Source organism: Vicugna pacos, chromosome 2 (assembly GCF_048564905.1).
Source record: "Vicugna pacos chromosome 2, VicPac4, whole genome shotgun sequence".
NCBI lineage: Eukaryota > Metazoa > Chordata > Mammalia > Artiodactyla > Camelidae > Vicugna > Vicugna pacos.
This window is the reverse complement of record NC_132988.1, coordinates 54,418,930-55,407,451: the sequence shown is the minus strand read 5'-3', so window position 1 is coordinate 55,407,451 and position 988,522 is coordinate 54,418,930. Positions and strand designations below refer to the sequence as shown.

The 988,522-nt window shown below is 37.1% G+C and overlaps 3 protein-coding genes and 1 long non-coding RNA gene across 11 annotated transcripts; 2 read left to right on the top strand and 2 right to left on the bottom strand.

Moving 5' to 3' along the window:
* The first annotated feature begins 33,850 nt into the window (after positions 1 to 33,850).
* PDLIM5 (PDZ and LIM domain 5) lies at positions 33,851 to 217,468 on the top strand. Of its 3 annotated transcripts, none has more exons than XM_006208955.4 (13): positions 33,851 to 33,967; positions 37,268 to 37,405; positions 89,892 to 90,043; positions 134,165 to 134,207; positions 136,161 to 136,252; positions 145,089 to 145,261; positions 145,621 to 145,657; positions 172,813 to 173,000; positions 194,036 to 194,210; positions 207,668 to 207,848; positions 210,635 to 210,755; positions 212,674 to 212,789; positions 214,213 to 217,468. In XM_006208955.4, exons 2-13 carry the CDS (start codon positions 37,310 to 37,312, stop codon positions 214,300 to 214,302), a joined length of 1,464 nt encoding a protein of 487 aa, XP_006209017.1. In that variant the 5' UTR covers positions 33,851 to 33,967; positions 37,268 to 37,309; the 3' UTR covers positions 214,303 to 217,468. The 3 variants fall into 3 exon arrangements, with proteins under 3 accessions (XP_006209017.1, XP_006209013.1, XP_072796464.1); XM_006208951.4 differs by having other exon boundaries at positions 135,834 to 136,252; XM_072940363.1 differs by having other exon boundaries at positions 33,936 to 34,007; positions 135,834 to 136,252.
* A 7,398-nt stretch (positions 217,469 to 224,866) lies between these two features.
* BMPR1B (bone morphogenetic protein receptor type 1B) lies at positions 224,867 to 636,660 on the top strand. 5 transcript variants are annotated; one of them, XM_072940342.1, is made up of 13 exons: positions 224,867 to 224,902; positions 442,081 to 442,182; positions 493,066 to 493,160; positions 588,563 to 588,722; positions 598,726 to 598,828; positions 599,380 to 599,482; positions 610,691 to 610,787; positions 611,887 to 612,025; positions 617,414 to 617,606; positions 618,403 to 618,700; positions 627,861 to 628,036; positions 631,276 to 631,406; positions 632,858 to 636,660. In XM_072940342.1, the coding sequence occupies exons 4-13, from the start codon at positions 588,580 to 588,582 to the stop codon at positions 632,981 to 632,983; spliced, it is 1,509 nt and encodes a 502-aa protein (XP_072796443.1). In that variant the 5' UTR covers positions 224,867 to 224,902; positions 442,081 to 442,182; positions 493,066 to 493,160; positions 588,563 to 588,579; the 3' UTR covers positions 632,984 to 636,660. The 5 variants fall into 5 exon arrangements, with proteins under 5 accessions (XP_072796443.1, XP_072796426.1, XP_072796436.1 ...); XM_072940325.1 differs by lacking the exon at positions 224,867 to 224,902 and adding an exon at positions 288,923 to 289,044; XM_072940335.1 differs by lacking the exon at positions 224,867 to 224,902 and adding an exon at positions 378,675 to 378,794.
* Positions 283,504 to 288,919, bottom strand: LOC140686410 (uncharacterized). The gene is made up of 3 exons (XR_012060207.1): positions 288,702 to 288,919; positions 287,135 to 287,204; positions 283,504 to 283,605 (listed from the first exon to the last, which is right to left on the bottom strand). It is a non-coding gene; the product is annotated as an uncharacterized lncRNA (long non-coding RNA).
* A 7,924-nt stretch (positions 636,661 to 644,584) lies between the features above and the next one.
* Positions 644,585 to 984,531, bottom strand: UNC5C (unc-5 netrin receptor C). 2 transcript variants are annotated; one of them, XM_072940307.1, is made up of 17 exons: positions 984,060 to 984,531; positions 796,530 to 796,751; positions 769,101 to 769,244; positions 752,522 to 752,625; positions 713,202 to 713,382; positions 709,737 to 709,904; positions 706,895 to 707,059; positions 687,811 to 687,867; positions 685,443 to 685,634; positions 684,441 to 684,785; positions 681,550 to 681,637; positions 671,587 to 671,755; positions 667,884 to 668,117; positions 654,386 to 654,535; positions 652,400 to 652,564; positions 647,137 to 647,315; positions 644,585 to 646,410 (listed from the first exon to the last, which is right to left on the bottom strand). In XM_072940307.1, exons 1-17 carry the CDS (start codon positions 984,181 to 984,183, stop codon positions 646,245 to 646,247), a joined length of 2,853 nt encoding a protein of 950 aa, XP_072796408.1. In that variant the 5' UTR covers positions 984,184 to 984,531; the 3' UTR covers positions 644,585 to 646,244. The 2 variants fall into 2 exon arrangements, with proteins under 2 accessions (XP_072796408.1, XP_072796413.1); XM_072940312.1 differs by lacking the exons at positions 644,585 to 646,410; positions 647,137 to 647,315; positions 652,400 to 652,564 and adding an exon at positions 652,852 to 653,108.
* Positions 984,532 to 988,522: the final 3,991 nt, after the last annotated feature.

Genomic DNA, 988,522 nt, shown 5'->3' with positions numbered 1-988,522 from the left:
ATTGTTAATAAGACCTCAAGAAAAGAATGACATGTAATGGCTCACAAAGAATGGATAAGAATTAGATGCATAGAGAGAAATTTATGGTCAGAGGATTCCAAGTGGGTAAATGAGGGATATAACTTTTAAAAGTTATGGAACTGGCAAAGAACATGATATATATGTGGGATAGTGAAGGAACAAACTTAACAAGTTAAATAGTAGTAGAGTAGATGGCCAATCAGAAATAATAGAAAATAAGATCAAATAGATGTAATCAGTGTAAACTATGAATGGGGGCATTGAAAGTTCAGGCATAGTGTAGAATTGTTGTAGTTCCACGCCATTAACAGTATTTTAAGAGGAATTATTTAGTAACAGCATTAAGATGGAAGATGTCAGGGGTGAGCTGTAAAAACCAGATATACATTTATTACAGTAATCCAAATTAAGCAATAACATTGAGAATAAAGAGACTGGGACAAATCTAGGAGACATATTAAGTGAGAAGAAAGAAAGATACAAATTTGAGATATGTTTTATGAAGGGAACTGTGGAATTTTTAAACTATAGACTTAGACTCATTATCTATTTCCTCTCCCATTCCTCTTCCTTCTACCTCATAGTATTTACATATGTTTTAAAAGAACTAAAGTATCATCTTTAGTATTTTGTCCCAGTTTGTTTAGCTGTTCTCCATACAACTTCCAAAATTTCCTATTTCTGAACACTCTGTGATTTGTCGACACCATTAAACTCTGACTCCCAGAATAGAGCACAGTATCTCAAATGTACCTGCCTCAGACAGAGTACAGTACTGATCTGTATAGCATACTTGTATTAATGCAGCTGATGTCTACATTAGATATTTTTCCTGTGTTATCACATGATCAGTTTATATTTATTCTATAAAATCAACCAAGTTCCTCAGAAATTTTATATGAGTGCATTCAAAGTCAGGTTATCTTCTAAATATTTTTTTCCAAATATTTTTACAAGTCTGGTCCAAAAATATTCCTAAATTTTTAAAAACATTTTTATGCCTATGCCCTAAAAGAGACTCATTCTAGACATGGGCAAACTTTTTAAAAATCTTTAGGAATAATTTTCAATCTATAAGAGTACCTTTTATCAATATTATCTGAATGCCATTATACGGTCCTGTAACATGTGGGTCCACAATCAAATGTAATATTTAGTACAAATTATATTCTCTTACTTTCATAATAATAATTTACTTATTCTAACATGGTTATAGAAACAATTCAAAAACCTCCATTTCTGTTCTTAACATACAACTTTATCCCTAGAGAGCAAGGAATCTAAAATCATGAGGTGTAAGTCCACTGGAAAGCCAGACATTTTCTGGACACTCATGTACAAGACAATGTGCTCACTGCTAAATATAGCATTAGAGTGACAATTAGTCCTATAATGTCATTTTATTGGAAAAGGAGTGAAAACTATCGGCTTCCCAGTTTTTCATCTTCTTACAAGCAAGGTACAACTAAATATGCCAGTTTAAGAACAGGTGTAAACAAGGGACGCAGAAAGGACCGAGCCCTCATCCTCCCCCTTCACACACACCTATTCCAATTTTTAAACATTGGCATCCTCCAGCATTATAAGTTTCTTTTTTAAATTTTGCTAAACACTGAAAATCATCTCAATGACAAGTGAGTCAAGCATGTAAGATCAAAGAATTGTTTTTCTAGTAAATAAAACATTATTACTCTTTGGCCTTTATAGTAAAAAAAAAAATCTTGTTTGTACATATCCTCTCCTATATTAAAAGTTTCTTCAGGGATGAGAACTAGCTCTTACTTCTTTTGTGAATAGCTGCATGTGGGTAGTTTCATAATAGATATTCAACAAGTATTTTTTTTTTGTTAAATGTAAAAATCTATGTGATAGCAACAAGCAAAACCCACCTATACATATGAATGTATATGAGTGTGCCTTTAAACCAGGGAGATCAAATCTCTCGGGATATGAAGATGAAAGCGACAATGATGGCAAACTCTTTCTTATTTTGTTATTATTTTATTTTTTCTTTTCTTTTTAATTTTTTTTGTGATACTCCGATTAAATAAGATGAAAAAGGAAACTTCTCAGGGAAATGTCTAGGGCACTTGAGGAGAGAGAGGAGAGGGGGATGGGGGAGAGAGAGAGAGAGAAGTTGTTGGGGGAGAGAGAAAAAGAGAGAGAGATTGAGAACCACTAGAGGGCGGTAGCCACCTCACTTGGCACTAGTTTCACTCAAGCATAACCTTTTATCCCTGTAGCGGTTTAATATTTCTTCCAGGTAATACTTTATCATTTTCTTCCTCTTACAGCAATATCCATTATGTAGCTTTACTAACTTTAAAATACCAGTGGTTTAGAGATACAATACCTGGAAATATGAGATCCAATAGAACATTTTATATCTGTTGTTTTTATTATGATTTTGGTCCAATAACTTAGAAATAAAGGTGACACCTTGGATTTGGGAGAGAAATCATTTCTCACCCCAAACATTATTCTTACAAGTAAAATTTAGTCTGTGGCCTGTTGAATGCTAGTTAAGTTGGCTTCTTCTCAAGACATGCTTTGCCCTTTATCCTAGCACACAGGCAGCTGCAGCAAGAAAGCCCCTTTGCCAAAAATACCTCTCCACCTGCCTGTCACTCTACCTGGAATCCATTAAGACAGTGGTTCCCAACCTTTTCCAACTGAGGGCACTTTACAAGCAAAATTTCATAGCCCCCCATGTGACAGCTCTCAAACTCAAGGTCAGTAGATTAAATACACACACACACAAAATAAAGACAATACTGTGAAAAATATTATGTCAACAACACATTTTAATGAATTAATATTGTATTAGCCACAATAGTATACATTTAAGAGATAGCAGCACAAATGCACAAAATACATTATTTAAATAAAATCAGTCAGCAGAGGCTTTTTGCCTAAGAAAGTTCACAAACTCCTTTGAAATAAACACATAGGCTACCCCTTACCTAAAGCATAAGATCTGGGGTCTGAAAGAAGAGAATCATTGAATTTATTGTTATCCCACTAAACTGACACTTCTAAGATGGAAACATCATATTTTCTAGTTAGATTTTTTTAAACCTCACCAACTCTTGGAAATGGAAAATCTTTCTACACACAATTAAGAAATGCCACAATTCCTGGCATTCATCAGTTAAGACACTTGACGTAAGTGTGTATGTAACTCCCTACACATGTTCTCCCTGTGAAAATTTGTTAAGGTTAAAGTTTTTTTTAAAAATCAATGGAAGTTTGATCTCTCAAAGACATCAGTTCCAAATACAGTTTGTTTGTATGACCTGAGCAACTTCCTCTGGTGTCCTACTGAGTACACAACCTGCTTTCTGAGTTCAACTGTCCTGTGAGTTTTGACATCATAGGTGAAATATCTCCTGGCACTGGGGAAGGAGTGCCGGGCATCACGCAGCTAGCTCTGCAGAGAGCCGAGGCGCCATGGCTCCTATTAGCTGACAGTGAGACGCCACCACTCAGTCCTGGCAAAAGCCAAACCACAACTTTTACGAAAGCAACTCACGGCACACTCTGCTCCTGCTTCTCATTGGAATCTATCAACAAAGGAAATTTTAATAAAATCAAATACATAGTCACACATCCATGCTTATTTAATTATCATGAGGGAAATGAACCAAATATAATAAAGATCATATATGGTACTTAACTGAAAAAAGCAAACTCGAAAGACTGTATTCAATTCCTACATCAAATAAGAAGCCTTCACATAATATGAGAGAACTTAATTATATGTTTCTATGCCTCAAGGTTATTTTACTGTAAAATAGAAGTGATTATTCCTCCTCTTGTCAAATATAGAAGAGGGGTCTGAGTTAAAAGCTAAGACAGAGAGACAGATGCTTGTTCATAACCTATGGCAGTGTTTTTCACCCTTTTCAGAAGTCCTCTTTGGGCCATCATAAGTCCACAATCTTTCACATGTGGCAGTGGTCCTCAGTCAGACAATTCTGGGGAGCATAGGCATTTGTGAGCCCTTGGCAATAGACAGGATCCTCTGGAATTCAAGACCCACAGGCTGGGAAATGCTGATCTGGGCTAAGCTTCATTTCTGAGGTACAAAATTACGCAATTAACAAGGGTCAGCTAGAGCTGAAATACAAGTCTTTTCAATCTTTGTCTCATACAATTTCCACCATCCCAGAATATTAGAGGAAAGTAGGGGCATGGAAGAAGACTCCTACCCTCATTCAGGAAACTGTATTTTCAGGCAAATCTATCAGCTAAGTGCCAAGAGCACTACTATAATTTCTCTCTGGAAACTCGGAAGGGGGCTCAGGAAACTTATAAATAGAATGGTTACAAGTGGTTTGATGCCAGCCTTCAGACATAAATAACATTTAGCAGGTGTCAAACCAAGGCCTGCTTCTATCTGATATTTTCGTCAGTGACCTGGATAAGACATTGGCAACCTCGAGAGCCAAATTCTCTCAAAAGAATTTTACATTTTAGGAAGCCTTCTAGTGTCTCCTTCTCTTCTCCCATCGTCACGGTCCACTGCATTCCCACAGCTCCACTGATCTCACCTAGGGGTTAGATTATTTAATTAGTTACCACTAAGCTATGAGCAACTAATGTAATTGCTCTTCCAAATGCCTGGGGACCTTTAATTTTTTTTAACGAGTTTATTCATCCAGAAGAATACCATGTAAGGCACGGAGGTAAGCATCTCTGTGCTGCTGACCGACTAGAACATTTCTTCTTGCCAAATATAAGCATAACTCCTCTAAATGTATTAACATTTTTGGAAAAAATTCTTGAAGATTTCAAAACTACTACACCTTCTCTTGCTGAGCCTGAACATAACCTCCAAAGCCTTCTCAGTATGATTCTCCAGGCGAGACTAGCAAGTGATCAGTGATGACTGACTGGCATGTGCAAGGGAACTCACCTGCCATTTCTGATCTATGTGATGTGAGAATATTCCTGGTTGGAGGTAGGGGATGGTATTTAATAACCTCTCAAAAACACCCCTCCCTATAGCTCATTTTATATTAAAAAAAAATTTTTTTTGGTTCTCTGTCCACATCTTGTTACTTATAAATCATGCTGAAGCTTGAAGAAAAATAAGACAGAAGTAGCTTTGGTTTGTATCAAAGAGAAAATGGATTCCTTCTTCAGCGTCACTTAGATTTAAAAATTATTTCTGGAGAGAACCAAAAAACCTGCAGTGGTGTGAAATTACGTAAGGTACGTTTTACCCATATGTAGTGTATTTACTACTATCTTTTTTTTTTCTTCCTTTTTTTTCTAGTAAAAATGACACCACTTTGGGGGTAAAAAAAGTCCACAAACAAGAGTTTACAAATGAGGCTACTTAGAAGCAGCCACAAGTATCTGACAGGTCACGAAATAAACTGTCTCATACAGGCTTTGCTGTTAAAAATACTCCAGTGATGTATTTTTACAGGCAGCCGAGTGAAAATGTCCATAAATAGCTTTAGGAAGTTTAGCCAAGAACCTAAGTTGCCAGTAAAAATATTAAATTGATCATCATTAGAAATACTTTAAATTTAGTTAACACTCAAAAGGCAAGAATAATAAGAAACTGAATTATTGCAGTGTTTAAGTTTGTAGCATTATCTTGTCTGTTATATTGTATTTTTCTAATTTTTTCCATTGTTTTTTTCCCTATTTCCACATCCTATGATTTTCTTCATCCCAAATTTTATTTTTATTCATCGCTGATTTAACTGTTTTATTTCTTTTCTGTTCTGAAATATGGATTTTTTTTTAACCTTCTCCCAGAAACTTTCCCTTCTGCATTTCAAGACTTCACTGCCAGTCAATTTCTTTTTAAGGAAAAAGCACTTAAATGGGTGTGGTGGGTTGGGAGAGAAAACTTCACCTGACACTGACAAACCATATCAATAAGATGCCTTTCATCCTAACATCCTGGAGTGTCAACTGTCGGCACTCAACCATGAACTATGACTTGGCAGCTATGATCTTTAATCCTCTAACTCAGATTGGTGAAGTTTCACAGTGTTTTCCCTTGAGAACAGCCAGTGCTGAGCTGGCACAGTCCAAGCAAGCACAGATCTTTGATGAGCACTGCACTCAAGTCCATGTAAGGAATGTGGTCCTTGGTCATGGCAGCTCCTCCTCATTCAGCAGCAACCATGAGAGTGAGGAGGGAGCCTTCTCCCACACCAGTCTGAGAAAAAGCTACGAAGAACCATTTCAGACATTTCTGACAACATTTCAGAAAGACAGTCTGATTCAAGAAGAACAGGGCTAGAATCAGGATCAGGGCTTAACTTGAATCATCTTCCTAGTCCTTTCCATTTTTTTAAATTACTTTTTATTAAATTTTGTTTGTTTGTTTTTTGGGTTTTTTTTCAGTAGAGGAAGTAATTAGGTTTATTTGTTTTTTTAGTGGCGGTATTGGGGATTGAATCCAGGATCTCATGCATGCTAGGCCCTCTACCACTGAGCTATACCTTCCCCCATTTTTGATTTTTAAAAACTATCTCATTTGGATTTTCTTTAGACACAGACACTGTTTCCCCATGTCTAAAAGTATACATTCTTATCCTCACTAACAATTTTTTTCCATATTAAACTTACACGTTCTCTCTTTCGTTCCAATTGTCTGTGCCTCCACCCTGACAGTTCTTTACTAGTTACTACAATAGGGGTAATCTTAGCTAGCAGTTCCAGACAATACATTAAATTTTAATGTAAAAACATCCTTCTCAAAATTCTTCCAACAAATGACCCGTGTCATTTCTTCTGAATGCCACCGAAAGCTACAACAGAGGTTAAGTGTTGACAAAAGGCCCCTTTTCCTGTTTTCCTCACAGTTATTGAAGTTTCAAATTCTCACGGGGAATTTCAATGTAAACAAGAAAGAATTTGCACTGATTTTCATAACATGTTCCTTGAAACCTTGGAGCCTTGTAAACATCTCTAGGGTTATGTAGAGGGATGCAGAATGATCACAGCTGGATTTAATTTATTTTCCACTTTTTTCCCCTAACTTAACAAGATTGAGGTTCAGGGACATGGAAAATTAGCCTTATGATTTGGAAACACTGCTCAAATGACATATGCTTGGTGGAAGACCATTTCACGACTCACTGCCAATTATTTTGGGACACATTCGGTCTCTTAGAGTGAGACATGCTAGTCTTCCAAACAGAGTGAGGAAAAGTTACTGGTTTGCTTTTTGGCAAAGCTCATTCATTTCACACAGATGACAAGACTGAAACCAGTGAGGCTCCTCAGTGTTGCTTTTGTTCTTTATGTTTGCCTTTGGCAAGTATACCACAGGTTAATTTTAATTAATCCTTTGGAATTTTAATTTCCACAGCACTGTCACATATAAACTTAAATGCACCACCAGTCGATTAGAAAATGGTACTATCGGGTGTGAACGCTGCTTGTTCCACACACAAAACGTGTCTGGCAAACAATACTGGGAACTGAGCCAAGAAATGTCATGTCTCTCACTTTATCCTTCCACAATAAGTCTCCATCCCCAAATGCTTTCCCCTGTTCCATCCTCCAACTAATCCACCCACTCCGAATCTTTCCTGTTTACACTGTGAAGGAATGGTATTTAAAAAAACACCCCTTAGCAAAAGTACCCAACAGAGCCTTGCACATAGCGACGTGTAATAAATCTCATTTTGAAAATCTTTTAAAGTAGATATTCCTTTATGAATTTCATAGATCAGGGAAAGAAAGGACTCAAAGCTAAACCTAGCAACAGACTCTCCATTATAAAATTGCTAATGTCAAAGAGTTTTGGAACCTGAGTGCAAGATTTAAACTCTCGACGATTTTACCTTAATTAACACACAAGTTACTCAATCTTCTAATGTACTGAGTCTTTATCAGCACTTCAGAAAAGTTGGTCTTGATTTGGCAGAATCTTTGACTTTCCTTAGTTTATGAAATTGATCCTCACCCTCCAACCAACCTAGATTATTCATCTTTGTAGGAGACATTATTAGGCAGGAGCAAAAGTTTATTACTGAAATATAAATAAAAAATATTTACTCACAGGTGTCAATCGTTTCCTTTATATAAAAAAACTACCGTCAACTAAGAAGTCCAGAAATATCTCCCTGTGACAGTAGATGCAAAAGGTCAACTTAGAGTTGATTTTACTTTCTTCCCTTTGTGGGAAGTTTAGAAACCATCATATCTTTTTTAAAAAGTCTTCACATAGCTCTTCATAAATCAGGAATTGTTCTGAGTCTCTTTAGAGGCATTACAATGATGCAGCTGAATAGTTTTCACTTTCTCTCTACTGAGGGAGTGATTTTGAACCTGTGATTTCAGCAAACATTTTTGAAAAATACTCAAACACGTTGTTTTCTATCTCCTACATAACTCCAATTCAGCAAGATATCCCCATCGCTGAGTCAAGCTGACCTTGGCAAACACAAACTGTTGTTTCTGTGTTAGTCTCTACCGAATCTACCACCATATTTGACAGTTTTGTCACTGTCCCGCTATTACCCCATTTTAAGACCTCAAAGTCACTGTTGACTGCCTGTAGTTATATTTTGCCTCCCTTACCTTTGTGGTTACCAGAGCCTGCTGGATCTCTTTATAGGCATCTCTTTGATTCACACCAGTTTCCACTCAGAGCAGTTACTTTTACAAGCCTTTGTAGTTCACCACTTGACTGTTACAATCTCTTGCCCCTCGGCTTCTCTCCCCTTTAATCATCTTAAATGCTACTTGTCTTATAGTAATACGTAAGAAAACAATTTTATACAATCATATTAAGTAATTAGCATCAACTAACCTTTGTTCTTAACTCTCTGACACTCAGCACACCTGGGGCCAAGGCTTGGCTGGTGAGGTCTGAGCAGTTTTCTCCCAGCCCAGGCTGTTGGCTCTAGAGAGAGGCCACAGAGAAGAGGAAGATCATTTCTGGGGTCACACCAGAGCCGGTTCACTCAATAACACCAATCAGTGACAATGCCAGGTCAGGGGGGAGTCCAGCCACTAGCCTGCTCAAAGAAATGGGGGGACGAATGCAAGTAGAGCAAGGCCCCAAAACCTGAGCTCAGGTTTCAGCAAAATCAGAGTAGGATGAAACACAGGGTGAGCCAAAAAGCAGGAAACGAGAGGATGCAGTGTAAAAGAGCAGCCAGCCTCCCCACATTATCACCCTGCATTTTCCGGGTCCTCCAGACCTCATCTGCTACCACCCACTCACCCAGGACACAGCCCTGAGAACTCTGTTTCCCCCACCTTCTTCCTTCCTCCCTTTCCCTTCTCTTCACTATCTTGATCTACCAGCTTGTCTGCCTTTTTTTTTTTTTAAGATTTCTGTTGGCTTTTCTTATTCTTCTGACTCTACATAAACAAAATGCAATATTCAGTTTTGCAAACAGTTCTTCTCTTCTGAGATGGAGGGGAAGAGAGAAGGCTGGGAACCGTTGTTCGTCTCTAGCACAGTGAGAATTCTTGTCCCCGTTGTACTATAATAATGTCTAGAATTGTGCTCTATTTTTTTCAAGTCCTGTATATTAATTTACTTCAGTTGAGCTACAGATTCTTTGAGAAATTGGAACATGTCTTTCTCTCCTTACTTTTCTTTGTATTCTCTTGATGGCAGTTACTAGCCACAGCCATTTAGTGTTGGTTAATCACCATACATATAAGATATATTTGTGCTATGAATGTGTCAAAATGTTTTTAGGAGAGTTTTATTAAACGTGCTACTGAACACTTAACAGGAAAAACTGTTGGAGCAAGTGAAAAAGTATGGATATGAGTACTTTTTAATACTGTATGAAACTGAAACAGTTAAGTAGAAAACAAAAATACATGAAGCAGCGATTTTTAAGAAGAATTTCATTTCCATGAATTTTGTGTAATATAGAATATCATTGGTGAATTCCTATTATGTGCTAGTTATTCGTCTAGGTGCTTTACATATATAATATTTCATTTCATTTGCTCTTCACAACAATAATAACAGTATGAAGTAAGGACTGTTATTATTCCTAATTTGCTAATCAAAAATTAGAAGCACATAGCGTCAGCTTGTCCAGGGTCACCCAGGGAATAAGTTATGGAGACAGGAGACTAACACAAGCATTTTAATCCTTAGCCCATGTTATAACTTCCCCATGCATGGCCACTACAATGCAGAGGACACATGAGTGGAGAAAGTGTCACCAGTGACTCCGGTCATCACACTTGTGGTGATTTAATTTTATGTTTCCACTCAACTGGGCCACAAGGTGCCCAGATATTTGGTCAAACATTATTTTGAGTGTTTCTGTGAGACTATTGTTGGATGAGATTAACATTTAAATAGACTGGGCCTCATCCAATCACCTGAAGGCTTGAATAGAACAAAAAGGCTGCCCCTGCCCCTGAGAAAGAGAGAATTCCTCCTGTCTGACCGGACATTGGCTCTTCCTGTGCCCCCAGTCTGCTGGCTTGTGAACTGAACTATACCACTGGCTCCCCTGCATCTCCAGATTGCTGATATAGCCTGAAGATCTTGAGACTTGCCAGACTCCAAAATCGCATGAGCCAATTCCTTATAATAAACACACACATACACACACACCCCTACTAGCTCTGTTTCTTTGAAGAACCCTGATACACTAATACAATACTTCATCTATGTGCTTCCATGAAGAACTGAGTTTCTTTTCTGAGATCCTTGGATTTTCTCATGAGGAAACTTTCATTATCACTCCCTTAAAATGTAAAGACATTATCTATGTTATCTTATGTTGTAACTTAATGCTTGAGATTAAAGGTCTTAGATGTTCACAGGAAAAATGACCCATGAACTTTAATTTTCAAGTGGTCAACTTAAATAGGAGCTCAGCAGTGTATGTTCATAATTCAATTTAGTTACATAATTAAAACTCTAGAAACCCAATTTTAGTACTGATCTGTTGCTACCTCAGTCTACTAAAATGTAGAAATAATTTAGGGTCTTTAGCTGTTAAGGTATAGTGATCCATTTTAAAAGGAAAAATTCTTTTTTTATTTACTATATTCTTCTTCTAAAATAGTTAATCTGTTTATCTGTATCTTGAGTTTGCTCTTAGCCCCAAATGGAAATATCGCACTCACTTTTTTCTTCTTGAGGAAGTCCCAGCTGTTCCCACTACTTTGCAGTTTTTATTTGTAGGTTTGATTGCCACATGAGTTTTGTGGTTAATTTTTCAGATTAGAAATCTTTTACTTGGGAGTTGTGCAATCATGCAAATAATTGATCAAATATATAATCTCAGGTTGAAATAGCATCTGCAGTTTCAACAACCTATGATTTTCTTTAGGCAGTTATTTCAAGGTAATCAGTTCCTCCTACTGATAAGCAAGTTTTGACATGGAACTTGTTCTTACATGGTTAGCATTTTGAACTCTAAATAAAAGACCAGTTATTTCCTTTACTTTATGGCCCATTAAACTTTGCTGTTTGGAACATGAAGACTAGGTAAATCCCAATCAAAAAAATTTAAAAGGTGGGGTGTAGTAGCTCAGTGGTAGAGCACATGCTTGGCGTGCAGGTGGGTTCTATCCCCAGTACCTCCATTCAAAAAAAGAATTAAAAATGGAACTCATCAGGAATATATACTAATATATTTATGGTTTCCTAAAGTTTCTATTCCTCTAATACAGTAATATTCATAAACTAGAAACCTCATTACCCCTGCTGACTCTCATCTTTGTGTTTTTAAAATAAAATTAAATTAAAGCTTTCTCTTAGGTTTTGGAATACTTAGATCCTCTTCTCCCCACATAACAGAAGGAGTTCAGAATGAAGGGACTGCTTGACGATACAGAGGTTAAAACAACTAGAATCAGTCAATAGAATTGTTTTAATCACTTCAATGTCTGAAAAGGTAGACCAAAATAAAATCCTGTTTCTATGCTGCTAAACAGCAACATTTTATGCAGTTGGTTGGGCCCACCCTGGACTGGTGAGTTTCTCAATCTTGTACTCACCTATCCGAACTACCTTATAAAATTATAAACACAAATAACTGATTAATTGATAGTTGAAAATAGATGATCTCTAGCCTAATGAAAATGTAATTATTAAAACATTTTAAATCTCCTACTTAACTGCTGATTTATTTGAATGATTGCCCAATTATTTGGGGGAAGGGATATCAACATAAATTAGGATAAACTCTTATTCAACTTTGCTAGTTATTGTGCACAGCAAAGGGCTTCAAATCATGTAATTTTCTGTTGTTACTAGCTGATTAATTTAGTATTTCAGTCTCTCCATATGGAAGTTACAGGAAATTTGTGTTCAGTATCAAGGATACAATCCTCAGTGTGCTCTTATTTTCTTTCAGTAACATTTTCAAGATGTGAATCCTTTATAATTCATTCATATTCTCTCTCTCCGTTTCTCCCTCCAGCCTCCTTCCTCCTACTCCCTGGAAAAAAAAAAAACTCGCATCCTGAACTTAACCTTATCTTCAGAGCATATCTTTTCAAAAACTGCATTTCCTTCAGGTGCAATTTATTTACTTTATAACCTATGTAACTAAGTTGTTTTTCATTCGCAAGTCCCAAGGAGTAGTTAGATAAAAACTTTAGCGCAACATTTAAAAAGACTTATTTGCATGTATCTGCCTGCCAAGGAAACGGCTGTCACTTTTCTTCCAAGTTGTTTTTTGCGGTGTTTGGTATAAGTAAGAAAGTGGCTTAAATAATTACTATAGTTCATTAGCTTAGAATTGGAGGCCTCCTCCAGTCACAGAGGAATGGACCCAGTCTTGAAAATGAAACCAGTCTTTTACTGTGTGATTAATAGGAAGAGTCATATGCTTGATATTAAAAAATATTTTTAAAATGTGGGACTGGAGGCCTAGACTCAGAGTTGCAAAGCTCAACTGGAGAGAGAGTTTAGAAAAATGTTAGGACAGTTTAATTTGGAGTTTGGAAAGCATTCCGTAGGATTTTAATCTTAAATACTAGGCACTTTGGCAGACCATTTGTGAGATAATACACATGAGCAGCAGTAAAACTTAAAGGTGAAGGCACAGAAAACACTTCCTCACTCTGGTTATCTCTTCTCTGACAAGATTAGGTGGGCCTTTGGGGGCTTAAGTTATCCTCGGCGTTGAACCACAAGTCAGACTGCAAACCACAGGACTATGAATATATCTGAATTTTCCTCTTTATTTTAAAATTGATAGTACCTAGGGGTTTTATGGAAAGGAGGGTTTTATTTCTTTATTAATGATCCATCTAAAATTAACCCCATTATTATCTTCAGGAAGAAATGATTAATACAAAATTTTAAACTACAATTACTCCTTGGTGATGGTATATCTGAGGTATACAATAAAACACTTTTTAAGCCAGACAAATCCTCCCCAAATCAGAGGCTTTACCATAATAATTTTTGTTTTTCTTTTCTTGCTCACATAAAGTCAAAACAGGGATTTTTGATAAGCAGACAGCTTTACTGCAAGCGGTAATTCAGTTCTCTCCTTTGTGTGGCTTTGCCGTCTTCCCTATGTGACGTTCAAGGACACCCCGATAGATGGAAAAGCACAGTGGGTTGTGAATTGGAGGTTTGCATGGCCCGGGCCTGGTGGTGGCGCTTAGCTCTTCTGCTCCTTTTCCACTGGCAAACATTCAGTCACACTATTACATGTACCTCCAGGGAAGGCTGGGAAGTAGTCTAGCTATGTGATCAGAAAAAAAGAAAAGAGACCAAGTTTGGTGCTATGGCTTGGTGTTCTGGAGGTGAACACTATGGAAATATAAGCAGCTATTCAGTGAGAAAAACTATTAACCATGTGCGCAGTTATCTTTAAACCTCTTTATTTATTCTTGTTAATGCTCTCCTGTCTTACATCATTTAATTTTTGCTTTTTAGATACTGAGAGGGAACCACAAACTAATTTCAAAATAACGAAATGCTCAAGGCCCATATATATGTGTGTGTGCAGGCTTGTATGTTTGTTTGTCAGTTTCATAGGTAGTATAAAGGCGTTTTGTGTTTTGATCATTGCAGGTTTTTCTTTCCCACAAGGCTTGTAAATGTATTCAATTACTTTTGAGCAATAAAAGGATTAATGGGTTTTATGCTTCTGAATATAATGGAGTAATAGGGACCAAATTTACTTTGCGTCTTAAGTAACAACTGGACACTCTGTATGAAACAATGCCTTTCAAAATTGGACAGTTGGCAATGCAACACTGTCATCCCTGATAGAAGAAAACAAAAAAGTTGATCCTTATAACTGCCCCAGCCTAATGTCTGGAGGCAGTTTCCAAGGCAAAGTACAAGGAGTGAAACCCAAGGAGAACCCAGAGTTCTCAATGCATTGGAGAAACAAAGATCAGAGTTCTGGGAGGTCAAGGCAATTAAATTTACAAGACAGGAGTCAGCTGCACAGAGGAAGAGAGAGCTCCAGAGATATGCAGAAGGTTCTCCTGAACTTTTTGGCTGATTATTGATCTGCACATGCGTGAGAAGAAACCACTTACTCATGGCTTAGGAAAGAACCATCAGAAAGCAGTAAACCAAATAATTCCTGGGATTCAGACAGAGCTGGGAATAGTTTGTGTTCCCACTATGCAGAGCAGAAAAACCTTTTAATATACAGACATTAGATAGAGTGATCAGAATGATAACACCTTAGGAGTGGAGATTACTTAGAATCCAGACTAAAGGCTGCTCTGGACATGTCCTAACAAAGCTTTAAAGCAAACTTGAAAGGATTAAACTAATTCCAAGTAATTTAACTATGTCTCAGAACAAATTTCTATACTATTTAAAAGAATACAACAAAATACAGCAGCCATCAATGAAAAATTCTCAGTGTTCACTCAGCATCCAAGCAAAAATTACTAGGCATGCAAAGCAGCAGAAAAATAGAACCCGTTAACTAAGAGAAAATTCGATCAAAGGAAACAGACCCAGAATGACAGAGATGATAGAATTAGGAGATAAGAACTTTAAAACATACCTGCTGTGTGTTCAAGGAGGTAAAGGAAAACCTGAACATGATGCAGAGAGAAATGGAAGCTCTTTTAAAAGATCCACATGAAATGTCTAGAGATTAAATATATAATATCTGAATAGAAATTATACTAAGTGTGATTAAAAGCAGACTAGACACTGCAGAAAAGATCTGTGAACTTAAAGACACAGCGATAGAAACTGTCTCAAATGACAAACATGGAGGAAAAAAATTCAGAAAATAATGAACTGAGCGTCATTGGCAGGAAGGACAGTATCAAGCATTCTGACTTACGTGTGTGTGAGGTCCCAGAGTGGGAAGAGAAGCACAATAAAAAAACTGAAGAAGCAAAGCAAAGCTGAGGACTTTCCAAAGTTAATTAAAAATATGAACCCATGGATCAAAGAACATCAACAAAAGCCAAGCAAAATAAACATGAAGAAAACCAGCCCAAAGCACATCGTAAATGAATTGCTGGAAAGTACTGATGAATGCAAAAATCTTAGAAAGGAAAAAAAAAGTACAGGGGAACAAACCTAAGGACAACAGAAACGTGTTGTCAGAAACTATGCAGACCAGAAGACAGGGAACAACATCTTTAAAGGAGAAAAAAAAACCCTGCCAACCTGGAATTGATATTCAGTGAAAATCTCTTTCAGAAACGAAGGTGAAATATAAGCAAATAAAAGCTGAAAATTCATCATCAGCAGACCTACCCTACAAAAAATGTTACTGGAAGAACAAAAGTAAAATGATACCAGATGGAAAGTTGGAAGTACAGATGCCCAGACATGGTTCAAAGATGGGAAATTATGAAAGACATTTTCCTTCTATTTTAAATCCCTTTAAAAGACTATTGACTGTTTAGAGCAAAAATGATAATAGTGCACTGTAGAGTGTATAATATATGTAGAAGTAAGGTGTATGACAAAAATAGCACAAAGGAGGAGGGGAAATGAAGGAATATTGTTTTAAGTTTCTCACATATGAAGTGGTATATTATTTGAATGAACACTGTGAAACGTTATTTAAAAACACACATATTATAGATCCTTTGAGCAACCATGAAAAATAAAACATAGAGCTAAAGCTAATAAACCAATAGTGGAGACAAAATAGAATACTAAAGATAACTAATCCAAAAGAATGCAAGAAAAGCCGGGGGGGGGGGGGAAGGGCTGGAAACAAATGAGACAAATAGAAAAAAATCCTACTTCTTGGTATCAACTCAAATGAAATGAAACGTATGTCCACGCAAAAATGTGTAAGCCCCCTTTTATAAGTTTATATAAGCTAAACACCTCAATATACCCACGACTGGTGAATGAATGACTAGAATATGGTGTGTCCATATAATAAAACACTTTACAGCAATAAAAAGGAACAAACTACTTAAATGTGCAAAGATAGGAATAAATCTCAAGCTATTATGCTAAGGGAAAGAAGCCATCCACAAAAAAACTACACACTACATGATTCTACGAATATGAATTTCTAGAAAAGGCATAAGTACAGCCACAGAAAGCAGATCAGTGGTTGCCGAAAGCTGGCGGGTCAGGAAGAGGGCTGACTACACTGGGGCAGTGGAGGAACTTGTAGGGGGTGATGGAGTTGTTCTGTATCTTGATTGTGATGGTGGTTAGACAACTGCCTACATTTGTCAAGGCTCGTTGAATTGTATACTTGAAATTACCCCTCAGTAAAGCTGACATTAACATGAATTAATGATTTGACAGTCACATTTTAAAAATAGCCAGTTGACATTACAAGTGAGCTGGTGCATGCCCTTGAAATAAGACCCCACTGTGGAAAGAAGGGTAGCTCATTGGAAGAATGTGAGCGGGAAAGTTCAGTAGAATCACCCATGTTCCAGGAATCCTGTATCTGAGTGTATTAATAGAGACCCTAATCCCTTCTCTATAGGAATCCGTTAAAATGTCCCTGAGAGCTTTGGCTACTGTCTTATCTAAACAGAAAGAGTGACTTCATGACAGCTACTATACTAACTGATTTCATGTCGAAAGCATCAGGTAATATGGCAAGTTGGAATACCCCCGTATTTGCTACCTAGCTCCAAAGAGCAAACAAACAGGCCTCATTTGACTAATCGAGGCCAACTGGTTTGGTCTTAAGCAGTCCCCGGATTAGGACAGATGACAAATGGTTTTGAGATAGATGTGTTTAAACCATTTTGGAGCCCGAGGCTGGGCATATCAGACTACACGTGGAGCAGCATAAGGCGTAGCTGGGGAAAGAAAGCAAACTTTAAACTAAGCAAGTTGACATTAATGTCAAATGTCAACCTAGAAGGGAGAACTGACTATGCACCTGTCTGCTTCTAGGGCTCATTAAAGAGTTTAGAGGTTGGATAATTTTAAAAACCTCTCCAAGTAGATAAATGCAATTGACTTTTTCATTCTGTTTACTGTAGAGTCTTTCGTTTAACTACTTAATTGTTATTAATTTATTGATATATTAAAAATTTTTTAAGTAAAAGTAATACATGAACAAGATTTTTTAAAAGTCCTGAATGAGCACAGAAATGTATTTTTTTAAATGAAAGCATCTCTTCCCAATGCCCATGCCTATTCCTTTCTAGAAACATGTCTCCTGACTTGTATAAATGTGATCTTTACACGATGCCACTTAAGATTTTGAGATTTCTTATTTCTAATGCTTATACATTTTTATGTTATCAAGCATCACTGGTTTTCCCTGGAAAACCTTTGCTCTCCTGTTCACCTTGACCCCTCTCCGTATCTCAGTTAACAGCATCCTCATTCATATGCTCAAGGCAAAAATATTGGGATCATTCTTGATTCCTCTTTATCTTAAAAATTACGCTCCATATTTAAGCCACCAGAAAATATCTTCAGATCCACTCCTAAATTACTGCAGGATTCCACAGCTTCCTACCATGTCTACCACAACCACACCTAGTTTCAAGCCACCGTCTTCTCCTAACTGGTTTCCCTGATTTCACTTTTACCTCTTACAGTCTGGGTAGCTTTATGGAAATACATCCTGCCCCTATTTAAAAATCGTCCAATGACTTGCTGGGCACTGGAAAAAAAAACCAGACTTCTTCGTGGGCCACAAAGCCTGACATCTGGGCTTTGGCTACTCCTCTGATCTCGTATCAGTCCCTGCCTTTTCTAGTTCATTTCGCTCCCGTAAAACCTGCCTCCTTAATAGAATAGCATTTCTTTCTCAAGATCTTTTTTGTTTGTTTGTTTTGCTTTTTATTCTACCTGAAATGCTCTTCCTCAGGTATTTGTGTGGCTCACTCTTTTATATCCCTCAGCAGTCTCCTTAAATGTCACCCCCTCTAAAAGCTCTTACCTTAAAATATCACCCCAGCCCATCACACCAGTACTCACTTATCCTTCCCCTGCTTTATCAGGCTTTGTGGCATTTATCACCACTTGAAATACTGTACGTACCTCTTTTATTCCTATCAGACACACTAAAGTGTTAACTCCATGAGGGCAGAGACTTAGTTTACTTATCACAATAGCTACATCTCTACGTGGAAGGGCATCTATCATAGAGAAGACACTCAGTGAATGTTTTCTGAGTGAACCTTCAGCATTTTAGCTGTCTAGATAGTTTAATGAGGTACTTCTTGCTTCATTAAACTGTAGTCGTTTCTGTGATCTCCAAACACAGATCCATTAGAAGTACCTGTTGTTTTTCTTTATCAGAGTTGCAAAAAAAAAAAAAAGAGCTAGTAAAAAATAATTGAACTAAGTCCATACTGGTTTTTAATATATTACCCATAATCAAACACATTAGACTGGGTGATTAATCATGTGCTTGAATCTTTGCCTCAAGGTAGATAAAGAATAAAAAGAAAATAGTGTCAATGTTTGTATATTTCAGAGACTAGTGTTTGATCTATTCTTTTCAGACCCACAATCTCATTCCTCAAGACATCTTGACAGATGTCTTCCAGTGTAGGTTGGGTCCATCAGAATTAATTACACATTCATTTGCTCCAGACACTGTCCGGGGCTTTCACAAGTCTCCAGGGCTGCAGTGTTCTATTTTAAGCTGAATCACTCTGATCCAGTTAGTTCTGGAATACTGCCAAAGCTAGGGACATCTTCAGAGGCCTTTTTAAAATTGCAGGGTGGAACTGTGCTCTCTAAGAGTTTGTATTCTTTATGATGGGAATGATCTTTCTTAACTTTGGACACCATTGTTAGTAGATGGTTTCATTCTATTTACACCTAAAGAATACACACCACAGCTAAGAAAGGAAAACTTGAACCCCAATTTAAACAAATGAGATATGAGATTCAAAGCACCCCCGAGATGCTCTCCCAAGATTTAATCCATTACTCTAGTCCCATCATTCCTTTGGCAAGATGGTATCTGATAATCAAGAAAAACAGTCAATTAAGGGAAAGTTTTTACTCTGTTCATGGTTTCCAGTGAAATATAGATGAAATTAAAATAAATTCAGGACTTCAGCCTAAAATATCTCTAAGGCTATCTTAATGAAAAATGTCTTGATTTGGATGTTACTTATAGGTTTTACACATTCAAGTAGTCCTCATCTAATAAGGAATACAATGTCTCAAATATGCTAGTAACTTAATCTAGTCATCAGATATTGATTTAAATCCATAATATTTCGAAACTTAAATATGAAGGGACCAGGACAGAAAGAATGGATTTACCAAAAGCTGGGTTGTAAACTTATCTTGAGCTTAAAATATAATAAAATTGGTCTAAAGTGGCAATGGTGATATACTGGTGGGAAGCAAGGGTGACCCATTTGAAAATTTATTTATATTATGACCCATAATAGGCTTAAAAGTGAATAAAAAAATACCAGACTATTTTCCAGATGCAGTTGTTTCATTTGTGGAATTGTCAGTTGATCCATGTAATAATAGGCTAAGTTGCATTGTACTTTCTTAGTCTTCTCATTTGCACTGAGATCAGCTTGGATGTCCTCTTTAATCAACATCTTTCTCCTCGTAGTGACCTATGTAAACTGTTCTTTAAACAGGAAAATGTTTTGAGGTTTTGCTGAAACTGTAACAAAACTGAGGGCTTCTCCCTGAGCTAAGCATGCAATAGGCACTCAGAAAATTTGATTTTCTTTCATTTTATAGACCATGTTGTCTACTTCCTGTAATGATGCTTGCATTCAGGTTTGGATTCTGTATTGCAATGTCTTATAGTTGCTAGACAGGACCATGACATAGACAGAACATATAGAAAAGCCTTCATCTTTGAGTATCTGTTACTGTAAATATAGCTTTCATGAAGAATTTGTTTATAACTTTCAAAGGAAATAAAAGGAAAAATTACTCAGTGAGTAATGGAATGGTAGAGTTATAATTAAAAGATTCTTGGCAATGTTATTTTGAAGAACAGAAATAATTCCATACAAAAAAAGAGAAAGAATTCCATACAAAAACCCCTTCATACTTGGCCAAGTAAGTAGCTACTGTCCACTATGTAACCCATTACCTCTCTTTCAACCTGTACTGTTCTTCATTTCTCAAAGGACCTCACAGTTTATAGAGCTCAAGCAATGGGTACCACTTGGAATTCTTGGGCAGGCCTCAAAAAGGGAATCAGTTTGAAGGATAAAGAAAAGTTTGGTTTAGTTGATCCATGATTGTATTTTTGTTGTTTATTTTGGCACCTACTGGCAAATGTGAAAATGGCTTCTTCTTCTATGTAAGTAATGGTATTTGCCATATAAACTAATTTTATACACTAAGCACCATTGATATATTTTAGTCTATTATTGTTCAAAAATACACAATGTTTTCCTTGGTTCCTAACTGCCCTCTTGGCTCTCCCTATAACCTCATTCCCTATTATTATTTCCTTCCCCATTTTCCTTTGCATTCTAGGGGAAAACAACAGTAAAAATATTTATCTCTGAATAAATTCAGATACCATTTTATTCATTTGTCTGTTTCGAGGGGTTTTGACTTTATCTGTTTATCAAAGAAATGGATGGAGGGCATTAATTATGGAATCACATATACCTGAATTGGAATCCCACCTCTACTGTTTACAAGCATTGCTACCTTAGATAAGTGAATCAACCTCTCTGAGCCTCAAATTGCTTATCTATAAGATGGAGAAAATCATAGCACCAGAAAGTAATATGAGTCTGAGAAATAAATGATAATGAGTATAAAAGTGATTGGCACAAGCCCCGCATATTGTAATACATGGTAAATGCTAGCTGGCAGTTATTCTATTATTCACAGTGATTCCTATTCTTTTCTCCCTTACCAACATTCTATTGTAAAAACCTTCAAATATACAGAAATATGCAAAGAATTGTACAATGAACACCTATGCATGTTCCACCTAGCTACAACTAGTATTTTACTACACTTGCTTTATCACATACCTATTCACTTCTCCAGCCCTCTACCCATCTAGCAATCCATCTATTCTACTAACTATTGTGTAACAAACTCTCTAAACCAAGTGGCTAAAATAATAGCCATTTTGTTTTGTTCATGGAGTCTGTGAGTTACGGGTTCAGACAGGGTATAGTGGGATTGGCTTGTCATCACTCGACCATGTCTGGGGCCTCAGCTGGAAAGACTTGATGACTGGAATCATCTGGAAACACCTTCACTCACATGTCAGGGGTGGCCAACATCAGAAACCATTTTAAATATGTAGGTAATACATGGACACGGGAATGAAAAGTTTGGAATCTTTTAGGCTTACAGATATAAAAGCCAAAGTGCTCCACTTGGGATCAGTTAACTGGGAATCAAAGTGAAAGACTCTGTCACTGAGTGATTATTAGGGAAAGCTGGCGTTTCCCTCTCCCACCACTCCCCAAGGCTGGTGTAACATTAATGAAAAAGCAGAAGTATGGTTACTCTTTGGAGAAAAAAAAAAGGCATAATAATTTGCTTTGCATTTTTATTTCCTAAATTCTTGTATCAGCCAAACTTCAACCACTAGTTGGGTAACTTTGGACAAGTTACTTAATCTTTCTAAACTTCTGTGTCCTCAAAAGAAGGGTGATTTAAAGTGGTCGCTAACTCAGGGTTGTTGTAAGAATACGCACGTCAAACACCTAACCTAGAATATCGTACACAGAAGGCGCGGAAATAAAGAGGGCTGTCATTATTTGTTAGTCTTCTTAAGCTAGATAAGCAAAAACTTAGTTCAGTTTTACTGAGAAACACATCTATTTACTTATTATATAAATATTTATTGAATACTATGTGCCAATCACTGTGATAGATGCTGGGGATATATTAGTGAACAAGACAAATTCTGCCCTTGTGGTGCTTGTGGTCTGGAAGGCAACAGTGACATTAAACAATAATTACTCAAATTACTGTGGAACTGCTATCGTAACAAGGGCTGTGAAGGGAAAGTGCAGGTGCTTTAGAAGTATAAACGCAGTGTGTAGGGGTGAATAACTTGCTCTAAAGAGTCAGAGAAGGCTGCTCCAGGAAAGTGACATTTAAAATAAGATCTAGAGTCAACAGGACAGATTTGTGGGGGTGGCATTGATGGAATGTAGTGAGGTCGTTCAAGCGTATAAATAAAACCACAAAAATGGTCTCTATTCAGCTGAAGGCAGTTTTACTTAAAAATGATAGAAGAAAATTTCCTAAGGGTCCTTACAGTTTGAAAGTATTATTATAGGGAACTCATAGATTGTTAGACTCAATATGAATATTAAGAACATTTTATTTAGTAAAATACGTTCAAAAGGATTAATTTGTTACACAGTCAGATGTTGCCTATTTAAAAAGCTAGAATTAAAAAACTCCATCTTACTAAACTTCAGGCTTCTAAGATGCAATGTACAACATGGAAATGGATAAGGTTTTATTTGCTTTGAGGAGTTCTTTATTTGTTTTTATTTTTAGGCATCGTGAAGTGGAAAGAACATTGAATCTGACGTCAGGAGGTCTGGGTTCTATTTCTGACTGTTATTTGCTCACTGGGGAGCCATAAGCAGGGCATTTAAACTAGAAGCTTCCTTTTTTGTAAAAGGGAATATTACTTACAAAAGCCCTGCATTACAGAAGCTTAGCAGAAGGAGCACTGTTAGTTTAGGAGATGACATGGCGGTATGGATTGGGGTCAAAAGGTTCCTGAAACCTCATTCTTCTTTCACCTAAACATCTGTTGGCTCCTCTCTTCTGGCTTTATGACAATAAAGGATCAGGTATCTCATTACCTTAAGATTGAAAGGAAAGAGAGAGAGAGGAGAAAAGATCAACAGCTTTTGGTAACAGTAATGGAACAAATAACTAATAGGAGCAAAAGTTAACTGAAGTGTAAAGAGGACACAATGGGAATTGAAAATTTATCACTGCAGCTGCTTGGGGGTCTTTTATCTTCTGAGTGGTGCTCGGGGTCCTGCTGCCAGACATAATTGCACTACTACGAAAAACAACCAAACTATTCCTATTCTCTCAGATTTTTTTCTTCTCCATCTTGTCCTTTTTCCTAAGCAACTTTCTGCCTTACTCCATCCTGTACTTTCTTTTTCAGTTTCCTTGTCTCCTCTCCCAGGCTTCTTTGCTTTTTCTCCTGTACTCTTGTCCCTACTCCTTCTATTTTCCCCTTTTTATTGCTTCATCCTATAAGAACACAGTCATTAATTAAAACCCCCTGTAGCAAAACTGCACTCCAATGAAACCCTTAAAAATTATGATTGGTCTTTATAACTACACAGTACAATGGCAAATATGTCAAACAAATAACATCCAAAGGAACATCATTCCTCATGTCACCAGTACTACTTGCAAAGTTCCAGTTGCAAGATAGGATCCTACCACTCACATGGTGGCACTTACAAATTTGTTTAAGGAGAAAAAAATGTGAAATATAAGGACGCATTTATGCTCAGTGTGTAGGTCAGTCTGAGGGCTAAACATATCATGCTTTGATATTTATTGTCAGATAATGTTATTGTCATTTTGCAGGTGGACTCTTCAAAGAAATTGTCAATCCAATTCAAGTAGTAGTTAGAATTATATACGTAAGAAAACAAACACAGGGAAATAAATCTGAAGGCAAAAAAAAAAAAAAAAAAGAATAGGTTGTCTTAGATTTTGTGGAACTCACCAGGGAATTTTTTTAACTTCAAAACTAGGAAGTGTATTATTTTTGGTGAAATTATGTACACCCAGTATTATATCTGCATATAATATAATCAGATGTCATTACTTCAGAGATGTTACTGATAATGCTACAGCCCAGGAAATTCCTCAGCATCCCCATCATTTGGGGATACTACATGGTCTACCAGCCAACCAACTTGGGACAGCCTATGTAGAGAAGGAAACTGCTCTTTATAAATGCCAGAATCAGAATGTGCTGGCAATCCTTACAGGAACAATGGAGTGCTCTCCAATATTATTCTTTGGATTGGAATTGACTTTTAAGAATTCATGTCAGTAGGCAGGCTATTTGATCTAGTCAAATTCTTATGGATTGGCTAGGGTTGAGTTGGAAAGGAAGCCACTTAGGACACATAAAAAAGTCCAGAAACCTCTGGCTCTGTTGACTAAAATGTCTCATTTGTTACTCAATGTGAGAGAGAGAGGGAGAGAGAGAGCGCGCGCGCTAATGAAACAAATTCTAATCGTATTATCTGAGAGCTCTTGAAATTGTTTCAATTCTCAACCCTTTGTTAAGGAAATGCTAACACAGTAATAATAAACTGGTAGCATGTGCATGCACAAAGGAGAAACAAAGAGTATGTTTAATTAATTTTCTAGAGAAACAAATATTAATAGAATCAACAAGCTCACAAAAAGATGAAAAAACTTTTTTTTTTTTTTTGGTGTTCAGGTTGAAAATTTAAGCGGGACTTTGATTCTTTGGGAAGACATCTCATAGAGATTGGGTTATAAGCTAGTCTTTCTTTAACAATCTCAGAAAAAAAGCCCAGAGTCCTTTCTCTGAAAGCTGGAAAAACAGGAAAAATCTATATTTCTGTTTTGCCAGTATTCAAATCTAAATGACCTGAGGGGTGGCAGACAGCACATCTAGGAGTCAATAGTTTCTGAGCAGACTGCTTCCCAAACTTTAGCAAGGGGCCTCGGAGTTTCCCTCCAAATGGAAGATGTTCATTTAAAATGCTACTCAGGTAGGTAAGCTACAAGCTTAGAAATTGGACATCTTCATAGTGAAGTGTCTTAGTAATGGAGAAAAAATGGAAATTAGGAACTTTAACAAGGAGGAGTTTGAAAGTAAGCCCTTTTTAGTTCTCTCCCACCCTGGCCTGGGAAAGGTGTGTTCTGCACATCGGAAGTGACCTACTTAAGTAGTCGCCCAACAAGGGAAAAGTCCATCTGGTTACTGCAATAGGGTGAGGTTCTCCTTAACTTCATCCACCTCATTTTACTCTGATTCTATTCTTGATGAGCAAACTTCTGACCTAAACTTTATTTTTCAGTTAGACTTTTCTGGAAGTGAAATGACCTGAACCTTCTAGATTGCTTCACAATTATCCTTCACTATAAATTAGTAAATTGAACTTCTGGATTTTTCATCAGCTTCTAGTGAGATTTGGTATTAGCATGAAGGTGTCTCTGAGAGTTTGTCCATTCTGTAGTTGGACTAATAAAAGTGAATTTCTGAACATGCTCAATTTTCACTGATGGAGACCTCACAAAGATTTATTTGTCCTGAGAGTTTCAATCAGAAAAAACTCTGCCAATTCTTTTCTTCTTTTTTCAACCAACTTTTTAAGTGCAATATGAATGAACTAAAACCCACATTTCTTCATTTAAAATGAAAAATAATTTATGAAATCTTGTCATGTATAAGACTTACTTTTGTTTAAAACTACGTATACAACTTTAAAATTATATTATTGATGGTAATCATTGAAGCTTTCTATTTTGTGTATATTTGAAAATTCTACAATAAAAAGTAAAGCAGAAACAAACAAAAAGACCCATCAGGAGTTTTAAAATTCATCTTCAAAGAACTTTCTAAAATTTCAGTAATATGATTTGTTCACTGCCTGGATTTTCAGTGCATTTGTCTCCACAACAAGCAAAACTTGAGCTCAAGCTACCCAGGCAATGCTATCAGGTGACGACCAGCTCTCCCTCTCCCTGTGTGCTGTTTCTTTGCCAGGAGCCACTATATTTGGATCTATGTGTAACAGTTGACACTTTGGCTCAAGTGGTAATGAACCAACTCATGTCTTTTCTATGAGGGGGTGATACTTGTTTGTCCCGTGGATCATATTGAAATATCTGTGAAATAGATAGGATTTTGATTTTCCTAGGAGTGTTTCTGCTTTCTTTTAAAATAACTAGAAGTTCTTGTACTCTAAGGTCTCTGTCCCCTTGTATGCCAACGGGATCTCTTGTTCAAAATTTACATATGTTTTTGTCTTTGGGACAGAAGCACTTAAGTGTTTAAGAGGCTAAGTTCCAAAATGATAATTCTGACTTAATCATATATAACTCAAATATTATATTATACTATATTATATTGTATAAAAGTAGTATAAATTTTAAAATACACATTTAATAGTATAAGTAATACATTTTATAAGTAATATAAAATTATACTAATATAACAACAAGGCTGCAAGAATTTTTCAAAGAATCTGACCAGACAGATACAAAGAAAACTAGGGCTGCCCTCAGTTTTTTCCCCTAAAGATTAAATCCTACATAGAAAGACTTATCAGCCTAATACATCTCATTAAAGGAGACATTCAACTGATATTAATTTGGAAAATGTGCCTTGTTTATCTCACTGTGGTATTCTTTTTGCCTATGTTTTCATAGTAGTTTTTGTCAAATTACTTTAATAATATAGTGTGTTGAATGTGTTTAAAAAATTACCAAATTTTCTTTTGACATTTACTGTAGCTTTGATTAAGACTGCTCTACTAAGGTTGACTAAGATGTATCTATATCAAGTACGTTGGTTAAATTAAAAAGAAAATAAAATTAGGTATTTTAAAATATCTGATGGTTTGAATTTATCCGAATGAAATTTGTGAATATTTTTCAGATTTAATTTGGATGTTTGACTTTGCACAGATGGAACAACCATACGCATGTTCTCAAATTTTGCTTCCTAGAAGAAATTCATAGAGAAAAGCAAACATCCTGTGGAGACTTTAATTTGATTTTTTTCATTCTTTTTCACATACTGAAAGATATGTTATTATTAAGAGGCCCTTTTCTGTAGGGAAAGCTATAAATCTTAATAGAAATAATGGTTGCAGCTTAAACTATTTGAAGAAAATTTTCTTTATGATCAGGTTTAGCGATTTACCTCTTAATCCTGAAATGACTTTTATTATGATTAATCTTTTTATCTTATTGTAGATTTTTCACCTAATACTCATTTATGCAAAGACATAAAAATTGTCAAGTTTACATCCTAAATTAGACTCACATCAGGCTGAATCAGACTGGCTTGAAAGAAATTTTCAGAGATACAAACATCCATAATATACTCTGTGAAAGCACTCACTTATTTTAATTAAGTACATGTGCTCTATAGTCAAATTATTTGGGCTCAATATCTAGCTCTGCCTATACCAGCCAGCTATACAACTGTGAGTAAGTCATATTAACTCTATTCTTTCATTTCCTCATCTGAGAATACTAGTACCTAACTCCTATGGTTGCTGTGAGGATGAGATAAATCAATACATGCAAAGGATTCAGAAGATTATCTAGCTATTAGTGTTTATAAGTAAGAGTTATTATTTATAATCCTAATTTTTCCCAAAGATATTTGTTATGTGTATATGCCACTGTATAGAACAATATATGCGAAATAATGTTATGTTAATATATATAAAAATGCTACTCTTAATTTTTCATCTATAATAAAAGTAAAATGTTTTCAGAGAAAATTTGAGAAGTACAAAAAACAAATAGAAGTAAAATAAAATTATTTCACTACCCAGAGGCAACCATTGATAGTATTTCTATATAGACTTTTCAAAATTCTGAAATGTTAAGATTCAATGCCTAAAGTAATAATATTTAAGTAAAAATGAATTAATTTTATTATTTGTCTATAGCAAAACTGCAGTTATTTTGTTAAAACTTTTAAATCTTGAGAAGAAGCAGGCATCAAATTTGGCTACAGAATAGTTTAAAAATATGTTGTCATATGAAAGAATCAGATTATGAAAATATTTAAAGATTGTAGTTTCACATCTCATAGATTTTTTTTTTTTGCAATGTCCTGTTTACTTTCTTCATCAGTTAACCACATAGCTTGCAGAAAATGGCTTTGAGGAATTTTCTAGAATTAGTTTTATGAAGTTAAATGCCAGTAGATATGGAAATATTACATACTGGGAGAATTTGATGTGTAAACTGGATATTTTCAGTGGAATTAAGAATAGTTTTGGTTTTTGTTATTGATCCATATCCATTCCTTCATATTATTCTTTATCTTAAAAATAATTCTATGCTTTAATCAGATTTTTGATGAATTGATTCATCATTCTTAGCACAGCATCCCTTACATTTTGGCTAGGAGTGACATGTGTTAATGCATTCCACTATGACTAAACATGTGGATACCTTCCAATGAAAATATTAGTTTCTTTGCTTTTCCCAGAGTATGTAAACGGATTTTAAAAATACTTAGCAGAGGTACTGTCTTTGGGTAGACAGATTTTACTGTAAATAAAGTTTATTATGATTAGATTTCCCCAAGGATCTTGCCAATCCAAAATACCACTTGCTTAAATGACCTTATTTGCACGCTAGTCTTATTAATAATTATGTCCTCATAGCTCCACCACTGATGGAGAGATACATGGAAAAGCATGAGAAATTCTAAACCCAGACAATGTGGAAAAACTACTTAATGAATCAGTAGAAATTACATCAGTGGTTTGGGACAAAACATACTTAAAGAAATTCAGATTTAAAAACCAATTAAATTAAAATCAAGTTTGGGTTAATGTCAGTTTATAGTATTATGATGATTTAGTCAATTCATGTAGTTTTTAAAAAACAAATATGTGTTGCTTTATTCTCATGATAGATATTAAATATTCTCTAAAAATCTGAAATTTAGAAAATTATTAAGGAAAAAAATTAACAGCCTCATAATCCTGTCTCCCAAAGATAACCACAGTATATACTTTCCTATATATACACAGGCAAGGTTTTGATTTAAGAAGTATTTTATCGATTTGTGACTCAGAATAATTGCAACTGTTACTAACTCTCTTACTGGTTAAACAGTGGACAATATAGAAAGAAAATATTTATTTCCAGATTCTAAGTGACAGTGGGTTATAATACAACACTTTAATGGGAATACTTCTAAAAAACTGAAAATGCCTAATTAAAAAATTTATCAATTTAAAAATCCAAAGAGCAAAATCTAATATTTTCCACTAAATAAATTTGCTTTTAAAATCACTTATATCAACAGAATATGGGGCACGGTAAGTGCTCATTAAATAAGCATGTACAGCATTTTAATGATTAATCCAAGGTGGTGAGGATAAAAAGAACCCAATAACGTATCGGTCAGGGTCCTAAGAAGAAACAGATGGTACCTTCAAAGGTATCTAATTGAAAATAATTTAATAAAGGGACTCTGTATAAAGATGTAGGCACAGCATATTCTCTCAGAATGACCCAATATCTTTTATAAATAAGATCTTTCTAAGTGAGCAATCTCACAGTGAGCATTCTAAATCTTTTTTCTTCACATTCTCTTAAACTCATTAGGTACAAAAATGCAAGACATTAAAATAAGTACACGGAAAGCTGACAATTTTTAAATTTATCTCTTTTTGGTTTTGGCTTCTTAACTTTTTTTACATGAAGGCAAACTTGGAAACTAAGGAAAATGGATAAGACTTCTTCCCAGCCTGCCCTGCCTCCCAGGCTGGGGAGATTAATTTCTTGGCACCACCACAATTGGGAAGTTGTGCCCCAGGCCTACTTCTTACTTTCTTGACTTTCTTGAAGTAACATTTTTCTTCTTACACCAAACTTTTTCAGTGATTGACCTACATGTTTTGTTTCCATCTCATCTCTAAAAATCACATATTCTCTATCCTTTCAACCACCCACCAGACTCCTCAAAGAAACGACTTTATTTGAGCAAAACATCAGACTGGCTAAAGCTGGCTCTCATTGAAAGGAATATTCTCTTCTGAATTCTCAAACTTGGAGCTCCCGAGTACTTTTTCAGTGACCAGACTATCTACCCTTCTTATTGATACCCCTCACTTACCAACTGGCTTTTTTGCTTACCGAACATTGCCAGGGAAATGCATAGTCCCTTCAAAATTTGCCACTCTTCCTTCAGTATCAGTCGGTTATCAATACTACCCCCCAAACCCAGACTTGAAACTTTGAAACTAGTTTTTAAAAGTTTAAACTTCTTTTTAACTTCTTCCTCAATCATGTACTTATTCAGTTACCTAAGCTTCATGCACCTGTTCTTAGAGTCTTTCTCATCCTTTAATTCCTTTCCGCTCTGTACCTGGTTTAGCTCTGGCCCCTCTCTCAGGGTTCCCTAGTAAGCTTTAGAATGACAGTATGCCTTTCTCCTTAGGTTACTAAATGTTTCTTTAGGTGTTAGAATAGTTAATCTTCCTCTCCATTCCAGATTTTAAAAATTAAATACTCATACTTATGAGTGGTTTATTTGTCTTTCAGGATTAGGACTTAAAAGGTAAATTGACTTAGAGCAATATAGAAACTTTTAAAAGACTGGCACTTTATAGTTTATTGGGTGCAACTGTAAAAACTCATCATAGCCATGCCATCTTGTAATTTAAAGTTTCTGTTATTTTTGAAGTACTGCAACAGGATTCTGAGTCATCCATCGGATAATAAAATGTTAGAACAAACATTTATACATATAGGTAAATACTCTGTTTAGAGGGAATATTCCTAAAAACTCTTCCTGCTAAATCAGTTAATCTTTTGATCTACTTTTTTTTTCTACTTCAGCTTTTTGTGCATTTTTTGATAAAGTGATGAGGTTTTCTTTGTGGCTAGTGCCTCATTGCTTAGCCCATAGAGTTAATGAGGTTAAGGACATTGGTCTGATTTCCCAATGGTTCAGTTATCTTCTGCTTAGTCTGTAGTCACAGACTGTCCTTTAAACCATGGCCAACCATTTCATAAATGTTAGTCATGAGGGAGACGGAGAAGGGGAGTCAGAATGGCTCAGTGTCAATTCATTCTAAAACAAGTTAAGGCACATACCCACCAGAAGTTGTTCAAGAGTTTCATCTTCTCTTATATAGAAGTAACTCAGCTTTTATTTAATTTCCATAATTTGGTGCAGATTGCACCTCTGTGGTCCTCAATAGTGTTAATTGCTAGAGATTTCCATTTCCTTTCTCTGGTCTTTAAGCTGGATGGCTTATTGAATTTACTGAGACAGTGTGTTGAGATGAAAAGGACAGAGTTTTTGGAGTCAGATCGTCTGCTCTACTTCTATTATTAATTAGTTGTGTGCCTTTAGTTAAGTGTCTTACTCTCCAAGTTTGTTTTGTCCTTTGAAAGAATACCTACTTTATATGGTTGTAAGAATTAAATAACATACCTAAGTCAAGAACTTAGTACATGTATAATGAATGTTAATGTTCCCTATTTGTCTTGTGTGATACATAAATAAAGCTAATCAATTGGTTAGGAAAGTTTCATATGGCTACCATGTATTTAACATTTTCTTGATGCCAAACATGCTACACAGTGCTTTATATATACATATGTGTGTGTGTGTGTGTGTGTGTGTGTGTGTGTGTGTGTGTGTGTACATGAAATTTCTACTTCTTATGATAACCTCAAAAATTATTTATCATTATCATTTCCTTTAAGATGAGGAAACTGAGATAAATTGCTGCTGTCTGGGATGCACGCTTCTCATCCAAGCATAGTACACAGTAAACTGAGGATTTTGGAATACTTCTAGGAAAGTGGTTTTTAAGTATTGCAGTTGAATGATTCTCTGGAGGGGGATATTTATTAAAAGGGTGGGATCCTGGGCCCACCTGCAAGGATCCTGGGTCTGGGTGGTGACCAGGAAACTGCAGTTTTAACAAGCTGTCTGTGCCATTTTGACGCAGTTAGTTCTTTGGAGGACACTTGGATAAACATTAACCTGTGCATCATACTTTAATTTGGTTCACTTCCCCTATACCCCAGGCTTTAAACTGTGGTAGGAGGAAGAGGATTCTGAGGCAGGCTAGCACCTGCAGGCGAACATTGAATTTGCATAGGTAAGCAACACTCCCCTCACTCTCAACTCTTCTTCATCATCTCAAGATGTTTACCCTCCAGTGATACCTTCATACACTGCCTGCAGTTCTTGATGTCATTAGTTCATTCAGGCTCAGTATCAGTAGCAAACTGGAGGAAGAGCAGAAATGAGACCCTTACAGGGTAATTCTAGCCATCGCCTGGGGGAATTGTCACAAGCTGTAATCTCTTGTAAACTCAATTTCCTTGATGGGATGACATTTGTCTTATAAAGTTATTGTAAGGATTACTAAGCTATCTAGCCCGTAGTAGGTATTTGTAAATGGTAGCTATTATTATTATTTATTGTAATATATATTGAAGCACTCTCCAAATCAGCTCACACTAGCAAACCCTTTCCTCCAACATAATCTTTTGGAGAATGTGATGAAAACTATGGACTAGCACTATCCAATGAAAATATAATGCCAGTCAACATAGATAACTTAAAACGTCTTAGTATCCACATAAAAAAAGCTGAATTAATTTTAATTATATGTTTAACCAAATATTAAAAAATCTCATTTCATTATGTAATCAATAGAAAATTATTAATGACATATTTTGCTTTATGTTTTTCATACTTAGTCTGCAAAATCCAGTGTGCAGCTTCACATTTCCATCATAGCTCCGTTTGGGCACTAAATTCAGTGGTAAAGTGAAATGTAGTTCAACCCAAACAAGAAAGTTGTGTTTAACAGAAGCATGTTTACCTGCTTCAGTTTTTAAATTTAAATTAAACTTATATAAAACAAAAAATTCAGGGCCACAGTCACAGTAGCCACATTTCAGACGTTCAATAGCAACATGTGACTAGAGGCTACTGTTTTGGACACAGCAATTTTGGACATTCTCTAGAATTTTGTTTGCACTTCTAGGGGATTCAGGGACCTCCATTAAGTTGATCCTTGCTTTACACGTGCCTTGGTTAGAAATGGTCCTTTTTACCTTTTAGAAGCCAATTCACAGTTTAAAAGAAGCCAACAAGTTACTTTCTGTATATTGACCGAACATTATTCAAATTTGCTTCTGAATAAATTGCTTGGGCTAAATGAAGCAACTTCACAGAAATGGGAAAGTGGACTATTGATCTGGACTTAGAAAAAATAAGCTGAGATTATAGTGGTTGAACCACTTTCGGCCGCTGCTCTTTATCACAGTCTTCTGGATTGATCAGAGGATTTAACTTCTACATATTAAAGTTACGGATTTTCATTTTTCCTGAGAAGTAAACTTCAGGGTCTTCACTTCCCAGGGCACATAAAGCTCTCTCAAAAAACCAGGCAGTAGCCGCTGAACTTGCATAGATAGAGTTTTACCCAAAGCCCTCTTCTATTTTTAGCCAAAGCAACTGCTTGCCAGTTCAAAGTTTCTGGAGAGAGAAATGCGTCCACTACAAAACATACAGGCGGAGCGGACCTTTGGCAGGTACTGCTCAAAATCCCCTAAGACTACTACCCCCGAACTCAGTAGTGCAACAGCTTTTCCGCGGCGGCATCAGCTCTCCCCAGCAACCCAGCGCCCTGGGCTCAGCCGCAGCCTTCTCCCAGCGCGGAGCTGCCCTGCCCGGCCCGGCCCGAGGGCGTGGCCGCGAGCGGAGGGGGCGTCCCTGTCCTGGGGGCGGGGCCGGTGGGGGAGCCGGGAGGCGGAAGTTCCCGCGGGCCGTGGGGACGGCGCACGCACCGCGAGTCACTTGTCAGCGCTCGTCTGAGGCGGAGGCTTCGCCGCACCGGACCTGAGGTGAGCGGCCGCCCGCCGGGGATGCGCGTCTCCGTCCCCGGTAGGGAGGAGGGAAAGAAGGGGAAGCGCGGTGCGCGGAGCGCTCGGAGGGAAGCCCCGCTAGGGGAAAGGAGGGGGGCGCGCCCAGCGCCGGGAGGCTTCTCAGGTGTTTGCTGGACGCGAACCGGCGGAGGTGGGAGAGCTGCGTGGGAAGAGGAGCGCTCGGGAAAGGGCGGCGTGGGCGTGGGAGTGGGCGCCGGGCCAGAGCGGGCCCTGGAAGTCTCCGGAGCCCGGGCCGCCCGGGACGAGCAGGCACTTGGGAGCTGGGCGCCCGGCGTGGCGAGCGCGGCGCGGAGGGGCCCTCGCACCCCCGCACCGAGCTGCGATGCGGCTGCGGGGCGTCGCCGGGCACCCACCTAGGCGTCCGGTCCTCCCACATCGTGCGCCAGTCCCCGCGGGTGTAGGGAGGAGCGGGGCTTAACAGGAGTGGCGTGTTGATTTTTTATTTGCTCTCACGCTACTGAGAAGCATGTTATTTCCCTGCGAATATTTAGGATTGTGTAACTTGTTAGGGGAAAACTTAACGTGCGTCCAGAAATAAAGCTTGTTTAAAAAAAACCTGTCGTGAACGCCAGGTTTATTAATACTTGCGTACTTGTTGGGGTTTTTGTGAGACTGTGCCTCCAGTTCGTTTGACAATAAGTGGAAAAAGGAAGGGCGTATGGACAGGGAAGGGCGTATGGACAGGGCAGGGCTTGGAAAGAAAATTCGTGGCTGCTCTGGGCAAGGCAGGTCTAGGGTGTGATCGCCAGATCCTATCCCAAGTCCGCCTTCTTGACCACGAGGACGTTGGGACCCGCCTGCCTCGGAAACAGCCGGCTCGGGAACCTTATTTGGCAAACAGGGCTAGGCGTGAACCTCTGCTGGAAAGCTGTCTGCTCGGCTGCTTTCATCCTGTGCCTGTGGCCTTAGTTCTTCCACTCTACCTCCACAGTCTCTCAGTCTGGGGAAAAAGCAGTATCTCAAGATACTGCTTGCCTTTCAGACCCTTCTTGTTACTCTGAGCAGTTCATCACGAGTTCTCCTTTTCCTCATCCTACCCACCGGACAAGCTAGGATAGAAGTGTGGGAAATACCCACCTTCCTTCCCGAGTCCTAGAGCGAAGACATGGTTTGGACTTTCCCTAAAAGAAAATCCAGCACTCTACAGAAGTTCCAACTTTTTCTACGTGTTGGAAAGCAGAAAAGCTGCTCACTATTTCCTGCCTGACTGGTATTTTAGGAATAGTTTGGCACTAATAACCAGATGGAGGAGACCTGGAAAAAGCCAATAATATTACCATTGCTTAGGGATCAGAATATTTTAAGTCACATAAAGCTAGCAAAGAGAGAATACAGAAAGGGAAACGACAGAGACTAGAAATGAACTGACACTGGTTCTGTGGTGTAGCTGTGACCTTGCCAGTGCTAGAACTTTTAGTAACAAATGGAAGAAGTCAGGAAGGGAACCCCCAAGTAAAGGGAAGTTGCAGGTACGTGGGTTGATATAGGAATTAAATACATTTTCTTGTAGGGAACAATGGGGTTAGAGGAAGTTGAGCCTAACATTCACATTCTTCTCTTAACAAGTTAAAGATTAAAAAAGGAGGGGCAGGCTGCCTGTGAAATATCTACTGACTTTACACACTTTTTGATTTGTGTTGTGTGCCATTATCGAAACAGTCTTTCTCTACAAGTCCTCTGAAAGTCTTTTATTATAGGGAGAAAGTTAAATCATGTGTGGCTCCTTATTACCTCCTTACTGTTTGTTTTTCACATCTAAAAGTTTGACCTCTGATTTCGCCTTTTTGTCTTTTTAGTGCCTGTTACATCAGTGCTAAAGTCACGTATTATTGCCTGGTAGTTTAGTGTGCTACTGTGCCAGTGGAGAAGCCCATTTTGTTTCTTGGTAGATGCAGTGCAGATTTTCAGTGATTTAATTTTCTTTAAGAACTAGACTAATTTGAAAGTTTTGCCTCATTTTCCCTATGTGAGAAGATGGAATCTGTTTGCTTTTAATATACCTAGTGGTTCAGATATCTACATCTGCCGCTGTTAATATGACATGGTGGAGTTGAAATTTTGAATGTGTTGAAAAAATGGAGTAATATTTTAAGATAGGTAATAGAAGGTGACAATTTGGTTGAACAGCACAGATTTCCAAGAAAGTGTGTCTTAAACAGCTTTTTTTTTAATGTGGCTTTAAAATTATTAAATTATACATCTGTTATATTATTAATATTCTTAAAGAGGGAAATACTAGGTTTCTTAGTATTACATTTTAGAAAATCTCTATTCCTCCCAATTTCTCCCATTCACACATAACCACCATAACAACCAATACCAAACTCTGAGTCATGCTTTTTTTCTTTAGTTTTTTATTATGTAAAAGTACTATCATGAGAGTCATTATGAGCATGCTTCCAGCAAAACAGAAAAAAGAAAGCACTGAAGCTTCTTCTGAAGCTCTAATTCTCTTTCATGCTTTGAGTTTAACCGTATATTTCTACCACATTTAGTCAGTCTTTTTCTCTGCGATAAATGCTCACTCTGCTTTGCCTGATGGGGTGTGTATGTTAAACAGAAAGCAGATTCTGACTAAAACATCACTGCTAGAGTATTGTCCATCATACTCTGTCTGAAGAAAAAGTAATTAATTTTAAGTGTGGCAAATACCATATCTCTGTAAGAGGAAATACAAGTTGTAGTTTATAATTGGAGAGAATACTTTTGTACATTAAAAAGCAACTTCTCATTTTAAAGAGTTTAGTGTTTGCAAAGCATGAATGAGAGTCTACAGATTTGCAGTTCTTTTCATATGTTAGAATAACTTAGAATTTAAGTGAGTGAAATTGAAGGACTCTTGCCAACTGTAGGCAAAAAAGGATGGGAAAATCATTTTGAATTACACCTGAAATAAAATTTTGGGTTTTTAAAATATAATACGATGTGTTGTAAAGCACTTTGGATTAAAGTTTGTATGCGAAAAGCCACAAATTTATTATAGCAAGTTGTAAAGCTGATTGAGTGTCTAGAAATGTACTCTGATATGGAATTTTTAGGCTATGGAAATTGGCTTGAGTTTAGAAATTGTATAGTAGCTCATGGATTCCATTTCTTAGACTGAAATGAAAACTTAATTATAGACTTATTCTGCATTTCTCCTCTGCCTCCCAAAACAAAATACTGAACTAATTTAGTTAGGTTTATAGTAAATCCATTTAAATATGTAATATGTCTTCAAATAAACATTTTTGTTAACCATCTAATTTTCTTTCACAGTTTCTTTCATTTTTGGGGATTGGACTTGGAGCCACTAGAACTATGAGCAACTACAGTGTGTCCTTGGTTGGCCCAGCTCCTTGGGGTTTCCGGCTGCAAGGGGGCAAGGATTTCAACATGCCTCTGACAATCTCCAGTGTAAGCAAACTACTGATTTTATTACAGATGTTCATTCAGTGCATAGTCCTGGAAAATTCAGGACTGAGTTGTTGAATTCTCTGGATGACCCATGCTCTGCTTAATAGAATTGCTCATGGAATTTGATCTCAGCAAACTTAGTTATCTAAAATAAAGAAGGGGCTAGGGAGGGAATTTAGCAAGGATAGTTGATTTCGATTAAGCTTGTTTTCTCCTTTCTTAATAATGAAATGGAAAGCTTTTAACTAGGGACAGAATCCAAATTTTTGAACTGTCACTAACACTGGGAATTCTCCAGACCTTAGTTTCTTCATATGTAATTGAAGTTTGCACTATGGGATTTTTACTGTCCCTTTCAGCTCCTAAAAGCTGTTGATTAGAAAGTATTGATCAATATTGAATAAAATGGCTGTTTTCGGTGTTATTTCCTTATCTCACTCTCTGGTGAAGGTGAGAGCCTAAAGTAAAATGGCCAAAGACTACTTACCTTTGAAGAGGAAATGAAGGGCTTGGATGCCAACTAGATAGCCTTGGAATAATTGAGATTGTTTACCTCATTATGGATTTAGTTCGAATGTATTCTACATGTGTATTTTAAGGATATGTTTTCTTGATGATACTGATGAGGGGAGTAATTACAGCTTTCATTTATTGAGGCTTGACTGTGTATCAGGTGCTTTTTCACTTTCATGTCTAGTAGGTAATTATTGCTGTTAATTACTTGTATAACATTCCAGACGCGTTTTTTTGTATATTCAGATAAATATGATTATCTATTCCCCTTTTACTTACATGGTAGCATATTATACACAAGTTCTACACAGTGCTTTTTTCTCAACAGTTTACCATGGAGAACTTTACCTGTTAATATATGTTTTATTTTTAGCAGCTGTATAGCGTTCTTTTGTAGGGAAGTAACCTTTCTTTAAGCAATCCCCTATTGAAGGGCATATATATTCTTTCTAGTATTGCTATTATAAGTAATGCTGCAGTGGATATAATATACATAATTACATATATAATTTTTGATAGGTTGTGCCAAGTTACACTTTTGTACAGTACATGAAAATCCCTATTCCCCCTACTAGCAAACTTCTGGATTTTTGCCAGGTTCTTTACCTGCACCCTTTCATTTAGTTCTCACACCAGCCTGTGAAGTAGTGGTGTTATTCTCATTGTATGGAACTGTGCTGTGAGCTCACATGGCTGGTGTGGAAGGGCTGGCTTCGAAGCATTATACTGTGCTGCCTCCCTAATAATAAGCTTTGTCTTAAATTAGGTAGATTGTTTCTCAGGTTAGGTATTCAGAAGATTATCTTTTGTTTTAGTTGTATATGTATAAATATATACAAACATATACAGATATACACACTACACTTCTTACAGTATATATATATCCACCTTGATTTTGAAAGATTAAAAATAAGTTTGTAACAATTACATATCTCTATTAAAATGCTTCAAATCCCAATTCACTAGTGAAGTTTTCCTTGTTTCTGGCTGTGGATTTTTAAATACCTTTATCACCGAATTCCATCTTGATTCCAGTTACTCAGATTTTTACAAGGAAACACATATATGTAATCCAGCCTGCAAGTTTTAAGGCTTCGTGGCTGGGTGAAAATGTAAATGTAAAGCATCCATGTAAAAATGTGTCTTGTGATTTATTCTTCTTGGAGGGAAGCAGTGTTTTTCTTCCCCTACTAATAAAGAGCTAATACGAAGAAAGGAACAATGTTTGAACATTGTTTTCACATTCTGTTAGCATTCTTCTATATTAAATTTGACTATCCTAGTTTATGATAATAGACTAAAGAAAAGTATTGTTTAAATACTTCCATTTTTGCTGGAAAAAAGTCCAGAAACAAATTGACACCTAAATGAAACAGACTTAATCATCACTTTGTTGTATGATTATAGAAGTGCAAATGGATTATGTACATTTTGTGGTGCCATGCCTTTAAAAGAGTTTTCTGTGCTTCAGTTCCCTGGCCAACAATTTGAGCTCCATGTTGTGATGCTGATACAACAGAACACTGTGTACATACATAGGCGCCCTCCCCTGGCACAGAAGAAATGCTTTCCTTGTGTAGACAGAGTGCTAATTAAAGGATTTTGGATGTACTGATTAGAAGAGACTACGGTAACAAAGCTGCTGAGTTATTTCTGTTCTCTTACAAAAGTCTCTGCCATCTCCGGTGACCTTGTTGGGTCTTGTGCAGCGGGGCATGCAGTTCGTTCTGGACTGGGGAGGATGGGAACGGGAGGAGGAGGAGAGGGAGTGTTGGCTCGACTGAGCTGCTAGGCTGTTGGCCTTTCATTGTAGTTATTTTTAACCCCTTGTGTGGTTCAGCTTAAACATGCCTGGTAACATTCCCTAATAAAGATGTGTGCCTAATAACCAATTTATATTGTGGTAGTAAGATTGTTAATGTTATACCTCATCTTAATTAGTTATCTAGTTATATTTATTCTGCCTTAATTATCTAAAATTGTTGTAATATATTTCAGTGATCACCAGATGATTTAATTAATATTATCAAGAAGCAATTAAAACCTGAAAGCATGCCTGAAAAAATGTAATTTAGTGATTCTCTTATTTTAATAATGTGTATAAAATTCTTAACAAGGTCTGGCATGGTATTCTCTCAGTTGTTATTTTTTACAATTGTATGAAATTCAAAAGAAAATTATTTAGAGACTTGAAACATCAAATCCCCCAAAATTATAGGGAACATAGTAGTTATATGTATTTTTTAATTTACAGTCTGTTGGAATTGAAAAAGAAAAAAAATTGCAAGTTTGTACTTAGCTAGGAGCCTGTATCTTTATTATATATAGCGTTCAGAAGTACACAATTTTTCCTCTGGTCAGGTATTATTATGTTGAACTCCAAAGGGCTGTTTATGTTCCCTTATAATACCGGAATGCAGAGATATCAAATGTATTTGAGATGAATAAGCCATTGGTTGGGACTTGAACTTTCTGTTTTCTTGAGATTTTGTTGTTACCAGCCTATGAATATATTGAATATGACTTTATTTCTAAAGCATACGAACTATAAAATTTTAACATTACACTCAGATTTGTTCCCAGTCTCTTTTGTGTGAGTTTTGCATACTTTTTTTAGTATGTGGATTTCTAAGATAAGATTGGTAATTCTTGCAGACTTTTTGAAAAGATCCTCAGATAGCTGTAACTGTCTGGTCACATGTTATTGTCTTCAGTTTCCTAACCTTAAAATGGAATACTGTCTACTGGAGTTTGCAGGCTATCTTTTCATGACCCTGTATTTATGGAATTGCCTTGAAGCCATGGAATGTGGGAATGGGTTTCATTGTAGCAGTGTGGGTTTGTTGGTCTTTGCCAATACATTTTATAAGAAATAGGAGACGTTGCACAATTCAAGGTCATATTTTGGCAAGTTGATGCTCCTCACGATGGAATTACACAAAGAATACTGTGTCTTTGAAGTATAGCATCCTAAAGTTGAAATATTCTGTCTGCTGTGTGTTATTTTCTGATGTATGATATTAGAGTTCTTCCCTTAACTATCAATATTTGGATTTCCTGAAGGTAGTCTCCCAATTCTCCATAAACACATCTATGGTATTTCTTTAGCAGATAAAATAAGGTCAGACATTTTAATAACCAAATAATAAAGATTTTGATTCTCAAGAGTTAGGGGAGGACCAGTTGTTACCAGGTCAGACAAGATTGGAATTCAACTTGAAAAGCAGAAGAAATGTTCCATTTCCTGGAGTCTGGAGCCCTGTTGAAGAGTATAACATAGAACAGAGAAAACACTTGAAACACATGAAAACACTTTGCTATAAATTCTTTTATTCAATAGTTTAAGGACTATTTCCTAGAAGCCACTGAAGAAGAGACAGAGTAATGAGTACAAAGGTTGGGGAGAAAAGAAATGCAGTACTTGACAATGTCGTAAGACCTGTCACAAGACAATATTTAATGGAATGACAGAGATACAGATAAGTGTTTCTCATTTTCAGAGGGCATAGACCTTTTGTGTTTGTCAGGGATGGAGAGTTGGCTTCCTACAGGAGAAATTAATTAAACTGGTCCTTGAAGGATGAAATTTGAACACCTCAAAGTCAACATTTCTCTGTGCTGGTTTTCAGTGCAAAGTGAAGACAGAGACTTTTCTTGCCATTGCTTGACTCTGAGTGAAGCTGTGAATATAGCTGAGTGATAGGCCAGCTGCAGAGTTTCCCTCCTAGAGGAGGGGAGAAAGAGACTTTCAGTTCTCAAGCTGAAATGGGAGAACCATCCTACCTTGAATAAATGGGCCCATTGTTAATTTTAAGCTGTTGAGTATTTTCTTTTACATTCCCTCCAGCCCAGCTACCCTGTCTTCATGCCAAGTTAGAAGGTTAATAATTTAGTTTGTTCAACTACATAATGTATATTTCACATGGATGTTCACTCTCTGCTTTTAAAATGTTAATTAGCCTTTTGTGTCTTTCCCCACATGGCAGTTTTCTATCATTTGTGGTCAGAAGGCTCAAGAATCTCAAGATAATCTTGAAGGTGTTTTTCTAGTCTGTTATGAAAAGCTTTTTCAGTATATTTTATGGTAAATTAATAGTTTTAGAATAAGGGGGCTTTTTTTGTTTTTTTTTGTTTTTTTTTTTTAAAGTTTTTAATGGATATTGGGCATTTTGGAAAGTTATTTGTTAAAATAAGAGGAATTTTACTGGTGTGTGAGGGTTTTTGTATCTGACAGAGGAAACAATATTGTAGAGATTGGATGAAATAAGAACAGTACTTTAGACCTAAGTAAAGGAGATTTTCATACAACCTATTTATCTACTCATGACATTTACTTACTTAACAGAGAGTACTGAAGCCTGTAGATGTATTTTCAGTTATTTTTTTTTTAGAACTTTCAATGTAAAGAGCTTGTCTTTATGATGGTTGTTGGTCAGGCTACAGTGTGGATGTACAGTTAACCAGATGTCTTTGTCCAAAACATCCTGTTTACTGTAGTTCTTGCCCAGATTCTCATGTACTGCACTACCAGTCACGGCCATTTCCCCCAGTTACAACTGCATGGAGGAGAAATTTGATATGAGTTAGTTAATCTAGAAGCAAACATTGCTCTAGGTAAAAAGGGGTTGTTTCTTTGGGGTTTTATAAGGGATACTTATGTTTCAGCCTTAGTAAGTGAGATTCTAGGTCTTCAGTTAAATTTTTGAGATGTAGAAATGTTGAGTATGTAACATAAAATTTGACAAAACAAGAACCTAGCATGCGAAATATTAATATATGTATGGATTTGCAAATAAATGATATAATGGGAATGAAAAAATGTTCATTTGAAAAAGTAATGGCTGTGATCATGTGATCCCTAATTTAGGTATTCTAAGTGCAGAGCTACTTCTGGGAGTTCAGGTTTGGTTTTTTAATTACATAGTGGGAAAATCACTTTTATAGCATGGATACTCTGTTTTTATTGATTTTTTTAAGGTAATAAAATACTTAGGTTTGGACAGAGCAGACAGTATTGAATGAGTGTTTAAAGATAGTTTGGAAAAACTTTTTATGATATCATTAAAACGAAATCTGTCAAATTTTCACTTCCCCCGTCTTCCGTCACCTTCTTATTTTTTCTTTCTTGTTGCATAAGTGGATTTATCTATCTATCCTTTTGTAAATACTCAGGTGTCTTTCACAGCTGAGATTGTTGCCCATTTTGTGTGATAATTACTGGAACAAAGTTCATCAACCTCATTGGCATTTAGTACTTCCCAGCAGGGCTTAGCATTTGTGACACATGTCCCTGTCCAGCCTCAATGGAAGAGAGTAAAATGATCTGGGAAAGTTGATAGAGGGAATGATCAAGAACAAATTAGAGGGAAGAAGAAAAGAAAGAGGCAATTTAAAAAAGGAAACAGTTAATTACTGGGTCAGATTTGGTGCTTGGGAAATTTTAAGGCTTCATCCTCCACTCTCTTTTAAAAAAGTTTGGTTAATTTGTACTTTTCTTTAGGCGAGACATTGACGTGAGTTGAAAGCCAGAAGATTCACTAGGGTTTAGAGGAAGGAGTCTCCTGTAGCCCTGCTAATCACTTCCTCTGGCTGGAAGCAACCAGTATTAGCAGTTTCTTGTGTGTACTTCCAGGGATAATCTATACAGATGTGTGAAAATACAGACATATCCTCACCAACCTCCTTTTCAACACAATATCTTTAAAAATATACTTTTTTCTTTTTTTTTTGCATTTTGTTTTTTTCACTTAACCCCACATCGGTGAATATATCTTCATTCTTTTTTAACAGGTGCACTGTGTTTGGATTTATTGTAATTTATTTAACCAGCTTCTATTGATGGACAATTAGGTTGTTTCTATCTTTTTCTTTCAGTAACACTGTAGTGTAATTTTTACATGTATATGGCATTTATATGAGCACATCTGTCAGACAGATTCCTAGAAACGGCATTGCTGAGTCAAAGGTCATATGCTCTTGTGATTTTGATTGATGTTGCTGAATATGTCTAGAGACTCTCCTGCCCACAGCAGGAGAGCCAGTTTCCTCATACCTGTGCTAGCACGTGTTTCAGCAGACTTAGATCTTTTCCAATCAGATGGACCTATTTCCATCTTTCTCTTTTTTGTAAAGGCTTAATCACAAGTATTCTACAGAGGATTCTCTGTGTTTTTAAGTGGTTCATTTTTGTCCATTTTGCATGAGAATAGACGAAATAAAAATGTGCTGACCTTCTTTAAATGGTTTCATAACTTTGGGGAGGGTAGTATTATTTGAATTTTTTCATTTAGAGCTTTGATTAATGATTATCCTCCATCATTTGTTTCCTATTTCCAAACGGATTTCCTCTCTCTGTTAATGTATTACTTCCAATTACATGGTGAAAGTTTTTTTGGTTTTTTTGGAGCAGTTTTTGGCATAGTGCCCTGTCATGGACTTTCTGAAAAATTAAGTAAATTACATTTAACAAATTTAAGGTTGTTACCTTTGGAGTTTCTCCAGTAGCCTGATACAGTGTGTAATTTTGAATCCTACTCTTCTCCAGCTCCCCTTAGATGATGTGACAAGGAGCCTGACCATAATGAGGTGTTTGTCCTGGTCCTTGGACGTAGTAAAATTCACTCTTAGGAGCCTCACTGTGCTTTCATATCAACCTTTATTAGCCAGTGGAGTGTAACAAGTCACAACGGTTTATAGTGTTTCATAGCTTAGTGAGTCTGGCATTGTGAAGGCATACTAATGTGTGGAATGATGTATTTCTTCATTTTACCTGGGTGTAAGCAGCAGAGAGTGTACGTGTTGGTAACCTTGGTGACAAAAAGAGGATGCCAGGGTGTTTGTATTTTATGTGCTTAAAGAGGAGGGAAGGAGGAATTTCCCTTTAGCATGTTGCTATAAAAATATTTTTAAATTTTTATTATTTTTTAAATTGAAGTACAGTCAGTTACAATGTGTCAATTTCCAGTGTACAGCACAGTGTCCCAGTCATGCATATACATACGTATATTCATTTTCATATTCTTTTTCATTAAAGGTTATTACAGAATATCAAACATAGTTCCCTGTGCTATACAGAAGAAACTTTTATGTTGCTATAAAATTTTAAATATGATGAGAGGAGTTTGGAACTAGATAACGATTTGTACCATTTGTTATTTGAATTGTTTACTTGTTAAACATTTTTTCCTAGGATTCAAAAACTGATTTAACAGTGACCACTCTTCTTCATGATAATCATCTTGGGTGAATTTTGATCTACCAAAAGGGGAAGCGGTTTTTTAAGGACAGTAATAATGGAATCCCATTTACCATTGATTCCATCAGGGGTTTAAGTATTGTGATTTGGTTCCGTTGAGGATCCAGTTATTAGTGCAGTATTTCTCTTATGATTTCTGAGATATTAACTTCTAGAGATGCTAAAATTAAAAAATTTAGTAAGTTTGTATAATGCTAGCCAGAGGAGATTGCAGATATTTCTGAAAGTGTTTTTTCTTCTTGAGAAAAGGTACTGGAGGACAAATGTCCATTAGAAAACAGAAGCTTTATTCCCTAACTAGCAGCTCTTAGAGATGTTCTGGAGAAAGAAGTTTGTGTATAAATAGAAGCATTGTTCCACATGAAGTTTTCTTGACTTTGGACATTCTCTTGAAGTATCTCCATGCTGCTGACTTCCACATATTTTACAAATGTTTCTTTTGACCTTTTCATACTAGGCATTTCTGTTTATATGTGCGTTTATTCATTCTGGAAGAGTCTAGCTAGTTACTATCTAATTGTCGATGATACTTTGACAGTTTAGCAGACAAAGGCATTTCCAAACTTCTTCAATGGCTTATTCTCGCCTAGACTGGTTCCTCATCCTCACTCAGGCTGGCACCTTGCCCAGGCAGGAATTCTAAAACCCTGCATTTAATACATTTGAGAACTGTACTGTTTGAGAACTGTAGGGCTTCATGTTACTTATTGCTTAACTCCCCTGCCTGCCATTCAGGCTGCACATCAGCGGGCCCACTCAGTAACACCGAGTTTATGGTCCAAGATGCCTGTCATGAACCCTGAAGTCCTTGGTCCCTTAGAAGCATACTTTTTTTTTTTTAAATGGAAGTACTGGGGATTGAACCCAGCACCTTGTGCATGCTAAGCACACACTCTACCACTGAGCTGTACCCTCCCCCTGAAGCCCTTGGTCTCTTCATTCTTCACACACAATATGTTTGTTTATTATCCCTAAAGCCCTACCCATCCATCAAGGCACATTCATATACTAGGTGCTCTTTGAAATGTCTGACTGTTCCATCCCACTTGAGTCTCTTTTCTTTCCTATATTAAATAAAAATAATGAAAATGCACTAACATTTATTGAGCCCTTGTCATTGTCTAGGCCCTACTCTAGGTGCTTTGCACATGTTTGATTACTTAATCTGCATAATAACCCTCTGAGGAAGTATGATTTAAAATCTCTGATGTACAGATGAAGAAACAGACAGAGAAGTTAAATAACAAGGCCAGAGCTACACAGCTGGTAATTAGATAAGCGTAGGATTTGATACCAGTCAAACTGAGTGGTAATGCTTTTAACCAGTATACTCTATTTTCTAGGAATAGATGACAGCTTTCACTACCAACAACTAAGTTTGTGTGTGTGTTTCTTAAAGAGAGTATGCATGCTATAGAATCAGGCTTATATAAATGGGAGTAGCTGAGATTATTAAGAAAAAATATGACTAGTTTCTAAACTAATCATCAACATCAGTGAGATTTTAAAAATGTAGCTTCTAGGCCGCAGACTTTGAATTCAGGATGTTTAGGGATTCTCTCATGCTTTTTCGATGTTTCTCATGTACCATTGAATTCCATTTGTACACTAATGTTTAGAAACCGCATGTAGGTTTGTTTTCTTAAAAATATTTTTATTATGGATCTTTTGTTATTTAGATCATTTCAGCAAAAAGATTAAGGCTAAATTACAATGGAACTGCTGTTGACTAAATAATGTGACAGATCTACTTTTCTTCAGCTACTGGTCGTTTTGCTTTTTTTCAGAGTTCAGTCACCATTGGTCAAATAGTTTTTGGAAATAAATGTCAGCTTTAATAATATGTGATATCAGTCACTAGTTCTGTTTATGATGCTGTATCTTTGTGACCAAAGATTTAGAGGACCTTGAAGTTGGGACATTGCTTATAATATTTTAATACTACAAAATATAATAATGAATGTTGAACTTACTAAAGATTTCTGGAGGAATCTTTGGCCAGACTTGGTTTTGTTCTGCACCTCATTGTTAAGCTAAAGTGGTAACATTTAAGTTAACAGGAACTGGTTACAGTTTTATTAAGGCTCTGGGCCAGAGATCAGTTCAGATACTAGGTTTCATAGCAGTACAGTTTAAGTACATATAAATAGGTCATATACTTTGTTAAATCATGAGCCTCTCTCACCAGGAAAAATCACCCCTATAACCCTGGATCTTATTTACTCAAGATCATACTAAAATTTCCAGTACATCTTTAGTTAACTGTTGACTGATGATCATAATGATGACAGGGGACAAATGGGAAGCTGGGTTGCAGTCAGTTGTAGTTGGTTCTTCTAGAATTGATTGATAGTTATCATTAACTGATGAAATATTTTGGTTTTCTTTGTTAGTGTTAGTCAGGAGATGCCCTAGAGGTTACTTAATTTTAATAGCCCTTGGGCTCCCAAGGGCTTCCTGTGTGTCAGCCTGAATTTGTTTTCTCTGTATTTGACTCAGCGGTTCTACTTCTGTCCTTTAGTGTCACGCTTAACAAATGATAGCTGTCGCTCATATTACACTCTTTCAAATAGGTGACTGACTTATATTCCCCTTTGAGTCTGGTAGATGTTCTGTTGGAAGTCATTTCTTCAAATGTTTCTCTTCTAATAGTTTGCTTCTCTTCACGCCCCTGAGTATTTGCCTTTAAAAGGAATTCAGGTTTTAAATGTTTCTTTGTGTATGACTCGCAGAACTGAGCTTCACACCTCAGATATATTAAGAGCAATGCTGAAAAAAAAACAAAGAACGATGCTGGGGGAAGGATACAGCTCAGTGGTAGAGCACATGCCTAGCATGCATGAAGTCCTTGGTTCAATCCCCATTAATTTCATTTTAAAAAAATGATGAAAATAAATGTAATTGCCCCACCCCCCCAAAGAAAGAGCAATGGAGAAGTATAGTTATTACGTAAGGAAACTGATTTTTGTGACTGGGTAGGGCAGGGTTTAGAACTGCCCCAGACAGTGAACTTGATAGAATTTTCAGTTTTCTCTGTATACTTTAGTACTGTTTGGAATTTTTACAATGTGTGTGTCTTTTGTTTAAAAAGTGAAAGAAAATTAAATCTGGCCTATGTTTTGTACGTGTGCAAACTTGGGCTTGTCTGGACATAAATGGAGGTTAGGAGAGCCTGAGAGGGGCAGGTGTTTGTGTATGTGCGTGCTGTTTGCATGAAAGATCAAGGAACTTCGTGGGAAGGAATTCAGGAAACACATAATTGAGGTGTATTCAAGCTTTAGTTCTTGGAGATTTTATTATTATTATCATCTATTATCTTTTAAGAGAGATGAATAAATTCTTGGTAGAGCAGAGCACGTCCTTGGTATTGTCTCCTCGTGATGCCCTTCTGAATGAGTCATGCCAGAGCTCTTCCAGGAGAAGGTGTTAGTTAACACATATTTGTTGACCTCTTACTGTGTACTAGGCTTGGCTATAGAGAGTGGTTCTCTATTTTCTGACCTAAAGGCACATGGAATATGATGTAGAATATAAGAAGGAACTTGGAAGCAGGTGAGGACATCTATGTAGTAATCAAACCTTGGAAAAGACCACAACAGTATGTGTGTTGACCACACAGCCTATGTCAGGATGGTATGGAACTTCTAGACTAGGATCTGTGGAATCCATAGAGACACAGAACAGGCTCCAGTAGACAGAATTTGCTATATCTACATCTGGGCATGGAGCCATTTGCTCAGTATCATTATTGAGCATGTACTGTATGCCCAGTACTGGTCACGGGACTGAAAATATAGAAAACAAAGTTCTTATTGTTATGGACCTTATATTCCAGTAAGAGGGGCTGTTAATTCACAAGTGTATAAATAAATAAGCAGTGTAATTTTAATAAGGTGCTGTGGTGGGGAAGGGCATCTGGGTTAAGCGTTTACTTAAGTTGGGCAGTCAAGACAGGCCCTACTGATTGAGGGCAACAGGATAGGAAGCCAGTACTCGGAAGGGAAAGAACAGCACTGCGGGCACAGAGAACTGTAAGTGCAAAGGGCGAGAGACAGGAGAGAGCTTGGTGTGTTTAAGGAACAGAAAAGGAGGCCAGTGCGGCAGGAGTGCAGTGAGCAAGGAGGAAAGTGGAGTGAGATGAGGGAGGGGAGGTCAGCCTAGTGTCCGAAGGAGAGCTAAGGAGGTTTAAGGTGTAGAGGAGGACGACATTGAGGGTGATGGTGGGACAGCTGGGGATTTGAGAGGAATTCTGATTCCTCTGGGTCAGAACTGAGCTAGGGACAGTGGATTACTATTACTATGATTTTACCATATCTGCAAGCTGATGTATTTTGAAACTGGTTTTGAAAGAAATTTCAGGGGAAGAATTCCAAAAATTTTTTGAGCAAAGGAATAACCATAGCCTTCTAAGGTGGCTACCTGGAAGTAAGATACTTATTTTAATATGTTTGTTTGGAAAAGTTATTTACAAGTTATAACACAGAAATGATTATTTTCTCATTGTTATTTGCACACTGATTACAGTTTTTCTATTTTGTGTTTTAAAAAATTTTTAAATTATCACTGTTAAGGAGCAGCTTGTTTCCCAGATGGCTTCTGTTTTCATTTCCTTGTGATGTTATGACCTTTTCTACTTTAGTAAGGAAATGTTGCACACACATTCAGGAGTTGTTTACAAATTATACTGGTATACTTTTGTTAGAGTCTGTCTGAAAGATAAAGTGAGTGTTAGGTCAGATATGTTGAACTGAAAAAGATTTTAACAGTGTCTATTTTTAAAAAGAATGTTTTAGCCTTTTGGTTGGCTAATGCGCCCAATGCCAAAAGTTATGTTTTGTAGTCCTTTTATTATTTCAAGTGGAGAGAGTTTATAAGATTTAATGTTTTTCATTTCTGAGCCTTTCAGAGAGGTCACTTGAGCAGGATTAACATCTAATAAGAGAAGGCTAACAGTTGACATTTCATTAAATTCAGATTTTCATGTCTTCAATACATTGTTAATGGATAAAAGTGTTATCAATATCATGTAGCTGTAGGTCCGGAATAATAGATCATAATGCCTTAGCAAATGATGTAACTTCATACTTAAAGTCAACTTTTTATAAATTCAGGAAAAGAATGAGTTTTCCAATGAGTTTTGGGGTATATTTGCAAAATAATACTTTACAGTCAACTTATAAATATCTGTATTACATTAAGTATGACAAAATAATATACCAGTGTAAAAGAAATGTTACTTTAGATACAGTTTTCTTAATGATTTTAAGATTTAAAGTAATGTAATAGTAATTGATTTCCAGCCTTAAAAAAAAAACACTACTGGCAGATGTGATGATACCATGACAAGTGGTCAAATGTCTCTGAACATTTTATTACCAAAGCTAACACAGTAGTCTTGTATCTTTTATTGATTTTTTTTTTACCATGATCCTTTAAGGTTTATGTTTTCTGCCAACATACCATTTTAAGATGATATTTCTAGTGGACAGGATTCTATGTGCTGTTTAGTGTAGTTATTACAAGTGCAGGCTCTGGAGCACAATGCCTGGGTGTGAATCCTGGCTCTGTAATTCACCAACTGTATACATTTGGACAAATTACTTGACTCTGCCCCAGGTCCGGAACTCTCAAGTAGGGGAAAAATAATATTTACATCATAGGATTCTTGAATTAAATAAATTAACACCTGTAAAGCACCTGACACATAGTAAGTACTCAGCCAAGGTTACCTAATAATAATAAAGATTATCCTATAGTAATAAATATTTCCTAGTAATATCTAGTTGAAGTAGTTTTGACACATTGAAATAGTATTTCTCTGTCCATCACTTTTTAGATAAGTTCATCTTCCAAATCAATCCTGATTTTCTTTTTCATAGGTTTTTATAGAAAATTCTTTAGAAGCATCCTTCTCAGTACACACACACACACACACACGTACAGACACAATGTACACACACTGCAGTTTAAATTATTTCCTGAAACATCTTTCATAAAAGTACATAATAAGTATTTTTTTTTTGGATGAATAGGCCGTTTCCTTCTTCCATGTGTGATAGTCTGGCAGGAACTCTCAAAGAGATCTGAAAGGAGGGCTGACACCGGTAAAACCTCCAATTAGACATTCTTCTGTTAGTGATTGTCATTCACTGTGATTTTTGTTTTTTAATTCTTTGAAAGAGAAATCATAAGCTATATTCCTGTGAGAGACAGTTGTTCTAGGGAACACTTTTTGCCTCCAGAGAAGGATAAATTTGGTTGTAAGAGGAAGTATGTAAGTGGAATGTAGACTAGACAAGTTGAGCAGTGTGTCTGCCAGTGGCACCATCTCTTTCTAGGAGTTCTTGCACTTCATCAGCCTTTGTGTGTAGATCTCTGTGCTCCTTACCTTGCTCTTCTGTTCCCGGGCCATAGCCAGCTGACCCTGGGATGAGTGCCTGACCCAAGTGTAGCCATCTGTAGACAAAGTTAGGAGATCTGTATGTGGATATACTACTTATAAACTTTATGGATTTTAGGAAATATAAAATTTAACTACTCTGAAGTTTACTCATAAATGTAAATCATTGCTGTCATTCATTGACTTATTTACTTCCTCCACAGTGTTTATTGAACATTGTTACATGTGAGGCACTGTCCTAGGCACTAGGGATACAGTGTTGTGAATAAAACAGAGCCTGTGCTCTCCCAGACCTGTGCTTTAGGGAAGTGAAGAAGAGACAATAAATAAATAAAAATAGTTGGTGATAAGTAGTAGGGGGCAAAAACAAAGACATATAGGGAAGGGGAGTGGTGGTTGAACAGGGGTTACTGATTTATAGAAGGTGAGCAAAAAGACCTCATAGATAAGGTGACATTGAACAGAGGCTGGAGTGAAGTGGGAAGAAGAACATTTTGGGCAAAAGGTGAAGACCCTGAGATGAACGTTTGCTTGGCACATTTCAGAGACAGCAAGACTCCAGTGGGAGGAGTAGGCTGAGAGGGAGAGGAGTGGGAGATGATTTCAGAGAGTTGAGGGTAGGTATTTCCTAAGATGAGTTGTAATAAAATCTACAGCAGGTTAGTTGATAGGATGGAGGCATTTTGCCTTTAGATTGAAATGAGACCTTGTCAACAAAGTGAGAGTTTGGTTTGATTTGATCTGGTTTGTTTTGGAACACAGTACGCAGTACTGTGGTGCACAGCAAATATTTTCTCTGAAGTCTGAGAAGTCTGCTGATAGAAGTGTTATTTTATTCAGGACTGATACCAATTTTCAATAGTATTTGGGGTTTAAAAGGCTGTAAACATTGGCATTTGTATCCTTAGTGCTGTTGTTTTTATGTAGGAAGAGTAATTAATTATAAATGAGAAATCGGGTCAGATTTAATATGTAGTGAAAGTAACTTTCGTGGAGTGGTGACTACTCATTCATTTCATTGCCATCACCCTTACAAGAATATTTACTTTGAAAGATAAGGTAAAACAAAAAATTATTTTTGTCTTTTCTCCAAGATTTTGGTTTTACCCTTATTTTTCAGCTTCATAATGGAGATTGAGAAATTTTTGTATCTGTTGGGTAATCATTAAAGTAACATGCAGATTTTTAAAGACATATTAGTCTGTAAAATGATTCAGTCTATTTAGGGATTTGTCAAGTAGTATTTGAAATCACCTTTTAAGTTTTACTTTTAGAAACATTTCCTGAGACGCTTTGATCTCTTTACAGTGGATGATCATTAAAACATTTCATTTACACCTGGCAGGAATGACCTTTTGAAGTCAGTTAGCTTTTCAGGTGGACTGGTAATCATTGTCCAATTGTCTTGGCTTCTGTTACAGTCACCAGACTGTTTCTGTTGAAATTTTAAATAAAAATAGTTAAGTATTTTCTTGGGGAAGGGCAGTTTCCAAAGTGCTTTTATTTTATTATCACCATTAATCTTCATTCTCTTCAAGACTTAAGCTTTATTATTGCTAGACAATTATCTAAGTTATCCTAATTAAAAATTTTGTAATCAGCTGTATTACCTTTTGTGTTAGTGAAGCCCTGTCCTTTCTTTTATTTGAAAGATGGGCAAGAAATGTTAGAAATTTTCTTGTCAAAGGAGATTGCTGTAGAGGACAGATTTATTGTAATGAAGAGCCACTTTCTAATCTAATGGTAAAGCTCCACATGTGATACAGATGATTTGTTTTTCTAGAGTTGGTAACAATTTAAGACTGATTTTTCAGTGATTTTGTGAAGCAAATGTTTTCTTCAGGAAAATTTGGAAGTGAATTTAGCAGGCTGTTTAAATAAGTTGATATTGTGCTTGTCTGGTTTTGATAGTTCAGGTTTCTGCAACTGCAATAGACTAGTTTCATGGTTAAATTTGGCTTTCACCAGAAATAATGATTATAATTTGCATTGATGTTAATTTTATTTTAACCTCAGTAAAGTTATAGTCTTTCTTTAAAGAGGAAAATAAAAATAAAAACTGATAGTAGAAAAGTAGAATGGTGGTCAAAGGGGCTGAAGGAAGAGGGAGGGGGGTTGATTAATGGGTATAGGCTTTTAGTTTTGCAACATGAAAAAGTTCTGGAGTTCTGTTGTACAGCATTGTGAGTATGTTTGCCACTACAGGACTGTGCAAATTGATGTGACTTTTATTTGATCAACAGAAAATGACCCGTTTATAAGCCCTTGCTATTTCTTCTAAGTATTATAAATATATATTCTAAAAAAAAGCATTTTTTCCCCTTGATGTGCCAAAGCAATAGTAATAGTATTTAGACAACAATGAGTAGACAGCAAATTATTGCTAACTTTTACTTGAAATTATGGGAAGTAAAATTTAACTTCAGGGATTGATGTAGTTATGGTAATATGATTTCTTAACTAAATTGACCAGATTTACCAGGGAATATCCTCTATATTTAAAGACAGTGGAAAGTTTGTGAGAATTGGCAAACCACCTCCCAGTTCAGTAACTCGAAGGCAGCTCAATTCCACCTTCTCTTTAAATAGATATATATGCAACAAATATTATATATATAGCTATATATATATACAATATATATAACAATATATATATAGCTCCTAGGTCTTTTAAACCATCAAGTAACTCTTAAAGTTGCATCATACCTAAACTAAAACAAAATATGTCATAAATACGTCTACATACCTCATGAGTAGGAATGTGCTTGACAAGTTATTATTAACTGATCAACACTCTGAAGCTTGATTCTTCATATGTTGGTGTTACATGCATACAGAGCTTACACATACATGAGGACATCAGGGTTGTGTTTTACTTCTGACTGTCTGGAATCGTTCCCCTTGTTTTCTTTATAGTTTTGTAGCACACATTATTTCTGTTTGGAAGTTATTTGTAATTCCGATATTTTGAGTGTTTTAGCTTGGGTGGATAAGAGTGTCACTTTGTATTTTAGGTAACTCAAACCTCTTCCACTTTTTTCTACCTAAAAATATAGTCTGTAGAATTGTTGTGAAGAATTGAGGAGTTGCTCTCTGTCATTGTCTTTTTTTGGTAAATAGTAATTTATAACAATCTAATTCTCAAGAGGAAAAAATTTTGTTTACTTTTTATTACAAAAGTTATAAATACACATTCTAGTTGAAGATGCATAGGAAACAATGACAACAAAAACAAAACAAAATACTCCACCAAACCTGAAATCCAGCTACCCAGAAAACTGGGCATTTTCTTGAGTAACCTTAGAAACAGACACTTTACCAACATTCTTCAGATAACAATTCATCTAGAATCTTCTTCCATCACCAGTATATAAAGACTTTTATTAATTTCTTTTTTGGTTGTATCTTGTTCTACTGTGTTGGCTTCATATTTAAATATTTTGAGTTTATTTGTTGATAGTATAGAGGAAGTGTAACAAATATAGATAGAGAGGTAGAGTGTGCAAGAGTATGGACTCTGTAGTGAGTCATTGTGTGGTCACATCTCAGTACCTACACTTTCTTGCTGTGTGACCTTGAGCAAGTTACAAAACTCTGGGTCTCTGCTGTCTCATTTGTAAAATGAGATTATTAATAGTGTGCTTGTATAGTAGAGTTATTGTGAAGACTAATTGACTTCATATTCTTCAAGTATGTGGAATACCTGGCAAAGAGTGTGTGTAATATAATACAAACTATTTTTGTTGTTACTATGGATGTTGTGGTTGTTCAGTTTTAGGTAGATTTCAAATGATTTTAGATGTTTAGCCTAAGCATCCACCTGTGTCCTTTTGCCAGTTCCCCATCTCTTCAAGTTTGTGCATGATATTATGATGTGTCTGTTGGATGGAAATGGAATGAGGGGAGGGTGGTAGAAAGGAGGTTTTGGGTTTCAGAGACCTGGACAGAATTACTGTTGGCAGTTATCCATGCTTTTCTGGCCATATTGTCTTTGGCATATCTTGGGTGGCCTTTGACTAGAGCTGTTCTAAGTAGAGCCAGCCCTCCTTGATACATCTTGGAATCTAGGGAATAGTTTTAAAGGTTCTTAACCGAGGGCCAATAAAAGGCAATTTAAGTTAATACAAGTTAGTGAATTTTGGCATGTAGTCTAGCCTGGAGATACACTCTGTAACCTTACTGAAGATTTTTGTTGTGTTTAACTACTCTTAAAGCATTAAAAGTGGCATATGTTATGTGAGAGAGACTCTTTTTGACTTCTCCACATGTATAGTTTTTTTTTTTAATTGAAATTTGTGGGAAAAGAATGAAACTATGACTTTCAGTTTTTCACATTAAGTTTTTTTTTAATGGCCTGCAAAAAATGAAATGTAATGAAACAAAAAAAATTTTAAGAAGATTTGGCCTATGGTTACATGGATTTATAAAATTTTATTTTAGTATCGTCTTCTATGAACCTCCTTAAAAATCAATGAAAAGTTATTAATCAAGTGACTGTATCTTCTACTTGCCATGGCTTCATTTTTTATAGGTATACATTTAAAATAATATTTGATTTCTGATTACTAATTTTTATGTATATTTCACATTTGACAGCAAGTCAGGCACATAAGTTAAAAAAACTTACTGTGACCAATAGAATATGGTTTAGTGTAGTATTACAACTGTACAGTCGATCTCCATATCTGAGGATTCCGTTTCTGCACATTCTGCACCTACAGATTCAACCACCTGTGAATTGAAAGTATTCTGGAAAAAACTTCCAGAAAATTCCAAAAAGCAAAACTTAAATTTGCCATACTGGCAACTATTTACATAGTGTTTACATTGTATTTACAGCTATTTACATAGCATTTATATTAAACATTGTAAGTAATCTAGAGATGATTTAAAGTTTATGAAGGATGTGCATAGGTTATGGGCAGATACTGTGCCATTTTATATATAGGACTTGAGTGTTCTCAGATTTTGGTATCCTCAGGGGGTCCTGGAGCCTAATCCCGCCCTGGCGCTCCCCCACCCGCCAGTACTGAGGGATGACCGTACCAAGTGACTGTGAAGCTCAGTCTGGCTGTCCGGCTAGAAGTGTTAGACTGTGAGCAGGAACGTTAGGGCACTCGTTGAGATTTCTAAAGACGGTGATGTCTTTTATTGTAAAGCACACTCAAATCACTATTTCACTTCATTTTCTTTCTTTTCTTTTCTTTTCTTTTCTTTTCTTTTCTTTTCTTTTCTTTTCTTTTCTTTTCTTTTCTTTTCTTTTTTCTTTTCTTTTCTTTTCTTTTCTTTTTTTTTTTTTAACATTTTCTTACTCAGTTTCTTTCCCATTATTGGTCAGTTCAAATGGCCCTTTAAGGGAATTTGATGTAGAGATCTTTGTATATTGGATTGTTTTCAGGGCAAGCCATGATGAGAAGCTAAACTGTTCTTAGATTACTCTATCTTATATTAAGATATGGATAAGATATAGATAAAATATTCTATTATATCTTGTGATGTTTTTCACATACAGCCTATTTATTCTTAACCTGTATTGTCATCATTTTATGGTATTTCTCTTTGCTTTGATTCTGAGTTTTTCATTTTGGCTGAAATATTCTGGCAAAAGTTGTTGTAAGTCTAATTTTCAAGCTTCTGAATAAAACTTTCCACTGCCTTTCACCAACTTTTTAATTTTCTTGTTCTTAGAGAAAATGCCACTAGGAGGAGGGAGAAGAAGGGAAAAATTGAGAGTTTGAGGGGAGGCTAGAGCTAAAGCTCATTTAATGGTGGGTTACTAAGTCTGCAACCACCTTTTTATTTAATTCACTCTTCAAAACATTTTTAAAAAACACTACTTCTTTTACTTACTGTCATGACTTTTTTTGGTAAATGTGGGCCACAGAGGATATATATTAGTATTACGATTATTAGTGTTAAGTGATTCTGGATCACGGGTAATTTATACATCTCAACTTTCTGTTTTACTGTTTTTTATTACCTCCCTAAAAAGTAAGGTCCAGTAAGCATTCCTTTGAATTACCAACTTCTTCTATTGAAATCTCCTAATAAGGTCTTGATTTTAGGAACTGAATGAGTCAGGGTCCAATTAGGAAAATAAAAACACTCTAGGTGTTTTAAATAGGAAATTTTAGTAGATGAAATTGATAAAACAGTTTTTGGTAAAGCAGAGAAACCAAACAGGGTCTGGCAGGGCATTCTCGAGATGAGCAACAGCAGGACACCATTGTCATCTTTAGGACCCAGAGAGGCAGTGGGAAAATGTAGTGTTACCAGAGCCTGGGCATTGGGGCTGGCTGGTGGGAGCTAAAACCACAGAGAGGGCACGGGCCCTGAGCTGGAACCACGGAGCCTGGGGCTGAACGACTGGAGTTGGAACCATAGAGCAGATATAGAAATGGGAGAAATACCAAGGCTTCTCTCCGGCCCTCCAAGCCTCTGCCATTGCCTCTTACTGGTGGGATCTATCCAGAAGCCAGAGCAAAGGAGCCTTGCCATATACAGAGGGGGCAAAGGAGGGTGGGGAATTGATTTGACAACAAGTAGACAAATGATCAGTGGAGGTAATACAAAAAAAATGTTGTTTTTTCCCCCCTTGGAAACTACTATTACTAGTGCTTTTCGTATTCTAAGGCACTCCTCTTCCTCCATGGCTCAGGTTCCTCGTACTGTAAGATGGTAATAATTATGATGTGTATGGTCCCAATTTTCAGGAACCACTTACGTTTATTAGTAGTAAACTTTTATTACATTTGCTGCACATTTTCCTGCCAATCTCTTCTCATTTTTATTGTTTATATATGAGACACAGAAGTTTATCATTTTCATTTGTTCAAATCTTTTCCTTTTTCCTTTGTATGTCTTCAAAGATTAGAAAGTCAGTCCTCTTGAGATATTTAATAAATATTCTGTCCTGTCATCTGCTTTTTCTAGCTTTTCAACATTTTTAAACTCTGTAATCCATCTGGAATTAATTTTGGTGTGGGGTTGATATATTATTTTAATGTCAGTTAAGACAGTTTATTCATTTTTAAAGATTACCTATATTTTGAGAGTCTTGATCTTTTTTCCCTTTTAATTGCCTTATCTATGCTGGCTTTCTTTACATTTGGTAGATCCTTATCTTTAGTTATATTCCAGATTTTATTTGAAGTGTCATCTCTGCAAATTTTTAAATTTATTGACTATGAAGTATATTTCTACTTTTAATAATATTTGAAGTTACTATCCAAAGGCAGTCTACCACCTCTTTAAATTAAAAAATCTAGGATGTCATGTTGAGATTTGGGTTGATTTTAGAAATTTTTGATGTTAACTAACAAATAAGTACAATTATGATATTGATGCATACATCTCTATTAATTGTTTTTTATGTACAAGTCCATAAAGGACTGTCGTGATCTTCATTTTTTGCTTAGTTTAGTCATGGGAGAGTAAAGTGACTTTCTTGAATAGTGAGTATCTAATGTGTTTTGAATGTGGCTTTTTCAAATCTGTTGCTGTAATCATATTAATCTGGTAAATGTCGTATGGAACATTGTCTAAATTTAGTAGACAGGGAAGTAAAAGTCAAAATGTAAAGAGAAAGTAAGAGTAGATTACTTTAAAATTAACTCCTTACCTTTTTCCTTGATGTATTTATTGACTTGAGGTGAGGATGTTGGAACTCTGAAAATATCTAAATAGAGCATCACTTATTTTATTTGCTTCTGAAATGTAATATATTGTTATGAAATATTATGTAGCGACAGAATGGTTAACTTAGCATTTAAAAAGAAATTGGGTTATAAGGCAGGGTGAATGAGGAAAAGATGTGTTTAAAATGCATTATTTATCAGAAAAGATTCTGAAAAATTAGCCCCTTATATTTAGTTTTGAAGCAAGAGATTTTTGCCTTCAGTTCTTTATAGTCACAATTTAAAATTTCCGTGTAATTGGTATTAATTAAAAACTTAATACAAACAATACAGATTTTTAATGTGGACATTATCAGCATTATAAAAATAGAATAATATGAGCCCACTGTATCCATCACTGAGGTTCAACTAAGTATGTAGTCAATTTTGCTTTATCTGTATTCTCATTGATATCCCCTTCCATGTTCTTTTGAAGCAAATCCTAGTTATATTGTCCAAATATTTCAGTATGTATTTCAAAATTTTAAGAACGCTTTTAAAAACATAATCCACAGTACCTTTATCACACCTGAAAAACTGACAATTTCCCAGTATCAGCAGAATTCTAATTTTCCTGATTGCCATTCATAAGTATATATGTGTCTATATAATAATTATTACTTTTTTTAGCAATCTGAATCAGTATCCAGATAAGGCCCATTCTTTGGGATTGGTTTATATGTTTCTTAAATCCATTATAATGTGTAAATTCCTCTTCCATAGTTTTTTTCCCTTAGATTTTTATATTAAAAGAACTGAGTAATTTGTCTTATATAAAACTTTTTTTGAGAGATAACTGTATTGTAGAAAAATAGAGCAGATTCAACATATTTTCCAGATTTGTCATTTGTGTACTATGTTCATGATTTTTGTCATATCCCAGATTTACTTAACTATTTTCATGATTATGATCCTGCTTTTAAACCAAAATTCATACTGTATTCTCATTCTGATCACTCACATTTATGGGATGATGGTTTTTGATGTCTTTATTATATTTTAAAATACTTATTAAGATAAATGTAACTATTAAGATAAATCTCTTCATCCATGTACCATCTAAAATCATTTTGAATACCACACCTTAGGAAACACTATTTTAATATTACTGTCTCTTCTCCTTATTTTCTTTACTCACTTTCTGTGTTGAAATCTAATCAGTTACACCAAGAGGGACCAATCTGAAACCTTAGATACATTTCCTGCATGTGTCCTGAATCAAGGTACATTCTGTGCAAAGTATGGTTTTACTGGCATCCTGCTAGTGCAGTGTGTTACCAATCTGAGATCATGGTCTAGCCAGTTCAGCATTTTTATCTTTCAAGTTCAAATTCCATTGCGTGTGACCTGTAATTTTACAGAGGAAGGAAAAAATCCAGGAACCTACTTCTGGCTTCTCAATGAAATCTTCAGTTTATTATTGGTAAGTGGAGTTAGGTGATGGCTGAAAACATTTTTCTTTCTCTTGAATAGGATTTAACTTCTAGGGAAAGTTAAATTTGAATATTATAAATTAAAAAGAAAACAGTGATAATTTTTTTTAACTTTCTAAAAATTTGTGGAAAAGGCATTACAATAAAATAAGTTGTTTGAATATATGAACTTTGAGGAAACTCTTTATTTTTGTCTTTTTGACTCTGGTCAAATTGTATTTCTCTCTTGTTCATCCATCTTTGCTAGTTTTCCAGTTTATTTGTCTTAGGCTTATCCATTTTGTCCTGTTAGAGTTCTAAGATTATAATCTCAATATGTCTCCTTTTGGTTATATATTATTATTATGCTAGAACTATGTTATCAAATGATTTGATAAAATATTCTGTAAATAAAAGCATTAGTTTCACACTGCATGGCCAGTGTAATATATACACAGCTGGGAAACTGTGTGGTTACAGTGAGTGAACTAGTGCATGCCGCTTACGCCTAAGGAATATTGTCATCTCCAGTGGCTCTTCTAGCTCTTAAAAAACATAAATCTGTGTGGTAAAAGGCCAGTAGATTATAAATCTGGGCTTAGGATGAGAGGAGGTCTCAAAGTCTTCCTCAAGATCAGGAAGGCAGAACTGGGGAGTCAGTGTGCTTCTCCAGATCCCTTGGATTCACCCCGTAGATGAGTCCTATGCATCCATGATATTCGTTGTATTTCTTATGCTCCAGCCACTTAGTGTGGATCTGTAGGTTACTACCTATAAGTAACTAGCTTAGTCCTAGCATTTCTTTCCTTAAGATAGTCTTTACATTTCTTTTATTTTGGTATTTGAAATATAATCAAATAATAAAGAATACTATTAGATAAGGATCCTTTAGCTTTTGATACATTAGATAAGGTTTTATATGTAGCTTCTAGATAAGATGCTTTACTTAGAGCATTAAGACTCTAGGAGATAAAAGAAAGATCTTTGTGAGTAGGAAATGTTGGTTGTTAGACCTCATGGTAAGCTCTCTGGACAGAAATGGTGAAGATGACTTTTCTCATAAGAAATTTTTGGGTGATAAACACTACGGTTTGCCTGTCTAGTACTTTTCATCACTACCACTACCCGACTTTCTTTGGGGTGGCAGCTCGCCTGGCTAGGAGATTTGCCTTTGTAGACTCATTGCACTGCAGTCTAAGTGGATGTCTGCCAGGGTGTGTTTCTGTTTGCCCGAGTGAGGTGCCCCTCATTCCCTATTGCTTTTCTTCTCCTTGTCAGGAAAGTGGATGTGGTGCTTGGACTTTCTTGCTCTCATTTGTGACAATTAAAAAGTAGGTGAAATCTGTGTATTTGGGTGGCTGAGGAAAAAGAATAAAGGAGCCTGGGGGCGGTGATGTCATTGTGGGGCTTCCTTGGACTGCCTACCTTTACACTTCTCTTTACATGAAGAAAATAACAATTTCTTTTCTATTAAAACACTGTAGAAGGATATTCTGGTATGTGCAGCTGAATATAATCCTAACTTTGCTGCCTAAGAAACATTATGTTTTAGCCTCACACCAGAGCTTTGTTACTAAATGCTATTAGTACCCCCCCCCCCCATACTGATTTAGTCAGTGAACTTCAACTAGTATAGAACTTGACTAGCTGGGATGGAGAGGCTATGAGAAAAAAGCATACTTTCAATGTAATTTCAGTGTAATATATCATCAAGAATCATGTGATTCAAGACCATTCTCCCCCTGAACACTAAGTTGAAGAAAACTTTGAGTCCAGATAAGTTCTTGCAGATTGGTTTCTAAAAGTTGTTTGTAGCTTTCTCCCTCTTGCAGCCTGGCCATTCCTTAATGATTCCGCCACCAAGACGAATGGCACATGCGCGTATCCAGAAAGCCCCTGTCTTTTCCCTTGCTGATTTTAGCCTGCCTGTACTCCTTTAAACATTCTTTAGGAATAGAGACTCTATTGTTTTTACTGGTCCCATGCTGCAGATGTTCAGGAATTGCTTCATCGACTGTGCATAACACAGGAGTTATTTCTGCAGGGTGGGAGTGTTCAGACTTTCCTTTGAGTACTTGTGGATGGCTGTATGTGTATCTCAAGAAACTACAGAGGGTGTGGGGGAGTCTCTAGAACAGAGTTTCTTGTCCCACCTGGGTCAGAATTAGCTGGAGCTCTTAAAAATACACATGCCTCCTCCTCACTTAAGATTTACTGAATTAGAATCTGGAGCAGTAGAAAGTGCGAATCTGTGTTTTTAACAAGCAGTGCAAGTGATTCAAGGACGCAGATACTTGAGAAATACTGTTTTTGAGCCTTCTTAGATTCCCCCAGCCTCCTATACAGGGCCCTCAAGTTGCGTGTTTGTATTAAGGTGCTGACTGAACCCGTTCCGCTGGTGAGTGCATCCTTCACTGTGGGCATTTGTTGTTGATGCGGATGCCAGTTAGCTTGCTGAGTGCTGGCTCTGTGTGTGAATCAACTTGTAGATCGGTTTTACCTGAGTATTTAATGTGTGAGGAAAGTTCTTTGTCTTGCAGTAATTGATACTATTCTTGAATTGAAACAGTTTTTATCTGCAAATAGCCAGGGAGCTGTTTTTCCTTTAATGGTGCTTATCCGACTGGCAAGATTCATATTCATTCAGGTTTTCAGAAACTCCTATTACCTTCATTTTATTGAGGAAATCCTTGTTTTCTTTTCTTTCAGAGGTGCTAATTTTTCAGTCACTCCTAAAGTCTTTTAGAAATGGGAATATAATTTTAAAAAATCTCCATCATCCTTAAAATAACTTGCTTTTACCTTTGAATAGTTTTGAAAAATGTGATGTCACTTCTAAATTGTATCTTTGCCGTTAAATGTGTACTATAAGTAGCCCTTAAAAAATATCTTGGGTTTTTTTTTGTTGGTGGTGGTGTTGCAAAAATTTCACTTCTGAATCCAATATATAAGCAAGCAAGCCTTTCTTTGAACCTGAATTTATACATTTATAACATAGAACACTTGCATATTTTTAAGTGTTTGTACTTTTTGAGTCAGTTCTTAAGCCATGACAAGTTCAACTTAGCTAGTAGGTGTTTTTGAGGCCTCCTGGTTGAGCATGTGTTTTACCTTCTGCCTTACTGCCTCCTCCTTTATTGGGCTGTTTCAGTCATAAAATGCTTTGCCCTTTACTAAAGCAAATGCCATAAAGGATTTGCCTTAGGGCCAATTATTTCTCCATGACTTAAGGTGGAGTAAGAATACTAAGGAAGTGAAGTAAACAGAGAGTACAGCTCATGTCCTTTTATGGAAAGTAGTTTTGCAGGAAGAATTACTTTGTTCACCGCCCTTTGAGAGTGAGGCAGTTCAGAAGATGTCCCGTTAGGAATGATCATAAACGTGTGTTTTCTTCTGTTGATGAAATGCAAGTAGCCTAGAAGATTTGGCAGCTCTTCCGTCTCAGATAGCGTGTGGGCTCTTTTTAGTTGTGTGGGAGCAGAATGGATGGTTGAGACAAGTAGCAATCCTAGCAGCTGTGAACCAGGCACTTGTCAGTCTGGGACACTCTGTCCTCGGTTCTAGAATTTTACAGGCTGATTGGGAATGTTTGATCATATTAGGTTACATAACATGCAGTTCCTATGGACACATATGCATGTATATTATACATACCTTAGATAGACATCTATATGAATGATAAATACCATATAAATGGTGAAGTCATTCTAGAGTTGATTATCTGGTAGTTAAAATTTGTTGCTTTTTTGGTTTTGGTCATTATATGAGCCTTACTAATTAGGTGTAGGATGTCAAGAATATTTTATAAGAATATCTGGTGACATCTTTTAAAACAAATATTTTTATTGAAAAATTAAAGCTTAATGACACTTGTAAAATATTTGAATAGTTTAACAATAAACAGAGTATAAAGTAAAATTTCCCCAGCCTTTTCTAGTCTTCCTTCTTCTAGATACACTCTTTCTACCGTTTTACTCCTTATTTCTATGTTCTAATGTGCATCACTCTCCCCCACTAATACATGTCGTTCTGTAGTTTTCCTTTTGTTCTTTGATTGTATCATGGATATATATCCAGACCAGTACATATAAGTATTAGTGATGTACATAATTTACATGTCAGTGTTTTTGAAGTAATTATTTTTATATCCATATTTTTTAAAGGAATGTTTGCTTATTTTTTGCCAACACATATCTTTATGTGGCTGTTAATAACAGAAAAAATTAAATATAAGGTATAGGTAACCTTGTGTTATAACAAGTGTTATGATAAGTTATATGCAAATTTCCAATTAAAATTAATAAACAATTTAAAATGACCTGAACATCTTGTCAACAGTGACTATAAAATATTGTAAACTCTGTTAATGAATATTTTTCCATATATTTGATTCTGTGTAAAATATTTGAATGATTTTGGATAGTGTTTTAAGTCTTTGAAATGTTGACATCTGTGAATATGCTTTCCATTAGCTTTTCTCAAAATTAAAAATACGTAACTTATACAATGTCATGTCAATTATACCTCTAAAAATGTTTATTTAAAGATTTATATATAAAGTAGCTAGAATTATGGTCCCATATACTATATATTATTTAATAATAGTACTTAAAATTCTTGACCATGTCCTTCCTTAACAGTGGATAAAAAATTGGTGAGATGACCCAAAGGGGTAGCTGATCAAAACTAATTTATTCTGTATATTGCATGTATTATCTTTCTAGAATTTCCCTTTAGTTTGATATTTACAATCCTATTTTATGTAGCCTGATATTAAAATAAGTCAGTGTGTCTGATAATTGTGTAAATGGTAAATGGCAGCAGAAGCCAATTTAGGATTGAAAAAAAATTTTGTGGCTGATCTGCTAATTGTATGACCCAAATGTGAAAAACTGAGAGATGATTCAAAAAGTGATGATTCAAGAAGGTAAATGATTCTTTTAGAGTAGCGTTTTAATGAATAGCCAGTGTTGTAGTGTTAAGTAATTCAGTAAATTAATTTGGGTTGTACCCAGAAGGTAGGAGTGGATTCTTAATATACCTTTCAATTCTGTGTCTGGTTCTTTTTGTCTTATATGTGAATTTGAGTTTTGTAGTATAATATTAAGTGACTGTATACTATGGTTTTTTTATACAACTTTATCTGTCAGAAGTCTTTATTCTCCATCTCTGTCACAAAGCAGCATTTCTCTATCCCCAGTGGAAATTTTTACGTGATAGTGTGAACCTTGTTTGTGTTCGCTAACAGAGATCGTTGGTATATTGATTTAGGAGTGTGGTCACTTTTTCATTGTAAAGAATGCAGTGATCTACCCTCACCCCCACCCCCCAAAAAAATGAAGAAAAGAAAAGAATACAGTGATCATTACTTTATTCAGAATCAAAGCCAGAAACTGATTTTGGTTATGGACAGGCATCTAGCATTTGCACTTGAGATGGGAAACTTAATGCTCTTCCAAGCTTTTGAGCTGTTCAGGTGTTTGAGTAAATCATTTCCTTCCATAACTTCTTAACTCTGACATTGATTATCCTTATCTGATATTTTAGAATTAATACGATCATATTAAAGAATCTTTTACTGTTGCTAGTTCATACTTAAATCCTGGAACAATTTCCTTTTCTTTTTGGACCCAGAACACATTGAATATTGAATAAACTTCAGAATTTATCTTCAGTGATTGGCTACCTTGTGAAATACATCACTTGCGTATTGTATTATTCCTCTCTGTCTTCGTAAATTTTCAGCAACAGCTAAGACTCATAATCTGTACAACTGAGATGTATAAACTGTGCTTTATTTTTTCAGAACATTGGTAAGATGAATGTCCATTTCATCATCTATCTTATTTAAGTTAGAGATTTCTTATGCCAGAAACAGGGTAAGGAATGTAATTTTTATAATAAACTATTTAGTTTTAAGAGTTGCTTTTTTCCCCATTTCTCATTAGTTAAGAGATAATTGGACCAAATTAAATTTATGAATCAGAATCTCCTATATGTGTTTTGTAGATTAAAAAACACTAGATTTTTACTATAGTACAATGTTTTGGAATTAGTAGTAGAAGTTTATTTTTTGTGTGTGTGAACTACAAACAGTATTTTAATACATCTTTGAGTTTCCATGATGGAAGTGTAAAAGAAAAAATACCTTATAATCCCATTATGATTAATATACTACCAAGAAAAATATTTTCTGTGCATATAAATGTTTATTTTTAAAATACAGAAGTGGAATCATTTTTATATGTTTTATAGCTTAGGTTTTTAGCTTTATTGATGTTTAATACATGTGCAATATACTGCTCATATTTAAAATGTACACTTTGATAACTTTGGACAGATCTGTACACCCACAAAACTATCATCACAATCAAGAGAGTGAACATAATCGATCACCCCCAGAAGTTTCCTGGGAGCTCTTGTAGTCGCTTTCCCTTCACTTTCCCCTTCTCATCCCATACAACCACTGATCTGCTTTGTATCACTATAGATTAGTTTGCATTTCCTAGAATTTTATATAAGTGAAACTATGCAGTATGAACTCTTTTTTTTTTTTTTTTGCCCCCCTTGGGTCTGAGCTTTTTTCATTCAGTGTAATTAGAACAATTAGTTTGGGATTCATCCATGCTGTAGCTAACAGAAGTTCATTTCCTTGTATTACTGAGTAGTGTTCCTTTGTGTAGTTTGTTTATTTACCTGTTGATGGACATTTGGGTTATTTCCCATTTGAGGCTGTTACTTTCTAAAGAAAGCTGCAGTGCAGCTTCACATACAAGGCTTTGTAAGGATGTGTGCTCTTGTTTTTCTCGGTTAAGTACTTAGGAGTGAAATGGCTGAAGTATATGGAAGGTATATGCTTAACTTTTTGAGAAATTGCAAGTTTTCCTAAGTGGTTATATTGTTTTACGTTTCCATTAGCAGTGTATGAGAGTTGTTTCTTCACATCCTCATCAATACTTGCTATGATCAATATTTTTAATTTTAGTCATTCTAAATCGTATGCATAGTATTTTTTTTAAATCAAGATGAATTATTAGAGTCTTCAACATGTGATGCACTGTTCAAGTTTTTTTTTTATTGAAATGAATGCTATTTGTGTACAAATTTCTGTGTGGGCTTATGCTTTCATTGCTTTGGATATGTACCTGTGAGTGGGATTACTGGGTCATATGGTAATTCTGTGTTTATTAACCATTTTAGGAAGTTTGAGACCGTTTTCCAGAGCAGCTGCACCATTTTAATTTTCATCAGCTGTGTTATGAGGCTTCTACTTCACCCCGCTCTTGTCCATACTTGTTACTGTCTGTAGTCATCTTGGTATGAAGTGGTGTCGTTGTTGTTTTGGTTTGCGTATTCCTGATAGCTAATGCTATTGAGCATCTTTTTATGTACTCTTTGGACATTTGCATACCTAATTTTATGGAGAAATGTGTATTTGAATCCTTTGCTCATTTTAAATGTGGGGTTTTTATCTTTTTATTATTGAGTAGTAGGAGTTTTTTAAAAACAATACATGTTTATGAGGCAAGTCTGTTATCAAATATATGATTTGCAGATATTTTCCCTATTCTGTGGGCTGTCTTTTCACTTAACCTTGATGCACAAGTTTTTAATTTTGATGAAGTCCAGTTTATCTATTTTTTCTTTTGTTATGCTTTCAGCGTCGCATCTAAGAAGGCTTTGACAATCCCAGAGTCCTGAAAATTTATTCCAATATTTTCTTCCAAGAGTTTTATAGTTTTAGCTGTTACATTTAAGTTGATAATCCATTTTGAGTTAATTTTTCCATATGGTATGAGGAAGAGGTCCAATTTCATTCTTTTGCATATGGATATATATGTGGAAAACCATCTTTGGTATTAATTTATATTTCCCTAATGACCACTGATGTTCAGTATCTTTTCTTTTTCTATTAAATTTTTTTCCAACTTTACCGAAATGTAATTGACATATTAACATTGTATAAGTTTAAAATGTGCAACATATATTAAAGTATACATGTATACATTGTGAAATGACCACCACGATAAGGTTAGTTAACACACCCATCACCTTACATAATTGTAAATTTTTTTGTGATGAGAACATTTAAGTTCTAGCAACTTCCAGTTATATAATACCGTATTGTTAACTGCAGTCACCATGCTGTGCATTAGATCCCCAGAACCTATTCATCTTATGACTGGATTAAGCGTCATTTGTTTGTTTTATTGCCATCTGCGTATTTTCTTTAGTGATATATGTTCTCCTACTTTTTCACTTAACAGCATTCCATGGACTGAAATTTAAGTATGTAGATCATTTATTAATTAGAAAAAGATCTAATTCTGTGGTCCTTTAATCACTGAATAATATTTAATTTCATGAATATGTTATGATTTTTTTAAACTTTGTACATAAAAATGGTTGTTTACTAGTATAAAACCTGTTGCCCTAAACATCCTGCACTCTTATTTGACAGAAATAAGTACTTAGAGGTCTAATTACTGGAGCCAAAAGTTTATGTGTTTTTAAGATTTTCGATAATTATTGCCAAGTTACCCTCAAGGAAGATTATACTCCAACAGTGGGAACATTTGAGAGGGTCAGAAAAACCTTTAGAAGCATGCATAGACCAGGGGATATAGTCATCTGCCTTCTCATTCACATTCTAGATCTTGACAAGGTCACACTATTTCTTGACAAACTTTCATGTCTCTAAGGGCATTGTAGGTTTTTTTCTCCCTCTGATACATATTTCTTACATATTGTTAAGACTTTTATAGCTACATTTCTTGGTGCTTTTCTGCTCTATATATCTGGAAAGTCCCACACATCTTTTAAGGCTGAAGCCAATGTGACCCTCCTCAATGAAATCTTTCTCAGTTTCAACTCCAGAGTATAAGTTTATTCTAAGCATACACTACATTTTACATATTCATCTTTGAATTCTAGAACCTACCACTGTGCCTGGCATATGTAAGTATTTTTTTTTCTCAATACTGACTGGTTAAATTATGCTTGGATCAAATCAGATTTCTTATCTATATTATATTCTACAGTATATCTTTTGTATTAATGCTAATTTCAACTTGAAAAGCTTATCGATGTGAGTATATCCCTAACTACTAGCATTATGCAAGAAATCCTAGTTGTATCTGAGAATGTAAATGTCATCAAAACACACATTAAAGTAACTTTTTGTTTGTTTCAGAATTTTATAATCTCAAATGACACAACTGTATAAGCCTGGCCTGGTTTCACTGTTTAGAATTATAGAGTAGAATATTTTGTTAAACTTTAGCTTAAGATTTTCTTAAGATTTTCCATTAAGTTGCAGTAATCTCCAAGTATGGTTCAGTTAAGGTTGTGTTGTAAGTTGACCTTAACAACATCTTCTGTTAGGTAGCATGCCAAAATTAAAATGGAGCTTAGTTATTTTACAAAAAGGTTTGGCATTGTAGATATTTGTCTGTCTCCTCTGGCTTACAGATTTGTCCATCAAGCTGTGAAGACCTAAATTTCATATAACCAACTGTCTAGGACATTAAAAAAAAATGAAACTTTTGAATGTTAAATTAAAATTATTGAGTAAATGTATTACTTGCTTTGTATGTAAAAACAGAAATGACTGTTCTATTGCCAGTATTAGAATTCTTGTAGAAGTCTTATTGAATTGATGAATATATAAGAGGACATTTTTATGAAGATCAGTACAAGCTGTTTTCCAAAGAAAGTCTGGGGAAATGTTTTTGCGACTTGAACAGCACTAATGCAGCAAGTTGAGTTATTTGGGGGCTGCTCTGGCCAGCACACTGATGCCCAGAAAAGGCATGGGCTGATGGCTTGCCAGATGCACATTAGACCCAGTAAAGGAGAAACCAAACTGACTGACTACTCACTGCCAATTTCAGTTTCCATTTGACTTAATCCAAACTACATTATAGATAGATAACAGCCTACAAATTCAATTAGTTCCAGAAAAACCAGATTTATCTAAAATTGTATGTCTCATTTTTGTATGGTTCCTCTATAAGTTCTCATTGATGGTAGTAGATAAAAAGGCATTAAAGTTTGAGTCTTTCTGATTTCAGAAGATTTATGCCCAGCAGATGTGACACTTTCAGACTCACACCAAATGAGTGAGCTGTGATTTAAGAATTGCTTAAGACTATCCTCTGGTGTAGATTCCTTTTTTTGAAGACTGCTTTATACATGATTCTTTTTTTTTCCTCCTTATGTATATGATTCTTTGACATATGTATTATTTCCCTCAAAGGAAGGTATTGGCAATGGCTTTAATTGAATTAATGCTTTCTGTGATGCTTCTTTGTTCCTCGTTATGTTGCTGAGTGTTTTTGGGACATGTCTTAATAATCATGTATTTACTTTACTGTCAATGAAATCTTTCTGCTTAGTATTGTAGAGTTGAGAAGATAATTTATTTTTTTTTCTCCTAATAGTAGTGACTGCCGTTTATGTAAAGAAGTGAAAATAATTATTCAGACACCCAATACCAGTATCCCAGTAGAGGTAAAAAAATTGAAGGAGTGGTTTATACCCAGTGAACTATACAAAACATGTTATGATCATGATAGAAATATGGTTACCAATTATATAGTACAGAATTCATTTTGGAAAGGTAAATTGTGCCCAGGTGTTAAGATACCTTCTTTTTTTTTTTTTTTTTACATTTTTTATTGATTCATAATCATTTTACAGTGTTGTGTCAAATTCCAGTGTTCAGCACAGTTTTTCAGTCATTCATGGACATATACACACTCATTGTCACATTTTTTTCTCTGTGATTTATCATAACATTTTGTGTATATTTCCCTGTGCTATACAGTGTAATCTTGTTTATCTATTCTACAATTTTGAAATCCCAGTCTATCCCTTCCCACCCTCTACCCCGCCCCCCCCCCCCCCCCCCCCCCCGGTAACCACAAGTCTGTATTCTCTGTCCATGAGTATTTCTGTCCTGTATTTATGCTTTGTTTTTGTTTGTTTGTTTGTTTTTGTTTTTTAGATTCCACATATGAGCGATCTCATATGGTATTTTTCTTTCTCTTTCTGGCTTACTTCACTTAGAATGACATTCTCTAGGAGCATCCATGTTGCTGCAAATGGAAGATACCTTCTTGAGTACTTTGACATTCCTATTAGATAAGGTGGGAAAACATCTTAGTGAATTATTCTAGAGTTCAGGTTTAAATCTTATTTGTAGGGTGGCTTATCTTGTCTGCATATCGTCACAAAGATTTATGTAGAGATAATGAAACAGTTTCATTTAATAAAGTGGGATCCTATTTTGTATTAATTCTGTATATTATTGCTACATAGCAGAACGTGCATCTAGTGCACCATCATCCAGTTTCAAATCATAGATTTTGGACCACTCTTCACCACCAGCACTTTTGTCTTTGAGTGTATAGCTACATGCTGTGAGAGAGTTTTAACTTGCCAGATAGGCTGAGAGGAAAAACAACATTCATTGTTATATCTGTTCTTGGAGAATCCTTCTTGGAAAACTATTTTGCCACTGCTTAGCTAAACCTAGATGTTCAGCCAGGAGTCCAAATGAGGAGTGACCTGGGCTTTGAGGTCAGGGCTAAGCACGGAGAAGCCAAGTGTGTGGGCTTTAAAAAAACAGGCTCATTTGGATTTTACCTGCAGAGAGATATTAGAGTTATATTTATTCCTCTCTCAAATTCAGTGGCTAAATTTAAAATTGAGTACCCCCATGAGTGATTTCAGAGGTCTTTTGTCGTGGCAAAAAATGAAAATTAAATATATTTAACAGAGATGTTTTTGTGTTTTCATATATTTCATTGATTTTTTATATGTTTTGCTGTTGTAATGGTGTATTCCCAGCTCAGGATCTTCACATATACTGGTCTTTTTGAAATTCTTCTGCCTGGCTACCCCTGGACTGTCTGAGTCACCTGGTTGACTCCTAGACTGTTTGAAATACCCATATTATTTACTCTTACAACACCTTGCATTAAAAAAAGGTAGTACACTTATGAGAATTATATTTAAGTACTATAGTTATGCTAATTATTTATTTAGTGTCTGCTTTCTATACTAACTTCACAAAGGCATTTTTCTTGCTCACTGCTGTATTGTCTATTTCCCATTGTCTCCTTGGTTAATGGGTATGTACGGAATGAATGAATACATGCATGCATCCATTGTATTCTTTTAATATAAAAGCCTTGTATGTAGTAAAGAATCTAAACATGGTACTACTTTGGCAATGGTGTCTATTCACATCTGAAAGTATAATTTTTTTCAAAGTATAATTTTTTTCTGAAAGTTACTGTGGTTACTGTGCTTGTCAGCAAAAGCAGCTCCTTTTAGAGCATCTAATACCTTGTAAGAGTACTTGAAAAGTTGTGAATTTTATTTAAAAAAATTTGTTTAGATACAGGTACTGGAGATTGAACCTAGGACGTTGTGCATGCTAAATATGTTTACCACTGAGCTATACCCACCACCTGTGAATTTTATTAACAACCGAGAATTCTTCATCAATTTTTAGCCAAAGGGACATGTGTAGACACAGTTAACATTTTAATAGCTCTTCCAAACTAGGGGATCAATACCTGTAATAGCCAGTCTCAGGAAATTTTACATAAGTTATGCATAGATTTCTGTTTTTACACTTCAGTTCCTTACGCAGAATTGAAGGCTGAATAAAGAGAGGACGAACACCAAGAATGTATGCAGGGATAAAAAGGCAGAAATGATGTTTTGAATATTCTGGCTTTTATGTGTTATAAAATAAGTTATAGCAACTGAAATGTATTTGTTTTTTAAAATTTCATTTACTTGTGCTAATTTTAAACATACAGAGTATAAAGAAGAAAAATTTTAAAGTTGCCTGTAGTCATGTTGTCTAATCCCTCTGGTAATTCCTGTTGACACTTAAAAATAAGTATTTTTCTGATTTTCTAAAAAAATTTTTTCTAACTCTTTCAAATGTCAGGACATTTTAGGCACGGCAACTGGTCTTTGATGTTCTAATACGGTGTTATTAAAAGTGCTGTCAGTTTGTGATAACATAAGTTCAGAAATTGAGTGTATTTAGACATTTTAATGTCAGTTTGACCCAGTAATTTTATGTCTGTTGAATGTAATAATAGAAATTTGGGGGTTGTATTTTATACATTTTTTAAAAATAAATTTTTCAGATAATTTGTTTTTTGTTGTATTTTTATTAAAATATTGGTCTGAAACAGATAGGAGATTTTTAAGAACTGGCTCTTTGCAGATGCTTTGAGGAGCTGTGCTTTATGTTATTTCATAGATCAATCATATTTCATCAATCAGTCTTATTCCTCTCTCACCAGTCTCTCCTCAGAGAGGCTTCTGTTGTCAGTGATCAAGGGAATCCCTGGGGAAGATCCTTCTATCAAAATAAAAATGTTGGGAGGAAATGGGGTAATACGCTATCTTGGAAAGCAGAAACTGGGCAGGCTGACTAAAGGAGTAAGATTAATTCAGTAGGAGAACTGCAGGGATTTTAAAGTGAAGAGAGGAAATTGGAGGAGACAAGGCAAGTGACTGTCTTTTCTGCCACTTTCCCTCTCTTCCTCTTTTTCTGCCTTTTCCTTCCTGCCCCCTGATCTCCTTCTACTTCTTCAGTCTCTCTTCCTTTTTGGTCTGGATGGTTGGAAATTTTGACTGAGGAATTTTTTTTTAAAGCTTGTGTGATGTATGAATACCTGTTTTTGGATACCTGAGAGTTAATCAGGTAGCAGTTTAGAGCTAAGCTTTAAGGGAAAGAGATTTCTCTCCTGCTTTATCCAGCCTAGTTTATCAAAGTAGGAGGGACAGATAGATGGGATTTAGGGAGTAAACTGTGCAAGAGTAAAACATGTGCTTTTGGCTGGAGTGTGCAGTGTGTTATCTCTGGAGGGAGAGTGGCAGGTGATATGCCGGGTGGGAGGGCAGCCCAGCTGGTGATCACAAGATGGACTTTGGAATCGCACTGCCTCGGTTCCAGCCTCAGTAATGTGACCTCCTGACTGTAAGTGACCTTAGACTAGTAACTTAACCTCTCTTTGCCTCAGTCTCCTCACTTATAAATTCGGAGTACTAGTACTTTATACCGTCTTTGTGAGGTTAAATGAATGAAAACCTGTGAAACATCTAACTCTCCAGCATTGCTTCCCCTTTCTTCCTCCTTTTCTGTATTATTAGCATAAAGCCTGTACCAGGCAGCCTGTTGAAATAGATATCTTTGTGGATGTTGCCGCTGGTGTGAGTACTAGCCAAATATTTGCAGGATGGACACATACTGAGGTTTCTTCCTTTCTGGTTTGCCATTTTGAAAGTTTTGTTGTTCATTTTTAAATCAGCAGACAGAAGTTTGTGATAGTGCCTTTTTTTTTTTAATTGGAGCTATTAGATGTTGGGTATTTCTTAAATTATTTCCAGTATCTGAATGGAACCAGTAGTCACAGAACAGGCCTAGAAAGATAGATTGTTGGAGTGGCCAGACACCATAGATTATACATTCCAAACTACTCTTCCTCCCCCACCACGTATTTTCTTAAACAGCTGAACAAGCTCAGGACAGATGAGTTCTTTTACGGGTGTAATTAGTTTTGAAAATAACTTCCTTGAACATTAATTTAGTATTAAGTTGTTACTACAAGAGATTCCTTAATCTCTCTTTAGCCAGTAGAATTTTTAATTGAGTAATATGGATATTTTTCACTGACCTCTCCCGAAATTATACTGTTTTATAATAGCTTTTCATTGTGTGGGAGGGTATTTTTGATGGTTCAACTTCACATTGGCATAAAAATAGCTGTAATATTGTTCAGGTGAATTTATTTTCGAGATCTGCAAGGTTTCTCTCCTAAGGTGTTTGTATCTGTCACTTGGCTGCCTGAAGAAATTCTTTTTCTTACCAATTAAACCACCCAATCTCTGATGATATTTCTGTTTTAAAAGGTCCAAACATCTGATGACCTGCACCAGCTTTGATATGGGAGACTTGTTTTTTTTATCTGTCAAAGCACTGGAGAAAAGTCATTGAACGCCAGACTCCAGACCACTTGGATTTCTACAATCCTTTTGTGTTTTCACTCTGTTTTGCTTGTTCCAAAATGGCAGGTTGTGATTTTGGCTGTCTAACATCGTTCCTTAATATGAGAGTTTATATTTATTATATACAGAATGATGGGGAAATTGATTGTGTTTAGCTGCCTTTTATTTCTGTTGGGAGTTACTGTTATGTCTTTATGGGACAACGTCAGTATCTTGTGTAGAGATGATTTATGTTTCCCTGAATAATCAGTTCTTTCTGGCCTAGGAGACTTCCTACTGTCTTGTTTGTTCCATTTGTCAGTGTCATCACAGCTTAGCAGAATGTTATTTTAGTTCTTTTCGAAATCATTTTGAAGTTATGCTTACTATTTAATAACATAAATTCAGTTTCTCTGAACTCTAGCTAGATTGAAACTCATATTTCATTTTGTAGCATTTGCCGTGGTAAAACAAAAAATGTTTACAATCTGATTGAAACGACTGATGTGTAATGAACATCAGAACGTCATGGTTGTATTACTCTTACAGAGAAAGACCATTTATAATGTGTGACTAAAATTGTGTAATGGTCTCTTGCATCAGGTCATGTACTCCCCAATTATTGATTGTGTACTTACTCTGTTTCTCATTTTCAAATCTGTATATCTCCTGTCCAGTACCCTTGGCATGTGGCTGTCTGCCTTCTGCTTAGACATACCCAGGAATAGGAATCTCATTACTTTGCAAGGAAATCATTTTATTTCTGGAATGTTCTGAATGTTTTCCAGCCTGTATCTGTGCTGAGAATTGAAATCTTTCTTTCGGGAACTGGTACCCTTGGACTCTTGTTCCTGCCTAGAGGGTTTATTAGATTCCTGGGTTCAAACTCCGACTTTCTAAATCAGAATCTCTCGTAATGATCTCCATGACCTGTACTTTTAGAAGGTGCGCAGAGAGGTTATGATCAGCAGAGTGTGGGAATCACTGCTTTGTAAAACACAGTAATTCTAGTTCACTACTATATCATAAAGTCAGTTTTTTCAATACCATCCATTTTTCCTAAGTACTTCCTGGTATAACTTCTGGATCTTCTATTGTGACCATGGTGGCTTGTCTGGTACTGAATACGTATAATATTTCTTATATGGTCTAAACACACAGAATACGGTAGGACTGACACTTCCCCTAAAGTCGGTAGTGCTTTTTGTTGTTGTTGTTGTGCACCGTAAGATATATATTACTGCTTAAAAATATTTAAACAAACCCCAGAACATCCTGTTAACTCAAAGGAATAGTGAAGCCTTCTAAAGTCTCTCTGGTTTTATTTTTGTGAACTCTTTGTCAAGCCTTCCAAAGTCTCTTGAATTTGAGTTTCTCTTTGAATTTTTTGCTTTTGAGTCTAAATACTGGGCTATAGATTTATTCCTGTACATTTTGTGTGTCTTCAAGTTAATAAAAAGCTTTTTTTTTTCTACAGCCCAGCATACTACTCTCTTTCCTACTCTGTTGTTTTCTTTTAACATTTATGAATTGGTATACATACCCCCTAAGTCTATAAAAAGTTGTTGGAAACAAATATTGAATCAGTTCTAAGAAACGGAGCTTGTGTTGTTGATTCTTTTTTTAATTGAAGTATAGTTGACTTACGATATTACATTAGTTTCTGGCGTACAACATAGTGATTTGATATTTTTACATATGCACCATAAAAATGATTGGAATATTATTGACTGCATTCCCTATGCTATGCATTACATCCCCATGATTTGTGTATTTTATAACTGGTATTTTGCCCCTCTTAATTCCCTTCACCTATTTCACTAATCCTTCCACACCCCCGCCCCTCTGGCAATGCCTAGTTTGCTCTCGATATTTATGACTCTATTTTGTCATATTTGTTCATTCGTTTGGTTTTTTATATTCTACATATAAGTGAAAGCATCCAGTATTTGTCTTTCTCTGTTTGATTTACTTCACTTAACATAGTACCCTCTTGATCAATCTGTGTTGTTACAAATGGCGAGTGATATTCTATTGTATGTGTACACTACATCTTTATCTGTTCATCTGTTGATGGACATTTAGGTGGCTCCCATATCTTGGCTACTGTAAATAATGCTACAGTGAACGTAGGGGTGCATGTATCTTTTCAAATTAGTGTTTTCATTTTCTTTGGATAAATACTCAAAAATGGAATTACTGGATTGTATAGTAGTTCTATGTTTAATTTTTTGAGGAACCTCCATACTGTTTTGTGTAGTGGCTGCACCAATATGCATTCCCACCAACAATGCACAAAGGTTCCCTTTTCCCCACATCCTCGCTAATACTTGTCTTTCTCAAACTATTTCAAAAAAAAGTACTGATTTTTTATGGTTGCAGAGTAATTATCAAGTGAAAATCAAGAAAGATTTCTATTCACTTAATCAAATACCTAAATAGAGTTTTAGATTTGGAGTGAAGAAAATAAATATACTAATTTCAGCTAGGGCTGGGTCATGTCTGCCAGTTTTTTGAGTTTTTTGTGTATTTTACATTGCTCTAAAGAATAAAGTTTTTGATTTGTCAATCACTTTGGTAGGGAAAAATGCCTCGTATCCCCTTTTTCCTCCCTGTTTCTTCCAAACAAAACAAAATGTAACAAAACAACACTTTTTGAAAAAAAACTTTACTCTTGAAGCTTGCCATAACCCTTCAGAGAATTCTCAGTAAAAATTTATGTTTCTGTTCTATTGGTTTTGTTCCAGAACAGGTTTTAGTCCGTGAAGTGTGCCTGTGATTAAAGAATCTGTTGCAAGGAATATGTTTCTTACCTGAGTGTTTCTGAGCCATTAGACATGACATGTGAGCTTGTTGGTCTCTAGTTTATGTCTGTAATGTTGAACAGTGTAGCTGGAGAACTTACAGATGAGTTAAAGGCTTTTGCTCCTGAAATAGGAGTTCTAGCTCAAATAATTTTGTACTATGGTATGCTATTTTTCCATCTTGCTTGGAAGTTGAGGAAATGGCTTATAATGATGGCAGCAGAGAATAATAACTAAGCTAACCAGGGGGTTGCCTGATAGATGTTCTTGGAAATGTATTCTTAATGTTTAACTTTTTGAAAAGATGTTTGCATACACCAAAGAAATGTTAAGGCAAAATGTTAATGTGTGAGATGAAAGAGCAAATGTAGCATTTTTCATTTGTTATCTGATCTTTGTCATTTTATATGTGGAAGGGGAAGGTTTTGTAAAAAGAGAAAGTAAAAAAGTGTCTAACATAGTGCCTGGCATATAGTGAATACTCAAAAATGGTAGTTATTATCTGTTAATTACACATGCTTTTAACAATTAAAAAGTATAACTCTGGTATCTTCCCTTTCCTGCTCCCTCCCCTACACTTATACGTGAGTGCACGCACACGCGCGCGTGCACACACACACACACACAAGAAATACTTTATGTGCTGGTATATATCATATGCTTGTTAACCATTTTCTGAAAGAATGGGATTTATATCAACTACTTTAATATAACTCAAAAACTTTAAAGTAAAATGTTTATCTTTTATCATTCAGTAATGATCAATAGTTGGTAGTAGTGATATTTTTGATTTACACAAGAAAAGCACCATATAGAGACTAGATTTACCTGTGACTTCTGCTAGTAAATTCTTGGAGTTTTTTTTGTTGTTGTTGTTGTTGTTGTTCTTAACAGTAATGACCTTGATCTTATCCCTATATTTAAGTGACCCTGGGCTCTTACTCTGAAGGGAAGAGGTGATTTGATTCGTCAAAGGACTGATATAATAGGTGGGAAGCAGGGTGAAGATGAAACCGCAGACAATATGCTTTAGACATATTCTATCAGGCAAACCAAAATCTTAGCCTCCTCCACTTGCTCACTCCCGCCTCTGTGCAGACTTTGCACAACTGGGAACAGTGACATTGCTTAATAGACTCTCCCTAACTACTGTCAGCACCTTGTCCCCTGCCAAGTCCCATGTTACCCAGAGCTCAGATACAGATGGCGCAGCAGTCGCACTGCAACAAGAATCCTTCAGTCTTGCTCTTAGTTTAAAAAAGGAAAGAAAAAATAGTGGCACTGACGTAAGAACATTTCCTTTCCATTTCCAGCTGCTGTCTGTGATCATGCATTTGCTTTCTGTGGACAGAGTAAAACATCTAGGGGTAAATCAATGTCTTGTGACGAGAGACCAGAGTGCTAGAAGCGATCCACCAACATTTGGCACTATTGATAAAAGCCAAATGTGCGGGCTGGATTATTGACCTAGAAAAAGGAACCTGCGACGGCAAGAAAAGGCACAGGAGACCCATCAAGGGGGTATTGGTGGTAGTTCTGACCTAAACAAAGAGAGCTGGAAGGAAAGGTTTCCTAGGATTTTTTTTTTCTCAACAAATCCCAATTGGGATAAATAAAATAATTCCATATACAGAAAAGTTAACTCTTTGGGCCCAAGTGTTGATGAATCTTAATTTTGAAAGGCTACAGATGTACAAAGGAAGCTGAAGCCATACTTCTAGAGACAGGAATGGAGTGAAGACTTACTCATCTTCTTTAAGGGGTGAGAGAAAGTGTGTGGTAGAAAAAGCACTGAAAAGAACCAGGAGTAGACGAGCATGGATTTCTTGGAAACAGTGTGGCATCCAGGAGTGATAGTTGTATAATGTAAGTAATCTGCTCTAAGCAATAAAAATTTTAAGGAGACCACACGAGTTACTGTGGAAGCAACTTGTAAACTTAGATTCTTCTGAAGTTATTTATTGTCACATACTGTGCCCTTTTACTGTGTGGCTTTTGGCATGCTGACCAGCCTGGGCTGTTAGTTTCCCTGTCACTTTCTCCCTAACATGTGAACACAGTCAACTACTTGCCATTCTGTGGAAATGGTAGTACTTTCATATCATCATGTCTTTCATGTGCTTTTTGGTTTGCCTGGAGCTCATACATCCCTTCTGTTTTGATCCTGCAAATTCCGACCCGTATTTCAGCACTCAGGGCAATCGTCATTGTCTTTGGGAAACTTCTCCATGCCACTGAGGTATATTAGTCATTCCAGCCTTTGTGTTATTGGTAACTTTGATACGTTTTTATATTACTCTTTATTGTTCCAGAGTATCCTTACCTTTGCTTGTCCCTCTGCCCAGAATGCCTTCCCCCTAGATACTTGCATGGTTCTTTCTCTTACTTCATTCTGGTTTCTATTCATATGTTACCTTCCCTGATGTCCTTACTTTAAAGAGCATTTCACTTCACACTTTCTATCATTTGCTTTATTTTTCTTCTGTAATTCTAATTACTGCCTGACATTTAATTACTTATCTGTGTGTTTATATGTTGATTGTCTCTTACCAGTTGACTGAATTAAAGTTCCATGAGGGAATGGACTCCTTTTGTTCCTTCTTGTATTCCCATACCTAGAGTAGCCTGGTGCGTAATAGGCACCTGGGGAGTATTGGTTAAATGATGAAATCAATGAGTAGTTGCCTTCCCCATTAGCCTCATAATTTATTCTTATAGTCATAGTGCATCTGGTCCATAGGTACTCACTCAGTAAACATATGATGAAAGAGTGAAGGCATAATTCAGCATTAAATGCCAGAGGGCTCAGTTGGTACCAGCGGAAAGGAGATTCTTGTTGTTGAGGCTAATTCATTCTAAAAGAAAAACTCATTTGGGATCTGAAAAAAGTCTGTAAGCCAGATTCTCCTCTTCTAATTAGCTCTGAAAATCCAGCCTTTTACATTTCTAATGTTGATGCAGTTTCAGGTTTTTGAAAAGCACCCATGTTTGCCTTTTCAGTATTTTGTAATAGAGAAATAAAAATAATGTATGTGAAGTAATTGTAGAAGAATACAAAATTTATTTTAGTGCCTGAGTAGTGACTGGATCCTAATTGTATTGACTTTAGACTAATGAGAGATTGTAAAGTCTGTGTAAATATTTATTATGGTTTTGAGTTGAAAGGTATCCTGGAACATTTGAGCCAACTTTCTTGTACTGCTGAGTAGATGAGGCCAGAGATGTAAATGACTTGCCCAAGGTCACAGAATTTGTTAGTGGTAGAGGTAGAATTACCCTCAGGTTTCTTTTATAAAACTAAGGATTGCGAGGGTGTAGGTAACGGACACGCTCATACACAGTTTGCAGACTTGTAAATGGCTGCAGATATTCTTGCTGGCAGTGTAGTGTCATAGATCAAACATTTAAATGTGTATACCTTTTTAGAAACAGTTCCTAAAGAAAACGTCAAATATGTGTGCCAAAATAAATGTACGATATCATTAGTCATTTTGTTTAACATAAGACCAAAAAAATTGGAAATGAATTATTAAATAATAGCCCATTTATTAAGTAAGCACCTGTAATTTCTAGTGTGACAACTCATTAAAAGTTTATTTTGTATTATGTTTCAGTCCTTATACAATGGTTCTAAAGAGAAATAGAAGATTCAGTCATTGCCTCAAAGGAGCATCCTTGCTGGCCCACAGACCAGCAAACTGTCAGTTACAGTTTGAGATGCAATGAGGATAGAAATGAAAAATAAGTATCTAGAAACTTCTGTGGTTCTACAGAGTAATTTTATGTTGGTTGAATCTGATGATAAAAAATTTGGTCTTATATTTTGATTTATTTATTTATTTTTATTTTTTTTTGGTGGGAAGGTAATTAGGTTTATTTGTTTATTTTAACGGAAGTACTGGGGATTGAACCCAGGACCTAATACATACTAAGCATGCACTCTACCGCTGAGCTGTACCCTCCCCCTTGGTCTTATATTTTGAATGGTTTCTTTACTTCTTTTTTTCCCCAGTAATTTGTCTTTATTGTAGATTACAGAAGAATCGGTAAAGGCAGATTGGGGGAAAAAATCTTTGTGCAGAGATAGTGCCTTCAACCACAGATGGTTTGAGGAACACTGCTTTCTGGAGAGCTGCATATACCTGGGAAAAGTTAAATAGTAGAAAAGAGTAGATGAGGGAATTTCTTAGAATTCGGTATTGAATGTAGTGCCTTGTTGGAATAGACCCTTAAATATTAGTGATTTTATGCTATGAACATTTTAAAAGTTTAAAAGTGAGTCACCATTTTTTTAAGCTACACTTATCTACCATTAGCATGTGAAATCATGATTCTGCACCACTTTGGATAAGTATTAATTCTGTTTTAAATTCTTAAATTTTCTTGATGCTAAAGGAGTTTTTCTTTTTTTCTAAACGTCTTTAGCTTGTGGGTTTTGAAAGGCTTGTGATTTGTTTCCCATCATTGAACTATGCTGGCACTAGTGGTTTAGGAACCACACTTTGAGAAACACTATTCTAAGGTTTCATTAAATCATTAGGTCTTAACATTTTTTTGGTCATAGATGCCTTTGAGAATTTGGGGAAAGCTATGGACAGACTCAATGGAAAATACATGTATATTTGCATACAGTTTGCTTACAATTTCAGAGAGGATGTAATCTTATCACTGAGAAGAACCTCACAAGAAGGAGAGGTTGAAATGTGTGAATTTCAGTGCTAATCTGTTCGTAGGTAAACTGGATGTGACCAATGCATTTTGAACCTTTGTAACTTTCTGTGACATTTCTTACCATCTTCCTTATTATTATAGAGTGGACTACATTGAAACACTGATTTCTCTGTAAGTAGCAAATTTGATTTTGAGATGTTTGTGAATGTTCTCTTTTTTTTTTTTAACAAACCACTATACCTTTCACATTTCTGGTAGAATTATCTTCACACATTAACTACAGAACACATTAAATCTTTGGGCTTAAACACATGGATTAACTATAAAATGAAAATGTTATGTGGCATCTTAATAGTGAATTACAGTTTAAAAAGGAGTGTTTATTTTATTAGGACACTGGTAGAGAAGAATAAAGATGTTATTTCAATTAAGAGAGACCCATCAAGAAATCCATTTAAATTAGAATAGGCATTTTAGCAGAACAAACATATGTCTGTACTAGGTAGCTCAGTGACTACATAAGAAAAGAGGCATAATCACCCTCTTCCGTTTGGTTTTATAAGGCATAATGACACATACTTTGAGGTATTCTCTTCATTGCTACCATATAAGGTGTATTTTCAGACTTTTGGGTAAAGCTGATTACAGTTTGACTCATAAGCTAAAAAATAAGGCACATAGTTAAAGTAACCAGTGCTCATATGAATCAGAATTTTACCAACATACAGAGACATCAGTGATTGCTGGGTTTTTTTCACCATTCTAAACTACAGAAAGCCAAGTCATTTTCTTTCACAGAAAAAGATGTTAAAATGAATTCAAAGTAGCCTCATTTTAAAGGAGCACGTTCACATTAGACATCCAGGCCTGAGACTGACATTTTGTATGTAGTTGAGGTGTATTATTGGCTGGTCGAGGCACTAACATATAACCATAATAACCATATACAGTGCAAGACAGAGCACCTTTAATGCAGGGCAGACTGATAAGCACTGGAGTGGTAGTAAGTAAGTTGAGATGTGGAAAAAAGCTTTAAAGGATATGGCTGAAAAAAAATAGTTCTTCTTAGATGTTCTTCTGCTCGCGTTACTGGCTAAAAACTGACCATTTTTATTTATTTGTGATATTTCTTAGTGATCGAGTAACATTCATCGCTGGGCAGGAAAAAGCAAGTTCTGTGAGTCCTTTCTTTTGGAGTAACGCTCAGATAGTTTTAGGCATTTTTGGGGGGGTAGTAGTGCAAAAAATCACATTATATTATTGTTATTATTATTGTTGTTGTTGTTGTTGTTATTATTATTATTATTTTGTTTTTGTTTCCCATACAGTATTCTGGGAAATATGTGGGAGATAAACAGCTAGATATCTGGATTCAAATTTTTTATTCTACAGTAGGTACTACTAGTAGGTACTAAAATATGTTTTAAATCAAAATTAAAGATGGTCTATTAATTAGGTATTTTTTAAAAATAAGATTTGTCTCTGTGCTTTCCTCTGCCTCAAGAAGATCCTGTTGGTCAAATTGGTATAGTGTTTTTAGAAATGTATTTTTCCAAATTTTGGTAATGGCACTGTTAGAAAAACAATAGCTTTTATTTTCCCATGGTTTAGTTCCCATGGTTTTCGGACATGGGAAATTTCTGTTAGTGTCTCTTTCTGTAGCTGTCATATTTATGTGTTCCTTTTTTACATTTACTAAGCCTGATGGCATTCCTGTCATACCCATGGTGTCAGGGTCACACATTTCCAAACATTCCACATTTGTTGAAAGTATGCAGAAGGGTGAAAACTGGCATGTTGGCAGTGGCTCATTATATAGGTACCTGTCTCCTGTGTGTTACCCATAGCATGTAATAATGTAATTACTGAAGTGCATTTCTTTTGAAACAGCATAAATTGTTCTCAGTAAGCATCTACTAAAGTGTTATCTATATTATAAAATGATCTCTGTAATATTCTTAGGCACATATATTTTCAATAAATCATTTCTGTTGCTAGCACCTATTTCCTGAGGTTTGTAACTAATGGCTTATTTCCAAGGAAAAACAAATAGAGGTTTTAGTGTGCATATTGAGAATTCCCTATGGTTTGGAAGGATACATTTCATTAGAGAATTCTAAGACAGTGTTGGAGTCACTGCTATGGCTAAACATTTTGCCTCTTTATGAAAAAGTTTCGGGCAATATAGCAGCTGTATTAGATGTTCATTTTATAGAGAAATCTTAAACAGACTTATTTAAAATGATATCTGCCATATTGGGTACTAACTTTTAAAAGCGAAAGCTCTATGATGCTTTCATTGATTTTGTTTGTTTTTTTTTGCTGTGAATTCAATGATTGGTTTGCTTCTGTGATGTATTCTTAAGGTGTAATAGCTTTGGGGAAGGATTAGTGTAAGAGGTATGTCTGTAACTCCTTATGAATCCCAAGAGGTGTGCTTCTTTGTGGATAAGACAGGTTTTCTCTTTAGTGCATCTTTGAGATCCTTGTCTAAGTGGTATGCCATCTTGAGATATTAATATTTTATTTTCAGTGCAGTTTTATAAAGACATAGAGCTACTTTCCTTTTTTGTTAAAAAGTTTCAATAAATACTTTTGGAACCACACATTTGTATGGAGGCTAAGTGTTTGGGAGAAGTTTAGCTATAAATTTTATTGGAGTACATTAAGTTAATGACATGTTTAATGACATATATAAGTATTACTGTAAATTAATTAGCTCTAAATTATAGTTATTAATTATAGTCATTTAGGTTATTTTAGTTATTCAAATCAAAGTATGAGATCGTCTTGCTTCTATAATTAGTTACTATTTTGATGTTTTGCTCAGTTTACATACTATTTTGTGCATGTGCACAGTGATGTACAACACACCCAGAGATGAGGCCTGGACCCTGTACCTGGGACATCTTATGACCCTTTCTTCCCTCATGGCCTTGGTTCCCTATTCTACCCTCTATCCCAGTCCCCTCCTTTGTTCCCTTTGCTGTGTGTTCTCTTGTTATCTTTCCTTCTTGTCCTTTCCTGACCCTCAACTCAAGGCTTCTTCACCCAGTATCACCTTATTGATTCTTACCGTTTGGCCTTTTGGTACAGTGGCAACACGTAACTGCCCTGGGAAGTGGACGTGTGAGGCTGCCATCCTGTGGGAATGGAGTTGGGGAAGTTCAGACTTGAAAAGTGGTCAGCCGGGAAGGAGGACTTGGGAGCTGGGGTTGATTGTGTGCATACCAAGCTCTTTTGATAAGTGAGGAGAAGGTTTAGGCTCAGAGAAGCAGAGGGAGAAGAGGGGTATATGGTCTTCCTTTAAGGAGGGAAGGGAAAAGCCAAGTCAGACCGGTCAGTTTGGAAGTTGTCTTCTCTGCCCTATATGTCCTTGCAGGAGACATCCAGCCTGTGAGAACTGATGGTGTAGAGTGATAATACCAATGACACTGAACATTTACTGTGCATTGTATGGTATGTGTTGTGCCGGTGTTTTATTTAATCTGCTCAACAGCTCTGTGAGGCAGATGGAGTCCTAGTCCCTATTTTCAAGGAGAGAGAGTTGAAGCCTAGAGAGGCCTAGTAAATTCACGGCACACAATTGATAGAGGGCAGAGCATAACGTGAAGTCACGTTTGTCTAACTTCCAAGCCTTCATTCGAAACTGTGTTCTTTCTTGCTGTGTGTGTGTAAGCAAGTTATTTAATCCCTTTGAAGATTTCTTCCCATCTGTAGAGCAGCGTAAAGCTAACTGATAGTGGTAAAGGGTGGTAACAGGCCTCCCAGGATCCCTCACGTACTCTTGGTGCTCAGTAGATAGTCCTAATAACTTTTTCTGTGTCATTTCTTTCTCAGGGAAGAAAAAGACTATGTGAGAGGAGATACTCATCTGAAATAACTGGAGAAAATTTACCTTTGGGTATTTCCTAGTCAAAGTAAGATGGGGGAAGCCCAAGTCTATGATGCCATTTTCTCTTACATCCTCTCCGACGTCTCTCTGTTTGTCTGTCTCACACACACACACACACTCACTCACATACACACAGTCTGCGCATCCACTTACTGAAGACTGGACTTCCTTTTCAAGAGAAAACGTCTTACAATCCGTAATTACAGATTAAAGGGTTAATATGCATCCATAGGGGTGAATTTTAGTCCCAAGGGCAGGTGATTGATATTAGATCCTTTCTTATCTAAGTTAATGGGGTGGCTCAGTAAAGATACCATTCTTTTGAAGAGCATACATTTTCCTTGTTTACCTTCATTTCTGCATCAGTAAACAGAAGCTCAGAGGTAGTTCCAACAACTGCAGCCATGCCTGCTTGCAGCTTAAGTGAGACCACAAAGCAGTGTTTTTAAAGAAGCATACAGGCAGCTACAATTAAGTATATGAAAAATTGGACAGTAGTACTGAAAAATATATTTAAAGATCAAAGGAGAAGCATTTGCTTGTGATTAGTTTGATTTATACTGAACCTGACCCAGGAGCCTCCCGTGACTGCTTCCTTCCTACACATTGTGCATTTATGAAATACACACACTTACAGCTGTCATATAATATATAAAGATTTGCTGATGACAGAAAGTTATTACTGCTTCAAACAAATGCAGGCTGTTTAGACTTGCAAAAACGAAGGAGAAATGAACTATACAAATAATGAGTGACCTTGTAATCTTTCCTTTGCTGCTCACAACTCATAATAGTGCACATCCTACCCAATTAAGGGGGAAAATTTATCTTTCTATTGAGTGGATGGCTGGAGGAAGTGGTTCTGGGGATAAATGAAGCTCATTGGACTATTTAGGGAGATGCCGTCTTTAACAAGTTTTAAATTTGTTTCTATGCATTGGACCTTTCCCACTGGTGTTAGTTTAGGCTTTTCCTGTTCTCTAGTTTAAATCAAGTGAGTAGAAAGCCTGAGAATTGAGTAATAAAGATGATTAAAGATTTAGAAAAGATGTTAATGTCAAAAACCCAAGACAATTAATATTACAAAGCTCAGGGGAAAAATAACTACACAAAAAGGAGTTTGACGATTTAAATAACAAGAGAGATTTTTCATATGGTGATGGGCATTTTGTTTACATTTCTGACAATTGATTGAGTAAAGGTTGAGAGGTTGAGAGTAAATAGAGTTAAGTTCTTCCTAACTGCCTGTTAGATAAAGTAACCAAGGGGAATTGTTACTTCTTTGGAGATCCTAGGAAAAATATATTAGCTGACTATGCAAAATGGATTTACTTTGTTGTGTTGGAAATATCGTTTAATTTTTGACCTAACTTAGGTCAGTTCAGCCTCATGATTAACTGAAGATTCTCATTTTCAGATTAGAATCTGTTTTTCTCTCTTTGGTGAATTAAGTTTGTTTCTATTAGAATACAGAATTTAGAATGTTAAACTGTTGGATGGACTTAGGACTAGATTACAGGATCATGGGATCAAGAGGAAAATAATTAAGATAGAACTTTATTACATATATTTTAAAATACTGTGTAGGAAGATATATTTATTAAAATATGAAAGTAATGTGTGTGTGTTTGGGAGTAAAGAAAAAGTCTTTAAAAAATAATACCTACATTAAAACATTTTGGTAAAAATGTACTTATCTTAAAAGTTAACTATTTTTAAGAGCACAATTCATTATTTGCATTAAGTATCTTTACCATGTTGTACAACCGTTACACTATCCATTTCCAGAATTTTTTTCATCATCCTAAATAAAAATTCTGTATAAAATCTTTGGTTTTAAGTGTTAGAGAAATATCAGTTATTTTCTTTCTTTTTTGGGCCTAGTTTCGCCTGTCTTCCTACAACCCGGTATTCAGTGTGAGCCACTTGTCCTTGTTGAATTCTGAGCTTGTCATTTGAATTAGAATGAATTAGAACTAGATTTCTTTTGATTTGTACTTGTTCCATGTTTCTGAGTATCTATTAAAATTACATCTATTAAAATTACTTGTTCCATGTTTCTGAGTATCTATTAAAATTAAAATGATGTAATTTTGTAATTTGTTTCCTTCTTTTGGAGCAATGAAATAGATACATGTTGAAGTTTAAGGGAGATCAAACTAAATGTTAATATGTAGAAAATTTCATAGAGAAGGAAAGAAAGATTGGGGATTAAAGACTGTGGTACACAAAGAAGTCTGACTGTCTCAGATACAACTGGTTCCCTTCCGCTCTTGCTAAGTGCCTGGAGCAGGAAGCACATCCAGCGTAGTAGATACCTGGGGCTGTGATCTGAAAGAGTTCAGTTCCCCAAACATTGGATATGAATTGGATGCGACATGAAGGACGTTCAGGATGTTCAGTACATCCTCCTTCTGTATTATTCTTTGTGCTCAAACGAAAATACAGTTGTTTAAAGAGTTTTAAAAATTATTTTAAAAAGAATATTAAATACCCTATTCAGATTATCTTCTTTTTTCCTGCTCAAATGTAATTTTCTTGGCTACTTCTCTTCCGCATTTGTAACAGTCATGCACTCCTGTTACACAGTAGAGAAATGAAGAAATTATCAGAGCTCCTTTCTCAATTATTGTAGATTTTTAGAAAGCAAATAAGAATTTAAGACAATAAATGTTAAAGTCATTTGAATTTTTATTGACCTGTTAACCAAGATAATTTGTGTTACTTTAATAGTATATTAATATACCTTTATGTCTGTATAACAGAAGTATGATTTTCATCTGTGTTTATTCTTTGTTTTTTAGAGAGTGACAGTCCTAATGAAATCTATTTTTTACAGCTGAAAGACGGCGGCAAAGCATCCCAGGCAAATGTAAGAATAGGTGATGTGGTTCTCAGCATTGACGGAATAAGTGCTCATGGAATGACTCATCTTGAAGCCCAGAACAAGATTAAGGGTTGTACAGGCTCTTTGAATATGACCCTGCAAAGGTAAATTGCTTTTTGTTTGGCTCTCAGAGAGAAAACAACACTGAGGAATGTGTTTTCGTGCGTCTGATTCATGGTGTTAACTAAAAAGCAGTTTCTACTGCCATTGTTTCAGGTAGATAAATAAAAAATATAATGGCTTTTAAATTGGGTAATTGAGCAGTGTAAGAATTGGTGATAGCTTTGGATTATACAGCATGTATTCACATACACACAAAAATTGTGTGTATTGTTTCAGGGAATTTAAGAATTCCTGAAATTTCTCAATGGATTGCAGGCTGGGAATTCTTATAGCATAAAACTCTTGGCCTTAATATTCTGGGCAATATACTAGAGGGTATTTTTTTAAGGTATGATTTTTTTTTAATGTCTTTTGCCCCTTTTTCTCCTGGGTAGAAAAATAAAATTTTAATATATGCATTTGAAGTCCAGATTTTCTGAATTTAGTTTGGCTTCAGTTTTAAAATAGCTAATCATCACATTGATTATACTATATCAGGTCTTTTCAGTATCCCAACATATGAACTATATTGATAGCACCTGGATTTCTTGTTAAAAATACTGATAGGAATTAGAATATCTGGAAGTAAGGGCCAAGAATTACATTTTGATAAATTGTCTGTGGTTATTATGAAATATAAAGATTGAACCACTATGGTGTCTTGGGTTGAGGGGAAGGGAGGAGAAAGAGGGAATAGAGGGAGCATGACTGAATGATGGCTCTGAACCTTTAAGTTTATAAGGAGGGTAGCTATCATTTACCAGGTGGTTATGGAGGATTTTAAGCAAGACTTGCTTTTTATAATTACAGAAGTGTTCTCTGTTCTATATGCTTTGGAAAGCACTATTTTCCTCTGAAACATCTTATAGTCTTCCATAAATTATTGTGTGTGTTATAAATCTTTAAGGGAGGAGTAATATATATGGTACTTTCCAAACATTTTTAGCTATGAAACCTTTTTTTCTTGGAGTCTCTCCTGGGACTGTTTAGAGGATATAAACAAAATAAATTATATGTACTTGTCCGGAGGAGTATCAGTTGGGTCTTAGGACAGAATAGGAAATATTTTTGTGAACTTAGACTTACAGATTTACTTTGATGTATCGTGACTTTCTGACCAGTTCCCCTTTGGAGAAATTTGTGTGTGTATGGTGAGTATGTGTGAGTGTGTATATGTGTGTGTGTGTGAAATTTCTTTCAATGGACCATTGAATCAAAGATCATGTATATTTAAGTTTGGAAAGATATTAGCTATACATTGTATTATTTTTTACTGTTTGTTTATAAATTGAAGTATAGTCAGGCTAAAATGTTGTGTCAATTTCTGGTGTATAGCATAACGTTTCAGTCATCCATATACATACATATATTCCTTTTTGTATTCTTTTTCATTATAGGTTACTACAAGATATTGAATAGTGTTCCCTGTGCAATGCAGAAGAAACTTGTTGTTTTATCTATTTTATATATAGTAATTAGTATCTGCAATAGCTATATATTTTAATACATATAAAAGTAATCAATGAGAAAAAAATAACCTTGCTAAAAAGTTCCATTTTGATAGTATCCTTTCATTCTATATATTGAGACATGTAACACAAAAATTGTTACTAGTTAAATGAAGGTAGTCATTTTTGTTGATAGGCATTTTTGCTAAGTATGAATTCTGAAAGGGATCCAAGAAGTCAAGAAGCTTAACTTGTCTAAGATATCAGCAAAACAAACACAGATGATGTTGAGCTGTTTCTGAAATTCGAAAGGGAAAGTTTATGTAGGGTGTAAGCTTTTTTTCTGGGCTGTGTGTCATTTCTTTCATAGTAGCTTACTTGTTTTCACATTGTGCTCCTTATTTTATGATCCAGGACTCAGTATCTTATTTTCTATTGAAAACACTTCTGGGTTCCTAAAGAGTAGATGAAAACCAGATGTTACCCTGTTTGGATGCATTTCTAATTTAAGTAATCTGCTACTGACTCGAGAAGTGTCTTTGAAGCTACTTAAATACAAAATTATAAACATTTGGAGATACTACTTTATCTTGTCTTTATATTTCTGAATATGGATACTCAAGAGACCCAAAATATGAGGGAGAATTTTAGAGTCCTGTTGTCATTTATTGTTACTCTTCTCCAGTTCTTGAACACTTCTTTTGTTAGGTGATGTCAGCCTGAAAGAGAACTGCATTTGTGAGAATTCATGGTATAACATAGACGTTGCTACTGAAGAAATGCTTTTTGCTTTTTATGGAAAAGATAAAACTTTGAACAATTATCTTCAATTCTTCCCTATACTAAGGCCATTCTCTTCTTAAGTCCTCTCTCTTTCTCGTATCAAAGCAAATATTTTTACTCCCACTCATTTCTGAGTTTGAACAACAGCATCCTTAATTGGCCTCCAGTCACCTTACCCTCTTTATCCCACCTCTCACCAACCAGACTGTTCAGCATTCTCCTTCCAAACTGAGTGAACTACAACAGGACTTTCTCTGTGTAACTTTTTCTTCATATACATGTGGTTTTCTTCATGAATAACTAGTACTTTCCTTCATAGACTTGTCTTAGTCCAGTTTCCCGAGAAGCAGGACCTGAGATGGGATTCACATACAATTGATAGATCAACAGAGGTCTTTCAAATGTTACTTTCAAGGGAGTGAGTGAAGCAGGATTGGGAAGAAGAAACTGAGATGAGCAGGATTGTGGTTTCAGGGGATGTTTCGCCTTAGCTTCACCCAGGAGGGAACTTGGCAACAAAATTGTACCATTGAGTCTGTCTTACCTCGAGGCAAAGGAACTGGGCTTTTGTCCCCCTTCCTACATTCCTTAGTCTTTGGCTACCAGCTATTCTGGAAATACATGTGTGTATGCACGCATGCACACGCGCATGTGCAGGGGAAGGCTAGGAGGTAGCTTCTGCTGCTTCCACAGCAGAAGTTGCTGGTGTGAACCATTAGCAGCAATACAGGGAGCACCTTGAGGATGGATGTGCCAAGCCAGTAGAAGAGTTCTAGGGGACCCAGACTGGGTACCCATAGTATGTGCTGTGAGATTCCATCCAGACTGGAGTCCCTTGCTCGGAGGAGCAGACTCTCTGCGACCAAGGCCCACTCAGATTGTTCTCCACAGATTATCGCTGCTCATCAGTGGACACCATATTTCTGTTTAAGATATCTTACTGTCTCTCACATGCCTTTTTGTCCTCTTATGAAAATCTGCTTCATCTGGAATGCCTACCCACCTCTTCACTGCCAGTTCATGCCTCCATTCCGCAAACTCCTCATCATCTACCCATACTCTTTCCTTACCCATTTTCCCCCTTTGAACTCTTATGACAAGTTTATACTATTCAGCTCAGCATTTAATTATACACTAGGTATAACTAGGAATAATAAGGCAGATTCCATGAGTCATATACAAATAAACCTAATTAGTTAATAATCATACCTAATACTGCCTATGTAGTTAACTAATTACTTCATGTACATTAGCTCTGTTTCACCAACTAGACTCCTTGAAAGCAAAGACCATGTTTTTTTGTACTATTTATATTTGACAACATCTTGTATAGTCTTGTGTTTTTAGTGTCCAATAAATGTTTGATGGGCACCAGCATTATTTCTCAGACTTGGCATCACTGATTTATTCCACAAATATTTTTTGAGCTATTACTGTGCCAGGCACTGTTGTAGGTGCTGGGGACACAACAGTGAACAAAACAGACAAAATCCCTGCCCTCCTGGTGCTGACCTTTTAGTGAGCAGAAACAGATAATACACAAGTAAGTAAAAACGTATGGGATGTCACATGGTGATAAGTGCTATGGGGAAAAATAAATCATCTAAGGGCCATAGAGAATGCAGGGGTAGGAGACAGCAATTTAAGGTAGAGTGGTCAGGAAAGACTCAGTGAGAAGGTTGCTGGATCCCCGGGTCCCAAGTGTCCCAGGCGGAGGAAAGAGCTGGTGCAGTGGCCCCGTTGGGAAGACCAGTGTGCCTGGAGCAGAGTGAGTGAAGGCAGAGGGGTAAGAAGTGAGGTCAGAGAGGGAGGGAGCAGGGAGTGGGTAGGGAAGGGACAGAACTTGTAGAGCCTTGTGGGGCACTGTAATGTTTGTAATAAAATTTAAGTTTTCCTGGGCCTATAAAAAGTCGTGAGAACACCTTGGAGCGTTGTAGCTGCTTGGCCAGATCTGCGGTAGGATTTGGGAGAGAAAAGACATCATTATTGGAAAGAGGGGCTAAAGGAGGAGCATGCCAAGCTGCTCCCCAGTCTTTCTTTCTCATAGGATTAATCTCAGTTTAAAAATTATTTAGGTTTCATCATTTTTATTATTCATTTTTTTTTGTATATTCATTTTTTATTGAAGTATAGTCTTGCTAGCGGTGCACTGCCTTTTCCTTCTAGTAGAAGTGCTGGGTGATTACCACTTCTGCTCATCTCCACCCAGGAATCCCCAGGGGGAGACTATAAGAGAAAACCCATCCTTGTTTTTGAAATGAAAGTTACCAGCAATTTTGTTTTGTGAAATTGTTTTGGTATTAAGTACTATTGTTATATGTCTGTTCGTTAAATATGTATATTTAATTGATCTCCTCTTTAAGCCCAACCTCAATATCCTAAAGTAGGATTTAAATAAGAAAAAGTTAGATAAAGAAACTTGCTTGAGTAGGGTTATTTTGTACTGTTTTTTCTATCTAGTCTAATTTGGGGCTATGTAATAAAGCAAACACACTCTCTCATTGATATCCTAAAAATATAAGACTTGTCTCATTGAATCCTAGTATCTAATGAATATAGAAGTGTGGAAGTTTTCATTTTGATTTGTCTTTTATCCTTGGAAAGGATGGGAAAGCATTTTTTTTTCCCCTGAAACTGGCACTGATTCTAAGTATACTACAACTGGACACTGAAAAATTCTATTTGAAATTATTTTTCCTTTTGGGAGAATTAGGCAGATAGCAGTGTGCTTATTTTTAAATATCATTTGCATTTTGCCTATGCTTTTGATCCAAGTCAAAGTGGATCATTTAAAAAGTTGCATTATTTCAGCTAATAAGAGAAGAAAACTACTTTCTAAAGCTTTGATGTCTTGTAGCTCTATTAATTATCTTAGAGTTGAACCTGTGAATAAGATTTTTAACTTTCATTTTATTTCAGTAATTCTCTGAATAACATAGATAAACCTGCTACTAACTTACTGTATGAATTGGGGTAAGTCACTAAACTTCCAGGCCTTCATTTTCCTGACTGTAAAACGAGGTTAGGACTAATTTCTTAGTTGCCTTGAATTCTGGTTCTCTTGTTGTGGTTTTTCAGCTGTAAATGGATAAGTTCCCTAGAGCTTGCTGTTAGATCAAACTAACTTAAGTCTGCTTGTTTTGGCTTTGAGAATCAGGAAATTTGACTTTTTCCATTGGAGTTATCTTAAACTGTGCCAGGTTAGCAGAGTGACTTGTACTACTCTGCTGACTTTAAGGTGAAAGGTAGGTCAGAATGATATTCAAACAGCACTTAATCATTAAAAAATACTTTATGTTATAATCTGTCCTTATTTAATATTTTTAAAATAATCCTCTCAGAATCACAGGGACTATGTATAATTTTTCTAATCTTTCTTGTTTTTTTCATTATTGGTAGTGGCATGTCTGTGTTTTTTTTTTTTTTTTTGGTTCCTTAAACTTCATTTAGTGTATAACTTGTTATGATTGGAAGTGAAAGATACAGAAGGATTGAGTTTTGAAAAATATTGATGTACTCTCTTTCAGCCTCCTGCTTCTTCCTCATCCTTGAAGCTACAAAAAAAAATTGTCAGAGGTCCAGTAACTACAACTAATGAATGACAGAGTGAAATAATTTAATAGGCACTTTGAGTTACAAGAAAAAAGAAAAAGTAGCTGTTGTACCAGACTGAAGCTATTAGGCGTCTTTTGTTTCATTTTAATGGATTGCTTAACATCCTATGACTGTTAACTTTAATGGGTTCAACTCTGCTCTTTTTTCACTAGTATAGAGGCAAGATTTCAGAAAGTTTTTATTTTTTTAATCGGAGGTTTTGGTTCTCTATCTGGGATGTTTCTTTTCATGTGAATTAAAAGACATTTAGTTTGATTATCTTTTCTTTTAATTGGAGTTTCACATTATCCCACCTCTGGTTCCTTTTTTCCCTTTGGTATTTCACATGCTTTTTGAATGTCTTTTCTGCAATTTAGGTTTTATTGGTTTTTCTTGTTTGTTTTTTGCTTGTTTGTGTTGGTTTTAATCTTATTTTTTAATTCTTTGTTTGGAGGATAACTTTTTCAGAAGGACTGTCTGATTAATCTACCCTCCTCCTCATCATTAAAATTAGAAGTGCTGCTTAGGAAGAAAGTGGAAGAGGACAAGCACACATTGACATCTCTTTAGCGCAAGTCTTTTTTTTTTTAATAAGAGTGTAGTTGATTTATAATGTGTTAGTTCCTGGTATACAGCATAGTGGTTCAGTTGTATGTATATATGTGTGTGTGTCTGTGTGTGTATTTATATTCAAACAGCACTTTTTCATATTCTTTTTCCTTATAGGTTACTACAAGATATTGAATATAGTTCCCTGTGGTATACAGTAGAAACTTGTTGTTTATCTATTTTATATATACTAGTTAGTATCTGCAAATCTCGAACTCCCAATTTATCTCTTCCTTCCCCCTTCCCCCTCTGGTAACCAGAAGTCTGTTTTCTGTGTCTGTAAGTCTGTTTCTGTTTCATAAATAAGTTAATTTGTGTTTTTTGGATTCCACATATAAGTGATATCATATAATATTTGTCTTTCTCTGTCTGACTTACTTCACTTAGTATGATAATCTCTAGGTCCATTTGTGTTGCAGCAAATGGCATTATTTCATTCTTTTTTATGGCTGAGTAGTTTTTATGCAGGTCTTTTCACATATCTCACTTAATCCTTTTATCAGTCCATTGAGGAAGCAGTTAACATACCCATTTTCCAGATGATTATTTTATGGCTTTGAGAGTTTATGTGACTTGCCTAACAAACCCAGATCAGTTCAAAGACTGCCCTCCCCTCTTCCTTTGCTGTAACAAGGGCCTTAGTGACTATAGACTCCTAATAAAATTTGGTAAGACAGGATAGTAATTTAATAGGGGTTACTCCTTGATTCTTTTACTTTTAAGCAACAGCATCTCTTTTCATTTTCACTCTCACCTTTCAGTATTCCATAATAAATATTATACCTAAATTATTTTCTGTGTGCTTCGTAGACCTTATATATTAGAATAAAAGTAAAAGAAAATAAGGAGGCTCAATAGATGAGTGGGCTGCTAGGTAGAAGCCTTCATTTGGATACTGTCTTGTATATATGGTTGCTTGTCCTAAATCAAAATGTCATTTTTAATTCCCCCCCCGAAGTTTATAAGCTTGTTGACTATAGTATTTGCTAGCTTATTTCTATATTAAAGTTTGAAAACTTTTTTCTTCAGATGACTCTGTCTGTGCATTCCATGAGTAACTAAGGATTCACAAATTTTAAAAAAGTATGTTTTTAAGACTTCTTGCTCAATATGACACTGACTGGAAAAAATGCTGAAACTGCCTATCAGCAGACCTACAAGGGAATTATTTATCTTTTATCTCTTCTTCTTCAATTCACTAGGGATAAAGACTGTTGAAAACGGATTTGAAGACTCAAATTAGTGCATCATTTTTGATAGTCTGTAGCAACCTGGCAATAACAGATTTGGTAAATATGGGTTTGTCAGAGTATATTTTGCATTTTGAAATTCTTGCCTTTGAACTTTACAGCTTGAAAGTGCTTTTTTTTTTTTTAACATTAGAGTCTTATTGATTTATCTGAAGGAAAAAATATTTCATTCTGTAATCCTTTGAGTTAAAATAATCCTAGAGAATAATACATTTAAAGACCTGTTTAATTTTGAAGCTTTAATGTAAATTCTTAATATGTAGAATATTTTTGTATGTGTTTAATTTTTAAATAGGCCATGAAATAGAGATAGAAAGGAGGAGATTGGTAGTAAAACTGGCTTTGAAATTAGGACAACTTGGTACAAACCTTGGTTCCACCACTTTCTAGCTGTGTGAGCGTAGGCACGTTATATAACTGAGTTTGTTAGCCATTTTTAAGTGGGCAAAGTAATAACTCCCTTCTAGGGCTATTATAAAGGTTAGATGAAATAATAAATGTAAAAAACCTAGGACATAATGTAGATAAGTTTTCTCTCCTTTCTTCCTGTTTCTCTCTTCAGTATAAGTGAGTGTTAATACAGTGTCCATTGTAAAGTTACTTCCAGGAGATTGTATTTATTTTGTTTCTTAGCAACAAAATGGGTGTGACTGGAGGGAAATAGGGAGAAAATGAGAGGGCCGTCTGGTAGGTGGTTATCTTCGAAAGTCAGAAAGATGATGATTCAAGTGTTAGAAGAAAGGATTGTTTATAGTCAAGTGAGTGGTTTTTGATCATACAATTGTAATTAAAGCTTTTTTAAAGCATGCAGTGGATACAGATATTATGCTTAGTGCTAGCTAACTACTGCCTTCGTTCAAGAACTATCTCAACCAGTAATTTATGGCAGAGAAGAGAAACCGGTATGCACCTAGTCTTGTTTATTCTGCTAATTCCTCTTGTTCTCCATAGAGGAACAATGCAGATATAGTTCTCTCTTACTCTGGGTTAAGCCAGAAAGACAAACAACAAAAAAAGTTTTTTCTGTCACTCTCCTGTCCAAATTCATGTGTATTCCCTTTAATTTCCTGTGTGACATTAATATCAAGTTAAATTTCTAACTGTTGGATTGTGTTTTTATGATGCTTTTAGAAATAATTTTCTCTTGTAGCCTTTTATCAACACTATCATTACTTAAGTTTAATTGGAAAATCTCATAATGTTCCAAATTTTTGAAAATTGGACTTCTTCAGATTTACCTTATGACCAGGTGCCATAAGGGGTGGATATAAAGAGAGTGATTTATTTATTTATTTTTAATTTAAAAAAAAAACCTTTTTTGGGGGGTGGGTGATTAGGTTTATTATTTATTTTTAGTGAAGGTGCTAGGGATTGAAACAGGACCTCGTGCATGCTAAGCGCCCACTCTACCACTGCTCTACCCTTCCCCACTAAGAGAGTAATTTATGATTGGGATATTTATTGAGATAGGGAGAGACAGAAACTGCTACAGAGGTTCAAAGAGGGGAAGATCCTTTTCAGATGGAAAGGCTTCTTATAGGTGCTGAATCTCGGGCTCAGCTTTGATGAGAAGACTGTCTCAGTTGGAGACGGCCAGTCCTCAAGGGTCTGTTCAGACGAGCATGTTAACCATCAAAAGTGGAGATAAGAATGAAAGGAAAGTTAGTTTTGAATAATGCTTTGCAGAGTCTTAGGCACTGAGATGTTGAAAGTTTTGATCAGAAAAGTGACATTTTCAGGAAAGTGTTTAATGAGACTGCTTGGAGGAAGGTAGACACCAGAGGCAGGGAGACTAGTCTGACAAGTATTGCGGCAACGTGGGGCTTGAGGGCCTGAAATGGAAAGCAGAGGAGAAATGGGAGGAATTAGAATCTGTGAACAGTAATTCGAAAGGCCACAGTAGTGGTGTGAATATGAGGAAAGAGCCAAAGAAGGCTCATGTTTTCAGCCTGCTGGACCCGGGCTCCATTCTCCTGTCACCTTCTCCCGGCTCCTTGACTCCCTGGAGCCATGGTTCTGCTCTGCTTTACACTTGAGTGTCTCACAGATTCCTCAAACTCAGTATGGTCAGAAACTGAGCTCTCCACCTTGTCTCACCAGTTTGCATCTCCAGCTGCACTTATCTTGTTGAAGCGCCCACCACCCACCCTGTTACCCAGATGAGGAGGACTCATTCCTTGTCTGAACCTCCCACATTCATCTCTAACCACCTGTTAGTACACTTTGTATGTATCTCAAACCAGACTATGAATAGAATAGAATAAAGTAGCCAGGCCTCAGGGTATGGAGGTGGGGAAGCGTAGCTCCCAGTGATAATGGGAGTAATGTGTAAGATCCATTTGTTGGACAAATGCTAATCGGACATTTACTGTGCTGGTTATTGGGGATGGAAAGGAAGCCCTCACACCTGCCCTCAAGGAGCGCACACTGTGGAGCCCTGGTTTCTAACCTTAAATAAGGACCTTGTTTTAATATCAAACATTTCCTGGGCAACCCTTTGCCCACTACATTAAGATAATAATTGTATTTTAAGAAACTGCAGACTTCATACCTATTGTACTGCACTTTTAAATGAGGAAGATTTTTTATATTTACGTACAAGAATTTACATTTATTTAAAAATCCAAACATATACATGATCTAAGCAGACTTTAAACAGTGTTTAGTGTAGAAATGAATTCATGAATCATTTGTGACTGCTTCGAACTGTGTGCTTGTTACCTCCAGCTGCTTCAAGCATCCTTCACAAATTGGGAACCACTGGCCAAGAAACATTTTAAGCCATCTGAAAGTAGATCCATAGGTAAGATGAGACAGAGGAGAGAGAGTTTGAGGGTGGTCAGGGAAACAAGAAAGAAAGGCAGAGATCGCAGGGCAGCAATTGAAGAATGAGAGTAACCTGGGAAGATTCTCCTGGTCACATCTGCTTGTTAGTGGATTAAAAAGACCATGGTTCTACAACATTAGATTCTACCAAATTTACCTTCATTATCATTTTAAGAAAAAGCCTAATTTCAGAGTTTAAAACGAGAGGCATATGTCGTATTTCCTAGTATAAAATGGAATATCTGAGGAAGATGTAACATGCACGCTGAGTTAAATGGCCAGAATATCACACCCTGCTTTTGAAAGGAAGAAATAATACTCTGTTTTTACATACTCCAGTGCCTATCACTCCAGGGGATGTAGAAATAACTCAATAAATAGTCACTGCCCTGAGTTGTAGAGACTGTTACTTTAAAAAATACGGTAATTTTTGCTATGTTTGCCTGATACGTTTAGAAATAATTAAGAAGTTATTAGTGAGATTGAGTGACAAACTGGTCATTCTTGAGTGTTTGATGGCAGTAATCTCCTCGGAATTTCAAATAAACCTTGTGTCCATAGCATTGAGAGCTTTTGAAAGAATTGAAATTCAAGTCATTCCCAACTGTTTCCAGTAACTGTTGTTGCTATTAAGGTCTCAAAGCCTGAAATAGCTTGGGCTTTATGTGATTTGGAAAGTAAACGGGAGTGATTGACTGTGCAGAACACAAGCGGCAAAGTATTTATACTGTTGAAGTTTGCAGCTTATTTCTTCTTTCACATATCTTAAAGGCTGTATTTTCATAATAAACCAGCTTTATAAATAGATTTCTAAATGGTACTAGTCCCAATAATTTCTTTTATCAAGTACTATCGCTATTAACAATCTTTCTTTGAAATTTAAAACGTATAAAAATAGCCTCTCATTCATCTATTTTTTGTATATATGAATTTTAATTTCTTGTGTTATATACAGCAAGAGTTCCTTTTTGCATTACAATAAAAACCATAGGTGATAGTCTTGAATTCAGTGACCTCTTAAAATTGAGTCTGCCTTTATCTTGACTGTTTTGGCTGACATTTATAGTATTGTTTTCCTGTGTAATTCACCCTATTACAATGAATATGAGGGACTTTCCAGATTCTTTTGTTTTACTGGAATTTTGTTACATGGACCGTGCTTTGAAATAATGGATTATTTATTAGTTCAGAATGTTTTTGTTATCCTGAGGATATGTTTGGTTACTAAATTATTCTTAAAACTATGAAAAGTATTTTTGTATTTGAAAGATAAGCTGGTTAATTGCCTCCTTCAAACTAGGATTTTAATCTTTTTGACACACTGAAATATAGAGCAATATCTCTTTTCCAGATTTTATGGATTCTATAGTGTTTGTGTAGATTTCTTTTTCTAATGAGAAACCTGTTTGTTTTAGTAAGGCAAAGAATTATCTCCAAGGCATCAAAGTGAATTTGTCCTTAATTGAAACTTTGCTGTGATGTTTTTGATTTTTACATGTAACTATTTACAGCTGAAATAATTTTATAATTATGCAGAAGAGAGTCCATTTTTTTTATACCTTTAAAGAGCTTATACTGGTTATAGCAATATTCATGTTTCCAAGGACTTTAGATAACAGTTTTTCTTCTCAGATATCTGATGGGAAAAGTGTCAAAATTGCTAGGGATGGAATTTCAATCTTGTTTTTTTTAGCACACAGTAGGAAATTAGTAAGTAAAGCATATTAAAGAAAAAGAAACTAGAATTTTAAATTCTTGTTCCAGCAATACACTGAGCCTGGAGCTTTATATACTTCAGTTGTTGAATCTTCACAGCTGTTCGACAGTCTCCCTCTGCTTTACAAAAAAGTGAAGCAAGTGCTTCAGAGTCACACAACTTGTAACTAAGGCAGAAGTCAAGCTCAGATCTGTTTCCCTCTTACTATAATGATTTTTCGATAACATCACACTGTCTCTTGAAACAAAGGAATTTTAAATAAATTTTTATTGTACAGTCATCCTAATACCTGTTGTCTAGAAGTTCATTTTGCTTTTCCAATACACCACAATAAGAATTTTTGCCATCAAATTTGTTCCATAGGAGGCACAGAAAGAGGTAAATTGTGGAGACATTTGTTTGATATTTCAGTAAATTTGAAATTCTGTGAAAAATACTAGCAATGAGTTAATGCTCTTTGAAAAATTTGCTTTTGTAGAAGCTCACAAAATATTCTAGCAGTAATATTACCTCACTCATTCCTCTAGCAGCTCCAATTCTCCAAATAAATTAAAGCAGCTTTAGTATCTTCATCTGTGAAGCATTTTTTCAGTTGAATTAAAATGCATGGTTAAGTTCAAGTATAGAGAACAGGTGTCATAAATTCATAGCATTTTAGGGTTTGAAGCAACGCCAGCCATCAACCTGTATAGTACTTAGTCCAACTACATTGTTTGTCTCTGGACTTAAAATTTTCTTTTTGATCTATGTAAAAAGTACCTACTGTGACCACTCTGACAGTCGTGACACTGGATTGAAGTTGTGCAGCAGAGGAGAAGGATAGGTGTCAGCCTGTGAGCTTAACCTTCTCATCCCGCATGTCTTTCACCCTGCTCTACTCTTCTCCATCTGTTTTGTGGTCTAATTACAATGTTCTTTTAGATGTCTTATCATATACCGAGAGTGGGAAATATGTTGGATTTAATGGTAGATTGGTTTATAGGAAATACCAAAACTGTTACAGAAACAACATGTTTCCTGTTTTCTCTCATCTTTTCTCCTACTTTCTTTTAAGTTGTTCATTTTCCTGCATTTCTTTTTTTCTTTAGAGCCTTCATTTGACTGTAAGGTGTCAAAATATCTTCCCCAAATTATACATCTAGAACTTGAATAAACCATATATAATTGATTTACAAAAATAAGGAAAATGTTTATGTTACTTTCAGCTAACATAGAGACCTTAAAAATACTGAAGTGCAGCCACCCCCAAAACACACACACACACACACACGTGGGACAAATGGTGATGGCAGAAAGGAACAGAGTAGCTTTGTTCAGTCACCAGAAGTTTGAAATTCTGAAAAGAATTTTTTAGACTAAAGGCAGGGAGAGAGTTTGCCAGAACACCAGAGAAGAGAGATCCTAGTTCAGAGTGATTCCATGATTAAAATAGAAGGCAGGGTAAAAGTTAGTACAAGAAATACTCAGTTTTGCCAGAAATCAAATGAGATGAACCATGCTAAGGGTTAAAAGGACTATAAAAAGTTTAGCAAGATGTGAATGAGTAACAAGTGAACCAAGTTCTTGTGACTTATACCATGCATATGTATGTGTGTATAATCCATTACTCATACCCTCAAATTTGTTTGTAGTGTAGAAAACTGTAGGTGTACTTTGGGCTGCTGACTGAATTTATTGGCTGAAGAGGACCTTCATGGAGAATGGAAAAATGTAGGGAAGATTGGGGCCACTGAGGCCATGACGGATGAAAGAGAAAGCACCCTCTTTTTCTTCTTCCCTTTCTCCCTTTCTTCTGAAGGCATGTGTTTAACTACAGTTAAGTACATGGGCAGTGACTATGCTAGGATCAGAAATAGATAAAGAAATAAATGCATCTCTTAGTTCAGGAAGCTCCAAATGGGAAGAAACGGGCATTTTTATAATACAGGTGGATGACAGAGTGTGGGTGTGTACACGTAGCATCTGGAGCACAGAGGAAGGAGCAGAAGGAGGTGAAGAAGATGTCCCATGCGATCATGCGTGAGCCGAAGCTTGACTATAGACAAGGCCTTGCCAGGTGGTCAACAGTGGGAAGAAAGAGGGCATTTTAGGTGGAGAGCCCAGCTTAATGAAAGCCACACTGTATTCTGAGAACTTGTCAATAGTTCACTAGGGCTGAAATGTAGTTCTTGAGAGAACAGGACCAATAGGAGATGGTTAGAGGGTTAAGAGGGTTTAGATTCTTTATAAAAGATTCTCAGCTACCATAAATAAAATTTTGAATCTTGGTTCTTAGTTCATGGGAAACTAGAAAAGTTGTTTGGCAATACAGTAATATCGGGTTTAAAAATAAGAGTTAATATTTATTGAGCAGGTACTGGTTTTCAGGCATTCTTTTTAATGCTTTCCATATAAGTCACTGAATCCTTTTGAAAACTCTGTGAGGCATGGATGTTATTATTTTTCTTCTATCAGAAATAAGGAAATGGAGGGAAACAGTGCCTCAGGTCAGCTGTGGGATCCTGAGCCCGGGCACTGGGGCTGCGTGTAACACGTGTAATGTGTGTAGGGCCAGGAAGGAAGGGAGGAGACCAGTTAGGAGACCGTTTCCTGAGTGTAGCTGGGAGCTGGTGAAGGCTGGGGCTAGATGGGGGTCGGGCAGAAGGGTAAGAGGTCTGATGGCGAGGATCGAAAGTTCCAAAACTGATTGAGTAACTTTCTGGTGAGCAACTTCGCGGATTCAGGTCTTACTGCCTCCTCTATTGCTTCTCTCTCGTGTTTAGAACCCTGTTCTGTTCCTTCCATTTAGTTTGTCTCTCTTTGCTCCCATTAGTAACACTTATTTACTTGTTCTTTTAACAAGTATTTGTCAGGTTTGTAGTTGGTGTGAGGCTCCAGGAATTACTGTGCAGTTACAGAGAAGAGAAAAAAAGACAACAGCCCCTGCCTTGCATGGGTACTTGATGTAGTGTGACAGGTGAGATAGCGCACAACCTGTAATTCAGGTTGGGGTGAGAGAGGCCATCAGAATGATGCAGACGCCTGGGAAAGCCGTGTTCCTTTGACTGTTTACTTCATCTTTCATTTATATTTCTCAAGAGATTTCAGAGTCATCTGGGCCGGCGAGGTCTTCAGTCCCTTGATTTCTTAAAGGTCAGAGCTGGGACCCTCATAGGGCCATTATATATTTATTCTATTTTTAGGGGTGTAGAATATGTACTGTCCCCTAACATGAACAATCATACACCTCTTCCAAATTTCCCAACATTTTGGCCTTAAGGAAAAAAAAGGCTCATTAATATAAAACCTCATTCACATCTGCTAAGGGCAGAGGCCGTGCCCCTCTTGTTTACCATAGTATGTCCTGACCTTTCCTGTGTAGAGTTGCCCCATGGTTTGTGTTAAAATATTTGCTGAATTGAATACTGCATCAGAGGGTAAAAGTTTCCCAAAAATGCTTTTGCCAAGAACTTGGAAATGAGAGCACACAAGAGTACAGAAATGAGTGAGACTAATGAGCACGAGTTTGTGACACTAAATAAAACTATACTAAATTGTAGTCACAGATTGGCAAGGACATTTTGTGGAGCAGCCCCATGTGCCATACTCCTCCCTGGGGAAGCCATAACTCTAATGTCTCCATTTTTCCATCTTGATTATCCACCCAGCTCCTTCTTTGGCCCATCACCAGCTGGGAAGGGAGGTCATTCATTCTTTCTGCTCCTTCTGTTGTTGTGAGGACAGAGCTTCCCAGACATCTTCTCTGCCCACTGGGACAGGGGCTGATGGAGGGTACAACTTCTGTCCCTCCAAATCAGCCCCTCCCCTGGTTGCTGGAGTTTGTGCCTGATTGGTCCTAACTTGACGTTCAGTGGGCCACATTTAACAGTGAGTGGAGGGAACTTGTGCTGTGACAAAGTCATAGTCTCCAAGTTCTGCTTGTTCACCTTCTGGCCTCAGGTGTGACAGGTACCCTAGGCAGAGGAGTAGCCTGCTCTTCTCTACTTTTTGATATGAAATGGAATCAAGGAGGTGGAGTTTAAGACAGGAGTACCCTCTTTGCTTCAACTGGGATCAGAAGCTCCGTATTTTGGGCCTTAATAGGGACTTGCATTTATAAAGGGTTTACATTTACTTCTCCTTTGTCAACCAGTCTTTGGTAGGACAGAGCCCTGCAGAGAAGGAGGTGTCAGTGATACACTTACCTTCTAGGTGAGAAGTGGTTTGGGCCCATCTGATCAGTACATTTCATGGACTGCTTAAGTGGCTGATATGTCTCTTTGGCTTAGAAGACAAAATCATTGTATTTCAGTAGCAATACATTGACTGAAATAGTATTTCACTTGGGCGATGAGTATTTTTCCCTTTCTTTGTTAAACCATTCACTCTGTAATTCCATCTATTTCCAGTGAGCTTAAACCCCTTTTTTTCATCTATTTAATGGATTGGGAGTGATTGGTACTTTTTCAAGGCTACTAGTAAATTTAGCCTAAGTTAGTCAAATAAATGAGAAAATCATTTAAAAATTGTTTTTCCTAGAAACAAACCTTAATGATTACAGTTGATAATTTAAAAAATAGGGGGGCAGGGTATAGCTCAGTGGTACAGTGTGTGCTTAGCCTGCACAAGGTTCTGAGTTCAATTCCCAGCACCTCCATTAAAAATAAATATAAAATAAGTAAATAAACCTAGTTGTTCATCCCTCTAAAAATATATGTATTTACTGGGCTACCAACTACATTTTGGCAGTTATTTTTGCAGTGAGGAAAGAAATATGTGACATTTTCCACCCTGAAAAAAATTAAAAAACAGACATTTATATGTAGAATGTCTGTGTATTCACAGTAATTACTAATACTTATTATATATCTACAGATTAAGGTGCTTTGAATATGCTATCTCATCAAATCTTTTCAACACTCTTTTGGTACTGTATTTTACAGTTTCCGGTAGCTTATGTAGCAGATTACCACAAATTAAATGGCTTAAAACAGATATTTTTTTCTGTCACAGTTTTGGAGACCAGAAGTCTGAAATCAGTGGCAGAAGGGCTGCAGTCCCTCTGGAAGCTCTAGGGGAGAATCCTTCCTTGCCTCTTCCAGCTTCAAGTGGCTGTCAGCATTCCTTACGGCTACGATCAGTTCAGTCCCTGCCTTCATGGCCACTTTATCTCCTCCTCTTCCTATCTTCTCCTCTTCTGTCTGTTACAAGTAGATTTGTCCTTGGATACAGAGTCTACTCGGGTAATCCAGGATGAGCTCATTGAAAAAGGTCTCTAACTTAATTATATCTGCAAAGACCCCTTTTCCAAATAGGTAACATTCACAGTGTCTGGGTATTAGGACATGGACATATCTTTTTGAGGACCACCATTCAACTCACTTTAGGTACATGCTTTTATTACTCCAGTTTTCTGTGGAGACCCTGAGTAAGGGGTGAATCTGTTATGGCTAGGAGCTGTGCCTCTCCCCCACTGCACTGAGATGCCGTGCTAATTTATTTTGCTCTGTTTGTAGCCCATCTGTTTTGAGGCATTATCTGTATGGTATCTAGTCCTTTATTTAATTAGGAATGAATTCACACCTGGTAAATTTTTTCTACTTGTTGCATAGTGTCTGTTTTGGGAAGTATATGTGTAAAATTCACAGATGAATTCTCTCGATAAAGTCTGGAGTTACCTTGCCATGGTTAACTCCAGCACAGAAAAGGCAGCATAGACTGGTTTTCCTGGTTCAGTGGAGACCAGTCAGAAACATCCAGACATCAGAGTTCTAATCCTGACTTTATCACTTAGTAGCTCTAGGACTATGAGCAAGTTACTTCAGTTCTTAAAACCTCTGTTTATTTACCCATAAATTAGGAATCCCTCTTTTATAGAATAGTTAGATTAGTTGAGAAACTTAAACCTGAGCATTTAATAAGTAGTTTGCCTAAATTATATAAATATTTGAAATATATAATTGCAATGCCTGTGAATTTCTTTAGGCTTATTTAGACCTCTTTACTAGTAAGTTACACTTTTAAAACAATTCTCTATACCACAAATGATGGAGCTTGCTCCTTTAAATAAAAAAAAATAAATTTAATACATCAGCATCTTTCATTATCCATGTACATATATATATTTTTAAAAGCCCAAATAATATTTGCTTTGCCTGTTTGTGGTAGCTCCATCAGCACATTTTGGTTTCATTGTTTATGTATGTTTAAAAAAAATTGTTTTCCTCTTATCCAGTGCCTGACACACATACCAAAAAGGGGAAAATTATAAGAAAGAATGTTGCTCAGATCACATTATTGAATTATTGTGCTCTCAGCATTTTCTTCCTAAGGAGACATTCTTGTCAAGGTTGGAGGTCATTGTTTCTTTTTAAGAGCACTATGTTCCAATTCTAAATAGTATTTCCTTGATGGGAAACATGACCATCTTTCATTTTCTTGTCATTTTTAGTAGATGTTTGTTGTGAATACTGGATACTGGATAAAACAAACTGCCCCAGTCTAGTTGTTCTTACGTGTTCTTGTTTGTTTTTCACAGTTGCATAAGCCTATTTGATAAGGTCATAATGCTTGGATATATTTTTCATTTATTTTTCTGATGAAAGAACTGATTTTTTTTTCAGTATTGCCTTTTCCTCTCCTATTAAATTCCTGACAACTGACGAATTTTCAAAACTATATGTTTTAGGAAACATTATTTTCGTGAAATATGTCTTCCTTCTTGCTATTTTATAAAAACTCTTAGACTGTAGTCTTAACATAATCTATCTTGCGTAGGAGGTGTTATTTAGATAATGAAAAAAAGCCTGTGAAGTTATAGGCCCAAATGAGTAGTATCTGTAAAATTTGTTATCCACTTTTGTGCAGATGGTACAATGATGGATGCATAATTTTGACCATTAGCATTTATGATACTTGCTTCAGGAAGAGTGTATTATCACAGAGCTGAATGTAGTGATGGATTTTTCAAACTAGTCTAATCCAGTATTTTAATTAGTAATGATATTGCATTGCTAATACTGCCCCTGCTATTAATTTTTCCCTGCAGTAGAAAATGGTTTTTTGTTCCTGCCATGACCCATTTAAATATCCTCACCCCACCATGTTATGACACATTAAAATATCCTCTCCCCACCACGTCCATATATACATCTGTGTGCATACAGCCACATTTCTACTCAAAGCAAAATAGTTTCATATTTAAGTTACAGTGTAGAAAAAGAAGGTAAACTTTACTTAGAGAAGTGTATGTAAGTAACAGTTTTCCTCTTTGTATTTACTTTTTTTTTTTATATCAAACAAAAGCTACAGGCATACTTTGGATATATTGTGGGCTCAATTCAGGACCACCTCAATAGAGTGAGTATTGCAGTAAACTGAGACACATGACATTTTTGGTTTCTTGGGGTGTGTAAAAGTTATGTTTACACTATAAAAGGTAGTCTGTTAAGTGTGCAGTGGCATTATGTCGAAAAAACAATGCACATACCTTAATTAAAAAATATTTTATTGCTGAAATATGCTAACCATCATTTGAGCTTTCAGCAAGTCATAGTGGTAACATCAAAGATCGCTGATTACAGATCACCATGACAAATATAATATAATAAAAAAGTTCGAAATTTTGTGAGAATTAACAAAAGGTGGTGTGGAGACTCGAAGGGAGTAAATACTAGTGCAAAAAATGGGCCATTATTCTGCCTGCCACACTTTGCCTTTTTATTTGTATTGTTTGTTTTCTGAGGGGGAGGTAATTAGGTTTCTTCATTGATTTCCGCTTGGAGGAGGTACTGGGGATTGAACCCGGGACCTCTTGGATGCTGAGCATGCGCTCTATCACTTGAGCTATACCCTCCCCCCTACTTTGCCTTTTTAAAGTGTTCAGTTATGTGTACTGAGCTGATTGTGATTATGTAGATTGCACGAGATAGTCGGTCTGAGTGACTTACTTTATCACTGTCCACTAGCTTGGTTAGCAGGCCTTGTTTGTGGCTCACTGGAAGTTTTGGTTGGTGACTGTGCTTCTGCAAGCACAGCAGAGCTTTTCTGTACCAGCGTCACTAAGGGCTGTTACTGGGATACAAATCAGTGTTCTGACACCCCTTCTCACTCCTGGGAGGTATAGTGCCATTAAATACTCTTTCAGTTGTTCACCCCTTTTATTACGGAAAAGCCCTTTCCCGTCCTTATCACCATGTCTCTTACCATCACCACAGTTGGTGTTTCTGACTTCTGGTCACTTAGGGTGGTCACTGATCTTTATCAGATTCTAGTCTTGCTCTGGTCTTTTTGCTGTCTGCTGTACCCTTTATTCTTCACATTTTTTTTCTTTTTTTTTCTTTCTTTTTTTTTTTTTTTTGCTGCTGTTGTTTTTTAAGATGAAGAAATGAGAGTTTGGGTAACTTGCACAGGGTTACTACTCATCAATGGCTGATTCAGGATTTGAACCGGAGGTTACTTAATCCAGGAGAGCCCATGCTTACCTCTCCACTGAATCGCTGTCCAACATTTATTCCAAACCCTGAGCCTTTTCTTGGAAATCCGTCTGTCATGACATTTTAATTTAGAGGGTTTTGCAACTAGAAGGGAGAACCTTTCATGGAACATGATTTCATTTACCAGGAAGATAGGAGTAAGATGGGCTGATACTCTCACTCTCCCTTACGTTCAAGAGCTAATACAGGAAATATGAGGGATAATGTCTGTGTTTCAGTAGATTCAGTAGAAATAGTTCATGTCCACCCATTTCTCAACTTAGGAGGAGATAAGGAACTGGGCTATTTTTGTGACATTCTTCTAAGGAAGATAAGAGAGGAAATAAAGGCGTGAACCAAAAGACATCAGATATAAAGTGCCTGTTTATTCCCTGTGAGTCACTGACTTATTCTGCTTTGAAAACATGTTAGGAATTCATCTAATCTTCTTCAGGGCACACCCACTTCCCTCTAAGCCTTAGTAGAGTTCAGAGATAAATTGGTCTTTCTCAGCTCACTTCTGCTATGCAGTCACCTTGCCAACGGTGATTTGATGTCCTGCGGCTGGCCAGACTTCCTATTCTGTCTCAGTTTCTTCCGTATATAAATGAGTACCTGACTAACAAATATTTTCCAATCCTAAACCTTCCTTTGCCGAGGCAATATTTCTGTGAGCTGAAAGAGCCATCTAAGGTACTAAGTACATATTGATGGTCACTTTGTCGTTTAATTCATGTTTTGCTTTACTTGACTACTCTTCTTAGCTTCCTACATCCTCGGTTTCCACAAATGATTATTTGCCGAAAACAGTCATTTTATGCATATTTACTCTCTGTCCTGAAGTTTAGGACACTGTATGCAGAGTTAATTTTCCTTTGTTTGCATGCTGGTGCTCAGTTTGGGCCAAATAGTGCCTGAAGCTTCTTCTTACTCTTGTTTACAGTGAGGAGACTCTATACAGAGTATATAGTTCATTGCTAAATGACTTCCATACTCCTTAACTGCTTCCTTCCCTCCTCCCTCCCTTTCTATCTTAATGTACGCATTCTCATTCTCTTGTTAGATTGCCTGTTTGTATCCCTTCCCAAAAAAGGCCCTCAAAAGACATGAGCTGGAACTTATATTTTCACATATTTATATTTCTTTAGCTTTGAATTTTTCTTTTAGAAGAAGAGAATGTATAAAAAATATTCTGTATATTGGAAATTATACTAGAAATTGGATTCATCATTAGAGACCATACTAGAAACAGGGATTCATGCTCTTTGCGTCTATTGTCAGCTTTTTCAGAAAGATCTAGAAATGTTTTATGCCTCATTGATTAAACCATAAGAATATCTGGTGTAACTTAAAGAGATTTGGCGTCCAAATGGTCCAAAATATTCAAGTCGCTATTTTTGAAAGTAACTACTGCCTCCAACAAAAATATTTTGAAAATATATATGAGATAATTTGGAGCTGAGAAAATTAAGTTAAAACCTGAGAAAATTTCTTTGCTATAGCAAATTATTACCTTCTGGATCTCCTGGATAAATGAATTATTCTTTTTAGCTGAAGGAGAGTACTTGGTGCAATGGAAAGAATATGGGCTTCAGTGTCAGACAGAGGTGAAGTTTATCCAGATAACATTTACCTGACCTCTGTATTAGAAAGTGCATGTTTGACATTCCTGAGAGTTCAGAATCTTTTTTTTAAGCAGCATTTATTGTAAGGTGCCAAAGATGCAGTTGTAGGTGGCAGCATGGTGTAATGAAAAATTTTTGATTTGGGTGTTAGTTCAAGATTTGAGTCTCTGCTCTGCCATTTCCTAATCCTGAGGACCTTAGGAAATTTTTGGTTTTTCTTCTTTTTTTAAAAACCACAAAATTTTGTTAATTACCTTTTTGATTGAGTAGTGTACTCATATTGTTCAAACTCCAAAAGTTACAAAGCTTTTGCTGTAAAAATTCTTTTTCCTTCCTCCTGTCCCTCAGTCAACTAGTTGTCTTCCATAGAGCAACCAGTAGGAGACAATTAAATATACTTTGATGTATATGTATATTGAAACACTTTGCAGCAGTATTTTTGCAGAGATATTTTATGCATGTAAGAGCAATGCACATGTATGTTTCCTAAAGATGATAGATACTATGCATACTGTTTGATAACTTCCCTTTTTAACTTAACTTTTTAAAACTTCAGTTGATTTAAAGGATCTTTCTATATCAGTAATTAAAACTTGTTCATTTTAAAAATAGGTATGTAATGTTTCACTATATGGATCAGAATCTGTTGCACTTGTTTCCTATTGATGGACTTTTAGTTTGCTCTTAACAATGTCTTAATGGTTTACTTTAAAAGTGCTTCATTTCATACATGTGTGAGTGTATCTGTGGAATAAATATCTAGAAATGGAAGCGGCAGGTCAGAGAGTATATCCATTTTTTGTCTTTCGAAGAAAGCAGACCTTAAAGGTATCTGAGTGCTGTTTGGATAAAATACTGTGTGCACTCTGTTAACATTGCTTCTCTTTGTCCCTCCTGAAGCACATATAGATACTGGGGACCCTGGGTCAGCTGAATGCAACTTGAGTCCAGCTTTTTTGACATGTGTTGAATGTCAGCATTGTTGTCATGGCTTTTAATTTGCTTCTGCCCATAAAGAATAGGCCCTTTGGAGATGAAGTGGCTGCCCTTCTCCAGAAGTAGTTTGTGTTCCAGAGAAAGAAGCAACCATTTCCAAAATATTTCCTTCCTCAAAAAATGTAATTCTTCACAATTATATTATGCCTTTGAAATGTCATCATATCATGTCAAGACTGAAAACGCTATCTTTGATTTTTAAAGATCACTAGCAGAGTAGAAAGCAGGCATGTTCTTGCTCACCTACTCTTCTGTCTCACTTGCAGTGTCATGGAGTGAGGGAGACTGTCCTTGTTGAGTGTAAGACTGTAAGCTGACCTTTATTTTTTCCAGTGCTTGCAACTTTTCCTTAGGCTTCAGAAGATGCATCTTCTCCTCTTCTGACGTATGATCATATCATAAAAATCTTGAGGGCTTTTCTTTTTTCTTTTTTTTTTTTTACTTTTTAGTTTGAACTGAATTCTGGATATTAGGCACATTAATCTTTTGTAATAGTCTGAGAGTTTTGTTTTTCACTAGTGTGATAGATCAGTTCTTGAATGAACTTTTCTAACGACATTCATTGTCTGAGGTACACCTTGCTCCTGGGTGCATAGGAAGATGGTAAAAATGAGGACAAGGACTATGTACTAGAACACCGTCACGTAAGTAATAATAGCTAAATCATTGTTATGACTTACATCTGTTAGCTCATACAGTACTCACAGCATCTTTCCTGTGCAGTAAATGATATTCAATACTTGATTTTGAACAAAATAAAGCACAGAAGGGTGAAGTAACTTGCCTGAGGTCACCCCTTTAGTCAGTGGCAGCTCCGTACTTTGAACCCAGCCTGGCTCTCCCTCTGTCATATCCTACCCTTAGTTAAACAGACGTCTCTTTAGTGTGACATTTTGGTGCTCTTAGGGACTGCTGAAATCTAAATAACTGTCAGCTTAGCTCCCTCCTGTCGCCTGTCTCTGCCTACCCCTTCCTTCACACCAAGCATGCACAGCCAGCGCAAATGCCCTATGGCCAAAGTGCCACTGTGGTACTAAATTTAGATTGTACTTTAGCTCACTGTTCTATTTTCTGGTTCTTTTCTCTTCTCTGAAGTCAGTATCATATGAAAGCTATAAACCTAGTAGAGCACCCTGTCTTTTGGCACTGTGAATTGAGCACTTTTCTCAGCCATGTTTACTTGCTCTGGGCGTCAGAGGTGGCTTCTTTATTATTGAAGAAAGGAGTTTTTTGCCAACTACTTTACATGTATTAAACATCCCTGGGCCAAGTTATCTAAAACTATTAGGAAAATGGAGGTTGGTAAATCGTAGCATGGTCAGAAAGCTTGGAGTCTGGAATACCATGATTCTAAAAGCCTTCAGTAAATCTTCAGGAACATAAATCTTCAGTAAAATGATAATAATACCAGTGTCTCATGTTTGTAGAATGGTTTCCAGAATATAAAGCTTCTGTTTATGTATTTTCTTGTTGAAATCATTGATACAACATCCGGCATATACACAAATATACACATATTAATTACATAATAATGTAATATAAATATATATTGATTCAGTAGGATTGTCATCTGAATACATTTTCTTAGTTTGCTTATTTATAAGGATTGATCCAAGACATCTCACAAATATTTTTTCTAATCTATGACTGCATCTGAAGTATTTTTCTATATAAAATACTTTTTATTCTCACTTTCTGAATTTAAAACTAAGACATTTCAGAAAGATTTATGCATTATCTATTTAGTAGAAACCTTTCAGTTACTTTCTAATATGTAAAGACTAAATGAATCACAGAAGATGAGGAATTTAAAAGACTTGTTAGCAAGTGTTTAACATGTGCTGCTGTCCTTGTAAAATTATTTTAAGCTCTATCTGTTGTCACACACTGCAGGATGAAGGAAACAATGTGGCTTTGGCTGGAGCTTATCACTTCTCAGAATAACTTTGGTGTATTATCTTTAGTGGCATTTTTAGCTTCATTGGCCCACTTCAAAATATCCATCAGAGACACTAGAGATTGACTTAAGCTTTGATGATTTGCAGTTCCATATATGTCTAATTTTGGAACCCTGAAAGTTTGGAATTTGAAAACTCTTAACTTTGAAATTCTGCAGTATCCAACAGCAGTTCTGTCTACTTGAGGGGCAAAGGGAATAGTTCTGATATTTATAATTAATGATGTTTTTATTATTTCTCTTATTAAAAATTACCCATCATAGTATTTTGACATTTTATTTGCACAAGCATTACTAGAAAGAAGTCCATGAAAATAGTGTGTGACTTTCTTGAAAATACACTGCACCTGAACTATGAGGTCAAAGTCCTTATCAGAATAAAATTAAATAGAGAAAGAACCAAGAGAACGAGAAATGCCAAAACGAACAAACAAACAAAAAGAATAGAAGCTTGAACTTAACATGTCTATTTAAAAATTCAAATGGAAGAGCAAACATTCAAGAAGAGTTTGGAAAATTTGAAGAACAAGGTGAGAGGATTGTTGTACAGTATATCACAATGTAAAGCCAAGGGCAGTATGGAATTGTTGATATGAGGCTGCAGAATCATTTTAATGGTTCTGCTGGAAAAGGTCCTTGTCATCTCAGCATTTTCTGGCTCAGTTAAATTCACAGTTGTTGTTGCTCCTATCCACCCACCCCCACCCCACGCCCCACCCAGTGAAGCTATTTAGTTTATAAATTAGCGTTTATTTTACTAAATTTATTGTATACCTCTTTTATGCCAATCATTCTGCCAGTTGCTAAGGATAGAAAAATTGGTAATCTGAGTGAAAACTGCTGGATTTACTGTTTTCACGGGGCCCCATAAACTGCTTATACTAAACCTGGATGGTAATGAATGTATGAGCATGCAGTAAATCAAGGAGCAAGCCTTAAATTCTCTAAAATCAAGGTCCCAAAACTTTTTTGAGCTTATAAAGCTTGGAAGCTTGGAGTGGCTTACTGGGTTCATCCCCAGAGATTTTGATTTTAGAGTTAAATCTCTCTTACTCCACAGCCCACGTATGTAACCACTGTTCCTTATTGCTTGTTTATTCCATCTCCCCCAATAAATGTTAAGATCCTTGAAGGAAGGATTCATTTCTTCAGCTCTGAGATGTCTCCTACAATACCCATAACAGCCCTAATACACAAGAGATGCTAAAATATGCATACACATGAGGAGTTAAATCCAGGCAACGTAATGGTTTACCTAACTCGCCTTTCTGTGCAGTGTATATAGGAATAAAGGAAAAACTGAAAACAACTGAGGTCTCTCACTATGTGTCATATACTGGGCAGCTCAGAGGGAAAGGTCTTCCTCTGCAGCTGAATATACAAGTTGTTCTTTTGTATTCTTATATGAATGTGTAAGTTGTTCTCTAAGAGGAAATGGAGGAGTGGAAGAAGCTTCCTTTCTTTTTGCTTTAGGAAATGACACTCATTCTCTGCAGAAGGATTGACTGACTTTTTGCCTATGTATGAACGGATTATTTCTTTTATGTTAAATAGGCGAAGATATTGTATAGTAAAGTTTGCTTAAGATAAGATTTTTGGCTCTGCCTAGTGAGTTTAAAGCTTGCTTTATCACTTCTCAGTAGCTACCCATTAGCTAACAAGAGTGTACTTTTCTAGCTAAGTTGACCTGTGGACACAGACGTGTGTTGACCGCTGTTGTAAGATGCATTTTGATTATTGTTTTTTTATAAATCATCACAGTTAAGTATTTTCAGAATGTGAGGCACTCTGTCTCCTTTATAAGTCATATATTCCATTTAGTGACAACTGTTTGACAGTGTAATATATACTATAGTGTAATTTTAAAATATCCACAAGTTGTCAGGTTGAGTGGCTGAGAGATTTGTTTAAAGAAATGTGGGCAACATTCTTGTGGTTGGAAAAAATTGGGAGAAAATGAAAATATTGTTAAAAGATATTTTTAAAGCTAATTTTGTGAAATGTATTATATCTTAAATATAGTCTTTTTAAAATAAAAATGAGAACAGACCAAATTCTAACTGTAAATATCTTTTAAATAGGAGTACTTGAAAAGACGGTATTAAAATTAACTTCTGATTATGCATTCTGTGACCTCAATAGAGCATTTGTTGACTGAGAGAAATAGATATAAAAATCTCAAACATAGCAAAGTTTACTCATGGTAAAATCTCATTTTAATGTATACCAGTATTATTTAAGTCAAAAAAAGAAATTTTCCGTGAGATACACACACACTCACACACACATACATACATATATGTATATATATGAGAGAATATAGAGAAGGGAAAGGTTTTTCCCCTAAGATTTTGCTTCATAAAATAGTGGTATTTGATATTGGCTAAAAAATGATTGATGTAGTTTCATACAGTGGCAGTAGAAAAAAAGGCACATTAGGTAAACATCAGGCACCTCTGTGACGTGGTCATAGAGCCTGGAAAGAGCAGGGCAAGATCGGGTAGCTAGGTCGTCTGGTTTGATTAGTGCTTCTGGAGCAGAAGGGAAGGGGCTAGAAATGTTGAGAAGATCTGTATGTTTTGTAGATACGGGTCTCCTTTGTTTTCTTAGTAAATCTAATTTTCTTATATGGTATTTGAAATTACTAGGCATAAATTCTCTCCTATATTATATTCCTAATGTTTCTACCTTATTTTACACTTTGGATCATCAAATATACTTCTTAAAAGTTAACTTTATTTGTATCAAAATATCTTATGCAACTAGTATAAGAAACTAAAAGGCTTATTTTAAAAAACTCCCCAGCCATCCCTTTTTTTGCACCTCCGTTTACCTGGTATCTTCCATCGCAGGCAACCAGTTATTTCCCCTGGTATTTACCTTTGTATTCTTAAATAATAGTCATTTGCTAAGCCTCAGTTCATCAATTTTAGTTGTTAATCACTGACTTCTTTTGGTAGGTGAGATTTTACCTTACTTATAGCCCTACACTTCTCCTGCAACCTTTCTTGTTAATATGATCATTTGGGGAGGATTATTTAACAGTAAATTTTTAAAATCTGTATTCAGTCTTTTCATTCTTAGGACAATACAAACACTCAGTGCTGAGCCAAAGTTTGGGATAATTCAGTGTACCAGAATTCAGTAAGAGGATTGACAGTGTCTCACAGAGAGCACTTCAGTGTATTGTGGGCCCTAGTGAAGTGTGTGAGCCACGGCCCCCCTCACTCTGTACATGAGCTTAGTGTGCTGAGCACATGATCCTGGAACCCAGCTCTCCTTGCCAGATTGCAGGCTTTTCATGTCTATAGATATGGAAAGAGAAATTCAGCATTTCAGAGAAGACATATAGATATGGCACTGGAGGATGAATAGATTGCATAAGCTTGTGGGAGATGTAAAAAAGTATTTTCTAAAAACACATTTTGTAACAATACTCTTTTTCCACATTCTTCGTATATTATTTATTGATACTGTTCCACAGTGTTATCTGCACAGATAATGTCTTTGCTATCACATTGTCTTTGCTGGGAATCAGACATTCATCTTTCCTTTTGTTGTTGGACTTCTCGTTTTTTTAATTGTCTTTATAGAGTTTTCATCATTTTACTACTTAGAGCTAGTTCATTGTTTTTCTGTGTCCATTTTTGTGAATACGTGCCATAATCCCTTTTAGAGGCCATCTTCCGTCAAGAGATTACAAAATCATTTGCGTTTGCGAGACTTTCGACTTAATGCTATTATGTTCCTTGTTCTCATCTTTAAGCACTTTTAAGGAAATATTTAGTGACTTCTTTCTACTTGGAAAACAATTACACCTTTACTGAAGAACATTTGGAAGATACAGAAAATAAGAAACTCATGTGTCATCCAGAGATGACAAACATATTTTGGTATATGCTCTTCTAATCTGACTATACACTTTCTCTGTCTCTCTCTCTCTCTCTCTCTGTCTGTCTGTCTCTCTCTCTTTCGACACATACTTCAGGGATATAGAGGTGAACAAAATAGGCAGGGTACCTCTCATCCTGAATCTGCTACACAAGCTAATAAAGGAGATAGTCAACATATAATAATATAGTAATTTAATTTTATTTTGACAAATGCATATGGCATAAGAACACAGTTTCTTTTTAATTTGAGGTATAGTTGATTTACAGTATTATATTAGTTTTGGGTATACAGCATGGTGATTCAGAGAATACAAAAACAGTTTCAAGGAAGAGTATAGTGTTATCAAATTTATAAGCAGATTTTGTCATGTAAAAAACCTTATTATCATAATATATATTAATTGCCTCAGTAACATGCCATATTATATATAGTAAATTTGTCAAATGTTGTATCTCATTAGGAGATAGTGGTGGCCTAGTAGAATTAAATACTAGTGTGAAGAATCCTTCTTCTTTCAACTTTATCTTTCGTATGTAAACTTTTTCAGTGGAATCTTTTATTTCCACCATTGCTGCAGTGCCAGAGTAGTGAGATAGACTGCTTATACTGTTTGCCTGTGAAAGCACCAAATGATGATTATAATGTTAAGTAGATTCATTTTATAAATACATGAAATGCTGTATAAATTATAGGCTATTTTATATGTTGACTACAAGATATAGGTGTAGGGCTAGTTAAGTTACATGTATTACATCATCATTACCCCATTACAGAACAACCCTGTGAGATAAATGGTGACCTTTTTTACAGATGAGGAAACTAATTCTGAGAAGTTAATTAACTTGAACTAACTTACTGTTGTGAAGATACTAAGTCTTGCTTGGCTGCAAATAAAATTCATGCTTTTAATTTTCTTGATATTATGCTCTCTTTTGTAATGGTGAGATAGATGAGTAGGAATTATTATACCCACTTTTCAAATGAGAAAACAGGCATAGACAAGGCTAATATTTCAAGTATAGTAGAAAGAGAAATGAAATAGTTGTCAACCTATTCTTTCTCAACTTAGGTTTTCCTGTCTATATATAAAAGGATTCCTTTGTATCCAACTCTATCCTATGACAATGGTACCAGGAGGCCAGTGGAATGCCTTCTGATTTTTCTGCTTGTACTTGTAATTCAACTAGAGAAGCTGTACTTTTATTTGTTTACATATTAGACCTTGTAACACATTCACGTATAACCAAGGATTACATTACTAACCTAATTTGGGAATAAAAATTTGTGGACTTTCAGTTTTGATTTGCTGCTTTGCTTTTATTCTAGGTGAGACCATAAATAAATTAGTTCTCTATTATATTTTTCTATAAAATAAACTGTCAGAGTCTTTTTGATAGTAAAAAATTTAATGAGAATTAGTTTATGTAAGTGGATATTGATCTTGAGGAATGTTTTTAATAATACTGTATGTTGGGTTTCCTCTCCCAAGTAGTTATGATAATTTTTTTTGTCTAAAGCATTTCATCTATAGCAGTGATATTTGAATATATGTATAGATATTTATGCTCAGTATTGTTGGTGAACTAAATGAATTTATAGTATAGAATGAGGAATTTTGATTAGACTAGTAGGAAATTGTGATAGTTTGACATTGACTAAGTTACTGTTTATCTATCAGGAAGCCTGTAAACAATAATGATTTTTTCTGTGATTTTGATGATGTGATTTTTTAAAATCTGTACTTGTTTTAATTTTTTAATTTTTTATTTTTTTATTGAGTTATAGTCATTTTACAATGTTATGTGATGATGTGATTTTGATGATGATATTATGAAAAGTCAGTCTAGATGACCTGTTAAGATCTATGTGTTTCTTTGATTTCTTAAGCCTTTACTGAGAATTTTGTCAATTTTCAAAAACTGGCCTGAGTATCCAATTTTATCAAACATAGGGTATACAAATATCTGGGATTCAACAAATATTTTTGATGATTCTGAAATGAAGTTTGTAATTATCTCAGCTGGACCTCCTATCTAGTGCTATTTTCATAAGTCTGCTCTACCTCTACAAATGTTCCTTCTGAGTAACTGGTTTCTTACAACCATACCCATTAGTATTCTAGCACATTTAACTGCTAGCCTCTTTCTTCAGAACTAACTTAAGACACATAATTCAACAAGAAGCACAGGGAGTCATGCCGCATCTTGTTTGCATAGGAGCAGCACCAAAGCATGAGCCTCTGCCAGTGTTTGCTGTAGGGTAGATTCCCCTAGAAAACAGGAGATCAGTGAGATGCTACATTGCCCTTTTATGTGACAGACAGCTGAAAACAAGGCCATGTGTGAAAGCCAAACTCTTAGATGTTCTGCATGTCAAAACGGGAACAAAAATTATAATGCAAGTTTTATTTCCTTAAATATGGATCCCAACATTAGTTGAGGTATGCAGCTCTTCCACAGCCTTGGGTGTGGCCCATGAATATAGCTGCTAACTCTGATCTGTAATTTTTGTATTTTATTGCCGTGTATGACTGGGCCTTTGGGTTATAACCATTGATGTGAATGAAAGAGAAGGAAAGATTGTTGGATATAACGTAACGTGCGTATTTTTGGCTTTGGTATTTGTGTCATCATAGAAGTTCATAGAACTTCAGGACTTGGAAGCACTTTTGGAGAAAGTTTAATATGCTGGATTTCTTCATAGGGATTGGGAATAGAGCTTGTTCTCTAACCAGTCTGTGATAGTTTCTTATCTCTTCAGACTCCATTGCCAATCACTGTGATGGTTTCAGAGGCATCCAAGGCCCACACTGTCCCCCATACATTACCTCTGCAGGCAGTTGCGCGTGATTGTCTGCCTGCCATGTGAGCCTGGTTGTTGTCCTTGCACATTGGATTCAGGGAAGTGCCAGAGGGAAATTCAGAAAAGAAGAGTCATTGACCTCACCTTTTCCTCCGTCTAACTTTTCATAAACAAATGTTGCCATCACCAAGCCCTGCATTATTGTTAGTTGAAAGAACTGTTCAGAAAACAAGTAGACCTTAGTTTCGCTCTGGGGATTTAGCAGTGACTCTGTGTATTATGGATGATTTGTAACTGGGTTGCCTCTCCCATTTCCTATTGTGGCTGATACTCCCCCAAAACTCCATTATTATGGTAGCCAAGAACTGACGTTTTCTGAAATGGACCAGTGAAGTGGCTTTTACAAAACTATATTGTGTTTAATGTTAGGCTTGTCTAACTTAGAAAAGCCTTGAGCCTGGGAGATTATAACTGCCATTTATGTTCAGTTTTCATGCCATGGAGAATGATAAATATCATAGCTGACACTTTAATAGTGTGTATTTACGTGGCAAGCACTATTCTAAGCACTTTACATTTTTTCCTTTAGTTTTCACAATAACCCTACAAGATGGATAAGCATTGTTGTTATTATTATCTTACATGTGAAGAAACTGGGAGAGAGTGCTTAAGTAGCTTGTCCTAAGTTCAACAACTAGTAAATGGAGGAACTAGTGTTAACTTGAAAACTGGGTTTGCCTCTTGGTGGATGTTGAGCCAAAAGACATAACCAGGCCAAAGATCAGAAGAAAGGATTTATTACTTGCAGCAAGTGAAGAGAATACCGGGGATCTTTCCCAAAGCAGTGTCTCCCTGAACAGCAAAATTAGGACCTTTCAAGCTAAGGGCACATGCATATTCATGAGGGGATGAACAGAAGAGAATTCAACATAGAATTGAGGCAGCAGTTGACAGAGGCCAAGCTTTAGTTGATTGAAGTCATGAGAAACAGATAAGATCAACATCATCATTCCTTAGGTTCTGACCAGTCTGGGGTCTCAGCATGTAGTTATCATCCTCCACCTTCATTCCTGCAGAACCAATGATATGTATCAGATTATTATGTCTATCCCTTGAGGAGGAACTAGGACTCTATTTTATTTCTTGACTGCTTTTCTTTTGTTCCTGCATTCCTTCACTTCCTTTAAGATCATTAATTAGTGGGATCCATTCAAAGACAAGCATTGTGGCCAGGCTTACATCACAAAGTGGCTTAAGCCAAAAAGTGGCTTCTCTTATGTCAAGAAAGCCATTCCTGGTCCCCTTTCTCCAGGGACTCCCTATCCTATCTGCTACACTAGGATTAGAATCTGGGAAATCTGCTTCTCAGCTCTGTGAGATACTGGACATTCTAGGGGCTACACTGCTTATCAAAGTCACCAGGCTAAGACTTAGGTGAAGTTTTAAAATTTACCTGTGGTTTTCTTTCTTTGAGGCCAGTGTTAGTATCGGGTTTATTTGCCAGTTTGTCCTGAGTCTCTTACACCTTGTCATAAGTAATACATACCTAAGAGAAATAAAAGAATTAGTTAATACAGACAGGTTTTCAGAAAGAAAAAGTTAACACTGTATGATATAGGCTATATTATAGAGGTGTTCGTATTCCCCTGAGCTTGAAGGGTCCTTGTGGCCAGTTGGTCTCACTTTCTCCTATGAAAGGATCCCTGCAACAGCATTACAGCCCCTACGTGAACCTCACCACTGGACAGCCCTTTCCAGTTAGACAAGTCTAATTAAGGGAAAGTCCTTTTAATTAAAAGCTCGTGGTTGGTATTCGGCAAGAACATTTTAGAAAAGCAGCCAAAAGAGTTAAGTATCAGAATAGCTATGGAAGAAAAGAATCATTGTTATCTTGAAAGGAATCAAGAACTTTGTTTTCAAAGTTACATAAGTGCTTTTTCATTTATTGTAAATAGTTTTTTTTTTTTTTAAGATCACTGTTTAGCGCACATTGTGGCTTGTTTATGAACTGGTTCTATTCTTTGGTGAGATCTCAGGTCCTTCTGTGACTCTTTGAAAAGGGGAAGTAAATGACAGGAATCTCCTGTTTGTATTCTCTAGAGATTTTTTTAAGGGCTGCTTGGTGCTAGCGTCAGGGAAATATCAGATTAGAGAATGTTTTGCTCTCACTGAAGAATCGAATACATTTCAGGTTATCTCTTAAGAGTTAAGTGTTAGTGTTTGGCTTCTCTAATGTTTATACATTTTCAAGTAAGGACTTACTAGAGGATGTCGTTGTTGGAGCAGTACATATAGTAACTTATGGTCAGCACTTCTGTTCTCAGTGATTATAATTCTGTCAAAAGCAAATTTGGTGAGATAGAGCTTTACAGGCATGTCCTAGCCAGAACCTTGTGTTAATTATTGTTGTTGCTAGGCCTGTTTATTTTGTGCCTTTGAGGATATTATTGAGTGCAGTACTTTTTTCACAAGTCAGAACTAGCTTAATATTTTGTGAATGGGCTATTTCAGTTCAATGAACATTTTTTGTGTGTGTGTGACCACTGTTAGGCAAATGTCATGTTTATTATATGACCTCTAAAGCTTCCAAACTCTTCTGAGTTCTCTGCCCTTGAGTCAAGATTAGTGTTTATCAAGCTGAAGCTTATTATGCATTCAGTTTACTGAGTCAGGACCAGCATCTTCCCTAACCCCCCTTTTTTTGTTTTATAAATAATATAGACTAGAACAGACTGTATTATAATGGATTGCATGTGAAAATATGTGTTTTTATTGGTTCATATTTGTATCATGCAGGTCATGTTATAAAATGTATTTCTGACAGTGTATTGTGATGAAAAGTTTGAGAACAGTGGTCTATGTCGGTGCTCCTCAGTTTGCAGCCTCTGGACACTGGTGCCATTTTGGACTGTTGGTTCCTGGTCTGTCATGAGATAGGTACAGAAATTGGGGATAGGCATTTAGAAATTTTCGTAGCAATTTGACATTGCCATGGTTTTTAAGCTTTTGATCAGCGGATTTGTCCCATTGAAAGATACAGACCAATTTGGGTGTTGTGAATGTGCATGGTTATGTTTCAAGTTGTGTAATGTTAAGAAGCGCTTATTCTAGGGTCATCTTTCTAAATATTAGATTCACACCACAGTGGAGGGAACTAATTCTCTTAGGATAATATGCTTACCTTTTGGTAAAATAGGCAGAATGCATTTCTAATTTGCTAGTTTCAGATTTTCTTTTCTGTAATGACAGAGGTATTAGAGGACATAATTTATAATGTTTTATATTGTTCTTTGTTTACAAAAAAAACCTTGGGAAGCTTTGGATTTCTAACATAGCTTTAATTTTACAAATAAATTAATTAAATTATCAGTCAGAAATAAATTAATTAAATTATCAGTCAGAAATAAAAGCAATACCGTCTTTTTATAAATAAGTTTTAGTTTCTGTAAACAGAAATAATGTTTCTCAATAAATAAAAGAAACAGTTGAATATGTTTCAGTCCTTCCTCTATGATAGTGTAAATGTGGTTAATCACAAATAATGTAAGAACTTTAAAAAAAATGAACAAATACTTGAATACTTACTGGTTTAAAATTTTTCTTTTTCATATTTAGATATTATTATCATATAGAATACTTTGAACTAATTTAATAAGATTCAGTGATGAGGTTGTTGGACAAGATTCTACTTCTGAACTGATAAATGAACTTTATGGCTCATCTTAAAGTTATTAAACAGGGATAAACCTGGCTTATCTGTGGCTAAAATAGTCACATTTGATCGTTAATTTTTGAATTCCTAGACTCTGAGTACCACTAGATTTTTTTAAAAAACTCAAACCCACCCTCAAATTATTTTTAAGTGTTAAATAAATGGAAAAACCTAAGTTTAGACTATAAAGAATGAGAAGTTTTCATTTCTGTGCTTTTCACAAGACAGCAGACTGACTTTGCTTTCCTAATAAGGCTGTGCTAAATGTTGGAATGCTTGTCCCCTTGAATTTTATTGAAATACCTAAAAATACCCACTTTACCAAAAAAGTTTGCAACTTAATGTGTTTAGCCTAGACAAGAATAGAAAGATGTATCTGAAAGAAATTAGAGGCAAAATTGTGCCTCCAGTATTAGCGTAGGACAGAGAGCGTGTAAGAGTGAACCTCAAACAGAATTATCTTATACTTTGGGTGTTTCAAGAACAAATAAGATATTTCGCTGTCTTCCATTTGTATTGTTTGTCTTGGTATATTTAAGATTTGGGACAATTTGTAGTCCATCTCTTCCTCTTTATAGTAAGTAGGCTCATACAGTTTATACGTATGTATGGGCTAATTTATTGTTCGACACTATATTTAGATTTACTCTTCTTTAATTTGATTTAACTTTCTTACAAAATGAAGTACTGTGTTTAGGAATACATTTCTGTCCCAATTAGAGGAGTGAAAGACAAGGTCCTGATAGTGGCATGAAGTAGCTTATATGCTCTGGCTCCCAGTTAGCTCTCCGGCTTCATCTCTCATTGTCCTCCCAGCTTTCAGTCCCATTCTAGCCCCACTGGAACATTCTTGCCTCCAAGACTTCACACTTGCTATTTGGTCTGCCTGGAATGTTCTACTTCAAGTCTCTGCTCAGCTCTCATCTTTTAGAGGCTTTCTCTGACTCCTTTATATAAAATAATGTATCCCTGCCCCTGTTTGCTTTATTATACTCCACTGCACTCATTACCATGTGACATACTTTGCTTGTTTGTTTTTAGTCCGCCTCTTCCAAATAGAATGTAAGCACCTTCAAGATAGGGATTCTTGTCTGTATTATTCATTACTGTTGCCCCACCTCCTATGGCAGAGTCTGCTATGTTAGGGGCTCAACAAATATTTGTGTAATTAATTAGTAAATTAATGGAATAAATTAATTTAAGGAAAAGCTATAGCCCAGGTGTTGCACTCAAACTTGAAGTGACATATAATACATATACATAGGTATAATACATATTGGTCAGGAAAGAGAAGGTGCTTGGTTAAAATAATTTAAGGTAATAGAGAAGCCCATACTAATTATAACACACCTGGAGGGTTAACAGAAGTTAGATTCTGACCATAAGGGTGTGTTTGTTTGTTTGCTTGTTTATAAAAGTATAAGCTGATTCACAAGTAACTGAACACTATAAAAATGTATTATTCCGTGACTAGGTGTATATGAATATATGTAGCTAAACCAAATTTTAAAGGATACATCATGGTTATTTCTGTAATCTCACATGCTCAGTGTCCACCTCTGTATCACAGGGCGTACATCAGACCAGCAGTCTTATTCTCTGGATTATTGGCAGCATATAACCATTGATAGTTGTAATGGGGATTATGATGCGAGTTCCTTTATTTTCTCAAGATCACCAGTGAGGAGATACAAACACAAGGTTCTTGGCACGTACCCAGAAGAAGATCACATAATGTGGTATCTTGGGATCTGCATGGCCACTGACTTCAGAAGCTGGTTGCTGCTTTGATCAAAACACCCACTTTAGCACCATAGGTGCCCTATCCTGCTGAAAAATAAAGTTATTAGGGAATTCCTGTTATTATGGGAAAAATATTTCTCTTCTCTGGAAACATAAGGAAGAATGAACTGAAGGCACTTACTTCTTTGTTTTTGCATGTTTATAAACCTTTTAACTGAGAATTTTCTGAGGAACTTAAACTCTTATTTATGGGGTAGTTCAAGTTGTAAAATATGTGCTTTCTATAGATCGAGAATCAAATAGGTAGATAGATATCTGCTTAGATCTCTGTATATCTGTGTGTTAACTACAAACATATGCATATATGTATGCATTACCATGAGCAACTCCTGATTTTACATAAGTTAAACCAAAAATGACATTCTATAAATAACATGATTAAAAAAGAGTAGTTATTAGTTAATAGAAAGTTAATAGTTATTCGTTGTTTGAAAGCGTTTCTCGCTGAAGTTTTTTGCCAGAGTTATTTCTGTGACTTTCACTTTGATATTACTCCAAGAAGGCAGCGTGTTAGAGTTGCATTTAAAGCATCTTGGGTTCAAGTCTTGGCGCTGCCATTTTCAAATTCTAAGTTGTGGTCAAATTATTTAACCTATTTGAGCATCTGCTTCCTGTAGTTAAAATGCAAAAAATACTCCTTTCCCAGGAAGAATAAATGAGATAATTTATGTAATGGGTCAAGCAAAATTATTGGCATTTGGTATGTACTCAATAAGTGGTATCTTCTCATTAATTTCTAGTTTGTTGTTGTTTTCCCTTGAAACTTACCCTGGCAGATAATTTGATTATAACAGTATATAATCAGAAATGGAGAATAATAAATTTAGCCTAATGCTCCCTTCTCTCCCTGCACCCTCCTTTTTTTCCCTCCTTGAAATTAGTGTAACCATGTGGGCCAGGGAAGCTCAGCATAAGTCCTTCCTTCCTCCCTCCCTCTCCCGCTCGTTCCTGCTCTCTCCTGCTTGATTTCCAACTGGTCGCTGAAAATTTCTTCTCAAGCCCCATCAGAACTCCTGTAACTACCTGAAGAGGATCTTTACAACAGAAGCCCTTTCCCCTTTACCTAGGGAAGTAATTATCTACCAGTAACTGCCTATTCTGGATTTGTCAGAGCCACACCCAATTTCAGGACGACCTCAAGCAGAGGGAGTCCCAGGTGCTCAGATGGACTAGAACAATTCCCTTGCTTCTTTTTACCTTCTTTCTCTGGCTCTTCAAAGTCTGTCCAGCTTTGAGTTATTTCTTCCTCTCTAGAGAAAAAAAATAGACTTTATTTAGTTCCCATGGTAAGACAGAGAAAATCAAAGAGAGGGAAAGAAAATGAGACTGTATGTATGAATGCATGTGTGTGTGTGGTGAGTATAATCTTTTATAAGTTAAAAGGTTAGTTATGCTGAGATAGAATTATTTTGTACTTTTGTTTATAGATAATATAATCTTTACATGTTCTCAGATCATTTAGAAAAAAACCACTGATGCATTGCTTTAAGTGATTTAAATATTTAGGGTTTGAGTTTTTAGGAAAGTCGACTGACTGAAAGTAAAGTTAAATATGGGAAAATTGTTTAAAGACACATCCCTCTGCACACTCGAGTGCTCCTTTTTCCCTTCTGGAGTTGCTTTGTTATTGCAAATTGACAACTTTGCAATTAAAGTGATTAATGATGTATCCCAGTGTTTATGGGTCCTGAGGTCACTGAGCCCAAAGATGGCTGTGCTGTGGGAAACTTAGATGGAGCTCATCTCACGGAAGATGAACTAAAAATCCTCCTCTTTTCTGTATGATTGTTTATGAGTTTAAGTATATTAGATATGGTTGAAGGCGTCACCAAGACATAATGAGTAATGTGAGTAACTTTTATCAGTCCAGTTTTGTTGCATAATTCCTCATTCTTAAACACTAATGTGAACATTCATTGGCTACTTAATTAATTAAAAACATGTTACATTATAAAACAGTATTGAGAAGAATTCATTGAGTGTTCATGTGATGCAGTTTTTTATGATTCCCTTGAATCTAATCCTTAATAACGCTGTTGCGTATTTATGGCTTTGTTTTTCCTGCACGTTATTCTAACCAGGGCATCACAATTCTAGTTTCTAACACAATCCCTTATAACTTAGATTATAAATATAATCCTTTCAGCTGTTCAGCCGAAAGTACTGAAACTGGTTGTAAAGCATCACAGATTTTTATTTTGGATACTGCTCTTATAAAAATCAATCAACTTTCAAAATAGATTGTTGTAGCCACATTGATGGTTTTGTTCTCTGAATTTCATGAGGCGAGGGCAGTGCTGGGCCAAGGCACTAGTCTCTCACCGTCGTGCTTTCTCCTGTACAGTGGCTCCACACTCAGGGAAGGGAGAACAGTAAGCAGATTGTTGAGCCCATGGCACCGAGCCATTGCCAGGATCTCTGCTGGCTTGAAACACGTACTTCACAAAAGTGACTTGTGATGATCACTGTGGTTGAAAGGCAGATATATTATCCCATTGCATATTTCCCAGGATTTGAAGAGAAAAATGTCAGAATGATTTTTAATAACTATACATCACTTTAAAAACTGTTTAAGTCTTTACAAAATTATTTGCTTTTATGTAATCTGTGACATTTCTAAAGTAAAGGAGCAGAGGCTCAATATAATATTGTTCTAAAAAAAGAAAGGCAACTATAAAAATTTTAACTTTGAAAACTATTTTTGTTTATTCATTTTTCCTTATTTGTTTCCCTTTTCTCCTCCAGGAATATAGAAAATGTATATTTCACTTTGGTGAAGGAAATGAGATTTTCCCCCTAAAACATTAAGTTAGGCTCAGAGTCTTTGGGTATCTTACGTAACAAAGTTCAGGAAAGCACTAGTTTGCTAAGAAAGGTATTCTGTGTAACAAAAGTTTCTGAGGATTTTATGGATTGTAATGTTTCTTGCCCTTAATTTTAGCCGCCTGGAGGAGACTTAAGTAAGTTTTTCAGACTGGCAGAGATTTACTGTCTTTACTGTTTCTTCAAAACATTTCCCGAGGGTTTTTCCCCTTCCTAACTCCAGTCCTGTGAAAGGTTTCCTAAGAAAATGAAGATTCTAAAAATGAATTCCAAAAATGAATATTCTACGCTTCAAATGGGTGTGGACCACAGTATTTTCTTTTTTAGACATTTAAAGGCTTTGAGTAGTCCTGTGGCTAAAATGCTTATGTAACTTTAACTTCAAGTTTTCTAGATATCTTTGATAACAGAACCTTTGTTTTTTTTTGGTTTTGTGTTTTGGGAAGTAGTTTTCTCCAAAGCATGCTTTGAGAAATAGTCTTAATTTTTTAAAAGTGGCACATGTACAGTGCATAAAATATGGAAAACACACAAAAGAGAAAAAATAAATATTCATAGAGAGCCTCTGCTAAAATGTTGATGTGTTTCCATCCACTTTTTTCCATGCATTGATCATGCTGCATATGCTATTTTATATTTTCCTTTTTTCACTTAACATTATACAATCAGAAGCATATTATCGTATAGTCAGAATTTTTTCTAAAAGTGGTTTTAATCATTGCAAAGTGTTTCATCATGTGGTTATATTACAGTTAACCATTTTCTCATTTGTATATTTAATCACTTGTTTCCTGTTTTTCACTATTACGAGTTTTACTATAGGGAATGAATATCTTTATACATAAAGTCCTTTCATTATTTCAGATTATTTCTATGATAGATTCCCAGATGTTGATTTAATAAGTCAAAGGGCATGAGCTTTCTTCAAGGCTTTTTACAAATAAATGCCAAATTATTTTCCGAAAGAATGGTAATAATACATAGTTCTTCAAGCAACATATCGAGTATTCTTACAAGCATTATGTATTAACATTTTTTAAAACTACACATTTGAAAACGAAAGATGATGTATCTTTTATTTTGTTGTCCTGTGATAATTAGTTAAGTTTGATTTAAAAAAAATTAGTGTTAACTGCTATTCATTAGTTTTCAGATTTCATTTGCCATGTATTTTATATCTCCCAAACCATGATGGTATCATAAGAATATGTAATCACACTTAAGTATAAATCTTATGTACCCTACTGATCTTTTAAAATGTGACTAATGTATGTTATAGATTTTATTTACATATTCTGCATGTTAAAAATGTTTTTCCAAATATTTTTAATGTGGACAGGTCGACTTCTTCTGTTTATCCCCCAAAACAAAATAACACATTAAAATGAAGGCTATTTTTAACAAAAGAGTTCAACAATTACATGGCTTAAACTATGAGCGCCTATAAATATTGAGGTCAGATGTGTACCTGATTGACATATCATAGAGTAACTCTAAGGGATCTTCTGTGTTTTAATGATTCTGTGACTCATTTGGTAGTTATTTAAATGTTTAAACCAACAGAACTAATTTTTTTTTGCATCTAATGTCAACTCTTTCATTTGACATTTAACTATAAGCCAGTCTTTTTTTTCCTCTGCAAAATGAAGCTTGTGTTTTCACTGTGTAACGGACTCAATCCTGGGATTTTGAGTGCATTGTTGCCTGTCTTGTCTTTGACTGCATTTCTTAGTTTAGGTCATTGCACTTGTGAGCTTTATCAGAAGGCAAGCAGGGCAAACATTCATAATTCAGTTTTACATTTTTTGGTGAATTCAAAATTTCAAGATGTATTTTTGTAGAACTTTCAATCCATAAAATATGTGAAGACTGATTGTTATTCTGTGCACTCCAAACACACTAAGAGGTCAGACTCCAAAGTTAATGAAAACTAACCATTCTGGGACTTTTGTTGTTGTTGCTAACACTGTCTAAATAAGAACTAACACCTAGAAAAAATGAAGGAGTTTGTCTTCATAGACACAGGATATATGCGTTTTACTCTGAAAACCTAGTGACCGTTTAAACATCATCTTTTTTATTAATCGGTTTTGTATTGCTAAAAGAGCCCCACGCACCTGGAAGTGTCCAGATAAAAAAGGGTATTGTCCTCTCAATTATGGCAAATTTTCAACAATGTCCTGTGTGGTATTAATAAGTAGATCCTTTGTGATTACATCTTACTGTGAAATTTCAGTGAAAGGAGGATTCCACTTTTCTGTACTTAAACTTGTTTCCTTTGTTTGTTATAATAACTCTATAAGCTAAAAGAGAGATTGTTTGAGAGTGCACATGGAAAGTTGTGCAACTGCACAGTATTATTCTGCACTGCAGTAACTGAATGTTAGCATCTATTGTGGCCTCTCATTAGGTTAGCCAGTTATTCAGTCAGTGCTTGCCCTGGCTAACCAAATTAGTTGTTACTGGAAAATTCAGTTGCTGCTAAAAAATGTCGATCAGAGTTCAGTACTAGGTTATGATTATAGAGACCAAATATCCTGTGTTTGCATCTCTGTAAGTAAAAGCATCTCATGGTTGCAGCTTAAAATGATCACATTATTTACCTGCTGTGGTTACATTTTTTGAATTCTGCACTTGCTGTCTAATTCTCAGGCTCGTGTTGTGTAAGAGTCAGGCTGCTTCTGGCATTGTTAAACATAGCATATACTTTAATACTGGGGAAATAGCCTTTAAATCATTCAAAGTTTTCTGATCATTTGGTTACTATCCTTGACTATAGCCAGTGTATTGTAATAAGTAAGAACTGTTGGCTTTAGCCCCAGTCTGGTAAGTAATTTACTTTAACTCTGAAGTTCCTCATATGAAAAGTGGGAAAAATGATAGTTGCTACTTTGGTTAGTTGTCATGATTATAAGAGATAATTGCTCTGAATCAGTTATTGTTACTATCAGTCCATGCTAAATAAAGGGACAGTAATATACAAAAAAGCATATATTAAAAATAATAAATTTGAGTGTATATGTGCATGACTGGAACATTATGCTGTACACTGGAAATTTATTGTAACTGACTATACTTCAATTAAAATATAGTAATAAATTTGAATTTGGGAATAGTTCTGTGCATGTTTTTTTATCCTTCTTTCCTTGTTCTCTCCCTCCCACGCTCATTACTGATGACCTGTTTCAGGTCAGACACAGGGCTGATATAGAGACACAAATGGGGCATGGTCATTGCTATCACTGAAAGTTTAGTCTAGTGGAAGAGCTTACAGTTTGGTTTTAGTAGAACAGATACATTAATTTACACTTAAGAATATAAATACAAAATAAATGCTCATTTTGTGACCCAGCTCACCCAGAATTGATTCAGTATTTTCACAAAGAGACCCAATGCCCTGTGGGCATCTTCATAGGGCATTGAAAAAGCAGAAAAGACAGATACCATTGGAGATAGAGATGCAGATGATTTGTTTCAAGAACCACTCAAGGGTCAGAAAGTCATGTTTATTTTTCTTTACCCTGTTTGGTAGGGAATAGCCTTAATTTAAAAATTAAACACTGGTACATTAGCACACAGGATTGGTGTTTGTCTTTCCTTATTTGAGTGTGTAGAGAACTAATGAATGCCTAGTGTGTGAGGTATTGGGTCTTGCAGCATTTAGTTGCATGAACCAGTTAGTAGACTGTGAATGGTCAAAACCATGAATTACAAAACCATAAATTTTGATGATCTGGTATATTAAGGTATATAGTAATAAAATTCCATTAATAAGAAGTTTGTAACAATTTATGTTTTTTTTTTTTCCTTTCTTTCTTTTTCTCCTCTCAGAGCATCTGCTATACCCAAGCCAGAGCCGGTTCCTGTTCAAAAGGTGCGTTTCTAGTCTAGCATCACTGAGGTACCATTTGATTGTCCCTCTTGAACCGCTGTGGCTTCCATCCCTATCTCAGGCCATACTGACAGTTTATAGTTTCAGTACAGTTTTCCTCACAGTTTTCCTTTAAAGACAACTGGGAAAGTGGAAATCAATCCATACAGAATTATCATCTGTAACTATGCCTAAATTATTTAAATATATTTCCTAGGTTGTATATTCTCAGTAACTTATATCCAAATTTCTTATATTCACTTTTGATTTGTCTGGCTTTATTTACATATTCTAAAGAGAATAAATAAGTGGTTACCAAAAATGAATATTACAATAAGCCTTTAATAACATTTTATTAATAGTGTTAATAATTTTTAAATTACATTTGCAGAGTATTCTTGGATTAGGTTATTGGTAGGTACCCCTTTTTCCCTCGTATATATCCTCAAATTGTTCCAAACCATTTTTCATATGCATCTGGTTTATGCTTTTTGGGGTTTCCCCCTTAATTTTACTTTTGCCTTTCCATTGAATTACTTATATTGATACACTGAGGCATTAAGCTACTTTATCCTCTCAATTACCTTATTATTTCTGTAAGATTAATTTAGATTATCTTTTTTCCCCCTCAAATTAACTGTAATAGAGCCACCATTGTATACTTTTTAAAGAATTTGATTGGTTTTCTTTTGGGATGGTAGAAACTGATTTTTGAATATCACGGAAGCTTAAGTTGTATTTTTAAACTTTACACTTGCTTTGGGATAGGGGTTTGCAAATGCAAATTCTGTTAATTTTAGGAGGACTTGATTTTTCTTACTAGTTATTTTTTGTTTGGCTGATAGCAGTGAAGAAACATCTGAGATCTTTGGTGTTTCCTTCATGTAACTATTAACTACTAAATATTTATTTTGGAAAGGGAAGAATTTTATTCCATCTTTAGTGATATTTCAAAACAAGAGAGAGAAATGAGATTTCAGGAAAAGAAAAGGATTGATTTTGTTTTGTTCATTTGTTTGCTTTTTTTGTTGAGTTTTTTTTAAGAAGAAATTTCTTGATTCAAAATAACTAATTAGAATGTGCAGATTTCTGAGTTAGATGAAAATGAACATTCCTTCTTTTTTTTAAATTCAAGAGTTAGAAATATGCTGCTACTTCTGCATGAATCAAATAATTGTACTCTGGAGAGTAATTAAGCATGTTTGAAAGATGAAATTATAATTGAGACTCTGGATATTTTAAAATAAACATTTTGGTTAGTGATGTTTTGTTTATTGTAGGATATTTAAAACATTTTCCTTTGGAATATGTCTGAATTGGGACTTATGTTGGCCTTTTGGCTTTTTGATAACTTTCCTGCTCTATTTCCTAAATATTTTGAACTCCTTTCATTTTTATATAAAAAATATATATATGCACTCAATATGTGCATATGTGTTATGCTTGTTGGGACCAGTTAGCATGCATGCTACGTTATATCAACTCATTGTTTTTATCTGGAAACATGTGAAGTTTGGCCTGCTAACATTGTGTTTGTGTTTTAAAAAATGAGCTGTGTGTTCTTTTCAGTGGATCTATTTTGCATGTATTTGGTGTGTTTTTGTGTATGTTTATTTTTATTTTACATAGGGAGAACCCAAAGAAGTAGTTAAACCTGTGCCCATTACATCTCCTGCTGTGTCCAAAGTCACTTCCACAGCCAACATGGCCTACAATAAGGCACCACGGCCCTTTGGTTCTGTGTCTTCACCAAAAGTCACATCCATCCCATCACCATCGTCCGCCTTCACCCCAGCCCATGCGACCACTTCATCACATGCTTCCCCTTCACCTGTGGCCGCTGTCACTCCTCCCCCATTTGCTGCACCTGGACTGCATGCTAATGCCAACCTTAGTGCTGACCAGCGTTCGTCTGCACTGAGCGCTGGTAAACCTGCAGTTAATGTCCCACGGCAGCCCACAGTCACCAGCGTGTGTTCCGAGACTGCTCAGGAGCTAGCAGAGGGACAGAGAAGAGGATCCCAGGGTGACAGTACACAGCAAAATGGGTAGGTGGCCAAGGGTGCTTTCTGCTTTTGTCAAAACTCTTCTTTCAGGCAATTTCCAGGCAACATCCCCCCCAAATCAGCTGTTCTTTGAAGGAAGGGAGATGAAGTTTTGTATGCTTCATTAGCATGTAGCTTTATGTTATATACGTATAGCACTTTCTGCAAGGCAATTATAGGTTAATCCAAACCTAATTATGCATTTTGACATGTTATGAACCCTGTCACCTACTCTGTAACTCTTTTTTTCCAACTCTTGACACAGCGAGGAGCAGCTGGCACTTATAATGCAGAGCAATTCTTGGATCTTTCTTCCTCAATTTTTCCATCCTTTTATTAGCCACCAAAGGTTTAAACAGAATGGTTGCAGTTACATCAGCTTATGTATCTCATGCTAAAGAGAGAGGAAATGAGAAGTTTGTAGGAAGCTTTTTTCTAGGGAGTAGTCTTAAGACAGAAAACAAATTAGCTTTGACTCATGTCTGTGTGTGATGCACTAGCCTAGGTCAGATAGCTGAACAGTATTCTTTTCAGATAAACTTATACTAGAATTTAGTCTTTATAAGCAAGCAGTAATGAGAGACAGTAACATTAAGGGATGCTTAAAAAGCAGAAGCAAATTGGAGAGTATTTTCATTATAAAGATTTTTCTAAAATAAATAGGTTTAAAGCAATGGATACTAAATATATAAGGTTAGCAGAACTTTTTGAAAATCTATCCCTTATAGTTTTCCCCTTTTGGTGGTATAGGTTTTAGAAAAGATGGTTGAAGTCTGCTTTCAATAGCCTCCATTTATAGATGGTCATTTTATTCTTTTTGGAATTCAGTGACCATACTTTAAGCCAAAATCATTTTGGTAAAATCATTTTGATCAGATTTATTGTGACAAAAATGTCTTTTTAAAAGGAAAACAAAAGGAAATAATCTACATACGTGCTTGTTTTTACCAATGCTGGTTCCCAGGAAAATATAATTAAAATAATTGTGTGGAGAGGTTCTTTCTGAGCTAATCCCTTCTGAATGTTAATTCATGTAATGAAGGGGCTGTGCTTTCATAGCGCTGCTGTCATGGCAACCTGGGGGCTTTGAAAAAGAAGGTGGCAGGGGTCCAGGCGGCTGCTGAGAACAAGGAGCAGGTCTGGAAGGACAGATACTGGATCCTACATGTGGTTTTGTGGTTGTGGGTGGCTTTTTAAAGTTGTACTCTATATATTGAGGAAAATTATGTCCTTCAAAGAATGTTATTTCTCCTTTCATGGGAGGAAGAGAAATAGTATGTAGTGTTGAGGTATGTGTGGCTCTGTTTTTTATTTTTTTAGTATGTCTATTTGAAGACAGTAGATTTTAGAATAATCAAAGTAGGTATCCTGAAAAGCCAGATGCTACCTGTCAAAGGCTAGCCTCATGGAAAACTAAAAGCAGAAGTTTACCATGTTTGTGAAGTTCCAGGTGCAGTAGGAAAAAGTCCTTTGAAGGACATGTTGGCGTTAAAAATCTTTTCTCCTTGCTAACACTTCTTGAAATTTTATAAGAAGGATTTCTTCGTGGAAAATTACAGAGATAAAGCCAAATTGAGGTTACAGAAAACTCTACATGGAAAATAGGTGAAAATACCAAGCTTAAATTTTGTGTTTTATGAATACAGCTTTGGTGATTAAACTTGATTTAAAGATTATTATTTTCAGGCTGATGCTGTAGACAGCGGTGTAGTTACAGGGCCTTTACAGTGGCTTCTTAATCAGTCGACATGTGATCATTGAGCACATGCCTGGTGCCCAGCACTGTTCAAGATTCTGGAGAAGAGGGATTGTTACATGGTTTGCATCATTAACAAGCAAGTAACTGCTTTGTATTTGCAAACTGATTGCATTTGAGAATAGCTTAATTTCAAACGTTGTCCAGACATAAGCACAGTGAAAACTTTTACTGTGAAAACAAAATGTGCTGTCTAAGACAGATTTGCAGTGCTCTCTCCACATTTAGATCAGAGAGATCCAAAATAATATTTACTGTTTTACTAGTCAGTGATGTGTCATTTTGATGAGCAGGTGTTTTGTGGTATTGATGAATGTATTTCCTCCATCAGGTGTCAAATTGTTTCCCTGAAATCACTGTCAGGCTTTTTACTAATTCTGTGATTATTAAATTTTCTGTATTTTTATAGTGTTACAAAAGATCTGCAACAGAACTCTTTCATAGTTGAGAATTGTTACTTTTCATTAATTACTTTTCATTTTAAAAATATTATATGGCAGTAACCAAAAATTAGGCGTTTAGAGGATGTAAAAAGTTAAATGCGTAAGTTATCTGTTTCTTCAAAGCAGAAAGACTTTTAGTCTTTAAGTGATTTGATAGGCATCCCACTTAAATTTATATAGGATTAATAAGCATAAGACAAACAAGTGCTTATTAATTATACATCAACCTGAGAAATAGTTATACATCCTAATAGTATGAAATCTAATAATAATGTTGATATTTTAAAACTATCTCTTAATAATACTATGTTAGCAATCTTGTTCCTTCTTATAAATCATAATGAACAAGGGACAAGGGACTTTTAAGAAATTTTTAGTTTTTCTTCAACATATACCAATTACTAGTCTTAGTTTACTGTTTTCTTTACTACCTTACTCAGAGCAGAATGGAACTTTACATTCCAGACTGGAAGGGAAACTATTTTGCATCAGGTAGTATAAGTGATATCCCTTTTCCCTTTTCATGTGCCCTTGCATTATAATGTGCCACTGCTTTCAAGAGGTAAGTCTTTCAGGTATCCTTCATTAATTTTAATTTCACTGGACTGCAGTTTCTTCTAACAGTTCCTATGTGGTATTTTGAAAAATCTGGCCTTGGAATATGCAAAATATGTTATGGTAGTAATGTTTTTACATGCTTTTCTCTTTGCAGAAAACAAAAGTGACAAAGTTAGTATCCACATTACTGGAGAGGAAATATGGTGATTTATATAATGAATAAACAGCATGAATGCCCGATTTTTGCAAAATTAAGTTAAATTTTGCAAAACAGCTATAATTTAGAATAACCACATTTAGTTTTTTCAAAAAGTTTGGTTTGCATTGCTATGTTGTAGTGAATTGCTTTATGGTAATTAATAGTAATGTTTAACTTTTGTCATAAAATATATGTGGGGTTTGCTGTGTAATGGTTTAAAAGAGGTAATGTTTGGGATAATTTGTATCAGTCAAGATTGTTAGAAAACAAAGGTAGAAGAGAGAGCATAAATATACGTACCACTAGTGAACAGCCTATATAAAACTGAGTTGATTTCCAAATTTATATTAAAACCCATTGTTTCTCAGGTAAAGTCTCAGAGAACTTTTTTGATTTTTCTGACAATGTTGTTGAAAGGTTTAGAACTTTAATATATAGTCGTGTGTCACTGGAAGATAGAAAGTCTATACACCTTTGAAATTAGTTAAGAGACAATTACTAGCTTGTTAAATGTCACAGGTAGTTGGGAGAGACACTGGAAATTACTGTGGTATAACTTCTAAACCTTGCTTTTGTGTCTGTTGGTATTGACAGTAAACTGGTGATTACTTGCTTTAAAAATAGATTAAAATCATATTAGGTAAGAACTTTAATTTTGTGTTACATTACTATAGATAGAATTGGAAATGTGGAATATCTATCTTAGACACACTGAAGGGAATTAACTATTGAATTATTAAAGCAACTTTATCCCAGTGTGGCTGTGGTCTCAGTAATTGAGTAGTTTCATGTTATAGACACATAGGAATATTGCACCCAATGCACTAGAGGAACATTCCCCAAACCCTGATTTATTGTTTTCTATTTAAAGTTAGTCTTACACACAAGGACTTCTGCTAGTTACTAGGTTCCAGTGTTAACAATTTATTAACAGTTTGACTTGTAAGGGGGAAAAATGGGTCTTGGAAAAATAAATTTAAGCATTTAGGTTAAATACATATATATTTTTTAATTCTTCAAAGATTCATTACTTTATTATTATTATGCATTGTGCTAGATGTTTTTAAATGCACTATGTGATTGAATTCTCATTTAAACTTTGAACCTTGAGAGGGTACTTAAATTTCTCAAGTCATGTAGCTTGCAATTGAGCTAAGATTCAAGCCTAGGTTTTTTGAAGCCAGATTTTGGTGTGCCTTGCTCTGTATCACTTGTTTGTGACCTAGGCTTATTTCTGTTACTTTGAATAAGTATTTATTTTTAATGGTTATAGACTAAATTGAGTGAATTGAGGCTACATGAGTGAATAATGTGCATAAACTATAGTTGGGTTTGGTAGTGTTTCTTTTACATTGTGCAGTTGGAGGATCTGTTCTAACAACAAACCTGTATTGGCATATTTTTCAGAGGGCCTTCAGATATGAAAACATGTGCCCTTACAAGAGGTCTGAAAGATGCAGCAATTGTCATTCATTTCACTGTTGAGGAAAAAGAGGCTTCTGGAGATTGCACCTTGTCTGGGCACAGGGGAAGTGGGCAGCATAGCCAGGGTGAAAAACCATGTCATCTGACTGTCCTGATGACACATATGCCACTGTGGTGTATGATGGGATGTTCCACTTGGGCACATTTTCTAAAATTCATGAAAGTATCTGTTCAACATATTAAAATTGGCATCTTTAGGCTTTAGCCAATCAACCCTCTGCTGGCTACCACCCACCACACTGTAGAATATTTCCTCCTCAACTTCATGTGGACGTAAAACTTTTCCCCTAAACTTTAAAATGTCTGAATATATATTTAAAATTGTATTCTGGTCAGAAGAGGTTATTTTGAAAAACTATTTCTCTGCGCAGAGGAGAAAATGCTTTGCATTATGGCTTAGAGAAGAATAAATACCCATAAATTACTGAGATTAACTTAATCCTGCGTCTCACCCCATCTCAGCAAAACTCAGCCCTCTATTGAGTTTTGAAACTAACTTTGACATGTGGAAATATGGCTTCTTAGTATTCAGATTGGTAGACAGTTTTTCTCGCTATGTTTATAATCAGTTATTACTGTGACTAAAGTTTATTGCAGTAAGATTGATTCAGCATTGTGTTGAGAAACTATATAGAGCTTATACTTGAGTCTTCTATGCATAATGGAATGTGAATATATTTGTTTTTAACAATTCTGCACTTAATAGGCTTTGAGAATGAATTCTGTTTTCACTCTTTAGATGTTATTAACCTAGTTCTTTTACCATATCATATCAGCTATGCCTTTCTGGGCAATGATTAGATTGCTGATCATACAGAACAGTGGAGTTCCTACAAATCAGTTCTGAACGTCCTGAAATCTGCCTTGTTAAGAGGGCAGTAGTAATGATGAATAGGGAAGAGTCTGAAAATTGAGTAACAGCCCATTATTTGTGACCTGCCACTTCATGTATTTTTCATCATAATCACTACATTTTAAAAAATAAGAGAAGATTTTCAAATAGGATATCATTCCTTTATAATATATGATTCAGGATAATTTATGTGAGAAGATTACACTTGCTGTTAATGTATACTGCTTATATTATGTGAGACTAAAAGATTTTCTCTTAGTCTGTTCTGATTTTAAAAGTGATTCTAAAATGATCTGTTTTTACATCTTATGTCTACTTTATATTTTAATCTCTGCCTTTTGTTAGGAACACAATAGGAATTTGGATTCACTCTAAAATTAATTTTATAAAAATCTAGAAAAATTTTAAATAGTGGATCTTTATCTCTTGGTATTAGTAACTTGAGACTTGAACTAGCATTCATATATAAAATATTTTTCGTTGATTTTGGAAGCCAAAAAAAAAACCCCCAGAAAACTGTTGTCCAAATAATAACAGTGTAACAGAATTTTGACTAACACTTGTTCATTTTTGTTTGTCTCTGTTTACGTGATTATTTTGAAGCATGATGTTTGGTGTAGCATCTTCATGTAAATTAATTGTTTTGAATTTTGCTATTTCATTTTTCTTTTTCTTCTCCTTTTTTTTTTTTTTTTGGTCTCATCTTTGTTTTCCATCATCCTGGGGACATCAATGTCTTCTCTACTCTATCACGTCTTTTTGTGTGTGTATTATTCCTCCTTCAGTAACCCTGGCACTGTGTAAGTATCTAATCAATGATTTCTTTTCTAATTTTCAACATTGTCTCTCTGTAACCTTCCATCTGGCTTTCAACTTAACACCATCAGCAAATTTTGTTAGTATCTTCTCATTGCATAAAATGTTCAAATATGTTAAGGAGCCTAGGAAACTTGTTTTTCACGCCAGAGAACTTTATAAGAATTAGTGTGTGTATTTTAGAAAACCCACACTTATGCAGTGGAAAATCTTAGTAAGCTAAACCTTCAGGAAGATAGATCAGCACTATGGACAGTATATACGGGAGTTAAAGATGTAGTTGGGGCCTCCCTTGTTAAGTATTTTTTTTAATATGAATAAACTTGCTAATTTTGAATGTCTATATTTTGAAATAAATTATTTGCTCTTGATAGTTAAATTTATATTCTATCCCAAATACATTCAAAAAATAAAATTGTTGAGATTATTCTTTTCTTTAATCATAGTCATCAGAGTTTGGAGTTTCAAAGCCAGTAGATGTTTAGAAACTTTCTATCACTTGACACAATCTGAAACTGTGGTGAATGTCACAAAGAGTCTAGGATGTACTATACTTTTTGCAAGTGTGTCGTGGCTAAAAAGTATTTTTTAGTAGTGTCATTTTATTAATCTTAGTCTTAGCTTGACATAAAACTTTTCGTTTTGTATTTTTATAGTCCAAACCTTTTGTAGAGAATAAAGTAGTCTTATACCTGAAATTGGCACCTTTTAAGAGTAAGCAATACTTACTGACTATTTAAAATTATAATAAATTTAGTAGCTTAACGTTTTTCAAGTAATTGCATAAGATAAACTGTTGTCTGTTTAGGAATGGCCAAAGACAGTGTATTTATGATATAATCTATGTTTATTATTTTATAATTTTTAAAAATTATGTCTACTTTAAGAAGATTAAGAGGTTTTGTTTAATATTAGTTAAACGTGTTTTTGATAATTCACTTCTAGAATATTAAAATTTTATCATAAATCATAATAATTTTAACTACTATTGTAATATGCTATTAAATATACCACTAAATGGTATTAAAACACTATTATTAGTATTGTAAGTAAATACTATTGATCTGTTCTATATATATATAGATGACCTATAGTCTTAGAACATGCATTGCAAATAATTTTTCTAGTAATCGTTAAGGAACACATTATGTGATCATTACTTTGTGTTAGCTACTGTGTGGAAAGCACTTTACATACTTTAACCTGTCTTATTTATTCCTCAAAACGACCTTTTAAGGTAGATGGAATCCCCATTTCTCAAATGGGAAAAATTGGGGCTTGGAGAAATTAAATGACTTGCACAAAACACGCACTGAGTGAAGGATGTATGTTTAGAACTATTATCTGACTCCAAAGCCAGTCTTAATGTTAATTCTATCATGTTCTTCACTGGACAAAAACTCTTCTAGTGTATTGAGACAGTTTTGATACTGTCCCTGTTAAAATGACAGCAGTCACGTGGCATCCTGAAAGCACTGTGATTTTCTAGCAGAGTTACACCTAGCAGGTGTTGTCATCCACATCTGACACTCTTTGGCCACTTTATCTGCTTAGGTCTTGTGCCAGTTGTCTGCTAGTCCAGACTCAGGTTCCTTTTTGTCTTTTGAAACTAAACTCATAGCCTCTAAAAGTTTGCATTATACTATTTGTGGGGGAGAGGGTTGAGAAGGGAAGGAGTACTTATTAAGTTACCTAGATCTTGGGTTAAAGTGTTAAAGTCATGTACACTGTGAATTCCTTAATGTTTATACTTTATTAATAGAAAACTTAGTGTTCTTAGCAAGCTCAAAGTTTTTGAACTCTGTAGTTTACAAATCCCTTTCACATACATTATTTCATCTAATCCTGAGAACAGTGTTACTTTATATGTGATATTCTTGTCTTATAAATGAAAAAACTGAGGCTTAGTGAGGTTGACTTGTCCAAAAATCACATATCTGAAAAGTCATAGACCCAGATTCATATCTTGGTCTTTTAATAAATATTTCATCGGTTTCTGATACACCACAGCTCTTCCTCAGTGTGCTGATCCTTCACGCAGCTTTATTTAGGATGAGGGATATTTGTACACATCAATGAGAAAACCATAGAAAATAACAGTTCTGACCTTTTTCAAAATTGTTATTGGAATTGCCGGTTTGCCCTGTACTAAACCACTCCTGGTTCCTGGACCTAGTGAGGAAATGGTCATTTAATTTTGTGAAAGCCAACACATTTTAGCAGCATGTGGGTATTTAACGGTGGTTATGAATATAATCCATATCTGTTTTGTTAGCCATAGGATGAACAATACAAGTAATTTTGAATTGTTTGATTTTAATTACTGTGGACTTTTCAGTTTCTTGTTATTTTCCTTCTTTTCTTATTCTTTTCTTTTCCTTTTCTTCATGTTGGAAATCTCTCTTCTGGGCCTTCTTCTGTCAATTAAAAGGAAAATCCCACCTAAACGGTAACCTTTCTGTTAAATAGATACTTATACTATTATTTTGTATTAGCATATAAGTACCTTTTTTTTTTTTTTACTAGTTAAGAAACCTAGTCTGCTTTATTTTAGAAGGGTTGTTTTTTTTTTTTAGAAAAATTGATGCTGAGGATACTTGAAAAAGCAAAATATGTTAAAGGAACATTGAGGATAAAATGTATAAATTATAAACAACACAGAAGAGGGTATTTTATCTTTAACATAATTTAAATTTTTTTAATCCTGTTTTTTTCCTTCTTAACCCTAGCCCACCAAGAAAACACATTGTGGAGCGCTATACAGAGTTTTACCACATACCTACTCACAGTGATGCCAGCAAGAAGAGACTGATTGAGGATACTGAAGACTGGCGTCCACGGACTGGAACGACTCAGTCTCGCTCTTTCCGAATCCTCGCCCAGATCACTGGGACTGAACATCGTAAGTGAATAACTAGGCTTCTAATAGATAAATATTCTTTGCCACGGAGGGTAGCATTTAGGGTGATGGACAATTACTGGAGAATAGTAATTTTCCTGAGACAGTCTGCTTTTAAATTATGCCATGCCTAATGGTATTGAAAATGAGAAACCAGCCCAAGAGGGTTATTATGGAAAGTGTAGAAGTAGTGTAGTTGTAGTACTGACTGTAGTCTGTAGCCAAGGACAACACGATGGGGGTCTTTTTAGTGGCTCTGTGCAACTTGACCATTTGGTATTAACTGATAACAGGTAATTGCTTAAGTGATTTTAAAGTTAAAAAAGGCAAACTAACATTGGATATTGCTTATTATGTTTCAGTGAAAGAATCTGAAAGTGATAATACAAAGAAGGCAAAGTAAGTAGTCCATTTTTTGGTAAATTGAATGCTTTTTCTCGTGAATGGTTGCAATTTGTTCTTTTCACCTTTTTGGTGTAATGGTATGGCATTTTGTCTTTGCAGCTGGAAACTAAGCTTAACTTTGGTGCCTTTTATGGGACTTACATGTACAACTTACAGATTTTTAAATTAGTAGATATTGTCGGATTTTGTGTCTAAGGCTTATTTTTCTTTAGTACTGCAGGAAGTGGGCAGAAGGGTATATTTGGGGGGTGCTTTGCTAACACTGCAGGTCTCTGTGAATGGGTTCGTGTGTTGTCTTGCAGTCTCTTTATTTGGGAATAAAAATTGAAGTTTCCATGAGGGTTCTGTAGATTAATTTCTGTATTTCTGAAAATGCTCTACCCTTAAAATCTTTGCTGTTAAAGCAGCTCTGTGAAATTCAGCTTTTATAAAGGCATGTTTTTTGCATGATGAACTAAGTGTAGAAACTTTTCCTTTCTCTTTCTTATGACTCTTCTATCACTTTCTTTTTCTTTCTTTCTTTTCTTTTTTTTTTTTTTGTTTTATTTCCACAGGGAAAAGATACCCCTTCACGTCTTTAGTCCCAAATACACAAAATTACGTGACTGGCACCATGAAGTTTCAGCACGTGCTCTTAACGTACAGTGATTTCTGAGCCTTGCTCCCCCAAGCAGTCAGCACATACCTTTCATTCACTTTTTTCTTCTCCTCCACCTTCATAGCAAAATCTGTATTAAGTTTGCCGTATGAAAGAAAAAGTAGAACCTTTTCTATACTTTCCTAACCATTTACTGCTGTCATGAAAACAAAGAGGATGAACGTGTTTTGTGCTAGTTAGTAGCTCAAAAATGTTAAACCAAGAGAGCAAATTAAGGAATTAGGTATGTTCAATGGATTTACATCTTTTTTATTGTTACTACGATAGTAGCCTTGGAAAAGGAACTCTGTTTGTAAGTGGACTTTGGTTGGTTCTTTGAAGCAGAGGTAGATGAGCAAATAATGTCCTTGTCTCATTTGGAAAATACTTCCTTTATGTTATTTCATTTCCCAAGGTTACTTTTAAGTTCATTATTACATAATGTTCAAAGTAGGTTGTCAACTGTTCTAAATAAGCAAATATGAGGAGGCAAGATAAAACAGAAAGGACTTTATTAGAATGGAATTCATTATAGATTTGGGTATTTTTTAAAGCAGACACTATTGAGAATGGCCATATGAGAGCAGGGAGTCTAGATTTGGCTCCTAAAATAAGGAAAGAAGAGAATTCTGTCCCTACTGGCAATGGGGAATATCATGTTCTTTTGGTTTGAGTACTTTTAAAAATCCTATTTTCTACCAAAGGAAGTAGGTCTAAACTGGTGGATTTGTTTAGGGTATAGACAACTTCTAAGTATTAACTAGTAAGATATAGAAAAGATAGCTTTGCTTTGTTTCTAAATCAGAGGAAATGAACATAAAATAAATTGCAGTATGAATGATTCTTTATGCAACATCAGAGATATTTTACTTAGTGATATAAACTATTGTGCATTGCTGCTATTCCTGAGAAGCTCTGTTTTAGGCAATACATGCAAGCTAAATATCTGACCAGAATGCTTTCTGTCTTGTAATATAATGTATTATATATTAGATTAAATTCAATGATAAATGCATTTTGAAGTTTGGAAAAGTATTGTAATAAAGTTGCCTTTAACTTAGCTTTGTACTTGTTTTCTGTTTCCTTAAAGCTAGTAACAAGCTATCCAAGACTTTATAGTATCACTTGGATAAAATAAATGATTTTCTTGACATTTAATTTGGAAAACATTTTTAATTTTGTGAGGATGCTAAAATGTGAGTGTGGAATATGACGAACATCCATATTCAGTTCTTTTTCCTACCTTGTTACATTATTTTACATGACGTTGTATGTAACACATGAGATCAGTCAGACTAGAACACGACATAGAATTAGTCTTTGTGTGAAAATTATTGCTGAAGCATCTTTGCCTGCATTCAAGGTTCCATTTTTATTTTTCCAGGTTTTCTTTGCTTTAATGTCATGGTAGAATAGGAAAACTGCCTGGTGATTTGGAGAAACTAACATTAATTGCAGTTAGTGAATACTGTTTAAAATTTGGCATGCCAAATGCATTTATAAAAGAATTCTAGGATTTAACTATGTTCATTTTTCTATGCTTAATACTATATTAAGATGTCTTTCTTTTAATTGCATCAGTTCTTCAGATACTGCTTACGATTTTATGACCCTTACATCAGTCTCAGTTTACAATTGTGTCTCCAGCCTCTGTAAGAAGATCTGCTTTCTTAGACCAGGTTTTCCAACACCTAATAATTCTTCACTTGGTCTCAAAAGATGATGCTTGAAAAAAGACAGAATCAAATTCTCATGAAAATAAATGGTCTGGGTAGAGTAAACATCGTATTTACACCAAGAACCAAATTTCTAGAATAACTTCAGAGCTGAGAGAAAGAACTGCTAAGAGAGTTTTAGGTAAGTGAAGACAACGTATGTATGTAGAACTTTGTAAGTTGAAATAGGTGCAGTTGAAAATAAGAGTTTAATACCTTGCCTAATTAGAAGTAAAAATATTTAGTGTCTCATTGTCTCATCGAAAGCATAGACTTAGATAAATGGTAGTGGAACGGTCCATACTTGAGTACGAGGGTAAATGTTCAGCCAGGATTGCAAAGGACGTTCCGTTTAAACCTCCCTGTCAGAGGTGAAATTCCTCTGCTTTGTTAATCTCCTGGGACATCTTATATTCCAGGCTTAAAGGCTAGCCAAAAACTGTAAAAGCTTCTTGCAGAAGTATTGTTGCAAGTCTGGCTTCCTAATTTATAGATTGTTTTTGTTTGTCTCTCTTATACAGACTTTCTTTATCACAGACTTGTTTTTCACGTAAAATTGGAAAGTTACTCCTAAGAGTTTCCAACATTTTTTTTCTTAATAATGTTTTACCAGCCAGAAGATAATGTCTCCCACACAATCTTTTTATTACCTTGATAAACAGTTATTTGTGGAACCAGAAATGTACTCATTTTGCACATTATTATGCCCTTAAGGAAGATACAGATAAAATAATACCCTAGAGGGCTTGTTTAATAAAAACTGTGATGTTAGGAAAGAGAGTAACAGTCCCTTTTTTTATTCACATTTTTTCCCAGAAATACAGGGTGGATTGATTTCCCCAGACAAATAATTGTGCAATTGTTGTGTTGCTGATGGGTCTTTAAAATCATATAAATCATAAATATTCATTTTTGTCTGTATTCATTCTTTTGCATGAATAATTACCAAATGCTTAAATTCCAGGGACTGATACGTGCTAGAGATTCAGAAGTGGATAGCAGTTGATATATAGACAAGATCATCTGAGATAACTCTGTTACCCAGATAATAAAACCAGTTAATACAAAGGAAATTTGGCCCAGACAGGGTAGGCTTACTTAGATTTTGTGGACCTCTGAGGCGATGACCTCAGTGCCATCACCTGAGAGAGTAAACGGGGTCAACCATGCGATGACGTGGGACGAGTGCTCAAGGCAGAGGAAACAAGGCTGGGAACCCTGAGGTGGAAAGGAGCCCAGCAGGTACACAGAACAGAAGGGACCATGTGGCCAGAATGTGGTAGGTGAGGGGAAGCTCAATCCAAAGACAGAATACTTGTGCATTCAGGCAAATAACGTATGTTCCCCATACTGTCCACAGCATTTTAAATGGGAAGTTGTCTAATTATTATGTCTAACCACGTCCAAGTAAAATTAGAAAATGAAAAGCCAGAAAGTATAATCAATTTGCTAAATAAAGTCTACCCACCGAGTTAGTGTGTGCTCTGGGCATAATGATCGGCTTAGTGCTTTTCTAGTTGAGACCCATGGAAGACCTAGAACAGGGGGGCATTAACATAGGATATGTTGGTAACATATTTGTAGGGAACAGAATGCCCCTTAAACACGTGAAGTCACTCAAAAGCAAAACTTCCATATGTAGAAATGGAACATATAATGCTCTGCTTATAATTTTGGGATGAACTTGACAATTTAGTCCTCTCTGTGAAAACCTGTCTTGGTTTTCACGTATCACCTGAGCTTCAGACACCCCCTTCTCCAAGGCCACAGCCTTTGTGGCACCATCCATGGGTGATGAACTGATCTGGGAGGGCAGGGAAAGCCTGGCCCCTTCAGCACAGGTCAGGCCAACCCAGGCGGGCCATGCTGGCTCTGTGAGCTCCCACCTTGTACCTCAGTTGCCTCCATTCTCTTCAGTGTGGTCCTTGTCTTCGCCTTCTCATCATTCTCTCTGTCCTGGACCTTCTTCTCCCTTCTCCTTACATTTTCAAACCAGATCTCAGATACCATTTAATGAAATCATTAAAGTGAAAGGATCAATTTAGGGCAGGCTGAAACATGTATGGAAGTCAAAAGAAAGATACACTGACTCTTCCTTGCCTCCAGTAAAGATGTCTTATTTGTTGATTCCATCAGAAGCACCCTGGGAGGAATGAGGAGGTAAAGATGTTTCTGTTATAAATAACTTTTATTTCCTATCTTGGTGTTTATAGGATTTTGTTTTTTAGCCTTGAAATAAAGCAATTTTACTGGCCAAAAAAATATCAAATATTATCAGGGCTGTATGAATGAATCAATTAAGTAAGAGCTTCAAAACAGAAAATTAAGTTTAATTTTGAATAAATGTGATAAGATCTTGTCACTGGTAAGCAGCACTTCATATACTATTATTATTTTGTATGTTATAATTTTCTATATGCAACTTTTTAGAAGCACATGTACTAGCCTTTTGATCAGCCACTTAATGCGTTTTATTTAACACCTCCGCTGTTTCCTTTATATTCTAAAAGTTTTCTCTAGTTCTCTGCCAGGGAAGATGCTGCTTCTGAGTGGCCTTTGGGAATGTGAAGGGGGTGGTATAGATCTCACAAGGTCAGGAGGGTGCCACTCTGGGCCAAGGATACTCAGTGTCTTGTCCTGCTCGGAATTGTCCCACAGGATCAAGAGTCATCTGCCCGAAATGCCAGTGGTGCTTCCCTGAGAATGATTGGGTGGAGCACAAATGCTCCCTCCTCTGAGATTTTCTTGTTCCTCCTACAGCTTCAGCCACACAGTCTCACCCATGGTATACCACCCCACCCTCCACAGTGGAAATAATCTCACTTCTGAAGTAACAACTGTGTCATTTTTATCACTCTTTGGTGCCTCCTTTTCTAATATGTGTTATGGATATTTGTCTACATGTCCTAAGTCTCCCAACTAGAGGATGAGCTTTTCAAACACAAGACTCATAGTATAGTACACATTGGGAGGTAAAGGCATTCTAGTAGTCATGGTATTTCTTCCTGGACATTTATACATAAGTGTGTATGTAAATATACATATTTAAGTATTTAAATACAGTTGCTCCTTGAACGACATGGGAGGTTAGAGGTGCCACCCCCCTGTGCAGTCAGAAATCCACATCTAGCTTTACAGTCAGCCCTCCCTTTCTGGGGTTCTGCATTTGTGAATTCAACCAAGTGCGGATCATGTAATACCGTAGTATGTATTTAGTGGGAAAAAATCCACGTATAAGGGGACCAGTGCAGTTCAAATCCACGTTGTTCAAGGGCCAACTGTATATAAATATACAAATTCAGTTAAAAGATTGTAAGCTTCATCTCTGGTGAACCGCTCCCCAAATTATAAATAAACTGTATTAGTCACCTGAGGCTGCCGTAACAAGATGCCTAGACTTGGTGACTTAAACAACAGAAATTTATTTTCTCACAGTTGTAGAAGCTGAAAGTCCAAGAGCAAGGTGCCAGCAGGGTAGGTTTTGGGTGAGGCCTCTTTGGCTTGCAGGTGGCCACTTTCTGGCTGGGCTGTGTCCTCACACAGCCTTTCCCTATGGACTTGTGAAAAGGAAGAGCTCTGGTATCTGTCCCTTCCTCTCCTTTAAGGACACCAGTCTTCTTGGATTAGGACTTCAGCCTTGTGACCTCATTTAACCTTAATTACCTCTCTAGAGGCCCTGTCTCAAAATACTGTCATATTAGGAGTTAGGGCTCCAACATCTGAGTTTGGTAGGGTGGGAGCACACAGTTCAGTCCATACCACACTCGTGCTGCCTTTCTGTACTAATGTTTATTTTGATAGGTTAGCATTTAAGAAAAAGTTACTCTTAAATAGAATCACTGACTTGGACCCAGTTGGAAGTATTATTGTTACCTCTGTTGTGGTGCCTTCTTTTCTAATTTGCATGACAGGTATTTATCCCTGGGTCCTCTGTCCCTAACTAGAGGATGAGCTCTTTGAACACAGGTTTTTGTCTTCTCCCCTCCCCTGGCCCCCGGATTTGGCTCTGATTAGCACTAACTAGTGGTACTAATTGTATGGAATTGCATACTGCTCCAGTTCCCTAATTGTTCAATTGTAGGGAAATTGTTTACAACATGGTATATGTAATTTTTAATTGAATACAAAATTCAACATAAGGTCGAAATTTCATAAAAATATCAAGGCATTAATATCCTTACTGAGGGTAAAGTGGAACCATCCCTAAACTGCTTGAGAAGAGAATTATAGTTGTGCTCTGGACAATCAAATTGGCAAAACTTGATGCTTTTCCTGTTATATTATCTGTTAAATAGTCATTGGAGATACTTTTTTTAATTAAATGAACATTTGTTCCTTTATCCATCTTCCTTTGTGTTTTTGGTCTATTTCAACATGAATAGCTCACTCACTCCTGTGAGGGACGCTACCTGACTGATTTTAGAAATAGGCTATCAAATGCTTAGTGCTGATTGCAAAAACCAACCAAAATTTTATCATTACTAAGGGAATGTTTAAAGTTAAGAGTCTAATTAAAACATTTATTAAAAAGAAGCAGCCACCATATTATTAGTTAGCTATTAATACTGAAACCTAATAATAATTTCTGGCCTACCAATATAGAGAGTTATGGGAGGCCATAGAAAATTTCATTTAAAGGTAATTCTTTTAAAAACTTTTATACCCAAAATACATCATTGTGTCAAGTACCACAGTATTTTCAATTAAAGGGAGATTTTCTTAATCTCACTACTTTGTTAGTTTCTACTATATAGTAAGATATTTAATAGGTGATTTTAAATTTTTTATGGTTGTATAGGTCTGTATAAATAAGCATAAAGTAACATTTTAGTTCAGCAAAAAGATATTTAAAAGTACCATGATCAAAACATACTTTTGTAAGTCTTTTCTTTCTCTTGCTCAAGGAATGCTATGTTCTGATTTTTCACACGTTATGGTTAGGAATTATAATATATGATCCCGTTTCCCAATTTTCAGAGACTTAAAATATACTCACCAAGGGAGAAATGATTTCCCCTCCCTTTAGTTGAAAAACAGTTCAAACTCCAGGCGCCAGTTACATTACACAAAACTGAAGCAGTTATGGGGGGAAAATATCCTCCTCTAGGCTGTCCCATAGCACTAAATAATGTCCACATGATTTCCAGCTGAGGGCCATCAGAACAGATGCTAAGTCACTTCTTGAACAGAAACTTAGGACCTTTGTATATTCACTGAAAACTTAGAAAGCAGATAATACAGAAATATTTCCAAGCATGCTCTTTTTACCGCAAGGTTTCAAAATGTTTTCGCTGGTTCACAGACATTCACATGGTCCACATAAAACAGATTAAGGAGTAGCAATGAGTTTTTCTTTCCTGTGCATGTCTTCATTATTGTTGTTTCACCGTATACTGGACTCTTGTTGCATCTCCGTATGAAGACACACGTCATTTAAGTTAATCTAAAACCATTCCTTATAAGCGATGCAAAGAGATCAGGGATCACTCCTAGGCTCATATTCTCACATATTTTCATGAGGTAAGAATTAACAGTCAGATTTCCCCCAAAACACAGAACACCAGTGCTTTCACAGCATAGTCTAATTTTTAAAAAATAAAAACATTAACAGCTGGACAGAACCGTTTAGCCAATACTATCATATGGATTCCTGCAAAGCATTTTGTCAACCTGGAAAAAAGACCACAGATTCAAATAATGGGTATATAACCAAGCAGTAATTTTTTGTTTGTTGCAAAATATGGAATATTTGTAATTTATCTGCTTTCATTTTCTACTGGGGGATTGATTATACTGTCCTATGCAAATACTGGTTTGGTGACTATAATATAAAGGCTGCCATCTATTGAACATAAGTAATTACTACACTTGAGTTCCTTGTGAGAAAAGTACTTGTAAAGTTACTAAAGCAAGAAACATAGTTCCCGTCTACTCTATTTTCACACACAAATTGTTTGATTCTCTGTTTAATTATGGAAGTACTTGAGTACTTTTCCCAAATTAAGCTGAGAATACTACCATATAAAAAGATTTTCTTCATAAAAATCAATATTCATAATAAACAAAAATTGACTTTAAGTTCTCTAGGCATTTTATCAGATGAACAATGTTTCTCTTATGATACTTTTGGGATAAATTCTTTTCACTTCACCTTTAGAGAGGTAAATTTCACAAAATTATTTTATTGAACTCAACTAAAGAAAATAAAAGGAACTTCTTTTCTTGACTAAAGCTCAGTATTGAAGACACTTCCTGCAACTTTTTTTTATTCTAAAGAAATTACAACTTAAAAAGATTAATTAGGGGTATTGTTAATAGGCAGTCTTCACCATGATGGCGGCTTAATTTTCTAGCTTTTGCCACTATTCAGTTTTACATATTTCAGTCACATTGAAAGTTTCAGAAGCCCAGGTTTTTCTACCTTTATGTGAAGATTTTTATTATGATGGTATAGTTTTATAAAAGAACACTGCATCAGTATATTATATAATATAAAACATGACAGGTATGGATATTTAGACATCTTAATTTTCTTCTTAGTCAAAGAACTCTATTTTCAAATTACATTAATCATAAAAGCAGTCTCAGCACTCAATAGGTGTTCATCTCCCAGATGCATCTAATTAATTACTTCTGAAGAATAGGTATTAATTTCTTGTAACAGAAGAATGTGTTAAAGCTAGGATGACGGCTCAGCAGTATTTGAGCTAGTGGTACACGTGTGTTTTATCTTTTCACATACTTTATTTGTACCAATATCCTAGTAATTCATAGGTAGGAAAAAATGTTTGAGGATAAATTTCTGAGACATTTTAATGGCTTAGGGCAGTTGTATATCACTGTTTACATAATGGTGAATTTGAGGTTTTAATACAAAGAAGCAAGACTTGTAAACAAACTTGATGGGCTCAGACTTACCGTTAACTTACAGTAATGGAATCAAATATCTCTTGTCAAAATCAACAGATCTCTTAGCAATGATATTAGGAGGGATATTAAAGCAGTACCACGTGCTTGTTAGGTAAATGTATATACACGCAAATACAGAAATCATTTCACTGTGAAAAATAAAACAACCAGTCAACATTAATTCAAGAGATGAAAAAGTAAAAAAGGGGAGTATTATCAGGAATTCTTATTAAAATAATAAATGCTGGTTGTTGAAAAATATAAAAAAAGCAAACAAAAGTTACTCAAACCTGGAGGTGAATGCCGAAAAGGTTTTGGTTTATTTACGTTCTGTAGGAAATTGAAGCCTCAGGTAGAAAGTTGTTCTAAATGAGCTCTCTGTAGTCTCTTTTTCTTGATGATTTATAGCCTGAGTATTTAGAGAACTTAACAGATGAGATTTGCCAAGTAACACAATTTTTATTTTTTTTAATCTTGGTGAATGAAAAATAAAGTAGAAGACTGGGGACAGGTAAATAAATAATAAATGGGGACAAGTGCTGATTTTCAAAACAGAAAAAGGTCAACTTCCAAATTATAAACTAATTTGAGCTTGAGCTCACCTGAAAAAAGTCTAGAAGACTTTTTTTTAGGTTCATTATGACGTATTTAATTAATTAATTTTTATTGAAGTATATTTGATTACAACGTTGTGTTTCTGGTGTACAGTCTAGTGATTCATATATATATATATATATATACACATACATATTTATATTTATATATTCTTTTTCACAATAGGTTATTACTAGAAGGAGTTATTAAAAGCCAGTTAGTGAGCATTGAGAAAAGGAAGGCAGAATTGCCAAAACCCAGAATTAAGTTTTCAAGAAACCAGTCACACCTAACTTAACACATTTTGGATGGACTGGGGGAAATCTTAATTTTAACAAGTCATCAAAGAAAGGCTCTTAAGATCCCTTTGAATTTAAAAATAAAATGAGGCCAATGATTCATAACAGGTTGAAGGAGTTTAACCAATGAATATTATTTGAAGATCAGTCAGTGACTTAGATGAGGCCCTCTACAGCTTGCTGCCTAAATTTATGGGTAACATGAGGCAGTGAGGGATAGCATTCATCTGTCATAAAAAGATCCTCCTTCAAAAATATATCAAAAGTGTAGGCAAATGGACCAAATCTAGTTTTTTTTTTTAAAGAAAGAAATGTAGTATGGTTATGTGCAATTTGGATCAAATCATTTGGTCTTCTGGGACATATTTGGGGTAAAGGGGTGGGATAAGGTTAGCAAAAACAAATATTTGAAACACTAGGGATTTTAGAAGAAAATGAGCCTAATACAAGTGTGTCATGTCATTTGACTTCTAAAATTATAAGGCAAGTTAATAGTTCTATTCTGTGCTAGTAAACTCTCATGTGGCATATTATGTTTAATCTTTGGCATTAATCTCCAAGAATTATTTAGATAATCCCAAGAAAGTCAACTGAAAAATCATGAGATATTTAAGCTTTCTTTGGGTCAGAGGCAGTTATATAATTCTTTTCAGCTGATAATGTGAGCTAGTTCCTTGACCAAGATCCACAACTGTGTCTTCTCCCACAAAGATTCTCCCTTAGTTTCGGGCCTCATAGATGAGCAGTGGTCCCTGCTCGTGTTTATTACATATTGTATATAATAAATAAATCAAACAATGTTTATGAAGTACTTACGTGTGCCACTCAGTGTTCTAGGTGGGTGCTTGGTTTGTGTCAGAGGCAAAGTGCTGTCATGCACTTACGATCTAGTGGAGCAGATGTGCAAATAGTATAGTTTTGTATTACAGTGTATTCTATAAAGAAATAATATGGGGCAATAGGACTAGTGTAAGGAGGGAAGGGAGGAGTAAAGTCATTAGACAGTAGTTAGGGGAAAAGAAGATTTGAGCTGAAACAGGAATAATTCAAAGGAGATATTAACCATGCAGATGTGCAGGAGATACCCTCTCCAGGCTGTGGGAATAGCAAGTGCAAAGGCCCTGAGAGAGGAATCAGCTTGGTGTGTTAAAGGAATGGAAAGAAGGCCACTATGACTGGAGCAGAGTAAATAAAGGAGAGAGTGGTAAGTGACTGAGTGAAGAAGTTGTCAAGGGCAAGATCATTTATTGCCTTGTAGGTCGTGTTAAAGGATTTAGATTCTTATTTCAATTAAATAGGAAGCCAAATAAAGGATTTTAATCATGTGAGTAACATCTGATGTATCTTTTTAAAAGATCACTCTGAGTACCATGGAAAATTGATTGTAAGGGAAAAATAATGAAAGCAGGAGACTATGTGTATTTCCCTATTTCAGGCAAGAGATGGTAGCTCTTTAGGCCATGAAGGTCCTAATAGAGATGTAGATGATTGGACGGGTTTATGTTTTAGGGGAAGAACTGAGAGGCGTGTGGAAATATTGATGGGGGAAGAGGAGTAGTGTGATGGATAATGGAAAATTGCTGAGTCTGTGAATTTGGTAAGAATTAATTCAGTTGTAAGAGTCAGTGAAATTGATGACTCAGTTCAGTACAGTAGAAAAGCTATTCGAATCAAGAGGAAGAGGAGTGGTTGAGTTAGGGAAAAAGGTGCTTAAAATCCAGATTTTAGGCATGTTATACTTGTTGATGAAAAAGTAAAAGTTGTGAATTCTGGAGTGCATGGCTGGGGTCTTCCAGGCCTAACACTTAATTGGTTGTAGAGGGATTACCACTGAAGTGAAGAAGTCAGAGAATTTAGCAGTCTCCTCATTCAGTGATTCAGCATGATAACACTGAGGTCATCAAGAAGTATTGTTGGAATGGGGTAAGGAGGAGCCAGTGAGCGGGGGGCTAAAGTAACAGTGTGAGGTGGGGGCAAGACAGTGAGTGGATAGACAGCCAGTGCTACAGGCTGATGACTTGGGCCTCAAAGGACTTGGCATTTTGGAGGATCGAAGATGAGTGCTGATGTTAGGAACAGAAATGAGGACACCTGCTCCATCTCCAGCTTTATAAGCATGCGATATGAGAGAAAGGGGACCCCTGTTTGAAAGGACTACAAGGGAGGTGTAGAATGATAGAGAGTCTGTGAGGGCTGAGAGGGGCAGGAAGTGGATCCCATTAGGAGATACATAGAACGGTGAAGAAGGAAGAGCTTGGGAGATGATGGATGACTGAGGGGTTTGTACTTCTGGTTGTGGCAGGTAAACAGGGATGGAAAATCTGATGGGACAGGTCCTCATGGTCTGTTAGTCTGTTAGAGGACAGTGGACCCTGGAATGTAAGCTCCATGAGAGTAGGACATTAAAGTGGGCATTATGCCTGGTGTCAAGGGGGAATTCAAATGATATTTTGTGGTTGTTGAATGAATGAGGGGATGCAATGAGTGACTGTGTGGGAGCGCTCAGGATGCATGACCCAGAATATTTAGCCAGGGAGCATGTGGCCCTTGGCTTCTGTCCTCTGATGCTGGAAGGCCACTCTGGCTGGAGTCGGGGGCACTGTGGTGGCTTTTTCAAGATACCTGACTTCTCCCAGGACTTACAGTGGGTGGCTGTTGAACGGGAGGTATTCACACAGATTCATTTGTATTTTGAAATAGGTAATGGATTGACTCAACACTGCTTATTGATTAATACATCCTTTTAATCTGAATTTAAAAAAAATCACTGTCATTAATTCTTTTTATATTAGGATTACATTAATATTTACAAAATGGCAGATTTTTTTCCCCCTGTATAAGAAACTCTCCCTAACTAGTAGAAATTGTTGAAATCATTGAGAGGAATGATCCAGTGATGAAACTGATGATGCAAAATGAGAGCAGCTAAGGTTAGTGGTAAGTACCCTGCTGTGACTGAGGGAGTCAGACTTTTATCAGGGGATTGTTACAAATGATTTTTAAGTTAAAATCTTTATATTATATTGGTATTTTTTATAGACACAGCATAAAAATATGCTCATTCTTTACCTATCTTTTCTTTGGACCTCATATTACATTTTCTCTACAGAGAGCAAGGAATAGTATAGATAACTAGAGAGTTCACATAATAATAATACCGGACATTTAATAATGGCAAAATCCATTAGGGAAAGGCAAGAAGAGCAGAGAAGGGCATCAAGTTAAGGCAGAGTTTGAAAGGTGCTGAAGAAAATGGGATATAATGACAAAGAGCAAATTCTTCCCTCAGTGCAAACAAATTCCAGTTCCTTCAGAGGCCTGCTTTTATGTTTCCCTCTTTCCCTTGCTTCAGTAAATCGGAACGCTCCAAGAAAAATAATTTCTTTGAGTCAGTCCTTTTTCCTCGCTCTCACGAAAAATAAACCTCATTTTGGGTGGTATTATAATATATTTCATCATCTTCTTTTCTCCTCTGACAGTCAGTCCCCTCTGCCCTTCCACATGCAAATCAAGGATGCCCCTACTTGCTGATTTTTAAATTCTCTTCAAGATGCCATTTATAATAAATAGAGAATTAGCTGACTTAAATAATGCTTTTAGATTGCTACAGGAGCAAAGGCTGTTGAAATTAATTAATAAACTTAACTTGTGATTAAGACTGTCAGACATTTCCAGCTGAGGTTTAGTTGATTTAATTTTCCAGAAGGGGGATCACAGTTACAAGTGAACACACTCACCAAATTTATTGTCAGGAAGCCAGCAGAAGATACCCATTTTTCCTGACAGCAAGCAGTTTCCTTGACTGAAGTAAATGGCTTTGCTGTGCCTGTGAACCTCAGAAGTGCACAATGCAGCTGTGGTCCGGGTATATTCCACTCTCTGCTTACGATTGTTTGTGAGTGTTTGCTTTGTGGAAGGTTGAAAATACCAAGGACAGTTTATTGTCATTTTCCTCCTTTACCTGTTATAAAATACATATTTTAAGGTTTCTGAATCTCTTCTTTTACTAAAAACTTGCCATGTGGTGTTACAATAAGTCATTCTGTTTGATTATTTTGTGATATTTATTTAGAGAGTGAGGAGACATTGAAATTTGTAGCTGGAGACAAAGTTTTCATACTGCAAAATAATTTTATGCATTCCTTTTCAAGGTTAGCCTTTGTGAAGAGTTTATTCTTGTGTAGTTTGCATGTCATTCCACCAAAATATGGATGAGCCAAATTAACATTTGTAATTTTATTACTAATGGTGTGCTTTAACATCCTGCAGCCAGGAATGGCCAGTGAAATAGTACGAAACACAGGCAGGTGTATAGGGTCAGGGCACCGAAGACGGAAGAAAAGGAGTTGTCAGTTGAGTCCTATGCCGAGACTAAAATTAGCAGTGCGCTCAAAAGACAGAACATGTGATTCCACCTAAGTGAGGTATCTACAGTGGTCAAATTCATAGAAAGTAGAATGGTGGTTACCAGGGGCTGGGGGAGGAAGGAGAGGGGAGTTGTTATTTACTGGGTGTAGCGTTTCGGATTTGTAAGATGAGAGAGTTCTGGAGATCTGTTTCACAGCAGTGACTGTGTCACACTACTGAACTGGCCACTTAAAAATGGTTACAATGGTAAATTTTATGTTGTGTTTTTTACCACCATAAAAAGAAAATGAGGAATGCAAATTGTCAATCAGATTTAGCCACAGAGAGGTCATTTGTGACCTCGGCAGGAAGATGGTTTTGTAGAGGTTGGGGAATGAGCCCCACTCGCGGCGGTGGAAGAGGAGCAGGCAGATGAGAAAGTGGAGACTTCGGGAGTAAAGTGTTATTTCCCAGAGTTTAGCTATTAAGGTGAGTGGGAAAACAGAAGGCGAAGGCACTTTGTTGTTGTTGTCGTCGTTTTAAGAGAAACAGTAGCATTTTTGAATGGGGATGCGAAGCCTGCAGTGGAGAAGGAGAAATGGAAAATGCAGGAGAAATAGAGGGGGACTAATCGAGGCTCCTGAGAAAAAGGGAGGAGCTGGAGTACACATGGTAAGGATGTTGCTGTTTGACAGTTGTCAGGACTGGGATTTAGAAGGAGAGTTCCTCTTACCAGTCCAGTGGGATGGTCAGGCTGGTACAGTAGTAAGATGGGCAGATTGCTAACACACGTCCCCAGTGCAGAGATTATGCAAAGAAAGGCACAGTTACCCGGAGAGATAATGCACAGATAGCTGTTTGTTCATTTTTCCTGAGAAAAACAGGCCAAAAAGATGAAAGGCCAGCTCTCCAGACATATCTGGGAAGGAGGAAGTCTTCATACCTCTCACTGGTGAGAAAAAAAAAAAAACTCACTTAAGTAACAGACAAAGCAGAAAGTCTGGCTGCTTCTGAGGTGCTGTTAATCGGAGCTTCCTCCAACCCTGAAAGGAATAAATATTAGGGAATGACAGGATGAGAATAGATACTGATGTCTGTTCCATATTCAATGAGATAGTTTAAGATTTTTTTCAAGCCTGGTATTTTTAGAGTTTGGCCAAGCAAAGAAATAAGTAATCAGTGTGTGTAATACATGGGAAGCCTCCCAAGTACATTGTTTGGAAACTTGGAAATCTGGCTTTAAAAGGTATTTCATGAGTTATATGAATGTATTGTCAAGCGGCATTCATTTTTCTAATCAGCCTAGTTCATGGAGGTGTTGGAAATCTCAACCTCTCTAACTCTTGTATCTTACCTGTCCTCATACATTAAGATATAGGCATTAATAATTCTTTATAACTGTATTTTATTTTTTCTAGGACATTGATCATTTATATTTTAAAGGATATTTTAAAAGATATTTTTGGAGTTTTAGTCATTTCTTTGAGGTTGATCACGTGTCAGTTCTTAAAACAGTAATACCAGTCTCACTTGACTTGGGAAACAGTCTTTAGAAAGTAGAAATACATTCTGAGAAATGTATCTATATTGTGAGTGAGTTCTGTATTTGAGAACAGTACATTTCTTTCATGCATTTATCCATCAAATACTTATTTTTTGTTTACTGTATGTTAAGCACTTTGTTACACTTCATTTATACCGGTAAACATAGCAGTCCCTAACCTCAGGGAGCTTCTGATTTGGCAAAGGAGTCCAGATTTAAACAAATAACTACACAAACTGTATAATTATAGTAAGAACAAATTCTGTGAAGAAGAAGTACAGGGTGTTACGAAAGCATATGACATGGGCAACCTTTAGGGGATTTGGGAAACCAGGGAGGACTCCCTGAGGAGGTGACGTTTAAACTAAGGCCAGAAGGATACTCAAGAATTAGTGTAGTGAAGGTGTGGCAGAGCGGTGGGTATAGAAAGTGAGAGCGAAGAGACTACACAGAAGCCTTGAGGTGGGAAGAAGCTTGGCCTTTTAAGAAGAGATGGAAGACCAGTTGGGACTATAGCAAGCCAGACAGAAGGCTCCGTCAGTTGAGGCTAGCAATAGGTAGCCCACAATCACAGCTGTCCTTAGAGCAGTGCTGAAAGCATCTAAACAACAGACAGGTTCAGATTTGTGTTTTCAAAGTTTCACTCTAGTAGCTGCTTGGAGATCTTATTCTCTGGAACAGGGGTCAGCCAACCTTTATTGTAAAAAGCCAGATAGTAACTAGATTTTGTGAGTCATATGGTCTGTTGCAACTACTCAGTTCTTTGTTTGGTGAAAGTGGCCACAGGCATATGTAAGTGGAACCTGGCTATGTTCAGTAAACCTTTATTTATGGATGCTGCAATTTGAATTTCATATAGTTTATATGTGTCATGAAATCTTCTTTTCATTTTTTGAAAACAATTTACAAGTATAAAAGCCATTCTTAGTTTCCAGGCCATAAAAAGATGGGAGACAGGTTGAACTTGACCTGAGAGCCATGGTTTGCTGAGCCCTGTTATATGACTTAATGTTTCTTATTCTTTTAACTTTTTCTGCTCTACTTCTTAAAGGATGTTTTGGTTCTATTATGACATTTTTCTTAACACTCTGGTAGAGGTATGGCCAGTGTTAAAGAAAAAGTGGGAATATAACCTCTTCTTTTCTGTTTCTTTATCTTAGTGTTAATTTTTCCACTTGAAAATCAGTATAATGACTGACCCATTCTATCTTTATCTACAGGCTTTTTAAAAAATGGGTAATTTTATACTTTCCTTATTTATTTTTTTCTTCCCAAAGTGTTATACTTGGTGCTTTCTTCTTTCAAACCTCACCCTGAATTTTTCATCCTTTCTTTATCTGGTAATACTTCTTCTAAAGTAAAATCCTGGCATTCAAAATTAAATATGGTAAAGACATCAGAAGGAAAAAATGAAAAATATTCAAACAACACAGTTGCATGCAAACATTTGTTGTGTGACTGGGTGAAATACTTTGTGTTACATCAAGATAAACAACATCCATATAATCTCAGATGTGCAAACACACCATTCTGACTTGAAAGGAGATTCCTAGTTGCTTTCATGTGGTGCACTGCTCAGCCCCACAAGATGTTAGAAAGCATTATGTAATGGAACTCGTACAGACAGACTTGGTTCAAATTCCACCTGACCCTTTAGGTATATGATATTGGGCGACTTGATTTCTTTGAGCTTGAGTTTTCCTGAAGCATGCAAAATACATAGGAAATTCCCATCCACCCTTCTTCCTCTGTGAGCATATCCGTTATCACATGAAGGTCACTATGTTGAAAAAATTGGGGGGTAAAACAGCCTATGTTTGGTGATGGTGTTGGTTTTAACTTTATGTAGATATGAAACTTAAAAAAAAAAAAAGAAACCTAACAGTATTCCAAAATGGAACCAGTGTACTTTTAAGGTAGTATAAATGATAAATGTCTGTGCTTTTCATTAATATTTCCTTTGCCTTGTTTATTTTACTTCTGAAAACTCAGGTTTGACAGTTCTCTGGAAGACCTACCTAAGAGTGGACCTCACCCACCTGCAACTCCTCAGGTTTCACATATTGGTAGCCACGTAGCTACACTTTCTAAAGTAACCACATATTCTAGGTAGAGTTTTCTTCCTCTTGGTATGTCTAAATTTTAATGCTGGCAGTGAAACTAAATACTAAAACTGTTTGACTAAAAAGGAAAGAGTGATCATAGATTACAGAACTGACATCGCTAATATATAGACAAGAAAGCTTGGCACTCAGCCTTGGAACACTGCTTTCTACTGCTTTTATATTTTTTACTTTTTGTTTAGATTCTAAGTTCTCATTTAGAGTCAGGAAATCTGTTCCTTTTATATATTCCCTGTGATTTGGAAAGTCAACTTTCCTGAGCTTGTTAGAAGTCTACCTTACTGAATTAGAGCATTTACCTCTAAAACAGGAGCAATAGAGATTGTATGTTCCAGGTGCCCAGACATAGTCTAAAGGTACTCAGGTTAATTCTTGTAAGATTTTACTAGACCCTGCTGACACCCAGTCCTTTTATATTATTGTGATACAATGTGATGAAAGAAATTCATCACACTTTCCTTTTCTTCTGGCAGAAGGATAATTTAGCTGATTTTTTTTTTTAGCTGACCTGCTTATAGACTGATATGTCTCATTATTATGCATCATTACTCCCCTCAAGTAGTAGCTGTTACCTCAGAGGTGGAGAGTAATTGAGAAACTCAAAGTTGAATCACTTGATAACTTTATTCTTCTGCTTTGCATGACACTCATTCCCCTGCTCTGCCACTGATAGCATCTTTCTTTTCTCTTTGTCAGCCTCATTCTTTCTTTTCTAGCCGTTCACAGCAGGCGACATAACCTTCCTTTTTTTCTCTGCTTATGGGAATTCACACTTCATGTTTGGATTTATTTTCTACTTAGTTGTTGACAAATCAATCTTCAAATGAATGTTGTTACATGATACTGATTCAAGCAGGACTAGAGACAGTGAACTTAAATACATTAAAAAATGTTTGTATGTTCATAAAATCAGTGTTATGGAGGATTATACATCATTAGACTTAGCAAAAAGTTATACTTAAAAGTTTAACAATTCTGTGTGTGTATATATATATATATTTAATGGCTTGCCACTGGTTTTTTTTTTTAATGTCTTCTAATGATTTGTAAAACTGTAGCCAGTGGAACTAGGAATCATGGATTATCAAATTCTTCTAAAAGGGAGAAGAGAAGTGTGTCAACCCTCACAGTTTTAGACATCTGAGCTCTCGTTAGCTGGGGTTGAATTTGATGCATAATTACTTTGTGCTAGAGGTGGCTTTTGTCAACAGATTTTGGAGAAAGTGATCAGAGTTTAGTGAGGATATTCACTAAGAACTTGTGCTTATAAATGAAGAAAAGAGACACTGGTTTCACCTTGTGCATTTTAGACCTCCCTTTTACTTAATAAAAAAGAAATGCTCAATTCCAATTTCATAACCAAATTTGAAAAGTCATGTAGTCCTAATGATGAAATGTTAATTCCTGTCCAGATGTTTGACCTTTTCTAAAAGACTAAAGGAAAAGAATTATTATTTTAAATAATAAGAATTCTGAAGGTAAAATTTAGTACCAGCATTTTTGAATCTTTACAGAGCTAACTGAAAACAGAAATACAGAACATGAGCAGAGAAGGTGATGTTGAAGTCATATTCACTGTAACTGCTGTTAATATTTTACACAGACGCCTGCCCCCCCAAATAGCTTTACTCTCAATATTTTAAAGTTATTTCTTGTCCGTATTAATATGTATTGCTGCTTCTGAATAGGCAGCTGGTTGTATCTGCTTCTCCTGAAAACACGAGTCTCATTAAAATGTCAGGTCCTGGGAGTATATCATCTCTACAGTAAAACTCCTTATGTAGAGACTTTTTGGAAAAATTGACATAACCTTCCTTTTTTCTCTGCTTATGGGAATTCACACTTCATGTTTGGATTTATTTTCTACTTAGCTGTTGACGAATCAATCTTCAAATGAATGTTGTTACATGATACTGATTCAAGTAGGACTAGAGACAGAGAACTTAAATACATTAAGAAATGTTTCTGTGTTCATAAAATCAGTTTTATGGAAGATTACACATCAGATTTTAATTTCCGAGAGAAATCACAGTGACAGGAAATAAAGGACCAGAACTCCTTTTACACGTGTGACATGTAGGAAGGTTGCTTTCTTACCTGTATTGTGCTACCTCTTCTCACTTTCCTTTTTGTTCCTCTCCTGTTTTTCTCTACTGATCAATTTAAGCAGCTCCACAAGAAAGGTGGCGTCAAGTTCTTTGGAAGGTTTTCGAAACTTGTCTGCCTTGCCTTCTCCTGCCAGATACAGTGCTGCCGTTCTGAGCAGCGCGGCCGCCACTGTGTCTGCTGTTCTCGCTGCGAAAACCAGGTAGAACTACGTGTACAACGTGCGTCTGCCGTGAATCCAGTGCTTTCCACTGTCTTACAGCTCACCTCCAAGAAAACGTGCCCATTTCAAAGGGTCACAGCTCTATTACAAGATCTTAATTGTACAGGGATATGTCATCTAGGCTGTGAATATATCCTACGATATTTATTACTGATTTTTCTCTAAATCGTTCTTTTATCTCTTTCCATTGCTACCGTTTATCTGTGATACTTCTCATTGCATGGATTATTGCATGTTGTGTGCCTATCGGCTTCTGGGTTTCTATCATTTTTAATTTTTATATCTGGAACAGAATCAAGCATAAATAGGTATTTTAAGTTTCTGTTGGTTTTATCAGCTCCCACAAACTGGTTGTGTTTGAGGGTGATCTAGAGTGGGTGATCTAACACTCCTTCCTCCCATAAAAAGAATACAGCCTTTTTATTGTTATGGGTTTTGTTTTTACATAATTTCTAGTAGTCTTTATAGCTTTAAATGCTTTCCAAAAGATTGCCCTGATCAATTTTGGTGAAAATTTAATCAATTATATATGTGTTTTTTAATATATGTTTAAATCTCTGGTTTGTTGTTTTTTTTTTTGATGGAGGTACTGGGGATTGAACCTAGGACCGCCTGCATGCTAAGCATGCACTCTACCACTGTGCTATATCCACCCTCAATTCTGTATTAAAGAGTAAAATAGTATAACGGACTCTTCTCTTCATCCTTTCTACTGCTTTGTTCTCTGTCTCTGTCCCTCTCTATATCTTTCAAGATGTTTCAAATCACAAGCTATAAAAATTACATAATTCCTGCTATTGGTAGTGTGATTTTTCAACCTAAAACTCTTTCTAAATGCTCACCAGGCTCTCCAGTCCTGAAAAATATCACTCACTCCTGGATGCACTTTGCATCAGTCCTGTTTCCAAGCCTTTAGCTTTTTCGTATCTCCAGCCCTCGAGGAAATCAGCTGGTTCTGTCCATGTTAAGAAGACCAGGTACTGGGGGAGCGGACATCACAGGGGTGGTTTGCTATGAAAGGTCTAACACTGACACCACCGTATTAACAGCTGAGATAAGAAAATTCTAGAGCTGATTTGTGTCCAGTTTAAATTAACTGTAATTCCAATGCAATGATAACGTACAAGCATGCTATTTTGTATGATTATTAACGTGCCTTTTAATCCTTTGTGACATCTTTTATTAGCACACTTGATGTTTGGTTTGAAATTATGCGTAATTGTGCAAGTATTTGAGTTCCAATGGAACCCTGTTTTTAAATCGCATGGATGGAGCCATATGAGAATGCTTAAATGTTTAATAAAACATGCCTTTATACTTTTTGAAAAAGATGAACAAGAATAATGAAATAATTGGTTTTGATTGGCTACTACCTTATAGTTCTGAAATATGAAGGTTTTACTTGGGCAAACAACTTAATTTTCACCATATCTGGGAAATACTAGAACACAAAAACCGATTTTTCTCCTAAACTGAACAATTACACCAGAATTATTAGGTATAATGTAAAAATGAAAATATCTCAAGTGCTTACTAAAAGTGTAACCTTAGTGAAATAACTACAAAATTATTTACAACAGAACATAAAATTAATGGCAGAGTACAGAACTGTGACTATAATCAGTAAAAGCCAGATATGACATAGGCTGTCTGTTGATCGAATGTTTGTCCTACCCACTGTTACAGATGTTCTCAATATGCTTAATTACAGGCATGCCGCAGAGAGATTAGGGGTTTGATTCCAGACCATGGTAATAAAGATCGCAATAAAGCAAGTCACAAATTTTTTGGTGTCTCAGTGCATAAAATTATGTTTACACTATACTGTCTTCTGTTACATGTACAGTAGCATATGTCTAAAAAACTGATGCACATACCTTAATTTAAAATATTTTATTGCTTAAAAATGCTAACCATGATCTGAGCCTTCCAAGAATCATAATCTTTTTGCAATAGTGACATCAAAGATCACTGATCCCAGATCACAGTAACAAGTATATTAATAATGAAAAAGTCTGGACTATTTTGAGGATTACCAGAATGTAACACAGAGACACAGAGTAAGCAAGCAGCAGATGCTTTTGGAAAAATGGTGCCTATAGACTTGCTTGATGCAAGATTGCTACAAACCTTCAATTTGTAAAATGCAGTATGTGCAAAGCACTGTAAAACAGAGTGCAATAAAATTATATGATAACTTTTAAGGGAGGTGTTTAAACAGGGGGAAGAGAGATCATTGTACATTTCCCTCTAAGAAAATAAAACCTGAAATCATATTTGTGGCATTGTGATTGTTAAATGAGCAGGAATAGTACATTGTCGGAGCTGAGTCTGTACAAAGGCAGGTTACTGATCACACTTGGAATAAAAAGACCCTTTGAGAACCGAATGGAATGCTCTAAATTCTCTCTCCAGAAGAGCGTCTATTGCATTTCTTTTTAGCAAAATGGCCTACGGTGTGTTTTGATTGACATTCAATAAGATAGGATGGGGGAAAATACTGGTTATGAGAAAATACCCCTTTCTCCACTTTACTGCTCCCTTCTCCATGCTTTTTCAGCTGATAACTTTATATTCCAGTGAGTTATCTTGTCCTCACCGTTTAACAGAAAAAGAACAACATAAAATCCTTGCATACCTTGTTTGATTGGAGAATTTTAATGTTTTTCATTTACCATTGTAAAACCGAGGATAATTGTGTAACTTTTTGACCTGTAGTTGTTACATGTAAGGCAGTGTGTCTTGCAGCAGGGTGAGCTACTCTAAAAGAAATGGATCCTAGATAGTTTTTGCTTCAACTCAGGCGTCTTATTGTTGAAATGAACTTTTTGTTTAAAAAAAAAAAAAGTAGGCCTGCAGTTATAGACTGACTGAATATTTATCTATGGACCCATTTCTAGAGCAAGTGTTAGTAGTCATTTTCGTTACCTTTTATTAACAGCAGTGGGCACAAACTAAATATATTTTGATATTTGGAAAAGGAAAATGGTTCTCGGCAAGGTAAGCTAGTTGTCATCTTGCACAGCAGGGACACGGTTTCCTGAGGAGACCTTGCTGCCTCAGTGGGAAGAGTACCAAAAAGAGCAGTTGGGCTAATGTCAGAGGTATTTTATCTCTGATTTTTGCTTTTGTATGACAGTAATCTTTAAAATTATGATGAAGTGTAGTATAATACCAGACTTGCTTCTCTCCATTGTAGTATATTTAGCATGTCGAGTTTTGATACGGAAAGTCTAAGTTAAAGAATTTTGCTTAGGAAAATACAGAAAATTTTCTTGTAAACAGAATTCTGGAAGGAAGGCGTCTCATGACTGTTCTGTTTTTCTAGGTCCTTTTATAGAGTTTTGACAGAAGAATTCTATTAAAACTATAAGTTGCTTATGGTTCTGACCTTCCAGAAATATTCCTCTCCTGCCACTTAAGAATCTGTGTATTAGTGTATCAATTTTTGTGAAACTTTGGCTAAAAAACTGTTTAAATATTGACGTAATTAAATCTGTAGTGTACAGCTGCCTTTTAAAAAATGTAAACATGAAATTGGAATAAATTTACTTCAAGATTATTCTTTGAGCAGGATTTTTCCTTTGAAAATAGACTTGAAATTTCCAATTGTTCCCAACTGCAACTGAAATATATTTGCTGTAGTAGTTAAACAAATGTGGGAAAAGAATGTAAACTCAGGATAACTCAGGTTGCTTACACTGAAATTTAACTTGTTTTTCCTTATTTTTTCCCCATTAGTTCAGTTTTGAAAAGAAACCTTTGCTCTATCAGTATATGTTTCTCCATTTTCAGTTTTTGAAATATGAAACAGAAACTTCGGTAATCTTGAGATAGAAGACTTATTAATTTAACATTTCATTTTAGTGCTTATTTGGCACATTATTGAAAATGACCATATTTGATTCTTAGCTTCTGTGATGTTAACCAAGGGTATTTATGGATTTGCTCTGGTTTCCTCATTAGCATCTTTTAGAAAGCATTTTAATTTTGTTCAGAATTTAGGTATACCTCAAACAATTTAAATTTAGGGAAAATATATATTAGTCATGATTTCAGAAATAAGTAATCATGGTATGTTAATAAATTAGTCATCAGTTTGAAATATTTTGCAATTATTGATTATTGATAACATTTATTCCCAGATATAAAATTGTATAGCTAGTAGTTTTATTAATTCTTTCATTTTTAGTACACTATACATAGTTTAATATATTTTCTTTAAATAATAGCAAATGGTTAAATATTCAGGAAAACAATGTTTTTCATTTTTAGAGTCCTAGGCGTAATATATTCTGATATATGATTGCCTAAGTAAAGCTCAATATTCTCCCATTACTCCATTATATATTTTAAGTTAATAGAGCTGTATTTCTCCAGAGATTATTTAACTCTGCCAGTCAATCCTGAATATAAATGTAATTGGAAGAACTTCCTTGCTTATAACTTAAATTTTTATAGGTTCTTTATAATTTACTGCACACCCTTTGTATCTAAGGAGAACTCTTACTTAAGTCTCATGGAACTCTTATGAGCAAAGTAGTATCCCCATTTAAAGTTTAGGTAATGGAGGCTTAGAGAAGTAAAATAATCTGTCCATCACAAATCTTTTAAAAGGCACTAACTATAATCCTTAAACTCTGCTTCCATTAATATTATTTATTGTGCCATCTTTATTGATAACTGTGTTCAGCATTGCTATTGAGTAAGCAATCTTTCACTTTTTATTTATGATAAAATTATTAAAGTACTTAATTTTTTCATTGTATGTTTTAACATCAAACAGGTTTTAGTTTTTCATCAAACTGCTTTCTGCTTAGAAATGATGAAAGAAGGTGATAGCTCTTCTGCACCTGAATTTGAGAGAACAATAATAGAGGATAATATTTCCAGAAAATGAAAATAGCTCCCATACTATTTTTTAAAACTGTTTTCGTGCAGAGGTGCACTAAAAGCACCCCTAGGTTTGGTGAATCACTGGACGACTCACAGAACTCGGTCTGTAGTCATGCTCATGACTAAGAGTTATTGCAATGAAAGTACAAAGCATGATCAGCAAGGGGGAAAGGTGCGTGGGACCAAATCTAAAGAAAGGAGGTTCAAATTTCTAGAGGTCCTGTCGCAGTGATGTCACATAGGACACGTAGATTCCTCCAGCAATGAGTTAGGACAAGACAGGCAAAGCGTTGTCAGCCAGAGAAGCTCATTAAAAGCCAAGTACCTGAGACAGACTTAATTGGGGATCCTTACGAAGGCATGCTGGGCCTCGTTCATACCAGAACTGGAGACTCACAGGAGGAAAGCAGGTGTTTACCGCATTGTTCATATTGTTTAGGCACAATGAGCCACTGTATCTTTTAGAGGAAGTTTTATATGACTCTAGGGAACTGTTTACCAGCCAGGTTCCCACATGTCAGGCAAAGGGCAACCTTGCAAGCCAGCCTTTCCTAAGGAGAGGCGGCCTCAGACCTGCTTTGTTCGGTGTTATCTGGGATTCAGGAGGCACTGGGGAAATTAGGTGTTCTTGGTCATTTGATAGTTATAGTGGGCATGATTGCACTGAAAATTTTGTTGAGATAATCTCAAAGTAAATGGTATAATTAAGGGTATTTATTTTACTGAAGTCATTAATATAGTATTTACTGAAGTATTAATGTAGTATGTCTTTATTAAATGATTCCTCCAGCTATTGGTTTCAGTTATTGAAGGAATTGAGTTTCTGTGCATGGAATTATTTAGCAACCAGACCTCAATTTCTATGGAAAAGTTAGTAGGATGTGTTATTGTTGTTGTCATTGTTATACTTCACTTGAGAGAAACTGCTAGAGTATTGCATCATTCCAAAGAGCATATTTTATAATTTGAACTACCTGATATTACTTTGTTTGAAATGATGATATATAGTTAAGAATAATAGATGTCTGGGATAATAAAAGCCTTATGATCGTCTAAATCAATCTGGAACCAGTACAGATAAGACCTCCTGTTAAGCAAATACCTGACTGAGAGAGGACCATGGCAGACTTGTTCCTCGTTTTCCTGTCGTAGGAACACAGAGCACTGGGTGTTGTCTCTCTTTTTACCACTGTCTGGCCAATGCGGATGGAGCACAGTGTCTGGCATGTAGGAGATGCTTGAGTATTTATTGAATGAATGAGTGACTGAGTGGGTACGTGAGTGAAAAGAGTGACTGGTAAGATGTCAGGAAACTTAGTTCATAAATTACCAGAGGAACGTGGGAAAGAGGAAAGCAACATCTGTGCCATTTGGTAGAACTTATCAGGGTTTCTCCAATGATTAACTGTTTTCATCTAGATGACTCTTCTGAAGGAATAGGAAATTAGCTTATTATTTAAAAGGATTGGCTGTACAAGTTTTTCAGTGCCTAATTTCTCCTGGTAGACCTTTTAAAGAGAATTTCCAAAGTATTGAACAACTGCAGTCTGATTCCTTTCCTTTTCTTTTTTCCTGTTTTAAAGAGAGGCAGCCCCTCAATCATGGTACTAGAGTTTTTCTTTTTCAAAATATCCATTAATTAATTAATTAATATATTTGTTCTCCTTCAAGATTTAATCGATTGAGAAAAGAAGGAATCATTGCTAAGTTAGATTGCTACCACTTCGCCAAAAACGTTTCCTTCCTTTTCTCCCCAGCATCACACACGAGCTGTCTCAGCAGTCGGCTCCGCCAGCGGCTGCAGCGCCAGAGGGGCCGGGGAGCCCAGCCTCCGCCAGGGCCGGGGTTGCCGGGGTGGCCGGGCTCACTACTGCCGCCGCCTTCAAGCCTCTGGGATCCACCAGTGGGATCAAGTCACCAAGCTGGCAGCGGCCAAACCAAGCAGGTATGCCGGAGAAGTTGCTTGATTTTGCTTTTCTTAAGTGTAATTATGAAAATGTGTTTGGGATATATGATCGAATACACTGGTGAAACCTAGTCTCAGCTATCTACAGTTTAAAAATTACGAGTAATAGTTATAGCTGTGTTTCTCTCTGAAGTGTCTCTTAAACATTCTCGGTGTGTGTTTGATGCAACTGCCGTTTGCTATTTGTGACTACAGAATTGGGCATGGCCTGGTTTCCCAGATTATTCAGGAAGCATGGGTTGAATTGTAAATCTAGTGTCTTACTAACGAACTATATTGTTGGAAAGGTGTAGCCTTGGAACTACAGCATTTTAGTTTTGATCATATATACGAAATAATAACAACAGAGACATTTGTTGCTATCTAGACAGTTACTGAAGAAAAGGACTTTTACTTTTTGTCCTCTGAAGATTCACGAGGCAGAAGCGGAGGAAGGACACAGTAGGTACTAGAAAGAGAGCATTTCTAGCATGGTAGGAGGGAACAGCTTGGGCTTCATTTGGAGATCTGAGTTTTTATTCACTTCTGCAGATAAACAGCTTTAAATAAAGTCACTTAACCTCTTCACACTCAGTTTTCAGATGTGCAAAATGAAAAGAAACTAAATATTTCTCCCAACACAAATGAAGGTTATGATTCTAGGACTAAAGTACCTCTTCACAGGAAGATGAGACCGTCCTTAAATGTTGCTGATCCTTCCCTCAGCCTTCATCTCTTCTTACTCTCTGTGCTCTCCCTGGATGATGTGTCACCCAGATTCCTTTTACTACCCTGCCCCTGATGATCTGCAGGCCTCTCTCTCCTGAACCCCGCATTCTCAAACTTGTTGACCTGCCTGCTGTCCCAGGTGGCTCCGTAAATGCAGCACATCCAAAAATAGCATCACCCATCCCTGGCACCCAGGCACCACAGCTAGAAAGTAAGGTTGAGACCCTCACCGCCGGCCCCATGTTCTCACAGTAACTAACACCTAGTGGTTCCTCTTCTTAGTACTTCTCACGTTTCTTCTCTGTGTGGTCAGAGCCATTGCTTTGGTACAGGCCCTTGTCGCTGAGAACAGCTTCTAACTGATCTCCCAATCTCCTCCTCACCCCATCGATTTGTCCCCCGTTACAGATGATCTTTCTTTGCCCATGTCACTCTCCTGCCACACATGCTGTGCTGTGTTTCCCCCATTAAGACCGTATCCACTCTGACCTCTGCTACCTTTTCAGTCTCATCTCCTGCTGCTCCCAATTTATAATCTGTGCTGAGGTCTTCCTGAAGTATCTTCAGTTACTGAGACATGCCATGTTACCTTATTTTTGAAAGTTCTGGTTCCTCTGCAAAGAAGGCACTTTTTTTCCCCCTCATCTAATCCCCTGTGTAATTCCAGTCCTTCCTTATCAGTTTTGGGATGAGTATTGAGTGACTGCACAAGGGGCTGATTTGAAAAATATGATAGCTTTAAAAAAAAAGACCGTTTAATATTATTTAAGAATTTTTTAAGTTATAAGAGTGGAAAGAGGGGATTTTTAATTAATTTCATTAAGAATCCATCTTTGTTTTGTATTTTCCGTAGTGTTTAAATATATTAACACTACATTTATTGTAAGTCAGTTATCTTTAGAAAATTACTGATTATTTATATAGTTAAAATTTATTTCATAGTGTCATTTTGTATAGTTTCTAATTACCATTGCTAATTTTGCAAAGAAGCTACAAGTTTTGTGTTACGAGAGAAGGAAAAAAAGCCATTGCATATGATCTTGACTGTTTTAAAGAAAAGACTTTTATTACTTTTGAACCCTTAAAATATTTAGACTAATATCATTAGAGATTTCTGCACTATTGACTTAGCAAGATCTATTCTCTTGAAAAAAAATGCTGATGGCTCAGCCCTACACATTTTAAATTATTTCCATTTCCTTAAAGCTTAGCTATGACAATGGAGAGTTGCTGTAATTATTTTGTATGTGATTAGAATACAGAAAGCAACTTTCATAAAATTTTTTTTGGTATGGTAATTGAAAGGGAACAGGAAAATGTTTCCTAAAAAAGCAAGGAAAAAATTAAATTTCAGAGGTAGAAACTGAAGGAAGGGTACAAAGTATATGTGCTGTGAAGGGCAGAAAGTATATGTACTGCTTTTGGAAATTCCGAAACTGGTCAAAATACTGCTCTGCCTATTAGAGTGAAAAGATGTGGAACTCCTGGAGAATACACTACAGCAAAATTACCACGAGAGGGCGACAGAATCCTTGTTTCTCTTGGTCTAATTTAGTTTGTTAACAATAATCAAAGCAGGCAAATAATATAGATATAAAACTATAATCATGATTCACTTGGTTAATATGTAAAATATTAATCTTTTTACAGAAGATATAACTGAATTTAGTTGAGAAAAATTACAACAGTACGGAAAATTATACAGTGTATATAACATTATAAAGCATTAATTATTATTAAAAGAAAATGTTTTGCAGTTGTGAAGTTTTAGTTGAACACATCATGATGCTAAGCTCAAATCAAAAAATATTTGCAGAACTCTTGCTGTTTGTCTTGCTCTAGGTTCTACAGACTGACAATGAGTTTATGTTCTGTAAAAGTTACTTATTTTATGCTATTTTGTAAAAATTGTAAAATGAATACAAAATCCCCAGCCACCCAAATTCTATGATTTTACTCTACCTAACATTACACCATATTTCAACAAAACAAAACAAAACAAAAACCTCAGAATCTACTTAGTCTTTGATAAATAGTTTCAGGGGCTTCCTAATGCAAATGAAAAAGTTCTTCTGATTTAGAAGGTGGTAGCTGTTTCATGATGGGTTCTTAACGTTCTTCACAACTCACCTGTGAAAACGACAGTGCTAACCAAAGAGTGCAAAAGCTAGAAAGGCCAGTCGCCGCACTAGTGTGGACTCAGATCAGACACTGAACAGGTGGCGTTTTTTTTCTCATGCTGAGAACTTCAAGCTTCTTTCTCTTGATAGTTCACAGCTGTGCTCTAGTGTGGGCAAAAAAAGGGAAAAAAGAAAAGATTTTATTACCTCCCTCACCTACCCACCAACACCAAAGAGATCATTTTAAAATAATTCCTGCAGTTGGATGGGAAGGATGGGAGCAGAATCAGCAAAATGCCGTCTATGACCCACTTAATTGATCGTGAAACAGTTTAATGGACACAGCCAGTCTTTTCATAAAAAGTGAAACAGAGCAGAAAATATGAGAGTATTTTACTATATGAAGTATATTAACATATTCAGGGTATGTATCACATTATGAAAATGTGGTTTTAGTTTATGTATGTATATATACATGAATATGTATATAAGTGTCTATATATGCACACATACAAACACCTGTATTTTGAATCTTTCTTTTTTTATAGTTAAGAAACAGTTTGAAAGACACTTATTTAAATAAGTATTTTAGTTATACTTTTGTCTATTGGGTGATGACTGATTTAGTTTTGAAATGATAACCAAAAAACACAAAATCAAAAACAAAAGGCTACACTGAAAGGGCTAATTGGAATTTTAAGACCTACAAGTGCATTCTGAACCTGTCATGGGTTTCTGTTACCTCCATTGAAGTTCTGACTTTAAATCTGAGATCATTTCACTTGTGGTATCATATAGCCCGTGTTACCCAGAAGTCTTTCAAGAGCACGGTAATGCAACACCAGTTGACAAATAGGGACTAGGTGTGTATGTCACAGCATGATAGTTTAGACTGGATTATCTTCTTTTTCTCAGGAGTGTAGTTTAACATACACTGCCACACATACACAGCTTGCCAGAGACGGAGGGCTAAATATTTGAGGATGCAAAATGTTAAAAAGTTCATAGCCTGCATGAAAGTATCAAGATGCAAAAGAAGTGAGAATCCATGCTTGAGCTTTACGTAAGCTAGCCATATTACTTCCTACTTGCACCTTGTCTTTGGTAATAACTTCCATAATTCCAATGCAGTAGTCCCCTTTAGAAATGTTTACTGGAGCTAGTAAATTACATAAAAGGCAAGATTCTTCTTCTTATTTTTCGAAATTGAGGATTTGTACTTCTTTACACTTATATTTTAACTCACTATATTTGTACGTCTGACAGGCTTTTTAACACTTGAAATCTTCAAATTGTATATAATAAGTGGTTAGATAGATATTTTTAAAACCCTTGTGAATTTAACGGTATAAATTTAAAAATATGTTCCTGTGTTTCTGTAGGTGACCTAATCTGCAATATAATATTTTTCCTAGATTTGGTTTAGGTTACCAGATTAGGTAAGTTTAGTTTATTTGATGCAAGTATATATATATAAAATATTACTGTCTTACCAAATATAGTCAGGTGTTTTTCACAAATTCAGTCTTAAAGTCATGAAGAGCCATTACATGTTGAAAGCACATAAGTTTTCTAACTTTAATTATATACACAATGAGAATGACCAGTTCGTTAGAATATAAGCAGAGCTTTGCTGGATCAGGCCTACCGTTCATGGAACCCAGTTTGTTGACTAGAGAGGCCCTGAAGAATAGAAACCCCTGCCCTCTGGGGCAGCGACCTCAGAAGGCTGCAGATGTTGCCTGGATGGGGGATGCTGGGACTTCAGTTTCTTTACTAAAATAAGGGTGTAAAAAGCTCCCTGTAGTATGGTTGTGGAGCTCGAATGATACAACATATATTGAAGTGCCTGGTACATAGAAGATACTCAAGAAAGGCGGTGTGTCTAGCCCTTTATTCTTTTTAATGATAGTGTTAGTAACTTACACTGTTACCATCCAATACAACAGTTCTCCTCATGTGACTTCCCTGCTTGAAGATGTTGTGGGCCCTCTGCTGCCCACATGTTAAATGTTTGGCTTCTTAACTGGGCTTACAGTCCTTTCACAGCCATGTGCCAGCTTCCTCTCCAGCCTCACTCACTTTGTATTATCTTTCCTCGTGGTCCCTCCAGTCCTGGCACGCTCAAGTTTGTGAGTTTATACCGTTCCTCGGGCGCACATGTCTGTACTTTGTACAAGGGGCTTCTTTTACTTGAACTGCTTTCCCACCCTTGTACCCCTGAGAAATTTCTCTCCACTCCTTAATACCGGATGTCATCTCTTCTGTGACCCTTTCTTGAGTCCTCTGAGTAGTTGCCTATTCTTTCTGTATGTTCCTACAAAATTTTGATGATGGCTTTACTGTAACATTCATCCTGTTCATTTTGGTTGTTTACATATGTGTATTTTACCTGTGTTTTTAGAACCCCTTAAGGACAGGGACCAAGTTTTACTGTCTTTGTTTTACGGCACTGAACCAATAGCTGGCACCGTTTACAGGCCCTCATTCTGTAAATGCCAGTGCTAGGTTTGTTTGTCTTATTTTGGACATCCTCAGACGATTTGAGGAATTCTCCAGACATTGTTTTTCCCTCCTACCAGACTTGAAATCCCCACGGCAGTCACTGAACAGGGTGGGCGTGCTGTCTGCCAGGGGCCACCATTAAAAACCGTACATACCGATAAAGGAGAAGGGGCTTTCACTGTCCTTGGAGATTAAATTCCCAGAAGGCTTAAAAGTTGCGAACATAAACAATACTGTAACTAGTACTATATTATTATTTTCCAGTAATTAAAAAAAATTAATAATAGATCTGAAGCCATCTGGTAGGAAGTTTTTTCTCAAAAAATATGGAAATTTACAGCATATAAGGAACCAAGAAGTGGAATGCAGAGGAAATATTAGGAATAGTTCACCAGCCTTGTCATGGTGGACATATTAACTGGGATGCAAAGCACCAGTAAGTAACAGAAATCAATTTAAAAAAAATACAGAATTAAATCTGATTATAAGGTCCAGGTCAGAAGGCCTGGGTCAGTGGGAACCAGAGAAAAAGACCAATAAAGTTCCAGTGATACAGTCTTGAGGTAGCATGTGTATTGTCTATAGTGGAGTCATAGTTTATGCAAGAACAAAGTGTTCATGTTTGTACGTAAAGTAAAATCATATGCAGTCAAGGCCCCCTTGAATATTTTCAGGAAGAGGCCAAGTTGGAGAGGGAACAACATATGTGGAAGCTCTCAGAGAACTTGGCTCCTCGGCGGAAGGGCAAGTGGTTTAGTATGTTCAGGACAGTAGAGTGGCTGGAAAGAAGGTTGGATGGATTAGTGGGGGTCTGCTCAGAAAAGGCTTTGAAAGTAAAAAAGAGTGTGGATAGATGCAGAAAGGAAGCTATGGTAAGATTTGTAAGTTGGACCGTGACACAATCAGATTGGCATTATTGACAGATCATTACTGCATTAATGTGTTTAAAAGGTTATCATGACTTCAGTGTAGAGACTAAGACTGGAGTCCTAGAGACGACTGATGCGTTTGTTGAGGTAATCCTGTTCAGGGGTGATGATAATGAGTATTACCCTGGGCATTGACAGTGGGAGCAGAGAGAATTCCAACAGCAAGAGAATGCAAAGTACTTACACTTTAACCTGCCTGGGAGGCAGGTTCTAACCACTGCTCCCCTGGGGAGTGTTGTCCGTTGTGGAGTATTCATGTATCCTCTGTTAGAACCCTGGTAGAGGATTGCATTTGGCTTAAAGAAACTATACTTTGTTTTAATTCAGACTATGGCTCAAAAATTGATTGTATCTTTAAGTTTATGTAATGTGTGTAGTTATAAAGTAAAAATCTGAGTGGATTGCATCTTGTACTTGAGAAATATGTGTAAGTTTGCTTTTCTAACACAACTAGTCTATTTTTGCCGCATTTCCTCAGGTGAGTGCATTTATTTCCTCTAAATCAGTATGTGCTAAATGTTGACTCTTTTTCATTTCTTAATAGTTGCAAATACAAGGTTGGTTGCTTTGGCATGATCTGCACTGCATTGCTTGCCTTTGCAGGAAGCACTTGTACTACACGTTGTCATGGAAATAAATATCATGAGATGGAAAAGGGGTTTCTTCTGAGACAAAAGAAGAAAAACTCTATAGAGCCCCATTGGTCAAAAATTAAATACTTATGTTATTTGTGTGTAGTTCAGAAAGCTTTAAGTCCATGCATAGACTTTACTTTTTTTTTTCACTAATTACGGATTATTTCTTCCCACTTTTAAAAATATGTCGATTTTGAGAGCATTTGTAATGATTCTTAAATGTGTTAACATTGTAAGTTTTTAATAAATAACACAGTTTGTTGCTCAGAAAAAGCATTGAGCTATACAGTACTGGCTAATGTTCTGATCACCATTTTTCTTTAGAAAACAGTATGACTTTATTTCATAGAGCCATTGAAAATAAGCTGTGTTATGTGTTCTTTCTTTGTCATGTAGTGGTGTCTAGCCATGCTGAAATGTTTCCTTTTTCTGTTTTCTTTGCAGTTCTTGTAGCATGTTAGAATAATGCCACCTTCATTCTTTGTTTAATTACACACAACTCCGTCTATTCTGTCCCCTGATGTTGGCAAGAAATTATTGGATTTCTTGTTTTTACTTTATTAAATGTGTCCACGGAGGTAGACATTCTACAGAGAAAAGTAAAGGTATTTACTGAATATTATGGTGATATACCCAGTACACGAGCAGTATTTTATCATTTAATATGAGATATTCTTAACCTCCTTTACTCCATATGTAACAAATATTTCCCTATATTCTACTTAAGGCATCGTTCCCTTCACGTGTATCAGGTACAAGTTTCTTCTGCTGTCTGAAAGCAGAGGTTCTTACGAAACCTTTTGTAAGGCAAAGTCATGGAAAGCAAAGAAGCAATTACCTTTTTTCATAAAAGTAAAAATCCTCTTTAGATTTCTTTCGGTTTAGTGAAAATGAGCACTAATGAAGTCTTTCATAAAAGCAAAGTGGCACAAAACAAACTTCCTGAAAGCGGGGAATATCTGTAATATGTATACAGGCTTCTTATTAGTGAATTGCTTATTTTTTTGTGAAGCAATTTTAATATATGTAGTAAAAGCAAGAGCTTATCGTTGTCAATGAGATTTGCAAACATCAGTATTTCTTTTTTGAAAGATGAATTGTGTTTTGAAAAAGCACAGTGCAAGTAAGCACTTGGAATCATTTGCAAATCTTTTAGGGACACAATAAATTTCTTTTGGTCAAGTGAAAAAGGGAAAAAGAAAAAAGCCTACTTTCAAAATGAATATTCAGTTAATTTTAGCTCTGTTGTATTGTCTTGGGGAGTACTCACTGGGCCATTTGGAACGCAAGAATATAGTTGGTAGCCTTGAGAGGAGCAGACATCCTCTTTTAACAGTAAAATAGTGGATATCATTGATTAGTAGTAATAATCATGTTTTTATAATTTTTCAGTTCTTTAAAGTATCCTTTTATTCAGAATATACAAAAAGGTAATATCATTAAAATTTTAAATGGGCATCATTTTCCCAATGAGGTAATTCAGAGTCAAAGAGGTGTCAAAAAATTTGCTCAGGATCCTGTAGTGATTTGAACCCAGTTATTTTGACTAAATGGTGCAGTTTTCTGTATCACAAGATCACATCAGTGAATATATTTAGGAAGAACTAGCTCTCTTAGGGATAGCCTAGAAAGAGCAGATAGACTAGGTAACTTGCAATTAGTGAGATCTGTTTCAAGTAACATTTTCATTGCTTCTAAACTGTAGTTTTTAAATTTATCTAAGATTCTAGTTAACATGACCCTTTACCATACCCTGTTCCTGGTGTATGCTACATTTTAGAAATTTAAAAAAAAAAAAAAGCTTTTTTATTCATTATGGACAGAGCTTTGGAGAGATCTGATGCAGTCTGTTTTTTTCAAGGAAGACTTGGATGTGTTTGTGAGATCTGATTAGATCGAAGACTGAATGATGTGCATCTCAGTTATAAGTGGATATAAATTCTATATTTTATTTGAGGTCTAAAGGAGATAGGGGTGAGAAAGGAAATTACTGTTTCTACAACCATCCCAAATTTCATTGTAGGCTTTACGCTGCAGTAATAAATCGAGATAAGTAGATTTGCTTAGCTAAGATGGATAGATTTATTGGTTCCATTTTTAAATTTTGATATGAATAAGTAAACTGCTACCAGTTGCGTATGTTTCATCTCTTCTAATAATGTTTTATTGCCATCTGCTCCCCTGCATTTTGACATCATTAAACTAAACAGTTCACTTGCTGTAAAGGCTTAACTGGTGCTGTCCATTGTCAAAACCATGGTGTGAAGCATGTAAATATCCCCTGTCTCTTTATGTAACAAATATATTTTTGTTTAGAATTATGACTCTCATACAGGAAAAAATCAAAGTAACAGCCATTAACTGCCCTCTTTTTTTTTTAAATTTTAAATGTCCTCTGATTGGAATTGACCCCCTTGCTGGAAGCTTCCCAGGGTGATGCAGGTGCGCTGTTTTGAAAGCTCCTCTTCCTCCCCATTCTCCTCTCATCCTGAGATCAAAATATTAAGTCATTTTTAAGGGAAGATACTTGGATTTATTCACATATGCTTTTCATACAGAATTATTACATCTTATTAATTAATGCATATGATTCAAACCAGCGGCCCTTGGCCACCTCTGCTGCACCACCTATCTTTGTAAATAAAGTTTTACTGGAGCACGGACATGCTCATTTGTTTACATGTTGTCTGTGACTCCTTTCATGCTTCAGTGGGAGAGTTGAGTAGTTGCAACGTAAACTATATGGCCCACAAAACTTAAAATATTTAGCCATTTGCAGGAAAAAAAATAACCAACTCTAGGTTTAAACCACAGGTGAAAGAAAAACCATGCCTGATAATTCTGCACAGCAGCTGTACACTTTACTGGGGGTCTTAGGCACCCTCGTCCGACACTAATCCTAAGGCCCTGAGTTGCCTATTTGTTTGTGAACATCACCCATAAGAAGGGAAATTCTTTGGGAGCAGGTATCTTATTCTTCTTTCATACCAGAAGATTTCCTAGAGCTGAAACATTAAATGTGCTCACTAGGTAGCTGTTGAATGAGTGGATATTTTCTTTTTTTTAGCCATGTAGGATCTGGTGTCAGAGTGTAGTAATGATTGACAGTGATGAAGCATTTCTTCCACATTCAAGGAACTGTAAGCAAACACTGCTTATACCACCTTATTTAACCCTCTCACACTTTGAGGTCGTTATTTTTGCTATTTTACAGATGAGGGAAGCTGAGACCCAAAGCGATGACATTTGTGAGTTCACACAACTAGAACTGATAATTTTTTCTTTTTTTTTCTTTTGTGGGGGAGGTAATTAGGTTTACGTATTTATTTTTTTAGGGGAGGTACTGGGGATTGAACCCAGGACCGCCTGCATGCTAAGCATGCACGCTACCGCTTGAGCTACACCCTCTCTCCTCACACAACTAGAAATGAAAAGAATGAGGAGTCCGCAAGTATCTTAACATTAGTCATTATGCTAGAGATACTGCTTTCTCCAGCATAGAATAGCTGAGCAGTGTTCTCTGCTTCTAAAAGATGTGAAATTCAGATATAACTTTGGATAATGATAATAAGGTTTTGTTTATCTTAAAGATCTAGTGACTAATTGAGAGAGAGAGAGCTTAGAGAATTAGTAGTAGTAATAGAAGCATAAGAAATATCCCCGGTTTTAAATTTTCCAGTGACTTATATTCATCATTAGAGACATGTTTGGTGTTGTCTGACACGGGGAACTCTTCTTAAATTTTCCTTCCCTTTCTGCTTCAGTTGTTCTGCTTCCATTAAAAGAATGAGCACTATTTATATGAGCATTCGAATCTGAGGTACCTTTCTCCTTTATTTCTGAGACTAGATTGCTTTCCCACTTACATACATAGATGAAAATTGGTGGGGAAATGGTAGAAACCAAGCCCATTTTGGTTTTATATTACTTTAGAAATAGGATATGTGAGAACTCTAGATACAATGTGAATATAAATAATTTTAATGCATGGTTTTCTCATTCAAATATAAGCTAAATTCTACAGATTTAATATTTTAAATAAATTCTTAGCTTATAGAATCTATTTGAGTTTACATATTGGTGATCCTCTTTAGTATTCTTGAGGTCATGAATCATAACTCAGATTTGTGGGGTTTTTTTTTAATATTATTTTGTTTCTTTTTGTTGTTTCTTTTTCTTTATCCCCTGCTTCTCTCTTAGCATAAAGCACATTGAGCACCCATAATTAGAGCGTGGATTTGTCTTCCCATTATAAAATTAGAAATTGAAACAGTGATATGGAGATTTATAAAACTCTATAAATGATAAATAATTTGTTGATTTTTAATTGAATGTTGGCAAAACTAGAAATTTTAAAATCTCTTATCTTTATTTGCAAGGTACAGAATGAGTTTCTTTTTACTTGTAACTCTGACCCAATGGAAATGTTCTGTGTAAAGTCAGTTAGTAGGGAGAAGAAGGCAAATTTCTGTATCCCGAATTTTGATGATGTGTGATGCAACAAATTAAAAAAGAAGAGAAAACCTAATCCAAGTCCCCACACTCGCTTTAATTAAGATACTCGAGATCCAGTTTAATCTAGGTTCTTAAGAGTTGAAAGGCTGGCTGCTGATGGAAGAAACTAACCTCCTGAAGTTGCGGAAATATCTGATACTTGGCCTTGGGCGCACCTGTTCCAATTCTTTATGGCATACATACCAGCATTCTCCACTGCTGAGAGAGATGATAGTAGTTTAATCTGTCCAATTTTGCTTTTAATCACTGAATTAAAAAAAAAGTTTGATTCCACTTGATAAAATTTGCACAAACCTCTCTAGAATGTACTTTCTTCTGATCCTGGATCTTGGCTCAACTTTAAACCTTTTCTATTTCTACTGGATGTGATTTCATGCCTGGATTATGAAGAGTAGACGGTTGTTTATGCTTTCAACATAAGGAGCTTGACAGACAAAATGCGCAGATTCTCTGCTTCTCATGGCCACCATCTGTTTGAAATGATTGGGGAAGGGGTGGAGAAGAAAGCACTTGATGCCCACGATAATGTGCAAGTGTGTAGCCATCGCTGCTGCCCAATTTAGTATGTGCAAAATTTCTACCATAGCTTCGTGAACATATTCTTTGGGATGTTGAATTACAAGACTTTATCTCCCCAAGAGTACCAGAGCGTCACTTTGATGTAGCCCAGTTGTTTATATGAGGACAGCACTAGCCTCAGTGTTTATAACCAGAACACCCCTGCTAGGAGAGCCAGTTGTTTTCCACTCCAGGAAACCTCCCATATGATTTCTTTCTGTCTTGTGCAGGCTGTAAACGTTTTTCTTTTTCCTTTTGAAGGAGAATATTAGTATTCTTGATATCAGCCTTATTTCTGACTTAGTAAGAATGAAATATTACAGAATTTTTAAAACATAGTTTATGGTTATCTGTAGATTTACTGCCATAACTTTCTCTGTTACTTTCTGTTAATTCTAGTGTAGTAGGTGAACTGTTTACATCAATATAGCTTATACAACAAAATGGATTCAACACTCCAATGCTTCCAGCCTGTTTGTCCTTAGCAGAAGTACTAGATCTGTAATTATACTTCGTTTCTGAAGCAGTTTATATAATGGCTGAGAAGTATGGGCAGTCAGGTTGAGGGAAAGAAAGTTAGATCTCTGTAGAAAATGAATCTTTTACAGAATAAATGAAGGGCTTAAAAGTGATAATCTAAGACGTTAGACATACCAGAGCAAATTAAAAAATAATGCTTTCATACATTATTCCTAAATTTATCCCAGCAGACTTATTAAGGAAGTTAAAATAACAGAAATTAATCATCTCAGTTATCACTATCCTCTCCTTCTAAACTCATCTAGAAGTTAGTACTTCCGGATTTAGATCACATTTGAGAACATCTGCCTTCATGTTTTCATGGGTCAAAGGAGTACCTCGCAAAGAGCTTGGCACACAAAAAGCGCATAATAAATATTTGATAAATTAATCTTTAGGGACATAGGCACTGGAGTAGACAGAAATGATTTTGGATCCCATATTCTCCACTCTGCTTCTTTGGCTTCCATGACATACTCTTCTGTTTTTTCTCCTACTTCCCTCTCTGTTCCCAAAGTATTTCTGTTATTTTGCTTTATGCCTTAGGAGTTCTTCTATTTCATACTACTCTTTCTCTGAACAACTTCATTAATTTTCACAGCCATCAATATGCTGATGACTCTTGAATCGGTTCTTCTAGCTCAGCTCTTTTTCCTGAGTTCATATATCCACTAGACTATCTGTACTTAAATAAAACACAAGCACCTCCAACTCAAAAAAAAAAAAAAGGTTTGAGCTGTTTGAGAGAAAGGACAGTACATGTTTGGTTCTCTCTTCTGTACCCATGCATAACATAGTGCCTGCCGCACTGCAGACTCTCAGTATACACTTGACGGAATGAATATCTGTAATTAAACTCATTATCTTTCCATCATTCTAGCACTAATCCCACTATAACATAATTGACTGTTTACTAGTCTATAACCTTTAGACTTCGGAGGGCAGAAATCATGTCTGTCTTGTTCATAGTGGTAAAGTCTAGCCCAATGTTTGGTACACAGCAGTTGTTCAAAAAACATTTGCTGCATTTTGTTGCTCTACATGTCCTTAGACAAATCACTTATCCTTTCTGAACTTTGTATTCCTAACCCCATCAAATAGTAATAATAATACCTTGTATTATTGTTGAGAAGATGAAAGTTCAGGTTAGTATGTGTAAAATTTCTCTTCAACTTTTTACTATTAAAAAAGGTTCAGATACACACACACACACATAACTGGAGAGTTGGTTTCTTCTACATGCATATTGTAAGGGGTGGGAAGCTGGAGGGATTCATAGACTAAAAAATTGAAGAGACATGCACCAGATATAATATATGGACCTTCCTTATCTGGGACCTGATTAATATTGTGTTGGGGTATGTGTGGAAGGCAGAATAATGCCCCTCCCCAAAGATGTCCATGTCCTAATACCCAGAACCTGTGAATATGTTACATTACGCGTCAAAGGGGAATTAAGGATGCAGATGGAATTATGATTGTTTAATCAGCTGACCTTAAAATAGGCATATTATTCTGGCGAGCCCAGTGTAATCCCAAAGGCTTTTAAAAGTGGAAGAGGGAAGCAAAGAGAGAATACTGTAGTGTGAGAAGGCCTCAACCTGCTGGCTTTGAGATGGAGGAAGAAGGCCATGAAGCATGGAATTTGGGCAGCTCTAGAAGCTGGAAAAAGCAAGGAAATGGATTTTGCCTAGAGGTTTCAGGGAGGAACATAGCCCTGCCGGCACCTTAATTTGGCCCAGTAATATCTGTGAAGGAGATTGTAAAATAATACACTTATGCTATTTTTAAGTCAGTTAAGCTTTTAGTAATTGGTTATAGCAGCAAGAGAAACTAATGCAGAGAATAATCAGAAATAAACTGGAAAATTGGTTATTTGATGATGTTAAGGAAGTTTTTATTTGAGGTGTGATAATGGTACTATGGGTAGGTTTTTAAAGAGTACTCTTAGAAATGATACTGAAATACTATGGATTAAATGACAGATCCTGAATTTGCCTCAAAATAATTCAGAGATGGCAGTGGGGTGAGTAGGGTATTGACAAAACATGATCAGTTAGTTATCAGGCGAAGAGTTGTTAAAGCTTGATTTTTCCCTTTTATTAAATTTTACTGGGTTTTAAAATAATGAATTGTTCCCTTAGCATCTTGTGAAGATGATTAATGTGGTTTTGTAAAAATTCCAGAATCATTGTGATCCCATGTAAACTTACATGAAAAAAGTATTTCAATCCTTTGTAGTTGTTATTATTATTATTTAAGCTGTCTCATCTGCGTCTTCAAGTCCATTTGATACCTCTGTAGTTCTTTCACAGCATTCTTGCTTTCTCATTTGACAAGATATTCTAGATTTTCCATGTTCATTTTTTTTTTTTTGTCCCAATCATAGAATCAGCAGTTTCTCTAAGAAGTCTGGTTCCTTTCAGTGGGAGGACAATAATTCTGCTACCAGAGTCATTCATTCTCTAAACAAAGGTTTCCTAAACAATATGCCAGGAAGTGTTCTAGGTGCTAGAGATATAGCAGTGAACAAAATAAGCAGTGTCCCTGACCTCAAGGTATGCAGAAACAGATAATAAAAAGCAGTAAGAAAAACATAAAATGTATTAGATAGGGATGATAAACCAGTTAAGGAGTATAAACAATGCTGGTTTGTGGGGAGGGGGTTGCTGTTTTATACAGGATGGTCAGAGCCACATTGATAAAATGGCCTCTGAGCAGAGAACTGGAAGGAATCAAAGAAACAAGCCATGCAAACAGCTGAAGGAGAGATTTACAGGCAGAGGGAATAGGAAGTGCAAAGGCTCTGAATCATACTGGCCACTTAGAGAAATAGTAAGGAAGACAGTGGGCCCCATAGGTAGGGAGGAGAGGAAAAGAGACACATCAGGTCAGAGAGGTAGCAGGAGTCAGATTCTATAGGACCTTTGGTTTAGTTCTGAGTTGGAAGGGAGCTGTTGGAGGATTTTGAGCCTCAGAGGAGTAACATGATCTGATTTGGTTTTCCTGGCCTTTATGTTGTTGGCAAGACTAGAAGCAAGACCTTTAGGCAGTCACTAACAACAAGCCAAACAAAGATGATGGTGGCTTGGACCAGGACGTACTATAGACGTGGTAAGAAGTCATCAGTTTACGTATTTCTTATGTTGTCATGGGCAGTTCATCTTCCAGCACCAGCTTGCCCTCCTGTTGAATGGTATGTTCAGCAATTCGAAAGCACCACATCTAGCAAGGGTAACCTACCTTGGAAGACACTAACCACAGCGGTTTGTTTTGGGGGATGTTATCCCCCTAGCCGCAATTGACTTATGTTAAGTTTCCAAGTAAGATTTGACATAATATAGTATTTTTTCCACCTAATATATGTATCAGTAATATGAATATTTTTCACTGGCAATTGAATAATTTGACTTGAACCAGAAGAGTTTAACTGATGAATTTCATGCCTATTTTAGTGCAGCCTGGTGGGGTTTAATGTATCTATTATAATCTTCACTATGCTCTTTTAAAGAATATTGGTTTAGAGTTAATAGCTTTTTTCTCAACACGAAATAAAGCAAAAATATCATATAACCTACCTTATTCTTAATACAGTTAGAAAACATCTGTTTTCAGAGAATTCGCACATTGTACTACCTGGAGTTTTATTGGTCCTAATTTGTGTTTTCTCTTTGGAAACTTTTTATTTATATAAACAGGTGCCTTTTAGTTAGCTTATCTATTTTTGAAGCATATAGTAAATAATTAGGTAATTTCTAATTCCTTATATATTACACAGTATTTTGTACTATTATATATAATATATAATATTGTAATATTTTATGTAAATCCCCAGTAATACACTATGTGGCCCAGTGAGAAGTTACTTGGATAAACTTGATAATCATCACTTGTTTAGAGCCCTAACAATGGTTAGAAAAGAAAATTAAATTTCAGAATAAGATCGCTTAAAACTTGTATTAACTAATTTGCAAAATACATAACGCAAACTTAAATCATCTGCTTAGGGGGAAATGCAATTAAGATCTTTCTAGAGTAAAGAATTTTCATTTTACCTTTTAAAGTGATATATCACAAACATTTCCCATGACAGAAAGTACATGTTCTACTAAATTAATGAATATTTTTTGGTTCAGTTTTTCAGAATTCTGTATCTCCAATTTATAGTTTGTAGTCCAAAAGAGATGACTTCATTTCTTTGTAGTAAATTAAATTTCATGGTTAGTAAGTCCGTGGTCTGTTTGCTTTTTTAAAAAGTATTGCCCCTTAGAATTCTCAGATCGCAATGACAAATATTTTTTAAATTAACAACTCAACATATTGTGGGTTGGTTATATTTTACTTGATTAACTTGACAACTTGATGTATTATATACCGAGAAAGTATTCTAGTATGCTGCTAGGTTTTTCCAGTAATTTGTGTTTACTTATTTAATGATAGCCATTGTATTCTTAAGTGTGACTATCATAGTGCTGAAAACAAAAGCACAGGATAAGTATGAATGTATGTCATTCCAAACATTTAGAAGACTTATAGATAACCATTTTAAAGTTAATAAAAGATATCTCACTAACACTGTTAGTTTGGAGAATAACTATCGGCTTTAAATTTCAAGATGAGTTTTGTGGTGCCGAAATGTATTTGATACAAAAGAAAAAAATTAATTTTTAAGCACAGCCCCATTGGGGTAGAGATCAGTCATAAAAGAAGCCAAATTTAATGGAAATTGTTCAAGAGTAAGATTACAAAGGAAAACTTGAGTCAAAAACTAACCTCCCCCTGATGTTCTCATTGTGACATTTTGCTGACTCACTCATTATTCAGTTTGAATAAGTCACTTAAATTTTTGTGACTGAGATTCCTAGATTATGAATGGGGCAAATTCAGTGTTCCCATTTAATAGTTCTATTAGAACTTAAAAGAAAAATCTGTTTTTATTACAGATAAGTAGATTGAGATCTTTAAACTGCTATCTCTAAAGATTTTATATCTTTTTTCCTATGTAAAAGTGGTATTTATGGCAGGTTCAGTAAATGCGAAGTAGTTCAGCTTCTGTACTCCCCATGGAGAATTGTTTTGGTCTCTGTGGTAGTGTAGTTCTCTACAGAATTATAAAGGAAGCAGGGCTCATCTCATGTGCTTCCTCTCTTCCAAAGTGTCACCTTCTTACACCTCTCTCTCCCCAGTCATATGAGCAGAGGCCAGGGGGCTGGCACTCGACAACTCACAAGTTGCCCTCTCCTGTGCTAGAGTAATGAGAAATCCAGTGTGGAGAAATGAAACATCACTCTATTCATATGGGAAAGAACTGTTCCTTTGAAATGGTCAGGGCTTGGTAATACAAGGCTTGTGTAGCATTGTGTGTGGGCCAATGTACTAGCAACACAGCAACAAAACAGAGGTGTGAGAATTTCTGTCCTTTTCAGAGTTGCTAAAATGGGGCTGTAACAGAAAGCAAGGCTTTTCTTCCCAAGGAAGGAACAACAGTGAGCTTAGAACCTTTATATACATGTCTAAGATACAGTCACATGTTTCATGTTTAAGAATGGCTTCTCATGTTAAATGAGTTAGTTCCCCATGTATCTTCTCCTGGAGGCATGGGCCAGATGGATTATGTCCCATTTTACAATGACTGATGGAGAATTACTACACTCTTTTATTGCTAAAAATGTCTCAGTGACTCAGTACTTTAGGGCTTATGCATAGATAATATGATAAAATAAAGGCATATGGTAGATGAAAGAGTCTGACTCTCTTTGAGGGCTGATTTTCAGATTTTTCAATTGGTAACTTTCCCACTGTTTGAAATCCTGAACCTGATCCCCATTTAAAAAATATCTAAATTGTGTTCTTTGAAAAGGCGAAATGAAAGTGATTTGGAACCTTCCCTTTTTCATTTGCTTAATTAAATATTAATTTTTTGCCTTCTGTTTTTAAGCCAGTTTTCTGGTAATGGGTAGAAAGAAGTGTTGTAGAAGGAAATTCATTTTACAGAGTTTATCATTGACTTAGGAAGGAAAAGATATTATAGGATATTGATAAATAGCAAATACATAGGTGGGGGTGTTAAATATGTTAAGAGGAACAAGAGAACACTTCTGGCTGAGATGGTCAGGGAATACTGGGGAAGAAAATGGAACTTCCATGAGCCTCACAGAATGTGGGAAAACCGTGAGTAGCAGTGGACATTTCATTAGCTGTGTGGGTGATAGGAGAGGACCCAGCACAGCACGTTCAGGAGACAGTGAGTAGACAATACAGTAGTGTCAGTCAGTCACAAAGACAAACATATGGTATCATTTATATATGGAATCTAAAAAAATGATACAATGAACTTATTTACAAAAACAGAAAGAAACTTACAGACTTAGAAAACGAACTTATGGTTACCAGGAGGAGAAGAGGGGAAGGAAAGGATAAATTGGGAGTTTGGGGTTGGCTGATACAAACTACTATGTACAGAATAGATAAACAGCAGGGTCATACTGTATAGCACAGGGAACTGTATTCAATGGCTTGTAGCAACCTGTAATGGAAAAGAATATGCATGTATATATGTATAACTGAATCACTATGCTGTACACCAGAAAGTAATACAACATTGTAATTTTTTTAAATGTAAAAAATAGAAATGAAAGAAATTTAAAACAAGACATTGAAGGAGAGAGTTGTGCTGTGCAGATCAGTAAGGTAACAAGGATGAGAGTATATACAAAGTGAGAATTATGTAATTTTCTTTCTCATTTCTATAAGAGAAAGTGTGAATCTAAGAGAGTGAAACATGTTCTCAGTCCAGTTGACTCAACTTCAAACATGGACACTCGTAGAGCTCCCTGGCCTGCAAAGTGCCATTTCACAGCTCAGGTGCCAGGTAGAGCAATGGAGGAGATGTGCTAAGTGTTTATAAATGCCAGGTGTCTGGCTCTGTAATGGCACATCATTGCAAATAGGCTTTATTCTGGTGAAGGAGAATTATCCTTCAATTATCCTAATTAATCTTATCCAATTCCAATCACACCTTTAATAAGAATCCTGACAATACACACACACACACACACACACACACACACACACACACACACAACCACACACACGTATATCCACACACTGTTAATTTATATTATTTATATGCTTTTCTTAAAAGTTATTCCTTTTAAATATTTTGAGTATATGCCTTTTCTCTTGCACTACATTTTAATTGCCTTTGGGTAAGGCGCAGGCCTTCATTTGGTTTCAGTTCCTCAGTTTTTGCAGATGTTCATTTATGTATAGATTCCAGTTTACTCATTTATTCATTCCAGACACTGTATCAGTTGCTAGAGTTAGGAATAGATATAGTCCCTGCCCTCAAGGAACTCACTCACTGTTTAGGGAAGAAAAGACACGCATGCATGTAGTAGAAGCAATAATAAAGTCATTCACAGAAAATTATGGGAACATGGAAGCAACATTAATCTAGATTATGTGGGTGGGGCAGTGGGGAGAGGTAGTTCCGAGAGGATTTTTGGAGCAGTTGACTCCTGAGGTGCGTCTTAATGAGTAGGGGTTACTGGGTAAATAGGAAGAAGGGTAAAGAAATGACAGCGAAGACAACCTGTGAATAGATAGACCCCTCCACAGGGGAAAATGAGGCAGTGCGGTATTCGCTGTAGCAGAAAGAGAAAGGCAGATAGAGGTGAAAGATGAGGCTGTGGGGCAGGCAGAGACCACTAGAGGAACCTGTATGCTTAAGAAGCGTGGACTGAAAAAGTAAATAAAATTTTTAAAAAAGCATGGACTACACTCAGTGGTCAGAGAAGAGGGAGATTCTTGAAATGGTTTATTAAGAGTCATGATCAGATAAGATTTCAGTCCTAGGTGGCACTGGGAGCATGAATTTAAGGAGGACAAGACATTTTGGTGGCTAGTCCAGGTGGGAGACATTCAGGACATAAACCAGGACAGTTTTGTAGGGATGGAGATAAGGGGGCAAAATTAAAGAACTCTTTGTGATATAAAATCAGCAGGACCCATTATAACCACAGAGGGGCAAGGAGGGCCGTAGGACGTATATGACTGGGTGACTGAGTTCAGAGTCTACTTAGACAACATAGGAAGAGAGAGAAGAGAGTGAATTCACTTTTGCTTTTATCTTCAACACATTGAAATCTTTAATGTGTCTGTGATAATATTCTGAGTTAAGTCTAGTTAATGGTTAGCCGAGTTGTCTGGATGGCTGGAAATACCTCGCCGCCAGTATTCAGCTTGCCCACACCCCGTCCTGGAAGCAGAGGTGACCCTGCTTTTCCTGCACCACCCTCTGCGTTCATCTGTCATAACTTCTTCCCTGTGTTGTAATCCTTGAATTTCTTTCCTGTTTTGCTCTGTGTTCTCAGCCCAATGTTGGGTACATAACCTCTCCGTAAGTGTGGGTGAATGAGCTAAGAAATGAAGAGATTATTTTTAAAATAATATTATTATTTGATTCTCAGGGAAAGTTTAAATCTGGCTTCTTCTCATTCTGATTCTTCTGTTTTAACTACTAGCACCTTCCACCGGAAGAGTCTCAAACAGTGGGACACCCACAGGCGCCGTGGCACCAGCCAGCTCCGCCGGAGGGCAGCCCCAGCCCAGCGATGAGGACACTTTAGTGCAAAGAGCCGAGCACATTCCCGCAGGCAAACGAACTCCCATGTGTGCCCACTGTAACCAGGTCATCAGGTTGGTTATTTGATTTTTAAATTTTCTTGAAAGGACTTGATACCAATGTTGATTTTTTTTTAATATTCTGAAAGAGTAGACATTTTATTAGTGAAAATGTTCTTGCTGTATTTCTATGTAATAGTTATTGAAGTAGACAGGTATGAATATGTGTATTTGTTAGAAACTATTTTAATGAAAAGTAATTCTGAGCTCTGTGAAAATAAAACTAAAAATACCGATTTAGTCAGTTACTCATTCCTATCAGAACTAAGGAGAAATAATGATTAATGTGGCTTCTCAGAGAATAATAAAATATTAAGACTCAAAGGGACCCTGAAGATCATTTATCTGAACAAAAATAAGTATTTTACAAATTATAAAAGTAAAAACTTTCATTTAGATGGAAAATAACTAGTTATATAAAATAAAGAATTTTAAGCCCTAGAGAGAAAAGAAGATTGGATTTTTTGGAATACCTAAGCACTGAGAGGATATCATTACCTGCAGATCTGTTCATAAATGTTTTACATTTTAGATTAGGTCATAACCTGCTTTAACATTTTTTTTATCCAATTGTATTTTATTGTTTCTTAAATTCTAAAAAGCAAGACAGGCTAAGTAGTGAGTATGCTACACTGGCACTTACTAAATCTCTGAGCATTTCTGAATAAATGGCTTCTAAAATGCTGTGAGGTTGAGGTGTGAATGTTAATTCAGGGATCCCACCACAGGACCTTGTTGCCTCTGTGAGTTGCCGTGTTGGCTGTAACAGATCAAGGCTTGAAATGACTGCTCAAGCTTTCTCCTCATTTTTAACTTACCCTATTTTGAAATAACTAAAACAGTGGTTTTCTGAAGTTCAATAAGGTGTTAAGCCTTAACTTGCATTTTCCCATCCTCTCTTACATAATCATTGCTTGGGATAATATTTCTGGTTACTGCTTAAAATGGTCCACAAGAGGTCTCAGTATCTTATTTAAGAGCCAAATATAAATTGGTCTTCTTTTTAACCCACTGTTAAATAATAAATGTGTGAAGAACACAGCACAGGGTACATGATTTTTTTTAAAACAGCTTTTGTATTTTAAAGGTAGTCTATGTTCATTGTGACATTTCCAAAATGCAGAAAGCAAAAATTAAAGTTCATACATAAGTCCATCTCCCAAGATAACCATTATGAGTATTTTATAGTTCACACTTTCAAACCCACACACTTACGGACAAATTTTTTTTTTTTACAGATATAGAATCATAATGATATTCTGTAAACTTTTATTTTTCGCTTAGTTTGTATTTTCTGCAGTGAGTACCTGCTTTGTAAGAATTAGTCAGCAGCAGTGGGAGTAGTGACAGTGGTTGTGGGGAGAAGGAAGCAATCAGTAGAGGTTTCCAAAGTCCAGCAGAGTCTGCAGCACACAAAAGGCATCAGTGGCTGTTTGACCTAAATGGATCATACATGACTCAGCACTGGCTTATCCTTCGGGCCATAATACCAGTTTGGTTAGTCTTTTTTTTTTTTAAGTTTCTACTATAGGGTCTTACAGAAATATTTAACTATTATAAAATCTAGTGTGGTACTGCTTTGTCCCAATAAATAAAGTAGTGTTTTTAATTACTAACTGTATTTAGGGTTATATTTTTAGGGTTGGTATTATTAAAAAGAAGTTTTGACTTATAACATTGTTTCTGTAAGTTATGGTACTTTGATTAACCTATACTGGTATATGGGGATACTGTGTTCTGGATAAAAACATCCTTTATGGGGACAGGAGTCACTGCTGTTTGTGTGCTGTTGTAAGCAATAATTACTGGATGGGTTAACAAAATGTCACACCGTATCAGTTGCTGATACGTGTAATCTGCTGATTCATGTGGTTTGATGATCAGATTCTGTGATATCCTGTAATATGTTGTGATACCATGACTGCCAGAACATCTGAAAAAGTTACTATGGAGAAAATGGGAAGGGCAAAATAGAAATTACGCTCCCCATCTTTAAGTGCCTGGGTTTCAGTTTTTAAAATGCTAGACCAGGATGTAATTTTAATGTGCAATCTTCTGCCAAGTGAAATAAATATAATTGCGTTAATAACATGAATAGCCCTCACTTACTACCCCCCTCATCTGTTAAATTTTACATTGGTCTGGATTGTCCCAGCACTTGTTATCAGTTAAGCACTAAAGCTTCATTTACTAGGGTTGTTAATAAGAACAAGGATTAGCTCATGTCAGGATCCTATAACAGTAATTAACATAACACATTTGCTTGGTGCTCAAATGCTAAAGCAGCTTGAATAGATTGCGGTTATTTCCGAGACCTAGTCAAAGCATAATTTCAGTTCTTGGCCTCAGTGTCAGTATCACTTACCAAAGCAACGAGGCGTTGGATCAAGTGACATTCTCTTGGACACCTGTTTTAAAAACAAGCTGCAGTTGCAGGCTTGATACTTTCAGTATAGGATATTGTAATCTGGCAGACTCTGAGAAGTTTAAGATTATTTTATAATTTATACTATTTGTTTTCCACAGTGTGATTTATATTATTTGTTTGTAATTTCTATTGTTTTGTTTTATAGTTATCTTCTAAATATTTCAAATTTTCAAAATTATTTTTTTAAGTAAAGGCAAACTAAGGCAAATTTCATGTTTTATTTCATTGTTGTTTCTTTTTAAGCAAAGTTTTTGGAAAAATTTCAGCAACCTGAGTCACTGAATGTTAGCACTGAACTGGTTATCTCCCACAGAACATATTTTTAGCTTAAAACTGCAGAGATCGTTTTACTTTGATCTGATGTTTAAACTTTTTTGGTTTATTTGAACCTTGAGAAGATTATGAATGTTTTGCCTAAGTTGTATTATTTAGGCAATACTCTGATTAGTTAGTTGCCTTTTACAGATGGATACATTTTAGGAAATTCTATTGAAGCTTAGATTAAGTTTGCTATAGAAGATTTCCAATCCATTTATGATAGGAGTACCTTTCTTCAACTCTTACACTCGTGAATAGACTGACTGTTGGAGTGCTGATATAATAGGGAAACAGAGAATCAGGCTACTAACGTAGCCAATGCCACATTTTCGTTTCTCTGGTAGAATGGGCTTATGAAAACACTAGCTTATTTCTGGACTGTGTATCTAGTGGCATTAAAATCTATTGACTACTTGTATTAGATGGAGTTAAATAGACCATTCACATTTAGCTTCTTAGCATTTTGGTGAAAGAAGTAAGGAATTTATGGTGCTTGAATTTCTGCTTAGATATGGAATGCTTCACACACACACACACAATACTGTTGTTCTGTCTTTCCCTGCAGTACAGCACCAGAACAGTCACATTCAGACAACCCACTGTGTGTTCCAGTGAGAGAGAGGATTTTAATATTGTTGATTTGTTTCTTGCTGACTTATTTTCAAGCTTATAAGGAGGGCCATTTCAGCTACCCCAAGGAAAAGCCAGCAGAGTTTTTTTGCCTGTCTGACAATCCATTTCTATCTCTGAACACTCCTTTATTAATAAATGGGTTTTATTTATTTCCTCTTCTGGTTAAGATTTTATTTGAAAATAAAAGGTTTCTTGGCTTAATGTGTTAGTCCTTCAGTTTAAGGAAACAGTCTAAGACATAGACCAAGATTTTAGATCTACTGGAGTGAAAAATTGGAAAGAACAAAATATTCAGCTCTATATGATGTAATAGTATGGCACCATTAAGATCCAGTTTTCAGATAATAATTATTTAATGTATTCCTAGCATGTCCCAAATACTGTTTAGAATTTTATGTAGATTCTCAGTAAATTCTCATAACCTTGTGAGACAGTTACTACAGTTGCCTCAGCTTCACAGATGAGAAAACTGAGGAACAGAAAAGTTACATATTTGCTGAAGTTACATAAATAGTAAATTCAGTAAAGCTGAATTTGAGCCCAAATCTAACTTTAAATTTTATTCATGATTTTAACTTCCACATCTTAGGAAAATGTTATAGTATTATATTAAGATAAAAAAAGAAATATAGAACTCTAAATAAAGTGTGATTCTAATTTTGTATAAGTAAAATATTTACCTATATATTAATATATAATAAACATAAATATTATGAATATATACTGCTGTATTAAATCGGGGTGGCGGGGGGACCAGCTTAAGCAGACCTGCCTTAACTTAAGAGTGTGGCAGTGTACTCTTCTTCGTAACGTTAGAGTGTGTAAATGAGAAAGAAGGGAGTAAATAATAAATAGGCTGAACAGGTAAAATTTCTTACCTCCCTGCCAAATGACTTTGTACCACATACTTGCATTCTTAGATTCATGGAAGTGACCCAGGAGTAGGGAGGTTCACTTTTCCAATTTCTCATCTAATGTAGAAATAGTCATTCTATAAGCAATGCTCATCGAGTATTTTATGTATCATCTCCACTAGGTACCAGTGATACAGAAATCAAAGGCATACTCCCTTCCCTTAAGGAGGTTACTGTAATGAACTGAATTGTGTCCCAGTGAAATTCATACATTGAAATCCTAATCCCCAGGACCTCAGAATATGACTGTATTTGGAGACAGAGCCTTCATGAGGTGAAATGAGATCATTAGGGTGGGCCCTAATCCATTATGACTGGTTTCCATATAAGAAGAGATTAGGACACAGACACACACAGAGGGAATACCAGGTGGAGATGGCCATCTACAAGCCAAACAGATAGGCCTCAGAAGAAATTAACCCCAATGACACCTTGATCTTAGACTTCTAACCTCCAAAATTGTGAAAAAGTTAATTCCTGTGGTTTAAGCCACCCTATCTGTGGTACTTTGTTAAGGCAGTTCTACCCAGCTAACACAGTTACACTCTAGTGAAAAATACAGAGAAGCAAATCAACAGCCATGTCATTGTAAGTCTAGTAGAAATACATCCAGAATCCTATTGGTGAAAGAGGAAGGGTGGGGATTATCTAGCTTTAACAACCAATTACTTTTATTTGAAAGAAATTGCAGGCAATGAAGTTCAGTAGTGTACTTAGAAGATGGTACTTTTATACAATAAATATTTGTCAAAAACTTATAAAGTGTTGGCTAATGCTAAGGTGGTAATCATATTGCAATATATAAGTATATCAAACCAACACATCACATGCCTTAAACTTACACAATGTTATATGTCAATTATATCCCAATTTTTAGAAAATACATTAAAAAGAAAACTTAAGTGCAAGTTGCCATACTAGCACCATGGTATATAAATGTTAAAAGACAGTCCCTGATTTCATGTACTTTATCATCTGATAAAGAAGCTAAAGACCTGGCACAGATAATCATAATGTAGTTGTGTAAGTGTCACAAGAGGTACATAGTTCCCTTACAGTAATATAAGTAATATGTACATATTGCCCATTTATCCATAGTAAGGAGTCCTGAATCATAGTACTTGGGAAAAGTCATGAGGTATCTGTAAGTATCTAAATTATCACAGTTATAAAATTGAAAAATTAATCTTGCCTTAGGAAAATTTTTAGTAATGGGAATTCATCTTGGTGATTTCAATATTTGTATATATATGATCTTTCTAATATCCAGGTCTCTCAGTTCCCTAACATCTTCTGCTTTAGTGATCCATGCTTCAGTCACCAATTTTCAGTCATATCCTAGACCTGGTCTTTACTATTAACTACAGTTTCTCCATAACCTCATTTCTACACATCCCACTGTACTTCAAGAACCACCACCTATATTCCACTCTGTCTCTATTACCTCAACTCCAGCAATCCTTTGACCATCCCCTGGCCCCACCTAACAACCTTTAATTCATTGATCCAAATACCTTTTAACTGTCCCTCAAGTCCTAATAGCCTCACTTTCTTTTTTTCCAAAATCAGTCATTATAATCAATGATCACCCCCTTACATACACCCTCAATTCCTTTGCCCATCTGTCATTTCATCATATTCATTTAACTAAAGCACTAGCCTGAATAAAATCAACTCTTAGTCATCTCTGTGCCTGCACCTGAGCAGATGGATATGGTTGGAGAAAAACCCACAACCATACTAACCAGTGTTTAAATTCATGACTATTAATCTCAAGTATGTTCTTAATAGTGACAAAAGTCAGCTGTATTTCTCTAGTACATTTACTTCTGCACTCTCTCCAAAAGCCATTTCATATCTTCTCCTTTCTCCTTAAACCTCTAATACGTCTTCCCCATCCTCACGATCAGCTGATGACCTTGATTCCTCTTTCACTCCTTCATGTAGGAAAGGGAACAAAAAAGGCATGCAATACAGAGAAAACAAATAATAAAATAGCACTCATAAATCCTACCCAATCAGTAATTACATGTAAATAAATTAAACACTCTAAAAGAAAAGGGCAGAGCAGATAAAAATCATGATATGACTATATGCTGCCTATAACAGATATTTTAGATTATAAGACACAAATAGGTTGAAAGTAAAAGTATAGAAAAAAGATACATTGTATAAATATAACCAAAAGAAAGCTGAAGTAACTATACTGATATCAGATAAAATAGGTATAAAGAAAAAAGTTGTAATTTGAGACAAAGAAGGACATTTTATAGTGATAAAGAGTTCAGTCTGTCAAGAAGGTAGAACAATTTATAAACATGTTTTCATCTAACAACAGAGCCCCAAAATATGTGAAGCAAAAACTGGCAGAGTACAAGGGAATAGTACAGATAATTCAACAATAATAGTTGAAAATTTCAGTACATCATTTTCAATAATTGATACAGTGACTGCCTAGAAAGTCAACAAGAATTAGAAGCCTTCCACAACACTATATACTAGGTAGATTTAACAGACATCTGTAGAATATTCTATCTAGGAACAAGAGAATGAAAATATAAACATATATATATATATATAATTTTTTTTCATCTTAAATGCACATGAAACGTTCTCCAGGACAGACCAAGTATTAAGGCATAAAACAAGATTCAATAAATGTAAAAAGATTGAGGTCATACAAAGTATGTTCTCTGATCAGAATGGAATGAAATTAGAAATTGATAACAGAAGAAAATGTGGGAATTTCACAAATACATGGAAATTAAACAATACACACCTAAATAACCAGTGAGTCAGAGAAGACATCAAAAAAGGAAACTAGAAAATACTTTGAAATGAATGAAAATAAAAACATACCAAAACTTATTAAATGCAGCTAAAGCAGTGCTTAGAGGGGATTTATAGCAACAAATATTTAGATAAAGAAGAACAAAGCTCTGAAACCAGTAACAGAATCTTTCATCCTAAGATGCTAGACAAAGAAGAGCAAACTAAACCTACAGCAAGCAGGAAAAAGGAAAGAATAAAGATTTCACTGGAAATTAATGAAATAGAGATTCTTTTTTCAATAGAGAAAATCAGTGAAAACAAAAGTTGTTTCTTTGAAAAGATCAACACAATTGACAAATGCTTAATTTAACTACCAAGAAAACAAAGGAGACTCAAATGACTAGTTTCTATGCGTTATGTATGAGTCTGGCCATGGGTTAGTTGAGTCCTTGCTCAGAATCTCACCAGGCTGAATTCATGGTGTCATCTGGAGATCAGGGTCCTCTTCCAGATTCATTTAGGTTATTGACCAAACTTAGTTCCTCACAGCTGTGTCTGAGGCCCTCAGCCAGCTCCCAGAGTCCACCCCATCCTTCAGTAGTTCACAGTATGACTGCTTTCTTTCTCAGGACCAGCAGGAGAACATCTGCTGTTGCTTTTTGCCTATTTTAAGGACTTACCTAGTTAGGCCAGGGCCAACCTAGGATAATATCTCTGAATTAACTCAGTGTCAACGGATTAAGGAGCTCAGTTACCTTTGTATTATCCTCTTACCATAAAAAGTAATCTAATCCCAGGAGTGATATTCCATCATATTCACAGGTCCCACCTGTACCTCAGGGGAGCGAATTATACAAGCCTCGTACACCAAAGGGTCGGTATCTTGGGGGCTGTATTAGAATTTTACCTTCCATGCGGCCTTTCCCAGTCTTCTTCCCTTTCTAGGTTAGGTGTTAGCTTTGTTCTCACAGTTGCTCAGACCTTATGTGATCTATCAGCACATCCTTTTGGCTTTAAGTTCTAAATACATCCACAATCTAAACACTTCTCTTTCTGCTACCGTCCTGATCCACATCACTGTCATTCTTGGGATAATATAGTTGTTTTTTTAACTAATATTTCTGCTTTGGCCCTTGCCCTATACCTGTGTGTTATCAACACAGAACAGTGGCTAGAGTAATTCTGAGAAAACACAAATCAGATCATTGTCACTCCTTTGCTTGAAACCCGGTAATGGCTCTGCTTTTGGTAGAAGCCAGAATCCTCCTAATGGCCTAAAGCCCTATACAGTCACCCCCGCCTCATTATCTCGCTGTCCTTATTGCTTGCCAGTTTCCCCCTTGTTTCTTCTACTCCATACACACTGGCCTTGCTGTTTCTCAGACACCCTGGACTCCTTCATCAGGCCCCTTGCATTTGCTGCTTCCTTTGTTTGGATTTTCTTCCTCTAGATATTTGCATAGTTCCCCTTCACCTTCTTCTGGTCCTTCCTTCTTCATCTTATTTGTTGTCTCTATCCCCATCCTAGAATGTCAGTTCCATGTGAGCAGGGGTTTTTTCCGGCTTTGTTTCCTGCCAACTTCCTTGCTCCTGGAAGAGTGCCTGCCACATATCACTGACCAGCTGATGAATTAACTTTTTAAAAACATTTGGAAGAATGTGTGATAGTAGTCTTGCCGAGATGAAATTATAGCCTACTTACTTGTCTTATTATATAAAATCACGTTTCTCTAGCTTTTCTGGTTTTATAATAATTTTAGTATAAAGCATGGACTGTAATTGTCTCTAATAAACTTCTAAAAATTATCAATTTACATTACCTTTTTTAGAACTTATTCTTTTTGTTCACTATTATGTTTGAGCTCATTTTACGTGTGCATTTGTTCTTGAGGAACAAATCATTTATGTCTTTAAAATAAAAAGCTATGGTTGGCCTCATAACCTTTTAAATGTAGTATTTTAAAGGGCTGCGAATTGAAATTATACACAATGAAAGTAGAACTATATTTTTTTACGTTCTAAACTGGAAAGTTTTGAGCGTAATCTGCTGGAAATAAAGAATTAAGGACATCAAAAATATGGTATTTCTGAATTTTCTGAATGATTGTTAATATTTCTGATTTTGACCTTTATAAATCTTAAATCTTTGTCACTGTGTGTTTCCTTCTCCTTTACTTTCTTCTCTTCCTGCGTGTGTCTGTGTATATATTTGTGATCTTCTGTTTCACTCTATTCTTCTGGCTATATTGTTCTTAGACTGCTCAGGCTAAGCCTTTCCTAAAAGTTGACCATGATGAAAAACTGGCTAATACATTTTTGTTATTTATTATATCTAGTTAAGTAGAATACCAGCTTTCATATTTATTTTGAGCATGTTATTGTTTATGTGGCTTTGTTTTTAACTTTTGTTGATTAACTTCTTTTGATTGTTTTTAGTTTCTTTTTTGATTTTCACTTCTATTGGTGCAGTAACTTTTGGTTGAATAAAAATTTTTGATCTGTAGTGGCTGAGCCTTGGAGGATTCCAGCTTCACAGTTCATCATCCTCATAATCTCGGAGAAGTTGGCTAACTTCTCCGCTGTTTTTTTCGTCTGTTGGTAGAGTTCATTTCTATCACCGAGGGTTATTGTAAGAATTAAATAACAAAAGGAGGCAAGAAGTAAGCATTTGATTCTGAAGCGAAATCCCTCTTAACCTGTGCCTGTTGAAATTTGCATTTCCTTTTACCTTTCCGAATAAGCTTTTCTTTTGCTCTGAATTCTTTCCTTAGCATCCTTCGCTTGCTTTCCTTCCAATTTTTTTTTGTTTTCTTTTTGGCATAAATGTCATGGAAGGTGGACAGGGTAAAAGGTTTCATGCTGTGACTCTTCTGTCTCAGCCAGTCAGGGCTTCAGCTCTGGCCCCCGCCCTTCCCTTGTCAGTCAGCAGGTATTTAGTGATGGCGGCTCAAGGGGCGCGGGGCCCTCAGAGAGCCAGCCGACAGCCAAGGGCGTCACTCCTCTGTGCAGTTACCCGAGCCTGTTGTTCACTTCACGGACCAAAACCCAGTCTACGAGGAACAAGAGCTTCTTCAGTGTTAATCCTGTGTTAACGAATTTGTTTTAATTAGTCCCTTGCCTACACAGAAGAGAGTACTTTGTTGTAGCTAAGAGATTTTATTGTTTCATCTATAGACATTACTTCAAGGGCATGGATGTGGAAGATGCTCTTTCAGCTCAGCAAGGAATATCAGGTTGTGCAGGAGCACAGGTCATTGTCACCTCACTTTGTAAAGATGCAGAGGGAGTTTCTTTACTGTCATTAAGATCTTTCATTATTCAACTTTGATAAACTAAGTAAATATCTGAAAATTTCTTCCTTCCCTTCCCTTCCCTTTCCTTTCCTTTCCTTTCCTTTCCTTTCCTTTCCTTTCCTTTCCTTTCCTTTCCTTTCCTTTCCTTTCCTTTCCTTTCCTTTCCTTTCCTTTCCTTTCCTTTCCTTTCCTTTCCTTTCCTTTCCTTTCCTTTCCTTTCCTTTCCTTTCCTTTCCTTTCCTTTCCTTTCCTTTCCTTTCCTTTCCTTTCCTTTCCTTTCCTTTCCTTTCCTTTCCTTTCCTTTCCTTTCCTTTCCTTTCCTTTCCTTTCCTTTCCTTTCCTTTCCTTTCCTTTCCTTTCCTTTCCTTTCCTTTCCTTTCCTTTCCTTTCCTTTCCTTTCTTACTCTATTCCAGAAAGCTTTCAAAAAGACTTTTAAGAATACATGAAATATATGAAAACCTTTTGATTACAAAAAGGAGAAAAAGAAGGATGAGAAACATGGGTGGGGCTATTAAAAATGAAGACTGGAGAAAATTTTGTCATTGAGACTGGATGATAATGACATACATACTTGCTGTGGTTAGACTGGATTTGGCTTTAAGCCTTTCAGCAGTCTGCAAAAAAAAAAAAAAAGAAAATGTTTTAAATTACAGTGAGATAATAAAAAGAATAAATCTCTTGCTCAGAAGAAGCAAAACCATTCTTGTTACAAAAACCTGAAAGGAGTTTCTCCCGGGAATCCATGTCATAACGGCCCTGTGTGATCCGACAGAGGTGCTCTCAGCAGCACCTTGCAGGAGACTCGGGGATTTTGTGGAGCTGTTGTCCGTGCAAACTGATGATGTCACCCTTAGCACCAGTCAATCTGTGGATTGGTCAGGCCCAGTCTGCTCTGATTCCGGGTTCTCTGCTGGTCAGAGTTGATCTCAACACTTATTTTAGAAAAGTCTAGACAATGGATTATATGTTCCTTAGTCAGCTGTTCTTAAACATCTTTTTTTTTTCCCCTCAGATGAACTTTGTTAAATATTTGGTAGCACTGATAGACAAGTTTCAAGAGGAAAGCTCTTCCTTCCAAGTACATGCTAATACTTAGGCTTGAACAGGATGCAGAACTTGAGGTTGGATTGGCTTCTTTTCCAAACTGAGTCATCAAATACAGATGCTGGTCTCAAGGGGCCATCCAGCCTTCTGGACGAGCTGAAGATGTGCCCTAATAAATTTACCCTCGGAGACTGTCCAGACCAATGGTAGCATAAAACCCTACAATTCTGTGTTATGGTTGCAGTAAGTTTACCCTGGTAGATTTTTCAAGCGCACATCACAAAGACATCCACCTGGTGGAAAAGCTCAGTGCATTCATAAAACTTTGTCTAGCTTTGAGCATTATATGATTCCTTGGTTTATTTCTTAGGATAAACTGCTTGCCAAATACATACTGAGAAAATGAAGTGAAGTGTTAAGTAGGACTGTCATTTATAAACCAGTTAAAAATTGAGGGACAACCTACCAAAAGTAACACATTTGGTTACAGAATAAGTGATCTGTAGCACTTTTTTTTTTCTGACAGGAAATAGTTAACAAAGGCATTCCTTGTTAGTAGTGACAAAAATAGTATCCTAAAGTTTAAAAAAATAATAATAATAAACTACTTGTCTCCAAAGCTAAGAGCTGCATGCACTAGCTTATATAAAATGGCACCATATTAATAATAAGAAACAAGTTAATAAAAAGTGGGGCTAGGAGATATCCCCTTATGCCCCCAGAACACATTTTAATCATTCTTCAAGAGCCTTACTACTTTCTTGACTCCTACAGAATTAGGTGCTGGTTCTGAATAAACTTTAATGTATTTGTGAAGAATTCCCCAATGGGAACCAAGATTTATGTTATTGTCAAAGGCTAAAAACTGTTTCGACTGTGTCATGCTCATTACGGTGACCTTTCCCATTAATAATCTGCCTAAAGGCCAGGTATCTTGTGCTTACTAAGAATTAATTAGGATGATAATTGATGGTGATGAGATCAGAGGCAAAATATCAGTTGACTAGGGCAGAATACTAGAAATCAGGAAATTCAGCTTCTGGCCTTCATTCAATCAGTGATTTTATGATACATGTCATCTCTTTTGACATTCTGTATCTCAGCTTCTCCATCTGCTAAACTGAGTTCATAATAACTGCCCTGGTCTATCTCACAGGAATGTCTCATGGACAAATTAGATAACTGTAAAAGTGCCTCGGAGGTAAAGCCACTCTGTGAATAAGAATTAGTGTGAGGTAGCTACTGAAAAGTATGTTGCAGAGGCTGGGGTGGTTAATCTCCCCAGGCCTCATGACTAGATAAAGCTTCTTAATGGATTCCTGTCAAGCAAACCAAACCCACCTTATCAGTTCCTGGCTGTATAGTATTTAATGGAAAAAAATCTCCTTTACAGACATTTCTTACCTTGATACAAATGTACGTTAAAAATCAGTCATGTTTCAATTAAATAAACCCTTTCTAAGTAGCTTCAAATAATCTCTAATATCCAGTTTATAATTTCTGTAGTCATTTTAGAGGGTAAGGATTTGCTATGTTTAATGAAGTTGAGAAGTACTATATGAAATAATACATGGGGAAGAGAAATTGACTCATGTTTTCTCAGGTAATACTTATTACTGTTTTTAAGACTGACATTACCAAATTGAGATTTTTTTTTCTTTTGTTTGTTTTATAGAAATGTCAAACTCATTTCTGCCTAAACCTTTCATTTTTTTCCTGGTTACTTCATAATCTGTCACATTTAACCTTCTCATTCTCAATCATACTCATAACGCAGACAGACTCACTCACTGCAGCTCAAAATCATAACCACCAAATCCCTTGAAGACAAAAAAACAAGGGGCAGGGATGGCCTTTCCTGAAGAAATCCCTTCAGTGCTCTTACTCCTCTTCCCTGTTGTCTTCACGTCAATGTGCAAAGAGTTCCTATGTAAATTTATAGCACCCAAGTGTTTAGTCCTTGAGAAGAAGAATTGAGCAAGTATTTAATTATTTGCATAAAGAGGTCCTATCCGGGCTAACTAGAAACTTCTATTCCTAACTCAACTTCATCTCTTTTCTTCCTGCAGGGGACCATTCCTAGTGGCACTGGGGAAATCTTGGCACCCAGAAGAATTTAACTGTGCTCACTGCAAAAATACAATGGCCTACATTGGATTTGTAGAGGAACAGGGTGCCTTGTATTGTGAGCTCTGCTATGAGAAATTCTTTGCTCCTGAATGTGGTCGATGCCAAAGGAAGATCCTTGGAGTAAGTACTGGAAACCTTTTCATTCTGAGTGAGTTTTAAAGCAGAACAGTTTTTTGGTATGAGACCCTTCCATCCTTTTTACTTTTTATTTTCTTCTTGCTTGATCTCCTCTTTGCTTTCATCACTATTTATTTTTGTAAAGCAAATCTAAATAGGCCTCTGTAGGAGTATATCGGACTCATGGGGTTAAGTTGTCTTTGGTTTTGTCTTACTGAGTACTGGCTTGTCTGGTTAAAGTCTAGCTACGCTGTGGGGGAAAAATAATTTACTGTGGGTGTGCTACCTCAACAGGACCCTGTTTGCTCAGGAATGAAGAGGTCGCACAGGACCACACACGTCTGAGTTCTCAGAACCGACACCTTCCCTGTTTTAAATTAAATTCCATCGCTTTTATAAGAGCAGCATTTCCCCATTTGTCAGGGTTCAAGCACAGGGCACAGGTCTCGTGAAATATATAAAACATGAAGCTTATAAATGGTATATTTTTCTTGAATGCATATAATGTTTAAAAATATAACCTCAGTTTTATGAGAGTATACATGTGATAGAAAAATAATCAAACCACCTTTTTTTTTTTTTACAAAAGAGTAATTTAGCAGTCAGATACATAATAAATAATGATGAATGAATGAATGAATGTACTACTCTGGAATACCCAATTTGCAGTTGTGAAGTAAGGGTAAGGCATTTCCTATGGGTGACCAGGAGTTAGAATTTTACTTTTAGAAGCAGCCAAGGTCCTGGACTCATAGAAAACTCATACAACTCATACAAACTTTGGAAATGACATTGCTGAGTTCTGTTTCAATATGAAAATATAGTAATGAAACTCTAATTCATATTAATTCAGAGAAGAGTTAGTATGAGTTATTGAGCAGTCTTAATTTTAGAATACATCTTTAAATGGGCCTAAAATTTTGAGGGCACTTAAAAATTATAAATATACTACATGGAATATGTCTATATTATTAATTTGTACAATATGTGGACAACAAAAGAGAAGAATGATTCAGGCTGTACCTTTCCAAATGACAAAGAATTAATAGGTAGAATACATTAATACTGTTTTAGTAGATAAATGTATTCTGTGGATTCTAGAATAATTAATAAAACAAAGTCAGGTAAGAATCTAAGCACCAAATGAGGTTCTTGGAAATAGAAATCTTAAACTCGCTGCTACAGACATGGGCCAGAACATCACTAAAGGGAGAGATACTCTGGATTGTGTTTTAGTTGTCTGATAGCCTACTGAAGAAGGAATAGTAATCTGTCTCCAGGATAGGGAGCTGACTATATCTAGAAGCCTTGGGAAATGATTTGGTTGAATGTATATTTCTTGTATGTGCTTATTGTGATCTCTTTGGGTCTAACTAACTGCCATTTCTTCCTCTTGTCTTTTATTAGTGAACTGTGGCATTTTCTATGGCTAATAATTTATTCTATATCCCTTTATTTTATTTTGACAGTGTTTTTAATTACAAAAAATATTTCACTCTTTAACAATTAGAAAATACAAAAAATAGAAGAGGGGTATAGCTAAAGTGGTAGAGCCCGTGCTTATCATGCACGAGGTCCTGGGTTCATTCCCTAGTATTTCCGTTAAAAATAAATTAAATAAACCCAATTACCCCCCCTAAATGTGTGTGTGTGTGTATATATATATATATACATATATATATATATATATTAAAGAAAATACAAAAAATACAAAGAATAAAATTAAAATGACCTGTATGTTTACCAATTCCAGAGAGTTCCTGTTAACCTTAGTATGTGCTTTCTTCCAATGTGCTTCTTATAAGTAATCCATTTATAAAATTGTAATTATGCTTTATGTATATGGCACCCTCTTTTTTGTGATAAATATTGTGGAAAAAGTAAATTCCTCTGTTATTACCTATTCTTCAAAAATGATTTTTAATGGCTGTATCTCTTCCTCTCACTTCAAAGAAATGATTCCTTGCAAACCACCTTCCCCAGACTTCTCTTACTGCTTAAAATCTGGCCCAAGTCTTTGATACTTCGTACATGTAAAGCACAGGGCCACTGTTGACTAGAATCCATGCTTTATGGTTCAAATTTTAGACACTCATTTGAATGTGTGCTTAGTACAGTCATAGCTGATTTCCAAAATCCTAAGCATGTGTTAAACATGATTGGATTACACTGTTGCAGTTATTGCTTCCATCATGCACCAAAGTATAGGTTTGTTTTAGTTTTTAAATGTTTTGCCCTTCCTCCCTGACATTTTCAAGATAATACTGTGAAACCTTTACAAGTTAATGTTTCCTGACACCCTTTGAGAGAAAACAGAATGTATTGTAGCAAGCACTTATAAAATGTTTTTATTCACTGCATGCATAATGTTTAACATAGTAAATCATTCTTTAAATAAGTTTGTTGGTGTGTATTTGTGAAAAATGCTTATTTTATATAGAGCATCAGTTTAGATGATTCGTGAGTCTGTTCTTAAATATCTCTAGTTCCTTAGAGGAAAAGCTTAGGGAAAGACAAAGCATGTATGTCCACTTTGGGTCAGTTTAAAAGGGCTATATTGGTGGTGGGAGGGTGTAGCTCAACGACAGAGTGCATGCTTGACATGCACGAGGTCCTCGGTTCAATTCCAGTACTGCCATTAAATAAATAAATAAATAAGTAAAACAAATAAAATGAATAAACCTGATTACCTCCCTACCCAAAAAGTAAATAAATAAAAGGGCTGTGTTGGTACAGTTAGTACAATAAGCGTTCATCTTTCTTTACATCCAATTACTTTTTTCTGACAGGAAGTCATCAATGCTTTGAAACAAACTTGGCATGTTTCCTGTTTTGTGTGCGTGGCCTGTGGAAAACCTATTCGTAATAATGTTTTTCACTTGGAGGATGGTGAACCCTACTGTGAGACTGGTAAGATCCTGAAGACATTAGTTTCTTAAGTTTTGAATGAAGATAAAACATTAATCCTTTTATTGCTATAAAGTTGAAAGGAAATACTAGCAAAAGAGTTGTACTGATTGTTTTAGGAGCACTTAACATTACTCTAAATGTATAGCAAATGTGACTGTCAAAACAGATATTCCCCACTTCATTAAGAGAAGTGAGCATGTAAGCAATTACTTAGAGAACTATTTTTCTTGAATCACCAATAACTTATGGGTATTAATCCTACCAAATCGTGTAGCTTAAAGCCACCTCTTACACTCCACTAGTGAATTTTGAGTGGTTATAAACATGAGAAGTGTTCAGGTTTTGAATATGATATTGATGTGCTCTTTAAGGCAACTGCCTTGACAATAAATTGGAAATCCTTTGTTCCTTTTACTGAATGGGAAGGTAATCCTGGTTTGGTTTGCTCCCTTGGTGAACTTATTTTTAAAAATCCAGGCTCTAAGGACCAGTCTACTACATTTGTCCTATTACCTGAACTCTGAACACTTCCTTTTCCTTTCCAAAGGCTGTAAGTGAACGTTCATAACACTTATTTATCATTACCCTTACCTAGATATTACTACCACACATGCATGTTTCAAAACATAAAATATTATGCCCTTACTGTGCCTCCACTCAGTACCACTGCATTGCTACAATGGGCTTTATTGCTGCTCTACCTCGAAATTCAAAGGATGGTGCTGGAAGAAGGGAGTCTTCCACAGTGGTCAACTTACAGCAGCAGTCCGCTTCTCATTTGAGGCTGGTCAGCATGACTTGACTCTTCTTTGCCCAACCTAATTAGTAAACCCTAACCATTCTCCCCCAAGTGTGTATTGAACTCATGCTTGTCTCTCACCTCAGCTGCCATCACTAAATCCAATTCACTCTAACCCTTCACCTGGACATTGTCACTGCCAGCTAAAATGGTTTATCTTCTTTTCCCCAACCCTCAAATAGTTATGATAATATTTGTTTAAATGTGAATCAGAATGTGCTTAATACCTTCATGGTTTGCATTAGAGTGAACACTATGCTTCTCACTAGAGCTGGCTTTGGGGCCCAATTCCTGGAAATCCTCACCCTTTCCCCAAAACAGTTGGAACAGTCTTCCTACTTGTTAGCATATGAAACTACCCAGCCCATAAAAACTAAAACCCCCGTACCCTGGGGCTGCCTGTCTTGCCTTCTGAGATGGGCCACACTCGGTCTGTGGAGGGTGTATCTCCCTGAGTAAATCTGCTTTCACTTTATGCCTTGCTCTTGAATTCTTTCCTGCATGAGACAAGAAGCTATATTCTCCGGCAGCACACTCGCCTGCACAAAAAAGCCAGACTACTGACACCTGGTTATGGTGAAGGACAATGCAGTGTTTCTTATAAGGCACCAGACGAGGAGTCCAGAATACCTAGTGCTCAAAAAGCCCTGATTCCCTGATGGGTTTCAGCAAAGCATTTTCAAAGGCAAAGTGAAGGAGGGGCGTCCCAAGGTCTGTGATAAGCTTGTGCACAGTTCTCTGATTGGTTGATGGCAAGGTAACAAGGCAGTGTCACAGGGGTTAACGTTATCATTCCTTAGGCTCCAGGAGGCCTGGATGATCACAGTCATCAGGTAGTTAACATCTTCCATCTGGTGAGGGTTTTTGCATCTGTAAAACAACTCAAGAATGTGCATCAGATTCTATTATCTAGGGCCCGGAGAGATGTTAAGTTGCTAAATACCATTTACCAAGGGTAACCTGAAATATACTACACATATCTCAAGCAAAATATTATGCCATCTGCAAATTTTTTAGTTACTAGTAACTTTATCTTCATCATCTCATTGAATTCCAGTTTTGTTGCTGTTTTCCAGAAACTGTCATATTTAAATTATGTCTCCTCCCACTCCAATACAGATTATTATGCCCTCTTTGGTACTATATGCCGTGGATGTGAATTTCCCATAGAAGCTGGCGACATGTTCCTGGAAGCTCTGGGCTATACCTGGCATGACACTTGCTTTGTATGCTCAGTAAGTAAACTCTTATTTCCAAATTAAAGGAGCATAGTATGGCCAGTTCTAGCCTAGGCACTAAATGGAAATAACAGTTTTTATATCTTTCAGTACTTCAAACTTTAAAGTATTTTTACACTGATTTTGAAAGTTGTTTATTAAAAGTTTTGGTACTTTTTGAAATTATTTGGCACACAGTAAGATGCTTACCCCTTTAGAGAAAAATCATATTTTATACAGTTTTGTCTATAAGGAGAAGCTATGTATTTCTTAAAACAGTAAGTCTTCTCCTTTTTTTTTTTATACTCTCTTACTGGTGTGTTTTTAGTAATTTTGAGGAGCATAGATACTTCTTAAAATAGAAGTAAACAGTTATAAAAATCTTATATTAACTTATCACTGGAGTACACTATATTTGATCTGTTTCCTTATCAATAGTCTATGAATACTGTTTTGAGACTATAATGAACATACAGTAATATAGTTAATTTGAAATGAAAGTAAATATCTTTCATTTGATATTTTAATATTTTTGGTTTTATTTTAATGATGAGGATAGATTCAGAGATTAACATTAACCTAAGATGTGTAGTATTTAAATTTAGAAGTAAATATCTAATAAAGGTATTGTCAGTTGTTTGATTTTTTTTAATTAGATTTAATATCTTCAGTGGTTTACAGTACCCATTTATATGAAGGGGGAAAAGTCTTGTTAATGGAAGTCAAATGATTTCCCCAGACATTACCATTGAACCCTGTCTTGTTTACCTCCTTGATCTTTTAGACTTCATAAAATCTATAAAAAGCAACAACTTGTAGCAGATCTGCCTCCTCCTGTTCTCTGGTAGATCTGCTCAGGAGCATTAAAATTAACAAAGACAGTGGGAAAGACAAGAAGACCTAAATGTGCATATTAACTGAGGATATGTTCATCCAGCAGCCAGATGTTGACTAGGGTTTTCACTGTAAGCAACAAAGAAATGAATTAAAAAGAATTCTCAGGTATTCTATGCCTGTGTGTTTGGGGGCTTAGGAATATGTGGCAAAGCAATTGTGTTGGGGTTTTGGGTTTGTTTTTCTGAATGCTTTGGTTCTCTACAATAGGAGGCGGATTTAAAACATTGATTAGAATTTGAGAAGAGAAATTAATGTTACTTCTTTCTGTGTTATTTTTTTCACTAGGGCCAAATATTCATTCCCAGTAAAGGAAAATAATGATCAGTGAATTTTAAATAAATTAGAATGCATTCCAGGAAAAAGTCATTCTTCATTGCTTTTGAAAGATTACATGAAACATAATGGTAATCGTGAAATGTTAGAGGTCAGACACAACCAGTTAAAATGCTTTGTCATATTATTCATCGGGTGAAAAATCATTTTCCCCTTCTTGGGTACACTTTATAAAATACCGAAATTCTCTTAAATAATGCTTCTTTTTCAGGTATGTTGTGAAAGTTTGGAAGGTCAAACCTTTTTCTCCAAGAAGGACAAGCCACTTTGCAAGAAACATGCTCATTCTGTGAATTTTTGAAAGCCATCAATTCAGGAGAAGAGAAGAAAATCTGAAGAGAAAGAAGAGATTTAAATTACCGATTAATTTTTAGATTTAATATTTATATGGAGTTTTGAAAAATAATTAGTGCCCCTGAAGGGATAAATTCCAAGCTTTGAAAACCAAGTCTGTGAGGAAATATTTGGCTTCATAAAGAGACAGTTTGGCATTTATTATTACTTTTTTCCTGTATTTTCTCCCCATAAAATAACTTTTATAAAATCCAATTTCCTGGTTGACTAGTAAATTCATCTTAGAATAAATTAATGAAGAATTAAATTTTAGAATAAAAACCTTCAACCTCTATGCTGAAATAATTAATTATGCCTTCTTTCCTTGTTAGGTAGTTATGAGTAAATCTATAAAAGGCAATGAAAATGCCTTACACTTAATCAACAAGTGAAACTTTTTTTTAATAGTGTTTATCTTTAAAACAGTAAATAGGAGTTTAAACAGAGGATTTTATCAGTGGTGGTGTCATTTTTTAAAAAACTATACTTTTTTTGTCTTTACAGTTGATCATTCCAGTAGGAAAAGCCAATGAGATTTTGATCAAAATGTGTTATGCCAATAAGAGATGTTATATTTTTCTCCGATTCCCCCACTCCAAAAAAGCCACCATATAGCTTATAAATTTCAGATGTTTGCCTTTTATTAAAACACGACTTTTTATTCATATGTATGTTTCACCACCTATATCAGTCAAACTTTATTTTTTCCCCTTCTTCATGCTGAGGTAAAGAGCAAGTTGAATAACTTTGGACTCTGACAGTTTTCTCTCTCTTTAAAGAGAATAAATAGAAAAGAATGTGGTTGGGAATTACGGTAACTGAGAGGATTGGATCAAAATTTTTAAAAAATTTCCCCTTTTCAGACAATGCATCAGTTAGATCTGTTTCAGAGTTGTACTCCTGACTGATGGAAGTTTGAAAGTTCTCTTTACAGAATAATTTTGTTCTTCAGTTCTACATTAGAAAAATAAAAGATTGGCTTGGGGAATGTGATAAAAATTTAGATTTCTTTTTTTCTTTTAGTAGTTCTTTCTCAATAATAAATGAACCACTTCCAGTTGTAATCACGCAGTTTGGAAAATGTTTATTCACAGAGGTTTGGTAGTATAGAGGGAGACATGATTAATTACTCAGACTGGCCTGTTATTTGTTTTCTTTATTTTAGGGAAAAGATAAGCAGCTACCACATGAAAACAGAAAAACAATTGTGGTAGAATCATGGATCCTGTTGATATTTGTTGATAGTTTTTTGTTTCCGAAACAAACAGAAGCCCATGATCACGGGAAGGTATAGTTTAAATTTGTTTGGAGAAGGTGCTCTTACAGTGGAGACTGAGCCCCAAGCTCTGCCTGTCCTAGCCGGCACCTACGACTTCTCTTCCACTGTGTGTATGTTTGTCAGAGAGGGGGATTTAAGGCTACAATATTTGTTTAACCTCCCTAAGAACTTTTCAAGGTATCTGTCCTTGAAAGCTGCTAATTTATGGTCTAGCAGATTTATATTATATGCAGATAATAATTAACTGGGGCTAAAAGAATGAGAAAGGTGATACCAAGTAGCAAACTGAATGCTTCACTAATAGCAACCCCAGACTACCTCCTCACCCTGCATCTTGTAGGGAGGCAGGAAGTTTTCTGTTATGTTTTTTAAAAGCTGGAACTGAATTGTGCATTATTTCCTATTGCTGCTGAAACCACCTATAGAAGACATGCTGGCTAATGTGCACTGTCACATATCAATGTCAGTCTTTCGCTTTACACGACATAAAATAAGCTGGTGGTTTTGTTTTGGTGTGGTAGAGATTTTTTTAAATTTAGTTTTACCTTTCTCAATTATATGTCAAGATAGTATTTGAGAAATCAATGGCATTTGAATGGCATTTGGGTATTTCCTTCAAAGAATTTTATTTGACCTGAATTTCTTATAAAGTTATCTTACATTAGGATTTCATTTTTATTACACTTTTATTTCTACATATTATTCATGGAGCATAATGTTGCATTTCTCTAAATTTTATCCCTGAAAGAATAATGTTGCTTCCTAATTTATCATTTTGTCTTTGTGCTTTGCCCTTCTCTTCTGTGGTGAAGCCTTCTATCTGTTCCTAAAACAGTGAATCCTGTGAGATAAATATTGATTATAACCCAGAAGAATCTCTGTATTTTACAGTGGGGAATGCTATATTTAATACACCAGCAGTAATCTTTTAAGAACTGACAGAGCACTTTATTCTTTTGGTGAGCTCCCTGAATATTTATTTTTCTGATTATAAATATTCCATATCAGTAGCATTTTTTAAAATTATTACCTCTCTTGTAGAGTGTTACTTTAGTCTCTCTAGCTGTATATTTTGGAATGCTGTGCTTAGTGTAGTACAGATGAAAATCACAGTACATGATTCCAAAACATCTACTTGGATTTCCCAGTTTCTAAATGTTAATGATGGGTTCAAACGTATAACATTCTCCAAGGACTGAATGCTGCTCACTGAAATAGCAGCCAGAAAATAATGCCCCCTGCTTATGCTTGTAGCATGCAGATTTCCTATTGGTTCAGGTTACAGGTTCCATTTAGAGTCTAAACCCTAATAATTTGGTCACTGTATTAAGACAAATAGAAATGAGTTTAAATCTTCAAAATATTAGTGCAGCATTATTATTTAAAAATGATCTACAACAAAAAGGAATTCTTTGATACCATTTTCAAGGGGTACTGTATTAGTATCACTTTTACAGAAAATAATTCTTCCCCTTTCAAGTGGGAATCTAGGGTTATAGTCACATTTGTGTGATACGTGGAGTTAAGTCATCCCTGTCGAAAGGAGAGGTGTTACAGACATACAGGAAGGAAAAACACACTGAATGATTTCATACAAATTTAATGTGGCTTCAGTTTGTCCCGCTTCATTCCCCATAAGTTTTAAGGTATTGAATTTGGATTCTCAGTATATCGTTTGTCTTATGTATTAATCTCTATCTTCTGTTTCTTTACATTTTTCAGTTTGTTTATGTCTGTGCTGTTTTTCTTTTTGGATGTGTTTTCTAATTAAAAACCACATGATAAATATAATCAGTATAGCAATACCTTAGTGTGCACATACTCAATAAATAAATGGCTGCAGTGATGTCGACAAGCTCTCCTGGTTTTTCTTTTTGGACGGCAAGTGGTTTCCATTAAGTCATCATGGGGAAAAACATGTTCACAAGGTAGGATGAGATGTAATAATTCTCAGGAGAATTCCTCTTTTATGGTATTTGCCAGTCAAAATGTCCCAGAAACAAAATATTTGAAAATACTGTCACATTTATTCTGCTTTAATCCATATTTATGCTCTGCATGTAGCATGTACACAATAAATGGTTGTAAGTTAATAGATCAGTACGCTCTATCGTCTTAAAAATATTTGTTGCTGAAATCATTTATTGGAATAACCTGTCATATCAAGCATTATACTGTATCATATGTCATGTTCAGACAACATCAGTCATCATCTACATTCTCACTTTTCTCATTGACCAGTGTGTGTTACTTCATTCTTGACTCACCCTGATCTCATTAGCTAACTTTTCTGTAACTAGGTAGGCTCACCTATTCCTTGTTTGTTTATTGGTTTGAGTTCAGATTTTTTTCCCAACTGTATAAAGTTGAGAGGAATGTTACTGTTGCAAGCTGTATACTGGAAATAAAAGACAAATTCAAGTCTATTTGCTCACAGTATATTAAACTCCAGAAGCCAAACTTATAAGGGCATCAAGTCTGCATCTGACATTTTAATAGCTGCTGTTTGGTTTCTATCAATCACGTCATTGCACATTAAAATGCACCGACAAAATAAGAGATCTGTCATTCCTTCGTTAAGAAACAGTAATCCAGTACAAGATTTATAGGCTTAAGACTCAACAGTGTGTTCACAATAAATCCCCATTCAGTGCTCACACCAGAACAAGCCTCCCTGTCGTCCAATGTTTTCTGGTCAGAATGTCCCCAATATAAGATTATCAAAGGTTTTCTTACAGAACTACATATAAAATCCTTCTTGCCAGCAAAAGCTTAATTTAGGTTGGCGGTTTCCCTTTTTGAGTCCTCTCAGACAAGATCTTGGTTATATCAGAAACACATAGGACCTGATGTATTATTAGCAGGCCTGGTGTTAATTAGGGAGAATTACCAGAAAGAGTTTGCTTCGTGGGAATTTATTACAGAATCACCCTTGACTGATGGCAGAATAGGAGTTGCTGAGAGAGAGCAGCTCCCACTCATAACCACTAATTAATAAGGTGCCAAAATTCCGCAGAGGGGGTTTCATCCCAAGTGTGGGAGCCTCACAGGGAAAATGGTTCCTTTGCAGTATTTAAAATTTAAAAGAGGAAAGGGGCTGGGACACACGGTTACCCAACAGAAATCTCAGACTGGTACGGTTTTGTGTTGTACTCATGAATGAGGGCATTTAACACGGGAAGCACCCCGTCCAAAAGTTTGTGAGAGAATTACTTTCCCTCCAGGTCAAAAGTAGCCCGTAGATTTACCATACTAAGAAGATAGGCATAGTATTTTTAATGTGGCAAGTATCTGATTCATGCAACTGTTCATTTTATGAAGAAAATGTAGAATAAGCTATTTGTCTGTGGTATTATATTACTGAACTTTTACTCTTTAGCCTGTGATTTAGAAGGTGGCAAGATTGCATTGATGATTAATAAGAAAGGTGTGGCTTCCACACCTTCAACACAGAGCTGGGGAAAAGCAAGGTGTGTTTAATGATTGGCACTAATGGCAGAGGTCTGGGGGAGCCCTATTAAATGATTGCCAAGAAGGAAATTTTCTTGTGTCTGTAACTGTGTTAATCATACGCAATAAAGCTCAGAGCTGTTGCTTAGTGTAAAGAAGAAAACATTTCCATGTGAGAAAAGCACTGATCACTGACCTCGAGGAGAAAAATAAAACAAGTTAGAATTCACAGAGTATAATTTGTCAATTTCTCTTTGGTTCCTGAGGAAAATGACTTCCGTGCCAGTTCCACGAATTGATTGATGTGGTTTCTAATGGATCCATATTTCAAAGGACAAAGTTTTGTTTTAATAATTGGGTTCCAAGTTAGTTTTTCATCCTCATGTTCTAAATGATCACATTTGCTTTCTAGTTCAAATATACTTAGGTTTGTTTTTATTTTGTTCTTTCCTTTTTTCTTTTGCTTGTAAAGCACACACAGCTGGTACTCTTCTAAGCACTTAAAAATATCATTGTTTGCCTGTTTTAGGTATTTTAGTAGACTATAGTATGTTTAGAGTTGTGGAGTATTTTTTTCCTGGTGTATCACCGATACGCCAAACTGTTCCCTCGGTAAGTAGGAAAGTAAATTGAACTCCAGTGACTTCTACCAGTATTAATTTCTGTGCAAATAAAAGTCTTTGCTTAGGTGACTTCATATTAATGTCGTCTGACCCTGGAAGCTTTCTCTATCCTGTTTGCTTGAGAATCTGGACAATCTCAGGCCCCCCTTGTTGAATGAAAAGGCGAGCAGGAGAATCCATGGAGCTTTTCAGGTATGAACTTTGGAATATAAGTTAAAGTAATCCTGACTTTCTCAGCTGAAACTTATTTATTCTGCTCTGTTAAATTATTATGCAACTGCTTAATAATTTTTCTGGTACTACTTAAATGCTTCAAGTAAAGATGAACTTAATAAGCCAGATGAGAGGCACTGAAGTGAACCCAGGACTTACGCCTGAAAAGATATAAATCAATGATATGAATATACTATAGCTTTCTTATGCTGAAATCAGGGAGTTCTAGATGATCTTTAGCAATATATCAACATAATATAGATGTTGAGAGTATAAATTAGAGCTTGGGGAGGAAATGTGTTTTATTACTCAGCCTGGGTCCCATCAGGAGACAGATAACCTAACAATAACCTCACAGGAGAAGTTTAATGTGATGAATTATTAAGCTATGATAGGAAAGTAACTATGAAAATATAAAAAGAGCTCTAAAGGGTAACATAGGGCTGAGAGAAGGGACCCAAGGAAGGCCAGCCTTACAAGGGGGTCAGACTTTGTTGAAGGAAGTGTGGTTGCAGCCCACACGACAGAGTTTTCTGGACCAGAGCTGACCCTCAGTTGCCCAGAGCTAAGAAACAACCCTCTGAATACAGGTAAGCTAAGATTGGTGGGTGGGTGTGTGCAAAGGGAGCTGGGGTACTGCTATGGGTGCAAGGCCTGAAATACACAATATCCACATGAAGAGGCCTGTGACAAGGTGGTCAGGGATATGAGGTCACAGAGGGACTGTGCACTCTAGACGCATAGCTGGGGCAGATCTCCACCAGGTGTCTCCAACCACATGCTCCGTGAGTGGACCATGCTGCTGGTGCAAGAAAAAGCAAAATGCAGCACCTGGACCCAGGAGGAGAAACCTTTTACTTCTGCAATATTCCTTCAGCTTCCTTGGCTGACAGCTGGCGAAGCTTAACACTGTGCTCACGATAAAGCACTGATTGCTTTTTCCAAGGTCTACCCTCTAAACATGCAGTATAATCGAACAGTTCTGAATTTAACTGGATATATTCTAAGATAAAACAGAAAGGTTTTTTAAATGAGTTTATTTTATTATACTGTAATGCTTTCCTATAGCTAAAATGAGTAAAACATTCTTAATTGAAACTTTGTGCTATTGAATTGGAATATCAGTTAATAGAAGTTTTTCTATATAAACCTAAACTCCTATCAAATAGAAAAACTGGATTCTTTCATATTCAGTAATAGAAAGCAAAGAGATTAACAATTTCCCCTTCATAATAAACCATGAAGGATCAAGTCCAGTGGGTATAATAATAACTTACATATAGTAAAGTCATTGCAATTTGTGTAACATATCATCTCATCTGTTACACTAAGGTATACTAATACACTATAAGATTCTAATAATGGAGAAACTGAGTGTCAAGTATTTTTAACCCACAAAATAGAGATGAGAAAATGAAAACTCAGAGAAATGATTCTCTAACAACATAGTTATTAACTGGAAAATCTGAGACTTAGACTTCTTAAAAGATTAGGGAGAAAAATTATTATTTCTTCCACGTTCCCTTAGAGTCCCTTTTTTAATAAGGGAGAATTCCCATATATTCAGTTAGTAAAGGGTAGTTTTAGGAATTACTTAATTTTGATAAAATATATAAAACTTAAAAGCTGTATCATCCAGATGGCCAACAGGCACATGAAAAGATGCCCAATAGCACTAATTATTAGGGAAATGCAAATCAAAACTACAAGTGTCGCCTCACACTAGTCAAAATGGTCATCATTAAAAAATTGATAAATGCTAGAGAAGGTATGGATATAAGGGAGCCCTCCTACACTGTTGGTGGGAATATAAACTAGTGCAGCCACTATGGAAAACAGTATGAAATTTCCTTAAAAAACTAAAAATAGACTTACCATATGATCCAGCAATCCTCCCGGGCATATATCTGGAGAAAACTACAATTCAAAAAGATACATACACCCCAGTGTTCACAGCAGCACTATTTACAATAGCCAAGACATGGAAACAGCCTAAATGCCCGTCAACAGATGACTGGAGAAAGAAGATGTGTGTGTATGCGTGTGCGTGTGCGTGTGCGTGTGTAATGGAATACTACTAGGCCATGAAAAAGAATGAAATAATGCCATTTGCAGAAATATGGATGAACCTAGAGATTATTAAATGAAGTCATACAGAGAAAGACATATCTTATGACATCACTTATATGTGGAATCTAAAAAAAATGATACAAATGAGCTTATTTACAAACCAGAAACAGACTCACAGACAGAAAACAAACTATGGTTACCAAAGGGGAAAAGGGGTGAGGGAGAGATAAATTAGGAGTTTGGGATTAACATATACACACTACTATATGTAAAATAGATAAATAACAATAATATACTGTATAGCACAGGGAACTATACTCAATTTCTTGTTATAATCTATAATGGAAAAGAATCATATATATATATATATATATATATATATAACTGAATCCCCTTTGCTCTACACCTGAAATTAATATTGTAAATCAACTACACGTCAATAAAAATAAAATTTAAAAAAAAACCATATCTATCTGACTTGTACAGTTGCCTGCCACACAGATGTCAGTATTTGTGAGGTTTGCAGTTGGATCATCTGTTCATCAAGGGAATCTGTGATGTGGTAGCCCCCTCTGCAATGCACCATTTGCTGTTCTTTCTGTTGGTTCAATTTCAAAGAAGCACAAGATAATGGGAGTAAGTTAAGTTAGTTTGAAGTGGAGATAACACCAGATGTGATACCAAACAAATGAGAAGTCCATAGGAAATACAATTGCAATTACTTCTGTACTCAGAGGTCAATAATGACCTATTTATAATATGCTGGAAAACAGGTTATGGTCATTGACACCCAGTTCACTGTTACCTCTGCAGTGTGATGAAGTTAGTTCCAGGCTGTGAGTAAAGAGTGGAAGATGGAAAAGGTGAGAGCTTGGTGAGAAACTGCATATACGTCCAATTATGCTGACAAGGTTGCCTAAGATTCTTTTTTTACTCAATTGAAATAAAATCTCTCTGCTATTTGGTAATGGCAGGCACCACTGCTAAGTCCACTGAAGCATAGCTGGAAAATCCAGCTGCCCTCACATCTGTTTTGCATGACCTTTCAATCATCAGCAAATACTTCTGCCCCTAGGAATGGAAGTCTGGGTCGGCTATGGCCATGGGACTTTCTAAGCTATTACTATGGAAAACATATTGAAACAAAATTCACGCATGCCATGTACTGTGCCCAGAAATTAGAGACTTGTCTGGGTAGTGTTAAGGTTTTGACCTATCAAGAGTGCTCACACCTGCTTCTTACATTCAAGTTGTTAATCCGTGGTTCACAAAATAAGACACATTATGAAATATGTGAATGGACTTCTCTGGCTTAAGTCTTAAGTGTTTAGGCTCTTAAACTAGTTCAAACTGAAGTAACGTTGATGAAATTGTGTTTTTTAGATGTCTAACGATTACATTTATTATATGTCAGAAACCTACGTGATTTGACTTTACTCTCAGCTTCTTTGAGAGCCCTGACTTGCTTGACTTCCAGGTTGTAATGAAATGTTTTGAAAATTTAAAAAAGAGGGGAAAAATCACTAAAGAATTTCTTGAAAGGATTGTGATAAATTTCACTCTCACATTAATAAATTTCCTTCTCACACTAACCAGATGGGGAGCCAATAGACTAAGTTCCAGAACACAGTTCAGTTTATCTCAAGACTGACTTCAGCTGTTGTCAAAGTAGAGCAGTTATACTGAACTTAAAAGCTGCTTGTAAATGTCCGAGTCAAGTATTCAAAGAGCTGGGACTTTGTTTAGGAGGAATACAGGCACTGGTATTTGATAAGCCTGAGTGTGACTCTTGATCAAAGTATCTCATTCAACCTCATGAAGTTCTCTCCCCAAGAGTCAACCTAGTAAATTACAGTTTTCTCCCTCTCAGTGTTCCAGGGATGTTTAGATGGGCACCCTGGGAAATTAACTAGCAGACCAACCTCCTTCACTGTTGTTCCCTCTCAGGAAAACTTCTGACCTTGGAAAAGCTACAGAATTTGGCTGAGTCTGTGGAGTTTTTTTGCTTTTTCGTGTTTGTTTTCACTAATGTGTCCCTTCAGCATCTCGGAGAATAATTCTCCACTGTCTTGGAGAATTGTTGAGACACAAATGAGATAGTGCATGTAACCCTGCCAGAGCCACAAACAACCTACTCAGCCTTTTCTTCTGGTAAACAATAAGAGATGCTACTCAAAAAGCAAATTCAAATTGTTAGTCCTCTGTTCAGAAAACGAGCCGTATTATGTAATAGGTGAATGGATTGCTATAGTTTAAATCGTGTTTCCCAAACAATATATTTGACCACGAACTGCTTTATTTAAAAAACATCTATTAATACCTTATTCTACATAATACAATTTGGGAAATACTGGCTCATCTTTTTTCTCTTTTTAGGGTGTATAAGTCATGTCTGTCTGCACTTTTTTTTTTTTAATTTTTAATGGAGGTACTGGGGATGAAGCCCAGGACCTCATGTATGCTAAGCATGCGCTCTACCATTGAGCTATACTCGCCAGCCCCGTCTTCACTTTCTAAACAAGGGTGCTCAAACTTTGTTGTGTGTCAGAATCTTCTGGACAGAACTAGATTTTTAAGCCTCATCCCTAGAGTTTCGAATTTAGTAGACCTGGAGCAGGTGAAAATCTGCCTTTCTGCTGAGCTCCCAGGTGACGCTGATCCCGCTGATCCCAAGACCACTCCTCGGGAAGCACCTGATGTAGATCTAGGCTAACGCTTCTCACTTTAATATGCAAATACCCTGAGGATCCGGTTAGAAGGCATGCGCGGGCCCACCCCGGAGGCTCTGATTGGCTGGGACTGGGGCGGCGTGACTGTATTTGCAATTCCACTTCGCTCCTGCTGGTGCTGCCGCGCCGCAGAGCGGAGTTGGCCGAGGCGTTCGCTCGCTCGGATGTCCTGAAACATTGGTCGGAGGCCTTCAGCGACTGCAGGTAGAAACCAACGTTTTCTCTCTTCCTGTGGCGTCTAAAATCAGAGACTCACGCCTCAGTTTATGAAATTTAGATACCTAGAAAAAAGAGGATTTAGTCTGGGGATTTTTGCACGTTTTTACCCACCTCTTTTTCTTTCCAGAGTTCTGTGGCGCTCGTGGGAAGCAGAGCAGATAAAACAGGTTCCGCACAGACCTGGCTGTTTCCTGAGCTGAAACAGTAAATGCCCCAGTCAGTGTGCAGCCCCCAAGTTAGGCGTTAAATTAAGTCTCACGTGGTACGGTTTCCCCATCATTCCGTATTAGGAATTTTCCTAACCTTAAAGATAAACTTCATGGGGAGGTGAGGGAGTTGGGTGCGGCAGTAAGTTAGAAAAGAGCACGCGCGGAGCCAGGAGTAATGCATTTGGGTGTTTGGCCCGGTTGATTACTAATTATTTCTCTGATCCCGGAGATGGCTTGGGTCCAATCCTGACCAGACCGTCCATCTCTATAAAAATTAGATCAGTGGTTTCTACGTTTTGATTGCTTTAGTAACTCTTGAAACATCTTCAGAAGCGACTACATAGAAGAGCCCAGAGGTAAGCATTTGGCACGTTAATTTCTTAGGGTTTTTTTGTCTTTGTTTTTTGTTTTTTAAGCAACAGATAGTTCTAATTTGCAAAACCTTCAAAGAAACTCTAGATTCTTCAGATTCTCAGGAACAAGATTTGTAAATTGCTTAACTGGAAGGCGGCCTAAATTTCTTCCAATGCGACATTCAACCACCTGTGGGGATTGTGGATTTGTTCTGATTGATACACACCCATTCACATTCTCTGCAATGACTCAAGCTTCTCCTGAAGAATAATTTGCTTGTTTTTGTTTTTAATCATAATCCCTTTTCTTCAGTGCTCTCCCCCCTAAAACTAACAAGCAAGTTTTTGTTTGTTTGTTTTCTTTTCAAACTATTGGAAACTACTTGGTCTAGGAGTTGGGGTGGGAAGAGGAAAGGTTGGTTGTCTGCAGCCGCACAGGGAGGTCTGGGAGTTGCTCTGTTTTCTTAGCTGTGCTGTGCAAATGAACTGAAGGTTTAACACTTAGGTGCTGTTTGAAGATATAATACAACAGAGCCCAGAGGAGGGAGTGCAGGGCCGCCATGGCCGGCCTGGCCCGAGGCCCCTCGGTACAGCTGCTCTGGGAGCTGCGAAGCTAAAATTTGTTGCCATGGCTTAGACCTAAACAAACCCCTGCCTGTTCTGGTATGTAGATTATGTTCTTCGAGGACAGCACTGCTCACTCATTTTGCATCCATCTGTGTGACATACGGGTTTCAATCATTCCTCCACCGTCTCCCATTCTAAAGCTGCAGTCTGTTATATGATATAGTGCCTTGTCACTTAGCAGCAGACGCCATGGTGTTGGAATCAGCCTGTTCCTGCAGATTTTCCCTGGCTATACTGGAACCTCTGTCCTTAGGGACCTTGCTGTGGGACCACCTTGCAGGCGTTAATACTTTTCCCACTAAGCCCTCTTGGACAGAGGCCAGGGTGGATGCTGTTCTCAGCGGAGTAATGAAGATTCCAGGATACGTTTAGGTTAATGTGGAGGCAGGAGAGCACAGCATCCCCCTCTTCATCAGGCTCATCTTAATTTCCTGTCTCTCTCTCTCTGCCCACCCTCTGGGAAATGACTCCTTTTGGTTTTTTCTGGTACAATGATATTTGGCCTGATTCTTTAGGTTTCCTCCATCTCAGGACGCAGAAGCAATTTTAAGAACCAGAAGGTCTCCTAGGAAACAGCAAAATAACATTTCTAATTCCATGTAACATAGTAGGATGCTAGCAGATACATAGACCTGTTTGTCAGTATAAAGTGTAACAGCAGGTGAAAACTACAAAATTTACAGACAAAAAGCACAGATAACTTTAATCTGAGCAGCACGCACACATACTTTCCCTGTATTAGTGACGTCAGTGGTATTTTCCTGGCAACGGAGAGAAAGGTGCTATGTGGTCTGCAGAGTCAGACTTAAAAGATGCAAATGAGTGTCATGAGGAAGGCTCCTGGTTGGCCCTGGATTCTTGAAGGAATTTGTGTTGATCTTTAAGGGGCCACTTTGTTACCTGAGGTGTTGCACACATGTTTTCAATCTTGGAATGGGTGGGAAAAACCATCACTGGTAACAAGTCATGTTTATATCAGCTCTGAGAGCAAAATGTTAAATCTCATCCCACAAAACATTTCTGCAAGGGAGTTGAAAGGACATGGTCTATATACAGTGGTTCCTCATCCATTCTTTTCACATGTTCATTCACTGAACAAAATGTATCAGAGCACCTAGCATTTACCATGCAGCACTGAAGTCACTGGGAATTTAACACAAGTCTCTTCCCTCCAAAAGTGTATGTTCCATCAGGAGAGGCACAGTGAACAAAGTTGCAATTGAACATACAGAGTATCGGGTAGTAAATGGAGCAAAATAAAGACGGGTGGAGGAAAGGCCAGGTAGGTGGGGGTGAACCAGAGAGGAAAGGAGGGAGGGAGCCACGTGGTATCTGGAGGAAGGTTGTTCCAGGCCAAGGGAAAACCTTGGCACATTTAGAGAACAGCCAAGAGCCAATGTGGCTGAAGTGAGTGGGAGAGAGGAGACTAGGAGGAGAGAAGGTGATTGGGAAGGTCCCAGAGGGCCTGGTGGGCCATTTTAAGGACTTGAGCTGTTAACTTTAACGGTAAATGGTTAACAAATCCCTCAGGTTGGCATATGTTATTGTCTCTCTGTCTCTCTCTCTCGGTCCCCACGTCTGAGGCAGATTTTTGGCAACTGGTAGACCACATTCCAATGTCTGAATGAATGAAGGCCTGAGTGTGTCTGCTGTGTACTAACCACCTTTGACTTTTACTGTGATTTGTTCACAGGGCAGGGCTTCCTGAACACTCTATTTTTGGCTTATAAGAGAAATTATGTAGTTCTCATCTTGATGAAATTTCACAAGTCTGGACTCCGTCTAATTTCCACAATACAAAATTTAGTAGTCTCCAGTTTTCCTTTCCTTGTTCCTTGGCCTGGAGGGAGCTCGTTCTTATGGGGCTGCCACACTGAGAGATGAGCCTTCGATGACCCTTGCTCAGGTCAGCCCTGGGGGGGGGCTTCCCCTAGAATTCTTAAGGGCCAGGATGGGTAGGAAGTTGGTGAAATGATCAGATGTTTTAAGTTGCTGAAGGCCCAGGAGATTAGATGGTACCTGAGTCCACAGCTGAAGGGAATCAGTCTGCCTTCTTCCCACCATCCCTCCGAAGAGGTGTTGTGGAACTTCACTTTAAAAGTCTGAGATGCTTGTTTCATTTGTCATTGATGACCTCCCAAAGTGTTGCTAACCACTGTTTTAGAGAGCTGCCAGGCTTTGGGGAAATCACATTGTAATCTCCACCCCAAACATTTTTGTCCAAGAAAAGTAACTGTCAGGAACAGCTTAAAGGTTAAAGGGAGTCCCTGAAACAAATCATGAATGTGTGCATGCTAAGAGTGTGGACTTGGTTGGTGGTGGGTGGGGATGTCAGTGGATGGTGTGGCTGGGCCAAGTGGACCTTGTTTATCTGGGTAAAGAAAACGGCTTCCTTGGCCGCCTTCCTCCACCTTGCCCTCTGCTCGTCTTGAGTTACTGCCCAGCTGGACAGCATTCAGCTTGTTCTTCAAACTGCTCTCTAGCCATGCAACAAAGTGTTCAAATCTTTATAGATATTTCCCTCTAAATACACATAACAATGTTTGATACTTGGGACAGTGTTTGTTCCTTCTGGAATCCAGATACATGTGTGCATTTGCCAATCTGTGTGGCTAGTTTATGAGCTTTGGAAGACTATCAACGGTTGACAGTTGATCACTTATCCCAAGTAGGAAAGGCTCATTAGTGTCCTGTCCCATTACCACCCTCCTTGACCAATCAGTCATCAGAATAATTCCCGCAAACACGCCTAATTCTGTTTCCAGATCACCACCTCTGTGTGACATCATGGGAGCTTAGTGCAAATAAATCTCCAGAGGAACCTGTGCTGGACAGATATTGAAATGGATTGCCACAGGAGAGCATTACTTATCTCCTTAGAGAGCAAGGTTTATCGCTAAAGCAAGGTTTTGACAAAAAACACTCCCGGGGCTTCCACGTACCTGGGTGTAGCCAAAGCATTTCACCATCAAATCTGGACATAGCCCAGAGCAAAATTAGAGCAGAATCTTATTAGCAGCTCAGAACCAGGATGTTCGGGGTACAAGGGGAAGCAGCTGCGGCAACACATTCTAGCTATTATTGATACTACTGCTGTTTAACCAGCAAGGTTGGAGAGGCTCCTAGTTGTGGCTGCTGAAATTGTCCCTGTTGGTGTTGAAAAGGCAATTGTTGAAGAGAAAGCTGCCTCCCTTCCAAGTCTTGAATTATCCTTAGTGGAAATTTTGTGTCACTGCAGGGGGTAGTATATGGCTTTCTGTATGGGAGGATGCTCAGGATCAAAATGGAAACTTACACAACTTCTAAGCATGTTCTTTTCAGATTCACTCCTCCTGAGGTTATAAACTGAAAATGGGAGTTGATTATTTTCAACATATTCTCTTAAATCCAGAATGGGACAAAGAAATGACCAAAAAAATTGGTGATGGCAAAAATACTTATGGAGGATAAGGCAGAGAAGTCACTGCAGATTTAGCCGGTCTGAAAGGGCAGTGTAAAGGGGTGGGATATATAGTTAGGCCTCACGCTTGTACAGAATCCAGGAGAATGGCAGGTGGAGAGCAGACCCAAGTAGAGGACCGAGATGTGTCCAAGTATACTTCCAATCTGGAAGGAGTAGGGCAAAGGTCGGGGGGGGATGGTGGGCATTTAATAACCCAGAAGGTAAGAATTAGTGACTTTAAAGCTAGGGAAACAGGTTCAAAATAGTTAAATGTTTTTCACAAGGTAGCGAATGACAGAATCAGAACTTGGATGGCGGTCTGTCTTCAAAGCCCATGTTCTGTGCCTTCATCTATAAGTCAGAAGTGTTGGATTCACTTTGATTCCGAGAACATAACGAAGCGAGATGTTCAGATTAAGCCCCTTAAAAGTCAGGGCTACATGAGAGTCTTGATTATCAGAATTTTTGTTCTGTATGTCAGAAATGGGAAATCAGCAGTCTATCTCCCAGTTGCAATCTTTGGCCATCAGATTAAAAAAATTTTAAACAGTTGCCAACTGCTAAAACACTGAAGATTATATACCCCAGAGTGAGAATTCTGTCTTGGCTCTAGGAAGGTTTGGCAGCTTTTGCCTTTCTGATGGGAAGGTGCTGGAGCCCAGCAGCTGCCGTTCCTCCTCGGGGGCACGGGCTCCTCAGTTGTCTCCCGTGACCCTGCAGGCTTGTCTGCCCATCACCTGCCTGCCCCTGCCAACCTTTGAGATCCAGGCCCCTGACTTAACAACGAAGAGCCACGAGTGCTCTCAGTAGGAGAGGAGTGTGATGAAGGAAGAGTTTTAAGAGGTAAGAAAAAGGACAAAGTGATGAAAACAGGTCTTTAAACTTGGCTCATATGACGCTTCATGCACTTGCTGGCAATTCTGAATATTCACCCCCTCCATTCAAATCTCTCCGGTAAACAAGCTGTTCTGGGGAGCAGTGTATGGTTTGTAAGGTGAAGGAGCCAATCAGTGTGTCATGTTAGTGTTGGGAGGTACATTAGCAGCTGAGTCCAGCCCTTGTTTTTAAGAGCTGAGGACAGAAAGGCCTGTCTAGGAAAAGCGATTGGACCCCAGGTGGCCTGGAGCGAGAGCTGTTCTCCACTGAATGTGTGAGAAAGGTCATTCATTTGTAATGTTAGAAAATGAGGCAAAGTGTCAGAGTTGGGGTAAAAGTCCTATTGGAACTGTACATTGAATAATGAGCCTGGTTTTTTTTTAGTCTCTTGTGTCTCTTTATAACTCTTCTCAGTGGGTTTCATGGTGGGCTGTGGCTCTCCTTGCAAACCTGTTTGCCCTGAGAACGTGCGGAAGGTCTTGGCACCCCTCCCCCGTCTTCCACCCCCCAGTTCTTTGACGGAGAAGATAGCCGAGTCTACGTGAGGGCAAACCAGTGGCCTGGAAAATAGAAAATACAGTCAATTTTTGGTTCTGACACCTTTGGATTTTATGTAGCATTAATGTTCCCAAAAAAGCAAAATTCAGAGGCTGCTAACTTTCAAACTTTTCACACATTGACAACTATCATTTGCTATGGAAATCATTACATTAAGAAAAGAACATTTTAACATCAAAGACGTGAAAAGGACATGATCTCAGAATAACTGACAACTTTTCCTGAGAAAAGATGGTTGGCAATCTAGCCCTGACATATATATAAGAACAAATGCATCTATGTGAACGTTAACACGTAAAAACTGATCTGATCTTGCTCTGAGTGAGTGAACATTTTAACATAGTCTGGTATTTGGGAACATTTGTTCTCAACAGCACCCAACTACAAACTGAAATATTTTTATTGCCACTGGGACTGAATTTTGATTACTTCTTTGTTTTCCTGTTAAACCATCTGCCAAGTTTGTTTTTTAATCTGAAAGAGCCTACAAACGCCATCCTGTCATATTGACGTATATATTTATAGTCAGAGCTCTGGGCCGCGTCTGAGTGTACTCCAAAACCTCGCAGAAAAGGAGCCGTCTGCCCTGTGTTCTCGAATTCATGGTTCTGTCTGGTTGTAGCTTGATTCCTTTTAATATAAGCTGTGCTGTCGAGGTGAATTTTGCTTGCTGGTGGTCATGGGGAAGGCAATTACAAAGTCTGACATTATTCTTGGAATGATTTTAAGCAAAATATCATAGTTCATCAAAACCTGTCTGCAAAACGCCAACAAGTTAATAGTCATTTATGTACAGAAGGAAAAAATTACGGCTGCCAGACCACCTTCATGTGGGAGATTGGGCCATAAATTTTAAATATCCATTGTGAGAATTATATTATGTGTAAGGAAATCAGCATCCTGCAGTTTTATAAGTAGGCCTAGGAGGGCGTAATGCACAAAGAAAGATTTAACAAGAGATATAAGCAGAACAGGCAGATGAGAAGACATCTCTGAAACTTCTGGTGCCTCCTACAAGGCTTCTGGGAAAGGGCATAGTTCCTAAGGCTTTTTTAGAACACAAAATGGTGGCGTGGGGTCCTGGTTGTTTTCAACATTTAGAACTGCTTCCACTTTTGAACACTTCATGTGTGCTAAGTACCTCATGTCGATCATCTAACATAAGCTTCAGAGGGGCCACAAGATGTAGGTACTAACGAAGCTGAGGTTTACTGAGACTGGTAACTTGCACAGGTTCTCAGCCTGGTAGGCCAGCCTGTATCTGGCCATTGTATCATAAAAGGCACTGTCTAAGGGCAGATGGATCATAGAAACGCACCCACTGGGCAAGGGGGTTATAAAAAGGCGCCTGTCCTATGTCCACGTAGCCTGCCTAGGGGGATACAGCTAAGACATCTTGAAGTGTGAGTATCGTCTTTGACAAGGGGCACCTCTCTTATTACAAAGTAGGCGCAGTCCTGCACCAGGGCACATGGCTTGGGGAGCAATGGGCTGAGTTTTATCTCCAGTTCTGGCCAAGCACCCCCTGCCTATTGGCCGCATTACATCAACTTGCCCTAGGCAGACCACAGGACAAATAGAGGGCCTGGGAGTCAACCCCAGGCAGTGTGACCCTGGAGGTACATGCTTAGGTGCAATCCTCCCTTATCTTTCTTACCAGTTCAGCCCAGTGAGCAGGTGTCTCCATCATCCATGCGGGGGCCACCAGCATTGTTCTTTGTTTTTCCTACCACTGTTCCATTTACCTAGGCTACATATGCACTTATATCCCCAGTGCCTGAGACAGGAACCCTGCCTTCAAAGAATTCATGTTCTAGAGACATCACAATTTCACAAGCAATTAATTAAGCAGTTGATGCACCTGGTGGTAGGTGCCGGTGGAGGGAACATAAAAGGCACCATATTCACACAAGCTGGGGCAGACTCGGCATGGGAAGACTTCCGGGGGGCAGCTGTGGCTAAGCTGGGACCTTTGGAAGGAAGAATAGGAGTCAAGCGAAAGAAGGGTAGGATGTGACAGGCCCGCTGGGTGGGCTGTGGGAAGAAGCAGGGTCAGGTCACAGGTTCGTGGGCCACGGCAAGGGGTTCACACCTTATCCTAGGGCTAAAGGGAACCATTGAATGGTTTTAAGCAGAAACATGTCTTTTCAAATAATCCTATTTGTTCATGGAGTCGTTTTCAGATGACTTTAGAACTTTATAGTCACTTCATATAATAAGATCTTACCTGGTTTTTAATTATTTCAAACCACCTTCAAAAACGCTTTCTAATCACCCCCCAAAGGCTAAGTGACTCATTCTGGGTCTTCAGGCTAGACTTGATGCATCGCTGTCCTACTCCATCACAGCACTGAGCGTGATTCCATTGACATACCTGTGTCTGTGATGCTTTGTTTGCTGCCTCCCCAATCTGAATATAAGCTCTGTGTGGACAGCAACCTTGTCTGTTTTGCTCACTCATATGGTAAATATTCAGCAAATGTTTAAGTGAATGAATGGATGTCCCATGGCAAGTGCATGCTACTCCTCAGTATCTAGGGGCTCCCCAGCAGGTGGTCCTTGGGAGCTGGTGCCCGAGACATGAATTGTGAACTTCCTGTCACTGGGAGTTTAGAACATGCTTTCAGGATATGCACAGTTAAACTTGTTTTAATACAGCCTTCCCTGAAATTGACATACATGTCTTTTTTTTTTTTTTTTTTTTAGAAAGCCTATATCGATTCATGGCTCCATTAGAAATAAAGTAGAAGTTACTGGAGATGCTCACAGTCACTGCAAGCTAACGCTTTGCCTTCTTTGACAGAGAGGTTCAACATAAGTTTGGGAGAACTCCAGAACTGAGGTCTTCACGACCCATGATACTGTACTGTCCCTTTACATCTCACATTTTCGGTTTCAAACTGGATTGTGTATTGGATGCTGCCAATTCAAACATTTGTTAATATCTAGAATTACACACGCTTTTGTTTTTTGTATATATTTTTATTGAAGTATGGTCAGTTTATAATGTGTCAATTTGTGGTGTATAGCATAATGTTTCAATCATACATGAACATACATGTATTCATTTTCATATGCTTTTCCACCATAAGTTACTGCAAGATATTGTGCTATACATTATGAACTTATCTTGTATATAATTAGTATCTGTAAATCTCAAACTCCTAATTTATCCTTACCCACCCCTTTCCCCCCCATATTTCTAGATATTGAATCAGGTTCTGAATTAATTGGGAGCATAGAGTTAGGGCCAGTGTATTAGTTTCCTTTTTGTGCTATAATAACGTATCACAAAATTAGTGATTTTAAACAGTACAATTTTACTACATTTCTAGAGGTCATAAGTTGTTATCTTATGATTTATAATAAGAAATATATATTTGTTCTCTGTCCCCGTTCCTGGCACTGAACTCCTAAAACCGTTGGAATTCCCTTAGTGAGGAGCGCAGTAAAGGTGTCTTACATTAGTAAGGTGACTTTTGGAAAATACCTAAGAAGGGAGGATCCTAGTTGCCAGGGAGCCAACCAAATGATTGGAGGGTTGAAACTTTCAGTCCCACCCCTTTTCACCTCAGCCTCTGTGAGGAGGGGCTGGAGGGTGAATCCGATCACCAATGGCCAATGATTTAATCAATCGTGCCTATGTCATGAAGCTTCCATAAAACCCCGAAAAAGATGGGGTTAGAGTGTCCAGGTTGGTGAACACAGATTTGGGCAGCGTGGGGTGCCCAGAAAGTATCCTCCATACTCTGCCCTGTTTTCCTCTTCCATCTGGCTGTTCCTGAGTTATATCCTTTTATAATAAACCTGTATGTGATCTAGTAAGTAAATTGTTTCTCTGAGTTCTGTGAGCCACTCTAGCAACTTAATTGAACCCAAGGAGAGGATTGTTAGAACCTCCAATCTGTAGCTGGTTGCTCAGACGCATAGGTGACAACCTGGAATTGAGTTTGGCATCTAAAGTGGAGGCAGGGGTTGAGTTTTGTAGGACTGAGTCCTTAATCTCTGGAATCTGATGCTGTCCTCAAGGAGATAGTGTTAGAGTTGAATTGTAGGATATTCATTGGAGAATTGGTTGGTGATGTAGGGAAAAATAAATACATGCATCAGAACGGAAATTGGTATGACAACTGTAGGAGTCCAAAATGGATTTCAGAGGGTGAAAAATAAGGGCTCGACAGGGCTGTGTTACACTGCTGGAGGCTCTAGGGAAGACTTAATTTCTTGCCTTCTCCAGCTTCTGGAGGCTACCTGTGTTCCTTGCTTCTCCACCCCTTCCAACAATCACTGTGCTGTGATCTCTGCTTCCAGGACCCATCTTCTCTGACTCACTCTTTTGCCTTCTTTCATGTGTAGGAACCCTTATGGTTGTATCAAGCCTACCCTGATAATCCAGGCTAGTCTCTCCATTTCAAAATCCTTAGCTTAATCAAAGTCCCTTTGCCACGTTCCTAGGTTCCGAGGATTAGGATGTGGACATCTTTAGAGGACCATTATCTGCCTGCCTCAGCTGCTGTATGGTGCATATACCCAGTTGGTAGAGAAAAAATGGTATGAGTTAAATTAGACTTGATTCCTGTTCACTTCTACCACTCACCAGAAATACAGTCTTAGGAAAGTTACTTAACTTGTCTAAGCCTCAGTTCCTCATCTGTTAAATAGGAAGGATATTATCCTACCTCATAGTCATGAAGTTTATAGACAATAGAACATGTTACTGCCTGTACCTCGTAAGCACTTTAAAATGTTTGATATCATCGTTGTTAGCTTCTTTTCCTTGAGCAGACATCCCTGGTAGCACTTGAGTCTTTGACTTGGAGATTTTCAGAGGCTTACCATAGTATGCCACTATTTTCTGAAGGATTTTTGTTAACTTAATGTTACGATTTTCATGAAAGAAAATTGTAAAATACTCAGTAGTAAGTTCAGAAATTATCACTGAGAGTAATACAAACTTTGAAGAAAACAGCTTTCAATTTCAACAAGAATTTAATTTAGAGACTGGGTGTGCCCTCAGAAATTTTTCAAAAGTACATCACCAAAATTTCAGTGGGTTCAGGATCCCATCAGCCCGGGTGTTTATGGTCTTTATCAGAATCTGCTTTCCTCTCTGAGCCTTGACAGAAATTGCTTCTGGACTCTTACTAGAAATCGTCATGGTATATTTAGGGCTAGCATTGTAAGTTAGACTACGCACAGCTCGCCCCTAAAACTAAATGTCCATAGAATAAGGCTCGTTTCCTGCTGCTGCTTTCCTAACTGAGTTTTGGAAAATCAGTTTCCTATAAATTCAAAACGAGGTGCCAGTGTGCCATAGGGATTTTAAAAAGACCCTCAGCAGCTGCCTGAACTTGCCTTCAGGTGAGGTTCTATTACATCCTTTCATCTCCTTTCTCCTCACTGAAGAGCAGATCTGCCTGCTGCAGGGAGAGCTCTGTTCTCTGCTGACAACTGGCACTGAGGGTCTCCGCACACAAACAGGTCTCTGCACATATTTTGAAAAACTTGAGTAGAAAACCAATTTGAGAATGGTAGATGCAACTGCCCTCCAGAACGCACATGTTCACACACACACAAACACATATAAACACACACTCAGGAATGTAGAAAGAATCTCTTGAAGCCCAGTGCAGAAGCGAATTTCCAGAACAAAAATACCTTTGAGGCCATTCCTAGAAGTTCTGAGCTTTGGACAAGGATAATTCTTGGCTCACACACCTTTCCTAGAGAGTTAGAAATTGAAAGTACAATTACTGAGTAATGAATTTTTTTCTAATAAACATGCCAGAAATTCTACATCCAAAGATTGTTAATCATCCGTACGTTCATTGCACTAACAGGTATTGAGTTCAATAGACACTGTTAAATGACAAGAGTTTTCACCCATGAGAAGTAAATGTGAAATCCTATGATCACACAGTAACTGTAGCTTGTTGCTTTTACAGAATAGATGATTTCTGAAATGTTCTGTGAGCTAATTTTTTTTTACATTTGTTATTAATGCCATAAAAGATTTTATCATTTTTAAGCCGCCTTGCCGTAAATCTTTTTGAATAATCAATGTTTTAAAACAGTAATTGGAGTAGTATGGACACAAGGACAGAAAAAGAGGGTCCAGATTCAAATCCATGAACACATGAAAACTGGGTCATTATCAGGTGGCTTTGCAGATCAGCCAGAGGAGGGGGTCATCTTTTCAGTACATGATGCTGCTCCTCTTGCTTAGCCATATTTAGGGACAATGGATTTATACTCTATGTGCAAAAATGTATTCCAAGTGTTTAAAGATGGAAATATGAAAAACAAACCTTCAAATGTGCTAGAATAAAATAGACAGAATTTTTATTACTTGGAGGTATCATGAGAGGTTTTAAAATAGCACACACATACACAAAGGAAAATATTGATAAATTCTTTTTCCTTAAAATACAAAACCTAGGTTTGTCAAAGACCATTTTTAAAAAGTGAAAAGATAAGCCACAGTCTTGGAGAAGATATTTGCAAAGCATGAATCAACAAATCAATTAGGGGAAAACACTATTTTATACATAGTAGGTATGTTATAGAAAAGAAATATGCATATAATACTATAAAACTATAAATTTCAGGGCTGAATGTTTTTAAAGGAGGTTATAAATATTAAAGTTCTCTAAATTGACTTATATGTGAACTAAGTGAAAATTAAATTCTGTTGATAGGTTCCATTGCACATGAAACATGAATATTACTGAATTGTGGTTACGAAAAGCATTTTATTATGAGATTTAATTCAAGTTTACTACATAGAAAAAAATCACAAATTTAATACTTGCTACTAACCACCTACTCGTTTTATTGATGTAAGTTCAGATTATTCCTGTTGACACGGGGCTTCCTCATCCTTTCCTTCTCATTAATTTTTAAATACAAGGTTGAACAAAACTGAAGATTTGCAGTACCACAATTTTATCTTCGATAATCGTAACAACTATTTTTAATCACTTCTGTGTGTTTAGCATCGTGCTGAGAACTTTGTATGGATTGTCTTATTTCCTACAAACCTATGAGATAGGTACTATTTTTAACAACTTGTTTTACAGATTTAAAAAATTAAAACCTGGCAACTATGTAATTTGCTTGCAATTAAACATCTAGTGAGTTTTATTTTTTAACTGACTTTGGTCTAGAAAGTATAAAAAAACTCGCATTTATGGCACTTCTTGGTGACATCTTTAAGTGAACGAACTAAGCAACAGCTGAGTAACACTGCTTTCTCAAAACAATTGTTTGCTCAATTTGATGTGTTCTTTGCATAACTGTGGATAGGACAGACCTTTAAATCACACTGGAACGTGTGACCTAAAAAAAATTTAAGTTATAAAAGTAGTAGTTTTTAATTTCAAACAGCTAATAACTAATGGATGGACTCTAAGGAAAGTTAGTGTTTCAGGTAACTTCTCCGAAAGAGAAGAAACTGGGACGAAAGATAATGGCTTATCCTGCCCTTCCTTGACTTCTTCAGGTGAGCGATCAGATTGAGCTCTTTTAACCCTGGGCATTTCAGAAAGGAAGAGAGGCCCACTTAATGTGAGGTACTAGATAAAGGAGAATGAAGGAAGTGCTGTGTGTCTTCCGTCCTCCATGTAGTCTCCCCTGCACTGAGGCTCGGCTCGTACACCCCAAATTGTGGCACCTGTTCTTAAATTGAGATTAGTTCATGCTGGTTGGAAAACAACTGCCCGGAGGCTCCCCTCCCCATCAACACAGTGCCTTCTGCTACTCAGTTGCCTGACCCTGACCCCATGGACCCCTGAATCTCCCCACTATCCAGCAACCTAAGGATTAAGGACAGGCAAAGGGAGGGTATACTGCATCCTTGATTCTGAGCTACCATCAGCATCCATTCTGGTCAGTTGGTACCCATGAATTGTTAAATACGTCAGTTAGCACTTCTGCCCTTCCCATTCTTGATCTTGAATCCTATATTTGGTGATTGGCTCAAAGGACCAAACCATGTGTTTTGACTAGGAATTAATCACTATCTGAATAAAGAAATGTTCACAGCTCTCATATATTGCTTCTGCAGTGCCACCAAGATTTCCTTCCTCACTAGGGTTCCTGTTTCCCACCGGCCCATCTCCATTCAGTACCTCATTTCAGAAGTGGGGCTCTCCCTTCATTGCCTTATTTCTTCCTATGACCCACTCAGAAGTGGGATCTTTAATATTAGCTCAACTGGTTTATCTCACACAGACATGATTTGCTGACGTAACAAGGGTACATCTTTGTGTTATACAAGACTCACACAGTGCTGTTTTCACTACTCCTTGTAAGGGGAGAGGATCATAGACCATGTTACTTGGGAAATTCCTTAGTCTCCTGTCCTCATCTGTCATGGTGTAATCATTTTTACAGTAAGACATCTCCATGGTAAAACAAATGAATCATCTCTAACAAAAGAAAAATTATTCTAAAATGAGAGGAGCCACCTCTTGTAGGTGAAACTACATGTTGAAGGCTCCAATGGGCTCTAATCGTCTCTAATCTCACAAGTGAAAAATGCTCACGTAATGTGATACCTAATTTGTGTCATTTTGGCTAGGCTGTGATGCCCTGTTTGGTCAAATAACAGTCTAGATGTTGCTGTGAAGGTATTTTTTTTTAGATATGATTAATGTTTAAATGAGTAGACTTTGAGTAAACCACCTTCATGATGTGGATGGACCTCATCTAATTAGTTGAAGGCCTTATGAGAAAAGACTGAGGTCCCCCTACAGAGGAAAGAATTATGCCTTTAGCCTGCCTTCTGACTCAAGACTGTAATATCAACTCCTGCCTACTGGTCTGCCCTGCAGATCTGAGTCTTGACAGCCCCCACAATCATGTAAGTCAATTCCTAATAACAAATCTCTCTCTCCAATATGTCCTATTGGTTCTGTTTCTCTGGAGAACACTGACTGATAATACATTTATGCATAGAGAAATTTTTTATTAGAAAAAGATGATTGCTTTAAAAATTAGATTAAGAGATTTCGAAGTATAAAGTGTGATGAACATAATTTTGAGAATATCAATAAATAGACTTTAATTGTTTATGATGTAGGATGACTTTCCCTGTCATAAAGGGCCAGGGCTAAATCTATTTAGCAGCACAAAAAAGCATAAGCTTTGAGGACAGCCTACCACCACTGGACTCCAAGAACTCTTTGCAATCAGCAAGAAAACTTGCTGTATATGTTCCTGGTAGCAACTCTGTAGACCCATTCTTTTCTTCTGCACTGGCTCCCAGATACAAATCACCTAAAGATACTGGAGCCTTTCCAGACACTCAGTTTTCAGTCCCAGAAAGTCTGAGGGGCACTTGTAAAGCATTCTGCTTGAGCTCCAAGAATCAAGCTTCACTCTTGCACTGATGGGTCTAGGATTGATATATGCAGGCCAACCACTACACTGCAATGTGTTTCCCATCACTTACCTTCTCATGCTTATATTGTGTTTGGTCAATATTCAATACAGCCCAGTCTATGAACATAGTATGCCCCTCCATTTATTTAGAAACCTTTTAAAAGTTTCTCAGTAAAATCTTTGATTTATAAAGTCCCTGTATATCTTGTGTTACATGTATACCTAGGACCTAAAATATTTATCATTATCATTTATATGATTTTAAGATTACATTTTCTTGCTAGTGAAAAATGATAAGATGACTTAGAGTGTTCTTCTGTTCTTAGAATGGTTTGTGGAAGATAGGATGATTTTCTTTGTTAAGTGTTTGGTAGATGTTCCTGGTGAAGCCATCTGGGACTAGATGTTTTCTTTTTTCTGAAAGTCAATTTCTGATAATTTGATTTCTTAGCATTATAGGTTGTTTCAGGTAATCTTGAGTAAATGTTGGTAGGTTACATTATTCCATAAATGCATTCATTTCATTTATATTTATAGATTATTGGCATAAAGTTGTTTTTAATACCCTTCAGTTTCTTTGTTTGCAGCATATGTGACACTATTCCATTTTTTCTCACAATCTGTAAGTTGTGTCATGTTTCACTTTTGATCACAATCTCACTTGAGGTCTATGACTGGTTAAAAAACAAACTTGTTTGTCTTTATTGAATCTCTATTATATACTTGTTGCTATTTAATGGATTTCTGCTCTTGTTTTCATTTTTTCTGTGGCCTTTTGGGGATTTTTTAGCTACTCTTCCTAACTTCTTGAGATACACATTTACCTCATTAATTTTTTACAATGTATGTATTTGAAGCCCACTATTTCCTTGTTTTATCTGTGTATATCCACAAAATTTAAAAGTTAATGTTGTAATGATTGTTTCATTGAACATACTTTCTCATTTTTTTTCCCTGTAAGTGCATTTAAAAAAATTGAAGTAGTTAGTTACAATGTGTCAATTTCTGGTGTACAGCACAATGTCCCAGTCGTGCATACATATGCATATATTCATTTTCATATTTTTCATTAAAGGTTTTTACAAGATATGGAATATAGTTCCCTGTGCTACACAGAAATTTGTTTATCTTTATATATAGTGGTTAACATTTGCAATCTTAAACTCCCAAATTTATCCTTTTCTGCCTTCTTTTCCCAGGTGACCATAAGCTTGTTTACTATGTCTGCAAATGTGTTTCTGTTTTGTAGATGAGTTCGTTAGTGTCCTCTTTTTCCTTTTTTTTTTTTTTTTTAGATTCCATATATGAATGGATATCATTTGGTATTTTTCTTTCTCTTTCTGGCTTACTTCACTTAGAATGACATGACTGGATAAAGAACGTGTGATATATTTATACAGTGGAATACTACTCAGTCATAAAAATAAAATATTGCCATTTGCAGCAACATGGATGGACCTGGAGATCACCATTATAACTGCATTTTTTAAAAAAATTAAGATTCTACGTATAAGTGAGGTCATACAGCTTTTATCTTTCACTATCTGACTTATTTCACCTAGCATAATGCCCTCAAGGTCCATCTGTGTTGTCACAAATAGCAGAATTTCTTATTTTTTATGGGTGAATAATACTCCTGTGTGTACCATATTTTCTTTATCTATTCATCAATGGACACTTAGATTGTTTTCATCTCTTTGATAAGGTAAATATGCTGCAATAAACATGGAGGTATAGATATCTTTTATATCTTTTCAAGTTAGTGGATTTTTTCTTTTTCAAATGAATATCCAGAGTGGGATTGTTAGATCATATAGTAGTTCTAATTTCAATTTTTTAAAGAACCTTTATACTGTTTTCCATAGCAGCCATACCATTTTACATTTCCACCAACAGTGTACAAGGGTCTTGTTTTCTCCACATCGTCAACACTTATTAGGGCTTTCTTTTTGATAATAGCCATTATGACAAGTGTGAGGTGATATTTCATTGTGGCTTGATTTGTATTTCTCTGATAAGTGTTATGAACTTTTTAATATATCAGTTGGTGCTCTGTATCTCTTACTTAGAAAAATATCTGTTCTCTTCCTCTGCCCATTTTTAAATTGAATTGTTGGGCTTTTGCTATTGATTTGCATGAATTTAAATATTTTGGATGTTAACGCCTTATCAGATAAATGATTTTGCAAATATTTTCTCCCATTTGGTAGGTTGCCCTTTCATTTTGCTGGTTTTCTTTGCTGTGCAGAAGGTTTTTAGTTGGATGTAGTCCCACTTGTTTATTTTTGATTTTATTGCCTTTGCTTTTGGTGTCAATCTGAAACACATCACCAAGATTGAGGTCAAGGAACTTCTTATGTTTTCTTCTAGGAGTTTTAATGGTTTTAGGTCTTACATTTGAGTCTTTAATACATTTTGAGTTAGCACACACCATACACAAAAACTAACAATCCAGTTTTGTTCTTTTGCATATGGCTGTCCAGTTTTTCCAACATCATTTATTGAAGAAACTGTCCCTTCTCCATTGTATAGTCTTGGCTGCTTTGTGATAAATTGACCATGCATGTGAGTTTACTTCTGGGCTGTCTATTCTGTTCAATTGATCTGAGAGTTTTTATGCCAATACCGTATTGTTTTGATTACTACTGCTTTTAATAGTTTGAAGTTTGGAAGCCTGATGCTTCCAGCTTAATTTTTTCAAGATTGCCCTGGTTATTTGAGGTATGTTGTGGTCCCTTACAACTTACAGGATTTTTCTGATTCTTCGAAAAAATGTTATTGGAATTTTAATAGAGATTGCATTTATTATTTAGATTGCTTTGGGTGGTATGGACATTTTAATAATAATCCTTCAATCTGTGAGCATAAAATCCTTCCATTTATTTGTGTCATTAATTTCGTACATCAACATCTTATAGTTCTCAGTGTACCAGTCTTTTACCTCCTTGGTTAAATTTATTCGATAGGTATTTTACTCTCTTTTAAGCAATTGTGAATGGGACTGTTTCCTAATTTCTCCTTCTGCTAGTTTGTTATTATAGTATATAGAAGTGCAACTCTTTTTTTGTATATTGATTTTTGTATCCTACAACTCTACTGAATTCATTTTTAGTTCTAATGTTTTTTTAATGGAGTCTTTAGGGGTTTCTATATATATCATGTCGGCTACAAATAGAGACAAGTTTACTTTGTCCTTTCTGATTTGAATACCTTTTGTTTTTCTTGCCTAATCACTCTAGCTAGGTCTTCCAATACTATGTTGAATAACAGTGGTGAGAGTAGGCATCATTGTCTTGTTCTTGATCTTGAAGGAAAAGCTTTGTGTTTCACTGTTTGGTATGAATAGCTGTTGGCTTGCAAGTTACTTTCTAATTCAATTTGACACTTAAATCATTTAGAAGTAAATTTCTTATTTTCCAAACACTGTAGAATTCTAGTTATCTTTTTGCTATCTATTTCTAGTTTAACTTACATTTTGAGAACCTACTCTATGACTTTAATTAATTGAAATTTGTCGAGGCTTGCTTTATTACCAAGATACGCTTAACATTTTTTAATGTGCTGTATTCTTGAAAATAGATATTCAGCAGTTCTTACAACATACACATATAAATATGGTCACCAGATCAAATTTGTTAATCAGGTTTTATAATCTTAACCTTACTACGTTTTTGGTCCATTTGTTCGATCAAATTACTCAAGGAGCTCTCATTTTGATTATATTTCTCCTTTCAATTCTGTCATTTTGATTTATGCATTTTGAGGCTGTATTATGTGGTGCATACAAATTTGTTATATTTTCCTGGTAAGTTACATATTTTGTCTTTATTAAATTTTCTTCTAGTAATGCTTTGCCCCCACATTAATGTGTAATATAGTTACACTGTCCTGGGGACATTGCTCATATAGAGCTATCCTAACTTCTCTGTACAACTCAGGTGGCGTGAACTTGGACTGCAAATCCAGGCAGTGGCTGGTTTACCTATAGTTCAGCTTTATCCTGAAGGTGTGATTGGTTTGCACCCCAGCTACTTGTGGGGAGAAAGTAAATGATTCTTTATCCTGTATGGACCCAAGTCTGATTTCTGTTCCTTTCATCTGACAAGACCATTAAGAAAACATTTGCATATATAAAACTCCTAAAGGAAGAGGCATCAACCATATTACTAAAACTATATAGATGTTGAAGTGCTTTTTATTCTTCTATGCTGTTTAATTAAATAAATTGTGAATTTTACTTGGAAGTAATTAGAAGAATAGCAGACAAAAGCAATGAATATACTTAAATGCTAGTTTTCCAGTTGCAACTACAAAACAGTCTTTTAATAAAAACATTATTACAGCACTGGCATGTAGTGAGCTCAGGATTCAAATTAAGAGAGCCTGAGTCCAGAGCTTACATGAGACAACTGGATACAAAGAAACATTAATAAAAGTAAGACCTCTCCCTCTTGATAGTAGAACCTGGCTATATTTCTCTGTATCATATGCTCTTCTGAGGACACCTGTCAGAAAACTGAGATTCCAGTATCCTAACAATAAAGGTCTCCTTAATTGAGCTCTCTGAAATTCAACAAGTCTGATTTGAAACAGTTCACAAATTTTATTAGAGAAATCTTTCATATTGTCAGTAAATATTTGAATAAAATTATATATTCTCTTTAACATTACACAAATATATCACATAAATTAATGCCACTTTTGATTCACAAATTACATTCATATTCTATATTATCTCATTTTCTTTACCTCACTAAGAACACAATGTGTGTTCCCATTCCAACTTTGTTTAAAGAAAATAAACTGTGCATCATAGTCTTAGGCTTATATATTCTTAGGTTTCTGCTAAAGAACTTGAAGATTTTCCTAGTTCTTAATTTTATCCAGAATTAAAACATCCTATTTTAACCCATGTCATCTTGCAACAGTTATTTTGCTTAGGGTACACAATAGTGCAGGTAAGTATAATATTTAAAATGTTAAATACATTTATCTTCTCGTCCATGACTAAGCCATTTTTATTCAGTAAGTCTGTCCTTTAGAATTTTCTTCTTTTTTTTAATTGCGGGAACTTTAGTACTATTGGCTCTTGATCTAATGCTTGTAAGAGAATATTTAATGGTTGGTGGCAGTTTTATTGCCCCTTAAACATTTAATGGGTTTTCTGCATAATTTCTCAATGTGTTCTTATTTGTTTACTTTTTTACATTTTTAGTATAAAATTGAAAACTTATGGTATTGAATTTTATGACTTTGGCACAATTCCTCCTTCACAGTTGTAGTATATACTTCCACTATACTCTTATTTCTAGGGGCTAAAATATGAACTTAAGAGTGCAACATGGCCTTGATCCATAGTTTATATTTAGATCACTATTGCAAATTAAAACCTTTTTCTTTTTTAAACTAATAAGATTATTAAGTTCCTTCTCTTTTAGTTGTCATTTATTATAAACACACTGGCAGAATCTGGAACTAAACTTTATTACAATTTTTTAAAGTTCAATGTAAGTTTTATCAGCTTTGTTTTACTTGCCTAAGTATGTTCTAATGGAAATGGCTTCCACCAGGGTGGAAGTCAGGAAATTCAGGTTCTAGTCATAACAGCGCCGTTCGTTAGGATGCTCTGTGATTCCGAGCCTCAGTTTGAACGAGGTCAGAGATTTCCAAATTTCTTAAGGCTAACACTATGTTTAAACAAAATCTCACAATATGAAAATCAGAACACAGCATCTGCAGAAGAGTAAAATAGATTCTTTTTATTGTTACTTTACAATTCTAGGATTTACGGTTTACTAGATGAAGCAAATCCTGCCAGCAACTAAAGAGATTTTTCAATTGTTTGAAATGACTAGTTTGCTCCTCAGGGCTATTAAACTTATCATTTCTGTGCTTGTAAGTTAAGGAGGTAACTTCAACTTTCGCAGATCATTTATAAAAACTTTCAGTCTGTCCCACTGTCATTTCTACTGATATGTATATTAACAACTTAGTAAAAATAATTTTAAAGAGGCAGTTTTCAAAAGTCCACAATTTAAATGGAGAAAATACAGAATGATACTGCAGAGAGCTTTTAATTTGGTATTTAGATTTATATAAAGTGAACAAATGTAAATATTTCTGTTCTTAAATTCCATACATGAGAAAGTTCATTGTCGTTTCTTCTGTCTTTTGGGAAATGCTCCAAAGGAAACTGCCTCTCATGGTTGATTTCAGACAGGCCATTCTATGAACAATTCAGAACCCACTGTTAAGGGACAGAATGACACTGTTTCTCAGAAAAGCTGAGAATGAACATTCACTTTAGCTTTTGCTCCCACTCCCTGAAGTCTAGTTGTGACCAGCACCCATTCCTGTGATTGGCAGTTCTCTTTTGGTGGCCTGGCCCCAGCCTCCACTTGCCCTGGGGCAGAGTTTCCTTGGGAACAGCCCTCTCCATCCCCTGCAGTTCGCCAGGGAAACCTACCCAGGCTCTCACTCATAAACCTCTTTACTCCCCTCTTATTAATTTCATAGCAAACTTTGTAGATTTTCAGTCCTTATTCGTTTATACTGGTGGTTGCTGATCCTTGCTCTCCACTTTACTTTGAGTGAAGCTCCACAGGCACAAGCCTTGTTCCAGCCTCCCTTTCACCCAGGACTCACAATCACTTGATTGTCCTTGACTTGAGCTTGGCCAGAATAGCCCTATTCCTGCCCTGGCTGCTCCATACTCAGTAAAGGAGTCCTCACTGAAGTCCAGTGTTCTTTCAAATCTGTACCCCTGTAATCATGACATGGCTTTTTTTAATTGAAGTATAGTTGAGTTACAGTATTGATTTAGTTTCTGGTGTACAGCAAAGTGATTCTGTTATGTATATACATACACATATTCTTATTTTCCATTATGGTTTATTACAGGGTATTGAATATAGTTCCCTGTGCTATACAGTGGGATCTTGCTGTTTATCTATTTTATGTCTAGTAGTTTGTATCTGCTAGTCCCAAAGTCCTAATTTATACCCCCCAACTCCAACCTCCTTTCCCTTTTGGTAACCATAAGTTTGTTTTCTACATCTGTTGTCTTTTTCTGTTTTGCAAGTAAGTTCATCTGTATCAAATTTTCGATTTCATATATAGGTGATATGATACGATATTTGTCTTTCTCTGTCTGACTTAACTTCACGTAGTATAATCTCTAGTTCTGTCCGTGTTGCTGCAAATGGCATTATTTCATTATTTTCATGTCTGAGTAATGTTCTGTTACTCAGTAATGTTCCATAATTCAATTGTATAAATATACCACATCTTCATCATCCAGTCATCTGTAGATGGACATTTAGGTTCCTTCCAGTCTTGGCTATTGTAAAGTGCTATGAATGTTGGAGTGCATTTACTTTTTTGAATTAGAGTTTTCTCCAGATATATGCCCAGGAATAGGACTGCTGCATCACATGGCAACTGTATTTTTAGTTTTTGAAGAAAACTCTATACTGATATCCATAGTGATGACACCAATTTATGTTTCCAACAGTGTAGGAGGGTTCCTTTTTCTCTACACCCTCTCTAGCATTTATCATTTGTGGACTTTTTAATGATGGCCATTCTGACCGGGGTGAGGTGATACCTCCTTGTAGTTTTGATTTGCATTTCTGTAATAATTAGTGCTGTTGAACATCTTTTCATATGCCTGTTGGCCATCTGTATAACATCGCTACCTTACGTTGAATGAATTCCAGATGAAAAATGAGTTTATATTTTAAAGTCATTTTATAGATGTTTAGTTCTTTTAGTCCAAATAACAGATGTCCTCCCCCACAATTATTTTCTTCTTTTTCTTGCCCTGGGGCAGAGCTTCCCTGGGAAAAAAATCACCTAAAATCTTTTGAAAGCTTACTTTTCCAAGACCATTTGATGTAAGTCCTCTTTGGATGAACTTGACCAATACTCAGGGAACAGTTTTGGATCTTATTTTATATACTGAATTAAATAGCACTTAAATATTTTTATTCTTGGTGTATTAATGAATAATTTATATAGTTACAGGATTGAAAAAATCTTGGATTCATGTAAGTGGGCAAACATGTAAAAATACTGGAGTAACTATTTAATTCTTCCATTGTTTGACGAAACAACATTTATAAGCCATTTACCCTCTACAGGATTCCATAAGGGAATGAACAGGTCAAAATAATAAAGGCTCATACAAATATGTATTTTCCCTCCTTACATGGTTATTATATATGTTTATTTTTCTTTTTATAGTACGGACTTTATACTGTTTTCACTAAATTGTGAAAAGTGTTTTATGGTATAATTCCACATAAAGGCTTCAGTTCTTACACTGTAAAATAGAGTATTATACCTTAAATCCTAAACATTCTTGCTTGTGAGCTGAAAATTAAGAATCAGGATCCAGTCAAGCCCTTCCAATTGCTTTTGGAACAGGTGCTGGGGCAAAGCTGTGAAAACAGAAAGCTGAGCGCCAAGAATTCCCATGGCTTTCAAGAATGGAACAGACAAAACCAAAGGGTGGTCCAACAGTCACTGCCAAGTGACATAGCTCACTCTAATCACTGTATATTTTGAGAGCAAATGCACTGGAATAACGAAACCTTTTTCTTTCATTTTTACATTTTGAAACATAGGAGCTAGGACAGTTGTGAGAATTTTCTATGTTGGAAAGAGAACTTATGAGCACGGATTGGTGGGGGGGGGGGTGCTCTGAAGCTGCGATTGTTCATTAGGAAAGCAAGAGGAAGGCGCCGGGCCCCGCTGCTTGAAGTCCTTCCGGGACTCTGCTGACTGAGGGTCCTCCCCAGCTGGGCATACTTCGAGGAGAACTCAGGGAGGGTGTCTCGGTGTGCTCCTCACATCTGCCATCACACTGGGGGCTGTGGACCCGTTGTGGTGCTACGCCCTCTGGGGACTGTCTTCCCCCCTCCCTGCCATGCTACTGGAGCCCTCCGGGTCTCAAAGCTGCAGGGGCTCAGTGCTCAGGAGCCCCCCGTTTTGTTATGCTCCTTTGACCAGTCAGTTAGCATCTCTGGGATTCACTTTCCTTGTTTGAACACAGGATAAATAATACAAGATAAATAACAACAGGCCCACCTATTTCACAGGGTCCGATAAAAGAATGTATACAAATGCACTTTAAAAGCAGTAATCTGAGGTGTTCAGGGAGGTATTTTAATTTGCACTGTGAACTGCCAGTTGATATAGTAAGATGTGCTTGGAAGTTTGAGAGAGTGCTCATGAGTACAAGAAAGGTGCTAAGAAGAAAGAACTGTAAGAGTTAAGACCAAAATAAAATTAAGGGGAAAGTGAACAGGAAGTCAGAAGTGTGAGTTGAGCTCTAAATTTGTCCACGTACAGGCTGTCCAGCTACATACAACAAACTGAGTGGTTATACTGGAGTGAGGCAAGTAGACAGCAGTGAGGGCCTGGGAGTGTGCGGACAGGAGGAAGAGGCGAGAACTTACAAGTGATAAGCACAGTGTAAACTCCTAGGACAGGAGTGGTTTTATCTGTTGACTTCACATTGTACAGACAGGTGCTTAATTGAGGGTGTCATACTTATTTATAAATATTTAAATAAAGTCTTAGATTTTACAAAGTAAGATTGTCAGTTTTTTTTTTTAAGAAAAAGATAATTTATTGGAAAGATATTGAGCAGCTCACAAAGATACAAGGAGAAACTGAAGGATCAGATTTGGTTGTAGGACTGACTGGAGAGTCTCTTCAGGTCATCATTAGCAGCAGGACACATCACAGCGCAGGACACTGGCCCAGTCCAAGCTTTTCTTTCCTCCTGTCTGGAATAAACGGAAAAAGAGAAACAGCCCAGAGATCTTACTTGTTGAAATTGCATGATTTCTTTTAACTGTTTATTTAGAAATAGTTTAGACTTAGAGAAAGGTTACACACATAGTACAGGGAGTTCCTTCACCCAGTTTCCTCTGTTGTTAGCATCTTGCATAACTGTAGTGCAATGATCAAAACTGGGAAATTGACACGGATACAATACCACTAACTAAACTGTAGACCTTATTCGGGTTTCACCAGTTTTCTCATGAATGTGTTTGACCTGTGCAGAATCCAGCCCAGGATTCCACATTCCGCGTTGTGTTAACTGTCATGTCTCCTTGGTCTCCTCCAGTCTGTGAAGGTTCCTCAGTCCATCCTTGTCCTTCATGACCTTGACACTGTGGAACAATGCTGGTCAGTTATTCTGTAGAGTGTCTGCCAGTTTGGGTTTGTCTGGCATTTTCTAGAATTAGCTTGAGGTTATGCATCTTTGGCAAGAAAATCACAGAAGTTATACTGTGCCTTTCTATGTGCATCTGTCAGTTTATGGAATGTCAATTTACCTTCTTAATGATTTTTGTGCCTTTGGTTACAGTGGTGTCTGCCAGGCTTCTCTTCTATAAAGTTACTATTTTTATCTTTGATATTAAAAAAAAAAACCTTGTGAGGAGGTAATTTCAGAATACGAATATGTTGTTTCTCATACTTTTAGTTACTAAACATGACATCTATCAATGGTACTTGCCTTAAAACAATGTTTGCCTAATGGTGATTTTTTATTTTCATCATTCCTTTTCCATTTATTAAGAATCCTATGATTTCTTAATACTTGATTGGGGTGTGATAATGACACTCATATGTAGGTAAATAATATTCTTACTAACTTCAAAATGTGGTTATCGAAATCCAGGTTGAATTATCCTTCAGATAATTGCACCCAGTTAGTGCAATGCATTAGTTTACTGAATGTCTCCAACTATTTTAGGCTTATAAGATTCTGTTTTAAAAATCATACAGAACCTGGGAAAATTAGAAAACTATTTTGTGACAAGACTTACAGCTAGGGTAATTAGGTATAATGAGATAAAAAACCTATAGAATTAGAAAACTTGACTGAAGGAATCCTGATGGAGTCAGATAATGCTTGTTTAAATCAGTTAATTGTTCAGATTTGGTTGACTTGGTTTAAGAGGAAATATATTTAAAATACATGTAAAATAGGTATAAAAAGGATGTAGTCCCTTTAAGAAATCAGAGTGCCACGTTTGGAAATTGTTCTGAGAAGAAGCAGCTCTCCGTAAGTGTGGGGAGAGCTTTTCAACATAATTTGCCATTATTTTGATAAAAGCAGAAAGTGCAGAGGCTCTGAGCTCTAGCCTCTAAATCAGGAACAGCCCTGGGGGAGAAAAATTAAGAGCCTAGTGTAACTAGAAGGTGTTAAGGAGGCAATAAAACCTTTTCCTCTACATGGCAGCCAGGAACTGGCTGGAGGAGAAGGTGCCAGGGGCCATGAAAAGGCCCAGGAACTTGAACCTGTGGCATTATTTCAGATCAAAAAGTTTAGTTGGTGTAACTGGTAGACACTGTGCATAAAACGAAGTAAAGACTCCTAATTTATAGCATCATGGGGAAAATGAATAAACATACTTAACGATGGCTGATATTCAGTAAACAGTGAATAAACCGTATTCATTTTCACAACAAATATCTATTGAGTTCTTGTGTAGTTTCACACTTAACCATACTGGGCCTTAGATTTTTATAGTCATAAAGGAGATCATATTAATGACTTCTAAAGTGCCTTTTAACTCCGAAATGCTATGACTATACTACCATAGGTGGGAACTTGAAAAAGTACACACTGGACTTTGAGAAAGGCCAAACCAATTGCCTTAACTTATTTGTTAAACACTAGCTGTGTAGCAGGCACTATACTAAAGGCTAGAAATCTCTAGACCAAATAAATAGTATTCATTCCCTGACTTATTTCAGCCGCACAGTCTATTGTGATGGATGACCATGCAAACTATTAGTATTTAATATGGTAGACTGGTGGAAGAAAGGGGTAGTTCTCCCTTTAGGAGTGAAGGCTGGCCTCAGGGAAGTGAAGATACGAGACCTGGTCCAGGTAGAGTGAGAAGAAATTTACCAAGCAGAGAACAGTACATAAGGTAGAAGAGTTTGAATAAAAGTGTAGAAATATGGAAGTGTATGGACCTTTAAGGGATGAGTATTATACTTTAGAGAAGAACGTGGTTGAACATGAGAAAGTAAATTGGGACAAGACCAGAGTTTGACTTCTGTAGCAACAGGGAGCCATTAATATTAAGTAAGAGTCACATGACAGATCACCCTTCTACACTGTATTTGTCAGCAGGATAGAAAATGAAATTAATGGGAATGACTGGAGGCTGAGAAAATAGTTTAAAAGATTATTTCAACAATTCAGATAACGAGGGAACAATTTTGCAGTAACAGATAGTATCTTCGTGTAGGACAAAGGGCAGACATGCTTACTGGCCATTACAAAAGATTTGAGTTCTCAGAGTTCAAGTTGCCTCTCTTGGAAAGCAAACTACTATGCATGCAAGTGTTACCCAGCCCTCTTTGCACTGCCCTGTGAGAGCTGGAGCTTGGGGAATTGATTTAAGAAGATGCCACTAGTTTGGCTATAGCTATTGATTAAGAATCTCCTTTGTTTCCAGCTCAAAATTCCCGTATCTTCTGCCAGCACCCATAAAACTGAGGCAGGCTAACTTGGTGGCTTGTGAGTAGGGCAAAATATCAGACCCTTCACCATTCTTGACAAGAGGTTTAGACTTACTGATGAACTGTAAAATGAATAGAGATCAAATAAGAAATGACATACTGTAAGAAAATTCCCAGTAACACAGAACCCAAGATAAGGGATCTTTGGAAGTTTATGTAAGAGAGGACCAGCCGTAAGGAGAAATCGGACCTGGGTCAGGGATATAAGGATAGAGTTTGATCTCAGGGAAGATGATAAGATCAAGCTGGGACCTCAGTTCTAGAAGTGTGCTGGGATACATTAGGTGTCAGAAATTGTTTAGAAAGAGGGACCATGAGAAGACCCCAGTTACATGAACTAAGGCATGCAGAGGGAGAAAAAACTCAGACTTAGAAATAAATATAGGCATATGAGAGGCTGAAAAATGTGGTAAAATATTTACAAAGAGGTTAAGCTTTTTTGTAACTTTATTTGGCCAAGAGTAATGAAAGTGGAGAGTCAAAGGAACATGATTGGCACACGTAGGAAGGATGTGGGGAGAGAGCTGTGACCTGGGGGCACTGACCCTGCTGCAGGTACAAAAGGAACGACCTCGATGTTTAGCTTCACGAGAGAGGGAGGCAGATTATGGCCAAGGGTGTTTAAGTGCTTACTGTCTGCTTCAAATCTGGATTGATCTGAAAACTAAGGGTGAAATGGGCAGATCATTTGCGGGGGCTAAGAAAGCTAGAGATACTGGAGGTCAAAGCAAGACCTAAGTCCTGCTTTGATTCCATTCTCCTGCATAAACGCCTCGTGTTTCTTAGCATTGGTTCCACAAAGCTTCTAAACTCACTTCTCGTTTCCATCATTGACCTGTTGTAAACACTTGATAGATAGAAAGACTATGACTTGAGCCCTTTTTGACTGTTTCTAAGACATTTCCCTTATGAAAGCTGTTTCTTAAATTATCAGTTTGGTTAGGAGTACTTTCAACAAACAATAACAGAGTACCCAACGAGCCATGGCTTAAGCAGTAAAGATACCTGATTATCTCACACAATAGGAAGGTCAGCAGTTGCAGGTTTCATGAAGAAATGGCTGTATCACCAGAGACCCTGGTTCTCCCCTTCTGTTCTACTGTCTTTGATCAAGATAACAATTTGGCTGTCACTATTCATCACTCAGCTGGTTTAAAGCCTAAGTCAAGGGTGCTAGTAAACCTTTGCCTCATTAGGTTCAGTCTATCCACTGGGGTAGAAAGTTTACTTTTCGGAAGCAATGAGCGTCTCTAATGTCTCCTTGGCTAGAACTGGATCTACACACTAGTCAAAACTCGGTCACATGCCTACCAAGACCAGTCACTAGCAAGAGGAAGGGGATCACCATGATCAACACAGGCCAGCAGGTCTCAGATTTCATCGCACATTGAAATCATCAGTAAAAAATACTGATGCCTGAGTCTTACCTCCAGCGACTCTGATGCAACTGTTCTGGGTGTAGCCCAGGCATCAGGTTTGTTTGTTTCAGTTTCCCAGGTGATTCTGCTGTGTAGCCAAGGGTGACAACTACTACTTAAAACACCACTCATGATTCCTTAAAGCTGGAGGAAAGGACTAACTTCACAAGTTCAAAGGGTCTCACCTGCCAACTGAATGAAACTGAGGTAGAAAAATGGCTGCTGGTGGCCTCAGACTCGCATTTCTTTCCAACCCAGTGGAAAAAGGGTTCTCTTTGCCAGTATTTCCAGTAAAAGTCCAGAATTGAGTCCCACGGGACTGTCTTTGGGTCTGTGCCATCCTTGAACTAATCCTTAGGGCTGAAGGGATAGAGAATACTCATGGGCCAACCTGGGTTATGTGCCAGGAATGGAAATCACACCAACAGAACCAAGTAGAATGCTAGTGGGAAAGGGCTGAAGAGGTGGTTCCTCAAAGGAATGTGCAGGTGCTGTTACTAGAAAAAGGAGAGAAGAAAACCAGGGGCTTACTAGTGTTCAATATACTGTATTTTTTTTTTAGCAATTTAATATTTAGTAAAATAAATTTAAAAATTTCCACAATAAACCTATTCCTTCCTGGGTGTTCTCCAATTCATTACATGGTACAAAACATTTTAATGAAAGGAAATGTTAATACTGTGGAATACCTATCATTTTTATGCAAAACTATATATCAGATGCTATATCCATGCTTACATAGATTTTTTTAACATTTTTTATTGATTTATAATCATTTTACAATGTTGTGTCAAATTCCAGTGTTCAGCACAATTTTTCAGTCATTCATGGACATCTACACACTCATTGTCACATTTTTTTTTCTGTGAGTTATAACATTTTGTGTATATTTCCCTGTGCTATACAGTGTAATCTTGTTTATCTATTCTACAATTTTGAAATCCCTTCCCACCCTCCACCCTCCACCCCCTGGTAACCACAAGTCTGTATTCTCTGTCTGTGAGTCTATTTCTGTCCTGTATTTATGCTTTGGTTTTTGTTTGTTTGTTTGTTTGTTTGTTTTTTAGATTCCACATATGAGCGATCTCATATGGTATTTTTCTTTCTCTTTCTGGCTTACTTCACTTAGAATGACATTCTCCAGGAGCATCCATGTTGCTGCAAATGGCATTATGTTGTCGGTTTTTATGGCTGAGTAGTATTCCATTGTATAAATATACCACCTCTTCTTTATCCAGTCACCTGTTGATGGACATTTAGGCTGTTTCCATGTTTTGGCTATTGTAAATAGTGCTGCTATGAACATTGGGGTGCAGGTGTCATCCTGAAGTAGATTTCCTTCTGGATACAAGCCCAGGAGTGGGATTCCTGGGTCATGTGGTAAGTCTATTCCTAGTCTTTTGAGGAATCTCCACACTGTTTTCCATAGTGGCTGCACCAAACTGCATTCCCACCAGCAGTGTAGGAGGGTCGCCCTTTCTCCACAACCTCTCCAGCATTTGTCATTTGTGGATTTTTGAATGACGGCCATTCTGACTGGTGTGAGGTGATACCTCATTGTAGTTTTGATTTGCATTTCTCTGATAATTAGTGGTATTGAGCATTTTTTCATGTGCTTTTTGATCATTTGTATGTCTTCCTTGGAGAATTGCTTGTTTAGGTCTAATATACTGTATTTTTGAATGAATGAAAGAATGACATTTATTCCTCATCGTTTCCATTCCTGAGTGAGCAAAGGGAATAATTAACACACTTTACTCTCATTTAATCAGAGTTCTATTCTTCAGAGGAACAGTGTTGACTCTCAAGACATGAGTCTTTGAAATATAGCTCAGTCTGCCTTCATGTATTGAGGATTATTTCTAGTCTCAAGGGGTGAACTAAACTTCCACTAAATGGAGAAGAAGGATAGGTACATATAGAAGACACACACATTTAGCAGGAAATGAAATCGAGTATTTTTGCCCCAGCTCACCCCTCTGATCATGACAGTGCTGATTGTGCGTCTTTGCCAGATACACGGTATCAGAACGGCATACTACCTGATTGTCATGGCACTTTCTAAAACCAAAGTCCTTTCACCTGAAGACAGTTGTGCAACGAAATCATAGTGGGACTTTATCGCTGACGGTTCATTAAAAAACCAGGTAGGTCCTGTTGTGCTGGTAGCTTGCTTTTGCAGCCTCAAAGGGTGTTAGCGTAGTACCAAGTCACAGCCTCAGCAGCTGCTGTAGGAGATCAGAGGACATGTGAATAGCTAAAAAAGGTTAGGAGGCCAGATGTGGTTTAATCTATTTCCTGACTCTGTGACTCTCCACTTAAGGGTTAACCATTAGCTTCAGGGTAATTTTTCTGCCTGCTGACTTTTTTTTTTCCAAGAGTTTTCCAAAGGATATTAAAATAACTATGTTCATGGTAGCCCCTTACATGCAAGGGCAATGAGGTGCTTCTTATAAATTTCCAGGAAGGGAGAATTGGAGGAAAAAATTGTGTCTTCTCCAAACACTGCTTGTGATTTTCCACCCAGGCGAGGCTGGGGAAGGAGAAATGCTGATAAACCTTGTGATTTTGCTTGTTTTTTGGTTTTATTTATGCTTTTAACTTTAATAGAGATAACATTTCTTGCTAGTTTGCACTGGTCTGGTGACTTGAGCAGCAGAGGAATTGAAACATTGTCTTATTTCATTCCCAGTACCTTTAAAGTGAGGGTTTCCTAGGGTCAAAGTCTTGGAACTTTCTAGGGGTATTTGTGGGAGCTTTGTAGAGGTTAGGGGGTGGTTAGTAACAATGTGCAAAATGTAAAACACAGGGATTGAATTAGGTATTCAGTTGCCAACATTGTAAAATACCATGTTAATTCCAGCCAGGTAACTTCCCACATAATCCTTTGATTTTTGTGTGTACTGAGAGAAGATTAGTCTTACCTACAGCCCTCCTTCCCCCTTTACTTTTTACAGGAAATTTGAGAAAGACAAAAGTGCACAAAGAATGTTTCACATTTTTACCATCCAGAATTAACCAATCAACATATTTCTTCCTGAATTCCTATTTTCCTTCCTTCATCTTCATCACTTTTCTGTTTTTTTTAAAAAATAAGACATGTTGACCATAAAAAATTTGAACTATACAAAAAAGTCTGAAATGAAAGAAAATACCCCAAATCCCACACCGAAATACTCAGCATTAGGTGAACATCAGTTGCAATGCATTTCTACACATGTAGATAAGGTAGAAATCCTTTTATAAAACTGGGATCATACTGTAGATAGTGCTTTTAATGTAAAAGTATTTAATTCTGTTTGAATGTTAAGAGAATAGAGAATGAATTGTTTAATATATATATCTAACACATACATACACATACACACACAGCTCAGGAGATTAGTATTTCCTAAAAAACTGCTAGGTCTAAAAAATAACTTACAAATAACTTAAAAGTTGGCATGGTCATGATTTTTGAAAAATTCTTTTTAAATAGTAGAAATTGATCCTTGGTTACCAAAGTTCGAACGTGAGCTCAGACTACCTCTTTCCCTCCTTCACATCCTGATTTTTGTCACTTATGTTTTTATATTGCCCCCATTTATAATGCTTTTCTGTTCTATAGAACACATGCATATTCTTCTTAATTCTATGTTTAAATTTACTTAGTGCTGCCATCAACTCTTATCACAACTTATTTCTGTATTGTTTGATTCAGCTCTTAAAGACTGGATTTCATTGTTAAGTAAATTTTTTTCAGAAGGGCTCATAAGGCTGTATTTAGTTCCTTTCTTTATCTTTGAGAATTGTCTGTTGCATTTGTATTTAAACATCTTGGCCAGCTGTAATAATCGTGCTTTCCTTTTCCTTAGTGCTTGACGAACATTGCTTTATTGACTTGTAGCATTAAACTTTGCTGTGAATTAGACTGAGTGTAGACTAATTTTCTCTGAGTAGATTTATAATTACAAATGTTTTGATTTGTAATCTGAAGGTTCCTAACTTAACTGGAGTGTGTGTCAGGCTTAAGATTTCTGTCTCAAACTTTCCTGAAATACAGTCTATATGGTGCAAATACCACATTCCCCCTTATTTTAGAGAAACTTTCTTGTATTATTTTATCTTTGAATATATTTTCTATTCTTTCAGTAGGCCTTTTGCTTGAGAGGTCTTAATTATCCTTATTTTGGAATTGACCTTATTTTCCCAAGGTATTTATTTGATCAACAGCCATATTTCTTTTCATCTCACTTTGTATAATTCCACCTTTAAGCTCTTCATTATTGTTTTGATATTCTTATTAAGGTGAACAATGCAAAACACTTGGGAGGAATCTCCTGTGTTCTGAACTTTTCTTTCTTTCCTGTCTTTTGAATGGTTTGTTCCTAGCCTCTTGCTTCACTTTGGGAGGTGGTGGTTGTTCCTTGACATTTTAATGTTTGCATGTTGTGGAGTTGCTGTGCTGTTTCTTGTATTGTTCATGCCTGAGTGTCTCTCCACTCTACCTGCTCAGATCATGTGGGAGTGATTTCTTTCTCTAGTAACTGAGGGTTTGGATTTTTTTCCACTTCGCACATACAGCTTGAGACTCTATATGCTGTTACCCTGTCTTTCTGTGCCTTAAAGCAGTGGTAGGGGACGGGAGTAGTGTGCAGGCTGTGTTAGATGACCTGGGGTCCTGTACTTTTATCGTGAGATTTTATTACATATCCTGTACAAGAGTTCACTTCAGTTAATTAGGACTCAATACCGCTCACACTGTGGAGTTCTCTTGGGCTTTGGATTGTTTTCTGTCTCACCCATTTCTCCCCTTTCGTCCTTTTCCACTGTTCCTCAGTCAGAAGAGGAATTGGATAATAAAACCAACTCAATTTCCTTTTCCCCATATTTGGAAGTTTTTGTGGGAATTCTTGGATTTTTGTGAACCCACCATCATGGTTTCCAGAAAGCTGAGGGCTGGATTCTGAGCCAAGTTATGTCTTTCATCATTACTTCATTCCAAAATCAGTTGTTTCTTATTGCAGTTGATTATGCCTCTTCCCTTATTTGGTGGTTAGATGAATTTTTCTTTTTGTTGGATTTCACACTTTTTTAACTACAAAAGGCAGCTTTAGTAGAGTGCATTAAGGCGTGAACACACTGCCTGGCTTCAAGTCTCTGCCACTTTCTCATTCTGAGACTTGGAATCAGGTATTTAGCTTCCATAGTGTTAGTTTCCCAGTCGGCCTAATATCTTTCTCAAAGGATTGTTGCTAAGGTTAAATCAGTTAATAGAAGTAAAGCTTTTAAAACAGTCTCTGGCATATGCTGAGCACTTAATGTTAGGTAATCTTTTTATTTTTATTATGGCTAACTTTTAAGTATTCAGCCGTGGAGAATTCTTTCCAATCTACCACCTTAAACCAGAAGTCTCTGATTCTGTTCTTCAGGTCGACATTTCCTAAAATTTTGAAACTGTGATAGACATGTCACCTGGCTAAATTGCTCAGTGAGTTTACTCAGATTGTCCCCATTGGTCCAAACTTTCTATTTATAAATTCAAATCATATAAACATGCCTATTTTTCTTCATCTTGTCCTTTTCTCAAATCTTTGATCTTTGGGAGCTTATTAAGCCCTTGAAAAATATCTGGTGCATACTAGGCACTGATCAATGTTTACTAAATAAAGATTCCTGAGAACTGCTTTACACTTGGGTTTTAATGCCTCTCTACTGTCCGTTTAAGAGTTCATGCCATTCTTTAATATATTGTGCATCCTAGTTTTTAAAAAGATCTAGAAATTTTTTTTTATTCTTGTATAACTTAACATAGTTTATTTAAAAATATTTATTTTGGTTCTGTACTTTAAAATGTTTGGTTTCTGCCAGTGTTTTCCAAATACTGGGTCCTGCAAGTGTTACGGGTTACACATCGGCAGTAATACTGATTCCTCTTGGCGCCTAGGTGGAGTCTGAAAAGCTGGAACAACCTGCCTTCAGCTTTGTCTGCTTAGCACTACAACAGAGGTCATTTTCTGTATGTGCCATGATATGGAATAGGTTGAAAGGAGTGAATCTGAACAGTCAAGAAGTAAATTATGCTGAAAAGTAAGACACCCCAAATGGACCCATGCACCATCTGCTTAGAGGACAAATGATGGATTTGAAAGTCCACAAAACCCCTAAAATTGTGTGCAAAGTTTGAGTATTTTTCTGAGACAAGGCGCTGTAACTTTTACAAAACCCTCAGTGTTTTTCAAAGTGCAATTTGAGATTTAGAGTCATCTGAAAAAGGTGTTTTAAGAATCTGGATTCCTAGGACCCATCTTACTAAATACTAAATCCTTTTAAATGACTAAAGTCCTTTACTTGTCCAAAATATTTGAAAATTCTTTCTGCATGAATGCCTATTTTTATTAAGTTGAGGCTGGGTGTAAAATGCGTGTGTCAAAATTGGGGGAAAAATTCTGTGGTTTTTATTTGACAGTAAGGTCTGGATTTATTGATAATATAAAGATGTGACTAAAAGTTAATAAGATCTTCTGCTTCACTGATGAAAGTTTACATGTAGAAGAAGAGAGAAAATTTTCCTTTAATTCTTCACAAATTATATCACACATAGGATATGTTCTCTCTCAAACTTTGGATGGAAGTTATAGGACAACTAATTTCAGATCATACAAAACAACTTTCCCTTAGTCAAAGCTGCTTCATGATGGAATGGGCCATTTTGGGGGACTGTAAGTTTCCATCTCACTAGAGGGGTTGAACATAAGGAATACTGTAGAGGGAATTGACACATCAGGAGTATCAGAATTCCATTGTGTAATTTAACTTGCTCTGCAACCCCAGCTTCTTAAAACGTTTTTTGACAAAACTAACACATGCTTATTGCAGAAAATTTAAAGTATAGACTAGCAGGGAAAGGAAAAAAAAACTTTAATTCAATATCACTCATAGATAATTGCTGCCAATATTTTATTTTAGTCTTCTGGTCTTTTTTAGAGACAAATATATAGAAATATTTTTTACAAAATAGAATTATATTGTGCCTAACAGTTCATAAATTTTTTGCTTAATAGTAAAATACTCTATGTTCATAAATCTTAGAATATTTTTAATGTCTACCTCTTAGTTCATCTTATGTATAGTCATATAATACTCTATTCACTTTTGATATTGAATGTTTAAATTTTTTCTTACTCTTTGTAAGACAGGATTACAATACATATCCATGTAGTCAAAGCTTTGTATATATCTATATTGTCTATTGCTGCATTAACATATCATCCCACACTTATAGGCTTAAAACAACAAACATTTATTATATTTTCTATGGGTCAAGAATCAGAGGCATACTGAATGGTTCTGGTTCACGGTCTTTCATAGGTTGTTGTCAAGATGTCAGCTGAGGCTGTAGTCATCCAAAGTCTTTTTACTGAGGGGGGAATAAACAATAGCATTATTAACTATAATCACTGTGTTGTACATAGATCCCCAGAACTTTCTCATAACTGGAAATTTGTACTCTTTGACCAACATTACTCCTTCCTACCCCCTCTACCCACACCCTCTACCCCAGGCCCCTGGTAACTACCATTCTAGTCTGTTTCTTTGAGCTTAGCTCTTTTATATCATCTCACACATAAGTGAGATCAGATGGCATTTGTCTTTCTCTGACTTCTTTCACTTAGCATAATGTCCTCAAGATCCATCTATGTTGTTGCAAATGGCAGGATGTCCTTTTTAATGGCTGAATAATATTCCATTTAATATATACCACATCTTCTTTATCCATTCATTAATTTACTGACAGATGCTTGTTGTTTCTGTATCTTGGATATTGTGAATAATACTGCAATGAACATGGAAGGACAACTATCTCTTTGCCATCCTGTTTTTATGTCCTTTGAATATATACCCAGAAGTGGGATTATTGGAATACATGGTAGTTCTAATCTCAATTTTTGAGAAACCTCCATACTGTTTTCCATAGGGGTTGCACCAATTTACATTCCCACCAACAGTTCACAAGGGTTCCCTGTTCTCCACATCTTCACTAACACTTGTTATCTCTTGCCTTTTGATGACAGCCATCCTAACAGGTGTGAGCTGGTATGTCATTGTGGCCTTGATTTGCCTTTCCCTGATGATGAGTGATGCTGAATACATTTTTATGTACCTGTGGACCATTTGTATGTGTTTTTAAGAAAGACTTTCTCTGCCCACTTTTAAATTGAATTGTTTGGTTTATGTTCTTTTGCTATCGAGCTGTATGAATTCTTTATATATTTTGGATATTAACCCTTCATTAGATACATGATTTGCAAATATTTTCTCTCATTTCATAGGTTTCCTTTTCATTTTGTTGATAGTTTCCTTTGCTGTGCAGGAGCTTTTAGTTTGATGTTGTCCCATTTGTTTTTGCTTTTGTTGCCTTTGGTGTCAAATCCAAAAAGAATCATTGCCAAGACTGATGTTAAGGAACTTACTGTTTTCTTGTAGGATTTTTATGGTTTCAGGTCTTATGTTCAAGTCTTTAACCTATTTTGCTTTGACTTTTGTGTGTAGTGTCAGGTAGGGGTCCAGTTTCATTCTTTTGCACTTGGCTGTTTAGTTCTCTCAGCACCACTTACTGAAAAATCCTCCGAAGTCTTGCCAGAGGCTGCAGGTTTGACTTTCATGGCTCACTCTCATGGCCGGCAAGTTAGTGTTGGGTTTTGGCAGTAGACCTCAATTCCTCCCCCTGGGGTACACAATGGCAGCTGACCCATGTCCGAAAGCAAACGATCTGCCAGAAAGCCAGACAGAAGCTGTTCTTGTGATTTAGCCTTAGAATTGGTAGAGCAGCCCTTCTGCCATGTTGTGTCTGTTAGAAGTGAGTCCTCACTGAATCTGGTCCATGTTCAAGAGGAGAGGAATATTTTTAAAAATTTTATGGGCATATTTTAAAAACCACCACAACAATTCACCGTAAAATAAATCCCTAAAGATGAGACACGAAGAATCGAAGGATATGGAACATGTTGGGGCTTATACGTATTTCTAAATTGCCTTTCAGACAATCTGTACCAACTTTACTCCTATAGCGGTATATGTGAGCTATTTTCTTGAGCCCTAGGAAACACTGAGCATTCTCTTTAAAGCAAGGCCCCTGCTTGTCCAAAGGGTGCCTTTGTAAGAATCAGAAAAAGGAGCCCCCTCTCCGGGCAGACACAGGGTCCCAGCAGGGTATATGGCTTGCCAAGAGTAGTGCCCACTGGATTTCATCTCCTCCTGGTCTTCTGGTCTGGGAGCCCTTGTGCAGGCCACAACCTGCACAATCATGCTCAATGGCCCTGTTAACATTTTTTTCCCCTAAACTACAAATTTGCCTTTTTTGTGCTCATTAAAGCGTATTTGATTTTTCTTCTCATTGTAATCATCAAAGACTAGCACTGTCGAATTCAGTTTAAATTTTTTATTATATATACACTTGAGAATAACTAAAATTTACTTGTTTGGGATTAATAGATATATATTACTATATATAAAATAGACAACAAGTTTCTACTGTGTAGCATAGGGAACTATACTGAATACCTTGTAATAACCTATAATGAAAAAGAATGTGAAAAACATATGTATGTGTATGTATAACTGAAGTACTTTGCTATATATCTGAAAGTCACATTGTAGATTGACTACACTTCAATAAAATAAGAATTTAAAAAATTTGCTTTCTTAAACTATTTCTATACACATTTTACTAAGTTGGGCTGGGTTTCTTACCCTGCTTGCCCTGTCTTTAGCCACCCTCCAAAATAAAGTTTGGACTTGGCACTATATTACGACAAAATTGTCTGTAGAAGTGATTTCAATTTGTAATGATACAGGCAAGGTTGTTAAATGCTAGTCAGGAAAGTTAAGTATGCACTTACAAGCATCAATTGCCCTTGACCATATTCACAGCTTCTGCTTTTTTTTTTTACACTTTCATTTCCTGTGAGGGGAGATGTGATAAACCACAAAATTGGCCGTGAATCCTACACCTGCCACAACTAGCCCTTTGGATCCTGGCACCTTTCATAGAATATACAAGCATGTTTATGCCAGTTTACTTGAGAATACAGCAGCCCATTCACGTGTTTTCTATTGTAAGAAAACATTTAAATTATGATTTTTATGCTGTCTAAACCAGGCTATAGCAACTGTCCATCGTAACGTAACCCTCTCTGTTCTTGTACAACATCGGGCATCAATTTCTCAGTAATTTCCTTACTGTTCATTTATCACTTATCCTATGTTCTTTTTAAGATTACAAATTTTCTTAACTGGTAAAAGAAAGATCTCATAATTAAAGTTTTGAAAACCTTGACTAATATAAATGTGGATGATACTGTTAAACAATTTAACTATTTTAACTGATCTGACCATAGTGGTTGTTTTTTTTTTTAATATTAAATTGACCATTCCGTTTAATCATGAACAGTAAAACAGTGGTTAGCATAGTTGAAGCCAGAAGCATAGCTGCTATTTTTCACCTTAAGTATTTGGGTACGATATTATCATATTCAGTCCTTCATTAAGTCTACGCTTGGAAGTAGGTGTTAAGGAGCAACAAGAACTTGGATTTACTTCCACAAGACTCATGGGAAGTATAATTGAAACATTACTTAAAATGTAAGTGCTTTTCCGTCAAAAATTTAAAACTGAGAGATGACTTTTCCAGGTGTCAAATAAGCCCTGATTTAAAAAAAAAATGACAGTCGCTAACACTTATTAAATTATATTCTTTATAGCAAACAAATAAAAATGAGTTCCACTATCTAAAAAGCAAGCAAACTTACTCATAAAAAATGAATGGTTACCTCTAAATACATATGAGTTAAGTAATGTTCATGAAGGTGAATGAATTCTAATGACTAAAAACTAAGCCAACTGATGGCTTGGAATACACTCAGAAATAGCCTGATTTGATCATTAGATCAAGCAAAACAGTTTTATGGAAATCTCAGTTCTCAGTATCTTCTTTATTACATTGTAGAAATATTTTTTGCCTCTAAAATGTCACTGTCCTTTCTTAGTTGTCAACCTGGACTTTACATCAGTGGAGAGAATGGTGTGAGAAAAAGCTTTAAGTGGGCCAAGAGTTTTGCTTAAATCAATTTCTGTTAAAGTGCTTTTTCATTTATCACCTCTGAAAGGACATTTAACAAAGGCCCTCTGATGTAACTTTTGTCAGAGTACCAGGTAAACTGCTGCTTAAACATTAGCTTAGTCTAGAGGCTGAGTCCTGAGGAGGGAGGGGCAGTCTTCAAACTTCAATCTGTATGAGGAAATGAATTTATTAAGTTGAGCTGCTCCTTCTGAAACAATCTGTCACTTAGGGCTTAACAGTTTCATGTCCAGAGTGAGAACTCGCGTGCAGAGCATGATCCAGGGGATTATGATATTTAAAGGTTAAAAAAAGATGGGTGGATCACTGGAAATATCCTTTCCGATGCAACAGTATAAAAGGTTTTATGTGTACTGTGAACCTGGAATATTTGGATCTTGTCGGGGAAAGTTGACTCTGCTGGCAGAGTTTCCTGATTTTTTTTCTTGTTTTTATGTTGTATTGGTTTGTAGCACTGAAACTGGACTTCAAAGTAAAGTGGAGATTTTACATATGTGGAGAGTAAATCATTTCTATGAGGCATTTTCATAGGTTTAGTTACATTCTTGTAAGTGATCAGAGTCCAAGGACAAATAAGAATGTTTAAGGGGAGATGATACCTGTATTAAATGATCTTAATACTTAATGTAAAGTGATTTTGAGGGCAAAATGTAAAATGGCTTTGAGGGTAAAATGTATCTGAATTAGTCTCTCCTTTCTCAGCATCACCACTTTGGCAGTGACGTTCTGTGCATAGACCAAATTAGAGGTAGGCAATAAATTGCAACACAAATGCAAAGATTATGCCTCCACCAAACCTGGCCACACCACCAATGTTTATTGGAACTTTTTCTTTTTTAATACCACTTGGAATTTGGAAGGAAAGAGAAAATCTTTTCTGTTTTTTTCACTCATGCTGGATGTAGTCAGGAAAAAAGAGCACCCATGGGGATTTTAGTATTTATTTCTGTTTAAATAAAAATATGAAGAGAGCAAGAAAAACCTGAACGTGTGTGTACTCCCCCCGCCGTCCCCCACCCCCCGGGACATGGCTGTTATTCAGAATGAGGGAAACATAGAATGAGATGCTATATAGAGGAGAATCTGTGATTATGGACATCCAGGGTGAAATGCATTGACTGATAATTATGTTTCTTGACAAGACTCTTGGAGAAATATATAGCACAGTACTCTGGCACATGAGGTGCTCAATAAATATATATATATATTTTTTTTACACACTAGAACCCAAGATCCTCGAGGCCTCCAACTGTTGCACTAACAGCAATAACTCATTCTGTACTCTCGTTACGGGACCTTCAAGCTCCCTGAATGTCTCACGCAGTGATTTCTGGGAGTTGGAAAGGAACGTCTTGTTGAACTGGAAAGCAGGTCTGTCATGATCTCTACTTCGGCCCCCTTCTTGATTTCTGCTAATTAGAAACCACTTGAGAGGCTCAACATGATGGTGCTAATATCTCTGCCAAGCTGCAGCCTTCTGGTCTTCTGCACGGGGCCACTAGTAGGTCTGTGTAGGACCGTAAAGTTTATGTCCTGCACAACCTCAGGGAGCACCATTTCCACATGCTGAAATGTGAATGGCATTGCCTGGAATTGTGCAACAGTTCTTTGCTTGCTTTCCTGCAAGGCTTTGCTTGCATTACCTCTGGGTATTAAAAAAAAAAAATAGTGCTGTATTTCCTGGAGCTCGCCATGTGCCAGTGGCTTGTGTGTTAGTGTGGAAATGGGGGACATGCTCTCTGCTTCTGTGCTGTGACACACTTGGACACCTGAGCACTGACATAGCAGTACTTTTATCCTGTTCTTACAAACAGCAGCTTCAGCTTCTGGATACAGCCTCTGTCGACACAAGGCCCAGTCAGGTGCAGTGGGACCAAGATTTAAGCAGAATGGATTGCTGACCCCTTCTCCTAGTCTTGACTCTCTGTGCCCATGAAAACCTTTGACCCAGCTCTAAGAGATCCTAAAACCTATAGATTAGGCATGCTTGTCATGTTTGATTTCCTGTTTGGGATCAAGCTTGGACCCTTGCTAGAATTTAAGTGAATAAATGCACGAGTAACTGGATTTTGGTATCCATATACAGTCTCAGTTTATCTGTTAAATTTGGTTTCTGATGGAAAAAGAAAAGCCTGTATGTGGTATTAGTTGGTATAGTGAAATTTGAACCTGGGATCTCATTGTCTGTTGGAAGGATAAGTTAATTATTATGTTTTTTTTAATGTAGTTAGACCCTCTTTGTGTGATTGAATGGAAAAAGCTTTGAGTTTGTTATAGAATCCTCACAAAAGTTCCTCATAAAAAGGCCATAAAATGGACAGTACAAGTCAGTGCAACATATCCGCTGGAGGAATTGTAACAGTTTCAGGGTTCTGCTTGGTTTGCTTTAAATGATGGGTACCTAATGGTCCCTAGTGCATCTTTAACGTAAGTAATTTTCTTTTAATTTTAAAACAAAACCTTGGTTACCCTTAAGCCACAGGGGAAATTGTGGTTTTCTGTTTCAGGGTGAATTAACTGTTCAAAGCATCCTGTTTCCAGGACCTATAACTCCTTGATGGGAAGTGTGAGAGCCTCTAGCCTGAATGCCGTGATCTGCATTCACGCACCTGTTCAGCCCAAGATCCTGCATCCAGAGTCTACGGACGCAGGTTAGGGAGGACCCAGAGCTATTTTGCTCTTATGTAGTTTGTTTTTTTGAAGCATGGCAGTTCTAACCAGTCTGTACTACTTGAATATCTCCCAGTTACCTTAGAATACACTGATTGGATTGATTGAAACCTTTTAAAAAGTGCTTAGTCTAAATTCCTCATCCTGCTAACAACGTCCTTAATAACATGACCCCAGCCTATCTTTTGCACTGTTTTCTAATAGCTCTAGCTGCACAGCCAATGCCCCAGCCAGCAGTAAACAAAGTGTCATTGTCCATATCCATCCCAGCACACTTCTGTCAGTGTGCCCGCCATCCCTTCTGTCTCGAATGTTCCGCCTTCTCTTTTCCACATTACAGTGTCATTCATCCTTAATAACTGGGAATCTCTAGGGCTGTTTACAGATGATCAGCTTCTCCTGCTTTCAGGCATTTGGTTGGATTGCTCTTCCCCATTCCATTTTTATTCAGATGTGGTCCTGTGATTTGCAGTTTCCAGTGTGTTACGAGCAGATGTGCTATGTTATTGGGCAGAAATTTCCTGGCAGAAATTGAGAGGAATGAGAGGTCCTGACTCCCCTGGCCCCAGCCCCCTGCTGCAGTTCTCAGGAAGGCATGTGTTGACATGATGTCTTTGTCACCTGATCGCCTAGTGACGATGTTGAGCAGCAGATCCCTGCTAACTAGACCTTGATGTGTAATGTGAGAGACATTTTTGTGTCTGTGTTAAATCAACAGAAGTTGTGGTGGTATTTGTTACCATGGCTTAACCTCACCTGTCCTAGCTGATATCATAACTGAATCCAACTCAAATCTTGGTTTATCTTAGAAGCCCTCTGCCCCCCTCTCCTGCACATTGATCACAAACTCTCTCAGCACTTTCATAATGCTTTGAACGTAACTTCATCATTACTCTTGCCACAGTACATGGTGAATTTTGTTTCCATGACCGTTTCCCATGTCATCCTTTGAACACCCCAAGGAAAAGACTGTATCTTAGTCACCGTCATTACCTTCCCCTGCCTTCTAACCTTTCTCCTTTTCTAGCACATTGCTTGGCACTTGGTTGATATTCAATGACTTTTTAAATGAATGAGAAAACCTACTTTCCTCTTACGATCAAAAGAGGGTTTTTTGTTTTTTTTTAGCAGCTCCTTTGTTCAAACAGGGAAAAAACTTCATGAGCTGAATCAGGCCAAGAATTTTTTTGGTTGTTCATTTAAAGTCAAGAATGTATTAAATTTATTTAAATAGCTATTCTATACTAAAATAATTCCAAAGGAGGACAATCACTTTATTGGTAATGTTTACAATTAGCACCAAAATCTGCATCTCATAATTGAAGCACTTCTTACTTTACTCACATCAAGATAATTGTTAATATTGTGTCTGCTTATGAATGTTTCATTCATTCAGTAAATGTTTGACTGTCTATGCTGTGTCTCGTACTGTGCTAGGCGCTCGGGATACAGTGATTGAATAAAACATAATCCCTAACACCAGGGAGCTTATAGCTTAGGGGGCCAGAGATTAAAAAAAAGGTAATTATAATGTAATATAGTGTGGACCATAATCGAGACACACACAGGGCATTATTTATGAACACAGAAGCATTAGTCCCGCCTGAAAAGTCTGAATCAGGAGAGTCACGCGATCCCATGCACAGCCCTGCGGTTTCACTCTGGCTGCAGGATGGCTTGCTTTTGTTCTGTGTGATGATGGCCTAACCTTGCACAGTGCTAGTAGAATGGAGGAGAGGTAAAACTGGAGACTCTTAGTGCTCGGGTTGATGTGGGAGTAAGGGAAGGGAGAAGTCAAAGGTGACACCCAGGTGCTAGCTCGTGTGACTGAGGATATGATGGTGCCCCAGGTTAAGACCACAGAAGGAGAAGCAAATTTAGATAGACCCTAAATGGGGCATCACATGATGTATATTATAAAGGGGCCTTGGAGCTGAGAGTTGGTAAGGTATTCCCAAAACCTGCAAAGGCCAACAAAGCACTGTGATGCTTTCTCAGTGGTGGCAGATAGAAGATGAAATAATTTTTCCTTTATTTTTGAAGGGATTTCCCTACATGCCCTTTAGAAAGGTCACTGATGCTGCAGACTCCTGAACCTTGGTAGGGATTATCCCCCATCCTCTGGAGTTGATGTATCCTGCAAGACAGACTTACGTGTCATCTTTAAGTAAGGTTAGGAGTGTCAGCCTTCAAAGGAGAGGAGGGGGCCAATTTTACAGGCCCAAAGGGTTCAGCAGAATCTGGAATGTCAAAGGTCTTGAGTGCACTGACTGAGATGTTCCTACCCCAAGTCTCAGATCTTTCCCAATCAGCTCATTGTAATCAAGCTCATGTGTCAGGTTTGAGAATGCAAGCTTCTGGATTTCACTCTTTCTAATGGAGTTCAAAGCCCAGTGCTAAGCGTTTTCTACCCTCCAGCTGCAGGAGATGAGCTGCCTCCTATGCTGCCAAGGAGTCTCTTACTCACTCTTAAAATTTGTGATTGATTATCGGCGTCTTCTTTATATTTTTCTAGTGCATCAGTAACGCCCAGCAACTGATTCCATGGTTCTTAACAATCGCTTCTCCTTCCATACATCTCAAATGCCTGAGATCCCAGCACCCTTCGGTCCATTCCCTTCCACTGGCATCCTGTACTCCTTCACTGCTGGTGAACAATTGCCTTGCTACAGTGTGCCAGAGGCTTTCAGATTCCACCTCCGATCCCCCTCCACAGCTCCATTATAGAATTGTTCTAGGACACTTCCAGTTTCAAGTCCTACATTGGGTTTCCTGGAAATGGACTCTGAGATGCAGGTTTGCATGTAACAGATTTATTGGGGAGTGTTTCTTCCTGTGAGGCAGTGAAGAAGGCATGGTTAGGGAGAGAAGTCAGTTGCAACAGAGGCCCTGGCTGATCCTGTAGGATTTCTGCAAATGGAATGATCCTTCAGAATTGTCCCAAATTGAAGCCAGGGCCCTGAGGACTTCAAACAAAATACCGCATTAACCAGTGATGGAGTACAAGCAGTCTCTGAGAATAGGACATGACGTTGGGTGAGGCAGCTATCCATATGTATAGCCAAAAGTGATTCCCATAGACTCGTAAGCCAAATTATTATTATTAGCTGTGGAATTGGGGGAGGGAAGGGATAGGTGCCTTGGTCCAAAGCAGGTGATCTGGGTGGCACACCACAGTATCACTGCAGTTAAGGATCACTGTTTCTGGGATGCTAGGAAGAGAGGGGACAAGAGGATTTCAAGGAGAGGAAGAGATGAACAGATTCATGTCCCTCCCTGCCCACTTTCATTGCCACTTTCTAATTCAACCAAGATGTAGAGGAAAGAGCATTCTCTTTGGAGTCAGACCCATTTTCAAATTACAGTCTGAAATTTGCTAGCTGTGTGACCCTAGACAAAGTATTTAAACTTGAGTTTGTTAGCTGTAAAGTGAGGCAAAGAATACTTTCACATGGGGCTATCCTAAAGATGAGTTAATAGTTAACACTCACTGAGCTCTTGGTACAGACTAGATGCTCTTCTCAGTGCGTCAAGTGGACAAATTGATGTGCTTGTACTAACCCTGCCAGGGAGGGACTATTCCCAGTCGTGTCACAGATGAGGATAACTGAAGCACAAACATGTTCAATGCCTCCTCCAAGATTTCAAACCCAGTAAGTGACAGAGTTGGAGATTTGAACTTCCACAGTCAATGTCGGAGACTTGACCTTTAACTATTATCTTAACTATATCCTATCTTGCTTTGCTTTCTTTAAGGAAAATATTTTATTAAAAGAACTCATGGAGGTAGAGTGCCTGTCACAAAGTAGACACTCAGTGAATGTTAATTTCCTTCCAGTTTCCTCTTGGATGGATTTCTAGAACTGTCTAGTATAGATTAGTGTTCCGGCCCTGTTCTCACAGGCCTCATGTGATAGGCTGTGGTCTCAAGTGCTCATGATAACACTATTTTTACTCACACATGTGTTTTATTCATGTTGGTGTTCATATGTTGCATGTGTTGCAAAATAATCGCTCAAAACATTTGTTAAATGAAAGGATAAATGGCCAGGAACATTTTTAAGAGTTTCTAGAAATACTGTAACATAACTGTGGTGGTTTGACTACTATATACATTTGTCAAAACTTACTGCATTATATGCTTAAATGGGTAAATGTTGTTATGTGTAAATTATCCTTAAGTAAAGCTGATTGAAAAATAGTTTTGACTCTTAGTAAAGTGAAAAGCAGCTTTCTGTAGTACATCTAATCACTATGGGATACTGAGCGTTTTCTATCACTAGAAAGGGCATCTAGTACAATTAGGTCAGCCATTGCAGAAAGATTAAGTTTCTAGTTCAACCAAGATAATGTAACAACTTGGCTCAATGTTTCTCTAATTGATTTACTGTTTCCTCTCTGTTGCTTCTGTTAGTCTGAGAGTACTTTGAGTAAATTTTAATTTTAATTTTAAACATGACTTACTAAATTTTCTAGGAAATTGAACCTCAATGGCGCTGTCATGCTGGCCATATCCATAAAGCACAATGGATAGGAAACAGCGTATTGTCTTACAGTCCAGCTTTATATTTTTGATGGTATTGTAAATGGCATCTTTTAAAAATTATATTTCTGTTTGTTTGCTGGCTATTAGGAATACAGTTGCCTTTTATATATTTTGTATCCACCACTCTTACTAATCTACAACTTCTAATAATTATCATGAAGATACTATTACACTTTGTCTTTCTTTCACATTTAAGTTTTAATCTGTCTGGATTTCATGATTAAACCAAATTCTTATTTCTTTCCTCTAGCTTCCTCCTTCCTTCTCTCTCTCCCCTCCACCCCCATCTCCCAGTCTCTCTTCCCATCTGTCTCTCTGAACCTTTCTTCCTGTCTTTCTCTCCCTGTCTCGTTCCTTTTTTTTCTTTATATGTCTAATCTGTGGTCTTGATAGCATTTACTATAAAGTCCATCTTTTCCTCGCTGTTTTTCAATGCAAGTACTATAAAAATCAAGTTTCCACAAATGTATAGATGTGTTTCTTGGTTCTTTCATTCTGTTCCATAGGTCAGTTTGTCCATATTTGCACCAACAGCAGACTGCATTAATTCCTATAGCTCTATATTAATGTTACCTAGTGGAACCCCTGCCCCCCAACTTGTTCTTTCTTCTTTGTAGTGACTTAGCCCTTTTCACTTGCATGTAAATTTAGAAATGGCATGCCAAGATCATGTACCCTCATGATATTTTGAGTGTTGGTTAGATTGGTATTTAATCTGCAGATCAGTTTGGGAGAAATGAACACCTTTAGGATTGTGAGGCAATCTATGATCATGGAATTTTTTTCCATCGTCTTTAATGTCATACCAGAAGACTCTACAGTGTTCTTTGTAAAGACCTCTTAAAGATTTTTATCTAGTACTTTATATTTTTTGATGGTATTGTAAATAATGTCTTTAAAAATTACATTTCTATTTGTTTGCTGGCCTATAGGACTATTAATTGACTTTTATATATTTTGAATCTACCGTTCTTACTAATCTATGACTTCTAATATTTACTCTGAGGATTCTTTTGCATTTTTATGTAGGCAGTTATAGCATCTGTGAATAACCATATATTCTTTTCTAATTCTTACCTTTTATTTTTTCTTATTCTGCTGACTTGGACCTCTTCTGAGTATGTAAAACTAAAAAATTTTACCTTTCATATAAATATCTAAAATTTAGGGTATGACTACATGAAATCACTCAACTACCATATGATTTATTCAGAATTACATGTATTAATTTGATGATCCCACTCTAAAGAGAACATGGTAAATCAGATCAAACCCAGCTCACAGAACCACATAGTCTTACTTTTCCAAATATAGAAGGCTGTGTAATTCTTTCACGACTGGCTTTCCTCACCTTAAGAAGCAGAAGAAGCAGGGATGCTGTTCTGTTCATCATTGTTTCCTCCAGAGTCTAGCATATTTCTGGCACATGATGCACCTCTACTAAATATTCGTTAAATAGATAAATTAACGTATGCAAGAAGTCATTTGGAGACTGATAATTAGGCGTTTGGCTTCATGGCCTGCATGAGGGCCATAGATGTATTCCACGCTGATTGTCTTTATTCATGCTGCTTGAAACGATGTTTCTGCGCCAGCAGGTATCACCATCACCTTGGAGAGTGTTAGAAATGCAGAAACTCAAACCCCACCCCAAATCTGCATTTTTACAGGATCCCCAGGCAATTCGTAGGTTCTTTAGTATGGGAAGCCTTGCTCTACATGATGCGGCTGGATTACCTGATCCAGGATCCTTTTGGAAGTTTCATCCGTTTAGGCTGTGCCTGAATCTTTCTTTAAAAAGTCTGACAATCCTCTTGCATCCACTTACCCTGCTGCTACTGATGCATGCTGAACGTCCTCGGAATTAAGTTCATCTGTTTTCCTGCTCAAAGGATAAGGATTTCCTTCAGAAGCATAGTCAATCCAGGGCAGAGATGATCTTTTTAGACAGGTTTGAAAACTTCCTATTTCTTCACCAAGAAAATGCTGGGAATATTTGGGAGATAGGTTTGAACACACTATCATGGTCTGTGTGGTACCAGGCCTTTGAAATGCATTAATACTTGCAGTAAGTGGTAGAATGTTGGTAATCTTCTCTTTGCCTGAAAATAATGCGCACGCTACATTTGTTGAGTGCAGAGTTCCATATATGTTTATTAGGTCACTTTTCAGCTGTCACATATGCATTCCAGGCAGTGGTGAGGAGGGCAAAAAATGGGCTTCTCCAAACTTAGCTACTTTCAAGAAGTCTTTCCAGAAGCCTCAGACAACACTTTGATGTTTATCGCAGTGAACAGGAATTAGCCATATAACAATACGTAGCTGTGTGGGAAGCTGAAAAACACAGGATTTGTTCTGGGTGGCAGTATGCCCAGTTAGGAATTAGAGTTTTGTTTCTGAGGGAGAAAGGGAGAATAGATATTTGTAGGTAAGTGATAGTACTTGCTATATGCAGGACAGAAATTCCCTCACCTCACTAACATAACATTTATGTTTGTTACTTGCTAGTTGAAACCTGGCTCTTCTGGAAGACACTCTAATAAAATGCTACATTCTCTCCCAAGTACTACCCCACAAGGAAGTGGAGGTGTGACCTGAATTGCTCTCACTTCCCTAAACAATTTCAAGACCACCAATTCTCCTTTTAAGACCCCTTGTCCACTCGAGCCATGAGCTGTTCAGCTGCATCATGCTTCCTTCCTGTCACTGCCAGTCGTTGGTTTCCCAATCCCTGCCCTCAGTTCACTAAAGAGCTGAGTTTCTGGGTCTCTCTCTACTCTCAACCTGAGCCATCATCCCTTTTGACTTATTGTTTACTATGAACGGCTATTTTCAACACGTGGTCCAGGGATCCTGGGTTTCTCTGAGGCCTTTCCCAGGGAGTCCATGAAGGCAAAATTACTTAACAGTAGTTCTAAGATGTCGTCTCCCCTTTTCACTATCATTCTCTCACAAGGGAACAGTGGAGCTTTCCAGAGGCTACGTGATGTATGATATTGCAACAGATTGAATGTAGGGGCAGATATGAGACTCCAGCTGTCTCCTATTAAGCCAACATTAGAAATTCACAAAAAGTAAAACAATGTTACTTTTACCTCTTTTTTATGAATAAATTTGTTAACACATAATGGTTTATCATTTTGAAATGAATTTTTTAATTTAAAATTTGAGTCTTAATTTCTCATTCTATAAATATACATGAACAATCTTTTTAGGGTCCTGTGGAGTGTAAAGATTTTGTGAGGCCAAAATTGCTGACGTAGACCAATAAAAAAAATTTAATCTCAGCTTTTCAGTTCCTTGCTTATATTTACCTTGTAAGTATAATGGAAGAACAAGGGGCAGTGATTCATGTCTGACCTCCACACTCAACTATCCAGCACAAGCAACTGCCTTCTTAATGTTTCCAATTAGATGTCTCATGGGCACCTCAGGCTCATCATGTCAAAGCTAAATTTCATCACTTTCTCACCAAACATGTTCTTCTTCCACTTTTTCTGTTTCAGGAAAATGGCATCATGATTCACCCCATGTTTTAAACTAGAAGCCTGAAAGTAACCTTTCATGTCTCTTTCCTCCATTCTTAGATTTAAAAATTTACCAAGTTCTGTCATTTCTACTGTCTTTGTGTGTTCATCTTTTTTTTTAACTTTTTAATTGAAACATATCTGACATATAACATGGTGTGACTTTAAAGTGTACAGCATGTTGATTTGATACATTTATATATTGCCATATGGTTGCCCTCATGGTATTAGCTCACACCTCTATCATGTACATAATTATTTCTTTTTTGGTGGTGGGAATAATTAAAATCTAGTCTTTTAGCAAGTTTGTTTATAATTAAATATTGCTGTCTATAATCACTGTGCTGTGCATTAGATCTCTAGGACTTATTTATCCACTAGTTGCACGCTTATACCCTTACACAATATCTCTGTTTCCCCACCCACACTCTCCCAGCTCCTGGTAACCACCATTTTAGTCTGTTCTTAGGAATTTAGCTTTTTTAGATTCTATACGTAAGTGATAGGCTGTGGAAATCTTGTCATTTGTGACAACATGGATGGACCTCGAGGACGTTATGCTAATGAGACAGGCACAGAGAGGTTATGTAGTATGTCCAATGTATCAGTCAGGAAAACAGATTGACTGAGTTATGGAATGAAGGATTTATCATAGGAATATATATAGTATGATGAGATGTTGGGGAGGAAGGTCTTAAAGGAGAAGCTAGAAGATCAAAGAAGTCATCAGCTAGTCAATAAGATAAGCCAAGCACATCCAGCCACTCAAGTGGGACTGTGAGGGTGCTAGCGGATGAGTTTATGGGAGCTGTTGTCTCTGAGTCTGCAGCTAAGCATTGGGTGATGGTCCTAGACCTGCTTTTGGTCAGAGGAGCCAGAGTTGAGGAGACGAGCTGAAAGGGGAGGAGAGTGAGGACAAGCTGGAACCCTCAGGCTCCTCTGGGTCTGTCGATCACTCCGTCACTACATCCAACCATGAGGACCTTCACAGGGTAATGGCTGCTGTTTCACTTTGATTTCCTAAATCTTGTGCAAGTTCCTTATCTGACCAATAACAGAACTACCTAGGGAAAGAGAATATGAAACATGATTCTCAAGTTAATCAAGCTGAAAATGGAATGATTCGGCACACCGAAAAGTTACCAAGACTTAGCTTATCAGTGTCTGAACCAGGATTGGAACCCAAGCAGCCTGCCTCAGCTTCTGTAATGGTCCACCTTACAGTGGCCTTTGTGGTCTTGTTCCGGATTCCTCTGCCTACCTCTGCGTTCACAGATGCTTGCTGTACAGCCTTTGCTTCAGCCGTACTGAACTACCTCTAGTTCCCTGACTATGGGATGACCTCTGACTTTTGGGCCTGTGCACCAGAACACTCTGCCTTTCCTTGGCCTTTGTCTGGCCAAATGTTATTTTCCTTTGGGGGTGTCAGCTAAGCTGTCACTGCCTCTAGAATGACTTCCTTATCACCTAAAGACTGGTGTAAGTACCCCCTGTCTGATAGGATCTGATGCTTGCTGCTGTCTTAGGACTTAGCACATACCCTCTACCAGGGCAGAGGCCTGTGTGTTTTGCTCACTGCTCTATACTTAACACCTAGCACAGTGGCTAATAAACCATGAGTAAATAACCACACTGTTTAGTAATTTCTTATTAAACTCCCTCCCTGGACTATAACCTCAGCTGAGATGGATTTTGGTCTTGCCTAATGTATCCTCAGCATACAGCATAATGTCTATTCATATAATATGTTGAATTAATGAGGCCAAAATACCTGTGAAAGCTTACAATTTTGATAATCAGTTGAATATGTTCTCTACCTGGTGAATTAGGTAGACAAAGACTCAGTGAGAATTAACTTAGAATTATATATTCTTTAGCTTAAGTAATTAGATTCATTAATCACTCTTCTCTGTTCATCTGAGTACGTTAAGGTAGATTTATACCATGAAATTCTAGGTTGGTTTTAGTGACACCACAGTGAAACTGATTTCTTAAAAAGATCCAAGGGTAGCCAACAATAAGGATGTGAATAAATTGTCGTTATTAGGAATCGAGAAAAATACTCTGACTGACTTTGAAAATTCTGCTGATTATCCCGTTAGACTTGATTACTGGGAGAGTACATCTAACAATCCCGCTTGCTCACAAATTCTGTTAAAGTCCAGGGCATGAAGTAATCCCAGTGCCCCTTCAGAAGGAGCCTGCAGTCCAGATGTAGTACATAGAAAGGCAGAGTTAGTAATGTGCTTTCTGTGAAAATACACTGGCTTCAGTAGGAAAAGCAAAGTGAGAGACCATGCTGCACATGAACGTGAGTCCTAAATCTTCTAAACCCCTTCATAAGAAAAAGGCATGGAGGAGGAAATGCCATGGACTAGAACTGACCTAGGAGAAGGTCCAGAACATGTGCTCAGTGCGATGGTGGTATGCCACAGGGGAAGGATGCAGACAGTTTCCATAGGTCAAATCGATAGCATCTGCCACCTAAACTGAACGTTAGAAGATAAGCCTTTGAGAGATAAAGGAGAAAGCTTTAAATAACTAGGATGTCATAAAGTTCTGCTTATATTAACAAAAGTGTTAATCAGTGTAACCATAAGTGTTAATTAGCGAGTTGATGAAGCTGGGTTCTATGTGTATTCTCTGAAGGACAATTTTTTGTTACTATGAGATTTATTCCTTGATGAGTGTCAAGAAATTCAAGTGTTGGCTCAGCCTGGGTGAAAGATGAGATGTTGATAAATGTATAACCATTGTGGAAATTCAAATGTAGAACTTTCTGTTTAAACAAATGATTATGGTTAAAGTAGAAGTGCAAACAGGGCCACCATTCCCGACACTTCAGTTCTTTCCCTGCTGCAGTCATAGGTTTGTCACCTGCACAGTAACACCCGTATGATTGCAACAGAATAGACCATGACTAAAGGATTTGCAAAGACCTTGCTTTACAAGAAAATAAAAACAGAAACAGATAAGAAATCAAGAAGGTCTTGTGAATTGCTGTTTAATGAATTCCCTATACTTAAGGAACTACAAAGCTAGGCTATAGGGAATTCAACTGTCTGAATCTTCTTTTGTTTCCAAATCTGTTACATTTATATTGATATATTCTAGGTATACTTTAGGCAGACCTTGGACCTAAATTTTGGAGGAGTTAGTTTTAAAGAAATGAAAATCTTTATCAGGGCTTCCCATCTGTTACTATATCAAGGCCTACATGTTAGGAATATGTGGAATACAGTACAGCCTGGTCATGGTTATATAGAAATAAATGCTGTTTTTTTTTTTTTTTTAAACTACAATTCAGGAATCTTCAGTTCAGTAATCTATTATCCTAGCGGTATACTGAAATATGCCTTCAAATCGTTACTTGTCATTGGGAAGTAAAGTGATGAAATAGAATGGTAAGGAATTCGGAGGCTAATGTGTTTTTGGTGTCACAGACAGTAAAGCTTGTAGGTAATTGGATTCCTAATCTCGGCATCTCCCCATGAGCATCACACATGCGCACTCGTCTGTCACACTCCCACGGGAATGTCATGGAGTGTGAACGTCACTGAGACAACAGCATCCACAGAAATGATATCTTGGTCACCTATACACTAATTTTATGCCCTCAGAATACTGTGTACTAAATAGAAAATTGTGAAGTTGCTAAATACTAAACTATGAATATCAGTAACTATGAGATTATGGTGAGTTGCAGATACATTAATGATTCACTTGAAACATCCTACAGAATGATTTAAAAGCCCTCAGTCATTAGCTTCTTGGTCCATTGCTTTCTCCTCAAAGTACAGTGACTTGGGCAGCATAAGGTGGCAACTTTATTAATGAGTGCCGTTTCTCCAGGTGGGTTTCTCTCTGCCTGGGGGACATTCTTCATGCTTATCTGGTATCTTTTGCTTGTTAACTCCATTCAGACTACTGTCTCTGGTTTCCATACAATGTGCACAGTAGACGATTCTTAGCCCATGTACCAGACTTCTGGGCAGCTTTGCGGCCCCTTTGTAGAGCTGTACAGAGCTGATACTTGCAGTCTGAAGGATGATCTGTCCCTATTTCAGAACTCATGTTACAGTATCAGTATGGCTGAACGTCATTTATTTTTTCATTCTGTTATATGTATCTCCAGTACATATAGGTCAGAAAAACTAGTATGATGCCCGATGTGATTTATCTACTTACTGAGTAAGCATGTATTCACATTGATTAATATGCTACAGAGTATGCTCTGGGGATACAGAAATGCAAAGATACAGCCCCAACCTCAAGTTTAGCAATCAGTAGAGGAGAAAGATGAAATAAAAACTTAAAGCATTCAAATTATATTGAATTTTAAGACTCAGAACAAAAGGGGGCCTGAATTAAAATATTTACTCACTCCCTTTTAATGTTGGAATTTGAATCAAGTATAAAGTGGTATCTTTAATATTAAATGATATTGAAAGTCCTCTGTGGCGTCTGCATAATTTTGTCATTAACATTTCATGGTCTGTGATACTGCGTCCATAGGTAACAGCATTGAAGTAATGTTAACGTTAGGAAACAGATGGTAACATATCTGCAGTCATTAACTGTTTACCTCTTTCTGCTTCCCAATAGAACAACATTCTGAGGTTAGTTCATGGTTCTAGAAAGGTCTATTACTAATAGCAAAAAGAACGATAGATTTGGTTAAAAGTACTTTAGTCAATCCATGCATCAGCTTGCACTTTTTTGTTTGTTTGTTTTGCAGTTACACAATTGTTTTCTTTCACAACTGCATAGTTTTTTTTTCTTTTTTTTTATCAGCTTGCACTTTTAACATGTGGCAGTATTCATAAGATCTGTGGTTGGGGGTATGCTGGTTAAGAATGAGTTCTTCATCCTAAAAAGCCTGAGTTTAAATATCCATTCCATCATGTACTACCTTGATATCTTAGCAAGTTACTTTCTCAAAACCTCATTTTTCTCATCCATTAAGATGATGGCATTAATAGTAACCATGATTAAATGAGACAAAGTAAATTCTAAAGTACCTGGTACTGTAACAGGCAATGAACGCATCATAGCCGTTGTTTATACCATATTAGTACTGTTCTCATTATATCATTCCACCCCTAAGTTTCATTTTATTCAACCTATAATAGGAGTGTGTGTGAGAAGAATCGATCTGTTCTTACTCTTCCATAAGAGCACTTGGTGGATGAAACAGGAGTGCTATGAAGTTGATACTACGTTGACATGTTATTTATTCATTCCTCGTGTATTTATCAAATCCTTTGTATGTGTCAGGTTGCTGATGGTATGTTTGTGTCCTGAAGGAGCTTTCATTTGCATCAGAAAACATCTTGAAACACCGCGTTCAGATATGAATGCTCTGAAAATCTGACATTCTCAGCAGTGTGATGATTTGATGGCTATTTTCTACCATTTAGAGGGTAATAGTTGTTATTGACTGAATGTTTGTGTCCTCTTGAAATTCAGACCTTGAGATCCTAACACTTAATTGGCATTAAGAGACTGGACCTTTGGGAGGTAATTGGGTCAGGAAGGTGACGCCTTCATGAATGGAAATTAGTGCCTTTATGAGGTGGATGAAGGGCCTAGAGCTTTGGTTTTCTGCCATGTGAGAATACAGTGGGCCGTCAGTCACCTGCATCCTGGAAGGCAGTCCTTACCAGAATGTGACCTAGCTAGCACCCTGATCTCAGACTCCCAGCCTCCGGAACTGTGAGAAAGAAATTTATTGTTTAAGCCACCCAGTCTGTAGTATTTTTGTTACAGCAGCCTGATTTGACTAAGATAATAGTCTTTGCATTCCTGAGCAAGGAATGAAGAAATTTTGCCCCTGAGACAGTCACTCCCATGCCTGACTGGACTTCCATCCATGGGCTCTCCCCGTCCCACACCCAACCCAAACTACAGGTTGGTCGGGCCGTTTTGTGCTAGGCCACTTCTTGTCCTGATCTTACAGTAAATAAGCTGATGTGTGTTTTCTTCTTCTCAAAAATTTTTGTTTTTAATTTTTTTGTTTTTATAAATCCCTCCCCCAAAACACCTATGTATCCTGCTGCCCATATAACCCATGTGTAGGGTGTTAATTGTTTCAAAGACCTTTTTTGAGTGGCTGGTGCAATTGGAAATTCAGCCTCATGATTCTAACACAATCGTGAAGTTTTATAGTTCTGTTTCTCTTTAGCAGCAAAGATACATGGAACACCTATTATGTGCTAGGCCATATGCTATGTTAAGACTATAAAAAGATGTAAAATACATTACAGTGGTAATGCAGAAGTATGAGAAGGCATGACTAACATGCCTGGGAAATGAAGACCTGTCTTATGAAAGGAAAGACATTTGATTATGGTCTAGAAGGTGAACCTCAGATAAGGAAGGGGGAAAGTGGTCAGGGGGCCAGATGGTATACTAACCAGGAGAAATTGTGGGAGGTGTGAAGATATTTGGCAAGCTGTCTGTGAGGCTGGAAAATTTGGCAAGAGATGTGGCTGGAATTGGATGCTGAGGTCACGTTGTGATGAGCCCTGAAGGTCCGGCAAATGAAAACCTCAGCATTTTATTAGCAAGTGTGTTATTATCAGACATTCAACATTTCATGCATTTTGATTTCCTATGTAAATGTCTAGCTCAACTTAATAAATAGCGTTACTTAACAAAATCATAAATGCTATCTGTGTTTTCAAACAGAATTCTGCCAGAAAGAAAGATACATTTTAGAATGTAATGTCTTTACATTCCTCCTTGATTTTTTTGCTTTCTCGTTCCTGCTACTGTTTTTTTTTTTTTTTTTTTTTTTTTTGGTTGGAGGATTTGTTTTCTCTTTGGTCCTTTCCTCCTTAGACTTCACTTCTGTCATTTTCCTTTCCGTTAATAGTGTGAAACTTCCAGGATTTGTTCACAGATTGCCAAAGAAGGCTGTGGCTTTATCCTGCAGGATCCCCTGGAGTTAATCAATTTTGCTATTTTATTTGGTGGTACAGAAATCTGTACAGCTTTTGACGCTCTACTATGAATGTCTTCACAGTGTATCATTCCAAAGTGTATGGTATTCTTATAGGTAGGAATGTCAGTAAGGACTTCCTAAAATGTCTTTAAGTTTATGCAGATATGTTCAGTATTGTTCTGACATTAACAGTGTTGAATCTTTAGGAATTTATATAAGGCACAAAACTCTGAATTCATGGAACAGAGGTTAAACTTCTTTATTAGTTTAAAACAGTTCTATCGAGTGAAGAACTTATGATGGAAAGAATGGGCTTCATTTAATGAGTCAAACCCCCTCATTTTCAGGTAGTTTAACTGGAAACTTGCTTTTCACGTGTTTTTGTTCTGAACTTTCCTGTTCTTTTTTTCTAGTTCAGAAGGGAAATGGTTGCTGTATATTTCTTCCTGAGACACACACTGTAAATATACTGTGAGTCAGGAAAACACTGAGAAGTTCCAAGGTTGGCAAATCACTTTAGAAGGAAAAAGTCATTAGGAACATGAGACTCCAAAGAAACAGATGTAAGAATTTTTATAAGTTTCATTGCAGAATTTTTCCCTAATTTTCCAGTTTTAGGAATTATGTAGGTGTATGGGTCAGGATGGTTCAGAAAAAAAGATGCTCGGGCTTTAGAAATTTTAAAAAATTGAAATGAAATGACATTGTATTCAAATCCAGTTTCAAAGAGATTAATTTATGTCAGGCCTTGGATAATTTGGCAGCATATAAATAGGTAGGTATTACATCTGCTTTTATTAAGACAAATTGGAAAAATGCTGACAGCAAAAGAAAGAAATCATTTTAGCATTTCTACTTCAGATTTTCTTCATAGATTATTTCTGTTTCAATTGAGGAATTCCATTTTTCTTGAACTTATATATTGGACAACATAAATTTAGTTCTAGCTGTAGAACTAGAATCTGTTATTTTTTCCTGTATGCAGTCATAATTGTTTTAAATAAAATCAAATAAAGAGAACAAAATAGTATGGAAGTTTTAGGATACAAGTATGAAAGTAATTTGTGAATTTTAATTGTGAGATTATCACTGATATGTTATGTGTCAGAGTGAATTGTCAACATTCATATTAATATTAAAGTTATTTAATAGCCATTCTAACACTGTGAACATAATATTTGTATGAATTATGTCATATTTATGTTGTATTTGTGTTAATATTTTAAATTATTCACTTTCAGTCAGTTAAATATAGACTCAAAGTAGAGAGGGGTCTTAGAGATTTTTGGTCTGCCTTCCCACTCCCTGGAGGATCCTCTTCCATAACATTCCATCTCTACCTCTGAATGCTCGCAATGGGAATCTCACTATCTTATGATGCAATCTGCTACACAATTTGACTTTGAGTCTGACTTTGAGTTAAACTCACTCATATCTTGCTAGCAAAAGTGGTTTGTTTAAAAAAAGAAAAAAGGTTGCGGAGAGTAGTCAAAGACAAGGAAGGAATCCCCAGAAAGTTCACAGCTTGGCAGAGGACCCAGCCAAAGGCATTAAGTGCTGACCCAGAGGGGGACATGTTAAAAGCCACAGGCCCTGTTGCTTCCCATGTTCCTGGCATTACCAGCTTTGAACCCAGGTGCTAGGTTTCCAAGAAGCTTAGGAAACTGTTTAACAAACTATAAAGGACTCAAATACTTTGCCTTTCCATACTTTCTGAGATCCGTTTCACATATTATCTTAGAGTCAAGATCTTTAGGTATTTTTGTCTGGTATCTGTTGGATACTTAAAAATGTGCTAACTACTAGAGAGTAGTTTTGTACACGGAATAAGCCTGAGGTGGTGTAGCCACACTGCCTGGGTTCATATCTTGCCTCCTCTACTTGGTAGCATGGCCTTCAGCACGTTATCTAACTTCTCTGTGCCTCAGTTTCCTCATCTGTAAAATGGGGAATAAAATAGTACCTACCTTATCATGAGACCTCAACGTATTCATCTGTATGAAGTACTTAGTAGTGTGCCTATCACGTGGTAGTTAACAAATTTGGCTTCTATTATAGAGCTACGTACTTTGCCAGCATGTACACATTCTTACATTAACAAGCAAGTATTTAAAAACTCCAGTTGAGAGGTTTAAGCTCTAATTTTGTGTATGTAGTCAATGCATTAGCAGTGGGTTATAAGACAACCATAGCAGTATGAATCATGGGGAAAGAAAACAGTTTTCTTCCTTCTGCTGAAATATCTTTCACCTGATTCCTAATATATCTCAGAAAAAGATTCTTTTTATGCCACATCTTGAGAGAAATAACTTAAAAGCACTCTGGAATGCTACTTACCATAATGGTGGTTAGATCCTTTATAGTTCGGGAAGAGGGGGAGGTGGAAAAGGGAAAGATGTGGGAGTAAGGATATGGATGAAGAGAAAGCAGTTGGAGAAAGGGGATGCTGAAAGCACAGAAGCAAGCTCACTAAATCACTTCCTCAGATCTGTACCACATGTAAATTCCCAAAACAGTATGAGTCCAGTAAGGCTGGGCAGATGTCTTCCTTCATGGGAAGTATGCCTGTGATTTCTGTGAGAGTCCTTGCTTTTGCTGCTCTGGTGTCCTCTCCTGAGATACCTAGAACTTTGAGATGACTGACTTTTACAATTGGATGAAGAAAGAAATTGTGCTTTTGCTCAGATTTGTCATCCCACCAAACTAAGCCTTTCCCTCCTCTTCTGAACAGCTTCTCCCTCAGTGGTCCCTGTTGCCTTTAAAAGCACCACCATCCCAGGCTGCAAGGCCAGGGAATCAGCTTGTACAACTCTATCTGAAGTGTTCAAGTCTGCTGGTTATCTTGGTAGCCACGTCACTATCTTGGTTTAAATCTCCACTCTTTACATGAGACTCTTAATTAGTTCTGTGCTTCCATTTCTCCCACTCTGGGTACCTCTAAACAATCTTCTGACAGTCCCAATCCACTGTTTAACACCTTGGTTTAAAAGTCTCTACAATTAGACCTGGGTGATATATAGTCCTCTGTGTTTAAAGCCTTTGGGCAAGTGATTCAGGCTGGCAGGGTGCAAATGTCTGGGGCAGTTGGTGTGAGTCCGTGTTGAGAGGGCTGTTCGGTGACTTCATTTGTTTTGTGATTCTCTTGGAGGCTAGATACTGTACATAAAGTCCTCAAATTCCCTCTGGAAAAAAAAATCTAAGACTTCCCCATCACCTAACAAGGAAAAATCTTCCATTAGCGTATCTGACAAGGTCATACCTGAACCCTGCTTAGCTGAGATTCATTTGCTACACCTTCTCCTCACAACTTCTGTAGCATATCCGAGCTACCAGCTGCTTCCTCAATGCTCAGCTTTTTCATTCTGTTCCTTCTACTTAGAATGCTTACTCTTTTTCTAATTGCTCTTTGGTCTATAAAGATCCTTCATGTCCCTGATAAACTGTGACCACCCTGTGTGCAGTTTTCCTCCCATTCCCAGATAGAATAATTCCTTTTCCTGTGCCCCAGTAGTTGTTGTGTTCATGTATTGATGACTGTACTTCTCACGGAATGTCCTACTTTAAAAAATATATATCCTCTTAAGATTTCAAGAAGGAATGGACAGAATTTAAATCTCAAACATGAGTGCATCGTATGCCATAGGTATTCAATCAAGTAGATTGTTGAATGGCTTATAACCCACATTCCTCTTTCCTGCCTGTTGAAATGTTGCCTTTTAAGGTCCATATCAAATAGTCTCCTTGTTGGTGTCCTCTGATTCTCTGACACCCAGAATACTTTTTCTTTTTTAATGAAATGAAAATCAGTAGAAACTTCCTTATTCCTGATTGTGAATTTTTAGAATATCTCATTTGTCTTGTCTACCCAGAGATGCCAGATATTCCCTGGATTAGTGTCTTATGTGCAATAGATTCTTAGAAGAATGTTTTCTGAATAAAGTTAAGCGAGAAAACCCAATCCTTAGAGTACAGCTTCTGAAAAGATACAGATGACCCCAACACTCTCTGCTCCAGCCCTTCTTCCATGTCTCATTTATTTCACCGCAGTTTGTGAGGACTGAAAAACAAAAAGGCAAAAAAAGTTTGTCACATAAGTTACCAGTAATTCACACAGTGGAGGGGATCAATTCAAAATTTTTCCCTGTTGAAACCTAGTTAATGTCAGAAGATGGAAATGATAGGAAATTTGAGGACAAGGAGGAAAGTAGTTTAGGAGCAGAGAGGACTTGGTGATAAGGGTAAAATGTGTGAATTCTACCTTGGGATTCTGGGGACAGTAAGATAATTACTAGTAGTAGGGACTAGAATGAAGGTTGAGTAAGAGGTGAGATGATACCAATGACAAACGTAACTTCTTTTGAAAAATTTCTAGTGTCATCTTAACCAGAACCTTCCTCTTCCAGTCTGGCCTCAGGAACCAGAATGCAGTTTAGTCCCCACTGATGTTATGGCTCAGATATGTTGTGGGGACCCTACCTAACAAATGTGCTCACATTTCACAGACTCAATCAGTGAGTGCCTGGAGCACCACCTGCTCACTCCTGAGTGGAAACTGCATAAAATACAGTTACACACAATTAAACTTATTTTCTTGTAAGTTCAAAGAATCATTTTTAATACTTAACATAAAATCATTTAATGGGAGTAATTTAAGAAAAGGGAGGAATTGAAAGAAAACAGTAGGCTAAGAATTAGACAATAGAAATAGATATGAAAAAATTGGAAAAACTACATGAGAGTGAAATTGTATTAAATTATTTAAATCACATGCTTGATGGTGACCAAAGAGGGTTTATTAATATTTCAAAGGCGGAAAAATTTTGCAAAACAAGGAAATTCTGGAGGGTAGGCAGCTGAGGAAAAAAATATTTGGAAGTCGTTAGGTATGTCCTTGGGAGATACAGATAGCAAAATGGCTGATTTTGGAAAGTTAACTATTCTCCCCAAGTCTCTTGAAAGATTGTGGACTAGCTGAAGTTGTATTTCCCTCTTGAGAAAATGTTTCAACACTGAAAGATGTAGCAAGGGAACCACGAAGTGAAGAAGTTATGTACTTTTCCAAAATAAACACGCTTATTGTAAACTTTCATCAAATAGTGTTTTCTTTTTGTTTGCGTGCTTGTTTTTTTTTTTAAAAGTTTAAATGTATTTAAAGAAAAGAAATATCTTTTCCCTAGGAGGTCAACTTGTGTTTCAGGGTTCCTACACTCCCCGTCCAGAACTGCAGGCATAATTTGACGTGTTAAGTGTGTTTTTTTTTACGAGGTGTGTTAACGTTTTATCAACTTCTCAAAAGTGTCAATGGCCCTGAAAAGTTTCAGTCCACTGCGCTAGATCATCTTTGGGAGCCCCTTGCAGCTCTCACTGACCAGTAATTCCACAAATCTTTGTTCCTCAAATGTAGGTTTTTTGAAATCCCTGTTACACATGACCAAGAAAGCATCTGTGATTGAAATCGAGGTGAGGCTCTGCGAAGCAGGCTGAGCTCGGAAGTTCACCCTGGATGCAGGGCGGTGGAAGGGCGAGAGGCAGTGGGCTCCCCAAGTCCGCTCACCCTTCTTTACAGAGGCGGCGGCGCTGGGGCAGCTCCAAGTGCGTCGAGAAGTGTAATCCCTTCGTTAAGTACTTGGCTCTCAGTCTCCAATCACTAGTGGGAGCTGGAGAGGGCAAGTGAAAAAAAAAAAAATTCCAGAGGCAGCCGAGGAGCGAGAGGGGGAAAAAAAAAGTCCGGCGGCGGCGGCGGCGGCGGCAGAGCGGCCACGGCGGCCAGAAGTTGACGGCACGGCCGTGCACGGGGCGCGGAGTGCGCGCGGGGCCTGCGGGGCGCCGGAACCGGCCGGGGACCCGGGACGGCGGGGCGGCGGCGCCGAGGACGCCAGGGCCGGGTGCAGCAGCCGGTAAGGCGCGGGCGGGCGCGCGCGGTGGGGCGCCGTCCTCATCCTCGCGTGCGGTGGGCGGCCGAGCCGGCGCGAGCGGGCGGGCAGAGGGGGGCCCGGGTGGGCGGCAGCCGGGCGCGGGGCTCCGCAGGCGGCAGTCGCTCGGGGCGGGAGCAGTCGCGCCGGGGAGAGGAGAGCGAGCCGCACGGCCGTGGGGCGGCGGCCTCCCGGGCTTTGTGCGCGGGCGGCTCTGCCGGGACCCCCGGACCTCGTGCCCGCGCCGGCAAGGAGTCGGGGGCAGAGGCGGGACACGTGCTCCGGAGTTGGGGAAGGAGGGACGCGCCGAGGCGGGGATTCGGGACCTGCGCGCCGTGGGATGGGGCAGGAGGGTGAGCGGAGGGCAGCCCAGGAGTTGGGGGAAAGAGGGAGCCCCGCCGGCCAGAGGCGCGGAGCCCGCCGAGGCAGGACCCGCGGGCTCCCAGCTCCGTACGGAGCCACCTGCCCCGGGCGCCTCCTGAGACCCCGCGGCGGAGAAAGTGCGCAGCGGGCTGGTCCCGGCGCCTCGGACCTGCTCGTCGCTGCCGCTATTGCTTGTCTCTGTCCCCCCGTCTGTTGCTCTGTCTCTCTCAGGTTCTCAGTGTCCCCTCCCCCCATTCTCATTTCTGTCTTTCTCTCCCCACCCCCTGTTGTCTCTTTCAGTCTCCCTCTGTTTCTCTTTCTTCCCGCTCCTCTTTCTGTCTGTCTCTATCTGTCCTCTCCTCTGTCTCCCAGACTCTTTCGCGCGCGCTCTCATTTAGAGGCTGACTTTCTGCTCCTTGTCTCACTGTGTCTTGCTCTCTGCACCCATCAGTCTGCTCGGTCCTGTTTGTGTCAGGGCTCCATATTTCTGTCTGTCCCTTGCGGTGTTAGACTTGAGAGGAGACCCTCAGGAAGTTGTCCGGTGCGGTGTCTTTCTTCTTGAGCCGCGGCACTCCAGTAGGGTTCTGGGTCCTTCGTATTTGTTCCCCACAGAATGGGAACTCTGGTTTCCTTCAGTTATTAGGAATTGCTCTTTTCTTAGTCACCTTTCCACCAAGGTGAGGTCAGTGACTGTGAGCAGCCACAAAGGTGCCAGTGAAAGAAAACAGAAGAAGAAAGCTGCTGATGGCCTCTAACATATAAAGTACCAAATATACCTGCAGTGGAGCTGAGCCACCTGAGAAAAGGTTCCTAGATTCTGGGAAGAAACACGAAAGGCTCCCACAGTGCTGAGAGGACTCAGCTGAAAATTATTTGAAAGAACGCTTAGGGAAATTCTTTGCTATCCTAAACTGATGCCAACTAATATCTGTTTTCTTAGATATATTTTTAAGATCCTAGTGACAGCTCTCCTAATTATTGTTTGGGGAAAATTATGGAAAATGTCCTGTGTCAACTGGGGCATGTGTCTTTAAGAAAATATTCAGTCTTTGTACTCTTATACCTCTTTACACTCTAGTGATCAAGAAGAATTATTTCTAACTGCAAAGAAAATAGGAAAGGATTTGTCAGTGATTTTAAAACATGAGACATTCCAGAGATCAATAATTTCTTTGGAAAACGTTCACCATAAGGATGTTTTGAAGGATATTACATCTTCGTGAAATATGCATGTTATTACACACTTAGATCATTGTGCGATGCAAAAAAAGATTGTGTGCTGTAAGCAACTCATAGGAGTGATGGTTTTTTGTGGGAAACATAGCTGAGAAATTAATTGCTCTGATTTTCACTGTTTTCTTTACTCATGTATAATGTACCTTTGTTTTTAGCAAAATATGGCCTAGGGCTACAAAACTTGATACAGTGCGTTATTTGTCCAATCTGAATTACCGTTTAGAAAACCAACTTTTCCTTTTGGTCACAAGATATGAGTTGATATGATCTCATTACTCAAGTGCTAGAGTCTGGTGATGAATTTTAATGGCACTGATTTGTGATTTTAAATAAAAATGTTAGTTTTTGGTGAGTTAAAATCTTGATTTATGTCATGTTAGTGAATCAATCGCTGTTTATAGGGGCTTTGCCACCTTGTGTGCCAGGTGCTGTGCAGCATTTAGCCTGGGCAGGGTTTTCTGAAATTCGCTGTTAGATCATTGTCCCTGAGTGACGTGCTGCCCCTGCTCATGGTGTGCTCATATATGCCCTTCATAATGTTCCAGTCATTAAATAATATTTATTAAAAGGAAATTGACTTAACTTTTTTCTTCATAAACATCGAAAATTGTTGAGGTGGCCTGATAAATTATTTTTGTTACAGTAAGTACTGTATGCCTTGTGCTTTTAAATAAATAATACAATTTAAAGTGTGATTTTGGGGGGTAGATAAAGCACCCTCCACTTTTCTTCAGCGCTCAACTCCTGTTTATCATTTAAATTGAAAGTCAGTTGTCGTCTACGCCAACCTAATAAAGCCTCTTCTAATTTTCATAAGCCGCCTCATGTCTGCCCCTCTGGCTTCAGTGCACGCCTCCCTCAGCGTTCACCTCTCTGCCGTGTGATAGCTCGGCTCTTCCTCTCGGGCTGTTTTCTCTTTGAGGTGAGATAGTGTCCTTTCCTTACCTTCCTTGTGTTGCAGATGCCCAGCACAGTACCTGCCTTATGATAGATACTCAGAAAATCCTCAAAGGATGATTTGTTCTCTTCCAATTTGTCTCTAACTTGTGGTGCTACCTTTTGTCGGTGCAGCACCTGAAGGGGGGAAATACTTTAGCATGGTGTAACAGCAGCTCAGAGACTGAGGGTTGAAGGAGTTGGAGAAAGCATCTCATCACACGTTAATATTGATGATGAAGCAGATGAGGCCCAAAGAATGTGAAAACCAGGCTCAGAACTAGACCATGAAGCCCCATGGGCTATAGAACTGAGACCTCGCGTTGTATTCCCGGGGCCACGGTTCTTCTCACTGGACTCATGCTTGCCTTCTTTCACTAGAAGTGGGTAAATCTGTCTATTATTAGAAGTTAACAATTGTTATTGAAATGCTGAAGACTTCTCATGCCAACTGATAAGTCCTGCATGAAATGTATCAGTTTGCAGTGACTGACAGTAATTGGGTATACATATGCATGGAGGTGATACATGTCTTTTAGAACACTGACTTCTAAGTGCTTTTATGTATTAAGCATTGTTCTGGGTGTTAACTGTGTCAGCTTGGGTAGACTGAATTATTTCTACCTGCAAAAAAGATTTAAGCTCTCTGGACTTAAACTTTCTCCTCTGTAACTTTCTGTGTGTATGTTGAAGAGGGGTGAGGAGAAAAGAAAGGAAGTTTGGACCAGATTAAGGGCTCTTTTTGAAGTTTCTCTTCAGAGACCTATTTAACTCCCAGAACAACTGCAAATTCATCTGTTTTACATATCAGGCTTCCCTGTGAGCTTTTGTTTGAAAAAAAAGGCGAACTCAGTTTAAAAAAAGCTTGACGACCACTTCACTTGATGTTTTCCAATCTCCCTTCCAGTTCTTGAATTTCATAATCAAGATAATTTCTAGCTTTTAAACCTGGGTATCTGGAGGATAGTTGATAGAAGTATTAAGGGTAGAAGGAGAAATGATTTTGCTGGAGAGGTACTAATTTCGGGTTTCCATATGCCAAATTTGATGTGATGGTAGAAATTGGAAGTAGAAGTGTTGTAGTATCAGAGGCAGGCCAGGGTGCAGAGGAGAGAGGGGCCAGGCCTGCACATAGAGATGTAAGATTAATTCATTTGCGCTGAATTAATGATTAAAATTAAGGAAAACTGAAACTTTAGGGATAGAGTCTGGAGAGAGAAATGAAGATTTGGGATAGAGAAGAGGGACATTTTATGTTACTTCTGAGTATTCTTAAAGCCTATCTGTAGTATTGAGATAAGAAAAAAAAAAAGGGTAATGCATGATTTACATCAGGCAGTAATCGATTTTCAAGAGTTTTAGAACATTTACTTACATGCCGGTTATCTTAATTACATTCATTTTTACTTAAATGTTGGAATGCCTACTCTTGACCTGGCGTTATTATATACTTTGGGCCACTGCTGTCGCTGAGCTCTCATTCTAGAGAGTGGAAGCACGGCGAACTGTAAACAAGCACATGAGTAAGATAGTCTCCAGTAGTGAGAATTGCCGTTAGGAGAATGAGACAGGGTGATACGACAGCGAGTGCTGGGGCTGCTTTATGTGAGGTGGTCAAGGAAGGCCTCTCTAAGGATGTTCCTGGACAAGAGTCAGCCCAGTGGAGATGTGGGAGAGCTTCCTGGCAGGGGGAACATTAAGGCTGTCTCTGAAGCAGCAGCAGGCTGGCCACACTGGCAGTGAGGGGAAATGATAGAGATGAGGTCAGAGCGCTTGCTAGGCCCATGTTGTAAAGTATGCATTTTATTCGAAGTACATTTTATTGAACCACCCTGGAGAATTTTAAATGGAAGCGAACAAATGTGACTTAGCATGACTGTCTGTAGTGTGAGCAGCAATGTCCGAAGATGATGTGGTGGGAAACCATGGGAAGGATCCAGCTGCATTTGGTGGTTTGGCCAAGGGTGGAACCTGGAGAGATTGATCAGACATTGTTCTTATCACTGAGCAAGAATAACTGGGTTGAATCATGCCGTGTGGTTTCCCCTGCCCCCACAGATCTTCACTGCAGCAATCCGCTGGCTCAGTGGTAGCTTTTACCTTTAAACTGTAGAGCTCAGCACCTCACAGTTCCCAGATGCCACCTTTTACCTTCCTTCAAATGCCTCCTGGGCTACAAGCAAGCTCCTTGGCTCAGAGGCTGCAGTATGTCTTGGGAAATGTTGTGGCAAGGTTCTTTAGGGCTCAGAGTGATCTTTGGACTACGTGGGGATGCTTGGCTCTTTGAACTAACGTCTCTACACCTCATCATACATAAATTTTGTGTGCTGGTTAAAAAGGAAAGGATGCAAGTCAGAATTCCTCTAATTAGGTTTTACTGTCATTTTTGTCTAACCCTCAGCTTTGAAGACTTTGCATGTTTCTTGAAAGACTTCACTGTAAAGTCCGTATTTTAGATCTGGATCTCACCCATCATATCCCAGCCCTTTGCAAAGAGCTAGTATATAGTAGGCGTTCAGTAAATATTTGTGGAAAGCTGTTGAGTGCAGTCTATTAGACACCCGTAGCTTTGACTCTGCTGACTTTATTTTTCCTGTCTTTCAAAAAAATGTATGGCTGCATGTGCCTTCAGCTTTGGAAGTATTAAGTAGCAAGTTTGGAAATGATTTTTCTGCAGGTTGTATTTACTTATTGGCTAAAGGAAAAGAGATACAATCCAATATATCTTTATAACATTTGTTGCCTGGCTGTCTTGAGATAAACATTTTAGTCATTTTTATAGCAGTTAGATAGATATGGACTTAAACAAGTACAGACACATCTGTCACTAGTTAATTTGGTGATTTATGAATCTGAAGTGATTCCAAGGAAGCCTGCAATGATGATGCCTTTGTCTAAATTAATCTCTTGATACAAATCAGTGAGTTTTATCTAACTAATACAGTTTACAATGATCTGTAAAAGGTACTAAATTATCAGTTTCTTCTCTGGAAACGAGCTACTATTCTGCTGTTGTCCGATGACATTTAGCTACACTAGTGCACATAATGGGGGCTTATCCCCAAATCCTTCCTCTTATTGCAGAATGTAGTACGGTACTCAAGTGGGCTTCACAAGCAACTTGGCATTACCTCGCTTCTACATGTCTAGCAGTTCTCTTTCACTGTTGCTTTAGATCCTTTTTCAATAAGTAGAGAGTCCCTTCTGTATCTGAATGTCCTCTCTTCCTGTCTAACTCCATTTTGCTGAAACCTCATGCGTTACACCCACTGGCTTCTGTGTCCAGTATCTTCTGCTTGCCTCCCCAGATCTGTGGTCCCCGCTTCTACTTTATACCCCGTCCAGGAGGAAACCTGGATGAACCGTGCTGATTCCCAGATAACTTAGGTTGCTAGGGACCCCCAGCAGGAGATTAGAGGGAAGGTGGAGAGAGGGTGTTGATTTGGTTTGCTCCTTCCCTAATCAGCTTGGGCTGCCTGTGTCCCTGCACGGGAAGTCCCTGATCTCCTGAAGGGACCCTTCTCTTGGGCTGGCTGTCTCTCAGGATACCAGTAGTCTCTGGAATTAGCTCCTCTGCTTTTACTATCCTGATTGACTGCACTACCCTTCTTTTACACTCCTGCCTATGCTTTGTTAAATTGTTTGTTTGTAAATAAATCCTCTTCAATTTATCAGAAGTTGTAACAGTTAAGTTCCCATTTTCTGTTGATTCAGCTTCTGAAAGCTACCTCCTTTTCAGAGCCTTCTTGGATTGATAAGAGCAGTTGGCTCCCCTTAACTCTGTTGGACATCTGCTTTCCACCCCAAATAATATACTTCTATCCGTGCAATAATGGCTCAGAAAATGGCAATTGTTGTTATGTAAGTACTTTTCTGTCAAGCAGTTTGATTGCCTTAAATTTTTTACTTGATAGTCTGTAAACCTTCCATGTATGTAATTTGGTTGTGTTTCATTCATTCTTTTATTCATTATTAACACAGTGTATATTTATAGACTCACTGTTTAGGGCCATGCACTATTCTAGGCGTGGATACAAAAAAGCAGATATGTCCTTACTTGGGTTGAGGACTGGGGAGGGGACAAGAAATAAACAACATAGTATTTACAAATCAAGTTGTGATTAGGGCTATGAAGGAAATAAACAAGGTACAGTGGTGGAGAGTCATAGAAAGGAGTATCATTTTCTTGATCACAAACAACTGAAAGAGGGGTGTTTCTAAGTGGCTTTTGTTAACCTGCATCTTTTATGCAAGCTCTTCATATGGGAATTTTAAAATTTTCCTGATGACATAATCTTCTTGGTAGGAGAATTAGAAATTGCAGGTAAACTTACAGAAAATAAATTTCCTTATTACCTAAAATTAATACTTTGATATACTACACATATATACTTTATGAAGGCTCTTGTGCTTTTTAATGTATTTTTAAACAAAAGTAAGATCACATGTTATTTTTTACTTACACTTTCACTTAACCGTATGTTGACAGCACCATTCTACATCGATCTCCTCATTTTGAAACATAACATTGAGCGTATCATTTGATAATTAGTGATCACAGTGTTCCCCATCTCCCTGTCAATTACATCTTTTAGGATTTTTAAAGTCAGATAGGCATGAAGAAGAAAATGGAAATGACCAGGAAACACAGATAACCTCTGGAAGTTAGGAGACTCTTGGAACTTGAATATAGAAATGGCCTAAGTTATGTAGATTTTTATTTAATCAAAATTCCTTTGTGTTAAGATGTTTGATAAAATTAAATGACAACAGAGAGGGAAAACAATTTAACCAAATTTCTCTCGTTTAGTAATTACACGCTAGAAAATTTTAAGCCTAACACCATTGCAAGTTATTTCTCACTCATCACATACTAAGTGAGAAATTTGGGAGTTTGAAGTAGTGTGAGCTGTTCGGCCAGTTGGGGTGAGCAGTTTACATACAACAGTATGTTTTACTTGACTGCCTTTATTTTCATGAATAGTGGTTTTGTGGAATGGCAAGCGGTGTAGCCCAAGATGGATCTTGCGGGTGGCAGCACGGCCTACTGGTTAACTGTGGGGACTCTGGAGTCGGCCTTCTTGTCACTTATTAGGTGTGTGACCTTGGGCAAGTTACTGACCCTTCTTGTGTTTCAGCTTCATCTGTAAAAGGGGAATGACAATAATAGCGATTACTTCGTAAGTTTACTTGCGGATTAGAAGAGTGAATATTTGTAAAGCATTCAGAACAATGTCATAGTAAACACCACAGGCATTCATTATGTAAATAAGTGATCAAAGAAATCTGGGCATTGCTGACACTTTTAAACTGCAAGCATTCGCTGAGCCTTGATGATGCTAATATGCATTGTGACCGTCTCCGAAAAAAGGGGTTTTTGACCTTGGGACTTGTTTTTTCCCTGCATTTATCGTTGGACTAATGTTCCTCAGAACATACTTTAGGAAAAATTGATACAAATAATTGGCTAAACATTTCACCAGTCTATTGTCTCCTGAGAGAAAGGGACCATTCTTATTGCCAGGACTTGTTCCTCTACCTGTCACACCTGTTACAGAGTAGGAACTCCGTTCTTCTTGTGCCTCCCCCCTTTTTTCTTTTTAAAAGTAATATGAGTGAGTTCATTTCCCAGAGAAAGACTTGATGTCAGTATAGATGTGAGTATTCTCTGGGCCTCTGGGGCTCACTGAGCCAGGGTTTACAGTGTGTAATATCTTCTGAAAAGCGACTTCTCTGTGTAGTTTTCTGGTGAAGAATACATATCCCTTGAAGTGAACTTGAGAAATACAAGGAATTGTAACAAAAATCACTGTCTTGTGCTGCGCAGAAATAGCTACTTATTAACATTTTGGCTCTTTTTTTCTTTGCAAAATTGGGAGCATAATGTAGTATGGTTTTGAGTCCTGCCTTTCTTTTTCATTTGACTTTATATAATATTCTCAATCCCAGACATGCAGTGACTTCTGGCCTTCAGATGATTGGTCATCTACATTTCAAAAGAGCTTCCTTCCTTCCTTACCCAGTTCTGTGGCCAGAGACAATATGAAAATAAAATGGTGTATCTAGAATGAGTTTCTCATTTTAAGTGTTCTCGGAAATTGGAACCACCTGGTAAGCAGTTGGCAGTTCTGTTTAAGAGACCTGGAGTAGGTGACCTCAGGTTGCTTCATTTTTATGAGTCATTCCGGTGTTCCAGCCAGCAGCCAGATGGACGCACAAGAATCCATGACCAGGCTGCTTCGGAGGCATTACTTACTCATCCTGAGTGACTGTGAGTGAACTTATATAATGTTGAGATTAACTTGGAAAAGCTATCCAGGGAAGCCTGAATTATTCCAGAATAAATTAAACTATTATTTAACTTTTAAATAATAAGTTTGTTCTCTCCATTGAATGTTGGAGGTGTAGGAGTATAATAATAAACTAATACGGAGGACAAACATTGCCTCTAAGTATTTTTATCTTCTATAATTTTATAATTTTGAATGGGAAAGACAGTATTCCCTTTATATATCAGTATCTAATGTAAAGACTTGGAAAAATACTTATTGTTGTAGATTTTACCCTGTGTACTTCGTAAATGATGGATGCTGTTGTGATTAAAATATATCTGCACAGGAAGTCCTTCTCCATTCAAAATACTTCCACAGTTTTGAATCTTTATCTCAAGATTAAATCAATCACACTTTAAAACATTTATCTTTAACATCTGTAGCAAATGAAAATATTTAAATTCTTTCTGAAGGGGAAAACCATACTATACTGTTTAATTGAATTAAATTAGCTTTTCATGGAAATTTACCTAGGAGCTGTTTCTGGAACCAATTTGGAAAATGATCTTTGTATTCTGTGGCATTTATGTTTGATTATGTTTTTCTTAGTAATTCTCAGTGGACCTGATTCACTCCTTGCTTCAGTCATCAAACCCTTGCAATTTTTGTAGGCAAATTAGGCATTTCCTACCCCATAATTATACATATTTATGGAATAATGTATGCTTTCTCCTTAAGTAAAGATGGTATAAGAAATTCTTAATTCTGTAACTGAAAATTATCTAAATTTTAGCATTTTAACATGCTATAGAGTATATTAAGGCTGAGATAAAAACAGTCATATATAAATTAATGTCTTCCCAAAAATGTTTTGTACAGTTTAGGTTTTGACACCTTTTAGTGCTGGTGTTTCTAAAAATGGCAGATAATTCAAAACTTCTTGTAAATATATTGCCTTGAAACAGTCTGTACTTCAGGCACATCAGATTTTGTGCAATACATTTTCTGTATTTTCTCTTACATTGTAATGTTATTTCACACAGCCATGAAGAATTTGAAAATTGCTCAGAAAAACTCAATTTTCAGGTTTTTTTGCTGTAAAATTTATCCTTTGTGATCAACGGCATAGGGGATATATTTCATATGCTTGGACAAGGGAGTATGACTTAATGTTTTTATTTCTGGAATACTTCCTATTTCGCAGTTTAAAGATATTGAAAACATCTTCAGCTTTTTATAAAAACCTTTGCCGGCATTTGCTGCAATCCTGATGTTAGAGCTGCAGCTCTTTTCTCCTCGTCTTTGTTCACCTTCCCAATCCCCCACCCCTCCTTCTTCCTTGTTCTCACCTTTGCAGTTGATTTGAAATCACTGTTTGCTCTAACTACTTTTTTTTTCTATTAAAACATGCTCATTTCTGTGATCCTGAACCTGTAGGGTATTTCCAGGGTCCTTCTAGCTTTATACCATCCTCTGACTGATGGGAGTTTTGACTAAGTTATTGTAATTGGAATGATGACTTAGTATTCTCTAGATGTAATCTTAAAATACTTTAATAATAGAATATTATTAGAATTATTAATAGAATAGAAGATGCATTTCTATTTTGTTAAGAAATCACTTATTACATAATTTCACTCGAAGTATTTTTATGAAATGCCCATGTTTTAAACATTTAAAGAAATGGGTTCTCATGGCTAAAAACTTAAAAATGGCACAAACACATATTATGTAAAATGTATTGCTCGATTTACTTGGATATAGACATTTTTTCATTTTCATGCAGTTCTTTGATATACAGACATCTGTAACTGCATTGTATATGTTTTCACCAAATACTGTCTAGCTCCTATTTGAAATTTTGTGTATTCATAATTGTGGTTTGAAAGCTGTTAGGCATTCTTAAACATTTTTCTTGTAACTTACTAGCATGCAGCCTGGCTTACCATGAGACTGTAAATTCCTTTTTTGGCTCATCTCTCTTAAACCTGGAAGGTATAATGCAGTTTAACAATAATATTTTACATCTTTAGTTTGTGAATAATGTCTTTCTTACAAATGGAATTATTAAATATTTATGCAATAAGAATGAACTTGATACCATATGTGTCAAAGAGATAATTGAGTCTTGCTCTAAGGGGAAAGATGTTTAAAATCATAATGATTCACTATCAAAAAATAAATGCAGAGCATAAACAAATGGAATATGGGAAAGACAAAATGAGAAGTCAATGAGAACATTCATGAAGTGCCAAGTTGATTCAGTCTTATTCTGTCTTTCAGTGGTGCCATCAGGGGAGATGTTAGGGAAGGCTATGACTAGTGTTCTGTGATTTCACTTTTAAAATTTAGAATTATATCCTTCAAATATCTTTGTTTTCCTCAATATAAACCACTGCTCTCTTTTTGGAACTGATTAGAATTTTTCAACGTGTTTAACTTCGTGGCTTTATGCTCGTGTGTTAAAGTTACAGCAGCAATTCCTTAGCTCTGTATCTGTCTTGTCCACAGTCTCCATTGTTGTGTAGAGTCTGTGAGTTTTGACATCTATGTTTCCTTGTAACCTTCACCTTTCTAGATGGAAGGAATGCTGATCTATCTTACTTTTCTTCCTAGGGCTGTCCTGTGGTCCACTTGATCATTGCTTTTTATCTGCTTGGATTTTCCTCAGTTTCTAAATCTTTATTTCTCCTTCTTTCTTGGTGAAATTAGAATTAGTCCCCCCCCCCCATTCTTCAGCAGATACTGGAGTGCTAGGCTGTGTTAGACCAGAACTGCATGTAGTATTTTAAGTAAAAATGAACTGTGGTTTTAAATAGGACGGAGAAGCATGTTTTTTGTTCTTGAGTGATGTCAGTGCCATTATTAGCTTTGTTGGCTATGGGAACACATTAACACAGGAACTTTTACGCTCCTTTTTATGGTAACTAAGGCCCGTTATCCTAAGTAGCGTAGTCCCTGTATACTCTTCCCCCATATGTATATAACCCTGTAGTTTTGCACTTTGTATGTTACTTGATGTTTTCCTCCTAGAAACTCAAAAGTTTTGGAAATCCCACTGACTTGGCATTTCACATACTGGAAAAACTTAGTATCTTTTGCAGACCTGGAAAACTTAATCTGTGTTTCCTCTTGTACATCATTTATAAAGATGTTAAATAAGACCACTTCTAGCACCTTCCTTATTTATAATTTTCTTGCCAAAATAATACCCCCGCCCTTTTTTTTAGTGTCATCTTTGTTTATCTAGTTAAAAGTTCATCTAATCCTATGGTGACTTAGTTCTTCTTAATAACTCTGTGGTAGTACCCTGTTAAGGGCTTTAAAAAAAAATAGGGTGGATTATATTCACTGGTTTCTCCCTTGAAGCTCCACATGGCTTTTAATATGCCAAGACATGATTACCCCTGAAAAAAATCAAAGCCACCCACCCCTGACCATTGTTTGCTAAATCCTTTGGTGACCTTATGCTTTAGCATATGTAGACCTCACAAATTTGCCAAATTGCCAAGAAATAATAACACTGAATTGGGGGAAATTTGAAAGGCTGCGGATGAGAAAGATGAAATTTAGCATTAATGTGATGGTTGAAATGCAATTATACATAAACAAGCGAAAAAGAGGTTACCGTGTTTGAGTCTTTCCTATGTTCCAGGCAATGAGCTACAACATAAATAAGCCAATTGTGTTTAAGATGGTAATTGTCATCCCCATTTTACAGATGAAAGACCTTGAGGCGTAGTGAGGTTCAGCAGATGTTAGTCCAGGATTCTAACACAGGACTGTCTGATTCTAAATCTGTGCATAAGTGTTGGAGGGCTGTTACAGCCAGATGTTGTTAGTTATTGATGCTAGAAAGATGAGCAGTGCTCAGCCCGGGGGACCCAAGAGCTTTTAAAGACTGGAGAGAGAAGGGAAAGACCTGTGCGTAACAACTGTAAGAGTTGGTAATTGCATGTAGACGTGCTGTGAGCAAAGTTAAGACATGTTTTACTGAATTTGGCTTCCATTTGATCCACATATTTTGTGTGTGTGCATGTGAGGGAGAGGGACATGAGAGTCATTAACATGGGTTAAACGTAGTGACGAGTTATAGTGAATTTGGGAAATCAAGTAGCTCAGGTAGTTTGCTAAGAATATAGAGATGCAAATGATGAAAATTATATAAAATTGATCAATTTATCTGAAATGACATGATTAAACTTAAAAAAATTATTTTGTAGGAAGCACCGTAATATATACCGAATTGTAAACATTGGATTCTGGGGCTTGGCCAAAGTTGATTTGTTGGGAGGGACCAGAGGCATGTACTGAAAAAACACAGTAAAAACCTTTGAGGAGAGTTTGGTCTTAACTCTTTTAAATCACTTTTTAAAATATTTAAATGGACTCTACATCATTATCTGTAATTTTTTTCTCTATTAGTTAGAATGTGTTACATGAAATGAAATTACTACAGTGGCTTTCAAAGAATCGTAAAACCTTCCTTGCTTTAAGCATAATACCTTTGTTTTTTGCAGGGTTAAATGAAATGGAGTCTGTTGGCTGTGATCATGGAGCTTAGCTGAAGCAAAGTTATTAAAGAAATCTTTAGTTTCCAGAATAACTAGATAAAACATGTATTTTACGTGGAGCCAAAGTGCTATGTTGAAGGCAGAGTTTAAAATGGATTTAGGCATTAAAAGTAAAATAGTAAATTAAAAAATTATTGTTACAAATATTTTGTTAAAATCAGCACATTTTTACTAGTCTCATAATCACCATTTGATTTTCCAAATGTGCATATATACCACAGAAACACTAAGTTGTAGTATAATTTGGAATGAAGAGAAAGCTTCCTTCGTGAATCCTTATATTCCAAAATACAATTTTTCCATTATGGAAAATTATATTTATGTTGAACATAAATAATCAGATATTTGCTTCACTAATGATCCAGATTATTTTAAAATCATGTTACTGGATTTAACGATGCGACCTCTGTTCTGTGACCTTGTGTATTCTGGAGGCTTGTTATGCATGTCAAGGGTATTTCCTTTTATTTGTTTTAATTTTACCTGCCACTTAAATCATTGAATGACCCTTCATAATCTTATTATGAAACCATATAATAAGGAAGGACTAGTTGATTATTTTTTACTTTAACTTTCGTAATCTCATATAATTCAGATCTTCTTTGTATTCTCATTTCTCAGGTCAAATAATTCTTGTTTTACAATTTCTCATCTCAGTAATGGATGAGCTAGAGTAGTACATTTCAATACATTTATTTTTATTATTTTAGCATTTTACATCTGTTCTCTCTATTTCAAGGGGAGGGAGGCAAGTAGTATGTTGAAAACAGCACACAACTGGGAGACAGGAAAGGCCATAATTAGTTTTGGAGCCTGAGACTGATCACTTAAGTAAAAGATTGGCCAAGCTCTCTAAGGTCTTTCTGGTTTGAAATGCTGTGGTTCTGTAACCCAAAAAGGGGAAATCTTATTATAGTTAATAATTACAGTATGGCATTAGTTTCTTTAGAGCAGGGCACTATAACAGATTCATCTTTGTATTTTTTTTTTTTTCTTCAGGTGGTTTTTGGAATTTCTGAGACAAAAGAATGTTCACAAATTAAGCGCCTTCCAAACCTAATCACTTTTGATATTTTATAATTCTTTACATGAGATATTGATACTTACAGGTTATGCAATTACACTAGGTACCATTTTATATGCTTTTATAAATAAACCCTTTACTTGGGGGTTTCAAATAATGTTGTTTAGTAAGAAGTAATTCTGCAGTCAGTACTGTTGTACTGCTTTCTTTGAATTATTTTTGAAGAACTTTATGGCAGTTGTTGAAAAAGGTTTTGTTCAGAAATCAGATTCAGTTTCACATTTGACTGTTGGGTTATAGTGGCTAATTTTACTAGAGATGAAGTATGCAGAGCATGCCAGCAATATGATAAATTCAATTTTGTGGTAACTTCTCACTAATTACTAAGATTATTTCTGCGTGCCTTATTGATTACCTTTGTTTCTGTGATGCCCCATACTAATTATTCTCTTTTAAAACCCTTTTTAGTATAAAGGCAAAGGCTGAACTAGGTTTAAATGTTGTGCAGTTAAGCTGGTTCTCTCTATGAGAAGTTAATACCTATTATATTTTTTTGTAAAATATTCTTCAAATTGTTCCAGGATTGGTTTAATACTCAGATCCCTTTAAAATGTGTAGGCAACTTGATATATTATTATTTTCAAGTTGATTAGTAATTTCCTTTTAAGAACTATTTTCAAACAGTCAACTCTTATTTTTTTATGTGTGAAGGTTTCAGTGGTATTTTCTAGATTATCTATAACAAATTTATAATCCCAGTGTGCTTCTGTGCAGCCTTCCCCTATGGTATGTCAGTAGGTATTGAAAGAATCTATGCTAAGAGGAAAATTATACTTACCAAGCTGAGTAAAATAAAATTGAGAAAACAAATTTTCAAAGGCCCTGAAATAAAAAATCATCCTGGAGCATTTGCTGTTGATATAAAGCAGGGGAATCCTCCACTGAAAACTATAGAGTTGTTTGTATTACGTGGACTGTTTGCTCTTGTGAGATAAGGGAAACAATATAAGGAAGACACTGAAGTTGTAGAGTAATGCTGAAAATGTTCTTGTCTATGGTGATTGGATGAAAGTTCATGATACTAAAACATCCTGAATCAAAACTGAGGAACAATGTGAAACAAAGTAAGGCAAGTCCCCTTCATATGGACTCTTTTCTTGGAAATTGGATTGAAAAATGAAGAAAAATCTGATTACCTTTATACCTAACATGTATCACTTTATTTATGAATTTCTCATACTGACACTATTCTTGTACTTTTCCCTTCTTTGGAAAACTGATTTCTTTACTTCATTTTCGGAAAAGCTTCTGTTAATCCCATCTCACTGGGCTCTTTCTTCCTTTGCTCTGCCTGCACCCTCTTCCATCTTAGGATGGAGGTCATGCAGTGATACTCTGCACTGTATGCTTGTATTTATTAGTTTCCTGTGTTAGTGTAATTAGCATCCTCACCATTTTAAATGTATTGAATGCCCCCCAAACCATCTTCTATTTAAGTATTTTTCTACATATTTCACGATGTAGAATGTAACACCCAGAAGATGCGTGGTCAGTGTTGACTGATTTACTTTCCTACCTTGTATGGTTTTCATCGTTATTTCCTTGTAATTAATGGAAGTGTTCACTTTGAGAATGTGTAAGAAGCCTTAGGACGTTAAATTGTGTAATTTGTTGTATTTGTTTTATAAATACATTGTAGAACAGGGGATGGGAAAAATTCTCTTCCGTACTTTGACTAAATCCAATGTAGATGCTCTGCACTGGATCCGGAGGCAGATATCTGAGTTTGTACCCCAGCTCTTGCGTTCGGTGCCATCATCTGTAGGGGTACTGCTCAGGAAGGATGTTGTGGGATTGAAGTGGAGTACCTCGAACTCTGCCTGATATATGGTAATTATTCAGTAAGTGTTCGCTCTTACCCTTTATTTTAGATGTTTTAAGGTAGGCTGAGTGCCAGTACCACTTAAAGAGGTACCTATGTGAGACTGTTCTACTAAAACAGAATGAAGAAAATTTACAGTTAATTGGTCAATTTTAATGAGAAACAGTTTTCTTACAGAATATTTCCAAATGCAAAGTGTTTTAAGTCAGATATTCATACTAAAATATAAGTGTCTTGTTAGAAATAAGCTCTTCAAAATAGTTATTTCCTTCCCTTTTTATTCAGTTTGGGATACTTCCATCTCTATTTCAGATGCTTGCTTCTTAAAAAGAAAAAAAAGTCCGTATAATGAAATAAGAGGATAAATTGTATGTTTTCATTAATTTCAATGGCATTCTCCCTTGGATGAGTTATGAAAAACCTGGTTAAGTTTAGCACCAGCGGAGCTTGAAGAGATGTTAGTATTAAGCAAGTGTTTAGTTGCATGACATGATCAGTTTACACTATTGCAGAACCTTAATTAAAGTTTTATTAAACTGTGTAAACCATGATCCAGTTTGGATTTGAAAGTAGATAGACATCTGTTTCAAATATTATTACTACAGTTAGAAATTAATAGCTTTTTTCTGAAAGTTCTCCTTTTGAAACTTTTGTTTCTGTGTCATTATTCTCTATTAAAATATTTTTTGAGATGTTAAGTTTATTTTAAAAAAGCACGTTCATAATCTGTATAATATCTAGACAAAAGAAAAGTGGGGAAGTGTTTGGAAATATTTTTTCAAAGAACAATAAAACAAGACCCCTCTTTATATGTTAAAAGCAGATTTCTACAATGACGCATCAGAGACTCCTAAGCCAGCCTCCTCCTTCCATCTCTTTTTCTCTTTATGAAGTGAAGGCTAATGCTAGATAAACTTAGCGTTATTTTGCTCACTTAGCAATAAGTGAAAGTGTCCTATTTTTTCTCTTTGCCTCAATGACATCAGAAAATTATTCAGCAAATTTATTTTAACTGGTTGTATTACATGTTTTGCTCTTAGTTCTGGAAAGGAATTGATATATTTCATTCAAATCTTTATGCTTTCTAGAGAAAAAAAGTCAGAATTTAAATTTAAATTTTTAAACCATGCTCACTAAAATAGTAGAATACACAGCTTGTGATATCCTAAAGTTCAGAATTCATTCATTTACTCTATTACTATGTCTTAGTTCTGCAAATACTAATTATTAAATTAATACATGTTTGATGAAAACTTTATAAAACATAGGAAGAGGTCAAAAAGGAAACTGCACTGCTTGGAGTCTGTTATTTGTTTTCATTTTGATACATTTCCCTCTCATGTTTTTAGATTAAAAAACACTGAAGTTGCCGTCCTAACTTACTTTTGCTTCAAATTATGAGTATTTTCTCATCATTAAATATGCCTCAAAATATTTTAATTAGTGACTGGAAATATTCATTTAAAAATATTTTTACTGTTTTTCATTATAAATGCTTCAGTGAACACCTTTATGATTAGATCTTTAAATATTTTTGTGAAGGCTTGTATGTATGATACCAAATTGCTTTCCAGTTAAATCATTCTAATTTATAATCCTACTAGCATGATATCTATTTAATTTTACTCATTTTCTTAGGAATGTTAATAAATATTCCAAATATATTCATTAAATTTTCGTAAGGCTCAGAAAAAGACAAAACAAAGAAGAAATAAATGAAGTGAAGGTAAGCAATTGATCCAGTAATGAGTTCAAGGTAATGATCATAAAGATGCTCAATGAATGCAGGAGATGAATGGATGAACACGGCAAGAATTTCAGAGTTAGAAAATGTAAAGGAAAACCGAACAGAGCTGAAGAACACAATAACTGAAATAAAAAATGTATTGTCATACAGAGAATCATACAGAGAAATGGATCAGTGATCTGAAAGGCAAACTAATGGAAATCACCCAGGCTTAACAGAAAAAGAGAGAATGAGGAAAGTTTAAGAGACCTCTAGGACAACATCAAACTTGTAGCAACACTTACATTATAGGAGTCCCAGAAGGAGAAAGAGACAGAGAAGCAGGCAGAGAACCTATTTGAAGAAATAATAGCTGAAAAATTCCCTAACCTGAGGAAGAAAACAGACACTCAGGTCCAGGAGGTACAGAGTCCCAAACAAGATGAACCCAAAGAAGAACACACCAAAAACACTACAATTAAAATACCAAAAATTGAAGAGAGGATCTCAAAAGCAGCAAGAGAAGCAACTAGTCATGTACAAGTGAGCACCCATAGGACTATCAGCTGACTTCTCAGTAGAAACTGCAAGCAGAAGAAAGTGGCATGGTATATTCAAAGTCACGAAAGGAAAAAAACTTACAGCAAAGTACACTCTACCTGGCAAGGTTATCATTCAGATTTGAGGGAGAGATCAAGAATTTTACAGATAAGAAAAAGCTTAAAAGAGTTCAGCACCACTAAACTGACTTTAGAAGAAGTATTAAAGGGACTTCTCTCAGCAAAAAAAGAGAAGACTGCATAGAAATATGAAAACTATGAAGAGAAAAAAGTCATATTAAAAGATGTTAGGACATGGGATATAAGGGGCTGTCTGGTAAACATCATGTGGGTACTTAACTGTGATTTGGGAGTGAACGATCTGGCTAGGACATGTGAAAATGTCAATTTCTTTGGTATGTTGAGAAAGGAGTCACAAGTCTTAGTGGGCAGGAATATTAGAATTTGCTTTGTAAGACTTGAGAACCCACCAGTTCTGTTCCTTGGGACGTCCCCTTCACCAAGACAACAAGGAACGCATTGCTGAACCTTCTGCTGAGTGTCCGACCTGCAAATAAGCAGACAGAGACACGGAGCCCTTTGTAGGGCACTGTCTAGCTCATCTCTGGTGGCAGATGGGTTATCTTGGACACCTTGGGCACTTTTGAACTAGGAGGAGGTAGCAGATTGTCCTTATCAGAATTGATATGCATACCAGATAGAGATATTTTTATTCCCCTGCCTGCAGAACCCTGCTGGAATCACCATCTGAGTGTTCAGCCCACTGACGGGATGACTAACATAATCAATATGGTACCCCATGTAATAGTCCCCTGGACTAAGGGGCCTGTCTTATGCTTGAGCCCATGATCACAGGATTCATGGATCTTACTGTGTTCCCCAGCTCCCAGAAGCATCTGGATAAGAAGGGTGGAATGGAGGAAAGGTTCAGTGAAGGCAGCAGCTTGTGGATAACTCTGGTGTAGGATGCACTACATATGGTGCTGATTCAATAGCTGGTAGATACTGCTGACTTGATAGCAGATTAAAAGAATCTGAAAATGAAGGGGTGGAAGTTAGACTTAACTTTTACGATCAGTTTCCATGGCCTACTTGCAAGTTTGTGCTTTCTGTCCCTGCAGTTTTAGCCTCTGCTGGTTTAGAGTTCCTGATTCCTGGATGGTGGGATGAAGAACACTGTTGAGGACGGGACACAGTAAGAATTCCATTGACTGGGAGCTGTGAATACCACCTGTTCATTTTGGGCTTATGACAGTGCACCAGCGGGCATAAAAGAAGTGTCAGCTAGACCGGTCAACCCTGAACACTGGGAGAAGCTAAGGGTATTACTGCACAGTGAATACGGGGAGCATTATCTCTGGCTTAAGGGATTCACTGGGCTGCCTTCTGGTGTTTCCCTGCCTTGTGGTAACTGCAGTTGGACAATTTAAACAACCATAGCCTGACAGAGGCAAGCATTTAGAGGTCCAAGCTCCTTGGGAATAAATGTCTGGGTCATCTCATAAGGCAGAACCTCAAATTACCCAGAGCACTGGTCAAGGGTGAAAGGAATCTAAAGTGGGAGGTGGAAGAGTGAATGATACAAATTTATAAAACCAGCTGCAAACAGCAAAGACGGGAGCTTCCTTTACTAACTTTTTGGCAACTGCATTACTACCATGAACTGGACTTGTACCTCTTCTCTTGGAGAAGATGTCAGGGCAGCCTTCTTTTCATACGAGATCTGCATATCTTGAGAGCATATAAGTCACCTGAGTGGCACAAGGGGAGGGTTGCCGTAAGTCTAGTTTGTGTGCTTCTCAGGGCTTCTGGGTTCTACTGCCCATGTCTCAGCAGCCTACTCTGCTGCTTCAGAGCAGCCCTGGCGAGTCTCCAGTCTTAACTGAGGTGCCCTGCCTCTGCCGTCACCTCGTCCTGATCGCTTCTGTCTGATTCTTCTGAGGAGACGAGGACCCAGCTTCTGCCCCTCCATCCCTCGCACTGGGATGTGAGTGTCTGTAGCTCCCGTGCTGAGATACCACCTGAATGGAGAGGCTGCAGCTTTCTAGGAAGCTGCCCAGAGGGGCCAGGAAGCACAGCCTGAAGTGAGAAGGAGAGAACACCCTGGGGTGGCAAACTCTGCCTAATGAGAGATGGGAAACAGACGAACAATTGCTTATCTTTCTTTCCTTCAACAGAGCATTCTAAAATGGAGTGGTCTCATCAGCCTTTCTGTGTTGTGAAGGATGGACGTAATTTAACAGGTAACCTGAGGCAGGAGGAGAGATAATGTGTCCCAAGTAGAGAACAGTAATCCCTGTGGCACTATTAGGATTGGAAAAGGTAGCCTGTGGTTGAGGAACTGAAATAGTTTGGTAAGTTGAGATCATAGGATAACTGGAAAAGATGAGATTTGAGTGGCAGATAAAGGCCTGATCTTAAAAATTTAAACTCCAAGATGGTGTGCTTGCTCATTGTGGTGTAAAACTTGTATTAATACCTAAAATAGTGTCATTCTTTATACATATATATTTTATCTCAGTACAGTACATCATATATAAAATATATATGAAATATTTGATAGGTGCTATGGAGCACCAGTACGAGTTATTACTGTTACAATGTAGTAGACTAACATCAGATATAAGGTTTAGTAAGGTAACTTTATTGCATGTCTGGGATGGGTTGCTGGGTCGGGTATCAGGATTTGGGAGGCAGGGAGACCAGCTGAGAGGTTTATGACTTCCGAATGCTGGGGTTCCACTCTCACTCCCGTAGCCCTTTGCTGTGCGCGCTCAGCCCTGGCCTGGGTCTTTCTGCAGAGCTGTCTGTCAGGTAGGAACCTGGCCTCAGGGGTTCACCCTGTGCTTTCCATTGTCCATGCTGAGAGAGTTCTCACTGCATCTTCCTAGAACTTGTTGAAGTAGGAGGAATTCCTTTTGTCTTGTGAGCTTTAAAACAAAATGATAGACTTTATTGTTTTAGAGCAGTTTTAGGTTTAATCAAGGTAACTTTTGAACAAAAAGGAAAGGATACCTTTTAGGTTTTTTTTTTTTAACCTCTTCTTATCTTTAGTATCTTCTTGTTTCATCACAATGAATGGCTCTTTGTAGGCTGTGGCATCTGTTTTGTAGAAATTCCATGTCGTCTTCCTTGATTTACACTCTTGTACTGTCTTTTTAATAACTTTTGATAGTTATATTGTGAAGTTATCCACTTTACCAGGTATGTCATTTTATTACCCAGTATTACCATGATTATCTTATTTGGGCGAGAGCTAAGATTTTTATGTCCATGAAGTTTAGAAATGGTCACTGCTTCATGTTCTTTCACTAGTGTTTTAACTTTCTGATCTCAGAGCTGAAAAGTTTTTGTAAACTATTTAAATGACTAAGGGAAAGTTTTGTCTCAATTATGCTCACGTTAAATTTCAAAATATTGTCATGAAACTTTTAAGTCTTCTAATCACTAGCAAAAATACTTGTTACCTAATTTTTTATTTACTTGAAATATGAAATGATATGCAGTCAGATAAATGGGAAGAGAATGGACTTAGTTCTGCGTCTTCTTTTCCTGTTGGCCACCAGTTTTATATTCTAAATGTAGTTTATCCCAAAGTAAATGCTTTAGGAAAAGCTAACCAAAATCAGCCAGAAGAGGCTCCCCACCCTCTGCCAATCCCCCACACCCCCGCCCTTGCCCTGGCTGTTTTCTGAAATGAATAGTTCTTTTATTTCCTAACCCCCATCTTTACTGGATATTTTCAAACTATTCTTTCTTCCTTTTATCAGTGGTGTAGCTTTTCCATCACTTGGCACTGTTGGATTTATAGTATATTTTGAAAAGACGTATTACTAAATCGAGCAATTCCCTATCTGTCTGGCATATTTAAATTGTGTATTATTCAAATTAAGAGAATTTTTCAGATGATTAAGTTTTACACCCTTGATCATGAAAATACTTATTATTGATAGGCAACTCTAAAAATGTGCTTTTTTCTTGCCTCATAAAATAGGTTATATTGAACATAATTTAATCTTTTCTGATTACTGAATTATTATAGACACACTCTAAAAAACTCTGCTTTCGTAAGTACTTCTGATATAAATGGGCTCTTTGTCCCTACTCTAAGTGTTCTCAGGACTGAATTATTCTGTCTGTTTTGGCCTCTGATTTTTGTTATTTATTTGATGGCTACAATATTTCTGTCCCTAGTGGGCCCATGCCAGCACCCCTTCTCTCCTCCTTTTTTTTCTCATCACTTTTTCCATAACATAACACACACATCACACACACATACCCCTTTAGCTATTGGTATTGCTTTGATTACTTGAAAAATGAGAATTGATCCAAAATAGGATAAAAAAAGGACTTGAATCTGAAGCCAAGTGGTTATACTATTAGTCAACTATCTAAATCTCATTGTATTATCTGGCATCTCAGTTAACTAGTCAGTGGCTTTGTTTAATTTGCTTTTCAGTCTTGGTTAGGCTGGAGAGTTGAATTTTCTCATTAAATATGACTTTAGGTTAACTGAGATGTTACTGTAAAAATGTAACTTTTACATAGTTACATATGAATTTTGAAGCAGAATTGATTATGGAAGCATATCCAGTAAAATAAAACTATCTTTTAAAAATGATGTTCCCTAAGCAACCCTATTTCCATAGAATTTAACTGAAAACTATCCAAAGCAACTTAAATGGGTTCTCCTTTTACCTTTTAGAAAATTACTGTCTGAAAGCAATGGCATTATTCAGGTAGTCACTAAAAGGGGGAAAATACGGTGTAACTAATTTCCTACGGAAGGTTATATAGACAACCCCTTACTGAAACATTAAAAAATAATTTGGGTCCGGATTACCATTTTTAAAAAGTGAAAAACGATGCCACCTCTGAGTACACTCAAACAATAAGCAGAACTGTAAAATGTTCAGCCTCAGATTTTGCTGTCTGGATTTTATGTTTGATCGATTCATAGTGCATTTGTAAAACTGATGGTATTACTTTGCATATTTGGGGATGGCCAGTAAATTGTCAGGCCAGTTTTACATGAACTTTTAACAGTGTCTCCTATTCTGCAGACATGCCATGTGGTTAGTAGTAGTTAGGTGAATTCATGCTGTAGCAGTAGGTTTGACTCTCTTCTATTCAACAGTATTGGGGAAAATCGCAGACTTCTGACATGTTTGTGGCACCAACGTCTTTCTGAATATAACCGTATTCTGAGCCTTTCTCAGATTACATACAAATAGGAAGTAATTGAAACCTTTGAGAAGAGGTTTTTGAAAACTTTTTTGAAGTTTTCGGTTGAGTAAGGATCAGGACTAAATGAATGAAAATAAGGGATGTTATGTAGACACATCTCTTGGTTTCTCTTTCATTTCATTACAGACAGACTTAAAGATAATAGGAATTTTCCCAGAAAAGGGTGTTTTTTTCTGTGCTTTCAACTCTTACGTTGCTCATGTGTCTTTATTGGGCTTCCTTGAGGTTCTGTTGATTACATACTTGTGATATTTTCCAGTGCTTCTCAAAGGTATTGTGTGTGCTGTAAGAAGGCAACAACAAAAAATAATCGAAGTAAGTTTTGCTTATTTTTCATTTATATTGAATCTGTATTTGTGGTCAGGTTTAATAAGGTTTACTTGTTTATTTAATTATGGAGTGTAATACGGAAGTGTATGATACTTCAGTCTTGGGAGTACTCAGTTCAAGAGATACATGTGTAAGAAATAAGTATGATTTAGTTAGAACCATTATTTCTCTATTTCCAGAACACTTGTTTTAAAAGTGCTAAGGGAATATTTTCAGGAATACATATATATTTCTGAAGTATTTACCCTGTAAGATGAAGTGTTGTGATGGCATATATTGTACAGAATTGATACAACTTATTAAATATGAGTTCAGAAGGTGTAGGGAATTATTGAGGCAACAGTTGTTACCACATTTGGGTGTGGCAATTAACAGTGAAATGAATTCATGTTGCCCTGAGGTGTATGGTGTAGTATTTCCCAAATTTGTCTGATATGAGGCTTTCCTGGGTGATAGAGGGTGTATGTGTGTGTGTGTTTTAAAATGCATTTCTGGGTCATTTCTGAAGAGATTCTAATTGAATAGTTTGGGATAGGACCCATGAGTTTATACTTTTAATGATACCCTAGGTAATTCTTCTTATAAAGTATGTTTGGCCAATAATCACATGGGTTAAAGAGTTAGACTGGCAAATAATATCTATTGATGGCAGCTACCAAGCAAAGAACAGTATTTATGCTGTTAGAGGACTCTTCGCCGTGTTAGTGGATGAATTTATAATAGTGATGATGGGAAATAGCTCTAGTCATAAAATTACATCATTTCTTCATCATGTATTTACTTAGTGTTTAAGATGCGCCAGGCATTGTTTATTTATTACGTATAGCATTTGTGATTATTTTACATATCTCATTTAAGAGTTGAGGAAACCAAGACAGAGTTGTGATTTAACTTGGGTCAAATTTAATGAGTAGGGGAAGTAATATTTAACCCCCGGCAGTCTGTTGCTAGAGTTATTAGTACTGTTAACCAAAGTATAGGTATATTGTATGCTTCGATTCCCTCTTTATTTGGTAAGAGCTGATAATTCCAAGCACCTCAACCCCAGCTTCCCTATAATAAAAAAGCAAGTCAGGTACGACACAGGGTTGGCTGTTGGGAGTGGTGTGAAGGGGCTGTTGGCATTCCCAGTGAAATGTGTCCCACAGCTCTCAGAGGATGCTGTAGTGTAAGAGGAGACACAAGCAGCCTGACGCAGGCGTCCTAGAGTACCCCTCATTCTTCGCTATGAGTCTCCAGATGCCAGCACATAAAAGTACCACGTCACTACCCCCGGCCCCAAGTCTCATGACGTCAGCCCTCCCACACAAATACTCTTGAAGCCAGGCAGCAGTGTCTGTCCTTCACATATGTTTTTACTTGCTGACAGACCTTTGGCAGGTTTAGCTGCCTCAGTCCTAAGTGGTAACTTGACGTTGACATCTGCCTGTTAGTCAGAGCTGCAGAGTGGAGAGTTTCATCAGGGCGCTGATAATCTAAGGTGTTGACTGTCCTCAGGATAATAAATACTGAAGGTTTCTCTTCCCCTCCTGCCTTCCGTATTTAATGTTAATTAACCTTAGTGTTGAGAATCTGTTCACTGGTGTTGCTCTTCCAGAAGGCAGCATCCAGAGAGGAAGATTGAAGGCAGGGAGCATCCTCAGCAAGATACTTGGCTTATGTGAGTCACTGTGGTTTTCGTGTAAACCATGCCATTGAGCATCCCAGGCTCATTTTAGTGCATGTTTCTCAGACTACCCCTGCAAAGCCATTCTCTCCAACCCAGTTTGAAGCAGGCAAACAGACAAGAACAAAACAATGGCTGGCACTCACACCATGCTTCTGGAGTGTAATTTTTCAGTTCCACCTCCCCCTCATTTATACTGGGTGAGAACTTGTTCTTTCTGTTGTTCCCTTGATGGCAGAAAGATCATATCTTTGTGATGCTGTGATGAATAGAGTTCATAGTGATGACGTTGGAGGGGAACACTGACCCAGCCTTCCATCTCCGGGGAGAGAAGAAATTGGGAAATTCAGACATTTTAGGCAAAGGAGAAATGAAAGCTAAATTTTAAAGGAGAGAAGAATTTCACTTTTATATGACTTAAAATTTTTATTTTATTGAAATATAGTCAGTTTATAATGTTTAATTTCTGGTGTACAGCATAGTGTTTCAGTTATATGTGTGTATAATATATATTTATGTGTTCCTTTTCATATTCTTTTTCATTATAGATCATTATAAGGTATTGAATATAGGTCCCTGTGCTATACAGTAGGACCTTGTTGTTTATCTATTTTATATATAGTAGTTGGTATCTGCAAATGCCAAACTCCCAATTTATCCTTTCACTCCACCCCCTTCCCTCCTGGTAACCGTAATTTTGTTTTTTATGTCTTTGATTCTGTTTCTGTTTTGTAAGGAAGTTCATTTATGTCATTTTTAAAAGATTCCACATATAAATGATATATGGTACTTTTCTTTCTCTTTCTGGCTCACTTCACTTAGTATGACAATCTCCAGGTCCATCCATGTTGTTGCAAATGGCATTGTTTCATTCTTTTTTATGGCTGAATATTCCATTGTGTGTATGTGTACATATACCACAGCTTCTTCATCCAGTCATCTGTCGATGGGCATTTAGGTTGCTTCCATGTCTTGGCTATTATATGTAGTGCTGCTATGAACATTGGAGTCCATGTATATCTTTTCGAATTAGAGTTCCCCTGGATATATGCCCAGGAGTGGGATTGCTGGATCATATGGTAAGCCTATTTTTAGTTTTTTAGGGAATCTCCATGCTGTTTTTCATAAATGGCTACACGAAACTACATTGCCACCAGCACTGTGGGAAGATTCCCTTTTCTCCACACCTTCTTCAGCATTTATCATTTGTGGACTTTTTAATGATGGCCGTTCTAACTGGTGTGAGTTGATACCTCATCGCAGTTTTGATTTGCATTTTTTTGATAATTAGCAATATTGAGCATTTTTTCATGTGCCTGTTGGCTGTTTGTATGTCTTCATTGGAGAAATGCTTGCTTATGTTTTCTGCCCATTTTAGGATTGGTTTTTTTTTTTTTTTTTTTTTACTGAGTTGTATGAGCTGTTTGTATATTCTGGAAATTAAGCACGTGTCAGTTGCATCATTTGCAAATATTTTCTCCCATTCCATACATTGTCTTTTTGTTTATAGTTTCCTTTGTTGTGCAAAAGCTTGTAAGTTTGATTATGTCCCATTTGTTCATTTTTGCTTTTATTTCTGTTGCCTGGGTAGACTGCCATAGGAGAACGTTGCTAAGATATGTCAGAAAATGTTTGCCTATGTTTTTCTCTAGGAGGTTTATAGTGTCTTTTCTTAAGTTTGTCTTTAAGCCATTTTGAGTATTTTTGTGTACAGTGTGAGGGAGTGTTCTGACTTCATTGATTTACGTGTGGCTGTTACGTTTTTTAATTCATGATTTTTTTGTCTCTCGTTTTGAATGCATTTGATTCAATGGGTGTCACTTTTTCTAAGTGGAATTCAATCAGAGTAGTGTAGTATTTGTGATTCTCTTTTTCACTAGAACTAGAGGATGATCCCAATTTCTCTTGTCATTTGCCTTGATACCCTCTTTAGCAGAAGGCATTCTTCCAGTGCTGTGTCTACAGAAAGAAATTTCGGGCCGTTTTCACTGCCCTTTTGGCTATTTTGAATCAGGAATCTTTTTAGCAAGGTGTACACATTTGTATTTAGATATCATTTGTGCAGGAACAGCTTTGAATCCAGATGTGAGATTTCATTTTAGTTCAGAGTTTATATTTGAAGAGTGTATGGGAGATCATTTATTTTATGCCATTCCATGGATTAGGAAACAGTCTGAGTATAGAAGTTTATTGTGAGGATTATTTAGATATTTCCCTGTGATGGGAAGCAAAACTATTTTAAGGTCTTTTTGTTGTTTTACTGTTTTCTTTGGTCAGCAAATGGTCTTTTAATGAATAGGACAAGGACTGTCAAGCGCTTAATATGGGTCTGGCACTCTTGTAGAACACACGTGGGCAACTGTGAAGAAGTGAAGTCAGCTTGTTGCTCCTTATCTGTGTGACCTCAGGCCAGTCCTGTCCCATCTTTGGACTTCACTGTCCTCAGCTGTAAAATGAAAATTGTCATATCACATTTGCCTTCCAGTTGGGTTGTTTTGAGGATCAAGAGAAGCTGTGTCTTTTAAAAATTGTAATATAATTATCTAAAATTAGTTGTTATTTTTAGTCTTTTTTTTTATATAGTCACTGTTCATCAGGAACTTATAACTTGTTTGTTTTAACAAAGTTTATGTAAAATAAATATTTGAAGAGCAGCATAAAGTAGGATATAACTAAATGCAATTATTTTTCAGCAGTTTCTATGTTTTACAGGTCAGGAAAAGGAGAGATAGCTGTAGTTAGGTTAGTCAGAGGAGGCTTGCAGGAGAATTGGGTGAACTGGGTATTGAAGTGTGGATTAGGGCAGGGAGACCTAGACCTGGAGCAGAGAGTGATCATGATGGTGGGAAGGAAGATAGGTAAGCCGATCCACCTGATTTCACCCAGGTGCCATGGACCTGAAAATTGCCTGCCGTCGAATGTCATCCAGAGCCTCCATAGCAGATCCCTGTGGTCTCTGGGACTCAGCTTACTCCTTTGCACATCATAGTTCCTCTTCATGGGATTATATTCCTCCTTTCCTTCTTCCAATCTAGTGTCATAGATCTTATGGCACAGGTATCAGCACCCTGGTGCCTTTGCTGCACAATTAGCCTTCCCTCCTCTGCCTTCCTACAGTACCTTCTGGAGGGCTCCATGACTTACGACTTACCATTAGTTACGTGGTTTAAATGCATCATTCCATTTTGTCATTATAATAGCTTCCTGAGTTGTTATAGCTTCCTGAGTTAGATATTACTATTATTATCCTTATTTTACAAACAGTAATGAAAATCCTTGAGACTCTGAAAGCTTAAATAATTTGTTCAAGGTCCTTTAGCTAATAACGTACATTGGGACTTAAACTAAACCTATGTATCTATTCTTATCAATGATGGAAAACTGAAAGATAATTTTTAACTACTTTATTTTAAGAAGTTTTTGCATGTAAAATATATGAGAGGAAAAAATAATACAAAAATAGACTTTGGAAACTTTTCCCATTTATTTTTTTTCCTGCTGGATTTTGCAGAGCAATAGATAAAATGAACCTTATGATTAAACAAGAGATCAGTAATATATTGAGGTAAAGAAGAGTTAATTATAACTAACTCAGATTGTCAACAATGCATTTTTTCTTTTCACTGTGTGCAACACTTTATACTATGCAAGTCTAAAAAATTCTGAATTCTGGTTGTAGGATTCTATTTCATTTCATATTTTACAAGTGAATATATACCAAATTGGTTGGCATATAGCAAATTGATTGTTTAAAAGCGATTTTATTTTTAGCTGGCAGGAGCACTTTGGAGGCAAGGAATGGTTTGTATTTGGTTCCAGGTACTGTGGTTGCCTGCCGTAAGCGGGGAGAGACAGGCGGCTGTACAGACATCACATTTATTGGATGTTCGACTTCCTACTTTTCCCAGGTCAGTGGCTCTGGCTGAATCTCAAGCATGTGTGTTGAAATTGGTTTGGCCTAGGTCTGTGACAGAAGAACTGTTCCTCTTGGGGGCAAGTCTGGTTGGTGAGAGGCCTGGGGGGCTCTGGAGCTAGATAAACTGCCACTCGGGGAAACTCCTCAGTGTTTTGTTTTTTCTTTTCTGTTTTTTTTTTTTTAAAGGCATCTTTGTCATCCCAGGAGTTCAGTTATCTACGCTAAAATTATCTTTGGCCAGGATGGTCAGTGAGAAAAGAGATGAATGAGGTAAAAGAAGGCTTTGTGACAAATGTGGGATTTGAGCTGAACTTTGAGGGATGGTGGGACCTACTTGGAAGTGCTACCCAGAGAATAGTAGCAGAGACCTGGAACTGATGCCATATTGAGGGTGATAGTGGGAGTTCTGATAGGATTAGAGAAAATTGTCTCCCGGGTTAATAAAATCTACCTGTTACCACTCGGATGTGCAGAGAAATGTGTAGTTTGTGTATAATTAATCTCGTCTTTCTGGTAAGACTCATTTACTCATTGCTTAAAAGGCAAAACATAACTATTATAGCCAGTCTGAAGGAAGAGTAGTTGAGTTTATAGCTTAATCTTCTTGAGTAATGACGCTTCTCTCTAGGACGCTTCACTACTCTGTCGGGCATCTCACCCTTCTTCCCAGCACTTCCCCCAGATAGCGATGTGGACGGGATAGTGGGTGAGGCAGAGTTACCTGGTGCCTGCTGTCTACTGCCCTTGTCTGTGGGGCAGTGGCTCTTGTTTCCCTGCTTGCTGAATGCCTCCTCAACCCGTGGTGCTCGTGCTTGTGGCTGATGAACTCACAGGCCATTCTTTGAATTTCTCTCTCTGGGTACACCCTGGCTGACTCCAGACTCCTTGGCTTGTGCTGGATCGTGGAGCCCATGGAGGTTTGGGCTATGATACCCACTGGGTCATGTCCTGAGCAGTCCATCCTGCATCCTTGTTCCAGAGCCACCTCAAGTTGTGGCAGTGATCTCTGTCTGAGAAGCTTCTTGATCAGAGTCTTAGCTAGATCTGCATCTGGTCTACCCCCACACAGTAATCCAGCATGGTTCAGGAAAGCTTCACCTCAGTGACTTCTCTGCCTCCAGGAAACTGGTTTGTTTTGATATGGTTCCATCCCAGGTCCTTAGGAATATCTTTAAGACATGCAACTGGAGAAAGGAGCTTATGAGCAGAGTGGGACCATGAGAAGTAAAGAATTGACATGTCTACTCATCTCAGTTTCCTGCCTCTCCTCACTTTTCTTCTAATTCTTCCAATGTGAGAAACAGGCAGGATTCTTTCCTCTTCCTCTCAGGTCTTTGTTATGTAGGAATCTATAGTTTAGCTCAGCAAAGATGGCAAAGGAAGGATAATCTTTGGTCAAGATAATAACTTGATTTATAAGGCTCTTGTTTTGCTGCAAAATCTTATTTTCTGAATGTTAGAAGTTGAAAATTTCTCCTGTCTTGGTCTTTGCATTTGCAGTTCTTTTATGATAAATCTTAATCTTTGTAAGCTAAGCTTGGGACAGATTTGGGAAAAGGCCGTGTGCTCAAGAAGTGCAAAGGTAAGAAAAAAAATTTAACATTTCATAGTGCGTTTGTTACAAGTGGTAAAAAATGACCCAGAAAACTGACCCAGGTTCTTTGAACCAGATTTTCCAGGCTCTGTCCTATAGGATAAGTTAATAGCATGCTTAAAATGATTCCTTCCAAAAGGGATGTATGGCCAAAGTGGGTATCTGCCTCTTAGAAGGTCACAGCAAATATTAGTTTATTAAAGGTTCTGAAAAGTCCTGTATAAAAAGAGGTATCTGTTAAGTTTTGACCATGAGGCTTAAGAAAATTGTTAAATTCCTAAGGGGGAGAAGCTTTTTAGCTGTGGCTGATCTAAATACAGGTCAGGGTCATGGCCATGCCAGTTAGAGCCTAAAACCAAAGAGAAAGATTTGAATGGCCGTTCAGACAACTTGCTTTGTTAATGTTTCTTTGCCAAGGACTATTACTGAACCTCTGGTGAAGGTATTTTTTGAAGTAAATCTATATTTTAAACCTGTTCACCTAGTATTTACTTTAAACTGAACTCCAGATAGAAGTTATTTTCTTTTGGAACTTTTACATAAAGTAGTTTATGTGATGTAGAAACTGCTTTGTAATACGTATGCCTAGCAGTGAGCCTTTTGTTAGAGCCACTGAGTTTTCCCTTCCGATTAAATGGGAAATGTTGAAATTCTGTTTCATTTGGCTGCAAGCAAACAAATTCACTTGGGATCTCTTCTGCATCAGCTTTCTTCAGATAAAGAGTATAATGCTAATACTACTTATGTTTACATAATTCTGGAATTAAGCATAGACAGAAATAGGCAGGATGTACACTTGTCTGAAGTAATATACCAGCTAATAGTCCTTATTTTAGAGTTCTTCTGGGATCCACAAAGTAAAGGAAACATATACTGTGCCTACTAAAGGGATAGTTTCTTCCAGCTCCAAAATTCTTTGTGTCTTTAATTCTGTGTCTTAAACTAAGCCATGCCTCTGTCTCCCATATATCAAAGCAGAGAAATAAAGCTCAGAGAAGTTAAATAACAATTTTAAGTTTCTATAGTGAGCACTAAAATACAATTTTACTTTCAGTAAGCTGAGTAATGATCTAACAGTTTAGGTAAATTTATTTTTTGATAACATATTTCATTGAAATCTAAGGAATTTGATTCCTTATTAAGATCTTAAACCAGATGCACTTTATAGATGTTAAACTCCTGGTTGTATGTTTTTAATTCACTGAAGGGAAGTGTATTTATAAAACTTAGAAATATGTGGAGAAACACCTTCAACTTTTAATTTATTTTAACCAAGCATATTTTGTGATTAATGATAAATGAAAGCTGCAACTTTATTGCAGAAGGCTTTTGTGCCCCAGTCGGAATAATTTGTATTCATGAGCCACAGTGGAATGAATGTATAATGCAGTTATAAATCATACTTGTATTATTGTTCCCAGCAGTTGAAATGGGTTTTAAAAAGAAAAGTCACAGAATAATTACATCGCTGTAGCAGGGGTAGGAGAATTACTGTGGAGAGGAGTGTGGAAACTGGGAAAGTAGTGTGGATATAGATGGTGATTCAGGCAAAACCCTGGCTTTTAACAAGAATGCTCTGAGAATGAGTAAATCTGTTAAATTTTGTCCTTTTATTCTTTGTTAAAATCTCCATATCTTAATATATACTAGCAGCTGAAAAGTTACATATAGAGTAAATGAAGAAAATGAATGAATGAATAAATATAGATCTGGAAAATTGGTAGCCAATAATAGTGTAACAGGAGAAGATTGATTCATACAATTAAGACTCTCAATTCCTTTACAATATATTCATCTGATAACTTTCACTCCCTGGATATAGCAATAACTGTACATAATGGAATCCAGTGCAAGTCAACAAATATTTTTCCAAGCAATGCATTTTCTGAGGGGACTTCTATGTGTAGTTCACTTTAGCTTTATTTAGGAAAACCAACCTCTTAGTATCTAAATGGGATATTCTCCTTACTGTGTCATATTGATCTTAAGAGTATAGGTACAACTTAAGTTCAGGCTGAATGGAGGCATTTTAACTGTGTTCAGTGAATTCAGTCAGTGTTGACAGTGAGTTTCTGGGTGTCAGGCCCAGAGTTAAGATTCTTCTCCATCATAACTGGGAGTTGGAACAGAATTAATTAGTTGGCTGAGTCATTCCCTTTGACTGTATACCCGTTGTCTATAGTAGACTGTTAGCTGCTGGACTTCAAACTAGTGACTTATGCTCACAGAGACTGTTTCCTTACTAGTACCATGAGGGTAATACCTACCTCACAGGGTTTTGATGAGGATAAAATGCATCATTTGATACGCCCGCTGCCTAGCACAATTTGTGGAGGTTATTGCACCAGTAATTAGTAATTTCTTCTTCACTTTTCCCTCTGTATTCTTTTACTGTACTGTAGTTCTGAGTTAATTACGCTTCCAATGCTTCAGTGTTCTCATTACTTCCAGGGATGCCAGGTAAAATGTACGATATCCAGTTAAACTTGAGTCTTAGATAAACAAGGAATATATTTTACTATGAATTTGTCCCAAATATTGTATGGGACATACTTATACTAAGTTAGTCATGTTTATGTGACATTCCAATTTAATCGAGTATCTTGTATTTTTATTTGCTAAATCTGGCAACTTTATTACTACACGCTGAATTTTACATCATTAGCAATTGATATTCCTTTTTCTTATGAAGGACATTATTAAATAAGTTCATAATGAGTAAAAAATATTGCTAGTTATTTGTGTATTATAATATTATATTATAATGAAAGTCATATTAAAATAAATCAGATTTAAAATAAATCATATTAGAATAATCAATTTTGATATAAAAAGTTTGATAATGGTTTTTATTATAATTGCCTGTGTTTTATTTATTGAATTAAGGAACTAGAGAAAGAGAGGGAGTGAAGGATGAAGATGGGGAGAGAGAGGCAAGAATCTACTAGAGAGAAATTGTGTATGTACTTATGGCTATAAATCAGTAAAGTCAGGAAGTGAATCACACTTAGGTAATTAAGAATGATTTAATTTATGTTCAAGGAGTGAAATCTGGTAACAGCAAATCTGGTGAACATGCCGCCATACCTGGTATATTGTGACTGGAGAGAATAACATGATGTTTTGCAATCTGTGGAGAACAGGAATTAAATTCAGTATGGATCCAGGATTATATATAATGAACTTTGTTTTATATTGTTTCAGCATTTGAAATAATAAAATAAGTATTTTTCATTGCAACATTGTACATGTATTTGCGATTTTTCTATTTTGTACTTGTAATTGTTACTTTGTAGAATTTCTAAAATTAAATGAGCATACTTGTTCCTAATGCTGTTCTAAAGGTTTTTGGATTTTTTGGCTATACAGCACATATACCAGCTATAAAAAAATTTTGGAATTACAGAAAATTAAAATAATTACTCACAGCTTCATTACACAGAGAAAACTAGTATCTTTGGTATTTTATTTATATATTTACATTTATTTAAAAAAATTTTATTGAAGCATAGTCAATTTACTTGTTTTGCTTGTATAGCATAGTGAATTAGTATTTTATGTATTACATACTATATTAACTCCATTAAGTTATTATAAAATAATGGCTATAATTCCCTGTGCTGTGCAACATATCACTGTTGCTTATTTTATACGTAGTAGTCTCTATCTCTTAGTCCCATTCCACTGTTTTGTCCCTCTCTCTGGTGGTAATCACTAGTTTTCTGTATCTGTGAGTCTGTTTTGCTGATATATATTTGTTTTATTTTTTAGATTCCGCTTATAATTGATACCGAATATTATTTGGCTTTCTCTGCCTTATTTCACTAATCATAATGTTCTCTAGGTCCATTCACATTGCTGCAAATGGCAGAATTTCATTTTCTTTTATGACTAAGTGATATTCCATTGTGTGTGTGTGTATATTTCACATCTTTATCCTTTTGTCTTTTGATGGACACTTGGGTTGCTTTCATATCTTTGCTATTATAAATAGTGCTGCTATGAACATTTGGGTGCGTGTATCTTTTTGACTTTTTTTTTTTTTTTTGTGGATATATACCAAGGAGTGGAATTGCTGGATCATATACTAGTTCTATTTCTAGTTTTTAAGGACCCTCCTTACTGTTTTCCATAGTGACTGCAGCAGTTTACATTCCCAGCAACAGTGACAAGGATTTGCTTTTCTCTGCATCCTTGCCAACATTTGTGGTTTTTTTGTTTGTTTGTTTTTGATGATACCCATTCTGACCTGTGTGAGATAATATCTCATCATGGTTTTGATTTGCATTTCTCTAGTGTTTAGTAATGTTAAGCATCTTCTCGTGTGCCTATTAGCCATCTGCATTTCCTCTTTGGAAAAATGTTCAGTTCACATTTCTAAATTGGGATTTTTTTGATGTTGAATTGTATGAGCTATTTATATATGTTGGATATTAATCCCTTATTGCATATCATTTACAAATATTTTCTTCTATTCAGTAGGTTGTTCTCATTTTGTCAGTGGTTTCCTTTTCTGTGCAAAAGCTGTTAAGTTTAATTAGGTCTCATTTGTTTACTTTTACTTTTATTTCCTTTAGGAGATGGATCCAAAAAACATTGCGATGGTTCATATCAATGAGTGTTCTGCCTAGGTTTTCCTGTAGGAGTTCTATAGTATATGGTCTTACATGTAGGTCTTTAATCCATTTTGAGTTTATTTTTGTATATTATGTTAGAATGTTCTAATTTTATTCTTTTACATGTAGCTGTCCAGTTTTCCCAGCATTACTTACTGAAGACTGTCTTTTCTCCATTATATTGTCTTGCGTCCTTTGTTGTAGATTAATTGACCATAAGTACATGGGTTTATTTCTGAGCTTTTTATCCAGTTCCATTAATCTATGTGTCTGTTTTTGTTCCCATACTACACTGTTTTGATTACTATAGCTTTGTAGTATAGTTTGAAGTTAGCATGATTCCTCCCGCTCTGTTCTTCTTTTTCAAGATTATTTTGGGTATTTGGGTTTTTTTGTGTTTCTCTATAAATTTTAAAATTATTTGTTGCAGTTCTGTGAAAAATGCCGTTGGTATTTCAATAGACTGCATTGAATCTGTAGATTGCCTTGGTAGTGTGGTCATTTTAACAATATTGAGTCTTTCAATCCAAGAATACAGTATATCTTTTCATCTTTTTTGTTGTCTTCAGTTTCTTTCATCAGTGTCTTACAATTTTCAGGGTAAGGGGCTTGTAAACAAGTCTCAGTCCTGCCTAAGAGGTTGTGGAGCCCCCAGGTGTGGATTCAGGGTTTGGCCCTGCCCCTGCCCGGGCACTGTGCACAGGAGGATGTGGCGGCTGTGGCTGCACCCCGTTTCTTCTCACGAGATGTACCAGTAATGGCGGTGCAGGTCTGAAGAGACAGAGGCTATAGCACCCCTCCCCCTAGGGCACACCAGCTGTGTTGCTTTGCTTTTTTCACAATTTATGGGGGACTGAGGTTGTTCTGCTCCGTATCCCCTCCCAGCCAAGGCACGCAGCACCCTACAGTCCCCCAGGGCTGCCTCAGTGCAGCCGCCCCAGTCCTCCGCCCGGCTCGGGCCGCCTGTCCTGGCCCCCAGCTGCTGTCCCGCATCTCAGGCTGGGTGTCTCAGGGACCCTCTGTGCCTATTTTAACTTAGTTCTGTCAGTCAAGGGGTGCTCTGTACAGATCCAAGCCTCGGAGGCTCCCCCTCCATCCTGCTGGCCTCTCCATTGGAGAGGGGAGACCCAGCGAACGAGTGCTATTCCTCCTTTGCCGCTCCCTCCCTGCAGGACCAGTCCCACACTGTTTTTGCTTTTTCTTTTCTTTTTTCCTTTTCTCCTACTAGATTTGTGGCGTCTTTGTCTTTCGAAGAGGGCAATATTCTGTCGGAGTTCCGCAGGTGCTCTGGTTGGCTGAGTGGGTCCGTAGCTGTGAGTTTTGGTGTATTTGTGGGAGAGGGTGAGCTATAAGCGTCCTACTCCGCCATCTTGCTTCTCTCTCCAGAGATTTTTCTTGTTTCTTGAGGAAGGCCTGTATCACTATAAACATTCCTCTGAAAACTGGTTTTGTTGCATCTCATAGATTTTGGTGTTTCATGTTTCAATTTTCATTTGCCTTGAGCTGTTTTCTGATTTTTCTCTGATTTCTTCATCGACCTATTGGGTTTTTAGTAGCATGTTGTTTAGCATCCATATGTTACTTCTTTTCCCATATTTCTTTCGGTAGTTGATTTTTAGTTTCATATCATTGTGGCTGGAAAAACTGCTTGGTGTAATTTCTCTTCTTTTAAATTTATTGAGACTAGTTTTGTAGCCTAGCATGTGATCTGTCCTGGAGAACGTTCTTGTGCACTTGAAAAGAATGTGTTTTCTGCCATTTTGGGATGTAATGTTCTATAGATATCCATTAAAGCCAACTGGTCTGTTGTGTCATTTAAGACCACTGTTGCTTTATTGATTTTTTTTCTCTGGATGATCTGTCTATTGATGTAAGCAGGGTGTCAAAGTCTCCTGCTGTTGGATTGTTGTCAGTTTCTCCCTTTATGCCTGTTAGCATTTGCTTTATAAACTTAGGTGTTGCTGTATTGGGTGTCTATGTGTTAATGAGTGTAATATACTCTTTTTCTATGGATCCCTTTATTATATAATGCCCCTCTTTGTCTTGTGTTATAGCCTTTGTTTTAAAGTGCTGCTATCCCTGCTTTCTTGTTTTTGTTTACATGAAATATCTTTTTTATTCTCTCCTTTTCAGTCTGTGTGTGTCTATAGTTCTGAACTGGGTCTCTTGCAGGGAGCATATAGATGAATCTTATTGTGTTTTTTTTTTTTGAATCCAATTAGCCACCCTATTTCTTTTGGCATTTGAAGTAAACTATTGATAGTCATGTACTTATTGCTGTTTTATTACTTGGTTTCTTTTTCCTTTTTTTTTTTTTTTTGTAGTTCTTCTCTAGTCATTTCTTTTTGAATCTCCCCTTGTGGTTTGATAGTTTTCTTTAGTAATATGCTTGTATTCCTTTCTTTTTAGTTTTTGTGTATCTGTTGTAGGTTTTTGATTTGTGGTTACCACAGGGTTCATGTATGTTGATCTATAACTTTATTTACCTGTTTTAAACTGGTAGTCATTTAAGTTCAGATACATTCTAAAATATCTGTATTTTTATTCCCTTACCTCATTTTTTTTTTTTGGTATCATGTTTTACATTTTCATGTTTATGCCTTCCCTGTTTATTGTAGTTTTAGTTGTTTGCAGTTTTTTGTCTGTTCCTCTTCATACTGGCTTGTTTAAATGGTTGATCCTCAGTTCTTTCTATATATTTGCCCTTCCTAGTGGGATTTTCCCTTTCCTGTAGGTTCTTTTTTCTTTTCTATGTAGAGAAAGCCCTTGAGCATTTCTTTTAGCATATATTTAGTATCGATGGACTCTTAGTTTTTGCTTGCCCTGTGGAAGTGAAGTCTCATCCCATATTGCTGAAGCAGAAACCCTCAGTGTTGGCCAGAGCTGGCTCTCTCCCCTTTCCTGGAGCTGGGACCTGTGTCCGAGAGCAGGGGAGAGCTGCAGTGGGGGCCCATTGGGCTTCTACGTCGTGTTCACCGTAGGCAGGGAGTGAATGGCTGTCTCTGATGCATTGCCTATGTAGGCGTGCGCAGTTGTTTCTCTAGCCGTGCTCAAGCACAGTTTCTGGTCCAGGTCCTCTTTGTCACTCATAGCTAATCGCTGCCTCCAGCCCTTGCCCCTGCTCTGATGTGGAGTGGCACTACAGGACAGGTAGGGCCCGTGCAGACTCTTGGTGTATATCAGGATGTGAGCTGTGGTGGAGTGACCTCTATCAGAGTTCTGGGCCACTTCAGTGTGCTGCTTGAGCAATCACCAATAATGGCTGCCATTACCCCACCCAGGCTCTGTCCTGGGACCAGGTTGCCTCTGTGTATCATGGCCAAGGTTTCTCCTCAGCTGTGGCAGTCCTAGATCCTAGTGCCATGCTATAACATGGCGTAAGTAGAGCTGGAGCTTTTTCTCCACTTGAGCTGGTGGACGTGCTGAGGCAGTTATGGGAAACCTATTTCCATGCTCTCTGCCCTGCCTCGGGGCAAGTCAGCGTGTGTGCTCCTCATGAGTGAAGTCCAGGCTTCCCACAGCTTCCCTTCTAGTTCCAGCAGTCCTCCAACCAGCCAGGGAAGCTTGTCTCCCCTGTGTGGGACCCCAGAACTGGGGCACCCAATCTGTGGCTCTCACCACTTACCCCCATGGCAGGTCTCTGCCTGTGTATTCTGCCATTTCTTCTGAGTTTCTCCCAAGGGCACAGGTTCTTTTCTTCCTATTTAATTACATGTAAATATTTCTTATAACCTTGATCGTACAGGAGTCTTTCTTCCAGTTTCCAATTCGTTTTCTGTGAGAATTGTTCCACATGTAGATGTATTTTTGATATGTTTGGGGAGAGGTGAGTTCCACATCCTCCTACCTCCATCTTGATCAATCTTTATTTTTAGTATTTTAGTCTTCCCCTTTTACTCTACACATGTTTTAGATTGGTCATAATTACTGTATTTTATAGTATAACAACATTATGAAAGTATAATTTTAATGACTACTTAATGTCACATCCTTCTGTTGTACAATAATTTCCTCAGCCAGTCTAATACTATTAGGCACTTTGGTTGTTTTTTTATTAGAAGTAATGCTGAGATGAACACTTCTGGTATATGGCTGTTTATATGGTCATGATTTTACCTCAGGCTATTTACCAATGGTGGAATTTTAATGATTCAAGGAAGCATACGTTATAAGGTTCTAGACATATGCTTTCAAAATCAGTGTCTGAAGAGATTGTGCTTATTTTTGTCAACAGTGGCAGTGTGTCAGAGTTCTTGTTTTATTTTACCATTTCAGTATTGATTTTTCTTATATTTTCAGAAGTTTTTGCTAATTTGATATTTAAAAAAATAATTCTGTTCTTCTTTGATTATTACTATGGATCAACCGTAATAAATCCATTTGGCCACTGACTTTTTAATTTTACTTTTTATGATATTTCAATCAAATTTTAGAGTAGCAGTGTGGTATGGGCACATGAGGGGAACTTAATAGATGCTTGTTGCTTGAGTATTTTATGTAGCTAGGACATGATGTAAAATTGTTCTCATTGACATTTTCTATTTTCACCTTCTTTACACCATTATAATAAAAAACCCTTCAGGTTCACTGGAAATGAGGTTACTGTTGCTCTGAGAAATGTACAGTAATCAGTTCTTTTATAATATATAAGCTTCAGATGATAACACTTTCACGTCTCTGAGGGTCATGCTGACAATAAGTTAGGGTAAAAGCAACAAATATCAAGTTCAGCTGTTTTTCCTTGATCACTGAATATTCTCAGTAAATGCTTTTTTCCAAGGATGTTTTTTCCCTCTCTTTTGTATACACTGTACAGTCCCTCCCTGCCAACGTGTAGAAAAGAGAAACAGTACTTTGCATGAATAATTTTCTTTCCCCTTTTCTTTCTAAAACATACTTGTTTTACTCTTCAGAAACAGTGGCCAAGGATCTGAAGGACTCAACAATACCAGTCAGCTTCCTACTGTAGGAAAAAGCTTTTGCATCAAGCTGGTCTCTGCTGGTATCCAAGATTTGAGGCAGGAGTACAGCCAAGTGTTTACCCGTGGGGAGTGGGAGGGACTCCGGTGACTGCTGTTATTTTACTTTAGAACCTGAATTCTTAAAAGGAAGGAAGCAGATGTGTCAGGGCCACCTCTCAGTTGTTTTGCAGTTGTACAGAACCACAGAGAAACAGGTGAATTTATAGCTTTTTTTTAAACCCTACATCAGGTTGGCTGTGGAATGAGATCCAAATGGCACAGTCTCTTTTTTTCCTGTCTTATGTGCTTTAAAATGAAACTCTTAAGGAACAAGGAGAGAGAATTTTACAGGCTGTTGCTGTCTATCAACTCAAGACACATAGCTTTTTGAGTCATGTTCTCTTATCACTGTATATGTTGGCATATATTTGCTTCCAGTCCAAGTGAAGTATTTTTACTATTTTGTGTTAAAGACCTGCTACAATTTGTTCCACGCTTGTTGGGCATTTTCTGTCTTTAATGAGTACCATATTAACTTGATAACACTATGAATAGGTATATAACCATATATTCCCAATAGTTGAATAGGTCATTTTGTTCCTGTCTCTTGGAGTAGTGTCTAGTCGTTTTCCAGGGTTAGAAATTCAGTGCAGGGGAGAGAAGATATAAATTTGGTGTGTGAATGGAAACTAGCAGTGGATTGTGTTATTGTCCAAAGGTTAGAAATAAAGCAAGATTGAGATGCAAGCCTACATCAAATGTCTTATCACAGAGACAAAGCAAATGCAATTTGATTTGTATTTTAAATTAAAAAATCTTTAAAAGTCTGTTCTTAAAATAGATAAAATATACTGCATACCTATAAAGATAAAACCTAAACTGTTTTTCTTGAAGCTGTTGATTACAAGTAGTCAGAACAAATATGCCAAGTATGCAGGTCTCCTGGGGTTGCATGGTGTTTTCCCCCTTGTGTGTTGAGTGGCTTCCTCAGTGTCAGGTACATAGTAGGTAGTTAGCTGATGCTAATTGGGCTAGTTTGGCATGATTTTTTAAAACAGGGATCAGATGTCTTTATTATATATATTATGTATAACATACAATTTATTTTTTATAATTTATATTATATATTTATACACATAATAGAAAGCAGGAAGCAAATATCTTATATATAATTATATACAATGTGTGTATAAAATTCTTTTGTAGTGCATAACATAGTGTTAGGAAGATTGGGTCGAAGATTTACTGGTTACAAGGAAAAATCAGATGTTTATGATTCCCGGTGAAGTGAGAAAAAGATAGTATAATAAAGGTGATTGCTTATTAAAGTTCTCAAATTATTAATTTTCAGACTCAGTATGTTTAGTTACAATAATGCTAACAGTTGCATAATGATATCTCATAATGTATCATGCTCAACCATTAGAAGAAATAGAAATGTATTTCTTATTCACATGGAGTTCAGAACAGATTTTCTGTCTAGTGGATGGTTCTTGGAGTAGTGATTCAGGGACTCAGGCTGATCTTCATGGCTCCATCATTTTACATGTATGGCTTCCATGGTGCTTCTGTGCTTCAAGGCAGCTGAAGGGAGAGACCAGGGGAGTTGCATGTTGGAGGTTTTCATGGACCAGGCCTGGAGGTGCTTCAATGCCTTTGCTCCATCCCATTGGCTAGAACTTATTCGTAGGTCCTCACCTACCTGCCAGGGACTAGGAATCTAGGCTAGCTATGGGCTAGACCATAGATAATCAACTGCAACTCAGTCTTCTTTCGTCACTGTTTCATTCATGAATAAAATGACTCTAATAGGGCCATTATACTCCAGTCCAGGCTGATTATTAAGAGAATTAATGGCTCTTTTAAAAAATCAAAGTTATACTGGGTGTTTGAATACAAAATTCCTAAGTTTAAGAACTGCTAAGCTTTGATACCTTGGTCATGACAACTTTCTCCAGGACCAGGGAGGGAACCTTTGAATCCAAATATTTTCTCTGTGTAAAAGGCCCACCCACAATAACATTCACTTGCAGAAGGAAATGATTTATTGCTCCCTGGGAATGAGTGCCAAAAAAAGTTTTCTACTGAAATGTGGTGCCAGTATTTCCATATAAACACAATTTTACCGTATTCAGAGGTGTGGAAATTTATTTTTTCCATAGAATTTATAGGTTTTGAGATGTAAAGAGTCCTCATAAAGTCCTTGTGCTGTCTGAAAACGTGAAAATATTTAACTTTTATAGTTCAAAAATTTATGTTGTAGAAATGATAGAAACAATATCTAGAGGATGTTTAAAGCTTTTTTTCTCCCAGGTTACTTGGTCTGCTTGGCAAAGGATATTGTTTTATATTCTCATTCATTAAACAAACATTTATTGGGCACCAGGTGTGTGTTGTGTGATGGGCAACATTTATTAGCCAGTTTGGGGAGAGAAACTCTTCATCTATGACTCAACACATAATCCGTCCTGTTACAGTGGAAATGGTGGAGGAAGAAGACTGATGTTTTTGAGGAGAGTTTCTGAAGTTTTTGTAAAGAAGATAACATATCTTGGCCTTGAATAATCCATTGGTATTTGCTTGGAATAGAAAAGGTTAAGAGTATTCAAGGCAAAGAAGAGCATGGGCCAAAGTGATGAAGGTTTTGACAATTCATGACACGACTGGGATCTTGGAATTTATTTTGAAAGGCTGGAAGTTTGGCAGTTTGGGGAGGGATTGTGGGATGTGTGTCTTTCCCAATAGGCTGGACTGGTTTTGTAGATCAGACTGAGGCTTTTAGCTTTTTCTCTGTAGGCACTAGGTAGGTATGTGAGTTTTTAATTTGGATAATGATATAACCTGTATTTCAGATCTGTATTTTAGAAAGATAACCCTGTTTGCTCTGAAAATGTGTTAATGTTGAAAAGACCCGAGGCAGGGAAGAGAGGATGAGAATGGTCACTGGGAGTGGAGACCTCAAGATGCCTGGGGGAGAGAGTTCACGGATAGAATTGCCAAAAGTGTGTCAAAAATGTGTCATCATTTAGTTTCCGAAACTGACTTTTCGGTTTATCATGAGAAATTGAAAAGATAATAAGGAAAATTGAATAGTGTATGTGACTCAAACTTTAATAAATTTATTTTAAATACAGTGGCTAGGTTTTACATTATATACTAAACACAGGAAAGCAAATAAAAGCTAAAAACAGACAAGAAGATTAAGACAACCTGTATTGCTTCATATTGTAAAAATAATGTTTTACTTGAAGGCTTCTTGCCTCGTTTCATCTCATGTAAGGGTTTTAACCACTGTTTTAATTTTAGTAGCAGATTGGTTAATTACACATGTGTGTTCAGAGATGAGCAGGTCATGAGGACAAGTTATAAAACTCCTGCCTGTGTGCAGCTGAATATTCTCTTAAAGGAAACAGTATGTTAAATAAACAAGATATTCTACATCCAGTGGCAGGTGGTCATAACAGCTATGGAGTCTAAGAAAGGAGGGCAGGGGGCATGTTGGAGAGACCTGAAGGTCATTCTGAAACAAGCTGTCCGGATTCCTAGAGAAGGATTTCCAAGTAGAGGGAAAAGCCAGTACCGAGACTGAGGCAGAGACTTCGGGTCCTGCATGTGAGGAACCCCCGGAATGGCAGTGGGGCTGGAAGAGTGTGACAGAGGGAAGGAGATGGGGGGAGTGGGAGGGAGATGGAGCTGCATCACTGCAGCCTTGTAGGCTGTTATTGGGCTCGGGCACTTTCCCTGAATTAAACAGGACAGAGAGTTTTGAGTGAAGATAGGACATCTATCTGACTGAACTGTTGAAGGCATTGGCTGTTACGTTGAGAGAAGACTGTAGTGGGCCAGGATGGGAGGCGGTAAGGGGGCTACCTTGACAATCTAGTTAAGAGAGAAAATGGTAGCTTAGACCAAGGGCGTGAGAAATGATCAAACTCACTGTGTATGCTGGCAGATTGCATGTGTGGGATGAGAGAGAGGAGTCAAGGGTAACACCAAGGTTTTTGGCCTGTACAACTGGAGGAATGGAGTTAGCGATGTCAGGATGAGGAAAGCCAGAGTGTGGGTTGGAAACGTCAGGAGTTTCCTGAGGCATCATTATGTTGCTTTGTCTGTAAGACACACAGGTGGAAATGCTAAGTGGGCAGTTGCCAAGGAGGCTACCCTGGAAGTCTGAGAGTCAGAGTTTGAGTATGTCGTGATTATATTTGGAGAAAAAAATAGTTATTTTAAAACTGGTTGCCAATAACTCAAATATTGTCTGTTCATAAATATTTAAACAGATTATAACATTTTAAAATGAATAGGGACATTTTGTAATGACAAGAAAAAATAGAATGTTTCTATAAAAACAGAAAATTAAAAAAAAATTTAGTGACCTTTTCCTGTTTTATTCATATTAAAATTCTTTAAAAAAAAACCCCACACATTCTCATTTTTATAAACCTAGAATTTGGTAAAGAACTTTCTCTAATTTGGCTCAGAAAGTAAGCTTTCCTGAATCCACAGCGTGTTACTGCCGTATGTAAACATTATGCTTACTGATTGTTTACCTATGTCCTTATTCTGCTTTCCAGTAATAAGAGTTTTTGACAGGGTCACACAGTGAGTGCCAAAGAGCAGAACGGCTTGGTTGTTAAAAGAGTGTGGGCTCTGGAACACATCCTAGCCTTGCACTTTATTAGCTGGCTGAACTTAGGCAAATTACTTACCATCCCTCTGCCATGATTTCCTTATTGGTAAACTACAGATAAAGCAACTGTAGGATTGCGGTGAAGATTAAAGGTGTTGAAGCATATAAAGTCCTTAGAACAGTATGCGGCCTACAGTAAGTGCATAAATGTTAGCTATTATTATCTGCTATTGATTCAGTGGTTAGTATGTGTCAAAATTTATAGTGGGCACCCTGCATGTATTATTTTACCACATAATTTTGAACTATTTTCTCCATGGAATATATTTACTGCATAAAATAACAGCATTAATGGGAAACTAAATTAAAAAAAAATTAGTGTGAACTCTACCACCTCAAATTAATGAGGTATTTTTTTTCTTAGTCCGTCTTAAATATGTTCACTTGCATATTTAATGTAACTTCCTGTCATTTTCCATGTTGTAACATGGTCATAATGATTATGTTTTAATGTAACAAAAATTACTTGGTTATACCTCTGCTGATGGATATTTGGACTATTATAATTATAAACAGTGCTGTTAAGTAATATTAGGAATTATGCATTTTTTCCAGCAAATAATTCTCCTTTATTTCATTTTTTTCACTTATTTCCTGAGATTATATTCCTAAAAATAGAATTACTAGGAAAAAGAATGACTGCTTTGAAACATTTTGCTAAATTTCTGTCAGAACTCTGCAACATCTCCTCCTGATGTATAGTCAATATCAGTAATACTTTTTGTTTTGCTAACTTAGTGGTTATTGGTAATATTGGTAAATCAATATTGGAAATGTTTTAATACTCTTATTTTTGTTAATTTGATGGGACATGTTGATAAAGAATATGGGTGCTAGAATTAGGCTGTCTGGGTTCAAATCCCAGAATCACCCCTCACTAGATGTGTGATCTTGGAAAGGTTACTTATCTATTCTAAGCATTGGTTTTACTGGTCTCTAAAGTGTGAATAATGCTGTTTCCCGCCTAATGGGGCTATTGTAAGGAGTAAGTTAGATGATATGTATAAAAAGAGGGCAGTGTCTGACATTTTATAAGTTTACTTTTATTATACTGAATTTTTCTGTACTTTTGCCTAATGTAAACAGTTATGTCAAAGAGTTCATATTTGTTTACGTTTTTTATTCTGTGGATTTTTTGGAGGACTTAGCCTTTTTTATGCTAAACAATGACATGTTCGAAGACTATAGTAAATGTATACATTTTATCTGGTGTTTTGGCATTGTGTGGTTTCTTCGGTCTGTTGATTTTTCTTTTACTTCTGTTTTATTTAAAAATATATGTGTCATTACAACCCCTTCTCATATCTGATAGTTTTAGTTGGTGCTAGTACTTACATAATTTGAACTGTTTGGATGTAACTCTCATTCTGTTTGGAATTTCTTGTAAAATGTGAAATACGGATCTAAATTAGTATTCCTAAATTGTTGACCATTATTCTTCCCACTGCCATTGTTTTTCAATAGCACAAGTTATTTTTCTATAGAAATAAAAATCAAGATCTGAAATGCTTAATATAAATCTAGCTATCACATTGTTTTCTGCGGTTTATCTTATAAAAAGTGAATTTCACATTAATTCGTCTTACAACTTAGAAGGCACGTCTATCAAGGAAAACAAAGTGATCCAGACTCATCCTGTTCTGAAAGTCTCTTGTTGGAAAAGAAAGGTGCAAGTAACTTTCCTTCTCCACGTGTCTGTCTGTGTAAAGATAAAGACAGTGATTTCACACTTGTCAAGTCCTTTGAGAATTCATGGCCAGGATAGAAGACAACAGTTTGATTCTAAGAAGAGCGTACCACAAAATCCCTAGAAATTTTGTTTTCAGGCACTGACCTTTTCAAATACTGTGCCATTTTTTTTTTCATCGTTTCAGGAATTTCCCCTTTTCATCCCTTGATTAGTTCAGATTCTGGCTCTTCAATTTCTTAGGTTTGTGGCCTATGACGTATTAGCCTAAAGGCCTCGGCTTCTCTTCCTGGTCTGCAAAACGGGAATCCTAGTATCTCCCCTGTAGGCAGAGCTAATCATTGGCCATGTGCTATTGTTGCACTCAGCTAGTGTTACTCTTACTGATGAGTGCCTGTGTCTCGTGAGTTGCTAAATGCTTCTAAAATTTCTTCCAGGGTTACTGTGAGGATGAGAGATAGTATCTACTCTGTGCTCCAAGTTCAGTGGGATGATGGGAGATACAAGCACCTCAGGAGAAGGTATCAGGATGATGCAGAGAACCTTGTCTAATGACTCCACTCTTTTATCTTCCACCCACTTCTCTGGGGAGCTTCTCATACTGGATGGAATGTGTTATATGCCTCAAATGCATTGGGGTGGAAAAGACTGGAAACCACAATTCTCGGTAGGTGGTTCTTAACTATTTGCTGCACAGGAGCGTCACCGGAGGAGCTTAGTAAGTCAGAAACTCTGCCCAGGCATTAGCTTTTTAAAAAGCTCTGCTGATGATTCTATTGTTTACCTAGGGTTCAGGAAAAATATGCTGTATTATTTTTCTGTAACGAAAGCGGTACTGCTCTTTGTATTCCTTTTAATTACGTTATTAGGGACTCCTGTGCAGGCCTCCCTGTGGTTGGCTCATTGCTCTGCCTTAGTCTTATGCTTGTGCTTATACTCTTGCTATTTTCGGTTAGCCTTCTAGGTCTCATGCATTCAGCAAATGGTAATAATATCTAATACTTCCGTACTGCTGATTTTGTGCCAGACACTGCTATATATATATACTGTTTCTATTTAACTCATTTATTTTCCGTGACAACTTCACAGAATAAGTACTATTATCATCCCCTTTTTGCAGATGAGGAAACTGAGGCATGAAGAGGCTAAATACCTTGCTCAGTATTACAAGCTAGGAAGAGAGCTGCAGCTCATTGAGAGAGTCTAAGCTTTCAGCTTCCAGGCCATACTGTCTCTGTAGTTGAGCCCCCGCTGTATACCTGTATACCAGGGACTCTGCTGGGCACTGAGATTAACACAGTGAACAGAGCAAGGAAATCCTACTCGTGATGGAACATACAGTCTAGTGGAAATTCTAGGGGTACTCTTGATTTTCAGTTAGGATCTTGTGTGTCAGAAAACCCTCTACCACTAAGCTATTCCCTCATCCTATATAATGACTTACAATTTTGTATAAGTGAACATATATAGTATCCTTACTTTGAGAAAAATTTCGTTGGTCTAGCCTGATTAGGTAGGGGCAGGGGGAGATGAGTAAGTGGATGTTGATAGAAGAAAACCCCATACCCATTCTCTAGACAGTTTCAAGACTGTTTGCTTTTCTCTTATAAAGTTAGCCTTGGGCCAGAGGGTAAAAAACAATTTTATAGTTAGAACTTGCTCAGTCCTCTCAGGATGAAGGGACCTAATGTTTTTCCTCTTCCCCCCATCTGTGCCCTCCCCCCACCCCACCAACTGGAAAAAACTCAAATTCACATCCAGACCTTTATTATCCTCGCTCACCTTGACAACTTCTCTTCGTGGCATCTCGTTCTCTGGGCACTGTTAAGTGATACAGTGGCTAATGAACTAAATGAATTTGAGCTAAAACACTGGCTGACAATAGCTAAGGGTGCTCCCCATGCTGATCCGAGTTGTCTTAGTAGGAGTCTCCATGTGAGCCCCTGGAAGGAACTGCGTGGGAATTCCAGGCCCTGTGGCACAGGCAGTGGGAGTATATTTAGCCCAGAGGCCTTTTTCATCACCCCCTCCAGTCACACCATTTAAACAGCTGCTTACTCTGTGTGCATGTAAACAAGATCTTCCCCCTCCTCCCCAGGGACCTAGATTGGAGACCCTTCTTCAATCCTTCACAAATATAGCATTGATTGTGACCTTTTACTCTGATCTGGATGCTCTTGAGATTTTCAAGTACATGCTGACAGAGATTTTATGGGAATATGTAAGTATCTGCTTCATGGTGAGAAACATCTTTTAACCAGGAGCTCACCCAGTCCCGTACATTTGGACACAGTTGGTAGTACCTTAATAGTGGAACAGAATCTACCCAATGAAATTTTGTTTTTATTGAAAGGTTGGCTTGAAAGCATTGTATTCAGCTGTGGTTGGAAGAGTGCCTTCCTGCCAAAAGGAACAGTTCCTGAAACAGTCTGTCATTTTGAGCTTTTATTCATTCCTACCCCTTCAGTTGGCCTCATGATTAGTGAGTAGCTAAACAAATTGAAATTGCCTAATGTATTATTAGTCTTTGCTACAAAACTGAGATCCCCGGAAGCCCAGGCAGCGCGTCTTTCTTGCTCAGAGTATTACTCCACTGTGTCTCCCAGTGAGGCCCACCGAGGTCCACGCTACGTACTTGGTGAGAAGAGGGGTAAGGGAAGCCAGAAGGAATTTTCCTAGGTGCTAGACCTTGACTGTGTGGAGCAGGATTTTAACTTGGGTAATCGGATTCAAAAGTTTATGGTTTAACTTCACCAAAAAGTCAACTATTAAATGAATTTAAAAACCATGGGAACATACTCCGTCTACAGAAAACCTTTGTTTTCTTGGAGAGCTTTGCCGAGCTCCTGCTTTGTGAGTGACTCACTGGTCGGTGTAAGCTGCTGCTGGCCTGCCTTTGCAGTGGGACTGTAAACTCCTCCAGGGCAGGGAGAGTGCTTTGTTCATTGTTTATTCCCAGGACTGTGCAGACTGTTGCGCGAAAAAGTGTTTTAAATTACCCAGTGTGTTGTTCTAATTAAAACATATTTTTCTCATAATGATATAGTAATGATTTGCATCAGAAACAGAAGCCTTTTCTCTGAGTACTTGAAAGAGCTCAGAACTTTTAAGGATACTAACTTATTCTCAAAGGGCATTTGTACCTAGGATTCTTAACTCAGGTTGTAAAATCTGATCAAAGTCATAAATGTAAATATATTTTCATTCTTATAGGCATTAACAAAATCACATAGATACCTTATCTAATTTATACTCGAAACCTCATGAATTAAGAGGTACATTTAGTGTGTTCAAAAAAAAGAACCTGATTCATTCTACTTTTAGCACTAACTTTAACCAAGTAACATGTTGCTAAAATTGGAGTTTTCAGAAATATGGTATTCACAATAATTAGAATAATGGATTCTAAGAGAGATCATTATAGCGTACAATAAGCTTTAACTCTTACCAGCTGTGACAGGGCACACCATTGCTATTCCTCAGATTTTGCCTAGAAGCTTTAAAAGAATCTGTTTATAAACTGGAACCAATACTTAAGTGTCACTGGATTAACACTTCGAATTTCATGTTTACACGTATATTTCACAACTCTCTTTAATACGCTTTAAAGCTGGCTGAGACTTATTTATGTGTTACACAGCTATACTGGGTTCCATAATCTATAGCTACTTTCTTTTGAAATTAAATTTACTGCCACAGAAAATTGTGGCGAAAATAAAGCCAAAAGGTGTTGCAACCTACTAATTGAAAACATGTATTCTGTAACTAGTAAGCATTAGTAGGCACTTAAGAGGTAAGGTTTATTTAGCTTTTTTGAAGCTTAATACTAACAGAATTCAGATTTTAAAATATTGTTAGCAATATTTTCCCAAATAATTTTAGAATATCTGTTTATCTGTCTATATGAAACATAGTGTTTTAAATTTAACACAAATGTAAGCTCTAATCCCAAACAGAATTCATTCAAGAGTTGAAATTTGGCTCAAGATACTGTTGGAAATAGTTCTGCCTAGAAAGATCTTAAATCAAAATTAATAAGAGTTCAGTGAAACAGTGGTACATGTAAATTATGGAAGTCAATTCCACAAAGTCTATGAATACCTGCTGTTTGCTGGGCATTGTGCTAGCCAGTATGGATATAGGAATGAACAAGGTGTAAGTGCCAGACTGTATGGATTTAGTTATAAGTGTAATAAGAACAAGATCCATAAATGTTCTCTTCTTGTGGCCTGGGTGGAACTGTGTGTTGGTAGTTTAAAAAAAAAAAAGTGGAGTTGCTTTTGGCAAATATATGCCACGTGCATCTGTTGAGGTGGTAGGTAAGTGAATCTTCCAGCTCCCCTTCCTCCCTCTGCAGTAATGAAATGCTCTGTATGCTGGTACGAAGCTCTGTGTTAGCACTTTATTGTGTGGTGGTTGCTTATCTGTCCGATGTATTTTTTACTGGACTGTAAGCTTCTAGACAGCAGAGATCACTCACAGTCCAGAGCTTCCCCCACATAGGGCATATTGAACTGTGATTGGATAAATAGGTAAATTACTAAGTTGGAAAGGGAGAAGATGGAAACGAGAGAAAGGATGAGGAGGGAGATGGACAACGTAGACAAGAAAGAGAGGAGGAAATAGGAGAGAAGATAGTAGATGGCTGGCTCGCTCTTCCCTATCTTTTTCAGATGAAACTAGCTGTGACCTTCCCTCCCAGGACTGTGGGGAGGGCATGATAGCAGTGGCAACATAGTCAGATTGGTTATGAGGTGAGATCTCGAAGGCTTATTGAGTCATCACTGTGTAGGCGTGGTACCTAGAGGACCAAACTAGTCCATTGTGGGAATGCACTCCAGGCCAGGCGGATGGGGGACCTGTTCATCCCGCTTAGTCTCCTGACTAGCAGCATCACCTCATCAGCTGCTCATCAGTGCGAAGGCTACCAAGGCTTTTTCAGGGTATACTCGCCAGTCCAGGGGTCGTTGCACAGTGCAATGGCGACCTCCCTGTCAGTTCAGCTTTGAAAGATGATTGCTTTTGAATGGGAAGTGATATTCCTAAAATGTGTCCTTTAGATAAAATTATATTTTTGCCTCCCAGTTAAAAAGCGTTCATGTCAAAAAACACAAATGTTTCTAAGTTAATTTTTGATATCAACATTTGGCAAGCATTTCCACAGGCAGCCACTGTGGCAACTGTCTGCTTTCTTGTTAGAGACTCCTTGAAATGCTTAGTTGAAGTATTTTGAAATCATTTCTTATTGAGGTTGTGGTGCTCTTTCTCAGCTCACATCCTAAATTTACCTCACAGAAGAGCAGCTTTAGGTCTTAAAGAATTCTGAGATGCAGCTACTTTTTAAAATTTTGGTTAAAACTGGAGTGAAGTGGGCAAAGGCAAGGGGTCCTTTGCTGTTGGCAGGTTGGCAGGAGAACCGACTTAATGGAAAACGGGCTTCAGTTCCCTTCACTTGCATACTTCTCTCCATGATGGGCTGCACAGTTCTGTGGTGGACGTGAGTGAGCTACAGGAAAAAGCTGGGGGCAAAGCTCTTTTTGAGATCTCTGCTGTGAGGAGCTCTGCCCAGGCTTTGGGGAACCAGTGGCTGGAAGGTGATGTTAGAAACAACCAGCAGAGAAGGGAATTGTGGTCATAGTTTATGAAGAAAAAATAAAAAGACCTGAGGTGACATACCGGGAGACCTTTGCTGCACACAGTCCAGCCTCTCTATATGGCAAGGTACTGACTCTCCATTTATTTCCTGGGGCTGCATTCTGCCTGAGATAGGGAGTCAAGAAAATCTTAGATGTGTCTCTCTGAGCAGGCTGCAGACTGAATACCTTATCTTAGTGACCTTTTAGTTTTTAGAGTTCAAAGTCTCATTTAGTATTTTCTTTCTTTCAGAATTGTGGTGAAGAAAATCAGGTATATAACTGGGCTACTAACTCCAGTGTTTTAACAATTTTAATGCATTTTTTTGTTTGGGTTTTGATGCATTAACTTCTTACATAATTTAATTAGCCTGATCACTGACACAAGAAGCCTGACACTGCCCCATGCATCTGTTCAGGAGGGAGCTAAGGAAACCTTCCTCGCCACATAACATTTTCCCTCTCCGTGGATTCCCCGGTTAATGAGATACTCCCTTTTTGGTGCTGTTCCACAGCTCTGTGGTAGATAATTATCAGATGATAAGTGCTGTTCTGCCTGACTTCTTCAGTGGACCCTGAGCATGTGAACAGAGCGGATAACTTACTCCACCTATGAAGCTTTCAAACTTCAACCACTGCATGACTAACCCCCATATGCAAACACCAATGTAGTGCATCCATGTGATATTTGAACTTACCTATTTTTGATTAGTAATTTACTAAAAATATCATCCAACAAATGATAAATCAGAACCTTTTTTTTTTACTGTCCATATGATATTTAGAGACTTAATTTGAGATAATGAAAACATGTAATTGTGAAAGAAGACAAATAAGTACCATATTTAAAATGTTTCATTCAGAAAAACTTTTCTGTTAAATGAGGAAGTCAGTTGAGGGGAATTTTGTGGTAGACTTGAGTAAAAACATTTTTATATTAGGTAAATTTTTCTTTTGGGCTGTAAATTTAATAAAGTCATATTTAATGACATTAGTATCTAGTTTGTTTTCTATAAAATTTTAGTTATTGAATGTTGTGCGTATGATTGGAATCCTTGAGTAAGTTTAAATGCCATTTTTTTCATTGTTGTAAGAATAATTTTGCAAAAAAAGAAAAATCCCAATTCAAACTGACTTCAACGGGAAGCTTGATAATCTGTCTTAAGTGGATGTCCAGGGAGAGTGGTGCCAGAGCTGACTGATGCAGAGCAGAGGCTCCATAATGTTCTTGTAGAATTTGCTTGTTTGATGGCTGTTCCCCTATAGCCTCTGACATTGTGTTGGCCTCATCGTCTGGTAGTTAGCGCCACACACCACCTTCAGATACGAGAATGTTTCCAGAGGAAGAGCAGGTGCCATCTTTTATTGCGCCTCTTTCTTAGTGTGGAAGAATTCTCTCCAGAAGCCCTGCAGCCAACTTGCCCATTCCTAGCTCATCATTGACAAGGGAGACGGATGATGGTGCCTGGCTTAGACTGATCGTTTGTGTTGATATATGTTAGGGAGTAAATCAGAGTGGCTACTACAATAGATAACCCTATCCTGCCTATGTACAAATCTCAAAGTGCTTTGCTGAATGTGGAAACAAGATGGATTTCATTGTACATCAACAAAAAGATTTTTTAAATAAGAAAACAAAAATAAATCTCACAAATACATATTACATCCATAAAGAATTAAATATTACAACAAAGGATTTTTTTTTCTGGTTTCCTAAACTTTGGAGTTGGGCACATGAAAACATTTCCTTATCAATTCCATGATTTTGCAGTTAAGGATACTACATTCCTCCCCACTGTGCCATTGGTTACTGGGAAGGGATCTGAAAGTTTATTTTGTGTAAAAATGTTACTAAAATAACTTCATGGAAAGGATATGAAATAACATTTTCTTTGATAATAGCCGGTCAGGAAATAAATGAATTGATGTAATAGTATGGTGTGTAGAAGAACTTAGATACATTGTGAAGCATAAATGAAACATGACTAGAAATCTTACATGAGACTTTGGGCTGCGGCCTATTGGTGGACGTTTACAGCTTGTGAAGAAGGTTAAGGTTAAATGAAGGTTGAAGGGATATTGCAGTTGTTATTCTTCTGTCAGGTGCTGTCGTTTGCACACCTGCAACTCTGGGGTCTTCTTTTAATGTGCATAGAAACTCACTTGGGGCCAGACTGCTTCCAGATTGACTTCCTGCTCACTTTGTTCTCTTTTTCACTGAACTTTTCTGCTATGTCCTCACTCTCATTTGTTTAACCCATTTTCATAGGGAAAGTTGCTCTTGTAATACAAAAAACATGGAATCCTTGAGATTCCTTTAATGTTTTTTCTGTTTTCTGTTCAATTAATGTTATCATTAGTAAGATGATTATAAAGGGAATCTAGTAAATGTATTCTTTGGGGAATACCAATGAAGGAGGAACATCTGGAAAGTTCTGTACAATAATAAAAATGGAAACAGATGTATAATTGCTACCCTGCCTCCTGTCAGATGTCTCTTATTAGTAATTTAGGAAAATTTTTATTCTACGTATCCACAAAGAAAGGTAAATATATACTTAGAATATTAAATTGTTGAAACTGAAACGAATAGTTTAATATTAGACATAGAGACTTGAGTGAAAAAGCTTTTATTACCAAGATTAACAATTTTGCCCATTAAAAAGTAGAAGTTAAAATACAATAACTTTGATATGACTTGCCATACAGATGTAAATTTTTTAACTAAAATAATTTATATAATTAAAAATCACAGCATGTTACTACTTTCAAAATGGTATAATTATAAAAATAAGCCAAAAATACTGAGTTATTAAAAAAAGGGATTTTTAGGAAATAATTTTTCTAATATGAAATATAATTCGGCTCCTTAAATGAACACTGTTCCTAAAATGGCATTCTAGTTAATAGGTGTTCTCTTCACCCCGCTCCTCACCCCTGCTGTGTTTCTGTGGCTGAGTTGAGTCTTGAGCAGCAATCACCTCCTTCTGTAGGGTAAGAGTTTCTAGTGGTAGTTCCTCTGTCCTTGACATTGGACAGCATGATCGTGTTATCTAAGGTCCAGATTGCTCTTTGGAAATCTAAACAATCCTTTTAAAGTTAAGTTTATGTAAAGAACAAAAGTCTCTTAAACATATTAATTATGTTTCTGTGCTATTTTCAAATTACTGCCTCTCAGTCTTTCACAAATTTAACAAATACATGTGGAATACCTACAGCATGCCAGGCACCGGGCTAGGCACCAGAACAGGCAAGAATCGTTCCCTTAGGGAGCTTACATTGTTTAAATTCTGTTAACTGATGCCTTTGCTCAATTACCTTTTTTCTTTTTATTCTTCTAGTAATTCATTTTTGCTATTCTTATGGCAACCAGCTGTTTAGCGATATTCAGATGTGTGAACTATAATGTGGAAGATCTTAAATATGTATTTTTGCATGTAATTTTTGTGATTAAGAGAAAAAAAAGAAAAACTGCTAGATAAAATAAACAGGATGAGTATATAAGTTACCACTGAGACAGTACAGCACAATGGAGAGATGGGTGACTGGAACATGAGTCAAAAGACATGTCATCACTCAGTTCCATGAATTGGTGACTCGCTTTGCCTTCCCTGTTCTCAGCGAACTAACTCATGGTAACACAGAGAAATACCTGCCGTATCAGCTTCACTAAGGTGTTTGTAAACACCAGATAAAATCATGTATGAGGAAACATTTTGATCTGAACATATTTTAAGATTTTTTATAACATTGCTGTAAGCATTTTATTAGTAAATGTGAACACACAAGGTAGATATGTGGTTTTCAGTATTTCAAATTCAAATTAATACTAAATTATGCATAGCTTCTAATTAATTGGATTAATGACTGACGCATTGCTAAATTTTGATATGTACTTCACACCAAGGGCTACTGAAGTTTGCACTGCAAGTACTGGTATACATGATTGGAGGAGATGGTATTTTATTTTGACAGGAAGTTGAAATGCTATTTTATTTAGGCAGGAATCATACATGATAAGAAGTTGGATTATTTTCCAAGGACAGAATTATGTTCTCCTAAAATACATTTTAAGGAAATAGTTGTAAATAGTCAAATGTAGATTTTTTTTTCAGAGTGTATTCTGTAGAGCATGGTAGGATGATAATGATTGCTCTTGACTCCAGGGTTAAGTAATTTTGTTTGATAAACAATAAAACTTACTTTATTGCAAAACTTTTTAGAGCTTTTAATATGCTCAAAGTGTATAGTGAAATTTTAAGAGAGCATACAAAATTCATAGCACTTTCCCACAGTATTTGGGAGTGGATATTACCCCCTCATCTATGGGCATCTATGAAAAGCACAGCGTGAATCCTCAAAGTGTGGTCCTAGGACCAGCAATTTCATCATCACCTTTGCTGCACCCCAAACCTCCTGAATCGGAATCTCTGAAGGTAGAGCCCAGCAGTCTCTTTACCAAGCCCTCCAGTGGTTCTGATGTACCTGAGAACCATTTCCCTGGGTTCCAGGAACATAGTGTGGAAAATAAAGATCTAGTGAACTTACTTAAAAAAATCTGTATGCTTCTAAAAGAAAGCTGTCATTCTATTCTGAGTAGTAATATTTAGGTCTCAAGTTTTCATGCAGGTGTGTGTGTATGAAATCAAAGAAAAAAAGTCAGTGCATTCTTGCCAAGTAGAGTAGGTGTGGTAGAATGAAAAAGGTGTTGAAAGTTTGATTCAGGATTTAGCAAAAGTGGGGTTGGATTAGCCTTAGATTATGCATGTGACCTCAATACCACACCCTGACTACCGCAGATTTATACTTCAGTAAATTGAAAAAGTGCATACTTGCACATCTTGGATTACAAAGTAGAGTGCCTCAGGATTTTAACTTTCACAAAGAGGTGTGCTTTCATCCTTTTCTGTAAGCTTCTTGACTCTCTTAATTTATTCCAGCAAGTCAGTTTTCTTATACTGCTGTTAGGAAGTTCTTTCAACAATTACTTACTGACTGCTTAGTAGGGGCTTGGTAGGTAGGCAATGTGCTATTTGGACTTGGTAAATAGAGTACTGATCTTCACAGGGCCTGTCGTGTGTGGGGAGGTAGAGGCAAGGCTTAAGACATGGCTTAAGGAGTGAAATGCTACAGTAAGTCCAAGATACCAGGGAAAGGGAAGGACACGCAGTCTAGACCTTGAGCATTAAGGAAGGTTTCTCAGAGGAAATGTCAAATAAAACATTGTAAAGTGTGAGAAGCAGTTTAAGTTGTGCAGTAATAACTTGAAAAATAATGCAGGAGTATTTCTAACTCATTTCTAATTTAGGAAGGAGAAAGTACTTAGTTTGGGAGTTTCTGATAAGTGGGCAGTTCATCATGTAAGATAAAATTCAGTGCATCTGTCTTTTGTAGGTTGTAGAAAAAGCAAAGACCATTTTATCCTGAATTTAAGTGAAATTGAAAATGAAACAATAAAATACATGTGTGATGATGGAGTTAATCTAAGCTTGCTGATAAGTAATGTATTTAGGCTGTCATAAGAAAGAATATTTATATTAAATAACTCTAAGTAGTAAATAATATAATTTATTTGGCCATCTTCAAAAGGGGAAATCCCAAACTTAGGAAAAAATAATATTTAAAGTATTTATGACTTAAAACACATGTAAACACCATGTGTGATTTTAGAATTTTACCTATGTATGTGTTTTTATGTGCTTTAGTGAATTTTGTTTTTGTAAATATAATTGTCTCTTTAAATGAAAAAGCTATCCATACTGTGTCAGTAAAGCTAGTGTTAATTTTAAAATTCCAATGTTTAATATACTTTTGAGTCACTAGTTTTTATAAACTGTTACTTGTATCAGGACTATGGATAGGTTTGATTCTGTGTGGGTTATAATTTTGGACTCCTTCTCCGTCCCCTTTTTAAACTCTTTCAGATACTGCTATTATTACTGTGGTTTCCTTTTGGAAGATTTACCTCTGGATACTGCCATGCCTGAAATAGTAGTGGTAGATGTTAATAATGTTGGTAATTTAAGCATGCATTAGGGTTTTTTTTTTTTTTTTTTGGATTTACTACTTGAGCTAAATGATTATCTACTCCAGATACTGTTATTACTCCAGTTGACTGGGGTCCCTGAGTGTTGACAGAGGAAGGTTTATTTGCACATTAGAGCAGCTGACTGGTTTGATCAGGTCAGTCTCATGTGGAAAGGGATTATAAAAGTCACCTGCCTAGGTCAAATCCACACTCTGTGTTTACAGTGACTTTTTAACTTTAAACTTTTCTGTGCGTTAGGTTTCCTCTTCCTTAAATTGTACCTGCTTCGTAGAGTTGTAATGAGGATTTTAAAAGTTAATTAATCTGAAGTGTTTAGAGCCTGGCACATAGTGATCAATAAATGATGGTAATTAGCATGTTTCATTTGATCTTTAATAATCTTTCATTATTAGAGTGAAGAAAATACTATCCTTAACAAGACCCATAAAACAGCCCCATTATCTGGCCATTATCCCCTCTTCATTCCTCTTCTTTTCCCTGAACTTTCCAAGCTACTTTCCATATTTGGGGAATTTTGTAGCTTTGTTAATTGTCTCTCCTGAAATGCTCTTTTCCTCATCCTTCCTTTGTCAGCTGATTAATTTCGTGTGCTTCAGATTTGAGCTCAAAAGGTACATCCTATAGCCTGACCTTTCCTGATATTCCCACACTGGCCTCCATACCCCCCAGGCTAAGTGCTGCTCCCGTTGCTAGCTATGTCCATATAGAATTTTAAGTTTTTCATGATACAGTTGGGTTATTTGTTGTCTCTTCACTCTGTAGCATATTATGAACCTAGAACCGTTCTTAGCACATAGTGGGCACAAAATAAATACTTAAATGTAAATGTGTGTGAGGGAGGGAGGGAGTGAATTATGAATGAATGAACTGTGCTGTGTACATTTGAGTGTTACGCATATTTAGATTTATAAACATAGGGACCAGATAATCCTGATACTCAGTGGGCTGGTTTTCCTTGTCCTTGAAAGCTGAGAAGGTAAATGCTTCACTGTATGGAGGTGTACTTGAGAATTACCCCTATAGGATAAGTGTGTTTGGTTTTGTTGATTAAATGGAAGAAAAATCTTTTTGATATTTGCGAATTGTTCGAAGCAGGATAAAAGTATTACTATGCTTGAAATATGCTGATCATGGTATGAATATTGCCAGTCATTTCCCAGTATGCCTGGGGTTTTGCCTATCACCAGCTTACACAGCTTTCCCAGGCTGTGGTGGGCTGCCAGCGGCCTAGTTGTGTCCCTGGTGTGCATCTGCAGGTGATCGCCCTGAGGCCACAGCCTGCAGGAAGTCATTGAGAATCTGAGTAACTTGGAAGCTAAGGCTCCTGCCTGAGCTTTACAAGTACGAATTTGTTTGTGGGACCCTCTAGTTCCGCTAGGTTGTATTCATTGTCTGCTTATTTCCTTTTCTCCTATCCTTTTTTTCCTTATTGTCCTACTGTCTTGTCTATTCCTAGGCATTTCTGTTCTCTTTTTCCCACCTTCTTCCAACTTTGTGCACTTGACAACATATGCCCCCACCTCTTTGGCTTGAAAAGTCGAGGAGAAGCTTTTTCTTCCTTTGAGACTCTTTAAAATTTCTGTGTGAATCGTGTACAACTTAGACATAGGCAGTGAAAAACTGTTCAAAGACATTACACTCCTGTTTGACTGGGAGATGGTTTGGCTTAGGAAATGAAATTCTATAGTTTAGAACCTTATGAACCAGAACCAATGAAATGGTTTGCCAGAATGGGAGTGTTTTATACTTTCTGGATCACTGATGATTTAGTACAGAAAGTTCAGCATCACCAAAACACAACAGTTAGCAGCTTTTCATATCTTACTCTGAAAGAGAAATGGCAGTGCCTGCTTTAGATATTTTGAAAATAAAAGGGACTCATTTTTTTCCCCACTGATTGAACCCAACAGTTCTTAAGAAAGGCTGACATTAAAAAATCTCAGAGGAATTTGTGTAGTTTCTGTTTTTTCCTTTGAAAATACCCTTCAAAGATAGGTAATAGTCTCTTCTTCTCACCTGGATGAGGCCCTTTCCATTTGACAGCCATTTTCTTTTGCAGTTTCTAGGCGCGTTTGGGGAGACACGCAGATTTTATTAATTTGTCTGAGTCACCTTTGGTTATGTTGACCATCATGAAGAGTTTTCTGTCGGTGTTCTAATTTTCTGTGGAACAGCAGGGTTATCTTTACAGCATGTTTAAAATGTAAGGCATGGTTTGTTGACTTTTTTTGGCAGCAGTGTACACACAGAATCTTCAACTACAGAGTGATTCCCTATGTGTGCTAACACTTGGAAATTGTTTTCTTAAAGAAATGTTTTTTAAAAATGGAATGAACTTCTAGTAACGTTAACAAGTTTTCAGAATTGCAGTAAATTATTTGGCAAAATATTTTATATTGTCATAGCAATAATCTCTTTGGTGATAAGCAAAGATGGCGAGAGAGATGCAATTGCATATTTTTAGATGCCAATTTATATTGAGAATATTTATAAAGTATAAGTTCTGTAAAACTCTACTATTTAAAGATTCTATCTCCTAAGACCATGCTAATTTTTATTAAAATGAGAGATAATCAGCTACTTCAAAGCCATCGTGTTTCCTATTGATGGTAGTTAACTAGGTAATTAACTACAAATGAAAATGATTTTAGTAACATTTCTTGGTATGCAGTCTACTCTTACTTTATCATAAATGGGTGTTGGATTTTAGCAAAAGCTTTTTCTGCATCCATTGAGATAATCATATGGTTTTTATTCTTCAGTTTGTTAATGTGATCTATCACATTGATTTGCAGATACTGAAAAATCTCTGCATCCTTGAGATAAATCCCTCTTGATTATGGTGTATGATCCTTTTAATGCATTGCTGGAGTTGCTCTGCTAGTATATTGCTGAGGATTTTTGCATCTATATTCATAAGTGATGGTGGCCTGTAATTTTCTTTTTTGTGATATCTTTGGTTTTGGTATCAGGGTAATGATGGCCTCATAGAATGATTTTGGAAGTGTTCCTTCCTCTGCAATTTTTTGGAATAGTTTCAGAAGGATAGGTGTTAACTCCTCTCTGAATGTTTGGTAGAATTAACCTGTGAAGCCATCTGGTCCTGGACTTTTGTTTGGGAGTTTTTAAATTACTGATTCAATTTTATTACTGGTAATTGGTCTATTCATATTGTCTGTTTCTTACTGGTTCAATCTTGACAAATTGTACCTTTCTAAGAAATTTGTCCATTTCTCCTACATTGTCCTCTTTGTAGCCATATAGTAGCCTCTTATGATCCCATGCATTTCTGTGGTGTTGGCTGTAATTTCCTCTTTTTCATTTCTTATTTTATTAATTTGACCCCTCTGCCTTTTTTCTCAAGTCTGACTAAAGGTTTATCAATTTTGTTTCTTTTCAAAGAACCAGCTTTTAGTTCTTTTCAATTGTTTTTTAGTCAAATTTATTTCTGCTGTGATCTTTACGATTTCTTTGGGTTTTGTTTGTTCTTTCTCTAGCTGCTTTAGATGTAAGATTAGGTTGTTGAGATTTTTCTTGTTTCCTGAGGTAGGGTTGTATTGCTATAAACTTTCCTCCGAGAACTGCTTTTGTTGCGTCCCAGAGGCTTTGGATCATTGTTTTTGTTTTCGTTTGTCTCAAAGTATGTTTTTAATTTTCTCTTTGATTTCTTCAGTGATCTATTGGTTGTTTAGTAGCATATTTTTAGCCTCCAGGTATTTGCAGTTCTTGCGTTTTTTTTTGTTGTAGTTGATTTCTAGCCTTATAGTGATGTGGTCGGTAAAGATACTTAATACGATTTCAGTTTTCTTAAATTTACTGAGGCTGGCTCTGTGGGCCAGCATGTAGCTGATTCTGGAGAATGTTCCATGTGCACTTGAGAAGAGTGTGTTTTCTGTTGCTTTCAGATGAAATGCTCTACAGATGGCGATTAAGTCCGTCTGGTCTGATGTGTTATTTAGGGTACTCTTACTTTAGAAATCTTCCTTAGTGAGTCACTTAAAGGAGATGATTGCTGAAAAAATGGAACGGTGTTTTTTGTTTTTTACGCTCACATGTAATCCTTCCGTGTGGATATATGCTTTGTTAATGCCCTGGTGCAGCAGTTTAAAAAGTGCTTAGAAATTGCTTTTTAAAAAATAAATTATTTAATTTACTGGGTGACTAGGTTTCTTAGCTTCATGGTATAATTCTCACAAAGGACAAAAGTAAGCTTCCTCCTAGTCTTGTCTTCCACCCACTCTGATGTCCTCCCCAGAGAAAATGACTGTGACCAGATTTTTGTTACCCTTCCAGAGGCTGTGCGTGTGTGTGTGTACACATATACACATACACTCATATACATGTATTTACACGATACAGAAAAATATATATAGCATATATAAAATATATATTTCTTACTTTTAAATTCAAGTTAGAGTAGCTACACATAGTGTTCTGTATCTTGCTTTGACTAAATATATGTTGTCAGTCATTCTGTATTAATGCATATAAAGCTGCATTATTCCTTTAAATGCTACATACAGTTATTGGATATAATGTAGTGTATGGATATAATGTAGTGTATGGATATCATGTAGTGTATTTGATTTTTCTAGTCATTTGTTGTTTATATACATGTGTGCATGTAACTACAGGAACATTTCCTGGAGCATAGAGTTGGACACCACAGAGCTTGTCCCCATTTCCATGCCCACCCAGAATACATGAGAGTGCCTGCTTCCTGTATGTTACCAGTGAATATCAAATTCTTAAACTTCTGCAAAGCTGATAAAGAAAAAATACTGTCTCTGTAGTGTTTTTACTTTGCATTTTTCTTATGAGTCTTTGGCATCTTTTCATATACTTGAAAACCACTAATTTGAATTTTTGTTAAATCTTTGTTCATATTGATTATTTTTCATGCATTGCTAGTCTTTGTTTTTATTTTTTAGGAGTTTTTAATATATTATGGAAAAATAGTACTTTGTGATGATTTGGGAATATTTGCTTAGTTTGATTTTTGGCATGATTTATGATTTTTTTGACCCAGGAGGGTAGGAACCTTTTTTTTCCCCCCACCATTTACTGTGTGCCACTTTTAACCCTTTAATTTGTCTTCATAAACTTATTTAATCCTTAATTAAAAACAAAATGAGGAGTTAAGTAACTTACCCAGAACCTCACAGTTAAAGTGAACTCAGGTAGTCTGACCCCAAGGCCCCTCCTCTTAACTGCTGTACTGTGTTGCCTAAATTTGTATTCTTAAAGACCAAACATGTAATTTTTCTGAATTAAAAAATTCTAATTCACAGGATTTTTTCTTCTTGATATGGGCAACTGATAATTCAATTTTTTTCAAATAAAAATACAGGGACTGATTCACTCCTCCCTTCAAAGCAGTATTGACAATTATTTGTTCTTATAGTTAGAGAAGCATTTTTATACTCATTTTTATATTGGTTAAAGTAATTTTACATGGAAACTGGTATCTGTGAGGTGATATTTATAAATAGTAGTGCATTTTGATTGATCGTTTTCTGTCAGAAAAAATAAGAATACTTACTAAGATTGGATTTTGGGAGAGGTGTAAATGTTAGGTTATTAGGAATATTCTTGGTATCTCAGAACCCTAAGGCACATGACACATAAATGTGGAGTCATGTTTTTATGGCCCTCCTAACTTCGGAACAGTGGGCGGAAGACCAGAGACTATCCAAATACCTTAGATCTAGATTTCTCTTTTCTGGATAAGGCTGTTACTTAGCAAGACCTTTTGTGAATACTTGTTTTTTTCTGTCTTAAATATTTAAAAACTTGTTTAAAAGAAGACACTGCTTTTTTCACATGCTTGTGGTTAAAAAAAAAATTGCTGCCTTAAAAACTGCATTATTTAAAGGCTTACCTGCAGTCAAGTTTCATAGGTCTACGGTAGAAATCAGTGAATTATACAGTGGGTTCCAGAGGAGGAAGACAATTCCACCAGGGAAGGAAGAGGCGGCAGGTGGGAAAAGGCTTTTGTGGATGAGATGTCATTTGAACCACATCTTGAGAGAAGAGGAGGAAGCAGCATTCCACAGAGAGGGAGTTACACACGCAGGAGACGCACTGTCTGTCGGAGGCACTGGGTTTAGCGTGGCCAGAGGGGAGAGGAGACACAGTTAAATATTGATATTGGTTGTCTCTTAGACGGTGCCATGCAGCAGAAATATAGTGTGAGCCATGTATATAATTTACAATTTTAGTAACACATTACAAAAAGCAAAAAATAAACAGGTGAAGTTAATGTATTTTATCCAAGCAGGAAAAAAAAATTGGATGGGAGTCAGGGTATGTGGTGTGGGAGTCTTTTTTTAATTTTTGAAAGAAGAGACTTAAACAGGCGTTAAACCATAAGGAAGGATAAGAAGAGTGAAAAAATTCTGAATATGAGACCAATTAAAGAAGTCTAGATGGGGAGATTAGTCTTTATTGGTAGAAAGGAGAATTTTTCCTCTGAAACAGAGGAAAAGGGAAGATAAAGATTTGTGTTTCTTTGGAGGTTTTGGAAGTCTAGGAAAAATTAAAAATGCATTCTCAAGGATAGCTTTTCAGGAAGAAGATGAAACTCAAAAAAACCCAGATTGTTCGTGAATAACTATTTTTTAATTTTCTTTTTAGCTCTTATAATAGCATGAATTAACTCTTCACGTTGAAAAAAATGGCCTAGGATATGGAGGGCCATAGAATATGGATGGCAACAAACGTCACAAAAGAAACCAGTGCACCTTTATTCAGACTCTGGTGGAGTGATTCAGGAATGGCTCTGCCACATACAGGGTCTTGGAAGTTTTAAGCCAGTTTGTAAAGGAAGAGATGGACACAGGTTGATAGGAATTCTTAATGTCAAATACCTAGGACTAGTGAGGGGGAGGAGAGACTAGACTAGAATGTAGGGAGGGAAAGAGGCACTGACAAGTAATAGCAAATACCAATGGGTAAAAAATATCTTTGCTCTTACTTTAAGTCAAAGTTTTTTCAACTTTTTCACAAAATTATCTGTTACACGTTACAGAAAGTGCATCTGAAACTCTGTTAAACAATGAAAGCAATGTACTGGCTCACAAAATCAAAAAGTTTTAGGGTATCAGACTTTTTTGATCAGGAAGTTCAGGGTGTTTAGGAGACCAGCTCTGTTTTCTGAGGTGCTCCGGACTCTGCCCTGCTGCACACATTTGTGTCCTCCCCAGGCGGGGTATCCTCATTGCTGTACAAAATCACGCCCTGCTGTCCCGAGTGGCAGCCAAGTGCATTCACCTCTGACTCCAGTGAGAGTACTCATACTCACTCTGATTAGACTGTAGTTGGACTGCAAGCTCCATCTCTGGGGCTGGGAATGCAGTTAGGTCTCTGGGATTCCATATCCCCAGTGAAAACTGGGCCCAGTTGGGAAGTGAGAAAAGAGACCAATGATACAACCAAGAGTTCCTGTAGTACCAAGGGAGCACGCTTGCTAGGGACCTTGGACAGTTAGCCTGAAGCACAAAGTTTCATTTTAATATATTCCATTGTATATTAAATATTACTTACAATTTTACCTTATATTCCATAATCTACTTTTGTGTATATCAAGATTCTTCCAAAATCTGAGTAAAATGAATGATCCAAAGCTGTCATTTAACCTGTGACTGCAAACGTCCCTTGGTGTACTAGTAGGTACTTGTAAACGGGCCTTGTATCATCTTGACATAATAGACTGTGTAATACAAACACATATTTGATGTATAAAATAAGGAGAACACTGAAAGACTTATTAAACAGTATATCCAACATATATTTTAAACCATGATTTTTGTCCATTTTAAGAGTACATTTTCCACAACTCACTGTTATTTACAAATACATATAATTGCTGGAACTAACCACTTCTTGGATATTAATAACCATAGTAAAAATAACTGAGAATACTTTTTCTAAACATGCTTTGTACTCTGTGTCATTAAACTTAGTCTGAGAATGCGTTTAGTAGCTGTAACTGTGCTGCGGGACATTTTAAAAACTAGAATTGAATGCTCAACCCTAGGATTCCTCTGAGATAATTATAGGATGAAAAATGACAAAGAAAAAAATCTACTTATCTTTGTTAATAAAGATGCCCCCTAGTCCCGTTCAATAGTTTAAATTTTAATGATACGTTTATTTTATATACACAGACACACACTAATGTCTGTTTTTAGGAAACAGAGTTATCCATTTACTGTGATACCCAGATCTTATGTGAGACTTGGATAGTAGTGGAAAACTTCTAATTATTTTCAAGAAGTAGGACTTACTGTGAGCCAGCTACTGTTTCAGTGTTTGAAATACAACCACATTTAATACTTACATCAACTCTCAAAAAGTCAAGTTGCAGCATGATTAAATAGCAAATAACTTGTCCAGTGTTATTTACAAAGCTAGTAAGTAGTCAGGTTGGAGAACCCTGGGAGCCAGACTCTGGAGTCCACGATCCTACCTGTACACTGTGTTGATTCCTAGTCATTCTGTTAACAAAAAAGAAACCTTTGCCAGGTTAATCTATGGGAGTTATGAAAACAGTTTGTGGTGATACTATTCATCGACTTTTCTAGTTTGAAAGTGAGGGAGCAACCTTGTGTTTGAGCTGTGGCATGAGAGCGGGCTGTTTTCCCAGCAGCTCACATCTGTGCTGTACTTTTGAAGTCATGCTTCGCTGAGTCTTTGATGTGTTTCTTCTGTCCAGGTTCCTTTCAGGTGTCTAACTTCAAATGAATGGTAATGGTGCCATTCTTCACCGATAACATAATGGAACTTGGGTTCTTTTATCCTTGTTGTTATGTTGGTCATAATATGCTAGATTTTTAGGGAAGTTTATTTTAACTAATCAGAATGTTGAGTTTTAAGATTTATCTTTTGGTGCTTATTTTATGTGTTTATCCATTCAATGACAGATTACATTAGAAACTTTTACATAATGCTTTTGGAAACATCAGCTGCTCTTCAAAAGAAGTGTGGTGAATGAATTCCATTTGTATTTTGGTAAGCAACAACGGATGAAAAATCCTTAAATCATTTTGTCCCTGAGCCTCACTGAGATGAAGTTCACCCTCACCTTCTTTATTTGAGATACTCGCCTCATGCTTCTGTCGGTTCCATAATGCGCTTCTAGTCTTGTTGGAATAGTGATGGAGGAGCTGGGGCTGTAACCCCAAGCCAGAAACATGGAAGAAATATTAAATATAAAAATACCTCTTTATTTTGAATCATTTTCCATTGTGCTTTTTCTCGATCCTTCCCTCCATCCTACTCCAGCCTCCTCTGTTATAGTTACAGGAAATAGAAACCAATTTTAAGGAAAACAGATTCATTGGGAAGATTCAGAGTGGTTTAAAGGAAGAGCTGAACAACCAGGCTTTGGAATGGAGCCAGTTGCTTGCTGACCTGTGTCTAGATGTCCTTCAAGAGGATGACTTCCCTCTGGTCACCTTCTCTGGTCAGGATTACAGTATCTGGGGAAAGTGTGGGAGAACTCAAGTCAGTTCCACACCTGACCCCATCTCTGGGCTGGAGGGATGGAGTGTCCTTTGTGGAGTAGCTTGCCTCAGAGGACTGTGGAGATGGGACCCAGGCCAGCTCATGCTTGCTTGCTCCCCACCCCTCTTCTTTCTCCCTCCCCTCCCCCCACTCTCTCTGTCATTCTCTCTCTCTCTCTCCGGATTCCGTGCACACTCTCAGACATAGGCAGTCTAATTTGATGTAGGATTTTGCTCCAGGGAAGAAAGACTTGCTGGAAAAAGAAAGAAGTAATGGCACTGGGTTCCAAATCAGTTTCGTATTGATCGCTGAGTAATTCTCAGTGAGTCACATTTTTCACTAATCACCAGTGCAGATTGGTAAGATTAATGAATGTGACTGAGAGGATAATAGTAGGCCAGAACCTAGAAGCTGTGTATTTCTACCTGTGCCCCTCCTCAGGGAAAACCCAGGAGGGAAGGAGGGAGAAGAATTAGATTAGTAATTTTCCTGGTTCTCTGGTCTAGCTTTTTGCAAGACTTCTCTGCTTTCACCAACTAAGACGAGAGCAAAACAGAACGTAACACTAAAGGAGGAGAAAAAGAAAATCATTACAGAATGTTGATAATTAGAATTTTATAAAAATATTACCACAGATGACATATTTCATAGAAGATTTAACTACATAATTTAAAGAGTAAATAATTGGGTGGAGTGTTACATGAAAGAATTTGTATTAATAATTTCAAGTTGAACTTTAAGGCAGTTAAAAATAAATTGCTAGGTTAGAAAAGGTGAGACCGACAATAACCAGGAAATTATTTTTCTAAGAAAGACTGTTTTCAAAACTTAGACCCCCATTTGTTTCAATCACAACCTAAAGTTTCTACCTCACATTTATATTCTCTATTTAAACTTTACAAAAACTAATTTTTGATTAAAATTCTGAGTGTAAATGAAAATACTGGGATCTAGTGTATTTACATGTAAACTTTTAAGAAGAAATGCCAAGTCGGTATTATTATTTTGACTTAATACAGGATCAGGATATAGGGAACAGATTTGGAAGAATTATTTCTTCCCTAGAAAACTGTATTTAATTTTTGTTACCTTAACAAGTATATTAAAAAGTGTCTTATAAATTGCAGTGAAAGCAACCATAAGCAATACCCAGTTTAATATAGATGAAGTATTGGTAATAAATGCCATTCCAGCTTATCTGTCATAAGTGTAGGATTCGGTTAGGGATTCAAAGAAAAGTGAAGCTAAATTTCAGTTATGCTCTTTCACTGAATCTATGAAAGCCATTTTAGGAGGGAAATTAAAATTCATTGAACTGCTATATATAATAGTTCTCTCTAATTAATCCCTCAGGTACGCAACAGGGACATTTTTTAGTAACAGATGTATAAGAAAAAGGCAAAAGTTTAATTTAAAGAATTAATCACTGCAGCAATTTTCATTTATTAGGAGTGAGGTACGTTTCATTTTCTCTTGGGGGAAGATGGTCCCGGCAGAGTGAAGAACAAGTGCAGGTAGCTAGGCGGTAACGTGACTGATGTGCTTGAAGACTGGCAAGGCGGCCACATGCCCAGAGTGGACTGATCCAAGGGAAAAGGACCACGAGGGCATTCAGAAAGGCAGTGGGCAGCTAGGTCATGTTCTGACTTGTAGGCAGTCTTAAGGACTTGGGCTTGTATTTTTAGTGATATGGAAAGTTGTTGGAATGCTTTAATCAAATGAGTAACCTGAGTTGTCATTGGCTTTAAAAAGATCATTCAGGCTGCTGCATGGGGAGTAATGTCAGGACCAAGGAGGGCAATCGAGAGAACTGGAGTCCCCTGCAGCAGTCCCAGGTGAGCCAGCGAGGCAGGGGAGAAAAAGTAAAACACACAGAATGTGTTTCACAGGGAGAACTGAAAGGATTTGAATGGGATGTGGGAAATAAGTTAAGAGGGAGCTGTCAGGAACAAGTGCGAGGACTTTCCCAGATCAAAGATGAAGTTTCCATCTATGGGGCCAAAGGGAGGCTGAGAAGTGAAGGTGTGGGTTAAATCAAGAGTTTGCTTTTGGATATGTTGTGATAGATGTCAGTTAAACTGGATATGTGAGTCTGGAGTCCTGGGAGGAGCGTGGCTGGAGATATAAATTTGAGTTTCATTAACCTACATTAGTTTCACGTAGGTTTTGCCTAAAGCCATTAAACTGTATGAGACCATTTAGCTAATGAGTGCAGACAGAAAAGAAATTTGAAGACTGGCCCTAGAGAACTCTGAGGTTTGGAAGCTGGGGAGATGAGAAACCAGCAAAGGAAGATGAGGAGTGAGCTAGAGGGCAGTCAGGACCTTGTGTGTATTCAGGCAGTCATGTGATGAAAGTATTTCAAGGAGAAGGAATTGATAATCTTAGTTTAATCCTGTTTAAAGTTCAGCAACAGGGAGGGTCAACTGGTGACCTTGACAAAAGCAGCCTGTAGTGTTGAGGGGAGAGCATGACTGGGTTGCTTTCAAGAGAGGGCAAGAGTGGAGGAGGGACTTGCAGGCAGCAAGTATAGACAGTTCTCTTGAGGGGAAAAAGGAGCTGAGAGATGAGTGGTATTTGGAAGGGAAATGAGGCCAAAATAAGATTTTGATTTTGTTTTTTAAAAATGAAAGTAAATTCAGCTCAGGAATGATCCTATCAAGAGATGCGGGGGATGGGCTGTGTGTGTGGACTGCTGTGGTGCTGTCCTTGAGGTGGCCCCTGGAGGTGGGATCTAGTGCAAAAAAAGGACCCCGGGGCTGAGGAGGGGGTCTTGGAGAGGCGCAGACTGTTGATTCAGTCAGGGAAGGTGGGCACAGAGGCATGTTGGTAATTAGGTGTGATAGGGCGTGATAAAGTAAGACGGTTTTTCTGGTGTGTTTCAAAATTTTGGTTTTTATTTTTTCGTTTCTGTGGGTTGATCTTGACACAGGATTGACAGGTGTGGGAATAGGAAGTAAGGAAGGGCTGGAGAGAAGAGAAGCAGCTCTAGAAACAAAGCAAAAGGTAGTGGTCAGTGGAGTTTTATAACAGCTGTGGTCTGTCCTAGGATATACTGTATTCCTTGTCCATTTGTTACAGCCCTTCGGTCGAAACCTACATACAGCACATAGAGGATTGTCCCCTGACTTGCTTATTTCCCTTCCTCTTAGTTCTTCTTGTTGCTAGAACATCAGTCCCCACTTTACCTGGAACACAAGGGCTCTTGTAAGCAGCAGACTTTGACTAAAGAATTGAGAGAATGGGGGAAGATTACAACATAATCCTTCTAGCCTTATTTTTTTTTTAATTTGGCGGGGAGGTAAGTGGGTTTATTTATTTATTTATTCTTACAGGAGGTACTGGGCATTGAACCTGGGACCTCATGCATGCTAAGCATGTGCTCTACCATTTGAGCTATGCCCTCCCTACCTAGCTTTATTTTTTAAAAGTATTTTCCCTCATACTTCAGAGCAGTTCTTTCTTTTTTGTGCTATGGATCCCTTTGGCAAACTAGGGAAGCCTACGGATCCCCGCCTCTCTTCAAGGTAATTTTTAAATAAAAATAATTCATAGTTATAGAAGAAACCAGTTAAGATGTGGTTTTTAGAATATATAAAACACAGTAGGAATATAATATGTCTTTATTGTGCATTAAACAAGCTGGCAGGTTGCATGACTACCTTAATTTCAAAATAGTTAATGAGTAAATGATACTCCGAGATATCTGTATTGACTGAGATATAATATGAAAATGTTTGGGATTTCCACTGATGACAAGGTCACAGATGTTGGTACTGTGATTTGTTGCCTACTTTTATAACTAAAGGAAATGCTAAATTCAGCTAAACGTTCATAAAAACATAAAATATTTCCCCCCATTCAAGTTCTGTCCTGCCTTCTGTGTAAGAACCTTTTGCGGGTCTGTGGACTTCAGGCTAACCATCCCTGCCTCAGAGGAAATACTGCGCCTCTTCTGCCAAGGCCGGACTCATCACCTGTGGTCTGCCCTCCGACTCCCTGTTTTCTCTGGGACCCACTCCACACAGGTATCCCAGATGGCTTTTTTATATCTTGAATCTCTTCTATCCATGGATGTTTTTCTTTCCTTCCTTGGAATATACATGATTTCTTCTATCTTCCATTTCCCACGAGAGCAGTAAAGAGCCTTATTTGCCTGGGTGAGGCCAGCATGGTGCCTGGATATGCTCTTTAAATGTTTACTGCTTGTAATAAAAAAAAATGTTTACTGCTTGTAGAAGGTGCTCATGAAATGTTGAAATAAATTGGTACTTTTCTTTCCAATGGAAATTCAGACTTTTGTCTCAGTTAGCGAGTGTTACAGCTGTCTTCTTGGTGGTGAAGGGAGGATCCCCATAGGATTAAAGAGCATCATGTAAAAACCCCATTGGTAAACTCAGCAGAGTAAGTAAATTCAGTTAGTCCGTGAACGTTAACATTCTCAAAGAGGGATATGCTAGATTTCTAAATTTTGTTAAGAAAAGTTGAATTTGGCTCTTTGTCAAACCAATTCATTGATTTCCATGTAAATCTGATAAAGAAGAGAATGGTGAATGATGTGCAACTTGTAACTGTGTTTATGAAATACAGTTAACCTCAGTTTTGTGACGTTGCAAATGTTAACATACGTTATGTTTAAAAATACAATTCTCATTTAAATTTTGCGCTAGGTTAGTATAGACATGAGTTACCTTGGTTTAAAAGGATAGAATACAATGACAATAGAATTTAGCTTTGGAGAAGTATTCACTGTTATTATTAGAACATGTTTTTTCTCCTTGATACGAGATTATTTTTATTTTATCAATTTTTTGAGCTAATTTAGTTTTCTTATAATCCAGTATCTAACATTCTTTGAACACATACCTCTAATTTATGTAACTTTTATATGTTTATTTTATAATATTCTGTTTTCTGTTCTTTAATTACTGAATGGTTACCTGATTTTATTATGTTTACGCCAATATAAATGAGTTAGTTGAGGCAATTGTAAAGCTAGTAGATTAGTGCTTGGCACATAATAAGCACTACACATAAATAAAAAACCACAAACATATACATACAAACATTTATTCTCTCCAACTAGGTTATAAACTTGTGTGTCAACTCTTTGACCACAGGACCTTGTTTTTCTACATTCTCTTATCTGGCCCATAGTGGGTTATTAATAAATATTTGTTGCATGGATGTAAGCCCCTAAGGTGCAATGGTCATATAGGGTGGAAGAGAGATGAAGAAAGAAGAGATTTTTATGGTAACTAATGCTAAAAATGAACATGTTTCCTCCTCATACGTATTCGTACTTGGTGCAATGAATATTTCTTACAAATACAAAATGACTATGGTTGTTGCAAGTGGATGAAGAGTAGGGAGAGACAGTATTCAGCCAGGACACACTGGCATGGCTGTTTTGGTTCTTTAAGGCCAGCCTTCATTCTCGTTGGAGATAGATATATATAGGCCACAAGTTAGATAGCATTTTGAATATCATCTGTGGACTTGAGTGAATAGTTGAAGGAAAAGTTATTCAGTTAAGTTGTGTAGGTAGAAAAAAATATGTATACACGCATATATGAAGGGAAGATGCTCATAAGATTAATGAGCATTGTGCAAGCCCTGTTGCTAAATACTATGTCTAATTTTAAGCACTGATATTTTAGCATATGTAGATCATTTTTATATGAAAGAACCTATATAAATTAGTAAACTATATTTTAATGTTATTAATAAGATATTTTAACATTTAGCATGTTGATTTTTCTAGTTCCAAATGGCAGTCATGGTAATGGAAGTACATTATTGGTTTTATTACATTTATATACTCGCCAGTTCAGTAGGGAACTCATATTTTACAGGGTCATGAAGATTAATCAGTAGCATTTGCTTCTTACGATAGGCACCCACATTAAAATGATTACATTCCAGATATCTTATTTTTTGGTCATCATTGTCTTATTTCTCCCCCTTAAGAAAAGGCAGAGCAACTACTATACTATATGTTAAGTAATTCTATACTTGCCAATTGTTCTTCCCTTGGGGGCTATGGTAGTTTTTATAAATAGCTTGCTGACTTCGAAGAAACATAGTTCTGTTCTTAGGAACTCATCTGGAAAGGGCATTTCTTTGGGGATATGGAGACCATGTGTGGAATTTCAGCTACAGGAAAAATTCTGGGATTTAGACAAAGAAATATTGGCTGCTTTAACATTGAAGGCCCGTTCGTGAAAAATTGGTTTGCTCTTAACAGCCATATTTTGTTTTTAGAACCTAATATATTGTGGACTCATGGTCCCCAGTCTGAAGTTTTCAAGTTCCTAGGGACCTGCAAACAGATTGGGTACCACTGCTCATATTATCCTGGTCAAAGGTACTGATGTGGAGTAGTTTATCCTTGATTATTAAAAATGAGCAAATATTATTGCTTTAAAAAGGCAGTTTGTTTAGTTTACTCAGTTTTCCATGACATGGAGTTCATGGAGTAAAAATAACAAAAAGTTCCTCTGGGAAAGACTCTTGTCAGTTTGAAGCCTAATCTGTGGGACTGTCGCATGTGTGATATTGTTGCCCCTGGAGATTTTTATTGATTGAATTAATGTATTCATTTGTAAAGCTAAGAACACAAACTAAGGGAGTTTTAATTTTAAAAGTTGAGATGTAATTGACATACAACATTATATTAGTTTTAGGTGTCCAACATAATGATTTGATGTTTATATATATTGTGAAATGATCACAATAGGTCACCATCCATCAGCACACATAGTTACAACTTCTTTTTCCTGTGATGAGAGCTTGTAAGATTTACTCTTAGCAACTTTCAAATATATGATGCAGTATTAACTATGATCATCATGTTGTACATAATATCCCTAGGGCTTATTTATTTTATAACTGGAAGTTTGTGCCTTTGGACCACCATCGCTCATTTCTGAATTTTACTTGACAGTGAATAGCAAAGTTTAATGAACTGCTTTTTATCCCACATTAAAATTTTTGATGGAATATGCAAGTGGTTTTATGATATTTGTGGTGAGAATGTGTGGAGGCCAGCATCTTGTAAATATTTCTATCCTTAATGCAGTGGATATGTGATACTGAATTCATATTTCTTAAAATGACTTTTATTGTACTCGGATTAAGAGATATCAAACACTATCCTTTGCTGTGTCAGGACCAGTTTTATTTTTGTTTGCTTGTTTACTTTTTCCTTTTCTTTGGGTGACAGGGATCATGGTTAGACTAGCAGCCCATGCCACCATCAAGCTTCAGACACTCTGAACATAGATCACATTCCACCCCCAGTGTCTCCAGATCATTGCAAAAGCGCTAAAGCTTTTATTGAAGACTCAATTTTCTATGAATTCACTTTGAAACACTTAAACATTTTAAAACATTAGGTGAATAATTGTAGGATTATCCCATTTTACAGTCCAATTTAATTTTTAAGAAAGCTTTGCTCATCACATTCTTAAATGGCTTAAATATACTGATAAGCACTTCTCATTCTAGCAATTTACAGTCTTCTCCTTCAAGATGTTTAAAATGCCTAACCGAAATTCTTATTTGAAGTTAAACTTTTTCTGGTTTAGTCTGCAGTTGGAGTGAAAGTAAATGAGTCATTTGCATTTTCTCTGGACTCCCTTTGTGTGTTGGACGGTTGCTATGCAGCTCTCTAGTCTTGCTAGCTCTCTTCCTTCATGCCCCACGCTGCCTCATGTATTTTACAGTTCTCCTTTAGTATCCTGAAATGTTGATGTGATATGGTACTCCACTGTAATCCTATTGTAATTTAAAGGAAAAATTACATAATTTTTAAAAAGTATTAACCAATATATTTTCAAAAATAGTGTGAACTTCAATATGGAAATGCTTGGGCATGAGCACACAAGGAATAATGAAGTAGGTAGATTCTTATGCGTATGTGTAGCCTCACTATGAAGCCTAGAGCTACAGATGGAGACTGAAAAAAAAGATTGGTTGTATCAGAACTAAAAACAGCAGTGTGGAGAGTGTGGGTGTGAGTTTTTGATTTGATGAATCAGTTTTGACAAGGTTCTGAACAAACAAATCCCTGACTTACACAGTTGTTTTTGAAAAATTCAGTATGTATTAAAAATCTTTCATGAATACTCCGTGTTTATGTAAAATGGTGTAAGGTTCTAGACTCAGATAATTATAGACATATTTTTCACCCCCGTGAGTCTTTAGCTATCTATTCAAAGGCCTGAGGGACCCAAGAGCATTCTTTGTTTGGGACTCTTTGGCATTGCAGCAAACATAGCAAGCGTCTCTTCAGCCCATGAAAAGCAAATAACACTCCCTAGTCGCTGTGCAAACCCAAATGGGATCACTTATTTTCAGGAAGGCCAGTCCTAGGTGATTCTTTTGAGAAGCTTTGGTTTAGGCTAAGGTTTTAAACCTTAGTCTCTTTTCTAAAGCATCAGTGGTTTTTCCCCCCTCCCCTGTAGACTGTCCACTTTTTCCTTGTCTTAATGTAATTGATAAGGGTCAGGAATTCACATTTGCTTATCTCAGAATATGCCTGATACATACTGAATGGTGCAGCTGTAATAATCTAGGAGTACAAATAAATTTTCAAGCAAATTACCAGTTGCTAACAAACCATTATGGGTGATTACCAAAAAGGTCCTTTCATCTTCTTTTAGTGGAATTCCACTAAAGATCGAGCATTTTATTTTAAAATATGGGGGGGGGGGGTAATAACACCAAACATTTATGGAACACTTAAGGCATGCAACATAACTGTTTCTTAGCTCTTATTTTTAAGTCGGCTATCCATCTGATGAAGCAGACATTATTAATCTCTTGATTTTACAAAAGTGAAATCAGAGTCATAGGTTAATTACCTTGCTCAAGGTCACACAGCTATTAAATAGTGGAGCCAGGATTTAAACTCAAGTTTCTCTGACTCTACAGCAATTGCTCTTAAATTGCAGTGGTGTTAGATGAAATCTTCTTGAAAGTGGATCGTCACTGTTAAAATGTGTCCAGCACAGACCTTCAGAGAAGCTTTCCTAATTTCTGGTAACATTTATCTGTAATTCCTCTATTCTCCCTTTTTGGGGTAGCTGTATGTATGGGATATGAAAGTGACCAGTATGCAGCAATTCTGCTTGCTGTTGTTTCAGCGTCAAAGTGGCAGTGAGAAATTGACTTGCCAACATCATGATGCTCCTCAGCGATAAGCATCTTGAGTTGACGCAAGTGAGCTTCATCTCCCTGTGTGATCTAGGGTGACAGAAAATATGAAAACGCTGCCATGCACCTAACAAAAACTACATGAATTGTAAAACCCAGAAGGCAGAGGGTAATGCTGCTTTCTGTTTACCACCTTCAACTTCAGCTAATGGGAAAGCCTGCTTTTCATTCATCGGATGCTAGTTACCAGTGAAGAAAATGAGTTTTCATTGCTGAAACTGGTGATATTTGTGGCTTCTAGGTAAACAGTGCCTTCTAGTCTCCTGTGTGTTACTCTTTTTAGCATTAATAAATTTATTTAAAATAGTCATGTGAGTAGAACAAATGAGTTATTCTTGTGCTTAACAGTGAAATTATCAGATTTTAACTTATTTAAAACTTAGAGAGGTTTCCCACTAAAAATAGCATTTGGTTGCAATTGCTGACATACCTTCTTCCAGTTTTCCATTAAAAGACCAATGAAGACTGAGAAAGAAATACAGTATTGGAGGGAATATAAAGACAGACACTTCTAGAAACTTTGATGCATTTCCTCCACCTAGAAGGAACTGGACTGGGGAAAACTGGATGGGGAAAAGCATTCTCCCATGAAAAGATAGGCTAGCCAGTCTCAAGTAGGGAATGTGGTTTTCTATTTTCCTAACATCTGCTTGTTCGAACGCCCATCATCTTCAAACAGTGAGAGAGTGGGATAGCTCTCCATCTGCTGCAGGGATACTGTTTTTCTGAGGAAGCTGTGGTATTACCATCACTTCCACCTCCATTCACTTACGTCTTTCTACATCCGTCCAACAGCTGTAAGAATGATAGAAAACAGCAAGAACGTGAGGACAGGGAGGGTTGGAGTTGCTGACTCCTGCATCCTCGAAGGAAGAGGTCTCCTCATGTAGAGGGCTCAAATGGGAGACTAAATGGTAGGCAGTGCAGTCATTAGATGATTCTTTTTCATACTAGGAGTATTTCAGGAGAAGATCCCTCTGCATTCCAGAAGACCAGCTTTAAGTATGCCTGAGAGTCACTGAGGATTGAGCCTGTAACTCCCCATATTCCTGCTACAACACTGGAAAGGAGTTTCTGTAACCATCAAGAACACAGAGAGTCAGGCCAAGCCTATGTTGGTGATGGACACCATCATCATCTTAGAAGAGGCAGTAGGAAAACTCAATGTGGGATCTATTAACAAATCTGTGCTTGAGGATAAAGGCTGATTGTCCTGAAGACACAGAGAGAGGCACATTTTGGGGAAATATGTGTAACAACTAGAAGAACATTAAGAAAACAGTTCACTGTAACAGAACATAAAAGGTATGATATCTATGAAACTGCAGCAGAGAGCTGTAAGAGTACAAACTTGTATTTTAATAAAGGTAAAGAAAGACGGCAAGAAACACTAAAAAAGCTGGGAGCAGGATTTGTCTGTGTAGGAAGCAAGGAGAATTAATGTTTTGAAAAGGTGAGTCAATGATGTTAACAAACTTGAGGAACTTTTGAAAACATCTCATGATACGAAAGTCTCCCTGCCTAATAATGTAGCTTCAGTGTCCCTAAATTGGATGCTGAAAGAACAAGGAGAATCAATTTGGGAAGCTGCTTGCTATCCAAATGTGTTATGATTTACTTCATAAGTCATTTATGATTTGAAAAGTCATAATAAATGTTAGCACATTATAATGCTCTCTGAGAAATCCTGCAATAAAGACGTCTTTTAACTTAGCTTGAATTGGTTTATACCATCTTATACCATAAAACACAACATCTCCCAGAAGAGTATTCTTTAAATACCAGATTGGGAAACAATATGTTAAATTTAAAACTATACATATTTAAGTGAAATGGAAGTAAATACACCAAATAACTTAAAATTATCTCTGAATAGTAGAATTCTTACACTTATATGTAAGTCTTAAATTTTCTTCAAAGAATTTCTTCAATGAGAATGCAATGCTTACGTAAGAAAATGCAGCAAATGCATTAAAAAATTGTTAGGGAAATTCCAGCTATAAAACTTAATAGTGATTAGAGGAACCATCATTCTGGTGGAATTCATGTCATGATTATTTTGGTATTACAGAATTTTGTTAAAATGGTGAGAGATGTTTTGATCAAATTTTTAATGATACAGAATTAGTCGCTCCTTAATTACGAATGGTGAGCTTCAGAAGACTAACAAATTGAATTATCTTGAGTCAAAATAGAGTGAAAATAGTGGTTTCTTAATTTTGTTTTAATCAAGAACTGAATACAACCCTTGCTGGTTTATTAACCCCAACCATTTGAAAAATAGGACAGGGAGGTTAGTTGCTGTTTGTTGATGGTTGAGGAGGGTATGTGTGTGTGTGTGCACTTGCAAACTGTGTGTTTCAGCTTTCTAACTTCCTCCTCCTCCTCTTCATTTTTAGTACATCAGAGTGGAAAACACTAATCCTACCTTGTCAGTCTTTCTCCACCTTTCCAAGTCAACTTAAATTCTAATTATTCACAGATGAAATGAAGTCTGAACAATTTTTCTTGATGTTTCTGTGCTGTTTCTTTTACAGAGAACTATCTTTCTTTTTGCAGCTATGTTAATATACAGGCACATCAGTCTAGTTTACTGTTGCCATAATCATATTTTGTTAATGTGAGAATTTTTAGATTAACAGGGAAATCTGGAAGTGATTTAGATCCTTTCCTTTTTGAAAAATTTGAATTGTCCCATCAGACTGTCTAGAGCAAGTTAAATTGGGAGATGAGAGAGTTAAGGTTCAGGAAGCTACATTTTGTTAGAATGGGTAATATTCACTGTAAGCTGTAAAGTGAAGTTGAAAGAAATGCATGTTTTAGTTAATAATTTTTTTAAAAAACAGTTTTCTGTCTTTTCAGTTATCCAAACTAATTTTTTATGATTCACACTGAAGACTGAAGCACACAACATGAATACTCTTCTCATGAAGGACACTTTAATGCTGAAGAGTCAGTACACCAGTCTTACTTTGTGTCCTCTAGTATGTATAGGGTAAAATAGCGTTTCTTCCCCCACATTAATTTACTAGGCAAGACTTAATTTCAGAAGGCCGTCGCACATTTATTTTTGAAACAGTCAAAGATAGAAAATACTGTAATCCTCATATGGCTAACTCCTGCATTCTTGATTTGGTGAACACTTTGATCAGTGTAGTGTGGCAGTTTTGCAGCCAGATCCTAACCCAGGTGGCATAAAGATGAACCTTAAAACAATGGGCTTCAGTGACAAGGCTTTAAAAAAAAAGAGTTAATAGGTGGTAATAGTAATAGAGAAATTTGTGAAAATAATAAAACATTTTTGAGTTATTTTGGCCTCGACTGTGAGCAAAAATTACTTAATTGCGTATCAGTGAATAAGGGTGGTATAGTTAGGATTTCAAAAGTAAACTGTTCCCATTTCATCCAATGAAAAATACTCCTTCCTGAGTCTCCAGGAGCTTGGTTAATGTTTTTCCATTGGATCATCGTGGTTTTGGGGATTTTCATCTGTAACTAATTAGAACAATTAAAACTTGTTTCTTTTTTTAAAATTTGAAGTTCTGCCTCCTTGGTGGAACTCTGTAATTGGAGTGAGAGCAAATTTTTCTTTCCTGCCTCCGTTCTCCCTAACACTTCCTAAACTGGGTGTAGCACTGCTGATAAAGGGAGAAAGTGAAGCTTAAAAGAATTAATGTGGCTGTTACTTTATTCTACATCCAGATTTTCTTTACTAAGAGGGGAAAATTTGGTCTCCCTTGAATAGGGAAGAAATAAAGTAAGATCTGCGAATTAAATATGCTATAAACTTCAGGAGCAGAAATTGTATATTTAGAAGCATATAGAAATCCAGAAATGTCATTAAGATGCTGAACAAATACTGTTCCCCAAATAGTCACAGATGCTACAGAATGAGCAATACATAGTCACAAAGGGCAGCTCTTGAGGACAGGGACCATTTCTTATTTTTTAATTCCTAGGTCTTGAATAGCAGTTACATAGAAGGTTTGCTTTTTCCACCAAGAAAAATTTTAAAACGGGGGCATAAAGATTCAATCTGTGAATTAAATTGTATCTGTCTTACTAAACTTGTTCTGTTGGTTGGTTTCTTACAGCCAGGCATATCTCTTTTTTTAAAGAAGAGGTGTTTGCTACTTATACTCTTTTTTTTTCCCCCAAGTTTTGTAGGAATTTGCCCTTCCTCGTACTAAGTATTGGGATGATAGTATGTTCTATAGTAGTTGCAACCAGCGTTGGAGTTTGGCAGCCCTGTGTCGTCTTCTAGGCATTTCTGCGGCCAGTCTCTCCAAGTTCTTGGACTAAGTCCACCTAAAAGTTCACTTTTATTTGTCTGTCTCTGTCACAGATCCCATTCCGCTTCATTCTATCCCATTCTTTTATTGCTTCATATATGTGTATATACTTTTTTTCGTCTTGAGAGTTACGGGTAATGTAGTACAGTGATTAAGGGAAAGGGTGCTATGGCTAAACTGGATTCAAATTCCACCTCTGCAGTATACATAGTAGCTGGATCATTTATGGTAAATTATTTAAGCTCTCTGTGTGTCACTTTCCTGATGCATAAAATTGGGATCATTATATCACCCCTCAGAGCTGTTGCAAGATTAAGTGTGATAATGCGTCTGAAGTGCTTAGAGCAGTGTGTAGTGCACATCTGAATTCCTTTGTCTTTCTTTGAAGGCTGATTAGAACTTGATATTACCTGTTTCATCCCAGAGAGTTTTCTGACCCCAGTTTGGTGTTTGTATTTCGCTTTGACCACACGTGGACTCTTCCTTTGGTGTGCTCCACCCATGCCCTGCATGCTCCTGAAATACTATCCACACTGCTCCCGCTACTGGAGTTCTAATGATCCGTGAGGGTGCATGTTAAGCCTCCTCCCCTTTTCTTACTGTCAAAGTAAAAGCATGGTCCCTGAACTCACAAAATTCATATTACCAAAGCCGATAGCAGACTTTGTGAGGAGTGCAGACACAGAAATTACACTTCTGAGATCCTGGAACATTCTTTATCACAGCATTGGGCAAAAATGTTACCAAGTAAGTATATGCTGATTATAAAATTGTGCTAATCTGTTTAACAGAACAGAACTTTAGAAATGGTATATAATAATATAGATCAGAATAGATTTTTTGTTTATGACTCCAGTTGTGCACTTAATAATAGATTAGGAATCATCATGGGTGGTTTTCACATTGTGCATTCCCTGAACCTGTTGTTTGGGTAAAATAGGATCATCCTAAGGCTGAATTTCATCCAGGAGGGTCAATAGCTTGTGCTTACTGCTTTGTATGGACTTAGGTTGTGAGAAAACCATACATTTTAGTGGAAATAATAATAGTAGTAGTAGTTACGTTTATATAGTGCTTCTTATGTGCTTCAATGAACCTGTCTACCAACACTGAATCTTGACTGAAAAGCCTTAAAAACTAAAGATAAGATGACTTGGGAGATTCCAAATTTAATTATAAATTTTAGGAACTTTTTTTTTTTAACGAAAGATTTTAGTTTAGAGAGTTTTGTGTTTAATAGAAATGGTGCTTCTAGATAGCCCACCAGATTGTAATTAGCTCTGGAGAGTGTCAGATGGTGGTGGCCACAAGGAGTAAAGTGGGGCAGTGGAGGACACTGTCTTTGGCAACATAGGGTAGTGAAAAACAGCCCTAGGATTTTTTTTTTCCCACTAAAAGTCTCCCTAAGATCTTCAAGCTATTCAAAGTGAAAGGTGAGGAAAATAGTAGCTCTCTGTATTTATTTTGCAGTTACTATAAGGTTTCTAATTTAGGCTGTGTATTTTCCTTTAATGTTTCATTTTGACATAATATATTTTAAAATGGACTTTTCTTGTAGATAAACATTTTATGATATGATTTTTCTCAAGTTCTAGGCGACCATGTGGCTGTGTTTTATTTACTTGACTCATTTGTGATGAGAACCAGACTCAAGCTTATTTCAGAAATAGTGTTAATTATACAAATGAAAGAGGCAGATCTCTTTTTGATTCATCTACACGTTTCAGAGTTGCTCTGTAGTGCATTCCTGAAACTATATCTGAATAATCATACAACATTTTCTCATGTTGGTGGGTATTTTATACTTACCCATTGGAAGTTATATTTAATTAAATGGCCACACAATGATGTGTGGTTGTCAGGCAGAATGAGATTCAGCACATGGGTAGCTACAGTTGTCCCCCCTTATCTGCGGTTTTGCTTATCACGGTGTCTGTTACCCATGGTCAACCAAGATCTGAAAATATTACATGGAGAATTTCAGAAATAAACAATCCATTAGTTTAAAATTGCACACTGTTCTGAGTAGTGTGATGAAATCTCACATCTTCCTACCTGGGAGGTGAATCATCCCTTTGTTCAGCATATCTATTCTGTGTACCCTACCCACCAGTTAATCACGTAGGAGCCACTTTATCGGGTCGACTGTGGAGGTATTGCTGTGCTTGCATTCAAGTAACTCTTATTTTAGTTAACAGTGGCCCCAAAGCGCGAGAGTAATGATGTTGGCAGTTTGGGTATTCTCTATCTGTGCTTAATTTATAAGGTAAACTTTATCATAGGCATATATGTCTAGGAAAAGAGATGGTATATATGGAGTTCAGTACTGTTGACAGTTTCAGGCATCCACTGGGGGTCTTGGAACATATCCTGCATGGATAAGGGGGGACTACTGTAGTATATGGTGATGAGGTTAAAGGTAATGGAAGATAGATTCAAATGTAGATGACGAATTGTGTACTTAAATTGTTCTTCTAATTATAGTAGGTTTTAGTTGATCTTTTAGTGGTGTATATAAAAAAAGAAGAAAAGTAAAAAAGTTGGTAGATCATTGTTATATTCTCAAGTATCAACAGTTGGAGTGGGAAAAATTAAAGGAATGTGTGTTGTAGTAGCAGGACTGTGAAGAAACCGTGGTCTGTGGCTCGAGTGCCGGTCACTGTAATGACTGGAGTCTAGTCTCCAGAACACCCTCTCTCTGGGGTACAACCCCAACACTGATCTAACCTCTCGTGTTTTGCATCTGCTTCATGGCAGGTGGGCAGTACTGGTGGCAGGTGGGAGGATGTTAGGATAAAACTCAGGATTAAAAAAAAACTTAGGTTATTAAAAAATCAACATCAAGGTACTGTTCAGAAGATTTTGGTGAGAGGAGTAGGGGTAGAGGGAGGATCAGGAAGTCATTTTGGATATGAGGGTGAGCTGAATTCCATAGGAAGGAGATGTTAAATGCTGTTTCTGATCTGTGTAATTTTGCATTTCTTTTACAAATGGGTCATTTAATAAGAGAGACTTATGAAAAGACTTAAATTGTATAGAAGTAGAGCATTTCTTAAAATTTCTTGACTGTAGATTAGGAACTTGACTTAGTTATATTAGGTCATTGCATTTGACAAAGGAGTACTAGATCAAAGTGCTTTTATTATATTTTGAAAATACTAGTACTAGAGGTTAAAAGTCAACAAAAAGTGAAACTTAGCTTGATTGCCCCTTAATCAAATTTATCTAAATCATATCCAAAATTGTAAATCTTTGACTTATTTTTTTCTATTTAAGTATGTATTTGTTGCACACAATATTTTTAATAGCTTCATAGTGTATGGAGGTTTGTTTTATAATTTACAACTATGTACTTCAATACAATAATTTATAGAATAATAAGAATTTTCAGGTTTATGGATATAGTCTAGATTAATTCAGAAATATAAATGTGGATTTAATTATTTTTACTTATTAAAACTCATAAGAATGTAGTACATAGTTCAAAACACAGATCTGTTCCAATTGCTTTCTACTTGAAATCTTTAGCATTTCCCATCGCCTTCAAGATGAAGTCCAACATCTCTATCATGGAAGCCTCCTCTTTTTCATTTATTCATTTATAAAGCTTCTATTTGTCCCAGTCTGCTCCCTGTCCCATTCCTTAGAGGGATTATGTCATCTTCCATAACATATCCCTGTAGCTTTTCAGAGGTTGACCATTTCTTTTCCCTAATTGAGAAAATACAGGTCGTGGGAGATGTCCACCCATACTGCCACACATTCATTCCTAAGTATTAAGGATCATTTCCCCTTATTCTTAACATAACAATAGTCTTGTTTAATCATATTCTGTCTCCTCTCACTCTACCTTTTTCTTCCCTTCTGACTCCTTTTTTTTTTTTTTACAAACTTTTTTCCCTTTCCAGAACCCTTCCCTGACCCAGTGTCAGCCTCTAACTGCTTCTGTAACTCTGAAAGTTGTCTGTATTCCTGACACCAACTGTCCATTTCATTGTCGATAGCTGGAATTGCTTTCATCAGGTCACTGACAACTGTTGATTTGCCAAATCTCACAGACACTTGTTTCGGGTACTGGTATATCCCTTGTATCGTGTCACGCTGCATGTTACACATGCGGTGTTTGTTAACTGAATCACATTTTTCACTTGTATTATCTTCTCCTTATCTTATTTATATGACTTCACCTTTTTTAGGCTCTTTTACTCGCTCCTTAAATGTCGGTGTTCTCTTTAAGGTACTGAGACCACATTCTCACTGTAGCATGATTTTTACTGTTCCCTGGATAGACACCCCATTCTCAAGCATGCCTCCAAATACATAGCAGGTCTCTTACCCTGTCTTGGTCCATATTAAAAGACTTTGATCTTTTTGTGTGTTTCATAGAGTCCCAAACTCAGGATGTCCAATTTTAACTCATGGTCAATCCATAAAGTATAGTCCTTTTGTGTTATTACCCGTAAGTGGCATCTAGCTATTCAAACACTGAAACCAGGTCTAGAAACAATTCTGTAATTCCTGCTGTCTCTAATATCTTAATTTTGAGTCTTCCTCTTCTCCTTAATACTCCATTGTAGGGCCTTGGATCAGTGCCATCTCAATTTTCATCTGGAATGAACTTAATATAGTCTCTTTGCCTGCCTCTCTAGCTTTTGCTATCTATGTTTTGTTTTGTTTTTTTCTCTTTTTTTAACCTAAAGAAAAATTTTTACAGTTCCATTGGGATGCATGATTTTTTTTCCCTAGAACAAATTGAAAATACTTGTTTGAGAGCCCTTGGAAAAAAACAGAATTTTTCAAAACCTTCAAAAAATGATGGATATTGCTCAATACATGCTAATGTTTTACATATAATTATCATATTTTTGAAGTTAGTTTCAGCTGCATACTAAGATCACAGTTTACTTCTTTATTCGGAGAAAAAGAGCTGCTCACTGTTGTTGGCTTTAGCGATGGGGAAACTAATGTGATCACGTTTCCTTGGAAGGGGCCAAGAAGTGTGCTTTGTTTCCAGTGCTGAAGGATAAGCAGAATATTAACAGAAAGGCCACTCTAGGCAGAGAGAAGACAAAAGCCAATGCTTAACGCCATGAAAAGAAGCAGGGTGAAAATATTCTTGGAACATGAAAATAAATGTTTGAATTTACGCAAGTGCATTTGACTTACTTTCAATCAGAAGTATTGTGTAAGAAGATGAATAGTTTATGCTTGCTTAGTCACTTTAATTTCTTTAGACAGCTATTTCATCTCAGGGATTCCCAATTTGGTAGACTCCGTATAATGGATTGAATGCTGCCCTTTAATTTCTTCCGTCACTCCTAATTTCTTGTTCACACTGCTTATTTACGTAGTAGAATGAGTCTCCATGGAGTCATTATTTAAAACTTAAATGTTAGAGCACTCTGAGGATCAGGCCAAAAAGAAAGTGTATTTTAGCTTTCTGTAAAATCTCTTCAAAAAAAAAAAGTAAGAAAGCTATAATTTGTTTAAAATAATTTATTATTGTCTTTCACACACATGTATACATACATATGAAGGAGAAATACTAATTTGTATTTCTACTTGCTAGATAATTTGTAAATTACATTTCTTATTCTTTCTACCATGTAAAAGAGAAAAACCTCCATAGCTTTTCTTTTAAAGTCTAGAATCATTATTCATATATTGTATGAAAACAATTTTACACTTTTTTCTTCAAATCTTTTTCCTTTATATTTCTAAGCACTAGAAGAAAGCCAGATTTTTTCCTGTGATGCTAAAATTTCTTCCAGATCACATGCTAAAATACCCTTTCCTGTTTCCTTTGAGGTCCTTCCTAAGTGATCAGTTGTAGACTTTTAAGTCTATATGGCCAGGTCTTTAATGTACTTTGTCTAAATTTAAACTACTCAGATAGCATGCATCCTCCTTCAGTATTCAGCTTTGCATCTGGGCTATACTTTAACCAGGTAGTGTTTCTTTTTTTTCCTTCTTTTAGATTTGACTGAAATTAGAGGTACCTTCTGTCTATATTATATGGGCTCAAAAGACCTGCTTGATTTGGAAATACCTCACTCTTACTCATTATAAAATAGAATGTGGCTGTGTTTCTAAGTATATATGCTTTTCCTAATTAATAACATTTATCTTCCTTGAGATCGTGTAAGCATTTCTTTAAAAAATTTAGTTTGTATAAAATGGTTCATGTTTTATATATGCTTGGCCTTTTAAAATTTTTTTTTCTAAAGATGTGACGATGAAGGGTTATAGAGAACAGCAGCACTTCTTTCCTCTTTGAAATGTGGTCAGTTTTTGTGTAAGGAATAATAAATACCGAGAAGAAGGAATACATTATTAGTAGTACTTTCATGCTGATATTTAGCAAGCCTTATGGATAATAGAGTTGAAAACATACGCAGTCTACATGTTTAAAAAGTTACATTACCTATGGAAGAAATTGCAAAGGACTTCAGATTTAAAGAAAAGAAATTTATCTTACTGTTTTCAAGTCTTTTAAAAGTCTATTTTTATGAGTTCTGACCAGTCTTAACTAAATTTTGCCTTTAAACCTTTGGATGAAAATTCATGTTACTTGAGTTTCTTCAGTGTGAACTTAGTGCCGTATTTGGACTTGTTTTTGTGATTTTCTTCCACTGAAGTTGGAAGGCAGTCTTGAAGAATAGATTTTTGGCTCTCAAGGGCCATCACAGTCACACACTACTTCTTAATCACTGTGTCTGTGGAGTGTCTTGCTGATGTAGCTCTCAGTGTGTTGACTTGCCCTCCTTGTTTCCAGCCAACATTTTTGTAAATGTTTCAACCGCCTCCTACACCCCCTAAAAAAACCCAAAACAAACAAAACCCAAAACTACACATTTACCGCTTGTGGTGGAGAACATCTTTACTTGGTTATGTTATTTGCGTTGTGATGATTATGGAATTACTGCTGTAATAGAAACTGTCAACTTTAAGTTATCAGTGCATGTTTTGGATTAACAGCATTGTTAGTTTTTATTTCTTTTCAGTCCTTTTGCTTGTTTCCTTGTGCCTTAGTGGAGAATTGGGAAGGAAAAGAAATGATTTAATGTTTCACCATTTAATTCAACTTTTCTTGAGTAGCTGAGAGTAAATATAAACGTTTTTGTTACAAGGAGGCTTTTGTATCATCTGTGGATTTGATACTCTTCCGGCACAAGTAATCCTCTGTTAGCACAGTGAATTTATAATTGCTCCGACATTATTGAAAGTCTTGCAATGGATTCTGACCTGACTCTGGAAACTTTTTCTCTAAAACTGAGATGATACAAAAGAGGTTAACAGGATTCAGAATCTGAGATTTCCCATATCAGCACTGGAAGCTGTCTTGTGATATGTTCTTGAAGAGCACTTATGAAACAGTAGAAATAGCTTTAGTTGAGGAACTAAGTAACCTGCGTTCTCAGGTACACTCTTTTTGAATATCAGATTCTCACATGTAAATCCTTTTTTTTTTTTTTTGGTGAGAGATACTATGTTAAATGCTGCATGTACATTATCTTAATTATTACAGTAGGTGTGAGCTAGGCATTATCTCCATTTTACAGATGAGGAAACCAAGACTTAGAGAAAGTAAGCAGCTTGCCCGAGATGACACAGCCAGTAAATACAGAACTGGAATTCATACCTAGGGACTGTCTGACTGCAAGATCCTGCTCTTCTCTGCTCTCTCTTCTCCATGTGAAGTACCATGTACTTATTGTGAAGATTATGTAAGCTAATGTATGCATCCTTTATAAAGTGAGTTATTAGTCTTGGTATAGTAAAAATATGGGCATATTTGGAATTGGAACTGTTTGTAATCCCTTCTGCTATTTTAAGGCTTTATATTTATTTCATAATTTTATATATAAATATTTTACACCTTCAGGATTGATAATATTTTGCCCATGTCATGTTTCTTGATTTATGAAGTAAGTCGTGTTATTTTTTAAAATCTTTACTAAGAGGGAAGGAAATCTATGAAAATTCCATGGATTTTTGTTCCGGAAAAAAAAATCAGTAGTTTTACCTCAGAACCTTCTTCAGGATTTTCTGGACTTTAGAATTTAATAATGTTATATCATTCACTTACTTCATGCTGGAGAACAGAATCTTTAATACTTCGCTATTCTAAAAAAAATAATACAAGATAAACACGTTAAAAAAGGGTTGATTGCCTTAGGATACTGAATAGTCAAAAATTTTTAAACAATTTAATTTATTACCTGTGTATACAAGCTATTTTGAGTGTTGTGCATTACTGAAATACTTTAATGCCTTCTTAATTAATATGCATTGCTGAAATACCCGAAGCTTGAATCTAGAATGCTTAAAAAATTTTAAATTGCAAGGGGAAAAGAAATGAATGCTTACTCATGTTGTAACACTTTTCTGTAATTTCCCTCAATTTCTTAGGTTGTCCTCTGGTACCTTTCATTTGGGTTAGGAATGGATTTTAAGTACTCTTGATTCCAAGTAATTTGTTTAATTGTCTTAATGCTATCTTTATAATGATTTTAAGCTGTGCTGCTCTGCGAGTGAGTGCCCAAGGGCTGGATAATTGACATCCAGGCAGTGAGGTCTGCTTTCTCTTACTGGCCTCTTGGCAGCCTCTGTGACCTCACAAGGGCGTCTAAAAAAAAAAAATCTTTTAACCTCTAGTAGCTTTGAAGGCAAAGTTCTAGAATATGGTTTAGGAATTCAAAAATGGTAATTTAAGTAAAACTAAGATAAATACATGTTTGTAGACAAAGCATTAAAGTTTAAACTGTAGTAGAAGCTGTAGTTTCAGCATAAGCATAAAATTTATTTCAATATTTTTTAAACCCAGGAGCAATATAGTGTGAAAAGTCCCTATCAACATCACATATTGAGTAATGGTTATAAGTATTTGTTTGCAATGTAAATTTTGTAATACTGTTTTTTGATTAAAGGAGAAGTGTATGAAATTATTAACCTTACTTTTCAGATGAGAAGTATAGAAGTTTCTTTGTCTTTTATAAATAGTATGAATTGATGAATCTACTGCTTTTTGTTTTAATCTTATTAACACCTCCATCTATTTAGCATAGCCTCAGGTAAACGTTTGGCAATCAGGGATGATCATTGATTGTCCAGTTACTTTTAAGTGCTTTCTGTGAGCATAAAACTGAATTCTGGATGAAGGATATAAGGAATGATCACTGCTCCTAAGAAGTTTGGAGTGAAGAAATTTAATTTGAACCAGTTTAAAGCTAATGTAAGTCCATACTGGCTGTGGAAGATTTTGTAGGGTATATCTTCATTTATTGGAAACCCAACTGATTAGGTTGCCTGTGAGGTCCCCCAGGCCCACCTCACATGTGCCTAGGCTATATTAAGAAATCTCTATCTGAATTCTATTCACCTTAAGTCAGACTTCGTGGGTCATCACTGAGCAGTCTTGTAACAGCTATTCCTGATGGCTTTTTTCCACCTCTCTGATCTGTCTGGCCAGAGCTCTATTTGTATTGCCACTTCAGAGACTTCTTGAGCACTGACCGCCTTACCAAAGGGCCCTCAATCCACTATTCTAGTTTGATATGGGCCACTCTTCTCTCATTTGCCTGTTGACCTGGGTGTTTTGCTTTTCTCCTCCTTTGTGTAGGGTGGATTTCCTGTCTGGTCTTTCTCCTCCTCCTGCCTTTCTAAATCTGATCATACTATGAATTCTGACTTTGTAGTTTCATGTATGTTACTAATTACCTGTGTTTTATTGCCTTTAAAACATTGTGATAGAAAACATAAAATTTACCATGTTAACAATTTTTAAGCATACAGTTCAGTAGTGTTAAGTGTATTTATATTGTGCAACAGATGGTCACAACTTTGTCATCTTGTAAAACAAACTCTGCTCTTGAAACAATACCCCATTTTTACCTCCCCTCAGCCTCTGGCAGCCATGGTTCTACTTTGTTTCTGTGAGCCTGACTACTTTAGATACCTCGTATAAGTGAAACTTTACAGTAGTAGTATTTTTTAATGACTAGCTCGTATCACTTTTCATAATGTCCTCTGGTTTGTCCATGTTGTAGCATATGACAAAATTTCCTTTTTTAAGGCTGAATAATATTCGTATATATTATTATATATATGTAAAATATTCATTTACATTAATAAAATGTGATCAACATTTTGTTTATCCTTTCATCCATCTGTGGGCATTTGGCATGCTTTTATACTTCTTGGCTACTGTGAATAATGCTGCTATAAACATGGGTGTACAAATACTTCTTCAAGATTCTCCTTTCAGTTCTTTTGGATATATACTCAGAAGTGGGATTGCTGGATCATATGGTATTTGTATTTTTAACTTTTTGAGGAACTGCCACCATGTTTTCTGTGGTGGCTGCACCACTTTATATTCCCACAGTGTACCAGGGTTCCGGTTTCTCCACATCCTAACACTTGTTATTTTATTTTTGTTTTTTAATCGTAGTCGTAGTCGTTCTCCTGAGTGTGAGGCGGTATCTCATTGTGGTTTGATTTTTCATTTCCCTATTGATTAGTGACTTTGAACATTTTTTCCAATGCTTGTTAGCCATTTGTATATCATCTTTAGAGAAGTGTTATTGAAGTCCTTTGCCCATCTTTTAATTGGGTTTCTTTTACATTGTTATTGTTGGTGTGTAAGAGTTCTTTATATATTCTGGATATTAAACCCTTACCAGATAGAATTTGCTAATATTTTCCTCCCCTTCCGTCATTTGCCTCTCTACTCTCTTGATTGTATCCTTTACTGTGCAGAAGCTTTGTAGGTTTGGTGGGGTGCTGTTTGTCTGTTTGCTTCTGTTACCTGTGCTTTCGATGTTGTGTCCAAGAACTCATTGCCAAATCCAGTGTCATGAAGCTCTCCTTTTATGTTTTCTAGGAATTTTAGTTTATTATGTCTTTAAGTCTTTAATTCATTTAGAGTTAATTTTTATGGAAGGTAAGGGTCTGGCTTCATCCAGTTTTTTTCAAATGTGGATGTCCAGTTTTGCCAGTAACATTTGCTAAACAGACTGAAAATTACCTAATTTACTCATTAATCATTCTGAAGCTAACATTTATCATTGAACATTAGGCATTTTTGAAACACTATGACTTTTTACACATCAGGAGATTGCAGCCCAGAGGAAGCCAGGATGAAATGAAACATGTTTATCAATTCATTAATTCCTAGTTACTTAACAAATGTGTATCATGTACCAAAACTGTTTCTAAGTGACTTGGCCTCATGTTGGCATTTTAGGCAAGACTGCCTAGTGTATTTAAGCATTTCAGTTTGATGCTCTTTGTGGAGTGATGTGATTTATGTTGATTGTGCCATTTATTAATGCTTTTTTGTGTCTGATTTGAAAGCTCAAACTTGCAAGAACTTTAAAACACAGGGATAATTAAAACGTAAATCATTAACTTCATCTTGACATCATAATCACATACAATTTTGTTTTTCAAGCTATTAAAATGTTCTATTTTGTGAATCCAAATCAAGGTCTCTCCTGATTTGGGGTTAAATACAATTGTATTCTAACAAAGTTCCATTAGTAACTTTGAACTCTATGGGGAATGGATTTTATTTTGCTTTGAGACTGTGGGAATTTTATTACACTAAATCTGGCTGTCAAGTCACTGTCGGTTTAATTCAGATATTTGTTTACCTACTTAATCTGATACTGTTATAATGAAAAAAGTTAGTCTTTTTTTTTCACCTTATTTGACTGGACATTTTGCTTTTAGTCTTCTTCCTTACTCTGTCTCTCTTGTTTATGTATTTTAACTGGAAAGCATATTTCTTACCTAATTAAGATCTAACTGTGGTTTATACAAATTTTACTAGAATGGGGTGATGTGAATAGTAACAAAAGGCTATGAAAATCCAATTATTTTTCTTGCTTTCCCTTTTTCAGTAAATAAACTTGGTTAGGATAAATGTCCTAGATAAAAATCTAGTTTATATAATTAACTCTCAAGCTATGGCTGTACTTTTATATAAGTAAAATCTTCAGTTGTATTTAAACTTATTTAGACCTAGTATCTGCTCCTTTTCAGAAAGATACCACACAAACTTTATATGGTGTCTGTAGTTTTATTATATAGAGTACTGTATTTTCTTATGTTTAAAAGCACAGAGCTCAGAAAGTTAGAGCTTTGAGGTGCTAAAGTACAAATACACTTTTTTCCCAATTTAATCATGCATTGCCATTGGATCTGCATTTGAATTGGTAAAAGATCACCCACCCTTTTCTCAAGCCAATAGATTAAAACAAATAATACATCATTTTTCCCCCCTCTGTTGACAAGAGTGAAATTCAATCTACTCTTTCTTAGACGTGAAAGGAAGGGAAGGTCATTGCATGTTCGTTGATAAAAGTAAGGTCATAGTAATTATTAAAGAGTTTAGGATGTTTGTTGGACATCGTTGTTGCTTTTTGACATTTTGTCTTTGGGGTATGCTGAAGTTAACAGGAAGATAATATATTTTATACAAAGAATGGAATGTACACTTGTTCCTTTAGTTATCAGTAAAAACACATAAGATAAGGAAACTGGTATAAATCAACATGACAAAGTGGTTGTGATTTGCTATATAATGAGAAAGTAACTTGTGCCTTTCATTTGAAATGTTGGCTTACACATTTAGTCTGTTAATCAAACATTTACACACTCGGTAATAACCTTTTCCCAAATATTGCTGATACCAACATGATAACATTTTTCAGGTTAATACAAACTAGATTAAAGAATTATGCTGTTTTCAAGCAAATCCAATCCATTATATTTTCAGGCTGATGGTTCTAGTTGGCTTCACTCATTTGAGAGGGCAAATGTGAAACAGGTGTGAGGACATCAGAGGCCCCAACCCTGAAGAGATTGACATGGACCTTAGTGATTGTTCATTTGGAGACTTTTCTAACCAATTTGTGCCTGCATGGAGTTACTTTTTATAATGTGCTTCAGTGTTCAGGCCATGTTAGAAATACTTCATATGTATTCAATATATATATATATATATATATAAATATATATATATATATATTCAGTGTTCTTTACAGCAGCTCTGTGGGGACTAAATTCTGTTAGTATTCTCATTTTAAAGATGATAAAACCTGAGCACTGGAAGGTTAAGAAATCTGTCCAGGATTACATGGCTAGTAAGTGGTAGAGCTAGAATTAAATGACAGCCTCATGCTCTTTACTGCTAAAATTATATTGAAAACCTACAACACTATTAGAGTAATTACCCTATGGCTGACCCTTGATTATCATACATCAACTGACAGCTTCAGCTGCAAACTCAAATTTTTGGTCAAATCCTACCTTTAAGTAAAACTATGTATTTTACAACTGTCTTTCAGTTTTTGACACCTAATTTGTTTTCAGTCAAAAACAAATGTGTAAATAGTGTTTCTGTGAAAACACCAATGTAATGGCTCTCCTCTAATCTTCACAGTTATGTTTATGTTTTTAAAATTTTAAGTTACTGTAATGAAAGGTGAAGATAATATTCAATAAGAGAGAATATAACTTTCACCTTTTGGTTAGTTATTTAATCATCTCTTCTCACTTTCTTTTAACAAATTTTTCTGGAAAATACTGGCTTCATTATTTCATGATTCCTGGAATATTTGCACAAAACATTAAAAGATTAATGGCAAATTCTATGAGAGGAAATAACTGCATGTTTCCTTGAAAATGAAATATTTAAGAACCTGAATCAAATACTGTTGGAGTGAAGAAGTTCACGTTAACAATGTAACTATTATAGAGGCAGGACACGTTGGTCAGAAAATCTTCTGAGTAGAGTGTAGGAGACCAGGGAGATGTGCACACAAGAGCTATGTTATTCTCAAGGGTATTCTGTATTATACATCTATTTAAAGGCTCTTGAATGCCAGTCATTGTTTAATGGCTATATTTTTATAGTTTCCTTAAACTCTTTAGAAACCACGTACCCTTCTTTCTACTCTTCTGTAATGAAAGGTGGCACCGTCCACCTAGTGGCAGCAACCTGGATTAGAGACCTAGGACGGAAGAAATAAGGAGGCTCTGTTAGCTTTCACACCTAAATCTCTTGATTGACAACCGGCTACACCTAAGGTAAACAGACATCTTTTTAGCATGAGACAGAAGATGTTAGATGAAGAAAAAGAACAATGGATATGAATTAACAAGTCTTAAGGATCTGGATGTCAGATAATTTGTAAGTCAGTTTAGAGAGGTGCTTAATTTGTTCTTGGTAATTAGAGAATAGGTGAATTCTTAATGCAACTTGAAAAGAATAAGAATTTTTCACCAGGTGCTTCAATGAGATTGAGCCAGTTCATTTTCTGTAAGAAGAAAAAAAAAATGAGATTGTGGAGTTGACTGACACTTGTTCTTTGTGAACATTGCAGGGTGAATTAGTTCATAATAATGATGGAAAGATGTGCTTTATTTTCTTGTATCTTCTCTAGTAACAAATGAGCAGTATGGAGAATAAGTTATACTTTTAAATGTATTTGACTTTAATGTACTACAGTGAACTCTGAAAATTTTTTATATTTACATCATTGCTAAATACACTCAGTGAGGTTTTCTGAAAGTTACTTAATCCATATTTTTATAGGATTCCATTGTTGACTTAAAAATGACCATTTTAAAAGATAACAGGAAAATTTTAAATAAGGAATAAATAATACAGTTTAGAAATATTACTGTTTTTTTGGGCTATCAATACAACTTAATTTTTTTTCCTAGGTTAAGTGTTTTGAGGTTAAGTTTTCTACGTGGTAACGTCCAGAGCCACCACATTATGCCGTTGGACTGAAAACCACACGTTGTCTTGGGCATCAGAATCATGGGCTCTCCCTCATGGGGAGAGGTGGTGTGAGAGCGGGCCGGAAGCAGTAGGTCTTAATCTGGCTGCTGTTTTCTTTCCAAAGGATGGCATCTGGGGCATAGGAGGAGAGCGTTGGAAACCCCTGCAGTACCAGGGTGAGGAGTTGGGAGAACGCTTCCATTCATGTTTGAGTGTTGCTCCCAGTGTTTGATGGGCTCAGAGTTTAACCCCAAAGGAAGGAGAGGGGAGGGGTCTTTTACTTGGACTTTGGATGGGGTTAGAGACCTAGCCAGAGGTACTGGCTTCAGAATTGGGATTTCCTGCTAGTCAGTGAACCAGAGTAAATCAGAAAAGAGGAAGAACCTCAGCCTGTGGGCTAGGCCCCCATAATTCTGCTGGGGAAGAAGGTACCTGCAGCTCCTTTCCCTAGGGATGAATTGTAGGAGTAATCCAGACAACAGGGCTAATCTCAGTCCCACCCCCCAGGATGTAAGACTTCTAACACAAGGCTTTCTGAACATACTGCCATGAACAATGGGAGTGCTCAGCCTGTAAGTTAAAATTTTCACTATATTCTTAAGAGTGAGCTTGAGGAAACTGAATATAGAAACTGATAGGCATGTATGTTTTTTCCAGAGACATCAGCTATCAACTGTATTGAATTTTCTTTAACATATTGTCTAGAAATGTAATATTAGGACGTTTGAAACATTTTATTGCTGACAATTTTATTAGTGAAAATAATCTATGCTTATTGTGGAGATAGCGAAGGTAAAAGGAATTCTTCACCTCAGTGTTAGTGTTTCTACGTTCTCCCTCCATCTGTCAGCCTCCCCTCTTTAACTTGGAGTCATGTTGCCTCTGTTGTTGCTGGTCCTCTAAAAAAATTTTAAGTAAAGGCTGTGCAGCCTTCTGTTGTATTGTGTCAGAGTATATCTCTAGAATATATTCCTGACAGTAGAATAACTAGATCAAGAAATGGGAACACTTTTAAAGGCTTTTAAAATGTATTGCAGAATTTCTTCTTGGATTGCTGTATAATTGATGTTTGTTCCAGGAGTTTGAGGGGACTGGTTTTCATTAGTTAGAAGTATTATGAAAATCTTTGCAAATTAGCTGGGAAATTTGTATTCTGTTTTAATGCTAGACTGCTAGTCTTTTATCCCTTCTGAGGTTTCACTTTTTTTTTTACTTTTGATACATTTATTTTGATAGACATTTGTATCTTTTGTGATTTTCCTGTTCACGTGTTTTCCAGTTTATCTGTTGCAGTTTTAGCTTATTACTAATTTGTATGGGATCCTTGTGTAATTAAATTATTGAATTTTTTTGCTCTTATGTCGTATTTTTATAGTTTGCTGCTTACCTTCAATTTAAATGAATTTATTGAAGTATAGAGGTTTCACACTGAATTTATTGAAGTGTAAAGTTTTCACATTGTATATTCAGATCTAATGAATTTTTAAAAAATAATTTCTTCTAATTTCCAGATTTAGAAAGAAAGCCCCCAAATGGCCATTTTGATGATAATACTATTAATAGGGTGTGTACTATCTTTCTGGACCCGTTCTGTCATTCACTTTTGATGGCAATCTGAGAAGGTAATTGCTGCTGGTAGCTTATTTGGTAAATGAAAAAACTATGATATAGAGGAATTAAGTTATCTGTCTGAGATAACCCAGCAAGTAAATGGTAAAACTGGCATTTAAACTGGTCATATGGCTCCTGCTAGGAGACAGCTTTTCCTAGCAGGAGAGCCCTTCTTGAGGCAGCTGAACACTGACTGCATATTTGATTGGTTCTCATTCACAAACTGGCCGAATTTCAGAGAGTACTTCCTGAATCATGATTGTCTCTATACATTCAAAGCAGAGCGGCGAATTTGCCCTCAATACAAGAAGTAAAAAATGATGTTTTAATCAACTTTCAAAGATAGAAAACCACTCTTTTTCTTTTAAAGGTTTGAGGGTGAAAATGATGCAACACACGAATTTGACAACGAAAGGGGCTGGGTTCAAGTTCTAGGCTTAGGCAAATATTTTAAACTCTCGAGGCCTCCTTTTCTTCAGCTGTAAAATAAGGCCACTGATTTCACCCCAGTGGATGGCTGTGGTCCCTTCCAGCTCTAACGATAATCTTTGTAAAATAGCCTGAGGTGTCCTGGAGTAGTTTGTAAGTGAAACGAAAAACTCTCAAGGGTAAGACAGTGTCTTGACCTGGCTGTTGACCTCACCAAGTTCGTGAGGTTTTGAAAAATGCTGATTTCCTTCTCTAGAAGATTGATTCCAAATTCTGAGTTCTGGACTCAGGACTGTGGGGTTTTTTTTTTAGAGTCATGTAAACCTAATGGATAGCCAAGTTTGGAACTACTTATTTGAAAAAGGCTCCTATGTTGCTGTCCCGTTCTATTTTCTCTCCTTTGAAAGGCTGGGGAGGACATCTTTCTGAGGATTCTTTGATTATTAAATTTTTGTTGTCCTCTCCTTAGAGGAAGTTTTTTTTTTTTTTAATAACCTGTGGATATTCTTTTGTGTCTTTTCTATTCCAGGGAGCAAGAACTGTTCTATCACCAGATCAGTGTCTTTGTGTCTTTATATGGAAACACGTATAGTCCTGCCTTATCTTGGAAATACGAAACATTGTTCCCCTCATCAGAGTTTAGCTTGGGAGTGGGGGGTGGGAGTGGAGATACATATAGACTTAGCTGGAGATTGGCCTTTTCCCTCCATTTTTGGTATCTGTTAAAATTGCCTTCTACTTGCCAGGTACTATGCCAAACACTCAATGTACATTGTTTCAGTTTATCTTGTGAACAACTCTTTAAAGGAGAGAAGATATTATGATCTATTCTTTTTAAAGATGAGAACAATCAGAAGCAGAGGCTTGATTCACCTGGTCCAGATAACCTGGCTAGACTTGGTAGAGTGAAGATTTGAAGTTGAAATTAGGTCAGTCTGCCTTACAGTACTTTTAAAAGATACAGTGCTTAATTTTCAAGGAGGGTTCTTCAGACCTCCTTGAGGATCGTGAGATAGAAGTAAAATGATTTTTGTAAAGGAAATTTAACATATATCATCATTGGAAATATAGGAATTAGTAAGTTTAAAATATTATCACTCTCTGATTTGGTTGGCATGCAAATTAAATGAATAATTCCTTGCCTACAAAGTTGATTGTATGTAGAATCAGAATTGGCACCAGGCAAAATTATGAGACACAGTGGGCTCTTCTTCTCCTTCCCCTTTTCCACCCTTAACTTCAAGTTACCCTACGGTTTTTAGGCAGACTTGATTCTCAGTGCAGGAATCTTTCTACTCGTCTCCCCTTCCTAGCAGCGTCTCACAGAAAACTAGGCCTGCAAACTTAAGAGTTCTAAGAATTCTCCTCCCCTCCTCCACTGGTGAGGATTCCCGTCCAGAGCTCCCTCTTTCATAAGATGATTGTGAATCTGAGGTGGCTTTTTTGAGGCACAGTGTACAAACTCTGATACTGCATGCCAGATTTGTCTGTGTGTACATTTTCTGGCCCATAACTTCACAGTCTCCATGGAGTCTGTGTTCAGAAAACAAGATGGAAAGTGTTTTTGCATTCCATCACATTGACATTCTAGGTGGTCTTATATTTTCTGTTTCTGCTACTTATCAGATATTAATGTGATAGCTCATTCCCAAAGACTTTTTATTCACTACTAATACACATGCTTATTTATTTGTTATTTACACTTCTCGTGTTTTCATGAAGTATTTGAGATTGTTCACGTAAAACATTGAACAACTTACTAATTTAGTTTTTTCCAAGGGGAATACTTTTCATAATTAATATATTTTATAAATTTTCATCTAATATACTTGAAGGATGGTTTCTAGTTGGAGAATTCTTTATTGTGGTATGGTCATTATATATGAAGTATAGGAAATTTAAGATGCAGAATATAGAATTTAGCTTTTTTCTTTGTAAATTATTTTTGCTTCATTGTAATGATTTTGCCAAGTTTTAATTTGATTATTTTTTTAATACAGAGGTTGAGAGGTTGAAAACTTGAATGCCTTGAGGGTTGATTGGCAGTAGAGTGGATTGAGGGCAGGACTATAGAGAGTAATAGGTACTATGACAAGATAGAAAATAATTACTCTAGCTAAAGCATTTACATTCACATTGTAGGAAAAATACTGATAGTTTAACAAACATGGGCAAAGGCATATGTCTGTGGCCCCTGTCCTACTCCCTTTGTAGGACTAAAGATATACTAGTAAATTGGATACTTTGTAGTTAAGCTACTACAGGAAAAAAACAAATGATTTTTCTTAGTTTGAGGAACATGTGATACTCTTGATCCAGGTCTGTTTTTCATTAAGCTGAAAATTCCATGAGTAGAGGAACTATTGAATCCTCAGAACCTACCAGAGTATTTGGCACATAGTAGGTTTGTTAAAAACACGTTTAGTAGTATAGTCAGTTTTGCCCCCAACTTTCCCTCAGATCTGCCTATTCCTGTGCATCTCCACCATCATACCCTGATCTAGGGCACTGCTGTAACTAATAACTTATAATCTACTAAAAGAATTTTTCTGGCTCTAGTCTGGTCAATGTCAGTCTTTCCACAATGAAGCCAGAGTGATCCTCCAAGGATTCAAAACTAAGACAATTCCCTTAATTAAAAGCCTTTAATATATTTGCATTGCCCCCAATTCAGAGAAGAGTTGTGATCACTCGAAGGTGGTATCTGAAATTTTATATAATTTTCTTTAGGTGTTAGAGAATTTCTAGACACTAATAACATAAAATCTCATGAAAATATCAACTGTAAACTTAAATTTCATATTTACAGATTGTGACTTATCAATTGCAATAATAGCCCCAGTTGTTTCTTTCTTGTATCTATATTCTCTGCAATGTGACTTTACTGTTCTTCCTGTTAAGATGTAGTCCGTTTCTCTGTCTTGAATCTGCTGGCCTTGTAATTAGGTTTATTCAATAGAATGTGGCAGAAGTAAGGGTGCCCAGTTCTCAGCCTTAGTCTCAAGAGCCCTAACTTGCTTCTGTTCCCTCTTGGAAGCATGCCACTACCATGAGGACAAGGACAGGCTAGCCTGGTGGAAGAAGAGCAGCCACGTGGATGACAGCTAAGTTGTGTTAGACTTGAGACCAGCCGTTAGCCAGCTGACCCTGAAACATACAAGAACCCAGCAGTGATGAGCTACCTACCCCACCTGAACCTCAGCACACAATCTTGAGTGAGTCCACTTGAGATGTGAATAATCTTCCAGCTGACCTATAGGTTCATGAGCAACAGTTAATGTTTGGAGCCGCTGAGTTGTAGGGTAGTTAATTTTTGTAGCAGTTGCTAATAGATCTATTAGTGCCTTTTTCATCCAGTTACTGAAAAAAAGACTCAATTTCAAACAACTGAATATGTTGCATTTTTATTTAGAAAATCATCATTGTCGATGTTTAGAAGGATCTGACAAATGCATTTGCCAATTCTTAAGAATTTGCAAAGAATAGTGAAGTTTGAACATTTTTCTATTCCAATTTGTTTTAAAAAAACATAAGGGAATACACAGTTATCTTTGTTTTTTAGCTGAAACTATTAGAGCTAACACATTTATTACCAGAAAAGAAACTAGTATAAAGACATTTTGCCAAACTGTCTGACTGTCCTAATGTTGCTGAAGGAAATGTTAAATTAACATAGGAAAAGAACACTTGACCACTTGACTTCGATTTTTTACATTATGGTAGAATAAATATTTTGAAAAAATTTCAGGATTTTGAAAATGCATAATATAAAAAGCACAATTTAATGTTAAGTATAATTTTCAAGTGTGTTACTAAGCTGGCAAAGATACTAAGAGGAATCTTCAGAGGCCAAAAATAAGAAAACATGAATCCAGAAAAATAAGAAAGAGAGCTCTAAATCTGACAGCCTTGGTGACCCAACCCTGGAAATGTGGCATTCTCATGAAAGGACATACTTGGACCAAAAATTCCCTATAGAAGGAAGCTTAGTAAAAATGAGGAAAATAAAATGATACAAATAAGTCCAAATATATCAGCAATCACAATAAACGTAAATGTACTGAGCTTTTTATAGTTCATAAGGATTTTCTAATGACACAGAAAAATCCAGCTATATGCTGGTTACAAGTATCATGCCTAGAATATAAGTTTAAAAACGGCTGAAAATAAAAAGTGAGATATATGTATCAGCCAGATAATAATAATAATTAATAAGCTTGGGGAGAGAGAACATGAGAAGAAATAACATTCTAAGATGAAGAAGCATAATATCCTGAAAGATACAATTCTTACGTGTATCTAAAAGGATGGCTTAAATTTTTTTATTAACGTAAAATTAACTGAATTATAAGTAGGTGTTGACAAGTGGACTCTTTCAGTAGGAGATTTGAATGTAATGCTCTTTCTTATTGCTCGACCAAGCAGGTCCCAAATCAAGAAGCAATATAACAATGGAGCCACATAAACGTTACATTTGATATTATGGCTCTATATTGTGTATATATATATATATATTGTATATTGTACTGTGCTACAAATTTGTTGAATACACTTTTTTCCCAAAGTAATGGAAAACATTTTAATAAATCACCATAGACCTTCCAGGTAGCTGAAGACAGTGGAGGGCAGTACGCTAAGTAGCCTCCCCAAACCTCCTCTCCAGATGATATGGCATAAATTTCATGACTACTAAATTTCTGTGCAAAAGTACATGAGCAGCGTTACTTGAAGACAAGGGATTCAAAGATTGCAGAATAACAATGAGTGCTGCAGCCCCATACATTCCTGTTTGTCCCCTATCACGCTCATGGCAGAGCTCATGACAAATGCAGACTTAGGAAAACGAGGGGTGCTTTCTAGGGGCCTTGAGGAGGAGCTGGAGAGACCACCCCAAAGATGAAATACAAACCGAATCTGAAGACACTAAAAGAGTAACTGGGCCTATGAGAAAAGGATTTTAAAGTGCATTATTTAAAGGGCTAGACTAACAATTTGATGGGACGGCCTTACGGATCATAGCTTTTCAGAGGGGGAAAAATGGTCAGAAGGAATGCAGGATTCTTTGGCAGTTGGATGGTGAAGAGGAAAACAGGAAAGGAGGTATAAAGGAGAACTACAGTCTTAGAGGACACACAGCCCTTCCCTACCTCCAAATCAAATAAACAAAGAAATGAACCAAGCAAACCAGCTGAAGTACCTGGACTTTGTCAGACTGACAGAAAAGAGCACCAAAAATATTCCAGTATCACAAAATGAACAAAAGAAAAATAAAATCCATATAGTTACACTGAAGAAAATCAGGAAATGAATTTTCACATAAATCAACACAGTGAGCTGGAGGAAAATATGTCCCCTACCCTGAAAAACAACCAAGAACTAGAAGAAAAAACTGTGTGCTGACTCCAAACAGAATTCAACATAAAGCATTTAAGTATATGAAAACTTACCTTTAATCAGAAATTTGAAAAACAAAAACAAATTGAAAAAACAATGAAAAGTGAAAAATAGTACATATATTTATCTCAGGAAATAAATGAAAGGAAAAAGACAAAATTACTTCAAAAATAAATAAAAATTAAAAGGCACACAAGGAATAACATAATAACAGACCCAAAGATAAGTAAGAAATGTTAAGGAAAGATAGGAGAACTTCGAAGATAATACAGATGACATAAAGCAGCAAAATAGAAATGATTGGAAACGGAAGGTGGGCAATAATATATGAAGGAATAGTATTTGCATTATTTAACTCTCTGAAGAAAAAATGTTCAGAATTAATTTTTAAAACTATAATCCAAGAAAACATCTCAGAAATAGAAGAAATCCTGAATCTCTACACATGAAAGTGCTTACAAGGGAAAATTAACCCTGAACAATCAACTCTGAGATTTAGTCTATTTCAGAGAGAGTGATAAAAGCCTCAAGGCTAATAGGCAAAGAACAAGAATACTTAGACTAGCATCAGACTTTTCAAAACCGGTATACGAAGAAAGCAGGGCAACAGTGTTGATATGTTATTAATGTTATTACTCGTACTGTTATCCTCAATGAAATAAAAATATTGTCCTTTCCACTACCTCAAGTCTTTGAAAAATGAAGAGCAAACAGCAAATAAAATAAATTACACATAAATACACAACACTGATACAGTTGAGACCAAGTGTGTCAGACACAATGCATGTAAATAGGGTTAAGTCACCCAGTTAAAAGAATAAGATGGTCATTCTGACACATAATACAAAACCCAGCTATATGCTAGTTTGTTACAGACACGTCTGAAACAAGATGATTCAAAGAAGCCAATAATCAAGTAGTGGGCATAAGTATATCAGGCAAAAGGGCATAGAAAGAAAGCAAGGGTCCAGGTATCAAAGTGGAATACAAGCTTCAAAGCATTAAGCGTCACAGAGACGAACACTTTTAATACTAAAAGCCACGGTCCACAGTGAAGCTATAATGTTTTTGAGTATGTATGTTCCAAATAACCCAGCAACAACTCTTACGAAACAAACACTGCAGGAGATGGAAGAAGACAGATGGCAACCCACTAAATAATAGGTGACTTTAATAACATGACACTCAGCACAGGACAGATCAGGTGGACAGAAGATTAGGAAAGGGAAAGAAAATATAAACAAGGTAATCAGTAGGGTGGGTCTTAGAGATGTTATGTATATAAACCCTATACCCTGACAGAGATTACACATTCTTCTTAAGTGCCTATTGCACATTTGCAAAAATTTATCACACCTCATTCACAAAGAAAACAATTAATTTTATGAAGTAGAAATACGACAAGTAGCAATTTCTGATCACTGTGCATTAAAGGGAGCATTTCCTAATGAAAACAGGACATATTAGGAACTTTGAAGGAGAGAGAAATGATCAGTTTACAGAGAGAAGACCAGGAGCATATACACTAAGTTTGTAGAATGGTGGGGCATGAATCTTCATCTTTGTTGGGTTTAAAAAAAAAAAAACAAAACTGAAAAAAAATTTAATTTACCAGTGCTGGTGCTCAGTTCAGCAAACTTTGTTTTCCCATTCTGTGCAAAATACTGGGTGTGCGGAGATGAAAAACTCTTCCTTGCCTTGGAGAAACTCCCTGTAGAGGTGGGTAATTATGATCATATGTAATCACTGTATGATTACAGTGGCAGAATTGATCAAGCAGTCTTGGAAAATACTCAGCATCTAATTTAATATTTCTGTGCTTGTGGAGGGAGCAGGATCTTCCTATCAGGCCGAAGCTCTCCAGACCCTGTGCTGTTTTTCCTCTATACCTTGTGGCCTGGATAATGCAGATCTTGTTGCATAGACTGCTCACAGTAGGTACTGAGTACAGTTAAAACCGAGTAATGATTTTCATTTATCTTATTTCTGTAGTTTACAAGTACTTTGTATCATTTTATTATTTATACTCTGTGACAGTTTTTAAATAAGATATTGCAACTGTGCTTCATAGATGAGGCCCTTCACCTGAACAGAGCTTTTCTAAGATGCTTTCTGCTCTAGAATCCCTTGTACCAACTTTGGGATAGTAGTGAGATGGCTGATTGTCTTGTTTATATTTGTTAAAAAAAAAAAAAGTAACTAACTGTTTTAAACTACCCGAGTTAGGCTTGTTTATTTTAGACCATTTAAAAAGCACAGAATACATAAAAAATAAAATAAATACTACTTGTCACCCAGATGAGCACTTTTCATGCTTTGGTCTGTATTCTTCTTGTTCTTTTACTGTCTCATCTCCTCATCTCTACTTAGCTTTTTTCTTTCCTCCTCTTTCATTTGCACCTTCTGTATGTGTACAATTAAGAATATTTTGTGTATCTGTTGTTCTTTTACACAATGTGATGGTGGTACCAGGGAGGAGAAATTACAAGTGGGCAGATTGAGGAAGGCTTTCTTGAAGGTGGTGATTTTTGGATCTGGGTTTCAGCGAATAGGGGAGATTTTTGACAGGCAAAAATGGGGAAGAAGATCACGGTAGGTAAAGTCCTCTCGCTAAAGGCACAGAGGCAGGAAAATTTGCTGTGTTAGGCAAATGCAAATAGTTACAACTGTATGCTCACTTATAAAAGCATGAACAATAACAGTAGTTGATGATACCATGCACTTTTTGTTGGAAGCACCTTGTAAACATTAATTTTTTCATAATTATATGAAGTAGGTTCCATTAATCATGTTACAGATAAGGAAACTGAAGGATAGTGGGATGAAGTAGTAACTTGGTCCAGAAGTGGAAAGTGATAAAGCTGAGATGGAGACAGAGGAAGGCTAACTGGAAATTTGTGTTTGTAATGTGGCCAGTGAACTGAAATTTCTGGGCTAGTCCCAATTTCAAATGTTTTGTTATAAAGTTGCTTACCTTGGATTGCATTATTTTATTGTCTTTTATTGTCAGAAAATCTGTTAATGATAGATTACTAGGGAAACCATATATTCCATTGTTTCTTACACTGCAAAATCAACTTTTCACCAGTATTAAAATATTCTACATTTTATAGTATACTTTAATACTATATTGAAAGAGGGATAGTTAAAAAAAAAAAAAAAGACTTCAGCAGCCTTTTTTTCCCCCCTTATTTTAAGTGTATATGGGAACCTCAAAGAATAAGAGAAAAATTTATAATGAAGTCCTTTTAATATGTCAGCACCAGAAATCTCTTGTGTGGAATCTAAGAGAGACCCCGCCCCCCCAATGAATTTTTATTGTCAAGTAGTACAATGGTGATGTTCCAAACATGTTATCCAAAAGTGAACTTACTAGAGTTTTAACAAATGTATTTTATCCCTTGCCTTCCTATATTTTTATCTTAATTTGACTGTGGTTAAAGTATTTTTCCATCATAATGCTATAAGATATTTGATAAATTCTGAACATATTATACATGATAAGCATTTTATGAGCCAAACATGTCTTAAGCCCTGTGACAACTCTGTATTATCTCTGTTTCCCAGATGAAACTGAGGCTCAAATTAGTACAGGGAAAACAAGTTAAGATCGAAAGTTAGGTGTCTGCAGCTTTAAAGCGCATGCATGTTCTCCTCTGGGGTGCTAAAATTCTGATTCTTTAAGTACAAAAAGTGATCATTGAAAAAAAACAAAAACAAAAGGTTTTACACTTGATTCTGATGTGAACAGCGGAAGTTCTTTCTAGTTCTGAGCCTCCCCCAGTTTTTTTTCACTGATGCTGCTGTCCTGCAAAGAGCTGTCCCATACAGAGTAGCCATAATGTACCGCAGCCCCCAGGTTCCAAAACGGGAAACCTGAGAAGGAGCCACAGTCTTCCGGTAAGCAACAGATGGTTACTGTTTAAATGAGGGTAAACTCTGGATCTCATCTGTGAAGTGATTTTAGGTTTCTGTAGGGCGGGTGGGTTCAGAGGGTTAGTCAAGGCAACAAGCTAGTAAGATGATTTAGGAGGAGGAAGAAGTAAACAAACCAAATTTATTGTAGCATTTTTCACCCTTATATACGCTTCAATCACAGTCATGTGGCAGGTTGTATGTTTCTGCCACCCCCACCCCACCCCAAATAGAGGAGGAGGGGCGAAGGGAGGGCATGGCAGGCTGTTGAAATTTGTACTGTGTTGGCACCCAGCAAGTGAGTTTTGCTAGGGGGGTAAGTCCTGTGGCTTGTTTTCTGCCTTCGTGAATAGAGCCTTTCCGTCTTTGCCAAGCCTGCAGTTAATGCGGTCAAGGGATTTATTATGAAATGTACTAAATCTTGGCATGCAGCTAATTGCATATAACAAGAAGCGTGCTAGAGGCTTGGACCTGAGAAGTGACACATGCAAAAAGCATTCTCTTTCTGATGTTGCTGAAAGAGGTTCTGTGTAGGGGAGTGTCTGCATGTCTGCGCTTATTGCTAATGAGGTAACCCCTCACCCAAAGCACATGTCTGAGTTGCTTGTTAAAATAAATGCAGAGTTCTCTCTCTCTCTTAGTTGTGAACAATTGGCAATTGAAGAATGAATATTTACTAACTCTTAACTCCACTTCTAAAACTCTTACTGTGCCGTAAAAATACACTCATGGCAGTTGAAATTATATAATTAAAATCTAGAGTAATTCTGATGCAAAGGTATAAAAAGGCAACCAGAGAGATGTTGTACTAAGTCAAGCTGCCATAACAAAACACCATAGAGTTAGTGACTTAAACAACAGAAATTTTCTTAGTTCTGGAGGCTGAAAGTCTGAGATAAGGGTACCAGCATTGTGGGTCTGATGAAGGCTCTCTTCCTAGCTTGCAGACAGATGATTTTTCTTTGTATCTTCGAGTGGTGGGAGAGGAAGCATAAGGGGAGATCCAAAGAGCACGAGCTGTCTGGTCCTCTTCTTCCAAGAGCACTAGTGCTGTCATAAGGTACCACACCCCACTCCCATGACCTCATCTAAACCTAATTACATCCAAATGCTCTATCTCCAGATACCATCATCCTGAGATGGTAGGGCTTTTTCAACATAAAGTTTTGGAGGGGACACAATCCAGTCCATAGCAGAAGTATTTAAAGGAAAAAACAAATATTGCCTCTTTTTAAGCTCAGTGCGTGTTCTTAAAACTTTAAAGTTTATTTTAAAAGTATAATTGAATAAATTAAAAGTAAAAATTGAGTGACTTTTAAAAATCCTTTTCTGTTTTTGTGAAATTTTGTTACATGAATTTTCTCAAAGCATTATTTGGATGTTTATCTTTATAGTCCTCACAACACCCTAATGTATGCATCGTATATAGTAGGTGCTTAATACTTGTTTGGTACATTAAAAACTTAAACACTTTTAACACTTTCCCACAGTACATACCACATATACATTAATTTACTGAAATATACAAAGATTAAACCAATAAAACTTGGTTCAGTGAAACAGTCATATCTTTTGACTGTAAGGAGAAACATTTTTCTGCAGATAATCCTCTTCCCTTCCGATAACAAAAGCTGGTTAACAAAGTACGTTTAGGAAATAAATGTGAAGTTTTGTATTTTCTTAGCTTAGTGATTTCTGTATGCGTGTAAAGCTAAGACCTTGGTACTTAAAAAGTAAGTGGGAAGAGATAAATGGTGGGTTGCATATAGTGGCTTCTGTTATATGACTAACACTAATCTTTTTGGTACTAGCGGTTTTGGAAGTGGCCGTAATCCTGAACTTAAAACAGTAGTGGCCACACGTTTTAATCGTGGCCCAGCAAGAAGGAAATGTTGAAATGAAAGTGTAGCCTTTGAAAAAAACAGTAGCATTCAAAGATAGAACAGCCAAGAGATCATTTGTATGATCCCTATAACCTTGCAAATTCATTAATATCTAGGGCTTACCAGAGCAGTTTGAATTTTTAGCAAGTGCCAGATATTGGCACTGATCAGGGTGATAAAAACCTGATGATTTACAGAGAAGAAATAGCTTCTTTGCTTGTTCATTCACTTAAAATTGATTTACTGAGGTTCTCCTCTGTTTTGAGGCACCATGCCAAGCACTGTGACAGACACCAATCAGTGATAGCTTTTACCCTCCAGTACTTAATTCTGTATTTACTTAACTAATATTAAATTGAGTCCCTCCTACATATACAGTACTGTCCTGCCTCTTGGGACTGAAAATACAAACATCAGTAAGAATGGCCCTTTTCAAAAAAGCTTGTGTCTCATCCAGGGAAATACGCATAAACACATAATTGCTCTTAGTTATTAAGTTTAATAACTTGAGATTTGGTGCCAGGTCTAAATAGAGGTTAATATTCCAGAGGAACGAACACATGGCTTTCCAAACCATTCACCGGGTCTGGTATATGTTACCACAGTAGTTTAAGTCCTTGCTGCCCAAAGGGTGGTCTGAGAACCAGCAGCAATGTCATCACTTGAGAGAAATTACTGGAAATGCAGAAGAATCTCAGCTCCCGCTCCAGGCCTACTGAATCTGAGTTGACATTTGATTCATACATGTATTGAAGTTTAGGAAGCTTTAATACAAGGTTTGACATAGTCATATTTATATGAGATGAGTTTTTTATCTGATGTCATAGCTGAGTTGTATTTGCACAAGTGTCCTTTTAACAAGCATTTAGAGAACACAAGGACTTAGGGGACATGTACCAGGTACTGTGCTGGGAGCTGAGGACAAATGACTTTTAGCCATAGTTAATTGCTAAATAAATCTGATAACCTAGTAAAGAAGTAATTGTATCAGTATTGAGAGTAAGGAAACTTTCTAGAAAAGACATGATACCAGAATTAGTCCTTAAAAGATCTGCAAGGATTTGTTTAGGAGGAGAGAGAGAAATACCCCAGATTCTTTTCTCAGATTCCATTTATCTGTCAACTTTTGAATAGGTGAGTTACTAGAGGTAGGTTGTTGGAAGTCTTCTAAAAAGTATTAGGTAATACCTAAATCAAAGTTTTGTGTTTTGCTGCATTTCGCCAATGGGATGAGTGTGTTATTTCTTAAGGAAATGTGATACAGTGAGCACCAGAGTTCAGTGAGTAATTTTACATTCCGAGTCTCAATTTTTTCATCTGTGGAGTGGGACTGTCGTTTTGCAAGGTTTTAATGAAGATTGCTGGTGCTTATAACTGTTATTAATGATTATAAGAAAAATTTGTTTTTCTTTACATAATGTTGCTAATTTATTTTAGCCGAAGGAAAATATGTGACACGTTTAAAATAAAAATATTCCCCTATATTAATAATGAATACTAATACATCCTCCTTTACAATCTAAGACATACAAAGATTTAAAAAATGAGAAATAATGAGTCATAATGTCCAAAAACTGAAAAAAATATTTTCACCTTCTGAACGAGGAAACTTTCTAACTCAACATTCTCCTTTGGCTCTAGACTCTGCACTTTAGTGTTCATGGTCAGCTCCAGGACAGGCGCCCTCTGTCTCCGGTAATGGGCCATTTCAGTCCTTCCTCATGAGGCTTCACCCGAATGCCTTTTAAATATTTGAATAATAAGTTTGTGTGAAGTGGACTCTTCACCGTGTTGTGTGTGGGCTTCCTGAGAAGAAATACATCCATGTGTTCTTGGAGAAAATATGACTTCTCTTTTTTTATTTCACGAATTTGGGAAACACATTTAAGTTCCAAGCTAATATAGTGCAGCTGAGTTGTTCTTACATAAACAGAAATTGAAATTGGCTTTCTCTAAAGAAATGTTCTTTATTCAGTGCTCAGGAACTGGGTTCACTTGCTGTTCTAAAGCTGGAGTCTCACATGACCTCAGGCAAAATTTCTTGGTGCCTTTCCCTTCATTTAAAATGGCCATCTGAGAACCACCAGTAGAAGGCAAAATGTCAGTGGAAGGTATTAATCTGAGGAAAGGTGAAAATGGTGCAGACAGTCTACTGACGTGTGGCGTAGTCAGAAATGGGTAACAGCATAAAGTGGGCTGAGGGACAGGATTTGAGTCCTGCAGTGAAATGTGCTACTCAAGGTAAACAATCCATTGTTGTTGTCTTTGGCAGTTCTTGAGAACCTTGTCATGTTAATGTAGTTATTCCAAATTATTGAATTTGGAAATTGTAATGTTGCTCTCATATTTCACTTAAAAACAGTGCTGCTAACTCCCACCTTGAAAGGGATCACATGTATCTCATACGCAGGGCACGGCTACTATTTTAGTAACCCCACAAGAAGGATAGTGAAATGAAATACTGTGAAAACACAACCAACCTGCGTTTTCTTTTCCCAGCTTACTTGCAATGAGATACATAATGTAAAAATAACCCACTACCCAGTTCTCTTTACAAATGCACAAATGGTACCCATTGTGTATCAGAGATCACCGTGGGTCTCTGTGACCCTGGCAACACTTCAGGGGTTACATTTTCAAATGGATCAACTTTTCTTGAACAGTTTCTCCAAAGTATTGGCACAGACCAGCTTTTCTTAAACAGTAAGCATTTATTCCTTTTTCTCCCACCTATTTTTCCTTATGAAACATAGCTATGAAGTCTTTAAGGAAGGAGAGGAAGGGAGGGAAAGCAAGGAAGGGAGGAGAAGGGGGGAAGAGAGAGAATGAAGAGGGGGAAAAAGGAAGAAAGGAGCCTTAATTACCATTTACGTACGAGTTTCCACATAGTATCAGGGCAGTGTTGTCACACCTGATCTTAGTTCACATGTGTCCCTTTTTTAATTTAAAGGGTTGGCTCTTTCAGGATTTCCTTTTGAGAATAGTTTATATTGCTTATTGTCCCTGAAAGAACAGCTTAAAAGATATTTATGAAACATATATTTTCATGTATTTTCCGTGACATACCTTTTGTTCATTTTTCTAATAGGGAGGAGTTGTAGATTTGGCTTTTGGTTATTTTGGAATTATTTGAAGAAAGGAAATTTCATATTTCTTTCATCTTTCTGACCTTAGGCAATGAATACTGAGAGAGGCTGCTAATTCTTTTTCTTTTTTGCTCTTCCACATTTTAGCATACTTCTTGATATGGTAAATAAAGTAAATACAGTGAGTCCTTTGATCATTATTGGATTTTTAAAATTAAGTTGATCATGAAACTAATTTCTTCTTGGTTCTCTGAGGATTAGGTAGAGCAGTTACTCTGCAGGTAACCATGATGCAGAAGAGTAATGTAGAAAATAAAATAGTTAATGCCGATGTCTTAAGTTCTTTAATGTAACTTTTCATTGGAGAGACTTGGTAGTATCATGTTCAACTATTAATGTAAACAAGTATCACAAAATTCTTTTTTCTCTTGGTTTTACAGTTGTATAGCTGGTCCAAAGTTGAAAATGTGTTTGTTCTTGAAAGAAAAATATCCCTTATTGCTTAGATTGATGGTGCTTCAAGACATGTTTATTCAAAGATGGCAGCAAAGAGGTGAATAGGCTAAATGCCCCACATTAGGGATCACTGTGTCATATACAACAGATGCAGCCAGTGGACTGTTTATGTAGCTGCCTTCAATTTTTCTTTGATTTATAATCTATGGGAAAATTGAAATGTTTTGTCTACTTTTTTGAAAACAAAAATAGGGACATTTTATACAAAAATCTGTTAATTCTAAAATTCAGTTCTTGAAGAAGGCTTAGCCTGCTGTTCTTCAGCTCTCACGTTAATTAAACATTCAGGTTCTTTCAAGAGATACTCCATCAGGCAGTTAGATCAAGGAAAATTATCTTTGATTTTGGTGTCTTAGAGGCAGCTTATAGGTATATACATATAATTGGCTAAACTTGAACATACAGCACTTAAGAGGAATCGTGTTCCACTGGTGTTTTTGAGGTGTGTGACGTTTGTTTGCTTTGTAGAAGGCTATCAAAAATATGCCGTATATGACACTTGAGTTTTAAATAAAACAATCAGAATATTTTCTCAACTGCTACGTTTCTTTTGTGTCTAGTTACTGGAAATTATTGTATGAACATTCTAAAATAGGCAAAACTGATTGCACTATATACTTTATTTAATGCTAAAATGTGACAGAAACATACCAGTCATTACCAAAAACAGGAAATCAACCTATCTCTGTTTATCTGTAGGGTTTCTCAAGAGAGCTTTTGATTGGCATTTGAGTAAAAGTCTCTCGGTGACATAAATATATATCTCTGTTTTGTGTGACCACTCACCAGTATGACTTTCCAGGTGTAACTAGCATTCTTTCAGCAAGAATAGCAGTAAAGACTTTCTACTTCCAGAAGTTTATTTTTTATTTAATGATACAGTCCTGGTTAAAAGCTCTTTGGGGGCTTGCAAGACAAACAAAAAAACACTGTCATGAATACTAAAAGGATAAAAATGTGTAGTGTCTTTCTTTAGAGGTTTGAAAAAATGTTTATCCTCTTATTGTTGTTAAGATTGATATAACTTCTCAAATTAGTGATACATGCATGTCTGCATAGCCCATGAGTGGAGTATTTTTGACAGTTAAATCTGGGCTTGATGATCAGAACAGCTGTTTCAGTATAGAAAAAGAAAAGTTTGAGAATAGTTTTATAAGTTGACATTTGATATTTGGTCTTATGTAATAGATCTTTTGATGCTCTGAGTTTGCTGTATCTAAATCTGAAAGTTGAAAATTAGCTCTAATTTGAGCATGATCTTTTTTTGTACCCATTAATTATGGTTATCATTTCCTTGATTGTTTTCTGATGTTAGCAACTTATCAAAGTTTAAAACTACTAAAAAATAATAAAGTTCTCTAGAATATATTTGCAACTGTAAAATCCTATGAATTCTACAATCTAAATGAGAATGTAAACATTTTTAAAAAACGTAAGTATGATTATAATACCTTTTTTTGCATATTTTGGGTGACATTAAGTCTCCAGAGTTTTGCAGGAGTTATTTTTTCATTTGTCTCAATTAATGAAACTAAAGCAAATGTTTGCTGAAAATTGTTGGCTTTCAGAATAGTAGAATATGTTATAAAATGATTAAGTGCCAAAACCAAGACCCTGTTGTATGGAGAGGCTTGGACTGAGAAATTAATATAAACTGTATCCTGACTCAAAAATAAGTGAAAAGAAGAGATGATACTGATTTGAAAGATTGGGTGTCTCTTGCATATATATATTTAGTAAGTTATATACAGTAGGCAATATTGATACAATTCTATTTTATTTATACCTTGGCTTACTCATGAATGTGAAAGGGTTATGGGGAAACCTGAGATATTTACGTGCTTTCTGATAAGAAGAGCTGCCCCCTCCCCATGGCTAACCCTGGCTCTGCTGCTGCAGCACCATCGTAGAGATGGGGATTTAGCTCCCAGACTGAAATGACATGACGTGGCTTTTGTCCCAGCTCTTCCTGCTTATGTAGGATGGCTTTGAGTAGACTCCAAAACTTCTTGTGCTCCCAGTGTAAATACTTATTCCTGCGTGACTCACAGAGGTTGAGTTGTTGTAGATGATGCGACACATTTGAAGGCATTTGGGAGTTTTGTCTGGTAAGATATTATTCTGTCTTCTCATCACCCAGAAAACTGGAGCATTTGTGTTTTTTACCTACCCCTTTACAGCACCTCTTGCTCTCAGAGTCTGGTGTGCTTTTAGAAAAACTTAAAAACATTAAAAGAGGAAAAAGTTAGCTGTAATCCTGTGTATTTCTTTCTGGTCTTTTTTTTTTTCTTCTATGCATGCAGAATAACAATTAAAAGCAATAGTGTATATACTCTTTTGCATGTTGCTGTTTATATGTATATTTTAAGTTTTTTTCCCAAATTCTTTTTAAACATTATTTTTGATGGATATATAAGATGTTCAGCTAGGACGGACTGTAGTTTACTTAACTTTCATTTTGAGTGTTTAGATTGTTCCTAGTTTTTTATATTATAGCTGTATGCTGTAGGAGCATCTTAGTCTATACAATTTGATCTGATTTTGGCATGCTTTCTTAATATTGATTCTTAGCAATGGAATTACTGAATCAAGGGGCAGAAGTACTTTTATGATCTGATAATGACTCAAAAATCATTTTCTGGAAGGTTTTAAATGCAGTTTGAATCTTCCCCCTGGACTAGGCATGTATTCTCTTCATTCTCCACTCTTCATTTTTCTAGGCCTAATTCTTTCAAAAACCCTTTCCACATTCCCCCAACACACTTGAAGAAGATCTCTCATTTTCCCAAGAGGTTGAGGACCCCTTACCCCCAATTTCATTTATTTTGAAGATTCTATTATCTTGAGGTAATAGTTCTGATTGCATTAGTTTCAAGGGCTGCTGTAATGAAGTACCACATCTTAGTGGCTTAAAACAACATAAATTTATTCTCTCACAGTTGATGAGGCCAAAGCCAGTTTCACTAAGGCTAAGTCAACATTTCAGCGGGTCCATACTCCCTCTAAAGGCTCTAGGGGAGAATCCATTCTTTGTCTCTTCCAGCATTTGGTGGCTGCTGGCATTCTTTGACTTGTGGCCACATCACTCCAGTCTGTCTCTGTGGTCACAACTTTTTGTGTGTGTAAACTTGCTCTCACTCTTTTTATTTTAATTTTTTAACATTTTTATTGAGTTATAGTCATTTTACATGTTGTGTCAAATTCTGGTGTAGAGCACAATTTTTCAGTTATACATGAACATACATATATATTCACTGTCACATCTTTTTTCACTGTGAGCTACCACAAGATCTTGTATATATTTCCCTGTGCTATACAGTATAATCTTGTTTATCTATTCTACATTTTGAAATCCCAGTCTGTCCGTTCCCACCCCGTACCCCCTTGGCAACCACAAGTTTGTATTCTGTGAGTCTGTTTCTGTTTTGTATTTATGTTCTTTTTTTTTTTTTTTTTAGATTCCACATATGAGTGATCTCATATGGTGTTTTTCTTTCTCTTTCTGTCTTACTTCACTTAGAATGAGATTCTCTAGGAACATCCATGTTGCTGCAAATGACGTTATATTGTCGGTTTTTATGGCTGAATAGTATTCCATTGTGTAAATATACCACCTCTTCCTTATCCAGTCATCTGTTGATGGACATTTAGGCTGTTTCCATATCTTGGCTATTGTAAATAGTGCTGCTATGAACATTGGGGTGCAGGTGTCATTTTGAAGTAGGGTTCCTTCTGGATATATGCCCAGGAGTGGGATTCCTGGGTCATGTGGTAAGTCTATTCCTAGTCTTTTGAAGAATCTCCATACTGTTTTCCACAGTGGCTGCACCAAACTGCATTCCCACCAGCAGTGAAGGAGGGTTCCCTTTTCTCCACAGCCTCTCCAGCATTTGTCATTTGTGGACTTTTGAATGATGGCCATTCTGACTGGTGAGATGATACCTCATTGTAGTTTTGATTTGCATTTCTCTGATAATTAGTGATACTGAGCATTTTTTCATGTGCCTTTTGATCATTTGTATGTCTTCCTTGGAGAATTGCTTGTTTAGGTCTTTTGCCCATTTTTGGATTGGGTTGTTTGTTTTTTTCTTACTAAGTCATATGAGCTGTTTATATATTCTGGAGATCAAGCCTTTGTCGGTTTCATTTGCAAAAATTTTCTCCCATTCTGTAGGTTGTCGTTCTGTTTTATTTATGGTTTCCTTTGCTGTGCAGAAGCTTGTAAGTTTCATTAGGTCCCATTTGTTTGTTCTTGTTTTTATTTCTATCGCTTGGGTAGACTGACCTTGGAGAACATTTTTGAGTTGTATGTTAGATAATGTTTTGCCTATATTTTCTTCTAGGAGGTTTATTGTATCTTGTCTTATGTTTAAGTCTTTGATCCACTTTGAGTTTATTTTTGTGTATGGTGTAAGGGAGTGTTCTAGCTTCATTGATTTACATGCTGCTGTCCAGTTTTCCCAACACCATTTGCTGAAGAGACTGTCTTTATTCCATTGTATATTCTTGCCTCCTTTGTCGAAGATTAGTTGACCAAAAGTTTGTGGGTTCATCTCTGGGTTCTCTGTTCTGTCCTGTTGGTCCATATGTCTGCTTTTGTACCAATACCATGCTGTCTTGATGACTGTAGCTCTATAGTATTGTCTGAAGTCTGGGAGAGTTATTCCTCCAGCCTCTTTCTTTCTCTTCAGTAATGCTTTGGCAATTCTAGGTCTTTAATGGTTCCATATAAATTTTACTATGATTTGTTCTAGTTCTGTGAAATATGTCCTGGGTAATTTGATAGGGATTGCATTAAATCTGTAGATTGCCTTGGAGCTTGCCCTCACTCTTTCTCTTACAAGGTTGCTTGTGACAGCCTTTAGGGTCCACCTGGATAATTCAGGATAATCTCCCTATCACAGTATCCTTAATCACATCTGCAAAGATCTTACCATGTAAGGTAACGTTCACAGGTTCTAGATAATAGGACCTGATGTCTTCAGGAGCCACCATTCAGGCCCCTATAGTAACTTATTACTAAGATGAGTAAGGTAATTTGAATAATGATTTGGATTTTTAAAAACATTTTATGTATTTAGAGCAAAATTAACTGATACTACTGGGAAGTAATGTAGTTGAATATGAAGTATGAATGTGACCATCAAGATGAGAGAGCTCAAGTAACATCATCTCTTAAGAGTATTATGTGACCTGCTATAAAACATGGTATGTTTATATTTAAGATAGAACGAAAGAAGAGTTGATATTAACTCGTGTTTAACAAACTTCTCATTGGAAATGTGAAATTTCCTAATTCAAATTCCTGAAAAATCACTGAGAAAATTTATTATAGTCACTGTTACACTTTTAAGATAAGAAAACTTTTCTTTTTGAAATGAGAATGTTTCTACTGGAATTAAATCGGGCATTTTTCTCCCTCTAAATACCTATGATATCAACTAAGTTTCCCTGTTCACCTACACATAGTACATTTATAGTTTCAGGTATATATTCCTTTAAGTTTTTTTTTAAATTGAGATATCATTGACATGGTGTATATATTTGTAACAATCTATACCAGGTGCAGAGCTTGCTATTCAAATTGCTGTGGTAGAATTCCAGAAAATAGCAGGTTGTTACTTCTGGACTCCCAGCATGAGAGAGGAGCTCAGGGAAAGTGGGAGAAAAGGCATGGGTTAGAAATAACCTGCTAGTTCTAATCTTCAGAACCTTTGCATAAACAAGATTGGAATAAAAACAGTGTTGTGTTTTTTTTTTTCTTCAAATTTGGAAACCTGTAACTTGTCCAATCATAACATTCCATGCTGAGTGCATGCACACTTTTAGAAAGACACCACACTATTATGTACTAGGTCCCCAAATCTGCTTCAGTACTGGCTTTGTATATAACTTGAACTTGAGACGTCAGTTGGCTAGATGGTGTTATTTTTATATTGCATCCAGTAAAATGAAAAGATAGCCAGCAAAATGTAGTCAGCATAGCACTAGTAAGTTTTAAGAACATTTAACGTTAATCAGAATGTTAGGTCCTGTATTTTTACTGCAGAATCATCAAGCTACAATTTGTCTTCCTATGTGTATGCAAACATTTAGATATTATCAGTGCTTAGGAGCAGCTGAATACAATGGAAGTATATTAAAAATAAGGGCAGAGTTCTGGAAAAAGAAAAGTTAGCCAAAAAAGCAATTAAAAATAAGCCTAGCATTCTAAACCTGATTATTTTGTTCAAAAACACAAATGTCTATATTACTTGAGGCAGTGTTTGGGACAGCAGAGAAACTATCTGTATTATTTGAGTAGTAAGAATATCAGCAAGTTGTTGCTTACTTCCTAGGGGCATAGAAACAATTGTGCCTTTTGTTAGTGGCAAATCTTGGAACTCAAATAACTTACAAAAAGTATACTTCTAGGCATATTCAAAATGTGCCCATGGTTTATATATCTGGAATCTGAAACAGTGTTTATCATAAAACAAAGCAAAACAAAACAACAAAACCCCAAAATAGTTAAAATAGTTCTTAAAAATATCTCAAGTGTCAGACCTCCGATCTCATCCTGTGCACATCCATGAGAACAGTCGAATGACATCTTGTAGCACTAAGGTGCTGAGAGCCTGGGTCTCTTTGGGCAGATGCCTAGTTGGGCATACTTTGCTGTCAGTACCTGTGTGGAGTGGGTAGGGGTCTCAGTTCATTATAGGCTGAAACTCACAGGTGTATTCTTTTCTTCATAGGCATATTGGGCATAGAAAAGATCCAGTGTTTTCCAGATCGAATGTTATGACCCATTAATGGGGTTATGATATCAATTTAATGAATCTCAACTAACAATTAAATAGATTGAAGTAAAATAAAATAGAAAATATTAGAGTGCTTCAGATGTAAGGATAAGCATTGTTTTGTGAATTTTTAAAATTCTGCAATGTAATGTACAAGTCTAATAAACTATTCTTAGATCTCCCTCGCCAGTGGGGAAGGAGTCTAATATACTACTTGACCTTTGTGTTCAGACCTTGGGAGGGGTGGAGATGCCTGTATGGGAATGTAGTATTCCTGGTTGGTAGATGGGGTAGGGGCAAATGCAGCATGACCTTAAGTGATAAACTGTATTTAACACGGCTGAGATTTTTCCCTGTATTCTTGACCAGCTCTTCACTCTCCTGAAATTGTGGATTTAGTCAAATAAAAAGATTGTCTATAATCTAGGAAATAAAAGCCAAAACAGCAATGAAATAGTTTATACCCCTCAGATTGGAAAAAAAAATCCGATAGCCCTAATATTGGCCTGAATGTGGCAAGAGAGGAATTATTTTCCCATTATTTTGGAAGGCAATTTGACAGATCTTGGTGAGTTTCAAGATATGCGTATCTTCTGATCCACTGCTTCCATGGCTACAAATTTATTGTAGAGGAAGAAGCTCTCCTGCATGTGCATAGAACACTTGCACCAGAATATTAATCCATATGTATGTCTTCATATCTATATTTCTATCTAAATAGGTGTATGACTATATAGATTTAGAGATCTGATCTCTGCTATACTCGGCTTCTTTTTAACAGTGGAATGATTAAGAAGGTAACTCAAAATCTTTGCTTTTTTTCCCCCTTATTCTCAATTCACTTTCTGCAGACTGTATGTGTGTGTGTGTGTAAAGGAAACAACCTTACCATCCCTCTGCTGAGGAACAAATAACAAGCCGAGATTATTTATGCTGTAAATACTCTATTGCAGCTGGAATGAGTGGGTTAGACTTGCCAATGGAATACATCAGAAGTAACAGGGAGGCTAGAAAAAACAAACTGCAAAGAGTTCAGATAGTTTAATGCTGTTTATGTAAAAATTTGATTCTTCAAATAATACCTATTTTGTGTAGGGATTCATATGTATTAAAGTAAACAACCTGGATAGAAAATAATATTCTGCAATTTGGTCACCTTTATAGAGACAGTGAGAAGGGGTGGTGGTAGCACTTGGTAGTGCTTGGTGATATTGTAGCTCTTATCTGTACCATTCGATTTCTGACCAAAATAAGTTCTGAAGCAAATAAGGGCAGGATATTAATATTTGGTAATTGTGGCTTGTAAGTACATGGGTATAATACTGTTTCTGAACTTTTCTTTGTCCAAAATATTAAACAGGTTAAAATGTAGTCTATCCTATCTTTGAAAAATAGAATCCTTTAATCTTTGTGTTACAGATTAATTAAATTTGTTGGAATTTCCACAACTCTTGATGCATTCACTTGTAATATTTTGAAGAACAGGGAAGATGTTTATATCAAGTCTCATTTGCTGATCTCTGATATATTTGGCTTCATTTCATTGAAGGGGTGGTTAAGAGAGTGTTGTGAATGCTTTGATTCTTTGTTCTCAGTGTACGTTCACTAGAACAGAAGCTGCATGAGGGCTGGGATTCTGGTCTCTTTGGCTGACAAGGGTAGTTAATGCCTGGCACTAGGACGGCTCAGTAATTTGTGCTGAATGAATGAATGAATGAATGAATAAAAGGATAAATAATGAATCCCCAGCTATGAACGCTTTGTCATATCCTGTTTATGCATGTAGCGTAGGCACTGCATATTACATGCCAAAAACTGAAGTTACAGTACAGGATATTAAGAGATGCTTCTATATTAATCCATTCCTTACTTTCCTCCAAGAAGTTAACTGTCGGGACAAAATTTTTTTTCTTTGGACAAACTTGTCATCTACCTTTCTCTAAAAGATAAGAAGCCACTTACTCCCACCTTTACCTTTCTTTTTATACCTTATTTTCTGATTAATTCAGAGTTAAGCTTAGTGTTTATTGGAGACAGTAGAATGAATTGATGCATATCTGTATCTCTGCAGTGTGTAACGGTTTCCAGTTTCTGTATTTGCTTTTGTTTTTGTTGCTGTTCTATTTTATTAACATATTTCACATAGTCTTAATACTATAAACTCTTTCAAAAGTTTCTTGAAAAAAATTACGATGTCATATTATTTCCATAAAAATTATATTGCTTTAAAATTGTATGTTAATTTTGGGGGGGAAAATGCATCACTTAAAATGTACCTGACTTCCAATATTTTTAACTGAATTCAGTTATGAACTTCATAAAACAAATGCTTACTCAGTGTTGGAGGCTGTGTCCTCTAAAATTCGTATGTGCCAGTCCTAAGTCACATACCTCAGAATGTGATTGTATTTGAACATAGGGTCTTTAAAGGGAGGGTATTAAATTAAAATGAGGTCTTAGGAGTGAGCCTTAATCCAATATGACTGATGTCCTTATAAGTAGGAGAGATTAGGACACAAACAATACAGAAGAAAGACCGTGTGAAGATACAGAGAGAAGATGGCTACCTGGAAGCCAAGGAGAGAGGCCTTAGAAGAAACCAACTCTGTCAGCGTTTTTTGATCTTGGACTTTTAGCCTCTAGAACTGTGAGAAAGTAACTTTCTGTTGTGTAAGCCACCTAGTATGTGGTACTTTGCTATGGCAGAAAACTAATATACTTGGTAAAGTTAATAAATATATACACATTTATCTTTTGTCAGCCTAAACTTATTAGACAGTAACCTGCCATTTAGATCTTAGGAAAATATGGAATCCTTATAATAAGGAAGTTAAAAGATGTCAGAGGTATATTCTGTACAGTAATATTTAACCTTTATATAGTTCTTTATACTTTAAATACAGTGTCATACATCATCTCATTAGATAGCAATCTGACATCAGTGACTTGCTTTAAAATACATTGCAGTGCATGACAGCATTTCAGTATCTATGTGGCCGTATGACTTTCAGATGTATACTTCTGTCATAATTAGTGCCTATAGTAGGGACTTTGAAGTACTAGTACTTCTCAGGCACTTTGCCACCTCAGTTATATTTAATGTTAATTTTAATCTGAAAAAGTGATAATGTGTATTAGTACAGTAGTTACTGGGGATTCAGGATATTGAATTAGCTCAAATTGCTCATTCCTGCTTCAGTTAATTGGTAAATATTTATTGTGTTGGCTTTGTACTACCTACCTGTGCTGGTTTCAGTTCATCTCCACAAAGTGATTTGTGACTTATTAGTAAGAAATCAAAGATTATAGTATTTTAATTAGTGCTGAAACATTCTTTTGCTTCTAAAATGAAAGATGTTATAATTAATATCTTAAAATATTTTCTCTGGTAGCAGGCATGGAGGTAAGTTCGCTGAGGTTTTAAGATAGATCATGAAATTGAAATATGAAAAAGATTGGATTTGAACCTACTCACTTTTTAGCATTGGTTTGCTTTTATTCTACAACATGGCAAATATCAAGAAAAGCAAGCTTGGGTTATTTTGCATTCTGCTATTAGTTTTTCTTCGTCATCCCTCAAAATTCTATGTGTATACTTCAAATGCTACAAGAAAATAAAAGCAGTGTTTTATATGAAATGCCCTAACCTAAATTTTGAGTCCTCTATTTTGAGTAACTCTGAGCCTTGAAGATCTTGGAATCCTTAAATCTCTATTTTCGGGAGGCACCATGAGAATTGTTTTGTAAATTATTTAAAAATAGGTACCTTCACTTAACTCATGAACTGTTTGTGAATTCTTTTATGAAATTGTCCAAAGATGGGGTAGTTTTTCCTTTAGTTTAAAATGGTCATGATTGTTTGTGTTGTGAATTTCTCAACTCATCTAGTGGTGTAAGTTAATCTAAATGAATTTTTTTATTTTTATTAAGTAGGAAATTATGTGTCATTTTTTATTATACTGCTTGCGGTTTCCCAATTTTAATCATAATTTACATATGTATACTTTATTATCATTTAGTGTTGCTTCTGTAGTGAAGACAATTAATTTCTAATGTAGAGCAGTTAACAGCTTAAAACATACAGTGGTTATGATCAGTTTATAGTCTAAAAACAACTCAGTTACTGCAAATATTATTTATTTAGATTAATCAGTGAAAATTAACTCACCTGTATTTTCTGTCAACTTGAATTTCATACAAATCAGGCATCTTGACTAATCAAATCGTACATTTACATAGCCTTCCTTCAATTTTCCCTCTTTAATTAACTCTTACATACATACCCAAAAGGTGATTGGTGTGATCATGTTGTACATTCTACATTCCTGTGTGTTCCTCGCAGCTGTGGTGCTGAGGGCTCCCTACCCAGAATGCCAGCCTGCCTGGCTGCCCCAGCTTACCTAAAGGCGACATTTATCACAACTAGGGATGCGGAGGGCAGGGCAGGATATCTCTCTATTTTCTTTTCTGTCTTTATGGAAAATATGGAATTTTTATGTCTACTGAGGAAACAATGATGTGTTTTACAATTTAATAAATTTTTTTAACTGTTCATTCTGTTTTTTCATTAATAGAAATTTATTTCCCTCTGGGAAAGTATTAGGCTACAAAGGAATAATGAATGGATAATAATATTAATCAAGTAATTTGGTGATTTTAAAGAAGTATTTCACAGCTAAGGTTATTTCTTGTCAAGAAAATACTTAGTTTCTGCTCAGCCAAGATTTTTCTCTTCTGAGTAGTGTTTGGATGTAATTCACATTATCTCCAGTGACTACTTTTTCCTGGCTGTTAAATCTAACTCCTCAGATTGATATTTTCCTTCTGTAGTTGCTTTGATAAATCGATCAGTTTTGAGTCGTCTAGTTGATTTGGGAACCCAAATGGTTAAATGCTTTGAAAATGCCTCTGGAGACCAAATTAAAATCGAAACCTTTTTTTCTTTATATTTGCAATTTTTTAATGTCAAAAATCACAGTTAAAATACCAGTGCATTTGAAACCAGACGTTCGTGTTTTATATGGGGGAAAAAATCACAAAAAAATATTCATACTTGAGTGGCAATAGCCAAAAGCAAAAATGTTTTGTGATTCACTATTAGTCCTCCCGACTGTTCATCCCAGAAAGACACATTCTTTTGTTTTATATCTCTCTGGCCTGATCTGTTATACTGAATTAAATAGTTGAAGGCAATCGTGTATCTTTTATTTTCAGTTTTTAGGAGATGGCACACATTTTGTCTCTGAAAAAGCAAGATCTTTTGTATTGTAATTTGGTCAGTTTCTGAGTTTTGTAGAGCAACTTTTGGGTTTTAATCTCTGCCAGGATCTTTCCACCCATATCCAAGTAGATACCTCAGAGCATTTCATCTGCTGTCATCTTTGAGGACCTACTAGCATACTGTTGATGCCACAGCCTCAGCTCCAAATCAGAGACTCTCAGAAATGTAATAGAGTGGTCACGCAGGGAGGTTTTTTTCACAAAGCACATGCCTGTGCCCTGTTCCAGACGTATTGCTTTAGAATTGTGGTGGCGGCAGAAACATTTTGGAAAAATCTCTCAGTGTGACACACTCTCATGGTGAAGAGACACTGACTATACCATAAACCCGGAAAATCTATCATTGGTAATACTTACCTTTTAAATGAGAGAAAGGCAGTTTTTGTGGTGTCTGACCTAGAATGGCATTGCCTATGACAAGTAAAAGAAAATCATGCTATATTAATATTAAGTCACACACACAGGAAATATTTGAGTCCTATGGTGTGGTAGGAGCATTCAGGATTCACTTCTCTGGCCACAAACATGGTAATTGCCTGTCCAAATGCTCAGTCCTCTTTCTCCAGAACTCCTCTCTTCTCCATTCTCTCTTTACCTGTCTATTAAGATGTAACTCAGACAGTGCTGTCTTATTTCATCGACTCCCTTGCCAGAACTTCTGGGTAGGAAAAGAGGCCAACTCCACAGCTCTCTAGAATCCTTATCACCGTCGTCTGCATATCACACTGTACAAAAATGTGCTCACTTTTTGTTTGGACTTACTTATATGTGTCCCCACTTTAGCCTGTGAATTCATTCAGGGAAGGGATAGCGACTTATGTACTCGCCTGGGAAACCTTTGCTTCTCCAATGCCAAGGTGTCCAGTGTTAGCTGAATGACGTTACTTTTTCTGTCTAGTAGTAGAATTCATGGGAATGTACATGCCTGAGGTCTTTACAAGTTAAATGTTCTTCAGGGAGTGTCCATTCTAAACAAATACGGGAAATTTCATCTGTTAACCTTGAATAGGAAATGAGAAGAAATTTTTCTTAAGAATTGTACCTTCTAGACTGACACAGAAGTTTTGATACTATATTGCAATTCCAGAATTTTGTAAGGGTAGATTTAATATATTAGTGTATATGTCTGATGTTTTATATACTGCATTTGATTTTGGCATTTTGGCCACTTGTTAATTTATTCAACAGGCATTATTTCCGTCTCCTTCTTGAGACATTATTGTCTCATGCCCTCTGTGATGCTCTTCTCTCCTAGTTATCTTACTACTCTTAACTCCGTGGTCTTGCTTGCTTCTCATCCCAAACCTCTAAATGGCAGAGCTCTTCAAGGTCTTGTTCACATCAGCTTCTCCTTTTTTTCTATCATTATGTGTAATGATATCACTCCTTCTCAAGGCTCTCAATGCTATCTGTGTGTCAGTGATCCCCAGATTTTATCTTTAGCTTCAGCCCTCTTATTAGAGGTAGTAATTCATTTCAAAAGCTTAGTCATGAGTAAACTGATGGATATCTGCAGATGAAGACAGGACTTTTCGTCAAATGCAGTGGTACCTTGTTAATGCATCTATGTCACATACCTTCTCTTCATTTAGAATTTGTTTTTCATAATTCTGAGTGAATTATGAAAAACCCATATTCTTTGCTTGATTAATTCCCCTTATATGGTTCTTATGTGCTCTTCATGAACTTATTCTTTTTTATTGGGTAACATTGGTTTATAATATTATAGAAGTTTTATGTGTACAATACTGTAATTGGCATCTGTATATACTACAGTGTACTCGCCACCAGAAGTTTAGTTTCTATCTGTCCCATACAATTGACCCCTTTTATCCATTTCACCCTGCCCTGCCCCCTTGCCCTCTCTCTTTACCCTCCCTACTTCCTTTTTGGTAAATGCTGATCTGTTATTTATATCTATGCATTTATTTTTGTTTTTTGTTTTTTTTTTTAATTCCACACATGAGTGAATTTGTATGGTATTTCTTTTTCCATCTTATTTCACTTAGCGTAACACCTTCAAGGCTCATCCATGTTATCACAAATGGCAAGATTGCATCTCTTTATGGCTGAGTAGTATTCAATTATATACATTCATACACACACACTCTACATCATCTTTATCCATTTATCTGCTCATGGGCACTTAAGCTGTTTCCATATTTTGGCTATTGTGAATAATGCTGCAGTGAACATAGCAGTACATATTTCTTTTAGAATTAGTGTTTTTATTCTTCAGATAAATACCCAGAAGTGGAATAACTGGATTATATTGTAGTTTTGTTCTTAATATTTTGAGGACTTTCTAAATTGTTTTCTATAGTGGCTGCACCAATTTACATTTCTATCAAGGATGTATAAGGATTCACTTTTGTCTGCATCCCCTCCACCTCTTGTAATTTCTTGTCTTTTTGATAATAACCATTCTAGCAGACATGAGGTAATATCTCATTGTGGGTTCTGATTTGCATTTCCATAATAATTAATAAGATTGAACATCTTTTCATATACCCGTTGGCCATCTGAATGTCTTTGGAAAAACATCTATTCATATCCTCTTCCCATTTTTTGATCAGATTGGAGTTTTTTGTTACTATTGAATGGTATGAGGTTTTTAAATATAGTTTGAATATCAACCCCTTATCAGATACATGATTTGCAAATATATTCTCCAATTTGGTAGGCTGTCTTTTTGTTTTATTAATGGTTTCCTTTGTGCATAAACTTTTTAGTTTGATACTGTCCCACTTGTTTGCTTTCGTTTCCCTTCTTTGAGGAGACGTATTTAAAAAGATGTTGCTAAGACTGATGTGATGTCAAAGAACGTGCTGCTTAGGTTTTCTTCTGGGAGTTTTTTCGTTCAGCTCTTACAGTCAAGTCCTTAGTCCATTTTGTGTTAAATTTTGTGTATAATAGTGGTCTAGTTAAATTCTTTTGCATGTGGCTGTCCAGTTTTCACAATACCATACTGAAGAGAATTTCCTTTCTGTATTGTATGTTTGTGTCTCCTTTGTCATAAGTTAGTTGTTCATGAATGTATGAGTTTATTTCTGGGCTCTCAGTTTAGTTTCATTGATCTATGTGTCTGTTTTTCTGGATACTATGCTGTCTTTATTATTACGGCTTTGTGATATAATTTGAAATATAATGTGATAACTCCAGTTTTGTTCTCTTCTCAGAATTCTTTGGCTATTTGGAATCTTTTGTGTTTTCATGCATTTTAGGATTTTTTTTTTTCTATTTCTGTGAAAGCAAAAAAAATGTCCTTGGGATTTTAATAGGGATTGCATTGAATCTGGATTGCTTTAGGTAATGTGGACATTTTAACAATGTTGATTCTTTCCATTCATGAACATGGAATAGCTTTCCATTTATTTGTGTCTCTTTCAATTTCTTTCAACAGTGTCTTATAGTTTTCAGCGTACAGGTCTTTCATCTCCTTGGTTAAATTTATTTCCAGGTATTGTTGCAATTGTAAATGGGATTGTTTTCTTAATTGGTCTTCCTGCAGGTTTGTTGTTAGTGCATGGGAATACAACAGATTTGTGTATATTAACTTTGTACCCTGCAACTTAATGGTATTTGTTTATTGTTTCTAATATTTTTTGGTGGTGTCTTTAGCATTTTCTGTATTTAAAATATCAACAGAAAACAGTGACAGTTTTCTTTCCTTTCCAATTCGGATGCCTTTTATTTTTCTTGCCTAATTGCTCTAGGACTTCCAGTGTTAACATTGAATAAGACTGGGGATAGTGGGCATTCTTGTCTTATTCCTGAACTTAGAAAGATAGCTTTCAGTTTTTCACCATTGAGTATGATGTTAGCTGTGGGTTTGTCATATATGGCCTTTATTATGTTGAGGTACATTTCTTCTATACCAATTTTATTGGAAGTTGAATCTTATAGGATGCTTTTTCTGTGTCTATTGAGGTGGTCATATGATTTTTATCCATAATTTTGTTAATGTAATGTATCATGTTGAATGATTTGTAGATATTGAACCATCCTTGCATCCTTGGAATAAATCCCACTTGATCATGGTGTACTGTTCTCTAAAGTATTGTTGAATTTGGTTCGTTAATACATTGTTGAGGATTTTTACATTGAGGGTTATCAGTGGTAGTGGACTGTACTTTTTTTTGTGTTATTCTTGTCTGGTTTTGGTATCAAAACCAGATGTTGGCCTTTCAAAATGAATTAGGAATTTCAGTTTTTTGAAAGAGTTTGAGAAGGATCAGAATTAAATCTTTAAATTTTTGGTAGAATTATTCACCAATGAAGCCATCTGGTCCTGGACTTCTCATTTTTAGGGGAGGTTTTGATTACTGTTTCAGCCTCCTAACTAGTCATTGGTCTATTCACATTTTCTATTTCTTCCTCATTCAGTCTTGGAAGGCTGTATGATTCTAAGAATTTATCCATTTCTTTTAGATTGTCCAATTTGTTGGCATATACCAGTTCGTAGTAGTCTCTTATACTTAGATATGTGTGTTACTTAGAGGTGTGTGGCCTTGGGCAAGTTACTTAATTGCTCTGTGCTTTAGCTTTCTCACATATAAAAAGGAGATAGTAGTGCCCACCTCAAGAAATTGTTGTAAAGATTAAAATATTTAATATATGTAAGGTATGTAGAATACCTAGCACAGAGTAAGCAAATTTTAGTGGTAAATGCTATCCCAGTCTGTCTTCTTTCTTAATAGGCCTATGAAGATGCTTTCCTGAAACCTCCTAATTTCATTTCTTGTTCTTCCTCTTTCTGATCTTAACTACTATTCATTTGTTTCTCCTTCTTCCTGTAATCATTCGTGAGGTGTTGCAAGAGGTATACTGTGGTAGTGCAGATGGTCTTTGCACATTTTCAAGGTCACTTCTGGACCACACCCACTTAGAAGCCTCTACACGGCTGAATGGCTGGAGAATGTGGCGCCTATTGTGCTTCCAAATGCCTGTGGTTGCATGGGATCCTTGGAATGTTAATTAATTTTCATATTTCCCTGTAAGTTATTATTTGTTCTAGCTACAGAAGTATCTGAGTTGGGTCCCAAAGTGGCATTGTCATTCACTAACACCCTCATAGGAGACTGTTCTTGAAACTTTGTCATTTTTAAAAGTCTGTAAAAGGCATTCTAGGTTTGCAAAGCTAGTTTAAGATATGCTCCAAGGTCTATCAGTGAAGCTTTTGGTCACATATTCACACAGAAGATTCTGGTATTACTTTGGACAGTGTGCTTTGCAAGGCTGAGGTACGTTTATGGCAACTCAGGGACTTTGAGATAAGGAAAGCTACTCTCATATTTCCTCCGAGAACCTTCTGGCCTCATTAGAAGAGATTTTACTTCAAAGCATGCCTATTTTATGTCTTCTGCAGTTTTTTTTTTCCTCTTTCAAAATTAAAGAAAAAAACCATACCAAGTATCTGGTGATAGAAATGCTGCGAGCTTACTTTGGGACTCCTGATGAATTCATTGAAGTAAATTCAAGTCTGTTGAATTCTTTCCTGCCATTTGAGACCAGTGGCAAAAAATGAGACTCAGTCAAGCCAAGTAAACTATACGTGTAAGTTGCATTCTTTGACGTAATTTATAAATGTGTATTTTTAGGTATAACTGCTTATTTCTATTATGTTTTGAAGTTAAACTACAGTATTAAAAATTTCAGATAATTCAGTACAAAAACTCTTGTCGATAAAAGAGAGAATTTATCAGAGTACATTGACTCATCCAGTACTTACATCAACCATGCATACTGTATCCTGCTTTCCACCTTGTTGACTTGTTTTTTGGATATTTGATACATACTAATGTATTCAGAACAGACCAGTCTAGTTTCTTGTCTTTGTACAGTGAGATGAGCTGAGAAAATATTCACTTGTTCATTTATCAATATTTATTTAGAGTCCACATTTTACTGACTTGGTGCCAGCCTCTGAGATCAACGAGACTCAAACTTTCACTTAGTATATCTAGAAGAGAGAACTGATTTGTAAACCATTCAATTACAATGTGCTGTGAAAAAGGTAGGAGGTGGCAATGGTTAACTGTCTAGGATTGAGGGTAGGAAGAAGTTTGCTAAGTGAAGGTGACATGTGAGCTGTGTTTTGAAACATAAAGGAAGCTTGTTGGCTGATATGAACAAAGAAGAAAGTATGTGTCATTTGTTTAAGAACTATAGGCAACTTGGTTTTGCTGGAGTTTATAGTGCATGTTTTCTTGTTCTGATTCTAGTACTCCTGGTAGCTGTGGGTTTTGGTGTACTCTGTGGAAATTGAGGAATTTTTATTCACCTCATGATACTTGCCAAATCATTTGTAGAGACAATATAATATCAAATTATATAAGTGAATTTTTAAGCCTTGATAACTGATATCACAATATCAGAGGTTTGAAAAGTATTGCATAATACTACAATCATAGCATTTTCAATCTCCGTTCTGCTCCAGTGCATCTATGTAATGCACTCCCATTAGTAATGGTGACTCACCAAGGTGATAACTTTCAATCTTAGGCAGTGGTTTGGGGTATAACCACTTAGAGGCATGTACTTGCTAAGGTTAATATAGTCCTTGTAACAGATAAATCTCCAGATACAAATGGATTAACACACTAGGGATTTATTTCCCTCCTAAGTACAGAGTAAGAATTTTTGACTGCTAACTAGGTGTGTGGTGGCTGCAGATTAGGTGGAAGGCAAGTGGGCTTGGCTCCATATAGTTGTTCAGGGATCTGGCTAGTAGATGTTTCACTGTCTTTAGCAGTTTCCAAAAGTTCCCATCCAAGTGCCATAGGGCAGAAGAGAGAATGTGGAGAAGGCCCATCAGCTTTCTTTCTGCCTGAGCCCTGAAGTGGCATATATAACCTGCCACTGGGAGCCTGGTTTGATGTGAGTCTAGACATGTGTTAGTTGATGGGTGACTGGTTTACTCTGCCCTTTTGATTAACGTATAGGTATTTACCACTGAAGCCCACGATCCCAGTTATTTATTTTTAGTTTTGGAGACCTCAAATAATGCAACCCTTTATTGTGATCCTAGGCCTCTGCCAGCCCACCAACCCTCTCAGTGAGCTTTTTCTCTCAGTGGGACTTGTAGGATGTTCTGAATCCTTTGCAAGCCACGCCCAAACCATGAATACCCAGAGCATGCTTTCAGTATACCGGTCACCACCTTCTTCCAAACTGTATTAATACTCCTGTGTCATGTAATATACAGAGTTGAACTGATGGTTGGTCTTCCCCTAGGGCAATTGCTTTCACAGTGTTTTGCTATGAACTATAGTAAACACATTTAAAACTATAGTCTAGCATGGAAGCAAGAGGTTCACAAACCAATATTTATCGTTGCTACTTGAGATACATCTTAACATTTATGTTATTCTAAAACATTTGGAAAATGCTATTTATGACCTGGTGAGTTGATTTGTGACCTAGTACGAAGTCTTCACTCAAAGTTGAATCAATGTTGTTTTAGAGGCCTGCAGCCTTCCTGTGGTGATGCCTGGGATATGGGCCTCCAGGTGAGATGTTCTTTGGGTGCCTTGTATCTAATTGGATGTTTATAAGAGACACTTCTTTCCCATCGTGCCCTCTCCCTTCCCCACCCACCATTCTTCCCCAATCAGAGGTTCAGTCCAGACAGTCTGGTTTTGTGATGTCACTTAAATTTGATCTCCTTATTCTCCATCTGCCCTTCCTTCCCAGTACATGATTAGGATCGTGCTATTATATGAGGATATACTTTGAGTCATGTTTCCCTATTTGAAAAAATTGGTGAATAAAAGTGGGGACAATGCTGTTATTTTGCTATCATATTCTTTAGTCTGTTCTTCAAAAGAAATAGTCTTTCAGTCATATGTGACTGTTAATAATCTTTCAACTCTATATTGGATTGCTGTGCCACTAGTAGAAAAAGTGTATCCTTGTAAGTTTTCACTGTTTTGGGGTTTAGAATTTCCGGGAGATTTTTCAAACTCAATTTTACATGAGGTTTAAAAACAGATGTGGCAGATTTATTTATCTTAAAACCGAAAGTTTGTACCTTTGACCACCATCATGCATTTCCTCCACCCTCTTTTATGACGACCACCAGTCTATTCTCTGTATGTAAGTAAGAGTTTGGTTTTTAAGTCCTGGGAATGTAATGAGCAGTAGGGTGACTAGGATTAACAATATGGTATCGTATATTTGATAGTTAATAATGGAGTAGATCTTAAAAGTTCTCATGACAAGAAAAAGAAAGCTTGTAACTATATGTGTCATTGGATGTTAACTAATAAACTTAATTCTGGTAGTCATTTTACAATATATACATCTATCAAATCATTATGCTGTACATCTAAAGCTAATACAGTGTTATATGTCTTAATTATACTTCAGTAATAAAAAGAATTACAAAGCAAAACAAAATCAGGTGTGGTGGGTACATTGAAAAAGGAAAAGGGATGTTAATTCTGTTTTGTATTAGTTGAAAGGCATTCGGACAAATTCTTCTAAATGTAGTAACAAACAAAAGCACCTTCCCAATATGTAAGCAAACTCTTCTTTCTAAAGAGCAGTTATTTCAACTTTTTATAAACGTAAAATATTGCCCAGAATTTTGAAGGTTTTTTTTATAGCTTTTTGATTGTTTTTATTGAAATGCTTGTTGTCTCTTGTTAAATGACTGCATTAATTATACAGCTTTGGGCCAGCTTCTCAACCTTTTCCAGAAGAAGCCCCCGGTTTCCATTAAAGAGTTTTATGGGGGCTCCCCACACGTCAGATTTCACACAGCCAGCTACACTGGCTTTTTATAAAGGTCTTTGAATGCAATGCCAAGGCCTCCCACTAATTGTTTTATGGGCTCGATGTGGGATCTGCATCCCTGACTGAGGAAGCCCCGTGTTAAAAGACTGTGGGAGTAAGGAGCTGTCAAACATACCCAGAAAGAGCAGTAAAAAAAAAAAAAAATCCTGGTTAGCTGTACTGTTGTTGCCAAGGAGTGTAAGCAGAGCACAAAACATGCCAAATGCTGACTGATTTTAAACAGTCACCCCTATTTCAGAGAATACTCACTTCATTACATTTTTTGGGACAAAAATCAAATCACAGATAGCTCCATAATTTGAGTGCTCATTTGAAAGTTTGGCACTGTCTTTCCAAGGAGTGAAAAAAAATACAGCTAACTAAATATTTTTATGTGTTCTGTTAACTCATCATGGTTATCTGCGAACATTTAGTCTCGGAATAATGTGTTCAGAGTTCTTTGCTTCATTATCTTATTTCCTCTGAAAAGGTTAAGGAAGTGTTTTTACCCCCTATGAACCACTAAATTGCATGTATCTACACTAAAAGTAAATTCTAAACTTTAAAGAAGTAGTGGCAGAATTGAAACTTTTACCTCCTCGCCAGGCCCCGATACTGAGTCTTGTCAGTCTCCAGCAGTCTTCTTGGGATTCTGAACCTGCTTTTCCTCTAGACACTGAAACAGAACATTTTTGAGGTACAGTATGAACTTAGAGGATGTTTTTAGCTTGGTTAATGTTGACCTGTGAACAGAAATAATTGAGTCTCACTTCAATAAGGCCTAGAGTAGAAGTAGTGTATTCTGGAGGAAGGAAAGTGCAACCTGTGCCCTTGCAGGTTAATGGCATTAAAACTAATGACATACTGAGATTTTTGTGAAGTTCCAAATATCTTTTTGGGAAACTTGAAGGAGAAAAGTGAGTAGAGTCCTTTGTAATCGAAATACGCGCATTAAAAAATGATTCTCGTACTTTAAATAATCTTGAATTAGCAATTCTTTATGAAAAAATTATTCTCCTTTTCTTAGCATGTTTCTTATGTGTGACATGTGGCTACTACTTGTATATGGTGGGTGTGTGTGATATTTATATACTATTCTGTTTACTATTAATAATACAGTAGGAATGTGTAATGTATAGAGCAAACCACAAGTAAAACATTGTATTAAGTATGAAATGAGTTTGATTTTGCTAACTACAAAAGGTAATTTCAATTTTCTGTTAATAGTCTTTTGTCCATACAACTATGATATTTTTCCCTTGAAAGCTGGACAAAATCCAAAGCAGAGAAGAACCCTTGATGGTAATTTCTTCATCACTATGACTCTAAGAAATTCTTCTCTCAGTTATATATTATAGTTATCTTTTATGTAAAATAACTTTAGTTGGCCTGCTATTATTTACTGTATGAAAAATTACCCTTAATGCCAGGTTTCACCTCTGGATGGCCCCTTGCTATATCATTATTGTGAATAAGAATCAACTTAGTAGTGTGATCCATAAAACCAACCATGCTTCTGTCTATTAAAGATAAATGTATCTTTTACAGCTTCTTCTATGAGCTTAAATGTGTCATTTGTAATTCAAACTCCAAGTTATGAAATCTTTTCATCATTGCCAACATTTTTTCTGTAGATCATACTAAATTTTTCCCTTCATTTTGAATTCCGAGGGACCAGATTATAGGGTGCTCACCACTGCGTCTGTGTTGCCATTCGATTCCTCCATCCCACTGGAACTTCCATCAAAAGTGCTATTTCATTGACTCATGTTCCATTGTGTGTCTCTAAAATGCTTACAGCCATGCAGAATCTCCGTCTGTGTAACTAACCAGTCTTTAGCCAGCTTGCTTCTCTTCATCAGACATTTTGTTTTATCATTGTTTTATTGAATGTCCTTCTGTGTATTTTTGAGGTACATGATGGTAAAGTTTGACAAAGAAAAAGAAACTGCCACTTCATTAATAGAATTCATAATAGTGTTCTGAGTTGTTTTCAATTAGTATATTACAAGTTAACATATATTTACTACTTTCTCAATTTCAAATGCACTTCATATATATATTTATCTCTTCTAATCCTGTAGAGGTAGCATTGTTATTCCTATTTGCAGATGAGAAAATTAAATCTTATGTAAGTTAAAAAACTCCCATAGTCACATAGCAAGTAAGCAGAGTTGGGTTATGAATGCAACAGGCTATGTACAGTCATTCTTCAGTACCCAGGGGGAGGGAGGGTTGGTACCAGGACTCATCACAGGTACCAAAATCCACTGGTGCTCAGGCCTCATGGTTGGCCCTCTGTATCTGTGGATAAGGAACCGTAGACAGGGAGGGCTGACTGTATAGTTACTGGAAGAAATCCATGTATAAGTGGACCCTTGCAATTCAGACCCATGTTGTCCAAAGGTCAACTGTACTCTGAAATTGTATGTTTATGAAAGGAAGTATTGAAACTGAAGGGATTGTTTAGATTTTTTTCTGTGGTGATTGTTGTCCGGTTTACAGAGACTGCTTTTGGGTTACTTTTACTAATAATATATGTACAATAATTGTTGAATGAATTCCAGAGACCTGGGTTCAAGTTCTGGCCTTTAAATTGGATACTGATAAATGATTGAACCTTCTTGGACTTAAGTTTCTCAGATAAAAAAATAATGTATTTAGGTGTTGGAAAAACTGGACATCCATGTGCAAGAGAATGAAATTGGACTGTTATCTTACACCAGATACAAAAATTAGCTCAAAATGTGTTAAGGACTTAAACATAACACTGAAGCTGTACAGCTCCTAGAAGAAAATGTAGGGGAAAAGCTTCATATCATTAATCTTGGCAATGATTTCATGGAAATGACTCAAAAAGCATGGGCAGCGAAAACAAACAAGTGGGACTACTACTACTGCACAACAAAGGAAATGACAACAGCATAAAAGGGCAGACTGCAGAATGGGAGAAAATATTTGCAAACCATTTGTCTAACAACAGTTCCTCTCCAAAAGAAACATGTAAGAAACTCCTATAATTCAATAGCAAAAAAACTAATAGCCTGCTTAAAAGTGGGTTTTGAATCTGAATAGGCATTTATCCACAGAAGACAAACAAATGGCCAACAGGTATATAAAAAATGTTCAATGTCACTAGTCATTGTGGAAAAGCAAATCAAAACCACAGCGAGATAATCACCTCATACCTGTCAGGATGGTGATTATTTAAAAACAAAAAAAGTGTTGATAAGGATGTGGAGAAACTGGAACCCATGCACAGCTGGGGGGAATGCAAAATGGGAGCTGCTATGGAAAATAATAAAGAGGCTTCTTAAAAATTTAAAATAGAACTACCATGTGATCCAGCCACTCTAAGTCAGGATATTTATCCAAATAATTGATACCAGGATCTCTAAAAGATATTAGCACTTCCATGTTGATTGCAGAACTAGTCATAATAGCCAAAATGGAAAAAACCTAAATGTCCACTGACAGGTGGATAAATAAAGAAAATATGGTGCATGCACACTGGAATACTATTTAGCCTTAAAAAGAAGGAAATTTTGCAATATGTGACAAAATAGATGAACCTTGAGGACATTATGCTGATTGAAATAATCCAGTGTGGGAAAGACAAATTGCATGATACCCCTTACATGGTACATCTAAAATAGTAAAATTCATAGACTCAAAGAGTAGAATGGTGGTTGCCAGGGGCTGGGGAGAGGGCGAAGTGGGGAGTTACTGATCAGCAGGCATGGGTTTCAGTGATACAGGATGAACCAGCTCTAGTGGTCTGCTGTACAGCATTGTGCCTTGAGTCAACGATACTGTATTTCACACTTAACAAGAGATCTACCCACTTAACACATTTTAAGTGTTCTTACCACAATAAAATAACATTAAAATTTTTTAATATGAAAAAGGAAAAATAACAAGTTTGAATGAGGTATTTTGGTGTACTAAGAGCAGACATGCTCTTCCTGGAGGTGTAATAGTGGGAGGAGGGAGTGCTTATAAAACCTCCTTTGCTCTGTTTGTTCCTACCCCAAGGCAGTTAGAAATGTACTAGATGAGATGATCTTTCAGCTCCGGGGTAAGCTGGGTTCCAGATCTCTTTGGCTACAATCTTTTGAAAGGCCTCACTTGGACTGGGCCTTAGGAGAATCTACCGCATGGACCTAAATTCTGTGATGAGTAAAACCCTCTTGGTTGGTGGATGAAGAGGGTGTGGCTAGCCTCCAGCACTCAGTTGTCCCCCATTATTATGGGACCCAGTTGAAGGGTGTTATGTTTCAACTCGTGTATGCTGTTCTGGGGACTATGGAATTCTCCTTCATATTTGGAAGAAATTCCTCTTCATTCTGAGGAAAGCTTTCCTTTTCCTCCCTGCCCTTTGGCATTTAAAACATTTACTTGATCTATTTCTACTACTTCTATTTGGCAACTGTAGTTACTTGTCTTCACTTTTCCTGGAACAAGCAAGTTAAAGTTGGAGCTGTAGAATGCTGAAATCATCCTATCAGCTGAACTATTTCCTTGTATAGTGACTTCTTGGTCTTATATTTCTAGGCAAAACTTAAACTGTACTCATAAATTAGAGAAAAATAATATTAACTTTTTTTTGCTTCACATTTCTTGAGATTACAAAATCTGGAGGAGATGGGAAAGGTGTAAGAGCCTGTTGGGAGATCTAGTCCTCTACTACCTGAATTTGAAAAAAGGACATTTGGTGGCATTTTGCTTCATTTAGATGTAAATTTATTCTTGTTTACCCCACCATAATCTTTAAAAACAGTCTATTAAAAAGGGCAGAGGCAAAAGTCTCAGATTATAGGATCAGAATGTGTCCCAGACTTGATTGGGGTTGGGGTGGGGCGTGGACTATTTGCCTACCTCTGCAGCATTCATTTGCCACCTTCTTTCCTACCAATAGTTTGCTTCTGAATATCCATGAATTTCCAGGAGAGCAGACTTTTACCTCCTGCATATAATTTAGATCAAGACAATCAGGGTATTTCATTCTTCTGGCTCTAGTGATGCTTGTAGGGTGAATATGTGACCTAGGCCGTTTCAATCAAACTGAATCACAGAGCTTTGTTTTAGCATTTTAGAACAACAGTGCTTTCTTTCTTTCTTTGTGAACTTGGGGAATGGGAGTATTTTGCCTCGGGAGTTGCTAGTCCCAGTGTTAGAATAATGGGTTAAGATGGTATAGTTGAGAAATGGGTCCCTGGTTATTTCATTGAACTGTTGGATCAAGCCTTACCTGAAGCTCATTCTGCTTCACAGCTCTTCAGTTATGGGGACCGGTAAATCTCCTTCACGTGTAACTTAGCTTGAATAAATCATTGCCAGCAAAAGGATTTTGGCTGATACATGAAAGCCTTTGTACTTTTGCCTAGACCTTCCTAATTTAGTTTACTTTCCTAGAAGCAAACTTTCCGATCTGTTTAGACATGAGTTCCTTCACCTATTAAATGCAGAGTTTGTATTGAACTGTCCAAAATATCCATTGGATCACTTTTTCTCCCTTCTTCCATGTAGTGGAAGTTGAATCTGTTAGGTCAGAAATTTGTCACCCTCTCTCTTCTTATTTAGACCTATCCTGCTGCAGTCCAGACTCTAGGAGTGTGGATTCCTTCAGTACCATACATAGAATAGCTTAAATGTCATATACTTTTGGTCAATTTTACAATGTGTGATTACTTCTTTCCATTCTTACCCAAGCAATAAATACTTTATAGACACACAAGCTTAGGGAAAGAGAAGGATGTAAGAACGGTGAAGCATGAATGTTTTCCTGTTAATCTATAATTAAGAAACAGCAGATGACTACAGGGAAAGCTAAGAATTAATGATCCCAAAGATAACCAGTCTGTCCCAATATAAATCAGTTAATTTTGCTGTTCTTTTTTTTAATAACATGCTGGCTCCCTAACCTAGCCAGCTATATCCTAAATGTTGTCAATAGTTAAAATAATTATTTGAGAATAGTATCATGGATCAGCTCAAAACTTGAACCTAGTGTTAGAGAGACAACTTAGATGCCTTAGAGATACTTTAAGTCCAGGTCAAATTATCATGTAAAGGAAAGCACAGAAATGCATTGAAACTTGGACATGGTACTAGGGGAATATTAATAGAATTTGGATGTTCATAAGGACTTTAACACTCTGTTCAAGAAGATAAGACAAAGAACCAAGTAGATTTTTAAAGCCGAATGGTTGATTGTGGTGGAGGAGTGGTATTAGTGGGAATTAACATTTATTGAATTGTGCCGAACAGTGACAGGTCCAATGAAGGCTTTATAAGAATTCAGTGAATGGTAATTTGTAGCAATGTAATTTCATGAAGCAAAGATCTCTTGCAAGGCACAATTTTTTCCTTTTTTCTTATTTTTTAATGACATTTTGTTATGTGTGACTCAGTGATGAATGACTTTGTGAAATACTATTTATGAAAAATAGGTGTGTTCCTCCAGCTTGCACTGTGGGACATTTAATTATTTTTCTTCTGAACAGATGTTTTATAGATTTTGCAAAATTTGTACCAAATTCTTCTTGGTCTTAGCCATAAACATCATTGTATTTAGACCTATATTGCTGTACTTTTTCTATTATGCTTGCTAGCTAGGTTTTAGCAATGAGTTTTCCTGCATTTTAAGATACTACTTAAATTAAAGATGTTAAATTCTACAGTTTTTCTTTAAGGCCAACCAAAATTTTAGCCTAGAGGAGTTTGCCCTGGAGTTCAGATGCATCTACTATTTTGAGTGGATGCTCCGGGGACCTGTCTTATTTTGTTTCTCTCAAGAACACCTTGTTAAATTTGGTGATCATGTCCAAAGTCAGCAATGCATGCTGTTTCATGAGTTATTTGGCTATACATTGAGTTGCATTTTTTAAAGTTGTCAGTATTTTCATTGAATCTTACAGTGTTATATTGATTTATAGCTTGTGTGTATGTGTGTGTGTGTGTGTGTGTGTGTGAGATGGCTACATTTGCTTTTTGCATTTAAAAAAATAGTTACAATAGTACCTTTGAATGGTGTTCATAAGGTGAAAATCTAGTAGATAAAGTTTAGAAAACAAATGACCTCAAATTAACTTGGGTGTTGGCTTTTAAAAAAACATTTTAATTTAAAGCATTTTATTTTATTTTTGAAACTTAGTAAAACGATAATTTTCCCCGTAGTAGAATGATCAGAGTTACTTTGAACAAGATAGTTCCTCTCTCAAAATTAACCTGATATTTACTTTATTTGCTTGAAAGTTATTTGTATATAATTTATTCATCCAAAGTTCTTAAGGTTCACTGACAATAACTGGTAAACTGGGATGATCTGCACACAACCAGTGCAAGTCCCAGTCTTAGTGCACAAGAAAGGGGCAATAAAAGCTGTGGTGGACAGAGCAGTTCATTCACTCCTTGATGGATTGCTTTGCTTCCAGACCTGCATTAATGCATTAACATTTTCAACTGCATTCTGCAACTACTGACAGTATTACTATAATCAGATCATTAGGTACCTCTAGATGAGAAATAGCTGTGCCACGTTTTCTGTCCCTCATGGAGCCAATGGATTACTGGTGGCAAAATGTAAAAGCAAAAACAAGCGATATTCAGGACATACATAGAAACCATACAAGACACAGGTGTTCCATGGGGGCATGGTCAGAGGTAGATTGGGAAAAATAAAATTATGCAGGAACTGGTGTTTTATCACTGAAACATCAAGCAGCCTTCCTGGGGAGGGGGATTGGGAGAAAGCAGCATTCCGTGGGCAGAAATGGCAAGAGTAAAGATAGGGAAGTACGACTAGGAAATTGCAGAGAAATGAAGTTTCAGAATAGTAAGCCTTGAAGAAAACTGTCCTGTAATGTACCTTAAATGCCAGGGCAAGGGTTGCTCACTTAATCTGCTGCTTAAAGGGGGACTGCTCGGGGCTGAAAAAGTCACTTGGAACTGGGCTTTGTGCTGAGCAGTTGGACCTCTGCTTAGGAAGAACTGGCTTGCATTGGGAAGTTGCACACGTAGTAAAAAAAACTGAACTGTGTCATGGCAGAGGTAATGGAAAGAAAGGCAAAATTCCTGACATACTGAATATGTGGAGTCCATTGTATTTGGTGCATACTTGGATATAGAGGATGAGGAAGGCTGGTGTTAAGGATGACTCCAAAGGTTGAGGCTGAGCTGCTCTGGAATGTTGGCTGTTTTATTAATAGAAGTTGAGAAGTCAAAGAAGGAGCTGTTTGTGGGGAGAAAATGTAGGAATTAGATGGACTTCACATGTGCTTTTTTCCCATAGCTCTGGCAGAAATAATCTCATCTGACAGTTAAACGCATGTGTGGGTTTTATTTTTTATGTTAGTATCTGCAAGTCATTCTAATTTGTATGTGAAATTCTTTTATAAATTTCTTAGATTTGAAGTTATATACAAAAACTTGTATTACTGTGCATGATAGCAGACCAATTACATTTTTTTACATCTTTATTTAAAAAAAATTTTTTAGAGGTATAGTTGATTTACAGTGTTGTGTTTCTGGTGCACAGCAAAGTGATTCAGTTATACATATACATGTATATACAAGACTAGATGGGTGTACCTCTTGCTGTGTTGTGCAAATGAAGTGAAAGGCCTGAATTTTTTTCCTAGAAGTTCTACAACGAGAAGAGAATATTGTTTGGCCAGATACTGTGAAAAATAAATAGCTGGCTAGGACTGCTTTCTTTTTTTATTGTATAAGTTTCAGGTGCACAGCATTATAATTCGACATCTGTACACATTACAAGGTGATCACCTCCACAAGTATAGTCACTACCCATCACCATATAGTTGAACTTCTGTACCCATTTCACCTACCCTAGGCACTATTCCCTTTTTGCTACAGATATTAAAACATGTTTAGGAAGATGTATAAAACGGGGTTCTTGCTTTTGCTTTTTGATCTTTGGTTCATACCAGATATTTTACCTGCTTCTATCTTTATAAGCACTTTTATGCACCAATGTTATTTACAAACAATAACATGCAATTCTTTAGTTCCTATAAGCTCCTAGAACTCATTGAAATGTTCAATGGGTGATATATGCAGACAAGTGAACTCATAATAAATACTTCCTGTACTGCCATTAATATTTAACAATAATCAATTGAACATTGAGTTGGGTAACTTTATTTAAAGTCTCATGGAATCTATGGCATGATTAAGTTTGATGTAATATTTGTATCTTATAAGTTTTACACTTGACATACGGACATATCTTGAAGATATTGCCGAGTTCAGTTCCAGACTACTGCAATAAAGTGAGTCACATGACATTTTGGTTTCCCAGTACATATAAAAGTTATGTTTATTATGCTGCAGTTAAGCATGCAATAGCATTATGTCTAGAAAACAATATATATACCTTAAATTTAAAAATATTTTATTGCTAAAACGTATTAATCATCATCTGAACCGTCAGCGAATCATAATCTTTTTGCTGGTGAAGGGTCTTAACTTGATGTTGATGGCTGCTGACTGATTAGAATGGTAGTTGCTAAAGGCTGGGGTGGCGGTGGCAATTTCTTAAAATATGACAATAGTGAAGTTTGCCACATTGGTTGATCTTTCATGAATGATTTCTCTGTAGCATGCAACGCTGTTTGATAGCACTTTAGATACAATAGAAGTTCTTTCAAAATTGAAGTCTGTCCTCTCAACCCTGTCACCGCTTTATCAATGAAGTTTATGTAGTATTCTAAATCCTTTGTTGTTGTTTCAATAGTATTCACAGCATCTTCACCAGGAATAGATTCTGTTTCAAGAAACCACTTTTATTACTCATCAGTAAGAAGCAACTCCTCATCCATTAAAGGTTCATCATGAGATTTCAGCAATTCAGTCACATCTTCAGGCTCCACTTCTAATTCTAGTTCTCTTGATGTTTCTACCACATCTGCAGTTCCTTCCTCCACTGAAGTCTTGAGCCCTTCAAACTCATTCATGAGGGTTGGATTCAGCTTCTTCCAAACTCCTGTTAATGTTGACATTTTGACCTCTTCCCATGAATCACAAATGTTCTTAATGGCATCTAGAATAATGAATCCTTTCCAGAGGGTTTTCAGTTGACTATGCCCAGATCCATCAGGGAATCACTATCTATGGCAGCTTTTAGCATTATGAAATATATTTCTTGAATAAGACTTAAAAGTCAAAATGACTCAGTGATCCATGGCCTGCAGAATGGATGTTGTGTTGGCAGGCATGGAGACACCATGAATCTTATTCTGCATCTCCATCAGAGATCTTAGATGATGGTGCATTGCCAGTGAGCAGTTACATTTTGAAAGCACTCTTTTTTTTTTTCAATGGTAGGTCAGTCTTGAGTAGGCTTCAAATATGCAGTAAACCGTGTTGCAAGCAGATGTGCTGTCATTTGGGCTTTGTTCCATTTATGAAGCACAGGCAGACTAGATTTAGTGTAACTTTTAAGGCCCTAGAATTTTTGGAATGGTAAACAAGCATTGGCTTCAACTTAAAGTCACCACTTGTATTAGCCCCTACCAAGAGAGTCAGCCTGTCTTCTGAAGCTCCGAAGCCAGATGTTGACTTCTCTTCTCTAGCTATGAAAGTCTTTAATGGTGTCTTCTTCCAATAGAAGGTTGTTTGGTTTATATTGAAAATCTGTTTTGTGTAGCCACTTTCATTAATGGGATCTTAGCTAGATCTCCTGGATAACTTGCTGCAGCTTCTACATTAGCACCTACTGCTTCACCTTGCACCTTTATGTTACGAAGATAGTTTACTTCCTTAAGCCTCATGAACCAACCTCTGCCAGCATCAGACTTTTTTCTGCAGCTTCCTCTGCTTTCAGGATTCATAGAATTGAAGAGACTTAGGACCTTACTCTGGGTTAGGTTTGGTTTAAGGGACTGTTGTGGCTGGTTTGATCTTTACCCAGACCACGCAAACTTTCTCCATATCAGCAATAAGATTGTTTTGTTTTCTTATCATTTGTGTGTTTACTGGAGTAGCACCTTTAATTTCCTGTAAGAACTTTCCCTTTGCATTCACAACTTGGCTGTTTGGCACAAGAGGCCTAGCTTTCAACCTACCTTGGGTTTCAACATGCCTTCTTTAGTAAGCTTAATCATTTTCCCCTTTTGATTTAAAGTGAGAGACTTGCAACTCTTCCCTTCATTTGAACACTTAGAGGCCATTGTAGGGTTTTTAATAGGCCTAATTTCAATACTGTGCCTCAGAGATGAGGGAGATCCAAAGAGAGACAGCAATGGGAGAAATGTCAGTTGGTGGAGCAGTCAGAACCCACAGCACACTGATTAAACTTGCTATCTTACATGGGCGTAGTTCATGGTGCCCCAAAACAATTATAATAGTAAATCAAAGATCACTGATCACAGATCACTATAAAAATTTAATAATAAAATGAAAGAGTTTGAAATATTGCAAGAATTACCAACCTGTGACAAAGAGACATGAAGTGAGCAAATGCTGCTGGAAAAATGGCTCTGATAGGCTTACTCAACACCAGATTGCCTTCGTTAAAAAATAGCATCTGTGAATCACAATAAAGCAAAGTGCAGTAAAATGAGATATGCCTGTATTTTCCAAGTGTTTTAGGTGTAAAGTGATTATTTTTTTATTCCCTTAAGACTCATTTAAAAAAACAAAAATGATTTATGACACAACTCACTGAATAGTTTTTATAACACACATACTTAAAATCAACCAAAGCCAGTGCCGCCTAACAATTCCAGCTTCCTTCAACTGAGGAACATGAAACTTGGCTAAGGTGATGGTTTAAGAGATTCCCAAATAATCAGTGAGTGTCCTAGAGCACTTCTCTGATTTCCCACTGAGGTTTCAGTTGTATTCAAAGCCATTGTTAAACATTTGTTTGGAATTGCTTGGGCGATTGTGGCATATTTTAAAATTTTGAGCAGGGTGACATGCAGTGGGAAAGTGTGAATTAGGAGCAGTTGGAACATTTAATAAGTTCCAGAAACTACGCAATTTTCTGTTTTCACATCATATTTACTCTTCAGTAACTTTTGAATCACTCTGTTATCTCACTGTGGAAACTGTCTTTGCAAAGGTCATGAATGACCTCTTTTGTTGCAAAATCTATTGGCCTCGTTTTAGTCCTTTTGCTGTATCTCAGGATCATTTGACACTTAGGTGTTACCGTCTCAAAACTCTGTACTATGCGCACTCCTGATTCACTTCTTAGCACTTATGCTGCTGCTTCTGTTCCCTTTGCAGATTTCTCCACCTCTTCTGCTTCCCCAATTCTTGCTTCCAGGTGTGCATGCTGAGGCTGACTTCCTGGCTGTCCGTCTCTCGTGGTTCACTTTCGTACACTTCCATGACTTCATGTGCCAGTATTAATGCTGATGGCTCTCATATTCGTGTCCCTAGAATGAGTCTCTTCCACACACACCAGACTCTCTTGCATGATTTCTGCAGATCCCCACTTGGAATGGGGTTTCTCAGTTATCAACAAAGTGATTTCCTTGCATGTTTGCATCAAGTAAACCCATGCCCCGACCAGATTTGCTCCTCTTTCTGTGTTTTCTGTAGTAGTAAACATCACCATTATTCTCCCTGTTGCCAAAACCAGAAACTGAGGAATTGTCTGTGAAATCTTGTCTGCTCTGTTTCCTCAACTCAGTTTTTAAATCCTGCCTGTTCTGTTTCCTTAATACTTGTTAAATATGTCTACTGTTCTTTATTTTGAATACAGAATTACAGCCTTAGTTTAGGACTCCATCACTTCTCACCCGAATCACCGTAACTGTCTCTTTACTGGTCTCCCTGCAGCCAGTCTTGCTCCTTCCATTCTAGTGTCCTTTATAGTCACAGTGACTTTTCTGAAACTTATCCCTAGTGGTTCCTGAGAATGAAGTACAAAGTCTTCAGCATGGCATATGAGACTCTTGAGTATATGGTACTGCTTAAACCTTCGGATCTCATATTTCATTGTGTGTTCTGTGCTGAACCTGTTACCCCGCCCGTAGCTCAGATCTGCCCTGTTCCCTGCTGTTCCAGGTGAGCCCTCTGTCCCTTCCTTGCGTTCCTGTGGTACACAGTGTTTAAGACAATGTATTGCAATCATTTGTTTTCTTATTCTTTGTTAAACTTTCTTTTAGTATTGATAGATAAGGACTGTGGCTTTTTTCCTTATATACTTATTGAATAAGTGTTTAGCATATGTCTAGTAGATACACAGTAAGAATGTTGAATGGATTAATGAGTAACCAAACTAAGATCAATAAAACCTGCTTTCTACTCTCAAGTACCTCATCGCCTAGTGAGAAGTTTTACGAGTACAGATAATTTTAAAAAGCCATCAACAATCAATTACAATAATAGTGTGGTGTAAGCTATTAAAAGTCATGTTTTCAAGTAGGAAGTGATTAAATGAGAATGACTCAAGGGACTGTCTCTTGAGGATATATGATAGAATTAAACAAATTTTCATGGCGTTCAACCATGTTTCTTTGAAGTGAGGTCTTATAGTAACACTTAGGGTATTCAGAGTACTTTACAAAACGTTCTTTATTGACTCTTTAAAACTTTACCGAGTCTTTTGTTTTGTCAGTTTTATGAGGACTCAACAAAAGTGAGGCAGGATGTGTTAAGCTTCTAGACATCTTACTTGGTTAGCTAGGAGGCATGAGTATCACAGCTTATTTTTCTTTTCCTTTCTGAAACTACTACAATAATTTGTTATCTAATGAGATTTCAGTGACTTTATGCTTTAGAGTTAACTCTCTAATTACAAGAAATATAGTGGGGTTTGAGCACGTTACTTTTATGATTCCCCAGATTTAAAAATGCCATCATGACATGATTTTCCTCATAATAATGGAATAAAATATGGTTGAAAAAATTAATGACCCCTTCTGATTTTTAAAGTTTTAAATGATGTGGGTCATGGACTTGTGTATTGCTTGGAGTAGGCTACACTGTGAATGTTAACCCTGTGATTGCAAGAGTAGGGTCTGATTAGTTGGTTTTCAGATCATGTCCTTCAGGACTCGGGTTCTAGGGACATCTAAGGAGCCCTGTGTGGAAGGCGAGGAGCAGGGGGGCAGGCTGTGGGTGAAGTTCTGTAGCCCTTCCTGCATCTTCCACGCTTCAGTTATATCACTTGCTTTTATCTGCTATCTATTGGCCTTTCTTTGTGAAAGATATTCTTTAAGTGGGGGGGAGAAGACTTCAAAAATACCTCAAGCCATTGATTGGTTAAATCATTGCAAGTATTCGAGGAAATCACCTTGGTGACAGTTGAGAAAATCCGTGAAAATGGAAAATGTACAACATTTCCTTCACTAACTGCTCTTTCTGTGTGTCATCTGCAGTAGCATCCCGAGAGACAGTGAGGGAGAGCTGTACACTGAGAAGAGCCAGGCGAGCAGTGTGTCCTGTCTCATCTGTTTTCCATCAGAGACTTTCAGTCACCATGTGGTATTTCCATTGTCTGGTCTTTAGAACCTGTGAACTGGGGCCTGACTAGGTTTAGAGGGATCTTGAGGTGGAAATTTTGGGGATGGTGAGAAACAGAATTTTAATGCTTCTTGAGACCAAGGGAAAGGGTTGCTGATCTTGCCAGTTTCATGGTGTTCACATCATAAGGCTAAGTACTTTATGCCAAGAAGCTTAAGGGTCAGGTCAGAGTTTTATAGCTTTTGGCCAAAAGCAGTTCCAAAAGAAAAGTAAATGTTTAACGGGGCTGACCATTGCCCAAACTTATTCTTCCATTCTTTTTGTCCCTTACTTCTCTCCCCTGCCCCAAATAGGGTTATCCTAGGTGCAAAATCCAGGTCACTACCATAGTAACCACACAAATAGAGCACAAAGGAGGGCTGTTTGCTTTGACTTCATAATGATGGAAGGAGAACTACACAAGGAGAGGCTTAGAGGCAACATAGATGATATAAAATGTGTATATGATATAAAATGTGTATATGGTATAAAAATGTGTCTATAAGAGATAGGTTGGAATGGACTTTGTCTATAAAAATTTTGTATCTTAAGAATCTAGGGAGTAACTGCATCTTTTTAAACACTTTAAAAAGTTGGCAGTGTTGATTCAAAGTGCTACTTAAAGACTCACTTTCAAAATGACATTTTTGGGGGAAACTAACTGTCAGTTTGAAGAATGGGATTCTTTTCAGCAGAGCTTGTAAAAATATCCATTGCCATATGTGAGGCAGGTTTAGGGTAGTTTATCATAAATAGATGATTTTGTCAAATAAATAAACACACACGCATTTTTGGCCGCAAAGAAGAAATTCCAAGCCCACAGATAAAGAAATATTGTGAGTTTTTACAGCACATCTCACAACTAAGATATTTCATTGATACACATATTAAGAGGAAACAGTTTAAGAAGGGATTAATCATACCTGATTAGTATTAATCATACCAGAGATAGTATTAGAGATTATCAAGCTTTGTGGACCTGGTTGGAGTTGGGGTCTTAGGAAGTGGTTGAGGAGAACACCACTCAGAAGGGTATGGCAGATCCTTTGTTCCACTGATGACTTACGTAAGGAACATTATCTTGTATAGCCACAACTTCACTTGGCGGAAGCAATTGTGGTAGCTACTGTAGCTATGTTTCTAATTATAAAAGTAATATATGTTCATAATTAGAATTGTATTTAGTTCTACTACCCTAAGATAACCTCTCTGAACACATTGATGTATCTTTTTTCTTTTGTTGTAGGACTGTGCATATTATATACAAAAGAAGAAAGCATAATACTTTTATGTAGTGTGCATGTATATGTTAAAATTGGAATCTAGCTATACATATAGTTTTTGTATAGGTTTTATAAACTGCATTTTTATTTCCATTATTTAACAATTCATTGTGTGCCTGTCATAACCTAGGGATTTTTCTGTCCCATTGAATTTTCCTTGAAATCATGACATTCAATAACTTCTTGATATTTCACTATATCACAACTTATTTAAATATCTTCTTATTGCTGGGCACTTACATTGTTTCAGCTTTTTAATATTAAATTGCTATCTTTTTATCTCTATAATTCTTTTCTATTTCAGTATTTCTGATTATTTCCTGAAGAAGTCCAAGAAATGAAACTGTGTTTTAATAATCCTCAACTTAATGGCACTGTTTGGGGAGAATTATATGAGCCCAAGCTTTTATGGAGCCCAAACAATAAGATATTCAGGAGAAAATGAAAGACATAGTGACTTACCTTCTCAGTAGTCCGGCATACTGGTTGGGTTTTAAATGGCCTAGACCTTAGCATCACTTTAGTGTAGGTGTATCAAGGTTCTTACATAGTGTGGTTGCCCAGTGTGTAACAGATACTTGTTATGACAGATGGTGTCATTGTAAATTGAGTTATTCATTTCTCATTACTGTTCTCAGACAAATCTCAACACCTAATTCTTATGCATAAAGCTGCTTATAAAGCCTAATCTCTTACACACATCCGGGTCCTTGATGCTGTAAAATCAACTTCACTGTACCATGACTCCACTGAATAAAAGAGAAGGAAAAATTAAGAGAAAAGACAGTTCCTGCACAGTGCAAAGGTATTCATTCTGTTGTGGTGTATGATAGCCAACAGATTTTTATTTTACTGTTGAATTTCGAACTATGTCTGGTATATAGTTCTTTTAGCTACACCTTGCAGTAGCTAATGGATATAAGGTGAAAGATAACTGATAATTCTCGCTCTTCCTCCCCTCCTCTCTTTCTCCCCCTCTGTGTGTTTGTGTCTCGTGTCTGCTTCTTCAAATATGCGATTTGGTTCATTTCAGTCATTTGTAGCATCCACAAATATTTAGTCAAGTGCTTAATCTTCCCATGAAATGCTTCTGAGAGTCGTCACATGAAATCATTGGTTTCTCTTCAGTGCTAAGTCATGGCAAATTATCATCTTTTCTTAGGTTGATTTTGTGGAGTGTTAAATGCTATTTAAATTTCACTTAGATATGAAGCCATTTATTTTTCTCCTAATCACTTATAATAGCAAGAACTAATCAACTGGAGTTTTTCTCCCCTTTGTAAATACATCAGTCTACCCCTGACTCACGTGCATGTTTCTGCCTTTAGGTCAGTGGGAACTTTTCCCAGCCATGTTTTCTTTTTCCCCTTCGTTCCTAATTTCTCTCAGGAACAAATGGCAGCACAGTTAAGCATGAGAAACTTGTTGCTGAAGGTGCTAACCTAAACATCAGTGCCAGGATACGGCCGAGACTTAATAGACTAATTAATTTGTCTACTGCACCTCTGACCTGGGAATTGCGTACAATGGGCTGCATGTACATATAGAGCTGAGAGTCAGGAATCCAGAGTAGAGAAAATGCAACTTTTGTGTGCTTTATACATCAACATCAGTTAGTACTGGGTTCTTTCAGAAAATAAAATTTGAAAATGGAACTTTATCTCATCACATGTGTTAGAAGTAAGATACTGCAAGATTCAGTGTGCCTTTTTGTTTATTTTCTTCTTTTACATTTTATAGGAGTACTAAACAACACCCTCCCATTATTTGATCCCAATATGCTACTGACCTCCAGAAGAGACCAATTATAGACTACCTACCACAGTTTCTGTGTTATCTATTCCAGCATAATATGCTCACATGACAACCACAGTCATTCTTAGAAAAAAATAGGAGCTTGAAGCTTGAACGACATTTTAAAAAGTGTTTTTGCTATGAATTCCTGACTGCTATTTATGCTTCTATCAGTCAGAAGATTAATTTTCTCTTGTATTCCTTTTCTCCCTTCTTCATTTTAGAGAGTTTAAGTATACTTTAAGAACAGTTAACATTTGACTGCCACTGAATTCTCATGGCACTGAATAAAAGCTGAAATCAGTATTAGCCTGTCAGTGTAGGGGTTATGCATATCTGGGTCTTGTGAACTCATAGAGGTGCCAAATAAACCCTTTTCTATTAGGAATTTATTTAGAGCAGGGTTTTAATATTTTGATAGTAGGTTTGGCAGCATTTATTAGGCCACCAGATGTCTGTTGAGCACATGGCAGGCATTCTGCTAGACCCGGCTGATGAAGTGGTGAACAAGACTGGTGGTTCCTGGCTCTGCTGAGGCTCACAGTCCAGTAGCAAGAGTCCTACACAAAGTAAACCCTATGAGTAGTAATGGAAGTCGACAAGGCTGTTTGTTATGCACCCAGTGAAACATGAGGGAGATGCTATTGCAGCCAGAGTATTTAGGGGACAGCTTTCCGGGAGGCATTATGAGAGCTGAAAATTAAACAATGAGACGGTAGCCTTTGGGGAGATGCTGTTCTTTTTCAGTTATCGGCAGTCACTTTACCTGAAAGAATAGGCAAGATGTCATATACTTCTCAGTACATGCGTAGTGCATGGATATAGCAAGATGTTTGGTGGATATTAGCGTGAACAAAAGGCATAGGATTTGAGGGGAAAATGCTTTACCTTTCTGAAGTTATGTTGCTTCTAGTAGTGGAGTGAATGATTTAGGTTTTGTGTGCATTTTGTTGTTAAAATGTAATTTGAGCCTCACACTGAATTTTTTTTCTTGCAATTATTTATTTTACAGGTTTCCGAGCGGTCAAGAGAGTGAATGTGTCTGAAGTGGATTTACTGTGCATAAAACATTGAGAACATTCTATGCTACAGTTACCAGCAGCCTATTTATCTGGTTGGTATCTAAAGCAACTCAGATTGACCATGATATACATTGATTTTAAGGGAACAACCATTCAATGATTTTTGCATGTCGGGTTGTATAGAGGCAATTCGTTTCTGTCCAACTGGGTCACATAAAGGTTAGTTAAGGTGTCAAAGCAGTAATTTGAAATCTGGGCTGGGGTGTGAAGGGGAGTTCTAGTGAAGGCAAGATGTCAAGTGGTGTAGAGGCCACAGTGACGGCAGACTTTATTTACTGCCTTCAGTGAATTTTATTTGTACCCATTTTCAAAAGAAAACCTGATGAACAGGTATGTTTGCAGTCCCTTCACTTTGACAGGTTGAGGGTGGGCAGGGGAGATGGAATTCTGTTATCTCTCAACATTTAGCGTTTGAAAGACATTCCAAGATCAGTAGATAGATAAACATGGTTTCCAGTTTAGGCTTTAAAATGGTAATCTTGACCTGTTTCTTCTTGTTTATACACTGAGAACTGCAATTTTAAAGGTAGAAAAAAATACTTAATTTATTCACAAAGTAAGAATGGATTCGACTTTCAGCAAAGATTCATGTTAAGTGTTGATGTTGCACTGAGTCTCTCCTTGGCTCGCCTCTCTTCTCAGTTTGTTTTCACCCGCACCTATACTTTCAATTATCAGGATTCCATTCCCCGCATCCATTATCTCAGATCCTCAGTATTTCTCAGCTATACTCTAAAATAGCGTCCTAACATCTGTCTTCCCTTCCCCTTTCCAAGCTGTCTACCACTGCATCAGCAGAAGGGACATCTGATCCTACCACTCTCTCTCCCATGACCCCTAATGCCTATGGGATTATGTCCTGCAGCGTATAGGGCCCTTCAACTTGGTCAGATTCTGACCTGCCATTCTATCCTTGTTACTTGTCACTACCCTTTCTGTACCTACACTTCTAGCCTGTGAATTTTCTCTGCTTCCTCAGTTCATGTGCTTGCTCATTCTTTCATGGTTCTGTTCCTTTGCACTTGATGTTTCCTCTTTCTTGGATGTCATTCCTACCTCCTCTTGTTTGCGTGGAAAATTTTTACTTACCCTTCATAATCCTATTTAAAAGAGATATTTCTTTCTCTGTGATACTTTACCTGGCAGAGTGAGGTACTGTTTTTCTGTCTTCCCATAATGCCTTGACTGCATCTCTAATTTGATTCTCAATATAAATGTTTTCATGGCTCTCTCACAGTGCTCTGTTAACAAAACCTTTATGGACAGACTGCCTTCTGTTTTCTGCTCTATCCCCAGCCCTCAACACATTAACTACTAGTGACTGAGTTGTCATGCATTGGAGGAATAAACTGATAACCTGCTGTGTTTTAGCACCATGCTGTTTATACTGGAAGAAAAATTAAAAGGATATGATTTAGTTCCTGTTTTCAGTAAGGCTGTGATCTTACTTGGTGGACAAGAGTTAAACACATGAAATAATTAGGGAACACAAAGCATAATATGCAAGTGAATTATTTACATTTTAAAAGTTTAATATATACGCATACACAATACACATGGTGCTTTGGGGGAAGGGCAAAGATCAAGTTTAAATCATGAGATAAGCTTCTTGGACTAGACAAAAGTTCTGAGCAATAGTGAGGGAGGTGAGGTTGAAATGTGGTCTGAGGCATGAGTAGAGTTGTGGTTATTGTATTGATGAGTCCTTATCGTATGTATGTTTTGCTTAGCTTATTTTTTGTTAAATCTTAGATAGCTTATGTAGCTTTACTCTAAAGGCAAATGTTTAATATTTTTATTTTATAAAGGACCAAAAATCAAATAGAAATTAGAACAATGAATGAATGTTGAGGTGGATGCTGGGTTTGGGTTAGAAAGAGGTCCATCCATGTAAATCGGACTCTGGACAGAATATGTCCTAAATGCAGATGCCCAAGTAGAAAATGGAATGACTGACAATTGGAACAATCTTAGGATGACAGTAAGGTGAGACTGCTCTTTGTCTGGGTTCTAAACAGTAGTTGGAGATAGTATTTACTGGGCTCACAGATGTTATAGCTAGAACGCTGTTCACCCTCACGGAGAAAATGAAACTCGGAGATAAAGAACAAAAACAAGCCAAATTCATTCGTTTACAGGTGAACAGTGAGACATGGTTTAAATTGAGTTGGGCATGACTGACTGATGGAAGAGAAACCATTTTTCTGGGGAGTCAAAAATGAGAAAACCAGTGGGAATGTGCAGAAGTTTCACAAATTGAGCAGGTAACTGAGTAAGGCTACAAAGGCTGAACTCTTTAGTGACAATATGTATGGATACATTTCTCACTTGCATATTAATTCCTTGAGTACATTGAAGAGAATGCTGCCTCCGTCTAGGACAGGTGAAGCAGAAAGAATTTAGGGAGCTCAAAGCCATGTTGTTCCGCTTGGGTCCTGGGGTCCCTACATGGTCATCACTTCTGCACTTTTCACAGTCTTTTGATGTGCATTTTATAGATGAGGTCCAGATTTTTCAGCTGTGGTAGTCTAGTGGGAGAAACAGGAAGAAGTACTTGTACTCCATCTTGGTCCAGAATCACTTAGAGTTTTAGAAGTTCTTATTGGGTCCTTGGAATTTAGTATTGGAATATGTTGAATTGACAGCTTTTCAAATGTCGGGAGGTAGTAGCTTCAAGATTCTGTGGATTCTTAGGCACCAGAAGACAAACAAACAAATAATAGCCACACTTACCATGTAGTAAACCTCTTAAAAGTACATGATAATTTTCACAATACCCTATTTCTACCTCAACTCTATATGGAAGGGAAACTGGGGCAAAGAGGTTTTAGGGCTTCTCCCCAGACTCCGGACAATCTGATTGCATAATCTAAACTTTTAATCACCGTGTCCCCTTTACCATTTGACAATTTTTTTTTAGGACTCTGACATCCTAAATTGGGAATCACCAGCTTTCCGCAAAGGATTAAGGAACTTGCTGATGGAATCAGATACTTAAAGTGATAGACTGAACATTGTGTATGTGAGCCAAAAAGAATTACAACTACCAGTTTAAGTTTTTCCCATAGTTTTTCTCCTGTGCTCTAGAATAATTTTACGGATTTTATAATTAGGGAGTAACCAACACTGTGAGTTAAAACCAGGGTAATAACTAAACTCTTCAACCTGAAAGTAATAGTTCTTGACAGTATGGTGGTCTGTGATGTTATTTGGTTGTTATGAAAACTTAAAAACTACAATTTGAAAGTGACCTCTGGGTGCCCGCTGTTCTTGCACATTTGGAAATTTTCCTAGACCAGTGTAGTGTGAGTTTCTCAACTTTGTCAAGTTTGTAAAATTCATAAACTTTGTTAAAGTCGTGTCCAAAGCAAACTAATAACTAACATTTGATACCAAGCCATAGCTTTATCTTCTCTTAATTTCTTGATTCTTCAGTCAGGTAGAGGTGGCATATTACTAACGCAATTTGATAATACATACACAGCAACAAATCCCATTTGTTCTTTTCCAGTTCTTAGGGTTAGTGGTTATATTTTCTGATTTTTATAATTTGATGTAACTCTTTCCAGATACTACCTAGGAAAATGTCTTGTTTTTGATTTGACACATTTTAAAGCCAAAACCTTTTTAGGATACTTTTGCCGTGTTTGAAGGAATCCAATAGTCATGAAAGTACCTGGCGAATTTCAACAGCATTCTGGCTAGTCAGTGTGGTCAGTGCTTTAACTTGAATTATTTGTTTTGAATCAGATACTATTACAAATTAATCTAATACAGCCCCCCCTTTTTTTTTGTCTAGGAACTAAGCCAACAATACTAATGCATTTGGGGGTTATTATGATGATGTAAAAATCAAAACATGTATGAAATAACAAAGCAAGAATTGTTCAAGATACATACTCTGAGTCTGGTTAATTTTTCCATCTGACTTCTTATAAATTCAGGCTTCTGCAATATTGTGTATGATAATTTCAACATGTCGTAGTTCCTGGTGATAAAAATTTCTGTAATATTGCCAGAGCTTTAAGCTCTTAAAGTTTTTTTTTCTTTCTCACAGTTGTTGAATATGTGAAGAAATAGTGTTTACTGAGTTGTACAATACATACAGGCTGACTTCATATGAGGCTACTGGATTGCTAGTCAACTTAGATCATTACTCATTTCAGCATTTCTTTATCATATCATTAGCTGTGCACTAAAGCCACTGGTGTTCCTCTTTGACGCTGAACTGAATGTGTTACCAAGCTCTGTTACTTCATCCTCTGTTAGCCTCCAGATTTCACTCCTAAAGTTGATTCTCACTTTCACAATCCTCTCCAAGGCTTTCATCCTCGAAGGACTGGATTTTGGCAGAGACTTTTAACTGATTGCTCTGCTTCTGTTTTTCCCAGCCCCTGCAGAAAAGTTGATCTGAGTTTTGAGGTACGTGGTAGTAGGTACAATATAAGGATGCAGTAAATGCTTATTGATTGATTAGAAATGAGTTCTCAGAGGTAGAAAGTCAGATACTTCATTTGAATGTTGAAACTCTAATGGTGAAACTATATTTAATTTAATTTAATTTTTTTGGTTTGGTGAATAATCGTTTGAAATTCAATTAGATTCTGTCTTTATGTACCTTCTACATTTTAGTTGTGAAATGTGCACCCTGGCTCTCCTATAGGCGATAAAAGAAAACAAAAGTGCTGATTACTAACTTTGAGTAAACATTCAGTAGTTCAAAATAGTAATGTTAAAAGAAATATTTTCTTTAATATTTTCCATTTTTGTCTGTAAAATATATTTAGACATTTAAAAAAGTTAAAAATTATGGTGAAAGTTAGGTGGTGTGGGAAACATACACTAATAGAAGAAAGAAAAATCAGCATTTTGTAGGATTTTTTCACGTATCTGTGAGATTGTTGACTTGGTAACAGTTCATTTAGGGGGAGCTTATTTTCAGTGGGTTGCTCTGTTTCCAAGAAGAAAAAAATGCTATTCTAATTCTAGTTTTTACGTTTTCATCTAAGTCTTTTAGTAAATTTAATCTGTCTGAAAAGTGTGCAGTGAAAGTTGTGTGAACAGTCCCTTGCTTCTATTGTTGTGTGTTTCAAACATCACTCATCTGTTTCCAACAGGTGTTCTGCCAGCTGTGCCCAAAACGTTTCAGATGATTTAGAATCTGTTTCCACACTTACCTTGTATAGAGGCTATTTACTGTAAGAGGAGTTCTCTGATTACAGAGTTCTCTGGCACAGGTGAAGGACTAAAAGACAGAAAAGTGAGTCTAGTTTGAGGTCTACCTGCCTGTTGTTGCTTCAGCAGAAGGAAGAGGTGGGAGGACTAGGGTTGTGTTTTGTGTAGCACTGGTGCTGATAAATGGATTTTCCTCTTAGTCTTGTATGCTTTGGCATGTATATTTATGTTGTGGCAAGAAGGAATTTAAATGGAGTCAGAATAATTTTATTTTCACAATTGCTTGAAGATACAATGAAAAGTTTGAATTCTTAGAGGTTTTAGAGCTATGTGGTCTATTAAGATGGAGGAAAAGATCTATATTATACTGCTTTGATGAAGAAGTAAAAAATACATAAGGTCTTTTCTGTCTGTAAAAATTATCTGATTAGTGATCATAAATGACTGGGAAATTAAGAAATTTTGTGAATATATCACACTATGGTCAAGATATTAAGCAAACTTTAGAACTTCTGAATATTTATGCTTCGTGCTACTGAGGTTAAACTGTTCTTTCTTATTAAAGAAGTAAATAAACACATCTCAATGGCAGTAAATTAAATAAAGCCGTTTTCATGCTGATAATAGAGTTTGCCCTCAGCTATAAATAATCGTTTTCAAAAACTGCAGTTTATATGTAACAGATACCATGTTTGAATGTCACCTTATAGCTGATATCAGATTTAACTGTTGCTGTCACTTTATTGCATACCATTACTGGACTGAATTCTAGTCTCAGAGCGCCACTCCAAATATAAGCAGGTGTTAAGAATTTTGCCTGAGAGTTGCAGGCATAGAAGAGAGTATGTCCATGCAGATAAAATGGTCTTATCTGTAATGAAGAGAGTATGTTTGCATTTTATGGACAAAATAAAACTGATTTGGAGCTAGGGAAATATCTAATACTTCCTCCATGTATTGTGTTATGTTGAGGAACTGCTGTGATCTGAGGCACTGTGATATTCTCAGTCAGCATACCTTCCACTCCCGAATTTTGGCTTTTCCCTATTGCAAGAAAATTAAAACAGCCAGACTCTCCATTCCAAAGAATATCCCAGTTTATATAGTAGTCCAGTGTGGTGGTGAAAAGAGCTGGCCTTGGAGCCAGTCAGCTTGGATGTGAATTCTCGCTCTTCCATTTATGGCTTGTCTTCATCTCTAAATGAGGATAATACAGTACCTACCACATAGGTTTGTTTGACAGTGAATGAATTAATACGTGTTCAGCGCGTAGGACAGTGCCCTGCACCAACCAAGTGTGGCCTAGTTGTCTGCATTCAGATGCTTGATCCTCCCGTGCCTGATGACTGTAGGTTGAGAAATGCTGTTGTGGGAAAGTAGAACTTGGTATACCGTCGTTTGTCATGGTTTGCATTTTTAAAGTTAAGGAAATTGAAATTGAATGCTGTTAAATGACTTGTTCAAGATTAAACAAATACTTAGTGGCAGATTTGGAGCTAGAGTTTAGCCCTTTTTCAGTGTCCGGCATCTGCCCTGTTTTTATCTCAAGAGCATTCAAATAATTCTAATAATTATCTTACACATTTGATGTTCACAGTTTCTCTTTTCTTTAATTTGGAATTTCACTGAATAGTTTAAATGCTGCAAATATGTAGAGTATAAACTAATATTTATATATTTCTAAAATCACTTTAAAAATTCTCACTTGGAAAGTGGTTTTCATGTATTGTTACACAAGAATACTAAAATAAGGAAACAAGACTCCTCTTCTGCATCTCCGCCCCCATCTGCCAGGGTCTGAAACTACTCAACATTCTGTGCCATAGCAAGTGATCGTAGTTTTTAAAATAAAAAGTAATCTGTTTAATAATACATTATTGATTTGCAGTTCTCTGGAGACCAGGATTCAATTCATCGCACTTCCTATGTAGAAATGTGTCATAGCCAAAGAGACATTGTTTTATTTGTTTGGACGAGCTTGTATAGTTTTCTTCAACAGCCTAATGATTTATATTGTAATTTTTGCAAAGCTTTGTGATTCACAAGAGGGTATCAGACAGTTAAATGGTGATGTTTGTACTTTTTGGGTAGTTCCATGGTAAGTGAAGCTTCCTGAAGGCAGAACTATAAATAGGCCCTAATTACCTGCCCTCAGTGATTTTTTTTTTTTTTTGTAGTGAACTTTTTGCCTAATTGTAGAGCTCCATAATGTTTAGGGTGCAACCTGTATACCTGCATTGACTGGGGAGATTGAATGGCTTGGCTGTCTGGGACATATAATAGATTACAGCCTTTTTCCGTGACATCATTATTATAATAGACTTCTTTGAGAATATGAACAGCAGCTGTGCACATTTGTGAGTTTTACATTATGAACCATAACAACCTTTTCAGCTCTATACAAGTGATAGGGCAGCTTGATGCTTAACAAATGAGGCCAAACTCTGAGCTGTGAAACTGTTAACAGATCTAGTAATGACACGGGCCCCATGTGTGGAACATTTCATGACAACTGGGGAAAACGGGCGACCGTCATTTAGCACGTTGGCTAAAGGTTTTCTTTACCTCTTATTCAGTGTGACTGCACAGAATCAATTAGAATTGAAGTTTGTGTCCATAGATGTAGCATATCTTCAGTTGAATTTTATTTTGAAACTTCCAAATTTTCCAGCTTGTGAGTGTTCCATTTTCCAGCCTTTAAATAGAAAAAAACAAGAATTCCTGGTCCTTGAAGATCAAAAAAGATAAAATACTTTCTTTTACTATAAAGGTAGGAATCTAAGTTAATATGATGTGGGAAAAATATCTTGATTAAACAAATACATATTATTTATGAGTAGGAAAATAAATATATTTCTAATCTGTATAATACTGAAGCAAAAAAAAAATCATTTTAGTAGAGAAGCTTATAACTGTTATAGGCCTCCCTAAAAAGTTCTTTGTATATTGTGCCTTATCAGACTTTTTCTTTTTGAATAATTTATTACTGTGATTTGCAGTGACAAACAGTATGCTGTCAATGTGTCTTTTTTGTAGTAAAAAAAAATTAACAAGGTAATAACTTGGAAATTATCTTTTTCTGGGATCTGTAAAATTCTGTGTTGTATTTTAATCAAGAGAGATAAAAATTCCTGAGATGGGAACATTTTTAGAAGATTATCTTTTATAATTTCCTGTTTAGTTTAAATCTAGACTCTTAGAATAACAATGACCTCCGATTTACATTCACACCAACAGTGTAGGATGGTTCCTTTTTCTCTACACCCTCTCCAGCATTTATTATTTGTTGACTTTTAATTAATTAATTAATTTTTATTTATTTCTATTGAAGTACAGTCAGTTGCAATGTGTCAGTTCCTGATGTACAGCACAATGTCCCAGTCATGCATATACATTTATTTGTAGACTTTTTTAATTATGGCCATTCTGACTGGTATGAGGTGTTACCTCATTGTAGTTTTTGATTTGCATTTCCCTAATGATTGTAATATTGAACATCTTTTCATGTATGTGTGTGTATATATATATATATATATACATGGATGAATAAAATTGGTGCAGCCACTATGGAGAACAGTAGGGAGGTTCCTTAAAAAATTGAAAATAGACTTACATATGATCCAGCAGTCCCACTCCTGGGCATGTATCTGGAGAAAACTCTAATTCAAAAATATACATGCACCCCGGTATTTATAGCAGCACTATTTACAACAGCCAAGACATAGTAACAATGTCCATCAACAGATGACTGTAGTTGTCTTATATCCACCTAGCATGAAATACTACTCAGCCATGAAAAACAAATAATGCCATTTGCTGGAACATGAGTGGACCTGGAGATCATCTTATTTAGTGAAGCAAGTTACACAAAGACAAATATCATATGATATCAGTTATATGTGGAATCTAAAAACAATCACATTAATGAACTTATTTATAAACCAGAAATAGACTCACAGACATAGAAAACAAATTATGGGTAAATCTATTTTCAGTTGTTTAAGGAACCTTTATATTGTTTTGCATAATGGCTGCACCAAACTACATTTCCACCAACAGTGGGAATTTTAAAAATAGTATAGTCAATCATGAATAGTACACAGTAATAAAAGAACAAACTATTAATATATGCAGTGATTAGATGGATTCCAGATGATTATGTTGATAAAGAAAAATCCAATCTCAAAACTTACATGCTTTTATGATTAAATTTATGTAGCATTTTTGAAATGACAAAATAATAAATGTTGAGAATAGGAAAAATAAAAATAAAAAACCAACAAACTATGATTACCAAAGGAGGAAGGGAGAGATAAATTTGGAGTTTGGGATTAATATACACACACTACCATATATAAAATAGATAAACAACAAAGATCTAGTATATAGCACAGAGAACTATACTCAATATCTTATAATAAGCTATAATAGAAAAAAATCTGAAAAAGAATATATATATACACATATAATTGAATCACTTACTGTACACCAGAAACTAACACAACATCATAAATCAATTATACTTCAATTTTAAAAAATTAAAAAATAGAATTTTTAAAAGAATAACAATTTCATAAATAGCCATGTACAGTTTTTGCTAAAAAAAAAGTGAATACTGTCATGGAATATTGGTGAGTATATTTGAGTTATCTTTTAGGAATCTTTCGGCAACAAATGCTAATTTTTTAGCTTGTTCTCATCACTACTTTTTTTGAATGAGGATTAGTTGTTTCTTGTTTTGCATTGAAAATGAGAGGAAAATTGTGGCTTTTAAAAGTGTCAAATCTTTGTCAGGGAATAGTAATTCTAAACTTTCATCAGTTCTGCCATTATGTTCATATATCACTTAGTTTGATGTGTGGGTTCATTTTTATGAGTGAGGCATTTAATACATTGAGGAAACAATTGCTCTGGGGAAAGCTATTATATGGCTTCTTATTAGAAGGTACTGGAGCAAATTTGAAATAAGCTACGTATAATTGATTTTTCAGTGGCAAGAATTGAAACTATAGTACATATATTTAAGAATCACCTAAAACTATGATAATTCTGTGAATTAGGAGTGAATTATGAATTTATAGTTTTTTAGCTTCAATCACTAAATTTTCCAGACAAGCTAGTAAGCCAGCATTAATTAAATATTCTGTCTCCTTTCAAATGCTTTATTTTGAGATTAAAACTCATAGTTTATATCATGATATTCAGAAGTGCAGTTTCAGGAGAAGAACCTGACTTTAGTAACAATGATATGAAGTCATAATCTGTCTTATGATTAAATTTAGATTGATTGCTGTCACTCAAAGATGGGAGATTTAATGGCATGTATATTGAATAAATCTGGGAAAAATTTTAAACACAGCATTTTCTAAATGTCTTTAACAAGTGTTTTTAGTTAAGAAAATTCCAGCTGTAACTGCTAGATGGGCTTAACACTACTTACATGCTTATCCGGTAGTGACGGTAGGTTTAACCATCTAGATAAAGTAAAACTAGTGTAAGATTGCTGAGTACTGGTATGAAATAAACTCATTTTAAAAAATAGTCACAGTTCTTCCCAGATACCTGCTGCTTTGAGCTAACTAGTGGCTGTTACTCACGGGTGTTAATCCTTGTTCTATTAGATTGTAAGTTCCTTGAGGGCTGGATTCTTCCTTTACTTGTACCTCCCTGTGATTAGGGGTAGAGTAGGTATTTAATACAAACGTGTTAGCTGAAGTAATGCTCTAGTTCCCAAGCAGGATTTTGAAGTCGGGTCACATACCTTTGTATGATAGGACCTGCTGGACAAGTAGCCAAGGGTGGTGTAGTTGATTTACTTTTCTGGCCTTTCTTGGCTCTTTCATTCTATTCCTGGAAAAGAGGCTTCCTCCCAGCCACATCCCCTCTGGCAATTCATGGCTCTAGTCCTGAACCACACTTTCCCTATCAGGCTTCACTTTCTCCTAGTTCTCACAAACTTCAGATCCTACTCCTGCACCTCTTACTGCAATTTATTTATTTAGGTTTTAAATCCTTTACATATACAAATTTATTCTCACAATCCTCTGCAAACACACATTTTACACAGAGGAACAAGTAGCACGTCCAGTGACGCACAAGCCACAGGTAGAGACCAGATGTTCACCCAGGACTTTCTGATGTAAAACCTCTGCCCTTCGTCTCTCCCTGTTCGTAGCTCATTTCGTCTGCCAAACCAGGTCCTTACACTTCTCTATCCGTAGCTGGGTTCAAACTTAAGAGTTTAGACCCTTCGAAAGTGGCTTTGTCTATACCAGGAGGTAATTTCCACAGAAATACGGCCAGAATCACTCTGAGAGGTCCTAGAGAAACAAGCATGTTGGGAAACATGAAGGAAACCTGAAATGAGGACTGGAAGCAAGAGCAGGAGAACATTCTCAATTCCTCAGTCTCTGGCAGAAGTTCTCAGGTTTCCAAGGCAAATAGTTGTATTTAAGCACAAAACCAATACTTCTGCCTGAAGCTAAATGAACAAGTAGCTCTTTTGAAGTATTCAGTCCCTCTCATTTAGATAGAATTTAAAAACAAAGAAAAAATAAAAGAACAAGGAGCATGAAGAAGAGATGAGGCTTTGTAGTTCCCATCCTTGAGAAGCTCTGGTCCTTTATTTTAAAAGTTCAGAGGTCTTTAGAATCTGGGATCCTTAGCTGACCATGTGATATTGACAACTTCTAAAACTCTCTGAGCTTAAATTTCATCATTTATAAATTGTAGATTGTAATTCCAGAATTCAGGCTGCACAACAGAATCTCCTGGGGGCTTTTTTCCTTTTTTTTCTTCCTTTTTTTTTTTTATTTTTTAAACTACAGGTGTCTAGGATTCAGCCTAGATTTGCTAAATCACAATCTTTGCCTGGGCTTGTGCAGAGATAGGGAGATGAAACTGGGGTGGAGGTGGTGAAGTGTGCCTTGCTAAAGAGTGTGGGCGTTGCTGTGCACCTGGTCGGGAGGCTGTGCAAGTTTTAAGGCAGTTTATCACTGTCTCTGACAGAAGTGAATGAAGGTAGGCAAAAGGTGTGCCGTCAGACAGGTAATTAAACATGTCTTTATTTTGTGAAATGTATAACTTAGGGTAAATGTATTTGTCAATAAATTGTATTCTGAAAAGAATGAAAGGTGAAGTCAGTTAAGAGACTAGCCTTCCTTCTCAAGGGTGGATTTGTATTTCTAGTTCTCTCCAAGTGAACATTTATTCATTCTTTTCATTAATTCTTTTCATCCATTTAGGAATGTTAATTTTGTGCCAGGCACAAAATTATATGTTACTTCCTTAGAGGAGTTCACGTGATCTTACTGAGCTGCTGCCTATGTGTGGAATAGTGGAGATGGGTGATTTTAAATCTGAAGGACCTTTTAATTGACAAAAAAGAAATACGTGTTAATTATCTGTGCCTCTCATGTATACACTCCCCTTATATATTAGGATTTAAAGACAACTATAATTTTTAAAAATCACAATTATATTAACCTTTTAAAAGAAAAACATTTTCTTTCTCTGTCCAGTACAGGACAGTGGACCACAACTGCTTAATACCAGTTTTGCAGTTTTTTGGTCTAGTCTACAATTCTTGCTGAGGATTTGGAACAGATAACATTTCTTTTCCAGAAATTTTATTGGGGGGGGAGTAAGTCTCATTTAGACTTTGGTTTTAGATTTGACAGCACATTTCTTTCTTCATTGCTGTTAAAATATTAATTGGGATTCCCTTTATGGAAACATTTTTTCAGTGAGGTAGAGGCATCTGAAGCTAATTCAGCTTTTACTAACAGGTGATAGAAAAAGTACCTGATGTAGCCTGTCAGTTCATTTCCTTTTATAAGAGCCAGAGATCATGAAGTAAAGCTACTCAGATTTATGAAATTTTTGCTGAATTGATTCATACTAAGAAGTTTGAGCCATGATGGTTTAGCAGAAAGAAAATGAGTTTTGGATTTGTAATTGTATCTCTAGGAGGCTTACAGATTGCCAGATCTTCACCTTCCCAAGTTCCTTACATAAATTTCTTAGCCAAGACTCAGTTTTCTAACGTGCAAAATGGATGTGTTAATCCCTATCTGATGGAGTTGCTGAGGATAAAATGAATTCTGAAAAATAAGTATCAGACTTAATATTGAGTCTTAATAAGTGTTGTTTTTTTCAAAGAAAGTTATCCAGCCTCTAAATGAAAGCATGAATAAGCACATAACATGTGCACTCATGAAGCCAAAAAGTTCTAATTAGGTGTTTTGTTTCATTTACATTGACTTAATTTTCAAGAGCAGTTTTAGGTTCACGGCAAATTAAGGGAAAGGTATAGAGATTTCACATATACTCTGCCCCAATAAATGCATAGTATTCCTTATTATCAGCATCCCCCTCCAGAATGGTACATTTGTTACAGTTGATGAACCTGCATTGACACACTGTAATTACCCAGAGTTGGTAGTTTATATAACAGTTGACTCTTGGTGGTGGTGTACATTCTGTGGGTTTGGACAGTTGTGTGACATGCATGTACCATCGCTATAGTATTTTCATTGCCATAAAAATTCTCTGTGCTCTGCCTATTAATTCCTTCCCCTGAACCACTAATCTTTTTACTGACTCCATAGTTTTGCTCTTTCCAGTATATCATATACTTTGAATCATACAGTATGTAACCTTTTCAAATTGGCTTCTTTCACTTAATATGCACTTTAATTTCCTCTGTCTTTTCATGGCTTGAGAACTCATTTCTTTTTAGCACTGAATAATATTCCATTGTCTGAATATACCAGTTTATCAGCCTACTGTAGGACATCTTGATTGCTTCTATAATGTTTTATATTCTTTTTTGAGTCTTTTTTCCCAGTCATTTGAGACAGATTTAAGTAGTACAAATATAAGTATAATAAATACAGTCAATTATATTTTACTTTGTAATTCATCATTCTTACATTTTTCTGAATGTTATTTAGGAAATTTACAATACTGCAAATGCAAATAGGAAAATGAAACCATATTGTGTAATATAGGCTCCAATTGATCTTAAACTATATTACATTCTCATCCCATCCATTATTCAATGTTTATTGCTTCCCCATTACTATAGGCTGTAACATTCTGTGTTTGTAAGAGTTTTTATGTTTCCAGAATACTTCTACGTCGATTAACAAGTTCCATCCTATGACACCTCTGTTTAAAGCACTTCTGCATGTGGTTGAGACTCCATCCCTTGCTGCCTCCTGTGTGATGTTGAGCCTTCAGTTCTTCTGTTGCTTCTTTTTTTTCAGGGCGGGGGCGGTTTATTGAAGTATAGTCAGTTTACAATGCTGTGTCAATTTCTGCTGTATAGTATAATGTTTCAGTCATACATATACATACATACTCCTTTTTATGGTTTTTCATTATAGGTTACTACAAGATACTGAATATAGTTCCCTGTGCTATACGGAAGAAACTTGTTTATCTATTATATATACTATATATATATATATATATAGTAGTTAGTATCTGCAAACCTTGAATTCCCGATTTATCCCTTTCCCCCCGATAACCATAAGTTGTTTTTTTCTATGTCTGTGAGTCTTCCGCTATTTTGTAAATAAGTTCATTTGTGTCTTTTTTTTTTTTTTTAGATTCCACATGTAAGTGATAGCATATGATATTTTTCTTTCTCTTTCTGGCTTATTTTACTTAGAATGACAGTCTCCAGGTCCATCCTTGCTGCAAATGACATTATTTTCTTTATATGGCTGAGTAGTATTCCATAAATATACTGCAACTTCTTTATCCAGTCATCTGTCAATGGACATTTAGGCTGTTCCATGTCTTGGCCATTGTAAATAGTGCTGCTATGAACATTGAGGTGCATGGATCTTTTTGTACTTGTTGAATTTTTTTTTTTCTCAAAAGAAGTTTGCTTGAAATATACTATTGGTGCAGTTACATAGTTCCTACTTGTAATATTGGAAGGTTCAGATATTTCAGACAATGTTTTATCCACTGTACTTTTCAGGAACATTCAGTGTTTGGTTTTTTTGTTTTTTTTTTTTTGTTTTTTTCTCTTTCTCCTACTCAGAGCATAGAGATTAGTTGGGAAGTGAACTAAGAACCTTTATCCTTTTTCTTTATTCTTTCTCTTATCAAACCAAACTTGTTTACTCCTTGGATCCCAGAACAAATCTTACTCATTACCCTATCTTGGCTTTGCTGATTCCATGTCTGACTAAAAAGACTGTATTTCAGATTCTGATTGTAAAAACTGTGCAACCTGAGCTAAATTATTAAGCTTTCTTCGCATACAGTGCAGATCATTATGACTGCTATATCTGGCTCCTCACACTGTGCACTGCACCTCTCTGGGACTCTATTTACATAGATCACAATATGTGGAATGTGTGACGTCTTTTGCAGGATAGTTATGAGATTTACATGAGGTCCTAAAGAGAGTAGTTGAACACAGTGATAAAGTATGGACTTGAAAGTCCCAACTCCTGGGATTACAACTCAGCCATTCCGTTTATTAGCTGTATGATCTTGGGGAAATCATTTAACCTTTACTGTGCCTCACTTCCCATATTTTTAAAATGGAAACAAGTGCCTATGTCATAAGGGTATTTTGAAGATCAAATGTGTTAGTATTTATAAAGTGCTCAGAACAGTTCCTGGCATACAGAATGCCTAGTATATGTTAGCCATTTCTCTTACTGTATGAAAATTGCTTACTGTGGTTTTCATGCTCTTTAACTGGTAGCTCTTCTTTAGATAAGGTTCACTCCTCACATTCAAGGTCCTTTACCAGATCTTTCCTAACCTCCTTATACTTCAGTTATCTTTTCTTAAGAATTCTACACAGCAGGAATTATAGTAGGTAAGTGATTTAGCTTGGAACTTAAGCTGCTTTATAGTATGCATACATCTCTTTCTAGAAGGCCAGGACCCTCATCTTTACCTTTAAGGTGTTCTCAGCTTTTACCCCCTTCTGCCTCACTTACGACTGGTGTTGCTGGAAAAATGATCCATCGTCTACCCTTTGCTCTGAAGGGAGTTGGTCTCTTAGGCGTCCGAGGCTTACGAACCAGAAGACAGCAGTAGTGTACTCATGGTCTCTTCTTTTAAGGCTTGTATAATCTAGTTTATTATATAAGATTAATGTGCACAACAATGAACAATTCAAAGTGATTAAATTCTGTGATATACAGTTAAGACTAACAGCACTGAGAGTTTAGAAGAAAGCCATGTGTGTAAGAGCTGAGTCAGTGAGAAGAGCCTTCCTGTGGCTCTCTGTGTGCAATTTAAATGGAGTTGTATGTGAATAGATCAAGCTGAACTAGGCCTTCAGATAATGCTGATAATGTTAATGTGTATGTTAATGCTAATAGGTAATATGTGCTAATGTTAATCCTCAGAGCAAACACAAACACAGCATGCAATGCTAGATGTTGTTCTTAGCGCTTTACACATAATGACACAATTAACTCTTACTACAAAGTTGAGAGGCAGGAGCTACTCCTGTCATGTTAAAAGTAAGAAACTTGATGTTGCCATAGGTTATATTTAGTTGTGATCATGATTACAAGTTTTACTTTATTTCACAGTAAATGAAAGCCTTTATAATTTTTCAGAAAGATCCAACATTTGAAATTAAGTTTCATCATATTTTCTTTAATCTTGCCTTGTAATCTTTTTATTTATTTTTTTAAATGAAAGTTGTTTTTATGATAGCTCCTTCCCCATAAAGACATAATATAATTATCAACAACAACACAAAAAGATGAAAGACTTTCATGGTTTGGAATGTGGGGTAGCTTATTTTATAATTTAATAACTTCTTTTATAATTTAGGTCAGCACATCAGATTTTAATGGTTTTTTATTTGTCTGATTAAAAACAACTGGTAAAGCTCATCTCCGGTGAGAAAAAAAGTGGAGTATTGAGATTGCAAAATATTTATGGTGGTAGAGTTCTGAATTTAATTTGTAGCTACTTGGGTGCCAGTAACAGACTAGAATTTGCTTTTTTAACAACTTTGATAGACTTAGTGTACTCTTGCCAAACTTTGTAACATAAATTGTGGATTATTGGCAAATCTCATCCGTATTTTTTTTTTTTTTTGGCAGCCCTTTGGTGGAAATAGACTGATTTTTATTGTGTTTAAAGAAAAAAAAAATAATTGAAATCTGTCTGTTTTTTCACTCATCAAAAAGACTGTCTTGGTTTTATTTTGTAACTGCATCTTTTTCTAATGAGATGTAGGCTGTATTCCTTGGGACATCAAAGAAAATTGTTTAGTTTCTAATAGAAGTCATTTAAGAGGTGGCTAAAGATGAGCAGACTTGATTGGGTTTTAGAAAGTCTCTTATTAAAGTGTAGATTATTCTGTTGATGCTCACAGCTTTCAGTTGTTACTGGCTTATTCATTTGCCAAAAGAGCAGATAAACAGTCTGTAGGGCAGGAGTTGCCGAGTTCTGTAATTGGGGCCATAGTTCATGTGGGCATTTGCCTATCTTTCCTCTCATTCACAGGGCTTGCTGTGGCTTAGTGTTAACAGTCCTGTGTTTGAGCATGGCTGCGAAACTCGAGGCCTCACGCAGGAGGCCTGCCTTCCATGGTGGTGTAGGTGTGACTGTGAAGTGTGAGACTGGTTTCCACTTTATGGACAGCCTGTGCCCAGGGAGTCTGCCTCTGCTGGGTGGTTTTTTCCTTTCGCAGTGTGTGTGTGGGAGAACGTGTACAGGAATTCTTTTTGCTCTTTCTTTTTGTTTTTTTTTCTTACAAGACCATGATGTTTGAAATGAGCGTTTGGTCTTTCATGGCTCCTTTTTGCTTTTTTCCCCCATTGTCGCCCTGCAGCTGTAGATGAGAAGCATTTTTCTTTGACCTCCCTTTCCTGTGTTACTTTAGCTCCTCCCAGGGATGCTTCACAGATGACCTTGTGATCCTTCATTTTTACTGATGTCTAGGAGGTAACATATAACTTCAGTTAGTGAGTTGAGGTATTGATTCAATTCTAAGATACAAGATACATTCCAATTTCAGAGATGTAACAGTGTGAAAGCATACCTATAGTGGTAGTAACTGTTACTCATTTAAGATGCACAATTTTTAAGGATGTTACAACGTAAGAAGAAAAAGAAATGCAGGCATTTGTATCAGTGAAATATTGTCAGTTTTATTAGGTCCTGACTACTGTGGGTTATCACTCTCATTTGATATGAAGTGAGAAGTATAATATGGTTGGAACCAAGATAAACCTTTGTGTGCCAAATTCCCTTCTTTGAGCATTTCTGAAAGCAGCTCTTTTAAATAGGCCATTGTTAATATGGAACCTGACTACCACATGTGTTCTGAAAATATATATGAAAAGAAGGAGCTTTCTACTTCTCAGTCTACCAGTTTTTTATCCATCAGCATTCTACTGAAAACACAGTGTTAGTGGTAATAATGTTCTCTGGATCACTCACATATGGGCAGTAGAACATGAGGTTTAGTATCATGAGCTTCAGAGGAAAGTTAGATGTAGGCTCTACTTTGTACTAGGGTCTACTTTGAGACTTTAAACATCATTTCTTTCAGTTTTCTCAGGTAATAATATTACATAATATATAGAGCTGTGTTGATTAAATTATTAATATAAGGAAGACACTTTGCACAGTGTCTGGGCATATGGTAGGAATATTAGTCTGCTAATGCGGCCATAACAACATACCACAAGCTGGGTGGCTTAACAGCGGAAATTGGATTTTCTCCCAGTTTCAGAGGCTGAAAGTCCGAGATCAAGGAGCAGGCATCGGAGACCTTTCTTCTTGGCTTACCCACAGCTGCCCTCTTGCTGCCTCTTCCCATGGTCGTCCTGCTGTGGACACACATTCTTGGTGTCTCTGTTTCCTAAACTCTTCTTATGAGGACAGCAGTCATATTGGACAAGGAACCACCCTAACAGCCTAGTTTTAAGTTAATAACCTCTTTAACCGCCCTCTCTCCAAATACAGTCACGTTCTGAGGTACGTGGGGCTTCAAAATACGAATCTGGGGGGAATGCAATTGAGACCATAATGGCAGCCCCTCAGTGTTAATTGTTATTCAGAAGTGATTGTTGCTCAGGTGGTGCCTGGTGTCAGAACGAGTAGCAGGGATGTAGTCAAATGAGAGGACTCCACTCCGGTTAGCACGGTCGGGATGGGTCACATGGGAACACTGGGGTTTTCCCTGGGTGCTGAGGATGGTAGTGCAAGTTTAAACAGAAGGTCAGGATTTAGCAATGATGTTTGAAATAATGAGTTTGGATGAGCCTGGTATGATTGGAAAAATGTGAGAAACTTGATTTGACAGGAAAAGAGCTTCATATTGGGAAGTCATGAGAGGTTAAGCGCCTGTAAGATAGAAGACCAGATTGTAGAGTTGCTTGAAAAGCAGGCTGTTTTTTTTGTTTTGTTTTTAAGCTCATGTTAAAGATTATTGAACTGGAGTGTGACATGAAGAGAATTTTAGAAGGGTTAAAATGTTTTCTTTAACTCTACAAATTTCTCTATATTTTTAATATGAAAAATGAAGTGTGTATTTCACATATTAGAGATGTCCTTAACACGAATACCTTTCAGAACATTTGAAATGATCTTGTTAGCAATTCGTGGTAATAGCTGGGTAGGCAGCAGTCTCATAAGGCACGTGCAGCTCCTTGAAATAGTGTGTCCAGATGCTCTCCCCGCCTTGTCTGTGAGAACATATAAGGTATAAGGACCCTTCGCAGACCAGTCTGGTCGGACTTGTAGGTCGTCCCTGAGTCAGTTAGTGAGCATTTTACAGAGACTCCTGGAAGCTGAATATTTCTTTGGATTATTAGAATGTTTCTTACTTCTCATGTTTATTTTAAATATTTTTTACTAATATTATTGTTTGAGCCATATGGGCTGTCTTTAAAAGGATAACATTCTTTCTTGAAGTGTAATGTAAAATTTCATTACAAAATATGTAGTTGTGTTCCATTTCATAAAGTTAATTTACTTCACAGAGCTTTACAAAGTACTTTGGCTAGTGAAGTTTTTGATCTTTGATTAAAATGTCAGGTAATAAAAATATTATGTGAGTTGAGATAGCTGAAATCTAGGGCAGAGAGTATGACTTTAGTTGCAACTGGGAAGGTCTTGTGCATTATTTATTTTTGAAATCCCCTTAAAAGTTAAAAAGGTCAGTGTGAGAAGTAATCTAAAACTTAAGTTTTCAGAGATTTAAATGTTAATTGAATTGTCTGCATATTCTCAGTGTTGAAGAAGCTTAATAGCTTTTGAATTATTGTTCTAATTGAGAGTGTCAACACATCTTGAATTATTGAATGATCCTAAGGACCAGCTCCTCTTAACTTGTTGGAACTGTCTGGGATGCTAAATTTTTCTCTTTTTGCTCATACAAAGGGCCAGAACTTTGCAAATCTTCTCATTTTATGATGGCAGTTTTAGTCATGTCATCTTTTAAGGGAAGTAAAGTTACATCTCAATAAAAGGAAACACTGTATCTGTGTCACCAGTTCTGAGGCGCTATAATCTCCTCATTATGGCTGTAGTATTAAGACTCTTGCTTACCTTAAACATAATTTCACAGCATAAATCTCCTATACTAGACTCTTTGAGAGCTTTATCCTTGGACGTTGCTCGTTTTTTACTCGTTATGTCAATAAACTGTTTTCAGGGACAACCGGAGTAAGCGGGGTCGGTCTCTTACACATCCATGCGTTCTAGGAATGGGTGATAGTAATGTTGGAACATAACAAGAGAAAGCTATTTGGCATTCTGAGGCAAATTAGGTCTTAGAGTCTGCTTTAATTTTAAAAACAAAAGCTCTACTGTTTTAGCCAGAAAACAAAGTATCTTGGAGTTAAACATGGAAAATGTTTATAGTGTTGTATAGTTTTATTACTTCAGACAGAAGGAAACAGTTTATTGAGAAACTTTTTCAGCCAATAAGAAATTTTATACAAGCCAACAATCAAGAGGTGAACAAAAAACATTTTCTGGTTTAGGGAGAATGAATGGTGAAGGCTTAAGACACTTAACCATTCACTTTGAAACAAGTGCAGTCTTTTTTTGCTTTTATGTGACAATAGACAGCTAGCCAAGTAGAAAGGCTTTGAGTTACAGAATTGGCCTCAAAATGAAGGATGTGCCCTTTTCTACTTTTTCTTCCCTGCTTGCTAGAATGCTAATTTGATGGCTGAACCTCAAGCCAGATATCTTGAACCAAGAGTTAGCAGTCACATGTGGAGGATGGTGCAAAAACGATTATCAAAAGAAACTAGGTCTTTTGGAATCGTGGTGTTGTCATACCAAACCTGTCTGTTACCTGGAGATTTTATTTACAAAAGAGGAATAATCTGTCTGTTTAAGCCACTGTTGTTTTAGGTTTTTTATCACTCATAGCTGAATATAATTGTGAGTCATACATCCTCCCCTGTTGCATCTACTCCTGGAGTCAGTAAACTATAGTCTGCTGACCAAATCCAGCCAACTGTCCATTTTGTAAACAAAGTTTTATTGGAACACAGCCATGCCCGTTTGCTTACATACTGTCTGCGGCTGGCAGTGACTGCTCTCCTGCTGCAGTGGCAGGGAAGAGCAGTTACAGACCATGTGGCCCCCAAAGCCTAAAACATGTATGATCTCACCCTTCATAGAAAAAAAAATGGCTGGTCTTGTCTGTGCATTGACCTCACTTGTTTTTCGTTGAAAATGTCTCTTTTATTGTTCTTTTTTCCTGTATTTATACAGGTCCTTTACCAGGCTAACCATTTTTACTTTACATTTGAACTGCTTTAGCTGTCTTATTGTAAGCTTTCTTAAATCATTTGTAACGCTACCATTTATTCATTCTACCAGATGCACCGTAACACGGTAAGCTTTTGTAAAGTTCACATTATGTCACTCCTCTGATCAGAAACTTTTGGTGATTTCCTATTTCCTACAGCATCACTTCGTACAATTTGTGCTTGTCTTTTATGATTCTTTATATTTTTGCCCTGCTCCAGCATGCCAACATTAGTTTTTGTTCATTTATTCATTAATTTAACTTACTTTAAAAATACCAGTGTGTCCTGGGAAACCTGAAGCGAACCCACAATTCCAGTGACTCTTTGCCTGTAAAGTAGTAAATAGCTTCTGTTGGTCGCTTAGCCACAAGTCTTCCCTATTCTGCTCTTATCTTCCATACAGCTTTTTGGGTGAGTTTTCTGGAATGCAGTTCCGATAATGTCACACTCCTGATTACAGCCCACATCACCTGCATGGCAGGTAGTGCAGGTTAAATCTGTGCATGGCATCGTGTACAAGGCTTTGTCTGATTTGGCCCTTGCGTATTTTCTACACTTCTGTTTCTTCTTTGAGAGGACCTTTCACTATAACCTTGAGGGCTTGCCCTTTATAAAATTTCTGCCCAGTTTTTTCTTCTTTTGCACATACAATACCTCTGTCTAAAGAATCCTTCTTTCCACCTTCTTCCTGCCAGCCCTTTTCTGCAATAATTATGTGTCTGTATTAACTCTTCCTAAGTGACGCACAGGTGCCTCCTTCACTGTGAGGTGTCCTGCCTCTCCTGAGTTCACCAGTCCTCCTCTGTGTTTCCATGCAGCCTTGTGCGTACTTACCATTGAGCCCTTGTGTATGAGCCCAGTGGCTCCTTGGACTGAAGTTTCCTGGTCATATGTTCTCCTTGGGTCTTGTAGTTTTCCCTCATGCCAGTTATCACAGTTGTGTGTTGTATTGCTCTGTATTGCCATGGGATGAATGTCCTTCCAGTTCACCACTTTCCTGACCCTAGGCCAGACCTGCAGCCTTGTGCTCACCATTGAATTTCCCAGCATACAGCTGAGTACCTGGCACACAACTGACACTCAGTACTTGGTTGTTGAATGAGTAGACTAATTTGTGGAGGGCAAAAGATTTTTTTTTCTTTTATATTTGTGTCTGTGTCGCATAGCACAGAACACAACAATGTTAATTTATCACTAATGAAGCCTTAAAGAGTACTTTTTTAAAAACAGAGACTCTTTTCTTCAAATAAATCTTATCAAAAGTCCAATGTATAAAAGAGATAAAAGCAGAACTTCCATGTTTGAATACCCCTCCCCTGGCTCCCTGCTGGGCTCCAGCATCCCCTGGCCTCCCCTCAGGGCTGGGTAGTGTTTGGGAAACCACTGGAGAGTGGAAATAACTTTGGCTGCAGCAGCAGGTGAGCAGTGTTTTTCATCAAGCCCTGGCTGTCCCTGTCTGTCCCTGGGCAAGCGATTTAAGTGCTCCGGGACTTGGTTTTCTTATCTTTGAAATGAAAGGTTCAAACTTATGTTCTTGGTGTTTCTTTCCAGCTATGCAAGTATATTTAAATGTTTCAGGTTTTTTCCAGCTCTTGGTCCCCACTTAGATATACTTGTTCTCTTATTGGAGTGTGCTTGCCTCTGCCTCACTCGTGTGCTGGATTTCTCTGACGACCGTGCCAACTCATCTCAGAAGTCTTCCCCAGCTACCCCTTTACGTATTGCACCTGTCACATTCATTGTCTACAGCACATAAACTAGAACCTAGCAGAGTTGGCTCGGTACAGAGTTTCCATGCCAAACATGCTTTAGCAAGTCGATTGGCCAGACACCCACTTTGCTTACCTTAAACAACCTAATCCTATTTCATAATACTAAGGCACATTCTTTCCATGTGTATATTATTTGCCTCCTGATAAACATGTAAATATATTCTGTGGGAGGGAATGCTGTGTGGAGTGTCTCCTGTTGATCAATCACCTCAGTTAGCTTTATCTGTATAATTGCACAGACTTCATATTTCTATGTACCTCTTATCCTTTACTATTTACTTGTTGATGGGCTGATCATTTGAAAATTAATCACCTATTAATTCCTCAAGTTAGGAGAAACAGGAAAATGTGCTTTCAATTGCTGAGATCACAATTCCAGTGAGATTGTACTTATACAAGAGGGGCAATCCATTGAAGTCCTCTCTGTCCATTTTTCATTAGATTCAAGAATGGAGCAGAAGAGGGACCTGCTTTTGCAGTCAGGTCTGAATTTGAATCAGATTTCTGCACGCCTTTCCACAGATTAAAACCCCTTTGACTTTAGATTCCTTATTTTTAATAGAGTAATGCCTACTTTCTCGGGGTTGTTGTGAAGATTAGAGCTAACATATGTCTAGAGCCTGTCACATAGTAGGCAACCCGCCCTACGTAACTGTTCATGGTATTTCTTAACACTGGAGGAATCTGAGACGAACTCCCTGTGGCCAAAGAAAAAGATCTAGGTATTTGATAGGGTCCATGCAAATCCATTTGTTTTCTGGCCCGGCTTGTGTAAGAGATTTCAAATGAAAGTTACGAGCTTTTTTTTCCCTTCAGGCTAATTCTCTCCTGGTTTGAAAATGGTGAAAGAAATTGGAGAAAATAAGGAGAACTAGGAACTTTCATTAAAGCTGTTCAAATTTTGTGGAACTGATTTTTTTTTCTTCTGAATTTATTTAGTAGCACACTGGAGGAGTGTTCTTCCTGATGAATATGTTTCAAAGAAATGTAGTTTGATTTAGACAAGAGTAAATTGTGTAAGTTTGTTCTTATGTTTACACATACGCACAGGAGTATTGATACGATAAACACTTCTTTAGGCACTCGGCAGCTCTGAACAGTATTGAGACTAACAACCCTATGATCCAACAATGGAACGTTTGTGGAATTGAGAAAGACAAAGAAACGTTGGAAAGCAGGGTCATTGGTGCATAGGGAAAGCATTAAACCAGCAAAGCACTTAGAATGGACATGCGACTACACAGTTGTAGAAAAAAAAATTTTGAGTCTCTCAACACAAAGTCTTGGTTTTGGACTCCCTTAGTTTAAATATTGACTTCTGAAATGGGATGAAAGTTGATATGTGCCCTGTTGCAATGTCTTTCTCACCACATGTTAAGTGGCAATAACATAACCTTGTTGGGTAGAAGCTAGTACTGAGTTGTTCCTGATTTACAGCTCTGGTAATTTTTCTTGTTCTGGGAATACACTGCATGAGAACACATGTTGAAGCTAAAATTGGCTTTAAACCTACCTAAGTAAAAGAATTCTTCTCATATAACCAACTTATAAATATTTAGATTTTAAAATGGTGTTTCAATATATAGATTTTATTCCCTTTCTCAGAGAAATTATCAAAAGAATAAAAAATATAAGTATAGAGACAAAGGTAGCATTAGGAGTAATTACAAAGAATGATAGTTCAGTTTTAGAAGAAAATAGAATGCTTAAGTAGCCCTGAAAAAAACAGTGTAAAAATTTTGCCATAAGAAGGACAAGCGTATGTTTGCTTATTCGAAGGGTAAGGAATATACTGTAATGAAAAAAATGCAAACTTTTTAATTAGTCACAATGTTTTTTACTGTGAGTAATCCATTATGCAGTGGACATTCTTTAAGCCATGAACTCTTTATAATGAGCTCTATGGTGAAAATCTCCCAGTAATTGGGTAATTCCAGAGCCTTCACATGGCTATGTATATATGGCATAAATGTTAAGAGAGTTTATGACTTAATTGTCATGCCTGAGAAATTTTTGCATTTTATTAACTTTAACTTAAAGTACAATTGGGTTGAAAACCTAAAGTTTGATGACTAAATTCAGATTATATGCAATGATTGAAAAATATTTTATATGGTAGGTTTATACCGAAAAATTTTCATGAACACAATCTTCTGTATCCTAAGAGATAATGTGGGAAAGTTTAAGGGTAGAGTCTGGAAGTTCCACAAAGGGAAGGACGGCCCTTGGAGAAATGTTTAATCTTGGGAGGTGACAGGAAATGGCAGGAAGACCAAGCATGTGAGGTATTTTTATACACAACTGATGGGTAGGGAAGAGATAGGAATCCATGACAAAATATGTCAAAAGTTGGGTTATGTTCAAACTCTGTATGTTTACGAAAAATAAAACCATGGAATTAAGGAATAGTTTCCTCTTTTGACCAAGCCCAAGCAAGCCCTTGTAGACCTTTTGTGCAGTCTTCAGCTCCCTGAAGTAGACATACAAGCACCTTTAACATCTTTCTTGGGCTTAGTGATTAATGTATTTGACTTGAGAAGCACACCTAGAAGTGGAGCCATGCAGGAAATAGGGGGAGTTACAAATGCCGCATTCTCGTTACAGATTATGTACATCAACACGTTTGTTGTAAAGTGACTTTCTATGATTGCATTCCATTTTCTTACTAACTTCTCTTATAGAATAGATAACTTTATAAGTGTTTTTGTCCATGTGAAGAAGACTAATATTCCTTTAAAACTACTTAATGAAATAGTAGGAACATGAAAAATTCTGACTATGGTACTGTAAGAGCTCAAAATCAGTCAGATCCAGAAATTTATCAGAGAACGTGAGATAGCACCCATGACCATGTTCTTTATCCCGCTTGGAAGGTTATCTCCATAAGGGTAATGATAATAACATTTTAGGATTTTGATTAATTTTCCTATTAGCTGTATAATTATAAACAATACTTGTAACTTTATATTCAGAGAGATTTTGTTTTTCCTTTTTGTCATCTTTGGACTATCTTGGCATCTCTCCAGTTGCCATTACTTAAAATATTTGTATGGTTTATTTTTTATTCAGAAAGAAAGAGGTAGCTAGAGACCAAAGTGATTACCTTGCTTGTAGCGGCAGCCCCGCCTGCCCTGTCTCCCTCCCTCCTCAGGATAAGACCTCACTGCGTGTCCACTGGAAGAATGTTACAATGCTAAGTGTTGGCATGTGGTGAGTAATTAAAAAAAATAAATAAAGGCAGGTTTAAGAAAGATATTTTTTATGGGCTACACTTTAAATGAGAAAATTTGAAAATGCTATACTGAGTTCTGGACAGAACACGTTTATTTAAAAATTAGGTATCTTACTTTATCGGGCTGAAAAATGTCAGAAAATTTACACTGCTGTTTTAGACACTGAAATGTTAGGAGGAGTATTTGAGAAGCGGCAACCTCAAAGTAACTTTATAATCCTTAAATTAGTCTTAGCTTTGATCCTTATGCCGAAACTTAAAGGCAGCTCACAGACTTGGGCAGGTGGCAGGCATACGGCCCATGGGCCTCTGGTGTTCGAGTCAGCGCTAAAATCCATCCCGGGCTAAGTCAGTGAGAATTTAAGATCTTTCTTGATGAGTGAGTTTGACACCATTGGCACCATTATGTTCGTGTACTGTTGTTCTCAAGTGATTAGGTCTTTGAGGTGTTACTTCGGATCCACCCCCACCCAGTACTCCAGTTTCTGCCATCAGATTCCCCTGGTGTTCTACGTGCTTTTCCCAGCTCCACCGTGTTATTTGATTTTGTGGATTTTCTAGCAGTTTTTCTGGCCAATTTTAGTTGATCTGTACATCCCAGGGCTCCTTGGTCGACTGCATTCCACCCATCCTGTGACTGCATTCTGATACTGAGACACTTACTTGTTTAGAAGCCTGCAGTTGCCAGGCTACTAGAGTAGACTGTTCATTCTGTTCAGAACCTGAAGGCTTTCATTTTATTTTATATTTATTTATTTTAATATTGGATAGTATTCTCAGAAAACTTGTAGCCCATCACAGAGCCCCCCTCCCCCTACTTTAGCCTGACAAAATCCTGATTATTTTTAAAATGTCCTATTTGCATTTTAGGATTAGGAGCCTATGTTCACGTTGCAAGAACAGAATCAACAGAGCAGAAATCTTCCTCTTCTGCTTTAGCTTTCTCCTTGCTAACGTGCTGTATTTCACTTTTGAATCTGGTTTATAATTTGTCTTCTTCACTACAGTGTAAGCTCTGTCTGGGCAGGAAATTGTCTGCTTTGTTCCCCTTTGTATCTTCAGTTCTTGTAACAGTGCCTGGCACACAGTATATGCTCAATATTTGTAGACTGAAATTCTAACTTTGTCAAATAATTATGTCTTTAAGTTGAGAAGTCGGCTAAGGAATTAATGTTCACTGTGTTCTGATTGCCTGGTGGTTTCTTATATGTAAAAAGTGATACTTTCATGAGGTTTTAAATGTTTGCTATACTTTTCAGTGTTTCAAAACTTACTACACTTAAGAACTATAATTGCAGATTAACTTTTTAGTTACTTACAAGCCTAGGATTATGTTTTTGTTATATATCTTATTTTATATTTTACAACCCTTTAAATTCTGCTTTTTTGTTGTATAAACCCATTAAAATCAGCAATAACTTATTAATTGATCCTGAGACAGTCTTTTTTTTTTTTTTACATTTTCATCTCTTTGTTGAACTTCACCTTTTGTTATTTATTATACTGTTTCCTTATCTGTTACATTGTTTATCTGGGTTCTCTCATAGCTCTCTTAGCACCTTCTTGTTTGTTTAATGGAGGTACTGGGGATTGAACTCAGGACCTTCTGCATGCTAAGCACGCATTCTACCACTGAGCTATATCCCTGCCTGCCTCCCCTCAAGACCCACAGTCTTAAAACATTTTACAGTTGCTGAATTTGGGATATATCTTAATGTCATCATATGACAATAACACCGTTTTTTCCCTTACTGCTACATAAAATGCTGATGTGCTGCATCATATAAATGTTTTATATTTGATGAAATACTTTAGTTATGCTTTGACATTTTGGATAGTGTTTGAGAATCCTTTAATTTCTAGAGTGATTTCCATTTGAATCACAAAACTAGTGTGAAAAGCCTTCACAAAAACACCTTATAGTCCTATTTCCTACACTTCATATACCTCAGTTACTCTAACAAAATATTTTGGAGGGGGTTTCCTCTTACTAAATACTGAACTGGAGGGACTGCTTGATCGCCCAGCAGCGATTTCAAGGTACTACTTCTGACATCGCATGTAGTGGAAACCTGTCCGTTTGCAGTTTGACAAATGAACTCAGCCCTTCATGTGACCTTATCTGTAAGGTGCACTTTCCATCTCCTAAGTAAACCAGAGGTGCCCTTCAGAGGCCAATTTTTGATAGCATATTAGAATCACATGTAAAAGAAGTGTTTGTGAGAGTCCAGAATATGTCTCCCAGGTGGGGAAGCAAGGGCTTGTGAGAGTTGTCAGAGAAACTGTGTGCAGTTTTCAGGTTTTGAAGAGACTGTTTGCTGCCTCTGATTCACTGACTGTCTTGGTAGAAAGTCATCCAACCTCTCTAAGCCGCAATTTCAATTCTTGTGAAATGAGAGAACTGGACTGTGGAATATGATAAAAATAACTGTTTTCGCTCTAGGAATGGATTGTGTTAGAAAGGTTCAATTTGATTTAAGTTTAAAAAAAGAAAATGGGAGCATCCATTGGTTGGAATTGAGTGACCCCATCAGTGTTTGAACTCAGTATGTTTATTGATTGAATTAGTCACTATAAAAAACTTTTACTAAGGTAGTTTATTATTCTACTTGTCACTTTAAGGAAGAGCAGTGTGGTCCTCAGCTCTATCCCCTGTGTCAGTTAACTGCAGCATTTAGTTTCACGTGGCAACTAAAACATGATGGATAAGCATGCACTACCCTAATGTAATTCAGAGATGCCTCAGCCACAGGTGGCAGCTCCTTACCTATTTCCTTTCCTGATCTTATTGAGCCTGACACCACAAAGATCAGATTTAATTACCATTTTCCTTTTACTGCTTGTCTATTGATAGACTTACTGCTTTCAATATTTAATGTTACAGAATATTTGGATTATGTAATCCAGCAAAATTCAGGTTTTTAATGCATCTGATAACTGTGTAAATTTCAATAATGAGATGAACATAAATGTTATTAGCAGATTTCAATTCCAGGTAAAACTTTTTTGATTTATAATTTTATAATTATTCAGTTTCACCATTTATAAGATGGAGATAATGTGCATCTTGAAGTATTTAAATATTAGAAGCACTATAGTGAAAACACTTTCATAGAACCCAGTTAATAGTAGTTGCTAAGTAAATATCAGTGTCATAACTATAATTGATAATCACTCTTTGATTATTCATAACTCATTTATTGAATTCAAAGTTCATATTTGAATTTATGACTTGCTTTTGATGAACTTCTAAAACTTGGATTACTAACCAAAAAAAGTATTTTAGGCATTGACATTTTAAAGACTCCAGTCATACATGTAAATTGCTTCTCAGAATGTTTGTATTAATTTATACTTCCATCATCAGTGTGTAAGTGTGTTTTTTCTCCATACCCTTCCCAATATTGAATATTATCAAAACTTTACACTGATTTACTTAGGTGGGGTCTCTCAGAGTTAATTTTCATTTGTTTTGTCAACAATGAAGTTAAATTTTTTCATGGTTATGGTTCTTTGCTGTGAGTTATCACTGCATGATTTTTCCTTTTATTTAGTATTTTTCTTACTAACTTAATTATATTAAGGCTATTAAAACTCTGTCATATTTCTAAAAAAGATATTCATAGCCTGGTATTTATCCTTCATTTTACTTTGAAAAAAATTTAACATTTAGTTTCTATAGAAGAATCATTTAAAATATCTTTTTCCACATTGAATCTTTTTTCAACAGCCTTTGCTGTCTCTCTCTAGTCTTTCCTAGATTAGTTTGCAGGACTCCCCAATTTCTGGCCTTCTCATGCATCCCTCATCTCTCCTTTGGATTCCAGTTGTGCCCTGATTCATGTGGATCCCATATAGCATCAAAAAATAGGCAGACCACACCACTAACTCTGAGGAGCCAGCACACTGCACAGGGAGGAAGCTTTCAGTTTGTTAAGAAAGTGTTGGGGCTGCTTCATGCTCCATAGTCTGTGTCGGCTTTGGGGGTTGGCCGGTGAGTGGGAGGTATGTGTCCTTGGCCAGCTCTGCAAAGAGGACGCAGAATATTGCTTGGTTGTGAAAAAATGAAGAACAACTTACTCTGCCCAAAAACATCCTCAAGTGTTCAGAGATTCAGATTCTTGTTTGGAGACTTCGGGAATTTGGTGCCTGCATCTGAGCATATTTTAATTTGCCTTTCTTTAATACCTTGAGGTGGTAGTACCTTTTTGATTTTGCTTAATGATTTTGCCTAAAGATTTATGGACAATGTCTTTAAAAAATATTTCTTTTTCTTAGTAAAGTTTGATCAGAATATCTATTCCTATTTTTAGAAATTTTTATGACTTTTCCCGTATATAGCCTAAATGAGATGTAATATTTTCTGCTCTTCATTTCTGTTATCTCTAGCCGCATAATGAATTATTCCAATCCAAAGTGGCTTAAACCCACAACAGCTATTCTCTCAGTTTTTGTGAGTCAGGAATGTGTAGAGGGTTTGGCTGTTTGCTTCTGGCTTTCATGTGTTTTGCAGTCGGACAGTGGCTGAAGTTGGGACAGCAGGCAGCTGAAGCAGCTGGGGCCTTGTCCAGCATCTCTTTTCACACACTCAGGGCTTGTCCATGTGGTCTGTCTACATGGGGTAACTGGGGCTTCACAGCATGGCAGCTACAAGGCAGTCATCCTGCTAACATGGTAGCTGAGTGCTTCAAGAGTGAGTACTCTAGTGACAAGGGGAGAACAGTAATGCCTTTAGTGGTACACTCTCTATATCACATAGGTTCAACTTACATCACTTACATTGAAGTAAAAAATTCAAGGTGAATCAGAGTTATAGGAAGAACATAGTGGGATGGCAGATGTTACTGTAATTATCTTTGGAAAATATAATCTGCCACTGTCCATCCTCTGACCACAACCATTTACAGCCCTCCCACATGTAAGATACGCTTATTCTCAACCTCAGAGTCCCTGTTTCATCCCATTACTGCATTACCTTGAAGTCTAGGATCTCAACTTCTACATCAAGTCCAGGTGCAGCTGAGGCTCCGTGACTAAATCTTCCTGAATATTGAAAATACTTGAACTAGGGATTTCCTGAAAAGCTCTAAACTCGAGAGATAAGTTATCTGCCCTTCATTTAGTGGTGTGACAAGCACAGGGAAGTTCTATAGTCCCACCTGTTCAAAAAGGGAGAAATGAGAAGCTGCTATATTCCACAGCAAATCTCAAACCCAAGTGGTCCTGCTGCCATTTGCTTAAGTAGGGACTCAGTCTGTCCCCTGGGAACTGTCCTCTTTGACCCTTGATTCTTCCCACTGTATCCTTGTTTCCATCCTCTGAATCACCCTTCTCCCCCCTTCCCAAAAAAAGGCCTGTATTTATTGCTGACAAAATTCCTCCTTCCTGTTCATGGAAGTTTGGGGGGTCCAAAAGCCACTTTTTGCTTAGTATTGTGTTTGTTTCCTCTTAGCTCAAGCTGGTATAAATCTTTAAAAAGTCGTTAGGGTTTCTTACATACCAGTTTAGCAAAATTACTCTAGTAGCAAAAGTCACACCCAGAAAATTTTGAGGTAATCGCTCCTTTACCAAGGGTTCCCTATGAAGCTGTGGTGAGATAACACCCTTAAGGTTCTTTTTTTTTTTAATTGAAGGATAAAGACTTAGTTATATTAGTTATATTAGATGTACAGCATAATGATGTGACATTTTTATAGATGATTCTCAATATAAATTTATTAAATATTGGTTATATTCCATTTACTATACATTACATCCTTATATCTTACTTGTTTTATACCTAGTAGCTTGCACCTCTTAATCCCCTTCCCCCATCTTGTCCTGCCTCCACCCTTAAGATTCTTAGTAGCCCTACTGTTCAGCAGAGAAAGTTGGCTCCTTATGCCCTTAAGATCCTTAGAAGGCCTTTTATCTGTTTTAAAGGATCTATGAGGCAACCACCTTGATATTCCTGAGATGCTAATACAGGCAGTTTATAGTCACATCTTATCTTTACTTGTAGACCAGGTTTTTCTGACTACACCTGGCATTTTATCTTTTCCCCCTGAGGCTTGTTTTTGAGACTGTTGTTTTGAGACAGTTTTGCACTCTGAAGCCAAAGGGAATGAAAATTCATTTTATTTTTCAAACCTAGCAAGTTCTGTCTTTTATAGTTCCTCCAAATTTTGCTGGAAACCAACAGTTCCTTTTTTAACTCATCTATCTCTTCATAAGTAGCAAAGGGAAGGCAGATGTCCTTTTAGTATTCTTCTGGGAAAGCGCCTCAGCTTAGATCCTTGGAGTTCATTCGGTACACTTTCTATTTTCCATGTCACTGTGGGCGTTCGTATTGCTAAATGTTCTTCAACTGCGTAGCAAGAATCTCCTTTTATCCACCTTCCAAAAACATAACCTGTACATCTCTGATGCCCTCACAGTCAAACTCATTGAGGCCCATCAGGCTCCCAATAACAGTCTTGTTCAGGCTTCCATCTGCTTTCTGGTCCAAAGGCCAATACCATATGTTTTGAGTTTATTTTATTATACCACTTCACTTTTGATATGAGTATGTTTTAGTTATATATTGCTTTTTAACAAATAACTGTAAAAGTTAGTGGCTTGAAACAACGAAAACAATGTTATTCCCTCTCATAGTTTCTGTGGGTCAGGATTTTGGGCAGAACTCAGTTGGGTGGTTTGACTCTCAGTTGGGTGGTCTCTAATGTAGGTGCAGTCAGTGGTGTCTGGAGGCAGAACAGCAGGAGACTGAAGCAGCTGGGAGCTGTCCAGGCATATCTCTAGTCATGGAGTCTCAAGGCTTCTCTGATTTCTCCACATTGGTAGTTTTGTTTTTTAGCATCGTGTCCTCTGCACAGTCAGGCTGCTAAACTGGCAGCCAAAGGCTTCAAGAACATGCATTCTTTTTTTTTTTTCTTTTTTAAATAGTTTAGTGATTTTATTTATTTTTTAGTGGAATACAGTCAATTACAATGTGTCAATTTCTGATGTACAGCATAATGTCCCAGTCATGCATATATATACATATATTCATTTTCATGTTCTTTTTCATTAAAGGTTATTACAAGATATTGAATATAGTCCCCTGTGCTATACAGAAGAAACTTTTTTTAAAAAATCCATTTCTATATATAGTAGCTAACATTTGCAAATCTCAGACTCCCAAATTTATCCCTTCCCATTCCCTTTCCCCAGTAACCATGAGATAGTTTACTGTGTCTGTAAATATATTTCCATTCTGTAGATCAGTTCTTAGTGTCTTTTTTTTTTTTAAGATTCCACATATGTGTGATTTGTGGTTTTTTCTTTCTCTTTCTGGCTTACTTCACTTAGAATGGTATTCTCCAGGTCCATCCATGTTGCTGCAAATGGCATTATTTTATTTTTTTATGGCTGAGTAGTATTCCATTTTATAAATATACCACAGCTCTTTATCCAATCATCTGTTGATGGACATTTAGGTTGCTTCCATGTCTTGGCTATTGTATATAGTGATGCTGTGAACATTAGGGTTCATGTATCTTTCTGAGTTAGAGTTCCCTCCAGATATACACCTAGGAGTGGGTTTGTTGGATCACCTGATAAGTCTATTTTTGGTTTTTTGAGGAATCTCCATACTGTTTTCTGTAATAGCTGCACCAAAGTTCATTCCCACCAACAGTGTAGGAGGGTTCCCTTTTCTTCAAACCCTCTCCAGCATTTGTCATTGTGGACTTCTGAATGATGGCCATTCTGATTGGTGTGAGGTGATACCTCACTATAGTTCTGATTAGCATTTCTCTGATAATTAGCAATATTGAGCTTTTTCCATGTGCCTATTGGCCATTTGTATGTCTTCACTGGAGAATGACTTGTTGAGGTCTTCTGCCCATTTTTGGATTGGTTTGTTTTTTTCCTTAAGTTTATTCTGGAGATTAAGCCCTTGTAAGTTGCATCATTTGCAAATATTTTTCCCATTCCATAGGTTGTTATTTTTATTTGTTTATAGTTTCTTTTGCTGTGCAAAAGCTTCCCATTTGTTAATTTTTCCTTTTATTTGTGTTTCCTGGGTAGACTGCAGTGGAAAACATTGCTAAGATTTATGTCAAAGAATGTTTTGCCTATATTTTCTTCTAGGAGGTTTATCATGTCTTATATTAAAGACTTTAAGCCATTATTGTTGTGTACAGTATGAAGAGTGTTCTAACTTCACTGATTTACATGCTATTATCCCATTTTCCCAGCACCACTTGCTGAAGAGACTGTCTTTTCTCCATTGTATAGTCTTGCCTCCTTTGTCGGAGATTAATTGATTGTAGGTCTGTGAGTTTATTTCTGGGCTCTCTGTTCTGTTCCATTGATCTATCTAAGAAGTTAGGTTCTGATGAGTCAATTGGGAACTGAATCATATTTTATCACCTAGCCTTGAAGCACATTGTGTCACTTTGACAGTAGTCACAAGCTCATCTAGATTCAAGGAGAAAGAATTTAGACCCCACCTCTCAACGGGATGTAAGAAGAGCATTTGAGATAGGAGATACTGTTGTAGTCATCTTTGGAAAATAATATAAAATCTACCACACTTCTTTGTATCCAGTCTTCACAGGTTGACTCCAAGCTTAATGGAATATAGAGGTAGATGTTGATGGAAATTTAGGTAGAACCTTTTATGTTAAAAAAAAATTATAAACAAACCAAAAAACCCCCTTGAACTTAACATCCTTGCTTTCATCCTCAAATTTTGCTATTTAAACATTCAGTGAATTTCTAGTTATAACATTTAACGGGGATCTAAATTTGATGTTTTTCTCTTGGCTAAGCCAAAATTAGGATTGTGGGTGGTACATGTTTTAAGTTACATCGAATTCTCAGACATGCAGCATTTATGAATAGTAATAATTTTAACTGGCCAGCTATTGAAACTTTGTGTTTTTATAAGAAAAGAAGAAAAATGTTTCCTAAAAATTAAGAGAAATTACATCTCTTCCTAAAATGCCTCTGCATAAGAACTGACAGATTGTCCTAGTAATTCTTAAAATTAATCTTTTGAAATACCAAAAACCGTATGGTTGAACTTCTGAAGATGAACAGTGAAAACTTCATTAAAGACGATGAACGTGCAGCCACTTGGCATCTCCTTTCTTCTTGGCCACATCAGCTTGGTTTGTCTTCTGTTGCTACATAAACGAGCCACGCATGCTTTGGAAATTCTTTGACTGTTTCAGATGTTTAGTCTGCATAGCCTGGACCCTGTTCACTGTGCCTTATTACTTCGATTTCCCTCTGCTTTCAACAGCAGTGCTATCAGGCCAGCTTCTCTAGGAGTAGCAGCAGCCTGTGAAAGCCAAGGGCTAGAAACCCACTGCCTGTGAGAAACAGTGCTGCGTCTTTGCAGGGCTGTCGAGGGCCAGGTTCCACTTAGCCTTCTTAAATGGACCAAAGGTGATATCAAATGAATTGAAAATACTGGAATAAATCATCACAGTTTATTGCAGTTGTTATACCTAGGGAAGCACCGCTTTTTAGCAGTCAGCCTGGCCTATTGACAGTGAAAATTCAGTCATCAGAAAATTGAAGGCAACATTATTCAGTGAACTATTAACTGTAGTTTGAATCATCTTTTAAAATTAAAGTTAGATCATTAGGTGAATAGTAAACTTATGAAAGCAACAAATGACAAAATAATATGACAGCATTGAAAACTGGATCATAAAGTAACATAAAAGTAACATGAGGTGAGTAAATAATTGGAATGTCAGATTTGGGTAAATATTTTCAGCTCATTTCAGTTTAATTCACTGAGCATCTTAGTTGTATTGCAAAAGGGACTAACAATTGAGTTTATTGAGTGTTATTACTTAACCATGAACATTTGGACTTGTCATTCATTTTAAGTAGGATTTTAAATATCCTATTTATTAGTTTCCTACCCAAATTCTAAAAGTTACTTACTTCTAAGGAGGTTAGTAACTCATTGATTATCATAGTAGTAATTGTGTTAAGTTTATGTGTTTGATGTTGTGAAGGGTCACATAACAGAATTTGTTAGTAATTTTAAAACAGTCTTTTCAGGCCCTTGCATTTTTTGCTTACCTCTCCTCCCACCCATTCTCCACACAGCTTTACAGAGTTTATGCCACACTGCTTTTTTTTTCCATTGAAAAATATTTATTTATTTTAATTGAAGTACAATTAGTTAAAAAAAAAAAGACAGTTGCTTCTTAAAACTGCTCAGTGGCTTCTCATTGCTAGGAGGATAGAAGTTAGAGTACCTTTTCATGAAAGACACAGGACCTCTGTGATCAGCTCCCTCCTCCCTCCCTTACCTTACCTCCTGCCTCTGCCTGCTCTGCTCCATCCACAGAGACCTGCTTGTCACTCCTGGCAGACTGTACTATCTCTCAGAGCTCTGCCTTTGCCTCTTTCTGGAATGCATCCCTCTCTGCCTTTTCTTCTAGACTAATTCCTTCTCACCCTGTTAAGATGCAATTCTGTGACCAGCCTTCCTCCTCAGTGAACTAGGTATTTATATTTTTTCACTTAAGCGTAACTCTTGCATTGCTTTTATTACTATGCATTCTAGCTCTTGCCTGTGTGCTACTTGGAGGCAGGAGTTGTCTTTTTAGTTTTGTGTGTTATAGATGCCTGGCATATATTAGGTATTCAGATTATTTACTAAGAAATGAGTGATTGAATGAATTTATGGCCCACTTTATTTTTCATTTGAGTCTGCAGTCTTTAGTCATCAAATCTTTCTTTTGGTCCTCCCTCCTTGTTTGGGACAAGCTCTTGTCTCACATTTTCAGGTATTTCTCACTTTTGAAAATTTACCAAGGAGGAGAGAGTGGTAGTCAGGGCTCGGCAATGGTAATGTCCATTTGCAGAAGTGCGTACCAGCACTGTGCTGCCTTAATGTGTCTTACCTTCAGCAGTGGGAGGCTGGTAAGTCTTCATTATCCATTCATTAGTCGGGTGTTTGAATGACACCACAAAGAAAGGTGCTGTAAATATGCAAAAATGCGTAAAACATAGCTCCTGATTTCAGTTAAGGTCTTGTCTACTAGAAAAGAGAAGACAGGTACCTCATACAAGTTGGGAATGCTGTGGGCTTTCATAAAGGTACAGAAAGAATGCAGAGACTCATTTTGACATGGATTAGCTCAGCTGGCTTTATCAGATGGAGCTTTAAGAAGAAAGGTTTGAGTAGAATTTGTCATTCCTTTTCACTCACATGCTATGAATTCCATGACAAATGGACTGTGCAGAAAGTGTCTACTGCCTTGAAATTCCTTTAAAGGAAGGTTGGTGGTAGTACAGTATTTATATGTGCAATTTTGATAAAATACTGTTTTGACTCGGCAAATAAAGGAATATCTTAAGCTTATCTTCTATGGAGTGTTCGAATTTTTAAACGACATTCCTTCAGGTAGTTAGCGTATTGTAATATGCTAATAGAAGCTGGAGGAGATGCTATCTTAGCAAACTTCTAGGGCTATCGCACATGATAGTTAAGTCAGTTTTTAGCGGATTGGTTTGCTTGCCTGAAGTGTGACCAGGACTTGATTGCTTTTGCTTTTCCATACTTTAATTTAGATACCTTAGCTTATGCATAATTATTAGCTGTTAAAAATATGAACTTAAGTTGGCACTAAGAGTTGAATAATGAGACATTTTACTACCATTAGGAGACTTTATTCTCTATTAAGTGCAGTCCAAGAGAAGGTATTCTAGTGTTTATTTGAGCAATAGAAATGCCATCTGTACCTGATAAATTTATCTAAATATTTTAAGCCATGACAAAATTCTCAGGTTACAGCAGTCCTACTAAATAAACCCAGATTGTTTCCCAGTGTAGTGCTAGTGGATGAACTCCTATCAGAATTACCCACCATGAAAAGATGTACCATTTACAGCAAGTGGGATCAAGTTCTTGTGTGTCCCACACTAGAGGAATCCCATGTTAATGTTACAGATTATCAAAAAGAATAATATAAGCAAAATTCGAATACTATCAAGTGTTTTGTGTATTTTTTTCCTTCTCAAGAGACACAAAGTTATTCACAAATTATAAGCAAATATATTTTATTCTAGAATTTACAGGGAGAATTCATAAAAGCAGTGAATCAGGAATGGATATAATTACATGGGTCATTTCCAAAATAACTTCGTTTTCACCTAAATTACTTGAATTTTTAGAGGGAAGTGTTTTAATAATTGCTTTCATTTTTGTTGTTCTTAAGGAGAATTTGTTTTAGAAACTAACTTGTTCCTAAAATGTATTTCTCCTTTTTACCAAATATCCAGATAGAAATTAAACAGTTTAGGTGTATGAGAGAAATTTCAGGTGAAATTTTAATCTTCCAGTGGCTGTTTGTGTAATTAGACTCAAATTTAAATCCTTATCTTGGCCTCTGGTGCTTCTCAACCCTGGCTGCGTATCAGAATCACATGGAGGGCTTCCGAGAGTGCTGATCAATGGCTCCTGCTCCAGTGATTCTGATGTAATTGGTCTGGGATATGGCCTAGCATCTGGATTTTTAAAGCAGTCCAGGTGATTCTTACGTGCGGCACAGTTGAAGAGCCACTGGCCTGAAACACCTGCATCATTCAGTCACTGTCTAATTATATGACTTCTCTGTGTGCCCCCTCTCCCTTTTGCATTGTCACTTGAATACCAAAGATTGTTCTTACCCAAGGATCTTTCCGTAGCAATTTCTTCTGCCTGGAATGTTCTTCCTGCAGATCTCTCTATGGCTGTCTCCTTCTAATCATTTAAGGATCTGCTTTAGGACAAGCTTTTCTTAATCCTCCTAGCTAAACCTTTCTTTTTCTGTTTTTGGTGTCTATTTTTAAAATTATTTTTCATTGAAGTGTAGTCAATTTACAATGTTAGTTTCAGCTGTACAGCAAAGCAATTCAGTTATATATATATATTTTCAGATTCTCTTCCATTAAATCTAAAGCTTTCTTTCTCCCAACATTATCACATTATTCTGTTCTACTTTTATTATCGTACTTTTTGGGAGCTGTGAGATATTATCATAGTCATCTGTCAGTTTGCCCAACCCCCACTAGAATGTAAAGTCCATGAGGACGTGTCTGATTCACCATCATATTCCCAGCCTTTAAAACCAAGTCTAACATATAACAGTTGCTCAATAAATATTTTTTGAGTAAATGAATAAAAATGTCGATAGAAAAGTGATTTGAGTAATATAAATAATTAATATCATTTTTTTCTCAAGAAAAACAAAACAAAACAAACATGAGATCACATTTTTAAAAATTAGAATAAAGCCAAAGATGAAATGAGTGAAAAAGTCAACCAGCAAAGAAGTGAACCTAGAGCTGTGACAGCCCCTAGCACCAAAACCTTTAGGGCGGTGATCCTGAGGCTGGGCTAGTTCCCGCCGCCTAAGGCTCTCACCCCGTGGCTATGCTTTGGATCTTCCAATCATCCCAAATCTTTCAAATCTTCCTACTCTTTCTGGTTAACTTCTGTTTTAAGCCTTCCCTGAGCTCAGTCTCCAGGAAGAGTTAGGCCTCCTGTGCTCTGCTGGCTTGCACTGAGGCCATTGCTGCACTGTACTGTGAGCTCCCTCACCAGCCGCTCGCCTCCTTGAGAGCAGGGATTGTGCCTGGATTGCTAAATCCACAACTGATACTCAGTAAGTGTTTTGTTGAATGAAAGCGTAAACAAATGTGAAAATAGTCCACAAGAAACATTAGAACTGCTAATTAAAATTACAAAATGGATTTGTCAGGAATATAAGTAAGTTGAAGTAGTTTTTAATAGAACAAAGTAATAAATAAGGATATTCTAGCCCAACGAGGTGAGTGTGATGTTATGCCCACTTAGGAAATTAAGAAAACATTGTTGGTGCCAATAAGTCTGAGCACTGGCTTCCAACTGATATGTGGTTTGTCATCTATACAAGGTTTTCATCACTCACTTGGGACTTTTTATACATTATTTACCCTTTTTGATAAACTTCTTTGCAATAGCTACCATTCTGATGGATGCATTTTCCAGTAACACCTGATAAGCTTTTTAAAATGTAGCTGTTAATTGGAATTGATTGCCAGTAAACCCAATGATAACTTTCATCAGTGTACTTTGAACTTCATTGTTCAGCCCAGAAGAAAATGGAGCAGTCTTTGAGCACATAAATATTTAAAAGTCTCTGCATAGAGCCCTGTTAGTTCCATTGTGTGACTGTTACAGTTTTAGCACTTAAATCTTACTTTGGAGTGCTCTTTCAGCTTGTATCCTGCTTCCAAATCTCTATCACTATGCATCATTTTACCTGAAAGCTAGATGAAAAAAGAGAACCACGCATTTGAAATGAACATTTTCAGTAATATTTTGGAATTGTTTATTGCTGCATTTTCTATCACAAAGATGATAAACCAGAGGGGAAAAGAGTGAGTACTTAGGACAGAAATACCAGTCGGTTCTCACCAAATCATCCTGAAGAACAGTATTATCACGACTTTACTGCTGGCAGCCCGGGAGCTGGGACATACTTCTCTCATCTGCTTTTAGAAGGAAACACTCCATTTGTCACATCTGAATGAGACAAGCAAGCACAGCAAGGAGTTCTAATACCAGCATCTCAGCATCTGAAGACGTTTTCCTCCTTTTAATTTTTGAATCTGCATTCCCATAGTTAGATCTAGTTCTGCCCCCTTAAATGTTATTCCACAGAAATCAGGGCTCAGAGAATTCTGGTTGTTCTCCACACAGCATTGCCAGTGAACATATGGTTTGGTGTGTTACGAGAGCGTAATGTGGTATTTGTGTTGTGGGCAAAGGGGGAATGAAACCAAGAGGACAGGGCCAGGTCGAGATGGTGGGGTGGCCTATATTCTGTGCTGAAAATCCAAACCCGCTGTTGTCAGCAGGAGGAGGTGTTGACATTTTTCAAGTGTTGTAGTCGTGTGGAAGACTGATGGAGGAGGAGACAGAGTGGTGACAGGAGGCTTGATTGTGGTCTTTTTGGTACTTAAGATTATATAAAAGCTAAACCTGAATTTTGGTAGGAACAGAGGGAAGGAAAGAGGGGACAGAGAGATTTCAAAGATAGACTGTTAAGTGTTTAGTAACTAACTGGAAGGAGAGAGCAGAAGGGGAACACGAGTTTTTCCTTGGATGACTACGTAGTGGCACTGCCATCACCCAGGTAGTGGTTGTATGCGCCCGATTGTGTGTTTTGCCATTGTCAACAAAAATATGTATGCCTCAAATTGGAATACTTGTTTGTCCCCTAGGAAATATAATTTTTTTCCATAGGAAGATAATTTCTGCTGAGATATGGCCCCTCAGGTATTATTAAAAAATATAGTAATAAAGGCCAAGAATATAATGTGAAAAGACCTGAATTCAGTATTTCTTTCAAACTTTGATACATTGGACTGTTACCTTACCTACTTTGAACTTCGGTTTCCTCATCTGTAAAGTAGGGCCGTATAAATCTGAGCCGTTAGATTTGTACATACCATTGAGAGTTGGGCGGTAAGAGAGATTATACTCCATGAACGTGGGTTCCTTGACCCTGGGGGTGCTCTGAGGTTCCTGTACTTCTGAAGTATTCTTTAATATTCTTTACTAGTGTGATTTAAGTGTCAAGAATGAGTGGCAGTTTGTATATGCTTTTCCGAACACAAATGTTTATACAAAACAGTTATTTTGACTTAATGGTTTAGTACAAATTCTCCTCATAATAAAACAAAAATATAAGCAGGTTGATTACTAAATTGGTGTCCTATATGTTAGCAGTATTTCATCTCTTTATTGGATCATGAAAGGAAAGTATAGAGATATTCTTAATCCTTACCTTTTCTTCTTTTGCCACCCGCCCATCCTCAGCCCAGTTCCAGCTCTGATCTTGGTCAATGCAGGCTGAATACCAGAAGGAAGCAAATTAGAGGAGGTGGGAAAAAACCACACACACACCTCAAAGGGTACTCCTGTGCAGTTTTCACCTACTCCAAAGTAGTCTAATGAAATTAAAGCTTACAAAAACTAGAAAGAGTGCTAAAGTTCATCTCTAAGTATGATTTATCTTGCTCTTAGGAATGTGTTGTACATGACAATATTCAGATCCACCAAAATACAGAAGTAAAAGTAAGATTTAAAAAATTTAGTCACTCTTTCTGTATTGCTCTTTAGCTATCTTTGATGCCGCATTTCAAGAAAATTTCAGGCCCCATCAAGCAGGACAGTCAGTGGAAACAACGACATTTTATACACGAACCAAACAGGAGTAATGAATATCTCATTCATTGCTTGTTCAAATTGGTTTCCTTTATTGTTTCCTTCCTATTTCCTCTCCCTTTTTTTTGAAATATGTTTTACTTAGAAAACCATGGCATTAAAGTGAATAATTATATTCCTCAGCTTTACAGATTTAAATCTTTCTTCATAGAGCAGAAAGCAGACTCATCGTAGAGCAGTAGCATAAACCAGTGTCGTTTTTATTTTCTTTTATGAATGGTTCAGACTTGATGTACATTCCTGTTTTTACCGCCTGTTAAATTTAATTGTTCAGTGATACTTTTATGGGCTACTGTCTTACGATTAATGAGTAGTGAAAGAAAGAGTTCAGCTTAAATGTGGCAGCAGGTATTTCCTTCCTCCGCTGAGTTGGGTTTTGCCAAACCCTTCCTGGCTGGGATTTCTCCCTTTTCATCCTAAGGAGTGCATGGTGTTAGCTTGTTTCAGTGAGTCCGCCAGTCTTCCCAGCTCTCCTTTCAGCTGCATAAATCCCTCTGGTGGGGGTGACTTCAGGATTACGTTCAGGCCCCTCCTGCCTTGGGGAGGACACTTAGTATTTTCTCAAGATTCCAGTTCTGCTGTCCAACAAAACATACTGTAATTTTTTTTCTAGAAATAAATGTTCCATTTAATTAATGTCACATTGCTAATTATGGTATCTGTATGAATGGAAAGATCCTCGAATGAGTTCTTAAAAAAGCAACAAATATTGAGAGTTCAGCTACATGTTTATGATGAAAGAAAATCATCGTTTCGAGTGTGGGGTAATCATCTGTCACCTGGATATTAGAACTATTCAGAGATGAAAGAAATTAAAAATTCTCATCATGGAGAGTCTTATAGTTACATGTACCCTCTGATGTCCATTTTGCAGTGATAGTAGAAAAACTTGAATTAGTGAGGATTAATTCCTTAACTTTAAGAAGTAGACAGATGATGATTTTAAGAACTGTATGCTTTTTTAAAAGTAGAAAATGTTTGAATTTCTATTGCAAATAAATACTACGTTTCAAATACTTTATGCGACTGCCCTTAGTATATAAATATGTGTGCCTTTATGAGGAAAACAAGTAGGAACACTGATATATAGTTGGGCACTCAGCTATTATTTAGCATGAAGAGACATTAGTATGGTTTTAATATAAGTCCAATTAGCAACAACTATAGTATAAAGATGATATTCTTGATGCTTTTCACTTGTTATTATTACTTTATTTTGTTAAATGTAATTGAATTTTATTTTTGGTTATGTTTATATGTGTTACGTACAGTATGAATTTCAGAACAATTTCTGTTTACAAGCGATAACATGTTTTAGTTGGGTTTGGCATTAGTTGGTATAATGTCAAATAAGTTAAAAAGGACATAGATTCTTTGCTATTGTTTTCTTGTTTAGTATTTTTCTTTTTAATTTACGTACAACATTGTTTTAGTTGAAAGTAAAAAATGACATTAATTGTGCAGTCAGTACTTCTCAAACTAGTAATGGGCGAGCTTACAAGAAAGCGGCAGCACTGAAGGTTAGTAGACTCACGTGTGCTCTTCCTCTGGGTCGCTGGAACCCAGAGTATTTATTACCTGCGAACAAAGCACCTTAGAGTTAAAGGTAGGTCATTCTGTATGATGTGACTAGTAGTAGGCCTATGAAGGAAAACAAGGAGAAAACAGTCCTAGTTTGCTTCAAACAAGGCAAAATGTAGACACATTTTTCTTTCTCCTCCATCGTTTACACCGAAAGTCACGTAGTCCGTCAGGTCTTTCTGAATAATGATGACATGCTTGGGTTACTAATATTTTCCCAGTACCCATTTGCCCCTGAGGAGTATCTCAAAGTGTTGTTTATATTTGTAGTGTTTATATCTGATTAAGCTTGTCAACATCATTTGTAAATCATTCATTAATCGATTTTTTTGCTTCTTTTCACCTCTGACTTCAAGGAAGCATTAAATTAAACCATGACTATAACTGGATTACAATTCCTGTTTCCTAACATTGATCTGGTAGAACGCTTTATTATTACCAAACTGAAAGTCCTATTATGGGTATTTATCATAATGCTGAACAGAGGATTAGCCCATTTTCTGTCATTACATTTTTTTAAAGTTTATTTTCTTTACTAAAAATTCTATTGAAACTGCATAGGAATTCAAAATAACTTAGTTTAAAAACTGAAACAATGTATGAACGAGTATTTCTCATTCCTAACCTTTCATTTGTTGATTAGTTTATTCATTTATTCAGTAAACAGTGAGTGTCTGTGTTTATGCCAGTTCAGCATGAAAATATGTATTAAGCTTTGCTTGGTCCTACGCTTTTCTGAAATTGTATTTACTGAAAGTAGAGAGTAAATGGACAAAAGGCCAAATAAGCACATGAAAAAAGGCACAACATTTAAGTCATTATGAAAATGGAAGTTAAAACAGTGAGATTCTACTTTACAAGTATTGCTGTAATAAAAAAAAGACAGATGATAATAGGTGTTTGTAAGGGTGTGGAGAAATTGCAACCTTCATACATTGCTGGTGGGGATTAAAATGGTGCAGCCTTTTGGAAAACAGTTTGACAGTTCTTTATGATGTTAAACATCACATCACCATATTACTTAAAATTTCATTCCTGCTATTTACCCAAGAGGGATGAAAACATACGTTCACCCAAAAACTTGTACGTGAAAGTTGATGGCAACATTATTCATAATAGCTCGAAAGTGGAAACAACCTCAATGTCTGTCAGCGAATGAATGGACAAATAAAATGTGTAACGTGTACAATGAAACATTCCAGGATAAAACGAAATGAAGTACTGATACCCAGTGCAGAAGCACTAAGACTAAACTCATTTCATTGATGAGGAAACTACGGTTATGTAACTTATGAAATAACATGAGAAAGATAAAAACTCAAGTCATTTTGACTTCAGAACACTCACTTAACTTCTAGACTGTGATGTGCTGTTGTTTCTTGTTTTAGATCATTACCCCATCTGTCTTTCCCTTTTCTTCATGGCCCAGCTTTTTGAAAGAGAGCTCTTATTCCATGTCTCACTTTGCTCCCCCCTCCAATGGAAATAGCTTAGCCATTGGTGCTCTTGTTCCTTTCTTTTTAAACACCTGCTTTGTTGAAATATAATGCGTACACCATAAAATGTATCCTTGTAAAATGTTCAGTTCAGTGGTATTTAATATCACAGTGTTTTCTGGATGTTGTGCATAGGGGGCTTGTTTCAGTCATTTTCACGTAGAGTCTTTCCATGGCATTTGACATTGCTGACCACTCCCTCCTGAGTACTCCCTCCTCATTCACCCCTATTCTCGGTTTCTCAATCTTCTACTTACATTCATAGATGTTTTATAGGCTTTGTGGACTTGTCTTCCTTGACCCACCTTTTAAATGTTGGTTTTGGGTTACTTCCCATTAAACGTGTCATCACTGAGAGACCTCATGAGTCCGGGAGCCACCTGTGTTGGTGTATGGAATACCGTTGTTTTAATTTGCATTTCCTTGATGACGTATGAATTGGAGCATCTTTCATATGCTTATGTGACATCTGTCTGTTTCCTTTGGTGAGGTGTCTATAAAAGTTCTTGACCCATTTTTCAATTGGGTAGTTTTTTATTGTTGAGTTATAAGAGTTCTTTGTATATTTTGGATAACAGTCCTTCATTAGATGTCTTTTGCAAATATTTTCTCCCTTGTCTTCTCATTCCCTTGATACTGTCTTTCTCAGAGCAGAAGTTATTAATTTTAATGAATTTCAACTTAAAAATTATTTCTTTCATCAATCATGCCTCTGTTGTATCTAAAAAGTCATCACCATATCCAAGGTCATACAGATTTTCTCTATTTTATCTTTTAGGAGTTTTTATAGTTCTGTATTTTACATGTAGATCTGTGATCTATTTTGAGTTATTTTTTTGAAGGGTGTGTAGTCTTTGTCCAGATTCATTTTTTTTTTTTGCTTGTGGATGTCCAGTTGTTCCAGCACCACTTGTTGAAAAGACTATCTTTGTTTCATTGTATCTTTGCTCCTTTGTCAGAGTTGACTCTGTCTGTTTCTGAGCTCTCTGTTCTGTTCCATTGATTTACTTGTCTGTGCTTTCTCTAATACTGCATTGTCTTGATTACTATAGCTGTGTAGTAAATCTTGCTGTTAGGTAGTGTCAGTCTTCCAACTTTGTTCTTCAGTGTTGTGTTGGCTATTCTGAGTCTTTTGCCTCTCCATATAAACTTTAGTATAAGTTTGTTAATATCCAAAAAAAAAAATAAGTTGTTGGGATTGCACTGAATCTGTAGATGAACTTGGGAAGAACTGACACTATGGCAGTATTGAGTCTTCACACCTTTGACTCTCCATGCATTCACTACCCTTCAGTCAAATGAAAGGCAGAACTTTTAGTTATTTTTTTTATAGGGCATGTCAGCTATTTTATTTTTGTCTACTGATTTCCACTGATCAATTTCTTCATCTTATCTTCTTGTTACCATTTATAACTCAATATTAAAATCTAGTAGTTCTTTGAGAGAAACGGAGGGTAAGGCTTTAATTTTTTTTCTGATGTTGTGAGGGCACTGCTTAGTCTATTTTCTTGCCTGGCCTGAGCAGCCTCTACCTTTTATTCAAGTAACTGATAATAAAGGCAATATGTGGAATTGTAGACCAGTCAGACAGATTGGGGCTGAATTCCAGATATACTGTTTATTAGTTATATGACTTCAGACAAGCCACTTAATAACTCCAAGCCTCATTTTCTTTCTCTTGAAAAAGGCAAAAGCATACCATTCTATGAGTGTTGTATTTAGTGTTACAGATAATATTTCTAAAGCCCCTGTTAGACAGTAATCACTCCATGAATAATAATATTCCCTTTGGGCCACATGCTTCAGGAAGATAGGGGAAGAGTCTTAACCAAAGTCTGTAGTTTTCATTAAGGCCCTCTCTTTGTGTTGTATATGGGTTTTGCCAAATGCATAATGACATGTATCTACCATTACAGTATTAAAAAATATAGATATGTAGTTTCACTGGCCTAAAATTCCTGAGCTATACCTACTCATCCTTCCTTCCCATCCAAACCCCTGGCAACCACTGACCTTTTTAATGTTTCGATACTTTTGCCTTGTCCAGAATGTCATGTAGTTGGAATCACACAGTACATAGCCTTTTCAGACTGGCTTCTTTCACTTAGCAATTGAATGGACAGTTTTAATGGAGTCAGTGTCCAGTTTCTCAACTTCTGCATAAACTCTTTATTAATGTTGATCTGACTCAGGGCAGTGCTTTATGCACAGCAGTCTTTCTCTTACTATGCAGAAGAAAGGAACACCCTCATCCATCCCAAATCATACTACAGCGCATTATCCTGGGGCCATAGAAAACTTAGTGAAAAATTTTAAATTAATGCCTTAAATTTTTGTTGTAGAGAAGTATGATAGGGTGAAAAATGAGACTTAATTGTTAAAGACATTACATAAAAATTCCATGAGGAAGTGAGATAAAAATATAGGTCAAAAAATAGCAATGTAAAATTTTCAGCTGTTTAAAGAAGGGTCTATTCATGTATTTTTAAAAATGATTAATGGTTTTATTACTGTGGATTTAGGTTCTATTGAGTATTCTTAAAATAGTTGATAGAAGTTCTGTTCTAAAACGTCAATAATTCTAATAGGGCAGAAATTAAATTCTTTTCAAGTACGTATTTTACCACAAGTGAAAAATTGTACTTGTTAACTTGGTAATGTGTGAGTGGTTATATATTTTTCCAAAATTCTTTTAAGTGTCTGAATGAAAACAGTTGAAGACTACTAGCCTACTGTATAAAACCCAAGTTTATTAACCTGGTATATAAAACCCTTCATCACCTTCTCCTTCTAGTCTTTTTTTTTTTTAATTTAACCATTTCCTGCTTCATATTTTGTGCTTCAGCAGGAAAGAATTTGAAAGCTCTGTATTCTGCTCTTTCCTACCTCTCTGTCCTTATCGTACTAGGCTTTCTCTTCTTTGCCTCTCTGCCGCCTACTCTTTCTCTAAGGTGCAGAATTCTTGATTGAGGGGTTGCCTGCATACCACCACTTCGTACTGGCTCAGATGCTCCTGTTCCATGGGCCCTTGCTCCCCTCCTGGTCTGCATCACCGTGCTGACACACTGTTTTGTCATTAGCTTTTTTTTCCTGTGAAATTGGACTGAAAGTTCTCAGAGTGGAGCTATGTTTCATCTTCGGCTCCTCAGCACCTACCTATATACTTCTCCTGGTATTAAGTTAATTTACTGGGCACATACTGATTGTTGAATGAAACAAGTAAAAGTAGATTTCAACTGTTAGAATGTTATTTCTTGTGCATAACTTTTTTTAGGAGGGTCCATTAAACTGTTAAAGGCTGTTGTTGTTTTGTGCTAGTTATTTTTCTGGCTGTAATATTTGCTCTTCCTGATAAGGTTTTCAGTAAGACTTCACATGAAGATCAGATTTTGAACCTAAAAAATGAGTTTAAGAACCATTCTTACAATAGAAGTAGCACAGCATTGTGAGCAATAAGGCAAGTCCTTCTAGTCTTGGCTCTGCCACAGACTTGCCATATGATTGTGGGTAAATTATCTGGTCTGGAGGTCAGTTTTCTCATCTATTAAATGAGTAAGTGACCAGATTATTTCTTAAGTTTCCTTTAGTCCCGATTTAATCAGGAGAGGAAATTTCAATAAAGTGAACATATCATTACTCTTGGCAAGAAGAATAAAGAATGTGGGCTTGATTTATTTCCTGATCATTCATACTGTAGACGTTATATGTGGTACATGCAGATAATGCTGCCTTGTTCATACCTCCTACAGATTATGTAGTCATGGCTTAGATTTTATCCTTAATTTTAAGAAAAGTAAAATAATTCAAATTGTCATAATGGAAAATCTAGAAGTGTTTAATATAATACATTGTTCATATAATTCCCAGATTATATTTTAGCTTCTTTCACCAAATACATAATTTGATCTTATTGATACTAGACTTTCCAATGCACTTCTGTCATTCTGGGAATGAGTTGATTTATGTTGAAACATTTCTTTGTGGCCAGTTACTCAGTCACTGCAGCTTTATTCAATGAAACGCAATATTATAAACAGTTACAAAACTGCTTTCCTACATCTTTTGGTCATTCTTGATATGTAGCAATTCAGTTTTATAAAGCTAGATTTAATGACATTTAGGTATGGCTTTTATTAAGGGTTTGAAATTATGTTGTTTGGCCAAAACAAAGGCAGTATTTCCTTTCTTGTCTTCCACTAAACCCACCCCCCTTTTCTCTACCTGCTTGAGGAAAACTGTATTTCTTTAGACATACCTCATAATTGCCCTTCTGTGCCTGATTTGGGCCTCAGGAAAGGCCCATAGCATCTGTAAAGCTGGCAGCAAAATGGTATTTCCAGGCAGGCACAGGATTGCTGGGTAGTGAGCCAATCCACAGTTTTGTCTGAGCAGCTGAGAACTTTGACGGAGTATTACCACGGTGTTCAGTAACACAGACCTGTGCCACGAGCAAGTAAAGCACTGAGCAAGTGTCAGGGTCAATATTTATAGACCACTACGTAGCCGCCTTGCAGAGAGAGAAAACGAGAGAGAAACACGCACACACAGGGCAAGGACAGAAAGGCTGCAGTGGAGGGGACGTTAATTTCCAATTTTCTTCTTTAAAAGAAATTTTTTTTTAATTGTCAGGTTCAAACTTCTGCTGAATCACAACCATTTGCCCCTGAGCTATGACAGGAGAGGAAACAAAAAGTTAAAGGAGCCAGCCTGCCATACACAAGAAGGTAAGTAATTAGCCAGTTCGGTCTCGCTCTTTCTTGTAAACCCCATCTCCCTGTTGGCTGCTCTACATCAGTGAGCAGAGGGCCGTGTGGCATGTGAAAGCTAGTAAGGAGGGGCTGGCTGCTGGTGAAGAGAGTTCTTGGTGGCCGTGTGGTTTTGTGTTCTGCTCCTAAGACTGCTGTGTGCATTCATCATACACTGAAATGACGTGGGTGGTGGGAATGGCTCTTGAACGCTGATTTCATGTTGTGTCCTATCAGTAAGTTTCTGTTTCTTCAATCTGTCATACGTGAAGTCTTCTGATTGGTAAATTCCTGTTTACCTTTATACTGGTATTAAAACAGGAATATGAGTAGGTTGTAGTGGAGGGTGGTCTAGAAATAGAACAGGGGAAAAATTCAGATGAATGTGTGAAATGTTGTAGACGTTATCAAAGTGTGCCAGCTCTGAATGTGAACAACATGGGGTCTTTTTAAAAGAAAGCTGGTGACCGTTTGACAGTGCACTGAAAGGAAATAATGACTATGTTTGGGGACAGAGTGATAGTGAAAGGTGCAAAGGATTTAGCATTTAGGAGAATTTCTCTGCTTGCCCAAGTGATTTGCTAGATTGGTTCCTCACAAAATGTGATTTCTCTGCTAAAGACATGAATATCTCTTGCTCTGCATCAGCAGTTTGTTTTCTCCTTTCATCCCAGGTCGTACTTCGACACGTGCTTCTTTACGTGTCCACAGTGCTGTCGTTTTTACAGCATGGTCATTTATCATTGTTTTGCATGTTCCAGATTAACATTAAAAGCAGTGGTGCTGAAGGGGGACAGAAAGAAATTATTTTATATGTTTTCTGATTTAGAAATTTATATACTTAAGTGTTTTATGCCTAGTGCACATGGCTCCGAAAGTAAGTATGTTGCTTTGCTGTAGGTGTGGCATTAATTAGATGAAACTTCTCTGACAGAGTGAAAGTTTCCGTGTCATTGTTGGTCCTTAATTGTGGAAGCTAAACATTTGTGGATATTTAAAATTTTTAGGCTAAGTTATAGATGGTAATTATAGTTCCAAAGGGTTTTCTGTATTACACTGTTTAAAGTAAAAACAAAAATAATATGAAAGTTGTTGTAGAGCTTAGACTGTAGGCCCAAAAGAGGAAGAACTAATACTCAGGCAGAGGTTTTGTATTAGGGCCAATATTCAGGAACAGCTCACTGTAAAATAGGCTAAACCACATCCAAAACAGCAGGTGAAATAGATCTAAATGTAAAGTAAACATCTTAAAATGAGGCCAGTAGTTGTAGAATATCACTGTTGTTGAATCAGATAAAATTGAAAAAATAATACGAAATCTTTCAAAATCAATTTTTAATTCATATATGGCTTAAGACTAATATCTGAATTTAAACTGTATTTTAACGTTCATTTACTGCTTGTTTTAGCTTCTGAATCAGCTTTTTCTTTGTACTTTTTCAAGTACTGCCTATTTCTTAATGAGTTTGATTTAGATTTTTGATAGCAATATGTTTATTTTGAAAATGCAACTGTGGTTGATCTAGAATGGGCATTTCTCAGTTAAGTTTTTCTTTGCCTACTGCCTTTGAGTAATGTCTCACGATCAAGATGGTGATTTCAGTTATTTATTTACTATCTTGTATTTATTCACTTTATATGTTGCATAAATAACATGATATTCAATCAGTGATAAATGATTTCTTATGACTTTTATTTTATTTTTTTACTTTTATTCATCTGATATCTTGTTTGTGAAGTACCCTGTGGAAACTCTGGGCAGAAAACAACCTGATAAAATTACTAAAATAAAAATAGACTAAAAGTTTTCCTTTTAATAAAGAGGAAATAGAAAATTGTGCTTCTGGTTGACAATGTCTAAAATGGGATATATTTTGGTTGAAGGCTGGTTGAGCATTTTAAAACCTGAAACACCATCTCAATATTATTTTTGACTTTAATGTCAGTGCTGATGTGGATTATTTATCATATTTGTAAATAACATTTTATATGTAGACGTATTATATAAAATGGAGATGGGATCTTTTGTATCGTGTTTTACCTACCTATTGAAGTAAGAGTGGTGAATTTAGCTTGAAATGTTTCTATTAACCTCCTAATAGATCTCACTGCTCTGTCTCGTTTGCTGCACGAGTCCATATGCTGTGCTGCTTTTAGAGTGATCAGTCTCCCACCCTGTGAACCCTTCGCTTTCCTGCTAAAGCCCTCCCACCCCTGGCTCTCTGTTGCTCATAGATAAAGGTCAGGCTTCTTGGCACGATGGGTCTCTTCTTGATCTAGCTGCTCCTTTTGTTGTGTAGTCATCTGCTGTTCCTTGTGGGCTGTTTCCCACATGTCTCTTGTCTCTACCCATAAGAGATTTCCCTTCCCTCTGTAACAACACTCCAGTGTTATTGAATATTTTGTATTTCTCAAAGCAGTCCATACTGTTTTATTCCTTTTTGGAATTATGTTGCTCCCTCTATCTTGAGAACTCTCTCCCTGTCTTTGCCTGCAGCCTTAGTAAAGGCATCCCTCCCCAGATGCCCTCCTGGTCCACTGTCAGCCTCTGGACTCCTGTATAGAACATTGTCAAAACAATGGTTTTAAAAAAATTTTGTTTCTTTCTTCCAACACTTAAAGTAGTGTGTGTATGTTCATCTACGGAAGTAGACATTTGTTGAACTTGTAAACTATTTGAATGACACAAGTTCAAAATTATATTGGTTAGCCCATGCAAATTCAGGATTTATAGTCTCAAGATGTTGTTTAATTAACTTGATAAAATCTAATCAGCTAGTTGCTGTACCCACATGGACTGCTGAAGTAAATTAAATGATGCTCTAGTAAATGAAGATAGTGTTGCACTTTCCAAAAGACCCAGAGAGAATCTCAGGAGAGAAGGGGTCCATCCATCCTTGTGTATCCTAGAGAATTACAGAGTAGAATGACTCCCAGTGTTACTGATAAGATTACACATCCTAATTTTATTTCCCACTGTAGAGAAAGTTAAGATTTTAAGGAAATAATAGAAAATCATGGATTAAAAATTCTCAAATCTGAAAGGTGAAACTTAAAGTCAGTCAGAAGAATAATTTTCTCCTCCAAATAGAAATGTTGAAAGAAAAGGATGTCAATGTTTAAAAAAGCGGTTGAGAAATAGCAGCTGTTTCTTTTAGTTCTGATGCTCAGTACAATTTTATTTTGTTTTTGTGTTTTGTTTTTCCACCGTACATAAAAATACTTACTTTGCATATGAAATAATTTGTATACCAGAATCAAAGGTAAAGTTTCATGCATGATTTAGAGTAATTCACAGCTTTTCTCATTTTGGTTGCTTTTACTTCTCAGCATAGCCTGCCAGCAGTTCCCACTGCTGTTGGAGCCTTACACACCCCTTCCAGCTACTGAGTATGACTCTTCTGTTTATTTAACCTTGAATTGTGTCTTTCTTAGGAATGAAAACAAGATTAGTATTTTTGTAGGAAAATTTGGTAGCTTTTTAATTTGCTTGGAATGGACCATAATTCAATCTATAATTTCTCTTCAGATTTATTTTGCCCACATAACTATCCTGTAGTTAAATAGGTATGGATAAGATGCCTCACCAGACATACAGGTATACATTTTATGCATCTTGCTGTCATATCAAGTCATATAAATATTATAAAACCGGAAGAGCATGGACTTAGAAACATACCTAGTTTCCATCAGCCAGTGATGAGAGAAACCTCAGCTTGCCTCAATGTGAGATTATAGCAAAAACAAACACAAGCAAAAAATATCACCACCACTACCACCAAGAAGAGGTCAAAGAGTTTGGTTGGAGTGAGTCATAAAGATGTTGCCAAAACAATTAAAGTATTTTTATTATTGTTAGCAGCTTAGCTTGCCAATCCAGGTTTTTCCATAGCTTTGCATGGCATAGAATTCATAGAACATGGGAGAAGAATGAATGAATTATGGAAGCAGAACCTTCAAACTCTTCTACAACTTTTTTTTTATACATGTGGGCAAATATGGTACAAAGTGGTAATGTGACTTGCCAAAGATCAGCTTTTAAAGTAACTAGTTAGATTTTGATTTTAAAATACATAATTGTAAGACCAGATCACTGTGGCTTCTCCTATCATTTGTAGTTGCTTTATTTTTATTCTGTGTATTGCATGTAAAGCTTAATTTGTTGCATCTTTGTGTTTTGTGTTGTGTTAGACTCCTCTGCATTATTTCATAACCCCTGAAAGTTAGCTATTAATTATTGACCCCAACTGAGATGGAGGACTTTTCCATTCATAATCATAGTCCAAAATTTTTTGCTTATTTTTTAATGACAGATACTCTTTCCAGCTTTCCTGAGTTCTCCCATGCTTTTTGGTAGTACAATTAGATTTATGCCCCCATAAACATTCTCCTTTTCAATAGAACATGGCAGACAATCCTGCAGCAAAAAAACAGAAACTGCAGAAACAAATTTAATACTTTGATTATATCTAAGAGCTTCTAATAGGGAACATATATTGTATATTGTTTTATAACTTTGTTTTAAGATGATTGCTCTAATTACAGCTGGAAAATTTCTGATTAAAACAAAAATCAAGGGACCACATGTGCTTTTAGATTATATTGACTTTCATTTAAGAGTCTTTAAAAAATGTAAATAATTAATGGGGCAGAGAGGAGCAAATGAAGCTTATTTTGTACATGTCATCATCTTATAAGACTTTGCTTCTCTGTTCCTTTCCCTACCACTCCCAAAGAAATTGGAGCTCTTTGGTTTTTTCCCATTCTTATTAATACTAAGGTCCCTGAAAACAATTGCTTGTATATTTAAAGATGAAAGAATTTTGAGCAAATAGCTGAAGGTTGTTCTCAGCCTTAGCCTGTGATTTCTATCTATACCTTCCCATTTCCTCTTTTCCTCACATCAACTTCACAGTGACTGTTTCTGCTCCACTCTCCAATCAATGAAAAGTCTGAATATCCCTTAGAGAACATTTCCCATCAGATTGATACTTCCACTTCAAATATGTATTACCTATCTTCTCAAACTCTTGCCTACTAAGAGATTTATGATTTTTAAATGCTTGCTCCCATGATAGAAAAAATGATGTTTTATTTATGTTTTTAATTACTAGTGAACTTGAATCTGAGGGGATTATTAGTTATTAACATTTCATTCTTTTATCATTTATCTATTTATATCCTTGCTCTTCAAAGGCTGTATTTCCCTTACTGGCTTGGAAGCATTTTTTTTTTTAATCAAAGGATCTTGATTCTTTAAAGTCCTGTTAATTGTAACTGGTTTTTGATTCTTTTAAGTTTTGTTTTATGTAGTTTGAAATGTGAGTGAAATATCTTTATTAAAGCTGATCAATATTTTCTTCATCTCCTTTGAAACTTAGAATGCTCTTTACAATCCAGAAATATGAAAAATATTTTTTTACATTTTATGATTCAATTTATTTAATTGTTATTCTGTGATTCACAAGGAATATTTTAACTAAATACTTCAGTACTTTTGTTAAATCATTAGTCCCCTTTCCCATTTTTTTCTAAAGTCACCTTTAACTTATGCTCCTGTGGTGCAAATTTAAATCTTGTGTTACCTCTCAAATTGGAGAGCTTCATCGTTAAGGAATAAAGTTGATGTTTCTTATTAAATAAGATTTGAGCATTGGCACATGTTAGGGTGCCGTTGGACTTAACTGGCATGTTCCATGAAATTACTGCAGACAGGAGGCTGCATTTATTACCTGTGTTAACACAGACATAATAAGAATATGAATCTGTGAGTGATAAATTATGCATTAATAATAATCACCATTTACCAAGGGTTTCTTGATATATATCTGGCATTCTATCAAGAACTGTAACTATATGATTTCATGTAATCTTTGTAACAGACCACTGAGTGACTTACTCTGATTTTTTTTTTTTTTCCAGAAAAACTGAGACCCCAGGATGTAAGGTAGCTTGATCTGCTTCACATAGCTAATAAATGGTAGGGTCATGATCTAATCTCAGATCTGACCAAAGTCCATTATTTTTAAGGAATCATTGCCAAATAGAGAAATTATGTTTTTTGCTATATATTTTAAGAGCTGCAGGTCTATAGGAGTCCGATGACAAGAACTGTCCCAAGGGTTCTTGGGTCCATCTGTGAAGAAATGAGCTCAAGAACCATGACTTTCAAAATCTAAATAGAGACAAGTCAATGAAATCAGTGATGTGAGGAGCCGTTTACAGTTTGGGGTTAGTACTGAAGATACCAGAATCTCAAGAGGGACAGAAACAACCCTACACTTTGAATCAGTTTAAAATCAGCTAAAAAGTTTAACTTCTTCGGATTTTAGAACCTCTATTGGTTTTGTAATTTTCCTTTATTCCAAGCCAACTTATTCAGTTCTCCCTCATATGCTCAACACACATTACTCTTGGCTCCCTCACCTACCTGCCCATGACCTTAGCAAGGAAATTGGCAAGGAGCTGCCAGGTCAGCAGGGAATGACTGTTCCATCTGAGTCCCTGTTTTTGTAACTACAGGTTTCATTCAGGGAAGAAATGAGTCTACCTAGCTGACAGCCTTCACTATCATCTCTATTTTGAGCTTCTCAGTTAAGAGACTCACAGTTGTTGCTGTGGTATAAAGCTTTGGTATTTAAAGCAGGAAAGGAAATTCTAGATATTTTAACATTATTAGAACTCAGTACTTAGGCACTAATTGATTACCTGGAGTGATGTAAAAGGATACCTTTATCTGCTATGAATGAACGTAACTCATAAATAGAGTTTGTATATGTTGGAGGCAGGAATTCACATACAAAAGTGTATACAAAGACATCGTTTGCAGTCTGAGTTGTTTGTTATACATTTGACCATCATGAAGTAATGTTTTCCTCTTTAACTCAAGGCAAACGATTTTGCTTAAAGATGATATAGTATTTTTTTCTCCTTAGGTCACTGTGCCCTTTGTTGATACATTGGTGCGTCTATGCTAAGATTTACAGTACACTTCACTGGGGTTTTGTTTATAGCCCTGCCTTGGAACACTTGAAAATAAATTGTGCCTTTTAGTTAATAAGCAGGTTATTCTTGTGTTACCACTTGGAAAAGTATGCATTAGTATCTACTAATTAACAATCTTAAAAATCCTAAATATATTATTTCTCCTTTTTTTATTCATCTTTTTTAGTTTCCTGTTTTAAAGATGATTAGAACTGCACACTGTGTAGTTGGAACATGATTCCATTTATGATTTCATACGTTAATTCCTCAGGTAAATACTGACTTTTTTCTGTGTGTAAGATTCACTTCATTGAGAGTCTCTCTCTTTTCTATTTCTCTCTATGCCAAGTTTAACTTCAACAGAAAATTAATATATCTTTATTCCCAGTGGTAGTTTAGCTTACTAACCTTGAAATTTATTTCTGTGTTTGTTGTCAGAGGCTGGTTGGCAAATGAAACTTGACAATAATAGAGAAGGAAAGCATGGTGACCTAGGACACACTGTTCTATTGAAGTAATTCACGGTTCTTTGAGTGTGTAAAGTTTTTTGTTTATTTGTTTTAAATTAGCCAACATACAATGCGTATAGTCTTTTGAGTTACTCATTAATACTCCACGTGTAATCCTTTTAAATTATTATTGGTAGAAATAGACAATTATTTAGAATGATTTTTTTTTCTTGTACCGTTGCAAAGTAGTTTGGTACAGCTTCCAGAGCACAATGTGAGCATAAAATATGACTGCCGAAGCCGTGTGTTCTTAACTAGGGGAGCTGGCTTTTTGGTCAATTTGAAGCTGTTGTTATACTGCATGTAGGAAAATAGAAAAGGAATGTGATATTTATGCTAACATGGTTTCAGTTTCTCAATAAGTTAAACTGCGTATGATTTGCCCCAAGGTTGAGAATCAGGTTTGTTTTTTTTTTTAATTTGGTTAAATTTTACCAAAGTATTTTCTGTGACATACATATGTTTTTCTTAACTGTGTATTGTCAGTGGTATTAATTGATGCTTTTAGAGACATAAAGCATACTTCAGATCAAACACTGGTTTACAGATAAGGCATGCGGAACACGCAGATAGCCGTTGTCCATTGCACTTCTATCCTGTACTTACTGTAAGGCTATACTGCTCATTTCTACATGTTGAGCAGTTCAACCAACAGGCTGACCTGAGATGACCTGGTGGCCGGCACAGAATCACCTATCCAGCCAAGAGCCACGCAAGCGCTCAGTCCCCTCTCTCTCTGCCACTTTGTCTCATCACCCTGTCCTGCCTCCCTAGTTACTTTCTTCCTTTCCCTGCTCCCAGTTCCCCATAATACCAAATTGTTACTGATTTTTAACTTCAGATTTTTCCTTCTCTTCTATCTATTTCCCAGTTACCTCAGAAAACTTTTTTGTGCAATTTGAAGAAAATCTTTCCACTTTTAACAGAAATATTAATGCCTGGAAGTAAGAAGAAACTAGTATCACAAAATATTATAATGCCATTAGTATATTTCACAATTTCCTTAAAGTCATTTATTCTCTGGTTTTTACAAAATGGTGACTTGGTCAACATTATGCCATGAATATTTGTATGTATGACAACAATCTCTTTTAACCCTTAACCATAATTCTGTGAAGTGGTTGTTATTATCTGTATAAGATGAAGAAATGGAAATTCAAGGTTAAATAAGCATGCCTAAGCTTACACAGTTTGGAAAGTAGGAGATGCAGGATTAAGTCCTGGTTCTTTCTGACTCTAAAAGCTTTACAGTGTAGTGTAGGATTGTCTTTTAAAATAGGTAATTTCGCTTTCCTACTTCTATGCATTTCTAAAGTTTGCGAAGTAGCACAGCAGTGCAGGTGGATTCCCGCTGTAACAGAGGTGCAGACCAGAGCAGCAGTCCCTTCCCTACAAGGAAGACAAGGCTCTGTTGATGTTTACAGACAGGAAAAGCAAATCTTAATTTTAGTATACTATTTTTTCATCCCATGTTTTTCTCACTTTTGTAACCCTACAAGGGTTTCTTTATTCAAAGAGATAACAAAACAAATACTTAAAGTATTTTCTTCCGAATAAATCCACGCTATGCTCTAAACTGTTTTGAGGCAGGTTCAGTCTTCATCTGTAACCTATAAACTCCTGATTTCAGTTAGACTCTAACAGAATTTCTCATTAGTTATCATTCACAGAATTGCGTGGATTTTTAGATCACACCATTATAAAATGATATTTTCAGATTATTTGGAAATGAGTTATATTGCTAGTATAGATTAACTTTTTACCTTTGCCTTGCTCTGCTTTTCAGGAACTTACTAAGAAATTATGTGGACCAGGAAATGACACTTAAATAAATTTCATTTTTAGTCTAGTTGATAAACCTGTGTTGTTTTTTTTTTTTTTTGAAGACTTGATATGAAAGAAATTAAACCCATACAGAAAACTGACCTTTAGGGATTATCTGTTGTTTTTTTCCGTGACTGTTCTCACCTCATATTTGTGAGGTATAATTTAAGGTTATTATAAATTCTAACTTCTGTTTAGAAAATGTTTTACATTTTAAAAGCATTTTCACACCCAGTGTTCCTTTTGACCTTTTGCGCCCCCAAATGCTTTGAAGCAAAATATATGCATTTTATGGATGGGAAAATTAACATGAAGTGAGAGTGGTGGAGTGAGGGAAGTGAAGATCCCAGGCTGGAAAAAGCAAAGTGTTTTGACCTTACCAGAATAGTTATTGAACTTGATTAGTTTAATTTAATATATGAGATGTAAAGAAATTAAGAATATAAGTATATGTTAACCCACACCAGACTCTAGTAGAAATAATGAGTAGCAGGTGCAAGTCATTTAAGAAAAAAAATTATGAGAGTGTTAATATTGAGAAAATTTTATAAATTTAATTTAGTTGTTTCTGAAACTTAGAGAGGAATTTAATAGGATTATAGTGGCAGAACACCTGTATTGAGTTTATGGAATTATGTGGGAGTCTAGTTTGAGAACCACTGAATTATCACATAAAAATTCTTAATCAGTGTGTAGTGTAATAGTAATATTTTCCTCAAGATTTTCATAGGCTGTGTTAGTATGTCAATAAAGAGTTTATAAGGAATACAGACCAACTTAAATAAACTACTGAATGTTGTCTCGCACTGTATGGGGCGAAATGATGACAGTATGACTATGAACAGTTACAAAAACTATATGAAAGTAATAAAAATTTGGAGTGAATTTATCAAATTGATTTTTTCCCCCTCAACTCTACTCTATTTGTTCTCTTTTTTATCACCTGTAATGATGTATTGGGGGCTTCAACTTGAATGCATTCTCCATGGCAGACATCACCAGCCCATCTGTGCTTTCTTCTTTTGAGTCCCAGTGAGCCTTGAATCTAAGCTGCCACTATAATCAGTGATGAATTATTTCTATGGAAAACTAAAATTGATCCCTACACACCTCAATTTCTCTATGGGAAAAAAATGAGCTATAAAAGATACTACTACTTTAAAATATTAAGAAAAGGATGTATTTATTTTAGGGTAAGATGAGAATTTTAAACATAAACAGAGCAAACCATAAAAAGATTAATAAACTCAACAACATTAAAATTTTAAAAATGTGTTCATCAAAGTAAGAAAGGCTGAAAACTAGTTTAGAATATGTTAAAGATTCTATGAATTAATTAAAAAAAGTAAAATCAGCCAATATAAAAATGAATGGGAATTTCAAGAAGAGAAAATTCAGATAGTCAATGAACATACGAAAGCTTGCTGAGCCTCATTAATAGAGAAATGTAAATTATAACTTGAGTGATACACTGTTTCATACCCATCGTGTTGTTAAAAATGTAAAAGTCTGAAGTACACCAAATGTTAGTGTGGATGTGAAGCAACAGGGATTCTCATACACTGTGAATATGAATGTAAATTAGCACAATCCAGCTGGTAAATTGAAATTGAGCAGAAGTGTGCTCTTTTGTACAGCAGTTCCACCCCTGTGAGTCCTATAGAAATTCTTGCTCATAGGCCTCAGGAAATAAGTACAAGGTTTTTTATTGTAGCCCTGTATATAATAGCATAACAGAAATAAAACAAACTTGGAAACAACCCAACAGAGAGTAGAATGGATGTTTTGGGGAATATTTGTATACAGTGGAATTAGTATAATGATGAAAATGAATGCGCCTGTATGAATCTCCAAAACAACAGTGATTGAAAAACCAAGTCACAGGAAATACATACAACATGATTCCAGTTATACAGATTTTGATCAGAGGAAAATCAAGGAATATATTTTTGTGGAATCATTATGTATGTGATCAGATGCTAAAGAAAATCAAGAAAAAAATTAAAACTAAACTGAGACTACTGCATGTTCTGGTAGGAGGGGAGGGGTTGGCTTTAGGGAGGAGCCCAGGGAACCTGGGCAACGTATAAGTGGGTGATGCTTACAAATTTTATTTAGAAGTATCCTGTTAACACTTATGTGCCTTATAACTGATACAGTATTGTAAACAGTGGATATATATCATAGTTTGTATCATTAATAATTATATTATTAATAATACAACTATGTAAAATGCATATGTATGAAATACTTCATAATACAGTAAAAGCAATTGGAGGAAAGGATTTCTTCCCCCATTTCTTCAAAAGACCTTTTAAGTTTCAAGCTAATTTTTATCAAGGTATGCTACTTGGCTATTATGTATGTACTTGCAAGTTTGAATTTTTCACAGCTTGTGTTTAGTATGACTCTTTTGCCTATTGGCTCTAATGTCCAGAAAGTTTTACCATTTATACTGATTTCTTACCCTGTCATGATTTTCTACTGGTAGTATTGTTTTCCAAAGGTGCCTGTGCCTTTTGGTCATTTGTACATTGCTATTTCTTTAGCTCATGGGCTCCCACATGTTCATTCGACAGGACTTTGAACCCCCCTTTTCAGTTTCTCTCTTCCTACAGTACTTCTTGGGAGCTTAGGAATTTCCTATTTGTTCACACACAGACCAGCTCGCTCTGTGCACCAGCCCTCTGGCCTCCTCCAGAGCCACCTTCCTTCACTCCAGGCTGCCGTCCTTCAGCACCACTGTCAGGGCCCCCCTCCTTCTAGCCAAGCCAGGCCCCTTCATCTGGAGGTGCTGCTACTTTAGATCATTGCTATTTATCACTATGCTCTAGGTATTTTGCCGCCACTGTTGATAATGGTGATCTGTCCCTAGCCACTGAGGTATTTCAGCCTCTCCAGACTGATTGTCCCTTGTACTAGATTCTGCAGTTCGGGGTCTTATCCAGTATCCATCAGTCCTCATTAATGCTTGGACCCTGACAGTATACACTCTGTTGCAAACTGACAAAAGGGACAGCTGCCTTCCTGCAGTTAATTGCTCTTGTTCTGAGGACCTCACACGTGTTTACTTAGGCCCTAGAGTGTTACAGGTTTTATGGAGTCACGTGTTCTGATTTCACCTGTCTTCTTATGGAGCACACGTGCTACCAAGTAGATGCATCAGTAAGGGTTATATTCACATTTATCAGGTTTTTATCAGAAGCATTACTCTCCTCTGATCTCTGGACTTACTGCCAAGTCTGATTTGCCACCTCATTCCTTCCCGATGGACAGATTCTCTCAGAGGTCCTGGTTCCACCTTAATGCTTTCTTTTAGAAATTTTGGACTTCTATTAGAGCTTCAGCCCAGAGATCAACTATCAATCGATCAGTCAGTGAATCTCAATCTCTTCCTCCCCATTTTCCTCCTTTTTCCTTCCAGGCATATCACACAACCCTGGATTCTCAGACATTTCGAGATGCCTCTATGTGTCAAACTCTTATTGTGAATCAGGTTTGAATTAGTTCTGAGGGGGTGCCTCAGCCTCAGATAAATCTGGTGGGTAGTGCATAGCTGGAGAGAATGAGTGGCCCTGACATGTGTCACCACATGTGTCAGCATCTAAACCTTGAACCCAGCCTGGATCCCAATAAATAACAGAAACAATTGTATCAGCAGAGAGCAGCAGCAAGGGTAATGACATTTTATACATTATTTCATGTAAATTTTATTAAAGTCTATAAGGTAGGTTTTATCATCCCCATTTTATGAGTAACAAAGCTGAGACTCAGATTATATAAATAACCAAAATTTGGATAAATGGTAAAGGGAAGCTCTGCTATAAAATAGGGCTTTGAAAACCTGTGCTCTTAACCACTAAATTGGATTAAACATTTTTTAATATAAATTCAGTTCCGTATATTCTTTAAAATGTGATTTCAGGTACTGTTAGCTGCTTTTTCTGAATATATCTCCAAAATAATTATTAAATTTTCTGTAAGAATATAATTTGTTTGAAAATAATAGCTCAGTGGTGCAATTTATTTTTATGGGAAATGTTCAATTTGATGACAGTCTGTTGTATTAGATGATGCTCTGTACTTGAGAATCCATCCTTTAAAAATTCAGTATCCTGTTTGCTAAACCTCAGAACCTCAGTACTTCCCTGATAAGTAAAATCTCTTTAGTCAACATTTGATTACTTTGTCATTAAGGACTGTTAAGCTTCCATAAAATACTGCAAATAAGTGTAATCTTTCAGTAGCTTTTCCTGTTGAATTATAAGTGGCATATACTTCTGCAACAATAAGGAGCTTCATTTTTTTGAGCTTCAGTTATCTTACAGAATGATTCAGGGAAGAATGAGTGATCGAAACTTTGTGAGAAGAAACATGAATCTTATCACACTGTAATAGAAAAATTGAAAATCATCTAAATGTTCATTCACAGTAGAATACATAAATAACTGTACATAGATAACTGTATAGTTACGCAATTAAGTGAATGAACTTGAGCTATGTTTATCAACATGGATTAATTATTAAAATATAACATTGATCAAAATAAAATAACCTGCTCAAAGATACATGGGTTATAACATCATTTACAGAAAGTATTTTAAATACTCCATAAATTATATATATAGTTTATGAACACATATATTCATATACATGCTTGTATACACACACATACATAACACACATTTAAAATATTTTGATACTCTTACACTTTCTTTTTAGTGTTTGTTGATGTTCGTTGTTTGCAGAATCATTCCAGTCTATTTAAAGAAAGTGTTGAATTTCAAATAGAATGGAGTTGAAAATCTCTGATTCTTGGAAATTACTTGATCCATATGAAGATCTGTTTAGCTTTTCCTTTAGAACAGTTGTTTAAACTCTAGGGAACTGAAATAATCTTCTGGGCAACCAGGAGTTCAACAACCATTTAATTCCAGAGCAATGGTGTATCTTTACGTTATGTCTTATAAGAAGAAAATCAACCAAATTATTCATTAATAGCTAAGGAAGATTTGTTTCAGGGTGAGTTTTGTTGTCCACATGGATCAAAGCTATGTTAGGCCTATAACCTATTGTATGGTAGAAGTACTAGGGTCACCCTCATCAAGCATACATTTATTTTCTCATATTATGGGTCTTTGCTTTCTATCATTTATGAATTGTGTTTGGATGCAATTAACAGGAACTGGTAATAATGGTAGAAAAGTAGAAGTTTACTTCTCTTTCATATAAAGAAGTCCAAAGGCAGGCAGTCCAGTTCCATAGAATCAAAGATTTGTCTCTTTATTTCCTATTTACCAACCAAGTATGTGACTTACATCTCCAAAGACACATTTTGGTCCTTGGTGAGTATTGTCATTCTAGCTGTCATGTCCAATTTCTAGGCAACAAGAAAGAGAGGAACAGATCATATGGACAAACCATTTAGTTAAGTACCTTCTTGTGAGCAGCAAATCAAGATTCCCAACTCTGGTTACATTTCATGGCCAGCTTTTAATCAAATGACCACATTGTGGTCTTCTAACTGGGTATATTGCTACCCTCAAAAACCAAGATTCTGTTGCCAGGGAAGAATGGATAATGGGTGATGACTACCCTATTTGTCTCATGTATTCAACTTACGACATCAATGATAAATACAAAATGGACATATTTAGTCATAAATTTTATGTGCAGGTGCCTCATTTTGAAATGTCCCTGATTGATACCTTTTAAGTTCATTAGCCATTGAAAAATGGAAAAATAAAATCCTACTATTTTGTTCTTAACACATTGAGTTAAAATGCATGGTTTCATGAAGAGATATGAATAACTATTCCCATGAATATGTTAGAACATTGAGGAACTAAAAGATCAACTAAAGAAGTCTGTGTTTGGATGATAAAATATGTTCAGAACATTAGGTCTGTTCAGGTGAAGATGTATGTTTTTAGACAGAAGGAGAAAGGCATTAATTTGTCCAAGATCACAGGTGACTAAGTTGTGAATTATTTGAATAATTTATAGTGTTATTAGTCCAGGAGAAATTGATTCTTGATATATTTGGTTTATTTCTAGTCTTCAGTGTAAATACTAACCTAGCTTTTAGATATGTTGATATGATTGTACCTCTGCTGCTTCTAATTAGTATTGATTTGAATTAATATTACATAGGACAGTTATTTTTGGTGTTTTCCAGCTGTGTAAATATCCTTATTGCATAAACAGACTAAAATTAATCACAGAATTTACTGTGCTAGTGGTATTTACAACTTCATTGTGAACCCAGTGTTTTAAACATCTGTCCTTCATTTACTACATCTTAAACATATACTTTTATAACACAGGCCAAATTACAAGTATTTATACAAAGACGTTATAACACAATGGTACTTGGAGGAAAGAGCAAAATTTCTAAGGAACAAGTTTCTTCGTAATTAACACAGTTTAGGTTAGTAATGCTGTCTCTCATAAAAACAAATAGGGGCCTATCATAAATGAGTAACAAAGCGTTTTGAAGAGAGTTCCTGGAAGATAGACTTTATAATAATATTGAAAATGTGAAATCAGTTTTTTAAAGGGGAGATTTGTGTTGTTATTTTTAAATCTTTGTCTGTGTTAAAACATTATACAACTTTTTCATCAAGTAACTGGTTCACTAGTTCTTCCGCTGAAAACCCTGCACAGTCTTTAAGGTGAATTAGGAGGATATACAACATAGAGAAGCAGATTTAATAAATCTGACTTTCGAAAGTTCTTTTTCCCACCAAACGAGTCTATATCTGTCCAGTTTGATTATGTAAAAGTCATAGCAGTTTGTTTTTATAATTTTCTAGTTTGAACCCTGCAAGACTAGTTCCTATTTCCTCCAACTGATTTTATTTTGGATAACATTACTTTTATCTGATTTTTCCTTTGAGAAAACATGGACATTTGCTTCCTTGGCTGACTTACAGGTACGGGTGAGTACTAAAGGACCCACGTGAATAGGCTTCACAAATGACAAAGCCCGCCCCATGCAGAGACGCTGCCCCAGGCCAGCTATTTGTGCTCTGGAAAAGGCTGACTTGCATGAGAAAACATTTGGTACAGAGGCTACCCTGCTTCTCAGAATTTGCATGTTCTTTTTTTCTATATGCAGGGTAGTGAGCGGTTCTTAAAGACGATTAAAGAAATTAGAACATGTAAAACTTCTGAACCGGTGCTACTCATACGTGGGTGTAGAAGAAAGTAAGGGTTAAGAGATAATTAGAAAAAAGATACCGTTGGATGTCATCAACCTACATTGAAGTCTAGATGTACGTTGTACTTGTTCTTTTATGTTATAAAATCGACATTTTTATCGTACTATTTATATTATATATTATCTTACCTAATTATATTATAGTTCCTCTGTGGAAACTATTATCTTTTATTTCTTTGGGATCTCCTGTAGCATCTAGCATCATGTCAGATGCTTTATAAGCCTAAAATAAAGATACTTAATTGGATCTGGGTGGCAACTTTTATACGAGTACTGATTCCTTCATGCAGTTTTTAGGATTCTGAGGCTACATCTGTGTCAGTAGAAAAAAATACATAGTGAGAAATTAGACTAAGGACTCTGTTTTATATATTGCAATATCTGGAGTTTAGAATGGTGCCTGACAGGCTGTAAGTACTAAATAAATATTTATTAGATGAATGAATGATTCTGCAATAGTTGAGAGAGCAAGGAAGAATGGCAACATATTTGTCACATTTCTGTTACTAAATTAACTCTACAGTCTCTTCTAATTCTGAATTCTGTGATGAGTATAAATATTTGCTAATTCAGCAAATGTTAAGTCAGCATCTAACTATCTAACAGTTGGTAGAATTCACCCAAGAAATGTGGATTCAAGGCAATTAAGAATAGCTAAGTTGATAAAGACAGTCTTTCCTGGGATTCACCTACCATTATTTAAAAAACAATGAAAAAACACCTCACCTATAATATTAACTTGATGAAGCTATTTAAATTTTAATATTATCCTGATTTTAATATTATCCTCCAGCTAATATTCAGTTAGTTGAGTTAAATTCCTCTACAATTTGTATTTGCAGTTTATAAAGAAAGAAAGATCATTAACCTGACTGTGGAATACAGTTTGGGGATGAATGAATTCTGTTTTATGCAGGGTAAGATCATACTGGCTCATTTATCCCATTTCATAACATCAGCATTCTAAAAGGGGCATCTTTAAATATTTTACACATAAAATGGGTTCCTGGAAGTTTAGTGATCAGAACTGTAGATTTTTTTATTACCAGGCTTAAATAGTACTCAGATCTCCTGATTTCAGTACTGATACCTTTTATGGAAACATCAATGTTTCCAATGATTTTTTCCCCCCAAATACTCGTTAAAGAAGATACTCTGCTAAGAACAAACGGTTTTGTGCTGCGTTGAGCATCATCCAGGAGGGCTGTGGGGTGTGGGGCGGGGCAGGGGGATGCTCATTTGTCCCAGTGGGCTCCCTGATAGGTGAAGAGAAGGGGCGGCTGGAACAGCGGCCCTCAAAGTGTGCTCCGTGAGCCCCTGGGAGGTCTCCAAGGACCTTTGAGGGCATTTGTGAATTCAAAATATTTCCATAAAAATAACAAGACATTACTTGCCTTTTTCACTGTGCTGACCCTTGCTCCCATGGTTCAGAAGCAATCGTAGGGAAAACTGTTGGCATCTCAGCACCAACCAAGGTAGTGGCAGCAGACGGACAATTCACCATTGTGTTTTTCACTGCCAGACCCTAGAATAAGAAAAACAAAAAATGGACATTTGACTTAAAATAATGTCCTTGATAAAAGTAGTGAAAACTGTCACTTCATGAAGTCTCGGCATGAGTGCTGCCTTACTTTAATGTTCTTTGTGATGAGGTGGAGGTGTGCTTCTCCTGCTGCTGCATACTGAAGGACGACGGTTTTCCTCGACAAATTGTTGCCAAACTAGTTCCTTTTTAATGAGTCGTCATTTGAAGTTGAAAGAGTGACTGACAGACTGACAATTTAGACTTGGATACTTGGTGGACATTTTCTTGAAAATAATAAAGTAAGCCTATCAAGGAAAACAATGGATAGTATTTATACTGCTGGTCAAATTTGAGCTTTCAGGTGAAAATTCAAATAAAAACTCAAATGTTGGAAAACTTGAATTGCCACCATGAGCTTGAGTGTATAAATATTTAAATGTTTTTGGATGATCTGGTTCTGATATTAACAGATGTGATTTTTTTATTATTGTATAAGGAAATATGTTAACATTTGCAAATTCTGCTTGAACCAATGAACAGATATTTTTGAAAGGATCAGTGTATGATGTTATAAAACTACGCATGGATGAAAGATCCACTCAAAGTGCAAGGTAGTAGAACTGGTTTCAAGTTAAAAGAATACAAATATTTCATTGTGATGGTTCAGATTCTACATTGCAGCTAAACTTTCAGAAACTACTCCGTGTTGAGTTTTGGTGTAGTATCAAGGAAGAATATCCACAATATCTGAAAGGACTTTTCAAGTATTTCCCCCATTTCCAGTTCTCTTTATGTGTGAGGGACTGGATTGTCTTCATAGACTTCAACCACAAGAACTTATCCCAGCATATTGAATGCAGCAGCAGAGTTGAGAATCTTATCTTCTGTTAAGCCAGACACCTCTCACCAAATTATTATTTGAAGAAATATGGTTATTTTCCGTGAAAATATTTATGGTAATATATAATAGATTTGTTCCTTTTATTTTAAAATGAATTAATGAATATTTTATAAATGTCTGTTTTCATTTCTAATACGGTAAATAAATAAACCCCAAAACATACATAAACAAAAATAAACATAAACCAAAGTTCTTTGGGATCCTTAATATTTCTTAAGAATTTGAAAGACTCCTGAGCCCAAAAAGTTTGGTGATACTGCCCTCGAGTCTGGATTAGAGCGGGCCTCTGTGCCAAGTGATACTGCTTAACATATTAATGTGTTATCTCGGTAGAATTGTTACCACTTCATTTTTTTTCATCTATTGATGGATTCAGCACACAGTTATTGTGTCCCTTCTATCCTCCAGATACCTGGCTAGGTGGTGGGAGTTACTTCAAGTAAAGAATCTGGTCCCTGCTTATTTTAAAGCTCCTCTAAAGGCAGATCCATGTATTTGTTACCCTTTTTATTTCCCTAATTTTAGTAAAGTCACTGAATATCTGGTTTCTTCTTTCCTGTCATCTTCAACTTTATGGATATGAAGATATAGCTGGTGGTTTGTATTCATGTTTTTGTCATTTGTTACTATGGCAGAGATTGACTAACATTTGAACAAGTATTTCATTTTTTCACTCCCCTTTCTTGCTGGCGTATTTGAAAGTATGGAAGAGGTATATATCTTTGTGATATTTTGTATGTATGTAGTTATGTACAGATAGTAGGGATAAGAGACAAGAATAGCATGAGAAAAAGGTGGAAGTTTTTATCAAGGTATTTACAGTGTTTTTCAGAGCTTTCCTCTGACTTTTGCAGGGCCCACAGCAAGAGGATGAATGGAGAACTACATATCGTGTTAAAATGTTTAAAAGTTATACATTAACACCCCGTTAAGTAAAATGTTTATTCTCATGCTCTGACAAATTTGCCATTTAACCAACAATTAGGAAAATATATGTAAAGCAACAGTTTATGCCAAGTAACTGTACTTAGCACAAATTTGAAATGATTATCTTTCCACCAAGGACTGTGGTTTATTCTATGGAGACCCAGCAGCATTTACTAGACAAGAGAAGGATAGACTAAGAACATTTATCTTGCTTTTTGGTCTTCTAGCCTCTTCTTCCAAACTTTTGACAAATCCAATTTCACATTCACTCTCTCTTCCCTTCTATGAGAGGAGGCTCTTTCAACCCCACCTACAGTTGCTAATCCACCTTGTGCTGTTTCCTTAAGCTCACTGTCCAAGACTTCAAATAAATGCCCAAGTGAGGAGTCTGAAGAGTTCCTCTTCAATCTTCAGCAAGCCATGCAAGAAGTGTCTCTCTCTGGCAACATTGCTCTTTTGAGTTTTTCAAATGAAACAAGTTGGAAGGCCCGGTTTCGATGTAGAGCTCTCAGAATTACCAGAATTTTGTGTTAAACTCCTGCTGCCTTGGGAGAGAGGACCCGTGGCCCACCACCCTTGTTGCCCGTGCCCACTGCACCACGGGGGGCTTACCTTGCGTGTGTGTGGACATCTCAGCCCTCTTGTCCGAACTCTGTCTCGGATGACCAGTAACTGATTGCTCTCGGCCATCCGAAGGAGGTACTCTCAGGTTCTTTGCGAAGAGAATTCCGGGGCCTTTGGCTTGCAGAGTGTGGCACTTCTGTACATGTGACAATGTAGTGAAATTTGCATTTTATTTCTGTTGATAATTTGGATTTACAGCTTTCTTTTTTTTTTTTTTTTGAAGAAATATTTTTAGGTTTCCAGAATAATAATACTGTCTGCAGAAAAGTTACGGATCAAGTTGGGAATTGTATGGAAATACCTATATTGTTTTTGGAAAGTATTTTTAAAAGGAGTGAATGGTTAAATTTAAAAGTAACTAATAATAGTTCTATAAAACCAATAATGAAGCCATTTACTCACTTTAAAAAAAAAATCTGGTCTCAGACCCGTAAAGTGCTATTTAGTAGCAGGGGGCAGGCGGGTGGGGGTGCTAGTCACTACTAACCATACAGTACTCTAGTTGTTTCTCAGAGTTAATATTAACTACTACAGATTTGTAATTTATAACGTGAAAGTATTTTAGTCACTGGGATTACCTGGATTATTTAGTATTCTGCGCCTCTGTGAAATATTGAATGGCTCCTTGTTCGTGGAATTATATAAACTTTTGAGGCAGTTATTTTGGGAGTTATTTTATACAACTGAATTGTCTTTTAATCATACCGTTTTTCTAGAATAATAACAACAACAACAACAGCAAAACCCCAAGATTTGATTTTGGCTTGTATTGACAAATCAACATAGTGGGTAAGAAATGGGCCCTGAACTGGAAGAGTTAATCTTCAAGTTCAGCTGGAGCTGTGTTTACTGATCCTTTTCTGCTTCTTGTTAATTGGCACCTCGGACTCTGTACTAATTAATGGGAGAGCAAGGGGCAGGTGGCGCCGTTTTATTTTGATAATCCTTGTCAGCAATGTCTGTGTAATCTTCTTGTTTAATTATAATGAATGTGCATTTGGGGTGTGTGAACTTTCAACAGCTTTCTTCACTGGAAGTTCACTGGGCAAGGACGGTTTTGCAGTTGGGAGACGCTGCTGCAGATTGTGTACAAAGCCAGTAGTTTGACCATTTTTGTTACCAACTCTCACCAATGGAAGTCACTAATGTACGTACTGTGTGCTTCTTTAAAACTAGGTAACTATCCAGAGACATAAAAGAGATCTGTGCTTCCTTTAATTCTGCCTTTTTTTTTTTTTGAGTCAGGATGAGAAATTTTGTTTAAATAGGAACATTTAATTTTAAAAGTACTTAATGGATGAAAATATTAGAGTAATGTTTTCTCTGGAAGGAAGATCCTAGGCAGGAAGTCAAAATAAATGGAACTGATTTACTTAAGAATTTGCAAGTTTTAGCTGTGAAATGACTAGATAAATGATTCTGTTGGAGAGTAGGTATCTACTAGCAGACGCATGTTTTGCTCATTTCCATTTTAAACAGATGGTTATGCTTTCAAGTACAAAGGTAGGTTTAGGTAAAATAAATTCATAATAGTTTTGAAGTTTGGGGACCAGTCTTCAAATTGGGTTCCAATCAATGCATTATTTATTTGGGGGAAGTGGGAGAAAAAGAGGGAGGAAGAAGTTAAAGAAACAACAACAACAACAACAAAAACCACCTCCTTGGCTGTTAATACCTTGAAACTTCGTGAAAAGGAAATAACACCCAATTTATAAGAACTCCAATGTAAACAAACAGGAGCTATGACAGGAAATAGCACCAGGGCCAGTTTGTAAGACTTGGTCCATGTTCATATTTCAGATAAAACTTCCTGTACGTACTTCTAGCCATTTTGGGCCAGACCAAAACCAAAATAAGTCTTCCTCATGGTAAAAGGGGGCATTTCAATTGGGTGATTTTTTTGAAAAATCAGAAACAGTTACTTTTGCTATGAGTACCTTGATAAAATTTAATGTGAGTATTATTTCAGATAAAAGTATAGATTTATATAAACTTGGATGTTAATTATCTACTTACAGTTTTCATATGTAATAATGAAGTTTTATTATAATATGTTTGTGCTTCATCAGAGAATCTTGACCTAATTTAAATTTACATTATAATGAAAATCCGAATCTGTGGTTCTCAACCCAGGATTAGTTCTGGCAATGTCAGGAGACATTTTGAATTTTTACCACTAGGAAGGGGTACTACTGGCATCCAGTGAGTAGAAGTGATGGATGCTGCTAGACATCCTAAAATGCACAGGACAGTCCCCCACAAAAAAGAATTATGTGGCCCCAAGTGTTAGGATTTTGGGGATTGAGAAATCTGCCCCAGTAATGATGCCTTCTACTATTGAAACACTCACATTTATAGTCAGTGGATTGTGAAGATGATGGAGATTTTGTGAAGAAATGCTATACAATTAAGGAAACAGTTATACATAGTTAGGCAGGTATGGGGTTGACTGATAAATAGCAGTCTCCTGATTTTTTTTTTCTCTCCCTTTCATATTGTAGTTTTCGTCCTGCAGGAATGAAAAAACTTGCTATGTGAGATGATGATTGTTAACTAAAATAATGTAAACTAAATGGTTAGCTAAAATGTGGTCATCATGTAGCAATGTGCATATATAGCAAATCCTTATGCTGTACACCTTAAACTAATACAGTGTTGTGTCGATAATTTCTGAAGAAAACTGGAGAAAAATGTGACTCGGGAAATAGTCTGAAATATGGAAAATAGCAGTTAAAATTCTTTATAGATTTCTCTTTGAGTTTTTAACTGAATATAAATGCAAAATTGAAGAAAGTATTTACTTGACTTAGAAGGAATACAGTATGACCAGTATGATGTTCGGTGCCATATTACATGCTGTTGTGTTTATGAGGCCCATGTGATTTCCTTGGTGTGGAGTACCTGTGTACATGTTAGAGAGTTCCAAGAGGATTTTAACCCAGTAGCTCAATTCAGGCCACAGTTCATCTGATTGGAAAAATTTGTCCTCATCTTTTATTCATACGTGATTTTTTGTTAACCTATGATCAGTAGTTAATATTTAAATTAAGTATTTGATTTATGATGAAAACAGTAACTGGATCCCAGATGAAACAGTTCACCTTTCGTCTGCTTAGTATCTGTCTTTCATAACATTAATACAACTAAATATATGCTGAATAGCCTGGACCAAATGCCGTTTTTGTCATTCTGGTATCCATCACTGGTCTTCTTAAAGTCTCTAAATTAGTTCGTACTGACTTCCATATATAATAAGGCAGACATACTATGTCAAAATTTAAAAATTAGGTAATATTCTTATACATTCAATATATAGGGCATATGTAAGTGATGGAGCATAAAATATTTCTGAACCCACCACTGTCGCTAAGAAACTTAAAATTGTTAATGCTGCGTGAACATTGGCTGAAATAGGGATGTTTGCTTTTTGAACTGGTCTATTTTCAGGTATTATTGGTAAAGCACATTATATTTAAAGAGCTCAGCAGAAAAGTTAATGCATATTGAGTGTGTAAAAAGTGAGAAAGATTTCTGTTAACATATATATTCCCCAAAATAGCTTTCTAAATAAATGAGAAATAACTTGTTGAAAAACAGTTCAGTAAATTTTTATGTCTTAGACCCTGGGAGAGAAGAAATAGGACGGGCACTGTGGCCAGCAGTGCTGTAGGGAGCTTGTTAGGTGGCAGGAGACTTTGCAGAAACACGGAGGCTCATTCAGCTTGGGAGCTGTAGTATATTTTATAAGGAAACCTGTGTGTAAAAATAGATGCTGAATGAAACTTCTTTTAGAGTACAGGGCCATATGGTTGTTAAAGGGCCACTTTGTTTTACTGGAAAGAAAATATGAAAACTCCCCATTTGGAAGCAAGTCTTAGGTAGTGGCTGTTAGAAAATCTCTTTTTGTGCACTGTTACTGGTAAGTGTTCCAAAACAGTTGTTTTCTAACCACACAGATGAAGTAACTGCCTTAATCAGCATTTCTCAAATTCTATTAGACTGTGCTTCTTCTAGAATGATATTAGAAAGCATATATAAATTTTATCAGAGTTTTTTTCTATGAATTTTGGCAGGTATTCAATATTCAAGACAAAATATGAAATTGTAGGAAATTATCTTGAAGACCTAGGTGACCTTTGCTGTTTATTCTTTAAAAAGTCACAAATTCATGGTTTCCATAGAGGAAAGCTGGGGTGGGAGGAGGAATAAATTAGGTGTTTGGGATTAACATATACACATTACTATATATAAAATTGATAAACAACAAGGACCTACTGTATAGCACAGGAAACTATATTCAGTATTTTGTAATAACCTATAAAGAAAAAGCAGAATCTGGAAAAGAATATGTACATGTATTTGCATAACTGAATCACTTTGCTGTACACCTGAGGCTCACACAACACCATAAGTTAACTATACTTCAATTAAAAAAAAAAAGTCACATGATACACACAGTCCAGAGTTTTGATGACAGGAAAATATTTTTATTTCTGTGATGTTTATAAGTACATGTACTTGAAAGTCCATTTCTGTGGCATCAGTGCAATTTGTGAAATTTGAGTTTATAAAAAAAAATAGGGAATTGAGTTCTAAATGGGATTTTATTAAAATGGTATTAAAATAGTACATACTATAAAACTACTGTTGCTAGTTTAAATGAGTCAGATTTAATTTGAAGTCCATTTTCCTTATGACAGAGGTAAGGAGAGCAACCTGACTTATTGCAGGAAGTGCTGTTTTATGGGTTACCAGCGGTGTCTTGGAGCTCAGAGTAAATGCACACGACTCAGTAGGATCATACTCTAAAGTTACAGTTGAGAAAAACCCTGAAGGCTTTCTTTACTTCCATAAGCACAGTAAGTGTATCTTTCATACAGTAAGGTTGCCACTAACTGTATTCTCCTTATATGAGAGTATTTCCCACTTCCAATGAAAAGCCCATAGGGCTCAAAATAAATGAAACCTAACATGTTTCCAGTTTAAACTCCCTCCCCCCAACTTTCCTCCTAACCTTTCTTCCCTCTCCTCAGAGACCTCTGCCTTCTATGAAGCACATGCCTGCCAACAAAACTTCTAGTTTGGTAAAATGTTTTCAATTTATGTGTTTTTTCCAACTCTTATGTCAGAGATCCTTGAACTTACTTCAGATCTAGAAGCAATGATGGCAAGCCTTCAACACTCACTTTTAAAATGTGTTCATATGTGTTTGTGTAATACGTTTTCTGGATCTCTGGCTTTGAAACATATGCCGCAAATGAAACAGACCTCTCACACAAAATGTCTTTCAACATATGCATGCTTATACACATGAATGAGAAGTATATGTTACAAGAAGTCCTAATGTGCTGTATGTTGCAAGTTACAAGCTTTCACATATGATACGTCATTTATTCAGCATGATAGTATTGTGAGGAATGAGAAGATTTCTGTTTTCTAGCGAGAACTGATGCTAAAAGGTATTAATTGCAGTAGAGCTGAAATCTGTGACCACTAGTCCAAGGCACTTTTCATTACACTATACTAAAAATTCTATTTTAAAATCCAGCAAGATGACACTGCTTATTAATAGTACTGTTGATTTCAGAATTGCTGAATCTGTGTGTAATTTAGCCCATGGGGCCAACACTCTTAGCTACTTGAATAATGACTCTAGTAGCTAATATATTAGAGTCTTTATTTGCACGCTGCATGTTCTTTGTCCTATAAAGGAAGAAGTAATATCAATTTATTTGATCTTGCTTTTAGAAAACTCCCTTTTCTCTTTCATGATGACAGATGATCTTGACAACTGAAGGTATTTCTTGCATTTCAGATTAAAATTGTATCTGCTGGGTCTGTGTCTTTCAGGGTTCCCCACACCCTCTGGAATTCTACTGGCTGTCTCCTCCTTCCCAGGGCAGTGCTAGGGAGAACTTAAAAAGCCCCCTGGGATTTGGAAGAGGTGTGTCCACTCCTGATACTTTCCTCTGTAACCCACAGCCTCTGCTGCTGTGAGGGTTGCCCACCTGGTTACTCAGTCTGTGGTCCAAACCATTCTAGAACATGATTTACAAGGGTTTATTGTATCTGTAAGTACAATGCAAACACAGATCATCCAGTTTTTCATTCATTCCATAAACACCAATTGTGCTAGTTGTACACCAGGCACAGTTACTGATGCTTTGGATATTGTAGTGAACACGACGGAGTATCTGTTCCCAAAGTGCTGATATTCAGGAGGAGATGGACATTAAATACACAAATAAAGACTGTCGAGCCAGATTGAGATAAATAAATAGTTAGAAAAGTTGGTGGTTGCTTTTCTTAGGATGGCCATGGAACTGCAATCTAAGTAATGAGAATAAGATAGAGGAACGAGTATAGCGACTGTGAAAGGGAGTGAGTGTGGTGTGTTTGAGGGGCAGGCAGAAAAGCAGCATTCATGGGATATTTCGGACAAAGGGGAAAGTGATAGGAAATGAGGTCAAAGAAGCAGATAGCAGACAAATCATGTAGGCCACGTAGCGCACGTGGTTTTGATTATAATTGAAAGTTTTATATGTGATTTACACTTTGTGCATGTTACTTTGGTTGCTGGGTGGAGAAAGTCTGTGGCAGGGCATAGTGGAATCAGAAGGCTAAAGAGTCTGTTAGACAGGTTTCTGCAAGATACATGATCATAACTTGGTCTAAAGTTTTTGCAGTGGAAGTGGTGAGAAGTGGTTTGGTTTGGGATATATTTTGGATTTAGTACTACCAGGTCTTAATACAATGGATTGGATATGAGACCTGAGAGAAAGCATTTAAGAAAGATTTCATGATTTGTGAACAGAAAATCTCTCTTGTGAAGAGTGAGAATGGGAGCAACTTGGCTGGCTGGCTTTCATTCATTCACTCATTCATTTTTGTGGGAGTGTGAGGTCTCTTGACAGACTCAGCATTTTGTACGTGAATTGTTTCCCAGAAGTTGCTTCAGAAGGTTCATATATGCTTAGAAGAGAAAACGAATGGGATGAATTTCAGAGTCCGTTTTTAAATTTCATAGTGGTTTTCAGAAATATTTTTTTAGGAATCATTTTTTTTTGAATATCCGTTGTAGAACTGTGATCAGTGTCTCAGTTCGCTGAAACAGTCTCTTAATATCTCTGTTTACCATTGTTTTATTTATCAAGACAAAGTAAAGAACGTTTCTCAGATTTGTGCTATGAATTTGAAAGACAGTCTTAATAACCTATTTTAAGATAGCAAATATAATTGTTAAACATTTGTTTCAGTTTTATTGTAGCTAGCTTAGATGTATGATGGCATTTTTATGTGTCACAAGTACACCTGACTGCATGTCAGGGCCCCTTGTATAATCAAAGTGTGCAGTGTATCTTCGCAGATTTTATAGAACGTAACTTTGTTATATGGAGGTTGATATTAGAATCTTTTAACTCATAACATTTTCACCAAATGTATCATTTGTTTGATTCTATAATCTAAGGAATTCAACCCCAAATGATTAATATAAGGAACAATCCTCATATTACAGAGGTATAAACTTCAGAACATAATTGTAAAGTACTTCCTTTGTAAAGTTACCAAATAACTTTCGGTCCACACTGACTCCATCCACTTTAAGCATAATTCTTATCATTTCTTACTCCAGATATTTTGTATCTTATTAGTTCTGTTACTAGTATTTTTCATTTTTATGAAAAAAAATCCTTTAATGTTTATATAATTTTTAGATGACCTTAAAAGTTCCTCCGGAAAGGTCTATGTTATTTTAGATAAAAATAATAATTATCAGGATTATCCTGAATCTCATTTTTTAAAATTGTGGTGAGTGTGCTATAGTTATATATATTTTAAAAGTCTATACTTTTTAAACCAAAAACAGATTTTCCTTAACTACATACTCAGAGTTACCCACAGTGCAGGTTACTGCTTCTTTCTCTATGGTCAGTTCAAACAGGAGTAATACTCTTTTAAGGTCACAAGACTGGCTAGCTTTGTTTGTAAAACACGATGAAAAGAAATACTTGTTTCCAAACCTAGAGGAACCTGTTTCCTAATTAACTTATTTTTTCTTATGTGCTTTGCTTTACTAAAAAATCAAAAATAAAATTAGAAGTGAAAATACTAATGGATTCATGGATTAGTTTCTTGGAGTCTGAAATGTTCAACCAGTTATCTGAAGTTATCTGATGAAAAGCATGGAGGAGAGAAAACCAAAATTTCTCCATTTCTCAGGACCAGATCCTACGTGCTTTTTCCTCACAATGTGATTCTGAGAGGGAAACCCAGCTTGCTTTATTATTCTTCTTTCCTTTTGAGCTAGATGATAAACGCTGAGCCATCACATCAAGCCTATACTGAAAATGTCCAGAGTGACAATAAACCCTTTGTGATGAAAATAGCAGAGGGTAGCTACTTACCAAGTTAAAAATCATAAATTTACTTATACATTGTAGTGTACTTTACGTGTCAGCAGTCTTCAGCTTCTTGATTGGGGAAGTATGAGTTAACATGGATTATCTTAAATAGAATATATATTTTTTTTCATTTTAAGTCTTGTACTTTAATTTCCAAACCACACAGATAATCAGATTGGTAGATGAGATGCCTGCTTTTATGCGCAAGTACGCATATATTGTCTGATATGTTCTGTACTTTTTATTAGAGGAGCTGATAATTAATGATCTTTTATATGTGTATTGCTTTCTACTTGATGGTAATTTTTGCTATGTCAAAGATTGTCTTGCCGAAGTAAACTTACCACAGTGGAAGACCCACCAGAGTAAAGGAAAGCATACTATTATTCAGATGAATTAACTTAATGAAGATAATTTCTTCAGTGCAGAGGCAACAGGAAGGCAGGGCCAGAAGCATTTACCCCAGGAGGTTATATATAGGATGATTGGAGACATTCCTAAAGACAATGAGGCACTGGCATTTGTTTAAGAGAGAGGCTATTTCACTCCAGGGCTCATGCTGGAATTAACTGGTGTCATTTTGAAGGAGGGTTTTGCTAATTGGCATCTCCCAATTGTATATAATGCCAACACCTTTTTCTATTAATTATTTCCCATAAGCATAGCTCTATAAAGCAAAACTCCTTGCAAACTTATAAAGGTTTAAGAGGAACTGTTGCAATTTAATTAGTTTCCAAAAGCCCTATGTGAACTGTAACAGTTGGTTAGTGTTATTTGTATAATGTTTTGTTGTTTGACGTTGGAAGCATTATGTTCATGTATTGTGGTGATGGCCTGCTGAGTAATTGCAAGGTTCATTATACTACCAAGACTGTCAAGGGGCATTTATGGATATTCATGTGCAGTGAACCCTTGAACTTGAACTGGTCATTCTTGTCTCCCGTGGCTGGAATTGTGTTTACTCTAAATGGCAGGAGAAACTTTAATTATGAAACCAGAAAAAAGGCAAAATTATCTAAGTTTAAAGTGATAAATGGAGTGTTAAGAAATGTACCTGCAGTTTTTCCTTTCTATAAAAATATTATCTCTGCTCTCAAGGAAGCTCACAATTCTAAGCTTTAAAACCTTTTAAAGATGCACTGTTTGGTGGCAAATATGTGCTTCCAAAAGTATATGTTTCAATGTAAAAAGATATTAGAAATCCATTATTTCTACTGTAGGAATTCAATTTATGGGCCATATATAAATAAAAATTGAGAATATTAATATGAAGTTAAAAAATAAGATCCAAATATTGCACATTGATTTGAAAACTTCAGAAAATATGAAAGAAATTTTAAAAGCAGAATTTGAGATATACATATATATACACATGTATTTCTCAACCTGTACTTATGTGTCAACACTGAAGTATGTATTCAGTAGTTGCATGATCTCTTTATGAGTGTCCCTCCACTGGACTTTTAAGTTCTTGAGAACAGAGGTATTAATTAAGCTTATGTATCCTATCTCTCAGTGTTCAATGCATGTTGTATGTTCAATGAAATCTTACTGAACTGAATTGAAAAGAGTTGAGACAGAAGCTGGCCTTTAAGAGAGGACTGCAGTTGGAAATACAAAGTTACAACTGGCATGTGAAGTACATGGAGAAGGGTAGCAAGAGATGGAATTAAAGAATTAGGCGGGGTACATCTTTCGCACTTCTGTTCGCAGGTGCTTGGACCATTTAAAGAGGGTGGTATGTTGCAGAATTTTAAAAGGCTAGTCACTCTGACAGCGGTTTGCAGAGGATGGGAATGGAGCAGAGGTAAGAAATCAACTCTCTGATCACTCAGGTTGGGATGTGATATCCTGGAAGCCTTGTTAAACAAAGGGGTTTTTTCCCTTAAAAAAAAAGTCTTAAAAAAATTTAATTCTGATAAAATACACATAACGTAAAATTTACTATCTTAATCGTTTTTACATGTTATAATTCTGTAGTGTTAAGTACATTCACACTGTACCAATCTCTGTAACTCTTTTCATCTTTGCAAAGTTGAAACAGTCTGCTCGGGCAGCTAGAACGTAGTACAATATACTGAGTGGCTTAAAGAACGGACATTTATTTCTCACAGTGCTGGAGGCTGGAAAGTCCAAGGTCATGGTACCAGAACATTCGGTTCCTGGTGAGGGCCCTCTTCCTAGCATGTAGACTGCTGTCTTCTTCCCGTGTCCTTACGTGGCAGAGAGAGAACACAATAGAGCTCGCTCAGGTCTCTCTTGCTCTTCTTATCAAGACAGTTCCATCAGGGGGGCCTTACCTTCATGACCTTGTCTAAACCTAATCATCTCCCAGAGGCCCCACCTCCACATACCATCACACTGGGGGTTATGGCTTCAACATACGAACATCATCACAACATGTATCTTTTTGTTACTTGTTTATTTCATTTAGTATAACATCTTTAAAGTTCACCCATACTGTATGTGTATCAGAATTTCCTTCCCTTTTTAGGCTGAATAATATTTCATTGTATGCATATGACACATTTTGTGTACCCATTCATCTGTAGAAGAACTCTGGAATTGTTTTTACCTTTTGGCTATTGTGAATAATGTTGTGATGCAAGTGTATAAATATCTTCTCAAAATTCTGCTTTTAATTCATTTGGGTGTATATCCAGTAGAATTGTTGGATCATACAGTAATTCAATTTTAATTTTTTTGTGGAGCCTTGGTACTGTTTTCCATTCTGGCTGCATTATTTTACATTCCCACAAACAGTGCCCAAGGGTTTCAGTTTCTGTACATCTTATTTTTTTGAAAGGAGCCATCCTATGGGTATGAGGTGATGTCTCATTGTGGTTTTAATTTGCATTTCCCTAGAGATTAGTGATGTTGAGTATCTTTTTCTATGCTTGTTGGCCATTTATAGATCTTCCTTGGAGAAATGTCTGTGTAAGTTAGTTGCCCATGTTTTGACTGGGTTGTTGGTTTTTGTTGTTGAGTTCTAGGCTTTCTTTTATATGCTGGATGATAACCTCCTATCAGATACATGATCTGCATGTTTTGTCCCATTCCTTAGGCTGATTTCTCACTCTATTGATTGTATCCTTTGATGCATAGAGTTTTTAAATTTTGATGTCCAATTTATTATTTTTTATTTGTGCTTTTGGATTTGTATCCAAGAAATCATTGCCAAATACAATGATATGAAACTTCTTCCCTATGTATTTTCCTAAGAGCTTTATAGTTTTAGTTCTTAAATTTCATTCTTTGATCCTTTTTGAGTTAATTTTTGTACATAGTGTAAGAAAGTAAGGGTCCAAATTTTCCTCTCACATGTAGATATTCAGTTTACCCAGCACTATTTGTTGAAAAGGCTGTCTTTTCCCCATTGAATGCTCTTGGCAACCTTATTGATGCTCTGTGTATGCTGCTGGAGCAAAGGTAAAAAGGGCCTTTAGTGCATGGAAATGAGAGAATAACCTAAGAGACAATTTGGGGAGATTCCAGGGTTTTTCTAAATAAGTTAGAATTGCAGGTAATTCCAGGAATGAAATGGTGGAATCTTGTCAGATCAACAGCAGGAAAAGGAGAACTTTGAGCAACTTCCTGAGCCAAAAAGAGAATATACAGACTTTTTTTTTTTTTTTTGGAAGGTATCTGCAGTAGACAAGAAGGGAGGTGTTAAAAGCATGGACAAAGGTGAATGACAGGCATCCTAAGGAAATATGAAGTGTAGTGGGAAAGACAGGAGACAAATAGTTACAATACAGGGTAAACTGATAAGATAAATGTCATAGAAGTGATGGTGATAAAGTGCTGTGGAAGTTAGAAGAGGAAAAATCTACTTCTGCTGAGAATCAACTGGGTCTTCCTGAATATATTCTGCTAGTTCTTAGATTTTTCAGGATGATAGGAGAACAGGATTTGAAAGAGACATAGCTTAGAAGAGTACTTAAAATTCCACCCGAGCACTTACCTGTGGGACACAGCTGTTCCCACAGTAGAGCCTAGACACCCCAACTTGCCCTGCTCACATCAGCATCGCTAGAGCTGGATGCTGCCGTGAGGGCTGCTGCACTGCTGCCTTTGGGATGAATATAGCTGCTGCTGCTCCTACCAGCGCCAGTCCTGCAGTCAGATCCCAGCTACAGGAGAGGTAAAAAAGTGCTTGTGTGACCATTTTTTGGTTTTTGTCTGTTGTTTTTTTACCTTCTGTTTTGGTAGAGCTCTGCATCAAACAAATGGAAGATGCCCAACATATAGGAAGTGAGAAGGGCTTAAAGCCAGTTGGCTGCAAAGTGTAATAACAGGCACAGAGCTGACAGAGAGAGCTGACAGAGGTAGAATTTGAAGTGCGGCAGGAGGAGGAGTAATGTTTAGACATGCAGTGGGATGTGGAAATATGGGGTGGTGGTTCAAAAAAAGATCTATCCTGGTAGTTGAAATTGTATTAGCTGAAGCCTGGGTGTTACAAAGGAATACATTTGAGAGAAGGGATCATTGGGAACAAATCATGATTACCTACATTTACACGAGCATGAGAGGAAGAAACTTGGGTGAATATGCCCTCATTATGGAAACCAAAGGAAGAGCTGCTCGTGAGTACCTAGTAAATCGTATTTGTTCAATTTACTTTTAAGTGAATGAGGCTTTTAAGAAGGGTGCCTTGTGTTGCCTAGGGATGAAAAGGATACAGACTGAGAAAAATTCATTGGGTTTGTTGACCTTTGAGAGAAGAATTTCATTAGAATGATGGGAGTAGAATCCAGAGGGCAAATATTTACAAGGAAAAAGTAATTGGGATGAGAGTAAGGTGGCACTAAAGGTCAGATATTTTAGGAAGAGAGAGAGAAGACTGGTCACAGGAAATACTTTCCAAAAAGTCACTGTTTCAGGTGCTTATGGTATGTAAGTGAGCAAAATGGACAATGATCAGTAATGCCCTTGGGGTCCTTACATTCTAGAGGGGTGAGGGAAGCTAGACAGTTAGCATTAAATACAGTAAGTAAGTGAATTACATAGTGGTTAGAAGGTGATGGGTGGGGTGGGGGGGGGAGTAAAACAGCCTAAGGAAAATTTGTTGAATCTGTTGACCTTGGAAAGAAGAATTTTATTAGAATGGTGGGAATAGAGGTCCAGGAGGGTCAGGGAGGGATTTGGGGTTGGGGGTGGTTGTAGTCGTAAGAAGAGCAATAGGATAGGCTTCACTGGGGTGAGATTGAGCCAAGACCTGAAGGAGGTGATGGAGAAGGCTAAGTAGATACGTAAGGGAAGAGTGTTTTGGGCGGAGGGGTAGGAGGCAGAAAGCTCTGAGCTGGAGCATGCGTGCTGTGTTTGAAGAACAGGATGAGAAAGAGGGAGAGCAGCGGGAGAAGAGCCCACTTAGTGAGACAACTGGAAGCCACCTCTTATATGACCTTGTAAACCATCATAAAGACTTTGTAAGGACATCAGAAGCATCTGCTGTAGGACTCACAGCTCTTTGATACTTTTGTAGCCCAATATGAGGTTAATCTAAAGCTTTCTTGTGCAATTCAGAGAAGCGTTGACTTTCCATAGGCTCTTTCTGTTAATAAACTTCCAGAAAGAGATAATGTGAAAACCAACACAAAGATGTAATGTTAGATAACAGATGCAAAGTGAGGCAAGTTTCTTTACTGAAGAGGCAGGAGGTAAATTTCGATGAATAACTTATAGTTCTTTTGCCTTAATTCATAGAGTGAAGTAAATATTTTGTTCAGTTGTCAGTTTCTGATTACATACGTAACATTTTAATGAAAAATTGAGAAATCCTTTTTAGACAAGTGTTTCTAAATGAGCAGCTATTGCTTTTGAACTTCTTTTCCTTTTTTCTTTGTACATCCTTTGGTGGAGGTGCTAATGAGATACATTGAGGACTCTGAAGTGTTTCTGCTGTAAACTTTGGGAGACCTCAGAGTGGAAATCATAGTGACTATTTAAATCAGATTGATCACCTTAATGGGCCTTAAATCATCTGGAGAAATGCAAGTTTTACTCAGGTTGGTTAAGGTTTAATTTGAATGTTTCATTTGTCATAATCCTTAAAGTAACTCGCTGCTTGACTAAATTTTTCTTTTTCAGCTGGTGCTTGCTAGTAGCAGATATAACCACACAAAGTGCTGATTAACTATAATAAAAAAACATAGAGCACGATAAAGGAATGCCTGTGTAACCAAGGCTTTTATATTAGACAAGAATTGTATTACAATTTCATATATTTTTATTGGACTAGTAGGGATTTTGTGTCTAAATATGTCTCTGGTTTTATCTGATATTATGATCAGTAAAGCTCATCCTCTTTACCTCCATAATTTAAGCCTCTTGTATCATTCCATGTACATTTAGTATCCTCTGATTTTGCTGCATTGCTCTAGATAGAGCACAGAAAGAAGGGGTTTCACTGAAGTCTTATTTCACTGTACTGTGACCTTCTCTGAATAAGGTCTATATGTGGGGTTTCTTTATATTTATTTATTTGTTGTTTACAAACTAATTGTTTAAACAGCCAAACCAACCCTCATTCTTGTGAAAGTTCTCTGTTTATGGAGTCTGTTAGAAAAGCTTTCATGAGATTATCAGAAAATGTCATTTTTCATAAAAAAAAAATTCAGGACACTAAGCACTTGTGTTTTGTATCTGGAGACTGGTGAAAGAAGACGAGGGAGTTATATATATATGTGTGTGTGTGTGTGTATGTATACAGATACAGTATGTTTCAGGCATCCTTTTGGTATCAACCATCTGTCATTAGGAAAATACTTCAGTGTACACAGTTGACTTCTGCTGGTAGAAGAGATGAAGGGTTGAGCATGGCATGAATCTGAACTGAAAATCGTGGCATTATTACTTTTATTTGAAAATATTTTTGCATGCACAAAGATTCTAAATATCACCTTAAAATTTAGCTTTTTGTACTGTTTATATTCTGGCATCAATTTTTAAAACACTACTAAGAGCTAAGTCTGCTAAGAAGCGTGTCGGTCATATACTGGCAGCACTACTGCTGAGAAAGTACTACGGGGAAGCTACTCTGTGCTGAATAAACTAAAATGTTTCTTATGAATGTCTTCTCTGTTACTTCAAGAAACTTTGTCTTGTGTAATTTCTAATGTATATATATTTATGTATTTTCCAAGGAGTGGAAAACGGATTTCCTAGGAGCTGTCTCTGTATGATGTGTGAACTTAAACATAGACTTTTCAAATGTTTAAATAACAGCTGTACTTTAACTCCTTTTATAATCCCTTTTATGTGTAAACTAATATGCACCTTCCTTCTAAATTATATTCAGAGGGATTTACAAGGAAAATACAAGATAAAATAAAATTTTATTAATATACTTTCTATTTAAAATTTTGTTTTCAATTTATTTATTATCAGTTCAAGTTGGATATGCATGAAATTAAGGCACAACTGACTCTAAGATGAAATAAGAGTGATAGTAATCCTCTTTAAGACATTGATTTTGATATGAAAGTAGGTTCGGATTTTTCTAGTCGCTAGCAAGGGATACAGACAGTATAGGTTTTGATTTTATGCACAGGGATGCTTTAGCACTGATTTGATAAAGAAGATAGTATCCTTTGGAATAGAGCTTTCAGTAAGACAAGGTAGTAGCTTTGGTGTGTTCTAGTGTGTAACTTTAATTCTGAGAAATCTGGGGCCAAAGTGTTAGGATACTAGGGTATTTCTGTTTGTTACTTAAACAAACAACAAAACCCCCTTTATCACATGGTTCCTTGTAACTGGGGCAAAGTATATCTTCTCAACTGCCTTCTCATGCTGTAGAGAAAACAGCCTCTTTTGTTAAAACAAACTCAGACTCATGTGGTGAGAGGTGGACTACATTACATGGCTCCTGTGACTTCCTTCATCCACTTTCTTCTAAGCCTGCGGTGTTGCCTCGCTGTACCTCCTGAAGCACAGGTCTGCTCGAGGGAGAAAGCCTCTCAGTCCTGAGGGGCCTCACTCACCTTAGTGGCTTCACTGACACAATGTGTTTAATAACACCTGCATTGGAGGGCTGCTGGGCAAGTTAAAAATATGTATACATGACACTGCTTTACATTAATGATTATTTTAATTATTATTAATATGCTTTTTATAAACTACTGTTCATCCTCTGGAGGAGAGGTCCATCTCTCCTTGCACCTGAAACCACTGCCCTCTGCGTTCACTGCTATGGCCTCCAGCATGTCTGTTGTCCTCTGAATCGAGAGGTTTGGGATTCAGGATACCTGACCCCTCACTTGCTCCAGCCTTCAGGCAGTCATGTTCCCTGAATGAGTCTCACCAGCCCCCAGAGTCTGAGTCCTGCACCTACCACATGCACTGTTTCCCCAGTTATTTCTTGCAGAGCAAACACACATGGGTCCCTAGTTAGTGATGTACTGGTGTCTGACCCTCTCTACCCTTAACCAGTTCCAGGCCTCCTTGGCTCAGGCACACTCAGGATTCTCGTCTGTAAATGGGAATGTTGTTACCTGCCACACAGGGAAGCAGTGAGGATTCATGAGGCAACACACTGATGAGATACAAAGCATTGTGCCTAAAGAGTAAAAGTCACCAAGTGTTGTGTGTCATCACCATTGTCCTATAATCTGTCTAGAAATAACCTGTTGATCTTCTCTGGGTTTGTTACTTTCCAGCCCCTGCCAAGGCATCTTCCTCACATTCAGTTTTAGTGTCTGACCTGAGATAATCGTATTGACCAGGTTGATGGATTTCTCTGTAGTGAATGACAGAGAATAATCTCATATTGTATGTATCACTTGCTCCCTATCACTAGGGTACAAGTGTGACCTTTTTAGCATTTAGCTGAATAACACGGAAGCCAGGTAGTAACTGAGCCAGAATTATGCCTATATGGGGTTTAGGGGTCCTGGGGCAGCCTGGAGGTTTGTTTTGCTTTGTTTCTTGTTAGCTTATCTTAACAAGTTCACCAGGTTGATTTTCATTAGTAGTTTCATCGTGTAAGTTGCCTTTAGTTCTCTTCTACTCTTTAATGTTGATTGCTTTTTGTGTCTAGTCTTATCTTGTATGCAGGCTGTCCACATCCTTGTTATATTCATTGTCTGACATGAGCTTTAAAAGAGAACTCTGCAATCCCTAGGTAAATGAAACTGTCTTAGATTTAAGATATCATTCTGCTAGAAAATGCCATGAAGTGTATTACTGTAATGGTTTTGGTTGTGCTGATGACCAAATTATGCCCTCCAAGTACACAGTGTTACAGCATCTTAGGAGAATAAAGTTTGAGGCTTATTTGTTCTCTTTCAAAAGCTATCTCAAATCCTTTTAATGAGTTGTGGGAAGTAGCAATGATAAAAGACCAACATCGAAAGCTTATATCAGAAGATATTATCATGTCTGTTTCATAATATTGGGGCTCTTGCCTGTTAATAATGATGATACTTGTATTAGGTGAAAAGTGGTTTATGCTATTGATTGAAGTTTAATTTACGTAAAGATATGTTCAGAGTATTTTATAACAGATACTCTACTGTTTTTTCAGTGCCTCAAAATGGATACCTTTTATGATGCTTGTTATAAAAATTCATATTTTTAGTTTTTGTTTTATATACTTAGTGAACAGTTATTTCAGAAAAAATAAAATCAGTCGGCTAAAGTCCATGAAAGCTGGTTTATAAGTAAAGATTTTGACATTTTAAAGCTGAAGTGAAATCTCGTTGTCTCCGTGTGTGAAATTTTTTGTTACTAGTGGTAACTATAGAGAATTTTTTTCAAATAACACCCTTTTAATAACAATGGTCTCCCCAAATATACTGTGGCATAGCTTTAAACTTTATTAAGTCTGCCTTGGACTCCCCCTTCCTCTCCCTGAGTAAATGGAAGAAAAGTTTGGCAGGCTCCATGCTGTGCGCTTGATTGATGTCCAGAACATCTGAAGGACTTTTGTGTCCTGCCCGCTCTCCATGAGTGCATAATGTGTGAATACTTAAAGAAGGTCAGCCCTTATCACATGTAATCTAGGACTGAAAGCCGATCACCGGTGACAGTCACATCCCGTAAGTTAGAACACAAATCATCCCCTACATGCTTTAGACAAGTTGTGGGATAGTTTTTTCTCTCTTTTTTACCCCTTCCCACTCACGGGGGACCTGGCAGTGCAGTGAAAGCAGAGAGAAGACGTGCTCAGAATAATGTGTCACTCCTTGGAGGGAGGAAGGGATTGTTTATTTGTAATGATGTGATGGACTTTCACTGTGCAGCTGAAGGGAACGTCGGGTTGTTAATGACTAGTGATGTGGAATGCTGCAAATTAGAACAGGGTGGGGAGGCAGGAGGCAGCCTGAAAGCGGGCTGAAGCTGTGGCTTTGTAAACTCTGAAGTCAGGGGAAAAAAAGTTTTTGTACACTTGAGTTCTCTTGTTCATTTTTCCCTCCATAATGGAGTAACTTTTTATGTCCACTACGTATGTGTATAGCTGAAAATCAGAATAATAAAATGACTTAGCCAGTACAATTCTGAGCACACTTTCCTAGTTTTTGCACAACCAGTATGAAAGTTTGAAAACTGTTTTACTGCAAATCTCCATGGAATGGTAGGGACCTAAAATGCTTTAGCTTCTAATAGGGAAAAGGAAATAACTGCTGTTTTTATGTGCCTGTGTGTTTGAACAGAAGTTTAATTGAAACGTAAATGTTGTCCCAAACAATGTTAGCAGAGATGTTGAGGTATGAAAGAAAATAACACTCACCTTATTGTTCTCATGAAGAATGATAAGGGTACTGTTGTATTTTCTTACATAAAAAGGAAAATATTCATCTTATCTCAAAAACTTTACTAGTTTCTTTCGAAATGTAATCAGCTGCACGAACTGGCTGCAGTCTATTCGCACAATGGTAACTGTGCCAACGCCTCCTTCAGAAACCAAGGCATTGCTTCCAGTGTATGTAGGATAAAATCAAAATCAAGTTAGGAGCTGTAAGGCCCTTCCTCCCCAGTGTCTCCCAGCCTCCTTTTCCAGCCTCATTTCACTGCTCTCTAGGGATACCCGGTTTCTCGTGTGCTCTGCAGATACTGCTCTTTTTCTTCCTCATAAATGTCTGTGCTGTCCGATTCTCTTTGCTTGGGATTCTTTTGCCCTCCCCTCACCCACTGAATTCCTACTTATCTTTGAAGACCCGGTTCAAATGCTTCTCCCCCACAAGTCCGATCCTCACCCCCGGCCAGAATTAATCTCTGTTTATCCACTGTGCTTTCCACTTTCCCTCAGCGTAGCAGGCAGTTACGGTTTTGCATTGTCATTATTTGGCTGTTTGTCCTCACCCATTACAGGGTAGGTTTTGTCCTGAAGGCAGGCACTGTCTTTTTAATGTTCTCCTACCCCATTCACTACACGCAGTGACAGTTTATAAAGCTGTATAAATACATAAAATCTGGAGACTAAGGGAGGTTCTTTGTGAAAATAAGTCATGAATGGTAATTGTTAGAAAGGTAGTCTCATAATTTAAAGCTATTTTGTGTACTTCTGCTTTAATTGCATGATTACTTACTAAATGAAGTAAAAATAAATGGCTTAAATAAATATTTGCCTTGGTGGGTATAATACAAATTTATAAAACCTTGGTTTAACCTATGGTATATTTTGTATTCTTGTTTTAGTGATCACATTTTTTGGTGACAGAAATAGTTTGGCAAATGTTACATTAAGGAACATTATTGTTAATTTTTTTTTTTTTTTTTTTTTTTGGTCAAGAGCCAGGAGCGTGATTAGTGAGATTTGTCGGGAAATTGCTGACCATTTTCTGATGTCCTCCTGTGTTCTGGGCACTGTATTCAGTAGTTTATATTCATTTACTTGTAGAATTCATACAATAATTTTACCAGTTGGATAATGAGCAGACTGTAGAACAGAGAGTTGAAATAATTTGCCCAGGGTTCTCTCAGATAGTAGTTAGGCTCTCTCTGCTTCACAGCACAGACTCCATAAATCTAGCATGAGTGGGTCTGTATAAGAATTCTACAAATAGTGTATAGCAACGACATGTCCTGCTCCTGTTGGTAGTGCTGTCTCTCGTCCTTTTCTTTTCCCTTGCCCTTCTCACACATGTGTGTTTTCAAATGGAGACCTTTCTTTTAATGTTCTCTCAGAGCTTTCTTCGAAGACTCATTTGGTGTGAATTTTAAGGTGAGTGGGCCGAATCATATGCAAATCTGGATTTTTTTTTTTTTTGCTCACTCAGATTTCTGATCTACATTATGAGTTTTGTTTTTGTTTTTTAAAGATCTTTGATCCTATTTGTCTGGAATTTAATTATGCGTTGTATAGAACATCTCCTTCATTGTTGACACCCAGCGTATGTTAAATAATAAAGGCAAAATAGAGGGAATTAAGAGGGCTACCTCTTAAATTTCTTAGTAGTATAGATGAAAGAAACACGTCTGTATTATCAAAACAGTCAACTAAGTGGAAGCCTCTCCTCACACTTCTAATTTTCACTTTCTCACCTAGTTAGAAGTTTAGGTTCAGAGACTCATCCTATATTCTGAAATTGTAAACTTTTTTTAAAAAAAATCATTAAGCCAGTCCATGCTCAAAAGCCTTTTGGTTAGTTATATAATGTATAGCCTAAAGTCTGTAACCTGCTTTCAGAATCCTGCACAACCTGGTTCCACTCTGTCTAGCTTTCTCTTCAGCCATTTACTAATAGGAGCTGTCTGCTCCAGTAAGATTTTCCTTCTCATTCTATTGCACAAATGAAATACTTAATCCTGCCTCTAATCCTTGCTCATATAATTTTCTCCCTTTCCATCTCCTCTATCTTTGTATAAATTAAGTTTGTATTTCAGCATCCAGCCCTGCTTTCAATTTCTGGCCCAGTCTAATCCATCCCTTACTGTGATTTTCCATCTTTGTTCCATTTGAAGGCACTTCATCTTAGAGCAGCTTACCTTTTTACCTTAGTTCTCTATTTTATATATATATATATATATATATATATATATATATATATATATATATATATATATAAAACTTTTTCTGTGGTATTGTAAACTTCCTGAGTGCATTTACTTCAGCTAGCAAGCACGTAATATAGAATCAGAAATGGTTGCTGATATGGATTGTTTTGAACTGAATTAGGATTCTAGGGAGAGAGCAACTCTTCTCTCTTCATGCTTTGCACCATTTATGGATGCCCATACTGGGGAAATGTGAGCAGTGGGAGCTGTCCCACATTTCAGCCGTTCACTCCTCATCCCAGAGCTCAAGGCTAGGTTCCAAATTAGCAGTGGAACCATGTTGTGATGTGGCTTTGAGCCGAATATAGAAGGTTTGAACAAGAGAGTCTACTGCTTAATTCTTGTCTGCTTTTCCCTTGTACTGCCCCTCTGTTCCTGATCACCCTGTATTCATTTAATATGCCTCAATCTCCCTTCTTAGCTAAAAGGGATGTGGATAAATGATACTGAAAGACTATCTCATTTACTACCCCCGAACAGATTTTCCTGACAAGTAAGTTGCATAGATTCTGTGAAATGCAAAATGTGTAGTCTCTTAAGCTTAAAATATGCCATAATTTTCTGTGTGATTAAAAATACTGCATTTCTATTAAATTCCATCTCATGAAACTGAGACTTGAGGATGTGGGAGTGATAGTAGTAGTCATTAATCCTAAAGAGCAACTGTTGAGCTACTCGAAGCAAGAGAATAGGTTTGAATGGCACCTAGGAAGGTAGTTCTGGGAGGTGCTGGTGTGTTTAGAGAAGTCGGGGTGTCTTCCAAAAATGAGAAGATGGCAGAGATTTTTTTTCCAAAAAAAAAAATTCTTAAAACTTCAGGTAAACACATTCTGATGCTATCTTAGATATAAGCATGGAACTATGTCTCTGTTCTCATAATCATAAATTCTTTATTGTGCAAACTGACTAGGTTTCATTACTTCTGTTTGTCTCTGGTGATACTGTAGTTTCTACACATTTCTTTTATGATTGACAGTTCCCAGAATAAAAGAATACAAATAGTCCTTGAGAAAGTTCTTTTAGTGTTGAAAAAGGTCACTCACAATATCACGGAAAATTGAAATTTTACAAAATGTTCATAGTTTATGTTGAGCCACAGTTACAGTTAACATCTAAAAAAATTGAATAACTTACCTTGGTTTTAATTACATAATCGAATTGGCTAGGTCACAGTACTCTATTCTATATAAGAAACTTCAAACTATAGTCACTTCAAATTAGTGAGTAGCTTAACTGAAATATTTTAACTTGAAGTACTCATTAAAGATGCTTTTTACATGTGACCCTTTTTTTGTATCTGTGCACATGACTTAGAGGCATTTGCCTCATTCTTTAAATTTGATGTAGTGAGAAAATTGCTGTAACATGACACCGTGACGTGTTTCTGTCGTTTTATCAAAGAAAAATTTTATTTCTCCTTGTCTTTCTACAATTCCCAAACAGTTACAATCCCTAGCAGAGAAAAAAGCTTTGACGAAAGAAATGAGCAATTGCATGACAGCAAAGTGTAGGTGTGTGTTGCTTTGGAACTCCCCCGCAGCTGCCCGGGAGGTGTGGGGGCTTTGGCGTGGCCAGTCCAGAGCAAAGTCCCGCCTGTGCTGGCCCTTGTGTGGGCAGCTGGGTCAGGCTCCTTTCTTAAGAAAACAATCCGGCTTGGGGTCCTCACCGCCCTTTGTTGTCCTCCCCACGAGGTGATCAGTTGAAGTCTCTGTGGTGACAGAACCAGTTTGTAACAGGCTTGTCTTTCACGGTCCTGTCTAGGGCTTGTTGGCAGGCTAGCCTGAAGCTCTGACAAGAGTGGCAGCAGAGGAGTCTCAGTGAAAGAAGGAAAGGCAAGAAACAGGAGGCTTAAACAGGCGGGTCACATTGACTGCTCTCCGTTTGCAGTGGGTTGGCTGGAAGAAGTAAACTGGCAGCTTCACATTTCCTTGCTCATTCTTCTGTCCATGCACACACGGGGTAAGAAGATGAGTGCCCCACAGTACAGTGCTGACAGGGGGCTCTGTTACTGTCTGGTTTCGCGGTTTTTATCACAGAAGGGAAAGTTCAGGGCAGAAGTTCAGTGGCTAAACACTTCCAACTCCCATCCTCCAACTGCTCTGTAACTACTGCTTTCTCTGTTTCAGCGAAGCTTTCTAGATTGTGTACTAGAATTGTTTAAAATGGAAGCAAACTTTCTGTTTTCTCTAGCAATTAAGATTTAAATGCAGTCCCGTTTGGAACTTTGAGTATGAAGTTGATTGTCAACATACTGTGATAGTTCATATGTGAAGAATTTAAGAAAATAACAATTCTAATAAACTTTGTTTTGATCATTTTAATTTGAATTTGTTAGTTTCTTTATAGGTTAGCTAATTAACTTTGAAGTTCATTGCAATTTTTATATGGATGCATTGAGTAGATCTCTAGTTTTATAATGGCAATAATTATAATTTGTGAATATGTGTCAGATGTTTATCCACATTTAAGAACAGGGGCTTGCTTAGTGATCATTTTATCCCGAAGAATTATTCTTGTATAAAGTTGACTAAAGAATAGCAATTTTTAAGAATTATTTTAAATAAGAATAATTATAAAAGTAGGTAAACTGTTTTCAAGTTAAGATAAAGATAACTTAATGAATATGAAACAGCTATCTGTGACAGTGATTTGCAACGAGTCACGAGATTGGAAGTAAGAAAGTAACAGTTTCATAAAATTAAGCCAGGTGACAAAGAGAATATGTATGAGATCGAAATGCATCTACAGTTCAACCTTATATACTTGTGAATGCATTTTATACAACCAATTTGGCAATACTGTTTACTTGAGAAGCATGTATTACCAATGGGCATGTATTTCCGATTGGCACCTACAAGATTGTTTTCATAATCTCAAAGTTTTCTGTGACACTATTTAAATATTGTGCGGCTTGGCTCCATGAAAAAATGCTTTTAATTTCTAGCATAGAAAAGTGTAACTCAAAGAAGTTTTGTGTATTGATAATGAAGGAACAATTAGTAGTTCATTTACCTGGTTTACTAGTTTACTTTCCAAGAATTGTTATAATTTGGTACCTTCTAGAAGAGGTAAAAAGACCTCAGGGGAATTAAGAATGTTGCAGGGAACTCAAAGCATGATACATATGAGGTGAAGTCCTTATTCATGCTACTACTATTTCTTGATTGCCTGAGGGTGATTTTTTCCTTCTCTTTTAGCATTTTCCTTGAAATATATGAATACTTTGTTTAATTATTGAGTTAAGTCAATCAAAAGTAAAGGGGCTGTATGCTGCAGACTAAATCTTTGAATCATAAATGATAGGATTAGAATACCCCTTAAAATAGTATTATGTAGTTGTCTTGCTTTTCCAGTGGGAAGGTTGAAGCCCAGGGACATTCCTTGCTTTCTTCTGGGAAACAGCCTTTTTAATTCCTTGTCCAGAGCCCTTTCGTGTGAGTGCCTGTGTGGGTCTGTGTGTGTTTACTAACTTATTCTATAACATAGTGGTTAAGAGTATGAACTCTGGACCCAGAATGCCTGGGTTTGAGTCTTAGCTCTGCTGCTTACTAGATGTGTAAACTCAGATGAGGTGTCTTATTGGTGCCTTGATTTTCTCAACTGTAAATTGGGTATAATAGTAATACGTAACCATAGAATTGATTTGCTTACTAAATGAGTAAATGCACATAAAGCACTTAGAATAGTGTCAGGTGCTTAGTATTGTCTGAGGATTTGCTATTATTAGTATCATTGTTAATAATGTTAATTTATACTGGAGTAGGAGACAGTCTGGAAATGTAAACTGAGACATGACTTTAAAAGAACTCCACAGCTCATCTTAATGTGATTGACATACTGAATCATGATTTATATTCCCTGCCTGTCACCATTGAAATTTTAACTTTTTTTTGAGGAATTTCTCTTCCTGTAACCTTAAAAAAAAGTTTCATGGTTTTTATGATTTTGCCTGGATGCAAACAGAGTATTCTGTAGACAGGGACTATGAGCTCAACCAGGACTAAGCAGCTTTGACTATTGAAGTTGCATATTCATTGACAACGTGTAATGCTTTATGGTCATTAATTTTGCGTGCCCTTCCGTGAGAAAGATGGTCACAGAGACAGGTAAATACGAAGCACAGACAAGTGGAGTGGTCAAGACTTCTGAAGTAAATGACAAAGCCAAGGTTAATGTTCTGAGACCTTAAATACTTATTCAAAGTCCATGTGTTTCAAAGTGACAACTTGCTACATTTGGAGAGTTTGAGCTTCAGGCTGATAAAAAAAATATGTAGGTATTTAAATAGATGGAAGCCAAAAAGTTCTATGGAAGGAATATGTGCAATACTTCGATTCTGCCTTAAATGGTATGAAGCCCTGCAAAGTCCCGATGAATGGAAAGGGGCACAGAGTGGCTGGGGCGACCTGGGTTGGGGGTGGTCCATCAGCCTGAGTCTTATCGCTGCTTCCATCTTATCTGAAATGTCTTACTTGAGGAGGCACAGGCTTAGGAAAAAGGAAGCAAGGGTACATCTCGGTAAGTTTTGAACTTTGTGTTTTTTATCTTGGCACATTGTGATGGCTTCAGAAACGCATGTTTTAAAGTTAGGGATCATGAAATGTGGAATTGTCTTCTAAAAGTGAGAATATGACCTGCAGTGGGGAAAATCTATAGTGTTCGTTTCTATTTGAAATGTATAATTTTAAAGATTGAGCTTTTATACTGCCCTGCTCCTTTATTCTCAGAAGACAGCGGAGAATTACAGGCAGTCATAATGAGTATAGTGCGATGTGTAAACAGTATGAAGGCATTATTATGGTCACTACCCTTCCTCTTAAGTTCTCCCGAAGGAATTTAGTGAGGTTATAAAGGTGATAGATTGACAGACATAAAAACTAAAGGACTCTTTCTGTTTGTTGTTATAACACAGTGGTGACAACAATGTGCCCTTCCTGACATGGATGGGCCTCATGTTCTGCTCTTTAAAAAGGTGAAATGTTTTATTTAGCTTTCTGTTAAATGTATACATGAACATTTCTATGGTTCCACCCCCACATAAAATCATGGTAATAGATTATTATAGCAATCAGAGTAAAATAAAAATTAGTAGTCAACATTTTGTCTTTAGGACTAATTCTCATCATAAAGAGTTACAGGGAAAAAAAGGCGAGATAGGAAGTTGGAAGCAGCTCTTCTGAAATACAGAAAAAAACCCCAAACCCAATGAACAAAAATGGGTCCCAGTCTCCATGGCCCTACAGTTTTATATAACCCAGATTTTATATCCTGCCTCTTCATTGTCAGGTCATATTCCATAGGTTTCCTGTTGTAATATTTGTGTTTGATCTGGTTGACACTAATTTAAAAATTTTTTTAAATCTATGTTACTAAATATTTTAAGTAGAATTAAGGCAGATAGGGAGTGTAGAGCCAGAGGAGAAACATGGCTCTGAATGTGTAGTTTGAAAATTAGAATAGTAGTATTGCTATAGGGCATTAATTTTTGGTAGTATTTTTAAGTGAAAAATGATCCTTGTTACCATATGGCAGAATATAGTGAAAATCTGAACTGTTAGACCAACACAGCTGTTAAATGTATAAATGTGGTTGTGTGTTTAAAATGTTTTCTACTACAGCTATTATGTGGCACTTCCAACAATTAATGTTGGGCTTTTAATTGGCAGAAACTGGACGTTGTGGTAAACATCACAGATGTAAGAAATTTGATCTCTCTGGTAATTTACCTGGGAGGAAAGTGGCTAAATTATAGTTCTCAACTTAAATTCTGCAGAATAGATTGGAAAATAGACATTCACATAACTACTAACTGCAAACTCAAAATTATTTGGTTTTACCTTTCTTTATGAGACGTTATCTTCTTTAAATATATAGTGGTGGCAATATATATATGTAAGTCATATATATACACACACATACATATAAATACACATATATATGTCTGTGCATACATCATTTTAGTCTTTAAATTATGAATACTTGAAGGCTTCTGGAAGAATAATAGTATTAGAAAGATCAGAGGAATTCAAATTAGTTTTCTTTCTTTCTTTCTTTCTTTTTTTTGGGGGGGGGGTCTTTGTGAGCCAGTTGAATCTGAAGTAACATTTTACAAATCTGTATTGACTTAGAACTGCCAGGAACAAATTAATGAATATGGTTTTCCCCTAACTTTTCAAGTGCATATCTATTTTTAGAGTTCATACAGGACATTGGACAAATCTAAGTGAGACAAAGTGCTGACAGTTAAAATCAGCTAAATCATCTATCAAGCTTTTTTATGCTACATTTTAAGTCCTGATGGACTCTTTTGGTCTTGATTATTATACTTTACTCCATCTGTAAAATAGTTACTCTGTCCTTCTTAATGGATTTGTGTGTGTGTGTGTGTGTGTGTGTTCATATTAAAGTGTCTAAGGATGATCTTGTGACTGTGGGCTCAGAGTAACCTAATTCTTATTTCTAGGCCCCGCCACTTTTAACACTGGAGAAGCCGTGGCTTTTGGGTTAACTGGTTTCTCAGCTTGATAGCATCTCTGTCACAATCCTTCCATAATTAGTGAACTATTCGTATAAAATCACATTATTAGTATTGATATTTTGGACAAAAGAACAGAAACTTAAGTAGAGAAAAGACGTTGAACGGAGACGTAAAGAGAAGCTGAAGGAAACAGGCCTCTTGGGACCCAGAGGCCAGGGGACCTGAGCTCCCACTCGTCTGTGTCTGTGAGGGTCCTACTCTCCTTCTTCCTCCTCCTTCTTTCCTCCATGTGTCTTCCCTTCTTTCTGTTTACAAGTCTTTAGTGGACACTCCTTGCATTAGGGTAAAACCCACACCTTCCTACGGCCTGCACAGCTGGGTGTCAGTGAGCCCCCGCCTCCTTTGCAGCTCACCTTACCACTCAACAGCCACAAAGGCCTTTCCTTCCAAAATGATCCAGGCCGTCTCTCTCCTCAGGAGTCTCACATATGCTGTTTCCACAGCCTAGAAAGTTCTTTGCTTTTCTATTCTGATTATCCATTTGCTTAAATGTCCCTAAGTTAAGTTTTCCTTAACAATTCAAATTAAATGAGGTGCCCTTGATGCAACCCCTCACTGTAAGTTTTATTCTCTTTTATTGTACATATAATGTACCATAGTACATCTCACTCTCCTGCTGGAAGCTCAGCTTCTTAAAAGAAAAAAAACACATCTACTTTGTTTACTGCTGAATCCCCAGTGCATGCTACAGTGCTGGGCATATAAAGGAGTCTACCTCCCCAGACATACTCATTATTTTGCATATGATCCAAAATAGTGTCTGCATTTCCTGATATTCCAAGACCTTTTCAGCTTACCTCTCCAGACTTAACTGATAAAAGTTTCACTGTTTCTTATTTTTAATTTTTTGGAGAGAGAATTTGATTGGCTGCTGACCCTAAAAATAATCAAATGTACCTCAGGTGGGGTGTGTAGTCACCCAATATCAAGATGACCACAAGGCAATAATAGACATTGTGGGCAGGGGAGGTTTTTCCTGTGAGAAGTTTGGGATTAGGTTGATAGTCAAAATCAACCCATGTAGCTGCTACTGTCATTTATAATAGCAATATGAATACTTCCACTACCCCTTTGCTTATAATGAATTCCTATTGGCTAATAAGGAAATTATTAGCTGTATATTTCAAAAGTCATAAAAAAACATTAATACTTCTTTTTTACTTGAACTTTGATGTGCAGGAAATGTTACTATCAAAAGTTATGGTAATATATTTCTTTTCTAAAAAAATTTTTAATTGAAATATAGTTGGTTTGCAATGTTGTGTTAATTTCTGGTGTACAGCATAGTGTTTCAGTTATACATATATATCTTTTCATATTCTTTTTCATTATAAGTTATTAAAAATATTGAATATAGTTCCCTGTACTATACAGTAGGACCTTATTGTTTATCTATTTTATATACACTAGTTAGTATCTGCAAATCTGTAACTCCCGATTTATCCCTCCAGCCCTCCTTTACCCCTGGTAACCATAGGTTTGATTTTTATGTCTGTGAGTCTGTTTCTGTTTTATAAATAAGTTAATTTGTGTCTTTTTTTTTTTTTTTTAGATTCCATATATAAGTCATATCACATGGTATTTATTGTTCTTTTACTGTCTGGCTTACTTCATTTAGTAAGACAGTCTCCAGGTCCATCCACATTGCTCAAATGGCATTATTTTATTCTTTGGCAATATATTTCCGGAGTTTCTACAGAATTATTTTAATAGTAAATGAAGGTGTATGATTTTTTTTCTTTAAAAAAAGATGCTATAGAAATTCATAATATCAGAGTAGTGGCAAAAATAATATATGAAACAAGGAGTGTAACCACTTGGCAGACTTTAATTCTATCAGATTATTACATATAACTTTCACTCCTTTATTAAAACGGTGGTTGTAAACCTTCGTCTCACGCAAAACATCTCATAAATTTTGTGTTGTGATCCCTAAACAGGACACAAGTTTGTTGCTAGTAGCATACGTCTTTCGTTTGATCAGACTCTGGGAACTTAAATGTCTGAAACTATGCTTTTGATCCCTTTTGGAATCCAGAGGAGAATGAATGTACATGTCTAATTCATTTTTTAAAAACCTCATGAGCACATGCAGAAAACTGACTTTGATGCATAGGCTTTTACGGCCTGACAGTATCTTGTGGTCATAACGTGGGGACATAATGCGCCATTTTCATCTTGGTATCTTCACAGTTTTAATGGGAGTTTTACATGTAAGGAAACAGGGACTTAACATCAGTTTTGCATCAGCTGTGGAACTTCTGTGATACAGGACCTGCATTGATAAGCTATCAGCTAAGTGTGAGGCAATTTAATATAACAAGGCATCTTAACATTTTTTTCTGGTTATTTCTGTTTTCCTTTAACTGTAAACTATCCCAAGGCCGATAACATACGGCTTCAGAAAATTTGAGGTCAGGTTTGTTTTGCAAACTTTGCATGAAATTATCTTTCTGTTATTATGTTTGTAGAAATATTCGTGATCAAACTGTGTCTCTGCTAAAGTGTTTAGCTTTATTTTCGTTCCTCTCTAAAAGAAAACTAAGAAAATATTTATCAAATCTGATAAAATAATAACCTGTCAATTGTAATTGTGTATACTTTTAATGATTATGCACTTATTTATGAGGCCAAATCTCAACCGAATATTTGTCTTGGTTAGAGTTAATATACTCAGTTGCTTATTGTTTTCAAATTCCATTACAAAGTCTCTTTATGTTCTATTTTGAAAAAAGAAGGTTATTGTTGTAAGAGTAATATGCTGTATTTACCCATGAACTATTAGCTCATTTAAGCAAAGAAATGTGCAGCAGCTCATGGAGGAATATTTGAGTGGCTCTCTGAGTTCACCTTAGGCTCTGAAATCAGCTGAAGTTATTGAGAACTGTGCAATGACCTGGAAAACAACAGAAGAGTTCCATTGTGACATGGTAACAGAAGAAGGGTAGATGCCACTTAATTGAGGTTACTAAACAAATTGCCTTTTTACTTCTATACTTTCATATGCATATTACATATATCCACACACATATGTTTCTTATATGTATGTTTTCATAAGGTTATTACAGTTATTGAAATCAGAGAATATCACTAAATATTTCCTGCTTAATTTCCTATGCCCTGAGTGAAAACGTGTTCAAATTGGGGAATGGGTTTAAAGGAAAAGGACCCTCACACTAAATCACATGATTTCACAGACAGAAGACATTCTTTCAATGGGCATTTCTGGAGATTGTTTTTGGGCTGGATTTTACAAATATACACTAAAGAGTTTATTCATAACATGCATTTTAGTAGTTCGTATGAATATTATTAATCTACCCTACTTAACCTCTTATAGTAAAATATATAATTTTCTGTCATTTTTTGTTAAACAGACTTAATGACAAACATCTTGCAAATTAGATTTTCATATATTTCATCTCTTTCTTATGCTCAATTTAATCTATCAAAGCCACACATTGTAGAAGACATCTGGTATTGAGCTTAAGCAGCTGGGTTTCATTTGTAAAGGTTTTGAGCAAATTTCAGTGCTTGCCAACAATAATATAGCAGTTGGCCAGTGTGTTTTCTTTGTGGCAGCTTGGTGCGGTGTGGCAGAAGAGACCTGAATTCAGGATCAGGTGATTTTCCGCTTCTTTCTAGCTTGACTAGAGGGACTGGAGGGCCTGCTGCAGATGTTGCTGTGAGCCCTGGCTGAGTGAGGGCTTGCTGCGATGGCTGTTGAGTAGGAATCATTTGACAAGCAAGGTGCAATCAGCACTGATCCATCTGAGAAGTGAGAAATCTGCAGTTTTCCTCACAACATAGTTCAGTGTATTTCCTGCAACAGAATCACTGTAGGTCATTTTAAAGATGCAGTTTTCCATACCTCATCCTAAATCTGCTAAACCAAATATTTGGGAGCTGAGCTCAGAAGGCTGCAGTCGATTAAGCTACCCCAAGGGATTTAGCACACACTGGATTAGAGTTCATAAATTTCAGTTCATTTTTTACCTGCAGACAAAACTTGTAACCCTCCTTTTCTGACTAAGAAACTATTTTATTAACGTGTATTTAATAGGAATTGTCAAAATTTGTTTCGAAAGTAACTTACTTACATACCCAGCTTAGATGTCCTTTCACAAAATATGACATTAGTATGACCTATTGTTTAATAAAACAGTTGTCCTAGCATTATTAAAATATTGCCCCTAATAATGAAGAAGGGATCTTAAATCTTAATTTACTTGAAACAATCAAAATATGAAGTGAAGGATTTCTGGGTGAGTGAAACAAATATGAATCCCAAATTTCCCATCTCTTTCTCAGATACATTAATTCAGTAATTCCTGTCTCCAAACATTCATTGGGCATCTGCTAGGCTCTTGAAAGTCTTTTTGGGGTCTGGCTCTGTGAACTACCCTCAGAAGGCACCCTATGGTTGGGATGCACCTGAGCCCTCAGCCCACCTCCAGTTCCACTCAGCATGTTATTCCCAATGAAAATCGTTTGTCTTTGTGGCTCTGTAGGCAGTTTTGGGGACTGTTTTGAAGTAAACCAAGTCATAATCCTCTTCTTTGCTTCTTCTGAAAAAGTTATATGCCAGAATTCTTACTTAGTTTAGTATTCTTGTTTTAGTGGTTCTGAGTCCAGAATTAAGTTTTCCAGACAAACACTTAGGAGTTCCAGGGCAATATGGAAACACACCCAGGGAACATGTGGTTGAAGTGAGGATTGCCTCCTTGAAAGTTAATAGAGCAGGGACTGCTGAAACGTCATTAAATGGAAATGTACTTTTTACCTTATCTTGCTTTGGAAATTAGCCCTCAAGATAGTCACTTTAGAAAGTGACTGCATTCTCTCAGGGGCTTGCTTTAAAATAAACACACACACGCCACTTAATGTAAGCGGCAACACCCCCAGAACATATAACGTTAAAAGAGGGTAAGAAAAGGGGCAGTCTAAGTGCTGGGGATTGTCTGGTTCCACGATCCCTGTCATGCATGGGCTCCATCTGCAGCTTTTTAAAGTTTTTGGAGGAAGCTCAGTAATGCAGCTGTCTCTAATGTACTGTGAACCTTGAAAAGGAATTTCCTTTCAAGTAAGGACGGATGTAGTTTGTGTGTGGGATGATGGAGCTGAAGGTTTTGTTTAACAGAAAATAAAGTGCCGTTATGTAAACAAGCATCTACGCAGCGTAAAGTCAGGAAGCCCAGTAGAAGTAAATGCTACAGGCACCTACACTCCTGTTTGAGAAAGACCTGGTTTGTTGTAATGATTTACTTTTGTTTCCTCACTTTTTGTGAGAACAGAGGCATCCAGTTGTTAGGTGACTAGGTATGTGAAGTCTCACTGTTACTTCTAGTGGCAGAACCGGAACTTGGGATTCTAGAGTTTCTATTCTTGTTCTTTCAGGAATGACATTTAAATCTGACTTTAGGATTGCTAGTTAGGCTGAATGTTTAGGAAGTACAAGTCTTTGCTATATGAGCATTTTATTTAAGACGCAGATTATAAAAACACCACCACCACCACCACAAATAAATATTCCAGTGTATGACCAAAGCTCAGAGCTGGTAACTTCTGCATTGATTTTCTCATTTGTTATAATATGCACTAGATGGTAAAAAGTGATGTATATCGTTTAGGCTGTCATAATTTAGTGCTCATGGGAATGCAGTTTACACACAGCTTGTTCTGAGCCACAGCACCCCACCAACTGAGATGGGACGAAGTCAACGTTAGGAACACATTTGAGTTGTTTTCTCAGAAAAAAAAATTACATCCTGCCTTGAAAAATGGAGCATCCTTCCCGTTTTCTCTTAAGATTTCCTGCAAATGTTAAGCTAAAGACATTACTTGTAAAATATCCTGAGTAGCTCTGACTGCAAACTAGGAACATGACACGCAGCTTTACACCTTAAGACTGAGCTTGAACAGCACTACAGATTGATTTCTTAATGCTAATAAAGTTACGAGGTCATTGTTCCTTCCCATTATAGGATATCGCTTGTACAAAGACCCTTTAGATTAACCTGTTGGGTCCTATGATTTTGAGCATTTGCTGTAGAATGTTTTAGAATAATTGATGACATGTCTTTGCCAGGTAAAGTTTCTGTAATGTTTATCCTAATTTTTCTACCTCTCCATTGACTGTTTCCTCAGTAACTGTGAAGCTGCACTGTGATTTTGCAGACTGAATGAGAATACTTGGTCTTTTGTTCTGAGACTTTCTTTTGATTCCTGTATTTGCTATTTAAAGAGTTTTAAAGATCTGAGGATTTCATATCATCTATTCATACTCACAAGATACATGGAGCAAAATTACCCACCCTCCAAAAAAAGTTCTATAGTGTTTGACTTCATAGTCTAGATTATTTGTTTATTATTCCTCTAGCTTTCAGTGAATCATCACCTTATTTACAAAATAATCAGAGTGGTCTAGGGATTAAAAAGAAAGAGGCATTCTTATACCTACATGAAATACTAATCATCTAATAGGTAATAATTGACAGATTTTATTCTGGGTTTTATGATTCACAAACCCAAGGATACAAACATCAATATTGTTATCCTTTCACTTGTAAATACTTGCATTTATAAATGTTAAGCACAGAGCAGATTAATGATTTTGCAGTTTAATAGCTATAGTAATTAGTGTGGTTATGGCCTAGGGTAGATACAGACTGATGCAATGTAAGAGAGTCATAAATACAAGAAAGCAATATGTGTCCAAGGGGACACTGGAGATCAGCGGGAAAAGGGGAAAACCTCATCTCAAACCGTGTATAAAAATCATCTCCAAGTATATCAGAAAGCTAAAGGTAAAATTCAGAAATTGAGAATGTTTAGGAGAAAATAATAGTAGCTGATGTCCCACATATTGTTCTAAACACTTCATAAATTCATTTAAATTCCACACGGCGTGAGATAGGTGTTTTTATTCCTCCTGTTCTGTAAATGAGGAAGCAGGTTCAGAGAAGTCAAATAATTTGTTTCAAATTACAGAGTGATGCTTGTAGAGTCAAGATTCAAATCAAGGCAGCCTGGTGCTTGTGCCCATTCCATTAGCTCTGTGATACAACACCTCTTAGAGTAGATTTTCTGTGTAGTTTAAGGTGAAAGATGCAAAAACCAGAGAATATGAGGAAAATGCTTTAGAATTTCTTAAAAGTAGTTAATAACAGCTCAAGAAAGCAAATAATGAGCAAAAGAACAGCCTACACACTTGGAAAACATATTGCAAGATGTGTAACTGAGAAATGTTTATTATCAGTTGTATGCAAAGAATGTCTTCAAAAATGGGAAAAATACAAAAAATAAATGTGTCGGAATACATGAACAGGCCATTAACAGGAAAGATGGTAACATAGAAAAGCTAAATAGAGAAATGCAAGTTAAAATAATATGAGCTACCAAGTTATAGTCAACTGATTGGCAAAATAATTAAGTCTGAGATTATCAAGGTTTGGCAGGAATGTGGAGAAATGGGAACCCTTAACCACTGTTAGTTGTCAGCTAAATTGTTTCAGCCATATTGAAGAAGAATTCATGTTTAGATCTAGATAGTAATTAATAGTAGAAATATTCATATGGTTAAGCAATAGTTTCTTAGATATGACACCAAAAGCACAAGCAACAATAAAATAATAAAATGGATTTCATCAATTAAAAACTAGCACTTCAAAACCCATCATCAAGAAAGTGAAAAAAGAGCCCGCAGGATGGGAGAATATATTTGCAAATGATATATTCAGTAATGGACTTGAATTCAGGTTATATTAGAAATTCTTAGAAACCAATGATATAAAAGATGAATAACCCCATTTAAAGATGTGTAAAGATTTGGACAGATATTTCTCCAAAGAATATATATGAATGACCAGCGATCACACAAAAAGATGCTCAGCGTCATTAGCTATCAGTGAAATTCAAATCAAAACCACAGCGAGGTACTACTTCACCCACTAGAATGGCTGTAATCACAAATTTAATAACCAGTGTTGGTAAGAATGTGGAGAAATTAGAACTCTCCTAGAAAATGGTGCAGTCCCTTTGGAAAACAGGCTGGTAGTTCCTCAAAACGTTAAACATTCAGTTTACCCTATGCCTCAGAAATTTCACTTCTAGGAACCACCCAAAGGAATAAAAACCAAATGTCCCCCCAAAACTTGTACACAGATGTTCACAGCAGCATCATTTGTAATAGCCAATAAGTGGAAACAACCCAAATGTCCATCAGCTGATGAATGGATAAGCTGTATAATAGAATATTCTTTGACAATCGGAAGTAATGAAGTACTGATACATGCCATAACATGAATCAACTTTGCAAACATTATGCTAAGTGAAAGAAGCCAGGTGCAAAGACCACATATTGTCTTATTTTACTTACATGAAAAATCTAGAATAGGTAAAACTATACAGACGGAAACCTGATCAGTAGCCCCAAGTTGCTTGGGCTAGGGGGCCGGGAACAAGAATGGGGAGGGATGGCTAATGGAAATGGGACTTATTTTGGAGTTGTGGAAATATTCTCAATTTACATTGTGATATTGTTGCAAAATTCTGTACATATACCAAAAAGGATTGAAATGAACGTGTTAAATGGGTGAATTTATGACATGTGAATTATATTTCTATAAAGCTTCTAAAATATTCATAGTAGCAAATTTAGGATTTCGGGGAACATGGGAGAAGAGACAGGCACTCATTTGGCTGTATTATATTTTATTCCTTAATGATTAAAAAATCCCTTAAGATTTTTATAAAAACAAGTTGTGGGAACCCAGTATTCTCTAACTTTTGGGGGGGATTTATTTGTAGAATTTTATATGATAAAAGAGACAACTAGAAACAGCATTAAGTATATACCCACCCACCAGCTCCCTTTCAGCTAGAAGCACTGTGGGTTTTACTTTCCTCTAATAATTGAAGACTGATTCTAGAAAATACTCTCTACAAATGAAATACTGAATTAGGGCTCCAGTATTGACTGTTGTTTTCTCTTTCTGGTATCAATTATAACGTTTTATTTTTGAAATCAGAAATTTAGTGGGACAGTTTTGTCATTGTATTGGTTGGTTTATGAGAAAAATTCCTTGTGATTAAGGGTTACCATTAGTTCTGGTTAAAATCAGATCATTTTTCCTTTGCTAAACACTTAGAGTAGCCCACCTGCAACCCTGTTTGTTCAACTAGTGGGAAAAGATACCTGCTTGGGACAGTTGCTGTTCATAATTTTGCACCCGGGCCCTGTGGAAATCTATTAATTTGCCTGTGAATCTTTATCATGAACTCCCCTTGTGCAGATGAAGAGATTGTGTTAGGGACAGAGAGCATGCCTGTAGGCTAGGAAGGCTCATTCCTGAATCAGAGGCTCCAGTTGCTTTTCTCCTTGTTACTGCGGCAGAAATGCCTTTCCCGTAGAGTAGTTGGGAAATTGCCCGCACTGACAAGACCTTCGCAGATAGGAGACACTCATAGTCATAACAAAAACATTTTTCCCCAGAATATTGTTTCATGCTTCTCCCACTCAGGGCCATGGCCGTCATTAGGATGGGAAAATGACCTCAGAGCCTTGAGGTTTATACATCAGAGTATTAATAACAAGTGATGCTAGAGTTGATTCAGGATAAGTTGGATTGTGGTTGTGGCAGCATTCAAGTACAGTTGAAATAAAATTGCCCTGTAGAATACAGGTTAAGTAAGAGTTCTTTCATTTAACTCTAGAGCTTATAAACAGAAGAGTGATTGGAATAGTTTAGACAAAAATCAAAGGATGAGAAAATGTGCAGAGCCAGAAGGTTGTGTGGGGAGCTGGGTGGTGCACAAAAGCTAGATTGTAACTAGACAGACAGTGGTTTTCAAATTGTGGTCCCTGCATTAGCATGACGTGGGAACCTGTTGGAAATAAAAATTCTTGTGTCCCAACTCAGATCCACTGAATCAAAAACTCCAGGGAATGAGTCCAGAAAACTGTTGTCACAAGCCCTCCAGGTGACACTGATGTGCAGCTGAGGTTTGAGGACTCTAGACCAAATTATATTGCTTGGTGAATAAGCTTGAACTAGACCTCACAGACAATGGAAATTCATGGAAGATTTGTGAGCAGAGTTATGGAATGATTAGTGTTTTAGTTAGATAGTGGAGTCTTCTATCTTATTTTTCTAGTAAAGGAATTTTAGTTTAGGAAAATATAAAAATACCACCATATCTAGCAATGTGATTTAATCCATAGAAGGGTATGTTAGTTTGTAATCTCTTATAATTAAATATGAGTTGTCTAAGGACTTAACGGAACTTTGGAAGTTTCGAACTTAAGTGATTTTTGTTCACTATAAATTATAAAATGATGCTTCCTTTTGTTTGCCATTTTGTTCCCTAAACTTAAAGTATTTTGCAGTTCTAACAGGACCTAGGTGTACTCTTAAATCCTGGAGATGTTCTCCAGATAAGTTTAGAAACTGGCTGAAGGCATTTCTCAGGTCACTTTACTGTGTAATTTTTTCCCAAATATGTTTTGCATTTTAAATGTTTTCATTTTTCCTCTTAATCTTGTTATGCATCAGCAACACATGATGTGTTGGCATCTTCTGGAATAAGATTTGTTCCAAGTGAAAAGGACTAGGTTCACATTTGTTCCAATTGAAAAGGACTAGGTTCAGAAAATCTAGCTGGCCAAAAAGTTTACCCAACAGAAACCTATATTGAATCTAAAAGGAATGTGCTCACATTCTCCATCAGAATTAAAATAGAATGAAGCCAAGAAGGTACTATTCGAAATTTGCTGGTCTTTATTCTGCATGAACAGCATTAACCAAATATATCATTGAGTCCTATAAATAATAGACAATATGTTGAAAAGATCTTTTACCTTTGAGTCTGACATGGGGCTGACTGCACAAAATCTGATTATATCACCCATCTCCTTAAGAGTCTTAAGATTCACTACCGTAATTTCACTTTACTTCCCAGTGGTCTTATTTTATGTTAAATGAAATGTTGGTATTAACATTAAGCATTTTTACTCCTTAATGACCTAAGCCTGTAAAATATCCTAGAGCATATTTTACTCAGATCTTATCCAAGAGTTAACTGTTTGGGAAAAGGCAGCAGCCTTTTCTGATGGAAATCAAAATAACTGAATTTTAATTGTTGCCCTGCTATTCAGTACTTATGTGAGTTTGGACATAAGCTTCAGTGTCTCAGAGGATGAGGTGACATATGAAAATATTGAAATAGTTTATATGAAAAGTTGGAGCACAGATATTAAAATAAACATAGAAACCATTCAGCTAATTCTTAATTTACATACTTTAATTACACACCTAGCAACGTCCAGTGTTGTAACATGCCCTGTGAGTCCGAGGGAATACTTGCTGGTCACATCCTGGAGGGGAGGCAGGCAAATACAAAGAATACTTTGAGAGAACGTACTTGTGTATCTGACTTAAGACGTATCAGCTGGGTTGACAATTAAAAGCTGAGGAGGAGTAATTGGAACAAAAAAGGGAAGTAAGTTCCAGATAGGGGAACCAGCCTGAGCAGAACCCCAGAGAGACCTGAGGAAGCGTGGTATGGCCAGTGGACCATGGAGGTTAGTGTAACTGCAGAGTTGGAGGTGAGGGATAGTGAGGGGCTAATGTGAGATTGTAAGCAGGAGACAGAAGATGTAGCTGTGTGTGGGCCCAGGCTGGGAAGCACATACTCCAGTGGGTTGCATAGGTCCATGACTGGCTGTTAAGGAGGAAGCCACATAATCGTATTTCCCACTGTCTTCCCTTTTGGTTAATGGCGGTTCCATTCTTGTAGCTGATTAGGACTAAAACCCTTCCCATTATTGTTATCTCTTCATTATCTCTCATATGGTACACACCACCCATTAGAGAATTATTTCAACCCTGTCTATATGGGGCACCCATGTGCACCGCTTCACAATCCTCTTGGGGTTCCCACTTACTGCTGTCACGGGTACAGCCAACAGTTCCATGAAGGCATTACCTTGCTTTATGAAGGTGGACTTGGATACTGTCTTACCTCTTGGCCTCCTGCCCTGCAGCCTCTTTGATGCAGCACGTGGAGCTTGGGCAGGAACCATGCTGTGCTCACACACAACTTGCAAAGGAGAGGCTGATAACTGCCCTGGGCCAGACATGACCAATGGGGGATAAGAGCTGAGCGATAATTACTTCTTTTCTCCCTAGGACGGATATACTGAGACTAGTGTCGTACCTCTAGTGGGGGGAGCTAGATGAATCATCCTCAATTTGCCATTTCTTTTCTCTCCTGTTTGCCATCCCTGGTCATGCACTCCTGATTCCTGGGGTGACATTCCCCGTAAACTACCTGTTTGCAAGCAGTTGTCTTAGGCTCTACTTTCCTGGGAAGTTAAGGTTATAACAGTGCCTTCAAAACCCACCTTGAATCTGACCACTTCTCATCACCTTCCCCGCTACCACCCCTGTTCACACCACAGTCAGTGCTTGCCTTCATCACCACAGTCATCTGCTCACTGGCTCTCTGCTTGTATTTTTGACCTTCTAGTCTATCCTTAGCACAGCAACCAGAGTAGAAGTTCCAACAAGGCCCCCTAGGACCTGTCCCTCTTTCCCGTCTAACCTCACCTCCTGCTGCTGTTTCTCTTGCTGGACAAACTGGTACCTGTTGCTCCTTAGGGACCCCAGGTGCACTTCCACCTCAGGCCTCCTGCTGCTCTTTCTTCTGTTTGGAACTCTCTTCACTCTCCCTTCTCAGAAATGATGCCCCAGTGAGGAAATTCTGACCATTCTCTTTAAAATAACCAACACTTCTGTCTCCCTTCCCTGCTTTACTTCTCTCCTGCACTTAGCATAATTAATATGCTTTCATGTTTATTTTGCTTTTCATCTCTTTTTCGCCAGTGAATATAACCTTTGTCAGGGCAGGGAATTGTGTCTGTATCTTTCCACTGCTATATCCTTGGGCCTAGAACAGAGCCGGGTACCTGATAGGTGCCCCCAAATAATTATTGAGTTAAGCAAGTGAATGAATGTGTGTTTGAGAAAATGTAATAATGGCTGTGGTAAAAGATGATTAGAGGAAGGCAGAGCCAGAGAGCAGAGATGAGGAGTCTGTTGGTAAGAAATGATGAGGGCCACATTTAGCATCTTTTAACAGCATCAGGGAGTCGAGGAAGGATTACAGAAAGATTTAGAAGAGGCAGATAACTGAAATGATTGTGTTGTGGATGGATTGGGTAAGAGAGGGAGACATCTAGGCACATTGTCAAGTTTCTCTTTGGCAGCTGCGTGGGTGGTGGTTATGTTCATCGGAGAGATACTGAAGAAGGGGCAGGTTTAGAAAGGACAAGGATAGGGTGTAGAGGCTTCAGGAAGAAGGAAGGGGAACTTCAGATTTAAATATGCTGAATTTGGTGTATCAGCAAGACTGTTAGCATGAACTGATAGAGACCCTGCAGTCAGGCGGCTATAAAACACTAGAGCTCGGAAAAGGGTATTTGGGTGTTAACTAGTGCCGGGGAAGGGAATTGTACCTTGAGGTAGGCTAGTGACCTTATAAAAATCAAACAAGAAAAACCATATATTACTCCATGTTCCTTTAGGAGCATAGGATTCTTAACTGTTGCCATTATTTCTTTCCTCGACTCTTTTTAAAAAAGTTTTAAAGAGAAAACCTTGAAAAAGAGAAAAGAGAAAGTGTCTCTGATTCATTTTTGTTGGGATTTTTGAAAGAATGAAAAGGGCATTTATCTGAGGATGAAGCATCTAAGTACCTCCAGAGTACAAAGAATTTACCTTCAGCTTGCCCTGGGTAGCCTCAAACTCTACATTTTACTTTCACAGCCATCTTCTTTTATTGAAAACATATTGAAGTACATTTTTTTTTTCCTTTAGTCACCGGAAATGAGTATGTTCTTTAGTAAAACATCCAGAATGCACTTAATGAAAAATGTCTAAATGTTTCAAGTAAGATTCCTGGTATATATGTCTCTGTTTAATAATATAATTTTTAAGTGGTTGTGTTCTTCACCAATGTATTTTTCATGTATTTTGAAGCTTAGAGTTGTGCCAATGGCTTTCATTACTCTGGTGATTTTTATTACCTTATTTAGCTGAGAAGAGTTGAGCATTTTGAACTGGTCTTCAAGCTAGACATTTATTTAACAATTTGATTTCTCAAAGGAAGACACGCTTGGAAGAGATTACTGTATACAAATCTCTGGGCCAATAGAGGATAGGGATGGAAAAGATACTGAATCAAAACCAAAATCACTCTCTCTGATCTGTGACGTCTTGTAGTTGGTGAGTGCACCTTAGCTTTGGGTGATATCTTTGGTTATTTGAATTTAATCCTTGCTGTTTGGTCTCATGTTAACACTTTACATTACATGACGATGTCAGTGATCTCACAGCCTTAACTTGGATTGGATGCTCACGAGAGCACAGAAGCATTAGGGGCTACGTGGATTTTGAATGCATACATGAGATCTAAATTATATCGCTGACAGTAAAATTATAGCCTTTTATTAGATGGAAGAAATTCCAAGAACCACAATTCCAGTGCCCTAGATAGTTCAGATTTAATTAAAAGGACCTTTTATGTTTAGTTAAAAGAAGCTTAGATATTTTGGGAAACTCTGAAAACTAAGAATAACTGAATTAGGGTTCTCCGTAGAAACAGAATCGATAGGAAATACGTATATTTTTTCCATAAGGAATTGGCTCAAGTGATTTTGGAAGCTGACAAGTCCTAATAACTGCGTGCAGCAAGTTGGAGACCCAGGAGAGCCAATGGTGTAGTTCTAGCCCAAAAGTCGACAGCTTGAGACCCAGGAAGTGCTGATATTTCAATTTGAGTCTGAAGGAAGAAAAAATGTGATGTCCTAGCTTAAAGGCATCAGGCAGGAGAGACTCCCTCTTATTTGGAGGAGAGTCAGCCTTTCTGTGTTGTTCAGGCCTCCAGCTGATTAGATGAGGTCCATTTGCATTAGGGAGGGTGAACTGCTTTACACTCTCTATCAGTTGTAAATGTTAAACTCATCCCAGGCACCGTCACAGAAATACCAAAATAACATTTGACCAAATATCTGGGTACCCATGACCCAGTCAAGTTAGCACATAAAGTCAATCATCACAGTAACCTATTTCAAAATCTGTTCAAGTTCAATTAACTAGTGAGCATTTTAGGCATAGCTCTGTAGACTCAGCAGAGGGTAAGACATTTTGAGTATCTAAAGAAGTAGAAAGCAGGTGTCAGGTAATGCTTAGTAAGATCAAAATTAAGTAACAGAAAATCAAGGAAAAATGCAAGTTTTTAGTGTTTACACTTGTCACCAAGACATTTTTCTTGTCTATTGAAACTAACTACATGGAACTAAAATTGAGTTCTTATTCTGAACTTTAAATTATTAAAACAGACATTAGGAAAACCATATACATACTTTTTTCATTTTTATTCGTTTTAAACTTTGTTCATATCACAGTACATATTCATCTGGAAGGTGGTAGCATAATAATAAAGTAACGAACCAATAAAAGCTCAGTCTGTTAAAAAATTAGTATGTCTAGTGGATGTACAAGAAAAAATTTTTGCCCCTGAGTTGTGTTAATCTATTCTTGCATCATGTTTGTGGCCCACTATTTTGTGCCATGTGTCTCTGAACTCAGGTCATATAAAATGTTTCTGTACTTACTGGACATTATAGGTAAACAAAGTTTTGATTTTATTATTTTGCAAAAGAATGAGACCCCTTATAAACATAAGATAATTGTTTAGCCACAAAGCATAGCTTAACAAACAGTCATTACACATGTCTCCCTCCCCACCTCACCTGTACCCAGTCCATCCAGACTTTAGGAAGGAAAAGATACAGTGCACCTGGGGAAATGATTTTAAGAATTTAATGACTGTACTTGGGTTATTTAGATATTTTAGAGTCAAATGCAAAGCAAAAATCTGATTATTTTTTAATTTAAGAATAAAAAACATTTAAATGAATTAGAATTCTGAATTTGGCTCATATTTGGAAATTATAGAACTAGGGACTCCATTAAATAAGCATATTCATTTTCTGAATATTTATGTCATATTTTCTTCAAATTTGACTGATGTATCTTTTATTTCTGGTTGCCTCGTAATGACAAGGTAGTTACTTCTACAGTCCAGAGACTTTTGAGGGCAGGAGGTCTCCTTATAGGAACTTACTTGTTTGTCTCTCTTGGTTGAGGAAACAAAAGTTTGAAGAGGAAAGGGAAAACTATACATTTGGAAATAGCAAATATGTTTTCCCCTCTCTTGCAGTTACCTTTTTCAGACTGATTTAGTGAATCAGATGTGGTGGGTTTGGAGAGACTTGTTCTCAGTGAGTTAATGTTTGACTTGCCAGGCCATTTGCACTTCCTAGGGTGACCTTGGGAACACTGACGTGGCCATGATATCTTGTGAGCATCTCCCACCCTTTGGCAACTGGGAAATATTCGAGGCTATGGCTTCATCAGGAGAAGTCAGTCTGTATGTTGGTATTACCTGACAGCTGTGTAGGATTGATGTAAAATGCAGCACTTTGGTGAATGCTTTCTTTGAAGACTCAAATCCAGTGTGAAAACTTTTTTGTTTTTAATATGAAAAAGGTTTGTGGCACTTTCATAATAGCTGGGCCTGCCTTGTTGATTTAGATCAAAATCATTTCCTCCCAACATCATAACCATTTTACTGTTCAGTGGTGCAGAAGGCAGCATAAAGAGTGAGTGAAGTGTTTTGGATCGTTTAGAATTGCATGAGTGATAAAAATGAAAATATCTCTGGCAGAGGTGATACTGTGGAGAACTTCGTATAAAGGCAACAATGAAAATCTCTCCACACTGAGAATTTCCCCAAGTGTCCTGGTGATGTGAGCCATTTGGACGAATACCTAACACGGCTCTGAACGCTTACATTTCCACTTAAGCTTTCATCGTGCCTGCTCTCCTTTGGAGTCTCCGCTGTTTTCTCTTTCAGCTTTCAGGAAGAGAAAACACAAACTCCTCTTAATGTTTAATGAATATTTATGAAGTCCTTTGACAATTAAGGGCTCATTAAAATTCACTTCAAAAGAAAAGAGATTGAAAAACACTTTAAAAACCAAAGCGGAATATGGAGGCAAGTAGAAACTCGCATTTCTCTCTCCCACTGTAAGTCAGAAACACTGCAAATGAGCTGAGATTCTTATCAGAGCGATTCTAGATAGTAGTGTGAGAACAGTAGGCGGACATGATTATTGCACGGTGACTTTTAACTTTGCATTGGCTGTTGTCTTGGTGAGCGGTTTTTTTTTTTTCCCCTGTAGATACTAGGAAATCCTGCTTTTGTATGACATACCTTCATGGGTAGGAGACCAGGCCTTGTTTAGTCAGACTTTGTGTGTTTAAATCTCAGTTTCAACTCTTTCTCTTATTACATGACCTTGAGCGAGTTCTCAGCGCCTCAGCTTCTGTACTGTAATACGGGAGAAGTAACACTATAGACTAATAAGCTTGTTGGAAGAAGCACCTGAGTTATTACATGAGAAACACTGAGAACAGTGCCTGGCACTCAGGTTTGCTCTGCTTTGAGAAATCTCTCCTTTCAATTTGGAAAGGGCTTTGTTTTCCCCTGGCTGAGGTGATGCAAAGCAATAGTTAATGAATATTCCTGATAGTTAGCGTCTCTTTTTATTTCCATTTTTCTCCATTCTTTCTTCCCAGGACCCCAAGCCTCTGTGTCCTGCCACTTACAGTTGCCTTGGACTGCAGCTGTCTCTTAGTCCAAATATGTCACACAGAACATAGGAATGCATAAGTATATATTCAGTCACTTTGAAAAGCACAGCCTTTTATGAATGAGAAATTGCCAGAGTTATCAAGGTGTTTTGAAGTGAGAGCCGTTACACCATTTTTGCTGTTATTCCATGTCAGTCATTGTTATTTGATACTAGAAATAAATACTTGGACATGAAATCAGATAATGGCCTCGAAAGTTACATGCCTGCTCATCATTGTTTTAAATTTGAAATAGAAGTATGTGTTGGGATGAGCAGAGAAGTACTAAAGCATCCATCCACATGTTGCTTTTTCTACCAGGCTTAACTTTTACAGAAGTAAGCATCGATGTGGACACCAAAATTTTGTCTCCTATTGATAAATGTATGCTTTTAAAGAACATCCCACTTATTCCTAAGTAATTTACCATCCTACTTTACACACTACAGGTCATAAGATTAAACTTGTCTTTGTAAAGTGCTGAGTTGCTGTGATTTAACTCAAACCTTATCTTTAAGACAAGCCTCATAAATTGAGTAATAATTAGTCATAGTTTCCACTGGAATTTTTACTGCTTTCACCATCTGCTCTTCTCAGTTTGTGAGAAGACCGGTACGAGGTTGGATCTATTTTACAATAACTAAGTAAACTTTGACTTCTAATAATTATTTTCTATTGAAAAAGTGATTGCTATATTTACAGGTTTTGAGAAGGTGATAGATTAACCTGCTGCAATTTATTCTTCAGCTTTTTCGATGCATCGTAGGGAGACTTTATTTTCACTGGTCATATGTGCATGATATAGTATTAGTAATGACCTTGATGTTAGAAAATAATCATTTTACCATTTACTGGCTATCGTATACTTGGGCGTGTGCATACTCCTAGTTTTGGTTGCTGTTGAATTTGCCTTTGTAGTTCTTAGCCATCTAGTCCTCATTTTGGAGTGGAAATTCACTACAGAACACAACTAATTATTTCCGCATTTTTCTCTATTTTCCACATAGGCACTCAGTACATTAGCACTAGTCAGTCTGCTTGGTGCATGCTACAGGGGTGTGCTCGATAGCTTCCTTCTCCCATAAAGCCACTATCACAACCCCAAGAGAGATGCCAAGAGCTAAAGGATCAAAGTTGTTATGTTGTCTAATGCAGAGAAGGAAGGTGAACTGTCAATATGCTGTAACTGTAAAACAGGCATAATTTTTTTATATGAATGCCTCGATGTTCAGAAAGCATGCAAAAAGAGTTCCCATTGTAAGGAGAAATAGAAAAGTCCAGTGAATAATCTTATCTCTTGCCAAGAGTCCCAGTTTGATTCATAACCCTCATTTCACTGTATATGGAGTAAAATTTCAGGATGAAGTGACACTTTGCTTGGAGGGATGAGCTTATTTTGTGTTCTACGGGAATCCGTTATGATAATGTGTATATATTTGCTCTTAGAAAACTACTTAGAAAAGTTAGAAAGTCTAGTTTTTAAAAAAGTGTTTATACTTGAAAACTTAAATGTCTTTCCTTCAAAAATTTGCAGATGCTAAAATCAGAATTGGATGAGCTAGTTTACGTCGAACAATGAATTTCTTTGGTCACAAATTTCAGCTAGTATTAATATACAAATTATTCCCACATACATGGGGCAGATTCTTTAAGGTACTGTTCTAAGCGTTTTATGCATACGAATGAATAAATACTACTCTCCTCATTTTACAGATGAAGAAATTGAGGTTCATGGAGGTTAAGTAAATTGTCTGACGTCCCATGGCTAATTATTCAGATTAATAATGAGTTGGGTGACTCATGGAAACAAACTGTACTCCTTGCAATAAGGAGGTGATAGTTGATAGGACAGAATGTATGTCTGCAACTGTTCTTCAAGGCACAGTAAAATATGTAACAAGGCAAAGTTCCATGAGTAGTCAAAAGAAGACATACATTTCTAATTGAAAAATGTAACATAGGTGATGAAGGAGAAGGGGGGCTAATACTGGCTGAAAGAATATGAGCAGAGGCGTAGGAGTATAAAACAACAAAGTGCATGTAAGTAGGGCCAGCGAGCAGACCATGGCAGGAGGTGAGGGTGGAAAGATAGCTGGGGTCAGCTGATGCAGCACCTTGAGTGACTTCCTAAGAACTTCAGAGTTAGAGCTTTCTGTTTATTTTGCTTCAGCTTTTTGGTTTTGCAAGTTCATGTGAGTGTGTTGTTATTTTTAGAAGGCAGCAGTGCAAATAATGGATATAGAGGTGGGAGAAAGATCAGAGAGTACCGTACTAGTACTGATTAGAGAGAGGGATAAAGGGGATAGAAAGGAGGGGCTCCAGCCAACAGCTTGTGTTTTGCCACAAGGAAACAGGGCAAACGTAGGAACATGTGTCTCTGTACTGGGGCAAAAGAAATCAAAGCTACACACACCTGCTGGTGGTAACAAGGACTTCTTTTTTTCCTTCCTCTTCTCTCTCTCGCCTCTTTCCTTCTTCCCCCAAACTCTCTTTTCTCCCCCTTTCTCCTCCCCCCCTCCTCCATTATTATTAGTAGTATTTATTATTAAATGATTTAATGAAAATCTCAGGTCAGCCTTAAGACCTTACATCTGAGCCTCAGTGATTTATAAAAATGGGAATAACTGTCCCTACTGCGCTGGCTCTGGTAAGACGTATGTGAAGTGTGTGAAAGCTCTTAGAACAGTGCTTCACCTGTAGTAAGTACTCAGGAGTTTTCTTTTACTTGTGGATCACTTCAGCAGTTATTTACTTGCCCGAAGCATACAAAGCCATTGTGATGGCCTTTGTGTATACAGTAAAAGGTTAATGGGCAAGCCGCTTTCTACACACAACTTTCAGATTGTCTTCAAACATTTTAAAGCAAGTGGCTGTCATACCTATATATTCTCTTAATTGTCTTCCTGTTAACAACATAGGGCATCAAGAGTCTGATGGAGTCATATAACTGCCGTCTGTGATTATATACCAATGGAAGAGCTGAGGTACAGGATTAAGTGTAGACCAGTTTTAAAATTTCACTAACACTGTATGTGGGTGTTGCAGAATGCATGTGTGTATACTTTCTGAATCTGTTTAACACACACACATATACGTTGATACAAGTATCTTGCAAAGTGTAAGATGCACTAAAGACACAAAATAACTGTTAAAAAAGTAGCAGCTAATGCTACCTACCAGTTGGTAACACCTTGTGAAGTGAATGAATATGACCTACAACGCATGCTGTTTTTAAGACACGTTCATGTAAAGTGCTCTGGAGGCAAAGTTGATGTGACATACTGAACAAGTCTAAATATGAGTAAGTAATACTGGTACACTTCATGTGATGTGTAATGTTCTGTAGTGTGTCTTCATACAGTGCCACAATTATTGTCACTGCTAGCAGGAGCCATGATAATGGAAATTCTATATGTCTTTTCTTCCAAATAGTGGAATCATTTTATAAAACAAATTACAAAGTGGTTAAATTGACAGAAATTAGAAATATGAATTAGTACCAGTGATAAATAACAATAGGTCATAGAAAATAGACTTGTGTGTACACATTTTTTTTAACTGCTCTGTATCTTTAAATTGGTTCTGGATTCTGATAGTGGCTTTGTAAATTAAACAGTTGGAGTGAAAGATGTATGCTTTTCTGTGTTACAAATCTCAGTCTTTACCATCAAGTTTTAATCCATAGATTTCTGAAAAATGAAGGGAACTAACATTTATTGGGCATGTATGCTAAGTGCTTCATATAGTACTGCATTTAATCTTAGAATAGCCATATGACAAGTAAACATTAATACTCCTATTTTCAAGATAGAGAAATGGGGGTCTAGAGGAACTGAGGAGTGTCTCCAAAGGCGTGCAGCTGATTAACCCAGCTGGGCAGGATCTCCGGCCCATGTGCTGTCTTTCATAAATGAGTCCAGGTTACACTGGCATTAGAGACAGGGTCCAGAACCTTCCTTTCACATCCATGTTCCAATGTTTTGCTCGTTAATAACTTAAGATATAACTTAATTGAATTGGCTCTGTCAGAGTGGGGTCAGGGTCTTTCTTGTGTTTGAAAATTATATGTCTAGGGGGCAGAAGGAGTATCAGAAAAATTCAGCTGCTTTTTTGCATTTTGTTTTCAGTTTTTAAAAGTGGAGGTTTTATCAAATAGCAATCACAGTAGAACATACACACACCCCTCTCTGAAATAGTCATTAATATATGGCAGATAATATTGTTTGTACATTCTCTCACATTAGATGGCTCTTGAAACGTTCATAATAGGGAAGTGGTTCCACATATGCAGTCAACAATTTATGTATGCCTGCTGGATGCCTGGCATTATTTGAGATGCTGAGGATGTTGTGGTTAACCAAAGAGGTAGAATTCTTACTCTCATGCAGTTTATACCCTGACTGGAATATTCTAAATATTTCCCCCAAGTGTGAAGTAATAGCATTTTTAAGACCACATGTGAGAAATACGCTCTCAGAGTTTCTCCATAAAATGTTTTTAGATGGAGGAAAAGGTCTACTCAGCATATCCCTTCTTTAGGGTTTTGAATGGTATAAATTCTGACTTTTCTAAATTCAGAATTGGCTGTTTTCTGCAGCGTAAAGGAAAAACTGATCCGTGTTTGGAAATCAAGACTTAAACTATGGTCAAATCAAGACATTAACATAAAGTTAGAGAAAAGCTTATCTCATTATGGTCAACCTTTCAGTGTTCAATATGAAAAAGAAAAAGTAATCAACCATACAGAAGAAACAGGAAATACTGCCCATGAGAGCTTACAACCAAAAAGCAAAACAAAGCGAACAAAAAAATCAACCAGGACTGGTTAGTGCCATATTTGGCAATTTTTTTTTCTTTTTAATTACTTTTCTGAGAATGTGAACTTTCTGTACCTGTTTATTTTACTTTCATATTAATGAATCATTTCTTCTTAAATGTTCATCAACATTTCATAATGGGCAGCATCTAAGTGGTGCTAGCTTAATTAAAGTTCTGTAGTTTAATTGTGTTAAAGACCAGTTAATAACATTAAAACATAAATTTACATTGATAATTGCTTTCACATGTATTTGAAACACACTACTTCTGCAAGCAATCTAGTATTTCTAAGTGAAAATCTCTCTTGAGAGCTCAAAAGGATTTGATAATTGTCTTAGTTTCTTCATTTTTTCTTTTAAACATTATCTCTTTTACTCCTACTGTTCAAAATTTCTCAACTTACATTAAGTATAAACTTTATATCTCTAATGGCCAATAGTTGGTCATCTAGTGTGACAACTTTCAAAATATGATTCTCAAGTGTAATAAGATGTATTAGTAACATTTGCACTGATGGTACAAAGGAAGTAGTGGTTAGAACTGCTGATAGAACCTTAGCACAAATTAAGACAGAACACCAAACTGCACTCCAGTCTTCACTGCCAGGTATCACAATAAACACAGTAAACACAATCGACCAAACAGGCCAACTGGCCAAACACCCTATGAGCTAACCAGACACCAACATCCAACAAGAAGCTACCTTCACTTAGTAATATACTGGATGAAGCAGTAAAAATTATTAAGTTTATTGAATCCCAACCTCTGAGTAGATATCCTTTTAATATTCTGTGTGACGAAGTGTGTAGTAGGTAGAATGAAATTCTTCACCATACTGAAGATTTAATGGTTACCTTGACACCTTTTTTCATGAAACGCAATTTTGCTAGAGAGAATGACTGACAGACAAACTATGGTTATTCAGGCATGGGTATTTGCAGACATATTCTCAAAAATGAACAAAGTGAACCTCCCACTTCAAGGAAAACAGCTGATGGTGTGTGTGTGTGTATATATATATATTTATATATATATATTTATATTTATATATATATATTTATATTTTATATTTTTATTTATAATATTTTTAATTATATATATTTTTATATTTTTATTTATAATATTTTATATTATATATATTTATATTTATATATATTATATTTATATATATATTTATATATATATATTTATTATATATATATATACACACACACACACATATATATATATATATATTTTTTACTAATGATAAAACTCAAACTTTCAAACAAAAATTAGGATTTTGGAAAGCTTGTATCCACAGGGCTGACCAGCATAACTGAGTGAACCAAGAATTTTTCTCCACATAATCAGTGCCATTGTTTCATATTCATGCATGTGTGAAAAATCCATTCAAAGTACACGACAGACAGTAGATTTTAATTTATCAGAATATGAAAATTTCATTGTAGGGTTTCAGATTCCACATTGCATCTAACTTTGAAGAGACACCTACCTGTCCAGTGTGTGTATAGTATTAAAGAATAACCACTATTATGAAAAAAGTCCATTAAAAGATAGCTCCTTTTCCAACTTTATGTCTGTGGCTGCATTCTCTTCATATATGTCAAACCCAACATATTGCAATAGATTTAATTCAGAAGCAGATAGACAATTTATTAAGTTAGACATTAAAGAGATTTGCCAAAATATAAAACAGTACTACCTTTTTCACTATTATTTTTTGAAAATACATTAAAATGGGTTGGTTCATTATCATTTTACATGAATTATACCATATTTTAAAACTTCAGTTTTAATTTCTAGTATGGTAAATATTGATAGCTATAATCCACATAAACACCAAATTTGGTGTCCTTAATAATTTTTAGTAATGAAAAAGGATCTGGAGAACAAAAGGTCTGAGAATTGCTCTCTAGAGGAGTCGTTGCTTTTAAAAGTCAGAGAGCAGAGCTTCCTCCCACCTTTGCCTTCTGCTCACTTGATGGTTCTCAGGAAAATAACCTCTCCCAGCCCTAGTCCCCTCATGTATAAATGAGTATTTTGAGGGTTACATTATATGAGATTTATAAACAAATAATTGGGGATAGACAAATAACATCTTATTTAATCCTCTTAAAGACTCCTTGAAGTGTAAGTACTCTTGCTATGAAGTGTTTGAGATTTAAAAAGAATTAAGACCTGGCCTGAGGTCACACAACTAATAAATGGCAGAACTGGGATTCTTATGTTTTATTAATATGATATTTACTACCCTCTTTGTAGGCTATAGATAATGGAAAAAGGAGGCATATCAGCAAAGTGGAAGTTAACATAGAACCGTAATGTGTTTGAAGTAGGAAGGAGGTTAGAGAACACATCTTCCTATCATCTCGTTTTACTGATAACTCAGGGAGCACAGGTACACCGCTGTGACCCTTACATCGCTTTGAACCTGGCAGCATTCTAAACATACTTGTTCTCGTCCTTTCCTAGCCTCCAGTTCTTTCCTTGGCCAGACTGAAAGACCTTCAGCATCTTTGGCAAGAACTGTACTTACCCGTCCCACATAGATGCCAATGAAAACAGAAACACACAAAAGCAAACAAGAAGACAGGGAGGTTGTGGTAAAAAGCCATAACCTGCTTTGACTACTGCTTGACCCTTTCTCTGAGTTTTTCATGATTTTGATTTTTCTTCAAACTGTAGGAACTCAGTGCTTGTTGGAAATTTAGCTGAATTTAAGTACTTTAAGAAAGGAGTATTGGGGAGACTTAATACTGTAATACAGAGACAAAGGGAACTGGTCATTGGGAATAGGAAAGTGCACATGACTGTCAGGGTCGGACAGCCCATCTTGCAGCAGGCTGGTAAGATTCCAGGATAAGTCTTTCGGTCATTTCTAGAGAGGAGGGCGCAGTGCTAACTATGTGTGCTGATGCTTCCTCTCTGCACCCACGACCCCTTGATGCCTTATGGATGATGGAGTTAAGGTTTGGTACCACCACTGTTTATCCTTTTTGTGTTTCTTCCTAATTTGTTCCCATTTTTACTATTATTGAGTAGGATTAAAAACATGAACTTCATCAATGGAGTTAATATGCTATATCAGAGCAAAATTCAACCTTCATTTAAACATGGTTTGTGTAAATAATTAGCTCAAGGGAAATGAAAGTTACTTCCGGGCTGCTCTATGTGTTAGTTTAATTTTGGAGATCCTCAACTGCTGTTCATTTTTGTCTGTCCTGTGATTTTTTTTTCCTTTTCTCTAATACATATAGTCTACTTTTAGTCTGTTCAAACCCCTTTTCAGTAAACTTGTTAATGCAAACCCACAAGCATGCATAATGTAATAGGTTTGTAATATTCCCTAAATATGTAAATATAGACATCAGCTTAAAATCTGCCTGAAATGAGGTGGGTGAAATCAGGGATACCCATATGTACATCCATATCTAATATATAAAGATACATGTACTTAGTTATGAGTGATTTCCTGTGCTTGTAGCCAGGCAGACTTGGACGGGTTTTCATTCCTCCCGTCCATGAGTGGGAGGTTAGATGTCCTTTCCCAGACTGTTCATTTGGTAAGGGTAGTTGGAAGTAGTTAGAGACATAACACGTTTTGGTCACCAGAGTAGCCACTGCTTCCTTCTGCACAGAAAGACCCACCATCCCTCTCTTTGTTACCCATCCAGGGAACGTGGTCATGGGAAATGCAGTCACTGTGTGGCACTGCTGTATTACCGTGTTGACTCAGGGTCATCTCCTCCACACTCAGTTTCTGATCTAAACCGGTGTGTTTGGCTGTGTCTTTTCCAGTGATCTAATTCATTCATCAGTATTCCTTCCCCAAACACATCCTGAGAACCTGCGTTTACTGCCTGCGCCTTACTTGGTAAGTCATCGCTATGCCGGTTTTCTAAACAAAACATTCTGGACATTCTGGAGGTTTCTAAGTCGGTAGCGTAGCCAAGGCTAGAAATCACAATTCCTGCACCTGTTTGGAATCTAGTTATCCTGTTATACGTGTGACTTGGCCTATTGTAAGAGCTGGTGCTTGATTACATGATTTGTGTATAAGTTACTACATTTTGCTATAAAGGCACAAGTATAAGCATCTCAGGTTTTCCTTTCAGGGTTCCTTTGTCCTTTCTTCCCAGTACACTCATTTTCTTTTTGTCCAAAACCCTTCTTCAGCTGGGCTCATCTAGCCTGGGAAAATGGCTCTTTGTTCATAACTCAGGAAGGAACATATGAAGGCAAACCATCCCATGTGAGAGACTGTGATCTCGGCCGTGCATCTGGGGGTGTGAGGAGAGATGGGATCCAGCAGGCAAACGGCGGGGTAGATCCCCCAGGAGGATGAGCAGAGATGAAAGCTCACAGTTAGGAGGTGTGTGATGAGTGGAGGAGGGTAAACAGGGTCATTTCACACCTGGTGTTTCCTGTATTCTCAGTGGGGATGGGAGGGAAGAAAGGCGACATCTGGATCTTCAAGTATATTATTTTTTGAGAAGCCACTGGGGACTGGGAGATAAGAAATGAGGAAGGAGGCAGAAAAGTTCTCAGATCCAAAAAAGGCCTATCCTGCACATGTATTTGAGTAGAGGGCCCCCGCCCTTGTTTTCCTCGTGCATTGTATAACACTAGTAGTGGGTTGCTGCTACTGAGAAGGGAAGTAAAGCTGAGAAGCTTGACTTGTGCAGATAGCAAATTTATAGGAAGATTTATCAACCACAACCAACACTGCTGCAGGAGGGTGGAGTGCCGTGCATCCTTTTCTGAGCGTTCGCTCTTGTTCTGGGCATGAGCACCCAGGCTCTGGATGATGGACTGAGAAGAAGAAACAAGAAAATGTGCTTTAACAGTTTCAGTTTTCTTATTCGCTGGGGGGACTTGTTCAGTTTTTGAGGTTTGGAAAATACTCGGAACATTTGGGGAAAAGAGACAAATTTTGTGCTAATTGTTACTTGTGGCTCCTCCCTGTGGACCTACTTGTGGGGAGTGTGTGTGTGTGTGTGTGTGTGTGAAAAGGAAGGGCTATATAAATACTACATCTTTTGAATGAATGTTTATATGGTGGATAATTATTTTCTTAAGTCTAAATTGATATGATTATTTTAGATCATTAAGAAACATAACCAGGAATCTGTGACTATTAGGTCATTTTACTGGTAGGAAGAATTTTTCTGTCTTTGATTGGGAATCCAGTCATTTAATGGTAAGAATTTCCTTCTAGTCACTATTTTTAAAAAATTAAGAACATGTCACATTTAAGTTGCTGTTTGTGTTTAACACAGGTTTTGAATGACTAAGTACAGTTTTTTAGCATAAACCCTGGTAATTTCAGAATTGAAATACTACTTTCATCTTTCTGTCCCAGGCTTGGTTTCCCCAAGAGCAAGTGGCCATTAATATGAACCAGTTTCCCTTAAGCATTTCTTACTAATATCCTAACATTGGATTTTGTTGTGGTTACCATAGTTTTCATGATGTGACAAAAACGTAGGTTTGTTGATATCAAATATTTTACTCTTGTTCAACCTGTTGTTTTGTCAGTGAAGTAGAACAGAAGAGGTGATACTGAAGAAAACATTAAAGGTTTTCTAAGAGGTGGCAATGGATGTGGTGTTACTAACAGAGATGCTTTTGAACAATACTGCTAAGGAATAGGTCTAATGAGATTTGGGATGTTTTTAAAAATTAGTCAGCATTAGTGTAATGTTCCTTCAGGGAGCGTTTGTAATGCCCACAAGAATGTGTCGGTAGATGGGTCGGGTTCCAAGCCAACCTTCAGGCGCTTTTAGTAGTTGACGTGACACACACCTGTGTGTTCTCTTTTCTGACCTCAAAATTGTTTTGAAAAGCTCCTGACATCTGGAAGTGTGAAAAAGAGCAGATTTAGATTTGTTTTCTGACAAGTAGGAATAATAAGTTCTAAACGCAGTGTGTTTTACCTGCATGTGGTACTTGCAGGAAGGGCCTTGTTTATCTCATATCCCTCTGATCAGCTGTGGGGTGAAACCTCCAGGGTTGCAAGGTAGATTAGTATTTTTCTTGAAGCATTTTAACATGTGAGAGATTGGAATATGTGTGTGTGTGTATATATATTTATATAATAAATGTAAATACATGAAAAAGAGCACTCCAGGTTGTGTCTCTTTTTCTTGGGAATAGTCATTTAGAAATTTTCTCTTAAAATAGTTGAATTCTTTGTGAATGGGGGGTAGGTATAGCTTAGTGGTAGAGCACATGCTTAGCATGCATGAGGTCGTGGGTTCAATCCCCAGTACCTCCGTCACAAATAAATAAATGCCTGATTGCCTCCCCACCAAAATAAATTAATTAATTTTAAAAAATTGTTTGTGAATAGGAATCGTGCTGGTAAAGAAAATTGATCCAGTTCAACTTTACCTTTTAGATAGTGGTAAGCAAAGCTTTCCTTGACAACATACGTTTGCTCAGCACCAGTGTTATCATAAATGCTGTCACTTAAGAGAAAATATATATCAAGTGCCAGTGAATCTACTTTGAACTCAGACTACCCTGCAATAACTTTGGTAACTGAACCAACTGGCCTTTCAAAGTATATGTTATAATATGTTTTACATATTATATTATAAAATAAAATGTTTAATGATTTTACATTTTAGCATCCTTGGGACCCTAGATGGATTTTCATTAAATTCAGAGTTTTTCTTTTCAAAATTAAGCTTCACTTGGTTTGGCATCACCAGCTTATTCTTTGCAATCTGTTTAATTGAGTAGCTTCTGCTGTTTATCCTAAAATGCAGATAAATGGCTTTCAGCACACTGTTTATAGTTTAGTAGTTCCTGAAGTGAGTCAGCATTATCTGCTAGCGTCTACATGTCATAACTAATGATCTCTCTGCTTATACTTTCTTGCTAGAGAGGAGACACTGAACTCTACAAAGGCAAGAGCCCCCACACTTGGGGGTGGGGGTACTGTTTAAGATGGTGCCTATTGGACAAGGTTACCCGCCCCCCCCTCCCCCCGGTGTGAAATGGGAAGAGAAAACATTTCCTGTACCATGATTTCAGCATGCACAAAAGCTGCTCTGACGTGCTGTATTCTAAGGGCTGGGGTGAAAACCTTTTAGGAAGTAACTATTTAAAGGATTTGTTTTATTCCAGATTGCTTGTCTAATTAATAATTAGCACAAGTTTAATACTTTTCTGGTCAGGCTGTTTGACTTGGTGATGGAGAATGGGAGCCACCAGGAAAATTTCATATTAGTACCAAATAGCTACTGTGGTTTTAATGATGAAAGCAGATATTTTTGTCTGCCAAGAAAGATGGAAAGAAAATAGATAACTTTAACTGTTAACTAATCCTCTGTCAGAAATGGGGCCTGTTCACTCTGGAAGATCCTCATGCTCTTTCCTTAAGGATGAAACATAACAAAACAGAAAACCTCCGTGAGACTTCACTCCTGGTGAGGAGCAGCAGGCCTGATGATCGTGATGGTTAAACCTGCCAAGTTTGGCCAACCCCTGATTCATTAAATAATGAGGATTCTTGCCTCCTATACTGAATTATTCTTTGGGTTTTTAGGTAGAGAATAGAACATTTTGTAGTTGAACATAGAGAATGGTTTCTTAATAGCTGAAGTACCAGCTCTTAGATTTTGGTAAGATACTTTGTTTGATCTCACTTTGTTTTTGTCCAAGTGGAAAACTTTCTAAAGCCACTGAAGTGGCTATTTGAGATGGACACCGTCCTTTGCTCCCGTATTAATATTTTCGTTGTTTGGAAGCATTTTGGTCATTTAAATAGAACTTGAGTAAGTACGTCTTACCTTGTTACTCTGATACTGAAATTTAAAATCATGTATCCAACTTAGTAAAATATTTGAAAGAGAAAGAACCTAACACACAGAGATACATCTGCCTTATATAGGAAGGGTTGAAAATCAAGAGCCATTTGAAGAAAGGGTGTATGAGAGGTAGTTATTTTTCATGTAGCATCTTAGATTCAGGGTTTTTGTTCTATTTTTGGTTATGTGAGATAATCATACTGGTAATTATTTTGAAAAGGAGGAAGGAAACATTTTGACCTTAGAATATAATGTGTGTGCAGGTAATTATTGGCATAAATGAGGAGATAGGAATTGGATAAAGAAATATGAAGAAGGAACATTTAAAAATAAGATCAGTAAGACTTAAAAGTGTAGGCCACTGAGACTACTAGGCTTTATACAATTTAAAAAATTTAAAAATAAAATTATTTTGAAGAATGTTTTGAAAACTGAAGCCATTTGTTTGTTGAAAGAGCAACAGCTTGAGCAGCATCAGGCCAGGATGTCCCAGGGTGTGCCGTGCCCAGATTTAAGATAACACAATCGTTATAATAACATGGTCTCAATTCAGATCTTTCCTCAGTGTTTCTGCCCGAAAGTCAACAAGACTTTTCTGCTTTTGGCAATCTTATTCCAATAAATGGAAGCAAAGCAGATGGTGGTTCAGAATCTCAGCACTATTTTCATGGCCACTTATGTATAATTTCAGAAAAAAATTTTGTCTTAAAATACTGAGTCTGTATGTTGCTAGTCACATACGTATCCAGGATCCAATTCAACTATCTTATTTTACTTTGGATGCGTAGAGCAGATTAAGGGACATTAATATGACATTTTGTGGCATGATTCCTGAATCTTGATCCTCCACCAGTTCATATCAGAATGGTTCTTGGAACTTTAAATGCCCTTTTATCTTTCACGCTAATGTCTACATGTAAAGGAAAGCTATGAAACTTGTCAGAGTCTGATGAGAGAGGATGTTTTTATGGAATAGGAATTTCTTTGGACCCTATTGCTCCTAATGTATATCATATGGACTTTTTCTAACATTTTTTTATATACTGGTAATTAGTAGCTAATCAATGATTACAAAAAAATAGCATAAAAAGTTAAACATTTCCTTTGATATATATCTTCAAATTATGTGTACTTTTTGAAATTGATGTATTTTCTTCACCTCAGCTCTTTTTGTATATATAAATTATCTTTTTTTTAGCCATCTGCTATTGGGAAAGAGTGTCTGTTTTTTGGGTAAGGTTTTAGATTATTTAAAATGGCATGGATACTGGCCTGGGGGACAGATGGTTTTGTGTTTATATAAAGTATAAAAGGAAAAAGAGTGAAAGTTTTGGTGTGAGTGAATGGTCAGCAGCCCTTTTATGACAAAAGAACAATAACACGAAAAGTAACGTTTATTCACTCTCCCCAATTAGATTTTAAGGTTTGTGAGCAGAGAGGCCATTTCTTCTTCTCTGTGAAACCAGAGTGTTTTGAAGTCAGCTTTGTCTATGATAAATATTTCTTAAATCAATCTGGAGTTGCTAACAATTTTGTGCTGGTTAAAATAAATATTTTGTGCTAGTTTAAATCGTCCATGATGAATAGGATAGCTGTGTCTCAAGTATAAATTTTATAGCAAAAATTTTAATGAGTTGAGTCCAGTGACATGGTGAACTTAAAAGATAAAATTAATTGTAATAATTTTATTCTCAATTTTCCCAACATTATAAAAGGAATTTGATACCTAAAATAGGTAAAATTCTTCAAAGATTTTTAAATGTTTATGTAGCTATCAACTTGTGAAGTTGTGCTTATTTTAAAATAAGCTAAAGTATTGCATGTTGAAGTACCATTCTAAATGCCAAAAGGGTAATATCAAAAAATAGATTTCTAGATATTTAAATGTGTATTTTTCTGCTTTGCATCTAATCAGAGGCAGCTTTGAACCATCTAGAAATGTTACATAATATACTGTGGTCAGTGACTTTTTTCCCTTTTCTTTCTTTTCATTTATTTTTTTGATTCTAAGGTTTCCTTTCTCTTTTACCTTTCCACTGTCATATGCCCTGTATCCTGAGCACAGCTCGATGTCTGACCAGAAGAATCTCTCTTGCCAGTTTGTAATCAAAGGGAGCTCTGAGAAAAACAGCTGAGCTGTATTAGGCAACCACAGTCTGGACGGCATTTCTTAACTGCTGAGTAACCCATCACAGGTGCAGGATTAGTGCTGCCTACGGTGCTGGGCTTTCTAGTGGAAACCCCTAGCAGTTCTGTGCCGCCTCCTCATGTCTCATCCCAGGGAACCCGGCAACGATCTGTCGAGCATACAGAAATCAAAAGTGAGTAGTGGGAGAAGCTTTATGTCTTGCAGAGGCTGCGTGCCCTTCCAGAAACACAAGCAGGATTAGTTAAGCCAGTTCTGGCACACACCGAAAGGATGATGGAACTTTGTCTCGGCATGGAGGGTGGAATAGGACAGTTCAGGGGGTTCAAAAACTTTCTGCACAAAATTACATGGCAAGAGAATGCAGTTTAGTTTAGCTGTCCCAGCAGTGTACAGTTTAGGTTACTTTAAAACTACTAAATGTTTTGCATGTAATATTTTAACTTCTGTGTTCTATGTGTGTTGGAGTCAGGGGGATGTTGGCTCTTACACATTTTCCAACACTGTCATGGTTAAAATCAAGTGTTGTGACTGTTAAGTCCTTGTGGTATAATTTGATTGTTTGTAGTTTTTGGCATTTTGAGTTCTTCTGCTGTCTATGACATGGAAATCTCAACTCATAGGTTATAAAAGTCAAAGTTGCTTTCTTGCTGATACGATATTTTTTTAAATGTGAAAATATTGTAAAGTATAAATTAATGATTTAAATATTAGAGCAAATGAATATTTTGAAAGTACAGTTTCTGAATCTTTTTCTTTTCATCAGGAGGGTTATAAATTGTTTTAGCAAGGTAAAGTATACAGTCACAGAAACTAGGGCAAGAGTATATTTGAGTAATTCTTGTAATTTTTGGTATCTATCTTGGAAAACTTTACTAGGAAGCATAACACATACACGTAAACAAAACCGTGTAGAGAGCACTGCAGGTTTCAGACAGTTGTTTCTTCAGTCTCTTCAGTTTTTCTCCTAAAACTCTATAATGGCTTTCTGATATTCAGATTGTTTTAATTCATTTTATTGCTGGTTATCATTATTCCATTTTGTTTTACCAGAGATAGGCCTTTAAACTCATTGGTGATGACAGTAGTTGAAAATACTGCATTTTTAAGTTTTTAAATATATCTATCTATATTCTGTATATTTTGTGCCTCAACTATTTGAACATTTGAAGTAGCAATATATTTGTATGTTTAAGGTCAGTATGCTCCTTAACTAAGATATCCTTTAACAATTATCTAATTAGAGGATGCAGAAAGGATTAGAAACAGAGAGATCCTAAATGCTTTCCAAGTTTTTTCTTTGGGGAAGAAGAACAGCATGAACCTGGTGATGTGGTTTCTAATGTGTCTGGTTTCCTGGTCTCTTCTCTTTATGTATATGTCTGTTCAAAGTAGTTTTGCACATCAAGCTGTCTTAGAAGTGCTTTGCAAAGCTGCAGACTAAGTTTTTGTGTGATGGCAAGTTGAACATCTCCTTTGATTAGCCTCAGAATTCTGTGAAGCAGAACACTGATAGAAACGTCACTGAATAAAACCATAGCTCCTGACTTGGCAGTCTGCCAAATCCTGGTTGCTTCTTCGACATTATTGTCAAAGAGGTTGTGGTTCGGTTTCTTTTCCAACAATGTGAATTTGAACAGACACGTTAAGTAGTTTAAAATACAGGGAGATTTTAAATGTTTTAATCATCCTGTTAGCTGTGATTATACTATTTTATGGATGTAGATTCAGTTTGATGTTAAATTAGCTTTAAACATCACAGTTACTTGCTTGTTAAGTTTATTGTTTCTTATACTGATACTTTTATTAAGATACTTAGAATCATGTTGTGTTTTAGAGTATTTTCAAAGACTTTTAAATTTACGTGAACATTTTGCTTGAATTTCTCCAAATTCAAAGCCTGTTAGAACCTGAGGGAGAGGCTAGCTGCTCTTTTACCTTTAAGGAGTGTTAATGTGACGTCTAAAGAACTGTAATTGCTGTCATAATTCAATTACACTGTTTACTCAGGCTCACAGCTCCGTATTAGTTATTGACAAAATATAAATCTATACGTTGTATGTTCACATTTACGTAATATTTTTCCTTTTCATGATTTGCGGAAATCATAATCTAGCTTCCCATAAAATAAAACACTTGAATGATTGAAGCTTTCACTTTTTATCCAGATGTTTTGGGGTCTCTTGGCAGAATTTTTACGATGTAAAATGTTGAAAACATGATTATCATACAGACCCTGAGTGATGTGGTAACCCGTGGGTATGTTAAGAAGAGAAACGATTGCCAGTAAATGGAAACATGCAAAATATTTTATTGTAAAAGCCCTAGTTTCCACAGAGAGCCAGCATATCTCTAACATTTTAAAACGAATGTGTTTTCCTTAACCTGTTTAGTAGTGTCAACAATGAACCACTGAAATGAAAAACTAGTTTTGGTGCTTATGTTTTCCATAAAAGTTATGGGTTAATTACTGCTACCCCTAGTAATCTTCCCTTCCATGCCTCCTATCTGGGACTTACTTATATTTGACAATTCTGTGTGGCGTTATGACATTTATTGTATTGTTTCATAGGCTGTTTTTTGGTTTTCCATATGTAGTTGATTTGCCTCACCATGTTCCACATGCAGTTGATTTGTCTCACCAGCAAGATCGTTATTTCATTGAAGATACTTTAAGTGCTCTGGGCCACTGTGGTATGCAGATGGAATGGATTTAGTGATTATTTGCTAAATAAATGAATATACCACAGGAAAAAAAGAAAATTATTAACAGGATATTAGTCAGCCTTGAGCAAACTATCATTCTGTTTCTTAAACCAAAAAACTCAATATTTTTATAGCCTTTGTGTGCACATGATGACTCTAGAAAGGGAAGGTCAGTGGAACTGAAGTGAAGCAAACAGAAGGGATATTGAAGAGGACGAGAGAATCAGGATAAGAGAAAGAGGGTGGGAAGGAAGAGAAATAGAAACACACAGGAGATGAAGGACTAGGGAAAAGGGACAAAAAACAACTGAGGGAGGAAAAGAGAAACTCCTGAAGAAAGAAAACTAAACAGTTGAACAGTAAGCTTCAGCAGCACAGAAAACAGTAACAACTCACTGCTATTCACATGTGCAAGGGACCGTGATAGGTGCTTCACTTGGAACGTCTCATCTGATTCCCCTAGCATGCCAGTGTGTGCTGCTGCTCTCCACATCCTCTGTGAGGAAGGATAAGGCCGCAGAGCAAGGTGGTAGCTGAGCTGGGGTTGGAACTGTTTCATCTGTTTCATCCTATATCCTGGTCAAGTCTGAGTCCGCTGCTTGGTGACCAACCTGATACTGGTTTCTCACCTGACATTTTCCCCCTCCTCAACCTGCTAGCCCAGGACCTCACCACCAACAGCCTCCCTCGTCCCTCTCTCCTCCGACTTCGGAGTCTCTTGAAGGAGAAAGACTCCAGGGTAGATAACGTCACAATTAATAATGGAAAGTCTTCTACTTTATATGTGTGATTTTGCTTCAATACTTTTGAATTGGAATTGTTTATATATTTTTATTTTTCAAAAGAGTTTTAGGCATATATCCCAACTTTTTATTAATGATTGGGTTTAATGTTGTTCATATATTTTTTTAAGCTCTTCTTGCAAACAACATAGAAAATTTGTTTGAAAATGTCTTAGTATTATGAAAGAGGATTAGGCAATGAAAATTGAGGATTTAGGTCAGGACTTTTGAATACACTTATTAGATAGTAAATTAAATCATTAAATTGAGTTAAATGTTTCAAGGCTTAAGTGATAAAAATAAAGATTAGTTATCTATAAACCCACCATTCAGGATTACTAAAAGTTATTTTGAAAATTAACACTGCTTTTAAGCTCTGATTCAAGTTTCATTCCTGTGTATTATAGGCTTTTGTTTTTAACCAATGTACTGTTTAAACCAGTTTTGGTTAAGAAAGGAAATGAGCATTGATTCACATTATTTATTATTGTAATAATATAGATAGTGGTAGAATGGACTGTTCCCAAAGCATTGCTAAACAGTTCAGTACTTTCAGATTTTTCTTTCACTTATCTATCTACCCAAGGCACTTGAAGTACAAACTTGGGTGAAAGGAATTTCAATTTCTCTTCTTGCTCCGGCCTGCCCTCTGGTGAAGGTGAGGTAGAACAGAGAAGACACTCAAAATTGTGTTAATTTTTGAGATATTTAGAGAGTAAAAAAAAGAAAGAAAAAGAAAACGAAGAAAGAAAAATAGATTACTAGTAGATTCTGTGGCACAAAATAGTTACATCTCATCTTTCAGTGAATTTTGAAGACTCAAATCCATTTCTAAGTTCATTGTATATTTGAGACTTAATTTTCCTTGGACTATCTCTGTTCATAAAGATTGTTCTCTATGTGTTTTAATGTGACAGTGGATTCCGATATTGTCTTCACTGTGACATGTAAAACAATCTTTTATAACACAAACTCAAGTGTTTTATTTATGGTATTGTGGAAGTGATAAGAATGTTACTGAGAAGAAGAATCAAAACTAAAATTAGCTGGAGCAGACTTTAGGATGCAGTAGATGAATGTGGAAGTTGAAATTTGTTGTAGAGTTGTAGTATTGCGAATTCTTTTTTTCTTTACATGTCACTTTTGTTCTGGGTTTTCTGATTTTTCTATAAAAATCTTGTTTCATTTTTTTCTGTAAAAATCATATGGAAGAGTACATTATAATATAATATAGAAAAATTTTAAAAATAAAGAATTGATTTCTTAAGTATCTATAACAACAACAACAAAAAACAATTATGTCTGTACTAGGCTGCCAGCTAGTAATGGTCCACTGATTACAAATAAGTGCTTTAAAGAAACTCTATAACTCTTACCTCCTAATTTACACAAGAAGAGATGCGCTTACACAAAAGAGAGAACTATATGCAGACATACAAAATAGCTAAAAACATTTATATAACTGTAACATATATCCAATAAAAGATATTCAAGATACTCAAGAAAAATAATTCTGTTTAACCTTTGTAATTGAATGGAAGTCACACTATTGCGGGTCATTAATTACTTCATGAAATTTGATTAATTTGCTTGAAAATCTATACATCTGTTGTATATGAAAGATGTGAGGAATATAATTTAGTTTTGATTCACTAAGAACACACACACACAACCATATGTCTGGAGGTGATCTTGTGGTTCAGTTGCTCCCTAAAAATCTAGTGAGCCTCTGAAAAATGAGATACAATTTTAGATTGGCTTCCACGTGTCCTACTTTGTATTATCGTGGTAATTAGGGTAGTGAACTACCTGGGTTGATGACAGTGTAACAAGCTAAGCTAACCAGGCAGAATCCTTAGTGTCCGGATTCACTCTATTAAGCTAAAGGCTGATATTAGAGAGACACAGAGACAGATACTGCTAGGTGGGGGAGAGTGGTAGGGAGGAAGGGAACTGAAAAATGGACTGAGCTCCTAAAGAGAGATTTATTCAGTGTAGTATTTATTCCTAAGAAATTTCTGGGGAGTCTATAACTTTCCTTAGTTTTTTTCCTCTTACATTTTTCTGTCAGGTTTATTTGTAATTCTGTCAGTAAATATTAAAAAAGCTTTAATTGCCAGGAAAGCTGTTGAGAAGAAATAATCAATGTTGTTGAAATTCTTTTCAACTTGATTAAGTAGAAACCATTTAGCTCTCCTATTTAGCTTTCCTTGGTGGGGAAAAAATTTTTTTTAAATTTAACTTGTTGATTTAGAAAATACAGTGTGCTAAATTATATGTAATGTTTCTTTAATAATTATTCATCTGCCATTTGTTTTCAATGATCGTCTTTTATATAAAGTTTAGCATAAAATCAAGTAAACAGAGGATCTAATTAATAAATTTCTTGTATTATTTGAATGGGCTGACTAAATCAAACTTTATTTTTCTTAAAGTCTACCTTTCTCTTGTTTAAATGGAGGATGATAAAAATATAGTAAAATGTAAAAAATACATTTTGATAATTGTCTTAATCAGACGTCTGATATTTGGGACATATCTTTATTGTCGCTACTCCATTGTCCACCTCCATTACCATAAAGATATATCTTCGTCTTTCCTTCTAAGTCTTATTTCAGCACGATTGTTATCTGGCTAAATTAGTGTTTTTATAAAATAATTATTTCTTGTGTATACATGTAATTGCCTTTTTTATGCCTTAGCTGATGTGTTCTGTCTTGTTTTTGATCCAAAATGCCTATGCTTGCCTGTGTGAGGCTGGCTGAATTTTGCATAAATTTGGAGTGCTTTTATATGGAAATGATCCTTTTCATGATTATAACAGTAGATACAACAGTCTAGTTTCTCATTGGCCCTTTATCTCAAATGTGTTCTCGCTATTAGGAAGATCTTAAGGAGATTGAATCAGTAATTTAAAACCACTCAATAAACCAAAAAAAAAGAAAAACAACAAACCCCAAAAGTCCAGTTCCAGACAGCTTCACTGGTGAATTCTGTCAAACATTCAAAGAAAAATTAATATCATTCTCAAACTCTTCCAAAAAATAGAGGAGGAAACACTTACAAAATTTTACGAGGCCAATGTTACCCTGATACCAAAACCAGAAAAGGACACCATGAAAAAAGAAAATAACAGAACAATATCCCTGAAGAACATAGATTCAAAACTCCTCGACAAAATATTAGCAAACCAAAGTCAACAATATATTAAAAAGATCATACACCATGATCAAGTGAGATTTATTCCTGGGATGCAAGGTGGTATAATATCCACAAATCAATTAATGTGATTTGCCACACTAACAAAATGAAGGATAAAAATCTATGATCATCTCAGTAAATGCAGAAAAAGTATTTGACAAAATTCAACATCCATTTATGATTTAAAAAACCTCTCAACAAAACAAGTATAGAAGGGACATCCTTTAACATAATAAAGACCACGTATTACAAGCCCACAAGTAACAACATACTAGACAGTTATAAGCTGAAAGCTTTTCCTTTAAGATTAGAACCAAGACAAGGATGCTCACTCTGGCCAATTTCATTCAACATAGTATTAGAAATGCTAATCAGAGCAGTTAGTCAAGGGGAAAAAAAGTCCTTTAAATTGGAAAGGAAGAAGTAAAACTGCCACTCTTGGCAGATGACATTATATTATATATAGAAAACCCTAAAAACTCCACCAAAAACTGTTGAAACTAATAAATGACTTCAGTAAAATTGCAGGATACAAAAATCAGTATACAGAAATCTGTTGCATGTGTGTACGCTAATAATGAACTATCAGAAAGAGAATTTAAGAAAATAATCCCCATTTTAAATTTTCATCAAAAAGAATAGAATACCTTGGAATAAATTTAACCAAGGAGATAAAAGACCTATACACTAAAATCTGTAAGACATTGATGAAACAAATTGAAGAAGACACAAACAAATGGAAAGCTCAACCATGCTCATGAGCTGAAAGAATTAATATTGTTAAAATGTCCACACTACCCAAAACAGTCTACATGTTCAGTGTAATTCTTATCAAAATTGCAATGGCATTTTTTAACAGAAGTAGAACAAACAATACTAAAATTTGTATAGGACCACAAAAGACCCCAAATAGCCAAAGCAATCTTGAGAAAGAAGAACAAGCTCAAGGCATCATGTGCTCTGGTCGCAAACTATTTTACGAAGCTCTAGTCATCAAAACAGTATGGTATTGGCAGACTAACAGACACATAGATCAGTGGAACAGAATAGAGAGCACAGAAACAAACTCATGCCTATATGGTCAATTAATTTACAATAAAGGAGCCAAGAACATATAGTCTCTTCAATAAACAGTGTTGGGAAAACTGGATAGCCCCATGCATTACAATGAAACTGGACCATTATCTTACACCATACATAAAAATTAACTCAAAATGGATTAAAGATTTGAATGTGAGACCTGAAACCATATAACTCCTAGGAAAAAACATAGGTGGTAATCTCCTTAGAATAGGTCTTGGTGATGATTTTTTGGATTTGACACCAAAAGCAAAGACAAAATTAAAAATAAGCAAGTGGTACTACATCAGACTAAAAAGTTTCTGCACAGCAAAAGAAGCCATCAACAAAATGAGAAGGCAACCTGCTAAATGGGAGAAAATATTTATAAACTACATATCTGATAAGGGGTTAATATCCAGAATATATAAAGAGCTCTTACAACTCAGTAGCAAAAAAACAAAGTCTCATTAGAAAAAGTGGGCAGAGGACCTGAATAGACATTTTTCCAAAGAAACAGGCACATGAAAAGCTGCTTAACATCATTAACCATAGGAAATTATATATCAAAATCTCACTGAGATATCTCCCACCTGTTAGAATGGCTATTATCAAAAAGATAAGAGATAACAAGTGCTGGTGAGGATATGGAGAAAAGGGAACCCTTGTGCACTGTTGGTGGGAATGTTAATTGGTGCAGCCACTATGGAAAACAGCATGGAATTTCCTCAAAAGGCTGAAAATAGAACTACTGTGAAATTCAGCAAATCCAGCTACCATGAAACTTCTGGGTATTTATTTGAGGAAATGAAAACACTAACTTGAAAATGTATTTGCCACTTGTATGTTCATTGCAGCATTATTTACAATGGACAAAATATGGAACAACCTAAGTGTCCAGCAAGGGATGGATAAAGAAAATGTGTGGTATATCTATACAATGGAATATTATTCAGCCATTAAGAAGAATGAAGTCTTGCCACTTGTAACAATGTGGATGGACCTTGAGGGCATTATGCTAAGTGAAATAAGTCAGAGAGACAGATACCATATAATTTAATTTATATATGGAATCTAAAAAAAACAAAAACAAAACACAAGCTTGTACATGCAGAGAACAGATTGTGGTTGGTCAGGAGGTAGGGTGGTGGGCAAAATGAATGAAGGGAATCAAAAGGTACAAACTTTTCATTATTACATAAGTAAGTTACGAGAATGTTATGTCCATTATGGTGAGTATAGTTAATAGTACTATATTGCATATTTGAAAGCTGCTGAGAGAAGTTCTTAAAAATGCTCACTCTCATGAAAAAAAATTATAACTGTGTATGGTAATGGATGTTAACTAGATTTGTGTTGATCATTTTGCAATATATACATTGTTGTATACCTGAAACTAATATAATGTATGTTAAGTATACCTCAATTTAAGAAAAGATCTTACCATCTTTAACAGCGTTCTTAGCTGTTAAGGTGAATTTAATCAGATTTATTCATTCTGCCGTTACTGCTTCTCTTCCCCCTTATCTTGTTTTTGTTAGCCTCCAAATTATCACTCAATTATTTTAATTTTATCTTGTGATTGGAAATATTGTGAACTGTGTGGTAACAATTTTCATTTCATAAGGAATGAAACACATAGATTAATTGACTCCTGAGTAGCAGTTACACACTTCTATATAAATTACTCCCTTGACTATTTTGGCAAAAGCAAGTGAGGAACTCTCCACTTGTCTCAGATTTGCATTTAATCATCCATCTATTTAATGCTACTTACAAGCAATTATTTATCATCTCACTACTTTTACTTATTCATGTCACATTGTATGAGGGAAATCTTATATGCTCATTCAGTATGTTGTCTCTTAACTCAGTTTATATATAGACAATGAAAATCTCAAAATGCTTCTTTTCTACCCTCATTTTGCTTATAATTTCTCCAGGTATTCTTTTCTGGATTTGAAATACTTTTCCCTCAGAATTTTGAAGACACCACTCTATTTTATCCTAGTTTATGCTTTTGCAGTAGGAGATTAAATGCCATAACTTATTTTTAATCTATATATATAAATAAATTTAGGGTCTCCCTTTGTCTTGAAGGTTTTAAAATTTTATAATAGCATACTTTAGTCTGGGTCTATTCATACACTCTGGATCCTTTCATATTAGAAAATCATGATTTTGGGTTATGGGAATCTTGCACTATTTATTTATTTGTTTGTTTGATAATTTCCTCCCTCTTTTGTCTCAGGTCTTCCTTTCTGGAGATATTATTCAGATGTTGAATTTCCTGGATTGATGCTCCAGTTTACTTAACTTTTATTTTTTTGTGTGCAATTTTTTTTAGTTTTTAATAGTTTTTATTATATATTTTTACTGAAGTATAGTCACTTTACAATGTTGTGTCAATTTCTGGTGTATGTCATACATGAACATACATATTCATTTTCATATTATTTTTCATCATAAGTTACTACAAGATATTGAATATAGTTCCCTGTGCTATACAGTATGAACTTGTTGTTTATCTATTTTATATGTATTGGTTAGTATCTGCAAATCTCAAACTCCCAATTTATCCCTTCCCACCTCCTTCCCCCCCTGGTAACCATAAGTTTGTTTTCTATGTCTGTGAGTCTGTTTCTGTTTTGTAAATAAGTTCATTTGTCTTTTTTTTTTTTTAAGATTCCATATATAAGTGATATCATATGATATTTTTCTTTCTCTTTCTGGCTTACTTCACTTAGAGTGACAATCTCCAGGCCCATCCGTTTTGCTGCAAATGGCATTATTTTATTCTTTTTTTATGGCTGAGTAGTATTCTAGTGTATAAATATACCACAACTTCTTTATCCAGTCATCTGTTGACAATTAGGTTGTTTCCATGTCTCAGCTATTGTAAATAGTGCTGCTATGAACACTGGGGTGCATGTATCTTTTTGAATTAAGGTTCCCTCTGGATATATGCCCAGGAGTGGGACTGCTGGATCATATGGTAAGTCTATTTTTAGTCTTTTAAGGAATTCCTGTACTGTTTTCCAGAAGAGCTGCACCAAACTACTACTTAACTTTTCCATATCTATGTTTTGATAGATACTACGTGAGGTTTCCTAATCTTCATTTCAGTTCACCTACTGACATTTTTAATGTAATCATATTTTCAGAGTTCCTTATTGTTACTCCCTTTTTGTAGCAACATGTTCTTTTATTATTGATGTAATGCACTTTTTATAAAGCTGAGAGGATTAATAAGGTTTTCTTTTTTAAGTTTTAGAATTTCCTTCCATGTAATGTTTCTTCTAAGTGGCTTTTCTCTATGTATTTGTTTTGTTTTCAGTCTTTGATGTTAGAGGCTTTCTTCGTGTATCTATTGACCCTAATTAGTGGCTTATATATAAGAGAATGCAATTCTCTAAAAGCTGGTTGGAAGCTATGTATGTATGGGTACCTCTTGTCACCAGTGGGCCTTGCTGTAGGATAATATTGCAGGGCTGTTTGGTCACTGAGAAACTTCCAGTATCCCCATCTTTAGGTATTTTGTTTGTTTTTGACTTGGTCAAATTCCTGAGTAAAGAAGGCATAAGGCAGGCTGCATTGAGTTCTGGAAGCCATGGGGATGGGAGGTAGAGTCAATATCCAGCGTAAATGCTCAGTGAATGTTTGTAGTAGGTGGTACCCCTGCCCCTCTCTCTGCTTGGTGTCCTGCAGTCCCTCACCTTGATTGTAAACAATGAAAATAAGGAAGGCATCTCAGTGACATTATGTTGGATTTACTCTTATAGTCTGCTGCAGGGGTGGGGAAGAAATGCTACCAGCCTGTATGGAATGGGAAGGATAGCTGAAACTTGAACTACTTCTGAAACAGGTTTTCAGCCTCCATCTCTTTTCAGTACTCCTGCACTCCCACTTCTAAAGGGAACTGGTGGTGTCACTGCAGTTTGGGGGGGTAAGTGGCAGGATTATTTTGCTTCTTGACTTCTCCCTACCTTTGGCTTAGGAATTGGCATTCTCAGCTTTATTAAATCAGTTACTGCTTCTGTTAGTAGGTTTTTATTACTAGTGTCTTTTTCTTTTATATTGTTCTTTTTTTAAAGCCCCTTTTCTTGTTCTTGTAGTGGAATTTTGTAATTAAAATACTCTATAATCTACCCTTTTCAATAAAAATTATATTTTAACAATCTTTCCTGTCAATAAATATCAACATTTTAGTAACTACATAGGAGTCTTTTTTTTAGAGATCTAACTTCTCCCCTACTGTTGTAAACATGGGTTGTTGTAAGCAGTATTACAAAGAATCTCCTTCTGGCTAAATTTTATATCAGTATTTTATTTAAATAAATTTAAAATGTGAGAAAATAATGAATCCTCTCTTAAAATGTTTCTTACAAAATGACATCTTATTTCCATTAGTGTGAGGGTGTTTCTTTTCTACTGCAGACCATTTGGTGTGAACAGTCTAACCTTTTCCCAGCAGATGGTAAACTCTGTGTATGTTTAGTTCATTCTTCTTACCCAGCTGGACCTGGAACAGGGTAGGTACCCAATATGTATTTGCTAAGTAGACATGTGAGTAATAAATGAATTTTCATTTTTTGTTTTAAAAACTTCAAGGAGCAGGGGCCTGGTATGGAAGGAAGCAGGATGTAATACATATTAAATATCTTACTTTCATCACTTTGAGTTACTCTGAGGTAACTCAGGTCATAAAGTTTGTAAGATTGAGAGCCAGATTTAAAAGAAGGAAGCCCCGTGTGGCAGGGTGATATATAGTCATACCAACAGCCACTGCACCTGGAGAACAGGCAGTGCTGAGGCATTTGTGCAGGCAAACTCCTAACAGATTTGGCCTTTGGGAATTTAACTTAAGGATGAGCACCCTATTTTGTAGAGATTATTATCTCCTGTTGGGATTAATTGTGTGGTTGGATTAAATAAATAATATTTGCTTAATATAGTAACAGGTTTCTCAGTGGAATCTGCACATGATCTGTCCCAGAATCACATGAGATCTTGCTGAATATGCACTTCCCTTGGCTCACCTGAGACCTATGGAATCAGAATCACTGTGGGTGGCCCGGGATTCTGAACATAACAAGCTCTTCATATGCACATTACAACCAGAATGTCTGCTGTAGACTTAAATACTGTTGGAGGAAGTTGTTGGAGAAAGTTAGGTGCACGTCTTATATAAATTTGGAGAATCTAATGAGACATTAGAATTAATAATTGGGAAATTCTGATAAATCGATCTAACATATTTTACTGCTTTTTCCTTCAATTATTACTCTAAGAATTCAGCTGATTGGCAACACACAGAAAGTCAGGAAAATTCATCACAGATCTTTTTCTTAACTCCTCATTCTCTGATATAACCAACAATTGGAGGCACTCATTTGTAGTTAAAAAAGTAACAAATGGTACACTGTACACATCTATTGTCTATATTGCAGTTCTGATCAAGAATTTGTTTTTTAATCTGACATCTTTTAGATGACATTTTTGTTGCAATTTTATTTAACTGTAGACAAACTGGATGTGTTGAGATTTTAAATCAAACATTGCTCAGGGTGACAGATTTATACAGTGACATAGCCTGTATGAAAGCTCTTAACAACGATGCCTGAAACCTAATAGGTGTCAGTCAACACATGCTTCTTTCTTGAGCATCATTACTTTCCAAAAGTGGTGGTAAAGAAGAAAATACGAAAATTATCTGAGTGATATGTCAACCTGTGTTAACGAAACATTGTCATAACTATTGAAAAGGTAAAAAAATTGGATTTTTCCGGGAATACTGTCTAACATTTATCAAGTATTCTTATGTAACATGCACACTCTGAGCCTTGACGTGAGGTAAGTGCTTATAATTATCTCCATTTTAATGATAAGAAAATGAAGCACAGTGAGATTATAAAGTTATTCAATGTCAACTAACTGGTAGATAGTAAACCTTGCTTTGAACCCAGAAAAATCTATTTCTAGACATCATGTCTACTAGCGTGTCTTCCATTGAAGATGTAGAACCATCGCTACCATGGTAGGTAGTCACTTGTGCTCGTAAAAACTGATGAGGACGATGTATCTTTTGAAATATATCTTGATAACTTAGTTTTCATCTTCTGACTCAATTTTGCAGATTAAGTATTTCTAAAGATTTCTTTTAAAAATACATGATATACCTAAAGTAAAGAGACCAGTAGAAAGTTTTAGGGCCCAAACAACCTGAGTTTAAATGCTTGCTTCATGGTTTATCAACTGTGTGCAGAGCACTTAAACTTTGAGTCTTAATTTTCTCATCTGAAAATGGGAATGATAATATTTACCCATAGTATTACCATACACAGTAGAGATAATCTGTATAATAGTGTCTCTTTGAATTCCTTGATCTCAATCAAATACTGTGTATGATAACTTAATATATAAACCATTATTCTGAAAACATTATGAAAATTTCTATATGAGGTATATATGTAGAAGGTATATTTTTTAACATATCGAAACATCAGAATACGTTTTCTGTTTCAATCTTTTAAGTATCATGAATGCTTAATGTTTTGTTTAATATAATACTTTGGACAGAAGACTGAATGGGCTATGCCACAGATTCTTAAATTAGACTTACTCTTTCTCCTTTTCAGCAAACTTCCTTGATAACATGCTTTTGCGAAGTTCAGGAAAATTAAATGTGGGCACCAAGAAGGAGGATGGTGAGAATACAGCCCCCACCCCTCGTCCAAAGATTTTGCGATGTAAGTGCCACCACCATTGTCCAGAAGACTCGGTCAACAATATTTGCAGGTTGGTCATATACATTTTTTAAATCTCGTTTTAACAGAAAGTCATCCTTTTTGACTACAGAATTGTAGGCTGGTGTTTCCAAGAACACAGTTGGGGGATTGTGCCTAACCCCATTAACTCAGAGCTGTGCCTGTATGTAGAAAAGGAAGGACTGAATAACATTTTGCCCTGAAATGATGTTCTGAGATTTTTCTTCCTCCAGACATCACTTGTGCATGTGAATATAGAGCACGGATCCAAGGAGCAAGAATCAATTACTTTTTTTTTCAAAAGATCTTGCCCCCTCCTGCCAAAATAAATGCAACAGCAGGTGGTGTCAAATGTGTGTGGGGTTTTTGTTTGTTTGTTTTAACCATTTATGCTGATGGTGTTAGTGCTTTGGAAAGAACACCGAAGCTGTTAGGAATATTCATAAACCGACTCTGGGAAGTGGTGTGGCCATAGAGCTCATGTGAGTCCCCCAGATGTTCAGAAAGACGTCAAAGTACTAGAGAATAAACCCCTTAGTAGATAATCATGTTTGTATAAATGCTTTCTAATGTTTGAAACTGGACTATTTGCCTCTTTCTTCCTTGTACATCTTTATGCAGCCACACCGATTTTGCTGGTCACTACCCCTGCATTTACTCCCCAGGGTGAGGACAGCGGTGGATAAAGAGGCATAGCCTCATGAGGCCAGAGTGTGCCCAGGGAGGAGTCGCTGGGTTACCCTGACATGTGTGGATCTCAGGAGTTAAAATGTCAGCAAAGCAGAGTCTCCCTGAAGGAGGGTAATACCCAAATAGATGGGCTGCTAGGTTTGAAGTCTAGGCAGAGTATCCCAGCAACCATTAGGAAGGAGCATGAAGCTGAGAGCCGAGTTGAAGATGTTTTTTTTTCCATTCTGAGACTTTTTTTTAAGCTTCATATTAAGGAGACTCTAATGTAAGCTTACCAGTGTATCCTGTAATATGTATTTCAAGAAATATGTATTAACTGAGCAATGCAAGGAGGAAATTGAGATATATTCATAAATATGTCTCATTTAATAAGCACAGCAACTCAGCATGGTAGGGAATGCTTATTTCTTACTCTTAAATGTAAGAAATTCAGGGCCCAGAGAGGTCTAGTAACTTGGCTTTTATACGACAGGACAGAGTTGCAATCTGTGAGTCTTATGCCAAGGTAAAATGATTCCAGAGCTCAGACAGTATTTCCTGGGGAACACTACCTCTTTGTGGTAAACAGAAAAAGTATCAGGAGAATTACAAAGCTTTCTGAAGAAGGGAAAATTAGCAGGAGGAGGCATATTTAAGGAGGTATTTTACTACTTTGACTGAGTCCGTAGTAATTAAGAATAAATCTTTGCGTGCCCTTCCCTTTGAGCAATAATTCTGGTAATTATATGTTCAGGTTTTCCAAAATTATCCCAATTTCAAATATTTTGTCCTATTTTCCCAAAGGCCATTGACATGTCCTAAGTTGATTTGGGAGAAGGTGTTCAGGCATGGTTAACCCAGTGCACATTGTCTGTGGTGAGAAGGGGAAGCTTGGCAGGTAGGCGGAGACATGGGAGGACTTGAGCTTGGAGATGGGAAATATTACTGTGGTCTGAAGGGCATGCTTAAGTAGGAGTGGCAGTGGAGATTGGCATGATTTGATTTGCCTTTTTGAAAAATGTTCTCTGCTACAGAGTATTGAATGTATTAGAGGGAAACAAAGTGAATTCAAGCACAAAAGCAGCCAGGTGATAGAAACTGAAAAGTTGATTCAGGAAGGACAGTGTATGTGAGAGAAAATGATCTTGGACTGTGGTGATGTTGGTGCAGGTGAGAGTTGAATGTTTTGGAGAAGTATTTTGAAGGAAAGTTTTATGTTGATGAAATGGCTATGGGAGGGGGCCAAGAGGGACTTCACCAGCTGGTGTGTGTGCATTTAGGTGCATCTCGTAGCCTCTTGATGAAAGACTACAGAGAAAAATAATCAAGTTTCAATCTGGACATGTTGAGTTTAAGGTTTCTGACACATCCAAATGGAGATCTCAAAGAGTAAGCAGTAGAATGGGTTTGGAGCTCAGATAAGAGGTTAGGAAGAATAAATATAGCATGAGTAGAAAATGAGTCAGTTTTTGATATGAAATAAGCAACCTCAAAATCACAGTGGCTTACAAATAAAAGCGTGTATTATTTCATTGCTGGGTTTACAGGTGGGCTGCAGCTGTGCTGGGCTTTGCTGGACTAGGTGGGCTTGGCTTTAGGCTACTGCTTGGGTTCAGACCTGCTCCTAATGTTTCTCATTCTTCTTGGACCTGCAGCTGCTCATATGAGTTTGAGGGAGCAACCTCTTGCAGCTTCTGCTTGTGTCCTGTCCTCTAACATTGTATTTACCAAAACTAGGGACATCCTCAAGCCCAAAGCCAGAGGTAAGCCATGTTTAGGATGTGGCATGAACACTCGAGAACAACAGTAGACCAATCCAATCTACCAGAGTAGGACTGGGCCTGGAGACATGTGATGTTTGAGTAAAGCGGGCTCTCCCCAGGAGACTGGGAATTAGCAGCAAAGCAGTGAAGGTGGTGTCATCAAAGCCAGGTTTCCAGAGGGAGGAAGTAAGGTCAGCCATATTAGATGTTATTAGGAGAAGGACTGAGACGCAACAGTGAGATTTATTGACCTTGATAACTGCAGTTTAGAAATAGTTAATGTGGAAGGAGATAGGGAAGCCAGATTGGAATGGTTTGTGAATTATGTGGTTTCCAGCCTTTGACTTCTGATAGCAAAGAAAAATGAAACAGAAATAGCAATCGGTAGCAATGGAGCTCCTCCAAAAAAAGTGAGTATACTGTGATAGTCAGCGTCCTCAGTTAACACCTAGAAGTCAACAGAAGACTAATACAGAGCTTTTATACTACCAGCACGTTTACTTCCACCTAGCTCTGATCATCACAGCATTCCTCTACAGAACATAGCATTATCTGTTTTCCAGGTGAGAAATCTGAGACCCTGAGAGGTTAAGTAATTTTCACTAGGTCACTCATTTTTCATGCGCAAATGACTGAAAAAAAAATTGTGGCCAAGTTTCCAAAGTCCTGAATTTTTGACCAGAAGCTAACTCTTGGCAATCAAAGGAGCAGAAATATTCACTCTTACGTAAAATGCACATCCATTTTGCTAAGGAGTTGTTGGCTCCAGTTGAATCTGAGAGTTGAGATCAATCATGTCTGAATCACAGGACCTACTTTTGTTCCTGTGCCCTAAGACCTAAAACAGATCAGGCCTTTCTGCCTTCATTCCTGTGAGCCCTTCGAGTCAGTCCTTCTCACGCTGTCTCTCGTCAAAGCCTTCCCCCTCAGTAAGCTGTGCTCCGGTACGCTCTAAAGTACAGTCAAAATGAGTTACTGGAAAAGTTAATTTAAAAATAATTGCAAATTGTCTGCTGTGTTTTTCTCTTGTCTATTAATTAGATTCAACAGAGCTAAATTTATTGCTGTACAAGTTTCAATTTCTATATTAATGTACTCACAGACCAGTAACAAGTGGTTTGCAAGGGAACAAGCACACTTTGAGAAATGTCACACTAAATCTTGCACTCACAGGTAAAACAATTCTAAGACAAGGTGTGCTTGCTTGAGACGTACATAACGGCTGGTCAAAGCTATCTGCCCTGAGGCCTTGTACCAGGCAGATCTTAGCCAAGCTGGGTGCTCCAGGATGGTCTCATGCTCATTACCACTTCCATGTGCCTGCAGAGAATAATCCAAAAAGTGGCCCAAATCAAAAGTGCATCATACTTAGAAGAGATTCTGAAATCCCACATGATAATTCAGTGCATGTGCAAAGTATAGAGGGTTTTTTTTTTTAACTCTTCATAAGTACCATCAATCACTTTACCAGCCAACGCCAAGGCCAAAGTCATTCTTGGCCTTGATTCCTATCAGGTATAGTGTGTCTGCTTCCAAAATTTATGCCATTTACGTTGCCTAATGGCATGCGAGTTAGAGGATGTAGTGCAAATATATCATGCTGAGTACAGTATTAGAACCATTTTTTAATACCCATAATTCAAAGCCTGGGTGAAACCAGTGTCCTGTCTCCCTCAATATAACATCTGTCTTCTGAATACCTTTCCAGGTATTACACTGCGTTGTTTATCCTTCTTACTCCATTTCCACATTCTATTCCTGGGACCTCAGACTGTCACTACATGCCTTGAACACAGCAAAGTCTCCTTAATTAACTCTTTTTATATGACTTTCACCATGCCAGTGTTCTGTCTGATTTTCCTGTCCCAGTAGGCATGATCTCGGCCCTGTTTATTTTTTTCTCTGTATAATCTGGTCCCGCTTCATGTGTCCTCCCTTGTTTTTCTTGACATGATCTGTGATAGTCATTTATGTCCCTCTCTTGCCACATCCCTCGAGTTCTTCTGCTCTCTCACACAAGTCTATCCAGTTCTAAAAAAATTATTTTTTTCACTCTTTTTCAAGGTAATTTAAAATATTTTCTCATTTATCTTACTGGATTCTGACCAAAAATTCTATCTGGGCAGTTTTCACAGTTTATAGGTATAATAAATCACATCGAATGTTTGCACAAAGGCTGTGCAAACGACACCAGGCTGCCTAAAGGAGGAATGAGATAAGTCTCCACTGTATCTGGAAGAGAGAGAGGGCCGAAGGGAAAGCTTAGGGGCTTAATAGAAAGTAAACAGTGTAGGGCTCATTACAGTCATACATAGAGAACCATTGAAGACTTTTGAGCAGGGTGGAAACTGTAAGGTTTATCAGGCAGTGCTGTACAGAGCCCTTATACAAAGTTTGTATTAACCCAGAGCTTCTAAACTCTTGCAGAATGTGGTGGTGTGAGTTTTCAGAGAGGTGCTCCTGACCCAGGTCTCAGAATGTTTAAAGTGTGCCTTGTTCTCATTCGTGTGTACATCTTCCATTCATCCAGTTCATTTTACTGAGCTTTATGACCTTTTTTTTCCCAGTAGAAGATGTTGAATTAAAACCATTTCACTTACGAGAATGGCAAGCCCTTCTTCAGAACTTATAATTTAGTTGCAAGAGGACATAGTTTCAAATTCACTCATGAAGTATCTTCTAAGGAATAACTCTACTTTCATGCCCCTCAGTCATAAATGAGACTTAAATGGGCCCATTTGTTGTTGGACTTAATAGAAAGTGAGGTGCAGGGCTCTTTACAATTACACATAGGCACCACTGAAGATACTTGAGCTGGAAGGAAGACGTCAGATTTCTTGGGCAGTGCTGTACGGAATGGGTCGGTCTAGAGAGGAGTGGGGGCGGCCTGCCAGAAGGACTTCAGGGCAGTCTCGGTGAGAGGAAGGGAGGGTCTGCACAGGGTGGTGGGGGTGAGAATATGCAGATGATTGTTTAATATAGAAATTGAGACAAATTCAAAAACTCTTGGACCTCAAAGGAGAAAAGGGAACAAAACGCTAAACCACTTGGCATGGCTTCCAGGGAAGAATGTATGATAGCTAGACTTCCCTGAGGAGGGAGTAACAAGGCCTGTGTCACACTGCAACTTTATCATTAGGGCCGTGACTCTCAGAGGAAAGGCCGGAGAGAGGGAGCAGTGACAGTCTTATCTGTCTGACCCTCTTCCTCTACCTCTTGGGAATCCACCCACCTAAGAAGATAAAGGAGAATGTATATAAACCTTAGGATTCTGTTACTCTAGGAATTAAATTTTTTTTTGAAAATTAAATAGAAATTTAATAGAACTTGGCTCAACATTCTTCTCTGCTTTTTTCCCATCAGTAGAAAGGACTTGGTTAGCTGATGCTTTCTGTCCCTACTGCGTGAAGTTGAATGACTTCGTCTTTCCTAGGATTGATGGCCTTTAGGGACTTTGAGCTCATCAAAAGCAAAGGCTGCATCGTCCTCACCCTTGCTTCTCAGCTCGTAACTCTATCTGAGGCATAATGTGCTTCATAAATGCAGAATTAACTACTGTTAGCAAAGCTCTAAGCAGCTTTCAGCTCTTTTAGTTAACTGACTAAGATCTACATGATTTAAATAGCAAGTCTAGAAGTTGTGTGTATCTTTGAGTTTCCCTGTGACAGAAAACATTGAAAACTTTGTTAACTCCCTTCAGTGGGAAATAGATATTTTAGAAGACAATGTTCTCAAGGACCTATTTACAACTGACCTAAAACAAGCAGCCTTTTCAAATAGATTCTGAGTGACACTTAAATTTGAAAGAAATTTAAGAATTCTAGAGTTTCTCACATACTGAAAAAAAAATGGAATACATAATTCAATTCATTTTGTTTGGAATAAATAAATGATCAGTATAGAGGGCTATTAATCCCTGTGAGCAGATGCACTTGAGCAAAGAATCCATTTATATAATCAGTTTTTGTCAAGAGCAGAATTTTAAACTATTTAATAATTAAATAATAATTTTTGAGTTACTTAATAACTGTAAAGTTATTTTAATAATGCTTTAAAATTTCCTATCACCTGGGTTGAACAGAGCAGATACACTTTTTATTTTAAAAGTATTAATACTTTAAAAATCATTTTATAGTTAAATTAATCTTTATAAAGATCTAAACCATTAAAAGAAAACTTCTACAATAGTCCCTTCTCAACTACGGTAGTTACCCTGGGATTTACAATAAAGAAACGTGAGATCTTAGTGGAAGAACAGAGGTAAAAGGACCGAGACTTGGATAAACCTTATACACACTGTACTCACTAAAATAAAGCAATAAATAAAGCCCCTTCAGTAAAGATGCTGTCAGAGCAATTTTAGACATACTATGAAATTGGTTTCTAACCATTCCATAAGAACTGGTGAGTGAGTTAAGGTCCAGAAGGCCATTTTTAAATCCATTTGACCCAGATGAAGCAAAGCTTTCGATTTCTGGATACACACCCATCTGAAGAGTATCATTTGGTCCCTCTAAACATTACAGTAGGTAAATCTCTTTCTGAAAATCTTTTGAAGTAGTTTGTCCCCTGATCATCTTGGTATGCAACTGTTCTGTCTTGTCAATTTTTTTTTTTAACCTATAAGACAGGGCAGCATTTTTGGAATGTTACGTCAATTGTCTTCTTCTTTTAATTGAAGTATAGTTGATTAACAATGTTACGTTAGTTTTAGGTGTATGGCATAATGGTCCAGTATTTTTTAGATCATACTCCATTTAAAGTAATTATAAAATAAATAATGGCTGCATCCCCCTGAGCTGTGCTATGTATCCTTAGTAGCTTATTTTATATGGTAGTTTGTACCTCTTGGTCCCCCATCCCTGTCTTGCCTCTCCCCCCTTGTCAGTTGTCTTCTTTTAAAATTCATAATCATTATTGTAATCAAATTCATCCTACATTCATGTATACGTCTCAATGCTTTCAATTTTGTTGACAATTATTTCACTTTTTGTTTCCTTTACGATTCTTCATCTCTTCTTGTTATCACTGCCAACACTCTGGGAATGAGGGGGTAATAATCTATATAAAACATTGAAAACCTAAGTTTAAATAGGGTAACCAGCTGCAGAATGCTCAAATGAGAGTTAAATGCCTGTTGTGACATTCAGCAGTCGCCTTCGGTGGTGGGTGACATTGATCAGCTTTGACTCCAGAGAGCACTTGTGTTTACGTTTGTGCTTGCTTGAGAGTTGAAAGTTCTAAGTGATTCTTAAACGTCTATAATTGTACTGCTGATTTCCAGTTAATGTCCCTTACTAGCTAGCAATTTCAATAAGAAGCTTGTAAATTATTTTTGCTTTGTTGTAGATAATATGTACTTGAAACAGTTCTCTCACCTCCTTGCTTGTCCTCCAGCTATTTGAGTTCCCATCTGAATTGATGCCTTAGGGACACCAACTCTTTTCTCCAGGGTCTCTCTCCCTCTCTATCCCCTCTTTTTCATAATTCTTTTTGTATTGAAGTAACATTGGTTTATAACATTATGTAAGTTTCATGTGTACAACGTTTTATTTCTATTTCTGTATACACTACAGCGTGCTCTCCACCAAAATTTTTATTTCCATCTCTTTATATTTTTAGCTTCCCCCTCTTCTCAGACAAGGGAGTGTGTTTTGAAAACTTGAATTTACTCTCCATGATGTGAAGTTTCTTTACATGTCCTGGGGCATTGTAACAGTTAACACGCCAACAGTTTTACCAGCTTTTTCTCTTCTCTTTTTTGATTCTTGTAAGTTACCTAAAAATACATCTTTGTATACTCATATTTTGAGTAGGGAGACCTCATGATTAAGGAAAAATTAGTCTTTTTAGATTTAACACATTGTATCTAACTTTTCTTGCTGTTCTGTGATTTTCTAATGTCAGAAACTTAAAATGACTTCATTTCTAATGCCTGAATTTTACTTTTGTTGAGAAATATGTTACACGTGTAGTCTAACTGTGTAGGAAAGCAATAAAAAAAATCACTTGAGTATAGTTTGCTTATATTGTTTAAAGTAAATTTCTAAGGACAGCTCTTTTATTGTTTTCAGTGTTTACATGCCTTAGATTTTTCATAGCAATTTCAGTAAATTGGCTAAAAAAGCCCCAGAGATTTCAGAGCCAGGGCTGTTCAGCTGCGTTTTTCTTCTACAACCATATTCATGCATTTGACCTTCATCTAACAAAGAGATTCATCATTGCCCCTCCCTAGCCACTGATTAGTATGTTTGATCTTGACTGTGCTGGTTCTTGTAAACCGAGGTGTTTTGGATCACTTGAGGCTTATAAAGCCAGTAAACAATTCTGAAGGTGTTGATGATAACTGAAGGGCTAATGTATGGCAGAACGCTGCTGCCGCTTATACAGAACACACACGCACATCATGGCTAGTGCTGTGCTCGGAGCTCTCTTCCTCGGACCTCTCAGGACTAGGTTGTTACATCTGTCTTCGACGCTGAGTATGCATCTGTATGAGAAAACGATGGAGATCTAGTTTAACAGTTTATTTCTTAGCACATGGCAGTAGTGGTTTGTGACTCATATTGGGAGTTGGCTGGCATTCCTCACCTGAGCTTGTGAAGACAGTCATGTCTGTTTATAAATAGTTCTATATACAATAGTCCCTGGTTTTCCTTTTTAATCCCTGGAGGGGCTTTTGGAAAACCTGTGGGAATGAAGCAAGAAGTCCTTGCTTGATTCAAGGCTTGATTCTGTAGCTGCTTGTTTTATGACCTTGTACCAGTTTGTTAGATTCACCCAACTTTAATTTACCCATCTCTAAAAACAGAAATATTACATCTCATGGTTGTTGAGAGAATTAAATGAGATGGAGTAAATGAGATGGAGTAAATGAAAGTTCCTTTTCACGCAGAAAACCAGACAGATTAAAAGTACTGTTTCTTTGACTCACATGACTGTGTAAAAGCCCTCCTTTCTGTCATCCAGCCTTACGCCACACCCAGCTTAAGGCTGGGCTAGTTACCACAAAGCCTGGTGTCCTCAGACGCCAGCCCGGAAACAGGCTACCGCATGGCAGTGTCACAGTCACCTTGCTTAGGCTGTGCTCATCCCAACTCCTACCCCCCTTAGTCTGTGTGCCTTAGTGAGAGGGACGCTTACGCCACCAGCTCCAAGCAAGGAGAACCAGCATAAACAGTCACCTGCACGGGTTCACACTCCTGCTTGGCCTCTCATGGGCTGGAAGGCCTTTGAGAAATTACCCAAGGTCTCCGAGCCTCAGTTTCCTCATCCAGGAGGTAAGCATGCTACTGCCTTCCTCTTTGGAGGTGATACCTGTGAAGGGCCAGAGTATTTAGTGTTTGGCATATATGGTTATTATGGAAATTTTGGATCCTTCTTTCTCTGAAGTTTCTGAACAGAGAGGATATAACCAGATATTTTATGATAATTCAATCAACTTTCATAAAAGGAAGTTTTGGGATTCTTTAAACAGATTGTAACCTGTAATGATCATTGACTTTCTTGTTTGCCATGAAACAAGTGATAAACATCTTCATTTCCTTTTACTCTGGACACACACAAACACACACACACTTACTCTGCCTGTTTGGTCTTCAGCACAGATGGATACTGTTTCACAATGATAGAAGAAGATGATTCTGGGATGCCCGTGGTCACTTCGGGATGTCTGGGACTAGAAGGCTCAGATTTTCAGTGTCGGGTAAGGAAGAGAACTTGATTCTACTTTGTAACCTTTCATTGGCTAGATTTCAGAATGCCAAGTTTCAAACAAGGTAAAACAATTGTGGTTTTTTGTGTTTGTTTGTTTTGACTAGCCTGTTTTTTTAATAATTTGGAAAATAATTTGAAAATTCTCATTGGGCCAATACTGCCTTCATTTTGAAATCAAGTATTCTTTTTTTCACTTTTGCTGTTAACTTCTGGTTTAGTGACTCATTTGATCATCTTGCTCAAATTCCAGCTTAGCTAACTGTGTTAACTAAAGAAGCCAAGCCTTCTTCTTCAGTTGACACTGTAAACACTGGTTATTACAAATACAGTAGTAATTTTTGTTGAAATGCAGAAGTTGCAGTAAGATAATATATGATAATTTGAAAGAAATTACCTAGTAAACATTTCCAACATGTTTGAATAAAATTATCAGAATTTTAAGTGAGTTCTCTAAATAGTATTAATTTCTAAAGTTTTAGATAATGTGAAACTTTGAAATTTCCAGGAAACCTGTCAATAACTGTTTGGGTTCAATTTCAGGACACTCCCATTCCTCATCAAAGAAGATCAATTGAATGCTGCACAGAACGGAATGAATGTAACAAAGATCTCCACCCTACACTGCCTCCACTGAAAAACAGAGGTAAGGAGAGGAAGGCTTCCAGGCTGGAAAAGCTTTAGACATAAAGAAAATAAAAACTTAAATTATTTTCTTTTCTAAATGCATCTATCTGTACCATTTTCCACTGCTGGGGCAGAGGACTGAGGCAGGATGACACAACACAACTGTCATTCAAAGACATGTGCAAGGAGTTCTTGGCGAAGGAGTCGCACATGACTTCACGCTTAAGAGTCTTATTTCTGTAACCTCACCTCACTTCCTTTGGAAAACTGCAGTGTCCAGAACTTGTAGTGTGTTTGAGGAGGGAGAGATAGTGTTTTGTTTGCCCCTAAAAGTTATTCAGAAGTTGCATTTCACTCAAAAACTGCTACTTGGCTACATTCATTGTAAAAATAAGGACCTTATAAAGGACTAAATCAGATTATTTGCTGGATGGCATTTCCTTTTATACATGCTAGAGTAACTACTTTTTAGTCAAATTACGTATCACATGTGGATAAAATGGAGAAAATACCTAGAAAATTAAATTCTAAGGCTTACATATTTAGTGTTGGTCATTAAGAAAGATAAATATTGCATCCCAAAGACTTTTGGTTAAAAACAGCTCCCATGTTTCTTTTCTTCTTGTTCTCACCACAAAATAGTTTGTAATTGTCATACAGTCCTGGGTCTTATATAAGTAGCCTAAAATGATTCTTTATGATTGATTTTTTTATTTCTTGAGAAGATAAAATCTTCCCAACAAAGTACAATGACATTTCAAGGTTTCAATGATAATATTTTATAACATTTGTTCCTACTATAGCCTAGAGAACTCTGTAAGATTGATTCCTAATTAGCCACATCAAAAATTCAGTTTCTAAAATTTTGCCAGTCAACATGCTAGGTGGTAGGGATACAGAAATGGGTAAAGAAAGTCCTTGCTCTCACGATTTGCACTCTGGCATATGAGAGAGAAACATGTAAATAACTCAGTTATATTTGGACCCTCTCAATAGTAGAGTTAGATTATGAGGTACATTAAGGACACAAAAGAGTGAGTGGCTCATTTTGGGATGGGAGGATGCCAGAATAGCTTCCTGGTAGTGATACTTAATAAGACTTCAAGGAGGAATAGAAGTTTGCTAAAATGGATAGGGCAGGGATAAGAAATTAAAAAATTAAAATGGCTTACATAAGCCAAGCATTATGCTTAGTATTACATTAATTAATTCAGCTTCACAGCAATACAGTGAGGTACTTAGGATTATTATTCCCCATTGAAAGAGGAGGAAATTGCAGCACAGAGAGGTTAATTATCTTTCCCAAGGTTGCACAGCCTGTGAGTAGCCATGACTCTAAACAGAGGCAACAGTATGTGCTGCGGTTTGGTTTGAAATATTTGAGCAACATCTGCAAAATCCAGGCACAGGAAACGGCCTGGCTGGTTGGAGAAAGTCATTCTTCAAAGGGGGCCGTGGATCAGCCGCCTCAGTACCACTTGGAGCTCCTTAGAAATACAGACTCTCAGGCCCCACCCCAGACTACTGAACATGCATTTTTAACAAGGTTCCCAAAGTGATTTATATGCGTATGGAAGTTTGGGCAACACTTTTGGTAGAAAAAGAATCTATACGTGGGTATAGCCAGCGCCGCTGAGTCTCACCATGTTGAGTTTGACGACATCTTTTTCAAAGAGAACTCCACTGATGTCAAATTGCTGTAAAATGCCAAATGTTTACGTTCAATTTTTGTAGTTATTCCCTTGTGACCTGTTTGCAAAAGTAGGCATCCTGTAGGCAACATTTTGAAAAGCAGAGGTGCAGAGTCAGCCGTGTCGGCCGTGGGGGAGGGAGGTGGGGGAGGAGCGCTAGAAATGGAGGTAGACACGCTAGAATTTCTTCCCTCAGGGAGGAAAGGCTTTTCACCTGCGAGTGGAAGTGGTGTGTCCCAGAAGTAGCCCATGGGGTTTAGGAAATTGATGCTTCAAGTGCTGAAGGGGCTGCAGTGCACATGTTGCCCTGTAGATGGAGCCAGATTCTAGTTAGGACGAGGCAGGCCAAGGATATTCTCTGAGGAGGTTGAGCAGGTAGGGACTTAAAAAAATAGACTACATCTCTAGACAATGGAATGAAAAGGCTTTGAAAAGAGGGGCAGCCGTGTTGGAAGACAAGTCTTTGGTTCAAGGCAGCATGGGAAGGAGGATGTGGATGTGGCTGGTAGGTTATGTAGAGGATTATACAAAGTGATAGATTTGGGGGGAATTTGGTGGCATTCGGCTTTACTGCTTTGAACTCTAAGGACTCCAGCTAGTACCTAGATGAGGTCTCTGCAGATTCTACCTCACCCTTTTTGGCGCAGTCCTGTTGGGGTCCAGTAAAAGTCACTGCAACTGTGTCTGAGAGCACTGGTCTTTTTTATATAACTATACCATGGAGCTGCTGCCTTTTACGTTTGTTTTTGCCTCTACCAAATGCTATGGACAACATTTTATTGGAAGTGTACTCTATATGTTTACTAAAAGTCAGTAATGCCTTGGTCAGAAACATTTGTGTTGTAGCCATATTGGATATATGTCTCTATGAATTCATATTGGAGATAATGTGTATACATGTTTTTGGTATAAAGCCCCAAATAAAGAACAGGGATGATGTTAAAGAATCATAGAACCGTCTTCTCTTAATATTTTTAATTTTAGCTTAGAATAGCCCTAACTTTTGCGAAGCTGGGGCAGTAGTATGTTTGGAAGTCCACATACCATTCACCTAATTATTTAAAACTCGTAAACCAGTGTAGAAGACTGGTAAATATAGCTTCTATTAACCTGACTTAAATGTATTTTTGTAGTGATGGAGAACACCAGCTTGGCGTTGAGAATGCTTGAACTACTTAGTCTTACTCCCTCCGGTGTGGGAGGGGAGTGATGGGGAGAGCCCGTTCTGGGTTCTGTAAGGGCCTGTCATGCCTGCACGTGGGCGCTCGTCGTGTGTCTGTCTCGGCCTATTGATAGAGACGCTATGGACTGGTAGTGCCCGAAGCACTTACCTGGGCCCATAACACAGTGGCAGGCCCCCCCAGACACTTCCCCAGCTGGAGCCAGTGTTGTGGCTAGACGGACCTGTGTGGTTCTCATTACAATTGTAAGATGAACCTCAGTAACAGCCATCAGGGAACTTTGCAAATTAAAAAGGTTTATTATTCACAGGAACTGGAGGGTACACAGCACACCTGAGGGCCACATGGCAAGGGCCCAGGTATGGGGGTCGGGTGCGGACTTGGGGTTCTAACTTTATTGGGGGTGAAAGCGGGGGGCCTTGTGTTTCACAGGTTCACTCTTTATTGGCAAATTAATTTAAAAAGTGAGTTATAATTGACATATATCATTATATTAGTTTCAGGTGTACAACATAATGACTGTTTGTATATACTGCAAAATCATCACCACAGCAAGTCTAGTTAACATTTGTCACCATACATGGTTACAGAAGCACTGGCAAATTTAAAACATACGAGCGGGAATTAGGGCGCAGGCAGGGAAAAGGGAAGTTACTCAGGCGGTCCGCTGTCCAGGGAACTTCATGGGCGGGGTGGCCCGGTTCCTCGCCTAGCTGTGTCACCAGTAGCTAGTGCCACGCAGCTAGCGGGGTGCTTATCTGAGGTGGGTGTGTTTGAAATGGATGCCTCGAAAGCTCAGTGTCAGACCCGACACTACCACACCCCAGCCCTCCCGTTTACGCTCCACCCGCGTGTCTTGCCCCCGCCAACCCCTCGGCCTTAGGGAATGTACGCCAGCTCCTTGGTCCGCCTGCAGTAGGACAGGGCTGGAGAAGAGGGCCTCACAGTTCCCAGACACAGGCTTAGGGCCATTTAGGTGGAATTCCAGACTTTGGGGCAATGGCCCGTGTTTTTAATGGAAAGCGGACCAGGACAGACTGGGTGGGCACGTGGCCTGGGATCTGCGGACCCATGCTCAGTGGGAAGGGGCACAGTTGAAGGGAGCCAGAGCAGGACCCTCTAAGAACCCTGCTCTTAGCTCAGGGGGTTCTAAGCTCAGAACCAGTCCAGTTTTCTGACTAAGGGCAGTGGAGATCATCATAGTAACTGTGATCTTTGCTGACGTGAATAGAGTGCTTACTGTGGGCCTTTTCTGAGTGCTTTACATGTACAAACTCATTTAGTCCTTCTAACAGCCCAGTGCGGAAGGCACTGTTATCGTCATCCCCATTTCACAGACGTGCAAGCTAAGGAATAGTGGGGTTAAGTACTGTGCGAAGGTTACACAGCTAGCGTAAGTCCTGGAGGTAGGAAATAGGCCAGTGGCCTCATCTCACTGAATCTTCTATGCAGAGCGCTGAATGACTTCCCCCCACCAAAAAAAATAAAAGTTTTTATTTATCTAAGAGTCAGAAAACTCTCAATAAATAGTGGTTAGTTGTGTCACAAAATAATCAGTAAACAATTCATATGATTCCTTCAAAGCCTTCTGTTTATTATGTTTGCTTTGCCCAATTAGCGTTTTCTCTATTCTTAGGATATGGCATTAGTTGCTTGCTCCCTCTCTCCCTTGCACTCACCCCTCCTCTTCCCCTCCTCCACTTCCTTCTAATTTATCATTTATGAAGGTCCCACTTGTGTACCAGGCCAGAGGTTTTCAAACTTAGGGGCATCAGAATCACTTGGGGAGCTTGTTAAAACACAGAATACTGGCCCCTACCCAGAGTTTCTGATTCAGTAGATCTGCGGGGACCCTAATAATTTGCCTTTCTAAGAAGTTTCCAGGTGATGCTGATGCTGCTGGTCCAGAGAGCACACTTTGAGATCCCCTGTACTAGGTGTTGCCCCGTAGATTGTTAGATATTGTAGCAGATTTATTAAAACCTAAATGGCAAACTACTATAAAGCAGACACTATCTTATGAAAAGAGAGGGCTGAAAAACCCAGCTTACCATTTTTTGTTGTTGTTCTTTATTCTTAATAATTGCTCTTCCAAAAAAGTTAAAAGGTTAACCTCATCACAAAACATCTGTGTTACTAGGAGTTAAATAGTAACAGGCTTAGGTGAGGTTCTGTTATTAGACATCAGAGAAGTCCTAAGTGTAGGGGGAAATATCTACCAATAAATTTTCTTACTGAAAAATAAACAAGAAAACCTTTTCTACTAGTAGAGTTTTTTCAGATTTTTTTTCCAGCTTAGATGCGTGAGCAGGAAATTAGAGAATCACATCCAATAAATATTTATCAGTGTACATTTAGGTCCTTGAAATTTTGTCATCTTCTCTTTCAAAAAATGATGAACGGTGGCCAGAATGCAGCTTAAATTCTTTTATGAATATTAGTTTTCCTTTTGCTTTGCTAATTCCATTTTAGCACCAGCAAAGCAGGATGCTGTAGGATAATAGTCTTTCTCCTGAAGGAAGAAACATGAAAAGTAATTAGATCAAATGTAGCACCTTCATCATAAACAATAAAACATGATCTGGGAAGCCCAGTAACACTGCGGCTGGTGCTAAGGGTAGGAAGGGATGTCTACTTTGATGGAGAGGCTTATAGGGAGAAGTCGTGGTGCCCTGGTGTCTGGCTTCCTGCCTGCAGATTTAGCGTTGGAGGGGCACCGAGATGCTTGGAGGAAGGATGCACGCCCAGACTCTCAGCATCACGTGTTCTGACCAAGATATTGTGAGTAAAGTGTTGTATTGAAGTGGCATGTAGGCCAGAGAACTTGATGAGGATATTTTTCTCCTCTCAGATTACTTATTATAGTCACTTATTTTTGTTTAATCTTTTTTTCAGATGAGCATTTAGAGAAGTGAAACACTGGTGTTAAAATGAACAGAAGCCGTTGCTTTATTGAATGGGATTCTCTAATTAGGTTTTTACAAAGTCAAATTAAGTTCATATAATTTTTTGGAATAGGTGTAAGTTTGTTGTTTTACTATAGGAATTACTTTATATATAGTACGTGTGTTACCGGGAGGAGGGGGAAAAATTACCTCAGTTCTTAGTCACCTGAAAAAAAAATGAATTTTTAGTGAGAGACAGAAAATGTGATGTAAACAGATTTTATTCGTAAAGTGAAAAGGTGGTAAAAGATAGAACCCTCCAGAGAACCGGGGGCGGGCCGATCCGGGAGAGGAAACATGGTGCCGCTCCTTTGTTTCTCCTGCCTTACATCCTGGCTTAGGAGGGGTTTTCGTGATTGGTTGACAGCTCACGTTCCTTGCGCTCAGGCACGACCATCCCTTTTGTGCAAGTGCTTACCCATGATGCACACAGAGAAACCTGTGGTGGGGGCTCAAACTGAGCCCCTTATCCTGAGCGCAGGCGTAGTGTTATCTTCTGGGTTGCCTCCTCCCCCTTCCTCTCCCCTTGCCCAGAGCTCATTTCTAACTTCCTAACACATGTATACTTCCTAGAAAATGTATCAGAAACAACATTCTGTTTTGAAATAGGATAATTTCAATATAGTTTAGGTAAAATTATAATACAGGATTTCCAAAGCTAAAATTTATCTAATTTCTTTTCTTATTCAATTAAAATACATATTCTGAACAGTGTACAGATTTGTTTAGAAATGCTGTTGCATAGTTTAGATACTGCCAATTACAGATTAAACTCAATAGGTAAGAGGTATTTAACCAGTGAAACATCTCCCTTATTCTCCACAACACAGATAGGTTGAATATATGATGGCGTCTAGAGTGCAAGGATGTGTTGCAGAATTTTCCTTCTGACACATTTTTTATGCCAGTGACAGTATAAACCGGTACATGAGTTGGAGCTGAATTCCTTGTCAGCAGTTAGCTCTAACATTTCTTGAAATGTGCAGCTTTTAATTATTTTGGAAATTCTGGTTAACTTTGGGATGGATGAAAGAAATTTAGAAATAATTAGTCTCTTTTTTTTCTCGTTGAACACAATAATCTGGATATAAAAATTCTGTCTTAACTTCTTTTGTTACCGAGAAATATAATTCTAAATATTTTTATGTCGGAAAAGAACTAGAAAATTCTGTCTTTGTTCTTATAGTGAATTTATTTCTAGACATTACTGTAAGATGGAATTCAATATATGATCAAAGTAAATTACTTTACACTATTATTTTTTGACTGAAATCCTCTGACAAGAATGTTTTTTCAGCAACTTTATGCTCCTGTTAATAGAAGGATGTCTCCAGTTTATCTGTGATTGTAACATTGAGAGCACATTTAAAGATGTCTTTGGGCCATTCGTATTTTCTAGATGCTTTCTAGATTTTTTTCTTTTATTTCTTACTGCAGTTATGAGCCATCTTCTAGCCTTAAAAAAATAGACCTGGCATTTTAAGCAGTTACAAACCAGTTACAAACCAGTTAATTATCAGAAAGGAGACAAGTAGTGACAGAATGTTATTTTGTTAGGAAACCAATACTGATTCTTCCTTGCCTCTCACAGTGAACCAGGCTTCCCTGGAGAGTGCTCTGTTCTACTTCCCTGAGCAGTTGGAGTGACAGCCAGGTGGAAATCTGCTGCCCCAGAGAGAACTGTGGGCTCTGTTCTTTCCCTGAGAGGTATCTGGTAGTGTTCCCCTTCCAGGATTCTGGCAGCGACTTGAATGTTTACATTGTTAATGCTCTGAGAACAGGTAATGGCAGATTAAAACACAACCAGCGTGACTAACAGAAACAAAAGGTTTATTGATAAGGCTCACGTATTCATGACAGGAGACAGGCAGGCAGTGGATGAGGCTGCAGGGGATAAGGTTATTGGGGCAAAGGAAAGGAAAATGGGAAGGTCATGTTAGCCTTAGAGAAAAGTGCTTGATGGTAAGGGAAGAATCCTTTATGAGAGGATAATATGAACCTTTCTGGTCTTGTGGCTGTCATAAATCAGAAATCTAGTAAGACGAGGAATAAATATGTGTTCTTACAGTTCACAGTGTCTTCTGTATTTACATGGAAAAGTCAGTGAGGCTGAGTTTTAATAAAATTATATCACTTGAATAAAAAATACTCTGTACTCATATGCTGACAATGTGTTGTGTTGGGGTAGTTATGTCTTCTAGTTCTAATAGAGTGTCCAGTGTTCTCTTTGGTTTTCTGCAAAATCAGGCTTTTTATTTTTGTTATCCTTAAAATTGGAAATCGATGTTAAGCTAAGTTTCCAGCAATACTATTTGCACACGTATGCACCGTGGTATTTGTGCACCTGCACGCATATAAACATTGTTACCTGCCCTCTCCCTGGCAGAGGTTGTGCTTACCTTCGGTTTATTGCTAACTTTGCCTCTAACCTAAAGGAGGGAGGGAGAGAGAGGGAAAATTTATTAAGACAATTTATTGTGTAAAATTTTAGCTTGATTTTAAGAGCCTGCAGATTATTTTCAAGATTTCCTAAGCAGCACTTTTCAGACGATGCATGTGTTAATTATATGTGATTTCCGTTGGTGTTAGCGTGAATGGCTTTTTGGATGTGTACCGTAGTGGGTCAAGTTCCTGAATTCCTATTTTTCTGGACCATGGGCGATGTTTCTGAATTTGTTCATATTAAAACTGCTTTTTAAAAAATGGATTCTCATTTAGCTTTTTCAGGTACAGATAGAATACTTGCATTAATAGTTTACAAGTAGTAGAGATCATAAGTAATTGTTAAACATATATTAGACTGATGACTAAATCTTAATATTAACCATCTCAAGATTTGGATAAGAAATTGGCATAAAGATGTATGGATTTTAGTTTGAAATAAGTAATCCAAACGGTCTCATACATATTTCAAAGTAAATGTTAATTTTCTGATTTTGATAATTGTATCACCATTTGGTAAGACAATGTCCTTGTTCTTAGGAAGTGAACTCTGAAGTGTTTATGGGTAGGAATATTATGTCTATAACTTCAGATGGTCCATAAATTATGCATACATGTAAAGAGATAACCATAAATATGAATACAAATATATATATATACACATATATCTTTTATAGAGAGAGAGGTAAGCACACACATACATACTGAGAAAGCAAGAGAGTCATAAAGCAAATATGGTAACATTTTTAAAATGAGAACTTTCTAAAGGACATGTTGGAGTTCTGCAGACTCAAATTATTTTAGAGTAATTAAAACATGTTCATATTGATGATACAAAAGAAACTTATAATCTTTTTTAAAGGATATTTTGACAGCATGTGTGAAAAAACTAAAAATACATATCCTTTGAACTAATAATACTACTTCTAGGGATGTAGATTAAGAAGATAATCATTGATGTGCAATGATACATGCATAAGAATGTTCATCACAGGATTTTAGGTAAAGATGTTATTATAGCAAAATCTTGACAATCCCCTAAATATATATACATCATCAGAAAACTGACTTTCTAATTAGAATGTGTCTGTATATACACTATGTAGTCTTTAAAATCCATGTTGCAGAAAAATTTGTATTGTTTACAATATTATCCATGAAAACACTCGTTATAAGGCAATTGTAATTTTTTCCGAATCTTACTGTGAAATACACATAACAGAAAGTTTACCATCTTAACCACTTTCAAGTGTACAATTTGGTGATGTAAAATATGTTCATAATGTTGTGCAACCATCACCACTCTCCATTTCTTTTCATCTTGTAGAATTGGAACTCTTACCCATTAACCATTAACTTCCTCTATCTCCCCTCTCCCCAACCCCTGGCAACTGCCATTCTTCTTTTTGTCTTTATGATTTTTGACTGCTCTAAGTATCTCTTATAAGTAGAGTCATGCAGTGTTTGTCTTTTTGTGATTGACTCATTTCACTTAGCATAATGCCCTTAAGGTTCATTCATGTGGTAGCATATGTCAGAATTCCCTTCCTTTTTAAGGCTTAACCATGTATGTGTATACGACATTTTGCTTATACATCTATATGTCCATGGACACTTGGGTTTCTTCCATGTTTTAGCTATTAAGACTAATGCTGCTAAGGACAGGGGTGTATATAATGCCTTTTTGTGAACTATTTTGCTGAGGAACACTTTGGTCATCGAAATGACACTGCAAGGGCGTACACTAAAATGTTAGTAGTAATTTTTCCAAGTAGTGTGGTGGTGGCAGTTTCGTTTATTTTATTTTGCTTAGTTGATGCTTTTCAGTTTTTCTTCAGGGAATATGTAACACTTTTGAATGAAAAAATAAAGTTACATTGAGTGGGATGAGGTCTCTAGCCAAAATGTTTAGGTACTCATACAATTAAAAGTATACAGCACAGTTGGAAAACATCTTGTTTGTAGGTAACCAAAGTCATAAATTATAATACATGATACCTTTAAAAATTAAATAACAGTAATTACTCTCCCAAGGATATACAGTGCCCTTAATAAGAGTGGTGCTAATTCTCTTAATATATAAGCACACCTGGATTTTGGTCATTTTTCTTCAAATGTATTCCACAGACTAACTGCATATAAATCACCTGGGATGATTGTAGGAAGTAAAATAAAGTAGTTTGAATAAAAATCTCTGGGGTTCAAGTCAGTAAATATGCATTTGTGTAAAGCTGTCCTGGTCATTCTTATTTTTATGAAGTTTGAGACTGTAAGTAAATCTGATGTCAAGAACCAGAGTTAAAACAACATGAATACTATTTAATAATTTGTTGTTTAAAAGGATCATATAATTCTTTGAGTAGAACATACCCATTCTTTTAAAATATGATGCCACTTATGAAAACCTTAGGTATGTATTTTTGAAGGGCATCTTTGCTTAAAGTAATGCACATCCATATATTCTATGTTTGGCAATATATCAGGAATCCTGTTCCTTTGTATCCATCATAGGATGACTTTTTATTTTATGTACACTGAATATAAATTAGTTTTTTATCCAAAGTCATGATATAGTGCGCTTCAGAAACCACATGTGAAAAGCCTGTAAACCCATCAGCTGGATCTGACACAAAGATGAACTACCTACTGATATTTTAGGGGCATTGCTCCATCTACATTTATTTATATTCTGTGCTTTTATCTTATGTCAAGCATGTTCCTTCCAGAGAGGAAGAAATACATGCCATTGAAATGAGTGCCTCGATGAACAATGATTCATGTTAGTCAAACTTAACTTAATTTTAAGAGCATATATATATATATATATATTTTCATCAATTAGCAGATTAAAAGGACCTTTCACATCATGCATATGGAGCTTAGCAAGCACTTTTAGCAAAGAACTGCTTCCTTATTTTTAAGTGAAAATCGTCTCTGTATCATGGCTCTCTTTTCTTTCTAATTTCAGATTTTGTTGATGGACCTATACACCACAAGGCCTTACTTATATCTGTGACTGTCTGTAGTTTGCTCTTGGTCCTTATCATTTTATTCTGTTACTTCAGGTAAGTTTCCAATATGTAGGTGTAGGATTTTGAATTTATAATATCTTCCTCATACTCTTCTACCTGTTGACATTTTTTTACCACAGCTTTCCTTGCCCTAATTAGATCTTAAAGTTCACGGATAATATCAGGTTTCTAGTGATAAATATTTGTCCTAAGGAAGCTATTAAACCTATCTCTTTTCCGTTTCAAATATCAAAACCACCCAGAAAAAATTCATCTCTAGAGAATTTACGGTCATTAGGAAATTCAGCAACTAGTTGTTACTGAGGTTTGATTCAAAGCAGAGAAATGACCATGTTGAACTTAGAATGGTTTTAGTAATTCCTTATTTCATGAACTAACAGTTTCTCTTTAACATTGAAATATTTTAAAGATAATTTATAGATTAATTATTAAAATAGAATAAGTTCAGTTAGTAAATTAGAGTATAGTCACTACAAATTATTTTCAGTCACCTAAGAACCCATTTTCTAGTTCGTGAAATGGCAGGGACCTTTACATTCTCATCATTTGCCTTTTGCAGTCCTCATTTAAGTTACTGTTGTGCAAATGGGAGTTGATTCAAATAACATCATTTCTAGTGAAAGACATAATTATTGACAAAAGTTTTTAAAGTTTCAATTGATTTCATTTATCTATATTATCGCTTTATATACATTACCTTAGATGAAAAAGTTTGTTGTAATGTCTTTTGTAAACCAAAAATTTGCATCTTTGATTAATTACCTTATAGGAATTACCTGATATTAAATAATTACCTTATAGAAAAAGACTTTAGGAACTGATTCTTGGAACTATGTAGAAACACTTATGGAATGTAGGCTGCTTGGATATATGCGGTTGAAAGAAATAGAGAAGAAAAATTATAGATGGTTGTGACTGAGTGAAAACATGTAGTTTACTTTAAAAGTAGGTTAGAAAAATAATTATGATTTTGTGTTTTGGAAATCATAACTAAGAGTGATAAATACTGAGCATTTAATCTTGTATTTATGTGCAGGGATAAAACCTGCTGTGGTTACTGTTTTATCTGCCATGTTTTGCTCCTGTTGTTGGAATCCAGAGTCTCAAACTGCCTTCCTCTGTGCTTCTGCAGGTATAAAAGACAAGAAACCAGACCTCGGTACAGCATTGGGTTAGAACAGGACGAAACGTACATTCCTCCTGGTGAATCCCTGAGAGACTTAATTGAGCAGTCTCAGAGCTCGGGAAGCGGATCAGGCCTCCCTCTGCTGGTACGAGAGGAAATGTCAATAACCGCCTGGTTTCATTTTACTGAAATGGATAGGGCGATGGGCAAAGAGAAGGATCCCTGCAGTCAGTGAGACATCAGATCTCAGATGCAGGGTTTCCTGATAACATTTTGACATATTGGGGGCGAGGTGATTGTTCTTTAATGTGAGTGTAAGGTTACAATCCAGACCGTCGGACGTTCTGATAAAGAGCAGATTAGAAAATACTCAACATGGGACCATCTTCCCTCTGTTTTCAGTAAGGATAGCGTTACTGCACTTTGGCCTGGCTTTTGAAGGCAAAAGTAGCATCACAACCAACTGGGATCTGAGTGCTTCTCCAAGGGAAGAAGGCTGCGTTTCAGCTGGAGGGTTTATGTTTCAGGGTGAAGTCCTGGCTTTTCCATTCAGGAGAGTTTTAATTTTCTGATGGTCAACACTGCCAACTTTGAAGAAAATATATACCGAATCCAAGGCACTTGCTTTAATGAGAAAAGCATTCGGTTTCTTTATGGACCATGCAAAAAGGTTGTTGGGACTTGGAATGGAAATAACAATTTTAGTGAGAAATATTTTCCTTTATAAACTCTTAAGATTGTTTTTCCTAATCTTTATTGTCTGGTTCTGACTTTGGATATCTTGTTTACTTGATTTTTTTGGTGACTTTTTATTTAGTGCTAAAAATAACTTAAAAAAACTCAAGCCAAGAATTGATTACTCTTTTTTTGACACACAAGAAGCTGTATAGATTTAATATATATAAGTTGAAGAGTTTGAAAATGAGTATACATCTGTGAAGCCATCACCACAGTCTAGGCTATAAATATATTCACCACCTCCCAAAGTTTCCACCTGCCCCATTCATTCATTATTATTATTTTATGATAACACAACATAAGGTCTAATGTCGCAAAGTTTTAAGAATACAGTCCACTGCTGTTAACTGTGGGCACCGTGCTGTACGGCAGGTCTCTAGGACTTAGTCATCTTGCATAACTGAAACTCTGTGCTCTTTGACTAATATCTCCCCTGGAGGTAACAGACCAGACAGAAACCCACTTGGGAAGCAGTCATTCTGACCAAACCGATGCTACTTAGGATGTAAGTTTTTTTTTTAATGTCAAAGTTCTTATCAAATTGGTTGATTTTTCATTCTTAGAATTTAATGAATATATAGCAAATACCATTCTAAAATTTAAAAATCTGTTTTATTATACTGTTTTTTAAGTACCAATATTAAAATCCCCTTTAGTATTAATGCATCAGATATTTATGCTCTTGGAATTGAAAGCTACTTATTTTCTTCCTTCTAGCCCATCTTTCTCATTTCTGTGGCGTTCTCTCTCTAAAACCTTACTGTCTCCCTCCCTGGATAACACGTTCTAGTGTCCTAGTGTTTACGGGTCCTTTCTGGCTTGGTGAGCACAGCAGCCTCTCCTCCCAACCTCTTCCCCACCTGCTTCCTGAGCCGTGGCATCAGCCTTGAGTAATTGTTTTGAAAATACAACATGGTTTTAAAATCCACGTCTTTGCAAGTGTCGTATCTTTCTGGAGAGTTCCTTCGACTGTCACTCAAGGCCTAACCCATGTTTTATCTCTGTGACAAATTAGCCCAGACTGAGCCAGCCTGTTTCTCTTCTGTCCTGACAGTCCGCTGCGGTACCAGTACAGTGGTTGAGGATAGCACTGTCATTGGCATTAGTGTGGTGAGTCTTAGGTGGACTTCCATCTCTTCAGGGGTGGAGACTGCATTTTTCCACTTCGCATCCTCAGTGGCGTACCTGAGTGATTAAACAGGCTGCTCAGTAATTTGTTTTTAAAAAATTTCAACTCCAACTGTTAGTGTCTGTGAAAATACAGTCTTCTTTCTGTAATTTAGATACAAAAAAAAAATTAGCTGTTAACTCTATAACAGTTAAGAGCAGCCAGACATCGGCCCTTACAGGATGAGCTCATTTCATCTTCATAGCACCCGTGAGGTAGCACTAGACACGTATCCCTGTGTTCGCATCCGGGGCGTGCGCCCAGCTGGTCAACCAGCTCACAGGCGGATGAGCCAGGACTCAAACCCAGCCGATCTCTAGAGTCTGTGCACTTAATGTTTGTGAACCAAATATTAAATAAAACAAAGAACTGCATTTGATGATGGCAAGATGGGAAGAAGGAGTCTATAAAACTCAGTTTAGTAAAGGAACAGTCTCAGTATTACAGATTTAAGATCTTGTTTTAAGATTTGGTTTTTAAGATAAACAGTGTAGAAATGTACAGTAGCCTTTCTGCGTATTATCATGTGACTATCTCACCTTAATACTGATTTGTTACTTCTTTCATTAATGTAAAGGGAAAATTCATGCCTGGAATATAAACTTGGATGTACTATTTGCCAAGTGACTTTATATATAAATCCTTTAAGGAAGGAACATCATAGGATGGTTGTAAGAATTAAGATGGTATGCGTTTTCCTACTGTGTATGTATATAAATATGCTGGCATATTTAATATGTATGTATTCTGTAAATAGTAACACTATTATTATTTATTTATACCCTATTTATCTGACCTTGTAAAGGAACAAAAGGTGAAGTAAATTGTCTAATTGAACATCACACCTTTTGGTTGAGAAATCTTTTGTAAAGAATCTTTCCAATGTGTATTATTCACATAGCCTTACTAAGCAAAGTATTTAACAGTATATTTTTGTATTGCTCATTCAGGGGCATGTTGAGAGTACAGAGTATTACTTACAACTGTGTGGTTTCTAGTGTCCATCTTGTACGTGGACTTAACCATTAGAGACTATCAGGTAATCTGATCACTAGATGAGAGGACATTTCTGATATAGTGACAGCTCCTTATAATCCTTCTACAGCTAGATGTACCCATCTTACATGAAATAATTCTCTTTTTGGAATCACAATTATAGTGATTATATTTTATTTTTGCAATCTAACTTTCAAAATAAATATCTAAGACTGTAATAGAGAGTGAAAGTTTAGGTACAGAAAGATGTGAAACATTAACTAAATCAAACAAAAACTCAAATAACATAGATAAAACATTTTTCAAGTTATATTTTCCAGTTCATAAATGTTGTTATAAATCACAAAATATAAATATATTTTAAATTTCTGAATGTAATTTAGTGAGACTTTCTGTCTTTGAGATAAGTTGTTCCTATTATGAGCATTGCCAATTCCATCAGTACTTTCATTAATTAGGTATGTTATCATTAGAAAAGAAGTGGATGTAAAACTGTTTATGTTAGGAAGTGTCCCATAGATTTACGTAAGCAATGTTTTGTAATATCTGTAAATTAATAGTATTTCTTTAACAAATGTAGGAAGTCTTCTCTCAAGTCAGTCATGTAACTCCTTGTGGATTTGGCTCTCGGCTGCTTGGTGCTCTTGGTGATCTGGCCGCTCACTCAGGATGGAAATGTGCTGAATGTTTCCTCGTAAAGCCCTCTGCCTTTTAAAGGGGGAAAGGCTGCTCCACACATATACTTGGTCCCTCATTTCCTTCAGGCCGAGCGGCTTAAATGGCATATCAGCGATGCTTTTATTTTTCAATCCTTCTTTGAGAGGAAAAGGAAACTTTTATCTTGTCCCAAAAAGCTTTCAGTCTGATATTAGTGCTGTTAATGGCTCTGGCAATGGATAGCATTACCTCTTGAATTGATAAAATCGTCCATTATGCAAAAACAGAACCCATCCCAGTTGGTAGACAGCTGCGGCAGGCTGAACCCCAGCCCCCAGCACGTCCGTATCCTAACCCCTGGAATCTGTTATTTTACGTGGCAAAGGGGGAATAAGGTTGCTAATCACCTGCCTTTGGAACGAGATTATTCTGGATTACCTGAGAGCCCCAGCTCAGTGTAATTACATGGTCCTTAAAAGCACAAACACACAAAAAAAACAACTTTGGATTTACTTGATACAAAGCATGTCTCTGAGAAGAGTACATCCCAGTTTTTTGACCAGACCTTATGAGAGTCCTATGTTAGATTCTTTATGTATGTCTACCAAATTGTGTAAATGGTCGCCCATACTTAGGCCTTTCAGTCATGGAGTTCTCAAAAAAATTTAATGTAAGCATGAGTAGAGTGAAGATCATGTATAAAGAGACATTGAACCTCTATGCCTTCACTCTCATGTTTTCTTTCTCTTTGTCTCTGCTGCACTGTCTAATTCTTCAGAGCTTATCTTTCTCCCCAGCTCTCATAGGCTGTTTTACCTCTCCATTTTACAGTTTTGCTTGTGATAATTAACTCTCCCACCTCAAAGTATAATTTTCAATAATTTCTTACTGCTTGCTAATATTTCATTCTGTCTTCTATTTCTTCATGTATTTCATGTAACATTCTTGGTGTTCTGTATCTGAAAATTCCAATGTCTGTAATCTGAAGGGGTTAAATCTCCTTGGGGTCTTTCTCTTGACTCTCATTCGTAGTGGCTGTTCCCTTTTGTTTTAAGGAGTTTACTCTGTGGGGTCTTCTTTCTCCTTTCCTTCTCTCCCTCCCCCCTTGGGGATTTCCTGTCTTTCCTTGTGAACCCACAGTGCATTACAGGCTTTTGTTTCTCATCTTTATCCATGATCGAGTTGTCTGGTGGCAAGAGCTCCTTCAAAGTGTCTAGTTTCTCACCGTAGTGGTGGAAATGAAAAGTTCTGCAAATGATTTCCTCAAGAGAGGATTTGTGTTTGTTTCTGCTGGGAGCCATGGTGATGGTGTGTCACCAACCCAGGGCAAATTTAGTACCATTCAGTGGTCCCAGCTTAATGCTGAAGCCCAGGGTTCAGTTTCTCTAATTTTAAAGACGTGACAGAGTTCATATTCTGGATCTCAGTGCTGGTATTAGTCTTTGCCCAGACAGCAGCCTGGCTTTGGTATGTGCTGAGTGCTTCTCTATCCCTCCTCTTTTCCTCCCTCCCTCTGCCCCTCCCTGTTTGGAAATTTCCTTTATTTCTTTGTGTGCCCAACAATGCATTCCACTCGTGTTTTGTTGTATTTTATTGAAGCACATAGTGGCTTGATTCTCTTCAGAGTGAGTACCTAGTATCCCACTAGAGAGGTGGAAAGGAAGGATATTCTGCCAATTACTGTCAACCATTCAGGTATTTTTCTCTGAAAATAATAACAGGTAGAATGAAATATTTAATAATTTGGAAGCAATATTTCGAATAGTTAAAATCCACAGTCAGTCTCAAATACATTAGAAGAGGACAGCATAAATTAATAAGTAAATACAAATAACTTGTCTCTATAAAGAAGAACTAACTGGCTAAATATACTTTACATGCAATAACTGTTTCTTCTCTGGAGGGGGAAAAAAAAAGATTAAACAAATCTGTAGTGCTGTGAATACACCAACAGTGTGTTTTGGGATTTAACAGGTCCAGAGGACGATAGCTAAGCAGATTCATATGGTGAAACAGATTGGAAAAGGTCGCTACGGGGAAGTCTGGATGGGGAAGTGGCGTGGCGAAAAGGTAGCTGTGAAAGTGTTCTTCACCACAGAGGAAGCCAGCTGGTTCCGAGAGACAGAAATATATCAGACAGTGCTGATGAGGCATGAAAACATTTTGGGTGAGTAAAAGTCTATAGCAGTGTTCGGGGTTTCCTAGCTTTCCTCTCTTTTTCTGTTAACATCTGCATATTAACTCATCTGTCTAGACCAGCGATGAAATACACAGACATTGTCGTCTTGGCACGAACCCAAGGACGTCGTAAGCTTCTAATGGGAGACCTCACGGGGGGGGGATGACTAAGGCACCACTGTGAGTGAGCGGTGGGCTGGAAATGGAACATGCTCAGATATTTTTTTCTTCAGGGACAGGAAATGCAAGTGTAATACCAGAATTTCTTAGGGTTTCTTAGGGATTTGAAGGAGCACTTTTTTTGTCTAAATGTGAAAAGTTACAGGGGTTTTCTCTGCGGGGTTGGTTATATCCAGAGTTTATATTGAGAATTGATGTCCTTTTTATTTTCTCATGTTAGAGATGACCTGGGTGGATTGTTCAAGGGGAGAGAGTGTAAGCCAGTCTTGGAGTATGTGCCTATTTTGTAAACAGTGTCTCATGAGTAACTGTAATACCATGAACTGTTTACTGTTAACTTAGAAGTAATTTAAGTATGAGCTACTGATTAGAAAGGGATCCTTGCGTTTTCAGACACAAACTCTTAGAGTTTCTCTACCCTTGCTATTTTGATTGTCTCTGATTGGTATTAGTAATTCAATACTGTCATAGCCACAGTCAGAAAACTGAATGGAATGCCAAAAAGAAGACACCCATGGCAAAGAATGATCGTTGAAAATATGAATGACCCTGATGATATTCAGAAAGCATGTAGCTCCTCATCTTTTTGTCTCTTTTCCTTTTAGGGTTCATTGCTGCAGATATCAAAGGGACGGGGTCCTGGACCCAGTTGTACCTAATCACAGACTATCATGAAAATGGCTCCCTCTATGATTACCTGAAGTCCACCACCCTGGATACTAAGTCGATGCTGAAGTTGGCATATTCTTCTGTCAGTGGCCTGTGTCACTTACACACCGAAATCTTTAGTACTCAAGGCAAACCAGCAATTGCCCATCGAGATCTGAAAAGTAAGAACATCCTGGTGAAGAAAAATGGAACTTGTTGTATAGCTGACCTGGGCCTGGCTGTTAAATTTATTAGGTTAGTATCAGGGTGAACAAATATGCTTTTTATGGTTCTTTTCTATCACTTTCTGTACATGATACATTTTGTAGCTCAGTGCTTCTAGGATCTTTAACAGAGGAGGAATTTTATTCATTTCAACTTTTCTATGGAGGGAAAAAGAAATATTTTCTTTGCAACAAATGAAGTGGGTCAGTCCTGTTGTTTCTAAGCTCATCAGTGACCTGGCTTCAAGACAATGTTCACATTAGGTGTGCAGCTGCCGTGAAGCTGTTTAGAAAAGAGGTAGCTAATGTCTGGGATTGTGTGGTCAGAATTGTACATAATGTTTCTAAGTAGGAAAAAGGTTTTAGGAAAAAGCTAGAAATTATGTAGAGATAAAGGCTATTTTTATATGACATAAGAAAGATAACTTGCATAGGTATTCTCTGAGAAATGTTAGAAACTAATAAGCAATATACAGCTTGTAATCAGCACTATTATTACTGTAGCTTGAACAGTGAATGTGATACCTGGACCCATAAACCAGCACAGGATATAAAACAGTTGTTTTCAGACCCCTGGGGGCCCTTTGGAGGTAAGTTGATAGCTTCTACAGAATGGGGAGGAGGAACGCCCCATGGTTGGAGCTCTGTTTTGCTTACCCTCATTCTATTCATAGCAGCTCCTTTTATCTTGCAGATGATTTAATTACAAGCAATGCTTCTGCTTTGAAAACAAAATGAGTTTGCAAACTGCAGGTGTAGAGGGATCCTCAGATACCTACCTTTTTAAAAACTCAATTCAGGCTTAGCTTTGATTAAATTGTTGGACCCTCTTTTGGAATTTTTCCAAAGAAGGCTCTGTAGAATATAGAGAAGGGCCCAAAGGAAAAGCCATGATGAAGAGTAAAACTAACAAGAAAGGACTATTGGATTGGTGTTTTCACCCAGGAGTGAAGACTGAGGTGTGGTACAATGAAAGGTCCCAAATATATGAAGGTCTTAAGCATTTAGAGGGTGGCGGATGCAAGTTCTCAGCCTTTAAAAACAAAGCTGGAGAAAAATGATTTGGACTATGGATTTAAGTTAGAAATGTGAACCTCCTGCAGTATAAAGATTATTAAATCCTATCTCTCTATCTTCTGAATTCTTTTTTCTGACCCACAACCTACAAGTCTCCTCTACTGTGAAAAACTTTCCTATGATGCTTCTCAGATTACCAGCCTGTCTCCTTACTTCCCTGTTAAATTTCTCGAGAGTTCCAAAAGAGTGATCTGCTTTCACAGCCCAGTAATTCATAATACCTTGTGATTGGCTTCCACTCATTCTCTCCTGAAGCTCCTTTACTGCGGGACACACTGATCTTTGTCACCAGAAGCCTTTCTTACTGTCGTCCCACCCGCCGCGGCGCCCGCGCCTTTCTGCCTCCTGTGTCCGTGATGGGCCTTTATTCCAGGTTCTCCTCCTTTGTCTCTGTGGGTTCTGCTCTCTGTCTGTTTCTTAAATGTTACCCTACGTCTAGGTTTCCTGCTGCTTATGCTTTTCCTCCCTAGCTCCCAGCTTTGGTTGACCCTTTCTAAAATGTGTGGTTCCTGGCACTTCCCTGGTTCCCTAGGTTTCTGATTTGCTCAGTTGAATGAATTCTATCTCCATGATATTCCCACTTGAACTGGGCCAGTTGGGGTCCTCCCTACCAGTTTTCTAGATTCTGGAGTCAAGCATTTTGTAGTTATTTCCTCTTTGTCTTTCCTCCTTCCAATTTTTTTCTACATGCTGCTGCCAGATTTATTTTCTTGGAGCATAATTATGAACACTGTAGTAATTTCATAATTTCCTATGGCTTTGGGTTAAAATGTAGTGTCTGTTCTGAACACTTTATACTGTCTCACACTTTCAAGTATTTTTAACATGCTTTTATCTCTGTCTGAATACCCAACATCCCCTCCTCTATTTCGATAACTACTCCTTATCTTCACAGTTTCTTCCTTTGGGATACTTACTATTACTCCCTGGCATGCCTGAATGTCGCTGAGTTTCCTTACACCTTTCCTTGTGACCCTGGTGTGCTCTCATGACACTTCTCATGCTGTCATATGGTAATCGTTGACTGCTTATCTGTCATTCCGTTCCATGGAGGTAAAGACCATGTTGTTTTTTTCCAAGTTTACATTCCTAGGGCCTTTCCTTAGTGCCCGTTATTTAGGGGCCGCTTCAGAATTTTGCGTAAAGGATGAATGAATGAGTTCACGTGGATTATAGGGTGAAGGAAAAAGGTATTTTTTCTTAGCTTCAGAGATCTAAACACACCCTGGATTAAATCCACTTTTCTAGTTTTATATCCCACAAACTCTCCAACTTGTGAGCTTTCTTTTACGAGACTGAACTACTTGTGTTTTCCCCATGTGTGCTCCATGTTTGCCGCTCCCTTGCTTTTGATTGGACAGTGTCTAGCTTGGAATGTCCTTGCTTCTCCATGGACTGTAATCCAATCTCAGAGTTGCCTTTAAGTCACTTCACTCATCCCCCAGCTAGGAATAATGACAGCATCTACTCTACGCCCGTGGTAAATTCCTGGCCCCAGTCTGCCTGATATTATAATTATTTTAGTACATGCCTCGTCTTGCCCTGCTAGTCATTGGGCATCTTGAGAGCAGCATCCATGCCAAGTTGATTAACGTGTTTCCCATTTGACGTGACGTAGTGAGTTACCCATTATAGGTGTTCTGACATTGTTTTCAGTCAGTGAATGTTGGCAATATCAAAGTAAGAGCTCATCATCTTTATAGACCTTAAAACAGACAAGGAAAGTGAGTATCTATTTCTGAAACTTAGTTCTGCTTAATGTAAGGGGAATGAAATGAATGAACTCTCAAATTTCATGCAGACACTGATTTAGGAAGTGGAAGGAAATACTTCAAGGGATAATTCAGAGATTTATTTGACATATATTGACTAGTTCATCAAGAGAGGAAGGATATGAAAATACTGTATCATGTGTACAAATGCAGTGGCTGTTGGACGCCCAGACCTCTGACGGCTGAAGAGCAGCTTTGGGACCGCTTTACCATTCTGGGCCTCCATTTCCTCTACGTTAAATGGAGGTTGCATTTGGTAATTTAAAGTCCTTTTCACATTTTTATTTTGTATGTTTCAAGGGAACTGTGGTCTCAATTTTGAAACTCACTTTTAAACTTTGCTATATATGTTTCTTTGGTTTTCACTCTTTTCCTGACTTTCCTGTTTGGAGGAGGGGTGTGGTACATGTGTGCACACAGGTATTTACAGCACTTTATTACAAGTGGGGTTAAAGCTACCCCAGTGTTGAGTTCTCAGACTTCATATGTGAACTTCTTGTGAGAACTTAATCTTTACCTTGGTCTTGATGTGGTAAGTGTTCCCTCAGGCTTTTAAGTCATTTCTAGGGGGGTTCTCAGGGAAGTTGAGAGGCACAGAGAGAATGGACTGTGTGTTAGAGATTTCCTGCTCATTTAACTTTTTTATCCTGTATTGGTTTCTTCATGCACTCTCTTAAAAATGATATAAGTGCTGGTGCATTTCCTGCCCGATAGAGATTTAATCCAGTGATGCTGTGGCAGACATTACTGTCACCCCAGATCTCTCTTGGGAAGAGAAAACAATGACACGTGAAATCCCTTGAGGAACTCACAGAACTTTTCACTTTTCACTCTGGAGGATCAAGCAGCCCCTCTGGTACTTAAGTGTCAGAATAATATATTTTCTTAGGGGAGAAATAAATCCCGGCTTAGGGCCTCCCAGGTATTAAATTTTAAATAGAAAACCTGCAGTGAAGACTAGGCAGTAACAGATCTCCCGACTGATGACTGTGGAATTGTCCAAGTGCAAAGGAGACGGAATGGCCTGGCCCAGAGGGTACTGAATGTCCTCAGAGTATTTTGATGTCGTTAATTTTAGCACTGCTCCTGGTTTGTTTTCTTAAAAAGTGACACGGTTCAGTGACTGGCCAGAGTCACAGACCAAGCTGATTGGTGGCAGAGTCAGCACTCCCAGGCAGAGTTTCTGCAGCCATATCCACCTGCTGTTGAAGAGTTTTAATGTTAAGAAACCCTGAGATTTCTTGTGACTTAACCATAGGAACAAATAATTCTGTTGAAAAGTGCTGTAGAAAACTCTTCCTCACTGGCTAACATCTGACTGGGCAGAGCTCAATTCAGCAAATCAGTTCCACGGGTGTTTGCAAGATGCCACAGGAAACAGAGGATGTGCACAGCCCCTTCCCCAGAGGGCTTGTGAGCATACTTCATGCTCTGTGAGGTCACTGTCATCTTTCTAAGAGGTGATTCAGTGTTCTCGGGTATATTTCATGTGTAGCTAATTTCAGACATAGTTGTAAGCCACAAGCCAACCAATGGCCTCGCTCACAAGTCTTTTGCCCCAGCCCTTCTTGTTCTTTAAAGTTCAGTTCTTATTTTTTTTAAAAGCTTTTTATATTATTAAAACTGTACAATGTTTGCTTCTCTTCTTTCTCTGTTACCTTTTTATCTCTCTTCTCCCTTCCTCTGCTCTCCGTTTAAAGCATCAGCAACGTCCAGCAGAAGACCACCTACATGTGCCCAGAGGCTCGGTGAGGTCGAGCCAGCTGGTTGATGGTCAGCCCAGTTCCTAAGCTGGCTGTGCGTCTGATTGTGTGAAACTCCCTCTTCAGTAGCTGGTGCCCTGGGAGTGTGTGTTGCGCTGAGCCAACCATTGGCTTCTTCCCTCATGTAACGCTCTTGCGAGAATTCTCGCTATCGATTTATGATTAGGAAGCTTAATTAACATGAAAATAATTAATATAATGTAAAGTTAATTCAGGTACTATATTTTTAAAGATTCCCCTTTATTCCCTGTCACCAAAATACAAATCTTCTGCCTACCCCTTTTCCAGTGCACAACAGACCAGAGTGCAAGGCCCGTGCTGCCCCAACCGAGTCCCACAGGGGCTCAGGTCATTCGTGGGCCCCTCAGGGTCCTGGCGGGAGGCCCCTCTTTCAGCCTTTCTGCGCCCACAGGAGCTCTTTGATTCTTTCCCTCAGTTACACGAACACCTGCCATGCATGTGCCCCTATAGACGCCAGCACTGGACCTGGGGACAGGCAGTAAGGGGGCTGCACTGTCTTAGACAAGAAAAGTGATTAAATTATTACCCTGCGCCCAAGTTCTAAACAATGTCAGTGATAAACAGCATCTCCCAGTAGAGCCCGTTGCTTCTCCATCCTCTCCTTAGTACGGCCGCCTCTCTGTCTTCTCTCTCAATATCACAGGCAGCTTTGCTCCCCTCCCGAGCCTGGAGCAGTTGTGAGAACTCGCCCTTTCTTCGTGGTCCCCCAGGCGGGAGAAGCCACTCAAAGTGTGCGTTCTTATAGGAGGCCGTTTGTCCTCAGGGCGACCTCCTCCTTCATTACGCTGGCGCTTTCTTTATTCTCCTGATGTCACCCAAGTGATGTGAGTCAGTTTTTCATGCCTCTTTATGGAACCCCAGCTGAGGCACCTTGCTTTTTGAGGTTCAAGTAAAATTAAACTCTGTTATCCCTGTCCTCCCTAGTCCAGTAGGGAATTCAGTATCATTCACAGTGTGTCTGTGGATCCTAAGAGGCTCCTTTTCTCTTTGCCACACCAGCCTGCACCTCTGATATGTGCTGCCCCTTTTCTACATGATGTAGCTACTGCTTCTTTTCTTCCTCAAACTGTTGGCTCAAGGTTGAAGACATCTTACGGGGGTGTGTTGCAGGGAATTGCATGAAATTTAGTTATAAAATTCATGCTACCAGAACATTTTCCCTTATTTTTTATTCACCTTGATCCCTCCCAGAGGTAACCAGTACCCTGAAGTTGGTATTTATCTTTGCCATATATGATTTTATAATTTTCACATGTATGTATGTTTGTGGCCACGCAGTGTGCAGGATTATTTTGCGGATCTGGAGTTCTTTCCTCCAACTGTGCCCCCTGGTGCGGAAACCTCAGCTCTCCGGGTCCAGTCTCTGTGGAAGAGGAAGGCGGGGAGGGGGAGCTGAAGGCACCTTGACCTTCTCTGCCTCCTCCTTCCTCCTTGGCCCTTTCGTGCAGTTACCTCACACCTGTTCTCACCAGCTCTGCACCGTCAGACTGCACTTCCGGTCCCTTTTTCTTCCTGTATTCTCGTGGCCCCAGTGTTAAATCACTGTAATTTCTCTTTTTGACTTTGAAAGTTAATGCATGTTAGCTTTCCTCTGCCCTTATTTGGGAACAGGTAAGATGATGTGACCGGAGACCTGGAAGAGGATTGCCATTTTATTACTTTCAAGTAGAGAAGCCCTCCCAAGGGAGGGAGAGGCAGAGCTGAGTGTCTGAGGATCGGGTACTTTATAATATCAGATAGGAATTACTTGTAATTAATAGGTTTATTGTTTAAATATTATGTTAAAGGCATTTGTCATTTGGCTGATAGTCATCTGTTACAAAATTAATTTGCCTAACAAAATTCGATTTATTCTCCTAGATATCTGTTACGTCTCATTTTAGGGTCTACATATAATGGAGATTTTTACATTTCTCTTTAAATCATCCATAGTAATGTTTACTGTAAAAAAAAAAAAAAAACCTTTCCCCTCTTTCATGTAAAGGATATTCTTTATCTCCCATGTGCAAGGCCCACTGTGAATGGAGATGGATGGGGCCTCTGCTCTTTGGGGACATAGCAAATGATTAGGACAGTTGTTCGGGGCTCAGAGGAGTTTACAGTCTTAGGTTGGAATATGGATGTTTACTGAGATACTACAAGGGAGAACATTTATTCAGATTCTTCTCAGGGCAGATATTTATTCAAATGCTCCCAGAGGAGATGTTTATTCACGGAGTATCAGGAAACCCCTAGGATGGGGAGAGGAAGGTGAAGGAGGGACCAGGTGCCGAGCACGCATGGCCTGTGTAAGGAACTGGTTTCAGAGGATTTGATGGATGAGCAAAATCCTTGATTGTGTGTTTTTTCAGTGTTTGAGGGAATGAGAGTTTAGAGGTGAACCAGACATGGTCTGGCCATCACAAATCTTAATTCTGTTACCATCAAGTAACAATTACCTTTTACTTTTCCAATAGATGTCTCCATGTCACAAATTCCATTAGCCCTCCCTGACCTCCCAAATCCAAATAAGACGTTAAGGAGCTAAGTGTATAAGAATGGAAAGGAACTGCCTAACGTCTTTATCAGCTGTGATCAGAGTATATCTTTGGCTTGAATACACTCTGTGGGTCCCATACTAAGACTGTTCTGAGTTCCCGGTCCATGTTCTGGAGTATAATTTAGGCCCTTTACCATCTTCTTTCCATCTGCAAGACCCCATGGTGGTTTCTCTGCATGAACCCAGAATTCTCTACCCAAGCCCACCACTGTCTTCCTCTGGTGATTCAAGGTGATCAATAACACATGCACATAACACATTAATGAATTACTGACTGTGTGGTCACATGAGCGATGTCAGTGGGTAGAGGAGGAGGAGAGAAATTAGAATTGAAGCTGGAGCTTTTGTGGCATCTTTTAAATCTGGTATTTTTCCAAGTTATCATTAACTTCTCAGCTCATGTTCCTTTCTTAAGCGATGTACTATTTAGGTACACGAGTGACTTATTCTATTGCATCATGCTGGTAAATTCTGAGATTCATTTAAACTCTTGTTCTAGCCTTAGAAAAGAGCCCGGAACACTGAAACCTACACTTACAGATGGTAGGGAGTACCAGCTCTTTAGCCTTTTTCATCTAAAAAAAAATGCCACAGTAACTTTTATTTTAGGAAATCAGGCTTTTCAGAGTTGTTGCTTTTAGAAAATCCGGAGGGGCCTGAAGAGCATCCCGGTGACACATCTGATGCAATTGCTTTAGGTTAAAGGTTTTAGCTGCAAGTGAATTTTAAATGGCTGTAAAAATGAAGCTTTGTAAGTTTTAGTAAATGGACTCAGTTCTGCAGTGTACAGAGGGACATCTGCCACCCTTTGCGTTTTCCCAAATGACACTAGATATTTTATGTCCTAGAAGACAGAGATTGAGGCAGTGAGATCAGATCCAAAGGTTTTTTCTCCGAAAGCCACTAGTGTTTTGCCAAGTTTGCTGCTGTCTGTGACACAGTGTGATAAACGTGGAAGTTGATATATTCAGCTGTTTTCCATGTTGAGAAAAACAAATATGTAAATGCTTGAGAGTGGAGTATGATGAAAAGAAAAAGAAAAAAACTCTTTCTTGGGATTCAGGAGAGAAGATTTATCTGAGGTTTTACACGAACTTCAGTTTAATCATGAGGTTTGGTACCTTTTCTGTTTTATAGTTTCTTCATCCATCAAAACAGGGGCTTACTGCTCCTAAGTTCCACCAGATTCTGTTGAGGTGCAGGACTGGTTGCACTTGTGATATGTGCTCAGGACTGTGCTAGTAGCACTTTTACACTTTCCTCTCATTTCATCGTCAGCCTCTCAAGCAGCCATAGTTCAACAGCTTTGAAACACGGGTCCGTAGCTCTGGCTCCAGCTCGCTGCCCCGAGGCAGTGGTTTCCACCTGCTGGTCTGCAGGTTGGTGTCCTTCCATCATGAATTTTCTCCCCATCCAAGGGAAATAATAATAAATGGATCGTGTGAAATTTTCCTAAAGCTGAAGATATTATATTGGAAAGGAATTATTTTTTTACTAAAAATACATGTTATTTGGTTTATGAAATAATAGTGATAATATAAAGCTTTTCTGTAGGTCCCTGCTTATCAAAGTAGAACATTTGAAAATCTTTGTAGGTCCTCCCCTCCCATCTCTGTTTACTTGTTTGTAGATAGAAAAGCCTCACAACCATTGGCTTAAGAAATACCATCTCAAACAAACCGAACAGGCACGTGCACATGGCACATGGTTAAGAGCAAGGCTACTGAAGTATGAAGGGAATGATGGTACTTTTAAGATATTTAATAGACATTTAGCAATAATTTGGTTTATATTTGCTCCAGTGGCAAGGCAGCCCTGTATGCTGCAGCTTCATTCTGACTGTGTCATCCTCATTGGATTTTCTACCTGTGAGTGTTTAATTTAACTTCGGGCAGGAAATATTTTTCAAGGAAATGTTACTTCCCGGGGGCAGCCTTACCCCCGGGCCGGGCGCCGACGCAGCCGTCCCGGGCTGGACCCCTTCAGCGCTGACCGGGCTTTGCGCTCTTCTTTCCTTAGCGATACCAACGAGGTTGACATCCCGCCCAACACTCGGGTCGGCACCAAGCGCTACATGCCTCCGGAAGTGCTGGACGAGAGCTTGAACAGAAATCACTTCCAGTCCTACATCATGGCCGACATGTACAGCTTCGGCCTCATCCTCTGGGAGGTGGCTAGGAGATGTGTGTCCGGAGGTGAGTACCGGTGATCCTGTGGCAGCCCCCGCACACCCTCTCTTTCTGGTCAGAAATCAGAGCTTTCCCATTGTTTACAAAATCAAATTCTATTTTATTTTCCCCTTTATTTCTGATGACGTGGTCTCAGTCCTCCCAGGAAATGATATTTAACATCGTAGAAGGACCTTTGGCTGCCTCCTTCCCCTCCTCCTCCTGACGAATCTTTCCTAGACACGCTGTCAGCGTCCTCGTGCCCTTTCAGATGTCACTCCCTTCCACTGTAGGTGTCGTCTCGCTTTCCTCTTCAGCTCTTCCTCCAGCAGTTGCTCCGTCAAGTCAAACTCCTTTCCCACCCCTTCCAGCCTCTTCTCACCAACCTACTCCCCCCATCCCCCGCCATCAGTGTCCTTTCCCTGTGTCTGCCTCTGCACAGATGAAGGGAGGGACATAAAAGTGGCATGGGATGCCCATGGTTTAATCCCCCTGCTTCTTCACTTTCCATAATACTTCCTCATACTGCAGTTTGAAAATATCAGTTTGCATCAAAAGGAAATTAACCAATAAGAATGTTATTATCGTTCATGATAACTTTTCTACGAAACGTAGGGATCCCCTAGGAAGACTAAGAAGACATCCTTAAACTTTCGGAGGTGTTACTACTGCTGGCAGTGTTTTGTTTACTGCTGCATAATCTGTCCGAGTAGATTTCAGCGTTTTAGGTGAGGAGCTGAGTGGTCGGCTCTTCAGCATCAGGGCCCCTGTTCATGCCTCTCCTCCTCCTCGTGCTCCTGAGGAGACCTTGGCGCTTGCTTTCCCTTGGTGGCTAGTTCCTCACTTTCGCGAAAACTTGAGCTGAAGTGCACGCGCTTAACTAGTCCAGGGGTTACCTCTGGGACCTGCCATTTATTATTCGTGAACCTTTGACAAGTTACCAAACTTTTGTTTCAGTTTTCTTATTTTCAGAAGAGGTGAGTCGCTGTGTCTACCCAGATGGTGGTTGTGAGGCTTCAGTGATTGTACAAAGAATGGAAGCCACCTGGCTAATAAACAGCACTCAATCCACGTACAGTACAAACAGCCGTTTTGAATTTTCATTTTGGTTGGTAGAACCTTAACTTACACTTAGATTCATTTTTAAATATGGAAGAGAAACAGTAAACCAGCAGGCCTCCCACTTTTGTAGAAAGATCTTCGGTGATGCGGTGCCTTCTGACTGTGCCCCTTACAAGCAATTTAAAGTAGAACACGTTCCCTCTAAATTTCCAAAAGGAAATTTAATATAGGAACGTTTTCCTAGCCCGGTATTTTATAAATCTCCCATCATAGTTACGCCTTCATGCTGTGGTAAGAATAGATGGGCCTGTTTTTGAGCTGATTGCTTACACTTAGTAAGACAGGTTTCTAGAAGTAAGGGGGCGGCAGGGCACAAGACTGCTTTTCTAATTATGTTTTCCTGAGCACCCAAAGTGAGTCGGGCTATGATAAACCTGTATTTGAAAGCCTGTGGGTTGGAATAAAGGAGAAATGATTATCTGCTTAAAACATAAGCCAGTCTTAGGTAAACAGCGGGGTATTAATTGCTTTGCTAGGGCTGTCCTGGCCTGTGGAGACCGGAGAGGTACTAAAATGTTCCCTTATCTCTGTATGAGGTTGGCAGGTATTTGTCAGAGCCCAGGCTCTACCTCATACCAACTGCATGGCCTTGGGTGGGTTACTTAATCCTTCAAAAGCATCTTTCCTCATCGGTATAGTGTGGTTAATAATGCTGCCTCATACGTGTGTTTATGAAAATTTAACAAGTTATATAACATACCTGCCTCCATGTCTGGTAGATAGCAGCCTCTCTACAAATGAATCCATGCAGGTCCAGCCAGGTAGTGGTGCCAATATTAGGCACTGAGGAAAATGTGAGATAAATTAGACTGATGTCATCTTTGTCCCAAAGATGTTTCCAGAGCCACTGTCTCGAGAATTAGAAAGGGAGGAAGAATGGGCGAGTAGTGAGCATCCCCCGTCCCTTAGACCTTGTGCTCTTACTGTCTTATTTAGGGATGACACACAATGGAAGGAAATATTACCGTAAGTAATAGATATAATTAGACTCTGGGATCTCAGCAGAGTAAATGGTGACTTGAAATGATCTAAGAAAAATTTGAACCTTCTGATTCTTTAGATTATATATGGGTTTGAACTTACAAGAAAGGACATAATACAAGATTCAGATTTTTTTTTAAAAGTAAGCCCTCAGTGAATTTAATGATGCAGTGTGCAACCTGCCAACCTGTTAGTATCATCTTGTTCAGATAACAAGTGATGAAATTTGTATAAAGGATGATTTAAGATAAGGAATAAGGGTTCTCTGGAAAGATTGTTCAGAGCAGCAGCCTCTGAGGATAGAGGCTGCTTATAATTATTGTGAGGGGTTGCTCAAATAAGGTCAGAAAGAAGACACAGGTAGGCTGCTTTTTTAAAGGACAAGAGGAAAAGGTAGAAATTAGGTATTAGGAAAATGAAATGAGACAGAATTTAGCGTGGTAAGTACTATTTCCCTAAAGATGACGTTCTTTTTTATTTCTTAACTCTTCTTTCAATAGTACCTATTTTTTCCTAATAGTAATGTTTTCCTTGTAGGAAGTTTGGACAAATGCAGAAAATTTAAAGAAGAAAATAAAAATCAGACAGTCCTTGCACCTAAAAATCATGGTTGATATTTTTAGGTGTGTATAGTTTTCCAAATTTTTAATGTGCAAAAATACATTCACATGATTAAGCAGAAAAAATGTAAATCTGACATTTCATTCAAGTAGGATATACTCCTGGATTTATTATGAGATCATAATCTCTTACTGCAGTAATAGAAATAGTTACATATTGTGCAGTGTGAGTTTGGGGTGTGTCTGCGAAATTTGCACTGAGATATAATATAGATTTTTAAAAATTTGGCATACAGTATAAGAGTCTCTATAAAACTGGAAATAAATTTGAGATGCTTGTTTACTTAGCTTCTGGAAATTAGAAAAAAGGCTTGAAGACGTAATCATGTTTCATTATGCTTCCCGTTCATTTTTTTAAATTAGACTGTGTCATTTGGGCACATTTTATCAAGGTGGGTTTTTTTTTTTTTAATTTTGCTGTGTTTTTTTTTTTCCAGCCTGAACTCTCTTTGATACTGATAGAACTTTCCTTTGAGAACAGTTTGTCAGACTTTTACTTCCTCTTCCCAGAAAATAATAACAGTGATAAAACTGTATTTTCAGGGATCGTGGAGGAGTATCAGCTTCCCTATCATGATCTGGTGCCCAGCGACCCCTCTTATGAGGACATGAGAGAGATCGTGTGTATCAAGAAGCTGCGTCCCTCCTTCCCCAACCGGTGGAGCAGTGATGAGGTGAGGCTGGTCACGGTGTGGCTGCAACCGAGGTCAGAACAGACTTTTCTCCTTTTTCCAAAATTCCAAACGTTTGTTACAGGAATTCTTTGCCATGGCAGGGGTGGTAACGGTGCCTCACGGGGATAATATATATGATGCTTAGTGTTCAGTTATCTGTTCCTTTCTCCTGTTTGACTTTGTCATTTCCAGACTACATTGACTGGGTCCACATAGAGCCTGCCTACCCGGTAACATTATTTCATTTGTTGGCGATGTCCTGGTGCTGTATAAAGACCATCATTTTTCTGCGTGTGTGTTTGTAAAGCATCGTGACTGTTCTCCGTGGCAAACTCACATATAGCGTTCTCTCTCTGCGACGAGGGGAAAGATAGGCACCTGAAGGATAGGGTTTCCTGTACACAGAGGTGGTACAGGTTGACCTCGTTGAGATGCCTGGCTGTGCTGGGGACCTTGGTTAATGAGGATGATGCGATCCCGTGGGAGCAGACACGTTCAGCTTGGCTCTGAGTGTGTCATGGCGAGACCTAAGCAGGTCCGATGAGGAGATGAGCTGGGCTGGCCTTGCCTTTCCTGCGCCTCCTCCACCCGCCCAGGCCTACAGAGCCCGGCAGCCCTCAGAGGAGTGGAACCTTCAGGGAAGAGTTTGAAGCATCCCCAGGAAGAAATGCACCAAAGCCAGTGCAGACAAATGGACAGAACACTGTATAAGCTAATTCTTCAATGTTAAGAAATTTAAAAATAACCTTTGGTTCATTGGTTTTGTGGCTAGCTACTGAAATGCTAAATAATACATATGTTTTCCAGTGAGCTGGGCAGAAAACTTTATGAGATGCTGGAGTTATATAATTTTGAAGGTAGTTATGGGCATTAATATTACTCAGAGTCCCTTCACTGAGGATTTCTAATGAAGTGAAATTGTGCTTTTCAACAGGAAGGCCAATAATTGAAACCACAGGAGAACACAGGAGAAAGTGGTAGTGAGGCTGTGCACAGGCCGTTAATCTTGTTCAGTGGTACAGCGTGGTGCTATTATGGTGGCAGACAGCTGTGGTTTAGCAATAACCATGTTTGTTTGGATAGTATGGAATTAGATAAAAGATTTAAACTTATCAAGTCTTATAAACAACTTGGGAGTGTGCAGTGGAATCCAGACTCCCTGCATATTTTTGTTTTTGTTTAATCTGACTTCAAAGACACCCTTCCACAATCAGCAAAGACACCTGCTCACTCCTGTCACAAGGAAGACATGAAAATCTGTTTTAGTCATTTGAAATTTGCATGAGAAAAGAATTTTTATGGAATTTTAGGTCTGCATGGTTTTAAAGGGTACCTTTTAAATATATATTCAGACTTTAGAAACCCAAAACTAAAAAGCCAGTAGCAAGCGCCACCCTTGCAGATAACACATTTCACCAGTGTAACTCCAGTTTTCCTTTGCCGTCCCGCAGTGTCTCAGGCAGATGGGGAAACTCATGACCGAGTGCTGGGCCCACAATCCTGCTTCAAGACTGACAGCCCTGCGGGTTAAGAAAACACTTGCCAAAATGTCAGAGTCCCAGGACATTAAACTCTGACCTGAGGGCAAGAAGCAGCATCTCTGGAGGAAGCCAGCAGGCACTCTTCTGTGGGTAGGCAGAGCAGGAGATGTTCCAGAAGCAGCCACAGTGCAAGCCTTGAACGCCGTCCCGTTTCCCAGCAGGCTCGGCCTTACCTCTCAGGGAGCAGCCTGCAAGGAGAGAAGTTCCCAGAAACACGGATCCATCGTGTCTGTTTGTAGGAGGGAGAAACTGCTTGGGTAACTTGTTCAAGATGTGATGCATGTTGCTTTCTAAGAAAGCCCTATATTTTGGGATTGCCTTTTTTTTTTTTAAAGATGCTTTAATTTTGCCAAAATAAAACAAATAAGGTAGATGTTTTAAGGTTTATACTATTACAGTTTAAATAATAACAACACAAGTTCTTCCCAGAAGCTCTCCTGGAAGGTAAATGCAGCTGTGTGTTGCCATGGGTACATTGTGTTGCGCTCTACCAACCAGAAGACAGTCTGTGAAGGGGGAGAGCAGCGAGTGGGACTCGTCCTGAAAGCCCCCTGCCCCCCCACGGCCCGGCGTGGCCCTGCCCGGGCCGTGTGGACGCACCTGGGTACGGACACCGCCTGGCGGGGCACAGTCTGGGATTCCTGCAGGTGACCTTCTGCAACTTCAGAGGATGCACAGAACAAATGAAGGTTTTATGTGACTCTATTAGAAGTAAATGTTGACACTAGTCTTCAGAACCACTGTGTGTTTCTGATTCTGTTAGGCATTTTCTTTCACGGTAAAATCCCTTCCTTTTCAGTAAATGCAAACAAAGCTGTTTTTATGCGCGGAGAAGTGGCCCATGCATGCTCTTGATCACGCAAGTGAAAGGATCAATATTAAGTAAAATGGCCATCAGGTGTGTGGAGGACAAGGTGCTTAAAAAAGAGAATTTGCTCTTGCGCTATAAGATGTGTCAGAAAGGTAGGGGTTGAGGGTGGAGGTGCAAATGCCTTGTTTCTTAAATACTCAGATGAGCCCTTCTCAGAAGCACCAGGGAAAAGTTGGCACACCTTACCGTGCACAGATAGAGATGGCTTCTTTTTGTTACCATCTGCCTTCTGCGTGTCTAAGTTAAGGGAAGGAGGAAACATACGTCAGGTTAATTTAACTAAATTTTAATTTAAAGATAGATAAATAAACCCTCTGGGAGAGGAGAGGGATGCTAGTGGAGGCCACAAAACATTATGGCTGCTGCGATCTGTTATCCTAGGGTAGGTATGGATCGAGTATGTACATCTGTGATAATTTCACATCTTAGGAATGCTGGCTGTTTATTTTATTCTCATGATGTTCAGTTCACTTTTTAATTTATTATTTTTTCTTCTCTGTGGCACTGGTGCCAAACATCTCTTCACCTATTCATTTCTGTGGGGTTGGACCTTTTGAGCAAAGTTGAGTCATGTCATTGACAGGGCCAGTATTCCTTAGCATAATAAAGCTTAAAATTGTATATACATCCCTTTCAACTTCATTTAATCCCTGGCTGTGGTTTTCTTTTCCATAGAAATTCTATAGTGTTTAGTAAAGAACTGGGAAGTACCTCCTCTCGCCCCTTAAAAAAAACAAAACAAGATCGTACCTACCAGAATACTCCAGAGGGCAGTGTTTTATAACACATTTTCATGTCACCACTTGGTGGCTGAAAGGTGGAGGGTTTTTGAAAGTGTGACAGCTGCATGAAACGTGGGGCCTTCTTCCTCACTTCTGAAGTGGGCCTGCAGCTGGTGACAGGCTCCTCCAGGAAGCATCCAAGGGCAGAGACTGGCTGTGAGCTGTGCTTACGGTTTGGAAAAGCATCAGGAGAAACAGTGTCCTGCATTCAGCATTCACTTCCCAGTGCTTCATAACCATGTCTCCTGGTGTAACAGAGTATTTTCTTAATCCTTGAATATGAAAAAGTTTCTCTTTTTTCACAGCTTAAGAACAGTTGGTTCCAAATATAATTGTAACCAGAATGCTGCCTTTACTGATATTAAGATAACCTGAACAGCGGTGTAAAGGTTCCTTTCTCTGGTGTTAAATCGTGTTCTTTGTGGTAGCTGAGGAGGGGTATGGGCTAGAGCTACGTGTGCTAATCATCTGAGCCCGGGGGAGAAACTTCAGTGCCTCTAATCAGGTCATCTGCAAACAAATAAGTAAACATTTAAGTTTTTGTTTCTTGACTTTCCCTAAATTTAAGTGATGTTGGGCTTACGTCTTAGGTAAAAATGTTATGTTTCTGTGTTTGGTGAGCTCTTATACATGGATAACTTCAAATCAGAATATGTTGTAGGGAAGTGATGATGTGAAAGTAAACTAGATTTCTTAGGGAGGTGTTGATTCCTGTGAAGAAGGCTAAGAAATTAAAATAGAATCCAAGTTTCCTGTATTATTTGTTTGCTTTAGAAAAAATGGATAGCTCACTTTCTAATCCACAACCCGACTGACTCACTACGAACATTTAAAAATTACTCCTGATACTTAAAAAGGCCCATTTAGTTATTATAGTCTTTCAATGAGAGAAGAATTTATTTATGAATAGATTTTTCTTTGTATCTTACCAAAATCCACCTTGCTTAGGGAATATTAAATAGTTCTTAAAGAGACTACCTACTTCCAAATAATTCATTTCGATTTTTAAATTTCTGGTAGCTCAGAGCGAATTTTATTTTATTTTTTTGTTCTGTCTTTCAGTAAACTCATGGAAACCTGGAAATAATGTAGTTGATTGCTTATTTTCAGGATGATTTCAAAGACTAAGATTTTCTTCTAATCGCTTCCCTGCAAAGGAATCCTAAAATATTACCTGTTAGCTAATATAAGTTTTGTATGCTAAGATGTTTGGGTTTATAGTTTTTGTATGTGTGTATATATTATATAAATATATATGTATATATAAATATTATGTTCAGTTTGGAGTCTGGCACAACTCCATCATGTGGATTAGAGAGTAAAGTATTATGGATGATAAAGTACTAAGTGAAACATAATATTTATTTATAAAAGGGTGTGGATTGTTCATCACAGGCGACAGTGCTATGAACACTGAGGAGACAGGCCTTTGACCTCCTAGAAAGCACCGCTCAAAAGTCATTAGTGACTGTTCTTTTTATTCTCAAAACAAAGCTTCTTGGAAAGCATACTAAGATTTTATGTACAGGGGATTCTCTGACACATTTCAGTTGCTGGGTAGCCAGGTAGAGCAAGTGCTGGGTAATGACCGATTTTCACGTTCCCGGGGTCACGCACAGTCATCACGAGTTAGTGTCCTGTGCTTTGGTCTGTTCTGGTTCTTCCTTGTTTGTAGGTGGAAAGGCGCTGAAAGAAGTCCAGTTTTTTAAACTTGAATAATTCTGTTATTACATCTCCTTAGAAAACTTAGTCACATCGCAGTGGAAATGAAAGAAGTGGCATCAGAAGTGGCTTAATTTAGCAGCTGTGATTCCTTTTGTAAAACAAAACAGAAAAACAATGCCACATTTCTTGGAGAACAGTTAGAATATATAAGGGATTTTGTTGTCTGTCTGTTTCAAAAGAAGACTCACTTGTGTTCTTTTGGGGAACCAGTGCCTTACTGAGTTTGTATTGTATATACTGTAATTATTCAGGACTAGGGAACAAACAGTTGTATTTGTTACAAATTGTATATGGCTTTGTTCTAACATTCCCCCCAATAAAACGGTTTCATTCTCGCCTTGGAAAGAACAAGTCTGTTACAGTTGGGCCTTTTTTTCCTCTTCAAAAATAGGCGGGAAAGGCAGCCGAGGAGAGTGGTGCCGGTAAGTCTGTACCTTTGGTGGCAGGAGAGCAAGACAGAAGGTCCAAGGGCTCTGGTTCTGTCTGGTTCGGAGGCACAGTTGTCTGTGGGAGAGAGGAAAGGTGGAGAAGTCGGTGGTCTGACAGGAGTGACAAGGTTTACAATTGCGTTGTGGGCGATCACAGAGGGATGGTGGCCACGCCAGGGGTGCTAACTGCATGGCTCAGTGGCTGAGCTGTGGCCTCTGGACCCTCAGACAGCCGCGTGAGTCCAGGCGTGCTCATCTGCTCGGTTCTGTGACGGTGGGCGTGTCTTGACCTCTTGGCTCAATTTCTTTCCCTTGCAGATAAGAAGATACCTCTCTCTGCTGTGTGCGGCGGTTCTGAAGAGGAAGTGAAATGATCCATGTGCCAAGCATGAGGTAAGCGCTCGACTACTACTGAATAGTAGCTGTTACTACAGACTCCTTGTGCCACTCTTTGCAAAGCTTTATGACTTAACTTTTTCATCAGTGACCCAAAACAGGCGTGGAGACTGTGGCCTGGGTTCATTTAGGGGAGGCGCAAGGCGTCAGGCCCAGGCAGCAAGGGTCATGGGAGATCAGAATTACCACCCTCGGGGGTGGCTCACATGGTCCAGGGGTGGGAGGTGATGAAAGAGAAGGCAGCTGATAGGCTGAAAGAAGCAGGTCAAAGGACAGGGAGCTGCGCCGGGGTGGAGGGGGTGGCGGGGTTGTGGGCACAGTTCCTGGGAAGGGGGCTGTGTTCAGAGGCAAGACTCCGAAGACTGAGCAGCCGGACTGAGGACAGGCTGAAGGTGTGACTAGAGGGGTGGGCGGATTTAGTTAGCAGACAAGATTGTTGGTGATGAAAGAGGAAGCCAAATACCAGGCCTGCAGATCTGTCTCTGGATTTTGAAGCCTCCGGGGATGGCGGCAGTCCAGTGGCGAGAAGGTTGCGAGGTGAGATTCTCCAGGGCTGCAGAAGCAGCGGGGTGGAAGCGGAGACAGGCCGGTGGGGCCTGCCGGCCTGACGTACGGGGGAGCAGGGCCCCGTGCATGGGCGGCGACCTGGAAGCAGCCCAACAGTATGGGAGAGATCCTGTCCCCCCGCAGCTATGAGGTCCCTGGGCTGTGGGACCACGCGGGTGTTGCTGGGGTTTCTGAGCCAGCGCCCGAGAAGAGAAGACCCTCTGCGGGGAGAGGGGGAAAGTGTTAGACTGTTTTTCCGGGGACTGGACCTCCTGGAGGGCCGAGTGGAAAGCGTGGTTTGGAGGGCATCCTTGGGAGGCGGGTGAGGAGAGAGGGAACCCAGCACGGGATGGGCACGGACAGCACAGGAAAGCGTGCATCTCAGCTACCAGGGGCTCCCTGGTTTTTGTGTGATTGGCCGTGTTTAGGCAGCTGCACTTTTGCCCAGAGAATTCGCCCCAGCATTAGGACTCAGATTTTACTTCCACCCGTGGTTTCACTTTCTCAGCTCTGGGGCAGTACACTGGGACCCTGCCTCACAGGGCTCTTGGGAGGAACAGGTAGGGTGACTGTGTGAAGCTCGTGGTGACTCGGGCCAGGCTCACAGCAGGTGCTCGTAAATGCTGGTCTCCTCCCTGGTGCTAGTTTCACAGGATGTAAAGCTAGTGACATTTACAACAAGCCAGAGTCTGCTGTGGGGACACCTCTCCCTGCCTCCCTGCACCCCTCTTCTGTATGCTGTGGGCCTCCCAGGACTCAAAGGCCGATGGGACTTTTAAGTTGCAACCCAGCTGAGGTGAATAGGGTCTTCTCTTGGGACTTTTAAGTTGCAACCTTGGTTCCTTCAGGTCACAGCAGGGTACAGGTGACCCCGCTCTCAGAACCTCGCTCCCTGCAGAGCAGTTCCTGCCCTGGGTGGTGGCATTCACTGGCTGGAGGGAGCCCTGGGCTGAGGAGGGTCTGAGCCTGCCTGTGCTGCTGCAGAGAGCCCACGTCCCAGAGCTTTCCAGTGACCGCAACCAGAGAGGGGCTCGGGCATGGACCTCACGGACTTGACTTGGAGGGTGTGTGTGCCCTTTGCTGGGTTTGGTTTTCCCTACGGGAATCCCGGCCTCCAAAGCAGGGCCCAGCGGACGGTCATGGGCTGAGTCTGCGCCACTGTGAGCTTGCTGTGAGCAGTGCTGTTTTGTTCTTTAATTGAATTTCTATTCTTCGAATGGAGCTAAATTCCCAGCCGCGGGACCCGCTCCTCCCTTCTCTTTTACCCAGGTTCTATTTCACACGTGGTCACCACTTCCTCAGCCCGGACACACAGCCAGCTCTGTGACCGGGCTGGACTGAGTCTGAGGTCCGGGGGCACCGCTGCTCCCCGAGGCTGTGAGGCTGAGGAGGGGCTGGGGCGGGAGCAGCCCACACAGTCCTCTCACTAAGGATGGGGCCACCATGTGTCCACTGCACACTTGGAGCCTTTCTCTGGCTCATCACCCTGACCAGGGGGGCTGGCTGTCCTGGAGCAAGTTGAACAGGCCTGCTTGGGCCTCCCGTTCCCGGTGCCCCATTCATTTCCTACCTGCCGGTGCGGCTGTTGGCAGACTTCCTTTAAGTTGGGGTCTCAGAGCACTGGGCTCCCACTCCTCCTCCCTGGGGCCTCCTGACCAGCCGTCCCCAGACGTCCTTCTCCCCCTTAACTGCTCACTGGTCTCCCAAGAGCTTAGAAAAACTCCCACCGCCCAGGCTACACCCCAGACCCATGAATTCAGATTCTCTAAGAGTGAGGTCCAGGCAGTGGTATTTTTTAGATCTCCTAGGGTGATTCCGAGTGTGGAGAGGCCTGAGATGCATCGTTCTAGAATCTCACTGTGGCCCCCGGAGAGGCTGTGATGACCATCCCTGCAGAATCCAGCAGGCTTTCTGTCTTACTGAAGGAACACAGTGTGAGTCTTCACACAGAGGAGGCTTTGTTACAAAGAAACAGGGGAGGCGGGACTCTCTGTTGCTTATAAATATAATTTATTACCTGTTTAAAAATTCTTCCTTACATTTTATACATGGTGGCTGACAGAATAAATGCAGGCAAATTTACAAACCCAGGGTCTGCAGGAAAGACGGGGAGAGGCAGCCGGCAAGAGGGGAGAGGCACGGCCAGGCGGGCATCCCTCACCCCCGCCGCGGACAGATCGCCCAGAGAGCACGCGTCCGCCGGGGAGCTTCTGGAAAAGGAATTGCATAGAAGGTGCAGCAGGAGGGAACTCCACAAAAGAAGTGTTCTGTATCTGAAAAGCCAAGGTCGTGTTGTGTTTAAAGAAAGAAATCCAACAAAGTACAGAACCTTAATCTGACATTTCTGCGGTTGAACTGTTCCACGGGGAATAGCAGGTGCCCGACACGCTCTTCATAGCGGACTGCTGGGGAGTTTTCTCTGACACACTCTGCTTCTCTTCTTTAGAAAGGGCAAAGAGGGAGGCCACCGACTTGCAACAGGTCAACATTAAACTCAGTGAACACATACAACACTGTGACATCCAACACACACATACATACACACGCACGCACAGAGGAGATATTCCCTGCCACTGGGCTACGTGCGTTCTGTCTGGAGGGTGAGGGAATCCCTTCCAAGGGGCGACCTGGGAAGGGGTGAAGGCGAGAGTGCAAATTGCACTCAGCTTGTCCTGATCGCCGTCCTCTTTCTTTCTCAGAGCCTGGAGGAGTTTGCATTTGAATGTATACCCCTGCATTTACAGGTGTCATAGGGACCCTGAGCATATAAAAGGGCGAAGGCACTTCCCACTGGCTGTAGATTTTGTGCTCTTTCATGCTGTTCTAAACAGGCACAACACCCAGGACATACTGCTCAGGTCATGATTCTCTGAGGTTGTGCTGATGATCAGAGGTCAAGGGCTCATCAATTCTTAGGCTGCTGATCAGCAAAATTTGCCTACGATTCACGTTCTAAACTCCAGAACTGAGGGTTATTTCACCCCAGGTCGGTGCCATCGGGTTTAGCAGCAGCTCTGATTAGTGCCAAGCCCAGCAGAGCTTTGGAATTTAAGGTTGGCATGTAGGATTAAAGCATATTTGTAAAAGATCCTGAAGTGTTAATGGCCTTCAGCAATGCATCCTTTCGCTGAGGCACAATCTGAAATGGCACGTTAGCAGGCTGGTGTACAGGAGCAGAGGCTTCAGCTGGTGGGCAGCTGACTGTGTCTCAGGGCACCGTTCTTGTTTTCCACTCAACAGCTGGTAGGCCAAGACTCTCGTGACGTTCTGCAGGGATTCCTGACTTGGGATTCTGGAAGATCTCTGGACAGACCTTGCGCTGTGCAAGAGTGTAAGTACACGGCAGGCTGGGAAGCAGCCTCTGACACCCGCTTGGTTTTGTGTGCTCGTGCATTTGTGCAGGCCTGTCTGTCTGCCCTCCTGGCAGCACCTCCCCTCTGTGTTAAAATAGGGCGAGGCGTGTATGTTACATGTGGTTGAATGAGCCCGTTAATATCCTACCTGGAGATCAACACAGGGAGGTGACAAGCCCACTGTAAAGAGAGCCATGAACTTTTCTGAAGACAGATGTTTAGAGTAGGATTTCCGAAAATGAGGGCAAGCACACAAGGCTGATAAGACTAAAGGATCAGGAAGTTAATTGTTAGTCTGAGGGGAAACCCGCCCGGTGACATACAAGGCCATCTCCCTACTTTTGAAAAATAGTTGGTTTCAGTCATGAATTCTGGAAATATTTATGATTCCATTTGGCTTACTTGACCTGTATGGACACAGGCTTAATTTAACGAAGGTTACTATGTATTTATTCCCCTTATGCGTTATTCCATTAAAAAGATCATTAGCGATGCAAGGGAACTATTTCAAAGTGATCATTACAGCCAGAGATTAAACAGATAGATTTCTTGGGGTAAAGAAATAGCACTCCATTGCACAGAGGCAAAGTTCTGAGGATTTCAGTCAACACTAGCTCAGTCAGGTTTAAAAAAAAATACACGCACACAAACAATCCAAAGAAGCAAAGTGTAACAGTTGGTCCTATGAGGCGCTCGAAAGGTGAATCAATGTTGTATTTCTTTGAGATAATCAATAATAAAAATATTTTCCTTATGGGATCCATAAAATCTAATGCTCCTTGACCCTTATAATCATCTTTACAAATAACTGGCTTTGAGCAAAGGCATTCTGATTCACAAAAGCTCCTCTGTTCTCAAAGAAGATGGATAAAACCTAACTTCACTTTGGCTGTTTCCAGCCATCCTGTCTCTCATCGGCTTTGGCCTTGCACTGAGCTTCTCCGTGCGAAACTGCTAACTCGTCGAGAACAACTGTTCAGCAAAAGCCAAAGCTCCCATTCAAGCTGAAGACTGAAAACTCGACAAGTGAATGTCTTCTACCTACTTGGCGCTCTCCTGCAGGTCAGTACTTTTACTTGCTTTGCCTCCATGGGGGCGGAGCGTGTAGCGGCAAAGGCTTGTGAGTTCTGGGGAGACGGGTGTTCAGCGGCTGCCTTCCTCGGACGTGACTGCCAGAGGGGTAAGCAGACCAGGAGCGCAGCGGCTGTGTCCCTAACAGGGACACACGGAAGCAAGAGCCTTGTCTGCTGCTCTCCGGAAGTCAGAAATCTCGACTCTACCATTGGGATGTTTACTTTGAAGGTATTTCACTTATAGGAGAAACACCTCTGTGAAAACACTGCTGACTGTGGTTTCCAGGGTGCTGTGGACTCAGTCTCCATGATGTCTCCCTGAAGAACGGTTCTATGGTTTGAGTGCTGGCAGGTTAAAGTCTACGAAGTAACAGTATGTATAAAAATGGCTGCTGGCTGTGCACTTCAGTCACGGACGTCTCACCCCAAATGCGGCCCTGCTTTAGAGGCGCTTACATGGCTCATGTGAGGATGGGGATTTTTCTGCGTAGCTGAGGTGAGCATCCCCGCCTGTGTTCATGCTGTTTATGAAAAGGCTGTTGGCTGTGAGCACCTCGGTGTTACGTATTTGGCATCGCCTTGTGCCCAGTTATCAGTTCTGAATCTAACTTCTGTTCCTCCCAAATCACTTTAATCTGCATGAGTTTGGTGAGAGGAAAATGAAAACAGAATGAAACCTCTGCCTTTAGATCTCCAAATTCAGAAGAAAGGAAGCTAATTTCTTCTCCTTGAGTAACAACCACAATTTTCGCTTCATTGGACATAATACTTTCATTTGCATATATAAACCTTATTTCTAAGTGGATGCTTCTTCCACTCCAAAACTAATTGTTAGAGAACTAAAAGAAAGATGATTTAAAACACATAAAGCCCAATGAAAAATATAAGTGTTAAGAACAACTCTTTAAAAACTGTTTTGTAAAGATTGATATGTATTTCTATTATTTCTATAACCAAAATCCAACTTGAGACACGTTGTGTATCAATGAGTAACATACTAGGTTCATAATGACATAATTTTTGATATGGGAAATTCAAGTGAAAAAATGTGAGAATAAGACAACTGTACTTGAAGTGAGCCTTTCCCCACACCTGTTTGTCATAAAGGTCCTGTTGACTCTACAGGTTTTCTTTTCTTTTGTCAGACAGCTTTTCCTGAGTTTTTCTACCAAACTCAGGGTAGATAGTGTTGTCTACCACTAGATGGCACCAGGCACAAGTGATAGATTTTTTTTTTCCTTCCAGATGAAGTCAGCAGCTCTTTCCTCACAAGCTACATAGAAGCGCTAGGAATTAAAGGCAGGATGTGTCACGGAAGGGCTGATGAAGTAACTCCCCATGTGCTGGACTATTGAGTCTGCACCTTCTGCATTTGAGAGCAACCTAACAGCTGGTACTTCACTCCTTACAAGAAGGAAATCAGAACTTGCAGTGAAAATTATTTGATATAAATGTGTTGGACATACAGACATGGACATTCAGTCGATAGGGAACATGACATGATGGGGTCCATGACAGATAAGTACCTCACTTACAGGGAATCAACTGTGCGTCCCGTTTCAGGTGCTGAGATGTAGAACCAAAAAACACGAAGCACCTGAAGGGAACCCCTAAGGCCCTCAATGGCTTCGAAAATGCAGTTCCTGCTAGCTTCTGTATTTCTGTTGATGATCTTTTAAGTCAGTTTTGAAATTGATTTATCTGGATACTATCTATTTGCTCCTTTCTCCTTTCTACTTTTTGCTTTTTTTGTTTTTAAAGATTTCTAATTGTTGACTTCCACAGATGAGAGTGGCCCAAACCAGTAATAAGCAATCTTGAGAAGTTATTTCAAGATGCAGCAATGGACAATAACTTTCTTTTCTCCTCCTCATTTTTAAAAATTATATATTTAAAATTTGTTTTATGTAGAATAGCTTTACTGTCTTTTGGTCACATATGCATTGCTGTAAATGTATTACTATCCACTGAACTTGTTTATTCGTGCAGTCTTTCCTTTTCACAACCAGTGTAATGTATTTTTATATGTGGTACAGGGAGTGGCCTGAAAGAGAGACTGGGCTGTATCTCTGAGACAGAAGAGAAGAAATGAAAGGTATGAAAGAAAAAGCTCCCTAGCAAAGTATTAAGTTTCTCAATGATGAGGATGGAGAAACCTGGGAATATCAAAAGTTACCAAAATAGTTAGGAGAGGAAATTATATGTGGAAAGAAGGGGGAAAATGTATAACATTATTTCTAAATCAAATCCAGCCAGCAATCTCGATACCTTCATCCCAAAAGTAAACCACAGCTATGTTTTGAAAGTTCTGATTCATACGTATGGGTGCTTGTTGTTCAGTCTTGGTTTGGCTCCTGACTCTTTATTTCCCACCTGCTGAATGAATGGTGTCTCTGTGTTAAAACAAAGAGCCTGTGGTCCTAAGGAAATATCATAGTTACAAAAAGTAGTCTGGTGACTGACTATTTTTCAGTTAAAAAATTTTTTTAATTAAAAAATTTTTAACCAAAACAGTAATAGAACATAATTTGCAACTAGTCAGAAAGGCAAGTGGTCCCAAGAGAGGAAAGAAAGTGATGATTAAGGGATGTCATCTCCGGGTGAACAGCATGATGCAATGACACAAAGACGAGACTTGAAAGCATAACAAATATGTTACAAGTTAGAATAATCATCTTCAAAGTTGGAGCTACTTGAAAGGCATAACGTAGCCTGGGCAAAAGACAGGGTGATTCTTTAAATGATCCAGGTCAGCGTCCATTGTGGTCTTCACAGTGATGAATGAGACCGGAGGCATCACAGTGGAAGTCCAGCATTTTTGAATCTTGAGTGGATCTAATCCTACCCCTTCCTTCTACAGGTGAGGAGACTGAGGTCCAGTGAGGGTAAACGACTCTCCCAAGGTAGCACAGCTAGGCAACAAGAAACCCAGAATGAGAACTGGTTTCCTGATTTCCAGGTCAGAAGCTGTCCCTCCAACCACACTGCCTCCACAGCAGACAGAGGACCAACGGGCGGCGTGTGGGGCCACGTGACCACAATACCGAGTGAGCCTTCCTGGAGGTGCGTCCCATGACAAGACTCAGGACAAAGCCCCTTCCTGAGCACGTGGAAGTCAGCACGCATGACACCTTTCCAGGACAGAGCGGTGGGAGAAAGGTAAGAGGTCAAGGAAGCGACGCCTGTTTAATTAAAATGGTGACCACGCCCACCCTGTTGCGTGAGAAGGTGCGCGGATCTAGTCAATAGCTAAACGCTAACAGTACTGCTAACAAAACAGAAGTTAAAGAAAATCCTTGTACTAGAATACTTGTAAATACTCATCAATAATAATAATGATAATACCTTTAAAAAAACACTTCAAATTGCATATTACAAACACACATGTTGTGAAGAAACGCTTGTTCGTGTGGCTGAACATGAATCACTGTCTTCCTGCGAGGCTACAGCTTTACTCCCCGAGGGCAGGAGGTGGGCGCCCTCAGGGAATAAGGCGGCTTAGCTATTTCTCCTTTACACTTAGATTCTCCACGTCCCTGATACAGACAGTAACACGGGTTCTACAAGTTCTAGAAACAGAACACTGACGGGAAGGTTATCTGAGACACTTGATGCACACGATTTGTAGGAAAAGTCTGTGATGTCTCTGTAAGTTACTAATCTGAGAGAGACACAGCAAACCATCCACAGCTTCAACTCCAAATGATTTAAACAAAAATAGAACGAGCCATGGACAATGTCTGCATCCCTGTCCAATTTGATGTAAACAACGTTTGTAGAAACTGGGTTTGTTAAGAAAGTTTATCCATATATCTGGATAGCAATAAAAAGCGTTTCCTAGGAAACTGTAAGATCCTGTACCACACAGCATACAGCCCAACTAAGAGGAAAATTAGGTTGATTTCTAAATTCAAGATACACATTTGTACAACTGTTCTTAACTCCGGTGACGACGTCCAAGCCGGGCGGCCATGGGTAGCGGCAGTCGCCTGCCCGCCTTCTCTCCGCCGTGGCCTGGCCTGTGGCGCTCACTGGTCCTGGCTGGGCTTCCTGCTCAGCCGCACTCCCCTGGGCGGCCGCAGCCCCTGTGATTCTCGTCCTGCACTTTCAGCCCCAGCCTGGGTCAATACTGCCCTTCGGCTGCGAGAGACACTACTGTTTCGTGTCTTCCCATTTCTTCCAAGACAGCTGCCAGCACACTCAGGTTTCCATCGGGGAAGTTCTGCGCTTCCCAAAGATCCAGGATGACGCCAGTTGGGCTTGACTTGGTGGCAAAGTAATTCAAGTACCTGTGAATGGTAACGGGAAGATGTGCTGAACGGTGTGATTTATGGACCTAGTTTCCTTTCAGTTTTTACTAAACCTCTTTGTGTCTGCATTTCTTTAAGCATCCTGGTCCCACTTGAGAAACTGTTGCTTACAGTGAGCCATCCTCAATAACTAGCTCGCTCTTAATTACATCAGCCCCAGACAGGAGACGTGATGTTTAACTTTGTTAACCTCAACTCTGAGTAAGATAATTTAAGAGACAAGATGTCTACGGGTCACATCCTAAACAGGAAATCAAGAGACATGTGTTTTCTTACCAGCCCAGGCTCTGAGCATCTTTGACAAGTCACACCACGCCTTTTGGTTGGCAGTGATGGCAACGTCCTACAAAGCAGCTCCTGAGGTCTTTTTATAACTTAATAGCAATGCTGTGTTTAGCACGTTACTTACCCATCCAGCATTAGGTCCTGCTCAACAGAGGAGGAGGGACAATAGCTACTGAATGGATGTATTATTTAGGAGGACTTAACTCCCCAGCTTTGCAAAGTGGACTACAAAACTTGATCCTTAAATACATCAGATAAGCCCAGGATGTCTCTCAACGTGTCTGCAAGACCACAGTGCCAGATACAAGGTAACAGCTTAATACATGTTGGTGGAAAGTAAGTAAATCTACAGGTGGGAAAAAAGGAATGTTGCCCAAAACAGCCTGACAGTTACAAGTCCTGGAGCCTGGCCACACCCACCTGTCCAGGTTTAGCTTGTGGGCCAGCATCCTCCAGTCATGACCCCTGGTCTGCGGGGCGTCCAGGCTGCTGCAGAGCTTCTGCCGGATCGGCGGAGGGATGCTGAAAGCGCTGGGGCCCGTCATGGTGGTGATGGTGCTGGCTGGATCCAGCAGAGGCAGATCGATGCCAGTAGGTTCCTGTAGTTCAGGCACAGGAACAACACAGCATTATTTCTGACGACAAAAGCAATCCTTACTGAACCACGCAACAGAATGCTGTGCTTTGAGCGGTAAGAAGAGATGAGGGCTGTTATCCTCCTTAGTAAGAACGGCTTCTTCTGAAACGGAAGTCGTGATTCTCTGTAACCTGGCTGAGAGGGAGAGGTACGTTTTGAGCTGACTTTGCACAGCCTTGGATTTATGGGGCTTCCGTAAGGGCTGGGCTAGATAGAAAGCTCAGGTGTAATTCAGGAACAGCTTTTCTAACGGGATTCTCTAGGGTGAGAGGGGAAATATCAATACTCGTAGGGGTTTCGATTTTAGGAGCGGAGAACTGTTCAAAAGGGCAGTTCTTTGAGAATGAACAGATCTGACAGTCCAGAGACTGTCTGACCCTGCGGGGAATGCCCTGGGCAAATGCTCTGGTAAATTCTCCCTCTAACCTTTCTAGGAGATAGCTCAGTTCTGCCCTTGTTGAATGAAATGGAACACGGCTCTCCCCTAAATGGTGTCAAATTAAGACTAATTTTTCAAAAGAAAATGGTGAACATAGTACCTTGCCTCAGGGCAAGTTGCTAACGGAATTCTCCAGTCGCTGGTATGCCCCTAATTTTAGTAGAGAAAACCATAAATGGCTCTTAAGATAGTTTCAGCTCATAAAACAGCACAAATGCAAAATCTGAAATTCATCTGCAGGAGAAACTCTAATCATTTTCTGATCACTTCTGCTGGTTGGAAAAGCAAAAGCAAATGTTGCCTGGGAACTATTAAAGCAATAAAAGAAAATCCACTTAATCTACTTTAAATGTCATCTCTTTTTTTTTTTCAAAGCAGGTAACTCCTTGGTGTACATAATTAGTTGCTGGAGGATAAAGTAGCCACATGCAGTTCCAGCCATCAGGATAAGTCTCAAAGGTCTTGCAGAGCGTTCAGCTCAGAGGTCAGTGCCACTGTTGCCTGGAGCCTCCCATCCTTCGATAATCCTGCCCAGCGGGGGCTGCTGTCTGTGTCCCAGTGTCACTGGACGGTGTGCTCCATGTTCCACGATAGCAGCCAGGGCTCACAGTGAGACCTATGCAGTCGCACTGCAGAGTCCATCCCGGGGCAAGGGACTGCGAGGACAGAGGGTTCTTCACCTCAAAGGCACAGAGCTTAAACAACGGGGACCAGAAGAGTGACATGAAGGCACATGACTGTTGTTTTCAATGGACATGGGGATGTCTGCCCCAAGTGCCCAAGACTTAAACTGGATATAAAATAAGGTACAGGTTGGGGTGGGCAGAGGCATAGAGAAATCCGAGGTATTCCACAGCTTAGCGCCATCACCCACTTTGAAGTCCTGCTGGCTTCTTGTCCAGATGGTAACAGTAGGGCCTAGGAGACCCCCCCCCCCGATATGCCCAAATACAGTACCACTCTGCCCGTCCCTGGCTGGCAGATGAAGTCTGCAGAGGGAGGGGTCTGCTTTGTGTAATGCTGACTTGTGTCCCCAGATTTTGGCCACAATCAATCACTCCTGGCTGCTTACTGTTATCTATCCCTTCGGCCAAACTCAGCTTCCTAAAGCCCAGAGCTGACGACTCTCTTGCTCACTCATGGCTCTCCTGACCAGGCGCTGAGGGCCATTTGCACAACCTGCCTGGTCAGCTGGTCTGAGGCCCCAGGTGCTCCCAGCACCAGAAAATCTGCCCACCTTCCTCAGGTTGCCTTGACCACAACTCAGTCTCCTCAGACAGGACATTCCCTGTTTCCAGGGCCTCTCTCAAGGATGTCCCTCTGCCAGTTGTTGTGCCCTCTCCCTGCATCTCTGTCAAGTAACCCCCCTCAAAGCCTGGACCAGAAAGCATCTTCCTAAAGCAGAGCCACCCAAAGCCATCAACCTGGAGCACTTCCCACAGCTCCCACCATCTGCATCTGCCTGCTGGTTGTACTTGTGTTATGTCCTTTGACTTCCCAAGTCTCTTGGCCATGACAGTACTTTTGTCATATTCAGAACTTCTCTGATCCTCAGGGAAGTGCCTAGCACATGGAAGCTATACAGTGCATAGTTGTTAAAATGATACATTTTTTTCTTGCACAGAGGAGGAAGATAGAAGTCCACCTCCCGGAGCAGCAATGAGCTTCGTTCCAGCTGGACGTGGCGAAGGGCATGGCTCCCCTCGGGGTTCAGTGGTAAAGGGAAAGACTGGCTGACGCAGGCATGGCTCTCAGGGGAGGCCTGCTCACACCTCCACGTGGTCCCCCCTTTCCTGGTGAAGGGTCTTCAGACCCTGAGTCTCCAGCCTTGGCCACTTTGCCTGTGTATTCTGTGCGGAGGAAAGGAATCCAATCGGGCAGAATTTGTCTGTCTTATCAGGTGGCTGACAACAGCCTTGGAGGTAAAAGAAAAATACACACATACATTTACATTTCACCTGGTAATTTCAATGGCTATTAGTTCTTCCTTTACTTCCGGGTAAAAGTAGAGTTTACTCTCAACAGAATGCTTATTACAATAACTGTTTATGATATTGGTACCATCGGTCTTTGATGTTATGGTTCCCTGAGTTAAACGTGATTTTTCACTATTAACCAAACAGCTGCCATGGCTCACATTTTCAACACTCCCCAGGAGAAATCCAGTCCTTCGTGAAGTCGCTTAGAAAACTAGATTTTCCCAGGGGTGGTTTTGAACAGGTTATAGAAAACAGAAGAGGGAAACAGGATGACAAGAGCAGAGTGAGGCTCTGTACATTTTTACTACTGTTCTTTACGTGCACAAAAGTGCCGAGGGTCAGTAGTTAACAGGGTTGTAATGTCTTTGTCTATAGTTAAAACTAAATACAAGTCCTGAAGAGACTAAGTTTCTCTTTCTACATTTTTTTCTCTCGGTGATGATGAGTAGCTTCCCCATTGCTACTTCCCCATGCCCTCAAAACAACGTCTTTGATCATTTACATTTTGATATTCATTCATACCCATATTCTTAACTCTTCTAGACGGTCTCATTCTGAAATTTCATCTCTGAGACTAAAGGCTTTATATCTAGTTAAGGCACCTCTAGCCAAGGCTCCCAGAGAGGAACAACTGTCCAGCTCTTGGCATCACTACGGTCTATGTCAAGCGCAGCCTGCTTTCCTGGGGAGGGGGGCAGGTCCTCCTCCTGACTAGGGAGGCCAAGGGCCAAGTCGCTTTAGCAACTTGATGAGGGGTGGAGGGTGGCTGGGGGGCAGGGTAGCACATTCCTGGAAAGTCAGCTCATTCTTGGGAGACAGAACATTGGAACTGCACCCCCAGCCCACCTGCCAGCTTGCCGTGTGACCCTCGGAAGGAGCGCCGTCCGGAAGACAGACGCCACCGACGGAGCCTTTTCTCCAGTTAGTTATGGCTTGTCAATCACAGGGCACCCCTCCTTGGAGCTTTTGATGAGGGTCCAGGCCTCAGGGCTCTGCAGAGCCTCGCTCCCCAACATCAGCCCCCACTCATCCTCTCTGGGCTGCATGCACCACATTCAAATTCTAACAACAATGGTGGGACTCAGTGACCCAGAAGTAAAAGCCGTAGAGTGCCCCTTAATCCCCAAAGTCATCTGACTCGGGTCATCCTCTGTTAAATGTGCTCGTCTGTCCCTAGGCCTCTGAGATGACTGCTGCCAAGCTGCAAAAGAAATCATCCTTCCTCTACATTGGCACGAGAAAGAAAGTCCTTAAGCTGTGATCACACCATACAACGGTCTCTCGGCGGCGAGCCTGCTAGGGGGAGCCAGGACCGGCGCGCTTTCAGTGGCAGCTGCAGCTGGTCCACCTTTTCATCACACAGCAGACGCTCACGCTGAACAGAGAGCAAGCATCAAAGGAGCAGTCCTCCTCCTCCCCCACAACATTCCGCAGCCTTTGTTGTCCCTGGAGCTGGGTGGTTACTGAACTTTGCAGACCTGCTGGGCCTGGAAAGTGAAAACACCCTCCCAAGCCAGCAGGGGTGGTGCTGTGGGCCCGGGAGATAGGCCTGCACATCGCCAGGCCCGGCGGTTGCCATGGCGCCCTGACACCAAGATCATGCCTCGTGAATGTCACTGAGGTCTGTGACTAAAGTTGTTTAACTAAAGCGGCAGGAGGAAACGATGGCCACGCCTCGCGGGCTGTGGGAAAGGGAGGCGGCGGCATCAAGGCTGACGTGCACCCTCCTGAGTTTGCTAAGGAAGACAGTCTGTAAATACTACGTGGGGAGTGAGACATACCTAACACGGTGGTGACATTTCATTCTTCACTGTGCACGAGACAGCCGGGGAGAAGCAGTCTTTTAAATCATGCACTGTCCTGTTGTAGCCCTAAAATATGGCAGTTCTGTGCTATGTGGCACAGAGAGCAGGGCCCACCTTAGCTCCACGGGCCAGAAGGATTTCCACGGTTCTAACTCCAAGCTATGGGGTGCCAGCTAACCGCTAAGATCACGAGCCCCCCCCCCCGCTTCTTTCTATCCAGAGTAGTTTTAAACAGCAGTGATGACTTATTTCTGTAAGAGGGATGTATAAAAATTCCCACCTGAAGGGAGTGAGGGTCACCGCAAGGCAAAGCAATGTCGCGGCCACTGGGGGAAAATGGCATCTCTTCTATTTGGAGGCTGATGTATAAGAAAGCACGGAGACCAAGAGATTTCTCCTTTCAACAGAGAAAAAAGGAAAAGGAGGGGCAGGCAGCACGCACTCAGACCAAGGTGGGCGAGTTCCAAGGAGAGGCAGGGGTGCAGGAACAAGGTGCAGGGGGGAAGCTTTGGGAAAGTTACTCCATGTGCAGCTACCTCAATTAAACCTTATACCTGAAATTCAGATCTGTGTAAAAAGTTAAACCATTATCCTTAAATTCATGTCACAACATATAAAAAGACTTGTTTTTTGAAAAGGATCCTCTCATGCATTCTTTTATATATATTTTAGCTCCCTGTGTTCTTTTTCTGTTAACAAGCAGGCCCTACAGAGAGCTCTTCAGGACTTCCCCTCGAGCCTCCGCTGAGATACTTTATACCCCCCTCCTCCTCCCCGAGCTCCGCCCCTCCCCGATAGATAAAGACAGACGAGCGCCTCTCACCTCAGACACGGTGCAGCTGAGGTGCAAGATCTGCCCTTCTCCTTCCACCTGCCGCACACACAGCTTGCAGACCAGCTCCACTGTGTTCAGGCTAAATCTTTCCAGAGTGAACGTGCAGTGGAGGTTTCTCTGAGACCCACTCCAGATATGGTAGAAAGGAATTTCCTAAAACAGATGGAAGTGTTGACACAGTGCTGCCAAGTGCTTGTCTCAGTGTTTGTTACACATATCACCTCATTTAATCCTCACAACAGGCCTGGGGACAAGTACAGCCTGACCCACTTTTCAGATGAAAACCCTGAGGCTCAGAGAGGTTAAATAACTTATCCAGAGTCCCACAGGTAGTAAGCAGCAGAGTTGAGGTCATAGCCCAGGGAATCAGCTCCAGAACCCATACCCCTAAGCAAGTCTGCCACTTCTCTGTCATTGACAACAAAGCCATTGTAAGGGATTTTTTTAAGGTTTAGAAAACTCCCAAAATGAAACCTACACATCCTACTCATTGTCCATTAGAAGGAGTTCCTGCCTTGCTGTCCTGGAGAAAAGCACAGAAAGTCTAAAGGATGATGCAGGGGACGGGGAACCCAAGACTCACTCCAAGTTGGAAACCAGAGGCTGGGGCTGCCACGGAAAGTTCTTGGCCTAGAGAGCACCAAACCTCTCACGGACATGACTGTCCGTGGGTCTAGACGACCATGCAGAGCCCACCCTAGAAAAGAGTGACACGTTAAGAACAGAGGCTCTGGAGCCAAATTCAGTACAAGCGAGACTGCTTCCCCTGGCTTACTTGGTGATTTGGGGCAAGTTACTTAAGCTTTCCATGCCTCAGTTTCCTCATCTGTGGAAGAAGACTAAGGAAGAGTAGCTGAAAGGAAGGGGTTAAATGAGATCAGCCAAAGTACAAGGGAGTCTGGCAGGTGGGAGGAACCAGGCTTAGCGTGTGCTAATATCAGATGATCATTATTAGAAAAACAGCATCTTCCATTATGACTATGCAAAAGAAATTGTTCATATAAGGGGAAGATTTGTGGACTTTTATGGCAGTTGCAAAACTAGAGGAAGGAGAAAGCAAAGAGAGGGTTTTAAAGAGAAAGTTAAAGCCAGTCTCTCAGTCAAGTGCTGAGTTACACAGAAGAGCTAGCACACCCCCACACCAAAGTTCGAGACTGGTGGCGAACTAGGTTTGTTCCCCACAGTTCCGGTGTAAGGACCAGACTGAGAGTAAGAAAGCAGCTGAACGCCTTCCCCTCAGCCCCTCTAGCATGTTCACTGATTTACATCAGAAAGTCACAACCAGCTCAGCTGCAGCGCGGTGTGCGGGGTTGGATTTGCACACGTGGAGACAAGGATCCCTGCTTATCTAGGTGTGCCTGTCTCCCAGGACGGGCTCTGAGGCTGTGGAGTCCATCACACAGCCTCCTGAGAGCTCAGACTGCCCGATGGAGGGGAGGAGAATCCTGTTTTTCCCACAGGTACATACAGTGGAACCTGGGACCAGTATTTTTATGCTGTTCTCTAATAAAATCCTGACCATCGTTTATTTTTACTTGCTACTGCAGTTTCCAAGCTGAGGTTCCTTCTAAATTTTCAGTGTAAAGACACTGTCCCAGCCAGGCTGGGGCCTCATTTGTGTCACATGGGATAACCACGTTCTTCTCTTTCTCCTATGAAAGCATTTGAGACTGGCTGTTATCCATTCCATATTAACTTTTACTCAGAAAATGAACTGAAATGATGGACTTGGAAGTCTTATTTACTAAAAATAAAACAATGATAGTACACTTACCTGAAAGAGAATTAAGAAAAAAGCATTTCTTCAAGTATGTCTAGAGTGTTTTTCAAAAATCCTACACAACCCCAAACTATTTTGGCAAAGCCAGCCCTGCTGTAGGATTGCTTTCAAGGAAGGGAGTGTCTTCTCTCTGAATCGTCCTAGCCCTCTTCCTTGAGATGTCTCCAAGCCTTTGGTTCAGCTGGGGGCCTTACCTGGTACTTGGCCAGCAGCTTGCTCTTCCAGAGGGAGTGGGCAATGTCATGAATGGACAGGCGCAGGTTGTGGCTGCTGCCTTTGAAGTGAAGAGCCTTAGGTTCTTCTAGGAGCTGTCCTCCCATCTGTCTCTCGAGCTGCAGAACTTCCTGCAACGACATGCCCAAAAGCAAGTGACTGCCCTGTGTCACTTCCATGACATACGTCCCCAGTGTGCCTCCCCTGCCACACCTAGCTGCAACACATGGCGTCCCTACTGCAGCCTCAAGACCCTAAGACTCCCTCCAGCTGAGGCCCCAGTCAGTTTGCATGTGACTGAGCCCTTACTGACCATGGGCTGTTTCAGCAATCCACACCACACTATGTCGTGGGGCACGTTCAGTACAGCCTGCACCTCCTGACGGACAAGTGGAATATTTAGTCAAATACAGGGAAGTAACAAACAAAACCAAAATGGGAAGAAACATCAATAAAAGAAAAAATAGAAATGCAGGCAAATAGGTAAGTAAGTAGATTTTCAATGAACTTTTAGGGAAAGGGGCAAATAACTAAAAAAAAAATCATATCTTAGATTGGTAACACCAGCCAACAAATAAAAATTTAGAATGTGTTTTGGGTGCTTTTTCTGTTTTAGTTTTTTTTACCTACAAAAATAAAATTTTTGCTTAAAATTATCCATTACACAATTCCCAAATATCAAAAAATTAAAATATGCTCATTAGATGTCTTATTAGAGGAAAATACACTGGTAACAGTAGGAAGATTTTTTTCAGCACCAAATATTAATCTAAATAGAAACTCTGATTAAATTTTTTTAAGAAACACCTCATTTCTCAAGAACTGTGGCTGATTAAAAATTTTTCTATGTAACTTTACTTATGCTATAAAGATGTAACATGAAGATACATTCTCCATCTACTTCCATTCCTCAGTCTAGTTAATGGGAGTTAATGAAGCATTTACAACTACAGCTACAATTATCCAAACATCAGCAAACCATAAGTTATCAATGAACAAAATATCCTGAGCTTCCTATGCTGTCTGAACCATCCCTATGCATTTTGCTCTTCTTGTGCCTTAAAAGTTTCAGTGATGCAAACAGGCAGCCATTTATAACCTTTTTTGTTTTTAAAGAGTTCAGGAAAATACTAGATTTTATACAGATATAAACACAAAATATGATTTTTTTCTTTGGGGAGATCATGATTGAAAGCATGGGGTTCCATCCCACAGGTGATCATTCAGGCTATTCTACACGCAGATATTAGGAACCCCGACCTGCAAAGATAGCTGGTCATAGTGGAAAACTGAGTGGGGGTCACTGAAATGTAGTCTAGTAAGTGAAGAGCTTACCAACATCATTGATTAAATGGAAACAGCTCATTTCAAATTGCTCCTTTAGTGGTTCTGAGCGTCCATCATCTTTGAGTCATTATTTTGTGCAAAGCAAGCTGCTGAAAGGTCCTATAAGGTGCAGGGAATATGAGGGTAATGTGGACTGTGGTCTCAGACAGGGACCCCTCTAATTAGTGCATAATGGAAGAGATGAGGCAATAGCCCATTGATGGAGAGACGGGCATGGTCCAGCTGCTTGAGAGTATGGACGCTGAGCATATTCAACCTTGGTGGCTGATGAGTAGCTATTACTTGTGACAGAAGCCTGAGCCGTCAGCAGCCCCCAGCCCACCGGTCAGCCACCCCAACACATATGTCGTGTCACCATGCCCTGGCTCTGCTGTGCCTGCAGCTCAGCAGGCTCCGAGGGTCCCCAGCAGGCCACTGAGATCTGCCCAGCCCAGAGTTACACATGCTCCTCATGAAACACCCTCCCACAACACTTCACACACCATTCCTTGACAAGAATCTGGCCGTGTGGAAATGAAGACGAATAAGGAAAGGGAGGGTTAATTGCAGTTTCTTCTGCTTCAGCAGGAAGGCATAATGAGCTTATGTTGATCATGTTTGGTGTCTAGTTAGCATAATAGAGAAAGCTGATGTTCCCAGTGAACCTGGCACCTGACAAATTCTAAAGCTAAAATGATGTTTGTTTATAAGCCATTAGAAGAAAAGAAACATAATTAGAAATCTTTGCGATTACAGTCATGCCAATCAATCAGTTCTAGCTTCTTTCCAGGACACCCTAATTACCTCATCAAGACATCTAAAGAGCAATCGATAGTAATTATCTGATTACTATAGATCTTCATTATGTCCAAATTATCTCCCTGGGATGTCTAAAAGAAGACGCATTGTGTTCTGGGAGGTAATTGTACCCAACAATGTATAATCCACACCCCATTCCTACGATCAACACAAGATTGCCAGGGGCGATGGAGAACACGACCAGTTTTCTTGGCAGGGAGGACCACTGAAAGAAACCTCAACTGCCTATTGCCCATGACCTTGAAGTCAAGAAATCTAATACCATGTTTTGAGTGCAAAGTCTGGGCTGGAAACAGGCCAAGAATAAGGCTCAGTCCTTGGCTTCTATGACACTGACCTCGAAAGTCATGGTAAAGAGTTCTTCCCAGTGAGGAAAGAGACTGAGTTGGCGTAAGCCTGTTTTTTTGTTTGTTTGTTTGTTTGTTTTTGACAAAGTACCAAGTAAAGTGCCATTTTAAAGACAACGGGGCTGGAGAACCTACTGTCTCCATATTTGTAATTTCTCCATCTCTTCACCAACCAGGAGTGACACAGAGCTGCTGCACAGAGCTGGGAGGAACCTGACTTCTGTCTCCCATTCAGTTGGCCAGGACCCCCAGTGAAAGATGAACTGCCCACTAGAACGCACCCATGCTTGGAGCAGCGGTCTCTAAACATACTTGACTGCACAGTCCATCAGTCAAAAAATCGAGCATACATTTTGTTTATGTTTCATTAGAAGTTATATACCTATAATATCTCAGTATGTTACTATACTAAAAAATATGCCTAAGGTTACAAGTAGGGACTGAGATGAATAGACACAGAAGTGCTAATATTTTCCTTTTCTGCCCCAAAGGCTCACTGGCCGGGGTGGGGGTGTGAACTCCACTTTGGAGACTGCTGGCTGGGACAGCTGTCCTTCCACTTGAACTCTGGGAGAAATCAGCCCAGGAGTAAATGATTCATTCAGTAAGAAGAATCGTTACCAAACTTGAGTTTAACATTTTTTCCTGTAAAGTAGCAACTGGTATCATCACACTCAAGATGTTCAGCGTCAAGGAAACATAACAAAAAAAGACAATAACCAAAAGCACAAATTAAAAAAAAACTAAAGTGTGAATTAAAGATATTACAATCAAACAAAACAACTCCTTGGAAACTAAAATCATCTAAAACCACACGAGAGAGAGATGACTTGCTACGTATGGTGAATCCCATATGTACACTTTGCGTCAGGAAACAGAAGAGGCGTGCCCACTTGACAGGCTTTGATCCGTATTGCTATGGTTGACGTATCATAATTTCAGGTATTTTATAGCTAAGCCCACTTAAAAAATAGTGTAACATACTTTAACAAGCTTGATTTTCTGAGTTCCTTCTGCATGAAATCATCTTGGTTATTACACATATGATACAGGTAAGTCAGAGAATGTAAAAATAACAGACGTATGAATCAGTAAGATACAGCTTTACAGTTAAATGCCTTCCTCTTAACCTTCCTGGGAGTATTCATTGAACACACCCACCAGGAACTGTGTCAGTCTCTGGGACACAGACAGCTCGGTCTTGGTCCCTGCCTCAAACCACACTCATGGACCACGGGTGAGGGGAGTGCCGACATACAAGCACGTAACTCTACGTGCTCAGCTCTAAGACAGCTTCTTTTGGGACCCAGGCTGCTTTTGGGTCCCAATGGTTAGGATATTTCACATACCTTAAAAGAGGATAGGAATGAAATATACTTAAGGTCAAAAGATTAGGAAGACTTAAGAAAAATACCGTGACCTTGGAAAGAAATGCCGTAATAGGAATTAAGATCATCAGGCTCTTTCCTCTCAGAAATATAAATGTCACCTTCCCTAGCAAAGGCTGTCCTCCCTCCTGGCCACACCTCTACTGCCTTGTTCAGGCTCCAGGTTGCCTCGATGGGCGTCTGTAGACGGGGTCACTTCCCGCCTGCCTCTGTCAGTTCTACTGCCACCCCTCCAATTTCGCCTTGAAGAGACTCTCCCAGGGGTCAGTTATCAGCAGAAATGTCTCTAGCCCCTCCTTCCACGGGAACACGCACATAAACCCCACGTCACCAGGAGCCTCCTGTGCCTCAGAGCCTGGTGTCCACTGGGGTCTGAGCAATCCCGTGGGACGGCTGCTTCCCCGGTGTGGTGGGCGCCCCAGTGCAGGCTCCTCTGTGGAGCCTGTGAGGGATTGTTCCAAAGGCAGGGACAAGGGATTCCACGGTAGAAACAAGCATCTTTCACAATAACCAATTAAACCAAGACATTATCCATGCCAAGCCATTAGCCTGGGCCACTTAAGAGCCACAATAAATCCAAGCTGTTTTAAAGGTCTGTGCATACAAACGGACACCTCTGGCCTGCACTCGGAATTCTCCTGGCTCTAAGAGGGTGGGATCTGCCCTCATTAAGGCTGACAGAGCAAGGCGCACTGGAGAGCCCGACAACTCCTACCCTCTGGTTTCCCTAACCCCAATTTTTCTCTCCGCATTAACTGCCAGCTTAGACCACGCCTGCCTCTACCTTTGCCTCCTGTTCCTCCTCCTCCAGCTGCTTCCCTGTCTCACAGCTGGTGCACGCAGGAGCCCCCAGGTGATGCGGCTGCCTAGGTGACAGGACTGAGTATACGGAGATGCCTGAAAGGCATCTGCTGGAATATGACAAGTCTCTGTCCCAGTGCAAAGCAGTGACTGTGCAAGGAGCTGTGTGAGGTGCTGGGGTCCTGGCTTGGTCCTCCACACTCTGTGCTCATCCTCATCCTCCAATCCCCCTCGCCCTGGGCTCTGACCTCCCTGGTCCTGCTCAAGGACTCGCCTCCTCTCTCACACCACTGCTCTGAATTGTGCCTGCTTCTTTGAAGACACTTGTTTTAATTATTTTTAATCTTAAAAAAAATTGGGGGGAGGTAATTAGGTTTACCTTTTTTTTTTTTAGAGAAGGTTCTGGGGATTGAACCCACTACCTTGTGTGCACTAAGCATGTGCCCTACCACCTGAGCTATATTCTTCCCCCTTAAAGACACCTGTTTTAGCTTCCAGTTTCTTAAGAAGTTATGCAATGTGCGAGTTATCTAGCCTTTAGCTTTCCTTCTCTCTCTCTCTCATCTTCCCTCCAATGAGTATCACTCCTCTCCTTTTCTTAGAAGTCTTACCAACTACAGAAAGGGAGACACAAATGATGAAACTTAAATCCCATGTAACACATTAAAATCTCTTCGAGAAAAGGTTGGAGGAGGTTAAATTAATGCTTTGTTTTATTGTGTCTCCCTTCTGTCTCAGCATCGTCTAGATATGCCCTGTTTGCACACTCTATTCTTGACAGAAGCACAGAGTCCTGAATGGGCTGTATTCACTGAGGCCAAGGAGCCTAGGGGGTGGCACCTGGAACCTGAGCAGGTGGACGTGGCTCTCATGAGGACACACGGAGATGACCGTGCTGGATGAGAACACAAAGGGCAGTAGATGGGGCAGCAGCCAGCCCGGCACGCGGGGGTTTTCAGTTCGGTCTGGATGTACGGCTCCATGGAGAGGGACCCTTAATCCACCCTCTGTGAGGGGAAGGCGCTGGACCAAGCGTGGAAGCTCAGTTGTGCAGTTGCAGACCTGCGCCCCACCTTTGGCAAGTTCTGCCACATCAACTCAGGGCTCTCCAGGCACAAAGAACAAACAGGCAGACATTCAGCGTGCAACACACATTAAACCTCAAAAGACCAACCCTCAACAACTGCGCTGCCTGGTGTTTTAAAAAATCACATCTCCCATCAGATTGCATGGAACCTGCTTTGCTCCTATGCCTTCTTTGTTGAAACCTGCCCGTGTCATTTAGGGATGAGAAATCTCTCTTTGCTAGAGGCCATCTCTGCTGTCGCCATCGCAGGTGTGGGCCCGTACGTTTCCAAAGCGGAGGCCAGAGAGAGGGCCATCCTCTCCTGTTCCCTGCCAGCTTTCCAGAGACACTGCTTGCAGCCCCCGCAGGTGGACCCCTCTTCCAGCCCCGGGCCTCAGGCTGCAGAGCCGGCTGTGGGAACATCTGACTGTCAGCCGGCCTCTCCCACCTGCTGGGGTCCTTATCACAGGCGCCCAGCCTCGCTGCATTACTTCCTCCTCCTGTGCTCACACCGGGTGCTCTGCTCCCCCCAAGTCTATCTGCCATACTTCATCCCTCGTAATAACAAGGTTGGACTCAGGTGACCATATGCAAACATTTCCTGTCAAGGCCCCTCATTTCAAGGGCTCTGCCTGCTGCTCCCGCAGCTGCCACCACCACGGGTGCTGGGTCTGGGCTGCCATGGCCAGCTGCCCAGTCACGTCTGTCTGTGACACTTTTAAAGCAAAATGCCAAAGGGTAGCACTCACGGAAGTGGCCGTGTCACTTGCGCACATCTGGGCTTACTTCTAAGGAAAAGATGACCTCACACATCTGTGTATTGGGAACAGGACTTTTTAGGTCATTCTAGACCCTCTGGAGTCATGTTGTATTTCTTCTCACCCTTCAACATTTATTTTTAACTTCTGTATTAGTTTCCTGTTTCTGCAGTGAGAAACAACGATGGGTTTAGTGACTTAAAGAACACACACTTGTCTCCTTACCCTAGGGGTCAGAAGTCTGACACAGGTCCCACTGGACGAAAAGCAAGGTGGTGGTAGCGCTGCCTTCCTCTCTGGAGGCTCTAGGGAAGAATTTGCTTTTTCATCTTTTCCACCTTCCAGAGCTGCCCACATTCTTTGGCTTATGGTCCCTTCCTCCCTCTTCAAAGCCAGCAATGGCACATCTCTGATCCTTCCTCATGGTCATATCTCCACTTGATCATAGCAGGAAAGGTTCCCCACTTTGAAGCACCAAGTAATTAGATCAGACCCACTATGACTGTCCATCCAGGATAATCTCTCCATCTCAAGGTCCATACTGTTAATCACATTTGTAAAGTCTCCTTTCCCATGTAAGGTAACATCTTCACAGGTTCTGAACATTGTGTGTAGATATCTTTGGGGAGCCATTATTCTGTCTACCGCAACTTCTATTTCTTCTTCTCTCTTTCCCCTCTCTCAAAACATAAATTTGACACTGCAGGTCATTCTGAAAATATATGACAGGGTGAGGGCTAAGTCTCATGAGAAGATGATAAAGACAGGATAAATTTAGAAACATCAAAAAGAACCCTGTCCCCAAATAGCTGACCTGCTTAAACAGCTGACCCGGCCTGCTACCAAACCTGAAACTCACCGCACAATTACATCACCAACAGAGTTAAAGTCCTCACTAAGCCATTATCTTCAAAATCCCATTATAATCTAAATGCCCACCTATGGATAATTAACATTACTGAGTGACTGTTTTGTGCCAGGAAATTTAATAACTTCGGTCAACTTGAATCTTCTAAGGGTCTCTGATGCAGACCGAATGACTGTCTGAGGAAGCCAAGTTCAATGAGCAGGGCCACGGAGCTGAGGAGGGGCAGAACCAATGGAGTCGGCCGGCTGGACCCAAGCTTTCCTGCCGCACATTGCTTCCTTCCACACACTGGGCCGGGAAAACACACTTGTCACCTTTAACACACTTGTTGCTATTGCTGCTGTTATCTGTGTTACATGTGTGGATGTGCTTAATTCCAGAGACCAGGATCCTGGAAGTATGAAGCACAAGTCAGGCTAGTTTTGAGGTGGTCTAAGGGAACTGAAAGACAGATACGGTCAGTGGGGTCAACCCAGTGGAGGGCCAGCCTTAGCTGTCCCAGGAGAGGCAGGCCTGACATGTTCTGAGCTCAGTAGGGTCACAGCTGGCCGTGGAGGGGCATCAGAAGGACACTGGGGAGGAAGCATCAGGTGGCAGGATGAAATAAGACTGCTAACAGGCTACCTATAATAACAGTCTACGACTGCGGCCCAAGAAACTGAGCATCACACAATTCTCAACTAGACTTCCCACTTTCTTTCACTTTCAGTGTTTCATTCTTCTCTTATCTTTTCACACAGTATGATCTTTCATAGAGTTACCGCGCTATGTTACAGCCCGTATTAGGCATGTGAAAACTGAAGTAATCCAAAGGCGACTCTTCCCTGCCGAACGACTACATGAAGAAAGCCAGCTTACGCGGATACACACCATTTGGTTTGTATCACGTACACGTTTGTCAGAAATTCAGTTAACATCCACGCAGTGCCCATACTATATGCAAATAACTCCTCTTTAAGGTTCAGAGTTTAGTGTTAACCCCTTTATTAGGAAAGGAGAGTCTTCTAACTGTACCCCTAGGATAGTGGGGATGAAATTACTTATGTCAGCACAGAAGCAGGTTTCTCCCTGGGTGTTTTTAAACTCACCCCAAATGTAACCTTGCTGTCTGTTAATTTCTGCTCTATTTGCATTAGGATTTAAGTCTTGGCAAACAATGAAAGGAGAATACCACTATTGCTTTAATCGCCTGAAGAGGAGGTAAAAAGAAAAGCCATGATAACTCAGTCTTTTCAACAGAAGTGACCCCTCTATCTGAGAACAGCATTGGTTCTAAACCACTCCCCCAGCTCTTAGCATCTTTATCTCTTTACATGGACTCAGCTGGCACACAGCTCCCGCTGGTCCTCCCAGCACACGCACAAGGGAAAAACAAACCCACCTAAACGGTGCAGAAAAGAATCCCACTGTCCCCCAGCAGCCCTGACCTGCACCCCAGCAGTCGAACTGTACGCATTCGAACTCTCCATCAATGCTTCCACATTGCTAAATGCAGCTTTTAAGTTTCAGATGACCATTTTTGCTTCCAAGTGTAACAAAACTCAGGGAAACTGTCACAAAAGCTGCTGAACTCAAAGAGGTAGGTGAGGAGATGAAAGAATGCCCCGGGGTTGCTGAGACCCCCCCACACATCGGGAGATGTGGGGTCTCATTTTTTTTTTCCCAGCCACATGGACAATAAGCACATGTGATAACAAGTGGGAATTAAGGCTCCCGATATGTTCAGATTGAGGCGCTGGGCACGGCCTTTTTCTCCAGACTGTGGTTCTGACCTGAGAATGGGTGCTGTACGGGACTTCTCTCTCTACCCTCGTCCAACATTCTGGGAGGATTTCTGCAATTAATGCCCAGGCCAGAGTGGTAACTAAGAAAATACCAAGTCCAGGGAGACCCACTTTCAGGCATCATTTGCTGGGCTGGAGGTAGAGGTGGTGGAGGAGCTGGATTAAAGTGCAAACAAGTAGAGCTCCTTCTTGTCAGAGCTCAGACTTGGTGAGAAGAGGCTGAAATAAAAGGTCTGCAGGGTGAAGAACAGCAGCGGAGGGGGTGTCCCCTGAGTGGCACCACAGGCGTCAGGTCAAAGCATGAAGGGGCTGCGGAACAATCAGGGATTTGGGGCGACGGGGAGAGAGCCGGAAGAAGAGCTGTGTGAAATCGCACCAGTCAGGAAGAGAGAAATAAAAGGGCCGTGGAGTAGCAGGAGAGCCACAGTTCAGGGCAGATGTCTTCAGAGTATAAGAGACTCAATCAGAAATTTATGAATTTTTAGAGAAACTTAATAGCCCAGAAGCAGAAGTAGAGGGCTTGCTCAGTGGAGGTCACCTGCAACTACAGAAATTAGAAAAACCTGCTGCAGCTTTAGATGGCAAGAGATTTCAGAGTGGAAGTGAGTTCCCTATAGATACAGGTCAGTGCAAATGAAGGTTTGTGGACCAGAAGGCCAGGGAAGGTTGAAGGTCTTCCTTCAGAGCAAACCGCAGCTTACACGCACCTGCATGAGAGACATGGCAGGTCAGATGGTTTCACAGGTGGGGGTCCTGGCTGGCAGAGGCCTTGGCGCAGTTCCTGACGAGGAGGAAGTGCATCTACACTGGTGGTGGATAAATGAGGATGATGTGAGGGTTACTAGGGTAGATCTGGGCAAAGGAGCTGAAGGTGACTGGTGATTCTGAATTTGGGAGGGTGATGGGAATACAGTGAGTGGGAAGAAAGACCATGAGGCAGGTACTGCCAGGACGGAGATTAGTGTTAAGGGGATTCTGTGCTAAGGAACTGAAATGGATAATGAATCACAGAGTAACAGAATAAAGAATAACAAAACAAAAACAGCCAGTTCAGAAGTACAGCCATGCCCCAGAAGTGGAACTTTTCCTCTTGGCTGTGTGGTTAGTCAGAGGGTGTCGTCCTCACTGCAGGGGCTGTAAGGGATGCAGGTTAGGGACAGAAAGGATGGAAGATCCAGTTGCGGTTAATGTGAGCAGGTGAAGGAATGGGGGAGAAGACGATTTGAGTATGGAGGAAAGTTTGTCACTAACAGGATTAAAGTTTCCAAAAGACCTGTGAAATTGTTTAGGATAATAGAGCTTGACCTTGGTTGCACAACAGAGTATCCCAGGTGGTGCTCAAACAAACAAAAAAACCAAACCCAACACCTATACTAATCAGACCAGAACCTCTGGGTGGGGACCCCTGAAAAAAGTCTTTTTTTAAAGCTCCCAAACTGACTCCAACGTGTGCTGTGTAGAGAACTACTATTTGGGATTTAGGATGAGCAGAAGTGAGGAGTGGGGTGGGCCTGAAGGAACAGGAGGTAATTGGAAGGGGCGATACAAAAAGATAGTATTGATGGGTAACGGGGACCAGAGGAGCAGGGCGATGGGACAGAGACTGGTGGGAACATTTGCAGGCAAGGTGCCAAGAAGGCAGGATTTAGGTAATGGGCCTTTCTGAGTTAATCAGCCCCAAAGTTCCAATTCAAGCGTGGGCATCAGGCAGTGTTGGCGGGACACCAACTCTTTTGTCTCTTCGGTGGGTTGGATAGGCCGTTTAACTATAACTAGGGTTTTGGTATTTGTGTGTTATTAAAAGGCCATGAGGTACAGGAAAGCCTTATCCATTATTCATGTTTGTTTCAGGCTAAGTGCTGGATCCCCAGATGCTGAGAATTTATAAATGTCTATATGGAAAGCACTGACCATGATATAAACTGGCCTTGGGTTGTTTTTACTTCTTAAACCTGTTCATCTATCTTTCCCGATGTTGACCATTTGCATCTCTTTTCACTAATTACCACAGTCAAAATTACTTTATTAAATTTTTTTTGCATGGATTTGTGTGTCTGTTGGGAAAAAAGGTCAAAGGTGCCTGAGTATAAGAACTATGTGTGTGAATACAAAGTATGTGTTAGCAGACATTTCAAATAGGATGTAGCTCTTCTATGGTATGCTTTTTGCCATGATTTTTCTTTGAATTATTAAAAAGCCTTAATCAGACCCCATGGCTCACCTACAAATACAGTTTTCCCTAAGAAGAATTTAAGCCTAGGATGATTTCTCTCCCTGTCAGTGCCTTAGCAGTATCACATTTGCAGGAAATATAAAAGAAATAACCTTAAGCTTTACACTAGAGCTGTGTGTTCATATCATTTATTTAACATCTGAAACTCCTATAGGCTCAACCATCAAGAATCTATCCAGGGACTGACTACGTCTCATCCCTTCCAGGGACCCAACATGCAACACAGTTTTCATGACCCAGAGTACTCTCTGGATGGAAACTCCAGAAGGAAATACCTTGATCCTCAGGGAAAAAAAATCTTCCCTTGGCTTCTTTGATGTATTTTTCTCCCACTTCTCTTTCTCCTCTGGGTGCTCCTCCTTCGGTAGCTCCTTCGCTGGCTGTCCCTCCTCCCCCTGTGCAATGGCAGGGCCCCGTCCCTGTGCCTATCTAGGGTGTGGCTCTTCACGCAGCCCACTTTGGGAGCGGAGAGTTCAGACTGCTGCCAGCTGCCCAAGCCTGAAGCCTGTTTTCTCCACTCAATAGCTGTGTGACCTATGACATCTTACTTAACGTCTCTGTGCCCTGGGTTGCACATCTGTAAAACAAGGACAACCATACCCTTCAGGTTGTTGTGAAGATTAAAAGAGTTAAAAAAGATATGTAGAATCTCAATCTTCCTGGCACATAGGAAATTCTCAGTAATGTTTATTATTTTTATTAGTATTTTCACCCTCCACTCTCCCTTAATATTCTCCCCAACGACCATGAATGACAAATATCAATATTATATAATTAGTTCCTAAGTCTGTATCTCAGGATCTGCTCTGTGTTCAGAGAGCCACACCTATATTTCTAACTGTCCCTTTGGGCACTTTTGTCCCGATGTTTAATTCATACCTCTAACTCAATCTTCAAAGGCAGTGTCACCACATCCACACTCCAGAGCTACCTGCCCCTGGGTCTGCTACTGTTACTTAGAGGCAAACTGGATCTTCTGCCCCACCCATCCAGGCTGAGTCACCAGGGCCTGCAAGAGTTACTTAATGGGACCTTTCACACCTTTTCTCTTCTAACTCCTCTGTCACCACCCCAGCTCTACCACACTTATCTTAACTTGACTCATCTTTCCACTGACATCAGACTAATATTTCTAACAAATATTTCCAATCATCTCTTTCTTCTGTTTACATCTTTCCAGCAGTTCTGCATTAACACAAGAAACTGAATCTACAATCCTCTCTCTGATCATCAAGATTTATCCCAATAAAACTCCAATCTACTGTTCTAGGCCTTCTGGAAGCAACAAGCCCATAGACAGTCTGTATTTACTGTCCCCTCTGTATTTCTTCATGCTGTTACCTTCACCCAGAAATCCTGCATTTTCCCCTCATTATCACTGGTCAAACCCTACCTTCCATCAAGACCAGTTTCAAATGTTAGCTCCTTTTCAGATTTCCTCAAAATAATATGATGCCTCCTTCTCCTGAACTCACACAGAACCCTGCATTCATCAGGCATTTATCACAATCTGACTTGTCTCCTTGGCATACTCCTTTTATTCTTCCTTCCAGATCATAACATCTTCAAAGGCACTTACTCTATCCTTTAAAGCTTCAAATGGGAGAAAATGGATGGCAATAATAGCACCAGGAATTAAGCTCATTTATTCTGCAAAGCAGCAGCCTGTTGTCAAATGCTAACCCTATTCCTCACAGTCCTCATAAAAAGAATGGGAAAGCATATAATGAAGTAGCACACAAGAGGAACATACAGTGTGAGCAATTATGCCAATTCCTTTTATAGGAAGAACACAGCTGAGATAAACAGGGGAGCAGATTATTTACCATCCACGGGTCTCATTGCCAAATTCTTCCACTTCTAAATTTTTCATTAAAAGAAATCAAGGAAGGTAAACATAAGTAGCCCTTGGGAGGAATCAGCATAATGGAAACAGCTTATTTATCAGCACGGCCTCAGAGAAATGTCTAATTTGTTTCTGTAACTGCATTGTTTGAATCCAAACACTTGCGTCCACACACTTGGGTGCACACATATACACACATCTTCTCTAGGTGCGAGATGGGAGGGTCAGGCTGGAGCCACTTACCTTTAGGGCATCCTGGGTGTCATCCAGACAGTAGACCCGGAGGCTGTACTCCAGAGAGGAGCAGCAGAGTGGCCCAAAGATGGCCAGCTTCAGGCGCTTTGCAGCTGCTTTGGTGGTGGACTGCCCAACCAGGGCGTAGGTGCCAAGGTTCTCGGAGAGGAGGTGGCAGGCCTCTGCGTCCAGTTGAATGTAGCAAGGGGTGGTGAAGTTTTCCTCTCCAACCACCACTATATCCTGTGGAACAAGAAGGCAGGGGCCATGGCTGAGCCACCGAGGAGCTTCCTGGCCGCCATGAATGGTGGCCAACGTGGTGCGTGGCGCAGGGCCACTTCTCCTGGGTTTTGATTATTCATTTTCCTGCTCTTTTCTTCTTTCTCTGACCTTATGATACTTCTATTTCTATTCTTAATCATTCTATCCCCTACTTTCCTTATCTTTATATCAATAATATGCTTTATTTAGAAGCTTCATTTAGCATTTTTTTTTCTTCTGAGAATCTACATTACTGGTATCTACCTAAAATTCCAAAAGAAATTCATGTTATCCATTTAACTTCAGCATATCTGAGTTGGTTATCTGTTTGAGAATTTGCTTTAATCTCTAAATTTCTAATTTAATCCAAAAGTACTATTTTATTTCAATGTCATTATAACTAGTAGCTTTTCCCCCCTAAGAACCTAGAGGGGTTTGAAAAGAATTAGAGAAATTAAGGAATTATACAATACCATTCTACTGTGTTCTTCCAACTTCACCCATCAATTATTTTCCAAAGCAATACACTGCTTTTCCTCAATAATATGGGCTCTTGGACTTTACAAAAAGCACAATATGGCAAATTCTGTGCCTTTAAGACATATTTTTCCCTCTGTTATTTTTCATTGTAAGCCTTTTAGATTTTTAAAACATTTAGCAAGTAATAAGTGGAACTGATGAGTTTTGTGAAAATAGTTACTAACTTAACCAGGTTTTAATTTAACCAAATGGCTCAGGTCATAGAAGAAAACATCTGAAAGACCAAGCACAGAATCCATAAACTAAAGGTCACCATTCCACATGCCTCCCAGGGCAGCCAGGTAATAGGAACGTGTGAAACAGTTTGGGCAGAAGTGATAAGGAGCGGTGGAGACTGCGGTGAAGCTGAGCACAGCCTGTTCAAAGAGCTCAGTCTCCATTGGCTTCAGCCACCGGAGCTATGCAGGAATGGGCTCTAGGCACTGTAACCACAGGCACCTTTGCTGTAGTCATTTTTGCCGCGTAACTGATTGACTGTAAGGCAAATTTTGCCGTAAAAGATAAACTAGCAAAAAATTAAAGAGGGACATCAAAAAATAATGAAACATGAAAAATGAAAACGAAGTTAAAAGGACTTTAGTATGAAATACAAAATATTTAAATGTATTTCAAGTGTGTGTTGACTCACAGCAATATTGTGCAAGTCACTGATTTTATTTTGTGGGCTGTACTTAGGCACTTGTTTTCAGTCTTTCATTTGTAGTAGTATGCATTTTTTTGCTTGTTGATTCATCTCATTTTGCATTCCACTTTTCTTTTTTGCTAAAATTTCTTCTTCATCAAGAGAAGTATCAGTTTCTAAATAGTAGGATGCATATTTGTAATAGCTTTTTATTGTGTTGTGAAAGCCTGAACACTGCTGTGTGTTCTTGGTATATACATCACATATCCCTCAATGGATGCTTCAAAGTTCTATTGGAAATGTGGGCTCAACTCTGCCCTTTCAGCCCTTGGCCTCTTTCAGATTTACGTAATATAAAAATGGGAGCACTGCATTAGTGGAGAAATGAAACCCAAACTGTCAAGCCGAACTGTCAACCAATTATTTTATCTTTTACAGCAAAATTGCCTTATGACCAATTAGTTCTGTGGCAAAAATGCTTGTGGTGAAGATGTCCACACTAAAGGTGCTCACAGCCAAAGCACCAGATGCAGGCAGGAGGGCAGGCCCAGCGGGCATACAGCCTTTAATTTTTCAAGAGAAGTTAGAAGCTCAGGTTTTTATGTGAAATCTTTCACTTTTCATTAATTCAAATTTAAAAGAAAATTCCATGTGGGAGAAATAAAACCTGTGTGTGGGCACGATTCAGCCTGTGCATTAGGCTACTTCATCTCTGCAGAGGGAGCAACCATAACTACTTTGCTTCCTACATCTCAGAGGGCCTGGCTCATGAGCAAATGGTTATTTGTCAAAAGCACGAACATGACTGTTGCATCACAAACTGAGTCCCTGGGGCTGGACCAAGCTCTGGAAGGAGCCGCCTCCGGTGGTTATTAGTCGGCCTTGCAACACCACCTGAGCTACAGTGAGGGCTGTGTCTTAATAGCACCCATGACATCACCTCTTCAACTGAACCTAAACCGGAAAATGAAGCTCACAGCGAACTGGGAAGGAGAGAAAGGAGCTCGCACCTCCAGGTTTAGTCCAGACCCAAAGGACTCCTGGAAAGAAGCCGCTTTCTCCAGCAGGGCAAGGAAGGGGAAGCCTCAAGTGTCACTTCCTGACGGCATGTTACTGAAGCCTCCTGGGAGAAATGGCTGAGAATAAAGTGGCTCCACGTTCCTATCACAAGTGTAAGGGTGTTCTCATAAGGGTTTCCCTCTTCTATTCTTCTCATCTCTTCCTTTTCTTTTCCTTTCATTATTGTTATTACTCAAATCCAGAAATAGACAGGGTATTAGGGGATTGTGCAAACAATTTAGGATTACTTGAATTAAGACTTTGGGATTTTTTTTTGAGATAAATCATATACACTTAAATGGAATTGAAGTTAGATCTGGTAAAGTCTATCCCAGACTTCAGTCCTGGACTTGAGATCCTCTGGAAAGGAGTGGTCCCCTCACATGGCCGAGAGCAGGTCCACAGAGGGAGAGGACATTCCAGGTAATCTCAGGGATGCCCTGCTATGCTTCTAACTCTAACACTACTTTTTCCTAACATAGTAGGGGTTTGAATGTTCATGTACTTTTTTTCCTAAAAATTTCTTTCCTAAAAGAAAAATTTTGTAAGTAATCACAAAATACATCCAACATACAGATTGGATAATTCTCTTTGTAATGATTACACAAAATTTTTAGGTATCAGGTATAAAATCTTCATGTCAAATGTAACAAATCCTTTTGCACTTAACTTCAGGTGCCAGCTGCAGGGTTCTGATGTAAACAACAAGACCTGTTTAAGGCACTGTCCTTAAGATGTTCTGATGGCAGCAGCTATAGAGAGCGCAGGTGCCACAGCTGTTCTTCACTGTTGTGGAGCTTAGGACACACCTTCCTGTTTTCCCAGGTTAAGTTCAGACCTGTTTTGGGTACTTGTTGGCAAGTAAATGTAACATTTCTGATCCAGGTGCAATGTTTTTCTGCTGAAAATTTTAAAAAAAAATGTTTCTCCTCCTAAGATTGTATGTCTATTCCAAAGGGACTTCTGTAAGACTCTTTAAGTGCACTTTCTCTATGAGTTAGCTAATGCTGGACCATCATTTTCTTTGTGCCTATCAGTCATTAGATAACGTACTCAGGAATCAGTGTTTGTCTCTCTCTCCCCCTCTTCCTCTTCCTCCCCATCTAATTTCGAATATAAGCTAAAATTCCTCCCATGTTTTGCTTTAAAAATAAAAGCCTTCCCATAATTGCCCTTTCTTATATGCATGGATCTCTCTTGGGTTCCATCTTTATCCCAACAGAGGCTCACCTCCCACTGTCCCTGTGCTGCCTGGTTCTTGAGCTGTATCTTCCAGTCCTCAGTACTGGGATCTGCACAGTGATGCATAGTGAGGATGATAGGGCGGGTTAGTAGGGCTCCTGGAGGCCCACAGCTCACCACAGGAGTCAAGAGTGTCTGGGAGTCCTCCATGGGTGGCCTAGGAGGAGAGGAGAGATTGGAGTCAGTGACGGTTCCACAGTATTTATATACGATGTACTCACTGAGATCTTAGATCTAGAGTTGTACAAATAGGTTCTTCTTAGAGATTTTGTGTGTGTGTGTGTGTGTGTGTGTGTGAGAGAGAGAGAGAGAGAGAGAGAGAGGAGGGTTGAGGCAGAATTAAATGGGAAGACATGCACTTTATACCAAGACTTTGATCTTGCAAGACTTGAGGTCTTTCTGATAACAGTGAATCTGCCAGCATCTCTTTGATCCCCTCCCTCAGATACAAGTCTGCCTTTGGTGATTTCCTCTGAATTCATGTACAGATACTTTCAAAATGGAATGAGATAGAACAGGGTCCTTATGAAGCTACATAACCATCTTTTTTGATAATACTTGCCAGTGGTTTCACAGAGTTTTAGATACTTTTGTGTTTTAGGACTAACTTGAAAAACACTTCAAAAATCTCACTTTAGAATAAGGACACCCTAGAGCTAAACTTCTTCCAAATGACTTTCAGGATTAATTCAGGCTAGTATAACAGATTCATTTTTTCAAGTAAAACCAAGAAAGTACATAGAACTGTGTTTCTATAGCAATGTAAAATTTCTGTACATGTATACTTCATACTCTGAGAATCTGCATGGGACTAACCTCAAAGACCCAAATTCTTTATTTTCACATTTTTTTAACTGCCTTATTCTTTCCCTAACAAGATTGTAATCAACAGGCAACGAATAAATTAACCCAAGCTGTCAGTAGATATGTAAGGAGGCAACCCCAAGGTGTTGAGTGGATTGCCCCAAGTCTCACAACAAGAGCTCATGCTGAGACTAAAACCAATGCCTTTGCAAAAACAATACTCAAAACAACTCTGTCAGAACAGCATGACAAGCAATCACGGGCTCATGGAATTTTACAGGAGGAAGGGCCCTAAGGGTCTACAAGCACAGAGCTTCCCTGCATCATGTTGACACGTGGCTACTGCTTTAAACTAATTCAACACTGCAGCCCACTTCTCCTTCAGGGGTCTTCTCATCTATTATTAGTTCAAATTTAAAGGACATTCTTCCTTAGAACAAACACAGTTTGCCTTCCTGACACTTCTCTCCACATATTCTTGACCTGCATTCTCTCCAGTTTGGTCTGAAAGAAACTTTTAAATTTTGAGATTATTATGGTATCTCTAAAGTCTTCTTTCCTCCCAACCAAACATCCTCAGTTTTTGCAACTTCAGCTAGAAATACACGGTTTCCCAATCTCTCCCTATAATTCTATCTTTATTTTCATAGAGATGTCTGTCAGTGTTTCAATGTCTTCACTAGAGTGGAGCATCTTGAAATGAATGTAAGATAGTCACCCCTCAGTATCCTTAGAAGGTTGGGTCCCGAACTCCCTGCAGCTACCAAAATCCCCAGATGTTCAAGTTCCTTATATAAAATGGCAGAGTATTATATAAAATAGCATATAACCATTACATAAAAATTATATAACCACTATAAAAATTTTATAATCATTTATAACCAAAAAATTAGATCACTCTTATAAAATATGTCATATAACCTAGGCAAATCCTTCCATATACTTTAAATCATCTCTAGATTACTTATAATACCCAATACAACGTAAATGCTATTTAAATAGTTGCCAGCATGCTGTAAATTCAAGTTTTGGTTTTGGAACTTTCTGGAAAAAAATCACTTTTTCCAAATTTATTGATCTGAGTTGGTCAAATCTGCAGACACAGAACCCGCAGACACAGAGGGCCAATGACATTCAAGTACACAGTATAGGGGGACTGGTGTTTTCTTTGCTTAGGAATATGTAGTTATATCAATGCCTCACAAAATTGTTGCCTTGGATTATTTGCAACCAATTAATTACTTATATTATTTAGCAGACTTGAGTTAGATGGGAAGATAGAGATAATATGATTAAGCAACTCTTTTATAAAAGAAGGCAATGAAGCCCCAAGAAGGTTAAGTAATTTGTTAAAGCTAACCACTCTATGTACTTCTAACATGAGAGGCTCTTAGGCTGTCTTTATAGGTCTGTGGTTGCAATGATGGCTTTTGAACCTATAAAGAGAAATTTATATTTAGCTATCTAATTACACTTAATTGTTTTAGGAAAATTTTTAGGTTGTCTATGCCTTAATGCTGTATCTTTCCTCCAAATACAGGCTATCTCTTCCAGTCTTTTATCCACCATAAATCTGATATGCCTGCCATTTATGTTCTCATTCTAATCATTTATAACACTGTAATACAAGAATAGGGCAAAGACAGAGACCTTGTCAAGGACACTACTTGAAACCTCTCTCCAGTCTGACATCAATACTTAGAGCTACTTAGTTCACTCAAATATAAACCCATTAAAATGTACATTGTACAGTTCATATTCTTCATTTCATTCACACAAATATTACAGAGGATATATCAAGTTCCTTTACAATTGCAACAGCCACTTGAAATGGATTTTTCCCTTGTCTTTACCTACGGTTAATATATTAATACTTCATAATATAGAAGTTAGCTTATATCTATGGCTTACCCTCACTTAACATTCAATGAATGATAGTAGCTGTTATTTTTTTAATATTGTTGGAAAACTATTCTCTATGGATCTCTCATGTTTCTTCATGGTCCTGATTGTCTTTTCAAGGTAACTGTATGGCAATCACCTTGGAAGCCAAAGATAGTGCTTACCTCTGGAGCAAACGGCAGACATGCCTACTTCCCATTAGAAAAGACTCAGGTTCCCTGAGCTCAGTGGTCTGTTCCTGGCGTGCAACCACCCAGTGTATAGATGTCGTCTGTCTTCACCTCACCCTTCCAGAACTGGGGCTTGGGAAACCAGCACAAAAATGGTAATACTTTGGTAAGTGCTATGGCTGTGAGTAATAAACTGCCCTCTGTCTGACCCAGGAGTCTTGTGTCACTTATCAGCATCTACAAAATGGTGGTGGCCAACTTAGTAGGTCATAAGTAAGGTCAAATCTTAGAAATTCCTAAGTTCTTGGTAATTATTTTTATCAGGTCTAAGAACTCAGTTAAAATTTGGCATATTTTCCCCTTAATAAAACTTGGCTATCAGCACTTCCTCTCTCATTCTAAAATTTCACTAGAATCTCACCAACCTGTGGCTTTTCTTCCTATTCAGAACATTAAAAAAAATGATCTCTTTAGTCTTTTAATATCATCTCCATTCTCACTGAGTAACAACATAGTTTTATTAAGTGTAAAGTTATCAAAATACTTGGAAATGTACTTATTTGGAATTACAGGGCGAGTGGCAGCTTGAGAACTCATTACTATTCCTTTCGGTTTTCATTTCCTCTGAACGCAGCTTGTCCTCCTTAGTTCCAGTCTGAAATTCATTTTCTTAGAACATGAGTGAAGTCTTGCTTTCACGGCGTCAAAGTTGATATTACGCTGTTTGCCCTAAGCAGTTACCAAATTCTTGCTTAGTCTGTTTTCCTACTGGAGCAGCAAAAAGTGATGGCTGCATTTTTCTGAGCACTACTCTTACCTTTTAGTTACAAGCGTTACCTTGAGAAGTGAGCATTAAACTTTTAAGGATGGAGACTAAAGTGGAATCCACTTCAAGTGGCCCTTACAATAGAGGTGGGGACTGGGAACATCTGTCTCTCGGTCTGCTGTGAGCAGCGGGCGCTGGAGGCAGGAGGAGGAGGGACTCTTCTCATCACTGGGTTGGAACAGAAGGGAGCAGGCTCCCCGCTGGGCCAGGGCGCTGTCAGGCCTGCACTCCCCTGGCATGCAATATTGATGGGCACCATTCTTGGAGGAGGGCTAGCAAAGGAAGGAAGGGGCAGTAGGTGTCAAAAGAATTTATTAACCCAGTGAGGTGCGAGAATGTAATGAATAGGGAAGTAGTGGTGTGGAATTCATAACAGGGAATGAAAAACAAAGAAGTAATGATAAGAATCTTCTGGTGTTTTCAAGATGAAAGAAGTAGCATTGAAACTGGAAACATTTCCAAGCATATATGGAAGGAGCCACTTAGGGAAGGTTAAGACTTAACTACGAAACCAAAGGTTTTCGTATTTTAAATCTACATTTCCTTTATTCACATAAAGGGGTGGGGTTATTAAAATACATAAAACAAAAAGAGTAGGAAATAAATACAAATAAATCTACTTCTTGTTTTTGCAACGGGTTTTCTCCTTTATGTCTCATATGTTATCTAAGATATTTAAGCAAACATTCTGTAAATATTAATTGCAGATGATATGGAAATGAACTCAAAGCAAAAATTAGCTACAGAAAGAGCGATTAAGTAGAATTCATAGTGAACAGTGATCATGTTTTAAAGGCTTTTCAAAGTCCAACAAGGATAAAATCATGGTTAATGCCGGATGGATTCTAAGAACTTTAGGACAAAGCCCTCCGAGAGGAGTTTTAGTTTCCTATAGGATTGTCTCCTCTGCTTGCTGTTATCGGCAAGGAGAACTTCTCTGACACAGAAGTGCACAATTTACAAAACTTTCATAAAACCTATTGCATTTGCTGCCCAAGGCACACTGGTAAGGTAGTCCAGATAAGTATTTATATTACCTTTTCCCCCCGAAAGAGGCAACAGAAATCTAGAGATATTAACACACTTGCCTAAAGCCACAAAGCTAGCTATGGGCAAAGCTAAGATCCAAACACAAGTCATTTGGTTTCTTTTACACAGTGGTATGTTCTGGGTTGCTTATCTGGACTTAGGGCCTTAAGAAAAGTTTAGGGTCTGTTTGCTAGAACAAGCTCAAAGCTGCTTCTTGAAAAGAACCTGTCTCCGTCTGTCGCTGTGTGGAAATGAGATGCCTTCTATTAACACACATGCCTTTTGTCAGGTCCCTCAGGATGACAATCCCACCCTAGGCTCAGCTGCCTTTGAAAACACACGGTTTCACGTATAACTGGCCTTTGGAATATCTGCACTCTAGGTACCTGACAGGGAATATCTAACTCACTTGCTATCAAAAGCTCAATTGAGCAAAAAAAAATATTTATGGAAGCTACTCTGAAGGGCGTGCCCCCATTTCCCTAGACAGGCCAAAATCTGTCCCTGGATTAAGCTGGAACAGCTAAGTATTATGCCCTGGACTGAACTGCAGCATCCTTGTGGAATTATTTTACTGAATTTATCCTTGGGCCTTATACTCTCTGCTCACACCGAGGAATACTAACGAAGCTTACTGCTGTTTTCATCTTTTAAATGTTGTTCACTGTATGAACAAAATGTTTTCTTTATGAGGAACCAAAAGAGAAATAACTGAGCTTCTTCCAGGCATATTTTTCCCTTATGGACAGATACATGGATCTTGTAACTTACCATGTCCCCCTCTTGCAAGCTTTGAAACAGTAAATTCATGATCTATTAACAAGAAATATGCTGGGAATTACACCAAATCTTTTATATTCTAAATGGTCACCTGCTTTATCTTTTCTAATCTAATTTTTTCCATTTTGTCTTTGTTTTCCTCCACTTATTTAAAAAAAAATTCCTCCCACTGTAAAGACTGCTTTCATAAATCACTTTGAATCCTTCCTTTAGATGTTGGATTTCAATAAATAAGCACCGTGGAGAACAGTGAGAGAATAAGATTTAAAAAGACCTGGACTCCACTCCTTTCCCCCTCTATTTTTAAGTCTTTTTATAGCTGTTCCTTCAAGCAAAAATTTAGGACTCTACCTAAAAGGAGAATATCACTGAGTTTCACTGAGAAATAATAATGTCAATTACAACTTTATAAAGTTCCAAACAACACATTAAAATAAATGAAAACTTTCTGCTATATGATTACATACACAAGAAAATTTGGCCCACTATCCTCACATATTACTGTACCATTCATATTCAGTAAATACAAGGACAGTTGTAATTGCCTCACCACTAAGTCACGCCTTAAATCCGTCCGACTGGGACTGCATCCTTTAAAAAAGTCCTGAAGGCCAGCCGTGTCCTACAGTTGACAAATCTGATAGCTTTTTGAATTACTACTCTCTTTCTCTACATTTTAATTTTAGTAATACCTCTGTCAATCACTTCCTCCATTTTGAAACTCTCTTTACCTCTGATTTTGTCCTATTGTACCTATAACTGTCCATTCTTTCATTCAAAAATATTCACTGAGGTGCAACTATATATATATTAAGCTAGATGCAAACTCCTATCTGCCTTATCCTTACACGTTCCATTTAGTTTTGCTCATCATACTCAAGCCTTAAATAAGAACATTTCCCAAAGTTCTTCCCCCAGTTCTCTTCTTTCTGCCTCTGCACCTTTTCCCTCAGAGGATCTGCTTGCTGGTGACTGGCCTCTGCGTCTCCAGCACGCATCCCAGACCCCCTCTCGCACACATTGCACATCCGAGTCACAGTCTGTCCCTCCTCTCCTTGAACCAGTTGCTGCTTCTGGCCCCCATATTGCTCTCCCAATTTTCCCAGTGCCCCAGGCTTGATTCCTGAGTATATGCTTTCTGCTTTGCCACTCTTCTGTCAAACTTGTAACCAGTTGTGAAACACTTTTTCTTCTGAAATATATTTTTCTTTCCATTCTGCAGACTCAGGTCAGGCTCCTCCCCTCCCCTCTCACACCCTGATTAATGCCAGGGGCCCAGCCAGGCCCCTGCCTTCATGGGAGACTCTTTCTGTTTCCTCCACAGGCTCACCCTGTACACTGTCTCCAGATCAGTGTTTAAAAAGCACTCCTATTCTGGCAGCACTTGACCGCTCAGAGAACTTCCACGGTTCCCCACAGTATACCAAAAAAAAAAAAAAAAAGTTCTATTTACCATTATATTTGGAAAGCCTAAATTGATTTTTTTTCTTTTGCCTTTTGAGAAAACTGCTAGGCAAGTAAAGAACAGAGGAAGGGAAAATTAACATTCGTATCTTCAATTCAAATTGTTTTTCAATAAGAAATGACAAAAGGCAAAATTTCAGTCTGAGTCAGGCTCATTTTTTTTTAAACTGCTACTGGAAACAAGGCAAAAAGGCCCACATTAGTGCTGTGAACTGTGGGAATTCTACCCGCAGTGGGGAAACAGGTTTGCAGCTTCTCGGGGGATGTGTAAAGCAGGAGAGCTAGAAATTGCGAGCGCAGCCCTGCAGCTCGCTCCCCTTTCAGGCAGAGACAGCCCATCCTGTCCCTGCAGCTCATTTAAGCTGCTCATCTGCCATTCCAGCTTTCTCTTAGCACATATTCTGTAATGATAAGGCCCCCTCTTGTCACGTTCACTTGCCACATGTAATTAAGTTCACACCTCCCTTTAGACAGTTCATATCAGCAGATGACCAGCTGGATACCACCCAGCTGGAAAAACATCCAGTTTTGGATGCAATAAGGCAATCAGAGAGGGGGAAAACAGAGAAAAATAATCAGAATTTTCCTGTAAATGCCTTAAATTAAAACTCATATCGTCTGATATCCTCACAGTGTCTTCTCTGAAAGAAGTCCTCACATCATGTAAGGCTAGAAAGGGTCTCTGGTGAGCAGCAGGAAGACACCACGTTCAGTAATGCACTATGATCAGAAGGCAGAGGCTGCTTGTGTACAGGGGCCTGCGGAGTGGGGGTGGCGTGTTACAGAGCAGAAAAGCTCTGTGATGAGATAACTTGGGTGTGAATTCCACCTTCCCTCACTTGGTAACTGGGAAAGCTTGGCTATGTGACTTAATCTCCCTGTGCCCTAGTTTTTGATCTTTAAAGTGGCGCTCATCCTAACTTGGAGAGCTGCAGTGAGGAATAAATGAAGTTAGAAATATGCTGACTATATGGTACCTATGTTTTACATTATTATTATATCCTAAAACACGTTCTCATCATTGTCTTTTTATAAGAAAACTGCACCCAGTGCACGGCAGAAAATTAGTGAAGGGAGGACTTTCTCATTTATTTGAGACAGTTACCCTCCTGTGTTAGTCCTTGTTTTATGGTCTCTTGCACATATTTTCTTTGAGATCTTGAGGTTTCTCTAGCTTAATTTTTATAAACAGAACTTCTTTGATGCACACAGAATTTAATATAGTCAGTCCCTCTGCACTTAACTTCAGGTGGTAGGCATAGTAAGGAGTGATTTATAGTTTCCTTTTCTTTAAAGTCAAAGGCAGAGGAGCCTAAGTGCCAAAGTGCCTACTTTATCAGTTTTCTGTTTTCTCTCCATCTAAAGTGTACAATTATCCCGGTCAGGGTGCCAGCTAACCCGTGGGAAGGAAAACCACAGGAGGCACCTGAGTGTCTCATCTTTCAGCCTCAGCATGCCTTGCAGCAGCCCCTTGAGACGTGATCTTCAGCTAAAGATAGTGGTGATTGGATGGAAAGTAAGAGACCCTGAACACCTCACTGCTTCTCAGCATAAAACACAAGTCAATACTCATTTCTGTTTAAACAAAATGTCCATGTTGGCCAAGACCCTGGGGGCCGGATGTACTTAATGCTAACCTTGACTCCGGACAAGAGAAAGAAGGAAACAACAATATAAAAGGGATCCTGGAGTTGGCTAATCTTCATTTCTGTGGCTGCCAAAGAAGGGCGGGTGCTCTCAGGGCCTGTGAATGTTACTTTGCACTGAGAATGAAAAAATGAATATTTGATGTGAGCAAATACAAGCCTTTTAGTGATTTTCTGTTGCTCGAATTTGAGGCCCATGAATAATGCTCAAGGAATTTTATTATTTTCTTAGATAGACTGGTGTTTGTGCAGGTGAAACTGCACCATGTGAGGGAAACAACATCCTGGGTCCTACAGATTATAAATATCAACATCTCCGCCTGAGAGCGTAATAAAAGCTTTCCGGCTACTGAACAAGACTGAAAATGGATGTTTTTCTGAGCATAAAGGAGGAGGAGAAAGGGTATAATGTGTTGTAATGATAACCTAGTTCTACATTCGTCACTCACGCTTTGCACTCAGAGCTCAGGGCTGAGGAGCTGACGCCTTTCCCCTTGGGGAAAACAATGATAATTACATGTAAGGATCTTCATTTAACAACCTCTCTTATTTTAAGATCTCAGCACACTTCAGAAGCACTAATCAGTCAGGCCTCTAAAGCACTATTTACCGTGCATGCTTTATGTGAGAACTAATCAAGAAAGACCAGATACAATTTGTTAGAGGCCAAACTGAAAATTGAATTTAGGACTTCGAAACTCCTCTTGTTATTTTTACTTAAAATAACTTCATCTTTATGATTATGACACATTCAAAACAGCCCTTAGATTCAACCTAGTTTTAATCAACCTTAGATCTATTCAGAAAGGCCCAAGTGTGGATTTTTTTGGGTGCTAAATGTAAGAAGGAGGTTGGTAACACTTAAAAACTGGAAGACAGTCACAAAAAGAAGAATCTGCAGGTGAGAATAAAGTGCCAGGGGGAGGCAGGGGTTAAGAGGCTGTCTAATTCTTTGTGATCTTTCACCCTATAATGGCAACAGGCCAGACCCCTGAGCCAGGCCACATGAAGCCGATGTCTCTTTGTTTACCCGTGTACCTCCTGCCCAATCTACGGATCACATTTCTGGCCACTGTTCTCAGCTAGTGTGGCCACAGGTCCACTTGGGAAAAGATCTCTGGCCTTCTGCCCATATTCAAGACCTGCAGAAGTGTCTGGAGCTTCAAAGACAAAGAAAAGTCAAAGCTGACCTTTTATAGGTCTACGGGGCAAAGGATATGCCGGAAGCAGGGCACTCAAGACAAAAACACATTGGCTTTTTTCTTTCTAGTGTACAGTCCTTCAAGTCAGACATTGATAGAGTCAAGTGCACCAAAACAAGCATATTTACCTCATATTTTCTTTCCTGTGTACAGTCACATACATTTCGTAGACTCTCCCTTGGGGAATGGCCCCAGCGGGAATCAGCAAGCTTACTCCTGAATAGCAAAAGAGAAAAGCAGTCACATAAGACCTATGAATCAAAAGAGAACTTCACAGAATGCCTTTGAAGCAAGTGAAAAGGAGTAAGGAGATTCTGCGGCCACGTAGCCATAAGCTGGCTGCTTTTTCTCTAAAGACATGTAACTATTCATAGCTGCCCCGCTTTCCTTCCTTATCGGCCTTATTTGTTACCACAGCTCCCTCTGAACTGTTACGGAATTGCTTAAAGGAATGATGTAATTTTTTCAACTCCTGTTTTATTTAAGGAATAGACAGATGGTTCCACTGTTGTTTTCCTTGTAAAACGAAGGGAAAACCAACAACTGCTCTTAAAACTTCAAACAGCTGTTAATGATGCATCGTTTCTAATTAAAAAAAGAAAATCCCCACAAGATTCAAAGTCAGGAAAATGCTAACCTCAACAGTATCAAAAACGTTTACTTCTGAAGTATCTGGTTAGCATCAGTGTTTTTCCATAACAGAATAACTGGTGAAGAACGTCTTTCATCATACATAACTCTAGAAAGTGGAAGTCACTGCTAGTTTTAGTCATTGGCAGGGCAGGTAGGTTTTTACTTAGCTGCTAATTGGTGCATTTGTAGGACTATTGGCTTCAGCTCTGTTCTAAGTTAACTGTGCCTATAGCCCTGGTTTGCAACTTGAGGTTGCATCAGAATCACCTGGAGGATTTGCAAAAGCACAGATTACTGGATCCTACCCCCGGAGTTTCTGATTCAGAAGGTCTGGGGAAACTCTAGCTCTAACTAGTTGCCTGGTGGTGCCAATGATGGCAGACTGTGGACCACACTGTGGGAACCACTGGCCTGTACCACTGTGGCATCATCACAGAGAGTAATTCAGGGTGGGCAGCGACCTGAAGACACATGGCTCCATGATTTTATTCTAATAAATGTAGTTAATTTCAACTCAATAAAAATGTACATACATGATTGTGAGTACAGGTGCTTGGCATACTGTGAATGCCAGAAGTAAAAGATAATGTTCTCGTCTTTGAGTAGCTTATAATTTACTTAGCAAGGAAGGGGAGTATGCCAAATGAGCACAGCGCAATAAGGAAACATGACCAACCACGCTGGAAAGCCTCAAGAGTAAAGAATGGAGAGTTGAAGCAGAATAAGTACTCAAAGCCTTTGTGTAACTGGTTGAAAAGGTTGAGGCATGGCCTTCTTGAGAAGGAAGCTGACATGTGTGCTGTGGTGCCAGGGGAGTGAAGGTCACGCTCATGTCAGGGTGGTTGGTGAGGCACAGAGTGGAAGCAGGAAGACCACCCATGAGGCGCCCAAGCCTCAGTATTTTTATTTTTCCCAGTGGGAACAATCAAATGTTCTTTTCTGTCTGTTATGGGGATGAAACAGAATTATGCATGTAAAGTAACAAGAATAAGGCATGACATATATTAGGTAACTACTGTTACTCTATTAAATAAAGTAATGCATGTAAGTCACTGTTCCCCAGGATAAAGTAGTTAAAACATGCTAGCTCCCTCCTTTCCACTTAGAAGCCTTTATAGTAATTCATATGTGAAAAAGTGACAGGTGTAGAAATGGGAAGGAGAGGTAGAATCCAGTGAATATTATGAATAAAAATGTCTTGGGAATAATATAATGTTTAAACAATGAAAGAACAATAGAGTACATTTTGATCTATTAATTTTATAGACTTAAAATGTATTTAAAATCATGATTTTAAAGAGCATGCAATAGCATGAGAATAAGTTGAATAAAAGCATTTTATATAATGTATAATCTCAGCTATGTAAAATATATTTTTAAAAAGGAAAAATGATATTCCATTAAATATTTCAGTTTATTAAAATGTACTTTTAAAGGTATGAGGTGAAAAATTGTGAGAGCAAGAATCAAAGACAAGTTCATATTCAGACCTGAAGACCAACTAGTTCTGTATATTACTTGGCTTTATGGCTGTTTACACATTACATTCTCATCTTATGCCACATGAAGACCTTGGTTCAATCAGATTGTTTCTTTTTGCTGTACCTACAAAACACTCTGTCTTGTCCAAAAGAGCTACTGTATGTTACAGAGGAATCGATTACCCCTCTTATAACTGAGTTCCAAACCCATAACTACTATTAATGAATACCAAACTTTAAACATTGTCACTAACTTCACTATTCACGTTCACTATTTAAGAGCTTTATGGGGCTTATTTTCTAGAAGCAGACAACTAAATAAATAAACTGAAAACTGAGTAATAATACAAAAGGAAACATGGTGAAGTTGTGATTCTGGGTAGATATACCAGAAGTAGGAGTGAGTACCTTATAAATACCTTGAGACTGAAGACTGTAATAAAGAGTTAAATTAATAAATGAAGACTGGATGTCTGTTACGTCCTCTGATCATCTAAAGATCAGTATTCTGAAGTATTGCTTCCTGTAGGAGTTGGAACTGAACCAGCTGATACGTTTTCTAATTAATTTCTTTTAAAGTGTGATGACAACAGTGAGGGCTTGTTACTTAATGTTGCCTTCTGAAGTTCTATTAAAAGGAAAGTCAGTGGCAGTTCTAAACAATGCCTTGGCAGAAAGTTGTGAGTATAATATTTCTAGAGGAAGTATTCTCAGAGTTGGCTGGAAGAAGATAAATGGTTTTGCTGATTTTGTCTGCAGTAATGTTTAGTTTACATCGAAAGTAGATTTGGTTTAGATAGGCTACATTTAACTTTTCAGGCCTAACAAAGACAAAAAAAAAGAGTTTGGTACAAGAATATGTTTTCAAGCTCTATCTCTGCAATGTAAAAACCTTTAGGAATTACCTGAATTGGGAACAATAAGGTGACCCCCAAGGGAGTTGAAGGTGCCAAACGCAGTGCAGGATGGGTCTGTCTGCCTTGCTAGACTCTGATTCTTCAGGTTGAGGGCCTCATTCTCCAACAAGGATTGGGTCATCTGAGGGGACAGCTTTGATGCAAACTCAGAGAGGTCATCCTGGGGTGTGACAGCACCTGAGGTATTGTACACTTTGATTTTCAGGTTAGGCAGTGGATCCAGGATTGGAGAGTTGGTCATTGGGATTTTGTCCGAGACATCATGCAAGGCATAGACAGGTCCTCTGTACATGGCTGCAGCTGATGTGAGGTCTGGGGGTACCGCCAGGAGATCTGAGTCAGAAAGAGAAAGGACGTCCAGTTGCGTTCTTCATTCAGGCAACTTACATTAGTCAGACTTCCCCTGACACTTTCTGAACCAACAGCAAAGCAACTCAACACATATTACATCTGGACAGACTAACATTGCTGAACACAAGGCAACTAGAGAGCTAGGATCTGTTCTAGTATTGGCCACAAATAAACAGATATGTTCATTCTATATTCTGCCTTGAAATCTATTCATTGCTTCTAAGGTATTTAGCTATTTCAACAGACTGTATTCGTAGACGGGGATCCTTATTAGGTGACTATAGGTAATAATTTCTCTTGTCTATACTGGTTTAGGGTTCATCTGTAGACCACTGTATTCATAGCAATACAAGATGCCTTGTCAAAAGGAAAAAGACTCAAGAAATCAATCAACCAATCTGTGTACTTAAAAGTATGACTTGAGAAACCTGTTAGAGAAGGAAAAAATGACTTATGCACCCTGTCAACTTTAATTTGTTATGTGAATGAAGTTAACAAGTAACCAACAAAATAGACCAAAATCCCTGCCTTCAGGGAACTTACAGTCCAGCTGAACTGGGTGTTTTCATTGATTCTGAGGACACATAAGGAGGCTGCTTACATGCATAAGTCCAAGTGTGAAGGGCAGTGTCAACTGACCTTGCCTTGCTGCCTTGATGTTCACAGGCTGAAAGCCTCCGTTGAGTGCGGAAGAGTCAATGATGTCAGACTCAAAGTCACGATGATTTTTCCGATACACAAAGAGAGCCACAACTACAGAAATGGCCAGGCAAACTATCACAGCTATCACAATGCCAACATACAGAGCAACATCATCTGAATCAGGAGCAGCTAAAGGGGAGGAGGAGACATTGGATTCACTGGTTAGAGAAATTTCCCACAGTACACATATGTATTGCTATAATTTTTTCAGACATTTATTGCCTTTTTTATAGGTTAATTTCAAGTCTATTTCAAAAGCTATATAAAGCAACTGTGGCCTTTCAGTGGAAGATTAGCTCTGATTTCTTTTCCTTTCTCACTCTGCATCTATCCACTCACTAATCTGTCTTAAATTGGGCACCATAACAGACCACTCATTACAAGGCATAAAAAGAAACTGGAGCTAAAACCATCCCAACCCACAAGGAAAAAAAGTTTATTACTAATTTCAGGTGGAAAAGTTTGGGAGGCAGCTATGAATTCACTGACAGTTCTTTAAAAAGGTAAACATAAACACTCTGTTAGAAATACCTGGCAGGTTCTGACTCTGTATATTTATTGAACCAGAATATTTTTCTAAGTATCACTCCAAGTCACAAAATTACTTTCCAGAGCACTCTTCTCACTTTCCCCTAAATCAGTGAAGGGGTGGGTGGGAATGGCGGAACCAAGCAAACAAACATTGGGAGCAAACACGCTGAGTTTGAAAGGTGTACTTTCAGAAGACTCAGATCTGGGGAGCAGAGGTTAATGCTGATAACGCCATGCTTTTGCTACAGATTCAGTATCACCTCTGAGAACCCTGAGCTTCTCACGGTTTCTTGTCAGAGATTTACACTTGAGCTACTCATTACTGGAATAAAAAAAAATAGCTCTATGGTGTACTGAGTAAGATAAAGGCCTGGTTCAGTGATCAGAAAGGTCAGACTACCCCCAAAAGGCAATTAAGCATTTGATTAACGCAGTGCGAGGTCAGATGGGGAGGGCTGTCTCTGGGTAAAGCAAGAAGAAAATTCCTGTAAAAGTTGTACGTTGCCTTAGTGGCATAGAACATGCTTTTTTTTTAGTTTTTTTAGGGGGAAGTAATTAGGTTTATTTTATTAATTTTTTTAATGGAGGTACTGGAGATCGAATCTAATATGTCGTGCATGCTAAGCATGAGCTCTACCTCTTGAGCTATACCCTCCCCTCAAACAGGTTTTAATCCAATGGCAAATGATAATAGAAGCTGACAATTAAAACAAAACAAACTAACAAAATTAAATCTTTCCTGAATCCCATAGACATGTTTAAGTCTCTGGGTTTAGTTTCCTGTAATGGACAAAAATTGTCAGCAAAGTTAACCAAAGCTGTTCTGCTCACTGTAAAAGGTGATTAAACTGATATTTCAGATGGTCAAGAACAGCTTTTTTATGCTCAACTTTATACGTGTACATTTTGTAGGGAAAGAATTTTCAGATTTGTAGGTCCCATGATGCCTTCCCAAGAGTTGAGGAGCCACTACTTTCTCTTAAGACTCACAGCCACATGATTTTTCTGGTGCAATGATGCATCCCTTGGCTTGCCAGTAGCCCACGTGATCACCCATGCTCTCAAGTCGTGTACCTTCAATACAGCGACAGTACAAAAGAATTCCCTATGGGAAATCCCTTCATCTCTCTTAGTATTTTGTGTTTAAATGTACTATATGTGAAAGAATCTTCTTTCTTTTTAAACGATTGTCTTTCTCAAAGTTTCCAGAATATCTGTTTTCACATCAATCAAGTCAACATTGACAGATCTTTTTGGAAAACTAGTGCCATACCAAACCCTCTGGTTATGTAAGCACTGCTTTCAAAGTGCTGACTTCACTTTGCCACTGGGTTTTATTTGAGGCCCTACAGCTGCATTCTGAATTCTGATCAGAATACTGTATCTAAATCCTTAATGTTTTACTTTACCAGGCTGTAATTACTTACACAACATTCATGATTTCTAATTCAATAGATGTGCATTTTCTCATTCCTTTACTTTTTAGCATTTGAACTCTGCCCTTTATTTAGATCAGCATATTTCATGAAGTGTTTTGTCAGCTACTGGGACTCAAGCTTTGAACGGTAAACTGATAGATTTTAAAGCTGGCTGAGACTTGAAATAACCCTTTCTTCTCTTCAGCAGTGAAAATCTAATTTGTTTTTCATGTTAGAATATATTAGGTGCCTATTTCCTGCGTGCACATCTGTGATGCAAAGAAAGGTAAACTTGAACTGGGGGCAATAACGTTAAATGATTATTCAGCAACATAAAAACCAAACATCAAACTTACAAGAAAATCCATATTCATTCTGGGTTCTCTGTTCAGTTGAAATAGGATAAATGAAACCTTGAAAAGAAACAAAAAATGAAACAAAAATGGGAACAAAATCAAATTAATCAGGGAAACAAAACGAGAAGCATGAAAAATGGTTTAATTAAAATAAAAGGAGAAGAAACCTGGGTCCTTTAAAATTCTGGTTCAGTACAGAATTATGATTCTGCATCTCCTGTCTGCTCTGGAGTCTCACTAAGAATTAATAAGTAGGCAGATTGAATTTCAGAGCAAAAACTGGTCTCGAGTCACTAACTTCGGAGTGCTTAAAGTCTTTCTTTTATTGAGCATAAACTCTAATGGATCTAATTTATTTCAGACATCAAGGGTCATTAGCATAAGGAAAATCTTTTTTCCTTATCCCTGCCATATGCTTTAATTCCCAGGACACATTCAGTAAGGCTCTAAACAGTTTTTTTTCTCTTTTATTTAATCATAACAGCTTGCTCTCGGTCTAACAGAACCAAAGAAGACCTGTCGTCATTGGTCAAAGGTTAAATACCCATTTACTGAGCTGAGCAAGACCACCTCTCCTCCCTCTGTCTCACATCTATTTTTTGGATTTTCGTTTGTTTCTTGCCTCTCCATTTAACAGGAATCCAATAGGTTTTGCCCAGGGACCAAGCAGTTTGTCAATGCAGTTGAAACTGGATGCTTTTTATTTGAAATCATTTAAAAATCAATAGCATGTAGAGGTTATAAGGTTATTTATTTTAGGGCCTCAGAGGAATAGTGTAAATCGGGTAAAATAAAAAGCTCATCCCAATAGTAAATGCAGAAATAACACCAGCAGTTTTATTTTCCTTTCTTTTTAGTGTATTCTAAAAGGTAGGAAACATAATGATGAGAATGACTGATGATGAAAATAACAAAAAAAAAATAATAGCAATAAATGTGAAGTAAAAAACCAGCAGAAAACATTTAAAAAATGTGGAACGTAAATTTTTTGAAATGAAAATCTAGGGAAGAATTTCAAGTATGACATAACTAGCACCCACCGTTTCCTAATATTTAATATTCTACAATACATGAATTAATCAAATGATAACAGCACCATTTGGATTAATCAAATGAAGATGAGTAAGAACCATGTGAGTTAAACTTTCCTAGTAATACTCAAGAGCAAAAAATGTAGAGAAACTGCAACTGTTAAAATTAAAGGCCTGTAATGATACTAAAGGTAACTCTAAATCATGCCTCAGGTAGATCTTTCGTACTTTGTAGAACACACAGTTCTTAAAAGCTATTTACCTATTTTGAGGGAACTAATTCTAGAGAAACATGCAGTGCTACCTTAATGAAAGAGAGGTTTGCTATAGCACAGACAGATTTGCTCTGAATTAATTTTTAATGCTTTATTTTAGAGCAATGATTGCAACCTCCTACTCAGTTTTATAAATATTATATTCCTTATTCCAGTTGTCTGAGTCCATGTATTAGGTTTGATTTTCATTTTTAAACACTTCTGTCTGGTAATAACCTTTTTCCATTTGTATTCTGTGAACTCAATAAAAGGACATCTGGGACATATACAAGCACAAGAAAAAAAGGTTATTTATTTTTGAAACCCAAAGACTTAAGACAATATAATTTCACTGCTAGCACAGGAGACCAGATAATTGATGTCACTGTTGTAGGGATGATGTTAAATAGAGGGATGTCAAAAGATTTATTTTTTTGAAGGTGGGAGGGCCTAGAAATGAGGATTTAGGGATGGTCTGAAAATTTTGGTAAGAATCAGAGTGGGCCTGTAGGAGGAAGAAGAAGAAGAGCTGGACCTGACAAAGGGAGAAGCCTGTCTTCAGAGACACAGCTCGGGCCGAAACTTGACCCTGTAAAGCAGTTCTGGGTCTCCCCTGGCTTTCATCTCCACTTCCCAGCAGAGTTCCTATTCTTGACAGACAGACCAAGGAATAATAAAGAGGAAGCTGATAATGTTTTCATGTTTAATCTCTACTTTCCCATGTTTATGTACATCTGGACCACTCAATAAATATTTTTGTGCCTTATGGTATTCATCTGAGACTTATTATTCTCAGGCACAGAACTGGAATCCATTCATTCATCCATTCATTCATTCACCTAAGAAGTACTCCTGAACCCTATTACCCCTGGGTTCTATTCTAGGCGTAGGGGTACAATGACAAAAGAGATGGGAAAAGTCACTGCTTTCATTCCTGTTTAACAGAAAATAAACAAAATAATGAAGGTCATTTCAAATGCGTCCTTTTGGAAAGTAAAACAAAAGAACATAATGTGATAGAGATAAAAGAATGACCAACTCAGGGAATCAGGGAAGAATCTTCTGTTGAAATGAAATTTAAACTGAAGCTTGTATAATGAGAAAGAAGCAAGCAAGTAAAGATCTAGAGGAAACAATGCTCCCTGAAGAGGGACAGTGGATGCAAAAGTCCTGACATGAAACCAGAGCCGTTAGAGGGTAGGGAGTGAGAGGAGAGAGGGAGGAGGTGGGCTCAGGGCGATGAGCAGCAGGCAGGTCATGCAGGCATGACGGTCCACGAGGAGGCATTCAATGTTATTCTAAATAAAATGCTAATCCTGTGAGTGAATGTAATTTTGAAAAGATCACTTTGGTTTCTCTACAGATAATGGAGAAGCAAGGGAATGAAGTGACAGGATTTTATGGATAGTATCTATGAAACATAGCCTGGGGGATATCTATCAATAGGTGTATCAATATACTTAACAGAGTGTTGCATTTGAGGTTATTCTAAAATTTAAAAAAAAAAACACCTCACTATTAGTTATTCCTTGTAGCCAACAGTGAGTAATCTAGCCAAACTGTTATTTTCCAACATGGGAAAATTTAAAACAGACAAGTAAGTATTAAGTACACTCACCAATGGTTCAACACCCCAATTTACTCTGTTATGGAAACACTGATAAAGAGTTTTGGAAGGCAGCTCCGTAAAACTTTTTCCATCCTTTTCAAAACACTTCTGCAATACGCAACTAAAACACCACTTAGGAAGCTGGGAATCAGAAAAGGGGATTACTGCTCCATCCCCTACACGCGGGGAACACAGAACCACTTTCTAGAGTTTGTTTTCATACTTCTCCATCTGATCTGTCTCTCACGGAACCACAGGGGACATTTTCTTCAGCTAATGAGGTGATCCTGCTGAGAGTGGTCCTAGCGATCATGAAAAATCACATCTCTGGCAGAACACAGTGCAAAATAATTGTTTTTAGTGTCACTATCAGCAGCCTAGTTCCTGAGTTAGAGATTCCAGTTAACTCTCTTACTACTTTAAAGTCAGGTCGATCGAAAAAGCACCTTCGCTGTTGGCCAAGGCAGTGAAACTGAGATTTTCAGTCTCATGGACTTTAGTCTGAATCCTAGCCTTGTCACTACGAGAGCCTGGTCAAACTATTTCATTTCTCTAAGCATCAGTTTTCTAATCTGTGTAAGGGATTATAAATACTCACTTCCATATAGCTGTGGAAAGGATAAATGAGATTTGTAAAGTGCTGGTACACTGCAAGCAATCAGTAAACGACAACTGTGTCAACACCACTATGATGCACATTGTAGGCACACTGGGCTCTCGAGAGATTTTATGTGCAGAGTTGACACAGCCTACTATTTAATAAAATGAATAGGAAATCTGGATTTCAGGTTACCTAGTTATGACACAGACAAGGAGCCCAGTTTTTCTGAAAAGCCACAACCAATGCACTCTTAAGTACTGTATACTCTTTCACCTTCTCCTTTTAAAGAGGTTATTCCTGGCCTTTGTGGCTTCTGGCAAAGATACAGTGGCAGGTTTCAGAAGCAAATTTCCAGGGCCAGAGAGCAACTAGATGCTAAAATGGTTTCTCAACCAGAGTTGGTGCCATTTCTAATGTTTGTCATAATGATTAGGGGGTTGTTTATGGAATTTAATGAGGACCATGGATGCTGAATGTCCTGCAATGGGAGGAACAGTCCTGCCATGGAAGAACTCTCTGGAACAAAACGTACCTCCACTGATAACTTTCAAAGACACAATCTGTGGGCTGACAGGTGTAGAGCTTGGGGAAGGGAGCAGGACATGCCCCCACTGGCTACAGCAGCCTCAGCAACTTCAACTAGGGGAAGCCAACACAGAGCAGTGCTTTTTTTTTTTTTAATCTAAATATCTAAAAATATTATAAAATATTTTAAAAGAATTGTTTTCCTATTCAAATAGGAGACTTTCCTGATTCCTATTTGAGAATAGAGATTGGAAGAAGTCTGACTGTGGCAAGAAAGTTTAGGAGAAGGCATGAACAGTTTGAAAGCCAGAGCAAGAGTAGGCTGTTTCTAAATAGTGAAATGCTTCTTATGCTAGGAAGCCATGTCATAATTGCTCAAAACATCCTTTCAAGAGATTATCTAGCTCAACCTTTTTCAGATGAGGAAAATCCGTCCCATAGATGGGAAATGATAGTTTACAGTCAAGAAAAGTGTTGAGATTCAAATTTGGTTTCCATCGTCCCGTCGCTAAGGCTGACAATGTGCAGGGTTTGCACTGATCAGCTCTGGTGGCCCGTGTACATCTGTGTTGGCTACAGATCTGGACTGTTAATATAATAATGCTCTGACTGATGGTGGTTAAATGACCTGAGGAAGGAATGACTTTTTCTAATTTTCACAAGGTCATCCTTTAGACTAGAGATGGCGTTTGCCCATATTTTTCAGCTGATGTCCAACTGTTATAAAAGATGAGAGCCCATGCCCGAGTATTTTAAAAAGGAAAGCGAGCTTTCCTTGGTTTTATACAGCACTAAGTAAGACCAAGTTATCCTTCAGTATATGGCTCGTAATTGTGCAATAACATGCCTGAACATAGCCTATTTAGTGGGTTTATATTTGGGAAATCTCAGGAACAAGCCAGGAACTCTATGTAAAACTTCATTTCCCCAATAAACACCAACTGCTTTGATTTTTTCCAGTCTTTTAAATTTTCATGTGCTACAAATAACAGATGACAGTCAAAATGATGATCTTATGATTAAGTTTTTAAAACGATAATTCAAACTGTTTTAGTGCCATAAGTAGTATGTTAATAGAAAAAGTTATCAAGCAAATTTGCCAAAGTGAGAAACATTAGAACTTCTGAGCATCACTGGCCAGGTTTAAATTCCTCAAAACCAAGATTATGTCCTTACTAACTCGCAGTCCCCCAGGATGTTAGAGTTAAAATAGACCTTTGATTAGAATGCCCTGTTCTAATCCCTTTGTAGATGCAGACTGAGGAGACGGGGCACAGAGGGATGAAAGGACTTGCCTAACATCACAAAGCTGGTGAAACTGCAACGTGAGGGGCAGATCCCAGTTCTTGAGCTACAGTTTATCCTGCTTATAAGTACTGTCCAACATTAATGAAAATATTTAAGTGAGGAGAGGCAAGGAAATAACAGAAAAGGCTTGCTATGTTCATGGCTTAATTTGCAATTCAGTTATTGAATGAGGTAACGCTAATTATTTAGACTAGAAAATACCTCTCCATGTGAAGTATTATCATTGATATTCATGAGAAAACTAAAACAACAGAGAAACTTTTGCCCTTAAATAAAATAACTTCCAAACAGTGTCTTTTGTTTCAAGTGTGGGGTAAGCAAAGACGGGAGCCAAGCTTGGGCATTTCTACTCTAATGTAACTTGAGAGCCTGCTGGGATGACGCAGTTGTCGATGTACGATAACCGCGCTGTATGTGGCATACAACCTGGCTGTCAATAGAAATATTTAAAAGAGAAGCTTTGTTTCTCTCAAAATGATGCCAACAGGAAAAAGGAATAAACATCAATAACTGGAGGGACACTACGTAAGAAGAAAGTCACGTTTTAAAGCAATAAAAGCTGGCAACTACTTGCTTTCAGCATCCAAGAGCCCATGTGAAAAAGGCTTTTTTCAAAATGAGACAGATTTGGGTTCATATATTGGCTCTTGCACTAACTTGTGGGCGTTGGGTGGGCTGTTTCAGTTTTAGGCCTTGGATTCTTCCTTCCCAAGATAGAGCTATTATTAGGGGAATATCAAAAGTTCTGTTTTAAGGGGTTTTTTTTTTTTTGTACTTTTTGAGTTTTATTAAATTGAACTCAGGTCAATTTTGCTTCAGTTTGGCCCTGCCAAACACAGATTCTAGTCAAAAGCAACTAATGCCAGGGCCTTAAGTCATTGTATTTGGTGGAAAGTGAATAAAATTAAAATTCTATCTGAAATTCTTTCAAACTAAAATATATGATACAGTAATTTTTACGTCCTCCAAAGTTTGAGAACCACTGAGCTAAATTTAAGGAACACATAAAAGAAAAGTCTTTCTGTAGAGGTCTGGGAATTAAGTCTGTCTTTAGATTCGTTATCGAATTTGTTGTCAAAAGGGAGATAGGTGGAGTTTTATAAGGTGTTCCTGCTTGCTTTCAAGCTTATGCATTGTATTTCAATCTGGAGCTACACCTACGACCTAACACATGTAAACAGGTTTTATATTGTTAGGATTAAATAGAGGATTAATGAATATCTCATATGGGGAATAGTACATAAGTTATGAATATGACATAACTCAATTATAGTTTATAAAGCATTAAGTGGATTCTAGAAAGGTACCTGTTTTTGAATTCAAGCTTTTGGTTAGTGTTAGCATATTTATCTATCTGAAGTACAAGATACCACCTTCATAAGATCTGTCCTCATTTTTATGATCCCAGCATTAGAGAAATCTGTTCTTGATGGATTTTCCCCTCTCCTTGACCTGGCTGCTTGGTCTTTTTTTTTTTTTTCCTTTCCACCCCCCTCACCCCTCCATGACCTTACACTAAGCCAACATATGTATTTTTCTCATCCCAATTACATTTCTTCTGATGCAAATGTTCTTATTAAAAACCTCAAGAGCCATTCAAAATAAACAAATCCAGATTTTGGGGTTTTCCTTTTAGGTTGGTTCTTATCTAGCCAGCCCATCAGGACTGCACTAATGATGTCAAAGGTCAGGCCTGTCAAAGACACTCATGGTCATTTATTATAATTTACCACTCTTCTGAGGGTTTATTTATTGACAAGGGCTTAAAGAACTCCAAATAAATGAATACATAAATCCTAGGACATGACAACAAAAATTGAAAAGACCATTTGCTTATCACTGATATCAGTTATCTAAACTGCTGTGGTAACTTGTGCTCCAGCCTTCACAGGACAGTCGGCCCTGCTTCATTAACTGATTCACTGCCCTATTCTCAACACTGACAACCACACCCTTCTGAAAATGAAGAGCAGAGAATGAACATCTCAGATATAAAAGTCTTATCTCGTGACCCACAGTAGGTGATGAATAAACATCTGAAATTTAACTCAACAGCTGAATAAAATCAAACCCCCAGATAAGCTGCCCAAGTGTTTTCAAAGCAGTAGATTCTCTCTTCATCAATGCTTTTGCAGGAGGATAAATTATTAAATCCAAAGGCACTGACAAATAAATCCATAGCAGAAAAGACATCTGATAGAAAAAGTAAAGTGACAAGAGTCCTGAAGCAGAGGCTGATTCCTAGTGTACATCACCCTATCTGCTGGTTTCTTCAGGCAAAAAGAAAAGCGAAAGCCCTAGCCCTGCCTCTATGTGATCTTGAAGGAGTCCATGCTTTGCTGTGGCTGTGAAAGGTGGTACACTTCGATTCCCTCGGAGTTTCCTTTGCAACCTGGAAGCTGAAGACCTTGCCATTTGCCCTTTCAAATGAATCTGTTTGGGGCTGCAGAGGTCTTCAGTAGGTTCCTGGGGGCTAAATTTCCTAACCACATCCCTGCTTTGAAAAGCAGGAAAATGTTCTACCAGAAAGGAAAAAACCAAAAGCAAACCACACTCATTATACTGGAGACAGCAGAGCACTGTGTTGGGCAGTAAGTCCACGGACAGAATATTTATTTGCCAGCTGGGACACGACAAATATCCAGGACTATACAGACAGAGCTATGACATCAACTTCTTTCAAACTATAGATAAAAGCACTCACTGTCTGACACTCATAATTATGGTTTCCTATCAAAGTGCTGTGTTGACAAGAATTTCACTGGAAACTGACTAGCACCTTCTCAGATGCCTATCAGTGGTTATAAACACATCATGCTAAAGTGAAGAACAGACTATTTGTAAAGTAAATTATTTCCTCATATTAAATGCACCTGGGATCCCGGGGGCCCTGGTATGCAGTGTGTCCACACTACAATTTACAGACTTCTGCCACTTCCTCTGTACGTGAGAATTAATGGAAGAGCTGGGTGACATGCAAATATTTTAATGAGTAGAAAGTGCTAAATTTGAAGACTGCATAACATTTTAATTTCCCAAAGTCAGGAAGTTCACTGATGCAGACACAATTCCAGGCCGTTCTTATTTGTAAATTGCAATTTCTAATTTGTCTACTGTGGCATAAACCCTCCTTAGCAAGGACTAATTCTAAATTCAGATTTGAACTCTTACATATCCCTATGTGGGACTCCAAACTTCAAATGGGATAAAAAACCAAAGTCCACAGGAACAGATGCAGTAATGGAATAATCTAATTGAGTGTGTTCATAAATAAATACAAAATACCATTTCTGGACCAAACCACATATACATAGTCCTTGGACTGCTATTTTCAGAAGGAAAAGGTAAGCATGGGTCAAATCATTGTACACCAACCATGACAAAGTATTACTACAAATTCATTATAAAGATTATAAAAGTTAAGTTATTAGGTCTTGGTAATACAGTTTTATTTCAGCATAAACCATTTCACACAAATCCTATTTCAAAATCACATGATGTGGTTTTTGTCCTTTCTTTTGTGGATGTGGTGTACCACATTGATTGATTTGCATATGTTGAACCACACTTGTGTTCCTGGGATGAATCCAACTTGATCATGATGTATGATTTTCTTTTATGTGCTGTTGGATTCTGTTTGTTAATATTTTGTTGAGGATTTTTGCATCTATGTTCATCGGTGATATTGGCCTGTAATTTTCATTTTTGGTAGTGTCTTCGTCTGGTTTTGGTATCAGGATGATGGTGGCTGCATGGAACGAGTTTGGGAGTACTCTCTCCTTTCCTATCTTTTGGAAGAGTTTGAGAAGGGCCAGTAGGAATTCTTCTTTGTATGATGTTTGATAGAATTCCCTAGTGAAGCCATCTTGATCCTGGACTTTTGTTTGCAGGGAGGTTTTTTATTGCTAATTCTATTTCATTTCTAGTGAGTAGTCTGTTATCCTCCCAAACTTCAGCCAATATCACAGAGCTACAGTAATCAAAACAGCATGGTATTGGCATAAAAACAGACACATGGATCAACGGAACAGAACAGATAGCCCACAAATAAATCCACAGACCTATGGTCAAATCTTTGATAAAGGAGGCAAGAATATACAATGGAGAAAACACAGTCTCTTCAGCAAGTGGTGTTGGGAAAACTGGGTAGTAGCATGTAAATCAATGAAGTTAGAACACTCCCTCACTCCATAAACAAAAATAAACTCAAAATGGTTTAAAGACTTAAATATAAGACAAGACATGATAAATTTCCTAGAAGAAAACACAGGCAAAACATTCTGCCATAAATCTTAGCAATGTTCTCCTAGAGCAGTCTACCCAGGCAATGGAAATAAGAGCAAAAATAAACAAATGGGACCTAATTAAACTCATAAGCTTTTGCACAGCAAAGGAAATCATAAGCAAAACAAAACAACCAACCGAATGGGAGAAAATATTTGCAAATGATGCAACTAACAAAGGCTTAATTTCGAGAATATATAAACAGCTCATACAACTTAATAACAAAAAACTCCAAACAACCCAATCGAAAAATGGGCAGAAGACCTAAACAAGCATTTCTCCAATGAAGAAATACAAATTCCCAATAGACATATGAAAAAAAATGCTCAATATCACTAATTATCAGAGAAATGCAAATCAAAACTACAAGGAGGTATCACCTCACACAAGTCAGAAGGCCATTATTCAAAAGTCCACGAATGATAAATGCTAGATAGGGTGTGGAGAAAAAGGGAACCTTTCTATACTGCTGGTGGGAACGTAGTTTGGTGTAGTCATTATGGAAAACAGTATGGAGATTCATCAAAAAACTAAAAATAGAGTATGATCCAGTAATCCCACTTCTGGGTATACATCTGGAAGGAACTCTAATTCAAAAAGATACATGCACCCCTATGTTCATAGCAGCACTAGTTACAATAGCCAAGACATGGAACCACCTAAATGTCCATCAACAGGTAACAGGATAAAGAAGCTGCAGTATGTTTATACAATGAAATACTACTCTGCCATAAAAAAGAATAAAATAATGCCATTTTCCGCAACATGGATGGACCTAGAGATCATCATTCTAAGTGAAGTAAGCCAGAAAGAAAGAAAAATAACATATGATATCACTCATCTGTTGAATCTTAAAAAAAAAAAGCACACTATGAACTCATCTATAAAACAGAAGCAGACTCACAGACTTAGTACACAATCTTATAGTTACCAGGGAAGGGGGATGGGAGGAGATAAATTTGGGAGTTTGAGATTTATAAATGTTAGCCACTATATATAAAAATAGATTTTTAAAAGTTTTTTGTGTATAGCACAGGGAACTGTGTTCAATATCTTGTAATAACCTTTAATGGAAAAAATATGAAAATGAATGTACGTATGTATATATATGGTTGGGACATTGTACTGTACACCAGAGACTGACACACTGTAACTGACTGTACTTCAATTAAAAAATAAATAAAACCATATGGCAAAACCAGGAGCTACTTTCATATAAACTCAGGGATGTTAAAAAGAAATGTAAGTAGGTGCACATCACAATAGACCATCCATCACTGCCTTCTGAATAAGTATGCTATTTTATAGTATTATTAAATAAAACAGTAATCTGTTATTAACGTTAAGTTTCTTGTATCAGCGATATCAGACATGTATGCTTAGTTATTTTCAATAGTGAAAAGTGCTCAAAGTCATCTACCCTTTCTTGTTCAATGCAATCCATACCTTTTACATACCTAAGGACTCCAGTATTTAATTTTGTTTCTCAATTAACACTGTGCTTTTAAACCAATAATGTCCAACTTCTTTCTGGGATATCAAATGACTCTGATGGTTTTTAATTACCCTTTAATAATGTATTCTAGTGAAGTAACATCAATTTTTCTGGAAGTCCTTAATTTGAAAGTAGTGTCTCCAGTGTAAGAACTACTTTTTTCAGGTCAATGAGGATATATCCAGTGTAACGTATACATGATATATGTTATCAACTTCAATATCAACTGTGTGTGGATGGCTTAAAAATCTACTGGAGTTTCTGAAATTGCTTAAAGACCCCAACCTTATTTCACAAATGAAGTTACATACTATCATATAATGAAGTCAATTTATTAAACAGTTTAAATATGAAATATGAAAACAAATATATTTATGTATACGCATGACTGGGACATTGTGCTGTACACCAGAAACTGACACATTATAACTGATGGTACTTCAAAAAAAAAAAAAGTATAGTTGCAAGGACAGAGTAATATGTAGAAGATAAGCAACTGAGAAATAATGCAAAAGTGTAATTCAGTTCCAAATCTCTGTGTTTTCAAAATCCTTTTATATATGCACTTGGTTTACTGGCTATAAGTAACTCTTGCACCTAGGGTTTTATACAACTAGGGTTTTATACAACTATTTTATGAAAATCTTTTTCTTGGTAATCTAATTTAAATCTAATCTAATTTGAATCAATGTGACCAAATTTCCAGGGCAGGCCAGTGATACTGCTACATCTCAAACCCCAAGACGAGAGTCCTGTTTTCAAGATCATGCAGTTGTTCTAGCCAGTCTGCAACATTCCTTTTTTAAAAAGTCATTTACAATTACAACATGATAAAACACTAAGTATAAAGAATATGGAGGAAGAAAGCACATTAAAAAAGAAAAAAATTACTTGTAATCTCACTAGCATAAATGCATAAATTTCACTCATCTTTTTCCTAAGCTTATTTTTATATGGTTATGACTAAATGCATATATAAATCCACATTCTGCTTTTACATGTTAAACCATCAAAAATATTTTAGTGGCTATATGATATTCCACCTTATGAATATGTATTACTTAATCACTGATATAACATTGGACTTTAAGATTTTGCATTTTTACAATAAAATGCAAAGAATATAAACATATTTGGCACATATATTTTAGGTATTCACAATTACTTAAAATTTATCCATTGACATAGAATTACAGTATCAAAGGATATAAATAATTATAAAGCTCTTAACTCATTGTCAAATTGCTTCCCCAAATAATCATAAAAATCTGTATTCCCATTTGCAAAATACAAGAGATTCTACTTTACTGCACATTTGCTAACATTTAGCATTATTATATCTTCAAAATACTGAATAATTTTGTAAATAATCCTCAAAGTCTTTTGATTAAAAACTTCAGTTGTCCTTACACAAAAACTCAAAATAGCTTAAAGACTTAAATATAAGACAAGACATGATAAATCTAGAAGAAAACATAGGCAAAACATTCTCTGACATAAATCTTAGCAATGTTTTCCTAGGGCAGCCTACCCAGGAAGTAGAAATAAGAGCAAAAATAAATGGGACCAAATTAAACTTAAAAGCTTTTGCACAGCAAAGGAAACCGTAAGCAAAACAACAACTTACGGGATGGGAGAAAATATTTGCAAATGATGTGACTGACAAAGGCTTAATTTCCAGAATATACAAACAGCTCATACAACTTAATAACAAACAAACAAAAAAACCCAATCCAAAAATGAGCAGAGGACCTAAACAAGCAACTCCGCAATGAAAACACAAAAATGGCCAATAGGCACATGAAAAAATACTCAATATCGCTAATTATCAGAGAAATGCAAATCAAAACTACAATGAGGTATCACCTCACACAAATCAGAATGGCCATCATGCAAAAGTCCATGAAAGATAAATGCTGGAGAGGGTGTGGAGGAAAGGGAACCCTTCTACACTGTTGGTGGGAATGTAGTTTGGTGTAGCCATTATGGAAAACAGTATGGAGATTCATCAAAAAACTAAAAATAGACCTACCATATAATCCAGCAACCCCACTTCTCAGTATATATCTGGAGGAACTTTTAATTTGAAAACATACACGCACCACAAAATGCATAGCAGCACTATATACAATAGCCAAGACATGGAAGGAACCTAAATGTCCAGCAACAGGTGACTGGATAAAGAAGTTGTGGTATATTTATACAATGGAATGCTACTCTGCCATAAAAGAGAATAAAATAGTGCCATTTACATTAACATGGATTGACCCAGGGATCATTCTAAGTGAAGTAAGGCAAAAAGAGAAAGAAAAATACCACATGATATCACTCAAATGTGGAATCTAAAAAAAAGAAAAAAAGAAAAAAAAGTACACTATGAATCTATCTACAAAACAGAAAGACTTGCAGACATAGTAAATAATCTTATGGTTACTGGGGCAAGGGAGTGGGAAGGGATAAATTCGGGAGTTTGAGATTTATAAATGTTAGCCACTAAATATAAAAACAGATTAAAAAACAAATTTTGTCTGTATAGCACCGGGAGCTATATTCAATATCTTGTAGTAATCTTTAATGAAAAAGGATATGACAACAGATATATATAAGTATATGCATGACTGTATACCAGAAATTGACACATTATAACTGACTGTACTCCAATTTTAAAAAAAAACAAAAACTTTAGTTGGCATTGAGGAAACACTTGGATTTCTAAGATGTCTTACACAAAAACTAATAGCCTGGTAAACAATTGAGAAAACTTTTGATTAATAATTCAAAAGAAAATTAAGCATTCTAAAAACAATAAAAGTTAAGAAAAATAAGAATCTAAATGAAAACTATGAGTAAAACCAATCTTTAATATATGTTACTTGGGTGTACTGGGAAGTGGAATTGAATTAAGAATGGCCCAATCAGATAATCAAAGCCATTAACTGGACATTTTAAAATAAAGATTGAACCATATTGTAAGTTCCAATTCTTCACTTTCAGTCCTTCACTACAGTTATGATTTAAGTATGTCTCTCACAAACGTTATAAAACTGAATTTTTTCCTTTAATTTTGAATTATCTTTAATAGGTAGGTTTAATTCATTCACATTATTATCCTTGATATATGATAATGGTAATATATACCATCTTGTTTTCAATTTTAACTACACTTGTTTTTTGCTACTTTCCTGCTCTTAAAAATCTTATTCTGAATTTATATATTCAACCTTTATGTAGTCAGTCTTGACATTTTAACTGGAACACTTGAATCAGTAAAGTCTAATGCAAATAGCATTGCTGTTCTTTTCCTGAATATACAAAAATTAGAACATTATAACTTCCCATATTCTGTGTTAATGTTGTCTATACTTTAGTTTCATCTTATTTTCAACTGTCCCTTAATTGGTCCCTCTTTTTTTTTAAAGAATCAATTTTTACATTTTTCATAATTTATTGAGAGTTTGTGAGTAGTAAGCCCTCCCTATTTTGCCTGGAAAACTTTTAATTTTGCTTTCTTGAATAATATAGTTGAGACTTTTCTCATTCTATTTTCCATGTGTTATAACCTATCTTTTATATAATCACTCACTTTATCTTTCCTCCCTGTATTCAGAAAAGTTTCATGAGATCTACATTCCAGTTTACTAATTTTAGGTTCAGAGTTATATAAAGCTGTCTCTTACGTGATCTGATTTTTAGACTTCCATTGAATTTTAACTTTCAGTGGATCACATTCCATTTGATTTTTCCCTAAATCTGTCTGCCCTTTTCACCATATTCTATTTTTTCATTTGTGCTTATGAAAGGTTTATCTTTTTATTTATTTTATAGCCTAATTCAGATTACTCTAGCAGCCCATGTTATTAGAGTACTAACTCACCTATTTATTATGTTGCCAACTCTCCCTTGCAGCAGACTATTCCCTCTGGGTGACATAAAACTTTGTATTTGAAGTTCATTTTCAGGAGTGGGCTATTTTTATCATAGACCAATGCCCTTGAGTTGTGGAAAGAACTCTAGAGAATGGCTTGCTGTTCACTTCTGCTGGTACTCCAGGAGCGTTACCAAGTATGTAAGTTACATATACTTGGGTATTTCGCTCCCTCTGCCTTAGACTCCCTATCCAGACTGGGTGTAGGGTTGTGGTTTTACTTAAGACTTCACTTTTCTTTTCTTTACCATGAATTTTCCTGTGGCTTCCCTGGGCTGATGAGTAGAGAATTTCCAGCTATTCTTTATGATGGGGGCAGCCACTTAAGAGACCAGTTTTATTCAGAGTTCTCACTTTCAACTCCCAGCCTCAGAACTGAAACCCTAACTGCCACCCGCTAGACCTACCTCCATGTCCAATGCCCCTCTTGGTTGTTCCGGTGTCCACTCATTCAGGTACTTCTCTAGATTTGAGTCCCTACTTCATTTCTAGCACTTGAGCATTTCTTTATCTTTCTTTAGAATTTGATAGCCTCTCTCTCACACACACACACTCCAGGAGTGTGTGTATGTCTTTTAAGTTTTAATATTTTACCCAGTATTTCTACATATTTTGAGTCAAAGGTGTCTATAATGAGGAAAGTGGCTAAGGAAGAAATTTATTTGAATATGATTATTTTAAACAAATTACTGAATAGGCATTGACTAACATTTTCTATATATTTAACTCTGTATTACTCCTAAGTACCAATTTGGGTTATAAAATATACTACACTACAGTGTACATTTTGTAGCCAGTTAAAGGATATGAAGATCAACGTGGCTGGAGCAGTGAGGGAAGATTTAATGGGTTGGAGTCCTTATGCCCTCCTGTAATGCCATCATCACCCTAAAGCATTTTTCTGTCTGGGTCCCTCTGCAGACCGAGTCCCCTCTGGGAAAAGACAGTGTTTGTTCAATATTGTTCTCCTGTCTTGCACAATGTCTGGCATGTAATGGGCACTTGATAAATATTTGTTAAGCACAAAAAAAGTGAATATAATAAAACAGAAACAAACTCACAGATAAAGAGATTACAGATAGTGGTTACCAGTGTGGAGAGGGAAACCAGGAGGGGCAAGATAGGAGTAGTGGATTAAGAGATACAAACTACTATGTATAAAATAAATAAGCTACAAGGATATATTATTGTACAGCACAGGATATATTGCCAATATTTTATAATAATTTTAAATGGAGTATAACCTATAAAAATATTGAATCACTATGTTGTACACCTGAAACTAATACTGTAAATCAACTATATTTCAATAAAATGTTTAATTTTTTATTTAAAAATATACACTATACTATGTTATCTAGGTAACTCTGAATTCTACTGACATCCATTATGAACTCTGAATTTATTCTTCCTAGCAGCATATCTACATTTGTATCTGAATCATATGTAGACAATTTTGAGTAGATTCAGAGGCTGTGTTGCCTACTTAATTCAATGGTAAATAGACTAGCATTATTTTGAGATAATATTTCAATACTGGTAAAAAGCTATTTACCAGTGCATTGAAGACACTAATTCTCCTAAAGTAAGTAAACATTAAATGATAATTCCTAATTGCCAGCTGAAGCTTTCTAGCTATCTTTTCTACTCCCATTCTTTTTCTTAATAAAGACCTGACCCTCTTGCAACCTTGGTATTTTCACTATTAGAAAGTCTTTTGTTCCAAAATAAGGATCAAGAACATTATTATTTCTTTGTCAGTAATGATATACCAGAAACACCCAGCTTACTGGTAAACAGAAACTATAGCTTTCACGGTAAAATACTACAGTTATACAGCACAACGATTTCTCAGGTTATCACTGAGGAACTCGATAACAGCACAGACTACAATTCCCTTTTGCACTAGAGCAGATACAGGAGGGCAGATAAACGACTTTCCTGACTTAAGTTACTATAGGAAATCAGAATTGTAAAAAAAAAAAATAGCTTTTTAACTGATTTTAATTCAAACACCCGAATGTTTCAGTCTAATAGGAGACTTGATAAAGAAATAAAAACAAACAACAAAAAACCCCTCTTGTAAGGGGGAGGGCATAGCTCAAACTGTAGAGCACATGCCCAGCATGCAGGAGGTCCTGGGTTCAATCCCTGGTATCTCCTCCAAAAATAAGTAAACCTAATTACCTCCCCCTTCAAAAAAAAAAAAAATCAAAAAACCCAAAAGCCCAAAACTAAAAAAAGAGAGATTATCAAAAAAACCAAACAAACAAAAATAAACCCCTCATGGCCTCATTCCCCTTCCTTATTTACACACACACCTTGTGCCATCATTATAGGTAAATATGCAATCATTAAAAAAATTCTATTAATGCAGTAAGAAATAAATTAGATGCAGTAAGAAATAAGTTAGATGCTATATCATGAAAGTCTTAATTTGAATATGTCATGCTTGTAGTTAACAAATGTCACAATTTAGAATGTGTCATTTTGTGTAACTAAGGCCCAGTGTTCCGTCTTGCAGCACGGTGCTCCTTGTTAAATAGGTTGCTTTGGGAATTTCAAAATACGCATAATAGAAACAGGAGGCATTAAATCACCCATGCTGAAATATAATATTGACAGGAGAAACTTCAAATATTGCTGTTTTTTTGATCACTTGAATCAATTTGGTCAACACTAGAAGAATACTAAATCAAAAATGTTAAAAAGTTAACTTGTGTATAGTATGTTTTCATTTTAAGCCTTAACTCACACTAACACCTAGAGGAACAAACCTTGTACCTCTGGATAAATGGTCAGTAAAACAGTTGTATTCTTTCCATTCTTTTGTTTCTCTACAGATTTAGTGAGATGCACAGTAGCAGTCCCCAAACCACAAACAGAAGCTGTGCTTTACCACACTCAGCTGCAGCCTGTCCTCAATACCATGAAGTGTGGACAGAAAAATAAGTCTCATAGGATTTTTATTCCATGTCAGCAACATAATTACCTATTTGTATTTTAAGTAAGGTTTCTTTTTAAAGGTCCCTGTGTGTACAGACTCTGGAAGGTAAACAGAACTTTATAAATATGGTGAAAATAAAATATCTTATTCTTAAATGACAAATACAATTACTTCCATACAAATACACTTGGTTGCTTGTATTCCACAAGCAATTTGTAATGTGTTACAAGAAATGTCAACACTTGGCTGCCATTAATTAAGATCCAAAGATAGCACATTGTTTGATCCATTCATCCGTATAGGTGTGATTTCAAAACAATTCTTAGCACCTTAATTCATGGTCATGAAAAATGGTAAATTTTGTATAGCTAAGGGCTCTTCAATAAAGGAGTAAGAGTTTGCAAGTATGGAAATCAAACTACCATCTCATTAAGAAACCCTAAGGAACAAAGCCATGAAAAATGGAGAATATTTAGCTTATAGCACCCACTATATTCCTAAGTCAATCTTCTATATCCAACTTTTTTAAAGACTTATGTTTTATAAACATTATTCCTTTTAGATAAACATAATGTATAACACAAACCCAGCATTTTCAAGGTCTTATGAAGATGTTCCCATGAAACACTTGTAAACTGGTAAATCTGCCTGCAAAAATGTTTCTTATACATATATTTTAAATTCCATGGATGTTGGTTTAGTCACAGACACGAATTAGGAATAAATAGCTTATTTTTCATAAGTCACGTGACTCTGAAGAGTTTAAGGTGCCCTTTTGTGCACTCTAATAAAACTGAGTAGCAGTCCCCTGCTTTGAAAAGAATGACAGCTCCTTCATGGAAATGACTAAATTACCTTTTGCTCATGGGAAAGCAATACTGTGTGTGTCATTTGTTAACTGGACACAGTTATTATTCATTCTGGTTCCTGGGAGATCTGTTTTTCCAATGTTGAGAGAGACCTGGCATATCTGTATAGTATTGCATTTTGTTGTTGTTGTTGTTCAGGATTTTTCAGTTTTTAATATCTCCTTCAAAGAAATCCAAATAGCTAAACCTCAGACCCCCCCACCCCAAGTGTCTGTCAGTTGCTCAAATAGACTTACTCTGCATGCACAGCCCATCAGTGCAGTTCTTGGATTGCAAGACGAGGCCATCGCAGTCCTTGCCTCCGTTCTTGGGGGCTGGCGCTGTGCACTCCCTCCTGCGCCAGTGCGTGCACTCGGTCCCACAGGTAGACCACTTGCTCCATGAGGTCCACCTGCCATCCACTGCCACAAAAAAACCAGTATCAGACTAGGAGGTATCAAAAAGGAGAAGGAGCTTCTTGAGGGGAGAGGGGAGCAGAGATCAAGTATAAATGAAACACTAAACACTGAAGAAAGTGCCCCACCCAGGAGTGCTACGTTCATTTTAACTGCTGGAAATAACGCATGCTCTACATAAATCGTGTGGGCTCTGCGAACTTTCCTCAAGAGGTGTGTGACTATTGCCTCACTGACCAACTAAGGGAAGCTTAATGGGACACGCAGAAAGCAAAGTTGTCACAGGGAGCTATATAAAAGTAAACTGTGGTGGTGTCCCTTTTTCTTTATAAAGAGGAATCTTCTGGATTTTGGATTGAAAATTAGGGGACTTCTAAAAAGAAGATGCAAGATTCCTTCATGGATAATGTCATGTGGCTTGTGCAAGTAAACCTGTGTGGGGTTAAGAAGAGGTTGGTAGACTGGGGAAGAAATCTATCTAGCCATCCATTTAGTCACCCACTCATTTATTAATCTATCTATGTATCAATCATCTATGTCCTATATACTGTTTTTTTTAAACATTTTTTATTCAGTTATAGTCACTTTACAATGTTGTGTCAAATTCTAGTGTAGAGCACAATTTCAGTTATACATGGGCATACATATATTCATTTATACTGCTTTTATTTTGTATTTCCATCCTTGTTGCTTGATTCTGCAGAGCTTCTTGAAAAGACTATTATTTTCCATTTATTATTTGAGGACTCCATTACATTATTTGATGATATATGTACATTTCTATTTTTATTTTAAAAATAATATTTAAGCATATTCCTAATTTTTTGTTGTGATTCAGTCATTTAGAATAGACTTACTTTCTTCTTAATTTTGGTGCTTGGTTTGTTAGTAAAGTTTAAAAACAAAACAAATTCTAATGAGAAAATATATAGTGAATTTCACTAAGATCATACTTCAAAATGTATTCTTTGTGGGTGAGGGTATAGCTCAGTGGGTAGAGCACATGCTTAGCATGCACGAGGTCATGGGTTTGATTCCAAGTACCTCTGTTAAATAAAAAATAATAAATAAACCTCATTGTCTCCCCCCACAAAAAACAAAAAAAATTTTTAAATAAATTTAAAAAATAATGAAGTGCTTTCTTTAAAGGTTCTTATATAAATAAAAGGAAAATATTGGAATAGTTAAATTTTTAAAAATTTTTCTTGAAATACAGAATTATATAGAGTTCAGTGTAAGACAGTATCAAATATCATTTACTGAACATGCAATACACATAACATGTTATACCTGCATATTGATAGAAAGTTTATGAATTTCAACAGCCTATAAAGTTTGAGAAAGCTATGTGATTTCATATTCAAATTATTGTGTAAATATATTATGCATAATACGTACAGAGATATAAATATGCCCACATGAAAAAATGATGAAAGCATTAATATTTCAATTGTACTGAGGTGTCTATATAAGCAACTCCCAGCTATCTGGAGAAAAGACATTTGCTTTGACCTGTACCACTCCAAAGTACACACACATACACGTACACACACACACATATAAATACACATGTATTTCTATTTCAATTTAAAATTGCTCTGTGTATTTCAAATTATGAGAATCAGTATGTAGATAGAATATAAGAGAGTACAAGATAAAATTCTGAAATTCTTAGCCTAGCTAAGTGTCAAAATTTGTTCCATAAATAAAAGCTCTCAAAGGGTCCAGCGTGGGATACTGTTTTGACATTTGGAAATTAACATAGGAATAAAATATAATAATGTTTTTCTCTCCAGTTCATCTATCCAACCCATCTCTGACAAAGGTTCTACTGAAGGATAAACTGGACAAAAGTTAGGCAAAATAAAGAGAAGTAACGAGTTTGTATCTTAATAATGAAAGTGAGAATATAATAGCTACCCCAATGGGGTACACTAAATTTATGGGTTATTTCAAAATAACTTTAGCTTAACTTTTCAATATACTGTATACTAAGACATTTTAATGAGTTTTGGTTTTGGCAAATATTAACTTCAATTTCCCAATGGATGCGAGCTCGTGACAATACAGCACAGAAGATGCTCAGAGGTGGGGGATGCAATAGGTACCACTGCAAATAACTCACATACCAGGTGACCAACATGTACAGATAATAAAGAGCTGACTGCACTGTATTTTCAAAATCCATTAGTTCATGTGTCACAAAGCTTAGACTTTCTCTTAATTCATTCCAAATGTTTTATTTGCCCTTGCCCAGAAACTGACACCAAATATCAAGTATTTCAGCCTAAAATGTTCTCTAAATTTCAGTTCCAATGAATTTCTATGGCCTTCTGAAGATCAAGGGTTGTTATCCTAAATGTGTGGTTTTCAATGTTGCTCAAATGCCCTGAATTACAGAACCTGCAATCTTGGCTTCAATAATTTTGTTGAGTAATAGAGGATTGTATTCATGTGTGTTTAATCTCCTGTTTTATACTATTTGCATGTTTGGGTTATAAAATTATGTAATCTTCTGAGGGAAAAGACTTGATTTCCCAGCAATGTAAGCACTGAATGCTATGATAGATTTGAATAATGTTTATCACACATTTAGGTCAAGAATAAGGCTTTTTATGTAGACCCTAAAATTTATTTCCAGGATGGGTGGAGACATTTGGAGTGAGAGCAGTGGTTTATTTACCTGGGCACAACGTGGTGCAGGCTATTTTCTGCACACTCTGACCTTCACAGAAGGCACCACCATTGAGGGGGGCTGGGTTGGTGCAGGTCCTTGTGCGCTTCTGATACCCTCGTCCACAGCGGCTGTTACACACAGACCACTCTGTCCAGGTGGACCAGCCTCCGTTTACTGCAACGAGGCAAATAATAAAATGTGAATTAAACATATGTGCGTATGCACAGAGACACACAAACCACACGTAAAACAAACAAAAGAGTCATCTCCCAAGTGACCATAAAAAAATCTAAAACTTCAAAGCTAGAAGAGACCTTGGATATCATTCAATCAAAATTTTATTGCAGAGCTGAAGAATCTAGGCATAGAAATAAAATGAATTATCAACATTTATTCACGTACTCAGAAAAGAAAATAGGATTGTGTCTCTCTCTCCTTCGCCAATTTTTTTTAAAATCCCCTTACCTCAGAAACTACTTTTGACATCTTATCTCAAATAATACATGTTTACATTTTTATGTCAAGGCTGCAAGTGGCTCTGAAGCATGGGAACTTATAAAATCATTTAGCCTTTTCTTACTAACAGATAATTGTTTTTCTTTAGTATATAAAAACTTTATAGTCTTCTAAGGATTTTTAGTTAGTTTCATTAATAAGTAAATCTGGTTTTTAAACAGTCTTATATAGCTGGATTCACAACTGAGTATTTCTGTGAATTAGCGATTAGTTGATGGAATTGAAATGGACACGTATTTTGTGTATAAAGACTAATTACGGTGTTTGATGGGGCCATCAGCATAGGTGAGATTAAAAAACCTACACTCTAACACTATACTTATGATTTACCTCTGGAGGTAATCACTCTAGAAAATATAAAAAGTATATACTCTGATATACTTTAGTACTTCACTATGTGCATCCATGAAATTATTGACATTAAGCAACTTGTAACAAAAAATTCTTTGCTGGTGGTTAGCACACGGCACAACTAGTATATGCATCCGCTTCCTGAGAGTAGAGTGTCACTCAGGTAACACAAACCTTATATGTGGACATTACATGCCCATCATCTCCTTCTCTGGGAACTTATACAACAGGGAATAATCATGAGTGCATTATATATACTGACACAGACAGGGTATTTTTCACAGCAGAGTTATTGTTTATATAAAGATAAATAATTGAAAACAATTGCGATGTTTAACCATAGGAAAATGGTGAACATGTATGTTCATGTGATTGACTCCTAGGCAGCAATGAAAAATGATGTTGTAGAAATCTATGAAAAATCACGCATGAATACTTCAACATTATGTTTTAAGTAAAAAAAAAATATTTCTATTCCTTATTTCAAAATTCTATCTATGCTTAGAAAATACCAGTATTAAACATATTAATCTTTTTAAAAAGCTATCTCTGGATGACAAAATGACAGAATTCTAGGCATTTTCCCTTTGATCTTTTTTCTGTGTTTCCCAAATTTACTATAATGGATATATATCTGCATTCTAAAAATGATGCTAACAAAATGAAATATATGCAACAGACTCAAACATGAAATACTGGTTAGATGTTTATGTTTTCCTGTAGAATTCTAGTGAGCCCAACGTATGAGCCCTAGACAACTTATTTTATGAGGCCATGAAAAGGACAAGCAGATGTTTGATAGGTAGAGTTTCATTTACTGTTCCAAGAAGCAATTTATCCTGCTCAATTTCACAAAACCCCAAGTGTTGTGGAACTGTCAGTATAAACTGCTTACTAATACACTGGCAAGTCAGTATCTGGAGTTAGAGTACACATGTACTGCTCTGCTAGGATTTTAATGAGAAATGAATAATCAAACTTTTAGAGAAAAATTCGTCTTGAAGATCTTAGGCTTAGTCCCTCCATTTTTGGAGAAGGAGGTAAGGGACCAAGTGAAGGTCAGTTATTGATAGAAACAGTCCTAGAACACAAGACTCCTGAGCCCTAGTCCCATGCTGTTTTCTAAACTCAAAATGCTTAAGTTACTTGTGTCTGATCCTTTCTGAAGAATGTTTACAGATATTAAAAGCATGCTATACATAGGAAGAGATTCGCTTGTATATTAAACACCTATGTAATATATCTATTTAGAGTCTGCCTTCATTAGTCGTTTATGATTGGTATAAGCTGAGGTGTATCCCATTTCTCTTGCATTTCCAATGCTGTTAATTAAGTTGTTCAGACAGTTTGGATAAAGACAAGAACTAAGAAACATCTCATTGTGATTTAAGAAAGGCAACTGCTTACAACTCAACATAGCCATTATCTGGGCTAGGAAATAAAACTTTAAAGTATTTAAAAAAATAGTATGCATCTGTCCTGTAATGAAAAGGACAGTTTTAAAGCATCATTACATTCAGCCTTTCGAACATCACAGCGGATTCTATTCTCTTAAGACCCTAAAGCATAAGGACACAGTGCTATCTGAAGTAAGTACCAGAAGCCACATACTTGCCAGCGGCCGTCCTTCCTTCATCGTCACTTAGGCAAGTCCCTCAGAGTGCCACTTAACACTGGAGCAGCCGTGAAGAGCTTCCCTACGTCTAAGCGGTAGCCATGCCATTCCCAAGGTAGCAGGACCAACACTTACCAGGGTTGTTGTTTCCTCTGAGACAATGATTCGTCAAGAACATGAAGACCTACTATGTATCTCACACTGTGAAACATACACGTAAGTTCATAGAGCTGTCTCTTAGTCTACAAAGGAGCTTAAAATCTTAGGTGGGGAAATGGAACTAACTTGTGAAACTAGGAGAAAACCACCGAGTGCTAAAGCCTGCAGGGAGATAAAAGGATCATATGTCACAGCAAAACGGCTGCGGGAGCACTTAGTGCTTCTGGAGAAATGACAGGTTTAGAGATGAGATGGATTAGAAAGGGCCAGAGAGTGGAAAGGAAGCTTCCTAAAAGAGTCAGTGTATTGAACCTCGTTACATGGTTAGCAATAGGGCCAGCTGGCGATGGCAGCCACTGTCTTCACTCGGGATGCCCCTGATGGAGTTAAAAGCAAGTACCAGGCTGTTCAAGTTGGTCTGATGTGTTCGAAGTTAGTGTCAGCTCCAGTCTACCTGAGGTTTTGCAATCACTCTCTTGAGGCCACAGAATGAGCAGCAAGCTGCTTTAGGCATCTTCATCTCAGAACTCCCTCTAGATCTCAGTGGTCCAGGCTATGGAGGAACGGGGCTTAAGTACCAGGAGACGCGACTGCTTCCCTAGATAGATTTCCTTCACTTTCCCATAAACTGACTGACAAAGGGCTGGGAATCTCCAAGTCTAGTTTTTCACGTGTATCAGGAAAGCAGTTAAACCTCAGTGTCCACATGAGAAGCTGGAAGAGAGCAGCAATGGGGAATGAAAAGGGGCCTCTTCCCTTGATATTTCAAAATCAAAACGAGAAACTGCAGTTTGATCTGAACTAGATTGAAACCTCAAAAATCCACGCACCATAGACTATGACAGTTGCAGTTGTGCTCTTCCTTTTGGCAACAATGTTTTTGGCAACACAAGTATAGTTTGCAGTATCTGAGAGGCGGGCCTGCTTGATGATGAGGTTGTGATCAATAGTAATATAAAAATTCCGATCTTCAACAGGATCGATGATGTCTTCATTTTTCAACCATTCCACCTAAAGATGCACAAGAGAAACAGATAAATCCCCAGAGTGGATCCCTCCACGGCTGTCTGTCCTAACTTGTGTTTTTCAATGTGAATAGCATTGTTCCAGGCTATGAACTTCTGCAAATGGGAAGAAGTAACTTTCTGAGGTCACATCACGTGAAGTATCACTCACCTGCCAAACATGCTGATTCTGTCTGTAGTACATTATTCTCAAATGTCAATGACCCAGTTGGGAAATACAGTGTTCAAACTGTTTTCACTTTGCCCTGCAGGCAGGAATCGGGGATGTGCACTGCCAAGTTCAGAACTCAATCAAAAATAATAGGCTAAGCATTTCAAACTGGACTCAAATCTTTTCCTATTTGATTTGTTTACTCTTGGCAACTTACCTGCTGCTTTTCAGAAAAGAATTAAGGACTATTTAAAAAGCTCAAAAGGCGTGTTAGACATCATGCAGCTCTAATAAAACAACATTTGGATGATCTATGTGTAGCCTTGCTGTAACAAATGGACTAAATTTCCCTGAAAATACACCTACTTTAAAATGTAGCAAACACATACTTACAGATGTATCTAAGACAACATACTTGGGGAGGGGGAAGGTTTTCTATCAGTTCTCAGCGTAACCTAGCATATAAATCATACTCAAAGCTCCTCCTTGCCTGTCACTAGCATCACGACATGGCTCATGGTTTGCTTCTGGAGAACCTCAAGACACGACTGTTCAAAATCACTGAGCCACTTTTCTATGCAAGTATCAGTTTAGCAACAGCAATGCTATCCTTACAGAATGAAAGGAGGGAAGTGTATCTGCATAAGATGTCCTAAAGAAGGATCAACTATTTCTTGTCCTATAAAACTTGCTTTTTTCTACGACAGGTCTCTCCATAAAGCAAAACAACATTGATATTTACCACACTTAAACTTTCCTTTTGCATTCCTGTGGATACAGATAGAAGTAACCTTTAGTGGTAGGGAGTCAATAGTGTTGCCATTTTCAAAATCTTAAGGAGCTTCCCCAGCACCACAAGAGGTCTGGAAATTAATCTCTAAATCTGTCAGTGGACTAGATGTTGCACAGCTCCAAATTACATCTAATGCTTCCCTAATCCTTAGCAGAGAGGCAAGTTAAAGGGAGAAACAAAAAACAACTATCTTGAAATAAACATACTGAGGATGTAGATAAGAGCAGCTATTTGTAATGATGTAAATTTTGAAACAGCTAAATATTGTTGATATTTACACTAATGGAAGTGAGAAAGAGGGCAATTCATCTATAACAGTGAAGTTTTAAAACACGCATTTCATTTTAAATAAAGACAGCATATTCGGTCATGTGCTTGGGTATATTTGATCAAAGACTCACTCTCATTTAAGCTGGATTTTCTGAAAATTTGGTCTTACATGTGTGCTAATACAATCTTGCTAGAACTGCAAGGGAAAAGGTAACAAAATTCAGCTTGTAAGAAAACTGCTTAGTGATAACTGAAAGCTGAATTAGTATCTTCTGAATCTAGTCTTTACCACAGGCTTTCCTGGTAATTCTAAAGAAAGCTTTCCACTTCTAGAAGGTACTGTTGGGCTCCCTTGATTTAGATCCCTGCTTGCTCCACCCACTTACAGGGCTCTCCTAGGCGTGCTTCCATAACAAACCATTTGTATCCAAATCTTTGCCTCAGGTCTGCTTCCTCAGAACCCGATCTAAGTCAGGATTGTTCAAAACTATGGTTTCTTCTATGTACATAATACCAGTTAAGAATAGTAATGTTATCCTGATCATAAATGACATAAAGTGATCCCAAGGGATACTGCAAACCACTTGTTTATTTGGAAAGTTTATTACATGGAAGAAAGAAAGCAATCTGCACTGTTGACAAGGATTTTAGAAGACTTACATGATTACTGAGTATATGATCTTCACTATCTTTTACATGACTCTGCATTTTCCTCAGGTGTCTCCCACCAACCCTGGAGCAGTGATTATGACCTGAGCTTCAAGGACCCCTGAGGAGCCTTAAGTGCTGTGGCAGCACCCCTGGACTCTGTGAGGGACACTGCCTTCCTCCCCGAACTCTGGCTTTAACCAAAGCTCTGCTTTGATGTTTTCTACATTAGGCTTGCCTGTATGCCTTTGTTTGAAACAACAGGGTCTACAGCTAGAAAATAGCTGCAGGAATGAAAAAAGGAGCAAAAGGACTCTGGTTTCTGGCAAGATGCCCCCTCCCAGTTCTCTATACCCTGTAAGTCCCAATCTTGTCTCAGCATCCTGCTTTGAGACCTTATCTCCATAAGAAGCTCCCATCCAGACTGCCGGTCATCACTCACCTCCTGCCCTGGAATCATTCTGCTCTGCATGTCCCCATCACCCACTCTTCAAAACTTTTAAAATCCTCCCACACTCCCTTGGAATACAGCAGCAGCCGCCTCCAAAATTTCAGCTTCTTTTTACATTGTTTTCTTCATTCTTCACTAACTAATCCTAGCTCTTTGTGATGCTGCTGTTTCTTCTGGGGTCCTCTCACATGGTGGGTGTTTGACTTCCCAGACCCAACACACCACCAGGCCTGGGGCCAGGAAGTGTCTTCCCTGATCTGCACTCTCTATTCCAGACCATGCTCTCCAAACACCTTTGCTTTCAATCTCATGCTATCAGATGTCACTCAATTTCTTCACTATATATATATATATATATATATATGTCATCTATAAACCTCTGGACTCAGTCATTTTATCCAGTATAATTTTTGTCATAATTTCTGATGATTTTAATAATCACAAAGATGACACTTTCAACATCTTGGCTTCTCAATTATGACTCCCTTTCTGCAATAATCTTGATTTTCAAGTCACTCACACTCAGAGCCACACATTCTAGGCCAGAGGCTTTCAATCCTGGCTTCACTGTAGTATAACTTGGAGATCATTTATAATATAATCAACTCTAAATCCACTCTAGAGAAACTGAATCCAACCCAGAAAAACTGATTCACTGGTCAAGATTTGTCTACCATCGGTGTGTGTGTGTGTGTGTGTGTGTGTGTGTGTGTGTGTGTGTGTTTTTAAACTCCATATGGGGCTGTGATTTACTGCTAGGTTGAGAAATATCACTCTAGGCCATTGCCTATCAAATGAGATCCCTGGGCCAACAGCATCATAGCAACACAGAGTCTCAGGCTCTGCCCACCAAGACTTCCTGAATCAAAATGTGCATGATAACAAGAACCTCAGGGGATTTCCACGCACATTAAAGTTTGAGAATCGTTAGTTTAGCTTTTGTCCTTACCATTAATTATTAACTGTAACTCCTCCAAAACTCAATTTCAATGATCTATTTTTTTTTACTATTTTGTGTTTCCTGCTTATTCTCTCCAGGGCTATCTCTTGACATACCTTCATCAGGGCCTACAATCTATTGAACTTACCAACTTTATCTGACACCCTTCTCATGATCCCTCTTTCCTCTTTACTAAGTATAAACGCCATGTCTGCCTTCAGCAACAATCCCTTGCATTACACCCTCAACTCTGTCATCTCTCCCTTGCTCCAACGTGCTCAGTTGGCCACTCTTCCCCCTACACCACCTTTGTATCCTTGCAATGGAGCATGGCTGTGTGAAGCCATATTGAGTGGGCTCATCTTCAACTCATAACGCAACTCAAATGAGCCCTAAATTCTGCCCTCAAAATTGCCCTGTATTTTCATCACCTGTTCACTGTTTCATACTCCTAAACAGCCAGTTCACACCTTCCCTCCGCTTAAACACTACCTCTCCCTCAGTCCTCTCAGCGGATGGCCAAGACTTCAACGTCACTGAGAAAACCGACAATCAGGAGACCTCTTCCAAAGCTCCCCCATCCACCTACCGTCCCTATTCTGCACCCTCTCCCTTGTTACTGGGTCAGCCCTCCGCTCCTGTCACCTTTCAGTTGTACCCTGCATCCCCTATTCCTGCTCTCCTATTCAAGAGCAAACCCCAGCAATTCTCTTCTCGCTTAAATCATTAATATTCCCTCTACACAGAATCATTTTCACCCACATACAGACATGTGGTTATTTTTCACAACTGAAAAGAAAATCCCTCCTCACTCATTTTTGCTTCTAGTCCCTCCTACATTTCTCTGCTTACCTTAAAAAACACCTTAGATACTTGTTTGTATTCACTCTCTCCAGCTGCCATCCTCACATCTACTGAATCGATTCTAATTCGTGTTGACCTCCACCATTACAACTGCTCTTTTCAAAGGTACTGACTACTTTCACCTTGATAGATGGACTGGTGAGGTTTTAGTACTTACTGGACCGAGCAGCAGCATTTGACCATGTTGGCTCCCCACTCCTCCTCACTTGCTTTCTCTGGACAGGGCACTTTTCTGCTTTTTGTCCTATCTTCCCCCATCTGTCACAGCTTCCTCGGGCTAAGGTCTGTTCTCCCTGTGGCAGCTCTGTCCTTGGACCTCTGCTTTTTCCTACTTTCTATCCATATTCACATCCTTGGTGAGCTCATCCAGTCTCATGCAGATAATTCCTAAATTTATCTCCAGTCCAGACCCATTCCTGAACTCCAGATTCATATATCCAACTGCCTTCTTGCGATTCCACTGGGTTGTCAAATAACAATCCCCTGAACTGTCCTTCAAACATGCCCCTCCCACACCTTACAGTCTCAGTTAAGGCCAAATCCATCCTTCCAGTAACTTAGACAGAAACCTCAGACTTAGTCTTGACTCCCCTCCTCTCTGTCCATTTGATGTCAGAGCAGCCTATCAGAATCCAGCCACTTCTTGTCCTCTCAGTACCACTCCCTTCCCTGAGTAAGTCACCATCACTTCTCTCCTGAATTATTGCAACAACTTCCTGTCTTATCTTTGCTTTTCCTATTGACCCTAACATCTATTCTCCACACAGTAGAATGATCCTTAAACCCTGAGTCAGATCATGCTACATCTCGAATCCAATCCTCCAATATTGCTCAGGGTCAGAGCCAAAGTCCTTACAAGGACCCAAAAGGTCCTGCATCACCAGGACCCCTGACCTCTCTGAGATTTCCTCATTTACGCTCTCCTTTTCTCTCATCGCTTTAGATGCTGGCTCCTTTGCTGGGACTTATGCACAGCATGGGTGCCCCTGCTTTGGGGATGTTAGGTCCGCTCGTGCAACTGCCTGGAATGATCATTTCCCTGGTAAGTTTGCTGTCTTCTCTCCTTCAGGTCTTTACTCAGATGTCACCTTCTCAGTGAGTCACTTCCTAATCAATCTTCAAAACTGCAACATCTCCCTCTGCCTATGCCCCTAATCTCTCACTCTTATTTTCTCCATCTCATATAGCCTGTATTTTACTTGTTTCCTTCACCAGAATGTAAGCTCCAAGGTTCTGGCCTAGTTTTTGATCAGTGTTATAGTCTTGTGGCTTGGAACTGGCATATAGTAGGTGCTTAATTAGTATTTGCTGAATGTATGAACAAAACAAGACATGCAGTGGGATCAAGTCTGTTATACACATTTTTAAAAGAGTAGAGAAAGTAAAGTGAAGGATATGAAGTCGGTACTTTAACTGTCAAATTAGTAATGAGTATGTTTAGTGACAACAGTTTTAAATATCTTTTCTAACTAACTTCTGCTAGAGAATAAGAACACAAACCTCCACTGGCTAAGGTCAAATCCTACAGAGCTGGCCTGGCCTCCAAGTGGACTCACAGGAGAAATCATGAGATAGCAGAGGGCCTCTGGAATTATACTAGGAGACCCCCAATGTTTCACTCCCATTTATGAGTCTAAAGTTTCCTGTGGCCAATATGTTTATGGCATCTTTGAAAGTGGAACTTGCTCTAGCCCACATTATACCTGTTTATTTCCTGGAGAACTTTAAAAAGGTGTCTGGGTAATGATTACAGAATTTTATCTAGTGAACACAGAAATCTAGGTGATTACAGTAAACCTGAGCCTACAATATAGCTTTCCAAGACCTTTAAATTTCAATAAACAAATAGTTGGCATCTTGTTATTTCAACTCTATTCCACAAACACTGAGTACCTACTATGTGCTAGACACTGTGTCAAGTGCTGGATGGGGACAAAGGGGAATTTCAGATAAGGGCTTGCTTGTGGCACCCTCTGGATAAGAATGTAGTAGGGAAGAACAAATCTGACTCTACATTAGACATGCTCCTTTAGCTCTAACCCTGTGCTCTGTTTCCTGTGCTTAGTCATACCGGTTCTATATCTTATGTAAAAGTGCTGCCTATAGCCTGAAATACACAGCACAGCCCATTCTCAAGATTCTGACCTTTAAGGGTATAAAACTTTTGCATTCATATAAAGATAAAAGCTTTGCAGAATAGGAAATAACATCTGTCTTGCTGGAGGTTTACAGAGACACCATGACCTGATCTATTTGGACAGCTCCAAGAACAAAGGATTCTGACACCAAGAAGTTTGAAAAACCAATCACAGCCCCTCCCCTTTTTGGTATAAAAGGAGCCTGAATTCTGACTCGGATAAGATGGTTCCCTAGGACACTAGTCCCCATTTTCTTGGTCTGCTGGCTTTCTGAATAAAGTTGTTACTCCTTGCCATAACACCTTGTTTTCCAATTTATTGGCCTGTCGTGTGGTGAGCAGAATTTGGACTTGGTAATAAGACACAAACCTATAAACAAATTACAATGTGACAGAAACAACAGATATATGTTCAAGGATGGAGGTAAATTGGGGTTCAAATTACGTGGGGAGAGGACATTTGATGGGGGAATATTTGAACTAGTTTCTTAAGAATGGAATTAAGCTTGTTGAGAAAGCAAAAATGTAAACGGACAGATGAAGCGTACACTTCAGGAAGAGGAAACAGCCAGTGCTTCACAGAGGCTTGAAGCCTCCTGGGGAGTCTGAGCACTGGACAGTGGTCTTACCTGCAGTCACGGGGAGCAGAGCAAGGATGAAGAAGCTGCTTTCAGGAAATCACTGAGGGACTCCAATACTACTCTAACACATCTGACCTTTACTTACAGCTGCTGTGATCCAATGAAGGGTTTAGAAAGGACAGGCATGATGACACTTTGCTTTAAGAATGACTGTTTTGGGGTTGAGCCAAGATGGTGGAGTAGAGAGACTCACAGCTCGCCCTCTCCCACAAATACACCAAGAATTACAACTACAAACCCACTGAATCTCACAGAACACCTACAGAACTTTGGCAGAGTGTCTCTTGTTTCAAAATACAAGAGGATTCTCACAAAATCCAGTAAGAAAAAAAAAAAAGAAAAAAGGAAAAATTGATGCAGGGAGGGAGTGGCATGAGAAGAAAGGTACCCTCATGCTGGGACGCCCTCTTCTCCAGCCAGGAGGTCAGCAGGGACAGAAGCAGAGCTTGATGCTTGGGGAAGAAACTGGCAAAATGCTTGGCAGACAGAACTCAGGGAAACTTACCTGGAGGGCCCCTGTGATCCCCGGCCCAAGACACAAGCCAGCAGGGACAGGACAGCTGGCTGCTAGAGATCGGTGAGGAGCCCAGGCAAAGGGCTGGGGCCCACTGCACAAAGGCAGCCTCAGGGGACTGGAGGGCAGTGTGAGCTCTGGCTGGGGGTGTGTACGGAACAGAACAGCTGGGGTGGGGGTAGGGGTGCAAAACACCATAGCTGCTTTCTCCACCTGTTGGTGTGTTCTTGCATAAGAAGAGAGGTGGGGCTTGGTCATAGCCATCACTGCTGCATGGAGGCAGGGCTGAAAGCCGAATCCAGAGGCCCTGCAACTTCACAGGCAGGACTGAGATTTGTTTATAGCCCCAGGCAGAGAGGGCAGATTTGCTCTCTCTGGACCCTTTGTAGACCCTCACCTCTGGGATGAACAGGCAGTGAGCAGAGTTCTGGCACACCACAGATTCAGGTGTGTGACTGCATGCTTGCTATCCCGGTTCCCAGTGCCTGATTGCTGGATCTGCACTGGTGGTTCCTGAGGCTCAGAACCTGGGAGACACCAGACTAGGTGGCCAACATTCCCACAGCTAAGGCGGAGACAAAGGCAGCGTCAATAAAGAGTACTTTGTAAGCCTGCATAACAAGTGACAGACGACACCAGAGAGGGCACTTTCCAGTGCACATCTCCTGCCTACTCTTCTTCCCAGCTGAAGTGCTCCAACCCTGCCTGCTACACACAGCTCAGAAATGGGTCTAGACGCCTCTATTCCAGCAACAAGTGAGCATACCAGGACCCTGCCAAGGCTATGACAACTATAGAACAAAAAAGGAGGCCTGGCTCAACAACAACAATCAGGGCAAGTTCTGAAAACCACAACTCTAACCACACCCCTAAACAGAGGGATAACAGCCAACACTCATGGAAGAAAGATATGGCAACTATCCATACTAAGAAGAGCCATAGCAACAAACTATTAGATGTGTACAGTCTACATAGGAATGCTCCCACTTTAAATAAAAACAAACAGAAACAAAAACAGCCCTTCAAGACCACAGCAGATAACTGATACTCATAAATCCATAGAGCCAGAGAAATATAAGAAAAGTGAAGAGGCAGAGGAACTACTCCCAATTAAAAGAACAAGAAAAATCCTCTGAAAGAATGATCAATGAAATAGACTAATAGTCTACTAGATCATGACTTCAAAAAGAGAATGATCAAGGCACTGAATGAACTAAAAGAGACTATCAATAAAGGCAGAGAATACTTTAAAAAGGAAATTGAAACTATAAAGAGCCAATTAAAAACAGAAAACTCAATTGCTGAGATAAGAGCCAAGCTAAAGGCAGTCAAAAGCAGACTAGTTATTGCAGAGGAATGAATAAGTGACTTAGAAGACAGGGTAACAGAAGTTACCCAATCAGAACAGCAGAAAGAAAAGCAAATAAAAACCAATGAAAGCAGTATAAGGGAAATATGGGATAATATAAAGCATGCAAACCTATGCATAACAGGGGTCTCAGAAGGAGAAGAAAGAGAAAAGGGGATTGAAAGAGTATTTGAAGAAATCATGACTGAAAACTTCTCAAACCTAAGAAGGAAACAGATATCCAAGTACAGGAGGCACAGAGGGTCTCAAAAAAGAAGAACCCAAACAGACCTACACCAAGACATATTATAATTAAGATGGCCAAAGTGAAAGATAAAGAACGGATTCTAAAGGCAGTAAGAGAAAAACAAATAGTTACAAGGGAACTTCCATAAGACTTCCAGCTGATTTCTGTACATAAACACGGGTGGCCAGAAGGGAGTGGCAAGATATATTCAAAGTCCTGAATGAGAAAAAGCTGCAACCTAGGATATTCTATCCAGCAAGACTATCTTTTAGAGTAGAAGGAGAGATAAGGAATTTCACAGACAAGCAAAAACTAAGAGAATCCAGTAATACTAAACCTATGCTAAAAGAAATATTGAAAGGTCTACTCTAAATAGAAAAGAAACAGGAAGCTATAGCAATGAGAAACCCATAACTGGAAATGCAATAACTACAGTGAACTGCAAGAGAATAAACATGAAGATGTAAAAAATAAATTTAAAAAAGAATATCAAAATTATAAAAGGTGGGAGAGGGGAGGAAAAAATTATAGATTTTTTCTCTTTTTTTTCTTTGTTCTTTTTAGGATGTGTTTGAACCTACATGATTATCAGTCTAAAGCAGACAGATACAGTAACAAGTTAGTGTACTAGAAACACAGGGTAACCACAAATGAAAAGTATACAGTAGAACCACAAAAACCAAAAAGAAACCAAGCTAATAGAAAAGAAAATTATCAAACCACAATAAGAAAAAAAGGAAAAGGAAAAAAATACCAAATCAACTGGAAAGCAAAGTTTAAACTGGCAATAAACACACAACTATCAATAATCACTATAAATGTCAAAGGACTAAATGCTCCAATCAAAAGACAGAGTGGCAGACTGGGTAATAAAACAAAAGCCTACAATATGCTGCCTACAAGAGACCCACTTTAGAGTAAAGGGCACATATAGATTCAAAGTGAAAGGATGGAAAAAGATATTTCATGCAAATGGAAATGACAAGAAAATGGGAGTAGCAATATTCATATCAGACAAAATAGACTTTAAAACAAAGGCCATAGAGAGAGATAAAGAAGGACACTATATAATGATCAAAGGAGAAATACAAGATGAAGATATTATACTTGTAAACATATATGCACCCAAAATAGAAGTACCTCAAAATATAAAACAAATAGTAACAGACATAAAGTGGGAAATTCATGGGAATACAATAATACTAGGAGACCTTAGCACCTGACTAACATCATTGGACAGATCTTCCAGACAGAAAATCAGTAAGGCAACGGAGATACTAAATGATACAATTGAACAGTTGGACTTGGTTGATATTTTTAGGACACTGCATCCCCCAAAAACCAAAATATACATTCTTTTCAAGTGCTAATGGAACATTCTCTAGGATAGATCACATTCTTGGGCACAAAAGAAGCCTAAATAAATTTAAGAGGACAGAAATTATTTCAAGCCTCTTCTCTGACCACAATGGCATGAAATCAATCACAGAAAAACAAATGAGAAAAAAATGACAGCACAGAGACTAAATAACATGTTACTAAAAAACCAATGGGTCAAAGATGAAATCAAAGAAACTAAAAAACGAGACAAATGACAATGAAAACACAACCACACAAAATCTATGGAATGCAGCAAAAGCAGTCCTAAGAGGGAAGTTCATAGTGATACAGGCCTTCCTCAAAAAAAAAAAGAACAATCTCAAATAAACAACCTAATTTACCACCTAAAAGAATTAGGAAAAGAAGAACAAACAAAACCTAAAGTCAGCAGAAGGAAAGAAATAATAAAGATCAGGGAGGAAATAAATAAAATAGAGATTAAAAAATTAGAAAAAAAATCAAACTAAGAGCTGTTTTTTTTGAAAGGGTAAACAAAATTGACTAACCTCTGGCCAGGCTCACTAAGAAGAAAAGAGAGCACACAAATAAATAAAATAAGAAATAAAAATGGAGAGATTGCAACCAACACCAAGAAATACAAAAAAATTGTAAGAGAATACTATGAACAACTATATGACAATACACTGGACAACTTAGAAGAAATGGACAAGTTTCTAGAAACATACAAGCCACCAAAACTGAATCAAGAAGAAACAGATTATCTGAACAGACCAATCACTATAAGTGAAATAGAATCAGCAATAAACACTCTCCCTGCAAACAGAAGTCCAGGACCAGGTGGGTTCACTGGGGAATTCTACCAAACTTACAAAGAAGAGCTCATACCAATCCTTCTCAAACTCTTCCAAAGAGGAGGCAACACTCCCAAACTCATTCTATGCAGCCACCATCACCCTGATACCAAAGCCAGACAAAGACACTACCAAAAAAGAAAGCTACAGGCCAATATTATTGATGAACATATATGCAAAAATCCTCAACAAAATATTAGCAAACACAATGCTAACACATAAAAAAGATCATACATCATTATCTAGTTGGGTTCATTCCAGGGACATAAGGATGGTTCAACATACACAAATCAACGTGATACATCACATCAACAAGAGAAAGAATAAAAATCATATGATCATCTCAACAGATACAGAAAAAGCATTCAATAAAATCCGACACCCATTTACGATAAAAACTCTTACCAAAGTGGGTAAAGAGGGAACATATCTCAACATAATAAAAGCTATTTATGACAAACCTACAGCCAGCATAATACTCAATGGCGAAAAGCTGAAAGCTTTCCCCCTAAAATCTGGAACAAGACAAGGCTGCCCACTATCACCATTTCTATTCAATATAGTACTGGAAGTCCTAGCCATAGCAATTAGACAAGAGAGAGAAGTAAAAGGGATCCAAATTGGAAAAGAGGTAAAATTGTCATTATATGCAGATAACATGATGCTATATATAGAAAACTCTAAAGGCTCCACACAAAAACACCTAGAACTAATAAAGAAATTAGCAAGGTAGCAGGGTACAAGATTAACATACAGAAATCAGTGGCATTTCTTTACACTAATACTGAAATATCAGAAAAGGAATGTAAAGAAACAATCCCTTTCAAGATTGCAACCAAAAAAATAAAATACTTAGGAATAAATCTGACTAAGGAAGTGAAAGATTTATATGTGGAGAACTACAAAACACTGACTAAAGAAATTAAAGATGACTTAAAGAAAGGGAAAGGTATCCCATGTTCTTGGATTGGAAGAATTAATATGCTTAAAGTGGCCATACTACCCAAAGCAATCTACAGATTTAATGTGATCCCTATCAAATTATCCAGGACATTTTTCACAGCATTGGAACAAAAAATCCTTAAATTTATATGGAATTACAAAAGACCTAGAATTGACAGAGCATACTGAAGAAAAAGAATGAAGCTGGAGGAGTAACCCTCCCAGACTTCCGACAAAACTACAGAGCTACAGTAACCGAAACAGCATGGTGCTGGTACAAAAACAGACATATGGATCAATGGAACAGAATAGAGAGCCCAGAAATAAATCCACAAACTTTTGGTCAATTAATCTTTGACAAAGAAGGCAAGAAATTACAATGGAGTAAAGACAGTCTCTTCGGCAAACAGTGTTGGGACAGCTGCATTTAAATCAATGAAGTTAGAATACTCCCTCACATCATACACAAAAAGAAACTCAAAATGGCTTAAAGACTTAAATATAAGATAAGACACGATAAACCTCTTAGAAGAAAACATAGGCAAAACATTATCTGACATAAATCTTAGCAATGTTCTCCTAGAGCAGTCTACCCAAGGAATAGAAATAAAAGCAAGAACAAACAAATAGGACCTAATTTAAACTTACAAGCTTTTGCACAGCAAAGGAAACCATAAGCAAAACGAAACAACCACCTACTGAACAGGAAAAAATATTTGCAAAAGATGAGACTGACAAAGCTTAATTTCCAGAATTTATAAACAGCTAACTTAATAAGAAAAAAACAAACAATCCAATCCAAAAATGGGCAGAAGACCTAAACAAGCAATTCTCTAGTGAAGACATATGAATAGACAATAGGCACATGAAAGAATGCTCAATATCACTAATTGTCAGAGAAATGAAAATCAAAACTACAATGAGGTATCACCTCACATCAGTCAGAATGGCCATCATTCAGAAGTCCACAAATGATAAATGGTGGAGAGGCTGTGGAGAAAAGGGAACCCTCCCATGCTGTTGGTGGGAATGTAGTTTGATGTAGCCATTATGGAAAACAGTATGGAGATTCCTCAAAAAACTAAAAACAGACTTACCATGTGATCCAGCAATCCCACTCTTGGGCATAGATCCAGAGGGAACCTTAATTCAAAAAGATATATACATGCACCTCAATGTTTATAGCAGCACTATTTACAATAGCCAAGACATGGAAACAACCTAAATGTCCATTGACAGATGACTGGATAAAGCAGCTGTGGTATATTTATACAGTGGAATATTACTTGGCCATAAAAATAATAAAATAATGCCATCTGCAGCAACATGGATGGACCTGGAGAATGTCATTCTAAGTGAAGTAAGCCAGAAAGAGAAAGAAAAACACCATATGCTATCACTTATATGTGGAATCTAAAAAAAAAAAAAAAAAAAGACAAACTTATTTACAAAACAGAAACAGACTCACAGACATAGAAAACAAACATGGTTACAGTGGGGGAAGAGGGTGGGAGGGATAAATTGGGAGTTTGAGACTTGTAGATACTAATACATATAAAATAGATAAACAAGTTTATACTGTATAGCACAGGGAACTATATTCAACATCTTATAGTAACTTATGGTGAAAAAGAATATAAAAATGAATATATGTATGTTCCTATATGACTCATGTATTGTGCTGTACACCAGAAACTGACACATCATAAACTGACTATACCTCAATAAAAATATTTTAAAAAAATTTTTAAAAAGAACGACTATTTTGGGAGCAGTGTGGATTATTAGGGAGGCACAAAAGAAGCTGGAAACCAGTTTATAAGGCTATTATCATAATCCTGGTAAAAGATCATGAAGAGTGAATTAAGGAAGTACCAAGCAGACTAGGGAGAAAAGAATGGAAAGCAATTTGAAAGGGTGAGGGATAGGGCAGAAGAGTTGATTATATGTGGAAAGGAAGGTGCAAGACAAAACTATCCCCAGTTTCTGGCTTGGGGACCTGTGTGTGGATCAGGAATAAAGGAGGCAGAAAATATTTAAGGGCTAGAAGGTTAATGATGAGCTGATTTGGCTGATCTTACAAGGAATCCAGTTAGCACAGCACGATTGTCTGCAACAGCTAAATTGCTCAAAAATCTCCAGTTATTTCCATGAACAGATTTTTTTCCTCTAAAGTTTAGAAATACAAAAATAACAAGTAAAACCCTCATTACTACCACTTCTCTTAGATAACAGCACGAAGAACTGAACACAGATACTGATAAAAATGATAAAACATTTATTCCCCAAAAGACACCCGCACATCAATGTTCATAGTAGCACTATTTACAATAGCCAAGACATGGAAACAACCTAAATGTCCATTGACAGATGATTGAAAAAAGAAGTTGCTGTATATTTATACAATGGAATACTACTCAGTCATAAAAAATGATAAAATGCCATTTGCAGCAACATGGATGGCCCTGGAGAATGTCATTCTAAGTGAAGTAAGCCAGAAAGAGAAAGAAAAATACCATATGATATCACTTATATGTAGAATCTTAAAAAAAGACAAATGAACTTATATATAAAACAGAATACACACACAGAATACAGACTTGTGGTTGTCAGGGAGGAGCAGGTGGGAAGGGATAAACTGGGAGTTCGAGATTTGCAGATACTGACTGGTATATATAAAACAGATAAACAAGTTTATATTGTATAGCACAAGGAAATACATTCAGTATCATCTTTGATGATATTCATCATCAAAAAGAATGTGAAAATGAATGTATCTATATTCATGTATGACCGAAGAATTGTGCTGTACACCAGAAATTGACAACACTGTAAACTGACTAACTCAATAAAACAAACATAAAGCACATTTATTCCCATTTTGTGTAATTAAAAGCTTGGATGTACTGAAGGGAAAATAATGTGTAAGAATAATTGTTTGTTATGTAAACGGTTGTCTGAATCAGCAAGATAAATCAATATAAAAGCCTTCTAAATACATCCTTTTATTAAAAAATATATCCTTTTCATGGATTATCTCCAGAACTCCACACTACCAAATATATTGACACTCTTCCATTTGAAGTAACTTCACAGTGAGTCTCCTTATGTAAACTGTATGTAAAATCCCAAGAAAAAATACAGTATTTTTTGTGATGCTAGAAATGAACTGTATTGAGTAGTAAGTATTTAATTATATTTTCTGAGTGCTATTTATTTGTAAGCTAATCTTAATCAGGAGTTAGTACTTTGGTCTGGCCTCTGAATTCTGTTCATATTTTGTTCATTTCAATGCTTGTTGATTTCACCAAGACTTGGCTTTCTCCCACCCTTCCGATTTAGCAAACCATTTGATTTATATAAGAGAGAAGCCTTTCCAAGTTAGAAGTTATTTTTAGCTACATATAAAACATCCAAGAAGAGAGAAAAATAGGTTGAAGTTCAGAAAACAATAAAAGGCTTCACCCATAAACCATAACTTGTCAGTGCTGCAGTGAGGAAAAGCACTGTTTCTGTCCTTGTGGCTCAGTAACTGCTGTCTTCAATAATTCAGGGCATATATGAAGTAATTTACTCAAGTGTTTATCAAGACATGGGGTTTTATTAATGGATAATAAAAACACTTATCAGGCAATGTTAGGATATCCTATTTGCATATTTGGTTGCTGTTTGGTGTTGATTAATCCCATTGTGTGCGGCTGAGAATCTTACTTTATGAAGTAATTCCTACAGTGCTAGATAAGAGGGCTGTTCTCAGGCCAGACTGCCTGGATTCAAAACCCATTTCTGTGCCTCTCTTGGGTAAGTTTCTTATCTTCTGTGTGCCCCAGGGTCCTCATTTATAACATGAGGATAATTGTGGACTGATTCCATAACATTTTTGAGGATTAAATGAGTTAATACACAAATTACTCAGTGTTTGGCATACAGTAAATATTCTTAAATTAGTATTAATATTAGATTAAGGGTATTTTAAAGGAGATGGGATAAAATCCAAACAACTCTAAAAAAAAAAAAGAAACAGAAAAGTGGTGTTAATCTAAAAACAAAAAGGAAACAAAAAGAGATCAAAACGGCAGAGTAAGAGCATGTGGAGCTCACCTCCCCTGATAAGCACATCAAAAATATACCTACATGTGGAGCAATTCTCACTGAAAACAAACTTAAGACTGGCAGAAAGACTCCTCTACTGCCAAGGTAATAAGAAAGATATTGAATTGAGTAGGAAGGGAACAGAAGCGATCAGATTGGGACCTGGGCCCCTGGGAAGGGACACAGAGGAGAAGGGAGGTAACATGGGAGATCCACTCTGGGAATGAGTGGTTCAAGCCACATACTGGATGCCCCAACCATGGGGTAGGACAGTTGGAAGATGACTTTCCTTAGCTGGTTCGAAAACAACTGGGACAAACAGAAGGGCTAGTGAAGAGTGTGCACATGCTTTCCTATTCCTAGGAACAAGGCAGAGTATGTGGACTGAAACTGTATGGGCCTTGGCCAGTTTCCTGCGACTGACCCGGCACATGCTGGTCTGAGCTGAGCACCTGCTCCAATCCCTCTTGCTCCTCGGCACAGCTCGGCACTAGGCGGAGGGTTGCAGTGGCTGAGGGGAGTGCACAATTGTGAGAGATAAAGCTAGCTTGGACCCAGAGCACATCTGAATGGGATGAGGGCAGCCACTGCACTGCTGGTGCTTGCAGAGGCAGCGCATGGGGAGCCGTCCTGGACTCTGACTGGAGCTGGGACCACCACAGCCCATGCCCCAACACACGCAAAGCTAGTATACAGGGGTCGTATCTCAACATAATAAAGACCATTTATGACAAACCTACAACTAACATCATGCTCAACAGTGAAAAGCTAAAAGCTTTTTCTTTAAAATCAGGAACAAGACAAAGATGCCCACTCATGCCATTTCTATTTAATATAGTATTGCAAGTCCTAGCTAGCCACAGGAATCAGACAAGAAAAATAAAAGGCATTAAAATTGGAAGGAAAGAAGTAAAACTGACACTATGTGCAGATGATGTGATACTATATAAAGAAAATCCTAAAGTCTCCACCAGAAAACTATTAGAACTAATAAATGAACTCAGTAAAATTACAGGATGCAAGATAATACACAGAAACCTGTTGCTTTGTATACGCTAATAATGAACTATCAGAAAGAGAAAGCAAGAAAACAATTCTGCTTAAAATCACATCAAAAAGAGTAAAATACATAGAAATAAATTTAACCAAGGAGGTGAAAGACCTGTACTCTGAAAACTATAAGACACTGATGAAGGAAACTGAAGATGATACAAATAAATGGAAAGATATCCCATTTTCACAGGTGGAAGAGTTAATATTGTTAAAAATGTCCATACTACCCAAAGCAATCTACAGATTAATTGCAATACTAATCAAAACACCCAACACATTTTTTCACAGAACAGAAAAAAATTATCCTAATTTTTTTATGGAACCACAAAAGATCCTGAATAGCCAAAGCAATCTTAAGAAAAAAGAACAAAGCTGGAGGTAGCATGCTCCCTGACTTCAGACTACCCTACAAAGCCACAGTAATCAAAATAGTATGGGACTGGCACAAAAACGGACACATGGATAAATGGCACAGAATAAATAACCCAGAAATAAACCCACACACCTATGGGCAATTAATCTATGACAAAGGTGGCAAGAATATACAATGGAGCAAAGACAGTATCTTCAATAAGTGGTGCTGGGAAAAATGGAGAGCTATATGCAAAAGAATGAAATTGGAACATTTTCTTAGACTATATACAAAAATAAAATGGATTAAACACCAAAATGTAAGACTGGAACCCATAAAATCCTAGATGAAAATATGCACAGAACACTCTGACATAAATCATAGCAGTATTTGTTTTGGATGTCTCCTAAGGCAAAAGAAACAAAAGTAAAAAACAAATGAGACCTAATTAAATCTAAAAGCTTCTGCACAGTGAAGAAAATCATTGACAAAACAAAAAGATAAAACCCTGCTGAATGGGAGAAAATATTTGCAAATGTTATCACTGATAAGGAGTAAATAGCTAAAACAGCTCATATAACTCAAACTTAAACTCAAGAAAAAAAAACCTGTATAAAAAATAGGGAGAACACTTGAACAGATGTTTTTCCAAAGACATACAGATGGCCAATACGCACATGAAAAGATGCTCAACATCACTAAATACAGAGAAATGCAAATCAAAACCACAATGAGATACCACTCCACCCCTGTCAGAATGGCTAACATCAAAAAGTCTACAAATAACAACAGCTGGCGAAGCTGTGGAAAAAGGAATCCCATATTGATGGGAACGTAAACTAGTGCAGACACTATGGAAAACGGTATGGAGTCTTCAAAAAAAAAACAAAACTAAAAGTAGAACTGCCATATGACCCAGCAATTCCAGTCCTGAATAAATATTCAAAGAAAACAAACACACTAATTTGAAAAGATACATGCACCCCAATGTTCATAGCAGCATTACTTACAATAGCCAAGATACAGAAGCAACCTAAGTGTCCATTGACAGATAAATGGATAAAGAAGACATAGTATACATATACAATGGAATATTACTCAGACATACAAAATAGTGAAATTCTGCTATTTGCTACAGCATTCGACCTAGAGGGTATTATGTTTAGCGAAATATGTCAGAGAAAGATACTGTATGTTATCACTTATATGTGGAATCTAAAAAATGAAACAAATGAATATAACAAAACAAAGATTCACATATATAGAGAAAAAAACTAGTGGTTATCAGTGGGGATAGGGAAGAAGGAGGGGCAAGATAGGCATAGGGGATTAAGAGGTACAAACTACTACATATAAAACAGATAAGCCACAAAGTTATGTTGTATAGCACAGGGAAACACAGCCATTATTTTATAACTTTAAACGGAATATAATCTATTAAAATACTGAGTCATTGTGTTGTTCACCTGAAACTAATATTGTAAATGAACTGTATTTCAATGAAAAATTAAATAAAATAAAAATAAAAAACAAAGGAAAATATCTTGATATCTGAATTCCTTTAGCCTTCATTGATGTTTCTGCTGAGACAAAGTCAATTCACTGCTAGATCAAAAACCCTTAAGATTGTACTAGGAATATACGTGGTTAAGTATTAAGCTGCCCGATCTAGTTTTTATACTAAACCTAAATACGTATTTCCACTTAAACTCTTTGAATCTGTAATTCCAGAGATGTCATTAGCATGCATGTGCTTCAGAGATACTAAAACATGACATTTTAATCAGTCTGTGCAAATATTATTTTCTAATTATTTTAAATTATAAGCAAATCATCACACTACATTTTAAGGGTATAAGTAGAATAGAATTTTAATAAAAGAAATTTTATCAAGATTAATTTGAGGAATATTCATTATCATACTTGGTAATAATGAGGCATAAATGATAGGAAATTTGTTCACTAATATTACTTTTACCTAGTCCTAGACCATCCATATTTTATAGTTTTATTTTACCTTTATGAGTTTTCCAGTTCTTTTCTCCTAATCGGTCAAGTTAGTTATCACCTGTTTTTAATGAATTCAGTCAGTCTCCACCCCACTCCACCCTCATACAATGGCACACCTGTCATTAGATTTAACACCCTTATCCAAGTCCCTAAGAGATGCAAGTTTCTTCTAGCTGCCTTCACTCTCTCTATTGTCCCCAAATTCACAGTGAGTGTCCCAAGCTCTCCTTTTTGCTTCTCCTTCTCCCCACACATAAAGGATTCTGGGACAGATGGACTGGTCTAAGAGGAGGTAGAAATTATAGGACACATCTATGGTTATGGGATAGTTATCATCCTTTGCAGTGGGGCAAGTAGGGGTTCAACCTGGAGGTGGAGAGGCACCCTGTAGTCTCTATGCGAATCATAACTGTTGGAGGAGGTAACTGAGAGGACAGGACTGCAGCTTGACCTGTGAGCTGGACCTGGGCAACTGGAAGTCCTTCACCTCCTCCTCTGTCCTTGGAAAGTGTGCTCTGCTGCCCTTCTCGCACTAGCAGCTGTCCCAGGATGCAGACTTGAGATAGCAATGTGATGTTGAGATCATCTTGATGGTATATGTAACAGAATCCAGTTAAGGCTTCTATATTAATTTCTACAATTCTGGCAGGTGGGAGCAGAGATCTACTCATCTTGTGGCCATCCAAGACAAGCCTCATATATAAGTTCCCTTGCTTATTAAACCTGCCACCTACCAATCTGGAGTGGTCTGCCTCTCTCCTTGGTCTCTCCCTGCCCTCTATCAAGGCCAGTTTCAGATTTCACCCAGGAAACTCCTGAGGAGGTTGCAAACTAACAATGACCAAGTTTAAGGAGAGTTCAAGAGCACAGTATTTTCCCTGGGCTGAAATTTAAAGGACAGAGGAGTGGGTGAGAGGGATGCAATATGCTGGCCAGGAGTGAAAAGGAGGAAAAGAGTGAGCACCTTTAAAGCATCTCAAGCACCCATCGAGGTACTTTATGTACATAATCTCTGTTCTTCACAACAGCTCTGTGAGAGAGATATTTATATACCCATTATTCAGATGAGAAGAATGGCATTCATAGAGAAGAACTAGCACAGGCTTATAAAGCTCGTAAACGAGTGAATACAGATCTGAATACAGGACTGACTGGGATCTGGACTCTTTTCTGTCTACCAAGCAAAGAACAGGGAGGAGGCAACTATAGTGCCACAGACTTGAGCACTGACAGAGGGGACTCCAGATCATGGCTGAGGGAAGCTGGGACACCAAACACCTGAGCTACTCCAGGAGATGGGCTTGGGCTAACCTCTGGCTGATGTCCTCCAGGGAGGCAGTGAGATCCACAGGAAAGAGACACAGGGTCCACCCCCTGTTATCACCATTACCCTGCCCTTTCTTAAAGGACTAACTCTGATTTACTTTCAGAGCTAACATTAAGAATGGGTGTACTTTGATTTCAGTAGCATCAGGAAAAGCTCCTTACTCTCCAAAATTGTCCCCTCAAATTTTTGGCAGTGACTTGAAATGTATTTAAGAGGGGTCAGTTTTTAATTCCACCATTATATGGGTCCTCCTCATTATGCAAATGACCTGAAGAAATAACAGCTTAAACTAAGCCATATGAAGCATTATAAAGTATGTCATATAAGTGACTAAGGGAAACCCCTTTAAATTTAGATAAAGAAGAGCTTGAAGGAGTGAAGATTTCAAGCTGGGATTCAAGTATCCAGCAGTATGCAAAATGTTTTAAGGGTACATTAGCAAAAATGTACTTAAGGGACTCAATATTTGTATCCTGAACACCTATATGCACTTCATCCTAAAACTAATTGTCTTGAGAACTTGCCCTCTACTTTTCAAAATAAAAGCATCTCATATCCTGATCTTACCATGGTACATTCTAAGGGTATAAAAAACAAAAACAAAAAAACAAAAAAACAAAAAAAACCCCCCAAAAATCCCCAGGGTACCAAACAAATAATTGGGAATATTAGTGTAGTAGTTGAGAACGTATGGGATTGAAATGACAGGGTAACAAATCCTCTTGCAAATCAGTGATTTACAATTCTTTGCTTTCATCAAAATTGAAGGGGGACCTAACATGACAGCTAACAGTCACCAGACATAAATTCTGATGATAGAACACTATGATTTTTGGTGTATAATTCAGATAATGTGCAGAGTTGGGGGACACTGTTATAATACAACTTCATGCATTCCCATTTACTTATTTATGGATGAGAAAAACTCAGTATTTGAATCTATTATAAACGACAGATAGAAATGAAATTTATGTTATCCTGTCTCATTTCAGTAACATTCAAACATGGCTAAATGAGCGAACTGCAGAGGATGATAAAACCTTATTTCTCCTGTGTAAATATGTAACTCTTAATAAAAATTCAGTCTGTGCTAAATAGTAATTTAGCAAAATTTACAGTATATTTGGGTTCTTCAAATTATGTACTAATTATAACAAAGGTATTGATAATTCAAAAGAAACTTAATGCTTATATCTCTGTGACCACAAGAAATAAAATTTATATGTGCATTTTTATTACAGAAAAGTACTGAAATGTGATCAGTAAAAACTAATGTTTTAAATACCTTTAGGGTAAAAAAAATTCTATGGAGAAAGTGGTCTAGAAATATAGAAAAAAGAACACTGTAAATATTCTTTCTATTAAAGAAAATTTTGTTCTTATATTTTGTTAATGGGTGATGTTGGGTAAGAAATCATTATGGTGCTTGGTGTTTGCATTCCACTGGATCATCTTAAGTCCCCTAGCCATTTTATTTAGAGATGCCAAATATTGATAATATACTCAGACAATATATTTTCCTACTATTTAGCTTCATGATGAACATTTTAGATTCCAACTTAAAAATGCTGGGGAGATATACAGCTATGTATTATCTATTCATCTATCTTTAAGTCTTTTAAAAATAAGCTAGCAAAAAACTGAAGATCACTGCTCCAGGGCATGAGAGGATCTCAATTTAGTCTTCAAGAGAGGAACTCTATCAGGGAGAATGAAAGAGGCCGAGAATCAAGAAGGCCAAAGAAAAGGATAAATAGGAGTGGGATTTGGGGACCAGTGAATTGAACCCACTGCATATTTCTTCTGGGTGCTTCTGCAGTTATGCATATTGCTTTATATTTACATAAGGCCAATGAGACCTCACCAAAAGACACTTGAGTTTCAAGTTCAAAGGCTAGAGTTAAGACCCAGCTGTCCTATCCATGAATTGTTTGACTTTAGGCAAGTCACTTGTCATTACACCTTATTTTTCTATCTCTACATATTAATATTTGTCCTAATTCCCTCATAAAGGTCCTGTGAGATATGAAAAAATCATATATATGAAAGCACTTTTGATCACTTCCATACAACTTTAAGCTAATGTTAATATTATTCATCTACAGAAAAACTTACTTCAGTTAAAACAAAGCTATAACTTAACTTTTAGTGTCTTTACTAGTTTAAATGACTTTTATAAATTAACATTTAAGTGTAATAAACAGGAAAGAATGGTATCTAACGTGAAATGATAAATATTTTAAAATCTCTTTAATGGTCACATTTTTAATCTAAAGGCTTTCTATCAAATTCTGTCCTAAAGACAACTTCTATTTGCACATAGGTGAATTCACCCAGGTTAAACCTATCACTCTGGTTTGTTACTTTCTTAAGCAACACAGTCCATGATAAGAATGCTTAGCAATGTGATACAGTTCTGTAAAGAACAACCTTCACATTGTGAGACCATGTTCAACATTCAATCAAGGAAAAACAAATGAAAGTAAAGCCACCTTACTCTAGCTGAAAAGTGTTAGCAAAGAGGAAAAAGAGAAAGTTTATCCAGAAGACAAACTTAAAGATGTCTGTACCACTTCCATGATCATTCCCAGCTCCACATTATTGAATCCTGAACTCAGATTTGCACTCACTGGTCACTTCTCCACCTCTCAGGCTTTTTGAGGCCCTGGGTCATCAACAAATTACTCAGTATTTTTGTGATCTTCCTTAACCTCAGCAGATGATGTATGTCTTATTAACAGACCAAGCGGACCAAAAGATACAAACTCCTCTCAAAGCTCTTCCTTTCTTCTATAAAGTCACCGAAAAACATCTGTATCTCCTCCATCCCTAAAACACATCACCCATGGGCAGCCCGCCCCTCTCGTCTATGCTTTCACATGCTCTTTCCTTTAGTGGCTAAACTACTTGAAAGAGCAGAATATTCATAGTCTCTTGCTAAACCTGCCCACTCACTCTTCAGTTTACTGCTGTCTGGGCTCGCCCTCATCACTCAAGCTTCACCTTCACAGGTGACCAGAGGCCTCCCTAACTGCCCAGTCCAAGGGCAATTTCTCTGTCTGCTGTTTTCTTGCCACCTCTCTGTTCCTTCTCAAGCCTCTTTCACTGGTCTATCCACCAGTTTTATGTAGTCCTCCTCAGGCATCTTTTTCTCCCCTTTTAATTCTGTAACAATGGTTTCAACTTTGTTGAGAATCCCCAGAATCACATGGGGGAGCTGTTAAGACCTGCCCATTCCAGGGCCCCACCTGCAGAGGTTCTGATTTAATGGGGCCGACACAGGGCCCAGGTATGGGTGTTCTTAAAGCTCCTCAGATGATGCTAAAGTGTAGCCGGGTTTTCAAACAACCTGTATGCACTGGCTGGGTGATTCCTTCTCAGGACTTCTAACTCAAAAGTCACTGACTTCAATCCTAAGTTTTGTTACGTTCCATTCACATTTCTGATTACTTTCTAGATAATTCCACCTGAATTCTCAACAAATATGAAAAGCCTAAGGTGCTGAATTGATCTCAGTATCTCCTCACGTTGGTCCCCACTCCATAAGCCTGGTCTCCCCAGTCTTAATTAATGGAGACATTATCTTCCCATTCCTAAACTCAAAGCTTATAATAATCCTCACAGCTCTTTAGAATCATTCCTTATGTTATAGACCCTACCTTAAATATTTCTCAAACCTGGGCCCTCTTCCCTAGCCCCACTCCTAAGTACTGTGATACAATTTTAATTCCAACGAGTCTCTCTAAAAAGTAAATCTTAAAAAACAACACCAGCAAAAAATGCTCTCCATGTGTCACTGTTTCTAGGTTAAAATCCAAATTTCATAGTATGCCACGTGAAACCTTTTGCAAACTGCCCCCAGTTACTGCTCTAGCTTTGAGACAGGCTGGGGCCTGGGACCCTTTACTGCCATGCTTGCACCTGGACAAATGTCTCCTCGTGCAACAGAATACAAAGAAACTATAAAGGACTGAAAAAAGCTGCATGCATGCCTCAGTTGGGGCATGAACAAAAAGCCATAAAAAGGCCAAAAACCAGCTGCCACTTCTGAGGTATCAGGAGCAAAAGCAGGGTCCTGCACATGACCCCTGCACAGAGCGCCACCAAGGGAGGGGTGGGACAGACCACCTAAGCCACCCCTCCTGCCCTGACCCACTGATCTGCCCCTACCCTCACCTCATTTAAGAAACCAGCCTGTCCTCCTTGGAGAGCAAGCAAGGGCACTTATTTCTTGTTTTTGCTCCCTCGTGCTGCAGCAGGAGCCCAGGAAAGCCTTGCCTGAATTCTTCTGGCTTCTTTTCAATTTCTACTGATTCATTAATGAGTCCAAGGACGCTGGTCGGTAACAGCTTCACTTGGAAAACCTAATCCTACTCTGTGGGCACATGAAGTTCCCAAAGTTTCCTCAGCATGTGACCATCATCACCATGGACACTCACACCTCTGCACTGTCTGTGCACTCTCCCCAGAATGCATTTACCCTTTCCTGCTGAGAGAATTCCACTCATTCAGCAATGTTCACCTCAGAGGACACCTTCTTTCTGAAGCTTTTTGGTCTCTTCTAAGTAGTGTTGTCCTTTTATGTGCAGCCCTAGCACTCTTCTCAAACCATTTATCATATTGTACTGTAATAATTTATATACAGTTTGTGGATTCCTACCATAAATGCTCTTGGGAGCATGATTTTATATATATGCATATATTTTATACATTTAAAATAAGTATAATGTATATTTTATATATGTATATATGATATATACAATATGACATTTTGAATACATTCTGTATACACAGCATCAGCACAGTGCCCTAGCAGAGATGTTCAAAAATGTACTGATTGTTTATCCAGTGAATATATGTTAAACATCTACTATGTGGCCTCACTATTCCTGGTACCTGGGATGCATCAATAAACCAAAGACAGTCTGTTCTCCAAGTGATTAAGAGAAAAGAAAAACAATATATAAACAAATAAATGTACTGGATTATTTCAGTGGTCCTAAGATCTAGGAAAAAAATAAATCAGCATTATGCAATGCTTTAGATCAGGAATCAGAAAACGTTTTCTGTAAAGGACTATGTATTTCATATTTTAGGCTTTGTGGGCCATATGGTCTCTAAACAAAAGCCATAGACAATATGTAAACGCATGAGCACAGCTGTGTTCCAATAAAACTTTGTTTACAAAAACAAGTGATGGGACGCATTTGGCCTGTAGGCTACAGCTTGCTGACCCTTGCTTTACATGGCTTCTCTGAAGAGGTGACTACACACTGCCACATGAAAACCTAAAAAAAGCCAATCCTGAGCCAGAATGTTCCAGGCACAGAGAAGAACACTTGCAAAAGCTGTTTGAGAGCCAGAAATAAAGCCTTCATGGTGAAGTGTGGTGAAAGAATGAATATATGAACAGAGGCATGAATGAGTGAGGTTTACCCATATGGAAAATAAAAACTATTATGATAAGAAATAAGGTTTTGAAAATAAGCATTCCCTCAACTGAGATAGGCTGCCACATTCAAAGAGAAGAAATGAAGACATGATTGTACAGGAAAAGACAAGTAAGAGCTACTCAAAATTAGTTCAGTCTATGAATACTGATGCACCAAACACCATTACAGGTGCTAGAAATTAGGCAAAATGTTTAATACTTATGACCTAAAGTTTCAGACAATCACAATATTGAATTTCATTTATTCTCAGCAATATATGTAGAGATTTCTAGAAGCAGAAATACTGAGATGCCTTCTAAGTACTAGGAAGTACTGTTTATCACAAAACCAAGAGCAGTACTGTGACAAAAAGTGACCTGCAAACCTATAGTACATACCAATTAATTTCACTTCAGAAAAATATTTTGAAAAAAGTTCTTGGACATCAAATATGTTTAAAAATCATTGAGATTTTTATTATTAATGGACTCAAAATAGAGCTTAATTTCTTCTTTACATTCAAAAGTTCTCAAATTCTCATTATTTCATGAAGTGTGTGTAAATAATAACACACAACTCAAATAAACTTGAATACTCTACTTTTGGAAAATTGATGAGATGATGTAACACTTTTAAAGAACTTTTCCCAAAAATATCTTTATCTGGGGATTATATGATTAGCTCATGAAAATTGAGCAAATAAGGCTACACACAATTTATGTCATTTTAATGAACTAAATTTCAAAAACATACAGTCAATAAAACACTTTTTACTATAGGAAGAAAAGAATGGGCTTAGGAGTTGGCCAGACGTGGCTCTGTGTTTTGGCCCTCCCACTTGCTCAGTCTACAACCTGAGAAGGCTGTAAGCTCCTAGGATCACAGTCCTCACCTGTACAAATGTAAGGACCGTCCCTCCTGGGGTTGTAGGAGCATTTAACGAGATATGGAAGGGAAAGCAACTGGAATTAGAAAGCAGTCAATAAATTTAATTTAATTGCCTCTTCTCTAGATTTACCCCAAACAGAACTCCACTTGCATTAATGCATTTCACTTGTTGATGATTCAGTGCTCCTTAGTGTCTTTATTAAGAAGTACATACTTCTATATTCATGATGCTGATCAGGAAAAAAGAGAGAAGTCTTTTAATTTTCCACTACATTGGACTACTGGTGTTGGTTTATGAGATTTCATTCATATTAAGAAGCACATACCTCTATATTCATAATATCAGGAAAAAAATTTGGGAGAAATCTTTCAATTTTCCACTACATAGGACTACTGGTGTTGGTTTATGAGACCTCATCAATAAAATTCTCCTGGTGAGGAAAATTTCCCCTTATTCACAGTCTCAATCCCTCGTAGTGTATGTACCAGAAGAGACGTCATAATTCTAGCCATCTTGTAAGAGGACTGGTGCCCAGCTCTTCAAGCAAGAGGATAAACTTTTTAGAAATCCTTCCAACAGCTAGGTCTCTCACTTTTATTGACTCCTTCAGCCTGGCACAGAGTTCTGAAAACCCTAACATGATTTTATTAATGAAGATGAGTGAGTCCCAACTTCTAAGGTTTAGGACTCGAGCATATTCACCCCATATTGTGTGTTCCCAGAAAAGGTATGTAAAACTGCCAACTCTTCTTGTGTGTGGTGTGATTTAGGGATCAACTTTTTTTTTTATGGCTCTTACATGCATGGTTTTATAGTCTTACTGTTACTGATAGTTTATAAAATTCAGAACTATTGGCTATATAAGTGCTGGCAGGGAGAGTTTTGCAGAAAAACATGGGGATCATTTTTCAATGCCCCAGGCTTTCAAAACCTCTTCTGAACAGCTCCTCCAGCATTCAACAAACCTCATGTTTCAAAAATTCTGTTATCTTTCCCCTAAATAATTTATTTTTAGCTTAAATTTAACTTTGACTTATAACATCAGCAAAAACAGAAAAGTGGGTTAACATTCCAAATGAAGTAAATAATCCCTATATTTAATCTTGACTTCCTATACTCAATTTTTCACCTTTACTTACTCTATTTCTGTCTTTATAATTAAACATTATAAAACTTAGGCTACCTAAGACAGATTCCAAAACTTCCAATGTTAATATAAAGTGGGGGACCCATTTACACAAGATAATTATTTTCCAAAATTTACTTATTTCCAGTACTTTTTTTCATGGCTTGCTACTAAAATTGTTTAAAACATAGCTATGCTCATGTTTTACTATTAAAAAAATAAAAGACAAATATTTGGGGCAGAATGATGTAATAAAAATAAATCAACAGCATGTCCTCCTCATTGCCTCATCCCTTCCAACCCTCTGGGCAAATGGAACATATCATACCCAGGATGATTCATGTACTAGGGGCTTTCTAGAAACGTCTGCCACCAGCATTAGCAACCACAACTACTTGCAAATATATTAAATGACTGCTCTCAGTTGTTTCTTTGTTTTGTTTCAGTGTCACAGTAGGAAAAAAATTTATAACCTGAAATTTTATTCTTATTTTCTGCTTATAAAAGAACACAGTGACAGTGTATTTGGAACCACAGTAATACAGACAATATGAAAACGATGATGTTTTACCTTCAGATGATAAAAGTACATAGTTTAATATTATCAAACATTAGGAATGGAAGTCATATTTTCTAAAGTACACGTACTTTTAATTCTAAACTAAATAAAAACCTTCGTCTGAAAAGTGATTAGGATACATTTTGACTGCCTTCTGGAAGGCTAATGTGTTGGTTTCATGACTGCCTTCTCCATAATGTCAGGATCAAGACAAGGGCAGAAGCATTACTTACACTGTGAAATAATTTGGCTACAACTCCATCCCTCTAAAACTCTGCCAAGTATGGACCACAAATGCCAATGAAACAACAGAAGCAAAATCAATTTTTTTCCATTAATCATAAAGCTCCAAAGCTGAGATACATGGAGAAGTGTAAGTAGAAATTGTAACAAATTGTAAATCCAATGGTGATTTACCTATGCTTACAACACCTTCTATATACTATAGGCTGAATTTTGTGATTTCTTTCAGTGTAACTTTATAATATCAATAAAACTGAGTTCTTTTTTGAATTTTAAATATTTAAGAATTGTTTCTTTCTGTAGTTCAGGGTAAATGACATACCTGATTTTACTAAAAAAAATGTGATTTTTTTTTTTTTAAAGGAAAGAGACCACAAATTCTCTGCAGAGGTCCTTTAGAGATAGCCAGACTTTGATCACAAAATTGCTAACAAGAGGTGCTCAGAACCCCAAATAGCTATTGGCACCCTTTGCCCTTTTGATACATAAACTTGTTAACGATGTGATTAGTTAAGGAATTGTCTAATCATATATGTCAATAATAAAGAGCAAAGCACCTTTGTAGTTTTCTTTCCTATTCTACGCCCTTGTGAAGGACAGATGTGTTGTATCTAATTATTCTCTGATTGGTATCGGGAGAAACATTAACATAATTGGCACATTTGTTCTAATTAATAAAGAGAAACTGCCACATGCCACCCAACATGAAAAGTGAGTCCAGCAACCATTAGCTAGAAAAATTCACATTGATCAGAAAGATCATTCTGCGAAACTCAAACTGGGGCCCCTCAAGTCCGAACACAGGCTGAAAACGGCATAACAGAGTTGAAAACCTGTGCACACCTGAAAACTGACATTTCTAAAGAGAATGGAGATTCAGCCTAGGATTGTTGCATGCAGATACATTAATCAAATAAATGGGAAAAACAATTATGGAGCAATTATCAAATGCATACTCAGCCAAGCCAAGTTTCTAGAAGGAGCATGAGCTAGAAGCTGGGAGTCAGCCACGTTTTACTGAGTTAGAAGTGACAAGTTTGAAGCTCTTCCTGTATTTGTTTTGACCTTGCCCTTTAGACAAGTGGTTCTCAAACTTTGCTGCATTTGAGAATCACCTGGGGAGCTATTAAAAACCTACTAAAAATAGTGACAGCTAGGCTGCATATTATACCTATTAAATCAGTATCTTTAGAATGGGCTTTAAGCATCAATATTTGCTAATGATTCGTAGGTGATTCCAGTGTACATCCGAATTTGAGAACCAGTACTGCAGACTGGTTCTGACGATCTTGTTAAAGCGCAGATTCTGATTAAGTGGCCTAGATGGGGCTTGAGAGCTGCCTCTCTAAGATGCTCCCAGGTCAAGTCAGTACAAATAATCTATACATCACACCTTTAATAGTAAAGCCTTGACAATTCTAGAAGATATCTATAGTTCATAAGCCTTCTATAGACTTTCACCAGGTAGGGTTTAAGCTCAATTGCTCCATAGTTCGAAATCCCAGAATTATTCCGGTGCCTCACACTGGACGTATGACCAAGAAAGTCCTCATTACAAAATGCAAATGAATGTTATTTATCATTTAAAGTTGTGGGATAAACATATCCTAAAATTCAAAACGCAAAAGGCCATTTAAAAAAGAAAGTGTACAAAGAAACTCCCCCACCCCCCAGGGCCGGAGCTATCGTGGAGACACTGTTCTATCAAGAATCAAAGGCTACTTTGTTTATGCAGCTATTTGCTTCTCAGATTAGCAATAAGATACTCATTCAGTTCTGTGCTGACCACTGACCAATATACTTTGTACCTTTCAGTAGGTTTGTGACCAGTATTTTATGCTGTAAGAAGAGTTAGTCTTCAAGTTTATCTTTAGGAAATTGTAAGAAAAATAGCCAAAGGATTAAAAAACAACAAACAAACAAAGTGTAAATGAAACCGTGCCCCACAGTTAACAGAAGCTGATAACTAACAGAAATTCCCGAGCTTCTCTTACAGAACAGATAGGGAATACCTTGTCAAAACCCCTTTGCTTGTGGACTGCCTTCACTGATGATGTCCGTTTTGGTATTTTTCCTTCTTTTTTCCTTTCTTTAATTTCTTACCTACCCAGTTTCCATGCGGTCCAGTTGTTTCACGGGAAGTTGGAGTCAGCTCCCGCCCAGAGCAAGTGGCTAAAGCCGGCTAGAACCCTCCTAAGTTTTAGGCGATGAGTGGCCTGCAGACTTGGGAGGACGCTGGGTGCCTCCCTTTTGATCTACAAACACTCTGCGCCTGTGCGGAACACCCGTCACCACCCCTTTTCCCACCTCCCACGACCTTTCCCCAGGTTAAGCCCGCCCTGCATATCCCAGCCTCCAACGCGCGGGGAGGCGGGTCTAAGACTGGCTCTCCAGTCTTTTCACCTGGCTGCCGTGTAAATAAACTCTTCTCAGCTGTAAACCCCAGCGTCTCAGTGTTTGGCTAGCTTCAAGTCCCACAAATGGATCTGGTTTGGTAATAGAAACTGGAGTGACATTTTGCTCAGCTGTAACTTCCGCAAAGGGAAGGAATTTGCTAAGAAAGGGGATTTCGTTTTCCTGCTGGGAAAACAGTTTCTTAATTGCACACACGTCTGGCTCATTACTTTTGAGAGCTGAATGTATGCAGACCACATTGTAGAGGTGAACTTGTCTTGAAACCTGAAAACTGACATTTCTAAAGCCTTAAGTTCAACTATAAGGAGATAAAAGCATGTTAATAAATGAACTAATGGTGACAATCATGAAAAAAGTCCAAAGTAGAATGACTATATCTAATAATATCTTCCAAGGGGGTAAAATAGCACTGAAATATCCTTAAAATGCTAAATTTTAGGCAAAAGGACTGTACATTGATTCGTGCAGAGATAGTTCCTAAAGTTCCTAGCCAGTCTTTACTATAAACTTGCCTTTCAAGTTAAGTAACTCTCAGCATTTCCTCTTATTTACCAGTTAAGAGTGTTGGATTCTCTCTATCTGACCACCTTTTGAAAATACTGACTTTCTGCTCTTTTTGCTAAGACTGCCATTTTCATCCACAATAAGTTTACAGTGATTGGCCTGTAGGCATATGGAGAATCATTGAAAGAAATTCCAAAGCAAAATAACTTTTCTAAGAAACAAACTTTTTTTCAAGAAATAAGTGCGGCAGAAGTAAAAGACCCTCCTGCCTTGATTGTGGACACGAGCTAGGTCGCTGCCTGTTGCTGAAGCACCACTAAGAGACTGTATTTGAAAACAGCTGAAGTCGACTGACCACTGATTTTAGGTCCTCTAAGAAAAACTCACTCCAGTGCGTCTGTTGACCGTTAGCATGGAAGATTTCACTTTCTTCTGAAGGATCAAATATTTTCTAGAATTTATTCATTTAGTAAAATCAAATTTAAAAGCCATAATCCGAATTTTCTATTCCCACAGGAATTAAAATATATTCTTTATTTCTCTACCTTTCTCTGTCTCTTCTACTCCTACTATAAGACCCACAAACAACCATCTAGTACTTGAGGAAAGGCAAGATCTCCTAAACGGCGTCCCATTCTTACATTTCTAAAGTCTATATTCCCTATAGCAGCAAGAATAGTCTTTGAAATAAATATAATCAGGTCATGACAATTCCTACTTAAAGTCTCCCATGACTTTGCATATATTCAGAAACAGTTCCAAATCCCTTATCACTAACACGTGTTAGTCCCTAGGCTCATCCTACCCCCTCTGACTGAAGGGCTTCCTGCCCTCCCCATGGCTCACTGTGTCTCAAAGACACTGGCCTCCTTTTTAATCCGTAACCACATCAACTCCTTCTGAGAGTAATCTGCTCCCCTGCCTAGAGCTTCCTGACCCAGATCTTTTCAGGTCTGGCTTTTCCCTGTCATTCAGATCCCAGCTCAAATGTTATCTCTTCAGATTGATTTTCCTTGTACTTTAAAGTGACTCTTGATCCTCCACAACCGTCAGCCTCCAGATATGACCTTGTCTTATTTCCTTTAATTTGCAATTATCTGACGATACCTTGCTCTTTTATTTATATTCTTGTTCAGTGTTTCGTTTTGTTTTGTTACCCTTTAGGGACTTTGACTGACATGTATTTCCTGCAGCTAGAAGAGTAGTCAGCACACAGTGAGTGGACAATAAATATTTCTTGAATAAATGAATTCGTAATTAAAAAATAAAACTGCATTTTGTGGTATAGGCTCAAAGGAACCACTAGGTATGCACAGAAGTCAAGCCGCAAATCTATCATAAGTCAGAAAAGTTTTATTATTTCTTCCTGTGTTTTAAAAATTGATATTGTTTAATTTTATTATAATTTTTAATTCGGTTCACATGGTTAACTACACTTGTGGTGATCTCTATTAGAGGCATATATTGGCATAAAAACATGGAGTGACGATAATAAAGAGGCAATGCTGGCAAATGTTGATTGGACCAATGCAAAGCTCGCAAGCTGACTACTAGTCAGGGAACCTAATACATGTGCCAACCTGTTTGCAAAGGCTGATAATTATCTCATAAGCAAAACCCCTTCTTGTTGCTGCACACATGTGAGGAGAAAATTTCAACAGGTATCACTGGGCCCTGATATCAATGTCTCCCTCCAAATTAGTATTCAAACTCTTCTTTTCTCTCTAAACCTCTTTTGCCTGCAAAGAATATAAAGCACAGCTTGGGAGACAATGCACCTGCCTGGAAATGCATCGACACGAAGTTCCAATTATGAGGGGATGGCAGCGAAACAGTCACGCCTCTCATGAAACAAAGTGTTCAGTGGCCATATTAGTAATCAATTAGATGGAGAGCCACCTGATGCTGTACATTTGGCAAAGCCTCCAGCTGCCAGCAGCTTTTCCCCAGGCAGTATCAGCTTAAAAAAAATCTCTTTCCTGTTTAGCAAGACTAAATTCAACAAAAGAATCTATTCTTTTGCACTTCACCCCATATTTTCCCACTTGCTAATTAGAGATGCAAATGTTGATAAATAAGACGATGGTTTTTAAGCACAACTGGGTCAATAAGTTGAACACTGTGCCCTGTTCCTCCAATTAAACTCCTATGAGAAATAGTTCAATTATAATTAGAGGAGCAATTATCCCCTTGTTTAAGGTGAAACAAATCACAGGTTTGTTTCAGTGAAAAATTCAGTTTTGCTCCTCTGCCCTGCCAACAAATCTTGTATCCATAGATGTTTTGATCCCAGTACTCTCCAGAAGAGATAATCCGATGAAATAAAGCATCCCTGAGTATATTTCTGGCTCATCATATGACAGCAACATTTTCCAGGCATAAACTAAAATGAGCAAAGAGGGATTCATTTCCTAGAGTGCTGCTATTATGCCACTGGAGCAACCCAGCACCCGTTCATGGGCATATTAATTTTCTGGCCTCTTTAGGGAGATGGGGAGGCTTCTGCTAAAAGGGAGGCAAATGTCTCTCCAGAAATGGAAGAAAAGCATTATATTTTTGACTTGATCCTAGCAAAAGAGTTATTAAAAATACTGAGCAGTACCATTTTAAAGTATTTCTGGGATTTGTTTTTCTTTCTTTCACCTAGTCTACTTTTAATTTTAATGTAATTATTATTAACCTGCCCTTTCATCCTTCAACTAAAGTAACTTCCAATGGTCTTTTGTTCTGATCTGGTGGGTTAGAACCCTGCTGAATTCTAGATTCCCTCACTCCACCCACCCTGAATTCTCTCAGTGTGCATCTTCACAGGTGACGAACATCCATTTTCGGGGACGTTCCATTTCCTGAGGTGCAGTCTCTGTGTCACATCCATCAGGGACTCTTTATTCCATTTAGTTAAATATTCTTAGAGAATATACTACAAAACCTATAGTCTACTCGTGTTAGAGATAAATATGAGCAAAAACCCCCTTTTGCTCCTTATTTCATCACAGTCTAGTTGGGCTGGCAGAGGAGTTTTTAACGGATACATTTCAAAACAGATAATAGTCAGAGCTATAAAAAATCAGGGCACCTAGGGGCTGGCATTCAGCCAATCATACTGGTTCTTCCATACTAGGTGTCAAATCCTGAAAGAGTTCTGTATCTGCTACTTAATAACTGAGTGCCCTTCCCCACCACACACTGGCTCCCCAGGGTCCCTGGACCACCCTGTGATTCAGCAGCTAAAGGGCTTTTATTTCATACAGCAGAAGGCCTTCAGACCCTGCCCCTGAGCTAAGGAAGCTGTGTGGGTGATAAATACTTTAAATAAAGAATAGAGAGATAAAGAAAGGGTCTGACAAGGAGGCCAAAGGAAGGAACAGCTGAGACTAGAGCTCTGAAACCCTCACGCTTCATCCCTGAGGCGCCCACAATACAGGTTTTCTTAACCAATGAGTTCTGAGAGGAGCTCTTAGTCAAAACTGTCACCACCTGGAGAGACGGAGTATAAGGCATCCTGAGGTGGCCTCTTCCTCCTCTGAGACTTTGTCACCCTCTCTCCTTTGGCTTGAAAAGGAGAACTACCAACAGTAGCCCCAGCCCAAATTTCCTCTTTCGAAGAAAGTATCTCGGGTCCATGATGACTAAATAGACAACTTTAAAAATCAGAGTGAGGACAGCAGCCCACCAGGACTTGCTGCAGATATTCACATTAACAAGTCATTGATAAAGCAAATGTGTTATGTAAATAAGGGGTTTCCTTGTTTTAAAGCTCAAAGGTTATCTTCTTGTAGCATTCACGGACTCCAACCAAAGTGACTGCCTGGAAAACAGGAGGGCATCTTGGTGATGCTTCGCAGGACAGAAGCTTCATCTCTGTAAAGCCCACAGCACCCAACAGAGGTGCAATGTGCTCAGCGACTACGCCGAAGTCACAAGGTTGAATTCAGGCTTCTGTGAATCAACAGGTGATAATGTAATAATAGCACTAATAATGTTTCTTGAGTCCGTCTACGTGTTCTAAGTGATTTGCGTATATCGTCTCATTTAACCTTCAGCTACATGTTGGAGAGACACTATTATTGTCTTCATTTTGTAATTTAATTGAGGAAACTTAGGTACAGAGAATTGAAATACCTTGCCCAAAGTCAAGGAGTTAAAAATGGTGACACTTGGGTTTAAACCTAGAGTTCTGTAAGGACTCTGTAAGGAAGTTTAATATTCTGCAGTGTAAATTAAAGCCAAAATAGGGGAGAATATTAAGTGTTATCACCTCAGAGAAGCCTATGCCATTATTTCACTGAAGGTGATGCCACTGTAATTTAGGATTAGTAGAGCTCTTTGGAAACATACTGACGTGTATGGGAAGGAAGAAAATTAATGCCTCCTGCTGTTCTGTAAAGAATATACTTGACTATTTCTTCAATGATGCTAGACATATAAAAGAAAGATAAAGTGAATCAATCAACCACGTATTCGTTGAGCATTTCGTATCTGAGTTTTTCAGAATCATTGGCCTTGAATACAAAAGAAGCATAAATCCTTGCAAGCAGGCCTGATATCCTAAGGATTGATTTTATTTATGGTAAAACACTAGAGTTTTACCTGCTGGTTTCCCTTTAAGATCAATATTACATTTTATGCTATTTTTATGCTTTTAGATGCCTCAAGCCAATAAATGAAAATTAAATAATGAATGCATGTCATTAAATTTAAATAATCTTACAATCCTCTAACTCACCACATTACATTTCATCCCCTTCTTTTTAAATTTATCTGCCCCTCTTGAGCAAATGACAGTTGTAATGTGTCATGTTAAGGTATTCATTAGATTTCTGATCTTGGGGATTCTAAGAGTGTTGAAAATAACCTACACAGGAGTTTATTAGTCTGCTCTCGAACATGTGTGTTTGATCTCTCTTCTGACTTCAAAAAAGAAAAAAAAATTTGCATAAAATATAGTTCTTTGAATGTCAAATGGGTATATGATTTTTGAGCTTGTCAAGTGTTAATTGGTCTCTTCCCCAGTGATGATACAAATAAAATTCACAGCCAATTAATTTGCAGGCATAAATCTTTACTCCTTGACAAAGTGAACCACTTTACTGAGGAGACCAAAAAAAAAAAAGAAGAAAAAGAAATTACTGGAATCTCCTCACTGCAAGTCTATGCAGGGATCAGCTATCTTTAAGAAACACCATGTGGAGTCAAAAATGAGGCTATGGATACCCGTGTTACTCAAGACATGTTCTGGTGTTTAAGGTAGTTTAGTGGAGAAGGTTTGCATTAGAATTTTAGAAAGACAATTAAGGGGACAGATGCACTTATTGTAATAAGTAAAATGAAATATTGACTAGAGAAGGGTTGCCTCCTTTTTAATCACAATAAATCATATTGTGCATCAGTGTTGGAAGGTAAGGTTTCAGTGTGGTTGGATAAAACAGCTATAATCATGCAAGGTCTCTGATATGATGCTAGAAAGTGCCATTTGATGCCAGGTACAAGGCAAAAAATAGTTCTTTTCTTTCAAAGTAAAAAAGGAAATTTCATTAAGAGTGCCACTTTGAGTCTTTGCATTGACACACTGGAGATATGAATGGCTGTGACAGAAAAATTGAGTTATTTTGTAAGGGCCCTACCTACACTTCTAATTAACATATTATTATTATTATTATTATTATTATTATTATTATTATTATTATTATTATTATTATTATTATTAATTTGGAAAGAGCAACCCAATGTTTAATTTTGTTATCATGGAACCAGCTAACTGTGTTGACTCTCACTGCTGCCTGAACTTTCAAAAGACTGAAAAACTATGTAAATCTAATAGTAGGTGTGTTGATTAACTGTTATCATTTTTTTGGACAATGTTGTAAGTCCCAGTAATACTATTTTGCACTTTCATAGACAGGAAAAATTTAGGGCTTAATTTTACAAAAAAAAAATCAGCTGATCCATATAGAGGCCAAGTTACAATAAAAAAAATGCCTCTTTCCATATTTGCCATAAAGAGTAAAAATTCCAAAGAACTCAATGTAGCTTAGAGGTTAAAATGACCACCAGCAAATTGGCAGCTATGTCACTTGTCAAACTGAAGTTTTTCTGCTTTCGTAGGATACTGGATCTTCTAGGGCAACAGTGTGTGATGCATATTAGAATGTCTCCTAATACTCACCAAAGGGTAATATTTTTCAGAGTTTGGAATTATTTAAAATGAAATGAAGGACACGGTATTTGATGATTTTCCTCAGCAGTGTGCTCTAAGGGGATGGTGTCTCAAGGAGAACTTGGGACTCCCTTGTGGTCACTCAGACCTATCCCCATGGACAGGCATTTTTAAAGGCATTGTATTGTTTGGTGCTAATAAAAAGTCATGGTATAAATCTGATTTATAATACTTCGCTAGTGATCAATAGGCTTTGTTTCAGCAAAAACAGAAACTAAAAATGAGGAGCTGATGGAAAGCTTACAGGGTGAAATGAACTGACATTTCTCAAACATGTTTTTGTTCATGGTGTGTGGATGTGCCTCTCAGGTATGTCCATGCTTACATCATAGAGCAAGAAATCCATATGTGGAGTGCACGGGTTCATGGATACACACACACACACACACACACACACACACACACGCTTCCTAGATTGTTTGCATTGTATCAAGAACAATAATAAAATTGATAGCACATTATTAAGTCATACCATTTTTCTCTATGATTAGTGCCAGATAAAATAAAGCTGTGTTTCTGATTTCTTGAAAGAGAATGACAAAATTAAACCAAGCTGCCTGTGGCTTTGTCCAGTGGGGCATTCTAATTGACTCCAAGTCATTAATCAGTTTCCAATCAATCTATTTTGCCAGTAGCAAGCAGTTAGGACTCCATTACCAACCATTCATCATGCCATCCCCTAATTCACTGCACCATTAGCCATGGATTAGGCCTCTATTAGAATAACTAAGTGCCAGTTACTAAATGCAAAGAATTTTTGTTACTTGCCTCAGCCACTGGGATCCCTTCAGGTGGTCGACACTGGAGCAAGACTTCCTGTTCCAAGGATACTTCCTTTCCCAGGGGTTCCTGCTCAAATGTCTTACGTAGATCTGGAGAGCACAAGAAATAAAATACAAGACAAAGCTGATTAACATTAATTATTTACGGGAAGTACAATAAAAATTTCACAGTTTAGTATTTTGTGTTTCTTTGTATTTTTTAATCACATATTAGTACTGAACCATAATCTGAGTGATTTTATTCTGTGTAGTGGAAATTATGAAATTCAGAGGCTATTAACTGTTCCTACTTTAATCTTCACTGGAATGCTTCGGAGATCCTTGTTTTAACAATTAGTGAAATTCATTTATCGTGTTTCCTAATATTTCTTAATAACCAACTATAATGATCACATTTTTAATCAGATGAATCCCATTGTTATGATCCTCATTCATACAGAGTCGCTTATGTATAGTAATTTTTTTCTTCACAATAGATACTGTGGAAGTTGTAATAATTCCAAGATCTTTTGATCAATAACTCAAAAGCAAGGTTCAGTTTCAGAGTGGAAAATAGAATGTTGGAGTCCTGAAAGAATGAATATAGCTTCTTGAGGTGTCTCAAACACAAGGCAGGGAAAAGAGTAACTACTGGGGAGAGTCCAGAAATATCTTAATATGTAACTATATGACCATTCTTCAATTAGTAGATTAAATAGTCATTTCTGTTCAAATATACCAAAACTCTAATTATGCATTTCTTTAGTTGCTATAGCAATAAGCAGTACAATTTTCAAAACTGCTGTTGATGGACACAAAAATGTTAGAAACCAATTAGTCATTTTAAACACCAAAGCTAAAAAGTAAACATTAGCTAAAGAGTTTCGAAGCAGCATTTTTTTTTAAAGAGCAAAGCAAAAAATTTATTTCATATTCTGTTCAGCTCCTTCCAACAAAAAGTTATTGGAAATTTGCCCAGTTGACTTAACTTAAAAAAGTAAGCACCTCTGTCCTTTCATCCCATGTCCCCATTAAAGACTTGAGAATCTAAAGCACCATTTCAGCCTACCAAACTACTGGGTGGAAATCCAAAGACTCTGGAACTATATTTGCAGTATCTTTTAAGGAGCTATTAGAAAGCACACCTGGAAAAACGCAGTGTGAAAAAATACACTGTCATATATTTGCCATTTGGTTGAATTTCTTGGAAGAAAAACTTCAAGAGCTTAAGGGTTGTGAAAAGATTATTGGATATGTGTGGATCTAAGGTAAGACAAGAGACTATCCCAATGGTGACAGAATTTCTGTCAGAAGGGCATTTCTAATGTGATTATCAAGAAATTAAATATATTGTAGGAATGAACACTTAAAATCCACAGTTGTTAGAACTTGAAATTTATCTAAACCATGTCCTTATTTTATATATGAAAAACATGTTTCTCAGATTACTCAAAGCCTCACAGCAAAATAATCGATACCACATTAGAATCTGCTGACCCTTGATTTGATAGCTATTTTGCTATCCACACATCCCTTTGCATCTCTTTTGGTTGATCTGTGTCCTTCCAAAAGAGACATTAAACTTTTTTCTACTCTTTCTTTTCTCATATGGTAGTTTCTCCTTCTTTTTAATCTGCATTAAGATAAAAACTTCAGCAATACACCAAACACCACTTTAATAAAAATAATAGTAATGAATAACTTTTATGGGATAAAATGTTCTTGACAAGGTATATTTTGTTTGTGAAAGTGATTCTGAAAAACTCCCATCTGATGTGGGGTAGGGTGAAGACCTAAAGACAGGAAGTAGTTCTCAAATCAAGTAAAATATTGATCCATTCTCAGTTAAACTAACCAGCACATCACAAAATAAGGATTGAAAATTAGAAGGTGTGAGGCATGTATGTCTTCAAATGGTCAAAACAAATTCCTTTAACATTTATTAATTATCTCCTTATGGTAAACCCTTTATTAGTTACTTAGGATGAAGATGTGCAAGATTCAGAATCAAGACTAGAAAGATAAGCTGAGATCTATTAATGAAAAGCCTCCTGTTATGCTAACAAATGGCAAACTCTCAAAGGCTTCTAAGCAGGGAGGGAGATCAGATGTCGTTTTACCCTCAGTGTGATGGAGGAGGTGGTGGAGAGCAGAAGGTACTTAGGGACCCATCTGAACAGACCAGGAGGGATGATGAGGTTTTGAACTCAGCAAGTGACAGTGGATGGCAAGAGGACAGAGCAGATTCTAGTAGTAAATAGATCAGAAGTTTGGGGAGACCTACGTATCTGGAGAGTGCCAAGGGGAAAGGATAATACCATATTCTTAGCTACTGCAGTTGTTAAGTGGATACCATCACTGAATGAAATAATACCAAATTAGGTAAGAAAGTGGGGAGAAAAGCAGCAAATTTATTTTGATACGTGTTCAGTTTGGTGCAACTGGAAAAGTCCAGTAGGTCCAGATCATGACTTCTCAACCTCAGCACAAGCGACATTTGGGACTGGATAATTCTGTTTGCTTGTTTGTTTGTTTAAAGGATTTTTATACTATATTTTAAAAATCCCACAAAATAAAAAAGGAATCAATCAACGTATATCTTCAAAGTCCTTCCCAAAGTCTCTGCACCCTACAACCATGCGGCTGGTTGTTGCCTTTTTCTTCTCTGCTCAGTCCGCAGCTCATTGAAGGACTATCGAAGAGTACTTGGGCTCTCGTTCTTAAAATCAAACTTGTTCTGCCAGATACAAGACCTTGGATTTATCCAAATTGCAGAAACATTGCTTTGACCATCCGTCCACCAAAATACCTCCCATTCAGATCAACAACAGCTAGAATTGCTGTTGTGAGGTTGTCCTATGCATAGTCAGGTGCTCAGCAGCATCCCTGGACTCTACCCAGCAGGTGCCAGTGGCACCCCTCCAAGCCATGACGAAATAAACACCTCCAGATAATGCCAAGTGTCCCCTGACAGGAAAAGTCATTTCAGGTTGAGAACCACCTGTCTAGAGTTTGAAAAAGAAGTCCTAGTAGAAGATTTGTATTTCACTATCTAGGAGACAGCTGAAGCACTAAAAAGCAATGACATTACCAGGGGAAAGACTGTGGAATTAAAAAAAAAAAAAAAAAAGAGGACACCAACATTCAAGAGGAAAAGCCGCCAGCAAAAATGATATGGTGTGAACAAAGACGTAGGAGAAAAACCAAGAGACAAGTGTCAGAGGACCCAAGAGGAGAATAAAGTTTTAAGAAGTTGGGAACAGCACAAATGCAGCAAGAGACTCAAAAGTAGGAGTCAAAAGTTTGGGAAATTGAAGCGTGAAGAGGGAGGAGCAGCCCAGCTGTGTTGAGGGTGCACAGGAATTGGGAAAACGACCACCATGAGAACTACTCCTCATTTGCAAAAGTTTACGGTGACAGAAAGCAGCACCATTAAGGGGTGATGGCTTCAAATGCAGCAATGCTATAATTCTTCTGAGGATATGGTATAGCTGTTGCTCCAGTTTTCAAATTCCTGCCATATGAAAGCACATCTTATAAGAATCTTTGTTACCCGATTAAGAATGGTGACCACACATCAGAGGCATGTACTTTAAAAGACAGGTTTAACTGAACCATCACTGAAATACCACCGAATAATTATTTTGTTTTGATGTGATTTAATTTTAAACTCTATGTAAATTTTATCTAATTTCTAAAATGACTCACATTTAGCCCCCCAGAAGGCAATACTTCTTCCTGAAAAAATCCTTTTAATTCCTGCCATAAAACCTCTTTTCCAGCTCTCAGGTAGTGTAATAAGCACAGAATATTGTGCTGTCCTGCATGACAGCTGCTCCTTTCAGGATGCCTCCACACTACTTTGCAAAGGGGTGAGTAACATTTTAAGCATATCCTGTATCATTTGGAGAGGTGTGACAGAAGGCAGGCCGGATGACTCGCAGGCAGAGAGAACACAAGGGTGACGGATGAGTAAGCATGAAAACCGGACACTTGTCAGCTAGGAGTTAGATGTAAACCAGAATGTTTTAGAATAATGTGGGCATTCCTGTCAGGAAAAAGATGAATTTCTGCCCTTGGAAGACCTTTAGGATTCTACAAGTCTGCTTTCTTTCCATTAGTTCTAAGGCTGCTACTAAAATAAGTATAAAGTCCTTTCATTATAACCTAGATTACTTTTGCAAAGTCAACTTCGCTTACTCTTGATTTAGTCGTTGATTCCGTCAGTTAAAAGAAAAATCAGCTTTGTCATATGCATGCATTCAGAAAGATGTTGACTTAAGAGCATGAATATTGGCTTACTAAATCCATACAGTGAAATCTAATTAGTAGGTGTAGAACCAGACCTGAAACTATATGGATTTCTATTTACCATTTACACAGTAATCAAAGAAAGCCTTTTAGAATACACACGTGTGTGGGTGTACATGTAAAAAACGGCAGAATTTTGATGCATTCAATGTAATTTCTTTTGCACAATAATAATACTGTGGTTACAAATTATTTATGATGTGAAATCCACTAATTCATGGCATCCCACAGCCATGAACTCTGCTTTCTGACAATGTGGTAAACAGAAAGAAAAAAAAAAGGCTAGCTGGGAGTTGGAAGGCTCTGTGGCCTCACCTTCCTCATTTGTAAAATGAGAGTAAATGACTAGATGCTTTTGGAGATCTCTTTTGTGAGAAGGGCGTATGACTGAATAGACTAACATTTTAAATATGCATTTTACAGGAAAACAGCATATCCTTTGTCAAATAAGGTAAGATCTCTAAGGAGCTATACCAACTATCAGTATCAAAGAGAAATAATAGAAGAAATTATTTTTCAATAATCTAGGAGTTGATGCACCTTTGAGGAGAACAGCTTATAGTTTTCTCTTAGGACAATCTCTTGGGACTTTTGTACACTTATATATAAAGGTAAGAGTTAGAAAATGAGGAGATGGGCGGGTTCCAGAAGGTCCAGTATTAAACATATCAGAAAATTTTTTGTACAAATCCACTAGAGCAATGCAATATACAGCACAAAAGCAGGTGACTATAAAATTTTTGATGATTATAAATGCATTGAGAATCAATTTGACAAAACTAATTTTCTCTCCCCCTGGAGAGGTGGAAGGGAAATGCTGACCCGAAACAGCGTGCAAGAAAGCCTATCACGTCAAGGTGTATATTTATAAGAGGGGCTGAGAATCAGGTCTCCTTCCCAGCGGCATCCCTGGGGCATCTTTGCCTGACACCATCCAAAAAGGGTGAGAGTGGCCTACAATGGGAAAGTCAAGGCTGGACAGATGGAAGCTTTGACTGTAACAGGTCACGCTACCATCCAAGCACCTGTGAGCCCTGCTGATTTTGGAAGGAAACCAGGAGAAAATACCAGCAAAAGATCTCCCTGAGGTGTCTGAGCAGGCAGGCTGCTGCTACTACTGTCTTTGAAAAAGAAAATAAACATGTTCTCATTCCAAGTTTTAAAAAAATAATTTACATTTGTTAAAAATGTTTATTCCCTCAGCAATGCTACTTCATTATGCAGAAAGATTTATTAGAATAAAATGTTTTTTAAAAGACAAAATCTTGACAATGTGATAGACTGTCTATGGGTATACTTCAATAGACTATTCTAATGGAAGTTAAAATTCTTAAATTCCATTGAATAATAAGATATAAATAAAATATTACCTTATTAATATTGTATTTTTGTTTTTAGATCTCATAGAGTTTTGTGAATATTAAAAGAGATTGAATCTGAAAAGGTTTTGGAAGATTATAAAGCACAAAACACATGTAATAAATTATTACAATTATTTCTATTATTATTAGAGAGTTCTCACATGAAAGATGATTACTCATTTGAGTAAATTTCAACATGTCATTCCCTTATACACTTGAGTCATGTGGTCTATAAACCATAGTGTTTAATATTCCTTATTCTTATGGAATTTAAGGTTTATTGCTGTGTTTTTCAAACTGTGTCATGACCTCTTAGAGGATTATGAATTTAATTTATTGAATTAAAAACCAGCATCAAAATATGAAATTGAATAGATAGAAAATGTCAAGGTGCATCACCCATAGTATTATGTGTGTATATGTGTATACACACACATATCTCTGTGTACTGGTATATGTGAGGAGATTGGCATATATTTATTTAGTGGATCATGAGATAAACATATTTTTATTGTAGGTCACTATGAAAGATCTGAAAGCTCCTGTGAAGCAGGGTAACACTGCAGACAAGAGCAAGATCTTCAGCACAGACAAGAATATACAATGGAGTAAAGATGGTCTCTTCAAAAAGTGGTGTTGGGAAAACTGGACAGCCGCATGTAAATCAATTAAGTTAGAATACTCCTTCACACCATACACAAAAATAAACTCAAAATGGCTTAAAGACTTAAACATAAGGCAAGACACTATAAACCTATTAGAAGAAAACATTGGCAAAACATTTTCTGACATAAATCTTAGCAATGTTCTCTTAGGGCAGTCTATCCAGGTAATAGAAATAAAAGAAAAATAAACAAATGGGACCTAATTAAACTACTAAGCTTTTGCTTTACTTTTTCATATAAGTAAAACAAAATGACAGCCTATGGGATGGGAGAAAATATTTGCAAATGATGCGACTGAAAAACAAATGTTTAATTTCCAGAATATATAAATAGCTCATACAACTTTATAAGAAAAATACAAAAAAAAATCTAATACAAAAATGGGCAGAGGACCTAAACAAGTAAATTTCCAATGAAGATATACAAATGACTAATAGGCACGTGAAAAAATTCTCAATATGGCTAATTATCAGAGAAATGCAAACCAAATCTACAATGAGGTATCATCTCACACCAGTCAGAATAGCCATCATTCAAAAGCCCACAAATGATAAATGCTAGAGAGGGTGTAGAGAAAAGGGAACTCTCCCATACTGTTGGTGGAAATGTAGTTTGGTGCAGCTATTATGGAAAACAGCACAGAGATTCCTCAAAAAAACTAAAAATAGACTTACCACATGATCCAGCAGTCCCACTCCTTGGCATGTATCTGGAGGGAACTCTAATTCCAAAAGATACATGCACCCCAATGATCTTAGCAGCACTATATACAATAGCCAAGACATGGAAACATGTCCATTGACAGATGACCCAATAAAGAAGTTGTGGTATATTTATACAATGGAATACTACTCAGCCATGAAAAGGGAATGAAATAATGCCATTTGCAGCCACATGGATGGCCCTGGAGATCATCATTCTAAGTGAAGCCAGAAAGAGAAAGAAAAATACCATATGCTATCATTCATATATGGAATATAAAAATAAAGACACAAATGAACATATTGACAAAATAGAAACAGACTCATAGACAAAGAAAACAAACTTTTGGTTATCAGAGGGGAAAGGGGGTGGGAAGGGATAAACTAGGAGTTCTTGATTTACTATATATAAAACAGATAAACAACAAATTTCTTCTGTATAGCACAGGGAGCTATATTCAATATCTTGTAGTAATGTATAATGAAAATGAATATATGTTTGTATATGTATGACTGAAACATTATGCTGTACACTAGAAATTGACACAACATTGTAAATTGACTATACTACAATTTAAAACAAAAGAAAACCCTCCGATTTACCATTTCCTGAACAAGTGACTTGGGTAATTTAGCTAAAGTTTCATTTCCATGCTTCTGTATCATTATTTGCTAAATAAGGATAATAACATGATCTACCTCATAGGGTTGTTGGAGGCATCACGGGAGTTAACACTACAGTAAGCACGCCAAAAATGCAGGTTACTGGGACACAGAGTTTTTTTAAAGACAAAAAATGAAGATGAAAGATTTTGATTTTATTCCTGTTATTATTTTGTAACCTCTTCTTACTTTAAAAATATATATATATTTTTACCACTCTTACAAATTTACCACAAGCACTTTCATAATATCATAGTTATATGCAGAGAGACAGGTCAGAATGATCTTTGAGCAAATCCTTCTCAGCAGAAGGATTATCTTGGCAATCTCTTTAGTTTTGTCAAGGTATGGCTATCCCTTACTGCATGATGTCATTTAAGCAGAGAAATCCTAAGTGAGCAAAGTCCCTGTAAAGGGAAATACAATTTCAGCCATTCTTTTTTATTTCTTGGTTTTGGGGAATTTATATGACAAACATACTTGTATTCAGATAGTTCTGCTAAAGGGTTTTATAAAAATAAGTACTTTAGAGCTAGAACTCCAAAGACATCCATTATAGAGGAGAGGAAGAAAAAAAAAAGCTACTCTTATATTCACACTGCATCTTTAGTTTCAGAAAAAATGATTATATGTCATCACAATATTTTTTAAGGTACGTCTTAGGGATAAATAATAAGAAACATGCCAACTTTATGGATGAGGGACCTGACATACCAAAAAGTTAAGGCTCTTTTCTCAGAGTATGAAAAAAGAATGCAATGACTGCAGACAAGCTTTTTTGCAAATAAGTAGTCTAGCCATAAACTTCCCATTTCATACAGCATAAAACATTACTTCAATGACATATTTTAGTACAGTGGGTTACCAGCCCTGCCTATAGCACGTAGATGGATGATTTCCCCCAAAATGGAACTTATGAGACAGTGTTCTATCAATTAGATGTCTGCCTTTCAGAACAAATATTAGCTATAAATTTCTACAGATTCATGGTGCCTCCACAAATCTAAGGAACTTCTGTCTAAATACAAAAGTAACTATGTTTGGAAAAATGTAGACTGATACAATTAGGTAGGTGTTATAGTTTTTAATCCTGAAATAGAAACTACATGATGAACTATTTAATATAATGGTTAAGATTTACATGAAACAGGGAGAAATTTATTGTTAAAAATTTGTCTTATTGTCTAAAACTGTCTACATGGTGTGATTAATCTCATCTAATTAAAAATCTGGCCCCTGCAATTTACAATGGGCTTACTGGGGGCTTAAGTGGTTATACAAGGGATCAAATCACAACTCAGAGATGCACGTTAGTAAAGAAGCCATTTATTCTGGTGTCTTGGCAAGCCTGCTGAGCTCTACCAAGGTGTTGGCATTAGGCTGCCAGATACTGTTATGGCATAACCTAAATCTTTCAGAACGCCTGGTTAAAGAAATGCATTATTTGGTTAAATGGTATATTTAATTTTGTTTATGCCAAGTAGAGTAGACAGGTAGGAAATGGAAAAGTAACATACAAAGCCACAAATAATGACTTCTGTATATATAAACTATCATCATAATTCACAAGACACATATATATTTAACTGGAAGTATTACTACACCTACTAGAGGAATGTTAATTCATTCCTTTATATTTATTGAGTTCTTACACTGTGCCAGGCATCACTGTAGTCATTTTCAATTCATCAGTGAACAAACCAGACAAAAATCTTTGTGCATGTGGGTCTTACTTTCTAAGGGACTAGGAGGAATAGACCACAAGCCATGAATATAAAAAATAAGTAAATATATAGTTGGTTAGAAGTTGATAAGTGGTATGGAGAAAATAAGTACAAAAGTGTAATGGGGGCTTGAAGTTTGAAGTGGGGAGGGGATGAGGGGGCAGTCACTTCAGTCTATCTGATGTCCTCAAATTCCCTGGATGATAAAACATTTCCACTAAGAGAACAAATCAGGAAAATATCACCGCACTTAGTGACAACTGCCAATATTCTAGTGAATCCAAGGAATCTTTGGAATATGAATGATGACGGTAGATAATTATATGAATAAAATGTATGCTATATGTTGGTAAAAAAAAAAGAGAGAACAAATCATTAGCATTAAATAGCATCATCACTTTGCCTTATCATATGCTTTCAATTTAATTCAATTGCCCTCCATTTACTTATGTCTTCCATTACTAAGTACCAGCCACATCCAAGGTACCATTTTTAGGCACTGAGGATATAATGATGAAGAAAATAAAGTGCCTACTCTTGTGAAGCTTATATTCCAGTGGTGGAGACAATCGACATAAAAGATCATGAAGAGAAATGCTCTCAAGAAAAATAAAACAGGCTTGGGGTTAGGAGGGTGACAGTGTTGGCGTCAATCGGTTTTAGGTAAATTGGTCAGGGCTGACCCCTCTGGAGAGGTGACACCTCAGCGGAAATCTGCATGAAGGAAGGAAGTGAGCCACAAGTAGTGTTGTGGAAGAATGTTCTGGGGAGGAAACAAGAGTTACTGCAAATAGCCCGTATCTGGAGTGAGTGTATTACAGTCTAAAAACAAAGAAACTGGTATGATTGGAGCAGACCAAGTAACAGGACAGAGGCAGGAACCCAAGGCCTTCTCACACATCTGCTGTATAAGTCATAGTGAGCCTGTAACATCATATATGTGGAAAATAAGATATTTTTCTGAACTGCCACCTGACATGAAAATCATTGCCACTTCCTCTCTTATTTGTATTCAGTGTCTTGTTAAAAGCATGGAATACGTTGGTGGTCTGACCTGCTTCTCCAAATATGAGCTTTGAACTCGGGCAGGTTTTTTAATCTCCCTTTGTCCTCAGTTTTCTCATCTGTAAAATGAGGATGATAACACCTGTCTCACAAAACTGTTGCAAGGACTGAATAAGCTAATTCATGTAAGTATTGTCAAAGGGCACAAACTTCCGGCTACAAGATGAGTAAGTTCTGAGGGTATTTGTGCACAGTATGGGTACTACAGTTAATAATACTGTATTACATAATTGAAATTTGCTGAGAGAGTAGATCTTTAGTGTTTTCACCATACACACACACAAAGGTAGCTATGTGAGGTGAAAAAATTAAATGCTTGGAACAGGGCATCTATTATTATTATTATTATTCCACAGCCCATCTGTCCAACACAAGCCACATGTGGCTGTGGAGCAGTGGGCATGTGGCTAGTCTTAACTGAGAAGCACTGTAAGTGTAAGCACACCACGTCTCAAAGATTAGTATGGAAAAAAGAATGTAAATTATTTCATGAATACCTGTTTATATTGGTTATTTTGTCAAAATGATAGTTTAAATATAGTAGATCAAGTAACATATATTATTAAAATTAATTCTGCCTCTTCTACTTTTTTAAGGGTGGCTACTAGCAAAGTTGAACTGACATGTGGCTGGCATTATATTTCTTTGGACACTGTTGTTCTGGACAGAGTGTTGGATACTACAGACTCACAGATGCAAACAAGGTTTTATCCAAACCCTCCAGTGGCTCACAAGGTGGTTCTGATCTCACAGAAGTGGATGGATGATCTATGAGAGGAGGGCAGAGAGGGCCACCCTGATTCTCCTTAATTCTTCCCAGGAACTATCTTATTTCAATCTGCAGGCAGTGGCTTTTGTGATGGTGGCTGTGATTTATTGGTTTGCACATATAATAAAGAAAAAAATCCTTAGGAATGATCCTGACATTCCCAAGAAGAAGGACTGTTTGTGCACATAAATTCACTGTAACTCCTGAATTGAGGAGAAGGGTGACCATATAGAGGGCTCCTCCATCCTCGGGCATAGGGGAAAAATTACAGTCTAATCATACATGAATCAGCGGAGAACTTCAACCTCTAGGACTGACAGCCCAGGCCCGGGACATTTGCTGAGCCTTTGCTTTGTGTCTGGCACATGCCACGTGCTTTACAAGTTTATTCTAGTTTAATCTGAAAATAACCCTATCATTTTCATCTCACGGTTGATGGGACTAAGTCTCCAAGGGGTTAAGTCGCTTGACCAAGGTCACACTAGTAAGTAATGGAACGGGGATTTGAATATGTCAACCTGGCCCCCAAACGTGTGTTCTCTCCGCTCCACTATGCTCTTTTCCCACTTCACCCACTGTCCCCTGACAACCGCAGCCACGACATCATCAACATCACAGTATCAACAACAGCAGCCGAACTGAAACTATTTCCTGAAGAAAGACAGTGTTTGCTGACATTTTGCCTGCACTACGTTTTCCTACCTTAACACTCAGAATTTTCCCATTGGTCCAGAAGAGGGGACACTGGAGGAAGCAACCCAGTGAAACTGGCAGCTGTATCACCATGAGAGTGCCGCTTTGGACAGTCTTTATAGGGTCTACTTGGGTTCTCTCAGAAAAAGCTCCTCTCTCTGCAGTGGAAGCTGCAGCACCAAGGACACCTGCCTGGCACTGCCCTGTGGTCAACGTGCCTGCATCCTAGCGCGGGCAACTTACGTCTTCAGCTCGTGCCTGGCCAGACCCTCACTTTCCTTTTTCCTGTTTTTCCTCTGTCCTGATTGTCTCACACACTTACTTTTCTATTTTATGTAGTTTGAATGTATAAAAGATAAGCAAACTTAAAAACATGAATGAATAGCTAGTATCCATTTCTGCTTTATAAACTTCTGCAAATAGAGCTTTTTCATGAAAGAACTATGGGCCCCTGCGTAAGACACATCATGAGTATAACATGAGTTGGGTGAGAGGTAACTGCACCTATTTTACTTCCACATCATGGTCATCCTTACCTGAGACAAGTTTACACTTTAAGTGCAGCTAATGTGATGGCCATCTGTCACACATTACAGGGCAAGACACCACAGCTGGCTTGAAACAGAGCAACTAGAAAATCTACAGTCTTTTTGCAACATTAGCAAGGACTTGTTTGGCAGGACCAGCCCTGACAGAGAGAATTTGAAATTTAACTTTTTTTTTATCATGATGTAAATCTATATGGATAAATCTTCGTATGTTGGATGTGGTTCCTTGACCACACACAAATGAGTCAGTGAATTATGGAAGTACAAGCAAACTGCTCTTCATTCTTCATACATGAAGATGAAAAGGTGTTATGGGCAAATTAATCTCTTACTAGAAGAAGAGTTTGTCTTCTGATTTGAAAATGTCAAACTACGTTTAAAAGCTGTGAAGTAAATAGCAAAGTTTATGCAATTTGTTGCAAAGAAAAATGGGGTTGTTATATGTTTTTAATTTTTATGTGGAGAATAAGGCTATATAAAGAGAATATTACCTATATACTCTTATATTATGTATATATGAAATGGGTACAACACAAGAGTCGTCATTTGGAATTAGGAAGCCCTTAGACTTCGGCTTTTAAGCAAGCCAGTTTAGTAGAGTGTAGACTGGCAACTTAAAATAGTTATTAGACTTGACATTAATAAACATATAGCAATGAAAGATACTGTTTTGTATCACTGTGCCTCTTGGATTATAATTAGCAGCTAATTTTGAATTCATTTAATTATTTGACCAAAACAATCAGTCTTTTGTTTCTTTTTAAAATGTTTAAAAGTATCTTTTTGTTCTTCATAATTAATAAAATACATTCTTCAAGATTTGTGGTAGACAGCTGTGGTGGATGCTGTGGTATGCCACTGACATCCCTTTTCAGGACAGATCCCACCTGTTGGGAGTGTTGATGGTGAAGGTTCTCAGCCTCTCTTTCCTGGAATTGCCTTCAGTTGAGAAGAGCTGACTTATACCAGGTCACAGAATTTGGTGGGGGTGAGGAATAAAGGAGGCACCCATATCCATTGACTAGTCAGTGTGGGGGCCAAAGGTCCACTCACCTCCTATGCTTCGAGGTGGGACGACTCTGAAGGGCCATCCCAACTCCAGAGATCCCCATGGGCTAATCTTTTGTTACACCTGCATTGCAGTTCAGTTTCTCTCTCTGCCCATTTCTATTCCTCCACAGATACTGTTCCTAAGAGCATTATCTGATATATAGCCCACATGCATGTCTCGTCTCAAAGTCTGTTTCATAGAGAATCCACATAAGACAAAGAAAAAATCCCTTTAGACATGCCCAGTGAGGAATTATTAATATAGCGCATTTTAATAAACTTCACCAAGAATTCTTTTCAATGGTTTCAATTCAATACAATTTATTAAACATCTTTGGTGTTCTATGCCTTGTGCTAAGCACTAAAGATATAAAGTTAAGCAAAGCTGAATTAAGCAAAACTGACCTCAAGGAACTCAATGGCATGAAACCCAGACATTACAACAAGTGAATATAATTGAAAAGAGAAAAGCTCTCTATTAAGAGGATGGACAAACTTCTCTGAAAGGTTTGAGAAAGGAATACCTTTCGCTCTGGAGGCTGATGAGGCAGGAATGACTTCATTAAGGACACCTGAAAGAAATCCTTCAAAATGCCTAGGCCTTTTGAATAATTCTTTCCTTTCTTTCTCTCTCATCCTACATCCAATCTCTCAAAAAAGAGCTATTATCTCTGCCTTTAAATATATCTAGAATCCATCAGCTTGACCTCTTCCAATCTATGCTAGCCTAACATCTCTCATAGCCTCAGCCTCATAATGGTCTCCCTGCTTCTGCTCTTGCTTCTCATGGTCTAGTCTCAATGCAGCAGTCAGGTGATTCTGCTAAAATGGAAGTCATGTCATGAATTCCTCTGCTCTGAAAACATTCCAAAGTTCTCATGTCATATCAAGAACCAAAGATACCACACTCAGAGGCCCTAGGCCATCTCCACACTGGCCTTCCTTTCCTTACTTCCAGGCCTTATCTTTCTTAACTTTTTAAGAGCCTGCTCTCACTCACTGTCTTCGCCACCCTGGCCAATTCAGTTTTCTTAGAACCACCCGCTGCCCAGCACATCCCTGCCTCAGGGCATTTGTACTTGTGACTCCTCTGTCCCTTCCGTCAGGTTTTTTTCAGCTGTTAGCTTCTTCTGGATATCTTCCCTGACCACCCTATCCAGCACAACATAACTCCTTTTCCCACATATCTTTCCTCATAGCATTTACCACCCATTCTGTGCCTGATAACTTCTTTCATTTGGAGTGTGTCCTTGCTCACCAGATATAAGCTTCCTGAGAGCAGGCATCATTACATGTTTTGATTCTGGTTCTAAACCCAATACATACAATTGTCTCAAGAGTAAATGCTTACTAACTACTTGTGAAATAAATGAATTTATTACAAATAATGGAAGGAAGTAAGAGAAAGCGGAAGACTTTTGGTATGAACTAGAAAGCATAGTAATGGAAGTATTTCTAATATAGTGTGACTGGACTGGAGACATTCTTTGTGGTCAGAGCTGGAAACATAGGTTACATTATGTAAACAATGAAATACGGTTGTTATGGACTAAAATGTGTCCCCCTAAAAATTCACCTGTTGAAGTCCTAACCCTCAGTACCTCAGGATGTGCCTTTATTTGGAGACAGGGTCTTTAAAGAGGTGACTAAGTTAAAATGAGGCTATTAAGTGGGCCTTAATCCAATATGACTGGCATCTTTATAAGAAGAGAAATTTGGACCTGGATAGGCTCAGAAGGAAGACCACGTGAAGACATGGAGAAGACAACCATCTACAAGCCAGTGAGAGAGACTTCAGAAGAAGCCAATACTGCCAGCACCTTGATCTTGGACTTATTACAGCTTCCAGAACTGTGAGAAAACAAATCCTGTTGTTCAGGCCACTCTGTGGAATTTTGTTATGGCAGCTCTAGCAAACTATTGCAATAATACTTATCACTGTGAGAAATTTTGACTTTCTCTCACAAGCCACTGTAAAATTTTAAGCAGAGATGGAGGTGAGCAGAGGTGAGACCTGAGTCTTAGGAAGACTGCATTTGTGGTAATACAGAGGAAGGACTGGAAAAGAGGGAGGTCTTCAGCCATGGAGACTAACTGGAAGTGTTTGCAATAGTTGGGATCTAGATCAAGCAGAAGGGAAGGAAGAGGTGAGAGTAGAATTGGGGGAAGCCTGTGAGCCAACATTGTTGGGACTTAGTGACCTATTAGAGGTAAGTGATACTGACATCAACACAAAATGAAATTTAGTAAAATACAGACATGCAAAGGAATTCAGACAATAAAATTTACATGGATTTCAGTGGTCTCACACTTGAGAAAATTTCTCAATATGGAAACTTAAGACAGATTAAAGCAGCATTTTTGATGCTCAAGATGTGAACAGCACTCACTGAGAAAAGGTCTGCAGAAAGAGCTGCAGGCTACATCTCCCCCTTGGGGATAACATGCACATTAGCATATTAAAGAATATGAAAAATTTTGCAAAGAAACCTCCTTAATTTTGTCCAAAAAAAAAGTATTTCCCACATTTATTGATTATGGAATACTTTTTTTTGTGAGGCACCTTTTAACCTCTCCCTGAATATGAGTACTCCAGAAGTTAACAGAGTTTGGAAAATAGTGGTGTATTTTGGTACACTAGAACAGTTCTAAAATAAATAGAGACACTTTGTCTGGGTAATTTCTATTTCTAATAGCAAAACTGGTCAGCACTGTCCTAACAAACTGGTAGAATAAACTCATTAAAGGAATATAGTTGGTTTTCCCATAGCCTAATCACTACCAGATTAAAAAAGAAGATTCAATCTTTTGAAAGTAGCACTAATTCTTTCACATTGCTAAAGGGAAATTACTCAGTGCCTTGAAACATACAAATAAAATGAAATCCTGGTGATGTAAGGGGAAAGTGTAGCTCTAATGTAGAAATCTCGGAGAAGTTTTTCATCAGGGTTCTTTGACATTAGAGCAATTATGGTCCAAATTTTTCCGTATCTCATCAGTTTCTGAAATCCACAGTGTCCCTGCACAATGACTCACATGCGATGCGCACGTAGGCCTTCCGGCTCTTGGTGGTGCCCGCAGAGCTCCAGGCTACACACTGGCACCAGTAATCTTCAGGTCCAAAGAGTTCTTCTACTTGTTGGCGTGAAATCTCAATGCTCACTTCACGGACAATGAGACCTGCCAAGGGAAAGGAAGATTTAAGTCAGGAGAAGACTTGTACTAATGAAATACAAAACACCTTACCCAACTTTTTCCCCTTATGATCCTTCTGAGATGCCACAGACCAGCATCCTGGATATTGTCTCTCTCATCGCCTCTGATTTTCCTCTGGCTCCAGTTACTTGACTCACAACTTTTTCATTCTCTTATTTGCTGTTTCAGATCTTCTGGATTCATCAGAAGATGAAAGCAGAGTAGATCTCTAACTTCACAAAATTCCATCTTTCCCCTTATGGCCTGACAGATATTCACCTTCCTTCAGGGAGTGGGGTGTATTCAAACATCTCTGTATTCAAGTACGAACTTGGATTTTACTTCTTCGAAGGATTCTAAATTAATTATATAAGTTGTAAGATACCCATGTGCTGTACACAGCTTTATAGTAACTAAGTCTTCCTAATTCTTTACATGGAATAAGAAAGAATGACCTAAAACTATGATCAAAGTATATAGATCATACATATATATATTTATATATACAAACATGTGTGCCAGGTTTTATTATGACCTAGTAGTTTATAAATATGTAATGATTTTTAAAAACTGTCATTTTAAACAGCTTTGCTTGTTATATCATTTTTCTTGAAAGAAATACTGGCCTTAGTTAACGGATCTCTGCTATCCTGTCCAAAGAATGTATGACTTTAAAGTTTTCATGAGCAATATTTTGAAAGCTAAAATGTTTCTCTATAATAATAATGTAACCAAAATCATGTGAAAAATAAAGTGGCCTCCAGTTAAAATGCTCAAATAATTGGAATTTATTTCACAGAATTATGTAATCCTAAATAACAAAAACTGAACTAAGAATCTAGGATTGTCATTTTAGGGGTATTTGTTTTGAGGTCCCAAAGTCTATTTTAGAGATTTATCCTGCAATAATGCCTCTTTGCATTGAGCAAGAAGGATTATCTGAACAATGTATGTGGGCAACAGCCAGTTCACCTGCACACTTCCAGCACAGACTGTCTATTGAGAGAACTGGTAGGGGCACACTTAGGGAGCAGGAAAACTTCCTCTGGGTCAAGTATGAGCACACTACAAAAGATCAGTGTGTTTCTTTGTATTGTTTATTCATCCATTCATTCATCCATTGATCAAATACCTACTGAATATCAATTATGTAGAAGATATTGTACTAGGTACTGGTGCAACCCTGATGAGTAAGACAGTCATTGCCCTCAATGAACTTCTATTATTGAAAGGAGGACACGTATTAATTTATTATTTAATTACAGTTGTGTTCAATGCTGCAGAGGAGAAGTACGAGGACAATGAGAATGAGTAACAAGGGGACCCACCTTAGTATGAAGGATCCAACATGAGTTAGGTTGGTTAAATCATATGGGGAGAGAGTCAGGATATATAGGAAGAAGCAGGAAAGGGAACAGGAGATTGGGAAACCAGGAGAAGACAACAGAGACTGCTGGTATGAAACGGAACTGGAGACAAGAAAGAGACCAGTTTATCTACATTCTTGTAAACCAGTGGTTCTCAAAATGTGGCCTGCAAAACAGCTTCGTCCATATCACCTGGGAACTTGTTGGAAATGCAGATTCTTGGGCCCCACTCCAGACTCACTGGATAAGAAAAACTGAGAGTCTGGCCAAGCAATATTTTAACAAACCCTCCCTCCAAGAATTTTGATTCATGCTACAGTTTGAGAACCACTTTTATACACCATGTTTAGGAGTTGGGATTTCTTTCTGAGAGCCAAGTGTTTCAAGCAAGAAGGACTAACAAATAATAGATGCTATGATATGTATGAGATATGGAGTTTAACTAGTTCCTAACAGTTGACTTCTTACAATGTTTGATCATGGCTTCCTAGCATAGGTAACATGAAAGAGGTGTCATCTGGAGACCCTAAAATAGTATTCTGGTCCTCACCCTAAAATCAAGCATTACCCTAAAATGCTCAAATGGGTGGAAGCACTCAAGGAAATTAACAACCACCCGATCATAGTAAGTGTTGACCCACTGGGGGATAAACAATTCTTCCTGTCACAAGCTGATGGGACCTAGTCCTTAGGTCCACTCAAGAGTCCCTGAACTGGGACGAAGCCCAGGAAAGTAGGTTTCATAAGCCCAAGGCAGGGCAAGGCCCTGACAAGACAACTCTATTTTCAAAAGTTTATTAAGTACTTTAAAAATTAAAGTTTAACAAATTTGTAATCCTTTTATGCTTATACAGTTTGAAAAAAAATTTAAGTAACTGGTATATTCCAACCCCTCACCCCTCTATAAAAAGATTCCTAGATTATTTCAGCCAACGTCCAAATAATAAAACAAATCTCCACAGCAAAAAACACAACTTATTAACAAACAACACCATTTTCCTTCTTATTTCCGGTCCTTGCTTGGGCCTCTCATTTTCCCGTCTCATTGTAATTATCCTCATTTTTCTGATATCTAGAAACCTGTGCAATGACAGGGAGCCTTCCCTCCTCTCCACCACCTTTCGTTTTATTCCACTTTCTGTGTTTAAGACTTTTGCCTGTTTTACTTGTTTATACCTTCTCTGTGTATTCAAAAAGTCAGTTACGGGAAGCAAATCTCTTCCTCTAAAGAGTGTTGCAGTAAATTTAGTCACCAAAGGACTGATAAACCCGCCGTGTGTATTTCCTTAGCCCTATAATGGCTCTTTCCAAAATATAGAGCAGCAACAAATGGGCTCAGGATATTAAAACCGCATACAAATATTTTGTGTCCCAAGATGGTAACTTCAGGTTTCATTCCCCTCTTTTACTTAAAGCAATTACAGGAAACCTAATTAAATGCTAGGGGAACTTCACTAGGGCCACTGTATCCTTTAGCCCAAAGAGGCTCATGGATGTTTCTGCTGACCACAAATCTACATCCTTTTAAGAAGCCACAGACCAACCCTCCTGCTACAGGGATTATTCACAGTATGAATGTTCTGAATTGTGTGGCCCAGGCTCCCTGTGGGCACAGGAGTCAAGCACACATCAAGTTTTGTCCTCAGCTTCACAGACGCCCCATTCAGGAGGAGATGGATTAATTACAGTTGTGTACAGTTGCTCTGCCACATGCCCAAAGTTTACATTCCAATTTTTGGGCCACAATGCCAGAACAAGAAAAAATTGAAGCATGAAGTATCTAAACACTTACAGCTTAGATAGCTTAGAATTCTCTAGAATTAGCTGCATTATTCAAACTCTGAGTTACTCAGTTACATATCATCTTTTCATTGCCATAGGTAAGTTCATTACCCGTGACATATTGTTCATCAAACCAGAAGCCAGTGGTTTGGGTAAAAGTAGGTAATATCCTTTCTCTTTGAAAGTGAAATTTCAAATCTGCTTGAAGCCTTGAGATGGAAAAAGCAAGCTGCCTTGAAATTTGAAATGCCATCCACATCACCTTCCAAGGCAGGTTGCTTTGAAGAGCATTTGGGAACTTGAAATTGGTTTCAGGTAATTTAAGGGTAGGGGGAAATGCTTCGGTCCACAGGATTTACTCAAATACAAATGTGTATTTTCCATCTCGTCTGATAACATCAAAGATTTCCCATTACTGTTCTTCCTTTAATAGTGGCATCTCAAAGATGCATGCTGTTTGAAGTTTACAGTGATTTGCTTTTATAATAAGATTCATTGTGGTTTGGGAGTCAGAGTGCAGGAAAATAATTAGCATAATATACCAAAAAGTCTTATAATGAGTATGAAAATGCACTTGTTAGCAGGGAGTGTCAAGTGATTTTAGAAATTCAGATATAAATGCAACCCTCTGATTGGTTCTTTGTGAGGCTATACTTTAGTACGGCAATAAAATCTGGTAATTGACATTTATTCCTTATCTTTAGCATAATTTTAATTTCATAATGGTGGTCAAGCACCGCAAATAATGTTTTTCTAGAGATTATTATAAAGTGATCAAAAACACAGGATGAATCCTGTTGTATAATTATTTAAAATATCCACATTCCCCCAGAAATGTTATCTGCAGTGATGTCAACAAATATTAAGTCACTAATGTCAAATTATGTTAATTCCAGAAATGTAAAAATGGATCAAATATCACTTCCACGCTTGTGCTATTTATTTATCTTGTTTATTAGATGATACTCAAAACTCATGCATCACCTTAAAAGATTTGTTTTAAATGTGTTCATCAGATCTGCATCTTCTGATACCCCATGTATGTTTCACATCCTAACACCATGTTAGACTTAGGTGTTACATGTGCCTGACATATATCTCTCATTCCTCCCAATTACTTTATCTTTCATGTGCAAAGGGAAATTTTGAGACACCATACTGTGCAGACCTGGCAACTCGATTTCTTCCAGCACTTTTCTTATTGAGTGAAGAGCTGCAGAGGTCACTCTACCAAATCTCATTATAGTACATTCACAGTTAGGACACAGGTTGGTGGGAAATGTACAAAGCTGCAGGTAAGGATGCTCTGGAATACATTATAACATTTTACTGAATTACTGTGGTCTCTTTTTCATGCTTCCTTCCAGAGCTTAATCCTATTAGTTTTCACTACTATCTAAAATATGAAGCATATCAGCTTGAGATGTTTTAATATAAATTTAATCACAAAATACAATCATTACTGAAAAATATGTCACACCATAAAAAACTGATAATTATTTTAGCAACTTATAACTCTTACTAAAATAATCAAAACATAACTCAAAAGGCAAAACTTTATAATTAAGACATCACTTTATGTTGTATGAAGTCATCTGACAATCTTTAAAGTACATCAGGGAAAGAAGACATTATAAATGCATAAGTTACCAACTTCTCTCTGAAATGTTTTTCTTGAGTTTTTAATATAATATCCAATATCTAAACAGGCCATCTAATTAAATAAAATTACTTGTGTAATTGGGAATTACAATTTACCACTATATTAGATTTATTATGAGTATAATTTTGTTAATGTTACATTTGCTATCTTTGTGATCAAGATGAATTTACCTAAAAGTTAAGGAATAAGATGTTTGGGACCGAATGGTTCCATACGTTTGCTTGAAAGTACTTCATACCTAGGCTATGGATTTGATTTCTTTCTACATGATAGTTTCTAGTCATTTGGTTCTGGATGGCATTCCATGTCCAATGTGTGTTTCGTTTTACTATACTTTGTTTTCGTCTAGAACTGAGAAAAAAATTCATTGGATTTTGTATCTGGAGTGGAGAGATGTCTAGTGCTTCTAGAATGCTATATGACAACTACAGATAAATTCACTTTTCCCCCTTGAAACTTGAAATTTTAATTGCAAGACGATATTAAAATAGAGTGACAAATGATATTTACTCTCACAATGCTAGCGCTTTTCCACCTTTCTTTTGCAAGTGTGTCAGGTTTTAAATGTTATAGAAGAAACAGTGCTCCTACTTTTGATTTGACTTCCCAACCAGCATCAAACTTAAGACTGTAAGTACGAAGGATAACTAGAGTGGTGGGCATGTAAAATAATTTCTTACTTACAGAGTTGTATGGATGTGTTGACAGAAATTGATCATACCAAAGTTGGCCCATCAGTTATTTCCTATTCTTACCTTCAGTAATGACAAGTCTGTTGAATCTCTGTTCCAAGAAAACATGATGGCATTTTTTTTTATTTGGAAGGATACAAAGCACATTCCATTGAAATAGCAAATATATTACTTATCTAAATACTTTTCCCAAAAAACCAAATTTATTACATATATTTAAATATATATTCCAACATTTTTCTTTGAAAGCTTATTAGTTATCTAAATTTAACTACATGTATTCCTTTTTGTCCTAATCTCATGCAATTCATTAGTAATTTGAAGAGAAGTAATTTAAACAAATAAAAAAAATTCTGTCAGTAAGGGTTGGAACGATGTGTTCTTGAAGATTAGTTAACTGTGTTCTTGTAAATTATAGACCTTACTATTATTTTGTCCAGTCATTCATTCAATAGGTATTTATTAAGTCTCTACTATGTGTCATGTACTCTTCTATGTGCTGGGGACCAAGTGGTAAAGAAGACAGTTAAGGTCTCCTCCTGTGGGTTACATTCTATTGTGGAGACTGCTATTGAGCACCTATTTCATGCACAGTAGACTCTAAGCTGGGCACAGAGATGAACTGCTTACAGATCCTTCCTTCAGAAACTTACTGGCCAATACCAGGGATAAAAACAGTAGTTCACTGAGTAAATGGACTGTCATATGCATTGTGTATCCATCAGTACAGTAACTGACACAAGTATCCTTCTAGGTAATGTATGTTAAATAAATGAATGATTTGTATGTTGTAGCTATAATACAACATAGTGTTGAACCCCAGGTATAAGTAAATTTAATTGTAGCTCAGAACAGTAAAGGTAACTAGTGTATGTATTAAGCAACTACCATGGGTCTCAGTTAATCTGCATGATAATCTTTGGGGATTAGTATTGTTACACTTATAAAACAGGTAAGGAAAGGGGGTCAGAATAACTGTTTATACAGCCAATAATTACTGGAATCATGATATAGATCCACATTTGTCTGAAATGAATGTTCTGATTCCTTTCACTACACCAATATTCCTCAAACTATCTCAAACAAGTGTTTTTATGCTCAAATAAATTTGGGGATTTCTGTTTAATAGAGCTTTCTCTCAGAAATTCAGAGTGCCTGTTAGTATACTGAAAACATTGGTTAGAAGTTCTGCCACAAAGAAATAGGTTTAATTTGGACTGCCACCATCCCCCCTAAATTTATTAAACCATAGAACCTTACAGTCAACATAAACAAAGAACCCCATTTCATCATAGCTTTCATTGTGGTTTTGGTTAGCATTCTCCATATGTTGATCTCTTGAATAAAAGTAGTCCATTGTTTGGAAAATTCTGAAAACCCCATGAAGAAAGCTATAGTGAAATTGCTTTAGGAGGAGAGATCATGAGGGACCTGGGGAATGGAATATTTGAGTTTGATGCTGAAGCATGGTTTGGGTTTAAAAATTTACAGAGGGATCAAAGACATTTGAGGAGGAAAGAACAGCAAGAAGCCAAAGGGCAGAGATGAAAAACACGGAGACTACACTACAGAGTACTTTACATGAATTAAGTAAAGAAATAAGACCATGGAATTAGAAGAGAGACTCCTGGAGAGCCTTGTTTGACAGCTAGAGAAGACTGTTTCGTGGAGCAGGGAGCCCGTGAAAATTGTTAAGTGGTGAAACGGCAGTTTTCAAAAAATGGACATATGCTCTAGGAAGATTAATATGACTTTACTAGTAAACAAAGCTCATTTAATTCACTTTAATTGAATTTTAATAATTTTAATTTTTAATTATTATTACAAAATTTGCTTTCAGATCTATGGTTTTATATCAGGTCATTAATCTAAGTGTTAAAAGCAATATTCTTGGTGACCCTCTGAAAACACTGTCTAACAGTGGAAATAAGGTACATATGTCTAGAATAATAACTGCTCATACTGTTAGGCTTTCATTTTTTTCTTATTCCAAATGATTTAGAAACAAGCATTAAGAGCAATCATCTCTAGAGTGACTGCCACTTATAATAGTTAATAAGATATTGGGGGCAGCTTATCTGTTTATCTTAAAATCGATACATTTCATATTCTTCAAAAATCTTTAAAGCCAAACTGTAAGTGTTCATTTTATTTGTTTAAATTCAACTCATTCAGGACAATTATTATTACAACTGAGGGACTAGACAAATAGTTGTCTAATACACAGTAATCTAGTGATTTATTTAGATAAGAGGGAAAAATTTCTGCCCTCTGTTTACTCTCTGACCTTCAGAAAGTCTCAAATTAATCAAGCCTTGGTTTCCCAACTTGAAAAATGAAATTTAGAATTTGTTTTTCATTGAGTTGCGTGAAAATAAATGGAATGAGAGCTATAAAAGTTCTTGAAATCTGTAAAATTCCTTTAAAATATACTATAAAATAATAACAATTGAGAATACAACTATATTCTATGAACAAAATTACCACTGGAGGTACTAATATAGTCTTAAGAGAGGGGAAGGGCTCACTGTTTGGAAATTATATTAGTCACATACCTGGATAAGAAAGATATGGCTGGTTTGCGAAATTTTCAACAGAGTTGGAAGAGTTTGGTCTAGGTGAGGATGTCAACTGTCTAGGACAAGGCGGATGTGGATACGATATTTAGAAATGGAGACTGAATAGCAGGAACAAGTTTTAGTGGTTTGCCTTTAAGTTTCCTGTCCTTCAGCTAAGTCACTACATTAAAGTGCAGATAGAGTGAAGCCATCCCGATATGACGAGTAAAGACTCTACTAATTTGAGTAACCAAAAAGCTTGCACTGCTCACGTATTAGGAATTTCCTATCTCCCTATTCCTACACATAGGAGAGGCAGGGAAGTCACTAAGCAGCTGAATGGGAATAACTAGCAAGGCTAGTTCTGACTAATCTGGGGCAGAATAAGCAAACTTCCATCTCCTAATGAAGATTTAAAATTGTTGAGCACAAACACATCTTCTAGAATCATTCTTCACTTTCCAACTAGGAAGTGAGCTCTAACAGGGTAGAAAATTTTGTTTGTTACATGATGTTACTGTGGCCTAGAATAATACCTGGTACATATTGTAGGCACACAATAAACATTTGTTAAATTAATGAAAGAGTATTTTCCCCCAGGACACTATGACATACTTATTGAAAAGCTATGTGATTATGTTCTGCTACATTTTAGAGGAAAGGGACTTTCAGTCATGATGGCAGTTGTACCTCGCCAGAAAGACATAGTCAAATGCAATTTGGATTTAAATTTTGAACATGCTTGGTATTCACACTTAGAATGGGGAACAAAAAGTGGAGTTATCACAGTGCTTCTCAGAGGCTCCAAAATTGTTGAGCCTCCAATAATAACTGAGTAAACACAGATCAAGTACCAACAAAAAGATCCTTTTTTCCTATCCTTTTAAAAAAGAATTCTAATATGCAAGAATGGCTCAATTTACAATAAGCAGGGAAAAAAATTAACTTGTGAAATTCTAAGTAAAGATGAAAAATGTTAACATTTCATATTTTCAAGCCAGGAATATGTATTGAATGCCTGCTGAAACACCAATTTTCAATTTTAACTTTTTGGAGAGATTGAGAAATAACTATTTGCTCTGATATTTCCAAAATACTTCTGTATATTCTGAGATCTTTGCCTCAGATCTTTCTTTTATCATTGCAAAGGGAGATACGATTTAATAAAATAATGCAAATAAGTAAAATGCACTTAAATTTTTTCTTTTTTTTTTAAATTACAGACAGGTACAATTTGCCAAGACTGAACCAGGAAGAAGTAGACACTATGAATAGATCAATTAACAGCACTGAAATTGAATCAGTAATTTAAAAACTCCCAACAAAAAAGTCCAGAACCAGATGGCTTCACAGGTGAATTCTACCAAACATTTAGAGAAAAGTTAACACCTATCCTTCTGAAACCATTCCAAAAAATTGCAAGAGGAAGGAACACTCCAAACTCATTCTATGAGGCCATCATCACCCTGATACCAAAACCAGACAAAGATATCACAAAAAAAGAAAATTACAGGCCAATATCACTTATGAATAAAGATGCAAAACTCTTCAACAAAATACTAGCAAATTGACTCTAACAATGCATTCAAAGGATCATACACCATGATCAAGCGGGATTTATCCCATGTATGCAAGGATTTTCCAATATCCACAGATCAATCAATGTGATACACCACATTAACAAACTGAAGAATAAAAACCATATGATCATCTCAATAGATGCAGAAAAAGCTTTTGATAAAATTCACCATCAATTTATGATAAAAACTCTCCAGAAAGTGGGCATAGACAGAACATACTTCAACACAATAAAGGTCATATATGACAAACCCACAGCTAACATCATACTCAATAGTGAAAAGCTGAAAGCATTTCCTCTAAGATCAGGAACAAAACAAGGATGCCCACTCTTGCCACTTTTACTCAACATAGTTTTGGAAGTCCTAGACATAGCAACAGAGAAGAAAAAGAAATAAAAGGAATCCAAATTGGAAACGAAGAAGTAAAACTGTTACTGTTTGTAGATGACATGATACTATACATAGAAAACCCTAAAGAAGCGACCAGAAAACTACTAGAACTCATCAATGAATTTGGTAAATTTGCAGGATACAAAATTAATATACAGAAATCAGTTGCATTTCTGTACACTAACAATGAAATAGCAGGAAAAGAAATTAAGGAAACAATACCATTTACCATCTCACCATAAAGAATAAAATACCCAGGAATAAACCTACCCAAGAAGGCAAAAGACCTGTACTCTGAAAACTATAAGACACTGATGATGACATAAACAAATGGAAAGATATACTGTGTTCTTGGATTGGAAGAATCGATATTGTTAAAATGGCCATACTACCTAAGGCAATACACAGATTCAATGCAATCCCTATCAAATTACCAATGACATTTTTCAGAGCTAGAACAAAAAAAAAGTTAAAATTTGTATGGAAACACCAAAGACCCCAAATAGCCAAAATAATCTTGAAAAAGAAGAACAGAACTGGGGAATCATGCTCCCGGACTTCAGACTGTACTACAAAGATACAGTAATCAAAACAGTATGGCACTGGCAGAAAAACAAACACATAGCTCAATGGGACAGGTTAGAAAGTCCAGAAGTAAGCCATGCACTTATGGTCAATTAATCTACAACAAACGAGGCAAGAAAGTGCAATGAAAGAAATAGTCTCTTCAATACATGGTGCTGGGAAAATTGCACGGCTACCTGTAAAAGACTGAAATTAGAACATTCTCTAACACTATATACAAAAATAAACTCAAAATGGGTTAAAGATCTAAATGTAAGACCAGATACCATAAAACTCCTAGAGGAAAACATGGGCAGAACACTCTTGGACATAAATCACAGCAATATATTTTTAGAACCAGATCCTGGAGTCATGGGAATAAAAGCAAACATAAACAAATGGGATCTAATTAAACTTAAAAGCCTTTGCACAGCTAAGGATATGGTCAATAAAATGAAAAGACAACCTACAGAATGGAAGAAAATATTTGCAAATGATGCAACCAACAAGGGACTAATTTCCAAAATATACAGACAGCTCATACACCTTAATATAAAAAAAAAAGCAACCCAATCAAAAAATGGGCAGAAGACCTAAACAGAAATCTCTCCAAAGACATACAGATGGCCAACAAGCACATTAAAAGATGCTCAACATCATTGTTAGAGAAATTCAAATCAAACCTACAATGAGGTATCACATCACACCAGCCAGAATGGGCATCATTAAAAAGTCTACAAATAATAAATGCTGGAGAGGGTGTGGAGAAACAGGAACCCTCCTACACTGTTGGTAGGAATGTACATTGGTGCAGCTACTATTAAGGATAGCATGGTGGGTCCTTAAAAAACTAAAAATAGACTTACCATATGATCCAGCAATCCCACTCCTGGGCATATACCCAGAGAAAAATATAATTCAAAAAGACATAGGCACCCCAATGTTAATAGCAGCACTATTTACAATACAATGGAAACAACCTAAATGTCCATCAACAGATGACTGGATAAAGAAGATGTGGTACATATATGCAATGGAATACTACTCAGCCATAAAAAATAAAATAATGCCATTTGCAGAAACATGGATGGACCTGGAGATCGTCATTCTAAATAAAGTAAGTCAGAAAGAGAAAGAAAAATGCCATATGTTATTACTTACAAGTGGAATCAAAAAAAAAAAAGGACACAAATGTCCTTTTTAATTATTTATAACTTAGATGACTGACTTCTTGACTATGTGTAAGCACATCTGACTGTCCTTTAATGCCTTGGCTTGGCAGTTCAACATAACTCACTCATAGCCCATTAGCTAGATGTAATCACCTGGCCAAGCTGACAGCAAGGATGCAGGACTTGTAGTAATCCTGCGTGCCCAGGAAGGAGAGAACAGGATATGAGTATTAGAAGTCCTTCTACTATGTAACTGATAAAGCTACTTTAAGAGGAAAAATAAGGAATTGAATTTTTAAAAAATCATAATGATATTGAAATACTAATAGTTATCATGCCAAATGAAACTTGGATTATTGTTTTCTGTGGCATGAAAATCTTTACTGACAGAAAGAGCTAAATGTGGAAAAGATAGAATATTATACCAAAAGGAAGAAAACCAGATTTTTGGTCCTTGCTTGTCCACCATCTTGAGTAATTTTGGGCAGGGCATAAAATTTCTCATTTTCTTAAACTTTAAATTGATAAAAAATAGATAACTCTTTCCCAGTATACTTCACCAGACTGTTATTAGATCAAAAGAAATCTTTAAAAGAAAGTGCTTTTATAGACAGACTTTGGCAAAGACTGACAGCTCCTTACATCTTTTCAGGAATGCAACTGGACCACATTTTCCAGCTTCCTTTCTTTTAGAAGTTCTAGTCAATATAATGTGAGTGGAAGGAACATGCACATTTTTTTGCCAAGCTGTTGAAGAAGCTGGTGGGTGTCCTCTTTGCTGTCTTTCCCTTTCTGCTGGCTGGATGCAGAAGAGAAAAGAAGCTTGAGAGAAGAATGGCAGAGCCACAAGATGGAAGGAGTCTGGGTACATGCCTGCCCAAAGAGATCAGGCATGTTTCTGGGATTGTTATGTAAAACATTCTATCATGTTTGAGCCATTCTATCCTTGGAAGGGTCTAATTGTTACTGTAGCTTAGCATAATACAGACTTACATGATAGACTATAATATACTTGGCACACAATGGGTTTTCATAAATGACTATTTAGCCAATGCTAAATGAGTGAAGAAAATCTCACAATATTTTGTTATTTTTTTTACCATGATTCAGTGCTTAGCTCCAAATTATTAATTTTTTAAAAAATGGCAACATCTTGTTAGAGACACAAAGAATTTCTAGTAATTTTGAGTTTTCAAATGTCTGAATGTGTGATTTTAATATCACACTCAAAATGCTATAAGACAGTATAATTTGCTTATTATGGAAAAAAAATATTTTCAAATGATGGGCTTTCAATATTTTTCAAAATACTATTCCTAACATAAATGTTAAACAAACTGATGTGAAAATCTAGGTCATAATGTTTAATAACTATTATAATTTTCTTCACAGTCAAACGTCTCCTTTTGATGTTTTCTCAAGAGATAGAAAAACTAAAACTTGAAATAGCAAAAGAGTGGTGCTTGATTCTGAATGTTGTGTGTAACTTGTAATGTCTTCATGTTCATTCTGCACTAGCATCACAAACAAAAAGAAAGAAGGAAAAATGATTGTTTCCTACCCTGAGCTCCAATTCCCTGAGATATTTATGTAACCATATAATACTGCCAACAGAACAAACAGCTTCAATCATGTGTCTGTTCATATCTCCAGGCAAACTTTTGTTCTTTTCCCTTTCTTTTATAAATGTATTCCCTTCAAAGGATACATACCCTAGTGGATAAACAATCTCCACGGGAGAACAGGAAAGCTAGCTATTTAATATGTACAGTTCAGTGTCATGAGGTGTGGAATCACAGTAAATAATATTTTGTGAAGATACGCTAATAAACATGATGATATTTTCACGATTAGCCATGTTTTTAGTAAAAGGAAATTAATGGACAGGACTACTCAGTCTGAAGGATACGTACAACATGCTGACAAACAAAACAGTTTCAGCATAAAGTTGGTATGTTATATAGACAGTATATGTACACACTTGGCACCACTATATATATTTATATGCGTATCATTCATCTAGCATTTTCTTCTTACCTCCAAGTTGGAATGCATTTACTTCATACCCTATGATAAGCCCATTTAGTCACATTTTTGTCAGATTCCACTTGCATAGGCAATGTTGAGTAAATCAGTGGTTAATAAATGTCCTTGGAAATATGTTTAAAGATAAATAGTGAACAGCCATATCTGACCATAAGTGTATATTTTTACTCTCAGAATCTTAAAAGAAAAATAGTCTGAGCTATTACATACATATGTGGAAAAAGAGAAGTAATTACAGAGCAATCATGTAAAAAGAGCCTGGTTTATTATTCCTTAATAGATATACTAGAGACAAAAAAGTAAAATGTTCTCACAATTATTCACAAAATTCTACTGCAAGAGAAATACCGAATGAGGATGAGTCACCCTTTCCATCAAAAGTGCTTTTTGTCACAATTCCACGGGCCTAGGGCACCAGTCCAGCACCACAGTGTGCAGAACTGCAGGACACTCAGAATACCAACCCTACTGTCCCCACTCTCATGGGCCTGCTCCAGCTGACCACATGCACGTTTCTAATTTGCACCAAGGCAGTCTGACAAGCAGGCTGGGAAGACAATGGAGATGGAAATATAGATCAAGTACAAATAAAATATGTTCACCTTGAAAATCACAAATAAAACTTCTAGGTATTAAGGTACAGGGATGTATGTATTGAAAAACGAGAATATAATCACTTCTTTCTCATCAATAATTTTCATAAGCCCCTTTTGATTCTGCCCCAAACTTTCTCTACAACCCAATATTTATACACTCCCTACATCTACACTTACTAAAATAATATAGATTTGTGTCCCCTGCACATACCTCATAAATCGCAACCCATCCCCCCAAAGCTGGTTTCAGGTTTGTTTTAAAAATCTATCATGTGGGTGATCCCTTAGCAATACTCTCAAGTTCCATCCCGGTTAAAAGTGAAAAAGGATCTGGTGTCCCAAGAAGAGAAATGATGACAGTGCATGACTATTAGTTCATGTGTTTCCGACTGAGAAAGAAATCTCTGCTTAAAAAATTTGAACACATATGCCAAAGTCCAAAAAAAAAAAAAAAGCAAACATAAAATTGAGACGGTAAAAAGAAGCACATAAAATCTTGCCAAAGGTTCATGTTTTACATAAAGCTGCAGTTGGGACTTCACAAAGGAAATCTCTGCACTTTTTATTTCTGGTTCAGAGGATTTACATGCTCTTTCTAATGATCTGGGCCTTCAGCACTGGGTAATGTCTCCCAGTCCCCAGCTTAGCACTCATGCAAAATTGAAGCACTTTGGAGGCAGTTTAGTAGCTGCAGATGAATCTCAATGTGCAGGAAAAGGCATAATGGCTGTTTAGCACTTGCTAGGAGAAGCTGAGGAAATCAGGGGGAAAAATCTATTGAACTTAAGCCATCTGGGAAGCCAACTGAGAGTGACTGCATTAACAACGTGTTTACATTCCCATTGTGTTGCCAGGCCAAGCAAAAGTGTGTGTGTGTGTAGAGGAAATTATCGAGTGAGGCTCTTTTGGTTGTACTGGCTATTTTGATTTGGTTTTGGCAACCACGTGGGGAAAGAATTTTCATGAGAAATGTGGCTGTGAGAATTCTCAGGTCTCCATGAGACAGGACAACTGTTGGAGTGCAGAGGCTGGCAAGGATGCCGTGGGGGAGAAAAGTGAGCGATACGCGGGAGCCTGGCTGTGCAGCTCTTCCCTGCATCTGGCCCACGGTACAACGCAACAGATTGGGAGAGGCTTCAGAGGGTCAGTAAAGAACACCAGGGAACGCTGTCGTTGCCTGTTACATTTGTAGTTATACTGACAAATTGAGGGAAATACTGACTAAATGAGGGAAAACAGTCCGGTAAATGCCTTCCCTTTCAGCGCCACCATCCCTATTCATGCTTCCACCACCATGGCCTTTTTTGGGGTCATGTATTTAATAGATTATTATTTAGAGCCGTTTTAGGTTCCCAGCAAAACTGAAAGGAACAGAAATTTCCCATATACTTCCTGCTCCCATACACGCATAGCCTCCCCTATTATCGCTATCCCCAACCAGAGTGGTACATTTTTTACAGTTGATGAGCCTACATTGACACATCACCAACCAAAGTCCACAGTGCACATGAAGGCTCACTGTTGGTGTTGTACAGTCTATGGATTTGGATAAATGTATAATGATATGTATCTACCAGTATAGTCTCATACAGAGTGGTTTCACAGCCCTAAAAACCCTCTGTTCTCTACCCGTTCATCCCTCCCCTCCCCAGCAGCCACTGATTTTTTATAACTGTCTCTGTAGTTGTGCCTTTTCCTGAATGTCATATAGTTGAAATCATAGAGTATGTAGCCTTTTCAGATTGACATCTTTCATTTAGTAATATGATTCCTCCGTATCTTTTTTCATGACTTGACAGCTCATTTTTTTTTTCACCACTGAATAATATTCTGTTGTCTGGATGGAATAAAGTTTATTTATCCATTCACCTACTGAAGGACATCTTGGTTGCTTCCAAGTGTTGGCAATTATGAATAAAGTTGTTATAAACATCCATGTTTTTGTGTGGATGTAATTCTTCATCTCCTTTGGGTAAATATCAAGCAGTGCAATGGCTATATCATATGGTAAGAGGATGTTCTGTTTTGTGAAAAAGTGCTAAACTGCCTTCCACGTGGCTGTACCATTTTGCTTTCCCACTGGCAGTAGATGAGAGTTCCTCTTGTTCCACATTCTTGCCAGCACTGGTGGTGTCAGTGTTCTGAATGTTGGCCATTCTAATAGGTTTGGAATGGTATCTCATTGAGTCAATCTGCATTTCCCTGATGACATTTGATATGGAGTATCTTTTCATTTGCTTACTTGCCATCTATATATTTCCTTGGTGAGGTGTCTATTAATGTTCACTGCCCTTTTGAACTGTCACTTTAAGTGACGTTTTCTTGACAGATGTTTGGTGACTGTAGTGGGCTGAATGGTGGCTCCCAACAAGATCATGTCCACACAGGAAACTCCAGAACAGGTGAATGTTATCTTATTTGGCAAAAGGGTCTTTGAAGATGTAATTAAATTAAGGATTTTGAGATCCTGAATAATCCAGTTGGGCCCTAAATCCAGTGATAAGTGAACTTAAAAGAGACCTACAGAGAAGACAGACAAAGAGAGAAAGTGATGTGAAGACAGAAGCAGGGACTGAAGTGATGCAGCCAGAAGCCCAGGAATGCGGAGCGGCCACCAGAAGCTGGATGAGCCAAGGAACGGATTTTCCTCTAGCGCCCCCAGAGGGAGTGTGGCTCTGCTGGATTTCAGGCTTCTAGCCTCCAGAACCATAAGACAATAAATTTCTGTTGTTTTAAGCCACAAATTTCATAGTAATTTATTGTGGCAGCCCTAGGAATCTAACATAGTGACCAAAGGGATTTCTCTGTCTCTACACTCAAAGAGTAGACTCAAGAATCTGACAGAGCAATAAGGTGAGGAAAGGCTATCTGCCATGCGGTGTTTTTCTAGTTCACAAGTACCCCATGGAATGGATGCGGGGAGGTAGCCTTTTAGACACTAACGTCATTTCATGCAGAGGACACCATTGTCTAGGATCAGCAAGGCTGTAGCTATAAAAAGGGGCATGTCATTCACTCCCTGCCATTCCTGGAATTGCCTTGTACAGAACATTCCCCTGAGTTTTTCCAGCTAAATTTTAATTCACTCAAGCCCCAGAGCTCCCCCCTCTTCCCTCAGGAGGCTGCTATCTCTCAGCTTGAGAAGTTTAATAGGCAGAGACAGGAGAAAGGATACTGAAGAAAGAAGGGGCTCTCCACTGTGTAACTCTATACCACGGAACTATCAAGGGGTTTCACAAGTTTATTCTCATAATGAAAGGAGAACCCAAGCAAATGGGAAAGCCTACGTTTTTTCACTCTCTTCTCCCTCCTCTATTCTGCCCTCTCTGGACTATGATCTCCTTAAACGCAGCAGGTCTTAGTTTTATCTCTGCTTATAGCACCAAGTACGGTATCTGGGTCATATTTTTTGAATATAAAGTCTACGTACTTCCTCTGTGCTGCATTTTCACAACAGTGTCTCCTCATGCCTGGTTTTCAAGCCTGGCTGTACATTAGCATTACTAGTGAGTTTAAAACAAACAGATAAAGAAAAAGCTATGCCCTGTTCCCAATTCAATCTTCCTCTCTCAGGGTGGGGCCAGGAAATAGGTATTTCCAAAAATCCCCCACTGGGGATTGTCAAAAGCAGTCAGGGTTGACAGCAAATGCCCTAATAGCTCCTTGTTGCTCTTGGTTTCATTTTCTTGGAGATTTCTTCCAAAACAGTTTTTTTTTTTTTAAATCAGGTTAAACCCTCAATGAAATTAGGAATGAATCTGAGACTTCCCTAACGTGAACTGCTTTTCACTGCAAGATATTATACTTCCTACACGCTGTGCTTGCTTTTTTGCCAGACCTTGATATTTTGCTAATTGTTGCTCTCACGGTATACAAGCTGGTTTTGTATCTCCAAATTTCAGAGGAATTGACAAGAGCGGTTATTTCTACAGGCATCCTCAAGAGGGCTCTGAGAATCCCTAGCTAAGGGCTGACTCTGGATAGATGATACTTGGGGGCAAAGACTAACGAATCCAGACTGAGTCAAGGCCTCTCTCCTCAAGTTTTTGCATTAGATTATTTATTGATTATATCGTTTTCTAACTAAAAATTCTCTGTTGTGTTTTTGAAATTGCCTAAAAACAAGCAGGGTGAGGAGTGAGAAAGCAGTGGCAGAATTTTGAGCCAGTTGTTGGGAGAATACTGGATAGGAAGATTCAGTGATAGATTCAGAGCCTCAAATACAATAGATAACAATTCATGACATCACAGAAAAAGAAGGGTAACAACCCGGGTCATTACTGCATAATGATCCATCAGGTTTATTTACATTTACCACAATAGGTACAGACACCAAAAAAAGAACATTCAAGTTTTGAGAGCAAGACGTGCTCTTTAGGAAGATAACCCCCTTCTCTAAGCTGACATGGGTTTTTAAACTTCCTTAAGCAAGATGATCAACCCATTTCATATTACACTCCGAAAATCTGTTTAGTATGTTCTTGTTCTTTGTTTTCATGGTTCTCCTTAAAGCCCTCACACATTTTAGCCAAAGGTTAGATTAAAAATACATTACAGCTTTTAACATTTGTCCTATTCTCACTTTGAAGTGGGCATATTAAAACTCTAAGCCACAGCATATGCACGGTTGCTGGGCACACGGCAAAATTGCTATAGCAACAAAATCACTGGTTTTGCTCCTGAAATGCCCTGTTTGGGCAGCAAGTCATCTAGATGAAGAATGGTCTTTGGATGCTTGTTTCTTATTGTAGCCTCAGTGTGAGCCCGGGGGTGGGTAGTATTTGATTTTCTCTTCTCAAAATTTGGGGGCAAGGGTATAACTCAGGGGAGAGGGTATAGCTCAAGTGGTGGAGCACATGCTTATCATGCACTAGGTCCTGGGTTTAATCCCCAGTACCTCCTCTAAAAATAAGATAAATAAGTAGAATCTAATTACCTCTCCCCTCCAAAAAAAAATCTGGGAAAACATACATAAACACACCCACACACATTACATATGTATGTACTTACATATCTACTTATATGCATATTCTTGACTACACTGTACTAATCAATGCTTTCATCTTAGCTGTAGGAAGAAAAAGGGGTAATAAATGCATTACAAGTAACCTTGCCCTAAGTGTTAATTGGCAGGGGAAAATTCCTTTGTGTTCATTATATTGAAAACTCTCATAGTATATAATTTTAGAAAATTTCTGTTTTCCTCTAATGAAACACAGCTAGCTAAAACTGCATTGAAAGGTGTAATATTTTCTTGGCTCTACTTTGCAATCATGTTCTGGGCTGTATCTGTTTAAAAAAAATACAGGTATTACATTTTTCTATCAGTGTGTAATTCAAACATTAAAAATCTTCCCCATGGCATATAACTAAATTAAAATCACAGCAGTTTTGCAAATATGGTGTAGTCAGGGTGTTTCAGAGTATGTGCAGAGTCCATAGCACTGATATTTGCAAATATTGGAATTACAAAAACAAATGATGACAATAAAAACTTCAAGACAACGATATATTAGAAACAAAAGGAATCCAAATGTGTAGCCTAAAATTTTTCAAGTATTCACTTCTGTTTTTAAGTTAGGAAAACAATGGAAACAAAAATCAAGTTTATACACAGTAAGAGAGCCCAAATCACTCAGCTAGCCAAGACTATCTGCACGCTAGAATGGAATGAAAGCAACAACTAAAATCCAAATTCTGGGACTCTGATCCAACTACATTTTTGTAACTGCAGCTGGGATTACGGTGGCCGTGTTAACCCAGGTGTTTAAATGCTTAAAGTCAATGTGAAGTTAGGATAAATCAATTGTGAGCACTAATGAAGAAAAAGGAAAAGTATATATTTTGGGATAATTGACATTCTGTTATCAGTAACTGGTAACTACTTTCATGCCAAGTTATCAGATTGACTCAGTGGAAAAGCTTTAATGTACTACATGGATCCTTGCCAATTTTCTATTTTTATTTTGGGGTCAGACTCATACTGAAAAGAAAAATCGTTAGCTTCTAGTATTGAAAGAAGGACCTCTGAGAAGGAAATCAGATAAATAATTGATTTATATTCCAGAATCATTTATCTTACTTGTCAGACAAATATCTTACAAATATAAGACTCTATTCTTGCAAAGGCAAAATTCTCATTGACTTTAAATAAAAAACGGAATGAAGTTCAAACAGAGCTTCCAAATTTTATACATCATTTACTAAAATTTAAACAAAGCTCACCTAATTTCCTTTTGAACATATTCACTCTATTAATCAGAATTGATTTTAAAGTAACTATTTTACATGGAGAATAACAATTGGTCTGATGTGTATATTTCATGTGTAACATAACTACTCTTGTAGAAGAGAAACTATAATTGGATCCAAATTTAAGTAAATTGTCTTGGCTAGCTGAGTGATTTGGGCTCTCTCACCTAATATCCCTTTGAAAGTGTATGAGCAGCATTTTCTAAATCATGTCCTGGTATAACAAATATCTAAAATTAGTAATAGGTCAGGAGGTGATCAGACCTATTTCCTAAGGTTCCATGTGATACACAAGTAGGACCAGTAAGTCATGATAATAGAAATTTAATTTAATGAGGAGCATACCAATAATTCATTGAGTAAAGAGTATTTTCATTTATTTAACTTAAAAAACAGAAGTGAATACTTGAAAAATTTTAGGCTACACATTTGGATTCCTTTTGTTTCTAATATATCGTCTTGAAGTTTTTATTGTCATCATTTATCCACTTAAGTGTAAACGTTATGAGTTGAAGAGTCACCTCTGTGAATTCCGAAATCATGTCTGTCTTTTTCACTAGTTTTGTGCTTAACTTGGTATTGGGTACTTAGTGGGTGCTCTATAAATGTGCTGTATGAAGTAATGTTCCTTTATTATCACCTTTCCCCAAAGCCAGCTCTGTTAAAATCCTACTCCTTCTGAAAGAAGTATCTAAATGCAATATCATGGATGAATCTTTTTATAAAACCCCAAGTCATAACATAAACATGTCCACATTACACTTATTTGTGCTTCCATTTTCATTATACTCACAGATGGAAATGTCTATGTGTATTATGTTAAACTATATGAAATTATCAATATTCAATTCTTTTTGAGGTACAGAATGGCAATTTCTTGTGATTCAGTATCATATGTTATTTATGAAAGTTATATTCATATCTATATAATCTCTGTCTCTTCAGTTAGGTTGGAATGATATGGTATGGCCTATGTTTTGCAAAGCTTTGTCTTTTGTAAAGTTTATAAGCATTAAGACTGGGAGATGATGAATAAAAGTTTGTTCTGTGGGATTGTAGCCATTCATCTACGAAATCTGGGTAACTGAAATTTAGTGACACATATTGATGATGTTTTTATTTGGAATACTTTGTGAGTAGGTGATTTGAGGAATGCATAAGGCTCACCTCTTGCTATTTTGCCAAATGTTAAATATCTTCATGAATATAAATAATAAAATTCTAAGCACTATCTTAATTATTACATTAAAGAATCACGAAGGGTCACATATGAAAAACCTGACACAAGGCAAGGAAGGCAGATGAAAGCATGAAAGATAAATATTTAGCAGACTTTCTTTCCTGAGAAAAGGGATGATTGTATCACATAGCTCTCTTCTAGTCTAACTTAGTTCTGCATTCAACAGTTACGGCAGAATTTAGGGAAACACTGGCTACAGGGCCAAGGGCAGAGGCTTTGGAATCAGAGTCCTGGGTTCATATCCTCGCTCTATCAACTCCTAGCTATGTAACTGGGGCAGATTAGTTTCTTTATTCTGCTGAGCCTCAGTGTTTTCATCTGAAAAAGGAGAATCCCAAAATTATCTCCTAAGATTGCTGTGATGACTAAATGGCATTCAATATAAAACTTGGAACTCTTTTTATTGTTGTGTTCGTCCTATTGATAATATTCTGCTGATGTGAGAATAATGAAAGATGATAAGGGAAAACCTAGGGATTTCTAGAACTTCAAAACAACCAAGGTTTTCTAAACTCCCCTGCTTCTTGATAGAGCAGAATATTTACTTTTCAATGGTGAATCTTAGGTACCATGGAAACAAGGGTGAAAACAACTTTAAGTAAATAGAAAGCAAGCAGTCAAGTCTGAGTTTTTCTTAAAAATGTAACCATAAAATTTTGAGCACTTCAAGATTTCTATGGACTTTTGGAGAAACATAGGTATTTGTTACTATATTATCAAATCAAGAGCTTTCGAACAATGAACATTTCTAAACCATCTAACATACGCTGCTTTCTGCTTTTCTGTTTCCTATATTACGTATTTGCCAGAAATGCACCTGTGGTTTAAATAATGGAAAAGCAAACAATAACAGTAATGAATGATCTTTAATCAGTACATTTTATGATCAATAGCATAGCTTTGCTCAGTGAGTATAAATAATCACTTAATATTTCAGAGCAAAGAGAGCACACTGAATACCTTCATACTTTCAAAGGAAGAATTTTATGAGTTGGAGAGAAACTTTTGTTCTTTTTTTGTTGTTGTTTTATTGTAGTTTTTCAATGAAAAAATCTCTCATGGAGATTTTACTGAATGCAGTTGATTTTTCTTAGTTGCAAGGCAATGTATCTGATTGCCACTTAACACACTTCCAGATATCATTACTCTGAGGTAGAGGTATCTATAAAAACAAACTTGTTTGCAGTGACTTCTCCCCGTCCTACCATCTAAGAACCAATTTGATATTTTAAATGCCAAGAAAATTTCTCTGATTTGTAATATATTTCAAGACTTAATGTATTTGAACATTTCTTGATATTAAGAACCACTAAGGCCCACAACAAAACTACACTCAGATTATATTAAATAGAGAAGTGAGGACCAAAGTTTTGGGTGAATCTAACTTCAGAGGAAAAAACCCCAAAACCAAGCGTGCAATTTCAATTCCATTCACAATTACCTGATCTCACAGGAAATCAAAGAACTCTAATACAAGAGTCCTACAAATCCCCTCGCTGACCCCAGCAGTTGTACAGATTGGAGATTTATGATAATAGGCAAAGAGATGCAATAAACTAGTTTGGGCTTTTAAAATTCAGCTTTCATTATCTATCATGAAAATAACACGTTCACAGGACTGAACAAAAATCAAACGATAAAAGAAGTCTCCAACCACCCCAGATTCTGAGCTGTCAACTGCTTGTTGTTTATTTCTCCAGAAAATACCAGTGCACAGACAAATATATGCGCATCCTCTTTCTTACTCAATAAGGATATATTGCATGCAATGTTCTGTACTTTGGTTTTTGCTTCAAATTTTATCAGAGAGATTTTTCTACAGCTTCATATGTGGAAAAACCTCATTGTTTTAAAAAGCAGGTAAGTATTCCATCCTAGAGATAAATAGCCCTCGATATAATAACTGCAACAAGGATGCAGTGGACAACGTTGTCTGCAGGTCTTTGTGCTCGCTGAGAATTTTATATTTAGACAGTTCCTAAACTTGCAGTTACAAAGTGAAGGAGTATATACATTTAAATATTGATAGGTATTTTCAAATTGGTCTTCAAAAGAGATTGTACCAATTTGCAACCTCATCAACAAAGTATGGATTACATCCTACCCAACCCCTTCATCAACACGGCATACTAACGCTGTTTTGATCTTGACATTTTCTAAAATGCATATTTACCATTTACGTTTCTTTTCTTACATCTCCATGTGCATGACTTGCTTGATTTTTTAGTGGGTTGCTGATCTTTTTCTTAAATATATTTTAAGAGCTAGTTATATATTAACTAAATCAGCCTTTTGATTAATATATGTCTGTCCCGTGGTTTTTGTGGTTTTCTTGCTTTGGATATTTAAATTTAATAATGCTTTCTTATAAAGTTTCTGGGTTTTGTCTTCATTAAAAGGGTTTTGATCACCACTGAAACCAACCAACCAATAAATTGCCAAAATTATCTCGTAGTGATGATGATGATGATGATGACGATGATGACGATGTTAGGCCCTAACATCGAGAATGTATTTCATTCTAAAGAATGAGCTAGAATCCAAGCTTCATTTATTTTTTAACTTTTCCAACTGCATACCTTGTGGGTTGAAAAGCTATGTTCACCACATTTAAACATTCCTTAGATGTTTATTCCCTGGTCCCTATTTTAGCTCATTAATCTGTGTGTCATTCTCTGCTAAGATTAAATTTTTAAAATTTCCTTAGTGTTATATTTATAAAGAGCTAAGATTCCCTTATTACACTACTATTTCAGAATTCTTCCAGCTATTTTCACAAATTATTTTTCATACAATGTTGGTGCCTTTATGAATTCATTTATAAATAGCAAACATTAAAAAACATTGTCTTTCTATCCAAGAACAAAGTATGTCTTTCCACTTATTCAAGTTGTATTTTTTTAACCTCTCAGTAGATTTAAAAATTTTTTCTAAAATTCTGCAAATTTCTTATTAGCTTTGTATCTACATTTTTCATTTACATTGTTATTATAAATGTATATTCACATTTAATATCGATGTAAATGACATACTTTATTCCATTATAATTTGAATTGCCTATCTGCTGTACTTAGAAAAGTTGATGTGTTATGTATATCTTTTATCAGCCACTTTGCTATATTGTCTTGATTTTTTTTCAATTTTTTCCTTTGAAACTATGTAAGTTCTCCAGATCTACAAAATTATAATATTTGTCCAAATGATCATTTCCCACTTTATAATTTTTATGTTCTTCAGTTATTTGTCTTATCTAATTGCATTGACTAGTATGTTAAGTGCAATACCAAATAATGCTAGTAGTGGGCATCTCCATTTTTTTCCTAAATTTAAAGGTAATGCATTCACCTGGCTGCTAGCTTTCTCACATAATTTTGGATGAAAACAAAAGACAACAAAAGGTACACTGCATTCTACACCATCTATGAATCTTAGAACTGTGTAAGTTTTAGAGCTGTCACATCTTTCCTTAGCTCTCATCTATCCCATCCTAAATGTTAATGAAAATATGCCATATATTTTCATTTATAGTTGCTTTAGGAAGTATTTCTAAACATTGGTGTATGCAATATTAGTTAGCATTGTGTGGACATAATAAAAATACAATGCTTTATAAAAAGGAAATATCTTTTTAAAAAGAAAATAAAAATACACACACACATCTATATTACCAATATAGTATGATGCTGGTAGAGGTACTCAATATCAGAGCAGTTTTGTTTTTATTTATAATCTGCCTATATAAGCATTTTCATTAATTTAGTAAAGATAAGCCTAAGTATGTTTATAACTCTCATTTTAGTTTTGTGATTTCTTTTTCCTCTTTCTATTAAAATGTGTGTGTTTGAAGTCATTACAAATAAATGAGCTGAAACAAATAAAACTCAATTCCCTCGAGATTTCGACGACATCTGGTGGAGTTATTACTGAGTAATTAGACCAAGAGGTGGGACAATTCCCTGAAGGAAGTGACTGTACAGTTGGATACCAGTTATTTCTACACTCATCATCTTGCATAGTGAGCATATTGATCCACAAACTGACAAACACTTAAGTAGAGCTGCCACCTGATTTTCTAAGACCATTTTTGGTAGGTAAGTATGTGTTTCACATGCTTTTTTAAAAGATGCCTCTTCTTGGTCCTCTTATAGTTTGTTCTATTTCTTTATGTACCATCACCTAAGAGCTCTTTATTGTCAGAGACATTGAGTGCAGATCTCCTTCAGATGCTGGTCACTGCTTGCCCCTCCTCAGTCCAACATTTGGATACAGATATGAATTAATTACAATTGAATTTTGAAAACATGTTATCTATTTTGGTATGTAAAGATATTTATGAAAGAAAATAAAAATATTTAAATGTTTTCACTTTTATCATATCTATCACTATTTAGCTTGGAAATATTGAATAGTAAAGTCTTAATATTACATCTGGAAGGGATCTGAAAGTTCAAATTGTTATTCTCCCTGCTGGAGAGAAAAAAAAAAAACCCTTAAACCATCTCAGAAAGATATACATCTTACTGATTTAAAATAACTCTAGGAGTTTCTACAACTATCTTAAGTTACCCACTGTGGAATAAAAATTTGCTGTCAAGAAAGTTTCCTTTATTGCCAATGTAAATCCCACAGTTTATGAAGATCTACTTCATATTCTATATGCCTTTAGTATTTTACTGTTAAGGATATTTACAGAGCAATAAAGTCAGGGGTTTTAATAATGCCAGAAGCAAAGATTCTCTGATCAAGACCCACTCAAGTGAAGGCTGCACTCGCCACTTCTTTTCCTGGATCCACAGTATCACTGTTCTTAATCACTCTCAATCTAACTTTTGCTAAGAGTTAGGTAATTAGGGTTCATTTTTAGGTATAAATTAAAGGCACAGAATACTTTAAACCTACAATGTTTACAAATTGTTTAAAAATACACAAAGGGAAATTATGCATGTGAATTAACTTTTGACAGTCATGTAAACAAGTACCATTTATCCTTAGTTTACCATGTTCCTCAATCCCAGGATATTTAAACCTGACACCAGACTAGACATACAAGTGAAATCCAGAGGCGTCTTTTACTAAATAAATAAATACCATAATTCAGTCTATTCATTCTCATCATCTATCTTCTTAAGCATAAATCATGCTTTAATTCTAGGTAGTCCAACTGGAATCAAGTCAAGTTATTCATCATATTGTACTTCTCAAATGCATGGAATGAGATCACTAAATGTTAACCAAACTGATTTAAAACTTTTTGCCAAAGGAGAGTTAACTCCATTTTCAATTTCAATAATTGAAAGAACAATAATGACAACATGCCAAAGGAATAAGTGAATCCTAAACAACAGTCCAAATGCAATGGAAAACTCACCAGAGGTTTCATCTACTCTCTCATCTACTATGTGGTCCTTCTGATGAACCCATTCACTATTGCACTTGAAGTAGATCTGGGTGGCGGGGCTGGCTTTACAATACAGGTTCACAGGCTTATTCTTCACAATATAAGCTTCTTCAGGCTCAATAAGGAAATGTGGCAGAGGCTCAGGTGGATCAGACGGAAAGGTTTCTGGGAGTTCATGAAAAAAGTCATCGTCTGGTAAAACAAAGAAAGTGAAAAATATTCAAAACATTGTAGCCATTTGCCTTTTAGTTGCTGTTCTTTTAAAAATAATGAAACCGTGGGTAATTTTTAGTCAAATCCATTTCACCTGCCTTCACTAATCAAGCTCTACAAAGAACCTGCATGTCCTCCAAGAGGCACATAGTCTAAACAATAAGATGCTTGCCTGAGTTGTTTTCCAGAAACTTGGAGTCAGCTGTGTCTAGTTTGAGCTGAGCTGGCTAAGACTGGATAGGACCACTCACCCTCCCAACTGGGCTTGTGTAAGTGTCTGCTCGGTGATTTTTTGACGTCAGAGAGCCAAAAACTCCACCCTCACATCATGCTAAGCCCTTTCATTTTTTGTTTGTTTGTTTGTTTTTGGTAGAGCCTTTAAAAAAAAATGAAGTAGGTCCTTCATTTTTGAATGACCAGACGCCTGTAGCTTAGTTACAACTTCTCATAACAATGACTGCAGCTTTTGCACTCACCTTTCCCCACGCTTCCCACGCCTCAGACTAACCTGCTTCTTTATACTTCATCACATAAAACTCCCAGCCCTTTGCCTTTGGGGAGGTGTTTCTGAGACTTGCTCCTCCTCTCCTCACTTGACTGCCTTGCAAATAAACCCTCTCTTTCTTGCAAACCTTACCATCTGAGTGTTTTGGCTTGCTGCACATTGGGCAAAACAAACCTGACCTGGTAACAATGATTCGTAAATCATCTAACGAAGTAATCTGAGTGCCTCCTATGAACAAGGCAGTATGTCAGGTCTATTGATTGGTTGTTCAATTAAGGATTTAGATGATTATTCTCATTTTTACTCATGGCAGAACTCAATATCCAGGAGGATAACTATCTTGCCCGAAGAACACAAGTAGTAAATAGCAGAACTTGGATCAAAACCCAGGTTTCGTCTCCCTCAAAAACTGTGATCTTCCCCACATAGCACTATACCTCCCACTACACAGTGTTACCCTTGAGAGCTGACAAAGCAAAAGCAATTTTATTAGAAAAGTTCATCTGAAAAGTTTAAGTCTCTTAGGTAAACCTTAAATCCTTTGCAAGGAGCCAAGATGAAATACTAGAAACATGAATTAAGGATCTTTAAGTTCAGATTCAAATCTGCCATTATTTTCAAAAGATGCCACTTCATGACATATTCATTCATTCATCCAAAATCATCCAAAAATATTTATTGAGCTTAGAATTATTTTCAGCACTTGAAATACAGATGAATATCAAGTCAGCCAATAGTAGATCCACAGTAGAGCCTAGAGTCCAGCAATGCTATTTAGTCTTATTTGGAAACTACACCTCAGATATCATATGTGTTATATGACTAGTCAAACCTATTCTCATTAGAATATTAATAATATTAGAGTGTTAACATGAAGAATAGTCTCATTTTTTATAGCACTGAAATTTATCAAACATATTGCTCCCCTCCTGCTGTTCCAACACTACTGAATAAGGAAAACCCAAAAACCACTTGAGATATTAGCATACTTTGAGGTATGTTTTTCTTTAACTTGGATTCTGTCTGATTCCTAATAAAAACATAAAATAATAAAAGTGCCTTTAAAAACCCTATTAACATATTTCACGCAAGTCAAAGTAAAAGGAGTCTTTCTAATATATTATGAATTAAGTTAGGCATGATAATTTTCTTCCTATGAGGGATAGCGGAGAACAAAACTATTATTAATTCCCTAAGCTGAATAAGCACCCTAGGCTAATAAATAAGGTTAAAACTCCGAGGCCAAAATTAAAAGTTTTTACAAGTTCTTTAAAAGTACGTATTTTCAGCAGCAAATACAGGTTATGGTGTTGGTTAAAACCATCTTAGACTGGTTGCTAAGATGTTATCTTGGAACTAATTTCGTCCTTCATTCAGTTGTTACCCTGTTTTGGGAGACAGCCATTGGTAAAGGGGACAACTGTCCACTAAGAAACCTGGCTTAGGACTTTTTAAATTTACGACATGAGACAGCTGTCAGATAGTAATGAAGTCTGGTCTCTACCAAATTGTTTTGCGGTAAAACTGGCTTCACCTGCATCACAGACAAAACTAGCTTTCAGAGCTGCTCCATAATTATAAATTCTTGAGCTTGTAATGTAAATGATATTTCCTGTCTCTAACTTGCTTTCTCATTATGCTTCTTTAATTTGCTTTCTTCTGGCAGGGCATGATTTCTGGTGTTTCCATTGTTGAACATCAACGATCCAAACTGCCAGCTTACTAAAAGAATAACCTCATTTCCAACAATTTCAGTTTCTTTACTCAATATGCAAGAACACTTAAGACTGCTTTAATAAACATAGTTCAGAAAGGCAAAGGAATGGGGAACTGCGGTGTTGACAGATTCATTGGCACAAAGCTGATGTCTTGAAGGCCTTATTTCATTTTTCCTTGTTTTTCTCTTCTGAAGCACTTACTGTTTACATAATGACGGACAGTGCGATAATCAATAAAGTGCCACAAAATATCAGACTCAAGTTTTGTAAAATGTTATCTGTTGTTTTTAATTATATTACTCATGAAGGCAGAGGGTCAACTCGATTTTTTGTTTTACTATTGGTATATATATTTACACATACAACATGTGTATGCATTTCATAACTATATTTTTTCACACAGGCAAAATATGAAAAGCCTTTCAGTCATTGTTTTAGAAAGTGAGACATGCTCCTTTAGAAGGAATGATGACTGCAAGATATCAGATGGTTGTCTATTACCCCAGCTTACTCAATAATGTAGCAAAAGTACTTATACATTCACATCATACAGAAAGACAGAGAAGCACTGAAAACTGACGACCCTGCCTTGCCAAAGCATGTATCTCTTTATTCTTCACTTCATCCCTGACCTCAGTTAAGTTAAAATGTGAATGAAATGATACAACCTGCTTTAGTCATTTCAAAAAATTTTTTTCTTCTGATTATTTCTTTGTAAACTACTGGGAAGACTAATGGAAGTTTAGGAAAAGTCACATTTGTGTTTTGGGCTCTGTTAAGTCCTGGAAAAAAACAATGATTTGATGTATTTAGAAAATGTATGGACAAACTAATTTTGCATTTCCTTCATTTTGAATTTTAAGACAAAAGAATCACTACAAAGAAAGAGAAATAATTCCATGTCTTGGTTTGAGGCTTCATAGAGTGTTGATTTTTCAAGGTGTTTGTTAAATAACACTTAATGTGTAACTTATTAGGAACGATTTCTATCATATGAAGAGTTTTCATCACATCATAAATCCAGTATTTCTTTAATATATCATTCTAGTCTCTGTATGAACCACTTCTCTTAAATTTGATCTAAAGAGATGCCTCAACCAGTCACAGCATATGAGTTTATTAGTATTTCCTATAATACATATACAGTATATTTAAGTCTATGCTCTAGATTAATTCACATTGGGAAATATGGTACATCACTTCTAGTACTCAATTCGGGGGTAAGAATGATATTTATAAAGATAATTTTTCAAGGCCCTGAGTCAGTAAAACATGTACATTGAAATAGACATGACAAGGTGCAAATGGGCTGATTATCAGTGGGTTCACAGGCTGTTGTGAAATTCTTCCCCTCTTCCTTTGCAACAGATGGCCTGGGTATCATGTCCCACCATGGAAATTGGCCCAGATAACAACTTACCCACCATCAGGTTCAGTATACTAAGAGAACACTTTCTTTACTCTAGACAAAAAATGGTGTCAGTATTATTTCATACATTGCCTTTTTATGAAATTTCATCGTACTTTTTCTAGAGTAATTTTAAAAAATGGAACAAGCAAGTCAATTCTCTTTATCCAAAATTATAAGGAAAATGAGTACTTAAAAATCCAGCATGGTTACATCTATATGTATTTAACAAAAAAAAAGTGATCATCTCAAATACCATGTATGTTTAATATGGAAAAAGTTACCATCTGCAAATGATCTTCTACTAATACCTCTTCCTGAACAGTTAGCTGTCCCACACTATGGATTTGCCTCTCACATATGGAGAAATCTACGTTTCAGTTTTGGCCACCAGAGTTATCCAACTATTCCCCATTTTCAAAAGCCAGAAGTATACATAACAATGCTTAACACCAGTATGAAAGCTCTTTGAAGACCGGGACACTATCATTTACATTTTTATTTTCCGTAACTCTAATATAGTGCCAGGCACTCAGAGGAGGTCAATAAAAATCTTACATTAACGGTAATTTTGATCATTCCTAACAGATTCACAAGATATTTTAGAGTTTCTAGTGCCTCAAATTCATTTACAAATATAAGGTGTCATAACAATAGTAAGATCTACAAACTGGACTGGCTATGAAGTCTTTGTGGCCTGGTGCAAAATGAAAATTTGGGGATCTTTGTAAAAAATGTATTAAGAATTCTGAGATGGTGACAGCAGAGCATTAAATCAAGCACAGGTCCTATGTGACAGCACAGGTCACACACCCCCGAAGCTGGCCCTGTCTCCAAATGTCAGTTAGCTGAGCATTCATGTGAAGTCTGAGAACTGAAATTACATCTTTTTTAGGGGATATTCACTTCAGAACTTATTTGATATTTCCCAGCTTCTTACAATGATTAGATGTTTTCCAGAAGACATGGCTTTTTAGACTGAGAAACTCAGGCGCTGATCAATTCTTTAAGCAAGTGAGTTTGCAATGGTGTACAAGGGAAAGTGTGTGGTTTTATCTGTTCCTGGCTTTCCCTTTGGATGTACTCCAGTGCTCATCCATGGGCCTGATCCAGAACAAGTAAAATCCCTGCCACACCAAGGTTAACTTTTTCAGGGCACTAGAGGGCTGTTTAGTACGTGAGAATAACAAATAAGATTTGAGATTCTACCTTGAACTGGTGGACTGTTTACTGAGATCAGTTCCTAGCATGCAATTCATTTTACTACAGAAATAAACTAGCTTTTTGATACTAGTAAGGTCCTGCTGTAAAACTTGAAGTTATGAAAGAACAATTTGATTTTTCAGCCAGGGAGAATAGTGAGTGCATCCTCTTACTACTTTATTTCTTTATATAAATATCCATAGAGCCTCCTGAAGTCTTCAGGGAGATGATAGGAACTCAATTTGTGAATAGTAGCTTCAGACTGTGAAGTTATTTCTGACACCATGCCACAGTTATCCTAAATTATCACGTGTTGTATAAAGGCACACTCCAGATGCAGCTATGGCTTGCATTACGTTATTTGGGCAAAATGACTTGATTAATTAAATCGCTAAACAATTTTCTACTTAGAGTTCATTCAGATTAACAAAGTAAAATTTCCAAAGTTGGTTTTATTCTGTACATTGAATTCAGTATTAACGTAAAGCTGCAATTGCCTTTTTGATTTAGATGTAACATTATTATTCATTTTATTGTCCCCTAACATTTGACTTAATTTTCCACTTTCTACCATTACCCAACAATGATATTGTCATTTTTATCTTGATATCAGGTAAATCTCAGCATTTCCCTTTCTGTTATCTCATACAGACTTTTATTTTTTCATTTACATACAAGAAGAGAAAACTTTGCACCATGTATTATTTTTATAGACTTTCATTCCCCCTAATTCTTGACAGGAAATATTATGCTATGAACATCAATCTCAGAAGCTCTAAGTTTCTGGTTTTATTACTATATATCAAGCCTTAATTCTCATCAACTTAATATATAAGTTTCTATATTTCTGAATCATAAGACTTAAACTATCATTGCTTACATCATAAAATATAGGACTATTATCTCTTTGTCTGAGACCTGAAGCGTATTCTTCTGAAATGGAATTTACTTCCAAATGATTCAAAAAGCAATTTAAAATGAATGACTGCAAAGCTAATTTTATCTGCATTTGGCTGCCCATCCATCAGAGAGATAATTCGTGATATATTACAAAAAAAGGCAACTGGAATTAACTATTTGAATGAAACTCCAGCTTATTTTTAATATTTTGATTAAAATATCCATTGGAAGACAAAGACTATGGTGTATATTTCAAGCAACATATTAATGGACTTATCATTTAAATTTAAGTAGCTGAATATATAATGCCTTACATATATTGCACAATTGGAGTTACTGCACAATTTCTAACTCCAAAAGAAAAACGTTTTTCTCAGCTTTTAAAGAAATAATATCCAAATAATGCCCATATATTATTAATATTGACATGAAGTCAGCATGCTATTTGACATGCACTTATCTGTGCAAGAGAGGCACCTCCTTCTGCCCCAGGTTAAGCCTTTATTATTTCGGATTTTTTACTAATATAAAATCTTCCTAAGTGTTTTCCTGCATACAATCTCTACTTCTGCCATGTGGTCTATGTACCATGCTCTTAGAAAATTTTTTCAAAGATACATTTGCTCCCTTCTTCAAATAACAATAGATACAATGTAAAGTAAAGTGGTAAGTTTTTTTGCTTATTATATTAGCTAAAAATACTAAATGATTGATGAGGTGTTGAGGAAATGTGTATTTACATATACTGGCTGTAGTGTAAATTGGCATCATGATAGAGAATATTTGACAACATAAAAAAAAATTAAACCTATGCGTCCCTCCAAATAGGTTATCCCATTTCTTGGAATCCATGTTATAGACATGTCATCAAAATGTAAATATATACAAAGATGTTCACTGCAGCATTGTTTATTTTTTAAAAAATGATCTATTACAACAAAAGTCAGATGGAATTAACTATTTAAATCATACTAAGAACAACTAACAACTAACTGAAGAATGGTTAGATAATTATTCATGATATATCCCTCCAACAGAACACTGCTTCACCAATAAAAATAAAAATAAGGAGGCAGCTTTGTATGTACTAAACTAGAAGGGCATCCATTATTCGAGCAAATAAAACAAGGTTCCAACCAATCTGTATAGAATAATGCCACATTTTGTTAAGGAAGAAAGAAAAGAGAGAAAGACAAAAGGAGGGAGAGAGGAGAGAAAGAAGTGTGTGTGTGTGTGTGTGTGTGTGTGTAGATGGCTGCATGGATAAATCACAAAAAGAGGCATAAGGTATAGCTAAGAAGCCAAAGCTCAAAAATGTTAACAGTCATAACTTCTGGGGAGAAGAGTTGGAGAGCTTTAGGGAGAACTTGTATCTTCTATTTGGAGCAGATTTTTCAAATGCTAGATTATGGATAATTTCTATCTTTTAATATGTTTTTGAGTAATGTGTACTCAAATTAAAAAATGAAGAAATCAAAGAATCCCATGTGTAACCTATTGCTTCAGCCTAGAAGAACCACTACAGGCTTCTTCACTAAATTAAACTGATACTGATTCACAAAGACTTAGATGACTCCACTAAAACTTGTATTCAGAGACCGTGTTGCTTGTAGCTACATAGCATTTATTTCATTCTGCCTCATTTCATCTCATTTTTCTCTTATTTTTCCATTGCTCTAACTTTCTGATCTCTGTGACCCTTGACTTTGAACTAAAATAGTTTACTCTCTTACTCAAAATTTGTTCAAAAATCAATATTTGTGGATCATCTTCTATATCTCAGGACCGTCCTAGCTCTTATAGCCGAAGCTGCACTTTATCTCTCAATGGAATTTTTCTTATAAAAGAAATAGTGAAATAAAAGATATTAAATGTATGATAATCTGAATTTATAATAAAAATGGTCTTCTAGTCTGATTTTGTAAATAACGTGTTTATAATTCATTAGTACTTGACTTTCACTTTAAAGTGCTTACTTTTCAGATGTCAGACAGGTTTGCTAATATGTATAGAGACTTACACAGTGAATTAAGGAAAAAGTTCCACCGTTTTCGTACTCTCTGTTTATGGTTAGATTTACAAATCCTGTACTATTATTTTGAATGTCAGGAATCTAAAGAATAAAACAAGATCACTCAGAAGAATATTACAGAAATCAAACAATTAATAGATAAGACAACATAAACTTAAGGTTAATCCTTACTAGTTAACTACAAGTATGATTTGTAGTTTAAAAGACTCCAACAAAGATTTGAAAATTCAGCATTATATTCAATTAGCACATGCTTACCTCTTTCCAGGAATACTCTCTAGGAATGGTCAGTTTTATGTGGTAACCTGGCCAGGAATATATTCCCCAATTACTCAATCAAACACTAACTGGATGTGATTAAGTACAAAATTAGTTTCCTTGAGTAAGAGAAATGATCCAGATAATCTGAGTGTGCCTGATTCCATCCTTTGAAAGGCCTAATAACAGAGCTAAGGCTTCCCTGAACACCACCTGGATTAGGGTTTGATTGAGTAACTGGGAACTGTAGCCTGGGCAAGCTGACACATGAACCTGGCCGTCACATTTCCCACAACTTCACCATCGTGTTTTGTAACTCTTACTCATCTTTCAGCTACCAAACATCCATTCTTCTGAAAGCCTCCACACTTTGAATCCTGGACATAAACCCCTCATATCACCTCCTATTGCTCTCTCCTCTTCTTCCTGTTTATATTTCTTCACCACTAGAAGGCAGGGTCAAATGTCAGGCACAGTGCATATCTTATTCATTTCTGCATAACTGATACCTAGTCCAGTGCCTGGCATGAACTTCAGGGTTGTTTTTTTTTTCATTTTAATTGTTGTTCCTAAAGAAGTTCTACAGGAGAGAATAAAAGCACATAGGAATAACTTTATCAATAGAAACCATGAGAAGAAATCCTTGCACAAAATGCAACAGAAATATACATATTTGGAAGGTGTTCCTACAGTGTTTATAAGTATGGATCCAGTTCTCATATCAAAAAAATTTTTTCTTCTATGTAAGTGTAAATGCCATATATCATGAGGGGTGCACAGCTTTGGACTAAATACATTCCCTCAGTAATCAAAGTTGGATTTATAACATTTGGTGAGTGGGAAATAATATGATATATCTGATGATGGGGCCTCTTCAACCTCTTGGCTTCTTTTGAAACTTGGTTCATTGCACCACTCCCTCCTTTTTGAAACTTCTTCCTCTCTTGGGGACTGTGCATTAGCACTCGATTGCTCCCCGCCCTACCTCTTTGACCTTTCTTCTTTTTCTTTGCTGCTTGAATATGGTGAGATACTTACCAGGTTCTCTCCTTTAGTCACTCCCTTGGGCATTTCATCCATAACTCTGGCTACAATTATCAGATCAGGTCACACACATACAACCTTCTACCCCACCCGCGTGCTTCTTAAAATCCTTCAATGCCTTTGCATTGACTGAGAATGAAATTAGACTCTTTACCAAGGCCAACAAGGACCCGCTTGATCTGATGCTGCCAGCCTCAATGACGCCTTTCCAACCCTCCTGTCCTTTCCTCGCTAAGCTCGGGACAGACAGACTGGTAATTGTATCTCTGAACACACCAAATGCAGTCCCACCCGAGGGCATTTTGCACTTGCTCTCTGTTTCTCTAGAAAAGATTGTCCCTCTCCTTCTTGACACTTAGGTTCCAGGAAGATGCCTCCTGGACAGAGAGAGATTGTTGACCACCCTATCTCAGTCTCTTGATGTCTCTCTCCAAGAACATGTCATGTTATTTGATTTCTTCTTATCACCCATCACTATCTCAAATTAACTTGTTCACTAAGTTAGTTGCTTATTTTGTTTTCCCTTCTCACAAAACTCTAAGCTTCATGAAATCAGAAATTTTACCCATTTTGTTTAACACTCTAGCCTCAGCATCAACAACAGATAAGCTTATCTCCCCTCAAAAACTACCTTCTTCTTTTGACTCAACTGCTTATTTCTGCCTATAATACTCTCACAGTCAAAAGCAAGTGTGGAGTCCCATCTCCCCATCAAGGTGAACCCACCTACACGTACAGCACATGAAATCTCCTCTACATTGTCTCTCTTACCATCAACCCTTAGTCCCCTTCATCACCAGAACTCCAGCTGAAGTCCTCATTCCATTTTCATGGCAATCATTACAAGACCCTTGTTACTGGTTTGGCTTGTTCCTGACTTTCCCTTCACAATAGCATCTATACCACATCACGAGGTTAACATTTCTAAACAGAAAGTGGAATCATAACAGCTTCCACTGGAAACTTTCAGTATTCAGCAAAATATGGCCCCAAATTAATTTAATTTTCAGCTTATTTACCACCACTTTACCAAAGCTAAATTGGGTAATTCCATATCCCATAGACATAGCTTTAAAATTTTTTCTCACTTCCATATATTCACTCTGCACATAATGCCTTATTCCCTACTGACTCTTCAAAGCTTATCTCAATATCACCGAAAAATCTATTCTTAATCCTCCCAGAGAAAACCATTCTTGGCTGTTCAATTGTAAAAATCCTTTAATGCAATTTGAGAGCCCCAATTATTTTTGTATTCCTTACTGCAGCTGGGCTCAAACACATATCCAGTTGGCTCTAAAACTTTCTCTCAGTTGAAGTGAACACATTTAAAATTGCTTACTTGTTTCAAGAATTATGAAGAAAATTAATGTCATTTCCATAGATAATGTGTTATAATTTCGAATTATTAGGGTATAATCTATCCATATCTATCTACTTATCAAAAATCTGTGTACATTTTTAACTATGATGGAAATTCTCAAGTATATGCAAAATGATAGAAAAGAATCTCAATTACTCATAACCCAGCTTCAAAGAATTTCAACTGTGTGCTAATTTTGTTTTACATACAATCATTTTTTTTAAGCATTCAGAATTCATCTGTAAGGGAAACTGAACATATCAGAGTACTAGGCTGAGATAGTGAAGGAGAAATAACACCAAATTAAGAATATGAATTAAATTTGTAATTTTGGAAACTGGAAATAAAATCTATGGAAATACATTGAAAATAAGAATACTTGGTTTATGGGTACAATGTTCATCGACACAATTAAGACCTAAAAATAACAATGATCAATGATAGTCTAAATCATGGACTAATGTATATTTTACACGACATAACCATTAAAAAAACTCTAACCTGAGATTTCCTACACAAATTAGAAACTCTGTTTAGTGACTTTAAAGTGAAGAAGTTATTCCTTAAATTTACTGAAATAATTTATTAACAGTACAGCTGAAAAACACAGTAGCCCATAAGTCAATAATGAAGTTCAAGGGTACAGGGAATTTCACAACTACAAAACAGTCCATCTTGCCTAGGATTTCCCCAAGCCAGAAATCTGAGAACTGTCACTGACTCTTTCCTCTCCCCCACTTCTGACATGAAGACAGCAGCAAGTCCTACTAACTTTATGACCTACATGCTTCTTGAATCTGCCTCTTTTTCTCCATTTCTGATTCCAATGTCATCATCAATTCTTGCAAGAACATTTCAAAGCCTCATAATTGCTAACCTTTGCTTCCTTTCTAAAAGCAACTCAAATCCTGGACATTAACCGCTAACATCACCTCCCATTGCTCACTACTCTTCTTGTTTAAATTTTTTCCCTGCTAGAAAGAAAGGTCAAGAGTTAGGAACAGTGCTTATCTTTATTTCTGGATAACTGATATCTAGTCCTCTATTTCAAACCCTAAAGCTCCTCTTTATTTCCTATGAGGTAAATCCAGGCTCATGTGCATGGTATACCAGCTCCTCCCTGATCTGAAGCATGCCTACCATTCCACCTGCTTCTCTTACCATGCCCTGCCTTGGCCTCTACATTCCAACAATACAGACCATCTATCTACCCTGCTCTGGGCACAATATGCAGTTTCTACCCCTTCTGTCTTCAATGACAGCCCTCTCCTGGTTTACCTGCTCCTCTTTATCCTCTAAGCCTCAGCTCAGGCATCTTTCTTCCAGGAAGTTTTCTCTGCTTTCCTCACCTCTGCCAGCTTAGACCCTACCTCTCCCTGCCCCCAACTTCAACTTTGTTAGAAGCTGATGTATATGTCTAACACTGAATTTTATAACTGACTTCGTAGCTAGCTAACTGGCTCTTATTCATCTTTGTATACTTGGTGCTTATTATAGTCTCTGGAGCTGAATATATGTTTTCTGAATAAATGACTGCAGGGCTTTCTGTACCCAGGGAGGAACACATAGACTTTGGGTTCTCATAGACTATGAATTGTGTGATTGCTACAAAAACAGACATGGGTTTTTCTCTGCATCGCTGTTTACTATATGTATATGACTTGGCATTTCAACCAATCTCAGTTTATGTGGCTACAAATTGGACAGGTATGTGGTGGCAGCGTGTAGGTTACATGAAATAAGGTAAAATGAATGATTTAGCATAGAGCTGGCCACAGATAAGATTTTCATATATGATAACTATTTGTTTTATTTTCTTGTTGTGTTGTTACTGTGGATACTAAGCTTCTCTCATTTTTCTAAACAGACTTGAATTAAAGTATCTCTTTAATCCATCTTCCTTGAAATGTCCTTTCCCACCTGTGCCTAATAAACTCTTCTTTCCAAGTTCACCTTAAGCTTTTTCTCCTCCAGGAAGTCATTCTAGACCCTTCCAGCATGGGTTTGTGGCCCTCTCTCTCTGCCACCATGGCACACTATGCATTGTTGTTACTGTTGCTCTGATCACCCAGTAATGCCATACTGACCTTTTCTGTGTCTCCCCTACCCAGAGGGCTTATCTGAACAAGATTTTGCGTATTTCATTTTTGAATCTGTAGTATCCAGCCATGTTTGGTACACAGCAGGACCAAATATGAATACAAGATTATGTTTATTGAATGAATTGATAAAATTACTGAAAATATGTTATAAACGCTTTTTTTTAAATGTAGAAGTTAATACTCTTCATTTTTCTACTTTATAAGAAATGAGATTTTAGATTTTTCATAAAAGTCTTCTTTCCTGTGCATAATAAAATAGTTTTGTCTCTCCTTAATTCTCGGTCTTTAAAATTTTGGACATAATTTACAAATAAAATTTCAGAATTTGGTCTCTCATTAACAGTCTCCATATATACAAACTTCAGTTACCATATCACTTCTTAAAATATGTTTATTTTGCTACTTTGGAGGAGCCAGCAGGAGGGGCAAAAAAACCACTGAACTGCAAGCTGGGAACCTGGTGCTGGTCCCAGTCACTTCCCAAAGATTTAGTGCTTTTCTTAAGTGTGGTTAGGTAGATAGGTAGGTCAGTATTATGATTAAAATCCAAATTGTGAGAACACCATACACGTAAAGAGCAGAGCTTCCAGAGAGTGAGAGTACCTAGAAGTCGTCTGGTCTAGAAGCCTGTGCTTCCATCATGACTGTGGGTCAGGACTCGGGGAGGGAAACCAGGGTAACGATGGTGGGAGAAGGATGCTCAGGGGCTTATCTCATTTCCAGTGGCAGAAACAGACCTCCCAGGTCAACACTGAAATTTTGTGGCTCTGGTCTATATTTTCCAATTGTGTAAACTCTGTGGCACTGCCTCAATGCCCTCTTCTAATTCACCTGACAGTTTATTTGCTGTCTTCTTATATTTGAGCTACGCATTAGGCTATTACTTTTTAAAATGTTGGGTTTTTTCTTCATTAAAAATTTATAACACTTAGAGATTTTAGTTGCTAAAATTCTACAATAAACAAATAACAAGAAAGGCAAGTCATTCCTCAAGCTCCACCCTGCTCCCCAGATCTATCTACTGTTAACACTAATGTGTTTTGTTCCGGATCTTCCTCTATGCAATTACTTACGCAGGCGTGTGTGTAAATGTGTGTGGGTACATATATGGCTTTAGAAGTTAGAAATGGGATCATGCTGTACACGGGGCTCTGTGCTGACTACTGTTTTTTATAGCAAATTCTTTGCCTCACTTGATTGATCACTTGCCAAAGTGAGTGCTGTGATGTGCCTACTATGTTTAGTGTTGGCTGACATCCAGTGTGAAAAAACAAAAACAAAAATAAAAACACTGCATATTTAAGGCTTTGTACTGTCTGCATGACATTAAAATTTCAGTGGATGTTTTATAACAAAAGCATACAAGCATCACAACCTTTATTAATGTCATTATTTTCTTTAGCTTTGATAGTTGAATTCTGGATCCATGTGTGTCTTTTTTAAAGTCACAGTCTCCATATGGCATGTGATGTAAATTCATATTTCATGAATTCTGCTTATTAAGTGAGGGTACTGATTAGGTACCAATACATCCATTTTCATCCTTTTTGATGGAGCAACTGACATTTTTCCAAAATTTACTGTTTCAAAAGATAATACACCCAGTATACTGAAGAAGACAGTAAGGGTATGACTCACCTCCAGCAAGATATAGGGTTGGTTAAGTTTTTCACATTTTCACCTCTCCTGCCACTGGAAATCACAACACTTGACACTAGGTCACAAAATTATTAAACCTTAAAGCAGCAACACTTTCTTCTCTACGTGAGACCTCACTTCTCCTTGACACTTTACTCCTGAAATCCCTTTAGGCTCCTGGCCTTTTCTCCCTGCCTTTAACTCCCGTAACTAATTAAATCTGGACAAGTCTTTGGTGAAAATAGTTTTCCTTTAAAGTTACTCATTCAAAGTTCCCCTTAAGGCATTCTTTGTCACTTTAGCCTAGCCTGCCATCTTTACATGAAGTTGAAAGAGGTGAGCTATTTTTATAAAATAGAAAACATTTCAAAACCTAAATCTACCTTGATGTCTCAGATAAAGACTAGATTTTGAAATATGACAAATGCCTCAGCATTTCTGGAAGTTTACAAGTAAACGAAAAGTTTAAAGACTCTGGTCTCACTTAAAGACAGTTAAACTTTTAAAAATAGATTATTGTATTTGGAAGTAGTTTATTTGGGGTCTATAATTAAATTCTTCAACAAAAACAGAAAAAGATTAACCTCATCAGTATAGTTGAACTCATTCCCAATGAATTTGTTTTAGGAATCATGTTGGATCTCTGAATTAAGCAGCACTTTTAATACTGTTACCTATTTAGAAGACAAAAGTGAAGATCAAAGAAAATAAGAGATCAAGAGTGAGAATATGGCACTGCTTAAGTATTTTCTCTGCTGAGATAAAATTAAAACTTGCCAAGTTGCCAATTACTTTTAACCTATTTCTACATTTTGTAAAAAAACAGGAAATATTACTTTAACTTTGTTTTACAATGTAAAGACCAGATATGTACCATTTGTTGTTGACCCAGGATACTCAGCTCCAGGGCAAAAGCTCAATGAGATTTAACGATGGGCTTGACTATCACTTGCTTAAGGCCAGAGACTTTCTAAGAAGAGGTGAAGAACGTTTTCTTCATGAACCCAATTGTTTCCTCTATTATTTAATAGCATAGTGCTATCTCTCTCTCTCTCTCTCCTTTTTTTTTTTTAGCTACCCGGTGGGATGTGACTTTCTATAATGTGCTCCCTATGTTTTTTACAAATGAAGACTTGGGTTTTGAAAGTTTGAGTGTGTTTCCCAAGACTACTCATCCGTTTAATGGAAGAGCTAGGAAAGCAATCCAGGTACTTCTGGTTTTATAAGCCTGAGTGCTTTATAAGTGATGCTGCCACCCACAATGTGAAAACTTATAACTTAGCAAATGGTTGTCCACAATTCTCTTACAGTACTACTGCTAGCAACAACACAGAAATAATAAAATAAATTAACAGATACTTACAAAGTACTAACAAAATGCCCCCTAGGAACTTTAGATTTATTCCCTCCTTAATTCTCACAACAACATCGTGTATAATGTAGTTATCTGCATCATAAAGGTGAAAAAAGAGGCACAGAGAAGACAATTAACTTGCCCATGGCCCACACAGCTAATAAGTAGCGGAAATTTTCTTTGACACTCAATATACAGACTTAGAGAATCAGGTGATGAATAATCAGCTCTGTGGAGTTTCTCAAGGAGGCACCAACATCTACTTGTTAGCTATAGGTCAAAATGAAATATACAGTACATAATTTTATAATATTTATCTGCTAGCCTCTTCAGAGGTCACAATGATATGCTCTTCTTGCTCATTCATTTGGTTTCCTTTCTAATTTATTTAAACATACTTACGTTTATACTTATATATTTAACTGCTTTAAATTACCTGTAAAAGCTTTTATCTAATTTAAAGGAAAAAGACTTTGCAAATCCTTGTCCACAACAGAGAGAGGAACAGAATATGTGGAAGAAATCTGAAAATTGTTAACTACTCCACAGAGTATTAGCACTATCAGAATTATTGTCAAATAAGTAATAACAAGCTAAGACAATTTGTAAAAAGAACACAAGGAAAATATTCTAAGACACATACTGCAAATTTAACAACTTTTAGCTATTATCTTTGAGTCAGAAATCCTAACTTGCATTTTCTCCAGGTACAAACCACCTCTTCAGAATATCTACAATATAAATAATGAATATGAACTAATGTAAACTGAGGCAGAGGAGGGAGATCTGTGGAAAGACAGGGGCACTGAGGATACAGCTCTGACCTCTTTGGTTACAGGAGGCAGATTTCTTTGAACAGTATCCATTTTCCTTTCACCAAGGCCTCTGTTTTATCAAAGCCCCAAAAGAGAAATAGGAGTTGACAATCTTTACAAATATAAAGGAGGCAAATGATTTGTGGAAGGGAAGAATAACAAGGTTTCCTCATGCTAAGGAGGTATTTTATCAGAAATGCACTCATGCCTAGAAAATCTAGGTCTTTGAGCACATGTGGTTATTTTCAGGAAGGCATACCCTTTCTGTCTTCCACTTCAATAAACTCGGGGAGTGAAAAAGCATTCTGTGAATGCAGCTAGTTCATTGACATTAGCAGCATATCATTTTCCCAAAGTTTGAGAGAGCAATGGATTGATTTCAGGGTTCACAGTGGGGCACAGCAAGACAGCATGGCTCACATGGCTTTCAGAAACAATATAAATTCATAGAGCTATTTCAAGGTTTCATGAAGATGTGATAAACTACTGGATTGGGTTACACGTTTCCTCCTGCAGGGACTATTTTATCCACTCCTCCTAGAGAAGTCAGGCTGATTTGTTGTTTTCATGCTCTGTTTTTCTTCAAATCTACTTAAATAAGCAGGTTGATTTCAGGGCAGACCCCCTAACTCCCTCTTCCTTTGTATGGGTTCAACTTAAGTTCTTGTGAAATCATTATCCTTCTCATACCTTCCAGACTGACTGCTGCAAAAAGTGAATCAGAAGATAAACAAAACTAAACTAAAATAAAATGTGGTTATCAAGGATGTGCCGCTCTGTGCAAATATGGATGCACAATCATGCAGTACTTACGAAGATGTCTCCCATGCAGTGTGGGCCATGGGCATCTGAATGCCTGTGACTCTTCAAAACACACACAAGTCCCTCAGGCCAGAGTGCCACTTCATTCTCACCAAAACCAGAACCACAACCAAAGCAAAGCAAATAAAATCCTTTCAATAGTCAGGAGAGCAGAGAAGCAAAGAAGCTATCTGAACTTGTTTCTTTTGAAATCACTACCAGTACTCAGGGAAAGCTTTCACTTCTGTGATCTGTCAGGAAAATCAGCTGCCTTTTTTGATAAACTGGGAAATCAGGTTGAAGTCTAGTGAACCAAAGACTCAAAGAATATTCCCATGACTCCTATAATCAATTTACCCACGCACTGTTCTGATTTTTCTGTATGTCAGAGTACCATGCTGCAGGTCTAAAATATGTCCTTACTGTTAACTATGTACAAGCCTGAATCTTCAGAGGAATGACTGAATGGATGAGAAATAATGAGCAAAACACATTGGACTCAGTGTCAGAAGACCTACATTGTCAAGACATCTATCCTTCCCAAGCTTTAGTTTCACCACCTGTTAAGCGGAGGATATTGTCGTGTTGTTATTCTTTGCCTGCTTTCATCCACTTTCTCTTGTTTCTTGACAGAAACATCTCCAACACTTTCAGGCCATGTGGTTCAATTTCCTATTCATTTCTCCACCCGCCCCTCAGAGCGTTCCAGCCCCATGACCACAATTACTTGGTGCAAGATGAGCACGTGACCCAAGGTAGTGTCATCAACATGGAATCTGGGCTTTTGTTGTCCTGGAAAGAAACTGATTGCGAAAAGAACTGGCTGTTGGTGGCCATCTTGATGTAGGACAGAAAGAGCCAGCTTGAATGAAGCTAACACAGAGAAAGGCAGAGCTGAGCAATGCAGGGAGAACGTGTTCAGGTCACATTTGCAACCAACATCAGGTAGATCTAATTCTGGGGTTTCCTGTTACATGAGCTACTAAAAATTTTTTTTTCTTTTCACTTGTTTGATTTGGTCTTCTTTCACTTGCACCCTGAAGATTCCTCACGTAATATTACAGTGTGAGGGCTGAGCCGACATACAAATGCAAATAATGTTTTTGGAAACACTGTTCCATGTTCTTATTTGTTTAAACCCAAAAGCTAAAATCCTTGGCTTTACAAAATACATTTGCACTTTTGTTCAATTAAATGTATAAGCTTAAAAAAAAAACAGCTTCCTCTGCCATAGCAACTGTACCAGGGCTTGGCACTATTAAGAATAAGAAAATAAAACTAATCCTGAAGAAGTTTATAGGCAAGTAGGGACACAAACATGTGTTAAGTAATTATAGGATACGGTTAAAATGTTAAAAACTATAAAATGGTAAAACGGTAAAAAGAAAAACTTGAACAATATATAAAATGTAGAACTACCATATTACACAACTCTAGGGGGCGCCATTCATACCATCACTTATGTAAATGTCATCACCTGGAGCCACACACAGAAACCCAACTCAACTACACATCTCTCAGCTGGTAGACTGGCCCGGCCAAACACTTGCACCAGCCAGTATTTTCAATCTCAATAATAGTTCTTGGCTGTTGCATTTTTAATGAACTGATTATTGCCCACCCTATTTGAGTTTTTAAGGAGAGTTTCTGGCAGACAGCTGGCACCACAGGTTTCCCATTACACAAACCAGATGCAAATTTTGCTGGTCTTCCTTGGCCCTGCTACGCGCTATCATTTGTTAGCCATCAGCTGGCAGAGGCACCACTAAATCAAGCATCTGCAAACATAATATGTTGCATCTCAGGATTACAGAGGTCTTTGGGCAGTCAGAGATTCACTGAGCATCAGATTAATTATTTGGCAAAACAAGTGGAGCTTTTATGACTCAAAGGTCATTTACAACAACATACTTTCACACTGTTGCCTCAGTGATAATACTTCATTTTAAGTGGCAAAATCAAACTATAAGTAAATTAGTACCCAAATTAATCCAACAGCTGTGTGTTTTGATAGTGATTAATATGCACCATATAAAAGAGGCTTTTGCTTCTCTCTCGTTCTGAGTCACAAAAGAGAGAGAGAGAGAGGAAAAAAAAAGTTCTTTGATATAATGCCTCTTCTGAAGCAAAGCCAAGGTAGTTCACTGTTTAGTTACAAAAAAATACTCTGAGACCTTCAGGGCAATGCCGCTGCTTTTCTTTTCTGGTGGAATAACAGCCACAGCTCCCCTTGCCACCCTCGGTGAGCTTGCCTGACCTCTCACTCCTGGAGTCAAACCCAGACCAGGCAACCTCTAGTTCACAAGACAAGACAGCTCCAACCCCTGGGCTTGGCTGGACTGCCTTCCTCAGATGCTAGATCTCACTCTTCTGGAGGAAGCAATCGTAACCCAGCATTTGAACCATGCTGGCCAAACTCTTTGGATAAAGTTTTGACATGACAAATCCATATACATTCACATCGGTGTTTATTAACATAGTGAGATTTGCCGCTAGTTTGGCTGCATGTTCAAAATTACCCACCTCCATTATTGCTAGTCTGACCCGCTGCTGTCTTCACTCATGAGGTGAAATATCCTAAAGCACCCTCTGGACTGCATGCCACAAAACACCATTTGGCCTGGAGGCTGAAAGGTTTGGCTCTAAGCCGAGGTGGCAAACTACAATGGTGCTCACCTGGCTTGTACAAATATGCTGCTGTTTAGAGGTGTGGATACTTTCAAGAGCTACATCCCATTATTGATATGGGGGCATAATTTAACTCTTGGTATGATTCAATACATGGTGCAGTGACATAGTTAAAACACACCTATAAAGTGTTATGTATTTTTCAATTCCCCAGGATGGTTGATAGATTTTTCTTACTGACACTACAATTATGTTTGCAGTTTTGGATTTAGCTGCTTAAACTCTTAGAGCCAAATTTGTGGTACCCTGTGTGTAAACCACATGCTGGGTTTACAGAGAAGGCAGGAGAGCTCGATCACCCAGAGCCCAGGCTCGAAGGCCAGGTGGCAACTTTCCAACATGGGTTCTGCCTTTTTAACTCTGTGACTTACAACATGTATCTTAATGTCTTTTCTTCATCTGTAAAATGTTCCTACTGGTAAGGTTACCATGAGGATTAAATAACTTTCCACATGAAAAGTGTTCACAAAAGTGCCTGGCCTTGAGTACACGCTAAATAAACACAGCACCATAATCATAAATTCATTATCATCATAGCCTTGATGATTTTCCTGCCATACCAACTTCCTCTATGATTTATCTTATTCATTGTGGTTTATGCATTTTCCTGAGCACTGCCAAAATCTTTATCTAGCGCAGTTCAGTATAAACAAAACAAAATAAAGCATAATTTATTCTTTTAATTTTCTAACAGAAATAGTACTGTACTTAGCTTTTACAGGCACATCTTCATTGAAAATTTTATTTCATAATGCTGTTTGAAAATTTGATTTCTACTTTCTACTAATGCTACTTCTAACGGCTCATGCCATACTTAAAAGTGTTCTCAACACTCAAAATACATGCTGAAATGTCAAGTGATCTTTTCAAACACAGATCTATATCTAATAAACATAAAGTTAAAACTCCACATGCCTCAAAAACCAATGCATATGAAAAACTGAGAATAAACAACATTAAAGGTAAGGGCAAAAACAAGACCAGGTTGCCTGGGATAACTGGTAATTTCCAGAGATCTGAGCTCTGAGACTCATCCACAGGGCAGTATCGTCATTCTAATCCAGGACTTACCTATAATGTACCAAGTAACTTTCCCCCAACATTCCTCCACTCTAAGGAATGTCCTGAGAAGCAGTTTTGTCATGTCCAAATTATAAGCAATAATCTATGTTTTTTACTTTCACTTAAAGAGAAATTAAATTTGGTTCTGTAGAATATCATGCAGCAGATGCTGCAAGTCCACCATCCTTTCAAAAAAGGGCCTGGAATTACCTACTTTTCAAAAGAGAAAAGGTACAAGCTTATGCTTTTTAATAAAGAAATGAAGTCAAAGTAAGCATTATTTTATATTTATAAGATATAGGTGACGTTGAAAATGCTAATCAACTTACAAGTTGTATTTCACCCTAAGTTTATTACTAGAGATTAATGAGTTGCAATATCCTTTTACCTTAAATTTGCTGAAGAGTCTAAACTGTGCAGTGTGTCCAACAATAACAAAGGCAACACGGTTAAAGTCCTGTCTTCTTCCTGGATTCTTCTAAGTCTTGAGAAATTGCTTCATAGTCTAAAATCTCCCATTTAAACAAAAAGTTAAATACTAAACAAGTCATATAGCTCATTATAAAATGTAACAAGAAGCCATTACTGGTAGGACATTTGTTAAAATAAAACGCTAGCTGGAAACCTAATTGTAAAATAATTTGTAAAGTACAATTGACCTTCAAATAATAATGGTTTGAACGGCACAAGTCCACTTTACACAGATTTTTTTCAGAAGTAAAGAGTACAGCGCTACATGATCTGCAGTTGGTTGGCTCCACGGGTCAGAGGAACCACGGGCACAGAGGGCCAACTATCAGTCACACTCGGGTTTTCGGCTGTGCGGAGGGCCAATGCCCCAAACCCCAGGTTGTTCTACGGATGACTACTGTTCCACATTAAAACCTTCTGTGATCTTCTGATTACATCCAGTCAAACCTAACTTTGTAGTTTTTCATTGTTAAGCTTATTTTTGCCACATGAAACAGCAGAGCTGAACACTGAGCTTGTTATTTTAAAATAGTAATTTTTCTTTGTGAGGCAGTTTATGACTAAACACTTCTACTTGTGCCCAAGTATAATTTGCAATGATATCAGGTCTACAAACAGCTGAAGAAAGCAGAGGCACATTATAAACCTTCAAAGAAATTCAGGAAGTTAGGTTAGTGATAATGCCTTGTATTTGACTAGTCATTTAAAGGTCAGGAAAAAACCCTTCAGAAACCTATTTCATTTGATCTCAACTAAGACCCTGTAAGATCATGAAGGGATGGGTTTATGAATCCACATTTTAATGTGATGTTATATGCCCAAGTCATTCTTCTGCTCAATGCTAGGTCAGAACTCGAATATGGATCTACTCACTTATTCTCCTGTCCTTTTTAACACTCAGAGTTTTGCCATTTTATTTGAATTTAGATATTAGATTTCTAAACATTCTGTATATTAAATATCTATATTTATCTTCTAAAATTTTGATCTCCTGTCCTCACAAATCTTGCTGGTATTTCCAAGAAAACTAGAATGTGCTAAGATTATGTTTTCCTGATTATATCCAAACTTTTGAACATTATACAAAATACTAATTTAATATTATTTTTCTTTGTTCTGTTGCTTAAACTTTTCATAGAGGTTAATTCAAATGATTCATGTAGATTTTAGTTGCTTCAAGGAAATGGTTACATGGCCTACCATACTTGGCTCATAGTAGGTGATTAAGAAATTCTTTTTGAATTGACCAGCTTCTATCTAAGGAGATGTTTGTAGATTGTGTTAGCAATGGAATAGAAATAGTACATTCAGAAAATTATTTTATATTATCTTCCCTAGAAATGGCTGACAAATTCATTCTGATGAAAGACAGATATAGTGCACTGAATAGATGCTTTCACAGAAGCATTAGAGCCCATGAAAATAACCTAGACACAGTTTAAATTAGCCTCTGGTGTGCTGACAGCCTGTTCAACCTCGTGTATGAACACCCCTTTCATGATTTAAAAATATTTTGATGTCTAAAATAACATCAAATCTAGTTATCTGTGATGTACGAAATTATAATACATCATAACTGAGTAGTTCAATTGAACACTGAGGTATTTGGAAAAGCAAATTAAATAAGATAGTAAGTCTATGTTTTTTCCCTTTACCCATAGAATCTAAGTAAAAACAACTTGTGTTTTTATAGTATCCTTTTTTTTAACTATTAATTTCAAAACACTTTACAAAATACAGAGTTACTACTATACTTCAGGTCATTTTATGCAATTGGTAAGAATTATTAATTGATTTTAAAACATGAACACATTAAAAAAAAAAAAACCCAGAAACAGAAGAGGCAAGAACATTTCACAAAGTAATATGATGAAAGGTAGGCCAGCTCTGATGACTGCTAATGTTTATTTATGATGCACTTCATTAAACCCTTTGACTTTTTCAAGGGGCCACCTGTAAACCAGTTATGATTTATAGATTTCAGGAATGTGTCCTATTCTCAGCCATTTCTCTTTTTCTGTTGTTGTTATTTTTAAACCTTTTTTTTCTTTTTTTTATTGAGTTATAGTCAGTTCATAATGTTGTGTCAATTTCTGGGGTACAGCACAATTCTTCAGTCATACATGAATATACATATATTCATTTTCATATTCTTTTTCACAGTGAGCTACTACAAGATGTTGAATATATTTCCCTGTGCTATACAGTATAAACTTCTTTGTCTATTTTATACATACCAGCCAGTATCTGCAAATCTCGAACTCTCAGTTTATCCCTTCCCACTCCCCTTCCCCCTGTCTCAGCCATTACTCTTCAAACCAAGTGCTGGAGACATTCCTAAAGCTCTGGTAAGTATAAAGACCTAAGCCAGAACTACCCAATACAAATATAATGCAAACCACATAGGCAATTTAAAATTTTCCAGTAGTCATATTACAAAAAGTAAAAAAAAAAAAAAATGAACTTAGTTTTAATAATATTTTATTTAACCCAATATATCAAAAATAATCACTGTAACAGTCAATATAAAAATTTATTGATATTTTACATTTTTTTCTTGTACTAAGCCTATGAAATTTAGTATGTATTTTATTTAAAATTTCTGTGATCTCAATTTGAGAGAGAAATTTTCACTAGAATTACTTACTTTGAATTTGGTTTTTGTAAACCTTGGACTTCAATAACTATAATAGATTCACAAACCCAAAATATCCAAACATACTTAAACATTTTCTAATAACTGACTCCAGGATCAGTCTTAAATTTAAATTAATGAAAATTAAATAAAATGAAGAATTTCTTCGTCATCTTTGCAATATTTTAAGTTCTTAATCATTCAGTGTCTCTAGGGTTATGTATTAGACAGCACAAATCTAAATGAATTAAACAAAAGTTTCAACTGGAGCAATAAAATTGGAAGAAATAAGAAGGACAGCATTCTAGAGGAAGAAAATAAGTAGAGATGGTAAATATGGATAAGACTGCCTTTTGTAAGCCTAATTTTCTAAAAAAATTATTTCTAAGATTAGTCTGTTGTTCAGCAGTTTCCAAAATAAGTTTGCCATCTGTGTATTTGTTGTCCACAGAGAATGCAGGACATCTTTAAGGTTAGAATTGAACTAATGAGCATCCAATTTAAATCCTTTTTATCAATAAGAAAAGTTTAGAGTTGAACTAGCCACATGTGGCTGCTGGGCACTTGAAACATGGTTGGGCCAAGCTGAGAAGTGGTGTAAGTATAAAACACACAGTGGATTTCAAAGGCTTAGCGCACACACACACACACACACAAAGATAAAATGTCTCATTAATAATGTTTTAAGATTGAAAATATGTTAAAATAATCATATTTTAGATATATTAGACTATATGTTATTAAACTTAATTTTACTTGTTTCTTTTTATTTTTTAACACAGCTACTAGAAATTTAAAATTTCACTTGTGGTCGTATTACATTTTTATTGGACACTTGTATTTGCTTGCATCATGGAGTTGATTCCTGAGGCTGCATTGCTTGGTTTTTGGTTTACTCTGGGCATGTGATTTCTGATATTCCCAGAACTCTCTTTCAACAGTATGCTGCCAAGAAAAGGCTGCATATTTCTGGCCACAATGGGTCTTCATGACCTGGTTTCCTGTCACTGGCTTTCTCAAGCAAAGTTAGGGTGGACTCCAGGGCCTACATAAAAAGGAGGGTTTATCTGTACTCATTTTCAGCTAACTGCTGTTTTGTTCTGTTAACCTTCTTTTGCTCACTTATGTTTGACAGCTTGGTGTGTGCTTTTCATTGTTTAGGAGTTGCAAAAGTAGCAAGCTACACCACTCACTGTGGGCGACTCCATGCAATTACTACATGCAGTTTTACATTTTTATCACAGTAGAACAAAGGCACTATTAGAAAAGTACTATGTGAATGATTATATGAATGAAATAATCACCAAGTTTTTCAAATGAGCATGTAATTAACAAGAATATTCAGTTCAAAGTGGTCATGCATTCCTTAACAGGCAGGCAGTCTAAGAAGGAAAGCTATAGTTTTATTTAAGCCTCAGGCTTTACATTACCTATCTGGTTATCAGATGGTCTATGCAGCATGGTCTTGAGGTTGTCAGGAAATCTGAAAAGACTACTCCTGCTTCCTGCTCTACTATGCTCTTATTGGTTGGGAAGGAGGGTAAAAAAGCTTCAACAGTTTTATACCAAGATGCTTAATGGTTGTTTCAATCTGTGTTGCTCACGTTGTTTATACACATACTGAAGTGGCATCTGGAAACTTCAGTTTGGAAAACCCCTAAAAGTGGCCATATTATATCAGGTTTGGGGGCCTTCTTTGATAAGTGATTCAACCATATGAGGCCTCAGCACTCTGTCTTAGTACAGGGCACTGCCACCTATTTCTCAATGCAAAGTAACACAGAGGGCGCTTGTTAACTTTGCTGAATTGCCAACACCACATCTCATGCTCTCCATCCTTTATGAAGTTTCCTGGCACCTACCACGAACATAGAAAACTTTGCTTCCACACCACAAACTCTCTGCATTTGGCCCTTGAAAGGAATTTTGACTGTAGCTCTGGGGCTCTCATACAACACATCTTGCGTGGCTCAGATAACAAGGAACAGATTTCTACACTGCCTTGTAACACTCTGCTAATATGCCTCTAAGGATCCCAGGAAGGGAGTCCTTAGAATATGAAATAGTCAAACCTCATTAAAAAAATACCTTTTAATAACACCATTTACAAGCACAGACTTTCAACAGGAAACATAAAAGGACAGAGTTATACAGAATGCCCACTGGAGGTCCATCAACTTCAGTACTTCCTTTTAAAGGGTTGATAAAGTTGCCTGTATGCCTGAACGGAAAATAGCTAATGTAATTCACCTTTTTAAAGGTTAATCTTGCTGGAAGACAAGAAGTTGAAGGGCAATTTATGTAAACACTGACTGTAGCACCCCATGTGGGCACCTATGTGTCTTTCAAATGCATATAACAACACACTCTCTCTCTCTAGTTTTAAGAAATAATTGTTTTTCTAATTTCTAATTCCAGCGAATTTCTAGAAGAGTCAAGCTGGGATATTAATTACATAATATCTGCCTTTTACTCTAAGAATTATTTGCCCAAAATCTCACTTATAAATAGAAGAGGCATATCCTTGGGAACAGAATGGCAAAGGCACGGAACTTTAATACATTAATTTTTCTAATAAAAATTTAACAAGTGTTAGTAGAAATGGACAGAAAAAGAAGGAGTACACTCAAGGAACTACACCTAACAGTTGTCAATTAATTTATGGCTTGAATAATATATAGCTGACATCATTAGACAGTTTGATATTCTTTATTTGTTGTCATGGCCACAATTACTGCACACTACTTTCTCACAAAGAATTTCCAAGATTTTGAATTAAATGATATTACATTTGTTGAGAGCTACTGTATGCAGGCACAGCACTTGGCACTTAAGTACTCAGCCTTCTTAGTCCTTACAACAATCAGCTCAAGTATGAGCTTCATGTATAGATGAGGAAACCAAGGGTAAGTGAGAGCAGGTTCCCCAGCTTGTATGTATAGAAGGTTGGATGGTGTTCTGCTTGACTGTTGAGCTTGGGGCTTTCCATGAAGCTACAAGGCTACCATGAAAGGAGTGATGCAATGATAAATATGAAATTCTAGGGACATGTTACTACTCGTTACCAGTGGACAGAGGACTAATCTAGGAATTCTGCCTGCGGAACCCCTCAAGCAGTTGTTTCCTGGTAATAGAATATAATGTCAGATCTCTCTGGTGACAGACAAAGGTACATTTCTCAGTCTTCCTTTCTAGAATCTGCAAAATGAAGAATCAAAAATGATTCCAGGGCTGATTGAAACTTGTAATGTCCTTATCACTAAACGTAAAGTTCCTAACTTCTATCACCCATTTCTACTGAGCTAACAGATTGGCTGTCTTTATGTTGAAAAAGATGCACCTGAGATAAAGCTGGGTGACTATTACCAACTAGCATTTATTCAAAACTAGCAGCAATTATTCAAAAGTGAGGCCTGAGGTTGGTTTTTCAAGGTTGGTGATAATATGCTTTTTTTTAATTGCTTGAAATAGCATATTCATTAAGATTAGGATGGATTTTAGTGAGCTAAAATTATTTATTTGAATAATGTTCACAGTAACTGTTTATCAATAAACAACTAGAAGTCTCTAATCTCTAAGTCCTTGGCATTACCCTTTGCTTACATAATGTTCTAAATACTGTATGGATAAATAACAAAACAAACCTATAAAGAAACTAGCTCATGTCTTTAGTCATGAAGAGCACAATATTTTAGTGACGCTTAACAAAGCCACAAAATTTTTGCTTATAACTCACTCTCCAACTGTTAACAGTAGTTTTAAGAATTCACATTCAGGTTATCCTGATTACGCAACAGAACAGTCTTTAAATCAGTCAGGCAAGAAACAGCATGTGGCTGACGTTAACCATGCAATCCCTTCAGTCTTTCGTCTGATAGCAAACTGAAAGACTATTCAGTGAATAACCTTTTATCTAAATGCTGAATTGTCCAAGTTTACGGCCTTCTAAAGGAAATGTCATAACTCTCCTAGTAATACACAATTATGTATGTGTATATCTCTATGTATATATACATTTCTCTGTTACACCCTTCAGGTAACACGAGAGGGCATTAATGGAAAATAAGCCAGTTTTGTTTAAGATTAAGTATGGCTAAGAGTAAACTTCTGTGGGTTTTCTCTCTGACTCAGCTGTTAATTTGAACCAATCATGAGTGATCTGGAGGAAAAGGAGTAAGGAAATTTTATAAAGGAATAATGTTAAACGCTCAGAACTGTGAGAGGGATTCTAGGTGGACAATTTATGATTTTACATAAATTTGATAGCATAGTATAGATGGTATATTAGAGTTACCAAGGAAAACTGTTAGAAATGTTGGTAGGAATATCAACCTTTCTAACAAATCAAGGATTCAAAATTTGAGTAAACATTTCAATTTTTGTGATTGAAGATTGTTTAATTCCTTAAAGTTGATTCTTTCTCTTTTCTTTCCCTGCATACTCTTATTCCCTTCCCTGACTTAGTTCATAACTCATAAATTGATGTCTCTAGACCTCTGTGGGTCAAGTGCCATTTTGTTGGACATCTTCACATAAATAAGCAACTCGTATCACCAAATTCAGCCTGTCCAAGGTGGAGAGAAGGGAGGGTGGAAAAGAAAGCGGATATATATGTGCACCTACCACGCACGAGGTACTTTATACTTACCCAAGTTTGATACGATGACCACCAGCTGGAGTCCCTTCCTGTGTTCCTTAGCTCAAATATAGCTAATTAAATATACCTCTTAAGTTATCCAAGTGAGAAACATGGGAATCAAGTTGAATTCTTCCCTCTCCCTCCCTCCCCACAATCAGCCCACTTTTGAGTCATGTCAGTAGTACCTCTGACAGGTCTCTGCATTCCCCTCCTGTTTTCCTTTTTCATCAGCTTTTAGTCAGATCCTCACCAGCTCCATCTGAATGAATTACTAACAGAAGCACCTATCTGTTCTTCTTTCCTGAATTGAAACACCACCCTACCTGGGGTTGTTTGTTTTTCTAATGCAACCTAATCATATTACTAACTTTCTCCAAAATCCTTTTATTTTCCACCTTTATCTCTGGCATTAAAGTCAATCATCTTGTATTTATATTCCAAAATCTTTCTTAATATGGCTCTGGTCCACTTTTCAAACCTCATCTGACACCTCCCAATCCTACGCTGGTCATATATGACTTTTATTCTTGGCCTCTAATTCTTATCTTTAATCTTCATTTAACTTACTACTATTACAACCCTCCCTCCCCGTGTAGAATCTTAATGCCTCTCACTCTGCTCCACTCTCTTCCCCTTACAATAGCTGTCACCTTCAAACCTACCAACATTTTACTTATTTCTCTAATATTTACTGTTAATTTTTATCTCACTAGAATTTAGGCCCCACAAAAACGGGATTATTATTATTTTTTTTGCCTGTTTTGCTCATCTATATGCTTACTGTTGCAAATGACTAGAAGAGTTTCTAAAACATAGTGAGTATTCAACAAAAAACCTGTTAAGTGAAAAAACTGACTGTATGACACTGTTCCCTGTAGCTTCTGTTTACAAGGCACCCTCATTGCTTGCCTAATTACTTAGCCTGTAGCTGGAAAAAAGCTCACCTACCCTTAAAACTCACAGAACTAATATTGCCCTCTTTTTGAGGATTGCTTGACTCCTCAGGTGTAATTAATCAACACTCATCTTATGCCTCCACAGCACTTAACCCAGTCTAACCTGGGTTATGATTTGCCGTCTCCATTGTCAGACTGAACAGTGTATCTCCCCATCTGTCCAGACTTACACACAGTGGGAGCTTAATATGTGTTTAGTAAATTGATTGTTTAAACAGAGCTGTAGATGGGACACAAACTGAGAAAGACATGACATGGGTTTATCAGATGGAATCATGGTAAGGCTAATATTTCAGTCAAGAAACAGCAAGGACAAAGGGAGACCAGCTGTAATTTCCTAAATCTGTATTGACTCTTGAGGGAGAAAGGACTAGGAAAGAGTGAGTGACCTGTATTCAGCCAATACAGGAACGCTGTAGACTCATTATCATCTAATACTTTTAGAACAGCTGACATTAATTTTGGATATACTTAAAAGGACAAACCCCATCTATGAAAGCAAGACTTCTAGAGCATTAAAATAGTCCTTAGTGTTTTTGTAACTACCTTCGTCAATACAGTTTAGTGTAAGTGACCTAACAGAATCACAGTGATGGCATTTGCTTCAGGCCACTAGTGAATTCTGTGTGCTCTGAGACACCGCATGGTATGTCAAATGTTAATTAGACAATGAAATAAACCAGAGTTGGCATTAGAAAATAGGTAAGTATTGATTTTCTTTTCACTTTTTATTTATTAAAATGTTACAGAGGAAGCAGATATACTTTCTTGGTTCAATATTTATGACCTGTTTCCTTCTTTTAACTGAGAGAAGCAAGTGTCCTCACAGGTGAATCGAAAGCCCGTCTGTTTTCGGGAACGCTTCAGTTAAGCAGCTTTTCCCCAGTTATAACAGACCCCTCACTATAGTGCCATTTTGGGTAGGTCTTTTTTTCATGGGTTTCATCTTGCAGAAATAGTGTCATAAAATAAGTATGAAATGTAAAAGATAAGAAAATCCAGACTGCTTTTTAAACTGATGCAAACACACTTTGTATAAGGCAGACTTGCCATTGTGCTTCAACATTTGCTGAACTTACAGTTACGACAAGAAAGAAAAACACTTAAGGGTTTTGTTGCTGTTGTTGTTGGTAGTGGTGGTGAAAGCCAATGGAAAAGAGTTTGGAAATGGAAAAGTTCAAACCGTTTTGTTACTCTAAAGGGTAAGGAAGGGATATGTCTCTGCATCTACATTGCCTGAGCTCACCACTTAATGCCTGTGTGAATTTGGGCAAGTTAATTAACCTCTCTGTTCCATGTTTTTTCATTTGAGAAATGGGGATCATTTTATTATCAACTTCAAAGCACTGTTAAGTCGATTAAATGAGTTAATATTTACAAAGCACTGGGAATACAGGGTCTGTATAAATGTTCGCTAGATAGCTTTTCACAGAAGGAAGCAAGCTCAGAACTTCATAGAATACAGCAAACAGACACTTGAGAAGCAATAAATCAAAAGGGTATTTAATTCAAATTTTACCCAGTATAACTTCTGTTCCACCCAAATAAAACATTAAAATGTAACATCCCTTACTAACCTTTGGCAATTTATTTATAAAGACCACGTTCTGCATTTCTTAGTAAAGGCTTTCAAGGTACCCATCTTTCTGGTTTCCATTATAATACAACCAGCAACAGAGCCCAGAAAATTACACTGTTTCCCATCAATTAGCTTTTCAATGCAATGTCTCCTGAAACCATTTTCTAAAACATGTTAACAATCCTAAAACATAATTGTGTAACACCCAAGACACCCATGCCTGTTGTTTAATGCTAATTTCCTTGAGCTTCCGAAGAGGAATTGCTGTTGATGACTTTCATTAGGAAACAACTGACCCTTCTCCAGTGCAGCATCCTGAGAAGAAACTCACTAAATATGCCCATATTTCATCTCTTGAATGTCAAGGTGCAATAGGCACAGTGAAGAATATCGTTTATTTAATCTAAAATTAAAATTTTATAGGCTACATTACCTAAGGTAAATTGCTTAATACATTTAGAAGAACAGCTGTTTTCTGAGTGTTTGGCATCTATGTGTTTTATTTGAGGCCCAAATAAGGTGAACCCGCAGACACAAGTGCAGATACAATGGTCTCTACGATATTTCAGGTGCTATATCTCGTCCTCCCTCCTCAATCACACACACAAAACTGAGTTTCTAACAGGAAAGATCTGTTCTGTCAGACACCATTGATTCCAAAGAGATTTCTTAATCCTCTTGCTTACTTTTTTTGTCTACACAATTGAAAAATAGTCAAAAACCTTTTGTAAGATTAAACATTCTGAATTTCAATTTCTTCAGCCTTGTTTGGGTAATACTATGTTTTTATTAGATATTATTCATTCCAAATTCAAAAACAGATTCATGGCATCTTATGATAAAAAGAGATATACTATATAGCACTTAAAATAAAGCCAGAACGAATGGGCGGTTGGTGGTTTGTGAACAGAGACTTTCTTGCTCTGCTTCTAAATACCCCAAAATCATTCTATCATGCTCAGAAAATGCAAATATAACAAAAGAGTACAATCTAGATTTCTGTACAGTTGAGATTAAAAGATGGTACCAGACTCTAGGCTCTCAGGAAGCTATAGTACCATGTGAGAAGAGTATTTATTAAAAAAAAAAAAAAAAGATGACGACGAAGAAGAAAAGGTAGCAGGATTCTGCCAGCCTCCCTTGTAGCTGGAATTAAGCAAGAGCTGAGTTCTGCAAAATCAGATACACCCCTAATTCAACCATTTCTTGCAGTGTCCTCTGCTACCAGCAGGGTGCCAGCCACCATGATTTTTACAGCTCTCCCTGCTTTGACTTGTAACTCCCAGATACCACTATTCCCCAACACAAGGCTGACCTTCTTAAAACATAAATGAACACATGTCACTTCAGACCCTCCATGGCTTCATTTCACCATGGCCTAGAATGCCCTATATCTACACAACCTGACACTAGCTTTCCATCCTCCCTACTACTCTCTTCCTCCACTCCATTCCAGCCACTCAGGCTTTTCTTGTGTTCCTCTAACACCTGCCAAACAATCTCCTGCCTCCAGATCATTTGTCTCCTTCAGTGGGGACATTTCTTCTCCCACCCTGTTCTCTCCATTGTCATTTCCCCAGAGAAGCTTTCCCTGACTGTTGTCTGTCTGTTTATGTACTACTTCATTCCTCTTTGTGACCTTTATCTTCACCCAGCACTAGGGAATATGCTGATGTGTCAATCTGATTTTCATCTACTTCCTCACATGTGCCAAACGTGTTTGTTTCACTGCTCTATGTCCATGACTGGCACATAGCAGGTACTCAATAGACAACTATGAATAAGTGAACAAACAGACTCCCAGTTTATAGGAAATAAATGGATTAACTGTTAGATTATGGGTTAGAGAAGGAAAGATATTAACTCTTTTTGCAAATGTTGGAAGAGGTGGGGAATACTTCCAGTAACCCCCCACCTTTGCTGTTTAACTATGTTAGGCTTCAAGATGAGAAGGCAAGAGTAAATACATTGTTTCATCTCAGTCTGCAAAACAATTTTAAATATAACTGAGTCGTTTTGATGACAATCTCTAACCAAGTCACCACAGATGAGACCTGCTCTCTAGTTGGCTTCCAACTGTCATCTTTCAGTAACTGAAGAATGGGGTCTGAATCAGCAGGTCTACATCTCAATACAAACACGGGGAGTGTGCAGTTTGACATTAAGAAAAGAAGGGAAGTAATGTCAATAATGTCCTTCAAGTACTGATGTCAATAAATTAGGACAACAATCCAAGAAAACGAAGGAAAGTAATACTTCAACACAGACCTGACACCAACATTTGCAGGAATCAGGACAAGGGTAAAAATGAAGACTGCATACTGTGCGTCTAAATAGTTCAAGGTTATATATCCAGCTAACACACTAATAAATATTTGGTATCTCTGATCTTGACAAATATACCTTCCAGGGATTTATTACATAGCTAAGTTCTTGATGATCATTCTTTAAGTGCTCTGAGTTCCATGGGGCATAGAAAGAGCTGATAATTCTCTTTATACCTGCAGATCCCCTTTGTCATGAGCAGCCTTGTAGGCACCTACACGACCATTCCTGAAATCAAGCTAGAGCCACAAGAGCAGAGAATTTTGGAGTCCTGGGTCCCCATAGCATCATCTAGAAGGGGAGGTGGGTGAGGAGAGGCATAGCTGGAGGAGGGCCAGAACAGAGACCCTCTAGAGTGAGAGGCTGAGGGCAACAGGCCCTCACCCGGGACTGAAGGTGGTATGATCAGAATCTTTCTATACAACAAGGAAAGAAGGAAGCAGAAAAGTATGGAAATCAAACACAGTCAGAGATCATAGAAAGTAAATGCAGGGTTTAGAAACAGATCACATTATTAATTATAAGGAACTTAAAAATGTCATGGGAGTTAAATTACAATGATACAGTAGGCTACATTGTAATACTGGATATTTAAATTAGCACTTCAAGTATTAAATAGTAGAAGTGACATGGAAAACAACATAGATTGGAGTTATATACACTGAAAATATTTAACAGAGACTGGGAAGTGAATATTTTATCCTTTTTGTCATTCCTTCATTCACCCTGTGTAGTGGCTCATCACACAGCTGACTCTGAATTAACATTTAAGTAGGAAGTGGATGAGCAAATAAAAAGTTAAATTAAGAAAAAGGTGACCCCCAAAAGTTATAGGTAACTTTATCATCAAAAATCAAGTGAATCTTTAAGTACCGCAAAGAACATTTACTGTTGGGCTACTAACATATCATCATTTGCCTTTGACATTTTAGTCCACACAAAACTGAAGACATTCATTTGTCACAACGTTAATTTGAATTGCATTTCTTAAGGACTAGATCGGACTAACCTTTCATAAAGAAACTAGGTAAACAATTTTACCCATAAAAAATCAATATGAGAAGGCAGCAAACAACCATGATTCTAGCTCAGCACATTATATATACTTTACATTATCCTGGATTAGAAGCACAAGCCTCATCCTTGGTCCACATGTTAGGGTTTGAAGATTTGATGGAACATAAAGGAGGGAGATGTAAAATCTAAGTGAGCATCAAAGTCTGGGCCCTGAACATACACAGACACTTACAGGTATATGTATGTGTGTGTATATAAAAAAAAAAAAAAAGAAAAAGGTGAGAGAAGATGACAGACATAGAGAGTAAATAATCAGGATTCTGAATCAATATAAAAATGAATTAGAATTGGTTACTAAGGAATAATTGAAGAAAATATTTTAAAATTTAGTCAAAATTAACCAGAAAAAATTCATTACCAAAACACCTTTAAGATTCTTTAGCTTCACAGGAAAATAAATTTTCCACACTCCCAAACAGGGTGAAAAAAAAATTGGTTATTTTAGAAGAAACCATTATCAAGAGACTTGTACATATTTTTTCTGCAGTGAAGAAAAAACAGTACCAGTAGCAATGCAGAGGTCATTGTTATAAAGAAAATATGTTAATATAACACAGCAACCAAAATATATAATTAATTCAAGGCAAAAAGGTATTTGATAACTTTTAACACTTATCCTCAAAAAACCATTGAAAAAAAGATTAGAAGGACAATTTTCAAATAGCAAAGTCCTGCTTTAAAATGAAAAGCAATGTTCTGAATCTTTTAAAATCCAGGAATGAAATAAGAGTGTTCACTATTAAAAGTGTTCACTATTTACATTCCATAGTTGTAATATATTATTTACTATTTCTTAAATAAAAAGTTTTTTAAGTAACCAGAATAAACATAAATGATATTTGATTGATTAATTCATTTTTATTAATGCCCTTGATACAAAGGTATATCTTTTTAAAATTTTGCCCTTGACATAGAAATATAGCTCATATATATGTACACAAACACATACACATGCTTTTTCAGTGAAATATGCTTGCTCCACATTTTGTATTGTTGAGCTATAAGGTGATTCACAGTTTCTACTCTAAGAAGTAGGTTAGAAGATATTAGAAACTAGAAGGAAATATATTGTTTTTAAATATTAAAATTGTTCCCATGTCTATATGAACAAGTAGATATGCTCATGTATCAATACTTATGTTGGTTTAAAACAGGGTCAGTTCAAGAATCAGAAATCATTTACACCTTTAGAAGTTTCCTCTTTTTTTAAACAAAATATGTTTTTTACATTTTTTATTATGAAAACTGAGTTATGAGTGTATCATTCTAAGTCAAATTACAGTCTTTTGATAATACGTTAAACTGAACAACAAAAAAAAGTATAGGTTGCAATTATACAGGGTTTTCCTTGATTGAGTATTTTCAAATTACTTTCAAGACAAAGCAATGTTATTGTCCCTAACATACCATGCATCCATCTATTACTGTTACAAATTCAAATTTGACCATTTAAGATGTATATATTTTTCTTGAAAATATACCTTCTTCCTACAAATTGAGTGGACGGTCAGCATAGACCAAGGGCATCCTCAGGCCCCTAGACAACAGTTTGGGTTGCCTGCCCTTTCTCTGGTATTTTAAACCCACTTAAGTGCTAATATCATTCTCCATTCATAGGCTCCAACTCTACAGAATTAGTTAACATTAGACACACTTTGTATATGCAAATCACTATTCAGTAATATTCAGGGAATGTAATCAGTTGCTTGACTATATTTTGGAATATAGTAACACTGAGGGAGAAGAAAATCAAACAGCTACGGCAAAAGGAGCAGGTATGAAGGTTTTATTGTGAGGGGAAGGCTATATTTAATATTCTTATTTTAAAATCACACTTTTCAATTTTCTACTTTATAATGAACTACAGCCAATTACTTCCCATCAACACTGATAAAAAGAGCTGTCCAACTGTTCAACATTTGCTCTACTAATTGAATGATCAATTATTCAAATAAATGATTCTCCCTATCAAGCTCCAGGAAAGCCCTGGTCGTTGTTCCAGCCTCAGATATAAAACTCAGTGTGGAGCAACAAAGAGACCAAATCCAGATAGAATTCTAAATTGCTAAGAGAAAAATCCCTCTAATTGGGCTAAGATTTATGGCTACTAGAGACTGCTTTGGCATCTCATGGATTCTGATCTTTTCTGAGACTGCTAATCTCACCTTCTCATAGTCTATTTTGCTGATTAATTCATTGGCAAGTATCACTGTGTTCCTTGAGAACATGCACTTTGTTAGGTAATGGATTTTAATGATTAGTCTAAATGTACTCTTTCCTTGCCAGCAAAGAAAGACCCCTCCCTACGTTATCGTATCCCCAAGAGGACTTTGTGGGGAGTGGGGGTCGGGGTGGTGGCAGGGGAATTCTCAGCTGACAGATGGCAGATGTGTTTTGCCTTCATGCCCTACATTTAGATGGAGTAATAGTAGCTGAAGGTCATTCTGTGGATTTGCTCTTTTAAAGACAAAATAACTTTTTAAAGACTCAGACTGCATGTGTAAGCAAAAACTATCCATAGAGTTCACAGAATTCAGAAGGATTCCTTCCCACTAAGCGGCAAGCTTTAAACATATATACATGCATCCAAGCAAGAAGAGCTCACACCAATAGGACAGGTTTTTCCCTCAAAATTATTTTCACACACAGAGTCTGGACAGCAGTGTTTTGAATGATTTTCACTCATGTCTTATTTTACATGGAAACTTATATTCTTTTCTTATATTCTTTCACTTCTTTTATCTGCATGTGAAAGCCACCTAAACTCAAGATTTAGTAGTTTATGCAGAGAATGGCCTAACGTCTATTGGCAGTTCATGCTCTTCCCCACATGAAGAGCATGCTGCCCAAGATGAAAACTATAGCTTCTAGAATTCAGATTAGTTTGCAAATGAATCATCCACATCAGAAGAATACAGTAAATGGAAAGTATAACCCACTTTCAGAACAGGGACTAAAACTCAGATACCCAGAGATATAATCTATTAATGGGAGGAGTATTTGATTAAACTGGGCAGAATTTTATCTCAAATCAGGTTAGAGTACTGATGAGAGCCTATGTAACTGTAAACATTTTCTTGATGCCCTAAGGCTATGATGGCTGATGATCGTTTCAGGAGCTAAAAGAAAGCCAAACTTTTTGCATGTACAAACAAACATGGGTTTTGTAAATTCCAGTTAGTAACAGCCACTACAGAGCTTATCAGGAATCACTAGACTATGATCATTACAACAGGTGGAGACTTCGTTCCAGTTCCTGTGGGTGGCTGGCACACCCCGGGTCTCCCACAGTTATTTCTGGAATGAATAAATGAGTGAATGGATGACTCCAGGTAGCTATGATTATTTCAAACTGATTTAGTTGTTCTTTCATAGTAAGTTTGAGGGTAAGCATCTAATTTTTAAAATCTTAATTAGATTATAACCACAATTTCTCAAATTTTACATTCAGGACTTTCCATAAATACAAAACACAATACTTTAGAGTTATTTAAGTATTAAGATACTTAAAAATAGCTGACTCATTGTGTTTTGTTTCTAGAGAAAACACTAAAATGTCTTGGTAAAACTCAGAAACGTCACCTAATATTTCACTAGTATTTTTGTTTTAAGACTCAGCCTGCATCCTGGGTCGGCAGAGTGCTGGCAGCTCATGCCCTTTGTGCCTGTGTTCCCTCAGTGCCCACGGCCTTTGCACCACTGGCAGGCTCCCCACGCTGGCTGGCCATTCAGCACCAACCTGTGCCCTGCAGGGGCCCTGGACAAGCCCCGGGGCTCCACAGCCAGCCTGATGCTGGTGCTAGAGCAGCCAGCACAGGCACGTGCCCTCTTAGACGGTAGAATCAAGGACCGTGTTCTTTACGTCTTGAAACTCTTTGACAAGACTGACCCAGAAAAGCTCTCAGTAAATTCTCATTTTATGAAAGACCTGGGTTTAGACAGTTTGGACCAAGTAGAGATGACCATGGCCATGGAGGATGAATTTGTGTTTGAAATTCCTGATACAGATGCAGAGAAGTTAGTGTGTCCACAAGAAATTGTAGATTACATGGCAGATAAGAAGGATGTATATGAATAAAATATAAGACCCCTTTTCTTCACTGAGAGAAGACTCAGAAGATGCTGTGAGAGTCTAGAAGCGAGAACGCATTCCTACATCATTGCTGACTTAGAGTAATTCGTTTAAACTGTATTTAAACTGTTTTTGTTAAGTGTTTTTGCCTCCCGCCACCCCACACCCAAAAGAAAAAGACTTAACCCAGTTGATCACATGATAATGTTCTCGCTTTGAAAACTTTAGAATGATTTCCTGTTTTGAAAGTAGGAAGTACATATTCATACTGAGGATAGTTTATTGGTTCTGGAACACATAATTTAAAAGCTATTGGTGAATAGGGGAAGAAGGATAACTGGGGCCAGGAGAAAAGAGACAATAAAGAAATAGGCTGATCAATAATAAATAGGATACTAAGAAACACCCCAGAGACTCCATCCCTCCAAGTTCACTTAAGTCTTAACGTACTTTACATTTCAAATCATATCTCACAGAACAAGTGATAGGATTACACTGTTAAATCCATAAGCATTGATTTTTGTCTCAGTCACAGATGCATGCTGTGCACTATCGGAAAATTTGCTAAAATAGGTTTATGCCATACAGTGACTACCACGTAGCAAGCACTATTTCTATACACTTGCTGAAGTCTTTAATGAGCAATTATCTAAGCTTAGAAAACATAAACAACATTAAATTATGCAAAACCCTCTCCAAACAAGCTCACAGATCTTTCCTGTTCCTACCATTTTTCACTGTTGCAGAGGCTTTCCTATTCCCCAAGCAGAGTATCCCGCTTTCTAAAAAAAAAATCACGGCACACATGTGTGAGCTTTCAAAGTGTTTTTAGGGCATATCCCCAGTGGACTCTGGAGAGCTTGCCTTCCGGTCAGAGAAAGAAGAAGCGCTCAAATGGGCTATTATTTTCACTGATAGGTTGACCCCATTCCTTGTGGAGTTTTGGATTTAGTTTCACATGGTGGTAGATCAGTGCTCAGCAGCCATCAGAGCAACAACAACTTGGCATTCTGAGGCGTGATAAGGAAAGTCAGAGAGCACAGGCGTGAGATAAGGAGGTGACAAGATGGCAGTGCTGCCTCCTGTCCTTGTTAGTTCCATCAACCACTCTTAGGGGAAGGTCCGTAGATGGGGCCAGTAAATGTACCAGTGCCGTGAGGAGTCCCTGAAAGACTTGTGACTTGAAAAAAAAAAAAGTATTATTACAGCATTTGTTGTGTTTATCACTCTGCTCCTCCTCCTTTAGGAAGGATTTCTGAAATAGTCTCTTTAAAGTTTCTGTTTTGACAGTTCTCTGTGTTCCTTACTCTATTTTTAGGCCCTATGCTGACTTAACACTCTTCAATGGAAAGCAGTCATATTTTGTCCCATTTTCTCATGCACCAGTTTTTATTTGAGCAATATTCACATATCTAGTTTCTTTCCAAGTATTTGAAATGTATTTTAAAAATTACTTTGATTTTAATAATTAAAATAATATAAAACATTTAAGTTTATTTAAAATAAAATCAAGGTTATCAATTTGTATTTTATGGCTGATTAACTTGGTCAAATTTGGATGGAATATAAATAATACATTATAAAGAACATTTAAAATCACTAATACAATTATGATTACAAATTACTGTTTTTCCTGATGTCTAAGACCTTTATACTCCTTACGGAACCATCTTTAAGATGACATCTTACAAGTAGTCATTAAAAAAAAAAAACCTGCAAACTGAATCTCTAGATTTGCTGTGATGCTGTTTTTCTCACCTTTCTTTCTATGTGTGACAAACAACTCCCTTTTGTGAATATCCTGGAGTAAAACCACACTATTCAGAATTCATTAAAATGATCATCTCTAATTTCTATGATTAAGCATTTAGCTTCAGATTTTGCATGTAGCTAATAGCACTGAGCCCACTTTAATTAATTTAACCTCATTAAAGAAAGGCTTGCTCTCCCGGGAACCACGTGACAAGTGAAATGTGAAAGTTCATATTTTGTTCAATTTTACCATATCAATTTTAAACCCTCATTGTAATGAATATTTGTTATGCGTGTAATTTATATGGGAGAGGATTTAACTCAGTACACAAGAAAAAAAAGACACTTAGGATTTCAACATCTTTAAATTCTAATGCCTAATATCATCACTGCTTATAAATAGACTTTTAATGAGCTCTTTATTTTAGAATCATATTTTTTTAAATTTTACTGCATTATCCTCTAACAAGGAACAACTTGAATTTCTTACAGGCACAGAACGAGATGTATGCTTTGCTTCTGAATATGAATACTCATCATTATTGTACATCATAGTGCTTCTATAAGAACCACTTTGAAGAGCTACATCATGGAGCTGGATGTGTTGATTGTATGTTTCTGTGAAATTATTCATGAAGGTGCTGAATGGCTTGACGTTCACAACAGATCTGCTGTAAATAGGCCTGTGTGGGTGCCGTGCTGCTAGAAGAAAATGGAAGTGGAAAGAGCTTCTGTTCTTATTCTTGTATCTTCTTATTTTATCTTATTTCAAATAAACATGCCTTTCTTAATTTTCCCCAAAAGAAATAACACATCACCACCACCACCATATATCCCTGTCTGTAAGATAGTAACCTCGAGTAATGTGACCTTTAACAAAAAGTAATTAAATTTTGAAGAACATGTTTAAAGCTCAGATATTAGAATGTCAAATTGAATCGTACAACTTAATTATTTGATACTTCTAAATGTTGAGTATTTTCCCGTCAATAATGGAGATTTGAAAATACTGTGTAAAATACTGCATATACACTTACCACCTACCTAAATGGCAACATCAAGTACCTAGATATTAAAAACAAACAACACCCCCCAATCCTGCTAAAGCATTAAAGGAAACTATAAATTTACAAGACTGTTAAGATACTCAGACAATGGGGTCTTCTCATGCTAGTATGATATCAGTTTAATAGTGACTGGCTGTTGACCACAACCCTGGAACATAGGTATGAATGTCTGTGTTGGGGTAGGTAGGGGCAGCTGGTCAGCAGCAGTGTTACTAGAAGAAAAGATCAAAGCCAAACTCTAGGGTTTCTAAAGCATCTACCCACAAGCTCAGGAGCCCCAGACAAGCCGAGTGAGAATATGGTCTCTAGGTTTCCCAGCCAATCCAAAATTTGGCCTATTTCAAAGTCTGGTGTCAGCACTTGGGGAACGTAAAGTCCTTTTCTCCAGGCTCATCTTCTCTGACCTGCAGGTGTATAGGTCCAGGTTTTGTGGCACCTAAGCTTTAAATATTTGGGAGGACCTATTATGAAGAAGAATGCAAAATCACGTATATACATTGAAGTACAAATTGGATATTTTATTTGAAATAAGAAAAAAAGTCATAAAAAATTAAAAATCTGAAAAAAAGACAAATGTAGCAATTCAGAAAAGTAACTTTTTTTCTTTTTAACTAACTATTTGCATTTATTTTGTTACCTGTTCTTTGATGGCCTTTCCATGTCACAAAGGTTTTGCATTTAGTATGTTTCAATCTGAGTTTGCATTTCCCTGGGTTATAATTTCAAGCTTACAGTCCATTGTCATTTTGGTCTTTGAAACATTTTTCAATGATGCTTTAGCTTCTTCTAAGAACAGTGCTTGGTTCTACTTTCTTTTAATAATACTTTTATTTAACCAAATAAATCTAAATATTATCATTCAAAATGTAGTCCACATCAGAATGAAGAACAAGGTATATTATATCCTTTTCTTCTTTCAGAGTCTTGAAATACAGTGTTTCTTGATTACAGCACATCTCAATTCAGAAGTTAAATTTGATCAGTTACACTTGATCTGTAGAGAGATTTCACAAGATCTACAAGTGTAAGAAAAGTTTTTTTTTTTCCATTTAATGTCTCCAAACGTTTTTTTTCTCCTTTGGTTCTACTTTTGATGGCACGAGGGCATTGGTCTGGCTAGGATACCTGTGTCAGTGAATCACTAGTCTCAGTTACACTGCCCAGCAGATACGACAATGGGCTTGAGTTCACAGCCACCACTGGCTTGCTCCCTATCACAGCTTTGCTCTCTCTCCTGACTCCCCTGTCACTGGTATCTCTAGTCTTTCCTTATAGCAAGTTGGGATACAGAGTGGGGATCTTGAACCTAAAAGTGTTTTTTTTTTTTTAAAGCATAAAAGACTGATGATAACTGTGGGGAATGTGAAATAACTGTGTAGTTTGCTTAATATGATAAAACATAAAAAGCTCACATTCAAGGAGCTCATCCAATTTGGGAATTAGAAGCATCTTTACTCCCTTCAAATCTTTTAACACTTTCTGGCCCACTAGGTAAGATACACTTTCATATAGAAACATAATGTACATATTCTCCAAAGATTTCTTTTCTTTGAAGTCATGAACATCATCTTGCTTATTTGATTACTTCCAGTACATGAGAGACAACTCAGAACTATCCTGTGTCATTTTGTATACCTCAACCTTTGGGGAACAGATAGTAACTTAGCTTTTAATTCTACCTATTAATATATGAGCAAACTGGCACTCAAGAGGAATTCATAAGGCCTAGGTGACCCATCTAATCTGGGTAAGTACATAGTACAAAGTCATGAGGTAGAGTAATCTACCATCTGCTTGTGTCTCCTTTTGGCAATGCAATAAACAGCCTGGCCATCATTTAATTCTAAACTGATTCTCCTACTTAGCCACTGCTTTATCAATGCCTGACTGAATGTAAAGCTGGAAGTGAGCAACTTCCTCAGGGTGCACTGCTTTTGATGGGTTAGCTGTCAAATGCCCCATTGTCCAAATTACACTGGTACTGTAGATTTGCTGCTAAGCAACAATTTACTGTAGCATCTGGCTATCAGTCTTGTGAGCTGTGTTAGTTTTGGGGTATCAAAATCTGATTAACTTACTACAGATACACAGCAGTTCCTACTTTTGCTTTCCCCAAATTTCCATTTACTGTATTGTTAGCAGGATATGGTAGCAGAGGCTCTATACAGGAAGCATTCCTAGAATAAATAGTAAACAGTGCTGCCAAAGCTTAATGCAATATCAAAGTGGAAGATAAGCGTGAAAATACAAATAAAAAAGAGAAGAGGATGAAGAAAAAGAAGCTAAACAGTCAAGCTTTCTCATATTTTTCCTCTTCCAATGAAGGACACATAAATTACCTGAGATACACATGTATAGTATATACACATGTTTACTTTTAGCCAGACATCTTTTCCAAGCTGATAAGCAGCTATAAAGGAATAAGTACTCCAAATTCTAACTGCACGGATTTTCTTTACTATTGTTGTTAAATGCATAAAAATAGCAGGATATTAAATCTCTTGGTGATTTAACGTTTCCTCCTTTTAAAAACTATTCCCATAACAGTCATCCTCAACATTTCTGTTTTGGATCTTAAGACTCAATTATCACTTTACTGATTCAATACAATGACTTAATGATGAGTCTGTTTACCCTTTTCTATCTGCTTATTTATATAAACACCAAACAACAGCACACCAAAGAGATTTCTGTGATAAGGAAAACGCCAGGCTGTTTACTCCTTACTCAATCTGAGGGAGTGGAGTACTAGACTTAATTTAATCCTTGCATTCAGGTCAGGCCTAAACATCAGCTCTAATACTGCATTTGCGATAATACTGACATCCATATTTGCTAACCTAATTGAAGCACGACAACTAGCTTTAATATAAACTTCCCAATTTTTAATAATCTGAGACATGGACATTCTCATTACACTGGCAAATAACTGTACATGTAACCTTTTCATCTTAATTTTCAATAAGACCCACTGGTTTCCTCTTCACATCAGGATATTCAAATTTGTCTCTTTCAACTTTCATTTTAAAAAGAGCACTAGATTCTTTCCAAACATTATTCTACTTCAATAAATTCTACACTTTTCTAAACAGCATCAATGAGTTTACTTAATAAAGTGTCATTTATTAAATTAGCAGTAGAGTATTGAAAAACTGATTTAATCTAAAAGAAAGTAATAACTAGAACTGTATATTTCAAACACAAATATTTTTATTACATATAAATATAGCTAATTCTATATGTCCCAAGTATAGATGTAACATATATATGTATATGTGGAAAAATACATTTTTTTTTCCAACAGGCTTTATATGAACGCTTGTCAATGGTATGGTTAAGAAGAGAACCGAATATTTTCCCAACATTAAGCTCACCAATGCCTACTTTCTTAAATCAACTTCAGGTGAGAAATATTTATTAAGTAACTATTATGTATCAGGCCCTGTGCTTGAGCTGTAAATACAGTGTGCTTATGGAAAGTCTCTGTCTTTAAAGAATTCACAGTAAAATGGAGAGAGAGATTGAAAAAATAATTACAAATACAGGTATAAACAGAAGTACAAAGTAAAAGGAACGAGTTGTGCCTACAAGGGAAGAGGTCAGAGGAGATTATGTTTTGGCAGAATCTTGAAAGACGACCTGGACAGGTCGGCAGGTGGGTGCAGGGCACTCTGTACACTCGCCATGGTACAGAAGCGGGCCAGACAGAACAGTTGTGGAGAAGCACAGGACGTTTGGCAGAGCTGGAACATGGGCTTCACGTGCGTGAGTATGGATAAAACCTGGGGAGTAGATAAGGGTCTGGCAGGTGTAATCAAGAAATGTGAACGGCATCCTGGCAAGAGGTCATTAAAGAATTTTTCAGAGGAGTGACAGGTCCAGATTTCCATTTAAAAATAATTACTCTGGTGGCTGCGCGGAGGAGGAATTGGACAGGGTAGAAGACAGAAAAGGGGATGAGTAGGCAGTAGCATATTGCAAATCTGGTGAGAGATTATAAAGGTCTGTACCAAAACAGTAGTTTTGGAGAAGATGAGGGAGAAAATGTAAAGGATACTTAAAGGCCAAATTGAGGTGCTTAGACCTTTGATTGAATATGGGAACTGGAGAAGAGAAATGAAGTTTCTGGCTGGGCCGACTGGTGCTACCAACAAATTTGACAGAGGATGTAAGAAAAGGACAGAGTTTAAAGAGGGGAGTAGGGTGATGAGTTCCCTCACATTGTATTCATGCCCCGAGGGAGGTCTGGAGCCCATGTGGAAGTGGCAGTGGGAGATCTCCCAGAGCAAAGTGAGACGTCTTTAACCACTGGAACAGTTATGGGTCCCTGTTTATATTAGGCCTTCTTTCAGTGCTTTGTAAACTCTCAATTAAAGAACGAAAAAATTTTCAGGCACATAAAGACTTCGTTTTATTTCAAACATACTCTGAAAACAAACTGTGCTGTTTGTTTTCTCCACTGTGTAGATGTGTTAAACTGCTCATACTTGTAGACAACAATTTGCAGGAGGATAGAAGAACATATAATGTTGTACTGCTCAATTTCATTTTGTTCTTGTAAAAAATTTATATTTTCATTAAAATTCATTTTTATCATCACTAAACAAGTAAGAACTCAAGCCAAGTGATTTTCAATGATACTTCATAGAACTATAGAACATAGAGGAATTTTAATAGCACAGTGTATTATTCCAGGGTTCTGAAACTGAGTGTCACAAGTTTCCACTGCTGATGGTTTTCTACAGGAGATAGAAGAAACAAAAAGTGCTTATAAACTTGCCAATCTATATATTCTTACAACAAAATGATTCTTTTTGCTGATGGCTATCCAAATTTTATCTCCAGTGCCGGCCAGTGGCTAAAGGTCCAGTCCTATAATAACAACTCCAGATTACACATGTTTAAAAAATAAACTATGTTAATCTTATTTTTTATTTAATATCTTTTTGAGCTCTGATATACCCAGAATTCTCTTCTTTGCCCATATTTTAGTAATGACCTGAGAAAAATCAGGCTCTATTTAGGATGACAATCGTTGCATAACCCCAAACCTAAAAGTTGGTCAAGGAGTGAATCAAGTTTATACAAAGTTGAAACATCAAAAAGCCTCAGTCCTCTTCAAAAGCCACCTAACATTCTCTCCACATAAAGAGTTACTGTAACTGGTGGTACCCATTCTGAAACTCAACCTGACTCATTTCTAACCACCCAACATAACTTGCAATGTCTCTCCCTGTAATTTCTCTAATGTTTCTCCCACCTGTTTCTTAACTCCCCCCTAGCTCACTCTTTCATTATCACAACCAATTTCTAACTTGTTTCTTTGACACTACCATTATGCCCAGGTACACTTTCTGCATGTAACGCTGGTTGAGCATTTATGTCTCCATATTTTCTTCAGTCTTACCTCCTTCCTTACTATAGCACTCATCTTTTGATGCACTCAAATATTTCTTCTGAGCACACTTAACACAGTGGAATAATTTGGACATGAATGCCTTTGATCATCCCACTGTCTTTACCAGAGGCCTTTTGTCCTTCTCTGTCTAATGCCTGTTTATTCTTTGGGATGCAGATGGTCTCACATCTCCCTTATAGTGGTATTCTCTTTAACAAAAACCAACAAACTCTGCAGGGCTGTGACTTGCTAGTCTGTCTTGGGGACAAGAATGTTGATAGCAAGGAGACATCATGGCCATGTCCTTGCCTTGTTGGGAAGGGCAGATGCTTGAGCTCTTCTCAGTTCTCACCAAAATGGTCCTTATCTTGTGCTCCTCTTATACTTAGTTTAATGTGTAAAGTACTTTTTTTCTCTCCATGAGGATCTCCTTGTGGATCTTAGTGGACATTCATATGGATTATAATGAAGAATTAGAAACCTACATAAGATGTCAGCAAAATACAAGGCATATTATCAAGGCTTGGACATTCATGATAGTGTGTAAACACTGGTCCTCTAGATACAGTTATTTCTCTTTCACTCCTCACATAAATGTCAGATTTAAAGAATATTAATTCAAATATGGAAGAAAAATACGTATTCTGACTCACAAAGAAATAAAATTTTTTTTAAAATGTCCATGTTTTATAGGACATGGTGCCCTATTTGTTTGAATTAAGTATCTTTAAGAATAAACAGCCATACTTCAAATTAAATATCCTGACATTTCTAATTCTGTGCCACTTTCTGACTTAGCTCCACTCTTCAAATGGAAAAGAAAAAGTATTCTGAAACTTCATCCACATGCAAAGCTAACAACTCAGTATTAATGGTTTAAAAAATAATGCCAAATATATTCTAAAATCCTGTTTCCGCTTTTGCTGACCTGACTATGAATTTTTATAACTAACTCTGTCAAAGAGCAAAGTAAGATTTTTTTTTTGCTTGTGACAATGCATCTTCAACATCAGTTCAGTGTAGGTTTTTGCTTTAGCTGACAAAGACCCCCTCCTTCCTAAAATGTTTTCACTAGTAATAACTTGATTATATCAAGGATTCTGCTGTTCAGTGGAAACTGCCTAAATGATTGACTGCTCCCCAAAAGTATGGGAATGATTTCCAAGCTATGCTTTCATGGCAGTTAGGTGGATAAGCAAAGCCCATAAGAATCCTGTTCAAGAGACAGATGATTCTATGTTTGTTCCAGAAGGATATTTTTCATGTTCAGTGAGTAAGCACATTTGTTTTAAACACTGAAAACTACCTACCAGGGATGATCTATTTTTATGCAAACACTATAAACATTACACATGCCACATTAATAATAATAATACAGAAAAGAGTTCTGAGAAATACGAGCTGAGGCACGTGAAGGATGATGTAAATTAAAACACAACCACCACCACCAACAATAATAGGACAGCAAAAATTACAGTAATTTGCCAATCTGGCACTACATACCACTAGCAAGTGTACCTCATAATGTTTATCTTGCTATAATTTTCAGAACATAAAACCATACCTTGATTAAAAGTCTGATCTATTATTCATAGAATCATTTTCGAGAGTTTGTTTATAAAGTCTTGTTTCAAAACAAATGCAAACTCGTCATCTTGGAACAGGTAGGAAAAGCAAAAATTTCACAGTGACACTAATAAACATTTCCTTTTGCTTCTGGGGAGAAAGAGCTTGCACACTCATTTAAAAGAAAAACAACAACAAAAAATGCAACTGTAGACTCTCAACTTTGACAGTCCATGCTTCAGAATTTATACCCTTTGCCTTTACTTCACCAAGGCCATGTACAGCATTTGCTGTTCCTCTTTTTAACCTTTGGAGATGGGTTTAAAGTGTGACAACGCCTATAGTGCTAGCGGTCTTGTGCAGTAACAATTCATACCCTGAGCGCTGACTCGGCACAGGGCTCAGGGTATATTCTCACTTGATTCTCTCACAACCCCATTAAGTAGATCCAATTCCCAGCTTCATCCTAGAAAGAGAAAACTACGGCCTGGAAAGATGAGGTAACTTTGCACAAATTCACATAATTTATAAGTAGTGGCATCATGATACAAACACAGCCAGTCTCACCCACCAGCCATACTCTCAGTTCCTCTGCACAGCCCCAGAACACGAATTTTTAAGAGTAATGCTAAGTAATAAGCCTATATACTATACAAAGAAGTATTTTCTAGAATCTACCAGTTAAGAGTCCATAGTGAAGTCAAACATTTTCTCTGAAATGTTTTGCCAGGTACAGAAAATGCTGCAAAAAGCTTCCCTAAGCATATTTCCTGGATCTCCCAGTTGGCAATTTGATAGGTCTGTTATTATTCCAAAGCATTTGTCCTTAACCATACTAGAGCAATCAAGTGAAGCAAAGCAGGTTACACTGAAAGTATTTATGAAGCAGGGCACACAGTTTTACAAACCCACAAAGCATTCAAAGCTGTTGGAGAGGAAATCTGGTCAATTCAAGTACTAACAGTCACAGTTAAGGCAATTTCCCAACATTTATCTTCCCATCAGTGCTTATAATGAATGCTTTACTATTCAGTATGAAAAGGAAAATCCAAGTACTCAGTACAGAAAGTGTGGGGAAGGTGTTTGTATAACAAAATAAAGCACTAGTCAATGAAACAAAATTAAGTAGCTAGATAGATGGATTTTTGACATTTTTTTCCCTCCCATATACATGGAGATATGATAAAACAAGAGCATTACACAGGCTTCTGAACTGTGCTATCCTATATGGTAGCCACTAGCTCCACATGGCTATCAATCGCTTGAAATTTGGCTAATTAACTGACAAACTGACTGATACTCAATTCAGTTATTGAAAAAAATTTAAGTATCTCTGGAACAGCTTAAGTATGTAAAGTTATTTTTTCAAATGCAAATTTAATGGATTCAAGTACAGATCAGGTGCTTCCAATGAAAATTTAGCATCTGAATTAAGATGTGCTGTGAGTACAAAATACACACTAGATTTCAAAGACATTTAAAAAAGGGAATGTAAAATATCTCATTAATAGTTTTAAAATATTGATTACACATTGAAATGATATTTTAGATATAATGAGTTAAAAATCATGTTAAGATAATTTTAACACTGCTTCTTTTTACTTTTTTGGTGTGACTACAAGAAATTTTAAATTACATATTCAGTGTATAGTATAGTTCTATTGGATAGAGCTGTTCTAGAAGGTAAAGTTGAAAGTCCATTGCTTGTCTTGAAAACAGTTTAAATGTGTGCCCCCAACATTATGAAAATGACAACATTGTTTCCCAGTCATAATCTCCAATCTGGTTGTTGGACAGTAAGAAGCATCATTCTGATTCTTTATTAAGTAGACCCAGCAAGAGATTAAATAATCTCAAATAAAAGGGAGACTGGGAGACTCCATGGGACACCTAGTTCATTCCATTGTTCCAGACACCACTGGTGGTTAAAGCCACGATTTAGTAAAAAGTTTAGCTGGAAACTAGCCAGGCAAGGTACATTTCCAACATGTTCAAAAACAGGCACATTTTCTGGAACTTCTAAACAAGGGAGGATGCAACTGAAGAAATCTCTATAGCATTCTCATTCTTGGAGTCTACATTTTCAAAAGAGATCGTTATTACCCTACACTTCTTAATAACCCCAATGGCATTCTATCCTTTGGGCTACATTCTAAAGGTAGATATAATCAGACAAAACAAATAAATACACAAGTAAACAAATGAGAGACCTCGGTGTGTCAAGAGGTCTAAACTGAGATCCAAGTCTTGTGTGACAAGGAGCAAGATCACTACCTGTTCTTTCATTTCCCACATGGAGATGGGGAGGCTCTTTATCTCCAAAAGCTTCTATTAGCTCTAAAAGTTGGTGATTCTAAATGGATTCTAAAAAGCTAACTCTTACAGAATGCTTTCATTTACATAGCACCTTCCATATTTAATTCACAACAACCTGGTGACGGGCTTTTTAACCCCTTTTTACCGAGGAGAAATCTGAGGTGCAAAGTGGCTAAACGTCCTCCAAATTGACACATTTTTAGAAACTGTGGAGCCTGGGACTACAAGTAATCGAAATCATTCTCCAGTATATTATACTGATTGTCATTTTCTGACAATCACAGAAGTTACACTGAACAATTTTCATATATTAAATCATTTACAACAGATGAGCTAGACAGTCAGATAACTGTCATTTCTTTCAAATACATCTCGCACTCTCCTTTTCTTTTACTGTCGACATTACTTATTTTATATGTAAACTATTAGAACCCAGTGAGACTGTCTATCAAATATGGATTAAAACTATTTGGTAGGCAGTGTCATAACTATTTTAATGATGACAAATCTCTTAATTTTTTTCAATTATCATGTCATACAAACTATGATGTGAACTATGTTTTTCTTTTTTTGTTTGTTTTTCTGAGCCATCTTTGTGAGGGAAAAAAGCAGTCTGTAATAGGTACTTATAACATTTTCTAATGTAGATTGAAAAATAAATGAATTTTTTCCCACAGAAATGTATCTTTAAGGCCTAGAAGAACTGAATCACTTAAAAATTCACCTAATTTTTAACAAAGGACCTTCTCCCCTCAGAAACCTGCTTCATTATTGAGTAATTATACAGTTACTTGTAACATTTTCCATGACTCAGTAGAAAATAACTGTATAGCAGATATTATTTATTAGGCTAAGAGAAAGCATTCCAGTAAACGATTAGTCATTAATTAGTTTAAAAATGGTACACATTTTGGCAAAATTTAAACAACTGGCAGAGCAGTTTTTAAAAGAGTCTGAATTATCCAAACACTTTTCCAACAGACTATTTTACCATAAAAATATTATCACTACAAGGTGATTAAAAGTGTCACAAGATAGAAAAGAAGAGAATTTCAATTTAGCAGATGTTTTATAAACGAATTCAGCTAAACATATACCACTGGTTCAGAAGGACTGAGGCCATATTGATTTAACTGTGACTATCTACAAGTGAAAATCTCCCAGGAGACTATAAATAAGATATATACATCTCACATTCCCCTGGGGAAATTCCTTCAGATCAGCATGCATGGTATTAGATGTCCACAAATGCACCCTTTAACCTGGAAACAAAAGAGAAAGGAAACAGAAGGGATCCCTACCCTTGGGGAAACACAGTAAGTCACAGGCTTGGATTTATTACACTGCTTTTCTATTACGTGTCACCTCATGAGAAAAATGCAAGGTGGGAGTAGGGCAGATGGAGGAGTTAGATGCTTCAGGGGAATCTAACAGTCATGCCTGTTGATGGCAATGTTACTCCCCCACACCAATAGATCAGGAGTTATTATTTTAAGGAGGGCAAAGGACAAAACAAAATGTTGAATGAATGAAAGTATTGTGAATTTTCCAAGATGGAACTTCTGCAACCTGATCATCCTCCCTGAAATGTAGAACACTGTTGGAGGAATCAAGGTAGAGGGGGTGGGGTGGAGAGGATATTAAGAAAGGAAGCAAAAGACTCTTCCTTTAAAATGCTTACGGCAACTCTGTGAACTGAAGTGAGAACCCCACAGGACACTTATCATATCTTAAGGTTCTCTTGAAGTATCTTCCAAACTAGAGTTACTCCAACTGACACTCTGCCCTTGATCAGGAAGTTCCACTGTGCAATATTAACATTTCCAAATCTCTAATTTTTTTGTTGCTTCTAAATATTAAATGAGAATATTATTTCTGTGGCCTGTCAACCCCCACCCCTGAAATATGGACATGAGTATAATTTTGCCCTGTTTGTGTGGAGAATGTTTAGCACACTGATAGTTACTCACATGAAATTAAAAACCTAAAATGACCATTTTTCTGATGTTTTATTATAGCCAGCTATTCCATAAATTATAGCTGCTTTAAAAATAGAATTCAAAAAGCAATTACTAAATGATCTGTTTTTTTAAAGATAGTTTACTATATGTCTCTCCTCTAGGCATCAAACCTGGAGGACAGTTCTGAATGTAAATAAGATTAAAGTTATGATAATGGCACTCAGTTTTGAAAATCTATTATCTGATAGTTTTATTAAGAAATAGAAAAACAAATGAAGATGTACGGTTGGGTAGCTAAGGACATCTTATCTGCAAACCTGTACTAAGTATTGTTAATGCATTGTCCTTAGTGGTGCTTTGATGGACCGAAGCTCATCCTGACACAGTGAAATAAATCTGCTATTCTCTGCAGTATTGCTACTCCGTTTGTTTTATTTTAAGAGTTAGCTGAGCTTGACTTCTGTATCCAGCTGCTTTCTAACTATCTAACTGAGACTTCTGTCCACTCCTGAAGTTTATGAATAATTTGTGAAGGCACCTTCAGTCCTACTAAAGCAATTTTTGAAAGGCGGTAATGAAATCTCACAAACCAGGAGGAGCTAACTGTGCAGTCAGTCCCTCCTTACACTATGAACAAAATGTTTCTAATTGGAAAACTCCTCTTGGTAGAACAAAGACTGACCTTTACTAAGTCTGCCAAAGGATGAAAACTGGAGTAAATAAGCCACATTCACCTTATCAGCAAAAAATATAAAGTAATATTTTTCCACTGATTTCCAGAGATAGGCTATGAGTTGGGCAGAAAAGTTCAATGCTGGGACAAGTACTTCCCAACAGATTTCTTTACATAAATCAGAAGGGATGACAGAAATATACAGTCATAATTCTAAAAAGGTATTTGCTATATTTTTTCCACATCTGTCATTATGTGGGATTATTTTTATCCTTTGCTAGTGTTATCCAGCTGTTTGCTAGAAAGTGCACTTTGCAGAAAGATGCTGGTTCAAAGCAGTGCAGCAGCATAAATAGCACTAGAAGAACTGATGAAAAAAGGAAATAGGAAGCAAAAAAATAAACTCACTCCCTTCTGTTGCTGACACCTAAAACAACAGGCTGTGAAAATGGTTTCATTAAAAAATAACAAGCCCGTGCTCACCAGGGGATAGATCAGGGCAAACTGAATCAAAAATTCCTCAGTCATTGCTCAAGTAGGTCAACCAGAATTAATTCAAAGGGCAAAGATCCACAGTGAGCTCCCCCCCCCCCCCATTTCCCACCAGTTTGCATCCTCAGCCCTCCTCTCTGCCCAGGAGCTAAATGGTTTGGAGGATCCCTCCACGGTGGCCAGGTCATTTGGGCAAGCCTCTCTTTACACCAGTGTAAAAGTGGCCTCTTATACCATAGACTATTACTTTGAGCTCTATGTGTTGTCTGCATCGAAATGCTAACTGACTGCTGATTGGATCCAAAGTCACTTGCCTTTTAGCAATGTACATTCGTGATTTTTTTTTTTAGTTACTGCCTTACTTTTCTAATACAGTCATTCATTCAGGTGGATGGTTAAAATGCTGATCTTCATCACAGTAAAATCCTTTTTCTTTTGTACAGATTCTAATAAAACACGATTAACTTTATTCTCACATATAAAACAAAATTTTTATTTTTAAAAATCAGAACAAAGTTCTTTTCAATAGAGTTGGAGAGGAATTGGTCCAGGTTAAACCTATAGAATTCTAAGTCTTTCTTTCCTCCATGACCTATCAAAGGGTACAACTGTCATAGAGCAGGTTTTTTTTTTTTTTCTCTTTAGCTGGAATCCTCTTCTAAAGTAAAATACAGCATGCTGCTTTAATGAAAATGCAGTTCTCATCTATAGTACTAACTGCGGGCGCAGGGGGGAGGCGGGTTGGTGGTGACTGGGTTAATAGTCTTGAATTTTGCATCTTGGTTCCTTCCGTGCAAAGCAGATCTAAAGTCTCCTGAGTGCCCAGGGATTTACCACAAAGATCCACTACTTCCATAGAAACTGGCCAAATAATTTGTGAGGTCAAGAGATCATGAAAATGCGGGATTCCTTGTTCAAAAAAAATACTAAGCATTTCAAGATAGCAACAGCACAGCATTCAGCTAAGCCTGGGGCTCTTCCAGGGGACATCCATGAAGCTGACCATGTCCTGTCTCTGTCTCGCTGACCGGGAGTGAGCATGTGGGTACCTTCCAGAGCAGCACAGTTGCTCTGATTTCATCTAGGAGCAGTTGCTTTATTTTTCTGAATCAGCCTCTGTGGTAAGAGCCCTAAGAAATAACTTGCAGGCTATTATAAGCAGATAACTGATAAATAGGGCAAGGAATTCCAGCTTAAGATAAATCCACAGGATATGACTCTGAGGGCTTGTGTCTTCAGGACCCTGGGAAGCAACAGGGAAAGGAAGAGATTCTGCTGTGCAGGAAACAGTGCTGAGCCCCTGACATCAGCATACTTGGATTCAGGATCTGGTGCTCACTCACTGGCCATGTGATCTTGGATAAGATATTCCAGTTCTCTGGATCTCCTTTCTCTCACTTGTAAAGCAAAGGTGTTAGGTATATGATTTCAAGGGTCCCTGGAATATCTGATGAGTCTATGATAGGAGAAAAAAGAGAGAACCTATATTTGCTTTTCTTAAAGAGGAAAACACCTCTACTTTAATGCATATTTAAATTTGTAGAAGAGTAATGATGATGACGACGATGATGATATTATGTGCCAAGCTCTGTTTAAGTGCTTCACCTGTTACATTTAACTAATTTTTGTTTATATTCAACTAATTTCATTTATATTCAGCTAATCTAATCTTCATAAATACTTGGTGAGGTAAGTATTATAATTATGCGCATTTTACAGATAAGGGAGTTGAGGCCCAAAGAGCTTAAAGACATTGACATTCACCAATCTCCTACCTACCCTCTGCTGGGATCTATGGCAGAGCCCACGGGTTCAGCGCATTCAGACAGGGAAACCGGGAGACTGGGTGCCATAGAAACCGTGGGAGAAAGAGGAAAGGTGGGAAGTCCTATGTGTGCTGTCTGGGTGCCCTGAAGAGAAGAGGACAGAAAGGAAGAGCAGGGGTTTGACAAGTGGGAAACAAGAAGAATTTTCTTAAAGAATATAAAATAGATTCCATTCATGATTCTGAGAAACATAAATGCTTTACACAAAGTGAGAAAGTTAACAAATTTTGAGGTTAATAAATTGATGTATTTAAATTTTTGCCAATTGGTATTATTTTCAACTAAACAAGTATGGTTATGAGAACTCATATTTGTTTTCCTGTTAATCTCATTCCACCAATGATTTTTAAATAGTAATGTTAGAGAAAACTTGGTAAGAAAACACTTAGGTACCTAAAGGATTTAGTTAATTATGCTCTAGACAAAGAATCTGTTTTCTTTATATCTCTCTTGATTCTTCATTAGACATTACACTAGCAATGAGTTTTCAAATAAACACCAAATATATTCTTCCAAAATAGAAAAAAGTACACTGGGTAAAATATGCCACAAGTAGAAACTGAAGTAGCTCTTTTGAGGAATTTTGTCTATTCATGTCACTGCATGCCTAGGACATGAATGTACACGATGTACCCAGTATCATACTTAAAATTCAGTTCCTTGGGCAAATGTCCATCTACTAAAGAAATAACGTATGAGCTTTTACTGCCCTTACAGTGTTTGGACATGGACTTCAGGAAATAAAACATATTTAAATCAGCTGTGTGAAGCAGAGGGTAGAGATCATCTCATCATACAACACTGAGACAACTATTGAAAACACTTCTTTGAAACTCTCATCTATATTTTAAAGCAATGGTGTTATTAATTGTCTACATTCTGCTCCATCTCCATAATTCAATGTGTCCAGTTCTACAATGTGTTCATAAAATTGGCATCTTTATCGCACACTTGGGACACAATTTCCCGAAAAGAACTAGCCAAATGTAGCTGTTTTTGCTTCCTATGTAGAATGCTATAGTGGATAGCATACATCCTTGCTCCCAAAAGGCAGAAAGAAAATTTATATCACTAACCATATGTAAACTGAAATAAAGGATTTCATGGTTATAATCAAAACCATTTACTTGGGTCATCAAAATGACTTGGCTAATCAGAAGAAATTATTTCTCTAGAATTTTAATGAAAGATATTCTGTACTGCTGAGTAATTGAATCCGTTCAGAATTTAACCAAAATTACAACCAAGAAACCATCATTCCCTATTGCAATACCAGTCCTGCCCAATTCTGGTTGCCAGATTCTGCAAACTGTCTACCAAATTAGTGAGAATAGTAGCTGCAAGTCAGGAGTCTAACTTCATTCAATCATTCTTTACTCATTCATTCAACGATTATTTAAGGGTCAGCCTAGGCACATGGCAGTAAGTAAAGTTCTACCATAGCAGAGGATTCTCCCTATTTTGTGTTTGTATCATTCTAAAACATTGCTGATTTGCTAAAACTGTCTGTCTGAAAATAAAAACTTGCATTTTAACTACTGGCTTAGACAAAGCGATGAATGCATACCTCCTGTTTCTTGTTTCTGTTGCAAGTTATGTATTTATAGAAGACAATAGGGCATTGATTTTCAACCACAAGTAAACAAGGCATCTGGACTTTGTCTTAATGAGATAAAGTTTAGTCTGTGCTTTCTCAGTGGGATGGTTTTTGCTATTTAATTGGTAGCAAAAAAAAAAAAAAAAACCTTCAGCAGCATGTCCTTTTTCTGCCAACAGTGAATTCTATGTGGGAATGAGGTTGCTGCAGAAGGCTTTCAAATATAAATGCAGCTTTAGAACTAATTAGATAAAAATCACAGGAAAAAAAAAATCACAGGAAAAATACTGTTTATTACTTGAAAGGAAACTGAAAACATTATTTTACTCCATGAATTTCCTGAATAATACTAGAAATATACAGAACTTAGGCTCTGTGTTTCTCCACTGAAATCTTCCAAAATAAGGTCAGTTTACTTTAAACATGCTATTTATATTACTGGTCTTTCTAACATCTTCAACATAATTAGGATAACAAATAAGAATAGAAGTATGCCACCTACAATGTTTTGCCCCTAAAATAAAAATGCAATCAGTATAAAATAAGAAAAAAACTAAGACACAAGAATTACCATGTCAAAAACAGTATTCTAAAAATGTTAAATGAAACACAATTAAGTAGCAATTACTTTAAGTAGAGCCTTCCCTAGAGACTACCAGGGAAGCCTGGTCAACAACTTCACAAGAAGACATTGTATTGCATACAATAGGCAAGAATCCTGTTAAGTTACTGAGGATAAAAAACCATGCAAAATATTTTTCTTCATTAGTGTTTTCTAATTGGATCATGTCACTTGCCTGCTGAAAACCCTTCAATGGATTCTCACTACACTTAGGATAACTGTAAAATCCTCATCAAGGTCTGCGGCCCATCTTTACCTCCCCATCCTCATCTATCCACACTGCATCACTTTCAGTCGCACTGATATTTTCCAATCTCTCAGATGGGCTTAGTTTTTCCTGCCTCAGGGCCTTTGCACTACTTTCCTTCCTACCTAAAATTCTCTTTCCTTCCTCTTTAATAACTTCTAGGCATTGTATTGGTGGTCAAATGACATTTCTTTAAGAAAGCAAGCCATGGTCACCAAATCCAGAGTACTTTTTTCTCATTACTGTCTCATAACCTCCAAGTGGGTTTCTTCACTAATCTTTTTCTGAGAACCCTGCTCTTTTTCTTTTCAGCATTTACTAGAGACTGTAATTATGTATGAGAGTAAGACTTTTGCTTGTTTGTTTTGAATATTAGTCTTTCCCATTAGAGTATATGTTCCTCAACTATAGGGACTGTCTTCATTGTTTATCCTTAACCTACCACAATGCCTGCCTCTATCACTTATATAGTTACTGAAATAATGGTTAACTTTTCAATTATTGGATTTGATCCCTAACATTGCTACAGATAAAGGTAACCAATCTTTGTGGCGCACACACACATACACACAAACATACACACACACTGTAGTGGACAAAACTGTTGTCGTGGACATGGCCTAAACTAGTACCAATGACTTACATCCTTATATAATACCCTTTTCCTTGAGTGCAGGAGAAACCTGTGACTTGCTTCTGACCAGCAGAATACAGTAAAGGTGATGGAATGCCTCTCCTATGATTAGGTTACATTACAAAAGACTCTATCTTAGCAGATAGAGACTCCCCATGTTGGATTTGAAGAAGTAGGCTGCCATGGTCTGAGAGAGGCATGTGGTAAGGTTCTGTGGGAAGATGGTAGGAGCTGAAAGCAGACCTCACTGATAGCCAGCAAAGAAATATGGCCCTTAGTCCTATAGCCATAAGGAAAGGAATTATTCCAACAACCTGTAGGAGCCAGAAGTAGATTTCCTCCCCACCTCATTGAGCCTTTGATAAGAACTCACCCCTGGCTGATACCTGCACTGCAGCCTGGTGAGATCTTAAGCAAAGAACCTAAGTAAGCCATGACTGAACTCTTTACCTGCAGAAACTGTGAGACAGTAGTTGGGTGCTATTTTAAGCTGAATACTTTTGAGGTAATTTGTTTTGCAGCAGTAGGAAACTAATACAACTGCCAAACTGCATCACCTCCAAAGCCAAATAGCCATCAGATGTCTTCCTTCTTCTTTTATCAACTGAGTTTTGGATGGCAGGTTGTTTTCCTTTTTTTTTTTTTTAAGAGATGACTTTCTCACTAATAGAAATATTTTTCCTTAAGATATAATCTTAGAGGTATTTTTCTTTTTTTTTCTTTTTAATATATTTTCTGATTGGGGGAGCTTTAACTTGTTAATTATTGAATGCACTACAGATGCAAAAATTAGAGAGCACTCTTTGCAGGGAGGACTGAAGCTGCTAGGAAAAAAACACAAGATATAAAACAGACTGGACAGTAATACAAAGAACTCAACATATATATTCAGTGCCTCTTCACGATATTTTTATTCAAGTCCTCACCCATGAGAGGCTGAGGTGGAGCCCCTGCTGGTGTTTGAGGCAGAACAAGTGGGCAAGGGCCTGAGAGAGGTGAGGCTAATTGGATCTGAGCGTGTAGAATTATCTGATATGCTCCCTTCTCATACGAGGCCAGGAAAAATATTTTTTTTCACTCGTATATTCCCTAGATGCATAGTTGACATTCAAGAAATATTGATTTTTAATTGAAAGCCTAAGAAATATCAGAGAATGATGGAGCATGTCAAGGATAGCATCATTTAAAAAATAATTTTTTTTTGAGGGGGAAGGTAATCAGGTTTATTTATTTAGGGATAGCATCTTGAAAGTGGTGTCTTAAGTTGGTATTTGAGGGTGTGGACAGCAGTTATTAGTAGAAAGACTGGAGAAATAGCTTTTCTCTTGTTTTTATGCAATTTCAGGTACCAATTATCTAGATTTTCCCTAAAAGCTGTTTCTAAAAATGTATTATTTGTAGTTTTATTCATTTTGTGAAATGTAAGACTACTAATGCAACATCTTCACTTAATTCCATCTCTACCTACCTGTAATTTTTTTCAGAATGCTTTCTGATTAATACCATTATGCAACTTAAAGATACCATCTATGTTTCAATCTGCTGGTTATAATTTTTAAATGACTCCTATCCCCTGTGTTGCTCCTATCAGTTATGCATTTCCAGGCTTCTCTCTATTGCCAGAGCCTGCAGTCCTGTAACACTGGAGGCCTTGACGTGGAAGAAAGGGCTCTGGACACGGACAAAGAAGACCTATGTTTAAGTCTGGGCTCTGTGATCAAGCATACTTCTCTCAGGGACTTATTTTGTATAATAGGCATAATCATTCTCCATTTGTTTATTTCTAGAAGACCTGCTTAGCCTTGAGGAGAATAAAAATGCAAATAAATGCCTCTCCCTGTTTCTGATGACACAAGACCAATAGGGAAGAGGAATAAACAGGTAATACCAGATGGCCTTAAAGGGTTTTTGCAGCACCTAAGTGTTACAGGGTGGTACTGAGGACGAGAACATACACAAAAATAATTAACAGTGATAAAATCCCTCTATCACTATATAAATATACAACACATATTTACTATTTCTTGGTTGTACCCTATACTCTCCTCCTCTCCACTTTAGTTCAGGCTACTTCTCTAGATTATTTTCTCCACTTAGCTAAATCTTTCTAAACCTATTTGAAACCCTAGCAGCAATTTCTAGAGAGTCCCTAGTCTAAAGAGATTGTTCCTTTTTTCTAACATTATAAACAAATCTGAAGCCTCTTTGGGACATTTCTTCAGTGGTCCTAAGAGTGATCTAAATTTTGGGTGATTTACTTTTTCATGTACTAGATAGAACTTCTTTAAAAATACACTGTAAGGTATTTAAGATGCATTTTCAACTTGATGAATATAAATTACAGCTATACTTAGGAGGTCAGGAACTTCACAGTCTTGGAAGCAGAAACAAAGAATCAGACAAGTACACCAATAATTAATAAGTGGAGTGCAGAAATAAATGCAGTAGTATTAAAAATAAAAAAGGAGGAAAGATTGCATCTGGTTAGGAGAATTAGGTGAGGCTTGTCAGAGTAAGGTCTTTAAATAAGCCTGTCAGTATTAATGAAATTTCCAAAGTCAGAGACACGAAGTTGGCTGGGGAGAGAATATTTAAGGAAATAGCCTGAGCACAAAACCATGTCGGGAGAGCAACTGAGAGCACGTTCTTGACCATGTCAGCCTGGCTGGGACTTACACTTGTGAAGAGGCTCAGTGTGGAGGTGAAGAGAAGGCATCTAATTTAACAGACTGTGGGAAGCCACTGAAAGCTTCTGTTCAGGGAAGTCAACAGTGCTCAATAATAAATGCTTACTAATGTTTTTGTTTTATTGCTTTCAAAGCCTTGTCCCCCTTCAGGAGCTGCTGTAAGTATTTTAAATACAATACTTCTACTGTGGACACAAAATAAATATATATTTTCCATAGTCATTGTCAGCTGCAGATCAATCGCTATTTCACAAGTTCCTTTTTATCTAGCCCTAGCCCATCTCTTTTCATGTTCCTCAATTTCCACGTCACTGTACTGATTTTCCCTATTCTACGGATATTTTACAATCTCTTGTTTCAAGAATGTGCTTTAGGTCATAATTAAAGAAGGAAACACTGGTGTGTTTCCTCAGTAGTGTTTCTTGAGTCATCTTTTAAAATTCTTTCGTGTAATCAATAAGAGGATATTTCCAAAGTGGCCAGCGTGGCTCACAGACAGATCCCTTTCTAGCAATAGAAAGCTACCTTGGGGGAAGGAAACTACTTAGCCTCCTGTGTGGTAAGTACATTAGACATACCTAACACAATAATTATACTGATGAAGGGTCAATAGACTCTAACAGACTGGGAGGGAAAAACAAAAAAAGCACAAAAACGTTCCCCTTCTCCATTTTTCCTTAAGAGTAACTTATAAATCACCAACTAGACAGACAAATTAATAATGCAACTGTTTACAGTTCTGAAGTAATTTACAATGTCTGCTAATCTTCATAATATCCTCCTGCAAGGGGGTCTGATTATACCCCCACATATTTCATTTAGATTTAACCACTGAAAGGAAATAGAATATTTCTGAACTACCCAAAAGTACATTAGAAAAAATAAAATAGTAGTCTTGAGTTAACTGTTATTACTGCTGGTACTGATGAAGCAAATCACACGATTCTTCAAGTACCCACTTGGCTGAGACTTGTTTCATCTCTGATTGTGTCAGATGCAAAAACCTTCAGCTTTCAGGCGGGACCCACACTTCTTAACAAGCACAAGTTCCACAAGTTCAAGAAGACATCACAAGGTCATAATGATATCATTTGTAGAGGATCAAAGTGGACCCAAGGTTCTAGGCCAAGGTCCAAGGATCCAAGCAGTTTTTTGCCTCTAACCATGAAGCTGTGTGTTAATGAGCTTCATAAGTTTTCTGAGACACTTTAGTTTTCTCATTTGTTAAATGAGTGTTGGCAGGGGAAGTTAGTTATTATATGCACTCAGGGTGCTACCAGCTCTAAAATTCTATGAAGCAAAGTTAGTTTGTTCTTCTATAATTCCTCTGTTCCTTAGTGGAAAGCTATTGATGTTTATCATCAGCTGCTTCATAATTTTTCACTCCTCCCCAGATGCATCAGACTAAAAACAGCCAATACACATATAAAGTGCCAGAAAAAAGAAATACTTGAAATCACCAAATTTAAGAACTATGAGAGGTTTAAAAATCAGGAATCTGGTCTGATGACTCATTTTAGATGGAGAAGTTAGATGACCGGCCTAAGTCATACATTTGCTATGGACAGAACCAAAGTCCACGCCTCCCATCTTCTAGCCCTGTGCCAGTGTTTCCTAAAATTTAGCCCCATGTTCATAATTTCTGATACATTTGCACACCTTGAACCATTACTTGTGATTTTTAAAAGTGAAATCAATTCAAATCAAATAAGTATATTTATTACAAGAGGAAACTGTAGTATCTGTATATTGTCACATTAACTGGTATAGGTATCAACTGCCACCTACAGAAGGTTACCATAGTATGTAAAATGAACACAAAACAATGCTTCATCATTTAGTTAGATACTTTTGCCTGCTGTAGGTCTAGGGCCTAAGGCAGACTTTTTTTTTTTGTTAAAAATAGAGATTAGTAAATGTTAGGCGATGTCAGCCAAGTAGGAAAGAAAAGAAACTCTTGTTTTAATCTAATGAGTTCTGAAAAACAGGAACAACTCCACTAACATGCTAGGTCAAGGTATGATTCCAAGATTACATGCCTTCCCAGTATCTTGACTTCTAACTCCATGCCCACATGAACCATTTACGGGTCCTGTTTCCCATTCACTGCTTTCCAACGCTCTGCAGCCCATCTGTAGGAATACATCATCTCTATCAATGTTGAGTTAGGTGAGAAGTTGCCTGCCCTCCAGATAGTAGGTGGCATAATATAGCACAGGCTTCTTAGAGATAATGTCATGGTCTGCAGATACTGTGGCAGGCTTTACAAAGACCTTGAAATCATCTGAAAAGTTATTGTTTGATTCCATTAGGGCCAGTCCTGATCTCATTTCTCTAAAATGAAACCTGACAACTGTGGTTTAGGCATGGCTGATATGTGATGCAACTGGGGCAGACTTGATTCGTAGTCCAAATTTATCAGAATGTGGCAAGAAATAGGTTATATAACATAAAATAGGTAATAATCTTGACTTATTTTACTCCTAGTCCTTTAAGCCACCCTACTTCACTAATAAAGAATAGCCATTCCTTACTTCCACACTTAAATTCCTGAGTATAATTTATAAAGCAACTCAAACAATGAGAAATAAAGTGATATGCTCCTGGAGAATGAGAGTAACATTTAACTCTTAGGGCTGAAAATTGTTAGCTTAAAGCAATTTTTATATTTTTCAAAATATAAAATATGGTTTGGCTCATTCCAAACTATATTTTCAGCAATTTCACTATTTAAAAAAAAATGCCCATTTAAAAATGCAAACATTTACTTTTAAAATCAAAAGAATGCAATGGCTATTGATGGCAAATTTAAATGTTTGCAATGGTTTGATGGCAAATATGGTGTTAAATGGGCATATTTTAGGTGTTTCATGAAGGAGGTACAATTTATTGGTTACAAGTGAATAGTTGCACCTCACTCCTGAAAATCCTAATTCCAATAAAAAAAAAAATAGAAAAGCTACAAACACACTAGAAAAAATGAGAATGGGAAAGTAGACCATAGCAGATGAAGGCTGTCAAAAAAAGGAATCTGAAAATAAGATGAATTATTAAAAGCTAAGGTTTTAGATAATAAAGTTCTTATCTACAAATCTGTACCAACTGACAATTCGAAAAGAATAAACATGTTTTCGTATATAGAAAGGCATAAAAACTTAATCTTTCTTATCTTTATCTTTCACACAGCTCTTCTTAGGAGGACGCTAAAGGGTATATTTCACTAACACTGGTGAGTCAACCAGACAAGAAGATGTGAGATATTTCAAGAGGCAGAATGTCCAGTAAAACCAGAGGGCATTTCTGGGGCAACAGGCAAGGAAATCTTAGTCTGACAACTGTGCAGCAAGCCTGGCTGGGCATCAAGAAAGTTGGAGGTGGGACAGAGGGCTCCAAAATGATTGGATCCAAAGGACAATAAATAGATTACATGACACATTTGGCCTTGCTGGGAGGAATTTCAGAATTTCCTGAAAGCACTTGGGAATACATTAATGTCAGTACTTAGAAATCTAAGGTGAGGGAGGAACAAACAAAGATGGGGAGGGGGGAGAGAGAGAGAGAGCACGCACAAGAGAAAAGAGACATTCCTAGCTACTTCGAATATGCCACCTCTGCAGCTTTTATGTAGCCTACATAGTGTAACCTCCCCAAAGATTAGAGAGTTGAGGATAAGAATCCATTTTCCCTTTTGGGCCCATGATTTGATCCACATTCACAACATTTAGAGAAATGTTCACGGGCTAAAGCAGCTGATGCCAGTAGAGTTTCTCAGGGTCCTAATCCAGGAAGAGGCAGGCGAAGTGGGTAGTTCGACAAATTAGTTTTTTTAGTGACTGAACTGCTTTTTCTGGATGATTAGAATTCCTTATTTCAAGCCATTACTAATACTTTCATCTTCATATAATTCGAAATGCTTTGCAAGGACTTTCCTATCTGTCCGATTAGTTCAACCTCACACAATCATTAGGAGGTTAAATAACATATGTTATTATCCTCAGTCTAATAATGAGGAAGCAGATTCAAAAAAAAAAAATTAACTGGCTTCTTTGTCCTTTGTTTAGTTTTTGAAAAAGGAGAAAACAGGACTGAGGTCTCCTATCTGCTTCACCCAAAATCTTTTTTCACTCTGTCAGTGATTCCCAGCATGCGGGCCTCAAACAACCCAAGAGGCTCAGAAATAATTTTAGAGTGTTCAAATCCTGAAGTCCAAATGCAAACCTGGCATTATCTTCAGAAGAACCAATAACACATCCTACACGTATGTAACTTCTACTTTTCAAATACACAATGACATTTCTCTGATAAAAAACACACATTTATGCAAAAGTTTTTACTGAATTCACAATAACCTTTTATCTTTGTGCATTCTCAAATCAATGAAAGATTGAAAGCACCACTATTTATTCTGTGGAGGCGATCAATTTTTTTGAAGCTGAAAGGGATCCTGTATGTCTACACCACACTCTCAGAGAGGCCCTCCTTGACAAGTCGAACTAAATTAAACACCCACTCCACGCACTGTTCTCTAGCTCAGCCCCCTTTACTCTCCATAGTACTCAGCACACTCACAGGCACCCCACTTATCTTTTGACCTGTTCTGGAGTCCACTCAGATCCATCCCTCACCTGCCACAGGAAGGTGTGGTCCACGCGGGCAGAGGCATTGTTGCTCTGGTTCACTCTAGTGTGAACCCAGGACTGGCCTGGTGAAACCATGGGCTTCACCAAGCTCTGCGGATTCAGGTGTCAGGAATGTTGCCACACCTGTTCTCCCAGCTGGCGCCCGGCTCTGCCCTCTTAGAGGGCAGATGATCAAGGTGTAAGTAGAAAAACAACTATGCCAATGAAAATGGTGGCTGTGAATGATAGTTTCGGGGTGCTTAGCACGTCGTGTGAGTACCTTACATACATCCTGTATTTGCTTCCTGGTCTGTAAGATGGGTAATATTGCCTCTGCTTTGCAGATGATAAACTGATTCTCAGAGGTAGTTAGGTTCTGTACCCTGGACCACACTAGGAAAAGATACTGATGCACCTCTTAACGACATCTGCATGTTCCTATAAACTGTCCTAATCTCGTGGGTTACCTTGTCCCTGGTACTACCCTTATGCACGGCACTCCACAGTAGGTCAAAGTCTTTTGATAAGAAAGAGAAGACCAACAGATTCCATTTAAGGGGCTACCTGTCCTCTCTTACTTTTGTGCATTCGTTACAAACGATAATCCTTTAGAATTCAACAGATATTTCAGCATTAACTAAAATCCCTATTTTTTTTTCAACTCCTGGAGGAGGGAAGAGGAGAGGGAAGAGAGGCAAGATGCTCACAAAGGGAAGTCTGTGATGCTGAATCAGCCTCAGAGCTGAAGCAAAGGCAGAGATGCAGCTACCGCCCAGAGCAAATGAAAGAGGCACTTTGTTAGTAATGGGGGAGAGTGTTAGGGGACGCAACATCTAGCTAGAAGAAAGTTAAGCCTCAGGCAGAAATCAGGGCAATTATTGAACAAATCTGGGGGCATCACATTCACTCTGAACACTAAAGAGATGACGGCCTTCTGCTCAGAGGCAAATGACAGCATTCAAATTATGTCCCACTCAAACTCAGCCCCCACCCCCTCTAGCCAGTGTAAAGAATCAAAGGGAGTTTGCAGATCAGCCTGGCTCTGCCTCAGGGTTGACAAATGTGAGATCAGCCCCTCCTCATCACCACCTGATTCCCTCTGGACCTTCTAATGGTTCAGAGGGCAAAGGAATAATGCGATTTGTCAGGAAAGGGACAAATGCTGCAATAACAATGTCCACGTAAGCTGAGCAAATGCTTGGTTTAATTGTCTCCACAAGTCAACCTCATAGGAGTTCAGCTGGGAAAGCTGATGATCCAGAAGAAATTATTTTCTTATCTTTTATTGAAAATTTCAAGGAAAACACACGCCACAGCCCCTCAGGACAAACCGGAGAATGGCCAGGACAGGGAAGATGGATGTCTTCCAATGTCTTGACACATCTAACTTTAAGATATTGAGGATACTATCATAACTTTCTGCATTAAATGTCTTTATTAGAGAAACAAGATTTATGTTTCTGGTCTAGGAAGCGAAAGAAACTCGGGTGTCCATAAAAGGTCCTGTGTCAGTCACTCAGCCTATCTGATTAGGGGCACAGAGGGCAGAATTTTAAAGAGAAAGTCATCTTCCTTTGGGTGGCCAGGTTTCTCTTCCTTGCAATTTACTTTTATACATTTCCCTGAGCTTTCTGGCACATTATATTACTTCTTTGGTTTCTGTTAGAAGTTCCTGCAGGAAATGGTAACTCTCTAGTTTCCTTATTTTCAAAAATGAATGTTCACATATGTTTAACATCAGGCTCCCTCACATCCACCCATAAATCTGCACACTGGAGGGACATATATATATTATAAATAATTCACATAACACAGTATAAGCCTTTCTTACACTGAAGAAAATTAGGCAAATGAAAAAGTTGCAATTAAATTCAATCTCTGTCTCTTCTCTTTATTCATAAGTTTTAAATCCTCATAGATGGCTAAGTGATTTCTAGGAGAATAGGGCTGGTTACTAAGTTGGAGGTTTCCTGACAGCTCTCAGCAGGGGCAATCATGGATCCTAAACTAGTCATTATTTCCCCTCATTGGGTCCCCTCCCGGCTGTATCTACTGCTACCGCCTTCATTAAGGACCCAACAACTGCAGGTGCTCCTAACTGGCCCCCCCCGCCGCTGGTCCTCACTCCTCCCATCCGTTCTCCATAATGCTGTGGAATGTTTTTTCTAAAACACGATTCCAGTCACATCATATCTATTTCTCCATTGCCTTCAGGACGCAGAATGGTCTGGGTTGGCATAGGGTGCCGTGAGCTTCCTCAGGCTCATCTCTTGTCCTTACCCTCACCTCCCCCAACATCTCACAGTTTCCTCAGGCCAAATCACTCACAATTCTTCCAATGGAGTGTGCTCTTTAAGCCCCCTTATGTTCATACATACTTCTCCATTTTCCCAGAACTCCTTCTCAATTCTGTTCACTGGGTTAGTATCACTACACAAAACTTAACTCAGGTATTACCTTTTCCAGAGAGCCTTCTCTGAACACATTCTATGTGGTACAACTATGCCATCTGGGGTTCCCACTGGATCTGCTTTTCTTTTCTCACACTTTATTATGACTTTATGTGAGCCTTTCCCCCTTTCTCTGGACTATACGCTTCTTGAAGGAACTGACCTTTATCTTGCAGTTATTTTTTAAGAACCAAGAGTGGTGCATGATATATATCAGTAGACACTTGACACATGTTTGTTGGATAAATGACTATATTAAGAATACGCTGAGTTGAAAGTCACTGTATTTAGTATAATAGGAGAAGCAGTGAGAAGTCAAATGCTTCCAAAAACATTATACTGATGCCTGAAAATCTACCACTCATGATTTATTCCATAAATGATTTATTGCCTCATTCCTGGAAGACTATTAAAATGTAAATACTCTTGTGAGAGTTAGCACAAAAAGTCACCAATTCCTGACCCTGAGTTGGTTTTAGGTTCCCACTGTCAACAGAGAGATCTGAGTGCCAGCTACAGGTGGTAAGAGAAAGGACAGACAGCAAAAGGGTGAGGCCAAACTGCACAGGGAGCAGAGAAGAACACAAGTCTGTTCATCAGCTTCAGAATTTTCCCAGGCACCAGCTCTTGCTTTCCGTCTGTATAGCCAGGATTCCTCCCTGTTTTTCTCACATATGGGAATTGAACAAAAGTGAACGGGGCAAGTTTTTTTCAAAGGCCCAACAAATCTTGGTAAACAGAGAATGGAAGAATCCCGTGTGACCCTCTGACAAACCCACCGTTCCTCTTCACCAGACTCAGCTCCCCAAACTCATGTTTGAACGCTCCTGCCATACTCCAGCCTCCTGGTCATACACTTCCTTGATTGTTCTGGAGCTATTACTTTAATATTCCTAAAGCGTGTTCTGTTTACCTTTCTGTATGGCCTCTCCTCTGCTCCCAGTATCATCTCTCCTAACACCCCTCATGCAACCCAAGAGGGCTTGTTCCTGTGCTCTCTACAGATGCCAACTAGAGACAGCACTGACCCACGTTTCCCTGCCTATCCCCTCGGCCGGCTTTCTCAAGGCCACCCATGGTGGAGCTTGGCCTCGGGCATTTCCCACAGAGGGCGGCTCTCCCTTCCAGAATTGCCACTCATCAACCTCCTCATTCAAATCAGATCTAACATCTAATTATTCTGATTATACCACATTTGTGTGGAGGGTGTTATTATCTTTGCACTTTATTGAAGACAATACGGTTCGGAATAATCAACTGAATTCATTCTCCCAGTGGTGGGAATAAAGGTTTTAGAGCTACATAGACTGGACAAAGCGTTTTCTAGCACTGTCATATACCTCATTTTTATTCTTATCACAATAATAACTTCCACATTAAAAACACGCTGTTCCCAGAGTTGAAAACTTTTCCTCATAGTTTATTTGTGAGTCTGCAATAGCCGAGGAAGCAGACAGTCATACATTTCCAATTCCTGGGTCATTAGATTACACAGCTCCCCACTCAAACCTTGCAAATGTGTCGGTGTTCAATTAGGTGCAGAACAGCTTTCCTTTTAAAACAAGAGACACAGCTTGCAAATGGCCAGGATGAGTCTTCATTCTCAGAGAAAAGCTGTTTCCTACTTTGCACTCAGACCCAAAGTTCCGTTAAACTTCTCCAGACCTTATTAAGTAATGGAGGCACATCAGACAAATACCAGCTTTTTATGATCAGATCAATGCATCCCCTCAAATACCACACTCAGTTAATTTATGGACTCACTCATATAGTTGGTAAAAATTCTGAAATTAAGGAGAGATTCTTTTATTACTTCTTTAGAAACTTCTCAAATTTCCTAGGTTTCAGTTTCCACTTCTACTCTCCCCCACCCCAACCCCCCGGGCAAGAATATAGGCCTTTTGGAGAGGGAGTTACCCCCCCCCAAAAAAAGGATAGATAAAATGAAATGGTAGGGGGTCGTACTAACAAAGAAATTATGTAATCGGGAAGAACAGATCTGACTCAATATTGGATCTGTTTCTTTTCCTTTAACCTCTGTGTTCTCTTGCTTTTGCTACAAGTTAATCACTATAGGGATGCTGCCTATAAATTTAAATTATACATAATGGTCCATCTCTGGGAACTCTGCCTCTCATGTAATGAGTGTTAAGCCAAAATACCTTTGTTTCACTCACAGGAAACATCCTGACCAGGCCCACCAGTGAATGGCTGCAGGAAGGAAGAAATTAACACATCCTCTCTGAAGTCTGACTGGAGCCAGGAAACGTTCAATTTTACCCCCCTCCCTTTTGGTCTAAAAGAAGCCTGAATTCTAACTCAGGGAAGATGATTCTTTGGGATACTAGTCCATCATCTTCCCAGTCTGCTGGCTTTCTGAATAAAGGCACTATTCTTTGCCCCAGCAACTTGTCCTTCAATTTACTGGCCTGTCATGCAGTGAGCTTGGATGCAGTAACAACTAGGCAAGCATCTAAGGGTCCACCCTCCTGCAAAGTTGACTCTGCTCCCAGCACCTCCACGATTGCTTATGAGTTTCTGGAGACACAAGTTGAGTTTGTAACTCCGCTAGCTTTGCTATGAAGACTGTCAACAATGGCTGGAATTCTGTTAGGCAACGGGTGTTACCTGAATGAACTGGCATTTGATGGCACAAAGCAGAGTATAAAGAAAATACTTAGCAACTAATGCACTTAGACCCAACTGTTTTGCATTTCGTAATTGAGAAGGCAGAAACTCATAACCTAATATTTTAAGGTGATTTTTTAGGTTCAGTAAAATGCCTTTGAATTTAAACACGTTTTCTTCAAGGAGGTTATATAGTGCAATGAAGGAGAAAGAATGATCTGGAAAACTATGTTGAAAATATAAAGAAAAAGAATTTTGGAGATTATTGTGACTTTTTTTTTTTTACAAGTGGGAAATAAAATCCAAATCTTCAGTACAATAATATTTACTCTTCATATTAAATTCATATAACCTTAAGCCTCTCCCTTGATTATAAACCCATCTGAGCCCTGGCCACCACAGCTAAAGATTTCTTTCTTTTCTCATCTTTTTGATACTTTAGCCTGAGTTGTCACAGACCCATTTAACTCTTAAAGGGCGTGCCAGAAGTATAAATGTAAAAGTACCAAGTAAAAATTTTTTTTAAATACTGGGCATACAAAACTTTCATTAGCCATTAATATTTGTCTCAACTTAGCCTATTTTTTACTTACATCCTACTTCTTCGAGTCACAACTTTTTAGTTCAAGTGTCCAAATACGTTAGGACAATGATCCTCAAATTACGTGGCAAAAGGAATCACTGGAATCGTTTCAGTGATTATAGCTTCCTACCTCTAATCTTTCTGAAAACAAATCTCAGATGGAGCTGGGAACACAGATGATTCATAGCAAACACCTGGAGTGCCCCACCTCCCCCCAAAGCCCCACAGATTTCAAAGAAAAACAAACAAAAAAGCAAGTCAATAAAATAAACAGAATGACTATATTAAACTGACTATTCACTGATTGAGTTGATATTTGAGAGTCTTTTCTGTGTCAGTCATTTTCCTAGTCCCCGGGCATGATTTACATACTATTCATTAAGTTAATTGTCTGGTTTTAATAAGTTCAATGCCTCATTTTCATTAAAGCAATGCTGATTTTTAAAATAAGGCTTATCACATGTGTCACAACTTATTTCCAAAACAACTTTAATAGTTGACAAACTTGAGGGGTGTCCATGATGAATCATTAGAAAGTATGGGATAAATAGGGTGGATTTATTGTTGGAGTTCAGGACATGCAGGTGTGAACAGGCAACCTGAAGTATGAATCCATCATTGTGAAAAAAAAGGCACTTGCTTTGAAACCAATTTTCAAGTGCTCCGAAAATGGATTTTTTTAAAAATTAAAATTAAATTGCAAAGTTAAAATTACTGCTTTTTTAGTAGGCAATAACTGAAATATAATAATGTCCCTTTGTCCCCCAACCCCAACTTAAAACTTCATCAGATAATGTAAAAACACCGATGGAACTAGGCATGTTAAGATTAAAATCGGACCAAATAAGTGAGAGAAAGGGGGCTTTGTAGTAAATTTACTTATGAGTGTCCAGAGGGCAGAAATAGAATGAAGGTTAGAAAAAGAATGGTTAATGGAAGTTAGAAAGATTTAAGTCAATGTAAGGAAGAACTTTCAAGCACTTATTTCATGGATGGACCTGCTTGTCAGCAGAGACAAGGGAACCACCTGTCAGTGTTTCTGTGGGCACTCGGGCTAAGGGTTTTGAAAGATTACTGACTAAATATGAGTTTTTAGCGTGAGGAAGCACCTGAAATGGTGGTGTGCACTGTAGTTTCCCTAGAGAACTGGAAAGTTTAATTTAAAGACAGTTCACTCTTCGATCCATCTTTGAACTGCATTTGCCTTTAAAATTCAAGTGGAACACCAAATAACGAGAGACTATCTCGGGGAAAGTGATTTAAACGACAACAAAAAAAGGGGAGGGGGCGGATAGGATACCGATATGATACAAAATCTCTGCTGTCATGTATAAGTGCTACCTCAGTTCCCTGGCTCCAGGGGACAGATAGGAAATTAATGTGTAAAAATTAAGAAGAGATATAATCTGATTCAAGGCATATTGGATTTTTCTGGCAATTAGAACAGTTAGGTCCAGTTTGCTTAAATATATTTTTATCAGCATTACAGAAATATGCTTTCACTTCCAAAACTTCTATGACATCATTATCAAAATGTCTACACATCATGTCCAAGTCACAGAGCCACAGGACAAAAATATATGACATAATTAAATAGCTTGTGCTTCTTGGAAAAATAAGCATTTAACAGTGTAGTTAATAAATAATGTTTAATGCTGTTTAAAAGGACCCAGCAGAGTGCCTATCCCGCCACAAGGTAAACACTCCATAAAGACGTATGGAATGCATACATTAGTACTAGATGAGTACCAGTGATAGCTCAAACTTCCATTCCAGGAATTGAAGGGGTGTTAAATCTATTGTCTCATTTATTTCTTTAAATAGCCCTATGAGGGAGATTCTATGACAGTCTCTTACTGGTGAGAAACTGAGGCCAAGGAACTTGCCCAAGGTAAGTTAAGTGCTAGAAACAAGAATTAAACCCAAGTCTGTTCAGTGTCCCAAACCACATGCTTATTCACTATTAAGTGTGGGCTAGGTGATCCCCATTCTCCTCCTGCTCTTGCATATTTTATTTTTATATATTTCAGAATGAGCCCTATCAGGACCTCTGTAGTATGAGAAACTGCAGCTCTAATGACACACAGAAAAAAGGATCGTATATGGAAATGATTTCGCCAGGTGGAGACTTAATACATCTTTTTACATAAATTAGCACTGTAAGTTCTGGATGTGCATTAAGTTCAATCATTTGTTTTAAATGTGTCTTCCCCCACTACGGAGCTCTTTGACCTATATTCTGTTATCTTCATTATTAATAAACTCTAGTGTTTGACATTGTGCACTTGTTGCATAGTGATTTTCACATTTAGTGAGCAAGAAAAATCATCCTCTTGATGACCATTTTGTAATTCTCCTTGAAAATGTTTCCTTGGGATGTTGTTCAGATTGATTAAAACTAATTTAGAGGAAAAAGGAGGCAAGCATCTTCAGTTCCTAAGCTAATTAGCATCATATAAAGTCTCTGTAATTGACATAACATTTCATAGTTGTATTTCATCCTTCATACGGCGATTATTCATGAAGTAGAGCCAAGGCAGGAAGGAAATAGGGGCAGGCACAAAGGGAACAAGTAGGCGAATGTGCATACATAGGACTGAGTGTATGCCTCTGGCATTAAGCCAAGTCCAAATAAAAATGTGGCTGTTATCTGTTGTTTTGTCATAGCCACAGCAGTTATTTCCTCTCCCCTGACCTGTTATCAAGCACAATTAAAACAACTATTTATGAAATGCAAAGCATGAGAGAGCCTTTAAAAATCCAAGAATGCTCTATCAATTTTACGCAAAGAATTCTGATATAATGGCACTCTGGGACGAGCAATAACTATTTTTTCCCTCCCATAACATCAACTGCAAAAGATTAGGGATACATACCCAAATGCTCCCTAAATAAATAAATATGCTGTATCCAGGAATTTAGCTAAATGCTTTATGAGTCTAGTTACATTTTGTTTTACTCCTCAAGACAGTTATAATCTTCTATTTCATAGTCTTCTGTTCATAATTTTCTTTAGTATTTCACTTTATTTAACCTAAATGTATCTCCTCCAAACTTCTTAGGGTGCTTTCAAATTGTGGGATTTTACCTTCACAATTTGAAATGGACTTATTTGCTTGCTATCAGGTCAGTTCTTAGAGAAGCTTAAAGCAACTGAAATTTGTCTTCCTGAGTTTCCTTTTTTGTACAAACACGCCTCTGCATAGCCCCACCACCACCTCCCTCCAAGAACCAGGGAGCTTCTTCGAAAGAAAATGACTTACTGATAAGTTAAGATATTTGATAATCACGTGAAGTGATTAGAAACTTTATCACGACTCCTTCTTTAGTATAGAGAAGTGGCAGCTTGGGAGTGGGCAAAACGTCCCCGAGGAACGTTTTCTCATCCCCCAAACTCCTGGACAATTCCTTCACTCAGGCAAAGGAGCAGTGAGGACCCCACCTACTCGTTCATGACTGTAAACTCTAATAGCTTTATAGCCTTAGTCTTGCCAGAGTGAATGATGACATATTTCAAAAACATCTGTGTCTTCCTTTGAAACATCGGTCTGAGGTTACTATTCTCTTTCAGAATTCAATTCTAGAACTATACAAGTATGATTAGAAATGCCATGACAAGTGGTTTTCGCTTTGTGTTATTGATAGTTTTTGAAAAAGAGTTTATGTTCTCTGATAAGCAGTTTTTAGAATAAACTTGGTTAAAAATTTTAAGAAACACAAAATTAAGAAAGAAAGGATGAAAAGAAAATGTATTACAAGGAATTATGCTGCGATCTAAAATGTCCAGCGGCATAGGGTTGCCAGGCTGGGGATGGGAAGTTTGTGTAGTAACCTGAGGACTGTCTTCTACTATAACAACCTGAATATTGTTTATTGAACAAGTAAACTGAATGCCCATGGCTCTGATGCCTGAGCATTTATAAAGAGAAAAGGTAAAACTTTGAGAATAAGTAAAGCTTTCAGTGCTAACAAAAGAAAATCCAACTTTCTTTAGAAAGGTGAAAAATGATTACAAGACAGTCCCTGCTCTTCCTCACAGTCAGAGGCCAACACCAGGCCAATATCCCAGACTAATCTCAACCCTCCCTACACCGCTGCCTCCCCCCACCTCTGCCTCCCTGGACTTCAGGATGTTTTTCCTGCTGCTCACTTTCCATATCACTGCCTTCAGTTTGTTTAGGGAGTATCCATCTCATTAAGTGAGACAATAATCCTCTGTATTTCTGACATCCCTTAATTTTTTTTTTCAGAGATACTTGGAATTGAGATAGTATAAACAAAAACATAGGTTTCATTAGATTGAAGTCAATATTCTGACAGCTGAAACATTAAGACATCAAGTTTGTGATAAATGATTGATGGAGATGGAGTAAACTGTGTCAAGTGGTTTTTGGTTGGTTTCTAAATATTCCCTCCAGCTCACCCAGTTTTGCATCAGGGAAATTCCGATGACAAAGTAAACTTGCCATTATTTAAACATGGATAGAGAAAGTAATTCTTTTAGGTTTATTTATTTATTTATTTTAATGGAGGTACTGAGGATTGAGCCCAGGACCTCCTGCATGCTAAGCACTACCACTGAGCTATATACACTTCCCACTGAGAAAGTAATTCTTCATTTCTTAAGATGATGAAAACCACTAAAAAATAAAATAATTACCTGAAAACCTAGTATTTTACTCCATTTGCTTTTTTGTCCACAGATTCTTTATGATGTTATGAAATCTGTTTTCTATTAAACTATTTACTAGTGATCAGAATGAAATCCTAATTGATCTTACAACCCGAGTCTCCCCTTTGAGCAAAGGTGGACACTAAAAAGAGGTTGTGCTCCCTCCAACTCCAGGGAGATTATTCTATGGTTCTCCACAGCCTAACGCGGCTGGCTGCCAGCAAAGGCTTTCTGGTAAATGCTATTTATGCTCACTCAATTAAAGTAAACGAATATTTATTGAGCTGTACATAAGACAGAATGTTGCAGTAATGTGGTAATGCAGTCACCACCTCACCATCCTAACCACCCTAACCACCCTAAAGACCCTCAACTTTTCTTCTTTCAGAGCTCAGCACCCAGGGAATTCACTCCCAGAGTGGTGGTTTTTTGGTACATGTTGAACATTTATAAAATACTAATTACTCCTGATGCTATAATGGATATACTAGATAATATAAAATACCCAAACCAAAGAAAGCATTCTTGCCTTCTAGAATTGAACTTCTAAAATATAAGCTCAGAATAGCACAATAGTTCTTTTAGAAATGGATAGCATGATCTTGTTTACGAGAGGTTACAAACAAAAAGAACTTGCTGTGCAACACAATATTTCTATCACTTTGAAGGTCTTTTTATGAGGAAATGGCATTTTCAACATTTCTGCTTGAGAGGGCCTGAGAATAAATACAAAGAATCAAATATGAAAACAAAGCCTTAGTAAGCATTTAGAATGTTAATTTATTCTACACGTACTGTGTGTCTGGAAAAAGATGGATCAGGTTAAATAAGACTTACTGAAAAGTGTTATGAATCCCCACCCCTTAAAATAGGATGAAAACTCACAGACCAAGACCATATCTTTAGGTTCCAAGTCCAACTATTCTTCCTTATTACATTCATTAGGGATGTCTGACATAAAATTGAGGCAGATTTAGTCTTTTTAGTAAGCAATTTCATTGAGAATGTCAGCTATCTTCGTATCAAAGAGGACACATAAACAAAAAAAATCAATATTTTCATAAGCCTAGAGATCCAACAAATGTAATTTGTTGTAGCTATCAGTACTTGGTACATTTTTCTTTTTGAAAAGGGGATTGATAAATATTTCCCAATAAAACTTCATGCAAGTATGTTTTATTGATGCATATACTGAAAAATATAAAATTTTTTTAGAGTTCTGAATTGGTTTAAATGACTTACTTATCCACTTTGTTTTCCTTTCTTTTAAATGGGAGGGTTTTTTTTTTTTTTAGATTTCATTACAATAAGCTGTAATAATTAAGAAATTCAACAGAACATTGGCTTCAACCAAGAGGTCCTGTAAACATAGTAGAAAGCATACTCTTCTCTTTCATGGAGGCATTAATATACTTACTGTGAGTAACATGGAAAAAATACATGAAACTCAAAAAGGATCAGAAAAGAGAAATGTACATAATCCAGGTTACATTTTTAAAAGAATTTAAATGAAGAAAATACTCCAGTAAAGAAGAACAAAAGCTATTTTGATCAAATTTTATAAATCATATGATTAACACTTGCGATTAGCAAACCAAGGCCATCCCAGGATTTAATTCCAAGATGTTGAGATTTAGGGCCAGTTTTTCTGAAAGATCTAACTACCCTCAATCTCTGTAATGTTCTACCTCAATCTTTCCACTGCATCTGGGCAAATATAAACAATGTTTTTCCCTGTCTCAATCATCAAGCATGAACTGCCCTCTCATTTCTGTCTAAACAAATAACTCTGCATCCTCCAAACTTCCACATGATCATTTTGGAACAGATTTTTCTGACTCTAGTTAACCTAAAAGTCTCTCTACTATAGAATACAACTTATAACTGTAGTGTATTCTTCATAAAAGTAAAGAAAGATTTAATAAACTGTAAAGGATAATATCTGAATCAGTTGTTTTGGAGGCAGAATGAAGCCCACTTTTCTCTGTCATTCATCTCCTTCCTCCACTTCTGGAATTTATTTTTCAACAAGATAAGGGAAGAAAAAATAAATTAAATTCTACATATTTCTCAAACATCTGTTTGAATGCTTAGTATTATTTCAACTACTATGGTAGATTACAAAGAAGATGTTCTTTGGGTTTCTGCTCTTATGTAGCAGATCTATTATTTGATATTTAATTCAAAACAAGAATCACAAGGTTAAAACCAAAATTACTTCACACTCATTTTTACTACACACTCTCTTTTTCACACTCACACACATATACACAACATGTTAATTGTTAACTACAAGAGTTTTCCTCAGAATATGAAATATAATGGCGTTTAGCAAACAAATGGTTATGATAATTTAATGTAACTACTTCAGGCCCCCCAAAGTAACACTCTTTTTATTGTGTTTTCCAAAGCTCTAAGATAATTATGCTGCATAGTAGAGTCTCTATCATATCCCCTATTATGGATTTTATGGTTCATTTTACTGAAACATTTCTCCCCTCCTTTATTATCTAGAACTTGGATGCTTTTTTTCTCTAACACTTTCCTATTAAGACAGAAGATCAAGTTGATAATGTCCCATGGATCATAGTAAGTTCATCTATTTGTACTGGTAGAAGATCTGTGGTAACAGCAAGGGCCAACTGAACACATGTCAGATGTGCTGACTGGTCCCAGGACAGCAGGCAACATGCAACAAAAAAGAGAAGTTCAAGACCTCACTGACGACAACAAGCTGCAGCAACAGCTTCCCAGCTGAGTGACATGAAGCCCATAATGGAAACATTACTCGTTTAGGTAGGCACACATGAAATATTAATTTCCTGGATTGTCTGTATTTGCATAGTAATAATAAGTTCATCTTCTTGGCTTGTTCTGGCCTCAATTAGCAATTTTATTGTCATACCTGAGATTTGGGGAAGGAAGGAGAAGAGAAGGCTATAGAAAATGTCCCTCTGGAAACAGCAACACTAATGGAGCTTATCACTACCATCATTAATTTAATCAAAAACCTTGAGGCAGAGGGCTAGAACAATCTGTTAAGGAAACATTTTCTAAAATGAGAGTGCTTCCCATTTCAATTAGGGTCCTGCTCTTATTTTCTCTTTGAGACATTATTTTTCTCTATTATCTCCCCTTTCCACCCCTCCCCTGTTCTTGCCATTGATTCGATCTGCAACTGGAGGCTGTATTTTTACTAAAAAATGTCTACTTGCAAATTGACAATTTTGCAACAACATCCATCTCCTCTAACCTTTTTAACTGACTTCCTTATTTTTAATGACATCTCAATTAGTTCACACCCACTGTGCCAAAGATAAAGTCCTTGTATCTCAATGAGAGAATACTCTGGAGAGAATGGAGTTGGCTTCACGGCGTGCATGTTAATATGCTAGTCTCTTTAATTAGTTTTACAGATAATGGCTGCCAGTAGATAATTCTGCTGTACTTGTGTGTTCGTACTCACGTGGGTGGTTAGGTGTATTCCCTCTTCCAGATACAAAACAACAAAACCATGAAGGAGGCCACTGAGGAAAGAATTCTTGAAAATGGAATTTCAGCGATGACTATAGACATCATCCGTACAAAACAAAAATATCAATCCACAATTTCAGAACTATAAACTTGCTGATTTTTAAACCTCAGGAACACCATTATTAAATATACGAAAAGTGGTGGTGGTCTTGATTGGACAAAGAGCATTCTCCCTGCTACCTCCAGAGAACACATTTACTAATGCAGATAAAACCTCTGACAAACTCTGCTGCAGTGATGATACTTTTATGTGAAAGGATTATATCTTCAGTTGGAGAGAATTTCCTTAGCTGATTATCACATGAGTATCCCTATATGAATAGCCGGAGGAAACAGAAGTGCATTTTGGACCTCTGACACTAAAGACATCAGTAATTTGGCCAAGCTACCTGGTGCCACCTCCACCTGTGTTTACTGGCAGCTTATCCCAGTGGGTGCTTCATACAGCAGGAGGGAGCAAGGTGTCTGCTCTCGGCTTGCCTTTCCCAATGCGTTGTACTTTGAAATTTTAAATAATGCCTATAAATATAAGTAACACCTTGGAATTATGAGGTCATGAAACTGTATGTAAGAGATTCCATCTATGGACCACTGTAAGATCTGAAAAGCTTTCATAAGAAAACACATTCTCAAAAAGGAAAAGAACGTTTTTAGATTGTTCTTTTCTATTCAAACAAATACATTTTCTGTCTTAACTTACAATATTTAAAATATGTTTGGAAACTGGGGAAGATAAATCATAAATATAAGGCATTTTAAACAGCATTTAGGGAGAAATGTCCTTTACAATAGAAAGTAGGTTTCAAAGTCATAAGTAATCTCAGTTTCTTTTTTTCTTTAAAAAGTACAGACTCTGTGTCATTCCTGAATGCCTGAGAAAGAAGTACTGGTACACATGAGCGTTTGTATTTGTGTGATCAAGAGCCAGGCTCTAGTAACTCTAAAGTAGACATTCTGTAACACCTCCATAATCTTCTGAGTTAAAGACACAAATGACAGTGAAAAAAAAAATTTCAATATAGTTATTATTGTCTCTAGAATAAATAGAAATATGCTCATGGTCTAAGCTAGAAGCTCTCAACATGGATAACTACATAACAAAATTAGTTTCCATAAACAATGAAAACTAAATAAAAAAGATAGCATTGATTTACACATAAAAAGCTGCCATCTTTCTTCCCCCATGAGGGAAATACTAAAACAGGCTCTATTTTTTCTCTCTCTGTTTCATAAAATTCTTAGTAAATTTTATTGAGGGATGAGAAATCTGGTGAGAGATTTCAAAGGTACTAAGCTATCATTCAAATAAATGAATAAATTGGAATAACCCTTGACATTCCTTTCCTCCCACATATTCCATATATACATGCCCATCCAGAGAAGCCAAAATGGTAACACTGAACTCCTCATATAGAAATTTTATATATTTAATATATGAGGAATAGGTAATATCGATTGCTCACATATGTTGGGAACTCTGCTGAGCGCTTTATGTATATTAAAGTATTCAATCCTCTCAGCAACCTTGGAAATATAATAACCCTTTTACTTTTACAGATGAAGAAATGAGGCACAGAGAAGTACAGAAACTAGAAGTGATTGGTTTGGAATCCAAATCCATGCACTTTTAACCACCAAACTATTTTCTCTGCAGGAGGGAAAAGAGCTGGCATAGGGTCCAGGAAACTTTAATCAGCTGCTTTCTTTCCCATTATAATGACTCTCTGAGCCTCCATCTTCTCATTTAAAAAATGTCTACATAACTTGAAGTTGTAGATTTCCATGTCACTTTTCAGCTCCAATCTGCATAATCTTTCAAATTGTAAACTGCCCCCTAGAAGTTTAGTGTTGAAAGGGCATTTGAGATCCTCGAATCCAGGCTCCTTCTCTTCACTAGGGCAATCCATCCTATAATATCTCTGATATATTATGATTTTTATACATAAACTTTTCTAGTGAAAGGCATAGCCCATAGCAACAGGAGACACTGTTAAAAGTTTAATTGCTAGGTATGTCTTCTTTTTATTGACTTTAACTATATCTACTGCAAGGATTAAATACTAAATCACTTCCTTTATTTCTGTATCTTTTGCTTTTTATATAACTTTCTACAAACATAAAGAAAAACAGAATTATTATGTAAACTTTTGGAAAACACAGGAATACTAAAAATAAATTTTAAACATCAACAATTTAATCACCCAGAGAAATCCATTAAAAAGGATCTCTTCGGTTATTTTAATATATATATATTCCAACTTAAATAATTAAACCTTGATGTAGTGATCTTTTTACTCAACATCATAATGTGAACAGGTATTCATATCATTGCCTGTTCTTGGCATGATTTTTTATAATTGTTTCAGCTTCTTTGTATTTTAAATTTTTTATTACAACTCTAAAGGATTTTTGAATAATTTAGATATTCCCACTCTTAACCATTAATATTTTCTTTATGGTGTCTTGATTTGATATCATTCATTTAAACTCCAAAAGAAGTTAAATATTTGCTTCTATTTTCTTGTGTTTCTCAACACAATTTTTATGGTTTCTCAACATTTTCTGTTATCTCTTTAATCCATCTGTCATTTATCCTGGCATAATTTACATGGTATAAGAAACTATAAATTTTGTGAAACCCCACAAATGATATTCTTCTATATAATAGGCCTTCAGGTATTTGCAGTCTGTGGTCATGCCTATCATTTCTCTTCCACCTAAGTCACAAGTATTCTCTGTTAAATAGGATCAATTCTATCTTTCCTCAAAGGTGTTTGGAAAGTAGTATCCTCTGTAAGTTCTCAAACCTGCCAATTTTATTTGGAAATGGGATGTTCGTAACTGGACACAATTTTTAAATGCACAATCAGTGTTCATGTATCTTAGGGCAGGAAATTATAATTCCATAAATGCAACTTACAAGATTAAATAGAGTTGTTGGCTACCACATCATAACCTTGGCATGAATTCAACGGGTACTTAACTAAAATCTCCCCAATCTTTTTCCCATGAACCACTACTGTCAAGCCTATTTTCTGAAAATGCTGGCAATTAATCTACAAGCCTTTCATCTACATAGCAGGGTACATGCATTTGATATACATTGTGCTTTCAAATGGTGATTGTGTTTCTGATTTAAATAAGATTATGCATTTACCCAGAAACATAGATGGGGACTCAATGAATGCCTTTGATAGGAGTGATAATGTGTACAGATGCTGGAGTCCCTGTTCAGTAATCCTTCCTCATAAACACACTCCATCTCACTGCAGCATAGGAAACACGATGCAATGCCTTCACGTGAGCAATGCCTTCACTTAAAACACACACCTATGGTACGATAATAGAGATTTCAGGGAATTCCTTCAATGATACCAAAAAACAAACTTAAAACTCCTCTGAATAAAAGAAGAATTTCAGGAACCAAAAGAACTGAGCAGACCACTTTTTTTGCAAAGCCCTTTGTGATCTTCTTAAGCCCATCTATTCAGAGTAAAGGTCAAGTGGGCAAAGCCAGCAATTCTATTTTCCCACAAAGCTGCTACAGTTTTCTGTCTCTTGACAGCCCCCCAGTCACTAGGAGTCTATTATCTCCCATTCTCTCTCCAGCACCACCCAGATCCTTAACTGGAAACACACTAAACAGCTTCTTTCTTTCATGGGTTGACTTTCAGCTTCTTGTAATGGCTTCATGTTATACATCTAAAAGCTTTCTTCCCCTGCTCTGTTTATTTAAAGAGGGCAATTTGAGAAAGCAGAACCCACCCTAAACAAGCCTTTCACTATGGTAGACCAAATGCAAGTAAAATTTGCTAATAAAGGCCTTTTCCAGTTCATTAGGTGGCACTTGAAAAGTAGCATCTAGATGACAGGTCTGAAGCTGTCTTTAAAGACCATCTTAAGAATTTGATTTCTACTTGAAGGAGCACTTTGCATCTTGCTCTAAATAACAGTTAGTGATCCTTAAAAAAAAAAAAACAAACAACAAAATCCCTGGAGTTTACCATCTAATCATACACACTACAGTTTGTGTCTGCATTCTATGAAGAACTCATGGAGTAAAAGCTTTCGTTTTTCTTGCCCCTATACCTGTTTAGATTGGTAGCTGTTTTCTTGTTCACGTAATCCAGATCAAGAAATTAAACACCACGAAATAAAATCTAGTTTTTCTGAGTTGACAGCTACTTGGCAGATCAAAAAATCAAATCCTCCTACTTTCAAAGTTAAATGCAGAAAAAGGAGAGAAAAAAAAAGATTGCTTCTTGGCAGGCTTTAAGCTTTCCATTTAAAGGTGTTTGTACACTGATGTGATCAGAGCAAGGCCAAAGGAGACATGTTCATAGCACCAGAGTTAACGTATCAAGTTTAGGCTCAAGTAAGGTGTTTTCTTATATTTAGTGCATATTTACTTGCCATTTCTTGACTGACAATTCTTTACACATAAGCCACACATTTAAACACATGCATATCCTTAACTAGGAAGAGAAAACAGGGTTGGATAACTGACTAAAAAACCAATGGCCCAAAGACACAAACAGAACTTGAAATGTCTTCAGGCTGAAGGTTAACGTGTACCTTAACATTAATGTATGAAGCAAGGTGGTGATATTTACTTATCTTAATTTCATGATAAAATGTATTCAAATTAAAATATTTTTAAAAGTGTCTGGTTCACCTTCAGTAATTGAGTAGTAAAGAAATGCACTTAAAACTTCTGGCCATGGGACCCAAATGGCAGAATTTTAGACCAATTTTTTCATTTTATCTTTGACACACCATACTGTCTTACCACAGTGCTACTGTTCATTTCCTAATACTTACATGACAAAATCAACAAAGAGAGTGGTTTGAATGATTAGGTAGAAGTTATCTCCAACTAAAATATATTCAAAAAGCCATTCTTCTTGTGTGTTACATCATGACACTTTACAGGATTTCCACCATTGGAAGTTGCAGTGGAATAACTGTATGGGAAGCAGCTGTCTTCTTAAAACGGTGATACACCCAAGATTCTATGGAGCTTAAGATATGAGCACATAGGAATGGTGGCAAGTGCCCACAGCCTACAGGAGTTCTGATGGTGGCTGGCAGGATGTAGCCCTAAATCCTTGAGCTGGCTACAAGAACTCTGTAATCTGATCTCAACTCACTTCTCCAGACTCATCTTTATATCCCGCCTCCTCAGCCACTCATACAGCATACTTTATCCGGATGGATCTATTTGTGGACCCTGGAAAGCACCATTTTCCCTCGAGCACCTAAGTTTTTGCACTTGAATTTATTTATATCTAAAATGTCCTCACCTTCTCACTCCAATTAATCCCAACTGCCTGACTAGGTAACTCCCACCCAGCCTTCAGTACTCAGCTTGAATCCAGTACTACTTAGCACGTCAAGTTAGGTTCCCCTCTTGTGCAGGTGAATGGCACCCCTCACTTGCCCTCATAACGCTCTAGAGTGATGATGTAAACAGAAGTTTTCAAAATGTGTCCAAAGGTCACATGCACCAGAATCTCCTCAGAGGTTTGTTGAAACCATTGTCCTAAGGAATCAAAATCTCTAGGAATGGAGCTGAGAAAGCTGCACTTCATAAATAAACTTCCCAGATAATACGAATCCATCTTCACGTCAGAGGCTATATTCTTTGCAGGACTTTGAAAGCACAGACTGAAGATATTTTTGTCATTTTTAAATATCAAGAATAAGAGTAATGATTCAAAAACATATTATTTAAAAAATGGAATCTAGCCTTTACAGGGGGATAAGAACCATCTCTTATCTCAAAAATCACAATTCTCTATATGATTTTCTTCCTTTTCTAGTCTAGAAAAATGAAATAATACCCTATACATGTCAATTCTATTCCTCTCTGCAAGACATAGAATAATGACTCCTTTAAGGAAGACTGGAGCAAAAATGTGTGCGTGTGTGCGTGTGTGCGTGTGTGCGTGTGCGTGTGTGCTTGTGTGCGTGTGTGTATTCAGGAGAAGTACTTTTAAAAGAGACATTTTAATTAACCCCAATTTTGTAGACAATGCAGAAACACAGGGGACTTAAGACACTCCTGACCTATAGCTTTTTAGTGATAATGATGATGATAAATGAGGCTACATTCTCCAGACTAGAAATACTTGCCACAGGCACAATTTCTGAACAACTTGCTTCCCTCACTTCTCAGTGCCCCATATCAAGTAATAATGATGTCAAGCACAAGCACAGAAAACCAAGGGAACCAAATGAAAAAGATATAAAAGGAAATGAGTATAAATGAGGTTATGCAACTCTGGAGACATTTTGTAAAACTCAAATTTCAATGGAGATAGTTTAGAAATTGGAATGACCTCCAAGGTTGGTTCTGCAATGAGTATCTGTGTTTCCTGAACAATTTTGGTGTCGTCTCTCAGGTTTTAATTAGCAATGGTGCCACCCTGAAAGGATTCTCAGCAATTTCTCGTAGACTCCACGCCTTTTGCTCTCATTTTGAAGGTCTGCTTTCATTGTTCCTGCCATATAATTGATCTTAGCACAGTTGCTAATGCCAACAATCATCTAATTATCTTCTATGTAACATGGAGAATAAAAATAAGTTCCTTTGTAAAGCATATCACACACTTTATTTTTTAAATGCCTGATGGCTTTTCAGAAAAAGGGAAATAACCATATCGTTTTCTACACACTAAACTATTTCTTTATGTGTGACAGAAACGTTGATTTTGGCATTTTGCCTACACCAAGAAAATCGGTGCTTTGAAGGCAGTAAGTGATGGACTACTTACACAGAGCCTGTTATAATCTCTCACCCCCTACCTTCTTGGAAAAGCAGAATTCACAGTGGTTGGTCAGAACACTGTTTGGGGCTGGAATAGGCCAAAACCACTCAGAAGTTTCTAGAGCCAATTAAACACCTCTGATTTACTGATTTAATAAAGAAACTCTGTCTTCTGACCTCAAAGGGTCAATAAGAACAAACATCAATAAAAGGGAAATGTTTTTATTGAAAACACAGGGAGATCAGGCACAAGGTTTCTGATGTGATTCTGTGATGCACTAATTTATCAGTGAAATGCTCGTGGTGGGTAACAACTCATCAAGGAAAAGAGTAATCTCTGTTTCACAGCCTTGGAATTATGCTACTTAAATTTTTACAGACAGGTTAGAAGCCAAACTACTAAGTACACCAGGATTCTTGGGCACACTTTCAAAGAAGCAATAGTTCTTTCTTTTATGTCACTGAAGTCAAACAGAAACTTGAAAAAAAAATTAAAGTAGAATCTTCTGCACATAGCTGATCACACGAACAGACTCGAGTCTGTTCATTTCCTTTCTGCTGGACTGACAGGTGCTGGTGGACAGTTGAGGATTGATGAGGTCTAGTCTAACAGATTTATCTTTATACTTATTCAAAGAAATATCATGTCAAAAGACTTGATAGTTTAAATGATGTAAATTATGCAAATAATTTGAAAGGTTTTTTTAGAGCTATGAGATATACTTATTATCATAAAAGCAGGTACCAATTCTATAAAAATAAAAATTCATAAGAAAAAAATCAAATGGTCATATGTTAGAATAATCCTTTCCTGTTTGGATGTGAGATTTTGCATGATTATTATGTCTTTCCTTATTATTATCATTTTTGAGCATTCCCTTACTTTTCCCAACATTTTATTATGAATATTAACACAAACATACAGCAACGTTGAAGGAATTTTATAGTAAATATCTATGAATCCACCACCTAGATTTTACTAGTAACTTTAAACACATTTCTATACACCTATCTATTCCTCTATCAATCAATCTTATGTTTTGGATACATTTCAAAGTAAATTACAGAACCCAGTACACTTTCCCCTAAATATTTAAGAATGTATATCATCAACTAGAGTTCAATATTTATTTAGATTTTTATGCAACATTTACACAAAATAGATTTCACACATACTAAATTAAAATTCACTATACTTTGACAAATGAATGCACCAAATCCTTGTTAAAATCCAAACCCTCTACACCAAGTATAAGCTGGCTCCAGGCTGTTTCTCTAACCACAACCCCAGTCCAACGTTTCTAGCTCACTCATCTCCAGTTTCACCAGCCTTCTTTCTTTTTCTCACACGAGCTGAGCTCCTGTTACCTTCACAGCCTGTGCACAGGTTAATCCTTTTTTTGGCCCCTCCTCTTTCTTCAGCTGTCACTTTTAAATATCACCTCCTGAAAAATGCCCTTACTGCCTGCTCATGTAGATTATGTCTTCCCAGTATGCTCTGTAGTCGTTCTTACCAAAATTCAAATTACACATTTGTTTATATTTTCTTCACTTAATGTTTATGTGCTACACTGGACTACATGCTCCATGATGTGGGGGCCTGATTCACTGTCATCTAACATAGTGAAACACAGCAGGCACCCAGCAGATAACTGCCAACCAAATGAATTACAGTCTCTGATTGCTCTTTCTTAGACACTAATTCATTCTGTAATAATGAGCCATCTTATTTTTCAGCCAATTTGTGTGTTTTGTTTTTTTCCTTCTTTAGACAGTAAGCCTTGGCGTTCCAGTGTATATCCATTCAATCGTATGTGTTTACTAAGCACCTACTCTGCCCCAGACAATTAACTAAACAATTAATAATAGGGGCATTTATTAGGGAGTGAGACAGAAATGTTTCTGACCTCATTCCATAAAGGAAAACAGGAAACAAAGAAATACACTACAGCCTGAAAAGTGCTTTGGGAATGAAAAAAGGGGTGCCTATCTTGGATCAGAGGAGTAGGAAAGACTTGCCATTGAAAGTGGCCTCCAAGCTGAGGCTTAGAGTAGATCTTAGCCCTACTATACTTCTTCTACACACTAAATTCAGGACCACCTTCTCTCTCATGTGTGAACTCCCTCTCACTTTTATCAACATGGACTGTGGAGCACTTTTTCGTACACGGAGAAAGAGCTAGTAATAATAAGATGTCAGAGTGACTTTCACTTGGTTTATAGCAAGTAAAATCCAGGACAAGTTCAAAGCTATGACTATATTATCTTTCTCCCCATTGGTCTCCTTCTTGAATATCCCACAGTGACTGTGAAGTTTCAGCACAAAGAGCTTATTATTTTTCTACTCTGTGCACTGGAGTCTAGCTCCAGAATGTGAAAGCACATTGCAAGGGCCACAGAAGCACTGAAGTCTGTCCAAGCCCATTCCCTCCAACATTTGTTAACTTCTCTCAGAATGTAAGCACACATCACAGGAGATTCTTGCTCTTGCAGAAAAACGTAAGACAGGAAATAGGACAGGTTGAATAAATTTTGCATGGCCCATATTTTCATTTAGTCTTTTCATTCTGTAAATGATTAGAGAATCCCATGTTTACTTGTGCTGACTGGTGTGGTAAGCACCAACTGCAGAGACAGAGTGCAAGAAAGCAGCCAAACAGAAGATTTTTAAATGTTACAAGACTACTCAGTGGTCTTCCCAATTCTGATATCTCTTCCAGGTGAGATACTACTTTTCAGGGCAAAACACATTTGAATGACTGAATCCAGTTGGACAGAGAATTTGAAGTTCAATTTTGCATAAGAGTAGATGGAAAAATTTAAATGTTGCATATAGATTACACTGATGTTTTTGACAATATTGAACAGTCACCTATTTTTACTGTAAAGCTCATTATCCTCAATTAGAAAGTTAGTGTGACTATCTTTCAAATGTATAGTCAGCTCTGCTATAACCCTCATTTTGAAAATGCAAATTCCCTAGAGGAAATAATTCGAGTGTGACACATATTTCCCATTTGATTATGCATTATTTTGCATGTGACAAACAACAGATGAACAAAGAAAACCACACTCAACTGTACTGGATACAAGGGAATTCACAAAATGCACACATACACACACACAGTGCCCCTCAAACATCTACAGGATCCTTCAGCTCACCACAGGTGAACATGTGTTAAGAACCACACCCACCCAAGTCTGGTGCTAGAGTTTCCTATCAGATTTCAGATAACCCTCCTTCTACCTCTTCACAATAACTCTCAAGCTACGACTCTTCCATAAGCAAACGTCACATCTCTTTCAAGGTAAAATCCATATTTATTGCAGCATTTATGTATTTCCTAACCATTTACACGAGTAAAACTATGCTACCGTTTTTATTAGGTTTCTGTCTTTGCATGTGTGTGTGCCTAATTCAAGTTTTGAGTGTTATGCCCCAAACTCCTTTTTCCCATAAATGCCTGTGGTTTTTATTTCATGATTTTGCATAGAGAGCTGAATGTTAGGAACATATATGTCGTGTTGTAGCAGAACTGATTATATAATTTCTCATTGTTATTTGTGTGATTTTTACGAATCACCTCTCCATAATTTAAAAGTGCTTTATGATAGTAAATGCAGATTTAGCTTAAAATAATTTTTATTCTAACAATTTCCTGTGATTATCCATTTGCAAAATTGGTTAGTAATTAGGGATGTAAGAAATTATAATTTCTTTGATGGTAAAAAAATCCAAAGAGAAAACTAACTATAGGAATCATTAACTAGTGGACTAAAAAATATAACCCAGATTCTATTTCTCTAAAATTGAAAAAAAAACCTCCCCTATTACATAATACTATCTTCAAGAAGTCCACGAATTTATTTTCTTGGAGGTGAACTCCAAAACTTTTTTGAAGCTAGAAAAGATTCTTCAGGATAAGAAAGTGGGGGGAAAAACCCACAATTATGAAATTAAAGGCAAATTGTAACCACAATGATTGTTCAAATATTACACTGAATATTGCAAAGATATACAAGTAACTACAGAAACAGCTTTGGATGAATAGCCTGGCTTTTGCTTGGGCATTTTTGAAGCATTCATCTTGCTAAAAATGTGAAGACTGATCACTCATGACAAACGACTCTAGGTTGTTTCTGTTAATTGACTCTAAGAATAACTCAGACTTACATGGACACTGTCAAGCTACTAGGATAACAGAATATTTTATCAGTATATACTAGAAGAGTGCTAACTGATCTAAAGCCAATAAAAATCAGTTACCCATCCAATTAATGATGGGTGTGTGGGAGGTGTCCCCAAGAAATTATGCTCTATTTTTCTAGAACATAGTCAATATTATCATCTTTAGAAATAATGATCTTTAACAGAATTTCATGGTTTATGTATTTTCGAGTGCCTATTTTCTGTGAAGAATATATCATGGGACTTTCACAATGCTTCAGTGAAGGCAGGAAATATTTTTTGAAGTGCTCATACACTGAATAAACTGCTTTTAATCGGACTTGGATTTTGGCAAAAAAAAAACAAACAGAAACAATGTAAAACAGCAGGTTTGCAACTTTCTCACAAAGGGAATAAAGGGGAAAAAGCTGACAGAGCAAAACCAAACCAATTAAGCAGAACAGAAACTATTTTAAAGTGAATAAAAGCATGGCTGAACATCAAATATAGGTCTAATATTGATGTGAATAAATTATGCAGCTCTAATTGTGAAATTTACATAAATGTATCATGTCAATTCTAATTTTTAATATTTTAAATAAAATATAAAAAATTCATAGTTAGATGGCCCTGAATATTTGAACTGGTGGTATTTTATGACCAGAGTTCTTTTTGTATAATCTAAAATTCTCAAGGATTCAAAAAATGCAGGAGATTTTTAATTATTAAGTTCAATATTTTTATTTATTGAAGATTCATAAATAATAGTATCATAAAAATGAGGAAATAAAAGCCTGTCTTTTTTCTGTGACATATTGTATTAAGAACTTGTAGCACTAGGAAAAAAAAATGAGAATTTTGAAGATGTGATAAAAAGTCTTTAATAAACAATATAGTACTTCTCTCCCACATAGAGATGGTAAAGCAAGAAACTATAAAATAAAATACTGAAAAATTTTGATTAGCATAGAGATCATTGTATTTTGTAATGGGTAGAGTAGATAATAATAGCCAGTCCCATATAGAACTGCAATTAGCTTCCCTGAAACATGGCAATTTAGCAAAGAAGTTGAATAAGCTGGAGCCAATCACTGGAATGGTACAGCGTGAAGGTAAGGTCTCATGTGATACCCTATGATTCTGTAATAAAAGCCAAAGCTCAACTAAGAAAACTTTGCTAAATTGTTTTACAGCATCAAAAGAAATAAAATAGAGTGGCAGGATCCTTATTAGAGCCTAGGACTTCAGAGTGATTCATTTCACAATTTAGATGGAGTTTATTTGGGTGTAGAAATAAACTCAGAGTTGCAGGTAAGCTTTGCAAATTCATGTTTCTAAATTCATTAATAATCCATCTGGATTTTCTTTTCTATCACTATAACAAAACCCATGGTAAAAGAAACTGCAACAAAAGAACTTCATTTACAGACAATGGGCACTGTTCGACTAAATCAGAGTTTTCGAGGAGTCAACCAACATAACTAAGAAGTAAAATTTGTTCTGCCAGGGATTGCTCTATTTTTAACAAGTCATTTCTCTTGTGGATGGCCCCAGACTTGAACTTGAAGTTTCCATGACCACTTTAGACTAATACTAGTGAAAAATCAAAATCATACCTCTCCTTCCTCTATTAAAACAAAGCTCCCCCTCAAACCACATATCAGTAGTTAGCAGTGAAGACTAGAAGAACGAATTCTGGTAGCTCTGGAGTCAAGATTATTGAGAATAGATACCCTCTTCGTCAATAATTCAACCAAGTAAAAGTCTCTTTTTAAAAATATCTGTAAATGAAATGATCATAAAAATATATTTAAAAGTACAGTATAAAGCAAAACTGTATTACTCAAAACAGAAAAAAATACAATTTGTGAAAAATGCTGTTGACTACTCACTGATAAATGATGAAAGCAAAAATACAGTTATCACTCAAACATCATCAAGAGATAGGTATGTTCTTATTATCTGCCTTTTGCATCTGAGGCATCTAGGCACACATTATCTGAGGTGTGCTGGAATAGAAATGCTCACCACGTGCACAGCTTCCAAAACAGCTGCTTTTATTGACTGATTGATTTGAAAATTTGCAAATAGTAGTTCTAGTTTCTGAAAATATTGTTTTCCAGAAATGATCTACAGATATCTTCTATTCACGTCATCCATAAACAGTGAGGAAACTCAGCAAAAAACTGAGGGCCATTATGTAGTACTAGGTCAACCCCAAATGCTGTCTTTCCTTCTCCCCAAGTGAAGATGATACAAGGTAGCTTCGTTTTTAATCCCTCAGTCCTCAAAAACTCCTAACAATAATTTCAGTCTCCTTCTACCCTGTCATGTAGTAAGAAAAAAACTACATCTCTGGTGCACATCCAAGTTCACAGGCCAAGTTGAGCTTGTTTTTCTTTTATAGGCCCTTGCAATAAGCAGTCTGTTATAAACAGTCTGCCTCATCAAGGCTGGCCCCAACAAATACAGATAAATAATGACACATACTAAGCTTCTAGAATGTAAAAGATTTATAAGCACGGCTGGCATGGATGACATGAGGATGGGTTCGGAGGCCATTCAAACCAGAAACTCCAGAAGAAAAATCAGAATCATTTAGCAAAAAGAAGACTGTTAAGTGAGTTTTTGTTTTCTTTTTTTCCTCTTTTCCTTTTTTATATTTTAAGACAAAGTTTATTTAACACAACACACAAGCATCCCCTTAGTTATCTGATACGGTTAAGAGTCATAGCTTCTGCTAGATGAAAGACAAACACTGTGAGACACAAAGCAATTTTTATTTGAACTTTTTTTGAAAGAAACGTTCCAAAAACATATCACATACTTCCCTGTTAGTGCAGTATGTTGAAAATGTAATTAAACCTTTTTTGATTATTTAATAAAGCACCATCCCCCAAAGTGCATTCTATGGAACGCTAGCTCTAGAAGGGGGATGTTAATGGCATTTCAGAGGGAAAATAGTGTTCTGAGGTCAAATAAATTTAGGAGATGCTGATGTCAACTTGGATTTTCTTAAAACTATGAACATTCCCATTTTGACTGGCTAATTGGGTGGGAAACATAAACCCATATGTCAGAGTGGGTAGTGACCCCACAAGCACTAGAAATGGAATGTCAATCTCTTTCTTGTAATCTCATGGCACTGCTCCTTCACCAGCTCCTTACCAGAGGCTGAAATATTAGAAAGGGAAAGAGAAGGAGAGAGTGAGAAGGAGGAGAGGGCAAGCCAAGAGCTTTCACACACATAATGCTAATTGTCCTCTCTCATTCACACTTCTCTCCTGTTTCCAGCTCTCTATGGCCACACATTTGGCCAACTGTTGCTGCTTCTGCTTTTTATTGGCATTTCTGCCACTTCGGTTCTTTGTTTGGCAAGATAGCTACCTTCAGTTACTTTTGTTTGTGTTGCTGTTTGGGGATTCAAAAATCACAGACAGGCTCACTGTTGTGCTACATGGATAGAGGTGTCAGAAATAAAAGTAATGGGATAAATAAAGACACCAGGTTACAGATTATTTTCGGTGGGAGGTCACGTATCTGTTGGATTTCCACCCCTCAGTCACTAGTATTAGAGAAGGGAATGAACACAAACAAAAAAAGAGGTAGCCAAGATGAACTAAGTCATACATTTAAAAAAGTGTTTTGCTCTCTAAATGTGAGAAATTAAAACAAAACAGACTGCTTTTTCCTAACTCTCAATAGCAAGTTAGCAGTCATCAATCACATCACTTACCATCAAGGGAGGATGTTAAAATCTCTCTCAATATTCTCAGAATTATCTCAAATATTAGTATAATTTTAATAAATGAAGTCTGAATAGAAAACGCTGCTTATTTCTTTATAGGAAAAAGACAACAATGCATATACAGCTAATCTTATTTGCATACAAGTTTAAGGTGTTACATGTAGGTTTCTAGATGGCAGTAACGGTGATGGCTAAGAAGAGAAAATTAGAATTCCTTAAGACCTGATAGTAAAGAAAACAAAACACTCACAAAAAGGAGACGATTCCCAAAGTGCCTGACTAGCATGGCATGCATGCCTCAGTGAACTTTTGAAAGGAGTTTGGGAAATGAAATTTAAAAAGCACTCATCAGCAAACATGGCTCTAACACATTTTTCTTTAATAAATAAAACTTACACATAGTGCTTACATCACAGTTTTCATCTTCAAGGCATTTTACAAACACAAGTAATTTTTATAATACTTCTGAGAATTAACAATGATAGTTTGCATTTATAAGGAGTCACTCATTTGAAAAATCTAAAAGAACTTGACAGATACTAAATTTAAGGCATACTCAACTGATTTTAAAAAGGAGAAGAGGAATAAAAACATTAGAAACAAAACTGGTCAGGCCATTGGAAACAGACTTAGTAGAACATTAGAATGTAGAGTTCCTGATGTCTACATTTAGTTTTTGACCACACAGAAGCATTCCTTCATGGAGGCTGCTTACATTCAAGAGTGTTTGAGAAACTGGTTCAAAAATGTATACAAGAGAGCTAGTTTCAATCTAAAGCCACCAGACTTCCATTTTTTCATCACATTTCCATCCACTTCTCCTTACTACCCGGCTTAATGGAAGGAAGCAATGGCATTTCTAATGAAAGACATAATATAAAAATCATCCATACTGGACTTCAAATGAATTTATTACTCCCCTTATAGTAAATTTAAAACTGTATGTTTCAAAAGATAACACTGAAATTGTTTCACATTTAATTAATGGTGAAAGAGAACTCCTTGGTTAGTGGTAAAAAATCTGTCCAGGGTGTTTTTTCTTGACTTGATATTTCACTAATAAAGAAATTTCTACATTACTTTGGCCAGGCATTATTTGTTTAATATGCTAGTACTCAATTTTTATTTATCCAAACAGATCAATGTTTTAAAGACCTTATAAAAATAGGTATAAATTACTCTGTTTTATATATGTATTTTATTTAATTCTCACAGAAAATAATAAGTATCACTATCATCATTTTATGGATGAATTAACTGAAGCACAGTCATGTTAACTTACTTAACTAAGATGTTAGATCTAGCAAATGGCACAGTCAGGATTCAAGCCAAACAGTCTGTTTCAGGAGCTGGGCTCTGAAGCACTGTTTCGGAATAAGTCAGTTATATGAAGCCAAACAGTATAGGAAACTGCCAAAACCAGCAGATGCCCGGCAGGTAGATCAATGGCTAATCCCCGGCAGAGGAAAGAAAGGCAGCCTGGATAAGCAGAAAGGATGCTCAGCCGACTTCCATTCAAAAGTTCAGTTTGGAGAATGGCTTGTATAGTCTACCAAACACGTGACCCTGTGCACTGCGTCGCCTCTGGGGTCCCATTTACCTTAACTGTACAACAGAGGTAGAGAGAAAGAGACTGAATTACAAAGCCTTGGGTCCCTGCTGTTTTTAACAAAGTATGTTCTCTTCTGCCTCTAACATTTGCAGTTGGAAAGATTTTGGTGAGGTAAAATAATAGCTATCCTACAAAGAACAATTAGCCATGCATTCTGAATAATTAGTAGCATATGCGGACACATATGTCCTCTATTTTTCTCTTAGAAGTCCCACGCATGAGTGTCGTGCACATATACAAATATATACCACGTACAGCTCCCTGCTGTACTACTTATCACACTAATAACTCAGCAGGTGTTTCCTAGGTTTAGGGCACACAATGATGAACAAGACAGTCCTTGCCCTCAAAGAGCTTACATTCCAGAGGAGGGAACATGTAAAGAAATGAGCTAACTGGAGAGAAAGCAAGTAGGAAGCTGGTGATATTTCAGTGGGACTGGTCAGGAAAGGGCTAGAAAATAAGAACAAGCATTCTGCTCTGAGAGTGTTCCCAGGAGAGGGAACAGATGATCCAAGAGGTTTCAACTGGGAATCAGCTTGGACAGGCCAAGAAACAGCAAAGGGCCCAGCATGACAGAGCAAAAGGAGAACGGTACACGACCAGATTAGACGGGACACAGCCAGGCAGGGGCCACTGAAAGATGAGAAAGGGCCTCAGAGGCTCGTTTTTTTGTTGTTGTTGTTGCTTCTCAAGTGTAATTGGAAGCTACTAAAGGGCAATAAGCGACATATTTTTTTCTACTCACAGTATGAATCAGTGTTTGAAATTTTCTTTCCTTAAGACACCTTAACTTGCAAGAGATTCCTTTGAATGATCTAATGCTATCTGCCAGCCTAAATATACTTAGCTATTATATGACTGATCAAAGCAATTGGCTAGTCATCTTATCCTTACCTGGCCTCGGTGGAATCTAGGACCTTTGAGAATTTAATAAATGATTCCTCCTTTTGGAACTCACTGAAAATTTGATATTTATCAATATTTCCTTTTGTTATTTTATTCTTTATTTTTATTTATGCCTTTTAGAGATACAATGTGAAAATGGATGTTTCTTAGTAGAATTATACCAATTTTAAGAGGGTATGTAGTAAAGTTTATTTGGGCTATATATTTGTTGTTGTTTTAAATTATTGTTCTTTACTTGAGTTTCTGTGAGATTATTGAATTTTAAGTCTAAATGCTGACAGGATTTTACCTGTTCCTTCCTGTGTGAAACAAATGATCTGTTTTTCACTAAACTCAAGCTAGGTTTACAAAAATTTTTAGCTAAACAATGAATGTTTTATATATATATATTTATATATATAAATATATATAAAATCCTATATTAATTCACTAAGACTCCATCATCCTTTTAAAATACTAACAGAATGAATTCTTCGGTCTTCTGTCATGGAGATGGCTATTAAAACAGTACATCTCCATATATACTGACAGTCTATTGAAAGTTTGAGAGCACAAAGATTTCTCTATACATTATATTGAAAATGGACAGACAACAGAATTGGGGTAACTCTTATTAACTGGGGTTCTCCAATGAAAATAGCACTGGTTAGATGGAGACCTGCTTCTCATTAGCCTCATCTTCCTTTATTCACTATGTGGTCTTGCAAAATTAACTGTGGGCCTCAGCAATCCCATTTATAAAATGAGGATACATGCTTGTCTGATAAGTAGGAATGGACTCGCCTTACGAAGTTCTTTAGGAACCTGAACGATTAGCCACAGGGACATTAAATGTGGGTTTAAGGAGAATGCGCCTCAGACTGGAGCAGTAGATGAGTAATTCTGTCTTCCAGTGACTACTGGAACTCAGTGCCTCTTGTGTAGCTCTGAGATGTATGTGTCTTAGAGGATTACCATCACTGTGTAAATTGAAGATTTTGCTTCCATTAAAAAAATCAACTTAAATATTATATTCAAGTAGTCTTCAGTTATATTTAGAAATGTACAAAAAAGCATGTAAGTAGCTACTCTTGGTAGAATTATTCTAATGGAACTTTCACAGCAGAGTTTTGTAACTTTGGAGGTAACTGAACTGACAGGGGTGGAGGCAGAGCCTTGGATGCATCATTACGGAAGGGAAGTAGAAAGCAAATCTAATTTTAAAAATGACAAAGCTGTCACCTCACTCAACTTGTTTTCGTTATTAGTTTCCTTTCTGCTTTTCTATTTTTGCCAAGGAGAGAGTTTAGAGACAATTCATATATCAAATATATATCAAATTTCAAGGGATGCTTTGCAAACTAAATTACCAAGGTTTATCTTTTCCCTCCTTACTTATAAGTCTATGTCATTTTCATTCTTACTTGTTACTGTTTAATTTCATCTGTCTTCCCTCCCTTCTTTTCTTAGATACATTAAATTAATGGGTAAGTCTTTTTTTTTTTTTTTCTTTTAGGGGAATAACAGTGAAAAAGGGAGGGGATGAAGCTGAAAGCAGCTTAGTTGTCTGTTCCCTTTCATCCGGAATCAGAAGGGGCTTTTCTCTGTCACCTTGTGACAGGGTTTGTTTGTTTTTTAATAGTACTCTGTCACAGACTCAAAACATTAAGTATGCAAATCAGTAAGATAATGCCCTTAGTAATGTTGCTTTATACTATCTAATCAAGCAATCAATCTGTAAACACTTGTCGGTTTGGCCACTGGTTGGTATATCTAGTACAAAGGGAAGCATTCAGAGAAGAAAGTGCAAGTTCTCAGCAATTTTGTTGCTAAGACTAAAATTATTACAAAACAAAGAGTCTGTAATAAAGCAGTAAATGAATTTTCTGCAAAATCTGAGTTAGAGAAATCAAGATAAACATAGTTATCTAGATACACTCTTCACGAGGAAGGAAGGAAAGAAGTCTGAAGTTACCTTGGGCAGGAGAGGTATTCACTGCTGGAGTGGAGGAGAGGGCACAAGTGGGATGTGAATTTATGTTACTATTGAGATAGTACCACTGGGACTTGCTTATCAAGAATATCAAGGTTCGGGGAGATGACAAAGAACGTGCAAAGAAGGGGTTGGTTTTTTAAAGAACATTTTATAAAAAGTATCCAAAATGAAAGAAGGACACATGTCTTCTCACGAGAGCGCCTACCAGAGACAGGCCCTCATTCAGAGCCCGTCTGTTCTTAAGTAACCAATAATTCAACAAGTTATTTAGTCTAATTTCTAAAATGCAATAGACAAAACACAGTAAATATGAAGAGCAGAATATAGCAAGAAGTAGCCACAGGGCAAATTGTACAGACAGAAGGCAAAAAAAGTCTACAAAATAGGAGGTGAGAATCCAAAAGTAGTTGTCTGCATCTGTTCAGGGAAAATTAGCAGCCCATATGGTGACACTCTGAAGGACCACATAGTACACTCATACAAATTCTCACATACAATAATTATTCAATACTCAATAAAGCTATGCTCAAAATGATGACTATTTAAGAAAATCTTACATGATGCTTAGTATTATGAGTCAGTCTATAATTATTCAATGAAAAAATCAGTATATCGTGTATTTCACTATGTTTTTTAAAAATCACTCTAAGAAATAGTTCAAAATATGATGTGACACAACAGTCCACTTCTAGGTATTTACCCAAGATTAATGAAAATTTATGTTCACACAAAAACCTGTCCACCAATGCTCAGTGTTTTTACTCATAATTATTGAAAACTGTAGGCAATTTTCAACTGGTGAATGGATAAACAAACCATGGTACATCCATACAATGGAATACTACTTAAGAATGAAAGGAATAAATTATTGACACGTACAAAAACATGGCTGAATCTCAAATAATGATGCTAAATGAAAGAACCAGAGAAAGAAGCTATTATGTGATTATATTTACATGATATTCTGGAAAAGGCAAAACTATAGGGACAGGAAACATCTAAGTGATGCCAGAAGCTGGGAGTAAACAAAGGAATTGACAGAAAATGGACGTGAAATCATATTTTGGGCGTGAGGGAAATGTTCAATGACCAGCAGCCTGAAAGTGGCAGATCCAGGAATTAAATTTAGTCCCGCCTAATTGCAAATTCACTGACAGTGATACATGTTCTATATCTTGATTGTGTTGGCAACACAACTGTGGTGGTTACATAAATGAATGTGTTTGTCAAACCTTAGAGAACTATAAACTGTAAAAAGGGGGAATTTAACTTTATGTAAATTATAGCACAATTTTTAAAAATTAGTTCATTTTCTGGTCTGTAAATGGTGGAACATTAAATATGTTGACTGCGTATGACTAGGGCACCACCACTATACCTTGGCGATCCATGCACGAGGTGGTCCTCACTGCATTTCTCTCTCATTCCCTATGCACAGTTCAGTAGACTGGAAGCTTACCATTATCAGTGCTCACGTCTTTCTCTGATCTCCATCAATAATTAACTCTATATAAAAATTATTTCTTAAATATATTTATAATTTTTGAACCATGAAATCAAGATAAAAGAGTTCTTCTCTAGCATGTTTAAATTGTTGGATTTTATCTAGAAACATCTGCTTAGACCTGAATCAAGTTTGTCCAGTAATAGCTGAATAGTTGGAGATTAGACAGATATTCTTATAAAAGTCAATATCCAACTACTTTGCTAGATTCATAGAAAGCTGAGAAGATGAGTATCTGACTTAAGCTCTAGTGAGATACAAAGGCCAAAAATAATGATAGGTACTATTAATTGAGCACTTGCTCTGAGTCATACATTTTGCAAAGCTATTCATATGTTCTAAGCTTGAAAACTCACCTGTGAGGCAGGTGCCCTAATTTACAAAGTTATATTAGAAAATTTAGCAACTTGCCCAGCTAATTTAAAGCGGAAGATCTGAGATTAGAATTCAGGCCTGCCTAACTGTAGGTTCACTGGGACACAGTGAGGGAAAATTTTAAAAAGGGTTATCATAAGGCAGCCTATGAAGAATATTATCATAGAGGAAGAGGAATCTGCAGGCTTTTTGTCTCTTTTTCCAGGAAGAAGAGGCTTGGGAGCTGGCCCCATAGGATGGATACAACCTCGATAAATGAAGGTGAGAAGGAGGACTTTGCCAACAGAGGAATCAACCACTTCCATGCTCACACTTTTCTAGCTAATGTCCCCAATGGTCAGGATCTTCTCTAACACAGAACAGAGACATAAGCCTGATTTCTGGACACCGTAGTATAACTCCTGCGGGAAGAACTCTAAATGAGGCTTTTAGCCGTTCATGCAGCGCTTGAAAATCTCATCACCAGGGGCAAACCATACAACCTAGCTGGGCCTTATTATACTTTCGTCATCTGTAGAAGTTCAATATTATCTGGCCTGTCTACATCTTGGGACTGTAGCAAGGGTCAAATTAATTGCATTTGTGTATATGTGTGTGTGTGTATATATACACACACACACATATAATATGTATATGGAATAAATTCTTATGATGGCACACAATGGAGCAATTAAAAGATAGACTATAAAAAATTCTCCATATCCTGCTTCTCTGGCCTGGTTTTACCAGATGTACAGTGCAAAGAGCAGCTCTAACTCAATGTGAAGCTCACATAAAATGGTGGCAATGAGGCAGACTTGTTACAAGTGTTCTTAATGTTCAGCAGAGTGAGAAAGCGTGAGGCAGTGGAATTTTCTACCTATTTTCCTTTGATAAGTTAACTTACAACTACCAATAGTGCCTGTAGACTTTTAACACAGAGGTATGGTAATGTAATAACACCTGAGAAATATATTTTTACACAGAAGAGCTGTCGGCAACAGACACACTCTCTTGAGATGAACATCTTATCATTGTATGATATTATTTTAAAAGGAAAAAAAGACAGTTTAAATATTGACACTTTGTTCTAGACCTGGCAAGACCCAGAGGAAACAACCATTTCTGGTAACAAAAGGAAAGACCCCTGCTACTTGGCCCACCTCTAAATAGTGAACCAACTAAGTCCCATTTCAATGAAATTTTTATCTCTGGAATTCTATTTGTTTATACTCTAGGTACCCAAAGGCAAAGAGAGGACCACTGCCCTGTCATCAACACCAGAACTCCAGATCTTTAATGAAACAACCCCTTAAAATGTTTACATAGCTATCTATCCTAATTGTCATGTCTAGAATTCAATAAAGTAATGCTTTTCCTCTTCAACAAATATTTATTGAGTTTTTATTAATTTCCAGGAAGTGGATTAGAGCTGGGGCTAACAGAGACCAAGGCAACCATGTTTTCCCTTATAAACTTGGAAGCCCCAAAAGACTAATGTCGTATAGAGAACATATGTAAAATTTTGTTTGGCACATAACACTCAGTAAATTTGTAGTGACAAAACTTAATGATACTAACTAATATTGATTCCATACAATATAAGGATTTTATTTGTTTCAAAAATATGAGAAATTTATAGTCCAAGTAGTTCACTGAGTATCACTGACAGGATGTTTGTAGTGTTCAGAATTCTCCTTAAGTCTCAATCTGGAAGTCTTATTACTTTGAGCCTGTCAACGGCAACTACATCAAATGAATTCTAAATAAACGGATCTACAGAAAGCTTATTCAAAAGGCAGGTGCTGCTGATTTAAATGAGGCTTAAAATCCACCATAGCATCTTGAAACTTTCCCTACTCACAGTTAATAAAGCGATATTAATATCCAGAAAAGAAACACTGACAAAAACACACAAAAGAAAGTTGTCTGTCTTTCTGAAAAGAAATGGAAAAAAAAAAAAAACTACCAGGCTTATTCTATCATCTCCAAATGCCTCAAAATGTAAAATCCAGACATATTAATCATCAGGCAATATAGATATAGTAATGTCACTAGTGTACACTCTATTGGTAGAGTAATTGAAATTCTTTATATCATAAATAGACAGATGGGACTTAATATTTGCTAAATTTCAATAACACTTAGTCTTTTGTTATTAAGAAAATATATTATCTTACTACTTTTGGTTTGTCTAAAATAAGATGGATGACAATTAATAAAACACTTATAAAAAGGGCACCATATTGTATCTCATCTTATCCAATCCAGAAACTGCATTTTTCAAGAAATAATTATTTCAACAGCATCTCTTTAGTGCTATTATCAGTATTCAATATACTAAGGTAAATGTTAAATTATTAATATGACAATTTCAGAAGCTGTATTTATTTTCCATTTTATATGCTTCAAACACATTAAAAAATCTGCTAGAATTTGTTTCCAAAATCAATTGACAATGATAGCTCTTGAAGCATTATTCTAAGTTGTAAGTCAGAAGGAAAATATGTTGTGAGTGAAAGGAGAAAAAGACCACCAAATTTGAGGATAATCTTTTTAGGAAAATATTTGTGATTGCTTAGATATAGCACATCGGTTAAAACAAAGTGGTAACATTTATGGTGCATGATTTTAAATTTTTGTTTGTTTGGGGAGGGAGGAGGTAATTAGGTTTATTTATTTATTTATTTTTTAAATGGCAGCATTGGGGACTGAACCCAGGACCTCATGCTTGTTAAGGACACACTCCACCACTGAGCTATACCTTCCCCCTGATGCATTATTTTACAACTGTCAGTTCTAAAACTTTGCTTCAATGTTGGATATACTTCGTTTCCATATTTTAATTTTTCCATGCTAAAGTATTTTTCTCTCTCTAAACCTCTAGTGAGAGGTATTGGTTAACACAAAATGAATGTGTGTAATAATTTCTTTGAAACCCTGCAGTCAACTCTTTGCATATAACTAATAGAAAAAAAAAATCCCACATACTTCATTTTCCCTAAAGAGCAGCATGAGATTTCCAATCCTTTGCTTGAACACATAAAATATTAAGAGCCAATTTTCAGCTGCACCTCTGTCACTTCCATTATCATTCTACACATCCAGAGGTGATAATGGACTCTGTAAATTGCAGTCTTTTTCCATCCCAGACCACTGAGGGTTTCACCAGGGGACAGTTCCACACAAAGGGTGGCCCAGATGTATGTTAATGGTGCTGAGCAGCAAGCAGCAGACACCCTCAAACAAGATAATGTGATGTGTTACCCAGAGGAAAGACAAAATGAACAGAAAACAATTTCCTTAGGAATTCAGTGAAATCAACAACAACCTACTCTTGCCGATGAATCAGATGTGTAGCACTACCCTCACAAGACCTTGGAAACAGAAGATTAAAATACATTCCTAATACCCTGCCTGCAAAGGAGCAGTCTGTCTAAACCAACACAGAATGAGGGCTCATAAACATGGACATTTAAAGAATTATAGGAAAAGCTATTATTTCCCACTGACTTTTTTTAAGACACAACAAACATATCTGCCAGCATTTGCAGAATTATATTCAAGTATGAAGTGAAAAAAAGGCTAAGGTAAAGGAAAATGATTATCTTATCCATTGCTGAAATGATACCCACCACTCTCCGTGGTTGGCAATTGGTCTACTTGATGTAAGCTGCCTTGTAGGAAACTGAATGCAATCGGCATTAGGTTTTTAAATGATTATGCTTCCCACTATTCCCTGCAAAATAAAAATCATATTTTAGGGAAAGTATACAGAAGAAGGTGATTTAGATCGAGTTTTTCTCCCCTTTCCATAGGCACTACTCTAACTGTATGTCTCTCTAGTACTGGGTGAGTATTCGTTGATTGAACCCTCCAGACTGAGTACTGATGCTTTGGGCAAGGGGGTGGGGAGGGAGTTGGAAGACAAGGGTTTTGCCAAGAGGAAGGAACATCTAGAGAAAGAAAAGAGACATAACAAAATCAGATTGCATCATCTGGAAAATCAAATGTGGCCCTTTTACATATTAGACAGTAATATACATGACCATAATCACTGCTGATACTCTATTAAAGCTACACGTTGGACAAATCAAGGTAAGGCCAATTTTAATCCAATAAATATATTTTGGTACCAAGTGTATATTCTTCAAAGTAACTTCAGGAAAGCCAGACCTTACAAACAAAACCATACACACACATACACACAGGAAAGAAATAAATGAAGAAAGAAGAAAAGAAAAAGAGGAAGAAAACAAAAGAGAAGAAAAGACAGAAGAGGAATCCAGTGTAACTATTTCTCTACTTACTAATTTAGGTCAAAATATTATCAGTGAGCTCTACCTCTTCTCTCGTTCCCTCACCTTCCCTTCAGCGAGCAGTGAGCCCTCGAATGTGTAAAGGCACTGTGCCAGGCACTAGGGGTAAAGTGACAAATGTTCTCCAGTGATGTCAGTCTTGAAGAGAAGACAGACAAGTAAGGAGATCATTACAACAGTGTGGTATGTGCTATGGGAGAGGCAGCAGAAGGCTTCTTCTGATGACATGTTACCATCTTACCAGAGTTTTCAAAATTTACTTTTAGGATTTTACATCCTTTTCCTCGATATCTCTTTTCTCAAGAAAAATGAGGAATAAAATCAATGCATAAACAATTTAAAATTTATACATAGTTACAGTTAGAATCATTGAAATCTAGAAGAGGCAAATTCAGAGAGACAGGGAGCACGTTAGTGGTTGCCCGGGGAAGGGAGGAGAGAGGCTTGAAGAGTGATTATTTTAAGGGTACAAGGTCTTCTGCGGTGATGAAAAAGTTCTGAAACTAGAGCCACACTGTGAATGCAGTAAACACCACTGAATTGTACAGTTCAAAATGGTTAATTGTATGCTATATGTGAGCCTCACTTCTATTAAAAAAAAAAACAGCTTAAATACTTCATTTGAAATTTTGTGGCACTGTTTGAAATAGTCACTGTGAAGTATCACAAAAATTTGCAGGATCAATCAGTCTTCTGTTTTTCCTCTTTTTTCCTCTCTAAGGGCAGAAAACAGTGCTATTCTCTTTGTAAAAAATCAGAAACTTTTGATATAATTGGGCAACTAAAGCAAAGTTAATGTCTGAGATAATTTTTAAAGTTCAGAAGGCTGTAATGGTACAAGTAGCATAACAGGAGAGGTACTACGATTACATGTGTCAGTCTTCTCAAGAACTTTCTTTTCTATGAATTTTTAATGATGCAAGTAATTTTTCAAGGTCATTGAGAGAGCAAGCAGTTATTCAGACGTTAAATTTGTTCACAGTTTCTTGGCAGCTTTGCAAGAAAACAAGTAAGTGGGATTTGTGGAGGAGGGGAAATAGTGTACTGAGGAAGAGGTGAATTAGAAGTAATATGTAATTACTTGCAGATATAGTTGATTCACTTTTTAACCTGGCAGAAAATATCTAGATGTTCTTACACATAGAATGAGACCTAGAATTAAACATTTTCTGGTTGTAATTGTAGTTAATAACATATACATATTTTTTTACATATATAAATATATTTTCCATGTCTGTAAAATTCATTTTCTAGTGGTTTGACTATATCCGTATCCAAATACCTGCTAAGCGTTTCTAATTTTACAATTAAGTTTATGGAAAGGACATTAAGAAATATATATCTGTCAATATACACAGGCCAGAATGAGCTATTTCCCCAAAGCTTGAAAATCACAAGAAATTATATTGTCCTCTTAATGTTAAACTATAAAGTGGAAACATAATGGAATGAGAAAGGGCTATGCAAGATGTATATATATGGATTAAAAATAGTGTCCCAAGCCCTGGAGAAGGCAGACGGTCATTAGTCATCCATGGGATCATACTAAAAGGGGAATCACAGAGGTCAGTATTCAAAGTTTCTTTCAAACTTTGTTCAGGAGAGTATGAGCTCTAGGCAATAAACTTCAAGAATTTTTTCCCATTGGCAAAGTTGTGTCTAAGCTGGAGATAGATGCAAGGGCTTGCACTGCTTCCTTTCCATTAGCAGAACCTTCTCTACTGCATTTGGTAGCCATTAGCAATGGCCCAGAGCCATATGATTTATTTAATTCTCCTTGCCCTGATTCTAAGCAAGCTTTACTACTTATTTTTCCATGTACATTTGCCTTTAGAGAGAAAATACTTTTGTCATACAAACCTTGATTTTCTTGTCCCTAGTTCTACTGCGTATGAGCAACTTGGCATTGATTTGACTTTCCGTGTACTTAGACAATGGGGAGAGAATGCACCACCATGGTCCATGTGAGTACTCCACTCCATATAATGTTATGTTTTCCATGTCAAGTTGGAATTTTGGTTTGATACCTCAGTATCTCCGTGAGAGAGGACTGAATCTACTGGTGACTGAATCCACTGGTGTCTGAAACCACAAGTGTGAGAGTCAGGCCCTAGATGCTTGTTTATTTGTTAAAAGAATGACTGCTGCCCCATGAGGCTTGTGGGTGACAGTTTGAGGCTTTGTCCCAGGTTAACAACATACAGCCTCCCTTTATACAGAGGTACTCCTTCCCCCAATTTTAATTACTGTGTGTATGATTGTAATGATTATAAGAAGGCAAAGGAACATTAATTCAGAATATAGTATTTACAAATGGAGCAGACCATTAACTATCTAAGAGAGGTTAAAATCACAAAATTAAAGAGAGAAAATCTGCTCCAGTAAAATAAAATTACAGGCTAAGTTAATTTCACATTTAAATTCTCTAGGTATGAGGACAGTGCACAAGTAGGATAACAGGAAGAGTACGGCTGCAGGAGAGTCAGTCATAAGCGTAAAGAGCTCATTGAGTTGAAGGAACTCAACCATGGCAACGGTAGAAATAGACTAATTTGCTTTGGGAAACTCAACCATCCTGTCTATACATTTTCACTGACTATGTCATTAGAATTTTCTTAATTTATGGGTACAAGAGATTAATTTGGTTCCTGTGTTCAATAAAAATCCTGAAAATGAAGTGAATGGCTTTTTAGACTTGATCTTCATATAACAGGTATTTTCTAACTAAAAAGAATTATTACAAATATTCAAAGACTTATCCAAGACGTGGACATTGGAAATTTCAGTTAAATTAAAGAAGGTAAAGTTACATACCTAGATATAAAAAGGAAGGTTTTCTTTTAAAAATATAATTACATATCCTGTCATATTTAATGGACATTCATTGATAAGATGTTTAAAAACAAATATTAAAATTATATTTCCTATATAAACATGACAGATTTATTTGTTTAGAAAATTAAAAGCAAATGAGAGTATTTTCTAAGTCCACAGTACTTAAAACCAAAGAAATTTAATAGGCGTAACATAAGCAATAATATACCATGTTCATCTCTAATTTCAATGTTCTCAGAAAATACTGCGCATTCTATATACTTAATAGATGCTCCTGAATGAATTACAAATCAGTTGACATAATTCAAAGTGCCTTCACTACATATTTATGTGCACATTAAAAAAAATAAGCTCTGTCACACCATTCAATACTGTTTTTTGGGTTCATTCAACTTGAATCCAGAAGCATTAGGAATGTGCTCATCTTTTGTTATTTTCTTTTCTCAGCCCCATTATGTACACTGATATTTAAACATATTTAAACAAATATGTTTTAAAAAGTATAGACGGAAATCATTTTCCTGATTTGTGAAACTTAAAAAAAATTGTTTCTTGAAATAAATAAACAATGAAAAGAGTGACTTCCCTTGTCCTCTTTATCCACCTGCCAAATTGTGCTGTCAAAGAATTGTAGTGACCATATCAAATACTGGTACCATCTTTGTCACTTTTCATTTGGGAAGAGAACTCTAAGGAACCAACAAAACAAGAGCAAACAGCTATAGACGTCTGGTCTGCACTCACATTTCCATTTGCACATTTAACGTGGTTAATATTTCAGCAGTTGTGGTACCAGAGTCAAACTGAAATCTTTACCTATTTAATTCTGAATCCTCAGTCATAGACTTTGGAGAGAAAGAGATTGAGATTGACAGTGAGTTAGAGAGAAAGGGAAACACTGATTCACTTTTTAAGAATCGACGTCAGCAAGAGAACATGAACCTGGTCATGGGCTTATGCCCTTGAAGGGATCACGGCACAGGCCAGGCTGACACCTTGATTTCAGCCTGAGGAGACTCTGGGCCAAGAACCCTGTTAGCCCATTCCCAGAGCTTTGACCTACAGAACTCAGAAATTGGAACAGCCTTCTTTGTGTGTTAAGCTGGAAAATGTCTCCTTAGAAGTGAGTTCAAAATTTCCAGTCTAAGATCAGTGTGTTTGTTTCATAAGGAATAGGAGAAAAAGTAAATAGCATATAGTATAGGATATAGCATCTGGCGTCTAAGAATATTTACTTATTGCGGAGATATTTCTGTCTTGTCGTCTACTGTTCCTTCATGTTTCTGTTTCTGCTTAAATGTGTGGGGTGGGTGTTTGCACATTTTACTCCCTCATTTATAATTTTTTTATTGCACTGTTTCAATGCAGCTTACAAGGAAATGAGGCTCCAAACTGCACATTATTAATCTAGGGCCAGGATTTTTCCAAGGGGTTAGGAGTTTCAAATTAACAAAAATGGAACCTAGGGTAGTAATGAGAGGGCCCACCCCATAAAATTATATATTTAAAAATTATGATAATATTTAAATAGCATTTATGACATTAGATATTACATTTTAATCTCTGTTTTAGTCAGAAAATAGGGGTCACTGATATAAAAAAGACGGTTTTGAGAATGTCTATATCATATCTTTCTCCCAACAGCATTTTTGCTGAATAATTTTTCAGTCTGGTGAAAGACAAACACAAGAATAGAACTTTCTGTCATTTTCCTTACGTATCTGTTTTTCTTTTCACAAAAGCTAACATACAGTTTTAGTTTGACTTTTGCATTTGCTCTTTTTTCTTTCTAAAATTATAAAATTTGTCTCTCCTTTTTTATCAAAATTTCTCCTCAAAATAGAGAGCCCCCTACTAGAAGTAACTGAGAAAAGAAAGGACTTCAGTGAGATTTCTCCTAAAGCCTTTCAAAATTACCCTTATTTTTTCAGAATAGGGTGAGTATAAAAATAGGTCTTCTCTGTCAGCCAGGTAATTAGTACTCACAAAAAATTGGGTTTAAATGAATAAATGAATAATAATGATTACATTTTATTGAGTTCTTATATTAGCTTTGCCCATGTTAACTCCTTTAACCCTCACAATGATTCAATGAGTGAGTACTATTATTACTATCATTTAATAGAACGCTGAAGTTCACAGTGGCCCCCAAACTTAAATAGTATGGCAGGAATGTGTAACCATCAGCTTAAATTTTACCCCAAGCTTTTACTCACTAACATATAAATCAATGAATTAATGAATTCTAAAATTACGATTACCTTTGGCTTTCTCTAAAAAGATTTCTGACTTCTTATCTCATACTTTCAGAAAAGTTATGTGGCCACCCCAACACCTTTTCGTCTGTAGCCCAGCTAACTGCCTAGGAATCTTCCTGTGTTATTTACTCACTACTACTATTTTAAGAAAAAACACAGAGTTAAAAGGAACCTTGTGTTCCATTTGAAAATTATCTTCCGTTAAACGCAAAAGTACTACAGTGGTTCAGTGTTTTTTCTGTCCCTTCCATCTCTTGAATTGCCTTTCAAATCCCTAGTCCCTATATTTGGTGTAGTGAAATACACCTGGAATTCAAGTTAATTCCTTTCAGATGGCAGGCATTGTAATAGTTACTTTATGTTCCTTCCCCTAAGAACAGACTTCGGTGTGTTCCTAAAGATTAAAAAAAGTCAACATGTACAGCCATTCCAGTAATCAGTGTATTAAAAGTCCCTAAAGGGCCATCAAGGTATTAGACTATCCTGGCTCCAGAATGGCCATTGTCTGTTTTGGTTCAATAATGATTATGCACATGCAATTGACTGAGAATGTATCAGACTCATAAGTCACACTGCAAATGGACAAAATATAATAAATGTACACAAACAGACTATAATTACAACCCAGTTCAATACAAGGGATTTGATAAACTTCTTTATAAGTTATAAATATTCTAACAAACTTGAGAATGACTCTGCCTACAGTTTTGTCACGGACGACAGAATTGAAGGCAGAGCTGTTAATGTGGTCTCCAACTCCTTTGGAAATAAACAGGAAACTTGAAAGTGGCATTAACTCCCATCACGCTGCAGTGATGGTGGAACATGTGATCCCAGGATGGCCTGAAGACTCTTCATATAGAATGGCAATCATTTGCTGTGATCCTGCTTATCGCAGTACAGTGTGGTGAACTTGTAATAACACTACTGACAATTTTGTGAGCAACTAGCAATCTCAGAAATATCTTTCTAAGTATTTTTCAATAATTTTCTACATATGTAACATATTAATTACTTACTCATGGATTAGGAATTTGTATGAACTCTAATTCATGTAACAGTAAGCACCTTACCAATTATTTTAAACAGCAATTGAAGTTATTTTTCGTAATAGCCAATGAGTCAAAAAATATTAAGACTGGTACTAAATCCAGATTCCATTTATTTCTTGTGAAAATGAATTTTTTTGGATCAAATATAAGAAAACTTCATTTTTGAAGTTTTCTGGTAACTAGAGAGCTCCCCATCAGGACTGTCTGTGGGTAACCACATCTTACAAGCCTACTTCTGAAACTGGGTGAATGGTTTCTCAAAACTCAAACTTTTGCTGGGTGAAGTAGAAAGCATGTTCTTTATGTTGCCTCATGATAAACTTGCTTTTTTGAAGAGTTCTATCCACTTATACTTATGAATACATAAATACTAGATGGAAAGTAACTATAATTATGTAATATATTATAACATATACATTTATAAATAACATGAATATAATTTGTAAGCATACAATGTATAAATATAGTTTGTATATTAATTTTAATAACATTATAATAATAACTCTTCTTTATAGAACAATAGAATAACCTAAACAGTTAGCAACCTGCTCATTCCTCTTTTGGCTAACCCAGTGCCAACTGTTTATGGATCTTAATTACAGCTACAAAATCCCTTTTGCCAAGTAATGTAATATAATCATGGAAGGGACATCCCATCATATTCATAGGTCCACCCACACTCATTGGGAGAGGATTTTTCAAGGGTGTATACACCAGAGAGGAGTAATCTTGTAGGCCATCTGAGAATTCTATCTATCACATGTAGACAAAAGATGCTTATTATTTACAAAAACTATAAACAGAGCAGTATTTTTCACATGGGCACATGGATGGTTTAAAATATTTCAAGTATTTTCTGACATTTTGGCAGATTACATTCTGAAAAGCCACAATTTTTATTACAGAAAATATTTACAAGTATACACTTTTAAATTATTGACAGTGACAACTATTCTACTTAGTTAGTACTCTGATGATATAAACAGGTCCTCTGTTTACTCTTTCAAAGACTTGAAGAGAAGACTTCTTAATGCAAAATATTTCCTCCTCCAAGAACAGTGCAAGGCATGAAATTTATAATAACTCACATCCTATTGGAGTGAACTTCCTGTAATATTAAGATGAGACACAGTCCTTTTCCAGCATGGAGCAAAAGGCAGGCATGAGTTTGAATAGATGTCAGAAGAGAGAAATCAGAGAAAGAAGCTATTTCTCTCTTTGTGATTAAAATATTGTATTATGAATACACTATAATCAAATGTAGGTATAAAAATATTCTCCTAAGTAAAATTATAAATTATTGTTGGCACCTTCAAAGTTCAACTAACATCCAGAAGAGAGAAAATCAAGTACTCACATTAATCTAAATAAAATTTCAGTTTTACCTTAGAAATAGCTCAAGGTGATAAAATGGGATTCATGGTAGTGTGAAAAACGATACATTCTCATGATTTTCTGGCCGGTTGAGTTGTTCTTTGTCACATCATCCTTAGTCTTTCTCTAGTGAAAGACCACCAACGACAGCTCTGGGTCCCTCTTGAGCAAGCCCACCTCCAGCACAGCTCAGACCAGGTGTTCTCCTAATCCTCTGTCTGACCGCGTGCCTGCCACACCTGAGGGCGTCCAGCAGCGCTGATGCAGGGTGACGATACTGATGATGCTTGTCACGCTGCTGGCGAAATCAGACTGCTTCCCCACCCAAGGCATTCTTTCATGTGCGGAAACCTAGCCAAATAAGAGGAAGTATTTCTTCGCCCCTTTTGATTTTCTTATTTTTATCTTGTGGTTATATGATTGGCAGTTGGAACTGCTTATTGACTTTTTATTTGTTTACTGGTTCCCATAATCTTTTCCTCAATCAATCTGACAGAGCTTTGGCGTTTTTTTTTTTAGGTGAAGGAATAGAGAGAAAGTAATATGCTGTAATATCATAAAATATAATCACATTCAAAAATAGCTATTGCTGTTTTTCAACTGTTATTGAATGGGCAAAATACTTCCTCAGTACTCATTCACTTTCCCTCCCTCTCTCTATATAAATACCTTCTGTTTCACATATGTATGTGTAAACAGATACACAGCATCTATATCTTAAGCGGATACATAGTAAATAATTATAAATTTAGAAACAAAAAATGAAACTATCAAACCAGTTACAGGATAATGTCATAATGTACACTATGGATTTATTTATAAATTCAAGAAATATTTATTGAGTGATAAATATGTTCTTGGTACTGTATAGGTATTAGGGGTAAAATCATAAACAAGAACCATCCCCTGCCCATAAAGGCCCCTATCAGCCTAAAATCATTCTGATGGAGAATATAGTCAAGTTAACCTTGACTATAAAAATGAAATCCTCAGGAGTAATTCCTAGTTCAAGGGTAACTTCTTGTAATATGGAAACATACAGGAGGTAGTTGTCTTAAGGGAAAGTCAGATAAAGCTTTTTGGATAAAATAAGTAAGAGTTAAGTTGGTAATGTTTTAAACCTTTTCCCCAAAATGTGATTATTATTAGCATGTATCCTGAGTTTAGGTGACAAATTTAAAAACAACATTTTTTTAACATTGTTTAAACATTGTTTAAAAACAATGTATTCAAATAATTAACAAATAGTATTTCTTTTATTGATAGGTATACTCAAGACACTTAAGTGTATATGTAAGTATGCTCTTTGAATCTCCAGAGTACTTGATTAAGGTGGAGAGTCAAATCGCATACTGCAAAGTCACCACATGCACTCAGGCACGGAATGTGAAATAACACACAGTTGGTGAACATTTAGGGGTCACGTAGGGGTGAAGGCCTTGAGGCTGCTCTGCTAATCTTCAAATCTTAGAGGTGGCAGTGTCTTTGATCTGTCTGCCTTTTAAACAAGGGAACCTGGAAATATCTCAGATGATCATTTGATCTGTTTCTGGTGGGGCAGGTAGTCCTCCAGCTGCCAGCCAACAACATGCTGTGCTCTCCCCACCAGCTAAACCCTGGGCTTTTATGTTGGAAAAAAACCAGGCTACCAGTCACATAGAAGGCTAAAGAAAGGGCTAATGAGAAAGGTCAGTGATTGGAGTGGCAACTAGGCTGCAGGTTCCAACTGCAACCTCTGCCCAGAGACAAGTGGTCACAGGGACACTGGAGTAGCTAAATGTGTAGAAGCATTGGTCCCAAGTGAGAACAAGAGGCTTTTCTGCTGCTAAGGGGAAGGGTGCTCAGGAAGCAGTAGGGGCAGAAACAGTCTCAGTTTAGGAAGACACCAGGCTCTCCTCATTCAACGGGCAAGAAGGCCAACTGTGCAATGAGTGGTGAACACAGGACAAGGCACAAGCAGAGGCTGAAGTTCAGGCGACAGACCATGAGGCAGAAGGATGCATGCACACATTCTCATGGAAAGCAGGAAAGTGGAGGATGCAGCAGAGGACAGAATCTCAGGGAATCTCAGGACTGCAAAATCCTGCAAGTTGAAACTATGAGTAACCCACATGACTTACATGACTAGTGAGACAGAGAGACAGGGGTCACAGGGTGTCAGAAAATGTGGGATTTTAGAACAATCAGATCACTGTAAATGTAAATCTCAGCATATGCCTTATAGCAACATTTGCATCCGTTTAATCATTTACACATTTATTCAACAGACCTATGCTGATTCCTTATTTTCAAATCACATATAGGGTACTTCTCATACCAAGATGACTAAGAAGCGGGTCCTTCCCTCTGGGGATAGTCTAGGGAGGGAAAGAAATATGTAAACAAACCAGAAATTTCTCTCCTAAGGATTTTTAAGCTCTACAACCATATCATTAAGTTATTAATATTCAGTTAAATAAAACTGCATTTTAATAAAATAACTGCTGATATTTACTATAAACGAGCGCTCTCAGGAAGTGCAAGATGAAGTTCATCAATACAGGCACCTTCATGTAAGCTGAAAATACGAGCTTCCATAGAGAACAGCATCCCTTATTAAATTCACAAGGCACCATTTTTACCACATCACTGGAAAGCGGTGGATATGCAGAGGAAGAGAAACATCTCATTTTAGTGACCCAATACAATCGATGTGGAAACTATTGACAGTGCACTCCAGCATGAGGCTCATCTAAAAAGCTCTGTTTTGGTTTAGTTTTAAGGGAAAACATTTGGTGAAGGCTAAGTCTGGGAGGACCTGGAGCATCACTGGCAGGCTGTGTAATAATGAATTGGTTTCTACGGAAATGAAATTGTTACTGTTCGTTTTTGTCGTTTACAATTGATTCATGTGCTGCATCTGGCATTTTAATCTTAGCATTTGAGAGCCATTCCATCTTTCTTTAAGACATGAGAATTAGTCAAAGACAGTTAAAAGACGACAAGTATCGAGCACAGCATCACTAAGGAGAGTCTGCTTAGAGAAGTTTCTTTCCAAGCCTTAGGAATTGCTATTTGACAGTATCCTTTGTGGTATGAGAAAGGCTTTTTTTTTTTTTTTAAGCTACAAAAGTAAGAGAATCTAAAATAGTGCTATTTTAAATTATTTAACTTATGAATATAATCACAGGTACTCATGCATTATCCACAGAAAGTGTAATTAAATATAGGATCCCATTTCACTAACAATACTTCCAAATGTCAGAGATGCATTTCTTAAATATCTGTAATTGAAATGCCTTTGGGGGATTATTTGTTTGAATTTCTCTTATCAATCATTGTCTTATTTTCTTACCATGAATATGAAAAAAATTCCAAACAGGCTTCTGTTACCTCAATCTTTTGGGAGTGTCTTCCCACCTATCCTTCCTGTAAGTTATGAAGCTGAAAAAAATCATTATAATTAAAAAAATTAATTGAAGGATCATTTTCAGTACTTAGAGTATTTACTAGTTTTCTGAATGGGGTTAAGCACTACGTTTTAACTTTGGGTGAAGCAAGTGAAGAGTTCCAACATTCAAATGAAATAACATAATTGGGTGTTAAATAATGAAAAAAATTCTTTTGGAGCTTTTCACAGAGAGATGATCCCGGCTGAACGCAGGTCCCCAGCGATGGTGAGAACCATGTGACTGCCTGACATACTGCTACTAAGGCAAAGAGTCCCAAATGAAACTGCACGGGTCACCTGCAGGCTATGTTAAATAAACAATAAAAAATTTAAAACAAATGGCTGCAAAGACTTAGGAACACTCATGAGGGGAAGAAGATGAATTATTTTAAATTGACTCCCTTCATCATCCATTCCCGTTGCGGGGGGAGCTTCTCAAGCCACACTGCAGCCTGTAACTTCCACTCCCCAAAAAGTAAAGAATGAAGGGACTTAACCTGTGAAAATGGTCATACTGACACAATATGAAGTAGATAATTATCCAAATTCTCTAACGTAATAGAAGGAGATTCAAATATGTAGTCTCTAAAGTCCCTTTGAACTCTAAAAGTATATGATCACTGTGGAACACGACAAGATGTGGTGAGGTTCACGAAAAAGTTCTAGCTTCTCTGAAAGTCTTTGTCTCTTCTTCCATGTCAGAAGGAAGCCAAATAATCTTTATCTCACTTCCATCCTTTCTGAACACACTTGGTGGTTCTTTAAAGTAGATCTGCACCATCTTATGGGGGTAACATGTGCAATGGGTAAAAATGAATACAGACTATCCAGTAATTTATTTTAGGATCCTCAGCAATTTATATCTTAGAAATCAGAAAACCTAATGGTGACATTATATGTATATATAAATCGATCCAAAGCACCCAGGTTAAAAAAAATAGTTTGGATTTGCACATTTTATTTTCTTTCTAATATCAGGGCCAGAACTACAAATGAGTAACTTCCCCTGTGAGCTTCCTTCTCCTTTCAGCCCTGCACAGGCCCTGAACATGTATTCAGTCTTCAACAGTATTCAGAGCTTTTCTTTTCCATACTTTGACTGTAAAACACGACTGCTCCATATCTCATCCTATACTTTCTACGGTCCCAACAAGCTACACAAGTAAACTGGGTCATTCTCAAGGGCCTATATCTGGGCAAGAGCCATAATATGTGTTTCAACAATAGATTTTTACATATAAGCTCTTTAACACTGGAAACTTTAGCCCAAGGAGAAGAAGAGATATTTTGAAGCTCCCCAAATAAACATAACTATGTCCAAACGGAATCCATGCAAATTACAATTTAAGGTCTTGACATCCTTAGCTTAGTGAATATTTTAATTAATTCACTTAGTAAACATTCCTATGTTATGTCACACAATGTCGTAGTGCTGGGGATACTGCCTTGAACAAAATAGGCAAAAATCTTGGTGTTTATGAAGCCTAAAATCTAGTAAAGGTAACAGACAATAAGCAAGACATCCAATAACAGATAATCAACATACAATGTACTACATATACACTGCACATATGTGAGACAGTTATTAGGAGATAAATTGGACACTTGTAACTTATACAATTAATCTTTAAAATTAAAATATATAAAGGCATTTAATTACATTTTCCCCTATGTAACATTGGAAGCAGAGCAAGAAAAAACAAACCTACACAGTAAAACTTTAGATGTTTAGGAAACATACTCCACCCCTTGGAGACATTGATTAATTAATTCTATACTTATTTAGTACCTACTGCTATCTACGAGGCTCTGTGCTTGAGTTGAACTATGGCTACAAGGCTGAATAACATTTAAAAAATCCCAACCCTCATTCAAAAATCCCAACCCTCAAAGGAAACTCACACTTTTATATTTTTAAAAGCCATTAGTAAATCTCATCATACTGTTACTTTCAGCAACGAGAGATATTTTCCTTCCTAATAAATATGCTGGTTTAAAGATACGTTCACAAGTTCCTTGATGCTACGCCCCTCAAGAGGTGCAGCCCAATTGCATTCCAATTGGTTGGGGACTAGAACTAGTGACTCCCTTCTAACAAACAGAATGAGGTGGATGTGATAGTTTGCAAATTTAGAGAGTGGGTTGTGAAAGGCAAGTGGCTTCCTCCTTACCCTCTTGCTCTCTGTGAGATCACTTGCTCAGGGGAAGCCAGCTGGCATATTGTGAGGACACTCCAACCATGATGAGAAAGTGAAGCCTCCTGCCAACAGCTACACAAGTGAGCCAACATGAAAACATACCCTCCAGCCCTAGCTGAGCTTTCAGATGACTCTGGCCCCTGCTGATGGCTTGACTGCTACCTCTTGAGAGATCCTCTCAGACCCAACCAACTAAACTCCTCCATGATATCTGATCTTCAGAACCTGTATAAACACAATGCTTATAAATGTTACAAAATGTTTCTGTTTTAAGCTGCTAAATTTGGGGGTAACTTGTTACACAGCTAATAGATAACTAATGCAATCACATTTTTGGAGGGCAGAGAAGGCAAAAGATTCCAGAAAATGCAATTGGGATGTGTGTGTGTGTGTGTTTGTGTAAAGAGAGTCACATAAAGAACAAGCATAGATATAAACAGGGAAGGAGAGAGGAGAGAGAGAATAGAACCTTTGCAATATACATTTATATTCTTTTCCAATTGTCCCTGGAATTTACAGTCATTATCCTTTAGCAACATAACCCATATTTGATCAAAATCATCACAGATTCTAAAGTTCTGAAGAGACACAAAATTACGTGAAAGTTAAGTGAAGCCCTGTGTCCGAACAGTCACTGCATAAAGTATTGTTTCCAGGAGGACCTCTGAGGAATGGCCAGTATTTTAAAGGTAAGGATGAATGAGCAACTTAACATGGATCCATTTATCAGTTTAACTTGGACTACCTAGTCAGCAGAGGATGGAACATACCACAAGTACATCACTACATCACAACACCTGGGGAGGTAGGGACTGCAACTTTGAATGAATACTGCCCTGGTAGGGGTAGCCCTTCTTGAGTCCAGTGTGAGGATGAGGGGAGGGTGGTGGATAATAAAGGGCAGTGAGAAGGGCCAGGAAAAAAACTGCAGTAGCAATATGTGACTGCAATAAATTATGAGTGAACAAAGTGAGTACTCAAAACAAAGTCAGGCTATTTCATAATAGGTTTTGAGATGGGTCAGATATTTATCAAGTCGTATGCTTAACAAACATTTATAACCAGAGCAGGATAATAAGCAACATTCTGGTTTGATAAATATGGGTGATAAACAGAACTCATTTCTAGCAAGTCCAGATTACCCTTATGGTCTATTTGCTTAGCTAAGCAGAAAGTACTAATTATTCTTTTTAAACTACAAGAACCTGCCTTGGTTAAAAAATGTATGAAATATTTAATCTCTCAACAAGATAGATTAATGCTGAAAAAGTTCTTGCTATGTATGGTGAATGTTGGGAAACAACTTCTTTTTTTCCTCGTTAAAGAAAAGATACAAAGATGGATACCATTATCCAAGTAAAACTGCGGGGAGCCACTCATGACCTGAGGACTGCCAAGCACAGAACGGGACGGAAAATCCCAAAGTGCTGGCGTCAGGCTCTGAGATTGATCTAGCAAAGACAATCTCTGTCCCGCCACCCCTTTGAAGAAGAATGCACCAGGTGTTCTAAAGCTCTAGGAACATCCAGAGCTATTAAGTCACTGATGACCTTAGAACAGAGAGATACAATCAGCATACAAGTTAGTGATCTCAGTTTACTTGAATAATTATCTTAGTTAGTGATCTTGATATGCGGGAACATTGACTTTAGTGTATGAGTACTATAAACAATGTTAATCTATAGAACAATATACGAGTTAATGAGCCCTAAAACAATACCTATGCCTACGTGCAGGAATGCACAAGATAGCTAGTTGAAATTGTATAAATTAACTGCTGAAAATAAACTCAATGTCCATTCTTGGCTTAGCGTCTTGTGGGCTTCGAGTGAGACCCTCTCAACCCCATCTTTTAGTCTTGTCTTTCTTTTCTCAGTCCTGCAGCACAGGTTTCTGGACCTGATCGATTGTCGGCTGGCTCCGACAAAAATGACGCCAAATCAGAAAATTCAGAAATACTTTTCACACAACTCTTTAAATATAAATACAGGAAAAATGGCTGAAATTTAAAATCCTTTATTTTGGAGGGCCAAGAATGAGGGAGGGACATAGAGTAAGCCAGTGGTGAGGAGGCTAGAATTAAAAGCAGAAAAAGATTTTCATTGGGAGTATTGATTTTGGTTTGAAATTAGGTTAATAAAAATTATATATAGTATGTTATAAATATAATCAATCAATCAATCAATCAATCAATCAATAAATAAATAAATACCTCAAGAATCTTCCTTAAATCTAAACAAAATCTAGCTTTGCAGAAAGTGGGAATCAGAGTCAGAGTGTATTTTGCCCAGGTTCTGTTTATTTCCTTAAGAATAAGGTCACAAACTATTATTTTCAAATCTATTCCAAATTTACAAAGCCTTTGAAATTAAACAGCATTGGTGTACATTAAAATACCTGCTGAAGAAATATCAAATAAAACTCGTTAAAAAGATTGAAATGGAAAATATTTGGCAGCTTCCATTTTATGGCTTCGCCGTAATAGTCTGTTATAGATGTTACTCAAAGAAAAATATTCTCCATTCTAAAGTATCTTAATTAGTCTGCAAAAGTGTAAATTAAATTCCTGTGATGAAGGGGTGAGAGGCCTTTCACTTCACATTTCCATCACAAGTCCTACTTTCCTACTTAAGGTTTCCAAAATATTCTCATGTGAAGTAGGTTCCAAAGTATTTATGACTTTTTTGCCAGGATCCCTCTGATATGGGAATCAGGGAAGAGAGATGACTACTCATTTTTCACCTATATAACTTTTTAGCCATTGACACAATGCAGAAGTGTGTTTTCTAGGTTAAGGCTTTGTCTCATTATTCTCCACAAATTTAAATGTCATATGTTTCTGAAGTGAGGACATGAAGCTGAAGAATGGAAATCCAGAACGAATGGTTCATTTTATCCTTTGTAGCATCATTTGCAGCAGTATGTTCCCTGAGCTGAGCCCCATGGTACACATATAAACTCACCTTTCAATCATTTGTGTGGCTTAATGACACTGAGTAATAACACATTATCAAAGTGCCATTCCAGACACCAGCCAGGCATGCCAAACAGATAATCTGACAATCGTTTCAGATTCATTTTCCACGAACAGAAACACTGTTCAGGCTTATTAACTGGCAAATCTGCATAAGGCACAGAGTAGAGCACAGAGCCTCCATTAGAAGCAGCAATCTATCTCATTAATGTAATTTGCAAGGATATTTGGCCCGTTCTATTGTTTTAAAATCTAAAAAAAAAAGTTCCTATTCAACAAAGCTGTCATTTATTTATAGCAAATTCTTACCATGTCCCTATGTGCTTCACTGAAATAAAAGGATCATAAATTGGTTAATAACAAAATCGTTACTCAGATATCTTATATTTTGCTGCCAACAGTACAGAGCATTTGGAACTTAGCCCCTATTATGTTCTTCAAAATATAATCTGAGAGACTCACCCGATAGTAATTAATGATAAATCTTCTTTTATGGTTTGACTTTCGCTTCACAAGTTGACTTAAAATTTCCCCTTGGAACTTGTGATCAGGGACCTGTTGTACCATAAATATCTGAAACATGATTTTAATACAGATACACTTGCCTAAGACTTCTGCACTGTCCCTACCCATAGAAACCGGGGTCTGGGGTCCTGTTTTATTTTAACATCTATGAATGTGAAGTTCATCTGTGACTATGAAAGTTCTCACTATATAGCTGAGCAAAATATTCTCTTTTACTCTCTTGAAAGCTTGCTGCCTCTTTGAGCTTTATGAACAATGTATTGTATCCTCTCCGCTTTATGCTGGGAAATGTCCCTGCATTTATCTTCAGATTTCATGAAAAGAGAAAATTCCATTTAGAATTCATGTCTTTAACAATGGTTTAATTTTCTTTCATTTTCTCCTGATATAGGTATAACTTTCTGTTAAATTGAGGTGACCTATTCTTAAGTATACATTTTCAAGAAAGCTATCAAAAGATAAAGTCTTACTAGAGATGGTCACATGCAGACAGATTTTCAAATCAGTGACCTATGCTGAAATTACTCCAGAAATATTAAGATCTCCACTTTTTTTATTCCAAGTCGAACATCAGGTGCACTGAAAACTTCTACATGGGGGAGGCAGTAGCCATTAATGACTTAATTATGAGAGAGTGAGGTCAGGACAGAGTCTCAGAATGGCAGAATTCTGGAAGGGAAATGTTTATTAGGATAATAGCTCCCACCTGACAATCTGTTTCTCTTCAAGGTCTAACTCCCTGGCATAGATCACAGAGTTTTCCAACCCTGATAGGCTACCAAGACAAAACACATTTTTCCTCAGCCGTCATTTTTTTCTGGGTTGGAGACAATGATATTTCATATAATCAAATTCCTTACTTACATCACCTAAACCTTCAGTGATAAAATCTTCCCTCAATGGTTCTGTAATTGATATTTTCCTTTCATTCAGAAAGCATTTGTATTGTTACTTTCCCCCACTTGTGTTTATATTGCACAAAAATGTGCTTACATTCCTCGGAGTTGATTCAACTTCTGTGACTGGCCCTCTGCTACAAAGTTGAGATGCAGTCAAACTGGGCTTTACATATTTACATACACACACACACACACACGTACACACACACACATTTTTGGTCACACATATAGTTTTAAAAACATATGGAATAATTGGATAAAAGCCAACACTTGAAGAACCAGAAAATGTAGAAACAGAAATCCATAATTATATATGAATGGAAGTATAAAATAAAAATAATGAATAATAAAAAACACTCAGAAAAACATATGAATTTTAATGTAAGGCTCATTAAATTTCATAACTTGAATCCATTTGCCCATCCAGCACCAGAGCAAGAAAGAAGACTTTACCAGAATCCTAGAAGCCCCCTCTTGCTGTCTTCAAGTCGCTACTCACCACCCGCAAGTGTAACCACTGTTCTGACTTCTAATACCACAGATTAGTTTCCCCTGTCTGTTACTTTTTGTTTGCTTTACAGAGCCCTGGTTTATTAAACACCCATTTATTTGTATCTGTATCATGAAGCTCATTCCTGGTGAAGGCGTTCCCACCTCCTCGTCCTTACAACAGCCTGCTCTGCACGCTAACAAGCGGCTCCATCTGGGAGTCACCCTGGGGTTCCACCTCCTGCTCTGTTCACTCGGAGATGAGGTCAAATGTCTCTGCTTTCCCGAAGATAAAGCCATAATCTAAGTTAAAATTAAGAGGTGTCTTTATATCTCTGTGCTCTGAAAACTGACTTAAAGATGGTAAGAAACTTCAGGGACCCCATGAAAAATCCGTGATTGAAGAGAACAAGGGAGAACACAGAATATGAATCAGAGACCCATTTTGGGTCTTGCTTCAGTCATTTCCTTGTCTTTGCTCCATCACTCAATCTATAAAGAGGCAGTAACAATGACACCCAACTTGAAGAGTTGCTGAATTAAATGATTGCACATATTAAAAATACAAGTGGTGCTGGTGAATCCTACACACCAGGCCCTTTCTCTTCACTTTCGTTCTATGACATTTGGAATACTCAAAAACAAAAACAAAAACAGCACATCTTGCTCCCAGGAAACCTCTATGGTCAGTATTAATTTTTCATATGATTAATTTGTTGTTTTAATTCTCTCAATGCTTGACCCTGAATCAAAACTATTATCAGCAGCTTCATTCCCTGAATTGGCAACATAATCACTAATGATAACAAAGTCTCCACTGCATTTTTTAGAGGAATCGAGTGTTTTTAAAGTCCATGTAATTATGCCAGACACGCATTACGTTTCCCTGCATTATTACATACTACCGAGTACTGGTCAAGATCCCTAGTCAGATAAGCAAATACTTCTGAATAAAGACCATATGATACACACTGTAGTAACTTAAGGGGGCCCATTTTATTCACTTCTATTAATATTCAGTAACCTAAGTCAGTTTGTCTAAATTTTACTTCAAACATATCATTTGATCTCACTCCATTTCTTGGCCTTTCCTTTTAAACACATCCTTTCTGGAATTAGAGAACGTCCCTCCGGGCTCATTGCAGATTTCTCCAGTAATGAGCCCTATTTTCAGCGGTTAGTCATGCTCTCTTTCTTCAGATCTCTGATACATGGATTAGCTTCTCAGTAAATATTTCTGTTTGAAAGCAGTTGGTCTCCAGTCTTTGTAAAATCTTAAAAAGGCCTGGCATATACCATCTCCACAGGGTACTTTGCCGTTGTAAAAGGAATGGCAGTTTGGAGATGACAGGCAGTGAGTTATTTTCTTTGCCCCAGAAGGTGATGGGAGATTACAGATAAAAACATTGCACAAATTACATAAAATCTTGCATAACCAAGTGAAATAATATAACTTTTAGAACTGGAGTGTCCATTAGTTTTGTTAGAGAACATTTCCTTTACTCTCTATCACCTTTCCTAAATTTAAAAACACAAATTCATATTTTGATAGAATTTCTAAAATGTTATAATTTCTTCATATGCTACAAAGACCCATACATCTCACATTAACCAAAAAAAAAAAAAAATCCAAAAAAAAAAAACCCCACATACACCAGAAAGTCCTGTATCACATAAAAATTGCACAGGCTGAAAAGCAGCTGATGTAATAAGAGCCCCAGCTTTAGAACAAGGTCTGAGTTCCAAGTTCACGGCCCTTCCCAGCTGTAGGAACTTGGGTGAATTTCTCATATCCTTGTTCATAAAATAGAATAGTGAGACTTGAATTGCAATTGGGATGAATGCTAGATCTCTATCTGCTTCCACCATGTGAGGACAGGGAGAAGATGCCAGCTATGAACCAAGAAGAAGGCCCTTATTATCTGACCATGCTGGTTCCTTGATCTTGGACTTCCAACCTCCAAAACCATAAAAAATAAATTTCTGTTGTTTACAAGCCACCACTTAGTCTGTGGTATTTCGTTATAGCAGTCCCAACAGACTAAGAGACAGCTTTATTCTTATGTCTATTTGTATGCAGACTCAGAGAAATTTTTATTTTCCAGGTCATTTTTGACTTTAAATATCTCCCCCATTATGTCTATATGTACATTCTTTCTTTCCATGTGTTCCTATTTTTGGTTAAGAAACTGTGATCACTGTTCCTGTGTGAGCTTATATGATATGGAATTTTAGACCACTGGCTGGATCCCTAGTGTATGATTAAAGATCATACCAGAAGCAAGAGATCCGTTTTGTACTCTGTGATAGGAGAAAGAAAGTCAGTCACCCTTAGGATGAATGACTGCTCAGCCCTGTATTCAAGGCATCACACTAAGAAATTGAGGTTTTACAGAGATTCTCCTTAGGCTTGTTTTCCTAATGCAACTCTATGGGGCTGGAAAAAAACTCCTGAGACTGTTCTCTGCTTCCTGAAACTGTCATGGAACATTAGAGTCTTAATCATCCTTCAGGAGGGAATGGAATACAAGCCCAAACTGGACTTGGGGGTGCTAAATATAGAGGTTCCCTGAGTTGTCCAACCAGGGCACTGGGGGGTGTTTAAGGGACAGTCAGCCACTGACAGACTCCGTGAGATAATGATAGAGGTGAGAAACTGAAGTACTTGCCAACATATCCTATAGGAGCTGCTGAGAGACCCAGGAATTGGCATTAATTTGACAAAGTGTAGACATTAGAATCTAAGGAGGCATGGAGGACCTCTAGATTACCAAACAATGTACACAGCACAGGGCACTTCTTAAGCAGAAGGCAGATCACAGTAAAGGGCTGCTCCACCAACTCCGGTTTATGGAATCAGAGGATTTCAATCCTGGCTGCCCACTGGAATCTCCTGGGGAACTTCTACCAAGCATGGATGCTAGGTTCCACCCCAATGAATCTGATTGTTTGGATGGCAGCCCAAGGCTGAGTATTTTTAAAAGCTTTCTCTAGATAGTACTAATATGCAGCCAGGATGGGGATCCTGTAGTACAAACCACAGCAGAGGATAAAAACTATGCTATCATTTGAGTGGACAGTATTTTCCCCCTCAGTTACCTAAATGTATATTTGAAACAATATGGAGGCTCAGACCTTAACAACTACAATACTCAATGGAAGGTCTGAAATGCCAAATGAACTGCGTTTAACAGAGATATGAGTCCTCCTAGTCTAAGGAATAGCTTAGTTTACAAGAGACCCAAGGATGTGGATGTATTTTCCACCCAGAAACCTTCCCTCCCCTGAAAAAAGAAATACACTTTTCATGGATATGATGGTTACTTTTATGTATCAACTAGAGTGCCCAGATATTTGGTTAACCATTATGTTGGGTGTGTCTGTGATGGCATTTCTGGATGAGATTAACATTTGCATCAGCAGAGGTAGACTGAGTAAAGCAGGTTGCCTTCCCCAAGGTCAGTGGGCCTTAACAAATCCTTTGAAGGCCTGAATAGAACACAAAGGCTGAGTAAGGGAGAATTCATTGGCTCTCTCTGCCTATCTTGGAGCTGGTACATCAGTCTTCTCCTGCCTCTACCCTCAGACTTGGACTGGAACTTAGACCACTGACTTTCCTGCTTCTCAAGCCTTCAGATCCAGTCGGGGACTTTAGTAACAGCTCTCCTGTGTCTCCAGTGTGCTTACTGTAGATCTGAGGACCTAGTCTCCATAATCATGTGAGCTAATTCCTTATAATAAATCCTTTTTTATATATTAGTTCTGTTTCTCTGGAGAATTCTGACACACAATGAGGCTTCCATTTATTACTTCTGAAATACTTGTTACTTTAGGCAACAGTTGCCTAAAAATACTAGTTGCCATGTCCTCAGAAATGAGCAATAAATGCTACCATTTGCATGTATATATAATGGCATATGGCTGAGAATTTTCCCCAAGATCACCCCCTGTCATTTTTCTGCCATTGCACAAGCCTGCTTGTTATACCTCAGAGGGAAGGAAAAAAAAAAAGCATGTTAAGATGACCACAATGGAATTTGCTGGAATAGCAGCAGGGAGTTCCAGCAGTTCCCACAAGCCAGCCCTTTATAAGCACCAGCCCATCACTGCCTTGTTTTCAAGACCTCCTGCTAATAGTCAATGGCTGGGCTTGGTTCTGGTCTATTAGAGTGTCCACTGGCAAAGAACTCAAGTTCCATTCAGGCATAATGAATCATCAGTCTCACACAGCAAATAATTCACCCAGACTCCCTTCTGTCTTCCCTTCTTTGACAGTTCATCTCCTGTCAAGTGAACTAAAAAGGGTATTAATGTTTTTCATTTTGCAACTGCTAGAGTCAAACAAGCACTTTTCATGTTACCTTTAACTCCTTCCCTTTATTTTTATAAATACTCACTCCTTAACTGTACCAATATAAATGCATATATGTATAGTGATATGTATTTTTCTCTACCCATTATGTTAGTAAGGCAACTGCCCACTAGAAATCTTAAACACAATTAGAATTTTAAGTTGGTAGAATATGGCTTCAGTATAAAAAATGACACTGATAAGCTTTTCTCATTTCAACAGTCAGATACAGTCCTGTTCTAAAAATAAATAAAATAAAGCTTAGAAAAAGATCCATTTATGGTTTTGTATTCTATTATGAATTCTATAATTCTCAGAAGCTACCTTAAACAATCAGCCCAATCAGGCCTCTGCTGACTGTAGGTTCCCTCCCCTTGATACAATCTCTCAGGAGAGTAAATATACTCCAGGTTTGCCTTTGATCTCTCATTTTTACTGTTTTTAACCTGCACCCCATTAAGCATGGGGCAAGTCTTTGTATGACGAATTTCAGCAATATCCTCAGAAACAAGGGAAAAGGCAGTAAGGAAAAAATAAAAGAAAACATGTTTGTTAAAGAATAATAAATGACAAACAAATTAACTATACAAAGGGAATGAGATTCTCAATACAGTTCTGAGGGGCATCCCATTCATTCATTCATTCATTCATTCATTCATTCATATTCTAACATGCAGGCACCACTCTAGGCACTGGGGTTAAAATGGTGAACTGAACAGAGTCCTTGCCATTTTGCAGCTTACATTCTAGTAGGAAGAGCAACCAGTACTTAGGCAGAACCAATAACCAGTATATTTATTAGTATATCAAAGAGTGGTAAGTGCCATGGAGACAAATAAAACAGGGTGACAAAGAAGAGCCTCTCTAACAAGGAGACCTAAAGGAAGTGAGGGAGTGAGCCAGGCTTTGTGTTATGTCTATGTTAGGCTTTGTGGTTCATAGTAAGGACACTGATTTTCCCTTTGAGTGAAATAGGGAGCCATTTCATGACTGCAAGCAGAAGAGTGACATGATCTGACATATTAAAGGATTGTTTTGCTGTTCTGCCGAGGTTGTCTTGTAGCAAGGATGGGTTTGGTCTTCCAAACTAGTGTGGAAGACATGATTAGTACTCAGGAGTTCCCCAAGCCCTTTTTCTGCCTGGGCACACAAGAGGTACATTTTCCAGCTCCTCTGCAGTGAGGTGGGGCCACAAGACTGGTGCTGGATGATGAAACGTGAGCAGTAGCGACCTGTGTCGCTCTTCTGCTGCAGCTCTAGGGCTCTCCAGTCTTTCTCTTCCCCTACTGCCTCAGCCAGCGACCCTGTGAACGGGGCAACCTCCCTCAGCCCCAATCCCTGAATGACTGTAAGAAGCTCCCCCTAGCCCCCTTCATCTTGTCAAAATAAAGTCGACATTTGTGAATAAGATATATGATTTTATTTTGGTGTTAAGCCACTGAGGTTTGGAGAGTTGAGAGTTATTGCTGCAAAAGCCTACTCTGTTCTGATGAAATCAACTAGTTAGGAAGTGATTACAAATGACTCATTCTAGACATGACGGTGGCTTACACCAAGGTGAAAGGGGTGGAGATGAGATTCTGGATAAATTTTGAAGGTAAAGCCAAACCATTTGATAGATTTCTGTTATCCTGATAAGAAATTATTTTTAAACTTGAAAACACTTTCTAAACTTCTGTCTTTAGTTATAAAATGTTTGGCAAATGACAAATATATCCATCTAAGCATATATAATCTTTTTGGGCTGATGTAACATAATTCCTATAAGTGGTCTCAAAACAAATACAGTGATGAATAGCTCACATTTGTATTCTGCCTTCTTTTCTCTAGTCTGAGCATATATTTTGAAAAAAATACATAAATTTCCATTTAATGGAACATGGTATGCTATTAATTACATATTCTGGCAACAATTTCCAATAAAAAGACATAATTAAAAAAAAAAACCTCACTGCACTAAACTGCATTGGGAATTACCAGATATATTATCCTGAGACAAAATATGACAATGTCTATTATAGTGATATTAAATGAGTTGTGTTTCAAATTGTACCTAAAGTTAAATATCATATTCTATTTATTTAGCAAACATGTAGTGAGAATCTATGCTAGGCACTTTAGTCATGATAGTTATGGTCAAATAAAGAAATTACTGAACTTTCTAAGATCAGTGTCTACAGCCTTAAGTGTCCACTTCATCATGTTTTGAAAAACACAATGTATAAGGACCTTCATGTGGTCCCAAAGTAAATTTACAATGTTGCAACATATAATAGAGCTTCCCTCCCCACAAATTAGTGGAATACTCATATTTTCTATGCATTTCACAATATAAGTACTTAAGACAGAATGGTTACCATACTGATGATTAGAAAGTGATCCTAAATTAATAGAAAACATATGCAATGTATCTTGACTTTTAGTTATTTTTAAAGGGGAAAAGAAAAGGAGACATTGTTTTGATAAAAGCTTGTTATTTTCTCCTATAATTCATTTTGACATTAAATCTCAGCTATGGCTTTGAAGGGTCAAGGCCATCAGGTAGAGTTCTGTAAACTACATTTCTGCTTTACCCTGATGGTCACTTTTATGAATAATACTAGTAACAGAATAAACACAGATTCAAACATGCATTTAATTATACATTTTCCAATATCTTTTCCATTAAGAATATTTTGATATTTAAGAAAATGTTAGATGTCATTAAATGATTTTATAAATTTATATTGGAAATGAACTCTAAAAAATACTTTTCTGAAAAATATCAGGTTTCCTAAGGGGCAACCTTTTGCTGAAATATCTTTACCTGATCTAATCAGCTTTGATTTTCTTAAAAATCAGTCTTACCTTTTTAGTTTCTGATTTGTCCAAGTTCAAAATGTCAAATATACATAAAAGAAAATTAAATGTATAATTTCATAATTTATAACCATTACAGGAAGTTTTTATTATTTTAACCTAGTGTACAAAATGGTCCTGAAAATACTGCATGCTTACCATTGACAATATCCCCTTTGTCTAAGTTTTAGTGTGTATGCAAGCATCATTTTCTATGCTGTATTTTCCTAACCTATAAAAATAGACTTTTCACCATCTACAGTCCCTTTCCTCTCTAACATTCTTTGATTCCAAATCATTGCCATGTCAACATTCTTGGCATCCCTTGTTGACATTCCTACTGCAACTGCCTTCATTTAGGCACTCACCAACCTAAACTTGAGTAACACAGTGGTCTTCCCAGGCATATGATGTTCTTGTCTCTAATTTGGACTCATCCTCACTAGCCTCCACATGATTAGAGTTATCATTCTCAGTTACAAATCTGATCATCTGAGTTACTCGTTGGCTTAAAAAGTTTTTAATGTATTTCTTCTTCCAGATTCTGGAAGAACACAGGTGCCCCACCATTGCATTTGAATGCTCCCCAACATGACCCTGGCCCCTAGTACACTTCTCTTTTATAGAATTTATCACAGTGTAATATGATGATTGATTTAAAGCCATCTTTCCCTCTAGGCTCCTCGAGAGTAGGTAAAACGTTTGATTTGGGATCCTTTGTGTTTATCACATTGCTTGTACGTAGTAGGGAACAGTATGTGTTGGTAGAAAAAACAAAGAAGTGAATGAATAGACTTCCCTAATACTTGAATGCAAGGTTTTAATAAAGGACTGAGGTACCATATTCTCTAAGACTCTACAAATATTTATTCCCATTTGAAAATATGCCACAAATCTCTAGCACATATTTTGCCACAAGAGATACAAAAGGAAAATGCCATATAAACATGAAACTCTATGGTATACTTTTTCATATTCATACATAAAATCACTTGTAAAACATTGCTTTTTTGCCTAATTTATTCTATTTAGACAAAGAAACCAGACTGGCTAGATTTATGAGGTGGTTAAACGTGTGATGTATTGATTTACACTATTATAAATACTTATGTGCCACCAAAGTTTTTCATTTTAAGAAACAAAAAACTACAAATGTTAAATGATATATTAGAGAACTCTCTCCTACCACATCCTAGTTATTTTAAATGGAATCTAAATTTGGGGTCTAAATTAAGAGAATACATGTAAGTTTCACACAGCATAATTTAGAACAGGAAGTTTCCCTGGTAACCATATATAAGTTGGCAAGCAGCAAAAGAAACTATAGCCTTAGGTTCTTGTAAAGAAACAGGAAGTATACTTCATGACCTTGAATTTGTTATTGGTTAACTCCTTCTTGCTTGTAATTTTAGGTTTGTCTTTTTCATTTAAATCAACTGTTTACAAGTAGATAGAAGAGAATTTTAGTAAATCCCATCTCATATTCTTTAAAGCTTTTCAGATGTTCTGTGTGATAACCTTCCTTTTTTCTTCGATTAATACACTTGGCCAATCAATAAAGCAATCTTTAGCTTCCTTCAGTCAAACTACAGTGGGCGCAAATGACTTTTTAAATACCCTGTCCTGGAAATGTTCTGGAAATAACCATAAAGTCAACGGCAGGAATATTGATGTTAAACTTATTTCTTTATGTTCACATTAAAGAATGTCAAAAAACAATGTACCATTGAATGCAATATACTGCTACTATTATTCATATTATTATTATTATTCATAGTAACAAACAGGAATATGTTCCGAAGAGAATTTTCCATTACTTTACTTGATATAAACACAATTTAAAAAGATAAATGGATTACACTTTATACACTCTGTAATAACACAAATCTAGATCTTCCTAGCTTTGTTTTAGCAGACTTTTTAAAGAAATTTTTCTTAAATTAGTTATTTGCTAAGAGGCACACGTAGCATGTTTTTAAGTACTTCAATGTCAGTCCTTTGGTATCTGTAATTCTTTGCAACCAGTACTCTAATTATTATATATGATTTAAGGAGAAAAATGCATGTACAAGCAAATTCTACTGTTAACAACAGGAACTCATAATACAAATTAATGGTAGCACATGCTCCTTAGTGGTTAATATAACATTTACAAAAGCTTTTTGTTAACTGTAGCAATATGCTGAAACTTCGGAACCATCTGGAAATAATTCTATTCACAGTCTCAGGAGGAAGCAAGACTTGTTAGCACAGAATATTTCAAATATTTAGATAACTTTAGATAACGTTAGGTAAAGTAGCAGCTCACTCTCACATGGACATACACGCTCTCCTGCTTTCTAGGGTGTCCTCAGAAAAGATCAGTTAGAAAAATGAGAATCTGACTAAACTATGCCATTTGGCAGATATTTATTTATCATCTGCTACCTTATACTGTGTTATGCACAAAGGGGATGAGGGCATACTATAATAAAAATGAGAGATTTCAGGAAAGGAAGGAGGTGTGGAAGGGAGAAGGCAGGAAGGAAAGTAGGAAGGAAATAAATATGAAATATACTTTTCAAGATCTAAGAAGTTATGACAGAGTGATGCAATAGTGATGCCTATTAAGAAAGCACAGGTCAATTTCTGGTGACAGGGCATTGTAAGTAGAAGAAGCAAAGGCTCTACATGGAAAGTACAGTGGTATTTATAAGGAACAAACAGCATGAAGGCAAGTGGAGTTCAGTGAGAGATGGTGAAGTGCTCAGTGAGAAAATAAGGAGTGGGGATGGGATGCAGAATTTGAGTCCAGGGTGAGGAAAGAAGAGAAAAATCAAGAATTCTGTTATGGACAGCCTATTCCAAGTGGAAATATCAAGTATGCAGTTGAAAGTATGATTCTGGATTTCAGGGGGAAGGTCCAGGCTGAAATTTTCAATTTAGGAGGCATTGTCACACAGTTGAAATTGCAATCTACAAGACTAAGTGAAATTCCCTAACAAGATAATCAGAGACACAGAACATAACTGGAACAAATGTGTGTGGAAGCCCTAATCCATAGATAAAGAAGACAGAGGGACCCAAGATGGAGCCCAGAGACCTCAACACTTAAGAGTTGTGATGAAAATGGAGTCAGAAAAGGAGACTGAGAAGGACATATCTGAGAGACAGAAAGACGGGGGGAAACATGGAGGTAGAATTTGATTTCACAGCAGTCAAAAGAAGTATTTTGAGAAGATGGAAGGGGTTACAATGGTCAAATTCAAATACAGCAAGTTACCAAAAGTCTCTACAGAAGTAACTCAGAGGAAAAAAGCCATCAAAATGGGCCAGTGTTAAATATTTTCAACTTTTCAAGATATTTCTTCCAATAAACATCTTAAAGTTCATAATGAAAGAAGCATTCAACCACATTTTATTGCTTATCTGAATTGCTGATCCCATTGTGAACTTTTAATTAATACATAAAAGGAGCCCCTACATTAATTTATTCCAATCATTATAAAGTAATTAACATCTTGACAATGACTCAGATTCCACATGTCTATATCTATAAAATAAAGCATAATTAACACTTGTATTAGATTCATCATCTGTGTTTTAGTGAATGACCTTATTGCTTCAATAAAGCCTTACTGAAATGTCAGCATAACCACAAAGATAAATGAAAAGGAAAATTACCATTCAGTAGTTATCTCTCAATAGTCTTCCTACTAAGGGCAAAATTGTGTATCTGAATATATTTATCCATTAGTCTTATTGATTGCAAGAACATCTAAAAGATAGTCCATTAAGTCTCTGAAGTGTTTAATTTGTGCTAAAGGATGAATAACAAAAATACTTTAAAAAAAGGTAAAATATTCTGTAAATATAAAATGTTTTAAATTAAACAATTATTGAATTATTATATACCCAGGTAGGTCTCATTTCACTGTACTAGATCAATTACAGAATATAATTTATTTCTGTAATTATTATATATTTCCTGTTTCTCACACTGCATAAAAAGATTCTCACGGCAGAGACTGGGTTTATCTCCCAAATGCCAAGCTCATGGAACAGATTAGGAACTTAATATATATCTGGTAGATGAACAATGAATAGGTAGGTGGAACCACAAAAGTGAGAGAGGATATACAGATTGCTTTCTTTCTATGGTTCTAACATTGGCATACAAAATATTTTTCAGTAGCCAAAAAAGTGTGAGATATGTCTGTGTGTATAATTTTTTTTGCATGAAACAAGGAAGGAAATGTGAACATAGTAAATTTTATTTAACTGGAGACTGACAAAATAATCACCAGCACAAATGCTGTACAGTACTGCATTGCCATTTTAAAGATGGAAAAGGGTCAGTACTTTGTAGAAGTGATCATATTTGTTCACAGATAGGGAAAAATATGCAGAATTAAGGATAAGAAACATTCAGAGTTTTGACAAAGAGGCCAAATATGTGTGATTTTAATGAATACTTTGAAAACCTGTTGTGGAAAACTGGACAAATCAGAAAAATAGTCTTTCTATTTCTGAGACAGTTCATTTTGTTCACTGTTAAGTTCTGATACAGAGACCGCTAGACAGTCAGAAAGAATATGTATCAAAACCCTGATTCACTCACCACAAGCCCTCTGTGGAAAACTGAGAGTACAACAATCCAGTTACTATATGGAAATTCACAGTTGGAAACATGGCAGGAAATACAAGTTAGAAACAGACTGTTAAACACTGAATTTCAAATTAAGGCTTTATTTTGCTTGTATACTCTTTTTAAAGAAGGTTTTCTAAATATCTGTATCCAGCGATGCACTTTTTAGTCAGTGGATGCAAATGATAGATTGTGAGCTTTATTAAACCTCAACAATTTTCTAATCTGTGAAAAGAAAACGATAGTAATACAAATGATGAAAAACAAACACATGTTTTTCAATAAATCTTTCCTTTAAATTTTTAAGTTATGCTTAGGCATTCATTTCCGACTATGTACTGTAGGGCAAAAGTTGGCTAGATTTTTAAGGCATCTAGTAACTGGGTAAGAATTTTTAAAATGTTGACAAAACTTGCTGCATATTCCTCCTTGCTCCAAAGATCTTTGCAAATCATTAATTTGCTAACTCAGGGTTAAAGATGTCTGGCTGATCAATGATATTCCAACCTAAAGGCCAATCTTGTTATTAATAAACAATCTGAAAGCAAATGATAGATAGGAAATCTCCACTACCATTCCCAGTTAATATTCTATTTCAATTACAATGCCATATTCTTAGTTTTAAAAATTGAATCTGCCAAAGATGCCAAATATATGGTGCATTTTATGATTAAATCAAAACTATGATATCTAAATTCAATAAGGAGATATTAAAACTGGAGGAGTCAGTTATCTTGACTAAGTCTAGGGTTGTGCCCCAGAGTGAAAAGGGCAGGAAAGAAAAATCACTCATGTGATCAGTGAGTAAAAGAAAAAAGAAAGATGATTGACTGAATAGAGGTTAAATCTTTTGAAAGGCTTAAGAAGTGGTACTATTTGGCAAATGTAAAAGCACAAGTCGAATGGTATTTAAATCCACTTACATGTTATAAAAGAGCAAACAATTTATAATCTAATGACAGTGTCAAGGAGGGTCTGTATGTTCAGATATTCAACTGGCATAATAATAATATCAACTCATGAATCATTCAAAGATTTCAGAAACTTTAAAAGGACTACTACTGATGAGATTTTTCAGGTGTTAAAAACTAGACCAAAGAAGTCCCATAATGTGCTTTGGACTTTGTATTTTGCTTTTAAGATTTTATTACTACCCACCGCTCCTCCATCCTTATTTGTAGTTAAGAGAATTCAATGCTTTTATCAAAGAAACTGCATGAAATGCCTCTCAAAGATGTACCTCTGTTTAGAACACTTTCCCACATTAAATGGAATTCTCAAAATTGTAGGTTTAAAATTTAAAAATGTAGGGAAAACGCAAATTCCATGAAGGAACAAGGAGTGTCTTCTGTTTCTAAAAGGCAATGCCAAAATTAAAACTTTAAAATTAAACTAAATTCTAACTAAAATTAAGACATTTTAACATGCAATTTAAACATGAAAATGTTCAGATAATGTATTCATATGCTCTTAAAGTGTAGAACTGATACAATTTATAAGTCAGTACCTATTGTGAATGTCTTCATTAATCTTAGTACTCAGAAGTAACTCACTATTAATTTCTTTAAATTTGATTAAAAAATTAATTGGGGAAAGTTGATTACATTATAAATTAAAATATTTTGTGTTAGTATATCATGGTCACCATGTATAGAGCTATTTGAAAATTAGATCTACGTAGGGTATTTCTTCAAATGCAATGAAAGCGACCTAGTTATGTACACTTCTGCATATCACTTATTGGGCATTTCTAATTATTTGTAATGGAGGTTAGCTAGTCATCAAGCTGGAAAGAGTTTTCTATTTCCCTCAATGTCCCATATCCATTTTCATTTTTCTTATTTTCATGGAAGAAATTATTGCTCCCTATTTTTCTCTTCCTATGTAATACTGTATTTTCCAAGCCTAACTGAAAGGAAGACTGTTACACATTTCCCACTTCCCTCTCTCCTGAATGTTCTTAACAATAGGATATTCCTGTTGGAAATCATCTGTAACTTTGGTCAGTTTTAAAACAGACTTGTACCAGATAGAGGTCAGGATCTGTTGGTAGACAGATGCTGCCCTGAAATTGACAAAACAATTGTCTCTAACACCAGAAGGGAAGAGTTTGTCAATTTCAAGATCAAATTAAGCACTGGCCTCCCCCTCTCCCGCACCCAACTCTAGTACCTCTGAGGAAAAGGGAGGACATTATATGGAGTTGAGATCCACATATTTACAATAAAAAATATAATAATTGATATATACTTATCATAAAGATCACATTAGATTCATATATACTATCTCTCTGCACCTTCACAACAATATCAGTGAGTAAATTAGGACATAGACATATTCTACAGAATATGTCTTAGGGAACTAAGCCTCCAGGGGATTGAATGGCTGCCCAAGTTTGGACATGTATGATACGGCACATGCAGGACTTAACAATCAGGAGTTCTGACTCTAAAGCTTATATTCTTTTAGTGGCCAACTCAGTCACCTTCATTTTTAAATTATGAATTTGGTGGAAATCTCTTTGTTGACTAAAGCAGCAACAACATAATGGGCCAAAAACTTAGAAGTTTTAATCTAAGGATTTACCAAAATTCAAATGCAGTATTAAGGATCCAGATTACAGGCAACACTCTACTCATATGGAGAAATTAGAAAATATTCAGAGACATAATGTTAATAGTAATCACAACACTTCATTTATATAGGACTTTGCACTTTTCAAGGTGTTTTACATATATTATCCCATTTATATTGCACATAGAAGCAATTCTAGAAATGTTAAAGGCTTTTTTTTTTTTAATGGAAAACTACTACAACTAGAAAACTGAAAATTTCTATTCTGAAGAAAAACAGCACTGGCCATTCTATATGTACATTTTTCCACATAAATCCTCACTTATCAACTTAGCAGAGTGGCATTCTGTATTGACAGTTTATGTACACTGTTTACATAGTTTAGTGTTTCCTGATTTTCAAAGGAGACATTTAGTGAGCCTCAGAAATTAGGATTTAGCCAAAAATGCCTAATGGCTTTTTTCTTTCCTCTTTCAAACTAGTGAATGGCCCATATGGGCCAAGAAAAAGGCATATCTGTATCTGATAAGAAATTAAAATTATTGACTATATTTTTACACTGTTCCATATCTAAACATTGCAGTGTGTTAAATATCTGAAGAATACAGAATGAGAAAGAATTATAGGTTGTTCTTATTTTAGTTAAGAAATTTAAAACTGCACATTTTCAGTCCATTTATAAGCTGTAACCTACAATATTTTGAAGTCTGCCACTAACAAAAGAATCACTTTCAGCCCACTCTAGATTTAAAACAGAGACATTATTCATATCCAGGAGAATTCTAATTTGATCAAGTGACATAAATATCGGGCACTAAGTGACAACAGCATTGCAAACAAATACAACAAGAAATACATTATTAAACTTGTTTTAAAATATAAACTTATATTGATACATGTAAGGCATTTATGAGAGATTATATTCATTAATTCTGTGCTTATTCTACACAATCTGCATTATTAATGACCTTTAAGAAAGACCCTTGTTTATTCAACAATCATTCACCTGGTGTTTATTTAGTAAACACTCTGGGCCATGCTGGATCCTGGCGGCTACACTCGTGTGGAAATCACTAATGGTTTTCTACGGGTGTAAACAAACTGTAAGACTTAATGTAGTAAGTGTAAACTCACAGTACAAAAGGCACACAGGTGACCCAAATAATGCTTAGTATTCTCCAAACACTTATTTATCACTCAACCAATGGATTCACTTATTTAAAAACAGGTATTTATGACCAATATAATTATAACAGTATTAAGGAAAGTTTAGAAAGAACAGCAAAAAAAGCATAATACAAAAACTACTGTCATCATACATGTTTTTTCCCAGTTTTTTTAAATATGCATTTTATTGTGAACTGCATTTTTATTTACTCCCTCATAAGCATTTTCAGATAATCCCACATAATTTTTTGATAAGCTTTTAAATAGCTACATAATATTCCACTCAGGAATCAGATATAATGACAGAATCTTTCAAATCTCATGGACCTGGGTTTAGACTTAGATGATTGCTCCACTACCATTTAACTAGACTGCTTTCTTCTCTGTAAAGTGAATATAATAATATATACCTTTCAGACTTTTTAAACATCAGAGGTTGTTAATTTATGAAGCACCTATCACAGATGCTGAAACTCAGTAAGGAACTAAGAGATGGCAGCTATTGCTTATTAAGTCCCTGAATGTTGTAGAACTAGATTACAGTGATTTAAATACTTATTCCTTTTGGATTGTTTTATTGAGGTCCACACACAATTCTGCCTAACACTTATTATAATCCCTGAATTTCTTATTTTCTAACCTCAAATCAGAAATATGTTACAGTAGATATTTTGGCAAAAAGAAAGATCATTCAGGGAGTCATAAGGGAAGTAGGGCAAGAGTAGCTGTACTTAATGTATACATATGCATGACTGGGACATTATGCTGTACACCAGAAACTGACATATTGTAACCGACTGTATGTCAATAAGAAAAAAATTAAACATTTTCCCCTGAGTAGTTGACAAACATTGCATAAGAAGAAAAAGCACTCTATTGCCTCTAGAAATATTAAATGAGATACTGTCAAAGTGCTCTAGAAATTTTAATGTGTACACAAGTGTTAGCTAATAGTATCACTTAATTACAGGATATTTTTTCTTCACACATTGGTTGTAGCTTAAATTTTGAGCCAATCTCTACATATTTGGGGGAAAAAACCTTTAAAAAAAAAACCCTCCTGTTACATCATTTTATTTCTTCCAAAGTATTTTCAGATTGAGAAATGTAATTTTTTCTGGGGCCATGAATCATTATAACGTTCAGATTTTACATTAAAATATTTTACTTTGGTGTTAATTTATATGAAATGACATGCAAAACTTCATGAAGACTGAGGTGGGGCAAGAGACAGAATGGCTTTAACTTTAACTGCTGATACTTTGCTATTTTTTGCTGCCATAAATCTGTCATTTTCAAATTAAAAAAAAAAACACTTCTCTATGCCTAGAGAAGATAAAAAATCAAGTTTACAGCATTCACTATTGGTAGAGTGTTTTGCTAATGAAACCTCTTTCCCCTCATGGAAATGGAAGGAAAGGTAAGTTTATCAAGGGCAAGGTGAAATGTACCCAAGAGGAAGATATTTTCAGACACAAAGTTTCAAAATATCCTCCTTATTCTAGGTCAAATCCCACTCACTGTGTTATTTCCAACTTGAAAGGACACAAACTCCAGTGATTCTCAGAGTTCAAGGTGGGAGGAATATTCTGGATACAACAGGGGGAGGTGAAAAAGTCAGCCTAAGAAACCCTTAGGCAAGTGAAGATCTGGCCACCGTCCCCTGCAGGAATGTTTTGAAGGCCAACAAATACTCTACCGCTGTCTTCCCTTTATAAATGATTTTCACAGGCTATGGAGAGAGGCTGGATGTGGCTTTCAGCTTCCTTGTGGTCACTTGGGTGTTCTCACGTCCTGCTTCTGTACAAGAAGCCTACGCCTCTGTGGGAAACCCCAGTGATCTCAGAAAGGAGTGGCAAGGGCATGTGGCAGGACAGTTCTCTTCCCTAGAAACCTAACTCCTGTGCTCTTTTCATGCAATCAATCAGGAAGGTGAGGTCAACAGGCAGCTTTCATTTAATTGATTCACTTATATTGATCTGGACCAGAGAACTGAAGTTGTGGGGAGACAGAGGGAGGAGCCCAGCGATCAAATCACAGGAAACCTAAACTGCTTTCAGTCGTGTAAAGAGACTAAACACACTCCATAAGCCCCCTCTCCTCAGTCACAGACATTTGGGTGAGCCACTAAGGTAAGTTTACAGTGATGTCCAGTTGGAAGTTGGCATGTGTGTGCACTTATGAAAGGTGAAGACACTGGGGAGGAAAAAACAGGAGTGAAAGGCCAGTCATTCACTGTGATTAACAAGACCAGACAGGGCCGTGTTTCAGAAAGGTTAACTGGCTACCTCCTAGGCCATTAAGTGCAGGCCTGGATGTCAGAAAACAGAAGGCATATGAGGATGAATCCCTCCATCCTTCCAACACTTAATACACCTTTGGTGTCTGACTCATTAGCAGCTGAAGCACTCTAAAGGTGATCTGTAAACCAGCTGACACGGAGACTTCAGATAAACTACCAAAGTTTATATCATTTATTTTGGTTTTGGAGCAGCCAGTCCTTAAAACCTAGTTCACAGAAGTGCTGTGATATTTTCTTTTTAATAGAAAATAAATTAAATTTCCATTTTGGCTTCATTCTTAGCACTTTGCCAGGCCGCAAAGACTATTAGCAAGGGGCTCTCCCGTTTCAAAGGAGTTAGAGCTTCTACTGATTCTTCTGAATCCTACCTACTCAGTGTCCTCCCAGACAATACATTTCATGGGGACAGGAACTGTAAGTGTTCTGCTTACCACGATAGCCCTAGTGCTTACTGCATGATAACTGGCCCACATTAAGTCCTAAACACATAAGCTGGTTAATGAATAGATGAGTTTCCAAGAACACATGTCCATCATAGCCACGTTAGTGTTTTTCCCTAACTTTCTATATTTATTTCATTGGTGATGTTTCTATGGGTTACTTTTGATTTGGCATAGAAATAACAAAGTGAGTACCCTTGATCCAAGGTTCCTCAGCTGGATAAACAACAACTTGCTCTTATTTTGATTAAGGAGAGCCATTACATGTTTTTCCTCAAGCTATTAGTCTGCTAGGAACATGCTGTAATTTATAAGCCCTATCAAAACCTTCCCTTTAATGAAATGAATAGGAAATTAATGCAGTCAGGCAGAAAGCTCTTTTAGCTAATAGTTTTTAGCACTTTCTTCTTTGAAATACTAGAGAGTAATTTTCATTTACTGGCTATTTAAGGAGGAAAAATTCATTCCCATTGAATCACCTCAATTGGGTTTACAACAAGAGGATGGTATACTCTTCCCTTTGGGCAAGCCATGTGCTATAACATGGAAACACACATTTTCTAGCTTTCTAATATTAATGGTTTTACAAATAGAACTACATGACCATCAGCAAATAAACTCCAAGAATAATACTATTTCCTATGGGTCAATAAGTATTTGTAGAATTTAGGTAATTCAGGTTAGAGTTAAAACACCATATTCATGGGCATTAAAAGAGATGTGATTCTAATTCTGCCTTAACACAGAGGTACAAATTAATGTGCTTATTCTAATTCTTGGGAGGTGCTTTGTGTTTGAAATATTGAAATAGATGATAGTACAATCATATTTTACTTCTTACAGATTTGTATGCAGCTAGTCCTCTGTTCTGTATGTGCCTGTGTCCTTTAAAAGGACTGGCTGGAGGCATATTTCACTGGCTCAGAACTATGAAAACAAGATCATTATAAAGGGCTTTTATTATAAATAATCATTCTATAAATATGGTATTTATATACAATTTTACTATTTAATTAAGAAAACTTGAAAGGCATTTGTTTTTTAAGAAGGCTAACCATCTCCATTTTACAATGTATTTTTTGTTAATAATTAGCTTAATGAACCCTTTAATAGCTGAAAGGTCACTTCCAGCCTATCAAATATAAGTTATTATTACATACTAAAGAGTGTAGAAATCTCAATCAGTGTTGTTAAAATTAATAAATTCTTTGACTCTTGTTAATACATATATATCTGAAATGATACATATATATCTGAAATAACTTTGAAGTGAAATACCTTTTAAAATACTAATCTATAATAACTTCCACAAATATTAAAAAGGCAAATCAGAATCCTAGGAGCATGAGTAGGACCAAGGATTCTTTTGTCCATTATAATTCCTTTTTCAGGATTCAGCTTTGAGGCAGTTTTGAATTTCACATTTGATACCACCTTTGAAAATATTTTCACAGTGATGAGTGACCTCTTCCATGTAAAACAGTTTTTGAAATATATGTATATTTACCAAAGCTCCTTTACTCTTATGTTGGAAATGTTGAAATGCTTATTTCTTGATTGGAATCCTGTTGTGATGCAGCCATAGATAAATGCTACTGTAAGAGGAAAGAGATTTATTTCCTTCAGTTTATAAAAAAAAAAGTCAACTAACTATTACAAATGAATCCTACTCTTATGTTGACAAATTAGGGTTCTTAGAACTGGCCCTTTTTTTTTAATTAAAAAATTGTGGTTCATTAATTTGAAGAATACTTTTTATGTTTTCAAATCCTTACCATGGTAGTGTATTCAAACTTCACTAGTTTTGACACAAGTTAATGAGCATTTTCACTTGATCTTTTACTGATGGACATAATTTTTCCTAGTTTGGTTGGCTGTTTTATTATACTGTGGTTCTGATTCAGCCCTGATCACCTAGTCACCACTTCGGATCAGAAACCTTGCTAGAAATTTAACAAAAATAATTTTCACATAAACACGTTTTTGACTTATACATAACTGCAAACAGATGACATAATTACAGAACAGCCACATGACAATGCATAGTGTCCAGCACGGGCTTGACCACCTGTGGATAGCAGTCAGCGTGTGCCCATCACCATTTTACCATTATTAACAATGGAAACAGACATTTCCATTGTCTAAAGTGTAAAATCATCCCCCATAACTTCCTTTTAGGGTAAAACATAAATTTTAGCCCAGGTTATTTTGAATATTGTAGTGTTATAAAATATTAACAGAATCTAAAATTTCTGCCCTGCCAAGACTCCCACACATCTCCTATCCCAGGTTTTTCAAGTGATGTTATGCTGGATTCTAACTAGTTTTACATTCCCTCTTTTCTCATAAAAAATTCTTTTGACCTTTATTAATATTCCCCAAATGTATTCCATATCTTAACTTCCTGTTGAGGAAAAAAGTTTAATTCATATATCTTCCATTATCTTCAAATTTGTAATTATTGGACAATACATCTAACTTTTCCCTTTCTTAACATTAACAGGTTGACATTCATTTTGATTCTTATTGTAATTTATTGCCTATTAGAGTCATTTGGCATAATTCTTCCCTTAATGCAATAAATTCAGTTTCCTTTTTCTAATATTGTTTAGCTGCCATGAGGACACAAACCTTCTGAGACATATTGAAGAACAGAAACTAAATGAAATAAAAACTTTAGCAAATTTATTAAAAGGTACTAAAATGATAGACTAGTAGTCATATGATTTATGTACTACTTATTTTAATTTATTCTGCTCTTTTCACTTGCAGAATATACAAAATCATTTAACCAACTCTTTAAAAAAGCATAAAACAGCATGCCCTCCTCCCTTCTAATTTCTTTATTGTTGTTTAACTTTGAACACTGCTTCTATCCTCTCCCATTTCATGTTGCTTATACTCAGTGGAAATTTTTTCCCTAGGATCTTAAATGTAACAAAGCAACTTTCGTTTCAGACCTATGGCATTTTCTTCTCTTTCACCTTAGCCCCTAATTTTCACTTCATATCAACCTAAGAGGGACTTCAAATTAATGTCATTAATCAATCACCACTATCTCATATCACTAAGAATCCTGAAAATTTATTTCCTACTGGTTTTATAATATACAATTTTATCTCAACTCCATTCGTATTGTGCAGTAACACCAAGACGTCTGTTCTTGAAATCCCACCGGTATTTTCTATGAAATAATGAACATTCAATGTCTGGTAATATAAGAGGGCACTTCCTGCTTCTCACATCCTGGAAATGATTCTCCATTTTTCTCTACCTTTCTACACTAGGGCTTCTTCCTCTTTCTTATCGCAAACAGAATTCCCCTCTGAGCAAATTTACCCACCACTCAGTTCTAAATATACTGCAAAATAAACTGCAAACTTTAAGCATTTCTTTAACCTCCCATCTTCAAATCCCCAGTTGTCCCAATTGGGCACCTCTCATTTCCTTTTGACCTCATGCCTGTGGCAAATACGTATAAAGAACATATATATTTGTTATATGAGTCACATCTGTGAACCTAAGTTTTTAATACTATTCTTGAAAAAAGTAGCATGAATTATAATCATGACTATGGTATTGAATAATTTAGGGAGTATTTCATTACTGATTTCGTCTATTATTTAAAAGTGAGTAGAAAAAAGGTTTTAATGGGAGAAAAACACACATTACTTCAAGTCTACACTCCAAGTAACAAAACTGACCTGTGGTTTCAAAAAAAGGCACTGATACATTAGAATAGGCAATAAAAAAATTAACCCTGTGCCAAAATTTAAAAAATGTATTTTGCAAAGATACTATATTTGCATATATGTGTGCAATATCCTCACTTATGTGAATCATTGACTAATTTCTTTGCTTTATGTCATGTATTATGATGGCATGTCATTCTAAATTTGGGGGTGGTCTCAATTTTTATGATCTTTTCTTTTGATAGTATTTAATTTTATTTTTTGCAATTCCTTTCAATAAACAACTTCTGTATCTTTTTGAATTATTCAAATTCAAGCAGTCTAAAACTCAAAGGCTTAGCTTATTTATCCAAATATTCCTGATACTCTCCTTAAAAAAAATGAAAGTAACAATGCTAGACATAGCAGGGAATCAAAACAAATATTCACTCCTCAATTTCAGAATTTTGCTCCCTGCTTCAATTGGTCCAATATTAGAATTTGATTTTAACTATTCACTAACAGGGAATAATTTATCGATTAAAAACAGTAGCAGACGAACAACTTAAGGCCCCCAAAGTGTTACCACCCTGGTACAGGTCAATAGAACTGGGCAAACAAGAGGCCAATTCAAGAGTTCCTGCCCAATTTCCTTCCACAACCAGGTCTTTATGAGCAAGCAGTCATGGAAAAGATCCTAGAAAAATAAACTGTGGAAACATTTCGGCAACTTAATTGAGATTTTGCAAGACTCTCAAAGCCTGCATTGTTACAGCCCACTCTCATCAAAGACCATGATTCAGCTTTAGAAATGGTGCTATTCAAACCCTGCTGTAATAGCCATATATCTTAGGAATTTACTTCCTAATTATGCAGTATGCTTTATAAACACTTTTTTTTGTTCTGTCATTAGGTGACATAATATTTTAAGCAAGTAAAGCAAATTGGTTTGATCACTATTAGGAAAAATTCTTCCTCAACATGTCTGATTTAGGTTATAGAGGCACATTGCATTTGAGTTCTAGAAACTTTAATGATCTCCACGTGAATGCATCCCTTACTATGGTGCTGGGGGGAAAATGTGCCTCTATAACCTTGTATCTACTGGTGAGACTGCTGCTCCTCTACTTGAAATTCAGGGGATGTTGAAAAAGCAAAGGCACAGTTTCTGCAAGAAGTGAGAAACTATGTCTCCTGCAAAGAGGAAGCATTAAGGTCACAACTTTGATTTTATCTGTGTCTCTGAGGAAGTCCAAGAACAGATTCAAAGAACACAAAACTGAACTCATTTCAAGGGTGAAGAGTCACTCTCAAGTGCTTTTTTCCTGGGAGTGCTACCAGAGACGAGGACAAGTGCTGACTTCACTCTTTCTTCTAATATCCGGCAAGAAGAAAAGGATGATAAGCATGTTTCATTTACTTGCTTCACTCATCTAATTTTTATTTTCATTATGAATTCATTTTAATCTCAACAAGTGGCTAAATTTATTTTTATGGCCTTCCTAGGAAATGTAGACAAAGTAGAAAACGGTCTGTTATATGAAAATAACCAAAAATAACTTAGAAGCAAAATCACTAGGTGGTTTCAGAGTATTCAATTTTGGGGCAATAAGTTCAGAGCAACAGTGCTATGAAAGTATTTGTACTTAGAATGTTGCTTTTATCTACCTCAGATTTGGTAATTATCATAAATTATGACATTTGACTGACGCCCAATAGTACAGCACATTCCAGTCAAAATATGTCACCAAACCACCAACACTGCAGGATCGTTTTTGCCCCTAGGTGATTGTGATGTTAAGCATAATACTCAGCAGTAATTTATCCTATCACTCACACATTTTAAAGTTGCTATTTTGAGTGGTCTTTGATGTAATAATATATTACGTGTTACTTTACACCAAAAAAAAAAAAGAAAAAAAACCCCAGCATGTTGAGTGAAGGCTAATTGGAAAGAAGACCTAGCAAAACGACCATGTTGTTGGCCTACCCAGATGGTAAATCTGGGAAAAATTAATCAGAACTACATCCCCAATCTGAGTTTTTATTAATAGTCGTACTGTACTAAGAATAATAATGAAATAGAATAAAATGCTTGCTTATGTATATGGCAGTAATAATATCCAGGATACATCTCAATTTCTTCCATTATTACTGTCTTCTAATGCCTTCCTTCTTAGAGTTTAAGTGCAAGTACATTAATAAATATAATAAGCAAGGTTTCTTATGATTGACATAAATAATAAACAGTATATGTATATAGGTGTACACACTCATGACTAGAAATTGCACTCCCACTACCTGAAAATCATTATAATTTTATTTTGAGGTACAGGGTAGGAATTTATTATTTAAGAACCTAATAAATGTTGCATTTTTCAGTTTTCAAAGTTTTTACTCTCATGAATTTGAGACTATCAGGTATATCCCCCCAAAAGAAGAATCAATTTCATTTCTTCTCTAATATAATATCACACTGAGCAAATTAATTGACAGATGCCAAGGAAAGTGATTATTTAAACTAACTAAAGAAAATGAGCTAATGATACATCTTTAGATAATTAGGATAGATAACTGACAGCTGGTACCTCTGGAATGACGGAGTTTTTTCTAATGACAGCCAAACAGACCAGTCAATGAAATGACTTAACCCTTCCTCCCTCATTCCAGCTCCTCCTCTCTCTCATTCCATCCTCCTTAACAACATTGGTTGTCATCCCTTTAAATATCTTTTTCTATGTCACCTCTTCAACATTACATTTTCTGTTTTCTACAAATTCTTAATTTCCTTCTCTGATTTTTCTTGTTCTGCAGACTTGTAACAGTGAGCAGATTCCAAGACTCCCTTCTCTAACCTCAGCTCTTATCTCATACTTAGCCTTGAAAAAACTCACTTTCTCCTGATTTCAATCATTACATGGACTCCAGTTCTCCATGCGTAGCCATTTTTCCCTCCCAATATGCCATCACATGATTCTAGTAGGTTTCCAACTAAAGAGCTTTAAAATTCAGACACATCATTTCCTCTATAACTATTTCTTCTGTTTGAGTTCCTAAGTTTTGTCAGTGGTATCATAATCTTTCCCATCACCTTGCTCAAAATGCCACAGTCAGCTGTAACTCAGGGAACTCCCTTCACCTCCCTGGATCAATGTGAAGCCATCAATTAAGTCAAAATGTTCAGTATTAATGTTTTCTTCCTACGGTCTCTGAACTTCACCACTTCCTTTCCATCCCCACTACCATCACATTACTTAAAGATATTAGTATCTCATATTTGGTTTTATTGCAAGAACCTCCTGACCAATCAATGCTTCTTCCAGTATACTTCCACTTGGATCCATCTTTCATATAATTCCAGTTTCATCTCCCTATACAACACTGTTTTTAATACCATGGAATAGAGTTTAAGGGCGAAAATTCTGAAATCAAGCTGCTTGGGGTGCATGTATGCCACCCGCAACTTTCAGGAGGTTACTAATCTTGTTTAAGTTATTTGGTATTTTGTTGCCTTATTTCCTACCTACCACATAGGGTTGTTGAGAGAAATAAATGGGTTAATAGAAGCAAAGCACTTGAAAAAAGACAAGTGCTTGATAAATGATGGCTGCTATTATTATTACTATTATCAATTTCCCTATTAAAAACTTTTAACAGCTTCCTATATGCCATGTGATAAATCCCTTAACCTGGCATTTAGGCTCTGGAAAGTCTGGCCCCATATTAATGGCCCAGATTCAATGAATATTATTTGCCAATATGAATCCTCTGGTCCGGTCAGAATGAACTAATAAAACATACTTGGAAATTACGTTTTCATTCTTTCTGTGGCTCACTATTGTTCCTTTCTTCACTTACTGCCTTTCTTTTTCTCTCCATCTTTACTACGCTACTCATTCTTCAATGCCTATTCAAGTCTTGTTTGCTCCCAAAATGGGTGGACTAGATGAGCATTTCTTGCAATTCAAAGTTTCTAGAAAAAAGGTTCCTCACCCTTGGACTGAGCTATATGTTATAACCCATCTTGGAGATTAATAATGCACGTTATTTAATATATTAATTAATATTTCGGGGTTAATAATAATCTGTGAGCTCCTACAATAAACAACTTTTATTAAATACAGTGTCCCAAATTTATTTCAAGATGAAACATTTTCTTCCTTCTAGAAAATATTAGAAATCTGGACATGAACATTCCAGAGTCAAGAAAAGAACTGAAAAGCTTTTAATTTTTAAACTGTGTTGTATTCAAAATTTCTCATTATAATTCTCAATTTCAAAAATGAGTTGAGATAAATCCTAGAGAACTGAGAATGTGGAAACTCATTTTTCAATCAAATAAAGGGTTCAACATATCATACCACTGGTAAAACAATACAAAATGTTTAATAAAATGTATCAAGTATACTCCTGACCTATGTTACTATAGCAGTTAAAAACTTTGAAATCCCAGAGAAAGATTTTTTAAAAGCTTTCTTTTAGTAACCATAAAAATATCTACCCACATTTTCAGCATAATTATTTTGCTACATCTGATGGTAGTTTGTCAAAGAAATAGAACCCAATGTTTATTAAAATTTTATTTTAAGCTTCCTTATCCATGGATTGATTTCATACAGACTCAGTTGATATTTCTACATTCTTTTGCAGACATTTCAGCCTTCATCCGAATTTCTAGGCCCCACCTTATAGCTGGAAAATTCCATCTTTATTTCTATTATATAAGCTATAAATTGAAGCAAAGAAAAGAAATGCTTAAATATCAGAAACAATAAGAGAAAGAGATTTAATAAAAATTTGAAGATTGACATCCAGTCTTTTAAATCACTGATTCAACCAAGGCTGCTTACTAAAAATGTATATACCCTGTTACTAATTCAATTAAAAAATAATTACAATCATGTAGACTAAAGACAATTATTAGACAATTAGAGAGTTGTTAAGAGAAAAGCACATTCTTCATAATGTAAGTTTTTATGAACATTCATTTAATTTTACTCCCATTAAATTATTACACTTGATGTTAAACTAGACGGCCATTTTAATCCAAATCATTATTTGCATAATAGTAACCAAACATGAACAACAGAAATAATATTAAAAACTAAGTATATATTAATCAACCACACTAGTATCTAAATTGCCAGTAGTTTCTAAGTACCTATAATCAGAATATTCCAAAAGAAGAGTATGCTTTCATTTTATGTCTATAATTACAGTACTCTGTTAAACAGATTTTGTTTTTCACCTATGAAATACTTGATTGACTCTTGCGACACAAAAAGAACAATTTGAATTATATTTTTTTAAGGCACAACAAATTGGGAATACACCTGAAATACATACAGCAACATCAGGTTTAAGATACCAATGTTACACATAAAATATTTGCATCTTTCTAAAAGGAAAATTCTTTTCATTTTTGGTTTCCCAAATTCTTCCTGACATGTTTCACTGCAAAAATTTTAACCTAGATAAAAGAAAGCTTTAATAGACATATATTTCTTAAAAATCATAACGATCCTACTTATCCACTTATAAATACTTTATGTTATCAATGTTCATCTTTTAAAAGCCGGGTTAGTTTTATTTTCCTATTTCATTGAAACAGGCCACTAGAGGGCAAGCAATACTCTGATCTCAGTTACAAATAAGTAAATGAATATAGCTTCTTAAAATAACTAGTTATACTTAATGCTCATTCTTTCTTTCTTTCCTTCCTTTATTCTTTCATTCAACAACTATTTGCTCAGAGTTTACATGTGCCAGGCGCTGGGATTCTAGAATTAAAGAGATCAAATAAGTTTCCCTCTCTCCTTGGGCCTCTCTCTCTATATATATATACATATGCACATATATTTGAAAAATGGCTTTAATATACTCCTTCAGTGTTTTTTAGCCATTCATAGTTCTTACTTTCAACATTTTGTCATAAATAGAGTGTGTTACAGCAAAATCAGAGCTCCAACTTAGCAGACAAGTTGTAGCAGAGTAACTTGGATGTTGCCAATACTGAAAACCAAAGAGCAGCTTTTGGTATCAAGTTTACTGATAAATAAAAACTATAGCCCATAGAATGTTCTAAAACTCTACCCAAAATTTGCCTCAGCATTTTCCTAATTCAGTTTGGCCCTTCTTTATTAGTGGTCCAGAAAGAAAAATTGATACACAGAGAGGAAAGAAGTTGAGCTGTCCTCAGAGACAACTGAAGGCTTCCTTAGTTCCCCACTAGCCAATGCCCTGAGAGATGGGTAAAATGATTTCATAATTTCTCTTGAATACAAAAGGATGCTGATACCTGAGGGATACTGGTCCAGAAAGACAGAAAGAGTGTCTGGGAACCTCTTTCAATGATACGGAAGTTAATGGTTTTGTGATTGACCCAAGATAAAGTCCTTAAAACCCTTGATAGCTGCAAGGCAGACAGTGCCACTGCTGACTTTGTCAAATTCGCAGGAGCCAAGTGTCCCATGGTAGAAACCAAACTCAAATACCACAAAGGAGAGTTTAGTAATACTCATATATTTTTAATTGTGTTTGCATGTGCATGTTTTATCTAACAAGAGATTGCTATTAATTCTTGTTCATCTCAGGTTCAAAGTGTTTTCTAACGTCAACACTTTCACAGCACGCTAGAATTCCAGACAAGCTCTGCCAAATGACTAGAGGAAATGGAAGCTGCCTCTCTTCCACACGCCAAAAACAAGACACACAGAACTAGTGTTGTTAAATAGTCAACTTAATTAAATTACATAGGAGGAAAAATGCCTGAGATGTAGAAATTGATAGAGAAATGTTTAATTACCAGACAACAATCAATGTACATCTCTTTAGCTGGTGGTTTCTTCACTTAAAATTCACACTCATTCATTCCTTCAGAAGATATGTATGGAGCTCCTAGTTAAGCTCCATGGATACCAGATCTGCTCTCATGTCTACGTTCTAGAGAGAGAAACTGCACTTCCCCACTCAATACACAAGGTATAAAGCTAGTCAAACGATGTTTTCCTTTGAAGAGTTTCCTCTCACGTGCAGGAGAAAGACATCAGGATTTAGAACTATGCCAAAGGAAAGAGGATAAAAACAGCAATATGTGCCAATGACTGCAAGGGAAGAGGTGGAAGTTTTCTTCTGAGGAGCTAGGGCGGGGGGGCTGGGGGTCACGCCCTGTGCCTTGTCTGGAAGAAGATGTGAGGGAAGAAGATTGCTTTGCCAAGTTTATCTCATTTTGGAAGAAATCTGAAGGATAAGAGAAGAATATTTGTTAGACAAGGAGGAAGCAGTGTGCCAGGTACTGGGCACCAAATGGCAGTGCAAGTAGAATACCGAGATAAACATGGGGCTGGAAAGGGGGGCAGGAGGCAGGACCAGAATGTGAAGGAGCTAGCATGCCCCATGACTACAGGGAATCATGTCTTCATTTTGTTGGTGATAAGGAACCATTTTAAGATTTTAGGCAGAGAGTCAAACTTGACGAGGGAACACATGAAACATATGATAAAATGTAAAAAAAAAAAAAAAGTATGAAAAAAATAATTGCTTTTGCATTTCACATGCACAAAAAATTACCCTGATGAAAATATGAAAAATAGATTGGAATCAAGCAGTTCTTCCTACGCTTACAAATCAAGACATTGACAGAGAAGCTGGGTAGACTACTTTCAACCAAGCATGGAGAATTTGTCATTCACAGCTAGCAACTGTCTAATCTTCCTCCCCTAGAACAATGTAGAGAGGGAAACTGGGCAAGGTTCTGAAGAGTCCAGGTATAAAATAAGGCAATGAGAGACTTCACCTTTCATCCTCAAAATTCTCTGAAATTCAAGTCACCCAAGGAGGAAACTTTCATATAAATAACTGAATGGTTTAAGTACATTTAAATTGGTATCTGCTTACACGTAAAATTAAACCTCTTAGATTTTTACCATTTCTCACATTTCAACAGGGTTTAAAGTTTCTCTACTTGAAATTATATTTGTTTTGTTAATCACTATGATAAGTTAGATTTTCAACTTTTTCATGGCAGGTTCATAGAAAATTGCTCAAGTACTTGCCCCTACTACTTAAAAGCAATTCTGTTTTTGTTCTTAAACATTAGGTTAACTGGTAAGAAATCAGAACAAAAACTACCTTTTCAAGTAATAAAAAATCATTTCTCAAAAGTGCTGACCCAGAAGTAGAGTCAGTATTTTTAAAGACGTAAAAATTGTTCGCAAATTCATTAATTTCCCTTATAGATGCTGTGTATATGTGCTTTACTCCCTGTCCCTCTGGAAAAAAATAAAAGAGCGTATTTTCCTGATAGAGGGTAGTATCATGCCTCCACAAGTGGTTTGATAAACCGAGTTCTTGTCATGGTGCTAAATATGTAAATCACACTGAATGACCGAGACTAAAAGCAAAGTGACAGTTGATTGTGACTGCCATTAACCATGGATCACATCCCGGCATGTAATGCAATTATATGGCAGGAAACAACTAATGTGGGCTGCTCTGGTGGGAGAAAGGCGAAAATATTGAATTTTTCTTTGTAATCTATTTACATCTTGCAATGGGGGCATTAGTCAGATTAAGGATCAGAATGCCAGGCGCACACAGGCCCGGTGTGCTAAGTGGTGCCTCCATTCATAATGTGATAAGAAGATAATGGTTAGAGAGACAAATACATTAGGACCCCACTGAGTCAGGGGACAATTTTCTCACAGAAACTTCTTTTTCTTTAACACCACCTCACTTCTGGGTACAGACTGAAATCTTTTCAAAATATAAAGATCTGCCAGCATTACTACGTATTAAATCAACTTTTCTTTTTCCTTCATAAGCACATACGTTACGTCGAAATTTCAACAGTAATTCATATTAATTTCCTCACAGAGTTCAAGCTTATTATATATTATCAAGACACATGAATCAAAGAGTACTGAAATATTCATCTCCTTAATCATTTTATTTCTATAGCTGACGCACTAGATCACACCAAGTTTAAGAGAGAACAGGCGATGTGGGAGGCAGAATAAGGCATGAGCTTTAGAACAGCTTGGCAAATCCCTTTTGAATATTCTGGGAGTTTGAAAATTCAAACCTCAGTGTGTTTTTCTTGGATGCTCAGGTAGTCCAATCATCCTGACAAACCTCTTAACTTGTTTCTCCAAATAGCTTTCTGAGATCAGCCAGTTTTGCCAGTCCCAGTACCATTTTTCTCATTTTTCCATGGTCTTTCTTTCACCAGAAGTTATTTATACAAGTTCAAAAATTACACTGTTCAAGAATTATAGATAGCATATAATAACTCAAGATCAAATCTGTTATAGATGAATTAGTTTTTTAGTTAAGGAGTAACTCAACTAATAAAATATGCATTTATATTTAAACAACTATAAACAGTTTGTGTATCTAAAATTTTTTTTAAAAGAGAAAAAATGTATTTGCCAAATTAAGTACAAACACAAAATAAATCTGGACTTTAAAAAATACGTGCGTGACCTTAGTGTGCTTTGACTAATTTACAGAACTTTATAGTAGTTCCATTGGTCCTTGTGGTGGACTGGAATTCTCTTTATGCTGGGTTGATTCTTAGGACTCTGGTAGGGGTTAAATAACCTCCTCTGAACAGCCTTCCTTAGAAATCTACTAGTTATCATATGTTTCTATAATTTAGTGCACCTTTCCTTCAAGACACTCATCACAATTGCAATTAAATAATTTTTTACATCACTCTTCACTGTTTATCTCTTACACTAGCTTGCGTTCCATGAAGGCAGGAAACATGGATCAGTTTTATTTACATTGAATCTTTAGATACAAGAAAAGTACTAGGCAAACAGCAGAGATTCAATAAATATCAAATGAATAAAACATGAATGGTAATCAACTCCTTGATATTTCCCCCATTTTAATAATATACTATTTAAAAATACATCTAATTTCTTGTTTCTGAAGCAAGTAATTCTTACACATAGCCAGTATGTAAAAGTCCATTTCTTCCAATTTCTTGAGGCATTCCTCAGTTTGTATAGAAAAACTAGAGAACTATTTATACATAGATGACAGGAATGAAGTCAGTTGCTTTACACAAGTAATGTGGAAAACTAAGGATAATTTTAAAATAGCATCAAAAATATCCCCCTTATGCAATATATCTACCACTGGTATACATGCAATTAATTTACTAATTGTAATCTAATTCCTGATTATAGTAATTCATAGAACATGGTGCTTTCTCATGTTTTCTCAATAAATTATCACAAGGGTCTTAGGGTGAGGAGTTACGGTTTCTGCTTTACAGATGGACAAACTGAGGCTCAGAATATTAAGGACCTGCCCAAATTTAAATAGCTGGTAAGTGACAATGACAGAATGAAATCTGCACAGCTTTATATTCTGATTGAAATTCCAATGACAGAATTTAAAAAGTATTCCAAAGTTTGACCCTAAAATCATGTATTTGTGCTTAGCTCCTTAGGCTTTCCTCAGTGAGCCGAAGTTTTAGTTAGCTGAATAAAATGGATAATTTAAAGCATCTAAATTTTTTCTTTATGATAATAGAGAAAGAAATTAATGTTAAGCATGAATAATGCAGTAAGTAGCTCTAATCATTTAGTATGCATAACCAATAATCAACAGATGTTCAACATAGATCTAAAGGGAAAAACACCTTACGTGTCTAATAGGATTTTTTACAAAACAATGTACCCTAAAACAAAGGTCATAATAAAAACAAAATAATAAATTTCAGCAATTCTTATGCTTTTAGAGATCACATTTCCCCATTCTAGGGGTGTATGGTGGCTTCAGCCAAGTGCAACTTGGCAGTCTAAAATGTATATAGATGTTGCAAAATTTTTATAAATATTAACCAGTCTTTAAATGATGTGGCATTGTGCATGTATACATATATTAATTCTAGAAGTGAATGTATGTATGCGCAGTTGAATTTTTTATTACAACTTATAAACTGTGCCTACACAGGACAACTTAAGTAACTCTATGTGCTTTTTTGGTCTGGATCAGCTATGCAGAAAAAAATCTTCATTATTTCTTCCTCAGTACTAGAGCAATAATGTTTACCTATATGTCAAACCTAATCTTTAAAAATAATTAAGTGATAGATAATCATTTTATCTGGATTAAAATAAAATGTAATTAAAATTAGAAATATTTGATACTTGACTACAATATGATATCTCAAATTGACCCCAAAATACAGCTCCTTACAGAAAATTCTTGAATGTAAATTCTGGACTGGTGGTTCTAAATGTTAAGAAAATGAAAATAGTCTTGACTAGGACAGAAGATTCTACGGTTTGGAATAGCCTTTATTAATTCAACCAAAACAGAGTCAGAATTGACTATTCGATGAAGAATAAAAATACACATAACCTGTAGTTTTAGTGAAACTGTTGGAAGTTGGGCTAATTTTTCAGATTAGGAAGATTAAATGCCTTCTTTTTCAAGACTGTTAGCTAGTGGACAGTTAAAGTTTGAGGACAAGTGTGTGTGAACACCGGGTGGCGGTCAGCTGCCCTGGGCAGAGTGGGCACGTGACCCTTTGCAGCGGAGGGAGTGATGGATTTGCAAAATCTCCCACTGCTCCCAAAGCCTTCCCAAGCACTGCCTCTAAGTCCACTGTCCTTGTAATCAAAGTAACATGCTCACCAGCCTGGATAATCATTGCTACATCAATGTCTGCATCTGGTGTTTATCTCTTGAAGCGCCAAGCAACAGAAGGCTTCATTTCAACCATGCATTTTAAAATCTCTTCTTGGAATGACACTTCCTGTGTGCCCTGAAGGACCTACAGTGAGTGCCAAGTTACTGTGTTTCCCATGGCACATGCACATGGAGAGCTCGAGGAAAAGAGAACTGAAGTCCTCAGCAGAGGCGTTTACGGGCAGTACGAAGTAATGGAAGAGCAGAAGAAGGGGAAGGATGTGCATGTAGCTCAGTCACCCACTGACTGGTGTCCTGTAAATTGGGGGATAATACCTACTTTTCCTTACTCAGTGATTAATTATGAAGGTTAAATGTAATAACAAACAGACACTGCTTTATAAATTGTGAAGCTAGATACAAACAACTAATGATGACAAAGATATTAAAGTGTTATTCAAATGCAAGATACTAGTATATTATTCCCTAAATCCAACTCAGAAAATTCTTGCTTCCTCCAAAAACAATTCTTACTTCTTTGAAAGGTGCACCTTCCTCATTTTGTTGATTTATGTTTTCATCTACGAATTCGGGGTTTCTAAGCCCCAATGACCTTATATCAGAGTCACACTTACTGCATGTAAATATATGTCTACCTGAGATAGGGGGCCAAAAAGGAAAAATAGGGTATTCCAGCTATATCAGAAACATACACACACTCCCTGAAAACTGAAACAACACAGAAACTTGAAACAAAACAAAAAATGATAACCGTGGTAAAATGCTCCTAAAAATATCATGATAAAGACAATTTCGAAAATTGAACTACTAACTCAATATCACAAAGATATACTCTTCAGGGCGGGATTATGCTATTATCTATTCCTGTACTGGAGAAGAAAAATGTTTTATGATCATGCAAATTTAGAACTGAGGCACAGTATAAAAAAGGGATACCATTAAGAAGAAACATCTGGTCATTTTGGTATGATCACATTTCTGTTACAGAGTGCAAATACATTCTTTATGAGACTGTGCCATTGATTACATACTCTGTATTTTAACACTGTTTCTAAACATACTGTAAATTATGTTAAGTAACCCACTGAGTCTCTGATTTTGCTTTTTTTTCCTTAAGCCGAAAGATAATGTTTGCTCCAAAAAAGAAAAAAACAGTAGACAAATCACATTTATAAACTCGGCAAGTGACATGAGTGACGTTAAAACATCTGGGAGATGTTAGAGACTGCATTAACTCTAATCATGGATCACATTACGGCAGAGCTTTTTTTTTCTTAATGAGGAGAAAAGACTGAGATAGCGAATGTGTTACTCAACATAACCCTGAAGTCCTCATCCAAGAACTGATAAAGCCCTACAAGGCCTGGCCCCACCAGATTTCCAGAACTAAGGCCACACAATCTCCTTTATGTTTGGCCCGTGTGTCACTGGTGAGGGTGTCTGCAAAACCAATGTCCATTTTCTCACTGCAAATAAATCACAGGATACCCAGCACCCAATATTTACATTGAGCAAGAAGATGATCTCTGTTCCCTTTCTTCAAGCAACACTTCATTTATCTGTTAACTGACTAACCGAAAGAAGGGGTCACTTCAGACAAGACTCCATATACAATGATAAGATTTTAAATTCTGTAAACTATAATATACACAGGAAAACCCGAGTTAGTAATTATGCCACAAGACATAGTTAAAAAACTTTTAAATATTGACTTTAAATATGCGCGTTTATAGAGAAAACTATGTGAAGAGCCAAAGTCAGGAATACAAAAATAGGGAGGGAGGACTAGGAAATTAACTGCAACTGCAGTAGCTCACCTTGGAAGAACTTTCTTGTTTTCAACATGCAGAAGAGCAACCATCTCACTTTAAAGAGCGCTTTTCAGCCATTTAGTCTTTAGGAATTATATTTTTATTTCATTTATAAGAAAATGATCAAATAATGTCTATTTTGTGTACAGTTTACTTGGTGACTGAGTTTAAAGAATAAATAAAATATGACTATCCCCTTTGATGAAAAGATTGTTTTCCTAAGATACAAGTCCTTATAAATAGGCATGTAATTTTTTTTAAAGGAGGTTTGGTTTAGGCTCTAGTGAGAAGTATAACTTAATATTTAAAAATACATTTGCCACACACACAAAATATATATTGACTTGGGTGTCTTAGTAACAAAGAATTAGAGAGATTGGTTTAGAGTATTATTTTGAAAGTGTTTATTTGAAATTCATCTTGAAGCTGAGAGAGACAGAGAGAAATCTGACTAGAGAATCAACTCCTATTTTCTTTGGGAAATGTGGCTTCAAGGTTAAATCAACATATGGGAAACGTTGCTTCAGGACACAGAGAAAAGAGAGTTAAAGAGACTTTTATAATGATGCTTGGGCATAAGGTTAAGCTGCTAGCAGCTGGTTAAGGAAAAAAAAAACTCGGAGAGTGGTGACTGACACCTGAACCCACTCACAAGTGGACTGGGTGCTTGGCTCTAGAGCAAGGCCAGCAAGGGTTTGAATCCCCCAGAGAAGTGAGAATCCATCTGAAGGCAAAAACCAGAGATCTCCCTTCAGGCCATCATACCACCTTGTCATTCCAGAGTGATTAAATGATTTCTCCCCTTTATGGGCCATGAAATAGACTTAAGATTATTTCATCAACACTACAATCACCATTACAATACACTCAATGACCCAAAACATTGCTTCACTTATTAATTTCGAAAACTTCAACAGAAAACCAACCACAAATACACACCCCCTCAAACACACACACATACACACACTTACTTCCATTCTTTTTTTAAACCCCTTCCTTCTTCAAATGCTGATTAAAGCAACATTGTGACTGGAACTCACCAGAGTAAAGTACAATCAACCTACCTGCCTAATCTCCTCACAGTAAACACTTTCCTCCATCAATGAAAGTGATGGAATTAATAGTGGGAGCATTCGATAAATGCCTTAATTGTCCAGAATGCATAAGGGAACAAAAAGAGGAGACTTTTTAAAATCAATTTCCCATTTCTTGACACTGTCTGCCCTATTTACCTTCAAACCTAAATTACAAACCTAACTGTAGGTATTTTTGTCTTGCATAGCTGCCAATGCCTGCATCTTTAATAGAAATGATTTATAAAGAGCTTTTGGAACATGCTGACTTCATAATGAAGAAGCTCTACTCCCACAGGAGTCACTAACCCAGACATCGCCAGTGCCTGGACCACAGGGAATCATATAAAACTGTTCTATTAGCAATGCCAAGATGGGTTCTTAGCCTTTCAGACAAGCTGAAGGATACAGGAGTCTCTATCAACCCCCCAAAATGTTGAGATGGATCAAGAAACTGAGGCCCCCAAAGTAAACTTTCCCAAAGTCACAGAGCCTCCCAGGCCTCTAGATACCCAACCTAGAAAGAAATATCTAGATTATTTACAGATCACACCACCTTCAAATACAGAATATGAAATATACCCATAGGTGTACTGATGCTTTGTTGTGTCATTGTTCTAAGTTACTCCAATGAATTCAAGACAAAAATATGGGAGTTATTTCAAGTAAGATTTAAACGTGAGAGTAAAATTCAAGACTTATCCTTTTAATTTTTTATAATTAACTGACTCACTGTACTTGTCCAGGTTATATTAGTTAGTTACTATAACAAACTCCAAAGTCCAGAATGGTGAAAACATGATAGAAATGTACACATGAACAATATGTAAATATTTGAACCTAAACAGTCATTATCTCTTTGGATAAATGACTAAAAATGGAACAACATGAAATTGAGATTCCTTGAGTCATTGAGGAAGCTGCACTTAAAAAACTATTTTCAGAAAAAATTTTAAAAGTATATGCTCCTTTTTGATAATCTGGGTACCTTTTATTAGGTAGCCTGATAAAGCAATGATTCTCCTCTCTGTCTTGGCGCCCTAAGTAGAAACACCAATGGGGAACATGAAAGAAAGGTACTTGGGTCTGCATACATTTTCCGGAATACTTGATTAAAAATGTGGACTCTAGGACAAAATAATTGTTTATTTTCAAAAGTTCCTATTCATCTTTATATATTACAGAATGCAAGGGAAAACAAAATGGGTAAAATTATGTAAAAGTAAATATAATTTTCTATTTAATTTCATCATTCAATTTGGTCTTGGCATGGTGAATGAGAAAACTGGCAGTTACAAATTATGTAATTCAACTTAATGAATATCAAACTGAAAATAAATGTCAGAAGTGTGCATTTTTTTCTAAGGAAAAAAATGACCAAATTTCTTCCAGTAATTTATTTCTGGAATAATTTAATATTATATACTAAATCATATTCAGTTTTCTCAGATCATCTACAAATAGTCCCTGCCTGAACAAATGCATGTGAAAAAAGATATTACTTAAGGGTTTTATTATGGCATAGGTTATATATTTGATTTCCAGATATTAATTTATATGCAGAACAATTTTTAGAAAATACACTTTTCATAAAATAATTAAAAACCAAGAAAAGCCTCAATTGTTCATATGTTGGTACGTTGTAAATGGCCAGGGACTTTAAATAATCATTTTTAAAGTGTAATGTTAATATTTCTTTCAGTAAAAACAGACAAGGCTAGATGAAAGCCATTCTGAAAGAAGGTATGAGAGTGAAAGCATCCACAGGTGTGCATGAGAGGGGAACAAGAGAGGGTGAGAGTGGCAGGGGGATAGAAAGAAGGGGAAAAGAGGAGGAGGAGGGAGAGAAAGAGATGTTCTATTAAAATTTTAACAACATCATTACCAAGAAGTTACTAACGTGAAAAATCATCTACCAAAAAAACTATAATTTTTTTGTTTTTTGTTTTTATTTTTGCCCATGGAGTAAAGAAAGTGTTCTGTATTTTCAATTAGTTGTTTAAGGTTCAGAGTTGAGAGTCAACCTCCAAAATCACAGTGGGTTCTGTTATCACCATTAACCTTCAGCACAAAGGGCTACTGCAATTCCCAATTCTAAGCAGAATTCTTAAAATGACTTCAGTATTTTCATCTTAACCTCTTCTTTCTTCCTCTCTTGATAGTGGATTTATATCTATATTAGAGTCTGCAGCAGCAAAGAGCCTATATTCCAAGCCACATGTCCTCATAATTGTTCTATTTAAAGACTGAAAAGTCTTGCATAGTTTCTAATTTTGAGCAACACCAGGGATCAGAGCAAAGCACAAGAAATTAAAGGGCCCCTCATTCATAGGACAATTTTCTAGTAAATTTCAGTGTATTTCAATAACACTGTTGGGTACTCTGATACCTTCTTTACCTGGGTTCCCTCAGAGAAGAGCCCAACACAGGGATTCCTGTGCCTTTCATTCACTGAAGGATACTCTCAGGAGAAATGGAGTGAGGGAGCAGCATAGGGCAGGGGAGGAACTAAGCAAAAATCTGCTCTTATCTAGAGTCAGGCTTTAGCTTTGCGGACAGGGAGCATGAATTGTCCTACAGTGTTGTTCCCACCCTGAAGAAATGTATAAGGCAAGACAGTCCCTGGTTCAGCCAAAGACAGTTCTTCAGGGAAAGGGACAGCTGTGAGCCTGTAGCCGCCAACATCACAGCAGCTGGGGGATGCGTGCACTGGGCCAGTAAAGAAGATCAGAACAAGGACCAACAGCATCCACTGTGGTGCCCATTCCTTAGGGATCTCCCATCACCTCTCTTTTGACATAACTGATCATCTCTGCATGTAGCAGAAACAGACATTAGGACAGATGAAAAGTTATGATTGTAATTGAAATGAAATGTGGCTGTGCAATTAATTAGGGATATACCTTGTGAAAGAATGCATGGCCATACTTACAGAGAGAGAAAATAATAATAAAAATATTAGACTAAAATTAATTTGAATGATTCCACTGGCTCCACTAAACTGACAATGACAGTACTGTATTCAAAATTGAAAGAACAAAACAACTAATAACAAAATAATTTTTAGAATTGCATTTAAAACGATGTGCAATAAAAAAATCAAAATAAAATGTAAACTTAGAGGCAGAGTTCCAATCCCCAATACATGATACATCAAAGAGAAACAATGTTACTTTTAAGAATAAATAGCAAAAGTATCAATCACCTAATAAGATTATTTAAAGCCCAAATTTCATCTCTATTACAGGTCCACAAGTAATTTATCGATTTATTTTAGAAGAAAAATGAGAAGAAAAGTGTCATCTCAGGTAGGACCCAACTTAATAGCCAGTTAGAAATTTATTACACTAGAGACGTGATTTAAATTCTAGAAATTATCACAGTCCATGCTTAAAGTAATTATTCGTTTACAAATGTAGCTTGTTCACCAGGCCAAATATCATGCTTTATGCAATATTACCCTTCATCTTCAGAGTACAAAATGCTTTTTAGATAGTGATAATTCAATACATTATTGAAAAGCTGCATTGAAATGGACTTTGGAAAATTCTATAGATTCTCCAGTAGCTTTAGTTCAACCAGTGATGGCTGAACTATCAGGGACGCTGTCAGGTGTGAGAGTAAGATTAAAAACTGTGGGATCAGACAGGGCTAGGTTTCAACTGAGCCCTGCATTTATCTGTTGGACACTGGGAAAATGACTTTAAATTGGCAAAGCCTCGGTTTCCTCATCTTCAATATTTCTCAAGGGTGTTGAGAGGATTACAAGACATAATGCACACAAGGTACCTTGTATGTTTCAAACAACAGGGCCTATTATGATCGCTGCTGTTAGGGAGATGAGAAACATGCTCCGAAGTGGAGGTTGCAATCTGCAGGCTGCTGGCAAATGTCCACCTGCGTGCAAGTTTTCTTTGGCCTGTCCTCCTTGAGAAACTTCAGATAAAAATTGAGATTTCTGGTTTTTTGGGAAAAACTAGAAGCTGTCACCCTAGCAAGCCCACAATCCTGCAGGGAGGACTGGATCCTCCTGTCAGGCAGGACCTGTGCCTGTGTTCTCTGGTTTGAGACACTCACCAGCAGCAGCCATCATCCTGCACTCAGTCCACTTACTCATGTAACCTCACGGGTCCCAGCAGATACTGGGGCTTGTGACTGCTGGGTTTGCCAAGGAAGAATAAGACTCATAGGCATGAAATTTAAATCTACATAGGGGCAGGTGAAGATGCAGTGAGTGCTGCATGGTAGAAAGCAGCTGGAACCAGGAGCCAGGGGACACGGGTTGTATCCCCATTCTCCACTCACACCTGTGTGAGCTCTGGGCTCTGTGGGGGTCTGTTTCCTCATCTGTAAAGTATATGTTCTGGGTAGGTCAAGTTTCTGAACACAAGGCAGGTCAGTTCCCCATCTGGGTTTCAGCTTCTCATGTGTTCTGTTTTAAAAAATGATGCCAAATTAGTGGGTCATTGAAGCCTGGCTGAATTAGAGAAAGCCCTGCCTCCGCATGCCGCTGTCAAAAAAAGAAGCACTGCACACAGACTTGATGGAATACATTTGGAAGTTCAAATGCCAAAAGGAAGTATAATACACATAATAGTAGCAATTTTGAGAATGCCCTCCCCTGTGCTGCTGGCCTCATGCATTAGTTCTAATTGAGTAAATAAAACTAATTGTTTCCCCACACTTATTCGTCTTCCTAAAATACCAGTGAATCCTCAAGCACGGAAGTAAATTAGATCAGTTCTATAATTTTTCTTGGGTGAAATTCCAAACTTATCCTCTTACAACTTTGCAGAACTACCTTTTGAAACTCGATGACTGGGTATTTAATCATTATTTGTGTGGGTATGTGTGTTTCATTCTACAGAATTTTAATTAAATGACTTTTGTAAATTCCACAAGATGAAAAGATGAGAAACCTATGTAGCTCAAATACGTTACACAACAGTTTTCATCCTAGATAAGTCCTTTTTAAAAAACAACTTTCTGTAATTCTCATATCAATGAGCTAAGGCTATTTCTAGAAAGAAAGAGATAATATATGGCAAATGTATCTTGCTTATGTCAAAGATAACTTGTTTGGAAATACGACTTCTTTTCAGTTCAAAAATCAATTTTGGTCCTTTCAGTTGAATTTCAATACACTCTGAAGTAGAAATCACTAAGACAAATGAACTAACTTATGGAAGGTTACTGTCAAGGTTTTCTCTGTTTTGTGTTCTGCTGTTGAGTATCTATGGAGCTGCCCAAAACGAATGTGTTGACAAAGCTTCTCAAAGCATACGGCCATTTGGTGACAATTCCAGGTAGTAGAATGACACCTAACAAGAATGCGAGAAAAGAGAGGAAGACCAACCCTGGCGAAGTACATTCTAGGTCTATTAAAATAAACTTGATTTCTAATACTTAAAAAAAAAATCTGTTACCAGAAGCAAGCTGTGTTGCTTCCTACAATACATTTAATAAAACATGCAAACAGCTAATGTGAAAGGGTGAAGGCGCACAGGTAAAGCACATCCTGTCATTTAACACAGGCAGGGAAGTAGCTGTTCTGGTTAATCAATTGTTCTCCTCAACATCAAGAAAGGGAAATAACATCCAAAGTGTGGAATAAAGTACACTTAATTTTAAAACCACTGAGAATATAAGCTAACTTTTTAGCCTAGTGATTTAGAAGGTCCCGCAGGGTCTTGCAGTCTCCTGGTAGGGTGATTATTCATCCCGTTAACCCAGGACAATCCCAGTTTATGCTTGTTGTCCAGAAATCATTCTTAATAGCTTTCCCATTCATCCACAAAAATGACCTAGTTTTGTCAATAATTATGTGGTCTCTGTACGTCTGGGTCATTGTAATGCATCCAGTTTTCTCTTCAACGTGCTGCAGATAGACAAAGATGCAGGTTCAATGATAAAATTGTACCCAATTAAGAAAATGCTCAAAAACATAGCTTATGTTACAAAATATAAATAAATATAGTTCTACAAAAATTTTAGTCAAGATATACTTATCTTAAGGTTAATTCAATAGTGAAAATAAAACTTTTTAATGAAGAATGGTCAGAAATACAGTTTAAAATAACTAAACTAATATGGAACACTAGAACAAATGCATTACTTGCAATATCTATGAAGTTTTAAATTTGTATCTTAAAATCAAAATTAAAGCTATTTAAATAATCACAACAAAAGAACTATATTCCAAAAATTATATAATTTAAGTTTTAAAAAAAGTTAAATATGGGCCCTAAGTGGGCCTCTCATTTTCCAAAATTAAAGTAATATTCTCACAATAAGTCAATTTTGTTCTCTCTTGGGGTCTCTGAACCCAAACATGTGAATTGGAAAATGATTCTAACATATAATTGTATCACCAACATTAGAGGCTAACAATAAAGACACAAAAGAATAATTATTTGCCTCTTGAATAAAAGTAGCTGAGAGTTCAATTTTAGTTTTTTAAAAGAAAATGCAGCACTTAAGAAACCAATAACAGGAACCAAAACATATCTTTAATACAGACATGGTAGCACAGCTTTTTAGGATAAAGTTTCTAGTCAAGTGACAATATATAAAATTCAATATAAAAACTCTACAAATAATTTCGAATAAATAAAATCAAATGACAAATTTGGCTCAATTCAAGAAATGTGGTCAATTTCAATTCCAAATATTTTAACAACTAAAGATAAACACACATTAATATACATATCATATCAGTATTTTCCAAATTTTACACTACTTAGGAGTTTTCATTTTTTTCTGCCTTTGACATTGTTTTCTACTAATTACTTAATAAATTGTATTTATTGAAAAATAATAGATTAACTCACTTGTAGTCACAAAGATATACTACAAATTAGGGCTTCTCATCAGTGTTACTAGGCTGAATAACCGAATGAGTTGATAATGTTAAAAAAAAAAAGAAGTCTGGATTCTTGTTTGGTAAGCTGTGCAACCTTAGGATTTTTGAAATTTTGGAGTAGCTATTACTTCCGTATCTTTCTTCAAGATCCTGAAGCTCGTAGTCTATAGAGCTATCAATATCAATATATATTTTTGTGTTGATTATCATTTAACATAGTAAAGCATTCACAATTGCTTTTATGATTATAATTTTCATATATTTTAAGAAAAATGAATTGTCTGTCTTCATAGACATAATTAGTGGGTCAAATGAGAAGAATAGCTTTTGTTAGGAGTTATGAGAGAATTCACTAGAGAGAATGTAAGTTGTTTTTACTTGTTAATCTAAAACATGAAGTTTCTTTATATTATATATATATTTAATCCAATGCTTTGGGAAACTAATAAGATCCTACCACATGCATGGCGGCAACACTGTACTGAAAAAAAAATCACTTTACGCTCTTCTCCCACATTCTTCCCACATTTTTGTTTTCACATTTCTAAAACTGGAAAATACCAGAGCTTCAGATATATTCGCTGACTTACCATACACTCTTTACTCTAGCAATAATCCTAGTTTCTCCAAATGACAAAATTTATAAGAAAAAGTGAAAAAGCCCTTCCTAAAGGGGGAACTAAGGAGTAAGGACATTATGGTTCTAAAAATTATTATACTACCAAATTTAAAATTAATATAGATCAATTATCTATCTGTCTATCTATATTTTCAAACATTTGTGAAAGATGTTAGGCAAAACATTCTTATGTTTTAAATTTAAAATCTAAGCTTCAGAATTGTTCACAGAGATCCCTCTGGTCCTTTCAATTTAAATTTACCGGAAGAATGTTAGTTAATTATAGAAGGCTCTACAGTTGACTCTGAAGTAGTTTTACAGGTTGCATATGCTTAACTTAGTTCCATTTTCCCACCCCAGGGATCCATGCAAAAGGTCCTCCTCCCCTTCATATATCCTTTAAGGAGAAGGGCAAATATCTACCATAGCAATCCTCTGCCTTTCAAGCACTGACATCATTTTATAAACATCACAGCACCAAGGAGACCATTACTCAAAATCCAAACAAGTTTTAAAACATGTAAAAGTGTATTTTAAAGGGGACAACAAACCTGTACAACTTGACAAACTCAAACTCTGTTGCTGAGAGATGCGGTAATGTCTGGTCTAAAGTAGCTTAGCGACAGAGTATGTAATAAAACAGCTAAATTTGGATTGGAGACTCACTTTGCACTGTGGAAATGTAACGTAGCCCTGGGAGAGCAAAGGCAAGAGCAGCTCAAGAAATCAGAAACCAGGTCTCTGTAACTCCTCACTTCAACGGAAAGACGAGAGCTGTTATTAGGAGAAAGCCCGAGGGAAGAACTGCTCTCAAAATTGAGAAGGGAAGGAAATGGGAAGAGATGCAGAGAGAACAGAATCTTGCATGGCTATAACAAGACATTTCCAGTGGCCTCTAAGTGAAGTGGGAGCAGTACTTATAAAAGGGAATGACATAGGTTGCTTTATTCCTTTCTCAGAATTAGCTAAGAGTTTATCCCTGCAGAAAGTTCTAGCACCAAATCACATTTATCTCTCCTTTTATCTCTTCCAAAATAATTTTATTCATTCTTCTGTCAGTTTGCCACCTTGTAGTTGCATATATTTTATCTCAATATTTTGTCTTCCAAACAGGATTTTTCAGTTTCTTTAAGAAACTTATTATTCTATCTCATTTCTCTCTATGGGATACAGCAATTAATACTTCCTCAACTGAACTGCTCTCAGCTGTACTGGATTCTTTTTCGCCATAAAAAAGGTCAAATGGAACCGTAGTTTGAGAGAATACACTACATGTTAAAATAGTTAGAAATATATCCTAACTTTGACATCCACCAGCTCTAATCACATCTATCTCCTCCATGTAAATTTTACATTCCATTAGTGAGAATGCAGGCAATTACTCAGATGCTCTGTTACACCTATATACACCATGAGCCCTATGTCAGGCTTGGTTTAATTTACTTCACAATCTGAAGAAAAATAACTCCAAGTAAGTCAAAATATGCAGATAAATTTCAAATCATGAACATATTATTCCCTCTTTCTTTTTAATCCATCTTTTTTGGGGTAATTCTTGATTCTCTCTTCCATATTTGGTGTCCACTTTGAACAAGGACTGAGACCCTCTACAACTTACATATGTATTTTTAGATGAAGTTATCTTAAGCATAATGAGTCAAGTGTGACTTAAGTTTATTTTAATTTAGCTACAGAGATTGTTTCCTTCACATTTTTGAGGGCTGGTCTGTCCTGGTAAATTTCCAGAATAAATCTTATGTCTTCCTTTTAAGTATGGCAAGATCTTGACATACAGCTACTGTGGGAGCTGAAGGCATTTCTGGCAAAAGAGCAGTGAAATGACTGACTTCTCCACTTGTTTTCATAGTGATAAATATATGGTTAGCATTAGGCAGGAAAAGAGATATTCCCCAAAATACACACTAAGCACTTCTGAGAATGAATGGGATCTCACAGATATATCATGACTCCTCTCTCCATTAGGTGTTCAGTTCCATGAGGATCATTCACTCTCATAACATAAAAACAGCCAAAATATATGCTTACTTTGAAAAGAAAGAAAAATTCTCCATTTAAAAATGTAAAAAACTACCCAGGCAATTATGTTTTGTTGGCTTTCTTTAGTCTGTCCATGCCTCATATAATAGAACTTCCTGTAAGTTAATACAAACTGCAGCCTTTGGTCTATAGCTTAAGATGAAAGAGAAATACTGAAATAATAGTTCACTATCAAAACAACTTCACTAAATGGATCTCTTAAAGGGGAACCAGCATTATTAATCTAACATTTAAAATTTCTTTTATAACTTTATTGCAAGTTTTTATTGTGTATGTTTTATCATATGGATCATTATTCCTTCTAAGATCACTCAGAAAGGATGATAATATTTTTTCTTTAAGAAAAAGGTGAGAATTGAAAAATTTTATCACTGAAGGGTGAAATTTTGTACAATTGAGAAATGTCTAATAACGTTATATATAGTAAACTAGTAAAAGTATATTAAAGTTTTGGTTCCCAGTTAATACAAAGTATCTTTTGTTTTAATTTTTCAACTTAAAAGTTACAATGAAGAAGACTGTTAACTTATGTAATTGAAATAAAAATTTTTGGTCATATATGATTATGGAAGCAATGATCCAGTGTCCTTTGTAGCCATGAAAATTCATTTTAGAAAAGTAACTTTCCATTCAATTTATTATTGTGATACTTATTAAAATAAACAACAAATCTTTTAATAACCAAAAAATGTCTAAACTTGTTAAAGCACCCCTTTTCTGAATATGGAGTCCAGTCTTATTTTAGACTTCGTATCTTGATAATACTTAGGCATAAGGAAGATGTTAATCTGCATAAAAGGAATGTATCACATTTTCTTTTGTTCCCATGGAAGTATTCTTTTAATACTGCTCTTAAGCCAGTTTTTATTTAGATGTCTTTTGGTCTAAATTGACAGTCTTGAAAGCTTTTCTAAAGTAATATTTGCCTCTTTAAACATCTCGCTGGCATTCCATTATGGGCACCTGCTGCTGATAATTACAGGTCTGTCTTCTAACCACTTCCTCTGCTTTATGTCAAGGCAAGATTCAGGCTGCTTGATTACAAACAACTACCAGTTAAAGACCACTGCATAGCTCTTTGTGGTAATTATTCAGGGCAAGTTGGGTCTGTGTTTACTGAAGTCTTAACAAAAAAAGAAGTAGTTACTTGTTATAATTTCCTCTTTGCTGGCAGTGTAGCATAATCCATAACATATTTTGGTCACCTTTAAAGTGCCTAGGAGAATATCTGATTCAATAATGCTTTATAATGATACATTTCACTATACTATCTCCTAGTCTGAAAAACAAAATATCCTGCCCAAAGATAACAGGCTGTGGTCCTAGCAAAGAACTTTCAAACAATAGTCAATTACAGGAAAACAACTGGTATAATATGTGCTCCAAAACAGATTTATTTTTCTTGACTCTGGGCCACTCAGCACCACACGGCCCCCCTCCCCCTGCCGTCCCACCTCATACTCATACTGCCTTACTGCCACAGTTCAAAGGTTTCTGTCTTCCCCAAATTCACATGTTGAGTCCTAATCCCCAAAGATGATGGTAACAGGAGGTGAGGACTTTGGGAGATACTTAGGTCATGAGGGTGGAGTCTTCATGAATGGGATTACTGTTCTTATAAAACAGACCCTACAGAGACCCCTTGCCCCTTCTACCATGAGAGGACACAGAGAGAAAAGGTGGCCATTTGCAAGCCAGGGAGAGGATCCTTATCCACATAGCCATGCTCCTGTCTTGATCTTGGATTCCCACCCTCCAGAAAACTGTGAGAGGTAAATTTCTGTTCTTTATAAACCACCCCGTCTGTGTTATTTGTTATAGCAGCCTGAACAGACTAAGACGCATACTCTGCAAGAGACTTGCTTGCTTTATACTGGAGAGAGGTAAGAGAAGATACTCTATGGGACAATTTTCGATACAACAATAATCCAAATACAAAACGGTTTCATCACTTGGGAGAAAATCTATTTTAACAATATTCCATATGATAGAATTCTACAATTGAAGAATCAGAAAGCTTCTCTGAGAGGTGCTAGGGTGCTATTTTGACTTGTAGATCTCTTAAACTCCCATTCTGCCTTTAGACAACTTGGCCACATCAGTTAAGAGTTTAGTGTGCTCACACTGCTTCCCAATCAATTGTCCAAGGTTCATTTCCTGCACCTATATGAGAATTCAAGTTCTTCATTATGTAATGGCCCCAAATTCTAGGGCAGATGATCTGAAATTAGGAATCAATTTCTGAAAGAAGGGTAAGGAGACTGGGCTTTGGGGTGGAATCTAAGAGATGGTGAACTTTCCCTCCTGAGACTGTCCTTTCCACCTGCAACTTCATATTCTGCTCACTTTGTCCAGTAGCTTTCCAAGTGGGTGACGAAGGAAATGTGGCAAGTTCTTGCTAACTCCACCACAACAAGTAGTCCCCAAAGCCCCTCTAAGATGTGTTATTTATGCATGAACAAAATATGTATTCATCCAACATCACTCAAAAGATCTGTATCGCATGCCAACTGTGTGTGTCAAGCCCCACGTCATATGCTAGACATACCACAATGGAAGTGCTTCCCATCCTCCTCATGACGACATGCTAGCCGTGAAGGCAGGTAAAAGGACAGAGTGTTACAGTCGGGTGTGCAAGGTGCTTTACGAAGAAATGAAGATCTAAACTAAGACATCAAGATGGAACAGAAGTGAGCCAGCAGAAAGGGATACAACACTTGTTCATAGCATAAGAAAGCATGTAAGCCGCCATACTCACTCACTGTCAGCTTTCTAAAAAACACCTGAAGGATGTCCCCTTCAAGGGCTACCCTGGAATCACCTGTGCCAGATTTGGGAAAGGTGCATGGTCTGAGGAGACTACAACTACGGAGGAGTTCCACGAATAGAATTAGACACATAAGGACAAATATCTCTGTCAGCCATGTTAAGAGGTTTAGATTCAAGTTTTGAGGCAATGGAAAGCCATCAAAGGGTTTTAAGAAAAACAGCTGTACTGGTGACATTTGCTAGGATTTGCCTGGCTTCTGTGTAGAGGACAGAAGAGAGTGAGGCAGGACAGGAAGCAGGAAGAACCTTCTTCAGTGATCCAGTTGGGAAAAACGGACACACTCAAAACGTGTCTGGGTAATATGTTATCTTTGCTAATATAACATTATGAAAGAGAGGGCTGCATATATTTAAGTGGTTGCAAATATCTAAATGTATGAGCCTCTACAAAATAATCTAATTTTTTGTTTGTTTTAACAACTTGACTTTCTAAATTGCTCCCCTCCTCCCTCAATAAAATAATAACAAATAAACATACATTCTGGCACAAAGTAAATATTGTTCATATCAATTTAAAAAACTCCAAAACCTCAGTAATCACACAACAGAACTTCCTAAGAACATTTCCTAATGTTCAGAAAATTAAAGTTTTGAGAAGCTTGCCTTTATTTAAAAAAATAAACAAACAAAAAAACAGGTACAGCTTAGAAGAGGTGGTTATAAATACAGTCTCATCTTTTTAATCGTTGTGGATTTTCCCCCTAGAAATCTTCAAAGAAAACCAAATGCTATATACAACAGAATACCCCAAATAAACAGTTTAATCAATCATTAAAACATTCTAGGTTGCTTCTGTTGGATTCTTTAAGTGGAGTAAGAGTCTATAATGATAAGAAGATTTTATAATTATGTAGAAACTAAACCACATTGTTGATTCTAGAGTTCTTATTAATTTTCTCTTTAAAAAGTGGAATGTTTCCCACAGTGCTGGACTTGGGGAAGTGAAGGGGATGTGGTAGAGGAGAGCTGGAGTTAAAAATTAAGAGAAACTCTGCTTTCTGAACAAAGAGAATGGCAAAAGAATTAGTGTTCAATGGGCTTTTAAAAGTGTTTCCTGTGTGGATATCATGTTAGTGTGGTGAAGGAGTTATCCTTGTTTATTTATTTAGTTAATGCATCTACTACATTCTGTTTGCTAAAGGTCCACAACTGCATTACTTTCATTTATAAACGTTTTGGATTATGTTCTTCCTACCACGTTGACACATTCTGAGAAAAAAGATTTTTATGTTGTATCTTATTTTAATTTTACAATGAAGCATTTTAAAGAATATTTTAAAAAGAACAAATGAGATTATTTAATGTCATAGTGAACTAAAAATACAGTTTTTGTTTGTAGCTAAAAGTGTTCTATGCCCATTTTTTCAAAATAAAGTTGTTACTTAGGCAACAGTACACTTTCATTTTATAAACACACACTAGAAAAGTTTTTTCAAGCATAACTATGATCTGCATATTTTTTCCCTTTCTCTTCTTATGTATCATAGTTAACACATGCATACCTACAAGAAACTGTAAGAATTCCACTACAGTTTGTTCATGAACTAATCCATCAGAAGAATATTTTATTAAATGCTAGTGTCTATCACAACATATATATTTAACAGCTTGGTATCTAATTTCTCTTTTTGCCCATAATATGCCCCTTGCACATACACGAAATTTGGCTTTGTTTGGAAGTTTCAGTTTAATAAATTTTGCTTCTACTGTAGGCTCAGTAAATGTTTTGCTATGTTAAAGTTTTTGATATAAGTAAAGAAAGCTGTTTCTATTCCTCTAGAAAGGAGGTTAGCAAAAAGTTAAGAATTTGCTCATTGTTTTTTCCTGCCTTTTTACTTACATGTTTTTTTTTTTACAAGTATGGCCAATGTATAGTGGATTAAAGTATAAACTGATTATTTCATTAACATTTATTAGATAATGGTTTTAATGGAATATATTCTACATTCAGAATCTGGCGTAGGAAAAAAAAAAAAAGAAAGAAATCATGTAAAACTTGTCCATAAAACCAAAGCACTCATGTGTTGAGTTTCCAAAGTGTTTTAAAGCACAATTGAAATCTCGTAACTTAACTGGGTATTCTTAAATGTGATTTTAAAATCTACAAATTTCTTTTTAAGGGTTTCACCTTTGACTATGCTTTTGTGGATTCATATGATATTTTTCCACCTGGTGGTACCCCCAGTTGAGTGCAATCCTCTCATTCTTGTGATATAGTCAATTGTTTTCATAGCAGCGCCAAACGAAAGTTGTATATGGTACAGACTTACATAATAAAAATACAACAGCAACAGCAACAATTGCTAGTGTGCACTAAGCACTTATCTGGGGCCAGGTACTGTTCTCAATTCTTCACTTTTGATAACCCTGTTAATCTTCACCATTCTGTGATGTAAATACCATCACAATTCTGACATTCTACTTATAAATGTGAAGCTGAGATTTCAAACTTGTATGCAATTTTCAAGCTTAGAATTTAGCACAGCTTATTTTTTATCAAGAGACTTATTTACATGAAGGCTGCATTAATATTTCCCTAGCATAGTTGTCCAGAAATACTTGATGATAAGTATTAATTTTTTTCAATGAATTTTGATTGATTTTCTATACCAGGAAATTATCAGACCTACAAACACATGCATATATCTAATATGTTTTCAGTTCCCTAGCAGTCAAATAAATATTAAAGAGCAAAAAAGAAAAAAGAAGTGAGCTAAATCCTTTACTATTCTAAACAGTCATGATAGTCACACTAAAGTATAGACACGATTAAAGATTATTTTAAGAAAAGTTTTCTAAGCATAAATGAATAAACAAATTCAATTTAGCACCAAACCATACAATACATTGTGATCACTCAAATTTTTTAAAAATGTAATTCTTCATGCAAAGAACAGATACATTATAAAACTTCCAAGAAAGTAACAGTATATTAACATTGCAGGGTAATTTCTTTCTAAAAACTGTTCCAAACTCTAATGTAATAACTGTCCTATTTCAATCAGTCTAGCATCATCTTGTTATTTTCAACATAAGTCAATTTCATAACACTAGTTCATAGATGTGTACAAATGTATTGTCTAAATACTATGACATTCTCTTTTCATCTTGCAATAAATTTATGCAATAGAAAAGGAAAAACATACAGAAAAGAGTCACTTTTAATAGATGTCTTAGTCTGAAAAACTAAAGTAAGTTTAGAATTAAAAATCAAAGTCCACTGGTTGCACTGAGGCATATTTACATCTGTTACTAATGTTTGAGTTACGTACTAAAGATGAGATTATTCATCAAGTCCCTCATGCAATATGTTAGTAAATGGGATTTTGGTCAGGAATTTAATTGCATAAACTCTGTCCATGGAAGCTTACAATTCATTCAGAATGAGCCTTTACAGTGGCCTGAACTGAATTAAAACAGTTACCAACACCAAAGAGACCTTCCTGATTTTATTACAAAATGCTGGTATGAAAATCTGCGAGCATAAAAGGGAGATCTCCGCCACCCCATTATGATTAAATAGCAGTCCTTTTCTTCTTTTTCTTTTCTTTGTTTTCTTTCTTTTTTTCCTTTTTTCAAGGAATGCAAGATTATATGAGGTATTTTTTAAATCATATAAAGCAAACTGACTTAATTTTAAAATAAAAATAAAAGATGTAATGTCTCAGGTTAGACTTATAAATGAATTCTCAGGTTAGAATGATGAATAATTCTGAGTTCTAGAAAGTGTGATGAGAATTTGAGTGAAATTCGAGTGAAATTGTGAAAATATGCACCAAGCTTATACCCAAGTGATTAGGGTCATAAGCTTAAGCAGGGCTCCCCACTGTTGCCTGTACAGGGTTTTACTAATGGTCTGATAATGGGGAGGGGTGGTCGGCATGGAGGTTCTCGTAACACGTTAGAGTAGTGTGAGCATGACAGCCACTGATTAATTACTGCCTGTTCTCAACTCACACATTAGATTACTGAGCAACCCTCACTGTCTCCATAATGGCCTCACAGTCACAGAACACTCTCTTAGAGAATTCTTTAAGATGACTTATTAAAGATTTTTGGATTCTACTATAAATTTGCAGTAAAACTTCCTGTCTTTCAGATGATTACAATGGAGATTGGGAAATAATCAAAAGATGGAAAAACAGGAGGGGGGAATAATACAGACATTTCAACCTCTGATTTCACTGTAGGCAGCACTAATAATACACATTATTTTAAAAAATATTACCATAGTAATCACCTTAAAATATAAACACATATGAAGTTATATCTCTGTTTTCACTTTTTCACTCACTTTGTTTCTTCAGTCACCTTTTACTCCCCACCACCACCCCGCTGCCATTTACACATGGAACAGTGTCTAAGGAAGGGGCTTTCTGTTGTTTCAAAATACAGTGAAATACTAAACACTGAGGCTAATAGCAGAAAATCACTTCACTTTGAATATCTCAAAGTCGTGCTCGTTAATATGTGCTTCTATGGAAACAGCTCTTTCTGGTTGTCAGCTTAAGCTTCTCCATATGATTTTTCTCAAAGGCTCCCTTTTAAAACCATCACTACCATCTATTATCTTCTTGTTATATAGACTGTTACTTTTGTTTCATCACAAATCTCTGCCTCCTTATTAGTAGTCCTGCCACTACTATCAGATGACATTTGTTTTACTTAATGTATGTAGTTTTAGAAAAAAATTACAGAGCTGCTATTACTGCATTATATGAAAAAATTCCAATGTACATTTAGCTGACACTGCATCAGCTGCTATTTAAACTGGGCTTAGCTAATGGACTTTTAATGTCAGCAGGGTTACGTGCAGTTACTGGCTATTAGCAGAAACGGCCCCTTTCTATAAAAATCACTTTTCCTCAAGTGTGTTGTTTGAACATTCCTTTCCCTAATTTAGTGACTGTCACTGAATGCAAAGCAAACTCAAGGACTGTGGAATCCACTGTTATCTTTAAGACCCTCTTTTTAACCTTGCAATTCAGCATTAAACAGGCAACCTCTCTCATTAGCATTTAGACTTGTAATCACAAAACTTTGTGGGGCATTACTATTACTTTGTTGTTCTTAACAGAGTACTACATATTTTCTTATGAAAACCCATATCATCCATGAAAATATGACACGTAAGATAGAGAACATAGGAAACAATTTCCTGTTTTTTTAACTTGCATGTTTTATTTGCATCTTTTAAAATCTTAGTTCAGAAATGCCAAGTGATGTGGAAACATACAGCAATAATTAATCTACTGATATATCATATAAATATATATTAATCTGCATTTAATACAATATTTAAAATAAGCAAGAAAGTATTTTATCCCTCTATGTGGAATCAAATTTTTTATATTTTCATTTAGTAACAGCCTCCCCCCCCCAATTAACTTTATCTTTGTTCATTTAAATAAAAGTATCAATGGATGTAACGGAGAAATCTGGAAATAAAGTCACCTGTATGGCATCTGAGGAAGTCTAGGAAAATCAAATATTCTGCAGCCTGGAAACAACTGCATTTTACTAAGAATTTGAAACAAATTACCACTGAATTCAGGGGAAAACAACACACCTGACCTCACTTTCAATCAGCCCAATCAGAAAAGGTTACTGCAGGCAGGGTGCTCACCAGGGAAACGCTGTCTCTCCTGAAGAGGGGATCCCATGTGTGAATGAAGACGTTTACTTGTGCATGCAGGAAAGCTGACCTTCTCTTTTGGTCAAAAATTATAGTCTACTGTGGGGGAAAATATGGAAGTTCTGTGAATGTTGGAGATCCCCTAGTCTTTGTCATTGGAGGACAGGGGAAAATTGTCTCTATCACTTAAGCCACTGCATGAATGAGGCAGAGGTATCTCTACTGTGCACTACTGTGAACAACTTAGCTACTGATAGACAACAAGGCACTTTTGCAGAAAAGAATATAATTTTTCAATTAGAAACCAGTGATTAAATCTGATTCCTTACTAAATGACTATCTCATGAATTTTTTAGTAAAAAAAGTTTGTTTTCATTTGTTTGATAGGTTCTGTTTACTTTTCAAGGATGTTGCCAAGGCTGTTCGACAGTGAACTCTCCTAGAACAAAAACGTTACACACACATACAATTTGTGCAAATGTATGTATATATATATATATATATGCTCATATGGAATTATTGAGCTATATTTGTCTACTCCTTGTAACTCTTCATTCTTTTAAGAGTCTGCCTGGAAATAGCTTCCTAGGAAATAATTCCATAGTTACATAATTCAATAAAAAGAAACGTGTATTTTCATGTGATCATCATCTCTAATAAATCCAATAAACTGATTACCTCATCCCTACTGGGAAAACATACATATTGTTAAAATTTTTTCTAGCCATCCTATATTTTTTTCATCAGGTTATAGTAAGTAAACTCAAACTTTCTGCACTGTGGTCCCTTTAAATAAACAAATAAATGCACATGTAAATATAAACAAATAAATATATATATATTGATCGCAATATAAGAAAGATACTGGCAACATTTTTTTTAAATTACTGTGATTATATCAAACATAAACTCCACTTAAGCAAATTCTTTTCTGGTACAGTTGTCCCTAAGAACTCCAAATAATGCTAAGAATACTATTCAATTTCTGATGTCCAGGTGAGATTTAACACACAGTGTTGATATTGTTATTAATGACAGTGTTTGAGTATCTGAGGAAATGGCAATGCATTTTATGAAGACCATTGAAGAAATCTATGTATCAGTGCACCACTGGTTTAAATCTAGATTTCCCAAACAAATACATCCTGTTCAAACAGGTCCAAGTAAACTCCAACTGTAACTTCTTTCAAAAATACACCTTTTAAATACTTTCCAAATTCTTTTCTTATGTTAACTGAAATAGGTACATATCAAGACTCTATTTATATAAAGGTTTCAAGTCGGAGTGCCTGTTGAATAATATTATGATGAAATACTGATCTTAGGTCTCTATTCTGGATAGCACAAACAATAAATCATTTGAACATGTCTGTTTTTCCTCAGCTTCTGAGAGCAGTTACTGAAATGGGCTTCTGTTTTCCACCAAGCTGCCTGCTCTGTTAGTGATGGCTGTAGTCGGCTCGGAGGGAAATGTCTTAGGCTCTTTCAGTCCTTGAATTTGATCCCTAACACATTTTAAAGTTTATACTCTTTCATCATCTCATGGAGATCCAGAAGGAAGAAGGCAAGTTACTAAAGAAAATGACAGGTAACCTAATTACTGTTTTATTTAGAATGACTTCAAGACTGCTGCTTGCCAAACTTGCCTACTTCCACTGTGTGCTACAATGTATATATTTGGCAAGCTCTTTATTCAATGGAAGATAAAATATATTCTTTTCTCTTATCAAAAGCTAGATTCAAATGTCAACATATTTCACACAGACATACTGCTCAAAGTGAAATTACCATTATTTACCATGTCTTCTCAATCACAAAGTTTTTGTTGTGGTAGTAATCTGGTTATTCGTTTGGTTTGGATTAGAGACAACACAGGTCTCTGACAATCACCTATAATAAAACAACAATGCTTTTTCACTGACTGTCATTTTCAGTTCCAGTAAAAGTTAGAGAATATCATTTGTTAAAGAGTACTCTTTGATCTCGTTCTTGACAGTTTTGGTTTTTTTTTTTTTAGGTTCTTTAAGATATTAGAATGATCTAATATATTCAGTTTGAATACAAGAAATAAACTTGTAAATTCACAGAGAACAGAATGGTCCCCAACTTCTCCCCTTCCCTTTCATCTTATACATGAATGTATTTCACTATGCCTGTAAGTGGATATTATTACACCACATGCCCTATCATGTTGCTTTAAATTTCTATTGCCTAAGAGAATGTATACTATGAATTACTTTAAAATAATTACTTTTCTATACAAATGGTATACTTTACTTCTACACTGCTCTTTTATATTGTTATGCACTCTAATTTTCTTGAATTTTGAAAAACACCTGCATTTCCACTCACAGACATATTTACCCTTGTAACTGGGCTACAGATGCATTTTAATATGCAAGCACTAATGTATTTTTATTGGAAATTAATGTTCATATATAAGGCTTTTATTCTGAACAGGAAAAATAAGAAGGCAATAAATTATGGTTGTGTTCAGTCAGTCCATGATTAAATAATCAATTAAGACATCGACTAAAACTGAGAAATGTTAGCATTCATCAATAAACTTGTTAAATGTGCTGAGGGAGTTTCTGTTGTTGAACATCCTTAGTTAAGAAGAGCAGATAATACACGTTCATCTACATGAGGCATTTTTATGGTTCTCATAATTGCTGAGAAATGAATCTAGCCACAGGACCGAAATGACAATGATTAGTGAAGGTAAAACCCCTATTCTCACAACATTCTACAATAAGACTGGTAACTCCGGAGTTAAATTTGATTAATCAATATCATCTGTTAATACGATTATTTGGAGCCCTCACATTTAAAGTAAGAACTGTAATAGGCACATCAATATAATGAAGTCTCACCTGTCTCCCCCTCACATTCCACTACCACGCTGGCAATGAGACATGGTTAATTATTTAATTAGAAGAGGGTATCCCCCAAACACTGGAGTTTTCAGATGTTAGGCTTACACTTTTGCCACACAAAGCACTTTTGAATCACTGCTCATTGCTAATAAAAGGTACACTGACATAAGGACAAATATCTGCATATCTGGCACTTTCAAAGATACAGCTCACTTTCCAAATTATAACTTCAATTTAATTAGTGTCACAGTAATGTTAATACTACGAACTCCATGTAGAAAGCTAGATATGTTTTAAGTACCTATAAAACCTGGACACATTCTTCTGTCTATTAAAACCTCTTTATATAATCCTAAGGGAGCAACTTTTAGAGGGCAGGAATACTCAAAATGAGAAATCACATTACAACTTTAACTCCAAACTATAATTGTAAAATTATAACAATAATTTATAACATTTTGTTTACAAAGAGTCCAAATATTTGCAACATAATATGTGTTTTTAGTTTTCATGTAAAGGCAGAAATTCTTCTGAGAGTTCTAATCAGGTAGAGAAGATAATAAAGTTTACTATTTCTGATCTTCTTAGCTCATAAAATTACTACTATAAATTTTTTTATTAAAATATCCATTAATTTAAAGACAAATATTTAAAATAGGAGAAACTATAACCTATTCAATTATTGGATTTCTTTTTAACAATTAGAATAAAAGGAGACAGGAGTATTTTAATATTGCTCAAGGCAAACTTACTGTACCTTAAAAAGTCACATAAAAAGTAGCACTGAGTTTCTGTGAGTTTCTGTTCTAGTTTAAAGTCCTTGAACTAAGTGATACTGGGACAATCCCTCGGGTTTCAGATCCATGGAGCCCTCTTCCACAAATACATAAGCAATAGCAAAGCCAAATAAAATATGAAATCAAAGAAGATCCCATACATAGATTTAAGAAGTTAGGTTAAAAAAAGAGTGAAAAATTTGGGGCTCTGTTAAGTGCAGACCAGACAATCAAAAATTAAAAATCAGAATGAAAATACTATAAGAGAATGACTGTCAATTCTAAATAACATAAAAATCCCGACAAATCTCTAGTTTTCTTAAAAATTTGCCAAAAAAACCACATTTGCACCAAACATGAAAAATATCAATAACCATTAAACAAATAGAAGTAATTAAATATGAAACGTTAAAAATATAGATTATCTAGATTATCCATGTTGTTCTAAATTATGATACAAAAACTTTCTACTGCAAATATAATTCAAATGTATGAAAGTCCTGGTGAATTTGCTTTGCCTTCAGGTTAACCTATGTTTCTATATTTTTCTTGTGTTGTTTTATCATGTATTCAATTATGTTCTTGAGACATACACTTGTGTCCATTTTTTTAAAAGAAAAACTATTGATATTTGCATAAAGGCTTGGTTTTCTCAAAACTATTATCTGAAAATCTGGAATTTGACAAGTTTTTTTTTTTCATAAAAGTGCTTATGGAGTTATCTTTCAATATTCATCATAAAGATAGAAAGTCAAGTACAAAAGTAGCACTTGTAGCCAGGACTTAACAGGCTGTAACTTAACATGGTATTTTTGGACTGCTACTACGTTAATTTTCCCAGAGAGTGCAGAAAGGAAGAAATGTGGCTATGAAGAGAGAGAGCTTCCCACAGGCTGTTCAAAGAACCACGCCCTGTCTAGGAGTCCGCAGTGGTACACTTTGGAGCATTTCCTCAGACAGCTCCATTTGTTGCTTTTGGGGAAGCAGTGTCTGCAGCAATCCCCATGCTGAGTTTATTACTGACCTTTAATTTCTTCAACTTTTAGATTTCTTTGCCAGTGGTTTAGTGTTGGAAGCCAAATAATATTGCTCTAAATACGTTAGATGTATTCATTCATTCAGTCCTAATATGACTTCTTATAGTACATCTTAACCTCATTTTACATCTGAGGAAACTGAGGCACAGAGATGCTAAATATTGCACCCATGGCCACACAGCTAGGAGGTGGTAGAGGCAGCATTAAGAGGCAGTGGTAACCACTAGACTAACAGGCAAAATGGGTACACACTACTAACAGCCTCTAACTTGTACCTCCCCAAAGCCAGACCAATTATAGGTTAAATATAAGTAAGATCTAAGACATTTGCAATGCAAACTTAGCTTTAAGAAGATCCCACTTCTAACCAAACTGCCACCCTTAAGATTCTCTGTGCAGACATCACGGGACCCCCTGCCACCACTCACACATGGACCCAAGCCTGTCCTATGTTTACTACCTTTGAATGCTTAAATCCAGAAGGTACTATACCTATGTCCACTGTTGTATATTTCAGAAAGTAAATTATAATTCTATGCTTCTAAATCTGTCTTCCTTGAGAGATGAAGCTGTCTACTCTATATCCATAAGCACACAGTGGGGGACATAATAAGTGCCCAATAATTGTTCAGAACCTTGCTTCTAATACCATACACTATCTAAATGAGCTAACAGGTTTCTAATTTGTGGGGATGTGAACAGGTTTCTTCTTAACTGACACAAACAAACAAACAAACAAACAAACGTCAAACTAAAAAGGAAGGAAGCTGAAAGAGCAAGGCAAGAGCACTGGCTCTATCCCCAACCCCACATGCTTCCCCATTATCTTTCTGAAGTGGATGCAGCCTGTAATTTTAATGCTTCTGAGAGTGACTCCCTCTGCTGCTCCAGCAAAGCCATGACCTAAATCAGAAAAGTGCTAAATGCAGTTAAGGCACTCTGGCTGTTTGCATTAATTGGAGAACCTAGCATACATTAGAGAACAGCTATTTTTAAGTCTTAACAATAATTCTAAATAAGCTAAGAAAGTTCACCTAGGAGAGCTCATGCCTCCTTCATCTCCCTAGGGGGGTTGCTTAAAAAGGCTTAGTATGAATTCTTATCAGGATAACCAGTTCCCAGATTACAGTGGGAGATGCTCTAGGACCCTGTCTTGCTGAACTTAGAGTCCCCAGTATCCAGAACACAAAAGGCCAGAGAGTCCATAAATATTAACAATTTAATGGTTCCTCATTCTTTATAAGTACTTGGAAAGTTTGCTCCCTGAAGCCTTTTAAGTATTTGCTAAGCTAGAATACATGAAACTATTGCTCGAAACAAAGGTAAACTAGCCTACTTTTCCTTATTGCAAATTCCAAAAGTGAATTTATGAATTTACTCTGCTCCTAAAATAGAAAAAAATATACGGTATACTTATAAAGAAATTCAGTTATCTTTCATACCAACTGTTTGTGCCACACCAATATGCATAAATGCATGAAAGTAATTTTTAGTCTTCTCTCAGAATTACATTGATCTAAAAACATTACAAGTTATCTTGTATCAAGTTTAGTGCTTTCCGCATTTTTGATACCTTAAAGAATTATTCCAATATAATTAGTGTCTTCAGAAATTTTCCATTCTGAGTTTGGTGGTGTTAACACTCGTAACACTAGTTGGTGCTAGATAAGTAGGATATCAATGCTGTGCAATCCACAAATAAAGTGCATTTATAAAACAGGAGGCCACTAATTCTGAGGCAAACAGATCAAACACACACACACACACACACACACACTGCCTTTTCCTAGTAAAATCTTTCATTCTTGAAAGTCAGAAACACAACAAATTCCCTAGAGCTAGAAGTTCCCAGCAATCCTGGAAGAAACAATTAGGGCATCGCCAGAAAGGAAAAAGTTGCCTAAAGCCTAGAGAATCTCCCAAGGACCTGTTCAAAATGACTGCTGTCTTTCTTCAAACCACAGTCACAAAACGAAGTACACTCACAAGTAACACTCATTCTGCTTTTTTATCTTAAGCATCTGTTATTTTCTTGGCTATCTCTGAAGAGGCACATATTTCCTGAAACTTCCTTTTTTCCCCTAGTATTTCTCTAACAACAGAATAAAAACCTTATCCTCATTGTAAAGTGCTTAAATTAACTTTCTCATCTTAATTGCATACACTCTTCCATCCATTAAAAAACATACTTTATTCCCATTTTAAGTCCTCAGCACAAGGAAATCATACCTTGAGGGAACAGTGTCTTTTATTTCTCTAGTGATCTAGTCCAAAGAGAGAGGGAAAAGGAGAAGAAATGAGAAGGAAAGGGAGGTCTGACTATTGGACCATTCATTATATACGAGGGTGAGTCTAAGAATGAGTGGTTCAATAGCAAACAGGCTGGATTAGAATGAATTAGGGTGATGGTGATGGTAGCTGAAAGCAGAGTTTGGTGCTTTCCACGTTTATGATACCTAAAGGCAAGACAGGAATAGCTGGTATCCTGAACATGGAGGAAAACAAAGATAGAAGTGGTGGAACAGTGTCTCTCAAAGACCACAAAATTCAAACATAAACAGTTTGTTCACCAGGAACTTAAAGAACTAAATAAACTAAGTGAAGCAGAACAGCACTGAAATGCACACACCCAGAAGAATACATTTTATTTTTCCACTTAAGATCAGAAGAGTAGGTTCAATCCTCAGTCTTTGGCTTGCCTGATCTATAAAATGAAAAAAAGTGTAAGTGGCAAACACTCAGTCTATCATGAGCGTCTTTTCTTTTAATCTCTCCTCCCTTCTTCTTTCAATATTAATCCACTTACAATCTCCTGTCTGATTATCTTTATTGATCTTTTTCCTACCCAGTCTTTTTAATTTGGCTGTAGTAAGCTCTCAGCAGGGATCCTGTATCTCCAGTTGGGCATCTTTGGGGACTTTAACTTGTCCTTTTCCCAAACAGTTCTCTCACCGCCTGTTCTCCCTCCCATACCCACCCCTACCCTATAGTTTAGTCCTTTGTGCGCCCAATAACAGCAGGCAGGCGAATTCCACAGGGAGTCACGCGGTTGATTCCACAACTATTCATCAGGTTGCTCACTTAAACTTCCAAACATCCCCTTTAAGCACCCTCAGCTGCCGCCCTGAGAATTTCTTCCAATTTCAAGAAACGTACAAGAAGTTTATAATTCTCAATGAAGATTCCTTTGTAAAATGGACAGGCAGATGAGCTCTGGAATATGAATAAGAAAAACAGGGCAGAACCTCGGGGATGGGAGGCATCTGGCAAGAAGGATTTATGAGCGTGGCTACTTAGCGAGGCAGCAGGAAAATTTACTCCCAAAGTAGCTATGGCTAATTCACAAAGCCTCGCTAATCACTTACCTCCCCACCCGGACCACACTCGCCTACGCTCAGCGCTCCCCTCCACCTACAACGCCCTCGCCCCCAGCGCCTTCGCTCATCAGACGGAACGCAGTCGGTAACCTCGAGTGTCTGAGAATCTCTCGGGGAGTTGAGGCTATCGCCCCATCTATTCTGTCTTCCAAATTTGTGAAGAGTGTAACCGAGATGATGGGATGCCTGGATTACCTCCTCCGAACGCTGCAGAAGCTTCCGCCACCCCACCCCACCCCACAACACCCCCATTCCAGGGAAAAGCTGAGCTGTCTCCCCTGAACCAACCGAACTGGGCAAGACTCAGGTGGGCACTCAGCTTGGCCGTAAGGTTGGGGACGCAGATGACCCGAGAAAGACCTAGGAGGAGGGCTCCCTCCTCTCCATCTCCCTTCCACCCAGCTTCCCGAGCTCAGAAGGCTAGGATCTGCTTCTATCACCTCAAACTCGAGGAGTAAGAAGGAAGCTAGGCAATTAGGCCCCCACGCTTCCCCTCCTCCCCTCCTACCCTCAACTCCTGGCCAAGCTTAGGCCTTTCCCGGTTTTGCCCAGAGCACTTATTTTTAAGGCTCAGACGCATTAAATTAAAATGTCAGAGTTATAAAGTGGCTGATTACCCCGGGGAGTTTCGGATTTGGTTTGAACGACCAGTCCGTTTCCTCAGAGCTCCGGGGTTTTAAGTTTCTCCGTCCCCTGCTGGGAGGGAGACGCGGAGAGGCTAAGAGTGAGGAGGCGTGCACAACCGGGGCCTGCCGCGGGCTGGGTCCGCGGATCCGGGTGCGCGGTGCATCTCCACAGCGCCCCGGGCAGCTGCCGAGGGGCACCTGCGATTGTGGGTCCCCGGCTGTAATGGACACATATCCTTAGCTCGGCGCCCTTCGGCATCTGACGTGCTCAGAGACTCACCGTAGATCCCTCAATCCTAGAGGCGGCACAGCGTGGGGAGCCTCTGCGCATCAGGGTGCATCTACGGCGTGCCACACAGCTACCCGCACCCAGAGTCTCTCCAAACCTCAGTGTGCACAACATGCAACAACGTGTGCGTGTGGAGCAGAAAGTGCAAAAGACACCCAAGGAGCCCCCATGCCCAGAGGCAGGCTTGTGTCCACACCCCGTGCGTCTCTGGCCCATCCGTGCCCATCTCGGAAGATAGATTTAAACTAATAATAACCAAAGCTTCGCGACTAGTTGGGGAAGTAGAATTTAAAGTGGTTTCCAGTTAAGAGAAACGAGGCGGGTTAAGGAAGCCAGGAGAACCGGGGAAGAGGAGAGGAAGCAAGAAGGAAGGAAGAAGCGAAGGGAGGTGGCCGCGGAGCTTGGCGGACCCCCTTACCTTGAGCCGCCGAGCCGGTGCCGCTGGCGCTGAGCAGGGCCAGGGCAGGTAGCACGAGCATTTGCAGCACGTACCCCAGTCCGAGTCCGCAACGGGCCGCTGTCGCCCGCAGACCTTTCCTCATCGTCGACAGAGGTGTGTCGGGGGCAACTACACACAGAGGCGCGCCAACAGCGGAAAGCCCCACCGGGCAGCAGTTGAATCGTGCACCGCGAAACTGAAGAAATAATGATGACCGAGCGCGACACTCCACTTTCTCCAAGGGCAGGGGCCAAACGAGGGTGGAGAGGAGACGCTGAGGAGGAGTTTGGAGGTTCCTCTTTCCCTATGCCTTCTAACTGGCGGCTCCGTGAGCGGCTGCTCTGCCCCCACTTGGGAAGTCCGGGGAGGCGCAAGGCGGACACCTCGCCGCTCTCCCAGCAGCAGGAGCAGCCGCAGCTCCGCCGTGCGCCGAGCCTGGACTGCTCTTCTGGTCCCCTCGCCTGTGCGGAACACACACAGGCACCGGGATTGGGGGGGTTGAGGGGGTAAAGGAGGCGGGGGGGGGGCGGAGGGAGAGGAAGAGACAGCGGGAGGAGGAGGGAGCGAGGGGAGGGAGTTGTGCACAGTGAAGAGCCTTCGTCTCCAATCTGTGTTCTCAAGCGGGCGGAGAGGCGTCCCGGCTGCTGCCGCTGCTGGGTGGCCAAGGAGTGTCACCTCCTAGTGCGGGGCACAAGGGCGCGCGGAGGCGCTCGTCGAGGAGGCGCGGAGAGCCCAACCCAACTCCGCTGGGGGGTGAGGCGGCGGGAGCGCGCTCGCCGGCGTTATGTAAGCAAGGATTGGCGGGAGCAGCGTGCCCAGAGCCGGAGGTGGAGAGCGGCTGCTGGTTTATCCGCGGAAGCTGAGGCGAAAGAGACCCGAGAAGAGATGGATTCAGACAGTGCGAACGCGCCTGCCTCCCGCGGTGCTCCAGACCTGGACTCAGAGAGCGCAGCGGGAGCGCCCCGAGCCACTTGGCTATGTCCGGCGGAGCTCAGCCTGCTGCCTGCCAGCTTCGCCACGGCGCCGCCAGAGCCTGAGCCAGACTCCCCTGGACTAGACTCGCTCTACGACTTCGGGTCTTGCGATTGATTAAGCCGGGTTCGGTCTTGAGCCGAAGTCCTGCGTGGCAAGAAAAAGGGCATAAATCTTTTGCAGTGTCCCAACCCGCTGCAGTCTTGGGGTTGTCAGCACCACTAAGACTGCTTTATGCTCTGGGCGCCTGTGACCTCTCTAGTGGAACAGAGACTAAAAGCTGAAGGAAAACTCTTCAACATACCTTTATTTGCGTGCATCTTTGGTGGCTGGCAAGGCTGAGTATGTAAAGGGTGGTAAGATGACACCAGGAGAAACTCCCAGAAACAATGCACAACAAAACTTACAGATACTCACGTAAAGTGATGGTGGAACCTATGACATGTTTTCCAGATTCCTAACGGTGTAAGGACTGAAACTGCTATGAATTCTTATTTTTATTTTTCTTCAGGAAAGAATTGTCTGTGTAGCTGGGTTGTGGATCCTGTTGTAATGATGAAGGGAGAATGTAAGAATGGGTGGATAAAATTAGGAGAGGCTGGACAAAAGGAAAGTGGATGGATTAAAAGTTCAGTACACACTGGCACACTGACCTGGCTAGAAGGAAAGCACTTCCCAAGATTAGTACATTTCTAAAATAATAATAAATAATATATCAGGGAAATTTTAAGCTCTTGGTGCCAACAGGGTAAGGTATAAACACACACACAGGCAGGAAGCTTGTGGTCTGATCTTGGCTGTGGTCCTAAGTCATTCTGTTTTCCTTGACAGATCAGGTAAACTGCATGTCTCAGTTACTTCATCTGTGAAATATTTTATTAGATGGTTTCAAAGTTCCATGATTATGCCTGCCAAGCTCCATCTAAACCTCTAGCCAATAAGACTTGTCTTGGATGAGACTGGTAGAACTGAAAAGGTCATTGTTGGCAAAGACATTGACAAATCTAGCCATTTATTTCTGTGGAGGCACAGGCTGCCATACTAAAATCACTTCTTCATCCTCTTCAGCTTCCCCATATTTTGGTCAGAAGTTAAGAAGTTCCTGTGTCAGACTGGGTTTAATTCTTAGCATTTCTTAATAGTAGCTGACTCAGCAAAAAAATAAAGCTCGATGGCTCAGTTTCTTAATCTGTAAGATGGCCCTAGTTGCAGTTACTATCTTTGGGATTTTGTCAAAAATAAATGAGTTCGACATATGTAAAGTAACTGAAACATGAAATTGTTAGCTGCTATTCTTACCATTTATAAAAGATTCCTCTCAGATGCATGACAGCTAGACCAGTGCTGTCCAACAGAACATTCCACAGTGAGAAACATGTTTGTATCCATGTTCTCCAAAATGGTAGTCATTAGACACATGGGAAATTGAGCACTTACATGTGACTAGTTTAAATTGGGAATATTTATGTAATGTTTAAATTTTAATTGTCATATGGTTAGGGGCTACCACATTGGACAGTACAGCTAGACAACTCATAACCTGTCATTTATTTTGAGGGTGACATCACCAGAAGGCTTATGATTATATTTTATATTTGTCTTCACAATTTTTCCAAGAAAGACAGCAGCTTAAATACTAAGAAAGAAACTTCACATATACGTACTATATTAACAACATTTACAAGTTACTTGTTTATTCATTTGCAATTTTACTGCCTATCTTCTCTAACTAGAATTTAACTCTTTTTAAGGCAGAGGCTTTGCCTTGTTTATCATTTCATCCCCAGCTCCTAGCACAGAGCCCAATATATAGTTGGCACTCCATCAGTTAGTACTGGTTGATTGATTGCCAAAAAGGCTCAATAGGGAAGAATCCTCAAAGTCTAGTTAGTTAAATATAATTAAATTGTCACTTAATTCAGTTTGGATGATTGAAGTGCCCAATGATAGACACTGCATAAAATTAATTCTTTGAAAGAACAAGTAAGAGACAAGAAGGGGAAAAGTAGTTTAATATTGAAATTCAGCCCAAAGAGAGCAGGAGAATGGTTTGAGAAATGGTATGTAGAGAAACGGAGTGGAAAAGGGAGGGAAGAGTGCACAAGAACAAGTACAGGAAAAGTAGCAAACTGATCAGATTTACTAAGCAAGTGACTTTCCTACAATCTATTATTGCAGGTGGAACTTGCCTTGTATATCAACATCCTGTCTAGTTTTTTCTTCATGGAAGAGATAATGCAGTGTTGCATAGACTTCTGAGCATAGAACTGCTAACTTACTTCACTTAGACCTGGGCTCAAATGTGACTGCTTAAAGAGATCTTCTTTGACCAATTTACCTAAAATAGCACCCACCACATCACTTTCAATTGCACTTACTTGCTTTGATTTTCCATATAGCACTTATAAGAACACATACATGTCTATGTTTAAGAATACACAGCTGTATGTGTATATGGTATGTGCTCCAATAGAATGTATGCTTTACAAGGGGAGGGATTTTTTTCTTAGTACTTTCACTGGTCTATACCCAGAACCTAGAAAAGTTTCTGGCACATAATAGGTGGCCAATAAACATTTCTTCAATATTGAATGGATGAATGAGAACCAATAGTTCTTAAAACTGAGTTGAGTCCTTGATTAAAACTTCTTTTTTCCACTGAGACAAATTTTCAACTTACGAATAGGGTTTTCTAGTTGTTGAATAAAATCAGATTTGGGCAAATTTTCACTAAAAATGAATTTGAATATGACTTTTTCAGGATTGGAATACTGCAGATGTTTAAGGAGTAGACATAAAATTATCTCATTTTGAAAAATAAAAGCTTCATTTAAATCCATGTACAAGAGTTTCCTTTTCCTTGGCTGCAGTGAGTGGAGAATTAACTCTGGGATAATAAATCCCAGTGACAGGTGCTAATGGGAATTAAGCATGCAAATCCCCTGCATATCCCTCCAGAAATCTACACCAAGAAAAGTATGCTATTTAGCATGTATGCTGCTTAGTTACAATATTATTTACTCTAAATTAGTATGAAAAAAAATTCAGCTTAAAGTTTAAGAGATAAAAAACAATGAATTTCTGATTATATTTTAATTATAGAAATATTTTCATTTTATCTCTCATATGTTTGATTCCCTACTTTTTGTACCTTAATATGTTTTTAAAAATAAATCATATCAGAGACATTATTAATTGCCAACATAGAAGAAGGAGAATTTTCTTGACTATAAATAGGATGGTGATGAGGAAATTCACTAGAAGTTGAGGGCCTATAGACCTCAGGTAGAATTACTGATAGACATCAAGTAAGGAGAGCCAGATGGTCTACATTCAGTTGATTCAATGCCCTTTCTCTGCCTCAGCCCACAGAAGGGAATTTGGCCTGCCATAAACCTGTACACTCTGGGGCTTCATGCTTTATATTAATTGTATTAGACAAGACCCTTCTGTTGCAAGTGATAGAAACC

Coding starts and splice junctions, on each gene's coding strand:
- PDLIM5 (XM_006208951.4), top strand. CDS start 37,310: ATGAGCAACTACAGTGTGTCCTTGGTTGGCCCAGCTCCTTGGGGTTTC. Junction 90,044..134,164: donor TTGAATATGACCCTGCAAAG/GTAAATTGCTTT, acceptor TTCTCCTCTCAG/AGCATCTGCTATACCCAAGC. Junction 194,211..207,667: donor CACTGTAACCAGGTCATCAG/GTTGGTTATTTG, acceptor TTCTTCCTGCAG/GGGACCATTCCTAGTGGCAC.
- UNC5C (XM_072940307.1), bottom strand. CDS start 984,183: ATGAGGAAAGGTCTGCGGGCGACAGCGGCCCGTTGCGGACTCGGACTG. Junction 752,626..769,100: donor GGCCTACGTGCGCATCGCAT/GTGAGTCATTGT, acceptor TGTGCTCTCCAG/ATCTACGTAAGACATTTGAG. Junction 684,786..685,442: donor CATCAAGGCAGCAAGGCAAG/GTCAGTTGACAC, acceptor TTTCTGACTCAG/ATCTCCTGGCGGTACCCCCA.
- BMPR1B (XM_072940321.1), top strand. CDS start 584,889: ATGCCCAGGAGTGGGACTGCTGGATCATATG. Junction 588,723..598,725: donor TCGGTCAACAATATTTGCAG/GTTGGTCATATA, acceptor TTTGGTCTTCAG/CACAGATGGATACTGTTTCA. Junction 617,607..618,402: donor GAGGCATGAAAACATTTTGG/GTGAGTAAAAGT, acceptor TTTTCCTTTTAG/GGTTCATTGCTGCAGATATC.